The sequence below is a fragment of the Bos indicus x Bos taurus genome, chromosome 23 (genome assembly GCF_003369695.1).
Source record: "Bos indicus x Bos taurus breed Angus x Brahman F1 hybrid chromosome 23, Bos_hybrid_MaternalHap_v2.0, whole genome shotgun sequence".
Classification (NCBI taxonomy): Eukaryota; Metazoa; Chordata; class Mammalia; order Artiodactyla; family Bovidae; genus Bos; species Bos indicus x Bos taurus.
In genome coordinates this window covers 12,585,494-13,615,375 of record NC_040098.1, presented here as the reverse complement: position 1 = coordinate 13,615,375, position 1,029,882 = coordinate 12,585,494, and the positions used below count along the sequence as shown (strand labels likewise).

The 1,029,882-nt window shown below is 42.3% G+C and overlaps 4 protein-coding genes, 1 long non-coding RNA gene, 1 other non-coding gene and 1 pseudogene across 10 annotated transcripts; 6 read left to right on the top strand and 1 right to left on the bottom strand.

Moving 5' to 3' along the window:
* Positions 1 to 37,130: 37,130 nt before the first annotated feature.
* Positions 37,131 to 62,930, top strand: GLO1 (glyoxalase I). Its single transcript, XM_027524035.1, has 6 exons — positions 37,131 to 37,309; positions 53,579 to 53,661; positions 56,274 to 56,414; positions 57,241 to 57,308; positions 58,210 to 58,299; positions 61,473 to 62,930. The coding sequence occupies exons 1-6, from the start codon at positions 37,226 to 37,228 to the stop codon at positions 61,559 to 61,561; spliced, it is 555 nt and encodes a 184-aa protein (XP_027379836.1). The 5' UTR covers positions 37,131 to 37,225; the 3' UTR covers positions 61,562 to 62,930.
* A 21,202-nt stretch (positions 62,931 to 84,132) lies between these two features.
* On the top strand, positions 84,133 to 506,051 carry BTBD9 (BTB domain containing 9). 3 transcript variants are annotated; one of them, XM_027524030.1, is made up of 13 exons: positions 84,133 to 84,295; positions 120,745 to 120,956; positions 125,388 to 125,751; positions 127,675 to 127,939; positions 134,784 to 135,003; positions 140,821 to 140,940; positions 181,826 to 181,959; positions 186,137 to 186,239; positions 355,431 to 355,540; positions 401,056 to 401,245; positions 430,370 to 430,477; positions 483,601 to 483,679; positions 502,443 to 506,051. In XM_027524030.1, exons 2-13 carry the CDS (start codon positions 120,772 to 120,774, stop codon positions 502,635 to 502,637), a joined length of 2,073 nt encoding a protein of 690 aa, XP_027379831.1. In that variant the 5' UTR covers positions 84,133 to 84,295; positions 120,745 to 120,771; the 3' UTR covers positions 502,638 to 506,051. The 3 variants fall into 3 exon arrangements, with proteins under 3 accessions (XP_027379831.1, XP_027379833.1, XP_027379832.1); XM_027524031.1 differs by lacking the exon at positions 84,133 to 84,295 and adding an exon at positions 84,462 to 84,638; XM_027524032.1 differs by lacking the exons at positions 181,826 to 181,959; positions 186,137 to 186,239.
* On the top strand, positions 135,482 to 138,206 carry LOC113881195 (annotated as a pseudogene). Its single transcript, XR_003507966.1, has one exon. The product of XR_003507966.1 is annotated as an SIN3-HDAC complex-associated factor pseudogene (transcript).
* A 2,672-nt stretch (positions 506,052 to 508,723) lies between the features above and the next one.
* On the bottom strand, positions 508,724 to 837,194 carry ZFAND3 (zinc finger AN1-type containing 3). Its single transcript, XM_027524033.1, has 6 exons — positions 836,683 to 837,194; positions 729,715 to 729,755; positions 588,597 to 588,779; positions 561,895 to 561,960; positions 536,331 to 536,498; positions 508,724 to 510,906 (listed from the first exon to the last, which is right to left on the bottom strand). Exons 1-6 carry the CDS (start codon positions 836,751 to 836,753, stop codon positions 510,752 to 510,754), a joined length of 684 nt encoding a protein of 227 aa, XP_027379834.1. The 5' UTR covers positions 836,754 to 837,194; the 3' UTR covers positions 508,724 to 510,751.
* On the top strand, positions 805,122 to 805,203 carry TRNAL-CAA. The gene has a single exon. It is a non-coding gene; the product is annotated as a tRNA-Leu (tRNA).
* A 111-nt stretch (positions 837,195 to 837,305) lies between the features above and the next one.
* On the top strand, positions 837,306 to 840,973 carry LOC113881197. The gene is made up of 2 exons (XR_003507967.1): positions 837,306 to 840,064; positions 840,141 to 840,973. It is a non-coding gene; the product is annotated as an uncharacterized LOC113881197 (long non-coding RNA).
* A 113,911-nt stretch (positions 840,974 to 954,884) lies between these two features.
* On the top strand, positions 954,885 to 1,025,196 carry MDGA1 (MAM domain containing glycosylphosphatidylinositol anchor 1). Of its 2 annotated transcripts, XM_027524517.1 has the most exons (17): positions 954,886 to 955,925; positions 989,330 to 989,469; positions 994,355 to 994,529; positions 995,756 to 995,952; positions 996,705 to 996,837; positions 997,044 to 997,313; positions 999,295 to 999,624; positions 1,002,572 to 1,002,868; positions 1,003,899 to 1,004,183; positions 1,005,786 to 1,005,937; positions 1,006,957 to 1,007,134; positions 1,007,387 to 1,007,410; positions 1,008,411 to 1,008,563; positions 1,012,768 to 1,012,902; positions 1,018,851 to 1,018,981; positions 1,019,152 to 1,019,260; positions 1,020,133 to 1,025,196. In XM_027524517.1, the coding sequence occupies exons 1-17, from the start codon at positions 955,859 to 955,861 to the stop codon at positions 1,020,222 to 1,020,224; spliced, it is 2,868 nt and encodes a 955-aa protein (XP_027380318.1). In that variant the 5' UTR covers positions 954,886 to 955,858; the 3' UTR covers positions 1,020,225 to 1,025,196. The 2 variants fall into 2 exon arrangements, with proteins under 2 accessions (XP_027380319.1, XP_027380318.1); XM_027524518.1 differs by lacking the exon at positions 1,007,387 to 1,007,410 and having other exon boundaries at positions 954,885 to 955,925.
* The last annotated feature ends 4,686 nt before the right edge of the window (positions 1,025,197 to 1,029,882 follow it).

The window sequence follows — 1,029,882 nt, the reverse complement described above, 5'->3', positions numbered from 1 at the left end:
GTCCTTTATCGAGCCCATCTTTGCATGAAATATTCCCTTGGTGTCTCTAATTTTCTTGAAGAGATCTCTAGTCGTTCCCATTCTGTTGTTTTCCTCTATTTCTTTGCATTGATCGCTGAGGAAGGCTTTCTTATCTCTTCTTGCTATTCTTTGGAACTCTGCATTCAGATGCTTACATCTTTCCTTTTCTCCTTTGCTTTTCGCTACTCTTCTTTTCACAGCTATTTGCAGCCGTGAAGAGATACCCCACGCCCAAGGTAAGAGAAACCCAAGTAAGACAGTAGGTGTTGCAAGAGGGCATCAGAGGGCAGACACACTGAAAGCATACTCACAGAAAACTAGTCAATCTAATCACACTAGGACCACAGCCTTGTCTAACTCAATGAAACTAAGCCATGCCCATGGGGCAACCCAAGACGGGCGGGTCATGGTGGAGAGATCTGATAGAATGTGGTCCACTGGAGAAGGGAATGGCAAAGCACTTCAGTATTCTTGCCTTGAGAACCCCATGAACAGTATGAAAAGGCAAAATGATAGGATACTGAAAGAGGAACTCCCCAGATCAGTAGGTGCCCAATATGCTACTGGAGATCAGTGGAGAAATAACTCCAGAAAGAATGAAGGGATGGAGCCAAAGCAAAAACAATACCCAGCTGTGGATGTGACTGGTGATAGAAGCAAGGTCCGATGCTGTAAAGAGCAATATCGCATAGGAACCTGGAATGTCAGGTCCATGAATCAAGGCAAATTAGAAGTGGTCAAACAAGAGATGGCAAGAGTGAATGTCGACATTCTAGGAATCAGCGAACTCAAATGGACTGGAATGGGTGAATTTAACTCAGATGACCATTATATCTACTACTGCGGGCAGGAATCCCTCAGAAGAAATGGAGTAGCCATCATGGTCAACAAAAGAGTCTGAAATGCAGTACTTGGATGCAATCTCAAAAACGACAGAATGATCTCTGTTTGTTTCCAAGGCAAAGCATTCAATATCGCACTAATCCAAGTTTATGCCCCAACCAGTAATGCTGAAGAAGCTGAAGTTGAACGGTGCTATGAAGATCTACAAGACCTTTTAGAACTAACACCCAGAAAAGATGTCCTTTTCATTATAGGGGACTGGAATGCAAAAGTAGGAAGTCAAGAAACACCTGGAGTAACAGGCAAATTTGGCCTTGGAATACGGAATGAAGCAGGGCAAAGACTAATAGAGTTTTGCCGAGAAAATGCACTGGTCATAACAAACACCCTCTTCCAACAACACATGAGAAGACTCTACACATCGACATCACCAGATGGTCAACAACGAAATCAGATTGATTATATTCTTTGCAGCCAAAGATGGAGAAGCTCTATACAGTCAACAAAAACAAGACCAGGAGCTGACTGTGGCTCAGATCATGAATTCCTTATTACCAAATTCAGACTTAAATTGAAGAAAGTAGGGAAAACCACTAGACCATTAAGTTATGACCTAAATCAAATCTCTTATGACTATACAGTGGAAGTGAGAAATAGATTTAAGGGCCTAGATCTGATAGATATAGTGCCTGAAGAACTATGGAATGAGGTTCATGACATGGTACAGGAGACAGGGATCAAGACCATCCCCATGGAAAAGAAATAATAATCATAATCTAGACATAAAAAATGGAGTTGGGCTGACATTGAGGACCTGGTCTCAGACACATCCCCGAACCACTGAGAACTTGAATTTTCTCTGACTTGTATAAAAGTGAAGGACACCCCCAACCATCTTCAAAACAGCACCTGCTGGCAGCTGCAACCTTATAGTCTCAAGGTTTCCCCTTGTACTTAACTATGCAACCATTTCAGATCCCAACAAATCCTTACTTAACAAGCACCCTTACTTCTTGCCAGTTTCAACTATTATTCTTGATAAACCATTCATGTAATTTAACTGTAAACTTGTGATTTTTGCCTTTTTAAGCCTCCTTCATTTTGGAGTCCTGCATAACACAATTCAAGTGCTTTTTGAATCTGTGTCTCTCAGGCTGCAGTCCTAACAAACCCCAAATAAACAACTTTTAATTTCAATCAGGCCTCTGTTTCTCAAATTTTGGTTAACATAGCATGTCTGTGCGTGCGTGCGTATGTGTGTGTGTGTGTGTGTGTGTCTACATACACATATGTAGTTCTATACTATGCATGCATGCATGCTAAGCAGCTTCAGTCATGTCCGACTATTTGCGACCCTATAGACCATAGCCTGCCAGGCTCCTCTGTCCATGGGATTCTCTGGCAAGAATACTGGAGTGGGTTGCCAGTGGGTTGCCATGCACTCCTCCAGGGGATCTTCTTGACCTACAGTTCAAACCCAAGTCTCTTGCATCTCCTGCATTGGCAGGTGAGTTCTTTACCACTAGCACCACCGGGGAAGCCCAATACATAGCACATGCATACATATTTTGAACATTTTTTCTAACACTAGTAAACTCAATTTATTTCAGTCTTTCAACACTTATTTTCTGCTAAGATGATAGGTTTAACTTCTTTTAAAAAGAAAATGACCAGGGAGAACAAGATGGCAGAGGACTAGGTGGACACGGAGTACATCTCTCTCCTCGGATACATCAGGAATACACCTCAGACACAAAAGTGCATGCAGAACACCAGCTGAGAGCGGACAGGAGTACCTGACCAGCAGAAAAGAACATATAGACCCACGCAAAACTCGGTAAGACAGAGGAACTAGGGGGAAAGACAGGAGTGTTAGTAGGACTGGACCTGCCCACAAAGGGTGGAGGAACTGAATCAGGGGTTCCATCCCCACACTGGGACAATTGTCTGAGTCAGAGGAGAAACACTTAAGGCTGAGACTGCAACAGCTGCTCTGTGGCAGCCTAAATGCAATGAGAATCAGACAGTCCTTGCTGCAGCCACACGTACCCCAGACAGGGATGTAGATCCCCTGGAAAGTGCAGCAGCTGGGAGCTGGAGTTTAGGGATTGTGGAGCAATCCCAAGGTGAGGGCTGCCGTTGATGGCTGAGAGACAGATCGAGGGGATGTGAGGGAGGAGATTGTGGTGGGAAGTGCCTATGGAGGAAAGCCAGGCAGCCAAGGAAGCAAGGCGATACTGCTGAGTCACGTATAGCGGGTGAAGCCATCGCCATAGACTCTATCCCCCTACACGCCAGCATTGGCAGCTGAACAGTAGAGAGGCTGGCCCATCAAATGCCTGACACACTGAACTACAGACCCAGATCTCACCCAGGGTGCCCCTTTAAGTGCCTGATGGGCCAATCTACAGAGTAGGACCCCAGCCAGAAGGGCCCCTCAATGTGCCTGACATGTGGAACAACAGAGAAGGACCCCAGTCAAGGGAGCTTGCTAAGTGCCTGAAAGGGCAGAGCTACAAAGAAAGCTTGGCCAAAGAAGCCTTCTGATCACCAGCTACAAGAGGCTTGAAAAAAGACTCTGATAGGGCCGTAACTCCTGCAGCGGAGGCAGTCTGTGTCCCTGCACACTTGGCGCCGCCAGGGTCCCCGCAAGCCAAGCAGCTGCGCCACCTTCAGGCTCACCTCTCACTGGGGCAGAGCTGCCACAGGCAAAAATAGTCTTGTGTCTATGCTCGCAGGGTTGCTTTGGTAGTGTCCAACTCTTTGTGACCCTGTAGACTGTAGCCAGGCACGCTTCTCTGGCAGGGAGGAGGGTTCTCCAGGCAAGAACACTGGAGCATATTAGCCAATACTGGTTGCCACACCCTTCTAGAGCACTATATTTCCTGCTGCCCTAGCCACCAACTCCCCTGAGTACCCGGTGCTGCCAGAACCCCTGCGACCCAAGCAGCTGCACCACCTCCACACCTGGCCCTCACAGGGGCAAACCCAAGTCCTCCAGGGCAGCCTCAGAAGTAAACCCCAATGGACGACCCACACGCAGAGGTGGAAATAAAACCACAATTGAAACCCAGGGGCAGTGTGACTAAGGAAGAAGACCCAAAACCTTCCCATCAGCCATACAGGCTGCAGATTAAATCCACACGATCAACTAGGCAGACTCTGTGTCTATGGAATATATAAAAGGTCATTGAGAGCTCCCACAAAAGAAAATACACTAGTTCCGATAGCTGCGGACACTGGAGACAAGAACACTCAGGAGTAGAACCAGCTTAGAATCTGAGCTGCCCCCACAGCAGGTCCAGAGATCAGCACAGTGCTGGAGGGCATCCTAGGGAGGTAAGGTGAATTGTGACTACCAGCAAGGGAAAGGACTCTGACAGCAGTGACTCAAGAAAAACATTTATTATTCTTATGTTTTGACTTGTTCTGTATATTCTTTTGGATTTTTTTTTTAATTTCCCCCTCTGTTGTATTTGTCAGTTTTACTGGCTCTATGAAGTCTAATTAAACTTTTGAGCTTTATTTCCTTTTATTCTCAGTCACATTTTTTTATTGTTGTCATAAACCCCTGCCTCTATGTTGGGCTTTTGCAATTCTAGGGAATTTTCCTTTTTTTTTTTTTCTTTTTTTTTTTAAATTTTAATTTTTTAAACCTATTATTATTTTTTCTACATTTATTCCTTTGTTTGCTTTTCCTACTGTTCTTTTCCCCTTGCAGTTAATCTTTAATGTATATAAAACTGCATCTACCTCTGTTTAACTTTACATATCTATTCTTTCTTTCCTTTCCTCTCAGCATATTTGTTAGTTTTATTTTCATTGTTTTATTCTCTAGTTGGCACCTTACTTTAGTTTTGTTTTTCCAGTTTGTGCTATAGTTAGATTTGTTCTGATAGATATAATTTTTGGTTTCCTTTGTGTGCTGGATCAATCTATTGTACTTTATTTTTGTTGGACTGTTTGGATTTTGCTTATGGGTGTGTATGTATATGTGTATATTCAGTCACACTTTTTATTGTTGTTATAAACCTCTGCGTCTACGTTGGGCTTTTGCAGTTCTATGGAGTTTTTTGCCTTTTTTCTTTCTTCTTCTGCTTTTCTCTCTTCTCTTTTTATAATTTTAACTTTTAATTTTTTAAAACCTATTATATTTTTTCTACATTTATTCCTTTGTTTGCCTTTCCTACTGTTCTTTTCTCCTTGCAGTTAATATTCAATGTATATAAACCTTCTTCATCTACTTCTATTTAACTTTGCATATCTATTCTTTCTTTCTTTCCTTTCTTTATTTTCCTCTCAACATATTTGTTAGTTTTATTTTCAATGCTTTATTCCCCACTTGGCACCTTGCTTTAGTTATGTTTTCACTTTACGCTTTAGTTAGTTTTGTTCTTAACTGGTAAATATAATTTTTGATTTCCTTTGTTTGCTGGGTCAATCTATTGTACTTTACTTGTGTTGGACTGTTTTGACTTTGCTCATGGGTGTATATCTGTATATTCCATTATTTTAATTATTATCTGCTTGATTTTGTAACTGTCATTTGTCTGGGGTTCATCTTTGGTTTCTAGTTTTTGGATATTTGATTTAATCTCACTTAATGCCATAACAAACCACTTGTGAAGTCTTCATTCCTGACCAGAGATCAAGCCCTGAGCCTTTGGAGTGGGAGCATTGACTGCAAGACCCTAGACTACCAGAGAACTAACCCTAGGGAGTATCAAATAGTGAGAACTACACAAATGAAACCACTTGAATACAACACCAGGCATCACCCAACCAATAGTAGCACCCTGTGCAGGACGCCTCATCTAAACAAGAAACAAAACAAAAATACAAACCCAATCAGCAGCAGACAGGATTACCACCTCACTCAGCCTTGCCCATGAGAGGAGGAAAAACAAACAAACAAAATCTCAGCACAAATATCACTCTATAAGCTTACACAAACCACTGGACCAACCTTAGGAGGGCAGAAACCAAATGGAAGAAATAACTCAACCTTGAAGCCTGGGAAAAGGAGACCTCAAACACAATAAGTTAAAAAAAAAAATAATGAAAAGGAAGAGAAATACTACACAAAAGAAGGAACAAACTAGAAACAGAGAAGTCCAAATAAATGAAGTGAAAATAGGCAAACTACCTGAAAAAGAATTCAAAATTATCATAGTAAAGATGATCAAAAACCTTGAAAACAAAATAAAGAAAATGCAAGAATCAATTAACAAAGACCTAGAAGAATTAAAGAATAAACATACAGAGATAAACAGCACAATTACTGAAATTAAAAATACTCTAGAAGGAATCAATAGCAGAATGTCTGAAGCAGAAGAATGAATCAGTGAGCTGGAAGATAAAATGGTGGAAATAACTTCCAAAGAGCAGGATAAAGTAAAAAGAATGAAAAGAACTGAGGATAGTCTCAGAGACCTCTGGGACAATACCAAATGCACCAACATTTTAATTATAGGGCTCCCAGAAAAAGAAGAGAAAAAGAAAGGGTTTGAGAAAATTTTTGAAGAGATTATAGTTGAAAATTTCCTCAACATGGAAAAGGAAATAGTCTATCAAGTCCAAGAGGCACAAAGAGTCCTATACAGGATAAACCCAAGGAGAAACACGCCAAGACACATACTACTCAAACTAACAAAGACTAAACACAAAGAAAGAATATTAAAAGCAGCAAGGGAGAAGCAACAAGTAACATACAAGGGAAACCCCATATGCTTAAGAGCTGATCTTTCACCAGAAACTCTGCAAGCAGAAGGGAATGGCAGGGTATATTTAAAGTACTGAAAGGGAAAAATCTACAACCAAGATTACCTGACAAGGGTCTCATTCAAAATTGATGGAAAAATAAAAAGCTTTCCAGACAAGCAAAAGTTAAGAGAATTCAGAACCACCAAACCCGCTTTACAACAAATGTTAAAGGGATTTATATAGTCAAGAAATACAAGAGAAGAAAAAAAGATCCGAAAAATCAACCCCAAACAATTAAGATAATGGCAATAGGAACATATATATCAATAATTACTTTAAATGTAAATGGATGAAATGCTGCAACAAAAGACACAGGCTGGCTGAATGGATACAAAAACAAGACCCATATATATGCTGTCTGCAAGAAACCCACTTCAGACCTAAAGGCACATATAGACTGAAAGTGAGAAGATGGAAAATATATTCCATGCAAATAGGAAGCAAAAGAAAGCTGGAGTAGCAATCCTCATATCAGACAAAATAGACCATAAAAATAAAGATCACAAGAGATAAGGAAGGACACTACATAATGATCAAGGGATCAATCCAAGAGGAAGATGTAACAATTGTAAATATCTATGATCCCAACATAGGAGCACCTCAATACATAAGATAAACACTAACAGACATAAAAGGAGAAACTGACAGTAAGACAATAATAGTAGGAGACTTTCACACCCCACTCATACCAATGGACAGATCATCAAAACAGAAAATTAATTCGGAAACACAAGTTTTAAATGATACATTAGATGAGATGGATCTCATTGATATCTTCAGGGCATTCTATCCAAACACAGAAGAATACAACTTCTTCTCAAGTGCACACGGAACATTCTCCAGGATAGACCACATCCTGGGTCACAAATCAAACCTCAGTAAATTTAAGAAAACTGAAATCATATCAGCATCTTCTCTGACCACAATGCTATGAGAATAGATATCAATTACAAGAAAAAAACTGTAAGAAACACAAACACATGGAGATTAAACATGTTTCTAAATAACCAACAGGTTACTGAAGAAATCAAAAGGAAAATCAAAAAATTTCTAGAATCAAATGACAATGAAAACACGACAACTCAAAACCTATGGGATGTAGCAAAAGCAGTTCTAAGAGGGAAGCGTATAGCAATACTATCCCAACTCAAGAAACAAGAAAAACATCAAATAGACAATCTAACTGGAAAAAGAAGAACCAAAAAACCCCAAAATTAGTAGAAGGAAATAAATCATAAAGATCTGAGCAGAAATAAGTGAAAAAGAAATGAAAGAAACAATAGTAAAGATTAATAAAGCTAAAAGCTGGTTGTTTGAGAAGATAAAATTGATAAACCCGTTAGCCTGACTCATCAAGAACAAAAGAGAGAAGAATCAAATCAACAAAATTAGAAATGAAAAAGGAGAGGTTACAACAGACAATGCAGAAATACAAAGGATTATAAGAGACTATTATGAACAACCTAATGCAATAAAATGGATACCCTGGAAGAAACGGATAGATTCTTAAATAAGTTCAATCTTCCAAGACTGAACCAGGAAGAAATAGAAATTATGAACAACCCAATTACAAGCACTGAAATTGAAGCTATTATCAAAAATCTGCCAAAAAACAAAAGCCCAGGACCAGATGGCTTCACAGGAGAATTCTAACAAACATTTAGAGAAGAGCTAATGCCTATCCTTCTAAAACTCTTTCAAAAAATTGCAGAGGAAGGAATATTTCCAATCTTATTCTATGAGGCCACCATCACCAATACCAAAATCAGATAAAGACAACACAAAAAAGAAAACTACAGGCCAATATCACTGATGAACATAGATGAAAAAATTCTCAACAAAATTTTAGCAAACAGAATTCAGCAACACATCAAAAAGCTCATACACCATGATCAAGTTCAGTTTATTCCAGGGAGCAAGCATTCTTCAATATATGCAAATCAATCAACTGTGATACACCATATCAATAAAACCATATGATCACCTCAATAAATGCAGAAAAAGCCTTTGACAAAACTCAGCACCCATTTATGATTAAAACTCTTCTGTACACAGAAAATTACAAGACAATGATGAAAGCAATCAAAGATGACATAAACAGATGGAGAGATATTCCATGTTCCTGGGTAGGAAGAATCAATATTGTGAAAATGACTATACTACCAAATACAATCTACAGATTCAATGTCATCCCTATCAAATTACCAATGGCATTTTTCACAGAACTAGAACAAAAAATTTCACAATTCATATGGAAACACAAAAGACCTCAAATAGCCAAAGCAGTCTTGAGAAAGAAGAATAGAGCTGGAGGAATCAACCTTCCTGACTTCAGATTATACTACAAAGCTACAGTCATCAAGACAGTATGGTACTGGCACAAAAACAGAAATACAGACCAATGGAACAAGATAGAAAGCCCAGAAATAAACCCATGCACTTATAGGTACCTTATTTTTTACAAAGGAGGCAAGAATATACAATGGCACAAAGACAGCCTCTTCAATAAATGATGTTGGGAAAACTGGACAGTTACATGTAAAAGAATGAAATTAAAACACTTCCTGACACCATACACAAAGATAAACTCAAAATGGATTAAATACCTAAATGTAAGACCAGAAACTATAAAACTCTTAGAGGAAAACATAGGCAGAACACTTGATGACATAAATCAAAGCAAGATCCTCTATGGCGTACCTTCTGGAGTAACAGAAATAAGAAAAAGTAAACAAGTGGGACCTGATTAAACTTAAAAGCTTTTGCACCGCAAAGGAAACCATAAGTGAGGTGAAAAGACAACCCTCAGAATGAGAGAAAATACTAGCAAATGAAACAACTGACAAAGGATTAATTTCCAAAATATACAATCAGCTCATACAACTCAATGCCAGAAAAACAAACAACCCAATCAAAAAGTGGGGAAAAGACCTAAACAGACATTTATCTAAAGAAGACATACAGATGACTAACGAACACATGAAAAGATGTTCAACATCGTTCGTTATTAGAATGAATTTTTAGAGCAAATCAAAACTACAATGAGATATCATCTCACACAGATCAGAATGGCCCTCATCAGAAAGTTTACAAACAATAAATGCTGGAATGGGTGTGGAGAAAAGGGAAAACTCTTGCACTGTTGGTGGGAATGTAAATTGATACAGCCACTGTGGAAGACAGTATGGAGATTCCTTAAAAAAAACTAGGAATAAAACCACCATATGATCCAGCAATCCCACTCCTAGGCATATACCCTGAGGAAACTGAAATTGAAAAAGACACATGTATCCCATTGTTCATTGCAGCACTGTTTACAATAGCTAGAACATGGAAGCAACCTAGATGTCCATCGACAGATGAATGGATAAAGAAGTTGTGGTACATACACACAATGAAATATTACTCAGCCATAAAAAGGAATGCATTTGAGTCAGTTCTAATGAGGTGGATAAACCTAGAACCTATTATACAGAGTGAAATGAGTCAGAAAGAGATAAATATTGTATTCTAACACACATATACAGAATCTAGAAAATGGCACTGAAGAATTTATTTACAGGGCAGCAGTGGAGAAACAGACATAGATAATAGATTTATGGACATGGGGAGAGGGGAGGAGAGGGTGAGGTGTATGGAAAGAGTAACATGGAAACTTATATTACCATATGTAAAATGGATAGCCAACAGGAATTTGCTGTATGGCTCAGGAAACTCAAATAGGGGCTCTGTATCAACCTAGAGGAGTGGGATGGGGAAGGGGATGGGAGGGTGGTTCAAAAGGGAGGGGATTTTGTATACCTATGGCTGATTCATGTTGAGGTTTGATAGAAAACAACAATATTCTGTAAAACAATTATCCTTCAATAAAAAATAAATTAAAAAGGAAAAAATGAATTAAGACCTCATAATAGGAAAAGGTTAAAAATAAAAATAAATAAATGACAATTTCTGGTGGGAGTTTAAAACAGTACAACCGCCATGGAAAAAACAGTTTGGCAGTTCTTCAAAATCGAAATATAAAATTACCATATAACCGAGTAACTCCACTCCTCGGTGGAATTCTACTAGTAATTCTACCCAAGAGAATAACATATGTGCACACAAAAAACTGTACCCAAATGTTCACAGCAACATTATTCATAATAGCCAAAAAGTTAAAACAATCCAAATGTTTGATCAGATGATGAATGGATAAACAAAATGTGGTACAGTAACATACTAAAATATCATTCAGGAAAGAAAGAAAGGACTTTATATGCTGCAACGTAGATGAACCTTGAAAGCATCACACCAAGTGAAAGAAGCCAGGCCACATTTTGTTTGAGTCTATTTACATAAAATATAAGTAGAAAAGAATATCCAGAAAAGGCAAACCCATAGAGACTAAGTAGTTAAGCAGTTGCCAGGAGGTGAGGGAAAGAATTGAAACTAACTGCTAACAGGCTGAGATTTTTTTAATGGATGATAGAAATGTTCTGGAATTATATAGTGGCTATGGCAGCACAAATCAGTGAATATAATAGAAACTACTGAAGACTACATTTTAACCTAGTGAACTTTATCTTACATGAAGTATATCTCAATTTTAAAATGTTATTAATATTTTAAAAATAACACTAAACAGGATAAGCACTGCACTAAGAAAATGACCAATTTTTGTTGCCCGTTTATCAAGAGGTCTTAGTTTGTGAAAATCCTCCTCAAACCTACAAAGGGGGAAAAAAAGCATTTTGATACTAGATACTAGAGAAAGATAAAAATACTAGAGAAAGGTAGAAGAACCAGTATAGGTATTGAGGAACCACATCAACTGAAGGCACCAGCTTTGCCCCCTTGCTCACCTATTTGTAATCTTGCAATGAAAGGATATTAAACACTAAAAACACTTAAGTTAGTCCTGAACACACCACCAGTTAGGTTAAACAATATCTATAACTAAGGGTCAGGCTAAATCAATAGGCTTAGAGAAGGAAAACTGAAAGCAAATAAAAAGGAAAGAAAGCTGAGAGGAAGACAAATAGTGTGCAAAGAAAACAACAACAAAAAAAAAACACCCCAAATTTTCTCTCTCCTTTTCTGTGCCACAGCTACAGCTGCCATTCAAAGTGGTATGAGTAACTAAACCATGTCCAGGGCTATGATATTCACTCTGGGACAGAAAACAAGACAAGACCCTTGTCCTCCAAAATTCACAATCTTATTGGGGAGATAAAGTAGTCTTTGCAAATTAACCAACAGTGTAAATTTGTGACATTCTACCGGAAAAAGAAATTAGAAAAGGAAAAAAATTATGGTGGAAAAAATAGACAAAAACGATGTCATGCAGGATTTGGAGTAAGTTGGCCTTGAAGGAGAAGGATTCAGTTAGAAGCAAAAAGAAAAAAATCTAGAGAAAGAAGTAGAATGATAAAGACCTAGAGGGCTGGGACAGGGGGTCTGTGGGAAGGAGGCTCAAGAGAAAGGGGACATATGTCTACATATAGGTGATTCACTTTGTTGAACAGCAGAAACTAACACAACATTGTAAAGCAATTATACTTTAATAATAAAAAAATTTAAGTTTAAAAAGACATAAATTCATGTTGATGTATGGCAGAAAGCATCACAATATTGTAATTATCCTCCATTTAATAATAAAATTTTAATTTTTTTAAAAAAGAAACTACCAAAACAAAATAGAAGTAAAAAGGTAAAGCCATGAAAAAAGTATGAAGAGGGGGTGAATCTAGTTGGGAAAAAATGCTTAGAATAATGCCATATTGTATTTATTCTCCCAAAAGATCACAAATTGCGAGGACTCAGAATCAGTTACATAAATAATAAAATGCGGGTTTTATACAAGCACTGATTCCTAATGTCAACAGTTTACGCAACAGGCTCAGTTCTACTCAGAGCTTTTTTCCTAGCACTCCTAGGTCATACTTGAAAATCTCCTAACTAAGAATTCCCCCAGCTTATCATAAAATACACTGGAAGAAGTCACCATGAGTTACTCTGATCCTATGGTAATCTAATAAACAATAGTCTGTAGCCTCAATTCAGGTAAACATTTAAATATAACATTTCCACCTCTGTGTGTCTCCTTACCTCAGTTTCCTCGGGATTTATGTGAAGCTGTTTAGGGAAGGGAAAAAATAGCATTTAAATTCTGAAACTTATTAGAATACTCCTCTCAGAATACATGTTTTATGTAAAGAGTTCAATTTGTTCTCTATGAATTGAGTGCTGGCATATATATTTCAAGTTAAGGACAGGATAAACTCTTATTTTGTGAACATAAAGAGTGTTTATGGCCAGTAGTTTGTACACATTGACAATCAGGAAAGTGATAACCAGGAATTAATCACTACTATGACTGAGAAACAAGTAAATTCTAAATAATTTGTTATAGTTTACATTTTTAAAGAAAATCATACATCTGAGACACTCAAAATAAATAAATAAATTACCAGTGCCATTTTAGGGAGATTTTGCTTAGGGAAGCTGTAGAATTCTTGCTCTAATGAAATCATTTGAGTTGCTTTTTCTATGTGGTTTCCAAATGTCAAATCATATATGGTGTGTAATGAACTCTAAATAAAAAATATCAGCTTTACCATTTCCAAAGACTGCTGCAGTTATTTCATTGTAACTAAGAAAATGTACAACTGTTTTATATAGAAATTCCTAAAAACTGCAGCAAAAATTTTAATAGATTACACAGTTAAAATAGAAAAAAATTTTAGTAAATATGTTAGCTTACTATATATACACATTCATATCTTTGTATGTATACAACATGTTTGCAAAAGTAAAAAGAAGCAAAAAAACAAACACACTTCTTGGAAACAACCAAAATGTTCCTTAATAAAAGGACCCATTAATTGTACTGTAATACTCTATTCAATAAAGTTTTAATTTGACATTAGCAATAAAATAGAGGTAAAGCTATATATATTTAGAAACATTTCAAATTCATTACATGGAAAAAATAAATTTTTTGAAGTATATGTATGCATATGCATAATAGTTCATCTATTCTAAGATGCTCACTTTAAGAAAGTTTAATTGGCAACCTTTTTTCCTTTCCTCACATTTTTTTCCTTTATGTTTTTACATATAGTATGGAATTTCCATTTATGTAATTGCATAAAATTATAATCAGTAGTAGTTTAGATTTGATAAAAATACATTAAAACTTTCTGGGAAAGACACAATGAATTATGAACGATTACCTTGAGTGAGAAAGGCTGGATGAAAGAAGTAGAGGAAGAGCTGTGCTTTTCAATTTGAGAACTTAATGGTTTTTTTGAAAATTATAATCATGTGTATATTTTACTTGTGTTCTATGTGTCTGTATCATATACTATAACACAAATAATTTTTCTCCTATATATCTTAAGACTTAAAATTTGGAACCTAAATTTCCTTCTAAATTTTAGGATTTAGCGCGACTACTTCTGCAGTGGAAGGGCAGGTCTTTACTCCAAGTAAAGACGCTTTGCTGGCTGTAAGAGCGCAGAGGGAGTGCAGGATAAACACCTTTTCATCTTCTCCTGCTCGTCCTTCCTTGTCCTCCTCCCCAGACAACTTGATGCCACACGCAATCATTCGAAATTTCCACCACCCCTTCTCTTGAAGTTCAATCCTGGAGGTTCACTGAACCTCCACAAAGGCATCCCTGGTCATTTGCAGGAGCAAGTTGCCATTTCAACCACACCCCTTTCTCTTGTGCGCATCTCTGTAACCCTATCCCTTCCCCATTACCAAGGGTCTCTGCGTGCTTGGTCCCTATGGCTAAGTACACAACCGAGAGGCCCCTCCAAAGAAAAGTGCACAACGGAAGAGGTGTGGGGGAGATGACAGACTGCCAAAAACGCACAGGGTGGTCAGTACGTCAGGAAAAGGTGAATGAATAAGAGAACTGACACAGACTAGCAGGGAAAGAAACTTCTGGAAAAAAACCTGACAGAGATGACTTTGACTTGGGTCTCTAGAGCCGTCAGTAAAGGGTGGGAAAGAAAGTGAAAGGCTCTCAGTCGTGTCGGACTCTTTGTGACCCCATGGGCTGTAGCCCGCCAGGCTCCTCTGTCCATGGAATTCTCCATGCAAGAATACTGGAGTGGGTAGAAGTGTCAAATTTAGTGGTGAGATTTTCGTGGTGCAGAGGAGTGGGGAGGAGACGGGAGCAGAAGACAAGCCTGAAGGGATAGACATTTTGTTGGTCTTACTTTTGAATTCTTAAAAGCGGGAGTGTGCTGTGGAATCTCTCAGACGTCCAGCGGAAGATAACTGGGATCGGCCAGGGCATGGGGCTCAGCTGGGGGCTGTAGCGGGGTGGGAAACGGGGAGGCTGGGAGGTGGGCGCAGAGCGAGGCGAGTCGGCCGGGCCTCCGCCGGGCGGGGAACCGGGTCTCCACGCGTCCCTGAGGACGCCGCGCCGCTCAGCTCAGCTGCGCCAGGAGCTGCTCCAGCTCAGCCTCCGCGGCCACCGAGGCTCGGCCGTTGGGAGCCCGAGGCCTGCTCGCTCCCCGGCGCCCGCGCGCGGTTCTGCCGGCGTGGCTCCACGCGGGGCGCGGGGGGTCGTCCGGGCGGCGGGCGCAGGGAGAAGGGCTTCCCCACCCCACCCCCACGAGCTCACAGGCTGCGGGGGACACTCACCGCGCGAGCCCGGAACTTAAAACCTTGTTTAGGCGCTCTCCAGCCACGGAGAGCAGTTGCCTAGAGATGGAATGTTTGAAGGGTGTGGAATATTTGGGCGGATTCCAGGGGCTCTGAGGGGATTGACAGAAAGTTTTTCTGTGACATTTACGTTTTCTGAAGCTACTCCGTGTCTTACTGCTGCTGCTACTGCTAAGTCACTTCAGTCGTGTCCGACTCTGTGTGACCCCATAGACCCACCAGGCTTCCCCGTCCCTGGGATTCTCCAGGCAAGAACACTGGAGTGGGTTGCCATTTCCTTCTCCAATGCATGAAAGTGAAAAGTGAAAGTGAAGTCGCTCAGTCGTGTCCTACTCTGTGCGACCCCATGGACTGCCCCTACCAGGCTCCTCCGTCCATGGGATTTTCCAGGCAAGAGTACTGGAATGGGGTGCCATTGCCTTCTCCCCGTGTCTCACTGCTGCTGCTGCTGCTACTGCTGCTAAGTCGCTTCAGTCGTATCCAACTCTGTGCGACCCAATGGACGGCAGCCCACCAGGCTTCCCCGTCCCTGGGATTCTCCAGGCAAGAACACTGGAGTGGGTTGCCATTTTCTTCTCCAATGCACGAAAGTGAAGAGTGAAAGTGAAGTCGCTCAGTCGTGTCCGACCCTCAGCGACCCCATGGACTGCAGCCTTCCAGGCTCCTCCGTCCATGCGATTTTCCAGGCAAGAGTACTGGAGTGGGGTGCCATTGTCTGAGAGCATTAAATGTTTTCTTTTGAATTTGTTTGCTCAAACACCTATAACTGGTAATACAGAGAGTAGGAAGACAAGAAAACGGACTAGTTTTCAAAGTTTACCATACCCCTCCTACCCACCCCACCTCCCCGCCCCACCGCCTTTTCTGGTTCATTTCTGCTTTTCCAGGTGAAGTGGCATAATGGGTATCCATTTTAATTAGGTGTTCAAGTCAATCTTTGAATGTAGAGCAGATGGAACTAAAATGAGGACTGGAAGATCCGTTAAATGAAACAAGTAAAATTAAATAAGCCATGGTCTATGCAAATGAAGAAATACTGCAGGAGAAATATAAAAGAGTTATAAAAGTTACTAGAATTTTCATACCCAGAGAGTGTGAGTTTTAATAGACTGGCATATTTATTTCTAGTTTTATTTTCATCTACTTATGTGAAAATATTTTTGTGGGATCGTGTTCTCCATATAGTTTTGGGTCCTGCTTTTTATCTCTAAATTTTGACTTTCAAGGATTTTCATGTATTTTAACAGTCCTTTACCAGTCCTTAGGGCTTGCCTGGTAGCTCAGGTGGTAAAGAATCTGCCTGCAATTTTGGAGACCAGGGTTCGATCCCTGGGTTGGGAAGATTCCCTGGAGAAGAGAATGGCAACCCACTCCAGTATTCTTGCCTGGAGAATTCCATGGACAAAGGAGCCTGGCGGGCTACAGTCGGGGTTGCAGAGTCACTCAGACACAGCTGAGTGACTAACATACACCAGTCCTTAAGAATATAATTTTAATAGTCTGTCTAATATTTTATTGAATTGTTGCATCACAACTTTTTTCAATAAGTTCACTTACAATTAGCACACACAAAAAAAAAAAGAAAGGAAAGGAATACTTCAGTCATCATACAGTATGAGGCAGTCCACATGGCCCACAGGGTGCCTGCCCACCTCGCTGGGAGAGCTAAACTGCAAGACCTAACTGTCCTTTGACCCTGAGCTGTTTCTTTAGCTAGTGTGTAGGCAATTAAGCAACCCATGCAGCAACCACGGTATGAGTGAGGAGCAACTGCTTACTTCCCTGGGGAGGGGTACTAGCTTGTTTACTGCTTGCCACAGAAGATGCTAAGCGTTTAGTTCTGGAGTCTTAGCTGTCTCACAGTCCACTGCCTGTGATCTCAGAGAGAATGCAGTAAGCAATCCTGAAGAGAGATCTTAGTTCTCTGCCCAAGAAGAGGACCTGGGTAGCTGGGGTGAAAACCAGGAATCCTCGCCACTAGTCCACCAGGGCCTAGAGGCTAGAGACAAAGTACCCCTGGCTCTTACCTGCATTGAAAGCAAGAATGTTTTAAGGAGGTAAAATCTGTAAAAACAGGTAAAAAGTTTATTATTAACAGACACAGCATAACATTTGGGGGAGCACACAGAAAAACAGTTTGTTTATTTAAGACAGAAACAAGACAGAAATAAACACCTGGTGAGGAGTGTGGGCATCTTGATTGAGGAGTATAGAAGTCAGAAGTTAGGCATAAATATACACCCAGAAAGAAAGAGTATGGGTGTCCTCTCTAGTGAGGAGGAGCACAGTAAGGAGGTGATTTAAATCACTTATATAGGACAGTTCGTCCAGCTCTGTGTTTATCTTTGGCCAATTATCCTGTTTCTTTTTTTACACCTGATCTGTCCTGTAATCCTCCCCAAGATGCCTGCAGAACTTTTGTTAATATAAATTCTACTGCAGAGGCCTGTGGGTGCATGTCCACACATATTATGGAGTGGCATCTTCTCCCTTTTTGACTCCCAAGGAGTCTTTCTACACACATGAAAACTGGGAAGTTTTTCTTGACCTCAGGCATGGTTGTCTTCTCTCTTTATTCCAGCAGATTAAACTAACTTTGTCCTGGGAGTGTCTAGGTGAGAACAGAGCTTCAATTTTACTCCACTTGGCAAACACCAGCTGTCCAGCCCAGGGGCCCATCTATCTCCAACCTCACCTGCATCTGGGCTGATACTGTTACCCAGCACTGGCCTCCTGTGTGATGCTTCTATCATTTGTTGGGCCGTAATAAAGGGTCTCTCTCTGATCCATCCTCGCTTCATCATCTATTTTTGACACCTATGGAGTTATGGCAGATTTAATCCTTGCCATCTTCCCAGTCAGAGGTATAGCTATATTTGGATGTAGTCAGAAATAAGTTACAGAATACCATATTCTTTAAAGAACCTTAAATATATCTATCGGAGAAGGCAATGGCAACCCACTCCAGTACTCTTGCCTGGCAAATCCCATGGGCGGAGGAGCCTGGTAGGCTGCAGTCCATGGTGTCGCTAGGAGTCTGACACGACTGAGCAACTTCACTTTCACTTTTCACTTTCATGCATTGGAGAAGGAAATGGCAACCCACTCCAGTGTTCTTGCCTGGAGAATCCCAGGGACAGGGCAGCCTGGCGGGCTGCCGTCTATGGGGTCGCACAGAGTCGGACATGACTGAAGCGACTTAGCAGCAGCAGCAAATATATCTGTATGCCTTAAACTACAAATTCCTCTTTTGAAAATATATTCTAAAGAAATAAAACTAAACATGGACAGAGTTTTTGTTCCAAAGATGTAGACTGCAGCATTAGGTTTGTTAGTATTGCAGTCCGTGCAAAAGTTTCATTAACTCTGGCAGAAAACTAGGTTCACAGAAAACTACCAAATGATAACATTCCTGAGGATGCCTGAGATATGGGGAAAGTATAGTTTCCATAGTTTTCTTTAGACTTAATAGAAAGAAAACACCATGTAGTACATATTAAAACATTGAATGGTTAGACTGCCGAAGACCCTGAGAATTAAACGTCCCTGAAAATACAAGGAGGGAATGTATACAAAAACACTTAGCACAGTAGTACACAGTAATGGCTTCATCAGTGCCAGTTCTTAGTGTTAGGATATGTAGTAAAGAAAAAAAATTACTGAACTGGAAATTTGAGGACCTGAATTTTAGGCCTGGGACTGTGCTACCCAATTACTCAACTAATTACTTCTGAAAGTCGGATTGTGAAATTGCTATAGTCCTGAGTGTCCTCATTTATAAAATGAAATGTGGGAGATGAGATGATCTCTAAGTTCTCTTCCTGTTCCAAAAAATCCTAAGTCCATGATGTTTGCTTTCACGCCTCCTCCTCCTCCTCCAGGGGATGATACTATTGACAGAAAGAAAAACATCAAGACAACCAACTGGAAATATCTAGATGTTGCAAGGAGCATGCAATTAAAGTACACAGCTTATCAATATTTGTTGTTAATAATTGTCCTACCACAGCCACTTGTTCTTATTATCAAATAATAATTTAGATAGTCAGTCATTCAAGTAAAATATCTTGAATATATATATCTCAAGTAATTATCCACAGTTCATTTGTAGAGCATTTCTTCCAGGATTATTGGTTTATGGCTGAAACAGCACACCTATATTCTGTTTAGTTGTCCATTTTATTTAATAAAAAGACAAAAAAAAAGAATTACATTTGGAACTTAGGCAACAAGTAAAACAATGTTCATTAAGGACAATTAACTCTACCATAAAATTATTTTAAATATATACTCTGAGTAAATTTCCTAATCTTAATTTTACTAACAAAAACAACAAAAAAGTTATGTGTGCCTTGAAGTGGGTTGAATTATGTCCCCCTAAAGTATGTCCAGTAGTCATGTATGGATGTGAGAGTTTTTTCCAGTAGTCATATGTGGATATGAAAGTTGGACCATAAAGAAAGCTGAGCGCTGAAGAATTGATGCTTTTGAACTGTGGTGTTGGAGAAGACTCTTGAGAGTTCCTTGGACTGCAAGGAGATCCAACCAGTACATCCTATAGGAGATCAGTCCTTAATGTTCATTGGAAGGACTGATGCTGAAGTTGAAACTCTAATACTTTGGCCACCTCATGCAAAGAGCTGACTCATTGGAAAAGACCCTGATGGTGGGAAAGATTGAAGGCAGGAGGAGAAGGGGACATCAGAGGATGAGATGGTTGGATGGCATCACCGACTCAATGGACATAAGTTTGAGCAAGCTCCAGGAGATGGTGATGGACAAGGAAGCTTGGCATGCTACAGTCCATAGGGTCACAAAGGATCAGACACAACTGAGCGAGGAAGTGACTGAACTGAATACGTTATACCCTTGTGTGCATGCTCAGTCACTTCAGTCATGTCTGACTCTTTGTGAGCCTAGGCACTGTAACCTGTCAGGCTCCTCTGTCCATGGGGATTCTCCAGGAAGAATACTGGAGTGGGTTGCCATGCCCTCCTCCAGGGGATCTTTCTGACTCAGGGATCGAACCCAGGTCTCCTGCATTGCAGGCAGAATTTTTTATCATCCGGGCCACCAGGGAAGGCCCATTATATTCACACGGAGTTTAAAACTTGGCAAAAATTGTATTGGTCATGTGCATTCCTTTGCAACTTTTAATTATTTAATTTCTGTTTGTGAGATTTATCAGTGTTAGAATATGTTCCTCAGACATCTTCACTTATGTATATTATTCCATTGTATGAAAATAACACAATTTATTTTCTCACAGTTGGACATTTAGGTTTTATCAATCTTTTTTTCTATTCAAATCTTGTCCCTATACTTAGAGGGTAAGCACAATGATCTTCTGCATATATACTTAGTAGGACACACTGTCTTTACCTTCTTGTTTTTAGCCGCTAAGTCGTGTCTGATCCATTTGCGACCCCTTGAACTGTAGCCCACCAGGCTCCTCTGTCCATGGGATTTCCCAGATAAGAATTCTGGAGGGGGTTGCCATTTCCTTCTCCAGGGAATCTTCCTGATCCAGGAATAGAACCTGTGTCTCCTGCTTGGCAGATAGATTCTTTACTAATGAGCCACCAGGAAAGCCCCTAATCTTACATACCTCAGTGGAAATGCTACCTCTCAGGGAAAACTTCACTGATTCCTTCAAGAAGATCCTGTCCTCTACTAAATATACTCATTCATTTCAGTCACTCAATCGTGTCCAACTCTTTGTGACCCCACTGACTGCAGCATGCCAGGCTTCCCTATCCATCACCAACTCCTAGAGCTTGCTCAAACTCATGTCCACTGAGGCAGTGATGTCATCCAACCATCTCATCCTCTGTCATCCCCTTCCCCTCCTGCCTTCAATCTTTCCCACCATCAAGGTCTTTTCCAATGAGTCAGCTCTTTGCATCAGGCGGCCAAAGTATTGGAGTTTCAGCTTCAACATCAGTCCTTCCAATGAATGTTGAGGACTAATTTCCTTTAGGATGGACTGTTTGTATCATTTTTCAGGCCAAGGGACTCTCAAGAGTCTTATCCAACACTTCAGTTCAAAAGCATCAATTCTTTGGTGCTCAGCTTTCTTTATGGTTCAACTCTCACATCCATACATGACTACTGGAAAAACCATAGCTTTGACTAGACAGATCTTTGTTAGTAAAGTAATGTCTCTGCTCTATAATAGGCTGTCTAGTTTTGTAGCACCCAATTTATATTAAATCATTCCTTGATCTAATTTCAATGAAAATTTATCATTTAATTAGAAATCTATCTTCAGTGTTTAAAAACTGTTAATATGAGAATTCAATAAAACCAAAAATAAACAAATGGGACCCTAATTAAACTTAAAAGCCTTTGCACAACGAAGGAAACTATAAGCAAGGTGAAAAGACAGCCTTCAGGATAGGAGAAAATAATAGCAAATTAAGCAACTGACAAAGAACTAATCTCCAAAATATACAAGCAGCTCATACAGCTCAATACCAGAAACATAAACAAACCAATCAAAAAATGGGCCAAAAAACTAAACAGATATTTCTCCAAAGAAGACATGCTGCTAAGTTGCTTCAGTCATGTCCGACTCTGTGCGACCCCATAGACAGCAGCCCACCAGGCTCTGCCGTCCCTGGGATTCTCCAGGCAAGAACACTGGAGTGGGTTGCCATTTCCTTCTCCATTTCGTGAAAGTGAAAAATGAAAGTGAAGTCGCTCAGTCGCGACCGACTCATGGGGACCCCATGGACTGTAGCCCACCAGGCTCCTCCATCCATGGGATTTTCTAGGCAAGAGTACTGGAGTGGCTTGCCATTGCCTTCTCCAAAAGAAGACATACAGATGGCTAACAAACACTTGAAAAGATGCCCAACATCACTCATTATCAGAGAAACACAAAAAAAACCCACAGTGAGGTACCATCTAACACTGGTCAGAATGGCTGCTACAAAAAGTCTACAAATAGTAAATGCTGGAGTGGATATGGAGAAAAGGGAACCTTCTTACACCGTTAATGGGAATGCAAACTAGTACAGCCACTATGGAGAACAGTGTGGAGATTCCTTAAAAAACTGGAAATACAACTGCCATCAGTTCAGTTCAGTCACTCAGTCGTGTCCGACTCTTTGTGACCCCATGAATTGCAGCACGCCAGGCCTCCCTGTCCATCACCAACTCCCGGAATTCACTCAAACTCACGTCCATTGAGTCGGTGATGCCATCCAGCCATCTCATCCTCTGTCGTCCCCTTCTCCTCCTGCCCCCAATCCCTCCCAACATCAGAGTCTTTTCCAATGAGTCAACTTTTCCCATGAGGTGGCCAAAGTACTGGAGTTTCAGCTTTAGCATCATTCCTTCCAAAGAAAACCCAGGGCTGATCTCCTTCAGAATGGAGTGGTTGGATCTCCTTGCAGTTCAAGGGACTCTCAAGAGTCTTCTCCAACACCACAGTTCAAAAGCAGCAATTCTTCAGCACTCAGCCTTCTTCACAGTCCAACTCTCACATCCATACATGACCACAGGAAAAACCATAGCCTTGACTAGACGAACCTTTGTTGGCAAAGTAATGTCTCTGCTTTTGAATATGCTATCTAGGTTGCTCATAACTTTCCTTCCAAGGAGTAAGCATCTTTTAATTTCATGGCTGCAGTCACCATCTGCAGTGATTTTGGAGCCCAAAAAATAAAGTCTGACATTGTTTCCACTGTTTCCCCACCTATTTCCCATGAAGTGATGGGACCAGATGCCATGATCTTCATTTTCTGAATGTTGAGCTTTAAGCCAACTTTTTCACTCTCCTCTTTCACTTTCATCATGAGGCTTTTTAGTTCCTTTTCACTTTCTGCCATATGGGTGGTGTCATCTGCATATCTGAGGTTATTGATATTTCTCCCGGCAATCTTGATTCCAGCTTGTGTTTCTTCCAGTCCAGCGTTGCTCATGATGTACTCTGCATATAAGTTAAATAAGCAGGGTGACAATATACAGCCTTGATGTATTCCTTTTCCTATTTGGAACCAGTCTGTTGTTCCATGTCCAGTTCTAGCTATTGCTTCCTGACCTGCATATAGGTTTCTCAAGAGGCCATACAACACAGCAATCCCACTGCTGGGCTTAGGAAACCAGAATTGAAAGAGACACATGTACTCCAGTGTTCATTGCAACACTGTTTACAATAGCTAGGACATGGAAGCAACCTGGATATCCATCGGCAGATGAGTGGATAAGGAAGTTGTGGTATATATACACAATGTAATGTTATTCAGCTATTGAAAAGAACACATTTGAGTCAGTTCTAATGAGGTGGATGAAACTGGAGCCTATTATACAGCGTGAAGTCAGAAAGAAAACACCAATACAGTATATTAAAGATGGTATCAATGACCCTATATGCAAGATAGCAAAAGAGAACAGACTTTTGGACTCTGTGGGAAAAGGCAAGGGTGGGATGATTTGAGAGAACAGCACTGAAACATGTATATTACTCTACGTGAAATAGATGACCAGTCCAAGTTTGATGTATGAAACAGGGCACTCAAAGCTGATGCACTGGGACAACCCAGAAGGATGAGATGGGGAGGGAGGTGGGAGCGGGGTTCAGAAGGGGGGTTCGGGATGGAGGGACACATGTACACCCATGGCTGATTCTTGTCAGTGTATGGCAAAAGCCACCACAATATCGTAAAGTAATTAGCCTCCAATTAAAATAAATTAATCAATTTTTAAAAAAAGAATATGAGAATTCTGTTAGATGGCTGCTTGCAATATTACTATGCAAAAAATCATCAGTCTTCCTAGTCACAACCATAACCTATTTGAAATATGATAAAAGAATGTTTTACATTGCTATCACAAAACCGTAAACATCTTTTGTCTGCCCAGCCCTCCTTCCTTTGGGTTTGGGGAATTTCTCCTGTCCTGTGATTCTGGAGGACACTGGTCTCAGAGCCCTGCGGGGATATGCATGTGAAAACTAGATTAGCTAGACTCTCGGCAAGACTGTAAATCTTGAATGGAGACACACAAAGATAAAAGGGGATTTGAGCAAATCGGTCTACTGATGAATCCAGAGAAACTATCCTGAATCCATGGAAAGTCTTTATTGCTATTTCTCCCAAGACCTGATTGTTCAACTAGTTCTAAATTTTGTGAACTACCCAAATGTCTGAATGTTTTGTTCACTTTAGATACTGTCCAATTGTTTTCCAAATGTTTATAATAATTTTGGTTTCCACCAGCAAACATTGCTCCTCATTCACAACAACACTTGATACTGATAGACAACAAAATTCAAAATTTTTCTCAATCAGAAGAATATGAAAGAAACTTCATTTTTATATTTAATTGCATTTCCCTGTTTTCCAGCAAGTTAGAGCATTTTTTTATATGCTTATTAGCTATTTGTGTTTTGTCTTTTGTAAGGTGCTTATTTTTCTCTTTTGACAGTTTTTCTATTGAGTTACCTTTCTCTCATGATTTGTAAGGGTTTTTACATGTTATGGATACTGATCCTTTGTTGGCTATGTGTGTTTCCCCTACTTTCTCCCACTTTGTGGTTTGTCTTTTTCCTTTTTTAATGGTGTGCTTTAGTGAGAATATTTTTTCTTTTATATTTTGTGCTTTTACATCTCATTAAGAAATTCCTACCATGAATTTATAAAGCAGTTCTCTGATATCTTATTCTTTACATGTTTAAGTTTTGCCTTTTCACTTTTATATCTTTAATACAGTTGGACTTCTGTTTTTCTTTATGGTATGAAATGGAGAAAATTACTTTATTCATATGGATAAATGAGAGTGTTCCAGCACAGTTCATTGAAAAAGTCATCCTTTACCCACTGATCTGCAGTATTAGCTCTGATCTAAATCAAATTTTCATGTGCATGCATGTGTGTGTTAGCTGTGTATCACTGCATAACAAATTACTCCAAAACTTTAGCAGCTAATAAACAACAAAAATTTATTATCTCATAGTTTCTGTAGGTTAGGAATCTGGGAGTGGACTAACCAGGTAGTTCTGGCTCAAGATTTCTCACAAAATCAAAGTTAAGGAGTCACCTGGGGCAGCAGTCATCTCAAAGTTCCCTAGGAGAGAACTTCCAAGCTCACTTACATGGTTGTTGGCAAGTCTCAGGTCCTGACTGGCTATTCACGGGAACATCAATTCCTTGTTACCTGGGTCTCTCTATAATGCTGCTCGCAACGTGGCAGCTTAACTTACCCTCTTAGTAGAGATTGGAGAAAAAGAGAGAGAGAGATCCCAAGACAAGAATCACAGTCGTTACATAGTATAACTCGGAAGTTACAGCCCATCACTTCTGCCATATTCTCTTTCTTAGAAGTGAGTCACCAAACTTATATTCAAAGGGAGGGGCTAACTCAAGAACATAAATACCAGGAGTTGGGGATTACTGGAGTTGTTTTAGAGCTGCCTGCCAGAGTTTCCATTTATTGATCTATACCAGTGCCATCATCGTATTGTTTTCCTGTACATTTATTTATTTATTCATTTCCTTGGCTGCATCAGGTCTTGGTTGCAGCACTCAGAATCTTCACTGCGGCATGTGGGGTCTTCCGTTGCAGCTCCAGAGCTCCTCTAGCTGTGGTGTGCAAGCTCCAGGGCTCCTGGGCTCGGTAGTTGTGGCCTATGGGCTTAGTTGCCCCAATGCATGTGGGCTCTCAGTTCCTCGAACAGGGATCAAACCTGTGTCCCTGCGTTGGAAGGTGGATTCTTGACCACTGGACCACCAAGCAAGTCCCTTACTCTTGTTATCTAGATAGGTAGGTTTCCCTACTTTTTTTTTTTTTTTTCGCCTTGCCAAATGGCTTGGGAAATCTCAGTTCCTCGGCCCAGGCCACAGCAGTGAAAGCGCTGAATCGTAACCACTAGGCCACTAGGATACTCCCCTTATTTATTCTTCAAATGTGTCTTGTCTATTTGGGGTTCTAAAATTAGAATCTACAATTGGCTTATTCAATTCATTGAAAAACCTATCAGGATTTTAATTGGAATTGAATTACATTAATGTATTAATTTATAAAGGAAAAAGCATTTAATGATATTGGGTCTTCCTATCCATTTATATGGTTTATCTCTCATATATTCTGGGAAATTCACCAGAGGGGTTAGAGGAAAAACAGTTTGGAATGTCTTTTCAATAAAATATTTCAGACAAATTTATTTCATCTGGATTTCCTATGCAAAAATTCACTGGTAATACACAGTGTGTTGAAGGTCTTGCCTCAATCCCTGGGTTTAGCAGCTTTAAGGTCTAAGTACTCCATGTCTAAGTACTGTAATTCTAGTACAATGAGTTTTTACTCAATATTCCCCGGTAGGTTAGTACCAAGTGTGAAGGAAAGCTACACGGCTCAAAATAGCCTGGAGTTAAAACTCCCCTCCAGGTCCTCCCCACCATTCTATACAGAATAAAGAACTTTCTCTCCCAAAGAAAGGAATGAACATTAAGATTGATTATGTTCAGCTCCCAGCCAATCCCAGTCTCCAGCCAGTCTCAGGAATTCCTTGCCCCAGTTGTTGAAAGCTAACTAATCAAAATAATCTTGAGGAAAAACACACCCCCTCAAAACAATGTATCTCCGTATATATATGTTTTCTATATATACCTGCTCTTTTCTTGACCTAGCGCAGCAGTTCACAGTCTGACTGCTGCCCCTTCTCGCCTCATTAAAGGTGATCTGTTCCTGTAGAGTATCGGTCTCATCCTTTCTCCAAACCTCACCTTCTCCAGTTCCTTTACCTTACAATTTTGGTGGCAAAACCCAGGAGGTTGAGGTTCCTTCTCATTCTCCACGGCCAGCTCTTTGGAGGGTGGAAACCTGCCAAGCTCACTTTCCCGCCTGGGCTTTCAAGATCTCCTCTAGAGGATGCCCTGTGCCTTCGTGAGCCATACAAGCCCTGTGTAAGGGCTTTATTGGTTTTCCACATACCCCAAGGAATATTGGCCTCTCTCTCTCCCTCTTCCTCTTTTCTCTACACTCTCTTTTTTGAGAGACTGACCAACTCCAGGACAGAGGCCTTTTGCCATTCAACCTCCCTCCATCCACCACGAATTCACGCCTGACCCAGGAGCCCAGGTAAGCTCGGATGGTATTCTAGGGCGCCATAGACTATCCTCCTTTCTGAGTTCCCGGGGAATCCTCCAGCCAAAAGGCCCTCTGGAGAGGGACTTGGGGGATGCCCTTCCCTCCTTCAGAGTCTCTCTCTCTTCCTTTGCCCAGTCAAAGGATTAGGTGACGAACTTTTCTCTCGACCGGACAGTTGCTAGCCATTTGCTATGGGGTCAAGCCAATCTGTCCCGCGGGACTCTCCCTTGGCCTGCGTAAAATGAAACCTCAAACCTCTACTCTTGACTAATCTCAAGGGTCATAAACTCAAGTCACTTTGTACTCAAATTTGGCCTCAGTACAAATTGGATAACCAAAACCGCTGGCCTGAGTTTGGGATTTTCTATTTTAATATTTTATCAGATATTACTTCATCAAACAGAATGGCAAATGTTCAGAGGTCCCCTGTATTCAAGACTTCTGGAACCTTAGAAGCCGTCCTTCTCTCTGCAAGGACTGTTCTACCTATCAAACCTCCTGTTTTCTCTCCCCCTCCACTACAAAAGAATCCAAATCTAAAGACCTTAAAAGGCCCCCTAAACCCTCAGCTCCTGATTTCAACCCAGCAGTTGAGCCTCCTTCCTACCGCCCCGGAGATGAGGCTTCCAGAGACAAGACCTCACCCTCTAGCCCTTCTTCCTCCAAATTGGGAAGCAATGACCCCCCAAAACCCCAAAAGAGATTTCCACTCCCCCTCCATTGACCGGGTCCCGAAGCAAACACATGTTTCTACTCAGAGAAGAAGCAGGACCCAGAGGGCCTACACGGGTTCATGTGCCTTTCTCAATTTCCAATATGAGCCAAACTGAAGAAAAATTGGGATCTTTTTCAGAAAATCCTACTAGATATAGAAAGGAATTCTTCTGCCTTACACAAGCATATCATTTAATCTGGAATGATCTTTATTACATCCCAAATGCCACTTTAACCCCTGATGAAAAGGAACAGATATGGCAGGCAGCTGGAACTCATGCTGATCAGCTCCATAACCAAGATAGGACTAATCCAGTGGCTGATGATGAAGTTCCTTTAACTGAGCCACGGTGGACATATCAAGCTGGCAATGCCGGTGTCTGGTACCTACATCATATGATCACTTGTTTACTAAAAGGAATGCTAAAAACTCTCACATTCACGTGAACTACGATAAGATTAGAGAAGCTACTCAAGAAAAGGATGAAAACCCTGCCCTTTTTCTTTCACAGCTTACTGAAGCAGTCCAGAAATACACTAACCTGGATATTTTCACCCCCGCCGGACTCCTATACTTACACGTCCAGTTCATAAGTTAGTCAGCCCCTGATATTCACCAAAAACCCTGAACCCCCTCAGCAAGATCTCCTAGAAATAGCCTTTAAAGTTTTCAATAATAGAGAGGAAGAAGCGAAAAGGGAAAAAGAAAATGAAAGAAAGGCCAAATATGCTTTATTCGCTACAGCTATCCAAGAAAAAAATTCAATCCCTTTGGCCCATCAACCTTGGCCCACCTGTATGGGACCTAACCCTCCAGGCCCCTGCTTCAGATGCAACCAAATGGGACACTGGGCTAAGTCCTGCCCAAACCCCCAGCCACCCACCAAACCCTGCCCTACCCGCAAAGAATGGGGCCAGTGGAAAATGGATTGTCCTTGGGCACTACCTACCAAATCTCGGGGTCCACCTCAGGCCCAACAACAATGGGCCGGGAACCAGACTCTGGGGGGCCCTGACACCCCAGACCATGGTTCATCGGATGAGCTGAGAGACGATCCAATTGTGCCTAAATTATTCCAGTGACAGAGCCCAAGCTCCAGACCCCAAGTGTGCCCCATATGGACAGACTCGGAGCTTCAGGTAATTGGCATAGTGACCAGACACGAAGTCTCGTTCATAATAGACACTGCAAGTGAAAGTGAAGTCGCTCAGTCATGTCCAACTCTTTGCGACCCCGTGGACTATAACCTACCAGGCTCCTCTCTCCATGGTCTCCAGGCAAAAATACTGGAGTGGGTTGCCATTTCCTTCTCCAGGGGATCTTCCCAACCCAGGGATCGAACCCTGGTCTCCCACATTGCAGACAGACGCTTTAACCTCTGAGTCACCAGGGAAGACCTGTAATAGACACTGGAGCGGCCTTTTCACTTTTAACCTCCTCTCAGGGCCCTCTCCAACCTTCAGAAGTGGCCATCAAAGGGGTCTCATGAAAAGGTCCTTTTTCATCCCAAAATAACCCCTCCTCTCCTTTGTTCTTTTGGCAAAACAACATTAACACATTCTTTTATAATAGTTCCTCAATGCCTAATGGCATTAATGGGATGTGATCTTCTCGATAAGCTGCAAACTTCTTTAAATCTCCCATTCTTAGATCCCACATCAATTCTTTGCATCCAAATGGCACCCGAACCTTTGGCCAGCCCTCACTCCCAAAACCTGCTCCCTGATCTTCCCCCAATAGATCCTCAGGTTTGGGACACCGAAGCCCCATCAGTAGCTCAGCACCATTCCCTGTACAGGTTTTTCTTAAGAATCCCTCTCAGGTCACAACCCAAACTCAGTATACCCTGACTACAGAACCCCGACAAGGACTTAAACCAATAATCTCCCGACTGCCCAAAGCCGGCCTTTTGTGGCCTATCTCTTCACCTCATAATACCCCCATGCTGCTGCTGCTGCTAAGTAGCTTCAGTTGTGTCCAACTCTGTGCGGCCCCATAGACGGCAGCACACCAGGCTCCCCTGTCCCTGGGATTCTCCAGGCAAGAACACTGTAGTGGGTTGCCATTTCCTTCTCCAATGCGTGAAAGTGAAATCGCTCAGTCGTGTCCGACTCCTAGCGACCCCATGGACTGCAGCCTACCAGGCTCCTCTGTCCATAGGATTTTCCAGGCAAGAGTACTGGAGTGGGGTGCCATTGCCTTCTCCGATAATACTCCCATACTGGCAGTCAAAAAGGTACCCCACTCCTGGTGTCTAGTCCAAGATCTTCACAGGATCAATGAGGCCGTAATAGCCGTACACCCCGTGGTCACCAATCCCTACACCCTTCTCTCACATATTCCCCCGACACACTCTATTTCACAGTGTTAGACCTCAAAGGTGCTTTCTTTACTATACCTCTACACCTCTCCTCACAGCCCCTATCTGCCTTTACCTGGACGGATCCAACCACATATCAATCTCAACAATTAACTTGGACCGTTTTGCCACAAGGGTTTAGAGATAGCCCTCATTTTTTGGGTCAAGCCCTTCAAAGAGACCTACAAACTTTAGACCTAGGCTCTACTACCTTACTTCAATATGTAGACGATTTATTGTAATGTAGTTCCTCTCACCATAACTGCCTAGTCCACACTGCGATGGTATTAAATGCCCCAGCAACTGGGGCTACAGAGCCTGTCTCTCCAAGGCACAAATCGCTTCCACCACTGTCCTTTACATGGGATTGTGACATGGCCCTATCTCCTTTTATAATAATATAGCAGATCACGAAGCAAAGAGGCAGGCCGCCTCTGTTAGTCCTGTCTTTACTATAGCCCAAATTGACAAGCCTAACATCCGCACATTACTTTCATATTTACATTCCCTTTTCCACCCCTCTGCAAAAGTACTTAAGACTTTACTTTAGAACTTTATTGAGCTGACTAAAGATAATGTGGCTTATTTAAATAATCTCACCCAAACTTGTATCACTTGTCAGAGGACAAACCCTGATTCTAACATTCGCTCTCCCCCCTCCTTTCCCCACCCACCAAATTTGCGGGCATCTTCCTGCACAAGACTGGCAAGTAGATTTCACCTACATGCCACCCGCAAAAAGGATTAAATTCCTCCTAGTCTTTGTAGATACATTTTCTGGATAGATTGAAGCTTTCCCAGCTACTAACAAACAAGCCCCTACTGTGACTCACCTTATTCTTACTGAAATTCTCCCTAGGTTTGGAATGCCCTCCTCCCTCCTGTCTGACAACAGCCCGAGTTCACATCCCAAATCACCCAAAATATTGCACAAACCCTTCAAGTTCCTTAGAGGTTTCACATTCCTCATCATCCCCGGTCCTCAGGTAAGGTTGAGAGAGCCAATCAAATCTTAAAAGAAACTCTAACCAAATTAACAATTGAACTTCATCAAGATTGGACTAAACTCCTTCCTTTAGCCCTCTTAAAGGTCCGGGCCTTACCGAAAAAACCTCTAAATATCAGTCCATTCAAGGCCATGTATGGGAGGCTCATAGTACCTTTAGGATTCCCCTACTCCCATGACGGTCCCAAACTACCATCCCACCTTCCTTTTCCCTTACTTGCCCAGATACAAGATGCCCTTTGGCAACATATGGATAACCTACTCCCTTGACCACATCCCAATCTCCTGTACCCATCCCTCCAAATAGGAGAAAAGTCTATATGACAGTTCAGTTCCACTCAGATCTAACCCCAAAATGGCAAGGACCCTACAAGGTAATTCTGCTGACCCCTACTGCTGCAAAATTAAATGAAATCACCCTTTGGGTGCACATTACTTGACTAAAAAAGATTATGCAGCCCAATGATGAGAATGCTTATGACTAATACTAATACAAGTTCCTCACAGAGGCCCTACAGCTCTAAAGTTCTCCCAGCTTCCACTGGCCCCAACTGATGACGGATGAACCTATCGGTTTCACAGCTACAATTATTTCTGGAACACCTCCTGGCAGATATCTGGGTTGCGAGTCCTCAAGGATCCACGTTCAAACACGTTGAAGATTACATCTTCACCCTGTGGTTGCAGGAAACCTTTTATAACTTTTACCCTTTTGAAATCCAATTCTTCTCCACAGTAGTCTATCATATATTCACTTCCCCAAATGTTGCTTGACATCTTCTTTTTATCTTCTCTCTTTCCTCTGACCCAAGAACTCTTTCAAAATCCTCACCTCAACTATCTATTCCAGACCCTTAATTTAACCCATACTCTCCTCAATGCATCTAACCAACAATTGGCTAAAGACTGCTGGATATGTCTATCTATAACTCCTCTGGGAGATTCAGCCCTCTCCACATCCATCCTTGACTGGACCACTGATAACATATCCCTACACCATTCATACTGTGGAGAGCCTTTATATGTCTCAAATCTTAAATATCTTCACACTAATGATCAAATCTGAAATTCGGACAAACTTAGAATCTTTACTCACTGACCTTCCCTCCTACAATGGAAAACCTCCAATAGGAGGCCCTATCACCCAGAGAGTAACACTATTATGACCAGCTCCTTTTTGCATATCTAGAAATTCCAGAAATATCTCATATGACCAACCCGTGGGCATAATCCCTAAATCCATGTGTAATCATACCTCCACTTTACTCTTTGCCACTGGAAAAGCTATATATAATGTTTCTGGTCCTACAGGACACTCTTTAACCTTTACAGGACAGTTTCCCTCAGCATATTCCTCCACTTCTCCCATTGTTGGGGCCACCTTAGTGGGTTCCCTGACTGTTCTTGAACGAATGATCAAACCCCCACTACCTGACTCCTCTTCGCCATCAACTTCTGCTGTTGTATTGTCAAAGTCAAGTGAAGTTGCTCAGTCTGGTCCAACTCTTTGCGACCCCATGGACTTCAGCCTCCCAGGCTCCTCTGTCTATGGGATTTTTCCAGGCAAGAGTACTGGAGTGGGTTGCCGTTTCCTTCTTTGGGTTGTATTGTGACACCTGGCCGTTTTTCTTGTGTGGGGCGTCTGCATATCTCTGTTTACTACTAATTGGACTGGAACCTGCACCCTGGTATACTCCAGTCCAAACATTTTTATAGCCCCCAATGATCAATCCCTACCCATTCCTCTCATTCACAAACGAATGAAACGAACCATCATTTCATTCCTCTCTTAGTGGGACTAGGAATAGCAGCTAGAATTGGAACAAGAACTGCTGGCCTAACCACCTCCATCCAAAGCTACCATGCACTATCTAAAGACCTATCAGACAGCCTCCAGGAAATAGCCCAAGGTCTAATAACTATCCAGTTCAGTTCAGTTCAGTTCAGTTGCTCAGTCGTGTCTGACTCTTTGCGACCCCATGAATTGCAGCACGCCAGGCCTCCCTGTCCATCACCATCTCCCGGAGTTCACTCAGACTCACGTCCATCAAGTCAGTAATGCCATCCAGCCATCTCATCCTCTGTCTCCCCTTCTCCTCCTGCCCCCAATCCCCCCCAGCATCAGAGTCTTTTCCAATGAGTCAACTCTTCTCATGAGGTGGCCAAAGTACTGGAGTTTCAGCTTTAGCATCATTCCTTCCAAAGAACACCCAGAGCTGATCTCCTTCAGAATGGACTGGTTGGATCTCCTTGCAGTCCAAGGGACTCTCAAGAGTCTTCTCCAACACCACAGTTCAAAAGCAGCAATTCTTCCGTGCTCAGCTTTCTTCACAGTCCAACTCTCACATCCATACATGACCACAGGAAAAACCATAGCCTTGACTAGACGGACCTTTGTTGGCAAAGTAATGTCTCTGCTTTTGAATATGCTATCTAGGTTGCTCATAACTTTCCTTCCAAGGAGTAAGCATCTTTTAATTTCATGGCTGCAGTCACCATCTGCAGTGATTTTGGAGCCCAAAAAAATGAAGTCTGACACTGTTTCCACTGTTTCCCCATCTATTTCCCATGAAGTGATGGGACCAGATGCCATGATCTTCATTTTCTGAATGCTGAGCTTTAAGCCAACTTTTTCACTCTCCTCTTTCACCTTCATCAAGAGGGTTTTTAGTTCCTCTTCACTTTCTGCCATAAGGGTGGTGTCATCTGCATCTCTGAGGTTATTGATATTTCTCCTGGAAATCTTGATTCCAGCTTGTGCTTCTTCCAGCCCAGCATTTCTCATGATGTACTCTGCTGCTGCTAAGTTGCTTCAGTCGTGTCCGACTCTGTGCCACCCCAGAGACGGCAGCTCACCAGGCTCCCCCATCCCTGGGATTATCCAGGCAAGAACACTGGATTGGGTTGCCAGTGCCAGAAGGATTGGGTTCCTTCTCCAATGCATGAAAATGAAAAGTGAAAGTGAAGTCATTCAGTCATGTCTGACGCTTAACGACCCCATGGACTGAAGCCTACCAGGCTCCTCCATCCATGGGATTTTCCAGGCAAGAGTACTGGAGTAGGGTGCCATTGCCTTCTCCAGATGTACTCTGTATATAAGTTAAATAAGCTGGGTGACAATATACAGCCTTGACGTACTCCTTTTCCTATTTGGAACCAGTCTGTTGTTCCATGTCCAGTTCTAACTGTTGCTTCCTGACCTGCATACAAATTTCTCAAGAGGCAGGTCAGGTGGTCTGGTATTCCCATCTCTTTCAGGATTTTCCACAGTTTATTGTGATCCACACAGTCAAAGGCTTTGGTATAGTCAATAAAGCAGAAATAGATGTTTTTCTGGAACTCTCTTGCTTTTTCAATGATCCAGTGGATGTTGGCAATTTGATCTCTGGTTCCTCTGCCTTTTCTAAAACCATTCTGCCCCTTCTTGGACCATGCATATTCATTATGCTCCTATTCACATTTGGATCTTATTTGCTTAATCTTTTCAAGGGATTCCTCCAGGACCGAATCCGAGTCATTTCTCAAGATCAAGTCAAGACTGTTGCTTGACTGTCTGCTCGAGACCTTGGCAGCTAGAATAGAAAATCAACACTCAGGGCCTTAGACTTCCTTCCTCCCAGACCACAAACCCCCGACCCTTATTTACGAGCACGAAAAAGCCCTGAACATTAACAACATCCATCTCTCTTTCTCTTTTTATATATTCCTTAAGGGTCTGGAATGAAGGAAAGCTACATGGCTCAAAATAGCCTGGAGTTAAAACTCCCCTCCAGGTCCTCCCCACCATTCTATACAGAATAAAGAACTTTCTCCCCCGAAGAAAGAAATGAACATTAAGATTGATTACGTTCAGCTCCCAGTCAATCCCAGTCTCCAGCCAGTCTCAGGAATTCCTTGCCCCAGTTGTTGAAAGGTAACTAATCAAAATAATCTTGAGGAAAAACACACCCCCTCAAAAGAATGTATCTCTGCATATATATGTTTTCTATATATACCTGCTCTTTTCTTGACCTAGCGCAGCAGTTCACTGGTCTGACTGCTGCCCCTTCTCGCCTCATTAAAAGTGATCTGTTCTCATTAAAAGTGATTAAAAGACTTATAGAGTATCGGTCTCGTCCTTTCTCCAAACCTCGCCTTCTCTAATTCCTTTACCTTACGAGGTGTGCACAAAATTTATTTTGAAATTCTTATCCTGCCCGCCTTTTTGCAGTGGGCATCTATGCTTCAGTTTGCACAGGATGATAAAGAATCTGGCTGCAATGTGTGAGACCTGGGTTTAATCCCGGACTTGGGACAATCCTCTGGAGAAGGGAATGGCTACCCACTTCAGTATTCTTGCCTGGAGAATTCCATGGACAGAGGAGCCTGGTGGGCTACACTCTATGGGGCTGCAGAGAGTGGACATGACTGAGCAACTAACACTTTCACACTTTTCTTCCTATATGAGCAGCATCTCTTTCCTTTGGGAGAACTGCTTCACCCCCCAACTCCAACCTGTTGGTTCTAACCCAGGCTGTCAGTCACAGTGCCCTGACCATAGGAGTAAGTACAGGTCCTAATCTAGGCCAATCATAGGCTCCTCTCTGGATTTTATCAAAATCAGAATTCAGGGAAGAGGTTCCCTCTCTCTCTGGTGAGAGGCTGAGAGTTCCAGGTTTCTAGACTAGTGGAGCAGGTGTATGGAACAAAATGAAGCTGAGATGAGAAATGGAGACATCTTGGTGGTGGCCAGGTGCATGGTACTAGGTGCCTCCCTGCCCTGCTTGTTTGATTTGGTGTGTAAGTTAGTTTCTATTTTGCCCAACTCCCTGCAATCCAAATTCCTGACATCCATCTGTTATCTTTTTGCTAATTTAGAAAGACCCTGCTCTTCACTTAGAAACTCTTGTCAAATCTCATGCCTCATTCATTTATTAACATAAAGTCCTTTTCTAAATTATTTTTACACTGGTCATGATCATTTAGTCTTAACAACATGAAGTATTTATCAACAATCTATTATGTGCCAGTCACCAAAACACAGTGATGACTAAGTCGTCCAATGAACATAATTAAAATACATGCCTTAGCAAAATCAACATAAAAGACAATGAAAGTCATGGACATTTAGATAAGTAGTGAAACCGTAACTTAAATCGTATTTGATCCTCACCAAAATCCATCAAGGAAGCTCAGAGAAACGTCAGTAATTATTCCAGGCTCCTAGAACTAATAAATAGTGGAGCCAAAACTCGAAACCTAGGTTTTTCACTAAGTCAGAGTTGCTTTAATTATCCTCTGCTGGTTAAACTGAGAAAATCGTTTTGGGTCCTTATAATTTAAAAATTATAGCTCCCAATTCTCTTTTCATCAGATTCCTATCTCCTACCACGTGGCAGCCTTGAGGTATGGGTGATTATTAAACTTTAATAGTTAAATGGAAACAAAATTAGGTTATCAAGCGACATAGAGAAACCGCACTTTCTTCGGGCCGATTTGGGTTTGGTTTTTTTTTTTTTTTTTAAGACCACACGCAGGCCTCCACCATACGCAAAGCACCTTGGGAATTGTAGTCTTGGGCGTAGAGCGCTGTGGGCGGAGGAACTGGGACCCAATCAGCAGAAAGCCAACTTCCTTTCCAGCAAGCGAGTGGCTGGAAGTCAGCGGCGCCCGCCCCTGGGCGCAGTCGCGCCGGCGCTGGTGAAAAGCGCTTAGGAGCCGGCGGAGTGTGGGTACGTCTTGCATTCCCGGGGACAGTCGTCCGTGATACAGCAGTGCGGCCATGGCAGAACCACAGCCCGCGTCCGGCGGCCTCACCGACGAGGCTGCCCTCAGCTGTTGCTCCGACCCGGACCCCAGCACCAAGGTGGGCACAGAACCTAATTTTCCCGAGTCGGGGCCCCCTCTGCGTGGCGCGGCTGGGGCCCCCAGAGGGAGCAGTTCCCGGGCTCAACGAGGCCCGGCTTGGGCTGGATGATTCGAACTCTGGACTTGAACCTCATCCGGCCACCGCTGCCCTTCCGCCCGCCTTGGACGGATCGGAGTGGGCTGTCCCAACAGATCAGAGAAAGCATCCGTTTCTTTTAAGTTGTTTGAAAGACTGTGACCCTGCTTGCTCTACCTTGTTTGACTTGGGACAGTTACCTGAAACGTTGGCTCAGTCAGGATCAGAGTCCTTGTCTGTGGGTTGTGAGTGTTCCCCAGGTCAATAGCCCTGGCGGGTAAGAGCAGTTTCAGAACTCAAGTCTTGGTCGAAAGTTTCTACGTGCCGCCGGATCCTCCCAGCCTGGATGATTTTTCTTTATTTTTTCTTTTAAAAAAATTATTTATTTTTATCGATTTGCGGCGTGTCTTAGATGTGGCAGGCGAACTCCTAGTTGTGGCGTGTGGGATCTAGTTCTCTGACAAGGGATCCATTGGGAGCTTCTTATGTTGAGAGTGCAGAATCTTAGCCACTGGACCACCAGGGAAGACCCTGTCATTTTTCTGTAACTGCCCTGGCCCCGGGTTTAACTCCTCCAAACCAATCTGATGGCTCCTGACTTTAACCGCGCCCAGAATTTCGCTTTAGGTTGGCCTTTACAGTTGTTAACAGCTTTACTCCTCTGCTTGGGCTTAGTGCCCCATGGGAGGAATGTTAGAATCCTGGAGCTTAGGTCCAAAGAGAATCATGGAAATTCCTTCACTGATCCTCTTATTGCAGCTGAGACCCATTGAGAGGAATAACTGGTTGCATAGGAAGGCTTTTCAGCTTGCTTAACGTGTTTGTACTGAGAGTCAGTTGTAACTCACTCAGGTGTGGTGCCTACAGGCCTTATCAAGTTCAGACAGGGCACCCACTCCGGGGTTTGCTCCAGCATACTCAACACTGTCTGCAAATGCCTTTGTATGCATTCATTTGACTGGATAAGCTCTAATTTCTTGAAGATTGAGTGTGTGCTTTGTACAGACCTTTAAGACCAGTTGTTGACTTTATTCCCTGCTTGCTTTTTACATTCAGGGTGAAGAGTCAAACACTTCTAATTGCTAAAGCCTTTGACTACCACCTGATAATACTTAGCTTAGGAAAAATGTTAGTCACTGCACGACTAAGGGGGAAGAAATAAATATATACATTTCCTCTCACACTTATCTTATTTTTACACTCTTTAATGTTAAATACCTTGTTATTTCACATAATACCGATTGAGTTATTCAGTGTAAATTAATTTCCCAGATAATTGGACATTTTATATACTGGACTATTAAAAAAAAAAGATTCCAAAGAGAGCTTGATGAAATTGATTGAATACAATCCCTGTGATCTTAATTTATGCATTCTTAATTTAAGTAGATTTCTCTTGATTTGAAGGAATTATTTTTGGGAATTAGTCATTTTCGCTCTTGAGGTGCCATATGGGGGACATAAAATGGACTGTGTAATAGTACTAGTAGCTGGTATGTGTGGAGTTGTGCCAGACCCTGGTTTGTTAAGTGCGTGTGCTTAGTTGCTCAGTCCTGTCCAACTCTTTGAGACCCCATGGACTGTAGCCCACCAGACTCCTCTGTCCATGGGATTCTCAAGGCAAGAATACTGGAGTGGATTGCCATTCCTTCTCCATTGTTAAGTACATTACTTCATTTAATCCTCACAACTGTGCGAGGAAGCATACTCATTTCCATGTTACATATAAGTAGACAATGGCACAGTGGTGCTGAGTAATTTGCCTAGGGAGAGCCCACACTCTAGTCTCCACCCTGTTCTGCTTCTAGATACTGACTATAGTGTTTTGAAACTTGACTCAAAGAAGGCGTAAATTCAATGGTCATTGATCATCTGATATATGTAAAGAGCATGATAGGTACCTTGGGGGATATTGAGATAAACAAAAAAGTGAAGTTCCTTCCTGCATCAAACATACACCAACTATAACATAAGGTGGAACTGGGATTATATATATTGGAATTATAAAGCACTGTGGGAGCACAGAAGATGGAGATTTTAAAGGGTGGCATCTCTTGTTGTTCAGTCACCAAGTCGTGTCTGACTCTTTCTGACCCCATGGACTACTGCACACCAGGCTTCCTTATCCTCTGCTATCTCCCAGAGTTTGCCCAAATTCATGTCCATTAAGTTGTTGATGCTATCTAGTTATCTTATCCTCTGCCACACACTTCTCCTTTGCATTCAGTCTTTCCCAGCATCAAGGTCTTTTCCAGAGTCAGCTCCTCCCATCACGTGGCCAAAGTATTGGAGCATGAGCTTCAGCATTAATCCTTCCAATGAATATTCAGGATTGGTTTCCTTTAGCACTGACTGATTTGATCTCCTTGCTGTCCAAGGAACTCTCATGTCTTCTCCAGCACCACAGTTTGAAAACATCAATTCTTCAACACTCAGCCTTCTTTATAGTCCAACTCTCACAGCCTTATGTGACTACTATGGAAAAACCACAGCTTTGACTATACAGACCTTTGTTGGCAAAGTGATGTCTCTGCTATTTAATATGATATCTAGGTTTGTGGCACTAGTGGCAAAGAACCCACCTGCCAGTGCAGGAATCATAAAAAGACACAGGTTCATTCCCTGGGTCGGGAAGGTGCCCTGCAGAAGGGCATGGCATCCCACTCCAGTATTCTTGCCTGGAGAATCCCATGGACAGAGGAGCCTGGCGGGCTACTGTCCATAGGGTTGTAAAGAGTTGGACATGTTGAAGTGACTTAGCATGCATTAGGTTTGTCATAGCTTTCCTTCCAAGGAAATGTCTTAATTTCATGGCTGCAGTCACTGTCCAGAGTGATTTTGGAGCCCAAGAAAATAAAATCTGTCACTGCTTCCACTTTGTCACCTTCTATTTGCCGAGAAGTAAGAAAGCTGATTGCCGAAGATTTGATGCTTTTGAACTGTGGTATTGGACAAGACTCTTGAGAGTCCCTTGGACTGCAAGGAGATCCAACCAGTCCATTCTAAAGGAGATCAGCCCTGGGTGTTCTTTGGAAGGAATGATGCTAAAGCTGAAACTCCAGTACTTTGGCCACCTCATGCGAAGAGTTGACTCATTGGAAAAGACTCTGATGCTGGGAGGGATTGGGGGCAGGAGGAGAAGGGGACGACAGAGGATGAGATGGCTGGATGGCATCACCGACTCGATGGACGTGAGTCTGAGTGAACTCCGGGAGTTGGTGATGGACAGGGAGGTCTGGCGTGCTGTGATTCATGGGGTCACAAAGAGTCGGACATGACTGAGTGACTGAACTGAACTGAACTGATGGGACCAGATGCCATAATGTTAGTTTTTGAACGTTGAGTTTCAAGCCAGCTTTTTCACTCTCCTCTTTTTCATCCTCATCAAGAAGTTCTTTAGTTCTTTTTCACTTTCTGCCACTAGAATGGTATCATCTGCATATCTGAGTTTGTTAATATTTCTCCCAGCAATCTTGATTCCAACTTGGGATTCATCTATCCTGGCATTTGACATGATGTTCTGCATATAAGTTAACGAGGCAGAGTGACAACATACAGCCTTGTTGTACTCCTTTCCCAATTTGGAACCAGTCTGTTGTTCCATGTCCCATTCTAACTGTTGCTTCTTGACCCACACACGGGTTCCCCAGGAGTCAGGTAAGGTGGTCTGGTATTTCCATCTCTAAGAATTTTCCACAGATTTTTGTGATCCACATAGTGAAAGGCTTTAGTATAGTCAATGAAGCAGAAGTGGATGGATTTTTTTTTTGGAATTCTCTTGCTTTTTCCATGATCCAATGATTGTTGGCAATTTGATCTCTGGTTTCTCTGCCTTTTCTAAACCCAGCTGGTACATCTCAGAGTTCTTGGGGGTACTGCTTAATCCTATCTTGAAGGATTTTGAGCATAACTTTGCTAGCACGTGAAATGAGCGCAATTGTATGGTGGTTTGAACATTCTTTGGCATTGCCCTTCTTGGGGATTGGAATGAAAACTCACCTTTTCCAGTTCTGTGGCCACTGCTGAGTTTTCCAGATTTGCTGACATTTTGAGTGCATCATTTTAACAGCATCATCTTTTCGGATTTGTAATAGCTCAGCTAGAGTTCCACTGCTGCCACCTGCTTTGTTTGTTATATGCCTCCTAAGGCCCACTTGACTTCACACTCCGGGATGTCATGCTGCAGGTCAGTAGCGTCTATAGTATGATATGTAATCAGAGTATTTGGAGGCTGAAGACCTACGTTTGAATCCCTAATTCTATCATTGGCCATAATGATCTTAGCAGGACACTTGGGCCGAGTTTGTAAAAGCAGCTGCTATAAGGATAAAATGTATCTATGATCTCTAAACTATGAAAAGCAATACAATTCAAGGTTGTATTTTAACTGTGGATATCAGGGAGTGAGTCAAGAAGAAGGTGGGGGTGAGCCTAGACCTTGAAAGATAGATGGGATCCCAACATCACATAGGAGATGGTTGCATGGGAAGGCTTCTAGGTGGAGGAGACATCTGAGCAAAACTGTGGTGAGGTGGCAGAAAGATGCAGTGTGAAACGTGTTCTGGAGAAATGAGTTATGTGTTTTTGGTTCAAGTTATTTAAGCAGTGGTAGAGAAGACTGGAATGGTAGGTTGAAGCCAGATCTTGGAGAGAGCCTGGAGTGTCACTTCTAAGAAAATTGGATTTCATATAGTTAGTGGGGAACCACTGAGGGATTCAAATCATTTTATAGAATAGATTGGAGAGATCTAAGCCTAGAGATGATGAGGACACCTAAAAGGTGAGAAAAGTGATGAGGACCTGGTTTGGAAAGGAGAAAGTGGTAGAAGGTCAACTTGTTTGTTGATCATTTGCATCTTTGTCATAGAGGCAGATCAAAGAATATACAGCTACACCACATCCCGGGCAGACATACTAACTTGCTTCAAAAAGCCAATGCTGCTATCCCCAAATAGTGATCTCCTGACATTCTGTTTACTGTCTCTGTCAGTCCTCTTTGATACAGTTACTTGATGTCCCTTCCCATCTGAGTGGTAGATGAGGAGGTCAGGGAATACTTTTAGTGTTGGTGACTCTTCAGTTTAGTTCAGTCGCTCAGTCATTTCCGACTCTTTGCGACCCCATAGACTGCAGCATGCCAGGCCTCCCTGTCCATCACCAACTCCCGAAGTTTACTCAAACTCATGTCCATTGAGTCAGTGATGCCATCCAACCATCTCATCCTCTGTCATTCCCTTCTTTTCCCGCCTTCAATCTTACCCAGCATCAGGGTCTTTTCCAATGAATCAGTTATTTTTATCAGATGGCCAAAGTATTGGAGTTTCAGCTTCAACATCAGTCCTTCCAATGAATATTCAGGACTGATTTCCTTAGGATGGACTGGTTGGATCTCCTTACAGTCCAAGGGACTCTCAAGAGTATACTCCAGCACCACAGTTAGAAAGCATCAGTTCTTCGGTGCTCAGCTTTCTATATAGTCCAACTCTCAAATCCATACATGACTAATGGAAAAACCATAGCTTTGACTAGACAGACCTTTGTTGGCAAAGTAATGGCTCTGCTTTTTACTATGCTGTCTAGGTTGGTCATAGCTTTTTTTCCAAGGAGCAAGCGTCTTTTAATTTCATGGCTGCAGTCACCATCTGCAGTGATTTTGGAGCCCCCCAAAATAAAGTCTCTCATTGTTTCCATTGTTTCCCCATCTATTTGCCATAAAGTGGTGGGACCGGATGCCATGATCTTGGTTTCCTGAATGTTGAATTTTAAGCTAACTTTTTCACTCTCCTCTTTCACTTTCACCAAGAGGCTCTTTAGTTCTTCTTCACTTTCTGCCATAAGGGTGGTGTCATCCGTATACCTGAGGTTATTGATATTTCTCCTGGCAGTCTTGATTCCAGCTTGTGCTTTATCCAGCCCAGCATTTCTCATGATGTATTCTGCATATAAAGTTAAATAAGCAGGATGACAATATACAGCCTTGACGTACTCCTTTCCTGATTTGGAACCAGTCTGTTGTTCCATGTCCAGTTCTAACTGTTGCTTCCTGACCTGCATACAGATTTCTCAAGAGGCAGGTCAGGTGGTCTGGTATTCCTATCTCTTTAAGAGTTTTCCAGTTTGTTGTGATCCACACAGTCAAAGACTTTGGCATAGTCAATAAAGCAAAAGTAGATGTTTTTCTGGAACTCTTGTTGCTTTTTCGATGGTCCAACGGATGTTGGCAATTTGATCTCTGGTTCCTCTGCCTTTTCTAAATCCAACTTGAACATCAGGAAGTTCACGGTTCATGTAGTATTGAAGCCTGACTTGGAGAATTTTGAGCATTGCTTTACTAGCATGTGAGATGAGTGCAATTGTGCAGTAGTTTGAGCATTCTTTGGCATTGCCTTTCTTTTGGATTGGAATGAAAACTGACCTTTTCTAGTCCTGTGGCCACTGCTGAGTTTTCCAAATTTGCTGGCATATTGAGTGCAGCACTTTGACAGCATCATCTTTTAGGATTTGAAATAGCTCAAACGAAATTCCATCACCTCCACTAGCTTTGTTTGTAGTGATGCTTCCTAAGGCCCACTTGACTTTGCAATCCAGGATGTCTGGCTCTAGGTGAGTGATCATACCATCGTGATTATCTGAGTCATGAAGATCTTTTTTGCATAGTTTGTATTCTTGCCACCTCTTCTTAATATCTTCTGCTTCTGTTAGGTCCATACCATTTCTGTTCTTTATTGAGCCCATCTTTGCATGAAATGTGTCCTTTGTATCTCTAATTCTCTTGAAGAGATCTCTAGTCTTTCCCACTCTATTGTTTTCCTCTGTTTCTTTGCATTGATCACTGAGGAAGGCTTGCTTATGTCTCCTTGCTATTCTTTAGAACTCTGCACTCAAATGGGTATATCTTTCCTTTTCTCCTTTGCCTTTTGCTTCTCTTCTTTTCACAGCTATTTGTAACACACCCTCAGACAGCCACTTTGCCTTTTTTGCTTTTCTTTTTCTTGGGGATGGTCTTTATCCCTGTCTCCTGTACAATGTCATGAACCTCCGTCCATAGTTCTTCAGGCACTCTGCCTATCAGATCTAATCCCTTGAATCTATTTGTCACTTCCACTGTATAATCTTAAGGGCTTTGATTTAGGTCATACCTGAATGGTCTAGTGGTTTTGCCTACTTTCTTTAAGTCTGAATTTTGCAATAAGGAGTTCATGATCTGAGCCACAGTCAGCTCCTGGTCTTGTTTTTGCTGACTGTATAGAGCTTCTCCATCTTTGGCTGCAAAGAATTTAATCAATCTGATTTCGGTATTGACCGTCTGGGGATGTCCATGTGTAGAGTCTTCTCTTGTGTTGTTGGAAGAGCGTGTTTGCTATGACCAGTGCTTTCTCTTGGCAAAACTTTATTAGCCTTTGCCCTGCTTCATTCTGTACTCCAAGGCCAAATTTGCCTGTTACTCCAGGTAGCTCTTGACTTCCTACTTTTTCATTCTAGTCCCCTAGTCCCCTATAATGAAAAGGATACCTTTTTTGGGTGTTAGTTCTAGAAGGTCTTGTAGGTCTTCATAGAACTGTTCAACTTCAGCTTCTTCAGCATTACTGGTCGGGGCATAAACTTGGATTACTGTGATATTAAATGGTTTGCTTTGGAAACGAACAGAGATCATTCTGTCATTTTTGAGATTGCATTCAAGTACTGCATTTCAGACTGTTTGTTGACTGTGATGGCTACTCCATTTCTTCTAAGGGATTCTTGCCCACAGTAATCTCCTGTTTGACCACTTCCAATTTACCATGTTTCATGGACCTAAAATTCCAGGTTCCTATGCGATATTGTTCTTTACAGCATTGGACTTTACTTCCATCACCAGTCATATCCTCAACTGGGTGTTGTGTTTGCTTTGGTTCTGTCTCTTCATTCTTTCTGGAGTTATTTCTCCCTTGATCTCCAGTGGCATATTGGGCACCTGCCAACCTGGAGAGTTCATCTTTCAGTGTCCGAACTTTTTGCTTTTTCTTACTGTTCATGGGGTTCTTTAGACAAGCATACTGGTGACATTTATGTTGGGTTTTACCGAATACAAAGGAGGTAGCTAGGTAGAATTGGGTGCAGGGATTGAGGGAAGAAAAATGGAAAGGAAAGAATAAGGACAGTGGCTAGATGGATGAATGACTTTTCTCAGCAGAGAGAACTGTAGTTTATATAAAAGCACAGTGAAAATAGAGAACCGATGCAGGGACTTGCAAGTATACAATGAGACTGAAGTTATAAGGCAGTGGAGTTAATGGTGAGGTACACAAAGCAGTCACTGGGATTCTCAGAGAAAATATGAACATTCCCACTTGGTTCGTTTTTCTCATCCTGCGAAGATTTTTGTTTGGCAAATACATTTTTAATATATTTGGTTTTTTTAGTATATTTCTGTGTATAATTTTAAAAAGATATATATATATATATACACACACACACTTATGGTGGGTGCATGCTCTTTTTTTTTTTAAACTGCTAAGAGTATGAAATCAGAACCATTTAAGATGACCAGTTTAGTGGAGTAATGACAAAAGATGAAGTTAGAGAAGTATGCAACAACTGTATGCGCTTGCTTTGGGGATTTTCTTCTTAAAGCTGTAAGGCACCATTGAAATTCTGATCTTTAACCCAGAAATGACACAACTGGGTTTTTATTATAGAAAGCTCAGTCTGGTAGCGTTCTCAGAATTCTGGATTGCATCACTCTGGATTGCATTTGGGTTTGAACTGTGGTGTTGGAGAAGACTCTTGAGAGTCCCTTGGACTGCAAGGAGATCCCACCAGTCCATTCTGAAGGCGATCAACCCAGGGATTTCCTCGGAAGGACTGATGCTAAAGCTGAAACTCCAGTCCTTTGGCCACCTCATGCAAAGAGTTGACTCATTGGAAAAGACTCTGATGCTGGGGGGATTGGGGGCAGGAGGAGAAGGGGACGACAGAGGATGAGATGGCTGGATGGCATCACTGACTCGATGGACGTGAGTCTGAGTGAACTCCGGGAGTTGGTGATGGACAGGGAGGCCTGGCGTGCTGCGATTCATGGGGTCGCAAAGAGTCGGACACGACTGAGCGACTGAACTGAACTGAAGCTCACAAGAAGCAGACAGACCTGGGAGGCTTCTTTTTTTTTTTTTTTTTATGTGGATCACTTTCAAAGTCTATTGATTTTGTTACAATGTTGCTTCTGTGTTTATGTTTTGGTTCTTTTGGCGGCAAGGCTTGTGGGGTCCTAGCTTCCCACCCAGGAATCAAACCGCACCACCTGCACTGGAAAGCCAGCTCCTGACCAACGTGACCAGCAGGGAAGCCCTCCAGGGAGGTTTGGACACTCGCTCAGGCAGGAAGTAGTGAAGACATGAGCAAGGTAGTAGTGATCATTGGAGAGGCAAGGACAAAGATTCCAGAGGGACTTGAGCAGTCAGGTTGATCCAATCCAACGCTTGGATTGGGTTACAGAAGGAGTGGCAGAAAGAAACTAGGAACTAGGAAGATTTGTCCATGTGTCTGACTTGGGCTAACAAGGGATTCTAGAGACATTCCCTGAGGGGGATGTATTAATAGTAGGAGTGTTTATCTGGGCTGTGATTAATTTGATATTTGACTCAGGTGGAAATGAGTAGACAGATGGAGATGTAAATCCAGAGCTGAGGTTAGAGGTATGGGCTGGGGAATACAGACTTGGGAATCAAAAGCAATAGTTGGTAGTACAAATTCTGGGGTATATTTTATAATAATAACAACAAGAGCAATAGTAAGTAGAGTAACTTACTCTGAGACAGTACTCTGCTAAGCACTTACATGCATTTTCCCATTTATTTTCCAACTCAGCCCTAAGAGCTGAAAACCATTATTATTTCCATTCTAAACATGTGAAAACTGATGTTCAAGAAAAGTAATGATTTACTCAGGGTAACAGAGAGAGCCAGCATTTGAATCACATTGCCTCTGAAGAATTATTAATATTTCTTTCCTACTTGTGTATGTTTTTCTCCCTTTGCATGAGATTTGAAAGGCCTCATGATACTGAGGGCTTCCAGGATATTCCTGTTTCTTTTATTTGTTGTAAGAGTAGTCGGGTGCAGGTATGTTTACAAATACCATAGGTAATTTTTAAAATAAAACTAATTTCCTTTGTGTCTCCTACCTGTTTTTGTCTTCCTTATTTATAGGTCAAGTATACTTGCAGTATGTTGTTAGCTGTTGAGTGGGAAGAAGGAAAGAACCACATGAAATCAATTTAGATAGGACAATAAGTGTAGAGGAAGTGGCTGAATTATTTTCTGGAACAACTGTTATTCTCTGACATAGGTTGAATCAGAGAAGTAATAGTAGGAAAAAGATAGTAAAAAAAAAATGTATCATAGCATAGTATATCAACCATGTGCTCCAGCTGTCACATAGTAAATAGTCTTCCCCTCAAATACACTTCTTTTTCCAAAATGAACTTTCACAGAAGGCAATTGCAATTTTTTTTTTAAGTCAGGAAAAAGCAAAACTTTATCCATTTCTAATTCATAGGAGATGTGACACCTAGGGGTTAAAAAGTTAGGCTTTTTTTCCTTGATAAGAATCTGACCTTTGGTTATCTCTAGCTCTCTTTCCTCGGAGAAGGCAATGGCACCCCACTCCAGTACTCTTGCCTGGAAAATCATATGGACGGAGGAGCCTGGTAGGCTCCAGTCCATGGGGTTGCTAAGAGTCGGAAATGACTAAGCGACTTCACTTTGACTTTTCACTTTTATGCATTGGAGAAGGAAATGGCAACCCACTCCAGTGTTCTTGCCTGGAGAATCCCAGGGACGGGGGAGCCTGGTGGGCTGCCATCTATGGGGTCGCACAGAGTCGGACATGACTGAAGCGACTTAGCAGCAGCAGCAGCAGCTCTCTTTCCTACGAAAATGCTATTTGCTACTTGGCAATATTGCTTTCAGTAGAAATAACTTGACTGGAAGGTTGCATCTGCAAAGGGAGAATTATAAATATCTAATATAGCTTTGGGTATGCCTGAATTCAGTGACTCTTATCACTGTCCCATGTGAAAATTCTGAAAGCTGTGCCTGTGGAGTTGCTACTAGAGATAGTGGTACACAGGGCTTCGACACCAGGGTGATTCCCACTCCTGCCCTAACGTGGATCTTCTCCCTGCACCCGAGCTGTATAGATTCTTTTCCAAACTCTTGCTGAAGAGAGACACCTAACACCACTCTGTTGGTAAACTGTGTTTTCCTGACGGATAGCCTCCTAGCCTATAGTTGTCTTGTGACTCTGAATGCTTAGTTGAACCTGAAGAAGACCCTTTGCTGGGGGTAATGCATCACATTTGAAAATTCATTGGGAGAGAGAGTTGATAGGCTCCATGGAGAGTTGGCCTCACTGTTATTAAGACGAGAACACACAGTTCAGACAAGTATAAAAATTTCTGAAAGTTTAGCTAATGCAAGATTGAAACTTTTATCCTGAGGTTGCACCTATTCAGTCACATCTTCAGGATCCACTTCTAATTTTAGTTCTCTTGTTATTTCCACCACATCTGCAGTTATTTCCTCCACTGCAGAGAACTTCTCAAAGTCATCCGTGAGGGTTGCAATCAGCTTCTTCCAAACTCCTATTAATGTTGATACTGTGACCTCTTCCCATGAATCATGAATGTTCTAGATGGCATCTAGAATGGTGAAGCCTTTCCAGAAGTTTTTCAATTTACTTTGCCCAAATTCATTAGCGGAATCATCATCTATGACAGCTATAGCCTTACAAAATATATTTCTTAAAGAATAAATCTTGGGAATCAGAATTACTCCTTGATGTATGGACTGCAAGAATGGATATTGTGTTAGCAGGCATGGAAACAAAATTAATCTCATTGTTCACCTCCGTCAGAGCTCTTAGATGGCCAAGTGCATTTTGAATGAATGTATTAAAGGAATCTTATTTTTTTTCTGAGCAGTAAGTCTCAACTGTGGGCTTAAAATATTCAGTAAACGATGTTGTAAGCAGATACGCTATCATCCAGGCTTTATTGTTCATTTATAAAGACCACAGGCAGAGGAGATTCAGCATGATTCTTAAGAACCCTAGGATTTTCAGAATGGTAATGAGCATTGGCTTCAACTTAAAGTAACTAGCTGTTTTTGCTCCTACAAGAGAATGAGCCTATCCTTTGAAGCTTCGAAGGCACTGACTTTTCTCCAATTGTGAACGTCCTAGATGGCATCTTCTTCCAATAGAAAGCTGTTTCATCTACATTGAAAGTCTGTTTAGTGCAGCCACCTTCGTTCATTATCTTAGATCTTCTGGATAACTCACTGCAGCTTCTGCATCAGCACTTGCTACTTTACCTTGCACTTTTATGTTATGCAACTAGCTTCTTTACTTAAACTTCATGAACCAACCACTGATAGCTTCAGACTTTGCTTCTGTAGCTTCCTCACCTCTCTCTGCCCTCTAGAATGGGAGAGAGAGCCTTGCTCTGGATGAGGCTTTGGCTTGAAGGAATGTTGACTGGTTTGATCTTTTATCCAGATCTCTAAAACTTTCTCCATATCAGGAATAAGGCTGTTTTACTTTCTTATCATTTGTGTATTCACCGGAGTGCACTATTAACTTCGTTAAAGAGCTTTTTCTTTGTCTTCACAACTTGGCTAACTTGGTGCAGGAGGCCTAGCTTTCAGTCTGTCTTAGGTTTTGAAACACCTTCCTCGCTCAGCTTAATCATTTCTAGCTTTTGATTTAAAATACGAGACATGGAACTCTTCCTTTCATTTGAAGTCTTAGAGACCATTGCACAGTTATTAATTGATCTAATTTCAGTATCGTGTCTCAGGGAATAGGGAAGCCTGAGGATGGGGAGAGAGATGGGGCAGTGGGCTGTCAGTGGAGTAGTCAGAACACACACAATGTTTTTCAATTAAGTTTGTCATCTAATGTGGATGTGGTTCATGGCACCCCAAAACAATCACAGTAATAGTATCAAAGATCATTGATCACAGATCATCATAACAAATGTAATGAAAAGTTTGAAGTATTGTGAGAATTACCAAAATGTGGTCAGGGATACAAAGTGAGCAAATGCTGTTGGAAAAGTATCACTGATAGACTTGTTGGGCACAGGATTGTTGCAGACCTTCAATTTGGGGGGAAAAAACAACCAGTATCTGTGAACTATAACAAAGTGATGTGCAATGAAACAAGATATGCTTATATAAAACAAAAATAGGAAGACTCTGCAAAGCAGAGAGAAGAAGGCAGACTGGGTAGGGACTTTGAAACCCTAGGAACCTCATGGCAGTAAGTTTCCTGGGTTTTCTCTCTGCCTCATATAGCCCAGACTTAGAGCTAAAGGCTTAGTGATCTGGAAATGCCAATGGATGCACACACAAAAAAGCTGAATGAATGCCTACTTTCTCTACCCACAGGACCAGGAAATATACAGTATTTCCTGATAAGTCAGAAAACTTTTAGACAACAAGTGCTCTACTACAACCAAATCCCATAGAGAAAACAGTGGCCTCAGCCACACCTGTGCCAGCAGAGGCTGAGTGGGGAGTTTAGTCTTCCAGCCAACTGGCTATAATAAGGTGCTCAACCTCCCCGTGCTACGGTAGCATCAGAGAAGACTAGGGAGCGATGATTTCGTCTTGCCAGGCAGTAACAGTCTTTCCCCTCGTGCTGTTATCAGTGGAGAAACACGGAAAACCTAGAATTCTGCCCCGGCCCAGCAGTGGAAATATTTTAAGACAGTTATAAATCAGAGAGAGGAAAGGGATATAAGGAGAGATAAGGTTTCTACACTTCACTCAAACCATTTTATGATGATGCCAAATGCTGTGTAAGTTACAACTGATATAGATCAGTGGAAAAGAGTAGAACCCAGAAATAAACTCACTAATAAAAACCCAACAAATTTTTCACAGAGATGCAAAAGTAATTCAGTGGAGAAAGGATAGATTTTTTGAACAAATAGTGCTGGAGCCATTGGACATTCGTAAAAAGTGAAGCCCTACGTTCATGTCTTATACCAAAAAAAAAAAAATCTTATACCTTGATCCTTTGGTTCATTCCCGGCTCTGCTTTTTATAGTTTTGTCAGGATTATATTGTAGGCACATAGTACATGTACTAGAAACATCCCTGATTGGACCTTTAACGTTTTTGCACAGTAGTTTTAAATTAATTAAATTTGGAAATTGCCCTCTCCCACTCCTGCAAAAGACTGATTATTTCTATTATTCTTTCTTTTTGTAAGGCAGAGGAGCAAATCTTTGTTGCTTAGCAGTTAACCGAGAAAGCCTGAAACTTTTTGAGCATAAAAGACATCTTTTACTGTTCTGAATTTAGAGCATAATAAGGGAAAGACATCCTTGGGGGCTCAGTTGTAAAGAATCCACCTGCAATGCAGGCAATGAGGATTCCATCCCCAAGTTGGGAAGATCCCCTGGAGAAGGAGATGGCAACCCACTCCAGTATTCTTGCCTGGGAAATCCCAAAGACAGAGGAGCCTGTCAGGCTGTAGTCCATGAGGCTGCAAAGGTTGGACACGACTTAGCAACTGAACACCCAAAGGGAGAGACAAAGTTAAAAACTGTCCCATGAGATAAGACATCAACTTTTAGGCACAAGTCTTTCTTTAGACACAAGATATATTTATTTCAAACAATATTTTAGAACAATAGCAATAAACAGTGATTTTTAGTAACTTTTAAAGAAACTTTTTTCCAAAATCATTTGAGTGTTTATCAGAAGTAACAGAGTGGTTTAACATTCTGTTACAGAGAATTAACAGAATGTTTTGGTGATAAAAAGAAAACTGTTACCTGAGCATAGAATAACTAAATCATTTTATAAAAAGCAAACCCTGCTTGTTTTTTTAACTATCATCCAAATAATACTTTGGCAGCAAAGGATTTATATGCCTTTACTCTTATGAATAAATCCATTAACATTGAATGTATTTGTTAATCTTTTTGCCATATATAGACTTTTTTTTAAGGTTAAATGATTTTGGAATTTATATTACTCTGTGTTTTCTTAGAAATAATGTATTTATCTTATTAAGTCTTCTCAATCAGAAAAGTGGTGTATCTTTCCATTTTCTAAACTGTTTTTGCCATCTTTATTGAGATAAAATTGACATATAACATGTATGTCATAATATCGTATGTATGTCCACATACTTCTAAAACAGCATTTTAAATGTCTTCATATATTCTATTATGCCTGTGTTAAAGCAGGAGATGCAGGTTCAATCCCTGGGTCGGGAAGATCCCCTAGAGAAGGAAATGGCAACCCACTCCAATATTTTTGCCTGGGAAAACCCATGGACAGAGTAGCCTGGTGGGCTACAGTCCATGGGATTGCAGAGAGTCTAACACGACTTCACTACTAAGCAACAACAACTAGTTTATCTAACTATTTCTTCATTGTTAGAGGCAGTTTAGCAAGGTGGTTGAAAGCAAGGACTTTGGAACCAAACTGTTTGGACTGAGGTTTTTTTTTTCTCTGCCAGTTACTTTCTCAATAGTAAAATGGGGATGGTATAATATATACATTATATATATATATATAATATATATATCATAAGGAGGGTTGTTATGAAGATCATATAAGTTAATTTCTGTAAATCATTTAGAACAGTATTTGGCACACAGTTACTTTGTAAATGCGGTGATGAATGTCTTTATACATAAATCTTTGTCAAAGTTTCTAATTATTTCCTTAGATAGATTTTTAGAAGGGCAATATCTTGATCAATGAGTATGAACTCTTTAGGATTCTTGAGATCCAGATTGCTGCTTAAAAAGATTTTAGGATAGAATAGAAATAGGGATAGGATAAACAGGGTTGTTGAACTTGTTTTACAGAACTTGGCACGAAATCTATAGAAAAAAAAATTTTTTAAACCCAACTCTTTGACCGAGCTACACAAATTTCAGCATAGCTTTTATGGACTGAACAGAAGCAATAATAAAGCCATGATGGACTAAGGGATTGCCATAGTGGGCTGTTGGTATCTTGTTACAGAAAGCAAAGCTAATGTTGGTAACAAGTAGTAAAAATTAAAGGTGTTTAATACATGGACAGGGAGGCCTGGCGTGCTGCAATTCATGGGGTCACAAAGAGTCAGACACGACTGAGTGACTGAACTGAATTGAACTGAATACATACTGTTTCCCCTTAGGATTTTCTCTTGCAGCAGACCATGTTGCGAATTAAGGATCCTAAGAAGTCACTGGATTTTTATACGAGAATTCTTGGAATGACGTAAGTAAACTGTTGGTACCTGTGATGTTTAAATACATAGCTTTGCAAATATAGGCAATGTTTTCAGATCTGTTTTAAAAATAGATTAAAGTTTGCTTCAAAGGTCACAAAAGTGCTTTTGGCCAGGAGTCTGGGACTAGGCTCCCAGCCAGGTTCACTGGGCAGCAAGACACCAGTGCTTGCATTTTCTCTAACTCCCTTTTCACTGAGAGCTGCCAGTTAAATCCTTAACATGCCCAGACCATTTTGATGTTATGGCCACTCTTAGCCTCTTGTTTTCTTCAGAAAAGATATAGCTATAAAGACACATTATTTAGAAAATTTAGTGAGTTTACCTAAAGTTGACCATCTGTCCCATTTTATAGGATATGTTCTCTTTTTCCAAATAAGTAATATTCACTGATTTGATACCTTTAACATATTTGCTTTTCTTGATTTGTTTCCCTAAATAATATGAGGGTTTTTATTTATTTCTGGTAGTATAGAGAGTAAAATAATCTTTAATTTACTGCCTAGATAACCTTCATTGACATTAAGAGAAAACGTCAAGTAATACAGTATATGTCTATATTTAGAAAATCTGACTGCTTCCGAGAAATACAAAGTGAAAAATGACAGCCTCCCTCTCCTAGTTCTCTTCAAAGATAACGGCTGTTAACAGTTTCTTGTCATTCTTTCCAGAAAAAGTGGTTTTGCGCATAGCTCCGTCAGTAAAGATTCTGCCTGCAATGCAGGAGACCTGGGTTGGATTCCTGGGTTGGGAAGATCCCCTGGAGAAGGAAATGGCAACCCACTCCAGTGTACTTGCCTGGAGAATCCCATGGAAAGAGGAGCCTGGCAGTCTGCAGTTCATGGGGTCATAAGAGTCAGACACGACTTAGCTACTAATGCACCATGACATATTTAAAGGACGTAATGAAACAAATGTATTGAACGTCTGCTATTTGCCAGGCTCTTTATATGTTCTTTCATTCAGTCTTCACAAAAGGCTTATGAAATAGCTTATATTTCCATTTTACATGGAAAGGAAGAAACCAAAGCTTAAAGGCATTAACTTACGGCACCAGATCCCACAGTGGGAACATGGCAGAGCTGGAATTTGAATCCAGGTCCAAACAACTCCAGTGTTGACATTATTTTTAAAGAGCCCCAAATAGAGTACTCAGATGGTGAAGAATCTGCCTGCAATGCAGGAGACCTGGGTTCGATCCCTGGGTTGGGAAGATCCCCTGGAGAAGGAAATGGCAATCCATTCCAGTATTCTTTTTTTTTTTTTTTTTTAAACGTATATCTTCATTTTATTTGCCTGGAGAATTTCATGGACAGAGGAGGCTGGTGGCTACAGTCCATGGGGTTGCAAAGAGTCGGACATGCCTGAGCGACTAACACAAGAGTACAGATTGATGTTCTAGTGAAAGATAATGCTGTGCTGAGAAGAGCAGTGTAAAACACGTTTAAGTGCTCCATTCGACTGGTCTGTAAGAGCTTAGGCAGTCTGCTTTGGTAGGTGCAGAGATAGTTTTTTGTGATTGGAGTATTTGAATTGTATGACACTTCATCATAAACATGTTTGAGTAAGAGCTATTTGTGATGAGTCAGTGGGTAGATCTTAGTGGGCTAAGGCATATTACATAGCAGTAATAAGTAGAAGATTTGGAACAGAACTCTAGAAACTTATTATTTGCTATGCTTCAGTCATTCCCTCTTATTGGTGTTGAATGAAGTCATTTTTGAGCATTTAATCCTCCGTAATCTAAAGAAAACTATACTGTGTGTATCCTCATTTCACCCTACTCCTTGCGAAATAACGTCACACTCTAAGTTCATTTTAGAAGCCACAGCTTTGTTGAATCTTCTTCAGAACCTCAGGATGCGGAATTCATGCACTTCCTCTCACAGTCTCTCCTTTTCCACTGCTCTTTTCAACCTACAAAAGAAACTTAAGTCTTCTGTATTGTAGGATAATTGTCGCTCTCTGCTCTCTTGCGGTCCATCCCATCATTAGGACTGTCTGTACAGATAGATCCCACTTGCTCACCTCCCATTCTCCAGCCTCTGCTGTGCGTGCTGGTGAAACTGCCCTCACAGGACCTTTCTGTATCTACTCACTTCTCCTCAAACTTAATCCTGTCTGACCTTTCTGCAGTATTTGGTACTGTCAACCACTTTATTATGGACATTCATGTCTTCTGTGCTGTTAATCTGCCCTCTCTTAACACCTGTCCTCACCTTATCTTCCTAGGAGTTTTGGCACAGTAACTGAATGCCATATATCCTAAAGGTGTGAGACATTATATTTTCCACTGAAAAACAAAATTTTCTTTTGAAGATATCTTTTGACACTTATCCAGGTACCATAAATCCAGCTAATTTTCATTGTATTTGAAGAACTGATGAATTACAAGTTTACATTTAATTTTTTTAAATTTCACTGATATTTACAGATAAGTTTTTTAATTAGACTTTTTTATTGATTTTTCCTTGCTTTTTCTATTAAAACAGCCTCACTGTGTACTGTTCTTATTCTCAGTAGAACTCGAATATTGTCATGTTGATTTTAGTATTAATCGACTTTTCTTGTAAGTTGAGTCAGGCTTGTTATTTAATTTCAGACTACTCCAGAAACTTGATTTCCCCACTATGAAATTTTCACTCTATTTCTTGGCTTATGAGGATAAAAATGACATCCCAAAAGATAAAGATGAAAAAGTAGCGTGGGTATTCTCCAGAAAAGCTACACTTGAACTGACACAGTAAGTATGAGTCTTTATTTTGTTTATATATTCTACATTTTTTGGAAGCTTTTTTTTTTTTTTTTTTTAACTTTTCCCCCTTACTTACCAGCTTAATTCAAACTGGGTCTTATCTAACCACTTTCCATTTGTAACAATATCTTTGAGTATTTTTTCATGGATCTTTATATTGTTCTTATGGTGCAAGTAGGGCAAATGAGATCATTTGCAGAGAATGTAATAATGAAATGGCAAGATGTTTGTCAAAATGTAGCTAATGAATGTTTGGATACTACAGCTGAGATTGTCATAGGCATTCTCCTTTCTGTTTTATTCTGTATGCTGTTTTTGTGCAGTCTTTAAAAATTAACAAAACAGATTTGTTTCAGGGTGTGCTATTTCACGTGTCTCCTGAATCAGAACAGCTCTGGAGTCAGACAGACCTGGCCTGAGTCTTGCCTCTGATGACAGCTCTGTGATCAAGTTATACCACCTCCCTAAGTGGCAGTCTCATTTGTAAAATGGAGATGCTCAGATCTAACCCATGCAGCTGTTTTGAGGGCTTCATGAAATATAAAGTCCATAGCACAATGAATGGTAGTTGCTATTATTATCATTTTTATTCTTATCCAAATGCCTAGTTTTATTGTCTCCTTAGTCTAGTTCATCATTCTTTGCCTGTTTGCTCTTTCTGTTGTTGAAAACTTAACGTGTACAGTAGCAGAGATTAGACCAAGTGTATTAAGTAGCATATATACATGGAAAGATTTCAAAGATTGTTGCAGCTTTCCTTTCAGAATTTCTGTTCTCCAGGTCACTTAGAATTATGTTTTCTCTCCATCTGTAGCAATTGGGGCACGGAAGATGATGAGACCCAGAGTTACCACAGTGGCAATTCAGACCCTCGAGGATTTGGTATGTTTGCCTATTTGTGTGTAATACACTTTTATGGTTTTGTGATTTTGCATTGGGTACCTATTTATGATTGTAAGCAATCTAAAACATTAATTTTTAGATTTTTGTTAGTATGGCTATTTTTATTTCCACATGTAAGTTGTGTCCAACTCTTGGTGAACCTATATACCCTGTGGAATTAGACAGAGGACTAATTCCTCTGTCTGTGGAATTCTCCAGGCAAGAATACTGGAGTGGATAACCATTCCCTTCTCCAGGGCATCTTCCTAACCCAAGGATTGAACTTGTGTCTCCTGCATTACAGGTGGATTCTTTACCATCTGAGCCACCAGGGAAGCCTAATTTTATTTAGGAATATAATTTCATCATGTCAATCTAAACTTTACATTTATTCTCTCACCATGGTTTCATTTTTCAGTCTCAGTACTGTATTTCCAGTAGACTTTTAAATTAAAGAACAAAACCAAAAATGATGGTTAATAATAATCCTAATTTCTGCTAGTATACACTTCTGCCTTAATCTAAAATCTCTCAATCAAATGCCAGGATTATCAGTTTAAATGGACTGGTATATAGTCATTATCAACAATTAGCTTATTAAGCATGAATAAATGGATATCGTTTTTTTAAGTAGGTTATTAACAGATTGAACTCTTTATGAGCAAATATTGGGCTTATGTCAAATAATTTATAATTTAGAGCAACTAATTATTATACCCAGCCACTTAGATTCTTGTTCTTTAATATTTTATAGGTTTTGAACCAGCTTGATTCAGTCTGTTTACAGATGCCTTGTGTTTTGAAATTAACTAGTTTTGGAAGCCACTTGTGGCACATGGATACCCTGTTGTAATTTTTCCTTCTTTCTCTCTGCCTTGTTTTGGGGGCGGTTTTACCTAAGGTCACATTGGAATTGCTGTTCCTGATGTTCATGGTGCTTGTAAAAGATTTGAAGAACTGGGAGTCAAATTTGTGAAGAAACCTGATGATGGTGAGTCTGCTACTTGTTTTCTTCAGGCCTCTCTTTAGTTCTGTGACATTTACTAAGCACTCACAGAGGGTCCTGTTGTAGTTAAACCTTTTGGTTGCAAGTGACTTTGAATCCTACTCCAACCAGCTTAAGGAAAGAGAAATGATTGGAAGCACACTGAGTTACCTTAGGAAACCAAAAGGCAAACTCGAGGGTGGCTTCACATGGGACTAATTGCAGGATCTGGAGAGCCGCCAAAGACTGAGGCCGCCTCTCCACCCCTCAACCCTGCCCATTTCTCAGTGACCACCAGCTTTTACTATCTCAGGTCTATCTAGCCACCCAAAAACTAAGTTCCTTAAAGTCTGTTTCTTCTGCTCTTAATGTAACTACAGCAAGTCTGTTCAGTTCATAATTATTTGGTTTTTCTTTTTCATCCTTTTACAACTTTGGCATGTCCTTATGATTTAGGTATGTCTCTTGACAATAGTATGTATCTGGATTTTGTTGGATTTACATGTATTATAATTATTTTATTTAGATCTATTTTTGCCATCCCATTTTATTTTTAAAATTTTTAATTTGGAATATTTCACTGTTTCATTTCCATCTTTTTTTTTTTTTTTTTAATTCCAATTAGGAGATTTGATATCCAAAAATCATCCTCCCCAGTAAAACAAGAACTTGCTCCCTTCTACCTCCATTATCTTACTATACCCAGGCTGGGATAGTATTGATTTATTTTTCTTTTTTCTTTGGCTTGTTTTTTTAAGATAATAAATATGTAAAGGTATATATTTTTTTCTCCATATATCTCTTGCTGTAACATCTTTTGGATTTTTCTGTCCCTTTATTAAGTACCTCAACCAAAACTGCTTTCAAAGGGTTTGTGAGGCAGAACTCTTGAGGCATTCCATATACCCCAGAACCTCACCTTTATATATATATAAATGACAGTTTTGTTGTCTATAAACCTTAGGTTTATTTTCCTTCAGTCTTGAAAATACAACTCTGTTGTCTTATTTTTCCCATCCAGTGTTGCTGCTGAAAAATCTGCTGATTTGTGTTCCTTTGTTTATTTTCTTCTGTTTTGTCCTAGAAGCTTTTTATATTTGTTTTCTTTGTCCTTGACTTCCTTCTGGGGATTTCTTCAAACTGGCATACTAATTAGCTAATTTTTCCTCAGATGTATCTGTTCTTATATTCGTCTTTTGTATTCTCATCTATTGTATTATTTCACCTATTATAATTTTGATTTCTAATTTTTGCTGACTTCCTTTTATATTGCGCAGCTGGTAAAGAATCCATCTGCAGTGCAGGAGACCCCAGTTCAATTCCTGGGTCTGGAAGATCCCATGGAGAACAGATAGGCTACCCGCTCCAGTATCCTTGGGCTCCGTTGGTGGCTCAGACAGTAAAGAATATGCCTGCAGTGCAGGAGACCTGGGTTCATTTCCTGAGTTGGGAAGATCCCCTGGAAAAGGGAATGGCTACCCAGTCCAATATTCTTGCCTGGAGAATTCCATGGACAGAGGAGCCTGGAAGGCTACAGTCCATGGGGTCACAAAAAGTCGGACACGACTGAGCAACTTTCACTTCACTTCATTATAATTTTGATTTCTAATTTTTGCTGACTTTCTTTAATATTTTCTTATTCTTATTTCATATTGGTTATATTTAATATTCCTCATTGTTTTTACATATTTCAATAGTTCTTGGTCTATCAATCTCATATTTGTTCTTCAGTTAGAATTTATAATCCATTGTTTGTTTTATAGTTATATTCCTCAAATTCTTATTATTTTGGTCTCAGAGATTTGGGTGGGTTTGTTTTTATTTTTTTACTGAAACTATTAGCTATTCCAACCATCAGTTCAGTTCAGTCGCTCAGTTGTTTCTGACTCTTTGTGACCCCACGAACCGCAGCACGCCAGGCCTCCCTGTCCATTACCAACTCCAGGAGTCCACCCAAACCCATGTCCATTGAGTCGGTGATGCCATCCAACCATCTCATCCTCTGTCATCCCCTTCTCCTCCTGCCATCAGGCAATGTGAGTGGGGGAAGACCAGACCTTGGTTCTTAAAATTCCAAGTGATATCAGGGACATGTGCAGGGCAGAGAGAGAAAATAAGAGTTAAGACAAATACTTCACATTCTGTAGTCATATCCTTTGCCCCCTTTGTCCCTGATGTAGTATTTGTAGGAGACGCTCCTGGCATTGTTTTTCCCTAACTCTGGTTGTGTGGCACGTGTAACCTCTGGGAGATGAGTTGCTCCCCACCTGTTTTTCTGCCCTTACCTACCCCCGAGGACATCTGAACCAGTCGTTCGAACCTCCCGCACTGTGGGAGTAGGTGCTGAGGCCCAAGGCACTGGGAGAAGCAAGAGCCAAACTAGCAAAACTCCTTGTTTATTCTCCCACAGCCACGATGGCCTGCCTTGTGGTCTGGCCACAAGTACCCCTTCCACACAAAGTGGGTTAAAATAGTCACCACCTCACCCCTACCATTTCTGTCCCCAACTGTTACATCAGAGGCATCATACTTTTCTCCCCCCCATTTTTTATCTGTGTTCCTCTGAGGCTGATCTTGAGGAGAGGAGCCAGAGATAAAAGTCAAACTAATTCAGCATCTTGGTACCAAAATAAATTTCTGAGGTCACACTTTTTCCATTTAGGCAAACAACTCTACTCCTAGACCTGTTACCCTCTCAGTCCCAGTCATGAGGTCCTGGGAGAAAGAATCTGATTGGCACAGCTTGGGTTACACAGAATAGTGTATGACCAAGCATCTGGGTCCCTTGGCTGGCTAGATGCGCCATGCTACCGGCTCCCTTGAGCATCTGCTGTCTTTTTCCTCTTTAAAATAAGGCAGTTTCTGTGACTACTCAACTAGCTGCATGAAGTTACATTGTGCAGGTGCAGTAGTTACCTGATACCTACAAGATACAGCCAGTCCCACTGTTTATTTCAGGAGAGTTGGTTTACAGCTATGTGTAGAAGATAAAATGTGTCATTCTGAAACTCGTGCATCTGGGCCACACCAATAGATTTTTTGAAGTTAAAACTATAAATGAAATAATGTAATTAACTAAAATGTAAAATAAAATTTGAATTAATAAACATTATTTTAAATTTATATATATATATATTTTTTTAGGTCTCTCAAATAATGAAAATTATTTTGTTTTACAGGTAAAATGAAAGGCCTGGCATTTATTCAAGATCCTGATGGTTACTGGATTGAAATTTTGAATCCCAACACAATGATAACTATTATTTAGTTCTGTGAGAATGCTGATTTGAAATTTCAGTGGAGACATTGTAGAAGGTAAAACAGGAAATCATGTGATTCAAGATATTCAGATAACAGAAGCATCCAGGACTGATGGATCCTTGTCCCAACTCAGATTATTCTTAAATCTCTCTCCCTTTACTCTTTCAGCTGTTTCCCCCTAACTGTTGTTCAGTCATCCTAGTTTTAATGTAGTGCCTTGTCTTATGTCCTTGAATCTAGTTGTATAACTTTACTTTTTTAGGCAATAATTAGAACAGTTCCCTTCAGAGGCTGCATTTGCCTTCCATCTCCTGAAGAGATACAAGTCTACAAGTCTGCCTTTGAACCATCATTTAAAATATAAAAAAACACTGAACATGTTTTTGTTATGGTTACCTTCTGGGGTTTCAGTTCCTCAGAAGTAACTTTTCACAATGAGAAGTTAAAAACCCTGAACAAAAATGAAGCTCACGTATATTTCAAATAGTATAAAGTTTATTTTACAAAAGAGAAGTGACTCTCGGGAGAAATTTAGAATCATGCTGACACAGATGCAGATAGAAATACTAATTTCTTCTTTACAGAGTACTCTGAAAGTTCAAGGACTAGCCTCTTTGGGGATGGGGAGGAGGATGGGAATATTATATACTGGTTATGCAGACACAAACTAGACTGTCACATACTTTATCTCACTTAATCCTCCACAGTGTCCTGTGAGATAGAAAGCAGACTAACATGCAAAATCAGTGAATCCAAGGCAATATAAATAGGCTCAAGTACTCAAGATCTCATCATCGTCATCACTTTTAGTATTTAGCTGTACCTCACAACATCTCCTTCATTAGTCTTCTTTGTAAAAGCCTTCAGTGAGGTTGAGCATTGCCTTCTCGGCTTTGGAGGCTTGAGTACCATGGTGAGGAAGAAGCAGTGGAGGAAGTCAGGAGCACACAGCTGCTCTGGGAATGCCCGGCCATCCCTGTGCAAGTGGTGCTTGTGTTACTTATGAAAAGCCCCTACCCCAAGGTCTTCCACATGGCAGCGATCATGTAGGATACGTTACGTTCAGTGATAACACAACTTAGTTATCAGAAGTCAGCTCAGTGATCTTCCTTGCCATGACTGATATTTGATGGGTTTTTAAAACCAAACTGATGTTGAATATTTCTTACGGCACAGATAATAAGAACATCCAGTTTATGGCTTAACTCCATTTAGATTTTTTTTTTTTTGCATGCGGACACTATTGGAAGACCTTTGGATAGGTCTTATGCTGTTAGAAGCATTTTATATTTCCTTTTTGGATGGAATGGGTTTATGTGAGCTATTTGAACAAGTGGCAATACTCAGACTGAAATAAAATTTTAGATAAGACTATGCTTAATTTGTACACTTCTATTCTGTACATTCTTTCTTAAAAAAAAAGAAAAGAAAAGAAAAACTGCCCTTGAGGAGTACTGCAAGGATTTGAAGGGGCTTGCAGACTCATCGAGAACTGGGAATAGTTTGTAATTCTCTACATCCAGCAAAGCACACAGTTTCTATGAATAATGAAGAGTGAGGAAGATGAGAAGAGGAAAGGAGATAAGGATGAAGGATTTTGATAGAAAAAGTGCAGAGAAGAAAGCCGAAATGTCAAAAGTGAGTTGTGGTTAAGCAATGCTAGTACATTTTAGGTTAATGGGTTATTAGATTCATAAATAAGCCTCCCCTAGTGGGAGGGTTATTAGATTCATAAATTTAATCATTTAAACCGTATTCCCACAGAAAGAAGCCTTCTCTGCCTGCTAAGTAAAACTTGCCAAAAAGATAGCCCTTGCTTATTCTCGAAGTTCATCCTTAGATGTGTTGAAAAATATGTGTTGTATCACCAGGCTTTGCTAGGGATTAGGACAGCTCACTTCTAGATTAATTTACCTGAGCAGTGGTGACATGAAAGGATGAATTCAAGCACAAGAAATGTTGCTTTCCATGATTGGACAGCAAGACTGTATAGCTCACTGTCAATGTAAAATAAATCAGTCTCTCAGGAACCCTCCACACCTAAGCCTGGGACTCAGTTATAACTCAGATGGTCTGAACAGGAGCTGCTGGCTGAGAGAAAATCACTTAGAGCTTCCCCATGTAGCATTCTCACCAGGATTGGGTACTGTGTGTATAACTATTCCTCAGCAACACAACTGCTTGTGAAGAGGTCTGTATCAGTGGACGTGCATACTGCTGACGATAAGAAAAGACCCAACTCTGTTGGATGTAACACACACTTTAGAGGTTCTGCAATGGGTTGAGAGAGGGTTCAGAAATAACAAGTATCGTGGTTTTCTCCTATCTTTCCCAGCAATTTGGGGAGGGGAGAATAATACTTGGGATAAAAAAACCCCGACTATGATTCCAGGTGTCATTGTATAAACAATGTTCAGTGAAAGAAAATAACCTTTTCTTCTTGGAGTCTGTAACGAGTGTAAAACCTTTCTCAAAGCTCATCAACAGAATCCTCTTCATGTCTCAAAACTGGGATCAGGTCACTCGCCTGGCTCTGATGATCGGCAGAGGGAATGAGGCCATTCTGATTTGGACTGGTCATATTTATCTGAGTTACCTGCCTTAGGGTGGACACTGCATCAAAACTGGGACTTCCAGAATGCAGGAGCAAATGGGGGCTTCTGAAGAGGCAAACAGAAACTGCAATAGGGTGATATTAAATATTCAGAACTTGGTGCAAGGGTGCTCATAGAAATCATAAGGCATTTTCTGCCCTCGAAGAACTTGTTCTGAGATTACGGTTCTCAACTATATCAGACTTAGCAGATCCTCATTAAAATATGGGAACATTTATAACATCTATTACACCACTATCCTGAAACAAAATTCATATATAATGTAAACCTATATTCACAATTTCAGAAAGGATTAAGCCAATGCCTTTATTGTAATAAAAAATAAGTCAATTTGTGATAAAATGTGCATTTCAGTATGTAAATGCCCATATACTACCACACTAAGAAACAATGGAGTAGTCAAGTGCTTTCTCTTACGTATACAAGTGTGTGTGTGCTCAGTTGCTCAGTCATGTCCTCCTCTGCAGCCCCATGGACTATAGCCCACCAGCTCCTCTATCCATGAAATTTTCCAGGCGATAATACTGGAGTGGGTTACCATTTCCTACTCCAGGGGATCTTCCCAACCCAGGGATGGAACCCGTGTCTCTTGCATCTCCTGCATTGGCAGGTGGATTCTTTACCACTACTGTATAGAAGAAGTAAAATTGTTTAATAGGGCACTGGTAACTCTACTGGTACTTTAAAATAGAGGCTGAATTCATGACTCCTGTAGAGTTCTGTTACAACTTTTAAATGCATATTGATAACAGGTATGTTTTATTGGTCACTCAAATTGAGTGATGGTAACTGTTGGAAACATCATTTTCCAAAATGGTGATCAATTCTTGTGGAAGTTTTGAATAAAAGAATAATATTCCTTCTGTTTATGAGATAGTTTTGTCTCTAGTGAATATTAAGATTAGGTATACAAGTAAGTAGAAATTCTAGGCTCAGATGATAAAAGAAGGTGTTATAATTTTTTAGTTGACGTGTGTAAGTTTAAGGTGTGTAGTATGATTTGATATTTATGTTTGCAGTATTACCACCACAGGCTTAGCTGACACTTCTATTGTCACATAATTACCTCTTCTTTTTTGTGATGGGAATAATTAAGATCTAGCCTCTGCCTAAAAATAAACAAGGAAAAAAAAAAGCTGCAAGAAAACACAAACACTGAGGCTGAACAATATGCTACTCAATAACCAGTGAGTCACTAAAGAAATGAAAGAGGAAGACATTGGAGACAAGTGAAAATGGAAACAACGATCTAACAGCAAAAGCAGTTCTAAGAGGGAAGTTTATGGTGATACAAGCCAGCCCACCTCAGGAAACTAGAACTCTTGGTCTTAACCTTACACCTAGAAGAATTAGAAAAAAGAACAAGCAAAACCATCCTTGGCTAGCACTTCTGCTGGTATAGGTGGAAAACGGTGGAGTGACCCATACCGTCACCTCTGAGAGGTCTGGGCACCTGGACAACGTGTCCTTTTCAGACCAGCCAGGGTTGCTGCACTTGTCCATTTACCCTTAAACCTGGGCATGCGGATACCAACAGGCACCTAAGCGGGTCACAGGGATGCTAAGGAGCAGTACTCCGGCTGCTCCCATTGTGCAGCAGCAGCCCTACTTCGTAATGATAAGGGTCACTTTCTAACACCAGAATGCTGATGATGATTCTTGCCCAAAGTAACAGGGCATCAGCCACAACTTAAAATTAATGGGATTAATCCCAAAGCAATCTATAGATTCAATGAAAAACCTATCAAAATTTTAATGACTTTTTTTTTTTTTCAGAAATAGGAAAATTCAAACTAAAATTCACATGGAATCTCAAGGGAACCCAAATAACCAAAACAGTCTTGAAAAAGAAGATTAAAATTGGAGGACTCACACATTGTGATTTCAAAACTTACCACAAAGCTTCAGTAATCAAAACAGCATGGTACTGGCATGAAGACAGACATACAGACCAATGGGTTGTTCCTGGGCACTGAGCCTCACACATATGTTCAGATTTTTGATGAGGATACCAAGACCATTCAGTGGGGAAAGGAAAATGTTTTCAACAAATATGCTGGTAAAACTGAGTATCCACACAAAAGAGGGAAGTGTAGTGTAGGTGGATCTTTATCTCACACCGTCTATAAAAATTAACTCAAAATGAATCAAAGGTCTAAATGTAAAAGCTGGAAGTATAAAACTCATAGAAGAAAACATGAGAAAAGGCAGCATGACCTTGGATTTAGCAACAATGTCTTAGCTATGACACCAAGAAACACAGGCAACAAAAGGAAAAAAGTCAACAAATTGTACCTCACTAAAATTTAAAACATTTAAATTTAAATTTTAAAGGATGCTATCAACAGTGTAAAGGCAACCCACAGAATGGGAAAACATACTTGCAAATCATATGTCTGATATAATATTCAGAATATATAAAGAACTACATGCAACAATAACAAAAACAACCCAGTTTTTAAATGAGCAGAGAATTGCAAGTCAAAACGGCAGTGAGATACCATCCATACCCAGCCATACCATAAGATGGCTGTTGTTTACTGGCTAAGTTGTGTCTGACTCTTTCGATGCCATGGACTGTAGCCCGCCAGGCCCCTCTGTCCATGGAATGTCACAGGCAAGAATTCCTGAGTGAGTTGCCATTTCTTTCTCCAAGGGATCTTCCCAACCCAGGGATTGAACCTGAGTCTCCTGCATTGGCAGGTGAATTCTTTACCGCTGAGCCACCAGGGAAGTATGTAAAAACAAAAACAAAAAATAACAAATGTTTTAGGGAAAGCCTGAATATTTACATTTTGGATTAATACTTTTATTACAAGTAACTTCATTTGTACATGCAATTTATCCGAATAGGTCACTAGTTATCATATTTACATCCTATAAATGTTAACATTATGGATTAATATGAAGGTGAAAGTTGCTCAGTCATGTCCGATGCTTTGCAACCCCATGGACTAAACAATCCATGGAATTCTCCAGGCCAGGATACTGAGTGGGTGGCCTTTCCCTTCTTCAGTGGATCTTCCCAACCCAGGGATCAAACCCAGGTCTCCGGCATTGTAGGTGGATTCTTTACCAACAGAGCTATCAGGGAAGCCCCAATATAATATATCCTATAAGAATTTAGAAGCTTTTTTTCCCTACTAAATCAGAGTCAGGAATGAACACTGAGCTTTCAGGCTCTGCAGGTGATTTTTATGTGTCATTGAGTAAATAAAAATCAGTTTTAAAGATGTTTGGGAGTTCCCTGGTGGCCTTGTGGTTAGGATTCTGGCTTTCACGGCCACGGCCCAGGTATTGCTGGCGGGAATGTAAACCAGTGCAGCTGCTGTGGAAAACAGTAGGGCAGTTCTTCCAAAAATTAAACAACTACCATATGTTCAGCAATTCAACTTTTGGATATATACCCAAAAGATCTGAAAACAGAGACTCAAACTGATACTTGTACACCAAGGCTTGTTAGCAGCCTTATTCATGTAGCCAAAAAGTGGATGAGTTTGAGCAGACTCTAGGAGACAGTGAAGGACAGGGAAGCCTGGTATGCTTCAGTCCATGGGGTCGCAGAGTTGGACATGACTGAGCGATTGAACAACAAAAGGTAGAAACAACCCAAATGTCCACTGATGGATGAATAAGTAAAATGTGATATAGGCATACAATGGAATGTTATTCAGCCTTGAAAAGGAACGAAATTCTGAAACATGCTACAACATGGATGAACCTTGAAGACACTGGGCTGAGATAAGTCAGACAAAAAGATAAATACAGTATGATTCCACTTATATGAGATACCTGCTGCTGCTACTGCTGCTAAGTCGCTTCAGTCGTGTCCGACTCTGTGTGACCCCATAGACAGCAGCCCACGAGGCTCCGCTATCCCTGGGATTCTCCAGGCAAGAGCACTGGAGTGGGTTGCCATTTCCTTCTCCAGTGCATGAAGGAGAAAAATGAAAGTGAAGTCACTCAGTCATGTTCGACTCTAGGAACCCCATGGACTGCAGCCTACCAGGCTCCTCCGTCCATGGGATTTTCCAGGCAAGAGTACTGGAGTGGGGTGCCATTGCCTTCTCCATATGAGATACCTAGATATGAGATACCTAGAATAGTTAAATTCACAGAGACTGAAAGAATGGTGGTTTCCAAGGACTGGCGGGTAGAACAAATGGGGAGTGATTGTTTAATAGATGGAGAGTTTGGGAAGAAGGAAAAGTTTTGGAGATGGATGATGGTGATGGTTTTACAACAATGGAAATGCACGTAAAGCCATTGAAGTGTATACTTTAAAAATGGTTAAAAGGAAAGACTTTGTTTTCATATATTTTACCACAATAAAAGAAATTAATGTGTGCTCTGGTGAAAGTGTCTCACTTTTTAGAAGAATGACCTCTAGACAAGCAGAACCTGGAGTTATCCAAGTGAATAACTGGGAGCAATGATGGTAAGGGGCTGCTCATATTTCCCCCCTTGGTTCCTGAACCCATATGATACCTATTGGGAATAGAGCACTGGTAATGATATTGACAGGGTATATCATGTGTCCTGGCAGTTGGCATCTCATCATTACAGGGTATCATCTCCAAGCTGGTACCTCAGCTGCACCTTCAGAAGACCATTTCATCACTCTCAGAGCAGCATCTTCTGATGGTGCAGCAGGTGACAGGTCCAGTGGACCCATGGTCATGTGCCTGCTGCCGCACTTGCTGTGCTCTAAAACGGGCCCCTTGGGCTGCCATCACCAGGAGAAGGACATGCTGCAGAGAACCATTGACCTTCCAGCGGGGATCTTAGGATGGGACAGTTAGAGCAGAGAGAGTGTCATCCCAGGTGTTCCACAGCCTGAAGCAGAGTGATCTGCTTACGCAGCTGATCTCTGTAAGCTAGAAATAAATCCTGATTGTATGCGACTGAGACTTTCTGCATGTGTGTTACACAGAATTTTGTGGCAATAGCTGATTGACACACTTTTCTCTATCCTCCCTAAATTTCTTTATCTTTTTCTTTGTTCTAACTTCTTAACTGGAATGATTGGTTTGCTTATTGAAACTATTTTTAAAGCTCAAAGGTGCATTTTAAAATGTTATTTTTTCCCTCAGAATTGTTTTGGCAGCATGCCCCACAGTTTTTGCTATGTAGGCTCTCATTGTTATTACTTTGCTATCTTTTGATGTTGATTTTGTGTCCAGTGAATGTGAACTGTATTGTTCCTTTTTGAAATTTACTATAATTTGTGAAAAAGCATGTGCTTGATTTTGTGAATATTCCTTGGACAAGAACAGTATCTTCTGTTGTGGGATATTCAGTTCAGTTCAGTTCAGTCAGTCAGTCGTGTCCGACTCTGTGACCCCATGAACTGCAGCACGCCAGGCCTCCCTGTCCATCACCAACTCCCGAAGTCCACCCAAACCCATGTCCATTGAATCAGTGATGCCATCCAACCATCTTATCCTCCGTCGTCCCCTTCTCCTCCTGCCCTTAATCTTTCGCAGCATCAGGGTCTTTTCAAATGAGTCAGCTCTTCACATCAGGTGGCCGAAGTATTGGAGTTTCAGCTTCAACATCAGTCCTTCCAATGAACACCCAGGACTGATCTCCTTTAGGATGGACTGGTTGGATCTCCTTGCAGTCCAAGGGACTCTCAAGTCTTCTCCAACACCACAGTTCAAAAGCATCAATTCTTTGGCACTCAGCCTTCTTCACAGTCCAACTCTCACATCCATACATGACCACAGGAAAAACCATAGCCTTGACTAGATGGACTTTTGTTGACAAAGTAATGTCTCTGCTTTTGAATATGTTATCTAGGTTGGTCATAACTTTCCTTCCAAGGAGTAAGCATCTTTTAATTTCATGGCTGCAGTCACCATCTGCAGTGATTTTGGAGCCCAGAAAAATAAAGTCTGACACTGTTTCCACATCTATTTGCCATGAAGTGATGGGACCGGATGCCATGATCTTAGTTTTCTGAATGTTGAGCTTTAAGCCAACTTTAAAGTTCTGTTTAAAACTGTTGTGATCAAACTCAGTGAGTTTCAACTAAAAATCCTCCACAGCAGCTGTTGTCTGTTCCTCTTCTTCCCCTTCTTCTCCCTCTTCTCCCCACTCCTACTCCCCCTTTCTGAATTCCATTATAGGAAAATTAATATTGCTACCTCTCCTTTCTGTTTGCATTTACCTGAAATTTTTGCTCTTCTCTGTTTTTTCCCCAAATTTTTCAATTTTATTATTTTTAGCAAGTCAAACAAAGTATATACAAAAACATCTCTTTCCCCAGCCACATCCATTTGAAAGAAACTTGTGTTAAAAAGTTGGTGATATTTATCCTCCAACCTTAGTCTGAGTTCATAAATCTGTATAAATATGTTGTGGTAGGCCAAATAACGGCCCTCAACATGTCCAGATACTAATCTCTGGAGCCTGTGAATGTCACCTTATATGGGAAAAGGGTCACAGTACCGGTGATTCAGTCAGGAATCTTGAGATGAGGTTATCTTGGATTATCTGATGTGCCCTAAATGCAACCATATGTGTCCTAAGAAGGAGACTGATAGAGATTTAATACAAAAGCGAGAAAGGTCATGTGAAAATGACTGTGGGGATTGGTGTGATGTGACTGTAAGCCAAGGAATGCTGTCTGCCACCAGAAGTGGAAAATATAAGGAACATTTTCCTCTATTCAAGTGAGTGTGGCTCTACCCAGATGTTGATTTTAACTCAGCAACACTGATTTTGGACTTCTGGCCTCCAGAAGTCTAGAGAATAGAATAAACGTGTACTGTTTTAAGCCATCTTTCTGCTGCTGTAATTTTTACAGCAGCTGCTGCTAAGTCACTTCAGTCATGTCCGACTCTGTGGGACCCCATAGTCGGCAGCCCACCAGGCTCCCCTATCCCTGGGATTCTCCAGGAATAACACTGGAGTGGGTTTTTACAGTAGCAATAGAATGCTAATATGTAAGTTTAAAATTTCCCCCTTTTTAATATTTTTGATAAATATAACATCATACTCTTATGGTGCTCTAGAACTTTCTATCCCTCTTAATAATAAATCAATTATATAAAAATAATGTGTAATTATATCTTCAAAGGTCATTATCTATAGATGCCATTCTTTTTAATAACCAAGTAATAGTCCATAGTATGCTCAGTGGTAAAGAATCTGCCTGCCAATGCAGGAGACGTAGGTTCAATCCCTGGATTGGGGTGATCCCCTGGAAAAGGAAATACTAATCCTCTTCAGTATTTTTGCTTGGGAAATCCCATGGACAAAGGAGCCTGGTGGGCTACAGTCTGTGAGGTCACAAAGGGTTGCATACAACTTAGTGATCAAAAAACAACAACAGTCCATAGTATAGATGTTTTATAATTCATTTAAACATTCTAGACTTTCTAGTTTCCAGTTTCCCATTGTAAATAGTGCTGCTGAGGGGAGAGGACAGTAGACTCCTATGAGGATCTATAGATAAGTATTAAATTTTAATAGAAGTCAACAGTTTTACTTTCCAGGAAGGTTGTAACACTTCCCATCTGATTTGAATTTTCCTTTTTATAAGTGACGATGACTGTTTTTTTCATATTTTTTGGCAATTTGTATTTCCTATTTTATGCAATGCTTGTTTAGTTCCTTTGCTTCTGTTTCCTTTGGATTATTTTCCTTAACTCATGCGTCATGAGTTTTAGAAATATTTCTTGTCTTTTGACTGAACTGTGATTTTTACTCCCCTTTCATGATATTGGGAGAGAATTCTCCCCATTCTTGCCCACTCACATCTAAAGAAGCCTGAGAACCTAAAATACTCTCCTCTCTATGCCTTAATCAAGAAATCACCTGTAAGTTCCTCTGGCATTTTAGAACAAATATTTCTCCCTTATCTCTCATTCTAAATTTATCGTCTGCCTGATGGATCTCAACGGCTTCATCTGCATAGACACTGAAAGAATAAATATACTATCAATTAGTATGAATGAGGTTACACTGCAGAAACAAATGATCCCCCAAATCTCAGTGGCTTACAAGATTTATTTCTCCCTCACACTGCATATCCACCGATTCTCTCAGCCTCAGCTAATGATGCAGCTGCACAACAGGCAAGTCCTGGTGTCAGTGGAATAAATGCCTTCTCCAAGAGCTGCCTTTATTGAGAGATACACAAGGGGTCTTTCAGGCAACCACCAGACTGAACATTCTTCTCCCCGTATTCAGAAAGAGGCACGTTTCCTTCAAGGCCACTGTCTTCCTAGTCTTTCTCTGGCATAGTAACATCATACACAGATGTGTCTCTGTGTCTCTGTCATAATGCCCTACATCAGCCTCTAATGAAAGAATCTTAAGCCTCGGATAACATCTGTTTCAGGAAGAAGAGAAGGATGTTTAATCCTCTCTGCAGGATCAAACATCCAAGTAATTAAGGATGTTCGTCCAGAAAACACTAACTCAGCATTCTGTTCTTGGTCATTTTACCTTGGCTTCTTTCTCCAAACCAAGGAATTTTCCCCCAAAGTTCATCCTAGTCCTTTATGTCTTTGCCATTCACCACCCTGCTGTGTGTTTCTGGAGGTCTCACCTCGCTTGTAGTTTGATCACCGTGTTTCCTTTACCATCACGGGGTAATCATTAGTGCTGCTCACAAATGTCTGGTTCTCCTCTCCTCTGGTCACATAGTAGGATGCATGTCCAGACTTGCTTAAGGTTTGGTTCTGTGACTAATTCTGGCATGAATTGTCAGTAGAAGTGGTGACTGTCACTGTGAGGGTAAAGAATTTAATTGCTAGTGTAAGCCTTATGTTTCGGGGTTATTTTTTGCTGTTGTATAGGATAGCCTATCTTGACTGAAACTACCACATACCTTTTTAGGTATTTAAAATATACATGACAAATTAGAGGCATTTAAAATAATACAAGTCTTCAGATACATAATGGGTAGAAAATGCTCCGTAAGTCAAGGTACAAGTGTGGTCCCAACACTCTTGTCGCTCTAACTCAAATTTAAATTGTTTCAAGCGCCCAGATGCCAATTAGGTAGGAAGTTCAGAATCACTCTGTTGAGCTATTCCCACTTACCCAGGTTGGTTTTTCTCAATGTAGTTTATACACCCTCTGTATCAAATCACCTGGGTTGTTTGTTAAAAATAGACTCCCACATTACCCATCAAACCAGAATCTGGCAGGACTCAATGTGCCCCCAAGTCATTCTTTTTATTTATCGGTTGCACTGGGTCTTGGTTGCTGCCTGCAGGCTTTCTCTAGTTGCAGCAAGAGGGGGCCACACTCTGATTGCGGTGCATGGGCTTCCCATGGTGGTGGCTTCTCTTGTTGCCGAGCATAGGCTCACATGGGCTTCATCAGTTGTGGTGTGTGGGCTCAGTAGTTGGGGCGCATTGGGCTTAGTTGCCCTGTGGTATACAGGATGTTAGTTCCCGGACCAGGGATCAAGCCAGTGTTCCCTGCTTTGGCAGGCCGATTCTTACCCACTGGACTACCAGGGAAGTCCCTCCAAGTCATTCTTATGCATACTTCACACATGATCTTTCTTAGGCTGAAATCACCTTGCTCTACCTCATGGTTCCCACACCACTTCTAGAGCAGCATTATCCAATAGGACCTTCTTCATTGATAGAAATGTACTTTACACGTACTGTCCAATACAGTAACCACTAGCCTCACTCAGCTCCTCAGGTGTGACTAGTATGACTGAGGAACTGATTTTTTAATTCAACTTAAATAGCCACACATAGCTAGAAGCTACCATATTAGACAGCACAGTTCTGGACTGTTAGCCCTTGAGAGCAGGAACTGTATCTTCAGTCTCTGCATCTTCTTTGTTCATGACACAGAATAACCCAGTAAAGAAAAACTGAAATACGGCTACACTACTCCCATTTATTTTTTGAGGTTCCTGGTATATTAAGAAAAGAAATGCCAAAACAGGATTACAAAAGTGTTTTCTGGACATTCTAAGTCTTTACTTACAAAGCAGCTTTATTGTCCTTTCTCAAGATAAACACAGGATTAAAATATTAAATCATAGAAACATTGATGTCTGAGAACAATACCTAATAGTCATGGGGGTACTCAATTACCTTTCTACCTTTGATTTAGCAAATATAAAAGATGTATTAAGACAATGATGAATCTTGCTTAGGATCTTTCCATGTACCTTCAGTTGAAGTGTATATGTACAAATATGAACACCAGTGTATACAAACCAGATCACTAATACATTAGATAGAAAAGGGTTTAAAACAAAGAATATGCTTTAGATATAGGGCAGCTAGTTCTTTACCTCATGGCCTACTAGAACACCGTACTGAGAGAGGCTATGAGAAAAGTGTTTGGAGATTTTGGGACTTGAAGTATCTCATTTATGATTGTCAGTCATTAATCTATCTGTTAATACCTCCCTCAAAAGAACAAAAGCAGAGTTAAAAGTGACATTCTTTAGATTTACAATAATATTAAAACTTCTTTGAAAATAATTTATTGTTCTGGTTATTTAGTTAGTGTAAAACCCTGGACACGTTATAAATAAAATATTCTTATCGGCATGGAAGGGTTCATGGTTTTTATTTATTTTTTATTGGAGGATGATTGCTTTACAATGGTCTATTGGTTTCTGCTAGACAACAACATGAATCAGTCATAAGTATACATACATCCCTTCCCTCTACAGGAAAGCTAAGCTTCCCTCTAGATGGGGGCTCCCCACCACCCCCATCCCACCCCTCCAGGTTATCACAGAGACCAGGCTGAGCTCCCTTTGTTGTACAGCAGCTCCCCACTAGTTATCTGTTTTACACATGGTAGTACACATATGTCAATGCTCCTCTCTCAGTTAGTCCCACCCTCTCCCCCCCCTGCTGTGCCCACAAGTCCGTTCTCTATGTCTGCATCTCTATTCCTGCCCTGAAAACATGTTTATAAGCACCATTTTTCTAGATGCCATATATATGTGTTAATATATGATATTTGTTTTTCTATTTCTGACTTCCCTCTGTATAACAGGCTCTGAAAGTGAAAGTGAAGTCGCTCAGTTGTGTCCGACTCTTTGCAACCGGTGGACTGTAGCCTACCAGGCTCCTCTGTCTATGGGATTCTCCAGGCAAGAGTACTGGAGAGGGTTGCCATTTCCTTCTCCAGGGGATCTTCCCGACCCAGGGATTGAACCCTGGTTTCTCGCATTGCAGGCAGACGCTTTAACCTCTGAGCCACCAGAGAAGCCCCTAACAGGCTCTAGATTCTTCCTAATTCAAAAAGACACGTGTACCCCTGTGTTCACTGCAGCACCGTTTATAATAGCCAGGACATGGAAGCAACCTACATATCCATTGACAGATGAATGAATAAAGAAGATGTAGTGTATACATACAATGGAATATTACTCAGCATAAAAAGGAACAAATTTGGGTCCATAAGTTTTAATTCTTGCCTGAAGTAAGGATTCAGTTCAGTTCAGTCTCTCAGTCATGTCCGACTCTCGGCGACCCATGGACTGCAGTACGCCAGAGTTCCCTGTCCATCACCAACTCCCGGAGCTTACTCAAACTCATGTCCATTGAATCGGTGATGCCATCCAACCATCTAAAAGGTAGTCATTATTAAGCATAAGTATCACTCATTTCCCTAGCTTTTCCATGATCAACCTGAGTTGCCCAGTGCGATTATACACACAATCCAGAAAATTACAGATAAATCTGAGTAAGAGAAAACCCAAATTTAAATAGAAGATAAGGACCAGGGAATAAATTAGAACACAGATGCGTAGGCCACAGTTCCTATGCAAGCACTAAAGCTGAGCTAAGAATGGACTTGGAGCTTCATGACATCGAAAGTGAAGAGAAACGTTATCTAGTTACATTACCTGCTTGACTGTGAGGAAAACACATCACTTACTCAAGGGTAACCAGCATTTCCTGACACTTGGCTCTGAAAGAAAATTCTCCTGTGGGGTTTTCCGTAAGGAACTTAAATGACTGAGTGCACAATAGCTCTGCAGCAAATGCAACAGTGTGCTTTGTAGACCTGTTTCTTTCAGAATTCCTTAATGTGTGTAGAAGCCACAGTATTCAAAAGATAAGTCAGTAAAACACTCCTGGTAAGGGGGTGAGAAATATTTCTGTGTGTATGAGCTCAGGACAACATGGTCAGGGATGCAGTTTTCCGATGGACCAGCATTTGACTAAAAGCAAATACATATTGTTCAGTAATCTGATCAGCAGATGGTGGGTGGGTGACAGCCTTTTGTGAACAGTGAGTCATCCCCTTGAGATTCTCACCTAAATAGGAACATTCCTCTCTTCATGGGGGTGGACAGAGGGAGCACCTGAAAACAGTCTAGAATTTTCTTTAAAAAACACACAAAAAATACAAACCCAGTTCTTCAAAATAAGAAGAATGAAGTATTCAAGTTTGTGAAGTTCCATCTAACAGGGCAGAGGGTCTGCAAACTCACAGACAAGTCATTTGTTTTTTAACCCATGTTCACATTAGTTACCACTATTAAGAGATGAATAAATTAAAAACCTGGCAACCCAAGATGTTCACATACCACTCAGCAACAATCTGCTGGCTGGGGGTAGAGTGTTTGCCCACTCTTTAGGCATCTGAACTGTTGGAGGATGAAGATTTGGGTTGAAAAATTTTCAAAGAAGAAATTATCAGCTGCTCACTCTGGCTACAGAAAAATCTGAATAATACTCCCATGAACTGTATGGCTTTTAGCAAAGTATCAATAACTGGTCAGTAAATCTACCTGGAAGAATTCCTTGTAAAACACACCTTTAAGTAAAGAAATGAATCTGGAATTGAGTTACTGGATCTAAGTCAGTTCGTTTTAGAATAAGTGATCTTCATCCATTTCTGATAAATGCTAAACCACAAAATCAGCTGTACATTAAAGTTAATTATAATAAAATATCAGCATTAAGGAAGATGACTGACTTTCTTATCTCTAAAGCAAGGCAGAATATTTTCAAATAATCCAAAAGTGGTTTCAAGTTATTTAGATATGTTAAAAATAAGGAGGGTCACAACTTGCCTGTTTTATGCTACTTGAAATACTTTCTGATTTGTCTGAACACCAATTCTATTGATCTGGACTTTCGAGGTCACAGAAGTCCTGGTTTCATAGGGACTAGGATTCTACATGGAGAAGGTGATGGCACCCCACTCCAGTACTCTTGCCTGGAAAATCCCATGGACGGAGGAGCCTGGTGGGCTGCAGTCCATGGGATCGCTAAGAGTCGGACACGACTCAGCGACTTCACTTTCACTTTTCACTTTCATGCATTGGAGAAGGAAATGGCAACCCACTCCAGTGTTCTTGCCCGGAGAATCCCAGGGACGGGGGAGGCTGGTGGGCTGCCGTCTATGGGGTCGCACAGAGTCGGACACGACTAAAGCGACTTAGCAGCAGCAGCAGCAGCAGCAGCAGGATTCAACATTGAATTCATGGAAGTTAATCTGAAACTACTTCTTGTCCACAGATTCAAAGTCTGAGAAAGCATGCCAAGATGCAACCTTTCTTTTAAAAACAAGGTTTACTTTTTCTAATTATAAAACAAATGTATAATATCAATAATCTAGAAAATGCAGAAGAATTTAGATTTCCCCCAGCTTTTAATTTTGAAAAATTTCAAACCAACAGAATGTAGACATGCAAGCCAAGAGTCCTTCCAGTTACTAATGCTGAGCCACAAATTTCTCAGAGCTTCCTGGCAGTCAGAGTGAAATGAGGAAACAGCCAGTTATGTAACACACATCACCTATAATCAGAAAACATATCAGTTACTCAAGGGTAGTCAACTGTTTCATGGCATTTGGCTGAGAGTGAAAAATTCTCTTATGGTCTTTTAATGAGGGATACACAGCAATATCACACACAATAAGCCAATAATTACTGCACTAGAGAGTTCTTTAAAGTATGTCTAGAACCTCTCAATGTTAGCAGAGGATGCATGGTATGAAGGAAGGCAGCAATCTAGGGGTTAAGAGCATGGACTCTAGAACCCAACTATCTAGGTTTGCATCCATCTCCATCACCATTGTGTTACCTTAAGTAAATTACTTAATCTTTCTATGCCTTAGTGTCCTGAATTATAAAGCACTGTGATTAATAATATCACCTGCCTCAAAGGGTTATTATGAAGCTTAAGTGAATTAATGCCCAGAACTACCTAAAACTGTACCTGGTCCATAGGAAGCCAGGTCATCAGTATTACAGTAAATGCTAAAATAAAGGAGTGCATAGTATGTAATAGTGTGCTTCCCTGGTGGCTCAGTGGTGAAGAATCTGCCTGCCAATGCAGGAAATGTGGATTTGATCCCTGGGTCAGGAAGATCCCCTGGAATAGGAAATGGCAACGCACTCCAGTATTCTTGCCTGGGAAATCCTATGGACAGAGGAGCCTGGTGGGTTACAGTCCATGCGGTCACAAAGAGTCAGACACAATGCAGCAACCAAACAACATCACCATGACGTAACAGTACAGAGAAAGGACACTTAGACTAAATAATGGCTGGAGGGAAGGTTTCCTAAAGAGAGGGTGCCTGGTCTATTACATAACTGCTGTTAGCAAGACCTTGGCCCAGTTACTTAAACTTTGTATCCTTATCTGCTAAAACAGAGATATAATATCGGTTTTGATACAATAAGCTGAAGTTTGTGATATAAATGAGATAGTATAGAGGATTAGATGAGCAAATGGAACAGAGTGTGGCATGTATAATAGATAAATATTTTCACTTAAATCTGGTGGGAAAGTAAATAAATTACTCTTGCATTCAATTTTTACACATGTCCGTTTCTCCAATTAAATGGTATACTTAAGTTCAGAAGTAATTGTATATAAGTATTCATTCCAATCACAACAAAGCTGTCCAAAAGTAATGTTAAATGATAAGTGGTGGATTAGCACAATTCCTCTTTCTTTTTTTTAAAATCACCATGGAAATGCCTTATGGTTCTGGTTATGTCATTTCTGAGGCACACTGTCCACCTGAGAGTAGGTAAATGTAACACCTTGATTTCCATTTGGCAAAAATGATTGCTCCCTCATCTATATTACTTTATATATCCCTCATGTCACTTCATACAGAATTCTAATATAGTATGTAGTATACTGTATCATGACCCAGATAATCACGATGGTGTGATCACTCACCTAGAGCCAGACACCCTGGAATGTGAAGTCAAGGGGGCCTTAGAAAGCATCACTACGAACAAAGCTAGTGGAGGTGATGGAATTCCAGTTGAGCTATTTCAAATCCTGAAAGATGACGCTGTGAAAGTGCTGCACTCAATATGCCAGCAAATTTGGGAAACTCAGCAGTGGCCACAGGACTGGAAAAGGTCAGTTTTCATTCCAATCCCAAAGAAAGGCAATGTCAAAGAATGCTCGAACTACCGCACAATTGCACTCATCTCACACGCTAGTAAAGTAATGCTTAAAATTCTCCAAGCCAGGCTTCAGCAATATGTGAGTCATGAACTTCCTGATGTTCAAGCTGGTTTTAGAAAAGGTAGAGGAACAAGAGATCAAATTGCCAACATCCGCTGGATCATGGAAAAAGCAAGAGAGTTCCAGAAAAACATCTATGTCTGCTTTATTGACTATGTCAAAGCCTTTGACTGTGTGGATCATAATAAACTGTGGAAAATTCTGAAAGAGATAGGAATACCAGACCACTTGACCTGCCTCTTGAGAAACCTATATGCAGGTCAGGAAGCAACAGTTAGAACTGGACATGGAACAACAGACTGGTTCCAAACAGGAAAAGGAGTACGTCAAGGCTGTATATTGTCACCCTGCTTATTTAACTTATATGAAGAGTACATCACAAGAAATGCTGGGCTGGAGGAAGCACAAGCTGGAATCAAGATTGCCGGGAGAAATATCAATAACCTCAGATATGCCGATGACACCACCCTTATGGCAGAAAGTGAACAGGAACTAAAAAGCCTCTTGATGAAAGTGAAAGAGGAGAGTGAAAAAGTTGGCTTAAAGCTCAACATTCAGAAAACGAAGATCATGGCATCCGGTCCCATCACTTCATGGCAAATAGATGGGGAAACAGTGGAAACAGCGTCAGACTTTATTTTGGGAGCTTCAAAATCACTGCAGATGGTGACTGCAGCCATGAAATTAAAAGACGCTTGCTCCTTGGAAGGAAAGTTATGACCAACCTAGATAGCATATTGAAAAGCAGAGACATTACTTTGCCAACAAAGGTCCATCTAGTCAAGGCTATGGTTTTTCCTGTGGTCATGTATGGATGTGAGAGTTGGACTGTGAAGAAAGCTGAGAACTGCAAGAATTGATGCTTTTTAACTGTAGTGTTGGAGAAGACTCTTGACAGTCCCTTGGACTGCAAGATCATCCAACCAGTCCATTCTAAAGGAGATCAGCCCTGGGTGTTCTTTGGAAGGACTGATGCTAAAGCTAAAACTCCAATACTTTGGCCACCTCATGCAAAGAGTTGACTCATTGGAAAAGACCCTGATGCTGGGAGTGATTGGGGGCAGGAGAAGGGGATGACAAAGGATGAGATGGCTGGATGGCATCACCGACTCGATGCACCTGAGTTTGGGTGAACTCCGGGAGTTGGTGATGGACAGGGAGGGCTGGCATGCTGTGATTCATGGGGTCGCAAAGAGTCAGACACGACTGAGTGACTCAACTGAACTGAACTGACTGATACTGTGTTAGAGTCACAGTTCATTCAATTTATACCTTGATTTGTTTAAAAAAGAACTATGGCAATCAGTTACCTACTTTTATGTTTACCTTCCTTCCAAAACTGTGAGTTTCTTGAGTAACTGTATCATATCCATATCCATAGTTTCTGGCAATAAGCTGAAACATAACATACTGATTCTCACTGTGTGGTGAAATGAGGATTTGAAGTGTGCTGTTATAAGGAAATGAGTCTAATATAAAGTTAAGGGGACTGTGGGAATCTATATGAAGATCATAGACATCTCCTTTGGTAGATGGGAAACCAAAGTGTGGAAGAGTTAAGTGATTTGCCAAAGGTTACTTAGCTAGTTCGTGGCCAGAACCAAGATTGGAATCTCAAACTCCCATCAACTAGTCCAGATGGCAACCCACTCTACTGACCTGCCTTTCAGACCCCAACAATTTAGTACATATCTCTACTACCTCACTCAGCTGCAGTTGTTGCTCACCAATCACTCTTGTGTTGCTGATCCAGGCAGCGCTTTCCAGCCCTTCACATGTTTGCCCTATTTGTGGTCTCTGACTCTGCTGAGACCATCTTGCATCTCTCCCACCTGGGCTTCAGAGGCACTACTACACTCACCTAGTTCTTTTCTCTCTCTGGCCATTCTTCCTCAGACTTTGTGCGTTTCCGTTCATCTGCCACAGCCTTAGTGCTTCCCGGGGATCTGTCCTTGGTCCTCTTTATCGTTTCTTCTGTGTTTTGATTGATCTCATCCACACCCCGGACTTATATTACCAAATTATAAATTAATGTCCTCTAAATCTATTTTAACTCAACTTGTCTCCTCACTCACAAATCTGTGTAATTTGACTGTTGATTGGATGTTTATTTCCCTCTGGATGTGAAGGTTCCCTCCATTATGTCACAGTCACATTGCAGTCATCTCTGAAAGAACCTAATCAATTGCATTCTTTAAATGAAAGAGAATGTGGCAGGGGACCAGCTATCATCTTTATTATGGAATGTATTCATTTACTATTGCTGTTGTATCAAGTTACTACAGAGTTGGTGGCTTAAAACAACACAAATTTATTATCTTACAGTTCTGGATATCAGAAATCTAAAAATCAAGGCATTGGGAGGGCTCTGTTCTCTCTGAGGGCTCTGAGGAAGAATCTTTCCTGGCCTCTTCCAGCTTCCAGAGGTCGCCTGCATTCCTTGGCTCCATCTTAAAAGCCGGCAGTGCAGATTCTTATCATCCTTCTCTCTGACCTCTGCTTCCATCATCATCTCTCAATCTCTGACTCTGACCCTCCTGCCTCCAGTCCAGCCAGATAATCCAAGATGATCTCCCCATCACAAGATCCTTAATTTAACCCACCTGCAGGACTTCCCTGGGTGGTCCAGTGGTTAAGACTTCAAGCCCCCAGTGCAGGGGGAGCAGGTTTAATCCCTGGGAACTAAATCCTGTGCGATGTGTGGTGCAGCCAAAACAAACAAACAAACAAAAACCCAAACCAAAATAGCAAAACAAACAAAAACCAACTTAAAAAAAAAAAAACAAAGCAAACAAAACCCTTCAAAGTCTCTTTTGGCACGAAAGGTAACATTCACAGGTTCTGGAGATAAGGGCATGAAAATCTTTCAGGACCTGTAATTCTGTATACTACAACTGAAAAAACTGATATTGAATATTACCTGTGGACAGAGAGCTTCCTAATGCTAAACTCTCGAATTACATAGGCTTATTAACTCTGCAGCTCTGGACCAAGCACCCTCAACCCACCTCCAGGCTCTACTCCTGATGGATCAGAGTAGAACACAAAGATAGTTCCCTGATGGATGCTTTCCTTTAACAGGGGGGTGAAAAATGGATGGGCTACACATATTCAGTTTCTCCTTTTAAATTCACCAATCAGGAAGTCACTGCTCCAGCGAGGAGTGAGCTAAGGCAGGTGCAGTGACATCTGTTAATAAAATATGTAATATGTGTATGAGTGTAGAATGTTTCCCCAACAAACATGCTCATTTTTTAATACCATCATTGTGCGTGCGTGCATGCTAAGTCACTTCAGTCGTGTCGGACTCTTTGTGACCCTATACACCATAGCCTGCTAGGCTCCTGGAGAATCCCACAAAATACATCATCATATCCCACAAATCTGATCTTCCTACTGGCGGTGTCATCAGCATTATATGATTTCCTGGATTACAAACTGGTGGATGACCCAGACTCAGTTTTCTTCGCTTCCTGTTAAATGTTTCCACTACCTACCCCAGACATTCTAGAAACTTGGCCTAGTCATTTATCCCTCAGTCAGTGCTGTCAATGCTACCACCTTAACAGTGCTCACATCTGTCCCTTCCTTTACATTCCCTCTGCCAAAGCTTTGGTTAAGGCTCTGATCACTTCTTATCTGGGGTACAGCAATGGCCTCATAACTGATCTCCCTGCCTCAAGTCTACTTTCACTTCCATACCTTTACTCAGGAAGCTTCCTTTGGCTGGAATTATGTCCTTTCTAGTCACTCTCTCCAAAGCCCCACACCCCGGACCTCCAGTAAGCCCAAGGGTTAAGCAGAACTGACAGTCCAACATTCCTGATCAGACTTGACACTACGTTTCCCTGACTCCACAGTCTATGCTCTTAACTGCTCTTGCTTGACTGCCTTCCTTATAACAAAGATACTTTAAAGTCTAGTGACCTTTATACTTTAAAACGCACTTTTGCATACATTATTTTGTTTTAGCTGCACAATTCTACAACGTAGGTAAGACAGGTATTGTTATCCTCACTTATAAAACGAAGAAACAAGAGTCGGAGGAATTCAAGGCCGGGTCCATCGCACGTTGCTGTGGAGTTAACGAGTGTCACTAGGCATTCTTTCACATTAACCTGCACTCAGCCCCAAAGGTCCCGGTTCCTGGAAAAGCCTTCCTGCACTTCGCAGAAGGAGCCGATGGGATCCGCTCCAGACGGGACAGCAGTCTGGAGACCCTGCCGTCTCCCCTACAGGCGCCCGGGCGATCACGACTGGGACCTCCCCGTTTGTAGTGACGCGATCGGTGACGCCATACAGTGACGTAAAGTGACGTAACTCACCGGGAGCCAGGTGTCGGCAGGGCAGCCACACCCTGGAGCCCTTTGATCCGGAGGGCAGCGTGTCGGGCGGCTGCGGGAAAACCGCAAAAGCCGCGGGACGCGACCTTCCGGCCCTGAACCGGTGTAACCTGCCGGCCCGCCGCCGATCGGTTGCTACGTGACGCAAGCGCGCAGAGGCGCGTGCGCGGCCACGGCGGTGTGCGTGAAAGCGGACGCGCGCCGCGGTGGCGGCGGCGGCGAGGACGGCGGCGACGGCAGCGGCCGAGGGGGCGGTGGTTACGAGGAGGGTGCGGAGCGGGCGGAAGAGGCGCCCGTGCGGGCCGTGAGGTCGCAGAGGAGCATCGTGGGGGTGAGTAGCCGGGGCCTCGCGGGGGAGGTGGGGCCCGGCCGCACCTGCTGCGCGGGCCCGGGGCGCGGGGACGCGCGCCCCTCCGCGCTCCTCAGCCGCCTACTCCGGGGGGCGGGGAGGGAGCGCCGACGGGGGCTGACGAGGGTCAGTTCCTGGGCGCGGGCGCTCCGGAAACCGGCCGCCTGCGGCCGGCGGAGACTTCAGTTCTGGAAGCGTCTGGGGCGTCTGGAGTTCCTCAGGGCGGCCCTGCCAGGCTCCCGGGCCGAGGAATCTGAAGCCCGAGAAGTCCGGCTCCCTGAGCAGCCTCACATCCTGCCTGAGACGAGGCTGCGCGAAACCGAAGGCGAGGAGGAACGGGGAACGCAGTGGTTGGGGCTCGGATAAGTTGGGCCCTGCTGGGGCCCCTCAACGCCCCTGCCCTGGCCGGGCTCCGAGGAGGAGCCGGTTGTTATGGAGAGTGTTGTGTGAATCAGTGCCCGCGCGCCGCGTCAGACACACCCACGACCGGGGGCAGGAGATCTGTCACTGTGGAGAGGGGGCGGGCAACTTGTTGCCTGGTGTTTCCAACTTCAGGAGTTGTGTGCACGTGTTTGATGCACGCTGAAAGCCTTGTCGGCGCTTAGCATTTTATCACGCTGTTGCTACAGATTTTGAGGCCAAGGGGTGGATAGACATCCTTAGCTCTTCCTCCAAATACTCAAATCAGCTGTTTTATTTCCCTAACCCATGTTGTACTTCTGTCATTATTAGGGCCAAGTAACTGTGGAGGCGCTGCCTTTTATTTTCTTTAAAAGAAGTACAGGCTTGGTATTTACTAGGCAGAAAACACAGATTCTGTTCAGCGTGTGGGCTGGAAATGTTGATGGTCGGATAAGCCTGATAGGGTACAGCTTAACATCAGCCCAGTGCTTTCTTAGTGCCTTGGACTCTCTCGCCTAGTGACCATGCTCAGGAGAAAGTATTGGAGGTAGGAAGTCAGTCAGTCTTTTCTGATCGTTGATGAAGGCAGTGCCTAGAAACTGTGGAAAGGTAGGCTGTACTGAAATTTAATCATGATTTGTGCAAGAAAATTGACAATAACTTGTAACTTCTCATTCAGTTCGAAAAGTCTATGATCCAGTTTCACAACTGAGGATCTGTAATGTTTGTTACTTGAGGTTCTTGTATCTTGGAGCCAGGGATAGATAACCTTGCTCTGTAGCACTTCAAGTACTGAGACTTCAATATTTCTTGTGCTCTGGACAGTAATAGCTTTTAGGACAGAATCACATTTGTTTCCTTCAGGGCCGTGTCTCCAGCACCTGCAAAAGTGTTTGCCACAGAGTAGACACAGTAGATATTTATTATATGTGACACTGTGGATAAGTCGTTTATCAGTGCTTAGCAAGCGTTTAGCTCAGTCCTTCAAGTAGTTAATACATATGCTGCCTGTGCCCAGTATTATGCTATATGTGGGAGGAGGATTGTGGGATTAACAAATGACATTGAAAGACCTGGCTTTTTCCCCTTAAGAGTGAAAACAGTATTGCTGGGAAAATAAAGCACATAGAAAATAATTATGAAACTAGATGAGGCAGTCTGTAAACAGGTGCTCTGTGAGGTACTATACTTTAAGTACAGTACAAACTTAGAAAAGATTGATTTCATCTTTGGAAAAAGTGGAAACTTTCTTTTAGAGATAAGTCATATGTTTGAGAAAATAGTGTGAATTTGGTCACTGGGGGAATATATTGCAGCGACTTACATGTCCCTTGATAGGGGATAATTGGAGAGACAAGGTTTAGCAGGTTCAGGAGGGAAAGTGTTAAGACTCAGGCAGGCTTATCAGCATCCCACTGATAAACAGAGCCTGCTTCCTGGGAGGGATGGGAGTTGTGTTACTCAGAGTAGACTCTTAGACAAGAATAAGTGTTATCCTTATTTAAAATGCAAAGATATTATAGTTGAACCAAAAGCAGGTATACCTCTGATTTCAGTACTAATCTGAATAAATGCCTCACTACTGTGCGCTTATCTTATGTATTTAGTCAGCAGTGCATGCCCTCATTTCTAAAATCTGCCTGATGTGCTGGGGCCGTTGTATTGGAAATGTACTGAAATGATGTACCCAAAGCAATTATCCAGCTACTCTCCGTGATACAGTTTTCCTTGGGATTATCTCTTATAGCGGTCTGTGATGTTTGTAGTCCTGCTGATCCTGTAAAATATACAAATCATGTTAGCTGGGAAAGGAGTCTATTTGAAGGATACTCAAAAATATTGACAAAAAGATTTTGAGAAAATTGCAAATGCTGCTGCTAAATATTGAACCTTCACTCTTTATCTTTTGTTGTAATGTGAGCTTTCTTTTGAGTGTTGCATAAACCTGAACTTGAATTGCTAACCTGTGTAATGTTGCAACACCAAATGTTGCATTATTTAACAACTCAGCAAATATTTATTGGGTACTGGCTATGGCTGGGCACTGTGTTGGGTGCAGGGACAGTGAAGAAAGCACAGTATACCTGAGATATCAAGTGTTCATCAGAGGAGACAGACACTAACCATGACATGTTACGATAAGAGCTCACTATTTTTGGAATAAATAAAATGCTGAAGGAATAGATTACTTTGGCTGGGGAAATAAATCAATAGAGTCAGGGAAAACTTTAAAAATGATGGAACTTAGCCCCGAAGGTTAATTAGTATTTTGCCACACGGAAAAGGAAAAACAATCATTCCAGGCAGAGGGGAAAGTATAAGCAAAATTGCCAAAGATTAAAATTAAGTGGGAAAACTTTGAGTTCTTTTTTGTAGGCTTCTTGTATGGCAGAAGTGATGAGACAGGAAAGTTATGGTTGGAGCCAAATCATGAGGAAGTCTTTTATTCTAAAAAGCCTAGACCTGCCAGCACTACTCCTGTGTTGGCGATAAGAGAATGGTGGAAGGTAGAATAATCAGATCAGAAAGTTAAGTGGCAGTTCGTGTGCGGAGTTGCTTTAGAGTGGAGAGGCAGGGAAACCAATTAGGATGTAGGTGAGAGGTGCCCATATCTTGAAGAGGGACAGTGGGAATGGACAGCTTGTAAAGATATTTTAGATGTTAAAATCTCTGAATGTTATGGACAGCTAGAAGTGAGAGAGAGTGAGAAGTCAAAAGTGGCACTGATGATTATGAGGGCATTAGATTAGAAAACATAGGAGGAGGAACAGATTTACAATGGAGGGAAGAAATGATGGCATGTTAATTTTAAGGCCCCTGTGTGGAGTTTAGAGAGGTCCATTAGCTAACTGGAAGTTCTACTCCAGAGTTTATCAGACTTTAGAAGTAATTGTCATGTAACTGACGGACTCCAAGGCTACTATGTAGTAGCATTCTAGGACTTAATATAGTTAGTCTTTGGAGTTAGGAAAACCCAAAGTCAAATCTCTTATGCCTCTGTTGGTTAGATTGAGTAACCTTAGACAATTTATTTAGCATCTCTAAACCTATGGGGTTTTTTTTCCCCTGAAAAGTGGGGTTAATAATACTTAAAAGAATTGTTGTGGCAATTAAGATAATATGCACACAACAGGACAGTGCTTGGACGATAAATGCTTAATAAATGACAGCTGTTGCTGTTAGTTGTTGTAATAGTTACAGCTGCAGAGATAGTGGAAGAAGATAATCCTACCCAGAAAAGTTGAGAATGAGAACTGGAAAGAACATGGAGTGGAACTTCTGGATGGTTTCTCAAACTTGAGCATTCATCAGAAATACCTGGAGGCTTTGGTAAAATACAGATTTCTTAGTGTCCCACCTCCACAGTTTCTGATTCAGTAAGTCTGGCAGGGGCTCTTGAATTTGCATTTTGAATAAGTTCTCATGTGTTGCTAATGTTGTTATTCCCAGGACTGCACTTGGAGAACCACTGACTCAGAGGATTGGTGAAGGAAGAGAGGCCAGCTGAGAGGCTAACGAATAGATTGAGGTTGATGGAGAATTCAGAGAAAGTTTAGAGCAAAATAAGGAAGTAAGAGCCTGGAGAACCACCATTCTGCTTTCCAGTTCCATGAACTTCAACTCATTCTTATTTCTGTTTCATCCAGAATTTGGTATAATGCTTGGCACATAACATTGTTTGAACGAACCTTTGAAGCTTCTTAACAATGTCCTTATGGGTGATTGCAAGTACTAACGTTCCTTCATCCTCTTATATCTCTGCATGGTCACTGAGAAGATACTGTTTCTAATTTTATAGACACACATAAACACAATAACTGCAGAAAATTTCTTTCAGATAGCTGAGGCATAACTAGGTGCTTTTGACTCTGAATTAGATGCCCCCGCCCTCTTTTAAATGTCAGAGAGCCCAGTTAGCAAAATAATTGTCAATAACAAGTGCCAAGACTCTGCTCAATGTTACATGGCATCCTGGAGGGGAGGGGAGTTTGGGGGAGAATGGATACAAGATATGTAGGGCTGAGCTCCCATCGCTGTTCACCTGAAACTGTCACAACATTGTTAATCAGCTATACCCCAATACAAAATAAAAATTTTATTTTAAAAAGTCTGAACATTCTGTCTTAAAAAAATGCCAAGATTACAATCTGTATCTTTTATTAGGTACTTTGAAGGTTTATAGAGTAAGAAAATAATATACTTTGTGTACCTGGGATGTTTACAAGAGGATGGGAAAAATGGGCAAAACTCAAAGGAAAGAAACAGAATGAGATAAAATCACAGAAATGTGGATGGAGGGGAGCAGGAACATAAGGACTTCTTTCTTCTCTGCTGATGTACTTTGGGTCTTACATGTCTCATATACTCATATAGCACAAATGTTAGTGCTAATATCATAGATGTTAGTCCTACATCTATGATAGGAAGTTATAAGGGAGTTCGTCTGTATTTGTTGTTGTCGTTCAGTTGCTCACTTGTGTCCAATTCTTTGGGACCCCATGAGCTATACTGTGCCAGGCTTCCCTGTCCTCCATCTCCCGGAGTTTGCTCAAACTCATGTCCATTGAGTTGGTGATGGTGTCTAGCCATCTCATCCTCTGTTGTCCCCTTCTCCTTCTGCCTGCAGTCTTTTCCAGCATCATGGTCTTTTCTAGTGACTCGGCTCTTCGCATCAGGTGGCCAAAGTATTGGAGCTTTAGCAGCAGTACTTCCAGTATTCAGGGTAGATTTCCTTTGATTGACTGGTTTGATCTCCTCGCTGTCCAAGGGACTCTCAAGAGTCTCCTCCAACACCACAATTCGAAAGCATCAATTCTTCAGTGCTTAGCCTTCTTTATGGTCCAACTCTCACATCCATACATGACTACTGGAAAAAATATAGCTTTGGCTATATGGAACTTTGTTGGCAAAATGATGTCTCTGCTTTTGAATATGTTGTCTAGGTTTGTTACAGCTTTTCTTCCAGGGTACAAGTGTCTTTTAATTTCATGGCTGCAGTCACCATTCATAGTGATTTTGGAGCCCAAGAAAATAAAGTCTGTCACTGTTTCCACTGTTTCCCCATCTATTTGCCATGAAGTGATGGGACCGGATACCATGATCTTCATTTTTTTAATATTGAGTTCCAAGCCAGCTTTTTCACTCTCCTCTTTCACCTTCATCAAGAGGCTCTTTAGTTCCTCTTCACTTTCTGCCATTAGCATGGTGTCATCTGCATATCTGAGGTTATTGATATTTCTCCCAGCAATCTTGATTCCAGCTTGTGCTTCATCCAGCTTGGCATTTCGCATGATGTACTCTGCATATAAGTTAAATAAGCAGGGTGACAATATACAGCCTTGATGTACTCCTTTCCCAATTTTGAACCAGTTCATTGTCCCACGTCTGGTTCTAACTGTTGCTTGACCTGCATACGGGTTTCTCAGGAGGCAGGTAAGGTGGTCTGGTGTTCCCATCTGCATTCCAAGATATGCAGATGATACCACCCTAATGGCAGAAAGTGAAGAAGAACTAGAGCCTCTTGATGAGATGGTTGAATGGCATCACCGACTCAATGGAGATGAATTTGAGCAAACTCTGAGAGGTAGTGAAGGATAGGGAAGCCTGGCGTGCTGCAGTCCATGGGGTCACAAAGAGTCGGACATGACTGAGCGACTAAACAACAACAAATCTGCATGTCTGAAGTTGTTGATATTTCTCCTAACAATCTTGATTGCAACTTGTGATTCATCCAGCCCAGCATTTCGCCTGGTGTACTCTGCACAGAAGTTAAATATACAGGGTGACAGTATACAGCCTTGCTATACTACTTTCTTAATTTCAAACCAGTCAGTTGTTCCATGTGTGGTTCTAACTGTTGCTTCTTGATCTGCATACAGGTTTCTCAGGAAGCAGGTAAGGCGGTCTGGTATTTCCATCTCTTTAATAATTTTCTAAAGTTTACTGTGATCCACACAGTCAAAGGCTTTAACATAGTCAATGAAGCAGAAGTATATGTTTTTCTGGAATGCTCTTGATTCTTCTATGATCCAACAGATGTTGGCAATTTGATCTCTGGTTCCTCTATGTTTTCCAAATCTATCTATACATCTGGAAGTTCTCAGTTCACGTACTATTGAACTCTAGCTTGAAGGATTTTGAGCATTACCTTGCTAGCATGTGAAATGAGTGCAATTGTATGGTAGTTTGAACGTTCTTTGACATTGCCCTTCTTTGGGATTGGAATGAAAACTGCTATATAAGGAAATCAGACAATAGTTGTGCAAAGATATAAACACATTGAAAAGAGATTTCAGGAGTTAAATTGTAGCTAGACCTGTTAGCTACTCAGCATGCTTCATTTGGCTCTTGTTCACTCAGTTTATTCTTTCTACTAACATTTGTTCATTAAGTATATACTATGTGCCAGAAACTGTGCAGAGTGCTGCTACTGCTGCTGCTAAGTCGCTTCAGTCGTGTCCGACTCTGTGCGACCCCATAGACAACAGCCCACCAGGCTCCCCCGTCCCTGGGATTCTCCAGGCAAGAACACTGGAGTGGGTTGCCACCTCCCTCTCCAATGCATGAAAGTGAAAAGTGAAAGTGAACTCCCTCAGTCATGTCTGACTCTTAGCAACCCCATGGACTGCAGTCCACCAGGCTCCTCCATCCATGAGATTTTCCAGGCAAGAGTACTGGAGTGGGGTGCCATTGCCTTCTACACATAGAGAAATGCTCATTGCTCTGGTTATCCAACACTGGCTTTAGTTAGGGATCTGGTGGCTCAACGGTAAAGAATCTGCCTGCAATGTGGGAGACTTGGGTTTGATCCCTTAGTTGGGAAGAACCCCTGGAGGAGGAAATGGCAACCCACTCCAGTATTCTTGCCTGGAGAATCCCATGGACAGAGGAGCCTGGCAGGCTACAGTCCACAGAGTCACAAAAAGTCCGACATGACTGAAGTGACTTGTCAGGGCATGATATACACCTTGTGAGAGGAAGATCTGATGCCTGAATTTTACAATCTTAAGACTATATTGTTATGAGTAGACATCAAGAATATTCATTGGAAGGACTGATGCTGAAGCAGAAACTCCAATACTTTTGCTGCTGCTGCTGCTAAGTCGCTTCAGTCGTGTCTGACTCTGTGCGACCCCATAGATGGCAGCCCACCAGGCTCCCCCGTCCCTGGGATTCTCCAGGCAAGAACACTAAGATTGAGGGCAAGAGGAGAAGGGGCTGACAGAGGATGAGATGGTTGGATGGCATCACTGGGTCAATGGACATGAGTCTGAGCAAACTCCAGGAGATAGTGAAGGACAGGGAAGCCTGGCGAGCTGCAGTCCATGGGATTGCAAAGAGTTGGATGTGACTGAGTGACTGAACAACAGCAAATATTAATATGAGTAGACATTGAGGACTTGAAGATAAATTTTTTCAGCCCTATGTATGTATACTAGAGCCATGAGAGAGTATAGAGATATACAGAACATTTTTTAAAATTTGATTTATTTTTACTTTTGGCTGCACTGGGTTTCACTGCTTTGTGCGGGCTTTCTGTAGTTGCAGTGAATGGGGCTACTGCTGTAGTGCGCCGGCTTTTCTGCGGTGGCCTCTCCCGTTGTGGAGCATGGGCTCTGTGCACGGGCTTCAGTAGTTCCAGCACACGGGCTTAGTAGTTGCAGCGTGCAGGCTCTAGGGCATGCAGACGTCAGTGGTTTTGGCACAAGGTCTCATTAGTTGTGGCTCTTGGGCTCTTGAGTGCTGGCTCAGTAGTGTGGTGCTCGGGATTGGTTGCTCTGCGCCATGTGGAATTTTCCCAGAGCAGGGATTGAACGTGCGTTCCCTGCCTTGGCAGGCAGATTCTTATCCACTGTGCCACCCAGGAAGTCCAGAAATTTTTTTTAAGCAATCAAAGAATATATAATTTGGTAGAGGAGAAAAACATATTTCTCTCGGTTCATGAACTGAGAACTTCCAGATGTTCAAGCTAGATTTAGAAAAGGCAGAAGAACCAGAGATCAAATTGCTAACGTCTGTTGGATCATTGAAAATGCAAGAGAATACCAGAAAAACATCTGCTTCGTTGACTATGTTAAAGCCTTTGACTGTGTGGATTATAACAAACTGAAAAATTTTTAGAGATAGGACTACCAGACCACCTTACCTGCCTCCTGAGAAACCTGTATGCAGGTCAAGAAGGAACAGTTAGAACCAGACATGGAACAACAGACTGGTTCAAAATTGGGTAAGGAGTATGTCAAGGCTGTATATTGTCACCCTGCTTATTTAACTTATATGCAGAGTACATCATGCGAAATGCCAGGCTGGATGAAGCACAAGCTGGAATCAAGATTGCTGGGAGAAATATCAATAAGCTCAGATATGCAGATGACACCATGCTAATGGCAGAAAGTGAAGAGGAACTAAAGAGATTCTTAATGAAAGTGAAAGAGGAGAGTGAAAAAGCTGGCTTGAAACTCAACATTCAAAAAATGACTAGTGGCATTCGGTCCCATCAAGTGAGTGAAAGTTGCTCAGTCGTGTCTGACTCTTTGCGACCACATGGACTATACAATCCATACAATTCTCTAGGTCAGAAAACTGGAGTGGGTAGCCTTTCCTTTCTCCGGGGGATCTTCCCAACCCAGGGATCGAACTCAGGTCTCCCGCATTGCGAGCGGATTCTTTACCAGTTGAGCCACAAGGGAAGTTGTCGGTCCTATCACTTCATGGCAAATAGATGGGGAAACAGTGGAAACACTGACAGACTTTATTTTCTTGGACTCCAAAATCACTGTAGATGGTGACTGTGGCCATGAAATTAAAAGGCATTCATTGGAAGAAAAACAATGACAAACCTAGACAGCATATTCAAAAGCAGAGACATTACTTTGTCAACAAAGGTCTGTCTAGTTTTTTCAGTTTTTCCAGTAGTCATGTATGGATGTGAGAGTTGGACCATAAAGAAGGCTGAGTGCCAAAGAATTGATGCTTTTGAACTGTGGTGTTGGAGAAGACTCTTAAGAGTCCCTTAGACTGCAAGGAGATCCAACCAGTCCACCCTAAAGAAGATCAGTCCTGGGTGTTCATTGGTAGGACTGATGTTGAAGCTGAAACTCCAATACTTTGTCCACCTGATGGGAAGAACTGACTCATTGGAAAAGACCCTGATGTTGGGCAAGCTTGAAGACAGGAGGAGAAGGGGACGACAGAGCACGAGATGGTTGGATGGCATCACAGACTCAATAGACATGAGTTTAAGCAAGCTCCCTGTACCTCCCTGGTGGCTCAGATGGTAAAGTGTCTGCCCACGATGTGGGAGACCTGGGTTCAGTCCCTGGGTCGGGAAGATCTGGAGAAGGAAATGGTAATCCACTCCAGTATTCTTGCCTGGAAAATCCCATGGATGGAAGAGCCTGGTAGGCTACAGTCCATGGGGTTGCAAAGAGTCGGACACAACTAAGCGACTGAACAACAAAATAGAATATGATATGTTAAATAAATATTGGTCACAGTCTAGGTTCTCTAATATTTGAACACCTGAGTGTTCAGTTTCGATTTCAGCTTGTAAGCTTTTATAATATTCCAGAAATTATAGCGTGTCATAAATCCTCATTAATCTCCTGGGCTGCCTTTTGGGTCTTTATGTGATACAGGAAATATTCTGGCAGTCTGTGTCCTCGTTTTCTTGGTTTGGAAATATAGTTGCTGCTGCTGCTGTTGCTGCTGCTGCTAAGTCACTTCAGTTGTGTCCGACTCTGTGCGACCCCATAGACAGCAGCCCACCAGGCTCCCCCGTTCCTGGGGTTCTCCAGGCAAGAACACTGGAGTGGGTTGCCATTTCCTTCTCCAATGCATGAAAGTGAAAAGTGAAAGTGAAGTTGCTCAGTCGTGTCCGACTCTTAGTGACCCCATGGACTGCAGCCCACCAGGCTCCTCTGTCCATGGGATTTTCCAGGCAAGAGTACTGGAGTGGGGTGCCATTGCCTTCTCCGTTGGAAATATAACGCATATAAGCAAAAGCAGTTAGCCACTGTTTATCAAGTGGCTGTATTATGCTAGGCCTTTTCTACTCATAATAAAACCTTGTAAATTGGATATTATCCTCATTTTATTAATTAGGCAGCTGAGTTTCAGAATGGGGAGAACAGTTTGCCTGTGTTTGTGACCAGTGAGGTGCGACAAGTCTGCTGCCCCATGCTTGGTCTCCACAGCCGTGCTCTTCAGCACCATCAGCGTAGGGCCCTAGCATGGAAATATCTAGATGAAGAAATCCAATCTTGTGTCTGCTGATTTGGGAGAAGTTGTTTGAGAAGTAAGACTTTTAATAACTGCCTGAATGATTGAAGCAATTTGATAATATTGTTAAAAATGGAGAAGAAAAGGAGGTAGACAATTAAAGACCCCCATGCAGATTTTCCTGTGAAGACATGCTATATTTGACCCAAAAGTTTTTGGTTGACTGACAGGTTATTTTACATAAACATTCAGATTTCCCATTCTCTATGCATAGGTTCAGTCTTCTGGAGGAAGAGTTGTACTTTTCCAAGCTAATGACATTTAAAGTAAATTCAGAACTCCTTTTTTATCACTTAGTGAAAAATGTCTTGGTGCTTCACCCCAAATTGAAATTTCTCAGCTAATCCTCTTTCTTTCCACACCACTTATTCCTTTCACCCACTCAAGTGTTTGTTTTTTAAATCTATTTACAAGTTAGATACTTGTGTATATATTCTACTTCTGGTTTGATGTTCTTACTCTGATACCTTTTGAGTCCAATTTTATACATTCCTGGGAATCGTGACTATAATTATCTTTGTAAAGCATAGTTGATTTCCACTAATTTCATAATAAACTTTTAAATAAAATTAAACTTATAAAAATGGACAAATATTAAACCCTGTATTTGTTATCTATTGTTATGTGACAAATTGGGGCTTCCCTGGTGGCTAAGCTGTAAAGAATCTGCCTGCAGTACAGGAGATGCAGGTTTGATCCCTGGGTCTGGAAGGCCCCGAGGAGGAGGAAATGGCAACACACGCCAGTATTTGTGCCTGAAAAATCCCAAGTATTCATGCCTGAAAAATTCCACGGAGAGAGGAGCCTGGGGTTGCAGAGTTGGACAGGACTGAAGCGACTAAACGTGGCATGACCTGTAACAAATTACCTCTAAATTTAGCAGCTTAAAAGGACAAATATTTCTTATCTAACAGTACCTTTGGGTGAGAAATTTAGCTGGGTGGATTCTGACTCAATTGTAGACATTCTGTGACAGGTCATCTAAAGACCTGAATGGGGCTGGAGGATCTGCCTCCATGATGGCTGCAGCCTCAGGTCTTTGTAGGGCTGCTTGATTATCCTCACAGCATGTCAGCTGACTTTACCCAGAGCAAGATGATACAAGAGGAAAGACATGCCTTATATACCCTATCTTGACGACACACTGCCACAAAATTCTCTTGAAGTGGGTCACTGAGTCCAACCCACATTCAAAGAAAGCCTTTTAGGCTCCACTGTTTTGGGGAGGATGTCAAAAAGTTTGTAGACATGTTTTGAAACAACCATGAATCTGTCATATGAAGTCGTTTTCTCAGCTGAAATTGATTACCTTTGTTGAAGCACATGCTATAGTCTTTCTGACTTGTGTATTCACAGTATTTTCTGGAAGGATGCTTTGGAGAAAAGGTAGTAGTTTTTGAAATGTGAAGCAAGGTTTTATAAATTAAGTTTCGTTGGTGATTTTTCTTGTTTTTTTCCTCAATTTCTTTTTTTTTAAGTTAATTTATTTATTTGACTGTGCTGCATCTTAGTTGTGGGCATGTGGAATCTAATTCCCTGACCAGGGGTTGAACCCAGGCCCCCTGCATTGGGAGCGTGGAGCCTTAGCACTGGACCACCAAGGAAGTCCCTACAGTAGCCATTGACTTTCAGAAGCCCTTCCTGGCCTTTCAGCTTAGGAATTGCCCTACGTGAAGCTGGGGGCTGCTGCTTGGGTAGACCCAGGCCTCATGGGCATAAGGAGTAGGCAGCAAGGTGACCCATCTGTATCATCCAGAACTGAGCTGGCACCATTGTGCCCCAGACCAGGACACTGTCCCCTGCCCACTGTTGGATATTTTTAAAAATTTTGCATCTTATTAGCTTTATTTCTAACATAGCTGGAATCTCTTCCAATTAAGAGGTTATTAATGGCTTTGATAAGAATGGTTTCAGTGGAGCAGTGGGCTGCTAATGAGACTTCAGTGGATTCAGGAGTGAAATTCAGGTTAGGAAGAGGTGACCACGGGTAAAGATAATCTTAAGAAAAGTTTGAGTAAATACTGGAAAAGGAATTAGAAACTATGTGTAAAGTACTGTATTGAAAAACTGACGTAAGTCCCTGGTGGTGCCGCAGATGGGAATCCACCTGGCGGTGCAGTAGACGTGGGTTTGATCCCTGGTCTGGGGAGATTCCACATGCTGCGGGCAGCTAAAACCTGTGCACCACCACTACTGAAGCCCATACCCAGAGCCTGTGCTCCGCCCCAAGAGAGTGAGCAGTCTGTGCACCACGACTAGAGAGTAGCCTCTGCTCACGGCAACTAGAGAAAGCCCGTGTGCAGCAACAAAGACCCAGCGCAACCAAAAAAATAAACAGTTTTCAAAAAACTGGCCTATATGCTGTCCACCTTGGCTAAGCTGATACGGGCTCAGTCCAACAAGTTGAAAGTATTTTAAACCGTTGAGGGGTATAGGCTTAACACCTGAGGCTTGGAGTCAGCTGCTTCCTGTAGCCTCCTAGTGAGTACTTCTGTTCCTGAATGAAATAGTTTGCTCTAATTTGTATATCAATGCAGTATACCTGTCAGAAGATCATCACCAAATGTATATCATCCTAAATGATGTTATGGTTAAAAAAAATAAAAAATGTGATAGGGGAAATTGGTGGAGGAAACCCAGGGCAAGAAAATGATAGTTATGGTATCACGTGTCAAGCATATACTGTGTCCTTCATGTATTTTATTATTTCACTGCATTTTCGTAACCACCCTATCAGGGCTGTGGTTATCCCCATTTTCTGACTGAGGAGATTTAGAACCCATAGCCTTATCTCCCCTTACCTTATCCTAGTTTCTGCCACTGATTGCTGTAAGCTTGGACAGGTTTCTCCGTTTCCTCATTTGTAAAAAACCATGGTTATGATCCTTAAGTCCTTTCTAGCTCTAGGTTCCTGGGATTCTGTAAATAGTTACTAAATAGTGTTGCTATTGTGTATGAAAAAAGGCTATTCAGGGTATTTCCCCCCTCAGTGAATTAATAACTTAGTGGTAACACGGTCCGGTTGTCCAGACTAAATAATTTATTTTCCCATCACACAGTGTGTACCCATTATGTATGTGGCCTTAGAAGGCTACTGTAAAATAAATCAAGTAAATGGGCTCGGTGACAGGTTCTCCATCAGTTGTTACTAGCCCTGGGCACAGAGGCACAGAGCTACCTGCGAGACTGTGTGATGATTTTAAAGTGTGTTATAGGTTAAGTACTAAGTATTTTTATTAATTTAGAAAGTACTTTGGCATGTGGCCTTTAAAAATTACATTATTATGTTATCATAAATCTTGATTAAGGCAACAAAATGTATTTACTATGGCCAGCTTCACAGCTGGGGTGAAATATTTTATAGTGTGTATAATGAGCCTCTAGATGATGGTGATTATCTGTTCACATGTAAAAAACGAGAGTTGGGAAATTAATTAGAAGCTTTAAAAGTCTATTTAAGTGTGAAAATTAATTTCGAGTAACAGTATCACGTGCCCAGTGAGTACTAAATAATTGAGGAGGAGGAGGGATAAAAGGAAATTATGAGGCTTTCAAACCTTCTTAAGTTCATTTTGGGAAAAGGTTAGAACAACGATATTATGCTATTGTGATTTTCAAAGACATCCTTTACAACATGATGTGTAAAGAAACAAAATTAGCAAGCAATAAGCATTTTAAGATTAAATATTCTAATTTTGAATCAATGTGTTCTAGATACAGTGTCCTGGCAAGCAGAGGCTACGGTTATGGACTCTCTTCTCAGAAGGCATTATGAAAATTTATAGGGACAGTTTGGTTTTCTAATTTGGTTGAAATGCATATTATTTTATTATAAATTATTTAAAAATCTCTCCCTTATAGCTAATGTATTTTTTATAAGTAGTAGGTTCTCAGTCTATGAATTTTATTACAGAACAGTAAGCAATATAGCAAAATTTTTGTTATAAAAAGTGGGTGTGGAGTCTGATAGGGTTGATGGCCACTGCATTCGTTTTCTGTTGATGTGTCACACACTTACAGCTTGAAACTGCAGCCCCTCATGATAATTTCTGTAGGTCAGAAGTCCAGGCATGGGATAGCTATGTTCTCTGCTCTGGGTCTTACCAGGCTGAATTTGAGGGGACTGCAGGGGCTGTGGTCTCATCTGAGATTTGGGGTCCTCCACCAGGCTCTTTGGTTGTTAGCAGAATGACTGAGGTCCTCATTTTCTTACTGGGGGTCCCTCTCAGCTCCTAGAGGCCACTTTCAGGTCTAACTTCAGGGCCCTCTCACAACCTGACAACTTCTTCAAAGCCAGCAGGAGAACTCTCCAGTTGACTGAGTGTCTCATATAAGGTTGCCTGATTACAGGATTGGCTATAACTATGCCAAAGCCCTCTGGCCTGAGGGAGCTTATCATGTGCCAAGGAACATTAGGGAAATGACTGTGGAGTCAGAAGGGAGCCAGACTCCACAAGCCTCGAAGGCCTAGTTAAGTGTTTTTCCTTCTCTTATGTTAAGAGACTTGGGAAGCCACTGAAGGTATTTAAGTGGGGATGAGAGTCATGGAGGGGTTGAGGTAAAGAGTTCATAATCAGTTTTAGAATGTGACATTCAGTCTGGTTGCTGTATGGGGACAGTTTGGAGTAAAAACAGAGAGATGGGTTAGAAAGATAGTCTGAGTGAGAGACAGGGGTGGTGTGGACTAGAATGAAAGTTGCCAAGAAGTAAATGAGTTTGAGAGCTCATTTAGGAGGTAAAATTAAAAGGCTTGCTGATAAATTAGGTATGGGAGGTAAGGTTGAAGTAGATGTCATTCTGGTTTCCATAATTGGGTTCACAGAGCTGGGGAACATTGTAGGGCAGGTTTTTTAGTGGCAGAAAGATGTAGGGAGGACAAAGTGAATTTTGAAGTACTTTTGAGGTAACCAAGTAGAGAAACTAGGCAATGGGATGTTGAGATCTGGAATTCAGGGGAGAGAGCTGTTAATATCTATATGGCCTTTTTTGGTTAATTTTGAGGGCTTAAACATGCTAGAAACTGTATTAGCTACTGGGAATATAAAGAGGACTAAGACATTAATTCAGTATTTTTTGCATGAATTCACGTTATTACTCTCTGGAAGTTTGCTTACCAATAAGACAAATCACTAACGAGATCACTGGATGCTGTTGATGGGGCAGTGATGGAGGAAAACAAGCTGATTTCAAAGCACATAAAAGAGACACCTGACGAAGATGGGCAGTATCAGTGGAGGCTGTTGCTGAAGGGTGTGAGGTCTGTTTCTGAACCTCGAAAGAGCAGGCGAATTTAGCCAGATGAGGAGAATATAAGAATTTCCAGTAGTAAAAGCTTGGTTGTATGAGAGAAGACAATGAAATCTCAGGAGATCCCTGGTTTTCACTATAGGCTGGACAAGTGGTGGTAAGGCAGTGTCTGTGCTTAAGTTCTAAAGGAGATCAGCCCTGGGTGTTCTTTGGAAGGAATGATGCTAAAACTGAAACTCCAGTACTTTGGCCACCTCATGCAAAGAGTTGACTCATTGGAAAAGACTCTGATGCTGGGAGGGATTGGGGCAGGAGGAGAAGGGGACGACAGAGGATGAGATGGCTGGATGGCATCACTGACTCGATGGACGTGAGTCTCAGTGAACTCCGGGAGTTGGTGATGGACAGGGAGGCCTGGCGTGCTGCGATTCATGGGGTTACAAAGAGTCGGACACAACTGAGTGACTAAACTGGACTTCTGATGTAGCTGGTTTTGCTCTGCAACCATTTTGAAAAGAGAGAAGAGTGTTCAATAGTTGAAACAGACTTCAGAGAACTTTAATCCTTTCTTCTCATTTACGAGTGAGGTTACCAACTTTGCTGATACCAAACTGCTGCAGTAGTGGCCATGCCCTCTTAACTGTGTGTTTCCATGTCCTCTGACATATTCATGTGGAAGAAAGCGTACTGGAAATACTCAGATGCTGCCTCTGAGTAGTGTGGGTCTCCATGGGTGCTGTGTCTTTGGAAGAGAAACACGAAATTCTCTCTGGACTGTCTGTGTTTGTGCCCTCTTTCCATTTTTTTACCCACTTGTCTCTCCTTTTCCCCCTCATGTATTAGTGAATAATAATAATAGTATAGTGGAGTGATAATAGTGGTTAATACTGAACATTTATTATGTGTCAGGCACCATAGTAATTGTTTTACCTTACTTAATTCTACCAGCAGTCCTGTAAGATACAGTACTTTGGTACCACCACATTTTATAGAAGAAAACATGGAGGCTTAGAAAAACAAGGCTTAGAAACCCACTGTGTCAAGGGTTATACAGTAATAAGTGGTGGTGCCAAGATTTGAATTCAGGCAGTGTGACTCTGGTTAGTTTTTACTGCCTTTTCTAATACAATTTATAAGGAGTTCTGCCAGAAGAAACATGATGGGAGCTACAGATGCAAGCTATGTTTGTAATTGAAACTTTTTAGTAGCCATGATGAAGGAAAGAAAAACAGGTCAAATTAATTTAGAGATATTTTTATTAAGCCCAGTATATCTAAAATATTGTCATTTCAACATCTCAGTGTGAAAAAATAAGGAAGATGTTTTCATAAGTCTTTGAAATACAGTGTTTATTTTATAGCATGTCTCAACTTGGACTCCATGAATTCAAGGAAGGGTTCAGTGATTAGCTACCATTTTGGCCAGTGTAACTCCAAGGGGGCAGGAGAGTGCATGAAAATTCTGTCATGCTGAGTGGAGCCAGAGAGAGAGAGAGCCTGCTGAAAAATCTGCAGATGAAACCAGTGAAGAAGGCAGAGTGGTAATTCCTGGGTCTTATCCAGCAAGCAGGGGCGAGTGGAGAAGAATTTTCTCTCCTATCGCCCTGAAGCTAAATGAGGTATCTTTTTTTTCTTCCCACATTGAGACTCAGCATTTTTGTATAGTGTTATGGGTAGTTTCCATAGTGGTCTGATCCTTAAGCACTTTTGGGAATAAAGATGCATTTGTGACTGGCCACAAGATATTGGAATGTTGTTTCTATGGGAAAGGTTTAAGAATTCTAAAACTTTTACATTACTTGTTTTTGGAATGTCATCTTCTGTTAATTGTGAAAGGGGTAAGATTGGAGAACAAACTGTGGTGATCACTGCTGTGTGATCGCTTTAAGTTACAGGTGTTACAGCACAGGAGAAAAGTAATTAGCTCTTCAAGTTTGTATTTATGGGTAATGCTCATCACCTGTTATTTTCTCGCCCATAGCTAGGCTATGCCCAATTGCTTGTTGAGTTGAATATTAGCTGAGAAGCAAATATACCTGGAACTGAGTTGTGTGAATCATTTCCTTTGTGAACTTTTCATTCTTAAACACTTGCTTTCCCTCAGTCCTTCCCCTTAGATCTAAATCAACACAGGCTTATCCCAACAAACTAAATAATATTGGCATGTAGAAAGAACAGCCCTATCCTTCCTCTGGAGAAGGCAGTGGCAACCCACTCCAGTACTCTTGCCTGGAAAATCCCATGGGCGGAGGAGCCTGGTAGGCTGCAGTCCATGGGGTCGAGAAGAGTCGGACACGACTGAGTGACTTCACTTTCACTTTTCACTTTCGTGCATTGGAGAAGGAAATGGCAACCCACTCCAGTGTTCTTGCCTGGAGAATCCCAGGGATGGGGGAGCCTGGTGGGCTGCTGTCTACGGGATCGCACAGAGTCTGACACGACTGAAGCGACTTAGCAGCAGCAGCAGCATCCTTCCTCTGTTCTGAGAATGCAGACCTGTGCACTAAAAAGCACGTCAGCCAGTGTTTTATGTTTTTGTGGATGGAAAAATAAAATAGTGATATAGCAAAGATTTTTTACCAGAATGTTAACTCTCAAGACTATACTGTTTGTTAATGCTTGTTTACATTCTTGAAGTATCTATAGAGTTCACAACTGAAAAACCATAAATCACAAGACACTTAGGAAGAGAACACCAAAAAAGGTGCTGCATAATAATTGTTTTAAGTTTTAAAATACTTGAAAAATATGAGAAACATCATGCAAAGTGTGATACAGGAATATAGCCTTGATTAGCAAAGTGGAAATTTGTAAACCAAATACCTGCTAAATATTAGAGGGAGGCAGAACGTCTTAATGAAAAGATTTGGTTGTAAACTGTTGAGAGAGATTTTTAAGATGAGCACATGTATTTTTATAATCAGTTCCTGAGAGCGACATGGAGTCCCAAATCGGTGTCTCCAACCTGTGCTTGGATCATTTCATTCCAGTGTGATATTTGTTTGTTGAATACTGTCCTAGTCACTGCCCTCCAGGATTTCGTTTTGGCTTATTTTAGCTATTAAAAATCTCTTATTTACTAAAAATCTGTTCCATCAATGTTTGCTCTTTTCTTCTCAAATTACCTCTCAGAAAAGTACAGCAGGTCAGAGATAATCTATATCAGTGTTTTCATCCTTTTGTTTGGTGGTGGAGGGTGGGGGGGAGGCTTCCTTTAGATAAACAGATATTTCATCACTTTTTAAAGGTTCCACTTCTTAAAACTTTTTGAAATATTTAAATAAAAGATAAATCGATTCTTATTTTAAAAGAAGGAAATACCACAACAATGTAAAGCTGTTGTACTCCAATAATAAAAAAAAGGCTACTCTCCAGAAGTGCATTGAGTTTAAACATAAACCTTCCCATTTATTCCCTTCCATCCCCTAACTCCTACCCCCTCCTGCGAGGTTACTTACTGCTGTTAATAGTTGGTGTGTGGCCTTGCAGTTCTTTTTTCCATGTGTATTTAATTCATTCAGTAGATATTTCAGTGCCTTCTTAAATGTATACATACACTTACATATGTTTAGGTAGTTGAATCCTATTGAACTAAAGCCTGTCCTCTTTACTTACTGTGTTTTGGAGCTCTGGTCAGAGCTTTTGATCTCTTCCCTTCTTATTAATGGCTGTATTGTATGAATGCATTGCAATTTATCACCCTTCCCCTCACCTGTCTGCTATTGCAAGCAATGCTGAATTAAATATTCTAGAAGCACAGTTGCTGGATTATAGGAAATATATATTTAAAAATTTGACAGATTGTGCTAAGCTAACCTCTAAAAAGCTGAACCAGTTTATACTTCCAACAGTCACATGAGGTCACTGATCCTCCATATATGATTTAGTTATATAGAGATTTAGAACTTGAAGGGACAACAGAACGTGGCCTAACTCCAGCCACGCCTTTTCTAAGATAGAAGATGAATCTCAGAGACTTGAAATGATTTGCCCAGATCTTACCCCGCAGAACCGTGTCCCAGTCTCCGATCTGTGTTCCCCTGAAGGCCTCCTAGTTTAGATAGATTTCATAGTGCGAGATCTACCGTACTGTTTGTGTGTTTCTGTTTCTTTTCTGTTGGTACTCAAAGCACACTTCGTTTTCAGTGTCACATTTTCTGATAACACCCCGAGATTCTTGCCTTTGCCATCTTGTCTACATGGAACATCTTGTATTTAATATCCTTAAAAAGCTGCCTTCTTCCATTATTTAAATCCCTCCTTCTCCACAGGGTGTATGGGTTACTTTAGATTTACCCATAGGCATAGCACAGCACAGGAAGTATTTTACGAACGTTCCTTATCAGCAGCTGACGCCACCCTGTTAGCCAAGTAAAACATAAGCTTCTTTTATAAACTTGGAGGAGGAAATAGATTGCAGGCATTTGTGTACTGCAGGATTTCTGCTACATTTGATCATTTTATGTTTGTCAGATAATATGATGGCATTAAACTGAATGAACTGCATCTTAACATAAGTTTTATTAATTACTGTTTATTTTTTCTTTTAGAAATACCAATAAGAAAGTAGTCTATTTATATAAAGTATAACTGGCATCTCTTCCTCTTGTGTTAATATAGTTAGTTCTAATTACATTCCTAAACATGTCTGCATTGGAGGCTTGCTCTCTTGCAAAGGCATGGCCCTGGTAGCTTTTCTTGATGGGCTATGAAAATTTGTGTCAGTGACATCCCAAGTTGGTACTGTGGTTGAGCTGGTCACATACCAAGATTATGACTTTAGGTAAAGAATCAACTGATGGAATTCTAAGAAACAGAGAACAGCCTTGATGCATATTTTGATGACGATAAAAGAGGTAGAATTCAGTATTAAATGTGAATTAAATTTGGCCTGTGAATATTGTTCAGAACTGAGAATAGCAGTCTAATCATAAGCTCATCAATTATTCAGTAGCACCTTGGGGGTATTAGTGCACAGAATACAGAAGACCTATCCACTACCCTTTAGAGTTTTTGTTCTAAGACAGAAAGGGAGAAGCATGCGTTCTTTTTTAATGCACTTTATTCTTCCACAGTGCGGGTGAATTTTATATGTGCACATACAGGCAGGCCCCATGGTTGTATATTCACAGGGGTTTGTGGAAGATCTGGGGTGGGATTAAGTTTGGATCATGAAAAGATGACAGTTTTACAGGAAAAGTCCATTTTTTCTCTAATTGTAAGAGATGTGGATTTCTTGAACTCTTTGCCTAAAATTTTTGTTCCTAAAATGAGTCATTTTCTTGATACATGCTATTCATCCCCTTATTCTGTGTATACACTATAAATTTGGCTTTGGCTGTAGAAGGGCTTCTCTGGTGGCCCAGCTGGTAAAGAATCCGCCTGCAATGTGGGAGACCTGGGTTCAATCCCTGGGTTGGGAAGGTCTGCTGGAGAAGGGAATGGCTACCTACTCCAGTATTCTGGCCAGGAGAATTCCATGGACTGTATGGTCCATGGGGTCACAAAGAGTTGGACAGGACTGAGTGACTTTCACTTTCACTTGGCCTAAGCCATAGATTTTGGTCAGTGGGTCTTATTTTGGACAGTAACTACTAGACTACATGAGGATATTTGTCTCTGAGTTTTATTCTTTCTTTTCATTGCAGTAGAGAATGGTATGTTGGAGGAACAAAGACAATGCTCATAAAACCAAAGGGAAGGGATTATATGTAGTGGTGGGGGGGGGGCGGCAAAAGGAAGACTAGTATAATTTGTGAACATGTCCTTTAGATTATGTGCTAGAATGGCAACAAATAAATTTGTAAATCAAGATTTTTAGTGGACTAATTTCTCAGTTGATTTTTTTTTTATTTCAGTTTTCTCAGAAGATAGCCAAGATAGCAGGGTTTAACAAACTGCATCAAAGTATGCACAGAAGAACATTTTTATAACATCTACAAATGAAAAGCCAATTTCCTTTACCCAGACAATAATCCAAATGTTCACAGTAGCTTCACTACAAGGAAATTAAATTGTTGCAATTGATGATTCCACTGCTTTAATGGGAGTTCATGCTATAATAACCTTTATTAATTAGGAAAATATCATATAATTTAAATCTGGGCCAGAATATTACAGACCCATAAGATGCCACTGAAGAAATTAAAGAGAAATGGCTGTCCTATATTTTCAAATATTATTACAACTAATAACCTCTGTACTCATCATGACTTTTTCATTGTTTTTTTTGGGCTCTTGGTGCATATATTTTTCTGTTCCTAGTGTACAGTTCATATAATTTTCAATAGACTTGAGATCAGTAAGGCTGATAACCCCCAAAAGGATAATTATATAAACTCTGAGATCTATAAATGATAGCCAGTTGCAGTCTGTGACTTGTCATTTCCATCTTACAGAGGGTTGTCTTACAGGGTGTTACACAGTGGCACAGACAAGAGCTGAGAGACTGAGGGTTAGGTTGGTGACTGAATAATGTAGGTCTTTGGGTAGTAGGTTAATGAAATCTGGTGGTGAGTTTCTGTACCTTTAATCCCTTTCTGAAGCATAAACTCAAGAAGGTACTCCGTAGGGAAGAAAGAAGAAACAAGCTTCAATATTTGGGGAAATATAATAATATTAATAGAATGAAACTCACTTGGGTCACTTGTTATTTTGTTTTAGGATACCTGATATGAATGCTTTTGTTTGAAGGTATTTGGGAAAGATTGTTTTAATTAGAGACTGGATTTAGAGAACTGAAGTACTAAGTAGAAAATAAAAATAATACTGCAAATTACTGTGTATATTGGGCCATATTTGCTTTGGGAGTCTCAGATATTTTGTGATTGAATAAAAGAGTAGCTTCTCGCAGCCACCCCAGAATTAGATGTCATTGCCAAACTGAGCCAGGAGCATTGCCCAGTCAAGGAAAATGCTTCTTAAAATATGGCCCAAGGTTACTGGTAGGCCTTGATGAGAAAATACTGGCAAATGTCAGGAGATCTCATAGTCTTTCATGTATATATCCTTTGGCGCCTTGTTAGTGACCATACAAGGGAAGCATTAAGAATATGCACAATGTGGCATTCATAAATCCATGTTAGCATAATACAGGAGTTCATAAAAGATTCTGATTTGGTGTTCTACTAAGAAGTCTAACTTAAGCAGTCTGTAGCAGCATTATTCGGAGAAGGCAATGGCACCCCACTCCAGCACTCTTGCCTGGAAAATCCCATGGACAGAGGAGCCTGGTAGGCTGCAGTCCATGGGGTTGTGAAGAGTTGGACACGACTGAGCGACTTCCCTTTCACTTTTCACTTTCATGCATTGGAGAAGGAAATGGCAACCCACTCCAGTGTTCTTGCCTGGAGAATCCCAGGGGCGGCGGAGCCTGGTGGGCTGCCGTCTCTGGGGTCGCACAGAGTCGGACACGACTGAAGTGACTTAGCAGCAGCAGCAGCAGCATTATAGAACTCCTATTCCACATGTGAACATGCATAAGTTAGAATTATTTTATATTTTTGTAAACATACATATCACTGTTATGTTGAGTTGGTTGTGTTTTTCAAGTTGTTTCTATTCTTCCTTTATAAATTACTGTTTAATCTTGTCATTATCAGTTTAATTTGTTACAAGTTGTTTAGCTAGTTACCTACAGTGCATATTTGTGTTAATAATATTCTTGATCTGTAATTTTTCAGTAGAGTTTTAAAACATTGTAGGTAAAAAAGTTGGATTGAAAAATGACACTGCCTTTTTTTTTTTTTTTTAAACACCATGGCATATTTTACCTGGTCTGAATAGAGTGTATTTAAAAAAAAAAAATTGAGAACTGCTGGTCTGAGGAGCTAATTAGCAGGTCTAGTAGTCAGTAGTCTGATTTCTTCAGTATTACTACAGCATAGCTCTAATAAGTTCAGAACTTTGACAGACTTTGGTTTAAAAATGCGATTTATTGTCTGTGTCCTTGGACTTGTTGTCTAATCTTGTTTGTCCTTCAATTTTTCCTGTCTGTTAAATAAAAGAACAGTATGTGCTTAATCCAGTTGTTTGAATACTGGGTAGGATGGTGTGTGTAAAATGCTAAGGACTCTGCCTAGCTTATACATAAGTCCTCAATAATAGTAACCATTATTATTTGTTATTGTGCTTGTTGTTCAGTCCTGTCCTACTTTTTTGTGACCACATTGACTGTAACCAGCCAGGCTCCTCTGTCCTTGGGATTTCCCCAGCAAGAATACTGGAGAGGTTGCCATTTCCTTTTCTAAGGGATCTTCCCCACCCAGGGATGGAACCTATATCTCCTGCATTGCAGGTAGATGTTTTTCTTTTTAACCACTGAGCTACCTGGTATAGATAACCATTATTATTAGGTAAGAAGTACTTTCTGTGTCTCTTGGAAGAAAAGTTATGACCAACCTAGATAGCATATTGAAAAGCAGAGACATTAGTTTGCCAACAGAGGTCCGTCTAGTCAAGGCTGTGGTTTTTCTAGTGGTCATGTACTGATGTGAGAGTTGGACTATGAAGAAAGCTGAGCGCCGAAGAATTGATGCTTTTGAACTGTGGTATTGGAGAAGACTCTTGAGAGTTCCTTGGACTGCAGGGAGATCCAACCAGTCCATTTTAAAGGAGATCAGCCCTGGGTGTTCTTTGGAAGGAATGATGCTAAAGCTGAAACTCCAGTACTTTGGCCACCTCATGCGAAGAGTTGACTCATTGGAAAAGACTCTGATGCTGGGAGGGATTGGGGGCAGGAGGAAAAGGGGACGACAGAGGATGAGATGGCTGGATGGCATCACTGACTCCATGGATGTGAGTTTGAGTGAACTCCAGGAGATGGTGATGGACAGGGAGGCCTGGCGTGCTGAGGTTCATGGGGTCGCAAAGAGTCGGACATGGCTGAGCGACTGAACTGAGCTGAGTGACTGAACTGAACTGAACTGATCTTGCTGTGTCCCTACTGCAAAATTGTTAATTTGTTACTATTTAATAGATTGTTACTTTGTTTTAAGTTTCTGCCTTTATAATATATACATATATCAGAGTATACTTGATTTACTATATGTTGTGTTAGTTTCAGGTGTACGCAAAGTGATTTAGCTGTATATTTACATATATTTATTATTTTTCAGATTCTTTACCCTATAGGTTATTACAGAATATGGAGTAGGGTTCCCTGTGCTATGCAATAGGTCCTTGTCGGTTATCTATTTTATGTATAGTAGTGTGTATATGTTAATCTCAAGTTCCTAATTTATCTCTTCTCCCTCACATTTCTGCTTTGATAACCATAAGTTTGTTTTCAAAATCTGTGAGTCTTTTTGTAAATAGGTTCATTTGTATCATTTTTAAAAATTAAATTCCACATGAATGATATCAGATGATATTTGTCTTTCTCTGACTTACTTCACTTAGTATGATAATCTCTAGGTCCACCCATGTTGCTGCAAATGGCATTATTTTGTTCTTTTTTATGGCTGAATAATACTCCCTTGTATATATATGTACCACATCTTCTTTATACATTCGTCTGTCAGTGGACAAATGGTTGCTTCCAGGTCTTGAGTATTGAAAATAGTGCTTCAGTGAACTTTGGGATGCATGTATCTTTTTGAAGTATGGTTTTCTCCAGATATATGCCCAGTAGTGGGATTGCTGGATCATTTGGTAGTTCTGTTTTTAGTTTTTCCTTTATTTTTAAGGAACCTCTGTACTGTTCTCCCAGGTGGTTGTACCAATTTGCATTGCCACCAACAGTGTAGGAGGGTTCTCTTTTCTCTACCCACTCTCTAGCATTTATTGTTTGTAGACTTTTTGATGATGGTCATTCTGACTGATGTGAGGTTATGCCTCACTGTAGTTTTCATTTGCATTTCTCTAAAAATTAATGATGTTGAACATCTGTTCATATACTTGGGCCATCTGTATGTCTTTGGAGAAATGCCTATTTAGATCTTCTGTACTTTTTTTTAGATTGAGTTGTTTTTTGACAAAGAGCTGCATGAGCTGCTTATATAGTTTGGAGGTTAATCCCTTGTTGGTTGCTTCATTTACAGATATGTTCTCCTAGTCTGTTGGTTGTCTTTTTTTTGTTTATGATTTCCTTTGCTCTGCAAAAGCTATAAAGTTTAATTAGGTCCCATTTGTTTATTTCTGTTTTCACTTTCATTACTCTGAAAGGTAAATCAAAAAAGATATTGCTACCATTTATGTCAAAGAGTGTTCTGCCTGTGTTTTCCTCTAAGAGTTGTGTAGTGTCCAGCCTTAACATTTAGGTCTTTGATCAATTTTGAGTATATTTTTGTGTATGATGTTAGAGAATTTGCTAATTTCATTCTTTTATGTGTAACTGTCCAGTTTTTCAAGCACTGCTTATCTTATTGAAGAGACCACCTTTTCTCCATTGTATATTCTTGCCTCTTTTGTCATAAATTAATTGACCTTAGGTGCATGGGTTTATTTCTGGGCTTTCTATGCTGTTTCATTGATCTATATTTCTGTTTTTACTCCAGTACTGTACTGTTTTGGTTACTGTAGCTTTGTAGTATAGTCTGAAGTCATTTTAATGCCTTTATTATGAAAATTTGTTGTTAATAATAGAATATGTTGCAAATGATCTCACCAATTTCAAAATTGAGGGTTACTTTTATTGAAATATATTTGACATCTAACTGTAAATTCAAGATGTACATGTTGATTTGCTACATTTATTTATTATAATATGATTGCCATGATACAATAATCAGGACCTCTATCATGTTACGTAATTATTTCTTTTTAGTGGTTAGAATAATTAAGCTTTCGTTTCTTAGCAAGTTTGACTATAATACAACGTTGCTGTCTATGTTCACTATGCTGTGTATTAGCTCTCTGGGACTTACTGGGGGACGAGTCACCTTATAAAATCTGACTACTAGGAGTAGAGTTGTCCTAATGGCTGTTTTCTTGTTGTCTGCTTGTGTTGGCAATGTTATATTATCTTCAACCAGTGGTTTCCTTGTAGGAACCTTTTAAAATTCACTTGTCATTTTGTAAGCAATAACTTAAACTATATAATTTTTGGTAAATTCAAGTAGCAGGCCCAGGCAAACCTGATATTTCCCTTGAACAAAGGAGGACAATTCCTTTTAGCTCATTTTTCTAGGTTAAAAATATATATCGTTAAAAGTGTTAAGAGGGGCTTCCCAGGTACCTTAGTGGATAAAGAATCCATCTGTAATGCAGGAGATGCAGGCAGATGTGAGTTCAGTCCCTGGGTCAGGAAGATCCCCTAGAAGAGGGTATGACACCCACTCTAGTATTCCTCCCTGGAGAATCCCGTGGACAGAGGAGCCTGGTGGACTACAGTCCATAGGGTTGCAAAGAGTGGGACATGACTCAAGTGACTGAGCACTCATGCAAGTGTTAAGATTTTTTCCCCCAAATTTCTATGATTTGTATTCTACTCTCCTAGGATGTGAATACCCCATTTTGAAAACAATTAGCTAATTATTTGAATATTAACTCTTATTCTGATACAAGAGTATAACAATTTTTTGTATATGTTTTGGTACAGTATCTATGGAAGACAACTGTCTTTGACTTTCTACAAATTATAAACTCATGGCTAGTTCTAGTGTTGACTTGACTTCTCATCTAGTCCTACTTTCCTCAGTGGACAGTGAGTTCTTCAAAGGTGCAACTTTCTTTTATTAATCTTTGTGTTTGTATCACCTAGCACTTGTAGCGGAGAAGGCGATGGCACCCCACTCCAGTACTCTTGCCTGGAAAGTCCCATGGACGGAGGAGCCTGGTGGGCTGCAGTCCATGGGGTCGCTAGAGTCGGACACAACTGAGCAACTTCACTTTCACTTTTCACTTTCCTGCATTGGAGAAGGAAATGGCAACCCACTCCAGTGTTCTTGCCTGGAGAATCCCAGGGACGGGGGAGCCTGGTGGGCTGCCGTCTATGGGGTCACACAGAGTCGGACAAGACTGAAGTGACTTAGCAGCAGCAGCAGCACTTGTAGTGAGAGATCAATAAATCTCTTGTGGAATGAATTATATATAGCTCCGGAAACTAGTTTGTCCTTTGACAAACAAGTGGTAAATACATGTGGTAATTGGTAAATGGAATTACATACACTCTCCATAAAATGATCTCATCAAATATTTTATGATACAGTTCCTTAGTGTTCCAAGCTGAGAATATCTATAAATATTTATTTACACATATATAAAATCATAGAGTGACAAGAATTTGGAGCTGGACTGGATGTTAAAAATCATTTAATTTTTCCCAAAGAAAGACATTTCAGGAATCCCAAGACAAGAAAATGCCCATGAACTCCAGTCATATTTCTCACTGTAGCACTTTACTGCCTGATGCTGCTGCTCTTCTGCAAGGTTTTAAAATGGATCTGCAGAATATCAGAATCAAGGTTACACCTACCATATTGTCAGTCTACACCTGTTTATTCAAACTGTTGTATGACAAGGGTAGAGTATATATCAAAAGAAGTGGGGCATCCTTCCCATGAGAAAGTAGAATGTGATTTTTTGTGAGTGTTTTAAGATGCAGCAGGACATCATTTATCTCCCCAAGCGATATTAATTTAAAGTTTAAGGATTACTACTTCAAATTATACACCACATGGGTACTAAGTGCAGAAAGAAATTGCTAAACCATATGCTTGTAAATACCATCTCTTTCCTCAAGAGAAAAATCATTTATATTTTGCAATTAAAGAACAGGTCTCTTTTCTCATAAAGTTCTTTCAGTCAAGAAATACATGGGGCACAGAGGGCTTCCCAGGGGAGATTTATACAGCGGTTCAAGGACTCTGGTGTCTCCACCTGGAACTTTGGTCTTTGTCTATTTCCTGATTAGACTCTGGAGAGTAAACTTCAAGTTCAAAAATTATAGTAAACCCTTGTGAAAGAAAAGTTTGTAAACAGTTCTGTTGTAAGTGACTTTAAGTAAGAAGTTGATATTTAGGTCAGTTTGGTTTTTTCACAATTATAACATTACAGCATTGTGAACTACATATGGTGCTCTTGCCTTATTGATGGATGTTGTTTCCTGTTTCAGTGAGAACAAATGCATGTGGGTTTTTTATTGCATAATAAATAGTCAATAACCCTGAGAATTTTAATACTGCAGCTTTAGCAGTTTTTTAAAAAAAATTCTGATGTGTTTGAATCCAGGAAAGTTTAACCAACCACACACACAAAATTGGATAGTTTCTATACCACCACCCCTGGTAAATGAATTCATATGAAGTCTCAGAACTCTCAACTAGTAACTGATTATGATATCACGAATGGTACCATTTCCTCTCTTAGAGTAGGTCTCTGTTCCCCTTGCCTGCCTACTCGTCTCTTTCCTCTTACCTTGAAGGAACAGCTTGAATGAATAGATTACCCTTGCTCTATTCCTGTGAACGTCAGCAAGTTTAGACTCTGGGACTGTCAACTGGAGCAAATTTCAGACCACTTTGTTTACATCCAAGAAAATATGCTGTAAATTGAGAAAAGTCATACTGAAAATCTCTTAAGGTGAAGATGTTTATAGTAGGCTATGCTACCCAGGTATCTGATATTCATTACTTTTTGCCTGTCTTAGTGTAAATGAACTTTTTGTCCTTGACTTCAAATTGTTAATTATTTTTTACTTGTAGTGTAATATATAATCCCTCTGTTTACCATTCTGTCTTAATCACTAAGTCAGGTACTACTGGATGTGGCAAATTAAAGCACTTGCTGTCTTATACAAAAACCAGTTTAATTTGTGATTTTAGTGGCCAAAGTTATTGAAATATTTGTGTATAGTTTTATTACAATAGAACATGCTTGTTATAAAAATTTTAAACATTACAGAAATAGATATTATGCTGTGTAAATTTTTTCCCATAGCCCAGTGGTTAATCCATTGGGTTAACCCTTGTTAACAATTTGGTGTGTGCTTTTTATGTGTTTAACAAAATAAGGTTATATTATTGTTTTGCAGCTTGCTTTTTTGCATGTAAACATATATTTAAGATTTTTCAATGTCAATAAGGTATTTAACTTTATTTTTTAAAATCATTGTACAATATTCCATTGTATAGGCTTATCATTGTTTATCCAGTTCCCATTAAATGGGCATTTAAGGTTTTTTTTTACTGTTACAGAAAGTGCTGAAGTTAACATTCTTATGTAATTAGTTTTGTGCTGTTGTGTGAATATCCAGCTTATTTTTTCAAAATGGCTAGCCAACATTTTTTATTGAAAAAATTTATATTTTCTCCCACTGAATTGAGTTAGTTCATTTACACACACACACACACACGCACGCACGCACGCACGCACGCACACTATACTGTGTCTGTTGTTGTTACCGTTCACTTGCTAAGCGGTGTCTGACTCTGCAACCCCGCAGACTGTAGCGTGTCAGGCTCCTCTGTCTTTCTGCTGTCTCCCTGAGTTTGCTCAAAGTCATGGCCATTGAGTCGGTGATCCTGTCTTAACCATCTCATCCTCTGCTTCCCCCTTCTCCTTTTGCCTTCAGTCTTTCCCAGCATACGGAATACCTGTGTATATTTGGGTTTATTTCTGGACTAATGTTTTAATGTTTAATTTTATGTTTAAATTTAATGTTTAATGTTTTAATGACATTGCTTAATTGTTCTAATGAATGATTTGCTTTCTCATCCAGTACCCTGGCCTCCTTTCGTTGCTCTTTTTTAGAGTATATGTGAAATCACATATTTATTCTTTCAGATAAACTTCTTTACCCAAATTTACTTTAAAAACTTAGTTGTGGTTCTGATCATTATTACTTTTAATTCCTGTATTAATTAGAACATTCTCTCAGCTTTAAAAATCTCTTGATAAATATAAAATTCTCATTTTTCCTTCTCAGTTTACTAATACGTATGCCCATTTGTCAAATTATTTTTAACTGTATCCCTACCAAGAACATTTTGGTGAATTTTGTTTTCTGCTGCTAAAGCTTTGTTTTTGTTAACAATATGAGGGACAATAAAATATCAAATATTCTTTTCTATAGGGTGATTTAGAGATGATTGGTATCTTTACAACATCTCCAAACACTGTATGTCTTTTCACTTATTTTTCTTAAATCCCTCAGAAGAGTTTTATAACTTCTTTACATGTTCTATGAGTTTATTCCTAGATATTGCAGTTATAGATTGCAGAGCTTTCCCTTCATATTTTCTATCTGGTTGTTTTAGACATGAAAGGGTACTGTATATTTTCATATACAGTCAACTACTGAACAATACAATGGTTGGGGTGCCTACCCTCCACACAGTTGAAAATTCAAATGTAATTAGCCTTCCATGTGTGAGGTTCCTCTGTATCCTCTGCTTCTATCCATCTGAGGATCCACAGTTGTGGCTCATGTAGTACTGTGGCATTTGCTATTGAAAAAATCCAAGTATAGATGGACTCATGCAGTTTAAACCCATGTTTAGGGGTCAACTATAATAATTTATGTGATCACCTTAGTGAACCTTGCTTATTTTCTCATTTTTTTTCAGTTAATTCTCATGGATTTTTTTCATGTAGGCAATGAGATTATCAGCAAATAATGATTACTTTGCTTGTTTGTTTCCTAATTCATTTACCTTTAACTTTCTTAATTGCATTGTCTTTTGCCTCTGAAAAATGTTAATAATGGTGAATAGATATCCTTGTCTTATTTCCAAACTTTCTAGGGATGTTTTTAGTGTTTTTATTATTAATAGTTTCTTATATCTATTATCCCTGGAGAAGGCAATGGCTACCCACTCCAGTATTCTAACCTGGAGAGTCCCATGGACAGAGGAGCCTGGCGGGCTACAGTCCATGGGGTCACAAAGAGTCAGACATGACTGAATGACTAAACACACATATCTATTATAGTTAGGATGTGTGTGTATAAAGTTAAGAAAGTATTCATTTATCCCTATTCAATGAAAACTTTTAAAAATAAACTTCTTAATGATTGTTTAAAAAGGGATTTTAGCTTTTATTGAGCTAATACATGATTTTTTCCCCTTTAATCTTTTGATGACAGTTATTTTTGCTAATATTCATATCTTTCTTGGAATTGGCCAACTTTGTCCTGGCTCCTTTTGCTTAATTCTGTTTTCCAATATTATACATAGGAATTTTTCATTTTTACTAATTTCTGAGTGTGTGATGTGATCACGTCTTCATGTCAGGGTTAAATTGGCTTCATAAGAAGAAGTAGAAAACTCATGTGCACAGGAATAGTTTAAATAACACTGTAATCATCTGATCCTTAAAGTTTTGAAGAAACCTGTCCATGAAACGGTTTGGATCTAGCGTATGGAGGTCAGGGGTTAGGGATTCATTTAGGCAGATGGGGTAGGTTATTTACTTAGTATCCCTCTCTCCTATCCAAATCTAAGGTTAAATCAGTATATCAGATAGGTTTTTAGGCTCCTTATTTTCAGTGCTTATCTATATCAACATCTCTCATTTAGCGCCCTGAGTACTGAGTCTCTAGGAAGCTTCTCGGTGGGCAATGTGCTGTCACAACTTCCTGGGGGAATTTAGCACATTCAGTATAACTCCACTGGGAGAGGGGCCTTGAAAGTTTGCGTCTAGTTTCCCCCAGACTTTGCCATATGTACTTTTTCAAAACCTTTGCTGATTTTGCTTTTTTTTTTTTGCTGTAATAAATCACAATCATGAGTCCATCCATATGCTGAGTCATGAGAGTCATTTCATATGACAGGACAAAACAGTGGTATTAAAATGTGGTGGCAGAGTTCTAAAATACAACTTTAAAAAAATGTACTATAACTTTGTCTTTACAGGTATGGAAATAATCTCATAGAAGTTAGAACACTTGTCAAAGACCACATATGTTGTTAGTAGCAGAATAAGTATTAGCATTAAAGTATAAGAAATATTTCAGTAAATAGTTTTACTCCATGAGCTTTAATTTTTTTTCTTTATTTATCAAATTTAAATTGATGTTTTAAAAATGCTAACTTTATTGATATGTGGCTTTTAAAACATGTTTTTTTTTAATGGTAAGTGGGTGGCCCCAAGCTGTCACTTCATGGATAAGCTAGGGCATTGGGTGAAAATATTTTCTGCATACAAGCTATAGCACTGGTAACTGGGTTAGCATCATTTGCTTCTTTGCAGTAAGATTAAAAATGGGATCATTTCCTAAATAAATTTTCTTAGCAGAAAATTTGTTTGCAATTTATGTACCTGAGAAGGGATGTTAACCTAGAACAGTAGAGTCTAAACAAATGACTTTTCTAGGCTGAGCATTAGAATCACTTCAGAATAGTGGCCAACTGCATCAGAATTTCTAGTGGGTGGAGCCCAAGCATCTTTGTGTTTTAAGCTCCTCAGTGATTCCTGTTGTGGCAAGCTTCATTGAGAATCACTGGTCTAATTAAAATTATTTCTGTATGCCAATGAAAATTATTATTTTGTTAAAATTTCTTTACTAAGTCTGTTTCATATACACGACAATCTCTGCTTCATGCCTCCAGTTGGAAAAGCATAATTAGAATGTAAATTTAGTAAAAGGAAATTTTGCGTATTAAGTACAAATCTGGAGAACTTACTAAAATAGATATTTATATATGTAGTATTAAAGTTTATTATGTATCAGTTGAGGAATTATAAATTGACCTTTGAGCTAGTTAACCAAGAATCTATCATTGTCCATCAGGAGTCATTAGTTAATCATTTGAGTCTCACGGATAACCTAGATAAAATTTTAAGATAATATACCAGAGAACATATTCATTGGGTATGTACATGGCATCCTTTCTGGTAGAGAAAACATCTATTTTGTTTGGAGTCATGTTGACTATGCCAACATGTTGACTGTTGGATCACAATAAACTGTGGAAAATTCTGAAAGAGATGGGAATACCAGACCACCTGATCTGCCTCTTGAGAAATGTATATGCAGGTCAGGAAGCAACAGTTAGAACTGGACATGGAACAACAGACTGGTTCCAAATAGGAAAAAGAGTTCATCAAGGCTGTATATTGTCATCCAGTACTTTGGCCACCTGATGCGAAGAGTTGACTCATTGGAAAAGACTCATGCTGGGAGGGATTGGGGGCAGGAGGAGAAGGGGACGACAGAGGATGAGATGGCTGGATGGCATCACTGACTCGATGGACGTGAGTCTGAGTGAACTCCAGGAGTTGGTGATGGACAGGGAGGCCTGGTGTGCTGCGATTCATGGGGTCGCAAAGAGTCAGACACGACTGAGCAACTGATCTGATCTGATCATCATTGAACTATTGGATAGTGTTGTGACAGTTCTTGTTGAGGAGAATGGAATTTTGAAATCAGGTACCAGTGAGTTTTAGAATGTCATGACTGACATAGGAAATACTCGTGCTATTTATTTTGAACATTGCTTGGATAACCAAGCCAGAAATCAAAGCAAAGAACAAAAAGAATATGATCCTTTATGTAGAATATAGTCAGTCCTTGATCATTTCTTAGAGCAGGGATGGCAAACTATAATCTGAGGGTTAAATCCAGCCCTTCTCTGTAAATAATTTTATTGGAGCAAAGCCATGTTCATTCATTTACTTGCTGTCTATGGCTACTCATGATAGGGTTGAATGGTTGTGATAGAGGCTATATGGCGGGCAAAGCCTAAAGTACTCTCTGACCCTTTGCAAAAAGTTTGCCAACTTCTATGTTAGACTGTTGTATCACATATTAAGGGATTGAATTTCACATGTTCTGGGGACACTCCTAAATGGATCCTTTTAAGCCAAATTTGGTCCTAAAAACAGAGGTGACTGGAGATGATCCACTCTCTAAGGCTTTCAAATGCAGGTTGCGGTTGAGGGAGAGGGATTTGCCCTGAGAATGAGTATGCTGCTAGCCCTCTGATAGTCCTACCAGGGGCCAGGAGCTTCTTTTACTTCTCTGAAGGTGTTTCCTTGCCTAACTCAGCCTCCGTATTCCTCTACATCACATTCCTTGTTGCTGTCCCCTCGGTTGGGGGTGGGCATGGAGTAGCGGGTAACTGGGGAAACTGGACTGTGAGGGTATTCCACTACAGTCTCTGGAGATAAAGACAATTTTTTCACATAGCTTGTTTTATCTTTTAGTTTTAAAAATATTTTTATGTATTTTTGGCCGTGCTGGGTCTTCGATGCTGTGTGGGCTTTTTTCTAGCTGCAGTGAGTGGGGCTACTCTCCAGTTGTGCTCGGGCTTCTCATTGTGGTGGCTTCTCTTGGTGCAGGGCACAGGCTCTAGGGCACGTGTGCTTCAGGAGTTGTGGTGCTTGGGCTCTAGAGCACAGGCTCAGTAGTCGTGGGCACGGGCTCAAGTTGCCCTGTGGCAAGTGGGATCTTCCAGGACCAGGGATCGAATAAGCGTCTCCCACATTGGCAGGTGGATTCTTTACCTCTAAGCCACCAGGAAAGCATCACATACCGTGTTGACAATGAACCTCCATGTGGACGTGTGAAGGTTAGGAGTGGCTTAACCTTTAATCCTGGTGCAAGCAGAGAATTCAAGAAGGTGTGGAGAGGGTCTAGTGGAGACAGAATATCTGACTCAATTCTAGTTTCAGGTACAACACCTCTGAGCTGTCAACCACATCGTCACCTCAGACACCTGCACGCTAGTGAGGGCTTTCATCCACTTGCTGGGTTACTTACATCTGGGAAGTACTACCTGCAAGTACAGTAGATATTTAAGAATATAACCATTTTTAGCTTTCGAAGATAATTACTCCCCTTTCTAATATGTAAAGCTGTTAATCAAGTTTTAAGCTTTTGATTTTCAGTTGCATTTGTAGGAAAGAAAAGCAAGGAAGTGAGATTAAATGTAATGATGTTGTGATAAACACAGGCTACCTGCTTATCAGGGATAAAAGTTTGAACTGAAGTTACAGTCTTCAGAAAAGTACTGGAGTTTTTCTTTCTTAGAGGGAGATTAGGTGCTTACTACAAGCTTCCATTAATAAATGTCCATTTATTTTTGTGACTTCAGAAGATTACAATCTTTTAATAAAATACTTAAGATGGTTTCAGATCAAAACTTCTGTAATTAATTGAAATTGGATTTAGTTTATTCTTTTTGTGATTTAGGTCTAGATCTATGCCTGAATGAGTTTTCCACTGGGTCTAGCTAGTTATACCACCTTAGTAAATAAAGCTATGCTAAAAGAGGAACTCTTCTGGTTGTTGATTTTCTTTTTCCTGAGATACTGAGAAATAAGGGACCTAAACACAGTTTGAACACAGTTTTCTAGATTGTGATGGATCCAAGTGCTGTTAATGTTTGAAGATCCTGAGTTCTAGTGTGATAAGGTGGTGAGGATAGTGGAGTTAATGGAAATAGGCTGAACTACTTCCCAGAATAGATGGGTTAATAGAGATACCAATGATGATGATAAAATTGCTCTGTTTTGTGATTTTTTAGGAAATACATTTTTACCTGTCTGTGTTTATAGTATGTGGTTTTTGAAGTATACTCCCCGCCTCTCACTAACTCTCATCCCTTCTTTATATAATAGATCAACGACTATCACCTATTCTACAAGATGAGTAACAGCCACCCTCTTCGCCCCTTTACTGCAGTGGGGGAGATTGACCATGTGCACATTTTGTCTGAACATATTGGTGCCTTGTTGATTGGGGAAGAATATGGCGACGTCACATTCGTTGTGGAAAAGAAACGTTTTCCTGCCCACAGGGTAATTTTAGCAGCAAGGTGCCAATATTTTCGGTAAGTGTATATTACTTTTTGAAGATACAAGTCACTTGTAGAAAACACTGGTATTTTCCACTCTATGAAAAATATGTAACAAAACATAACAAATTCTAGCAGTCATTCAGTTGAACATCTATAAGCGTTTCATCTTTGTTGACTTTTTGTTATATTTTTGAAAATACCTTTTCCTTTCAGGAGTCATCATCATAGGGTTGAAAGGCTTCTCAGGCTGGACTGTACCCCATCAACCATTTTCCAGGTTCTCAACAATATTTCTCAGGCTGAGTCTTTTTTTCCCTTACCCTCTCCTCACAGTTTATGACTAATGGAACTTAAACTGATTTATTGGCCGACAGGCCTCTTGTTGTATAGGCAGAATGACCTTTGGACTTGCCAATGAACATGTATACCTCTTAGTTTAAGATGACTGAGGTCCAGGACCTGTATGTAACCAAACAGATCTATCTCTGAGACATGTAATTTGACAACCGCCAAGTAAAGGAAACTTAAATATTTACTCAGATCAAGTTTCATAGTTATATTAGCGCTAAAACTGAACAAAATGTTAATTTATGTAGAAAGCATACTTGTACTTATACGTAGCTATTGTATGTTACTTAGACCCCTAATTTCCAGGGTTATAAATATTAAACAGGTCTAATTACTCTCTGTGTTACCTACTGTTAGTTAATAGGGAATCATTACTGAATTATTGACTAATAATATATCCTTGAAAAAATCTGTAGAGTCCATATCCGTGAAATCATGGATTTGCCTGTGAAACTTGATATCTAAAAATTGAGATGTGGAAGGCATGAAGAAAATTTCACTTACCTTCTAGTGAAAACTACAGTCTGATATTATTATGATTATAATTAATTGAGAAGCAAAACCTACACCTGGAGTCACACACATTGTAGTAGACTATGTTTCTTGGGAATATTTACTATTTAGATAGAACTCTTACTATAGTGCTTTATAAACATGTTTAGAACATTCTATCTTGTACATATAAAATGCCAACATAGAGGCAGCCAGGAGCTTAGAGACAAGAGGAATTTGTTAAGAGTTCTACCTAACATCTCCTATTGAGGTGAGGCAGCTCGCCTTGGTCTGGTCATTATTTTTACCAGTCTGTCCTCTGTATACTTTTGTTTTCCCTTTTCTTTCTTCCATTTGTTACTGTTAAAGTGTCTTATGAGAGTCCAGTCTTTATTAAGTTAGAACTTTTCAGCCTTAGGTTTAGTATTTATTACTATTATATATCTTTCCTCTTTCAAAAGAATTTGAGACAACTGTATCTGGGTATCTTTTAGGTGATCAGTATATTCTTAAAAGAAATTCAAGTGTCCTTAGACATTTGAAGAGCATGTTGAATGAATGGAATATACTCCCCTCACTTACTGACCTTGTTCTTGCTGTCTCTTTGTGGGTATTGGACCTTTATAATATCTGGTGGCTCACTAGGCTAAACTCAGTCATTACCAATGCCAGTTTAGACTGATTCTCATTGCTGATACTGTTCTTGTGCAAAGGAAGGTTAACTGTTAGCCGTCTGGAGAGGCCTTATGAGTGTGGTCATCAGATCAGATCAGATCAGTCGCTCAGTCGTGTCTGACTCTGCGACCCCATGAATCGCAGCATGCCAGGCCTCCCTGTCCATCACCAGCTCCCGGAGTTCACTCAGACTCACGTCCATCGAGTCAGTGATGCCATCTAGCCATCTCATCCTCTGTCGTCCCCTTCTCCTCTTGCCCCCAGTCCCTCCCAGCATCAGAGTCTTTTCTAATGAGTCAACTCTTCGCATGAGGTGGCCAGAGTACTGGAGTTTCAGCTTCAGCATCATGCCTTCCAAAGAAATCCCAGGGCTGATCTCCTTCAGAATGGACTGGTTGGATCTCCTTGCAGTCCAAGGGACTCTCAAGAGTCTTCTCCAACACCACAGTTCAAAAGCATCAATTCTTCGGCGCTCAGCCTTCTTCACAGTCCAACTCTCACATCCATACATGACCACAGGAAAAACCATAGCCTTGACTAGCCGGACCTTTGTTGGCAAAGTAATGTCTCTGCTTTTGAATATGCTATCTAGGTTGGTCATAACTTTCCTTCCAAGGAGTAAGCATCTTTTAATTTCATGGCTGCAGTCACCATCTGCAGTGATTTTGGAGCCCAGAAAAATAAAGTCTGACATTGTTTCCACTGTTTCCCCATCTATTTCCCATGAAGTGATGGGACCGGATGCCATGATCTTAGTTTTCTGAATGTTGAGCTTTAAGCCAACTTTTTCACTCTCCACTTTCACTTTCATCAAGAGGCTTTTGAGTTCCTCTTCACTTTCTGCCATAAGGGTGGTGTCATCTGCATATCTGAGGTTATTGATATTTTTCCCGGCAATCTTGATTCCAGCTTGTGTTTCTTCCAGTCCAGCGTTTCTCATGATGGTACTCTGCATATAAGTTAAATAAACAGGGTGACAATATACAGCCTTGACGTACTCCTTTTCCTACTTGGAACCAGTCTGTTGTTCCATGTCCAGTTCTAACTGTTGCTTCCTGACCTGCATACAAATTTCTCAAGAGGCAGATCATAGAGCCTATCAATTTCCAGATAAGGACAAGCTAACTGTACCAGAGGGAACCTTCCACAATTTGGGGGTTCATATTTAAGACTTCCCAGGAGTCCTTGTCAAAACCACTTTTAAAGCATTGAGAATTCAAGTAAGTACCATGGATCACACTGGAGTGAGAATAGGTCTTGGCAAGATCTCCCCAGGAAGGTGTTCTTCATTCTGGTAATAGTAACTTTAAGGTCATTGATTGGATGTACTCTGGATTAATGGAAACCTTCACAAGTGTTTTTAGGCAGAGTATAACCCAGTGAAGAAGTATGCTCAAAATGTTCATGAATCTTTTGGTGGGTAGTTTCAGCTGTTTCTTTGAGGCAAACAAGAATGTCCTGTCCTGCTTGTCCGGGGGAGGGTGGGAGGAGTTCTAGGCAAGTGTGAGGGGACACTTTGAAATGCTAATCCTGCCCTGAGAATCACAGGAGTTGAGGGGGTCTCTCTTTGCTCCTTATTCTCTTGCTCTCTCTTTTTCACATTTTCTTTCTCACCCATTTCATTACTCTTCCTTTTCTGCACTCTTTCTTTGTTCTTTGCTGATGGACTGGAAGCTTTAATTGGTTCATATTATTTCCCCTAGAGTAATAGAGGTAGAAGTTCAAATTTATTACCTGACTGGATTGTCTGCTTTTTTATTATTTAGATGAACAGATAAACAATAATGTGGGGATTTTGTTTTAATCTGAAAAATACTGAAAGACAAAATAGAAAAGTCAGATCATCTGTAATCCCATCATGAATTTCATTTTTAATTTATAAACTGACAAATGAAGACCCTTTCCTCCCAGACATCTTTTTCCATTCCCTAGAGACAACCACTGTTAACAGTTTAATATGTATTTCTTCTCAATATAAATAGATGTATCTATATATACCTTTGTGCATACAAATCTAAGTATGTGGTATACACTTTTTTCCTATGCTACACATAAGGATTGCAACCTGACTTACCGACTATATCTTTCCAAGACAGTATATATTATTCTCCCTTGATCTTTCTAATGGCTGCATAGAATGTATATATCATAGTTTTTTCCAACCATGTTCCACTTAATGGACATTTAAGATTTTTTCCATTGTTTCAAGATATCTTGTTATACATTTATCTTTATCTTGCTGTGTTATTGAATCCTAAAAGTGAGATTACTCAGCTAAAGGGTATGCACATTTTAGATTTGAATAGATATTACTTAAATTCTTTTCCAAAAAGGGGTCTTCATTTATACTCTTAAAATAGTGCACGAGAAAACCTCTTTCCCCCCTAGAGTAATAAAGGTAGAAATTCAAATTTATTACCTGACTGGATTGTCTGGTTTTTTTTTTATTATTTAGATGAACAGATAAGCAATAATGTGGGGATTTTGTTTTAATCTTAAAAATACTGAAAGTATTAACAGGTTTCTAATTTCTGCCAGTCTGACGGGAAGAATAGCGCCTGATTATATTTAATTGTTTTCATCTGATTATATCTTTTCCTATGGAGCTTTACTTTTTTAAACTACCTTCTTGACCTTTAACAGGTTTATATTGATTTCACTGTTCCTCTCAAAAGAGCACTTTCATTTTTCTAATTAATAAATGTTTATTTTATTTCTTGAGCTCTTAAGATTATTCATTAGTTGTGTATAGAATTAATTCAAAATAGTTTTAAAATTATTTCTCTTGCTTTAGAGCTCTATTTTAAGTGATTACTATGTATTTCTTCACCTGAATGTTTGTCACTAAACACATTTATGTTTTTTTATTATGTTGATAACCTTTATTTCATAATTTTGTAGCAAATCCTACTTGAAGTTTTCCTTATGCGTTTCTCCTCTGATGTGCAGAGCATTACTGTATGGTGGAATGCGAGAATCTCAGCCTGAAGCCGAAATCCCTCTTGAAGACACCACTGCAGAAGCATTCACAATGCTGCTTAAATACATCTACACTGGGCGGGCGACGCTGACAGATGAGAAGGAGGAGGTGCTGCTGGACTTTTTGAGCCTGGCTCATAAATACGGATTTCCGGAGCTGGAGGATTCCACCTCTGAGTACCTCTGCACCATACTTAACATTCAGAACGTCTGTATGACTTTTGATGTTGCCAGTCTCTACTCACTTCCCAAGTTAACTTGCATGTGCTGCATGTTTATGGACAGAAATGCTCAGGAGGTACTCTCAAGCGAAGGCTTCCTCTCCCTTTCTAAGGTGTGTCATTGTCTCCAAGTAATTTACAGGCAATATGCATTGTTTTATTTATATCTATAGAGAAGAAATATAGCAGTGAACTAAGAATAAAAAGAAAAGCTATTAGTGTGGAAGAGGTGGTCTGTCTAGCCATCTGCTTCTGACTGCTGAGACTCTAGATCACATAAGAGGGAGGCAGATCGCTGCTGCTTTCTTTTAAGGTTCTTCTGGTAAGTTCTGTGTGCAAGAGACTGCCGCTGGGTGGTGGTTCTCAGTGTAATGATGTCAAATTGACTATCTTTTGGTGTTGCATACTGTTTTTTGGTTTTGTATCAGTATTTCTCTGACAGAGAGTGCAACTGATGATTCCTTATTTATGAGGGGGGAAGTTCATAAAGGAGATAATGATGTATTGTTGTTCAGTTGCTGAGTCATGTCTGACTCTTTGTGACCCCATGAACTGCAGCACGCCAGGCTTACCTGTCCTTCACTGTCTCCTGCAATTTGCACAGACTCATGTCCATTGGGAGAAGGCAATGGCACCCCATTCCAGTACTCTTGCCTGGAAAATCCCATGGACGGAGGAGCCTGGTAGGCTGCAGTCCATGGGATCGCTAAGAGTCGGACACGACTGAGTGACTTCCCTTTCACTTTTCACTTTCCTGCATTGGAGAAGGAAATGGCAACCCACTCCAGTGTTCTTGCCTGGAGAATCCCAGGGATGGGGGAGGCTGGTGGGCCGCCGTCTATGGGGTCGCACGCAACCCACTCCAGTATTCTTGCCTGGAGAATCCCAGGGATGGGGGAGGCTGGTGGGCTGCCGTCTATGGGGTCGCACAGAGTCGGACACGACTGAAGTGACGTAGCAGCATGTCCATTGACATGAGTGATGCCATCCAACCATGTTGTTTCCTTTTCCTCCTTCCCTTCATCTTTCTCAGTATCAGGGTCTTTTCTAATGAGTTGGCTCTTGGCATCACGTGGCCGAAGTATTGGAGGTTCAGCATCAGGCCTTCCAATGAATATTCAGGGTTGGTTTCCTTTAGGATTGACTGGTTTGATCTTGCAGTCCAAGGGACTCTCAAGAATCTTCTCTAGCACCACAGTTCAAAAGCATCAATTCTTTAGTGCTCAGCCTTCTTATGGTCTTTAAGTCACTGTTTTTTGTTTGTTTGTTTTCCTCTTTTGGCCCAGAATTCACTATTGTGCAATGTTTTATTTATTTATTTTTTAATTTTATTTTATTTTTAAACTTTACATAATTGTATTAGTTTTGCCAAATATCAAAATGAATCCGCCACAGGTATATATGTGCAATGTTTTATACCATATAATAGCTAGAGTAAAACTTTTTCCCCAGTCTTCCTTTGAACCCTGGTGGTTGTCTTTCCTTTCCCTTTCTGTGTCGCTCCTAGAACCTGAATATTTTGAATGGGAAAACCTATTTGGAAAGCTACGCGTCTTGTTCTGTGTGTAACTATGATTTTTACTTAGTTTTTAGAGGCAAGGATCATATAGAGTTACACCAGTGTTGCTGGAAGTCATTTTAGGAATATGAGAACCGAAAGTATGGTAGAGCAGTAATACTGTGGAACAAAAGATTTTGAATTTTAAATAGTTAGATGTATCTTACTGACTTAGAGAAGTAAATTCTGCTAAAGAATGTGTACAGAGCAACAGCTTCTCACATTGCCATTTTTCTTGTTATTTTATTAAAGATAGGTGCACATGTGTTGAGAAGACTAGGTACAAGATGCCTATAGCTGTTCACACAGCCATAATGGGCAAGAGTATATGGCACAAAGAATAAGGAAAGAAGATGGCCAAGAAGAGTTAATTGCTTAAATATAAGTGATACTTGCAGTTCAGTAAAGTTTTACTTATTGATCATACACATGGTTGAGCTCCATAATAACTGGAATTTTTCCTTTTTATCCTTTTCAGACAGCACTTTTAAACATCGTATTAAGAGATTCATTTGCAGCTCCTGAAAAAGATATTTTCCTAGCCTTGTTAAATTGGTGTAAGCATAATTCAAATGAGAATCATGCTGAAATCATGCAGGCTGTGCGTTTGCCTCTGATGAGCCTCACTGAACTTCTGAATGTCGTGAGGCCTTCGGGACTGTTGTCTCCTGATGCCATCCTGGATGCTATTAAAGTTCGATCAGAGAGCCGGGACATGGACCTCAATTATAGAGGCATGCTCAGTAAGTACCTGTTTATGCCAATCTCACCAAAAAGTTTTGTTTGTATCCTATGACAGTCTCAGCGACAAAACTCTAGCTACCAAATCGTAGTTCAGGTGTACATGTGTCAGTCTAAGAACATAGCGCTCTGCTTCCTGTGGATTGCCTTTCCTGTCCTTCTCCTGCTAACTCCTCCTAATATTGCTTAGCCTTTGTAGACCACAAAATATGTATTTCTTGCCATTTCTGGACAAACTTCTCTAGTGCTCCCTAGAATGTCAAAAATTTTATACTTTTTGTGAGAAGTTTCTTCTCATGTTAAGATCTTTCCTTCTTTCCTCCATCAAATCAGTACCGAATACATGCTATATACTTATTATTTCAGGTACCACAAACATGGAGATTCTAAATATTAATAACAGTAATAATGGCTAACATTTATATAGCATTTCCAATACTTACATGGTGTTTTTCTTAAAAATAATAGCAGTGAACACAACATTTAAAACAAACATTTCTCAACATTCAACACACTTGAGTAGTCTGTAGCAGATGCTTGATAAATTAATGCAAGAAGAACTAACTAGAAGCAGTGGAAACATATTACTGCTTTATGGAAGGCAGTCAAAGCTGGTGATAAAAGATTTGAAACTTGGGCTAGAGTATAGAGAAAGAAGTGAAAATCTAAAGTCTGAGACTTGGAGAAGACCTTTGGCCAGGGGTCCAAAGGTAGAGAAGGAAGAATTAAAGGTAGGAAGAAAACTGGGGTAGAGTTACAGAACAGAGAGCGTTTCTAGGGAGAAGGGTGGTCAGTGGTATCTGGTGGTGCTGGGAGGACAAGAAGAAGAAGAATTGAAAGAAAATTTTTGGATATCAATTGTGTGGATATAAATTGGTAGTAGTCTGGACAGAAGCTTAACTGTACAGAGAATTTACTATATTGAAAATATAGTAAATACCATGTATGACGGACCCGGTGTGTATGTTGGAGTAAAGGGAGTAGAGAAATAGTATGGTAGCTAGAGGGAACAGGCCAGGAAAGATCGCGTAAGAAATTAGAGGTGCTGGAAAATGGTACTGGTTAAGGGTCAGCCTTTGATAAAGGGTGGGAGGAGGGAGAGGGGAGAAGTAACAAGTGGAGTAATATAGTTTTAGCCTTTGTAAATCTTCGTTGTTGGATCCTTTCTTACATAAGCTCCTTTTTCCCCCTTCTTGTCCTAGTTTTGACTGAGGTGTTGATAGGACCCCAGGCCCAGTTTCATTATTGCCGCAGGTAGACTTGGGACATGGCTGCAGAAGTGAGGAGATGCTTTGGGCGTTTCATGTAGTTTCTGGAAGCCTGGAATTGACCAGCTGGTCAATATAGGTGTCAGACCTGGGTTACAACAGGCCCATGAAATTACCAAGAAAGGGGGTGATCAACCAGTTGAGGAGCGTTCAGTTTCAAAATGATATACTGCTTATAAATGTTAAATTCTTCATTTTGGAATAATTCAGTGGGAGCTCAAGGAGGAGATTATACAAAGGCTTAGGAATCTTCTAACTTATAAACTTGAAAAATGACTAAGTAGCAGACTTTTTTTCTGACTTTTTCATTATATGAATAGTAAAATTAATAATAGAAATACTGAGCATTTCACTTTCCTCTCAGACCCTAAAATATAGGATAGTTATTTTCTAAGTAAATGTTATTCAAACATTCATATTATTTTTTAAAAATCCAGTTTCTTCACTGTTTGGTGAAAAGAGGTCTAAAAATTCAGATTTGTTCCTGAGCTGATGGTCCAGAAAGACAGTTCTGCTTGTTTTGAAATCATTGTTGAGATTTGTTTGTTTCTTTGTTCTTCCCTGGGTATAGGTTTGGAGTCTTCGGGGACTTCCCATGAAACATTGAGAGGTTCTATCCTGGGACTAGGGAATTAGTATCTAGGGGCACAAATACTAACTCCTTTTTAGTTCATTAATATTGGTTACTGCATGGTTTAATGCTTACAGTTACATATCAAATTAAAGCAATTTCCACCCACCCCTTAAAAAAAAAGAGGATCCAAAGGATTTTTTTTTAACTTACCAGGGGTCTGTCTTTTTGAGAATGTGCTATAGATGTAGTTGTGTTCATATATAATGATGAGCATCAGTCTATATATCTGCAGAAAGGAAATTAACTTTCTAATTAATTTTTTTCCTTAGAATATTTAAACTACTTGTGCTCAGACCATTCCTTAAGTTTTGTCCTAGCTGTGGAACTGTTTCTTCCTCGAAAGTTAGTGCTTTTTCTCTTCCGACTGAGTTATACTTTGTGTATCTCAGGTTTTAGGCTTTGGGAAACAGAACAGTAATTTCTTGTTTCTTCATGCTTATAACACATAGCACATCACAACTTCTGTCCTTAAGATGTTTTTTATTGGCTAAAAGTCGATGTGCTTTCTTGGCCTGCTAATTTATAGTATAGGTTTATGTTTGGGTGTGTGTGTGTTTAAATCTGTGCTGTAGGTACGTGGTACCACACACCTATTCCCATAGTTTTGAATAACTAGACTGAGGGGGCTTGCTACTGTGAAACTAATTGCTGCTTTTCTTACCTACATTCTTACTCAGAGTGAGCTTCTTGAGGACTGTAATTATATTTTTCCTCCTGTCTTTTCCCAGCACCTAGCACAGTGTCTGAATCTAGACTTTTCCAAATTAATGAATGACTGAATCCATCAGTTGTTTCTAAACTAGAATTTAAAATTTGTCTCATCTATCACATAAAGACAGTAATAACAATGAAACGTTAATATTTTGAAAATTCTTTGACTCTGTTAGTATTGCCTTCCCAATTGTAGTTTTCAGTATCTTCGTCTGTAAACTAGGGGTTCACGAGTCATCTACTGAGGTTCCTCCACAGATGCATTTCATGTCTGATATGCAGTCTTGTCTCCAATAGATGGTGCGCTGCTGGAGGGCTGTGGGGCTGAGTCCAGCACAGTGAATAGCACACAGAAAGCAGCTTAGAAATTTATTTTTCCTTTAAATTAATTGGACTATGATTCCTTTCAGTTCTTGAGTGTTTTCATTCTGTGATCTTTGTAAGTAACTTGCCTAGAGTTAGAGGGAAATCATGCCTGAGCTAGAACCAAAGTGCTCATCTGACTCATGAGGCTAGTACTCGTTGACAGGCTCCTGCCTGGGTTATTTTCTGTTTCTGTTTTGTGGTGTGTTTGAATATAAGTACTGTTAGATGTGGAGACAGGCCTGCAGGAAGTGCAGATAATGAGGAAGGTTAAGGTAAGGAATGATCAGGAAAGTCATCTGTAATGCTTCGCTTGCTGGCAGGGAGGGTCCATACATTCTTCCAGGAAGTCAAGTTGGGGAGTAGAGTATGATTTAGGGGACAGAACTGGGTAAAGAGATTGCAGGGGGAAGAGAAGTAAATGTGGATCCAAATGATCCATCAAGGGTTAACAGCCATCTCAGCCTAGATGCAACAGAGAGTTCAATAAAGGATAGTTAAGAACATGAAGCAGTTAAAGAAAAACACACAAGATAATTAACCCAGCACCATTCAGATTTTGGCACTGTGTAGCTAGGGGCTGGTCCTGCTCCATTTCTTCTTAGTTTTTCTTTCTAATAATTGGCTTTTTTTCTGCCTAACTGTGGAACTTTAGAGTTTCATTTTCTTTCCTTAGTATTTGTAAAATGCATCAAAAATCAGAAATGTAAAGGTAACAATTATTGTTGTCTACTGTCTTATTTAATCTCTACCACCCTATTTTTTTGAGAGCTCTTTTATCTACTGATAGACAGATAATAGACAGTATTTGTGGCTTGAATTATTTTGTTATGACTTCAACTTTTTTTGGTGATCATTTTCCCTTTTAAATTCATCATTTAACCATGGATTCTGGGGAAAAAAATAATTGGAGTTGTATTTTTAATCCTGTGAGACACTTGGATTATAGTTACCATGAGAGAATTTCCATTTTTGTAAATGTTCCCAATTTTGAAGGGAAAGATACTCACAGGGAATCTATATCAAGAAAGTTAGATAAGTTCTCAAGTCCTCTTGAAATAAACTTCAAAAGAGAACTTAGAATTGTGGTCGAAATTTTATTTCCATTTTAGACATTCAGCTACGGTCACTCAAAACTCTTGTGCCTCATATGTTATTCTTTGCTTGATAAATTTTAGAAGTGAAAAAGCTTATGTTTAGAGAAAATCGAAGGATAGCAGCAGGCTCTACATCTGAAAGCTTGAGTGACCCTTCTTTGTCTTGGTCTTGACTAGTGGTGTCAGAGCTGGAGGATATGCTTCCAGTGGTCAGCCGCAGCAGACTTTGAACACCCACATTCTGTACCCAGCAGTAAGGGAACAAAAGTTTGTTTTTACCAAGTAATGACACATCACTGATAACCTGAAAATCACAAATTTGAAGCCTTTTTTTGCTTGCTTTATAAAATGCTTTATCTCAAGATTGGAGGCCTCAACTTCTCTCTGTTTGGTTCACTGAGGGACCCCCAGTGCCTCAATGGTACAGAATGGGTCCTTAGTAAATGTTTTTTGACTAATTAAATGCTTATATTTATGTAGTACCTTAGTATATATTTGCAGTATAATTTTTAGCTCTGTGGGTGGGTTGGGTAAAATTACTATTGGTTTTAGATGAGAAAACAGATTCAGAGAGACTAAGAGACCTCATCAAGGATAATAAGTGGTAGAGCCTGAGTCTCAAACTTAGATTTTCTCATTTTAAGTCCAACTTAAAAACAACAACAACAACAAAGTTTTATCAGACTGTTCTTTCTTTTGGGACTTAAGTAACCTTAGAAGGAGGAGCTAGTAAGGGGGGAAAATATGGTCTTCCCATGAGAAACCCTTTACGATGGTAGTAGCAGGGCAGGGGCCCTGGTAACAGACCACCTGTGTTCTAATAACACCTCTGCTCCTTGCTAACTGTATAGCCTTGGGCAACAAAGTCCACCTAACCCTTCTCTGTCTCCACTTCCCCATCTGCGAAATGAATGTAATAGGAGTCCTACACTCAAAGGATTACTATGAGAACTAGGTCAAAGGAATTGATAACATTTGTTAGATAACAAAAAATAAATGTGAACACTATGTGTGATTTCCATGAGCTAATAGAACGTTTTTGTTGTTCAGTCATTAAGTTGTGTCCAACTCTTTGTGACCCCATGGATTGCAGCATACCAGGCTCCTCTGTCCTCCACTAATAGAATTTAGTAAGTTATAAACTGAAACTGTCTCTTGGACAGGGAGATCAAACCAGTCAATACTAAGGGAGCTCAACCCTGAATATTCACTGGAAAGACTGATGCTGAAGCTCCAGTATTTTGGTCATCTGATGCAAACAGATGACTCCTTGGAACAGTCCCTGATGCTGGGAAAGATTGAGGACAGAAGGAGAAGAGGGCATTAGAGGATGAGATGGCTGGATGGCAGCACCGATGCAATGAACATGAACTTGGGCAAACTCATGGTGAGGGACAGGGAGGCCTGGCATGCTGCAGTCCATGGGGTCACAGAGAGTCAGACACGACTGGGCGACTGAACAACAACAAACTGAAACTGAGCACATAAGCCTCTGGTGGTAAGAAGTTGATCATGACTAGGTTTTATTTTCATTTGGTTTGGTTTCTGAGTTGCCTTAGTCTTTTGCAGGTTAACTAAATTTAACCCAAACCCTATTTTTCAGCTGCATTTTTTATCAGCTGGAGCCACTCTCTTGACCTGTCTTCATTTGAAAAAAAAAGTTTTTAAATCTGCATTTTCCTAGAAATCTGCAATGATAAATTGCTCCTTTTCCCTGAGAGCCTAATTATAGCTCATACTTTTACCTAGTCAGATATGTATATTCTGTGAGAATTCAGCATTTATTTATACCATCTGTAAACTTGGCCAGTGCTCTTATTGTGTGCTTTTTTACACATGTTTTGTAAAAATAATGGCAGTTTTGTAAAAATATTGGCAGATTTTTAAGTTTAGTCTGTGCTTTGCAAAGCTCTTTTCATTTAATTCTTAAACCAGAACACCTGTGGAATAGATGATGCCCTATTGAGAAACCGAAGTTCAGAGAATGTAACTTCCCCAAAGTGACACATGTGGTTAAAGGTGGCAGCATTATTTAAACCCTGACTTCAAAGCTCAAGATCTTAACATCTATTTTATGTTGCCTATTATGACTCCATGGAGAGAGTGTCAGTATTAGAATGTTAGTACCTGGAAGACAAGTTTCCAGATCTGTGAAGCAAAATTCGCATAGAGAACTTCAGAGTCTTAGGAACAATTGACTCTTAGTACATCTAGTGTTGGAGAGGGGAAGAGGAGGGTTAGTTATAATCATAATATTAATTTTGATGACAGACTGAATTTTTATTTTTACAAGTGTATCTTCTTTTAAACATATTCTTGTTTTTTAAATAATTGATTCAGCACGTCCTTGTATGACCAACAGCTCTGCTGTATTGGAAATTTTCTCTGTTTTGTCAGAAATTGGACCTATCTGCTTTTATATTTTGTGCTCAGCCCAGGTGGCAGGTATAGGTCATTTCACATGCTATTTTTGTCAAGTAGATATTAAAGCTTCTAATAGAATGAATTCAGAGCTGATTTGTTTGTCCTAGAACATAATTTTTCCTAGTATTTACCACTTTTTCTTAGTCATAACTAGTCCCAGGCACTTAGTGGCTACAGTGGTGTCATTAAATTTCAACTGTGATGGTATCTTACACCTCACAGACATTCCATATCTCCTCTCTCTCATTAAATGCATATACTCGAATCATCTAGAATTTTAATCTTTCCCCCCAAAAAAGGAAAATTTAATAAGTAACTGTTAACCTTGCTTTTTCTATTTTTCACTTAGTACCAGAAGAAAACATTGCAACTATGAAGTATGGAGCCCAGGTTGTGAAAGGGGAGCTGAAGTCTGCCTTATTAGATGGTGACACTCAGAATTATGATTTGGATCATGGATTTTCTAGGCACCCAATTGATGATGACTGTCGTTCTGGCATTGAGATTAAGCTAGGTCAGCCGTCCATTATCAATCATATACGGATCCTCCTGTGGGACCGAGATAGCCGGTAAGTCATTAGCATGACTTGGAGAGATACTGACATGTTTGACTGAGATGGCCTAATTTTGTGGTCATCAGCTTTGGTTTTACAAATTTGATGTTTTATATCCTTGTCATCATTTTACTGTTTCTCTTGAAGTTCAGTTTTAGGGAAAGAATTAAGTACATTTCTTTAAAACAACATTTTTTGTTTCTTTTCTGCATATGAAAGTAATGAACACGTGTTTATTGTGGAAAACATAGAAAATACAGAAAAGCACAAAGAAAATAAAAATTACTAGCAATCTCACTGCCTATTATTAATCTTTGTACTAGTCTAACTAGCATTTTTTTAATGCAGTGATATAAACACACATAAGCACAGACAAAACAGAAACCTGTAAAACCACACATAGTTTTATAAAATAAAGGTCAGATATACAAAAATTAACTTTGCTTTTTAATAAAAACATTGTGAATATTCTATGCTTTTAAAATGTTACTTAGATCCTTCTAGACAAGGCAGTTGAGGAGGAGGGAGCGATTGAAGGGAGGATTCACTTGGCGTGCACTGTGCCCCTCGGGAATGTTATTGCGCGTGGAACGGCTGCTTTTGGAAGGCTATTGCCCAGAAGAAAAGATGTTTGGTCTTCACAAGCCAAAGATGTACCGAAGTATAGAGGGCTGCTGTATTTGCAGAGCTAAATCCTCCAGTTCTCGATTCACTGACAGTAAACGCTATGAAAAGGATTTCCAGAGCTGTTTTGGGTTACATGAGACTCATTCAGGAGATATCTGTAATGCCTGTGTCCTGCTTGTGAAAAGATGGAAGAAATTGCCAGCAGGATCAAAAAAAAACTGGAATCATGTGGTAGATGCAAGGGCAGGACCCAGTCTAAAGACTACACTGAAACCAAAGAAAGTGAAAACTCTATCTGGAAACAGGATAAAAAGTAACCAGATCAGTAAACTGCAGAAGGAATTTAAGCGCCACAATTCTGATGCTCACAGTACAACCTCAAGTGCCTCTCCAGCTCAGTCTCCCTGTTACAGTAACCAGTCAGATGATGGCTCAGATACAGAGATGGCTTCTGGCTCCAACAGAACGCCAGTGTTTTCCTTTTTAGATCTCACATACTGGAAAAGACAGAAAATATGCTGTGGCATTATCTATAAAGGCCGCTTTGGGGAAGTCCTCATCGACACACATCTATTCAAGCCTTGCTGCAGCAATAAGAAAGCAGCTGCTGAGAAGCCGGAGGAGCAGGGGCCAGAGCCTCTGCCTATCTCCACTCAGGAGTGGTGACTAAGCTTTATGCAGAAGGGGAGCAAAAACGATTTAAATTTTGGAAAACAAAGCAACAAAATGACCCTCCTATTTTTAATTTGGATACCTGCTATTCTGCCAAAAGATGGATTTGTAGAATAGTTTCGAATGGGTTATTTTTCCTCCAGTTCCACAAACTCTGAAGCCAGTGAAGCTTACTACGAGATAAAAAAGAAGTGTACATAATATTTAAGATGCTGAGTATTTCATAGGAAAGCTGAATGCTGCTGTAAAGTGCTCTTTAAGTCTTTTTTAAAAATCCCCTTCTAATGAATGAAATTAGGGGAATTTTCAGGGGACAGAGATGGGATTTGTTGTATGATAAACGTATGTAGTTTTAGTCTTTCTATTTTGAGAAGCAGTGGTTGGGGCATTTTTTAAGATGGCTGGCTACACTTGTTTTCCTTCATTATAATAAATTTGTCATAACTCAGTAAACATGGACTTGCCCCTAGAGGTGGTGGTTAATAACTGAAATATTAAGGTCTTGCCAAGGTTCTGGTGATTCAAACCTGTACTACTGAATATTAAGCAGGACAGACAGCTCTCTGGTGTGAGTATCTTGAAGGAGTAATTTCTAATATGCAGAGGTAACTTGACTGTATTTGTTGCATCCTGTGTCACCTCCCTCCATATTGGTATTTGATACAGATTTTAATTTATATGAAACTTAAAAAGCAGAATCAAAACTTAAAGCAGAATCAAAGTTCCTCTTGGGGAAATGTCAAGTCTTTAGGATAAGCAATCCTACATGAATAGTACCAAAGCATTACCACTTGGTAGAGAACATTCTCTATTAAAAATGTTATATTATCTGAAAAATAACAATGTGCAAGTCTTTGGATGGCACATGAGAAAAACAAAGGTTAATGCTTCTTGGGGCACATTTCTTAGAGGGCTTGCAAGCGTGTAAATAATTTGTTTATGTTACGTGACTGGTGACTTCACTGAAAATCTGCACAATTCAGTTTTAGCTCTGGATTACTTCAGTTGACCTTTGTGAAGGTTTTATCTATGTAGAATGGTTGTTTGACTTGTTTTAACCTGTTAGGGTTTTGGGATTTTGGGTTTTTTTTTTTCATTCTATATTAAAGTAAAATTCTACTAAAAGAAAAGAGGTGTGTGTGAATGCTGAGTGGGTTGGTTTTGGTTTGGCTTCCTTTAGTCAGGCTTTCTGAACATTGAGGTATTAGATGATACATCCTAAATGTGGAGCTCTTCCATTCTGAAACCTTCATTAAAAGCCTTTTACTTGAACCCAAACCAAAGTACTATCTATTGCCTCTTTTCTAAAAGTACAGGAAAAATATATCACCTGTTTTCATAACGAGGAAGCATCGTTTGCCTCCCTGGTAAAACATGACTCAGTACTTATTTTTAAAACTGGATTTTAAAGATTGGATAGTATACATAACAAGAGAGTGAGCCACTTTTTATGGGCACCCTATAGTTTTATAGTTCTTAATCAAAACTTAAAGTTTTCTATTTCTTCCTTTGGGAAAAAACTACAAGCCACCATATGCACAGACTACACAGTGAGTTGGCTCAGTGCTCCCGCAGACTTTGAGGTGTATTACAAGAACCCCAGCCATTATCATCTTCCTCCTGAGTTATTTTGAAATTTTGTTTTGTACATTTTGGCTGCAGTATAGGTGGTAGAATATACTATAATATGGATCATCTCTACTTCTGTATTTATTTATTTATTACTAGACCTCAACCACAGTCTTCTTTCCCCCTTCCACCTCTCTTTGCCTGTAGGATGTACTGTATGTAGTCATGCACTTTGTATTAATATATTAGAAATCTACAAATCTGTTTTGTACTTTTTATACTGTTGGATACTTATAATCAAAACTTTTACTAGGGTATTGAATAAATTTAGTCTTATTAGAAAAAAAAAATGTTACTTAAAAAAAAATTTTTTTTAGGGACTTCCCTGGTTTTCCAGTGGCTAGGACTCTGAGCTCCCAATGCAGGGGACCTGGGTTCAATCTCTGGTCAGGGAACTAGATCCCACATGTTGCCACTATGAGTTGACATGTCACACTGAAGATCCTACATCCTGCAACAGAGATTGAAGACCCTGTTTGCTGCAGCTAAGATCCAGCGCAGCCAAAATAAATACAAAATTTTATTGAAGTATAGTTTATTTACAATATTGTTTTTAATTTCTGCTGTATAGCACAGTGATTCAGTTTTTTATATATATATACACACACACACACACACACACACACGTTTTTTTATATTCTTTTCCATTATGGTTTATCATAGGATATTGAATATAATTCCCTGTGCTATACAGTAGGTCCTTGTTTATCCATGTAAAATGTTACTTTTAATGATTGTTTGGTATTTTCTACCATTTGGGTTACCACTATTTATTTACTTGACTGATTACTTTTAGATATTATAAAAACTTTAAAAATCTATTTTATACTATGGATAAAAAAAAAATTGTCTTTTAGTGTGTATAAATATCATTATCAAAACAAAACTGTGAAAAAGATTTGGTGGGGTCCAGCCTAGAAACCCACCAGTTTCAAAAGTTGACCTTTCTTTCTAGCCACTCTGATTTTCACCCACTGTGGTGTCTGGGTTCAGCCATGATGGCAGAAATACCAGAGCAGTAGGGTGACTAAGAACTGAATGGTCTCCCTCATTACTGCTTACCTTTAACCTACACCCTACATACCTGGATACTGGTGTGCAGTCTCTGAGGCCCTGCTTGTGTTTTTTACGTCTAGGCAAGAAGGGCTTAATAGTAAGGATGATGAAACCCTGCAGATCTTGCTGGTTAATTCATTTTTCTTGTTAGCACCACTGACCACCACACTGGGCTTTCAGGCCATTTGAACCAAGTGTGAGGGAAGCTTTATGAAGGGAGAGCCAGCATTTCCCATGTGTGTGGATGTTGGAGGTTATCTCTTGGTTGTCTGTTCCCTTTATATTAAGAATATATTTCCTGATATGTATCTTATTGGATATAATATGTTTGTTTGGCAAAATGGAACACATTCATGTATTATTTCCATGAGTCTCTGATTAATAATAGTAGTAGGCAGTGTTCTAGAAGTTTTACATATATTCATTCATTTAACTAATGATGAAATTAGTATAAAAATAATAAAGAAAAGGTTAGCACATTTGAAAGTAGTTACCATCATTTCCAAGATGTTAAATATTTATAGGCGACTTTGTTTTACTATGTGCGTTACATTCACAGGGGACTTAACTTTACCATGTACCAGTTGTTATCTCACAGAAGTTGTTATCATTCTAAGCAAAGGTGAAAAATTCAGAATCTTAAGCCAAAAAGATTCTGACATGTGTTGTAAAATTATATCCTACATTGCTGATAACCCAGAGAGGTTCAATAAAAGGTTATAACCAGTTTGAGACTGAGCGATAAAATGAATGGGAGTGAGGGGACAGCAGAAAATGAGGGGATGACACAAAATAAGCTGACCTTTTCTGGTCACAACTGTTGGTTGCAGGCTGACATTTATGGTCACCTAAATCTTCTGAGATTGTTCCTGTTGATATTACAGTACAAGTAATAACTGCATCTCAAATTTAAATTTGGCTTATGACAGGGGAATATAGATTTGTTCAGGATGGGACCAGCATGTAATGGTCCAGGGTAGCTGACCAGGGGAGGATGATAGGCTGTTTTCATTACTGGCAGATTATTAGCTGCCAAATTTTAAGTTGTATGGAAAAGAAACACGTAATATCTCTTCACCCATGTCATTTATTGTTCTTCAGGCTGCGTTTGTGTGTGGGAGGGATCAGGAGATAAGCTGGCCTCCGTGAGGAAATATTCAGAGTTGCCTTTCCTCCTGAGAGAGTAGGGCTGAGCACCCAGGCCGATGAAGGCAGAAGGAGAAAACACCCTTCTCTATTTTCTGTCCTCTCTCTGTCATGGCTTTAATAATCTGCTAATATGGTGTGTGCAGGGCATCCTGGTCCTGTTATGTCTTCTATACCTGATAACATGCCAAGCTCCATGCTAGACCCTGAATATATGCAGATAAATATGGCATGGTACATGTTCTTAAGCAACTTGAGACTTTCCCTCGTGGCTCAGCGATAGAGAATCTCCCTGCGATGCAGGAGACTCAGGTTCAGTCCCTTTGTCAGGAAGATCCTCTGAAGAGGGAAATGGCAACCCACTCCAGTATTCTTGCCTGGGAAATCCTATGGACAGAGGAGCCTGGTGAGCTACAGTCCATGAGTCACAAAAGAGTTGGGCATGACTTAGTGACTAAGCAACATGTTCTTAAGCAGCTTGAGACCTAATAAGGCAGACAGACATGCAAAGAGATAACTTCAATACATATTGTAAATGCTGTATTAGGGGGATCTATACAAATTTCATCATCAGGATTTGGTCGTCGTTCAGAAAACCTAATTCATGAGTAGTGTATTTTTTGTACCTTTTAACATTTTATTAAAATACCACTTGTTATTTTAATATCCTTTTTTTTCTGCCTTTTTCCTTTTGATTCATAGGTCTTATTCATACTTCATTGAAGTGTCAATGGATGAACTTGACTGGATCAGAGTGATTGATCATTCGCAGTATTTGTGTCGTTCCTGGCAAAAGTTATATTTTCCAGCCCGTGTCTGCAGGTAGTTCTCATGGCTTATAAATGATATTGACGTTTGTCTAAAGAGATACGAATGTTGAGAAACAGATTTTGTTTTCTGTCTCACAGAAGAAAAGTTTTTCAGGGTATCAGCTACCAAATGCATTCCAACTAAAACACTTAGGGAAACTGGAAAATTAAACATCTTAATATTTATAGTGTACTGTGAAACTGTTTTGTACCATGTTTATGTAGTAGACCTGTAAATGGATAAGAAGGGACACTGAGATGTGGAAATGCTTTTTAAATTCCGTTCTATACCTTGAAAGCAGAGCTATTGTTAGTGGGTGCATTCTTTCCACAAAAGCCAGGAGAGATATTTTTGGAGGCTTCCCTGGCAGTCCTCAGGGCCAGGAGATTTTTGGACACCATTGAGTATGTTCTGAATATCTTTGTTCTTTTTCTAGGTCAGTGAATATCAGTGGGATTTGACAGAGCAGGTGTTTCTAAGTGGGGTTGTGTTTGGGGCAAAGGAAGCTGAGCTGGTGGGGCTCTAGACTCACACCCTTCCTTCAACCAGAGCACCTTAAGTATTATTGTTGTTACATATTTTAGCTCCATGTAAGTTTGTTTTTTAAAAAGTATTGATAAACTATTCTAATGTTTCATATTCTTACTTTAGGTATAAGCCATCTTTAAAGCTTTCTTTCTGAAATTCTGTAAAACCAGGATGAATGATGAATTGAGGAGTTGGGAAAAGCGGTTAAAGACCCCTGAAATTCTGTTGTTGTTTTTTTCTGTTGTGCTTTTCCCCTTGGAAATCGCCCTTCATATATCACCCTAACTCAAGAGATCAAAGGCAGAAAGTGATTGGTTTGTTTGGTTAGGTGTGACAAGAGAAGGGAAGGGATATGGTGGGTATAAGCCAGGGAGCATGTGGAGCACGCCTCCTTACCCCCAACCCTAACTCCCCTCCACACCCTTACTCATGTTCCTGACTGACATCCAGTGTGGCTGAGTTGGGGCAGATGGGGCTGGCCCCACAGCATTTACTGTCTTGGTCAGAAGATACCCTTATACTTATTTAACGCATGATCTAACAGTATCAGGCTGAATTCTTATTCCCACCACAGGAACACCACCTTTCAGCCTCTGTTACTGTAACAAATGTTGCCTACATTTTTTTTTGGGTATGACCAGACACATTATTGTTACCCAGGAATCCTCTTGTGTGGAAATGAAGAAAATCAATTTCATTTCCCCAAAGAGGAAGTAAAGTGTCTCAGGTCTGGCAGTTGCTCTTTTATCAGAGGGGTTTTGAATGTATTAAAATGAGAAGGACAAGAAATTGAGTGAAGATTCTGTGTCTCAGAACTGCCTAGGGATACTTTGAGAGTGACGGAGGTGCCCCGAAGTGGAGAACGGAATTGAGTCTGCATCAACTCACATTATTATGGTTGTATCAGGTTAAAAAATAAGCAGTGTAACAACCAGAATGTCTGATGTGGTCCAAAGACTGTGTTTGTATTTAATTTGAAACCCTAGAAACATGACTTCCAGGATGAATTGTTGTGCCTGTGATACCAGCTATGACAAAGGCCACGTGCTTTACTCACCTGAAAACTCCTGCCTTGTGGAGGGAGACATGTGCCCTCAGTCATGATCTGCGGCTTTTAGAGAATGTAATTCTCTTGTTCACTAGTGGACATTATTTATACTCCCTTTTCCTTATTTTGTCTCTTCTGTGTGGCCTTGCCTTTGTTGTTGGTTTTGTGTGCTGTAGAGCCTGGCCGTATTCGTGATGCTAATTTTTGTCCTGTTACAGCCAGCTCCCAATGCTGGTAGAGAAAACCTGAGCAAAGGTGGTGTTAGAGATAGTGATAACAAGAAAAGGAGGGAGTCCTGTATGCATTTTAGTGAGAAAAATATTTTAATATTTATAACCACTTTAACTTATCATATATTTTAAAATATTTATTTATTTATTCATTTGGCTGTGCCGAGTCTTGGTTGCGGCATGTGGGATCTTCAGTTGCAGCATGTGGGATCCAAGTCCCTGAGCAGGGATCAAACCTGGGCCCCCTGCATTGGGAATGCAGCGTCTTAGCCGGTGAGCTACCAGGGAAGTCCTCTTACTTATCATATTACTAGATTCCGTCATAAGCTCTGCCTTTTGTGATAGTTTGGAATTTTGGTAGTATTTTAAAATGAACTTAGTGAGCCCCTATTGATTATCCAAAGATGCCTTGTGCTTGGTGTTTCTTATCTTCACAATCATTTATTGACTACCTAAGCAATGTTCTAAATACACTTCTTGCAGAGACTTTACTGGGCACATATACATTCTTTATTTCTTTAGCAGGTAAGTGTTCAGTTTGCATTATGTTAGTTAATTTGCACATTTGTATGTCACCTTTGTTCTTCAGCGTCCTTTACATGTTTGTCTTATTTCTGATACCAAATTATAAGCTCTTGGGAGTAAGGAGTATGGATTCTAATCTTTTAGTATTCTTGTATGGTATTCAGGCTATGTAGATATGCAGTAGGTACTCTTGTATGCTGTAGGTACTCTGTAAATGCTAGCACGAGTTTAGGGTCAAGGCACTGACCAGGTAACGACAAGAGATTAATTCAGTATTAATATGTATATATTTTCATTGGTGTTTTTTACCCATGTCTTTGTTAAAGTGTATATCTGTGCTGGAAAACTATGGATTGATAAACGCTGTGACAGCAGTGTAAGAAAGTGGTCTGCTCTTTCTTTCTGGGCCCTTTTCAGGAATGCATGGTTGGGTTAAGTGGACTGCTCAATGTAGCCAAAAGCTTAGACTAAGCACAGCCCCCCTAGCCCCCAGCTGGAGATGAAGAAAAGTGACTTGTCAGTTCTCCTACAGTTTTCCATATAGTTCAGTTCAGTTCAGTCACTGAGTTGTGTCTGCCTCTTTGTGACCCCATGGACTGCAGCACTCCAGACCTCCCTGTCTGTCACCAACCCTCAGAGCTTGCTCAAACTCACGTCCATCGAGTCGGTGATGCCATCCAACCATCTCATCCTCTGTCATCCCCTTCTCCTTCTGCCTTTCAATCTTGCCCAGCATCAGGGTCTTTTCAAATGATTCAGGTCTTTGCATCAGGTGGCCAAAGTATTGGAATTTCAGCTTCAACATCAGTCCTTCCAATGAACACTCAGGACTGGTCTCCTTTAGGATGAACAGGTTGGATCTTCTTGCAGTCCAAGGGACTCTCAAAAAAAAACAAAAAAAACAAAAAAACAAAAAAACAAACAAACAAAAAAAGTCTTCTCCAACACCACAGTTCAAAAGCATTAATTCTTTGGCACTCAGCCTTCTTTATAGTCCAACTCTCACATCCATACATGACTACTGGAAAAACCATAGCCTTGACTAGACAGACCTTTGTTGGCAAAGTAATGTCTCTGGTTTTTAATATGCTGTCTAGGTTTGTCATAGCTTTTCTTCCTAGGAGCAAGTATATTTTAATTTCATGGCTGCAGTCACCATCTGCATTGATTTTGGAGCCCCAAAAAAGTCAGTCACTGTTTCCATTGTTTCCCCATCTATTTCCCATGAAGTGATGGGGCCAGATGCCATGATCTTAGTTTTCTGAATGTTGTATTTTAAGCCAACTTTTTCACTCTCCTCTTTCATTTTCATCAAGAGGCTCTTTAGTTCCTCTTCACTTTCTGCCATAAGGGTGGTGGTATCATCTGCCTGTCTGAGGTTATTGATAGTTTTCCCGGCAATCTTGATTCTATCTTGTGCTTCATCCAGCCCAGCATTTTGCATGATGTACTCTGCATATAAGTTAAAAAAGCAGGGTGACAATATACAGCCCTGACGTACTCCTTTACCGATTTGGAACCAGTCCATTGTTCCCTGTCCGGTTCTAACTGTTGCTTCTTCACCTGCATACAGATTTCTCAGGAGGCAGGTAAGGTGGTCTGGTATTCCCATCTCTTTAAGAATTTTCCACAGTTTGTTGTGATCCACACGGTCAAAAGCTTTGGCATAGTCAATAAAGCAGAAGTAGATGTTTTTCTGGAATTCTCTTGCTTTTTCTATGATCCAGCAGATGTTGCCAATTTGGTGTCTGGCTCCTCTGCCTTTTCTAAATCCAGCTTGAACATCTGGAAGTTCTCGGTTCACGTACTATCATTACTTTGCTAGCATGTGAGATGAGTGCAATTGTGCGGTAGTTTGAGCATTCTTTGGCTCTGCCGTTCTTTGGGATTGAAATGAAAACTGACCTTTTGCAGTCCTGTGGCCACTGCTGAGTTTTCCAAATATGCTGGCATATTGAGTGCAGCACTGTAACAGCATCATCTTTTAGGATTTGAACCAGCTCAGCTGGAATTCCATCACCTCCACTAGCTTTGTTCGCAGTGATGCTTCCTAAGGCCCACTTGACCGCTCACTCCAGGATGTCTGGTTCTAGGTGAGTGATCACACCATCGTGGTTATCTGGGTCAGGAAGGTCTTTTTTATACAGTTCTTCTGTGTACTTTTGCCACCTCTTCTTAATATTTTCTGCTTCTGTTAGGTCCATACCGTTTCTGTCTTTTATTGTGCCCACCTTTGCATGCAATTTTACCTGATATCTCTAATTTTCTTGAAGAGATCTCTAGTCTTTTCCATTCTATTGTTTTCCTCTGTTTCTTTGCACTGATTGCTGAGGAAGGCTTTCTTATCTCTCCTTGCTATTCACTGGAACTCTCCATTCAGATGGATATATCTTTCTTTTTCTCCTTTGCCTTTTGCTTCTCTTCTTTTCTCAGCTATTTGTAAGGCCTCCTCAGACAACCATTTTGCCTTTTTGCATTTTTTTTTTTCTTGGAGATGGTTATGATCACACCCTCCTGTACCATGTTATGAACCTCCGTCCATAGTTCTTCAGGCACTGTGTCTTATCTGTTTTATATGGTACTCAGAACCATCTTCTATCTTATCAGCTTTGTCTTTTTCAGGAAAAGACAATTTCTGCCATACCCATAAATTTCCCTGCCTTCACATTGTCTTCTTGGCTTTCTAGGAAACTCTTCAAGCCCTTGCTTAGAGTTTTTAAATGGTGGAGCCTGGAACTGAACAAAAAACACTAGTAAAAAGTGGAAATACTGAGTGCCCTGGAGATGCTTTAAAATTTTTTTTCTGGCTATTTCTCAACATGGTGCTAGTATGTTGGCAGCTGTGTAATGTTGCTGAAATATGAGAAGACTTGAAAACATGGATGTGAATGTGTGTAGCGGTAGCCTGCATATGGCTGGTAGCTAGAATTACTAGAGCCATCTTGGTGTAAAACCTGAGAGTTGAAGGAGAAGAATAGTTGGCTTGAAAGCCAAGTTCTTAACAATTTACCTGTTGAGAGAGGACAGGAAAGAATGGGTGGCAGATAGGTTTCCTGCTGGAGCTGATAAGAGAAGTGAGAGGAGAATGCAGAGGAGCCAGAAAGGGTATTGAACAGGGTGCAACCTGACAGTTCAGAACATGACACAGGAGGGTTGAACTCAGTTAACACTAAACTGGGCTTCTTTCTTCCTTTCCTTTTGTTTTTAATTATCAAAATGGAAATGTCATTTTATGACATTTTAATTATTAAATTGTAATATAGTGTTAGTTGCTCAGTTGTGTCTGATTCTTTGCAACCCCATTGACTGTAGCCCACTAGGCTCCTCGACCATGGAATTCTTCAGGCAAGAATACTGGAGTGGGTAGCCGTCCCCTTCTCTTTGACCTTCCCGACCCAGGGATCGAACCTGCATCTCTTGCAGGTGGATTCTTTACTGTCTGAGCCACTGGAGAAGCCCAAATTATAGTATAGTATACATTTCAAATACTGATAAAGCCTGCCCTCTGGTAAGGCTGTACTCAGTTTCTACCAATAGCACATAGAAATGCCCCTTCTCTGAACCCTCACCAATGCAGGCATTGTCAACATTTGCCAATGTGATTTAAGGTTTGTAAAAAAAATTGCCTTATTTTAATTTGGATTACCTTTCTCATCAGTAAAGTAGGATATCTTATAGTACTTGACATTGATTATTTCTCATTTATAAGAAGCCTGTTTTTGTCTTCTGTATATTTTTCTTCCAGTGTGATTATCTTTTTGTTTTTGGCTTGTGAGAACTTTATGTTGATATATGCATCTTGATATATATGTATAATATAATGTATATGTGTGGTATATATATTTATACTTATTTGTATATGTATGTTTTATATGATTATACTTTGGCTATCATGTATGGCACCCCACTCCAGTACTCTTGCCTGGAGAGTCCCATGGATGGAGGAGCCTGGTGGGCTGCAGTCCATGGGGTCGCTAGAGTCGAACACGACTGAGCGACCTCGCTTTCACTTTTCACTTTCATGCATTGAAGAAGGAAATGGCAACCCACTCCAGTGTTCTTGCCTGGAGAATCTCAGGGATGGGGGAGCCTGGTGGCTGCCGTCTGTGGGGTCACACAGAGTCGGACACGACTGAAGTGACTTAGCATAGCATCATGTATTGTATATTTTATTATTTTTTACTATTTTATTAGTACTTTTTATCACATGGAATTTTATGTTTAAAAAAAGTAATCAAATCTGTCCCATCTTTTTTATGGTTTCTGGTAATCTGATATTATGTTTAGAAGGGTGTTCCTCACTCCGGCATTAGAATGTTATATTTTTAGAAGTTTTTCTACTTGTTATTTTTATCCTTATATCTAAATATTTAGTCCAGCCAGAATATTTTTCATGTGTATTTTCAGATAGGGAAAGTCAGCTGACTAAGACCATTTATTCAATAATTGTTCTTACCTCACTGGTATGAACATCCATATTTGTCATGTGCTAAATTCTAACATATACTCTACTCTGTTCATTGATTTCTTTGACTGCTAATGAAAGTGTTTTAATCATTGTGGTTTTCCCTTCCTTCCTTTTTCTTCTTCTCTTAGAACTAGAGATAATAATGTGTCAAATGTGTCATGGAAAAAAGGGTGTCGCAGAGCATCTGCTGGCCTTGTCTCTTAGTCTCACTGGTCACAGTAGAGGTCACAAATGATGAAAAACATCTCACTAGAATGGTTCTGCTTTCACATACAAGAAGACATTTAGGTGTGTTTCACCAGCTAAAAAAATAGATTTTTCTTTATTTATTCTTCTGTATATTCAACCATTACTTACTCATTTCACAAATAACCTCCTACTTTGGGCTATGCATTGTATTAGGAACTGAGGCCATAACACTGAAGAAGACTGCCAAGGTTTCTACTCTCATACAATTTGGGAGGAACAGATATATACTGTAAGAAAACATCTGGTAATTTTAAGTGTTGTTAAAATGGTACTGTGATGGTGACCAGGGTCGAGGAAGTGAGTGGTTATTTAAAATAGGAGATCGTTGAAAGCCCGAGAGGGGAGCTGGGTGTTTCAAGCAGAGATTTAAGAGGATGATATTCTCTGGTCTTTGTTGTAGATATTTGGGCTTTCTTTGGTGTACACTGAATGTTATTCAGGAGTAACTGGTCTACTGTAGGAGGCCTCATTAGATGAATACTAAAACTGTGCTGCTTCTTGGTTTAGGGCACTTTAATCTCTTTTATTGCTACCATACATTCCGAGTCCCCTCTCATCCCTGCCATCATTAGATGCAGCGTAATTTTTTCTACCCATTTTCATTAGATTGTAGTACCTAACAGTGCTATAGATCTACAAGACATAAAACAAATTAGAAAATAAACATTGCTATTTATGGAAGCATCCTTTCCCTACCATACTAGCATTGTACAAAAGCATGTGCGTCTTCCATTTTTTCTCTCTTGTTCTCCCCCAACCTCATACCTGGCCACTGATGTATTTATTTACTTTTAAAGGCAGACACATTTACATTAATCAGTGGTTCTCATCAGGATGCTTTATAATCATACCTAGAATTATGCTGAGCCTTTATTTATATGATTCATGTCTTCAGAATTCAAGAAATGCCTTATCCAGATGTAAAGGAAGAAGGAACAGTTTTAGTTTTTACAAGTAATCATTTTAGTTCATACTTTAATAATACTTTAGTTTGAATTGTACCTCCACCTACAACTTTGATATCATAGTTGGACTAATACAGAGTGACCTGTAAGCAGAGGAATGTTCTAAGAGCGCAAAGCAGAATGTAGCCACATGGTGTCACTAAATCATAACAGTTTTACTTGGGGCTGAAGAGAGATTAAAATTGCTTTTTAAAAAAACCATATTTAAATATAAATTGTTCTGAAGTCTGTGATTTGTGAAATAACATGTGAAGCTATTTGTACTGTTTAAGTCTTTCTACTCATGTGGAGCATTAATTATGCCTGAAGTCCGCAGAGGTACGTTCAGGTGCTAGCCAGCCCTTGACTTGTCATCTGCCAAGTATAGCAGATATGTGGGCTTCTGTAGTACAGCTATTCAGTTTCATACAAATAAGTTCTTTTTTTATCTTCCTTTCAAATTTTGAAATAAATAGAAGAATAACTCAAAGGAAATAGATCCATTAAATATTTATAAGGAATCAGGGAGCACAAGAAAGGAGGAGTGAAGAAAAGAGAGAGAGGGTTACAAGACCTCAGAGGAGAGACAGGAGGAGAACAGTCTAACATTTATTGTGTGTCTGTTGTGGGCCAGACACATACTGCTCCTTTATATGATTCTCGTGATAGCTCGAGGAGAGGAACACCACTAACTACCTTAATTATACAAATGCGGAAACTGAGCCTCAAAAGAAGGTGCAGGCCTGTTGGATTACTGTTAGCATCACAGTCCAACATTACCTGTGGACTGAGGTGAAGAAGTGGCCCTGCTTAAGGGTAGGGGGAAACATGGAGCCCTGGACAAGCTCCTGCTGCCTCTTTGGCAGGAGCAGTGTCCGGGAGTGCTGGAATAGAGGGCCTGGGGTGGCCACACTCTGCTCATGCCGGCCATAGTCCCCGTCGTGACAAGGGTACTGAGGAGGAGGAGGAGGCAGAACAATTTCCTCTTTTAAAATGCCCCAAAGGGAGTGTGGCAATCCTTTATGTGTGTTTTGTCAGTTTTTCAATAGACCTTTGAATTTTCCTGCCCCTTAGTTCTCCATGAGATGATTTTAGGCTTTATTATTATGGAGTGCAGCTGACGTTCTTAACTCTTGATTTGTTTTGCTTCAGCTGTGTTTAGAAACAAGTTTTGTATATTACAGAATTTCTCTTCACAAGATCTTTTTACATCTTGAATTGCTTCTTTTTTAGTTGATGAATTTTATGTTATTTTCACTTAGGATCCTCTTATTAGGCCAAAAATATTTTCCACTGTGTTTTGTATTCAGTAAGACCTTTGAGACATGGCTATTTGTGCTTAAGTTTTTCAATTGAATCTAGGCTTTTTGTTTTTGTTTTATTTAGTTTAAAGGATAATAACATGTTGAGCTGCTTTTGTGTATAGTGGAGGAGTTGAAACATGAGAAAATAGAACAGGAAAATACAAAATTTTCCTTTGAATTTTATCTTATAATTTTAGAGTATATATTAGCATCTTTTGATAAGTGTGAGATGATGTTAATAACACCAATGACCTGTCATTACTGCCGCAAACAGCCATTGTCTGTTTTTTATTCTGGAAGGGCAAGAACTATATTTGGTAGTAGTACAGTTGCTTCCCAAGCAATTTCAGGATTAAGTTCAGATAGTACCTCCCTAGTTGATCATTAAACATCTTTTTTTCCCCTTGTTTTCCCTCTGCTTGTTGTACTGTGCTTAGTCGCTCAGTTGTGTCTGACTCTCTGCGACCCCATGGACTATAACAGCCCGCCAGGCTCCTCTGTCCATGGGGATTCTCCAGGCAAGAGTACTTGAGTGGGTTGCCATGCCCTCTTCCAGGGGATCATCCCAACCCAGGGATTGAACTCAGGTCTTCCACATTGCAGGTGGATTCTTTACCATGTGAGCCACCAGGGAAGTCATTCTCTTTCCTTAATTATACTCTGTTACTTATAGGACTTACTCATCAGACATTCATCCAAGGAACAGATATTTATTGAATGCCTGTTGTATTGCAGGCACTTAGTTTAGGTTCCAGCATAAAAGGATGAACAGGACACAGTTGCTGCTCTCACAAACTTCATGATATAATAAGAGTGACAACTTTCTAATGATGGATAAAGTAAAATGTCATTGGTACAATAATAGGTGTGTGTGTGTGTGTGTATATATATATATGTTATTCTAGAACATAGTCATGGGAGGTCCTACAGAAGAGAGAATATGGACAAAGGGATCAAGAGATTGAGCAGGAAAAAGTATGGGAGAAAGGATGCTCTTTGTTCTTTTGCCAAAGGCAGAGTCTGCAGTGGACTTGGTCAAATCTAAACTCTTCACCCATAGCTCTGCATCACAGGGCCCTTCTGCTTCTCTTGCTGCTTTTTGGTTCTTAGTATAAATTCCGATTTTGGTCTCACCAGTCAAAATCATCTATTTAATGGGAGTTCCTTGGCAGTCCAGTGGTTTGGACTCTGAACTTTCACTGTTGAGGGCCTGGGCTCAGTCCCTGGTTGGGGAACTAATATCCCACAAGTCATGCAGTAAGGCCAAAAAAAAAATTATGAATGTGCCATCTCCTTATGTGAATGTGCCATCTGCTTCTGCCTTCTACCTGTGTCCCTAAGCTCAGAGACTATACATGACTGACACTTCTCTTCTCATGTGACCCTGTATAACTGTTTCAGGTATCTGGGACTTTCATTTAGTTTTGTTTTGTTTTTAATTTCTTTCAACAATACTAGAAGATTCCCTATGAAGAACCATAAACTAGATTAATTTTCACAAAGAATATTCAGAGAATAGTAAAAATTCCCAAGAAGTAAAGGAAAAAGAATCCCTCTTTTGGAGCCAGGATTTGAGTCAGTGTGTCTTTTGCTTAGAAAAATAAGGCACTTTTGTAGGTACTTTGTGTTGGGTATATGCTGTCTATAAGGAAATTGACATGAGTATACCAGTTCTCCAATTCGAGATCTCCTTTTGGAATATACTGGGTTTGGCCAGAAAGTTCGTTTGTTTGTAAAAACCTGAACAAACCTTTTGGCCAGCCCAGTATTTTGGCACTGTACTTTCCCCGCACTTATTTATGGGACTTAGGAAATCCTGAATCAGGAACGCAGGTATTGAACTGTTGCACATGGGACTGGGGGTCTGTCAAGGAGAAAACAAGGAAGGAATAGAAGACAAAGTCATCTGGGACTTTAAGTCTCCTTTATATGAGCCAGGTGCCTCCTGCATAGGAAACAGAGGCAAAGGGGAGCTATAGAAATGAGAGCTGCTGCTGCTGCTAAGTCGCTTCAGTCGTGTCCGACTCTGTGCGATCCCAGAGACGGCAGCCCACCAGGCTCCCCCATCCCTGGGATTCTCCAGGCAAGAACACTGCAGTGGGTTGCCATTTCCTTCTCCAATGCATGAAAGTGAAAAGTCAAAGTGAAGTCGCTCAGTCGTGTCCGACTCTTAGCGACCCCATGGACTGCAGCCTACCAGGCTCCTCTGTCGGGATTTTCCAGGCAAGAGTACTGGAGTGGGGTGCCATTGCCTTCTCCGAGAAATGAGAGCAGAACCCCAGTAATTAATGGAAATGGTGGGGAAAGTGGTTCTAGGACCTCCATCCCAGTGTCTGGAGTGAATGAGGAAATAATGAACTTTCACTTACTTTTCTTTTTGAAGTTCAAGAAGAAGGAAGGACTGCTAGGCCTTAGAGGTTAAAAACAAACAAACATGGACATGAGCTTATTTGTGAATTACATAGTCATTTTCCAATCCTATTTACTTTGGAAATGGTAATCTAAAGAAGATACTGGTTAAGTAGTTAATAATTCTCTCAGTGGAGAATTAGCCCTATATATATTTAAATTTTACTCCACATTGCCTAGCATTGATTGCTCTGACCTTTCATAACATTTATAGCTTGAGTCACCCAATTTTGCCATTAATTACATAGTAGATCTTATATGCCCCTCTAATTTTTTTTTATGGTTCCTGGACCTCACTGTATATTCCTTTGGTAGTGTTTCCTTATCAGATATCTTGTTGAATCCCTTTAGCCCTCTAACATCCCTGAATTTAGGTGGGTGGAAAATAGTCCTTTTTTTTCTGGAGAAATCCTTTTAACATTTTTTCCCCAGTATTAGAAGGAGATACTAGGAAATGAAAATATTTTGTTCTTTTTGCAGAAAATATGCTTAAAGAGAACTGTATGTACATGTCCCATGGTTAATAAAATCATCAGAGCTTTTTCATTCGTCATCATAAATGGTACAGGTTCTCTGGATCAGGGTGCTTTCTGTGGATACAAGGTTAGCTCAAGGGACACTGGACCAGAAGTGAAACCAGATTGCTTGTCGGCTGCCAGAAATTCTGGGCAGAGTGCCAGACTTGGTTCACCTTTAAAAATTCATCTCCCAGTATGAAAATAGAGGGCTTGATCCCTGCAAGGAATAGTGGTAGCATGAATACTTGGACTTCCTTTGGCCCAAAGTACTTTCATTGATGCTAGGAAAGGTGGGGGGACTGATTGGTGTGGACCAGCAGCTTTGACCTCATTTAAGAGCTGCAATATTTTCTCTAGCAGCCTTACTTCATTATGTTTCAAATTATAATTTCATAAGTTAATAATTGTACTTCCAAATAATATGGGTCATATATACACATTGAATGTGTTCTGCCTGATAGGAAGCTGTAGGTTTAACTTCTAATAGTCATAGAAATTCTATGCACATTATGAAGCTATTAGGATGTAACAGCTGTTTTAGTTCATTTCACCCTGCAAAAGAAATGTGATGCAGGCTAAAATGATCAGTAATTATGTATTTTGAAAGCTAAACCTCCAGTTACAGAAAGAGCTAATTTACACATTAGATACTGATAAAACTACAGTAAGCTGTGAGTTTCAAAGTTAGTGTTATCTCCTGCCTAGGACTATGAAAGAGAATCTGTACCCAAAGACAGTTTTTTCCTCTTTGAAATGCTCTTTTACATTGCCTATTGTAATTTTGAAGTTGCAAATCAACTGTAATGAAGAACTGCTTGATATCTTTCTAAAGAAAAAAATTAGAGGAATGTTAGAGGGAGTAGGATTTAGAAGGATTTCATTTTATTTCTGTTGATCAGGGCCTACCATCTGCCTTCCATTTAATGTTGTAGAAGCATGCATGCGTTTCCCAGTTCTGAACAGATGATGTGCATGATTTGTTGAGATATATGTGTATTCTGGATGTGTGTGTGTATATATACCTACAGTGCTTAAAATCACACTTGAAGTGTAAAACAGATAATGAGTCTCCATTTTGGGCTAATTTGCATATTCATCTCTTATACACAAAACAAAAGTCTACAATGATACTGATTTTCTTTTCTACTTTAGAATCAGCACTAACCAGCTGTCAACAAATATTTTGATTGAACAGTCTTCTTTATTGGGGAATTTTGGGGCACGTTCTTTATATAAACACATTGTTTTCTTTGATATCAAGGGACTTATTTTCAGTATGATTCATAGATGCATCACACTGGTAAGCTGTCATGCACAAAAATATATTTTTCTCTGTAAACTTCCTTTTTACCATTGATTTCTCTAGGGCAAAAATATGGCTCAGAACAGAATATTCTACCTCAGGATATTTGCCTGTAATAAAGGTGGTAAATAAATGTATAGGCCTGCTTTAAGTAAACTGAAAAATTTAAAGTAAAAGCTTCACAAACTGGACTTTTCCAGGAGATTCCTAAAGATAACTTAATAGTTCCTGTTATACATCTAAGACGTGATTGGACTACAGAAATTTTGTTTGTATTTTGACATGTATTCTAGTCTTTCTTCTGTGTGTAACCATACATAAATGTTATTTATAAAAATGGTATCATGTAGCACATATTATTTTGAAACCTTGCACATATGTATATTCATTGTGGCTATTGTTCCATGTCCAGAGAAGGCAATGGCACCCACTGCAGTACTCTTGCCTGGAAAATCCCATGGACGGAGGAGCCTGGTAGGCTGCAGTCCATGGGGTCGCTAAGAGTCGGACACAACTGAGCGACTTCACTTTGACTTTTCACTTCCATGCATTGGAGAAGGAAATGGCAACCCACTCCAGTGTTCTTGCCTGGAGAATCCCAAGGACGGGGGAGCCTGGTGGGCTGCCGTCTCTGGAGTCGTACAGAGTCGGACACGACTGAAGTGACTTAGCATAGCATAGTATTGTTCCATGTCAGGACATAAATATCTGCTTTATTCTTTTTAACAATAGCACAGTATTCTAAAAATACTATTGTTTACCTAAGTAGTACACTATTGAGGGACTGTAAGAATTTTTTTGGTTTTACTATTATAGAATAATATAGTCTCTGCATGCATATTTGATTATGTCTTCACATAAGCAGAGTCAGAAGATATTACCATCTTAAAATATGACACATACTGTTAAATGCCATACAAAGCATTATACAAGTTTATTTTGACCAGTAGTTTGATAATACCTATTTCCCTACATCTTTGTCAATAACAAGTATTATTATTTTAAAGTTTTTTTTATCAAACTGACAAGTAAATGATAGTCTCACATTTATTTTAAACAACTGTGCATCTGTTTGACAAGTATACATATTTTCATAGAAAAGATGAGATTTGAGTTGATCTGAAAGTGAAGTCGCTCAGTCGTGTCTGACTCTTTGCGACTCCATGGACTGTCACCTACCAGGCTCCTCAGGCGACAGTCCCTGGAGTTTTTCAGGCATGAGTACTGGAATGGGTTGCCATTTTGTTCTCCAGGGGATCTTCCCGACCCAGGGATTGAACCTGGGTCTCCCGCATTGCAGGCAGATGCTTTACCATCTGAGCCACAGGGAAGCCTGAAAGGATGAGTTTTATTAATTTTTTTCCTCTGGCTGCAGTGAGCAGGGTCTACTGTTTTTTGTGATGCACGGGCTTCTCATTGTGGTGGCGTCTCTTGTTGCCGAGCACAGGCTCCAGGCATGCAGGCTCAGTAGTTGTGGAGCATGGGCTTACTTGCTCTGAGGCATGTGGAATCTTCCTGGACCAGGGATTGAGTCTATGTCCCTGCATTGGCAGGTGGATTCTTAAACACTCTGCCGCCAAGAAAGTCCCATGAGTTGAGTTTTGATTGGGTACTTTTAGAGGATTTTTCTCATGACATCATCTGGGAAAGTGATTCTCAGTCAGGGGTGATTTTTGTTCCTCAGAGGAACAAAAATTTGGTGATGTCTGGAGACATTTTTCTGGAATAAAAATGGAAATAGTGACAGAAACAGATCTTGGGCTCCACAATCACTGCAGATGGTGAGGACAGTCATGAAATTAAAAAGACACTTGCTCCTTGGAAGAAAAGCTATGACCAACCTAGACAGCATATTAAATAAAAAGCAGAGACATCACTTTGCCAACAAAGGTCTGTCTAGTCAAAGCTGTGGTTTTTCCAGTGGTCATGTATGGTTGTGAGAGTTGGACCGTAAAGAAAGCTGAGCACTGAAGAACTGATGCTTTTGAACTGTGGTGTTGCAGAAGACTCTTGAGAATCCCTTGGACTGCAAGGAGATCCATCCAGTCCATCTTAAAGAAAATCAGTCCTGAGTATTCATTGGTAGGACTGATGCTGAAGCTGAAGCTCCAATACTTTGGCCACCTGATGCAAAGAACTGACTCATTGGAAAAGACCCTGATGCTGGGCAAGATTGAAGGCAGGAGGAGAAGGGGACAACAGAGGATGAGATGGTTGGATGGCGTCACTGACTCAATGGACATGAGTTGGGGCAAGCTCTGAGGGTTCATGATGGACAGGGAAGCCTGGCGGGCTGCATGCAGTCCATGGGCTCACAAAGAGTTGGACACAACTGAGCGACTGAGCTGACTGACTGTCCAGTATTCTTGCCTGGAAAATCCTGTGGACAGAGGAACCTGGCGGACTCCAGTTCATAGGGTCTCAAAGAATTGGACGTTACTGAGCTGCTGCTGGCATTGATAGCCTGTCAGGGTCCTCTGTCCATGGTATTCTTCAGGCAAGAATACTGGAGTGTGTTGTCATTCCCCTCCCCAGGGGATCTTCCCAACCCAGGGATCAAACCTGGGTTTCCTGCATTGCAGGCAGATTCTTTACCATCTGAACCACCAGAGAAGCCCAGGATAAAGTCAAGGATGCTGCTAAACATCAGCCTCCTACAGCAAAGAGTTATCCAGCTGAAAATGTCAGTAGTGCCAAGGGTGAGAAACCCTGATTTAAGAGAAGGATGTAGTAATTTTATATGTGAAGAGGGCTTGAATTAGGTTGTTTTTGGTTAAAATGGAGAAAAAGAATCACTGTGAAAGACATTTAAAAGGAAAAACAGTCAAATTGATGCCTGATTGGATACAGAGAGGGAAAATAAGAAATTGAGTCACAAAGTTTAGAAGCTAGATGGCTGGGATGTGGGATGGCATTAGTGGAGAGAAGTTGTGAGAGAGCCAGTTTGAACTAGTTACAGAATTGTTACTTAAGAAGTAAATGGTGACACTCTGCTATTTCATCTATTTTGCTTTCATATAGTGAGATTTTTATTTTACACTTGGTGCCAGGATTGTTTTGGATTTTTGAATTAAAAAATCACTAACTAGTACCAAACATTTCGTTGCAAACAATTTCTTCTTTCTGGAATGTGCTTCTTTCATCTGTCCTACTATTTTGTCCTTTTCTAAAGTGCTATTTCCTCCAGGAAATCTTCTTTGATCTCTCCAAATGAAATAAAAATACTTTTTCTTTATTTATTCAAAAAATACTTACCAAGTGCCTGCTATGTGCTAGGTAGGCAATGTGCTAGGTATGGAACTGCAGTGGAAAGCTTTAAGCACATGTCCTCTTCCCTTATGGAGTTTAAAGCATAATAGGAGTGTCAGATATTAAAATAATTACAAGTAAAGGAAGAACCATAGGTTATAATATTAAAAAATGCAAAGAAGGAAAAATACAAGTGAGCATTAGTGCCAAAGCATAATAATACAGTTTCAACTGGATAGCCAGGGAAGATCTTTTAGGGAGGTGATGTTTAAGTAAAGATCGGAGCGATGACTAGGAATTAATCAGATAAAGGCTAGAGGGGGATGAGAGAAAAGTAATTGGAGCAGAGACAAATAGAAAACCATTGAGGAGAGAAATACCTTGGTCTGAATAAGGATATGAAAAGAAGTTCGTATGGCTGAAGAGCAGTGGTGAGATAGAGGGGAAGGTGGGTAATGACCAGATTGTTTAGGCCTGGAGGACCTTATTAAAGAGGTTGATCTCTGGGTTAAGGTGGATGGTACTAAAGGCAGGGAGATGAGTAGGAGGACTTTGTTATAGTTCAGGAGGTAAGGTGGTTACTTGTATAAGGATGGTGCCAGGAGAATTAGAGGAGTGGATGAATTTAAGATATGTTCTTCAGCTTGTGAGACTTCCAAGGAGTGATGTATAGATGCAGGCTTGGAACTAAAAAGGAGGTCTGGATTGGAAATAGAGACATGAGAGTTGTTTTAGAGGATGGTATTTGAAGTTGCGGGTGGAGTTGCTTACATTCAAATGAGATAGAATGTAGTTGTATGAAGAAGAAGAAAAGAGGACCTCGAACTGAGTTCAAGGTGCTCTTGAATTTGATCAAGTAGAAGTCAACAAAGTAAATGGGGAAGGAGCAGCCAGAAAGAGAAGGACAAGCAGGAAAGTGTGGTTTCAAGAAGGAGGGGACAGGTCAGTAATGCCAGATGTTGCTGCAAGACCAAGTGGATGAGGAATGGAAAGTATTGATTGGCCTTGGCAGCATGGAGTGCAGTGTTTACCTTAGAGATAGCAGTTTTACTGACATAGTATGATGCAGTAGGGGCAGAAACCAGATTAGTATTGTAATTTATAGTAAAATTGAAAATGCATATATGCGTTCTAGCAGCAATCATCTTTTTGGTAAAATTTATTCAGAGGAAGGGTGTACATAGGACACTTAGTGCAGAGTTGTCTGTAAATTTTAAAAGTTGTAAACTACTAAAATGTCCATCAAAAGGGGAGTTCAGTAAAATTAGAAATTAAAATCCTTCTATGAATTATCCTAGAAGGATTTCCATAAAAATTGTTAGATGAAAACGTGATTCAGATAATGCTTTTTTTTTTGTCAGTAAACTACTGTATATACATAGATATGTAAATATATAAATGTTTATATGAATTTGTATGAGTATAGAGAATGGTATGGAAGGATGCACATCAAACTTTAATATTGATTATTCAGGAAAATGAAGTTGGAGTAAGGAAAGTAGAAAGATACTGTTAAATTTTTATTTTTGTTATACTTGCTGTAACGCCATTTTTTTAAAATTAAAAAGAGGATTGAGGATTGAACTTTTTAAAGAAGAACTCCAGGACATGAGGAAATGGAGAAAGAATATTGAGTAACTTAAGAAACTTTGCTGGGAAGGTATATAAAGATACAGGATGGTGTGTTTAAGAATGAGAGGTGCTAAAGCTTGTTTAAATGTTGAGTAAAAGGATCCAGGAGAGAGAAATTGAAGAGGCAGAGAAGAAGATGGTCTGTGAAATGGGACACCTTAATTATGTGTGATGGGAGGAAAGAAAAAAGACTAATCTGGTTTCATACTGTGAGTGCTAGTGCGGTGGCTTCTGTTTTCTTTAGGATGAATGGAACAGAGTCTGAGAGTGAGAGGGAAGTTGAGAGTCTGAATAGAGTGGAGAAAAGTGGGAACTAGGTGTTTCAGCAGTGGTAGAGTAAGCTTTATAGGGAAATAGTGTGTCATGCGAGGTCTGCTTGACTGCTTGTTTGAGATTGGGCAGCATGATTCCATCTGCCTTGTTGTGTGGTTTTCTCTGGTCCAGTTCAGTTTCTTAGGTTCAGAGAAGTAAGTAGTCGAGGAGTAGGTGGGAGTTTGGCTAGTCCAGTGCATTGGAAGATGGGAGGGGCGGCAGGAAAGTGGAGAGGATTTGCAAAGACCTAAAAGAATAGTCTACAGGTAATTACCCCTGGGACACTAGTTATAATTGCCCACATCCAGGTACCGTTTTCTGTTTTTGTCTTATGTTGACTGCACTGCCTTGACCACCACTGCCTGGTGGGCTGTAGTTTGTAGGGTCGAAGAGAGCCAGATGTGACTGAACATGTGAGTGGGCACATACCCATGCATGTGCATGCGCGCGCGCACACACACTACCCCTCTTTTGCCGTGACGTTAACTATGAACAAGATGTAGCTATTTTCTAGTTTTCTTATGTCTCTTGAAAACAGATCCTGGGGCTTATCTTTAAATATAAAACTTATGTAAACCTGTGTGTGTGCCCAGAATCTGGAAAGAAAGCAAACTAAGAAAAAGCAGTAGGTTTAATTGAAGCTGAGAATGTGACCCAGATGGTTCCTGTTGCCAATGCCCACATCATACCTAGAAAGATGGTGTGTTTTTTTTGCAAACTTTTCTATAGATTGGTCAATTGAGAGATTATTTTGAACCTTGTCATTGGACAGTACTCTTTATTTGACTGTTATCTCATTGGTTTTTATCAGTTTGTTATTTATGTTGTCATTTTAGAGAAGACATGATCAATAGATGTGACATCTTAGGAACAGATCTCAGGAATGTGTTTTATGGCTATCATAACAAAAGAATCCCCTGCAGAATCTGAGTCTGAAGGACTCTGACTTACATATTGATCTTTGGAGGTTTGTAGTTTTTTTTTTCAAATACAAATTGTAGATGTCTTCTTTTTAAAATTACCTCAGAAGTGTTGGCGATCAGATGGCTGCCTTCTGAGTACTGAGTGCTTTTACATAAAATTTTTTATGTCCTTAAACAACTTAAAGAAAAAATTAAATTCTTAAAACATCTCTTGGAGATAGGTTTGATTATTCTCATTTTACAGAGCCTCAGAAAGGTTAAAACGTGCTTTTCCAAAGATCTCAAAACCAGAAAGGCCTAGAATTCTAGCTAGATATGTCTAGCTTTAAAAACAGTTATATCATATCATATAATGTCACTGAGAAAGAACTCATGCATGTATCTAAATAACGTCTTCCCTCTTACTTTGTAAGGCTTAGCAAATATGTGCTTGGGGCTGGGACCTCACTGTTTCTGAGAAGCCTTATTTATCATACTGCCTTTATCAAGTGTTTCTGACAAAGTCCACATGATGATACCCTAACCTTGTCTTTGTAGACAGCTAGAGCCTCGTCAGAGACTTTTTGGAGGCTATATACTGTCATGCTGTCAAATGCCTGGAAAAAGAAGGGAAGTTACTGTTTATTAGCTTAGATATGGTTTACAGCACAGATAATACCCACAGTTTTCCACACACTTTTAAATATTTCATTTGGTCTTATTTGGAAGCTAAGCATTTATTGCCCAGCTATTGTATTTCACAAATGAGGAAAGTGAGACTTGGATAGCGTAATGAACTTATAATTACACAACATCTGGGATTGAAGTCCAAGTCTGTTTGACTCTAAAGTTTTGTGCTTTTTTTAAAACACACAGTGCTCTATTTTCCATCTCTGCTTATCATCTTGTGGCATTATCTTTATTTTTTTGTGAGGTTTCAAAGATATTTAAAAATTGTTTTATTCTGGATTTCAGGATTCTGAAGTAATAGCTCTTACTGAAGGGTGATAAAAATACATACACATACACTTTATAGGATAAGGAAAATATTCATATGTTACATATTTTTTAATCTTATAAAAACACTTAGTACCCTCAGTACATCTAGATTCTGGCAGCTGCCAGATATACATTTGGATGCTTAAATTGATAAGTCAAGATTTTAATTTTGCTGCTATGGTTAGTGAATGGTGTCAGATTAAACATATTTCCAGAGAGTGAGATGCATCCTGGTATCATTTTATACAGTCTGTTTATGCTGTAAATACAGGGTATGCAGACAGGCAATATTAAAATGTTAGGATGTGCTTCTAGTCCCCTGAGAAACGTTTCTAGTTCCTAAAGACATTTCTGTGATGGCCGTGGCCCTTCATATATGGGATGCCCTTGTTATCTGAATATTTTTTATTTCATGCTGTGTAGTCACAAAGATTGCATAGGGAAACAGAAGTTACCATAATGTAAAAATATTTGCTGATTAATTGTCCACATGTAAATTTAGTTCCCACTCAAACACTCATCCTGGATAAATACTATCCCTTGCCCATCCTGTTAGTTATAATGTGTCACCGATTGTTGAAAAGATGTAAAATTATTGTATTCAACTGCAAAGTCAATGGCAGATTTTGCAAAAATTCTGGAGATAAAAATTTAATGAAACCAAGAAAAGTGATGTCAAAGAACTATTGCCAAACTTGCAGGCAGAGCTGGTGGCATTGCAGTTCTGACAGCATTAGCCAGTGAACAACTGAGGTAGAGAAAATCCACCAGAATAATGACTTGTTATTTCAAAAGAAGGATCTGATTATTAAAATTAGAGGAAATTTGATGATGTCCAGGTATTTTTGGAAGAATATCTCTCACTGTAATTGTGCTAGTGCTAATTAGATAAATAGTGTATCTGGTGTCAGATCAGTATTACTCATCTGCTACTGCTGCTGCTTTAGTATTACAATAGTTGCATTTATTATTCAAATATTATTAAATTGAAGATAAAATACACTAATATTTGATATTTCAATTTTTTACCTTAATGGAAACATTTTTCCCCCCACATTCACTATGAGACTTTGTTCCCTATTGTAAGTGAATAGATTAACAGTCCTTTTCAGATAATTGTTATCCTCACATAATGAGACCCTTCTGTGATGGTTATATACTTTATGTATTTGTATGTTGTTCCTTTTAGTTATGCTGTTAGTGAGCAGCAGTTACAAAAGCTGTTGTGGTGAGTTAGCTGTGGGATTGACTCATCCTGAGTAATATTGTCTTTTAACCAGTAATTCAAAGAAACAGAACTCAGGTGAGCAGTTGTCTCTTCTAGCAGAATGGCCAACAAGCAGGTTACATTTCTATCTTGGAGAAAGGATTTCAGGTCACTCATTGAATCGAAAAGCATTACATAAATAAAAACTTCCAGTTGGGAGTGGTTTAGGGGAATGCAGTAGTATTGTTTTTGAAGTCTTTTTTTTTTTTTCTGTTCAGTAACATTGCCCATAGCTTTAATGTTCCTCAGATTTGAAGATGAATACATTTTGCAGCTTCCTAATCCATTTGAAAAGGAAAATGTGCTTGTAATAACTTTACCAGCCTTAATTTGGCCCACTGGTAAACTTGGCAGGCTCAGCTGCAACAGCCAGAATGGAATCTAATGTCCTCTCTGGCTGCTTTCACCACAGCCAAGGTTCTAGATGCCCATTATTTCTGGAGATGATGTTCCTTTTAATCTTGGAGTCTGTGGAATACCCCAAGGTAGTGTCAGTGTCAGAGAATTAAGTATTTTCTGGGTTCTGAAACATGTAAACAACATGTATTAGTTTAAATTATAATGCATAGTTGGTTTTCTGGTAACCTCTAACAACATGCAGAATCAGGTTGGTTTTTTTTTTTTTTTTTTTGAGACCTATAAAGTAATGATACCTTACAGCCATTCTTCAAATAGAGCTCATTCATTATGACCCCCATTTACATTCCTGCTTCCCTTGAACTTAGGCCAGAATATTTATCTGTGCAATTTAAGTAGCAACATGTTAGTTAAGTGTTTGATTTAAAGTAGCTGGCATTTCAATTTATTTTTCCTTTATTGGGAAATTTCTTCCCTTTGAAGAGGGGTTGAATTAGTCTTTGTGTGGTTTAGATAAGTTACTTGATCTGGGGACAAAACGTTGCAGGATTTGTGGAGTTGTCTATGGTACCTGTGTGAGAGACACGTCATGAATCTCTTAATAGTTGTGAAATTGCTTTTCGTGAAATGTCTGACGTGTGACTGGCTCCTTCTCCTCCTTTTTATGGCAAATCATGTAGCTCATATATCATGCCACCCATAAATCTCAATTCATATTTGTCCAAGGATTTTACTCTGAGATTCACCTTCTTAGAGCTGAAAAGGTTCAATACCAAATGGTTTCTTTTTATTAGTATGATTAAGAATGTATTTTCATCAAACTATACCATCTGTTACAAAGAGAAAACAGGTAGATACATTGATATATTCTCCTCATTTTTTTTCTTCTTAACCTCCATCCAGTTAGCTTATAAGTATAAATCTCTTAGATCGAGTTATTTAGAAAATAAAAAAATTTATGTATTGAAAGGCTGGCTCCTTCAAAGCAGAATTTAGCCGCCTTTTCGTCCCACATATAGTTCGTATTCTATCACATATATAGTAATGTTTCAGAAAATGTGTTGAAGTTATCTGTAACTACAATGTTATATGTAATATAAAATTACAGAAATATATTATCTGGTTGAAATTACATTTAGCAGACTGAATAATTGATGGTTTCTCATTCCGGGTCCAGTGCCTGGCCCAGAGTTGGCATTCAGTGACTGTTTGTTGACTTAGCTCATTAATTAATTGATTGATTCTTGGGGTAATTTAGTCTGATGACTAAATGAGATTTATGAACAGTCATGTAACCTTTATTATGATAATGTATTTTAATAATCCTGCAAGAACAGAATTTGAAGCACGTTTCTTTTGTAGTAAGTTTACAGTATTTATAAGGGTATGAAATATTTTTAAACACAATTTTAAAAACTACTATTTGTTTATTCTTAAGTATTTATTTACTTATTTGGCTGCACTGGGTCTTAGTTGCAGCATGTGAACTTTTAGTTGTGGCATGTGGGAAGTATTCCCTGACCAGGGATCAAACCCAGGTGCTCTGCATTGGGAGCACAGAGTCTTAGCCACTGGACCATCAGGAAAGCCCCTAAAATTTGCTATTTAAACTTCTATTAGTTTTGCTTTTTTTTTTTTTTTTTCGTTCTTTCCAGTGAAGCTCATGGGTGATATTCTTCCTGCCTAGATCTCTTTGTTTTTAAGTGACCCTTCAAGTTTACGTATGTATAATCCAGGAGGTCTTTTGAAGTTCCTTCCGGTTCTTGCAGTTTAGGAAAGAGTGCTCAACCCGCACCACACCCCCACCCTCCCCGCCCCAGTTCTATGGTCTTGAAGAGTCCAAAACTTCTGTGCTATTTGGGAAATCTGAGTCCCAGGACTTAATTCTTTATAGCTCCTGTGCCTCTCATTTCTTTTCTTCTTATGTGCTAATTTTGTATTATATCATGGTGTTCCAGATATAAAACTCAAGACAGTTTCCAGTTCCTCCAGAAGAGTCCTTTCCAACAGGAGCTTTAGAGACTAATGTGGACTTCCAGGAGAGAGAACAAAGGGCTTAACATTATCCATCCCATTATCAATGCCTTAAAAAATCTGTATTGGACATTATTTTTCATTTATTCACTGACACATATGTAACAAGCCAGGCACTGGGTAGTCAGAGGTGAGTGAAAAATAGACAGGTTCTTGTTTTCATGGGCTGAAGATCCCCCAGAGAAGGAAGCGGCAACCCACTTGCCTGGAAAATTCCATGGACAGAGGAGCCTGGCAGGCTATAGTTCATGGGGTTGCAAAGAGTCGGACACAGCTGAGCAACAGAGTGCACGCATAGATCAGTAGGGGTGCCAGGTAATCACGCAGGCATACAAATTGATGTAGAATTCTAACTGTGATAAGTGCTATGTAAAAGAGGTACACAGTCCTGGAGAACATTTAATGGAGAGCTTTGACCTTTGGGGGGATGGGGGTGGGTGAAGATTAGAAGGAATCATGTGGCCAAGTAGGGTGTAGGAGTGAGGAGTGAGAGGCACAGGTGAGTTTCTAGAGTCTCTTCTCCACAGGGCTGCCATCTATATTTCCTTTTGGTCACTTCTGTCTCTAGGAGCCCAGTCTGGTTGGCTGTCTTCTCCTCCAGGATTTTCCCTTAGAACTTCCAAGTTCTTCTCCCTCTCTTAGGCAGAGAACTTCTGTTAATCTTCAGATCCTATTAAAAACTGGAATAATTTTTATACATTAACACTCCATGTTCCTGCCAAGATTTCACCTCTATCTAGATCAAGGGAACTATTCTTTTTTAAAAAATTTATTTTTTTTAATTGAAGGATAATTGCTTTACAGAATTTTGTTGGTTTCTGCTAACCATCAACATGAATCAACCAATCAACATATGCAACCAATACATACATACTGTCCCTCTTGAACCTCCCTCCCATCTCCCTCCTCATCCCACCACTCTAGGTTGTTATAGAGCCCCAGTTTGAGTTTAGATCGAGGGAACTGTTCTTAAACTATATGCTGGCAGCTTCATTATTCATTCATTTTTTCATTCATTCAGCAAATATTTACTGGACACCTGTCCTCTGAAAGCAAGAGAACTTTACCCCGCCTGACTGATGCTGGAGCATTGCCCTTCCCTTTGAAACTTTTCCAGACTAGTTTGAACAACCTGAGCATTGTAAGCATTGAGGATTCAGCAAAGTGCAGATTGCACAAAAATGTCTATCTTAATGGAGATAATGTTCTAATGGGGAGAGACAGACAATAAAATAAATAAAGCAGGGAGGAGGGACTAGGATATTTATGGGGTGGGATTTGCAAATTCAAACAGGCGAGGCCTCATTATACAGGTGACAGCTAAGTAATGACCTGAAGAAGATTAGGGAACGAACCAGTGTGGTTGGAGTGCTCATGGCTGAAGGAATGATAACTGACCCCGACATGGGGACATGCCTGGTGTGCTCCACAGATGGGAAAGAGGCCCCTCGAACTGTAGCAGAATGGAAAGTAGTCTGTGGATCTGATCCCACAGACTACTTGGAGTGAGCTTGGAGTGAGATGGGGGAGCCATTGGAGGGTGGTGAGCTGAGCAGTCCTGTGATCTGATTGATCTAACTGCTGGGTGGAGTGTAGGCTGAAGAGGCATGAGCATAGAAAACAGAATGGAGGCGAAAGGTGGTGGCAGTCTCTTGGGTGAGAGTGGAAGTGGTGAAGTGAGGGGAAATGCTGGAGGTTCTGATATATTTGAAGGGAGAGCTAATGGCATTGGCTGGAAGATATGCATGGGATAAGAAAGGAGTCACAGGTGGCACCAAGGTTTTTGGCCTGAAGAACTAAAAGGATGGAATTGCAGTGACTGAGATAGGAGGACTGTGCAAGATAGGTTTTAGAGTAGCTCTAAAACATTTTAGATATGAGATGCCTATTAGATGTCTTGAGTGGAAATGCTGAAGAGGCAGTTGAATATGTGTCTGAAGTCTAAGGTAGAAATCCTGGCCAGATATATAAAATTAGGAGTTACCAGCATGAGATGTGTCTCAAAGCTGTGAGACTGGATGAAAGCCCAGTGTTGAGGCTGAGGTTAGGAGAAGGGTCTGGTACCCCAGACCAAGGAGGAGCTGCCAGTGATGGGGGAGCAAAGTCAGGGGAAGGTGGTGACTCGGAAGCCAAGGAATAGAGTGACCCATTGTGTGGTGCTGCCAAGGGTTCATGTTTGATCAGGCCTGATAATTGACAGTTTAGCAACATGGAGATCGTGAATGCCCTTGTGGAGCAGTTTTAGATGAGTGGTGGGGTGGAAACCTGATTGGATTAGGTCAAGAGAGAAGGAAGAATTGGAAACAGGATATATCAACATTTTTGAGAAGCTTAGCTGTGAAAGAAAGAAGTAGGGCAGTGGTTGCCTACTTTCTGGAGGCTTCCCTACACAGTCACTTCTGGTATCTGTCTGGGGAAGTTACTTTTGCAGAAACCTACTTATTACCATTAAGGTTTTTTCCCTCCTGACAGCTGTCATTTTGAGTTGCTTTCCTTCTTTGCTCTGACAGTGCCTAAGTTAGGACGTACTAAAATCTTGCTTTCTTTCTGATCCTCAAATATGATGCAAAAATATTGAGCCAGCCTCTGTTTGAGAACACAGATACTGTCCTCCACAGCAGGTTAACAGGAGGGTGAGTTTGGAGACACAACATTTCCTAAGACTTGAGGCAGGCAATGCTGTGTGCACAAAGAAGGATAGCTCATATTTATTGAGTGCTTCCTCTGTGGCAGCACAGTCTGCGTGTTTTACATCATTATCCATTTAACTGTAATAGCTACTTGGGGTGATAGAGCTTCATAAAGAAAATCTTACAGGTAAATAACTGGGATTTGTGACAACCCTCTTAGTATTGTGTTTTATCTTACCACCTTTGATAGCTCATTGGAATATCCATGGATGTTTTATGAATGACTATGAAGTGCCAGGCACATTTATGGAACCAGGCATTAAAAGGAGTCACATTGTAGGTTGCTTTTAAAAAAATATTATGAACTTCCGGTTGAGAAGATAGCTTTTTTTTTTTTTTTCCTTAACTGAAAGGCTAGATTTTGGGAAAAACAGCCCAATCCAATGAAAATCCTCCAAAAGATCTTAATCCTTAGAATTTACACATCCCTTTCACACATGGGTTCTGTTGTCCTTTTCTGCAGTTATTGATTTTTCCTGGTGCCTTTTCTATAACGTCTGCCTGGCCATATCCATTCCTTATGGATTTATTGCTCATCTTTTTACCCTGCTCTCTTTAGAGGAATACTATGTCAAACTTTTATCCCTTCCATCAGATTACAACAATTTAAAGGTAGATTGTGCTCCTGGCCTAAACATGTTGACAATGACCCTTAACAATATTTGAATTATGGTTTGGTTTTCAGGTAAGCATTTTAGTTGACTGTTTTCCTTTTATGTGTGGACCTTGCTTCTTTTCTCATCTACATATCTCTAGGGAAAGATAAATGCCTGAATTGGGCAAAAAAGAAATTTTGCTTTGAAATTGCTCTTTTTTAAGATGTCATCTAGGAATGCACTATTTAAAAAATTTTGAACTTTATAGGCACATTTTCAAAGAAGAAGGAAAATACTTTAAAAAAATGTGTTGGCAAAACCTGAAAAGAAAGCTCTTAAAAAAGGACTCCAGCCTGACAAGAGGAAAGGAAGAAATGATTACTGATGATTTCAATTTCCAGTAAATTACAAAGCATACATAATAGGCTTCGAAGAGAGATGATTCCTGTGGCATACTTCATGATGCCTTTACAGATAAGTGTGTAAATGAAAGGGAAATTAATTGTTTCAGCCTGGCAAATCTATACCATTTTGGTGGAGTGAAAATGAATGAAATCACTTCTGTCACTCTTTACTAAAAATAACACATGTTTTGATGTGTTTCTAAAGCAGTGTACTTATAGATTTGCTACAAGGAAACTTAATACTGAATCAGAGGTAACTAAATAATTATCAGAAAGTAAGAGGGATAATAGTATTTCATATAATTTATACTACAAAATTTGGAAATTACCTGTGGCTAGGAATGATTTTTTAAACTCCTTAGAACTCCCCCCCCCATAATATTATTAATAAAACAAAAAGTCCTTGTCATTAGGAGCTTATATTCTGGAGAAGGAGATTGATAATAAACAGTTACATAGATAATTGTATCATTTAAGTTGTCACATGGTAAGGGCAGTGAAGGAAAAGATATCTTACCTGAGGAAATAATGTTTAATTTGACCCTTGAGGAATGACAGGGGGTCTTGCCTGGAAAATCACATGGATGGAAGAGCCTGGTGGGCTGCAGTCCATGGGGTCGCTAAGAGTCGGACACGACTGAGCGACTGCACTTTCACTCTTCACTTTCATGCACTGGAGAAGGAAATGGCAACCCACTCCAGTGTTCTTGCCTGGAGAATCCCAGGGACAGGAGAGCCTTGTGGGCTGCCGTCTATGGGGTCGCACAGAGTCAGACATGACTGAAGCGACTTAGCAGCAGCAGCAAGCCAAGTATAGGGGAAGGGAGAAGCTTTCACAGAACTGAGAGAAGCAGAGAGTTGGGTGGTGTGGATGGAGCAAGTGAACAGGAGGAGTATAGAAGACAAAGTGAGGCTGGGTAGTGAGCTGAGGACAGGTCTCACAGGGCCTTGTAGGTCATGTTGTGGATTTTGAACTTCATTTGGAGAACAGGGAGACACCATTAAAGAATTTTTAGCAGGTTTGCATTTTCAGATCATCACCCTGGACAAAGGACTCAAATAGACGTCTTTCCAGACGTTATGTACAAATGGTCAGTAAGAGATGCTCAGCATCATTAGTCATTAGGGGAATCTGAGTGAAAATCACAGTGAGTTAACACTTCACATCCAAAAGGATGGCTGTTATAAAAACAAATGAATGAAAAAGGAAAACAGCAATTCTTGACAAGAACATGGAGAGATTGGAACCCTTGTGCATTGCTGGTGGGAATGTAAAATGGTGCAACTGCCACAGAAAACAGTCTGGCTGTTCCTCAAAAAGTGAAACATACTTAAACATATAAAGCTTTTTATTTGAAAAATTTGGTTTAAAAATATATATAAAAGTTAAACATAAAACCCAAAAAGTTAAACCATATGATCCTGCAGTTCTGCTGGATCGGTTCATTTGCTGGTGGACAGATAAACAAACTATGGTCTGTACATACAGTGGACTACTATTAAGCCTTAAAAAGGGATAAAATTCTGATACATGTTACAACATGGATGAACTTTAAAAACAATATGTTAAGTGAAATAAGCCAGATACAACAGGAAAATGTTATATTATTTCACTTATATGAATACCTGGAATAGGCAAATTCTTAGACATAAAAGCAGCATAGAGGTTTGAAGGTCTCAGTTGGTGGAGTATGAGGAGTTATTGTTTAATGGTTCACTATGTTAAGAATGGGTTACTATTAGTTAAGAATGCGTTTTAGTGCAAATCATAGGAAACCCTGTGAACTACAGCTTAAATAATTGGGGTGCTTATTCTCCTTAAATAGTGAATCTTGAGGTTGCCAGTCCTGTGTACAGTTCAGTAATGTCTTCTGGAGCCAGGCTGTTTCTTCCTTTCCATTCTGATATCCTTAGAATGTTGGCATCATCTTCATGCTCATCTCTGCCGGACACCAAGGCCCTTGTCTATATTCTAGGCAGGAAGGAGGAGGAGGATGAGCAGGAAGGAGTAGCATCTACATTACCTGTATCAGGAAAGTGCACTGGCTAGAGCCTTTGTGTCACCCTGCACTTCTTTTTCTTATATGCCACATCTAATCCATCACCAAATCCTTTTGGTCCTACCCTTAAAATATATCCAGAATTGGAACCACTTTTTGCCATATCTGCTGCATGTACCATGATCCAGGCTATCACCAGCTCCTAGATTGTTATACTGGTCAAATACCTCATCTCCCTGCCTCTGCTCTTGTAGTTCTATAATCTGTTCTCAGTCCCTGGAATGCCTTTTTTTTTTAAATGCATAATTCACATACCCCTAAATTTACCCTTTTACAGTATACAATTCAGTGATTTTTTAGTCCACAGCATCATGTAAGCCCAAAGAAATATTTACTTTTGAAATATAAGTCAAAATCTTATCAAAACCTTCTAATAAATGATCATCTCGTTCAGGATAAAAGTCAAAAGTTCTTGAGCAGTCTACAAGGCCCTGCATGATCTGGGTCCCTGTGCTTATCAGATCTAATCCCCTACAGCTCACTCCCCTCGTCGTTCTGCCTCACCCACATGGGCCTTCTTGCTCTTCCACACCAGACAAGCTCCTGCTTTGAGATGTGTGCGCTTGCTGTTCTCTCTGCCTGGAATGCTTCCTTTCTCACCTCTTTCTGCTCTTTCCTCAAATGTTACCCTTTCAGCAGGCCCTTTCCTGACTATTTTGTTTAACATTGCAGCTCACCTCTCTGTACACACACAGACACACTCACATACTTATTGACACACGTTCACCACATTCCTTATGTCCCTTTCCCACTATTTTTCTTTAGTCTTCATCGCCTTCTAATATAATGTATAATTTACTGACATATTTGTTTATTTTCTGTCTTTCCCTACTTAATTATAAACTCCTTGAGGGCAGGATTTTTTCCACTGTTTGATCTCAGCACCTTGAATAATTATAGTATATGTTTGTTGAATGACTGAACCATGATATATGGCACCCCAAGCTACAAAAGAAGCTAGCCTTTAGATTAGTAGAGGGTTGGGGATGGGTGTTGACTGAGCCCATTTGAAGTTGCAAGAGCTGTTATAGTATTATTTATTTGACGTATATTTACTACTAATGCTAAGCAGTGTGGTTACAGTGGCAAATAAGACATTTGTGGTTCCTGTTGTGATGGCATTTACATTCTAGAAGGGTGATATATAAATATATATATAAGGTAAATGAACAAGATAATATTAGAAAAAGCAGTGGTTGCTGTGAAGGAAATAAGACTGCCTTATAGAAAATGAAGGTGTGTTATGGGGAGACACTGCTTTATATTCTGTCATCAGAGAAGACTTTTTTAGAAGGTGACATTGAGCTGAAACCTGAATGACAAGGAGGAAGCAGCCAGGTAGATATCTGTGAGAAGCCTCTTCCAAGCTTGGGAATAGGAAAAGTGAAAGAGTGTACTATTGTACAGATGAAACCTGGTAAGTGAGGGGAGTGGCAGGAGATGAAATTGGACAAGTTAGACCATACAGGGCCTTTTAGGTAATGGTAAGCTTTTAGGTTTTTAAGTCAGTTGGAAGTCATTAGAAAGTTTAACCAGGCAAGAGATATGATCTGATTCACATTTTGAAAGGAAACATACTGGAATGGGTTCACATACTCATTTGCCTTCAGTGGGGTGGTATAAAAGTATATAGCAGACCCATATAAGCAATAATATTAAAGCTATGTTGATAAATGTCAGTTTTCCTTTGGCCTCAGTGTTGGGAGACCGTGAAGAGGGGACCAGCAAATAAACCAGGAGGCAGAGTTGTTTCTTTCCTGAGCCCACCTAATATAGACCAAGTGGAATTACGTACCTACCCAGTGTTGTTGCCAGATTTTTTAGTTTTCCAAGAGAAGCTAGGAATCCAAATTGTTTTGTTAAATATTTAAATTTATAAATGTTAACAGCTGATCCAAATAGCTTATGAAAATACAGCAAGCCAAACAGAGCAGTCTTGCAGGTAGGGTAGGATTCTGTAGAGGACAGTTGGCAGTCTCTAGATTAGAATGATGACAGTGGAGATCCTGAAGAGCAGGAGAGATTGAGATGTTTCGAAGGTAGTATCATTAAACATTATGATAGAGTGGGTGTGGAAGATACAGGAAAGAGGGAGGCCTCGTGTTAGCACTGTATTTCTACATGAATAGCTGGGTGAGTGGTGGTCCATTTACCAAGGTAGGGAAATCTGAGGAAAGGCAGATTGTGCATGCAGTTAAGACCAAACATTCAGTATTGAGTCTTTTCAGGTTTGAGATGCCTGTGAGTCATGCAAATGGAGATTTCCAGAAAAAGCTGGATGCAGAGGACTGGCACATGGAACTCAGATTTGGATTGGAGATAAATTGGTAATTACTGACACACAGAAGCTATGGGAGCCAACGAGCTCTGCTAGGGTGAAGGACTGAGACAGCAGAGCAGAGGGCATGTGTCCAGCCTTAGAGCCATAACTATTCTCTTGTTAACCATCGCTGTGCTCCCTTTCTGTATACGCTATATATAAACTTATGGGTTAAACATGTAGTTAAATTTATATGTTTCCCACTTGAGAAAATAAATTCTGCTTTTATCTTTTTTAGTGACAGTGATCCTAGGAACCTCAGGAATTCTAATTTACAAGGAGGAATTACTCATATACAACTAGAAGAAATGTCTGGTTTTATATTAAACTTGCTAGAAACAGAAAGAAAGCAGAGCTTTGGCTAGTTTCAAGTAGAGGTTTCAGGGTTGGGGTCAATCCCAGATGAAAATTTTACAGTTGGCCTTTCTGTCTATGCTCCACTTACAAAATTCTCCTTCTTGAGTTCTTCTTTCCTGTTCTTCCTCCCATCTTCCTCAGATATTTGAGCACCTACTATATGCAAAGCATTGTACAAGCATAGGTAATATAATAGTAAAAGCAAACCAAAAAACTGTGAAACTATCTAATGTATGTTCAAGCATTCTATTATTCTGACATCCATTTTGTGACTTTTCCTGCTTTTTATATGGGAGGGGTAGTCTGGGAAGTCTGAAAATAAAAATCAGAATAAATATGAATAATTCACCACAGGCTACCAGAAACATTGTCATTAAGTTTCTCTTCACCATTTCACCTTTGCCCAACATTAAGACAGCTATTGTATCTTCGACTTGCCGTCCTTCCGATCCAGCGGTGAATGTACGTGAAAGAGAAGGGCCTGCTCAGTAAAGACCAGGTGAGGGCGATGCTGTGTGCAGAGTGTTGCCGCTCCAGCATTCAGCATCATCGATCACAGCAGGAGACACGTCACAGCTTTGCTTTGGAGTTAAATTCAGAGTAGTGAGTTTTATTTTTTAAAATTTGTGCTTTAATCCTTTAGGTATCTTAAAACTTGCTTCCAGTGAGGCACCACCAAAGATCTCTTGCTAGTTGGCCCAAGTCTTTGGTGTCCAGAGAGAGCAGTGTTTTCTTGAGATAGACTTTTTTATTTTATAAATCTTTATAAAGTTGGCCCTTTGGGTTGACCTTCAGGTATTAGACATATGGCTTTTGTTTAGTGCTTTAAAAAAGAACAAAAGCAAATCTGAACAGAGCCTGGCTTTTCTTCTTGTTAGAATTTTGTATCTGCTTTTATATCATATGAACGCCTGGAGGCATCTTAAGATGGACATGATTTTATAAATCTTAAATAAAAAATAAATGCTTTATAGGTTTGGGATTTGAAAGTGTGCAACACGCTGTAAGTCAGTGAATCTGTTGTAATACAATAAGGTTTATTGTAATACAAATCTATTTTTCAAAAATATGGCCCCTGGATTACTAGCATAATCCATAAAGTGGGCCCCACTGTGGAGCATTTCATGTTAATTTATTATGCCTCCACTGTGTGTCTTATTACTTAGCACTTATTAAATGCTAGAAATTTCTTAGGCATTGAACAAAATCAGAAGATGGAATTTGACCCAAGTCAAAAGGTTTCTAGACGCACAGGCCCAGGAGAGAAGCAGTGGAGGGAAAAGTCCTTCTTTTCCGTGCACCTCCTGTTTTGGTGCTGACGCCCCTGCTATACTAGTGACTTCTGAGGGATTTCAGATCCATTTTGAAATTTGGAGCATGTCTAGCAATGCACATGGTCCATGTGTCCTGGTCATTGTAGGTATTAATAACTTTTAAGAGTAAAGCACTTGTTGGCATGTCTCGTTGCTGGTGATGTTAATTTGATCTCTTGTATTGTACGCTGTCTGCCATGTTTCTTGCATTGTAAAGTTATTATTTTTCCTTACTAATTGATAAATATCGTGTACTGAAATACTTAAAAAAATAGAGCAAAGCACTAATAGTATTAACATCCCTGTCCTTCAGTGTGTGAGAAACCTTTAAGACTGGTAGTCCAACCACCAAGGGGTTTCTAGAAATATTTATTTCCCTGAGCTTGTGAACTCTAATATAGCACAGATTTTCTCTTTAGCTCTATCTCTATAAGTCTAATTCCATACAGAGCCTAATACAGAATCGTGTTTTAAAATATCTTATTTTTAATATCTGTAGTCAAGTCTCATTTATCTCTTATAATTGGTCTGCTTTCCATTTTATTTGTGGTGCGTTTTTATACCCACATTGAATTGGTCCAACCACCCGTTATGCTCCTGTCATTTGGCTCATACCCAGGGAATGTAAGTCATTTTTCGTATTATCCTGAGAAAAAGATAATCAAATAAATCTCTTAAAAAAAATTAATAGATATTTCAAAGCCAACTAGAAGTGATTTGCAGAATGTTTTTGATCATCTGTGCTTCTGCCTTCAGTTAACATAAATAATCAGAGTTGGCTGTGGCACAATATAATTTTTGAATGGAACAGTCATGTGGTTGTAAATTCTTTGAAGACCAGCCATCTGTCCTAAAGGAGTTTAGGCACCAGAGTCTCAGATTCTTTACTTAACTTCTACCCATCTTGGAAATTAGTGTTAACCCTGAGTTCATTTGGCTAGAGGAATAAATATATTTAAATAAGGATGATGTTGGTAATATTCAGTTAAGATATGAACAGTTAGAAGTACATTAGTTGTTGACATTAATAGTTGATATCTGTTAAATGTGATACAAGTGATTAGAGAGTTGGTAAACAAAAGGCCCTGAAGTTAGTAAATTTAGATTAAAAAGCGATGTAGCTAGTAATTATAGATATTAAAATTACTCCTGCTTATATATAAGAAATGTTAAAAAGAATGATGTAGATAATACTTGTCACTCCTAAAATGTACTTGGATTTCAGAGTTAAAATCAGAATGAATACTTTTATCATCTCTCCCACTCCTCCCACTCCCATTTGCTTTTTATATTAGCGTTGACAATACATGTGCTCCTCAGAAACCCCTTAATTTCCCCAAAGTATTTATAATTTTCTTGTCTTTTGAGTTTAATACTATGGACTCAATCATTGCTTTTTTTAATCTTAAGAAACCAATGAATTCCTCGGCATCAAATATGTAGGAATAGATACATACTGGGTGACATTCTCTGCTAAAGGTGTACCTAAGTGCTATGAATTTACATAGAGTGGTTATATAGTCTAATATGCAGTTCTGATGTTTAATTTTATCCATATCTCTATCAATAAGAATACAGATTAAGCTGTTTTGTCAGAGAGACCCAATGACTTTGATAAAATTTGTTTTGTCACTTAACAGTCCAGGCCTGATAGGCACTCTTCCTTATGACCTCGTGGGATGCAAGCTGGCAAAGTGGCTCTGCCAGCCTTTGCATGTGACTTCTGTGATTCCTCTGGTGAACTCCATGGTAGCAGAGGAGTGTACACCCAGTGCATAAAGACCAAAGCTTTGAAGTATAATTCATTGCTTTCATTCACATTCTGTTGGTGAGAACTTAGCTACTGATCATACCTACCAGCAATGGAAGCTGGAAAATGTAGTCTCAGTTAGGTTGCTGTGTATCAGCTAAAATTTGCTGAAGGATGAAGAACAAGTTTTGAAGGTCGACTGCTTTATTTTTTAAATTTATTTAAAAATTATATTTATTGACTGATTTCTGGCTGTTCTGGGTATTCATTGCTGCACAGGCTTTTCTCTAGTTGTAGTGAGTTGGGGCTATTCTCTAGTTGAGATGCACGGCTTCTCATTGTGGTAGCTTCTCATTGTGGAGCACAGGCTCTAGGTGCACCCAGGCTCAGTAGTTGGGGTACATGGGCTTAATTGCTCTGCAGCATCTGGGTTCTTTCCTGGCTAGGGATCAAACCCATGTCTCCTGAATTGGCAGGTGGATTCCTAACTACTGGGCCAACAGGAAAGTCCTGCCACTTCATTTTATATCTAATGTTTTCTTTGTTTATAACATAAAATTCAGTGTCAGTTCAAAGTGAAGCACTTTCCCCTGTCTCTCCCCAATTCCAACCTCTCAAAAAGAATAAAGAAAGAGATCTGCTTGCCCTTTTGTTGAAATGGAAGATTAACTTGATACATTAGATCTGCAAAATCAGAAGATATTGATAGAATCACTTTTTGCCTTGCAGAAGTCTTTGATAATATTTATATATTTTTAAAAATATGTCTATCAGAAGGCCTGTTGACCACTTGTGGAAGGATAATAAAAAGAAATTTACTGAGGTGAGCATATCTAAGCCCTTTTAGGTGAGTGGTTGTTTCTAGTGCCGGTAGTAAGACTGGTACAGTTTGATGCTATTGTTCATTTGAATCCTGCCTCTCTGTTTTGGAGCACAGACTCATTAAACACCTTTTTGATTTCCAGGCAGTTCTCCATACATAGAGAAAATGCACCAGTCATGCAGTCCGTAGATATTTCTGATTGCTATAAAAATGATTTCTCATGATTAAAAAAAGTAGTTGGAAATCATAGTGATATATTCCCTCCTTCTTTAGGAAATTAGTTTCTGATTATGATTTTGACTTATATTGAAGTGGCTTATCTACAGGGATGGGATGTGCTTATTGTGCCAGCATATGTTATTTCACCCGTGTGACAAAATACTTTTATTGTAAATGAGTAAATCATTCTGGGCTTCCCTGGTGGCTCAGGCAGCCTACAATGCAGGAGATCCAGGTTCAGTTCCTGGGTTGGGAAGGTCCCCTGGAGAAGGGAATAGCAAGCCACTCCAGGGTTCTGGCCTGGAGAATCCCATGGACAGAGCGACTCAGAAAGAGTCGCTCAGAAAGGACTGAGCGACTAACACACAAAAATCATTCTGGTGACTACTTCAGTCTTAATTTCACTAAGGATGAGTTGATTTCTAAGGACTTGATTTCCCGGACAGTGACAAGATGCCAGATTTAGCTGGCTTGCTCTTGTTTGATACCTACTGCCACTCCATATAGAGACAGAAAAGGAGGGATGAAGAAGAGAATTAATTGTTCTGATCTCTGTTGATTCATGTCTTATTATGAGTCTTGAAAATTTTAGCTAGAGGGCAGAAACTACCTCTTTGTGGTTTATTTTATCGTATATCAAGCAAAAGTGGCTTTAAGAAATAGCTGAAAAATTTGCCCAAATACTATCAAAATGAATATCAGCTTTGCCAAAACTAAAACTAGTTTCCAAATGGGTGGAACTTCTGAAAATGTGTACATTTTTCAGAAGACTCATGATGTTGGACTTACTGGAATGTAGCTCTGCATAAAAATTATGTTCTGTAGAAGACAACTTAGATAATTTTGTGATCAAGGTAGCTCATGCATTTATTAAATAAACATTGATTTAAGCATTGTTATGTGCTCACTATTCTAATAAGAATCCGTTTCTCTACTTTCAGGCAAGACTATATAATTTTTCCTAGGCATTTTTTATTCTTGGAAATCCTAAAGATGAGAAGTTCTTCATCCTGTCTTATAACATTTCATGATGTATAATCATTTAGAAGTTTTTTCCTGACATTCTATCTTTATGGTTTTGTTTTACCATAGGAAAATGAAAAAACCCCCAATAGCCAGTTTTAAAAAAAATAAACCTTCTATTCTTGGAAACAGTTTAAAGTTACTTCTCAGAATTTTAACATCTCGGCTAGATACTCTTATTTCTGTCCATTCTTGTATTTTTATTTAACAAATCTATAAGCTAATATTTATTGATAGTGATTAGTAACTGGAGAAACCTCGGTAGTGAAGGTTTACCTAAGTGATTAATCTAGCTGAAGGGAAAAGACTTAAATATGTCTTATCATTCTCCTCATAATTGAATAGATGTCTCAAAGTAGCTTATTAATAAATGAGCAGTACAGACAAAACTGCTAAAGAATTCCAGATAGGCAGCAGAACACAGACTTTGAAACCATGCAGCCTGGATGTAATTTGTGGGCCTGCCACTCACAAGCTGTAAGTCTAGACAATTGCCTAGTCTTCCTGTGCCCCGGTTTCCCCATATGTTAAATACAGATAATAATGGTATCCATCTTACAGCATTATTGTAAGATTTGGATTAATTAGTATATATAAAGTGTTTAGAACAGTGCCTGGTACATAGAAAGCATGATGTAATAATAATAGTGAAAAACACTGTATACCTAAATGCTGTTGGAAGATTGTGTGGTGGATTAAGCTAAGATTTGAGGCAGAGATGGAATTTGGATAATTTATAGGAGTGGAGGGGCTTGTGCAGGCAAGGTGGGAAAGTATGAGATGTGTAGCAGACACTGACCAGAATGGTTGTGAGCTCAGAGTCGTCTGAAACATAAGGATTTCAGTGCTGGGAAGAGAGGCAGTCTTAGGCCCGGCTCTCAGAGACTTTCAATGTTATTGTCAGGAATTTGGATTTAATCTTTGTAGGTGGTAGGTACATGAGTGGTAATAGGCATTTTTTAAATCTTTTTATGAAGTAGTTTGTTGGATTGGTGGAGGCAGATGGTGAGAGTGGTGGCAGGTGACACTGCAGCCAGTGCACAGGCCTGAAATGGGGTGGAAAAAGAAAAATGGTGAGAAAGAGATGTTTGTAAGAGACATCATTGTGGAAAATTGAAAGGTTTTGCCTGCCTTTATTTTTTGAGAAGTTTTCTCTTACCTAGGATGTATTCTCCCTTCATTTGTTATCTTTAACTACAGAGGGAAAATCAGATTAGGGAGTAGTCTATGGGTGAAATATCACATTTTTCGGGTGGCATGCTTAGATTGAAAGTCCAATTGGAAATGCATAACAGGCAGTTGGAAATGGACTGAAACTCAGGGGAGAAGTCAAAACTGGAGTTAGAAATACAACAGTCATCTCATTAGAGCTAGTGTTTGAGCAATGGGGAGAGTCAAGATCTTTGAGACAGAGAATAGGAAGAGCTGAATCTCCTGCTTGAGGAACATCTGCTTTAAGGGAACTTGATGGAACCGCCAAAGAACTGTGAGAAAACCACGATGGTGTTAACAACTTGCATTAAAGAAGAGAAGAGAGTTTGCAAGCTGACTGCATAGTCAGCAGTGTTAGAAGTAGCAGAACAAACAGAAGGAGGCCTAAAACAGTTATTGCATATGGCAGTAAGAAGGCCATTAGGAATCTTGGTAAGTAAAGTTTCAGTGGAGTTTAAGAAATCAGATTTTAGGACTTTTCTTTGAGAACTATGGATGTTAAAGGAAGAAGAAATATATGGTGACTCTACCCAGTGGCTCAGCTGGTAAAGAATAAAGAACCTGCCTGCCAGTCCAGGAGACACAAGAGACGGGAATTCAGTCCCCATGTTGGGAAGATCCCCTGGAGAAGGAAATGGCAACCCACTCCAATATTCTTGCCTGGAAAATTCCATGGACAGAATAGCCCATGGGGTTGCAAAGAGTCAGACCTGACTGAACGTGCACCACTACCACAAGTAGGTACTAATGAAGATTTTCAGGCAGAGCAAGAAACCAGTGGAGAGGTAAAGATTAAAGATTTGGGGGAAGAAGGTGGAGTGGACTGGTGGGGAGGTCGAATGAGCTGGCGAGGAGCTGGAGCCAGTGGGAGAGATCAGGTGGAGCCTGTGGCTTAACTTCAGAAAAGAGGAGGCCCACATTCTTGGGCAGTGGTATCTTGTGCCTGGGGCAGTGCTGGACACTTAGAAGGTATTTGGAAATATATATAAAGGTATGACTGAAAGGAAGAAGGCAGGCTAGGTATAAAAACACAGAGGCAGTGAAAACGGGTGAGTCTATAGTGCCTGATGAGTAAAATTCTGTTATTAAGGTAGGAAACAAGATCATCAGACAAGGTGTTGATGAGGATGATAACGATGGTTAACGTCTACCTGTGGTTCAAGCTCCATTTTAAGTGTTTTGCATGTGTTATCTCATTTATTTTCCAGATAAACCTGTATGTACTATTTCCCCACTTAGTAGATGGAGAAATTAAGACAAGAAAGATTAACTTGTCCAAAAACATACATTTTGTAAGGGCATTTGGGGATTAAACCAAGATCGCCTGACTTCATAGGTCATGATCTTAACTATTGGGCTCCTGCTTCCCAAGCCTTGAGGAATGAATAGAAGATTTCAGACATTCATGAGATTCAGAACATTTATGGTAGAAATGGTGCCTGGGAAGCAAGCCATAAGATATAGTTTAAAAAATCTTTTTTAATAGCAATGAATTTTTAAAAAATTACTTCTTTGTTGGTTGTTCTAAAAGTAACATATGCTAATTAAAACTTGGAAAATAAAGTATAATTTTGACATTAATAGTCCCAAACCCAGAGATAACCATTGTTGACGATTTTTAGTATTTTCTTGTAGCTTTTTTCTAAGATTATATTATGTATGTATGTATGTATTATATATGTATATTACTCTAACATATATATAATTTTGTGGGATTTTCATTTAAAATTTTTATTGAGTGTTATTTCATATTATCAAATATACCATAACTTTCACCATTTCTCTTTTGTTGATGATCAAGTCATTTCTGTATTTTGTTCTGGTTCTTCCTGCATGTTTGTTTTCTGAACAGTTTTCCTCCATGCCCTGGGAGATATGACCACAGATACCTCCTGAGGTATAGCTCACAGCATTGCCAGCACTGGGACTTTGGTTTTTCTCCCCCAGAAAAATTTTCAAAGTTTTTCAAACAAAAGGCTTTGCTATGTAAGTATGTTATTACATTTGCTTTATCACATATCTGTTTGTTTATCAATCCTGCTATGCAGCTTTTAAAAATCCATTTCAAAGTAAATTGCAGACATTAGTAGACTTCCCCCTAAATGCTTCAGCATGCTTATTATTAACTAAGAATTCACCATTTTAAAAAACATGTTTCCTTTTGATATAAAATCTACATTCAAAGAAATATACAAATCTTTAAGTTTACATTTGCTGACTTTTGATAAATCCATACACCTGGAATGCTCAACCTTTTATCACTTTTTATGATCTTAAGATTTAAAGAAATCCCAGGAAATTGCTCTGGCTAGCCCACCTTGGGTTTGACACTCTGACCTCACAAAATGAGGGGAGCAACATTTTGAACATATAAGAGAATGCTGGGCAGATAGAACTAAAGATACCTACTGGAGAGAGCTTCCTGAAAGTCGAATTACACTAATGGAATTTAGACAGCATGCCTTTATGCTGGGCAAAAAGCATGTAGGTTGGTTTTATTCCCTTTAGAATGTTGGCTCTAATGTCCCACAGTAATGATTTTTTGTTCTATGTACTTGTGCTTCATCATTTTTTTCTTTAATTGATGTATCACATGTTTTGCATGTCTTAAAAAAAACAGATCGTAAACTCTTGAGGGCAAAGACCACTTTTTTTTTTTCAAATCTCACTTCATTCCTTATATAGTGGCATTGATGGTAAATACTCAAATTCTCCAACCAGCTATGTCCTCTGTGCACCAGTGAAGGTGCTTTTAGCTGCAAGTAATAGTAACCTTCACTCAAAGAGGCTAAATAATCAGGAAGTATACTTTTGTATGTAAAACTAGGTCAGCTTCAGGGTTGGTTAATTTGTGGATTAATGACATTGTCAAGAACCTAGAATTTTTCTGTCTGGGCTCTGCATCATTTCTGTGTCAGTTTTGTCCTTAGACTATATTCTTTCACAATCCTAGGGTGACTGTTACATGTCCATGTCCAGGCATTAAATCTAAATGCAATAATAGTATTTCTTCCCTTCTGTCCCTCAAGAGTCAAGAAACCTTTCCCAAAAGCCCTCTAGTTGACCTCTGTATTTTACTGGCTAGAACTCATTGATGTTAACAAACTCAAATCAGTCACTTGTGAAGATAATGGAATCATGGTGACTTCTGATCAAAATTTACCCATTTATAGGTCATCTCTCCCCTTTCCACATGGGAGAGGAGTGGACACTGATGCAATCAGGACTCTTAGAAAGAAAGAAGGAAGGAAAAGAAAGAAGGTAGATTGATTGTGTAGGCAACAGGTAGCACCTATTACATAGCATTAATCAGTTCAGTTCAGTCGCTCAGTCGTGTCCGACTCTTTGTGACCCCATGAATCGCAGCACGCCAGGCCTCCCTGTCTGTCACCAACTCCCAGAGTTCACTCAGACTCACGTCCATTGAGTCAGTGATGCCATCCAGCCATCTCATCCTCTGTCGTCCCCTTCTCCTCCTGCCCCCAATCCCTCCCAGCATCAGAGTCTTTTCCAATGAGTCAACTCTTCGCATGAGGTGGCCAAAGTACTGGAGTTTCAGCTTTAGCATCATTCCCTCCAAAGAAATCTCAGAGCTGATCTCCTTCAGAATGGACTGGTTGGATCTCCTTGCAGTCCAAGGGACTCTCAAGAGTCTTCTCCAACACCACAGTTCAAAAGCAGCAATTCTTTGGCACTCAGCCTTCTTCACAGTCCAGCTGTCACATCCATACATGACCACAGGAAACACAGCATTATTACTTAATGAAAATGCCTGATCTTGTCCTCTGAAGTTGGTGGTCATTGGACACATTGAAAAAAATACCTGTATTTGATTCTCGTTGCTGTCTAAATGCTTTCTCTGTTGGTGACATTTTATACTATTTATTGACCCCAGTCTTTTACATTTTAGGCACTTGAATTTTTTTCCCACTTCTTCCTGGGATTTATCTGTCTTTGTCTCTTACTGTATTTTGAAAACGTGCGTTTTAACTGTTGCATCTTAATTTCATCTGACATTAGTTTCTGTAAGACTAATATCTAAGCCTGGGTTCTTTGACATACAGACCCTGAGACAAGGATTAAAGTGCAGATCAAATCTGAAAGCTGCAGGTCAGATCTTTTGCAGGGCAAAAGGAAAAGAAACAAGGAATGATGCAAAGAAATTGATTTGATACAGAACTATCTCTTGCTTCACAACAAGCTGTGAAAAGAAATAGCAGGTCTTTCAGCAGGTGTGTTCACTTGCCTACAGGATTTCTCTGAAAGGAAATGAAAATGGTTGCAGTGAGGAATTACATTTGAGTAGTCCTTGGCTTCCCTGGTGGCTCAGACAGTAAAGCGTCTGCCTGCAATGCAGGAGACCTGGGTTCGATTCCTGGGTCAGGAAGATCCTCTGGAGAAGGAAATGGTAATCCACTCCAGCACTCTTGCCTGGAAAATCGTGTGGACAGAGGAGCCTGATAGGCTACAGTCCATGGGGTTGCAGAGAGTCGGACACGACTGAGCGACTTCACTCACTCACTCACTCAGTCCTTGGAAAAGAGAAAGAAAAGGGTGGGGCAGGGGGGGGATTTATCTGCCTGGTTTCCTCCTGTCTCCTGTCCTAGCTGATCGAGATTTATCCCATGGGGAGCTAACTCCTCTGTACTCCCAAGCATCATCCAGACCCTTTGCAGCCACTCAGGATGCTAGATCCATGCCCTCAGTGTGTATTTCATCTAAGTCCAAAGTGACTTGGATGAGATACCAACAGAGAAAGAAAAAGACAGACACACATAGAGGTGGTTGCAGGTATCTGAGAAAGTATACAAGTTTGTGTCCCATTATACCTAAGACGGTTGAAATTTTTGTCATAACATTACTTTGGTATTTAGTTATTTGGAAACATTAGTTTCAGAAAATAAGCCAGAGACTGCTTTTACTATTCAAGGGGCTATAAAGCTTAAGATCATCACCTTATGAAATGTTTTACTTTTCTCTGGTCTTGGAATCTCTCATAGGAAGTGTTGGCAATGTTTCAAAGCCAACCATTTGGCTTCGAACACATGGTATTGGTTGTTGTGGATCTAGGTCAACATTGACTTCTCTGTAGTCATCTCAAAATATGATATGGCTGAGTGGAATGGCTCTGGGCACTCTTGGATTGTCCAGTCTTTCCAAGTTTATAGAGACTGATGGGTTCTTTGGATCTCCAGACACTTGGACATCCTCCGAGTATTGGCTTTGAGTTCTAGGTGTTCTTACCAGGCCAGCTTCTTTTCAAAGAGAGCAATTTTTGCTTTTTGTTCAGAGTGCAGAGAAAAAAAACCCTGTTGAATTGGTGGTGGAAGAGGCACAATCTGATGGGATGAAGGAAAGAGTATCTTTCCTGGGTTGCTTTGGTCTTTGCATTCTTCGTGTGTTTCTTTTGTTTTCTTGGGTTAAGATCTCTTTGCTTTTTCCCATTAATATGCTTTACTTAAATCACTATGATTGCTTAATAGAGTAATGGTAGCTGTTTTGGTGTGGGAGCTTACAGGATGAGTTTGTCAGAGATGAATGTTAATTGGATGCATCTAATAAGCCTGAGGATAGTTCTGCTTCTGTGTCGTCATAGGAACTGAGGCAAGCATTTGGCCATTCCCGCCATGTGAATGGCTCTGAGTGCTCTTGACCCATTCTGAATTGCCTAAAGTGAGTGGCACTGGCATGAAACTGTGGCACAGCAGAGCCCATTGAACTGCACTGAAAGCATGAGGATGTTTCACCAGTCTTTGGTTTGTGCTGAGGGCTTCCCAGGTGGCACTAGTGGTAAAGAGCCTGCCTGCCAATGCAGGAGATGTAGTAGATGTGGGTTCAGTCCCTGGGTTGGGAAGACACCCTGGAGGAGGGCATGGCAATCCACTCCCGTATTCTTGCCTGGAGAACCCCATGGACAGAGGAGCCTGGCAGGTTCCACAGGATTGAAAAGAGTTGGACACGACTGAGCAACTAACACTTTCATTCACCTTTTTTAAAGTGTTCTGAAAGGATCTGTGTTCTCTCATCAGACTTTAGTGTCTTGACTTAACCTAGGGACATAAGGTGACCTTAAAACACACAGCTCTACATATATCTAGTTAGTTGACCCTCTTCTTCCTGTTTTAAAAAATTAATGAAATGACTACCATGTGCTTTGTTTAAGATAACCTGAAAATAAAAGCTCCGCACCCCTGCTCACCACCATTTTCTAGTCCAGAGAAGATGATGGTCTCTCTTCCATTCACCTCGGATACTTCTTACTTGCTGTGAGTTGTGAGGCTACTTGTAAGGCTGATGTAAGGTGGGATATTTTCTCCTTTTTGATGCTCTGCTTATGAGCTAGAGTCATAAAAATTCAAGAATTGTGCCAAATGTTCTTTTGTTGATGACTGTGATTTAGTCTGTTATGTAACTGTAATGTATAATTTACACATCCTGAAGATCATCAGTCTCTGTGCAGAGCGACTATATTTAACCCTCACTTCTTTGGAAAAAGAGAACATTACCAATTATCTTTGAAACTATATTTGTGAGACAATGCACATTGATCCACCCTCTGTCTCCATTTTTAATTTTTGGTGTGTTAAGTAGTACTTTATGGTTTATTCTGTGCTTTAATGTATAAAGGCTCAGAGGAGAAAGAGAGAACTTAGTGCTAGTGACTGTATCTTGAGACTTCCATGGCTTCTATTGTCTAAGACAACAGACAATAATATCCCTGTCATCTCTATTAATATGCAGGTCCAGAAAGGACAAAAGGGTACATTTCTTTCCACTATTATCTCTTTGTTGTAGAAGGGGAGTGGAAAGAGAGTATTTTGAAATATTTAATGGTGAATAGTTCGTAGTAAGAAAAGAACACTTCCTTTTCCAATAATGTGGTGCTAGTGGTGCTTGTATCATTTGAAGAGTTTTTGAGGAAGAAAATGGTTAATTTTGGTTTTCTTTTATCTTAACCTTTGTAAGTTAAGTCCAGTTTTAAGCTCAAATCCCGTAACAGTGTCTTTTAAATAAATTCGCGTATTTACCACCGAACATTTTGCCTCATTGCCCTGCCTCAGGCTCTGTTTATATGAAGTTGTCGATGTGAAAGGAAATGTTGACTGTGTTCACACAGGACTGTGTTCCCTTAAGAAAGAAAGCCTTGAATGAGAAAATGATGTTCTCATTAAATCAGCTCTTTAAGAGTAGGTGGGAGGAATTGCTATCGATCTAATGGATTTAATAGTTCATATACAAAGTCTGTGGAATAGAAGTAATATTCTGCAGCTGAGTAACTGTAGATTAATCCATCTTTAGACAGAATTCTGGAAGCATCTGTAAAACTGGAAAATTACATTTCTCTTCCCTTTTTCAGGCACAACTGGACTAAATGTATTTCCCAAATACTTTAGAATCAAATTATATCCACATAAGTAGGTCTACAGAAAATTATATGAAAAATTGAAATAAAATCATAAGATATAAATGTTAGATTCTTCTTGGCTACATTTATTTTGGTGCCAGTTTGTTTGGAAGGGCTGCAGTGTTGAAGGGTAACCAGAGGTCACTTGTAGAAATTCTTTCTTCCTTGGGTGATTCTCTAATAACTGGTGGTGGTCTATTTTAGTTCAGTTGGATGAAGTAACCCTTTTAAGAGGGGTGGTGAAGTCAGACATTTAAGCTTCTCTTCCCGCTCTCCCTTTGACCCTTTTAAAACCCCTTTCTTTTATTCTACTCACTGAAACACATCACTGAGCCCTCCTCCTTTGTCAGAAAAGGCCAGTCCATCCTTTCCCCCTTCCTGCCCTAACCTTTAATGAGTAGTTTGTTCTGTGAAGATATGTGGGGTCCCAAGACATGTGAGAATTTTGATAGATATAAGTGACATTCTATGGATGGAAATGAGGAAGACTTTGTTCATGTTTCATTCTCATATGAACTACATATTCCTTTTATGTTTTACACCTACAAGATATTCAGTTTAGGTAGCATATACTGTTTGAAGGTTCTCGAGGAAATAAAAAGTAAATTAATAACAATAATCATAATAGTAACAACTACATCTCTGCTTATTAGCAGTGAAACAAATGCAGAAGGAATTGGAACTTTTAAGTACATTTACAAGTAAAAGAAGAAGAGACTCATTATTAAGCATAACAGTAGTACCATGTGTTTCCGTAGAACATTGCCATTTACTCTTGACCTGAGTTTAGTATGACCTTATATGATAGCAGAGGAGTGGATTGCTTGGACTGCCATTGTTTCTTTAGCTTTAAGATCTCTGGGTCTAAGTCTTCACACCAGCAATTTTAATTAGCATTGTTGCTGTGCTGTATTATCAAACTGCTTGAGTAGTCAGATAGTCTATTAGTGGCAGCTGTTCTTCATGTTTAATCTTTTCCCTCTTCTGCTTCTTTCATCACTGTCAACTTTCCAGCTTGCAGACTAGAGCATATGTAGCCATCTTTATTTACTTTTGTTCCGTGCTAGCATTTGCCTTCCACTAAATGAGGTTGTCCTTTATGAGACAGCTGGTAATTTATTTCTACAGTCAAGGCTCATATACTGCATTTCAGAACTTGGGATATGTTAGTAAGGCTTCAAAAATGAAAATATCATCTGAATGAACATTGTACTGATGGTGAGCTACAGACAACACTCCCCACCCCCGCTAAAAAAAAGCCAATATCTGAATGTCTAGTACTTGTGTTTGTCTGTCCCATTAATAGTAGACTGTGAGAATGGCTATAAATAGATATATATGTGTGTGTTTTCATATTAATCTCTTTCTCCAAAGCAGAATCATTCCTTAGGGTCATTTTTATGAGCAGTACTCCTAATTTGATTTTACATCAGTCCAAGGAGCATTTTTTCTCTTCCATTTACATCAGAGTTGTTGAAAGCATCATTGAACTTTTAAACCAAGTTAGGAGCACTGCTTAAAACATGCTTTTATTAAATCAACCTGATAAGAGAAATTCTATAAGCCAGACAAACTCTAAGGTTCCCAGGGCTCTAATGGGGTCCACAGTTAGCTACTAGGTTAAGGGTGGGGTAGTATGACTTCCTCAGAATTTATACTTGGACTGTACAATTCAACCTAGTCAGAAACCACTGCAGTCAATAATGTAGCTTTTTGACTGGCTCTTTGTTATATTTTTGTAATTTGGGGGTTTTAGACTATGCACACTTTAAAATCTTATCTTTATATGTATTATAATGCTAAACTTCAGCATTAGGGTACATGGAAATACTTAAAGTCTCAACCAAAAAATTCTATCAGTATAGTAGTTAATTAAATGTATTTGTATAAAGAATAGTTTACAATGTGGGTTCATTGTTAAAATCCACCCCTTCAGAATTAAAAATTTACTTCTTAAAGGTAATGAAGATGTTTCCTAACATTTATTGAATGGTTGATGATTGCCTCTAAAAGGGTTATGTTTGTTTCTGGCAAAGGGTCAGGTAACTCTCAACAGCACCTCTGATAGAGAATCTGGTGAAGATTTTGCAGAGCATATTACATGAAGCTGTTAAAGAAGGATTAATTTCAGTGTAGTAAGCAGACCTCCAGCTTTCGCTTTGCTCTGGAGGCAGTGGACAGGGAGCCTGCATCCCTCTTCTTCAACGGGCCACAGTGCTCTGGAAGAGTGAACTCCGTCTGCCCATCTCATTTGATGGCAGCTAACTGAGAGTCGCCATGTGGTGTTTGGTATGCACACATTCTGCAGACACTGCAATGAAAAGGGTGATGGGGTCCACATCATCCCTTGCCTTCTGTAAAACTTAGTGGTAGTTTTCCATTGCCCTGTGGATCAAGTGCCAAACGTCCACTCTGAGCTTTGAAAAGGACCTTAGACCATTTCCTTTACCTTTCCTCTTCATGCCCACGTTTAGGTTAATTTTTTTCCAGAATTGCACCTTATGCCCTTCCTGTTATCTATTCAGGTAAATCTTTACTCTTTACTCTTCCATGTGAAAATGTTCCAGATGTGAAAAGTGAATGGTTTCCCTTCATACTTTGAATTGTGCATAGTGAATATGTAATTAATCATCATCATTGAAATGGGATTCAAATACACTAAATGTATTTACAGAATAATATGGAAGAAGAACACAGGGAAGGAAATCCTTAATTCTGGGAAATTCACAGAATATTTTACAAAGAAGATAATGTGTATCTAGGTCTTCATGGATGAGTAGGAATTTTCCAGGTGTGTTTTGGACAGAGGGAGGAGAATACATGAAAAGTTATGACATCTTACATTTGCAGCAACATGGATGGACCCAGAGATGATCATACTAAGCAAAGTAAGAACGAAAAAGGTAACACCATATGGTACCACTTACATGTGACATCTAAAATACAACAGCAATGAACGTATTTATGAAACAGAAGCAGACTCACGGGCATGGAGAACAGCCTACGCTTGCCACAGGGTTGAGGAGGGAAGGATTGAGAGTTGGGGACTAGCCAACTGTCACACACATGGTGGATAAACAACAAGGTCCTAAGGTCCTACTCCATAGCAGAGGCAACCACATTCCATATCCTGTGATAAACCATAATGCAAAAGAATATGAAAAAGTCTATATGTATAACTGAGTCACTTTGCTGTACAGCAGAAATTAACATAACATTGTAAATCAACTACACTAAAATTTTAAAAAAAGAAAAAAAATTTATGGCCTTGTAAAGCAACATGGCATGTTTAGGACACATTGCTGGCCTCTACTGTATGCATGCTTGTTAGGTGCTGGTGCTGGGAGGCTGTATCTCTAATAGGATTTGTATGACAGGCTTTGAGCTGCAGAGGCCAAGCCCATATGGTTCTTTTAGAATGTGCTATACTAGCACATTACAAGCTGGTTTAGGCACTTGGTAAATATTTTTTCTAATGAAACATGAGGCTCAGAGTAGCTGGCTTTCTTTGATCAGGGGAAGAAGAAAATGTGAGTAATTCCTTTAAGGGCCATATTCATTCATCATTCATCAGGCATTCATTCAACAAATATATATTGAGGCTGCTCCACTCAGAGCAACAAGGGAGATATAAAGATGTTTCTACCCTGTTTGTGCAGTGCTTCTTCTCCAAATTCAGGATTTTATTAGATTTTTCTTTTGAGAAGTGTTAATTCTATGCCATTTTATTATGTTTTATGCATACTTGCTACTAAAGCACTGTGTAGTTATTGCTTTCTCTGGAAGGTTCAGCATTATTTTAACCTGCTCCACTGCTATATTTCAGGAGTTCTCACTCTGCATTTTGAGGAAAGTGCAGGTGCTCAAATGGCTGGCATTTGTCTACATTTTTGTGCCTTTCTAGCCAATATTTATAAGGTCAAGAAGGCAGATCATGTGGTGTTACAGATGTGAAAGCTGATTTGTACAGAACTTTTTAGGTCTAATGTATCTTAGCTGCCATTCTTTACAGTTGATGCAAAGACGACATAGTTTAACTGTAGCGAAGTAAAACAGAATAAACCTGAAAGCAGAGTAGGAGCTTTACTCTTTCTTTTTCTTGGGCTGTATGGTTTGTGGGATCAAAGTTCCCTGACCAGATGTTAAACCTGGCCTACGGCAGTAAAAAGCGCGGAGTCTTAACCACTAGACTGCAGGGAATTCCTGAGACTTTGTTTTTAAAGATTACACTCTTGCTTATGTCATGTTTACTAGTGTGGGGAAGGTTCTTGAGGATTATTTTAAATTCATTCAGTCCTTCTCTTCCTTCCACCCACTGCCCTGTTCCTTTCTCTGCTTCATCGCATATTTGAGTAATTTCTTTGTGTCAGCAGTGTGCCGGGAATTACACACTAGTTTACAGCAGTATCCTGGGTACTGGTTTACAACAGTACACATTGTGTTCTGTTTCCTCAAGGAGAGCTATTGACAGCAGTCCTTCTCAACGCTGGCTGTACTTTAGCCGTACACGGAAGCCTTGAAGTATAGGGTCCCCAGGCTGGGGTCCCTGCCCTGGAGATTCTGATTCAGTGGTTCTCAATGAGTAGGTAGGATTGCAGACAGGTTAATACATACATATACATGCACACATACATACATATATGTATAGCATGTGTGCTTAGTCGTGTCCGACTCTATGACCCTATGTTCTAGAGCCTGCCAGGCTCCTCTGTCCATAGGATTCTCCAGGCAAGAATACTGGAGTGGGTTGCCATTTCCTCATCCATGGGATCTTCCTGACCCAGGAATCAAACCCATGTCTCCCATGTCTCCTGCATTGGAAAGTGAATTCTTTACTACTGAGCCACCTGAGAAGCCCCAGACAGATCAATAGAAAATTTCAATTCTCTGAAGTGGGGCTGTAGGATAGTTAGTACTAGGGAGCATCACCTAGTCTAGTCTAAGAAGATGAGGGTTGGTGGAGGAGTGAGGAGGTTGTGGATGCAGAGTGGAAGGTGAAAGCCTGTCTTAGGGTTTGGGGAATAACATGTATGAACTGCTGGAAGAGAAAGCATGGGAAATTGGTAGTTTACTGTGGTCCGAGCATAGAAGAGGAGGCATAGAGTATCCAGAAATGAGACTAGAGAGGCAAGCAGGGTCCAGATCATTCAGGGCTTTGTCAGCCAGGTTAAGAAATTTGAATTTTATCCTCAAGACAGTTGAAGCCATTGATATATTTTAAATAGTGGGTATCATATTGAGTTTATTTTATACAGGCACTCCTGCTGCTCTCTGGAGAATGCCTTTGAGGGAGTTAAGAACAGAATTTGAAGACTTTTACAGCAGTCTGTGCAAGAAATGGCACGGCTTGAATCAAGGTTGTGGCAATGGAGATGCAGAGAAGTGGGCAATTTAAAGAAATGTTCAGTTGTTAGAATATTCTGACCTTAGTTTAAAGTAGATGTGTTGAGGGAGTGAGGTGAGAGACATCAATGTGTAAAGACTCTGTTCTTGGCTTAGAGTCGTGGATACCATTCACTAAGATGGGAATTCAGGAGAATGGGCAGATAGAGCAGGGAAAGATCATCAGTTTAGTTTAAATATACTGAGTTTGAGGTGCCAGTTGATATCTACTTGGGTATATCTAGGCATTTAGGCATAAATGGTCTGAAGCATGGGAGTAGGATCTGGGCTAAAGATACAGATTTGGAAGCCATTTACATTTGTAAGAAGGTAACTGAAATCATATGAGTGCATGAGATGATTCAGTGTTTGTAGAGAGGGTGGGGTGTCTGGGTTAGAACTCTTATGGACAGCAACATTTTAGGAAAGCGGGGGAAAGGGACGCCTTAGAAGGATATTGAAAACGCGTATATATGGTATCTAGAAAGACGGTAACGATAACCCTGTGTGCGAGACAGCAAAAAAGACACATGTATAGAACAGTCTTTTGGACTCTGTGGGAGAGGGCGAGGGTGGGATGACTGGGGAGAATGGCATTGAAACATGTATATTATCATATGTGAAACGAATTGCCAATCCAGGTTCGATGCATGATACGGGATGCTCAGGGCTAGTGCACTGGGACGACCCAGAGGGATGGGATGGGGAGGGAGGTGGGGGGGAGGGGTTAAGGATGGGGAACACATGTACACCCGTGGTGGATTCATGTCGATGCATGGCAAAACCAATACAATATTGTAAAGTAATTAGCCTCCAATTAAAATAAATAAATTTATATTTAAAAAGAAGAAGGATATTGAAAAGGAGTGGTAAAGGTAGAAGGAATAGCAAGAGGGTGAATTGTCATACAAGCCAAGAGAACTTTTTAAGAAGGAACGAGTGATCAACAAGGTTTAATGTCATAAGATCAATAAGAAATTTTTATTTGCTTTAACAGGATGTTCTGTCAGAAGGAAGAGCAGTCTCATGGCATGGAGAAAAGTGGGTTGAAGGGTGTGAGGTCAAAGAATCACGGGGAAAATAAAACCATGCTGCACACCTTAAACTAATACAGTGTTGTATGTCAGTTGTATCTCAATGAAACTAAAAAAAAAAAAACAAAAAAACATGAGTTGACAGTTGTTTTCAGAAGTTTGAGACAATAGAGATATGGTGGACTGGTGGTAACCAGGGGCACAGGGGTTGAAGGAGAATTGTTGAGACAGGAGAAATTTAATTATCCTGTTGATTCCCTCCTAGAGTGATCATTTATTAAAGACCCTCTGTGAGCCGAACTCTGCTCTATGCTGAGAATAGCTCTTAATTCTAGCGGAATAGCTACTTAATAATTGAATAACAAATAATAATGGGAAGCACTATGAAGGAAATAAGCAGGATAGTGTGGCTGAAAGTAACAGTGAGACCTATTTAAGATAGTGTGGTCAGGAAAGGCCTCTTTGAGGAGGTGTCATTTTAAATTTAAATCTTGGGCCTTAGAGACAAGATGATGGAGAAGGACTTGAGCTCACCCCCCCTCATGAAATCACACAACTAGAATCACACAACTAACTGCTAAACAGCCATGGACAAAAAATTGAGATCTGAAGAATGAGGAGACTAGGGGTAAAGAGCCTAGGAAACAGTCTTTCATTCAGAGAGAGCATTATGTGTGTAGGTCCTAAGGTAGAAGCACCTTGGTGTGCTCTAGAAACCATCAGGGACAGAAGACTTGTGGCCACAGTGAGGTGAGCTGCAACAGTAGCATGAGTGTGGCCATGTATACATGGTTCTAGTTTGTGTTTTATTCAAGAACAGCGGGTAGCCACTGGAAGATTTTAAGCAAAATAACACAATCTGATTTAAATTCTAAAAACTTCACAATGGTTGTTTTGTAGCTAATGGGTTACTAATGAGGGTGGGACAAGAACCGAAGCAGGGAAGTAACTTAGTGGCTACTTGGCTCAGGAGGGAGAGAGAACCCGGTAGCTAGTGAAATATAGTGTGAAGATAGAATCAACATGTTGTGGCTAATGATTGCTGAAAAGGTCGAGGGATGGTGAAGAGGGGCTACTTTGGTATCTGATTAATATCTGCATAAATGTAACACAGTTGACTCAGGTGGGAAAATGGAAAGGTCCCCAGATTTTCAGTGTGGGATGGAGCTGGGAGGACATGCAGAATCAACACCTCCTATTTTATACGTGCTTAAATTTGTTTGTTTGCATAAGAGATTTTAACTGAGCAACTGGATTAGATTATGTGGAGGTTAGAGGAGAGGTTTGGTCTAACATTTAAAATTATTTGGTGTATAGGTGTGTTTCAAGCCACGAGAGTGGACATATTCACCTGAGAGAGGATGTAGAGCCAAACTCTGAGCAATGACAGTATTTAGAAGTCAAAAAGAGGAAACAGAGCTTGCAAAGAGAATTGAGACAACAGCCAGTGAAGTAGGAACTTGGGAGAAGGTGGTATCATGGAGGCTAGGAAGGGTGTTTCAAGGAATGAAGGGAGTAAGCAACTCTGTTGAGTGGTTTGAATAAGGTCAGAAAAAGGGCTATGGCTTTGGCACCATCTAGATTAATGGTTATCACTGCAGGATCATGTTCAGTATTGTGGTAGGGTTAGAAGGTGAGTGAAAGCAAGTGAGGAAGTAGAACTATACTGATTGCACTGAATCTATTAGAATTTCTCTAATTCATTCTTTTAAGGGCTCTGTTATGGTCCATGGTATGTTCTATCATGATTTATTCAAGCTTTCACTATTGATGAGTATTTGCTTTGTTTTCTCTTTTGCCTTTGAAAATAGGCTATAATGAACATTCTATACTTCCCCAACCTACATGGTGTGTGTGTGTGTGTGTATCCATCTTTTGTTGTTTAGTAGCTAAGTTGTATCTGACTCTTTGCCAACTCCATAGATGGTAGCCTACTGCCAGGCTCCTCTGTCCATGAGATTTCCCAGGCAAGAATATTGGAGTGGGTTGTCATTTCCTTTTCCTGGGAATCTTCCCCACTCAGGGATAGAACTCATGTCTCCTACACTGGCAGGTGAATTCTTTACCACTGAGCCACCAGGGAAGCCGTATCCATCTTTATACGTTGGTATTTTATGTAATTTTTGCTGGTATTGCTAATTTCTCAAAAGACTGTAAAAATTCACATTTCACCTGTTCTTTCTGAGAGACTCATAATGCAGGGAAAGGGAAGATGCACAGTCCTTGACTAGGGAGGAGGTGGTGGGGTCTAAAGTACACGTAGAAGGACTGGGCTTTGATAAGGAAAGGAATACTGTTTCCACTGTAACAGGGAGGAAGGAGAAGATTACTTAGTTGTCCATAATTTTGTAGTTTTGGTGGTAATAACATGAGATATTCTATAGTCTCAGTGAAATAGGATATAAAATCATCAGTTGAAAGGAGGAACTTGGAAAGCTCAAAGTGTGAAATCAATCCTAGAAAGTCAAAAAGGGTGTAGGATTGCTGGGCCATGTTGAATTTAAAATACAGTCACAATGTGTGGTTTTTCTCTAGCTGTATACTGTGATGTTGGTTTGTACTCAGATAAAGTTGATACTTTGCATCACTAGGGCTAGAGTTTGCTAATAAGCAAGAGTGACTGGGCAGAGGGCAAAGGAAGTAAGAGAACTCTGCAAGGGAATGATTGTATTATACATAGACTGCAAATAAAGCTGAACAAAGAGGGACAGAAAGAGGCTATAGGATTGTGACAGAATCAGTAGGTTAGAAGGTTCAGTGAGGAGGAAGAATTTTAACAACAGAGATACTAAAACTAATGAACGGGAAGGATGGGGTGGGGTGTTGGAATGTGGGATGTGTGAATTTAGAATTTTGGCATGGGTAAGAGTTTCTGTTGACCAATTCAAGGAGCTGCCCATGGATTTGGATCACTGAGATACAGTGGAGAAGAGCTCATGAAAGAAGTTATCAAGGATCTGGGAGGCCAAGTTATGTTTGCATAGTGTACATTTTTGTTGACATATGATGACAGGAGTGGGAGTGGAAGGGAAGAGTCGGGAGTGCAGGTTTTCATTCGGGTGGAATGAGGGTGGAGACGATAGATGACGGTACAGCCAACAAGCAGGTGGGGCTTGAAAGCGGTCTGCAAGAACATGGAGATTTGGAGACGTGGGCAGAGTGCAAGAGGCCTGCTGGGAGGGTACTGGGGAGCAGACATAACTGCCTCCACTACTCCTGGCCTTGGAATTTGTGGGACAGGGGAATTGAGAGAAAAATAGTCACTTCTTGAGAGGGCTGCTGGGGAAGCATGTTTATATGCTGGTGTTAAGGGAGTGAGGGAGAGGTTGGGAAGGGAAAGACTGGCTAGCAGACCTTCCTGACAGGGGAGACTCGATCGGCTGTAGAGTCTTAGTGGAGGGTTACCCTTGGCTGCCTCGTAAAGGGAAGAAGGATGGCAGCCCAGCTAGAATTGGGTGGCCAGTCCTTCTCTCTCTCCTCTGCAGAAGGCAGCAAGAACAGCTGCTGAGGAGATGTAAGAGGAATGGAGAAGATTTCAAATAACAGCTGTGGAGAGAAGAAGTGACACGGAGAAGGGTCGTCAAGAGACGTTTGAGGGCTCAACTGGAGATGGAGATCGTTAGGCATAAACTTCTCCTTTCCTGCCTCTTCCATTGCGTATGCAATATCTATTTTCTTTTATTCCCACCAGCCTGAATTCATTACTTTGTCATCTATGTTTCAGTAGTATTAAACACCTACTTTGATATCTCTTAATCACAGTGTGTTACATTGCTTTACTTGTTTTACCTTTTAGAGCGTAAGTTCGTAGACTGTATCCTAGGTTAAGTCTCATTTATCTCCTCTTCATGTCACGTGGAGTAGTCACTGGAATATAATAGGTGCTCAGTTAATGTCGTTGAATTGAATCAAATTACATAAGTATGGTTATTTTATTTTCTAAAAGTTCTTTTTCATTGATATGACACTGAATATTCTAAACAACTGGCTGGTTTTTGTGGGTACAGTGTGCTCACTAAGGGTAAACCATCCTGTTTCCATTTCATGCAAGAGCAATACTTGTGCAGAAGATTATTGTATCCCACTCATCTCTACAGATTTGGCATGAACTTATTTGCCTTTGGAATTTCTGTCAGCAGAATCTTTGTTTGCCTCATTATTGACCTGACCACTTGGCTGGTAGGGTGTTCTTTGAGAATGTAGTGAATGGCCATATTCTTCTGAGTCAGTGGTGCTGTGCTAACATTCTTTCCCTTCAGAGTGAATGGTAATATGTTGTGTTACTTAAAAGCTGTGGCTTGATGTGGAGGAGAGAGCTTTTGTTATAAAAAGAACCCAATGAGCAAAATAAAAATGTCGCCTTACTTTCAAAATATTGGAAATACTGTACTGACATGAAGACTATACAACCATAGAAGTGAAGAAGTGAAGTCGCTCAGTTTTGTCTGACTCTTGGTGACCCCATGGACTGTAGCCTACAAAGCTCCTCTGTCCATGGAATTTTCCAGGTAAGAGTACTGGAGTGGGTTGCCATTTCCTTCTCCAGGGGATCTTCCCCACCCAGTGATCAAACCCGGGTCTCCTGCATTGCAGGCAGACCCTTTACTGTCTGAGCCACCAGGAAAAATATTAATTTGCCCATTAATGTGCTCATATTGTTTTGTGGGTAGGAAAATGAAGGTACATAAAGTATTATTCATATTCCATGTCAGTAGTCACATTTATGGAAGGAGGCTTCCTTAGGTTCCCTCTGAGATAGAATTATAGAATCTCATATTAGACAGTAACATGGAGAGCAGATGGTCCAGACACCCTGAACATTTGAATCCTCCTTCAATATCCTCAATGGTTAGATGTTGAGTGTCTGCTTGTATACCTGTAGGGATCAGCAGTTTTCCTGAGAGCAGAAACTAGGTTCTGCATTGACACCACAGCATTGCTATCTCTGTAACAGTAGTTCTCAAACTTTTCTTTCCAAGAGCCCTTTATACTCTTAAAAAGTATTAAGGATCTCAAAGAGCTTTTGCATGTGCATAGTATACATATCAGTGATTATTTACTATTTAAAAATTTAATATTGAATGCCTTACATGTCAATGTAAATGCCATTTTTATTGAAAAATAACTCTTTTCCAAAACAAAACAAATTTGATGAGGAAAGCGGCCTTGCAAATGTTCCTAATAGCTGCTACAGTAAATAAAAGACGGCTGGGGTTCTCATATATATCGTTCATTCAATCTGTTGTAATCTCACAGGTCATGTAGCCTCTGTACATACATGGGAGGCAAAAACTGCTTAGAATTAACAAGTTTTGACCTCACGGACCTCCTAAAAGGGCCTCAGGGACCACTACGAGTCTCCAGACCATACTTTGAGAACCAGTGCTGTCTTGTCCACCAAGAGATGGGACAGATCGAGGAACTAAACTGCTAGAGACTGGAATGAAAGAAAAAAATACATACAAATGGGGCTAAGAAAATACCATCAAATGTTGAGTGCCTACCATGTGCCTGATTGTAAAACACTGAAAACTCTAACACTTCGATCAGTTGTTCCCTGTCTTTTTCAATGTGAAGATACTCTTTGACTTCAAAAAATATTTCAGGATTGTAAATTAGCCATTTTACTTATAGAATCCATCCTTTGAGAAAATGACAAAAAGCTACTTTGAATTTAGTTACCGTTTGTAAGTAAGAAATTCCTGTTTTCATCATCATGCCAGTGTCTGGACATTTGAAAGCCAGTACTGTGTCTGTGTTCCTATACAGTTGATCCTCAGGTCCATGAGGATTTAAAAAGCCCTTGCAGGTAACTCTGTGCGTGGCCTATGTAGCTGCGCCCGCCACATATGATCCATGGGCTGGGAACCATGGTTCTGTGTGGTATTTTTCCCCCTGAGAAATCATTCATTAGTTCTTGTCACCAGTCTTAAAGACGTTGACTGATAGTTGTGTTGAAGCCACTAAGACTTGGTACTTCAGTTAAGATGACCGGGTGTCATTAAAAAAACAAAAACAAAAAGCCAAGAGAAACAGATGTGTGTGCTTCTGGGGCCTGCGGTTCTCTTCACCTGTACTTCTCTTGCCAAGAGCAATAGATGGGCAGTGGCAGTCTGAGTCCATCTCCCCTGCCCTGTAAGATGGTGCTGGGAGCTAGTGGAAGAGAATTGTGTTGAGAGAGTTAATACTGAGTTAGAGAGAAGTGGAAGAGTGGTAATGGTGCAATGGGAGGAGTGAGAAATTAAATGGTATCTTTTTAGAAGTCTGCCTTATTGCAGTCTGCATTGCTCCTTGGGGATTTTTCTACTGAGTACAAGAAAATCAGCAAGCACTTCCTGAAAAACCCAGATGAAATTACTGCCATAAATTTTTATTTTTTGTTCATGGCATAAAACCCTTAATTTAGATGGGGAGGGTTTATTGCCAGTGTTTTCTTGGCATGGCTAAGTTCAATTAATTTCAGATGACAAGCTTACCCCCGCCCTTTGCCTTTTTTCTGCATCCCGCCCCCCTTCATATGTGGAAAGTACAATTTGTTATTGGTTTGCCTTTGGCTCTGGAGACCTCATTAAGGGCCCGAGAAAGGGATTTTATCTCTCTCTCTTTGACACCTTTCTGTTTTCTGCAGGATTCAGACTATTTGCATTGTCACATGGAAAGTATGTATGGTGTATGTGTGAAGGGGAGGTTAGTGGATAAAACTGACAGTGTTTATACCTTTTAAATATTGCAAGTTACGAAATTTGTTACCACAGTGTTCAACTAAGATAGGGACCTCAGCCTTAGATGAGGTCTCTGAAAGGAATGTGGGCACATTTAGACAGGAAAACTTCCTTAGCTGTCCTGACAGTTCATATGTAACATACCTGGCTGTTTGAAAGCAGGAACAAGATGTCAACAGAATACTGTATTTACTCACACTGCCTGCTGCACCTTCTTGTTCCTATCAGAATACTGTGAGCATATCTTGCAAACAAGGGAAATAATCTATGGTGTTCTGTTTTGCTTTTCTCTGCATGGTAATACAGAATCTATTGTAGTGTGAATAAAAGGAGTCACAGGAGATTCATTACTGTTTGTGAAGTGTACTGTCTGTGTCTTTTGGTGTGTGATTCTTTATTTTACTTACAAAGCAGATATAAAAATTGAGGTGATAGAGAATATATCCTGCATAAATAATCAATTCAAACAAAAGTTTTACCATTATAACATAAATACCCTGCTTCAGAGGTTGGAGATTAGAATCCTGTTACATTAAATGCTCGACAATTAATTAGCTATTGTCTATAAAGTTCCCAGGATGACAAGTTACTTAAATACTATTATTAGGGAGTAGCTGGATTAGTAATAATAATGTTCAAGTGCCATTGGTAACAATGAGGAGAATTTAAAAATAAAGATAAATGCGTGTGATCATAGTCCAAGTGATCTGTGTGCTGAATGCAGAGCAGGCAGTCCCTGTGCGCAGTGTTTTCTGAGACTGCAGCGTGGAATGTGCAACACTTGGCACAGTGTTCTGAGGAGGGTGAGACAAAAGTGCTTAATTTGTTAATATTTTTTCTCTGCTTTTTGTGTATTGCTTAACCCCTTGTCAAAATAGTGTTCACTTAGGAAAATGAAAGAGAAGAAAGCTGACAGAAAAGAGGCTCGGCAGAAGGCCAAGTGTAAAAGATGAACCCCGAGTTGTTGCTGACAGGCATTGTTTAGATTCCAGATATGCTGGGTCATTCATTAGTGTGTGTGTGTGTGTGTGTTTCAAAATATGGTGTGTAATTGGTATGAGAAAAACGTGTGGGGACTTCACTTGCTTGTACAGGTTTTTGTTCTGTGGAGCTTATATCCTTAGGGTCCCATCTGTTTTGGATGTAATTTTGTGAGAAAATCAACATGGAACCAAGAACTGGCCCAAGCTAGTAATGGGAGAAAATTACCAAAGGTAGTAGCGATAGGCACGAATCCTTATTATGGAGAGTGAAGCTTACAAGAAGGAAAGGTGTGGGGCCTCTTGAATTTTGGAATCAAAGATTTAGAAAATCGGGTGGCGTGCAGGAGCAGTGGTGCTCGTCGGCTGTTTCCTGTGTCCCCTCCTGGTACTGGCCTCTGCTGCTGGCTCTGAGCAGAAGGGATGCGTGGCCCTTCCTGGCCAGTGCACTTGGTCCAACCTTTTGTGGGCTGCTTCCTTCTTGCTCTGTTGTTGTTTTTTGGTGCTTGGGGGGCAGGTGCTAGATAACAGAGCAAAATAGAAAGCATTTAAAAATATACGTGTACTTCTAAATAGTGACGAAATTCAGCTTATGTTCCACAGACCTGTTGAGCACGATCTGCTATTTAGAAGCATGTGTTGCATCCTCTTCTGCATGAATATGGAGTATGGATGACTGACTAGTTCTGGTGTTCTGACCAGTCCTTAATACCTCATATGAGTCCTGGGAAAACTTCACTGTGGGAGAAACTGGGATAGGTTGAATTTGGTTTTAGATATTATAGACAGGTGCCTTTGGCAGCCAGATTCATACAGATGACCAGATTTTGCTCTCTCATATTTAATACTTTGTTACTCCATTGTTGATCTTACTGAAGATTTTTATTAATTTGAAAGTAACTTTATAGTCGGTGTTTCTGTAAAGCCAACAAAATTTTGAGAAAAACAGTGTTAAGACTAAGGGACACCTCAGCCTTAAATCTGTTTGTTATCAGCATATCTGATGCGTGTTATCCTCGCTGGCTGCCTCTTCCTGTAAACCTGGCTGTTGCCACCTCGCTTGGTTGCTTACAGTTTGACTCTAGTCAAGCTTGTTTAATTAAGACTTGAAAAAACACCTCCTGTCCTGCTCAGACTTGGAAGAATAGCCAAGTCTGAAGCTTTTTCTTGCTGTCATGGTTGCTCAGCTAGTTGGTTGGAGCAACAAGGTTTGGAGATCCTCTAGTACATGATGATTTTCATTGTAATAGGTCTGATTGTAAGCAGTAGTCATAGTATTGACGATAGTTCTGTCCTACTGAATATCTCATTGTTTCCGCCCTCCCCTCCTCTCCCCATCCCTCTTTTTCTCTCCCTCCTCTTTTCTGAGAAACTTGAAGAAAGGAACCCCATGCTGTTGCCATGTGTGGCGTCCAGGAATCTGAATCATTTTGAAGAGCTAGCTAGTTCTAACACTATCCTTAGGAATTATCTTGCTGAATATAGCATCTTTTGTGATGGGTGAAATAATAAAAGAGGGAATGTAACTTGGGAAAAAAAAACATTTTGGGGGCCTCCATTAGAGAATATAAATCTCAAACCACTATAAAGTTCAGATAATATTTCATCCAGAAATTGTGACAGCAATGGAAGGTGGGAAAAGTTCCCTCCTTGTGTCCGTTTTGAGAAAAACAGTGTTTTTAATTTGGTACAGTTGCATATTCATTTCTAACAGACTGCATCTTAAAAGAATTGGACTTTTATAGATTCTATGAATATTCAGAGAGTCACCAAAACCAATTCTGTCCTTTACCTTCAGCATCCAGACCCATCTGTCATTTGCTTGTTAGAGAGTCCTAGCTCTGCATTGTGAGATTTCCCATTTGAGAAAAAGATATTTCCCACGTGAATGGGAAGAACACACTGGTACCTTTACTGCCGTGATTGAAAGTTTCCACCCACAGGGTAATTGTTGGAGTGTGTGTGTATCTGTATTGCCAGGCCCTGCCCACTCTGGGATCTGGCATCAACTCTCCTAAGCTTTTAGAAAGCATTGTTTAGGACATTGATGCGAAAGTGGAAGGCGTAATAGATGTTGCCACTAGTAAGTCATCAGGGTATTTGGCAAGCTGGCAAAAGCTAGAAGCCTTATCCATTTGCATTTTAATTGGCGTGACCAGTAGCCTAAAGCCTGAATTTAAAAAGTTGTCCCTTGGGCCCTTTCTCCCTTTCACCCTCTCATTTCCCTGAAGCTGATTTGCATCTTTAAAAAGAAAATCTCACCATTTAAAAACTCACGCCCTTTTTGATAAACTCAGAGCTCTTACACCTCTGTTACTGGTATTTTAAATATCCATTAAAAGGTAAGGATTTTAACAAAAGATCCGGGACAATGGCAGTCTTAGAAGGATGCCCCCCGCCTTTTTTTTTACTGCAGTCATGTGAGATCAGTGTGAAAGTGGGGTCTGCTTGCTTGCCACAAGCATTTTTCCTATTCTTGCTAGTGACAGAGCACAGCACAGATCACTTTCACATCAGGCTTGTTCAACTGCTTTGTTTTCATGATCACAAAGGGCAAGAGAGCCTTCTTTGCAAATATAGTCTATTTTATTATAATTCTTTTTTTAATTATTATAATTCTGAAAGTGCATGATCAGACTACACATAGGCCCATCTTCCCTGGAAAAGATTTAGAATCACTCTCATACCATCTCCCACCACCTTACTGCTTTAAGTACTTAACTCTGAAGAGAGAAACAGATGAAAGTAATTAAGATGGGATAAGTAAGATATTCTTATTCATGAGCACATCCCCATCTCTCAGCTACCAGCCCTGTGGGGGCTCTGTTATCGCTCCTCCTCTTTGCTGCCCTAACCACGCCCAGATCTGCCTGCATGGTCATCAGTGTGACTCCGCGTCTCCTAACCCTGGTTCTAGTCCTCCGGGACCTAAGGAAATGACCTAGGGAGAAAGGTCTTCCGTGTTCTTTCCGGGGTAGGAAGGGCATTCCTTGAGGATCTCTTAGAGTACTGGCACTGGGCTGACTATTCTACTTGCATCATGACACTGAATCCTCAGAAGGTCCCTGTGAGATGGAAACAATTATCCCCATTAGCAGATGAAGAAACTAAGGCACAGGGATGTTTGCCTGCACTGCTGCATGATGATGGAGTGAAAAATCCAGAACCCAAGGTCGGTTCTGTTTACATTGTACAGAGTTGCTTTCTTGGTTCCAATGAAATGAATGATCCTTTCAAAAAGATGTTCGAACTTTTCTGTTCTTTGGGTAGGCAGAAGAAGAAAAAAATTTAATTAGATAATCATTATCATTTTTTAAAATAACTGCCTTATTCCACCTAGTAACTATTAATATTTGCTATAGGATCTAAGGCAATGCTGTTGATAGAGGAGAAAACCAAGAAAATTATGATCATTTAACTCATATTTTCAGTTATTATAAATATAATTAACCCATTTCATATGAGAGATCAATGTTTTCAAGAATAGAAGTATTATAGATTGGCCTAAGGAAGCCTTTTTTGATAACCCTTAGGTTATCTTTCCCCACTTTTTCAGAATAGTATTTGGAGCCCTTAATTTTGGATTCTAATAGGAGTTGTAGTGATTTAAAAAAATTAGTTTATATATAGAGAATCTTTTATGCTGTTATTAAAAACAAAAGTGTTTACATGTAGAAAAAAAGAAATGTTAAAAGGCATTTCAAAATCGGCAAGTTCAAAGTTAAAATTTCCATATGTACTCATTGTATTGTGTAACAGGCAGAAAGAGAGTTCTATAATGTTTATAATGTCACTCCAGAGCTTAGATTGTAACATAAAAATTAATACTACTCTAGTGCTGACATTTCTGCCATTATTCTAGACTTACAGGAAACCATTTCGTTCATCACTGCAGCCATTTCTGTCACGTAAGGTTTTGCTTTGTTTTCCTTTATTTATTTATTTTTTAACTCTACAGAATGTTTCGTAGGAACAAATTAGATTAAAAAAACACTTTAAATTAGGTGAGGAGAATTGTCAATGGATAAATGGCTTGGTGTTGAAAATATGTTTAGATAAACAGTTGCGTTTAAAAGAAGAAGAAAGAACAAAGGTTATATTATCATTGTTCAAAATGAAAAGATTTGGTACTGAACTTTGGCCTTTGGAAATGGTATTTGAACCCTTGACCACTAGAGGGCGCTGTGCGACTGCAAACCACTTAATTTAAACCCAAAGTCATCAAATCTCTTCATTTGTTCCTCTCACTAAAAAGATAAAGGATTTATATTCTTGTAATGCCAAGTCAGTTCATACTTAACATTCAGCCTTTAGCTGTAGAAACTTGTTTGAATGACAGTAATGGCTTCATTTCAAGTTATTTAAATGTTTAATGCTGTGTAATTTACTCAAATGTGTATAATCCTTTATTTAACTAGATGAAAATAATATACTGTTAACATTGTTTTTAGCATTAATTAATGTGACTAATTGAAGTTAAAAACACTGAAACCGAGTTCCCTGTTTTGTTGCATGATCAGACTGTAGAGAGGCTTCCCTCTGGCCCAGGCTGATCTGGGTTCAGTGCTCTTCTCCCCTCAGCCCAACTCCTGGCCCCCCGCGTACTTCACCGTCTGCCTGCTGTTTCTGTAGTTCATCTGATGTTAGTATACTGACTGCTACAGTTGGTATAAAACTGATAGCAAAACTGATGAACTGTAGATTAGTTTCCCTCCAAAAACTTGTCATGCATTTTGATAGGAGCATTGTTTCCTTGTTCCAAAATGAATATAATAATGATTAAAATCACCAAATTTCTTAAAAGAAGGGGGAAAATGAAAGTACGTATTGTTGACATCACTAATCCTGGCATTAAGTGGGAAGTCATTTTTATCAGGAAATGGTGGAACCGCAGAATTCCTGCCTGAAGACCCCATCAGCATAGCTATTGTTGCCACTGACTCTCAGTAATAACAAAAAACAAAACCAAGAGCCCCTGCTGTTTTCAAAGCTTTAGTCTGGTCTCTGAAATCAGATGAGTATGAGTCAAAACCAGGTAACACCTTTCTGGCAGCTTGCTTCTACTGCTGTGATGTGTTATATTAAAGCAGCCCATTACAGCTCTCTGTTTGTAGGCATAAATAATTCTTTCTCGTTAAACATTGCTCCTCCAGGGTGCCTGAGAAAGGCACAATTTCATCCATTGTAATTGTTGATACATGTCCTTTATTCAAAGTAATTGTTAGGTCACAGAATGCTTTGTTGTTACTTCTATACTCTGAAAGTTTTGTCTATAACCTGGGCAGTTTTTTAGGGTTAAAAATGCAGAAGTATTTCATTCTTTTTAGATTAAATTTTAGATGAGAATTGTTGCCTTGGGGGGAAAAATGTCTTGGTTTTAAAAACACGTCTATAAAAGAATTGTCAGCTCCTTCTCATAGTATTTATATCATCATGTAATGCTTCATATGCAGTGGCACTATTTTATTTTCTATATAAAATCTTAAATTGAAAGCTTAAATTTAATTTCATGAACAAAATGCAGTCATATTTAATTTCATGAGCAAAGTGCACATTGGCTCTGGTTTATTTGTTTACTAACAATTTTTAAAAGAATTTATATGTTTCTGAGATACCATAATTTTCCTTATCATAATTACATGTATGTAAATATCAATATATGTCTATATGTGTTTTAAATATTGTGTGTGTATTTGTATACACATGCATGATAGTTATCTTAGTTGGGCTAAACAAAATAATTGAAACAAAAATTATTCTTAAATATATGTTATATAGCAATTTTAGGAGATAAGCTTATGAAATCAATGAATAACAGTAATGTAAGTTTTTGAATTATTATTTTATTTGCATCATTCTTTCCTTAAATCCATGAGTGACTAGAACGTTCGGTACCTTATAAAGAACTCTTTACTTGATCCTTACAAACATTGTATTAGGGAGTGGAGGTAAATATCAGCCCCACTTTACATTGAAGGAAGTGGAGCCATCGGAACATTAAAGTTCCTTTCCCAAGATCACTGCAGTGGCATGGCCTAAAGTTCGGGCCGAGCTCAGTTTCTTGCTCTTTCCCTCCTCTACCCTTCATCTGAAGGTCACTATGAACCCTGAACAGAGAGACCTGTGCAGGAAGGCTGGCCTTGTTTCCCTGAGTGTTCTAGACTGGCTTAAGGCTGTTTTTGTGTGTCTATTTTCTCATCTCCAAAATGGAATCTAATTAGTCTTTTTTCAGTCTTGTTCAAGACAGGTTAAAGACTAATGGAGTTTTAATTTACTGAGAATTTTGAACCTGGGGGTTAAATGCTATTTACAGTGTAGTTTTTACCTTTCTGTGTTTTTAGAAGGGCGAAATGGCCCTTTTCCTTTACGGGAAAGACAACAGACAAGCTTGAACAGCAAAAGGAAACAGATGGTGAGGCATCCCCCATCATTGAAACACAAGGAAGTATCTCTTAAATTATTCCTTTTTAATTTCTTATTTACCGCCAAAAGCATCTATCCTGAGTGTTAACTTTTTTTATTTTTGGAGGCCTTGTTTGTTTTAAAGTGGTTTTAAGGTTACAACAAAATTGACAAGGAGGTACAGAAATTCTCCTTCCCTCACATGCACAGCTCTTGTCAAGAGTGTGCACCTTTTTTTTTTTTTTTTTTAAACCAAGGATGAACTGCATGACATACCATAACCACCAAGGTCCCCGGTTCATCTTAGGGTTCACTTGAATGAAGTGAGTAGTGTTGCATGTTTGGTGGGTTTGGACAAAAGTATAATGACATGTATCTATAATTATAATGTCATTCAAAGTATCTTCACTGCTCATACAAACTTCTGTACTCTGTGTATTCATCTCCCCACAAACTCCTGGAAGTCGTTGATCTTTTTATTGTCTCCATAATTTTGCCTTTTCCAGAATGGTATATAGTTCGAATCTATTTTTCTTTTTTTTTTTTCTTTCTCCTTGAAAAGAGAGGTTCAAAGCCTTTATAATACCACTCATAGCCCACCCACCTATGGACCGGACAGGCTCTAGGTTGCACGCCCCACCCCACAAATAAATACTGTAGCTTTTCTTAATTATTCCTGATAAACCTTGTTGGGCTGGGTTCAGGACTTGGAATTTGTTTTTCTTCTTCACTGCCTCCTAGCTTTGCCATTTCTTCTCTTCCCACTTGAGGATGAGACTCTTCTTTTTTTTTTTTTTAATGTACTTATTGGTATATGATAATAGATAGGCTCATTTCTTTAAGAGATGCAGTGTTATCAGTGTTTGACTGCTAAGATTAAATTAAACCATAAATTAGGACATAGCATTTCCTAAAGACATTTTATGTTTTAATCAGTACTAAGATGAGAAAGATAAATAACTACCAAAGTAGCAATAAAGTAAAGAAGATGAACCAGTGTTATTACTTAATATTATGCAAGAAAAAAATAATTATCTGTTAGGTACATGTAAGTAAATACTAGTTACCAAAAGAAGGTAAGGACTTCATTGTGTCTTGTATGACGGACTCAGGACTTAGTTGGCGGCATCCACAATACTTCTCCTGTTATTTAACCAATCCTCTTCCTTTCCTGCCAGCATCACAACATTTCAGGGCATGTATTGTTTTTCACAGTATTGCATTTGCAGGAACTTCACAGAAACAGGAGACAATACGTTGATATCCACTATAGCCCTGCCCATGGGCTTCCCAGGTGGCTCAGTGGTAAAGAATCTGTCTGTAGTGCAAGAGATGCAGGTTCGATCCCTGGATCGGGAAGAACCCCTGAGGTAGGAAGTGGCAGCCCACTCCAGTACTCTTGCCTGGGAAATCCCATGGACGGAGCAGCCTTGTGGGCTACAGTCCATGGGGTCACCAAGAGTTGAAGATGACTTAGCAACTAAACAACAACAGCCCTGCTCTCATTGCTTGAGTTTCACACTCTTGTTCCTTCTCCTTTCTGTGATCCCATTCATGCCTGGCCTTGAAGAGCTCTCCCAGCATGACCTTTGTAACACCTTCTCCTTCACCTCGAAACTTTTGCCACCACTTTTTCTCATCCAAGTCCCTTTTAGGGTTTTGTCTTCTGGCTTTTCTGCTCACACCCAACATTTACAGTCCCCAGCTACCTCAGAGGAAGCGACAGTGAGGTCACTTGGTGCCTCCTCTGGGAAAGATCTGTGCACTAGTGGTCAGCCCTGAATTTTCAGCTTTGGTTCCCTCTACCTTTGACCCTGCAGATCATGCTGAATTCCTGAAAGAATTTCTGTAACTGACAGGACATGCCAACTATTAATATCTTTCACCTTTTCACTCTCCTCATGGACAGGTCTCTCTGGGCTGTGGCTCCTAACTAGCCCTCTGCACTAATGTATGTGTCAAATAAGCATGAACCTTAGAGCTGGTCTTCTGAAATTGTAGTGTCCTTTCATTTTGCGGGAGAGGTGCATGCTGCTCAGAGAGACTGTTTTGTCTAAGGACACAGCAGGTGTGGCGCAAACTCAGGCCTAGCATCCTGGCCTCCTGATTCTCAGTCCATCCTATAGTGTTTCCACTACATGTCCCTGCCTTTTGGCCGCCAAAAGGCAGAACCTCTGCTGGCTTACACTGGCTGCTTTTCAGAGACTAATTGATCACTAGCCAGCTCCAGGAGATCATCTCTTATATGACCCGGCTTTGGACTATCACTGATCTTTTACAAAATCACAAGAAAAGCGGGGGGGTTTATTAGATAGAAATGTTATATTTCTGAAATTAAAATGACAAAATTAAAAGGTAAATGGAAAAATTGAAAAAATACAAAATTTATATCAGGGAAAACGTTTAGAATCTTTGCTATTTGATTCTTAAAAGAATCAGATGAGCACCCCAGAAGAAAAGTGGGAATAGGATATATGACAGTGGGAATAGATGATTCACAAAAACTGGCAAAAAAAAAAAAAAAATCCTGGTGGAAAAAAGGTCAATCTCATTGTGAAGCAAAGAGAAACTACTTGTGCTTATCAAATGGGAAGGTATTTTGAATCATGCTCATGGTCATGTTGATGGAGGGTGAGGTTAAATATTCTCTCATACATGTTGGTTCTGAGAGGATTAATTAGTTACAGCAATACATACATACATATGTATAGTGGAATTGTACAATAATTAAAACCGTTTTAGGAGAATTTTATATGACACAAAAATGCTCACAAGTTGACTTGTAACAAGTTAAGTGGAAAAAAGGTACTCACTTCAGTTCAGTCGCTCAGTCGTGTCCGACTCTTTGCGACCCCATGAATCTCAACACACCAGGCCTCCCTGTCCATCGCCAACTCCCGGAGCTCACTCAGACTCACGTCCATCGAGTCAGTGATGCCATCCAGCCATCTCATCCTCTGTCGTCCCCTTCTCCTCCTGCCCCCAATCCCTCCCAGCATCAGAGTCCTTTCCAATGAGTCCACTCTTCGCATGAGGTGGTCAAAGTACTGGAGTTTCAGCTTTAGCATCATTCCTTCCAAAGAAATCCCAGGGCTGATCTCCTTCAGAATGGACTGGTTGGATCTCCTTGCAGTCCAAGGGACCCTCAAGAGTCTTCTCCAACACCACAGTTCAAAAGCATCAGTTCTTCGGCACTTAGCTTTCTTCACAGTCCAACTCTCACATCCATACATGACCACTGGAAAAACCATAGCCTTGACTAGATGGACCTTTGTTGGCAGAGTAATGTCTCTGCTTTTGAATATGCTATCTAGGTTGGTCATAACTTTTCTTCCAAGGAGTAAGCATCTTTTAATTTCATGGCTGTAGTCACCATCTGCAGTGATTTTGGAGCCCCCAAAAATACTACAATAAACTATATTCTAATTTTTAAGTGACATATATGTATATGCATTTTTTAAAAAGCTGTAAGAAAATACACCAAATGTTAAAAGTATTTATCATCAAATGGTTGGATTATGAATGATTATTCTTCAAGTTTTTTGCATGTTCTGTAATTAATGTGTACTATTTTTGAAATTAAAAAATTTTTTAATTAAAAAAGAAATTAAAAAAAATTTTTTAATTAAAAAAGAAATTTAAAAAAAGAAACATTTTTTGTAAGAGGAATGGGGACCTCACCTTCAGATCACACATTCTTTGCAGATCTCCTGGTTCTCATCTGACCTTTTAAAAAGCTGTCTCCAGCTCCTTGCGTTGCAAAGAATGTGTCTAGAGTGAAGTAAAGGCCACGTGGCATGGAAAGAATAGACCCAGCCTCGGAACCAGGACAAACCACTGTGTTGTGTATGCACCGCAGGGCCTGAGGAAGCCACTGCCCCATCTCTTCCCCTGGGGGCTTCTTCTTTTACAGGGTGAAGATATTGGCTCCTGGTATCTGTAAGACCCCATGCTGCTGTAAAATGGGATCATTCTTTAGCACTCTCCTTTCCTTCTTGTTATTGTTGTTTGGTCACTAAGTCATGTCCAACTCTTTGCGACCCCATGGACTGTAACCCGCCAGACTCTTCTGTCCATGGGATTTCCCAGGCAAGAATACTGGAATGGGTTGCTGTCTCCTTCTCCAGTGGATCTTCCTTCTTAGTCCTCTTATATCATTACATTGATCCTAGGCTGAGATGCCAGACCCACTTTATGATCTGACTCTGGGAAGTTTTATTATCTCTGGTAAAACAAACAAACAAGCAAACCCTCCAAAGATACTTTCTAAAACCTTTAGGTAGTTGGTTTTTCTTAGCAGATGTTTTATTGTCTGTTACAGCTATTTCACACTTGTGCATCCATTTTTAGGCTCTGGACCAGTGGTCAGCAAGCATTTTGCTAAACGACCAGAGTACGTATTTTAGGCTTTGTGGGCCACATAGTCTTTGTGACATGTTCTTCTTCTCCTTTTTTTTTTCTTTTAAACAACCTTTTAAAAGATGTAAAATTCATTCTTTGCTTGCAGGCCATAATCTGCTGACCTCTGTTCATAATTGTAGAGGAACAAAAAATTATTTTGTCATACTTTGTCATACAAACATACTTGTAAACTTATTTTTCTCTTTTGATATTTCTAAGACAGTTCTTCAGACTATAAATAAAGTAATCCTTCAGGATGACAAAAGTGAATTTATGTGATGGGTAACCAAAAGCACATTATTTTGTCTAGTTCATCAAATGTTGATGTAACCAAAAGCTCTAAGATGGAATCTGCATTATAGGGCTGTTTTAAATTGTTCTTTATATTATTCCTGAAAATATCTTCGCAATCCTCGATTTGGGTGAAGATTTTAAGAAAACCAATCCTCATGCTTTTAGCAGAGCTGCATCCAGTACTTTAAACTCTCCCTTCTGGTGGTCAGTAGCACAGATTTTATAATCAAACCTGTGTTTGTTTCCAAATTGGTCCTTTATCAACTCTGTGGCCTTTTCAAGTTAGTTAGCTGTGCTCAGTCTCAGTGTGCTAATGGCTAGGAGGGCCGTAGTAGCCTGTTCCTCCTCACGGGTCTGCTCCAGTGTCAAAGGAGAGCACACTTACAGCACAGTCTGCACACAGCTCTTGGCACACGGGAGATACTCAACCAATACAAGATGATTATTACCCCTTTTTGTTTTAAAAGAATATTCAGTGTTCTTTGGGGGAACTCATTATAATCTTACATAGTAGTCAGTGTCAGGAAGTGTTTCCATAACCCATGTCTCATCTACTCTAGAACAGAAACCCAGTCTATGAACCTAAAGTTCATTTCTTTTATTTAATCTTCATCCTTTGGGTCGCAAAGAGTCGGACATGACTGAGCGACTAACACACACACACAGGCATTGGGAAAAGAAAATTTTCATTCTCCCTGGAGGATGAAAATACAATGTTTCCTCATTAATTCTAGTTCTGTTAACCTTTTGCCATAAGTCTGATTTCCCTGTGCACTAGTAATTTTTATGTTTCAACTTTCCCCTTGCTGTGGTTTTCTGTAGTTGAAGAGCTGGACACCATATCCTAACCAAGGACTGCCTCATCGTTTCACTCCTTCATTCAATAAATGTTTACAGAGTACCTGTCATGTGCTAAACACTGTGCCTGGAGCTAGACATGCAGCTTGAGGAAGACCAGGTCCTTGTCCTTGTCAAGCATAAGTTCTAGCAGGAGAGGTAAATAAATGAGATGTAAAGAAATAAATATGACACTTGCTGGTAGTATTTGAAGAAATTGGTAAGGAGTGGTGAGCTAGCAGGTGACTGAGTTGGTGAAGGGACATTTGGGTAGGAGGATCAGGGAAGGTCTCTCTGAGAAAGTCAGTTGAGCTGAGACTTGACGTAACAGAAATTGACCATGTGGAGAGCTACGAGAAGAGTCCGCTAGGCTAATGAACAGCAATAGTAAATTCTATGAAGTGGGAGCTAGCTTGGCTGTTTGAGGAACAGAGGAAAAGGCAATATAAGTTTGAAATCTGGTGATGGGTAGTCTGAGAGTATTGGGAGAAGGTATGGCTATCCATGAGGGCAGAGAGGTAGATAGGAGCCAGAACCACAGACCCGGGTGATATAGAACTTATTCTAAGAATGATGGAAAGCCATTGAAGGGTTTAAGTCAGGGGGTGAAATAACCTGGATATATATATGTTCTGTGAGAATGGGCTATAGGGGGACAGGGATGAGGCAGGCAAGGAGAAGCAAACAAAGAAAACTGTGAAGGAGCTGCCAGTATAGCAGGAAGAAAACAAGGAGAGAGTTTCCATGGAAGCCTGAAGAAGACAGCCTCTCAGTACGGGCAGAGGGGAGATGAGATTGGGCAGTAGATGCTACGCAAGACAGATAAGAGCAGAAAAGTGACCAGTAGATCTGGCAAGATGGAGCTTACTGGTGACCTTACTGGGAGCCAGTTTGGTGGAGTAGTGGGAGGAGAGTATGGAGGGTGAGTTCATAGGGATGGCAGTAAACGTACAAGATGAGAAGTGTGTCACTGGGGAGGGAGGCAGAGAAATGGCAAAAAGGCTAGAGGGGACTCAAGGTCAAGGGAGGATGATATTAAGGTATGTTTGCATGCACATTGGAATGACTCCACAGGAAAGGAGGATTTGATAATGCAGGAGAGTGGATCGTTACAGGACTGTGTTCCTGATGTGAGAGAGGGCCTGGGCCCTGGGGCTCAAGTGGAAGGTTAGCTTTAAGTAGGAACGAGGTTACTTCTCTTCTTGCTGCAGAGTATGTAGACTGACTGAGACAAAATGGAAATATTACCTTCATGTTCACAGTCCTTGCATTTCATTTGATCTTTGTGGTATATTATGGCCCTCTAGTTCTTTTTGTGTTATTGTGCTGATTTATTTGTGCAATATATTTTTTCTCCCTCTCCGGGCCATGTTTCTCACATACAGATCTGTTTACATGTCTGTCTCTTCCACTAAACTGGCATCTCTTCAACGAGGGTGGTTATCTTTGTATCTCCAGACACAGCTCAGTGTTTGGCAAGAACTGAGTTGAAGGAATGACAGCTACATCAGTACAAAGGACTCGTGTAACAGCTACACAAACATGCAGTAGAAAGGAAGGTAATTTGAGAGCATGAATAAAATTAGATGTTTGCATTACTTAGAAGAATTAAGATGGGTTCTCTTATTTAAGTTGAATAGTTACTGATTACCAGAACTAAGGAGTAGCTAAGGGTAAAAAAAAAACCACCTCCCTACCACATGGAAGAAGGTAGGAATTTTAAAAAATTCTTTTTAGAATGTTTTTTAAAATTTTAAGTATAGTTGATTTACAATGTTGTGTTAATTTCTGCTGTACTGCAAAGTGAATCAGTTGTACATATGTATATGTATACACACACACACACACACACATTCTCTTTTGTATTTGTTTCCATTATGGTTTATTATGAGCTGTTGAGTTATAGTTCCCTGCGCTATAGTGTAGGACCTTGTTGTTTATCCGTCCTATATATAATTGTTTGCATCTGCTAACCCCAGACTCCCAGCCCCTCCTCCCTCTACCCTTCCTCCCCCTGGCGACCCATTCTCTATGTCTGTCCTTCTGCTTCATACGTAAGTTCATTTGTGTCATACTTTAGATTCTCTATATAAATGGTTTCATATGATATTTGTCTTTCTGACTTCACTTAGTATGATAGTCTCTGGGTCCATCCATGTTGCTGCAAATGGCATTATTTCATTCTTTTCTGTGGCTCAGTAGTGTTTCATTCCATTGTACTGCATCAGGAAGGTGGTGTTTTAACAGCCCCTTTGAGCAGGGATGATGTAGTATCTGGCATGCTGTGGTAGAAAGCACAGTTCTAGCTTCAAGAGAAAGCGATATTCAGTATCATTTATGTGAGAAAGGCAAATTCCAGAATGGTCAGTGTTCTTGTGGGATGCCAGTAGCAGGGGATGTTTTGTGTTTAGAACAAGAGTAAATGTGCAAGAGGTGTGACCTAAGCAGATTTATGCTCAAATGAGTGGGAACAACCTTACAGAAAATTTCAGTTTAGCATGTGTACCTCTTTCCCAAATGCTTTCTACTTGGATTGGGGAAAAAGACACAACAAAACAAAATAGTTAACTTTCCCCTTCAGCATTATACAGCACATCCTAAATGAAACATGACTTTCTGAGTTACAAGCTGCCCCTGGCAAAGAGGCTGGTTGTAAGAGCATAATCTCAATGTGTGCCCTGAAATTAATGTTGTGTGGGTGCTCCAGATTTGTGTGACGTACTGTAAGTTATATCCAACCCAACTGTTCTTCTCACTGCCTGCATTAAGTATTGGCCTGAAAGGAACCATCTGAATAAAGAAGCTTTTATGCCTTCGTAACTCCTTACTGCATGACTCCAGGTCCCCGCTGTTGGTATTAGGAGCTTTCTCTTCCACTTTTCACTCTCTTGTCTTTAATGGATGGACAGAATCCACATCAGGTGCTCTCGCTCACTCAGCTTCCAGGTGCTGCCATTTCCATTGTGCGGGGAGGAGGCAGGCACTGGCTTCTCCGTCATGTCTCTTCTCTTCCCAGGATGTCAACTGGAGAAAGGTCACAGTCAGAGCTGCCCACCTCACAGAGTTCATTTTCTCCAGATTCATTAAAATGCTGCCTTCATCTTTCACCTGGATTTTTACTTTTCAAAATGCTTTTTGTGGCGCAGCCTCATTTTATTTTATGTTGAGCTGACAACCTAACATCTCGACAAGTATCAGCTGGGAATACAGTTCTGCCCTCACTGTGCTGTGCCATCTTGCCAAGTTCTGTCTTTGTTACTCAGCTTTCATTCAGAAAGGAATTCATTTGAATGATACGACACTATAGTTGTCTCCTTAAAGAAAGCTAGATTCTTGCACACCTTGAAAAAGTATTTATCTGTGAATGGTGCCATTCCTATTCTGTCTTCTTTCCCTTTCACATGTCATCATGGGGTCATCTCATGTTAGAATTAAATCTTCCCAGTTTTGCCTCTCCCTACTCAATGGGATTTTACCCAAGGGGCCCTTGGCTTCTGTCTGTATTTCTTCTTACCTGAAAGAAGCTGATAGTTTTGAGTCTAAACATAAGGCTACTGATGTAAGAGAAGAGAATTTTTACACTGCAGAAGATGCTTAGATGCTTGTTTACTTCTCCAGCGGGATTTTGAACAAGCGTGGATTCGGAAATGAAAGTTCTTTTCTGGGCTGTGTTGATGGAGCAGTCATGGTGGCATCAGTGGCCCCACTACACCCATGTGGTTCAGAAAAGGTGTTTCCTTTTATAGCAGTGATTCAAGTCTCAACTTGATTTTTTAAATGGTGGAAAGCTGAAGAAATGGCATTTTTTTCTCTCAAAGATTTTAATAGCTTTGCCACTGGACTTTCAGCTTAATCATTGCCTCACATTTGTCACATAAACAATTTAAGTTTTTACAAATATGAAGGACAGTATTTGTTTTATGTTTTCTGCTTTCTGTCCTTTTGATTTTTTTCCCATTATGTTGTGAATTATCAGATAAGCTTAAATAGGAAAGTCAATGCTAGGCTAACCATAGTTTGAGTAACCCTGAGTGTGTGGCGGGCTGGGGGTGGGGTGAGGTAGGACTGAATGGGTTGTGTCTGAAATGTGATTTTGTTGATGTGTTGCACACTGGCCCCCTGTCAGCCTCTGCTTACTTTTCATTGCACATTTGGAAACTGTCTTATAGCCAGAACAAAGCCCAAGGAAATCTCCACTCCTACAGTTTTGGTCATGTTCTTGTAGTTTCCATCTGATAACATGGTTTAGAGAGAACTTTTTGAGCTTCTTGAGAACTCCTGAGACTCTTGTTTTGTCTTCGCCTGCAGCCAAGATACTTGAAGCATTGTCAGTCTATTTCAGGGGCACAACTTCAGGTGGAATGTGATACTATTTGGGATGTTCAGATAGACCAAAGGGAACACAACTTGTAACTCTTCTTGCAGTGATAATTCTAGTTCTGTGTATGATGAAAAAATGAAATGGAATTTCAGCCCACGAGACATATACCAAGGCAACTTAGTTGTCAACAGTAGCAGCATCTCATAATTTCCAAAGTTTTCTCTGGTTTTTAGTGTGTTGATTGTTCATTCCCTTCTTCAGGGAAATCAGAAAATCAGCCTTTCCCTGCAGTGGCTAAATAGATTCACACAGAGTTTGAAGGTGAATAAGGTAGATCTGAGCCCATCCAGAAGATAAGGACCCACATTTCTTCCCTCCTTTATTCTTCTGCTTTGTCTGCTTGTCCACATTTCTTCTCTGAAGAGACACCAGAGGTGGTCCTCTATGCAGAGTTTGGGAATAAACAGAGTCAGATTCAGTGATGCAGAAAGGGGAGAAAGTGGTTGTAAATCAAAGATGAGACTTGGCGCCATCCTCACTGCCAGCCATGTAATTTTCTTAAAAAAATGGGAGACAGGATAGAGAGCGTCAGATCATACTAATAGACTACTTATCAAGCATCCACATGCCCAGAGATGCCTAAAAGACCAGTAAATGGAGGTGTCAGATGATATATGTGGGTAAATTAATATGATATTCAAATCAATAAAGTAAACAGAAAATATTTTAGAGTGGTCAGCCTCACGAAAGCATAGCACTTACAGATACATAACCTTCCTCTGCACACAGCCCCTCTCTCACACATACACAGGCACAAGCAGAGGCTGGGTGTAAGTAAACTTTTTGAACTTCTGAGCTCTACTTAGCATTTGAGGGAACAGAGAGGAAACAGTGTATTGAACACGTGGTACTTCCTGTTAGGCACTTGCATGCGCTTCTCATTTAATCCTCTGTAGTGTTCCTGTGCAACAAGGGTATTCTCGTTTTTAAAGATGAAGAAACTGAAGCTCAGAAAGATCACACCATTAAAAAAAAAAAAAAAAGAAATTGTGGGACGAGGTTTCCAAACCAGGTCTGTGTGACTCCAAAGACCTTGAGTGAATGGATTCTCTTTCCGCTAAACCAGGCTGCCTCATTGGAAAATTACTGATGTCTTTACTCCATGCATTTATATCGTCTTTGCTGGGTTTGAGTCAGGTTAGTGATTCTGAAATGACTCTGGGATGAGGACCTCCTGTCGAGGCTTTACAAAAAACCAAATATCCCCAGTTAGTATTGCTTTCATCCTCACTTTCTTAACTATAATCAGCATTGATTCTTTCTTATTCCCTGATAATATTAAGTTATGATAACATTAAGGGGACAGAAAATAAAATCAGCAAATACAGATACTGCTTAGTAGATCAGTAAAATGTGACAGTTGGCAACAGTTAAAGAAGGTCTTATCTAAAAAGTATGGACATAAATACAAAGCACAAAGGATTAAAGGCATTTCAGATAAAGACAACTTTGTTTGCTAAACAAACTTTTTTAGGTGTAAGTGAAAATACAGTCTTGCTTCTGAGCATCTTATAAGCATGATTCTGCCCTTGGCATGACTATCCAATTTTATTTAGACCTTACATCTAGCACCTAGTTGGTACTAGGTAAAGGTTATGTTTTGGACTGAATGTTGTGTCTTCGTAAAATTCATATGTTGAAGCCATGCCCCCTAATGTGCTGGTATTTGGAAATGGGACCTTTGGAGGTGATTAGGTTTAGATGAGGTCCTGAGGGTGGAATCAGTGTCCTTAAAGAAAAAGAGAAGAGATCAGCACCCCCTGACTCCTTACCCTGCAACTTGAGGACACCGTGAGCCAGGAAGAGGGCTCCAGCCAGGAACCAAATTGACTAGCACCTTGATCTTTGACTTCCCAGCCTCCAGAACTGTGAGAAATAAATACTTGTTCAAGCCACCCAGTCTATAAATTGTTACGGCAGCTGAGCTAAGACAGGCTAGATGAAATGAGTCCATCTCTGTCTCTACTAAAGAGACCTTTTGACGACTTCATTTTGCTTCTGTTCCTTTTTACCTCTGATTTGCTGTACTCTCCTCTAGTTTTGACTGTCATCCCCAGTGATTAGAGGACAAAGGCACAGATTAAGATTTCTCTTTTTTTTCCTTCCTCCAACTTCTGCCTCAGTGGAATTCATGCCATTTCGGGAACTCTTCCATTTTAGGAAAGACATGTGTCTTTGTGTCTATCCCTGGTCCTCAGCCCTTACTACTCTTCTGAATCCCACCCGTCCCAGGGGTCCTCTCACCTAAGCCTGGAGGACGTTGGCAGCACCCTTCATAGTGCTATTCCTGCCCTTCCCTCCCTGGGCATATTTTAAAAACCAGTTAACAAAAGTTCCCACTTAAAAGCTCCAAGGGAAAATTAGGTAGAGTAATAACATTTTCATATGATTATTTGCCATATTGGCATTGAGGTAGAGAAATCTGTTAGAAAAACTGCTTGCTCTTTTCCCATGTGTCCATATTGAATAATATAGAGCTAGATATGCTCTCTCTATTCTGAAGCTGTCATGAGCTGTAATAACTGGTTTGACACTTATTATCTTTTTTAATGCAAAGAGGAAATTGTCAGAGTTTGCAACAGTAAAATAGATCCTTTGTTATTTGTATTATTTTCACTTGAAAGTATTTTTTACTCTGTCTTGATAAAACTGAAGTTTATGTGGTAAAAGACGCTGGTATGACATGAAACGCCAGAATTTGGACAGTATCAGAGCAGAGCAGGAGTCAAATGAATCACTAATTGGTATTTTTTAGAACCAGTGTTTATAAGCAAAGCTGTCAGCTTAAATCACAGCCTAACCTCATAGGATCTTAGTGCTTCATCAGAATAATTATTCATCAGTGCCTTTAATATTTCTTTCTGGAATGGTTAAAAGCATCCTCTCCATGCTGGTTCATGAGCACATATCACACAGCCTGGTTTCATTTAGGCCTGTGTTCATTCATTGTAGGAGGAAAGATGTACACTGAATTATGCTTTTAATTTTATATCCCTGGGAGGAATTAATGATCAGATTATTCTGGCCTTTGTGCTATGCTGCCTTGAAAACAATTCTGAAGTGCCTAATGGTTAAGCTTAAAAGCTACCTTCATTTCCTTTCAATGAACCTTTGATATTTAACAGTTATATTAAACAGAGTGAAAAACACAATGGCAGTCCCAAATTCATTTTCTCTAGCCAGTCAAATGAACATTCAGGAACTCAGATGGACATTTCCAAACTTGTTTGCCAGTTTACATTCTTTGAAGAGTTAAAGGGCTCTTGATGGTCACTGCCCTAGGATGGTCTGGGGAGATGGCCACTGAACGTGAGCCATTGTATTGCCAGGCCTGACTCTGCCACTGCCCCTGCCTCTCCCACAGACCTGCAGATAGTCTCTTGGTACTTTTAGAAGTCATTTTTATCTTTTATTAACTTTGGTGCTTGAGTTAGAGCTTACTGTAGGTCTCTTCTCTGCCCTAGACATCTGTGATTTACAGGAGAAAGTATGGTGGCAGCTTTTGGCCAAGAAGCAGCAGGGACTCAGGAGAACACGGCCATACTGGTCTTCTGAGAGCCAAGTAATGAGCCAAGTAATGTATAGAATAACTTCATTCTGAGCAATCAGCAAATATTAAATGCCTCTGTTGATGATGCTGCACTTGGTGCTGGGGGAAGGACAAGGAAATGAAATCATAGTCAATTTGACAGGTAAGTGAGAGCTAAAGGCACAGAAAATAAATTGATGAGTCAAGGCAGCATACGTCATGTCGGTTGAGTGCCTTGTGTGGTAAGTGTGGAGAGCAGGAGTGGAAGTAGTCAGGGAGGTGCTCACAGCCTCAGCTGCAGAGCATAAGTGTGCTGTGTGTAGACCGCACGTGAGGACTGGATGGCAGCAGGGAGCTAGGCTGAAGTGTCTTCCTTTAAGTGTAGCCATTACTAGGAGATTTTTCTGAGAATAAAAGTAGTATTATGGGCTGGTGCACTGGGACGACCCAGAGGGATGGTATGGGGAGGGAGGAGGGTTCAGGATGGGGAACACATGTATACCTGTGGCAGATTCATTTTGATATATGGCAAAACCAATACAATATTGTAAAGTTAAATAAAATAAAATTTTAAAAAATAAATTACAAAAGTTTGGTAATCTTAAAAAAAAAAGTATTATTATTGTAGAGAATTTGGAAACTAGAAAAACATATTAAGATTACCCATAACCTCCCAGTCCATAGATCACTACTTTGATCTTTGATCTATTTCTTTCCAGTCATGTGTGTTATTTCTTTTAAAAAATAAACTTCAGGTCATATTACACATGTTTTATATCCTGCTTTCTTTTTATGTTGTATTGCTTTCCCCCACATTATTAAGTATTCCTTGAAAACATTTTCTTTTTTTTTTTTTTTTTTTGGTTTTAATTTTATTTTATTTTTAAACTTTACATAATTGTATTAGTTTTGCCGAACATCAAAATGAATCCACCACAGGTATACATGTGTTCCCCATCCTGAACCCTCCTCCCTCCTCCCTCCCCATACCATCCCTCTGGGTCGTCCCAGTGCACCAGCCCCAAGCATCCAGTATCGTGCATCGAACCTGGACTGGCAACTCATTTCTTACATGATATTTTACATGTTACAATGTCATTCTCCCAAATCTTCCCACCCTCTCCCTCTCCCACAGAGTCCATAAGACTGTTCTATACATCAGTGTCTCTTTTGCTGTCTCATACACAGGGTTATTGTTACCATCTTTCTAAATTCCATATATATGCGTTAGTATACTGTATTTATGTTTTTCCTTCTGGCTTACTTCACTCTGTATAATAGGCTCCAGTTTCATCCACCTCATTAGAACTGATTCAAATGTATTCTTTTTAATGGCTGAGTAATACTCCATTGTGTATATGTACCACAGCTTTCTTATCCATTCATCTGCTGATGGACATCTAGGTTGCTTCCATGTCTTGGCTATTATAAACAGTGCTGCGATGAACATTGGGGTACACGTGTCTCTTTCCCTTCTGGTTTCCTCAGTGTGTATGCCCAGCAGTGGGATTGCTGGATCATAAGGCAGTTCTATTTCCAGTTTTTTAAGGAATCTCCACACTGTTCTCCATAGTGGCTGTACTAGTTTGCATTCCCACCAACAGTGTAAGAGGGTTCCCTTTTCTCCACACCCTCTCCAGCATTTATTATTTGTAGACTTTTGGATCGCAGCCATTCTGACTGGTGTGAAATGGTACCTCATAGTGGTTTTGATTGCATTTCTCTGATAATGAGTGATGTTGAGCATCTTTTCATGTGTTTGTTAGCCATCTGTATGTCTTTTTTGGAGAAATGTCTATTTAGTTCTTTGGCCCATTTTTTGATTGGGTCGTTTATTTTTCTGGAGTTGAGCTGTAGGAGTTGCTTGTATATTTTTGAGATTAGTTGTTTGTCGGTTGCTTCATTTGCTATTATTTTCTCCCATTCTGAAGGCTGTCTTTTCACCTTGCTAATAGTTTCCTTTGATGTGCAGAAGCTTTTAAGGTTAATTAGGTCCCATTTGTTTATTTTTGCTTTTATTTCCAATATTCTGGGAGGTGGGTCATAGAGGATCCTGCTGTGATGTATGTCGGAGAGTGTTTTGCCTATGTTCTCCTCTAGGAGTTTTATAGTTTCTGGTCTTACGTTTAGATCTTTAATCCATTTTGAGTTTATTTTTGTGTATGGTGTTAGAAAGTGGTCCAGTTTCATTCTTTTACAAGTGGTTGACCAGATTTCCCAGCACCACTTGTTAAAGAGATTGTCTTTAATCCATTGTATATTCTTGCCTCCTTTGTCGAAGATAAGGTGTCCATATGTGCGTGGATTTATCTCTGGGCTTTCTATTTTATTCCATTGATCAATATTTCTGTCTTTGTGCCAGTACCATACTGTCTTGATAACTGTGGCTTTGTAGTAGAGCCTGAAGTCAGGTAGGTTGATTCCTCCAGTTCCATTCTTCTTTCTCAAGATCGCTTTGGCTATTCGAGGTTTTTTGTATTTCCATACAAATTGTGAAATTATTTGTTCTAGCTCTGTGAAGAATACTGTTGGTAGCTTGATAGGGATTGCATTGAATCTATAAATTGCTTTGGGTAGTATACTCATTTTCACTATATTGATTCTTCCAATCCATGAACATGGTATATTTCTCCATCTATTAGTGTCCTCTTTGATTTCTTTCACCAGTGTTTTATAGTTTTCTATATATAGGTCTTTAGTTTCTTTAGGTAGATATATTCCTAAGTATTTTATTCTTTCTGTTGCAATGGTGAATGGAATTGTTTCCTTAATTTCTCTCTCTGTTTTCTCATTATTAGTGTATAGGAATGCAAGGGATTTCTGTGTGTTGATTTTATATCCTGCAACTTTACTGTAGTCATTGATTATTTCTAGTAATTTTCTGGTGGACTCTTTAGGGTTTTCTATGTAGAGGATCATGTCATCTGCAAATAGTGAGAGTTTTACTTCTTCTTTTCCAATTTGGATTCCTTTTATTTCTTTTTCTGCTCTGATTGCTGTGGCCAAAACTTCCAAAACTATGTTGAATAGTAATGGTGAAAGTGGGCACCCTTGTCTTGTTCCTGACTTTAGAGGAAATGCTTTCAATTTTTCACCATTGAGGATAATGTTTGCAGTGGGTTTGTCATATATAGCTTTTATTATGTTGAGGTATGTTCCTTCTATTCCTGCTTTCTGGAGAGTTTTTATCATAAATGGATGTTGAATTTTGTCAAAGGCTTTCTCTGCATCTATTGAGATAATCATATGGTTTTTATTTTTCAATTTGTTAATGTGGTGTATTACATTGATTGATTTGCGGATATTGAAGAATCCTTGCATCCCTGGGATAAAGCCCACTTGATCATGGTGTATGATCTTTTTAATGTGTTGTTGGATTCTGATTGCTAGAATTTTGTTAAGGATTTTTGCATCTATGTTCATCAGTGATATTGGCCTGTAGTTTTCTTTTTTTGTGGGATCTTTGTCAGGTTTTGGTATTAGGGTGATGGTGGCCTCATAGAATGAGTTTGGAAGTTTACCTTCCTCTGCAATCTTCTGGAAGAGTTTGAGCAGGAGAGGTGTTAGCTCTTCTCTAAATTTTTGGTAGAATTCAGCTGTGAAGCCGTCTGGACCGGGGCTTTTGTTTGCTGGAAGATTTTTGATTACAGTTTCAATTTCCGTGCTTGTGATGGGTCTGTTAAGATTTTCTATCTCTTCCTGGTCCAGTTTTGGAAAGTTGTACTTTTCTAAGAATTTGTCCATTTCTTCCACGTTGTCCATTTTATTGGCATATAATTGTTGATAGTAGTCTCTTATGATCCTTTGTATTTCTGTGTTGTCTGTTGTGATCTCTCCATTTTCGTTTCTAATTTTGTTGATTTGATTTTTCTCCCTTTGTTTCTTGATGAGTCTGGCTAATGGTTTGTCAATTTTATTTATCCTTTCAAAGAACCAGCTTTTGGTTTTGTTGATTTTTGCTATGGTCTCTTTTGTTTCTTTTGCATTTATTTCTGCTCTAATTTTTAAGATTTCTTTCCTTCTACTAACCCTGGGGTTCTTCATTTCTTCCTTTTCTAGTTGCTTTAGGTGTAGAGTTAGGTTATTTATTTGACTTTTTTCTTGTTTCTTGAGGTGTGCCTGTATTGCTATGAACTTTCCCCTTAGGACTGCTTTTACCGTGTCCCACAGGTTTTGGGTTGTTGTGTTTTCATTTTCATTCGTTTCTATGCAAATTTTGATTTCTTTTTTGATTTCTTCTGTGATTTGTTGGTTATTCAGCAGCGTGTTGTTCAGCCTCCATATGTTGGAATTTTTAATAGTTTTTCTCCTGTAATTGAGATCTAATCTTACTGCATTGTGGTCAGAAAAAATGCTTGGAATGATTTCTATCTTTTTGAATTTACCAAGGCTAGCTTTATGGCCCAGGATGTGATCTATCCTCGAGAAGGTTCCATGCGCGCTTGAGAAAAAGGTGAAATTCATTGTTTGGGGATGAAATGACCTATAGATATCAATTAGGTCTAACTGGTCTATTGTATCGTTTAAAGTTTGTGTTTCCTTGTTAATTTTCTGTTTAGTTGATCTATCCATAGGTGTAAGTGGGGTATTAAAGTCTCCCACTATTATTGTGTTATTGTTAATTTCTCCTTTCAAACTTGTTAGCATTTGTCTTACGTACTGTGGTGCTCCCGTGTTGGGTGCATATATATTTATAATTGTTATATCTTCTTCTTGGATTGATCCTTTGATCATTATGTAGTGACCTTCTTTGTCTCTTTTCACAGCCTTTGTTTTAAAGTCTATTTTATCTGATATGAGTATTGCTACTCCTGCTTTCTTTTGGTCCCTATTTGCATGGAAAATCTTTTTCCAGCCCTTCACTTTCAGTCTGTATGTGTCCCCTGTTTTGAGGTGGGTCTCTTGTAGACAACATATGTAGGGGTCTTGTTTTTGTATCCATTCAGCCAGTCTTTGTCTTTTGGTTGGGGCATTCAACCCATTTACGTTTAAGGTAATTACTGATAAGTATGTTCCCGTTGCCATGTACTTTATTGTTTTGGGTTCGAGTTTATACACCGTTTTTGTGTTTCCTGTCTAGAGAATATCCTTTAGTATTTGTTGGAGAGCTGGTTTGGTGGTGCAGAATTCTCTCAGCTTTTGCTTGTCTGAAAAGCTTTTGATTTCTCCTTCATACTTGAATGAGATCCTTGCTGGGTACAATAATCTGGGCTGTAGGTTATTTTCTTTCATCATTTTAAGTATGTCTTGCCATTCCCTCCTGGCTTGAAGAGTTTCTATTGAAAGATCAGCTGTTATCCTTATGGGAATTCCCTTGTGTGTTATTTGTTGTTTTTCCCTTGCTGCTTTTAATATTTGTTCTTTGTGTTTGATCTTTGTTAATTTGATTAATATGTGTCTTGGGGTGTTTCTCCTTGGGTTTATCCTGTTTGGTACTCTCTGGGTTTCTTGGACTTGGGTGATTATTTCCTTCCCCATTTTAGGGAAGTTTTCCACTATTATCTCCTCAAGTATTTTCTCATGGTCTTTCTTTTTGTCTTCTTCTTCTGGAACCCCTATGATTCGAATGTTGTAGCGTTTAATATTGTCCTGGAGGTCTCTGAGATTGTCCTCATTTCTTTTAATTCGTTTTTCTTTTATCCTCTCTGATTCATTTATTTCTACCATTCTATCTTCTAATTCACTAATCCTGTCTTCTACCTCTGTTATTCTACTATTTGTTGCCTCCAGAGTGTTTTTAATTTCACTTATTGCATTATTCATTATATATTGACTCTTTTTTATTTCTTCTAGGTCCTTGTTAAACCTTTCTTGCATCTTCTCAATCCTTGTCTCCAGGCTATTTATCTGTGATTCCATTTTAGTTTCAAGATTTTGGATCAATTTCACTATCATTATTTGGAATTCTTTATCAGGTAGATTCCCTATCTCTTCCTCTTTTGTTTGGTTTGGTGGACATTTATCCTGTTCCTTTATCTGCTGAGTATTCCTCTGTCTCTTCATCTTGTTTAAATTGCTGAGTTTGGGGTGTCCTTTCTGTATTCTGGCAGTTTGTGGAGTTCTCTTTATTGTGGTGTTTCCTCGCTGTGTGTGGGTTTGTACAGGTGGCTTGTCAAGGTTTCCTGGTTAGGGAAGCTTGTGTCGGTGTTCTGGTGGGTGGAGCTGTATTTCTTCTCTCTGGAGTGCAATGAAATGTCCAGTAATGAGTTATGAGATGTCTATAGTTTTGGGGTGACTTTGGGCAGCCTGTATCTTGAAGCTCAGGGCTGTGTTCCTTTGTTGCTGGAGAATTTGCTTGGTATGTCTTGCCCTGGAACTTATTGGGCCTTGTGTGGTGCTTGGTTTCAGTGTCGGTATGGAGGCATTTGATGAGCTCCTGTGAATGAATGTTCCTTGGAGTCAGGAGTTCCCTGGAGTCAGGGTTTGGACTTAAGTCTCCTGCTTCCGATTATCGGTCTTATTTTTTACAGTAGTTTCAACACTTCTCCTTCTATACAGCACCATTGATAAAACATCTACATTAAAGATGATAAGTTTCTCTACAGTGAGGGTCACTCAGAGAGGTTCACAGGGTTACATGGAGAAGAGAAGAGGGAGGAGGGAGTTAGAGGTGACCCAAATGAGATGAGGTGAATCAATAGTGGAGAGAGTGGGCTAGCCAGTAGTCACTTCCTTATGTGCACTCCACAACTGGACCACTCAGAGATGTTCACGGGGTTATACAGAGAAGAGAAGAAGGAGGAAGGTAACAGAGGTGGCCAGAAGGATAAAAGGGGGGAATGAAAAGGAGGGAGACAGATCCAGCCAGTAATCAGTTCCCTAAGTGTTCTCCACCGTCTGGAACACACAGAAATTCACAGAGTTGGGTAGAGTAGAGAGGGGTTAGGGAGGAGACACAGGCGACCTGGTGGAGAAAAAGGAGGGTCCAAAGGGAGAGAGAGTAGTCAAGCCAGTAATCTTACTCCCTAGTGAAAAATGGGTCCTGAAGATTGGGTCCTTAAAGGTACAAAATTGGTAACAAATACATAAAAGCAAAAATTAAAAATCTAGAGTAGATTTTGGAATTTCAAAAATACGATGTTAAAGAAAAGAAGAAGGAAAAGAAAGAGAGAAAGAACGAACAAACAAAAACAAAGAAGGTCGCGAAAATTATAAAGAAAGTACAGGTACAAAATTGATAACTAATACCAGAAAGCGAAAATTAAAAATCTAGAGTAGAGTTTGGAATTTCAAAAATACGATGTTAAAGAAAAGAAGAAGGAAAAGAAAGAGAGAAAAGACGAACAAACAAAAACAAAGAAGGTCGCGAAAATTATAAAGAAAGTACAGGTACAAAATTGATAACTAATACCAGAAAGCAAAAATTAAAAATCTAGAGTAGAGTTTGGAATTTCAAAAATACAATGTTTAAAAAAAAAAAAAAAAGAAGAAGAAAAATAAAGAGAGAAAACAAACAAACAAATACGAACAATGTCACAAAAATTATACAGAAAATACAGGTACAAAATTGATATCAAATACCAAAAAGCATAAATTAAAAATCTAGAGTACAGTTTGGAATTTCAGATATACAATGTTATATAAAGGAAGAAGAGAAAGAAACAGAGAAGAAGAAAAAAAAAAAAAAAGTCACAGAAATTATATAAAAAAAAACTATAGGTACAAAATTGATAACATATACCAAAAAGCGAAAATTAAAAATCTAGAGTAAAGTTTGGAATTTCAAAAATACAATGTTAAAGAAAAGAAGAAAAAAACAAAAACAAACAAACAAAAAAAACAAGGTCAAAAAATTATAAAATATATATATATGAAGTTTGCTGAAGAAGAAAAAAATAGGGTCTTTTTTTTTTTTTTTTTTTTTGCAAAGTAATAGGTTATAAAAGTGAAAATTAAAGGAACAATAGAGGACTTAAAATTTTTTTTTTTTTAATTAAAAAAAAAAAAGAAAGAATGATCGTAAAAATAATAAAAATATATCTAGGACTTTTTTTTTTTTTTTTTTGTGGGTGTTGTGGGTTCAGTTCATTTTTGGCTAGTTCCTTGGTCAGTTTTATATTTCTCAAGATCTATAGGCCCCTTCCTATGTAGTCCGTAGTAACCACAGGGTTTTGATCTATTGCCTGTAGCTTCCAAGGCGTTTCCCTCTGTTATATCTTCTTCTGTTTGCTAGTCTCTTCAGTATCTGGTTTCCGCCCTGACTCAAAGGGCACGGTGGCGGACACTTTTTTTTTTTTTTTTTTAGGCTTACTTGTTCAGTCGCGCTGTGGGGAGGGAGGGAGGGATGCTGCAAACAAATAACACTGGCGTGGGCTCGCAGTGCCTCAGCCACCCTGGGTCTGCCCCTGCTCACGGCGCGTGTAGCCTCCCTGTCCACACTGCTCGGACTCTAGGTTGTTCCGCCGGGAACAATCCGAGGCTGGCCCTGGGCTGCATGCACCTCCCAGGTCCAAGCCGCTCAGGTTCAGGCACTCAGGTAGTCCTCAGAGGCGCAGACTCAGTTGGGCCTGCGTTTTGTGCTCTTCCCAGGTCCGAGCGCCAATTTGCTCTTCCCAGGCGAGCGCCAATGCTGCGACTTATCGCCTCCCCGCCACTCGGTTATCTGGATGTAAAACCGGCGCACCTTCTCAGGCAGATGTTGACCGTCCAGACCCCCAAGAAGTTTTAGTTAGCAAAGAAGCCTGCTTACAGTTTTATAGATAATGTCTCTCTGGGGCTGCGATTGCCCCCTTCCGGCTCCGGCTGCCTGTCACCGGAGGGGGAAGGTCTGCAGCCGGCTATCTCTGTTCAGTCCTTTGTTCTGTGCGCAGGCCTGGCGGTCTTAGGTTAGGGCTGGCTTTTCGCGTGATAGGTATCCCACAGTCTGGTTTGCTAGCCCAAATTATTTCGCTCAGATAGCGCTCAGGGTATTCAGGCCAGATTCTTACTCTCAGCGATGCAGCCCACGCCGCGCCTCCCTGCCCAGCCCCGGTTTGCTAATGGCGGATGCAGGCGTCTGCGCTGCTTCTCTGCTGGGGGAGTTACCGTAGGGCTCGCAATCTGCGAGTTTTAAATTGTTTATTTATTTTTTCTCCCTGTTATGTTGCCCTCTGTGCTTCCAAAGCTCGGCACAGATTCGGCAGTGAGAAGGTTTCCTGATGTTTGGAAACTTCTCTCTTTTTAAGATTCCCTTCCCGGGACGGGACTCCGTCCCTCCCTCTTTTGTCTCTTTTTTTTGTTTTTAATATTTTTTCCTACCTCCTTTCGAAGAGTTGGGTTGCTTTTCTGGGTGCCTGATGTCCTCTGCCGGCATTCAGAAGTTGTTTTGTGGAATTTACTCGACGTTTAAATGCTCTTTTGATGAATTTGTGGGGGAGAAAGCGTTCTCCCCGTCCTACTCCTCCGCCATCTTGGCTCCTCCCCCCCTTGAAAACATTTTCAAGGCTGCATGTTATTTCATTACACAGATGTTCCATCATCTGAGGCACATGAGAATGTTTTGTTTTAATATTGTAAATAGTACTTTGATGAATACTTTTATATAAATTTTTGCTTGATCTTATGTATAAATTATCTGATTATTTGAGATTTCAAAAAGTTATATTTCAACTTTCATAGAATTTTCTGTGGCAGTTGAGGAGTTTGAACTTTAGATAGTATCCAATTTTTTTTTTTATCATGATGTTGACTGAAAAATCTGACTCTAGAAAAGAAATGTAATTATATCCTAGAAAAAGACTGGAGGATGCCTCTGTCCTGGGACAGGTAGAAATACCATACAAGAAGACTATAAGAACTGGTGCTTATATCTGTTGATTGATTGATTCATTCATGTATACGAACAAGGAGCTTTGCCAGACTCCGGGAATGCGGACGGCTTGGACTAGTTTGAGTCACTCTTGGCTCTCTCTGGAACCACTGGAACCACTCTCTGGAACCTAGGCAACTAGGTAGTTGCCTAACTAGTTTCCCCATTTACATTTTTGTTCCTCTTTATTTCCCCACCCAGAAGCTACAGGGTTCTTTGCAAGACCATAAATCAGGTTATGTACATAACCCTGTACAGCTCCGATTATACCCAAGATAAAGTCCGACATCTTAATATGGCAGTTGTACTGCCCATTTATTACCTCCAGCCTTACCGGCATTTTTTGCATTTTCTAAAATGTGCTGAGCGGTGTCCTGTCCGAGGGTTTGCCCCCGTTGTGCCTCTCTTCCCAGAGCGCTCTTACCCCGGTCTTCCCTTGCCTGCCTCAGACTTACACTTTAGTCTCACCTCAATTTTCACTGACTGAGACAGCCACTCACCCTTATCTTAACTAAGTCATCCACAGAACCCAGGTCTTTTTCTTTAAAGCACTTGTCACAATTTGTAATGAGACCTTTATTTGTGTATTTATTTCATGTATGACTTCACTGAACTGTAAGCTCCATAAGGGCAGGGAGCACAACTTTCTTGCTCACTTTTCCCCAGTACCTGTCACTGTCCTCGTCTTGTGGTAGAGGTGAAAGAATGAAAAGACAGACAGACATAGAGCTTATAATCTTTCTAAGCTTCTGTATTAGCTCTGTAGCTAAGAGAAGAGGAGGACGCAGAAGTGATGCACAAGGACTTTGAATGGTCGGTAGGATAAAGATGTGATTAACAGAAATGGCTAGGCTAAGTCAAATTAGGAGAGAAATGATGAAGCCAGCATTGCTGCTGCTGCTGCTAAGTCACTTCAGTCATGTCCGACTCTGTGCGACCCCATAGATGGCAGCCCACCCGGCTCCGCCATCCCTGGGATTCTCCAGGCAAGAACACTGGAGTGGGTTGCCATTTCCTTCTCCAATGCATGAAAGTAAAAAGTGAAAAGTGAAAGTGAAGTCGCTCGGTCGTGTCCGACTCTTCATGACCCCATGGACTGCAGCCTACCAGGCTCCTCCGTCAATGGTATTTTCCAGGCAAGAGTACTGGAGTGGGTGGCCATTGCTTTCTCCGAAGCCAGTGTTAGGGATGTGTAATTTAAGGATGAAAGTGGAATGTGTGAGGTAATCCACTGGAAAAATCCAGCAGGTCAGCACCAGTCTCGTGTCTTAATAAAGTAACGCCCTATTCCATACCCATTTTTTATTTTGAGATATTATTTGTGAATCAGCTAACTCTTTTCTTTTTATAATTTATGCCTTTAAAAAAAATTCTTCTAAATTGCAGAGGAAGAAATAGGTTAAAGCCATAATTTTGTCTTATTTGTGCCATCCCTGTTACTGAAGCCCTGACACTTCACCTGTTCTGTTTAGAGGAGAAAAAGAAGTTGGAACTTTACTCTTTGTTCCTTACACCAGCCATTACTATCAACTTCCACCTCAGTTATTTTGGAAAAAAGAAACCTAAATTACAAATTTGGGGAGCTTCAATATTGTTCACGTACTTACTGGGATCCAGCCATAGTATCAGGCTTGTAATGTTAGGTTTTGAATATAGTGTTTAAAGTCTTGGTATTTTGCAGAATTGCAAGATAAATTTAAGTTGGAAGCTGCTTTTTCTTAAGAAATAATAGACATATTCTTAGCCCTGTGAAATGTGAGTAATGCAAGAATGGGTTTGATTATGACTTGAGCAGGATTATAGATCTTGGAAAGCCAAACCTAGATGTAATCTCATTTGTTCACATTACAGATCTAGCATATTTTTAGAAAATAAAAACACAAACCAGACCCCATCTCGTATAGGTGCCTTTTGGTCTTGTGTCTATAGAGGTTGTAAAACTTGTTCTTGGGCTTGATGGTTATTTTTTGTTTTCAAGGTTGAAGCTACCCTTGAGATAATAGTCAGGTACAATCTTGAGGTCATACATAATTTTTTAAAAGTTGTTTAAAAGACCATGCACTGTCTTGCTGCTTGGGTGCCTCTCTATGACGGTGCCCAGCTCTCCTTTTCAGTAACCGACTCAGTCTGACACAATTGTACTGGCTGCTTAACGCTCTGTAAAATGTTATTTAAATATTTCTAACTTATTGTTTCATGCTGGGTTTTATGGAACATAAATTTCTATTTAGGCCACTAATTTACAGTAGAAGTTTGTTACTAATATCACTGCAGGCTCCATCCATCTAAAAATATTGCTCATAACCTACGCTAAAAATATGTTATATATTTGCACTGTATGTAAACAGTGTTGTGTTTTATTAGTGTGCAGAGCTTTGTCTGTGGAAATGTTGATATTGCAGCATATATTTAGAAGGGATAGGAACTCAAGTGCAGTAGAAAGAGTATAGAAAAGTGAAATCCCTGCAGGATGGGATTTATGGAATTTTCAGGGTGCTTTGCAGAATATCTGCATACACTACCTATGTTTTGTTTTGTTTTTTATAAGGCACCACCATCCTATATAATTGACTTTTTTATTAAGATTATAAATTTAAACAAGTAATCGGAATGGTTTTACCTGGTGATACACAGTTCAGTCTGTACAAAAATACAGGGAACTGAGGGAGAAGGGCCCAGAAAGGAAGGGTTGGCAACTTGTTTTGGAGTCTCAGTGGTGCTGAAGGCAGAGAACTAGAGGGGTTGCAGAAAAGTGCCACCTTTTTAAAGTAAAAGCCTTTAAATTAAACAAAATCTATTGAGCTAAATGCACAGGACGGGGTTCTCAGAGGCTCAAACAATGCTAGTTTCATGAAGAATAACCAAAGGCTGAACCAGGACAGTGCAACTTAGAAGCACACGCACAGACGCCACATCTGACCAGGAACTTCATGAAACATCTCCAGCCACGAGATCTACCTTTTCTACAAAGATAAAGTGAAATCTTGCAGAATGTTCTGGGAAGCTCTGTTTGTTTCATGTGTTCTCCATATTGCTAAGTGGTTTATAGAGGGTTGAAACTGCAAGTATATTCAGTTCCAGAGAGGCTTTAATGACCATGTTTTTACCTTCAAAAATATTTATTAAATGGATCAGAAATAATATAAGTTGGATCCTCTTTCTGGTAGTGGAGAAATGTAATTCCAAAGAATGACATTTTTGTTTTCTTAAGTGTCCTTGAGCTGGAGGAGATAATTTGGGGGATAAGAAGTTTAAGACTTCGGAAGAGTTCATTTGGATCATTTTGAGGAACCTTTAGTTCATACAAGTCCTGTAGAGTGGTTACCTGAAAGAATTCAGCCTGAGCTCTAATCCAGTTCTTCCCTAGAAATATTGAGGGAGAGAAGGTAGGTTCATTATGACTGAGTCCCAGTTAAACAAGTTAGTTTCGTTCCTGATATCCTGATGGGTCTGATTCTCCTGGTGAGACAGCCTGTGCGCTGTCTTCATTCATCTTCCTCCTTTTGATAGCAGCAGAGCAACTGGGCATCATCTGGGGAACCCAGAGTTGGCACGTGGTGTCCAGTTGAAAAGATGGTTGTGTCTCAAAACTAGACTGATGTAAGTGCCCACTAAGCCACTAGAGCTGAAGTTTTTTTTAATCATCTTTCAAGGGTATGTGAGATTTGATAACCAGGTTAATTATTGGGAAATATTACAACTTATTTAAAGTACATTTGCAGAAAACTAAGTCCATTGGTTTTGCCTCTAAAATAGTGTGGTGAGAAGTTTAGCATCGTGTACTTACATGGCTCCCCAGAGTGCCAAAAGCCATCATCTGTGATGGAGAATTTTTACAAACAACTCCCAAAGAGTTTTAATGTAGCAAATGAATCTTGGAAAACTGCTGTTTCTAATTTACTACCTTGTTCAGTGCATGTTAAAGAAGAAGCAGTGAATCATATAATTATATATGATTTTTAAGGCCTCTGAGGTGGCACTTACTAATTGATACTCACTGGCATTTTGCTTGGCCTGTTGGACTGAGGCAGGAGGTCTTCAAAAGCTCATCTCTTGTCTCTTATTAAGCAGAGGTGCTGTGTGAGCAGCTGGCTGCTCGCCATGCTTTCAGATGGCTCGGGTTGCCTTGCTGTCACCACTTGTCTCTACATGGACGCAGACTCCACCCATTCCCCTCCTGTTGATTGTGTTTTATTTAGAAACTTCAAAAATGTTCACATTAAAATGACAAAGCTTTTTTCAAAAGCTGACCACTAAGTTATTAAGAAAAAATGAGATAGAATCTGAGTAATAAAAGTTTTTCAGAAAGGACCCTTTTCCTGAGTTCACAATAAAATGAACACTCCCTAACCAACATTTATATCCATAGACAAGGCATTGCCTGCAACTCCCTGAGCTATAATCCACCCCATCTTCAACCTGTGCTTTCATTTTCAAGACCAAGACATCCTTGGGTACATGGATTCTGTGGCCAGGACCATGGCTGCCCTCCCATCTAAGCTTAGGCCTGCGCTCGGCAGGTTGATAAATGTGAAAATTGAACTGCATTTCATGGCCAGGTTCTTCACTTTGTCATTTTCTTTCCGCCCCTGGTTATTTCTTCTGTTCTTATAGAAAGGAAAGCAAAGCCCATTTAACAACTGTAAAGCACACAGTCCATAGAGACCTTAAAGATTACTGGCAACAAAACATATTTATGTCTTTAATAAGGAATTGAAATTTACCACTGACTAGATAAATTTTCCCTTTCTGTTCTTTCTCTCGAAATCATTGGTATTGGGTGAAACAGTTTGGTTTCAGGCTATTACATTAATGTTTTTTGATTTCTGAGGTAATACTGCAGTGTTTCCTGCCAATAATAAAATTTGAGGTAATTCTAAGTTCTGGTGTACATGGACAGTTTTGAGTTAAATATTAAATTATTTTGTATGATTTCCAAGTGTCTGAAGACTAAAAGACGATGACATATGTATTGAATGTAACTGGGTATGAGAGTTTATTGAAAGGGCAAAGATGTGGCTGTAGCGAACAGGTGATATAGTTGAAGGTAAAAACTGAGTGATTATTTGTCGATTCTAAATTAAAATCACTGATGAAATGATCATGTTGCCTGGGTGATGGTCTTCTGGCAAAGTCTTTCTTAAAAGATGAGGTAGTTGTGATGCCACAAATCAGACAGGATATTTAGAGTGGGCTTTGTGATACTTCCTGATCACCCTTTTCCATAATCCTCAGGATACATGGTCAAGCAGGTCTCAGACCCTTTATTTGGAGATGAGAGATCATGAAGCACTGTTGACAGTTAGTGGCGCATGATGAGCTGCGCCATCCACTCCTTTGCCTTATACTTCCTGGCTACTCATCAAGCATTTCTGAATAAGCTTTTTTTTTTTTTTAATGCAACTTTGGTTTTCTAAAAGTATACAAGCAAGAATAGTAGTAAAAAATGATACTTTATTTTATCAAAAAGAATGATATTTTATTTCCTTATTAAGGGATGGGTTTTTTGGTTTTGTTTTGTTTTTTTGCTTTGATAATCTTCTGAGTCTCAAAATCATCCTTGGGATTTCTCCTGCAGAGTAAGACATAGTTAAATCTTTTGGATGGTTATAAGCTAGGAGATGAAGAATCTGCCTGAAATGCAGGAGACCTGGGTTCAGTCCCTGGGTCAGGAAGATCCCCTGGACAAGGGAATGGCAACCCACTCCAATATTCTTGCCTGGAGAGTTCCATGGATAGAGGAACCTGGTGGAATATAGTCCATAGGGTCACAAAGCACTGGACACTTTCACTTACTTACTCAAAGCAAGGAGAAGTTTTGCTTCTGAGAGACAGTCAAATAATCTTGGAAGAAGAATATAGAAACTACCTATAAACTCTTCTTACAAATGCTCTTTTATTAAAATTTTACATACAAAGGTGCTACTCATTCATTGGTCATTCTCCAAATGTTTGAGTACTTCTCTGGGCGTACAGTGGTATACTGCCTGTGGTACAGTATTCAATCTCTTTAAGACAAATTTAAAATACTATCCTAGGAAAACTGAGTTACAGAGGAGAATGAAACATGATTCCTGCCTTTAAGGGGCTTACAATTTGATAGGTACAAAATAACTCTAATAAAGGTAGTATGTGTTAAGTGAGAAACAAATATAGAATACTGTAGGAACCCAGTATTTGTAGGGATAATCAGAGAAGGCTTCCTAAAATATATTTATACTAGGTCTCTCTGTCTGAAAAGTCCTGGGTATCTTTAAAGGCCTAATATAAATATTAGGAAGCCTTCCCTTATTATCCCTGCACTTGCCCTTTTCTACCCATGTGAAACTCTCTAAATGGAAGATCATGGAGAGTGGATATATAGGAGTCAAAAATGATCAAGTTAAGCTTGGGAAATTTAGGAAAATTGTGAAGCCACACCAGAGAAGTCAAGAGAAGAGAGAATAAGGCTTTTCTGATGAGTTGCTGAATCTCTTGGATGTGCTGACGCTGAAGTACAAGCTATCAAAGTGGCTTTGTCCAGCAGGCAAGTGAGAGTGTGGAGTAGAATTTCATAGGGTAGATTAGGTTTTCAGTTGACCCTGCACAAGCTGTGGATGTGGATGGAAAAGATTGCCTGTCAAATTCCTCTGACCTTACAGTGTGTAAGTTAAACTGTCCCAAACATTCTTGACTAATGTCTGAGTTGGTGTTATGGCCTGATATTCTGTTGATAGGGTGGAGGTAATTTCTGTGATTTCTACCTTGGGTTTATAACTGGGGAGTTTGTATACAGAGATGCTAATTGGAGCTACATAAATTCAGAAACAGATAAATAGTTTTATGTTTGTTCTTGTGAAAAAGACAGGCATTTTCTTCCCTAGGTCTAGGGGGAGAAACTTTGAGATGTAAGAAGGGCCTGATGGTTTCTGGAAACCAAAGCTAAAACAGACAAAAATAAAATGAGATCCTTGTTTTCTGTAGCTTTCTTTCTTTGTGTGGTTTTGGGAAACTGTCTTAATAACTTTTTCTGACTCTGTAATCTTTCTTTTTTTCTTAATTCAAGACCACAAATAGGAAAACTGTTATTTGCATTTTGATTTAATTAGCCCTCTCATCAGCACATTCTAATGTAAGTGTTCCCTGATTTATTGACTGAAATTTACTGGATTCTGTATGTATGTTTGATTATGCATAGATTTGTTGCTGTTCTTGAATTTTGGTGTTTTTATTTATCAATAATACAGCTCATCTAGGTATTACGAGTGTTACAGATTTCAAGGATATTTTCATTTCTTTAAAATATGATTGACAGGAATTTCTTCCTATCTCTGTTCATTCAGTGTGACCTTTCTTTTCGGTCTTAGTACTACCCTACCACACACCTTTGCCTTTGGCTTTTGGAGAGTGATTTTTGTGGTTTTAAAATACTAAGCCATTTATGAAGGAAGTATATACCCTCAATTAAAATACTTTATCCATTTTCATAATTGAATTATATCTATAGAAAAATATTTTGAAGTTATAATTCAGGATCATAAGCAACAAAAAGTAAAAAAATACTTAGCCTTATTCAAGAATGAAAAGCAAGTGTGGACTCAGAGTTTTAATCAACTTGAAAGAGGTTGACATTGCTATAGATTCCACAGATGTTAGAAGAATAAAAGCAGGGTATTATTTACAGTTTTGTGCTAAAAATTAGGCAATTTAGTTGAAATGGACAAATTTGTTGAAAGACAGAATCTACCTATATCTCTCAGGAAGAAATAAATAATCAGAATAGCCATTATCTATTAAAATTTACAGCTAAAAATCCTTCTCACAAAGAAATGCTAGGCCCAAATGGCTTTACTGGTGAATTCTACCACATTTTTTAAGGAAGAAATGATACAGATTCTACATAAACTTTTCTAAAAAAACTGGAACAAAAAGGAACATTTCCCAATTCATTCTGTGAGGCCCAGTACCAAAATGGATGAAGATACTGCATAAACATAAGAAGAAAACTACAAACCAATATCTAGTTTTCCCATATAGAACACAGATAAAAAGTTCTTAACATTTTAGCAAATTCAGTCCAGCAATCCATTAGAAGAATAATATAACATAATCAAGTAAGGAATGCAAGCCTAGTGTAATATTCAAAAATCAATTAAATATAATTCACCATATTAACAAACTAAAATTGAAAATCATCTGATTATTTCCATAGAGGCAGAAAAGATTTTGCAAAGTCTTAACATCCATTCCTAATACTACTGGGAATAGAAGAAAACTTTTTCAAACTTTTCAAACTGATAAAGGACTTCTATGGAAAGTCAAGAGCTAACATGATACTTAACGGTGAAAGATTGAATGCTTTCTCCTGACATCAGGAATAAGTCAGCGATATCCATTCTCATGATTCCCATTTAGCATTGTACTGGAAGTTCTACCTAGTACAATAAGGCAAAAAGAGAAACAAAAGGCATTCAGAATGGAAAGGAAGAAGTAAAACCATTTTTATTCTCAGACATCATCATCATCTATGTTGGCGTCATCTGGTACCACCAACTCAATGGACATGAGTTTGAGCAAACTCCAGGAGATAGTGAGGGACAAGGAAGCCTGACTTGCTGCATTCCATGGAGTTGCAAAGAGTCAGACAAGACTTAGCGACTGAACAACAACATGTGGGAAAATCCAATGAAATCTACAAAAGAAGTCACTAAAACTGATAAATGAGTTTAGCAAGGGTATAAGATACAATATCATTGTACAAAAGTCAACTGTATTTCTATATAATATCTACAAATAGAAAACTCTGTTTCTATATAATATCTATTTCTATAATTGGCAATGACAAATTTAAAACAATACCATTTACAGTAGCATCAAAAATTTCAAATACTTAGGGGGGAAATGACAAAAGATGTATAAGATACTGAAAACTACAAAATATTGCTGAGAGAAATTAAAGACCTAAATAAATGCAGAGATATACTGTGTTTACAGGTCAGAAGATTCAATATTGTTAGGATGTCAGTTTTCAAATTGATCAGTAGACTCAAACACAATCCCAGTTAAAACCCCAGCAGGACTTTTGAAGAAATTCTAAAATTCACATGGAAATGTGAAGCTATATTAATCAAAACAGCTTTGAAAAAGTGCAAAATTGGAGACCTAACACTACCTGATTTGAAGACTTACTGTAAATTGAGAGAGTGTGATATTGGTGTAAAAACTGACAGACTAAGTCTGTCAAAAGAGAAAGTCTGGAAGTAGACCCATGTAGTTATGGATAGCTTATTTTCAACAGAGCTGCAAAAGCAATTCAGTGGAGAAGGGAAGGTCCTTTCAACAAATGATGTTGAAACAAATGGATATCCATATGCAAAAAAAAAGCCCCAACACTTCATTTCATACCTTGTATAACAGATAAAAATTGACTCAAAGGATCATTGATCTAACTAGAAAACTTCTAGAAGAAATCATAACCATTGTGATCTTGGCTCAGGCAAAGGTTTTTATTAATGAATTAGACTTTATTAAATGTAAAAACTTTGGCTCCTCTAAAGACACTATTTAGGCAATGAAAAGATGAGCCATAAACTCAAAGTTGCAAATCATATATCTGATTTGCATTCAGAGTATATAAAAAATGCTTGTAACTCAATAACTGAGACAAACAAAAAACCTTAGAGGAAAAAGACAAAAGATTTCAATAGGTAGTTCACCAAGCAGGATTTGTGAATGGCAGATAAGCCCATGGAAAAAATGCTTACTATCATTAATCATTAGGAAAGTGCAAATTAAAACCAAAATGAGATTGAAAAGATTGATCATAACGAGTGCTGGTGAAAATGTGAAGGAACTGTAACTCTTACACTGTCCTACTCTGCTGGTAAGAGTATAAGTTGGTATAACTATAATGAAAAAGTTTGGCAATTCCTAAAGTGGCAGCTTTTAAAAGTGTTAACCATGCACCAACCATATGATTCAAACATTCCACAAATAGATATTTACCCAAGAAAAGTGAAAGCATATGTCCACACAAAGACTTACAAGTGAATTTTCATAGCGGCTTCATTTGTAATATCAAAGCCTGGAAACTACCCTAATGTTTATCAACAGATAAATGGAGAAATAAATTATAATGCATCTGTGCAGTGGGGTACTACTCAGTGATAAAAAAGAATGAACTGTTGTTACATGCAACAACATGGATGGACCTAAGAATAATTATGTTGCGTGTGTTAAAAGATAAACTGAGGTACATTAAAATTTGAAAAGTTATTTAAGCAAACATAGGGTGCAGTTGAGCAGTGTCAAACTGAAAGTGGTTAGGATTGCTCCACCAACAGGAGCTGGGCAAGGTTTTTCTAGAGGATTCATGGAAGCAAAGCAAGGAAGTGATTTGATTGGCTCTAGCTTAAGTGGCTACATTGGAGAAGGAAATGGCAACCCACTCCAGTGTTCTTACCTGGAGAATCCCAGGGATGGGGGAGCCTGGTGGGCTGCTGTCTATGGGGTCACACAGAGTTGGACACGACTGAAGCGACTTAGCAGCAGCAGCTCAAGTGTCTATATTTTCTGGGAAAGCCTAGTATGCTCTTTGTAATTGGTTGTTGTTCTTTGGGACATTAACAAGCAAAATAAGCCAAATAAAAGTACATATCGTATGATTCCACTTATATAAAATTTAGAAAATTCAAAATAATCGATGGTATCAAAAAGAAACATAGTTTGGGAACAGAACTATGAGGGGAGAAATGAACAGTAGGATTACAAAGGGGTCCAAGAAAACTTTGTGGGACAGTGTTCATTATCTTGATTATAGTGATGGTTTCATATGTCAAATTATCAATTTTACACTGCAGAAGTATGCAATTTGTTTCCATTAAACTTCAATCAAGCTGTTAAAAGTAAAACTATTTTCCTTTAAAAGGGGAATGGAATTATGAAGCTCAGAGTTTTTAACCAACCTGGAAGAGATTTTTAGGACTTGAGTGCGACTTCAGCTTGCCTGAGGTATTCCCAATGGAAACAATGAGATATGTGGCTATAAAACTTCCTGTGTTATTTCCTTCACTCCAGAAGGAGAACAGAGAGAGAGTGAAAGACCCAGTCAGGGTTAGGGAAGTGATTTATGAAAGCACCAGATTTAATTACTTTTATAGTTAGGTGACAGAAATGAAAGGTTTCATTCATTACTGATATCCAGCTTTAAAAAAAAAAAAAAGCCCCAACTATGAAATAATTAGTAACTAATTCCAAGGATTGGCTCAGTGTCTATATGAGGAAGCAGTTCTTCTTGTTTATTATAAATTCACTAGCTATTAGTTTAAAGTGCCCCATTGTTTTTATATTACACTAGTAAATTCTTTTTCTTTTCTCTTGGAAGGAGAAATAAATACGCAACTGCAGTGTGCATAATGATATTCAGACTAATGTTGTTACCAACCAAAAAACAAATAGCAATGTGTTGTCAGCTTCCAGGGCAGAAATGACATAAGGGGCAGACAGGTTTTATCATTTCTCAGATCCAACTGTTTGATGATTGCTGCGAGATTACTAAGTTGGAAAGGAAGAAAACACAAAACTTAAATATATGGGGTAATGCCTGTAGAAATAAGATCATTTTCATTTTCTTGCTGTATAAAATTTAGATGCAGACCCTTGGAAGTTGAGTGTTTTAATGAGAAGTCTCTTAACTATGTTTTAAAAATGTAAGCAAACAGATCATCTCTCTGAAGATTATCTCTCTGACTATCTCTCTGAATCACGTTAGCATTCACTGTATTAAATAGGCTGTTTCGGTAGTTAGGACTTTTAGCCGATACCTATTATCATAAGCTAGCTTGAAATGATCTCCTAAAGATGATGAAACAAATGAGACCATGCAAAGCTCTAACTCTGTCCATGGAGTGCTTCAAGCTGCAATATGCAAAGCAACTCAGGAGGAAACAATAGCAAATAAAGTGGCTCTTTTAAGTTCAAAGACAACATGTGAACCTCTACTTTTAAAGAATTCATCTTTGCAAGTAGCTATACTTTCAAATTAAATATACATCTGAACAATGTGAAATGGATTCTGTGACCAAAATTAGCCACTGAACTTACCTCCTCCAGATTGTCTATAATTTTAAATGTGATTTTCAACCATGAAGATATATTAATAAGGGTAGGCTAAGCTATGTGATAACAATAAAATCAGTCTCAGTAACAGTACATATGGGGAAGCCTGGCATGCTGCAGTCCAGACCTTTTTTCAGGTCACAAAGATTTGGACATGACTGAGGAACTGAACTGAACTGTGCATCACAAATATCTGGTTTTTGTTGATGTTACACATCCACCATAGGTCAGATATTCTGTCTCACATAGCGTCTCCCTTGGTGGCTCAGATGGTCAAGAACCTGCCCACAATGTGGGTGACGTGGGTTCAATCCCTGGATTGGGAAGATCCCCTGAAGAAGGGAACGGCTACCTGCTCCGGTATTCTGGCCTAAAAAATTCCATGGACAGAGGAGCCTGGCGGGCTACAGTCCATGGGGTCGCAAAGAGTCAGACATGACTGAGCGACTTTTCCCTTTCACTTTAGTGTCTCCAGTATTGAGACTGATGGAAGCCCCACTGTTGTAACTGTACCAGCTGGAACACGTGGCCTCCTTGGTCATTGCAGAGGGAAGGGAGAGCTGGAGAGCCACACACGCTGGCCTTTTTTCAGCATAAAAGTGACATGCTCTTTCACTCACAGTACATTGACCAGAGCAGGGGTATGGCTCCATTTAACTGCACAGTAGTTGGAGAATTGGTGGGGAGTCCATGGATATTCAGTCAAATGTCCTTGCCTCAGAAGGATGATCAAATTTTTACATAACATGAGTTCCACTTGGCCTGGCACCTTTGAAATAATACCCTAATAGAACATTTAATGTTAAATAATTAAAGTATCCAACTGATAAAGATGCTTATAAGAAGACTTTTTATGTCACATAAATTTTTAATAGATTCTCATTTGTTAATAAGGAAGGGGGAGAGAGAATCAATACATTCTTTCGTTTACCATTATTCATATAAATAGTAAATTGCCAGTTTCCACTTTCTGAATAATCAAAATGACCTTACTTCGGACCACAAAGTGAGATTGGGAATATATGGCTACAGTAAAAACTTGGAATGTATTTTGAAAACAGACGACAGAGGATGAGATGTGAGTCTGGGTGAACTCCAGGAGTTGGTGATGGACAGGGAGGCCTGGTGTGCTGCGATTCATGGGGTCGCAAAGAGTCAGACACGACTGAGTGACTGAAATGAACTGAACTGAACTGAGTGATTTCAGGTATCTTTAGTTAGGAGTTTCTCCTGCTAGGGATCTCTCAGTCCCAGTTTTTGCTGAGTTGTAATGTACCTTTGACTGTGTGGATCACAATAAACTGTGGAAAATTCTGAAAGAGATGGGAATACCAGACCACCTGACCTGCCTCTTGAGAAACCTGTATGCAGGTCAGGAAGCAACAGTTAGAACTGGACATGGAACAACAGACTGGTTCCAAATAGGAAAAGGAGTACGTCAAGGCTGTGTATTGTCACCCTGCTTATTTAACTTATATGGAGAGTACATCATGAGAAATGCTGGGCTGGAAGAAGCACAAGCTGGAATCAAGATTGCCAGGAGAAATATCAATAACCTCAGATACGCAGATGACACCACCCTTATGGCAGAAAGTGAAGAGGAACTAAAGAGCCTCTTGATGAAAGTGAAAGAGGAGAGTGAAAAAGTTGGCTTAAAGCTCAACATTCAGAAAATGAAGATCATGGCATCTGGTCCCATCACTTCATGGGAAATAGATGGAGAAACAGTGGAAACAGTGTCAGATTATTTTTCTGGGCTCCAAAATCACTGCAGATGGTGACTGCAGCCGTGAAATTAAAAGACGCTTACTCCTTGGAAGGAAAGTTATGACCAACCTAGACAGCATATTCAAAAGCAGAGACATTACTTTGTCAACAAAGGTCCATCTAGTCAAGGCTATGGTTTTTCCAGTGGTCATGTATGGATGCAAGAGTTGGACTGTGAAGAAAGCTGAGCACTGAAGAATTGATGCTTTTGAACTGTGGTATTGGAGAAGACTCTTGAGAGTCCCTTGGACTGCAAGGAGATCCAACCAGTCCATTCTGAAGGAGATCAGCCCTGGGATTTCTTTGGAAGGAATGATGCTAAAGCTGAAACTCCAGTACTTTGGCCACCTCATGCGAAGAGTTGACTCATTGGAAAAGACTCTGATACTGGGAGGGATTGGGGGCAGGAGGAGAAGGGGAGGACAGAGGATGAGATGGCTGGATGGCATCACTGACTCGATGGACGTGAGTCTGAGTGAACTCCGGGAGTTGGTGATGGACAGGGAGGCCTGGCGTGCTGCGATTCATGGGTGCTACGATTCATGCAAAGAGTCGGACACGACTGAGCAACTGAACTGAACTGAACTGAATGTGCCTTTTACCTCCAATAAAGTTAAACCATTGAGGAAGATAATCTTTATCTTGATTAGAATTATCTTGAGCTTTTATTTAGGCTGTTCCCTGAGTCTTTTAAGGGGACAAATCAAATATGGGAGGAATCTAGGGTAGCAGCAACAGGTACTATTAGAGTCTCTTTGCATTCTTAGGAATGCCAAGAAGATTATTTATATTCAGGCCATCAAATCCAAAGATACTTAGTATCAGCCCAGTCACCTGACCTATTAACTTGTTAACTCAGAGGGAAAGAGCTCATTATTATTTTGCAGATAGGAAACCAAAAAAACAGTAGAAAAGAGAATCCTCACAAAAACTCCTATTAAAAATCAATATCTTTTACTTGAAAACAAGTATTTTAATCTGGTGTTCTGAAGAGCCTCTTTTTGCTTGAGATGCTGGTTGTCCATCATGTACACTGCAAAACCTGGTACTGGCAGCTTCCACTCTGGGACCACAGTCTCCTTGCTGCTTAGCTTCTTCAGTCATGTCTTTCTCTGTGTGACCCTCAGGACTGCAGCCGGCCAGGCTCTTCTGTCCATGGGATTCTCTAGGTAAGAGTACTAGAGTGGGTTGCCATGCCCTCCTCCAGGAGATCTTCCCAACCCAGGGATTAAACCCTGGTCTCCCACATTTGCAGGAGCCACGGGGGAATCTTCCACAATCTCCTTAGAGTTGCTCCTCTTGCCTACCCCAGTATACCTTAGACATCCTGATGTCATCTTCCCTCATATATTATGAGTTTCACAAACACTTGGTAAGCACTTGGTAAGTTTCAGGCAGCAGGATTTATTAAATATAGTTTTGAAGAAGACATGGCCTATGTACTTGAGGAACTTACAGACCAGTTAGGGGAGAGAGACAGGTAAACTGATATTTCAGTATGATGTGGGAGTACTTAAGGGCTTTATTCCAAATGTCCCTCTTTACCTACACTTTCCTTTCTCATACAAGTACATGCTCCTAACAAATTTATCACTGTGGTCTCTTTATTGTGCACCAGCTATTGACTTGAAGTCTCTACATACATATCTTTTAGACATCTCAACTTGGTATGTCCCACATAGAACTTCTGATTTTCACTCCTGTAATCAGTGCATCTCTCCCAGTAAATGGCACTATTATCCATCTATCATCTTATCTTGGATCTTAAGCCTTGGAGTCCTCTTTGATTTGTCCCCTATTCTTATTCTTCATATCTCAGCCCATTGGAGAATCCTGTTGGTTTCAACTCTGAAATACATCTTGAATCTTATCTACTGTGGTCATTCTGCACTGCCACCACCCTAGTTGATGCCAACATCATTTCTTACCTGGACTGTAGTGACCTCTAACTGGTTTCCTCGTTATCCCTCCAATTAATTCTTCATGCAGTAGCCAGACAAATCTTAAAATGGAGGAAGATTGAATTACCTTCTTTGCTTAAAACCTTTCAGTGGTATCTCACCATAAAACTTGTCTGAGGCCTGTAAGACTTCATATGGTTTGGTCCCTGCCTCTGCTTCTTCATCTTCGTCTTATGCTCCATTCTGCCTCCCTCAATGGGTTTTTAGCCATGATGGTCTACCTTCTTTTCCTTGAACTTGCCAAGCTCTTTCTCACCAAAGGATGTTGGCCTTGGTTTTCTCTCTGCCTGTCTGTTCTTTGCTTTGGCTTCTTCTTTGGATCTCAGGTCAAATGTCACACATTCTCAGAAAGCCTTTCCTGATAACCCAGCTCTTTATCATATCACTTTATTTCCTTCAAAGTGATTATTATAATACCATGTCAGATAATTTAATGAAAGATTATGACAAACTGAATGAGGGGAATGATAAATTAAAAATCTGATATTGTTTTACACATCTGAGAAGATGTGTGAAAAAAAAACTGTACAGAGGGGAGAAAAAAATCTACAAGTCATGTATGTGGCACAGGACCTGTATCCAGAATATATAAAGAATTCTAAAAGCTCAACAATAAGAAAACAGACAACCCAATTAAAAAAAAAAAAACACTAAAATTTAAATAAGCACTTCATCAGAGAAAATATCCTGATGACAAGCACATGAAAAGATGCTCAGCATCATTAGTCATTAAGAAAATGCAATTTAACAAAAACCAAAATAAGACACCACTACACACCTATTAAAATGATTTTTTTTAAAGCAACAAATGAAAAAACTGGACACTAGGAAGCCCTGGAAAGGATGGGGAGCATCTGGAATTCTCATTCATTACTAGTTGGAAAGCAAAATGGCATGATCATTTTGGGAAAAGAGTTTGGCAGTTCCTTATAAAGTTAAATATACACTTACATATGACCCTGCCATTCCACACAAAAATCTGAATAAGAATTTTTATGCCAACTTTAATTTAATTTACAAAGCCTGTATATAACCCACATATCCCTTCAGTTGGTGAATGAATAGATAAATCAGGCTGCATCCGTGTTACGGTCTACTATTTGGCAGTGAAAAAGGAACAGGTTAAAATAGACACAGCAGCCTGGATAAATCTCAGATGCATTTTGCTAAGTGAAAGAAACAAGATTCAGAAGGCTCCTTACTGTGCGGTTGCATTCACATGTCATTCTATGGGCAGCAAAGCTAAACGGCATGGAAAACAGATCAGTGGTTGCCAGGGTCAGAGGTTGGGGAAGGGTTTCACTGCAGAGAGTCAGCACAAGGGCATGTGTTGGGGGTGAGAGAACTATTCTGTGATTGCTGTGGTGGCAGTTATTTTATTTTTATCTCAATTTTATTTACTTATTTTACTTTACAATATTGTATTGGTTTTGCCATACATTGACATGAATCTGCCATGGGTGTGCATGTGTTTCCCCATCCTGAACCCCCGTCCCACCTCCCTCCCCATCCCATCCCTCTGGGTCATCCCAGTGCACCAGCCCCAGCACCCTGTATCATGCATCGAACCTGGACTGGCGATTCATTTCACATATGATAATTTACATGTTTCAATGCCATTCTCCCATATCATCCCACTCTCGCCCTCTCCCACAGAGTCCAAAAGACTGTTCTATACATCTGTGTCTCTTTTGCTGTCTCGCATACAGGGTTATCGTTACCATCTTTCTAAATTCCATATATATGCGTTAGTATACTGTATTGGTGTTTTTCTTTCTGGCTTACTTCACTAAATTCATAGAACAGCACACCAAAACCACTGAATTTTATTGTCTGTGAACTTCAAAATAAACTTAGAAAAGATCATGGACTTTACTCTGTAAGTACCGGGTAAACCCTGATTTTGGTTTTTTGTTTCATCATGCTGGTTCTTGTACTACCAGACCAACAATATTCAGTTTTATCTTTTTTTCCAGAAAAGAGGTATCTGGTTCCAGGAAGTGTTGGTTTCCCTCAGGCAGCCTGTTTGACAGTGACATTCTTTGAGCTGGTGGTGCTGTATTGATTTTTCTCATTTTCAATTAGTTTTTGTTAAATGAATGCGGTTTTTATTTTCTTACCATGAATTTGCATTATTTCCAGGATTTAATTTTTAATTTTATAGAAATGATGCTTTTTAAAACTACTTGTGGAAAGATATTGTTTACACTTATATTTTTCTAAGAGTGGCATGGTTTTCAGTGCTTTATGATAAACCCAGCATTCTGCATGTGAACTGTAAACTCTTTAACCTCAAAAATAGATTAAGAAGGTACATAATATAGTGTTTTCCCCAATTTTTAACACTCTGTGCTCATCTCTAATAAAACAGCTGTGTCCACCAGAGTATAAGAGCATTGAGTTAACGTTTATCAGACCGTGTTTTGTACGCTAACTTCATTATATTTTGTCACAATCCATTGTGTAAATGTTAGGTTAATTACTTGAAACCCAGACCTACTTGCTTGAAGAATTTCCATTTTGAAGTACATTGGAGTCATTAGTCACTGCACCTTTTGATCTCCTTTGAAAACTTACCAGCATTTATTTTTCTATTATCTCCCTCAACAAAGGGAAACCACTTTTTGTCCTGCTGATGTGTGACGTAGTGTGTATAGCCCTGTTTCATGAGTCTGTAGAATACAGGGTTGAATTTGGAATGCATCCCCAACATTCCTGCACCATTTGAAACTTATTCCATTTTCTGATGTCTTCTCTTTTCCAAAAAGCAACTTGATTTATTTATGTAACAGTTACTGCAGTTGTAGCATTTTAATATCCTATCATCTTCTCTCTCCATTTGGGATGATATGCAATATGCAGGGGGACATTTGATGTTCCAGTGGATATCATAAAAGAATGTTGAAGAGCTAAGTAGTGAACATTCTTCATGTAGAACCTATTCATCTGACTGCCCTCAATCACAGGGTGGTACTGTAGCTACATCCTCATCTACATCATAGCATTTCTTTTAAAACTCGTCATTTAAAACCCATAAAACCAAATATTTAAAAGCACTCTGGATGTTTACTTTGCTGAGCCTTACTGTTGATTTTGTTGTTTTATGGAATGCTGTAGAGGAGTCCATTGTTAATCACGTCCTAACCCTATAAAATATGTAACAAGCTGCTGAACAGAATGATGACAGCAGACAGAGAAGAGAGTTTCATTTTAATTCATGCAAATGTAGAGGTTTCCCAGAAAGCCATTTTTAAAGTATGAGCCACATTTTTAAAATAAAACAAAGAATAACGCCTTGGAGTAGAAATCTGTAATGAAACCCATAATAGCTGAAAGGGTACAATAAATTCTGCAGGGAGAGCCTTCCATTTTCTGTTCCTTTTCAAATTCTAATACTAAACTCTATTAGCAGTCAGTATAAAATAATGAGACATGAAGCCCTGCTAGTGTAAAACTATTACTAATCTGTTACTTTGCATAAATTTTCCCTCAAATGATTGTCTGTGGTCGTCTTATGAAGGACCTGCTATAGGCTTTCCAGCTAAACAGATGAGACCTATTAACCATCTCCTTTGAATGAATGGTGTAGGAATTTGCAGGGATTGCACTTTTTACAAGTTGGGAAAAGAAAGGGATTACAAGCAAGGAACACAAGGGTATTTACTCCAATCAGAGATCAGTGTTCTTATGTGAATATGTTAATTGAAGTCCTTTTCATTAGTTTTAGTGCCACATTAAGGAAAAGCAGAAAGACCTTTTTACTCTTATTTTAAAGATCTGTATATTGTAAAGTGTTCACCTTCCTCTATCTCAGTCACATCATTGTTTACTTCTAATAATTACGAAAAGAAATTTATCATTTCCTCTCCCACAAACTCTGATCTTTCTCTGGTTTTTCCTGTTTCAGTTCATGTTGTTTCTTGGTCGGACAGACTTATAATTTAAATGAGCTTTGATTCTTTTTCTCTTACTTCACATGTTTAAACAGAGGCCAAGTTCTTTTGATTCATCTTTCATAATTTCTCTCATATCTGTCTCTCTTTCATTCCCACTGCTGGCATCCTAGTGCAGGCCATTATGGACTCATGACTAAATTATTACATCTTTAATTGGTTTCCCAACCTCTAGTTAATTCCCTTCCAATTCATCCTGCATGTTACCAGTAGATTTATCTTACTGGAATGTGGCTTTTCTTACTCTTATTAATTTGGAAGTTTAGAAGTGATTGTAAAAATAATTGAAATAATGTTATGAAGAGATGGCATAGTATAGGTATGTTGGCTTTGGAACCAAACAAACTTGGGTTGGAATCTCAAATTAATTCCTTAGCAGTGTATGACCTTAGAGATTTTTTTGGGTCTCAAGGTCTTCAACTAAAAATAGCGAAAATAGTATCATGGTTATTGATGTTATATGTGAAGTGCCTAGATTAGTGGGCTCACTTAGTGATAGTTATTCTTAGTAGTAGTAGTGTTGTTATCTTTAGGACAAAATGGAGAAAGGGAACAGGGTTTGTAAGATGTGATGCTCCCGATTAGAAGGCATAAAGGGACAAGAGCCCTTTTACATTGGCAGATGCTTCTGAAAGTAAGAAAAATTAAAAATCTTTTATTTCTTAAAATGTTTACATTCTTAGATGTATTTAGATCTCCACTCCTTAAATAGACTACAGAATGTAAATTTTCAGATACATGAACTAAGACTTTACAAACCCAAGGATTGAAGGCCGTTGGTTTTCATGATTAAAAGCTTAATGCTCTCTTTCCAGATGGCAGCTTCATAGAGAGCAATCAGTGCCAAATGGGAACAAAAAAGAGAGATAGATGTGAGGAAAATGATCAAAGATGAATCAAGAGAACTTTACAGCCAATGTCAGGAGTAAACTGTGACAGAAAAATGGAGACAGAGGGTAGTAGACCTTTTATCTAGTAAGTTTAGACTGAGAGGAAGGAATGAAATAGGACTCTGGCCGTAGTGTCCCTGGCAACAGGGATAAGGGACGGCTTTTCCACCACAAGCTGGTGACATGAAGTGTTAAGAAGATAGAAGGGTCAATCCCATTCTCCATTGCAACAAAAAGAATTAAATATCTAGGAATAAACTTACCTAAGGAGACAAAAGAACTGTACACAGAAAAGTATAAGACATTAATGAAAGAAATCAAAGATGACATAAACAGATGGAGAGATATTCCATGTTCCTGGGTAGGAAGAATTAGTGAAAATGACTATACTGCCAAACGCAGTCTACAGATTAAATGTGATCTCTATCAAATTACCAATGACATTTTTCACAGAATTAGAACAAAAAATTTCACAATTCATGTGGAAACACAAAAGACCCCAAATAGCACAAGCAGTCTTGAGAAAGAAGAATGGAGCTGGAGGAATCAAGCTTCCTGACTTCAGATTATACTACAAAGCTACAGTCATCAAGACAGTATGGTACTGGCACAAAAACAGAAATATAAACCAATGGAATGAACCAATAGACCCAGAAATAAACCCATGCACCTATGGGTACCTTACTTTTGACAGAGGAGAGAAGAGTGTACAGTGGGGCAAAGACAGCCTCTTCAGTAAACGGTGCTGGGAAAACTGGACAGCAACATGGAAAAGTATGCAATTAGAACACTTCCTAATACCATACACAAAGATAAACTCAAAATGGATTAAAGACCTAAATGTAAGACCAGAAACTATAAAACTCTTAGAGGAAAATATAGGCAATACACTCAGTGACATAAATCAAAGCAAGATCCTCTATGACCCACCTCCTAGAGTAACAGAAATAAAAACAAAAGTAAACAAGTGGGACCTGATTAAGCTTAAAAGCTTTTGAACAGCAAAGGAAACTATAACCAAGGTGAAAAGACAACCCTCAGAATGGGAGAAAATAATAGCAAATGAAAAAACTGACAAAGGATGAATTTTCAAAATATACAAGCAGCTCATACAACTCACTACTAGAAAAACAACCCAATCAAAAAGTGGAGAAAAGACCTGAACAGACAGTTCTTCAAAGACAACATACAGATGGCTAACAAACACATGAAAAGATGCTCAACATTGCTGATTATTAAAGAAATGCAGATCAAAACTACAATGAGATATCACCTCACACCAGTCAGAATGGCCATCATTAAAAAGTCTACAAACAGTAAATGCTGGAGAGGGTGTGGGGAAAAAGAACGCTCTTGCACTGTTGGTGGGAATGTAAATTGATACAGCCACTCTGGAAGATAGTAGGGACATTCCTTAAAAAACTAGGAATAAAACCACCATATGACCCAGCAATCCCACTCCTAGGCATATACCCTGAGGAAATCAACATTGGAAAAGACACATGTATCCCAGTGTTCATTGCAGCACTATTTACAAGAGCTACAATATGGAAGCAACCTAGATGTCCATCGACAGATGAATGGATAAAGAAGTTGTGGTACATATATACAATGGAATATCACTCAACCATAGAAAGGAATGCATTTGAGTCAGTTCTAATGAGGTGGATGAATCTAGAACCTATTATACAGAGTGAAGTAAGTCAGAAGAGAAAGATAAATATTGTGTCCTAAGGCGTGTATATGGAATCTAGAAAAATGGTACTGAAGAATTTATCTACAGGGCAGCAGTGGAGAAACAGACATGGAGAATAGACTTATGGACATAGGGAGAGGAGGGGAGGAGAGGAGAGGGTGAGATGTATCGAAGGAGTAACATGGAAACTTATATTACCATATGTAATGTATCAACCTAGAGGGATAGGATGGGGAGGGAGGTTCAGAAGGGACGGGATATATATATAGCTATGGCTGATTCATGTTGAGGTTTGATAGAAAACAACAAAATTCTGTAAAGCAATGATCCTTCAATAAAAAAAGTAAATAAAAATAATGTCTCTATATATTCACCAAAAAAAAAAGAAGGGAACCAGTGTGGAGGATAAGTGTGGAAATAAGGACCTTCATGAGTTGGAAAGATTAATGAATACGTTGTTTTCTTGCATGACACTTGTGCTGCGTGGGGGCACTTCATGTGTGGTCATCACCCTTGTATCATACAAATGGAGCTAGCTTCTTCCTTTGCCTCTCTTCTGCATCTCTTTATTGTTGTCATCTTTGAGGAATCTCACAGTGCTTGCCACTTTCAAACATTTGGGAAAACACATTTTAAGGCCAGTAGGAGTTAAAAGAAATGGTAGCAGTTGCTAAATGAGACAATTTTTTTGTAATAATCCCTTGTTACTTAAACAGAAAGAAAATGGCTGAGACTCATCAATTAGTTTACTTCAAGGTTTACCAGACCTTCTGGTCTGGTTAAGCACTGGGCTAGGAAGGACCATGATCTCCAGGAACGTGTGTCTGCCTTCACAGAACTTACACTTAAGTAAACACAATATACCCACAATACAAGACATTCTATCAGCAGATGTTTGTTAAATTTATGGTTATAACACTGTGTGCCAACTTCTGTGCTAGGTAATGAGGATAAAAGAGGGAATGAGACAGAGGCTGTGTTTATAGTGTTTCAGTTCAGTTCAGTCGCTCAGTCGTGTCCAGCTCTTTGCGACCCCATGAATTGCAGCATGCCAGGCCTCCCTGTCCATCACCAGCTCTTGGAGTTCACTGAGACTCACGTCCATCAAGTCAGTGATGCCATCCAGCCATCTCATCCTCTGTCGTCCCCTTCTCCTCCTGCCCTCAATCCCTCCCAGCATCAGAGTCTTTTCCAATGAGTTAACTCTTCGCATGAGGTGGCCGAAGTACTGGAGCTTCAGCTTTAGCATCATTCCTTCCAAAGAAATCCCAGGGCTGATCTATAGATCTATATTAACTCCAGTTTATAACAGGTTCCTTTGGTATAGTACAAAGCATCCATATAGTTTAGAGTTTTCAGGGATCACACATGTGGTTGGAAAATCAGAAAAGAAATAATTTATCATTTATTCAAGCTGGATCTTGAAAAGGTGGGTAGGCTTTTCAATAAAGTCAAAGAAGGAGTGAAACTTGAGTGAGATATTAACAAAAATAAATGATCAAAACAGGGAAACCATTTGCAGGCCCAAGTGTTATTAGAGAATAAGTGATGGATGAAGCTTCAGCAGTCACCTAGTTTAGTTCTCAGTCTTGAGTGCACCTCACAGTCATCTGGAGAACTTGGTAAAATGCAGATTCCCAGGCACTTTCCCCCTCTGAGTCATGAAACCAAAACAGTGGTCCTAGAGAATGCATTGTTTCCTGAAATCCTATTATTTTCTGGTTAATAATTATCTCAGGTGGTTCTAATTCTGTTTATACTTGAAATATACTCAGAGAAACACTGACTTGGTCCTGAACATTCAATCACTGCTTAAACTCCTCTCTAAGCATCTAAGTGTTATCTACTCTTTGCATGAATTGGGACTCTGTCTTCTCACACTGCCTGCTCTGTCTTTGAATAGCCCAGCTAAGAAAGCTCTTGCCTTTTTTTTTTTTTTTTAACCTTTTGATATCATTGAGCTGAAATTTCTTCATATGTTCTGTTGCTTTTAGCCCCTTCTGCATAAGGCCACAGAAAACAGTCATAGACATTTTCCTAAATGAGAGCCCTTCAACCATTGGAAGACTCTCTTCTGCAATCTGAACACATCCAGGTCCTCATTGGTTTGGTTTTGAGTACTTTCTCTGTCCTGGATGCTTGCCTCTGAATGCATTCCAATTTCTCTGTGACCTTTGTAAAGTGTTGCGCCCAGAACTAAACATTATTACTGCATGGTCTCTGAGTTGTGAGTGAATAGTACCCAAATGAGCCATGTGGTTTTATCAATTATTTCCTCATATGGTCCTCATAAATATTGTAATGGAAACATGGAGACAAAGGGTTGATTGGAATAACCTTTATGAAGAGCTTATGTACCGCTGAGAAAAGGAAGGGACTGGAACTGCTGTGTGCTTGGTAGTTGATAGCTTCTAAATTAGGGGGCATAATAGAGTGAGGGAGAATACTGTTCTTGACCCTTTTATACTCCCGTGCTTAGTTTTACCCTCCACCTTGGCTTATAAAAATATGCATCTCTTATCTTCTTCTCTCTTATGTTTTTCTCTCTCCCCTTCTCTTTCCTTTTTTTTTTTTTCCTTTCCTTTCCTTGTGTGTTAAAAATTTTGCATATGTCAGGTTAGAGAGTTTATCTGAGCATTTATTCCCTCCGGGTTTTTTTGGGTAGGGCAAATGCAATACAGTCCTGGAGAATCTGGGCAGCAGAGGAGGGACTTTGGCTAAGGGGCAGAGTAAAGTCAGCCGTTTCCACCCCTTGTCTTCCTCTTGTGGGGCCCTTGACACTCCTCTGGTTGCTACAGAACATTCTTAGGCTTGGGCTCTGGGGTTAAGTTAACCAGAGCTGAAGCTGAACAAGCTGAATTTAAATCGTAAATCACCTTTTAGAGGGTTGTGTAAATGTAGGTCTCTGGGTCTCTCCTAAAGCTATTCAACAGGACTGAAGAGTGTTCATGTATCTTCCTGTGGGTTTCATTCTCCAGTGACTGCAGTTTTAACTTGATTTTTTTGAAAATCCACCAACTTCTTTGAGTTTACCCCCAGAAAAACTTAACTGTAATTTTTTTCAAGATAAGGCGTATTCCTAATATGACAAAGTATATCATATAGCCTTCTAATAAGGGGCTGGTGGGTGGGGCAAAGGGGAGGCGGAGATAGTGTTTTTGTCTTTTTCTGTAGGAAGTCTTGTAATAATTTTTCTTGTTTTGTAATCTTACTTATTCAGAAAAGACGTCTAGTCATTAGTTCCTTTGGGTCAAAGTTCAGTGTGTGACTGGGCAAGATCCATACATTGATGTCCTTAAACTTTTCCACTTTCTTGCCGTTTAACAACATGTGGAATTGTTGATGACCATTAGAGCACTTGTTTCTTCTCCTGCTGGTATTTTTCTTCTAGAATAAGGATGCCAGTGGGCTTTACATGAACCCATCCCACTTTCCAAATACTACGAGCGTTTTAGTTTCTTTTTGACTTTGCTGAATAATTTGCAACATCTTTTGTTTGTTGCTTGTTATACCAGATGATTGAAAAGTCCCCTGAGTCTCCTGTTTTTCTGATCCCAAAATTGACAGCTGAATCGTGACAAATGGCTATGTACACTGACCCAAATTCCTTGTCTCTAACTGATGGGTCATATATACTTCCACTAACAAAGCAGCAGGCCTTTTCGGAGTCTTTACTGCAGCATTTCCTCTTAGTGCTAATCGACTTTTATAGAGCTTGATATATTTTCATTTACTTAAAAAAAAAAAAACCAAAAAACTGCAGTTCTCTTGGCAAAAATTCGAGCAATGACAGTTCTTTTAATGAGTTGTAAAATTGCCATTAATAAAGAAGAAAAATATGAATTACATGGGGAAGAGTTATTGTTTTCTTTTTTTAACAAGGATTTTTTTTTTAAGGATAATTCAGGCTTTCTAATTGGCCTGGTGCTCAGGAATTTTTGCCGTCCCTATTTTAATTTGCGTAGATCGGTATGCAGGATTTGATCTACGACTTGTCAGAATGTGTTGGGGAGATTGATTCTACCCTGCCTAGCTATTTAGTATAGTGAACGTTTGCTATGGCATCAAACAGATCTGGGTTCATATTCAGCTGTGTGACTTTGAGTACTACTCTGAGCCTCAGTTTCCTTGTCTAAAACAAAATGGCTAATACTAGGCCTGCCTCATAGAGTCCAGGATTAACTGAATTCATACATGGAAAGATGTGCTCTTTGCATGTATACAAGTGTACACTTGGCACTCAGTGAATGCAGGTGTCAGAGGTGAGCAAGAGTGGCCCATGAACAGAGTCCACTTCACCACTTGCTGAGAAGACAGCACATTCTTATAAGAAGCAGTCATGAACTGCTGATTCCCTAAGCAGTGTGGGTGAAAAGTGGGGTGCATTTTTGAGGAGGATGTGTTTCTGTGGTCAGTCTCTGGTACAAGTTCACTGTGACTGAGCATGTTGTGTCTTCTGCTGGACAGACGATGCCCAGGTGCCTGATTCATGTGGGTGAGGGCCTCACCATTCAGGTGGCTTGCTTTTGTTTTGCTCTAATGTTTTACCCTTGGCTTCAGTGAGAACTTTGCTGGGAGGACCACTAAGTCCTCTGTCAGGTGGGAGAGGAATTTTATTACTGACATTTAAATATACTTTTTCAACTACTACCTAGATGTGTGCTTCTAGAAAAGTTTTATAATTTTTTTTCCTCTTCAGCAATACACATATATAAATGTGTGTGTATGTGTATATATATACATATATATATGTATATATATACACATACATACTCAATAAATTTTATTAGCTGAAAGGCAGTGCATGGTCTTTTGTCCCTCCTGATATATCCATCTCACCAGATTATATAGTAACTATTTCAATACAAATGTCTTCTGGAATTATAAATTCCATGTGTTCATTTCAGGATCTGCTGATGATAGAATTTATTTCAATATGTAGTCATTCAGTGTGCTTTTTCTGTTCAAGTGTGTATATTTAAAGAAAAAAAAAAAAACATTGATGTGGATAACCCCAAAAGAAGATTTTTTTAAAATATCTATTTTAAGAAAGTTTTTTTAAATAGATAGACACATTCTCGCTCCTTCCACATAGATGCAAGACGAGCCTAGACTCAGCTAAAGTGTTTTATGTATTTGCTTTTCGGTTCATAGACGATATTTGTCTGTAATGTCAGGGTTTCAGTCTCTGTTGGTATTCCTCATGGAGACTTGAATCTATTTTTCTCTGATTAAGTCAGTATAGAAGTGTTGTCCAGTCTTGTTTGGGAAATTGTTTATGTCGCCCTCTGTGTCACAATGTCCTATCACCACAATCCATTTGCCTGCTAAGTAAATATTTGCTTGACACACAAAGCAGAAATCAAGATGATTCTGTCTGGCTTGAGCTCCTTACAATGTTTTTTTTTTTTTTTGAAAGCCTTGCTGCTTCTGTTTCCACATCTCAGGTGAGACTGTTCTGTTACTCACTCCACCTTTCCTTCCTCGTGGGAAAGGTGCGTCTGTTGCTGAGCAGAGCAGATAAGGTGAAAATTCTGACAGCATCATATTAGCATGGGTATCTTTTCTCTAGGAACTCAGTACTTTTGTTTTTCTTTTATACATACAGCAAGACTCTTACTGTATGAGTTCAGGTCTATTACAGACTAAATCCTGCCCCAACAGAAAAATAGAGTCTAACAAAAAAAGCCTGCTCTCCAACCGGCATTATCAAAGGGCCATGGTTTTGTAATAAGTATATCTGTACATTCTAATACAGAGAAGCCATTCTTTCTTGCCATGATTTCGCCTGGGCCCTTAAAATAGGAACTTTGGCCTTCTCTGAGGAATTTTGCAGATGAAGCTTCATGCTTAAGGGAGTGTCTGGTTTACCTCTTAGCTATAATTTTGGGCTGTGTGATTGTATGTCTTATTTTAGTTCATGCCATATGTAAAATTGGACTGTTGATAACATCTACTTCCTAGGTTGTTGTCAGGAATAACAAGACACTACATGGAAATCACTCTGAATAGTATCTGGCATATAGTAAAAACTCAGTAAATGTTACCTATTGTTTTCTTCCCTGTATCCCCGAGGATGGACATGATAGGTTTTCCTCTTTGTAACTCTGTATAACATCTAAGACAGGATTCTCTGTTCAGAAGCCTCTTGCAACCACCTTTTCCCCTAAAAAAAATTGTGAGAATTGGTAAAGAAATGGGGAGAAGCTAGATACATCCAAAGGAACCATTAGCATCCAAGAAAAATGGAAACCAACCTCTAACCTGACTCCTTTAGAGCTGTGGGCGGTGCCACAGCACTTTGGGCCTAGGGTTGGATCACCAAGAGTAATGCTCCCCAAGAGGTTTCTCTTTTACTGTAGTGTTAGTTCTAAGTTCTGTAGAATAGTGGTTTCTAAGCCTCAGGGTTATAATTGTCTTTATTGCCTTCATAGGCAGTCACTAAGCTTCTCCATTTCTCCACAGGGTGTTTCTGGGGATCATACGATAAAAAGGATTATAGTTTTCTATAGGAAAAATATACGTGTAAATTACTTTGCTAACTTAGACCAGCATCAAAAAAATTCTAGATTTGGTCAAAGTTATTGATAAATTAAAAAAGCAAAGCACATCAAATAAAACATTTTTAGGCTCTTGAAATTGCTTAAAGTCATGATTTTTAGGTTGTAGAAGGACTTATAAATGATCTAGTCTAACCCACTCATTTTATATTTAATAAAGAAGTCCAGAGATACTGATGGTTTTCAGAATTTATACAGCTAGTTAAGGGAAGAACCAGGAGTGAAACCCAGATCTCCTGGCTCCCTGATCAGTGTTCCGTTATATCACATTATCCTTTAAAAGTTTATAAAATATGCATAAATGTTTGATTAGTATGTGTGGTATGGAGACCCTGATGTACTATAAAGTAGACATTCTACACATTAAACGTGTGTCTACTATGCCATAAATTTGACATAACCTAACAGTGATATGTTAGCTATAATATTCAATAAACATATCATTAACACTAATGGTGCTTGTCTTTTTATAATTTAGAAGGGACTTGATGGGAGGAATTTAGATAGCTTGTTCAACAAAGTTTGTCACTTTACAGAAATATTAAGAAAGTTGTCCAGAAGTTTTCCTAGTCTCTTTTAAACTTCTTCCTCCTGTCATACTGCACCCCCAACCTGCCCTTGTCAAGATCACCGATTATGTCTACAATGCCGAGCCCAGCAGTCTGTTCTGAGTCCTTGTCCGTGTCACCAGTTCCTCCTGTCTCCTTGACCTCTAAAATTGAAGTGCCCTGGACTCTGTCCATGACCCTCTGTTCTTCTCTGTTTTTCATACTCACACTCATCCATGCTTCAGGGCTGTAAACCATTTCTAGGCTCCTAAATTTATATATTGAGCCCAGACTTCTCTGTTGAACTCCAGACTCATAAATTCAACTGCTCACCTGACACCTTTACTTGACTGTCTAATAGACATCTGAAATGTAACATAAACAAAGTCACACTCCTGGGCTGGCTGCTAGAATCCCCCTTCCGCAGTCTTTCATGTTTTAGTAGACAGCAAGTCCATCCTTTGGCTCAGGCCAAAAACCTTGACATCATCTAGTCCGTTAGTGAGTCCTGTTAGTTCTACATTCAGAGTAATTCCTGAACTGATCTTTGCTCACTATTTAAACAGCCCTCACTCTGTAAAGTAGCCTCCAAGGCCCCACAGATATGGTGCTCATTACCTCTTGGGCTTTGTTTTTGTTTTGTTTTTTTTTGGGGTGGGGTGCTTTGTTTTTTCCTACTCTTTTCCTTATTTTCTCTACTCCAGCCACACTGACCTCTCCTCTGTCCTTAAACACACAGGTGCTCTTTCCTCAGGACTTTTGAATTTGTTCTTCCCTCTGCTAGAAGCTTTTTCCTCCAGATATCTGCATGGCTCATTTCTTTACCTCAAGTCTTCACTCATATGCCATTTTTTCGGTTAGACCTTCTCTGACTACCCTATTTTGAAAATTGCCAAATGCCTGTGTACTTTACTGTTTTATTTTTTTCCATAGCGTTCATCCACATACTGTGTATATTTACTAGTTTATTTTGTCTTTTTCAAATTTGTTATGTTTCCCACTAAAATGAAGCTTCCCAAGATCTAAAACTATACATGACACAGAGTAGGTGCTCAGTAAACACATTTGGACTATTCCTTTGTAGGTTTCAGAGGAAAGAATCTGTTTATCTAATTGAGGCTTAAATGACCCAAAGGCTTATTTCCTAGTAGTATTTCTACTTGAAAATATTGTCTTATTGGTGGTTTGTGGGAGATGTTTTGAGTATTGCTTTTCACTTGCTCTGCTCTGAACTCGTGGTCTGTCATTCTCATAGCCCTGCTGAAGAATTGGAGTTATATACTTGCCCTCTTAGTTCTGAAAGGTTGTTAGCTGCCAGTGTGTACCTTACAGTGAGATGGTGGCCATCATCTCCCTACTTCAACCTTTTCTCTGTGAACACAGGTTTTATATGTACTAACTTGCTGTAGAGTGATGAGACAGTAGCACTCGTGTGTGTGTGGCCATGCTTGCAGAATCTTAGATCCCCCACCAGAGACTGAACCTAGGCCCTGGTAGTGAAAACACCGAGTCCTTACACCGGACCTCCAGGGAATTCCCAGTGGTAGCATTCTTCAAGTCATGTCTTTCTACAGTTTTAGAACGTCGGAATCAATGCTGTGGACCTAGGTGAAAATATCCTCCCTTCTCTGTCCCCAGAGACCACTGGGCGTTGGAGCTGGTGGGTTTTGTTTATACTAGAATTCCAGCTCTAGCACTCATCCAGCTGTGTGGCTTTGAAAAGATTTCTTAAAATCTGAGACTGGGTCTGACATATCACCCTTTAACATGGGTTGCTTCCCTTTGCCTTTTCTGCTTCCCTCTTTTCTTTGTATCCCTCTCCAGAGAAGAGACTTGATGGCTTGATTTTTCAAATCTTATATATAGAGATCTCTATTTGAAAACTGTCCCATGCTTTAAATTTGTATTCAGGGTTAATCTTGTACATTTCAGTATGATCTTTCTCCCTTAATTGTTATTAATGAAACCATCTTCTATATGTGAACTATGTACTGAACAAAAGCCTAGAATCTTCAGTTTACGAGCATTGCAAAGTAAGACAGATATGTCTTGGATATAAGATTAAAGATGACTGCATCAGAAAACATGTGGAAAGAGTAATACAGCTTTCATAGTCCTTCTCAAAATGTCTTTCTTTTTCAAAGAAATAACAGTAAACCCAGAAAAAGACAGATATTATTTTCACACTTCTTTTCAGTGACTAGTAGTAAAAATTAATAATAATGGGAAAAGAACATGAATCCAAATAAGATATTTGCATCTTTCTATATTTCTTCTTCCTCAAGCTGTTGGGAGCTGACAAATACTACAGTTGATTAACCTCAGAGTCTCGAAACCAGGGGCACGATAACTGATTAGAACCCCCTTCCCTCTTGTAAGGAGTGACCAGTTGCTGTCACCCTCCCATGGCTACTCTAGGGCAGTGGGGCACATCCAGGGCACCTTGTCGTTAATGTCCTTGTTCTCCCTTTATCTTTGTGTCACCATGACCTTTCAGTCTTAAAACATACACAGCTTGTCATTATAGACTCTGCATTTATATACTCCTACTCCTTAGACCTTGGATTTATTGTAATTTGTTTTAACTGATACATTACTGTGGTATACATTATCAGCTGTATGATGTACTATCGTTTTTTAACATTTTAATTTATTTTGGGCTGTGCTTTGTCTTCGTTGCTGCTTGTACTTTTCTCTGTGGCGAGCATGGCTTACTCTTTGTTGAAGTGTGTAGGCTTCTCATTGTGGTGGCTTCTCTCGTTGCAGAGCACGGGCTCCAGGACACGTGGGTTTCAGAAGCTGTGGCACGTGGGCTCAGTAGTTGCAACTCCCCGGCTCTAGGGCACAGGCTTGATAGTTGTGGCACATGGACTTAGTTGCTTCATGGCATGTGGGAGCAAATCACTGATTAGGGATCGAACCCATGTCTCCCACATCGGCAGGTGAACTGTTTACCACTGAGCCACTAGGGCAGCTCGCATCAGCTGCTTTTGATACCATGTTTGATTCTGCATCTTTAGGAGGATAGAAGAAACTGGCATGCTTTAGGTATCATAGGAAGTTAAGAGAAAAGCTGAATGCTTGAGGAGGGTGCCACATGTGTATTCCTATGACTGCAGCTATCGTTGTAGACGTGTAATTCATAGCACTTCCTGTTTACAGATACAGCAAGGGGTTCACTCTGTGACCTGAATAATGCCAACAGCTGACTCTGTCACAGAGTCACAGAGAGGTTCTAGTTCTTGCTGAGGGAAGAGTACAGGGCTAGGGAGCAAGGCATACTAAACTGTCTTGCTCGCTTTTCTTAAGTGAATACTCCATGAATGAAAATGTTGATGTTAAAATATACACAAATTAGAATTTGGATGGCTATTGCCTCATTAGTTTCATTTATAAGATTCTGTAGCCTTTCCTTGAAGTGTTGGACAGTAAAATATTAGGGGGGTGGGGGATGAGTGGGAGATTTGGATTTAAGGTGGAAAATTGGAGTTTGTCTTTTTGAATGTTCCTCACTCTGCTACTTCTGTTAGCTATAGCAGGAATCCTTAACTCTTAGCTTCATTTTTTTTAACCTTTTAATAAAATTGTGTCTCTTATTTATCTACTTTTTAATCTTATTTGTCAGTACTAGGGAGAGATTCTGTATAACTTTCAGGTTTAAGATATCTAAAAGATATATGGCATTAAATGATTTTGTTCCAAATTGTTAACTTTATAATTGGAATGTTAATATTGAAAGTTCTCTTAGATTTGTATTTTTAACAGAATACTCTTATGCCTCAATATATTATTAGAAAGATAGAGATCTCTGGGGTGCTTCTGTTCTAAAGGTCAGTTGTTTTTGTTTGTTAGAGTGTTCAAGATCTTTTTCTTTCTGTAAGATAAAATTTAGCAATCTTCTGTGTCTCATTCTTGTTAAAGGCTTAGAGGAAAACTGTGAACAACCTGAGTGTTTGTCTGGGCTCATAGGGAGCCAAAGGAACATATCTCTTGCATTGTGACAAAACAAGTCAGACCTGTATTAAGCATTATATGTATTCCTAGAACCTATGGGACACAGAATTAAAGCATATTTCCTATTCTCTGAGAGTTTTCTATGTAGATGTATAGATATTGTTTCTATGTGTTAGTCGCTCAGTCATGTCCAACTCGTATGACCCCATGGACTGTAGCCCACCAGGCTCCTCTGTCTATGGGATTCTCCAGACAAGAATACTGGAGTAGGTTGCCATTGCCTTCTCCAGAGGATCTTCTGACTCAATTATTGAACCCAGGTCTCCCACACTGCCTCTATATCCTTATCTTTTATCTATATATCTATCTGTATATACACACATATGCATATATACATCCATGAAACAACTGAAATGAAATTTGATGTGTAATCACACACTGACTCCATACAGACTATTACTAGAGAGAGTTCTTTGAATTTGGATGCACTCATTGAGCTTGAGTGCCAAGTACTCTCTATTCCAGTCACTGAGGATACACAGCAGTGAACCAACAGAGATGGTCCCCATTGTTGTGGAGCATATATTTTCTGGTGGAGGAAAGACAGACAATAGAAAAACAAGTAAATATGACAGTTTCATATATGAACACTGCAAAAAAATATTGGTAAAACATGGTAGAGAAGTGGGAAACTTTGAATTGGGTAGTCAGAGAAAATAAAATTTGAGCTGAGGCTTGAGTGACAGGAAGGAATCAATAAGTAAAAATCTCAGGGTGAGGCATTTCAGGCAGGAGTACCCTTGAAAAGTCACAGTGTTAGGATGAGCTTGGTGTGTTCAGAACCAGAAGGAAGGCCATGTGGCAAGAGGGAGGGTGGTAGTAGGTGAAGTTGGAGATATGGCAAGGTGCCCACCCGATCATGAGGGTCCCGAGTGAGATGGGTTGCTATTAGAATATTTTAAAGACCCCTCCCCACCAAAGTGTTTTCTTTTGTTGTAGTGGACATAGAGACAGACAGGAGTAGAAGCAGAGAGACCATGGCCTGGAGGAGAAGTGATGGCAGTAGGGCCATGGGTGCTAGTCATGGAAATAGAATGCTATGACTGTCTGGTTCAAGATATATTCAGAATCCGTTAATAGAGTAGATACAGAGTAGGGAGGAGAGAAGTTTTTGGTTTGAGCTTCTCTTTGGAGGAGAGAAGTTTGGTTTCATGTGGATGAATGATGGTGAGGAGGAGCAGGTTTGAAGAATGGAAATCAGGAGGTTTTGTTTTAGCCAAGTTAATTTTGAAATATGTGGTTCTGACACTTTCTAGTTGTGATGGCTATTGAACAAATGGTTTCAGTGTCCTCATCTGTAAAATGGTGATGGTAACCAAACCTATGCCATATGACTGATGTAAAATTTTAATTAATTAATATCCCTGAGGCACTTAAAATAGGATTCAGTTCAGTTCGGTCACTCAGTCGTGTCTGACTCTTTCTGACCCCATGAACCACAGCATGCCAGTCCTCCCTGTCCATCACCAACTCCCAGAGTCCACTCAAACCCATGTCCATTGTGTCAGTGATGCCACCCAACCATCTCATCCTCTATCGTCCCCTTCTCCTCCTGCCCTCAATCCCTCCCAGCATCAGGGTCTTTTCAAATGAGTCAGCTCTTCGCATCAGGTGGCCAAAGTATTGGAGCTTCAGCTTCAACATCAGTCCCTCCAATGAACACCCAGGACTGATCTCCTTTAGGATGGACTGGTTGGATCTCTTGCAGTCCAAGGGACTCTCAAGAGTCTTCTCCAACACCACAGTTAAAAAGCATCAATTCTTCAGCACTCAGCTTTCTTTATAGTCCAACTCTCAAATCCATACATGACCTCTGGAAAAATCTTAGCCTTGATTAGACGGATCTTTGTTAACAAAGTAATGTTTCTGCTTTTGAATATGCTGTCTAGGTTGGTCATAGCTTGCCTTCCAAGGAGTAAGCGTCTTTTAATTTCACGGCTGCAGTCACCATCTGCAGTGATTTTGGAGCCCAGAAAAATAAAGTCTGACACTGTTTCCCCATCTATTTGCCATGAAGTGATGGGACCGGATGCCATGATCTTCATTTTCTGAATGTTGAGCTTTAAGCCAACTTTTTCACTCTCCACTTTCACCTTCATCAAGAGGCTTTTGAGTTCCTCTTCACTTTCTGCCATAAGGGTGGTGTCATCTGCATATCTGAGGTTATTGATATTTCTCCCAGCAATCTTGATTCCAGCTAGTGTTTCCTCCAGCCCAGCGTTTCTCATGATGTACTCTGCATAGAAGTTAAATAAGCAGGGTGACAATATACAGCCTTGATGTACTCCTTTTCCTACTTGGAACCAGTCTGTTGTTCCATGTCCAGTTCTAACTGTTGCTTCCTGACCTGCATACAGGTTTCTCAAGAGGCAGGTCAGGTGGTCTGGTATTCCCATCACTTTCAGGATTGGATACACATCAATTTCTCAGTCAATGTTAGTTAGCTATTGCTACTGTTGCTGCTGCTGCTTAGTCACTTCAGCCATGTCCAACTCTATGTGACCCCATGGATTGTAGGCCGCCACGCTCCTCAGTCCATGGGATTCTCCAGCCAAGAATACTAGAATGGCCATTCCCTTCTCCAGGGATCTTCCCAACCGAGAAATCGAACCAGGGTCTTGCAGGCAGATTCTTTACCACTGAGCCATCAGGGAAGCTGCTATTAATATTATTATCAGTAATATTAGTAATAGTATCTATCCAAGTGAGATGTTGAATAGGCAATGGGATATATAAGTCTGCAGCTTAGGATAGAAGCAAGGATTAGATATTAACTTTGGTAGTTACCAGCATATTGGTGGATATTTAAAACCATTGGACTAGATGGGGCTACTGATGGAGAGAGGGGAAAAGAAGGGTAGGAACTGAGGAATGGGCCCTCTGGTATTTAGAGGTCAAGAAGAGGCTGAGTCTGCAGAGAACAAAGAAGGAGCTGTTGAGACTGGAGAGAAACCTGAAGAGTGTGGCATCTTGGAAGCAAAGTAGAGAAAACATTAAAAGAGAAACAGTTGACTATACCAAATGATGCTGAAAGTAAAATAGGAGTGAAAAGGAGGACAAACATGACCATTGGATTGGATAAAGGTAAATTGATGGTAACCTTGACAAGCCATTTCAGTGGAAAGGTGGGAATGAAGTCCCAGTTGGAGTGGTTAGAAAGAATGGGGAGGGAAGAAATGGGGCAGTAACCAGAGAGGGACAGGGGGTGGGGGATGTCTTGGGAAGGTTATTTTAATATGGGAGTATTAAGACACATTTGTATGCTAATTGGAATGATTCAGTAGAGAGGGAGAATTTTATGATATAAGAGAGAAGGGGAATAATTATAAGAACAAAGTCCTTGAATATTCAAAAAAGGGTATGATCCAACAGAGACACTGAAAGAGAGCAGAGATACTTCTTCCATTGTAAATGGACGCAAGTCAGAGTATGGACACAAAAGTCAGATGGCAGATTTGGGGATGGGGTGATGGTAATTTTTAATTTGCATACTTTGTAAAACAAAGAATAAGGTGAAGTCATTAGAGAATAAGATATGCAGGAGGACTTGATGCATTTATTCATAGTGAGTTGAAAAGTGAAAGTGAAAGTAGCTCAGTCTTTGCGACCCCATGAAATATACAGTTCATGGACTTCTCCAGGCCAGAATACTGGAGTGGGTAGCTGTTCCCTTCTCCAGGGGATCTTCCCAACCCAGGGATCAAACCTAGGTGAGAGGATCTAAACAAATGCTAAAGGCAACACAAATCGGTTTTAAAAAAATTCAGAACCACATTCTGAACCATAAGGAAGAGATAGTCAAAGAAGGTGTGACATAGCAAAGAAGGTATGACACTATTTGCTACTAGTGATAAAACAGAATTGTTAAACTTTTATCTTTAGTTTTATTTTAAACTCCTTCTTTGGTAAGGAGTTTGGCCTTTAAACAGGAAAGGGAAAAAAAAACAAACATTTTTGAGAAGAAATTGAAGCTCAGGGTGGGTAAGAGAGTCAAAGGAAAAGCAAGGATATAGCTACTGCTTTAAAATAGTTGTACAGTCAGGCTCTTGCTAAACTACATCCCTGGGAACTCGGAGGACTTTCAGATCTGATTTTGGAATTTTCACTCACCACGATTGCTAGCTTGATGCCTAATACTACAGGTGATTTTTCTTTTTCCTCCCAAAAGGAGCAACTATATACAAATGGCAACAGGCCTGATTTTTATCCCTGGCAAAACTCTAGAACTAGCAATTAACCTGATGGTTTATGAGCATTTAGGGAAAAATGCATAGTTCTAATAGCCAGTTTGAGTTGTCTAAAAATAAGTCATTACCAACTAAATGGATTTTCTTTTAGAGTTTTGTAAGAAAATCAGGGTAGGTTATAAAAAACAGTGTATATGGAGTTCGGCAAAATTTTGTGGTGTTTTTATGACATTTTTTAGATAAAACAAAGGATGAGCTAACATTTAAGACCGTATTTGTGCAAGGCACTTGATAAAAGGGTGCATTTACATTCAGAGTGCTGGCTTCTGAATCAGTGACCCCCCCCCCACTGGTTTCTGGTGACAGAAATACCACAGGATTCTGCTCTAAGCTCTATCCTTAATAAAGGTCTTCAGAATCCTAGATGGAAACACAGTGGACTTGTGGAGAGAACTCATGCAGTAGATGATAGAGTCAAAGGACTCTATCATCTATGACTAGATATGTTTAGTCACTAAGTCATGTCCAACTCTTTGTGTCCCCATGGACTATAGCCCACCAGGCTCCCCTGTCCATGGGGTTCTCCAGGCAAGAGTGCGTTGCCATTTCCTTCTCCAGGGGATCTTCCCAACCCAAGGGTCAAACCCAGATCTCCTGCATTGCAGGCAGGTTCTTTCCTGACTGAGCTACGAGGGATTTGTGTTATTTAAGTCATATAGTAAGCATTCGTAAATTCATTCATTTATTGGTAATTATTGAGATCTTTGTGTCAAATATTTCTCTTGGTGGTAGAAATACATAGGAAAGCAAAGAGAAATGAGTCATAGCTTTCAAAGAGCTTCAGTTCAGTTCAGTTGCTCAGTTCAGTGACTTGACTCTGCGACCCCATGGAATGTGCTTTAAATGTGTTAATAAAGCAGGTTTTAACACAGTGGAGCATACCGAGGTTTGGGGCCTAAGGGAGTGTCAATTCAACAAGGGGCTGTTCCAGGCTCTGTAGAAGAGCTGTCACTTCAAGTTCCTCCACCCCTTTTTAAAAGTCCTCTACAGAAGTACCTCTCGATAGTTAAATATCAGGAATATATCTCAGCAATTTTTGCAGCCCCATCTTTCCTTTTCTGCCCATCCTCACCCCCACTACCCTCAACAAAGCAACCCTTCCTAGAACCTCTAACCTTGAGAGTAACTGTGCTTTGTTCCTCATACCTTTGAAGGGACTTAGTTACCTCTTTTAATGTAAATATGGAAAAGTACCTTCACTTATGCAAATATTGAACATTAGCACTTCCTAGTGCCTAGAAGCAGCGTTCCCTCAAAGTTACATTCACTTTTCTGGAGTAACAAGCTATGAAGGTTAAGCGAACAGGAACAGTTTAATCTTGTAATAAAATAAAACTTACTCTAGTTAATGCAAAACACGCATTAGTCATAATAATAACATACCTTATCATTACTGTATTGCATTGTAATTAGTCAAATAGAGAGTGGTTGACCTAAGAGAATGCAATTAGCATTTCTTTTATACATAAAAGTAGATCTTTTTGGGGTTTCTTTTCTTTTTGTTAGTCTTCTATTACCTACAGTTATCTTTACTGTTGACAGTTTTTCTTGAGACCAATATAGTGTAACCTTTTGTACACTCATAAACACGCACACAAATACTTTGACACAGAGGTTAGAAAAACAAAGTTTTGGTGCTGCTAGCAGTCTAGAATTCCCTCTGCTCACTTCCAGAGAGTGTCCTTCTCTGCTTGGACAATCCGTGCATGTATGACTGTTCTTGCTTTCCTAATGTGCACTTTTCCCAACTCTGACTGTACACTGGAATAATTTAGGGAGCTTTTACAAAATTCTGATGTCTAGGTCTTACCGCCTCCCACCTCACTGAGAGTCTGACTAAATTGGCAGGGTTGGGGGGGCACCATCAGTATTTTTTTTCACAGTTCGTCAGGTAATTTTAATATGCAGCTTGAGCTGAGCATCAGCTGTGCATAATGGTACAGTGTTCCAGGAGCGTCACTGTGAACTTCATGGGGCTCCTGTAGAGAGGTCATGCTAGCCTGGAGGGTGTAGGAGGCAAAGAGGAGAGAGACTTCACCGGGCAATCTGAGGACACCAGGAACTGTGACATTAAGGGACTGCTGCCTCGTTCAGGCATTGTACCACATCTGACCTTTTTCATTATTTACTGCTACACCTGGGAATAGGCTTATAGCAGCTTCAGAAAACTCCTTCCAGAGGTCCATCCTGACCCTGCTTTTATAAAGGCACCATGAATAATAGTAGATACAGCTTCTGGTTTGGACTTGCCATTAAATACAATGTGATTGCAAGGAGCAGTCTGGAATTCCCTCTCCCATTCGCCAGCTTGGATATACCTTTCAAGTAGAATCTCAGAGCTTGTAAGAAGCTTGAAGGGATGATAAGTCATCCTCATTTTTAGATGAAAGAGTGAAACCTCTAGAAATTTAGTGTACTGCCTAGTGTCATACTAATGCTGCATTAGAATGAAAATGAAAACCCACTTCTCTTGGCTGCAAGTTCATTGCTTTTTCTATACATCATGCTGTCTTCTAGTATATTCCTTTGAATATTTCCAGTAGAAATATCTCTATATCTTAAAGATGGATTAACCTTTTGTAACTCATTCTGATTCAAGCCCAGTAGGATGGGAAACCTGTCTAATACTTGTGGTGCATAATTGACAGAAAATTTACAATAAGCTGGAACTTTGTCATTGAACCAATTGTTGGGCAATATTACATTTTTTTCCTGTATTGCAGAGAATTTCTCAACTGCTTCAGAGTTTCTTGCTTATAAACTGAACAGTATGACCTTGTGGGATAAATTTTGAATGGACTATGCCATCTGCTTGCTGATGCCTGAAGTTCCTTTAAAGGAGACAAAGATTTTCATTCCACAATTAGAAATAAAAGCCTTAAAATGCAAATGCCTTTGAGACATAATCCATTGAAATTCATTCACTCATTCACAAGTCAATCAGTGAGTATAAAAATAATACTAATGGCCCTCACTTATTTAGTTCCTCATAAGTGTCTAGCTCCTAGGTGCTTTGCATACTCATCGTCAGTAATTTATACAAAAAGTTGTGTCAGTATTCTTCTATAAGGAAACCAAGCTTCTGAAAGATCAAGTAACTTGTCCAAGGTCATGCAGCCAGTAAATGAAAGTGCTGAACATGGCATAGACTCTGTCATGAACAATTTAAAAATATAATCATTTACTCACCTTAGATGTATAAGCCAACAGGTCTGGATTAAATTTTTAAGATTCCAAAAACATTCTTTTAACCCCTTTATTATCAGATTTATTATTTCTTATTATATGATTAAATACAGAATCCAAATACTAATTTTTATCCTTTGATTTCATGTATTTCAAGTCTTGTTAACCAGGTTGGCTTTAATTGCCAAAATAAACATGGGGAGTTAGTGTATGATGACTTGTTTGGCATTAGTGTGTGTGTCCTTTGGTCGTCTTCTGATAATTGACAAAAGAAATTATGGATTTTGATAAAATTACTTAAACCCCTAAAGGATATCAAGACATATTTATGCCTAGAAAACCCTGTGTAAAATAATTAGGTGGGCAAGTCATGATGTCTTAGAAAGGTTTGCATATGAGTATGATCATCTTAAATGTATTTTTTTTTAACCGAAGCTCTAGTCCTAGAATATTGAATCCCTGTTCAACAAGGGAGAGTAGTGCCACATTCTTACTTCATATAGAACATTTGTTCTTAGCACTAAGAGGCACATTCACTTTTTGGAAGAAATATTTTGTAATGGCCCTTACCATCTTGAAATAAAATTTTTAGAAAACATAACCTACCCACATAAAAAAATTTTAACCCATTTTAATATAAACCCAACTGTTTTTTTAGTGGAACTTAATAGGTTGATTCTAAAGTTTATAAAGAAGTATGAAGGGTCAAAAATAAGCAAGTCACCTATGAAGGAGATCAGGGTGGAAAAACTTGCTTTACTAACAGTCATATCACGAAGGGGCATATGAGTGGTTTCTGGGATGCTGGATAGGGGTTGTTTTACAGCTGTCTTCTGGAAGATAAAAGTACTCCCGCCAATTTCTAGAATGCCCCCTAGAGTGGTACCAACCCCTGCTGAAAACCTCTGATTTAGAAAATTAACTTGATGGGAGGTTTTACAGCTGTATTTTATAGCACTGGTGTTTTCTTTAACCAATTGAGTTGTTTCTTAATTAGTTATCCTAAGTCCCTCAGACCGCATTCTGAGACCATTGCCGCCGATCCCTAATAGAAACTGAGAGCAACTGATCATTATTTTCAGAGGCAAACATGCATATTTTGGGCCAACCTTTTCTGTATCTTAATATTTGTACTTTATTTCTTCTGCTTTATGGACATAACGTGTACCTGCTATAATGAACTTAGTCATTTATTCCATTGGGAATTTAGCTTTAGTCAGACCTTCTAGCATCTAGCTAATGCCATACTGTTTGGCGTCATCTCTGAATTCAGTAGAGTCTACTTGTCATCTATTTACCCGGTCATGGGTGCACATGTTGAACATGTGAAGTTTTATAACTGACCATATTACTATGAACCACTTGAATCCTTTGCCTCCATCCTGAGGCCAACATACAGAAGCAGACATCTTTGAGATGGACTGTCCTATCTATAATGCTGCCTAGGTGATACATATATATATATATATATATATATGTCTGTCTGTGTGTGTGTGTGTGTATTGTTAAAGAGATAACAATAAAGTTTAAAAACAAGATATATGTTCAAAACTGAGTGAGTAAAATAATCTTGCAATCTAAATAATCCTGCCTTCTGAAACTGTAAATGTTTTGTAAGACATTATTATTAAATATACTTTATGACATAATAAAAGGAAATAAGAATCTTAAAACTTTCATTTGATCTTATCACTGCTTTACCATATTCAACAGTTATAAGATCTTTTTAAAATTCTGTGCTTTTCTTGTGTAACATTTCCTTAAACCTTTTCCTGTAGTGGTCGCTGGTACCAGTTCTAATGGTTGCATGATACTCCATCTTTTTGATAAAACCCTACTGTTGACCTCTTGGTAATTTTGGATTTAACAAGTCAGAAGCATTCACAAAGGTCTGTGATCCAGGAATCTTTCTGAGACTGAGTTTGGGTCACCACTAGTGTTGCTTCACAGGTGACCAGGGAGCTTCCTAGCTGGTGAGTGAGCAGAGTCCTCTGCCCAGCATTGCATTGGAGTGCCACCCATCGTTTTCTTCTGATTGTCTTGTGCAGGGTTGCTCTTATAAAGTGATTAAAGAAAAAAGCCCTCAGAGAGTCATATAAGTTTCTGGATATTGTCAGCGTAGTATTGGTGTGGAATCATGTTCATCTTAGTGGCAAAACTGGTTGTATTAGTCTTAAAATAGTTATCTTCTACTTATAGAATAATTAAAAACTTAGAAAGATTAAATGTTTTTCCACATTTTGCCGGGGAAATGAGATGTTGTCAGTGGTTTTTCAGAATGTGTAAACTTATGAATATCTTGGGATGAAGCAGTTTTTACTATTTTGGTTCTAGTGTGATTTATTTATATTCCCTTATTGTTGGGTATTTAGTTTGTAGAGAAGGAAAATTGCTTTGAGCATCTTGAAAAGTATTAAAATGTTTTATCTTAATATTTTTTAAGCCAGTTTTTTGGAGTCTTCCAAAATGAGCATTTTCTCTTCTTTGCTGGACTAGATCATTCTCTTTATTATTTTAATCACCATTAATTTGAAATTTCAGACCAAGTAAAAGGGACTAATCGGGGGAGGGGGGGCTCATAAATGTGAAGCATTTCCCAATTATAAGCACTTCCGTTTTTGGTAACAGTTTTATTGAGATGTAATTCACATACCATACAACTCACCCATTTAAAGTGTACAATTCATTGATTTAAATAAATTCACAGAGTTGTGCAACCATCACCACAGTTAATTTTAGAACATTTTCATTGTCCCCCAAAGAACCATATGCTCTTTAGCTGTCATCTTCCCCATTTCTGCATCCCTTCCGGCTTTAGGCACCACTAATTTTTCTGTCTCTAAAGCTTTGCCTATCCCGAATGTTGTATGTAAATGGAATCATAAAATACGTGGTATTTTGCGATTGACTTCTTTCACTTAGCATAACGTTTTCAAGGTTCATCCATATTGTACATGATACGTGTACGAATAGTACTTCATTCCTTTTTATGGTCAAAGAATATTCCATTATATAGTTAAATATATAGCCACATTTTGTCTACATATTCATCATTTGAAAGTGGAATTCTTCAAGAACTTGAAATCCCTAGAATTGACCAGTAATTACTTGGTAATAAGAATGGATATGGGAAGCTTTGTCCATAACAAGCCTCCAACAAGAGTAATCAATAAATGGAAAGGGTGTCCTGACCATTTTCTATAGCCCTTCTTGGAATAGAGATTGCAGGTAAAAATTAAATCTACTCAGAACCCCCACCAAACAGAATCCCTCTTGGTCCATCAGGATGGTGGGAGGGGGAGGAGAGAACATGGGGCTTTATCACGTTGGAACTCAACCAGGTATAATCTCAGTAGATCTTAAATAAAAGGCAGGGTCACCACCTAAAAATATTATGAAATACATATATTAAAAGGTAACAGTATTTTGTTGTTTAGTCACTATGTTGTGTCTGACTCTTTTGCAACCCTGTGGACTGTCTCGCCAGGCTCTTCTGTCCATGGGATTTTCCAGGCAAGAATACTGGAGTGGGTTGCCATTTCTTTCTCCAGGGGATCTTCCCGACCCGTGAATAGAACCCACGTGTCCTGCTTGGCAGGTGGATTCTTCTTTACCACTGAGCCACCAGGGAAGTCCTAACAGTGTTTTTAAATACATAAATGTCTATCTTCTTCCTCACTCCTTTCCCTACTCCTCTTTAGGGGTGGCAGTGGGAGGTGTTGGGAGTGATGGAGATGGAGAAAAGAAAAGGACCAAAATACACTTGGGAAGATAAGTCCAGACTGTCTGATTTATAAGTGGATAGTGTTATATACGATTAGGCCAATTTCTGCATCTGGGCCTTAACACATTTACATGGTAGTTGTGCAACCCTGAACATATTTCTCCTTATACTTAGAGTCAGAAAGAGTGATTTTGTGTAATTTATTTCCCTTGGAAGGCTCATCTCATACCAACACTTTTGTTTCATCAAGATCCTTTATATTTTTCCCTTAAATTTTCAGTGCAGTTAAATCTGACTCTTTATGGGCCATAAGCAAAGACATAAATGATAATAGAAAAAAACATCCTTCAATTATAGCAGGCAAGAGTTCTAGGGTACATTGTTTGGCTGCTTTCTCTTCCCATGGTAGAAAGCTGATAAATGACTTAAAAGGTTTTCCATTTTTTTCATCTTCCCCTGTGGGGGAAAACGTAAGCTGTGATGATCAGTTACCCAAAACAAATGTTACTCATATTGTGGGAAAAGGAAAAGTCAACTAAAACTAATATTTGCATACTTATTTATTCAACAAATGTTTGAATACCAGTTATTTGTCAATACCCTTCAGATGCTCAGGGACAAAGACAAAGTTTTACCCTCAAAGAGGTTCCATTCTCTGCAGAGGGTATAGATTAAAAGCCAGTCTTTACATTTCAATGAGATACATGCAACAAGAGTGTCCCCGGCAGTGTGAGAGACCAGAGGGGACGCCTGACTCAGGGCGGTGAGGCTGACCCAGACACTGCCTTCGAGGAGCTGCCCTTATGTAGAGATGGTGCTTGATCAAAGGGCAGAACCTAGGTGTTACAGAGTGACAGGGGGTGAGAGAACATAGCTTCTAAGTCTTGGGCAGACCAGTTATTTGATACCGTTTCTAGAAATAAATTGTTTAATGGTACTTTAGAGATGCTGAGGGGTATGGAGGAAAAGGGCTTAGCTCTCTAGTGACTAGGTCCCAGGTTGCAGAGCCCCCCTCTCCACCCTGCACTGCCCCCGCTGCCCAGCAGCGTACTAAGTCCTGTAGTTAAAGGCACAGACCTTTCTTAAATGGCAGTTCAACACCTACCCATGCCACTTGGGAATCTTGACTATTATTTCTCCCCAGTCTCCCCACATCCCAGGGTTTTCCTTCCAACCTCATGTATTACTTGGTACTTTGGAATTCTGTTCAGCGTAGTTTCCTCCATCTCTCTACATTCCTAACAATGTTTTGTTGTGGTTCAGTTGTAAGTCGTGCCTAACTCTTTGTGACCCCATGAACTCCAGCACACCACACTTTCCTGTCCTTCGCTATCTGCCGGAGTTTGCTCAAACTCTTGTCCATTGAGTCAATGATGCCATCCAACCATTTTATCCTCTGTCACCCCTTCACCTCTTGCCTTCCATCTTTGTAGCAATGTTTAGCTTTCAGCAATGTTTCATATAGTCAATCTTGGGGCTTCCCAGGTGGCACAGTGGTAAAAAATCCACCTGCCGATGCAGGAGATGCAAGAGATGTGGGTTTGATCCCTGGATTGGGAAGATCCCCTAGAGGAGGAAATGGCAACCCACTCCAGTATTCTTGCTTGGAAAATTCCATGGACAGAGGAGCCTTGGGGGCTACAGTCCATGGGGTCTCAAAGAGTTGGACACGTTTGAGCGATAGAACACAGCACACACACAGTCAATCTCTGTTCTGATAGTGTTTTAGAGGCTTTGCTAGGGGTGTTTGAACTTGTTCCTGAAGTCATCGAGGAGAAATTTGAAGAAATATGATCAGGAGAGGTATGCTTTTTTTATTTTTATTTTTTGAGAACTCCACTGGTAGATAGCAAGTATCAATGGATAGGTATGAAGTTGATGAAGGTACCAAACTAAAAGCAGAAAAACCAGTGGACACTGTGATCATAGTCTAGATGAAATGGGATGAGTTTGTGGTAATGGGGATGAAAAAGATGAACGGAAAGTTGTTTAGGTGATAAATGCAGTAATACTTAGAGAATGATGGACTAGAAGTGGAGTGTAATTCTCCACCTCCTGCCTTGGGTGCTGGATCAGTTTCCTGTTGCTGCTATAGCAAGTTATCACAAATTTAGTGGCTCAAAAGCAGCACAGATTTATTGTCTTACAGTTTCAGAAGTTGGAAATCTGAAGTGGGTCTCACTGAGCTAAGTCACCACTACTGCATTCCTTCCTGAAGGCTCTACGGGAGAAAACCTTTGGGTTTTTTTTTTTTTATCTTTTTCCAGATTCTAGACTGCCCACATTCCTTGACACATGGTCTCCTTCAAGTTCAATGCCAGCAATGGCTGGTGGATTCTTTCTTATATTATTAATCTATCCCTCTGACTCCAGATCTCTGCTTTCCTCTTCCACACTGTGATTACTCTTATATATAAAGTAGGTAATCCACAGACCTACTGTATAGAGCAAGGAACTCTATTAAATACTTTGTAATAACCTGTGTGGGAAAAGAATCCGAAAAAGAATAGATATATGTATAACTAAATCACTTTGCTCTACACCTGAAACTAACACATTGTAAATCAGTTATAACCCAATATAAAAAATGAAAAAAAAAAAAAAAAAGTCTTGTAATTACATTGGTCCCACCCAGATAATCCTGAGTCATCGCTTCACCTCAAGGTCAGTTTTTTTTAGCACCCTTAATTCCCCTTTGCCAGCGATGTTGTCTGTTTTCGGGTTCTGGGGATTAGGACAGGGACATCTTTGGGGCGGGGGGCTCTGCTCTCCTTACCATAGAGTCTATGAAGATAGTGGTGCCATTGCCATGTTGAAAAAAGGAAAAATTTGGAGTGGGAGCATTGAATTGATCATTTCTATCTTGGATGTTTGGATTTTAAAATACCTGTGGAACCTTCCAGGAGATATATCCGGTGGGCAGTTGGAAGTGTGGGTCTGAAACTTAGTAGTTACTTATTTCAATGTTGTTCATTTAAGGAAGCTAACTGAAGTAATGATTACAGATAAGATTGCCTGTGATAAGTACACAGAGTAAAAGCAAGAGAAGGCCAGGTGGGACTCTTGAGTAACACCTGTGTTTAAGGGACAAGATAAAGGAGAAGGATCATACAGAGAATGGAAAGGTACTTACAACAAAGTGGAGGAAGAAACAAGAAGAATAAAAGGAAAGCATGGTGTCACAGAAGAATGCACAGCAGTCAGCAGGACTAAAAAAAATATCTGAACAGATCTAATGGCGTGGTGAGGGCAGCAGGCCATGGCAGCACACTGAGGAATAAATGGGAAGACGGGAAGTGGAGATTGATGTGAAGGGAAGGAAAGAGAAAGGGCAGTAGCCAGACAGAGGTTATACGCTTGAGAAAAGGTTTTTTTTTTTTAAAATAATAATAATAAATGGTTGGGAGAAAATGATGAGTTCAGATCAGCAGGGCCCTGTGACTTGTATCCTTTGTTATTCAAAGAATTAGTAAAATATATTGATAGAGCAACTATTACTTACTATTTTTGAGATGCCATGAAGCACACAAAAGACAGCTGTAGGAAACTAGAGAATAGCTTCTGGATGACCCTGGTAATTACAGATGTCTTCCTATTCCAGATAGCAAGGAAGATATTACAACATATCATCAAACAATCCACTTAAAATGAGCACCTAGACAAACACTAGGCCCTGAATAGCAATGACTCTGTTTTTTGCAAATGGTAAATTTTGTCAGTTGTTAAGTCTCCTTTAGTGATAGACAGGCCATGAATAAAAAGAGGAGATAATAAATGTAACAGCTAAAGCTTGATGAAACTTTGGGGGTATTCTTAGCAGCTACATTGACAATATTAGTTTCTTTGTCTGGTAAGTTTGTCTATGAGACAGGCATTATGCAGAACACTACAGATATCAGATTGTTCAATCTTCACAACAGCCCCATCAAGTAAATACTGAAGCATTATTCCCATTTTATGAATGAGGAACTTTTAAAAGGTCACATAGTAAGTCAGTGGGACAGAAAGACTGAATCAGCCATCAAAGGAGCTGGCTTTTAATCTGAATTCTAATAAAAAATTCCAGTTCGAGAGCAAGTTCCAGAATAAGATGGTGTACTACTCTTTTTCTTTATTTTTTTAAAAAAAGAATGAGACTCCAGAATGCTTATACAGGAAAATGACATGTAAAACTAAGATATCACACTATGCACCAATCACCATCACATTCTCAGAAAATTATGTCCCTTTGGATTGCTGTATTTTGACAAATGATGATCTAGAGAAGAACAAACCAGGCCATTAGTTAGTTAAAAAAATAACCCCCACGGGGACTTCACTGGTGGTCCAGTGGTTCAAGGATCTGCCTTGTAGTGCTGGGGACACAGGGTTCGATCCCTGGTTGGGGAACAAAGTGCCGCAGAGCAACGAAGCTGTCACACTGTAACGAGAATCTGTGCAGTGCAATGAAAGATCCCTTACAATGCAGCAAAGATCCTGTGTGCTGCAACTAAGACCCAACGCAGCCAAGTAAATATTTTTTTTCTCTTTTAAAAAGCAACCCTCCTGAAAAATCCAGAATAGAGCTTACAAACTACAGGTCTAAACAGTGGAATTTTTGCTTGCCTGTACAGTAGAAAGAAATCTTAATTGGATTTCAGCTCTCAGAAATTGGAGAATTTCACATAAAAGTACAAATCATCAGCTACTCTTGAGAAACAGGAAGCCTTATTGACACCAGCTCCACATTTGCCCTTGGTTTAGTGGGTATAAGCGCACGGTCTCCAGTATGCCTTCGTCCTCCATGCATGCAACCCACGTGGAAATCTCAGTTTGCCATTCCTGCTTTAAGCCATGTGGCTGGAGAGGAGTCTATCTTTGAGGGGGAAAAAATGCTTTCTAAAAGAGGGATGATGATGTCCTCCTGGTGAGTTTAGTTAAGGAAAAAAAAAAGTAAGGGGAAGGTGAAGGGAAAGAGAGAGGATTGAGGAAGGAAGGAAGAAACTTAATTCAAATCAAAATAAGAGTTTGGAAGGAAGATATCATTTTGTTAGGGCTAGGATTAGCAGCAGGGCTATACATCAAACAGCTCTGATTTGTATAGCCCATGGGAAAGTTGCCGCTTGGGGTTGTACACACCCATCATATACAACTATATGCAGTGGGCTGGATTGGTGATTTCTAAGGCAACTCACAGAATTCCCAACTGAGAAATTTTTGATATAGCTGGTTTATATATATATGTATTTTTATATGACTCCTGAATCCATGATATACTGTCACATAGTAGGAAGTCCTCATGACTGCTGAATCCATGATATACTGTCACATAGTAGGAAGTCCTCATCCCCGCCATCAAATGACCCTTCAAATGCAATACTTAACTGCAACACATGAGAGCCTGTTTCCCCACAACTGTGCCAGTTGAGTATGTTTTTCAAACTTTTGGAAATTTAGCTGATGAGAGATCTTTATTTTTCTTATTGTGGTGGAGGGGAAATTGAACATATTTTTCATGTTCTGGGGAGGCTTGGCAATTGTTTTTTTTTTGCAGACTCTGCTTAATTCTGTCTCCCAGTTTTCTACATGAGTTTTAGTCTTTATTTTTAGAACTTCTTTGAATATTAGGAATATTAACATCTGTGTGTAATAGGAGCTGTAGATATTTTTTCTCAGTTTGTTATTTGAACTTTTGGTTTGCTTATGGAATTTTTTTATTATGTAGAATTTTGTTTGCTTTTTATATAGTCAAATTTGCCAGTATTTTTCCTTTATACTTCTGGATTGTAGTTATATTTCTTCTCACCCAAATGTAGAGGCATTTATCTGTTTTTTCCCCCTGGTTCTTCCTATCTTTTCATTTTTTTATATTTAAATCTGATTCATTAGGATTTGTACTTGCATATGTTGTGAAGAATGTTAACTCAATGCCACTTACTAAAAAGTGAGTCTTTTCCAACTCCTCTTCTGTTAACTATACTGTATAATATACATATACTTTCATATACAAAATTTATTTTACATTTTGGATTTTCTACTCTGTTCCATTGAGCTATTTATTCATGTGCCCATATCATATTATTTTAGAGAGGCTTTATAATACATTTGAATATCTGCTCTTCTACTTCAAGATTTTCCTGGCTGTATTTTCTTGATTACCCTTCTAAATTCACCTAATAATCAACTTGTCTAACTTGAGGGGTGGGAAGAAGGTGAGAAGGGTTGAGATGCTGTTAAGAATTAGGAGTTTGCTTAGTTGCTCGGTTGTGTCAGACTTTTTACTACCCTCTGGACAGTAGCCCACCAGGCTCCTCTGTCCATGGGATTTTTCAGGCAAGAATACCGAATGGGTTGCCATTTCCTTCTCCAGGGGATCTTCTCCACCCAGGGGTTAAACCAGCATCTCTCCTGTGTCCCCTGCATTGCAGGTGGATTCCTTACCTGCTGAGCCATCGGGGAAGCCCAAGAATTCGGAGTAGTGATATCCTATAATTTTGAGTCTTCATCTCCAAAAATATAGTATGTCTTAACATTTGTTCAGGGGTTCCCAAGTGGCGCTAGTGGTAAAGAACCTGCCTGCCATTGCAGGAGACAGGAGACGCTGGTTGAATCCCTGGGTGGGGAATATCCCCTGGAGAAGGAAATGGCAACCCATTCCAGTATTCTTGCCTGGAAAATTACATGGACAGAGGAGTATGGCAGGCTACAGTCCATAGGGTTGCAAAAGAGAGTCAGACACGACTAAAGCAACTTAGCACACGCACATTTGTCTACATTAAAGTCTACTTTAATTCCATGTTCTTTCTCACACATGTTGTTCCTCCATTTGGGCCAGGCTGAATTTGAAGAGCTTAGCTGGCCAACAGTTAGGATGTAGGCAGAGAGAGGTTAACTGAAGAGCTCTGCTGGGAACCATATTCATTAATCATATATGACTTCATGAAATGACCTTTTCATCATTGATTACTATTGGATCTTTAAGTTAGTCAATCAAAGACATTTTCTGAAGAACTTCCACTTTGCAAACATTTAATTCATAGTAGATATATGACCAGGTAACATTTTAATGTTTTCTTAGCAATGAAAAAATATTTTAGGACTATCTGTTTTTAAATCCTTTCTAGCACAACTTTTCATTTTCATGGAATACAGTGGTTCATTTTTGAGACTGTTTCACTGATTAAATTTTTATTTTTAATTCTAAGATAATATAGTTGCTTTGGACTTTATCAAGAATACAAAAATATTAAAATAAAACCATTGTTTTTTTTTAACTCATCAGTTTCATAGAGCAAAGAAAGTAACAGTGTTTGTTAATAAAAACTCACTAATGTGCTATAGCCCAGAAAATATAATAGTTTAGCCTAAGAACTTAATAATTATGAAACTGGACTCGCTATAAGGAGATAAATAGATGAATTAACATGTTATGTCTTGCTTTGAGTTTTATTCTCAGGAAATCATGCATACATGTAACCACCTGTAATGTCATGTATTCTAGATATAGACTTTTCATGACATTCTTAATCAAAAAAAGTAAGCAGGATTTATGAGCATCTTTTTCTAAATTTAAGGGATGTTTTTTATATATATTTTTAAAAAGCCTGCTGACTATACTGTCTTATGCATTGTCTTTTTTTCAAAATTAGTTAATTCATATAAAACCTTTATGGACAGTCTCAGGAAAGTGATGCCATAGTGTTCCACATTAAGCTTGCTTAAGGAATTAAGGTAATTCACTTTACACTATTTAGGCCACCAGCTCTTCTTCTATTGTATGGTTGTCTAGATATCTATTTTTCTTTAGTACCAGTACCTATAGTATTGAGAGTACCAGAAGGAATAGAATTTCATATCATTTTCCCTTTTTATACTGCTTTGGGCTCTGTGTGTGCTGAGAGTGAACTGCAGATAGTGGGTGGTGGTTCAGTGAGAGAGCGACAAAGACAAGTAATTTGGAAGTCCTATTGTCAGCAACACTTAGGAAATAAACCTGTTGCTTCGTTTCCACATATGTCTCTCTTTATGGATTCTACACAGAAGCTGTTTTCTTTGGAGTTTTTATAGCTTGTATGTTAAATGGTTTTTCAGAAATTTTTCTTGTTAACCCAATAGGAAGACATAATGGTCCTCCATGACTGTGTCTCTTAATACAGGGCAAAAATGTGAGTGCAGTTGTCTTAGAATTATTTCATCCAAGTGGAAGGAAAAAAAAAAAACTTTGGTGGGCTCATCTCCCTGTCTGTATTACAAAGCTTTGGATTCTTTAACCTTAAATGCATTGAACCTTTGAGCATTAGAATAAGTGGGCAAAAGTAATAAGAGGATGTTAGAACATTAAAAAAAAAAGTTTGAAAATGTATAGGATGTTGCATTGTCAATCAGATGACATCACTACCTTGACTAAACAGAATGCGTTAGAAGGAACAGCCTTCAGAGAGAGATGTTCCCTATTGGCAACAACATAGTTGACTCCTGTCTATGGGCTACCACAGGGAAGCACGTTCACTCACTATTGAGATGTCAGAATTTTAGATCATGGCCTTCAAGTGTGAATAAGTAAAAAAGGCTGACTTTTAGGTTATATATTAGCTTTTTTATTGGGACTCCTTTCCTGGGAGGGGAAAAATCTGTTGTCTCCAAAAAGAAAACAGAAAGCAGCTTTTCTTTGATTATGTATCTGAGTGAGCCCATTCAGGTGTTTGAATGCAAGGATTCTTGAATCAATACAGATGAATAGGTAAGTATCATGGAATTTGTTAGTCTTACAATTGAATCTAGTTTTGATAATTATTTGCATAGTTTTTTTTAATTTATTTTTTATTGAAAGATAATTGCTTTACAGAATTTTGTTGTTTTCTCTCAAACCTCAACATGAATCAGCCATCAGTTCAGTTCAGTTCAGTCACTCAGTCGTGTCCGACTCTTTGCGACCCCATGAATCGCAGCACACCAGGCCTCCCTGTCCATCACCAACTCCTGGAGTTCACTCAATCTAGTCGGTGATGCCAACCAGCCATCTCATCCTCTGTCCCCTTCTCCTCCTGCCCCGAATCCCTCCCAGCATCAGAGTCTTTTCCAGTGAGTCAACTCTTTGCATGAGATGGCCAAAGTACTGGAGTTTCAGCTTTAGCATCATTCCTTCCAAAGAACACCCAGAGCTGATCTCCTTTAGAATGGACTGGTTGGATCTCCTTGCAGTCCAAGGGACTCTCAAGAGTCTTCTCCAACACCACAGTTGAAAAGCATCAGTGCTTCGGCGATCAGCTTTCTTCACAGTCCAACTCTCACATCCATACATGAATCAGCCATAGGTATACATACATCCCCTCCCTTTTGAACCTCCCTCCCATCCCTCTCCCCATCCTACCCCTCTAGGTTGATACAGAGTACCTGTTTGAGTTTCCTGAGCCATAGATATGGCAAATTCTTATTGGCTATCTGTTTTACATACGGTAATGTAAGTTTCCATGTTACTCTTGCCATGCATCTCACCCTCTCCTCCCCTCCCCCCATGTCCGTAAGTCTATTTTCCATGTCTCTTTCTCCATTGCTGCCCTGTAAATAAATTCTTCAGTACCATTTTTCTAGATTCTGTATATATGCCTTAGAACACAATATTTATCTTTCTCTTCTGACTTACTTCACTCTGTATAATAGGTTCTAGGTTCATCCACCTCATCAGAACTGACTTAAATGCATTCCTTTTATGGCTGAATAATATTCCATTGTGTATATGTACCACAATTTCTTTATCCATTCATCTGTTGATGTACATCTAGGTTGCTTCCATATTCTAGCTCGTATAAATAATGCTGCAGTGAACATTGGGATACATATGTCTTTTTTAATGTTGGTGGGATTGCTGGGTCATATGGTGGTTTTATTCCTAGTTTTTTAGGGAATCTCCATACTATCTTCTATAGTGGCTGTATCAATTTACATTCCTATCAACAGCGCAAGAGCATTCCCTTTTCTCCACACTTTGTCCAGCATTTATTATTTGTAGACTTTTTGATGATGGCCATTCTGACTGGTGTGAAGTGATATCTCATTGCAGTTTTGATTTGCATTTCTCTAATACTGAACGATGTTGAACATTTTTCATGTGTTTGTTAGCCATTGGTATGTCTTCTTTGGAGAAATGTCTGTTTAGGTCTTTTCCCCATTTTTTGATTGGGTTGTTTGTTTTTCTGGCATTGAGTTGTATGAGCTGCTTCTATATTTTGGAAATTAATCCTTTGTCGATTGTTTCATTTGCTGTTATTTTCTCCCATTCTGAGGGTTGTCTTTTGACCTTGCTTATAGTTTCCTTTGCTGTACAAAAGCTTTTAAGCTTAATCAGGTCCCACTTGTTTACTTTTGTTTTTATTTCCATTACTCCAGGAGGTGGGTCATAGAGGATCTTGCTTTGATTTATGTCACTGAGTGTATTGCCTATATTTTCCTCTAAGAGTTTTATAGTTTCTGGTCTTACATTTAGGTCTTTAATCCATTTTGAGTTTATCTTTGTGTGTGGTGTTAGGAAGTGTTCTAATTTCATACTTTTTCATACTTTTACATTCTTTCTTCCTTTTGGTTTCTGCCCTCCTAATGTTGGTCCAATGGGTTGTGTAAGCTTCATATATGGTGAGATTTGTGCTGAGCTTTTGTTTGTTTGTTTGTTTTTCCTCTGATGAGCAAGGCTGAGTGAGGTGGTAATCCTGTCTGCTGATGATTGGGTTTGTAATTTTGGTTTGTTTGTTTGTTGTTTAGGCATCCTGTACAGGGTGCTCCTGGTGGTTGGTTGATGCTGGGTCTTGTATTCAAGTGGTTTCGTTTGTGTGAGTTCTCACTATTTGATACTCTCTAGCGTTAGTTCTCTGGTAGTCTAGGGTCTTGGAGTCAGTGCACCCACTCCAAGGCTCAGGGATTGATCTCTGGTCAGGAACAAAGGTTCCACAAGTGGTTTGTTGTGGCACTAAGTGAGATTAAAACAAATATCCAAAAAGGAGAAATCCAAAGATGAACTCCAGACAAATGGCAGTTACAAAATCAAGCAAAATAATAATTAAAATAATGGAATATACAGATATACATATACATCCATGAGCAAAGTCAAAACAGTGCATCAAAAGTAAAGTACAGTGGATTGACCCGATGAACAAAGGAAATGAAAAATTATCTTTACCAGTTAAGAACAAAACTAAAGCACAGGCTGGAAAACAGAACTAAAGCAAGGTGCCAACTGGGGACTAAAGCAATGAAAATAAAACTAACAAATATGTTGAGAGGAAATGAGAGAAAGAAAAGAAAGAAAGAATAGCTATGCAAAGTTAAATACAGGAAGATAAAGAAGATTATGCTAAAGATTAACTGCAAGGGGAAAAGAACAGTAGGAAAAGCAAACAAAAGAATAAATGTAGAAAAAGTAATAATAGATTTAAAAAATAAAATTTAAAAAGAGAAAGAAAAAAAAAAGGAAAACTCCACAGAACTGCAAAGGCCCAGCGCAGAGGCTGAGGTTTATAACAATAATAAAAAATGTGACTGAGGGGGAAAAAGAAAAGCTCAAAAGCTTAATTGGATTTCATAGTGCCAATAAAATCAACAATTACAACATAGGGGAAAAAAAGGAAAAAAAAATCCAGATGATTCTACAGAACAAATCAAAAAATAAGAATAATAAATGTTTTTCTTGAGTCATTGCTGTCAGAGTCCTTTCCCTTGATGGGAGTCACAGTCCACCTCACCTCCCTAGGATGCCCTTCAACACTGCTAATCTCTGGACCGGCTGTAGGGGCAGCTCAGATTCTAATCTGGTCCTACTCCTGTGTGTTCTTGCCTCCAGTGTCCACAGCTATCAAAACTGGTGCATTTTCTTTTGTGGGAACTCTCCATGACCTTTTATAAATTACATAGACAGAGTTCGTCTAGTTGATCGTGTGGATTTAATCTGCAGCTTGTACAGCTGGTGGGGGGTTTTGGGTCTTCTTCCTTAGCCACACTGCCCCTGGGTTTCAATTGTGGTTTTATTACCACCTCTGCGTGTGGGTCGTCCACTGGGGTTTACTCCTGAGGCTGCCCTGGAGGACTTGGGTTTGCCCCTGTGAGGGCCAGGTGTGGAGGTGGTACAGCTGCTTGGGTCACAGGGGTTCTGGCGGCACCAGGTACTCAGGGGAGTTGGCGGCTAGGGCAGCAGGAAATATAGTGCTCTAGAAGGGTGTGGCAACCAGCATTGGCCAGTACGCTCCAGTGTTCTTGCCTGGAGAACCCCGCTCCCTGCCAGAGAAGCCTGGCAGGCCACAGTCTACAGGGTAACAAAGAGTCAGACAGGACTGAAGGGACCCTGTGCGCATAGATGCAGGACTTGTTTTGCCTGTGGCAGTTCTGCCCCAGTGAGAGTCGAGTGTGAAGGTGGCACAGTTCCTTGGCTTATGGGGACCCTGGTGGTGCCAAGTATGTAGGGCCATGGACTGCCTCCGCCTCAGGAGTTATGGCCCTATCAGAGTCTTTTCGAGCCTCTCGTAGCTGGTGATCAGAAGGCCTCTTTGGCCAGTCTTTCTCCATAGCTCTGCCTGTTCAGGCGCTTAGAGGGGGTTCCCTTGCCTGGGGTCCTTCACTGTTCTATTTACATAGTTTTTTAAGGTTTCCTATTAATTATCTTTGTAACCATGAATATAGGAAAGCCTGTTTGTGCAGATATCCTGGGAAAATAAAACATTATTTTGCTTTTTGTTGAAAATACTCCTTTTACTGATTTCATCCTGCATATTTCCCCACATTTAGCCACCCAGCCAACCTCCCTATGTTTAAATTAGAACTGAAGTTGAGCACATTGAGAAAATGACTTTAAGTTCATGGCCAGAATTGTTCAAAACCTCCACCAGGTGACTCAAGGGACAGTGCAGATTGCACACAGAAAGAACTGAGGCTTGTCTGCTCCTTGTCCTGATTCATGCAGAGCCAGGCTGGTGCACTAGCATCAGAAAGGGTAAACATACCAGATAATTAATTGATCTTGAACACAAAATTTTGAAGAACTAGAATTCAGAATTGATCCCCCACCAAAAGGGCTTCTTCTCTTACTGCTCAGAAATTTTTTGGGCTCATTCTGAAAGCTGCCATTTGAATTGGACTGGGAACAAATGTGGAAATGTACTGAAAACAACTCATTGCCTAATCTCTAGCAATTTCATTTTATTATGTGATCAACAGATGTGTTGCAAGTTAGATTCAAAATGAAAATAAAAGTTTAAACAGTTAAAGTGTGGTCAGTAAATTATTTTCCAGACCTGTAGGAAAATAAAGTTAAAATCTGAGAAATATTCAGGTGCAACGTAAATTTTTTTCACTTTATTCCAATCAAATGGGTTTTATTTTTAAATTAATTTTTATTGGAGTATAGTTGCTTTACAATTTGTATTTTCTGCTGTATAGAAAAGTGGATCAGTGATATGTATATTTATATATATATGTATGTATATATATTTATCTCCTTTTTTAGTTTTTTTCCCATTTAGGTCACCACAGAGCACTGAGTAGAGTCCCTGTGCTATATAGTAGTTCTCATTATTAATAGTTATCTATTTTTTATACTAGTGTATATATGTCAATTCAAATATCTCAATTCATCCCAACCCTTTGTTCCCTCCTTGGTAACCATAAGTTTTTTCTCCACATCTGTTTCTCTGTTTCTGTTTTGCAAATAAGTTAATCTGTTTCATTTCTCTAAATTCCACATATAAGTGATATTATGCAATATTCGTTTTTCCTCTTTCTGGCTTACTTCATTCTGTATGACAGTCTCTAGGTCTATCCACATCTCTGCAAGTGACAGCATTTTGTTTCTTTTTATGGCCAAGTAATATTCCATTGTATGTATATGTGTGTGTATATATAGAGAGAGCACATCGTCTTTATCCCTTTCTCTGTTGATGGACATTTAGGTTGTTTCCATGTCCTGGCTATTGTCAGTAGTGCTGCAGGGAACGTTGGGGTGGATGTGTCTTTCTGAATTATGGTTTTATCTGGGCAATATAGGTTTTTATTCTGTTCCTTGTTCACTCTCATCTCTGTCCCCTCGGTTATCTTCTCATGGTTATTTACAAAAGTAGTCAGATAGCAGGAATAATACAGAGAATTTGGACTCTGAAGACTTTATTTCTGGATCTGGCTCTGCCATTTAACTAGTTGTGTGAATCTTTCTCAGATTGGTCCTTCAGCTTCCTTGGGCAAGGTGATAAAAGTACCTGTCCTGCCTCCCTGGCCAGGGCGATTATTATCTTCAGATGATACAATACATTTAGAAACTTTAACTTCCACCAGTGTCATTTCTTTTAATGAGATCACACATCCAGCATCAGCCCTTTAACCTTCTGACACTGTTTCTGAGGGTGAGTATATCAGAAAATTGTTTTCCCAGTCCTCTTTCTACCACTGAATTCTCTGGAATGGGTGTGCCAAGTCCTTACTGTAAGAAAACTTAATTCCCTGATCTAAGCAGCCTTTCCAAGTGCCAATTCTGACAAGAAATGGAATGGAATGGTAATGTATATATATATTCCTGTACAGTGTGATGTAGGACTTGGTTACACTTGTTCGTAGCCAGTAGAGGTTGGAGATTATTTTAAAAATCAATTCTCAGACTGCAGATCAAAATTACAACTTGGCAAAGAATTTGCCTTTAGGCTGTGCCGATGCTCTTTACAGTTACTCTTTTCTGGGGCTCTAAAATGGTAGAGCTGTGTTGAAGCCAGTGATTTGTAAGAGGGTGCTACATCCCTCACCCACAGAGCTGCAAAGAATTTCTTTCCCTATCTTCCCAGCCCTTAACCTAAGGACCTGTGAACACACCCAATGCATGTAATTTCAGATTCTGGGTTAAGAAGCCTAAAATTTGGCCCACTCGACAGGTAGTTTACTAGTATTTCTGTCTGCTGGGCCCATAACCCTGTGGCATTCTTGCCGCTATTATTGAACTATGAAACACCCACACTGCATCCCACTCCCCAAAACCTTTGCCAAGCTCTTAACTCCCCACAAGAGGCTTTAAAATTTTTTAATTTATAACTGTTGCACATATGTGGCATGTAAAATTAGTCTAAATGTTGAATTGCTTAGCAGGTTAAAAATCACTAAAATATTTATGATTAAAATGGAAACACAAGTAGGCTTTATGGCTACTTTTCCTGATATTGGCTTCTATTTATATGAAGATATTCAGCTTTTAGAAATTATAGACAAATCTTGATAAAATAATTGAAGTTGTCAAAACAATGTCTCATTCACACTGGAAATACAACCTATCTGTGTTTTCTTTCTTTTTTTAACAACAGAATCAGTAACATAATTGATGTGTTTTTATAGTTTACTTCTCATTATAGCTTCAATATTGGATCAGAGGTTAAGCTTCTGGATTTGAATCTGATTTTTCAGACTTCTGGCTTCTGGAAAGTTTTTATGTGCTGATGCAGGTTTGCTGTTTTTAGGTCATGGTGATTTGGCTTTTCTAGAAGCTATTCTTTTTCTAAGTGACTGACATGAATCATTACTCTCTATGGCAAGAAACCAGAAGTTGGCAGGAGCCCTACACCGACTGTCCAGTTGGATTTATTTTTTTAACTATTGTGCCAATTTCCAAATTATCTTCAGTTATAGGGCATCTGTTTTCTTAAAAAGGTTCAAAGTGGGTGATACACATCTAGTGACAGCCCTGCCCAGGTCAGTTGAGAGGGGCTAAGCCCTTCTTCTGACAAAGACCTTCTTCTCTTTAGCACTCTGGACAAAAGCCAGAGATCACAGTACATTCCTAGAACTGCACAAGCCAAAGCCTCAACTATCAGGCAGTTTTGTATTTGTTCCTGAAACTCTCACATTATGACTTTGATTCCTCTTGATTGTTTAGAGGTATGAATCTGACAAGGATCACTTGGTAACGATGGACAGTAAGCACTCAAAGCCTCAGTGGTTATAGCCATGTTTCCTGCCTGAGCTGCTTCCCAGTATGAATTTTAAAATACTGAAAAGAAAAGGGTCAGGGCTTTAATCTGAAGGGATTTCTGAATTTGCCTCTTTTCTGAGAGAATTGATTGAGGTAGAAAGTGTCTCAAGTGAGGGCCACTCTGAAGCTGAGCTCTACCTTTTCACCTCTGTGGGGGACTTTAAAACCATCCCCCATCTCTCCCCTGCTTTGCTGGCCAGGGCCAATTTGATAATAGCTAGCCCAGAATGAAACACATCTGTTTATTTTCCCATATTGGCTGGTAACAACCAGAAATGCTTTTGCTTGTTTGAGCTTTGCCCTCCCCAGAATCTTGGTATTTGTTTTGAATTTGATTTTTGGCAGAATGAGATCCCATGCATGCCAGGCAGGCTCAGGAATGTGTGTTTAGTAGTGTAGGATTTTTTTTTTTTTTTTTTGACTTGCTTTGGGCTAAAGCTTTCTGTTTTTAAATATCTGACTCTTCTTCCATTGTCCTAGCTGTGCTGTAAGTAATGAATGCATCCTCTGCTTTGGAACTCTGCCGGAGAAGATGCAAATATGTCTATCCCGTTTCTTTATCTAGTGAGTTTACCCAACTGGGCCTACTGCTGCTTTGAAATATTCAGTTCAGTTTAGTCACTCAGTCGTGTCCGACTCTTTGCGACCCCATGAATCGCAGCACGCCAGGCCTCCCTGTCCATCACCAGCTCCCAGAGTTCACCCAAACTCATGTGCTTCGAGTCGGTGATGCCATCCAGCCATCTCATCCCCTGTTGTCCCCCTTCTCCTCCTGCCCCCAATCCCTCCCAGCATCAAGGTCTTTTCCAATGGGTCAACTCTGCATGAGATGGCCAAAGTACTGGAGTTTCAACTTCAGCATCAGTCCTTCCAATGAACACCCAGGACTGGTCTCCTTTAGGATGGACTGTTTGGATCGTTTTTCAGGCCAAGGGACTCTCAAGAGTCTTCTCCAACACCACAGTTCAAAGGCATCAATTCTTCGGCTCTCAGCTTTCTTCACAGTCCAACTGTCACATCCATATATGACCACTGGAAAAACCATAGCCTTGACTAGATGGACCTTTGTTGGCAAAGTAATGTCTCTGCTTTTAAATATGCTATCTAGGTTGGTCATAACTTTCCTTCCAAGGAGTACGGAGAAGGCAATGGCACCCCACTCTAGTACTCTTGCCTGGAAAACCCCATGGATGAAGGACCCTGGTAGGCTGCAGTCCATGGGATCACTGAGGGTCGGACACAACTGAGCAACTTCACTTTCACTTTCATGCATTGGAGAAGGAAATGGCAACCCACTCCAGTGTTCTTGCCTGGAGAATCCCAGGGACGGGGGAGCCTAGTGGGCTGCCATCTATGGGGTCGCACAGAGTTGGACACGACTGAAGTGACTTAGTAGCCAAGGAGTAAGTGTCTTTTAATTTCATGGCTGCAGTCACCATCTGCAGCGATTTTGGTGCCCAAAATGGTCACAGAGTTAGCAAATATTAGAGCCAGGATTTACATCCAGGCAGCTTAGCCCTTAGAGTCTGTGCTTTGTAAGACTATGCTACTTCTCACAAGGTGTAATACAAGGTAGCTTATGGCAAGAACCTCATTGATGAAAAGACCATGTAATTGCCTAAAGGATCCATACTTGGCTACAAACAACCCTGTCTAGAATTGGTTTCCTGTTGGAAGGATTTGGCTTGCTTGATGTTAGGGGGAGTCCATATTTGATGTTTATCAATGAAATGAAAATAAATCTTGTTGATGTTCATTTGGGCTTTGGCAAACTAACTTATTATTTCATTTAAGTGGGGTTCACTTTAGAAAATAAGCTGAATTCATCCTAAAGTCTTTAAAAAATAAAACACTTTGACTATTTCTTTTCACTCTTTCATTTAGTTAATTTCAGACAGGAAGCAAAGGTTTCTCAAGAGGCAAGTCAGGTGGTCTGGTATTCCCATCTTTTTCAGAATTTTCCACAGTTTATTGTGATCCACACAGTCAAAGGCTTTGGCATAGTCAATAAAGCAGAAATAGATGTTTTTCTGGAACTCTCTTGCTTTTTTGATGATCCAGCGGATGTTGTCAATTTGATCTCTGGTTCCTCTGCCTTTTCTAAAACCAGCTTGAACATTAGCTACCTTTTAAAAAAATATTTTGTTGTTGAGATATGATTCACGTACCATAAAGCTCATCATTTTCATAAGGTTGTGCAACCTTTACTACTGTCTAATGTAATGTTTTCATCACTCCCAAGACAAACCTCCCACCCATAAGCAGTCACTCCCTTTTACCCCTCCACCCAATCCCTGGCAACAACTAGACCACTTTAAATCTCTATGTATTTGTTTTTTCTAGACATTTCATACAAATGCAGTCATGTAATATATGGCTTTTGTGTCTGATTTCTTTGATTTAACGTAATGTGTTTGGGGTTTATCTGTGTTATATTATGTTTCAGTACTTTGTTCTTTTTTACATCTGAATAATGTTCCAATGTATAGATATACAGTATTTTATTTGTCCATTCATCAATTTTTGGATATCTGGGTTCTTTTCATCATTTAACTATTATAAATAATGCTGCTATCAGTATTTATGTACAACTTTTTGTGTGGACATATGAATTGCACAGTCATATGCTGACTCTGTGTTTAACTTTTTCAGGACCTTCCAGACTATTTTTCACCGCTGTACCATTTTGCATTTCTACCTTTGGTGTGTATTGGTTCTGATTTCTCAGCATTCATGGTTTTAGAATTTTTGATTTTAGATATCCTTGTAGGTGTGAAGTGGTATATTGTAGTTTGATTTGCAGTTATGATGTTGAGCATCTTTTCATATGCTTCTTGGGTACTTGTATATCTTCTTTGGAGAAGTATGTTATTTAGATCCTTTGCCAATTTTTTAATTGAGTTATTTGTTGTTTATCTGTCCATTGTTTAATTGGGTTATTTGTCTTTTATTATTTAATAAATAATTAAATGAGAGCTGTTTACATATTCTAGATACTAGGCCCTAATCTGAGAGATGATGTAGAAATATTTTCTTCCATTCTGTAGGTTGTCCCTTTTTTGATAATCTCCTTTGAAATACTAAAGTATATTTTGCTAAAGTCCAAATTATCAATTTTTTTTTGGTTGCTTGTGCTTCAGATTTCATATATAAGAAACTATTGCCTAATTCAAGGCCACGAATATACATACCTTGGTTTTCTTCCAAGACTTTTATAGTTATAGCTCTTACGTTTAGGCTTTTGATCTACTTTGAGTTAATTTTTTTACGTGGTGTGAGGTAGGAATCTAAATTCATTTTCCTGCATGTGGATATTAGTTGTCCCAGCATCATTTGTTGAAAAGATTATTCTTTCCTCCACTGAATTGTCTTGGTGCCCATGTCAAAAATCAATTGACTGTAGATGTATGGGTTTATTTTTGGATTGCATTCTACTACATTGGTATATTTGTCTATCCTTATGCCATAACCACACTATCTTGAGTACTGTGGTTTTATAGTAAGTTTTAAAATCAGGAAGTTGGAGTCCTCTACTCCACCCACCCCCTAAGATTCTTTTGGCTTTTTTGGATCCTTTCCATATGAATTTTAGAATGAGATTGTTAGTTTCTACAAAGAAGCCAGCTAGGATTTTTTTTTTTTATTGTATTGGTTTTGCCATACAGCTAGGATTTTGAAAGTTTTGCACTGAATCTGTAAATCTCTTTAGAGAATATTGTCATCAAAACAATATCAAATCATCTATTTCATGAACACAGGATATTTTTCCATTTATTTAGATCATCTTTAATTTCTTTAGGTAATATCTTGTGGTTTTCAGTGTATAAATCTTAAGATCAGTTTCAGTGGAGCAAGGGAGGAAAAGGGTAGATTAGAGAAGCTAAGTCTGAAATGAAGTGGAAAGAGTGTGTATGAACTGTGAATTCAAGAAAAATAAGGAGAGAGGGGATGATTGCTTACAAAGTGAATAGGGTAACAAGAGATGTGTGGTTTCAGGATCTGATCTGAGAGGAAGTGGTTTGTGGAGAGAGAGCTGTTAAAGATTGCTGTTGTTGTTGTGCAGTCACTTGTGTCGGGCTCTTTGCAACCCCGTGGACTGCAGCACACGAGGCTTCTCTTTCCTTCACCATTTCCTGGAGCTTGCTCAAACTCACATCTGTTGAGTCAGTGATGCCATCTAACCATCTCATCCTCTATCTTCCCCTTCTTCTCCTGCCTTCAGTCTTTCCAGCATCAGGGTCTTTACCAGTGGGTTGGCACTTTGCATAAGGTGACCAACATATTGAAGCTTCAGCATCAGTCCTTTCAATGAATATTCAAGATTGATTTCCTTTAGGATTGACTGGTTTTATCTCCTTGCAATCCAAGGGACTCTCGAGAGTCTTCTCCAACACCACATTCAAAAGCATCAATTCTTTGACACACAGCATTCTTTATGGTCCAACTTTCACATCCATACATGACTACTGGAAAAGCCATAGCTTTGATTAGACGGACTTTTGTTGTCTAAGTACTGTCTTTGCTTTTTAATACGCTGTCTAGGTTTATCATAGCTTTTCTTGCAAAGGAGCAAGTGTCTTTTAATTTCACGGCTACAGTCACCATCTTCAGTGATTTTGGAGCCCAGGAAAATAAAGTCTGTCACTGTTTCCATTGTTTCCCCATCTATTTGCCATGAAGTGATGGGACCATATGCCATGATCTAAAGATTCTAGAGAGAAGTAGTATCTGATAGGGCAGATGGAGAAAAGAATTGGTGAAGGAAGCAGGACAGTGTGGGAACAGGAACAGAAGTGGAAAGGTAGTCATTGAAAAGGAAAAGTGACAGGAATGGGGAAATACAGTGCAAAGGAGGAGAATTAGAAGACACACTGTCTGATGGCCCCCATGTTCCTCATAAAGTAGGAGGTAGAGTCACGTCTGAGAGTGAATCAGGCAAGGGTTGGGTAGAGTGCTTTAGGAGAGGGTTAAAGGGTTAGAATGGTCCCTATAATGGAGAAAAACCTAGAGGGAAGAGGAACTGCTGAATAACTCTAATGGCCTCAGTATAACTAAGAGGTATGGTAATATATTTTTTCTCACTTATATGCAATTAATCCACATGTGATATACTTTATAATTTACAGTGCTTTTACATATGCTGATTTATTCTGTCTTCCAGTAACTCTGTGAAACAGACAGATGCCTTAATGCATTGATTATCACACCTTCCTTTGTCTTTTCTTCTTTCTCCTTTTTCTTGCAGAGAAAGTTGTCAATCATTGTATGGGTATTTATTATCCACCATATGCCAGGCACTGTGGATTCAACAGTAGATGACACAGATGCAATGCTGCCCTCACCAAAATTAACGTCTAGTTGGGGAAGCAGACAAGTAAAAAGCAATTACTGTACAAGTATGATAAGTATTAAAATGAGGGAAATGTAGGGTTTTATGAGATCGCATGGGAAGGGTACTGTATCAGCTAGAACTCAGTTGCATATAACAAAAAACCAAAAATGTTATGGGCTTAAGCACACCAGAGTCATGTCTGACTCTTTTGCGACCCCATGGACTGTAGCCCACCAGTCTTCTCTGTCCATGAGATCTTATAGGCACAAATGCTAGAATGGGTTACCATTTCCTTCTCCAGGGGATCTTCTCGATCCGGAGGATTGAACCTGTATCTCCTTTATTGGCACATGAATTTTTTACCACTGAGCCACCAGGGAAGCCCACACAAGAGTAATATCCTCATGTAAAAACAGGTTGAATATAGGACTGGGACTATATCATAGTCCCTGGGACTGCTATGGTAATTCCACGAAAATGTGAAAATTGGTTCCTTTTTTCTGTTCTGCCATCATTAATACTAGCTTCTGTTTTCAAGATTGCCTCCTTATCCAAGATGGCTGATGGGACTCCCAACTATCATGACAGAATTCCAGATAGCAGGAAGAAAGAAGGGAATGAGTGCAAAAGAGTGTATTTCTTAGCTGAGTCAGCAACTTTTAAGAAACCTTCTTGGGTGTCTTGCACAATCCTCCTTCCTTACGTCTCTTTGGTCAGAACATATTCAAATGGCTACTTCTTGCTACCTGCAAGAGAGTTTGGAAATTGTGTTTGTTTGTTTGTTTTTTTCCCAGGTAGGCAGCTATGTGCAAAGCTTAAAAAGTAAAATGAAGGTTATTTTACTAAGAAAAGAAAAATAGACTCTGGGGTGGGCAATTCAGTTTTTGCTGTAGGTAATCAAACCCATCCAGAGTGGTTGGTGAGCATATAATAGGGAATTAAAGTTATTTACTAGCTCACTAGTAACCTAACTTTACTAACAGGGGAACTGACACTCAGGAAGGTTAAGTATTAAGTTGGTGCAAAAGTAATTGCAGTTTCGGGTTTTGAATTTTAAAGCATTATAACTAGGCTCAAACGCATTTTTATCGATCAAAATAAGAACCATTACAATCAACACATTTTTGCCAACAAAAAATAAGTTTGTTTATTCCTGTAGCTTAAAAATCCATGCTTTGGGATTTGATGAACTCTTGGAAAGCATTTTCTGCATCGTGAGGGTTGTGGAGGTGTGTTCCTTGCAAATAGTTGTCGATGCTTGAAGAAGTGGTAGTCATTTGGCAAGAGGCCAGGTGAGCATGGCAGATGAGGCAAAACTTCGTAGCCAGACTCGTTTAACTTCTGAAACGTTGATTGTGCGACGTGTAGTCTGGCGTTGTCATGGAGAAGAATAGGGCCTTTCTGTTATCCAGTGCCAGCTGCAGGCATTGCAGTTCTTGGTACATCCCATCGATTTGTTGAGTATACCTCTCAGATTTAATGGTTTTGCCAAGATTCAGAAAGCTGTAGTGCATCAGATGGGCAACCATACCACCAAAAAGTGACCATGAGCTTTTTTTGGTGCAAATTAGGCTTTGGGAAGTGCTTTGGAGCTTCTTCTTGGTCCAGCCACTCAGCTGGTCATCACTTATTGTTGTATAAAATACACTTTTCTTTGCATATCACAGTCCAACTGAGAAATAGTTTCTTGTTGTTTCATAGAATAAGAGAAAACAAAATTTGAAAATGATGTCTGTTTTTTTTTTTTTGTTTTCGGTCAGCTCATGAGACACACACTTACCAAGCTTTTTCACCTTTCCAATTTGCTTCAAATGCTGAACAACTACAAAATGGTTAATGATGAGTTCTTGGGCAACTTCTTGTGTAGTTGTAAGATGATCAGCTTCTATGATTGTTCGCAGTTGGTTGTTGTCAACTTCTGATGGCCAGCCACTATTATGCTCTTCATCTTCAAGGCTCTCGTTTTCATTGCAAAACTTTTTGAACCACTGCTGCACTCTGTATTCATTAGCAGTTCCTGGGCCAAATGTGTTGTTGATGTTGTGAGTTGTCTCCATGTTTTAGGACCCATTTTGAACTCAAATAAGGAAATCACTTGAATTTGCTTTTTGTCTTACATCATTTCCACAGTCCAAAATACATATAAAATAAACAAGTAGTAAGTCATTAGCAAGAATACATAAAGCAAGAAATGTGCGTTAAAATGATGTATAACATGACCACATTTATTAAGAATGTATTCCAAAAAAAAAAAAAAAAAAAGAATGTATTCCAAAATCAAATGGCATATTTCAACAATACAAAAACTGCAATTACGTTTGCACCAACCTAATTGTACAGTCCACACAATGAGTTGGTAGCATAGCAAAACTTAAGTCTTCATAGTCTCATATCCAGCATTCTTTCTGTTGCACCACTGCTTTTCATTTTAATATATGCATATAGTATTTATAGTTCAACTAATAGGCGATTTTAAGATTTAGAGCTTTACTTCCAGATATTCTAAATATTCTGTATTTGGGTAGTATTACATTAAGTCCAGAAAGATTTAAGAAGTCAGTGGGATTTAGATATGGTCCATTGAAAAGTTTTTTATAATGGGTTTAATTTAGTTTTTATTCAGAAACTCATTTGGCTTTTGAAACATAGTCATTTCTCAGTGTTGCGCAAATGTTTACAAGTTTTTCCCACCTTAGGGCCTGCTATTGTATTATAAGGAACACTGGTGAAGGCTGTTGTTAGATACCGTTTATTTGAAAAGCAAACCTTTCCCTAGTGAAAACAAATGTTCTTCCATCTTAGCATTGTGAAATGTATTTCATCTTAGAAGATCTCAGTGGAATGAAAGTAATATGAGAACTAGGACTCTGAACTCAGAGGAGCAGGGAGTGTGTGACTCTGGGCAAGTCACTGTCCTAGCTGTAAAATAAAATACTTTTTAAAAAGTGGGTATGAGAATAAATTAGGAAAAAATAATAATTTCTTAGACTTGTATAGTTGAAATAAGCAGATTATTAAGCTGCCTTTCAACCATTAGATTGATTTTCTTCTCCTTCATTATCACAGCTAACTTGTTTTGTGGTTTCCTCCTTTTCCTGAATGTTTACCTATGAGGGAAGGATAGATGGGCAATGGAGTCATTAAGGGTTGAAGAGCAGTGCATGGAGGATGGTGAAAGGACCTGGAGGAGGCCTTTGCTGGATAATCAGCCTGTGACTTTCATTATCTCTTTTTAGTTTGAGTTGTTCAATGACAACAAGAGAGTATTCTTTTTCCTGGCATTTTGTCTGAATATGTGATATGCTGCTGCAAAATGAACAGTAATCGTTCCTTGGTATAGCCTCATATCCCTGGCATTCAGTCTTACCATGCTTATTATTTTCTGAGAGTGAGTGAATGAGAAAGGAGGATGGGGGAAGGAGAGGGAGGAGAAGACTTGTAAAACTGGCTCAACAACTTTAAACTTTTCTTACCTAATCTTTTACTATAGACTGTAGATCTTAAAGCCTAGAGAAGTCATCGAGTTCAGGGGTTTTCAGATTGTGCTCCATGGAACCCAGTGAAAATGTCAGGGCCAAGTGAATGAGGGCTCCTTTCAGTTAAGAGCATGTACCTTAAAGAATATTATAAAAATCAAATGTCACTCCCCTACCTAAAAATTTTCAGGACTCCTCTTTGCCCATGGAATAAAGTCCAAGGTCCTTAGCGTAAAACACAAAACTCTTCATGATCTGCCCACTCTATGCTCACGTGGTTGCTCCCATTCCGTTCCTCATCGTCTGTGTTCCAGGCTCCTGCTGTTTCCCTGAACTTGTCTGGCTGTTTCACAACTCGCTGCATTTGTACTTGGTATTTCTTCTCCACAGGATATACTTTCTCTGTCCTGCATTCTTCTTTGCTCCCATCTCAGTTACCCCCCAGGCTTGAATAGTCCCCCAACCCTATCCCATCACTCACTGTCCTTTGATCCTGCTTTGTTTTTGGTATAACACCAATCACAAGCTAGAACAATATTTTTAATGTATTTATTTGTGCTCTCTGTTTTTCTCACTCTGTGTACTCTCCCCTGGCAATCTCATGGGCTCAAGCGGCATCATTCGATAAAAGACTTCATCTCCTGCTTAGATCTTTCTCATGCACATCCCACAAGCACACTGGCCACTGCATAGCTTCCTCAGAGTAATATGTAGCAGCCCAGCTCACAACAAAATACGTAAAGCTGATTAACTTTACATTCCACCATGGCGGTCTTCCTGCATTCCCATCTTAGGAAAAGACTTATCAGTTGCCCTGTCCCAAAAGCTGGGCATCACCTTTCATTCCTCCCTCTTCCCCATCCAGCTGTTTCAATTATGGCAACTCTTCTTCATGAAATTCTTTTCTAAATCCATCCTCTTTTCTACATATCCATTGCAATAACTCACTGCTCTTTTCTTGACTAAATTATGTATTGTATTATTCTCGGTTCTCTAGAACAGTGCTATCCAATAGAAATATATTATTTTAAATTTTCTAGTAGCTACATTAAAAAAGGCAAAAAGAAACAAGTAAAATTAATTTTAGAAGTGTATTTTAGTTAAGCCATTATATTCAAAATATAATCAACTCAACATGTAATCAATATTTGAAACCATTTATTATATTTTAACACACATACAAAAACTCTACACATTTAATGTATACAACTTGATGAGTTTGGAAATAAATTTATATATGCCCATGAAGCCAAAAATCTATGCTATGAACCTATCCATCATTACAAAAGTTTTCTCCTGTACTCTTTATTTATTATTATTGTTGTTGTTTTTAACTGTTATGATGGTGATAATGATCAGAACACTTAACATAACTCTCTCTAGCAAATATTTATGTATAGCAATACAGTATTGTTAACTGTAGGCACCGTACTATGAGTAGATCTCTAGGTTTTATTTATCTTGTATAAACTTTGTACCCCTTGACTAATACTGCCTCATTTCCCTTCCCCTGGCAACTACTGTTTTACCCTCTCTGTCTTTGTGAGTTTGACTGTTTTAGATTCTTCATATAATTGATATGATGTAGTATTTGTCCCGGAGAAGGCAATGGCACCCCACTCCAGTACTCTTGCCTGGAAAATCCCATGGACGGAGGAGCCTGGTAGGCTGCAGTCCATGGGGTCACTAAGAGTCGGGCACGACTGAGCGACTTCACTTTCACTTTTCACTTTCATGCATTGGAGAAGGAAATGGCAACCCACTCCAGTGTTCTTGCCTGGAGAATCCCAGGGACAGAGGAGCCTAGTGGGCTGCCATCTATGGGGTCACACAGAGTCGGACACGACTGAAGCGACTCAGCAGCAGCAGCATTTGTCCTTCTTAGCATAGTGTCCTCTATGTTCATCTATGTTGTCACAAATAACAATATCAATTATTATCAAATAACAAGTTCAAAGATCAGTGTGAATTTTATACTTGCAGCATATCTCAATTTGGACTAGTCACATTTCTACCAGCTATGGCTACTGGCTACTATATTCAGCATCATAACTATAAAATACAGAATCTGAAGCAAGGATTAGAGTCCTGACATTGTCTTTGGTCGGTTCCAGCCCAGAATGGTGAGGGCAAAGGCCAGATAAGGGAAAATGATGATGTAGTGTATCATGCTGGCTGCTGTGTGCTGTGTGTGCTTAGTTGCTCAGTGGTGTCCGTCTTTTTGACTCCGTAGACTGTAGCCCACCAGATTTCTTTGTCCATGGGGATTCTCCAGGCAGGAATACTGGAGTGGGTTGTCATGCCCTCCTCCAGGGATCTTCCCTACCCAGGGATCGAACCCGAGGTTCCTGCATTGCAGGTGGATTCTTTACCATCAGAGCCACCAGAGAAGCCCAAGAATACTGGAGTGGGTAGCCTTATCTCTTCTTCAGGGGATCTTCCCAACCTAGGAATTGAACTGGGGTCTCCTTCATTGCAGGCAGATTCTTTACCAGCTGAGCTACCGGGGATGCCCACCATGCTGACTCCCTCACCATCACTGTAGAGACACACGGCAGACTGTCCAGCAAACAGTTTCCTTCCCTCTTCTGTTCCCCATTAATCTGAGTTCACCCCATGGGGAGCTAGTTTCTCTGTGCTTCCTGTACCCCCTTGACAACTGTTCAGAAAGCAGTATGATGTTTTATCCAAATCCCATGCGCAATGCAGCATGGGTTAATGAGAAAGTTGAAGGACGTTGAGAGAATCCTAGAATCAATTCAATAAAAAATAAATTAATTTGTAAAAACAGAATTGTAGTAAAACGATGACAAAAAATAAATAAATTTGCATCAACATATGACTGAGCATTTTGACTCTGGTTTTATCTTCTCTTCAGTCCATTTTCCATTCTATAGCCATGTGTTCTTGTGAAATGCAAACCTGTCATTTTCCTATTTCAAAACCTCCAGTGACTCCTCATTGTTTCCAAGAGAAAGTCCAACACCCATCTTGTTGAAAGTTTTCCTTGATCTGGCCCTGCCTACCTGTCTAGCTTCTGGTCTCAAGGTCCTCCCTCCTGTCTTAAATACTGTGTGTGTTACTTACCTGCTGGATAACAAATTACCCAAATGTTGTGACTTAACAATAAACATTTATCACCTTACAGTTTTAATGGGTTAGGAATTTGAGAGTAACTTAGCTGGATGATTCAAGCTTGAGTTCTGTTACAGGATTGTAGTCAAGATGTCAGCCATGGCTGTAGTCATCCAAAGGCTTAACTAGGCTTCAGTGATTCACTTTTAAAAGCAGCCATTTACATGGTCGGCATGTTGACATTGACTCTTAGAGGTCTGAGTTTCTCTCCGTATTGGCTTCTCTAGAGGACTGCTGCAGTGGCCTCGTAGCATGGTGGCCGTCTTCCCCCACAGAAAGTGATCCAAGAGGGAGCAAAGCAGAAGCCACCATGTTTTCTTTTTTTTAACCTAGTCTCAGAAATATATATCATTGTTTTCATGATTCCTTATTGAAATGGGAGGGATCTACACAAAAACATGAATAGCAGAAGACAGCCATCAGAGGCCATGCTGGAGGCTGGGTACACACATATGTAGCATTTCCCTAAGTCATTCTAGCGTGCCCTACTGCATCTGGGCATTCCTACGTATTATTCTGTATTACCCCAAAGAGTTCCCTCTTCTGTTTCTCTTTTCCTTGTTTGCCTTTATAACTCTGCTGTCACTTACTGTGAGAAGTCCTTTTTTTTTTAACCCATAATATTCCGACCCTACCTGCCACCCATGGCTCCCTGCTATCAGACCACCTTGTCCTCCCACGAGCTGCGCATTTTCATCATAGTTGCCTGTTTCCTGGCTTGTTTCCTGCATTAGACTCTGAGTTCATGAGGACAGAGACCATGTCTTTCTGGTCCACTGATGTCTCTCCAGTGCCCAGCACAAGGCTTGGCAACACACTGTAGGTTCTCAGTAAATAGTTGTTGGTTGGGAAGATAAAGGAAGGGATGGGCGGATGATGGATGGACGATACAACAGACATCTTGTCTCTTCTACTAGACTCTGAACTCTTGCAGAGGAGTGCCCTGGTCTTTTCTTTTCTGAATCCCCAGGGCATGACAGAGCGCCCAGCAGATAATAGGCCCCTAATAAATGTCCTTTTCTCCTTCCTTCCTTTTTTCTCCTATTCTTTTTGATGGAATAAAGATTTTGAGAGGTTCAGCATCTCTACAGGTCTATTATTAGTGATAAATCTGATTATTTACAAAAATTTACCTCTTGATTACTTTCTGTTTCAAATATTGCCAATATTCCTCTTTATGTCAACAATGCAGCAGCATTTCAGATAATTGATTTTTGTGTTTAGTAACTATAATAGTGTTTATTAAGGCTGAGTGGGTGCCTTGAACATGGAAGGTGTTTTGTAAATGTTAAATAAATTCAATATATTGATAAGTGCTTTTTTACTGAGTAACTACGGTAAAGCTTCAGATTATATGAAAAGTGAATAGTTTTACTTAGATCTTGATTCTGTTAACAAAAGGAATTACTAACATGTAAGTGCAAGTAATGTGAGAGTTGGACTGTGAAGAAAGCTGAGCGCCAAAGAATTGATGCTTTTGAACTGTGATGTTGGAGAAGACTCTTGAGAGTCCCTTGGACTGCAAGGAGATCCAACCAGTCCATCCTAAAGGAGATCAGCCCTGGGTGTTCTTTGGAAGGAATGATGCTAAAGCTGAAGCTCCAATACTTTGGCCACCTCATGCGAAGAGTTGACTCACTGGAAAAGGCTCTGATGCTGGGAGGGATTGAGGGCAGGAGGAGAAGGGGATGACAGAGGATGAGATGGCTGGATGGCATCACCGACTCGATGGACGTGAGTCTAAGTGAACTCCAGGAGTTGGTGATGGACAGGGAGGCCTGGTGTGCTGCGATTCATGGGGTCGCAAAGAGTCGGACACGACTGAGCAACTGAACTGAAGTGTAACTAAATTGATTCTGGGTTTGAAATTTAGGAGAAAATTGACCTTGATTGTGTTTAAGGCCTGTTCTCTTCAGCTACCCTGTTAGCTATATTGAAAGGCAGCAAATGAGAGGAAGCTTGCCAACAATGCTGACTCTGCTTCCTCCCCAAAGAATGTGAAGAACGGAGATTAGTTACCAAGAACCCACTGGGAGGAAGTACACAAACATGTGGTTACTTGTTCCTTTCACTCTTTTCATTTTCTTTAAAAAGTATCGTATGTTTTTCTTTATCTTTATAATTTATAAGTTAATTCTGTTTTATAATTTTTATTTATTTTGGCTGTGCTGGCTCTTTCTCGCTGTGTGGGCTTTTCCTCTAGTTGTGGCAGACAGGGGCTACTCTCTCGTTGTGGTGCGCAGGCTTGTTGCCGTTGCTTCTCTTGGAGCACAGGCTCTAGGATACGCAGATGTCGGTAGGTAAGCTCCCAGGCTCTGGAGCAGAGGCTCAGTAGCTGTGGTGCACGTGCTAGGTTGTTCTGTGGCTGTGGGATCTTCCTGGACCAGGGATCGAATCCACGTGTCCCACATTGACAGGTGGATTCTTTACCACTGAGCCAACAGGGAAGCCCCATAAGTTAATTCTGTATTTACTTCTTTCATTTTCAAATTCCTTACTGGAGGTTCATTAAAAGGGCATGTACTTTGTGATTGAACAGAACTACATTCAGATTCTGACTGCCACTTATTACTGGCTGTGTGTCGTTGGACAAGTTACTTTATATTTCTGATTTTTTCTTTTTATTAGTGTGTGAAATGAGGATAGAAATGACTTTTTATAAGATTAGCATCCGGTTCAGTAAGATATCTTATGTAAAGTGCCAAGTGTGGAATTTGGCCTTCATGCTCAAATTCAAGTAATACCTCCCTCCCCTAGGCTGTTTTTCATAGATTGAAGCAGTGCTTAGCAGTATGTTATGTAATCAGTCACATGACCCCAGAAATAAGAGACTCATTGATTCTGGCAGAAAAGTAGTTTCCTAGACCATCTGACAAAACTGCCTACTTTCTTCCTTAAGTTTGCTTCCCAACCAACTGAAGTGGTACAGTATTAATGTATTGTGCTTTTCCTGTGTATGTTTTTTCCTCTTGTTTTTTTCATTACCTTTCCCACCTTGTTTTCTTCTCCTTCCCTTTGGTGACAGTTGTTATTTTTAGATCCCTGCCTACTTCCACACTTACTGGTATCACTAAGACTAGTTCCTTCCTGTCTGCCTTTACCATGCTGTAGACTCTAGAGCCTCCCCCTGGGAGCCCTTTGCTCCTAAAACTCGTTGGTGGGATTAGTCACTCAAGGTTTTACTTGGTGCCCTGCCAGGTGGTGGGAGTTTGGATGATGTGCCCTTCTTTTTCTCCATGTGATCTCCAGAGAGGTCTGTATGGGGGGAGTGTGTCCACACAAACAAACAGTCTGGGGTGTCCAAATCTTGAGTTGAGTGGCCTGTTAAAACAGGTCTGTGTCAGGAGTGATAAATAGTTTTTGTGGATTTTGAGCAAGTTGCCGATCGATCAGCTACCGTTTAATGAGAGAGAGACACTGTAAGAGGAGCAGAAGCCCAGCTGCCTGTTCGAGAGCCACCTGCCTTTTCTCTTTACTTCATTTTCTTGCTAATGAAGGAACCAATTGGTTTAGTGCGATCAATGCTGACCTATTTGGATCAGACATTGTTTTGGCATTGCCAAGGCAATTAAATTCAGCAGGGTGAGGATTAGAGCGAGAAAGGCTATAAAAAAGAGAGAAACAAGAGACTTTTTATTCAGCAACAACCACTCTGGTGTTAGAGGTATAAAAAGGATTAGTTTAAAAAGAATTAATCATTAGAGCATTTTCTTTATTGGTAAAATAATCAGAAGGTTTGTTGACATTAGTTCTTAGATTTAGGAAGATAGGAAGCTCTGCTTTGCTGATCTCACTTAAGGTACAAACCTTTGTTATTGACCTCTTTCCTATTTAAAGCTGCGACTCATCCAGCAAGCCTTCTCTTAGAGACTGTCTACTGTAGTAGGTACTGTGACCTATATGTGGTAGATTTTCCAAAGCAGCTCTGATTTTAAATTGTCTGGCCCCTCACCATTCCATTTAGGTGATGTGATTCAGAAATTGTTCATTAGTCTGAACACTTGAAGACTTGATGGAGAGCATAGTATATAAAACCCTTGAGAGTAGGGTACATGAGCTAATCATCTTGGCACACACACCTCTCATTCTTTCAGCCAAGCATGGTGCCTTCCACTCAGATGCTCAATAAATATTTGAGTAAACTGACAGAGTGACTAACTCACTGCATAGGAAGTAGAGTCTTAAAAAATACATAGGATCTGAAAACTTGGTGTTCTAGGGTTAGGGACACAGTAGGAATAAGCATATAAATGCAGCAATGAATAGAGTGAGTTAGGGAGTGGAAGGCATAAACTAAAGTGAGAATTTCCAGACTTTGGGTTTCACCCAACTTGTGCAATTTCCAAAAGTAATTTTGCTAAGTAAAATGTCGACTGTCACCTTTGTCCCATAATACCAAAATATAGAGTGGATATACTTTTGGCCAAAAAAGGGCAATTCTTTAAATTACTTATTTTTGCTGTATTTTTAAAATTCTATGTCATTCTTTTTGTTCTGTACTAGGGAAAGCCGTTGATACAGACACAGGCCATGGCCTCTAATGCTAATGTGGTGCTCTCTCAGAGTTGTCACAAAGGTTGCCATTCATAGATAGCTGATGGTGTGCCAGGAAATGACTATAGCTTTGCTGCTACCACCTGTTCGTCAGGACATCAGCTTAAGCAGTGGCATCACTGGAGGTGATTCTCCATATGTTTCTCAGAGTTATATAACTACCTTGATTTGGATTGGTCCACATCTGGTTGGTCTTTGATTCCCCTACTGGTTTCTCATGCTTTTGGACTTGGTTTATATGTCATCCACAGGGAGCTAAATGTCTTGAATAAGAGCTCATGTTTTTACTTCAGAATGTGGTCTGGGGCTTTCATTAGATAACTGCCTCTGAAATTGCCAGGGGACTTTATACCCCTTGCCTTGCAACTTCTTGCTGATGGCACACCATTAGTTAAAAAACAAAAAAATTGCACATCAAAAAATGATCAATATCATTAGTCATCAAGGTAATGCTATTAATAAAACTACAGTGAGATACCACTTTATGCCCAATAGGATAGCTAGGATCAAAAAGTCTGATAACAACAAGTGTTGGCAAGGATTTAGAGAAATTAGAACCCTCATAAACTGATGGTGGCAGTGTAAAAATGGTACGGCCACTTTGGAAAAGAGTCTGACAGTTCCTCAAAAACTTAAATGTGGAGTTACGTTATACTCAGCAATTCCACTTTTAGGTGTGTACCCAAGAGGAATGAAAACATGTGCATGTGAAAAATTGAACATAAATATTCAGAGCATTATTCACAGTAGCCAAAAGGTGAAAAAAACCCAGATGTCCATCAGCTGATGAATGGCTAAACAAAATATGGTATAGCTATGCAATGGAATGTTATTCAGCCATTAAAAGGAAGCAAATGCTGATGCATGTTACAACATAGATGAACCTTGAAAACATTATGCTAAGTGAAAGAAGCTAGTCACAAAAGATCACACATTATATGATTCCATTTATATGAAATGTCCAGAATAGGCAAATCTGTAAAGACAGAAAATAGTGACTGCTTAGGACTGAAGAGATGGGGAAGTAGGGAGTTTGATAGCTAAAATATATAAGCCTGCTCTCTCAGGTGATGAAAATGTTCTTATACTTTTTGTGATGATGATTGTACACCTCTGTGAATATACTATAAACCGTGGAATTGTATACCTTAAATGGGCAAATCATATCTTGCTAAAAAAGTATTTTTAAGTGGGCACTCTTGATATATGTATTTATAAATTTTATACATGTACTCCTCTAGTATTCTGTACACTGTGTGTGTGCGTGCTCAGTCACGTCAGTTATGTCCAACTCTTTGCTGTGTTGTGGACTGCCACCCACCAGACTCCTCCTCCAGACAAGAATATTGGAGTGGATTGCCATGCCCTCCTTCAGGGGATCTTCCCAACCCAGAGACTGAACCTACATCTCTTACATCTCCTGTGTTGGTAGGTGGGTTCTTCACTACTTGCACCACCTGGACAATTCAAAGTGAAAGTGAAAGTCTCTCAGTCTTTACGACCCCATGGACTGTAGAGTCCTTGGAGTTCTCCAGGCCAGAATACTGGAGTGGGTAGCCTTTCTCTTCTCCAGGGGATCTTCCCAACCCAGGGATCGAAGCCAGGTCTCCTACATTGCAGGCGGATTTTTTACCAACTGAGCCACAGGGGAAGCCCAAATTGAGTATACAGTAAAGGTATTAGTAATTTAAGTTCTAGTTATTTTCTTTTCTAACTAGTGAATCACCATCTTACAAGCCCCTGGAATGAATGTAGCTCACTTTGAAAACCACTCTTTTTGACCACATAATAGAGATTAACATGCGTGAGGTAAGCCTGTGTAGGAAGGACGGATTTCTCAAATCCCAAGAGCCTGACACGATTGGACTGTGAAGGTATCTGGAGGTCTCTGCCTTTCAGGGAGAATGAAAGCCTTCTGTGTGCTTTTATCCCAGAATACTCAAATATGTGATGGCACCAGCAGAAAGGTATTTCTGATCAATTCACTGTCCCATCAGAAAGAACTTTGAGTGGCATGTGATGACAATCAGTAGTGGCCCTGTAACCTCATATTTTGTAATTACTCCTAAAATATATTCAATATGTATGTGGGACCCTACAGAGAGAGAAAGGAAAATATTATATTCCCAACTGAGTGACATAAAGCTGTATTTTTATTAAGAGCTTTGACTGACGTTATAAATCATAAATCACTAACGTGAAGGTTGAAGCACCAGAAGCCAGAGAGAAAATAGAACCTGTAAAATGTGCCATTCTGGTAGAGTTTAATATTCATAGTGGCAAGGGTTTTAAAGCTATCATATATACTAAATTAAGGCATCTAATTTTTTATTTCAGTTTTCTTTTTTCAGGTGAGCTAGTCTTGACCTTTTGTGCCATTTCTTTATATATTAGCTGATAACAATCAATTTGGGTGTTTCTGTATTTGAGTGATTGGTTCTTGGGAAAGGTGGTGAATAATTACTGCATATTTTCATAAATCTTTGTATACTGTAAAGCATAGGCTGTTGTGAATGAATGTGAACACCCAACAACATCCAACATGGGGCTGTAAGTTTAGTGCAGGTGTTTAATACTTGTTTATTGGTGGTGATATTGATGTTAGAGAGTTGAAAAAGAGTATTTTGAAATTTCCTAGCTCTGTTTGAAGTGTACAGAGAACATGGTATTGCATTTGCTTGTTTTTTGGCGCAGTAATGTATCATTAATAATTTATTGTGGTGTATCAAGCCATGGAACAGACCACGTCTTAAGCATATTTCTCTGGCAGGCAGAGGTGCAGATTTTATGTATTGAGCTAAAGGAAATGAAATTTTCTCAGCGAGGATAAGCAGAAAGAAATTTGGTTAGATATATGTCTTTAAATGTGGAGAAAATAAGTTTAAAAGATTATTAAACCCTCACCTCTATTAATTAATCTCTATACTATAAATTATCACAGATTTCCTGCCAGTTAAAGACAGTGAAAAGACCAAATGGAGAATTTGGTACATTACATACTCCTAAAAAATTATTATTACACTGTTGTCTTTTCCCCCTTTGTTTAAAAATCTTTTTAGCTAGTATACAAACCTGCGGTCTAACATAGCTCAGATTCCCTTTTTGAGAAATGATAAGACAATGCATCATAAAACACAATTTATGTAACCCTTTTAAAAATGTAGCTTTTATGATGACATTTTAATATTTTAGAAGTCATGAAAGTTTAACGTTAAGTTTCAGTTTAAATGATTCTCAGGTTTTAGATATTAGTATTTATTAGAAACAGAGTCATTTCAAGGGTAAAGATTAGAAACAGAATAAGTGTTTTCATACATATACAAAAAACTACTGGCCAAAGGATTGATGGGGACTGCTGTTTTCAACACACTTCATTTGAAAAGGACCGTATCCAATCTCTAAACACACTAAATTCTGTTAGTATGTTACTTTTCAGTCAGTGTGAACTCTAGTAGTACTGTGAAGAGACAGGAAAAAGCTAATATATCATGTGCAGAAAATACACAAAACTCACTATTCCAAAGCTCTTTGTTCTCTTTTCCTTGATGACAAACATAAAGCTGTAAAAGACATCATTAAAAAAGTATAAGTAGACTGCAGTCCTAACAGCTAATATAGGTACTAAGTTATGCCATCTTCCTTTTTTCTTTTCTTAAGATGCAAAACAAAACAACCCCTAATGTTGGAGAGGTGATACTGCTATTGTACAAGTTGAATAGAGGAGGGGCCCTAGTTACCAACAACATGATTGGGCTCCAGCCAATTAAGCTGTGAAACTCAAAGCTGTTCTCCTAAAGAAGACTTGTTGTCAGGGCATTTTTATTGGAAGCATTTTCTTGGCACAAAGTGCACATCTGAACATTTAAATCCAAATATGCTAACAGATGTCTCTTGAGCAAGAACATCATAAAACCAGATTTCACTTGAGTGAGGAAAATACTTTTTCCATCATTTCATGTTTTTCGCTTGGAGGTTGCATTTCGCTTAAGACGATGGCCCTGTGGACTCTGATTAGAAGGTAGAATTGGTACATCCTATCAGTGTGAGGTGAGCGCGTGCATTTCTAATCAAAGTGGTGCTACCTAGTTCTGAGAGCATAGAATACTAATGAAACGAACCACTATTTTTCTCTCTTGGTTTTCAGGCCTCTTTACCACAAATGTCTGACACTCTGTGAATTCACTCTCTCTTTTATGGTTCTGCATAAATGTATTTGGCATCTAGGCAAGTCCTTTTCCCAAGTATTTAGTGGAGTAGCTTATCTATTTGGATTTCTCTTCTGGGCACAGATAAAACAAAATGAATGATATATTTTTAGGAGTTTTCTCCCAAATCCATATGTTGTATCTTGTGGCCTTACATGTAATCAGTCACACTGACCAGATATCCACTACTGAATAATGTATGTTAGATATGTGATCCCATTATAAGCTTTTGTTTTATAATTCTAAGTTCAATAAAATCTCTCCCTACTACAAACAAATATGTAAAGATTTTCACCCCGAAACACTACAGTAGTTGAAAAAAAATGTGATTTGATTATTTAGTGTGAAGTTCCTAGTAAAGTGCATTCCAAGAGTAAATTCCTGAATGCCTCATTGTTCATTCCATTCTTTCTTATTACATGATATAGAATGTCACTTCAGAGGCACATCGGATACATAGTTTGACCAAATGGAAACTCAAGACCAAAATGATCAGCAACATAGAGTAGACTTTTAGCAAATGAGAATAACTCAGAAAATATATCCCAAATATATAATATTATACTTTTATTACATTTTAGTAGTCAGAATATTAAAATTTGACCTAATAATATCAGAACCAGAATTCTCAGCAATGTCCCCTGTGAACACTGTATCTATCACATGATATAGTGCATAGCAGCACAAAAATGCTACTAGGAACACTTTCAACTCCAGTCTGAGTTGCAACAGCTCATTTTTCTCTAATTCTATATTCTTCCTTCCTTTGATATTTATTCCATTTAAATGGAAGATAATTTATCACAGATGTCATCATATGTTATTTTGGAGTCTTTCCTCTTATGAAATTTTGAGGTGGCAAAGTTGACATCTACCTTAAATTTGTCCTTACATGACATGAAAATTTCTCAAATAGAATTGTTTCTTGAAACTCATATGTGGAACAGAACTAAAATAGATGGTTTTTGCTTAAGGTTATGAATGATAGCTTATCAAATAATATTATAAAGGTTAGAATTATGATATTATTTAATCTCTTAATAGTTGGCCTGCTATTTAAAAAAATTTTATGGGATATTTAGATTCAAAGCTTATAATGTTTTTCCTAAAGATATCTAGAAAATCTGTTCCTTTAAAATTTTTACACAATTTTTAAAGCTTAACTTCTATTTATAGTTATTACAAAATGTTGGTTATATTCCCAGTGTCTTACAATACCTGTTTAAGCCTGTGTCACACCCAGCAGTTTCTGCCTCCCACTCCCTATTCTGTAGCGCCTGTCTCCCGCTCCCATAGCCACTAGTCTGTTCTCTGTATCTGTGAGTCTGCAGCTTACGTGTTATTGTCACTAGTTTATTGTATTTGTTTGAATTCCACATGTAAGTCCTAGCATACAGAATTTCTCTTTCTCTTTCTGACTTATTTCACTTAGCATGATGCCCTTCAACTCCATCCATGTTGCTGTAAATAGCAAATTTTTGTTCTTTTCTTATGGCTGTTGTATTCTGTTGTGTGTGTATATATATACTGCAGTTTCTTCATCCGTCCATCTGTTGATGGACACTTAAGCTGTTTCCATGTCTTGGCAATTAATGCTGCTGTGAACATTGGGGTTGCATGAAAGTAAAGTTGCTCAGTCATGTCCAACTCTTTGCGACCCCATGGACTGTAGCCTGTCAGGCTCCTCCATCCATGGGATTTTCCAGGCAAGAGTGCTGGAGTGGATTGCCATTTCCTTCTCCAGGGGATCTTCCTGACCCAGGACTCGAACCCGGGTCTCCCACATTGCAGGCAGACGTTTTACTCTCTGAGCAACCAGGGAAGCATGTATCTTTTCAAATTATTGTTTTTGTTTTATCAGATGTATACCTAGGAGTAGAATTGCTGGGTCATATGATAGTTCTATTTTCAGGTTGTTGAGAAACTTCTATACTATTTCCCACAATAGCTGCACCAGTCTACATTCCCACCAAGAGTGTACGAGGGTTCCCTTTTCTCCATGTCCTCACCAGCATTTGTTATTTGTAAGACTTTTTGATGGCAGCCATTCTGACAGCTGTGTGGTGATCTCTCACTGTGGCTTTGGTTTGCCTTCCCTGATGTTAATGATGTTGAGCACATTTTCATGTGCTTGTTGGCCATCTGCATTTCCTCTTTGGAAAAATGTCTATTCAGGTCTTCTGCCTATTTTTTAATCAGGTTGCTTGTCTTTTTGATGTTGAGTTGAATGAGCTGTTTATGTATGTTAGATATTAATCCCTTTTTGGTAATGTAATTTGCAAATATTTTCTTCCATGAAAAGGTTGTCTTTTCATTTTGTTGATGGTTTCCTTTGCTGTACAAAAGCTTTTAAGTTTAATTAGGTCTCATTTATTTATATTTGCTTTTGTTTCCTTACTTTAGGAGAGGGATCCAAAAAACACCGTTTCTTAATATTTGCAGTATTAATCTACTTCCCATTTATTTGACCATTCTGGTTTTTAGTAATTCATTTTGTATATGAAATCAATAATAAAATAATCATTATTATTGTAGTTTTTTACTCTTAAGATTTCAATATCAAAACTATAGAAGGAACTTTTCAAACCAAATTATATCCATCCAGCATGCTTACCTCTATTTGAGAGCAAACAGTCAGATATGAGCTGTAAGTCCAAACGGCCTATCTTGTTCATATTTCTTTGGTTGTTAGATTTTATAGGAATCTACATGACGTGTGATACTGATTGTGAATACATTCAGATGCCAAAAATGACACTGAAGCAGACCTTAGGCTTTTAACACCCTTCAAGCCTAAGGTTGAAGCCAAATAGCAGATAACTGAAGCCCTGAAGCTTCTAGGTTTTATATGGAACAAGTATATTTTTGTCAGTGTGTTTCATATAAGACCAAATTCCCCATGAAGCCTGGAAGCCTTCCTAGGAAGCCCTGGGAAACATCCTAGCATTGTTTTTCTATTGAATTGGCCACCACATTCAAGCATTATCTTCCTGTGACATTTGAAATCATTCAGGAGCTATTAAATGTACACAGTCAAACTGTTTCCCTGTCTTCTGGGGCTTGAAAACACTGATTTTCCTTATCACTTTATGTGACTCTTAGGAAATACTGGTTGCGAAGACCTGCTAATATGTATCTTTTGGAGATGGTTATTCCAGTTTGTAAATGCTAACTGGTCTAACTTCTGTGTGAGCTAAGCAGGCCTTTGCTGGTGAGATGCTTTTTGCAAATCCAAAAGAATATTTGCCAAAGACCTAGGCTCAGAGGAAAGATAAAAAGGAATTTATATCTGACAGCAATCTTTGTGTCTTTTAATACCATTTTATTGAATTCTTCATAAGGTGAAAACTACTCAGTGAGCCTAAAGATATACAAATTAGACCTGGAAAATCAAGCACATTTGATGTTATAGCACAGAAGCAGTAAAACTTTATATAATGCAATGTGCTTTATTTTTATATCACCTAATTCACAGTATCACAAGACACTTTACAGAAAGAGTCAATTGCAAGCTTAGAAGAAAAAGGAAAATTTTAAGGTGAGATTTAAGGACAGAATATACTCTAATTTTGCAACTGAGTCAGAGTCACTGTGACTTTTGTGCTGCCATTAAAATTATACTTGAGGTTTTTCCAATGGGATATTGTATGACCAAGGAGGGTGCTGGTCCCTGTGCTGCTCACCAGTCGTCCAGTACAAAAACATCGACTCTGCTACAGCTTAATCATTTACTCAAATTCCACGCTCCTATTTATCCTCCCAGTTATCAAGCCAGGCCTTCCACCAGACACCTGTTTGTTTGTTTTTGCCTCTGTCTTCTGCTTTAGAGATTTTTATCATGTGATCTTCTAAGTAACCCTTGATTTTCTTCTTGCTATTAACAGTAAAAAACTAAAATCTGATTGAAGCTTTGAATATGTGTTTGAGTTTCACTGTAGGGCAGTGGTTCTTAACCATGGCTGAATGTAAGAATCTCCTAGGGAGCTTTTAAAAATCCCAGGGCACTCCTGGGTGCCCCTCCCTAAGGCGTTAAGTCAGACACTCTCAGTAGTGGAACACAGGCATCACTATTTTTTAAAGCTTCCAAGGTGATACCAATGAGCAGTCAATTTTGAGAACCATTGGTGAGTCATGTGTTATGGAATCCCAGATGCTAGTATTTTTAGGTGTTTTTCCTCCCCTTAGTCTAGTCAGATTCTTTGGAAAAGAAATACTTGCCTAGAGAATAAAGGTCTAGCTGCCATTGTTCTAGTTGATGAACAGCAAAAGAGGATTGGGTACCTCAGTATTCCTTAGTAAATATGGTCCATTAATCCCTTGATTTCAGTAATATACCTATGTATTCAACTGCCTATGTCAACTTCTAGTCCAAAGACTCTTTTGTCTTCTCTGAAAGGTAAACCAAGTTTTCTGTTGGGGTAGGAGATGGAATCCGGAGAAGGCAATGGCACCCCACTCCAGTACTCTTGCCTGGAAAATCCCATGGACAGAGGAGCCTGGTAGGCTGCAGTCCATGGGGTCACTAAGAGTCGGACATGACTGAGCGACTTAACTTTCACTTTTCACTTTCATGCATTTGAGGAGGAAATGGCAACCCACTCCAGTGTTTTTGCCTGGAGAATCCCAGGGACGGAGGAACCTAGTGGGCTGCCATCTATGGGGTCACACAGAGTCAGACACGACTGAAGCAACTTAGCAGCAGCAGCAGAAGCAGCAGGAGATGGGATCATCCATTGGATTGAGTGATAAGAAAGGAGTCTAGATACTTAACTGGTTAACATTATTAGCTTTCACCCCATCCACACCTATCTTTCAGTTCTAGTTACAGAGGCATCAAGTCTCAGAGGTTTCTGAGACTTTTCAGGACTCTACAGCCTAACAGATTTATTCTTATCCTCCCCACTGCTAATCAGGAATCAGCTGAGAACTGATCTGTTAAGACAGTTTCCAGCCTTCAAATTTTTATTTATCTTTTCTTCCTGTCCTTTGGCTTTGACTTTTTTTTTTTTTTAATCTTTTTATTGAGGTTTTAAGTGATTTTAGTGGGACTGAACTTTTGGTCAATTCTTATTTTCCACAAAGCTGTTATTCCACTATCTTCCATTGTTACTGTCTGAAGTCAGCTGTCAGTCTTGTGATCTAGCAAGCCTGTGCATGCAATATGTCTGTTTTTTCTCTGGCTACTTTCCAGATCTACGTTTTGATTTTGATGTTCTTCTGTTTCACTGCAATGTATTTAGGTATGGATTTCTCTTTGCCCTGTTTGGGAGTTCATTGGGATTTATCTGAAGATTAGTGTCTTTCAGTAGTTTGGAAAATGGTTATCTTATACCTAAGTGAATATTGCCCCTCTCTCTTTCTTTATATTTCTTCTTTCTAGAGTCTTGATTAGATGTGTTTGGCTTCTTCACTCTGATCTTCATATTTCCTGATCTTCATTTCTTTTTGTCTCTATACAACTTTCTGTGTAATTTCTTTAGCTCTATCTTCCTTTTTTAAAATTAATTTTCTCCAACTGTCTTTGATCTTCTGGTTAACTTAAATTCTTTGGATTTTTTTTTTTTACAGACTACATTTTTTAAAGTTTTTCTAAGAATTGTGAGTTTTCTTAAATATACTTTGTCAACTTTGATAGTCTTGTGTTTCCTTATCACACTTGCAGTCTCTTTATTTAAACGTATTAAGCATGTTCATTTATATTGTCCACAGTATTAGGTTAGTAACATCAGACTGTTGTTTCTGCTGACTCTGACTCACTGATGCTTTTTCCTCATGTATTTAGTGATTCTTTTTATTAAGAGCTTGTGTTCCTTGGAATTTTTTGTGGGAATTATTTCAGAACCGCATGTAAGTATGTTTCTCCATGGATGAGTTGGTTAGCTTTTCTCTGGTACTGAAGGACAGTCTACCAACCAAACATCATTTATTTATTTATTTTTATTTTTTTAATTTTATTTTATTTTTAAACTTTACAATGTTGTATTAGTTTTGCCAAATATTGAAATGAATCCACCACAGGTATACCTGTGTTCCCCATCCTGAACCCTCCTCCCTACTCCCTCCCCATACCCTCCCTCTGGGTCGTCCCAGTGCACCAGCCCCAAGCATCCAGTATCGTGCATCGAACCTGGACTGGCGACTTGTTTCATACATGATATTATACATGTTTCCATGCCATTCTCCCAAATCTCCCCACCCTCTCCCTCTCCCACAGAGTCCATAAGACTGATCTATACATCAGTGTCTCTTTTGCTGTCTCGTACACAGGGTTATTGTTACCATCTTTCTAAATTCCATATATATGCGTTAGTATACTGCATTGGTGTTTTTCTTTCTGGCTTACTTCACTCTGTATAATAGGTTTCAGTTTCATCCACCTCATTAGAACTGATTCAAATGTATTCTTTTTAATGGCTGAGTAATACTCCATTGTGTATATGTACCACAGCTTTCTTATCCATTCATCTGCTGATGGGCATCTAGGTTGCTTCCATGTCCTGGCTATTATAAACAGTGCTGCGATGAACATTGGGGTACACGTGTCTCTTTCCCTTCTGGTTTCCTCAGTGTGTATGCCCAGCAGTGGGATTGCTGGATCATAAGGCAGTTCTATTTCCAGTTTTTTAAGGAATCTCCACACTGTTCTCCATAGTGGCTGTACTAGCCAAATATCATTTAAAAGTTAACTTTTATTTTCAGATTTTTCAGATTACCTTGATGGTATGAATTCTGGCCTGAAACCTGGATGAGAGTATACTTGTGCTTATGAATTTTTAAAGGCATTTTTTTCCTTTTTTATTTTCTTTTAATATGTATGTAAAGAAAAAGAGGAAAGAATAGTTTTTCTGTTCTACTAAGAATCAAGTTCCAATCAAGTTCCAGGTAAAAAAGACTTTCTCCTGTTGCAAGACAGTTCTTACTTCCTTTTTTCATTCTTTCTCTCTGTTCTTTCTTTTTTTTTCCCTTTCCTCCCTTCCCTCCCTTTTCTTTTCTTTATTTTTTTAAGTTAACCACTGAAAGTGTCACCCTTTGTGAGCTTGGGCTTTTGTTCAGGAGTCCCTGACTCAACAGCTCACCCCATTCAGACCCTAGGCTTTGTCTTCTTTCCCCATGTACGTGTGTGGCCTGCTAAAATCCAAACTGCTCCCAGCGATCAGCAAGTAACCCCAGGGTAGGGTGATCATGTATCCAGGATACCTGGAAAAGTATGAGTTTGTTATAGCTTAATTATTTCTACTTGAAAAATGTCCTGGTTTGGGTAATAAATTATATGGTCACCATACCACAGGGCAAGTATCTGCACAACAACTTGTTCATCCCTGGAAAGGATTCTTTTTTAAAGATTCTTGCCTCCAGTTATTTTTTGTACTTTACTGCCAGCTTAACCATACTTCTGAAAGAATTAAAAATATGTTTTATTCATTATTTTAGATATTCATCATGAGGAGGGATTTCTCCACACATACAGTCAGCTGTGTTGCTGGAAAGAGAAGTCGTGCCTCTATCTTTTAAAAGATCTTCTCTAAGACAGAATCTGAAGATTTCTTTTTTAATAAGAACTTACTGCATACTTTCCTTTTATCACCCTATTGATTATATAACATTCATAGATTAGAAAATTAGTAATTTTCTGTTAAAATTAGTAATTCTGTTAAAATGAAAAATGTACTGTGTAGTAAATTAATGTTTTAGATAATATGATTATGAGGAAAGAGAGGAATATCTTAACAACCTTCTCAAATATTGTAACTAGAAATTCCCAGGAGGGTCTAGAATTATTAAAGGGAGTGAGAGATAGTTCTGGGTAAATCTAATGAAAGTGTGTATATATGTACATGCGCATGTTCTTAATTTGTATGAATCCAAAAATGAAATACAAAGTAAACTGAGAAACAAAAAACCAAAGTGGAGGTTAAATTTGTTCCTCATCTACAGATAATAGGTTGATTTGGCCTCATCTATAACAGTGGCATACTATCACTGGTTTCTGATATTCTGAAGAGGTGCCATAACAAATAATGTCTGTCCCTTCATCCCTAAATAGACAGGATATTTTCATTCTGTTACGAATAATTGTTTCCAATGGGAACACTAGTACTAACCCCAGAGTAGCTTCCTTGCTGTGTCTGGCATGGTTTCTTCTGAAAAGAATGTATTAGGCAGCAGTATATAGTTACATACTAAAATGGGTCTTCTATAAAGGAATAAGAAATTGTTATGTAAAGTGTTTACATTACATTTATTTACATCAAAACAGAGTTGCACACGTTCAACCAAAAATGTATATACTTTCTAAACAGAATAAGGTGGTTATAAAAAATATATATATTAGAGTCAATAACTGAACCTGATGAAATATTAGAGACCTCATACATCAACCCAAGAAATTGGTTTAGATAAACCTAACTTCCCTCAAGAAACGTATCCTCTGCCTTGGAGAGTGGCCTTTAGTAAGAGGCAGGGTTGGGGAGTGGGTGTCAATGAGCAGAATAATGCACTTAAAGAAAATTATGACACACAGTATATTCAGATGGCAGTCATTGTAATTCTAATTATCCAGTGCATTCAGGGTACTGGATAGCTTTTTATGATTATAACCATTCCAGGAAGGACAAATATAAGGTAATAAGCATATAGAGCTATCAAGTACCCAGAGTGCATAGTCTGGATAAAATGAATGGTATCAGAATACATCAGCTTGTCTCCAGTTTTCTTTGTACACAATTGCAGTAAAATTTGATTTGCATTGAAGGGTGTTAGGTTTCTTAGTGGTTAATGACTTACATAATGATTTTCTTTTTATCAGAGAGTTAACACAGTTCTTGTTTCTGGATTTACAATGATTTTGTTACAGCCTTCTTTTCATTTAACTTAAATGTCTATCTGCATATATCCCTTTATCATTTAGATGTGTACATTTAAAAAATTAACCTCTGAATATAGTAGTCGTATTATTTAAACTGTGGGAAGATTCTGGCATTGAGTATAAAATTTCCTCCTCTCAGTTTAATTCGTATTTCTCAATTTCTTGTTTCCTACCATACTAACAGATATTGCCAAAGAAAAAGATTCTTCATCCTAGGAATACCCTTTAATACTAATTTGTAGAGAACAGGTACCTATTTAGTCAGCCCCTGGCTAACTGCATGTGCTTAACTCTTGCAGTCTTTCTGCTTGAACTGTCCCTCTGAGCTTTTCTTCACATGCGTCATTGTTGTTTAGTTGCTCAGTCCTGTCTGACTCCTTTGTGACCCCATGGACTGTAGCTTGACAGGCTGCTCTGTCCCTGTGGTTTCCCAGGTAAAGAGTACTGGAGTGGGTTGCCATTTCCTTCTCCAGGGGATCTTTCCCACCCAGGGATCAAACCCACGTCTCCTGCATTGGCAGGTGAATTCTTGACCACTTAGCCATCAGTGTGTGTGCTCAGTCTTGTCCGACTCTTTTGCAACCCCACGGACTGTAGCCCACGAGGTTCCTCTGTCTATGGAATTTTCCAGGCAAGAATACTGCAGTGGGTTGCCACTTCCTTCTCCAGGGGATCTTCCCCACCCAGGGATTGAACCTGGGTCTCCAGTATTGCAGCAGATTCTTTACCACCTGAGTCACCAGGGACTCTACCTGCAGTGCAGGAGACTGCAGTTTGATCCCTGGGTTGGGGAGATCCCCTGGAGAAGGGAATGACTACCCACTCCAGTATTCTTGCCTGGAGATTCCATAGACAGAGAAGCCTGGAGGGCTGCAGTCCATGGGATCACAAGAGTTGGACATGACCGAGTGACTAACACTTCTTTACTTACTTCAGCCACCAGAGAAACCCATAAATTTTCTTCACTTTGCATAACATCTTACCTTTGTTTTTCAAAAAAAGGACTACTGCTTTGTGGATTCCCATGCTTGTTAAGCAGCAGAGGATAATTGGAGTTTGCCTTTTGCCCCCACATCCTGAGTCTGCTTTCTAGTTGTATTGAGCAAGACATATACGATTGCAGACTTGGTTTTAGTTTCCTTGCAGACTTTAGTTTTCTGTCATAGTTATTCCTACACAGTTTTTTGTTTGTTTGTTTGTTTTTTATTGGCTCAAGGTTAACTGTTTTGGGAAAGTAAGTCCACATTTACATTTTTAGTTGAGTAATAAACTGATGTTCAAAACAAAACTTACTACTTCTGTTTTAAAGGAACTGGAATTGCTCAGTGTGTGTGTGTGTGTGTCCATCCCTAGCAACTCAGGCATGCCTGAAATTTTCAGTTTGCCCTTTCCTACAGACCTTGTCTTCCTTGAAGAAGTCTGTTCGATAATTCAAATGGTTAAATTCCTCTGAGTAAGAAAAGGTCTGATATTGTGGCCAGAGTTCGATATCTGGTAACCCTTCATGTTATGGTTAGCAGTCTTAGACAACACTCTGGAAGACGTTGTTCTCAGCCTCAGCTCTCTGACTTAGGTGCTTGCCGACTTTCCATCCTCTGTTAACTTGATACAGTGATTAGCATGTGTTACTATTTGAGCTTGCCTAGAAGATTGTAAGCACTTTCAGGGCACACACTTTCTAACTTACACTGCTGCTGCTGCTGCTAAGTCGCTTCAGTCGTGTCTGACTCTGTGCGACCCCATAGACGGCAGTCCACCAGGCTTCCCCATCCCTGGGATTCTCCAGGCGAGAACACTGGAGTGGGTTGCCATTTCCTTCTCCAGTGCATGAAAGTGAAAAGTGAAAGTGAAGTCGCTCAGTCGTGTCCGACTCTAGTGACTCTATAGACTGCAGCCTACCAGGCTCCTCCGTCCATGGGATCCTCCAGGCAAAAGTACTGGAGTGAGGTGCCATTGCCCTAAGACTTCTTAATGCCAGTCCTAGCACGATAGCATGCATCTTTACGTTTGCTCAGTAAATACTTGATGCTAATAAAAAGCAGGCTACAAGCAATTTAGTTGTCCAGATAAGCCTTTTCACAGTTCTGTTGAACATGATTTTAACCAAATTTATGTTTCATTATTATATCATCAGTGCTTTGCATTCTGAGAAAGAGCTCATGTGGACAACTCAACAGCATTTCTTCCATTGACTCTCCTGCTACTTATCTAGTCCTGGCACATCTCACCTCCTGACTACTCCTACAGTCCTGCTTTTGCCAAGAGACTTAGAATCCCATAGATAGAAAGAATATTGAGATGTGATTCAGTCCATAGCCTTATCTTAAAGACAAGAACATATAAAAGACAACTGTAAGCCTCTTTTCCCCCCTCAAATCTCCAGAGTGATGACTATCACGTCTCAGCCACTCCTGGAGACGGCCTTGTGTTTTTTGCACATTGTGTTCCAAAGATCACTAAAATGTCACTGCTAACTCTGAATTCCTTTTCTTGTCACTATAGTCAGGGGAGAAAAGCCAATGACTCTTTTCTAAGACTCAGTAGGTATATCCATAGGTCTATCAGTGCTTTCAGGGCCACATAAAAGGTATTGATTTCATGCTGATTTCTGTGAAGGGTTCTTTTTGTAGGTTTGTGTGAATGTGCATGTGTGTGTGTGTGTGTGTGTGTGTGTGTGTATTGGTGGTATTTGTGTGCATGCATGTATAATTAAAAAGTAATTTGTTTAAAATTGAAACATTTCACTAATTACTTTATTCATTCTGGTGATTATACTAAAACGAGAAGCCTCAGTAAGACAGTTCTCTTAATAGGGTACAGTAAATTTAAATAATTTATTAGATTTTCAAATGCTATTTATAATATTCTATACGAGGCCTAGTGTGCTGCGATTCATGGGGTCGCAAAGAGTCGGACACGACTGAGCAACTGAACTGAACTGAATGCACTTCTGAATATCAATAAATCTAGCTCTGAAGTTTACAGAACTTAACTTTTCTGTGCTTTCTTCTCTTGTCCTTGTGTAGCTTGAATGTTGATAAAAAGCTTATTTTTCAGAAAGATGCTAAGCACTGAAGCATAGAAGACACAACTTCTACTTACTTTGATGTCTATATATTTCTTTTCTAGTTTTGATTTTTAATATCAACTTTTTGGCCTGATTGTTAAACCAGTATTTAAAAGTTTGCTTGTACTGCTCAACACTAAATATAGTAGAATTCTTTCCTGGAGTGCATATTTTATGGTCTCATTAAAACAGAAACAATCACAATAAGTTTCCTTCAGCACAAATTGTGTTTTTAAGTAATGTACTAATAATGTGGCAAACACAATGATGACTTAATCGTGATTGCTCTATTAGGTGAACTTAAAACCTATTAATGTCCAAAGTTTAATCACACATTTTACTCTTAATCCCTTGTGGCTATTTAGCTTCTTGAGAAGAGTAGCCAGCAAGGACCAAAGGACCATGGTCCTTGTCAAATGGTCTCCACACAGATAGCCAATGACCCTAAGGCTCCGAAGGCTTATTGAAGGACCTAATTCTACCCCTCCCCAAAGATAAAGAAATGCACACACATACACATGCATTGCAAACCGTACAGAGAAACTAGAGGAGGTGGTGGAGAAACAAGGAACACAGGTAGAGAAGGAAGCCCAGCTTAGGGTTTTCATAGAATCTGACAGACCTTTGCTGTTGTTGTTTTATGATAGAGTAAGATGCTTTTGACTAGAGAACAAGGTGTTTGGATGTATCACAGATAGAAAGTGGTAGAAACCATGATAGGGTTGGGAAGATTATGGGAAGGAAGACTGGAAAGAGGCTCCTGTGGTCTGAGTGGAGGGTATGGAGAGAAAACCTGGGGTGGGGGGAGGGGAGTCTAAACAGCCCTTCTAGGACTTTCTGGCACCAGATGGTTATCCGTGGTCTCAACTCTGAGAGTGCCAAGAATGTATTCTCTTAAAAAAAAGGAAATAAACACAGAAAATGATAAATTTGTTTTTCTTGATAAAAAGGGGTTTTATCCTGTTCTGCTTCATACTTTAAAGTGTTTTTTCTTTCCTTGAAGGATCTGTAGATTGGTGGTGCGGGCTTTTCATCTAGTTGGTGTTGCCTATTTTGATTTGCAGAAAACGGGTTATGTCAGTCCACACCAGTCCACTAAAACCCCAGCTCTCCACTGCAGAAATAGCCTGAGGAAGTGACACATTACTGTACCTCATCATACAGTGATTAGGCTTAGTGTCTTTTAATAATGAGTGTGACTCCACGTGGGAAGAGAATAGACTGGCAGTTTATACAAAGATAAAATTTCCTAGGGATTTAGGTGATATTTAAATTTTAATCACTTTAGATTTTGGGCTGTGAGTGAGCTGAAGATATATGGCTAAAGATTCTGTCACTCAAGGCTCAGAGATGCTTGTCTCTTTGTTGACACAAGTGACTGGATGGCCCAGGAGATGCTGAATTGTGTACATTGCATTTTCCTGTGGGATTCTCAGGGGAGAACATCTAATTGAACTTATTTCTTCCACACTGAGGTGTCGTGATTTGTTGTTGTTGTTGTTAAGTCTGTGGATAAAACTGTCTTCTGTTTTTTTCAGGTCGTCCAAAACAATATACAAATCTCCCCTTCAGTTTCATAAAAATTAAAAATAGACATTGAAGCCATCGAAGGCACAAGGATTTTTAAATTTTATTAATTTTCCTGATTGTAATCACAGGTTAGACACTGATAATGACAGTTTGGAGACATGAAAGAAGATAAGCCCACATCGTGTTTATTGGAGTCACTGTGGGTGCATGCCTTATTTTGTGAGCTAACCTCGTTTACATTACTTTCAATGTGCTGGCGTGTAGATTACAGAAAGATTGGGAAGCCGAGAGATTTATTATTTACAGAAGGTGGACAGTAGAGTCTATTGCTTTAGGAAAACACACAGCTCAGAGCAGCAGCCGGTCTGACATTAATGAATCATGGCAATGGCAGTGACCTTGAGAAGTCATCCATCTCATTCACCCTGTGTTTTTGCACAGGTCTGCATCTCTCAAACATCCCTGGGCAGAACTAACGTCTGCCACATGTTGGTCGAGATCCCTGGAAGGAGGGTCTTCTCTGGTCCTTCTGGCCAGTGAAGATCTGGTGATCCTGCATGGTCTCAGCATCCCTCACAATCACACTGGGCTGGTTTTATTCATTGCTGACTGATGGAACACCCTTCAGAGCTTAAATTTTTCTGTCTTTTGGAGCGTAAGCCAAAGTTAAACTTTAGAAAATAAAAGATCTCATCTGTGCACAGTACACAAAATGGTAAATTGTCCCAGGCGGACTGGATCGCCTTTCAGTAAACTAATACTGCTGAGATCCATTAAAGCAGTAGGGGGCTGCCAAGTACTCACATCCTAGACTCATCAACTTGTTTTTCTGCTGACCAGTCAGTCAGTCAGCAAGAGCAATGTGATAAGTCCTAGATGATAAACATGGTTCTTTTTCAGAGACAGAATGGATCACAGCAGAGAAGAAAAAATGTTTCAGATGAAAAAAATAAATGCCAGAAGCAAGGTCCTTTTAGATGAGAGCAGGTCCTTTCAGATCCACGAGAGTCTCATATTCCATGTAGAAATTTGGGTGTGAGGGGATTTAAAAAACGCCCCACACCAGGCCCTTAGTCTCAGACACCTGCATGTCTTCAGAACATCTCAGGAAAAACCCTTAACTCTGTGGCATGTTAAGGGCAAATTTCAGTACTTGTTTAATAGAGACATTTGTTGCAATGAAATGTAGATCTGCTGTTAGTATGAATTTATTGTGCTGCTCTAGCATCTTTATTATTTCCTATAAAATACAATCTGATTTAAAAATAACTGGTCCTGTGACACTTACAAGGTTGAATCTGATGGAATGTCCATTGCAGATGAATAGCCCTGTAAATAATTTATGTCTTTTGTCTCTTATATGTGGATTCTCTTAGACCTACAGTAATTAGCAATAAGTTCTGGAGTAAACTAGTGAGTGAAAGTATCAGAAAGTCATGTAGGTTAGTGAGTTCTATTGATTCTTTAAAATAATTTTATAGTAATGACTATGGGAAAGAAGCCAGTGTTTTTCCAAGTCTGATTAATAGCTGATTTAATTCACAAGACTTAAAGCCCAAAGCAAAGATTCGTTTGTTTTCAATTCTGTTTTATGTTTTTTGGAGCATTGAAGCTTGCATAGTTTATTTAAATGAGGTATATTTATGATTTTTAATATGAGTGTCCTCCCATTTACACAGAAAGCAGTATATTATATTCAAAAAGGCAGGATGAGTGAGTAGTCCTGGCTTTGAAACAAACAAAGGCAGCCTGGATTCCATACTGGATGTCAGTTCTCTCCTAACACTGACATAATCAAGTCCCTTAGATTGCAAATAATAGAAATCTACTCAGACTGGCTAAAACAGACTGGGAATTTGCAATCAGGATACAGGGGTAGCTGATGGAACGAAGGAAAGAAATGTGGTCAGGCCTCACTAGAGACCAAAACAGGGACTCGAAAGCGGTTGTGAGCTGGTGTTATTTTTGTTGTCCTTCCAGGGATGTACAGTCCCCTGTCTCCCCACTACTTCTGTCTAGAGACTTTCTCTTCTTCCATGACAATATACCACCAATCATGGTTGCCTTCATTTCAGATTTATATTATTTCTGATTTCAAGAAATACCAACCACCTAGCTGGAGCAGTAATTCCTAATTCCAAATTCCCAGAAACAGACTCAGTTTAGCTCACCTTCTCAGGTGGCCAAAGAGCTGTGGCCAAGGGGACAAGGTAGTTCAGCACTGAAAGGGCACTAGGGAGAAAGTTCCAATTTTGCCTAAGATATTTCTTGTCATCCCTCTTCCCTTACCTGTCTCTCTACTTCTGTGAGTATTACAATACTCACATTTTTTAGAGCAGTTACTTCCAGAGTTGCAGAAGAGAAGATACTAAAGATGTTTCAGGCAGAGGAAGCTGCGGGAAGGAGAAGCTGCACAGTGAGTTGAGGGAAATGCATCCAGTCGATCCTCATCGAGTATCAAGGAAATGGCACAGAGGAAACTTGAGGAGCCAGTGATTTGGAGACTCTGCTGGGACTCTAGGACTTTATCTTGATGGCCATCTGTGTGTTTTGTTTGTCTTTTATCCTTCCAGAGAGTTAGTTGGTCATCAAAAAGTTTAATCAGAAACTGACAGATTTTGTATTTTCATAAGCTTACTTGGGCTGAAGTTTGAAGAATGGATTGGATAGGGAAGGGCAAGAATAGAGTCAGAGACATCATTTGAGTGTCTCAGGTGAGAGATGAGAGTCTGAACTCGGGCAGAGTGGTGAAAGGGAAGGGGACATATTTGAGAAATCTTGAGGAGGTACAGTGGGCAAGACATGTTGTTGAATGGCTGTGAAGGGAGAAGAAAGGAATCAAAAATAGTGAATCTAGAAGCAGGCTTGAGTAGAAGATAGTGAATTCAGAATTGGACAATTGAGTGTGAAGTGTCTGTGGGACATCTAAATAGATATTTCTAGCATCTGAGTCTGAAGTTTAATCAGGGCTCAAGGGATTAATTGGGATTCACAAATACTCAGATGTAGTTAGGAGGATGAGAATATATACAGTCACCCCAAGAGAGCATGCAGAGAAGGGGTGTTTAGGCAAGGACCCATTAACAGGCTGCAAAGGTTCTAATGAATGCTCTGATTGTGTATAAACTTTTATACAAATGTATTGGGAATGAGGATGAGGAAAGGGTCCACAGCTTTCGTCAGATTCTCGAAGAGGTCCATGAGTCATAAAGTGGTTAAGGAGCTTAACATGCATTCTGGAAGGGAGCAATACTTTCTCCCAAGGGAGTGAAAGCTGGTTTTTAGGGGCCAAAAAATCTTACTCTCTTTATGTATAAAATGTAGATATACATACACAACACAAGCATACACAGTATGCCTAGGTTATTAAAAATCATAGGGGCAATAAGAAAGAAAATGTCTTAAAAGACTCCTTAGGGAGGTGATAAAAAGGTGGGGATGAAAGGATGCAGAACAGTGGTGTGGCCTGAGAGGAGCAGTGGGTGTGGCCTGAGAGGAGCAGTGGGTGTGGCCTGAGGGGAGCAGTGGGTGTGGCCTGAGAGGAGCAGTGGGTGTGGCCTGAGAGGAGCTGTAGGTTTAAAGCCGAAGACAAAAAGAATCTATAGTTTTTATTGCTGTACCACCTCTTCCTCCTTTCTAGTATCACATCACCATGACCACGCATATACCCAGTACATACTTTATGAAAAATTATATTACACTGAGCTACGTTTACTCGGAGAAGGAAACAGCAACCCACTCCAGTACTCTTGCTTGGAAAATCCCATGGACGGAGGAGCCTGGTAGGCTGCAGTCCACGAGGTTGCAAAGAGTTGCAAAGAGTCAGACACTGAGCGACTTCACTTTCACTTTCATGTTTACTAAGTGTACAGGGAATAAAGAGAAAACATGACATTTTTCAGAAAGAGGTCTTTTTTTTTTGCCATATCTGCTGCAACATTTCTTCAAGACAATGTACATAATAACTGTTATGAATATCTAGAATTAAAGGCACATTTTAAAAACCAGTCTTTTACATTAATAGATGTACCTACTTACTCTGTTGGCTGACTGAGAAAGAAAGTACCATCTGTGGTCTGAGGCTGCTAGAAGCTTCCAAGAATTATTCTCCCTTGGGCCTTTTCTCCACCTCTTCTATAGCGGATAACTTCCTCCCCTGAAGGTATCTGTTGAGCCCTCACTGTGTATATGACACCAGATCTAAGTGTTGAGTAGCTTTGCAGAATTCAAAGAGTATCCAGTACCCTCTTTGAGTAGCTTGTCTCCCTCCCCCCTCCCCCCACGAAGGAAAAGCAGCAGTTCCTTTCAGAGGCAAGCCACTGCTGCAGTATAATGCCAGGAATCACTTTCTAAGTTCCTTTTCAAGGAAAGCTAGGTCGCTATAAAGTATCAAGAGACTGCCACTTTACTATGTAATGTATTATGTACATTTCTAGTCTTAATTCTTTTATGAATTGCTTATAAAAAAAGATGGTCAAATTAACCAGTTTTCACTAATCTTCCCATTCTTTTAATGTAAATTATTGGCCACCCTTGGGGCCAGAGCTGAGAGCAGCAACTTTTGGAAGGGGAAAGCAAGATCAGCAGGTTTCTGGCCACTGTGGTTCAAGTCAGAAATCGTTTATCTGCATTAACTCTTGTTCTAAAGTGTTCACATTTTAAAACACCTGTGGGTGAAGGTATTCATAGAGTAAATGTCTGCTTTGTACACCTCAAGAAAAACAACTTGACCCTGTGAACCTGTGTTCATCTGGAAGCCCTATTGCTGAAAATGGAGCTGTCATCAGGCCTCTACACTCAGGACATTGCAAGCATGCCACGTGTGCTTACCTAACCAAGGACCAAATGCAGCCAAGTTGCAATAGCAACAGCACAGGAATACTAGAAGAAACAGCATATATCACTGCAGGGAAAGATCATCCTTCTTTCCATTCCTGGTGAATGGTTTTAAAGCTGAAAGTCTGTTTTTTTTCCTTCTATTCTTTCAAAAAGGCCCATAAAATAGATCACCATTACATTTATCATCCTTTTCTACTTTTTAAAATTTTTTTTCATAAAATCAATCACAGATGTGTGCTTAAACTATTTAGGAACATTTTGATGTTTCAGATCAGATCAAATCAGATCAGTCGCTCAATTGTGTCTGACTCTTTGCGACCCCATGAATCACAGCACACCAGGCCTCCCTGTCCATCACAAACTCCCAGAGTTCACTCAGACTAACGTCCATCGAGTCAGTGATGCCATCCAGCCATCTCATCCTCTGTCGTCCCCTTCTCCTCTTGCCCCCAATCCCTCCCAGCATCAGAGACTTTTCCAATGAGTCAACTCTTCGCATGAGGTAGCCAAAGTACTGGAGTTTCAGCATTAGCATCATTCCTTCCAAAGAAATCCCAGGGCTGATCTCCTTCAGAATGGACTGGTTTTATCTCCTTGCAGTCCAAGGGACTCTCAAGAGTCTTCTCCAACACCACAGTTCAAAAGCATCAATTCTTTGGCGCTCAACCTTCTTCACAGTCCAACTCTTACATCCATACATGACCACTGGAAAAACCATAGCCTTGACTAGACGAACCTTTGTTGGCAAAGTAATGTCTCTGCTTTTGAATATGCTATCTAGGTTGGTCATAACTTTCCTTCCAAGGAGTAAGCGTCTTTTAATTTCATGGCTGTAGTCACCATCTGCAGTGATTTTGGAACCCAGAAAAATAAAGTCTGACACTGTTTCCACTGTTTCCCCATCTATTTCCCATGAAGTGATGGGACCGGATGCCATGATCTTCGTTTTCTGAATGTTGAGCTTTAAGCCAACTTTTTCACTCTCCTCTTTCACTTTCATCAAGAGGCTTCTTAGTTCCTCTTCACTTTCTGCCATAAGGGTGGTGTCATCTGCCTATCTGAGGTTATTGATATTTCTCCCGGCAATCTTGATTCCAGCTTGTGCTTCTTCCAGTCCAGCGTTTCTCATGATGTACTCTGCATATAAGTTAAATAAACAGGGTGACAATATACAGCCTTGACGAACTCCTTTTCCTATTTGGAACCAGTCTGTTGTTCCATGTCCAGTTCTAACTGTTGCTTCCTGACCTGCATACAGATTTCTCAAGAGGCAGGTCAGGTGGTCTGGTATTCCCATCTCTTTCAGAATTTTCCACAGTTTATTGTGATCCACACAGTCAAAGGCTTTGGCATAGTCAATAAAGCAGAAATAGATGTTTTTCTGGAACTCTCTTGCTTTTTCCATGATCCAGCGGATGTTGGCAATTTGACCTCTGGTTCCTCTGCCTTTTCTAAAACCAGTTTGAACATCAGGAAGTTCATGGTTCACATATTGCTGAAGCTTGGCTTGGAGAATTTTGAGCATTACTTTACTAGCGTGTGAGATGAGTGCAATTGTGCGGTAGTTTGAGCATTCTTTGGCATTGCCTTTGGGATTGGAATGAAAACGGACCTTTTCCAGTCCTGTGGCCACTGCTGAGTTTTCCAAATTTGCTGGCATATTGAGTGCAGCACCTTCACAGCATCATCTTTCAGGATTTAGAATAGCTCAACTGGAATTCCATCACCTCCACTAGCTTTGTCCGTAGTGATGCTTTCTAAGGCCCACTTGACTTCACATTCCAGGATGTCTGGCTCTAGGTCCGTGATCACACCATCGTGATTATCTGGGTCGTGAAGATCTTTTTTGTACGGTTCTTCTGTGTATTCTTGCCATCTCTTCTTAACATCTTCTGCTTCTGTTAGGTCCATACCATTTCTGTCCTTTATCGAGCCCATCTTTGCATGAAATGTTCCTTTGGTATCTCTTGATTTTCTTGAAGAGATCCCTAGTCTTTCCCATTCTGTTGTTTTCCTCTATTTCTTTGCATTGATTGCTGAAGAAGGCTTTCTTATCTCTTCTTGCTATTCTTTGGAACTCTAATACTCGATTTTAAATACGTATTTTGTTCTCAGTTCATAAACCAATAATTCAGAGGCCAGGCCTCTGCTCTACATATACTCTTCAGTTCTGCCATGTAATGAAGTGTACAGTATATACATGCTTTGTGTGATATGCTTCGGGGACAGCTTTTCTATTCAGACCTTGCTTTTTGTGTCAGCTGACTGGCACCCGCAGTGCTAGGGAAATGAAGTGGTTCCTTGGTGACTCCCAATAACTGTCAAAATTAATCTGTAGACAGGAAAACATTTTCCTTGAAAATAAGCTGGAGGAAACTGCCAAGCAATGGCTGCACATCATTCTAAGGAGACACTTATTGCCATGATGGAGGCAAGGAATGGGGACACTTATTTTGCAAATTTAAATTGTAAGCCTCTTCTCAACAAGTGAAAAATCAAATTGAGTGGGTTTTTAAAAAATATTTCACTTGCAGATTTTTTTACATTTTGGTAAGTCAAGTCTATCCACTTATGAAGCAGGTCCTACTCTTTCAGTTCTGAAGAACTGAAGCTGGCATTTTTCTCAACCTTAGCCACTAGAGACCCAGATGCCTTACAGCAGCAAAGATGAGACCCAGGGTTCCCCCTAACCGCTTTCTTTTGAGTGAGAGATATCCAGTTGACATTGAGATGAAAATCTCTCTTTCCTGTTGTTTCTTCTGAACCTTGTTTCTGGAAACTAGCAGTTTTCTAATTTATAAGCAGTCTTTTCTTCCATTTTTTTAAAGCAGAAAATTAAAAAAATACTCTATCTACAAATCGTTCATTAAGGAGCATTCAAAAATTTTACATATGGGTTGAATTGGCCTTCAGGGATTGGTTCTTCAGTTGTGTGTATGTGCACTCAATCATGTCCGACTCTTTGTATCCCTGTGGACTGTAGCCCACTAGGCTCCTGTGTCTACAGAAGTTTCCAAACAAGAATACTGGAGTGAGTTGCCATTTCCCACTCCAGAAGAGCTTCCTTCCCCAGGCATTGAACCCATGTCTCTTGCGTCTTTTGCACTGGCAGGCAGATTCTTTACCACTGGTACCACCTGGGGAGCCCTGTAATAGTAGCATGAATGCCATGATTATAAATGAGTCAGATATTTGCTACTTGTTTTCCTTCAGTTCTCATAGCTATGCAGATTAGCCCCCAGGTCTATGGCCTGACTTATGGACAAATGCAAGTTTAAGTTAAAAAAAAAAAAAGGAGGTGAGGGTAACCTGTGGTTCAACAAGCCATCCCTGTCCCAGGTTGGGCAAGCCAGTTATATGATATACTGAAACATAGCCTTCGTGACATACCTCTTTATTTCCCAGTTTGTGAGCTTGAGCAAGTTAGTTAAACACTATGAGTGTTCCTCAGTTTACTCATCTCTAACATGGGGATAGTGGTAGTGCTTTACTTTATAAGTCATGAGGATTTGGTGAGTTAAAATGGGTTAAATGCTTAATACAGCGCCTGGCATATACTCAGTGTTCAATAAATGTTAACTACTTCCTTTTTTTCCTTGCTGTAATTATTATGTTAGTATCATTCAACATTAGCCTTGATGTTGTAAGTGTTAGACACAGTCCTGAAAACACCTTTGGAGTCTGGAAACTGCTCAGTCTTTCAATTTCTATCGTCAGAAGATTTCATTTTCTTAGGTCTTGATTCATTTACACCAAGCTGGTACCTTACTGAATGATTTTGAGGAATCTCTGGGAGAAGTCATAGAGCAGAGAGAATTCATCACCTCTCAAGATTCCCAGGGCCTTATCTTATTCATTAACCTATTTGGCTTACTTTTTCTCCAGTCTGTGGTACATCAGTATTTTCATTTTATCCTGTTAGGAGAACCGGGAAAAAAAATAAGGTTAAAGGATTTGGTCTAGGTTACCTGGGTTTGGTAACAGAACTAGTCACAAAAACCATTCTGACTGTTCTTCATGGATGTGGTTTATTACATAAAGTCCTTCCACAGCTAAGGTACCATATGTGCCATATCACATTAGCTACCAAGGTCAGCCAAGGAATATTGCAGTGTTTTTTTTTTTAATCTCATGAGTTGAATTCCTTAAATGTTAAATCTAAGTATTTTATCATAAATATTTAAAGCAAATAACCAATTTCCACTTAATCATAAAGCACAACTCTTGTTAGTCTGAAAGCATTTGCATGGAAAATTACACATCACGTTAATGTATTTTCTGTCTGCTTTTGTGTCCATATAAAAATAACAAGCCACAGATGCACAATGACATCATCATCACTGAACCAAAGAAGGAAGAAAAGGAAGTTACTTTGTGAGCTGCAGATGTAAACTGTTCCCTGTCAGGCTGTCAGTGCTTTGCTTAGTGTTTTTAGGAGGGAGTCCCTGTGTAGAGTCAGCCGCAAGATCAGGGACAGTTGACACTCACTCCTCCCGCAAAGTGAGTCCAGAATTTAAACACAGTGTCCTCCAAACGTCCCTTGGCATGAATGAATGTGATTTTTTTCCTTAATGCTACATTAAGTTCTCTAGTTCGTCCCACTCAGCTCCACTGCTTCTTCTCTAATGTTGTGTCCAATTTTAAATGATTTGAATGATGGGCCTTCCATCTTTTACCTGGCCAGTGTAACCCCAGAGTGCCTAAGATTCACATGGCCTTGTTACTCCCTGCAACAGTCATGATGCAGCAGACCTGAGAAAGAAGTGGCAGAGCTCACATGATTTTAATTGCTGCCTAATAGGCTATAGCAACCTGAGCATTTTATTAAGAGGGCATTTAAAATTAGCATTATTATTCTAGAAGATGCTTTCACACTGCAGTAAAAATCATGCTGAGAGAATGTCTGATGTGCAACCCAATTTTGCCATTTTCTTAATTTCTTCCCATTACTCCTAGTAATGTACCTCTCGAGCCATTTTATCCTCTTTGTACTTCTCTGATTACATAAATAATTTTATCTTCTCCCTTTCTGTTTTTCCCGGAGTATTCAGGATAAGCGTAATCATAATAATAGAATTGGGGATTATTACATGTAGACTTTTCAGAGTTAGAGTAACTTTTAAAAAAATAGATGTTGATGAATCCCATAGAAGTAAGCAATAGGCACCTTCTCATAGCAATAAACAGGAGAGTTGTGTGTGTGTGTGTGTGTGTATGTGTGTTTTTTAACCTTTATCTTCTCTTAAATCATTGAGTTCTGTCATTTCCGGGCCACTCTCTCCTGTTACTGACACTCCCATGAGTGAAAGCCAGATTTCAATATCATCATCTTTCTAGAGAGGAATTTTTATCTCTCCTCTGTGATGATATTTGAGCAACTCTGCCGTCATACCATGGTTATTTAATTCTATTGTATTTATAAGCAATTCTCCAACCTGCTGACAGTTGTCACTTAGAAACCTTACTAGTGTTTTTCCTTTCTTCTCTATACTCATCAAATCCTGCCACTGGACACTGTCTGTGCACTGTCCCACCAGCATTTGGCTACCTTATAAACAGAAGTTAGAAAATAATATGCACTGTTTAATTGAGGTTTTTATATACCAAGACATAAGCATCTAGTTTCATACTCTGTAAAACACCCATGAAATATTCTTAGTCCTTTGCTATTTGGGAGTAACTTATACTCCTCTAAGAAGTAATTGCACATAAATATTATTTGCTTTGATGAACTTTAATAGTTTTTAAATTCTTGTATTCTTAAGTACAGTTCTTACAATGATTACCATTTGTTTATCCACGTTGATTCATTCATTTAGCTAACATTTGAGGACACTGTTGCATTCTACTGGGCACTATGCTGGGTGGTTTGAAAAAGAAAATAAGCAAGAAAAGGTCTCTGTTTTCAGGAATATCAGAGTTCAATAGGGGAAGCCAAAAAGCAAACACTTAACTAGTGTTTACTTAAACAAACACTTAATGTGTGTGTGTGTGCTCATCTGTGTCTGACATTTTGTGAACCTCATGGACTGTAGCCTGCCAGGCAAGAATACTGAAGTGGGTTGCCATTTCCTACTTCCAACCAGGGATCAAACCTGCATCTTTTGCATCTTCTGCATTGGCAGGCAAATTCTTTACCAGTGCACCCCCTGGGAATCATACAATGTGAGACATGCTCTAATAGAAGTTAGGTGAACAATGGTGAGGGAGGAATTACTGCTTCTTAAGATAAGTCAGTACTAATGGGAGACTACATGAAGCATGTGCCCTCTGAGTTGGGCTTTCCAGGAGAAGTTAAGAGAATAAGGGGAGAAAGGTATGCCCAGGAGCAGAATCCACACTAGCAGGGCATAGAGACCTGATGTACATTGAGAAATAAACCATGAGTCCAACATAGGGCATCTGGTTGAAGTAGCTAGTGATGGAACCAGAAAAATGAGTGGCAGTACACTGAAGTGGAATGCAGTAATCTGCAGCAGTGTTAACCCCAAGGTAATTAACCCTTGCTCTTGAAACATGTGTTTTTATTTATGTATGACTATAGGTGTTTGTTATGATTTAGACTAATGGTTCCCACCCTTAGGTGTGTGTTAAAATCTCTGCCTCTTTCTGATTAGACTCTTTAAGGGTGGCATCCATATATTTTTAAGTTCCCTGGGTGATTCTGATGGGCAGCCAGGGTTGAGAACCATCAATTCAAACCCCCTCAGTGTTTAAACAGGTACCAAGAAGACCTTGTCTTACTGAAACTGGTAAGTGATACCCTTAAGTCAGAAACCATTCAACCCGTAGGTTGGTAGGAAGAGCAGCGTTTACCCCTCTCCACAGAGTTCTTTCCCCTGCTGCTGCTACTGCTGCTAAGTCGCTTCAGTCGTGTCCGACTCTATGCGACCCCATAGATGGCAGCCCACCAGGCTCCCCCGTCCCTGGGATTCTCCCATAGACAGCAGCCCACCAGGCTCCCCCGTCCCTGGGATTCTCCAGGCAAAAACACTGGAGTGGGTTGCCATTTCCTTCTCCAGTGCATGAAAGTGAAAGTGAAGTCGCTCAGTCGTGTCCGACCCTCAGCGACCCCCCGGACTGCAGCCTACCAGGCTCCTCCGTCTATGGGATTTTCCAGGCAAGAGTACCGGAGTGGGGTGCCACCCTACAACTTGTCTTTAAACATGTTCAGATAACTTCCACCTACTAATGGGTAAAACAGATCCTTGTAGCATCATCTTGTTTACTCTTCATAGCTAAGTCCCGTGCTTCCATTTTTAATTTCTGTTCTAGCCAAGTGCAGTCTAGACTCAGTTCTACTGCTTAGCCCACAGTCCTCCCAGACTTCCTGGGTGTTGCATTCCTGCATTTGCGCATGCTACTCTTCTCCCTGGATTTTTCTTCCATGCACATTTTTTCCTTGACATCCCCCACTCATATTTCAGCACTGAGCATCACATCTGAGGTCTCCTGCATGATAGGTGATTCTTTACTGACTGAGCCACCAGGGAAGCCCTCATGCCCAAGAAGCCTTCTCTGATCTTCCCAGTCTGGATTAGGTGGCCTTCCTTTGTGCTATTATGCTATTTTGTGTAGTACTTGTAAAATAGCATTTATTAATATATATTGTAATAACTTATCTGCATTAAAACAGTGGGCCTTTTAGGAATTGATTTATTCATATTTATTTCCATATCTAGTGGTTCACAGTATTCAGCATATAATAGTTCCTCAGTTTAAAACATTGCTAAATTAGTGATGTCAGATATAGTCATAAAAGCGAGTAACTGCTATTCGCTAGCTTTTATGCCAATTACTGAGCACTTAGTATGTGCCTTGTCACGTACTGACCAAGCGCTTAATACATGTATCATTTAACTCCCCAAAGTTAGGTCATGTTACTTTGCCTTTTATGGATGAGGAAACTGAGGCTTTGAGAAGTTAACTTTGAAAACTGAATTGCTCTTTTTGGTGTCTTTCTCAAATTGGAATTTCACGTTTAACCTGAACTGAAGGACTTCTTTAATGTAGCCTGTAAAGTTTCTAAAATGTAATACATAATCATCCAATTATATTCATTTTGTAAATTGGCAGTATTACCAGTTGTCTCTGGTGTTTATCAAAGGACTTTTTTTTAAAGATGGGATCCTAAGTGGCTTAACTAGTATTTTTTTTTTCTTTTTGTCTAACGTTTATACTTTTGCTAGCTTTTTCAGTGAAAATAGAGGAGCAACCATTTGTTCTGTTTGGAAATTAAGAGAGACCAAATGATTAAAATCAATAGACTGTGCCATAGCCTCCAATTCCCCATCCTCTCTTCCTACCAAAGAATCTCTGGAGCCAATAGTTTGAACACCCTCCCTCAGAAACCTGCTCATAAATAGAAAAATCAGCTAGTTTGACTTTCCCCCTCTGCTCCTTTCTCCTCCTCCCTGCTAATGAGCAGTGAAATGGCCTAATGACTGGGACCAGAGGGAGGGGAGGGCAGAGAAGAAAGCCTGAGTAATCTGCACACTGAATTATCAGTCTCTGTGTAATTGAGTTTTCTTTGGCTTCCTTCATTTTGGAGTTTAGCATTTTAAAGACACTGAGGGATGCACTGTTTCTCCAGGCACTGAGATGAGCCATGTTTTCAGTTTCTGCCATGATCATTTTGATCTACCTCTGTGGCTAGAAGACTTGTGCTTCTGATGGAGACTCCAGAAAGGAGGACTCTGAATGAATGACAGGGTTCTCTTTTCCACTGAGAGTCAAACACACAATGGCCTTTTCATGTCCTTGTCTGTTTGACTGTGTGTGATAGAGGCTGGAGAACATGTATGTGGCAGAAGCGGCCCTGGAAGATAAGGAGAATGCTGAGCAGAAAATGAATGCAGCCCAGGTTCACACAAGTCCTGGAAGGGGAAATAGCTGTTGGTGGTGGAGGGTGAACATCGTCCTGGTTTGCCTGAGACTGAGCTGCTTCTTGGACTGTGAGACTTTCAGTAGTAAATCCAGCACAGTCCTGGGCAAACAGGGATGGTTGGGCATCCTGTGTGCTTAACTTTCCTTATCTTCACAAAAGGTTCACAGTCAGTTGGAAATTATTTCCTATTACCTTTAAATCCTAACTCACTGAATGAAAACAAACCAAACCTTGAGAATTTTCTTGAACTCCCTGGAATAAGCAGTAAATTGAATGGCGCCTTGTTGAAAGCTCTCCGCCTGTCACACCTGCGTCTTGTGCTCCAGTTGTCTGGTTTAGAACTCTTGGCTGCCCCACTCCCCACTCCTGTGAGGCATTGCTTTGTTCTTCCGCCCCTTCTTCTTTTGCTTCTGCTGCAGTAACTGCAAGGATTAAAGAGGATATACAGTATGTACTTTCTCTTACTTTGGCACTTGCGTCCCACAGCTCTGCTTCGATTCAGCTGGCTGGGCTGGGACTTTAGGGAGCCTCCCGGCGACCCACAGCTGAATCTATCAGGTCCCCTGCAGCAGCTGTTATCTGAACCAACTGGATCCTGTGACAGCAGCAGAGGAAGGGTGCAGCACGAATGTGCAGGAAGAGCACCAGACAAGCCTGTCTCTGCTCCAGAGAGTCTTAATCACCCCATCTGCATGTGGAGCATGGTGATTGTTCTGGAGAGAGTGGGAAGGGAGGAGATGGTGTTTTTCCACAGTTATTAAGATAAACAGAGCAGCCAATACTGTCTGTGCAGCTGTTTCAGCGTGAGGATGAACGGAATTATTTTATTTTTACTCAGTGGGAATTAACACCCCCCTCTTTTTGAGAGAGGGAGACTATGGCTAACACAATAACTCACTGATTTGAATCTTTCTGCAGAATGGTGATAATTTATGTGACTGTCTGGACATATCCCTGTTTGGACATTTAATTAGTGAAAAACCAGTTCAGAAGATAAAATAGCTAAATAATCTGAGGCAACCATTTGAAGATGTGGTAGAAGGAATAGGACAAGGAAGGGGAGGGGATGGAGGAGCAGCTACAAGGTGACAATGTTATTTCAAGACAAGAAAGAATAAGAATAAAGAGTTGTAGCCCTCAGGCTGAAGACAGGGAAGGAGATGAGGAAGAATGATTATTATCTCTTGTGTTATTGTCCTAAGTACCAGACCTATTTAAAGGTTTACCCTTGTGGCCATAGCAGGTTGGAAGACCCAAGGTCTCAGACTCAGTGAGTAAGTCCAGCAAAGATCCGTGATTGAAACCTCTATCCTTATAGGAATAATTACAGGCATGGACACACTTTGGTGAAAAATATTATACTTAAGCTTTCAGATAATGATGGCAGAATGAACACACATTGATTCTCACATCCTTCAGAACAAGATTCTACTAGAATGAGAGTAAAGAAAATTTTTAAAGTATTAATCTACAAGGATAAAAAAAATGGGACGAGGAGATTAAAAACATGGAAGAAGCTGTAAAGCAGATAAATGATTGGTTAATGATTTAACAGGCTCAAGAAAACTGAGTCCAGGGCTTCCCTGGTGGCTCAGTAAAGAGTCTGCCTACCGGTGTAGGAGTCAGGGATTTTGATCTCCAGACTGGGAAGAGTCCATGTGCCGTGGAGCAGCTAAGCCTATGAGCCACAGCTATTGAGCCTGTGCTCTGGAGCCAAGGAGCCACAACTGCTGAAGCCTCAGCATCCGGAGCCCATGGTCTGCAACAAGAGAAGCCACTGAAACGAGAAGCCCGTGCACCGCAACTGGCGAGTAGCCCCCACTCACCACAACTGGAGAAAACCCCGCACAGCCATAAATAAATAATGTAAATTAAAAAAGAAAACTGAATCCTAAACTACTAAAGCCTCAGAGGCTTAGAAATTAGGGGCACCAGGCACCTTTGAAGCTATGATGAAGGAGGTAGGTAGGAAGGGGCTAAAATGTGGAGAATTCGTTAACTGTGTGCTTATGGGACAATTAAGAGCTCTGGCTTCTCTTCCCCATTTCATTCAACTTTGACTGCTTCTCTCCCACTCTGATAGAAAACTGGAAGATTTATTTCTTCTCTTTTTTCCAATTCTGTTAAGATAAAACTGACATATAACATTGTGTAGGCTAAACGTGATGATACATAACATGCTGATTTAAAAAAAACGTTTTATTTTACATTGTAGTATAGGGCTACATTAGGGCTTCCCTGGTGATTTAGTGGTAAAGAATCCGCCTGCCAAACAAGAGACGCAGGTTCAATCCCTGGGTTGGAAAGATCCCCTTGAGAAGGAAATGGGCCACCCACTCCAGTATTCTTGCCCGGGGAATCCCATGGACGGGGGAGCCTGATGGGGCTACAGTCCATGGGGTTGCAAAGAGTTGGACATGACTTAGCGGCTAAACAACAACAACATAGTTGGCTAACAATGTTGTGTTTGTTTCAGGTACACAGCAAAGTGATTCAGTTATACACATACATGGAATCTATTCTTCTTCAAGTTCTTTTCCCATTTAGGTCATAACATGGTGATTTGACATAGATATGTTGTGAAAGGATTACCATATGTTTATTTAACATTTCCATCACCTCAGAGAAGTATCTTTTTTTTTTTTTTAATGGTGAGAACACTTAAGATCTAGTCTATTAGCAACTTTCAAGTATATAATACAGTTGTTAGCTGTAGTCTCCATGCTGTATATTAGATCCCCAGAACTTATAACTGGAAATTTGTACCAGTTGACCAACATCTCCCCTTTTCTCTCATTTCCCACCCCCTGGCAACTATCATTCTAATCTATTTTTAAATAAGTTGAGATCATGTAGTATTGTCTTTCTCTTTCTGACTTTGGACATTTTTTCTTTGATGAAGATAAACAGAAGGTCTCTAAACTGGGAAACCGTACACAAGTGAGAAGGATCATACTGTCGGAGGCTGAGGTGCTCTGAGGCTTAGACTCCACCTCTCAGTGATACCTCCCCCGCCACACACACAGACAAGTATGTTTTCCTTTTTCATCACTCTGAAACTCTGGTAGTCAAGCCCATATCTTCCATGCATATGATTAGAAACATCTTTCTAGAATAACGATCAGTCCAAGAGAGAAGAACTAAAGAATCTGAAAGTGAAAGTGAGGTTTTACTGACTGTTGACCCATTCAGGCAACTAACTGTATCTTCAGAATTTCCTTTTATATGTCTGGGTTCCTTTCTGACAACCTCCTTGACAACCAGACATTCGAGGAAACTAATAAGAAACATGAAGACTAAAACAAATAGGAAAAGCACTATACAGGGAGATGAAAACGTTTAAAAAATTATTGCTATCTTCAGAGAGATTAGAGTAAATCTATCAATCTTAGACCAAGAAGAAGCCATAAAAAAGGAGCATTTGAAAAATATGAAATACATTTGGAAATTTAAAATATTAAAGCAGAAATGGAAAGCTTGGTAGAGTGCACAAATGATAAAGCTGAGGAACTCTCCCATAAAGTAGAACAAAATTACAAAAAAAAAAAAATGATAAAGACAGCCACCGTGTCCTGCTCACCTTCTGCTGCACACAGCGGGGTGTTGCTCCAGGACCTTGCTTCAGACACCTCCTGCCCTACTTTAAATGATTTAAAACCCTCCTGTGGTCACCTCCTCATGCTTCACAGAGAGCAGAGCTAGTGCACATGGTCAGTTCTAAGAAAGGCTGCATTCAACAAGAGTACCAAGGGAACCAGTTCTTAGTGACTCCACGTCTACTAAACTCAATGACTGCAGAACTCAAACTGTATAGAGAGCACCTGGGATACTGCTTGGGCTCCGATCCACCTGGAGACAATGACAATACAAATGACTCTAGGAGGATTTTTCAGAAAGGATGGGCGAAGAAGCCTCTTTGGGCAGGAAGATCTTTGGTTCCCCACCCATCATAGCACATTGATAACTGCTGACCCCATCACTACCAGTGTTAACTGTGCCTGTTCTGAAATATTGACTGACTTCTTGATACAACCTGATTCTTACTATGTGAATTGGTATTCCTTTAATTTGACCTGGGGTGGCTCAGATGGTAAAGTGTCTGCCTGCAATATGGGAGACCTGGGTTCAATCCCTGGGTCAGGAAGATCCCCTGGAGAAGGAAATGGGAACCCACTCCAGTACTCTTGCCTGGAAAATTCCATGGACGGAGGAGCCTGGTAGGCTACAGTCATAGGGTCTCAAAGAATTGGACACGACTGAGCAATTTCCCTTTCACGTTTTACTAATTTGACCTGAATGTTTTTCAGACCAGTAAAAGCACCCTTTTTCAATACATTGCACTCCTTCCCCTGATTCCTGGGTTTTGGCACCAATAAGAAACCATAAACTAATAAGTTACTTGGTGGGATAAGCAACTCAGTTGATTAATGCACTAAAGTCCTCTAAATTTCAGTTTTAACCATAAAATGGAGGTATTAATTCCTGCCCTCCAAGTTAGGAATTTATATATAGTTTGTGTATGAAGGGGAGTTATTGATATAGAATATAAGTTTTGAGTGTCCAAAAATTGATTCAAATTTTTAAAAGTTATATTCCAACTATAGTTATTATAAAACACTGGCTATATTCCCTGTGTTGTACAATATATCCTTGTAGCTTATTTATTTTATACATAGTTTGTACCACTTAATTCCCTACCTCTATCTTGCCCCTCACTCCCTCTCTCTTCCCGCTGGTAACTACTAGTTTGTTCTTGATACTGTGAGTCTCTTTCTGTTTCTTTAGATTGACTAGTTTATTGTTGCTTTTTAGATTCTACATGTAAGTGATATCATATAGTATTTGTCTTCCTCTGACTTCACTCAGCATAGTACCCTCCAACTCCATCCATGTTGTCACAAATAGGAAATTTACATTCTTTTTTGTGACTAAGTAGTATTCCATTTTATGATGTGTCTGTATATGTATCATGTTTTCGTTATTCACTCATCTGTTGATGGACACTTAGGTTGCTTCTGTGTCTTGGCAATTGTAAGTGATGGTTCTGTGAACATTGGGGTGCATGTATCTTTTCAAATTAGTGTTTTCACTTTTTTCAAATATATACCCAGGAATGAAATGTTTACATTAGAACAAAAGGTAGACTTATATGGAGATTAAAAAATAATAAAAAAAAAGATAAACAGAGGAAGTATAAAAGTACAGGTAAAGATAAGGAGGTCCAATATTCAAAACTAGGAGTTTCATAAAGAGAGATTTTAAAAAATTCAGGGGAAAAAGTCAATAATTTAAGAATATTTACCAAAACTGAAGTACATGGATTTCCAGATTGTGAAGGCCTTCTGAGTACCCGACCCAGTTGAAGATGATAGACCCATACTAAGGCATCATGAAATTTCATCATGTTAGGGAAGCAGAGAATATCTACAATTTTTTTATTTTGGCTGAGCTATTTCAATCCTAAAAGATGATGCTGTGAAAGTGCTGCACTCAGTATGCCAGCAAATTTGGAAGACTCAGCAGTGGCTACAGGACTGGAAAAGGTCAGTTTTCATTCCAATCCCAAAGAAAGGCAATGCCAAAGAATGTTCAAACTACTGCACAATTGCACTCATCTCACATGCTAGCAAAGTAATGCTCAAAATTCTCCCAGCCAGGCTTCAACAGTGTGTGAACTGTGAACTTCCAGATGTACAAGCTGGATTTAGAAAAGGCAGAGGAACCAGAGATCAACTTGGCAACATCCTCTGGATCTTTGAAAAAGCACGAGAGTTCCAGAAAAACATCTACTTCTGCTTTATTGGACTACACCAAAGCCTTTGACTGTGTGGATCACAACTAACTATGGAAAATTCTTAAAGGGATGGGAATACCAGGCCACCTGACCTGCCTCCTGATAAATCTGTATGCAGGTCAAAAAACAACAGAACTGAACATGGAACAACAGACTGGTTCCAAATTGGGAAAGGAGTATGTCAAGGCTGTATATTGTTACCCTGCTTATTGAGCTTATATGCAGAATACATCATGAGAAACACTGGGCTGGAAGAAGCACAAGCTGGAATCAAGATTGCCAGGAGAAATATCAATAACCTCAGATATGCAGATGACACCATCCTTATGGCAGAAAGCAAAGAAGAACTAAAGAGCCTCTTGATGAAAGTGAAAGAGGAGAGTGAAAAAGTTGGCTTGAAGCTCAACATTCAGAAAACTAAGATCATGGCATCTGGTCCCATCACTTCATGCTTTATTCTTGGGGGGCTCCAAAATCACTGCAGATGGTGACTGCAGCCATGAAATTAAAAGACATTTGCTCTTTGGAAGAAAAGCTCTGACCAACCTAGACAGCATATTAAAAAGCAGAGACATTACTCTGCCAACAAAGGTCTGTCTAGTCAAAGCTATGGTTTTTCCAGTAGTCATGTATGGATGTGAGAGTTGGACTATAAAGAAAGCTGAGCGCAGAATTGATCCTTTTGAACTGTGGTGTTGGAGAAGACTCTTGGTGTTGGAGAAGTCCCTTGGACTGTAAGGAGATCCAACCCGTCCATCCTAAAGGAAATCAGTCCTGAATATTCATTGGAAGGACTGAAGCTGAAACTGCAATACTTTGGCCACCTGATGCGAAGAACTGAATCATTTGAAAAGACCCTGATGCTGGGAACGGTTGAAGGCAGGAGAAGAAGGAAACGACAGAGGATGAGATGGTTGGATGACATCACCAACTCAATGGACATGAGTTTGAGTAAGCTCTGGGAGTTGGTGATTGACAGGGAAGCTGGGCATGCTGTAGTCCATGGGATCGCAGAGTTGGACACAACTGAGTGACTGAACTGAACTGATGGGTAAAAATTTCTTTTAAAAATTGAAAAGAAACAGTTAAGCCAGTTTTGTTTTATTTTAATGAGAATTCCAAACACCACAGCAGTAGCAGTGACTTTAGTCATATAATAGAATCCTCTTGTCTGTTAAAAAATAAATCCTTTCTTACAAAGTGCACTTTTACCTTACGTGCATTTCACTCGTAAGTTTTTCTTTCCTTGAACTTCTGAGCCAAGTGTAAAGATTGACATTTTCTTTCTGATCATGGACTTAACACTAATGCTGTACCAGTAAATTCTAGGTCATGAATGGTTGAACTCTTAAGAAGCTTTGGGGAGGGAGAAAAAAAAATCCTTGCCAAACTACTCCGCTTCCCAACCTGCTTGCTAACCCAGTAGAAGTATGGTTTGGGACAGGCTTCAAAACTTCATCAGTGGATAGGACTCCTAACACAAAAGGCATGATGAGTACAGGAAAATGTCTTTTAAAATGACTGGGCAGATCATTAGCTTTGAAGGTGTCCCATGTCTGCCAGCCCCTATGACAAGCGGCAGGCTCTGCAGTTCACCAGTAGCACCACTTGGAGCATCTTGCTCTTTTGTTTTCTGTTCTGCTTGTGTTAAAGTTCTAACATGTTGCAGATTTTAACAACAAAAATCTCTTAGTGCTGCCATTAGTATTCTTTCATGCTATTTGGAAGCTGGAGTGTACAGGCTTCTACAGTGTAATCAACCATACACTTCTGGCTTTAACAAACCCTGAGACAACATACCACACCAGTTTTGGTGCCCAGGACAAGGGTGCTTCTCTGTCTCCTATTATTCGCTTTTCCTGTGCTGTTGGTGTGAGTGGTCTTTTCAAGTTTTCTGTCATATTATTTTTGTTTACTTTGACTGCTCTGCTTCTGATTGTTAGCTTTGTATGTAGTTGTACTGATACCTGGATTATGTAAATCTGTGGATCTTTTTTTTTTTTCCTTTCCCTGATTGATTCTCTAGGTAAAGGTCCAGAATTTCCCAAAGGGCAAAGGAGGGTCCCTGAAATTTTCTGTGAGCATCGAAGCAGTGTGGGAATAGTAGGTGGCAAGTGTGTGGCTTTTCTGGGTTGAGCTTGTTTTCTCCAAATACATTTCAGTTAGTTCTCTGTTAATACCTGTTATTGCCTGGAACACAGGTTTCTTTGCATAGCTCATAAAGAATACAGAGGCTTTGATGCATGTGTGTTCTGTTGAGCTTTGAAACCTCCAGCCTGACTGTGTAAGTGTGTAGGGTATGAGTTTTCCGTGAATGGAAATAATGCATGCAAGGCCTAGCATATGGGATGAGTTCTGAAGCTGGCAACTTTTGCTCTAATTCCAGTGCTGGTTTCTCAGGGGTCTGGAGTGAAGATCTGTGCCTTCCTTACTCCCTGTGCTCTCTTTAATTATTCTCTTGACCTGGGGCTCAGTTTTTACTTCCATCATTCTGACTGTCTTAGGCAATTCCTGTCTTATTTCTTAGTATGTCAGATGTTTACATTCTTAGAAGGATTCTTAGATTTTTCCTCTGGGAAAAGTAAATTCTTTCTCTTTCTGTTTGCCTCTCGTCCTTCTGTATTTAATCTTCTACTCTAAAAGGAAAAAAAGAACAGGCTCCTCCAGCCCTTCAAATTATAAGTTACAGTAAGTGGCATATCCCCACCGTAGTCTTAGGTTTAAAAAAGAGAAACTTCCCTTACCCATCATGATCCTAAAGCAGGCTTGCTACAGGTCATAGCCACCAAATGAGTTCTTGCACATTCATAGGGAAACTAACAAATTTAATTTTCTTCTACTTTTTCTCTAGTGCACAATTCCATTAGACTCATTTGTCTACATTCATGGCAATGCACAGCCTACTGGATAAACTGAAAAAGATAATGCAGCCATTTTAAAGATAAAACTGGTGAAATTCTCTCTCCTGCTCCCAGCATCTTGGTCTAAGGGAAAAGTTAATGAAAAAATGCAAATATTGAACTTTTGGTAATTCGGTTCTATTTCTTAAAATATGCTTTGTATTGGTTTCAGATGTTTCATTGAGTAGTAAAATTGGTTAGCAGTATTCCCATATGAGAATTTGTTCACAGTGGCACATAGCAGAGACAGAGAAGGGGTTGGTTTATGCATATTCACGATCTTTCTCTCCCCTTGCCCTCCCTCCACTTGCTCCTCCCTTCACCCTTCTTTTCTCTTTCTCCCTTCTTCTTCCCTTCATACCTCTCTCTCTCATCCACTTTTTGTTTTATATCTTTCACTTGCCATCTTGTCTTTCTGTAATCCCTTGAAAATTTGCAGATCTAATTCTCTGGGGGGAAAAAAAGCAATAAAAAGAAAACTAAGCCATGAAATAAGTAAGGCATTTCTTCCCATGGAATTCAAATCAGTTCCTCTTTCTAGTTCCTAAGAAATCTACTTAATTGGATGTTTGCCTATATCCTGCTAAATATGTACAATACACTCATTTACAGTATATCCATGTTCTCAGGCAGAGCTAGTCACACCTTCCCTTTTGACTCTTCTTTTATTCCTGGAGGGAAAGGTTTTTGTTAATATAACTGTTTATCCTTCCAGTTTAGCAAGTTTGTCTATGAAGTTGTATGCTCAATATCAATAGATCACTTACCAACCAGTGGCTAATTATTTGATTTTTTAAATTTGTTGTCTGTCTCCTGACCTGAAATGTAAATTCCATGGGGAATAGATTTTACCTGTAGTATCCAATCCCATATCCCAGCACCCAGCAGGAGTAGCTGACGCATGCTCGGTTAATATTGATATTTGTTGGCTAAGACAGTGGTTGTGTGTGTGGGTTGCGGGGAAGGGATTATTTCTCTTTTAGCTATGTTTGTTTTGTTTGCAGGGAGGACTTTTAGAGTTCATGCTGCTAAATTAGCTATTTTAAGATTAGGCTACCATGTGTGAATAGGTCAGCAGCTCTTATGTCTTTCTACTTACCATTGCTACCAATATGGAGCCTGAGACTGGGAGAAATTAAGGAACTTGCCTCCGATTTTCTTTCTAATGCATTGTGAAGCTAGTGACCTACTAGCAAGTAGGTCATTCTTTCGGCTTAATCCTGTCAAAAATCATACAGTTTGATGGGTCTTAGTCTTACCTTCTAAACTGCACTATGAACTTCTCCTGATGAAGGTTTATGTCCTGTCTTTCTGGTCCATTTCAAACAGTGTTTAGCAGAATTTCTTGTATCTAGTAAGTGTTTGTTAAATCTTGATCAATAGCAGATTTACCCAGTATACCTACAGGGGCTATTAACTGGTAAATGTGCAAGTAGAAACGAATTAAGCAAATTTACATATTATATCATTTTCATATGATTTATGTAAATAAATATTATAGTTCTTTTGTGATATTAATTTCAAGTATGTTTTCATAGATTGAAGGCATTATGGCAGGTTTTAGGTTCTACATATGCAGAGATGGGGAAAAAGCCTACTGTTCAAAGTGCACATTTCCCCCAAATGAAAAACAACGCTTAAATATTTATCTCTGATGTTGAAATGACTTTCTGTTTTGGGTTACACTGGGTTATGATGTGTTAGTAGTTATTTACCAGTCTTATCCGCTCTGCATGCTAGATTCTATAAAGCATCAATTTTCTCTGGAAACAAAATGACTTCTTGTTTTGTTTGCCCTTCAGGTTGAGTAGTGGAGTTGCTAGAACATAACTGCTCCCTCTGCAGGGCTAATGGTCAGACAGTTTCAGGGCTGTTCTCCAAGACAGTAGCCTCTGCTTAGGCTAACTCTGCAGAGTGCTTAACCTTTCAATAAGTCTTCCTCTCTCATATAAGCAAATGCTGCTGGGACCCTTTGCTGAAGTCAGTGGAGGAGAATCTATAGCTCCACAGATCAGCCAGAGGGCAGGTTTTCTAACAGTAGCAAATCTGTTCTGTTGCAACATGCTTTTCCTAGAAGCTTTTTGTCATTCTGGCAGTAAACTGTTTTCCACTTGCTGCCTTAGCAACAAGACCTGAAGTCACTTTCCCCTCCAATCTGGGTTTGATTAGAAGAGCGTTAACACTGTACCTAGAACTAGAAGAAAATATCATCCTGGGGAAACCCACAGATGTTACCAGCTTCTTGGGCTGGAGAATTATTTATATACATTCTTCATATTTCCTTGCAAGGAAAGGTCAAATGGGAAATTGTGGAAATGGTGAATTCCAAACCCACATGGTCCTGAGTCCCTAGAAAATGCTGTAGTTAAAGTTCCTGTCGTCTTTCTGGCCACAGCAAAGGACAGTCTTCTGCAGAATTCTCCATGGGCACCTCAGAGGAAGAGCCAAAATGTTAGGGGTTCCTTCTTGTGTTGTTAGGGATCCCAGCCTTAGGCTACCTCTAGTTTTCTCCAGAGTCTTTGTTTAACCCAAGAATATAAAGTTCAATTTGAGAAGAAAGTTTTGTTTACAAGAGAATAAAATTCTGATGGATTTTGGCTTTAGTTTATCCCTTGAGAGCTCATTTAAATATTTTTTGCTGAATTCAATCTTATCTTGTAGTAGAATCTGCTCAGTTCAGAAGTTAGGTGATCATGTAACTAGAGGCAAAGGTTAAGGATAAACTGTAACCACAAGTAGGCTAAAGACTAAAGAAACAAAGACTCGAGGATTCCAATGGGTTTAAAGTGAGGGGTGCAAGTTGCTGCTTTGTGTATTCAGTTTGTTAAAGATGTGTTGTTTGTGGCTTAGAAATGAAATATTGTAGCATCCTGACAAGAAATGATGGAAAGAAGATTAAGAATAGGAGTTTGTAGTACCTCCCCAAAACAGGCAGGGAATACAATGAAATCTCCAAGGGAAAAATTTTCTAGGTCACAGTATTATGGTGTCTCTTTGTAAGAAGTGCTATTTTTCTTGGTAAATTAAAACCCCAAACTTCCAGAGTTTGCACAAAAAAAGAAACTCTTCTGTAGGCACAGGTAGCTGGACCAAATATGGGCAAAAGATTCTTCCCTTGTTTCTTTATGCAGAGCTTACTTAGGTCAAGAACGTTTAAAAGAGACTTTTCTAAAGACTAGGGGCTTAAAGCAGGAAGTGACATAGAGGCAGGTAATCTGCATTTGGAATGCAGATTCTCGCCATGGACCATAACACCTATACTGTGGGGCCCTAAAGGGACGACTAGTCCTGGCCTGTGCTCTTGAGGTCCATCTTTGGGCCTGGATGCACCACTTTAACACCTGTAGTTAGGAATGCACTCCCAGACACCCAACAGTCTCTAAGTCCAAAAGAAATTCTGCTTCCAAGGATCTACTCTTTGCATTTCTGTTTAATGATACTGTACTCTGCCACACCCTGCACTAGATACTTTAACTACTTATCTCATTTAAATATCATATAAGATTTGTTTATTGATCCATTTTATAGAGAAGGAAACTGTGATTCAAAAGGTTTAAAGCTTTTTTTCCCATAGCGACACAGCTAATTAAGTGATGGAGCTGGGCGACAAACCTGGTTCTGTTAGACACTAAAGCTAGTACTTTAAAACTCTAGTGCTTCTCAGTTTTAGAGTGCTATCCATGGGGGGTTTAGGTTTAATTTTATCAAAGAAGAATCTCTTTCCACCCACAATATTATAGCTCCTAGAAACTTCTGCACTGAAACATCCTGTTTGGAACTGTTGAGGCCCCAGGCGTTGTGAGCAGGACTATAAGACAGCTAACAGAGGGAAGAGAGGAGACCGTTGGAAACAGACTGTTGCACCAGAGCTCGTGTGGACGGCATTCATCTCCATCAGAAAGGGCCAATCTGTTGCATATCTGCCTTCCTCGTCCCTGTTTAAGTTTTAATTATCTTCCAACTGTCTGAGCTGCTGTTGAGGACCTCAGAGAGAACAAAGGATAGCTGTCATATTTTTCAGCAGCTCTCCTTTCTGCACACTGATGAAGTCACTAGCTGCCACTGCCCTTATCATCAGGTTAGATCAGAGTCTGAGTATGCATTGGAGAGATGATGTTGAAAGAAGAAAATTAAGCTTAAGTTTTACCTTTTACTCAAAATCTTTTGTGACAAAGAAAATGTAGGATCTACTTCTTCTTGTTAGGTGTCATGACCCAGAAGCAAGTTTTGTTTTTCAAAAAAAAAAAAAGGTAGAGAGGACTCTCTCTCTCCCATCCCCAGCCCTTGGGTTTTCAATAGCTTGGATAGTGGTTACTGCTGCCTGCAGGATGTTCCATTGTGAGCCTCACTAAGAAAATCTGCTTGTGATCGAGGATGGTACCTTGATGGTGCTTCCTCCTTCTCCCTCTGGACATTGCTCCTGGATCAGGGCACGCTTTCCCCTGAGCTGGACAGGGCCCCTGAGTTCTTAATGGAGAGCTCCAGGATGCCCTACCAGTCACTGAAGTTGGGGGATTAGTTAAGCCTGTTTTCTATTTCTAGTCGAGATCTTCAGTGAAGGACAGAGTCCTTGGCTAAACGATTCTTTGCTGGAGAAAAGGAGCATGGCTTCTTTGCTGTGACTTTGTTACCATTTTTTAATGTGTATTTGAGTAAGGACTTTATGCCACTTTTGTAAATTAGGCTATAATTTTATGGAGACTTAGTATTGTAGAACTAGAATAATTAAACTTGTTAGGAGCATTACATATAACAGGCTAATCAAGAAGTGTGATGTACAGTGGTGAATTGCTAATTTGACCTCAGGATTATGCAGCAGAGATAACATTATCTTCATTTATACCGAACTTTTTTTATCTGGAGGCATCTCTCAATGCTTTTGCAATCATATATATTATCTTATTAGTTATCACAAACACTATCATTAAGGCTGTAAAATATATTCCAGTACAGTTTTTTATTTTCAGTTTCCTATAATCAGGGGATGAGAGAGGGGAAAGTTCTTTAATTTCTCCCATTCCTGATATTTACACCAGGGTAAAATTTGGGAAATGACTGTTACCTAAACTTGGAGGCTGATTCCATATACTGTTTTAAAAAGAAAGAGAGGGAGGGAACATTAGTGCATCCCCTTAGGTCAGCCTGAACTGTTAACCTTAAGAACTGCCACTGGGGGAAGGCCCTATTAGTCCCTCCCTTGCTCCTCTATCTCCTCAGTATTTGGAAAGCTATCTCTCCTTTGAAAGATTTGACCTAGAGAACAGGAAAATGATCTGATCAAATTCCACCAAACCACATTCCCTCCAAGGTTGCAAATAGCAGCACTCACTGTCACGACCATGTGCGGTTGAAAATGCTATGCTTGTTGAGTTCCTGTGGGTTTAAGGAAATGGATAAAATTAGATTCAGGCCAAGGTGCCAGGCTTAACACACCCCTTCCATTCCAGAAAGCCCAGAGAGATTGTTACTGCCAGCAGTAAAGAACAACACAATCTGTTCTACTCAGACCATTTAGGACTTATTTTAAGTGAACCCCATCCACCTACCCAAACCCAGTAAAGTCAACACCTTCTGTCTGCCCTGAAGGCTGGAGAGAACAGATCATAGCCAACCTCCTGCTTACCCAGAGGGTGATGGTGAGCACAGCAGTTGCCCTGACTCTCCACACAGGAAGAATGGTGTCTCCCTGCAGCGGGGATGGGAACACAGAGCAGCCAGTCCAGGAGAGGGCATTACTATTGGTTATGAAGATGAGCGATCAGCTCATGTCAAGGAGCAGATGGCTAAATGAGGTGCACAGGGATTGCGGTGAGATTCAGGCTTGAAGAAACAGGAGAGAAAATAGCTCATGATACAGAACCCCCAAATATAGCCTCTATAATGTGAATTTTTTTAAAATTGCCATTTACATTATACAGTTAACTTGGAGGGATGAGAAATGTAAGGAAATTACCAAATTAGTGAACAGCGATTAACTCAGAAGTAAAATTACATCATCTAAATGGAAGGTTGTTTTACACAGCGGAGGGAAGATATTACTAAAACCTTGCCCAGTCTGTCATCTGCTAATTGAAATCTGTTCGTTTAATACGCTTAATACGCTGCATCCTTCAGAGCACATAGTTCATAATTTGGGAGAGCGTTATCAGTTCATCTGTTATTTTTTGCCTTGCTCTTCTTTAGAATTCCAGGATGTGTGTAGCACAATACGTTCCCCGTGGAATTGAGTGACACTCAGAAGAGTCCGTTTGTCTGTTCGTTAACCTGTGAACTGTCAGGTCCCTTTGGAGAATGAAAGGGGCAAGTTGCTCCAATATTAATGCTTGTTTGTCAAAGGTGAAGCCCCCAGGGAGATCCAGAGGGTGAATAGGCTGAGATGCTCGAGACCTGCCCCATGAAACTCTGCACTGTGTGCAGATGCCAGCTCCCTGCGGCCAGGAGGGAGGCTGCAGAGCAGGCTGGCTCACCTCCGCACATCACTTCCTCTGGCCAGGAGACGGCATCCTAGCAGTCAAGTTGGGGACTGGCGTAAAAATATAGGGTTCACATCCTAATGAGAATTTAGGAGCAACATTAAAATACAAGAAACTGTGAGTGGTTTTCAGTAGTGTCTATGGATTTTTTTTTTTTTTACTCTAAATGAGAAAGCAGTATTGATTTCATGCATTTCATCCAATGGGTGAAACCTTTCATTGAGTTGGAAAGTATTTGATTTTGTGTGTGTTTGTGCACCTGTGCACAGGCACGTTCCTAACCACGAGGTAAGGATAGAAGCTGTTATTCTCCAGTGTCAGTGTCTCATGGATGTATAATTGTGCTGACATTTGGGAGTTGAGCTGAACAGCCCCTGGTTTGATTTTCTAGGTAAACCATGTCTAAGTTCTACTTCATTCTCTGGAAAGTGGTACCTCCCTAATTCTGCTGTAATTTTTCTAGACTCAGTTGGAGCTAACCCCAAGGAGCAGGTACAGGGTCTGAAGCCTGTTCAGAGTCTCTCTCAGTCCGTGCTCTGGTAGACTGTATGTTTACGTAGTATATCTTTTTCTCTTATCCTTGGATTTGTTATGATGGAAGCTCATTTTCTTCAACAGATTTTCTCCTCTTTTTACCCCCAGGTATATTCGAATAGTTGGGACTCACAACACAGTGAATAAGATTTTTCACATTGTGGCTTTTGAATGTATGTTTACAAACAAAACCTTCACTCTGGAGAAGGGGCTGATAGGTAAGTGTTACAATTACATTTTTATGTATCACATAGCTATGTTATCTTCAAATATTTTGTTATTCCATTAACTCATCTTAATTCACCTGTTAATCAGCTTTGACTAAGAGCTCTGGTTAACTTAAATGCCTTCTGGCTGAGTGACATAGAAAGGGCTTATATTTTTAGAAGTAGTCAAAATAATAATTCTAGTAAACTTAAAAGAGTGTAAATATTATACTAGTAGTTCAGAATTGGAAATGTTCTAGTGATTCATTCAGATTTGCTCCGTGGGGAATAGTTGTGATAGTCGGGCACAGCCTCCTGTACCAAGAGGCTTTTCTATATTTAATGGTGGGTAAGATCAGGGAGGAAGTCAGTATAATATTGATCCAGTGCTCCTACTTTCCAAGGCTGTGCAGGTATTTTGGCCTTTGATTTGATATGAACAGTGTGCTCAGCTATGAGAATATCTCCTTTTCATAGACACAGCAGTCCCTATTTGCCCTTCTTTGTCAAGTTCACCTCAAGAAAATGACTGCATGTAATTAAAATAAGACCAAAGTAACTAAAGTACCGTAATGAAGATTATCTTGTGACCAGTTCAGCCTGGCTAATCTTTGGAAAGGACATTTTAAATTTCATTTAGTTGTTTGGTTGTTTTCTGTTGTGCTTTGTTTTTGCTTTTGTTTTAGGTCATGTTTAGTCTGGCTGTCTCAGCCCTTAACATTATGATACCGTGAGTGGCTTTTTCTGTGTAGGCTGATTATTCTTCTTTAATCCATGCCTACAGGTTTTTGCTCATTTCCTACCAAGATCATGTTTTGTAACTAACTAGATCCTTGAATCTGCACCTTTACTGCAGCTTTCTTGGAAAAGGAGCTCTCTTATGTTCAAGTGAAGGGATAAGATACCCATGCCTTGGTATACCTAAAGTAGTTCTTGACCTTTACAAAGGGACTCATTTCTCATCTCCTACCCAAGTCCTGTTCATGCTGGGACACAGAACATATTGACAATGTCCTAAAAACATGGTGAAAACTAGAATGAGAAAGATGAGGGTAGCTTAGAAATGTTTACTAATTCTATGAATGGTCAAAAGTCTAAATTTTCATAACACTTTTTGTTTACTAAACATAATCCTTTAGGGAAATTTGAGACAGTAATACTAATAAAGTAGCAAGAGTAGAAATTATTCCAGTGTATAGAAAAGTTTTAGAGCTCAACTAAAACAGTTTGGTTTTGACTTTGCAATGGGTGTAGTTTTTAGTATTAAATATAAATGTTGATAAGCCTTGTGACTTTTTTTTTGGAATTTTTAAAAATTTTAATTGGAGGCTAATTACTTTACAATATTGTGGTTTTTGCCATACATTCACATGAATCAGCCATGGGTATACATGTGTTCCCCATCCTGCCTCTTTGTGACTTTGAAACCATTTGAAAGTTAACAGTGGGCATTACCTGATATTATCAAGGCTTTTAATTCTGTGAGGGGGCATAGAATTGTGATGATGGAGTGTTTTGGAAAGGCTATTCCTTTTTACTTGCTGCCCATGTTGTTTTCTAGACCAGACCTGACTGTGCATGTGATTGTATAGTTAAGAGCATCCTTACTGAGAAGGATCTTATTAGGAACCAAACCACCTTTGCAACCATAGGAGGTGTAGAGCATCTGGCTACTCACTTCAGCCTGGTAGACTGCATTTTGAGCATGTTGTATATAAGGCCCCTTTCCCTTCTTAGTGGATGAAGGACAGGTTTGTAGGCACTGTAATTATCGAAGAAACAAATCTATCTGGCATGAAAGGCCACTGCAGGAATGAAACTCAGAATCATTTGTAGTGAGGGATGCTGCTGTTGGTCTCTCTGTTTTGTCCAAACTGAGTTAGTCAACATTATCAGAAGCCATAATAGTCTCAGACATGTCAAGGGATAAAAGAAGACTGTAGAGAGGCTACAAGTATTTCTGGTGTCTGGTCAGACACTTTTTTCAAGCCCTCTTCTAAGATGCTCACATTGACTGCCAAGAGCACTGCAGTCACTTGCCTGTCGTCCCTCCTCCAAATAGGAGCAGCGGTGCAGGCCGGCAGGTTGGTGTGTGTGCTTGTCGGCAGATGGCCTGCAGTGGGGTCCCCGCTGGCTCTGCTTTTACTGTCTTCATGGCTCTAAGTTGCCCCCGTGCTGGGCAGACAGGGAGCTGGTTTAAGTCATGAGAGCATGTAGGGTGATTTCATTATCCTTTTTCTGGCATGGCAGCTGTGCCAAATTTACAGGGCCATTTGAAACAGCAATGGCCAGCTTTCCATGTTGGTGATCAGGTGCGTTTTAGCTGCACACAGGTCTCAGCCACAGCCATTCTACAGGGACCTCCAAGAAAGAAGTGGTCCTTTAGTGAGGCCACAGTGTATGTAAGAATCACCTGGAATTATTTTTAAATTGTAGTTGCCTACTGCTCCTTCTATCCTATGAGATATGCTGTTCTCCCTTGAGAACCACTGATCCAATGCCAGGTTTTCATAGGGGAAAATATAAAACTACAATAATGTCATCATGAATAACTAGTGGTATCTAGGAGAAGGCAATGGCACCCCACTCTGGTACTCTTACCTGGAAAATCCCATGGACAAAGGTTGCTAAGAGTGGGACACGACTGAGCGACTTCACTTTACTTTTCACTTTCATGCATTGGAGAAGGAAATGGCAACCCACTTCAGTGTTCTTGCCTGGAGAATCCCAGGGACAGGGGAGCCTGGTGGGCTGTCATCTATGGGGTCGCACAGAGTCAGACATGACTGAAGTGACTTAGCAGTAGCAGCTGTACCCTTACATTTTGAGATTCAGAATTTCTATCATATTTCCTGGCCTTTGTTTCATAGCTCAGGCTACTCTCATTAGAGTGGTATTCTCCTGCTGCTGAGTGTGCTCAGTCATGTCTGACTGTTTGTGACACCATGGACTGTAGCCCACCAGGCTCCTCTGTCCATGGACTTTTCCAGTAAAGAATACTGGAGTGGGTTGCCACTTCCTTCTCAAGGGGATTTTCCTGACCCAGGGATAGAACCCATGTCTCTTGTGTCTCCTGCACTGGCAGTCAGATTTCTTTACCAACTAGCACTACATAGGAAGTCCAATATTCTCCTAAATTACTTTAAAAAATACTTGTGTCAGAGACATTGCTTTGTCAACAAAGGTCCGTCTAGTCCAGGCTATAGTTTTTCCAGTAGTCATGTATGGATGTGAGAGTTGGACCATAACAAAAGCTGAGTGCAGAAGAATTGATGCTTTTGAACTGTGGTGTTGGAGAAGACTCTTGAGAGTCCCTTGGACTGCAAGGAGATCCAACCAGTCCATTTAGGAGATCAGTCCTGGGCGTTCATTGGAAGGACTGATGTTGAAGCTGAAACTCCAACACTTTGGCCACCTTATGCAAAGAGCTGACTCATTTGAAAAGACCCTGATGCTGGGAAAGATTGAGGGCAGGAGGAGAAGGGGACGACAGAGGATGAGATGTTTGGATGGCATCACTGACTCAATGGACATGGGTTTAGGTGGACTCCAGGAGTTGGTGATGGACAGGGAGGCCTAGTATATTGCGGTTCATGGGGTCGCAAAGAGTCGGATATGACTAAGCGACTGAACTGAACTGTGTCTTTTAAAATTAGATTTAATGTTATTATTTAAAATGTATAATGATGTTAGGAGAAACATGAATAAAAATAACCATACCAGCTTTGTAAGATTTTAGTCTTCCTTTTCCACCAAAGGGTTTTTTTCACATTTTTGTTGATAGCATGTCACTCTTCATACTGCTTCATTTGCACAGACTCTTGGGGAGGCTTTGGAACCCTGTGGGTTCATGCATCCATGGGAATGGGCCCACCTTAAGTGTACCGACCAGACCTGGGCATCAGACTCACAGCTCTTCTCCCACCTTATCTGCTGCTGCCACCACAGCCCTTTCTTATTTGGTGGCTGCTTCTGGGTAGTGCTGGGATGTATTCTTGCCTGGGAGAGTCTTGCCTCTTTGTTAGGAGGCATTTGTAGGAAACTTAACCTCTTACTGCTGGTGCATAGAGGAAAGTTAGAATAGATATGACTGCTATAAATAGATATGAGTGCTATTTAAACATTAAACCTCCCAAAGAATGTATTTGCTTGCCTTGGCACTCCACTTTGTGATATGTCTGTGGCATATGCCAAATCCCTCTAGTTTTTCATAATACTTGCCAAAACTTCCTTTTCATTTAATCTTGTATTTAAATTCACTTCTTTGAATACCGTCTTAGTTGTTCAAGTAGAGGGAATGATACACACCACTAAGGTTAAAGAATTACTGACGCATAGACAACCTGGTCTTATCTGTATGCTGCCTACTTCCTCCCCAGAAGATTATTTTGAAGCCAATTCCAGACACTCTATCATCTTATCCATAAATACTTCAGTATACATCTCTAAAAGTAAAGCCTTCCTTTTTGTGGCCATAATCACAATATCATTATAACACCCCGAAATTGAATCATTATTACTTCTGAGTATTAAATACCCAGTCAGTGTTCAGATGATCATAATTGAATCAAAGTCTGGAGTGAGATTATGTGTTTTTATAGGTTGTTTAAATCAGAATTCAATTAAGGTCCATACTGTCAACAGGTAGCTCTTTTGACTCATAAATCTCTTAAAATCTGTAGCTTTCCTTACACATGTCTATCCCTGTCTTTTTCTTTTAGTTTTCCTCTCTAATTATAATGTGTTTGTTGAAGAAACTAACTTTTTGTCCTGCAGAGTTTTAAACAGCCTGGATTTTGATGATTAGATCCCCATAGTAATAGATCCTCTGTTGTATTTCTTGTGTTTAATAGTTTGATAGAGGCTAAATCTGATTCAGGATTTTTTTTGTTTTGTTTTCTGTTTGTTTGTTTATAAAATGCTCTATAGATGGTGGTATATGTCTATCAAGAAGCAGAGAGAAATCTTTGGTTGCCTCTCTCTCTTGGATAGTCACATCCACTCATGGTTATTAATATTTCCTAGATTCATTCTTTCATAATTTGGATGTATAAAATGATTCTATTCTAATCCTATCATTCCTCCTCTAGAAAAACTTTCCTGAACACTCATTTGATAATCCTAAAATGCAGTTTGCCCAGGAAAAGTAGGATAAATGTCATATTCTTTCTTCTTTTTTACCACTTTTCAAATTAAAAAGGTAGTTACCTAGCATCCTCCAAAGGTAACCAGTAAGATTTGTTTCTGGGGGTTTTGAGGGGGAGGAGGGAGGAAGGAGAATATCATTTTGAATTTATGAGATTAAACAAATTGGACATCTTTTAATCCCTTGGGTTATTTTTTATTGATATTCAGATTGTCCGTATCTTTAACTTCCTCATATTGGCTGTTGAGTCTTTCTAACATGATCTCAGTAGTCCGCAGTAGTTCCTTGATTTCTGTCATGACACAATGTACCAGCTTCATCTTGTACATTTATTGTCTCTGATCTGGAATCAGCCATTTCTGCAGGAAGCCCTGGTTCTGTGAAATGGGAAATGACATTTGGAAACCTCAGCCTAATCAATTCCTATTGGCTTGGTCACTATTCCTAGGCTTTCTCAGTAAACAGAAGTAGGAGATGAATACACATATGTTTATTTATTTATCATATATTCAACAGGTAAATAGTATCAAGAGTGCATGCTGATATTTCTAATTAAAATTCTATACACAAAGCAAGCTCTGGGAGTTGGTGATAAGCAGGGAAGCCTGGCATGCTGCAGTCCATGGGTCACAAAGAGTCAGACACAACTGAGCAACTGAACTGAACTTAACTGACACAAAGTTTTGTTTAACCTTTTGATCTTTCATCTCCTTTTTTCCATACTGAAAATCTTGGCCACTAGTATAAAGCACAATATAATTTATTTGCTTTGTCTTCAGTACATACAAAATAATTGCAGAATTACATTATAATACTACCTTAAACCACATGATTTCTGAAAATAGTTCAAGATTTTTGCAGTAACCTTTTGGGCCCTTAAGGTATATCCCATGAGAGATGTACAGTAAAATTATTGTGTTTTAAAGACACTTAGGATAATTCGTTGGATGGTCATATAGCTATTTCAGTGTACATATAGATTCATTTGTTCCGTTTTGCTTTCAGTATTCAGTGATTGCCTTGAAATTTTTTTGTTTTATAATTGTGTGAAATACATACATAGTTCTAAAATCAAATATACAAAGCTGTTGTGTGTATTTAGAGAAATTCAGTTTCTATTTCTGTCCCCTCTACTCCTGTAGGTAATCTCCTTTTCCCCTTTTTCTGGGGTTATCCTTTTTGGGGAAAAAAAAGGAAAATAAGTAAATATATATGTAACTTGTATTTTGTATCCTCCCCCGCATTCTTAAATAATTGATAGCATACTATATTCTATATATACTTTATTTTTTTACCTTGCCTTTTTTGTACTTAATGCTTTTCTAGAGCTAGCTGTATAGAAAGATACTATTTATTTCTTTTTAATAGCAGCATGGTCAAAGGGTAAATGCATGTATTTCTTTGTTAGATATTGCCAAATTCACCTCCATAGGGTGTATAACATTTTAAAATTCTCATTGGCGATATATGATAATGTCTTTCCCTCACAGCCTGCCAGTGGAGCATATTGTCAGACTTCTGGACTTTTGCCAGTTCGATAGGTGAGAAATGGTATCCCAGTACAGTTTTAACTACATTTCTCTTGCAAGAGAAATTGAGCATCTTTTTATATTTTTAGGGCCATTTGCGTATTTTTCTTTTTAAATAGCTCTTCTCTTCTTATAAGTCTTACAGATGAATGGAGAATATGCTTTTTAGTAAAACTTGAGAGAATAGTAAGTACTTAACACTGATACTAGAGTGTGGTGTTTAGCAGTGCATGAGTCTGGTTTCCCTTCTTAAGGTCTCCTGGTTCTCCTGGAAAGCATAAGCTCTCTAAGTCCCTTTCCTTCGCGCTACCTGTGCTTAAGAGATGGCAATCAGAACATAGAGCTGTAGGCTCAAAATTCAAGTCTTTTTTTTTTTTTTTTTAACCCTTTCAGGGAGTAAGAAAAAGCTTCCGTTACCAACTTTAGGCCATTAAGTGGTATCTTTGTGTCTACCAGCATGGGTTCAAAAGACTGGTGGCTTTTTTATTCTACTTCTTGTTAGTAATTGAGGTGGGGCAACCAAACCAGGCAGCACAAGCGCAGAGTGTCTGTGTTGCTGGAGCTCTGGGAACGCTCACCGCTGCTGCCACCAGGAACTGTGCGGTCTGAACAGGAGCGCTGGAGCCCGTGTCCATCAGCCTCTGTGCTACCTACAGTACTACCAGGAGCATCCTCCCATCTTCCATTCTCACCAGCTTCTTCTACTGGTAGAGCTTCAGCAGAAACAAAGCTACAGGGAGAAACCCACACCAGGCTGGCAAGTTTGGGGAATGTAGTTTATGGAACTTCAGCCTCTGAGATACAGTGTAAAGCAAGGGAGTGAATGGAGCTGAAAGCAGATAGAGATATGATGAGTGCAAAGGCAGAAAGTGTGAAAGGGGCTTCAGTCATCAGGAAACTTCCCATCTGACTCACAGTAGCTGGATAAGCCCACTGGCAGGGCATAGAGACGTGGAGCGGAGAATGCCAGACAAAGACACAAGCAGAGTGTGGAGAAAGGTTCAAGGTTTAGGAGGCGTGTGAAGGAACCCAACGTATTTTCTTGCCTAGTAAGATAAGGTTTTATGAAGAATAGTATTTTGAGCTGGGCCTGGAGGAATTTAGTAAATAAAGCAGAGCAATACATATGTGCTGATTTACACAGCAACAAAATGGCTGCTGCTTGTTCCCAGCTGGAGGCAGAAAATAGAAAGTAGGTGGTCTGTACTTGCTACTGTCATCTCAAAATACTCTGAAGCAGTGTGTTTAGAATTCTCTGAGGTCCTGGGAAAGTAAACAATTGGAAGTCTGCTGTAACTGGCTTTTGCATCCACTGAACTGGGGATCTGACTTCCGCCCTTAAAATGTGTCCTCTGGAGCAGAAACAGAGATTTGGGAGTGAGGGAGTTCACCAGGGGGTGGAGGTGTTAGAATGTGGCAAAGAAGCAAACTTGTTGGAATAGCAGAGGGGTCCTTAATTCAGAGAGTTTTCTAAAAATGGCGCTATATAGCGTCTGGATTAGTCTACACCAAGAGGCTTTGCTTTTCCCAGCCTGTTTCTCTAATCAGATACTAAGGCTGGTTCTAATTGTCAGTGAAGCTTAACTTCTTTATCTACTGTAAATTACTTGGCATTAAGCAGACATTTATTAAGAGGCTGCCAAGTGTATCTGAGGCACTGGGGAGGGAAAGATGTGCAGGTGCAGTTTCTGCCTTGGAGGAGCGTTTGAGCTAATGAAGGAGAAAGACACTTAGACGGTGACCACACAGTAAAATAAGTCATCTCTGGGAAGGATTCAGCAGATGCTATAGGAACACTGGAACAGGAGTACCTAACCTGAGTTTGGAGATGGTATCAAGACCTACCTATAGAGGTGATGAAGCTCCTTAAATCTTCTTAAGGAAGAAGACAGAGTCGGGGGAGAGTCACATAAAATGACCCCTGTGTACAAAGGCCTATTTATGTCTGACCCACTTCAAAGCCAGTGCCCTTTCCAGTGGACCACTGTGCATCTGGTAGTGGAATAAGAAGTAAGAGTTATTTGTAGTCTCTCACCCTTTCTGTGGAGAAGATAAGCATTATTTTCTCACAAAGTCTTAGAGTTTTAGAAGAATTCGAATAAAATAAACACCCCACAATAATGCATGAAGAATGTAATACAGTTTGTTTGCCTCCCACCCAGAGAGCCCGGGTTCTCAAACAAGAATGGGCTACCATTTTTTATCTGGGGGAAAGAGTCAGGGACGATTAGAAAATGACCCTCTCACAGTCACTTAGGATTCTCAATTTGGTATGTGGTCCTTCGTGTACAATTAAGTTTCATTGTCTTTTAATACCTGTTGTTTTGTTGGTTTTTTGTTTGTTTGAGAATAAAGATTGCCTGAAAAAGTCTTTATTGCTCTTACTTTATAGAATTTACATGTACCTTTTATAGGATTAAATTTTTGGGGTCCTACTTGTTATAGAAGGAATATAGTAGTGTGTGTGTGCGCGCAGGGAAATGTAAATATGCACAACTTGTGTTTAAATGGGACATCATGGAGCTTGTATCCAATATTATGCAGCAGTATCACTTTCTCACAAACCACAGTTCTGCCTCACTGGCATTTTGAATAGCCAGGTTGTAAATAGGCAGATCATTCTCTGTTACTGACTGTGAAAGCTGTTCAAGCAGCTAAGGGGATGTAAAATCTAATTTTGTTGGTCTAGTTGCTTCCCTGGTAGCTCAGATGGTAAAGCGTCTGCCTACAATGCTGGAGACCTGGGTTCAGATCCCCTGGAGAAGGAAATGGCAACCCACTCCAGTATTCATGACTGGAAAATCCCATGGACCAAGGAGCCTGGTGGGCAACAGTCCATGGGGTCGCAAAGAGTCGGACACGACTGAGCGACTTCACTACAGTTGCTACCTTAGTACCCTAGTCCTCCACCCCAGAACCAGCTAGGTAATTTTTTAACTTAACATTTTAAGTAGGTAATACAAATATGTATTCTTATTTCCCAGTTTTGTTAAAAACATAGCACATATTCATATATGTATTTTTTAAATTAGCAATGTTTTTGGAGATCTTTCCTTACCAATACAAAAAAACTTTCTCATGCTTTATATTTTTTACATTTGTGCAGCATTGGCTAGAGGTGCTATAATTTAATTTATTTAACCTGTCCCCTTTGATAGATATGTAGGTGTTTCCAGTCTTTTATTATCAAAAACAATTCTGTAATGACCCATTTTATAAATAGTGAGGTTTAATCAGAGATGGTTCCAATAAAGCCTAAAACAGACCAAAAAAATCCATCATTACTCCCAGGGCCAGCTATTTAATCTGCAGGGCACTATGCAGAATGAAAATATGGAGCCCGTTGCTCCAAGTGCAGGAAACAAGTGCATTTAAAAGTATTTTAACAAAAAAAAAATACTTTCCCTTTCTTTTGCAATCTTCTGACCTGGCATATTGTTTTTATTTGCTGATTAATGTTCTAAGAAAAATAACTTTTAAATTGTCAGGATGAATTTTATCTTTCATCTTTATATTGTGTAATGGTGGTTTTAAATGCAAATCTAAGGGCATTATCTGCTATGCCAAATGACCAAAGTTACACAATTCATGTTTGATAGCTCATACATGTGTATGTATTACTTCTTACCCAGTACAATGGAAATTCTGCATAAAACTATATTGTTTTTGTTTCACTTCTTAATTCACACACATTTTACCAAAACTTTCTATCTTTCACTTACTCAGTAAGCTTCCTTAATAAGGAAGAATGGAAACTAATACAATATTGTAAATCAACTATACTTCAATTAAAAAATAAAAGAAGAAAGTACTAAAGGGCGAAGAATATACGAGTTGCCCTATTTTTCAGCATGTCATAATCTTTAACATAAGCATCTGGCTAGTATAGGGAAATAACAAGAGTGAAAAAAGGATATGATAGAGTTCTTTGGTTGGTAGTGCTTATTAAAAAGTTGACTTTTTTCCTGCATTGAGGCAAGTTCTGATTGGAAGAGAAAGTGGCCTCTCTGGACCACTTTACTCAGGCACAGTAAATTTACTCAGGCCCAGATTACTCAGGCACAGTCATGGCACCTTGACCTTGGCTTTGCTTTGAGTCTCGCTCAACCTCCACATGTTGTGAGTCCACTGGAATTCCGTACTTCTGGGGCTTGATAAACCTATTCACAAATTGGGCAGTGGCAAACTGTGGACACATGTATGTTGCGTATCTCCTCTGTTCACGGGCTTGCTCCATTGTCCCCTTAGACTTTATTTTAAAAGTTCAAAGATAAGATTATGAGGGGGCCATGGAACATTAAACTAAATTTAGGTCCCTTCTGAGTGCAGGGCCTGTCTGAAAGAAAACGTTGCATGCCCATGAAGCTGCCCCTCATTACTATTTCTATTTAACATTGCTCTGTACTTTTGGGGGTGGGGAGAGGGGATAGAGGAGTAGGAGAAGAACAAGAAATATGTATGATAGACATTGGAGGAAAGGGACCAAATATCATTATTTATGATGTGATGTGATAACATACCCAAGGGAATGAACTGAAAAATTACTAAAACATAACAACTCTAAGGAATGTAGTCAGATATAATAGTATATACAAAAATCAAGTTTTCTCAAATATCCACAGTAACCAATTAGTTTAATGGAAAATTTTTACTCATGATAGCCATAAAAACAATAAACACAGTAACAATTCAGGAGCCGTACTTTTCCTTTATACCTAGTCCATCCTTAGCCATGTTAACAGGGATCGTCTGTCCCTGAACCACCTGATGCCATTAGAGATGGGGTAAGGGTCAAGAACAAAGATGAGAGGCAGAAGATGATGTGAGCTCGGAAATGGGATGGGTGTGAGCTGAGCACGTTGGGGAAATCTGCTGGAAGTTGTTAACTTTTTTTCCCACAAACAATATATACCTACCTAGGAATAAGTTCTCATGTAAAGAAACTATAAATCTTTAAGAAACACTGAATAATGGAAAGCTATATTCCAGGATGGGAAACTTTAATATAGTGAACACATTGGTTCTTCCCATCTTAATCTACTAATTTAAGGCAAGATTATTTAGAATCTGTTAGGCTTTAAAAAAAAAAAACAACTTTGATTATGCTCTTTAAAATTTTCCCAAGAGAATAAATAAATGGAATTCCCTTTCCCCCCCCAAAATGAAGGGATAAAGATGAAATGAGAAGCCTACTACCACTAGATATTAAAATTTGTACTGTGTACTGAGGTAGTATGGTGTTAATGCAAGAATAAACTGGTAGATTAAGCAATCATCCAAACTCTGGATTTGATCTGCGTATACATATGAATGTAGTGCAAGATTAAAGGTGACATTTCACATCCATGGAGAATGGAAAGGTAATGTGCAGATGGTGCTGAGACAGTTGACAATTGAAAACACATGAGATTTTCTTCATACTGTATACGAAACTAGTTTCCTGTTAAGATTCAGATTTTACATTACTCCAAGAGAACTGTTGAGAACTAATAATAAGTATTTATCTGGTCTCAAGGTAAAGAACTACTTCTTCAGCATAAAAGCAAAGGCAGAAACTGTAAACAGAATTCAAAGGCGTTTGACAAACTAGAAAAAATAATTGCAACTTATATGACAATGAGTAATTGTCTTTAGTATATATGAAGAACTTCCCAACTAAGTAAGAAAAAATGTGAATCCCCAATAGGAAATGTGTAACAAACAGTAATTTATTTGGATTCATTTTGATATTTGTCAAAACTAATACAATTATGTAAAGTTTAAAAATAAAATAAAATTTAAAAAAAAAATAATAAAAAAAATAAAAGAAAGAAAAACCTAATAGTCAATAAACCGGAGAAAGTTTGGCGTCATAATAATCAAGGAAATGGCAAACTGAATTATGATACCATTTTTGGATTTTTATTGGCAAATATTTCTAATTAAAATTTTTTTATTTACATGAATAGTACAACTAAAATAAAATATTTCTATGTTTTAACTTGCATTAAAGTTTTTACTAAATGGGTATCTTTATGTTTCTTGGCTATTTGGTGTTTTTTTTTTTAATTAATTAACGTCTTCATACTCTTTGTCACCATTTTTGTTGCTTTGTTGCTTATTATTAATTTGCAGATTATGTATATTCATGTTTGTCTTTTATATATATTTTGAAAATATCTTCTCCCAGACTGTTAGTTACTTTTAAACTTGTTTATGGTGTCTGTGTTGTACAAAAGCTTTTTAATTTTGATTTGGCCTTATCTGTCAGTCATTTCTTATCTATCATCTGGATTTTGTGACTTGCTTAGAATCTTCGTCCTCAGTCCAAATTATAAAAATATGCTCCCCTGTAGCTGTGGTTGGTCATCATTTTCTTATATTGTTGTATGTGGGTTTTTAGCATTTAGCTCTTTAATTAATGTAAATTTTTATTCTGTGTATGGTCTGAGGTAGGAGTTTACCTGTAACAATATGTAAACAGTTGTTTTGAATTGAAATCCTTTATTGATTATTTCATTCTTTTCATCATTGTTTAATTTATGTATTTTAATTGGAGGATAATTACTTCACAGTCTTGTGATGGTTTTTGCCATACGTCAACATGAATTTGCCACAGGTATACATGTGTCCCCCCATGCTGAACCCCCCTCTCACCTCCCTCCTCACCCTGTCCCTCTGGGTTGTCCCAGGGCACCTACTTCGGGTATCCTGCTTCATGCATTGAACTTGCACTGGTCATCTATTTGATATATGGTGGTGGGTGCTTAGTCACTCTGTGTCCAACTCTTTTGACCCCATGGACTGTAGCCCACCAGGGTCCTCTGTCCAGGGAGATTCTCCAGGCTAGAATACTGGAGTGGGTTGCCATGCCCTTCTCCAGGGGATCTTCCCAACCCAGGGATTGAACTCAGATCTCCTGCATTGCAGATGGATTCTTTACCCTCTGAGCCACCAGGGAAGCCCTTACATATGGTATTGTACATGTTTCTATGCTATTTTCTCAAATCACCCCACCCTTGCCTTCTCCCACTGAGTTCAAAAGTCTGTTCTTTACATCTGTTTCTCCTTTGCTACCCTGCATATAGGGTTGTTGTTACCGTCTTTTTAAATTACACGTATATGTGTTAATATACAGTATTTGTCTTTCTCTTTCTGAGTTACTTCACTCTGTATAATAGGCTCCAGGTTCATCCACCTCATTAGAACTGATTCAGATGCGTTCCTGTTTATAGCTGAGTAATATTTCATTTCATGTATGTACCACAACTTCCTTATCCATTCATCTGCTGGTGGACAACTAGGTTGCTTCCATGTCCTAGCTATTGTAAATAGTGCTTCAGTGAACATTGGGGTACATGTGTCTCTTTCAATTCTGGTTTCCTCAGGGTGTATGGCCAGCAGTGGGATTGCTAGGTCGTATGGCAGTTCTGTTCCCAGTTTTTTAAGAAATCTCCACACTCTTCTCCACAGTGACTATACCAGTTTGCATTCCCACCAACCGTATAAGAGGGTTTCCTTGTCTCGACACCCTCTCCAATGTTTATTGTTTGTAGACTTTTTGATGATGGTCATTCTGACCAGTGTGAGATGATACCTCCTTGTGGTTTTGATTTACTTTTCTCTAAGAATGAATGATGTTGAGCATCTTTTCATGTGTTTGTTAGTCATCTGTATGTCTTTGGAGAAATGTCTGTTTAGGTCTTCTGCACACTTTGGGAAAAATAGCATGTAGCATGGATCTGTAAATCTCTTCTAGATTGTGTGTCACATCATTTAAAATACTACTGTAAATTCACATTCATAGCTATTCTTTTTCTCAATTTTCTGGGCTATTTTTTCAAATTTTCTTTTCCAGTGAACTTGAAAATCAGCTTGTCAAGTTTCATTTTAAAATCCTGTTGGCAAGGATGTTTTAAAAGAGAATACTTAGTATGAGTGAGGTTATCACAAAATGGACAGTGTCATATACTGCTGAGATTTGTTGTATAAGTTTTCTAGAAGGCAATTTGATGATATGTATTAAGTGTCTTCGGAGAAGGCAATGGCACCCCACTCCAGTACTCTTGCCTGGAGATCCCATGGACGGAGGAGCCTGGTAGGCTGCAGTCCATGAGGTCACTAAGAGTCGGACACGACTGAGCGACTTCACTTTCACTTTTCACTTTCATGCATTGGAGAAGGAAATGGCAACCCACTCCAGTATTCTTGCCTGGAGAATCCCAGGGACAGAGGAGCCTGGTAGGAGGCCGTCTCGGGTCGCACAGAGTCGGACACGACTGAAGCGACTTAGCAGCAGTAGCAGCAGCATTAAGTGTCTTAAAAATATCCCTTGATCTACTACTTCCACCTTTAGTTTATCATAAGAAAAGCTTCAGGAAGAGCATTTTTTTTTTTACATTAATGTTCAGCATGGTGTTACTTATGATAAGCAAAAAATGGGAAAGACTACAAATGTCCAACAATAGGAGCATGATTAAATAAATTCTAGCACATTAACATATCAAAATTCCTGTATAAGCATTCATAAAAAAGGAAATAGCCATAATATAAGGTAAAATAGAAATAGGATACCATGTTTATGGCCAGATAGATGCTAGTATTTTAAAATTAAAGATAATATCTGTATTTTTATATGTGCATATATTAATTTGCTAGGGCTGCCTTTAAAAAAAATGCTGTATACTGCGTCACTTAAACAACAGAAATTTATTTTGTCACAGTTCTACAACTTGGAAGTCTGAGATCAAAGTGTCAGCAAGTTTGGTTTCTCCTCAGACCTCTCTCCTCAGCTTGCAGATGGCCGTCTTCTCACTGAGCCCCACAGGGCTTTTTCTCCATGCACTCTCGTCCCTGATGTCTCTTCGTTTTGTAGTGACACCTGTCTTATTGGATCAGAGCCCCATCCTTATGACTTCCTTTAATTTTAATTACCTCTTTAAAGGCCCTGCCTCCAAATACAGTCGAATTCTAAGGTACTGGGGGTTAACATTTCAAAATATGAATTTTGGAGGGATATACTTCAGTCTATAACAATGCATTAAAAAAAGAACATAAGGAAGACTATCAAAATGTTAATAGAGGTTTTCTGGATGGTGGGATTCCAGGTAATTTTCATGTTTTTAATAATATTTTTCTGTATTTACATGTTTTCATCAGTGAATGTGTGTTACTTTTGTAGTCAGAAGAAAATGTTTCTATTTCAAAGGAGACTATTTCCACACTGCATATGAAGAGACAAGGCGGAGTGGGTGGAGCCAGTACCTAAGCCTTCCACGCACCCCAGGACTCACTTGCTCCCACGTGTAGCCACTAACTTCAGCAAAGTCCTGTTCCTGGGGTAGGTAGGGAGTGTAGTGATTCACCTGATGCTTCTATTGAGTAAACCAACAGTCCTGGAGAATCTAGAGAAAAGATGCCAAACCAAAAAGTATATGTATATATATTATATAGTCCCACTTATAAACAATTCTACATCTCAAAAACTTGTGTATAATGACAGGAAGCAGATCCACAGTTCTCTGGGGCTGGGGAGGAATTACAGAGTGGCATGAGGAGACTTCTGGGATTGAGGGAAAGGTTTGTTCTCTTGACTGTGTTAACAGTTTCATGAGTGTGTACAGACGTCTAACACATATTGTATATCTCAAATATTGCAGTTTATTGTGTGTCAATTATATCCCAAGAAAGATGTTTAAAAATGGAAAGAAAGATTTCAGTAGCCTTTTGGACATTACTTATTGGATGTATTGGACAATACATTTGGTATTACTTATTTGTTAAACTAGTGATCTGAAGGCTGTGGTTTTGTGAATCAAATGAAATCTTTGATGTTTGGAGGCTGTTGAAGCAAACTACTGTATAAAATGTTTTGAGAGGGGGCCTCTAAATCCAATGGCCTATTCCTGCCCCATAATTCAGTGTAACAGGGTATGGATGTGTCACTAATTTGAGTAAAATTAAGAGATTGTATGATGTCAGGTGCCTGGTAGGTGAACCAGTCTGGTGCACAGTGATCTTTTTGAATTTATTGGTTCATTAATATTGTGAAGATATGGATATGTTTCTTTTATAGCTGCATTCGATACTTATCTTTTTAAGGACAGGAATCGGTTCAGTGCTACAAGAGAGAAATGTGCTTAAAAATCACAACATTACCTGTGGTAAAATTATCATAAAAACTCCCTGGTACTCCAGCAGGGGATTGCTTCAATTCTGCCCTCATAATGACAGGAAATGGTTGTGGGTAAAGTTGTTTTCCATGAAGCTGTGATGAAATCAACTAAAATGGTAATAAAGTGGAGTGTAAAAGTGAGGGTCTCAAGTGAGATGTAAAAGTGCAGAAGGTGTTAGAATGTTCAAATTAGGATCTTCAGGAAATGATTCTGTGAAATATTAAATATGAATTGATTGAGTTCTCAGCTCTGAACTGTCAGCAGTCAGGCAGCTGGCTATGGGAGTGGCTATGGGAGTGGACTTGCCTGCGTACCGCACCCCACCCGCATCCTGGCTGGGTGGCTTCCATTTCACTAACGACCAGAGAAGCCGGATAACAGAGAAACGGTCTTTGGTGGTGAATAGTAATTTAACAAAGGGTTTGGAGCCCCATTTTCCTTCCTTCTTGCTCAAAACCAAGGAACTTGTCACCCCAGGAGCATTATCGTATTTTTTCCAATGATCCTTTGATGAATTAATGTTCAGTAGGTGCCTGTTACAGACAATTGGAAGCACACTTCCGTAAAACCTCAGCGAGCTGTGGAAGCTCACTAAAATGTATATCATCAGAGATATTTTTTATATTATAGACATAACTTTATACTGAGACTATATTCCAAATGTCCCATCTGTTCCCTTCTTGCCACCACTGCTGCCACCACTCTCATGCACACCACCCCCTCTCCTGCACTGCTGTCTGTCGCGCCTGCCTGCTTTGCAGCGTCCCTGCGTCTTCTCTAGTCCTTTCCGTTGCTCTCCACACGCCTCTCGGAACACTCCTTTGCTCACAGTCACTCACGGCCTCTCCGTTGCTCTTAGGATCTCCACCACGGCCCTCAAGGCCCTGTATAATCCGGTGCCTGTGTGTGCCTGTCATCTATGCCAGTCCCCCCTAGCCTTTTGTATTCACCATTCTCTCTGGAATGTCTCTTACCTTGTCCTCATTCTTACTCCCATCACACCCCACCCGCTTTGTCTCCTTAACCTCCTATTGATCCTTTAAATTTGTTTAAATGTCAGTTCTTAAGAAAAGTTTTGCCTGACCCTATACCCCAGTTTGGGTTAAAGTTCTTTGTATAATGCTAATAAATCAGGGTTTTTTTCTTCAGAGTTCTTAGCTTCATTTGTAATTCTTCACTTGTTCACATGGTTCCATAATAGAAGGGTCTGTTTTGTTCGCTGCTATATTCCCAGCATGTGAGATCTCGATATTCAATAAATATTTACTGAATAGATAGATAGACAGTCCGATGGAAGGAAGAAATGATGTGTTGCCTTCTGAAGACCAAACCAATGCAGATTCTGGTTCTCACTCTGCTGCTGATTCACTGTGCAATAAAGAAGTCACAGTCTCTCTGAACTTCCAATTTCTCACCTATAAAATGAAAAACTAACCTAATGATACGTTCTTTTGTTTTTAAAAAGGTATCCTTTTTGTGTAGATAACCGTGTTATTATATAATTTAGGTCATAATACATCATCCTTAGTGATCCAAGCAAGGCCTTCTCTTTTATTTATGTTTCCTCACCTTTGTTGAATCCCACTCCTGCTCCCCTCTCCTTATGACCATGTCTAATATGTTTCATTATGTCCTTAATGTGTATGTATATTTGGAAAAATCTGTAATGTTGGGGGAGGGAGGAGTATATATGTGTTTTAATCATCAATAATGTTTCATGCCATAAGTCTTATTCTTTTTCATACTTTTCTCACCTAGTATTGTGAGTACTATGTATCCTATAGTATACTATAGTATTATGAGTACTATGTGTAAGTACTATGTATCACCTAGTATTATGAGTACTATGAGCTGTACATCATTGTTTCTTAATGTTACTTAGTATTTCATCATAATAACTATATATATTATTAGTGAATTTATAAAGTTCTTACTGTTTGCCAGACACTGTTCTAAGCTCTTTACATATCATCGTCTAGCCTTCATGGCAGTCTTGTAAAGTAGGTGCTGTTACTATCTCACCCGTTCCATTCATTGCCCTGGTGGTGGTGACCTAGGTCACCTTCAGCTTCTTGCTCTGAAAAACAGTGCTGCAGGGAGTTCCCTTGTGTCTGTCTCCTTTGAACCTTTTTTCTGAGGCCTGTATTCTGTGTATGATCCCTGAGTACTCAAGCACGCACATCTTCAGCTTTGATCCATCCTGCCATGCTGCCTTCCTGCAAGGCAGATGCCAGTTTACACTCCCACCACCAGGAGTGCACGTCACAGAGCCTTTTCCTCCCCAAGTCCACACCCACACTTAATACATGTGTTCTACTCTTTGCCTTTATGATGGCCACAAAGTAGTATCTTGCTGTTATTTTAATTTGCATTTCTGTAATTCCTAGTGATTTGGGGGGCCATTGCTGCTGCTACCACCCTGGTGCAAGGCACCACCCCCCTCCTCACCACTGTGCTAGTCTTTCTACTCATGGGTCTCCCCACATCCTCTCTTGTCTTCTATGCTCCAGCCAGAGTAATATTTTTAGAAATAATTTTATTTATTTATTTATGGCTGTTCTGGGTCTTCACTCCTGCAAGGGCTTCTCTCTCGCCAGTAGTGAACGGGGGCTCCTCTTCATTAAGCACACGGTCTTCTCTTATTTTGGAGCTCGGGGTCGAGGGCACGCAGCTTTCAGCAGTTTCAGTCCCCAGGTTCTAGGGCACAGGCTCAGTAGTTGCAGTCCCCAGGCTTAGCTACTCGGCAGCATGTGGGATCTTCCCAGACTAGGGATTGAATTTGTGTCTCCTGCATAGGCAGGCAGATTCTTTACCACTGAGCCACCAGGGAAGCCTCAGCCAGAGCTATTTACTGGACCACTCCTTTGCTCACAATCTCTCTTTAACCCACTGAAATGACAGATGTTCTGATGATGACCCATACTTGTATTTCTAGGATAATTGCTTCTTAGACATGATGTATTTTCTAAATAATTATTGGATTTGTTGGCTAATATTTATTTTAGGGGTTTTACACCTATTTTCGTAGATAAAATGAGCCTATAAATTTCTTATCTTGTCTCTCAGTCATTTTATAACCAAAGTTATATTAAAATGACTTGAGAAGCTTTCTCTCTTTTTCTGTTTTCTGGGTCAATATGTAATAAGATATAAATTACCTATGCTTTGAACTAAGTGGTCCTCAAGGTTCTTTGCTAACTATAAATTCGATGACTTGATGAGCTGTTGTAGCTGTGAGTTTTTACCAGTGCTTCACTGGTTGTATGGATTAGTCAAGTCAATTCATGCCTATTCAAGACCTCAGTGATGTCAGAAGGGCTTAACCTACTATGGGCACAGAATGGTATGTTTTCCATCATGTGCCCACGGAAATGAGCTGAAACAGGAGTTCCATAGTCAGCCTGTATCTATTTTTATTCATTTGTTTTATGAAACTTTAGCCCTAAGTATTTGGGTGTATAAATTCTATCATGGATTTCAAGGAACTCTCCTGGCCTCCCTCCCACCCCAGCTGATTTTCTAGCCTTTCCTTTCCTTCCTCATAGAAACATCCTGCTTTATTCCACTTCTCCTTTCTTTCCAGCTGTACTCTTCTCCTTCCTGTCTGATTTTTATGACTCTAGAGGAGAATTGGATTCTTTGAGCCTAAAGACCAAGAGATTGCCAGAAAGGTTGGTTTTGGTAAGATGGGAATACTGGGTTGCAGAGAGAAAGGGGATTTGATCTCTGCAAATTCGGCCGGTGATGGAAAAGAAACTCCCATGCTAGTGTGTAGTTTCATGGCGGAGAGGTTCTGGGTAGACACAGGCTCCAGGTGTCAGCACCCAGCGGCTTCAGAGAGCTTGGATGATGCGGCTTCGTCAGTTTAAACTGCTTTGATAAGCTTTACGTCATGATTCTCTGAATCTTGTTCTCAGAGTTAGGATGAAATCAGAATACGTGACATGGCTGTGCAGACGTCTCCCATTCTTCTTAGTACATATTACTTGAAACTATAATAGTAATTGTCATATCATTTTATTTTTCTTTCTCATTTGGCTGAGGATGCAGCGCATGCAGAGACTGTCAGACAGCGACTACCTGGCATCCACAGTCTATATAATGGCAGTTAAGCTGAGACCCCGAGACTGACAAACAAGCTATTAAATCTAAAAGGCAGGGTTTCTTATGGTAGATCAGTTACAATAATTTTATATCTCAGTATTTTACATATGTGACATTTTGTATAGTAAACAATTAATTGCCTGCTTTTAACATTTGAAAGTTAATGTGAAGGGAGTTATAGAACAGACACTGTGAACATCACCTCCCAAAGTGAAGTGGTAAATGGCTATCGGCCTCTGGGAGGATACAACCTAATTATTCCTCACAGTGCACTCTGTACCTTTTTACCACCAGTTTGGGTTTCATTGTCTTTGATAAACAAGATAATTGATATAAATGAATGTGATCCTGTAAAATTGTTCCCCAATTGCAGGTTTTCATGCCGGAGGTATAATTTTCCTTATGGCACATTACTGTTAATCTTTAAATGGGTAGGTTGGTAATCTACCTTTCAGAAGCAGACATTAGATGAGTCTTTCCTTAACAGAGCTGATAAAAACATTGGGTGTATCAGGTCACAGGGAAAAATGACTAATGGTCACATTAATGAGCAAGGGCACATGGAATTTTGAGCGGGAGGTTTAGAGTTGGGAAAGTAAGGGAACTATCTTGGAGGTAAAAGGAGATGCGGTCCTCCTCAGGAAGAGGACAGAGGCAGTGAAACATGCGCTGGAAAGGAAGGTCTGAAAAGGAAGGTCCACGCTCGGTGTTCCTCTTCTTCCCCAGCCCCGGCTCTGATCATGTCAAATGCTGACTTGGCCACCCTGGCTGACCTACAGGCTGAAGATCTCAAAGAAGCCCCAATGTGCTTTTCCCTCTTACTTAGAGGAAAAGCACTGGGGCTTTGCTAAACCGCCATTTTGTTCCTTAAATGAATACTCTGCCTTCTCAATTCTCTGTTGGAAGTCTGTCTGTAGGAAATGTCAAGGGCCGATCAGGCAACAGAAGCATGCATGTATGCACTCAGCAGGGAAGTCTGGGGCAAGCTCATTGGCAGTCTGCTTTGAGGAACCCATTTCTCTTTCTGTATAAAGTACAGCAAGGAAGAGTGAATGAAGAAAGTTAGCAGACGCATAGGAGAGAGTATAAAACGGCATGGCCATAACTAATTTTGGGGGAATGTACAACTTAGCACACAGAGTCTTGGTGGTTTAAAAAAAGTTATAATTAATAATTATTGATTTGTCTAGGGCACCGAATATTTAGTTTTAAAAATGAATTTAAACTCACAGCAAGGGAAACCATGGTGAAATGAGATTTCTCCCCAGATAGTTCTCTTTGGCAGTATTATCACAGCTTTTCAAACATCCAGGCTTGCTAAGGGTAGCTTGCTGTCTAGTTCAATGTCGTCTTTTCTCTGAACTGGTGCACTGCCTCCCTCCCCCTCTCTCACTCTTGAAAGGTTAGCCTTTCTTCAGAATACTACAGGTTTTTCCAGCAACATCTGTCAACTTGGCAACGAGCACACCCTAAGGAAATTTTGGACATTTGAAGACCATCTAAATACTGTAGGGAACCTCTCTCTCCTCTCCCCCCGCTCCCCTCCTGCTTTCACCCAAGAAGAGGAGGGCACTCACAAGGCTTTTATCACTGTCCATATCACTGATAAACTATACACCTATTTGTGTCTGTCATTTTTTTTAATGCACTTTGATTTGTTCACTCAATTGTGATAACTCATCAAACCTCAAATTAGTGACTATCCTAGAAGGCAGGTTGTGGGCAGACCCTTTTGTTTAATGGAAAGAGACACCTAACCACTGTACTGTTAGCGCAAAGATCCTTCTTTGCTCTAATAGCTCCCATGATCTTGATCTGATTCAGGAGGTCAGAAATTGCTGTCCCCAGCAAATATCGACCAGAAGGAACTGCTTTCTTGGTTATTCTGAAACTGCCAGCTGCATATTACACTAGCAGGTGCTAATAGGTTTTTACTGGTCAGTAGAATTGTTACTGGTTCTCCCCTCCCCTGCCTCCTTTCCTTTTATGATTACAAGGTAGCTCATGAGAATGAAAGTCTCCCTTCTATGAAATACCCAGATTTCTGAAATGCTTGTCCCACCTACCTGTACCATTTTGGGAAGAGCCTGACTCTTCATGACTAGTGAAGTACCAAGCCTGGATATTGTGATTCTTTGAAAATCTTGAGATGCTTTTATGAATATGATCTAATATATTTTTTCACTATTCATAAGAAGGCAGAGAGAAGATAGGATTCTTTTCTCTATGGGTAAAGAAATCAAATTACAGGGTGGTTAAACAGCCTCCTTGAGATTGCCTGGGAGACGGTTTACAGAACTGAGGTGAGCACTTCAGGTACCTGCTTTCCACTGGAGGTTCAAGCTGAAGGCAGGCAGGGTAGCACACATTTGCCCTCTCAGAATTAAAGTATGTAGGCATGATGCAAAGAGAGCTAGAATTCAGAAACAAGATACTTCCTAACTACCAGGTCCCAGAATATTCATAATAAAATTCCATTTAAAAATGCTCATACCCATTTTTCATTTTTGAAGCACCAAGTGTAAACCATTAAAAGAATAATTAATTGAGAGTAATAGCAGGAGGTGCTTTTTAAGCTTTCTTTTAGTGTATTTTCCCTTTTAATGTTATCTTCCCTGGTGGCTCAGACGGTAAAAGCATCTGCCTACAATGCAAGAGACTTGGATTCAATCCCTGGGTTGGGAAGATCCCCTGGAGAAGGAAATGGCAACCCACTCCAGTGTCCTTGTCTGGAAAATCCCATGGACAGAGAAGCCTGGTAGGCTACAGTCCATGGGGTCGCAAAGAGTCGGACATGACTGAGCAACTTCACTTTCTTTCTTTCTTTCTTAGTGTATTTTCATCAGACACTGTGGGCTTCCTGGAAAACACCGCATGATTCTTCAATCTAGATTAACTTTGGTCTCCTGAGGTAGTATAAATTGTCCTTTTTCCTGAGGTTTTTTTTTTTTTCTTCCTCATAACTGCTTTATTTAGGAGTATGGGTAAAGTCATTCCAGGTCACTGGCAAGACTTTGATTGTCAGTCTTTGAAGCAAGGTAGACAGATTTCCCCAGGGACCCCCAGTTCACCTGTTGGGAAGCACAGCCTCAGTCTGACCCAGGGGATTGCTCAGCCCTGTGCTGGCCCCTCAGGCTAAGAGTAGGGGAGCCCAGGGAGCAAGTCTCCCTCAGGCATCCTGTAGGGTTTGATTACAGTCTCAGTTCTGAAAGCTCAGTATTCACAAGTTAAGATTCACCTTTACCCATATGTGTCTTCTAAATTCCAGTCTCGCTCCCTTGAGATTCTCAGAGATTCTTTCTTCTCACACAGCTCAATTCAGAATGGTTTATGGGAACTAAAACATGAGAATTTGGTATGGTCTCCCACATTTTTCTCTCTGCCTTCAAAATCTGTGGCGGGAAGTTTCTGCCAATGTGGAATTGTACTTGCCAGAGATCTGATTGGGACATTTTCTGTAAAATGTACAGAGTTCCCCATAATGTTTAAATGCCTCACCGCTGATAACTATTGTTAGTAAAAATGCAAATTTTAATAGTTATTGATACATTTTAAAAGACCATCATTCAAGATGTTAAGACTAGTTACCCATTATTTTAGAATCATTCTGACTTAAAGTTTGAACCAGATACATCCTCCAGCTTAGAATAGAAAGACGTTAACTACTACTTTGTTAAAATGATAGTTGAAAAAAACAAACATTTTCTTGCAAATCACAACTTCTTTTGAGGACCTTAAAAAAAAAAAAGATTTGCACATCCTATTTTCTGTGCTTAACATGAATGAGAAATATTCCTCCCAAACTGTGGTGACATCTCTGATCTTGAGTCACAAAACTGTTGTGGCATGATAAAACCTCAGCCAGTAGTGTGGAACAAAAATAACTGTTAATTTCAACATCTTTCAGGACATAAGAAAAAATAAATCCATGTAAAACTCTTATGATACTAGTCATAGAAAAAGATGCCCTTCACATTATAACTTTTAAATTGTTTTGAGAAAGAGTTTCCAAAACTTGCAAGACCAATTCCAATGACTCTTTGCATGTTAGGTATTTTTCCCCATGTCAGCATGAATAACTTGTCCTGATGTAGGGGACAGATGTAGAATCTTATTTCTCTGACAGATTATTTCCAGAGAAAAGGAAAAAATCACCCCATTGAGATATTGCCTATTAGTTCAAACACAGAGTTTGATGTTTGAAATCTATTTTTTCTGGCATCTGGAAATTCCTTTGTCCTAAATTTAAAGGCGTTGCCTACAGAATGAATCCCTCTCTGATATACTGCAGTGGTTACCTCTATTAAACATCCAATGCTTGATTCTTTTTTTTTAATTAAATAATTTATTTTAATTGGAGGATAATTACTTTACGATATTGTGGTGGCTTTTGCCATGCATCAACATGAATCAGCCACGGGTACACATGTGTTCCCCCATCCTGAACCCCTCCTCCTACTTCCCTCCCCACCCTATCGCTCTGAGTTGTCCCAGAGCACCAGCTTTGAGTGCCCTGCTTCATGCGATGCTTGATCCTTTAAGGTCTTTTTGAATTGAAGATTTTCACAGCTAAAACCTCCAGCACGAATGCTGGAGTTTGAAAACTACACATAAGAGGGTAAACCTCTTAAGCAGTTAGATCCGGAACATGCTTTCCCTCAAAGGCTTCAGTGTAAGAAGTCACTGGTCCTGGTGAGCCTGCACACTTGGGAACCACTAGCCCACTGCATCTCACCTTTGCCCCTGGGAACAGCCACCTCTGATTTCTCACCTCCGTTTTCTGGAAAACTGCCATGTTCTCAGAAATGTTCAGAGCTATAGCTTTCTAAAGTTAGAAAATTTGCATATTTTGGGAGGAAGGAGAGCCTTAAAGTTTGGAAGAGTGTTAACCTTTTCCTATCACTGGCTAAATAGGACCCAGCATGATTGTCAGAGTCTTTATAATCTCAAGATACGGTGTTATTTGGGCAACTTTTGGTGATGTCACAATTGGAACTGTAACAGGAATGATGAGAACACTGAGATTATACTAACTGAAACAGACAAAAATGAACAAAGAAAAAAAGAAAAGAGGTTGTGAGTAATGGGGTCTCCAGCATTCAAAAGGCATGGTCTGTTTTCTTCCCATGCTCTCCCCCTGTAGACGTGACTGAATCCTTTGGAACTGTGTTAGGAAGCAACCTTCCCACAGAGCTGGGAACGTGGAGATAATTTGGGAAAAGAAAAGTTTAAAGGCTTTTCTTCAGCAATGTGATACAATATACTATGTGATTGAAAAATGATTTTTTGATTAAAATATAATTGATTTACTTCAAGCTGGTTTTAGAAAAGGCAGAGGAACCAGAGATCAAATTGCCAACATCTACTGGATCATTGAAAAAGCAAGAGAGTTCTAGGAAAACATCTATTTCTGCTTTATTAACTATGTCAAAGCCTTTGACTATGTGGATCACAATAAACTGGAAAATTATGAAAGAAACGGTAATACCAGACCACCTGACCTGCCTCTTGAGAAATCTGTATGCAGGTCAGGAAGCAACAGTTAGAACTGGGCATGAAACAACAGACAGGTTCCAAATAGGAAAAGGAGTACGTCACAGCTGTATATTGTCACCCTGCTTATTTAACTTATATGCTGAGTACATCATGAGAAACGCTGGGCTGGAAGAAGCATAAGCTGGAATCAAGATTGCTGGGAGAAATATCAATAACTTCAGATATGCAGATAACACCACTCTTATGGCAGAAAATGAAGAGGAACTAAAAAGCCTCTTGATGAAAGTGAAAGAGGAGAGTGCAAAAGTTGGCTTAAAGCTCAACATTCAGAAAACGAAGATCATGGCATCCAGTCCCATCACTTCATGGCAAATAGTCAGGGAAACAGTGGAAACAGTGTCAGACTTTATTTTTGGGGGCTCCAAAATCACTGCAGATGGTGATTGCAGCCATGAAATTAAAAGACGCTTACTCCTTGGAAGGCAAGCTATGACCAACCTAGATAGCATATTAAAAAGCAGAGACATTACTTTGCCAACAAAGATCCGTCTAGTTGAGGCTATGATTTTTCCAGTAGTCGTGTATGGATGTGAGAGTTGGACTATAAAGAAAGTTGAGTGCCGAAGAATTGATGCTTTTGAACTGTAGTATTGGAGAAGACTCTTGAGAGTCCCTTGGACTGCAAGGAGATCCAACCAGTCCATCCTAAAGGAGATCAGTCCTGGGTGTTCATTGGAAGGACTGATGTTGAAGCTGAAACTGCAGTATTTTGGCCACCTATGCAAAGAGCTGACTCATTTGAAAAGACCGTGATGCTGGGAAAGATTGAGGGCAGGAGGAGAAGGGTACAACAGAGGATAAGATGGTTGGATGGCATCACTGACTCACTGGACATGGGTTTGGGTAGACTCCAGGAGTTAGTGATAGACAGGGAGGCCTGGCATGCTGCAGTTCATGGGGTTGCAAAGAGTCAGACACAACTGAGCGACTGAACTGAATTTCTGCTGTATAGCAAAATGATTTAGTTATACATACATACATACATACACACACACACACACACACACACACACACTTTTAAAATATTCTTTTCCATTATGGTTATCACAAGATACTGAATATATTTCCCTGTGCTGTATATTCAGTAGGACCTTGTTGTTTATCCATCTATATATAATAGCATACATATGCTAATGCAAACGCCTACTCCCTCCATCTCCCACCCTCCCGCCCACCTGGCAGCCACAAGTCTATTCTCTGTGTCTATGACTCTGTTTCTGTTTTATAAAAGTTCATGTGTCATATTTTGGATTCTACGTATAAGTGATATCATATGGTATTTGTCTTTCTCGTTCTGACTTACTTTACTTAGTATGATAATCTCTCGTTCCATCCGTGTTGCTGCATATATGGCATTATTTCCTTTCTTTTTATAGCGAAGTAGTATTCCATTGTGTGTATGGTGCCACATCTTTATCTGTTCATCTGTTGGTGGATGTTTAGGTTGTTTCCATTCTTGGCTGTTGTGAATGGTGCTGCTGTGAACATAGGGTGCATGTATCTTTTTAAATTATATTTTTGTCCAGATATATGCCCAGGAATGGGACTGCTGGATCATATGACAGCTTTGTTTTTAGTTTTTTGAGAAACCTCCATACTGTTTTCCATAGTCAACTGCACTAAGAAAAGTGATTTTTTTTTCACCTTGATAGATAAAACCAGGAATGAATGTAACTTAGTACCAGTGGTGAATACATTTTGGTAGCTTTTTGATAGTTTCTAAGAAAGATGGGCTTGTGCTCTAATTAGCTATTGTTCTTTTACAGCTGTTCAGACATAACAGCTGTGAATATTTTTTCCTTTAAAGTAAGTTGACAGAAGGTTGGGGAAAAAAAAAAAAAGAAGGTTGGATTGCAGTTTGCTTGAAAGCTTGCTTGGTCAGCAACAGTTTCTATGTAGGCTTGGAGATAGGCCCCCTGTTGGGGGAGTCCCTGTAAAAAAATAAAACTGTACATCTGTAGTGGGGACTCTCTAGATGTGACCTTAAGTTGATAGTCCTAGTTGTTTTTTGAAGGAAATACTTTGTATCTCTGAAAGTCTTAGCAGCAGAGAAGAACCTAGCCTAAGACCATTAAGCCCTTGATGGCTGCATGAACCGCTGTGCTGTTAGAAAACAGTTTATAATGAAAATAGCCAGGGAAACATTGAATGAAGCTCAACACAAGCACTATTTTTGAAGCTGACAATCCTCTGTAAGTGCCATTTCACTTTAAAAATCTGCTTCAAGTGGGTTTTTTTTCCCCCTATCTCTCAAAGGTGATCCCTGGAGATGGTTAAATAACATGTCAGTCTTATCTTTAAATATTGCTGGTACAGGTGGCCCTCAGGTCATGTCCTAGTGAAGTAATACTGCCTTTTAAAAAATTTATTACTCCTGAATTAAATTTACAGGCCGGCGGTTGGCCACCCCTGGTGCTGCGTAACAACAGAGAACAGTAAAATTGTTTTCAGATCAGTTTTTCCCCAAGCCTGAGTCATCCCAATATTCAGACACTTGCAGGATGTATACACTTTGTTAACATGCAATTTTTGCATTCAGAAGCAGCAAATTAAATTTGTCTGAACAGAATTGCTGTGTGCACAGAGGGGGAAAAGTAATTTCTGCCTAGGCACTTCCCTTTTGCCTTTGCTCCTAGCACAGGCTACTGTAAGAGGTACACAGCTGAAGGATAGCAAAGGAAAACCGGCAAGAGACAGGCGAGACACTGGATTTTGGCAGTATGGTTTTGTAAACAAAGTGACACAAATTGGGGCAGAAATTCCAGTGGGACAAGGGAGGAAACTGGAAGACTGGAAATACAGCACAAAGCTGAATCCCATCCAGATGGTGTTTTTAATAAATTTATCAGACGCATGTGAAAGATGGTAATGAACACTCAGATGGGGAGTGGCCTGGCCCCTATGGGAGGGAAAACAGTATGGCACCTTCTGTGTGTTGCAGTCAGTTAGAATCACTCTCTAATTTTTCCCAGGAAAATAGATCATGGACCTTATTCAGATCATTGAGTGATTATTAGGCAGTCCAACTAGGCAGGCTGAGGTTTGTGTTTCTGGGAAGAAGAATAAATAACCAAATTATTTCCTGCTGAAATGAAAGAAGTGGCCCATATTAGTAAACCCAGCAGTGACATTTAGGATATCTCTTCTGTAGGAACTCCTGTAGTGTGACTAGAGCAGACAGCAGTACCATCAGGCATAGAAGAGCTTCTGTAATCTTTAAAAATCATGTTATTATATACATTTTTCCTCTTCCCCCTGTTTTCCCCCAAACCGTTTCCTATCAGAAAATAATTTAGTCTACCATGAGTGACCAAACTTTCTATATGTGGGTTATACTTTCAGGGGAAGAGAAGTTGAAAGAGCTGGGGTATATATAGTGCTAATAAAGCAGCTCCTCTGCAGTGGGCATATTTGTTTTCTTTTTAATGTTAGGTCAAGACCCAGAGATTGATCATACTTTACTTTTCTAAGAAAACTTTCCCTGAGAAAGCATTTTTTCTGCTTTATTCAGGAACTTTTAGATTTTCTAGCTTTTGGTAAGGAGCTATGTTAAGCAAGGTTAAGTGCCATAACCTACATAGGCATCCTTTTCCAGCTCTGATTCACTCATTCAGCAGATATTTATTTAATACCTCCTATATGCTAGGCCCTCTTTTTTGTCAGTTGGGAATACAGAAGTGAAAAGAAAGAAAAGTTACTGCCCTTGTTAGACTCAGATGCTGAATCTGTTAGATCAGATTGAAGTACTGATTTGGATATTAAGAATGGACATAGCACTGAAACTGTGGTCTCATCCTGGTTATTTACAGAAAGTCGTTATCCATGGGCTTTGTGCCCAAGTCCCTACTCTCTCTTCTTTCCACCTGTTGGCATCATTTTGTCGTTATATTGTTAATTTGACTGATTATTTAAAAAATAGGAATAAGAATTAAGAAAAGTGGTGATCTTCAGATTTTCTACCTTGTGAAGTAAATATAGTTGCTCATCAAGTTGCTAGTAGAGTTCTTGCAAAAGCACTTTCTTGAAAGTAAATATGGGAGTTGGGATAGATTTCATAATACAGTTCATCTCAATGTATTATATGTTACATACTCTGTGTTGGGCACCCTTTGTAGACTCAGACTTTGACTGGAAGTATTAATGAATAATTATGTCAAGATCAAAGTAGAGGGACATCCCTGGTGGTCCAGTAGTTAAGACTCTGAGCTTCCAGTGCAAGGGGTGCAGATTTAATTCTTTCTTGGTCAGGGGACCAAAATCCCACATGTACTGCTGTGGTCAAAAATAAGTAAACTGAGTTTAACATTTAAAAAATATATATATCAAAGTGGAAACCATAGAATACTCTTCTCCAGCACACAGATGTAAGATATTTTGTTAAGAAGGCAAAGTTCTTTAATGTAGCATATATTAGACAACCTTAAGATTCCAGAGGGTCAAAGGGGGTGGTATTACTAGGGCAGTTTTGTTTAGAGAAATATTGAAGACTGAAATAATCTTCTTTAGTAAATATTTATAAATATGTCTTTAGAAAAGGAGTTCTGAGTGCTTTTCCCAGCTTTGTTTCCCAAAGAGCTAGAACCATGTCATTAATGATTTTATGATTATCTCTGATGCTGCTGTACTAATTGACTACTGGTTAAAATCAGATCATCTAGGGATAAAACTGTGAAGCAGTAAGATAGCTTAGGAGGAAATTGACAGACTTGGGGAGAATCAACAAGGACAGCTATTAAGACCTAGTAGATACTATAGAGCACATCAGTATTCTAAAGCATTCTGAAAGGTTTACCCTTTCAAGCCCCCTGAATTGCTTTCCATTTTTCTGGTTTTCATAAAAAGTGTTAAAATATATGAAATTAAAGAAAAACGCCAGTATTTCATGTTTGTGAAAGAACATAAAGAATATATCTGTATAGTTTGGAGAGCAAGAACACTTGCATGCTCACCAGCTTGAGAAATAGAACATTACCAAATCTTTTTTTTTTTTTAATGTGGACCATTTTTAAAGTCAGTATTGAATTCATTATAATACTGCTGTGTTTTATATTTTGGTTTTTTGGCCGATAGGCTTATGGGATCTTAGCTCCCCAAGCAGGAGTCGAACCCATGCTTACTGGGCCACAAGGGAAGTCCCAGCAGTGGCAAACTTTCAAAGTCCTTTGTGTGTTCCTCCCCACTTGCATCCCTGCTGTCTTCCTATCCAGAGGTCACCATCCATCTGAATTTGTGTTTACTACTCTCTAGCTCTCCTTTCTAATCTTACCACATAGGTGAGATTCACTAGATATCTATCACTAAACAACAGAAGTAGAATAAATACCCTTTGTGTTTTTCTGACTTGCTTTTCTTAACCAACTTTCTTTGTAAGATTGACCCTTTCTGATATGTAGGGCTACAGTTCACTTATTTTCAATACTGGGTAGTTTTTGTTTGATAGTAAAATTTTACCTGTCAGTGCACAGGTTGAATAGTAGATGGAACATACCTGGAGAAATGTAGTGAACACAAATAGTAATTTTAATAAATTTCCCAGAATGCTTCAAAAACAAGAGGGAGAAAATGAAAGGAAGGTTAAGAAACAGAATAGAATGGGAAGTCCCAACAGAGGTCTAATGGGAATTCTAGAAAAGGGAAAAATGGAAAATGAAGGAGAATCCGTACTCACAGAAACAATGGTTAAAAATGTTCCAGACTTGATAAAGTCATAAATGCTTATATTCAGTCCTGAGCAGGATAAATTTAGTCTACATATAGGTACAATGTGGGGCTTCCCAGGTGACTGAGAGGTAAAGAATCCTGCAGGAACCTCAGGAGACATGGGTTCAATCCCTGGATTGGGACTACCCCCTGGAGGAGGAAATGGCAACCCACTCTAGTATTCTTGCTAGGATAATCCCATGGACAGAGGAGTCTGGCAGGATACAATCCATGGGGTCGCAAAGAGTCAGATACAACTGAAGCGACAGAGCATGTATGCATGCATAACATAAATTGCAAAACACCAAGATCAAAAAGAAAACCTTAAAATTAACTGTAGAGAAAAAAATCACAGCTGTTAGAGGGATAGCAGACTGTAACAGACATAACAGTAGAAGCGGAAGACTGTGCAAAAGTATCTTCAAAGTACTGAGGAAAAACAACTTTTCACTTAGAGTTCTATATCCAACTAAACTATTTCTCAAGAGTGGTGGCAAAATATACTTTCAAACAAAGACTTTGCTGTTGGATGTGTCTTAGAAGGAACTTGAGCCAGGAAGAAAGGAGGGTTAGGATTGAATAAATTGATGAATGTGAATAAGTAAGTTTTGACTATATAAGATCATAATGACTGATTTTGAGAGTATAAAACAAGGTAGAAGTGAAATGTTAGGTAAGAATAACAAGCTAAGAGGCAGATGATTTGTATGAAAATGTGTTAATATCTTTTATATTGTTCAGGAGAAGGGAACATGTGATTTTTAGTTTTCGTCATTTTTAAGTCTGGCATGCATATCTAAAATTTAGTAAAAGAACAGAGACAGAATGCAGCACTTGAACAGCACCATCTTTTAGGATTTTTAAGTAGCTCAGCTGGAATTGCATCCCTTCCACTAGCTTTGTTTGTAGTAATGCTTTCTGAGACCCACTTGACTTCACACTCCAGGGTGTCTGGCTCTATGTGAGTGACAGCACCATTGTGGTTACCTGGGTCATTAAGATCTTTTGTGTATAGTTGTTCTGTGTATTTTTGCCACGTCTTCTTAATCTTTTCTGCTTCTGTTAGGTCCTTACCGTTTCTTTCCTTTATCGTGCCCATCCTTGTATGAAATGTTCCCTTGATATTTCCAGTTTTCTTGAAGAGATCTCTTCTCTTTCCCATTCTCTTGTTTTCCTCTACTTATTTGCATTGTTTATTGAAGAAGGCCTTATCTCTCCTTGTTGTTCTCTGGAATTCCACATTTAGTTGGATATATCTTCCCCTTTTCATCCCTTGCTTTTCGCTTCTCTTCTTTTCTCAGCTGTTTGTAAAGCCTCTTCAGACAACCACTTTGCCTTCTCCCATTTCGTTTTCTTGGGGATGGTTTTGGTCACTGCCTCCTGTACAGTGTTAGGAAGCTCTGTCCATAGTTCTTCAGGCAATGTGTCTACCAGGTCTAAGCCCTTGAATATATATGTCACTTAGTGTCTTTAAAAAACCACATAGAAATAGAATAAAGGAACTTCAATCCATTAGAAAATAGGAACAGAGTGGACAGAGAGGTTGGGGAAGCAGCAAAGGAAAAGTCTTGTTAAGTAGAAGTAAAAGTGAATTAGTATACACCTTGGTAATAGCAATTAATATAAGTCGTATAAATCTGCCAGTTAAAAGACAAAGGACACTGAATTTTTCAAAAATCTAATTATATGTTATTCAAAAGAGATCAGAAAGAGAGAATAGTGATGCTAAGGATATAGTAGCCAAAATGAAGGTGCTATATTTATTTGACATCAGACAATGTGGATTTTAGGGCAGAGGCATTACTCGAAATAAAGATGACAGTGCACCATGATGAAAGGTTCAGTCTACCAACTGGATATAATTCTAAAATGATATATGTGAAGTGACGTGGCCTCAAAATATAGAAAGCAAAGATGGACAGAATTTCAAGGAGAAATTGACAGATCGATAGTCATAGTGGAAAATTTAAATAAACTTCTCCCATTAATTAGTAAGCATATAAGTGATGTGAACAGCACAATAAGTTTGATATAGTAGATCTATATAGAACCATACATCTCCCAAATTAGAGAATGCACATTCTCTTCAGGCACATGTAAAATATTAATAAGAATCGTGTACTGGACCACAAAAAAGCACATCTCATCAAATTCTCCAATGACTCTGTATCATACAGAATATACTTTTTTTTATCCATATTGCAATGTAATTAATTTGAAAAGTTAAAAAAAACCTTCTTATGAATAATTTATAAATCAAAACTCCTAATGGAAATTAGAAAATACATAGATGCAATCAGCTTTTAAAACACTTTGTATCAGAAAACACCCAAATGGAGGGACATTCTACACCATACCTGACTAATACTGTTCAAAACACTATATCAAAATTTAAAGATAAAGCAGGATTTAGAGGTAAAATATTAGCTTTAAATGCATTCATCAGAAAAAAAGAAAAAAATTAATTAGTTAAACATTTGCTTCAAATATTTGGAAAAAATAGAATAAATCCAAAGGAACTGAAGGAGGAAATAATAAAAAGAACTGATTTAGTGAAGTATGAAATAGTCAACAAAATAAAAAACTGATTTCTTGAAAACGCTAATAACATGTATAGAACTGATCAAATAAGAAAGAAAAGGAACAAATAAAATACTTGGACATACTGTGAAAAGTTTTATGCTGCTATGTTTGAAAACTTAAACAAAGTGAAAAATTTTCCTGAAGGAACCAAGACTAACTGAGGTTAATTTTGAAGGAAATAAGAAGGGGAATAAGAAGTATTCATTTTGTCAGATTTTATGATACTGTAAAATTTTAGTCATTAAAACAGCATGGTAAAGGCACAAGGCTAGGCAAATTAAGGAAACAGAGTACAGACCTTAAGAAGAGATTCGGATATTATGAAAACCTTATATATGACTAAAGTAACATAAATTAGTGGGGGAAAGGACGAACTGTTCATTAAATGGTGCTGGGGAAATCGGCTAACCTTATGAATAAAAGATGAAAGTAGATACGTATTTCATAGCATACCAAAAATAAATCCTAAATAGATTAAAGAACCAACATGAAAAACAAAATTTGAAAACTTTTAGGAGAAAATATAGGAAGATATCTTTATAAATTTGGGGTAGGAAAGAATTTATAAACATGAAAGGGAAAGCGCAAATCACGTAGAGGAAAAGATTAAATATTTCAACTCAATACATTAACCAAGAAAGGACTGACATCCTGCCAGTGAAGTGACTCAGAGCCACAAGCACAATTCTATTTGTGTGTGTGTGTAAATATATACATGTGTATGTCTTATGTATTCCTTGAAGAAACTCTTACCTATGTATACAAGAAGACACCTTTGTTTGTAATCACAAAGAAAACAATGGTAACAGTCTAAATGTTCCTTTGGTATATTTATACATTGAAATATTTTATATACTTTATACCGGTGAACTGGATTTATGTCTCTATTGAATGTTCCTGCATCCTGGTTTACTGTTTATGGTAGATGTCAATATTGTTGACCACACATTCCCTTTCTTCTCCTGCGCACATAGCAAGTTAGTTCTCTCCCACCTGCTCTGAAGTTAGGTAAGGCTCAGTGACTTGTCTTAGTCAACAAAATGATGTGTATTGCTTTGGGGGAGGAGTTTTAAGAACCACTGCCCAGTTCACTCTCTTCTCACTGCTGCTGTGATTGAAGAAGCACACACAAAAAAAATCAGTGCAAAGCTTCTGTCACTAGGTTCCCTGTGTAATGCAATGCTGAGGGCCACCTTGCTGATCATCACTGAATGCATATTGTGGGTGAAAAGAAAATGTATGCTGTTTAAGCAACTGGGAGAATGGAGGCTGTCTTGTTACTGCAGCCTGAGCTACCCACAGTGTGATTTTATGTCTCAGCTCAGTTTACTATGCATCTTGTGGCACTTCTTTAGTTCTCTCTTCCAAACCACAGAATACTTCTCTTTCTCTGTGAGGTGGAGGTATCCTTACTAAGTCTCTAAATATAGTCCTTTATTTCTTCTCCTTTCAAAGTCAGATGGGGGCTTTTCTCTAAGCCCCTCTCTGCTAGGAAGCCATCCTCACAGATTATTTCACCAGTGTTTTTGCTTGTTGCTTTAGAGTTAAGCTTCATACTCAAGGGATTCATGGCCAGAAAACCCATCCTCTCTCACTCCCTTCTTCCCTTTCTCTCTTCCTTATCTGTGGATGGCTGTCCCTCTCTCACTCCCTTCTTCCCTTTCTCTCTTCCTTATCTGTGGATGGCTGTCCTCATCTGTAGAGAGTACAGCAAGCAGTGAAGGTGTATGAGATGAGGGCTTGAGAACAGGCGTGCCCAACTTTGGAAAGTGTATGCATTGCTTAGAAGGGACATGGAAGATGATTTACTCCCCATCATTATGCAGTTAGAAATGTTTTGGCATGATAGTACTACTGTTTACCCTGTCTCTTTGCATAGAGTATAATATACTAAAAAGTACAGTGTATATCTAATAAGCAATTCTCTTGTTTTTCAATCTACTTTAAAATGACATAAAGTAAGCTACATAGCTTGAATGCAAGTAGCTAAGGTTAATTGTAGATTTTGGTTAAATACATTAAATATATGAATAAAATTCCAGCACTAATAAATGCACAAAAAAGGTTCCAGTGGACTTAAAAGATCCTTCATCTTTCACCGTTCTCTTCCCAATGTTTATAGAATCTACATCATTTTTGAACAGCTATCATTTAGTGGAAACCCTAGACTTTTATAAATGAACAGGTTGATGTAGACCTGAAGCATATATAGAGACATGAAATCAAAACAGAACTGATGTTTCAAAATGCAGCAGTTCTTGAACAAAGAGATGAGCATATGTGTTGAAATGCTCAGGATAGTAAACAAACAAGGGAAACACATCATGGCTGAAGACAACTGTGTATTCTGAAAAGGAATTGGTTCCACGTTCTGGATTGTTTTCCTACTTTATGAATTCTAAAATACTGAAAGAAAAAAATATATATATAATGCTTCTTTAAACAAATGTGCTACGTTTAAGTGAAATAAACATATACAGGTTCTAGGCCCCACTTCAGACTTCCCAACCTGGGGATCCGGCAAAGGGACTGGGAATCCCCAGGGAATCTGATGTTGAAGATTCCAATGGGATTTGATTACAGGACTTTTACAGAACTGGGGGAAACAGAGACTCTTGGAGGGCACAGAGAAAACCTTGTGTGAACCAGGGCCCAGGGAAAGGAGCAGTGACCCCACAGGAGACGGAGCCACACCTGCCTGTGAATGTTTGAAAGTCTCCTATGGAGGTGTGGGTCGACAGTGGCCTGCTGTGGAGACAGGGCACTGGCAACACAGTCCTGGGAGGTGCGTGCTGGCCTAAGTCCCCTTGGGGGCCACCATTAGCCCTGCCTCAGTGCCAGGACTGGGTTGTCTCAGGCCAAACAACTAACAAGGAGGGAGCACAGCCCCACCCATCAGCAGACAGTTGGATTAAAGGTTTACTGAGCATGGCTGAATGTGGTCCACTGGAGAAGGGAATGGCAAACCACTTCAGTGTTCTTGCCTTGAGAACCCCATGAACAGTATGAAAAGGCAAAATGATAGGATTCTGAAAGAGGAACTCCCCAGGTCAGTAGGTGCCCAATATGCTACTGGAGATCAGTGGAGAAATAACTCCGGAAAGAATGAAGGGATGGAGCCAAAGCAAAAACAATACCCAGTTGTGGATGTGACTGGTAATAGAAGCAAGGTCCGATGCTGTAAAGAGTAATATTGCATAGGAACCTGGAACGACAGGTCCATGAATCAAGGCAAATTGGAAGTGGTCAAACAGGAGATGGCAAGAGTGAACATCGACATTCTAGGAATCCGCGAACTAAAATGGACTAGAATGGATGAATTTAACTCAGATGACCTTATATCTACTACTGTGGGCGGGAATCCCTCAGAAGAAATAGAGTAGCCATCATGGTCAACAAGAGTCTGAAATGCAGTACTTGGATGCAGTCTCAAAAACGACAGAATGATCTCTGTTTGTTTCCAAGGCAAAGCATTCAATATCGCACTAATCCAAGTCTATGCCCCAACCAGTAACGTTGAAGAAGCTGAAGTTGAATGGTTCTATGAAGACCTACAAGACCTTTTAGAACTAACACCCAAAAAAGATGTCCTTTTCATTATAGGGGACTGGAATGCAAAAGCAGGAAGTCAACAAACACCTGGAGTAACAGGCAAATTTGGCCTTGGAATATGGAATGAAGCAGGGCAAAGACTAATAGAGTTTTGCCAAGAAAATGCACTGGTCATAGCAAACACCCTCTTCCAACAACACAAGAGAAGACTCTACACATGGACATCACCAGATGGTCAACACTGAAATCAGATTGATTATATTCTTTGCAGCCAAAGATGGAGAAGCTCTATACAGTCAGCAAAAACAAGACCGGGAGCTGACTGTAGCTCAGATCATGAACTCCTTATTACCAAATTCAGACTTAAATTGAAGAAAGTAGGGAAAACCACTAGACCATTCAGGTATGACCTAAATCAAATCCCTTATGATTATACAGTGGAAGTGAGAAATAGATTTAAGGGCCTAGATCTGATAGATAGAATGCCTGATGAACTATGCACTGAGGTTCGTGACATTGTACAGGAGACAGGTATCAAGACCATCCCCATGGAAAAAAATGCAAAAAAGCAAAATGGCTGTCTGGGGAGGCCTTACAAATAGCTGTGAAAAGAAGAGAAGAGAAAAGCAAAGGAGAAAAGGAAAGATATAAGCATCTGAATGCAGAGTTCCAAAGAATAGCAAGAAGAGATAAGAAAGCCTTCTTCAGCAATCAATGCAAAGAAATAGAGGAAAACAACAGAATGGGAAAGACTAGGGATCTCTTCAAGAAAATCAGAGATACCAAGGGAACATTTCATGCAAAGATGGGCTCGATAAAGGACAGAAATGGTATGGACCTAACAGAAGCAGAAGATATTAAGAAGAGATGGCAAGAATACACAGAAGAACTGTACAAAAAAGATCTTCACAACCCAGATAATCATGATGGTGTGATCACTGACCTAGAGCCAGCCATCCTGGAATGTGAAGTCAAGTGGGCCTTAGAAAGCATCACTATGAACAAAGCTAGTGGAGGTGATGGAATTCCAGTTGAGCTCTTTCAAATCCTAAAAGATGATACTGTGAAAGTGCTGCACTCAATATGCCAGCAAATTTGGAAAACTCAGCAGTGGCCACAGGACTGGAAAAGGTCAGTTTTCATTCCAATCCCAAAGAAAGGCAGTGCCAAAGAATGCTCAAACTACCACACAATTGCACTCATCTCACATGCTAGTAAAATAATGCTCAAAATTCTCCCAGCCAGGCTTCAGCAATATGTGAACTGTGAACTTCCTGATGTTCAAGCTGGTTTTAGAAAAGGCAGAGGAACCAGAGATCAAATTGCCAATATCTGCTGGATCATGGAAAAAGCAAGAGAGTTCCAGAAAAACATCTATTTCTGCTTTATTGACTATGCCAAGGCCTTTGACTGTGTGGATCACAATAAACTGTGGAAAAATTCTGAAAGAGATGGGAATACCAGACCACCTGACCTGCCTCTTGAGAAATCTGTATGCAGGTCAGGAAGCAACAGTTAGAACTGGACATGGAACAACAGACTGGTTCCAAATATACGTCAAGGCTGTATATTGTCACCCTGTTTATTTAACCTATATGCAGAGTACATCATGAGAAACTTTGGACTAGAAGAAACACAAGCTGGAATCAAGATTGCCGGGAGAAATATCAATAACCTCAGATATGCAGATGACACCACCCTTATGGCAGAAATTGAAGAGGAACTAAGAAGCCTCTTGATGAAAGTGAAAGAGGAGAGTGAAAAAGCTGGCTTAAAGCTCAACATTCAGAAAACGAAGATCATGGCATCCGGTCCCATCACTTCATGGGAAATAGATGGGGAAACAGTGGAAACAGTGTCAGACTTTATTTTTCTGGGCTCCAAAATCACTGCAGATGGTGACTACAGCCATGAAATTAAAAGACGCTTACTCCTTGGAAGGAAAGTTATGACCAACCTAGATAGCATATTCAAAAGCAGAGACATTACTTTGCCAACAAAGGTCTGTCTAGTCAAGGCTATGGTTTTTCCTGTGGTCATGTATGGATGTGAGAGTTGGACTGTGAAGAAAGCTGAGCGCCGAAGAATTGATGCTTTTGAACTGTGGTGTTAGAGAAGACTCCTGAGAGTCCCTTGGACTGCAAGGAGATCCAACCAGTCCATTCTGAAGGAGATCAGCCCTGGATGTTCTTTGGAAGGAATGATGCTAAAGCTGAAACTCCAGTACTTGGGCCACCTCATGCGAAGAGTTGACTCATTGGAAAAGTCTCTGATGCTGGGAGGGATTGGGGGCAGGAGGAGAAGGGGACGACAGAGGATGAGATGGCTGGATGGCATCACTGACTCGATGGACGTGAGTCTGAGTGAACTCCAGGAGTTGGTGATGGACAGGGAGGCCTGGCGTGCTGCGATTCATGGGGTCGCAAAGAGTCGGACATGACTGAGTGACTGAACTGAACTGAACTGAGCATGTCTCTGCCAGCCAGAGTCAGACCCAGTATTCCCCACAGCCAGCCCCTCCCATCAGGAAGCTTGCATTAGCCTTTTATCCTCATCCATCAGAGGGCATATAGACAAAGTAAGAACTACAGTCCCACAACCTCCAGAACAAAAACCACAATCACAGAAAGCTAACCAAAATGATCACATGGATCATAGCCTTGTCGTAGTGAAGGGGCTTGTGTAACTCAATGAAGCTGTAAGCCATGCTGTGCAGGGCCACCCAACACGGATGGGTCATGGTGGAGAGTTGTAACAAAAATGTGGTCCATTGGAGAAGGGAATGGCAAACCACTTCAGTATTCTTGCCTCAAGAATCCCATAAAGAGTATGAAAAAACAAAAAGATACGACACTGGTAGATGAACCCCCTAAGTCGGAATGTGTCCAATATGCTACTGGGCAAAAGCAGAGAAATAGCTCTAGGAAGAGGGCTGGCCAAAACAGAAATGATGCCCAGTTGTGGATGTGTCTGGTGGTGAAAGTCTGGTGCTGTAAACAACAATATTGCACAGAAACCTGGAATGTTAGATCCATGAATCAAATTAGATGTAGTCATGCAGGAGATGGCAAGATTGAATGTAGATTCTTGCTGCTGCTGCTGCTAAGTTGCTTCAGTCGTGTCCGACTCTGTGCAACCCCATAGACGGCAGCCCACCAGGCTCCCCCATCCCTGGGATTCTCCAGGCAAGAACACTGGAGTGGGTTGCCATTGCCTTCTCCAAGACATCTTAGGAATCGGTGAATTAAAATGGATGAGAATGGGTGAATTTAATTCAGATGATCTACTGTGGGCAAGAATCCCTTAGAAGAAATGGAGTAGCTCTCATAGTCAGCAAAGGAGTCCAAAGTACTTGGGTGCAACCTCAAAAACAGCAGAATGATCTTGGTTCATTTCCAAGGTAAGCCATTCAACATCAGAGTAATCCAAGACTGTGTCCCAATCACTGATGCTGAAGAAGCTGAAGTTGACTGGGTCTATGAAGCCCTAAAAGACTTTTCTAGAACTAACACCAAAAAACAGATGTTGTTTTTATCATAGGGGAATGGAATGCAAAAGTAAGAAGTCAAGACATACCTGGCATGTAACAGGCAAGTTTGGCCTTAGAGTACAAAATGAAGCAGGGCAAAGACTAACAGAGTTTTGTCAAGACAACACACTGGTCATAGCAAATACCCTTTTTCAATAACACAAGAGACCGCTCTACACAAGGACATCACCAAATGTTCAATACCAAAATCAGATTGATTATAATCTTTGCTGCTGAAGATGGAGAAGCTCTATACAGTCAGCAAAAACAAGACCTGGAGCTGACTGTGGCTCAGACCAGGAGCTCCTTATTGCAAAATTCAGGCTTAAATTGAAGAAAGTAGGGAAAACCACTAGGCCATTCAGCTATGACCTAAATCAAATCCCTGCTGATTATACAGTGGAGGTGAGGAATAGATTCAAGGGATTACATCTGGTAGATAGGGTGCCTAAAGAACTATGGACAGAGGTTCCTAACAGGAGGCAGTGACCAAAACCATCCCCAAGTAAAAGAAATATGAGAAGGCCAAAGTGGTTGTCTGAGGAGGCTTTACAAAATAGCTGAGGAAAGAAGAGAAGTGAAAGGCAAAGGAGAAAGGGAAAGATGTACCTGACTGAATGCAGAGTGCCAGAGAACAAGAAGAGATAAGAAGTCCTTCTTCAGTGAACAGTGCAAAGAAATAAAAGAAAATAATGGGAATGGCAAAGGCTAGACATCTCTTCAAGAAAACTGGAGGTTATCAAGGGAACATTTCATGCAAGGATGGGCAAGATAAAGAACAGAAATGGTAAGGACCTGACAAAAGCAGAAAAGATTAAGAAGAGATGGCAAGAATACACAGAAGAGTTGTGCAAAAAATCCAGATAACCACAATGTTGTGGTCACTTACCTAGAGCCAGACATACTGGAGCGTAAAGTCAAGTGGACCTTAGAAAGCATTATTGTGAACAAAGCTAGTGGAAGTGATGGAATTCCAGCTGAGCTATTTAAAATCCTGAAAGATGGTGTTGTTAAAGTGCTGCATTCAACGTGTCGGCAAATTTTTTAAAAACTCAGCAGTGGTCACAGGACTGGAAAAGGTCGGTTTTCGTTCCAGTCCCTAAGAAAGGCAATGACAAACAATGTTCAAACTACTGTACAACTGTGCTCATTTCACATCCTAGCAAGGTAATGCTAGGCTAAAAATCCTTCATGCTAGGCTTCAGGATTACTTGAATCAAGAACTTCCAGATGTACAAGCTGGGTTCAGAAAAGGCAGAGGAACCAGAGATCACAACATCTGTTGGATCATAGAGAAAGCAAGGGAATTCCAGAGAAACATCTACTTCTGCTTCATTGATTACGCTACAGCCTTTGACTGGGTAGATCACAATAAACTGTGGAAAATTCTTTAAAAAATGGGAATACCAAACCACCTCACCTGTCTCCTGAGAAACCTGTATGCAGGTCAAGAAGCAACAGTTAGAACTGAACATGGAACAACAAACTGGTTGGGAAAATTGGAAACAAAGTACATCAAGGCTGTATACTGTCATTCTGCTAATTTAACTAATATGCAGAGTACATCATGCAAAATGCCAGGCTGAATGAATCACAAATGAGAGTCAAGATTGCCAGGAGAAATATCAACAACGTCAGATATGCAGATGATACCACTCTAATAGCAGAAAGTGAAGAGGAACTAAAGAGCCTCTTGATAAGGGTGAAAGAGGAGAGTGAAGAAGCTGGCTTAAAATTCAGCATTCAAAAAACTAAGGTCATGGCATCCAGTCCCAACACTTCATGGAAAATAGATGGGGGGAAAATGGAAACATTGACAGACTATTTTCTTGGGCTCCAGAATCACTGTAGACGGTGATTGCAGTCATGTAAGTAAAAGATGCTTCTCCCTTGAAAGAAAAGCTATGACAAACCTAGACAGCATATTAAAAAGCAGAGACATCACTTTGCCACAGAGGTCCATATCAGTTCAGTTCAGTTCAGTCGCTCAGTTGTGTCTAACTCTTTGCAACCCTGTGGACTGCAACACGCCAGGCCTCCCTGTCCATCACCAACTCCTGGAGTTTACTCAAACTCATGTCCATTGAGTCGGTGATGCCATCCAACCACCTCATCCTCTGTCATCCCCTTCTTTTCCTGCCCTCAATCTTTTGCAGCATCAGGGTCTTTTCAAATGAGTCAGCTCTTCCCATAGGTGGCCAAAGTATTAGAGCTTCAGCTTCAACATCAGTCCTTCCAATGAACACCCAGGACTGATCGCCTTTAGGATGGACTGGTTGGATCTCCTTGCAGTCCAAGGGACCCTCAAGAGTCTTCTCCAACACCGCAGTTCAAAAGCATCAATTCTTCAGCACTCAGCTTTCTTTATAGTCCAACTCTCACATCCATACATGACCACAGGAAAAACCATAGCCTTGACTAGACAGACCTTTGTCAGCAAAGTAATGTCTCTGCTTTTCAATATGCTATCTAGGTTGGCCATAACTTTCCTTCCAAGGAGTAAGAGTCTTTTAATTTCCTGCCTGTAGTCACCATTTGGTCCGTATAGTCAAAGCTATGTTTTTTCCAGTAGTTATATATGGATGTGAGAACTGGACCAAGCTGAGCAACACAAAATTGATGCTTTCAAATTGTGATGCAAGGAGGTCATACCAGTCAATCCTAAAGGAAATCAACCCTGAATATTCATTGGAAGGACTGATGCTGAAGCTGAAGCTCCAATATTTTGGCCTCCTAATGCGAATAGCCAGCTCACTGGAAAAGACCCTGATTTGGGGAAAGACTGAAGGCAGAAGGAGAAGGGGATGACAGAGGATGCGATGGTTGGATGGCATCACCAATTCAATGGGCATGAGTTTGAGCAAACTCTGGGATATACTGAAGGACAGGGAAGCCTGGCGTGCTGCAGTCCATAGCGTCGCAAAGAGTTGGACATGACTTAGCGACTGAACAACAACAACAATAAATACGAGTAGTTTAGAGAATATTAATAAAACAAGTGCCCATGTACCTATTGCCTCACTTGAGAATAGAATAAGACCAAAAGTTGAAGCCCTTCCAGGATTTCATTTTGGAAATGAAATCAATTAATGTTTAGACACATTGGTAGGGGTCCCTCAAAGATTTCATATTCCTCTTTCACATACAAGTGAGCATAAATTTTGTGTAATAATTCCCTGGATTTCCTTTTTATCTTACATTTGTATATGTACCCCTAAACAAGTTGTATTTTTAGTTTTGCCATTTTAAAAAACTTTGTGTAAATGAAATCCTACACTGTGTTTTTCTGTGCCTTGCTTTTTTTCACTCAGCATTGCTTTTTGATTCATCCATTTGGATATGGCTGTGGTTTATTAATCTCAATCACTGTGTGGTTTCCCATTGTACTAATATTTTGTAGTGTTTGTATCCATTCTGTATTTTATAGGGTATCATGTTTCTTTATAATAAAATTCTTTAGTGTTAATTGTCGCATATGATTTGGTTTGTTTCAGCCTTAGGTTCAACTTTTTAAGAAACTGTTTGGTATGTGTTTTAAATGTGTTCATATCTTGAGGTAGTCAATATGCTGTAATTTTTGTTTTATCATTGATAGTAATTAATTAATTTTGTTTGTAGCAAACTACTGGGATATATTTGGCTTCTTGATGCTGAATCTTGTTTTGGATTCACAGTTCCCATGGAGAACGTTGCAACAATCGCCGATTGTGCCAGTGTGATTGAAGGAGTCAGTCGGAGCCGAAATGCCTTGCTGAATGGGGACACTAAGAACTATGACTGGGATTCTGGTTATACGTGTCATCAGCTAGGAAGTGGTGCGATTGTGGTTCAGCTGGCACAGCCCTACATGATCGGGTCAATACGGTAAGAAGATTCCCTGTCATTTATTACTTTTAAAATGGAAGATACATGTGCAAATTGTGTTTTGGTACATTGGAGATCCCAGTAACTTCAGTGAAGATCCTCCTCTGTTCTTGCCTCTAAATGTTGAGAGGAGGGGGTGGAAAGAAAGGGAGGGACAAAGTTATACAAGGTGTTTGTTTGGATTTTCTGATGATGAGATGCACCAAAATGACTAGATGCAATTTGTGGAGGGAAAGGACCAGGTCTCTCCCTGGATATGGCTTAACCTTCGACTCATGTCTCAGTTTGTTCTGGTTAGGGACTTACAGGATAATGTCCAAAGAGGCTATATGGAATCAAAACTCATTTTCAACTCTAGTAGATGACTTTATATATGAACCAAACATATCTGAGTATGAAACCTGGTACTAAAAGACCTTATTAATAGTCTTCATGTCTGGACTTTTGGTTGTTGTTTTAATTTTGTTTTGGTTTGCCTTAAGAAGGGAACTTGAATCCAGTATTGCTTGATTTGTAGGATCATGTGATTTTAAAATGTAAGACTGGTGACATCCCCCAGAGGATATACTTTAGTTCAAGAGCCATCTGGATCTTGAATAGGCTTCCCGTTTTTTTTTTTTTTTTTAAGTTCTAATAGGTCTCTGAAAGATTAATGTGTGTGTGTATGTATATGCACACACACAATATTAATATGCATATTAATATATATATAAAACATAAGAATATTTTACACTGTGTCTTAACCTTCCACAGGTGGAGGTGTTGGTGAGCCGTGACTGCCTCCCCCACATTGTTCTCCACCACAGTTGCCTTATGGTTTACTGTTCTCATTTTATTTTAAAGTTAAAATTTGTAATGAAAGAAATAGCACAAAAAATAAGGTATTGTTGTTGTTCAGTCGCCCAGTCGTATCTGACTCTTTGTGACCCCATGGACTGCAGCACGCCAAGGCTCCCTATCCCTCACATCTCTCAAAGTTTGCCCAAGCTCGTGTTCATTGCATCAGTGTTGCCATCCAGCCATCTCACCCTCTGACTCCCTCTTCTCCTTCTGTCCTCAATCTTTCCCAGCATCAGGGATTTTTCCAATGATTCAGCCATTCACATCAGATGACCTAAATACTAGAGCTTCAGCTTTACCATCAGTCCTTCCAGTGAGTATTCAGGGTTGATTTCCCTTAAGATTGACTGGTTTGATCTCCTTGCTGTCCAGGAGACTTTCAGGAGTCTTGTCCAACACCACAGTTCGAAGGGATTAATTCTTTGGCACTCTGCCTTCTTGACTGTCCAGTTCACACAACTGTACGTGGCCATTGGGAAGACCATAGCCTTGACTATACAGATTTTGTCATCAGAGTAATGTCTCTGCTTTTCAACACACTGTCTAGGTTTGTCATAGCTTTCTTGCCATGAAGCAGTTGCCTTCTGATTTCGTGGCTGCAGTCACCATCCGCAGTGATTTCAGAGTCCAAGAAGAGGAAATCTGTCACTACTTCCACCTTTTCCCCTTCTATTTAGCATGAAGTAATGGGGCCAAATGCCCCCCCCCTTTAATATTTAGTTTTAAGCCAGCTCTTTCACTCTCTACCTTTACCTTCATCAAGAGGCTCTTTAGTTCCTCTTTGCTTCCTGCCATTAGAGTTGTATCTGCATATCTGAGGTGTTTGATATTTCTCCTGCCCATCTTGATTCCAGCTTGTAACTCATCCAAGCCTGGCAGCAGACACCCCTGTTGTATTCCTTTTTCAACCTTGAACCAATCAGTTGTTCCATACAGGGTTCCGACTGTTGCTTCTTGACCCACATACAGGTTTCTCAGGAGACAGGTAAGATGTTCTGGTATTCCCATCTCTTTAAGAGCATTCCACAGTTTCTTATGTTCCACACGGTCAGAGGCTTTAGCCTAGTTAGTGAAACAGAGGAAGATGTTTTCCTGGAATTCCCTTGCTTTCTCTATGATCCAGCAAATGTTGGCAATTTGATCTCTGGTTCTTCTTCCTTTTCTAAACCCAGCTTGGACATCTGGAAGTTCTTGATTTGCATAATACTGAAGCCAGGCATGCAAGATTTTAAGCATGACCTTACTAGCATGGGAAATGAGTGCAATTGTCCAATGGTTAGCACATTCTGTAGTACTACCCTTCTTGGGAATTGGGATGAGGATTGACCTTTCTCAGTCCTGTGTCCACTGCTGGGTCTTGCAGATTTGCTGACATAGTGAATGCAGCACGTTGATGGCATCATCCTTTAGGGTTTTGAATAGTTCTACTGGAATTCCATCATATCCACTAGCTTTATTAACAGCAGTGCTTCCTCAGGCCCACTTGACTTCACACTCCAGAATGTCTGACCACAGCATCACAGTAATCTGTTTCATTAATATCCTTTTCATACAGTTCTTCCATGTATTCTTTCCGTCTCTCCTTGACCTCTTCGGTGTCTGCTAGGTCTCTACTGTTTCTGCCCCTTATTGTGCCCATCTTTGGGGGAAACGTTCCCAGGTGCCTTACTGTTTCCTGTTCTCATTTTAAAATTAGTATTTGTAAAGAAAGAAATAGCACAAAAAATAAGGTAGTAGGATTCTAATAGGCAAAGGTTTTGTGATGTTCAGGCTAATAGTACAGAAGTTAAGTCTGCTTATCAATTCCTGAGGTACACTGACAGTTGATGCTGAATTTCTTGGAGAATTCATTCTGTTAATTTCTTCATTTAAATTGTCAACCTCTTTACATAAAGGGTCACGTACAGGCTGAGTACTCTGGGCAACAAATCACAGATAGAGAAGCTGTGAATTTGTCCTGCAGGCCCGAGAGCTCACATTGTGCTTCAGAAGGGGAAGGAGACAAGCCACATTCAGTCTGGACAAAATAGAAGTACAAATAAACTTCTTTCGGCAAACAACACCCCCTCCTTCCTTTTTCTTAGCTGCATGCATTAACTAATCATGAGCCACCTATTTAATAAGTCATTCTAGAATCCTTGTCATAAACGGTGTGAAACTTATCCGCATATTTCCCATTACAATCTTTTACTCTGTACTTTAAAAATCTGGAAAACAGTTGTCCTTCTCTTATTTTATAGTCTCCACAATTTCTTGAAGATTACCAATCGTGTCTCTGAGATTACAGCTGCAATTTCTTTCAGCAGGGTTGTTGCGTAACTCATCTGAGCAGGAGACTTGAAATCATTTAAATTGACTGGATACTCTCTTTCTTTCATTTCACTGTTTGGAGCTTCAATTTTCTCTTTATTATGTTTGTTCTGCCATTTCTAATTTGAAGACCCGTCTTCTTGCCAACGAAGATAGAAGCAAACTGGCTGCTTAGCAGCTCTGCCCATTCTCTTTTAACGTTTCCTGTATTCTGTCTGCTTACCTGGTACCACACATCTCCCTGCCACCTAACACTGGTCCATGTGCATCTGAAAACAAATGTCAGAAATGGAGTCCCACCCTTCTCCTCTTTCCCTGTTCAGGTTGCCTCATACTGTGATTTTCTCATCTCATTTGGTATACCCCACCCAACCATCCATCCACTGAGTCAAAAACATCTTCCTGGATTCCTTCCTTTTCCTCACCTCCCCCACAGAACCAATCAGCTGTCAGTACCAGCTCCTATATATCTCACAGATCCTCCTGTCTTCCCCACGTCCACTGCCATCACTGTAGCTGCACCTTTGTAAGTTCTCTTCTCTGTCTAGCTCTCCTTTCCCTACCTGCAGCCACCTCCCACACCGTTAACACAAGTCTGATGTGGTCCTGCCCCTTCCTCAGAGGATTCATGGCTATTATTTGCCTTCAGGAGAAAGTTCAGACAAAGGCATTAAGAACTTGTGGCTCCCTTCTGTCTGTGCACCCTGTCTCCTGCCCCTCCTCCCACCCCCACACGTACTATCTCAGCCTATCCAGCTACTTGCAGTTCTGCACGTCACCCTCTCTTTCCCTTCAGTTCTTTGAACATGCTGTTCTCACTGCATGTGTATCTCACTGTCTTCTCATCAGTTCTTCTGACCTGGCTCTATGACCCCTTTAAGACTTCACTCCTTTGGGAATGCTTCCCTAACCTTCTGTCATCTCCTGGGCTGATTCAGACATCCCTAGTCAGTGTATTGTGTGTAATTCCTCCCAGGGCATTTGTCATGTTTGTATTATAATTGTTTACTTACTGCCTCCTCCCAGTCTCATCTGATATATAAAGCCTGTGGCAACTCAGAATAAGCGTTCCTTGACAAATTGAATGTGCAGATGAGGTAGTCTATCAATAAAAAAAGGGGGAATATAACAGAGATATAGTGGGAGATCTAGAATTTTAGATCCAGCAGGGACTTCATGAGGTTGTTGCCAAGGTGACGACTCAGAGAGAGACAAACAGGCTTTTTGTGTGGCAAGGCTACCTTGGCTTCTAGCTCTACTCAAAGAATCACAGATGTTGAATCTAACTCCAGAAAAAGGTGTCACTGGAACTTAAGAGAGACATGAGAGAACAGTCCCATTTGGTTTTCTTTAAAAGTGAAATGAAAATGGTTCTCCCAAACAATTTTTCTTTTCCTGACTCAGAGAGGGTTGGTGAATGTGAGTACAACCGAAGGCAGAATTGTGTATCTCAGCACTGTGTGAAACCTCCATCATCCGTAAGCCCGGCTATTGCTTTTGCAGTGAGAAAATCCATGCAATTGAAGCCCCAAGTAACTGGCTGAACACTCAAAGAGACACGTCTCTAGCAAACTAACATTATGTTGTGAGGAACTGCATTTGCCTCTTCTGTGACATGCTCAAGAAGAGGAAAGGGCGAAGGATTTCTCCACTGCCAATGCCTGTGGGCAACGGTGGATATCGTGGCAGGCCATGGTTAGCAGCAGCTGATGTGTCCAGATAGCTGCTTATTGACAAATAACAGGTTGATCAGTCAGTGACCTTTAACCCCCAGCTTCTGCTGTTGGTGATGACTCAGTTGCTCTCCTAGTCACTGTGTCCACAGAAGCCCAGTGATTCTGAATCAGCACCTAAAGGGAGAGCATTCCAGAGCTGGGTGACCAGCATTTTCTCCAGCCAAGAGGGAGGAGTCTGGCAGTCCTGGAACCTCTTCCTCTGGAGGTCCAATCACATGGTACGCTAACTGTAAAATTTCAGGTTTCTTTGTCGATGGTGAACACGGAGGCAAAGGTCTCAAACATGGATTATCTTGATCATTGCATTCTTTATTCCTAAGAAAGGACAGAGTTACTGCGTGAGTAAGATTTCTCTTGCTCGTGTGTTTTCACCCATGCCGTTTCTTTCTTTCCTGAGAGTTTCCCCTGTAGCTGGGTAGACAAGCAGAGCTTCTTGGCAGACAATGACCAAGGCTAACAACCATCTGTGAGACCCTAATCCTGCTAGTGCGTCTGCTACAATAAGTACCCTTGTGGGTCCTGAAAAGGCAGACCTGGAAACATGATCTCTGATCATCTCCTCCTGCCTCCATTTTCTTTCATTCACTCAACAAACATTTATTGAGCCTTGTACTAAGTGCCAGGCACTGTTTAAGCCCTGGGGATTCAGCACTGAGTACAGAAAACAAACATCAGTGCTCTCGCAGAACTGACAGTCTTATTGGGAGGAGGCAGGCAGTGGTGGATATCCAGTAAACAGCACTATTTGTAACGTGTCAGATATTTCAGAGATGGAACCATCAGGAGGGAGGACTTGGATGCGGAGATACTGCAGTTTTAGATTGGGTGGTCGGGGAGGCCTCACCTTGCAGAACCAGAAGGCTGGAAAGGGCAAGCCGCTTGGGGACCTGGGGGATGAGCCTCACAGGCAAAATGCCAGGGCCCTGCAACAAGCATGTGAGCGCAGAATAGGCGAGGCAAGTTCAGGAGCGGCAGAGAGGCCAGGGTGACTGGAGCACAGTGACGGAGGGAGAGCGACAGGCGAGAGGCGGAAGGGGGTGTTCAGGGCGACAGCCCTGAGATGTCTTGTTACTGTTTCTGTTAATGTGTTCAGTCACCAGCTCCCAGAACCATTCCACCCACCGCCGTATACCCATCGCGGTGTTTTGTTAGCACTGTTAGAGGAGAGGCTTCTTTACTGAGGAGGGGAGGGCGGAGCTGGGGAGCCCGCATGCCTTTGGAAGCTACCTTCTTTGTTCCTGACCGCCTTTGTCCAACCAGCTCCCGGGAAAGAAGCAGGAGGCTAGGACGCCTTGAGTTTATATGAAACTTTCTCCCCATCCTTGGCATTTATTTCTCATCCCCAGGAGCCAGAGCAGGCAGTTTAACTTGGAAATAAAGGCGTTTGTCTTTGTTGTTGCTAGGTTTACAGGCACAATGGAAGTTATTCATTTTGAGAGGAAATGAGAGAAATTGCCTGGAATGTGCCTTAAAAGTGGGTAACTGAGTAGTAATTATATCATTTTCATGCCATTTTAAAAACATTAAGATTTAAATAACAGGAAATCTTCAGAGGCCTGACCGCATAAAAAAAACTAAGGTAGAGTCATAGTAACTAACCTAATCTACCTGATGTCTTATAGTCCCTCTGTTGCCTAAGGTTAAAACTTACTATCTTTCTGCTTGCTAATCATGATGTCCTTTTAAGTGTTTTGAGGTTAGTATGAGAAATCACATATGCTGCACATTAAGCATGCCTATCGCCCAATCTTTTTCAGCTAATAAATGACAGCACTTTGTTTGAAACCCTAATTATAAGATAGTCAATTAAATTAACAATTCTTACATTAGCTTGAAAATGATGGTTTTGTAATTGATATGAGCAATACTGTAAGTAAAATACCCATAATGCTTTAACTAACCTAATTGTGAGTAAGTAGGCTGTTGAAAGATTGAAACAGCACAGATAGATGAAGCTAAATAAACCCACAGCCTTCCTGGGTGTTATGAGGATTAAGGAATTAATGACACAAAAATATTTTGAGTTCCTCAAATAACATTTCCTCAGTTGGAAAATATTATATGCATATAGTATGTTAGAACAAAATGAATCTATCCCAAAGTATGTTCTTGGTGGATATTCATAGTCTCCACCAAGTTTGTGGGGGTGACTTAGTTTGTGGGGATGACTTTGCAATAGGGGAAAAAAAAAACACAATTCTGCCAATGAAAAAGTTAATCTGCCACAGAACTTCTGAACCACAAATTAGTTTATGCCTTGCAGTTATTAAGCATGGATAAAACAAAACAATAGCAAGTTGATCCTTGAAAAAAACACCTAGATATGCCACTGTGGTCCTTATTCATCCCAACATATTTTTCCTTCCTTTTGAGCTTTTAAGTCCGTGCTCAGTTCAGCTGGCCTTTCACTGTTGTGTGACTGCAGTCGTTCCGGGTTATCTATTCAGGCTATAAATTAGAAATCCAATTTTTTACTGCAGTTTTTTCCTTCTTACCTCTGCTGACCACCCCACCAAACTATTGCTCATCCACTTCCCTCCCACAGGACAGGCACAGAAAAAAAGAAGAACCACAAACCATACCATTTTTGCCCCATTCAGTAGCTCCAAATGAACGCCTAGTCCAATAAGGATGGGGAGAGAAATTGAGCCAATGACTCAAGTGATGCTTTATAGTTATATGAGTATTTGCTACATGTGTGCTGTCCTCAAGTTCTCATAGTCCCACAGATAATCTCAAGTTGAAGATAGTGATTGTAGTATTGAGATGAACTTGGGTCTTCGCAGCAATTTCCAAGTGCCTGGTACAGTTCTCCATGCTGTGAGTACTCAATAAACACTCATTGACTGAGCTGACAACATAGTATGTTAGTGCCACAAAAGGGAGTCCTATCTATCAACTAAATTGGACATCATATTTGCTCAGTGTGTCTGTTCTAAGCATATGTGAGGAAACTGCTAAAGATCTGGCATCTCCCACAAATGACTAAGATGAAGCTCTGGTGTTAGACACTGACATGAGCACAGGTAAGGACGGCTGCCTTGCGTTTCACGCTGCTTCCATTTCGTTCTGTCTGAGTGCTACGCAGGCAAGCATACTTTTATTTACATTAGGAAAACCTTCTTTGTGACCTAGAGAGCTAAAAATTTCCTTTTTGTAGTCTAAAGAATACAACAAATATCTAAAAATATGACTCTTCTGGCTTGGATTAAGATTGCCTATAATTCTAGTCAAAATTGGAAAGATATTTTACACAATTTGCTCCATATCAGTCATGCTGAATGTCATCTGTCACAGCCTTGAACCAGAGAATTCTTCCTTGTCTTGCTGATCCATGATTTATTTACCAAGCGTAGTTTCTCTCACAGCCTATCTGCATTGCACTAAAGTCTTCTCTTATCACCCTCAGACCTCAGAACTCTGGTTCCCAGAACAATTGTTGAATAAAAAATTTTATCTGTGGTTCCCAGTAGATGCTAGAGTCTGAACCGTGTGAACACTAAGGGGACCAGAAATCCTGGAGCCTAGAAACGATAGCAGAGTTTGGGGGAACAGTAAATATGTCTCAGCTAGATTCATCCTAGAGGTATTTCAAGACCAGAAAATATTACTATGGCAACTCAGTTGCTTGTTAAAAATACAGGAAGGGGACTAGAATTCAGATATTCTTTGGAAAAACAGGAAAGGTTAAATCCTCCCCCAAAAAAGTGTGTGTATGTGTGTGTGTTTGTTTATGTTTGATTTATCTCACATGTCAACCATTTATCTCCCTTGAGCGATTAGAGAACTTGACAACTAGTCATCATAAAATATAGCTGAATACATGAAAAGAAAAGTCCTTTCAGTTTTCAAAGATTAACCCATCAAGAAGACGTTTTTACAGAGGATATCAACCCCATTGGACCCAGTATTTTATGTGCAAATATATGTTTAGTAATTATTCAGAATTGTTATTTGAGACCCCTCTAAAACAAATACTTTACCAGTAGTGTTTTAAACAATCATTTTAATAAACTGGAACCATTCACCTTGGAAGATCAAAGGAAGGGAAAGCATCAACCTACTCCTGTGGTTTGAGTCTGGTGATGTTTTAAAGGCTGCTTCCTACAGGATTGGCCATGCTGTGTCACAGAAATGTGGCTGTTCTCATGAAGGCTAGCAGAAGTACAGGGCTTTCAGCAAACTGACCAAAGTTTCTACAAATTTAATACATCAAACTGCTCAAATCTATCTTTTGAGTATTAAGGAAATGAAGTTGTTTTGAAATCTGATGAAGGATCACCTTCATTTAAGAAATTACTCCTTGAATTAATACAACACAGTAATCTATCTTTTAAAACCTTCAGTCCTCAGGTACTCTCAAATCAGATTTCCCAGCCACCACCAGGAGCACACATTTGTCACCTTGTGAAGATGCTTTGGGTGATCTCGGTAGCACCTGGTGTCTGTCTGTCTCTACGCCTCTCTCTCTCTCGACTTTACGCTTGGTAACCTGGTAACCACAGAGGCACTGGACCATAACATCCTTGCATCTCTGGTGAAGGACAAGCAGAAGCGCAGAGATCAAGAACAACTGTTCCACCTCCCCTTCTTCTCCATCCATCCACCTCCATCGTGCATCCTTCTCTTAGAAAGAGTGATTATGATGACAGGCTGGTTGGTGCCCTTACAGGACTACTTTGAGCAACTTGCCTGGACACTCAGGGCCTTAGGTGGGGCTAAGAAATCTTTTTTTTTTTTTTTCCTGTTGTGTTAAGGATTCATGGGGTGGCAGAGAGTCAGACAGGACTGAGACTGAACTGAACTGAACCACCTCTTTCAACAATGTATCAGATTCAGTATAAGGGCTATTGGTTACATAGATAAATGCAGAGTGTGCTTTTCCTTCTGCCTGGATTTTCTTTCCTGTGCCCTTAAGAGCAAGTGGTAAGGTTCCTTTTTCTTCCTTTTACCTTATGATGTCTGAAACTATGTCCCTCAATGATTATGACATTACCAGCCTTGCTGCATTATCCTTTTACTGTAACCAAATACCAGTCAAGACTGTTTCGATTTTCCATACAATTTAATGGTCCTTTTAGTTGTTGTGTCTTTCAGTAGCTCTGGAGGTTTAGCTGCTTCAGTGTCTCCATTTAAAATGTGGAGAGACTGCAGTATAACTTGAGATCCTTTTCTTTTCTCCACCGTGAACATGGCAATTCCAATTTTTTTTCACAATCCTACAGAGCCTCTTATGGCCTTAAAAAGAAGGTGAGAGAAGGCATTGTATCTTCTGGTTCAACCCACCCTCATTTCCTGAGGTAAATTATAGAAATTTTTTCATTAAATGTTGTGGCTCAGACTTGACAACATTTATTTTTATTCCTAGCCCTCATGTGCTCCAAAGAAGCTTGCATTTGGCTTCAAATAACAAAGAAACTGATTAAGAAAGACTATTTATTTATTTATGGCTGCACCATGCTGCTTGTGGGATCTTAGTTGTTCCCCGACCACAGATTGAACCTGGGCCCTTAGCAGTGGAAGTGTGGAGTACTAACCACTGGACCACCAGCGAATTCCCAAGAAAGACTTTTTAAAAATGTTTGCTTTTTAAAAATTATTTGGTTTTGTTTTGCTTTTGTTTATCTGTTTGGTTCTCACATAAAAAGTATATGGGTGGGTGGCTGCTAAGTATTGGTTCTGCAGTTCAGTGAGCTTTTTGATTATCTTGGTCTTTTCCCCTTGTATTTTTGCCTCAGAGAAACAAGACAGCTGCTACAGCTTTAACTACCACGTCTGCATTTAGGCAGGAAGGAAAAGAACAAAGGGAAACACAAACTTTTAAGTGTGGAGAACCCTGACAGTCACGTCTGTCTCTTTTTATTAGGAAAATCCAAAGCTTTATTTGAAGCCCTACCTAGCCAACTTCCACTTAGTTACTAGGTAGAACTGTCATGCCATCAGCCCTAGCACGGCTGGCAAAGAAGTTGAGGGTCATAGCAAGGAGTTGGCTCATCCAGTCAACAACTCTGCTGCAGACCCTACCTCCTGCTTGACTTTTCACATCTGCTTTGGGATTTTTATAAATCTCCATATTTCATATGCTCGGTTTATTTTTAAAAAACAGCTTTATTGAGATATTCATATAATGTATAATTTGCCCTTTTAAAGTATATAATTCGGTATTTTTTTTTCCTATTTACTTTTTAAAATGCCCACAGCTTCTGGATGTATCTAAAATAGTAAATATGATCATTTTACTTTATATTATTCTCAGTTTCAGAAATGTCCTGTAAATAAAAAGCGTATATCTGCTTACTGGGTAATTCTTACCCGAAATGAGAAGCATTACTGCTTATCTATATTTGATTTCTTATTCATGAAATTTACCTCTTGGAAAAAACTAAGTTTCTGTTACAAACTATTACCAGCATTTAATTTACTGCAATTGGTCTTCATGTTTTACCAGCACAGTGAAAGTGGATGTACCTAATAAAATTTGGGAAGCAGGCAAGATCCTAAGTGCCCTCAAAAGGAAAATACATTTTATTTGGTGTGGTTTTATTCTAGCTAAGTGTATTTTAAACATTCCTGAATTTTTTTTCAAGTTGGCAGTCCATATGGAATCTGTTAACCAGACATATTTGATTAACCAAAATACCTGTTTACCTATAACTCAGGTTAGAGAGACTTGACTTTTTTTCTGTACATATAAAATTCTAATACCAGAACTTGACTGCATATCCATGTTATTTTGTAATGGTAGGTTAATTATGTCAAAAGTCCAGCTAGAGATAACATTTTCAGTTTTTAACATCTGGAGTTTAAACAGTCATGCCCATCAGCTCTAGGGTGAAAAGATACATTAAAAGACCTCTGACTTTCCAAGGGAATATTGGACAATAACTATCTTATCACATCCAGTCTTCTCCTAAGTTCTTAGAATGTGCTGTTTGTAAGATTACAGTGAATATTTCTGGTTTTTGGAACTTTTGAAATGAGAAGTACAGTAAGTAGAGAGTGGTTGTAGCAATACTACAATTCTGTCTTGGGAGAAAAAATTAAAATACCCTCTTCTTTCCCTACCATGGTTTCTTGTGCCTTCCCCATCCCCGTTTTACTTCTCCCCCAAATGGGGGTCTTGGTCAGAGCCTTCAGTCCTTTTCCAGGGGAGATACTGATCGGATGTGTGAGTCTGCAGGAGTGAGAGGGGCCACAGTTCAGTAAGCACTGCTTGTGTCTCTTGTCTTCCACTGGGTCCTAAGTGGCATGGCCGGGACTACTTCTGCTAATTCTTCTCTCCTCTCTGTTCCTACCTCTTCCCCATCTCTCTCTCCTCTCCTCTATCTTCACAACAAGCAGACACAGTCTTTCTTCTCCTTGGACTTTCTTATTTCCTTTTTTATCTTTTAGGGTGGACAGGGTAAGGTTACTACCTCAGCCCAGGGTAGTTCAGGGCTAGGTAGGGGGGACCATGATCTGTGCTGTACCCACTCTGCCTCGGTGGTACTAGAAGGTGTATTAAGTTGATCCTTCCTCCATTTGGGAGTGGTAAGAAGCAAGTTTTGTGAGTGGAAGAAGGGACAGAACAGACCTCCTATCTTGCTTTGGGTGAAGCTATTTAAGCATAACCAACTTGAGTATGCCGTGCCGTGTCTTACGTCTCTTGCATTAGAGTTTGGGGACAAAATTCTACTAGCAATAAAGTGTCCCTTTGCTTCCCACTTTCTGAGACTTTCCTTGGTGGGTGCTTACCTCAAGAACCTTGTGGGAAGGGGTAGCTGTGGTCTAAGATAATAGATTTTGTTCCTAAGTCCCTTAGGCATATATCATTTAATTGTCCCCTGATGTCTAATGCAAGCCCTTGTCAACTTTTTTCTCAATATCTAACTTTCTGTAATCACTTCATCTGTGAGGATTAAAGTTGTGTTCCAGCTCTGACTATAGCCCGCCAGGCTCTTCTGTTCATGGAATTCTCCCAAGCCAGAATATTGGAGTGGGTAGCCATTCCTTTCTCCAGGGGATCTTCCTGACCCAAGGATCGAACTCAGGTTTGATCTGCATTTCAGGAAGCTTCTTTACCATCTGAACCACCAGGGAAGCTGAATAATAAAGCATCTATAACCAAATAGTATACTTATTATGAAGTTCATAATAGTCCTGTTAGAAATAGATAAAGCATTATCTATAAAGAATTGTTTGAGAATTAGCAGTAACCCAGTGAATAATATCTTGTTGATAATAGCATTCTTGGTAGAAGGGTAAATTGCTTTGTCATGATTGTGTTTGCTGTAGTGGGATTTTAGCTGTGTATTTTAGTCTCAGAGAAAAAGGAAAGAATTTATGGATATTATTTGGAACTTTTGGGGAAGAACATTGAAATGGAGCCCATCCGTTTAAAATTAGAGAGTCCCTTGGACTATAAGGAGATCCAACCAGTCCATCCTAAAGGAAATCAGTCCTGAATATTCATTGGAAGAACTGATGCTGAAGCTGAAACTCCAGTACTTTGGCCACCTGATGGGAAGAACTGACTCATTGGAAAAGACCCTGATGCTGGGAAAGATTGAAGGCAGGAGGAGAAGGGGATGACAGTGGATGAGATGGTTGGATGGCATCACCGATTCAATGGCATGTCTGAGTAAGCTCCGGGAGTTTGTGGTGAACAGGGAAGCCTGGTGTGCTGCAGTCCATGGAGTCGCAAACAGTCGGACACGACTGAGTGACTGAAGTGAACTGATTTAAAATTATTTTCATTAAAGATTCCAAATGAGTAGCTGTGTTAAAACACTAAGCACTATAAGGTTTTTATTGTTCTGTGATCATACTGCCCTGGTCAGGTATCTTGTAAGATGCTTTTTATAACCCCAGTAGACAGCACTGGAGAGAGAGCAAGGGGATAGAACCTTACAGATTCATTGTCTCCTGGTGACTGATAAACAACCCTGTCTGTCTAATTGGTGTGGTTTAGTCTGTGGTGTCATCTTCCTGAGATAATAGTGTTTTACTGCTGTCATACTAACTGCCTTATCGTTGACCATATAACTTTTGTGTGTTACCTATTGACTTTAATGCTCAAAATCCTCCAAGCCAGCCTTCAACAGTACATGAACCATGAACTTCCAGATGTTCAAGCTAGATTTAGAAAAGGCAGAGGAACCAGAGATCAAATTGTCAATATCTGTTGGATCATCAAGAAAGTATGAGAGTTCCAAAAAAACATCTACATCTGCTTTATTGACTACGCCAAAGCCTTTGACTGTGTGGATCACAACAAACTATGGAAAATTCTTCAAGAGATGGGAATACCAGACCACCTGACCTGCCTCCTGAGAAATGTGTATGCAGGTCAAGAAGCAACAGTTAGAACAGGACATAGAACAACAAACTGGTTCCACATAAGGAAAGGAGTACGTCAAGGCTGTATATTGTCACCCTGCTTATTTAACTTATATGCAGAGTACATCATGTGAAATGCAGGGCTGGATGAAGCACAAACTGGAATCAAGATTGCCTGGAGAAATATCAATAACCTCATATATGCAGATTGACACCACCCTTATGGCAGAAAGTGAAGAAGAACTAAAGAGCCTCTTGATGAAAGTGAAGAGTAAAAGAGTTGGCTTAAAACTCAACATTCAGAAAACTAAGATCATGGCATCCAGTCCCATCACTTCATGGCAAATAGATGGGGAAACAATGGAAACAGTGAGAGGCTTTATTTTGGGGGGCTCCAAAATCACTGCAGATAGTGACTGCATCCATGAAATTAAAAGACACTTGCTCCTTGGAAGAAAAGCTCTGGCCAACCTAGACAGCATATTAAAAAGCAAAGACATTACTTTGCCAACAAAGTCTGTCTAGTCAAAGCTATGGTTTTTCCAGTAGTTGTGTATGGATGTTGAGAGTTGGGCTATAAAGAAAGCTGAGCGCCAAATAATTGATGCTTTTGAACTGTGGTGTTGGAGAAGACTCTTGAGAGTCCCTTGGACTGCGAGGAGATCCAACCAGTCCATCCTAAAGGAGATCAGTCCTGGGTGTTCTTTGGAAGGACTGATGCTGAAGCTGAAACTCCCAATACTTTGGCCACCTGATGTGAAGAACTGACTTCTTGGAAAAGACCCTGATGCTGGGAAAGATTGAAGGCGGACGGAGAAGGGGACGACAGAAGATGAGATGGTTGGATGGCATCACCGACTCAGTGGACATGAGTTTGAGTAAGCTCCAGGAGTTGGTGATGGACAGGGAGGCCTGTTGTGCTGCATGCAGTCCATGGGTTGCAAAGAGTCGGACACGACTAAGCGACTGAACTGAACTGAACTATTGACTTTAAATGTCTCTATAACTTCTTCACCCTACTCTGCTGCCTCCGTGCTCTTGCATAGAGATCTGGAGGGTCTTGGTCAAGTGTCTGTTGTGCTTGCATGTATCTTCAGTTTGAGAATGTAGCGCCTAGGCCCTTCATCAGTTCAGGGAACAGATTTGGGAATGGTTTTCAGGTTTTCATTTTTAATTAGAATCTCCCTCCTTCCCTCCCTCTCTCCCTCTATTCCTTCTTTTCCTTCTTTCCTTCCTTTACTCTTAGCAGAAATACCAGAAATTTGGGGTGAAAAACAAGCCAACAATTGTCTGTACAGTTGTCACAGAAATAGTGGTGGGATTAGGACTAAGCAGAATCTAACAGCCCTATGTAGAATTTGCTACATGAAAATCTACTGAAAACTTTCAACAGAAGAAAGGGATTTTAGATGTTTCTGGACTAAACTCAGCCTTAAGCTATACCTTTATTTCTTGCTTTGGTGCCATAGCTCTTTATTGCTCCATATGAAGAGCTTTAGTTTTCTATTCCTGGCACTAGCAAACTTTTTTTCATAAAGCACCAGATAGTAATTTTAGACTTTGTATACTATAGTCTCTGTCACAGCTGCTCCACTCTGGTGAGAGGGCACACTGTGTTCCAATAAAACTTTATTTACAAAAAGAGGCAGCCGCAGGCCATAGTTTACCAGTGCTCTTATCTATTCAACTCCATTTCTCACTAACAGCTCTAGTCCATACAGGTAAAAGTGAAGAATTAGGGAAGCCATTTGCCCTTCATGGTTTCAAAAAGTGTGAATAATAAGTTATTAATATAAGGCTGTTATTTAAAGATATGAGCATTAATATCAGCATTTAGTTTGGGGTCACAGTATACACCATGACCCAGTGATTTTTCCTACTGTGTTTTACGGGGGCTGAGCCTTGGCGACCGCAGGAGGAAGTCTGGCAGATGAGGCCCCACCGCGGACCTTGGTAGAGTGGTTCTGCTTTTACCTGTTATGAATATTGAGGTTCTTCTTCAGTTCAGTTCAGTTCAGTCACTCAGTCGTGTCCGACTCTTTGTGACCCCATGAATCGCAGCACGCCAGGCCTCCCTGTCCATCACCAAATCCCGGAGTTCACTCAGACTCACGTCCATCGAGTCAGTGATGCCATCCAGCCATCTCATCCTCTGTCGTCCCCTTCTCCTCCTACTCCCAGCATCAGAGTCTTTTCCAATGAGTCAACTCTTCGCATGAGGTGGCCAAAGTACTGGAGTTTCAGCTTTAGCATCATTCCTTCCAAAGAAATCCCAGAACTGATCTCCTTCAGAATGGACTGGTTGGATCTCCTTGCAGTCCAAGGGACTCTCAAGAGTCTTCTCCAACACCACAGTTCAAAAGCATCAATTGTTCAGTGCTCAGCCTTCTTCACAGTCCAACTCTCACATCCATACATGACCACTGGAAAAACCATAGGTTCTTAGATGTTTGTAAAAGGGGTTCTGCTACTATAGCATATTTTAAAAAATATTGGTTTACATTTTATATACACCTTTTTGTTATGGATACTTTATAAGAAGTACCGAAGGATTTATCATTGTGTTACTTTAGGAACCACAGATCATCCAAATTAGACTCTGTCTCCCTCTCTTCCCCTACCCTACACCTCGTTTAACAGATTATAAATCTGAGAAGATAAGGTTTCAAGATAGCTGCAGAGTTTGGCCTCTGGGCCCGTCTGCTGTGCCACTGCTACATTTTGCCTCGGATCATCCTTGTGTCCATCAGAGGCTGCAGGAGAGCTGGTGGAGCCCTTTGTGGTCCAAATAGGCTGAGGGACAACTTGATCCAGAGTGTCGCAGAAGCTACCATTTCCTTCCTCCTTACTCATATTCCTTCTCTCTTTGACCTGATAGGATCACCCAACCTCCTGGATGCCCTAAACTATTAGAGTTTGAACTGTGCTTACAGCTAGAACAGTTCCAGTGCTAGCTCCTTCGAAATTACCCCCAGGAATGTCTCCCAGCCCCCGACACGTAAACATTGTCAGAAGAGCATTAGTTGTAACAGTTTCCTGTGTGACTTGGACAGGCTGCCTCACCAGGTCCCCTCTGCCCTCAGCATGAACCGCAGTGTTGAGTCCTGGGGATTCAGTCCCAGAGTCCTGAGGAGGGTCCTGAGAAGCCTGGGATCTCATCACCGTGACAGTTCCTTCCTTCCCTGGTTTGTGAGGTTCTTAATCTTTTCTGCCTCTATCTTTCTGAATGTGTCAGGGCAGTGAGGCAGAGTGGGGTGTTGTGTGTGTGCGCAGGGGTGTATACACATGCCCGTATGGCTGCATTGGTGCCTGCGTGGTACCGTACCTGTGTTCTCAGGGTGCCTGGTACAGAAAGAAAGGAACAAGGGGTCCAATAGATAGGGCTTTGGGGCACAGGGGAGGTACATGTTTGTTTTTCTTAATGAGGAAAGATAAGCCAGATGAACAAAAGAAACAGTTTAATTCACATAGTATTCTAATGAAGCCTCATGCTGTGCTTGAGTCCAAGTGACAAGTCTAGCTGCCGAGGGCCTTAGACAGATGTGAGTGATTTATTCATCTCTGCCTCCTTCACTCAGATTTTCTCCTTTCAGCCATCCAATATCCATCACCGATTTCTGTACAGGAGTTTTACCCTGGTAGCTTGCCTGGAATACGTTTTGAAGGATTAGCGTACATGGCGTGGAGGCTGGCCCCTGTACCCAGCATACTCTGGTGAATATTCATGTCAGCACCTGGGAGGGTTATTTCTAAAAAGGCAGCTCGTGCAGAATACATTCCAAAGAGGGAGTGTTTTTCTCTTGTCTGACGATCCTTCAACCAAATAAACATGGGAGGGAGGGGGAAGCCACACTGCAGTTCCAGTGAGTGTTTATGAGACAGAAGCTGCACCCTCACATCCCTCCCCATTGGAGCCTTCACCCGGGGCCCCCCACTCTGGGGAAACAGCAGAGGTGATTCCAGAAAAGAAAATGACAACTGCCCATTTAGCCTTTTGTCCCGACACCCACACTAGTTTAATATAATTATGGCTGTTTAGCAGTTAGAAAAGTTAGAGTTATTAACGTTCAGTTGAAAGCATTTGAATCAAAACTTAAGATCTCAGCTTTGAAGACCTGGATCAAGAAAACTGTACTGAGTGGCCAGTGATCAAAAGAATTCCATTGAAAAACATAATTATCCATTTTTTCCCTCTAGCCGTTATGAAAGATTACATAAAATCTCACCTTTCTTCTTGCCTTTCGCCATTCTTCAAAAGATTTCTCACACAGTTACTTATTAAACTAATTGATTATCTTTTGTTTGTAAGTACTTATCATTGTTAGGATTCTCACTCTTACATATTTGTGAAGAAGATGTCATTATTCTCATTAATGTCTTTATTTTAATGATATGTCATGTACCCCAAAGAGGATTATGATTTGTGAGATACCTCAAACTTCAAATAGAATAATCTGCTTACTCTAAGTGTTTAAATTTTATAGTAGTTGTAACTTATTATAGTTTTATTTTTTTGTTTTAGAAGGTCTTTTTCATGTGAAAGCCTTTGCAGAGGAATTTTGTGATGGAAGTTCATTAGAGATGAGACCTAAATGAAGGAAATTTAGATAGAGTAAATATGAGGGAGAGCACAGGCAAGCACTTCATTGTGTAGGTGTAAATATGACAATAAATAGGAAATTTGGGGACACGACAGAAGGAAAGCAGCCACTTAGCAGAGAGAGGATGTGAAGGTGGAGTGACCTATGCAGGTGCTTCTGCAGAAGGATTGGACACACAGTGTTTTAAAATCATTTTCAGCAAGAGCTCAGGACTTTGTAGATTGTGCCCTGTGGGAAAGAGAAGAGGACTCAAAGCTGGGGCAAAGATTGAAACCCAGATCTGATTTGGGTGAAAGGTCAGGCTGATAAGAAAGAGAGACAGCGTGGGAAGACAGTGCTGGCAGTGTTCAGAGTGCCCAGAGAAGAGATTGGGGGAGAACAAATGTAGAGATTACACGACTGGATGGGAAGAGTTCTGCCTTGTAATTCACCCCTGCTGGAATACTCTCTTGCCTGTAATATTCAGAGTTGAGCCTTCCCACCTTGTTTTGCCCTTCCATTCTCTCCCTTTATCACCAGGTTGAGAGAATACAAAGATCTGCCTGTAGCTAAACTGTGAGTTCGCCACAGACAGGAATTCCTATGAACACCTGACCCAAGGGACTGAAAAGGAGCTATGGAGCTTATTATTTCTCTTTGGCTCTGCTTCTTGGGGCTTCATAGGCTGTGCGCATGTGGGCACATATTAACATGTGGTCAGAGGAGGGGCAGAAGAGAGAGCTCAAAAGATGAAATCATAGTCAGAGTTGATACATTTCATAAATGACCTCTCAACCGAGACTCTCCGAAATGGTGTGGGGGTGGAGGACTGGCTGGCATATGTGCAGATTGAAATGTAACTCAGGCTACAGATCCCTGAAAGATGTTGTGCTGGTAACTCATCCTGTGAGAAAAGAGGTTTATCTGTAGTTCCATCTCCTTTCCATCATCCTGTCCTGTCCCCGTGTCCTCCTTCAGTTTAACTCAGTGGAGCTGACGATGTGTAAGGCACTGTGCTGGGAACCATGCACCATGCGTGGTCCTGGCTCTAGAAGCACAGTCAGGGCAGTTCCTGCTGACTGGACTTGGTCCTGAAAGCCAAAGGGAGTGTGGGATGGGGATTGGGTGGTGGTACGTGGGGCACCTGGAACTCAGTGACTTTGCTTTCCCGCCATACTGGGGCCACTTGATTACACTGGAGTCAGAAGTGTAAAGATCCAAGAAGGAAAATCCCCTACAACTCAACTGGTAGATTAGTGAGCTTGGAGCTCTAATTTAAGATACCCTTCTCTTCTCACCCTCCTAGTAATTTCACAGAAGTGCGAGTAGGGAAAGAAAAGCTCACACAAGTGCATACTGCCTTCAGCTGTTAAGGGAAGAAACTGATTCTTCTCTTTTGAAATCCCAACAGCCCCTCATGGCAAATGGAGCTGGGCTCGATCCCTAGGGAGCTAAGCCTGTGGTCAGGACAGGACCTCTCCATTTCTGCCTCTCCCACGTCCTTTTTGGATCCTGCTGGTGAACCAGATTGGGCCAATCTCACTGACTGTGTCTACACGTCATGATGAGGATGCTGCTGAGATCAAGGCAGCTGGCCTTGCTGCAGAGAGGGGAAATGATGATGCCAAATTTAAACATAGGGAAAGATCTGTAAAGGCCGCTTATCTGCTTAGCATGTCACTGCTTGAAAAGGTCTGCAACATAATGAGACTTCACCTTTTAAAATATAACAAAACCATTTGAAATGGTTCCCAGTATTTTTGATGCCAGCATCTTGCTTAAGAAGGGGGGCTATATTGAATAGAGTCACCTTGGAAAATAGAAGAAAACAGCTTTTCTTCTCTAGGGCTGTTTGGCCTGGAAAAATTTTTCTCATATATCCACATTGAAAGCATACAATGAAAGAATTTTCATCAAATTGGACTGTGTAGGATGAAATCTAAGCCTTGGCTAAAACTTACTTATTAATAAAGGGTTTGCCAAGTGATTGAATAATCTGTAAAAGATTGCTTGGGCAGTATTTAGCCCATGTTAAAAAAAATTAACCAAGTAAGTTAGAAAAATAGATTTGCATTGAAAGCAGGAAGTGTGCTGATTATAAATTGTTTTTTTTCCCAAAATGTGATAATATATGCAAAAACATTTTGAAGCCGTTGAGATCTGTGTGAATGTGAGGTGAGATTATGATTAGCTGTTCCCCATTCGTTCCACACTCAGTATTTATTAAACGTTGCAGCTGCAGCCATACTGTTTGGTAGTTTGCTGTTATCTTTTATGTCATCACCTAAAACTTGAAATTAAAAACTTAATCCCTCCAAGGAGTGAAATGATGGTCTAAATTAGCTGTTAACAGTTGGTAGTTTTGCATTGTGTCAAAGTTGTGTCCCATCCAGCTTTCTGTCTAGCTGTATCCTGCAGGTGTATTCTGCATTTCAGATCACTTCCCTGGATTATACTGAAGAGGATATAGCGTTTATCCGCTTTTATTTCCCGCTTTCTCAGTGAACTAACTTACATGGTGGAGCCCGAGTATATATGTGTCTCCTCACCTTTCCTCACCCCAGAGCTTCAGTGACTAAACACAGAAGCTGCCATGCCAGACAGCCAAGGGCTTATGCTTACCTTTTCCCACACCAACTGTGAGATAAGATTATGAGCCAGTGTCATTATTTCTTCCTCTCTTAGAGAAGTCACCCTCTTAAGACGTATGAGAGATTAAACAATGTCAGAAGGTACGTGCACGCTCTGATGTCCTCTGACTAGGGTATTTCCCAAGTTCCCCTTCCATCTGGCAAGCAGTCTGCATTTTCTTCTTTTCATGCCCCCTTGGCCCTGCGAGGTTGTGGCCCACGTAGAGGCGGGGACCCATGGTGGTTCCTCCCTGGGAGTTTCCGTGACTGGATCTGCAGGACAGCTACCTGGTCTGCTCCACGTGCTCTGGTAGGGTGCTGGCTCTTGGCTCCAGGCTCCCGCTGGGAATCTCATCTTGGCCGGCAGCTCTTCTCAGCTTGACCTCGCTCCTCACCTGAGGAAGAAGCTGCACAATTGAACTTTCTGACAGCTGGCAATAGGAGCCCTCTCATCTTGGGGAAAAATCCATTTCCCACCAGTAAAGTTGTTCCTCTGAAGCTGTACTCACTCCTTCTGGCAGCTGTGACAGGCCCTCTCCTGCCTCTCAGTAGCAGAGCTTAGAACAGAGCCTCTAACATGATGTTTATCTTTCTGCTCCTCATTCAGAAGAGTGACAGAAAGCACTGAATGAAATTGCCTCTTGTGACCAGAACTCCACCACACCTCTCTCCTTCACCCTTGTGTCCGTCACAAATTCTCTTCTGCCTCATGATCGAACCCGGGTCTCCTGCATTGCAGACGATTCTTTACTGTCTGAGCTACCAGGGAAGCCTGTCATGAGCTCCCATCCCCCTCCCTCTATTCTGGCAGGTGGTCAGCCCCCTCTGACTCCAGGTAACTCCTCAGCAGCCTCAAGTGGCAAACACTCGTACTGCACTTCACTGCCCTCATCCTGCACTGTCTCTGCCTTGTCACTGACACCCCTGCTTTCTCCCCTCCACCCTCTCAGTGCCACTGCTGGAGAGAGTTATAAACCACGCTGACTGTTCTGTCTTTGCAAGGCCACTCCCTGCAGCGCGGCAGGCCTCATGGAAACTATTCTGAAGCCCGTTCTGCTTTTTCACCCACACTGCAGTCCTCCCCCTCTTGGCTTCAACAGAGGCTCTGCTTTCATGTTTCAGTGAAAAGGTTGCTGTCCAGAGTGAGCCTCCTCACCATCCTGGTTCTTCACCTTGTCATCTCTCTGGTCCCATAGCCATCACGTTGTCATTGTCATCCTCATCATCAGAACGTCTGTTCGTTTCTGCCTCGTGCACTCCGCTAGGAGCTTATCTTAGGCCCTTTTGTTTCCAAGCTACAGAAACCAGATGAAGATGGCTTAAGCCTTAAATGGTGAGTTTATTAAAGTGGTTGGGAAATTTCTCATGGAACACCAAGGCAGGAACTCCAGTGGCCCCCACTAGGGCACTGGGGACTAAAATCAGATGTTGGTCATCCTGCAAGGAGGCCAGACAACCCTTCCTGGGCCATACCACCTGTCTTGTTTACTTCTCACTGCAGATGACTTTCTTTACTACTTTGAGCTTCTGATGAAAGAGGGTCCCTCCAGAATGTCTGCATTTTTATCATCATTTTAAATGAATAGCACCAATTATGGTAAAATCTTACATAATTGTAAATTTTTTGTATGAAATCTGATCGGCTCAGCAAGGGTCATATGCCTTCCTGCAACACAGCTGTGTCTACAGAACTCAGGAACCCACTACATATACCTTAAGGTTGGGCCAGAATCCATACTCAAAGAGGGGAGTTACTGGGACTTCCCTGGCTGTCCATTGTTTAAGACTCCGCACTTCCATTACAAGGGGGACAGGTTCAGTCCTTGGTCAGGGAACTATGATCCTGCATCCCACAGGGCATGGCCAATAAATAAATACAATTTTTTAAAAAAGGAAGAGTTACTATGTAATGGATAGGTATGCCAAAAAAAAACAACCCAAAAACCAAAAACCCAAACCCTGTTCTGCATAGACTGACGCAAAAAATTACAAAATGTTAGAACTGGAAGAGCCCTTAGAAACCATCAGATGTAGACCTTTCATTTTACAAGGGATGAAACTGAAACACAAGTTAAGTGACTTGCCTAGTGTCACTTAGTCAATAGTCAGCAAATATTTGTTGAATTGTTAATGGAAGACAGTTATTTCTGAGGAACTTTATTTCTGAAGATTTTAACAAAGAATAGTCTGTACACATTTTTGAGGTCAGAAGTACCTTTCATTTTGTCTGAGAGATTGGAAATGGATCTGATGATAAATTATTGTTATATGGCTAATACCATGGCAGTTGATCTTTGCTTAGTTGTCTGTTTTCGTCCAAATGGGAAAACTCGGCAAGAACAACTGTCTTGACCCCTGGCCTTCCAGTGGAGTCTCCCACAAATGATGGACAGTTAGAAGGAGGCAAAACAGATTCTTGCTGCTGATCCAAAAGACCAGTTCAGTGGAGAAGCTGTTGATCTCCACCGTTAAACCTCAGCCATTGTTCACAATCTGGCACAGAATTAATCCCTTAAGAAAGGGATGAAAAAAGTGCCGCTCAGCACAACATAGTTTGTCATCGCATGCATAATGCAGACTTTCCAATTAGAATGCTATAATTTGGAAACTTTCTTCACAGACTGATGAGAGAGCAATTATTTTAAAGAAGGGAAAATTCAGTCCACTGGGTTTGCCTCAAGTCACTTCTGACTCAAGCCGCAAAGACAAGAGTTTTGAAAACATATTTGCTATTGAATTTCGTATCAAAACACTAGCAAGGAGAGCAATTAGTTGCTGTAAACTGACCCCCAGTAATCAATGGTATGCAGCCAGCCAGAGCGTTTATGGAAGATGTAAGCGAAATCACACCTGCTAATCAATTTTTTAAAAAAGCCTAGCACTTCACTGCTTTTCAGGGAAATTCCACAATAAGAATAAGGAAGATGGAGGAGACAACATTTAATATCACCAGGCATTTCATGCTGTGCTCATTAGGTAGAGGGGTTTGTGGCCACAGCTTAAACACAAACTTGATCTGCAGCGATAGATCTTGGCCAGCAGCTGCCTTTATGCAGCTCCTTTTGAGAACAGCTTCTGATGTGTGGGCGGGGGCGTGCAGATGTCAGGGGTATGTTTAAGGAGCTGCTCTCAATTAGAGTCAGAGGGAGTGTGTCTGTCCTGGGCCAGCTCACCTGGCAGACCTTTTCTGGCAGATTACAAGTCGGGAATACTGCTGTGTTGTTGCAGGTGCCGAGATACAGGAACAGACTTTGCTGGCAGGGAAAGAAGTGAAGGGAGTTGGTGGGGTTTACCGTTGTGCCTTATTAGAACTAAAATTTCTCTCCATGGGAAAAAAAAAAGAGATGGAGCCAATTTCTCATTTAGAGTCTTTAAGCTGTGCTTGCTTTTTTTTTTTTTTTTCCCTCCCTTAGTTGAATCAACAGAGGGGTTTTCGTTCCTGGCTAAGCCTACCTTCTAAGCAAATATGCATCTGGGCACATAAAATAAATACCTCTTATATAGAGAACAAACTGGTGGCTGCCAGTGGGAGAATGGGGAGAGGGAGGGACAATACAGGGGGAGAGGATTTTTAAAAGGGTTATTTTGGGATTATATGAAATTGTGTGTGTGAACTTTTTGAAAATTGTAGAGCACTATAGAATTCAAGGGGCTTTCCAGGTAGCTCAGTGGTAAAGAATCTGCCTGCCAATTCAGGAGACACGGATTTGATCCCTGGATTAGGAAATGGCAACCCACTCCAGTATTCTTGCCTGGAAAATTCCATGGACAGAGGCGCCTGGTGGGCTATACAGTCCATGGGTCACAAAGAGTTGGAGGCGACTTAGCAGATAGACCCATAGAATTTAAAGAATCTTTTCATTCAGTTAAAAAAAGAAGAATCTCTCTTTAAAACTCCTAAGTGTAGGTGAAGACAACCTGAGATCCATCACTGTTCCTTTTCCATTCAGGAGTCACCCTGACCCCACATTTTTAGCCTCCAGGGACTCTTAATAGAGGACTAGTGAGGAGATGTCTCAACCAGTATGTGCACTTGGCTGCTGTTCAGAAAAAAGAATTTAGGCCAGGAGAAATTATTGAGGTAAAGATCGATAGAGTGGGCTAATAAAAATTAATATCATCAGCATGCAAACTGTGATAGGCACTGGATTAATATCCTTTAAATATAAAGGGCATCTTGTAAGTCATTAACAAACGAATAAATATAAGTAGAAAATGGGTAAAAATGTTCAAGTTCAATGGTAAGTAAAAAGCTGCAAATTAAAGTAATGAAATATATTTCATCTATCAAATTGGCAGTATTTTAAAAGATAATATACAATACTGGTGATGATGTACAGAAGCAAAGCATTTTTATACACTGCTGGTAGCATGAGTATAAATTGGTACAGCCTGTCATTGGGGGCGAGAGGACAGGTATCCAGCTATTTTATAATACATGTCAAGGTGTAATAAACCCTGTTGCAGGAGTTTTACTTATAGCAACTTTCAAAGACAATAATCATAGATCTAGTTTAAGAATGTTCATCACAGAGGTTTCATAACAGTACAATATTGTCAACTACCTAAATGTCCAACAATAAGAGGACTATTTAGATAAATTCTGGGGCATCCATACAGTAAAATTCTATGAAATCAGTACAAAAGATGAGGGAAAATATTTGATGATGCCAAAAAAAAGTTAGTAAAAAAAATATTCATAATAGATCATTAAGCAAAGAAGCAATTTTTACCATGAGTGTGTTTACAAAATTACTGGAATTATGGGTGATCTTCATGTTACCTTGAGAGAAATTAGAAGACTTCCCTAGTGGCTCAGCTGGTAAAGGATCCGCCTGCAATGCAGGAGACCTGGGTTCGATCCCTGGGTTAGGAAGGTCCCCTGGAGAAGGGAAAGGTTACCCACTCCAGTATTCTTTGGCTTTCCCTGTGGCTCAGCTCGTAAAGAATCTGCCTGCAATGTGGGAAACCTGGGTTCAATCCCTGGGTTGGGAAGATCCCCTGGAGAAGGGAAAGGCTACCCACTCCAGTATTCTGCCCTGGAGAATTCCATAGACTGTATCGTCCATGGGTCCACAAAGAGTCGGACATGAGTGAACAACTTTCACTTTCATAGAATAAGTTACTGTAAGACACGATATGCACAACTTTAAAATTCTTTTAATCTGCTGTTACTTTAAGAATCTCTACTACAGCATTTATGAAACTTACTCATAATTGGTTTTCCCTTTATCTTCTCTGTATCCTATATCCTTGGGTCAATCTTTTTCTGTGAAATATTTCAAGATCTGGTTAGAGTCTAACCCAAAAGGGACTGATTATTTTCATTTGGATATACTGGTAGAAACACTAACTCACGATTATCCAGAAGGATATGGATTATGTTAAGCCTAGCTCTCCATAAATAACCAAAATTCCATTGGGAAAACAGCCTCAACAGCATCTCTCAAAAAGCTTGTGACCAGGGCTGTTAAATAAAGCAAATGTTAATTATTTTGAAGGTTTTTTTCCCCCCTGGTTTAATCTGCTCTGGCAGAGTTATGAATGATTTCAGCCCAGAACATATATGGAACATATGCTATATAAACAGATCCCACGTTTGGAGTAAAAATTTTTTTAAAGAGAGAGATCAACCATCTTTCTAATAGGCTCATATTCATCTTGAGAGCAGACAAACATAGAAGCAAAAAGTACATTTTTAAAAGTTACTCTATATAAATTATAATAACACAGACTAACTGCATGAAAGTACTGAGACACTAGAGTAATATTTGAGGAAATGACTAATGAGAGAAATGATTCACTTTCTTATCAAGCATGCTGGTTTAATCTACAAGTAGAATTATTGGACCCTAAAAACAATAGGGTAGATTCCAGTCTGATTGATTCAGAGTATTTTGAGAGATTAAATAACTCAGATGAGTTCAAGAGAATCGGTAGTATTTACAGTATTACACATCTGTTTATGCTTTCCAAAATCTTTTAACAGTTTTCTCTACTTAAAAGATGGATTCTATCATGTTAAATAATATGGATTTCATCATTGATAGCAAACAAAATCACAACTGAAAGCAAGGAACAAAGGGTAAGAGGAAAGGGGAACACAGTGGCATTTCTGATCTGCAGTAACAGCTTTATAGGTGACACTACAGGTGACGCTGAACTTGTGCAGAGGGTTTTCATTGATGGTAATTGCGGGATTAAGAGGAAGCAATACAAACTGCTTTTGTAGAGCGATAGGTTATAAGTTGTCAATTATGCCCCCCACACACAAACTGGGAGTAAAGAAAACATTTGACAGATTACAGAAGAGGGCTTTCATCCTGACACCAGGTTGGAACCATCACTGAGTTTAGACAAATTCCCGATCAGCTTTAAGCCTCACTTTCACCATATATCATTTGATGAGAACAATAATGCTTGCTAAGAGGATTTTTGCAAGGATGTAATGTTATGTAAAACATTTAATATAGGGCCTGGTACACAGTAAGCATTAAAGAAATGATAATGATCATTGTTGTAGTTGTTGCAAATAATGTATTTGCCTAGCAGATATTCATGGAGTGCAGGCACTGTGTGAGACGCTATGCCAGGTCCTGAGTGTGGAAAACTAGTAAGACATAGACGCTGTGTTTAGGGAGCTCACTCTGTTCTACCTAGTGGAGGAGACAAGTGTGCATACCCAGCTGTAAAACAGTAAGATAGGTATCTTGTATGGGAAGGACTTCTGAGGCTGAAATGATAGAAAACAGTGATCTCTCACCGTAGCAGCACTGTCGGAAGCAAAGTGTTGGACTGTACTCTAATGCCATATTATAATATTTAGATTCTTTTTTATTCTGTTGTTTTAAACTGAGGAATAACACACATATATTACACAAAACTTTTATAAATAGCTTGATGAATATGAATATTTGCATGTGTATATACCCATGTAGCTATCACTAGATCAAAATTATCCCATTTTCAGTATCCTAGAAGGCTCCTTCACCCTTTCACAGTCATTCCTTCCCCAAGAGGGAGCTACCATTCTGACTCTTGTCATTGCAGATATATCTTGTTTCTTTTGAGTTTCTGGTAAATGGAATCACATAGTCAATGCTTTTGGTTCTTATCTGAGCCAAGAAGGGGTATAGGAACAGGACCAACATAATCTTTAAGAAACAAAGATTTCCTGATGAACGTATGTTTGCCTGTATCTCCCAATCAGGTAATCTTACCAAAGCTATGCAGGAAGTCTGGAATGTGAAGGAATCTGAAACATAATTAAGGTCATTGGGACATGCTAGTAAGTACTGCTTAGAATACCCATTAGAAAGCACAGGTTTCCCCATAAACAGTGATTTCAAGAATGTTACCTTTGTTCAGCCAAGACAGCTAGAGGTGAGGGCTGAAAGAAGCACGAAGGAGGATTTGGGGACGTCTCCCTGATCAGCTCATGTGAAGATCTTTGCCTAATGGGGGACAGAGGCTGCCTGGTTGGGTGCCTTGTGAAATAAATCCCTAAAGAAACAAGCCTCTCCCTACAGACTGACTCTGCCTTTCATCATACTTTTGTTGGGGATTCACTTTCTTTCCTTGGTCCTGAAAGTGTGTGGGCAGAAGAGACCAATTAGAAGGACAGAGAAGACATGAATCCCCTCACGCCTCCAGCCTAAGGAAAGAGCCAGGCAGAGTGCTGACCACCTTCTGTGTCTTCCCTCTGCTCAGGTTATTGCTGTGGGACTGTGACGACCGGAGCTACAGCTACTATGTTGAGGTTTCCACCAACCAGCAGCAGTGGACCATGGTGGCCGACAGAACCAAAGTCTCCTGCAAGTAAGTGCCGCTCTTTCAGGAATATATGCTAATTTAAAAGACAGTCTTTCCACTAGACTCAGAAGTTCCAATGAAAAGTCAGATCTGGAATCATCAAATTATATTCTTGCTTGGAGGTGAAAGCATTCTAAATATCCTTTACTTCAGTTTTGACTATTAAATACTTGTATGAAAATTTATACGACCAAAGAAGTGGTCCTTATTTTGTGGTTTGAACTTGAATTTTTTAAATGGCACGTATCTAAGCAGGGACGAGAAAGATACTTTCCGCATGCAATTCTCTCTCAGTTCCTCCCCCCACATCCCACACTAGCCCTTTGGGACTTTTTTCTTCCTTAGAGATTTTTGCTGATGCTGTATACAATTAAGTAGGATTCTGGGACTCTCACCTCTTCCCCACCCTCATGTCTTTCTCAGGGTTACCTTTAAATATTTATCTCATCTCCATGTTAGTTACACTGTTACCTTAGGTCTCCGTGGGAAACAGACATTCATGCGTATGGCATCTGGGCTCTGTCTGACCTTACCTGGTTGCGGGGGATGCCAGGCAGAAGGGTTCTGAGCTCTGACCAGCCTAGAACCATGTAAATGTAACTACTACTCAGGTTGAGATTAGCATATTTGCAGCATCCTAGAAGGTTCCCTCATACCTTTTCCCAGTCATTACCTGAAAAGAACGCAGTGCCTTTTTGTGTGGAGACCAGTGCTCTTGGAGGCAAGATAAAGCCAGCAGCTGGTATTTTTTCTTTTTTATTTTAATTGCGATATGATTCACAGACCATAGACTTCACCCTTTAAAATTGTGCAATTCAGTGGTTTTCCGAGTGTTCAGGGTTGTGCCATCATCACTATGACTATCTTATGTTCCAAAACACTTTCATCACCCCAAAAAAGAAACCTCCTACCCACTAGCAGTCACCCCATTTCCCTCCACCTCCCACAGCCCCAGTACTTTTCTGTCACTATGGATCTGTATATTCTGGACATTTCATATAAATGGAGTCATATAGTGTGTTACCTTTTGTTCCAGGCTTCTCTCACTTAGTATAATGTTTTCAGGTTTCACTCATGTTATAGTATGTGTCAGTACTTCATTCCTTTTTATGACTGAATAGTATTCCATAACATGGGAATATATAAATAACACATTTTGTTTATCCATTTATCAATTGGTGAACATTTGAATTGTTTCTATTTTTTGGCTATTATGAATATTGCTGTTATGAACATTCCTGTACAAGTTTTTGTGTGGACATGTGTTTTCAGCTGTCTTATGAATATACCTACAAGTAGAATTGTTGGATCTTACACTCCAGTACTCTTGCCTGGAAAATCCCATGGGCGGAGGAGCCTGGTGGGCTGCAGTCCATGGGGTCGCAAAGAGTCGGACACGACTGAGCGACTTCACTTTCACTTTTCACTTTCATGCTTTGGAGAAGGAAATGGCAACGCACTCCAGTGTTCTTGCCTGGAGAATCCCAGGGACAGGGGAGCCTGGTGGGCTGCCGTCTTCTTGGGTCACACAGAGTCACAGGACACGACTAAAGTGACTTAACAGTAACAGTAACATAGTAATTCTATGTTTAAGATTTTGAGGAACTGCTAAACTTTTCCACAACAGCTGCACCATTTTGCATTCCTACCAGCAGCGTATCAAGGTTTCAGTTTTTCCACAATCTTGCCAGTGCTTGATATTGTCTATTTTTTGTTCATAGCCATTCTGGGGTGGTATCTCCTTGAGGTTTTGATTTGCATTTTCCTAATGGCTGATGATGTTGAACATCTTTTCAAGATTTTATAATAGCATTAATGATGGCTTGTTTGCTGCAATGTCTGAGATCCTCACCATTATTGTATATTAATTATATAGAACACGTGTGCTGGTTAGAGTAACACTTGCTACTGTGACAAACAGTGTTTCAGTATGTCAGCAGCTTAACACAGTAGTGTACTTCTCAGTCAGGAGTGTTCCTGGCTGTCAAGTGACTCTTCACAGATGACTGAGGGACCCAGGTATCTTCCTTCTTGTGGTTCTGCCATCACCGAAGGCCTCATCGGCATCATCTGCTTCTGGCTGGCATGGGGAAAGAGCAGAGAGAAGGTAACCCTGGCTCTGAAAGCCTTGGCCTGGGTATGGTCCATTTCATCGGGGAGAGCTAGTCAGTTGCCACACTAGATGCTAGTGGGACTGGGGAAAGTAGTCAGCCCCTGGCTGAGCAGCCGCTTCTCAGGGGAGCACACATCTTGTGGCCATCTCTATGGTAGCATAAGAAAACTCACAGTTATTTAGCAACTAATATTTCTTCACTGCATGGATTTCACCTTATTTTGTCCTGAATATAAATCACCTTGTGTGGGATATTGTCCTGATTTTATAAAAGAGAAAAGGAAGATCTCTTTCACCTGGATCATGTTGCCTCCTTGAACCCAAAGCATTGCTAAACCAAGCTAGATGATGAAAACTGGTAACTGAAGTGATTCATTTATTTCCAAGCTCCAAGAACCCTTTTTGTACACCAGGAAGGCCTTCAAGGCCCATGAACCACCACCAATATATCTTTCCAGAGTCATTGCTGTTGGGTATACAGCTCACAGGCCAGGCCCTCTGCTTCCGCATCTTTTACACATCTTCCTGGTTACAGTCACCCATCTCTTCAGTCATTTTATGTGTTACAAATTGGATTCCTCATCTCTTTTATGTCCCCCTTTTGAAGATGTTATACAGTTGGGTTTTCAACAAGAACTGGTTGACTAACTACTGACAAGGTACATATCATAATGATTTTGTATTTATTTAAATGGGTTTTCCTTGACTCACTCATTCGATTCTCTCCCAGTAGTCTTGCATTAATTAAGTCATGAGCATCTATTTTTCCTCCTTTTAATTTTTTGTTTCCATTAGTTGGTGGAGTTCAATAATTTTAATGTTTTTTCCCTTGTATTTTAGCACTTAGATGCTATAGCAGTAAGTGTTTTAAAGACTAATAAATAAATAATATATTAGAAGAACAAGAGTAATAGCAGGAAGGTGCGTGCCTGTTAACCCTCTAGGAATCAGTGGAGCCAAAGGCTATGATTTCATGTTTAGAGACATAACCTGAGCCTGTTGTGCCTTCCATTTTTGAGTAAGGTCCTAAGAGATATAGTAGAAGATATGCAGATGATAAAAGAAGAAACCCTTTCCTTTTGAACTAATGTACTCTAGAGCAGTCCTCAAGAGAGGATCCTATTAGCTTCAAAAATTATAGCCTGGGTTGTTTTTCTTTTTCTTTTTTTTTTAGTGAAATAAAGTATGTGAGTAACATAAATGAAATTCTGTAGGACCTTTAGATATCATAGCCCTGCCTCTTGATAGCATTCTGCCTAGTCAGGGAATCAGGGGACAGATTTTTGCTGTCCTCTGAAAAAGACTAGGGAATGAGATTCTCTGATGTCTCCTTGTAAGTTCCTGCTCCTGGGGCAGGATAGTTTCTTTCTTTCTTTCTTTCTTTCTTTTTTTTTTTTTTGGTGTCCTTTCTGCTACAGTTGGAACTTTCACTATAAAGGCTTATTTTCTATCATAGATAGTCCTGGTGGGTTTTTTTGTTTTGTTTTTGTTTTGGCTGTTCCACATCTTTGTTGAGGCCTGTGGGATCTTTAGTTGTGGCATGCGGAATCTAGTTCCCTGACCAAGGATCGAAACCGGCCTCCCTGCACTGAGAGTGTGGAGTCTTAACTACTGGACCAGCAGGGAAATCCCAGTAATTCTGTTTTCATATTGACTGCTGTGGAGTTTTTCCCAGCTTTTTGAGATGTAATTGGTATATAACACTGTATAAGGTTAGGGTGTACAACACAATGATTTGGTATATGTATATGTTGTGAAACGGTTACCGCAATAAGATTACCATCCATCACCTCACCTAGTTACAATTTCATTTCTTATGGTGAGAACTGTTAAGATCTCTCATAGTGACTTTGAAATATACAATGCAGCAGTGTTCACTATAGTCATCATGCTGTACGTTACACCCCCAGAATTTATCGTATAACTGGACATTTGTACTGTTCAACTTATCTTCAGCCATTTCCCTCAGCACCCAGACACTGGCAACCATCAATCTGTTCTGTTTCTATGAATTTGTTTTTTTAGATTTCACATGTAAGTGAGGTCATAAAATATTTGTCTGTCCCTGTCTAAATTATTTCACTTAGCATAATACCCTCAAGGTTTATCCATGTTTTCACAAATGTATTGGCTGATTTTATAAAATTACTTTTTATTCTTTTTTCATATAACCTAATCCTGTACCTTTTAACCTTACTCCACTTTTTAATCATTGATTCCTTTTCTCTTTTGGCTTCTAAATTGCTGAACCCTAAATTTATGTCAGCATATTAAAAAGCAAATTAAAAAGCAGAGACATAACTTTGCCAAAAAAGGTTGGTCTAGTCAAGGCTATGGTTTTTCCAGTGGTCGTGTATGGATGTGAGAGTTGGACTATAAAGAAAGCTGAGCGCAGAAGAATCAATGCTTTTGAACTGTGGTGTTGGAGAAGACTCTTGAGAGTCCCTTGGACTGCAAGGGGATCCAACCAGTCTATCCTAAAGGAGATCAGTCCTGGGTGTTCACTGGAAGGACTGATGTTGAAGCTGAAACTCTGATACTTTGGCCACCTCATGCGAAGAGCTGACTCATTTGAAAAGACCCTGATGCTGGGAAAGATTGAGGGCAGGAGGAGAAGGGGACGATAGAGGATGAGAAGGTTGGATGGCATCACTGACTCAATGGACATGGGTTTGGGTGGACTCCAGCAGTTGGTGATGGACAGGGAGGCCTGGCGTGCTGTGGCTCATGGAGTCGCAAAGAGTCGAACATGACTGAGCGACTGAACTGAACTGAACTGAAATTTGTGTCAGTACAGTAAAATACTAACATCAGGTTTTATTTTTCTATTATAAGTGTAAAACCTGCCCATGGAAAGTTACTTTCAACTATACGAAAAGATATAAGTGAAGAATAAATATTTACTCTCCCATCTTGTTTCATTTCTTAGGAGTAGCTACTTTTGACTATTATTTTTAGTCTTTATAACTTCTGAATTATAAGTAATACTTTTATATCTCTGCTTATTAGTTTAGCTACTTCACTGACTCCTTGGTATAAAAAAATGAATTTAGCTTACTTACCCACGCCTCATTTTTTGTTAGTTACGTTTTTCTTTTTTGTTCTCTTGTTGTTGTTCAGTCGCTAAGTCATGCCTGACTCTTTGAGACCCCATGGACTGCAGCACACCAGGCTTCCCTGTCCTTCGCTATCTCCCTGAGTTTGCTCAAACTCATGTCCATTGAGTCAGTGATGCCATCCAACCATCTGATCTCTGTCATCCCCTTGTCCTCTTGACCTCAATCTTTCCCGGCATTAGGATCTTTTCCAATGAGTCGGCTCTTTGCATCAGGTGGCCAAAGTATTGGAGCTTCAGCTTCAGTGTCAGTCCTTCGGATGAATATTGGAAGTGAGAACCCCACTACTGTTACTTCTTTTAAAATTAGACAAAATGGTTAAACCTCTATTTTTGACCCATCCATTGTAGATAGTATTTCTTGACTCCCTACTATTTAGTGAAGAAATTACCATGACTATGTTTCCCTCTGTCTCTCCCCATCAATTAACTGTCCTAGCTCATTGAAACTGTGAGATTTATGGTATGATTTTCTGGTTTTTGACTTGTTTAAATCTTCCATGTGTTGGCTATAAACTGATTCTGAAAAGGGAAAACCACTCAGAACTCACTGTAACATTATGATTATATAAACATTGTTCACTATAGACCTAGTAATTCATTGGCTCTGTAGTAAAAGAAATGCTGTTCCGTGTCACTAAACTTGTGTCGCTCTTGGAAGAGTTATACTATGTTCAAATCACAGATTCAGCTTTACTACAAGTGCCCAGAATTATTCCATAAATGATAAATAAGTAGCTTTATGATAGCCTGCTTTTTGTTTTCCTAGAGTTCCTAATTGCTTCTTTTACCTGTTACTGAAGCTTCTGAAGCATATTTTCTTCATTATTTCATTATTTTCCTGTTTTTAAATTGAAATATAGTTGATGCACAATATTACATAAGTTACAGGTGTATAGTATAGTGATTGCCAGTTTTTAAAGGTTATACTCCATTTGCAATTATAAAATATTGGCTGTACTCCGAGCATTGTACAGTATATCCTTGTAGCTTATCTTGTACGGGATGGTTTGTACCTCTTAGTACCCTCCTCACACACTTGTCATGACTAGTTCTCTGTATCTGTGAATCTGGTTTTTTCCCTTTTATTAGTTTGTTGTATTTTTTAGATTCCACATGTAAGTGACACCATACAGTATTTGTCTTTCCCTGTCTGACTTATTTCATTTAGCATAATATCCTCAAGACTATCTGTGTTGTTGCAAATGGCAATATTTCTTTCTTTTATGACCCAGTATATTGTATGTGTATACACACACACACACACACACACACACACTACAGCTTCTTTATCTATTCGTCTGTTGGTGGACACTTAGGCTGCTTCCGTATCTTCACAATAGTAAATAACGCTGCTATGAACATTGGGGTGCGTGTGTCTTTTCACATTAGTGGTTTTGTTTTTTTATATATATACTCCCAGGAATGAAATTGCTGGGTCGCGTGGTAGTTCTGTTTTTAGGTTTTTGAGACACTGCTGTAATGTTTCCAACAGTGGCCACACCTATTTACATTCCCATCATTGGTTAATTTTTGAACAGACTGCTTCTGAGGCCTACTCTACAACTGTGATAATATGTTTTTCTTTTTGTAGAATTTAGGTAAAGGAGTAATAAGACCCTTTATCCTTTGTAGGAGATACTGTCCTTTGGCCCAGTTACCTTTCTAGATCCTCTTCCCCTGAAAACCTGAGAGGAGTGGAATGTTGGCTGTGTTATCAGGCAGCATTGCTTATGAATAAAATCACCATTGATTGGTAAATTGCCTCTAGCCTGGGAGAACTCCCAGCTATGGTTTTTCCAATAGTCATATATGGATGTGAGAGTTGGACTATTAAGAAAGCTGAGTGCCGAAGAATTGATGCTTTTGAACTGTAGTGTTGAAGACTCTTGAGTGTCCCTTGGACTGCAAAGAGATCCAACCAGTCCATCCTAAAGGAAATCAGTCCTGAATATTCATTGAAAGGACTGATGTTGAAGCTGAAACGCCAATACTTTGGCCACCTGATGCAAAGAACTGACTCATTGGAAAAGACCCTGATTCTGGGAAAGCTTGAAAGCGGGAGGAGAAGGAGACAACAGAGGATGAGATGGTTGGATGGCATCACTGACTCAATGAACATGAGTTTGAGCAAGCTCCGGGAGTTGTTGACAGACAGGGAGGCCTGGCGTGCTGCGATTCATGGGGTCAAAAAGAGTCGGACACGACTGAGCGACTGAACTAAACTGGGAGAACTTTAAAATATCTGATTGGAAGTCATAGCTTTGTGTTACCTGACTGTGATGAGTTGTGATTAGACGTGTCCCTTGTGAAAGTTCTGGGATCTGTGTTTATGGAGCTATTTCAAGAGAGATTCATTTCATTTTGAAATATGAGGCTTCTAGACCAGAGTGGCTTCACTCTCGCTCAATATAAGTTTTCTGTGCTCATCTGAGCTGTCACCTGCGTGCCAGCAGGAACGGCTCTTGTACAGTTATGTGGCCTGCTGCAAAGACCCCCTGAGGAGAAATGCCTGCTGCTACCCTGAGTAGGAAACTCCTGTTCTTACTCCTAGGTGAATTTGAAGCCAAATATGAATTGATTGGGTCTTATTTAAGAAGATCCCTCATGAGCATTACACAGAGTAAATCTATAGGTACTTTTTTCAGAAACGATATGTGGAAAGCAAATTTTCAGAATGCTTGCATGCCTGAATCATAGTTTGACTGGGTGTAGAGTTCAATTCCTTCAGAATTTTGAAAGCTTGGATTTATTGCCATCTAGCATCTAATGTTACTGAAGAGAAAAATCTGATATAATCATATTCTTATTCTTTGTAGTAATTTGTTTTTCCCCATAGATACCTTTAGGATCTTCTCTTTATCTTTGAAGGTCTTAAATTCCACAATGGTATGTATGGCCCAGTGTGAATCATTTTTCTTCCATCCTGCTCAGTTGGCTGCTCTATGGAAGTCTGCCTAATTCCCCTCAGATTTACGAATAATATTTCATCCACCTACCATTTTCTAGAGATTCAACAAAATCTTGATTTGCTAATAGCCTTTCTTTCAGTTTGCAATACTATTATGAATGTATTCCCTTTGTATTTCTTTGATGTCCCCTCATTGGTTTCCAGGAAGGAAGCAAGGTAAATGTGCCTATAATGTCAGCTGTATTGAACTTGAATTCCCAAAAGCTCTACCACATGGGCTGCTGATATTCCCCAGAGACCTCTTTCCTTTCCTTTCCTTGCTTGTGCTTGGCTGCAGTTCTCTCATCTAATGCAGCTGTCTTGCTTCCTGCAAAGCTTGAGCTCCTTTCATATTGACCTCATTTGTGTTCATTTTTTAACCATTTCTTCACTTTGTCATAGCCCCATTGACTAATAATTGTGTCTGCCAAAATATTAGTGATCTCTGCCATCATCTAAGACTATGCCTTTGGCAAACATTTTGGCAAATATAAAATATTAGATATAAAAAATTGAGTATTACTGAAAATTTTCCTTTTCTGCTTGAGAATTCTGTCATCCTAATCTGAAACTACCTAGCATCTCTAGAGTTTAGCCTCATTTTCTCATAAACTGTCTATGTGCCTGCCAGATATACTACCCATATTTCCTTTTGAATAAGTTTTCTTCCTCAGCTTAAGTGTTCATTAAAAATAATGTTGTGAAGAGTTTTTAGGGAATTCTCTGGTGGTCCAGTGGTTAGGACTCTGCACTCTCACTGTTGAGGGCCTGGGTTCGATCTCTAGTCAGGGAACCAAGATCCTGCATGGTGCAACCGAAAAGAAAAAAAAAAAAAAAAAAGAGTTTTTAATAACTTAAGAAACTACTCAGTCAAGATTTTTAAAACAGGACTGAAAATTATAGAAATATTATCACAAGTAGGAAAAAAACTATGAACTAAGAAGAAAACCACAAGGAGACATGCTAAAACATTAATAAGGTTGACTTGGTATATTAGGCTTAGAGAAATTATTTCTGGTTCCCTACGTTTTTGATCAATTTACATGTACATCTCTTAAAATAAAAAAGAAAACTTTATTTTACAAGTATTTTTTCTAGCTACAGCCATTAATGTTTTTAGAGATGTATCCTTGCCGTTATTTGAGTAGCATATGCTGGCAGAGTAGCGTGATTTATTCACTGTCGACAGTAAATTAAAGAAACTAAACGAGCGCTGCACATAGCAATACCCTACTGGCCTTTCAGAACCTTGAAGCCACTTACGCCAGCACAAGTGTTTCCCTGAAAATGGCCCCTGAGCCCCCTTTGCCTTATGCTTCTCCCCTTGGTCCTCTCAGAGCCCCGCTCTCCAAGAGTACTTCTTCCTTTTGTCTTTCCTCGGTACTTTAGAAGTCCATGTCCACTTGAGTCTCCCCACTCAGGGGGGCCGGGCCTGCTTGGAGCACCGCCTGGGATCAGGCAATTTCTGTAGCATCCTAACTTTGAAGCAGTTCCTTCCCTGGGCCTTCCCTGAGGAGCACTGTGACTGTGCCACCTGCCGAGGCCTCTGTGGGGACAGCTGCTCTGCCCCCTGCATTTCAGCCTGACCGCATTCGTGTCTGACAAGCAGCCTGTCCCCATGCTGAATGTACTGTCATTTAGTGCTGGGGAGGGCCGACATTCTGTTCTGGGGTCTGTTCCTGTAACTGATGCTATTTGTTCACTAGGAATCTCAGGACCAAGAGTCATGTTTCTTCCTCTAAGTGCTGCAGTGGTTGAAGACAACGGGATAAATTAAAGGTGGAGAGTTACAGCCTCAGTAAACTCTGCCAAAGTGTAGCAAGATTGAAACACGGGACATTTAAACCTAGACTCTTTATTTATCTTGCCTGCATCTTCTTTGCCATTGTTAGTGATAAAGCTGAAAAAGCTTCCTTGCCGCCAGCTTTGTTTCTTAGGCTGACACTTCACAAAACGAAAATCTCAGGTTGATTCCAGGAGGGCACTGCTAACCATGTGACCTGGGGGCTGAGTGTCAAGGGCTTGGAGTCACTAATGTGATGCAATAGAAAGAAAGTAGGTTTTAACAGAGGAAATAACTTCACCATTGAGACTGCTGATGAGAAGTTCCTGGTTAGTGTCAAGTTTTAGTTTCCAGGATGGGATTGCAGCTCTTGGCTGTCCCGTAGATCCTGTGTTGAAATGTTACCATTTCTCGGGAGTCTGCTGGGGTAATGGGCCTACTGCCCTCCTCAGAGCCCCTCCCTGCGAGCTTGGAGGGCTGTGCTTGCTGCTCCTTCTTGAAGTGTGAGCCAATTAATGGGCTCTGGTTGTGTAATTGTCACTTCTAAATGTTCGACGGAGATTTTATTTTTCTCTTTTTGTACTTAATTCCATTTTTCTACACAGCATTTGACAGCAATGAGAAAAGCTAGTCATGTTCTTTCCTGTGTTTTTTTTTAAAAGGGCAAACATTGCTGTTACTTTTGTCAAGAGTTTTAGAACTTGAATGATAGAGAAACATGTACCTGTAAAAGGAATGGCAAAAAAATGAGAAAACAATGGAATTCAGGTAAAACACAGAGGACAAGTCTGGTTCGAGGCAGACCCCCGTGTCACGATAAGATATCAGAGCCTACCCCTAGAAGGCATCTACCTGTCACACCAGACTTGGAGACACTTGTTCATCAACCTTTCATTTGTGGGTTTATGAGTAGCAGGATTCGAAGAGTATTTTGGAATGAAGAACATCAAAAGGGAGTCAGGCACTCCTCCCTGCACACCCAGAGAAGGGATTTACCTCTGTGTATTGCAGAAAGTTTTTAAGGAAAAACTTATTCCTTTGTTGGAAGCCATATGGAAAGTAGATTTCAATGCTCAGTGTGTGAACTGAGTTATAAGTTTAGAGCTGTCTGCAGCTTCTGTGGACTGCTAGTGGAGAGGCTCCATCCCACCCAGACCATCTGACAGGTGATGGCTCTGGAAAGAAATGCAGTCTCCTCAGATAACCAGTAATCAGCCGGGAGAAACTGAGAGCTCTCTTCCCTCTCCCTTGCTTACCCAGAAGCCATGTTATTCTGTGAGGATAATAATTTTTCCATGCCTTTTATAAAAAAAAAAAAAAAAAGTCAGTAAAACTTTATCAGTGAGCTGTGTGGACACACTTAAAATGCACATAATCAGAAAGATTTTTTGTTTTTTGGAAATTGCTTTCATATTAATATTAAATTTCTAATGACAAAGATCAGTCAAGACCACCTAGGCTAAGTAGCATCCTCTCTCTCCTCTGTACTTTGCTCTGTTAACTGACCCACCCACCCCCGCCGACAGTCTCTCTGTACCCTTTCTTAAGTTGACCTCACTCACTGTAACCACAGTGGCATTTTCCAAGCACAACTCTTGTCCTATATCTGCTTAGAACCCTTCATTGGCTTCCCATTGCTCTCTGGACGGAGTCCATAGTTCTTCACGTGACCTTGAGGCCTTCACACCCTGGCCCCCTCCTGCCTCTCCAGACTTAGTCTTCATTCCCCTCCTTGTGTTCCCTCTGTTTACATCATCCTCACTTCCTCTCATATTCCAGCTCGAGTCATGCTCTGTCCTCCCACAGGGCATTTGCAGGTGCCATGGCTTCTCTCTGGAACCCACTCCCCTGCTCTTTATCTGGTTAACCCTTATTATCCTTTTGTTCTCAGTTCAAGTCTGCTTTCTCAGAAACTGCCCTGACCACCTGTCACGACCATTGCTTTGCTCTTCCCTCTCATAGAACCCAGCTTTTTTCCTTCACAAGTGATAACTACAGTTTACACTGAAACTCTACTTAGCAAGCTTATTAAATTACTGTTGTTCTTTCCCCACTAGAGTGTAAGCTCCAGCAGAGCGGGGATTTGGTCAGTTTTACTTGCTCTAGCCATGGTCTCTTAACAAGGACCTAGCACTCGGACTGTAAACAGATGAATGGATGAGGGCCACCGCTCTGTCTCCAGTCATGCATACACGTTGGTTTCTTTTGCTCTGCTTCTGTCCAGAGCTCTTGTCATCATAGGGCTCAGTCAGGACCTGTGTCCATCCCAGCTCAAATGCTGTCACATAGAACTAGGAGGAGTTTGTGGGAAAGAATAGAAGTTGCTTGTTGCCCTGGTACTATAATCCTTGTGGACTAGAAATGTGTCTTCCCAGCTTCCCTTTATTAACCCATTATTGATCTATCATCCTTGATTCATTTATAGTCTTATTCCAGAGATTCAGCCATTGCCAGAGGTTTAGTTTTCTCTGGTCTCCACCATCTATCCTTGCCCCTCAAGTTAGTCACTATATCCCCCAGTAACAGTTTATCACTTTAGATTGGTTACTGGCTGGATGTTTATTTTTAAATACTCTTAGAGTAAAGTTTTTCTTTATGGAGGGGTTGAGTGCTTTAAAAACCGTTTGCCAGCTGTGCCCCTTTCACTTTGGAAATTGATTTGATTTAAAATCCCAAGTTTGTCAGGTTAATATGTTTCGGTTGTTTCTCTGGACTTTCAGAATAAAGGGTTAAAAAAGAAGGAAAAAAAAAAAAACTGGCATTGTCTCTGGGGAGGAACTCGAAACCACTTGCCAGACCTTGTTTCTCCCAGCAGGGTAGAGTCTTCTACAGAACAGGTCTCACTCTGGAATCCTGGTACTCTGGATCCCTCCCAGAGTTTTAGGATGGCTTGCAGAGGGTCCAGAGAGGTGCTTGGGATACACCCCTTACCATGAGCAACCCTAGATTATTAACCCCTTCTCTCAGGTGCTGCTGCTGCTGCTAAGTCGCTCACATCGTGTCCGACTCTGTGCGACCCCATAGACAGCAGCCCACCAGGCTCCCCCGTCCCTGGGATTCTCCAGGCAAGAACACTGGAGCGGGTTGCCATTTCCTTCTCCATTCTCTCAGATAGGCGTTGCCAATAAAGCAGTGCAGTCTGCCCTCCTACCCTGGGCCTCTAGTCAGAGTCACATAACCCTGAGTAGGCAAGCAAACTCTGTACCCAGAGACACCAGAATAACGGTTGCTGCAGAAATCCATTCGTTAAAATGAATGGTCAGCATGTGATCTGCTAAAAAGGAAAGCCGAGCCTGTTTGTTGGTCAGTGAACAAAGGCAGCAGGAAGGAAAGTCAGTGTTGTTTTGACTATATCTTCTTAGAGTGACCTGCCTCAGTTTGTCCTGGGTCAGAATAAGAAGTGCTGTCATGATAATCATGCCCTGATTAACACTAACTCAGCTTAGTCCCAGGGTGCTAAGAGGCTGATGTTTTCTTCCTCGGTTAAAGAAAGAAAAGAGAGAGAAAGTATTCCTGTTAATTCAGGGGTCCAGCATGCACATAGAATTAATTTATAGAACTAAAAGGGCACTCTTCCTTGACTATCTGATTTATTCTCTTGCCTCAGGGGTCTTTTCCATTCATATTTTCTATTAAATGTTGGCCCTTTCTAGAATGGCTTCTCTAACTCAGTTTGTCGAAAACTAGGTTCATCTTCATCTTCCCCATAAAGCAGCTCCTCTCTTGCTGTCCCTGCTCGAATTGGTGGTGATACAACTTCTCCTGGGCACCTCTTACCCCTCTGACTCTTTTCCTCTCCTTTGCCTTCCACAGCCAGTCAGGCACCATGTCTTTTGTTTTATATAATTTCTTCTTTTATTTCTATTCCCTGTGTTCCCTCCATCTTAATTCAGACTCTCATACCTCTCTCCCAGAATATTATATTGGCCTCCAGTGGCGTTCCCTCAGTCTATACTCTGTTTGCATCTGTTGCTGTTCTGGTGTCTGGAATACTGTTGCTGGGTTATCCTGGCTGTGGTGTCTTATTTCCTCGTACAGGGACCTCCAGTGGTCAACTGAGAAACCCTCAGGTCCTTGCTTGGGTCATCGTCTATCTCCACATGACCAGCTCTCCCCAAACTGCTTGTTTTCAACTATCTGTCCTACTTTTAGACCTCACATCCAGATTTCAAGTATATAAATACTACATCTCTCTGACTCTCACCAAACTTTCTAATCTTTATCACTTTAATTCTCTCCTTACAGGTATCCTACTTTACTTTCAGTCTGGCCCAATTACTGTTGCCAAATGAGTCCATGTTTTAGATCAGCTAATTATCTGTATTTCTTCTGGCTAATCTTCAAGTCTCTGCCCGTCCTCTGTTCCCCTTAAGACCCAGCCAGAAATGCTGAGTTCTTCCTTGATCTTTCTCCTCCCAAATACAAGTAATTTGCTCTATTAACTGAATATTCACTGTAATCTGTTTACATCTAAGTTAATAACATTCACTTTTTCTTGGATCCATTTCAGAGAAGGAAGGAAATAAGGGGCTAGGCTGGGAGGAAGTTTGCTTTCTACCAATCCAGTCATTTTTCAAGGTGGTATGCTCCCCCACTCCCATGCTGCCTTGGAAGGACAAGCCAGATTTTTTTCAGAGTAGCCTCTGCTTAATAGATCTACAATCAAATACATAGCCCAACTGACTTTGATTGAGTCATACTTATTGAGTGACCCTAGTAGATAGAGGCAACATTGTGAAGGAAAATGCTGAGGAACCAGGAAGATGTTTCTCCTCTGAAGGAACTTACAGACTCTAAACAACTTCCAAACATTTAGGAACCATCATAACACACACACACACACACACACACACACACACACACACACACACAGTGTAAAATACAAAACAGGATCCTGGAGTTCTAAAATATTGTGACTCAGAGTACCTTGGAATTCATAGTCCAGACCTCTCAGTTTATTTATGCGGATCTGAGACAGAAGGCACAAGTACATTTCCAAGTCCTCATCTAATGAGAGAGTCCAGATTAGAACCTGGATCTTCTGATTCTGAATCCCCTTTTCCCTGGAATTTTGCATGGCCTATAAGACCACAGTAAAAAAAAAAAAAACAGAGAAGGGCTGTAAGCATATAGACATGATCAGAATGTGGCGTAGGATTAGGTAATTTTTCTGGAAAAAAGCATTTGAGCCTGGCCACCTACTATTGGCTGCATTGTAGCTGGGAAAACTGGTTATTTCCCAACCAAAGGGACCTGTGAGCTTCAGATTTTAAAATCAGACATACAGGTCAGAAATAGACTCTTTAAGAAGGTAGGATGAAGACTATAGATTACAAAGAAGTCCACTTATATTTCCACATAATTTCCTACCTTACTGTCACTATGACTTCCTCCACACAGTATTAATTTGACCAGCCTATTAGCTGTATCATAATTCATACTTTAAAACTTGGTTTTAAAATTACAGTCTCTAAACCAGATTACCTAGGGCTTCATTATCCAGGTTTAGAGTTATTAGCCTCTGTTTTTCTTCCCTTTCCTTCCTATTGCCTACTTAAAAAAATCATTACATTGTTCATTAGGCCATTTATTAGATTATTTCCTTCTACCAAAAGAGACTTGTATTTGTGTTTTTCCTCTGTTTTAAGCCAAGATCCATAAAGCATATTTTCCCCTCAGTTGACATTTTCTTTTCATGATCCCTTGAAATGGAATGTAAGTGAATTTCACCATGGTGGTTGTAAATTACATACTGAGTATCAGTAATAAACATTTCTTACAAAGTTTAAAGTGTAGTTTCAGAGTGGTGATCATCTGGAATTGCACACATTTACCAGATGTTTTGGAGGGAGTTAGTGAGTGCTTTTTGCTCATACACTTTTCACCTCTTGATCCAAATTTATGCAGTGGTTCACAGTCCACATTAAAACAAAAACCTAAAGTGAGCAAAAGAATGTTTGTGTTCTTGGTGATGTGGCTGCAGTTTTGAAGGGAAGGTGTGGTGAGTAGTCATCTTGTTCATCCTTCTACCTCCAGGCAGGGTTGCACAGTAAACGTGTCCCAGAATCCTGGTGATTTTCCTCTCTTGAAAAACACTGGATAACAGCCCTTGCTTCCTCGCCTCTGGCTCTCAAAGCCTTCAGTGTACATTTCATGCGTGGGGGATGCTCAGGCAAAGGAGGGCAGCGCATGTCGGTGCCGCCACTGTCAGATGAAAGTAACTTGTTTATATTGTTCCTGTTTCCTTCCTGGTTCTCTAGGGAGTTCCCAATTCTCTGTAGGATTTGGCAGTGGATATATAGGCTTAAAAGAAACTCAGACTGCTGGAGCTTTGAAATGTACGGTCTTTCCTCTAGGGTGTGCTGGGGAAGGGGAAGGAGGGGCTTGTGGAAACTTGGTTATTTGTTTCACATTTCTGAATCTTTTCATTTTTCCTAAATTAAAATAAAAATCCAAACCTATACTAATCTAATGTTAAAACCCCAAGTTTAAACTCCCAAGAGGGTATGACCCCAAAGTTCATGTTCTCATGTTCTCAGAGCACCAGTGGGCCCCTGTGCCATAGCCTCTGCCTGTTCGTAGGGGCTTCTGAAGACCTCAGGTGCACAGCCACGTGGCTGGATTGCCCTGAGGGGACAGAGGGCCACAGTAAGAGTTAGGGACCAAGTTTTCAGTGAGGCGTGGCGTGTGCTGTGGTCCACAGCTGCTGCTGCCGCCGCCAAGTCGCTTCAGTCGTGTCCGACTCTGTGACCCCATAGACGGCAGCCCACCAGGCTCCCCCGTCCCTGGGACTGTCCAGGCAAGAACACTGGAGTGGGCTGCCATTTCCTTCTCCACTGCATGAAAGTGAAAAGTGAAAGGGAAGTCGCTCAGTCGTGTCCTCCACAATTGCAAATGCCTTCAATTTGGGATCTCTAGTCTGGCTTTGAAATGTATACCTTCACATTGCATTAATATCATTGTCATACATTAATATTAATTAACTTTATAAATTTCTGAGGAGATGAGAAGGGAGGCCAGGGCACAGTCTCCTAAGTCATTCCTATTTGTGGATGGAACAACTGATAGTCTCAGGCACTATTTCCTTAAGTCACTTCCTTATCCAAAGTTATCCTTCAACTCGTATTGAATCATTGCCCTGCTAAACCATGCCCCCCAATTCATGGGGCATACGTCCGTGTTAACTCAAAAACATGGATTGATCCATCCATCACTTAGGAGACATATTTTTGCCACCGCTCTAGGTCAGGCGCTGTGCTGGGCGCTTCCCTTCCCTCATGGGCTTGTTAGCTCAGCTTTCCCAGTCGGCTCAGAACCAGTAGTAACTGAGGGGCCTGATCCAAATGTAAATAGAGGCATTTGTGGATTCTGATATACTTAGCTAGACCAACTCTTCTCTGAGTGAGTCAGTGGGGATGACATTTATGGGAGCAAGCAGTATGCTAAATCTGGAAACACGTACTACGTAGACGGGAGTGAGCTCGGCCTTGGTGGATAAGTAAAGATCACTCCTTCTGCCTTCAGCATGCCAGAGGGAACTTCGAGTTGCCCTTGAGCAGAGCAGGTCTTCCTGGGGCTGGCACGATCGCAGCCTGCGCACTCAGCCCGTCCACTCCTTTGTTACCTTTGTGCTGGGACAGCAGCCTCAGCCACAGGGAGCCTGACGCGTGGAGCGTGTGTTGCTGCAGGCTGTGCCAGGGCTCCGGCTGCCCTCTCTGATGGGAAGTGTGATGTTCAGTTTGTAATGAGCACTTGCAGCTTCTGTAAACTGTGTAATACCATATAATAAGCAGTAATTTTCCACTTATCCTTAATAACAGGAGTTTTCTGCTTGGCTTTTAGTGATAGCCAAAATGTGGGTGGTTTTTTTCCCCCTTCACCAGTATGATGAATTTCCAGGGTCATCTTTTTTTTTCACAAGATAGATTGACAAGTTGTTTTCCAAGTGTGTCCAAAATGTGTAATAGCTAATCTTGCCTTTAAAAAAGTCAAAGTCAAATAAAATGGTGCTGAAGTAGCCATTTATAATAAAATGGCTATATACATTCCTAAGCTCGTTTTAGCTGTCTTCTGGCTGTGCTCTTCCTCAGGGGATTAGTAGCTTGAAGCTTAGCCCAATAGCTTGGATGATAAAACTGCCAAGTCTCAAGTTATTGTTTTAAATTTCCTGTAAGAGATTGTATCTTAAGTATAAAGTGAACTTGCCCTAGATAACTTTGGTGTCCTTCCTGGAGAGAGGGGGATGGCTATTATGCTGTGTACTCTTCTTCCCCGAGTCACACACTCAAGACTGGTGGGAGTTCTTGCTTTGTTGTTGTTTTTTTTTTTTTTTTTTTAATCATTGGGAAATAATTCCAGAAAAGAAACAGACACAGCTTTACATTGTAAGCCTTCTTACCTCCATTTAAAATCATCCTTTGACTTTCCCTTGATGCTCGGAATGCCGTAAAATTCAGTGGGCTTTTTTTTTTTTTTTTTTTGTAATATATTAAGGTTGCTTTTTCATCAGACTGCCTTCTCCCTTTCTGAGATATAGCTGGCATTATCTATTCCTTCATTTATTTCTGTAGGCCTCTTGGTAACTGCTTACCCCTATCAGATGGCTTGAGCAAGACCAGCAGCTGTTGATTTTGTGATATCAGGGAAGTGTTATGAATCATGTTGATGGGAACCTTGATACTTCCATGATCACTGGGCACTGCCATTTATCTGTCACAGAGCTGGCCTTCCCGCAGATTTCTTACCTGAGACTTTGGTGTGTCTGACTGGCTAAAACTAAGATGTCAGTGAATGGTGGCAAGTAAGATGCAGAAGTTGCTTGAGCTGACCTCACCTTTAAAGGATGATTGTGCCTTTTTGGCACAAAAGGTTGAATTTGTTCATCAGAATGATAGATTGATCCTCTGTGTGCAGAACTCTGTGTGGAGTTATAAAGAAAAGAGAAGATGGACCACTTGCCTGAAGTCTAGTTCAGAAACAACATACATATCAAAAGACTCTCTTGTCAGCTGACTCCTACCAAGTGTTACCTAAAAAGCAAACTGAGGTTGAGTAACTGTTTGCTTCCCCATGTCTGCGTAAAACTTCATTTAAATCACAGAAGTAGTGTGCAATTTATGAAGAAAGTTTATTAGAACTTTCAGCAAGCAAGTCACACTTGTGCAAAGTTAGAATGAAGATCAGCGGGATTTTGGGTGATGTGTGCTCAGGCAGAGACCAGGCTTTCTGCAGATGCCAGCAAGTCCAGTGCTGCTCAGAAAAGTTGCTTCTCGCCCACTTGACACATCTGTACTCACAGCTCTTTGTTTCTCAGATGTGGGTCCAGATACGCCACCACTGTTTCAGTGACTCTGGGGAACTATTGTTTTGCCTTCTTCCTCCCTCAGGGCCTTCCACTGAAAGGCTGTCCTGCAGGTAGAACTGAATTGACTCTGCACAAGAAGTGCCCTGACTCAGGTGGAAGCAGACTTTTAATCAAACACCAATAGAACAAACCATTTTCTAGTGAAATCTCTGGAGCCGTGGTATCACTGGTGCCCACATTCTCTAGTTGTTTACTGAGATTTGATATCTACCCCAGCAGGTTGTCTTTGGGGTTTACTTAAATCAGTGTAATTAAATTAGAATTTGTAGTCTTATGATACTTCTACTTAGGAATTTTACTTGGAGACCTGTCACTGCAGATCGAACATTGTGGGCTGGCAATCAGTCATGATCAGAATGAGGGTCTTGTCTTCAAATCAAAAGTGGTTTGCCCTACATTTGACTTGAATGTTATTGTTTAGCTTCTGTTAGGATGTTGAGTCTTTGGCTTTCAGGTTTGGGCATAGCTTCTCAAATTGTATGAAATGATGTCACAGACCAGTGTTCTCCTTTAGAAATGTGTACATCACATGATTTATGAATTTTAGTGCAATGAAAAGTAAAGTAATGGGGAAAAGCTATGGATTGAATTTTCAAGGAGGGAACCCAGCAATTGTACCAGTGTTGCCAATTCCTCATTTCTATGCTGTTTGGGCAGAGAAGGCAATGGCCTGGAGAATCCCAGGGGCAGGGGAGCCTGGTGGGCTGCCGTCTATGGGGTCGCACAGAGTCGGACACGACTGAAGCGACTTAACAGCAGCAGCAGCATGCTCTTTGGGAAGGGCACTGAGGGGGAAAAGCACATGACAGAGAGAGAATGGGGAAGAGGGTGTAGGGAAGGAATATAAAAGCTATCATCATAGTTATTACTTCTTAAATGAGGCGTTCCTTTCCTCTAAGAATATCTAACTTAAGTTCTTCTTGAGAGATGAGGAATCTGGCTACAGGAGTCCGGAATCTGAGGTTCCAGGCTCTGAAGTCTTATCCTGTGCAGTACCATTATGCCAAGTGCCCAGGCGATTGCCCCTTCCCCCTCTAGCCAGGGGTTTTTCAGTGTCATTTTGCTTGAGGGTTCTGTGGGCAGCACTGTGTATCAGTATCATTGGTTTCCTTGTGTAGTTTATTTTAGCATTTGAAAATATTCTAAGGATTCGTAGTTCACCAGACTGCCAGAGAGATCCATGGTGCAAAAAGGAAAGGTCTAAGTGTGAAATGAATACTTACATATTCACAACCTTCAGATGATGTGGAATTTCAAAAAACAGGAAGCATCTTTGTTACCGCATTTTTCTCTTACCTGATTTCTACTTGATCTCCTGTGACCTTGTCCATCTGGGGCACACTATTGGTCTGGGGCCATTTGCTGCCAAGATGAGTGCTCATCTTTTGTCACTGACCTTCTCATCTTATACCTTGAAGTGTGGTGACCTCAGTTGTTACGCTTCAGCCAGGGGTGCTGGGAGCCAAAGAAGCTCTCTGCAGTGGAACCCTAGCCCTCCTCCCCTGGCTCAGATTTCAGCAGCACTTCTCTCTCTGAAGTAGCATTTACACAGAAATCCTGAAGGTTTGTTCTAGGATATCAAGGCTGGGGAAAGGTTGCAGCCCCAGGCTTCCCTTCAGCCCTTGCTCTGACCCTCCAGGCCCACCTGCCTTCTTTCAGGACTCATAGGCTATCTACCTGCTGGAAGCCTGTGCAGACCTTTATGTTTCTGAAGTGCAGCTCACTTTATGAAGTGCAGTTGGCCCTCAAACAGCATGGAGGTTGTAACTTATGGTCAGCCTTCTGTACCCACAGTTCCTACACATCCATGGATTCAACCCACTCCAGACCTTGTAGCACAGTGATTTTACTATGGAAAATGTCCACATATAGGTGGACTCTTGTAGTTTAAACCCCACATTGTTCAAAGGTCAGTTGTATCTACTATGAGGTTGGTGCTGTGCTAGACAAAAATCTACCAGACCACAAAGTTCAGGAGCCTGTGGGCATGGACTGATGTTTGCAGTGTGGCTGCCCTTGGTGACTGCCCCACCCCAAGGAGAGTTGACCCTGATGGAGGGCAAAACACAGCCATGGATGTGAAAGTCTGTTTTGGAATTGTTTGTTTTAAATGTAAAATGGTTTCAGGCTCAGCCTTTATCTTAGTGATTATGTTCTTAAACTATTATCAGTATCTTGCCAGAAAGAACAGTGTGCAGTATGGCAACATTAACTGTACATGAATGAAGTAAAACAAGCAAAATAAAAACCCCTGGACTAGAAACCAGGAGACCTGGCTCTCAGCCTTGGTTCTGTCACCGAGGGCAGAGTGTCCTTCAGCAGGTCCTTCAGTTTCCCTGTATCGCTGCCTCCACAGCCGGGGAACACCATCCCTCAAACAGGGCTCAGTGCTGGATTCCCAGGGTGGCTTTTAATAAAATAGTACAGGTTATTGCTTTATTACCAGTAAAAGTGTGAAAGTTATGGAAAACATAAAATCTACCCTACTTTTCTAAAGCTCCTTCTGATATTTATGTTTGTGGTTCTAAAGTTCTCCTAGACATGGCTACTGGTTGGACAGGTATAGCGATACTGACATGCACGTGTGCTGTGCACACAAAACATGTGTGTGAGCTTCTGAGTCTTACTTATGAGGTAGAATCAACCCTGTAACTGCTTCTCTGCATTTCATTAGGCCTAGACTCTGGATTTATCACATATACCTGGGCCCAGGCAGACGTAAGGACCCCCATCTCTAGAGAAAACCTTGCAACCTCATATAGTCTTATGGGGAAGTGGAAAAATAATATTAACAAGTTGAAATGTATTAAATACTTTTGAGCTTCCTGGAGATGGAGACTGTAATGTGTATAATTAAATTATATTTGAACTGTGGTCATGTGGAACAACAAACCGAGGTGCTGAAACCCAGGTCAGATGAGTTGGTGTTGAAAGAAGGGTCACCTTGTAGTCCTAAAATCACTGAGAACATATCTGCCTGGAAACCTTTTCCTAGAGAACTGTTAACATCCATTAAATGTTAGGTGTGCATTAAAAATGTCTTAATATTTGTATTTTTAGCATGGATACAGTGGTATCAGTTAAAATAATCAGCCCTTGCCGGTAATCTAAAAGTCTTATCTCTTTACTCTTACGTTTTTAGAAGGCAGATGTTTTAAAACTGATTTGAAAATCAAATTTGCCCTTCAGTGATTTCATTTGGAAGAAACATAGAAGTAAACATTATAAAGAAGGCTTTTCAGTACATTATGCATGCAAATGTGGCAGCCAAATTCAGGTTCACAAGTGAAGGTGGATGACTGTTCTGGTTGAGAAAGGTTGAGTTGTTTAAAAGAATACAAAGGTCATCGACCCTCAGATTGTGCTTTTTTGTCATTTAGTAGAAAGGCTATTGCCTCATGTTTAACTCCACCTGCCAAAAAGTAAGACTTGAAAGGCTGGGGCTGGCAGAGTGAGGCCCCATTGATTGTGCACTGGCTGCTGAACCACTCATGGTGTGCCTGCTCTCTGCCTAGTGCTGTGCTGGATGCGACAGAATGGGGTTTAGGTGGGGTTGGGGTCTTCCCAGAATATACCTCATGACTGGTGTGGGAAATCTGGAGGCTGCAGTCATAGAAGTTAAATATATGCTGCAAGGACAATCTCTGATGTATTTATAGGTTTGTCTGAAACCCCTCAAGAGTCAGGGACTCTGTCTTTGAATCACCAAAACAGGGGAGAGCCTGATATGGAGCAGGAGCTTAGAAATGATCCATATATAAATGAATGAATGAGTTTACGAATGAATGAGTAGTTAAACTTTGGGAGTTATATTATTGCTTAATGGAATTGTAACAGATTGTTAAGACTTATAGTGAATTAAATAAAGGTTATCATCGTGGTAGAGCAGAAAAAAGAGATTTGGAATAATCCAAACCAAATTCTTGCTGTCTGTCCTGAAGATCAAAAACTTGAACAGGCAGCATGGAGGTCTGCAGATCTGGAGAGAACAGGTCTCCCAGCTGTGGAAGTGTGACCACCCTGCTAAAAAATCTGCATTAAACCCCAGTTGGCCCAGCTCCGCAGTGGGCAGATTAAGGGAGAGGTTGGTTTCCCCACTGAGCAGAGCATCCCCTGGGAAGGGCTTGCTGGAGTGGGCAGGACTCAACCTGAGCTTTAGGAGGAAGCCATACCTTTTTATGGAATTCTAATCCAGGTTCCTGCAGAGAGACTTATTTTAAAAGGCCTCATTAAAGGAACCGCAGCCAGGAGAGTCCAGTGGCAGCCAGGACCCTTCTAGGAAGAGTTTTGTGCTGCACTACATCGGAGAAGGCAATGGCACCCTACTCCGGTGTTCTTGCCTGGAGAATCCCAGGGATGGTGGAGCCTGGCGGGCTGCCATCTATGGGGTCGCACAGGGTCGGACACAACTGAAGCGGCTTAGCAACAGCAGCAGCACATCTTTATTGTATCTTTTATCTCAGTTCTATTGAAGAATCTTTATTTATCTCGGGTTTCCTGGGGAATGGGCTGAAAACTTTGGGGGCTGTTGTCTAGTTTCTCACCTCCTTCCCCGCTGGAAGCGTTCAGATTGGCAAGAGGCCGTGCTCTTCGTGGCCCCTTGCTGCTTGTCCCTTTAGCACTCTCCTCAGCCCGAGCAGGCAAGACTGTGGTTGCCTCTTGTTTTGAACTGCTCATGGCTCTCAGAATTTTTTCTAGGTGTATTCTGAATACATCTAGCTGAAGTTATTTATGTATCTATCTCTAATCATTAGAAAGTGTAAAAGGGCCTTCTTCCAACGAATACTTTGAATACCCACTGCAAGTGAGGCACAGAGTCGTTGTTACATTGCTACTCATCGTCCTGTTTCCAGGCTCAGGTTGAGAGCTCACTGAACTCTTTCCTGCATCCTGTAAAGTGGATTTCCTAGGTCATCGGCCTCCCTAGGAAGCCCGTGGGAGGCAAGACTCTCCACAGCCTCAACAGGCAAATGAGAAGATCAGCTTTCACAAAAACAGTAAGAGAGGTTCTCTGGCTTAAGCACTTTGTCATTGGGTGGATTTAAAGAAGGGTGTACATATACATAAAGGAATATTATTCAGCCATAAGAAAGGTTATTCTGTCAGTGGATAGATGTTGAGCACGTTATGCTGTGAGATAAATTAGACAGAAAGACAAGCTCTGTGTGGTCCACCCAGATACGGAATCGAAAAAAGACAAACCTGTAAAACAGAGAGACAAAAAACCAGATAGTAAAATGGTGGTTACCAGGGGATTGAGGGTGGAGGAGAAGATAAATGGTGCTTAAGGGTATAAACTTTTAATGAACAGTAAATAAGCCATAGAGATCCAGTGTGCAGTATAATGAATATAAACAATAATATTGTACTTAATTATGTAATGTGATAAGTATTGCCATAAAGGCAGTCATATTACAATAAATAAATGCATCAAAGTAACATACTTTAAACTTACACAATGTTACGTGTCACATTTATTCAATTAAAAATATATTGTTAAAAGAAGAACTTTGACTCAGGAGGAAAAGGGAACGGGGTGGGAGATGTAGGGTATGGAAGGCTAATACAGGAAGGACTGCGCCAGCCCCTCTGCTGTGCCTTTGTCTCTCACTGTTGCGGGCTACGGCTTCTTCTCTGAACACGGTCTGTGCTTTCTCATCTTTGTGACGTTTCCATATGGTGGGGCTGCTCCCTGGAATGCTAGTCTTTATTGTCCCTCCCCAACCCCTGCCCCTTCTCTGACTGGAGAAGAGTTCTAGGTCATTCTTTATGTCCAGCTCACTGTCATCTCTGAATGTTATCCTGAGCTCCTCAGACTAAACTCGGAACATGTAGAACTCAGGCTAAATGTGAGAAAGCCCCTCTGCCCTTCCTCAATCAGTGCTGAAACTGGACTCAACAGACGTGGCAAGGGAGGGGAGGATTCAGGCCTGGTGAGATGACAGAACCACTTAAGGGGATTTGAGAGAGACCATTTTAATTGCACACCTCTTCTTAGGGATGAGGGAGAAACTGAATCTCGTCTGTTCACTACTACATTCCTGCCACCTGGTTGAAGCTCAGTACATGGTAATGTGTTAACATGCATCTGGAAGGTCATCTGTTTCCTAATCTAGAACTTAAAAATCACGGTATTCAAGGGACTCATGGATAGCACAATCATAAGAAATTATAGGACCCAGAAACGCCACTCGCAGATATATCTACCCAAGAGAAATGAAAACATACGTCCACCTTGAAAACCTGTAAATGAGTGTTCACCTCTTTCTTATTCCTCAAGGCTCTCTCCTCACAGATCTGTGGCTGGACCAGGGTTTACTGCTTTAACACATTGTTAATTTACAAACAAATCCAGAGAGTTCGTTGTGGAGTTTTGAGGTGTGAGAAGAGCAAAGCCCAGACCAGAGGGCACTGCTATCAGACTGAAAGCACCGATCCCACCTTCCGCACGTGTAACTGGCCCATAGCAGCACCGGGGACATGGTGGGGAGCGGGGTAGGGTGGGAGGGGGAGCCAGTGCAGCTTCAGTGGCCCTTGATGGGCCTTCAGCCCCTTTTAGAGTTGGCTATATGTTTTGGCCACTAGGTCAACAGTAGAAGTCCCTACTGTAAATCAAATCTTACACCAGCATTGTAATAGGATTCTCAGTCAGTAAAATTCAGATATTGAAGTCAGAATGATCCTTGTCCCTAATGTTATACTGGAAAATATCTAATTATATATAAATGCAGGAGTTAGAGACATTTACATGAACTTGACCTGACTGAGCCACAACCCTGATGAATGGCTCTTTTGATAATGAAAGCAATCTAATCCTGTAACCACAAAGCTGCATATGAGATGTTGATTCTGTACCAACATCCAGAAGTCTCTCATAGTACATGGTTTTTGAATAGCATGTCTCTGTTATCCTACTTAATGCATTTTTACTACCAATTATTGTCTGACTTGACTCAGTGCTAGTAATTCAATTTGATTATTTGATGACATCATTAATATTAATTACAAAGTTGATTATAGTAATGGTGAAAGAATGGAACAAAGGACCATTTTTATTATGGCAAGTGAAGTCATAGCAAATATATTTGGCCTCTCCTGATTCTATAACTCATACCATTTTTCATTCATCCAAAAAATAAATTGAGTACCTACTAAGTGTTAGGCACTGAACAAGGCAGACAAGATCTCTAGTTTCGTCAAGTTTACGCTCTAGTTGGGGGAAACCAGCAGTAACAAGTAAGTTCTCCCTACTGATAAGTGCTGTGAAGAAAATGACACAAGGTAGGAGCTGGATAGCGATAAGTCTGTGATCTGCAAGAAGCAGCTACTTGAGCTCAGAACCGCCACTCTAAAAAAGTGACATCTGAGCTTAGTGATATAGAAGCCAGCTTTACAAAAGCTGGGGGGAAGAGAATTTAAGGTAGAGGTAAGGCTATAAGAATGGAATGGGCTTGGTGTGTGTACAGAACAGAAAGATGGCTGTGCTGCTGAAGCTTGGAGGAGGAATTAGAGATGGAGAGACTCGTGAATCTCAGATTGTATATGATCTTTAGGTTTTGTTAAGGAGGCTGAATTTGATTCATTATGCATTAAGAGTAATGGGGAGTTGTTAGAGGGTTTTAAACAAGGGAATGATGTGAACTGATTTCTGCTTTTTCAAGATCACTCTGGTTGCTGTATGGAGAATGACTTGGAGGGAGGTAAATAACGGAGCGGGAAGACCAGTAAGGAGGCTGGTGCTATAACCCTGCTAAGAGAACACAGGGTCTTGGACTGGGATGGTGATGCTGGAGATGGTAAAAGTGGCTGGCTTTGGAAAACATACTGCTGATGGACTGGACTGGAGACCAGGGTGGGGATGGGGGAGGGGAGAGAAAGAGGCCTTGATGCAGAACTTCTGGCTCTGTCCTTGGTCCTGGACATTTTAGCACTTTACTTTTCCTATCAGTGCCCTGAAAGAAGACAGAAGGCCTTCTTCCTGGGTTTCTAAAGCTAGGAGGGATGACAACTGTGATAGATGACAAACGTGAGATTCAAAATGATCTCTCTAGCCTCTAATGTGGGACCAAACCAAGAGGATGGGACTTAATGGGGATAAATGTGATGTCCTCCACTTAGGCTCAGAAAATCAATTGTGTAAGTACAGTATGGGGGCAGTCAAGCTTGAGAGAAGTTCATGTGAAAAAGTGCTGTGGTTTTAATTGGCCACAAACTCAGTATGAGGTAATGATTAGGATGAGGCTGCTGCAGACCTTAGGCAGTCTTAATGTACCCTAACTGCATAGCGTCCACATGCCCACACACCTTCCTATCATGTCCCATGCTGGTCGGGGTGTGTTAATGCTTAAAGGAGTACACTGAAGGGGGACCAGGTGATAAGAGTTCAGGAAGCTGTTTCATGGGGGGAATCAACTGAAGGAACAAGGGGTAAAGTAAGACCAGGTAAGACAAGACTGAGGGAGTTGTGAGGTCATGATAAGTGTCTTGAAATATGTGCAGAGCTTTTTTGTGGGAAAGAAACCCTGATTCTATTAACCCCTGGAGGTGGGCACTTAACTATTTTATTCTTACAACAGTAAGTAGAGTGGTTTGGTAGTAAGAGAGACTAAAGACAGGAAAGCCCGGGAGCAGTGGTGAGAGATGAGAGAGGCCATGGGCGTCTGAGCAGAGCCATTGCAGTGGGGACGTGAAGTCTTGCGGCTGAGAACCTGAAGTGGGGTGGCCCCCTTGAGGGAAGACAGAAAAAACCCTGTAGCTCTGTGCCATGGTGCCTGGGCAGCCAGTCAGCAGGGTGGACAGCCGACGGCCAGAGGGTGAGGCAGAGGGACTTCTTCTAGGAGAAGTCCCACACATCATTCCTGAAGCACCGGTGGCAAAAGAACTCGCTCTTCTCAAGTCTGTCCGCCCATCAGACTCAAGGTGCCTGGGTTCTCAGCATGGGGAGACTGCCAGCTCCAGGCCACCTGCCCCCTTACACTGTCACCCCCAGCTCCGTCAGCAGGAGGAACTGCAAGCATGAAGGAATCACGCCCTCGTTTTTCATGGACACGGAGCTGTGAGCGTCTGCAGACATGTCTGTGGCCTCTTCTGAAGCTCTCCTACCGCCTCCTCAACCAGTAACTCAGCCGCCCCTGGGGCCCGCCAGCCCCGCTGCCCTGGCTGCCTTGTGCCTTGGATCGCTGTCCTTCACTCCTGCCCATCAGAGCAGAGGGAACAAGGACAGTGACTGGTGGGGAGCCGGGTGTCTGAGTGTTCGACCAGGCTTCATTGTGTGGCTCTCTATTCTTCATGTTTTTGAAAGGCTCATTGTTTAGGCCTCCAGGATCTTTGGATTCGACATCTGAAGGATATAAATGTGAACCACATAATAAATATGTGCTCTTGAAACAACATTAAGTGGCAGCACTAATGACTTCAGCCAGGACTTCAAAGCACAAGCCCCAGAAGTGGCTTCCTTTGGAGAGCAATCAGAATCCCAGAACTCTGGAAACTTGGAGAGAGGAGGCATCTGACCACCTCTCTAGACGCTGCTCTGCATCTCCTTGCACACAGCATTTGGTCTCCTTGGGAAGCGAGCCTGGGGCACCCCGCAGATGAGAAGGCCACTCTAGGACACCCTTGTTAAGTGGTGACACTCATACTGTCCGACCTCTGCTTGTTTCAGCCGTAAAATCCTGTGTCAGATTGTGGTTAGAGAGTCGATTGCTTGCAAAGCAACCCTGCCGTCTCTTGGTCTTTGTTTTATTCGGGGCTGCTCTGTCAGCTGTGGGCTCGCCTTTGATGGGGCACAGCGGTGTTTTTCATGTCTAACTAGTGTTTTAATGTTTGTGAGAGACTGTGGTTAATTGGATCCCCATGGTACCACAAATGGCTTTAGAAGCCTCTTGTGTCTGGGGGGCTAATTCTGGGACTGTGTGTGCATGCGTGCATACCCATGTGCCCTCACACCTGAGCAGGCACCATGAGAGTTTTAAGTGTTCCTTGACCCACATCTCAGGTTTGAGAATTTTTAATACTTGTTTTTTCCAAATTCAAAAATCATGGCATCTCCCCTAGATTTGTAACCTTTCTCCTCTCACCCTTGTTTATTGCGTGTGTTGTTCTGGGGCCAGTTGAAGCAGCCCAGCCAGACTCATCTTGAGCATGTCTGATCCCCACGCGTGGGGATGTTACACATGTCCACTGTCTTGCGGGCCACTGTGTTCCTCCAGCCCCCGCTTGCTGACTTTCCTTTTGCAGGGTTGCAGCAGCAACAAGGTCCCCATGTGCTCCTTTCTGGTTTTCTGCTCAGTGGCTGTGAAAGCATCCAGGGGCCTGCCTGCTGCTCATCCAGAGAAGGGCAGCCACAGGCAGTTCCTTATGCACAGGCTGCCATTCTTTGGATCCTGCAGTCTGATCACCGAGGTGGGGATCAGCATCTTATCAGTTCTCCACAAGAGACAGGGTCTTGCACTCTCATGCCCTCTCCGACACCTGAGGTAAACCTCTTTCTCATAACCTGAACAAGCCTAACATTTATTTGCACAGAGCAGTGAGGGCACATTAAAGCAGATGCTTTTATAAAGGGAGCAGCGGGTACAGAGATAGTTCAGTATACCTCGGGGCAAGACAGTTCAGCTCAGTCACTCAGTCATGTCCGACCCTTTGCAACCCCATGGATTGCAGCACGCCAGGCTTCTCTGTCCTTCACCAGTTCCCAAAGCTTGCTCACACTCATGTCCATCAAGTCGGTGACGCCATCCAACCATCTCATCCTCTGTCGGGCAAGACAGGCTGTTAGGATCTGGGATGCCTAGGAAGTGGAGAAGTTAATCCATGTCTGACCTCTAGGCTCCTGCTCCTTCATTGCCAATGGACTGTGCTCACTGATCGCAGGTGCATGTATCTTGTTAGTCTTCTCTTGTTATCTGTGTGTCCTATCTGCCTCAGGTGGATTGGTGTCCTGGGAGGTGGTAAAACTCTAAACAAAGATAAGATATCATTAGGAACTTCCCTGGTGGTCCAGTGGTTAAGATTCTGTGCTTCCACTACAGGGGGTGCAGGTTGGCCCTCTGGTCAGGAAACTAAGATCATGCACCTTAGATCTCTTCAACTAGAGCATAAACTTCTTGAAGCCAAGGTTGCATTCTCATAGAGTCCCTAACCTCTCTGCTCTTTGCCTGGCTGGTTAAATGACCATTTCCAGCCAAGCTCAAGTTGTTCTCTGCTATTCTCTCATAGCACTGTGTTCCATTTCTTCCTAACAAGCTGTCACAGCATATAATTCTATGTTATTTGTAATTAACTTTTTTATGTATCTTTTCCAGTAGACTTTAAGTTCTGTAACTGTAGGGGACCATGTCTGCTTTGTTCATATGTACATTTAGAGGTGGACACGACTGAGAGACTTCACTTTCACTTTTCACTTTCATGCATTGGAGGAGGAAATGGCAACCCACTCCAGTGTTCTTGCCTGGAGAATCCCGGGGACAGGGGAGCCTGGTGGGCTGCCATCTATGGGGTCGCACGGAGTCGGACACAACTGAAGCGACTTAGCAGCAGCAGCATCCATATGATGCCTGGTACATATTAATATTTTTTGAGTAACTAAAGGAATGGTTCCCCAAGAGGACATCAAGTTAAGGGCCAGAGAATGTCTCTGTTTTCGTAGATCTTACCAGCTGGGGCCGTCCTTGGCCTTCACCTTCATGTTCTGCTGGGCTAGCTTCCTAATGTACCCTGAGCATTCGGCCTCTCCCCATTACCTCTGAATGTGACTGCTAGTGACTTGACTCAGATGACTCGCAGAGACACTGGGGCCCAGCACTGGGCAAGAGATGGAAGCTACCTGAGCTATTTGTTCCTGTCCCATTTGTCTGTGGAAGGAGGGATGGATGACTTTAGGGCTCCAGATGCAGAGAAGAAGGTAAGTGGACTTCTGACCAAGTGTGTAAGGACAAATGCAGAGGCCCCCCGGGGGCACGCAGAGGAAGCACCTGCTTTCATATCTTCTGTCCCTGGTGGTGATGTGCCTGTCTCTTAGGAGAGCCCATTAAGACAGTCACCATGAACAGTGGAAATTCCATCAGAAGTTAGTTACCTTAAACTAAATGTGACTTTCCGACCCACATTTATGGATTTACACTAATTAGATTGTGGGATTGCAGCATCACATTTCATTATTACCTTGAAATTACAATTTCATTCTAAATGAACAAGCCTTGTAAGCAGTGTAAGCACCACCTGACACTTATTCTGAAACAAGCCCCGTGTTAAGCTGCAAGTGTTTAGTGGGCAATATTTGAAGAACTCTGATTGAATATATAAATCATGAAAATCAGAAATGGAAAAAACAATGTTAGTTTTTCTTTGAACCATCTACACACTGGTCTCTGGCTCAGTGGCGACCATTCTCTCTCCTGCACATCTTCGTCTTACACAAGCTCTTTCTGTTACGTTCCTGGCATCCCCTTACCCCTGTTCACATCTTCTGGTGCAGAGTTTCTCCATTGCTACTGTTTACATATCATGTGTACTTTGGCTGGTAGTCTCTAAAAACCTTTGTGTTTCATCCAACATTGATTTCGCCCCAAAGCTCCTCTTTCCCCAGGCAGTGGTGCTGGTTTTGACAGTCCTTTTTTCCCTCGTCTTTATGAGATGGCCCGCATCCAGAAGTGTGCTCATGGTCCTGTCCAAGATTAGGAATCCTTGGCCAGGGGCCTGCCAGCTGAGCCAGGCAGACAGATAAATTCCAGAAGAGGAATGACAACATAGAAAAGGAGGCTGTACAGCCATGAGACTCAAATAAATCTTATTACTGAATTATCCATACCTCAGAATTGCTAAGAAGTCTCATTGGAAGAAGTAAGACCAAGACAGGGATTTCCAGAGTAAGAAGAGAAATTGGGAAAATTTGGGGAAGATGTTGAAGCTGAGTGTAACACATTTTTTAAAAAAGGAAAAGAAGAAAGAAGAAAAACAAAGGGAATAAAGCGAATGTTTGGCTGAAATGGGTAAAAACGAGCTGGAGGGGTGTGACAAGGTGAGGGCGGACCTGTGGTTGGTGAGGAATTGGGTAGGAAGAAAGAGGACTGAGCATCTAAATTCATCTAATTCCCGTGTAGGCATATCTCCCCCTGCTTAGAAGAATGATGGCTTGGCGCTGTAGTGTGGTGGGGAAATTGTCATGACAATCTACAAATCATCCTCCAAACTCAGGGTTAGAACCTCATTTCTTTTGGCTTGCCCACATGAGATCTATTTAAAAAAAATAAAAAATAGAGAATATGTAAATAAAGCAGTGGGAGAAAAACTAGAATGGGAAGCGAGAAAGAACACCTGTGGCCACATGACCTGCTCGTGATATGTGTATGTGTAACACGTCTAGCTCTAATGTCTGTTCACATTTGCTGGGTGGGCTTTTCCTGTGAGAGACAGAGATTCTTCAACCAGAGCCTTTTCAGCTCATGGTACCCCTACAGGATTACATACTTGATCTCATTCTGTCCACAATTAAAATTAGAGTTCTTTTTCTTTTGTTAAATAAATAAACTGAATGAATTGTCCGTGCTAATTTAGCCTTTTCTCCCTTCATCAGTGTGATATTTACTTTTATTAATACTAATAAGTGTTGTATTTGAGTGGCTACCAGCCCCGTTTTTCAGACAAATCTTACAGTTCAGTGTCAAATGTATCTGATTCATGGTAAGTGCTTAGGCCTTCTCAGGGCTTCATTTCTTCGGAACAATGAGTAATTATTCCAGCTCCTCCCTGCCCTGTGGGGATATTTGGACAGTAAATGAGATCACGTCTCTGACAGCTGCCTACTCTTAGAGGAGATCTGCACTGTTGTTGTTAGGTGAACGCTGTTCTTTCCCAGAGTGCACCCCACCTAATACCTGCGGCGCCACCGTCTCTTGGGGCTTCCACCGGCGGGAAGATTGCAGTGGTGCTGCGCTCAGGTTCCTGTGGCATTCTGAGGGCAGGACTCTCTGGTGCTCCTGGCCTGTACGTCTGTGCACTGAGCTCCTGGGTGTCTGAGACTGAAGGGGAGAAGACGCCAGTGGCCTTCTGGGGGGAGGCTCTGGACTGGGGGCGGCTGGGTGATTACAGGAAGGCAGGTGCTGATTTACCTGTTTGCCAGTTTATTTTCTTTGGGGAGGCAGCGTTTCAATTTACTGCATTCCTTGGAGGTTTGACATATCAATTAGATGTTATCGACAGTAATAGAGGGGCAGTTGCTGTAAATGTGAAGTTTTTACTGGTAGGCCATGAAATGACACCCCAAGGGACTGTAACAGAGGGCGTGATAAATATCGTGTTACCTGCACACGGGCAGAGGGACTGATTAACAGGGGAGGGTGATTCTATCTCCTGCACTAAAATGTTATTTATTCATTTGCTGTCAATCAAACCTTCTGTTCTAATTGGCTGAAAGGTTAAATCATCAAGATCTGCTCATAAACCAAGTTAAGGTAGGAAGAAAAGCGGTGTTAAATCATAATCAGTAGCTTGTTTATTTACTGCATTATCACATCTGCGTGACCTTGCAGAGCCTTTCTCTCCCCTCTGGTTACAGTAGCAACCCTGAGCTGGGACTTGCGCCTGGGCGGAGGTTGCAGGGAAGGGGGAGATGGCTGCTATGCCCAGTGGTATGCCTGGGATCTGAAGAAGGCCGCAGTGCTCCATGCAACACAGCTTGGGCGTAATTAGACCATGGCTGTTCTTCCCACTGCACCCTAATGTATGGCTCTCGTATTGCACGACACTTGTAAAAGGAAGAATTATTTGTCGAAAAGACAAATATATTTCCACACGAACAGTTTTATAAAGATGTCAGTGAATAAGTATAGGCATCATTAAATCACATTTTAAAGGCAGGTTTCTCGTTGTGATAAATCTACATTATCAAGTCTCATTTCTGAAATGAATAATACATTGTAAAACTTTATGAGAGTTGAGTAAAGGATCCCTTGTTGGCCAGTTCAAGTGTATATTGTCAAACCGTGCAGAAGGATAGCTTCAGACCCCAGTGAGAACGCTGATGGGGTTCCACCCCTTTCTTAGAAGCAGTATTTGAAGTGCAAGCTACTTTGGGCTGGTAAGGAGCTTTTCTCACTGCCAAAGCAGCTTAAGCAAAGAAAGCCAAGAGTATACTCCCTTTCAGAGGATCTTTCTCCTCAGCTTGGCGCTCAACACAGCTCGCTCTTCAGCAGGGCTGAAAAGCCCAGTCTCCCAGAACCACAGGGCCAAGCAAGGTGGGTGCCGCCCACCCCTGGGTACTACACCCAGCAGCACATGTGGGCGTCCCACCTCCTCCACCTGCCCAGAGCCAGACACTGCGGCCTTCAACGCAGACTGCTTTTCCTTCATCTAGATGTTTAATAAATTCACAATCGTGGTTGTCAATTTCAGTATTTCCAGCACAAAGAGCCATGCTAACTTGTGAATCTGACATACCATATTACCGTATTAAATACCATTGACATGCCATATTAAAAATAAATTAGCCAAAGAGGGTCTAATTGTCTACTCTTTGGAGAGCATCTCTGAGATGACAGGGATAGCAGAATGCCTTCCTCAGTTTGGGTATTATTTGTATTTATGAATGTATTTTAGGTTATCATGTTTGTGGAAAATATAACAAGTGTATAACAGTAGCTCTTATGGCAGAAACAGCCAACATTATCTGCTTTCTCATCTTGTGTGACTGCTGAGTTAATTTTCCCCTTAGTAACACTCGCCCATCTCAGAACCACCTGGTCTTACTTATTCTCAGTGAATAACACGACTTTGTGGCTATGTTGTTCTGCAGTCAGTTGCATGTGAGATGCATGACAGACTCCTAGATGGTCTGACAAAACTGAAACAGTTTCAAGGCAGAGAATTAATCAGAAAGACAGATGTTGAGAAGCTGGTCTTGGGTGGCTGATTTAGTAAGGAGGAAACATTTAGTCTAAGGAAGAGAAAGTAGTAAAAGAATGGCCTCCTTTTCCTTCTGAAGGAATAGACTCACCAGCACTTGGATGCGTGTTGCTTTTTACTAGACCTACACAAACAGCTGGTTAGTCATCAGTAACTGTTGGTATTGCCAGACCTGGTCACAGTCTAGATGGGCACTCACAAACAAACAAACAAATAAAAACCGTGACAGAGAGGTTCTGTCTAGAAAGCCAGACCCAACAAGGGGACGGTTTTTCCCCAATCAGACAAAATGCCATAGAGAACTATAAGAGAAATTACATTTTGTATACATACAATGCATATGCATTGTGATTTGAGAATAAAAAATCAGGATGGTGTGAAGATGACAGCAAGGATTTCCTTTGTAAAGTTGCTTAGTCGTAGCTAAGACAGGTGGCTGTCTTTTCTGTGAGCTTCTGTCCATACTCACCCTCAGTCTCAGGCTAGAGCCCAGGCAATTGCTGGCAGACATTCCAAACCAGGAGTTTTAGGACCTGAACATGGGCCCAGCCTACTTTGATGGAACAGACTATTTGGGAAGGTCTCTGTAACAGGACTGGGTGGAAATCGGCAGGTCCAGGGGCTTGTTCTAGACCAAAGGCAATCAGTACAGCTTAGGGAGTGTCCCAGGCAGGTGACAACAGGGACCCAGCCTTGGAAACTGGGATTCAGAAACAGACTGTGGCCCTAGGAGGGCTGGAAAGGTTATGGCGGGACCTTAGGGCTTTAGGGAGAGAAAGTTGTTGGGTATTAATAGGATAGGGGTTGGGGCCATATTCAGCACATAGCCTGTTTTTATATGGCCACTAAGCTAAGAATAGTTTTTACATTTTAAAAGGATTGTAAGAAATAAAGCCTATGTGACAAGGAGCTGTGTGGTCTAAAATATTGATATTTACTGTCTGACCTTTTACAGTAAAAGTTTGCTGACCCTGGAGGAGTTAGGCATAGACCAGAATGTAGAATAATTTCTGGAACCAGAGGTATGACATGCTTTTTGAATTACCAGGAATAAAGTTGAGGGCCAGATTCTAGTGCCCAGATACACAAGAGCAGGATCCAGAGCATGGCTTACCTAGCAGTTGAGTGATTTCCCGTGTTCCCCCTCACTGGGGTAAGATTGGGCTGGGGCCCAGGTAGAATCCACAGGTGAGAGAGGGTTGGGGGGCTGCTGCAGGAAATCGGTCATGGGCACAGCTGGTGGCAGCGGAGGGTACCTGACATTTCTAGTGATAGTTTACCAAGTGCTCTGTCAGCCTTTGCCTCGTTTAACTTTCCTGACTACCTGCAGGTTAGGTGTTCTCCAGGTGGGACAGCAAGGACTTCAGAGAGCAGGTGACTTGCCCAAGGCAGAACCCGAACCCAGACCCAAATACTGTGGCTCCTATATGGTGGGGTTCCTGCCTCACCCCAGCTCCTCTCCCTCGGTAACCCTTGGCCAGCAGACCCCTCCACCCAGCCAGGGTATCTGTGGAGCACTTTTGAAAGCTGTGTTTGGAACCTCCCTCTCACAATATCCCTGCCATTTCAACCCCCCATCCTCACTGACACTAAAATTACCTCCCAAGTCTTCCTGATTCCCTTATTCTAAAACCTTCCTAGATTTTTCCAGCTTGTGCTTCCTACCTAGTAGAACATAAGCTCATCCTCCTTGTTATAGAGCAGAATGGTGGGTCTCGAAGTGTGGTACCCAGGCGGTAAGCATCACCTGGGAACATGTTAGAAATACAAATTCTCAGGTCTCACCCCAGACCTCCTGAATCAGAAACTTGGGGAATCGGTGCTGGCTGGCTGTGCCAGCGTTCCCTCCAGGCGATGCTGGGGAGCTCAAGTTGGAGACCCAGGGAGAGTACATCACAACACACGGAAGAATCACCCTGGACACACAACTCTATGGACTGGAACATCGCCTCTGTTCTCTCCAGAAGGTAGTTGCTCTGTTTTTCACTGTGACGGTGCTAGAGACAGCGACAACACAGGTCATTGTGTTCTGGTTCTGTTACGCGGCCCAGAGAGAATTTCACTGCTGAGCACTCCCATACTGGGGGAAAATCATAAGAGTTTTGGAACATGTCACATAAACCTAATACTACCAGACTTGTGGGGGTCCCAACATCCAGGTTTTCAGAGGGAACCTGCATTTCCCAAATTCTGCATTTCTGTAGAATGCACACTAGTGTATCTAACCAGACTTATAATTTGCTATGAAAAGGGGTGCCAGCCAGGGGTTCTCAGAAACACTCTGCAGAGCCTGTACCAGTCTTCTGCGTCCCAGATCCACTGGCTAATGGCACATGATTCAAAACTGGGAGTCATGATCTTCCCAACAAACATTGTGAAACTGACAAGAAAATCATAAAAGCTAAGATGTATCTCCCAAAGGTACAGCCAGCACTCATCACGAGCACTGAGTCCACAGGTGGTACAGTGTCAGGTTCATGGTTAATTTAGTACAGGTCCCTCCCGTGATGTTTTGTCACATCCAGAAGAAATGGTTCCAAAAGGACATTTGTCATCTTCAGTTATAGATGAGTAACAGTCCTTCACGAGGAGCAAAGGGTGAAAATAAAGATACCCTGCCCAGAGCTTTAAAATCAATGCCCCTCAAGGGGTCTTCTTCCTGGAGCCGTCTCTAGGCAAGGGCTGGGATTGTTATTAGTGGTGGTGATACTGGAGTGGGGCGGGGGCGGGAGTGGTGGTGGTTGTGGTTCATCTCTAGTTTAAAGGCTTCTTGATACAGAGTTTCGGATCTAGAGTTCTGCTGACTTGATGGGGAGAAAAAAAAAACCAGCTGAATGACAGAACAGCTGAAATTTCATCCATTTCTGCATCTCACACACCACAGCCCTTCAGGACTGCCCAGCAGGACACCAGTGTGATCCTGATGGAGGCTGAGCCACAGCAAAGCGGGGAGATGAGTAAAAATCATCTAGCAACTTTAGGAAGATCTACTTTGGGCTTTCACACACTTGGTTGAACTTTTCAAAAATATTGAATAAACCACTTGCCAGCTGTGATTACCAACAGCTCTATTCGACAGTCCTTGACATAAAGCCAATGGGCATGTGCAACGTCATCAAGCTCTAACAGGGCCGTGGTTAGCAGCTGCTGGGGGCTGCGGGCGCTCCTGGGCCTGGCCCATGTTCCTGTCCCCGGGTGCTGTGCACTCGAGCGTTGCTAAACTGTTTGCCTAGCGAGCCCAGGGGCGGACATGAAGCCTGCCTGTACATCTCCATCACTCAGAGCGCTCTTTATGTTCCGATCTCCAGGAACACAAATAATATTCTTTCTAAGCCGCTCCAAAATACAAGTGATAGAAAATATCATGGAAAAGGTGAACTGCCAGACAGTAAGCCCTCATGACCAAGAGCTTATTCATAAAATGATGACAAATTTATTACATACACTCACGGCCGGCTTTCTGAGATTAATAGCTGATCTATCTGATTTTAAAGCCTGACAGTGGAATCAGAAAGAGTTACTGGTTAGTTTTCTCACCCATCTCCTTCACCCAGCAGCCTTCTTCCCCAAGAAATAATACAGAAAAATAAGCTGATTTAGCTTCAGCAACAGTTCTACAGTATTTTATGGCAGGAGATTTCCATGTGCCAAGGATAACTTTTAACCTTGTTGGATGCATTTTGACTTCTTGGCATCTGCCTTCAACTCTGCAAAACCCTTAGGGCAGGGGACTAGCATGGTGGATAACTAGGGGTAGATTGAAACACAACCTGAAAGGAAGCCATATTTTTGTGTGTCTCACGGCTGCCTGTTTAGTATGAAGTTGTAAAGAAGTCATTGTTTGATGTCTTAGCCTTGGGGGCATGAACGGAATTCAAAGCAGGTGTGAAGAAATACACTGCATCGAATCTTAGGCATGCAAACACACACACACACAGCCTAGGTTCAGAAAACAGGCGGAAATCTCTGAGGTTGCTGGTTGAAGGGGAGTCAGGATTTGCCACAAACAGCAAGGTACCTTCCATGCAGTTTCTTTCTCCCTGAGCCTAATTGAAAGGATCTAACTATAACCCCTGGCCTGCTGTACAGCTAGCCTCTCTCCTTGCCGAGCTGAATCCTCCTACCTGGCTTCGCATCTGATTGTTGTGTCAGAAATTTTCTAAATTATTCAGTGTATGCACTTATCACATGCCCTGCTTGTCTCCTGTCCTGTCTCCATGTCTACCACACTGAATTTCCTGGAGCTCGCAGCTGCCTCTTCCTATGGCACCAGCATAATGATGCCCAGTGGCCTGGCTGAAGGTGCTGAGATGGGTGGAGCAAGGTCACGGGAAAGTTCATTCTTGCCTGGGTCTAGGCCACTGTACAATAGGAATTTGGGAAGGGGTCAGAGACCCCTTTCAGATCAGATCAGATCAGTTGCTCAGTCGTGTCCGACTCTTTGCGACTCCATGAATCGCAACACGCCAGGCCTCCCTGTCTATCACCAACTCCCAGAGTTCACTGAGACTCACGTCCATCAAGTCAGTGATGCCATCCAGCCACCTCATCCTCTGTCATCCCCTTCTCCTCCTGCCCCCAATCCCTCCCAGCATCAGAGACTTTTCCAGTGAGTCAACTCTTTGCATGAGGTGGGCAAAGTACTGGAGTTTCAGCTTTAGCATCATTCCTTCCAAAGAAATCCCAGGGCTGATCTCCTTCAGAATGGACTGGTTGGATCTCCTTGCAGTCCCCTTTGGGAAGGACTCAAAACCAGCCCTGGAGAGCAGGGTGCCTGCAAGGGAACACTCGCCTCTTCTAAGTCTTAAGAGAGGTCTAGGCCAGCAAAGGCTGGGCCTGAAAAGTTACTAACACCAAGTTGAAGGTGGCAGTGATTTTTTATTTTTTAATCAAGAAAGTGTTGGAAAAGAGGAAGAGATGATTTTTTTTTTTTAACTCAACTTTTTTACCCTCAGAAAATGTCCCTGAAGGAAGATTGTTATATGCACAAACTGCCTTACATTCATTCTGGTCATTCCCTGTCTTGCTTTAATTGTGTGGAATGTGGCAGCTTATGCAAGTTCCAGAAGAGACCTTTATGGGGCCAATCACGAATACTTGTCACCTTTTCATTATAGAACTCACATTCAGAGATTCCCAGTGATAAATGACTCTAGGCTAATCTTGGGCAGCTCCATGCTAGGAGCTATAGTTTTCATCAAAAAGAAACTTTATATATAATACTCTGGAGATTTTTTAAGCTCCCTTCCAGTGCTCCCAATTTCTTATCTGTTCAGTTACAAATATCAAGCCCTTAATGGCTGGAGAGGGAGAGTCTATTTTTAAGTTTTTACTGAATAATCTCCCCTCACTCCCTCCCAGTGTGAGGTGCTGCACGAATTTGGCATGTCATAAGATCTGGAAGCCCTAAGGGGCTTAGTGTAATTTTTATGTATGAAATTGGTCAGGTTTGATTCAGAGACTGTCTGGCGGTCCTTCTGGTGGGCTGCTGGCTTTCTTTGCTCTGTGTACTGTTGCGGGTTTTTGAGGTCAGGGCCAGGTTTCGTTCTGCACACACAGGCTTTTGGCATGAATTTCCATAAAAGCAGACTTTTTATTAAACCTAAAACTCAGGGGGCATTTAGCCCTCGTTGTATTCTAAATCCCTTTGGTATTTAAAACACTAGGAAATGAAATTGCCAAATTCTTAACATTTGAAAATCGGCTCCTGCCCACGCCTGGTCCTCACGTTTCCAGCGCACACCTAGGGGCGGGTGCTGTGGTGGGACACGTGGAGGTGGCTGTGGTCAACCAGAGCCTGGAGGAGGCAGCACTGTCCTTGGAAGCAACAGGCCTCTTCAGAGTGATTCCAAGCTCCTTAGAGGCTGGAAGGAGCCACTGGCGTCATTAAATCAATACTTGTGCTGAGCATCGTGCTTGCCCGGGACAGGGAATCCTCTGGGGAACAGCGAGCTGGATCTGCCCTTCCCTCCAGCCCTCAGGGCTGCCTGCTGGCAGAAAGTGTGGTCAAGCCGCCAGCTCCTCCATCCTTTCAGGGGAGACCCAGACCCAGGTGGTGATTGTATTCCAGGCAAATTTCAGCAAAATTTCCAAACACCTGAGATGGGTACTGAGAGATCAAAAGTAGGAACATCCCTAATGAACAGCATGGAGCAAATCAAGGTACTGGAGCCAGTGCAGGGCCCCAAGGGAGGAGAGGCAAGTCCTCCCCACCCTACCACAGGCCCGGCCTAGCTTGGTCCAGTCCGTTCTGGAAAGGAGCAGCACAGCGTGTGGAACCCCTTGCTCCTCTGCTCTCCTCACCTCCAGGGCAGGGCCACACAGGTGTGTCTCTTTACCCCACCAAGGACAGGACCCCGCAGCCTCTCACCACGCCAACTGGCTTCTCATTTGCCTGTGGGCAGCTTGCTGACTTCCCTTCTGCCCATCAGCCACTCACAGTGGGCCTCAGCACCCCAGAGGTGCGTTGGTGGACTCTGCCCAGGGACGGCAAAACCTTGGTCTCAACACTGCCTGGCTTCTGGAGTCTGCTCAAGTGTTTATTTCCAGGGATATCAGGGACACGTGGCCTCCCACTGTGGCAGCCAGAGTCCCCTTGTTAACTCAGAAACACAGCCCCATTCAGCCACCTCCTGCCAGTGCCCCCAGTGTAGGGACAATTTGCTGGCATTTATTCATCAGAGGGGGAAGAAAAAGATGTTTGTTTGTAATGTGGAATAATGAATTTTGTCTGAAGAAGATGAATAAGTGATCTTCAGTTAATGGCTAATTCTTCAATATCAGACAAACCTGAGCCACAGTGAATTTTTAATACAAAATTCTTATTACTGGAGCCTTCTAGAACTCCAGAGAAATGAATGGAACCTGGAGAATGTGTGGATGAGGACCTCCCAGTCTCCACACCGTGTCTTATGAATCGGTTTGTTGAACTTATTTCAGGCTCTAGATCTCTACATTCTGAGCAAGGTGATCTTGGGTAGTAAGCTATTTCTGAACCAATTTCTTATTCCCTTATTTGTTCATAAATCTCCTTAGAGATGTGAACCTTGCAGCATAAAATCTTTGGACCTAAAAAGCTCAGCTCTATTGGTCAGCTTCCTCAGAAAAACTCATGAACTAAGGCTGCTGAGGAACACCTTTCGCCCTGAGAAGGGGGAGGGGAGGGGCGATTAGACCTGGACCCCGATGGCAGGTGACTCAGGCGTTCGGGAGGGTCGGTAGGGACTCCTGACTGTGCAGCCGTCAGCTGAAGTTACACTCTCCCTTGGAGAAGCCCAGCTGGCTCGCTCTTCTCCTGACGGTCTCCTAGAGGAGGCAGACAACAGGCAGGGGTAAAGGTCTTTAATTATATGATCCAAGTGTGACAGAAACCCTATTAGAAAGAACACATCTCTTCTAAAGACTTCCCAGACATTTAGAAATTTCAACAGAGTTTAAATTTGCAAGGGAAAGCATTAAACCTTGTAAGAAGGAAATGCCAGACCAAGAGGGTGCTTTGTAGACAGTAATTTGATTGACGAGGCCTCCCCTGTTTCTACACCACACAAAAGCTCTTGCCCAGATGCAGATGTATGTGTGCGCACACGCATAGAAACAGACAGCAACTCCCACCACCAGTTGTGTACAAACATGGATAAAGAGGCAGGAAGAAACATGCATTTTCTTTTTTTCTGCATGAGACTCAAAACCACCGCGTCTCTGGCACAGCTGCTTTGCAAGAGAGAGAGAAAAGCACTTGGCCCCAGAGTCTGTTTATATGTTTGAGCCGAGGAAGCGATTTTTGTTGCGAGGAGCTCTAAGTGAGACAGACAGAGTCAGAGAATAAGAGAGAGAGATAATTATCTAAATTATGTTCGTGCTATTATCGAAGACGAATATAGTTAAAATGTAATTAAATATGACGGGCTAGCAGGATGTAAGGCAAGCTTTGGAATGCTAATCATCAATTACTGCGTCCCCTTAGGGGAATCAAGGAGAGCTGCATAGCAGAGAGAGGGAGCGGGGAGCTTGGGGATGGGGGCTGAGCGAGATGTGCATGGAAACAGCCCCCCTCGTCTGTCTCCCCCACACTCTGGTTCAGACACTCCTCAGAGGTCCCAGGACACACACCTTTCTGTAGCTGCCACAGGGCTAGAAGCATTCCGCTCAACTCTTAGGAGGAGCTGACAGGAAGATCTCGACCTTCTCTTTGAGAGGAAACTTCTCTTAAAGGGAAAATTAGGCTCTGAGCAGGGATAGTGAAGCCAAGACCTGCTCAGGTTAAAGCATTAAATGCGAGTGCATTCACCAGAGAGACCTAAGACCTACCTTGGCCAGGAAGTGTAAAATGCCCACCTACCCACCCTCCACCCTGCCACCACCCCCCGCACCACTGCCCCCACCCCCCCCCCCGCCCACCCACCCCCGCCCACCCCCGCCCACCCCCCCCCCCACCCGCCCCTGCAGCGTACTCCTGGTCCAGAAGTCCCTGGGGCGGGAGGAAGCTAGGGGAAGGCTGCTCTGGACTGTAACTGGGACAGGTGACAGCCATCGTCCCAGCAAACTGCTCCCCACCAGACACCCCAGCCCGCGGAGGGGCTCCACCTCAGTTGAACACAGGCTCATGCAAGGCCCATCCCCGGAGAGTTTTAACTGGTCTCCGAAGCCCCATGGGTTACCCCAACATGTAGCCAGGATTGAGAACCCATTGGTCTCGCTGGAACCTGACTTCTGTTAATCTGGCCACAGAGGGCAGGCATCCAGCACTGGAGACCGTGTCAGCTGCAGGGTCTCTCCACGAACGCCACTCATACTGTGTTGAGGCCAAGAAGAGAACAGTGTAAGACAATAAATAGATTTTTTTTTTTAACAGAAACATAATTTGTGTATCACTTCGTTAGATTCCCCAAGAATTTTGAGGTTTCTAGGATTCCTGTATAAGAGTTCGAAATTGAGTTCCCTCTATTTAACACTCCCTGAGCTGTATATAAGGCTGGGGTAGAATGCTGGCGACCCCCTGGGCCGGGGGCAGGGTTGGGAGTGAGCGAGGTGGACCTGGCCAGGGCAGAGCCCCCAGGCATGAGGGTGACACCCCAGGGGAGCAGCCGAGGCCATCACGTCCACCTCGGCGCCAGCCAGTGTTGTCTCCACACAACCCCAGGACGCCAGTTCATCTGGTTTTCAAGAGGAACCAGAAGTTTTATTTTTTAAAAGTATCTATTTATCTGACTGCCCACAGGGTCTTAGTTGAGGCATGTGGGATCTAGATCCCTGACCAGAGATTGAACCTGGTACCCCCTGCATTGGGAGTGTGGAGTCCCAGCCACTGGGCCACTAGGGAAGTCTCCAGGAATTTGTATTTTTGTGTGACATCTTTTAATTTTTAAACGGCAACTAAAGTTTTAAAAACTACTCTGTAAACCAGCAAAGTGTGTCTGTGAGCCTCCCCTCTGTGACCTGACCAGCCTATGACCAAAGGGTCACAGGTCCCCAGGGGCTCCTGACAGGCTGTGTCCCTGCCCCCTCAGGGCTTTGGTTGGTTAGACAGCCTTGGCGCCGTTCTTCCTAAGCCTGGCACATAGAGGGCTGTGGATAAATAGGTGCTAAATGGAGGGACAGACAGAGTGAATGGCACAAGCCCAGAATCCCCTCTAGGTCGGGGCAGCAAGTCGGCCATAAAATCCAGTTAAACGTCCTGCTAGACAAAAGCATGTACTCTCAGGTGCCAGATGGGTCACTGAGGCCTGCACCGTGGAGGGCTTCAGTGTGGCCTGGCGCCGGAGATCTGGGCAAGAGGGGGGCGGCAGGCCGTGCCAGGCCGGGAGCCAGGGGGAATGCTCCAGGGCCCAGTCTCAAAGCGGTGACGATGCCAGGGTTCCCACCTCACCACGTCGTGGAAGACGCGCCCACCCTCACGTGCCCAGTCCATCTCCCTCACGGCGCGTGTTTAGATGTGGCTAAAGAAATGAGCATGGTCCTTGGCTCATGGCAGCCGGGCGGCAGACTAAGAACAGCACGCTCGGGGGGAAGAGGGTCGGCAGGTCAGCTCGAGAGGCGCACCCCACCCGGCAGAGGTCTTCAGGCCCCGTCCAGCACCCGGAGGCTCACCCACACCTTCAGCACCGCCCGGCCCTGTGCCCGCGGCTTGCGGGGGGTGTGCCACTGTGTATGCTCAGTTGACAGGGGGCAACTTCAGTATTTCCTTCCTTTTCGAGAATCTTTTCTGAAGGTTTACCTTTGCCTTCCAGCCCTGCTCGCGCAGGTTATAAATAAAATGCTCCCCACATACCCTTCCCACTCCTCACCACCACAGCCTTCTCTCCTGTTCTTGGCTTTGCTCTTTTTTTTTTTCACTTTTGAACCTTTACATTTTTTATCAAAGATATACATGTTCAGTTTTCAAAGTCAAGTAGGCGCACAAGGCTTATAACAAAAGAGCAATAATCCCCTGCTTCACTCTTTTCCAGCCCAGACCCTGTTCATTTTGAAAAAACAATACGTTCAAAGAAAGTATATTTAATATGGTTTAAAAATATAAAACTATAAACAGTGAAATGTCTCGTTCCCACCCACCTCTTTGTCCAGAGGTGACAGTTTATGTGTAAACATATAAAAATGTGTGTTTTTCCCATTTTTTTAAATACAGTTTTTCTGCACCTTGGAGATCGCTTGAATTTCTCGCTTCCCGTCTCTCCTGCTGCGCGGTCTCTGGTGGTAAGGGCAGAGACGCACCACAGTCTACCTAACCAGGCCTGAGTGATGCGCGTTTAAGCTGGTTCTGTTCTCCTGTGGGGCTAACAGTACTGCAGCGCCGGCTCTACGCCTGCCACACTCCTGTGCTGGGAGCACCCCTGAGTTAAAGCTTTTGAAAAATCTCATGTGGTTCTGGTTCCCACACCTTCCTCCCCTCCAGAAGCATTTAGATCTTCTGTTTCTCAGCAAGATGCTTTGCTTTCTCCTTCATTGTAGCGGCCACTCAGTGGCCTCTAACTTAGAAACATATGTCCTTCATATCTGGGAAAATTTCTTGTGCTATTCTTACATTTTATAACTTGTGTCTTTTCTGCTCTTTTTTTCTGAAACATTTGCTAATTGGATAGTGAACCTCTTGGTTTAATCATCTCATTCTCTTATCCTTTTTCTTCCATTTTCTCTTTGTCATTTTGATTGGTATTCTAGGAAATTTCCTCGACTTGAGTTTCTATTTTGTTGAATTACTTCTTTCAATTCATAATTTTAATTTGCAAGATCATTTTCTTATTTTCCAGGTATTTCTTTTTCACACTATTTTATTCTTATTTCAAGGGTGTGATAATGTTTTCTTTTCGCTTTCTAGGGGTAATATAAGTTTTTTTTCTGAAGTTTTACTCTGCTTTCTAAACTTTATCTATATCCTCTGAGTTATCTTTCTTTTCCATTTGTGTTTGGTCTCTTATCGTTCATGTCAGAGTCTTTGGTGATCTTCGGTTGTTTGCAGTGAAGCGTTAGGCACTGAGAAAGCTGTCAAAAAGCTTTTTCTGTGCGGGGGTTTGCGGACTTGATTCAGGGTTATCAGACCTGGCTCAGGCGTTTCACTGAGAGACCCCTGTCCGCTCATTCTGATCTAGCCTTCTGGGCACCGCCTGTTCCTTCTCACAGAAATGCTCTTCAGGTCCATTGTGTGGGTCTCAACCCACTTGTGACTTCACCAGAGAACTTCTTTAAAGATATTATCTAAAGCCATGTGCTCCTCTCCGTTTACTTACACTGCTTTTTTTTTCCATAGCCCTTCTTTAAACTCTTCTATTTCTTTATTTATTTTATTTGTCTCTCTCTCCCCCACTAGAAGCTAAGCTTCTTGAGGGCAGAGTTGAAAATAGGGCCTTTCTCATTAAGCTCTCAAGAAGTATTAACGGAAGCAAGCATAGAGGGACAGAGGGGAGCAAGGTAGGTGAGTATCTCTAGCTCTTTCCTCTTGGGCTGGTCAGAGTCTCAGAGGGGTCCTCCAGTCCCCTGCCTGTGGTTAAGCCTGAGTCACGGTGGCCTGAGAGCCACGAGGGGGGAGGGGGAGGGGGCTGGAAGTCGTGCCGTCTAAGGTGTTCACTCATGTGTATTCCTTGTGCTCAGTCCCTGAAGGGCCCACCCTCTGCTGTGCCTGGTGTCCCAGAATCTAGACCCGCTCTGTTAAAGGACTCTAGAGTGAAATCGCTATCTCCTGCTGAGGTGGAAAAGGGCTCATCTCCGCTGTGCAGGAAGAAGAAAAGGGGGGCTGGGGAGCCCACCTGCTCCTTTTACCTGTTTTCAGCCAGCCTCCTGCCTGCCCCCACCTTCAGCAGTGGCTGGTGACTCAGGACATGAGCCGTTCCGGGGCCTGCAGTGTGAATCCACTTGTTTCCTGGGTGTTTCTCTCTGAGGTGTTGGCAAAGAAAGATGGTGACGTCTTTCGTGCTTTCTTTGTGCTTGTTTTATGCTCGTGTGTGTATGTGTGTGTGTATTAGAACACATATATGCGATATGAAACATACATGGAATTTCCTAACTGCCCTTTGAGTGGAGGGAGCAAAGGTTAACCCACTTATTCAGTTTGCTGTGTTGAACTGCCATTCTGGCCCTGGCCAAACACTCCTGGCCCTCTCCCCGGTGTCCACCAGTTCTGCTATAGAAAAATTCTGACATTCTCTTTCTCCTTAGAGCACAAGTGGCAAAATCACGTAATTTTTCAGAGCTGAAAAGACCAGGCACCCTTGGCATAGAATCTGCAGGATCCCCAGAGAAGACAGGACAAGGCTGAGGATGCAAAGGCGGTCTCGGCCAAGCCCTTTGGGCCTGTGTGGTACCACCCCGCTCTCACCACTGACAACCACACCCTCCTCTCCCACCTGCCAGCTGCCTGTCCTCTGCTTGCTTTGGATAAAGACACAGCTATCCAGAGACCTGGCACACCCCCCGGAGGGACTGACTCCACTTTCCCCCTAATTTTTATATTTCCAGTTTAGTTAATTTCACCTCTGGCTAATTCTTTCTCTCATTAAACACAGACACCATTTTAATCCCTTCTTTCCTTCCTTCCTTGCTTTCTTTTCATTTCAAGAACTATTTAAAATGCAGAAAAGAATAAAAACTATTATAACATTCATTCACATACTCACCCCTGGAATTGACTGTAGTTAATGTTTTTCACATACACTTTGTCTTTTTATTTTCATCAAAGAAATGGAACATTGCAGTTGGTGTTGAAGTGTCCTTTGTTCCCCATCAGCAGAGCCCACTCCTCACCCTCTCCTGAGAGACAGCCGCTCTCATGAATTCAGCGTATCTCCTTCCCCAGAATAATCAGAGCACACTTTACAAGCATGTACGGTTTTTGTGAGTAACATGTGCACAGCGATCGTGAAGCCCCCTGTGGACCACACCGTGGTCTGCAGTCAGAAGAGCCTTTCAGGATGAGAGCTCTTGACCCGCTTTTTCACTCTCCTTGTTAACAGACCACCTACCATATTTCAGTGACAGCCCCAGGATTTCATATGTGTTGTAGTATTTAATCCTCATTCCTCAAGCAGCAGCTTTAAAGAGACTGTTTTAAATCACTTGTTTTTCTGGCTTGTTTAATTACTACTATGGCAACAACAACATTTTTTTCCTTCCTTTTTTAAACTTCATATACATAATATTTCAGCCTCATTATGGGTTAAAGTAAGTTTTATGGGTGGGTCTTGGAACTCAATCAAAATGTATGGCTTTATTTCTCTGAAAAAACTGCTTCCAAACTTTAAACAGCCAATTACCAGGGAGGTTTTGGAACACCACCAGGTTATGAGTTGGGACCATAGTACAGTTTGCATTGTCCTCTGATTATGGAAAGACCGCTGATCTCCCCAGAGAGATCGTAAACTTCATCAGGGCAGTGCTCCATCTTGCATGTTTCCCATAACACCTAGCAGGCACCAACCCCAAGAGTGCTTTCGCCAAATACTTGCTTAATTCCTTCAAAGCCCAGCTACCTTGTCTGCCTCCAAGTAATGGGTATAATGGGTGCTGATGGAGTGTGGTGGGAATCTCTGCAGTAGTCACTAAATCAACACCAGCAAACTCGGTGACTCACAGTGGGGTCCCTAGGAAACGGTGTGTCTTGTCCAGGTTTGTGTGGCTGGCAGGTGATTACAGTAGTAATAACAGTATCAGCTCTTTCTCTTAGAACCTAGCGTATGCCAGTGCTGTTCTAGGTGTTTTACATTTGTTAATGTATTTAATCTTTATGCACACAAAAAGTTAGATAGTTATGTCTGTTATCCTCATTTTACAGAGAGGAGACTGAAGCCCAGAAGGGTTAAGTAGCTGGTCTGAGGTCACAGAGCTGGCTAAAAGTTCAAACCCAGGAGCCTGGCTCCACAGCCCACGCTGTCAGCCACTTTGCCATCCTCCCTGTGGGTCACGAAAGGCCACGATTAAAACCTGCTGTCTTGACTGTCACCCAGCGAGTCTCTCAGCTGGAAATATTTTACATAATAATCCAGTACTGGCGTTTTCTCTTGCTTCACATCACATGATCTGTGTTAAAGGCTTGGATAGCAGGCAAGCTAGAAACTTTTTTCTAATACACATTCTACCAAACTAAATAGTACAAAGAGTGCAGAAGTTTACAGCTAATGTCTCTTGAAGTTCTTCCACCCAAACAATATTTTGGCAAACATGCTTGTAGACCTCTCTCTTAGAATACATATGTGTATAGATATTTACAATTTAACATAATCGAGACCTCATTCTAGATGCATTTTTGTGATGGAGGGTGTGGTATTATTCCCATCAGCATTGGACAAATGAGGAAATTGCAGCTCAGCGAGGGCTTGTGATTTGTCTGCTGCAGAGCTGGCCAGTGCCGGGGTTGGGACGTCACTCCTGTGTGGGTTTCTCTGTTTGGGGTAAGTGCTCAGAGCAAAGGCTGTGCATATTTTTTGACACTGGTAGTTCCTGTTCAGACACGTCCTCCCAGCACCCCGCCTTGGCTCTGAACTGAGTGATGATGTTGCTCTGTTGTCTTCCTGGGAGTGTCACCTACTACAAAGGAGATGCAGAGTCGTGGACAAGTAGGGGTCTTCATACAGCTCTCTAGCTCAGTAAAAAAGGCACTGAGCTTCTGCATAGACCAAGCGGCGGTGGCGGCACCTGGCTCTGTGATGTGTGAGCCTCCTCGGGGTGGCGCCGTGACTATGCATGTGGCTCCGACACAACCATGACTGTCCCCCTGCCGCCTCGTCATTCCTTGCTGGGCATGCGGAGAGCCGTTTCGAAGACATTCGGGGGAAATGGAAGCCGGTACTTGGGAGGAAGAGATGCTCCTTACCTCATCTTGACTGGCTTCCCTTCCTGTTCGTGCTTTGGTCTTAGGGCTGTCATCCAGTTTGCTGAAGATGAAATCATCTGTTCACCTCTTGGGCTGTGTTAGTGAAAATGAACTCTAATATGATTAGATATTAATGCAGTGCAATGGAGGATTGGTATTAAATTGAGGCCTTCTGATCTTGTTACTCCAGCAGTGCTCCCTCCTGCTCAGACTGTCGCCCTGCAGCTCCCCCCGCAGAGGGTGGGGGGCCAGGGCCTGAGCCCCCAGGAGGCGGGACAGGAGATGGAGCCAAGGGGGCGACAGCGGGACAATGAGTGGGGTTCAGGCCCAGCTCCCCCCAGGATGCCCCACAGTGAGCCCTCACTCCCTTCAGGGCCTCAGCCTCCACCCCACACGTAGGGCAGGGTGGGGGTGGGGTCGTCCAGGGGGCAGGAGCGCAATGCCAGGCCTGTCTGTGCTCTCAGAGCCCTGAGCATGTTGTTGAGGGTTGTGAGCTCACGAGAGTCAGGTCTTACCTGCCTGTCCAGAAGCACTGGACAATTTTTTTGGATAAGCACAGGACTTAAAAGCTAAGAAGAGTCTTCTCTGTCTCCTCCACTCCCAGCTCCCTCTCCATCCAAATCCCTTTTGTGAAACTGGCTGAACCTAATATCAGAGCTATGGTTTTCCCAGTGGTCATGTATGGATGTGAGAGTTGGACCATAACGAAAGCTGAGCACCGAAGAATTGATGCTTTTCAACTGTGGTGTTGGAGAAGACTCTTGAGAGTCCCTTGGACTGCAAGGCGATCAAACCAGTCCATCCTAAAGGGAATCAGTCCTGAATATTCATTGGAAGGACTGATGCTGAAGCTCCAATACTTTGGCCACCTGATACGAAGAACTGACTCATTGGAAAAGACCATGATGCTGGGAAAGATTGAAGGCAGGAGGAGAAGGGAATGACAGAGGATGAGACAGTTGAATGGCATCACCGACTCCATGGACATGAGTTTGAGCAAGCTCCGGGAGTCAGTGATGGACAGGGAGGCCTGGCGTGCTACAGTCCGTGGGGTCGCAAAGAGTTGGACTCGCCTGGGCGACTGAAGTGAATGGTTGTCACTGGCTGAGTCACTTGCCCTAGCTCTGTTGCCCTGGCCTGGAGTAGGGGTCTGAGAAGTGCAGTGGAACAGCTCTGGTGTGTGCTGTCACTGCCGCTGGCAGTGAGATGGGGTTCTGATGCCTGTGCTTTGTGAACCCCTAGCTTCCCCTACCTGCTGGAGAAAGAACGCAAGTCTGTGCTCAGCCCCCGTGCTTAGTGCAGAAATGACCCCCAGGCCTGTCGGAGCCCAGGTCCAGTGTTGAAGCCCCACGGGGCCTTCCTCACAGGCCCACCCTGGGCTTGGGCTTTCCAAGGGAGCTGTGTGGGTCTGCGAACAAAACACTGAGAAACTGGGCCAGGAATGCAGACCCTGGGGATGGTCAGGTGGCATCACCTTCATGTATGAATAGCCTTTCTACAGACAGTGATTTTTCTTATGCTGTTTCCAGAAAACTGCTTCCAGAGGCACAGACTTTGCACATAGGATGGTAATGACTTTTTAATGACCTCAAGGGGCCTGGTGTCCAGGCAGCAGTGAATCAGTCTCCGTGGGCGGCTCATGGTGAAAGGGAAGATGGAACACCTGAAAGCAGAGGGGGAGCAATAAGCCACAAATACGTGTATTTTCTTTGGTAGCATTACTCGGTAATTAGACAATTACAGGAAACAGCGTCCCAGCAGCTGGCGGCTCCGCCATGTGTGCGGAGGAGGGCTGCGGCAGCCGCGAGCGCCTCGCGCTGCTTCTGAAAGCATGAGCCGAGTTTGCAGCCGCGGGTGCCGAGCGCCTTGTGCCTTCCGACGAGCCGGGAGCGGTAAATCGGGAGCAGACCACTTCCTCTCGGGAGAGACTGGGGGCCTGCTCCACTGGCCCAGCCCCTGCCGATCCATGAGGAGGGGCGTTTAAAATCCTGGGGCTGCTTTTGAGCCCACCCATCCAAAGACTAAACTGTTTGGGGGATGCGTTGGGAACCAGAAAAAGAGGGCTGAAGGGAGGCCAGTGGAGAAACTTGCCTTTTCTTCCCCAGGGGCCTCCACCACTTGCATGAGGGGGGTCAGACATGGGAGCCCAGGGCTCTCACGGCAGTGAATGCCCCCCTCCCAACCTGCAGTGCTGGGCCCAGCCGCCCTGCCCTTGGCCTGCCTGCCTGCTTCAGCTCCTCCTCCAGGACCCTCCCAGGAAGTCACTGTGCCCACCTGGGTGCAGCCATTAGGCCCACAGCCCTCTGAGGGCAGCACCATTGTGACCCTGTTACTTCATGAGCCCCGCCCGCCTTGATCCCTCCCCCGTGTGGCCACACTCGTCTCTACGTGCACGGGTCTGCATCTCATGCTTGCCTGTGTCGAGCCTTCACAGAAGGGCAGCACCTCCTTTGCTGAGATTGTGGGGCACCATGTACTCCTGTCCCCACTCCACGCAGTGGGTGGAGACCCCCGCCCCCTCCACATCCTGGGCTCCGCTGGGCCGAGCCATCAAAGGATCACAGGACGGTGTAACCAAGCAGTGCTTATGCTTCTCCTCACAGGTCCTGGCAGTCGGTAACTTTTGAAAGACGCCCAGCATCCTTCATCCGAATCGTTGGAACACACAACACAGCAAACGAGGTAAGGGCCCCCTTTGGTGAAAGACACAGCGGCACTTCCTGCTCTCTGGGCAATGCCTCGGCCCAAGTGAACTGCAGCTGTTGGTTCCGCCCATCAGTGGCCTGTTGTTCAGACAGCTTGCTTGGTACAGGAAGGAGGAGCCCTGCTCGCTCACAGGGGAACTGTTGTTACCGTTTCTGGGTGTCTGTTCACCACGAGCAGCAGGCAGGCCCTGCAGCTTCACTTCGTCCCCTGTGCAGAGACCTGGAGAGTCCTCTCCCCTCCCAGACGCCAGCCCTCTCAGTGTCCCTGGGCCCCTAAGTGTGGTGTGTGAGGAACCCCAGCTCCACGGGGCGGCCGGGACGCACAGTTGCAGGTTTTCTCTGTCTGTCTACCCAGTCCTATGCCGGCCTGCACATAGTGTTCGTGGGCGAGCCTCTTCCTCCCTGGCCTGTTCCTCTCCTGGGCCTGGGCCTTGTTTCTGGGCAGCAGCTGTGATTTGGGGCCATACTGTCTGGGTGTCCCTCCACCTGTGGAATTCATGAGGGAAGAGTGGGTGAGTTATTCTCTCAAGTTTGGGCTCCTGAGGCCAGGATGGCCGGCAGGTGAGGTTCCTGGGCCTCAAACGTGCTGTCTTCTCTGGCTGGAAATGGCTCTGGAGGACACAGTGGGTTCCTTCAGATGAGAGAGGGGTGGGCAGTGCCTGCAATGCCTTGAGGGCCCGAGGGAGGGCGCTGTGAGCGACAGCACAGGACCCGAGTGCAAACCAGGACCATGCCAGACCCCTGGGACTGCCTCCCCCAACAGCCTGCATCCCTCTGGGCTCCAAGAGCCACCCGGGGCCCACTCATACCACTTAAAGTGAGAAGAACGTCTGTTTCCATTTTGAGTGCAAAATAATCCATCTGTAAGTTAATTGCTTAGCCTCTGTTCCTCAGGTGGGCATAGAGTAAGCGCTGGCGGTGAGGGGTTGGAGTTGGCAGGTGGCCATGCCACAGGTCCATCTGCTCATCACGCTCTTGCTTTTACACAGTCAGATGTGCTTAGCACACACCCTGAAGGCCTGACCACTGGTTAAAGACCACAGTCGTAAGAAACAGTAAGGTTGAAGCTCAAGAGGTAAATGAAAGGCATAAAAATAGTAACCATCCTGCAGTTTCACCCCTGCGTAAACTTCTCAGGTCTGTACAGGACCAGTGTGCTGGGCGTGTGGCCAGGGCTGCTGCGTGGGGCTCCATACCCGGAAGGGGCTCTGTGCTTGGGGTTTAATGCTCTCCAGCATCCTCTTCAAATTCTTGGAAATCTTACCTTTGGATTTTCTTTTTAAGGGAAGAGCATCCACCAGGGGCTCCCTGCAGGCCAGCCTTCACCCCTTCTCCTTCCCTAGGACAGGTTCTCAGCCACCCACCCTGACCCCTGGTGCCTGGACCCACGCAGCCTCCTCAGCCTGCCCTGTGCCCACTGCCACTCCCAGTGGGACCCCCACACATTTGTGAGGAGAGCCAGGATCTGGTGTGGGTCCCCTGTGCTAATCACAGGTTGGGGCCCTGGGTGCCCTGAGGGTCTGCCCTGACCTGACGCTGTCCCCCGAGCTGGAGCTAGCATAGCATCAAAGAGCAAATGAAAACCCTGGGGCACATCAGGAGAGACCCTGGGAGAAAAGGAAAAGCTTTCTCTCTGCCTTTTGAAGGAGAGACACTACATTTCCATTTTTCACTGAGCCCCACACGTTACACAGTGGGCCCTGGATCGCGCATTATTTGTCAGCTGAGAGTTCTCCAGGGCACATCAAGGTGCTTCTGGTTCTTTGAAAAGCATTTTAAGCAGTGAAAATATTGTGATAACGTATATTCATTTTGCCTTTGTATTTATTTAGAATAAAAATGATACACACCCACAATATATTTCTTGCAGAGAAGAGCTTAGAAACAGAAGCCTGAAACTTTTGCTTACCTTTTTATTTCAAAACAAACCTGAAAATTATAAAATAAGCCATTGATAGTTTTTAAAACACAAAATTAAAGAATTCTAAACATCAGGTCATAAAAACACTTTTTTATTCTTTGAAGATGTAACAGAAGTATAAATTTGAATCTGTATTTTAATAGATATTTGAGCCCCAAACAAAACATCATAGTTTTAAAATTTTACCAATAAGTCTCAATTTTTTTAACCACTTAAATTACATGTATATTACTAAATTAGAAAACAGTTCGAACGTATCTTTACTTAACAGTATATGAAGCTAAAATTAAATATTTTTATTTGCAATCCCTTGTTTCTTATGTAATGCATTTTTTTTTAAAGCCGTTTTATTTTCTTTAGTTCCTGAATGGGACTTTGTAATTGTCATTTAACAGTAGAAGGAATTCTTAAGTCAGAGAAGGCTGAGAAGCACTGGAGCAAGTCAGGTCAGGGTCGTCTTCCAGGTCTTGACCCCTAGGCCCTCACTTCAGTGACCAGAGGAATAATTTCCCCTTACAGAACTCAAAAGCTGGCATGCCAGATCTCTCCCCGATTAGTTTACAAAAATATCTGCAAGGAGCCCCAGCCACTTGGGACCTGCCAGTTTGGAGACTGGAGTCCCCAGTTTGAATGGGTTGACTTAGGTCACTAATTAACTGGTGACCCCGTCATATCTAGCTGATGAGCAACTTGCTCAGCTGCTTTATCGAGTGAGTTATTGATCAGGAAGAAAAACCTCAGTGTGGTGTTGCCAACCTGGGAACATCTCAAATCATAAAATAAACAATGACCGGGATCACAAGGCAAGATCCATAAGCTGTGTCATTCTCAGAGCAAACAAGAAGGCACAAGAGTTGATTTCATGGAGTATCGGGGATGTAGCACAGCCTCAAAGAGAACGTTCTTTATTGCACCATACCAGTTCTGGGCGTCATATCCCCCTTCTTGGAGATGGGCAGGAATGTGTGCAGAGTCAGAGGAGTGAGGGAAGGAGGGTGCCTGGGGTGGGTCAGTCAGGACTCCTGGGGGGACTGTGATGGCACAGCCAGCAAGGAAAGCAGGCAGGGGTCCAGGACAAGCCTGGTCCCGAGTCCCATGTAGCCAGAACCACGCCATGAGAAGATGGGTCAGGACGCCTCTTCCTTACAGTGGAGGACGGGGTGGAAGGCAGGCCAGGATTCTTCAGTCTGTCCTGGCTTATCTGCCAAGGGGCATCAGTACCCTGCATTGACTCAGAGCCAGGACCTGTTTCCCTTTAGATAGTGAATGTTACCAGCCCACAGACTGTGCTAATTTCAAGAAGTGTAGATGGAGTTGGTTTCTGTCATGAGAGGTAAGATGGTGTGTGCAGATAGGGAAAGAAGCGTGCCAGTTCTCCCAGGTAAGACTGTTTGCTGCAGGCGCTGCCCCATGCGGAGAGGATGTCAGAGCAGAGCCAGGTGGGGAAGTGCAGCTTGGCACCCCTGTGAGTTGAAGAGCATTCAGCAGGAGGGCAGGCTGTCCGGGCAGAAGGTGGGAAGGTGGCGCGTGTACGTGGCTGTAACTGCTGGCAACTCTGGGGATGTGGCAACAGGAAGTGTCCAGAGCTAAAGTCCTTGGGGATTTCTTGCCCAATGTGGTCACGTGTCTGTGTTGCTCTAGTCAACATCTGGCCTCAGGCTAATCCCCGCCCCCCTCCCCCTCCCCCAACCCCTCCACCAGGGCCAGCTCTTGGGTGATGACCACCAGGCAGGCTGCGGGCATTCAGATTTCTTGGTCACCTGTCCGGGCACGCTTCTGATTTCCTCGGCATTTCATGCCTCTCCTTTGGGAAGCGCGTGTCTGCTGTTGGCATCTGTCTCTCATCTTCCTCTGTGAGCACCAGGCAATGAATTCATTTAATTTTTTAGCTACATTTACGACTTCTATCAATAAATTCCCTTAATGTTTACCTGTCGAAGACAGCGCCACTTGGCTCCAGTGACCTCCTGCTCCTTGTCTGCTCAGCATTTCCTTGTCGTCTATCTCAACTTCTCAGAACGTTTTTTCCTTTCATTGCCCACCAGGGAGCCTGTCATCCTGCCCCTCCTCCTTGGCTCTGCCCCTGGACGCGCCCCTCCCTCTGCCACTCGGAGGGGAGGCGGCTTTCCCATCCTCCTCTCTTGCTCAGCACTAGAGGGCAGGCACATGTCGGTTTGTCTGTCAGCGAGTCCCTCCCCCCAACCTGCTCTCCTTCAGTTATTTTCATTCATCTGATTTTCCCTGATGCCTAGAGCCGAAAAGGTCTCTCTGGCTTTTTCCTCCATCACTTTCTACTGGTCTAGTCGCCAGTGCAGCCGTGAGGTCCTTCCAGCCCACCTGCCTTGACTGCTGCCTGACTCTGAGCTACTTGGGAGGCAGACGTGGCTCTCCTGCCTGCAGGAGGTTAGAAACGGCCTTGTGGACAGGACCACAAACATCCTGGCGGATCTGAAGTTTCCACTCATACTCACGCAGCAGCTGTGCTGGTTCTGATGCGGTGTCTCTCACAAACCTTTCATTCGCGTTCAGCTAGTCACGGCAAAAGAGCAGCAAAGGCACGCTGCTTCGTCCTTAAGGAGGTGTCAGTCTGTCAGCCTGTTTCTTAAGCCTGTTTCGCTTATGCCCGTTTCTTATTTTGGCTTTGATGAAGCCTGGTTGGAGAGCAGGTTGTGGAGTGATTTTTCAGGAGGTAGAGACCTCAGGGACACAAGCAGTCCCACGGGCTAGAAAGGACTTACAGGAAAAGCTTCCTTTCCGCAATATGGAACGACCAAGTTCCTGCTCACAAGAACCCACAGGAAAGAAAGCCTTTGCCGAGTCAGTAACAGAGAGTGAGGATGGGGTGGACAGTCTGTAGGCAGCTCTCAGGGCTCCAGTTACGTGTTGAACTTATGTAGCTGAGGAAAGAGGCAGTGTGGTAATTTTTTGTCTTATGTCCTGGCCCTAACTTGGGCCCGGCACGTGTGCGCACAGAGTACCTGCTTCCTGAGTGAGCGGATGAATGATTCCGTCTGTCCGTCCATCGCTCCCTCTCCCCATCAGGTAGCCAAATAAAGGAAAAGGTTCAGTCAAACAACTTCTCATCCGCGCGGTCCTTGGGGATGAACATCACAGCGTGTCCAAAGATAGAAGCCAGCACAGAAGAATCCATGTAGTGGGGTTACATTCATACAAATGTCAGAAACTAAGCTATGACATCTAAGGATGTGCACACAGAAAAGAAGTGATTATCATTAAAGGCAGGCTGTGCTTTTAATAGTAGGGCGGGGGCTCAGATCAGGAAGGGACCATATGGTGCCGGCAGTGTTTCTGGTTCTTGACCTGCATGCGGTGTACGTAGCTGGAGTTCACTATATAGTTATTCAACAAGTTGTACATTTGTATTTTATGCACCTTTTAGTGCATAGTTTTCACAATAAAAAAATGTTCTGTTTTAAGCAAAAGGGATAAACTGATGAGGAAACCAAAGCTGAGCAATGTTAAGTGATTTGTAAGAGTTTCAATTCAGGCAGTTTGGCTCTTAACATCCAGGGTGCTCTATCTCCCAAAAAGGCATAATGTTGGGTTGGCCAAAAAAGTTCATTCAGCTTCCCCATGACTCTAGTAGTGCCTATTTGTCTTTAACTTCATTCGAAACAGTTTGGTTAGATATTATTGTGACAGCTGTCATATCACTGTGCATTTTAAAAAGTTTATCAAAATTGTGTAACCATTTTTGTGTAAGCATTTTATTTTATTTATTTTTTAATTTTATTTTATTTTTAAACTTTACAATATTGTATTAGTTTTCCCAAATATCGAAATGAATCCGCCACAGGTATACATGTGTTCCCCATCATGAACCCTCCTCCCTCCTCCCTCCCCATACCATCCCTCTGGGTCGTCCCAGTGCACTTTTTGTGTAAGCATTTTAATATTGAAGATGGAAGTAAAAAGCAACATTTTTGGCATGTTATGCTCTATTATTTCAAGAAAGGTAAAAAGACAACTGAGACACGAGAAAAGATTTGTGCAGAGTGTGGAGAAGGTGCTGTGACTGATCGAATGTGTCAGACGTGGTTTGTGAAGTTTCATGCTGGAGATTTCTTGCTGGATGGTGCTCCCTGGTCAAGTAGACCAGTTGAAGTTGATAGCAACTGAGACATTAACGGAGAACAATCAATGTTTTACCTCGAGAGATAGCTGGCATACTCAAAATATCCAAGTCAAGCGTTTAAAATCATCTGCACCAGTTTGGTTCCGTTCCTCGCTTTGATGTTTGGGTGCCACGCAAGTTAAGTGAAAAAACTGTCTTGACCTTATTTCCGCATGTGATTCTCTACTTTAATGTAATGAAAACATTTCGTTTTTAAAACAAATTGTGACAGGCAATGAAAAATGGATACTGTACAATAATGTGGAACAGAAGAGCTTGTGGGGCAAATGAAATGAACCACCACCAGCCAAAGGCCGGTCTTCATCCAAAGGTGGAGTTACGTATATGTTGGGATTGGAAGGGAGTCCTCTGTTATGAGCCCCTTCCGGAAAAGGAGCTCATAATTAAACAATTAATTCCAACAAATACTGCCCCAGTTAGACTAACTGAAACCAGCACTCGATGAAAGGCGTCCAGAATTAGTCAATAGGAAACACATTATCTTCCATCGGGACAATACAAACCACAAGTTTCTTTAATGAACAGGCAAAAACTCACCATTGACTGGGGCGTCCTTGGCTGGGACATCCACTGTACATACCAGATTTCTATTTATTTTGGCCTTTATAAAATTCTCTCAATGGAAAAAGTTTCAGTTCCCTAGAAGACTGTAAAAGATACCTGGAACAGTTCTTTGCTCAAAAAGATTAAATGTTTTGGGAAGGTGGAATTATGAAGTTGCCTGAAAAATGGCATAAGGCTGTGGAACAAAACAGTGAACATGTTGTTCACTAAAGTTCTTGGTGAAAATGCAAAATGTCTTTTTTTTTTTTTTTTTAACATAAAAACCTGAAGGAACTTTCTGGCCAACCCAATAAATAGTAAAGCCACAGAAAAGAGCCCAGCTCTGCCCTGGCTGGGTCATCAGATCAGATGTTGGTGAGCAGGTGGTTCCTGAGGGCAGGCTTTGTGCACCAGCCTGGGCTCAAACCAGGAGAGAAACCCAGGCAAGGGCCCTTCCCGAGAAGGGCTGTAGCTTCAGCGCCTGACAGAAGTCAACCCACAGGAAGAGCACCTGAGCCTGGCTGGGGACGGGGGTGACGTGAAGCGCAGGAGCCCGAGCGAGGTTGCAGTGAGCGGAGGCAGTGGCGGCAGGTGGGCACGGCCCTGGATGGGCAGACAGCGCCCAGGCTGTGCAGTGGAGGCTTTGGGAGGGTGGAGGGTGCAAATTCCTCCCGGCTCCCGGGAACCGGCTGCAGGAGGGTCCGCACTGACGACACCAGCAGGGTGGAGAGTCTGTAAGTGGCTGCTTGAGCTGCCCTCCAGGACCAGTCAGCGCCGAGCCTGGAGTGAGGCAGAATTTATTTACAGGCTCTGTCGGGCCCGTGAGTGGCTATGGGCTCCCAGTGCCATCCTCGTTCCCATAGCAACATGTGGCTCTAGTGAAGAAAAAAACAAAAAGAAGGAAACAGATTCTGGGTTTTTTTTTGTTTTTTTTTGTTTTTTAAAAAAAAGGTTCCCTCCTGGCCTGGTGACAATTCAGTTCAGTGGCTCAGTCGTGTCCAACTCTTTGTGACCCCATGGACTGCAGCATGCCAGGCTTCCCTGTCCATCATGAACTCCCGGAGCCTACTCAAACTCAAGTCCATCGAGTCAGTGGTGCCGGTGACAGTGGTGACAGTTATTTCCCAGGGCCTGCCCCCTGGTTCTGGTCACTCCCTCGAGGATTCCCTCCCAGGCAGCATCCACCAAAGGATATCGTCTGAGAAACAGCCTCAACGCACAGGGCAGAGAGGGGGGATGAGCCCAGGAGGAGAGAGAAATAGGAAGGAAGGAACGGGGGGCCTTGTCCAGTGTGAACTAGGAGATCTCGGCCTTGGTGCCAGCCTTGCCCTCAACCAGCTTTATCCTCCCTGGCTCTCAGGACACCTCCCTGGCTCTCAGGACACTTGTCTTTAAAATAGGGAGAGTGGACTAGATTTTAAAGCTTCCTTCCCAGTGAGACAGAAAAAAAAAATCAGAAAAATATTTAATTTATAGTACAATTAATACAAGACCTTTTATAGACGTCTTTATATTTAAATGATTTTAGGAAAGATTTTATTGGGAAAACAAAGGGAAAGTGACACAACAGTGAGCACGTCACTGTTCCAGACGTTCCACGAGCCTTATGACTGTTGCAGTGGAGCAGTTCAGCTCCAAACGCCCAGCCTGGGAAGGTGCCCACAGCTTCTGAGCAGGTGGGGCCTGGGGGCCACTGGGCGGCGAGATGGACGAAGACCCCAGCTCGTGAGCGTGACGTCCAGCTGTGTCTTGCTGCGGAGCCAGTGGTGAGGAGTCAGGCCGAGATCTCCATGGAGCCGGTGCTCTTCAAGACCAAGCAGACACATCTGGATGAAGGGAACAGCTGCCTTGGGCGGTGGGGCCACTAGAGCAGCCTCTAGGGGAGAGTAGAGGGCGCCAGTAAGGCCGTGTCTACCAGTTCCCCCTGGGAACCAGAACATTTCTCCTTTTTTGCCTTAGTTTTCCAGATTAATTAAGAGAAAGAATCTCTCTTCTGGGAGCTCTGGAGTATGCACACAGGAAAACCGAGGTCAGGGATTCCAGGGCTGCCAGAGGTGACATGTTTTGGAAAGGCTTTTCTCCAGAACCTTCCAGGCAGTAGAGTTTCAGATACTTGTGAGTGCCCAGGCTTATGGGAAGATGGCAAAGTGACATTAGAAAGTTTAAAAAAAGCCATTGCCATATAGAGACATTGCCATTGCAGTGTCATCAAGAAGCTTACTCTCATGCCTAGTAGGAATAAATACTTGTGCAAAACTACTGGGGTATCCTATCACCCCAAAGCAATGCTAAAAAGTTGTTGCTCACAACCTGGAAATATCTTGCTATGAAATGGGAGAAATATAGCAAGAAATATCTTGCTGCTGCTGCTAAGTCGCTTCAGTCGTGTCCGACTCTATGTGACCCCACAGATGGCAGCCCACTAGGCTCCTCTGTCCCTGGGATTCTCCAGGCAAGAATACTAGAGTGGGTTGCCATTTCCTTCTCCAATGCATGAAAGTGAAAGTGAAGTTGCTCAGTCATGCCGGACTCTTAGCGACCCCATGGACTGCAGGCTACCAGGCTCCTCCATCCATGGGATTTTCCAGGCAAGAGTTATCTTGCTATAACTGGCCTAACTGAAAACCATGTTTTGGGCTGTTCAGATGTACATACATGATACTCTGATTTTAAAGTGCCATGTTTTATTGGAAATACTTGGTCTTCATTTTTAAGGGAACAAAGATAAAACATCTCTATACAGTCTAGACAGACTTGGAACTTCTGTTCCTGAGACAAGTGTAAGAAGACGTAATTGTCAGCATCACCAAGCTCAGTAGGGTTTGCTGAGCACTGAGTGTGTGCCATGCTGCCATACACACGTTGCGAAAGGAGAGAAGAAGTCTTCAGGGTGTGTAATTCAGAAGCCAAATCTCTGTGTCTGACTTACGGGCAGATATCATTGAGAGGTAGGTATCTATTTATAAAGATATGTCACCTCGTAAATGTAAGCTGAAAGCTTGGCTCAGAAATCCTATTTGTATTGGTTGGTATGAAAGAAATCTGTGAAAATTACTCACGAGAAGCCTGAAAAGCAAGGTAGAGTAATTGATCAACATTTATTAAATTTTCCTGATTTCTGCTACAGTTCACAGTGGGTTCTGCTACAGTTCACAAGTGGACTCATAGGCCAACTTGGGAAAATTAACAGAGGCCTCTCTCTCTGCTTTTAAAAACCTTGGGGACCTCTCCAGGGGAACAGTGGATAAGAATCCACCTGCCAGTTTAGGGGACAGAGGTTCAATCCCTGGTCCAGGAAGATTCCACCTGCTGCAGAGCATCTAAGCACGTGTGCCACAGCCACGAGCCCGCTCCCCACAGAAGAGAAGCCGCCAACTGCAGCCAGGAGCCCTGCTCGCCACAACTACACAAAGTCTGTGCACAGCTCCAAAGACTCAGCACAGCCAAATAAATAATAAAATTTTTTAAAATGTCAGGGGAAATGGCATTAAAATGTCTCAAAAAAAAAAAAACCACCTTGAAGACATGTTGAACAAAGAGTGCTTGGGGAATCACTCTAATGAAAGCCGCAAAGAGTGGCCAACAAAGGAATTCCTTGGTTCACCAAGGAGGGGCCGCACATACGTGTGCAGCCTCTCCAGGGCTCCCAGAGAAAAGAGGACCCCAGACTGTCTCCAGCAAGTCGAGCATTACAGCTCCCAGAGAGGAAAGGAAAGGGATAATAAACAGCAGCCACAAAAAAGGACACGCAGATGGTGACTCGGGCTGTGTCAGCCTCATACACACGACTACATTCCAGATTAACCAGCTTCTCCCGGGGGACGGATCCTCGAAGCTGGTTTAGCAAAGGTGCCCCTTCATGAGCAGCGGCCATCAAACTGCTAATGGGAGGCCTGACTGCTGAAGAGGGGAGGGAGGGTGACTCGGCGACGGGGGTAATGGTTCTGCATAAATCCGAGCACAGCTCTGCGCCTCATTCACTTTGTCACAACCTTTCCAAGGGCGGGGGTCGCAGTCTTGGGAAGATTTGGAGGAAAGAAATGGAATCACACAAGCTTCTGAGTGAAAAGAAACTCAGGACCTGGCTGTTCCTCCGAGAGGGAAGCCCCAGGTATGGCGGGACAGGCCCCTCGAGGCACTGACGACTCCTCCGGGCAACAGTGACCCTGCAGTGTCTGCATGAGGAGAGCACGGCGTCCCCACGTCCCCACCAGCACACCTCTGCTGCTGGTGCCCGGCGGCCTGGGGTCCTGACAGAAGAGCCCCAGCCTTGAGCCAGACGGTGGCGGTGTCCAGGCCTGGCCTGGGTGTCGGCTTCCCACTGTTGCTGTGCGGGCTCAAGGCTGGTGGGTTGAATTATTGACTGAGACCGCTGAGCTGGCACATTGTACAGAGGGGGGCGGCGAGGCCCAGGCCTTCATCTGGACGTCCTCCCTGTGCCTTCTGCCCGGAGGCCACTCCCGCCCCGGCCATGAGGCTGGATTTCGAATACCTTCCTCCTGACCTTCAGGCAGGATCACACTCACAGGCTGTCTTCCTGCTCACTCGCTGTCCCTTCGTCTGAGTGAGGAGCTGTCCTGGCACCCAGAGGGCACAGGAGCGGGAGCGGCCCCACCCCGAGGTGCACCCCCTCCCGCTCCTGGGCTGTGTCCCTCTGCGTGGGGTCCTGACAGCGGGGCCTGCGTGGCCTGGCGCCTGGCCAGCGTTCATGCTCAGTGAGGTTGCTGAGGTTTGAAAAACAAGCCATGGAAGGAGGATCAGAGGCCGAGTCCAGGTCCAGTGCTCAGGAGCCTGGGGGCACCATGGTCCCCCAGCCTCTGTCCTCCTGGGGGTACCCCAGCCTCTGTCCTTCCAGGGGGGGATCCCAGCCTCTGTCCTCCCAGCAGGGACCCCAGCCTCTGTCCTCCCAGGGGACCCCAGCCTCTGTCCTCCTGGGGGGACCCTAGCCTGTGTCCTCCCAGGGGTCCCCAGCTCTGTCTTCTCAAGGGGATTCTCTGTCAGTCTTAGCAAGCCTGTTATCAGGTGGTGTAGTTTATCCTTTTAAAATGCTTCTTTGCTGCTTGTCCCACATTGCTGTGTTCTACCTCAGAGGATTTCAAGCTTAAGGGTTTGCTGTCATCTGCTTGCTTTCTTCAGACCCTTGTATTACTTGTCACCACAAACATATTCCTTTTGTGATATTTTTAATTGAAGCAACACTTGTGTTTAAGCGTCTCCTCTGTCCAGAGGCCCTGGCTGCCCGCCCGGGCCCAGGCCAGGCCCCAACCAAGCCCTCTGAGGCACAGCCTCTTGCTCCACGGTCCCTGCAGCTCCCTTCCTGTGCCATCACATGGGGCTGGGGTGCCCACAGAGGACCCCTCTGACCAGACCTGCCTCATCCTTCCAGGCCCAGCTCTGGAGGCGTGCCCCGCCCCACACCCTCCAGGCTCCCTGCATGGTCAGAGCCTGTCCTCACTCAGCGTGTGGTGCACCCTCCCAGGGGCCAGGACTCACTGGAGGGGTACAGGAAGTGCCTCATGTTTTGGGTGACCGCGTGCGTGCACTCGGACCTCCTGAGCCCCGTGGATCCCTCTCCTGTTCGGGTCCCAACCACCCCCAGTGTCCAGCACCCCCCTGCCCCCTAGCCTGACACCTGGGGATGCCGATCCTGCCCTACTCGCCGCCCTGAGCACGCTCGCTCCGTCCCCGCTGCACCCTCTATCTCTGCACCCTTCTTTCTGTTTGTAAAACATCCTCTGCACTTGGACTCTTCCCCATGCAGCTTGTGACTGGATAGCTGTTTCTTGTGTGTTGCCTATGAGTCGGCAGAGCCCGCTGGGTGATGGAGATGCTCAGGAACCCACATCAGAGTTAGTCGGTCCCTTGGTGACACCCTTGGGACTCCAGGGTCACAGCCTGAAGCGCAGCTTTGACCGGTTCCTCACCGTCACTGTGGAGGCTCCGCCGGCAGGCTTCAGGGGCTCCCAGTTCCCCCACTTGGGGCAGAGCCTACGCTGAGCTCCGCAGGGTCAGGGAGACGAGTGGGCCTGATTCCCGGGGATCCGCCACCCGACGCTGAAACGGCCCCAATGGGTGTCTTGGGAATAACAACCATTTGCATTGCTCCCTCAAAACAGGTAGGTGGGTGGGCTAGAGCCAGTCGCGCAGTTATGGTTTAGTCTCGCAGGTAGAGAGAGGCTCTAGACAGTCCTCCAGGCTTCTCGCGCCCAGCGCGGGCAGAAACCCCCGCCCCCGGCCAGCGCCGCCAACGGGCCCCTTCCTCTGGTGACGGCTAGTCAGTCAGCGGCCCCTGCGCTGCCGTCTTCTTTACTTTTCACTTCAGAGTTTTTACTGATTTGTTTATTCCTGTGTGAGGCCCTGAGCGGGAGAAAGGAGAGCCACACCTGAGTCCTTGAGTCGGAGGGGAACTGACAGCTCAGGGCGCGGGCGGGAGGAGGCGGCCCAGGAGCCGAGAGACGGAGGGGAGGCCGCGAGGGCCGCGGAGCGGCGGCGACGGCGGGCAGCCTCGGGGTGCGTGAGGCAGACACAGCCGGCGGGGGAGCGGGCTGGGGCACGCGGGGCTCGCGTCAGAGCGGGGAAGGCTTCTAAAGCTGGTTCACTGATGGGGCGAGGGTGTTATGGAAGCAGAGGTGTGTTCTCGGGGGTCATCTCCATGGCTCCATCATGTCCTTGCTCATAAAGCAAGAGACTGTCAGTTACCCACCAGGAGATGGTTCTATCACTTCAGAAGCTTGAAGAATGTGGAGCTGATGGAGAGTAGATTAATAGTTGCTACTTAGAAGAGGATTTTCAGATTGACCCCAGGTAGCTCAGGTGAGAGCCAGTGGTCCTGTAGACAATTTTCAAATCCCCAGAAAAGGCCCTCCTATCAGGCTGCTGACAAGTAAGCACCTGCCAATGGGCCCAAGTGGGGAGATTTGCTCGGGAAAAAAAAGGGGGGAGAAAGAAAAAGAAAGGAAGGAGAGACCTGGGCGCTGATCCCGGGCAGCTAAGGCCATGGGGGTTCACAAGAGGCAGCGCCAGCCTGAGCTTTAGAGGGCGGAGGGGGGGGCTCACGGAGAGAAGCAGCAGGCTCTGCCGCACAGAGGGCCAGGCTCAGTCAGTCCCACGTTAGTCTGAAAGGCAGGATTTAAAACAGTGGTAGACAAGTGAAGTGGGGATATGGGAAATAGTGATGCAGGGAGGTAAGCACGGAGTTTATATTTTAAGTATGATTTCCCGGTTGATTTTACACTTGTCTTCTCCTCTGTGAACCTGATTCTGCAGAAGGAGGGTGCGTGTGCATGCGTGCATAGTGGATTATGCCCGTGTGTGTGGTGTGGGTGTGCGGGGTGCGAGTGTGCACAGTGCGTGTGCTTGAGCTGTGAGGTCATAGAGCTCCCAGGAGGAAGGGGCAGCCCCACCCCCAGCTCTCTGCACCCCTGAGCCCCCTGCAGTCTCCTCCGCCTGGTCCTTCCTCGGGGAGGGCGGCCCATGGCCAGCCTGGCCTGCTTCCCGCCCACTCCCAGAACTCCAGTGCCTTCTCCTCCACAGTCCAGCCTTTATCCAGGACTCAGGAAACGGGCAGATCCAAGTTCAGTGGCTCCTCTCTAGCCAGTAGGCCCCTCAGAAGGAAAGGGTGCGCCCGACCCAAGCAGAGTGAGGCTTGAGCTCTCCTGGGAGCACGGGGTGGCCAGGGCTGGGAGGCTGTACTATCTCTCACAGCTGTCCACACAGGCCCAGGCACGCGGCAGTCCTTTCCAAGCAATCCCTGCAGGCTGGTTACATGCTTCTATAAATCAGTGACAGCTTTACTATGACTCACATCGTCTTATATCTAGGACCCTGGGCTGCTGTAGGAGAAGTCTGGAGACCCGAGGGAGGAAACCCGTGGGGTGCAGTAGCGTGGTGTGAGAACCAGGCCCTGCCAGGCGTTTGTCCAGGACGCTGTGGTTCTAGCAGCAGGTCTTCTGTCTCCTGATTCCCCAGCCATGGTGACCTCTGGCTCCCTCAGCCTCAGCTCCTGTCCTGTTATTGGCCCAGCGCACTGGTGTCTCCAAGGCTGTCTGGTGCCGTGAGGCCCCTCCGTAACTGGCACTCACCCCTAAATCCCACTCCATCTTTCTGCTCCAGAGCCTCACCCACCACCACTGACACCTCTCCTCACAGTTGGCCGCTTGGAACTTGTCAGACATCACTTGGCTGGCTGTCTCCTCCCCAGCGCCTTACCCATGTTATTCCCCTTGCCCAGAACACGTCGAACCCTGTGATGTTCTTGCCTTCCCTCCAAGTCTGTTAACTTTATTTTGTTTTAATTTTATTGAGGTACAATTGATTTACAATGTTAATTTCTTATAAACAGCAGGATGACTCCAGTTATGTGTGTGTGTGTGTGTGTGTGTATATATTCATTTTCTCATATCCTTTTCCACTGTGGTTTGTCAGATGTTGAACACAGCTCTGCGCTGTAGAGTAGCACCTTGCTGTGTGACCGCTCTGTAGTTTGTACCTGCTCACCCAGAACTCTCAGCCTTTCCCACCCCTGCCTCTCCTCTCCTCCCTAGGCAGCCACAGTCTGTTCTCTCTGAGTCTGGTTTTGTTTCATAGATATGTTGGTTTGTATATTTTGGATTCCACATATAAGGGATACCACATGGTATCTCTCTCTTCCTGGCTTACTTGTCTTAGGATGTTAATCTCTAGATCCATGTTGCTGCAGATCTGCCTATAGATTGTGGTGGGGTGGGAGGGGGCAGCCACATGGCTTGCAGGATCTTAGTTCCTTGACCAGGGATCAAACTTGCACCCTCAGCAGTGAAAGTGTAGAGTCCTAACCACTGGACTGCCAGGGAATTCCTGCTTGTTAACTTTTAAAAGGACTCTCTTGAGGGCTTAGGCTCCTAAGTTCTATGAGCAGTGACCTTCAAACAAGTTGTTTTTATTGTTGTTGCTCCGTTGTGTCCACTCTTTGCAACCCCATGGGCTGCAGCATGTCAGGCTTCCCCATCCTTCACTATCTCCCAGAGTTTGCTCAAACTCTTGTCCATTGAGTGATGATGCCATCCAACCATCTCATCCTTTGTTGCCCTCTTCTCCTCCTGCCCTCAGTCTTTCCCAGCATCATGGTCTTTTCCAGTGAGTCAGCTCTTCGTATCAAGTGGCCAAAGTGTTGGAGCATCAGCATCAGTCCTTCCAGTGAATGTTCAGGACTGATTTCCTTTTCAGTTGACTGGTTTGATCTCCTTGCTGTCCAAGGGACCCTCAAGAGTCTTCTCCAGCACCACAGTTTGAACGCATTAATTCTTTGGTGCGCAGCCTTCTTTATGGCCCAACTCTCACATCCATCCATACATGACTACTGGAGAAACCATAATTTTGACTATATGGACCTTTATTGGCAAAGTGATATCTCTGCTTTTTAATACACTAAGTTTGTTATAGCTTTTCTCACAAGGAGCAAGCATCTTTTAATTCCACAGTGGCAATCACTGTCCACAGTGATTTTGGAGTCCAAGAAAATAAAGTCTCTCATTGTTTCCATTTTTTCCCCTTCTGTTTGCCATGAAGTGATGGGACCAGATGCCATGATCTTAGTTTTTAATGTTGAGTTTTAAGCCAGCTTTTTCACTTTCCTCTTTCACCTTCCATCAAGAAGCTCTTTAGTTCTTCACTTTCTGCCCTAAGGGTGGTGTCGTTTGCATGTCTGAGGTTATTGATATTTCTCCCAGCAACCTGGATTCCAGCTTGTGATTCATCCAGCCCGGCATTTTGTAGGATGTATTCTGCATATAAGTTAAATAAGCAGGGTGACAATATACAGCCTTGATGTACTCCTTTCCCAATTTGGAATCAGTTCATTGTTCCACATCCAGTTCTGACTGTTGCTTCTTGATCGGCACACAGATTTCTCAGGAGGCAGGTAAGGTGGTCTGGTATTCCCATCTCTTGAAGAATTTCCCAGTTTATTGTGATCCACACAGTCAAAGGCTTTAGCATAGTCAGTAAAGCAGATGGTTTTCTGGAATTCCCTTGCTTTTTCCATGATCCAGCAGATGTTGGCAATTTGATCTCTGGCTCCTCTGCCTTTTCTCAGTCCAGCTTGTACATCTGGATGTTCTTGGTTCACGTATTGCTGAAGCCTGGCTTGAAGGATTTTGAGCATTACCTTGCTAGCTTGTGAAATGAGTGCAATTGTGCAGTACTTTGAACATTCTTTGGCATTGCCCTTCTTTCGGATTGGAATGAAAACTGACCTTTTCCAGTCGTGTGGCCACTGCTGAGTTTTCTGAATTTGCTGGCATATTGAGTGCAGGACTTTAACAGCATCATCTCTTTAAAATTTGAAATAGCTCAGCTGGAATTCCATCACCTCCACTAGCTTTGTTCCTAGTGATGCTTCCTAAGCCCTGCTTGACTTCACACTCCAGGATGTCTGGCCCTAGGTGAGTGACCACACCATCGTGGTTATTCCAGTCATTAAGACTTTCTTTGTACAGTTCTTCTGTCTGCATATCCCCTAAAAGGGCTTTGGGCAAAAAAGTATAATTTTTCGAACATTTTAAGTAAAACATTTGTTCGTAAGTTTAAATATAATTATTTGTGTTAATATGATACAGGAAAAAATAAACATTTTAAAAGATGGAAGCTGAGGACTAATTATTATGAATACATAATTGATGACATGATTTACTAAGATAGATTTTAACCAACTCGTTGAACTAAGGGACACCAAATCTGAAAATAATTGTGGAATCATTCATGGGTTTTAGCCAGTGTATTTTGAGAATGTCTTCATAATTCTGGAAAAATTCCAGTTACGTTTAGAAGAATTACGTGAGTCACATATACAGTTCAGTTCTGAATTCAGAACATCTCCCCCAGGCCACGCTTCCCCCACTTGGGGACCAGGAGCCGCCAGGGCCCTCACTCATGGGAGGGCGCATGCTCACCCTGGGCTTGGCGTGCCCCAGTGGCACCCAGCAGGGCAGCTCAGGGCTGTGCTTTCCTCTCGGGATGTGGGCGAGGGTGTCAGGATTCAGTCACTTCGCAGGCAGTTTTGGAAAATACAGAATTTGAGGATTTGGAAACTGATTCCCTGAAGACTGCCAGCGTGCTTCTTGGAAAGAAGATGTGTGTTCCTCAGACTGCAGACCCCACTGTAGAGGGTGTGACTCTGCTCTGTGGAGAGCTCAGGACAGGGAGCAGGGACCCCAGGAGGATATGTCGTTACACACTGGAACAAGGACTTCCCGTGTGGGCCAGGGAGGGCTCCTCTGCAGACCCTGCTCTGACTGGGGCTGCCCCTACTGCCCCGGCTCACGCCCAGACGTCCCTCCTGCACTGGGCGTGAGGCTCCCGCCACCCCAGTCATGCTGCATTTGCTCAAGGTCGGGGCCAAGGCTCAGGCTTGCTCGCCGAGCTCTGTGCGGTACCCACCTGTCTGCTCAGTGGTGCTTCCTGAGTGAGTCACACGGGAGTCACCCAGCACCTCCTGGGGACTGTGGGAGGCCCGCTCCTCCACATGAGGGTGTCTGCTGCCGGTTGGCCCAAGTCCCGTCAGGTTGAAGTTCCCTCCCCAGAACTGCTGCCCAGAGGATGAATTCATACCAAGAACGTGTTTCTTCCTGAGGCCACGGCATGAGGTCAGCCGGCTCCTTGGTCCCTTGGAGATCCCCTGGGGTAGTGCCCTGCTGGCTTTTCTTTTTTTTAGAAAAGGACTTTATGGCAGTACAATTCCCATGCCATACAACTCACCTATTTAAAGCATACAATTCATTGGCTTCTAGTATTTTCAGAGTCTTGCAGCCATCGCCACCACCATCAACCCCACTAGCTTCTAACCCAACTGCCAGATGTAAGAATTAGTTAATTTAAAGAGAAAGAAAAGCTCGTGAGACCAAAGTAACCCAAATCAGAGAAGTTCGGTGGGAATGTTTTATAGGAATCCACACCACGCTGCCTGTAACTCTTAGACCATCAGCCCGCTTACTTTTACCCTGAAACATACCCAGCCTTCTAGTTGCTCCTGTCTGCGCCCGCAGCAGGGGGCAGAGGACTCTGACTCCCCTGGGGACCGTGACCCAACTCGTCACAGCCCGGGTTGGACGCCGGCCCGCACTCACCGCCTCTCCTCTCTCACAGGTGTTCCACTGCGTCCACTTTGAGTGTCCCGAGCAGCAGAGTGCCCAGAAGGACAGCAGCGACGAGCCTGGGACAGGGGGCGCCAGCGCGGCCGGGCAGCAGCTCGACCCCCACGCCCTGCAGGCCCCCAGCGGCAGCTCCCTGCCCTCCAGCCCTGGCTCCAACTCACGCTCACCCAACCGGCAGCACCAATAAAGGAGGCGCACGTGTGGAGTGACTCGGGTGGCCAGGTGGCGCGGGAGCCGTGTCCCCCGCCCGAGCAGGGATCCCTGTGGACTCCCCCCACACCCTCCCCCTGGAGGAGCAGGCCTGGCTGCAGAAAGGGACACAGAACGGGTTTCCTCCCAAGGACACAAAGGGGCTGCTCTATTCTCCTCAATTTGTTCAAATCAGGCTGGTCTCCAGAGGGAGAGAGTGGGTCTTCAATCTTCATCAAGTCCTCCATTAACACCCTACCTCTCTAACCTGCAAGGGGCACAGAAGGAAGTAGTAGGCAGGCCCGGGTCCGCATACAGAAACGGCACGCAGACACGGGCCTGACGCGGGCGTGTCGGGCCTTCCCCCAGAGGCGCCCTGAGAAAGGAGACTTCAGTGTGTTTACTTTTATGGACATTGCCCTGGCAACTAAATGGTTTTTTATTTCTTTTAGTTACTCTCCATTTGCTGAATCATAGGTATTCCAGATCTTTTTGAAAGGCTCAAACCACAAATCACTTGTTTCAATCCCTTTTGATGCTGTAATTTTCCTTCTTTAGTTTTGAACGGTGGAGTGTGGGGTAGAGCGGAAAAATAGCGTGCACGTCTCCCTAGGGAGGGATGGAGGCAGGGCTTCGTGGTCTGACAAGGAAAATCCTTTGAGGAAGTTCAACAAAATACACAATGAACAAATCAATCTGCGGACACTGGAGTTAATAATCACTCAAAGTGCCAGGTTATTAACCTGTCATTCCTGAAATGTATCCCACCTTTAAGCTTGGGAGGCTGACAAGGAAACAGTGACTATGCCACCAGCTAATTGAACGCTCAGAAGTGTGCACAGATAAACCCGCCCCAGCTAATGTAAGGCTCACAAGTGTGCACAGATAAGCCTGCCCCAGCTTCTGGCTAGGCTGGGCCCGCCCTGTTTGCCACAGGTTAGTGGAGGTGTGTGGAGACGGCCATCCTGCTGGTCAGGGTCTGGAATACAAGAGGGGCCTCTCCCGCCCGCTGGTGATCAGTGGTTGCTGCTTTTCCCCCAGACCATAATACTCAGCTAGGGATTGGGGGGATGGGGGGGGACAGTTCTAAGCAGCTTTCCTCTTAATCCTCACCGAGACCATCTAATCTGACAGTTGTCACTTGATCTGGCCTGCGTGTCTGAGTGATGTCCGCCCAGCGCTAACCGCCCTCTGAGAACCCCTCCCCAGCTTCTCCCGGTGGCTGGCTGCGGCCATCAGGCCCTCCGCGCACCCTGTGGGCACTTTCTTTCTGTCTTAAGCACACATTGGTCATAGGTGTGCAAAGAGCCAGTGGGTCAGCTCTTTCCTCCCAGTATTACATAGATGTGAGTGGCTTATCGGTCCCGGGGTAGTGTCGCTTCAAGCTGCATGAATAAACCAGATGGTTGTCTTTCTGCGGGTCCCCCTCAGTGCCCTTCACTCTGATCTCTGTCTGTATCCCCCCGTGTGGGGTGAGTGGAACCCCTGGGTTGAGGGGCAGCTTTTCACCGTAGGAGGAGGGCTCTGGTAACAAATGGAGCCTCTTGCTTGCTCACCGTGGGTGGGTGACCACCTCCCTCAGCGTCCAGCCCCCGGTTGCCAATTAGAGCCTGGCATTCTTGTCCACTCAGCACCTCCTCAGGCGGCGCATTCACTGCTGACAGGGAAACAGGAGGAGCAGGGGACTCGGACTCGGGCAAGGTTCAAATCCTTTGCAGGTAGCACCGGTTCACGGGCTTAATCACGGAGTCACCTGTCCAGAGAGGCGTCCCAGCCTGGAGGCCGGCACTGCTGACCTGGGGAAGGTCCAGAGCCTTCCAAGCCGTGGCCCTGCAGCATCCCTCTGCGTCCAAGCACTGGGGACGAATGCCACCTGGCTACTCAGCTGCCAACAAGGAGGCACGAACCGTGCCTGGCTGGCCAGCGGCTCAGCCCTTCTCTCGTCCCCGGTGAATTCTCTCCACCCTGAAGTCTGTCTGGAGAACAGAACTGTCTCCCTGCTTCTGCAGCACTTCACTCGCCCTTGTTATCACGTAAAGGGAAGGAAGGGACGGTGATGCCACCCCTCCCCGGCAGCTGCCTCCCGGGCCCGATGGTCTGGAATCCTGTTCTGAATGCTGACGAAGCCCAGCAGGGCCACTCCGGTCTGTCTCCTGCTACGAGGCAGGGGCTCCGCCTTCCCTGATGAGCCTTCTGGTTTGGGGAATGGGGGGCAGTCAACAAGTCCGTAGGGGACTGATATCTCCAGAGCCCTGGCCAGTCCTACAGAGGAGTCCCCCCACCCCCGACCCCGCCGGGAACCACATGGACCAAAATGGCCCCCAAACTCCGAGAAACCAAAGGAGCCGAGAGGGAGTGCAGGGGCTGAGACCCGGCTCCAGGAACCCCACCAGACCCCTCCGCCCAGCAGCGGGTAGAGGCCGAGTCCCTGGGGAGCTGTGGGCACCAGGCTGCGGGTCTGGCCAGGCTGGGAGGGGGGCAGCGGCAGAGGAGGGCCGGTGGCTCCCCACACCCCGTGAGGAGGCAGCTGCATGGAGGGGGGTTGAGGAGGTTGGGGCAGAGGGACAGAGGGGTGCTTACACCACCTTTGTAACCAGGTCACGAGATAGAACAAGCGGAGCCTTTTGCCCTTCACTTTAGATAAAGCTCTGTGCAGAGTAAGAGGCAGACTCCTTTGGGGGAAAGCGTTCAGTCACCTCCTGGAGCTCCTTGGAGGGCTGGCTCTGAGCACGGTGGGCGGGGCACGTGCCACATGAGCCCCATTCAAGGCCAGCTCAGGTAAGGCCGGGTGCCAGGCACTCAGAACTTGAAACACACACACTTGTCTTCCCGTATTCTGTTTTTTTCCGATGCTCTTCTGATTTTAGTTAGAGCCATGAGCCCGTGATGGATATGGGACTCTTCTCAATTGCTCTTTAAATTATCACTTTTTAAATCTTAGTAAATAAAGTGTGTTTATTCCTGACAAATACATTAAAAGTGTTTTATCCCTAGAAGAGTTAGGAAAAAGAGAATTATTTTCAGCGAGAGTGGGATGTGTTTGTTAGACGGCGTCCTTGGCCAAGAAGAAAGAGCTTCTGAATTGTGCAAAAACTGCTCAGGAGTTACGCTGTCACCCCAACTGTCAAACCACTGTGCAGACACTGCCGGCCCAGCCAGCTTCACTTATTTTTTTTAATTTAGAAGATAACAAAATTGTAATCACTTATCCTTTTAGAGCCACAGGGAAAGGAAGGTCTTATCTGTGATAAAAAGCAGAGCATCCTGTGTGCGGAGGCCAGCTGGTAATAAAGAAAGGGAGCATTCCCATTCCCCAGTGCAGCTTCAATTAAGAACCTCCCTTCGGACAGAGAAGAAAAGGTGTCAAAGGAGGGAAACAAAATTAAATGTGTCTCCTAGGAGTTTTTCCTCATTAGTGGTTTGCTTTTTGTGTTTTTTCCTGGTGCGATTTCACGCCCATTTTCCACGTGGGTGGCCAGCTCCTCTGGGTGCGGCGGCCGGGCAGGTGGCCGTGGGCAGCAGTACAGGCCACGATCCGTTTATTTCTGTGGCTGCAGCCATGGATTCTACGTTGTCTGTCCTCACAGTGGCTCCAGCAGGAGTCCAGTGCTCATTAGCAGCCTGAGGGATGTAAAATGCAGTCCGTGGTTTTTATTGTAGCAGAAGTTGTCCTGGGCCTGGTGTCCACTCGGGAGTCACTGGAGGAGCTGGGGAAGGATGGACAGGGCAGCCGGGACTCACCTGTTTCTCCCCCTGGAAGCTGACCTGGTCACACCTGGGTGACTGGGCAGGATCCTGAGGCCCTGGCGTTTTGCAGAAAATGAATGAATGGTGAGGGGGACTTGCTGGAGGGTAAGCCAGCTTCTGGTACACCCCAGCCCTGCCCTGCATAGGGGTGAAGAGAGAGGAGAGGACGTGCTGATCCTGCTCGTGTCTGTGAGACAGGCCATACCTCAGAAGAGCCGAGGGCCTGCGCGCCCACCACATAGCCCGGGGCCCTGCTGTCAGGATCTGTTGAACGGGACGAACCGTACAGGTGCTGGGAGCTGCCCCCACTGCAGAGGTGAGCACAGGTGTGCACTGCTGAAAATCACTCTTTTTAAAGTACTTTTTATTTAAAAAAAAATACTAAAGAATGCTCATGGAATAACCTAGCGGAGGGGTGGGGTGCCCTCCCTTTGGTCTGGCTCTGAGCTGGGCTGGTCACTCATGTCCTCTGCGACCAAACTATCCAGACAGGCCCAGCCTTGTGTCCCTGCCCTCTGCCAGCTGGAAGGCAGACTCTGGAAGGGGCTCCCTGACCCCAGGTGACTTTCTGCATTTTTTAATTTAAAAAAAAAAAAAAAAAAAACTCACCCCCCAGAGGGCTCATGGCCTGAGGACTCCCTTCACCCCCCTCATCGAGACTGGGGCCTCGAGCGCTTACCATTTGCATCCTGCGTCTTTACAGTCCTGAGCCCAGGGGAGAGGATGAGGCTGCCGCCACCTGCCCCCACTACCGTCTCCCCTTGGCCTCCCTGCAGCTGGGACAGCTGAAGCTGCTGCCTGAGAGCCAGCTCCAGGAGGAGCCAAGGCCCATCAGGTGGGAGCGGAACCCTGGGGCTTGGGTTCCCATGGACGCCCAGGAACACTGCTGACACGCTTACAGCCTGTCACCAGGTGAGCCTCCTCCTTGAGCAGCAATGGGGTGGACAGGACAGTTTCGGCCAGCCGGAGGTGGCCATGCTGCTCGTGGCAGGAGGTGGCCTCTGCTTTCTACCCCGTGTTCAGGTGGCAGGCTGTTCTTCCCGATGGCCGCTTCTAGCCCTGGCTACCTGGTTTACCCCCAGCAGCTACTGGAGTTTCCCAAGACCTGCCTGGGCCCTGACAGTAAAGAGGAGACGGTGTGGGCAGGGACCGCAGGGAGCTCTGAGCGCTGACCAGCTCGGGCCTCGGGCAGCTGCTCCCCAGGGCTCAGCGCCTGGCTTTCCCAGCTGCCTTCTGCGAAGGGCAGCGCCAGCTCCCAGAGGGACCTGGGAGGAAGCGCCAGGAATATGCCTTTGGCCTCTCCCATCTCTGAGGTCTTGAGCCTACACCCCCAACCCCCGCAGAGAAGCCGGTGGAGGGAGAGGTGAGGCACAGACTTGGCCTCTGGGCTGGGGTGTGGGCAGGGGGTTCAGCAGAGAACTCAGCCCTCCTTTGTCTTGGGTTTCTGGGTCTGTGAAGGTTGCTGAGGGCTTCTGGGGCCTCTGGGTGGGGAACTGCTTTTCTGAGTCATCTGTAAAGGAGGACTTGGTCCAGAAGCCCAGACGGTTCATTTGTGGGCAGAATGCAAGCTTCATTTTGCACAACAGCCTAGGTGAGCAAATATACAAGTGTGCATTCACAAGTCCTCATTTCACAGCTGTGAGACGTGACGTGGGCTCTCTTCAGAAACAATGCAGATTCCTGTGGGTTGTGGGCCCTCCCCCAGGGCTCCGTGCTGTCTTCGCCTCTGGGCAGACAGCATCTGGGCACGCCTGTCCCCTGTGAGCCAAGCAAGCCCACTGTGAGACTTCCCCAAGGACTGTGAGGAGGGGTGCAGGCCCCACCGCAGCTCTGAAGCGCCTTCCCACAACACCTCCAGGCTCCTGGGTGCTGCAGACATGGGTCACAGCCTCCACCCTGAGCCAGCCTAGTCCTGCTTAAGGCCTGTGAGGTGATCATCGATCCAGCACTTACAGATGATCAGATGCTGGTTGTCTCCAGGGCTGTCCCTACGGGAGGTTTGGGTCTCAGATGTGCCAGGACCCAGGCACACCCACCCCTACACCCCTGGGGGCCCTCGGGGCTGGCGCTCACTTCCTCCTGTCTCCCCCCAGGTATGTGCCCTTGGTGCCAGCAAAGGCCAGCTCAGCAGATGCACCTCCACCCCAGGGTCACCTGAGGCAGAGCCACCCGAGAGAACCCGGCGCAGCAGCTGCGGAGCCTGGACTCTGAGGGACGAGTGAGCACCCCACAGAGCCTCCACCTCGTTCACCCTCTGGCCCGGGGGGACCTTTTACTATTTTCCTGGTCATCCAGGTGGCACTTAGGAAAACCGGCGAAACAGAGAAATCCAGACTGTCATACGATTGGTTTAATTTTTTTTTCAGCAGGAGAAAAAAGAATAAAGTTACAAGATTCTTTTAATATTTTCACAATGTTAAAACTAAAACTGGGCTCTAGGCTATGTGTGTAAGTAAATCTAGAACACAAAAGGGTTAAATAAGATTTTTCTCTTTTAAAGATACAAGAATTTAAGCTTTCCTTACATTTAACAAACTTCACAGAACAGATACTGCAGGGGAACAAGCCCTCCCCACCCCCCAGCTCTGCCATCAGGAAACGACCAGGGGCTGCGAGCCCTGTGCGCGGCCGGCTCTCCAGGGCCCGCGTCCCGGGGCCGCCAGCGGCGGCAGCAGCAGCGGGGCCGGGAGGGCGCCTGGTGGCCGTTTCGAGATCGGAGCTGGGCGGGGCGCCGAGGCGGGCCACATCACTGAGGACGGCCAGGTACTGGCCAGAGGGCCGTGGCTTGACAACAGTGGTAAACGTGGGCAGGCCTGGCCTCTCAGGCCTGGGCTGCCCAAGAGCAAGACCCTGGTCTCGGTCCTGAAGCAAGAATTAAGGCTGGAGATTTTGCAGCGGATTCCACTCTGGTTGGGAGGGGTGCCTTGGGGGCGGGGCGTTGGGGGGAAGAGCATGATTCCTTATTTCAGTTTTTGGACCAAAACATCTGTAGTTGCAGGTATTTACTGTTAGTTTGTGGACAGAGCTGAGTGACCATTTGTTGTGGTAAGAAAGGGTTAAGTTGCTGGGTTCAACTCTCCCAGAAGCCTGTGCATGGGCAGCTCCAAACGGCCTGGGTCCGAAGGGGCTCTGGGCGTCCAGGCCCCTGCTCAGGCTCTCAAGCGCCCCTCTTCCCTCCTACCCCCCCACCCACCTGACTGGTGAGCACTTGCTAACGAGCCAAACAGGCCCGTCCCCGCCTGGCCTCTACTCCACCCCTCTGCCCTCTGGAGAGGCGCAGGCTGAGCCACACGCCCTCCCTGCCCACCCACGAACCATGCTCTAGACAGACCCACCTCTGTCCCGGCGGCGGGCGCTGCCCCCTCAAACAAGCCTCTGTGTGGCAGAGCAGGCTGGCGGCCCGTGGACCGCGGGGCCGCACGGACCTGAGGGGCGAGGCCGCTCCTGCTGCACAGGACGGAGCTGTGGGCAGCGTCCAGCACGGCCGTCGATTCCTGGTGGCTATGAAACATCTTTAAAAGAACCTAGCAGTAGAGGCCAGTCTGTCGGCCACAGCTGCTGTGCTGCAATTAGCCGTATTTGATCAGTGCCGGATCCCTGCACTCGGCGGATGGCAGGCCAGAGCTGTGGGGTCAGGGCGCCCAGTCGCTTCTTGTGACCGGGGAGGGGCCTGTGTAGAAAAGGTGGTTCTTGTTCGTGGGCTAGTCTTGAGTGGAACTAATTTTCAAAGTGAGGTTATTGTTTCTCGTCCCGTGTGATGAGTTTTTTCATATTAATTCAGGTAAAAAAATTTAAGAACCTGCCCCCACCCCCATTTCCTGCTCAGTGGGAGAGTGAGGCCACCCCCAGCCCAGCCACGGGCTGATCTCAGCAGCTGCCTGCGGCCCAGGCACGTCTGGCCGTCAGGGGTCCTGGCTACCGGGACTAAGGACAGTGGAGAGGTGAAGGCCGGACGCTAACCAGAGCTTCCGGCAAAGCCACGTGCGTCGTGGGGACTTGAACACCAGCTTCTCCTCTAGTGACTCAGAGTCTCCGTCTGGAACGCTTTCCACTTAAGGCCTTTTTAAGTTTGACTCCAGCAGTGACAGGTATGTGTGGTTTTAAATCCACTAGCCATGCTCAAAAAAATATTCTTCATGTTTTAATTTTATACAATGGCTAGCAGGCACCTTAGAAACCAGCCAGAAATCAATTTCAACCACCATCAACCCCTAAACTACAGTACCAGGATGGCTGGCTAAGGAAAGGAAACAGACTGGCTGTAGTCTGACGCGTGCCCAGTACAAGGTGTCTGGCTGACTTTGTCCTAAATAAGGCTAACATTAGTGAACTAAGAACAGCGTCACGTGGCGGCCAAGCCGGCCTTCAGGAGCACCCCTCCCCGATGCGCTGGCAGGAGCGCCCCACTTTCCGGTCCAGTTTCACCATTTTCATGATGGCTTCCTCTCGGCCACGGCCCATGTGGTCAAACGTACAGTCATGCTGCTCAGGGAGGCGATGCAACATACAGAACACGTAACCTGCAGCAGTGGGAGAAGCAGAGAAGACAGGGTTAGGGTGGCCCGTGGGCCCAGCTCCCGCTCACGTCTGGAGAGTGGACAGTGGTCACAGCGCGGGTTCCTGCTGTTATGACCCCCCAACAAGCGTGGCAGCACGTGCACGGGAGTCCAGGGGCTCCTGCTGCACTGAGGGTGGAACCCAAGGCGCCCGCGCAGTGCCTCCCTCGGACACGCGTGGCCGGCAGCCCCACGCGGGTGTCAGCGAGCACAGAGCTCGCTCCCAGCCGGAGCCAGCCTCAGTACCCAGCTCAGGACACCCACTGCTTCTAAAAGGTTGAGGGAAACCACACACACACACGAGTGGGGCTCTCCAGGAAAAACGGGTCATTTCAAGGGCTGGAGAAGGTACCGTATTTAAAGGTAAAGAACAGAAATGTTGAGTCCAGTTGGTGTCTCAGTGGAGCCGGATACTTTCAACCCCACCTGGGGGGCAGGAGGTGAGGCCCCCCCCCCCGCCACTGCCCCGGGCCTGCCTCCTCCTGGGAGTGGGCAGGCCGCGGGCCAGGCTCTCTGCAACCGAGATGCTGCAGAAGGAAGAGCTGAGGAGAGGGCACAGGGGCATGGGCTGCGTCGGGCGGTGGACAGTCATCTGAGTTTCCTGGGTCTGTCTGGCCCTTTCTTTCAGGGAAGGTGCAGGAGATCTGGGCTGGCTCCCCCATCACCTCATCCCATCAGCTCTTAACTGGTCACACCTCCAGGTCCCAGAGGCCTGAGCTGCAGAGAATCGGAATCCTTTCCTGAACCTCCTCCTGGGGCCTGTACACCAGTGTGCGCCATACTGTTCCCCAGGCAAACAGCATCTCATCTCAGATCTCTCTCAAGCCCAGGCCCCCGCAGGCAGAACGAAGGGCAGCGCCCCGGGGTCCACTGCCCTCCCCATCCTCCATTCCCTTCAGAGAAAACAGGGCCGAGGCAGTGATCTCAGGACAGTGGGAACTGAAGCAAAGACTGGCTACGAAGGACAACAGCTGCTTTACCCAGAGACGATGCCTCAGGACACTCACAGTCCTGCTCTGATGTCCTGATCACACCCAGTGCAGACACATGCCCACGGCCTGAGCAAACAGGCCGAGCCCGAACAATCCATTGTATGAAAAAACACTATTAACTGCTTCCCAGGGAGAGCAGGGCAGTGTGTTTGAGTCTAAATCAGGACGAGGTTTGAGGGAAGGAACAGATGAAACTGCATCTCCCGAGAAGCTGAGCTCCCACTTGGCCCAAAAGCAAAGTGAAGATTAATGAGCCCGTGTGTTATATTTACTGATAAGTTCATTACTTGAAGATATTGGATACCAGTTGTCTTTCTCCTAAAGGATTTCGCAGCAGAAGCGTGGATGGCCTCAATATGCATCCTTCGTCTGACGAGCACAATCATCTTTTTGGAGCAAAGCCCACCCGGGCAGGGAGAAGCGACTGCCAGGTTGAGGCGGGGGTGGGGGCACTGGCCAGCCGCACAGCAGCCAGAAGTGAGTGGAGACATTTCTGTCGCCAAGGCTTAACGTGTTTCTACACCTTCAGCATCTCTAATAAGGGCGGGAGGCCCCCTGCTGCCCTTCCCTGCCTTCAAGATATTGGGGTGATGCAGAAGAGGGTCCCCAGGGCTCTCCTCTCCTCCTGATGGATGGTGCTGGCTGAATAAAAGTAGCAGGAAATGGATTAGCCCTGAAATTAACTCAGCCCTGGCTCAGTCTAACACCTCATTAGTCAAAGGCAGACTGGGAAGGAGGGGAGAAGCTCAGGTCTCACCACACCCCCTCACAGCTCCGCCGCAGCCCGCCTTCTGCCGACTCCAGGCGACCACCAACTCGATGGGTGGACCGGAGGGCCTGCGTTCTGTCTGGAAAAGGAAGCCGGGTACCATGACCACAATAACCCTGGATATTCTCCCCCCACCTGGGGATTCTCCTCAGCCAGGAACACCTTATTTCTCTGTGCAGGTTCTGTGTACCTCTCAGGCACACCTTGACACTTGGCTTTGATTTTTGAAATGTGGAAACTACTGAACAGGTAATTGTGGGAGTAGAGCTGGTTAAAAAAGAAAAAAAAATTAGATGGCATTCACTGGGGAGAAGTCTGGGGGCAATATTGGAAGGCTCACTTCCCAAGGTTATGCACTGAGGTTAGTAGATGATATAAATTAAGCCCAATTCCCTCTCCTGTCAGGATCGCCCACCAAGTGGAAGATACATGCTAGAACTTCTCCCAAATGCTGAGTAGGTTATCATCTACCAACAACAGCCAACGGGCTCGGAAGTGTCAGTGCGTGGGGTGGACTGCTGGATACAGGAAAGGGGGCAGGGGACTGGTGGGTGGGTTGAATCTTTATCCTCTTTTCTCGGTACCCACAGACCTGTTTCCACTCAAGTGTCATGAATGTTCAATTACTCTCTGATGGAATTCCAGAGACCAAGCTGGGCACATGGAAAGATGCAAAATCAGGCTACTGGGGAACAAGATTATTCTTACTTCAGTGAGGAGCAGTTTCATAGCACAGGGTGTTTACAGCCTCTGTCTTGGGTTGGTCAGACTCAAGCTTCCTCACTCCATTCATCAAAAACCAAGTGGGGCCTTTGCAGAGAGGGTCGGCCAGGGGGAGAGAAAGCAGAAAGGACACAGCTGATCAGCTGCGAAAGGGGCTTTGATACTACCTATCATTATCACTCTCACTCACATACATATATATTTTCATCTATAGGCTCCTTATGGCCCCACAGTTCAGCGTCAAGTAGTTTTAAAAACAACTTCAATACTCTACTCTTTTGCTTGTGATAGCTCTATATACAGTCCTTGGGAGGCATAAGCAGTAAAGAATATGATGATAAGAATGCCAACCCTCCAAAAGAGAGGAAAACAGCCAAGGTAGAAGTTTTTGAAAAACAAATGGTTCATAATGCTAAACATAGTTTAACCTCAACCGCTCCCCCCGACGTATCATACACACAAGCTGCCTGGCTCCTGGGAGCCCTGATCACTGCTTCCCACGAAATACTGGCCTAGGAGGAGGCCAAAGAGCTCTGTTAGGGCTCTGTTGGCTCCTCTGTTACCGGAGCTGTTCTTAGTAAATCTGCACAAAACACTCAAGAACATGGGTTAGCGTTTGTTTGCCAGCATTGAAGAGCACTCGGGACGAGCCCTTGATGAAAAGGGGAGGGTGCAGAAGCAGCTAAGCCCCGTGTCCCATGGCCCCCACTCCAGGCCCCTCTCTCGATGCTGCCTGGCTCAGGCAGGCCATCCTGGGTGAGGGGGGAGGCCAGACCCGCACAGGTGGGGTCAGTCAGCCCAGCCCCCACCTCCCACCCCACCCCAAGCTGCCCTGCAAGGGGTCCAGCAGCTACACCCTCAGGGCTTGACAAAGAAAAGGCCTGCCCAGGTCACCACGGCGGCTGACGGGCATGGGCTCCTCATAAGGGACTGTGGCTGTGCACAGCAAGAGACAGGGCAGAGCAGAAAGTACAACCCACGCCCCAGCCAGACACCATCCTGGGTGAAGGACACATGGAGAGGCAGCTCGCGGGTGGAAATGGGTGCCGCATAAATGTGAAGGTGCCTCCAGCTGCAGAAAGTGGACCTGAGGTGCATTCTTCCAGGACTCACACAGGTCTGACATGCAGGTTTCTAAAAGCGCTCATCTGGTGGGAACCAAACTTCAGCTTTTAAAGCCAACATCCGAAAGTCATCCATTCCACTCAGACCCCTTCATCCACAGCTAAACCTCACCTCTGCTCCCAGAGAGACGGGTGTGGGTGTTGTGAGACCACCCACCAGGACTGAAACAGTTTTGACAGATGCCACCATTAAGCAAAGATGATACAAAACCAAAACCTGACTGACTAGAAGTGCTATGAAAGTTGTAACAGTATTTCCTGTTTCACTCACTTGTTTACAAAAATCAGTGACAATAACTGCCCAAGAGAACACCCAAGGCAGAGGAGACAGGTCTCTCCCTCTGAGCACTGCTGGCAGCAGGGTGAGGGCCTGAGCCAGATTGCAGACCTGTCGGCCAGTCCTCCCCGCCCCTCCTCCCTGCCCGTCGGCCGGCCCTCCCCTCCTCCCCGCACCCCGCCCCGTTCCTGCTGTTGGGGGGACGGTGGGTGGAGGAGCTGGAGGACCAAGGGCCGAGCCAGCCTCCCACCTGCAGGCAGCACAGCCCCCACCCTTGACTGAGGCCGGGACCCCCAGCCTCTCTTCCCTCTGAACCTCAGGAACTGAGCGGGGGGTTGGAACTGTCTTTTTCTTCCATGGGATTTCCTAAAGCAGATAAAGCGATGCCAAAATTCACAAAGTCTGAGCTCCTGACATTTTTATTCAAACCCTGCCAGATAGAAATGTGGCTTATTGGCTTTATCTTGGAGTAAAAACCCCCACTTAGAGCTGGAGTCGGACTTCCCCGCGGTCCAGGGGTTAAGCCTCTGTGCGCCCAGCGCAGGCAGCGCAGGTTCGATCCCCGGTCGGGGAACCAGACGCCACACGCACAGCTAAGGCTGCAGTCCAACGCAGGCAGCGCAGGTTCGATCCCCGGTCAGGGAACCAGACGCCACACGCACAGCTAAGGCTGCGGCCCAGCGCAGGCAGCGCAGGTTCGATCCCCGGTCGGGGAACCAGACGCCACACGCACAGCTAAGGCTGCGTGCCCCGTGACGATCAAAGATCCCGCGCGCCACAATGGGAGGCCCGGCGCAGCCAAGTAAATGCTAAAAAAGACAATAAAGCTGGCGAAACTGCGCAGGTCTGGATACTTACGGACTTTAATTAAACATCTGTTTTCTGACAAACTTCCCCACTTGGGGGCTCTCCCAAGACGGCCATGTTAGGGAGGCCTCAGACCAGGGTGGGCCTCGGCTCCAGTGCTTCCGTGTTTTCACCCCACTCACAAGAAATGTTGCACACTTTCTTGCTCATTTGGATTTCAGATGTCAGAGGTTCCAGCAGACCCTAGAAACACTGGCATGCCTGGGGGAGCGCGGCGCTGCGAGGGCGTCTCGGGCGCGGCCCTGGGTGGTGCTGCGTGAGCGTGCTGCACTGACACGCCCGTCCCTGCACGCTTCCCACCAGTGACGAGCCCCAGGCAGCTGTGTCCCGGCAGGAGGACAATCAGACACCTGTTATTCAGACAGCAAACACGACCCGCCCCAGACCTCCCAGAGCTCTCCGAGACACCTTGGTAACGGGCCCTCCAAATCTCAGCTCATCCGTAAGGACCATTTGCTCTCTGAATTGTCCATTTCAATGTAAACAACAATTATGCCTGACTCACATCTGAAATGACTGGGCAAGCTCGTTATAAAGAATCACACTTTTCCAACAACACAGAAGTTTCTTAAAATGCAGGACGGCTAACTGACCTCAGAGCTCGTATAAAAGCGCGCGCTGGGAACAGCAGGTAGCTATAGGAACGCTTGTTGGAAAACATTAGCCACTTACACTCTCACCAGCAGTGATCCCTGGATTACACCGCCTCCACTGACCCAGTGCCCAAGGCAGAATTTGTAGCACAAAAATGCATTACAGGAGTTTAATGCATTTTATCAGGCATGGTACAGGCAAAGCAGATGCAGGTGTTTCGGGAACGGAATGCACCTGTTTCACACTCTCCTCCATCACCGGTTTCACACAGTGGAGGGAAGAGCAATCACACTCCAAGAAACAGAGCTGGACCCCTGCTCCCTGAGTGGCTGACACAGAGCTCGGCGGGGCTGGGGAGAGAACGGGTGGATGCAGTCAGCCACCCAGGGGGCTGGAACCAAAGCCCCTGTAAATCACCAAGTGGGCATCAGTCCGTCTGTTTTCCAAGGGCAAGGAGAACCTGCAGTTCACAAGAGCCCAACGTACTCACCAGGCTTCCCGGGTGGCACTGCCAGTAAAGAACCTTCAGTTCACACGAGCCCAATGTACTCACCAGGCTTCCCGGGTGGCGCTGCCAGTAAAGAACCTGCCTGCCAATGCAGGAGACGTAAGAAATGTGGGTTCGACCCCTGGGTCGGGAAGATCCCCTGGAGGGCATGGCAACCCACTCCAGTACTCCTGCCTGGGGAATCCCATGGACAGAGGAGCCTGGCAGGCTACAAGTCTGCAGGGTCACAAAGAGTCGGACACGACTGAAGCGACTTGGCACACAAGCAGTGCACTCACCCGTTTAATGAAAACCAGTGACCACCACCAAGGCAGCGCTAAAACAGACACAAGTGTTTGTTTTCCTCCAAATCAATTAAAATATCAAGTTAAACACAAGCTAAATGCTACAACACAAAGCACTGTGACAGAAGGCCGAGGCACACGAGCCCGCGCAGAGCCGGGGCGCGGGCCCCGAGAGGCGCGTGCATCACAGCCCAGCGTGATGGAGCTCCCGGCACGGTGTGCACAGCTACAGACAACCCACCACCCTGGTCTCCTTTATCGTCGTCTCTTCAAACCTTCAAGCCTCATTCCTGCAAAAGCTCTGACCTCTTTCCTCCATGGGGAATGCCCGTCTACTTCTAGGAACATCTTCCATCACCCGACACCCAGGGAACAGGTCTTCCACCTCTCATTTCTGCCTGTTTTTCAACGGTGTGTGTGTGGGAGAGAAAGTGGGCCAGACCTGCGGCTGGGCACCTGCCCCAGGAAGGAACCCTTGCCTTCAGCTTGGACCTGTGAGAGCCACCTCCCCCCACCCCGATTTCCCTCTGTGAGCTCTTTAACCCCCCGGAGCAGGAGGAGAAGGGGGCTGGCTGCAGGCTCACATCACAACCAGGCTGTGTTATCTAGAGAGGAGCATGTATTTAAAAACTAAGAAAATGGCTCAAGGCAGTTTATGCCACAGGAATAATGACTTGCTCTTTCAAATATCATTTTATTTCAGTAGCTGAAAACACGTAGCATTACCCTCTTAGAACCCAGAGCAGTTTTCAAAATCCAAAAACCCTAGAAGATGCCAGCACTCCTGGCCAGCTCCCCCGCCCCCCTCCAGCCCCCACCCTGGGGGGCCTCGGGGGAGTCGTGAGGAACTGCTTTCCAGAGGAGACCTCATCCTTCTCTCCCAGGCTCCTGACTGGTTGGCCTTCTCCTTCAACAGTCTCCTGTCTGTGGAGTTGACCTTCTCAAACAGAGGGCTCCTAGAAAAGCAACTCCAAACCTGCAGCAGAGACAACAGAAGGGTTGAGCCTGTCCTACCCAAGAGTGGCCGAGGGCAAAGTGGGCAATCCAGCTGCCAGGCCTCCCTGAAGGCTACGCTGGCAAGAGCCAGTCCATCAAGTCACAGGGCATCTGAGTGGCAGGGCCGTCGGGACATGAGACTGCAGATGCTGCGTGCCTCTCCAGAACAGCGCTGGAGCGAGAGAGGAACGCCCGCCCCTTTTTCTCTGCCAGCCTTCCAGTCCACAGGCTGGGGTCAAGGGGGAGGACAAACACGACAGACCCTCCGGTTAGTGCCCCCTTGCTACGGCAGGTCCCTTATGGGGAAACTCAAGTTCTCTTTCTGAAGAATCCAGTAAGGAGCCCAAATGCTGGATTCCGTTCCAGCTGCACGGCCCCGACAGCCATGTGGCTGCTGCTGAGCCATCTAGCCTTTCAGACCGCAGGCGTGGCTCCGATAAATGGGGTTGTTACAGCCATTAAGGGCCAGAGCAGCTGAAGCCTGACTCGAGGAAGACCCGCTCACCCGTCGGGCTTCAAGGCTGGGCCCCCCGCTCTGCCCCCACCTGCAAGGCTTGCTCATCCTGTCACCTCCTCTGCCGCTCAGTCTACACTCTGCTCCTGTCTCCTATGACAAAGGAGAGACAACAAGGAAATCTTCCTGTGAGTGTGCGATGCACACGTCTCCTCTGTCCCTCTGCACAAACCCCTCTGCATACTATAAATGCGCTGCCATAAGCTGACACGCTCAATAAAGATTTTTGTTGAAGATATGCAAATTTTAGAAAAACCTGATTAAATATATGACGACTACACAGGGCAGCCTGGAAAGTAGTCAGTGGTTAGGGACCCCATGAAAGGGATGCGGAAACTCTCCGAGGACAGCAGGGAACAACTTCTTTGCTCCTGTGAAGGCTTCTCCCAGGAATGGCTGACAAGTCTGCAAGCCTCTCTCCGAAGCAGAGGCAGACCATGTGTGTTTCCAAGTTTGGTCATGTACTGACTGCGTGCAGAAAAGCCCATGTCTACTTCCCGAGACTGCCAGGCTGGGAGCTGGTGAGAAAGGATGAGTGAGAAAGGAACGGGCTGGAGACGCTGCAGACACGACGCTTCACCTCTGCTGTGCCAGCGCCGCCGCACCCGTCCTGTGTGCTTCTCGAAGGGAGTCCCGTGCTTGTTGTCGCCACACAACTCAAAAAGGTCATTCTGAGGGCCTCAAGGGTACAAGCATGCTTTTCTCTATTTTCACAAATTTGGGCTTTAAGGTCACAGGCCCCACAACATCTGCTGTGCGCATGTGTGTGGCAGGAGGGCGGGGTGGAGAGAAGAAGGCCAGAGAAGCGAGCTAAAGTTGGTTAAACACACCTCTCCTGGAGGGAAAGAGGCTTACTCTGCGGCAGAGAAATGTTTTAGCTGAAGAGATGAGCTCAAATTTGAAGTCCAACTATAAACTATATACACTTAGAAACTCCCACCGAATGGACAGCCCACTCCAGGATTTGGGAGACTTCCTGTCTAGATGTGAGGGAGGAGCTGACCTCATACCCAGCTCCTTCACCGAATAGTTCCAGTCTGGGTATTAAAGAACCCCATGAACAGAACCTGAACATTTCTCAATCCCAAGGGCCCTAGTTGGTTCTGACAGATCTGAACAGCCGACTCCCCATGGGCTCTGTGGTGCCCAGTTTTCCGTGTTGCCCTTCTCCTTCTCTGGTAGCACCTCATCTTCTGTCCTTTAAATATTAGAAGTATTCAGTGCTGGATCCCTTGTTCTCTCCCAAGGTTTAAATTCTAACTGCACATGCTGCCCCCTCTGAACTGTCTCTCTGCCCAGACCACTCTTCGGAGCTCCATGCCGCTGTATCCAATTAACTCCTTGCTATCTTGGCTACCTCAATTGTAAGATGTCCAAAATGGAACACACACCTCCTCCTTCAGTGTCCCCCAACCTAGGAGAACAGGGCCACCACGCAGACAATGGCTGTGACGTGACCCTGGAGCCATCACGGCATCCTCCCCAACGTTCACATTCAGTTAGCAAGCGCTGTGGATCCTGCTTCTAAAAACCAAATCCACTCTCTTCTTCCCATCCACACAGCAGCCACCTGGTCAGAACCACCAGTACCTCACGCCCAGGCCGCTGCCCAGCCTCCTCCAGCAGGCAGAGTGAGCCCACACACCCCAACCTGTGCAGCACACTCTCATTTAGCCTTGGTCATTAGCCGCCTCAGCACTTCTGCTCCTGGCAGCCTCCCGCTCTTCGCACCACCCACCCCTGTACTCCATGTTCAAGACAAAGGGACCTCACTGCGTTCTTGATTCTGAAGGTTTTGGCTTCAACGGCTCTTCCTCAGGAAGATCTTCCTGGAGCCTCAGATTAGGCTAGGGACCTATTATATGCTTTCATCTCCTGGACTTTTCCTTCAATCACTAGTCACAGTTATAATTTTCGGGTCATTTGTGTAGGTTTTTTTTTTTTTCCATTTAACTTGTTTTCCTGACGAGATTTCATGAAAGCAAAAAGGCTGCCTCTATAACTGACCACATGACATGCCTCCAATGGCTACAATGGTGTGCGGCTCACTCAAAGGTTAGATACAAACCATGGTTTCCACTGCTTTCAAAAGATTCATGCACCCCAATGGTCACAGCAGTACTATTTATAATAACCAAGACACTGAAACAACCTCCTGTGGCAGGAGTGAGCGCAGCACGCAGACGGAACAGCAAGGAGGCCCAGGCCCGGGGCGCGGGGAGCCAGGCCTCCGCCTCCGGCCACGGGGCCGCCGAGCCGCCCACGGCGCGGCCCGCCACCTGTCTCCACGCCCTCCAAGCCTTCTCCCTCACTCTCAGACAGATTTCTTTTTTTTTTTTAAGGCTAATTGAATTGACATGTACTTTTTTCACACTAGTTAATTAATTCCTCTTCTAATAGGTCATATGTGAATATAACAGAAATTCAGTTTGTATAAAATGATATTCAGCAAACAGTCAGTCTCCCATCCCATTCTCTCAGTTACCAACCCAGAGGCAAAGCAACCACCAGCTCTGACACACCTTTGAGAGTCTGAGCATACACGTATGTTTGTGTTCAGGTCCCAGAGGGCTGTTTTAAACTCATAAATCCCATCATGAAATTCACTGCGTAAACCCCTCAGTGCCTGCCCACTACTTTTAGAATAAAATTCTGACACCTGCGAAGGCCTCCCGGCCCATCCGGCCCCCAACCCCTTCACACGTGCGCTCGGATTCTCAGATTCGGACGCCAAGCAGCTCCAGCCTCCAGGGCGGTTGGCTGCTCTTCCCCAGTGCTCTGGACGGCCGGCTCTCCCAGCTTCTGTGTCTCAGCCCCGCAGGCTCCACATCTGGTCCGTCTCGGCACGCACTCCTCTCAGAAGCTTCTCGTTCACCTGCTCCCTCACAGACTGCATCTTTCCTCCAGAGAAGAAAGCACCACGAGGGCAGGGCCAGTGACAGTTCTGTTCTCTGTTCCTCCGGAGCTCAATAAAGATTCGCAGAATGAATAAATAATCCGAGTCAACATTTTACACAAAGAAAAGGACTTTCAGCAGTAAAAAGAACATTTAACCCTGGTGCCTGTGCCCCTCGGCCCCTCTCCCGGAGAAGGACCCTGAGCGCCGCGCGGCCTACCCCCGGCCCCTGGGGACCAGGAGGAGGCCCACGGAAGCCACGCGGCCGGCCCTTGGTCCCCTGGGGACCAGCTGGAGCAGGCACACTCTCAAGACGATCACTGCCTGGTCTCAGCTTCCGATGGATTCCTTGTTTTTCCCTCCAGTACCAAGTTTGCTTTCCTAATTATGCTTCTCTGTTGCCATTATTAATATGAGCCTATATTCACTGAGCTCACTCTGAGAGGCAACCCAGAAACGTCCAAGATGGCATTAGATGCTCTCCTGGAACTAACTCATGATCACAAACGAGCTGAGCACAGACAACGGAGAACCGGATATAACCATGTAGATTTCCCCTGACATTTCTCATTTTACCCTAGTATTTTGGCCAATTACTCCAGATTCTGAGGAAAATTAATCCTGGGGTAGCATCCAGTTCAAGGGAAGAGCAATGTAATTGATGCAGGAAAATTAACACAAAGCTGGGCCTTATCTGTACGTCTGGAACTTTCCCTCTCTGAACCTGTAACACTGTAGTGCATGGCTCTAGAGAACACAAGTCATCAAACGTACTAATCACAAGAATGCACAAACTCCATCGTGTGCTGACTCGCATTCCCATCTTCCACTGCAGAGCAGAGGCTGGCTGCTGCAGGGTGGGGGTCCTCACGGGCCAGGGAGGAAGAGCCCCGCTCCCCTCCTTGAGGGACAAGCGGGCCGCCACTGGACAAAGCCTCCCAGACCCATAGGACAGCAGCCGCAGCCTCTGCCCACCACCTCCCGCCCTTTGGCCTAACAACCCATTTCCGGCATCACAAGGAGCATCTTCACGGATACTTCGCAGAAACTCTGGCCAGAAAAGAGCATGTGACACATGCACGAAAACGCCCCGCCCGCCCCCCCGCAGCCCCAGAGAACTTGCTGGAATAAGGGGAGCGGGCCTGGCCATCTGCAATGGGAGGCAGCCCCAGGGGGAGGTGCCCACAGGCCAGGCACCCGTGCCCAGGCGTGCAGCAGGCACTGCACGCACGCGTTACCTGCACAGCAGTGGATGAGGCACCCAAAGCAAAGAGGGGCGTTTCTTGTCATCCAGCCAGGTCCCAGGCACTGTTCTGGGGCAGAGAGTACACTGAACGGTTGGAGTAGCCCTAGCACAACTCCACAGGCGACAAGAGAGGAAGACCGCAGCCTCCAAGCCCCTGGAGGGAAGCGGAGGGCCTCCCCAGTGCACACCACCCCGGGAGCCCGTGCCGGGGCCCCCGCCCCTTCCAGGCTGCTCTCTCCCCGCTTCTTTGTGCCTCGGTAACCACGGTTGCCTTAACTCCGGACCCACAGCACAGGGTGTTCTCTGGATGGCAGCTCGAGGGCAGGTCAAGTCTGGAGGACTGAGCCTCCACACCAGGAGGGCTCTGCATTGCTGCCCCCGTCCCTCTCAGAGCACAGAAGAGGCCTTCATTCCCTACGGGGTTCCGCCTCGCTCCCAGCAGGGATGGGAATGACGTCTGGCCAACAAGGAGACACGGAGAGGTGGGAACTTCTAGAGAAGCCAGCTGATGCAGCTACTTAGGGCACTTCGATAATTTACAGGACAGACTCCTCTCCCCTTTCAGTCTGGGGCCTCTGAACTCTGCTCCCGGATCTCACGGTCAGTCCTGACCACCCACATGTGCAGTGTGACAGCGTGTCTCCCGCCAGCTCCCAGCACTTCCTCCTCGCCTCACCGGCACTTGAGTCTCTGGGTCTCAGGCCCTTCGTGGCTCTGTCCCCAGGACCCAGCTCCCTGGTGGCGTGACTTGGAGTCTCAAAGGCGGAAGCGTTTGGGTGACACCAGGCAATGAATGAGAGCCAGCGACCCACCATCACAGCACCTGGGGCTCCGGTTAGGGCAGCCTTCTCACATCAGTCTTCCAAAAACGCCTCACTCCCCGAATGCAAGTTCTCGTTCAGTGACGCTGCAGAGCCCGTGTTGCTGTCTGGTCACGGTCTTATCGGGCTCACTGCCGGCAACAGGCAGCCAAACTTGAAGCAAGCGGCAAGGCTCTGCCTGGAGCCTGCCTCTCCAGGGCCCGAGAGTCAAGGTGTAAGGACTCTCACGTGATCATATCAGAACCTTGGTCTGCTTAGGTAAAAGCACTTTCCAGAAGCAGAAACCAACTTCATTGATATTGATCTCTTCAGAGGAAAGGTGCTATAGAAATCTCATCTAATAAATAAAGGATTCAAACTCCAGTGTTGGGCTGTCAGTCCAGGAAGGGAAAGGAGCTATCAGGCTCAAGGAGTCAAGAGTATTTATTGGTCATCTGTGCACTGTTTACAGAGCTCTATTCTAGGGGCTGGGTGGAAGAGAAGAAGGAAAAAAAAGTCACTAGTTCCTGCCTTTAAAGACAGCTAAAGATGCACAGAGAGGAAAATGCTGAAGGACACAAGAAGCAGAGCAAGAAATCAACTGCAAATAAAATCAATATGCTCCAGCTCCGTGTAATAAATCGGGGGCACTGAGGAGAGGTCACTGGCTAAGGTGTCCTGGAGGAGGTATTTTCAAGGAAAACAAGGACATGAATTAGCACTCAGGAGAAAATGGAATGAACACGTCAGTAAGAATTAAGTGCCGCTGTGTCTCACATTACCCAGGCACAGCGGGGGACACAGAGGTGGCAACGCCATGGCCTGTCCTCCAGAAGCGTCATATCCCAGTGAGTGACAAGGGGCACATGGGACAAGGGAACCCATTCAGAAGGCGACATAAACTGTCAGCGGTCACTGGACTGCATCACTGAGGTGGGGAAGAGCTCAAGGAGCAGCCAAGACCCACACGGCTGGAAAGAGGGACAAGGCACCCTGCAGTCACACACTCGCTGTCTAGGGCACCCATGGCCCAGGGTGGGAACACGAGAAAGTGGTGGGAGCTCAACAGACCTGGGTTCTGTGCCAGCTGCTTCCTTAATATTTCTGAGTTGCTTGACTTCAAAGCTTGAGTTTTCCACCTCTGTAAAATGGACCATCTGTCCACCCATGCTAAGGGTCACACAATATAACATGGTTTCAGGCATCTAGTGCAAAGTAGGTGCTCAATAAAGCTGCTCTTCCTGCACCCAGAGGGTCACAGCTGCAGTGGTACAGGGCTCACCCATCCGCTCACCGAGGCAGCACCACACACCAGGTGCTATGGCAGGGCCAAGAGCGGCCGAAGAACACAGCATCAGCCTGTCCTCCAGGGCTCACGGTGTGGAGAAGGGCAGACAGACAGCCCGAGTGTGCTCTGAGAACTCCAGCAACGGGGCTAACCGGGGGCCCCACAGATGACTTCTGAGCGGCCCCACAAGGAGATCAGCAGGGGAAAGGTTTCGTCACAGAGACACCCAGATTTTGTGAGGGCCCCTGATGGAGCAAACTGTGGAGACGAGCCCTGAGCCCAGCCTGGCCGTCCTGCCCCGCCTCGCCTCTGCACCCCCACACTGTTCTCCAGGCCCCATACATGGACTTGGGCCTGGAGGACCGGGGGTGCTGGGAAGCCAAAGCTACCGTGAGGAGATGGCTTGCAGGAGAGGAAGGTGATTTGTGACAGGTCTGTCCAGAGGGCAGAGAGCCGAGAAAGAAGGGCATGTTATACAGAGAGGGCAGTGTTTGTTAGTGCAGTGGAGGAAGCACCTAGTCAGTCTAAGCTGCCTGGCAATAAGACAGGCCTCACCCCTCCAGGCTGGACCTACACAGGGGCTGGACTACCGGCCAGGGCCCTGCTGATGCCGTTTCTGCAGTGTTGGGTCAGGAAGCTGGACAGGCACCAGATGAGTAACTTCTAGGTCATTTCAGTGCTTGGACTCTGAGTAAAGAGAGTGATGGGGTTGATAGGCAGCAATGGGAGACTGGTGTGGTTACACACAGTAGGTCTGTGACCTGCCAGTCTCTGTGACCTCCAAAGAGCCCATCTTGTCCATTTGGAAATGAATCACAGGTTTTACTTAGGCAAATACACCCATCTGCAAAGTAGAGTATTTAACTAAGCCAAAAGCGTATCACATAATTTTAATTAGACCAAGCAAGCAATGCTCCTCTGACAGCATGTATGTCTTGACTGATTCTCCCCCTCTACCAATAAAAATTCAAGGCAGATAAAGGTATGTAAAAATAAATAATGCTACGGTTTTCTATCTAAACCTTATTCTTTAAGCTAGTTATTCCCTTGGGGAAAGCTCAGGTTTTACATGTACGCTGGCATCAAGAGTCTCCATGGAGACCAGCCCCGACGTTCTCCTATGCACCTGCTCAGGCCTGCCTTCACACACAACCACAAAAGGACTTTTCCCCTAAAGAGAGCCCGGAGGTTTGCCAGAGCGCCACGCTTCTCTGACTTCTGACTTGTTCTTGCATGTTATCAGCCAATACTGGTGGGGTGCCCACCCAGGCCACATTAGCCAGGGCTGTGAGAGCCAGAGCAGCACGTGGCGCTGGCCTCTGGGGAGCTTAGGGTCTACAGGAGAGTGGAGAGCAGCGGAGGAGGGCGTGTGGCACACACGAAGACGACGCAAACCTCCAAGTGCGAGAGAAGGGAGTTGCCTAGATCTGATTTAAAACCTCTGATGTGGATGACCTCACTGGAAATTTCTAGTAACTCTCTTTTGTCTTAAATTATCTTTGCATTCCTATAAAAACGAGCTATGAAGCATGTAGGTAGTGTGTGAAACCCTGGGGTCTGTTAGAACTGCCTGGGCAGCTGCACTTGTGCTTTCTGAAGAAGTGCCCTCAGCTACTCAGGCACTCCGCAGTGCTGGTCTCAGGCCCGCGCTTCTTAGGAAGTTCTACTCCGGAGGGAATCAGAGAGATGAGGAGGAAGACGGAGGGTGTTTAGTAGCAGCAGCAGATTATCTACGTGCAATGTACCGAACACAATCTGTTATAACTACACACATAAAAGACATTAAAGAGGACATTTCTTCACCAATATTTTGTGAGCAATTTGTTATTATTTTAAAAGAAATAGTATTTCAATCCTATTATTTTGACTAAATACTATTTTTTACCACAACTACTCTAATTTGGTGACATTTTGCTGCAAATGATCCATATAAGAGTCCCAAGTCCTGAACCAGGTTCTGGAGTCTGAACTAAGAAGTTAAGAGAATAATGTGTATTAATTTGGGGGAAAGAAAGGCCAAGAAATCTTCTGGGTACTTCAGAGGAGATAAGAACAGAAGTCCAGCGGGGGACAGGCAAGGATACGAAATGAGAAGCTGCACTCAGTGGGGGCTGAAAGCCGTGCTGGGGGCAGGGAGTGGTGAGCAGTCTTTCGGTCAGAAACTCCTCAGCACTCCTTGAGTCTCAGATTAAAGCCCGCGTAAGCACACAGGTGTGATATGAGGCTGTGGCCATCTCTCTGGCCTTAGTTTCCTCCTTTACCCAAGGGCGGGGAGGTTGGACTGATGAATGATTGCTAAGGCCCCCTCTAATCCTGGTGCTATGTGATCCTATTACCTATTACCCACAATCTGTGTGTGTGATTTTGTATTGTGGTAAAAGCATTTAATTCAAACAAAGCATTTCAAAGCACTGCTCAGTGTGCCTTGCTTTCATTACCTCAAGTGAGAATAACCCAGAACAGTATCTTGGGTGTCTGCTATGATTTTGGCCTTCAGAAAAGAGGACTGACCTCAGGTCACAGGTTTCCCCACTACAGCTAGACAGACACGTTATGACCATGAACAAAGAGCATGTGTTTCAACCGTTAAGCACAGGACAGAAAAACTCTTTAAAACACACCTTTGTTAGGCCACATGGTAGCTCACCAGGACTAGAGCAACCATCTGGGGAAAATGTATTTGAACATTTCCTGTGGTTTCCTAAAACGTATTCCACAGGTAACAACTTAAACTCTGTCAGGCCACCTATGAAAAATCTACAGCCGAATCACACATGAACGGTAAAAACAAAACAAAACTGAATGTTTTCTACATGAGATCAAAGAAATGGCAAGGAGGTTCATTCTAGCCAGTATAGTAACACAAGAAAAGAAGTTACAGGCATACAGATTGGAAAGGGCTTGCTTCCCTGGTGGCTCAGATGGTAAAGAATCTGCCTCTTATACAGGAGACCCAGATTCAATCCCTGGGTTGGGGAAGATCCCCTGGAGGAAAAAATGGCAACCCACTCCAATATTCTTGCCTGGAGAATTCCATGGACAGAGAAGCCTGGCGGGCTACAGTTCATGGGGTCACAAAGAACTGGAAACGACTGAGGGACTAACACTTCACTCTGGGTTTCCTGGTAGATCAGATGGTACAGAATCCGCCTGCAACTCAGGAGACCCTGGTTCGATTCCTGGGTTGGGAAGATCTGCTGGAGAAGGGGTAGGCTATCCACTACAGTATTCTTGGGCTTCCCTAGTGGCCTCAGCTGGTAAAGAATCCACCTGCAATGTGGGAGACCTGGGTTCGATCCCTGGACTGGGAAGATCCCCTGAAGAGGGGAACAGCTACCCACTCCAGTTTCTGGCCTGGTGAATTCTATGGACTGTATATAGTCCATGGGGTCGCTAAGAGTTGGACACAACTGAGCCACTTTCACTTTTAGAACTAATAAGTGAACTCAGTAAGGCTGCAAGATAAAAGATGATATACACAAACTGGTTGCATTTCTGAGTGGCAGCAAAGAACAATCTAAAAATAAAAATATCTATTTATAACAGCATCAACAAACTAAAATACTTCATGGGTTAGACCACTGTTAAAATGGTAATTCTGTAAACCTTTCCAAATGGGCAAGATATCTGAAGTATAAACAGACTCTTCAGAAAACAAGATATATGAGTAGCCAAAAGGCATCTGAAAAGGATGCTTAACATCATGTCACTAGAGAAATGAAAATTAACATACAAGAGAGGGATGGTACCACACAACCATTAGAGTAGCTAAAGTTAAAAAGAATGACAAGATTAAATGCTGGCAAATTATGGAGAACTGGAACCTTAATACACTGTTGATGGGATTTTCTTTTAAAATGTTAATGACCTTTCAACCTGGCAATTCCACCTTCACCTATTTGCCCAAGAAACTAAAACCTATGCCCACACAAAGCCTTCTGAGTGAATACTGACAGCAGCTCTAATAATATCCCCAAACTGGCAACAACCCAAATGTATGTCAAATGGCAAATGGATAAACAAATACGGTACTACTGATACAATGAAATAATACTCAGCATCAAAGAGGAATGACCTACTGATGTGTGACAACACGGATGAATCTCAGGAATAGCACACTACGTGGACACACAAGACTGCACATACGCAGCAAGAATCCACAGATGCTGAAATTCCAAAAAGGCAAAATTATACCAACAGAGGCAGATCAGTGGTTAACGCAACTGGGGTGGTGTAGGGGCTGACTGAAAATGGGGCACATGGGAACTCCGGAGGGTAACAGAAGTATTCTAAATTCTGAACTTGGTGAGGGCTGTACAACTTAGTTACTAAAACTCACTGAACTTTAAAACAGGTGAATGTTATGATTTATAAATTATATGTCAAAAAATCTATAAAACACACACACCTTACTAACTGGCAAAGAACTAACTGAAATGATTTACTCGTAGAATTTTAAAAATTTACTTTAGTTTTGCAATAAAGCCATTTTTCCCTCTCCATAAAGAAATATTATCAACAGGGTAATTTTATCAAATAGTTTTATAAAATTATTATTGTGTTGCTATTGCTACGACTGAACTATAGAGATAGTTGCAAATTTGCTAACCAGATGGAAAATATTCACTTCAGGGGACAACGGTCCGCTGGTACACCTGTCAGTAAGGCACGAGTGGGGAACCGACACAGGCTTCAGTAAATGTGAGCTGCGCATTCTGCATTTTAGAACCTGGTCTCTGATGCCCCTTTGTTGGGGAGGGGCTCTTCGTGTCTCCACTCTCTCTCGTCCTGTTAAAGGGCATGTGGTGCGCTGGGTCTCTGGGACGCAGCAAACTAACGGGCTAAATACATGGAGCTGGTGTTCAGTCAAGGTTTGATTTGTTTTGCTCTAACACCTCAACTTGCAATTTACAAGAGCAGCAGAGGGACTAATCTGTTTGGTTTTAGACCAGAACTCTTACACATTAAAGATTAAACGGGGAATATGGACAAGCACACTCCTGCTTAAGTAAAAGGACAGTGAGAGTAAAAGGAAGAGAGTAGCAAAGGGAGAGACTTTTATTAGAATCTGCCTCAAAGCGTCAGCTCCTTTTTGCTCTCGTGCCTACCGCAGGCTGCATCAACAGTTTTCTATCGTCATTACCGCTGCTTCTGCTTTGGGGAGGGTGGGCAGCACCTCCTTCCCTTGAACCATAAGGTAAACACACACCCAGCTGCTGCCCCAGAACCGCTGGGACAACTTCAGCCTTTCACCGCCAGACTGGGGATAAAAAACAGGAGCCCCTACAGGGCTGGGATCTTGGTCACCGCACTCTCTACGTGCCACACAGAGTGTGTACTCGACACTGGACGGCAGTAACAAAAACACCTAACCAGCCAAACCAACACCTATCCAGTTTCCCCGGATAGGCTTTCTGACAGACCCCATCTAGAACTCTGTCCGTAGAATAAGGCCTTTTATAAGAACACACTGCCTTAGATTCTTTTGAGACACAGGACAGGATGCCAAATGTCCTGACAATTTTAAACCACACTTCAAAGAGAGTTAAAATAAAGGCCCAAGTGTGGGCTTATTTGTGGTGGTTTGTGATGCTGGTGACACAGGTCACCTACAGGCTCCATAATCAATCACTGCAGCTTCTCGCCCCAGCCCAGACCCGAGGATGCCACCATCTGTTCAGCGTGCAGGCGTCCCCGCCAGGATGGGGACGGCTGTGCTGCGAGCACATTCCTTTCCACTGTGTGCACCAGTTCACATCTTCCCTACATCAGTCCTCTAAAAGAACTCAATAGCCCCCTGGGCTTTTCTGTGTGCTTAACTGAAAAAAAAAAAAAATTAGATAGTATTGCCCACATTCAAAACCACTGATTTTCACTGCAAACCGATGTCCACACTCTCCAGACTGGAATCTGGAATCTCTTCCCTCTCTTTTGAGCAGTTTCTCCTCACTCAACCCCAAAGCTCCAGCAGGCCGCACAGAGGTCACCTGCAGACCACCGCCCAGCTTGGCCCACGCAGTCCCTCCTTCTGCGCTTCTGAGTCCCACCCTTCCTCTTATGCCCCGACTGTGGAATCCTGTCCAGAGTCTGCCAGTTGGAATTAACCTCTCCCTCCCCAGATCCCTGTAACATATGGCGTGCACCATGATTAAAGCTCATGGCAGGCTGGCCTGGATGCCGGTTACTTCGTGCATGTGACTGCCTTCCACTTGGGACCAGCAAATTTCCTACTTTGAGTGTGTATTTAAATCACCTTGAGGATCCTTGGAAAACTAGCTGATGCCGGGACGAGGCAAAGGTTAAGTACAAGGTCACCCAGAACACACCAAGTTGTGCCAGCGAGCAGGAAACACTTTTCAAAGAAATGGAGGCGTGTCACAAAACATGGAATTCAGCTCAAAGGAATTTCACTGGCCAAACCTGAGACAATTTGAACAACAAAATAATTAAGTACAGCAGTGAATTATAAACCACTGAAAAAATATAAAACCCCATGAATTCATATCAACAAGAGATAAGTACGGGAGAAGGATGCAAATGCTGAATGCAGAGGACTGGAGTCAGAAGAGCATCCTTGCACAACCATCACAGTAGAGATGGGTTCAGGCAAGAAGCATCAGTGATGCTAAATCTAGGAGACAGTTTTGAGGAGGATTAGGACATTTATATAGTCAAAGGATTTCCCACAGATGCTTAACTAGTTAGAATGGCAAAAACACACTATTTTTAGAGACATCAGACAACACCCAGACAAGGTGAATGAATCAACATTAATGTATCAATAATGAGAGGCAGATAAATGTCCGTGCCTCCCAATGTAGGGGCTTTGCTGGTGTCTCAGGTGGTAAAGAATCTGCCTGCAATGCAGGAGACCCAGGTTCAGTCCCTGGGCCAGGATGATCCCCTGGAGGAGGACATAGCTACCCACTCCAGTATTCCTGCCTGGAGAATTCCATGGACAGAGGAGCCTGGCAGGCTACAGTCCATGGGTTGCAAAGAGTCAGACACGACTGAGTGACTATTACATCTCTCAGTGTAGAACCCTGAGGGGAATATATCATCGTCCACATAGTATTCTGGCTAGCAATATGTAATCTGAATCTAATCATGAAGAAACATCAGATGAACCCCAAATGAGGAGTGCTCTATTTAAAAAAAAAAAAAAAAAGAGGGGGTGGGAAGGGTAAGGAGAAGGGGGTAGAGAAATGTACTCTTTAAAAATGCCAGTGATCACTAAAAACAAAGAAAGGCAATGAAAACAACTTAAGAGTCTTCAAGAGACGTGACAACTAAATGCAATACTTGACCATGGACTGGATTCCATACCAGAGGGCGGAAAATGCTGTTACAAAGTACATTACAGGATCAGCTAGCAAAGCTAGAATATGGACAATAGGTCTGACAGAAGCATCAGTGTCAGTTTGCTAAAGCTGGTAACCGTGCTACAGTTATATAGAATAATTATCCTGAGGAAACACTCACTGGAGTTTACAGGGATAAAGGGCTACAGTGTTTTCAACTCGCTCTCAAAGAGTCTAGGAAAGAGCTTTCAACTTTCGAAAAGTTAAAAAGCAATACCCGGTTACTCTTTCTGATTCGATGTTCAGTGTGAGGCCCAGCCAGTCTACATTTTAGAGGCTTCCCAGAGTGAGAAGTGCCCAGAGCAGGGACCCTCAGAGCAGCTGCACCAGCGTGACCGGGGGCCTGTCAGACGGGCACAGGCCCGCCAAGGCAGGAGCGCTGGCCCAGTGGGCTGTGCGACTCTGATGCCCACTCTGAAATCACTGGCCTAAGCTATGAGCTCCTACACTCTGTGTTCTGGCTTCTACAGCCATCACAAACCTAGGAAATGCTTGATACAAAATCATACCTCAATAAATACTTGCTGAATTTACCTGACAGTGAAAAGGCAGAAATGACCACTGAGGCACTTGAAGTCGATAAACTAAAGGTCCCAGCTAAAGCATCACTCTTTGAGTTTCTAAAGTGAAAATAAAATTTATTTTGAAAGCAGTAAAGGAAGTCAAGATTACTCAAGAGGTTAGTAAAAGCACTGCTGTCCCAAAAGGGGGGCTATCAGCTCACAGTTAAAGTCACTGTCAGTTGAAAATAAGCAACAACGTCCGCAAGCTCTTAGACTGGTATTTAAAAATGAATTCTGCGGCTTTGGGAGGCAATGCACAGCGATGTAAGCAGCATGCGGTGCGCGTCATGCAAGATCTGCTTAGAACACACAGCAGTCACGTGGCTGTGATGCAGCCCAGGTTTGAAGAGGATGGCCAGGTTTCAGAAGAACCCTCTCTAGGTGGCAATGGGAGAGACAAGGCCCCTGTAACAACAACGGGCTGATCAATCTGCCTACTGAGCTGAAAATGAAACAAATAAATCCATGTTTATGCAGTTGTTCTCCATCTTGAGAAGTTAAGGCGCTGAAGATACACTGGGATGCAGGGTATCGTTCCAGCCACACCACATGCCTTTTCTAATTGGCACCCAGAAAGATTTCACAGGAAGAGGGTGTTACTTTGGTATTGTTGACTTAAAGGTTATCTCGTCACAGCAAGGCAGAGGAGAATTCATCTTCAAAATTCACCTCTTCGTTGAAAGACCATGGAGTGTCTTGGCAATTAACAATTCCTATCACCTCTAGCTGTTCCCTATGTAAGAAGGCTCAGAACTCGCCTTACAAATTGCTCTTTTGAAGATCAAAGGGGAGCTGAATGTGTCTGTGTGCTCTCGATGAGACTGTGATTTAATGGAATTTTTAGAGGAGGCTTGCTGGCAGTGTTTGGATGACAGCCCCAGGCGGAGGATTCTGGGGAGCTCGGCCACTCTTCCCTTCGGAGTGTCCTCCCTGTCTTTAATTGGCACCTCATTAGAAATTAATGAAAATGACATCCTCTGTTCTTCCTGCTCTAGGCACCGAATGCTACAAAAAGGCCCATCACAATTCATAACACATTCAATTTATATAGCAATGGCTCTTAAGCATTATTTATGAGATGTGAATTTCTTGTCAGCAGTTAATAACCTGTACAGAGTGGAAGGGGAATGGAAAAAAAGATTGTGAATATATATATATATATATATAAAGGCTTTCTGCAGTGGAGAGGTGTTCTGTTTGAGTTTAAACTGCCTTCCCGAGTCTTCACTTTCAGGAGTAAATTACTGTTTCCCCTCCTCTAAAACCTTCCTGGGCAGTTCAATGTCTCTCCAGCACTCTGTGCAGCCTCAAGGAAGTAACTACACAACTCACCTTTCCCTGAGAGATCCAAGCAGACAGGAGGAGGAACACAAGCTACTCATCGGGGACAGTCCTAGAGGTGTGTGTTCCCATCGCTGTCCTTTGTCTTTTCAAGTGTGGCAGTTGACTCAGTCATCTCTCCGGGCACGTAAGTGTGATGCTCTCTGTGGGTCCAACTGAATGCTCAGCTCTCTCTAGGAAGGCTACATCTGGAGAGACTGCAGAAAGCTCAGGGCTTTGTCTCCAGCAGAAAAATCGAATCTCTATAAGCAGACCCTCAAAACGGGGCGCAAGCCAAGGGACACGTGTTACATCACCTGAAAAGAACGCACGTCTGTGGCAAACGGATCGGCACTTACTTAGAAGCCAGCCTCCTGCTGAGAGGTGGAGAGTGCGGCAGGGGAATCTGCGCTTACCAGACCGGCCAGCTGGCTTCACTCCAGGGACACATGAAGCCATCCAACATGCACTTCTAGATCCTTTCAGCTGGGTGCTTACGGCCTTGGGAAATGGGCAGTTTGCATCAAAGCTCAAGTACAAAGTGGGAGACTCGGCAACAACACCTCTGGGTCTCTCAGCGCTAATCTGTGAATTCTAACTGCTTACCTGAGGCGGAGAGGAGATATCAGCCACTGCCAGAGGCGAGGCGGTTCACGGGATGGACCGATTGCTTGACCCACTAGGGCAAATCCCGTGTAATACCCAGGATTCAGTTACTTTCAAGAAGGAAAGAAGAATGAAGGTACAGGAAAATTCCATGATTCTAATTTAGGAATCCCCAAAGGCCTGTGTTACAAAAGCAACAGGCAAACGGACAGGGGAGCCTTACAACACTGGTAACAGACTGAACTGCTGAAGCCCGCGAAGGGCCACGTAAGACCAGAGCAAGAATGTGCAGACAACAAAAGGTCAGACAGACCACTGTGGGCAAAGCTGGTTAGCCAGCAGATCCCAGAGTTTCCTCAGCTAACCACAGCATTCCTTCAGCACCTCGTCAAGAATTTTACGTTACGGCATGGCTGATCAAGATACAACCTAAGAGTAAGGTTCTGGGCTCACCTGCGCCACATTGAGGGAAAACAGGCGAGGCCTGAAAATTCTGCCCATGGCCTCCACCGACGTCTCATCCTGCCTCTCTCCCCACACTCTCACACAAACGCTGTATAGGACAAATCAATGTCAGGCCAAAGGGCCGCACCTCTCTGGTGACGCCCAGACTCCACATGCCAGTCCCCGTTCTACAGCTGAGCACGTTTCTGATATTGCCGAGTACCACACACCACAGTATGCAACAGATTTCTAGTCATGACAGGAAAGGAGTTCCTACTTTGTCTCCATGAGATGTTGGAACGCCCTCCTGTCCTCCTCAATTCCAACAGGGCAGGTAATTGAGGGACAAGGAGCAGCCAAGACCATCTCTTTGCAAGATGAAGGGCTTTGAGTGACTGACTGCCGGGAGAGCCACCTAGTCCTGAGTACCGGCAGCAGTGCTTACAGGAGATCTACAGCCACCCAGGCACAAGCTCACTCCTGAGCTTTGGAAAGGATACAGGGTTCTTAGAGGCCAGAGCCAGCGTGCCTGATGAGAACTCTGTCCCAAACCATACTTTCACAATACAGAAACACTGCAGTCAGCCTAAACACAGCTACACAATTCGTGATGCATGTGGTCAGAGGGAGAAGAAACGTTCTAAGTTTTGCTCCACTGTGGGCAGGCATGAAGTTTTTAACAAGGACACCCCTTTGCAGCAACTCTAAGAGTTGGTATTACACTGAATAACACCAAAGGAAAGGTTACTTTAATGCTATCTCAAGAGGTTAAATGACAATGAATTATGGTTCAAGGAAAATAATTTTCTAGTCAAACTTTAATTTAAAAGGGATATGGGGGAGAAATCGTCCATTTATTATACATAGCAAGAAGCTCATTCAAAATTAATGTATGAATTTTATGGTACATATCCCAGAGTTTCACTGGGTTTGGTTAACTTCCAAATAAGTCATCAATGAGAAGGAACCACGGGAATATGCAGTGGGGAGGAGCCGAGGGCAGTGACAGCGCAACGCTAATGAGCTATGTGTAAGAGTGGCCGCAGAGGCTTTAGCCTGTTTTGTTATGTCTGAAGGAAACGCGGGGTGTTTAGAAATAATACTCCTCTACTCCCGATTTCCTGAGCTCCAAACCTACAGCCTGCAGGGAGGTACTCAGGGGGAGAAGCCAGGAGCTCAGCCTCTCAGAAGCTAACACCCCCCGCTGGACGCTTACCGCAGCGGCACGATCCCAGTTCCTGCTGCACCAGCTCCAGCTTGGTTTGGCACTGGAAGCACCGACGTCGACTTTTCTGTTTGGACCGGCTGGCCTCCTCGGATCGTTCAGTGTTCTCCAGTAGTCGTGGCCGTTTCACTGGTGAAGCCTCATTCTCAGACTGTGAATCTGCACAAAACAACATATTTGGGCGTCAGGGTTAGTGCCTGGCCTGGCGAGCCAGAGCGGACTAATCTCCTGCCAGGCACGCTGCAGACCAGGCTACTGCCCTTATCCAAGCGCCGGACCTGTGTGAGCCAGAGCCAGTTCTGACTGTCACAAGCGTGCACCTTCAAAGCTGACCTCTCATGAGCCAGGCCTGAGCGAGGAGGGTGGGGTGGCTCAGCAAACATCAGTTCTATGTCATTTTTTATAACAGCCATGCTGACGAGGAGACCGTTCAAGCTGGAAACAGGACCCCTCTCTCTGTACCCCTCCTTTGGGTCCTCACTGTTCACTGCTTGTACTGGTTATCTCTTCTGGGATCTTTGTCCTCAAGTAAACTACAATTCACCAGAGAAGGGACTATGTCTACTATTTCTTTATATCACCATACTTAGCACAATTCTGTACCTAAAATCAGTCTTTCATGGCAGATCCATAATCTTTTCCAGTAAAAATACATTTCTATTCCTATGCACAACTAAATGCACAAGAAATCAGGCTCTAATATTGAAGACTATTCCAGTTTACTGAGAGGGAAGAAGTGTCCTTGCCTGTTCTCAAGCAAGCTGTTCCATGGCCTCCTTCATGGGGTGGGCAGAGACAGCGCCTGGTACTACAACCCCAGGGCTGGAGTCAAATTAGTGGGTGGGAGATGGCAGAGGTGGTGGGGGCTGGTGGTGTAGGGTGCAACAACTGTTTTGTATAACTTTAAAAAGTAAAATGAAATGAAGTTTGAAGTTATGTCACAGGCAGGCTGTAAATACCTTGCCTTCAAAACAAAAAAAGAGCCAGCTCTTGTGGGGCTCTACGCTCCTGGAATTACTGTCATGGCATACTGACAGTGCACCTCTCGCCAAGGCTCCATAGTGACCTGTGCTGAATCGCCTCTGAAAGAGTCTCCTAAATGATCTCCTTCAAAACAAACCCAGATCCCACACGTTCTCACCCCACCACGACCACCACATTGCTCCAGGCCATCGCCATCTCTGCCAGCCTAGCGGAGTAGCTTCTTAACCCGTCTCCCTGCCCTCCCCTTGTCCCTATAGTCTATTCTCCATCAGGCAGCCAAGCAACCCTGCTAAAAATCTAGTTAGAATCACTTCACTCTCCTGATCAAAATCCTAACAGCTCCCTTTCTTGGAGGAGTTCTGACACTTCCTTCAGCACTCAGAAGGCCCGGCACGGCGGGCCCTCCTCTGGCCCTGTCCCCTGCTGCTCCTGCCCTCTGCTGCATCCACGCTGGCCTGCCGACTGTCTCCTACCCCAGAGCCTTTGCACCTTCTGTTCCCTTTGACTGGAATACTCTTTGCCCAGATCCACAGGGGATCTCACCCCTTAAGTCTTTTAAGCAATATTTTCAATGAGGTCTTCTTCCCTGAAAACCTTATGCAGACCACTCCTGCCCGCTCTTCCTGCCTTTTGTTCCTCCACAGCACTATCTTTTCACTTTATCCTCCAGGAGAACATAAGCTCCTGGAGGGCAGCAAGTTTCACCTGCTTTATTCACTAATGCGCCCTCTTTGCCTAAACTCATTATTTCTTTCATGAATGAATCTTCTCCTTAGGCAGTCCTGATTTTCTATATACTGTGGCTCCAGTGAGAACCAGAAGGCTGTCAGCTGCACTTCTTTTTTCTTTTGGCCGCACCATGAAGCATGCAGGATCTTAGCTCCCCAACCAGGGACTGAATCCGTGGCCCCTGCAGCGGAAGCACACTCAGTCTTACCCACCGGATCTGCAGGGAATTCTGGCGGTGTTTCAGTGAAGGCCACCTGGACCCCTCTCCCAGCCCTGCTCTGTGTGGAGTGGAGGGTGCATGTCGCCCTAGCACTTACTGGCCCCGATGGGGACAACTGTAATGGTTCCTCACGGCCGCCATCCCGCCGCACCGCACACTGACTTTCAGAAGGCACGCACCATTCGCAGCAATTGTAAACTTCATTTCTCATTTCATTTAGTTCTTGCAGTCCTACATGACATTTTCCCCCAATACAAACCAACTAAACAAGGCCTTTGATGAAAACAATTGAAAGCCAAGTTCAGCCTATTTCCCAGCTCTGCTGAGCAAAGCTGTCCAAACCCAGCCGGTGTGAGCACTGAGGCAGCCAGACATACCAGACCCCTCCTCTTCCCCTACAAAAGCAACAAGCAACAATCTAAATGTAAATCATTACAAAGCAGCCTGCCAAAAGAAATATACCAGGCAGGGGCCACACTGCTCTCCAGGGGTCCTTTTTAAAAACAAACCAACCAACCAACCAAGGCATTATTTGTATTAATAACCCTATTTAGACTTTTTTCCATTGGGTGACAAAAACAGAAAATTCTAGAGTAAAAATCGAAACAGAAAAATGGAGTTTTTTCTGAGAGAAGGTCCTACATTTGGAGCATCTATGTAAGAAATTATCCCCCAATTCTGGGCGAGGGCGGGTGGTGAGGAGAGAGATTAGGGTCCACACAAGAAGGGGAAGTGGCTGCAGCCTTTGCATTATTAAGCTGCTAAAATCCAGAGGGCCATGACATGATGCCAGCACATCTTTAAGAAGGAAGGGACACTCGGATCTTCTTTCACTTGCACTGCGATCTGATACAACTGAGCTTGTGTCTGGAAATGCAATGTTCACATTCAAAGCTGTCTCCAAAGTGAGTCTGTTCCAAACTGTCAAATGTGATGTCTACCTACATAGCACCCATTTCCATTTCTAAAGCAAGCCTCTGCTACAAGAAAACAATTTACTTTCAATATGTCAATATGATCAATGGCTAACAATTTGCAAATAAGAGAGTAATCTGTGAAGATAGTATTTTTTAATATATGATTTCTAAGATTGAGAAACAGAATTCATATTTATATAATCATAATCATCATTGATCATCACCAAACAACCCAGTCGATGAAACCCCCAAATTAGGATACGCCTGTCCAAGCCTGATTTCTTTTTTTCTGATTCCCCATCTTGTCTGACCAGTGAACATTTAATAAAAAAAAAAAACAACTGAGGAGTAAGTCTGCATGGCCCCGTCCTGAACTTCTCCTTTACCTGCTCCACTTTACACATGAGGGCCACACTGCTATTTGCTCTGGAAGGCAGGGTGCAGGGGATGTTCCTGAAACAACAGGTAGGCAGGCAGGTCTTAAATGCTGCCAACAGCCTCTGGCGGCACTGCACTGGCCCTCCTAAGGGAACAGCACTCAGCGCTAGTCAGTCCTCTGAGAGGCAACGCTTGCATCGGTGCAAGCCTGAGTCACAACAAGCGGTCCTCAGCGAGTCTAAACTAAGATGAAAGGTTCACCGGAATGTGTCATTTTTCAGAACCAAGGAATCACTCCTAGACATTAAAAGAGTCACAACCTCAGCGTTCTGTAATATACCAACGTACCCTGCACTCAGTCAGTGGTCTATTAAGTGGAGTGGAATCCTTGTGCCCTCTGATGCCCCCTACCACAAGGGACTGTTCACCACCCTCCACAAGCTGCCATCCAGGAAGGTGACTGTGTTATATGTAACTTCCTGGAGAAGCAAACCATTCCTTGGCATTTCCTCACAAGTCAACTTAGTGTTTTAATTAGAAGCTGATGAAATAAATAGCGGTCTACAGGATCATCATCATGTCTGCATAAGAAATTTACATCTCCTCTGCTAATTACTTAATGAAACCTGTGCCATGGGGGGAGATGCCCAAATAAGAGAAACAGATGTCCAGGACAGGAATTCTAATTACATAATAATGAACTAAATAATTCAACTACTCAATTATACATTTCATGACAATTTAAAAAGGACCATCAGAAAGAAAAGATCCAATTATGGTCAACACTAAAGGAACCCTCATCTACTGTCTGTATCTGAATAAATTAAACTTTGATTATTTACTTCTTGCTCAGAAACATCACTCTTGTTACCCTGAAGCATTTTCAACTCCTCAACTATGATGGAAAACACCTACCAGTCCATTTGCATAATCTGAACATGGGCAGTAAGGGTTAAATGCAGAGAGAAAGGCGAACAGAAATAACTCTCATACGCAGCTCTAACTGTCAGAAGAAACTCGTCCTTGCAAGGAGCATGCTCATTAGCAGCAGGAGGAGTGTGGCGGCAGGCTAGAAACTGTTCCCGCCCCAGGAGTTAGGAGTGACTTCTAATTAAGGGCCTTCATAAAGGGCCAACAAAGCACATTTTCCCCAGTACGCTTTTCCTCGAGAACGTAATCTAGTCTGTGTGTACCCACACGAGAGCTGCCCACACGCCCACGCCAGGCTCACAGTTCTTGACATTCAGCAGACCCCCTCTTCTGCTGTCTACATTTATCGCCTGAGGAAGAAACCACATCAGATCTTCTAGTCAAAGCAAAGTTCGATCAAGAATCACGGTGTGATGAAATTAGAAAGGAAAATCTTAAAGTATTTTACTTTCCTAAAGGTAATCGTTGCTTTGTGACAGAGAAACAAGTACCATGATTTTTAAAACATACAATCCTCTGAAGAGAAGAAGTCTTCTAATTGTACTTTCCCAGCCAATAGAAAATAGCGGAGGAAAGACTTTCAATTCAGGAACACAGTTTAACTGGAAAACTTGACTGGAAACAACAAACAGACCTCCTCTTTTAAAATTCTGTTTCGTCTCTGACAGAAATTCACATTTGTTCCTTACTGTCACTGTTCTTGTCTTTATTACTCATGTTCTCTCCTGAAGATTTCCAAATAAATTGTGTCAGGCCTGTCAAGAGTTGAATCCCAGTCTCTCTGAATCTCCCGTCGCTGTGCAGCTGGCAGCCCGCACACACCGACAGAGCTAACCTTGACCACGTCCCTCTGACACCTCAGGGCAGGGCCGGGCGGGCGGGGGATCCTGACCAGACGTCTGCACTGAGAGTTGAGGAGAGGAGAGTGGGTGCAGCGAAGTGGCCACAGAGAAAAGGAAGCGCCTTCTATTCGCTTCACCCACACCTTCCCTTACTTCTAAGAAAGAGAGATGAATCTGTTTAATCTCAGGCTCTGTGACAGCTTTTGAGGTGCTCAATCAGTTTTTTTAGAACCTATCACAGTCTCTTGACAGACTGACATTTATGATCCCAACAGCCTGTGCAAACATCGGTAAGAGCAATAATTAATGAACCCTCACACATCACTGCCATCTCTCCTTCGACCATTTAAAAGAAGGCTTAAGCTGCTAAAACCTCTGTCCATGAAAAACACCACATTCTCACTGGAAAAATGGATAAAAGACACTTCATCAAAATCTGTCTGAAAAGCACTTTCTCTGTTTCTTCTCATGCTGGCTTTCAGTGTGTGCAGGGATTAGCTTCCTCCTCTCCCAGCTTCTTAACTCTGTGTGTCATGAAAGACTTCAGGAGAGAATACTCCCTCATTACCCATTAAAATTCTGTTTCCATTTTATCCGACTGGAATTGCCCCCTCCTTTCTTATCTTCCTCATGGTCCTAGAACTATTTCGGAATATCACATGTGTTAAAAAGCTGTTACACAGACAAAGAAGTTCGACTCTTTGGAAGAGGTCATTATAATTTTGTGGAGAATGCCTCCATTTTCATTTGAAATACAATACAAAGGTGAATTTAGCTTGATATACTCCTACGATGCCATGTCTTACACCACAAGCATTTTAAAAGTGTTCTCAAACTGCCAGACAGTGCTACTGGGAACCATGAATCCCTCTCCTTCCGTCACCAGCCCCCTTCCTCCAGGTTATTCCCTCAAGATAACACTTGCTCCGTGTCGTGAGGGTGGTGGTCTCCTCCATCAGAGCCTCAAGACTGAAAGCAGACCTCCAACTCAACCCCAAGAAGCATGTACTTTCACCTTTTTATTTTGAACATTTTCAAAAATATAGAAAAATTCAAAGAATAGTACAATAAACACCTGTATACACTCCATTCAGATTCAACAAATAATCTGTCACACTGCTTTCTCTCTCTCCTCCATATGCTCACACAATACCCAACTATCTGAAAATAACCTGCAAACATCAAAATACCTCACATATACACATTTACTAATAAGGGCATTTCCTTACATGACCAAAATATCATAGCTAAGAAAATTAAGCATAATGCCCCCGTGTCCCCTAATATTTGGTCCATATCTGAATTGCCTCCACTGTTTTCAATGTTTATCTTCATTGTTTCAAAGGCACGTCCAATCAAGTTGCAGGCGTTACATTTGGATCTAGGTCTCTTTTAGTCTAGAACAGAATGCCCCTCAAACTGGTCGCCTGTTCATTTATTCAAATGACCTGGACTTCTGGACAGTCCTGGTTGGTCTTCCCGTGGAACATACCGTCATCCTGGATTGACTGACTGTTTCTCCATTTCATCTATCTCCCTATTTTAATGGCGTCATTTACTGGTAAGGAAGGAGATTTTTTTTTTTTTAACTGAACACTTCCTCTGTTTCATATTTGAGACCAGAAATTAAAACTTCTGACAAGTCCCTGCCAAACCCACATGGCTGGAGGGCTGGCACAAGTCAGGGCAGGTGAGGAAGGGCAGGCACTGGGTTGTCAGCCCAGTTCCCACTGCACCTTGGCTGTCGGAGGAGGGGGTGTTCTTCCTTGAACTTGCCCCACTGCACACCTGCCATATAGGACATCAGGCTAGAGTTCACCTGTGCCTTACCAAGGAATGGTGTACTTAGGTGAGTGCTGGGAGATGAGTTAGCTGTCGGTGTCTTAGCCCGTGATTTCTTAAAGTCTGATGGCACTGCCTATGACTAAAGTTGGTCCCAGAAGGCCACAAGTCGCCTCTCCCATTATCTCCTTTCCGATAGCTTCCTGATGGTTTTTGATTGCCCCGCCCCTCCTGATGAACTCCACACTGTTGCTAGCTGTTCCTAAGACATCTCTTCATTGCTGATCATTCAACTCTCTAAACTGAAGGAAAACTTTCACCAGAATAAAAAACAAAGCAAAAGCCCAGGAAGGTTCACTTGTAATAATAATCATAATCTCATTAAGTAAAATAACATTCTCCATTTATCTGATCTAACTTATGTGGTCTTCCAAAAGCCCAGACAATAGTACTTTATTAATTATTTATCACATGCCTAGCACTGGGGCAATGATCTCTCCCTTCAAGGAAGCCACATTCCAGAAAAGACACAAGTAAACTTACAGTACATTAATGTAAAAACAGACTACGGACATAAAATGTGGACATGATAAATTCTGTTGAGGGGGGTGATTAAGAAGCAGAAGAGGGAAAGGTCAAGAAGGTACCTCTTGAACCTACGAACTGTATTATATATATGTAGAAGGACGATCTGCAGCTCTCATTTATCACTCTCACATTTTCTGTTAGCCCTGCTTTTCAAAATACCATTTGTACAAAACCTGTTGCTCATCTAACTACTACCTCTTCTCTTTACCAAAAACCCTCTCAATCAGTAGACCCTTTCACAGTTTGAGGAGCAAAAGTACATGGAGAACACCTGATTGATATGTTTTCAGGGAGATAAAGCTGTTGTATCAGTATAGCTCCCCCTCTCTCTGACTCCAGCTGGTTTCATGGGGGGAGGGGGGTGGGGCTCGTGAACATCTCAGTAGCAATAGTCACCCTCTGCAGCTGTTACTGGCCTGGTAACAACGTTCCTTGTTTTAGTTTCTCCATCAGCAAGACCTGTCCGGCCTGCTCAACTAAACCATATTACTTTTCCCCATAGATTTTTCAGTTACTCATTGTAACTGACAAATTACCCTCAATAGATAATCTTTCCTTTTTATAACCTGCTTGGGTATTTTAGAGTTCAACAACATTACAATGCATTGATTTTTTAAAATATTACATTTATAGCATCAGCAGAGTACAGGATTCAGTTCAGTTCAGTTGCGTCCGACTCTTTGCGACCCCATGAATTGCAGCACCCCAGGCCTCCCTGTTCATCACCAACTTCCGGAGTTTACTCAAACTCATGTCCATCGAGTCGGTGATGCCATCCAGCCATCTCATCCTCTGCGGTCCCCTTCTCCTCCTGCCCCCAATCCCTCCCAGCATCAGGGTCTTTTCCAATGAGTCAACTCTTCACATGAGGTGGCCAAAGTACTGGAGGTTCAGCTTCAGCTATTTCAGCTTTATTAAGGTAAGACAGAGAGAGAAAGCAAGAATTAAGAAACCCAAGAGAAATATGTACTTCTCATAGGCCTCACGCCTTCCTGTTCTGTGACCACAAGGTTTCTAAGACTTTTTCAGGGCTCAGACTAAGTCCTGAACTTCTGTTCTACTATCTTTTCCAATACTTCCAGAAAACTAAGATCAGCCACTGTTTATTTTCATTTATCCAAGGAAAAGGAAATTTGAGAGAATCCATAAAGTATCTACATACCCAGGTTTTTATTTTCATATGTCTGGGTCTAAGGCAGGTAATATTATTTTCATTTCGTTTCTTAGAATATTCATTCTTCAAATATAAGTCACCAGTAGGGAGAAGTGACTATAGTCACACATACTGCCCAGCTGCTCAAAACAGTTGTGTAATTTTATAAGGCATAATATGAAAAATTTGTTTCATGTAACTACAGAATAAGTAGATTTATTCCCTGTTCTTTAGTGTCCCTATTGATGCCTTATATTTGAAGAAGCCACGTGGGAAGGGACAGGCTAGACATCTTCAAATAATGTTGCACCCTCATATCTTGGTCTCCAAAGCTGATGACTTGCCTGAGGGTTAATGTGACTTGACCCCAGGTCTTCTGCCAGGAACACTGAAAAATAGATGTTCTTTACAGAAAAACACTTCAGGGTAGGGTAAGGACATGGGTAAAGAAGAATGAGGTATTAATTCAATTTTTCCAGCTTTTTGTTAAAAACATACAGACAAAAAGTCAAATATTCCCATGCAAATCATCCGTACCCTCTAACGCTTACAACTGTTTTCCCTGCCCTGACTTATAATGCAAGCCACTAGGGGCAGACGTAGAATTGGCTGAATTTAGTACTCCACTGGTACTAACAAAACAATAATTAATAGTGGGGAAAAAAATCTATTAACAGAGGTCAAATTCCTAACGACAGTAACCTCGGCACTGAGAGGCTGTCACCCTGTGGGCTCGCTGCTCCAGGTTCAATGTGCAGGGAAAATGTTTGAGCGCTTATATTTTGCTATTTAAAAAAAAAAAACAGCTTGAATGCATAACTAAGTAGATGCTAAAATTAAATAGCTGATTTGTTTTTAAACTATTTTTGTTTCTAATTTAGCATCAACTTAATTCAGTTCCTCTCTCTACCTATCACTTAGTTTCTTCCACCCAAGATTTAGTCTTTTGACTCATTACTCCCGGGGTAAATCCTTAAACTTATAAATAAACACATCTGTGCCTCATTTTAACTCTTTCCAACGTGAGGCTAAATGAACCTAAAGTTAGAACCTGACATGATGATAAAGCGTGCCCAGAGAAAGCCATGCCCCGGCCACTCCCACCGCCGACTGAGCAAACTCGGCATTCATCACTCAGGGTTGTATCAGGCTGATATAGGTACTACCAACACTGCAGGAGGCTGGAGAAAGCTGCCTGAAGAGAATGGCTTATGAAGCAAAGAGAACCCCCACTTGTAAAACGAGCTGCTGGAAAATCAGAGACAAGAAACTCTACATGGAATTTTTATGAAGATTATCTTTAGTTCATATTTGAAATACGAGAGGAACAAGTATCTAGCATTTTAACCCCCTCCCCTTCAACCAACTTTGCTCAATACTTCTCATTTTTAAAGAATTATTACTTATCAAGAAGATGTTCACACTATGAACAATCATACTAAAAAAATTATATATTTTATCAATGTTAACTTTCCAATTTTGAAAGTTGTACTGTGGCTATATAAGACAGTATCTTGATTTTAAGAATTACGCACTGAAGTTTTAGTACAACAAAGGTAACTACCGAAATGGTTATGGATGTAGATGTAACACACACACACACAGGAACAGTAGAGAAGAGAACAGAGAACAAAGCCACTGAGGTAAAATGTTAATATTTGGGTCATCTGAGGCAGGGAGGTTCCTGAGAACTGTCTTCTTATAAATTTTCTGTAAGTCTGAATCTATGTTTATAAAAAACAAAAGCAATGACAACTATATCCCAGAGTAGCCATACCTGGAGATGACTGGCTGGAGTGTCTACTGAATCCCTCTCAGAAATGCTGATACTGCTCAGGACTGATGGAAAGCGCACGACCAAACAGTGGTAGCAGGTGATCAACAGTAAGGTCAAAGCTCGCCCTTCTCCAGGCTTGTACTTACTTATTTCTAAGTACACTCTAACGATTAGTCACAGACTAGTACATGTCATTCTTTTAGTCTATAGTTCCTCCAACCCCAATAAGGACCCAATTTTAATTGCCATCAATTACTGCAGTGGCTGTTCCAGGAAGGATGATGACCCAAGACCTTAAGATGTGATTTTAATCCTTTAGAAATGGATTTACCAACAGGATGTCAAAGAAAAAAAGTAAATCTGAACCCTGGTGTTACAGGAACTATCAGTTAATGCCAAGCTGGAAAAGAGGTTCTGCTGCAGCTAACACCTCCCGTTCAGATTAGTACTACACAAACCCCCTCCCCCAGCCCAATTTTCTTTTAAAAGTCACCCTCCATATTTGAGCACATAATTCAAGCTATGACATAATATCATCTTTGGAGAAGAGTTGTTCAACTTTCTCTAGAAACAAAGAAACAATGCCCAACATATTCCCCACCCCCCACCCCCAGGTAAATTTTGGCCTTTTTTCAAGATAAAAATCTTAAAGATTGTCTCATGTATTCTTCCTTTATCCCTTGCTGAAGTAACAGAAAAATCAACAATGTGAGTAAAGGACCCTGTTTCCTTGCTTATATATGTATACATTTTTTATAAGTTTTGAAAGGGTAGTTAGATGTGGGAAATGCATAGCTTGTAACTAATTCCCCTGTCCACTGAGCTAATAGAGATGTGGTTTATTTAAAATTCTGAGTTGTGGTTCTGCTATCTGGGAATGGCTTTCTGAAACTCTGTGGGTGGATGCTGGTAATGAAACAGAGAATTCAGAACGGCGGGGAGCATAAGGCCAAACAAGCTTTTATAGCAGAGTGTGTGTATGCACTAAAAATAATTATACACATGTAGTGGGAGGCTGGTTAACTGAGCCCACAGAGGCACTTGGCTAGTCAGATAACTAATCACAATATGAAGTCCCCCATGACAAGAATGCTTCCAAGGTTAAACTGTCTGATTTTTAATCATAAAGAAGTAAATTTATTGGCTCAAGTTCTCTCATGTTGGTTGGGATGCAACAGCTAGTCTTTTTATCAAGATTTTATAACCATGAGAAAAGTATCAACCCTCTGTGGCTCCTAAATGGTGATTTGCCTCAGAAAGAAGTTCTCAATTCTAAAAGTTCAGAAAAGAGCTCAGAAAATAAGAGTATTTATTGTTTCTTGTGGAAAGCAAACTTGTCAAATTTCTGTAGCAATTACTTTACACTAATACATATAGTAAAATTTTACTTTTAAAACAAAGCCTAGAAACAAAACAGAACAAAAAGTCGGATTTCCCCATTCTGATACCCAATTTTCTTAAGAAAGGGTTTTCTCGGCGCCCTGTCATTCACAGCCCCCAACCTATTGAAACAAGGCCGCTAACTGCCCCTGACTCCGCTGACCTGCACTTGTCCCTTTCCAGGTCTTCACTCTCCAGTCTGACTTGGCCTCGGATTGTCACTTCCAGTTTCTGAGTCCACCTCTTTGCCCAACAGATGCTGTGAGTTATGTGAGTTCTTTCTCACTTTCCTCTGCACTGCCTCAACTCCTCTTTACTCTGTCATCTGGCCATCAGGTCCCTCTGTCCACATCTCTCTTACCTATCGAGCATTTACCAGGCACTGCATACTTCAGATTATTTCATTTCCCTCATAACAACTCCACAGCTGGGTCTGTTATTTTACAGGAAAGAAAATCAGGGCTCACAGAGAGGCCCAGTCATTCTTCCAGTTCTATGGTTGGTGAAGGGGGGCACTGGAATGTGAACCCAGGAAGCCTGCCTACTTTATCAACCTCCAACACCTGTACCTCCCTTCTTTTCAGGATTAGGGGCTTTACCTTGGGTACAATCCTATCCCCTTGATTTCCAAAGAACCACAATGTTCTACTGAGACTACCCTTTGCTTCCGTTCTTCCACCAGTAGTTAAATCAGAAAGCATAATCCTTAGCTTGTCCCAGGTAATTTTAGTTTAAGAGGATTAAACACATTTTCCTCTGATCCCTCCCCCCAGATCCAACTGAAATAAAAACACAAAGATAACAAGAATGAACCCACTGTCATAAATAGAACTCTGTGTGTTTTAACATAATCAGCAAGAGATTTTAAACAGACTTCTAGACATCTATGGGGTGGGAGTAGTTTAAGGCTGAAACCTCGTCACTGCAGAGGTGGTAGCCACTGCGTGCAAAGGAAGTCTTAAGAGAAGCAAAATGAGAAGTAGGGTGGAAAGCAGGGGATGCACTGAAAGTGTACTTGTAACACAACTGTACTGACTCTGGGAGCAGGCCAGATCACCTGGCAACAATCCGGACAGCTCTAATCTAGAGAACTGAACAGCCTGTACAGACAAACCTGTTTTCCATGGTTCCTCACAATCCAGTCCTCCTCCTCTATGAGTCTCTCAGTTTCCTCACAACAAATCCTGCCTATTAACACCTCATCCCCACTCCATTCCACAGAGCCCCAGTAAAAATGCCCATTCAAGAAACAGGCATGGTAGAAACCCTTCCCACTCATCTAGGCCTTGTATCTTAAAAGCTGACAAAAAAATAGGCTTCGTCAGGCAAATGAGGAGAACCTGAAGCATGAAGTAAACGACTAAGACAGACAGGAAAACTGCTATCAAGGTGAATATCAGACAGCTCCAGGAAGGACAACGTCAGTCTTTAGATCTTAGGGCCTAGCAGGTATCCAGCATCTTCAACGGGGGAAGGAAAAGGATGACCACTAGGTACTTACTATAAATTCTAGAACACCAAGGATGAAAAGATGATCCTAAAGAGTTCCAGAGGTGGAAAAATCCTACATATACTACTTAGTATCAGTGTCATCTGACTTCTCAGCAGTAACATGAAATGTTAGAAGTCAAGGGAGCAATAATTCTCATCCAAGAATTCTACACCTAGTCAAACTTCCCATCAAGATGGAAGCAAAAAGAGACCTTTTGAGATATGCAAGAATTTCAACACTCTCTTAGGAACTTACTTGGGGGGCTGTATTCCAAATTAAAGGGAAGAAAAGAGAGAAGAGTAAAGGGAAACCGAGGCTTAAAGAACAGCTAGTCTAGTTGAGGTAGAAAGATAGTGGACTCCAGGAGGGAGGTCTCGGGTGAAAGGTGTAAATACAGGTTGGAAAAAGAGAAAGGAAAGTATAAGCACCAAGAAGAACAACCATATCTAAAAAATTACAATCCAAATATAAAGCAAACTAAAATGTAGCATGACTTTTGAGCAACTGAGGGAACACAACCACCACCAGCACCGCCTGGTTTGGCTCTGATGTAAGATCAGTCTCCTTAAAGGTCCAGGCACTGTGACACTAGACTCACAGAAAACACAAATCTATTCCTAGCACATAACTTGGCCTCCTGGCAGGGAACAGCATTTGCAGAGCCGTAGTAATGGAAATGTCGCTTACTGGCTTTCAATTTTTAGGAACACGCCGTGGACATAACATGAAGACCTGCTGTGGTTACAGGCTGAAAGTAAACAGTTAAAGCTGTGACAATATAAGAGTCCATGTGTAGCTGACAGGAGGCATGATAAGGAAGTACCTCTAGTCAGAGGTACTAATCTCCTCATTAAGAGATGACGCTAAAAACTAATGGATCAAGAAAGAAAAGGATGAAAACAAGTAATACAAACCCCAAATGCTGGGAGGAAGAATCGTTGAGCTAAATCTTTGTGTTTCATACTACCTGACACCTCAGAAAGTAGGGATATAAACATTTTTTTCTTTCTTCTACAGTTAATAAAAAAAAAAAAGACTGAAAGCACTAAAATAGAAACTGTCGAGAGAGAGATGCTGCTCTGTCCCTAGATTATCTTTCTCTTATAAATTATTCTGGGTTATGATGTGCTACCATGTGTTACTTTCGTAAAAATGAAAACATAATTAAAAAAAAAAAAAAAAGAAATGAGAACCACTTAGGCTCTCTTTGCTCTTTTCTTCTGGGTTAATTATAACAGCCAGAGACAGTCTCATTTTGGTGGTGGTGGTACTGTAGTCACTAAATCATGTCCGTCTCTTTGTGACCCCATGGACTGTAGCCTGCCAGGCTCCTCTGTCCAAGAGATTTCCCAGGCAAGAATACTAGAGTGAGTTGCCATTTCCTCCTCCAGAGGATCTTCCCGAACCAGGTATTGAACCCTTGTCTCTGATGTCTCCTGCACTGGCATGTGGATTCTTTATTGCTGAGCCACCAGGAAAGCCCACTATAAATTTAAACTATTTAAGGACAGTTTGGATTAGCTACTACTTGGAAATATTATTCTCCCCCTCAGTCCACAGTTCTTTGCTGCTCCTGATAGCTGTATTATTTATTCAGAAAATGATGACCTTCAAGGATGAACTCCCTAGTTCATTTTGTCTCAGCTGTCTATATATTAAAAGAGAAAACTTATTTATCTAGATCTCTTTTCTTATCTCTAGGAGGGAACTAATGCTTCTGGGTTTCTGCCTCTAAAGAACCCCGCTTGTGTTTCTTTTCTTGAAAGTGAAAGTCCTCAGTCATGTCCGACTCTTTGCGACCCCATGAACTGCAGCCCACCAGGCTCCTCTGTCCATGGGATTCTCCAGGCAAATATACTGGCTGCTGCTGCTAAGTCGCTTCAGTCGTGTCTGACTCTGTGCAACCCCAGAGACGGCAGCCCACCAGGCTCCCCCATCCCTGGGATTCTCCAAGCAAGAACACTGGAGTGGGTTGCCATTTCCTTCTCCAATGCATGAAAGTGAAAAGTGAAAGTGAAGTCCCTCGGTCGTGTCCTACTCTTAGCGACCACACGGACTGCAGCCTACCAGGCTCCTCTGTCCCTGGGATTTTCCAGGCAAGAGTACCAGAGTGGAGTGCCATTACCTTCCCAACCCAGGGATCAAACCTGGGTCTCACACATCGCGGGCAGGTTCTTTACTGTCTGAGCTACCCCTCCTCTAATATTTTCCATTTCTTTCTCTTCCTCATATACTTTTCTTTTGTATCTTAACAAGAGCAAACTGTTTCCCTATCTTAACCGCCTCTGCACCAAGAAATGCTCAATCCCATGTCTCCCACCAACCACCATTATTTTATTGGTTCAACTATTTATTTTAATGGCTCAACTAACTCCTTAACTGAATGACTTGTCTGCTGCTTTTATTTCCGTGTTATCAAAAGTCTCTTTAATGACCTCCCCACCAGGCTCTGGTTTCCTACCATAAGACACTAACTTCTTTCAGGTTTTCCAGTGATCTGCTAGGCACAGGCAACAGCTTTTCTTGGTCCTCATACACCCTGGCCCCTCTTCTTGGGCATCTTTCATGATGCTGCATCAAGTTTTCTCCCTTCTTTAGCTTTCCTAACTGCCTGGCTCCTCTTCTCTTTCCCAGCTCCCTAAGTACAACCCTCGGCCCCTCCCTGTTCTTCTGGACACCTTGCCTCACCCACTTGCACACCTTTCATCACTGCCTCAAGATCGATGAGTTCCACACTAGGTCTATATTTAATAACTTCCTACAAGGACTATCTACAATAACCTATATTTTAACTTATCAAGAACTGAAAATAGTTACAACCAGTTTTTCTCTCCCTACCATCGGTGACATTGTTCTTTCTTCAGTTCCCTGAGTATATAACTTTGCATGCTTTCTTCAGCCAACTCTAATCAACCACTGCATCCTGTTTTTGTTATTTTAAAACATTTTTCTCAGCGTTATCTTTATTCCTCCATTCTGCTGGCCACTACCCATACACACAGCACTCTGAATGAATGGTTCTTTGGTTAAGTCAAATATTAATTTGCAAAAGAAAAAAAAAAAACTTATCCACACAACTCAGACATTTTGCATACTGAAGGAGACTCTGTAACACTGAGATGATCACATATCAGGCTTCTTTAAAATAACTTAAGGCATCAGAGAACTCCATAGAAAAACCACAATTTCTCTAACCGCAGGAAGCCTCCTGATAGGTCAGTTCTGAAGGTGCTGCATAAAGAGGCGTATCCACTTAGAGGCACAAGTGACAAGCACCTGAGCTCCAGATGCTCATAAGTCTTGGCGCAAACGGGCACAGCCTTCTCAGAGCGTTCCTCTGTGCTCCGCGAAGATTTTTTCTATCTCAAAGGTCTAATCCCTGTGGTCGAGTGAAGTTGAGTGATCCAAGTTGAACAGAGTTGTATCTCAATTATCCCAAGTATTAAGTGCTTATCCGCTACTCAAAAGCATTGCCAGGTCGTATTTGCAGTTTTCTGTTCACCAGAAAACACAGTTCCCATTGCTAGACTTTCTCTCCACATTCCAGTAGCCCTTTAATCACTCGTGTTGACTCTAAGGCACTAAATTCTAAGTATAAAAAAACACATTTGTATTATATTTGTTCTTAATGATTAGCATAATTTATCCTCCCTGTCCTCACTTTTAAAAATAAACATTACATTTCTTGCTCTCTAAAGCTGGAATAAGTTCTATTTATGTTTCTGTACTTATTCTGTCTCTTTATGGTATAAGCTCCCAGGGGCAAGATGAATGCTTATCACTTCTTTTGCATGTTTCTACAGCATCTACTACAGGACTGTCACAGCAGTCCTTTAATAAAGTATTAGACTGGCTGGCTGACTACAGGGTCTCTGCTTGTCCTATATCCCATGTAAGCAACCACTTCGGAAGGTGTGATCTATAACCACGACAGCAGGCAATACAATAAGATCACGGCTTTAATCGGCCATGATTATGAAATATTTCTGAAACTCCTCGCGATGGGGGTGTCTCAGAAGCAGACACAGGTATGAGGAATAAGTGCCAGCCCACCTGCTGGCAGCAGAGGCAATGGGACTGCCTCTTCAGATAGATGAGCAAGCAGGTAAACGGATAACACAACTTGTCTGGGAAGCAAGCAGCACGATGAGGCAGTAAAAACCCATCAGCATACATCATCCTATCAGGGCCTGGTGTCATTCTCAGCCTCTATTAGCCCTCGCTGCATCAGCGCAAGTCCCAGACACTTTCTCCTGTTTATAATTGCTGATGAGCAGTAATAAGGGCTCCATGCCTCAGCTCTGTCCGTTCCACTTCGGCACCCACCTATTAGGTAATAACTTTTATTTACAGCCTTGCTTGATGCGCTGTTCTATTAGCACAGGCAGGAACTGAGGAGGGCAAAAAAAAAAAAAAAAAAGTCTCCTTAATGGGCAGCATCAGTGCGAGGCTCAGATGATTTATAGTGCAGCTTTGCGGTGGTTCTTGCCCGCTCCTGGGAAGATGCTTCAGGAAAGCTGCGTTCCCAACACACTGTCCTCTAGCAGGCACACACGTGCTATGGAGCAGAATCTACTCGGCTGAAAGTCCAGTTTCAGAGGAGGAGAGGGGTGTTAAATTTAAATTCCCTTGGTATCCTTTATAAATAGTGTTGGCTCAGGCATTTTGCCCCAGTGGAGCAATAGAACAGCTAATTAATGGAAGTTTAGGGCTTTTCTCCTTGGTAAGAGTGCAAGCTGTGATAAAATAAATGACCATAATGGCAAAAAAAAAAAAACAAAAACAAAAAACAGCTGTAACTGCATTCATGGATCCAAGCAACCTGAATTCACACAAAGCATGTGGACCACAAGCAGCTCACACCAAAGCCTAGGACAGACACACACACACACAAAATAGCAATAAACCTCATCACATTTCCTTTTTCTCTTTATACTGGAGTGCATTTTTATCCTTCAAGTGCAAAAATTCCTCTTGACAAGATTGGCACCCTGGCTTGATATTCACTTAAATCAGCCTTTTCTCAGAGGGGGAGCCAGTGCTTCTTGCAAGTAAAACCTAAACAAGGCCTCTGAAACAAGCCTCTGATTTCAAGTTCAGCAAACTTAAACACACTTGTCCAGCTGGTCTGTAACACAAACACAGCAACTGGCAGCAATGGAGCCTAACTCTCATTCAGGGTACAAGTGAAAACCAGTAAGCTTCCCTTAAACTTTTCTGAACTCTATACATTGTGTGAGGTGCTTTTAAACTCACCTGAGTTTATTTACATACTGAGTATCCAATCATCTCATTATAATGAGCCTTGCTACCTGAATTCTGTTCTTTAATATGTGCAACAAATCAAGCGAAATTTTACCCCCAACTCCCCCAAAAAATCCCCAGAAGAAAAAGCACTGAGCAGACATTTCCCTTTCCAGTTATCCACTCAATGGCCAAAACCACTGTCAGTAAACAGTCACGTGGATGCCATAATAACCTGTGGCTTTTTTCCTATGATAAAACATAGCAAGATGGTACCTTTCAGATTACAGAAATTTTTGCAATCTTGCCAAATATTTGGTATTCGTTTTGTCCCCCACCCCAGGAGTCAAATGAATTCCTTCAGGACTCGAGATGATGCATGCACAAGGTAAAACATTTTTTTATACTTTTTCCCTTGCCATGACAGATTTACTGTTTTGATCTTTCTTCAATGGTTACATTAAATGCTAATAAAAAATGAAAGGTTTATATCTTCCCTAATATTCTCCTGATGGGAACTTGCATATTACATAAGTAGGTCAAATTTCTAATTTTCCATCTCAAATGCTGATACTGCAGACCGGAGGGGAAAAGCTATACCTGAAGGACCAAAAAAAGAAAGAAAGAATGCAAAAAGAACTGAACTACACAGTTGAACTCACACTCAAAAGCTACCTTCCCTCCTTTAAAGCTTCGAGAAGACCTTCCAAGAAGAGTTACCTACAGTGTGTGACATTGACCAATACAGTTTGTAGTCACTGGCTCAGCTCTCTGGGATTAAATGCGCAGGCTGAACTGTTCCCATGAATACTGACTCTACTAGGAGATAAAGTGCACAACCATAGGTATTTCTAAGATTTATAGGGCTGCCTCTGATTTAACACTACGACCCTTTAGCTTCTGGACCAATCTGAAAGATCTCACATAAACCTCTTGGTAATGTAAGGACAATCAAACATTTCCCTTTAACTGGCATCTGAACACTGAAGTGGAAAGTGCTGAGCACATCAATCTTAACACCCAGGTGAAAAGGAGTTTCTACTCTTGTCTTTGTAAGAACAAAAAATAATATCACGAGCAGCATGCCTGAGAGAAGTGAGTCAGAAAAGGTTTTTGTGGAAAAAAGGAAACAATGAACAATACTATGCTATCTAGTTCACATCACTGTTCATCACACCGAAGAAGATGACCCAAAAGCATAAACATCCTTGAAAAGAAAGGAGAAGAAGAGAGAAGAGAAGAGATGAGATCAGGCGAGGGACAGACCATTAAGATGAATTAGCATGCCTCTTAACAGAGTGGAAAGATGATACTTTCTGGAAACACTTCCCTTGATGTTTAACAGGACAGTTTCTAGTTCCATCTGCTTTCATCTCAGGCAATAATACAGCTCCCTTATGGTCCCACAAATGGTTATTTTACTTGCTATTCTACTAATTATAATCACATTTTTAATATACACACAGCATTTTAAAATTAAACCATCATTTTTTAAGTCTATCAGAAAGAATATTATTTACTCAGCATACTTGCTGGAAGAAGAGAAAAATGAATATAGATATAGTGGAGCAAAAGTCTGTTAACAGTACCACCTAGTCTGTAAACTTGTCTTTTAACTTTTTTCTAATTTTAACCTCAGACATAAAAAGAAATGAAATGAAAATGAAAAAAGTCACATAAGAGTGGTAAACTAGGGAAGGAGCCATTTCCCCTTTCTTATGTGCTACAAAGTCAACCTTGACAAACTCAATCGAGAGCCTAGAGGTAGAGCTGGTTAATGCCACACCTGGAAGGAGCAGAAGTTCTTGGGTGGGTCACAGGTATGGATCCTGCTGAGGAGAGACAAAATTCTCTCAGGTAATTTAAGACAAGGCATGGTTCCAGCTGCCTATTACAGCTTACACTTTAAGGTTAATCAACAGTGAGCACCGACAAATAAAATATAAAATAACATTTCTTTTGCTATAACTCTGCAAATTAAGTCTTAGTTAAAAAAAAAAAGTTACACGTCTTTAAACAAGAGATCGTAAGAAAAGGCAACAAACCTCCCTCCTTCCCCACATGTATGCATGCTCAGTGGCTCAGCTGTGTCTGACTCTCTGTGACTGCATGGACTGTAGCCTGCCAGGCTCCTCTGTCCATGGAATTTTCCCAGCAAGAATACTGGAGTGGGTCGCCATTTCCTCTTCCAGAGGATCTTCCCAACCCAGGGATAAAACCCATGTCTCCTGCGCTGGCAGTTGGATTCTTTACTACTGAGCCACCTGGGAAGCCCTCCTTCCGCACAAGACACTTTAAACATAAAAATATGACCTCATGAAGATACTCACCTAAATATCCAAATACAGTCCCCAAAAAGTTGACTCAAGGAGATGACTATAGCTCAGATCACAAGTTTTGGTTTAAGGTATAACTTGAGAGAAAAGATGAGGACAAAGGGACTCTTCAGGTTGTGTGTTGCTAAGAAAAGCACACTCTCCTTCACAATATACTTGTTCTTGGCAGGAATGGTGTGAGAATTAACAAGGGAACATGTGCAAAACATTCTGAGCTCTTAAAAGCAATGTTAGCTCTCTCTAGGAATCTGAAGGTGTGATCTACTTTAACTCTCACATTCTAACCAAAAGCAACCTGGACTTGGCAGCACTTTTCAACTTTGCTGACTGCAGACATCCCAGAGTGCTTACAAAGTCGCACACACCTTCATTAATTTTTCTCTCTTAAATACCAAAACCATCATAGTGCCACTATTCTTTTCCACTTAAAGATTACTGAGTTGAACTGTCACTCGCGGTATGTGACTAAAAGCCAACATCTAAAGAAAACCCCTTCCCATCAAGTTCACAAACACGAACTGAACTTTCACTTGCTACAACTGCTGCCTTTTGCAATCTGCTTCTCAGGCTCACAGTTACCAGAGAACAATTTCTTCAAGGGTCCCCTAACCTCTCTCACTTGATGGCTATAAACCCACCACTCTGCACTGCCATCCACCCCTCTAAGTTGCAACACCCTCTGATCAAACAGTAGTCACCTGAGATACACTTATCAACCACTCACACTACATTCGGGCCTTGACTTATTAATGAGTGTAATGCTAATCTTTAGACTTAATTTTTGAAGTACGAAAAAGAAAATGATCTGTGTACTGAAGAAGTCACAAACCTTTTTAAAGTGCACATTACCATCTAAGATAGGGGTTTCCCCAGTGACTCAGTGGTAAAGAATCCTCCTGCAATGCAGGAGACACAAAACATGCGGGTTTGATCCCTGGGTTGGGAAGATCCCCTGGAGAAGGCAATGGCAACCCACTCCAGTGGGTTCTTGCCTGGAGAATCCCATGTTCAGAGGAGCCTAGTGGGCTGGTGGGCTACAGTCCATAAGGTTGCAGAGAGTCAGACACGACTGAAGTGACTGAGCACGCATGCACACCATCTAAGATACTTGGCCATGTATCTCTAATATATTTGTATGTGGGCTTCACAGGTGGGACTAGTGGTAAAGAACCCCTCTGCCAACACAGGAGACATAAGAAACGTGGGTTCGATCCCTGTGTCGGGAAGATCCCCTGGAGGAGGGCATGGCAACCCACTCCAGCATTCAGAGCCTGGAGCATCCCATGGACAGAGGAGCCTGATGGGCTACAGTCCATGGGGTCACCAAGAGTCAGACACGACTGAAGCAACTTAGCACACACACTTGTATGCATATCTGTTGGTTTTAAACTGTATATATGGGCTAACATATAATTATGAAACTAATCTGCAAAACAGAAATTTTAAAAGGCTGAGATAAAGAGATTTTATGATTTTCTACCCACACCCCACATACTGTACCTTATTTGCCCTTCTTCAGAGACCACTGACTTAAAGAGCTTTATTCTAGGGGACTTCTCCAGTAATCCAGTAGTTAAGAATCCATGAATCCACCATGCAATGCAGGAGATGCAGGTTCCATCCCTGGTTGGGGAACTAAAATCCCAAATGCCACAGGGCAACTGAGCCTGCACACCTCAAAGAACTTACATATATAAGTTTTGTGTATATATATATATATATACACACACACATACACACACACACATATATACACATATATATTCAATATATATTCTACATATATATATTCTATATATTCAATATATACATATATTTTATATATATATATATATATATATATTCAAAAAGAACTTCATAGCCAAGGATCCTTTTTCTAGCATACATCATTATTAAGGAGGCTGCTTTAGGGCAAACTTATATGGATAGCCTGGCTAGGAGGGGATCCGTAACATCTAATTCAGAGGGTTTACTCTATGGCTCCTAAGAAATGACACCACAATAATTATTTACTATCATCTGTGCCTGAAGCCCTGTGCTCTGGGAGCTGCAGTCACTTGTGCTGGAAGCACCAGAGCAAGTGTTAGAGGCATGGGTCCTATTCTTGAAGAATCCAGCCATTAAGAATACAAGAACATTCCAGCAATGTAACAGTAACAAGTATTGTATTTATAAGAAAATGCTCAGAATCCCCACTATGGTCAACCCGCTGATTCCAGGATAGACAAAAAGATGGAAACAAAGACAATTGGCCTGTGGTTCTCAAAGCAAATCATTTAATTTACTTCTGAAAATCAGAAAGCCCTGTCCTCTAGAGTCAGAGCCATTATTTCAGGCTGAGACAGCAGGCCAGCTTGAGGAGCCTGAGGGGGGCACAGACCAGCTACTTGAGAAGAACTACAGCAAGATGAACTTGATGACCGTTAATGTCTTCAGTCAGAAATCTCAACTTTCCTTCCGGCTTTTTAGGAGATGACCTGCACATTGCATTAATTTTCTTCCAAGCCAGAAATTCTCCATCTTTTTCTAGTTAACAGGGATGTGTTTACCTAAAGGAAGACTTTGGAAATGTGCGATTGAGGGCTCAGTGTCTCACTCTCCATTTCATGTAAGGAGATCTAAAAACATTACCTTCAGTTCCTACTGCAATACTGACAGGCAATAAGGAATTGATCAGTGTAAAATCAATTAATGATACTAGGTATGGCAATGCATTCTGGTATTGATACTTCTAACTCCTTTCTGCCTAAAACACCTATTGATTGCTATCAACACTATACACATAATCTTTAATGGTTAAGACTAAAATACAAGAGCAGCCACCATTACTGAAGATCTACTATGCGAGCTTTATGTGTATCATTTCTTTTCTTTCTTCAACTTACGAGACTTATCACCTCATTTTACAAATGATAAACAAATTTTGAGAGGTTACTGAAAATCGCATTTTGAGAGAGCCAGGCCAGGATTTGCAACAAGATCTGCTCTAGAATTCTGTTTTAAAAACTATGTCACTACATGTTATAAGTTCCAAATCTATGTTTCTCTTTCTCCATATCATTCAATGATATGTTCTATACTGTCTAGTTAAGAGCATAATTACAATAAAATATGATAAGCAATAATATTTTTGTATTGAAAAGCAGGCTTCAGGATCTAAAGGATGTAGTCAAGTCCTAACTCTATTACTTACCAGCAATATTACCCCAGGAAATATATTTAAATTTCTGAGTGCCTGTCTTTGTTAACTGTAAAAGAGGAATAACTATCATGTAGAATTGTTATGAAGATTAAATATGCATGCATGTAAAGAATATTGAACGGTGCCTGGTAATGCATGCACTTAATGGTATTATTTTTAGATACACAAAATAGTACGACAACAGAAAGGATGAAACACATCTGCCAAGAAGATGAAGGACACGAGTCCATGACCTTCAGGAAGGGCTCCTAGTAGTTTGAATTTCTACGCTGAGCGTGCAGTCCCTTTCCTAAACCCTCAGGAAGACCCAACAGGCTCAAGACTCATTCCTGGATGTGACCTGAACACCTTGGTAGTGTGAACAGTAAGCCCTGGCCTGAGGACAAGACTGGAAGGAAAAAACAAGACCAGAGTAACTGTGTGAAACATTGGATCTGAAATCAAAGGGCTCTGTGTGTTTTTCAGGTTTCTGGCTGGGGTCAAGATGGTGCTCAACTGCCCACTGGCCAAAGCAGGACAGTTGCTCTCACCCCAGGGCAGTTCTATTCTGTCTCAATCAGGAACTACCCAGCGGAGCTTGGGGACTGGACACAGGAGGGATGGAGCAGGTCAGGACTATCTCACACAGCCCTGCTGCAAACTGGTCATTGGGAACAAGAGAATAAAATTAAGTTCTTCAGCATGCAATGCCTAGGCTGAACGCCTCTGAAACCAAGCACGGACAGGCCTGCCTGAGGTTTTAACATCAAAACCATGAGCATTTAAAGGGGCTGGGGTTTCAGGGTAAGTCTGTACACAGAGATGGTTTGTGCTATTTCCACCAGGGAGTTAAAAGGATTTTTAAAGTTATGAAAAATACTCTGACTTCGACCTTTAGAAAAACATGATTATTTTGACTCTTTCAAATATAATCCTTAAGATACTTTAAATAGCAAGCAGCATTACTTAAAAAGGCAAATACTGTTGAAAATAAATTAAGCTACAGGGTAAGGGAGCAACAGGCCTTTTGAGCCCTCTTTAGAGAGCTACAAGATTCATGACTTCATGCTTAATAAAAATGTCACAGATGCACAAAGATCTCTGGGATATTCCATGTATCTGAAAAGAATGATTTCAGTACACACCGTGGCTTTAACATGAATGAAAGGAAATAATTTTCTAAAACTAGTAGGATATTATACTAGTCAGTTAAGCTGATTACCTGTACTTCATTTACCCTTCAGTCACATTATTTAAGTAGTGTTTTTTTAGTGGGCCCACGACTTACACGAATTAGCCACAAGCTATATTAGGCATTGATTTGCATTTTCTGCATGCTTTAGACCTTAATAACATCCTTCAGACGTTAGGAAGTAGGTACATTTTGATGTCCACCTTCTTGGTTCTAGCTGCCAGCATTAACTCAGCCAATTTGACCTCCAAGAGCACTACTCTGACCTCGGCTCACACTCCATTCCCAAATCTAAGCACATAATACATCACTTCACAAATGATGGAAGAAATCAGACAGCACCCTGGCAAGGACACCACATTAAAACCAGCAGCTAATGCCTGTGAATAATTCCAGTAAGAATGAATCCAGGTAAGAATGATGTACGTACCTGTACCACAGGATCTTTTGGTTGGTGTGATTAACGAGACATGAGCTGTATCTGTGCATGGCCCACCTAGAAACAGAAAGGCAGGCACAAGAGTCAGTTCATATCCTCTGCATATCCAGAGGGGCTGTCCTGGATAAAGAGAAACCTAAAATGGAAGGGATCAGCCTGTAAGCATGCATAAAGAGGAGCAGTAGGAAAAGATGAAGATGGTGATGGTGGTGGTGGGTTAATTTTTAGTTCAGCAATTCAGTCTAACGGCCCATATTCTTTCTATATTGTAACATCATTTTCATTAAAAAAAAAAAAAACTGAATCTCACATAACATTAAGATATTAAAGAACAAAATTTTAACTAGAATTTTCATCTGGGTAAGAGTAAATTACCCATAAGTTTGGGGAGATGAATTTTCCACACAGCAATAAGCAGGAATTTCCTTCTTAGGTTTATCTCAGTGGTCACCCCACCTTTGAATTTACTGCAAAACTGGCCTTATTTAAAGTAGGCGGGGAACCTCCCTAAAGAACAAACTACTTATCAGAAAAAATAAGGATCATTTTAATATTTAAAGACAGCACTGCTAACCAAGAAAGAATATCTAGTTTCATTATAAAAATATGACACAAAGAGGGCCTTCATGGAATTTTCGTGGCCCAGGGAGCTGATGGATAGGTATAATTCAAGAGTATGAGAGACACAGTCAGTCAGTGGGTGAAGACTTGAAACGCAGTCATTTCATTCTACAGAATCAGGACCACAAACAAATTCTTAAGCTGATATTGATATATACTCCAACACCCTACCTTCTGAAACAGGAAGTTACCTTATAAACTTGAAGACCAGAAGTTTTTGACATGCACTGGGTGGGCCAATAGTGATGATCATTAAGGAATGGGACACACAAGCAAATGTTACATAGATATTTTGAAAAGTCTCTCCAGGTGACTAGAATGAAGAAAACATGATTATTTAGCATAACTGTTTATCACTACGGGGCTTCCCTGCTGGCACAGTGGTAACGAATCCAACTGCCAATGCAGGAGATGTGGGTTCAATCCCTGGGTCAGGAAGATCTCCTGGAGAAGGAAATGGCAACCCATTGCAGTATTCTTGCCTGGAAAATTCCATGGACAGAGGAGCCTGGCAGGCTACAGTTCTTGGGGTTGCAAAGAATCGGACATGACTTAGCGACTAAACAACAACAATATGTCATCTATGACCAGACTTCCTATCACTGAAGTTACTCATCAAAATAGGAGGAAATGAAAGAGCTCAGAGTTTGTGCCACCAAGATCCATGGATTTAGGACCCTAGATATCCCACCAAAGAAGTTCATCATTGCTCTACTCTTTCCTATACCAAGGCCCAAAACAGCAGCAAACTGTAGTGGGTGTAAGGAGACACAGAGAGAAAACAGTAAAAGGTGGGGAAATCAAGTAAGCATGTTGTTAAGGTCAAAGAGCACCTAGCGAGTATCTTGATGTGTCACCACAGGTGAGTCTCACGCTCGAGGGCTTATAATCTTATTAGAAAGACAAAATTTGTGCACTTATACAAAGAATAATACATGACAGCAATAAAGAGCTAGATGCAAAATGATCAAGTGCCAAAGAATATGGAACAAGTAATAAATGCTAAATGTAATCAGGAAGAAGGATTATTCATCATTGGCCAGCATTACCTGGAAATACTTCTCAAGGATTTGAAAATGAGGCAAGAATAAATTAAAAGTTACAAAGACCAAAAGAAGAGGGCAAGAAAAACTTACAAGTTTTCTACAAATGTCACATTCAGCAGAGAAAGCTTAACATACTAAAATCCCAGAGGTCCAAATGAGCACTGCTGCTGCTAAGTCACTTCAGTCGTGTCCAACTCTGTGCGACCCCACAGACGGCAGCCCACTAGGCTCCACCATCCCTGGGATTCTCCAGGCAAGAACACTGGAGTGGGTTGCCATTTCCTTCTCCAATGCATGAAAGTGAAAAGTGAAAGTGAAGTCGCTCAGTTGTCTCAGACTCTTGGCGACCGACCCCATGGACTACAGCCTACCAGGCTCCTCCATCCATCGGATTTTCCAGGCAAAAGTACTGGAGTGGGGTGCCACTAGTGATACGAAAATAAGCAACGTGGAGAGACACTGATTGCAAGGAAAACTAACACAGACCCCATATCCTCAAAACCCATCGGGCACTAGCTCTGTAGCTCCATAAAATGTTATAGCTTCTGTTCCCTTGTGTGATTTTTTCCGCTTTTGCTTTTGTTCTTTTGTTAAATGAATAATTCTTATTTCAGGGGAAAAAAGCAGTTAAGTCCTACAACTACTCTTTTTTTTTTGGTCAGCTGTTTATTTTTTAAAATAAATTTATTTTAATTGGAGGCTAATTACTTTACAATATTGTAGTGGTTTTGTCATACACTGACATGAATCCGCCACAGGTGTACACGTGTTCCCCATCCTGAAGCCCCCCCCCACCTCCCTCCCCATCCCAACCTCTGGGTCATCCCAGTGCACCAGCCCCGAGCACCCTGTCTCATGCATCGAACCTGGACTGGCAGTCCGTTTCACATATGATATTATACATGTTTCAACGCCATTCTCCCAAATCATCCCACCCTCGCCCTCTCCCACAGAGTCCAAAAAACTGTTCTATACATCTGTGTCTCTTTTGCTATCTCGCATATAGGATTATCATTACCATCTTTCTAAATTCCATATATATGTGTTAGTATACTGCATTGGTATTTTCCTTTCTGGCTTACTTCACTCTGTATAATAGGCTCCAGTTTCACCCACCTCATTAGAACTGATTCAAATGTATTCTTTTTAATGGCTGAGTAATATTCCATTGTGTATGTGTACCACAGCTTTCTTATCCACTCGTCTGCTGATGGACACCTAGGTTGCTTCCACGTCCTGGCTATTATAAACAGTGCTGTGATGAACATTGGGGTACACGTGTATCTTTCAATTCTGGTTTCCTCAGTGTGTATTCCCAGCAATGGCAGTTCTATTTCCAGTTTTTCAAGGAATCTCCACACTGTTCTCCACAGTGGCTGTACTAGTTTGCATTCGCACCAAGAGTATAAGAGGGTTAGATTTTCTCCACACCCTCTCAAGCATTTATTGTTTGTGGACTTTTGGATAGCAGCCATTCTGACCGGCGTGAAGTGGTACCTCATTGTGGTTTTGATGTGCATTTCTCTGATAATGAGTGATGTTGAGCATCTTTTCATGTGTTTGTTAGCTATCTTTATGTCTTCTTTGGAGAAATGTCTGTTTAGCTCTTTAGCCCATTTTTTGATTGGGTCATTTATTTTTCTGGAATTGAATAGATTAAATGTCAGTTGCTTCGTTTGCCGTTATTTTCTCCCATTCTGAAGGCTGTCTTTTCACCTTGCTTATAGTTTCCTTCGTTGTGCAAAAGCTTTAAAGTTTAATTAGGTCCTATTTATTTTTGCTTTTATTTCCATTACTTTGGGAGGTGGGTCATAGAGGATCCTGCTGTGATTTATGTCAGATTTATTTATGTTTTGCCTATGTTTTCCTCTAGGAGTTTTATAGTTTCTGGTCTTACATTTAGATCTTTAATCCATTTTGAGCTTATTTTTGTGTATGGTGTTAGAAAGTGTTCTAGTTTCATTCTTTTACAAGTGGTTGACCAGTTTTTCCAGCACCGCTTGTTAATGAGATTGTCTTTTCTCCATTGTATACTCTTGCCTCCTTTGTCAAAGATAAGGTGTCCATAGGTACGTGGATTTATCTCTGGGCTTTCTATTTTGTTCCATTGATCTATATTTGTCTTTGTGCCAGTACCATACTGTCTTGATGACTGTAGCTTTGTAGTGTAGCCTGAAGTCAGACAGGTTGATTCCTCCAGTTCCATTCTTCTTTCTCAAGATTGCTTTGGCTATTTGAGGGTTTTTGTATTTCCATACAAATTGTGTAATTATTTGTTCTAGTTCTGTGAAAAATACCATTGGTAGTTTGATAGGGATTGCACTGAATCTATAGATTGCTTTGGGTAGTATACTCATTTTCACTATATTGATTCTTCCAGTCCATGAACATAGTATATTTCTCCATCTATTTGTGTCCTCTTTGATTTATCAGTGTTTTATAGTTTTCTATATATAGGTCTTTTGTTTCTTTAGGTAGATATATTCCTAAGTATTTTATTCTTTTTGTTGCAATGGTGAATGGAATTGTTTCCTTAATTTCTCTGTTTTCTCATTGTTAGTGTATAGGAATGAAAGGGATTTCTGTGTGTTGATTTTATATCCTGCAACTTTACTGTATTCATTGATTAGCTCTAGTAATTTTCTGGTGCAGTCTTTAGGGTTTTCTATGTAGAGGATAATGTCATCTGCAAACAGTGAGTGTTTTACTTCTTCTTTTCCAATCTGGATTCCTTTTATTTCTTTTTCTGCTCTGATTGCTGTGGCCAAAACTTCCAAAACTATGTTGAGTAACAGTGGTGAGAGTGGGCACTCTTGTCTTCTTCCTGACTTTAGGGGAAATGCTTTCAATTTTTCACCATTGAGGATAATGTTTGCTGTGGGTTTGTCATATATAGCTTTTATTATATTGAGGTATGTTCCTTCTATTCCTGCTTTCTGGAGGGGTGTTTTTTTTTTTTTTTTTTTGAGGTTTTTTATAAATGGATTTTGAATTCTGTCAAAGGCTTTCTCTGTATCTACTGAGATAATCATATGGTTTTATCTTTCAGTCTGTTAATGTGGTGTATTACATTGATTGATTTGCAGGTACTGAAGAATCCTTGCATCTCTGGGATAAAGCCTACTTGGTCATGATGTATGATCTTTTTAATATGTTGTTGGATTCTGTTTGCTAGAAGTTTGTTAAGGATTTTTGCATCTATGTTCATCAGTGATGTTGGCCTGTAGTTTTCTTTTTTTGTGGCATCTTTGTCTGGTTTTGGTATTAGGGTGATGGTGGCCTCACAGAATGAATTTGGAAGTTTACCTTCCTCTGTAGTTTTCTGGAAGAGTTTGAGTAGGATATGTGTTAACTCTTCTCTAAATTTTTGGTAGAATTCAGCTGTGAAGCCGTCTGGTCCTGGGCTTTTGTTTGCTGGAAGATTTGATTACAGTTTCAATTTCCGTGCTTGTGATGAGTCTGTTAAGATTTTCTATTTCTTCCTGGTTCAGTTTTGGAAAGTTGTACTTTTCTAAGAATTTGTCCATTTTGTCCAAGTTGTCCATTTTATTGGCATATAGTTGCTGATAGTAGTCTCTTATGATCCTTTGTATTTCTGTGTTGTCTGTTGTGATTTCTCCATTTTCATTTCTAATTTTGTTGATTTGATTCTTCTCCCTTTGTGTCTTGATGAGTCTGGCTTATAGTTTGTCAATTTTATTTATCTTCTCAAAGAACTAGCTTTTAGTTTTGTTGATTTTTGCTATGGTCTCTTTTGTTTCTTTTGCACTTATTTCTGCCCTAATTTTTAAGATTTCTTTCTTTCTACTAACCCTGGGGTTCTTCATTTCCTCCTTTTCTAGTTGCTTTAGGTATAGAGTTAGGTTATTTATTTGACTTTTTTCTTGTTTCTTGAGCAAAGCCTATATTGCTATGAACCGTCCCCTTAGCACTGCTTTTATAGTGTCCCATAGGTTTTGGGCTGTCTACAACTAATCTTTACTTAGTAACCCCACATAAGTGATCCTTAGGGGTTTTTTTGACAAAAACATGGGGATAATAAAATTGCCTATAAACCACGAAGTCAATGAGATCATCTATATAAAAAAAGACTTCACAAACTATAAAGCTTTATGTTATATATCTTCACTGTCTCTGCCATGAGGTTTTATGAACCCAAGGGTCAAAACTCACTTTGTCATTTATTCTTGGGTCATGACTATATGGGAGAAGGCAATGGCACCCCACTCCAGTACTGTTGCCCAGAAAATCCCATGGATGGAGGAGGCTGGTAGGCTGCAGTCCATGGGGTCACTAAGAGTCAGACACGACTGAGTGACTTCACTTTCACTTTCCACTTACATGCACTGGAGAAGGAAATGGCAACCTGCTCCAGTGTTCTTGCCTGGAGATCCCATGGACAGAGAAGCCTGGTAGGCTGCAGTCCATGGGGTCGCACAGAGTTGGACATGACTGAAGCAACTTAGCAGCAGCAGCATGACTATATCAGAGAAGGAAATAGTAACCCACTCCAGTATTCTTGCCTGGAGAATCCCATGGACAAAGGAGCCTGGTGGGCTACCATCCATGGGGCCGCAAAGAGTCGGACACAACTGAAGTGACTTAGCAGCATGACTGTATGGACAAAGGGCACTTAATAGTGTTCAGTAAGTGACCACTGCAAGCGACTTGATCAAATCAGGAGAGAAATATACATTTTTTAAAAACTTTTTTTAATTCAGGTTTAACATAAAGAGAATGAAATACTAGAATGAAGTGTACAAATCTTAAGTATATACCTTAAAGGGTTTTAAACATATATACTTGTGTAACAACCACCAAATAAAAATACAGAAACATTTCTGGAATCCAGAAAGTTCAAGGGCAAATTTTAAAAATACAGATTCCCAGATCTTGATTCTGGAAATTTCGATGCTCGATGTATGGCCAAGATCATTGAGTTCATACAATACTGTGAGCCATACAAAACACAAAGGTCAATAACAGCTTAACTAGCAAAATATTTGTTTAAAAGGACATAAAATAATTCATTTACTAAAACTGTTAAGAACAGAGAGAAATTAGTTTAATCAAATACCCTGAATAAATTTGGCTGGGACTCATGAATTAACTCTCCCATGTTTACAAATGCAATCTTTACCTCATCTGAAGGTTGAAGGTTTATCGTTTTGAAAATTCCTAGTGAATGAATTTCTGTAGGTTTTGGCAAATCCGCAAATAACTTTAAGGCTACCTAGCATATCTCAACATGTATCATCATGAAAGTGTTCTCTAGAGAGCTTGTTAAACTAACAACCCAATCCAATGTATTCACTACATTACAGTAAAGCACAAACAGAACCATAGTTGAGTCAAAACAAATTGACAGCAAAAGTAACCGGCAGTGATAATATATCCCAGCTTTGATAATTGGACAATATTATAAACACAGAGCTTGGAATTAAGTTTGGTCTGGCAGACTATAACCTATGAAAGTCTTTAAAATCCAGAACAGATGCATATGAGCAATGCACATATATTCTACACTAATTGTGCTGTCATATAAAATTCCTATACTTTCAAATAAAAGGAGTAACCACAGGAGGTTACGATATCCACTCTTACACAATTAACTGCAAGTCAGTTGTGTTACACTGAATTCAGGAAATTAAGGGACACTCAAAGGGACCTTTTCCAGGTTTTGGTTCACAACAATAAAAATACAGCATTAGTCTCGTGTGGGTACGGCAAACCAAGTAATTTTGAGAGTTGATGGTAAGGGTCAAATTCAGGGCATCTGTTCCATAAGGGAGTGGAGCTGGCTAATATCTGTGAGGGGGGCTGGCATATGGTCTCATAAATCACTTATAAATTCTGCTCCTATTTTTGGCCTCTTCCTTCCAAGCAGCAGGATGGGCAGAGCTAATACTTGAAGAGCAAAATGAAGAAACCTTTTCAGGCCTGGGTTCTACAGGTAAATGTAGAGATGCTGTGTGTGTTGGGATCAAGAGTGGAAAGTTGGGAAAATTAATGCATTTCTAAGCACAGGACAATTCACACCATTACCCTCTATCCTATATTAATAGCAAGTGAGTTTGGAACAATGAGTTTGGGGTTGTTAAATATTAAAAATAAAATCACAGTTAAGGTTCCTTGCTTAATATGACACTCACTGGGAATTCTGAACCAGACAATATCAAGATTAACTCAGTTGAACTTTTTAGCCAATCACCATGAGTGTTTTCTGCTTTCTTTTGCTAAAGCAAAATTAAATATGTGAACTTTTTCAAGTTTCTTCGTCATCTGAAGATACTTAATACTATCATTTTTCACTTGACATTATATTCAGAACTTTTTCCTAAGTTTCCACAATTCAGAGTCTGGAATTTGCATGTAAATAATGTCTGGTAGCTTGTGGCTTGTGACTTAAGTCTGAATACTCTATCTTGTCTTCTAGGGATGCTTCTATTCTTGTATCAAAGGTGTCATACATAATGCAGCACCATGGATCACATTTGCAATTCCACATGAGAGCTATGAAATGAAATTCTTCAACTGTATTCCCAACAAGCAGAAATCTTTATAGCCTATGCAATAGGGCAGTGGATTTTCTTCAGGAGACTGTACTGATTTCAACGGTGTAAAGTAAAAGATGGGTCAAATCTGCATATTAACTTCATTTGTAACCTGCAAAACCAGAAGGACTGCATAAAGGTATCCTGTCAACTATCAACTTTCACATTTCAAGTGGAAGTGGCAGGAATCTTAAATTTTCTTTTTCAGCCTCCTGTAAAGTTACTTAGCATGTCAAAATACACTGAGCTTCCGATGTAGCAGTCAATCCAACTGACTGAATGGAGACTATGACTCAGGAAAAAGCCCAGAACACAAGCTGCTTTTATGCTGGCCCATCATCTTAGGCACTCAAAAATCTAAGGCTGAGTAAATACAGAAAAACAGTACTCTCCTTAACCTTGAATAGAGATCAACAATTTTCAAGAAAGGTCTTATTAAAACAGCTGTGATGAGTGGTTATTTTTGGCTCCTGATTCCACTAGTCCTCACTGGCTGCAGTTATACCCCAGCTAAACCACATCAATTAGGAAAAATGGTCTGTCAAGGAGTCAGTCAGCTAAAAATTGCCAGAAGCTCGATAATCAAATATTCTACTATCAGCTCTTTCATGGTAACTGCAAAACATTAAAACACAAAAATAGCCATTCTTTTTGTAGATTTATAACACTTCAATATTCCTGCTTAATTAACATGACATTTACATAACAGTATCTAATTAATTTCTAACTAAAGGCACTGTGAGCTAATTAGAAATGCATCATCCTTTTTTAACCAGCTTGTCAATTCCACTCTGTCATAATCTGGACATTGTTTACCTTTGCAACATCTCACTTTCCCAGGCTTGCTGTTCAAAAGGTGATTTCGGACAACAGATTTCAAGAGCTATAATTCTCTCCTCACTCTAGAGAGTCATATCTTATGGAGTGTTTTTTTGATGAGCCACTTAAAAAAAAAAAATCTATGCAATGGAGATAGTGAAATAAACTCAACACTGTCTTCTGATGTGGCCATATTAAGAATGCAGAATTCTTTTAAAAAATGTACAAAGAATGTATATTCCTTCAGCAATAAAACATTTCTTCTATAAAAGCCTTCAAAATACACTTAAAAGAGTAAATGGTAAAGCATGAATATTAGGGATAGATAAAGATGCACAAGAAAATAAACCATCTCTTCAGAAAAGAAGACTCTATCCCACTTTGGTCAACAAAAGAGTCCGAAATGCAGTACTTGGATGCAATCTCAAAAATGACAGAATGATCTCTGTTCGTTTCCAAGGCAAACCATTCAATATCACACTAATCCAAGTCTATGCCCCAACCAGTACTGCTGAAGAAGCTGAAGTTGAACGGTTCTATGAAGACCTACAAGACCTTTTAGAACTAACATCCAAAAAAGATGTCCTTTTCATTATGGAGGACCGGAATGCAAAAGTAGGAAGTCAAGAAACACCTGGAGTAACAGGCAAATTTGGCCTTGGAATACGGAATGAAGCAGGGCAAAGACTAAGAGAGTTTTGCCAAGAAAATGCACTGGTCATAGCAAACACCCTCTTCCAACAACACAAGAGAAGACTCTACACATGGACATCACCAGATGGTGAACACTGAAATCAGACTGATTATATTCTTTGCAGCCAAAGATGGAGAAGCTCTATACAGTCAGCAAAAACAAGACCAGGAGCTGACTGTGGCTCAGATCATGAACTCCTTATTGACAAATTCAGACTTAAATTGAAGAAAGTAGGGAAAACCACTAGACCATTCAGGTATGACCTAAATCAAATCCCTTATGATTATACAGTGGAAGTGAGAAATAGATTTAAGGGCCTAGATCTGATAGACAGAGTGCCTGATGAAATATGGACTGAGGTTTGTGACATTGTACAGGAGACAGGGATCAAGACCATTCCCATAGAAAAGAAATGCAAAAAAGCAAAATGGCTGTCTGGGGAGGCCTTACAAATAGCTGTGAAAAGAAGAGAAACGAAAAGCAAAGGAGAAAAGGAAAGATATAAACATCTGAATGCAGAGTTCCAAAGAATAGCATGAAGAGATAAGAAAGCCTTCTTCAGCGATCAATGCAAAGAAATAGAGGAAAACAACAGAATGGGAAAGACTAGGTCTCTCGTCAAGAAAATCAGAGATACCAAAGGAACATTTCATGCAAAGACGAGCTCAATAAAGGACAGAAATGGTATGGACCTAACAGAAGCAGAAGATATTAGGAAGAGATGGCAAGAATACACAAAACTGTACAAAAAAGATCTTCACGACCCAGATAATCACGACGGTGTGATCACTGACATAGAGCCAGACATCCTGGAATGTGAAGTCAAGTGGGCCTTAGAAAGCATCACTATGAACAAATCTAGTGGAGGTGATAGAATTCCAGCTGAGCTATTCCAAATCCTGAAAGATGATGCTGTGCAAGTGCTGCACTCAATATGCCAGCAAATTTGGAAAACTCAGCAGTGGCCACAGGACTGGAAAAGGTCCGTTTTCATTCCAATCCCAAAGAAAGGGAATGCTCAAACTACCGCACAATTGCACTCATCTCACACGCTAGTAAAGTAATGCTCAAAATTCTCCAAGCCAGGCTTCAGCAATATGTGAACCGTGAACTTCCTGATGTTCAAGCTGGTTTTAGAAAAGGAAGAGGAACCAGAGATCAAATTGCCAACATCCGCTGGATCATCGAAAAAGCAAGAGAGTTCCAGAAAAACATCTATTTCTGCTTTATTGACTATGCCAAAGCCTTTGACTGTGTGGATCACAATAAACTGTGGAAAATTCTGAAAGAAATGGGAATACCAGACCACCTGATCTGCCTCTTGAGAAACCTACATGCAGGTCAGGAAGCAACAGTTAGAACTGGACATGGAACAACAGACTGGTTCCAAATAGGAAAAGGAGTTCATCAAGGCTGTATATTGTCACCCTGTTTATTTAACTTATATGCAGAGTACATCATGAGAAACGCTGGACTGGAAGAAACACAAGCTGGAATCAAGATTGCCGGGAGAAATATCAATAACCTCAGATATGCAGATGACACCACCCTTATGGCAGAAAGTGAAGAGGAACTCAAAAGCCTCTTGATGAAAGTGAAAGAGGAGAGTGAAAAAGTTGGCTTAAAGCTCAACATTCAGAAAACGAATATCATGGCATCTGGTCCCATCACTTCATGGGAAGTAGATAGGGAAACAGTGGAAACAGTGTCAAATTTTATTTTTCTGGGCTCCAAAATCACTACAGATGGTGACTGCAGCCATGAAATTAAAAGACGCTTACTCCTTGGAAGGAAGGTTATGACCAACCTAGATAGCATATTCAAAAGCAGAGACATTACTTTGCCAACAAAGGTCCATCTAGTCAAGGCTATGGTTTTTCCTTTGGTCATGTATGGATGTGAGAGTTGGACTGTGAAGAAGGCTGAACACCGAAAAATTGATGCTTTTGAGCTGTGGTGTTGGAGAAGACTCTTGAGAGTTCCTTGGACTGCAAGGAGATCCAACCAGTCCATTCTGAAGGAGATCAGCCCTGGGATTTCTTTGGGAGGACTGATGCTAAAGCTGAAACTCCAGTACTTTGGCCACCTCATGCAAAGAGTTGACTCATTGGAAAAGACACTGATGCTGGGAGGGATTGGGGGCAGGAGGAGAAGGGGACGACAGAGGATGAGATGGCTGGATGGCATCACTGACTCGATGGACGTGAGTCTAAGTGAAGTCCGGGAGTTGGTGATGGACAGGGAGGCCTGGCATGCTGCGATTCATGGGGTCGCAAAGAGTCGGACACGACTGAGCGACTGATCTGATCTGATCTGATCTGATCCCACTTTACTCTAAACCAGCAATTCTCGAACTGTTTTAATCAGAAAGGACACACCTAATCTGTCCACATAATTGAGTTTGAAAAGCACCATCGATTACAAACAAGGATACATAAAGATATAACAAGTGGGAATCTAAGTTTACAGAAAATTCTCAAGCCAGATAATAGCCCTCCCACTTCTCCAGATGAAATTTCCAAATTAAAACATTTACAAAACTTGTTATTCTAAGTGTTAATCTCTCAAAAGTTCTAACCCTAACTCACTGCATGATCTCTCATACCATTTGGATCTGAATTAGACATTCATGAGCACGGATTTCCAAAGTGGGTACAGAAGCTGCTATTGGTAGCTCCCTGTTCTGTTCATAAAAGGCCTCTCAACAAAATTTCATTATCATTCCACCCCCCCCCCCTCCTGAATAATTGTTGCTGGGCTGCTCTGCAAATATTGTGTGTATATGTGTGTGTGTAAGTGTGCTTGTTAGCCTATTTGCACAATAGAAATAAAATTTAAAATTCTCCCACATCACCTTCCCCAGGGAACACCACGACAAGCAAAATGAAATCAGGAATACTTTGCATTTGCACAGCATTCAAAAACACTCGTACAGGAGCATGCATGGACATCCCTACGGGGTCAGTGGGATATGTTCTGGAAGAATGCTCTCTTGACCCCAGCAATGACCTTAATGGCATGAGCTTTTTTTTAGTGGCAAAGTTTTATGCATCTTGATACTCTAGCATATTAGCTGTTCAATATGTCTTTTACTACTGAATGCAAATGATTCAGGCCAAAATCAATTATCACACATACATAGCTATTCAGAAGGGAAATTGAACCACTAATAAACAGTTGACTTTCACCATATTTACATGCTTTAATCTAACATGTTAGTTCTCAAACATTTGCGTCTTAGGATCTTTTTACACTTAAAACATGAAAGACCTTTTGTTTATGTATGAGGTGATGAAGTGAAGTCACTCAGTCGTGTCCGACTCTTTGCGACCCCATGGACTGTAACCTTCCAGGCTCCTCAGTACATGGGATTTTCCAGGCAAGAGTATTGGAGTGGGTTGCCATTTTCTTCTCCAGGGGATCTTCCCGACCCAGGGGTCGAACCTGGGCCTCTCGCATTGTAGGCAGACGCTTTACCGTCTGAGCTACCAAGGAAGCCCTTTGTTTATGTAGGTTATAGCTATTGATGCTTACCTTATTTGAAATTAAAACTGAAAAAAAATTGTAAGTTTTCATTTAAAATTCACAAAATAATTACATGTCAACATAAAACATGTTTTTTATGAAAAATAACTACACATTTTTTAAAAAATGAAAGCAGCCTTGCTTAAAGGAAGAAACCTAGGTTTTCACATTTGCATTCAATCTGTTACAATGCATCACTCATCTGAAACATATGAAGAAACACCGCACTCACACAGATATATACTTGGAAAGGGGAGGGCCTGGTGGACCTCATTAATGGGTCCTGGGTACCTCTACAGGTCTTTGGACCACACTTTGAGAACCACTGGTATAGAATAAAACCGGTTAATATAATTTCCAAGTTCTCCACACTTTGTTCACATGCCAACTGACTTACTCTAGTCTTGCAAAGACCAATCAGTGCACTAGTACAAATAACAGTCAAAGGTTTGCCTATTCTCAACAAAGCATTAATATTTAAATAACATTAAATACTTTGGTGCTATATTGTCGAGTTATAAAACCACCAGCCCTGGAGGCTACTCTAGGTCCTTTGCAGTTCTACAAAAATTTTAGCATCAGTTTGTCAATTTACCTACACACACACACAGAGAGAGGAAGTAGACTGCTGGGTTTATACTGAATCTTTATTTTGAAACAACATCTTAACAATACTGAGTCTCCTGACCCATGAATCCATGAAGGCAAGGAATAGTGGAATAAACTCTACAATTATAACTTCAACCCAGAACATTCTATTTCTGCTACTTATGTAAGAAGAGTAAAACCATGTTTCATGTAACTCAAAGGATTCTGAGCAGTTAAATCTGTTTGATTTCAGTTTTCAAATGTGATCTCTTACCTAGAGCCCTTATAACCAAGGAAGAGCATCCCATGTACTCACACACACTGACCACCAATACTCCAAACTGTGATAATGTCCAACAGAAATGAACACTGAAATTCTTAAGACACCACCATCTCGAGGTTCAAAACTATAAAGAATCCTTTTTTGAGAGGTCAAAATATCACCTGGTGAATGAAGTCAGTTCTATTTTTAGACACTTTTGTTTCTGTCTGTGACAAAGCATACTTAATATGGATATGAAATCAGGAGCTGTCACTTCTCCAATTTAGACTTCAGTTCTGACTATTTACAGGCTTAAGTAAGGCCCAACTCAGATTTCTACATTTGCATTATACCATCAACATGAGCATGAATCTCATAACAACATTAATGAAGAAACCACTCAGCATTACAAGAGCTTTTATTTTTTTGACATAATTTAGCTACCAAGAGTGTTTTCATCAATCCTGTCCTGTGTCTACAAATCAAAGAATGCACTGCCATCCTCAGAAAAGTGACTTGTGCATGTTCTCCATAAGAGCGTCAGAAAAAATAGAAAAATACGTCTGTTTAAGCCACAGGTATCGTCCCATGGGCATGTAAAAAGAATCTTGAACATAGGTACCCCTCTTCCCTGACTCGTGCTGAGTCTCTCCTATAAGTAGCTGTACCACAGCTGGCAAATGTGACAATGATCAAAGTGACAATGATCAAAAGGAACTGTAGTCAAACCTCTTTGTTTTGTAGAAATAAACACTAGCAGGGCCTACTAACAGGACCTTTCTTTGCAAACAATAGTTGAAAATGTCATAATTTGAATTATGTAAAGAAGTGTTTATACTGGTATTCTGGAATTTTAAAAATTCCTTACCAACATGGCATCCTATTGTTTATTAAATCTAAAGAATTACCCTTTTGACAGATCAAAAAGTGAAATGTTTTATGAAGTAACATATGAACACAAAATGTAAAGTTATATGTAGCCTTTTTTTGGCATGGGCAACTCTGAATTTTCAGAGAGTTCACAAACACCACCAAAATACATTCACTTAAGTTTAAAATAACACACAGATAGATGCCCCTATAATAATACGGTATTTTTCCCTAGCCAAACATGCCTGTCATAATAAAACTTAGATTTAATTTAAAATCAGCACAGTGTCACGTATTACCAGTATCTACACAAAATAAAAACAGTATGACAGCTGCAAAGGGCTAAAGTTATGTGAAGTGTGGTTGTTCACGGTGACCTTTACTTTCACAGCCAAGTATAGAGCATTTCATTTAATAAGAACATTAAAAAATCTGCATTTGCAAAGAGGGGGCAGAGATGATGCTACTTCAAAACCTAGTATGAATATCAATAACTGTATAATCTCATTAAGTGCCTGAGGAAACCTTTATGGGAAACTAACCTTTCAGATTTGTGGGCTTCTTAAGGAATCCTTGAAAAACGGGTGCTTAAAGTATGCCAGTCTCTCTCACAAAGGGGAAGTTTGAAGGGGGAAATTCAGGTGATAAAAGAAATACCTATCGGCAAAACTTGCTGTTTCACAACAAGCAGGTGGCTATTTGCACAGTTAAAATAACAAAAAAGACAAGTCTTGTTATTCTAAAAGCTCTGTTAAAAGAGATGACCTGTCACCACAACAAGACAACCAAATTTCAAAATTAGGGAGGAAAACTGCCTTTCTGAGTTAACTTCATCTTGAGGTTACTGAATGGCACAGAAAATAATAAAGAGTATTACACAGCTGCTCAAAATCCAGTTCAGGCAATGTGAAGCCCTTCTTCAGTGTATCAAAACACATGAGCACATGAATGTTCTCAAAAGTATAAAAAACTAATGAACTTTTCTCAATATCTAAATCATTTACTGAATATTGCCTAGCTGGCTACTATGGGGAAGAGCAAAGCAGAATAAAATCAAGTCTCTGCTAATTTTGAGTTTAGCCTCTAAACTGGTACAGAGATGACTTCTCATGTCAATGAGGGACCAACACAACGCATCTTTAACATGTTCCGGGAAGAAGTCAGGACTCCCGGGGGGAGGCACGTGTGGACGAAAGGGTTCTGAGGGAGGCCTCCACAAGGACGGATAAAAACGGCAATATGTGCTGCCACGGTGTCTTTGGGGGACAACAAGAATCTGGTTTCAGTTCAGAGCTAAGTATCAGCGCTGGGAAAGGCAGGGAGGTCAAATACAATGAGGTTCCAGATTACATGGGGGAAGGATTTCTGATAAAAGATTAAGAATCTGGATGATCAAATTTAGGCAGTGATGAGTCAGTGAAATAATGCCCTTTTTTATTTAACACAGTATCAATGGGAGATTCATCTGACAAGTTTATGGACTAGGACAAGATTAGAAGCAAGAACAGTCTAAAGATTATGGCTAGGATTTCCCTGGTGGCCCATGGTTAAGACTCTGTGCTCCCAAAGCAGGGGCCCTGTGTTCAATCCCTGGTCAGAAAACTAGATCCCACACGGCTGCAATTAAGACCTGGTGCAACCAAAGAAAAAAATAAATATTTAAAAAAATAAAGACTCTGGCTGTAATCCTATGAAAACACAATGGTGGAAATGACAATTTCCAAGATCTTTAATATTTCTCTACTGAGCTAACACTAAAGGATCACAAAGACACATTAGGAAATATAAACAGCATGAGTGCAATTACGAAAAAGATTTAAACTGTGAATACCTAAAGTTAAGAGCACCTTTAATAGAAGAAATTTTAAAAATAAAAACAATGTATATAACTTCCTTCCAATAAATTTTAAAATGTAAAGGAAATAGGTATTTTTATAATAATACTACCAAAACTGACTTTTAAATGAGGTCGGAAATATAAATAGTCCAATATCACATATCAAGCCAATCAGTTTTATGAATAAGTTCTTTAAGTTTTCAAAGAATAGACACATAATGCCAGAACATAAGACAAAAAGCTTGTGTTAGGGCACAGGAAAAGATGAAAAACTTTCTGTGAGATTAATGTAACTAATACCTAGACAAGAATAGCATGCCCACCATATATAAGCACACGCATACACAAAATTAACTCACTTGTTAAAAAGGTACAAAATCTAAAATAAAATTAGCATTTTGAATTCATCAGTACTGAAAGATCTGAGAGAGCTTATCCAAGGAATGCAAAGGTGGTTTAACACTGGAAGTTTATTAATTTGAGGGATTACATATTAAAGGAGAAATCTATATGATCATCTTAATAGATTTGGAAAAAGCATTTTATAAAATTCAATATTTCTGAGTTAAAAAACTTAGCACACTACAAATAAGTTTCTTAACCTGATAAATAATATCTACAAGAAACCTTGCACCACCTGGTTTATAAGAGTAAAATATCAGAAACAGTCTTAAAAAAAAGAGGAAATAATAATAATAATAGAGAATACTACATAGCAGTTTGAAAAGAATTGGGCTGACCTGGAAAGATTTCTTATTATATTGTTAAGTAAGAAAGCAAGTTACAGAACAGTATGTATAGTATGTTCTCATTTGTATAAAGAAAACCTTGTATTTATGTACACATGTGTACAACTGCATATAAAAATAATATATAATCCAAAATAAATACACAGTGTAAATAAATATACTCTTCAAAGAGTGGGAATTTGAGGCGGGGAGAAGGGGTGAAGGTATTAAATGAGTATTTTTACCTTCTATTCTACATAAACCTGTCTTTGCTTTACTTGTATATTAAAAAAATGAAATTAAAACTTAAGAAGACAACAAAGTGGCCAGCAAATAAGCAATTTAAAAGTCCTGGTTTTGCTTTAATTCTGACTCTATTTTTAGACTACAAAAACAGCCAGATGACACTAAAGTGCCTGAACAAGTTCTGATCCAGTTAACATTGTGGGATAGAAATAATTTCCATTAAGAAAACACTGCTAAACTGCTCAAGCCTTTCTGCATTTTGACCAGGATTCACTTAATGACCCCATACATTGATTCCTAGTGAATTACAACCATTCAATTCAATACAGCATATAACTGTACATTATCAGACTGTACTGCAAAGTATCAATCTTTTTAGAACACAGCCCTAATAAAAACAGCATGTTTTATAGAATCAGCTTTAAGATAAATAAATGCACTGGAAAAAAATACCTTTAAATTAAAATCAAAAGAGACATTTAAATTTTCGGCATTCTTCATTATGGGAAAGAATTTCCCACTTTGAGACTATTATATATCAGAAAAGCTCCATCTGTTGTATAATTATCTCTGATAAATGGCCTGATGCTCCAAGCTTCATTAGAGAAAAGGGAAGGGAAAGACACATACAGAGAGAACTGTAAATAAATCTCCTCACCATATTTCACTTAAAACCAGCCCAGCAGGAAGTCATAAAATATTTTTTAATAGGTAATATTTTCTAAATGTTCTACTAGAATAAGTCAGCTGGTTTTGCACACTATCCGGTCTTCAAGTAGGCATAGTCTGAAAAGAGAAAACTAGCTTTACTTAGCAATAATTAGAAATTTAATTGGTAAAAACAGACAAAAAGTTCAGCCACTCAGTGGCAGTGATATTAATTTTCCAAGGGACTGCTTTGTCAGACAGGAATCAAGACTAGCAGCCAATGAAGCCCTATGCACGTTCAAAGACCCAAAGGCAGTTTAGCAAGGAAATCTGTTAAAACGCACCACCATTTTATTTTTTAAATGCCTGGGGAAGCTAGGCTATGACCAGGAACCAGTTTCCAAGGAAACAACAGAACTCTCTTTGTTTAACAAAATTAATTTAACCACAGATAAAGAATGCTCTCAAATTTCTATTTTGGGAATCACTGTTACATTCAAGGAAAATCTAGCCAGCACTCGGAAATGAGGCTTTATTCATTAGAAGTCTTCACTAACATTCCGGTTAGTACAGTTCTCACTTTTTCTGTATACTTTCTTTTGGTTACAACAAAATCATCTCTTGTGTTTATTAATATGTAGTAGAGAAAAACAGGGAAAAAATATTTCAGCACTATGGATAATTTAAAAAGGCCCAGCGCTGACTTCAGCCCTGTCATGTGACTCAAGGCAGGTCACCATTCAAACCTTTTCCTCGTCTGGAGAATAAGGAAGAGACGATGTGCCCTGCCTATGTTGCACTGTCAGGACAGTCCCAGAAAAATGTGTGTCAAAGGGCTCTGTAAAACAGGGGTTGACGGACTTTCTCTGCAAGGGACCACTGGGTCTCTGTAGTAACTACCCAATTCTGCTGTTAAAACGCAGAAGCAGCAACAGGCAATACATAAATGAATGAGCGTGGCTGTGTTCCATTAAAAATGTATTTAAGAACATCAGAATTTGAATTTCATATAATTTTCACACGTTGTAAAATTACTGTTCTCTTGATCTTTTTCATTTAAAATCACTCGTAGCTCATGGAACATACAAAAACAGGGGATGGGCCAATTTGGCCTGTGGGTTATAGTTTGCCAACTTCTCTTATAAACTATCACTTTTTGCATGTATGGGTTGCTGTTTATCTCTTAGTATGAGCCTCTACAGAGTTCAGAAAGTGTTCTGTATGAGGAGGGCCCTCTCTGTTAGATTAGAACGTCAGAATATTTAAGAACAAGTCCATTTCTTGCCATTGCCCTTCCCTAGTAGCAGAGGTCAGTTCCCCTCCTCTCCTGCCTAGAAAGAAACAGACAAGCCAGCTCTCTACCAACACCTGAACTTCCATCCACTATGCAGTGGACTGGCCAACCTCCCCTTCCCCCAAACAAAAACCCCGACAAACCCTAGCTAAATAGGTATGTACATCGTAAGGCCCCCCAACAGGTCACGAGTAGGGATGTCCAGGCCATTTAAGAGCATAACAACAGAAAACCTAATTTATAGGAGAAATAGAGAAAAATGTCTTCTAAAAAATCTTTTAAGTCCAATCTGTGAGACTCTCACTTGAGGTGACCAGTCAGCTGCCCATCTTGTTAAGGCTGTCAGGGCAGATGCATTGCAACTCAAGATAAGATAGTGAAAGTGATTGTCAAGTACAGTGAAGACCCAGGTGAGAGTAGACAGCCTGATCCATTAACACCTTCAACTGTGACCCACCTAGGAGAAGAACAGTGGAGGAAAAGGCAGCAGGGGCTTGCAGACATTAACAGAGAGCAGAACTCCCTACCATGCAACCACCCTGATGGCTTTAACAACTAGCTCCAATGTTCAACCCCACAACCTGACATTATCTTCTCTTTCTTCAAAAGTTGGCTCAAGAAACAAAGTACAAACCACAATTCAGCACCTCAATGGAAAACCTGGAAATTGGCAGAAAAATACTTAGGTAGTAGCAAAAGCATTAAGAAATATATGTGATTTTATTCAAGTGTGCAACACTGTCCTCTGCAGTCCTTTCTACTACAAATCATCACACAGACAGGCAGCTACTCGGTGGCAGCTGGCAAGCCAGGCTGCTCTGGGATCTTGGGCGAGAGATACAGAATCATCCAGGGCCTCCATTTCCACATTTGCAAAATAGGTACGGTCACAGTACCCATCTTACAGGGTATTATGATCAGGAGGCAGGTTAATACAAACAAGTATCTGGAACAGTGCCTAATACTTGTAAGTGCTCTGGTGATTCCTATTACCATTTTTATAGCGTTTAAATATTATGACAAGTCCTTTTGGTCACTGTTAGCATTTTGTTTACACTGTGTTTTGAAAATGTTCCTAGTGCCTAAAGGTCCGTGGAATCTTCTGCAGACACCATAAGATGGGAGAGGAAGAGATGCGTGTGCTCAGACAAAAATATCACTTGGAGGTTTTGGACACCTGTTTTGTTTGACCTTCAGTCAAGGAGTTTTAACAAATTCTTTTAACAAATTCAAAAATCTGCCCTGTTCTCTGCTTTATACACTCTTAACCAAGAGTTCTTATCTTATCTGCAGTCTTTTTAAAACCGTATTAACGCACCCAGACTCTTGCCACGTGTTATGTTCATTTAACAGTGAGAAGCAGAAAGTAGATGTAAGCAATACTCATGCTCTTGATTATCAGGAAAGAAGACACGGCACTTCTGGTCCTACACAGTAACAACAGATCCATAACTACTGTACAGCTTACAAATTAGGCTGTACTTGGATTTGGAATTCCAAACCCATTTTCCAACAACTCCCACACCTTACTTCTCCATAACTCTGTGGGGAAGCTAAGGGTCAACAGATAGAATTCTGATCTCTTAAGAATACTTAAAGATTAATATACGTAATCCCCTGATGCCTCTTCTTCCACCTAGGTACATCACAGTTGAAGAACTATGCAAAATGTCAATGGATCAGGCTATCTCCTCTCACCTGAGTCCTCACTGTACTTGACAGTCATTTTAATTATCTCCTGTTGACTTAAAATGCATCTGCCCTGAGAGCTTTCTTTTCTTATCCCCATAACCCCCATCCACAAACCAGGAACACATCTCCTCACTCTAGCATAGTTTTCAACCTAGGTGAGATGGCAAGACCCACGTGTGAAAGCTTTTGCAAATGACATGCTTCTTAACCACTATTTCTGCTACTGCCTCCCTTTTACTCTAAAATTCTTATGCACCTGTCTAGGAGAACAAGTCAGAATCTCAAGAAGAGGCGTACATATTTGAAACAGTGACCTCCTGGTGGACAGAGACGTTAATCTTACTCATTTCAGTACCCAGCACTTAACCAAGTGTCATTTAGCAAAGACTGTTAAATGAAACCACTGAAATAGTTTATTAAAGAGTTTATTAGATAACCAATCATACCATCACCAAACTGAGTATTTCTTGTCAATTTACAGCTTCCTGCAGCATTTTCGGGAGAAGGCAATGGCACCCCACTCCAGTACTGTTGCCCGGAGAGTCCCATGGATGGAGGAGCCTGGTAGGCTGCAGTCCATGGGGTCGCTAAGACTGGGACATGACTGAGTGACTTCACTTTCACTTTCCACTTTCATGCATTGGAGAGGGAAAGGGCAACCCACTCCAGTGTTCTTGCCTGGAGAATCCCATGGACAGAGAAGCCTGGTGGGCTGTAGTCCATGGGGTCGCACAGAGTCAGACACGACTGAAGCAACTTAGCAGCAGCAGCATTTTCACAATGTTGAGGCAATATGCTATGATTGTTGAAAGTGAGAGGGACAGAATAGGATAGTTACACAGGTAGCTGTAGGGGTCCCAGTAGGGGACTACAGCTAGAGAGGGAAACCTAGGGAGACCACTGTGAGTTAATGATCACTCAAGAAAGTTACCAGAAAGAACGTCATGGAACAAAGCAGGCTTGCTTAACTATAACGCTAAACATAAAAGCACGAGATATGCACCAGGTCACGAGGTAGAAGAAAAATGTTACAACTCCTATTGATCTGAGTAAGCATCATGATAATCCTAGTTTGACCTCACAGGGTCAGACATTCTCCTGCCCAATATGATGGAGGGGCAAGCGATATAAGACTGACTCTACTCAAAGAAGGCAGTCTTTTCCCCCTCCCTCACTTTCCCTTGACTATATTACTGTAGCCCACTTAACCTTCGAGGCAGAGCTCCCTCACCTGTCTGCCTGCATCTCTCTCACAAGCATCCTATATTAATAAATCTACTTCTTACGTATCACTTTGCCTCTTGCTGAATTCCTTCTGCACTGAGACACAAAGAACCTGAGCCTCAGTGAAGTCCAGACGCCAAGTGAGTGATTCTAATTAAAAGACCATGGGTTCAAATCCCAATCAGGGTTTTGGCTGGGTTCAAGTCCCAGCACATGTGTTCAAGTCCCAGTCTGAGGTGCACGGTTTCAAAGGCAGAGGCCTTGAAAGTTTCACAGGCTCTGGAGCCAAATCAGTGGGTTGGAGCATGAGCTACACCAGGAAGCAAGAGCTCTAAACTTCAGATAGAAGTTACTGAACCATTCTATGCAACTGCCTCATCTTTAAAAACAGGATTAATTAATAAAAGCACCTACCTTATAGGGTATTGTGAGAATTGTATGTAAAGAGCTCAGAAGATAGTCAAACACTTCATAAATACGAGTGAACATTTTCATTATTATTAACAAAGCCCATACCATACAATGAAATTTGTTCCTTGGCTTTTGTGACCTTGAAAGTGAAAGTTAGTCGTGTCCGACTCTTTGCGACCCCATGAACTATACAGTCCATGGAATTCTCTAGGACAGAATACTGGAGTTGGTAACTTGCCCACTATTATTCACCCCCTCTCTGACTTCTTCAGTTGCTTACTCTGTTCTGGTTTCTGTCAAAGTTCTAGCATCACTGCTTTTCTTTCTTCTCACTCTCGGCTATCTCACTGAACTCCTAAGGCTTCACCTATCATCTGCGTGGGGATGAAGCCAACCTTGATTTCTCTCTCCTGAGCTCTAATTCAGACTGCCTAGTTGAACACTTAAGTCATCACTGTATCTCAGATTAGCAAATCTCCTTTCTCTAGGTCTTTGAAAGGCCAAGATTTATAATAATAAGCCCAACAAGAACTGGGAAATGAGATTAGCTTCTGAGAGTTTCACTTAAACAGTTAAAGCAGTGATGTCTCCAGAAAGAGAATGGATCTGAAACTCGTTTTGGGTTGGCCAAAAGGTTCATTCATGTTTTTCCATAATATCTGACAAAAAAAACTAAACGAACTTTTTGGCCAACCTGACAGAGCCACACATCCTTAATCAGACTTAAAGTATTTATGTATATCAAAAGAAAAAAACATGGCAGTCTACAGAAACCTAGAATGGCAAGTTATAGAAACACAGCAGGTGCTATGTCCCAGGGGCTCACAAGCTCAGGGCAGGTCCAAGCCCAGGGACAGGAGGGGGAAAAGGGTATGAAGATGGAATCTTGTGCTGAACACAAGACCTTCCCTGTATGTCCTTAGAGTCCCCTGACAATTAGGCTCACTCAATTAAAATTTCACTTCATTTAACCCCACTTGCTCTGAGTCCATACTTTGCTATTTGTTATGTAAATCCTTTTTATGGATCTGCTTCCCAAACAGATCTGACTCCAGAGAAAATGTTTTAGTCATATGGATATAGTATTTTTATTTCCAATCCCTGTTACAAGGATTTTTCATGGTGAATTAATCAAGTAACTTTTGGTTACCCCATTAAGTTTCCACATAACCTTAATTACAGAGAAAAGAGCTGATCTTACCAACATGATGTTGTTTGATCACTAAGTCATGTCTGACTCTTTGCGACTTCATGAACTGCAGCACGCCAGGCTTGCCAACATGAATATTTCTATTCTCTATGGCAGTTACATTTCATATTATGAATAAACTGATTAAAAGCATGAGTTCTGAAGACAAATGCCTAACTTTGGATCCTGTTCTGGTTTCTACTAGTTTGTTTTGTGTGTGTGCTTAGTCACTCAATCATGCCCGACTCTTTGGGACCCTCTGGACTGTCGCCCTTCAGGCTCCTCCGTCCATAGAACTTTTCAGACAAGAGTACTGGAGTGGGTCGCCATTTCCTCCTCCAGAGGTCTTCCCAACTCAAGGATCAAACCCGTGTCTCCTGTGTCTCCTGCACTCCAGGCAGATTCTTTACCTGCTGAGACACTGGGACCCATGAGCAAATTACTTGATAATTTTGTGCTTGTTTCCTTATCTATAGAATGGGGATAATGAGTATTCACACCTCAACGAGCTGTCATGAGGAATAAAAGAGAAAATACACGAAACATATAGAACAAAGTCTTGCACATAAAAAGTGCTCAATTAAAAAAAGCTGTTGTTATCTCAGAGCACTCGGGCTGCTCAAGTTGTTTTGATCCTGGCCTGATCCTGATGTGTGGATCCAATCAAATGCTGTTCCATAAAATGAGATCCTGATCAGCTCCAACCTTGCCTTAGACAAGGAGTCCTTAACCTAAAGGTCAGAGTGAGCTTTAGAAAAAGTTTTATTCAAAATTGAGTATAAATGGATGGTGTGTATTTTTCTGAGACAAGGGGTCACAGCTTCTCAATAACCCCAAACAGATTTTTAAATATAAAACAAAGCCTACTGTCTTAATATCATCACTACCACTTTCATCTATTCTTCTCTTCTTATGTAATTTCTACACCTTCTCCTAGGCCTCTTTCAACAGTTTACAACAATTTAAAAATTCTCTCTATGCAATATTATCTAGTATAATCCTTCCCTTTTCCAATACTGCCAGGTTACTTCTCAGAATAACTATGGCAATATTCCTTCCTTTGCTCAAAAACATGACTACTGTCTCAACACCCAAGCATCTTCACTGAGCACTCAAGCCGCTACGGCACGGCTATACTCTGTCCAGCCTTGTCCTCCATAAATGGCCCTAAAGGAGTGAGCCACTTGACACTGCACACTCCATGCAACTTTCCTCCGTGTGTCTGTCTTCAAACAAGTAAACCAGTAAATCAACACCCTCCTTCAACAGTCCATGTCTTTAACACATGGAAAAGGACCATTAAAATGGGTGCACACAACTGTGTACCGGGGTTTCTCAACTTTGGCATTACTAACATGTCAGGTTGGATAATTCCTTGCTGTGGAGGGCACAGTGTCAGAGGTTTACAGCACTGGGGGGAGGGGGAGGAGCAAAATCACTCCTAGCTGAGAACTGCTAATTTATTATAAGAAATATATTTAATTTCCTCTGATAAACAATAAGTTCTTTGAGGACAGGGACTATGGCCTTTTTAACTTTTATATTCTCAATTTTACCTAGTATGACAGTTTATGATAGGTTTAGATAAATGTTTGTTCTCTGCTGAAGTTAGAAGACAGAATATTCTAACCTACCATATTCCAAGGATTTCTAGATATTCTGAAAATTTGAAACACCAAATTTCAACCTGTTATTTAAAGCTTTTAAAAGGTAAAAATGGCTGTCATCAACATCACTATAATTTTCAACAAACTCTGTCAATTACAGTTGTGCTCTAAAGGAAATGGCTATAGCACTATAAAGCTTAAGTGGACAATGGACTTCCACATCATATATGTGATAATAGTATTCTATCACTAAGGACTTATAGAAGAGTAACGGAAATTACTTCCTCCTCCCTTCAAATATCCTATGTATACAGGATATAGTGTTATCTCAGTTAACTGCCTAGAAACATTCAAAGCCTATTTAGTGAGAAAGGCAAGGCTTCAATGGAAGGTTGCTAAATCAGGGTAGTTCCCTAGACCAGTGGTTCCTCAATTCTTGCTGCATATTAAGAAGTCTCTGAAGAATTAAAAAGAACATATCACTGAGCCTCCCTCAAGACCAATTAAATTAGATTCAGGGAATGGTACTGAAGATTAAAATTGTTCTAAAAATCCCCAGTGCATTCTAATTTACAACCAAGGCTGAGAACTGCCCTAGACTGGTTCAAAATCTCATGTACCCTGACAGTTAACATAAAAGGCACTCTTTTTAGAAAAGTTTAAGCTCAATGGAAGGCTGAAACTTATTCTCTACCTTGCTGACTTGGGCCTGTACGTTAACACTTAATCTTGAATTAAAAGAGCTGCTAGTCTTTTCCTGGGAGAGGCATTACAAAGAAACTCATGATCTGATTCTTAGGCGGCCTTCTCTACCACTTCACAGGATCTGGGCACTTACACTCCTCTTTACTTGGTGCAGTTACATTCAGCTCTGTCGGAAGCGGCTGCTGGCTAGGACTAAGAGTTGGCGTGGTTAGCGAGGTATTCTTGTTGTCACTGGTGGTCTCTTCGGAAAACAGATCTGATTGGCTGTTACTTGTACTTGGAGTGGAATCATCGTCTGGTTGTTTCTTTTGAAAATCTGAAGAGAAAGAGTGAAAAGAACAAGTTTAAATAAGAAGTTCACAATTACCCTGGATATTAGAAAATAATGAAAGTGTAAAAATTAAAACTAATTTGAGTGATTAAAAAATGTAACTAACATACTGGTCAAAACCTTAGAAAATTGGTGGAGAGTCAATGAGTTAAAGATTCCCATGGTCCTTGTATTATTCAGGTAAGTGGTGGACATACTGATTTTAATGTAAGACTCAGAAAAGCCAAATGCATGTTAAAATTTTAGGGGTAAACAAGGATAAAAGGAATAAACAAAAACTGTTCAAACCAATACTGGACAGATTAGAAGGTGAAAAACAGCCGAGGAAAAAAGCAGGGTAAACAAAAAACAAATAATAACGTGGTAGGAGTAAGTTCAGATATACCACTAGTGGTAATAAATGTAAACAGGCTAAACTTAGTAGTTAAAATACAAAAAATTAAAACTAAATAAACAAAATCCTGTTTGGAAAATTATGGTGTTTCCAAGAGACATACTGAAAATATTAACAAGAGAGAAAAATTTTAAAGTATAGAAACAAAACACCAGTAAATACAACTGATTAAAAAGCTAATCATAGCTATAAGCACTGTATGGAAATGTAAACTTTGAAGCAAAAGCGTTATGAGAGGTAAAGAAGATCATTATGCAACAGCAAAAAACAAAATTACCAGAAATATAAAACAACTCTTATTTAATCTATATGCACCTAAAAACAAGGCCTCAAAATACGTAAAGCAAAAATAATTGGAAATCATTGGAATCTATGGGATTTGATGATTAGAATTTATGGGAAACCAACAATTAGATGATGAATTATTTTCAAACACATGTGGAATATTTATAAAAACTGCCTAAAACCTGGATAAATTCTGACCACACATTATGTTATAAAGCAAATGTCTCAAGAGATAACAAAGAATTAGTAAGAAATAAGCATTATTAATTGACCAGAGAGCAATTAAGTTAAAAACTGGTAATAAAAATCTTATATATCTGCAAGTTTTTAAAATGCATTTTAAACTCAAGGGTCAAATGAGAAATTAGAAAATATGTATAATTAAATGATAATATAATTACTCCTTAGCAATATCCAGTGAAGACAAAGATGCACATACATTATCTATACCCTGTCATTCTATTAGTAGGTATATACCTCAGAGAAAATCAGCACAGAAGTACAAGGATGCTGATTATATACTGTTTGTAATACTAACAAGTCAGAAGCAACCTAAATGTCCATAAATCGTAATATATTTAAATAGTGGAATAATGTACACAGTGAAAATCAATGACTATTGCCACAACACATTAACATAAATAAACCTCAAAATTATGTTGAACAAAAGAAAGTCACTAAAATAATACAGTAAGATTGTACCACATAAACATTAAAAACATGCAAAACAAATCATATATTCTTTCAGAATATGTATCTCTAAGTCACTAAAAAATTAACACAGTTCAGGACAGCGGTTACCTCTGAGATTGGCAGTGAGCAGTGGGATGTGAAGTGAGAGCTATGCAGAAATATTCAAAATTATAGGTAATGTCCACTGGCAGAGAATAGATTAAAATGGTATATTCATTCATTTGATGAAATAATGTATGGTAGTTAAAATATTTATAAATGAACAGAGCTGTAAGTACAACAGAAAATCTCAAAACAATGTTGAGAGAGAAAAGCAAGCTACAGAAAGATATATATGTCTAACGTGCTATGTGTGTTTTGCTTAGTCATTTACTCCGTGGAAGGAAACTTATGACCAACCTAGACAGCACATTAAAAAGTACAGACATTACTTTGCCAACAAAGGTCCATCTCGTCAAGGCTATGGTTTTTCCAGTACTCATGTATGGATGTGAGAGTTGAACTATAAGGAAAGCTGAGTGCCGAAGAATTGATGCTTTTGAACTGTGATGTTGGAGAGACTCTTGAGAGTCCCTTGGACTGTAGGGAGATCCAGCAGTCCATTCTAAAGGAGATCAGCCCTGGGTGTTCTTTGGAAGGGCTGATGCTAAAGCTGAAACTCTAATACTTTGGCCACCTAATGTGAAGAACTGACTCATTGGAAAAGACCTTGATGCTGGGAAAGACTGAGGGCAGGAGGAGAAGGGGATGGACAACAGAGGATGAAATGGTTGGATGGCGTCACCGACTCAATGCACATGAATTCCAATAAACTCCAGGAGTGGTGATGAACAGGGAGACCTGGCATGCTGCAGTCCATGCAGTCGCAAAGAGTTGGACACAGCTAAGCGACTGAACTGAATGCTCAGTTGAGTCCAACCCTGTGGCTCCACAGACTGCAACCTACCAGGCTGCTCTGTCTATGGAAGTCTCCAGACAGGAATACTGGAGTGGGTTGCCATTTCCACCTCCAGGGGATCCTCCCAACTCAGGGACTGAAACTTGCACTGTGTTTTCCCAAAGCTTTTCTAATTTTCTGTTGTCACTGAAGTCTTTACAGGGCATCTGAAAGCTTAGATCTGAACTGAACAAGGGTCTTCAATTCTATCTGTAATTTTTTTTATATCTTAAAGCCAGTGGTATGTATGTGACTGCTTAAAGTATTATGTTTAGTCTCTGTATGCTTCCTTATTAAAAAATCTTATGCTGGACTATGAAGCGGGCTTCCCTGGTGGCTCAGACGGTCTACAGATAATACTTTTCTGTATCAATTCAGAGAAGGAACACAAGACCCTGTACACTCCACATCACCTTATCTTTTGAACCAAAGAAGCTGTTGTTACGCTCAATAATCTCATCAGAGTCACTATCCGGACATATTCTGAGCATAAGAACTGCTAGCATTTATGTTGCGTTTACCATGTACCAGGCACTGAACTAAATGTTTTATCTATTTAACTCATTTACTTTAATCCTCCAAACAACCCTACCAAGGGAGGTATACATTACCACCACTTCGTTGATGAACAAACTGAGGTTTGGAAATTTTAGGTTAATTTGTTGCAATAGCTAGTAAGCAGTAGAATCAGGATTTAAACATAGGTTTATCTGACATGAAAATTCATGGTCTTCAGTCTTAACCACAGGATGAAAAGACCTCCATGTCAAACCCCCACCCATTTATAGGACCAAAGGTGAATGCTATGGATTTAGCCAAAGAATCACTAATCTGCTGTGCCCATCAGTGATTTAAAGCCTCTACTATTTCTGTGTATTTATTTCTCCTAGCCACTTTCTTACTTTTCAGTGTTTTGACATTTTAAAATGGCTTACTATCCCAATGTTAGTTGTACAGCACTTTTAGAGAAAAGGGTACTACATAAGTGGAATAAAAATATTGCAGATAATGCTTTTTTTATATCATGTCATCTCATTAGCTCTATGTCAATAATCACTGTGTCCCTCCTATAGCCACTTCTTTAGCACTTAATTGGAAATAAGACCCTAGAAGAACTGAAATTGAGTCATCATTGTACCTTTTAACAGAATCCCCAACGCCTCAAGACAGACACACATAGAATCACTCACTGAGGCACGATAACTCTTTGAGGTTAAATCACATTGGTGTCCGAAGACAATTACCAGGTCCCACCTACACAATCTCCAGCCCGTGTTTACCGTTTCTTGATGTCGAGGTGCTCCTCTTTAAATAAGTTTTCTTTTGTGAATCTGCAGCTGACAGATTCTGACAGAATCTGCAGCTGTACCTTCTTTTACCCCATCTTCTCACTGATGTCTTTTATGTACCACCACAGGACGATGGTGTGAAAAAAATCACAGGGCTAACAGTATTCTTCACAAACCAAATTGGCTGCAAACAAGAGGACTAGTAGAAGCTTTATACACTCTCCATTTCAATTCAATAAAGAAATCAGAAATAACAGAATTTTACAATCAGAATTAACTTTAAAGATCCAGCCCGATCCTCTAACTTTACAGATAAAGAAAGTAAGAGCCAAGAAAGTTAATGCAACTCACCAGATGAAATTCAGTTAATTATAAGAGTTTTCTAACTCCCAGGCAAAAGTTAGCAGCCTATATGATACAAAAGCATTAAAGTCAGATCTGGAATCAAATTCGGACTTTGCATATGACTAAAAGCAAACTGTTTATTCTTTGGGGGTCTTGTCTGTAAAACGAAGGGAATGAGTTATTTCTACCTCTCAGGATAGTGTGGATTAAACAAGATAATGTACATAAGCTATCCGCACATGTTCAGTTCAGTTCAGTGGCTCAGTCGTGTCCGACTCTTTGCAACCCCATGGACTGCAGCATGCCAGGCCTCCGTGTCCATCACCAACTCCTGGAGTTTACCCAAACTAATGTCTATCGAGTCAGTGATGCCAGCCAACCATCTCATCCTCTGTTGTCCCCTTCTCCTCCTGCCTTCAATCTTTCCCAGCATCATGATCTTTTCAAATGAGTCAGCTCTGTGCATCAGAGGGCCAAAGTATTGGAGTTTCAGCTTTAGCATCAGTCCTTCCAATGAATATTCAGGAATGATCTCCTTTAGGATGGACTGGTTGGATATCCTTGCAGTCCAAGGGACTCTCAAGAGTCTTCTCAACAGCACAGTTCAAAAGCACAAATTCTTTGGTGCTCAGCTTTCTTCATAGTCCAACTCTCACATCCATACATGACCACTGGAAAAACCATAGCTTGACAAAATGGACCTTTGTCAGCAAAGTACTGTCTCTGCTTTTGAATATGCTATCTAGGTTGGTCATAACTTTCCTTTCAAGGAGTAAGTGTTTTTTAATTCCATGGCTGCAGTCACCATCTGCAGTGATTTTGGAGCCCAAAAAAATAAAGTTTGCCACTATTTCCACTGTATCCCCATATATGTGCCATGAAGTGATGGGACAAGATGCCATGATCTTAGTTTCCTGAATGTTGAGCTTTAAGCCAACTTTTTCACTCTCTTCTTTCACTTTCATCAAGAGGCTCTTTAGTTCTTCACTGTCTGCCATAAGGGCAGTGTCATCTGCATATATGAGGTTATTGATATTTCTCCCAGCAATGTTGATTCCAGCTTCTGCTTCTTCCAGCCCAGAGTTTCTCATGATGTACTCTGCATATAAGTTAAATAAGCAGGGTGACAATATACAGCCTTGACGTACTCCTTTTCCTATTTGGAACCAGTCTGTTGTTCCATGTCCAGTTCTAACTGCTGCTTCCTGACCTGCATACAGATTTCTCAAGAGGTAGGTCAGGTGGTCTGGTATTTCCATCTCTTTCAGAATTTTCCACAGTTTATTAAGACCCACACAGTCAAAGGCTTTGGCATAGTCAATAAAGCAGAAACAGATGTTCTTCTGGAACTCTCTTGCTTTTTTGATGATCCAGCGGATGTTGGCAATTTAATCCCTGGTTCCTCTGCCTTTTCTAAAGCCAGCTTAAACATCTGGAAGTTCACGGTTCACGTATTACTGAAGCCTGGCTTGGAGAATTTTGAGCATTACTTTGCTAGCGTGTAAGATGAGTGCAATTGTGAGGTAGTTTGAGCATTCTTTGGCAATGTCTTTCTTTGGGATTGGAATGAAAACTGACCTTTTCCAGTCCTGTGGCCACTGCAGAGTTTTCCCAATTTGCTGACGTATTGAGTGCAGCACTTTCACAGCATCATCTTTGAGGATCTGAAATAGCGCAACTGGAATCCCATCACCTCTGCTAGCTTTGTCCATAGTGATGCTTCCTATGGTTCACTTGACTTCACATTCCAGTATGTCTGGCTCTAGGTGAGTGATCTGCACATGGGCACTCAACAAATGATAGTCATTAAAAAGAAAAAAGTCTAAAAAGAAAAGAAAATGATAGTCTTTAAATAAAGAACTATATCTTCCTTTTAGCCCTGATGTTTGCATTATAGTTCTTAACCTCTTGTTCCTTTCTTTCTGTATCATTCAGCATCCAATTTATGACTAGAAACAGAAGTAAAAAAAAAAAAAAAAAAACCTCCAGAAGTCTATTCCAAGGACAGAGGGAGCAGATATATATCCCATGTAAAAAGTAAACAACAAAATAGGCAGACACTGCCTCCTGTTACTCTACTCCGGAAAGCAGTGCAAGAGAGGTCAGAAATAGTCACTCCATTTGATCCAGAAACAGAAAAGACTTGTTACTTGTTGGCTTACAGTTCTCATATAAATGGGAAAACTAGAGCTCTCCAAGCTTATCCATCTTTTTGAGGGGGGGGAAAAAAAAAGGAATAATTATCTATTTTTGTAAATTGGTAGAGTTTATCCTATATACAAATGTATAAATTTGGCCTTGAATAAAGTTTCTCCAAAATAAACTGTTTGGAAAACCTAAGTTAAAACTTTTGAACTTTAAAGGGATTGCTGCTGAAAAGGGAACAGAAGCCAAGATCTTGGTAGCTTATCTTATTATCAACTAAGGGGAAAAATAATTTCTCAACAAACGTACTCTTAGAACCTGAGGTATCCAGAAATGGGATGGTTCCACAAGCTAAAAAAACTGACCTAATGCTACCAGCTGAACCAAAATGACCAGTGAAGAAGTCCCTGGGGCTGGTTACAAACATACTCACTAGACGTATTTTTTTCCATGATTTTCCTCACAGGTCAATCTTCTTACTGCAAAGTGCACCTCAAAAGACTGGGAGCACCAAGAAAGCACATTGTCCTTCCTGCTGACAAGCTCATTCACCTGGGCCGTCTCACTGGGACTATACCTTATCTAGTCATTACTCAAAACCTATATATATATATATATATATATGTATATATGTGTGTGTGTGTGTGTATATATAATTTATCTCTTAGATGAAACTACACAGATTTGGCAAGATGATTAGCTCACTTAAACTCCCACCCTGCTTCCAGATTATGATCATACCTATGTCTTTTTGAATGATTTGCCATTCTCTTCTCCAGAGGACCTCCGTGACTCAGGGATTGTACCCAGGCCTCCTGCATTGCAAGCAGATTCTTTACCATCTGAGCTACCAGGGAGGCCCTTTTTCAAGGCAGAGAATACATACAAGTGATTTGGAAAGGATTTTGCCAAACTTTTTCTTTAAAAATTAATTATTTTTTAAAAAACATTCCTTGGTAACCTACTTTTTCCTCTTCATAATATACCCTGATTAGTTTTCCTTTGTCACTTATAGATCTCTGTGATCACTGATAGGCACAAGGAATGCCCATTTATCATATAGAAACCAAGCCAATTCATTTTTGTTCAGTTCAGTTACTCAGTCGTGTCCTACTCTTTGCGACCCCATGGACTGCAGCACACAAGGCCTTCCTGTCCATCACCAACTCCCAGCGTTTACTCAAACTCATGACCATCAAGTCAGTGATGCCATCCAACCACCTCATCCTCTGTCGTCCCCTTCTCCTCCCAGCATCAATCTTTCCCAGCATCAATCTTTCCCAGCATCAGGGTCTTTTCAAATGAGCCAGTTCTTCGCATCAGGTGGCCAAGGTATTGGAGTTTCAGCTTCAGCATCAGTCCTTCTAATGAATATTCAGGACTGATTCCCTTTAGGACAGACTGGTTGGACCTCCTTGAAGTCCAAGGGACTCTCAAGAGTCTTCTCCAACACCACAGTTCAAAAGCATCAATTCTTTGGCACTCAGCTTTCTTTATAGTCCAACTCTCACATCCATACACGACTACTGGAAAAAGCTATGACTACCATAGCTTTGACGAGACGGACCTTCTTCGACAAAGTAATGTCATTTTAGTGTTATACATTTGCAATCACCAATTTTTCACATTATAAGCAAGATTTCATCAAACTTCCTCAGGTTATATTGCTAGAAACACATCAACGAGGTAAAAGAGGATGCATATTTTTAAAGCATTTGGCACACGCTGTCAGATTTTCTTGGCACGATTCCCTGTGATTCCCCATAGCACAAGACTTACTATGGTGTGTAAGAATCATCTGTTCACTTTTCAGTCTCCCACATTACACAGGCCCAGGACAAAAACAGTGCTTCATAAATGTTAACTGGATGAGTAAGTGGCCAAATGTTTTTCAGCAGAAAGCCTATCACTGAATTACATTTCAAATTATTTTATCAATTGTTATTTTAAACCCTTCAAAAACTATTGTGTGTGCCTCTAAGGGCAGTCCTAAGCATCATCTGGTTTAGCAATTCTAAAAGATGAAGTGCTATGAATTTCTATTTTCATAATCAATAAGGAGAGGTGAGAAATTCAACTGCATTTGTTCTAACTCATTCATTAAATCTATCTGGCCACTAATACTGCTTCTATAGGATTGTTAGAGACCACTAAATCTGGATATGGCTTAAACTGGAGGTGAAAGAGGAACTAAGAATTAAGTGCCTACTGTGACTAAGACACTCCGCCAGAGATCTTACATTCATTTTCTCATTTAATTCTCAAAATAAACTGGGTGGCAGATGTCATCTCCACATTTCAGCAGAGGATGAGGAGCATGGCAAGTCTAGGCAAACTTCTCCCTCCTAAATATGCTGGAGCTAGGGTGTGAGACCCAATTTCGGGTAACTCTGGCATGGAAATTGCCACTACAGAATGCATCATCAAAGCAACCTTGGCCCAGCCTGTAGGGTGACTTTTCCAGTCTCCACTTTCCATTCCCAGGCTCCAACCCCCCATATGACTCTATATCACAGATGACAACTCCATGTTGCCACTGGGAGCTTTAATTTGGTATTTCACACCATAAAATGCTTCATGTTTCAAGTACCCAATTAAAGCAAAATTGAAATGTTGAAAATAAAAATTCAGTTCTGATATTTCCAAAGTCTGATTCATGCAAGGCATTGTATAATATAAAAAGCCTCCTCTAATGAAACAGGGTCCTTTCTCCTCTTTTCTTCATCCCTTCTCCTAGTTTATCTCCACAACAGGCTACAGCTTCCTCACATAAACACATCTCTAGGTTTTTTAAAGCTTCACATTCCCACCCCAACCACAAACCTTAGATATCAAATTTTAAAAAGCTACAAAGCCATTAGCAATAGCCAACCAATTCACAAGTCTGCATTCCATTCCAGCCTTCTAATTAAAATATTAAACTCTAAAATATTAAATTTAAATGTTAATCTGGGTTAATAGCCTCAGCAAAAAACAAACCGGTTTAATCAAGAATGACCAAGAAGCAAAGGACAAACTAACTCCCATTAAAATCTTAAAATGCAGTCACCTTCAGTTCAGTTCAGTTCAGTCACTCAGTCGTGTCCGACTCTTTGCGACCCCATGAATCGCAGCACGCCAGGCCTCCCTGTCCATCACCAACTCCCGGAGTTCACTCCGACTCACGTCCATCGACTCCGTGATCCCATCCAGCCATCTCATCCTCTGTCGTCCCCTTCTCCTCCTGCCCCCAATCCCTCCCAGCATCAGAGTCTTTTCCAATGAGTCAACTCTTTGCATGAGGTGGCCAAAGTACTGGAGTTTCAGCTTTAGCATCATTCCTTCCAAAGAACACCCAGGACTGATCTCCTTTAGAATGGACTGGTTGGATCTCCTTGCAGTCCAAGGGGCTCTCAAGAGTCTTCTCCAACACCAGTTCAAAAGCATCGATTCTTCGGCGCTCAGCTTTCTTCACAGTCCAACTCTCACATCTGTACATGACCACTGGAAAAACCATAGCCTTGACTAGACAGACCTTTGTTAGCAAAGTAATGTCTCTGCTTTTGAATATGCTATCTAGGTTGGTCATAACTTTCCTTTTGATCCTAGCTTCTAGGGAAAACTGTAATCGGCTCAATGTGGATGGCAACCCACTCCAGTATTCTTGCCTGGAGAATCCCAGGGATGGTGGAGCCTGGTGGGCTGCCATATGTGGGGTCGTACAGAGTCGGACACGACTGATGCGACTTAGCAGCAACATGGCTTGGTTCATTGTAACTTTCTTTCATGAACCCTCTCCTAGCTTCTTTCTTTCAAAACCAAACCAAAACCTGTAGCCTACCAGATTCTCTCTCACGATGATTCCTTCTCTTTAAAATCTGTACGTCTTCATTGACTGATACTGTTTTGATACTGCCTGATACTTTCAGTCAAGTTTTGAAAACATACATAATTATTTATATAGATGTATATATGTACACACCGTATACTCTCTTGTTGAAGATAAATGACTATTGTCCTGTGTTCCCTATTTATGTCCACAAATCTGTCCACTTTGAGGTATTACCTCAGAAATTAAAGTGGACCTTGTCTTCTGTCCTTTTTCCCTTCTCAGGGGGATGTGACCAACATTCTCCTAGAGGCTGAAGTCAGAAGCCTGGGAATTATCTCAGACTCCATGTGCTCCCTCTCTTAATTCTACATCTCAAAAATCACCACATCTACTCTTTACTACTCCTAAGATTTCTAGAATCCACCCACTTCTCCATTACCACTCTAGCCTGAGTCGTCATCATCTGTCAGATTCCTTCACTAGCGTCTTGCTTTCTTTACATCCTATCCTCTCTTGTCCCACACTCTAATCCATTCTATACAAAGCAATCAGAGTGATATTTTAAAAAGTCATTTTCCTCCCTAAACCCTTGACTGACCTTCCACTGCCTTAATAATCAGCTCCACATTCCTAAGCTTGCCTTCCAAGTTAGACATCTCTCCATGAACTGGCTTCTGGCTATCTCTTCAGTCCCATCTTAAGCCACTGCTCCTCTCTCCCCTCCCCTGGCTTCAGCCATTCTGGACAGCTTGGGCTCTTTTAACTTTTCATTTTCTCAACCTGGAGTCTTTTGATCAAGGCATGTGAGAGACTCTTTTTCTTTATCTTGCTATTCACACCTTGGTATCTCCTACTCATTTTGAACCTTAACATAAGCACTCTTTCCTCAGGGAAGCCCTTAAGATTACCCATAGAAGACACTGAATAAATACTTTTTGGACGAATGAATGAATGTCTTATTCACTGTGTATGCCAGTTCCTAGCAAAATGCTCACCACATAATATAGATTTGTTGAATTTAACTTATTTAGTACTGGTGATAACAAACTAAGTTTAAAAACATTTGTTCTCTTCGACATTAACAGACTTCAAATTGCTATAAAATTTATTTCTAGGAAACAACAATGTGTCTACAAACAGCAGAAATATTAAGCATCCCTGTCAATAAGCAGATGTGTGTATTTTACAAACTATCCCTGCACATATAAAATATTTCCTCCTTACTACTCACTACAGGTAACTGGTTCTGACAGAATTCAAAAAGGTCTGCTTACCAAAAAGCTGCAAGCTTTTATTTCAAAATACTAGAAACAGCACTTGACTCGCTCCCAAAAGTATGTCTTCCAATGCTTCTTGCAAAAGTAGCCAATAGATACTACTCGACGGCATCAAACTTATGAGCAAAACTCTTGTCAGTAATTAAGCTTATTTTATAATCTGGTTTATCACTCAAATTATACAGTCTCTAGATTCTTCACACCTATAGCGCCTACTGCTCAAGTGTGAACTAGCAAAAAAAAAAAAAAAAAGTTATTTAGAAGAACGCTTGTTTCTTATACAGCACTTATTCTGCAGACTATACAGTTTTCCCAGCAATAGTGTCTCATATTCATTTACAGGGCATAAATTAACATGTTAACACTACGGCAGATATCTAACAATCCATTAGTACTACATAACACAGTGCACAAGAGACACATTTACCTCATTTTGGTCTATCAAAGTGTCAATTTTTTTAAAAAAGCATAAGAAGTTTTCTGAATATTGTGACATTAATCTGGTTTCAACAAAATGAACATTTGATGATGTGTGTGCTTATATATAACATCCTATACAGCTCAACCATCAAAATAAACAACACAGTAGGCACAGTGTGTAAATATTAGGCAAAGCTGACAAAATAAAACATGCAAATTAGAACCAAAACAATGAAACAAAAAACCCTGACCTGTTTACAAGTGATCCTTCGTACCATCTAAGGACCTCCCCTCAATCAGTAGTCCTTCCTGTCATTCACGAATCACTCTGATGGCACAGGTGTGACATGAACATTGCTAGAGAGGCTGGAGCCTGGAAGATTCCCACCCCCCCAGTTCAGATCCAAGGTTTCAAATGCCCCAGAAAGACTTTAATGACAACAGAACAGAAAATTAGAAAAGCTTTGGGAATACACAAGCAAAAGAAAACCCTCCTTTTTTAGATCCTTGATTGTTTTTACAATTATATTCATAGTTTTCATGCTACCAGCCCTTCATTTTACCATGTAGAAGTGATAGGAGAAAAAGACAAAGTCCCCCTGCTGGGCACCCCCTTTTGGGAAAGCGGAAGGAGAGCAGTGTTTGTGCTCCTACCCACTGTTCCCCTCTCAACTGTCTCTGCTCCCCTCCAGGTGTGACGGCAGCTCGTACCGTTAATCATATTTTTCATTCAGTTCTCAGTCTTCCCATCTCACAACAGGGTCACATACTACCAAGCTTCAGTCCTATCACCAAGCTGAATACTTCAAAGTTTCAGGAAATTCAACTCAGGGTGGTAGCGTTAACTCTTGAGACACACTCTCCCTCAAGATAAAACTTGTAAATGTTCAGCACAAATTATTATTTTTCAAACAATGTAAAATGGTGTATTTTGAGAATGGCAGTCTTTCTCAAAAAGTTACAGACCACACGTTGGTTCAAAGTGCTAAGAGAAATTTTTTTAAAGGATGAAGTGATAGGTTTGCTAACATTTTCTTATTACACCTATTAAAGCATACTAGGGGATTCTCAGTGAAGACTATGATTTTCACTAGATCCAAAGACCAGAGGGCCGATTAATGTTTATCCAATGAACTCAAGGTAGCAAAAGAATATAATGTCTGTATGATTCATAATCCCCAAAAGGCATCTGTCTAATCGTAGAAAGAGTATGAGTTCATAACTATGGATAGTTATGAAAAAGTTGCAGCATGAAAGAAGGCAAACTAGTTCTTCACATAAGGGTATCAAGTAATGACCTAAGAGATTTTTTTCACTCATGAGAAGAGCTGGTGCAGATACCTACAGACCTCCATCACAGTGTGAGGGCAAGCTATTCAATGTCTCCTGCTTCAGTTTTCCCCTTCTCTAAAATGGGAATAATCCTCATTATCTACTTCATAAGGTTATTAGGTGGATTATGTTAGATAATTAAACGTTAAAAGTTTTAGAACAATGCCCAGCTAGTAAATCTCAAATTAACTATGGACTTTTTATTACCTTCTGCCTTCTTGCACACAATTTAAAAATTTGCTAGTCTGAGACTGAAAAATAATTTATCTGGAGTCAAGGAATGACTAGAAGGGAATTATTCACCTACTTTGTCTTCATAACAATGTACATGAGATAAGTCAATCTGGGGTTATAAACTCAAGTTTACGGAGGCCAGGCAGATAAGTGTACAAAGTCAGCTGGCTAAAAATAGTAGCAAGTGATGGCTATTATTGCTAACTGGCAACTGTAAGCCTCACCTAAAGGTACCTGATTCCAAACTTAAAAACAAAAACCTCTGAAAACAACAAATCTGTGACCTGAAAGCCTGTAGTTTATAAGACTCTTTGCTGCTACTGCTGCTAAGTTGCTTCAGTCGTGTCCGACTCTGTGCGACCCCACAGACGGAGGCCCACTAGGCTCCCCCGTCCCTGGGATTCTCCAGGCAAGAACACTGGAGTGGGTTGCCATTTCCTTCTCCAATGCATGAAAGCGAAAAGTGAAAGTGAAGTCGCTCAGTCGTGTCCAACTCTTGGCAACCCCATGGACTGCAGCCTACCAGGCTCCTCTGTCCATGGGATTTTCCAGTCAAGAGTACTGGAGTGGGGTGCCATTGCCTTCTGTGATAAGACTCTTTATTTAAATAGAAACAGAGTATTTATGACATAGAAGGTTTGTACATTGCATTATTAATTCCACATATTGGTAAAGAAAGGATTCATCAGATATACATGGTTAGATATACAGAGCAAACAGGAAAATACAGAGATAAAATATATACAGAGAGAATCAGATCTGTGTTTAAATCCTGGCTAAGCTAGTCAGAAGCTGTATCACCTCAACAAAGTTATTGACCCTATTCATGATTGTTCTCATCTGCAAAAACATCTATCCAAAAAGATCTATCCTCTAAGACTGTTGTGAGAATGGGAGATAATGTGCGTGTCCCTCATGAAACAGAGGCACTGAATAAATTTCTGAAGGAGTAACAAATGAGTGTCATGTGGTCTGGAATAGATTCTTACCCTACGGTTCCTTGTATCAGTTTGGCCTAATGCAGCATGCATTAGATGTCTTAATGTGCATCAGACATGTTAAAAGATGTCTCATGGTCAAGTGTGATGATTTGGACAGGGAAATATAATCCTCTTACCAGAAGGGCCAGGAAATACCTGGGAACAGTAATACAACCTAGGGTTCATAACATAGGTGCACAGAAAATTTTGCATATAACTGTAGGTTAACCTTGCAAAATTATATGGGCCTGTGTATACACAGAGGCCTGTTTTTCTCTTCAGAAAATGGAACATAAATACTATAATTCTGAAAGATATTACAGATGGAAAGGGTCTAAAAGAAGTCAGATTGAGTTCGAAAGAAGACCTGTCTCAAATATATGGCCATTACTAGTGATTTTATAACACTAGATCAATACAATAGATCAATACAATAGACCTAATTCCGACTTTCCAAGTTGCTGATTACTGGACAGTGTGGGCTGAAGAAACGGTCTTAAGTTTCTACCAGGCTCTATTAAATTATATTATTGCCTTATGAAAAATCTGAATATTGCAGTAAACCTATATATGATGATACCAGTTTATTGAAAATAAAGCCTTACTTGAGAAAACTGTTTTTTCCAGACAACTGAAAACCCTGTTCTTTATAAAATACAAGATTGTTGTTGTTTAGTGGCTAAGCTGTGTCTGACTCTTTTGCAGCCCCATGGACTGTAGTCCACCGGGCTCCTCTGCCCATGGGATTTGGGGCAATACTGGAGTGGGTTGTCATTTCCTTCTCCAGGGGATCTGCCTGATCCAGAGATCAAACTTGCAGTTTCTGCATTGGCAGGCAGATTCTTTACCACTGAGCCACCAGGGAAGCCCAAAATGCAAGATGCTCTGACACCAATTCAAAATTTGATTTGTTTTAAATTAATGAGGCCATGCTATGTTTACTTTATTTTGTTTCTCTTTTAATGACTGCAACTCAGGTTTGCTCCTGAGTCTCAGATGGATGGAGGCTACTAAGTTAATGTACTGAAATATTTATAGGTCCTTATCTAATGGGAAAAATAAGTTATTACAAAATTCTTAAGAACCAACTGCCTTATACTAACCAAATAATCCAATATGATTTTGTCTAAATTTCATTTAAGACAGGTGAAATTTGATATAACTCATCTTAAAATACTTTTTCCATTTGGGAATATGCTTTTATTTCACTTGCAAGTATGGGTAAATGCATTTTGAATGGGATGAGGAAGAGGAAGTTACTAATATCCACTTTAAAATTATCTTTGAAATACTTAATGATGTGATATAGGCAAATTCTTCAAGTTGTAAGGTCATATTAATACTGAACAAATTAAGTGACAATGTTATGTGTAGACACAGCTCTGAGTGCCCCTACTTTTATTCTAGGTAGCCCAGTAAGTGGTTATGTAATTCAAATCCTTTATAACTTCTAATTTAGGTTAATTAAATTTGGGCTTAGATCTTACATTAAAGAGAATTTTCTTACTGTTAATTCTGATCAGTAAGAAAAGAACATGAGATACATTTCAACTGTCACCACTAGGACTCAGCCTTCATAGATACTGTCCTTGGCTTCTAACAGGAATGCTGTAAGAAAGAACCATGTAAAACATACTTTTTAAAAACAAATTGAAGTATAGTTGATTTACAATATTGTGTTAGTTTCAGGTATACAGCCAAGTGATTCAGTATTTTTGAAGATAATATTCCATTATAGGTTATTACAAGAACATGGGTATAACTCCCTATACTACACAGTATACTCGTATTGCTTATCTATTCCATAATAGTAGTTTGTTAATCCTATATCCCTGATTTGTTCCTCCCCGCTTCCCTCTTCCCTTTGGTAACCACAAGTTTGTTTTTTGTATCTGTGAGTCTGAAACACACTACTCTTTGAAGGGCTGTAACTGAGACCATGGTTCACTACTCTTCTCACTATCCACTTCAGAGTTCACAGGATGCTGACCTGTATGCATTTCTGTTTTTTCTCTGACTCCTAGGAAGCTCAGATCTCAATCTGCACTCTGTCTTGAATGTATATACAAGATTTATGGCATGAATTTCTGTGTTCAAATTCATGTTACTAATAAATCTGAATTTTCCCTTTATCTTGTTTTCTTCTTTTAAAAAGAGTATATTGTACTCTGTATGTTATTTTTTAACTAAACTACCATTTGTTTAGAAAACAGTGACAAATAAAAATAAATACCATAATCTCATTTTACATGGGGATTTCATAAAGATAAATACTTGTAAATACTAAATATTTAAGCCTGTATCTATGCTGAAATGCAGGCTACTAATAAAACCAAAAGGTACAAAATTATAGTAAGTCCCCTATGTACAAACCTTCAAGTTACAAAATTAAGATGTGAATGTGCATCTGGTTCCAGCAAGGAACCAGAACCTGTGCCATCAGCGTCAGGCATGACTGACATTGCAGCTTGCCCTCCGTCTCCCATGGCTGACAATCCTTCAGCTCTACCATCTCCCACCACCTCTCCTTCCTTCAGTCAGTAACTCTTCTTGCCTGTTCACTCGACACCAGTCCCTGGAAGCCAGCTGTTGTACTGTACTACTGTACTTTTCAAGGTACTGTACTGTGAAACTAAAAATGTTTCCTTTATTTTCTGTGTTTATTTCTTATGTATTATTTGTGTGAAAAAGTATTATAAACCTATTACAGTATGGTACTATATAGCTGATTTTGTTAGTTGAGTACCTAGGCTAACTATGTTGGACTTACAAACAAATTGGACTAACTCACTCTTGGAACTGAACTTGTTTGTATGTAGGGGACTTACTTTACTAGAAAATGTATGAATATGTCAAATTAGGAATAAAATTATACATTAACTGCATTAGAACTTCTGTATGAGGCTGCTGTTGCTGCTGCTAAGTCGTGTCAGTCGTGGACTCTGTGCGACCCCGTGGACTGCAGCCTACCAGGCTCCTCCGTCCACAGGATTTTCCAGGCAAGAGTACTGGAGTGGGTCACCAGTGCCTTCTCCTTGTATGAGGAGACCTTTTCAAACTGTTCATGGGGTTCTCAAGGCAAGAATACTGAAGTGGTTTGCCATTCCCTTCTCCAGTTTTGTCAGACCACGTTTTGTCAGAGCTCTGCATCATGACCCGTCCATCTTCGTTGGCCCTACACGGCATGGTTCATGGTTTCACTGAGTTAGACAAGGCTGTGATCCACGTGATCAGTCTGGTTAGTTTTCTGTGATTGTGATTTTCACTCTGTCTGCCCTCTGATGGATAAGGATAAGAGGCTTGTGGGAGCTCCCTGGTGGAAGGGACCGGGTGTGGGGAATTTGGGTCTTGCTCTGATATGCAGGGCCATGCTCAGTAAATCTTTAATCCAATTTTCTGTTGGTGGGCAGGGCTGTGTTCCCCGCCTTTGGTCTGGCCTAAGGACAAACTATGGTAGGGGTAATGGTGATTAATAGCAAACTCCTTCAAAACAGTGTTGTATTCAGTGCCCCTTACTCCACAGCAACTGACGAAGGTCCGTCTAGTCAAAGCTATGGTTTTTCCAGTAGTCATGTATGGATGTGAGACCTGGACCATAAAGAAAGCTGTTCAGTTCAGTTGCTCAGTCGTGAGGCCGTCCATCACAAAGAAAGCTGAGCGCTGAAGAATTGTTATGTTTTTGAACTGTAGTGTTTGAGAAGACTCTTGAGAGTCCCTTGGACTGCAAAGAAATCAAAGCAGTCAATCCTAAAGAAAATCAGTCCTGACTATTCACTGGAAGGACTGAAGCTGAAACTCCAATACTTTGGCCACCTGATGTGAAGAACTGACTCAACTAGAAAAGACCCTGATGCTGGGAAAGATTGAAGGCGGGAGAAGAGGACGACAAAGAGGAAGAGATGGTTGGATGGCATCACCGACTTGATGGTCATGAGTTTAAGCAAGCTCTGGGTGGTGGTGATGGACAGGGAGGCCTGGCGTGCTGCAGTCCACGGGGTCGCAAAGAGTCAGACATGACTGAGGGACTGAACTGATGAGACCACAGTTATGGCTGTTGGGTTTTGGTTTTGTTTTTTTTCGTTTTACCTTTCAGGGCCAAGAACACATGCAGAAAAAATATCAACTAAATATAACTGAACAAATTTTAAGGTAAGACATGCCAAGTCTAAGTGATAGATTTAAAAATGTGAGGAGCTGAAAAGTAATGGACAAACAGAAATGAACAGAGGATGCTTAGGAGGCTAGGTATAACTTTGCCAAAGCAGTACAATTTTCCCTTGCAACTCATACTTCAACTCTCTCAGCACTACTCATGCAAACCTAAAAGGGATCTGCTCCATCACTTTTGCATCTTCACCCGTACTTTTTCAACAGCAAAAACATCTCACCAATACAACCAACCCCAAAGCTCCCATTTCATGAAAGTGATGTACCATTCCACTAGACTCTCTGTGTGAGTAACACTGTAGTGCAAACTCAAGGGAAAAGGCCAGCATGTCAAGAAAGGCTACACCACGTTCTGAGTTCCTCTTTTAATTTTGTGTTTATCAACCTGATTGATGTTAAGTTCCATTCATCTTTTTTTCTAAAAACTAAAACTGAGAATGACAAGGAAAATTACATTCTTTCCAGCCACGTTCTTGCTGAGATATTAGAGATGCTGGCATGCCCAGTCAGGAATGAATAGTGGCTCTAGAAAGATAGCTAAAGGATGAGCTTTTGTTTCAGTTTTATTCATTTCAGATAGGAAAACATTACATTACAACCTTACTTGCACAGATAACAATGCTTCCCCAGAAATCATTTAAAAAGGGCACTGACGAGCCTGTCAACCAAGTTAAAATCCAGCAATACTTTTTTTAAAAAAATCAATCGTTTCCATTAACCATTTCATCATAGCCAGTAATAAATAACCCATAAGTAATATTTAATGTACTGCTATGGATAGATGGAAGGGAAGGAAGAAGGAAAGGGATGCAGGTTTAAAAGAAGAAAATTAGCAAAACTGACTTATACTAGGAGTAACTATAATTGTAGGGACATATTAAACACTATGGACTAGATTTTTATCGGACTGGTTTTTGCTGAATTGCTACAAGTATCTATATAAGAGAAGTGATTCTTTGTGACTACTCTAGTGACAGACCTTGTCACAAAAATCTATATTATTTACCTTGTCATTTTAAAGTAATTTCAAAGAATATACTCACGTAATTTTGGAAACGAAAAGCTTTTAGAAATAATCTAGTACAAGGTTTTTGATCTAAAAACATCTTCAAAGGCATCACTAGCATTTTAAAGAAAGAGAATAGAAAAGGAAATATGAGAATGCACAGCAGATAGTAAGGTTACATTTTATTTTATAAAACTTGTGAGTTTGTCAGACATATGTATTAATCACATACCTATGTGTATACTGATTCACAATGCAAAATGTATTTACCATAGGACATAGTAAAAAGTTGTAATACCAATGATCAAATACACCTTCATTCCACAAATGAGGAAACTAAGACACAGGGAAGGAAAGAAGTAGACTCGTTCTGGTCATCTTAAATCACGGAACCAAGAGCTCAAATCAGAAATACAAAAACGCCTGATTCTCCAAGTACCCTACTACAAACCCTAATCCATAACCTTCCCAAGATTTTTATACAGTACTGTTAACTGCTGATTCTTTAAAAAAAAGTCTGGTACAGCATTCAGACAGTTGTGAACTATCAGTCCTGAACAACTCCAAAAGAAAGATAAACCCTTCCTGATCTACTTTTCTTAAAGACGTTTCTTTGTAGCTGAAGGGATTCCTTGGTAGCTTAGTTGGTAAAGAATCCGCCTGCAATGCAGGTGACCCCAGTTCAATTCCTGGGTCGGGAAGATCCGCAGGAAAGGGGATGATAGGCTACCCACTCCAGTATTCTTGAGCTTCCCTTGTGGCTTGGCTGGTAAAGAATTCGTCTGCAGTGCAGGAGACCTGGGTTCAATCCCTGGGTTGGGAAGATTCCCTGGAGAAGAGAAAGGCTACCCACCCTGGTATTCTGGCCTGGAGAATTCCATGGACTATACAGTCCATGGAGTTGCAAACAGTTGGACACGACTGTTTACAAGTGACTTTCACTTTTCACTTTCTTTGTAGCTGAAAGCCAGGAATGACAAAAATGTTCTAATGCTTCTTAAAAAGCAACACAAGAAATACATATCAAAAGTTTAAATGAGCATACTTTTCCCTCCCCTCAAACCAACCACAAGGGTGAAATGTGCATGTTTTATAATCCAACATTTTCACTTTAAGAAAATTGTTTTAAGGACAACAAAGTAAGTACAAAAAGATGTGTGCACGCTCGCGTGCATGCGTTTTAATGGTGACATAGGAAAAGGACATAAAAATCGGCTTGAAAGAATCCACAGTGGCCAAAGCTAAACATTTTGAGCATTAAAAATGAAAAGGACAGTAATGGATTATAATGTACTGAACAAAACAGGAACTCATGAGTTCACACCGATATAATTTAAAAATCAGAAGAGAAAGCTCTTTGTTACAGTAGAAAGCAAACTAGTAATTACAAAAGAAATATGGTTAATAAAAACCATCAACGGATGCTAAAACCAGTGGGTAAAATTTTGCTGAGGAACAGGGTATTTCTATAGTCTCAAAGCATCTCCTCACAAACTCCTTAATAATTAGAAAGGAAAGAGCAATTTTATAGTGGAGAAACCTGGGGATTTCACCTTAATCACATGTCTTCTGATACAACACAATGAGGATACAACATCAGTGTTGTAATATTCCCCCCAAAATGCGTAACTTGCATCTAATCATAAAGAAATTTCAGACAAACTCAACACTCTACAAAATAATTGACCCAAATTCCTCACTGATGTCAAGGTCAAGAAAAACAAACAAAAACAGGCCGAGGGACAATTTCAGACGAGATATGTCAATTTAATGTGATGGATTAAACTCTGATCCCAGGGGGTGAGAGAGACTAGTATAAAGGGGGTATTACGAGACAAATGATGGAATGTGAATACAGTCTGTGTACGCATGTAAGAGATTCGATAACCAAATGGTATCAGCATAGATTCCTTGACTTTGATCATTTTATTGTGGTGATTATGTAAAAGAATATCTTTGTTCTAAAGGAACTACACAGTGAAATACTAAGATTAAAAAGACACTGTGTCTCCAATTTATGCTCAAGTGGTTAAGGCGATGATGTGCACGTGCACGTGTGTGTGTGTATCCACACGTACATATACAAAGAATGATAAAACAAATGGGGTAAAAAACTGCTGAACCTGCATAAAGGATATATGCAAGTTTCTTGTATTCTTTTTTGCAGCTTTTCAAGCTGAAATTGTATCACATTTTTTAAGTTTTTAAAAGGTGTGTACATGGAAGCAACCCAAGTATCTCTTGGTGGATGAATTAATAAAACACCGTATGTGCATGAAATGGAATATTATTCAGCCTTAAAGAACGCAATTTTGTCACAAGCAAAACATGGATGAACTCTGAAGACACTGTGTTAAATGAAATAAGCCAGTCACCAAAAGACAAGCAGCATATGGTTCCACTTACATGAGGTATCTAGAGTAGTTAAATTCACAGAGACCAAAAAGAATGGTGGTCACCAGAGGCTGGGGAAGAAGGGAGAGCTGCCGTTACACGGGTATGGAGTTTCAGTTTTACACGATGAAGAGAGTTCTTTCTGGAGGTTGTTTGCATAGGATGTGAATGTGCTTAACACTACCGAAATGTACACTTAAAAATGGTCAAAACGGTAAACGCTATGGTATGTGGATTTTATCACAATTTAGAAATATAAAAAATATGTAATAATTCTATAAAGAGATACATACAAAAATAGTCATCACAACCTTTTCTGTAACAGTGTTAACAACCAAAATGTCCTTTAAGAGGAGATGAGGCAGGACTCTATGTATAGACACAGTGGAAAGTGGTGGAAAATGGAGGCTTAAAAATACTGCATTATATATACACTATTTGTGCATAAAAATTAAATTGGGGTTTTTTTGGTTCTTTTCTCCCCCAAAAGTCTTAACAGTGATATACCGTAAGTTTAGGAATAGTAATATCCAGGTGGTAAAATTACGAAGGAAAATATTTTCTACACTTATGTCATAAGTGGCTGTTTCAAACAGTCAGTATATGTGGGAGACCCGGGTTCAAGCCCTGGGTCAGGATGATCCCCTGGAGAAAGAAATGGCACCCCACTCCAGTACGTTTGCCTGGGAAATGCCATGGACAGAGGAACCTGGAGGGCTACAGTCCATGGGGTTGCAAGAGTTGGACATGACTCAGTGACTAAACCACCACCATGTATTTTTAAATACTGAAAACATAAAGAACATGACAGGTACCTGCATTCTCACCACCGAGGTTTAAGTACTTTTAATCTCTGAGTATGCACTACGTCTGTGTGTCACCAACATGTAAGAGGGCGGCACGGCTTTCTAACAGAGCTACATCTACCCTCAGCTTCCTCAATGGAGCAACGGCAGAGGAAAAGACAGGATAAGATGCATCAAGACCAGAGCACTCAGGCCAGCTGAGGGATCCCTGAAGCTCTGCTCGGATGGGCTGCAGAACAGCCCTGGAACCCCCGGCTCTGTATGTGGGTGCCCCTGAAGGAGCGAAGAAGGTCCCCCTTACTCTGTTCTTACTCTGCTCCCTGTGTCTTCTCTGGCACTTAGCATTAATTGGCATGTATCCTTCCAAACAACCCCCTCAGGGATTATGCACATTAAGACCATGTGAAGGAGAAGTTAGCCCCTACAAGATCAAAGACGTGTAGTTTGGGTAATTAATCTTTGATTCACCCGATTTTGCGGTGAACATTTAGTAATATGCTGGGTTTACCATCAGTCACTTACATTTGGTGAACAGGCAGTCACTTGGCTACTGTCCAGAAGAGCTGGGAGAGGACATGAGAGCACAACCTATACATCCCTCAAGAGAATGGCAAAGTTGAGTTTTTAAAGGGCCCAAAAAAGAGCCCACATCCTAATTAGGGAGTCTTGGCAGTGATTGGGTACCTTTGTGTGGATCCTCCCCAATGGGAGGTGCCACCACAGCCCCTGCTCTGGGCAGAGATAAGCTGTTTCCTTTATCTACATTAAAACACATACACCTTTCACCTAGCAGCTAATGCCTTTCAATTAATTGTATTATCAACATCAACTAATGCATGGGCAGCCTGGATTGCGGGAAAATTTTTATCAAGACGTGGTTATCTAAGCACTTACCTCTAAAATGGTGATAGGTTGGTGGTTATAACGCTTGTTAAATAAGCACCATCACACTTTGAGAAACAAAAGTCTGAACTGTGACATAGTCTAAATTCTTCCTGGAGACGAGTGAATACTGGGTCAACTTAAAGGAAAATGTAAGATGTTATACTGACTTAAGGATGAAAACTGTTGTTGTTGTTTAGTTGCTAAATCATGTCCGACTCTTTTGCAACTCCATAAACTACAGCCGCCAGGCTCCTCTGCCTATGGGATTTCCTAAACAAGAATATTGGAGTCGGTTGCCAATTCCTTCTCCAGGGGATCTTCCTGACCCAGGGATCCAACCTGCGTCTCCTGCATTGGCAGACTAATTCTTCACCACTGAGCCACTAAGAAAGCCCCTAATGATGAAAATGTCTGACACAATGTATGCATGAAAGCAAAACTCAGAGGGAGAAAGATTTTCAAGTCTTCTTTATAATGTATTCCTGCACTATGAACGTGCCTATCTTATTTAATTAATTAGCTGGAGTACCCCACCATGCTTATCCTGATCAGAATGTTACACTTTATGAATTGAAAAATCTTAGATGAAGTATATGGCAAAAAAACAGGGTTTACTGTTATCCCAGAAGGTGAACTGCACTCAACTGCCCTGGGCTTGAACTCCAGCTTGTATCAAACATCAGAAGACCACAACAGGAGGGCTACCCCAAGGGTTGGCTATCACTCAGATAATACTAAAAATATCCTCTACTCATTTCCTGATATTTTATGTTGTGTGTGCCTACCTACAACACTTAACAACTCTGTAAGAGGTTCTAAACTAGAAACGGTCATGGGGTTCCTATTCTCTGTTCCCTAAGTGACTCAGGACCTCAGAGAGGGAAAAAACAAAAACAAAAAACAGATTAGCAGACTAAGGTTGAGATTCTGCTCCTAAGGCAAAAACTACATTATGTTTTACATAAGCTCTGAAGCAACAAGCAGAATTAAATAGACAAGTGTTGTCTGTTCAAGTAAGAAAAGTATGTATTATATAGAAACTGCATTGTGATTTTATAAGTTTTTAGATACATCATTACATAGCTTAACTTTTAAAATATTGGGTTGGCCAAAATGTTCCTTTGGGATTTCCGGGACATCTTATGGAAAAACTCGAATATAAGGTTTTTTAGCCAACACTGGGCTTTTTTAACCAACTCACTATACTCAGATATTTAATATTATATGTTAAAATTTGCTTACAAAGCTCCTAAGTTTATATCTATTGGTCCACTGTTATAATTTGTTACCCTCTATTTGATGAATCATTGAAATCATACCTTCCTTGAAACATATTTATAATTACATAATTTTTAAATATTGGGTTGGCCAAAGATGTTATAAAAAAACTTAAATGAACTTTTTGGCCAACTCAATACATTAGAATTTGAAATCTGTGCCTAAAGTCCAACATCTGGGCCCACTGAAAGCCGGTCCCTATTGCCTGCTTCCCACCCTCCCCGCCATGTATGGTCATACTTACCATTTTCTTTGCATGTCACTTTTTTTGTTGTTGACAATTGGACATTTTAGATAATATATTATACCAACTCTGTTCACTTACTCTTCCCCCGTTTGGTTAGTTAGTTGGTTATTTGTTTAGGGACTTGACTGTACTAATTCTGTGAAGTCTTTTTGACCCTGCAATGCGCAGCTCAGACTTTCCAAAGTCCCTCTTCAGAATTCTGCTTTGTTTTTATCTTTTAGCCAAGATTCCCATGGGTCACTGCTGGGTCCATATAAAGCACACGCTGATCAGAGGTTGTGCTTAAGTCTCCTTAGTCAGTTAGGTTTTCAACCTCTGAATGCATATGTGGCTTGGAGATTGCTTTCACTTTTCAAGGAATTTATGATTCTGTCCTGCATTAAGCCAGGGCTCTTTCTGGTCACTACTGAGCAGTACATCCTTGGGCATGCACACAGTCTTCCACTTGACTGGGGATCAATGTGTGGCATTCTGGGAATTCCCCTGGGGTCAGAAAAACTTACTGTTTAGTCAATACTTGTTCTTAGGTTGTGCTTAAGCATTTTGAACCGGTAAGATTTCCGCATTTTGCTCCTAGATCTGTGTTTGGCTTGAGGAATACTTGCGGGCCCACCCCACATCCAACTCAAATTGCTTCTGAGTGCCTACAGTCTAATGCACGCTCACAGCCTTCCACATCCCCCCAAATTAACGTGATCCCAGGAGGGTTTTAGTGTGAGTGGGTTTTTTTTCTTTTTTGTCTGTCATTTCCCTTGGTTCTCTTAAATTTCTGGCTGGTTTACCTTTTTGCTTATTGCTACCAACATCACAGAGCATAGTCCCTCTCTTTCTTGCACCACTGTTTTCAACAACGACCTTAGGTGTGACTTCTTGTCAAGGCTTTGTTCCAAATAAAGTCAGTGTCTGCATATCCCCCATTCCCAACAATGCAGAAGCCTTACCAATACACAGACGCTGAGGGTGAGGACAGCAGTTCCCTTCTCACAGTGACACCCTAGCTCTTCCTGGCCTGCTCCTCCCTCTAAAGAATCCTTTGAGCAAGCTGAGGAAGGGCAATGAGGGGTTCGTGTCAGGGGTTAATGTTAGGGGTCAGGTACATCTGGGGCAGAGTCCTTGCCCACGGAGAAGAGAAGCTGGGTCAGGGAGGGCACCTGCAGCCTGTCGGTCATGTCTGTCCAGAACATCTTTCTGCAGTATAATACTGGAGGCAGATGAGGTGCTGGCTGCCTGCCTCTTCCAGGGTGAAACCATATCCCTGGACTTGGAGTGGGGAGGGAGAAACAGCTCGGTATTCTTGGCCACATCTTCTTGGAGCAGACCTTCTGTGACAGGGAGCAGGGAGAAGTAGTGGATGGGAGTAGGTTTTGACTCAAATGCCAAATGTTCTTGCCATTCCTACCAAGATTAGGTTTTTGTTGAATAAGTGTTTCTCTACCTGCTGTGTGCCACTGAGACAATTCCCAGAATTTTTAAAATTTCTTTAGAAATAATTTTCATTAAATGGTTGTTTCACTGAGGGGAGGGGGTCCATCAACCTTCTTACACAGCCATTGTAGAAATTTCCACTTGAAACTACTTCTAGAAAATTAAAACATGCATATGAGATAATAGAATCTGCACCTTTCCTAGATTACTGATACATGCTTGCTCTGTTATTGAATGACTCAACACTGCTTATACAATAGTGTATATTTTAGAAAAAGAAAATGCAAAAATTTTTAAGCATTACATTAATGAGAAATTCCCAAGTACTGATTAAGCAATGTAAGTTTACTGTTTGGTGACTAAATATAAATACTAATGAAAACTCAGAATGTGAGTACATTAGAAAATGTACCACTTTCTTCCTTTGCAAGGATTATTTTTAAGGGTTCCACAGGTAAAATACACCATTACTTAAATGCTGGACATAGATGCCCAGCCATGTATCATCTTGGTTGCTTAGAAACCATGAGGCATGGCCTGAATAAGCAAAATTAAAGCAGCAGAAGGAAGGAAACCTTTTGTTAAAAAGAGGTTCAGAGGAAAATGTCTTGGCTGTAATTATGTATTTTGAAAACGAAACTGCAAAGTAAACAAACATAATGGAAGGTTTAGGATGTCACATATAAAGATGTCTTCTTAAGCAAAAAAGCACTTTAATTCTTACTGCTCTTGAGTTACATACTTCAACTCAGTTGCAGTACAGTAAGAGAAAAGAACAATTTTAATACATGCACGAAATTTCCATAACCCCATGCATCAAAGTGTCAAAAATCCACCAAGAAAGAAAAGCTGACCTATATTTATGAACCCCAAAGGTCAGTGTGAAATCAACTATACACTAGGCTCAGGAGGTGTAAAAATGTAATTTCCACTCAATTCTGACCATTAATAGAATGAATCAGATGTAAGGCAACCAGCAACAACTTTGCACATTTAACAAGAAATGTTGAACCTGACTTTATTAAAAACAATAAAAGAAGATCTGTAAAGAATGCAATGCCTCTAATCACACAGAGGAAATGTTTACATAGCTTGATCCCAGTTTATATTCTCTAGGAAATAACCAGCACAATTTATAGTTGGTTATATCTAAGCAGAAAGTGATCAGAATAATTAAATGAACTTAAATTCTAATTGTTGGTACTCGTTCTGGATCATTATCCTCTCAGAAGATGTATGTGTCTGTAAGTTACATACTCAACTTCTTTTGAAATAAAGCAAAATTTTAAAAATAATAAACTGCAAGAGCAAGTGGCTAAAGCAAGAATATCTCAAGCAAGAATAAGATGTTCTGCTTTTTTCCTTTTTAGAAAGAGAAGAGTGGGATGATTTCTAAAGCTGACAATAGTTATAGTTCCTGTAGCAGACAGGAACATTACCTTAGCAACCAATAAGAAATAGCATATAAAATTCAAAAATCCTTGGGCACAGTCTCTCTCACAGGCTTTTATGGTTCATTTGTTTGTGGGCTACAAATCTTAGGAGACTTACACAATTTGCAAATGGTGTCCATCTTCCTGGCTGTACAGAGATCAAATAAAAGGAAAGTACTCAGCACACACAAAGGGCCGTGGGCCCCTGTATGTTCCAAAGGTCAGCAGGGGACCCATATGCTTCTTCATATTTCCTAACAGTATCGTCATCACACAACCTGATTTCCACTTAACATTTCTTGATCATTTCTTCAAACATGATGAACAATGTGAAACTCCTGAGAAAATGGACTATTTCCTATCCTCTTATATTCAACCTAATTCCAGGGCTAGAGAAGTTTTATTTAGTATCCAAACTGGCTTTCTGTTCAGTTAACACACACAAGGCACACAGGAAAGTACCTAGCATATAGAAAACCCAGTAAAGGGGAATTGCATCCTCAACCTCATCCTGCAGACAACCTCTCCAGCACAGAACTCACTGAGGGCTTTTACCTCATATCTAATGGCATTTATTTCCATTCTGCTTCAGCTAACCATTCTCAGACCTTTAGGACAATAACCTGACCCGTATTTTAAATTCCCTATCACATACTCTGACCGCAATTCTACTGTACCTCCAGGGTCTGCACTCCTCTCCTTTATTCCTACTTTTCCTGCTTTTCTTTCCCAGTTCCTCTTAAGTGATCAGCGTCTTGTCACTCTTTCATTCTTATCTTGTTGTTCAGTCGCTCAGTCATGTCTGACTCTTTGCAGCCCCATGGACTGCAGCACGCCAGGCTTCCCTGTCCTTCACCATCTCCCAGAGTTTGCTCAAACTTATATCCATTGAGTTGGTGATGCCATCCAACCATCTCATCCTCTGTTGTCCCCTTCTCCTCCTGCCTTCAATCTTTCCCAGCATCAGGGTCTTTTTCAATGAGTCCTTATCTAGTCCAGTCCAATTCCTATGGTCCATTATTTGGCCTATTGTGACCAATGCCTAACTCCCTTGCAACCTTTGTCTTCTGTTCCATAGGCTCTAAAAGCAAACCTGCAAATCTGAATCAGTCCACCAGACCCACAGTTGTCTTCTAATCTAGACTACTGAACTCTGCTAGAAAGTTATGCAATGGGGCAGACTTAGGGCCACTTCAAAACAAATAGGCCATTCCAGCTCTCCCTATGGGCTAGTTCCTTACCATCAGCATATAAACTAGTCATTATATGGTCCTATGGGACATGCAAGGCTCTCTTTTGATCCTTGACCCCATAGCTAACCACTGTCTCTAATCTGTATCTTATTTAAGATCCTCAAGATAGAAAATCTAATGATTTTAGGTTTAATGGGGACCATAACACCAAAAGAACAACTCATAAAGAAAAGACTGATAAACTGGATTTCATTAAAATTAATCTCTGCTCTGCTAAAGACACTGTCAAAAAGATGAGAAGATAAGCCAAGGACCAGAAGAAAATATTCCCAAAAGACATAAAGGATTGTTAGCCAAAACAGACAAAGAACTCTTAAAATTCAAGAATACCAACACAATACAACTATAAAACAAGCCAAGACTTTGACAGATGCCTCACCAAAGATGAACAGATAAGCACGTGAGCATATGAAAAGATGTTCCACATCACATGTCATCAGAGAAATGCAAATTAAAACAAGATACTATCACACACTGATTAGAATGGCCAAAATCCAAAACGCTGACAATACTAAATGCTGGTGAGGATGTGTAGCAACAGGAACTCTTATCCATTGCTAGTGGGGATGCAAAATGGTGCAGCCACTGTGGAAAACAGTTTGGTGGTTTCTTACAAAATTAAACATATTCTCACCGTATGACCCAGCAATCAAGCTCACTGGTATTACCCAAAGGAACTGAAAACCTATGCCCACACAAAACCTTACAAACGTGTTTACAGAAGCTCTATCCGTAACTGCTAAAACATGAAAGCAACCAACATGTCCTTCAATAAGTGAATGTATGAATAAACTGTTGTACCTCCAGACAACGGATTATTATTCATGGCTAAAGAGAAATGAACAAAGAAACCATGAAAAGACATGGAGGAAACTGAAATGCATATTACTAAGTTAAAGATGCCAATTTGAAAAGGATAAATAATGTATGACTCCAACTATACAACATACTGGAAAAGGCAAAACTATGTAGACAGCAAAAAAGATCAGCGGTTGCCAAGGGTTACAAGGAGGGAAGGAAGAAATGGTAGAGCATAGAGGATTTCTACAGCAGAAAAACTACTCTGCATGATACTAAAACAGTGAGTATATATCATCATACATTTGTCTAAACCCATAGACTATACAATATCCTATGGACTTGGGGTGATAATGATGTATCAGCGTAGGTTTATCAATCGTAACAAACATACCACTCTGGTGGGGGATGTTGATATTGGGGGAGGCTGTGCATGGGGAAGAGGGGAGGGAATATATGGGAAATCTCTATACCGTCCACTCAATTTTGCTGTGGACTTAAAACTACCCTAAAAAATAATAATAAAGTCTATATATATATATATATATTTTTTTTTTTTTAAGATTTTCAAAACATATATTCTGGCTTGCTTTAGCCTTAAGAAGTGGGATGCACAGTCATAATACTGGGAGACGATACTGCCTACATAATAAGGATTAATAACTCAAATCAATGACTAACACTTGTTCACTGAGTAACTGATTACTGAGGGTCAAATACTGTAGCTAGTGACCTTACCCTACTTTAAGGAAATAGGGGCTTACAGAGATGAGGAAACTGAGGATCCAGAGAATAAATAATTTGTCTTACGTCACAGAGCTAGGCAAAAAAAAACAGAACACACCCCCAGAAAGCAAATATGCATTGAAAAAGTTAATATTAGGAAGTGGTTTCCTTAAAGCATTCATATGGTCCCAGGGGGATGAAGTTCCTCAATGTGAGGAATTGATTTGGTAATGCTGGTGAAAAGAGGTAAACCTTATATCAATCATGCTTGATTTTCTCTGGGTCTCAGCCTGTTTCTGGTGTTTCATTATGTCTGGTCATGGAAAACAGGGCGGCAAAGCACACGCTAAGGCGAAGACTCGTTCCTCGCGAGCAAAAAAAAAAAAAAAAAAAATATCATGCTTAAACTCTGAAATTTGATTTTAAATCAACCCAGAAAAAAAATATGAAACACTACTACTGCAGTTATTTTCTTTGAAGAAATCAGATTCGAAATTGTAATCTGCCTTGTTAATTTAATCTTTACACTATGATATAATTCCAAGATTAAATCTACATGTTGAATACAATTCATTATTGCCTAATTCTTTTTAAAAACTCTTTAGTGAGTAGAATTAAAATAATTGTATTTATCAAATTAAATGCTTGAATTGCAAAATACCATTCAATAAATAAAATCTTACTTCTCACTGGTTATTCAATTTAACTCTTTAAAAAATGTCTAGGTCAACATTTTAAATGTCTGCTGAAGTCACTCTATTTTGAGAATCATTCTTTAAAACTAATGGTCTCAGTTTTAGACAGGCATACCTTGGAGATATTTGGTGTTTGGTTCCAGATCAACACAATAAAGCAAATCTGGTCGGAGCTGAGTGACTCATATGGATTTTCTGGTTTCCCACTGCATGTAAAAGTTACCTTCACATTATCCTGTAGTCTAGTAAGTGTGCAATAGCATTAAAGTCTAAAAAACATACATACCTTAATTTAAAAATACTTTTTTGCTTTAAAAAACGCTAACCATCATCTGACAACACAAGATTGTCACAAACCTTCAATATGTTAAAAAAAAAAAAAAAACCATACAGTATCCAGAAAGCACAGTAAGCAAAAAACAATAAAAAGAACTACCTAAAGTCTCTATTTGGGTAGAAGACCCATCATCAGCTATCAATGACAATCTTTTTTATTTTTTTCTACTGATTTTACTTAACCTCAGTTTTGTAAATGACACTGGAAATTGTATTTATTTTTATTTACTTTGGTCAAGAATCTTTAAAAAGATGCTGCATATTTTTCAAGACAACTCAGCAAATAAAAGATGTGCTCCCTCTGCTGGCTTTGCAGTAGTTCTTTACAGATGCTCCCTTACCACTTGTCTAGCCCCTTGAAGTTAGACAGCGTCACTGACTCAATGGACATGAATCTGAGCAAACTCTGGGAGACAGTGGTGGACAGAGGAGCCTGACATGCTAGTCCATGAGGTCGTGAAGAGTCAGATATGACTTGGTGACTGAACACCACCACCAACCCCTGGAAGTGGAAATACAAACTTTTTTTTCCCCCTAATTAAGTAACTTGAGAAGGCTGGTGCATCCCATTATAATGTACTGGGTGGCTTTTGGGCAAAGAAGATTGATCAAGGGTCTGTTTACAAATAGCTAAGGAAAGAAGAGAAGTGTAAGAAAGGGTGAAACAGGAAGATATACCCAACTGAATGCAGCGTTTCAGAAAATAACAAGGAGGGATAAGGATGCCTTCTTCAATGAACAATGCAAAGAAGTAGAGGAAAACAACAGAATGGGAAAGACTAGAGAACTGGAGATATATCAAGGTAGTATTTCATGCAATGATGGGCATGATAAAGGACAGAAACAGTAAGGACCTAACAGAAGCAGAAGAGATTAAGAAGAGGTGGAAAGAATACAGAGAAGACCTATATGAAAAAGGTCTTAATGACCCAGATAACCATGATGGTATGGTCACTCACCCAGAGCCAGATGTCCTAAAGTGTGAAGTTAAGTGGGCCTTACGGTGCATTACTGCAAACAAAGCTAGTGGAGGTGATGGAATTCCAGCTGAGCTATTCAAAATCCTAAAAGATGAGGCTGTTAAAGTGTTGCGCTCAATATGTCAGCAAATTTGGAAAACTCAGCAGTGGTCACAGGACTGGAAAAGGTCAGTTTTCATTCCAATCCCAAAGAAGGGCAATGCCAAAGAATGTTGCAACTACTGGACAACTGCACTCATTTCACTTGCTAGCAAGGTAAGCTCAGAATCCTTCAAGCTAGGCTTCAGCAGTATGTGAACCAAGAACATCCAGATGAACAAGGTGGATTTAGAAAAGACACAGGAATCAGAAATCAAATTGCCAACATTCACTGGATCACACAGAAAGGGAATTACAGAAAAACACCTACTTCTGCCTCACTGACTACACAAAAGCTTTTGACTACATGGATCACAAAAGACTGTGGAAAATTTCTTAAAGAGATGAGAATACCAGACCACACTTTACCTGTCTCTTGAAAAACCTGTATGCAGGTCAAGAAGCAACAATGAGACCCTCACATGGAACAACTGACTGGTTCAAAATTCGGAAAGGCGTTAAGACATGGCTGTATGCTGTTATCCTGCTTATTTAACTTTTATGCAGAATGCATGATGCAAGATGCTAGGCTGGTTGAATCTGCAGCTGGAATCAAGACAGAAGAAATATCAACAACCTCAGATACGCAGATGATACCACCTTAACGGCACACAGGGACAAGGAATTAGAGAGACTCCTGATGAAGGTGAAATGGGAGAATGAAAAAGCTGGTTTAAAACTCAACATTCAAAAAACCACAATGGTGGCATCCAGTCCCATCACTTCATGCCAAAGAAATGGGGGAATAAATGGAAACGGTTGACGATTTTATTCAGCTCCAAATCACTGCAGACAGTGACTGTAGCCACAAAATTGAAAGACACTTGCTCCCTGGAAGAAAAGCTATGACAAACCTAGACAGTGTATTAAAAAGCAGAGATGTCACTTTGGCAGATGAAGGTCTGTATAGTCAAAGCTATGGTTTTTCCAGTAGTCATGTATGGACGTGAGAGTTGAACCATAAAGAAGGCTGAACAGTAAACAATTAATGCATTTGAATCGTGGTGCTGGAGAAGACTCCTGGGAGTCTGCAAGGAGATCAAACCAGTCAATCCTAAAGGAAATCAACCCTGAATATTCACTGAAAGGACTGATGCTGAAACTTGAATATTCTGGCCACCTGATGTGAAGAGCTGACTCACTGGAAAAGACCTTGATGCTGGGAAAGACTGAAGGCAAAAGGAGAAGAAGGCAAAAGAAGATGAAATGGTTAGACAGTATCACCAACTCAATGGACATGAATTTGAGCAAACTCTGGGAGACAGTGAAGGACAGGGAAGCCTGGTGTGCTGCAGTCCACGGGGTCGTAAAGAGTTGGACACGACTGAGCAACTGAACAACAGACTAGTATCAATGGACTTTCCCCTTTCTTCTGGATTATTGTGCTTTAAAATCTCCACTTTTCATATGGGCTGGAGTGGAGAGAGAAAAGGAAAAAGTCTTACACAGAAAGAAAGGGGAGGTACTGGTATCTTTCACTAAATAAAAACATTCAAGCATGTCATCTGGCACATCTGAATTCACGTGAAGGCTGAAACTGAACATAAAATATAACTGGTAAATTCTAATTTGTTTTCAAAAGCTGAGGACGCATCAGCTTCAGTAAAAAGACCAATTTTGGATTAACACCTTTTCAGATCCAGAGAGGATGGAGGGGGATGGAAAATCAATGTAAATGCTAGAAAATATTCTTTCATTAGAAGTTAATTAATTTACAGAATTTTAATTGTTTGCAAAATAAAATTTATTTTGAAATAGTATATATCTAGAAGTATTTAAACAAAAGTTTTAATTTCACTTCCTTACACACTTAAAGCTATTAATTTTAATTGTTTTGCCAAGTACCATTAAATGAACATCATGAGAACTGTGAGATATCCTGTGAATGACTGACTGAACTATCCCTAAAAGGCTTCTTCTATGGAAAATGTGAAAATATGCCTTCTTCTAGACTATCAGTAAAAAGATGAAAGGACTTGTGATCAAGGCACAGTTGTTAATTGTGTATGGTACATTACCACAGAAAACTAAGACATGGATTGGCATGTAAAATTTGGCACAAATAGAGAAATGTGAATAAATGGAAGGGTAAATAATCCTTCCAGACAGAGCTGAATTACTACTTTAAACTACTGACTGTCACACACATGCTGTTCTAATTACGTAGTTAAAGCAGACTGCACACCATTCCTGCGAGCCTCCTGTAATCAACAAGCTTGGTCTCACACTTAGGTAAGGAAGGGAACATTGCAATAAATACAAGTTCTATTAATTTAGATCAAACAAGCAGCTGGCTCAATGACATCAACTCTAGCTAGAAAAACATTTCAATTTGATTTACACTCAGAAAGGCAAATGTTCCACCTTAAAAAAAAAAAGATGACGACTAGCAAAGATATTTCAAACTAAGATCGCAGGAACCTATCTCTTGGATAGGGATTTACTTGCAGCCATCTTGGCTAAAGTGTTTAAATTTTTCAGCTAGCAGGTCCCTATAATGTCTTTTCAGTAGGCTTCTAATTGAAAAGTCAAGTGTTAAGTCTCTCATTTGTGTCTGACTCTTTGCGACCCCAAAGACTGTAGCCCACCAGGCTCCTTTCTGTCTATGGAATTCTCCAGGCAAGATACTGGAGTGGGTAGCTATTTCTTTCTCCAGGGGATCTTCTCCACCCAGGGATCGAACCTAGGTCTCTTGCATTGCAGGTAGATCTGAGCCACCAAGGAAGCCCAAGCTTCTCGTTAGCTTTATACAAAAAGGATATATATTTTTTTTGCTAAGTTATTATAACTTAGCAATCTTTGTATTAGCATTCTGGGCAGACAACCAAGGCTTAGGACTTAAACAGAGTAGCAACATGAGCTCTGTATAGTAAATTCACAGTTACAAAATCAGGTCTGATTGTTACTTTCTATTTCCTAGATTTGAATAGATGATAATAAATGAATTTAGAACAAACCTTTCAAGTAAACAAAAGCTGATCATAAACAAAAGAATCTGCACAACTCTAACTCACCCTTGAACAACACTAGAGGTTTGGAGTGCTAAGGTTTTCCTCTATACAGTGGAAAATCCATATATAACTTTACAGTTGGCTGTCAGTAACCTCAGTATCCAAGGTTTGTGCAGTACCATAGTATTTACTATTTTAAAAAAACTCGTGTTTACTTACAAAACAGAAAAAGACTTAGAGAAAGAACTTATGGTTACAGGGGGCGGGGGGGGGGGAATGAGGGGAAAGGACAGTTAGGGAGTTTGGCATGGACATGTACACACTGCTATACTTAAAATGGATAACCAATAAGGTCCTAGTGTACAGCACAGGGAGCTCTGCTCAGTGTTGTGTGCAGCCTGGATGGGAGGGGAGAATGGATGTATGTATACATGTGTGGCCGAGTCCCTTCGCTGTTCACCTGAAGCTAGCACAACATTGCTGACTGTACCCCAATACAAAATAAAAAGTTTTTTAAAAATAAAAGCTTCATGTAACATTTTCCCAGTTTTTAAAGCAGACAGTAAAGAATCTGTCCACAATATGAGAGACCCAAGTTGATCCTTGGGTTAAGATCCCTTGGAGAAGGAAATGGCAACCCACTCCTGTAGTCTTGTCTGGAGAATCCTGTGGACAGAGGCGCCCAACGGGCTACAGTCCATGGGGTTGCAAAGAGTCAGACGGTTTTTGTTTTTTTTTTAAAAAAAAAAAACAACAACAACAAAAACCCCATGTTTAAGTGGACCCACAAAGGTCAAATCCAAGTTGCTGGAGGTTTAGCTGTAAGATAAGACATGGGCCAACGATGCAGGTCCACTTGAGCTGAACGAAGTTCAAGGGCCCCTTTGGGCTCTCCTGAGTACCAGCCTCTTGCAGGGATAAGCAACTTATCTCAGTTGCCCTTAATTACACCTTCTGAAAACAATCCAGACTTTCACCTTCTCCAGCAATTCTTCAGTACATTTTATAGAAAGTGGGTGCTTACAGTTTTGTTCTCTTTTGAACAATGAGGTCCACGTCTCCCTGTAACCTGCTCTCTCACTTCTGGCCCTTCCTGCCATACTTCCATGAGCACTGCACAGAGCTCCAGTGACACTCCTAATACAGTAACATAACTGTCTCAAAGACGTGACAAAGATATTCTGCACAGGGCTATTTTTCTACTGGTGAAACTTTCACACAGAAGACATGCTCAATGAAAAAACTGAATAAAGTATAGCATGTCCATACAGCTTGGATTATTATACCACCATTAAGAACACTGCCAAAGATTATCATCTTTGCTACATGATGGAACAGTTATTATCTTTATATTGATTATACTGCAATATGTAACAGAATTATTAGCAGTATCATTAACATGGATAAGTGTTCAAAATACAGCAAAAAATGGAAGATGCAAAACTAAGCAGGCTTCCAATTATGCAAAATATATATCTTCAAGATATATATTTAATACACATTAAAATATATTAAAATGTCTAGGCAGGAACCTTACTGGGCAGTTAAGCATTAGCTCCATTAACTAATAAGCTTTTGAGGTAGTTATAATTATCTTCACTTACAGCTGGAGAAACTGAGGCTCAGAGAGACTAGTAAATTTATTCAGAGACACAGAATTAGACAGTGGCAGAGTCAGGATACAAGGATTCAAGTTTATTGGACTCTGAAGTCTGAGCACCTTCCTCTATGCACCAAGGAAGGCCTTTAGAACTATGACAGGTTTGTATCTAGACCTTGAACTGAGGTCAGGACTGAGCAAGCAAGGGGTAGTCTTCTGTTTCCAGAGGGCAAGACAAGAAAAGGCAAGGTTCAGCACAGTGGGATAATTAGAGATAAATTCTTCTGAAGAGCAATAGTTAAATCGAAGATGAACCTGACACTGTGTTAAGTACTGAGGCAGATAGTCAGGAGGTGAAAGAAAGTTGTAGGAAAAAACCACCATAGGATTACAAGATACTATGTATGATTTTAAGTAAAAAAAACAAGGCACAAACATGAAGCAAATGCCTGACATAGTACCCAGAGTGGAAAAGAAACAAAAAACATGAGGCAGTGCAGATTGCAGCAACTTGCATATAGAAAGTCCTGAGTTCTTTCATGGCGACATGACCTTGAGCAAGACAGCTTTGTCCTTCAGTGGTATGCTTAATCTATCACATTCTTATTCAAATTATTGTTTTTAACCTTATTCCAGATACTAAGAACGTCAGTAGATTTTTACTCCATTTATTGCCCTTCTTCCTTTTAGTTACTGTTGTCCATTTTGGTTCTACATCTATTTTAAACTGCACAAGAACTGGATTTATTAGTTTTCACAGCCAATGTTCACTTAAATGACAAATTTATTTTATCCCCTGTTGTTCGTTTCTTCTAGCAGATTTTTCATCTGCCATCACACCCTCCCCTCCCTAAAGGTTTCCTTCCTTCTTTCCTTCTTTTTCTCTGTTTTTTATATACGTCTTAGAAAGCAGATCTGTGATTAACAGACCCCCTTGGTTTTTGTTTTCATGAAAGTGCCTTCTCATCTTTATTTTTGAAGGGTATTTTCACTGTGCTTAAATCATAATTTGAAATTTTTTTCTTTCTGATTTTTTAAAGATGCCATCCTACTGACTTCCGGATTTCATTGTTTCTGTTGAACAGTCAGCTGATGGACTTAGTATTGCTTCTTTTAATGAAATGTGTCTTTTTCTCCAAATGCTTTTTACTTTAGTATCTTTACTACGACAGTTACTCAATTCTCTGTGCTGCCTGTCAGTTTTACTATGATAAGCACTGCTGTGGATTTCTCTGTATGCAGTGTTTTGATGAGCTCAACAGAAATTAACCAAACTGGATCACAAGGGAAAAAATAGCATGAAAAATAAAGAACAGAGTGTCAAGGGCAGTCAAACAAAATCTTACACATGTGTAACTGTGATACTAGAAGAATGAGAGAAAACAGGGCAAATATAATGTTGAAGAAATCACACCTGAAATTTTACAAAATTAATGACACCAAATCCCAGGGATTTCAAGACACTCAGAAACCAGGGATCAATATAAACACCATGCACACATGCACGTGTGCACACATCTGCACACACACACAAACTGCATCTTCCATTCAAAGTGTTAAAAAACTAGGATAAAAATCAAATCTTAAAGATAACTGAAGGAAAGGAAGATATGCTTAACAGCAAGATAAGAATTACAGCAGATCTTATACTCCAACAATGAAAGCCAGAAGAAAATGGAACAACACGTTCAAAACTGCTGAAAAGAGTCAACCCATAATTTTATACCCAGGGGAAATATATTTAGAAAAAATAATCATGAATAAAGACCTTCATCCCTGCACATACACAAAGGTGAAAGAATGTATTGCCAGCAGACCTGTCTAACAGGAAATGTTCAGTAAGTTCCTCGGGAAGAAGGAATCTGACATCAGACAGAAATCTGTATCTTCACAAAGAAATGAAGAACACTAAAAATAGAATAATTTAAGGTAAACATAAACAGTGCTTTCCTTAACTGGATTTGCTCCAGGAGATAGGTGACTGCTTAAAGCAAAAACAACAGTAATGCAATAAGTGTTTATATATAGCATATATAAAAGTAAACTATGACGAGGAACAAGACGGCAGAGGAGTAGGTGGACGTGGAGTACATCTTTCTCCATGGATACATCAGGAAGTGCATGCAGAACACCAGCTGAGAACGGACAGGAGGACCTGACCAGCGGAAAAGAACACATAGAACCACATGAAACTTGGTAAGACGAAGGAACTAGGGGGAAACAGGAGTGCTTGTAGGACTGGACCTGCCCTCGGCGGGTAGGGGAACTGATCCCCACAGCAGGGCAATCATCTGAGGCAGAGGAGAAACACTTAAGGCTGAGACTGCAACAGCTGAACTGTGGCAGCCTAAATGGAATGAGAATCAGACAGTCCTTGCTGCAGCCACACGTACCCCAGACAGGGATGTAGACCCCTGGAAGGTGCAGCAGCTGGGAGCTGGAGTTTAGGGATTGTGGAGCAATCCCAGGGCGAGGGCTGCTGTTGACTGCAAAGAGACAGATCAAGGGGGTGTGAGGGAGGAGATTGTGGTGGGAAATGCCTGTGGAGGAAAGCCAGGCAGCCATGGAAGCAAGATGATACTGCTGAGTCACGTGTGGGGGATGAAGCCATCACCATAGCCTCCTGTCCCCTACACACCAGCACTGGCAGCTGAACAATAGAGAGGCTGGCCCATCAAATGCCTGACGCACTGAACTACAGAGTAGGACCTCACCCAGGGTGCCCCTTTAAGTGCCTGATGGGCCGATCTACAGAATAGGACCCTAGCCAGGGGGGCCCCTCTATGTGCCTGACACATGGAACAACAGAGAAGGACCCCAGGCAAGGGACCTTGCTAAGTGCCTGAAAGGGCAGAGCTACAGAGAAAGACTGGCCAAAGAGGCCTTCTGATCACCAGCTACGAGAGGCTCGAAAAAAGACTCTGATAGGCCCATAACTCCTGCAGCAGAGGCAGTCCATGTCCCTGCACACTTGGTGCTGCCAGGGTCCCCTCAAGCCAAGCAGCTGCGCCACCTTCACGCTCAACTCTCACTGGGGCAGAGCTGCCACAGGCAAAAAAAGTCTTGCATCTATGCACGCAGGGTTGCTTTGGTAGTGTCCAACTCTTTGTGACCCTGTAGACTGTAGCCTGGCAGGCTTCTCTGGCAGGGAGGGGGGTTCTCCAGGCAAGAACACTGGAGCATATTGGCCAATGGCTGGTTGCCACACCCTTCTATAGCACTATATTTCCTGCAGCCCTAGCCACCAACTCCCCTGAGTACCCGGAGCTGCCAGAACCCCTGCGACCCAAGCAGCTGCACCACCTCCACACCTGGCCCTCACAGGGACAAACCCAAGTCCTCCAGGGCAGCCTCAGGAGCAAACCCCAGTGGACAACCCACATGCAGAAGTGCAAAAAAAACCATAATTGAAACCCAGGGGCAGTATGGCTAAGGAAGAAGACCCAAAACCTCCCACCAGCTGTACAAGCTGCAGATTAAATCCACACAATCAAAGAGGCAGACTCTGTGTCTATGGAACATATAAAAGGACATTGAGAGCTCCTGCAAAAGAAAATGCACTGGTTCTGATAGCTGTGGACACTGGAGGCAAGAACACACAGGAGGACCAGATTGGAATCAAGAGCTGCCCCCACAACAGGTCCACAGATCAGCACAGTGTTGGAGGGCATCCTACGGAGGTAAGGTGAATTCTGACTACCAGCAAGGGAAAGGACTCTGACAGCAATGACTCAAGAAAAACATTTATTATTATGCTTTCAATTGTTCTGTAGATTCTTTTTGATTTTTTCTTTTTTTCCTTCTTTCCCTCCTCTGTTGTAGTGGTCGATTTTATTGGCACTATGAAATCTAATTAAGCTTTTGAGCTTTTTAATTTTTTTCTCAGTCACATTTTTTATTGTTGTTATAAACCTCTGCCTCTACGCTGGGCTTTTACAGTTCTCTAGAGTTTTCTTTTTTCTCTCTCTTTTTTAATTTTAATTTTTAAAATCTATTATTTTTTCTACATTTATTCCTTTGTTTGCTTTTCCTACTGTTCTTTTCCCCTTGCAGTTAATCTTTAATGTATATAAATCTTCTTTATCTGCCTCTATTTAACTTTGCATATCTCTTCTTTCTTTTCTTTCTTTCTTTCCTTTCATCTCAACATATTTGTTAGATTTATTTGCATTGCTTTATCCCCCAACTGGCACCTTGCTTTAGTTTTCCAGTTTGTGCTTTAGTTAGTTTTGTTCTGATAATAATTTTTGGTTTCCTTTGTTTGCTGAGTCAATGTATTGTACTCTATTTTTCTTGGACTGTTTTGATCTTACTTATAGGTGTATGAGTATATGTGTATATGCAGTCACACTTTTTATTATTGTTCTAAACCTCTGCCTCTACATTGGGCTTTTGCAGTTCTGTCGAGTTTTCTTTTTTTCCTTTTTGCTTTCTTCTTCAGTTTTTATTTTCTCTTTTTTATAATTTTAATTAATTTTTTTAAACCTATTGGAATTCACCTGCAATGCAGGAGGCCTGGGTTTGGAAAGATCCCCTGGAGAAGGGAAAAGCTACCCACTCCAGTATTCTGGCTTGGAGAATCCCATGGGCTGTATAGTCAGTCCATGGAGTCACAAAGAGTCAAACACGACTGAATGACTTTCACTTCAAACCTATTATATTTTTTATACACTTATTCTTTTGTTTGCTTCTCTTACTGTTCTTTCCCCCTTACAATTAATCTTTAATGTATATAAATCTTCTTCACCTACCTCTATTTAACTCTGCATATCTATTCTTTCTTTCTTTCCTTTCCTCTCAACATATTTGTTAGTTTTATTCTCATCGCTTTATTCCCCACTTGGCACCTTGCTTTAGTTTTGTTTTCCACTTTGTGCTTTAGTTAGTAACTGGTAAATATAATTTTTGATTTCCTTTGTTCACCAGGTCAATCTACTTTACTATACTTTTGTTGGACTGTTCTGACTTTGCTCATAGGTGTATATGTATATCTGTATATTCCATTATTTTAATTATTATTTTCTTGATTTTGTAACTGCCATTTGTCTGGGGTTCATCTTGGGTTTCTCGTTTTTGTTTTAATCTCACTTAATGCCATAACAAACCACTTGTGGAGACCAGAGATCAAACCCTGAGCCTTTGGAGTGGGAGTGCTGACTCCAAGACCCTAGACTACCAGAGAACTAACCCCAGGGAGTATCAAATAGTGCACACAAAGGAAACCACTTGAATACATTGGCATAACCCAACCACCAGTAGCACCCTGTGCAGGACACCTCATCTAAACAGCAAACAAAACAAAAATACAAACCCAAACATCAGCAGACAGAATTACCACCTCACTCAGCCTTGCCCATCAGAAGGAGAAAGACAAACAGAAACTCACCCAATACAAACCTTACACAGACCACTGGACCAACCTTAGGAGGAGGGCAGAAACCAAAAGGAAGAAAGTATTCAACCTTGACATCTGGGAAAACAAGACCTCAAACACAGTAAGTTAAAAATAATAATAATGAAAAAGCAGAGAAATACTACACAAATGAAGGAACAAACTAGAAACACAGAAGTCCAAATAAATGAACAGAAAATAGACAAACTACCTGAAAAAGAATTCAGTAATGATAGTAAAGATGACCAAAAACCTTGAAAACAAAATGGAGAAAATGCAAGAATCAATTAACAAAGACCTAGAAGAATTAAAGGATAAATATACACAAACAACACAAATACTGAAATTAAAAATAACTCCAGAAGGAATCAATAGCAGAATATCTGAAGCAGAAGAACGAATCAGTAAGCTGAAAGATAGAATGGTGGAAATAACTTCTGAAGAGCAGAATAAAGTAAAAAGAATGAAAAGAATTGAGGATAGTCTCAGAGACCTCTGGGACAATACCGAACACACCAACATTTGAATTATAGGGGTCCCAGAAGAGGAAGAGTAAAAGAAAGGGTATGAGAAATTTTTTGAAGAGATTACAGTTGAAAATTTCCTCAACATGGAAAAGGAAATAGTCAATCAAGTTCAAGAGGCACAGGATAAACCCAAGGAGAAACATGCTAAGACATATACTAATCAAACTAACAAAGACTAAACACAAAGAAAGAATATTAAAAGCAGCAAGGGAGAAGCAACAAGTAACATACAAAGGAAACCCCATATGTTTAACAGCTGATCTTTCAGCAGAAACTGCAGGCCAGAAGGGAATGGCAGGATATATTTAAAGTACTAAAAGGGAAAACTCTACAATCAAGAGTATTGTACAACCAAGAGTACTGTATTTGGCAAAGATACTCGTTCAGAATTGATAGAGAAATAAAAAGCATTTCAGACAAGCAAAAGTTAAGACAATTGATTACCACCAAACCAGCTTTACAACAAATATTAAAGGGACTTATATAGTCGAGAAATACAAGAAAAGAAAAAAGATCTACAAAATCCACCCCAATTAAGAAAATGGCAATAGGAAGATATATATCAATAATTACTTGAAATGTAAATGGATTAAATGCCCCAACCAAAAGACACAGATTGGCCGAACGGATACAAAAACAAGACCCATATATACGCTGTCTAAAAGAAACCCACTTCATACCTAAAGACACATATAGACTGAAAGTGAGAGGATGGAAAAATATATGCCATGCAAATGGGAAGCAAAAGAAAACTGGAGTAGCAATCCTCATATCAGACAAAACAGACCTTAAAGAATATTACAAGAGATAAGGAAGGACACTGCTGCTGCTGCTGCTAAGTCGCTTCAGTCGTGTCTGACTCTGTGCGACCCCATAGACGTCTGGCAGCCCACCAGGCTCCCCCGTCCCTGGGATTCTCCAGGCAAGAACACTGGAGTGGGTTGCCATTTCCTTCTCCAATGCATGAAAGTGAAAAGTGAAAGTGAAGTCGCTCAGTCCTGTCCGACTCTCAGCGACCCCATGGACTGCAGCCTACCAGGTTCCTCCATCCATGGGATTTTCCAGGCAAGAGTACTGGAGTGGGATGCCATTGCCTTCTCTCAAGGAAGGACACTACATAATGATTAAGGGCTCATTCCAAGCGGAAGACATAACAATTGTAAATATTCACGCACCCAATATAGGAGCACCTCAATACATAAGACAAACACTAAGAGACCTAAAAGGAGAAATTGACAGTAATACAATAATAACAGGAGACTTTAACACCCCACTCACACCAGTGGACACATCAACAGAACAGAAAGTTAATAAGGAAACACAAGTCTTAATACATTAGATGAGATGGATCTCCTTGATATCTTCAGGACATTCCATCCAAATGCAGAAGAATATACCGCCTTCTCAAGTGCACATGGAACATTTCCCAGGATAGACCACATCTTGGGTCATAAATCAAGCCTCAGTAAATTTAAGAAAATTGAAATCATATCAAGCATGTTCTCCAACCACAACGCTATGAGACTAGATATCAATTACAAGAAAATAACTGTAAGAAACACAAACTCATGGAGATTAAACAACATGTTTCTAAATAACCAACAGGTTACTGAAGAAAGCAAAAGGGAAAGCAAAAAATTTCTAGAAACAAATGACAATGAAAACACGACAACTCAAAACCTATGGCATGCAGCAAAAACCGTCTAAAGAGGGAAGTTTACAGCTATACAATCCTACTTCAAGAAACAAGAAAAACAATGAATAGACAACCTAACTTTACACCTAAACAACTGGAAAGAAAAGAACAAAAAAAACCAGAATTAGTAGAAGGAAAGAAATCATAAGATCTGAGCAGAAATAAATGAACAAGAAATGAAAGAAACAATAATATAGGTTAATGAAACTAAAAGCTGGTTCTTTAAGAAGATAAACAAAATTGACAAACCTTTAGCCAGACTCATCAAGAAAAAAAGAGAAAGAATCAAACCAACAAAATTAGAAATGAAAAAGGAGAGGTTACAACAGACAATGCAGAAATACAAAAGATTATGAGAAACTATTATGAACAACTATATGGCAATAAAATGGATAACCTGGAAGTAAAGGACAGATTCGTAGAAAAGTACAATATTCCAAGACTGAACCAGGAAGAAATAGAAATTATGAACAACCCAATTACAAGCACTGAAATTGAGGCTGTGATCAAAAATCTCCCCAAAAAACAAAGCCCAGGACCAGAAGGCCTCACAGGAGAATTCTATCAAACATTTAGAGTATAGCTAATGTCTATCCTTCTCAAACGGTTTCAAAAAATTTTCAGAGGAATTTTTTTCATGTTGTTTCTTCCAAACTCATTCTACAAAGCCATCACCCTGATCCCAAAACCAGACAAAGACAACACAAAAAAAGAAAACTACAGGATAACATCACTGATGAACACAGATGCAAAAATTCTCAACAAAATTTTAGCAAACAGAATTCAGCAACATATCAAAAAGCTCATACACCATGATCAAGTTGGGTTTATTCCAGGAATGCAAGGAGTCTTCAATGTACACAAATCAATCAATGTAATACACCATTTTAACAAACCGAAAGATATAAACTATGTAAGAATCTCAATAGATGCAGAAAAAGCCTTTGACAAAATTCAGAACCCATTTATGATTAAAACTCTTCAAAAAATGGGGCACAGAAGGAATCTACCTCAACATAGTAAAGGCCATATATGGTAAGCCTACAGCCAACATTATTCTCAATGGTCAAAAACTCAAAGCATCCCCCTAAGTTCAGGAACAAGACAAGGGTGTCCACTTGCACCACTATTATTCAACATAGTTCTGGAAGTCCTAGCTACAGCAATCAGAGAAGAAAAAGAAATAAAAGGAATCCAGACTGGACAAGAAGTAAAGCTCTCACAGTCTGCAGATGACATGATAATGTACATAGAAAACCCTGAAGATAGTATCAGAAAATTACTAGAGCTAATCAGTGAATTTAGCAAAGTTGCAGGATACAAAATCAAAACACAGAAATCATACTTGCATTTCTATATACTAACAATTAAAAATCAGAAAGAGAAATTAAGGAATCAATCCCATTCACCACTGCAACAAAAAGAAATATCTAGGAATAAACCTAAGGAGACAAAAGAACTGTACACAGAAAATTATAAAACACTGATGAAAGAAATCAAAGATGACATAAATGGAGAGACAGTCCATGTTCCTGGGTAGGAAGAATCAGTATTGTGAAAATGACTGTACTACCAAAAGCAATCTACAGATTCAATGCGATACCTATCAAATTACCAGACATTTTTCACAGAACTAGAACAAAAAATTTCACAATTCATACAGAAACACAAAAGACCCCAAACAGCCACAGCTGTCTTGAGAAAGAAGAATGGAGCTTGAGGAATCAACCTTCCTGACTTCAGATTATACTATGAAGCTAGTTAATACGACAGTGTGGTACTGGCACAAAAAAAAGAAACAGAGACCAATGGAACAAGATAGAAAGCCCAGAAATAAACCCATGCACCTACGGGCACCTTATTTTTGACAAAGGAGGCAAGAATACATAATGGGGCCAAAACAGTCTCTTCAAATAAATGGTGCTGGGAAAACTGGACAGCTACATGTAAAAGAATGAAATTACAACACTTCCTAACACCATACACAAAGATAAACTCAAAGTGGATTACAGACCTAAATTTAAGACCAGAAACTATAAAACTCTTAGAGGAAAACACAGGCAGAACACTCGATGACATAAATCAAAGCAAGATCCTCTATGACCCACCTCCTAGAGTGACGGAAATAAAAACAAAAGTAAACAAGTGGGACCTGATTACACTTAACAAAGGAAACTATAAGCAAGGTAAAAAGACAACCCTCAGAATGGGAGAAAATAATAGCAAATGAAACAACCGACAAAGGATTAATTTCCAAAATATACAAGCAGCTCATACAACTCAATGCCAGAAAAACAAACAACCCAATCAAAAAGTGGGGAAAAGACCTAAACAGACATTTCTCCAAAGAAGACATACTGATGGCTAACAAACACATGAAAAGATGCTCAACATTGCTCTTTATTAGAGAAATACAAATCAAAACTACAATGAGATATCACCTCACACGGATCAGAATGGCCCTCATCAGAAAGTCTACAAATAATAAATGCTGGATTGGGTGTGGAGAAAAGGGAACACTCTTCCACTGTTGGTGGGAATGTAAATTGATACAGCCACTATGGAAGACAGTATGGAGATTCCTTTAAAAACTAGGAATAAAACCACCATAGGACCCGGAAATCCCACTCTGAGGCATATACCCTGAGGAAACCAACATTGAAAAAGCCATATGTATCCCATTGTTCACTGCAGCACTATTTACAATAGCTAGAATATGGAAGAAACCTAGATGTCCATCAACAGATGAGTAAATAAAGAAGTTGTGGTACATATACACAATGGAATATTACTCAGCCATAAAAAGGAATGCATTTGAGTCAGTTTTGATGAGGTGGATGAACCTAGAACCTATTATACAAAGTGAAGTGAGTCAGAAAAAGATAAATATCATATTCTAACTCATATATACGGAATCTAGAAGAATGGTACTGAAGAATTTATTTACAAGGCAACAATGGAGAAAGAGACATAGAGAATAGGCTTACAGACATGGGGAGAAGGGAGGAGAGGGTGAGATGTATGGAAAGAGTAACATGGAAACTTACATTATCATATGTAAAATAGATAGCCAATGGGAATTCACTGTATGGCTCAGGAAACTCAAACTCTGTATCAACCTAGAGGGGTGGGATGGGAAGGGAGATTGGAGGGAGGTTCAAAAGGGAGGGGATATATGTATACCTATTCATGTTGAGGTTTGACAGAAAACAACAAAATTCTGTAAAGCAATTATCCTTCAATAAAAAGTAAAAAGAAGAAAAGGTAAAATGTATGACAATTTACCCTCCTACTGGAAATCCAAGAAAATTCCTATTCTTTACATCCTCACCAATACATCGTACTTTCTCTGTACTTCCCTAATGATTAAAAGTTCGAAGAATTCTTTTCATGTTTATTGCCTGTTGGAGATCCCCTTTTGTAAAGGGCCCGTTTTTTCTGCCTATTTACCTATAGAGTTTTTTTAAAGGGGGGTGGTCTTCTTTTTTAATTAATATATAGGTATTCCTTATGTATTCTGGATATGAGTTTTCACTTAAGTCACTGCCTGAGATATGACAACCATTATAACCACAAGTACTGTGTTGTTTCCATATTATAGAGATCTGAATGAGAAAGGTAAAAAAGACTTAATTACACTCCTATGTAAAGTGTTTTGCTTGTTGATATTCAGTAACAGCAACAACAAAAACCCCAAATAGAGGTAAAGGCAAATGGTAAAATCAGAACTGCTACCCTTCCTGAGATCAGGAGATTGAAAATTTGTACAGTTTATAGGATGACTGCTAGCCAGGGAAACCTTATATCAGCTATCAGAAAGAAGGCTATCCACCTGCAATAATTTGCCAGCGAGGGAAACCTTATATCAGCTATCAGAAAGAAGGCTATCCACCCGCAATAATTTGTAGATACATATTTCAAGAACTAGTTTTTATAACTATATTGATTAAGATGATTAAAGACGCCTGATAGAACATTAATGGCTTCTTCTATAAATCTTAATTTTTCAAGGTAAGAGTTCAGATAGAACTGAACTAGCTAGCAGGTCCAAGACTAAAGATTTGGGCCCTTACTAACTTGCCAGTCCTGCTGCTCTATCTATTAAGTAAGGCTCAAATGAAGATGGTCAAGAGAAACAGCTATGTCCATGTTGAGCGTCAAGGTCAACCTCACTGAAAACACATCTAATCAAGGGTGATTAAAACAATTCCTTACAAGCAAACAACAGAGCTTCATTTAGAGTAGGCTGTTGTGCCTCATGCTTTCTTCCTAAAGACAGGCAAGTCATCTAGTTACACTCTACCATGGAATTGTAAATGGAATGTGTGAAATCTATCCATGATAAACAAGAAGCTAGGCCAAGATCTCACAGCCTCACATCGAGGCAATATGAAAGGCTGCAATTTGGAACTTACTCACTAGCACATTAACTTCTACCTTATTTTGCTGTCATACAGGACAGGTCAGTAAGTGACTTCCTTACTACCAAAGCACTTTAGGTCAGACAAGCTTTAGCTGCAATGGGACATCACCTTCTGAACTTAATCAAGCGGATCTGCAGTTTTCTGAGGAAACTAATGGGGGAAAAAAGACATCTTTACCAGACAATAAATACAAGTATAGAATATCAACAATTGTACATTCAGACTGCAGTTTGTGAAGGCTAACCAGAGATGAGTTTTCTTTAAAAAAAGAAAAATAAATAAGATAAAAAGACAGGAATATCTTTTCAAAAACTGTAACATAATATAGAAAATCTGGTGTAACATTTACCTAAAACTCTCTTAATTTACCACACAGACATTTAGGTCCTACAAACCCCACCCAAAATTTATAATGGAGGCTAGAGTCCTATGTTTTCTAATTTAACATTGTTACCTTGTTTTGAAAAAAAGAAGTATGCCATCTAACTGTGCGCTCTTAACTCTAGATTTTAGTTGGAGGTACAAGCTACAGAACAAAAGGAAAGGAAGAAACTTAGCCTGCTCCTGGGCGTGGTGGTATTTCTGGAATACTGGCTTAAGTGAGGCTTACAAGACTCTACATAACAAGGACTGAAGACATTTCTCAAACATTTTGTTAGCAAATGTGCTCTCCTAAACAGAATGACAACTTGGGGAGAACAACTCCTTGGGGAATGCTAGTTAACCGGTTAAACCTTGGTAAAAGCAACGTCTTCCTGGTTCCTACAAGAAGTCTGCATGAATTAGAGAGAAAACAAAAGCCAGACTCCATAGCAGAGGTGGCTCAGAGGAGATGGCTGTGTGCCTACCTGAGACTGTGGCTGAGGGCTCTGTTCTGCTGAGTCAGTGTCTTCCACTCACCTCACCCACCTCCCACCCTTCTAAGATATCCAGATTGGTTTCAAAGCCTCTGCCGAGAGCATCAGCCTTTTGTACAAATATTAATATTTTATGCCTACCAAGGCAGCCAGCCGTGAAGAACAGTTTTTCTTCAAAATTTCGCTTTGATTCCTTGCTACTCTCTCAGAGCTACTGAAAGCCAGATAAGTTACACACACACTGCTGGGTTTTTCAAGCCTTAGTATATTCATTAATATTTTATAGATTTAATTCCAAGGCAGCTAAACAATATATTCTATTAAAAACGCTCTATTAAAAGAAGAGGTTCCTTTAGAAGGGCAGGTTGCGGCCTAAAATATACTCCCAAAAGGAAAAGTTAACCTTAAGAAGAAAGGTATCTCCACGTGCTACTCAAGGTTCCTCTGTTCTTTGAGAAGGACCTTAAAGAGTCCATGGGGTTTCTGATAAGGACTGAATGAGAATGGACTACTTGTAAACAATGGAGCATTTTTAAAGCTTGCTGAATTTACAGTTAAGAAGTAATATTTAAAAAAAAGAGGCAGAGGAACATGAAAGAAAATTACTCTGATCTACACTAAATATCCTTTATCTTAAGGGACTGACAGATGTTAATATCCAGGAACACGGTTTTGCTGCTGCTCATTATTCATTTTTCATCACTAGTGTCCTGTCCTTACAGCCCCATAGGTTCCTGAAAGTCTCTCTTCCTGGACTGGAGATTTGAGGAAATATTTATGAAATGGGGCAGTAGTCCAATTCGTTCCAAAAGAAAAACGCCAGTAAATCCATTCCTTATATTATAAACACTAATCAATTTAAAAACTGAGATCTGGAATTTCAGAAAGAAAACAAGCCATTGTGCAGGCAGGAACTAAAACTAAATTTGCTGCCCAAAGAGAAGACCCACACTTTGAGAGTGATGTCTAAGCTTTATACTGTCCACATAAACAGAATATAAAAAGATATGATACCTTTCACACATGTAGATGGGAGATATCCATCTTGGGTGCTGCATGCTAAGTCGCTTAGTCATGTTCGAATCTGTGCAACCCTATGGACTGCAGCCTGCCAGGGTACTCTGGATTTCCCAGGCAAGAATACTGGAGTGGGTTGCTGTGCCCTCCTCAGCGCATCTTCCCAACCCAGGGATTGAACCCATGTCTCTTATGTCTCCTGCACTCGCAAGCAGGTTCTGTACCACCAGCACCACCTGGGAAGCCCCAAAGTTCATCTAAAGAGAGATCCTGAAATAATACAGAAACTACATGCTTGCATAACGTGATGCAGAACTTCAAAGCTGAGTAAGTGTACTTATATTGCTATAAGCATTCCTAATGTTATCTGTGGGTAAACAAAGGCCCTGATCACAGTGCTGAAACACAGTGCAAGAGAAGTTGTTCAAGGACCTGAGACTGGAGAAATAGGATTCATAAAGAAAAACTGTAACAATGAGTCAAGTATAAAATGATCCAGTACAAGCTGAACAGACTGAGCGTTTATAGCACAGAGAGATTGGGGGCGGGGCGGGGGTCCTTTAAGAACTGGATTTTGACGTCAAGCTGGAAAAGGATGTCAATTTATACTTTAAATTTTTCAATAGCTTTACAAAGATGTAATTCACATACTACAATTGTATGTAATTCAACAGTTCGAAGTACATTCCCAGAGTTGTGCAACCATCACCACAACCAATTTCAGAAATTTTCATCATCCCCCAAAAGAAACCCTTGCCCATTAGCAGTGACCTTCCCACCCCACACCACCCTCACCAGTTCTCTCCAAGCTCCCCTCCCAGGCCTAGGCAACCACCGATCTACTTTCTGTTCCTATAATTTGCCTATTCTGAACATTTCATATAAACAAAATCATACAATATATGGTCTATTATGACTGACTGCTTTCAGATTGCATTATTTTTTCAAAGTTTATCCCTTTTACAGTATGTATCAGTACCTTCCTTTCTATGGCTGAACAGCATTCCCTGTATGGCTGTGACTGGCTAAAAGATGAGCAAACAAGTTCTTTGTTGGATTCATCTTCTCTTTAAAGGCTTATGTTTTTATAGTCGTAAATACCACTAATTCGGCAGTACTAAATATTTCACATGGATTAAACAGACAAAAAAGAATGATGAGTTCAAAAGAATTATGCAAGATTTTCATGTGTACTTTTTAAAATAATCTGACTGCAATATTAATTCCATTTCAAAAAACAAAAGGATTCAGAGAAATTTTCTTTCTCATTTGATATGCATAACATGCCACTTTTCTTCCTTGACTTGGATACTTTATCCACTTAAGGGGAAAAAAATAAATCAGCACGTCTAGTTAAGAAGTGAAAGCATTGTTAAGTGATCATGAAAAACATATTGATGCAACCAAAGCAAGACCTTCACCTTTCTTAAGTGATACCCATTCCTAGAAGTATGCGGCTTGTGAATTCTTAAAGAGGGGAAACAAATGCTTTTAAATGCTGCCATGCTTACAGCAATTTAATTAACACCCTTAAGTTAGAAAATAAAACATTTCTAAAGTAAAAGAAATAAACGGGCCCAATATTAAAATGTACTGACCTCAACACTGAAATCTGGAAAGAACATCTCTCAGATGAGTATGTGACATATGAACATCACCAGATACACGAGAGAGTCAAACCAAAGGAGAAATAGTGAATAATATATGTGTACTTTTTATTGAGGTAAAATTCACATAACATAGAATTAACCATTTTAAAATGAACACTTCAATGCGGCACATTTATAATGCTGTGTGACTACCTCCTCTATTCAGGTCCAAGCCATTCTCACCAGCCCATAAGGAAACTGTCATGTTAAGTGGCTGCTCCCCATTTCCCCCTCCCTGTTGCCCCTTAACCACCGATCTGAGTTCTGGATCTATAGATCTACCTAGACTGTGCAATTCATATAAATAGAATGATACAATATGTGACCTTTCATGTCTGGTTTCTTTCTGTTGTTCAGTCACTAAGCTGTGTCTGATTCTTTGTGACAACATGAACTGCTGTCATGAAGCACGTCAGGCTTCCCTGTCCTGCACTATCTCCTAGAATTTGCTCAAACCATCTCATTCTCTGTTGCCCCCTTCTCCTCCTGCCCTCAATCTTTCCCAGCATCAGGGGCTTTTCCAATGAGTTGCTCTTCACGTGGCTAAAGTACTGGAGCTTCAGCATCAGTTGTTCCAGTGAATATTCAGGGTTGATTTCCTTTAGGGTTGACTGGTTTGATCTCCTCGCAGTCGAAGGGACTCTCAAGCTACTTTCTCAAGAGCATTCTCGAGCACCACAGTTTGAAAGCATCAATCCTTCAGCGCTCAGCCTTATTAATGGCCCAACTCTCACATCTCTTTACTTACAATAAATGTTTTTAAAGTTAACCCATGTTTCCACATGGATCTGTACTTCCTTCCTTTCTATGGCTGGATAATATTCCTCTGTACAGATGTACCACAATTTGTTTATCTATTAATCCAATGATAAGACATATGGGCAGTTTCTACATAGTGCTGCTGTAAATATGAATCTACGTGTACTTGTTTCAACACCTGTTTCAATTCTTTGGGCTATACATATCTAGTAAGAGAGTTGCTGGGTTGAGTAACAAATACATCCTTGAAGAAAGGAATATTGAATACAATTAGTGATTTCTACAACTGGCCTTTATACTAGCCTGATTTTCTTCCTAATAATGGAGAACTTTAAACACCAATATAAAGTATTTAAGACCAAACTGAGTAAGTAAATAGAAATACCAATTAAATTACCTGAAATCGTTTCAAAAGCTGTTTTTTAAACCTTTTATTTTGTATTGGAGTACAGCCAATTCACAACGTGGTGATAGTTGCAGGTGGACAGCAAAGGGGTTCAGACACATATATACATGTACCCATTCTCCCCCAAACTACAAAAGCTATTCCTGATTCATTCTCTCATTTTCCAAAAAGTAATGACATTCTTCTTGTGGGTGTATAAAACTGCTCTTACATTTGGATTTCTCTCTCTCTTGCCAAAATGAAATATTTCCTCCTTGCCTGTGCCAAAAAGATTATAGGCAGTTTAGAGGCCGTGCATTACGGATTTTTCTTTAGAAGAATTAGTTTTCTTTTAAAATACAAAAACTTCCATGTTGTGATTAAAACATCTAATTGTTAGCAATTATACCTCAATCAGACCAACTAACATTCAATGAAAAGGTGAGAACATTTACACACACACACACACACACACACACACACACACACACACACAACCAGCTCCTTGCCAGAAAGATTTATCAAGTAAATCAGAAAGACTAAACCTTCCTCAATTCAGAGTGTTTGGCTAGCTTAACCTAGGAAAGCCTCTTCTACCACTATAGACTTGTTGAAAGGTAATTAACCACTTTTTCACCTAGTAAATTAGATGCTGAAAAATTTAAAAAAGGATGTAGATCTCAGTTGCAAATTTGATTTTACTTATTTGCAAAGAATATACAGATTCTTTAAACCACCACTACCCCCACACATATTCGTGGCTTCCAAGTTTATAAGGGAAAACAAAAGCAAAAAAACTTGATGTTAGCAGAACTGTACTAGAATCTTGATCTCTTGAATTCCAGTCTAAGGCTATTTGTACCAGGCTGTATTGTGCGCTATAAAAATCAAAAGAATGGTAATCCTCAAGTCAAATATTCTGAATTAGTAAAAATTATTCAACTGCCTGCTCTAAGGTAAAATTTGACCAAATGGCAGAGGAAAACCACACTGGGAAAGGGCCACAAAAATTTAGTTCTGGACCTCTTAATACTTAGGTGATTTGTGACCTAACCAAGTCACATTAGAATTCTCTGGGCCTATTTCTTGAGTGGGCAGGGAGGTTATAAGGATTAAATCAGAGAACTCTGTAAACTTAGTATAGTGCCTGAAACATAGCAAACTCTTAATAAGTGGTAGCTGCTGTTATTAAAAGAGATGAAAAAAAAAAAAAAAAGAACTGATCTGCTCCTGTTGCAGAGATTAGGTAGAAATAACCGCATGTATAAATAGCATCTCCAGGAAGATACAGAAACAGTACGAAATAGCATGGCATTGTAATGACACTAAAATCATGATCAGGCTTCCTGTTGGTGAAATAAAGGCATTTTCTTCCTAAAAACCTTTCTGACTACTTTGAACAAAAGGAAAAACATAAGCTGATGCTGAGTCTGGAAAAGCAGGCTAACTTTAATGGGCATTTTCTCAAACTTTAATGGGCATTCAAATGACTTGGAGATCTTGTTAAAATGCAGATTTGGATTTGGTAGATTTGGGGTAGGGTCTAAGATTTTACTTTTGTAACAAGCTCTGAAGTGGTGAGGATGCTGTTGGTCTGAAGATCACACTGTGAACAGTACAGGTTCACAGGATACCATATTCAAACAACCATAAAAGCCTAACCGTGGTCTGAACACCATATACTGGATTTCCAAATCACAGGATCAGAATGGTGCTAATACCATCCCAAATCCACAAAGATCTATGTTTAAGTGCTGATGGTTTCTTAAATATTCACCTAAGCCAGTTTTTCTCTTCCAGAGCACACACTGCCTCAAAATGATGCTGATGTCATTCTCTCTGCCTCACAAAACAGAAGCACCTGTGGCTGAACAGGGAAGCAGGGGCTGCCCTAGGCAGCCTTTCTGAGTCAGGGATTCCAAGGTTTTAACAGCAGCCCAACTCAATTTTATCTTTAATGACTCATGCAATGGGTAAAGAGAAGAGGTATTATTTCTACCACCACTAATTTTTCACCCTTCACCTTTAGACATCCTCCCCAAGAGAAGAGATATGGTACCACAACTTATCCAGGAAAACGAGAAGAAGAAAACTACACCTATACCAATAGGAAGAAAGAAGTGAGAACTTTTACTGTTATTTAAAGAACCCGGTTTTTTCCTAACCCCTCCTCCTTCTAGGTTCCACCCTACTTTTCCAGTCAATGCAAAGTTCTAGTCCTTGGGGGTAAAACCGAAATTTAAAACTTCCTTGGTATAATCAATGGAGAGTTAGGGAATCACTAATGTATATCAAGAAGATAAGCATTTAGCTATGAAAAGTATGGTTCACCCTTCTACCCTGCCACTGCTCTCACCTCCACCTTTTAAAAAAGGGCACAGTAGCAGACATAATGCTCACTGGCTTTCAAAGAAAAATCATTAATCTTCTCCACATTACTTATCACTGCAGCTAGGATAATGTTTGCTCTAATCTAACAGATTTTCATTTCAAAACCAATTGTAAAGCTCAGCAGGGTGCTATATACAACTTTAATGAGAGCTTCTTACCCAAGACTCCTCCAATATATGCTTGTTCAAAATTGTTGAATTTTTACTGGTGGGGGTTGTTGAATGAAGCAATGGCAAGGTTAACCAAGATACAGAGTTTAAAAAATGAAACTCACTTCCTTCTGTACCTTCTCTATGCATGTAAGTATAAACATCAGTAAACTGGACCCAGCTGATGACAAGGTTTATGTTTACCTACAGAAGCCAGCATTTATGTTTACCTTGAAGCCAGCTTTATCTGACTCCTTTATGGACCCTTTGCATTGCCTCCTGTGGCTGCCTACAATTAATGCAGACAAGGGAGCAGCCCTGTAAACCTGCTGACAGCTGTTTAATGGGAGAGGTGGAAAGTAGTGGACGTACCCTGGCAGTGCGCTTAATGGACACACAAACACCACAGTCATCAGCCTGAAGTGATTCTGGCAGAAAATTAACTCGGAGATACAAAACTCATTTGGTGAGAAGACCCACAGCAATCTGGACAACATCGGACTGTATAATGGAGAAAGGGGCAAAACAAGAAGATGTGTTTTCTAAACTCCTCTTTCTGGAAGAAGCATTAAAATTTTTTCTTTTTCACACACCACTGTGTAGCTTTCTCATTTTAACACACACACTTGCAACTGCCTTCTCTGTGGACATCAAATACTAGTATTTAACTGCTATTTAATCAAATAGTACTATTAAATAGCATTTCACTACTATTTAATTATGCAATGGACAGAGTATGTCAGAGATTTGTTACCACCAAAGTGTTGCTAAAGCACAGTATTTTATCAGATAACCCAGAAGATGTTTTTACATCATCTGAATCCTATCTTTTCAATCCCCTCCCCCCACTACCAACCCCTTCACTGTAACACTGGGGTCAGAAGAAGGAAGAAAACTAGTATGTACTGAATCATAAATTGTGACGCCCTCCCGTAAGAATGTAACTAACATATATTATCTTCCACTTTTCATAACTATTCTGCCGGTAGATATAAGCATCCTTAATTTACATATGAGACAACAGAGACTTAAGACTCATTTACCTGCCCAGTTCACAAAGCAGTAAAGTAATGGAGCTATGATTTGACTATTAATCCGCCTGAATATACACTCTATGCTATACAGGCCATCCTACAACTAAATAACAAAGGCTATTATTATAATAAAACCAAAATTGCTATTTTGATATTTATGTCTGATATGTCTTCTGTTGACAAAAATATTCAAGCATAAAAAGCAAAACCAAAAAAGTAGTAAAATAAAACAGGGATCTTTCGTTTTAATTTCAGGGAAGGGACAGCCTTTCAATCTGACATAAAACTCAGAAGTCACAAAAGTAAAACCTGATAACTTTATATAAAAATAAAAGCTTTCTGGACTTCCCTGGTGGTTCAGTAGTTAAGACATGGCACTTTCACTGCAGGGGGTGCAGGTCAGATCCCTGGTCAGGGAACTAAGATCCCACATGCTTCATGGCCAAAAAAACTAAAAATAAAAACTTTCTGCCTTTCAACACATACCATAAATGGTTAAAATGGCAAATAACCGGGGGAAGTAACCAGCACACAGTACAGAAAAAGGCCTCATGTCCTTGATAAGGTTTCTCACAAATACAAAGGAGGAGGACAGAAAACCTAATAAAAAATGGACAAAGGACATAAACACAAATGCACAGAAATCTAAATCACTTTATATGCATGTGGAGAAATTTTCTACCTCAGGATATATGAATTGAAACAAAACTAAAATATTTTAAAATCTATCAGATTGGCCATGATCAAAAAGTGTGTCCTCTCCTGCCAAAAGAGGGGACTGAATGTACTCTCAAACACTGCTAATGCGAGTATGTCCTGCAACCTCTCTGGGGAGCAATTTGGCAATATCGATATTAAAAGTGCACATACCCTTTGACCTATTCTATTTCTTGTAGTTCACCTGAGAAATATAATAACTTATGCAAAGTGTCCAATGCACACAGGTAATAATGCGACATTGTTTTAGTAAAAAACAGGGGTATCTAAATATCCAGCAACAGAGAACTGGTTAAATTTATAGTATAACTATATGGCCATTTTAAAATAAGAAGAAGAATCGACTTTAACACTATTTCTACTGATAGGAAATGACCTCCGGAATATAACTAATGGAAACAACAACATACAATTGATGAGAAAACCAAAATGAGTACACATACAGATAGGCAGACTGGGTGGATACGGGACAGCAAGAGATTTACTTTTTGTGATGGACTCTCTTGTACCTTAAAAATTTTTTGCAGAATTTGTGTATATTTTCTGTGCAAAAGTAAATTGGCACTTATATTTTTTTAATTTAAACTATATTTTAAAAGATAGTGAAAAAAAGAAAAACATTATGAGATAAATTGTAACCATTTATGATGTGCTACAACATATCACTTCCAGTTTTATGCAGATAGAATTGATACACAACACTGTAAGTTCAAGCTGTACATCGTGTTGGCTTGGTACATTTATAAACTGCAAAATGAATACCCCCACAGCATTAGCTAACACCTCCCTCTTTGTCATATAATTACCACTGCTTTTGTGCATATTTGATGAGATTTTTTAAGATCTTCTCTCTTGGCAACATTCAAGTATGTAACACAGTATTATTAGCTATAATCATCACAGTGTCCAGCAGGTCTCCAGAACTTACTAATCTTCTACCTGGAAGTCTGTACCCTTTGACCATATCTTCTCATTTTTCTCACTCCACAGCCCCTGGTAAGCACCACTCTAACTCTCTGTCTCTCTTGGGTTTGGTATTTTTAGATTACACAGAGGTGATATCATACATTACTTGTCTTTCTCCATCTGACTCATTTCACTCAGCAAAATATAGTATTTTAATGTGCTTTGTATTTTATTTCAAAGTGCAAACAACTAAAATATTTTCTTCAGTTATATGAGAAGATATTAAAAAAATATGTAATGTCAATAGATCCCTTTTATAACAAAGATTAGAGATGACAAGGCTAAAACCACGTTATAGACTGTTACACTGTGTTTTAATTATTTAGGAGACAAGTTAAAAGTGACATTATCTAACCCACCTTATTTTGAAAGCCACATAAAAACATACTAAATTCATAGTCTACTCGGATAACTGGCTCTCCAGCTGTGATAAATCCACCAAGGACTGTAAAAGAGAGCTGACCCTAAAAAGCCTGTGAAAGCTGGGGAAGTAAGAGAGGGGAAAAATAATTGTAATTATTTTTCAGGAAAACTAGGAATAGCACAGTTTTGAGAATAAAGGGAGACATGGGAGAACAGGCCAAAACCCAAACTCCAAGATCAAGAATGCAGACATGAATATTATTTTCTGTTGTTTAAGAAAATACTCAGTTAACACCTATTTCCGTAAAAGAAACAGCACAGATTTAGGGGGGAGTCGGGGGGGGGGGGGGGGTGGTGCCCCGCAGGCAGGGAGTGAAACTGGAAAAAAAAAAAATCAACCAAAGAAACTACTTAGAAGACAGAATGTACATCTAGAAATGTTTGGTTCTTTTTCTATAAAAGAGGGGGCATCCATGTGTGTGTGTGTGTGTGTGTGTGTGTGTTAGTCGCTCAGTCATGTCCAACTCCTTGCAACTCCACAGACGGGGTGTGTGTGTGTGTGTGTTAGTTGCTCAGTCATGTCCAACTCCTTGCAATACGGGGGGGGGGGGGGGGGTGTGTGTGTGTGTGTGTGTGTGTGTGTGTGTGTGTGTGTGTGTGTGTGTGTGTGTGTGTTAGTCGCTCAGTCATGTCCGACTCCTTGGAACTCCACAGATGGGGCATCCATGTGTGCGTGTGTGCATGTGTGTGTTCGTCGCTCAGTCATGTCCAACTCTTTGCAACTCCATAGAGGGGGCATCCGTGTCTGTGTGTGTGTGTGTGTGTGTGTGTGTGTGTGTGTGTGTGTGTTAGTCGCTCAGTCATGTCCAACTCTTTGCAACTCCATAGAGGGGGCATCCGTGTGTGTGTGTGTGTGTTAGTCACTCAGTCATGTCCAACTCTTTGCAACTCCACAGACTGTAGCATGCCAGGCTTCTCTGTCATGGAATTCTCCAGGCAGGAATACCAGAGTGGACTGCCATTCCCTTCTCCAGAGGAGTTTCCCAACCCAGGGATGAAACCCTGGTCTCCTGCATCGCAGGCAGATTCTTTACCGTTTGAGCTACAGGGAAGTGTATTCATTTATCTGGCTGCATCAGGACTTAGTCGTGTCATGTGGGCTCTCCAGCTGTGGCATGTGGGCTCAGTAGCCCAGAGACATGTGATCTGAGTTCCCCCACCAGGGATTGAACCTGTGCTCCCTACACTTCAAGGTGGATTCTTAAACACTGGGACCACCAGGGAAGTCCCCTATACCTCTCTGATAAGACACAAACACCATATCTTTGCCCCACCCCAACACCAGCTTTTCAAGTATCAAACACAGAAATTCTAAAATGCGTATTTACCATGACAGTATCGTGTACTTTGCAGTTTAGTATTCACAAAATGAAAAGACAGGCTCTGCTAAAGTGACTTCAGAAAAAAAATATGAACAGTGGTTGAGTGGAACTAAGCCGATCAGGCTTTCAGACTTTATTTTAAAAACACTGAGCTACCTCAGGAATGCATGGCTCACTGGGCACACTAATAACTAGCTTCCAATACCAGTTGAAGTCATTGTGGAATGCAAAGGCGGTCCTTCTAACTGAATGCCAAACAGTCCCTGCCCAGATATCCCACAGTGTCTCCTCCTCCTGTGCTATATCCCAAACCTTCCTGCCTCTCTGTGAATTGAGAGCTACCCTTGGGGTTGGTGTTTCTACAAGTGATCAATCATTGGGAAGAAGCTGGATGAGGAAGTTGATCCATTTTCCCAACATGGCTGGACTCATAAAACCATTCCCTCACTCCCCTTGGCTTTGGGCACCTGCCACACACTCTCAACTCTAAAATTTCTTATTATGCCTATAATCCTTTCACTAGGGGGTCATTTAAGACGATATCCTCTCAGATATGACAACACTCCCAACTACCTCTCAATTTGATGAGTTTGACAGGAAGGCAAGCAACCAGGCTAGGAAAATTCAAGACATTTTTTTAAAAAAGGATACTGTCACTTCTACACTGATCCTCTACCTAGGTTACAATGAGTCTGGTTTACAAGGTTAATAATGTAGAATAAAACGTTTCTAGAAGTCTCTAAAGTTAATTCTCAAAAGACAGATAAAACCATATATTAACACTCAGTTCAGTCACTCAGTCGCGTCCAACTCTTTGCGACGCCATGGACTGCAGCATACCACGCCTCCCTGTCCATCACCAATTCCCAGAGTTTACTCAAACTCATGTCCATTGAGTCGGTGATGTCATCCAAACATCTCATCCTCTGTCGTCCCCTTCTCCTCCCATCTTCAATCTTTCCCAGCATCAGGGTCTTTTCCAGTTGAGTCAGTTCTTCCCATCAGGTGGCTGAAGTACTGGAGTTTCAGCTTCAGCACCAGTCCTTCCAATGAATGTTCAGGACTGATCTCCTTTAGGACGGACTGGTTGGATCTCCTTGCTGTCCAAGGGACTCTCAAGAGTCTTCTCCAACACCACAGTTCAAAAGCTTCAATTCTTCAACACTCAGCCTTCTATATGGTCCAACTCTCACATCCATACATGATTACTGGAAAAACCAGTTTTGACTAGACAGACCTTTGTTGGCAAAATATATTAACATTAATCCTATACTAAAAAAAAAATCACCAAAAATATCATCTTCACACAAATTTTTTTCAGCCCATGAAACACCATTTCATCTGCTGTGCTTTTTAAATGCAGCCATATGTGTTTTTATTCATAACTCTCATTAGAGAAATCCATTAAGAATAGAGATTTCAGTTGCTGAAAAATTACAAGTAATTGACCTATTTTTAAGGGTTTTTCTTTTAAAAAGCAAGGCTACACAAGAGGAAAGCACAATAACAAAGTTAACCTCAATGATCGTTACAACTAAGTTTGTAGGCAGAACTCAGTGTAGAAATAAAACTTTAACATGGTCTCTAGGTTTGGGCATGGATTTTGTATTTTAGAAACTCTTAATTACACCTACCATACAGAAAACAAGCAATACTGTGTATGTAACACTTTGTCTCTACATCACTGTTAATCTCTACTAAAGAAGTGCTCCTTGAAATCAGAATGATTTAATCTAGGGGGTTAAAGACAAAGTGCAGCAGTCATACATTGCGTGCTTACTATCTGTCACAAATCTTTTATTCTTTTTCAAATCTCACAACCTACCCCTTAGAAGGTAAGTTTGACCGCTACTTCTCATACGAGCATACTGAAGCCCAAAGTCAAGACTGCTGAGTGCATAAAATGGGATTCTGATCCAGATATATTTGACTCCAAAACCTAAATTCTGAACCACTGCCTTCAAGTCTCGGGGTTATATGCAAAAAGGGGTCTGCCGTTCTATATCACTACTGATTACTGAATTTGTGGCACCTTATAAACACACTAATCTGAATGTAACTGATTATGCTTTACAAGTATGCAGAAAGTTATAGAGAATAACATGAACTGTTTTCTAGCTTTGCCCAATTTAACATTTCACTGTATTTGCTTCAGAGACTTTAACAAGAAAGAAAACATTGTAGGTTGAAGGTGCAGGTCTGATGTTGCTCCTTCTCCACTTTCATTCCCTTCTTTCTTTCCCAGAAGTAACCACTCTCCGAAATTTGGTTCAGAGCTTGCTTTTCTAAGGCATGTTTTTATACTATTTCTACAAACAAATATACATTAAAATGCATGATTTTTGCATGTTTTTAAACTTTGTGTAATGGTGACATATATATGTATGTATGTATGTATGTATCACTCAGAAATTTCCTTTTCTACTCAGCTATGTTTTTGAGACCTATTTGACTGACAGCTGCATAGTGTTCCACAATGTGAACAAACCACAATTAGTGTATTCATCTGATGCTGGACAGTTAGCTTGTACCTAATCTTTCTGCTAATACAAACACTTGTTGTACCGTCTCCTTTGTACAAGCATTACAGTGTATCCCGGGTTATAGACATAGAAGTAGAACTGCCAGTCCAAAGAATATGTTGCCTTTACCAAATATTGTCAGACTGCTCATGAAAGGGATATAACCTCACATCCTTGCCAACACTTTATGTTGCTAGACTTTTAAATTTCTGCCAATAAGAAAGGTATGAAATTATCTCATTACCATTTTAATCTGACTAGTAATGAGATTGAGCATGTTTGCATAATTACTAGCCACAATTTTTTCTAAAAAAGAAACAGCAGCACAGTTAATTAAGCAGCAAGGGCAAAGATGCGATGTAAAGGGGGATATATCATAAAAGTAGATATTCAATATTGAATTCTAGATAACAAAGAGAAACAGTTTTACAAACACACACACAAAATGCAAACATACACACACACACACACACACACTCTCCCCTTTCCCTGAGGCTTTAAAAAATGTTTTCATCTGTCCATCTTGTACTTATAAAAAGCAGAAGGCTAAATTAAATGGTCAAAGGTATTTTCCAATTAAAAATGTAATCCAAAATACAGTCAAAGCCTTTTACAGGAAAATCATATACCTCCATGTGTGAATGAATGAATGAATCAACAACACAGTAACTAGCAAATTGGTTTGTGTTTAGAAAACCTAAATAATTATTTTCTGAATTTGAAGAACTGTACCTGTATCACCTTTAGGCACCCTTACAAGAAACAGTATTTTGTGCCAAAAGAGACAAAAAGAAGTGGGTTGATGCTTAACTAAATACCACCTTCTGCGGGGCACAGAGGTCTCCCTTTAGAAAAAGGGCTTCGGGAGGAAGAGAATTTCAGATAAATGACAATGTGAGTGAAGACATGACTGAAGCTAAGATGCATTCTACCATCTGTGCTTTTTAAATTAAAAACAAAAATCTCTCAATATTTTACCAATTAGAGATCAAAATTAACAGACTTTTTTTAACCAAATTTTTAAACAAAACTTTTAAATAGTTTTATAAACTTTTACAGAAAACATGTAAGACTAATACAAAAGCTCCTATACACCCTTTACAAGACTCAACAGTGGTTTACATTTTGCCCAATTTGCCTTATCATTCATTTTCCTCTGAATATTTTTGGAACAATATGAGAGTAAATTGAAAAAATACACAAAATACAAAAAGAAAACAAAATCCTCTTTTAGCAGTAAATATCTGGATATTAAGACCTATAAACACTTAAGCAGCCAAAACACCTTACACCTGACTCGGGAAAAGATTTTCCTGTAAGAAGCAATGGTTTAAATGGCATGAGTTTAACTTCACCTACCCATTATAGGTTAAAAAGGGCAGTGTTTCATAAATCCTGCTTAGTGGAGATCTTTACAAAATACTGATGCCTGCTCCCATCCCAAACACTTTTACTTATTAATTGGTATGGGGGAGTGACTTAGGCACTGGGATTGTTAAAACTCCCTTGAGATTTTAAATGTGCAACAAAGTTCTGAAATCAGTTTTACAGATTGGGCATCTACACACTATTTGAAATACTGGTTCCAGGAAAATACAGTACAGTTCCAAGAAACTGGTGAAATAAACAAGGAAAATATAATCAAATTTCAAAGGGAGGCAGGCAGATGGTTTTAGGCAAACACTTCTAATTGTGTGCTTTGTATGTGCTGTTCGGAGCTGCAGGATGCAAAAAGGCACGGCAAAGGAAACAGGCAACACACACGACAAAGACAGCAGAAGGCGGCAAGCACCACACTAACCGCACCTTAAGACTAACAGGAACACAGACCACATTTACTTCAAAAGTGCACAGGCCTGGTGACTGGTCCAGAAAGAAAGTGATGTCTGAGATGGTCATTAAAGGATGGAGAGGAGTTTACTGAGAAGACTGAAGTAGAAGTGGAATAACATTTTGGGAAACAGAATCAGCAAGAACTCTGTGCCACAGAAATGTTAGCAAATGATCAATGTTCCATTAAAACCCCAAAGGAGGTTGAGAATCCTGTACCTAGGAATCAAGGCATCTCAAATCTGTATTTTAAGGGTTAGGGATGATGTATTTAACAGTGCCTGGCACAAAGAAGTGATCGGTAAGGAGTTTTCTTGTCCCTGCACCTCCCTTTTTAGTTCTCTGGTTTGAAACACAAAAAGTTAACTGAATAAAATTCAGAATATACAGAAAGTGTAATTATGAAAATAAAGCCATCCATAATCATACTACCCAGATCACCAATGTCATTTCAAGTAACTCCTTACTAAACTTGTTCATCGACCCAGATATTTTACTCTTCAATACAGAAAAGAATTCTACAAAAAACAGCGAGCCCCTCAGCCATCATCCTTTCTGGTGAACACTGAAAGAGGATCAGTTAAATTGCAGTATGGCCACAGCAGCCACTAGAGGGTGGCCAAGGCTGATGTATCTCACCCTCCCCTACTTTCTCAAAGGCCTTTAGTTGACATTCAGGTTAAGATTTCTGGACCCTATCGCCTCATTACATAAAGATTAAAAAGTCATTTCAAACAGAAAGAAGAGACTCCCTCAGGGCAATCAACAGTTCGGATATCAAATTTGGCTGCTCAGATATTTGACCAAATGCCTCCCCAACTTCGAACAAGATACAGTTTCTCCAGCAGGGATGAGAGTGCTGGCATCACCCAGCATGCAGCAGCGTTCCACCACTGCTTCTCCCAGCCCCACCCCGACTTAAAATGCATTATCAGGCTGAAAACCTTAATTCTGAACACTTTACAGAATTTCCCTCAAAGTCAAAACTCAGATGTCAAAACTGGGTATACCCATCTCTTTTTAAATTCTTGTATTACTGTTTTACCAAGAAAAAAAAAATAGTATTTATGAAATACAGCTATGTATCCTTTAGTTACCTGAGCAAATGGCTAAAATCATTTTGAAGATTTACATACTGTTTTATTTCTCCAGAATCCTAATTGATAAGGTACACTCACAAGGAATTACAGTATTAGATCATATTTTAAAAATAACAGATTTCCAGACAACCAGAAAATTAATTAATATAAAATAACTGTGCTGCTGATTGTGAAGAATTAATTTATATTCTGTGAACATAAAGATTACAAAGTAAAATGGTAAGAGAATCGGGACAAAATAAAAACACACAAAACGCCTTTCTGTTTGGTGCTTTAAACACAAGCACCACAAGGCACATATCTACCTCCTTTAAAAACAAACCTTGGGGAAATGCAAATTAAAACCAGACTGAGATATTACCACATACTCACTGGAATGGCTAAAATTTGAAATGATTGACAATACCAAGTGTTGACATGGATGTGGAGAAACTGGAACAGTCATACATTTTACTAATGGGAATATAAAGTGGTACAGCCACTTTGGAAGACAATTTACCACTTTCTTACACAGTTACCATACGCTTGCTGTACTTCATCATACATACAGAATAAAAAAGCAGAGACATCATTTTGCCAACAAAGGTCTGTCTAGTCAAAGCTATGGTTTTTCCAGTAGTCATGTATGGATGTGAGAGTTGAACCATAAGGAAAGCTGAGGGCCAAAGAACTGATGCTTTTGAACTGTGGTGTTGGAGAAGACTCTTGAGAGTCCCTTGGACTGCAAGGAGATCCAACCAGTCCATCCTAAAGGAAATCAGTCCTGAATATTCATTGGAAGGACTGATGCTGAAGCTGAAACTCCAGTACTTTGGCCACCTGAAGTGAAGAGCTGACTCATTGGAAAAGACCCTGATGCTGGCAAAGATAGAGGGCAGGAGGAGAAGGGGATGGCAGAGGGTGAGATGGTTGGATGGCATCACCAATTCGATAGACTTGAGTTTGAGCAGGCTCCGGGAGATGATGAAGGACAGGAAAGCCTGGCATGCTGCAGTCCATAGGGTTGCAAAGAGTCGGAGATGACTAAGCGACTGAACATACAAACAATCCACTCATTCCATCTCTTGGGCCTGCCCAGCAGCACAGCATGAGAAACACCAAAATGACCTGGCTCCTACATCCTTACCATGGTGCCTAAAACCTCCACTACTAGACTCACACTTTTTTTGAGTTACTAAAAGGTGTTCAAGAAGTCTGCAACCATTGTACAAAATATGCAGTTAAGGATCCATATTAAGTACGATCAAATCAATATAGATTATGGGTACTGAATTTCTTTTGAGGGAGATGAAAATATCCTAAAATTAGATTGTGGTGATGGCTGCACAACTCTCATGAATATACTAAACATGACTGAACTGTAAACTCTAAATGGGTGAATTTTATGGCATGTGAATTATATCTCAATAGTTATTTTTTTTTAATCAACATAGTTTATCATGTTAGTTTAGAAATCCAACACTGGAAACAGAAAATTCTTAATGCAGCATGAAGGTATGGGTTGATGATGGGAAACAGACAGGTGTCAGAGGGGGAGCCTCAGCATCCCCTGGGAGAGGAACATGGATGGGCAGAGAGGAAAGCGCATGCAGCCACTTGGCGAGGGGACAGTGAGCCTCAGGAAGGAAAGCGCAAAGACGCCTAAAGGCACTCAGGGCTGGCCCTGAACATCTGTCGCCCTTAATAGAAACTTGTTGTTTTTCTACAAACTTAACAATAATGTTGGGTTTCTTGTGGGTTTTTTTTTTCCTCCTCTCCTTTCCAAATTCATGATTATCAAGCTTTTTTAAATCATCTACTGAAGTATTTTACCTAATTTACTTCTTCACCTTTACAACCACCCTAAAAAATTAGATGGATAATCACAGAATATTGAGACCTTTTAAGTTAAATAACACATTGCCTATTTTCCTATTTCTACATTAAGAGGAAATTTATGCACAGAAAAAGTGACTTACCCAAGGTTACCAAGCTAAAACTTAGAAAAAACAGACTTCTAATCCAATGCTGATTTTATATACCAGCATGCCTCACCTAGGTTAGAAGTGCACAAAGAGTCAGGACTTCCCGAGTGGTCCAGTGGCTAAGACTCCCTGTTCTCAGTGCAAGAGGCCAAGGTTTGTTCCCTGGTCAGGGAACTAGATCCTACATGCTGCAACAAAGAGCCTGTGTGCCACAACTAAGACCCTGAGCAGCCAAATAAATAAACAAGCATTTTTTTAAAAAAAGAAGTTCACAAAGGGTATAACTGTTTCTTAAAAATCAAATAATCATGTTCCTATGTACAAAATTCCTTATGCATATGAAAAATGGTTTTCTAATTACCCCAGTAAAAGTCACTCAGTCATGTCTGACTCTTTGCAACCCATGGACTATACAGTCCATGGAATTCTCCAGGCCAGAATACTGAAGTAGGTAGCCTTTCCCTTCTCCAGGGGATCTTCCCAATCCAGGGATCAAACCCAGGTCTCCCACATTGCAGGCAGATTCTTTACCAGCTGAGCTACACAGGAAGCCCAAGAATACTGGAGTGGGTAGCCTATCCCTTCTCCAGAGGATCTTCCCGACCCAGGAATTGAACCGGGGTTTCCTGCATTGCTGGAGAAGGCAATGGCACCCCACTCTAGTACTCTTGCCTGGAAAATCCCATGAATGGAGGAGCCTGGTGGGTTGCAATCCATGGGGTCGCTAAGAGTCAGACACGACTGAGCGACTTCACTTTGACTTTTCACTTTCATGCACTGGAAAAGGAAATGGCAACCCACTCCAGTGTTCTTGCCTGGAGAATCCCAGGGATGGGGGAGCCTGGTGGACTGCCATCTATGGGGTTGCAGAGTTGGACACGACTGAAGTGAATTAGCAGCAGCAGCAGCTCCTGCATTGCAGGTGGATTCTTTACCAACTGAGCTATCAAAGAACTATAAAAGAGCCAAGTACAATCATGTGGTGGTGGTTTAATTGCTAAGTCATGTCCAACTCTTGCGACCCCCATGAACTGTAGCCCACCAGGCTACTCTGTCCATGGGATTTTCCAGGCAAGAATATTAGAGTAGGTTGCCATTTCCTTCTCCAGAGTATCTTTCCAACCCAGGGACTGAACCTGAGTCTCCTGCAGGCAGATTCTTTACCAACTGAGCCACCAGGGAGGCCCTAAATATAATCAGAAGTACACCCAATACCGTGTCACACATACTCAATTCAACTGGTAAAGAAAGGCTCCGCTATCAAGTTGCAGATTTTAGCAGAATGCAGCAATGGAGTTGTTCATGTTCTTTTCAGGGTCCTGAGACAATCACAAACTATTAGATATGTAAAGCATAGCCCTATGGGAGTATCTATCTTCAAATGTGACCTTGCAATTAAGCATTTACCAGTATCTTTCATACTCCGCATACAAAGTATTTAAAAGAAAAGTTCAGCTAAATTAACAAACTAAAACAGAAAAGTTAGAGCTCTTGACAATCTGTCATTACTACATTCCCACTGAAGCTCTAACAAAGGCTTGAAAAGACTAACAGCTGTAGATGAAAGTCAAAGGCATACCACTGAACCTGAATTAATCTAATCAAATGATGCTATCATATATGAACTTTAAAATCCTATACTGAGGCTTCAGGCTCCAAGGCAGCCTGGATCTCTCTGATGAGTTATCTGACAGAAATTAAACAGAGTAAACATTTTTTCTCCACACATTCTTCTCAATATTCTCATTTCATCAGGCAGATAAAAATAAATGAGAAGATATAAACTTTCAATTTTAAAGAAGGTAATATTAACTGTAACCTATCGTTATTCTGGTGACTAATATCCGTTCCCAACTTAAAAGTCAGTGCTAACTACCAGTTGTAACATCTGCTCCCTTAAAATGTGTCCAGATCAAAGCAAAGAGAGGTCTCTAATAGGGATGTGAATACAGTTGGAAAGAGAAGACCTAGTCTGGCCCAGAAATTTCTTGGGGAATCCTCTCCAAAAGTAGCTAAACCAAATCTACTTCCAAAACAAAATCTGGATGGTGGCTACACATTATTGGTTATGGCAGGGTGTCATAAAGAGTTCAGAATACAGCCTTGGCAGGCTCCTGCAAACTCACGGATGTATGAGAGCAAACGAATGGCAGGCTCTTCCACTAACATGTGGAGATGCTTTTATCTCTTCTGATATAACCATTTTCTGATATTTACCATTTTCTGAAGATTGAAGGATGGGAGATAAACACTGACTTTTACAACCTGACTTTCAGCAGTGTTCTGGAAGTTACTTGCTGCTGAGGGAGAAAAACAAGAAACCCATCTCCAAATGTGTAGGGTATGAGTGGAAAGTGAGGCCAAAAGCATTTTATCCTTTGTCAAAACGCCACCTAAACCTCATACTTTCTCCCTTTCCACACAATATCGTCTGGCATCAGAATCATATACACAAGAATTTTTTATCTAAAATTTTACTTTTTTATTTGATTAGTAATATATATGTATATGTTATTCTACTACGACTTCCCTGGTGGCTCAGATGATAAAACGTCTGCCTACAATGCAGGAGACCCAGGTTCAATCCCTGGGTTGGGAAGATCTCCCAGAGAAGGAAATGGCAACCACTCCATTATTCTTGCCTAGAAAATCCCATGGATGGAGGAACCTGATAGGCTATAGTCTATGGGGTCGCAAAGAGTCGGACATGACTGAGCGACTTCACTTTCACTTTTTTTCATAGGGTTCAATATTCAAAAGACACAAAGAGGTTTAATGACCCCTTTCTGCCCAGATATTTCAGTAATTCAGCTCCTCCAGAGAAGGCAATTCAGGTACTTACTATTTACTAATAAGAGATATAAGTGAACCAATTCTAGTAAAGAAATAAGGGAACCAACCTTGGAACAACACTGCAGGGAGGATCCTAAAGGGAATTCTTAATTACAGGGACCTCTGAGCCTTGTACACAGCATTAAAAAAAAAAAAAATGATTATGGATTTAAATAGCTATTACTAGAAATTCCATTTTGATTCTCACAGATCATATCACACTCAACACTAAGCCTATGCCCTTCAGAAGAACAACTGAATTTATTTTTTTATTTATTATGTAAATACTAGACAAACTCCTCAAGAAGTTTAAGTACTGTCCTCAAGAATATTAAATTTAAGGTTAACAGTGAAATTATCTGTGGAATAGATAGGGAGAAAGAAAACAAAAGAAAGGGAGATGGAAAAACAAGGAGGTAGGCAGGATCTCCTGGTGGCTGGCTACACATGTCCACACAGAGTGGAATCCTCATATTCAAAATATTTACTATAAACAGAGCCGTGAAACTGGCTGGGCTAGAGGGGCACAAGGTGAAGTAGATGACTTCTAATCCTAGCTCTGGAACACTTGTTAATGAGATGAGGCAAAGGCTATGTGAAAACGACCTAATTTAAAAACTCTAGCTTGTAGAAAGATCCCCTAAATGAGTATCTAACCCTGCTATGCATGTGAATCATCTGCGGATATTATCAGAATGCAGATTCTGATTCAGCAGGTCTGGGGGGTAGGGGCTGAGAATTTGCATTTCCAGCACCTCTCCAGTGATGCTAACATAGATTGTCCCTGGATTATACTTGGAGTATCAAGTTCCTGAATCATTCCTTCAAGAATTCAAGGTATCTATTCCACAATCTTATGAGAATTTTATTTGTGAATAATTCAGTATGGCAATGTATACCACCCACCTCTGTGAGTACCTACTAAAATTGATTTGGGTTGCTTTCTCAGTTGTGTTCAAATTTTCTATAAGTCTCTCTAGTTCTTAAACGTAAAATTAATTAAAAATACTATTCTGTAGCAGTGCTTACCATTTGGCAAGAACTTAGAGCTGTTACAGGATAACATCATAATTTCAAATTTTAAACTGTTACACTATTGTTCAAGTTAATTATGACCACTTGATTAGTAGTAATTCCTAAATCCTGGGCCACAGACCTGGTGATGAAATTTTTCACAGCTGAATAAGTGTAAGGACACAGTTTTTCAAAAGCTGCATCATTACCTATTATGTTTGTTATACTTTATGCCAACTCTATGTTGGTGATTTCTTTTTAAATGTACAACTAAATAAAATAAAAGTTGGCAATCCTATGTTGGTCGCTTCAGGTTGTGACTTTATTTACTAATGGAACGGTGCTGGCTCTCGCAGCTGAGTCTAAATTTGGGGTGGAGGTGTGGACAGTGGGTTAAGATATTATGCACACTAGGTGGGGCAATTCCTAAGGCCCTTGGAAGTTTGACAGCCTAAGATTTCATGGAATCTATACCTTTTGTTCCTCTCTCCTCTGTACAACCCAGAGCTGACAAAACTATCAGTTTAAAAAAAAAAAAAAACAGCTCACCCTGTGCTCTGAAGGCTGAGCTTATGTCCGTGTCAGGCAGAAGTTTGTTTTCTCCTGAGGAGAAACATGTGGATGAATCTGGTACCCTGAGCTATTTGTAAAGAAGCTATGTTTTAGCTGGGTGCAAGGTTATTTTGCATTAAAATACATTGCAGACTTCCTGAAGAAAGCCAAATTTATATTTAATTTGGAAAAGACAGCCTCTTAACTAGGCAAATTTCACAAGTTCTGTATAAAAAAGAAACAATTAGAATTATTTAGTGTGAAATAAAAATTAGTGTGAAATTTCTCACCATCCCACATTCTATTACATTAAACGCAGAGACAGCTGGTCAATTTAACTTACATCTTCTGTTATTAAATATCACCTCAGGACCATTAAACTCACTCTCTCCCCAAGTCCTTCCCATACAAAAGGTTACATATAATTATATACTGTGTGTCAAACTGGGAAGACGACCACGACCTTCTCTGAGGTATGATGAAAGCTGAACTGTCATCACAGGAAACTGATGCAAAAGTAACCTGTATTATGTATCTTCAATATGAGCCTCAGAACTATACTGTGCAGGGGGGAAGTGCTGAAGGAGCTGGCTCTAACTTCCAACTGTTCACTCAACACACCACGAGAAGACTATTCCGGGTCAATGATTTGATTACCTAATTAATAACTTTTTAAAGGGATTTCAAAGAACCAGAATTATAGGCTTAATAAATCCACCAAACCTCCATATATGTGCCCATGTCCCCTGAATTGTACATTCAGTTTAGTAGTATAGACTGATAACACCCAAGTAGTCCACCTCATACATAACAAAGAACTATAAACCTACAGTAATATTCTGAATCCCATCCTGCTCTAGGAACCTGATCAAATTTAAGACTTTTCAGCTATAATATTCTCTTGGCAAGTTGCACATTATTAACTATGCAGAATGTAATAACTGTATAGTAATTAAAAAGATTTTCTAAAAATCCATCATAGTAGAAAAATGATTATTTGATTTAATGTGTTCAGATTCTTGTGTAACACTGTATAAATGGAAAGCTATTTGTCATAACTAGCACAGGAAGCAAAATTACTGATTGTGATGGTGTTTTGAGAAAGTTTCTGTCAACACTATTTTCTACTTCTTACAATAAATAATTCTACTACATAAGCTGAAAATATACATGATCATGACTTACTAAGAATCAAGTTTAAAAACTCACAGTTCTTATTCCATTCTTTACATAACCGTTAAATGGTCCCAGCCTTAACAAACCTCCCTCATCAGAGGGAGGATCAGATTTAATCAAACTGGTGCTTGCCTGTTACAACCTAGAATCAGCAGTACCACCTTGTCCAGAGCTCCACTTTCCACAGTTCCAGTTACCTGTGGTCAACCCCAGTCTGCATAAACACTATATGCAAAATCCCAGAAATAAACAATTTCTAAGTTTTAAGCTACACACCATTCCAAGTAGCGTGATGAAATCTTATGCTGCCCAGCATACCCCTACTTGGGTTGTTCTGTCCATAAAGAATCCATCTGCAATGCAGGAGGCCTGGGTCCCATCTCTGGGTCAGGAGGATTCCCTGGAGAAAGAAATGGCAACCCACTCCAGTATTCCTGCCTGGGAAATCCCATGGACAGAGCCTGGCAGACTAGAGTCCATGGGGTCACAAAGAGTCGGACATGACTGAGTGACTAAATCACCAACCAACCACCAGTCCCTTAGTTTAGGAGAAAACATAGCATATGTATGGTTCAGTACTATCTGCAGTTTGAGGTATCTGCTGCGGATCTTGGAATATATTCCCTGCAGATAAGGGGAGACTACTGTATACTCTGACTTCAGTTCAGTCGCTCAGTCATGTCCGACTCTTTGCGACCCCATGAATTGCAGCACGCCAGGCCTCCCTGTCCATCACCAACACCTGGAGTTCACCCAGACTCACGTCCAGTCAGTGATGCCATCCAGCCATCTCATCCTCTGGCGTCCCCTTCTCCTGCCCCCAATCCCTCCCAGCATCAGAGTCTTTTCCAATGAGTCAACCCTTTGCATGAGGTAGCCAAAGTACTGGAGTTTCAGCTTCAGCATCATTCCTTCCAAAGAAATCCCAGGGCTAATCTCCTTCAGAATGGACTGGTTGGATCTCCTTGACTTCAGTTACTTAGTTATAATTATCCTTCCAGAAATCCATCTTAAATATTTTGATCTAAAAAGGAAATAAAGGTACAAAACCAGTTTTTAACCCTTCTTTCCTCCTTTTTCTCCTCCTTTCTATATATCTCCTGCCCTTCCTCCTTCCCTCCCTCCCTCCCTCTCTCCTCCTCTCTTTTAAAAGAAACACCATGAGAAGTATGTAACTAAATTTGAGTCTAAGGAGAAAAAACATAGTCACTAGGGTATGCAGTCCTGAATCTGCAACTTACTAGTTATGTGAGACAGTATATGAAAACTAGTTCCATAAATAATTTTTAATTATTGAAAAATGTCCCTGTTCAATCAGAAAATTCACTTGTGACAGTACTGTGGTCATGAATTCTTTAAATATCATTTTCAAAATGCTAATATATATCATCATTTTTTTCTCACAAGAATTCTATGATAAAGATGGAATAAGTAAGTAACATTATCATTGCAAAAAGTAAGTAAGCTGTCTCTGAGAGTGGTTAAATGATTTGCCCAAGAGCCCAAAACTGAAGGACAGAGACTTGTCAATCTTGTTTAAGAACGTCTTCTACTACACTGCATGATTCTGATCTAGAAAAGCTAGATGCTATTAAAAGTTTATTTTTGGCAATGAACATTAGTTCTTATCAGCAATGCAACAATACATACATACCTATACTCATTTTATATATTGGCACTAAAAAGAAATTAAGGTTTGATTGCAAGGAATTATCCTTAGAAACCATCTATCAATGTCTGTATCTTCCGGTAAAGATATTAAATCCTATCTTTGATACTTCAGTGCTCTTTTACAAAAAATGTGTAGACAGATCTGTCCAGTGAGAGTAGATATATGGAATATGTCCATAACAGAGCTCAAAATAAAACTATCCTACATGGAGTTGCAGGGAGTTGAAACGGCACTAAAGAAATTTATCAGATTTTCTGCAAATGTGCTGAGCAGGCTCTCATTTTCAATCTCGCTCATAAAAAAACTTCAAAGCACTGCTCTTTCAGAAGCTGATTATCTCCTTGAAGGTTGTCCATCTCTTCTTGTTACAGGTTGAGCATTTCACTACCCACATATACTTTCACCAATTTTGTGATGCCAAGAAAATCGCCCACTTTCAGTTAAAAGGGATCATAATGATTTTCCAGTTCAAGCCCTGCTGATTACTGAACGAACCCCCAAAGAACTGTCACTCCGTTTTTCACTTTGGTATTCCTTCACCACATGCTGTTGATCTCTATACATCTAGACATTTAATGAAAGGGATGAAAAATTTAAATGGCTAAAGTTTGCAAGTATCTCTGGGTCTCAGTTTTCCACACCATTCGTACTCTACAATAACATGTGTTGGGCTAAAAAATCAAGTTTGAAGGTTATACATTTATATGTTACACACTCAATTATCAAAAATTCAGAAGTTACAGAATCAAAGGCACAAAAGAAAAATTTGTTGCATTTAGTATTGGCCACTTTCAACTTAAAGAACAGATTTTGTTTCTGTCTTTACAAGAGTACACTCACTGCCTTTTTCAGGACACTGTTCCAAAGTGGAAGGAAAGAAGGACCGACGGGAGGAGGAATGGAGAGGGGGAGGGAAGGAAACCCCACAGAAAAAGAACACTCGTCACATCTTCAAGGTGGACAGTACTGTAATGCTGAGAGCTGATGTCTTGAAAAGGATTCTTCCTTTGTCAAAATTCTACTAAATATGTACTATCAGAAATCAACTTCATAACAAAAGTTTTCTATAACCACAAGATTCCAAACTGAATATATCCAAGTTCTAGAACATTAATTTGAAGCCCCTACCATAGTCTCTCATCTTCTACACCCAACTCCATGCTAACAAAGTTTTAAAAATACAGTACTCAAAATTTCCTCCAAGGACCCACACTGTTCAACTAGAAAGCTGGCCCCAGGAAGCTGAATGACAAGCTTTGATCATCCTTCAGTCTGATATGAAATACAACAAAATTAAATAGGAAAGCTGACAGGAAGAAAGAGTGAGTTGACACTCAGTATTAGAGCCCTAAAGAAAAATAAATTATAGAGTTCTTTTCATTCAGAACACAGAAGATGATAGAGAACCACAGAATAAACAGTGACTGAGGGGTATCCAAAGGCAGAAGGTTTTTTAACATTACAAGTTCATTCACTTATATTTCATTAATTTCCATTTATAAGCAAATACTGTGTAATTTTTAATAATTATAAATTAAGTTGAAATACAGCAATCTAATTCAGAACTATACTCTAGGCTTCCTGTGGGTATCATCTTTGTACTCATAATGTCTTCAGAGAGATTGTCAACTGTTTATTATTGAACCATACCTAATTTATGAATACAAAGGCTTTTATAACAGAGAGACAAGGTACTATATTTTGTTATTTTTTAAATCACATGTCCAAAAATTTTTTTCTAAATAAGAAAAATCACATCTTCTCCGAGTACCCTATAATTCAGATTCTATTATGATCAAAGATTTTGGACACAAAAGAGGAAAAGGGTAAATTTTACTGAACAACCACTATTTATCACCTGCTAGGCATTGGGTCAGCTATTCCAGCATCTCACCTTCAAGATTATAAATATCTAGTTAATCATAAAAATATAACTATCTCCTTTTGATCACTGAGCAATTTGATCTTGGAATTAGTCTTGTTTGCAGTTTAATATGACAATGATTTCAATAGATAAAGAGAAATAACAAAAGTTTAGTAGAATTTTAGCCACCTGAAACCAAATCTAAACCAGAGTCAAAACTGACAGATCTTGAGCCCTAAAATTTCAGTGACTGAGAGCTATTCCTGTCTCTATTTCAAATAATGGGAAAACTAAAGCATAAATCAAGCATAAAGGTATCACATGACTATTAACACTGCATTCACTTAATAGAGCAATATTTAGACTTAAAAAAAAGGAGATGAAAAGAACTCAAGCCAACACAACTCACTTTTTTTATGCAGAACTCATTTTTATCCCCAGCGACAAAGAAGTTATCTTTAGTTCTGCGTCCCTGAAATTCTCTACAGGCCATGCTGCGAGCTGAGAATGTACAAATACATGTTCTGAAAATGGTTTTCCAAAACTGGATACATTAGACATCTCAGTATACCAATTACATCACACAAATTTAATATATTTATCTGTGATCACAGGCCAAATTAACAGTTTTTAAAAAGAACAAATGCTAACATCAAGCTTGCAATTTTGTGGCATAAAAAGTAATGCTACATTCTCTAAAATCTGGAGCTCTGGACATCTGGCCAAAAGCCAATGAAAAGATTAGATTCTAATACAGTTTGTGCTGCTCTGTGGAAAGATCCCAGGAACACAAAATAAACTGAGCAGAGAGAGCAGCAGGATGGAGATCATTTATAACAGAACGCAGACTATCCCACAAGATACATCTGCATCAGGCTTTTAGTTCTCTGCAGTTTCAGGGGCACTCTGTACCCTCCAAAAAATCGAACACTAGTAGAAATGGATTTGTGAAAGAGGGGAACTGTGAACCAGTTTAAGAAATATCTTAATAAACACTGTTTCTAGGGAATTAAGGTTATTATACAACTTGGAAGTTGGTACCATCCACTACGGGTCAAGTCTGCTGCTGCTGCTAAGTCGCTTCAGTCATGTCCAACTTTGTGCGACCCCACAGACGGCAGCCCACCAGGCTCCCCCGTCCCTGGGATTCTCCAGGCAAGAACACTGGAGTGGGTTGTCATTTTCTTCTCCAACAGGTCAAGTTTAAGCACAATGAATAAAGATGAATCCAAGTGCTTTCCACAGGAGGGCTCAGAATTTACTTTGGGATTTAAAAATTCTCCTTTGCAGAAGGATACACAGCATTCTTGCATTTCTAAATTACCCTACATTCTTCAACATGGTCTCCTTCGTGTGTAATTAGAGCAAACCCTGAGCTTTATCAGTGCACCAGAGAGTCAGTATCTATACTTTTTTCATTTATGGAAACACTTCCACTGACATATAAAGATAAGAGAATTAGTAAGCAAAGTAGAAGGTAAGCACAAAACCAATAATCAGGATCTATGGGCTTTTCACTATTTCAAAATTTTGTTTGGAGGGATGGGAAAGCCAGTTTCTAGAGTTTATAATTAATTAATAGACACTGGGTCTTTGCAAGTGATAAACATGAGAATCAAGATAGTTCTCATGTTGGATCCTCTAGGTTTATCACAGGAAACCTTTTGGTTTGTTTATCTGAATTTGCTTTCATATTTTAAAAAATCTTAAACTCCATCAGAGGATAATTATTAGCAATTCTGTGTGCCACTCAGAAGCGTTTTCTTAATAGTAAGTTTTATTTTTAGGACAGTTTTAGATTTACAGAAAAGTTGCTAAGGTGGTATAAAGAGTTCCTATATACTTGGAACCCAATTTCCCCTAACATTAACAATCATATTGTATGTTTACAATGTTAATTGTATGTTTGTTACAATTAATGAAACAATATTGACACATTACTGTTTCTACTTTGTTATATTCATTGTAATTTTTAGGTTCCACATATAAGTAGTAACATACAGTATTTGACTCTATCTGACTTATTTCACTAAGCATAATACCCTGCAGATTCATGTATGCTGTTGCAAAGGGCAAATTTTCATTCTTTGTTATGGCTGAGTGGTATTAAGCAACCGAACAGACAGACAGTAATCCATATATGTATCTTCTTTATCCATTTGTCCGTTGATGGACACTTATGCTGCTTCCCTATTTTGGCTATTATAAATAATGTTGCTATGGACCCTGGGGTACAGGTATCTTTTCAAATTAATGTTTTCATTTTCTTCAGATATATACCCAGGAGTGGAATTACTGGATCATATGGTAATTCTATTTTTAGTTTTTTATTGAGGACCCTCCAAACTGTTTTCCACAGTGGCTGCACCAATGTACATTCCCACCAACCGTATTTGAGGGTTCCCTTTATTCTACATCCTTGCCAACATCTGTTATTTCTGGTCTTTTTACTGAGAGACATTCTGCCAGGTGTGAGGCAACATCTCACTGCAGTTCTGATTTGTATTTTTCTGATGACTAGCAATGCTGAGCACCTTTTCATGTGCCTGTTAGCCATCCTTACATCTTCTTTGGAAAAATGTCCATGCCAGTTTTCTGCCCATTTTTCAATCAAGTTGTTAGATTTTTGATATTGAGTTGTATGAGCTATTTATACATGTTGAATCTCAACCCCTTAACAGTTGTGATATTTTCTCCCATTTAGTAGGCTGTCTTATTTTGTTGATGGTTTCCTTGCTGTGCAAATGTTTTTAACTTAAATCATGTCCCATTTTTTATTTTTGCTTTGGTTTCCTTTGTCTTTGAGATCAAAAAAAAAAAATACTGCTACAATTCATGTCAAAGTTCTGCCTATGCTTTCTTCTAGGAGTTTCATGGTTTCCAGACTTACAGTTAGGTGTTTGATCCATTTTTTCCTTTATTTTTGTATATGATGTGAGAAAACGCTTGTTTCTTTTTATTTTTACATGTAGTTGTCCAGTTTTCCCATCACCACTTACTGAAGAAACTGCTGCTTCTCCACTGCACATTCTTGCCTCCGCTGGCATAGATTAACTGACCACAAGTGCATGGGTTTATTTCTGGGCTCTCTATTCTATTCTCTCTGCTGATCTGTGTGTCTGCTTTTTGTTCAAGTTCCATGTTGTTCTAATTACTGTGGCTGTGCAGTAAAGCCTGAAGTAAGGAAGCACAATATCTCCCATACTATCCTTCTTTCTCAAGATTATGCTGGCTATTTAAGGACTTTTGTGTTTCCATAAAATTTTTTAAATATTATTCTAGTTCTGTGAAAAATGTCATTGGCATTTTGATTGGGACTGTGTTGAACTTGTAGATTACCACGGAGACCATGGTCATTTTAACAATATTAACCCTTCCAATCCATGAACACAGTGTATTGTTCCATCTGTTTATATCATTTCTCTAATTTCTTCCATCAGTGCCTTATGGTCCTTCAAGTACAGGTCTTTTACACTTCCTTAGTATTTTATCCTTTTTGATAAGACAATAAATCAAACTGTTTTCTTAATTCCTCTTGCTGATAGTTTGTTGTTAGTATATAGAGATGGAACAGACTCCTGTATGTTAATTTTGTCTCCTGTAAGTTTATCAGATTCACTGATGAGCTCTAATAACTTTTTAGATGGCATCTTCAGCATTTTCTATATACAGTACAATAATGATACATTAACTTTATTAAATTAAATGTGAAGTGTAAAACTCATTTATATTTCCTTTCAGTTCAGTAGCTCAGTCGTGTCCGACTCTGCAACCCCATGAATTGCAGCACGCCAAGCCTCCCTGTCCACCACCAACTACTGGAGTTCACTCAAACTCATGTCCATCGAATTGGTGATGCCATCTAGCCATCTCATCCTCTGTCGTCCCCTTTTCCTCCTGCCCCCAATCCCTCCCAGCATCAGAATCTTTTCCAATGAGTCAACTCTTAGCATGAGGTGGCCAAAGTACTGGAGTTTCAGCTTTAGCATCATTCCTTCCAAAGAACACCCAGGACTGATCTTCTTTAGGATGGACTGGTTGGATCTCCTTGCAGTCCAAGGGACTCTCAAGAGTCTTCTCCAACACCACAGTTCAAAAGCATCAATTCTTCAGCACTCAGCTTTCTTCACAGTCCAACTCTCACATCCATACATGACCACAGGAAAAACCATAGCCTTGACTAGACGGACCTTTGTTGGCAAAGTAATGTCTCTGCTTTTGAATATGCTATCTAGGTTGGTCATAACTTTCCTTCCAAGGAGTAAGTGTCTTTTAATTTCATGGCTGCAATCACCATCTGCAGTGATTTTGGAGCACAAAAAAATAAAGTCTGACACTGTTTCCACTGTTTCCCCATCTATTTCCCATGAAGTGATGGGACCGGATGCCATGATCTTCGTTTTCTGAATGTTGAGCTTTAAGCCAACTTTTTCACTCTCCACTTTCACTTTCATCAAGAGGCTTTTGTGTTCTTCTTCACTTCCTGCCATAAGGGTGGTGTCATCTGCATATCTGAGGTTATTGATATTTCTCCCGGCAATCTTGATTCCAGCTTGTGCTTCTTCCAGTCCAGTGTTTCTCATGATGTACTCTGCATAGAAGTTAAATAAGCACAGTGACAATATACAGTCTTGACGTACTCCTTTTCCTGTTTGGAACCAGTCTGTTGTTCCATGTCCAGTTCTAACTGTTGCTTCCTGACCTGCATATAGGTTTCTCAAGAGGCTGGTCAGGTGGTCTGGTATTCCCATCTCTTTCAGAATTTTCCACAGTTTACTGTGATCCACACAGTCAAAGGCTTTGGCATAGTCAATAAAGCAGAAATAGATGTTTTTCTGGAACTCTTTTGCTTTTTCGAAGATCCAGCAGATGTGGGCAATTTGATCTCTGGTTCCTCTGCCTTTTCTAAAACCAGCTTAAACATCTGGAAGTTCACGGTTCATGTATTCCATTTTCTATTCCAGGATCCTATCCAGGACATCACACTACATTTAGTCATCATGTCACTTTAAGCTGCCTCTTAACTCTGACAGCTTCTCAGACTTTCCTTGTTTTTGATAACCTTAATAGTTATGAAGAGTACTCACCAGGTATTTTGTAGAACATCCATTGATATGGGTTTGCCTGATGTTTTTCTCACAGCTAAGACCAGGTTTTAAGAGCCTGGAGGATGAAGACTGTAGGGGTGAGTACCCTTCTCATCGCATCATACCAAGGGTATAATGCTATCAACATGGATTATCACTGTTGACGTTAATTTTGATCACCTGGCTGAGGTGGTGTTTGTCCGGTAAAGTTACTCTTCTCCCCCTTTCTATACTGCATTCTTTGGGGAAAAGTGACTGCTACAGCCCACATTTAAGGGGTGGAGACTTGGGCTCCCCCTTCTTGTGGGAGACAATCTGGAACTCTTTTTGCAGAGATTTTTGCACATTCCAAACAATCTGGAATTCTTTTTGGACAGCAAGTGGGTCTCACACTTTTATTTATTTAATCAACCACTAATTGTATCAGTATGGACTCATGAACATTTATCATATATGGTATAATCCACTTCTTTATTTATCTTATTGCTCCAACTGTTTCAATTCTGACTACTGGGAGCTGACAATGAAAACATTGGTTCCAACATTCCTTTGGCATGCTCCCATCATTGTGGGGTTTTTTAAACACTTCCTTTACTTTCTGACGTTACAATATGATCCATGCTCATCTTGTACATTTTTGGCCCCAGTCTTAGAACTGGCTGTTTCTCCAAGAACTTGTTTCTGTTTGAAGAATGATATTAAAAACCAATATTTGGGTGCTAGGTATGCTCATTCCTAATGGGATGTCATTGCTTTTAAGTCCTGTTAGCTGACAGAGCAAGGAAATACATATATGTAAACTAACCAGTGTGTACACATATTTATAAATATTTCTGTAGGCAATCCATTTATATCTATAATAAGCTAAACATAAATTCTTGCTGATGTTCCCAACTCTAGTCTATTACCATACAGACCACTTCTTTCTATTACTGAATAATATTCCATTGAATGGATGTACCTCAGTTTGTTTATTCATTCATCTATTGAAGGACATCCTGGTTAATCCCAGGTTTTAAAGGTCATTATGAAGCTACTAAAAATACTCATTTTTGCAGGCTTTTGTGTGGTTTTAAGTTTTCTAAGGGGGCTTCCGTACAGAAGTTAACATCATCTCTTCTTCCCAATCTCCCAATTCTGTTAACCATCCACTGAAGTCATCAAAATCTCTTCCCACCAACGCTGTGCATCTGCCCAAGCACCCTCAAGTTATCTAGTACAATTTTCACCACATGTCTGCTAACCACTCTTTTCAAAACTCACTCATGAATTTAATTCAACTGAATGGCCTATTATGTACCAGACACTGTACTGTACTAGGATTCAAAAGATGAATGAAACGGTAATGTTGGCCCTCAATAAATAAAGCACGCCACTTGACATGAAAAGCAGAGTGCTTCGCAGCACATGCAAGCTAGCCCCAACAGCTACTTCTCCCTACACAGGCTGTCTTCACCCAAAATAGGACCCAGCCTGGGGCTCCCCAAAGATATGACCCAGCTGTGCATTTTTATGTGAGTCTCTCTACTTCTGCCACTATGCATCTAAGCTGGCTAAATTCCTAGCTGTCTGGTACATGGGACGTAAAACTATTGTCATCACAGACAAATAGGTGTTCCTGAGCCTTACTCTCACCAAGGCAACGCAACGCCTTTCTTCCCTTTATCCCTATCTCCTTTACAGGGCTTGGAATCACATACCAGTTACACTCCTGAAAATATAAAAACTAAAAGACCACACCAGAGAATACTAAAGCTGAAATGCTACAAGCTCTTCTAACTTAAAATTGCCTACATCTCTATAATACTTACTTTTCCCAATGGAAATAAGAAAATGGTATAAATAACTCAATTTCTATTTTTTATATGAAAAATGACTGGATAACGCAAAATAACTTTATAAGGAAAATAACACATTTTATTCTGCAAATTTACTTCTCCCTACCTAATTAACATAATAAAGACAGTGCTAGGCAAAAACTAACATATGAGCTTCAAGAGTATTATTTTGACCCACTTTTGGGAATTTATCCTATAAAAATAATTCAATAGAACAGTACTATTCCATGTAGGAAAGTGTTCATTATTTCATTATATATAATGATGAAAAACTGAAAACAACAAGAATAGTCCCTAAGTAGAGAAACAGACAGCAAATGTGGATAAATTAAGTCAATGGCATAATACACAACAATTCAAAATGTTTTTATAACAGAAATAAATATCTGATATAATGACAAAGAAATAGTAGAATAAAAATGAGAAATACATTTACACATCGCAAAAATATGTGTATTTATGTAGAAATTGACTTAGAAAATAAAATTAATGTTTTTTTCTTAAAATTTTCTACAATAGACGTTTGAAGAAAAAAAGTTACCTTTACTTTAGATTGAATTTTGCAAGTTCTTCCAAATCATATTGAAAAATCAGGTGGGGGGGGGGCGGTGGGCGGGGTATAGAACCTAGCTAGGAGGTGCAGGGGATGACAAGCCCAAGAAATAAAAGGAGTTAAAACATCGGACTTGCCTGATTTGAATCTAGGTCTGCCAGCTAAACTCTGTAACCGTGGGACAGTTACTAATCTCCAAGACTCCTCCATAAAATTTGCTCTTAAAGTCTTATAAATAAAAAACAATTCGTGTATAACATGTATATGATAAATGTAAGCAGTTATTACTCCATTGATAGACATGCTGATCAGATTACAGTGCTGAACAGAAATACTATGAAGACTGTCAATACAATCTTAAAGCAGCACGTATTTTGTGTTGACTATTTGGTGTTGGCAAGACTGCAGCTTTTGAAAATCTGCCTTAAAACTTTTTTTCTATAAAATAAGAGCCCACAAGTTTAAAATACTTTTAATTAGAATTATTTATTTGATAGTATCCTGTAAAAACTTACCTACTGACTTTTTAATATTTCAAACACATTTGTTTTGTTAGTTTTGTTTTACTTTTTGTACTCATTAAAAGGCTTTTTTAAAAATAAAATCTCTTTTTTATTAAGAAAAATGAGCTCTGCTTCACTCATCTTACAATTTCTCCCAGCACAGTACCCAACATATATTGTCAACTTTCAATAAATATTTATAAACTGAATTCTTTAAACATTTTTATTCCCACTGAAAAATTAAATTATGCAACATTCGGCTAAGGAATAGCCATATCACTGTGCATTCCTAATGCAATTTCCAAAAGGGAATTCCTTTCTTATTAACAGAAACCCAGGAACAATGTGCACAAGAAACAGGGTAGAGTCATTTTGAATTCAGCTGCATTCATACGTTCTTTGGGTTGCTAAAGGTAACTAAGGTTGAGAATTTAGTGCTTGCAGTAAGTTCTCCTAAAACCCTTGTCCTTACAACTGTGGATGAGACTGACACCCAAGACAGAAATTTCCCTCACCTTAAGAAAGGTGAAGGAAATAAATTTCACCTAGGTAAATCACATAAAAAGGAGAGGAAAAAACTGGTTAAAAGGATCTGCTGCTACTGCTAAGTCACTTCAGTCGTGTCCGACTCTGTGTGACCCCATAGACGGCAACCCACCAGGCTCCCCCATCCCTGGGATTCTCCAGGCAAGAACACTGGAGTGGGTTGCCATTTCCTTCTCCAATGCATGAAAGTGAAAAGTGAAAGTGAAGTCGCTCAGTCGTGTCTGACCCTCAGCGACCCCATGCACTGCAGCCTACCAGGCTCCTCCAGCCATGGGATCTTCCAGGCAAGAGTACTGGAGTGGGATGCCATTGCCTTCTCTAAAAGGATCTGCCAGGAGTCAAAAGCTGCCTTTCTGTCCTTGACACAGCATACAGCATCAATAGAGCCAACATCCTCACACAGGTGCCTCCAGCATTATGTCACTTTTCCACTTCTACCCCTGTCTTTTACTCTCATTTATTCAAAGGAACTGTTCAACTGCCACCCCACTGCCAGCAACAAAGGCTGAATCAGCTAGAGACAACATTCTGGAATACTATCATTAGGATCACCCCTCCTCTCTGAGATAGGAAATTTTAGAGCTGACTGCTATTTATTGTACACCAGTCAGCCTGCACAATCTGCCTGAAGCGTAGCCACTAAAGGTGAACGCTAACCAAGCATTCAGAAGAGCACCAGCAAAAATCTGGCCCTACAGCTTGGTAAATCTTCATTGTTTCAAATTACCCTAGTGAGCCACAAGATGTAACAAACTGCTTAATCCAGCCTGATTTGTAACTAAGCAGCTGTGTTTTATTGATGGAAATTGGAACGTAAAAGTCACAAATCATATATTTAATATTACAAGGACAACTACACTGTATTTGATAAATACAGACACCCTGAAGAAGTAAAGAAGTACCCTACACCCTGCCAAGCACACAATGTCAAAACAGTGAGAAATGCTAAGACTCCAGCTCATAATTAGTCATTCCACTGCTAGGGAGGTGATGGCAGGCAATTTCTGTGGGAAAAGTAATGTCTGAGCTTGGAATAAGCAGTCTTTCTCTACCGAAGAAGTGGACACTTAAGAACTGCTTCAGCCTGCTCATAAATATTCCTGTTCACTCAGAGCCAGACACCAGGTGGTCTACCTAATCTAACTGATTCCTAGTAGAAGAAAATGCAAGAAAAAATCAAAGAAAGAATAAGTGTCTTCTCATTCCCCTGGTCCACCATGGGAAGTAAGCCACCTATCCTCTAAGACACTTTTAGGATTTTTTCTTCCAGGGACTTTAACCTCTTTGCTCCGTCTTTGGAATCATAACACCATATTCATTACATAACTATCATTTTTTCTAACAGAAGCCAACATACATACCATCAACTTGTTCTTTGAAACATAAACACACAGTTCTAGTAAGTAAATGTAAAATGCCAAAAGTTAGAAATCAAATTCTCTCACTGATTTCTATGGCATATCCTGTTTAAGTGGTAGTTCAATAATGACTTGTCTTTACTGGTGACATTCATTCTTTAAAGGAGGATTTCCAAAGCTTTACCCCCCTAAAAAAATAAAGAAAATATCACAAGCAGCCCCAAAAGAGTTCAGAATTACATGCTAGAGAGAAAGAAAGAAGAAAAGAGACAAAGCAGGGAGGAAGAGCGGAAAGAAAACGTCACTATATTGTGGTCTACAATGTATGTATTGCTATTTTTAAACCAATCATCACTATGGGACAATCTGGATTTGGTTAGGCTGAGTTCAGAAAACATCTTTAAAAAAAAACTTTAGGGTTGATTCTTGTGCTTTTAAAGAAAATGGATAATCTGTACCAGTACTTTATTGTTACTAATAATAGTAAACAGCCCATGTTGCCAATAATTTGAATAAAATAAGTCTCTTTAAAAATAAAATGATTTCTTAAAGATTAACAAAAACGAGCAATGGCTGTATTTTTAGCTCTGTGGTTTCATTGTAAGGCTGAGGATGTTATAACAAAGACAAAAAGTGTGTCTTGGGATAATAAATACCCAGATTCTTTTTCCAGATTGATAAAACACTTCCTGAGCACATTAAATGTAATCCAAAAGTAAGCTTAGACCCCAGAGATTGTCATTACAGATGAAAAAATATATGTGTATCATGAAGCAACCTAGCGGTCACCAACTTAAACAAGTGATCCAACTGGGCTACTAAGTACCAGAAGCAACACAACCTGACTTTGTAGAACACCTAAAGACCTTTATATGTCAACTATAAAGCAATTCTTGCAGAACAATATTTAAGCTGAATTTAATCATGAGGGAAGAACCAGTAAGAGAAATCTGGAATGCTGAACAATGTATAAAATTTACAATCTGATCAAGACTTAGAATCTTAAAAAAAGCTTTTTTCAAGTCAGTCACTTTTTTTTTTTTTAAGGAAAAACAAAGAAATAAACCAAAAAATGGCAGAGAAACCACTGTGAATTAAAATAAAATTGAGACATAATCAAATGCTTGAACCTTGACTGGATACTAGATTGAAAACAAAAATTTTTTTTTAAAGCTGAAAAAAAAAAAACAGGGGGACAATTAGAGAAATCTGAATAGAGACTCTTTTTTAAAATGTTATGAAATTGTGGATTTTTTTCTTAGGTAAGAAGTGGAAGTGCATGCTAAAGAATTCAGGGGTAAAGTGTCAGGATATCTACAAGCAGCAAGGTAGCAAACAAACCCAGGGGGAGAGAGGAAAAGCAAATATCATAAAATACTAATAACTGGTTGATCTAAATGAAGAATATACAAACACATAAATATTCATTGTTCTAGTCTTTTAACTATCCCATAGATTTGAATATTTTGGGGAAAAAGGAAGAACGGAAGCAGGGGGTTTTATCCAGGTGCTTTGCTTATATCCCCAAAGAACACCCAAATCATCATTTCTTTTCTCTCAGTAGCAAAAGATGATAAATTAAATGCTGATGTGTGATAAGCAGTACAGATATAAAATTCTTTCTTTTTCCAAGTACAGGAAATACTGCCTTAAAAAAAAATTCAGAAGAGACCTTCAAGGGTGAGTGAATTTTAAAAAGCCTAGTCAAAGGAACAACACAGTTCCCAAACCTTATTACATAAGTTAAAAGAAAAGCCCCAATCAATTTAAAGAAAGCCAGTCAGCAAGAGTAGTAAAATATTGTCAAAAAATGTAAATCATATTGCCCATTTATAAACTTAAAAAGCTTTATCAAACATGATTTATCACCATGGACAAGAAAATCTTAACATTTCATTTGTTTATCTTCAAATGAGTTAAGTGTGAAAAGAACGCTGAATATAAGAAGTTTAATAACCAGACATCTTTTTTCTAGTAGGATTTCATTATGTTGCTTTTAATATGTAAAAGCTAGATTAAGAACGATCTATGAAAAATATGAAATTCCAAAAGAGCGACTGTAAAGAATAAAAAAACTGAGCTGCACACAGTGGGAACTCAAATATTTGCTAAATACAGAAGACAAAAGTACAATCTATGCATTTAAAATGCACTACTGTGCCAACAATATAGAGGCATGTGAAAAAAAAAATCCTTAATTAAGATTGCAACATTGTAATTATCAGACATATATAGCATAGCCCAGCAAAATCCTAGCAAGAAAACTGGCACAGTGACTGTTTGAAGTAGTATATTTACTCTATCAAAAACTAATCACAATTCCTGAGGGGATTCTCCTTCACAAGAAAACCCTCCACAGACACACAGAAGGAAAACGCCTCTCCCATGAGCCAAGAGAAACCAATGATGAGAGATGCTTTAAGAATCGAGGCTATTCCTTATATCTCTGGAGGCTTCCAGAACCACTCTTCCAGTGAGAAATACTCAAGCCTGCAGAACTTACAGAGACCGTTCAGATGACACTGGGTTCTAATGCAGACAGACAGCCTTGGTGGAAACTGACTCCCAGGAATACACACTCTTGTCCCTGGTTCATCTCTTTAGAGACTAAAAAGTCTATACCCAGCTTAAGGACACTTCCCACGCCCAGAGTCATTCTTTCCACATCAACTGAAACAGTAAGCTTCACTTCCAAGTCTGTAACTAATTTAGACTAAGAATCAGTACTTGAAGGAAGACTAAATATAATGGAAGAGGCCAGGAAGACAGAGTGAAGAGTTATACTGGCACTGTCTAAAACAGTTGTTCCCTGTCACGTGTCACTGGGTACTTGGAATTTGTTCAGTCTCAACTGAGATGTGCTTTAAGTATAAAATACACACCAAATTTCAAATTATGAAGAAATAAATGTACAATAAATACCTTATTGATAATTTCATGATGATATTTTGAAATATTTCATATACACTGGATTAAAATAATAGAAGTTAATTTCACTTTATTTTATTTATGTTTTACATATGACTACTAGAAATGTTTACATTACATGCTGCTCATATCATATTCTTATTGGACAGCACTGACACTATAACCAAAAAGAGAGCTCGATGAAAGCAGGAGCAACTTTATTAGGGGGCAGCTGTGCTGTGCTAACTGACTTGAGTTATGTCCAACTGTCACCCTGTTTATTTAACTTCTACGCAGAGTACATCATGAGAAACGCTGGACTGGAAGAAACACAAGCTGGAATCAAGATTGCTGGGAGAAATATAACAATAACCTCAGATATGCAGATGACACCACCCTTATGGCAGAAAGTGAAGAGGAACTCAAAAGCCTCTTGATGAAAGTGAAAGTGGAGAGTGAAAAAGTTGGCTTAAAGCTCAACATTCAGAAAACAAAGATCATGGCATCCGGTCCCATCACTTCATGGGAAATAGATGGGGAAACAGTGGAAACAGTGTCAGACTTTATTTTTCTGGGCTCCAAAATCACTACAGATGGTGACTGCAGCCATGAAATTAAAAGACGCTTACTCCTTGGAAGGAAAATTATGACCAACCTAGATAGCATATTCAAAAGCAGAGACATTACTTTGCCAACAAAGGTTCGTCTAGTCAAGGCTATGGTTTTTCTTTTTTTTTTTTCCTTTTTTTTTTTAATTTTTTTTTATTTTTAAACTTTACATAATTGTATTGGTTTTGCCAAATGGTTTTTCCTGTGGTCATGTATGGATGTGAGAGTTGGACTGTGAAGAAGGCTGAGCGCTGAAGAATTGATGCTTTTGAACTGTGGTGTTGGAGAAGACTCTTGAGAGTCCCTTGGACTGCAAGGAGATCCAACCAGTCCATTCTGAAGGAGACCAGCCCTGGATTTCTTTGGAAGGACTGATGCTAAAGCTGAAACTCCAGTGCTTTGGCCACCTCATGCGAAGAGTTGACTCATTGGAAAAGACTCTGATGCTGGGAGGGAGTGGGGGCAGGAGGAGAAGGGGACGACAGAGGATGAGATGGCTGGATGGCATCACTGACTCGATGGACGTGAGTCTGAGTGAACTCCGGGAGTTGGTGATGGACAGGGAGGCCTGGCGTGCTGCGATTCACGGGGTCGCAAAGAGTCGGACACGACTGAGCGACTGATCTGATCTGATCTTGTGACCCTATGAACTGTAGCAGCCAGGCTCCTCTGTCCATAGGACTCTCCAGACAAGAATACTGAAGTGGGTGGCCATGCCCGCCTCCAGGGGATCTTCCCAAGCCAGGGATCGAACTCAGATCTCTTACATCTCCTGCATTAGCAGGCAGGTTCTTTACCACTAACACCACCTGGGAAGCAGTTACCATGTTTCAAGTGGGTACTAACTACTTCAAATACGGTATCTTTTTTTAGCTCCCACAGCTTTAAGAAATACATACCCTGGTACAAGGAAATAAAAATCTGGCTTGAGGGGGAGGGAGAGGTTAGACAAGAAACAAACAAAACCCTACTCCATCTTTCACAGAGCTAGTAAATACCACAAGAGGGATTTGAACTCAAACCTTCTGGTTCCAGACCATAAGTCTACAACCCCTATGTCAAAATTTTGTCCTGGGACAAGAAGTATCACCTGAGAACTTGTTAGAAATGAAAATTCTCAGGCCACACACCAAACCTAGAGAATCAAACTCTGGAGGTGTCGCTCAGTAGTCTGTATTTTAACAAGCCCTCCAGATGATGCAGATTCAGTCCAAAAGCCTGAGAACTACTTCCCTGAGCAGGTAATAGCCAATCAAATCCTCCCAAAGGCTGCTAACTGTGAGAATTATGAGAAAAGGCTAGTCTCTGTCATTGTGTCCTGTGCTGAAGCTCTTCTAGAGACTTGCTCTGTCTGGTAAGCACTGAGGCTCTGCACAGACATCCTGACTTCCCAGAGCATCCCTTGAACAAGCCCATCGTCCAGGACAGCATTTCACTGAACATCCAGATGGATTAGAGATTTAAATGCAAACAGAACAGCAGAAATACTACAAATATATATACATATATTTATAGTTGTTAATGTCATTAGACATATATATATATATATATATACACGTTTCTAGTGACATTAGGGTGAAAGCCTAAGTATGACCCAAACTCTGACACTATAAAAGACTGATTAACTGAATGATATCCCCCTCCCCCTCAAAAAAGACGCTGAACACCATGAGCAAGGTTTAAAAACAAAAACAACTGGGGCAGGGTGATTTCTGCAACAACTATCACAAAGAGCTAATTTCTTATTTATAAAAAGAATCCTAACAAATCAAGAGAAAAAGAACAACCCAAGAGACAATGCCTCTCCAAATTAGCTAATTAAAATAGATGAGTCACAATAAAATGCAAGTGCTCAGTTTCACTCAAAGTAAGAGAAATGAAAATTAAAATGGGAGTGACCGCCACTTTTCAGATTGGCAACAATCAAAAGGTTTGAAGTCATGTCTAAAGGTAAGCTTCGAATACTCTTGCCTCACCCCCATGCCTTCAGTTATTCAGTTTGTGATCATTTCATTCAGGAATTACTTAGGCCAAAAGCTTAATATCATACTTGATTTGATCTCTGGTCTCTCTCTCTTTCCCTTTCTCTCCTCACCCACATCTGATCGGCCAGCAATCCTGCCAACTCCACCTTGAAAATAAGATTCCAAATTCAACTACCTTTCATCATCCTTACTGTCATCACTCTGATCCAAGCCACAGTGAACTCTCCCCTGGATTACTGCAGCGACCTCCTCACTGCTCGTGTTCCTGTCCCCCAGTCACGTCAAAACACAAAAGAATCACTCTAGCTGCTAAAATGCAGAGCAGATTACATTACCACTGTGCTCAAAACCCTTCAATGGGTTTTCATCTCATTCCTTTAAAGTTAGTCTTCGTCATGATACACAAGCCCCTACATGACCTGAGCCCCTCACCCTTGACTTCATCTCCTACCACTCACCGTCTGCTCCCTCTGCTGCAGTCACACTGGCTCCCCACTGTTCTTAAACATCAAGAACACTGCTGCCTCTGGATCTCTGCACCTGTGTTCCCTCTGCCTAGGGTGCCCATCTCCTAGACAGCTACACGGCTACCTACCTCACATCCTTCAGATTTTTACTTAAATGGCATTCTCTGGTCACCCCATCTAAAACTTCACTCTTCACATACTCATACTTCATATATTGCTTTGAAGGTATCCTCTCACTGATTCATAAGCATCCAAAGATGCTAAGAAAGTCTGGCTATCTCATTCTTCTTAAGTAGGGAACCTGGTGTGAAATGTCTTTTGGCTGCATTTTTTTTTAATATGCTGAGTTAACAAAAGTTTATCTTGTATCAGGACTTAATTCATTTATCTTACTATCTGGTGTACTTATCTGGTTTGAAAACCTCAATCTTTAACACTGGAAATTTTCTTTTATTATTACTTTGACCCTCCTCCCATTTTTCTCTGCTTTCTCATTTTGGAACTATTAGACAAAGTTTCTGAGGGAAAATAATTTTGAATTTAGACTCTTATACTCAGTCAAATGGCATTCATACCAAGAGCAAAACACTAACATGGCTCTCAAATTTACCACATGGATATTTCTGATAACAAAACCATAGCATACTCTTCAACAACAATAAAAAAAGTTTTCTCATCAGCAGGAAGACAGAGTTGCAAGCAAAAGGAAAAAAAAAAGTTAAACTTAAGGTTATATATATGGAGATCACTATTTTTGTTGTTTTTAACCAAGCAAACAGCTAATTCCAAAGAAACATGATTATCAAAAAACTTTTGGTGCCCTTATGCAATATAATAGTACCTTAAACTTAATCTGTCCAAAACTCAACTCATTTTCCCATCAAAAGTTCTTCTCTGGCAGTCTTCTTCATTTCAGTAAAAGGCATTTTTCCAGTTGCTTAAGCCAAATATCCTTGAGTCATCTTTAACTCTACCAAAAAAACCCTCTCAGATCTATCTTCAAAGTGTATCCAAAGCTACTAACAATTCCTTCCAACTCCACAGCCCTGGTCCACACTATCATTATCTCAAAGCTGAATTACTGCAATAATCTCCTCAATAGTCTTTTTGCCTCCCCCTTTGCCCGTATAGCAGCCCAAGTAATCCTTTAAAAACTAAGTCTGATCACATCACTGCTCTGATATGACCAAACAAACCCTACTCTACACTGACCTTCATCTCATCAAGAGTAACAACCCTATTTCCGGCTCCAGCTTTTACTGGTCGCTTGCTCTTCACCAGCCAACAGTGGCGTCTCTGCTGGCCCTGGAACACATCTTGACCACCTTCCCTCCAGCCTCAGGGCCTTTGCACTTGCTGTCACCTTTGCCTGGATAACCATGCCCTATGTAACAGCATGACTAGGTCTCTACCTAATGACTTCCCCTACATAAAACAGGAAACCTACATATTCACACACCCTTTTCCCTAGCACCCCCTGTTTAGCAGTCCCTGTTCCTCTTCCTCTTTTCTTCCATAGCACTCATCACCATCTGACGTACTACATATTCATACATTGATCTCTCCTCCCATAAGAATATAAGGTCCCTGAAGGGCAGACACTTCACCAGCTTCATTTTCTGCTGTATTTCCAGTGCCGGGGTAGTGCCTAGTATACATTAGGTGTTCAGAGTCCCTGACATAGAGTATGAGTACTCAGTAAATGTTGGAGAAAGGATGAGAAGGGAAGAGCTAACAACCTACATTCAGGCCACGCCTTTAAATGAGCAAGAAGAACAAGAAGAGTTGTTACAAGAAATACGAAAACAAGTCAGTGTCAAATATTTATCTCAGAATAAGGGCTGGCTTCAAAGGAGACATGGAGCTAATAAGAAAAGCATTTAGCAAGCAGTTATTTTAATTTTGCAAAACAAAAATAAAGAAATCCAGTAAGCTTATAGTTAGAAACTAAATTGAGGGAACCTGAACAGTTTGAATTACATGGGGAGAAAATAATGCAAAATATGTCAGGAATGGAGAGACAAAAATGACAAAATAAATTTCAGAGCAGTGACATTTCTGGCAGGGGGTGGGGGGGACAGGAAAGAGTTTGCAACAGATGTAGCAAGATACCACAGCAAGGACAAATTTTGGCAGGAATAGAAAGTATAAAGGTCAAACTGGAGATACATATTGAGACCACATATTTACACAGCTTACTGGGAAAGCAGCACTAAAGTTCATACCCAGTGATACAGAAAGAATCCCATGTGCTTCTACAGTTATCAGGAAAAAGCATTAAACCACACCGTCCACTAGGGTAACAATACAGCTGTGTGAAGGCAAAGATAACGTTACTATGGGAATTTGGCTTCATCTTGCCACCTTTTTTTGCAAATTTGGTATTTTACTCCATATGTAGCATTTACAACTTTTACCAAAAAATCTAACTCACACAGTATTTCCTCTCAGCTCCAATAACCTTAACAGTTTTCAAAATATGTGCTATAAGAGCAAAGATATGCAAATAATTAGAACACTTTTAGATCTGCCTGAAAAACTCAGAATTTCTTCCAAGAAAATACTAACTCTTTGTGACCCCATGGACTATAGCTGGCCAGGCTCCATCTATAGAATTCTCCAGGCAAGAATACTGGAGTTGGTTGCCATTTCCTCCTCCAACAAAGCTATTAGAAACCAATATTTTAAAGAGGATGTTTCATTTTGAAGGTATAGCCAACATTAATAATACTCCCTTTTAAAGGAAGTACATTTGAAATCAAGCAAATCATGACCTAGGGTCATTAGATCCATGCCATTTAGAAGAGTCCCAGGGTCACCTAACCTATCTGGCTCTTACTGTTCTCCTCTCCTCTTAATCCTGATCCAACACATGTATGCAAATGGTCCTCAAAAGCTCTGCTCACCAGGACAGTGGTATCTACACAGGGAATAAGATTTAGATTCACCAAGTCTGAGGCAGGGCCAAAGTATTTAGAGCTTGCAAAAATCCTGCCGGTAACTCTGAACTACTGTTTAACAACAGACAATTACTGCATTGAGAACACTTGGGATGTTTTTAGGTTTTATAGGTTTAGATTTACAATCCCAGTGCCACATACTAGTACAGGTATCTTTCTTTTTCTCAGAAGAACGCACTCCAGGATCATATTTTAAACCTTTATAATGTGAATTCTGTTTTTCCTACTGACTTCCCATTTGAGCATTAACCTTTTGCCAATAAAGTTACCAATTAGAGGAATGCTAGATATTGTTACCGGGAAGACTTCGACAGCACATTCTCTGAATGACTGTTTCAAAACCTAGAAACTCCTCTGAACATCACCCCTGCAACCTCAGACTCCTCCTATATCACAGCACTGCATTCTTCTCATGCTCAGAGATCTTCTGGCTACTCACCTGAGTCCCCTCCTTTGTTCTGAGAGTTTACAGTATCTTCTAGATGGGAGTTAAATTTCAAACTTCGCCAGTAACTGCCATAATCCGATTCAAAGTAAAACTCTACTCCAATCTAAATACTTTTCATTTTTTCCAAGGCTATGAAGTCTCTGAGATTAATCATTGACTTACACTCAGAAGTAAGTTTTAAAACTGATAAATCATAGGCTATCTGAATGTTAATCATTTTTGTATTCCCCACAACTGGAACATTTAATAAGCTTTCTGAAATTTTTTTCACTGTTTGACTTAGGCTTCCTATAACATGCTGTGTATGAAACAAAGTTCCCTTTTAAACATATGATAAAGGAATAAATAACCAAAAAAAAAATCCTCATTTCTGGTTACCTAAGAATGCTTAAATAGAACATTCCTTCTTTCTTCAGAGATTCATGTCTTGCTGTAATGATTAAACTTTCCTGGATAGAAAGATAAAAGTAAATGATTTGCCAAAATGCTTTTTTGCTTTTTTTTTTTTTTTTTAAACTAGGCAAAAGTAAATCTGGACAGAGGATTCAGGGGGTTTCACTAATTAAATCACTTATTATTATCCACTAAACTAAGGATAAAAACCTAGAACTGGGGGCTGGCCACTGTATGTCATTTAAGGAAATTGGTTATTTCTAACTTCCCTTCATGGATCACAGCCTTATGGTGGCGAACAGGCTCATGTACCTCAATGAGGCTATGAGCCATACCGTGCAGAGCCACCCTAGACGGACAGGTCATAGTGAAGAGTTCTGACAAAACATGGTCTACTGGAAGAGGAAATGACAACCCACTCCAGTATTCTTGCCATGGACAGTATAAAAAGGCAAAAAGATATGACACCAGAAGATGAGCTCCCCAAGTTGAAAGGTGTCCAATATGCTACTGGGGAAGTGGAAGTGAAAGTTGCTCAGTTGTGTCCAATCCTTTGCAACCCCATGGAAAGAGCGGAGGGCAATCACTAATAGCTCCAGAAAGAATGAAGCGGCTGGGCCAAAGCAGAAATGATGGTCAGTTGTGGATGTGTCTGGTGGTGAAAGTAAAATCCAATGCTGTAAAGAACAATATCTCATATGAACCTGGAATGTTAGGTCCATGAATCAAGGTAAACTGGACATGGCCAAGCAGGAGATGGCGAGATTGAACACTGACATCATAGGAATCAGTGAACTAAAATGGACAGGAATGGGAGAATTTAATTCAGATGACCATTATATCTACTACTGTGGGAAAAAATCCCTTAGAAGAAATGGAGTAGCCCTCACAGTCAACAAAAGAATCCGAAATGCAATACTTGGGTACAACCTCAGAAATGATAGAATGACCTCGGTTCATTTCCAAGGCTAACCATTCAACATCACAGTAATCCAAGTCTATGCCCTAACCACTGATGCCAAAGCAGCTGAAGTTGACTGGTTCCATGAAGATATAAAACATCTTCTAGAACCAACATGGCCCACACCCCCCCCCCCCTGCAAAAAAAAAGATGTCCTTTTCATCAAAGAGGACTGGAGTACAAAATGAAGCAGGGAAAAGGCTAACAGTTCTGTCAAGAGAACGTTCTGGTCATAGCAAACACCCTTTTCCAAGAGACAACTATACACATGGACATGACCACATAGTCAATACTGATATCAGATTCATTATATTCTTTGCAGTTGAAAATGGAACAGCTCTATACAGTCAGCAAAAACAAGACCGGGAGCTGACTGTGGCTCAGGTCACAAGCTCCTTATTGCAACATTCAGGTTTAAATTGAAGGAAGCAGGGAAAACCACTAGGTCATTTAGGTATGACCTAAATCAAATCCTTTATGATTATACAGTGGAGGTGACAAATAGATTCAAGGGATTAGATCTGACAGACAGAATACCTGAAGAACCACAGAGAGAAGTTCATAACATTGTACGGGACAGTGATCAAAACCATACCAAAGAAAAAGAAATGCAAGACAGCAAAGTGGTTGTCTGAGGAGGCTTTACAAATATCTGAGGAAAGAAGAGAAGTGAAAGGCAAGGGAGAAAGGGAAAGATATACCTAACTGAATGCAGAGTTCCAGAGAACAGCAAGGGGCGATAAGAAGGCCTTCTTAAATGAACAATGCAAAGAAATAGAGGAAATCAACTCTGAATATTCACTGGAAGGACTAATGCCGGAGCTCCAATACTCTGGCCACTTGATGCGGAGCTGACTCACTGGGAAAGACCCTGATGCTGGGAAAAACTGAAGGCAAAAGGAGAAGGTGGCAGCTGAGGATCAGATGGTTAGATAGCAACACCAACTAATGGACATGAATGTGAGCAAACTCCAGCAGAGAGTGGGGGAGAGAAGAGCCTGGAGTGCTGCAGTCCGTGGGGTCACAGAGAGTCAGACACGACGTAGCAACTGAAGAACAACTTCTTCACTTCCCAAAGGAAATATTTATGTGCAGGTGGTACTGGTAGTAGCTTACAAAGCATAATTTTTGGTGCTTACTATGACATTCAACCACTGTCACCACCACTAAGTCTGCTTAAATCCTCTCTTAAGTAGTAGCTGATAAATGCCACCAGAGCTCAGTCACTTAAGGTCACATGTTAGAAACTCAAATATTTTACCTGAAGTAACGCAAGTGAGTAAAGTAAGCTGAATTCTAAACTACAGGCAGTGCCAGTCTGTGGCAAACTCAAGAAGGCCTGCCAGTCTGAAAGGGCGACATCTAATCAACTCCAAGAAACTGGAGCTACACGGGAATTAAAAGACCAAAGAAAAATACTACATTTTGTATAGAGAATCCAAACATTCAAAACTTTGTGAAATCACCCCTAGTTTAAAACACCGCAGGCCAAATCAAACACATGTGCAGACAATCTTGACTTTCCACTTCCTGTTAAAATATTAATACAAACGAAGAACTGGTTATCAATTTCAGTCTAAGGATATCTGCACAATGCCAAGCACAGTGGAGACTTGTCAGAAGACTAACAAGTCTTAGAGACTTTTTAGAAGGGCGGCTAGATCTAAGATTAAAAGGTAACTTAGCTGTTAAAACAAACCAGAAGAATAAAAGGCAAATTTCACACTGATTCATGGTTTCACAGAGATGTGCCTCTCCTGTTTGCCTCCCCTCCTAAATACTCTTTTACCTGTTCCCCTTTTTCCTTCCACAACTGCTATACTTTGCTCTGCTGGTTTTGTACTAACAGCTTAATGGTAACATCAATCTCAACTTTAGTGAATTTTTTACTTTGAAAGTTAAAATGTTAGAAATTAGGTGTTTATAAAAAGGTATTAAATTCTAAGATCTTCTTTGAGCCAAAATTATTATAGTCATGCATCTTCCAACTACCACTTTCCTATTCCTTGCCCCACCTAAGATCTTAATATTTAACTATTTGTTGAACTGAAAGTCATCTTCCCTCAAAGCTCAGTTGGTAAAGAATCCACCTGCGATGCAGGAAACCCTGGTTCAGTTCCTGGATCAGGAAGATCCACTGGAGAAGGGCTAGGCTACCTACTCCAGTATTCTTGGGCTTTCCCTCATGGCTCAATTGGTAAAAAATCTGCCTGCAATGTGGGAGACCTGGGTTCGATCCCTGGGATAGGAAGATCCCCTGGAGAAGAGAAAGGCTACCCACTCCAGTATTTCAGTCTGGAGAATTCCATGGACTATAAAGTAAATCCATGGGGTCACAAAGAGTCGGACACGACTGAGTGACCTTCACTAAACAGAATGTACTTAAAAGGAAATTTTTAAATCTTTATTTTACAAAAGGACTCCCTTAAATATTCCACTCCTCCAGTGCCTCACAAATGCCTGGTGCTCAGTAAATACTCGTTATGGATCTTTATTTACCAAGCTAGGAGAAGCTGAGGGAACCGAAATACTTGAAGTCTTATACAATTGAACAATTACAAATGAAATATTCCTTTTAAATTTTTCCAGACAATTTCCACATTCAACTTGAGACTGTATTAAAAAGAAAAATACAACTGCTGCATCAGCCGCATGAATATATAACACATACAGCAATGTCCTCTCTGAAAATTAACAGACCAAGTCCTAGGCATTTCACATTCTCAAAAGGAAGATATGCTGACAGCATCTGTAACCGGCTCACTGTCTTGCACAGCTTAGCTGGACCTTGCCCTGACATCTGGAAGAGCAACTCACTCTCACAGTCATAGACTGGAGTGTGTAACACTGGATTCTGGGATGTGGAAGTCCATCCTGCTTCCAAAGAAGCTTTGAACAAATCATCCTTCCTTGAAGCCAAAGTTTATGCCAACTCACCATTAGCAGTGCTATCAGGAGTAACACTGCTTTGTTCATATTAGGTAGTCAAATACAATTTAAAAGTTGCCAGAAAGTTAAATGTCTACACTCTACCATCAATTAAAGAGGAGCCTATAAGAAGTGACTGGTATTCAAATTTTTAGTTTGCTTTCTGACACCAACTGGGGGTACACAGCAGCTAAGATTACATATATCTGATCCACCATTCCAATCCATGGTTCTGCTACTTATAACCCACTTCCACCTCTCAAATGTACAATGGGGAGGCCCAGACAGCTTTACCTTAATAACCCTTAGTTCATCATACTCAACTGTAGTTTTCAGTTTCCTTTTCAGTAGTTCTAATTGTAAGGATTGGTATTTATTGACCTTTAATGTCACTGAAAGAAATCCTACACACTATCTTGTAATTACCATATCAGTCCAGGAGATCCATTTTATAATTACATTATAGGAGCTTAGAGATCTTACTTCTCCTATATATTGAAACATTCTGCCATTTCATCATCCTGGAAAACTATGTTACTACTACTCGTCATTATTTATCAATTATATCAAACTATGCTTTAAAAGTGGAGAAAGCAATGGTAGCCCACTCCAGTATTCTTGCCTAGAAAATCCTGTGGACAGAGGAGCCTGGTGGGCTGCTGTCCATGTGGTCGCACAGAGTCAGATACGACTGAAGCGACCTAGCATGCATGCATGCATGCTTTAAAAGACTGTAATAATAAGAAAAAAGAAAAATGATGGAATTGTCTACACTGAAGGATGATGAGACAGAGAAGGAAATCGTATCCTCAGTTTCTCACCACATTGTGCAAGATACTCGTATCATCTTTCAAGAAGAAATAAAAGAAGACTAGAGACACCATCTTTATAAACTGAATGCAGTTGAGAATTCAGAACTTCTCATTTTCTGCCCATGATAGCAAAGACAAGACAATTAACAGACGATGGTTAAACAATTATTAAACAAATTAGATGAACAAAAAGAAACAGAAAGCAACACTCTTGACTCTAAGAATACATTTATAGAGATAAAAAGAAAATGACAGTCATCTATCACAAAGGACACTGGTCACACAGTATTTTGCAAAAAACAGACAGACTCCTATTCTGTTAAAAGTAAACGTGACAGCATTTTCACCTTTTATGAGGCCTGCATGCCAAAACTTATTTGATACAAAGAAGTTTACTACGTTTAAATTCTAACTAAAATTCCTAAGAGTTTTTCATCATCCCTTTATTCTTACTTCTGTATTCATAAAAATGACTTAAAATATAAAAATTATGAATACCCACCATACCTAGGTGGTAAATGGTTACAACCTACCAGAGATTCAGCATCAATTTTCCTCATTCCGTCATCTATATTCACTCTCTTGAACGTTGCTACACAGCTTACATCATTTATAAATACAAATATATATATATAATTGGTTCAATTTTTACTATACAATTCATGTTGACTTTCTACAAAGAAAAAATTTTAATTATCTTTGTATATGTTTATACTGAGTAAACATGGTTTACAATAGTGAAATACTATAACTATTCCTCAGCTTCTTTCAGTAAAAAAAAAAAATATTTTAAACTAAACTGAAATTTACCTTTTGGTTTAAATAATAATCCTACACTAACAACTGGCATTCCAGATTATCTACCTACCCATGCCCAAAATCCCCTGATATCTTATCTGCTCCCATATGGGTAAATGTTACCTTTAAAAAAATTCACAGAAAAGCATCATTCAGTCTTATTTTTGAAATAATGGTAACAGCTTATGTTTATTCCTGAGTCCTGACTATGGCCCTATCCTGATTTATAAGTATCAACCTCAACGTGATTTTTTAAACTGCCCCTAAATTCTTGGAATAGAAGAAATATGTTATTCCTATGAACATAAGATAACAGGATTTAGTCAATCCAAATTCTTCTATCTATACATCTACATCACCAGCATTTCTATCAGCCTTTAGGCTGGAAGCATTCGCTGCGTGTGGCTCCCCCAGGCTCAGGACTCTGATTTTTTTAATTCTCTCTTTGGAAAGCCTCATGCAGTTTACATTTACCCACTTCCTTCACCATGTTATCCTTAGAAATATATTCCAATTGTACTTTTTGTGCACATGAACAAGTAGTAAGCACAGAAATAAATTCCTGGTATAATTTTTCCAGGAGAATTATACTTTACCAAGCAAAGTACTGCTTATCCTACAATTAATTTTAATATTGTAACATGGAAGGTTTTTTTCCTTTATGTTTTAATCTAGGGACAAGAACAAATCCAGTAATAGAACGTCAACATTAATTTGAGGGGAGATGAAAAATGACTTAATAACACTGCAGCAGGATTAATATTGTACGATAGATCATGGAACCATAAAACTCTTGACAAATTCATTTTTGTATCACTGTATATTCTTGCTAATAGGGCAGGGCATATCTGAAAGGCTGTTAATACCTTACTGCACAAATGCCCATCAAACTGCACTGCAAGGGGATGTGTTTTGCAGCAGACGGGAGAAAACAGAACTGTCCTCTGCCGCCTGCGTTTAAATGCAACATGGAGAAGAATAAAGGCAGAATGATTTCAAGCAGGAAGCTAATGCTTGCCTGAAAGCAAGTGGTACAATTCAGAATATGAGTTGATGGTTGCCAGGAAATTGGCTTCCACTTCAAGATCCTCTAGCCAAGGAATTAAGAGTAGAAAACAGACAAAATGACAAAAGAGAGATTTTACCCCCAACAGTTATCAAAATCAAGTGCCAAGCCAACAGGCCAGACAGAATACTCGTTTGACACAAAAGAAGTCAGCAGGTCCTCAAAGAAAACACAAACAGAAAGAAGCTGCCACATCTTTACACTAAAAATAACTTCTGCTTTCAGTCAAGATGGACATAATAACTTGAGAGAATAGTTTTCAAAGACTCTGGACAAGTGGTAAAAAAGGACAGTGGTTCCCGAGATACAGGAAACAAAGGAGGCAAGCCCTAAGGCCGTCTAGCTTACCTCCTTGAAGAGAGTTTCCAGGCCACAGACGGGGAGTGAGGTGAAGCCCAGTGGCGGCACTGGCTTCAGGGGCCTGCACCTTGTGCGGCCGCAGCTCACAAGGAGCCTGTGTTTGCCTTAATGCCCTACTGGTGCCATCTTGAAATCCTAAATACTGTTGGGCAAAGGCCCACTGTTCATTTTACAGTAGGACCTGCAAATTGTATATCAGTTTCTGCCCAGCAGATGCCCTGAGCTGAAGAAATGAGATGAATCTGGTAAGTCTGATGCAGCTAGAGTTCACAGGACAGAATAATACAGATCATCACATGCTTACTTTAAAAAAAACAAACAAACTAAAGGCTGAGGAAATAATCATCCGAAGGATTAGGTGGTACCTGTCTTACACACTAGGTTGGGAACATTGCCTATTTCGAAAGGTCAGATGGAGAAAACTCATAATCCAGGGACAATGAGTAAAAGCAAATGAGGATTTGGCCTCAGAAGTGAAGAATTAGCCCCAGGCAGAGCACCCACTCAGGATTCACCTTAAAAAAAAAATCATAAAAGCACAACTTCGAAAGACCAAATTGCTTCCAAGTAGGTAAAGCTCACATATGTGGCTTCTAAACAGAAATTATCAGGTACACAAGTTAGGAAAACACAACCCATATTAAGAAGAATAATCAACCATTCCCAATCACTAAAGTCTGAATGTGTGTATTCCCCTCAAATTCGTATATTGAAATCCTAACCCCAAAGGTGACAATATTAGTAGGAAGAGCCTTTGGGAGGTGATTAGGTCACGTGTGTAGAGCCCTCATGAATGGTATTAGTGTCCTTGTGAAAGAGATCCCACAGAGCTACACAGGCGCTTCCACCATCTGAGGATACAGTGAGAAGGCTGTGATACGGCAGAGTCCTCACTCAACCTCACCTGCACCCTCATCTTAGACTTCCAACCTTCGGAACAATGAAAAACAAATTCCTCTTGTTGATAATCTACCCAGTATTCTGTTACAGCAGTCTGAAGGAACTAAGGCAGCAACCCACCCAGAACTAACAAAGATGTACAAATCACCATATAAGGACACTAAACAACATTACCAGCAGAATCTGCAGGCTGCTACTAAAGCAGTACTTAGGTGGAATGGTATAGCATTATCCATCTTTTATTAGAAAAGAAGATCTTAAAGCAATAAACTCAGCTTCCACATTAAGAAATTGGAAGCTGAAGAACAAATTAAATGTAAACAGAAGAAAGAAAATCTAAAAGATCAGAGTGAAAAAAAAAATTTTTTTAATAGAAAAACAAGAGAGAAAAGAAATGAAACCAAAAGCTAGTTCTCTGATACAACCAAAAAACTGATAAACTTCCAGACAGACTGAACAGGAGGGAGGGAAGATAGATACAATTACCAATATCAGAAATGAGAGGGGTCATCCCTACAGTTTTACAGATATTAAAAACACAATGGAGTACTATGAACAAGTATGTCACAAATATGACAAGTCGCATGAAACAGACAAAATCACTGAAACACAAGCCACTAAGACTCACTCAAAAAGAAACAGATAACCCGAATAGCCTGTATCTTTAAAAGTAATTGTGTTTTTTTAAAAAAAAGGCTTCCCCAGTGATCCAATGGCTAAGACTCCAGCTCCCAGTATAGGGGGCCCGGATTTGATCCCTGGTCAGGGAAGTGACGCCCACATGCCATGGCTAAAATCCAGCACAGCCAAATATGTAAGAATTTTTTTTTTAAGTAATCATGTTTACAGTTAAAACCCTCCCACAAAGAAAACTCCATGCACAGATAGCTTCATTGGTGAATTATACCAAACATTAAAGGAAGAAATAATGAAAATGCAAACCAAACTCTTATAGACTCCTGAAGTGGAGGGGATACTTACCAACTCATTCTGTGAGGTCAGAACTTACTCTGGTAACAAAATCAAATAAGGACATTACAAGAAAACTATAAACTAAATGATGAATACAGACACAAAGATGCTAAATAAAATTTTATCAAATTGAATCCATATTAACCATTAAAAGGATAATGCATCACAAAAGAAAGAAAGAAAGTGAACTCGCTCAGTCGTGTCCGACTCTGTGACCCCGTGGACTGTAGCCCGCCAGGCTCCTCTGTCCTTGGGATTCTCTAGGCAAGAATACTGGAGGGGGCTGCCATGCCCTTCTCCAAGGGATCTTCCCAACCCAGGGATCAAACCCAGGTCTCCTACATTGCAGGCAGACACTTTATCCTCTGAGCCACCAGGGAAGCCCCCAATGCATCATAAAGTGGGGCTTATTTCAAAACTGAAGGACTAGTTTAACATTTGAAAACTTATTGGTATCTCAATTTACTAGATTCACAAACTAAGAGAGAAAAGTTATATAATCATCTCAACTGACACAGAAAAAGCATTTTACAAAACCCAACATTCATTCTTGACAAAAACTCTGAGCAAATTAGGAATAAAAGAGAACTTCCTCATCCTATTCAAGAACATTTATTTTAAAACCCACAGCTAACCTCATAATGATGAAAGATGGAACACTTGTCCTCTTAGATAAGATGTCTGCTTTCACCACTTCTATTCAACATTGTACTTCAGGATCTGGCCAGTACACTCAGGCAAGAAAAAAGAAATGAAAGGCATCCAAACTTGAGAGAAAGAAGTAAATTCCCCTTATTCACAGAAAATATGATTGTAGAAAACCAAATGAAATCAACAATAAAGCTACTAGAACTAATATGTTAAGTCGTTTACCAAAGAGGATACAAAGTCAATACACAAATGACCAGAAATAGAAAATCTTTTAAATAATATTTATAATAAGAACAAAAATATTAAATGCTTAAGGATAAATCTGAAAAAGATGTGAAAGACCCATACAATAAAAACTATAACATACTGCCAAGAGAAATTAAAGACCTAAGCAAATGGAGAGAAAGATTCTGGATCATGGATCAAAGGACTTAAGATTGTTAAAACCTCAGTTCTCCCTGAGTTGATCTATATATTCACAGCAATCCCAATCACAAACTGATACCTTCTTCATAGAAATTGACAAACTAATTCTAAAACTCCTACTGCAACAAAAAAGAACCTCCAACAGCCAACACAACTCTTGAAAAAAAGGCTGAAGGGTTAACACCATCTGATCTAAAAAGTTATTATAAAGTTTCAGTAATCAGAAGTGTGGTACTGACATAAAGATAGACAAATAAATCAGTGCAAGTCCAGAAAAAAAAGAAAATCCACATGTAAACAGACAACTGATTTATGATAAAGGTCCAAAGGAAACACAGTGGTGAAAAACAGTAGCTTTTCCAACTACTGGTGTGGAAAAATAAATAATTAACATGGATCCCTGCCTCAGACTTCATATAAAAATTAACATAAATCACAGATCTAAATATAAAGCCTAAAATAATAAAACTCCTTGAGAAAATGGGAACACCTTCAAAAGCACAATTTTTTACTTGGAAAAAAAAAAAAGAAAGAAAAAAAGTCTTCAAAAGCGTACCTATAGGAGAACAAATAAATGAACTGAACTTCATCAAAACTAAAACTTCTGCTCTTCAAAACTCACTGTTAAGGAGATGAAAGGCAAGGCACAGAGGAGGAAAAACAGTTACAAAGCATTATCTGAAAAAGACTTGTATCCACACTTAACAAAGAATTCTCAAAACTCAGTAATAATAAAATGAACAATCCAAACCGAACAAAAAATTGACAGTTCATGGAAGAAGATATAAGAACAATAAATAAGCCTACTGAGTACTGAGGAGATGCTCAATGTCATTAGAGACATACAAATGACAACCACAACAAGGTATCAGTACACATCTATCAGAAAATTAAGACTGATCGGACCAGTTGTTGGGGAAGCTATGGAGGGACCAGAATGCCCATACACAGCTGGTGGGAGTGTTAAACGGTGTGAGGTTGGTAATTTCTAAACAGTTAAACATACAACCTATCGTGATTTAGCTATTCCATTCCTAGAAATTTTCCCAAAAGAAAAGGAATATATGTCCATATAAAAGACTTGTACTTGTACTTGAATATTTCCTGCAGCCTTATTTGTCACTGCCAATACCTGGAAGCAACTGATACGTCCATCAACATATAAAGGGACAAACAGCTTGTAATGTATCTACACAATAGAATGTACGTGTGCTCAGTCGCTAAGTCATGTCCAACTCTGTGACCCCATGGACTATAGCCCACCAGGCTCCTCTGTCCATGGGACTTCCCAGGAAAGAATGCTAGTCTGGGTTGCCATCACTTTCTCCAGGGGATCTTCCGACCCAGGGATCGAATCCACGTCTCCGGCGTGGCAAATTACCACTGAACCACGTGGGAAGCCTTCAACGCAATAGAATACTACTTAACTATTGAAAGGAATGAATTACTGATACAGCCAACAGTATGGATGAATCTCAAAATAACCAGGTTGAAAGAAGGCAGACACCTCTCCCTCAGAGTATATATACCATGTGATTCTATTTATATAAAATCTACAAGTGCTAACTAATCTAAACTGACAGGAAACAGATCAGAGGGAACAGTAGGGAGAGATGTCTAAAGGAGCAAGAGAAAACTTTTGTGGATGACAAGTATGTTTACTACCTCAACGGTGGTGATGGTTTCACAGGCATAATACATATGCCAAATATATCTCAATAAATTTATCAAAACTAAAAATGTAAATGTTCAATAAAAATATTTCAAATACAAACCACATAAACTAATTCAGACCACTATCTTGCCTCCACTAATAATACTTTCTCCTTTCTTTTCTTCAGCATTTACAACACAACCAGTAAAAAGCACGTCTCAAACTGGAATACTGTCCTGCAAATTTTCCCTCAGATATTCTGCATTACAACTAAGGAATGCTTTTATACTTAATGAAATGTTTAAGTTCCTCCACCAAACTGATCTTCCTACAGCCTGTTTATCTCAACAGTGGATTATTCTGAATTATACATAAAGTATGATGTGAAGAGCTGACTCACTGGAAAAGACTCTGATCCTGAGAAAGATTGAGGGGAGGAGGAGACGGTGGCGACAGAGGATGAGATGGTTGGATGGCATCACCGACTCAATGGACATGAGTTTAAGGAAACTTGGGGAGATAGTGAAGGACAGGGAAACATGGCATGTTGCAGTTCATGGGGTCGCAAAGAGTCAGACACGACTGTGTGACTGAACAACAACATACACAGAGTTAGACTGCTCTGGGTGAGACCCTACTCGTAAAAAGGTCAAATCAGCCTTCACAGTGCCTCCTATGAATCATTATTTTTCATTCAGAAAATGAACTTGAGTGAAACAGCTATTTCTCATTATTTATATTAACTTCACAGAAATGGACTTCTTTCTGCTACAGTACAAGGAAGGAAACTGAGGCAGCTTAGAATGAAACTTGTAAATGGAAATGCAAGGAGACAGCTCACCAGTTCATGGCTAACTGACCAGTGATACTAGGGCAGTGATGCATCACTTCATCCAGTATGTGATCAAAATTACTTTTTTGTACACTGAATTCTACTTTCCCATTGGTTAACATAATTTCACTTCCAACTGACTTTCAACTGATGAACTGAATAACTTAAGGCTAACGACAACCTTAAAGGAGCTAGTTAGAGAAAACTGTAAAGACTACTGTGAAGAGCAAGAATACCTTTGTGATATGAAAAATTACTCCCAAATGTACCTGTATATGAAATCTTGAAAGCAAAAAATACTTTAAGGAGGAAATTTTTTCAAAGAAAGTAAGTCATGATGATAAGAGTGACAGGAATGAGAGGTACCCAAAAGAATTATCTGCTGTCAAAAGGCAAAAAGCTGCCGTTTACATTTTTAAGCCCAACAGTTTTGACTAAAGCAACAATTATCTTCCTACAGAGAGTACTCAAAATCTCAGGTTACTAAAACCATCTCTCTGACATAGAGAATTAATCTAGCCTATAACACAATATACTAGCTACTCTATTGCTCACTTAAGATGATAGTAAATGTTTTACTAAGCAGATGAGAAAGAACATTTCAGAAGTTCCCCCAATGTAAAAATAGGGAATAGTAGAAAATAGTTCTTAATTTATTCTATGGAGAAGTCAGAAATAACAACTCCAGGCAGTATTCAGGTTCTCCTTTTCAAAAAAAACCCCAGTGGAATCACTTTCTTTCAGAACATCCAACTCAGACATTCTCAATATAGTGCTCCAGAACTGCGCTAATACAAAGTACATCAAAACAGAGCTGTGCTGTCGCATGTGGCTATTTAAGTTAAATAATGTGGAAAAGTCAGTTCCTCAGTCATGCTCGGCACATTTCAAGTCACATTTCAAGTCACAGCACATGTGACTAGTGGCTACTATACTGGACAGCACAGATGTAGACCAATCCCACCAGCATAGAAACCTGCATTGAAGAGCACGCGTCCCCAGTGATCAAACTTACAGTAAGATGGTGGCTCTCTTTCACAAATCCTTAGTCCTTTAGATAAATGAGATTTCATTTTAATGAAAATTACATTTGCATTAAAAGACAGTTTTGACCCAACCAAAAATGGGCATAAGATCTAAATAGATAGTTCTCCAAAAAAAACATACAGATAGCCAATAGGCACATCAACACTGCTAATTATTAGAGAAATGAAAATCAAAACTATAATGAGGTACCAACTTATACTGATTAAAATGGCTATCATTAAGTTCACAAATAACAAATGCTGGAGAGGGTGTGGAGAAAAAGGAACCTTCCTACACCGTTGGTGGGAGTGTAAACTGGTACAGTCACTATAGAAAACAGTTTGGAGGTTCCTTAAAAAAACTAAAAATAGGGTTGCCATATGATCCAGCAATCCCACTTCCGGCATATACCTGGAGAAAACTATTTCAAAAAGATACATGTTCAAAGCAGCAATACTTACAAGAGCCAAGACTGGAAGCAACCTAAATGTCCATCAAGAGATGGATGGATGAAGATGTGGTATAAATACACAAATGGAATGCTGCTCAGCCATAAAAAAGAATGGAATAATGCCATTTGCAGCAACACGGACTGACCAGAGATTATCATACTAAAGTGAACTCAGAGAAAGACAATTACTACATGATATCACTTATAATGTGGAATCTAAAATATGAAATCATTTATGAAACAGAAACAGACTCAGAGATGTAGAAAACAAACTTATGGTACCAAAGGGGGAAAGAGAGTGGGGAGGCATAAACTAGGACTTGGGATCAGCCGACACGAATTACTACATATAAAACAGATAAACAATAAGGTCCTTTTGTACAACATAGGGAACTATATACAATATTCTGAATAAACCATAATGGAAAAAAAAAACACAGTCCTATGAATCGATGCTTTTTAAAGTCCAAGTACTGAGGCCACTCACGGAATGAAATTCAAGCTTTAGACACCATCAACACAGAATGCAGTACAGATTTTTTTTTTAATCCTATAATGTTCCCTTTACCTTGAGTGTATTTAACTACTTTCCAAAGAGCCATCAATAATCTCTTGCACTAAGGCTGTTCTACCCATTTGGAACATTTGAAAGCTGACAGAGAAGACAATCATGACAGCTTTACCGAATCAGCAACTCAGGAATTGAGACAAAGCAGTATAAAATTAAATTAAAAAAAAAAAAGCCATGGATACAGTTACAGAAGATCTAATTAATGGCTTTGACAAATGAACTCAAGGGAGTGAAGTGCCAACAAAGCTCACCAAGTGCAAAGGTTGTTCAAAATAAACTATCACCTTATTAATGGATATAAATACTGCTAAACTGCATGAATTCAGGTTCATTTTCATTTAGGTGGAATCTTCATTGAAACCATACATTACTGACTTCACAGCACCTGTCTTTCAGTTGACTGCCAAGAAAACCACTAAAATCCCAGTTTGCACCCAACAGTGTGCTGCTGCTGCTGCTGTTGCTAAGTCACTTCAGTCGTGTCCAACTCTGTGCGACCCCATAGACGACAGCCCACCAGGCTCCCCCATCCCTGGGATTCTCCAGGCAAGAACACTGGAGTGGGTTGCCATTTCCTTCTCCAATGCATGAAAGTGAAAAGTGAAAGTGAAGTCGCTCGGTCGTGTCAATTCTTAGCGACCCCATGGACTGCAGCCTTCCCGGCTCCTCCGCCCATGGGATTTTCCAGGCAAGAGCACTGGAGTGGGTGCCACTGCCTTCTCCAAGCCAACAGTGTATGTGAGTGTTACCTATCACTCACCTAACTCTTTCCCTTAAATCTCTTCAGTCAAAATAAAACATTTTCACAATGTCATATATAATTTAATAAGGCCAAAAACCTCATGAAGGAAAAGGAAGAACATAAAGTATAGCACCTTGTCCCAACTATCAATCCACTAAGAGCATAATCCCACTCAAATAAAATAACAGCTACCGTGAAACTAAGAGCTATCCTTCGATGATTTCAAAAATCATACTTTGGTTAAATCCTAACTCTTCACAGATTTCAAAATGAGCACGTTCACAATACCATTTACCTGCAAAGGCCCCAAAAAGGCTAGGCAGCTACATCTGTTATTCGAACAACATATTTGATGCGCATCAGACATCTAGGGATGTATTTTCATCAACAGAAGAAACATCAATTATTTCTGAAGTCTTACAGAGGCAAGTATAGACTTTGAATGGCTGACAAAATGAAAAGACTTGTTTGATGAACTGATGCTACATGCTGAAACCAGTTTTATGTGACTCTTCTATGTGTAGCTCTAAGAGGTGCTGGTGCCTAAGTCAAACTTTAAAAAAAAAGAGCGGGGGGGTGCAGGTACTGCAATGAGTGAGATGTAACAGCTGGGTCCTTCCAAGCCTGATAAATTGCAAACAGGTTAAAAACCAGGAGACACGTTGTTTAACTTCAAGGAAGGAAGCAGGAGAAAAACTCAATACACACAACTAATTTTCATTTTTTTCTTCATTCCTATGTACCCAAAAAACAATCTGGGGAAACCACTATTTAGTAAGGACAAGAAATATCAAGTATAGGAATTCGATACAAACGCAATATGAAACCTTCGTTTCCGTTATTAAGCCAGAGGGGAAATAATGCAAATATGAAAAGCAAATGTTGTTGATGCTTAAGCAAACCTCAGAAATAAGTGTGAGACTGTGGACTAGAATGAATCAAGAATAGACTCAGTCATTTTAGAACTTAGCAACATGAAGAAGGGTGCCCCCAAAGTTTCTCCAGCAATCAGTAACAAATTTAGAATGTGTTCATCCTGTTAGACAAAACGTAGTCAAATGAACAAGTATCAAAAGCAAAAATTTAATCTCAATTAGTGAGACAGTTGGCCAATCCAAAACCATTTCCTTCGCACAAAGAATAGCATCTCTTTCATTTACAAAACACACTTTAATGTACACAAGCACACAGCTGTGACTTTATTACAATTAAGCACCAGGAAACTAGATAGCTTAGAAAAAAGTCAACGTAACCTAAGGCCTAGACTATGAAATTCAACAATAACAAGAATTCCAAAAGTACTTTGCTCTGCGTCAAGAATTTGATAGTGAGAGGAGCTAAAAAGTATAGTCAAATGAAAGATAAGATATATTCCTGAGGCAGGCTGGATGACATCATTTAGATCTCTTAGGGAAAAAAAAAAAAAAAAACACACCTTTATCAAAACCACAAGCCACGTCACTGAATTTTTTTTTCAGATTGATAAAATAGGAAATTACTTTTAATTTTCTCTTTTCCTAATTCACTGTATCCATATTGCTCACTTAGCACACAGTATTTTATAATTAAAAATAAATTAACTATTTAATCATTACCATGACTTTAAAGACACAGTATTGATTTAGACATATTCTGTGACACAGTGCTTAGCTACTATATGCATGATAAACCTACTGCATTAATGAATAATTTCATGAATACTTGTGGATCATTACAGACTGAGGAAGAATGAATTAAGAGTCCTAGATAAAGGCATATTTAGGTTTTGTGTTTTGTTTTTTTTTTTAATGACTAGGAGAGCTTCTATTCCACCTAGTCTGCCTGCTATTTGAGTCAAGACCCTTAAACCTACTGGATCCTGGTCCTCAATGATAGGGTACTACGGTAATTCTTGCTAAATAACCAAATTCTGTCAATATTCAGTTACTGGAATGGGCTCTTCTGGCCTCTGAGTACACCAGAAAAAAACTGGCTGGAACCTTAGTATGTACAAATTTTTGTGACTTAATTTTTACAAAATTCCAAACTTTCAAAAACTGCAAGAACAGTACAAAGAACTCTCATTTACCTTTTAGCCAGGTCCATCAAGTTTTCACACTTCTTGGCATGAAAAATCTGGTAGGTTTTGTTGTTTTTTTTTTTAATCTATTATCTATTTTTTTCCCCTTCTGGAAATGACTTTACATTATGACAAACCCTCTAATTTTTCTCACTTTAGTGATATTAAATCAAATAGGTAACCACAAGAGAACCTGACTGTTTCCTAGAGATAAACACGCAACAAGAATTTAGTAAGCAGGGTTCATTCTCATCAGAGAAATAGTTTCCCTAAGATATTCTAGAAGTAGGTAATTCCTAATTACTGAATTCAGGTAGGAGATGGACAGAAAAAGATTATGAATTGACTGCAACAAATTTCAGTAACTACTAAACCAATTTTCTCCAATATCTTAAGTTTTTCTGAGTAACTCATTACTCTGACCACTACTGGAACTTAATTCACCAATATACATTTCTCTTATTAAGAAAAAAAACAAACCTCCAAATAGTCTAGAGTTTTTTTGTTTTGTTGTTGTTTAGTTGCTAAGTCGTGTCTGACTCTTTGTGACCCTATGGACTGTAGCCCGCCAGGCTCCTTTGTCCATGGGATTTTTCCAGGCAAAGATACTGGAGTGCGTTACATTTCCTTAACTGTCCTGAATTACATCCTTAAGAACTTTGGGAGAGAATTTCATGATATCCCCAAATTACTGAATACATTCTGGGGTGTTTGAAAAACATAATAAATTTTCTTATCAGTTTGTTCTGATGAGCAAAGACAGAAAAGCAAGCATGCAGTCCTGGAAATAAGTACGCTCTAGGGCAGAGTGCCATCTTGCTCATTCACTGTCCCAGTTCTCACTGTTAAGAGATTGAAAACCTCCCTGTAACTGCCAGCCATCCTTCCTGCTTATTTTCCCTGCAGAATAGCACAGACCAAATGTCACCCTCCCCCTCCCCCTCCCCCACTATATGAGCACTTAGCCTCTCGCCTCCTACTGGTCCTCTGTCAGATGTCTGCTCCTGCACCCTTCCAAAGAGGAGCCTCTGCATCTAGTTTGCCCCAACCTAAGTCTCCATCCTGTTTGGCCTTTTGAATGCATAATATCCTGCCAATAGTTAGACTTACCCCAATTAGTAGCTACAGAGAAGATCCTTTCTTTCCATCCATTCTAAGCCTTCTTGCCCACCCAGGATCTACGGCATTCTACATCCTCTGCACAACAGTAAAACTTGTTTTTCTTTTTAATCTCTAATGAGACTTCTAGAGACAGTCCATTAAGCCCCCATTTTTTGTCAAAGAAACAATTCTAGTTCTGTGATAATTTGCAGAATACAAATTAGTGACCCAGGCTGATCCTTGGAAGTTTTATTTTTCAGCTCTTTTTTCCCCAGCTTAAACATTTTAGTTGGTGCTCTCCTACCAACATGACAATTGTTTCTGAGAACTCTTAACATTGTAGTTTATATACAGCAGCAAAAACACCAGAATAAGAGGATTGAGATAACATATTACAGTCACTATGAAAATTCACATGAAAACCCAAGTTAGGAAAATGTGGCAATGTCTGGAATGGGGAGTCAGACACCAAGAAAGAAAAACAGAGCCTCCATGCAGGGGAGAAGTAGTGACAAGATAGAGACTGGTAACATGCAGGGAGACTGTAACTGTATTAATAGACTAAAGGACACTTAATAAGTATATTAAAGACGGTGGAAGCCAAGTTCCTCACTATGAAAGAATGGCATTACAAAAACAAGAAAGAAATTCTTGAAAGAAAACTAAAATGAATTCTGTGGTGTCAGATTGCAATTGGAGTTAATATGAATTCGTGATTTTCAATATACTTAGATAAAGTTAAGTGAAGTCACTCAGTCATGTCTGACTTTTTGCGACCCCATGGACTGTAGCCTGCCAGGCTCCTCCATCTGTGGGATTTTCCAGGCAAGAATACTGGAGTAGGTTGCCATTTTCTTCTCTAATAATTGAATAAAGATATAGATAAATATAGAGGTTAAATATATATGTATCCACTGAGGGCCTGAAAGCAATACCACACCAATAGCAATAAGCACACTAATTACCCAGATCCTTGCTTCTGAACACTCTTTTCCTCTAAAAGGAACCAAAGTTCCTTGGAGAAATGAGTGCCTCCAGGACTGGGGCAGGGAAAGTACGAGGTGAGCCTAGAACATCATCTTGTGCTGAAAAACAAGAAAATGTTCAAGTATACTTTATCAATGGACATGTCAAAAAGACAGATATCAGCCTGAAAAGGGCTCTCACTGGGACAATCTGAACATCAAAATATATAATGGTATTAACAGATTATAAGTCACTGAATAAACAAGGAAATCATGAGTCCATACAGACACAAATAAATGGTGTCATGGAGGTGGAACTCTCTACTTACAAGGATTTTTCCACATAACACTTACTACTTAATAATAGCAAAAAGAGTAGCATCACCTAATGAAGCCTATCAGACAATACCTCAACAAAGCAGTCAAAGCAGTCCTCATTAGCAAGGGGTCAAACTGAAACTTGACCCTTGTGTGATATTCCAATAGTACGTAACTTGAATCATGAAGAAATAACAGATAAAAATCAAGAGACAGTCTACAAAATAACTGTCTTGTAATCTTCAAAAGTGCCAAAGTCACAAAGTCAAGAAAAGACTGAGGAACTATTCCAGAGGGAAACAAACACATCACGGGGACATATGATATAAAAGGCATCATTGGGATGGCTAGCAAATGGGAATGCGGGACGGCTGGATGGCACCACCGACCCGCACATGAATGTGAAGTGAACTCCGGGAGTTGGTGATGGACAGGGGGAGGCCTGGCGTGCTGCAATTCATGGGGTCGCAAAGAGTCGGACACGATTGAGTGACTGAACTGAACTGAACTGAATAGCAATGTGCGTGCTAAGTTACTTCCATCATGTCCGACTATCTTCAACCCCATGAACTGTAGTCCGCCAGGCTCTTTGGGGATATCATATATCCCCATAATACAATTTCCTGATCTTAATCATTATACTTGTTACATAAGAAAATGTTTTTTGTTTATTTTAGAAAATACTAAAATATTTGGAAGTGATGGACCATCAGATCAGCAACTTACTCTCAAATCGTTCTAGAAGTTATGTGTGATTTGTTTCTTAAGGTGAAAAAAGAAAGAAAACCCATTTAGGAATGTGGCAAATCTAGTTTCAAAACCAGATTCAGGCACTTACAAAGTACAAGGCCTTAGAGAAGCTGCTTAATCTCTCTAAACCTTTTCTGCTCATTTAATAATGGGGATCAGTCTCATGATCCGGGGTGAGAATTAAGTGAGATGTGTTTATAAAACACCTTAGCACAATTCCTGGCACTTAGTTATGCTGGCAGTTATACCATCTTCTGAAGATAAAATTTGATAACACTTGGTTTCCCCTAAAATACTTGTAAGGGAGTACCCAATCCTGGCTGCATCTACCATCTTGCAGACTTCTGGTTGTCAACCACAGCTGCAATTTGCAATCCTATAACACAGATGCATGATCTGTCACTGCCTTTGTACAGAAGGAAAACATGAAATGAAACTGTCTATGGTTCTCCATTTGTCCACAGCCTGCAGTCTGGTTTGAGGTCATGCATTAAGAAATCTTTAAGTTAATTTTCTGGGCCACGCTGCCAGTGATGGCTTCACCTCAGCCCACAAGGCAGCATTACTCAGTATCCTACTCTCACTCAGCAGAACTAATTTGTCCAAGACAATGCATGCTTGTTGTGATTTCAGCAAGGAGGGTTTTCTCAACTGAAGAGCAACTAGGGAAGAACTGCATAGCTCAAAGGGGATAAAAAAAAAAAAAAACAACTCCATTATCTGAAATGTGGAATAACAATCTTATAAACACATTAGGTCTCTGTTGCCAGCATGCACTCACATAATCCCCATCATGCTCTGTCCAGAGTGTGCAAGGTGTACACGGATATGTGCTGCCAACAAAGACCTGAAACATTTGTCACACTCAACATTTGGCTTTCAAGGATTTAACACTTGAGGTTTTCAAGGCTCACTATATGTAATCATTTTGCTAGGTATGAATTTAAATTCTGTTGCAGGACAGCTGTGCAGGCATGAGTTAGTGAACTGATGTGTAAGCCTAAGCAGACCAGGTCATTGTGGTTCTACAGTTTTTGTTTCACACAGGATCTTAAGTAATTTTCAGAACAATTATGGGAGGTATGGCATTTTCACCCACGTTTATACCTAAGAAAACTAAGAAAATGATATGCTTCACTGGTATCTTGAAGGTTTCAGAACATATCTCCCACAAATTTCAAGGGCATACTATACTGCTACTTCAGTTGTCATCCCTAAACTACCCAATTCAACATCTCTGAGAGTAGGTTCTATATATACATTTGTCCCTACAGTGTTCAATGTAAGCAATAAACATAGCAGATATTCAAGAAAATTATCTTCTGAACAAATACAATTTCTTTCCACATAGTACTTCTTTTTCAAGTTTCAGCAGTCCAGGTTACAAGTGTTTTCAGAAAGAAAGAAACAGTTTAAGTTTAAATCGGAAGCCTGAAGAACTTGCCTCCATTTGGTCTCAACTTAATTTTGGATCTGAAAGATAAAAGTTAACAAGAATAAGGTCTTCTAGTGAGGTCCTATTGAGTTCACATGAGATTCTCATATATTCAGTTATTTATATATTTGATGATTTACATGACATCATTACCACTTCTATCTACAATGTGCATCCATATTATTCAAACTGACATACTTTGAGTGGTGAAACGACACAGATAAAACACCACCACAGTCAACAGAAAATACATGGTTAACTGCTTAAAACTGTAATCATTTAAGTAAAAAGAAAAATCTGTTTTTAACACTGTACATGATGTTAACAACAGTAGGCCAGATTTCAGATTTGAAGCCATTTTTATGAGTCCAATGCTAACATTTCTATCTTGATGAAGTCAGGCTAAAGGCATTTGCAGGAAACCATCACTACTGTGGAGAAACTACACTGGTAACACTGAAACAGCATTTGCTGCCGCTGCACATTACTGTCACAGAGCTAGACCGAAGCTTGATTTATCCATCTTATAACTGAAAATTGTGCCCTTTGACCAATATCTCCCATTTCACCAATTCCTTAGCCCCTGGCAACCACCCTTCCACTCTCCGCCTGAGAGTCAGACTTTCAGATTCCAGGTATAACTGAGATGACACAGAGTTTGTTTCTTTGCTGGCTTATTTCACTTAGTATAATGTCCTCTAGGTTCATCCAGTTTGTTGCAAAAGGCAAATTTCCTTGTTTTTCATGGCTGAGTAACATTTCAGAGTGAGAGTGAGAGAGAGAGTGTGTGTGTGTGTGTGTGTGTCACAGTGAGTAACATTTCAGTGGGGGTGTGGGGTGTGTGACATTTTATCTGTTCACACACTGACGACACTATAGTGTGAGTAATGCTACAACAATGAAAATGGGAATGCAGGTATCTCTGAGATACTGATTTATTTCCTTTGGATATATACCCAGTAGCAGGACTGCTGGATCATATGGTAATTCTATCTTAATTTTTTGAGGAAGCTTACTATATTTTCCATAATGACTGTATGAATTTACATTTCCATCAACAGTATACAAAGGGTCTCTTTTCTCCATGCAGCTCACCAACACTTGTCATCTTTTGTCTTTTTGATAATAGACTTCCTCGTGTGAGGTAATACCTCACTGTGATTTTGATTTGTACTGACCTGTACTTTTTTTAGATTCCAGGTATAACTGAGATGACAATGTTTGTGTCTCTGCCTGGCTCATTTCAGCTCTTTTTACTGTTCAGTCATGTGTATGCTTCTTTGGGGGAAAAAAGTCTACTCAGGTCCTTCACCCAGTTTTTAATCAGGTTACTTGGGAGGGGTTTGCTACTAAGTTGTATGAATTCCTTATATATTTTAGATATCAGACCCTCATCAAATACATGCCTTGCAAGTATTTTCTCCCCTTCCATATACTGCCTTTTCATTTTGTTGATGATTTCCTTTGCTGTGTGGAACTTTTTATTTAATGCAGTCATATTTATGCCAAGGTCAATAGCAAAGAGCTTTTTCTTTCCCTATGCTTTCTTCCAGAAGTTTTACAGTTTCAGGTCTTACAGTTAAGTGTTTCATCTGTTTTGAGTTCATTTTCATGAACATGACAGAAGGTGGCTGTCCAGTATTCTCAACACCATTTAATAAAAAGACTACTCAGCAGCCTAGTCAAAGATTCAAAGTGAAAGTGAAAGTGAAGTCACTCAGTTGTGTCCAACTCTTTGCGACCCCGTGGACTGGAGCCTACCAGGCTTCTCCGTCCATGGGATTCTCCAGGAAGAATATTGGAGTGGGTTACCATTTCCTTCTCCAGGGGATCTTCCCAACCCAGGGATCAAACCCAGGTCTCCTGCATTGGAGGTAGACGCTTTAACCTCTGAGCCACCAGGGAAGCCCCAAGACCAGCTGACTGTATAAGCAGATATGCTTATATGTGGGCACTCGATGTCTCTCCAGGGGCCTGTGTCTCCTTTATGCCACTACCACAGTGTTTTGATTACTATGCCTTTGTAAACAGTTTGAAAGCAGTAACAACCAGCTTTAATTAACCAAGATCAACTTGGTTTTATTTGGAGTCTTTTGTGCTTCCATACAAAACTGAAGAAAATGTGAAAAATGCCATTAAGAATTTTATGCACTGAATCAATATGGAAATTGCTTTAAGTAGTTGAATATTTTAACAATACTCTTCAAACTAATCAAAACAAGACACTTCTCCATTTATTTGTGTCTTTAATTTCTTTCATCGGTGTCTTTCGAGTTTTCAGTTTATTTTAAATCTATGCACAATTATTCCACACCAGCATCTAGATACAAGAGCCAAATTTTCTCCTTGAATAAAAACAAATCTAGATATTATAACTGCTCATCAGTAAGGTTTTATTACACTGCTTCTAAAGAGAAAACACTTACCTGCATGTATTAATAATTATAAACATAAACAGGTTAAAAGTAAAGAAGGGGAAAAGATATACCATGCTAACATTAATCCAAAGAAAGCTTGAGTAGCTAAATTAATCCCCAAGTAAACTTTAAAACAAATATTACCTAGAATAAAAGTAAGTTATTTCATAATAATGGATCAATTCCTAAAGATATATGAAAATGCTAAACATTTTTGAACCTAATAATAGAGTTTCAAAATACATGAAGCAAAATTTGACAGAACTGTAACGGGAAAAAATAGAAAAATACACATTTATAATCAGATATTTCAACACCTCTTTCCCAATAACTGATAAATACAAGGAGGCAAAAACAAAAAAACATATACACTTGAACAAACATTATCAACCAACCGGACCTAGTTGGCATTTACAGAACACACCACTCAACGACAGCAGACCGTACCTTCTTCTCAAGCACACATGAAACATTTACCAAGACATGACATACTGGGCTATAAAGTAAGTCGCAATAAAGTATTAAAAGAACTGAATTCACACAAAATATATTTTCTGAATACAAGAGAATTAAAATAAAAATAATATTAAAATATCTGGGAAATAAATTCCCAGGAAAGGAAAACATAAAGGAAATATTATAGTATACTGAAATGCCCCATAGCTCATAATACTTATATACCCTTAATAATGTAAATACAGAAGAATTATTTAACTAAAAGTTGCACTGTAAACATATCTGGAGGGGAAGGGGATAGGGGAGCATGGTGTGAAAAAGCAAACATTTTATACATTGTAACAAAAAGCTTAAAATGCCTAAAAGTGATCAATCAAAATGTAGCAATATATGTACACTAATCATAAATACACGGAGTATAAATTTAGAAGAAAAAGAAGAACTCAAAGTAGCTGCATCTGGAAAAGCTGGAGAGAGTAGGGCAGGGTGGGGCATTTTGCCACATGTAATATTTTGGCTATTTCAACTATGTGCATGTAGTACTTTGACAAAATACATACTTTCTAAAGAGATTTCATCTACCTCATGTCATTTGATTCCTAGTGAGGGAGGTATAATGACCTCCATATTCCAAATAGTCTGCCCAAAATCAAAGCCACTACACTTTCTTGATAAATTATATTTACACAATACTTAAACACAGACAATTAAAGGAGGGTAAAAAATAGTTTTCTGTTCTCATTTTCATTTCTGTAAATACTTTGTTTCCACTCTCACTACTGAAGATTACTAGTTTATTGGTTGCATAGAATAAAAAGGAATATTGACAATTAATTTCCTATTGATAATGGATTTTTAAAAGAAACTGGAACAAAGATTGATTCTTGGCAAATGTGGAGAGCAAAATTATACTTAAAATCCAAGACTAAACAGCTTCTTTAATTATTATTTTTAATTGTGGTAAAATATACATAACATCAAATTTACCATCTCAACCATTTTAAGCGACAGTTTAGTGGCATTCTGTACAATCGCCTCTAGAATCACCCTTCCCTCCCTCTGCACTGACAGCCACCATTCTACTTCCTGTCCTGTCAATCTGACCACTCCAGCTAGGTGCCTCCTGTAAGCGGAATCGGTTATGTCCTGTTCTGACTGGCTTATCTCACTCGGCACTGTGTCCTCAAGTTTCACCCACGCAAAACTTTTAAAAACTAGTTTCCAAAGCAGTAAAAAAAAAATCAATTTCTTTGATAATGCTGTGAGAAATTAAATCACCAATGAATTGAAGAGATACTAGTTAACAAAAAGTAATGTTCCCTCTCCCTCAACCATGATTCTTTAGTGGGCACTAAAGAATAAGAAGAGTAAACCACCAAGAAAAGGTTTGTCGGTACTTTATAATGTGCATGAAGGAAGGGAAAATCCAGTTCTGCTTTTGAAAACTCAGGACAATTACTTTCCCTCTAAGGCTGTGCACCTGTGCGTTGTGCAGCAAAGGTCTGTAAGAAAGGGCTTCTGTAAACTCAGACTGAGTCTTTGTTTTCTCTCTTAAGGGTGAGGCCACACAAAGACAAGAGTGCTGACAATGTTAGGTGTTCACAAAATACCGGGTCACGGTACACATAAACCAGTAGCGAAACAGCCTCCATTCAGTCATACAGAGCACAAGTAGAAAATGCATGAAATCTGACCTTTACAACATACTTTGAAAAGGTTCCCTTGGCTGCAGTGTTTTTTAAAAAAAAACAGGCTTGTTGTGTGCCTTTCCATTCCCTTCCATTCTCTTATTCAGAATCTCTACCCTGAATACCCTGCATTTATTTCCATCTAAAACCCACACAGAGGTCCCAGACAGCCTTTCAATGCAGCCGCTAAACAGACAAAGGACGCCAGCCCTTTGAGATATCAAAAACACTACTCTGATATTGGGGTGCGCCGGTTCTCTGAATTCTGATTTATGCTGGAACTAGAGTCACCCACAGAATTTTAACAAGGACTGATAACCAGCAGTGCCTCAAGTGTCCAGGGGTCTGACAAGCATTTAAGCAAGAGCTATGCTTTTCACAGGTTCAAAATATTAATATCAAAAAAGTAAAACATCCGCTTAAAACAAAGTCAGATATTTTATATGATAACCATACATTTTTTAAAAGTGTTTTTAGGCAAGACATTCATTTTTGTCTTATAAAGATTATACCATCTGGCATATACAAAAATAAATGAATACCACTGCGAAGATTATGTCAATGATATATACAAAAATAAGTGATTACCACTGCTAACTAATCTAAGACTATGTCGATGATGTTCCAACACAAAATTCCCACTGTCCAAAATCACCTGCTTCATTGTTATTCACTAAGCAGTTGGCCACAACCCCTCAAAAGACAAAGTGTTACATATACAACAGCGTCATTACCTAAGTTCTTAAATGCTACAAAAGCTGTGAGTGACACCAGCTCCATGTGACACCCACCGTATGTCAAAAACAACACACCTCACTCATCCCAAAAGAAAACTGCATTTATTGCTTTTGACTTTCCTTTCAATGAAGACAAATTTTGGCCAGTAGGAAGCATACAAGGTTTTTTTCTCTTTTCTTTTTTAGGCTGCTTCTCCAGCAGTACTTTGAGAGTAGAATTTTGTCTGCTTTGTGATATCTCATAAAACCAGACCACCTGATAGAAGGACATCATAAAAAGGTCTATTCCCAGAGAGCACATATATCTTAGGACATGAAACACTTTATCTTAAGTTGGGGGCCAGGGGGAGGTGATGGGGTAGGGGTATGTGTGTGTGTGTGTGTATTTATATATATATATGTGTGTGTGTGTATATATATACATAAAGACTTGTGAAGTTTAGGGGCTTAAAGCACTAATGATACAAAAAACATTTTTAGGACATCTTAGTAATTCTTTAATTGCTATATGAGATAAATTTCATTTATAACACAAGTATGTTTAAGGAAAATTTTAAGATTAAAATAATTGTAATAAATATGTCTTAAAAGATATAATGTGCATGTAAAAACAAAGTTGTCAACTGTACCTACTGTACTGAACAAGAATAAACTTAAGTAACAAACATCAGCAAATGAATTAACAAATGGTAGAATAACACATATAATCCCTTATAAATATTCACAAATAAAAATGTTGTTGCCACTTTGTTACAGATTTCTTTCTGGTTCCATCTTCAAGATTACTAACACAGCACAGTCACAATGAAAGGAGAAAAGAAACTGAAGTTGGAAGATACATAAAAGATGAAAAACAAGCCAGTTTTTATCCCCATTACTTCAGTCTATTTTGAAACTCATTAATTTAATAGACATTAGGAATAAACCAGTGTTTTAGGTAGGAAAGACTGTAAGATTTCTTGCAATCAAATATTCCATGATCACCACTTCTTAATAACTCTTGATTAATGGAGGTTTAACATTTCTAGACTTCCTAAAAACAATGTTATAAAACACTTATGACATATACTGAGTAACCGAATGGGCACAGAAGAAATGAACAATCTAGGTTTCTGTTGCCATTAGAAGTATAGAATCTGTGTTAAAAGTATTTTAAGAGAAATTTCTTCTCACACTAATCTGTGCTTCAAGCATGGGAATAAATTTAACAGCGACTGGATCTTAAACCATATTAGCCAAAGAAAACACCATTGTCATCTTATGCAAAGCTAGCAAATTCAGTGATTTCTGAAGACACTGATAATATTTTTAAGTCATCTGTCTTGGCCTGTTAGTTCAGTCAACAGAACTATGTTAAGAAGGCAGGTAATTCTCTTTATTCAGAAAACTGTTCTACCTCTCAGACGGTAAAGCGTCTGTCTACGACGCGGGAGACCCGGGTTAGAGCCCTGGGCTGGGAAGATCCCCTGGAGGAGGAAATGGCAATCCACTCCAGTACTATTGCCTGGAAAATCCCACGGACAGAGGAGCCTGGTAGACTACAGTCTATGGAGTCGCAAAGAGTCAGACACCACTGAGCGACTTCACTTTCACTTTTTACTTTCACTATCATTCTGAGTGTTAGTCTTCAAAAACTGAGTACAGTGCCTTTAATAATATTGTTATAATGACTTTCTTTTAAAACCATCAATAGGGCTTTCAAGACATTATGACTGTTAGAAAGGTGTAGTTTAGTCTAGCTCAGTCCTATTAAACTAGCTTCTTCCAGTTCAGAGCTCACTTTTCCAGAAACATTTTCCTCCCAACAGGGTATACCTATATATTTTTTAATTATTTCATAGAAATGCATTCCTCTTGTTCTCTCTTGCGTGTATAGGTTAATAAACGTTAAAATCTTGTGTAAGCCCATTACCAGTCTTTATATGTGTAACTTTCCCCTTGGTATCTATATTTCAAAGCTTTTGATAAAGTTCTGTTTTTTCCTTCAAAACAAGTCCAATGGAAAATATTAAAAAAAAAACAAAAAGCAACTTCATTGCTTTCCTTATGCCAAGGTTAGATTCGAGAGCTTATCTGGTATATCAGCCAAAAACAGAACTCTATTATTTTTAAGTATAAATACAAATACAATATTTGAATCAACTTATGAGAGGTCTCCCTATGGAGCGAGTTAGTAAACTGTCAGCCTATAAAGACCTATTCAAAGACATCTGTGTTTTAAATATTTGATGAAAGTGTTGCTAAAATTCCAAATAGTCTTAAGTCACTGATAGCTCAAAATTCTATTTATCATGTAAAAATAAAGTAACATGCTCACAACTAAGAAAAAATCTTACATTTTCCTCATAATTTTCAAGTATCTTTGGGGGGGGGGGGACTCTATTGCATTAAAAACTTGGTTTGATATATCAGAAAAATAAAGAGGCTAACACAGTTATGTTTTATAGACCTTCACCTTCCTAAACATGAATAATGCAAAATTCAGAAACTGCAGCAGAATTAAAGTCTGCAGAAATTTTTAAAATGTTGCTATCATGTCTTGATCATGGGAAAAAACAAGCGGATTTGAAATGACAAACTTTAAAAGTTACTAAGTCCATAAGGAAACTTACAAAACTATATTTTATGGAGGTAGTAACTATTTACCTTTCTTTCCCCCCTTTAAAAGTGCTGATCTTTAGTAATGGCTCTTCTTTGTGAGCCAAAGAGTTAAAACCATCTCTTTTACTCCCAAATGAGCATCAGTCCCACTCAAGAGGTGCCATGTTTTATTTAAAACATACTCTTTCTCAGTAACCACTTTGTTCTAATTGGCAAGGCAAAGCCATGTCCCTGAAGCACACAGCTCATTACATTCAGTTTGGATTACAAAAACACACAATGAAACAAACTGCATCGAAATGTACAAATTAACAGTGCAGGAGTATGGGACAGAGAGGTGGAACTAGACTGTAATATGGAACAAAATCCACAGGGAGGCTGGGGAACAAATCACTAGTGTCTCAATAAACCATACAAGGTTTCCAAATGAGCAAATACATAAGGCTGAGGACAGGTTCTTCCATAATTCAACCAAATTGCTTAAATATGGATACGGCAAAACCAGACTTTTTCCCAATACTATTATGCATACATGTGTATGAGGGAATAGGAATACCAACAAGAAGGTTTAACAAGTGAAACCTGCAGGTTGCACTGTCTAAATATGAAACTCATCTTTGCCTTCACACTGACAATGTGCAAAACAGCCCTGCAATTAAATCACACCTCATAATATTTTTGAAAAAAATCTTCTGAGAAGCAAAACACAGGAGACTAAATTAAAAATAGTGCATCACTATGCAGTACAGAGGGCAGGGTTAATGAGCTAAAAGTTATATGAACAAGAAGAAAGACATTAAGAAATGAAGATCTCACCACCAAAATAGAAAAAGGATTAGACGTAACACTCCCCCCACCACACATGCACATCTTTCCCCAAATCAGCTACTCTGTGAAGCTTCCAGCACTGTTTCTCCAGTTTTCCCTTGAGATCGAAAGACAAAATGCAACTGAACTAAAGGAAAAGAGAACAGGAAAAGTGTCTAACCTTAATCTAAAATGCAAAACAATCCGACAGCTACATTCTTGCAGAGTGTTCACAGTACAACCCTGTCTACACCAGCTGCCTTCACTGCTGACAACTCAAATAGTGGTGCAAGACAGGGACTGGTGTGTAAACACCTAAAATCAAATTTCAGTTCTCTGCTTTAAGATTTGTTTAATTTTTGGAACATTATTTAATCCATCAGAGCTGCCGTGTCTTTATCTGTAATATGGAGATACAAAATCGCCAAGGCTGTGAAGTTCAAATGGGATAATACTGTACAAGACGGCTTTGTAATATAAAAGGGCTGCAAAAATGTTAGCTATTACTACTGCAATTACTTCTTTTCGGGATTCTGCTGCCTTATTAAAAACAGACAAAGTTGTCCATGCACTGCCTCCATCTTATTTTACAAACAGTAATTCTTATTTCATTGCTATTTTAAGTATCCTTTTCTGGCATTCTCTTAAGATTATGTACCCTTGTTGGTTTTCTCCAAACCAGAAGTCTTAGCTGAATGTATTTTTTTTTCTCCTCTATAGCCAATATTTAGTTTAACAGTAAATTAAGAAATTTAAAACTTTGGTAATAGTTAAGACTGCTTCCCAGGTGGCTCAGTGGTAAAGAATCCACCTGCAATGCAAGAGACACAGGTTCAATCCCTGAGTCAAGAAGATGCCCTGGAAAAAGAAATGGCAACCCACTCTAGTATTCTTGCCTGGAAAATCCCATGGACAGAGGAGCCTGGAGGGCTACAGTCCACTGGGTTGCAAGAGAGTCACACATGACTTGGCGACTAATATTTCAGACTATTAACATATAGTCAGTTCTACTTGATACACTAAGAACCAGTTTGAGCAGTTGGGGTATTTTTAATGCTATAAAATTTTGTATCGTTAAAGATCATATTTTAGTTATACATTAATGGTCTGAAACTAATGCTCTATCTTGTTTCCCACCATGCCTTCTACGGACTAAGAATTAAGTATAACCAAGAAAAGATCAAAAAGCAACCTTATGATTACCCTCTAATTCAAGCACAAAGGAAACAACCAGACTCAGAACTACTCCAAGTGCCTGCAGCACATGGGGTTAAGACGAGCGAAGCACAGAAGTGTCACGGTGCTTTCTGAGTCTACCTGAGAGTTACCCATGTGCCCACCAAATCTAAAAGAAGCCCATAAAACTGAGTGATCATTTTTATTTAGTCTGCATTTGTCTGAAACCATGAAGCATTAGCACTGAATTCATCACTTTTCATGTCATAGAGGGCCGACTTTATTATATGAAAAGGAGTCAACCAGATCTAAGCAAAGCAGATCTCAGAACTGGGGGGTCTCCAAGCCTCTTTCACAAAGGTGCCCATCAGTACAGAATTTAAGTATACACCTCTTATAGGTCTTTTTGTTTTAAAAAGTTATATACTCCTACAGTGGATTAAATGGTATGTGTACTCAGTTGGCTCAATCATGTCCAACTCTTTGCAACTCCATGGATTGTAGCCTACCAGGCTCCTCTGTCCATGGAATTCCCCAGGCAAGAATACTAGAGCAGGTTGCCATTTCCTACTCCAGGGGATCTTCTTGACCCAGGGATCGAACCCACACCTCTGGCATCTCCTGCACTGCAGGCAGATTCTTTACCACTGAGCCACATGGGAAGCCCCAGTTAAATGGTGTGCCCCCTTCACAATCCCCCTCCCCCTCCCAAAAAAAAAAGGTCCACCTGGAACCAGTGAATGTAATCTTATTTGGAAATAGGATCTTTGCAAACATAATTAAGGATTTTTTATATAAGATCATCCCAAGTAAGGGTGGGGCCCTAAATCCAATGACACTCATCCTCAGACAAGACAGACACACACTGGTGAGAAAGCCATCTGTAAATAAAGGCAGACTGGAGTAAGGCATCTAACAAGCCAAGGAGGGTTGGCAGCAACCGGAAGCTAGAAGAGGCAAGAAAGAGGTTCTCTCTCAGAGGCTCCAGCCCTGTGGCTGACATCTTGATTTCAGACTTCTGGCCTCCAAAACTCTGAGAGAACAAACTTCTGTTGTTTTAAGCCACCAAATGTGTAGTAATTATAGCAACTTTAGGAAACTGATACCAGTAAGAGTGTATACATTATAAAAACCAGCAATTTTTAAAGAACGATAAAAACAAATCTTAGTAGAAATTCCAACTACCTTGTGCAATATCACCATTAGAAACCACAGCTTTAGACTGATAACGTGGGCAGAACCAAGTTCAAGAAACGGAGCCAAACTATCTCAAAACACTCGGTGACTATTAAATTTCTTCCTCTTTATCTAAAACAATGACACACGCTCACAATTTTTCTACATAGGCCTAAAATAAGTTGTCTTTCTGCTACTTAAAGCACTGAGCATTTTGTTTCCCATTAGAAATGCAACAACTATTTTTGACATAATTTCCATAACAAGATCATCTTCAATTTATCTTGACTAGGTTAATAATTACCCCACTCCAGTACTCTTGCCTGGAAAATCCCATGGACGGAGGAGCCTGGTAGGCTGCAGTCCATGGGGTCGCTAAGAGTCGGACATGACTGAGCAACCTGACTTTCACTTTTCACTTTCCTGCATTGGAGAAGGAAATGGCAACCCCCTCCAGTGTTCTTGCCTGAAGAATCCCAGGGACGGGGGAGCCTGGTTGGCTGCTGTCTATGGGGTCGCACAGAGTCGGACACAACTGAAGCGACTTAGCAGCAGCAGCAGCAGCGTAATAATTAACCACACAATTTTAAAATGCTTATTAGTAAGACAGCAAACTGCTGTAGACTAAGAGGTGAGAAAAGGCTGCCAGGGTTTGGCCTTGCTAATCAGTTAAGGATCTGCTGCCTCTGCCTTGCTTTCAATTGAGAGCAAGGAAGCCACATCACAAAGATAGGGTTTCTAATACAGATACAGTGTTACATAGTCAAGCAAGTGTTAAAACAGAGAGAAAGGGAGAACATGAGGTCATGACAACCGTGGTATAAAAACAGTAGTTGAAAATCAACTTACATGTCTGTCCATCGGCAGAGGACTAGATAAACTGCAGCAGAGTTCAATGAAGGTGACCAATGATTTATCAACCAAACTGGGGCACGGTGAAGTACAAAGGGATAATACTAATTTCACTGATTAAAAAAATCATAAACTAAGACTGTTCCAGGAAATTAAGAAACAAAAATCATAAACTAAGACTGTTCCTGGAAACTAAGACTTTCATGATAATAGATTGTAACAGTTAACATGAACCAGAGCAACATGTGTCAAAATGATTACTTTGGAAAAGCGTTTTGAAAAATACAGGAACTTCCCTGGTGGTCCAGTAGTTAAGACACCATGCTTCCAAAGCCGGGAGTGAAGGTTCAATCCCTGGTCAGGGAACTAAGACCCCACATTCCACATGGCCAAGGATAATAATAAATGCAAGTTGCGGGGTAAGTAGTGTAACAAACCACTTTTACATATCAAAAACAGAATCACACATTGTTTATATAAATACCTATTCATAGTAAAAAGTATAAAGAATAACTATGGTAAAAGAAAACTGTAAGATTTTAGTTCCCTTGTGAGATATGTTATAAAGCAAAAAAAAAAAACCTACAAAATGTTTACTAATTCTAGGTTAGCTTGTGGACGTTTATTACTACTTTACAATATTCTGAATTTCAGACATCCATACCAGACAGATACACACCAATGGACAGAAAATGATTCAGAGAATCTGATGAGCTAAACTGTCTCTCTCTAACAAATACAAAATGAAGCAGGCTAACAGACTTTTGCCAGGAGAATGCACTGGTCATAGCAAACACCCTCTTCCAACAACACAAGAGAAGACTCTACACATGGACATAACCAGATGGTCAACACTGAAATCAGACTGATTATATTCTTTGCAGCCAAAGATGGAGAAGTTCTATACAGTCAGCAAGAACAAGACCAGGAGCTGACTGTGGCTCAGATCATGAACCCTTCATTGCCAAATTCAGGCTTAAATCGAAGAAAGTAGGGAAAACCACTAGACCATTCAGGCATGACCTAAATCAAATCCCTTATGATTATACAGTGGAAGTGACAAATACATTCAAGGGATTAGATCTGACAGAGTGCCTGAAGAACGACGGACGGAGGTTCATGATATTGTACAGGAGGCAGTGATCAAGACCATCCTCAAAAAGAAATGCAAAAAGGCAAAATGGTTATCTGAGGAGGCCGTACAAACAGCTATGAAGAGAAGAGAAGCAAAAGGCGAAGGAGAAAAGGAAAGATAAACCCACTTGAATGCAGAGTTCCAAAGAACAGCAAGGAGAGGTAAAGCCTTCCTCAGCGATCAATACAAAGAAATAAGAGGAAAACAATAGAATGGGCAAGACTAGAGATCTCTTCAAGATTAATCAGAGATATCACGGGAACTTTTCATGCAAAGATGGGCTCAATAAAGGACAGAAATGGTATGGACCTAACAGAAGCAGAAGATGTTATAACAAGAGGTGGCAAGAATACAAAGAAGAACTATACAAAAAGATCTTCATGACCCAGATATCCATGATGGTGTGATCACCCTCCTAGAGCCAGACATCCTGGAATGTGAAGTCAAGTGGGCCTTGGAAGCATCACTACAAACAAAGCTAGTGGAGGTGATGGAATTCCAGTTGAGCTATTTCAAATCCTGAAAGATGATGCTGTGAAAGTGCTGCACTCAATATGGCAGCAAATTGGGAAAGCTCGCAGTGGTCATAGGACTGGAAAAGGTCAGTTTTCATTCCAATCCCAAAGAAAGGCAATGCCACAGAATGCCCAAACTACCACACAATTGCACTCATCTCACAGACTAGCAAAGTAATGCTCAAAATTCTTCAAGCCAGGCTTTAACAGTACATGAACCGTGAACTTCCAGATGTTCAAGCTGGATTTAGAAAAGGCAGAGGAACCAGAGATCAAACTGCCAACATCCCCTGGATCACTGAAAAAGCAAGAGAGTTCCAGAAAAACATCTACTTATGCTTTATTGACTACGCCAAAGCCTTTAACTATGTGGATCACCACAAACTGTGGAAAATTCTTCAAGAGATGAGAATACCAGACCACTTGACCTGCCTCCTGAGAAATCTGTATGCAGGTCAAGAAGCAACAGTTAGAACTGGACATGGAACAACACACTGGTTCCAAACAGGAAAAGGAGTACGTCAAGGCTGTATACTGGCACCCTGCTTATTTAACTTACATGCAGAGTTAATCATCAGAAAAGCTGGACTAGATGAAGCATAAGCTGGAATCAGGTTTGCCAGGAGAAATATCAATAACCTCAGATATGCAGATGACACTACCCTTACAGCAGAAAGCAAAGAAGAACTAAAGAGCTTCTTGATGAAAGAGAAAGAGGAGAGTGAAAAAGTTGGCTTAAAGCTCAACATTTAGAAAACTAAGATCATGGTATCTGGTCCCATCACTTCATGGCAAATAGATGGGGAAACAGTGACAGACTTTATTTTGGGAGGCTCTAAAATTGTTGCTGTGAAGAAAGCTGAGTGCCAAAGAATTGATGCTTTTGAACTGTGGTGTTGGAGAAGACTCTTGAGAGTCCCTTGGACTGCAAGGAGATCCATCCAGTCCATTCTGAAGGAGATCAGCCCTGGGATTTCTTTGGAAGGAATGATGCTAAAGCTGAAACTCCAGTACCTTGGCCACCTCATGCGAAGAGTTGACTCATTGGAAAAGACACTGATGCTGGGAGGGATTGGGGGCAGGAGGAGAAGGGGACGACAGAGGATGAGATGGCTGGATGGCATCACTGACTTGATGGACATGAGTTTGAGTAAACTCTGGGAGCTGGTGATAGACAGGGAGGCCTGGAGTGCTGCAGTCCATGGGGTCAAATAGAGTCAGACACGACTGAGCAACTGAACTGAACTAACAAATACATGACAATGTGTGTGTTATACTTGAGTAATCTTTCTTGGATTTTTGGCTTTAAAGAAATCAAAGAATAACCAAGTTAACAGTAACCAAGTTAACAGAATTACAAAAACATAAATACCCTATTCAAATGCTTCATTTTAAGAGCAGCAGTTGCCTCTCTTCTGGGAAAAGGTGATTTGAAAAATCGACCTATGACAAGCATACAGATTCTACTATCCTCCTCAAATTCCACCATCCTATAAAATACTCAGAGTGGGTGTTTTCTTTATTCTATTTTACTGATGGATACAGGGTTCCCACAATTTCTAAAAGGGAACATGCATTACAAGAAGTGCTTAAAATGTTCAGATTCACTAAGTTCCTCTTACTATACATCCTCAAAACTCAGCTGTAACCTACTGATACCATTCTTCCTTTCAAAAGTGACTAGAATCAGGCCACTTCTACTCTACACTTCTAACAGGAAATGGAAGCAGAAAAGAATTTAGAGTGTAACTCCAAAGCAGTAAGAGTCCCAGATTCATGAGGAAACTGTTTGCTTATTATTGCCCTGTTCTGAAAAGTTTCTTGAAATTCAAGTCACCTCAAGGAAAACTGCTTGCATTTGGCTTAACTACCACTCCCCATCTCATGCCCACCACTGCTGGATCATTTACCCTGGATGTCAACACTGAGATTCTCTCTGCTGCTGCTGCTGCTGCTGCTAAGTTGCTTCAGTCATGTCCAACTCTGTGCGACCCCATAGACCGAAGCCCACCAGGCTTCCCTGTCCCTGGGATTCTCCAGGCAAGAATACTGGAGTAGGTTGCCATTTCCTTCTCCAATGCATGAAAGTAGAAAGTGAAAGTGAAGTCACTCAGTCGTGTCCAACTCTTAGCCACCCCATGGACTGCAGCCAACCAGGCTCCTCCATCCGTGGATTCTCCAGGCAAGAGTACTGGAGTGGGGTGCCATTGCCTTCTCCGCCCTCTGCTGCTAGCTACAGCCAACTTTATTTTGCTCATTCCAGAAAGAAACTAACCACTTCTGGAGTCTGTCGGACATAAGGAGAATGCACTTAACTTTTAAAAATTTCTAATTTTTGCAATTACTTAATAATAAAAGTCTCAACAAAGTCGAAATTAATTAAAACTCCCGCAAATACTTACTTTGAGACTACCAAAATTAAATTTTTCACATAACCTCCACTCAGCTTTATCCCATGCAACTAAATACATATATTTTAAAACAGTATACAACACATACTTCAATCAGCATTTAAATAATGTCCCTATGTTATTTTTAAAAGGGAAAAAAAAAAACCACAAGCTAATGGCATGGTAAATTATGAAACTCTAATCACTTTGGATTTATACAGAAGATTAGACAGCAATGAACAAGCTTGGTAATTTTCAGACTGGATACAACTTATGCAGCAGTGAGGAAAAAGGAACCTTACTTTAATACTAGCTATTTCAATCCCTTAAAGCCTCTTTCCAAAGTCCACTTTAAATTTAAAACAATAAGTAAAACAATATCAAGAAATAAAGTGAATAGGATATTACGATGCTAAGTTAATAATTTTCTCCCAGCTGACAAAGACTACTAACAAATATATTCATTGATAATCACATTTTTCTCCAATGTTAAATACCATAACGCAACATCTATGCTTATTCATGTGAATAGGGACCTGAAAACAGATTCCTTTGAAATCAAGTACAGTTATCTCTAGAGTCATAGTAGAACATGCTTCCTACATGACATGTATCATTTTCTTTCTTTATCACAATGTTCTTCACCACTAACAAGGCACAGACACAACTAATTACGAAGCAAAAGTATGCTTAACTATCTTTCCACTAAGAAATATATATCTGAAAATTACACTGAAACTAATTTTCAGAAAATTAAATTAACCATTACAAGTTGAGATGATTTATCTCCTTTAATCTTCAACTGACAAGACACGTGGAAACTGACGTAGTAATGCACTAAAAGTATTACTTTTTAAAGGAAATATTCTATAAAATGGGCTTCCCTAATGGCTCAGCAGTAAAGAATCTGCCTGTGATGCAGGAACAGGAGATATGATCACTGGGTCAAGAAGATCCCCTGGAGGAGGGCATGGCAACCCAAGCAAGTATTCTTGCCTGGAGAATGCCACGGACAGAGGAGACTGGCCAGATACAGTCCATGCAGTTGCAAAGAGTCGGATACAACTGAAGCAACTTAGCATATACACTCACAATTCTTAAAGGGTTAGAAAACAACTTCCCACACTGTGATTAATCATCCCTCCCTTATTTTTCCAATTTTATGTGAATCACGGAATAGCAAGTTTCTTAAAAGTTAGGCTTAAATGGAACAATATGTTCAAAATCATGTCTGCAGTTTAGAAGAACCCGCTTACTTTGATTTTGCAATGAAGTACTTTTGTCAGTCAATAAATAGACATATTAGGGTCCTTTTTCTTTTTTAAGAAATTGCTAAAAATTATTAAAAACCACATATATGCAATCTAAAGGTCTTTAAGAATAAACTGGTTCTTTTTACACTCAGCACTTGTTAAGTTTGTCTTCTGATAAGCATCTGTCATCAAAGAATCTACTGAAACAATTTCCCACCCCTTGGAAACTATCTTCAGGCTCACTTCCTTGTAACGTATAACGGTCCATGGATCACAGCTACTCTCTGGTTACCAGACTCCTCCGTCCCCCACAGCAAGCATTTCCGAGGATGGTAGAGATGAGTTACTTCAGTCAGGTCATTAAAATCTCTGCCTCCCCCACTTGTGATCATCCTGTTTGATATTTCTGACATACATATTTTTTTCAGCAAACTCATTATGTGAAAAGCATTGCTTTAATGATAGCTGAGCTTCAATACAGTAGTACGGGAGGTCATTGTGAATTTGATACTAAATGTCCCTAAAAGTCTAGATCAGTTGGTATCTAAAACTCAAAAATTCATAAAATGAGTTTGCACTCAAACAGAAGTAACACCCCAGGCATTTCTATAGTTTTAAGAGGCAAGACCACCTTCTGTATACCCTAACACAGCTCAAGGAAATTGGGATCAGTTCATGCTTCCACATAGAAAATTACATAGTCCAAGTTAGTCAAGAGCTCAGAGCAAACCAAGATCATAAGAAATCAGCTGGTTAACACCTTGTCTAAAGATAGAAGGGAAATATGCCCTATTTTCCAAAGAGAATGAGATCTCCAGTAACTCAATGACTTTCCAATGAATTTCTGCAATTCAGTGGCTTTAAACTTTTTAAACCATACTCCATTGTAACATATATTTATATCACAACCCACTGCACATTATTTTCATTTATGTATGTATCTCAGAAATTTCACAAATAATATCTTACCCTTGATATCTGTGATGCACCCAGACTGTTTTCCATTGTACTCAAATTTTAAATGCTAAATTGATTTCTATACCCACTAATGATCCACAATACAGTTTGAAAAACTGCATTAAAAAGTAGTGTTTCAACCAATAAAATGTTTATATCATCCTAATATAACTATCAGTAGCATGTCAAGAAATTTTTTGCTTTCTATTATAAATATTTACTGATTTGTTAAGTAAAGCCATACAAAAAGCCAATATGAAATGTTTAATGAAAAACAAGAGTATGGCAGGTAACATAAAGGGGGTAGAAAAAGTTAAAACTAGACAAGACTTTAAACATGTTTTTACTCATTTTATTCCATTTAATGCAAATATGTTGTAACAAACTCACTTTCCCACCATAGCTTTGAAAATGAATTTTGAAAAATCTCTTTAACTAACCTAATGGTACACAACAGCTATGTTTAAAGCAACTTTTCCACCTTTTAAAGTATATATACACTTTAAGATACACTTTATTTTTTTTTTAATTTACCAGAATACATTTATTCATAAAATAACATTTGTATGGCTTATGAAATTCATCTTATGAAATTCTTTGATATCATTTCACGTATTTCAACAAACTGAGGAGAAAGTTTTTTTTTTTTTTTTTTTTCATGTTTCAATGCCATTCTCCCAAATCTTCCCACCCTCTCCCTCTCCCACAGAGTCCATAAGACTGTTCTATACATCAGTGTCTCTTTTGCTGTCTCGTATACAGGGTTATCGTTACCATCTTTCTAAATTCCATATATATGCGTTAGTATACTGTATTGGTGTTTTTCCTTCTGGCTTACTTCACTCTGTATAATAGGCTCCAGTAAGATACACTTTAAAAGACTACTTAAAATCACAGAGGCTTTTGGACAAAGTAATCTTCATGCTGTCTTGCACATTTCATGCCTTTGCTGCAATAATGCATTTCTATACTTTATCTTCATACACCAACAAAATCCACCACTTTATCTTTAAAGTTCAATGATCTTTTTTCTTCTGAATTTCAAAAAGAACACCAAATGCTGCTTCAGCAAGCAAGATGTTGTTTATGAGTCATTCCTTTCAAATGAGGTTGGGGAAATCAGGAGCAGAGGGGTAGAGATAAAGAAGAAAAGAGAGAATATTTTCATTACACACTTGAAAATATTCTCAATATTTTTAAAAGCAAAAATAACAAAGCTGTACAAAGTGTAAATGGACACAGACCACCAGAGATTCAAAAAATAATGACAACCATAGAAAATAAAACTGTAACAAATCCAAAGAAACATGGCTGAACTATTTTCACTGATAATCTTTAAATTTTATATTTATTTAGGGGCATGAGACAGTTCTTTGAGTACTGGACGTGAACCACCTGACTCAAGGTACCTGACTTTCCCCCCAGCTACACTTCACTGAATCACATGGGGGAACTAGTTTTACATGGAGAAAGACACACAACATACATGTTCTCTCACTGCTACTCTATCTTTACTACAAATGAAAACATGGAAGTGTTAGGTCTCTCAGTCATATCTCACTCTGTAACCCCATGGACTGCAGCTGGTCAGGCTCCTGTCCATGGAATTCCCCAGGCAAGAAGACTGGAGTGGGTAGCCATTCCCTTCTGAAGGGGATCTTCCCAACCCAAGGACTGAACCTGGGTCTCCTGCATTGCACGCCGATTATTTACCATCTGAGCCATAAACTCTCACCAGTGAGAAAGCATTTCTTCATATCTGTTATTGCAGATAAGCAGAGCAAGAAAAGCAGAACACATTCACTTACCATGGCAGAGATTCCGTTAAAAGTTGAATAAAAGGTACCTTACCAGTACCTTTTCCTTTTAAAAACCTAAAGAATTTGACAAGTTCCAGACTTTTAACAGAAACAAACTGCCAACTTTCCCAACCTTCCCAACTCCATCCAACCTATCCCCTAGTTTAGGCATAATGGTCTAAAGATCACACTATGATTATTTCTTTGTCCAACAGCACAGTGAATAGAAGATGAATACTGACAAAGATTCTCTCCTCAACCAAATTCCAGCCAGGGTCTGTCCTCTCCTCAACCATGCTTCAACCTTGGCCCATAAAAACTAGAGTATCAACACAAATGATTTCATATACTCATATCCCCCTATGCTAATAGATGTAAATAACCACTAATACAGTTTTTAACAGCTCAAGGACCCATCCCGAGGATGGTCCTAGTCCCTCTTATTAAAGTGCCTCTCTGCGAAAGCTCAAAGCTGCCAAAACAATTTAAGATCTGTTCTAGCCAAAAGCTAACCATAGGCCCCTGACTACCCTATCCTACAGCATTTACTTAAAATGGCTTAAAATGTGAATGCTTCCTTCATCCCCCTTTGAGATGTATGTGCATCTACTAAAACTCAATCACTCAGTAGTGTCCTTCTCAAGGACACGAAAGCCATTTCTCTAACTGTACTCACTGGGAAGAATAGGGCTTCAATCTCTCACTTCCTCTCCGTAGGAGGATACAATCCTCACTTCAATAACTGTCAACTAACACACACAGCCAGGCTAATCATCATTTATACTAACCAGCCCTTTGTGATTTTTCTACTCCCCTGATCATCCTGAGACAAGCTAGCAATCCCTCCCCTACTCCCTCATTCTCCCTTTAAAATGCCCAGTTCCCTCTAGACAAGTCCCCTCTTCCCTACTACAGCAGTGTGTTACTGATTAAAATCTGTCCTTAACCTAACTTGTGTGCTGGTTTGTCTTTGACAAAATAATAAAAGTAATTAAAAAGGTAATAATGAAAGGTAAACATATCCCAATTAATAAAGACTTACATAAGATCATTAGATGTGGAGTTCTTAAAAAACAAACAAACAATCTTAAAGTTTTAACTTCGTGAAAGTGAAAGTCACTCAGTCGTGTCCGATTCTGTGTGACCCTAAGGACTGACTAGTCCATGGAATTCTCTAGGCCAGAATACTGAAGCGGGTAGCTATTCCCTTCTCCAGGGGACCTTCCCAACCCAGGGATCAAACCCAGGTCTCCCGCACTGCAGGTGGATTCTTTATCAGTTGAGTCACCAGTGAAGCCCAAGAACAGTGGAGTGGGTAGCCTATCCCTTCTCCAACGGATCTTCCCAAACCAGGGTCTCCTACATTGCAGACAGATTCTTTACCAACTGTGCTAAGAGGGAAGCCCACTAACTTCATGAAGGAGTCATAAATCAAGGAGTCAATCAATCAGCATTTAGGGGGTGGAAACGGCCCTTGGCAAACATCAAGCCTAAGCCCTTCATGTTACAAATGATTAATCTAATGCCCAAAGAGGTTAAGTGACTTACCCAAGGTGATTTCGATGAGGGTCTGAATTTGAAAAGCCAATTCAGCATTATTCTCTTTCTGACTCCAACATGAAAATATTCTTTCTCTTGTATTCTCATTGGTAAAAGCAACCTTCACCATTAGTCATTCAAGTCAACATCAAAGATGAATATATACATATATATATATATATATATGTATATATAAAACCCCTCTATAACATGAGTGTTTACAATCCCACTATAGCCCAACAACCGTAAACTGAGGAAAGTTTGTTTGAGACAAGTACACATAAGATTCCATTTCACTCAGGGAAGACTTTTTCAACAGTTCTAAACAAATATATAAAGCAACTTGGTGAAGAGAAACTACTTTCACACACAAGCAAAGAAAATAAAAACCCACGCATAAACCCAAAAGATAGACAGCCTTAAAATAATTTAGACCGTCTTGAAAACCGAAAGAAGAAAAATAAAAATAAATTGAAAACCCTTTTTCTGCACTTACCAGCAAAGCATTTGGAACAGAGGTTCATAGTCTTGCTGGACCTGGGGCAAAAAAAAAGAAAGAAAAGAAAGAAGAGCTAAAACTTCAGTTATCACTCTAATCAAAACATAAAGATGTTTGAAACCTAAGCCAAGATCTTCCTGGCCAAGGAACTAAACTAATAAACTAATGAGAAATCCCTAGCCAGCCAGCCACCCCTACCCCACAACAAAACAAAAACAAGACAAAAATAAAATAACAATATAAAGCACACCTTTGTAATCTATGAGTTAGCCAATATGTTATTTTTTGTGACTAGCAGCTTATATGGTGGCAAGTTCAGGAATACTGTAAAAGGCCCATAACATAATAAAAGAATGAATTTATCCCACAATTGCCACATTCCCTGTGTTTATAATGGAACACGTATCACAAACTCATCAAAAAAGGGAAAATTTTATCTGTAAAGAGGTAAAACTTGCTCCTGATGTACACACTTGATTACCTCTATAATATTACTTTTGTCTTCTTTCCCCTCATTCTAGTCCAATTTCAGATCCTGGTCACATTATGACCTTGTCATTTAAAATTCTTTTTACAGATGTTCCCAATCAAATTATTTTTCATGTCCTTTCATCTGTTAATAATAACTACACTTCACTGAATACTAAATTGGGATGGGCACTTAACATACACGATCTTATTAATCCTCCCAGCATCCCAAGACTGAGTATTACCACACTGCTTTGTTTCTAAAATGCACTTTTTTAAAAAGTCCCATTAACATTTCTACAACCAGGAAACATCACAGAACTGGCTACAAGTGATAAATAATTTAAAGAGGAAATGTTTCCACCATGTCCTCCAAGGAGTTATTAAACTGAATGGTCTTAGAAATCAAAGCCATACAGTCTCATCCCCATTTAAGAGGGGAGTAGCTTGCCCACGGTCACATCGCTGGGGAAATGACTGCAGAGGAAGCTTCTGACCTAGGGTCTGAGCTAACTCCAAAGGCCATACGAACTACAAAAACCTTCTAGAATACTCTTGGTTGAGTAAACTGACCTTCTACAGCCTCATTCCTCAGCAATTCCCCTTCCAATATCTGAGCCTTTATCCAGAGCCACTCATACACATGGAATATGGCAACCATCTTTTGCCCTCCTCAGTAAACTTTACAATTAATGAAAGCCTCCCTCAGGAAGTATTCCCTGATGATCATGACTGTCTTCTAATATACTGAGACCCAAGATCTGTCAGTAATTGTCACAGAGTGATAAAATGAGGAGACGGGGCGTGAAAGGAGGCAGGAAGAGGTCACTAGAGTTCTCTATCCCAGAAGAGATGCTATGTAGACAGCGGTTAGGCACTCAGGTGTGTCCGACTCTCTGCAACCCCATGGAATAATATGAAGACATCAAAGGTGGTAAGAAAGTTTTCAGTATTGATAAAATGAATAAAAATTTTTTAAAAATGGACAAAGAGATTTGTTAACAGTGACATCTAACATTTATTACATGTCTACCACATGGTTAAGCATAACACCAAATTCCTTTAACCTTATTTTTATCAAAGAGCAAACTGAAGTGCCAAGAGGGTATATAACTTTCCTAGGTTTACAGCACTCTTAAGTAGATGAACCTGATCTAATTCCAAAGCCTGTGTTCTTTTCATCATGCTGAACTAGGGCCCCTGCCTCAGTACAGAAGCTAAGAGGAACATACTCTAGACATTGGGGAGAATGGTCCTACACCTGAAGATATAATCTATGGTAATCAAGGCAGCACACGGAAAAAGTAAAGCCCTTAACCTGGAGGAAGCACAACTTCTGCCCTCCTCTCCAAATACACATAAAATACACAGGAAAGTAACCCAAGGCTGCCAGTCATTTCTGTTCCAACCCAAGGAAGAACTGAGGATGAAGGAATTTCTTTGTTGACAGAACGATCCCCAGGAGGAAGGTCTCCTCCTGATGTGATCACTGTCTCTTGCCCCTCCGGTGCCACAGAGAGACAGAGGTAACTGTTCATCCTCTGCTGCTCCCCAGGATCCAGCAGGAAGCACGGAGAGCCTGAGAGAAGAAGTGAGGGCACCAGGAATCAAGGGTGCCAGTTTTCACGTCTGTGTTTCACCAGCTGGTAAGAAAAAATGGCAATGCAGCATTTTTTCCCTCTTGCCCTTATCTCTCTTCAGATACTTGATGCATTATATCCACTTCAGATGGCCGATGCATATATACCCACTATAGCCATATATTATATCCATTCTACTTTCTAAGTAGGAACTTTTCAGCAACACAGTTATCAATCAGGCTATGAAAGAAATAACACAGATACTGATATTATTAATCAAAACAGAGATGTCTAAAATCTGAAAAAAACCCAGATTTTGGCCACAGAATTAATACCTACTGGTAATGCCAACTTGGATCCCATATGTCAGCAACAGTGAACTTGAAAAAACTGGCAGAGGCTTCTGAGACTCTTGCTCCTTTTTCATGGTTGACACATCAAACTTGAAGCAAATCACACATATACAACTACCAAAAAACATAGTGTGATCATCCTGCACAGTCTTGGACAGACTACTACAAGTACTCTATGTGGCAGCAAGTATGAAAGAGAGATACTGGGCGGTGCAAGGGTAACTGCAGTTTTTGCATTGTTGAAATTTGCCATTTGATATTGGAGTACATTCTTAAACAAGTGTGGTTATGTCATAAACCATTTTAATGCACATTTCTCACTTGATTTTTTCTTTGCTAATAACAACAACACAAGAGAAGACTCTACACATGGACATCACCAGATGGTCAACACCGAAATCAGATTGATTATATTCTTTGCAGGCAAAGATGGAGAAGCTCTATACAGTCAGCAAAAACAGGACCGGGAGCTGACTGTGGCTCAGATCATGAACTCCTTATGGCCAAATTCAGACTCAAATTGAAGAAAGTAGGGAAAACCACTAGACCATTCAGGTATGACCTAAATCAAATCCCTTATGATTATACAGTGGAAGTGAGAAATACATTTAAGGGCCTAGATCTGATAGACAGAGTGCCTGATGAACTATGGACTGAGGTTCATGACATTGTACAGGAGACAGGGATCAAGACCATTCCCATGGAAAAGAAATGCAAAAAAGCAAAATGGCTGTCTGGGGAGGCCTTACAAATAGCTGTGAAAAGAAGAGAAGCGAAAAGCAAAGGGGGAAAGGAAAGATATAAGCATCTGAATGCAGAGTTCCAAAGAATAGCAAGGAGAGATAAGAAAGCTTTCCTCAGCAATCAATGCAAAGAAATAGAGGAAAACATCAGAATGGGAAAGACTAGGGATCTCTTCAAGAAAATCAGAGATACCAAAGGAACATTTCATGCAAAGATGGGCTCGAAAAAGGACAGAAATGGTATGGACCTAACAGAAGCAGAAGATATTAAGAAGACGTAGCAAGAATACACAGAAGAACTATACAAAATAGATCTTTACAACCCAGATAATCATGATGGTGTGATCACTCACCTAGAGCCAGACATCCTGGAATGTTAAGTCAAGTGGACCTTAGAAAGCATCACTACGATCAAAGCTAGTGGAGGTGATGGAATTCCAGTTGAGCTATTCCAAATCCTGAAACATGATGCTGTGAAAGTGCTGCACTCAATATGGCAGCAAATTTGGAAAACTCAGCAGTGGCCACACGACTGGAAAAGGTCAGTTTTCATTCCAATCCCAAAGAAAGGCAATGCCAAAGAATGCTCAAACTACCACACAATTGCACTCATCTCACACGCTAGTAAAATAATGCTCAAAATTCTCCAAGCCAGGCTTCAGCAGTACATGAACCGTGAACTTCCTGATGTTCAAGCTGGTTTTAGAAACGGCAGAGGAATCAGAGATCAAATTGCCAACATCTGCTGGATCATCGAAAAAGCAAGAGAGTTCCAGAAAAACATCTACTTCCGCTTTATTGACTATGCCAAAGCCTTTGACTGTGTGGATCACAATAAACTGTGGAAAATTCTGAAAGAGATGGGAATACCAGACCATCTGACCTGCCTCTTGAGAAACCTATATGCAGGTCAGGAAGCAACAGTTAGAACTGGACATGGAACAGACAGGTTCCAAGTAGGAAAAGGAGTACGTCAAGGCTGCATATTGTCACCCTGCTTATTCAACTTATATGCAGAGTACATCATGAGAAATGCTGGGCTGGAAGAAGCTCAAGCTGGAATCAAGATTGCTGGGAGAAATATCAATAACCTCAGACATGCAGATGACACCACCCTTAAGGCAGAAAGTGAAGAGGAACTAAAAAGCCTCTTGATGAAAGTGAAAGAAGAGAGTGAAAAAGTTGGCTTACAGCTCAACGTTCAGAAAACTAAGATCATGGCATCTGGTCCCGTCACTTCATGGGAAATAGATGTGGAAACAGTGTCAGACTTTATTTTGGGGAGCTCCAAAATCACTGCAGATGGTGACTGCAGCCATGAAATTAAAAGACACTTACTCCTTGGAAGGAAAGTTATGACCAACCTAGATAGCATATTCAAAAGCAGAGACATTACTTTGCCAACAAAAGTCCACCTAGTCAAGGCTATGGTTTTTCCAGTGGTCATGTATGGATGTGAGAGTTGGACTGTGAAGAAAGCTGAGCGCCGAAGATGCTTTTGAACTGTGGTGTTAGAAAAGACTCTTTAGAGTCCCTTGGACTGCAAGGAGATCCAACCAGTCCGTTCTAAAAGAGATCAGCCCTGGGATTTCTTTGGAAGGAATGATGCTGAAGCTGAAACTCCAGTACTTTGGCCACCTCATGCGAAGAGTTGACTCATTGGAAAAGACTCTGATGCTGGGAGGGATTGGGGGCAGGAGGAGAAGGGGACGACAGAGGATGAGATGGCTGGATGGCATCACTGACTCGATGGACGTGAGTCTGAGTGATCTCCGGGAGTTGGTGATGGACAGGGAGGCCTGGCGTGCTGCGATTCATGGGGTCGCAAAGAGTCAGACATGACTGAGCGACTGAACTGAACTGAATGACATTAGTTGTTTATATTTAGAGTTTAGAAATGATGTTAGACAAAAAGCAAATTCAAGCTATTTTCCTGAGTTCAAAATGGGTTGTAAAGCAGTGGATACAACCCGTAACATCAACAGCATATCTGGCCCAGGAACTGCTAATGAACGTACAGTGCAGTGGTGGTTCAAGAAGTTTTGCAAAGGAGATGAGAATCTTGAAGACGAAGAGTGTAGTGGCAGCCATCATAAGTTGACAAAGACCAACTGAGAGCCATCATCAAAGCTGATCCTCTTACAACTACATGAGAAGTTGTCAAGGAACTCAATGTTGACCATTCTATGGTCATTCAGCATTTGAAGCAAACTGGAAAGATGAAAAAGCTCAATAAGTGGGTGCCTCTTGAGCTGAACAAAAATTAAAAACATCATCGTTTTGAAGTGACCTCTTCTCTTTTTTATGCAACAATAACAAACCATTTCTTGGTTGGATTGTCATATGCAACAAAAAGTGGATTCTATATGACAACCAGCAATAACCTACTCAGTGGCTGAACCAAGAAGCTTCAAAGCACTTCCCAAAGCCAAACTTGCACCCCAAAAAAGGTCATGGTCATTGTTTGATGGTCTGCTGCCCATCTGATCCACTACAGCTTTCTGAATCTTGGTGAAACCATTACATCTGAGAAGTATGCTCAGCAAATTGATGAGACGCACCAAAAACTGCAACATCTGCAGCTGGCATTGATCAACAAAAAGGGCCCAGTTATGTTTGTACCAATCTGATTCTTAAGTCTCCACTGCTCCAAAGAAACTGCTCTTACTGAGATATCCAATGGCTACCATGTTTCTAAAACCAAATTTGAAGATGTCAAATCTTAATCCCTGAAATTTACAATCCATGGAATTCATTTTATTGGGGAAAGGTCTTTGCACAAAAATTAAGCTAAAGATTTTGAGTTTACTCTGTATTATCGCAGTGGGCCCTGAATGAATGGATTAGAAATGCTTTTGTGACAGGCAAGAAAGTTTGGAAAAACACAGTGAGGAGAAGGCAAAGTGAAGATGGAGGCAGAGCCTGGAGGAATGTGGTCACAAAGCTAGGGATGCTGGAGCAGCCACTGGAAGTAGAAAGAGACAAGGAATGGGTTTTTCCCTAAAGCCGCCCAGAAGGCAGGCAGTTCTGCCAGATTTGGGGCTTACTAGGCTTCAGAAACTTAGGAGAACATATTTCTATTGTTTCAAGCCATCAGATTTGTGGTTAATTTGTTAGAGCAGCCCCAGAAAACTGATACACAGGGTTATGACCCTGACATCATCTTACTCCCTTCTCTCTCAGCATCATTAACCAAATCCATCCTTCTCGAAACTCTACTTTTGTCTTCTTGTCACTCAGGTCCCAGATCTAATCTACCCACTACCCGCCACCCCATTTCCCTCCCACATAACAGCTACCTCTCAGCCACCTTCACTGGCTCCTCCACTGTCAAGGCCTTTGTGTGGAGGTCCCAGGACTCAGTCCTACTTCCAACTTAGTGATCTCACATAGTCCCATGGCTTTAAATGTTATACACTGAAGACTCACAAATGTATACATTTGTCCCAAACCTCTTCACCTTCTTCCAAAGTCATACATCCAATTGCTTATGTGACATCTTTACATGTAGCTCAGACACAACATTTCAAACTAGAACATTCAACGTTCCCCCTAAATTTGCCTGTCCCTTTTTGTCCACCTTTATAAATGGCAACATCTTCTACCCAGTTGCTCAAGTCAAAAATCTAAACATCAACTTTGATTTCCCTCTTTTCTGCAGTCTCTCATACACAATACTGAGCAAGATCCACCAGCTCTATTTCCAAACAGACTTAAATTTGTCAACTTCTCTCCTTCACCAGTGCTTCCACCGTGACCACCACGCTCTCACCTAGCCACAGTAAATGACTTTCCAGTGGTCTCCCCAGGCCCATGCGTCACCCTTGACGATGATTTTCTACACAGCAGCCAAAGCAATCTTTTATTTAAAAGCTAAGTTGTGCTATTTTCTTTCTTAATTCCATCCAATAATTTCCTATTGCATTTAGTGTAAAATTCAAACTTCTTACGAAAGCCTTAGCCCCTCACGACCTGTCTCCGCCCACCTCTCCTCTTCCTTCCTTACATTTCGCTCGTCTCACCTACCACACTTCAGTTACACTCGCCTTTTTATCTGTTCCTAGAAATCAATGTAGAGCTCCTGCCCACGCTGTCCCCTCTACCCTTAATCACTGTAAGATTGCGTCTTTCTTCTTCACTCGGGTCCTAGTTCGAACCTCCTCAGTAGGTTTCAACTGACCACCCAATTTACATTAGGCAGCTTCTTGTTTTCTTCACAACACACCCTTCTTTGATACCTCATCACCGGTCTGTTGTGCACTGACTCTCCTTCAACACCAGAATGTAAGTGTCGTAAGAGCAAAGACCCTCTTGGGCACTCTTGTTTGGTACTTAACAGGCATCCAATAAATACTTGGTAAGTGGGGAAAAAATGAATCCTCTCTTGAAGGTATGAACCATAAAAAAATCTAAGAAAAATTTTAAATATATTTTGTAAAAGTCATAGAAGACCTTCCTAGAAGGTCTGTAAAACCTCCTAGAAGACAGGGCATCCACAATTCCTACAGCTGTCAGCCTGTGGTCTCTCAGGAGTTGTCACACTGTAATGCCTATAAATGGTAGCTAATGCCACACTGTGTACCTGGCATGATCTGTCACTCATGAGGTTAACAGGTGGCAGACACTTTCAGAAGTTTTCTTCCCATGAGATAAAGTTGCAAAGAATCCAGCTTAAACTGTTTTCTTCTTTCAATAAATACTGTTTAGTGATATTTCTGGTTTTGAAAATACATATCTCTTGTACAAAATTTAGAAAGAGAACAGAAGCATTTAAGCAAAATGCCAAAGATCACTGATAATCCTTCCCCCAAACATAAGAGTAACATTCTGAAATCATTCCTTCTTATCTTTATGGATAGATATATGTAATAAGAACTTATATTTAACAGTATTGGTAAAGTTGTGTGGTATGCTCATATATGTTTTTATAACATATACACACTGCATATTTTATCTTGCATACATCAAATAATTCACAAAAAATATATAATAAAATAAGCAAATTTCATTTTTTATTTCCATTCTTCAAAAACATTCTTGCTGCTCTGTAACAGTTCATTATATACTAATAGTATAATTTAGTCACTTTCTTACTGTTGAATATTTAATCTTTTTTCTAGATTTCTATTATAAATGTTGCTATAATGAGCATTTTTAGACATAAATCTTCCATCACAAGTCTTTGACTGAATAACTTTCTTAAAACTGACTCTGAGAAGGACATTACTGAGATGAAAAAGTATGATTTGGTAAATACTGCCAAATTACTTCCCAGATAAGTTCTACCAATTTATACTTTCATCAAAAGCATCTGAAAGTACATTTTTTCCCATGTACTCTTACCAACATTAAGTAATTAATTTCAAATCTTTGTTTGATGGGAGAAATGGTTATCTTGCTTTAATCATGTGTTTTCTTTTGAAATAAAAAAACCTAAATTTGAAAGATAGTAATTTTTTTTAATGAAAAATAAATGAACCTTCTAGCTAATTTGTCTCAAGGAATTAGAAGAACATTCCTAATAACTGAGAATTCTAAAAACATTTTATTTACAATACTGTTTTCTTGACATTCATACAACACCCTCTCTCACCAAGCAGGAACACACACACACCAGGCCCCCCTGAAATACTGCAACACAAATGTGGAAATAAAAGCAACCCTGACGCTGTGTCAGTGAGGAAGAAACTGAGGCACAATAAAAACAGAGACAAGTCAAAAGGAAACACAAAAGTATCAGCACGTAAATATGCCAAGCTGTTCCAGCCTAACATATCTGTATTTCTCTAGGTTAGACATGGATCATAACATTTGTAAAAACTCTAGACGACAAAGGGATTTCTTTCTTAATGAAGAAAACCAATCTGCAAAAACCAACTAGTCACATTTCCTAATTCAATCTCCTTTAATAATCCAAAGGAAGGAGGAGAAGACAGGGAAAGGAGGAGAGTTGGGCAAGGATGTGTGTATACATGCAAAGACGGAAAAAACAAACCACAATGCCTTCTCCACTCTAAACATCATTCCAGTCGCCTCAGAAGTAAGATTAGATGATTGAAGACTAGTAACAATCTGCATGCCACCTCATACACTTACAGCCAGAAAAGTCGTAATTTCCTACAACAGCTAGAAAGCAGCGAACAGCTCTACTAAAGCTATACTCTTTGCTCACCCCAGGCAAACAAGAAAAAGGCCAGTTCAATCAGATGACATCCTAGCAGAATGACAAACCAGGCTTTCAACAGTGCATCCAGCCTGTCTGAATTGTTATACATCACTCTAAATATCATTCAGACAATGCATGCAAAGTTTTCAAGGGGGTATTACAAAGGAAAAAATTTAGTTGTTACTACGTGGGATTCGTTCATAGAATGTAGCAATATCAGTCATGCTACCTGGAGAAGGAAATGGCAACCCACACTCCAGTATTCTTTCCTGGGAAATCCCATGGACAGAGGAGCCTGGTTACAGTCCATGGGGTCACAAACAGTTGGACTGAACCGAGCAACTAAACAACAACAACTTTAAAAGCTAATTTCAATCTAATAATTTAGATTCCAGGTAGTATTGTAACGAACCGTGTCTTAATATTTTATACCCAGATTCAAGGACAAGAAGGACATATAGCATAGGTCTCTGTTTTCTGTGTTTGAACCCCTACACTAAAAAGATATACAGATGTAAAATAAGTAACATTATCATCTGTAACCCTGTACACATTACTAAAAGGTAAAACAAGATGAGGCATGCTTATCAATAAACTAGTAAGAAGAAGAATAAATATTAAAACATGTAAATAAACCCCTTGTGACTGCAGTCACAAAATTAAAAGCTGCTTACTCCTTGAAAGGAAGGCCATGACAAAGTTAGACGGCGTATTTGAAAGCAGATACATCACCTTGCTGACAAAGGTCCATATAGTCAACGTTATGGTTTTTCCAGTAGTCATGTATGAATGTAAGAGCTGGACATAAGCTGAGTGCTGAAGAATTGATGGTTTTGAATTGTGGTTCTTGAGAAGACTCTGGAGAGTCCCTTAGACAGCAAGGAGATCAAACAAGTCAATTCTAAATGAAATCAACTCTAACTATTCATTGGAAGGACTGATGCTGAAGCTGAAGCTCCAATACTTTGGCCACCTGATGTGAAGAGTGGACTCACTGGAAAAGACCCTGATGCTGGGAAGATTGAGGGCAGGACGAGAAGAGGGCAACAGAGGATGAGACGGTTGGATGGCATCATCGACTCAACGAGTTTAAGCAAACTGCAGAACATGATGAAAGACAGGGAAGCCTAGAGTGCTGTAGTCCATGGGGTCAGAGAGTCAGACATGACTTAGCAACTGAACAACAACAAACCCATGTACACGAGCAGGAGGAAAACGATACAATGAACTGAATACAAATGCCAAATAATTTTTCCACACAAGACACTATCAATTCTAACACTCACTGTATACAGTGGCTATAGCTGTCTTACCATATATGCCCATACAAACAGAAAGGTTTTCATTCCTAAAATTATCTTTCAAGAAACAGGAATTGCTTCAAAATTAAATCCTTACGTTTGAGGTTAGCACAAATAATTTTAAATTAAATACAAACAGGGTAGAAAGGGAAAAAAAGAAAAAGCTTCCCCAAAACCTGGAAGTGAAAACTCTAGGCATGCTAGTCATGCCCAGAGGAACGGCATTTGGGATTTCAAAACAGGAAGACCCTGCCAATGGAACCAAACTCCCAGCAATATCCATCCAGTCAGAGTCTATGAAAAGGGCAAGTCAGTGAAGTTCTCATCTCTGAGTATAAACACTGAAGTCTGGAAAAATGTCACACAACACTATGCTGGATGCTTTGTCAAAGTTACTGCACCAAATAAGTTTCCAAAGGAAGTAAAACATAGTTTTAAACACAGAGTAAATACTTATTTCTGGATTGTGAGGTCATGATTACAAGAGGTAATCATTCAGCTATCACTGAAAAAGGCCTCTGAAAATCATTTAGAAAGTAATGCAATAAAAAAACTTTGGAAAGTTAGGAAGATCACAAATAACACCAAAATGATGGCAATTCTCCTAATGTTATATGGATGAATTCTTGTGGCTTCAGATACAACTTCCAGAGAGCAACATTTACAGTTTTTTTAATGCTCAACCTCAAACAACTTGTAAGGAAGTAAATAAGTGGGAAACTGTGGCCAATTAACCTTAAATATGTTTTTAGTGAATAAATATTAAAGACATTCATAGCTGTGAAGATGTGGAGCATTCATGTTTCATGAGCGTGGGAAAGTAGTATTTTAAATGTGTATTAGGAATATATTCAAATACCTATAATTTGTTAGTATAGCCTATTCTTAAATATGCATGTACAGTTACTACTGGTATAAACTGAGAGAAGAATATATGAGATCGTTATTTTATTTTTTACAACTACATGTAAATCTAAATTTTCTGAAAATGAAAAAGTTTTTAAATTATATATGTGAAATTAATTTTAATATTAATTATTTAATATTTTAATTATTTTATCTATGCTCCTAAAAATGCCAGTATTTATGGTGATCAAAGCTCCTATTGTTCTTATTAAGAAGATGGAGGAATGTCTTATATCTGGATCTCTTCATATGCAAATATATGTACTATTTTAGGAAATTCAAACTCTGTATTAGAATAAAACTAATGCTGTGCATCGGAGAAGGCAATGGCACCCCACTCCAGTACTCTTGCCTGGAAAACCCCATGGACGGAGGAGCCTGGTGGGCTGCAGTCCATGGGATCGAGAAGAGTTGGACATGACTGAGCAACTTCACTTTCACTCTTCACTTTCCTGCATTGGAGAAGGAAATGGCAGCCCACTCCAGTGTTCTTGCCTGGAGAATCCCAGGGACGGGGGAGCCTGGTGGGCTGCCATCCATGGGGTCACACAGAGTCGGACACGACTGAAGTGACTTAGCAGCAGCAGCAGCAGCAATGCCGTGCATAATTCACTTTTGCAGTAAAGAAAATAGTGGGGGGGTGGGAAACTAAGTTCACTGTTATCCACTTACCTAAAGAAATTGCATACGAGTTGATTATTAAACATTTCTCTTAAGTAATTCACACCCATTTAAGTTTTTTACAATTGTACATCAATGGAGCATACTTTCTGGAGTGATGCAAATGTTCTGTATCTTGATCTAGGTGGTGACTATGTAAGTGTATACACTGGTCGAAATCCATTAGATTATACACATAAGACTGAGTTTTACTACAAATAAATTATAGTTCAATAAAGTATTACTGGTTAAAAGACGATTTTTTAATTCTACACTACATTATTACTACTGCTGGTTTATTGGGGCTTTCAAGGTGGCTCAGTGGTATAGAATCTGCCTGCCAATGCAGGAGACACAGGTTCAATCCCCTGGGTCAAGAAGATCTCCTGGAGAAGGAAATGGCAACCCACTCCCGTATTCTTGCCTGGGAAATCCCATGGACAGAGGAGCCTGGCGGACTACAGTCCATGGGGTTGCAAAGAGTCGGATACAATTTAGCAATGAAACAACAACTGGTTCATTACATAAGGAATTTCTTTGTGTTGCTTGGAAAACAATACAGGGATTTCCCAACCATTTGCTATAGAAAACAATACCTGAGAATTACTGAAAACAGACAACTTAAGAGAGAGAACAATGAGGTATCCCTTGCCCTTACCTTTTCTCCTGGCTAGCCATGCTGCCGCTGCAAATAGTTGAGGATTATGAGACACTACACTTAGAGAAGTCAGTGTCTTCACCTGAACAGTGATTAAAACAATTAACTGGCTATCAAACTTCTGTAATGGGTTAGAAATTTACTAAAGAACTACTTCCTCTAGAAAAAAAAAAAAAAAAACTGACCCTTGCATTTTCTCTCATCTTTGCAATCACCATTATATAAAAACTATTAAAGAATTATTACCCAAGTAACAAACACTTCTGTTTCATCCTGGCTAAGTGTGCACTTATCTGCTCTTATTATTAAGATAATTTAGGCTTTTAACCAGAATATTCACTTATCCGTATTTATGGAAAATCAGATCAAACGTAGGGTAATTTTACTAAAAGATGGAAAGTAAACCTAACACGTCATTATTAGATCTTTCTTTGTCAGAAAATGAGTCATAAACGTGGGAGATGACAGCTACCAGCCAAGCCTCAAGGTGAAACAAGCTGGCACCAGCAGCTCTATGGTTAAGAAACAAAAACCTAAGGTGCTTCTAACCCTGGAAAACATCCAGGTGAAATGACGTCTACAAGATGAAACATTGTGGTTCATGTCATTCCTTTAAAACTCATGTTTAAAACTATTAAATATGGAGGAAGGGAAAGTAATATCCAGCAAAACACAAACACAAAAAATTAATATCCAGTTAATGTCACTGACATTAAAAAATAAATGTCATTTGTACTTGATTTGTTCAAATTCTAAACATCTCATATATTACATCAGTCTGCCAAGATATTTTCGGGGTGGGGTGGGGAAGCGGGGTAGATGAAAAGGTTGGGATCCCACCAACCACGAATGTAGGTGAGAAATGGATGAAAGGTGACAGCAAGAGAGAAACAGCTCTCGTGCTGAGCCCACTGCTCATGGAAAAGGAATAAATTTCAAAGTTTAAATTTCCATTCTTGGCGATTTTAGTCATTCACTGCAAAGACTGCCTAAATCCTGCAAAAGAAAATTCTCCATTTAATCACCCTGAGCAGTCATAATCTCCAGCAGAAAAAGAGAAAGAGCTAGAAGGAAACTCAAGAGTGTATCTTTTCTGCCTTGGCTTTAGTAAGACTTAAAGTATCCCTGTTCTATGACCACAAGAGATTTCATTTCTACTTTTTGTGTCATATTTCACTGCGGTCCAAACCTCAAAATCATTAATATCTAATGCCTTACTTCATAACTTTCCCACCATTGTAAATGCCTTAATAATCTTGTCATCAGGGTGAAAACACAGGCTGCCAAAGAGCTAAGTGCTAAGCGCAGTGACTGAGCGGAAAGGGCCTGTCTTGAATGTACGACCTCAGCTTTCTGTTTTCTCGTCCATTAAAACAAAACAGGCGTACTTTCCTGGTGGTCCAGTGGTTAAGAACCCAGCTTGCAATGCAAGGGACATGAGTTCCATCCCTGCTTTAGGGAACTAAGATACCCCATGACTCGGAGCATGTGGAGCACGCCACAACTAGAAAGTCCCCGTGCCACACAGAAAGATCTGTATAAGGGAACAGACATTCCCTGTGCTCCAACTAAGACCCGACACAGCCAAAAAAAAAAAGTGAAACTGGTTTCTGCCATTTTATGAATCTATGATCACACAATAATACAACCATATATAATCTAGTGGAGGTTCATTGGTAAAGATTCCGCCTGCAATGCAGGGGACTAGAATTTAACCCCTGGGTTGGGAAAATCCCCAGAGGAGAAAATGGCAAACCACTCCAGTGTTCTTGCCTGGAGAATCCCATGGACACGGGCCTGACAGGCTACAGTCCACGGAGTCAAAAAGAGTCAGACACGACTTAGCAACTAAACAACAGCAACAACAATATAATTTCATAAGAGAATTACTAAACTCTCCACTATTTCTAAGCTAAATACCTACTAAAACCTTCTGACAGGGACTATTTCCTAATTTTTCAGTTTTCTCACTCTGAAATATCTTCCCTAAGATCTTTCTTTAATGCACCATGACAGTCAAAGTGAAGAGGAACTAAAAAGCCTCTTGATGCAAGTGAAAGTGGAGAGTGAAAAAGTTGGCTTATCCCACTGCTGGGCATACACACTGAGGAAACCAGAAGGGAAAGAGACACGTGTACCCCAATGTTCATCGCAGCACTGTTTATACTAGCCAAGACATGGAAGCAACCTAGATGTCCATCAGCAGATGAATGGATAAGAAAGCTGTGGTACATATACACAATGGAGTATTACTCAACCATTAAAAAGAATACATTTGAATCAGTTCTAATGAGGTGGATGAAACTGGAGCCTATTATACAGAGTGAAGTAAGCCAGAAGGAAAAACATAAATACAGTATACTAACGCATATATATGGAATTTAGAAAGATGGTAACAATAACCCGGTGTACGAGACAGCAAAAGAGACACTGATGTATAGAACAGTCTTATGGACTCTGTGGGAGAGGGAGAGGGTGGGAAGATTTGGGAGAATGGCATTGAAACATGTAAAATATCATGTAGGAAACGAGTTGCCAGTCCAGGTTCGATGCACGATGCTGGATGCTTGGGGCTGGTGCACTGGGACGGCCCAGAGGGATGGTATGGGGAGGGAGGAGGGAGGAGGGAGGAGGGTTCGGGATGGGGAACACATGTATACCTGTGATGGATTCATTTTGATATTTGGCAAAACTAATACAATTATGTAAAGTTTAAAAATAAAATTAGAAAAAAAAGAAAAGAAAACAAAGATCATGGCATCCGGTCCCATCACTTCATGGGAAATAGATGGGGAAACAGTGGAAACAGTGTCAGACTTTATTTTTCTGGGCTCCAAAATCACAGCAGATGGTGACTGCAGCCATGAAATTAAAAGACGTGTACCCCTTGGAAGGAAAGTTATGACCAACCTAGACAGCATATTCAAAAGCAGAGGCATTACTTTGCCAACAAAGGTCCGTCTAGTCAAGGCTATGGTTTTTCCTGTGGTCATGTATGGATGTGAGAGTTGGACTGTGAAGAAGGCTGAGCGCCGAAGAATTGATGCTTTTGAACTGCGGTGTTGGAGAAGACTCTTGAGAGTCCCTTGGACTGCAAGGAGATCCAACCAGCCCATTCTGAAGGAGATCAGCCCTGGGATTTCTTTGGAAGGACTGATGCTAAAGCTGAAACTCCAGTACTTTGGCCACCTCATGCGAAGAGTTGACTCATTGGAAAAGACTCTGATGCTGGGAGGGATTGGGGGCAGGAGGAGAAGGGGACGACAGAGGATGAGATGGCTGGATGGCATCACTGACTCGATGGACATGAGTCTGAGTGAACTCCGGGAGTTGGTGTTGGACAGGGAGGCCTGGCGTGCTGCGATTCATGGGGTCGCAAAGAGTCGGACACGACTGAGCGACTGATCTGATCTGATCTAATCTGACAGTCAAATACTAAATATGGTGAAGGAAAGAACCTGTGATTTCTTTAAGCGCCATTCCAATTACATGACTTGTCATCAATGGTTTTAAATGCAAAGGTATCATTGACTCATATTTATTAACTGGTTTTCTTATCACCTTGGGACTGTTTTGTGCTACCACTGGTATAAACCCAATCCTACTTCCATACTGTATTTCCATAGCTGTTTACTTTCCTTAAGAAAATTATCTTGCCTTAATCCTCTTAAATGCCATATTATGCATATTCATCAACTTTTCAAAAATACCAGATATTCTGAATTTTAATCCAGTTGTCTACTGAATGACCTATCCCACCCAACTTGATGCCATTCACAAATTTAATGAGCATATTGTGCACCTCCACCTAAGACTCTGCTGGAAACATATGGAGCTCAAGATCCATCTGACAGAATTCAACTTAAGAGTACACAGCTTCCCTCCCAGGGCTGAGAACCTGTGCTGAGGCAGGGCTAAACTGTTCAAGAAGAACTTTGTAATCATGAGTCAGTCTATCTGCCTGGCCAGACAACTCTGCCACTTCTCACAAACAAAACGCTACCTAAACCACCACAAGAAAACCAAGATGAAAGGCTGTAACCTGGCAGAAAACAGGTAACAGAGGGCCTATAGTGGGTGCCCTACAACGGTGAGTCTGCAGCAGCACCATCTGCACTCAGTTGCGTGAAAGTCGCTCAGTCGTGTCCAACTCTTTGCGACCCCATGAACTGTAGTCTATGGAATTCTCCAGGCCAGAATACTGGAGTAGGTAGCCTTTCCCTTCTCCAGGGGATCTTCCCAACCCAGGGATTGAACCCAGGTCTCCCACACTGCAGGCAAATTCTTTACCAGCTGAGCCACTAGGGAAGCCCAAGAACACTGGTGGGTAGCCTATCCCTTCTCCAGTGGGTCTTCCCGACCCAGGAATCAAACCAGGATCTCCTGTATTGCAGGTGGATTCTTTACCAACTGAGCTATCAGGGAAGCCAAGACCATCCATAAGACAAACAAATATGCCCAATGTCAGTTGCCAAATGCTCTCTCAGCCAGTGGAGTTATTTTCCAATATAGAGGCTTATTTCCACTCCTATCATTTGAGCTGAATGTTAATGAAGAACCAGTTATTATTTCCCCAAATCTGTTTATGTCTTATGATTGATTACACCTTTTTGACCTGTTGCTGTGACCACATTATTTAGTTACTACCTAAATGAGTAAGTGCAACAAGAAACCATTATTTCTATAAATCTATGTTGAATACTTTAAATTGATTAAAAGACAGGTTGCTATTTTAAAAAGAAAGAAAGAAGGATGCTGCCAGATTAGGCATTAGCAAGACAACTCAAAGACTAAGGAACAAATCATACAAATCTAAAAGGTACTTTTAAATTGCTTCACAAATGTCTTTAGATTCTCACCCCATTAATAACATTAAGACTGGATGTTAATTAACTAGCAAACATTTATTTAGGCATTCATGTGCCAGTCACCCGCAAGATTAAATGACTTAACCATTTTATGCTAGCATATACTTTACAATTATTAACACATTGCTTTTATCGTTGGCATTTTTCACATGAGAAAACTGAGGCGCAGAGAAGTTGAGCAACCTGCTTAAGTGCACATGCTATAAAGACGCAGAGTGAGTGTTTCAGCCCAGGAGGCCAGTTCCAGAAGCAATAAGCCAAGCTATCGCAGACAGCACATTTATTATTTGTGTGGCAGACACAAGAAAACATGTATGGCTCTCAAATTAGTTGACTGATATGCAAAGAAAGTATCTTAAGCCTACCACCCAAACACACACATACACACATTTTAAATTGAACACATCTAAGCTTTTTTTCCAGAATTCTGTGCTTTAAAACATCTCCACTTACTCATCAATTTTATTAAAATAAGGGATTTCTGGTATACATTTTCCATGTTGTGGAGCCAGTCACAAAACGCAATGACAGAGTAAATGGCTTCATATTAACTACTGATATTATCAACATATCACATTTTCTTTTCCCAGGAAAAGAAAAATATTCACAGGATTATATGTAACGTTCTGAGATCTTACCCATGATTAATCAGTGCCATAACACAAGGAGTTTCAGGAATACAAAAGACAGAACTACAAAAATCTTAAAAAGAGAGAGAGAAGAGAAAGACATGAACTATAAATGAAATCTGAACATTCATAAATATTTAGATCTGTTTTCTGGATTTCATTAATTTCTCTACTATACTACTGAGTATTAAACTGCAATAAAATATCAAAAACAAAATTTTATGTTTATAAAATTCACCTCCATACCTTAGATACTAACACAGAAAATTGTTCTTTGAAACTGTAAGTATAAACAATATCACACGTCAAGCAGACATCTGGAATATGTTTATCCAAGCACAGAAATCTAAGGAAGGCAAAGCAAAATATTTTTCCATGATACAGCTAATGAAGGTATTTTTTTAAAGCATTCTATGCAATAGCCACCCCCCTCATCAATGTAATAACTACTTCAAGCAATGGGTGCTGAAGCCACTAGGTAAAAGGTTATTAAAAAACAAGTTGAACATTGTCTTGAAAGTTGAAGGACTCTGAACATGGTCTCAAAGTTTCATCCTACCAGTAACTCACTAAATGTAAAAAGTCATGCCTTTAGAATCTCAACCGTCAATACCTTAACCAAGTGACCAAATTTAGCTACACAAATAAGGAGATAGCCTGACATTGTTTTTCTTGATGCAATGTACACTTTCATTTTAGATTATATTAGGTGTTTTTATGATTCTCTACTTCAACTCACTTTATTTAATCACTGGTATATAAAAAAGTACACAACCTCACCTATTAGGAATCCTTGCCAAAAATGTTTAACTTAAATCATGAAAAAGCAATGAGAGAAAGTTAAAAGGTGGGATAACTGGTCTATATTCTTCTAAATCTCACTGACATGAAAAGCAAAGAGAGAAAGAGGAACTATTCTAGACTAAGAGACTAAAAAAAAAGAGAGAGAAACAACTATCAAAACATCTAGAAAATCATTTTTGGATCCTAGATTAGGGGGAAAAAGAAAAAAGGAGGGGTTACATACGCTCTAAAGGGCATTTCTGGAACAACTGGGAAAACTTTAACATGTATATAAAATAGCTGATATTACAAAATTCTTACTAATTTTTTTCAGTCTAAAAATGACACTGCGGTTAGAATGTGTGCCCTCATCCCATAAGATCCATGTTGAAATATTTAAGAGGCGAACTGTCACAACATCTGCAAATGGTTTGAAAAGGTATATTTATAGAAAGAGGTAAAGATGATAGCGAATATTAAAAATTACTGAATCTAGGCAAAGAGTATATAGACATTCAGTATACCACTTATTTCAGCCTTTCTGTGGGGTTGGAATTTTTCAAAATAAAAAGTTGAAGAAGGATGTCTACACAAAGCCTTGTACATGAATCTTTGCTATCCGTGACAGCCAGAAACTAAACCAAGCCAAATCCCCAGCAATGAATGAACGGATGAACAAATGTGGTATTAACCACAGAACGGGCTACTATTCTACAAGAAGGAGGAACACACTATGGATACATGCTACAGCATGGATGAACCTTGAAAACAGTCATCTCAGTGGAAAAAAAGCTAGTGTTCTATATATTATGATGCCATTTATGTGAAATATAAGAAAAGTTACATCTACAGAAACACAAAACCAATCAGCTGCCTGGAAGCTGGCAAAGAAATTTACCACCAATAATCCTAAGGAAACTTTTCAGGGTGATGGAAATGTTCTAAAATTGTACTGTGGTAATAATGGTGGTAGAACTCTGTAAATTTACTAAAAATCATCAAACTGTACAATGGGTGAATTTCATGGTAGGTAAATTATACCTGATTTTTATTATTTTATTACTATATTAACAAAAAAGTTGAGAAAGAAACAATCTATAATCAAAAAAAAAAAAACAAGGTAAAACAATTAACAATGTGGAGATGAATAAATCCAGTTATCTGCTAGTGTAGACCGGAGGCAGGGAGCAAAACATCAAGCTAAGCTATATAATAAAACTAGTTACATTTCTATTAAAAATAAAACATTCAATAAAACGTTTAAAAGAACTCCAACCACTTACTGTTCCATTTCCAAATAAGGTCCCCAACCAAATGACAGTGTATAAATCAATTTTATAATCAAAAGACTCTGGCTTCAACAACAAAAAGACAAATAAACCAATTACAATACAGGCAAAGGAGGGAATTTCCTGGTGGTCCAGTGGTTGGGAGCCTGTACTTTCACTGCCGAAGGCCCAGGCTCAAACCCTGGTCAGGCAACTAGAATCCTACAATGCAGAGCACGGCCAAAAACAGAGGGGAGAGGAATAAAAAAAAGAGACATTTCTCCACAGAAGATAAAACAAATAACCAATAATCACACCGAAAAGATGCTTAATTTCACTTACTTGTTAGCAAAATGCAAACCAAAACCATGATACCAACAAATTTGACAACCTAAACAAATGCATAAATTCCAAGAAACACACAACCTATCAAGACTAAATCATGAGAAACAGAAGACATGAATACATTAATTACTAGGAATGAAGTTGACTCAGTCATCAAAACCCTCCCAACAAACAAAAGTACAGGACTAAACAGCTTCACTAGTGAGTTCTACCAAATACCAATCCTCCTCAGACCCTTAACAAAAAAATATTAAGAAAAGGGAATGCTTCCAAACTCATTTTAGAAGGCCAGCATTACTCTACTACCAAAGCAAACAAGGACACACCACAATAAAACAGAACTACAGGCCAGCTTCCCTTATGAACACAGATGCAAAAAGGCTCAACAAAATACTAGCAAACCAAATTCAACAATACATTAAAAGGATCATACACCATGACCAATTGGGATTTAGTCTATAATGCAAGGATGGTTTAAGATCTGCAACTCAACATGATACACAGTTTTAACAACACGAACTACAAACATCATATGATCATTTCAGCAGAGGCAGAAAAAGCACTTAACAAAATTCAGCAGCCACCAATGATAAAAATTCTCAACCAAGTGGGCAAAGTGGATATATTAGAAAAGACTTGCATGTAAGTACTGAAACCTTAAAATTCCTAGAACAAAACATAGGTAGGAATATAGATCTTGGCAATGATTTTCTGCAATCTGACACCAAACGCAACAAAGGAAGAATAAACAAGTGGGTTATATAAACAGCTCATTCATATAACTCATTATTTTATTAAAAATCTGATTTTAAAACAGGCAAAAGATCTGAATAGACATTTATCCAAGGAACACATACAGATGGAAATGGGTACATGGAAAAAATACTCCACATCACTAAACATCAAGGAAATGCAAATTAAACCACAATGAGTCACTATTTTATACTTGCTAGAATGGCTATTATCACAGAGACAACAAATAAGTATTTGTGAGGATGTGGAGAAACAGGAACTTTGTACAGTGTGGGCAGAAATATAAATTGGTTGCAACCACTACAGGTAACAGTGTGGAGTTTCCTCATAAAATTAAAAAACTGACCTACCATAGGACCCAGCAATTTCATTTCTGAAGTATTTATCTGAAGAAAACAGAAAGGCTAATTCAAAAAGATAAATGCATTCCCATGTTCACTGCAGCTATTTACAGAAGTCAACAACCTAAGCTTCCATCAATGGATGAATGAATAAAAAACGATGTCACACACACACACACACACACACACACACACACACAAAATGGAATATATTACTCAGCCATAAAAAAGAATGAAACCATGCCATTTGCAACAATATGGATGGAAGGAACTTCGGGGTATGCTAAGTGAAATAAGTCAGAAAAAAAAAAAAAAGATAAATACCATATGATCTCACTTACACGTAGAATTTTTAAAAACCAAAAACTTGGGCTCATAGACACAGAGAACAGAATGGTGGTTGCCAGAGGTGAGGGACAAATAAGTGAAAGGGGCCCAAGGTAAAAACTTCCATTTAAGTCATGAGGATGTAATGAATCGCATGCCAACTATAGTTAACAATAATACATCACATATTTCAAAGTTGCCAACTGAGTAGATCTTAAAAGTTCTCACCACAAGAAAAAAAAATTTTTTTTTTTGCCAACTGTGTAAAGTGACAGATGTTAACTAGACTTGTGATGATCATTTTGCAATGTATACAAATCAAGTCATTGTTGTGCACCTAAAATTAATTTTTTTAAAAGTCTAACAACAACAACAAAATCATAATGGGACACACTTAATATCTATTAGGATGGTCATAATTTCTAAAAAGTTTTGACCAGGGTGTGGAAAAACTGAAAGCCTCATCCTCAAGCACTGCTAGTAAGATGTAAGCTGGTACAGCCACTGTGGAAAACAGGCTGGTGGTTCCTTAATTAAGACACGGAATTACCATATGAACCAGGAATTCTATTCATTAGCAAGTACCAAAAAGAACTGTGAAAAAGTGTTCAAACAAAACCTTGCACATGTATGTCTGTCTCAGCAGTAGTCACAACCACTAGAAGGTTCAGAACACAAATGTCCATCGGTTGATGAATGGATACACAAATGATGGTATATAACCACACAATAGACTATTATTCAGCTATAAAAAGAAATGAAGATGCATGCTGGAAGACAGATTACAAAGTGACTGTGGTGGATTCATGTTGATGTATGGCAAAACCAATACAATATTGTAAAGTAATTAGCTTCCAATTAAAATAAATAAATTTAAATTTAAAAAATAATAAAAATAAAAACATACAAAGTGAAAGAAGTAGAGACAAAGTGCCACAAATTGTATGATTCCAAATTCATATGAAGTTATATAAAATAGGCAAATCCACAGAGGCAGAAAGCATATTAATGATGGCCAGTGGCTGGGAAGAGGGGGAAATAGAGAGTGACCCCTTAATGGGAGCAGGTTTCCTTTTGGGATGATGATGAAAATGTTCTAGAAATAAAAAGTAACGATGACTGTACAACACTGTGAATGTACTAAATGCCACTAAATTATACACTTTTAAATGGTTAAAAAGATGAAGTTTGTGTTATATATATTTTACAATTATTTTACATTTTTTAATAACTGTGCTTATGGGTATACAGCATATTTTTGAATTTAGACTATCATAATTTTTCTACTTCTTTTGGCCTTTCTGTATACCACAGATCCCATACGGCTTCCCTGGTATCTCAGACAGTACAGAATCTGCCTCCAATGCAGGAGACACAGGTTCAATCTTTGGGTCAGGAAGATTCCCTGGAGAAGGAAATGGCAACCCACTTGTTATCTTGTCTGGGAAATCCCATGGACAGAGGAGCCTGGCGGGCTACAGTCCACGGGGTTGCAAAGAGTTGGACATGACTGAGCGAGTTACACAGATAGGTCATACAACAGGTATGCCATAAAATCTAACATTTGTTGATCGCTTACTAAAGGCAAGACACATGCTAGTAGGTATTTTTTATATATTTTAATCCTAAAAAACCTATAAAGTAGGTAAATATTATTACCCCCATTTTATATATAAGAAATGAAGGCTCAGAGAATGAGATAACAATGAATAACAGACAAAACTGGAATTCAAACTTTAACATTTATAAGGTTAACTCAAAGATAAAGGAAGGGAATAAAATGATCTCTAAAGCACAGAAGTAAGGTATTTCTGGTAATACATCTCTATGAATAATGCCACAGGAAAAAAAGAAAATCACATCCTTCCCCAAACTGTCCTGATGGTAGCTTTCTGGAAAAATATACAGACAGAAAGTCAACACTAATCCTAAACGATCTTCAATATGACATACGCTAGCATCTTTCCACCAGAATAGAACCAAGACTTTAATTACTGTGCTGGTTATTGTTTCCAGAGAACTCAAATGGTCCAAGAATTGTCACCACTCATTTTGAAGTTCACCATGAAGTGTTGTGGGAGGTCAGCTATATATAAGCATACAAGGAAAGGAAATTTCTTTATAATATATATTCCCAGTCTCTACCCAGACCCAGTGGATCAAAAATCTTTGAGCTAATACCTTAACATCCTTATGTTTTTGTAAAAGCCTACCCCAGCAGAAAGCCAAATTTCAGAACTGCCACAAACAAATGGGGAAAAAAAATATTTTTAGTCAAACAGAACAAAGCAAACAGGCATGGTCCAATCAGCACTGACTTTAGAGCACAGGAGCACCTGACATTTGTAATCTAGCTATGATATCAGATCTCTTTACTGTACACTTACATGTCAGGCAACATAATTCTGTCCAAATACACTTGAATCTTTGCATTAATTCATGGTACTGAACATATCAAAGTGTACCCAGAAATGCCTTTAAGAAATCTTTTATGGATTAATTCTAGCTGCACATATATGTATATGCATTATGTCTATTATGTATTTATATGTATACAAATGTACACATACATATATCATTAACCTTTATACCATTTAGCAAGGTGCCTGACGATCTAGCCTCAAGTAGCTTTCAAATAAACAAATACAAATAAATCTAATAAATATTTACTGACACCCACATTATAGGCCAAGTACTGTGCTTAGGTGCTTACAAATCTAGCCAAGAACAAGACAAATTCTTGTAACACTTATTATTAGCAGGGATATCAGTCATTAAGCAGGCTGCTATGGAAGTATCCATCCCTTTTCATCATTTTCCTTATTTTACTTTTAGATGTGAATATTCTGCTTCATCTTTCCCTGGGGCATTATAGGATTCTCACTTTGTCTTATCAATCCCTTTAAATTCCCATTTTCATTCTACATGGGGAAAATGTACATCCAAGCAGCCTCCGATATTATTTCAAAGCAATTGGAAAAATTCCAGAATCCACATTTCCATTGGGCTGAGACTTTCCAATATGCCAAATAATGATACTTTATGACCTAGAAGTTCCAATGAATTGGTAGTAAGAAAACATTGATCTGCTTCAGTGGCACTGTAATTGGAATGGTGATTAAATGCATCATGTTAAATTTACCCTGGGCCTTTTCCAGTGTGGCAAATATAAAATGAGCTATCAGCATGAGCAGAGCCTAAACCACTTTCTTTCTAAAATGGTACTTCTCCTGCATGTCAAAGGTGATATGTTTGAGCTTCTCCATTAATAATTAGACAGCATAAACGTAACAAACCACATACACCCACATACAGGTGTCCACAGGATGCACACTGCTCAGCATGGTTTACTGTACTGAGCACCTTGGGACAACCTTATGTATGTCAGAGCAGTGCATGCGCACCACTATAGTTAATGGTCTGTCAGCATTTCCATTATAAAGCAATTTTCAAAGGTTTATTGCTCTGCTGAAGAATTTGCTCTGAGCTGAAATTTGGCATTCCAGAAAAGCAAAAACCATAGCCCATAGTTGTTTATTCCCTTCCAAGTAGGCCAAGAGTTTGTTTTTGGTTTGTTTGGGCAGGGGGGGGTTGGGTTTTTTTTTTTTTTTCCTAGTTAACTTGCCCTTTATTTCAGAATTTTCTCATAAAGCCCTCTGGGACTATCCACAGAACAAAAACCACATACCTCACAAAGGGATTACTGTTTGGTAATAGCAGCTAGAAGGTAAAGAGCACAAATTCCAACTTATATGGAAAACTATTTCTAAAAAGCAAGCATATTTCTGATGAACAAATTGTAAGTTTTAAAACTTTATCAGTTCTACCTAGTTATACTATTCATGCTACCAGAGTATGCTGCCATTTATATTAAAATCAATGGATAGTTTTTAAATCCTCATCAATTGTTAAACTGTCTTTTATCTTTCCCACTCAAGAACCATAGCTACTACTGACCTAACGTGATTTTACCTACTCTCAACTCCCTCTGACCCTGCAAATTAAAGGGGAAAATTCTTTAAGTAAGAGGTAGGCATCAATACCAAGAAATGTTACACTGTATAGTAGATAGAAGTCTGAAGGCAATTTAATTCACAAGATGATCAGTCCCTGAATCAGAGAGTTCGCAGAAAACAATTTTGGTAATCGAGAAGATTGGTACATTAGTGAGAAACTAACAATTTCATCCAATCTCTGGAAACTGTTTTATTAGTCTGAAAGCCTGCCAGAATACTTCATGCTTCAAACAAGGAAAAAGACTGTTTTAGTATTTCAGTTGGTTTCTTGTTACTGAATCTAACTTGAAAGCTTAAATATTTACACTTTAAATTACAAGGTTTTTCAACTATATAGCTAATTATATTTCTGATACAACTCTATTCAATAAATATCAGACTTTTAAGAATGGTTTTCTAAAAAGTTCTCATTATGTACAAATAAAGACCCTCTAAAACTGGAGATCAGTGATCAAACCAACTTTTAAAAATGAACACTTTTTAGAGAAGCACTCATTCCAAATTACTACTGATACTGGTTAATATATTTTGCCAATTTTCCAACTTTACATTACTCTGAAGACAACTAGCTGTAATTAAAACCATCTATGATGAACAAATTGTAAGTTCATACTGTAACAACATGTTTAGTAAATGGGATCCAATTAATGATTATAGCTACCGGAAATACAAACACAAATGCATCAGACAAGGACATTAGAAGGGTCCAACAAATATTAAAAAACAAAATTTTGCTTTAGAATTTTTACTGATGTTGTTAAATTCTTTTAATAACATACCTCACATTAAGATTCCAAACTGATTCTACTTTTACCTTCAGCAGGGATTAACCTTACCTGCCAAATTTAGAAGTATAAATGCTAAAGTCAAAAAGTCAGATTTACCAAGGACAAAAAAACAAACTAATCAAGACAAACCTTCAACAGCATCAGTGTTACAAGTTAATTGGTTTGATGTATAGCATCACAGATTAAAGTCACTTTAATCTTCTGCAATTTTGTTAAAGGCCCTAGCTAGTAGGTCTGTCCAGTAACCAACCCAAGGACCTGTGAGTGCTTCAGATTTTTGTAAAAGAAACCCAAGACAGCCCTGCAGACCTTCTCTGAGGCACATCCTATTTTACAATATAACCCATGTGCCCCAAACCTCAGGAGTCTCTAGTCTGCCTACATGTTTTATTCTTCTCTCTAGTACTAATCACAATGGGTTTATCAGTATATACTCATTATTTACTACTGTACGTTTAATTACTTTATTCTTCTCTCACCACCACTTGCAACAAAAATAAAAGTTCTATGTAGAATTGTGTTTACCGCTGTATTTCCAAAGCATGGAATACTGCACGGAATAAGTCTGCTCAATGAGTTAATAATCCTATTATCACAGACACTACTAACAAACAGATTATCCAGTCCCTACAAAACACAAATGGAAAAAAAAAAAAGCACAGGAATAGTATATATACTCTTCTTAGGGAGTTAAATCAATTTAAGAGTAAAACTGCAAACATTCAATACTGCCTATTATTTGAGATTATAAATTTTACATTGACTTTCTAGATAAAAGGATTTTACGTAAACTCTACTTGGAAGATTACTTTCCCCTGAGATTTTCCTGAAAACAGGTATCTTCTAAAAGCCTATCTAAGTGAGTAAAATTTTTAAATGGCAATTTGCATCTCAGAAGCACCAAAAAGGCAGTCAGCTATGCAATTTATTCAGAACAAAGTATAAATACATTTTAAGTATCAAGGATAAGCATGGGAAGAAATCTTCACACATTTTCAGTAAGAAATGAATTACAAGGTTTTCTGCAGCATTGTTTCAAGTAAATAAATGACTAAATAAATAGTTAAAATAAGACTGGAGGGGCCTTGTTCACCGAAACTTGGTCTCCCCATGTTGTTCTTGCTCTCACCTTCTGGCTGAATTTCCATCTGGAGTGTGGAGGCTCGTCAAGCCTACTAATTATGTCTGGGCTTCTAAGATCTGACCAGGGAGGCCTTAGTGTCTCCTCTCCTTCGGGAGAACGGGAGGACGCCTGCGGCCTATGTAGGTGACGCAAATTCCTTATTTTGGAATTTTATTAGCTTTCCACGTAAACCAAGTTATTCAGCCTCTTTTCTTCACTGAATTTCCTCACTGAGCTATCCTTATTTGATCACTCTTTATATCTTTAATTAACATTTAAATAAGCTATTGTTTCCTGATCCCGCTTTGAATTCCCTGGATCCACCGGGGCTGGACCCTGGCAAGTGGCACCCGGAACAGGCTAATTCGAAGGATTCTTCGGCAGAACATTCAGAAGCTCGCGACTGAGCTGCATCTGGCTGTTTTAAGAAATAAAAAAGGGGGAGATGCCGGGAGCCAGCATGAAGAACTCCGCCCATGGCAAAAGTCATGAGGAAGGAGGCTCGGCATACGCAGAGGCAGGATCGAGCCTCAGGAGTCCCCCTGGAAATTCTCGAGCATCTACCCTCAAAACCAGAGTCTGCCTACTTTACTGCTTTGTGCTCTCACCTATACCTCTGACTTTACGGGGGGTTGTCCCCCACCACCTCTCTCTGAAAAAGAGTTAACTTACAGCTCCAGTTAATAAAGTTCCTGGGCGTGCCAAGGGTGTTTCAACCTACAAACTCCTTTGGAAGTCCTCTAGCCTGCCTGAATAGGTTCTTCTGGCCACATGTGATTGTTCAGAGCCTCCCAACTGTGAGAGGCATGAGATGTTCTAAACTGTCTAAATACAGATCCCTTTGAGCAGTTAAAAGATTGATTAGAAATTGTATTGGTGAAGGGTTTTTCACTTGTTGGGCCATGTTTGCTGCTAAGTTTCCATATCCCTTACCTACTGTGTCCCTGAGAGTGTATTGATTAATATAATTGGTGTATAGGAAATAAATAGTAGCTTTAATGTTTGTAACCTTGGACCCTTGAGTTAATTCTTTTCTTGTTACAGCCCACCACACCTTTGCCCTATAGGAATGCAACTTTATCTAATGCTTTCGGAGGGTGGCGCCTGACTTTAGAACAATCATCTTTAGAGAAAAATAAGTTTTCTGAAAAAGGGATCTTAAAATGTTGACAGGCCTCTGGGCCAGAAGATGATGTAAATCACCTAAACTTTTGCATATGATAAGTTTGCAGGAAGAAAGCCTGGCTTACTGCTGACTCTACCCCTTCCCCCATTATCCTCTATGCATAATTTAAGGTATAAAAACTACTTTGGAAAATAAAGTGCGGGCCTTGTTCACCGAAAAAATAGTAATAATAATAAAAATAAGACTGGAAAAAAACCTGAATATCTATGAAGAAACTAAAGTGTACTGTATTTCTTGAGACTAATGTGGAACTATCCAAAAGAATGACATAATTCTATCCAGTGACATGGAACAACCTATAAGATGCACCACAGGAAGCAGCACACACCCAAACACGTACTGTGTAAATGTGCCACTGTCAGGCTCTACACAATACAGAAGGATGCCCACCCACCATCCAAAAAGGCTGATAAGAAGCTGCCATAGGATAAAGGAACTGAACAAGGGTAAAATGATTTACTTCTCACCGTAAATCATTTGAAACTGTCTGAATTTTTATGACGTGAATATTAGTTTTCTTTTTTTCAAACGGAGGGGGAAACCGCAGAATAAAATTAGAAAGAAACTTTATTCAAAATATGCAAAGATAATAGGCATTTCTATGTCCATCAGGCATAATGGTTAAGATTAGATCAATCTCATTTGACTCGCTTATTTCAAGTATTAATTTACATACTTTAAATTATGTAAACCCAGATACAGAGTCCACCTGCAATGTGGGAGACACAGCTTCAATCCCTGGGTCAGGAAGATCCCCTGGAGAAGGGAATGGCAAATCATTTCAGTATGCTTGCCTTGAGAACCCCATGAACAGTATGAAAAGGCAAAAGATATGACACTGAAAGATGAACTCCACAGGTCAGTAGGTCCCCAATATGCTACTGGAGAAGAGTGGAGACAAAACTCCAGAAAGAATGAAGAGGCTCAGCCAAAGTGAAAACACTACCCAGCTGTGGATGTGACTGGTGACGGAAGTAAAGTCCGATGCTGTAAACAGCAATATTGCTTAGGAACCTGGAATAGAACAGTCCACGAATCAAGGTAAATTGGAAGTGGTCAAACAGGAGATGGCAAAAGTGAACACTGACATTTTAGGAATCAGTAAACTAAAATGGACTGCAATAGGCGAATTTAATTCAGATGACCACTACATTTCTACTATGGGCAAAAATAAATTAGGAGAAATGCAGTAGCCCTCACAATCAACAGAAGAGTCCAAAATGCAGTGCTTGGGTGGAATCTCAGAAACGACATGATGATCTCTGTTTCCAAGGCAAACCATTCAGTATCACAGTAACCCAAGTCTATGCCCCAACCATTAATGCCGAAGAAGCTGAAGTTGAATGGTTCTATGAAGACCTACAAGACCTTCTAGAACTAAGACCCCAAAAATGTCTTTCATCATAGGGGACTGGAATGTGAAGTAGGAAGTCAAGAGTTAACTGTAGTAACAGGCAAGTTTGGCCTTGGAGTACAAAATGAAACAGGGCAAAGACTAACAGAGTTTTGCCAAGAGAATACCCTGGTCACAGCAAAAATCCTCTTCCAACAACACAAGAGACGACTCTACACATGGACATCACCAGATGTTCGATAACAAAATCAGACTGATTATATTCTTACCAGAAGCTCTATACAGTCAGCAAGAACAAGACCAGGAGCTGACTGTGGCTCAGATCATGAACTCCTTATTGCCAAATTCAGGCTTAAATTGAAGAAAGTGGAAAAGTCCTACTGGTCTAGTGGAAAACCACCAGACCATTCAGGGATGACCTAAATCAAATCCCTTACAACTATACAGTGGAAGTGACAAATAGATTCAAGGGATTAGATCTGATACAGTGCCTGAAGAACTGTGGATGGAGGTTCATGACATTGTACAGGAGGCAGTGTTCAAGACCATCCCCAAGAAACAGAAAGGCAAAAAGGTTGTCTGAGGAGGTCTAAAAATAGCTGAGAAAAGAAGACAAGCGAAAGGCAAAGGAGAATTCCAACAAGTAACAAGATAGCCTTCCTAAGTGATCAATGCAAAGAAATAGAGGAAAACAACAGAATGGGAAAGACTAGAAATCTCTTCAAGAAAATTAGAGATGCCAAGGGAACATTTCATGCAAAGATGGGCACAATAAAGGACAAAAATGGTATGGACCCAAGAGAAGCAGAAGATATTAAGAGGTGGCAAGAATACACAGAACTATACAAAAAAAGACCTTCATGACCCAGATAACCATGATGGTGTGATCACTCACCTAGAGCCAGATGTCCTGGAGTGTGAAATCAAGTGGGCCTTAGGAAGCATCACTACGAACAAAGCTAGTGGAGGTGATGGAATTCCAGTTGAGCTATTCCAAATCCTAAAAGATGATGCTGTTAAAATGCTGCACTCAATATGCCAATAAATTTGGAAAACGCAGCAGTGGCCACAGGACTGGAAAAGGTCAGTTTTCATTCCAATCCCAAAGAAAGGCAGTGCCAAAGAATGCACAAACTACCACACAATTGCACTCATCTCACACGCTAAAAGTAATGCTTAAAATTCTCCAACCCAGGCTTCAACAATACGTGAACTTCCAGATGTTCAAGCTGGATTTAGAAAAGGCAGAGGAACCATAGATCAAATTGCCAACACCCACTGGATCATCGAAAAAGCAAGAGAATTCCAGAAAAATGTCTACTTCTCTTTACTGACTACGCTAAAGCCTTTCACTGTATGGATCACAACAAACTGTGGAAAATTCTTCAAGAGATGGGAATACCAGACCACCTGACCTGCCTCCTAAGAAATCTGTATGCAGGTCAGGAAGCAACAGTTAGAACCAGACACAGAACAACAGACTGGTTCCAAATTGGAAAAGGAGTACATCAAAGCTGTATATGTCACAGCTTATTTAACTTATACACAGAGAACATAATGCAAAATGCCGGGTTGGACAAAGCACAAGCTGGAATCAAGATTGCCGGGAGAAATATCAATAACCTCAGATAAGCAGATGACACCACCCTTATGGCAGAAAGTGAAGAGGAACTAAACAGCCTCTTCATGAAAGTGAAAGAGGAGAGTGAAAAAGCTGGCTTAAAACTCAACATTCAAAAAAATAAGATCATGGCATCCAGTCCCATCACTCATGGCAAATAGATGAGGAAACAATAGAAACAGTGACAGACTTTATTTTCTTAGGCTCCAAAATCACTGCAGATGGTGACTGCAGCCATGAAATTAAAAGACACTTGCTCCTTGGAAGAAAAGCTATGACCAACCTAGACAGCATATTGAAAAGCAAAGACATTACTTTGCCAGCAAAGGTCCATCTAGTTAAAGCTATGGTTTTTCCAGTCGTCATGTATGGATATGAGAGTTAGACCATAAAGAAAGCTGGGTGCCAAAGAATTGAAGCTTTTGAACTGTGGTGTTGGAGAAGACTCTTGAGAGTCCCTTGGACTGCAAGGAGATCCAACCAGTCCTCCTAAAGGAAACAGTTCTGAATATTCATTGGAAGGACTGATGCTGAAGCTGAAACTCCAATCCTTTGGCCACCTGATGCGAAGAATGGACTCACTGGAAAAGACTGCTGGGAAAGACTGAAGACAGGAGGAGAAAGGGATGACAGAGGATGAGATCGTTGGATGGCATCACCAACTCAATGAACACTGAGTTTGAGCGAGCTCTGGGAGTTGGTGATGGACCAGGAAGCCTGGCGTGTTGCAGTCCATGGGGTCGCAAAAAGTCGGACTCAACTGAGTGACTGAACTGAAGAGATACACGTTAAATAAAATTGAATGCAAGTTGGTAACTGCTGGAGCTACATCATGGGTGTGTGCGTGTGCTGTCATGTCTGACTCTTTGCAACCCCACAGACTGTAGCCCACCAGGCTCCTCTGTCCATGGGATCCTCCAGGCAAGACTAATAGAGCAGGTTGCTATTTTCCTACTCCAGGAGATCTTCCTGATCCAAGGATCAAACCCACATCTCTCTCATCTCCTCTCTTGGTAGGCGGATTCTTAAACACTGTGCCACCTGGGAAACCCTACATCACAATTACAAAGGTGATTTATAATTCTATTCTTATTTTTTGCATTCTCCCATATTAAAATGCAAAAATATCAAAAAAAAAAATGAGATGAGCCATAGGTTGAAAGAAAATGTTTGCAAAAGACATATTAATAAACCTGATATTTAAGATATGTATTTCTATATCTGATAAAGAACTATTATTCAAAATACACAAAGAACATTATATGTAATTAGGGAAATGCAATTACAGTGACAGTAAGACCCCATTACCATATCCACTACAACGGCTAAAATCCAAAACACTGACACCACCAAATGCTGGCAAGCTGTGGAGCATCAGGGCTGGTGAGAATGTAACAAGGCACAGTCACTTTAGAAGACAGTGCGGCAGATTCTTGAAACACCTACCTCACTTCATACATAGAAATTAAATTCAGGTGGACTACAACTCAACTATAAAAGGCAAAACAGCATGGCTCCTAAATGGTTAGTCTAAGAAAAGTGTTTTCATGTGCTCTGAAGATTTCTCAGAATGCCCAAAGCACTAACCATACAGAATTACTCCACTGGTATACATCCAAGTTAAGAATATCTCATCACTGAAAGACCCAACCAAATAAAAAATTAAACTACAAATTAAGAAAACCTATCTGTAGCACACATAACTTAGTGCTAATATGCATAATGTATAAGAACTCCAACAAATCAATGAGCAAAAGACAAACCAAAAAAAAAGGGACAAGGGCCAAGAAAATATTTTTAAAATATGACAATGCAGTAATCAAGGAATTTTAAGTTAAAACTACAATAACATGAGAATATCAAGAGCATGGATAATTATTAAAAAGAACCACAATACGAAGTATTGGCAAGAATGTGAAACAATCAGAAACTCATCTGTACACTTCTGAAAAAGTCATCTATTAAAATAGACAAGTATAGAAATCTATGTCTTAAACACTCCAAGTTATATACCCAGGAGAAACACATGCTCAGGTACACTGTAGGATATGTACACAAATGTTCACAGTGAACAACCCAAAGGTCTATCAACAGCAGAATGGATGAATATATTGGCACACTCCTAGAATGGAATAAAATATAGTAATGAAAATGGATGAATTAAAACTACACCCAGCAATGTGCATACATCTGCCAATACTGACCGAAAGAAGTCAGACTTGAGGTACAAAGTGCCTCTAGGATGCAGAGGGATCCTATTTTGTGTTCTGGCCAGCGGGTACACAGGAATTCACTATGTGACAGTTCACTGAGATGTACCCGTCAGCGGTGTAAAATTTTACACATGTATGCTATGTACATTTAATTTCACACACAAAAAAATGAAAGCTGAAGATAAACAAAACACAGTATATCCATAAAATGGAATAGCTGGCCACAAAAATGCATGTCATTATACGGACAGACTCTGTGAACAGTGTATTAAGTGAAAGAAGCCAGTCACAAAAGCCCCTGCTTCATCTTATTTCATTTCTATGAACTATCCAGAAGAGGAAAATCTATAGAGGCAGAAAGCAGATTAGTGGTTGCTGAGGGCTGGGAGGGAAGGGGGAAGGCTGGGTTGCTAGGGAGGTGATAGCTAACACACACGCAGTCTGCTTTGCGGAGATGAAAATGTCTGCTTGGTTACTGTACCCTCTCTGGCTGCTCTCCAGATGCTGACAAAGGAAGCTCTGACAAGTTTCTGCTTGCTTTTCAGTGCTTCTGCAGAGGGACAAGCACTCAAAGCTGCCTGCTCTGCCATTTGACTAAAGTCACTCCTAGGTTTACATTTAAGGTATTACGGTGGTTACTTTTAAGGTTCTATGGTGGGAGGAACTATCAAAATAGTTTAAACTGTTTCAAAGAAAAAACTGAATTTAGAATAACTTCTGCTATTCTATATGGTGATGCTTATATTCTCGGATTATCAAGAACTCAAGAATACCATGACTATGCATATCTTAAACTGGTAAATGATACTGCTTTGCAAATTATCAAAAATTAATCTGATAGTGTTCCTTCGGCCATACTTCTGGTACTCTGGGTACCTTTTAACTATCTGATTACTCCATGAAATTCACTATTAATGATAATAATACATGTCAACTACATTTATGAAATCTTTTATTAGAGTATTCATAATCTAATCCATTCCACACAACAGGCCAATGAGAGAATGTAACAGAATAGATGTTACAGAAAAGGCAACCATCTCTCAAATAGGGAAATGCCTTCTTCACATCATGTAAGTGGGCTTCCCCGGTGGCTCAGTGGTAAAGAATCCACCTGTACTGCAGGAGACCAGGAGACACGTGTTCAATCCCTGAGTCGGAAAAATCCCCTCAAGGAGGGCATGGCAATCCACTCCAGTATTCGTGCCTGCAGGATCACATGGACAGACGAGCCTGGCAGGTTACAGTCCACAGGATCAAAAAGTCGGACACAAATGAAGCGACAGAGGATGCACATCATGTAAGTAGTCAACAACAGAGTCAGAAGGAGAACCAAGAGTTCCTGGCTCTTAGACTCACGGTCTTCAAAGGCAGAACATATTCATTAAACAGCTGTTAACTGGGAACATATGCATAACTCATATGCATAAATTTCTCACTCAAAATTATTAATTATTATGACTCTAGAAAAGCAAAGCTTGTATGTGTTTAGCTGGGATAGAATACAGAAGGAACTAAAGCGATTCTTGCTATTATGAGCAGCTACAGCTAGCAGGTACATGTTATTTTTTTAAATTCCTGTTTCTGTCTTATCTAAAAATAAGAATGAGTGCTAAATGCAAGCAGTAACATAACAAATTACAAAGCCTGGTTGTTCACATGAAGTATCATGAGAGGTATCCTAAAGATGATGAATGGAACATGTATTAACATGCCAAATCTTTTCACTTTTCTAACACAACTCCATAAGTAATCAGAAAAAAAAAATCATCAAAATAAATCACTGTTTAAAATATATACTGTGAAGCTTCTAAAAATGAAATATATACTTGAAAACAATAAAAATAATTATACAATAAAGGTTAGATCAACAAACAAAAATACATTTTCTATTATTTCAAGTCTTGTTGGTTACTGAATCATGCTCAAATCAAACACACTCTAGGCAGTAGGTAAGTATTTTACAGCAGCAATGCCCATAGCAAATTCCAGACTCACCAAGAGGGCCCCATAACCCAGTATCAAGGACACTGGGTCTCAGGGGCATTTATTACTTTCCTCTCACCTTCCTATGCCTTTGTTAACTATAACACAACAAGTAAGCTATTAAATTCAATGCCTGACTCTCAGGCTGACCTCTCTCTCCTCAGAATGGCAGATACTACTAGTAGCATACCCAATCATACCTCCTTCCTCCTAACTCACAAAATCTGCTTTTTTTTCCCTGTGGCCCCAGCCATAGCACCAGGGGAGAAATCAAGACTGGTTCAGGACTGTATGGCATCCATTGCTCCTCTCTGCCAACAAATGGTGTAGATGTGGCCATGTAACTCAGTTCTGGCAAATGAGACATAAAGGAAAGTTTCTGGAGGTGGGAGGTGGCAGAGAAGTTAACTTGGCAAAGCTTTATTCTCTAATTATATAAAAGACAGAGAAGAAGGAGAAATTCCTTCTCTTCCTCCTCCATTGCTTCTTCAAATGTCTCCATGTGAATGGGGATCCTTGCGGCTACAGTAGGCATTTTATAACCATAGTGGTTAGGACAAGCACACTGCAGAGCTGCTGACTCTACCCTGGAACCACTGACTCCAGACCGCTTAAGTGAAATAACAAATGTCTGTGCGTTTAAGCCCACTACTCAAAGGATGGTCCACAGATTACCATCAGACTACAAAGTGTGTGTTACTAGCCCACAATGAGAAAAGTACAGAAGTTGAGAGCAAGCTTTCAGAAACTTTTTAGCAATTTTAATTCTCCCAATTTTATGAAATATAGCTCTGCAATAAATTGAAATTTTGAAGAAAAAAAAAAAAACTGGCCCATCACATAGTAGAAAAACATTTAAGTCATTTCTTTGGGGTATTTAAGTCACTAGGGGCCAAAAACATTGGGGGACTTAGCATTATCCAAGAGAAAGTAGTCTAGACAAGTCCTCTTATATTCTCACACATTTTAAAAGCAGTTCAGTTCAGTTCCTCAGTTGTGTCCAACTCTTTGCGACCCATGGACTGCAGCACAGCAGGGTTCCCTGTCCATCACCAACTCCCAGAGTTTACTCAAACTCATCTCCATTGAGTCGGTGATGCCATCCAACTATCTTCATCCTCTATCATCCCCTTCTTCTCCCGCCTTCAATTTTTCTCAGCATCAGGGTCTTTTCAAGTGAGTCAGTTCTTGCCATCAGGTGGCCAAAGTACTGGAGTTTCAACTTCAACATCAGTCCTTCCAATGAATATTCAGGACTGATCTCCTTTAGGATGGACTGGTTGGATCTCCTTGCAGTCCAAGGGACTCTCAAGAATCTTCTCCAGCACCACAGTTCAAAAGCATCAACTCTTCGGTGCTCAGCTTTCTTTATAGTCCAAATTTCACATCCATACATGACTACTTGAAAAAAACTTTGCTTTGACTAGATGGACCTTTGCTGGCAAAGTAATGTCTCTGCTTTTCAATATGCTGTCTAGGTTGGTCATAACTTTTCTTTCAAGGAGCAAGCATCTTTTAATTTCATGCCTGAAGTCACCATCTGCTGTGATTTTGGAGCCCAAAAAAATAAAGTCTGTCACTGTTTCCACTGTTTCGCCATCTATTTGCCATGAAGTGATGGGATGTGAAGTGATGCCATGAAGGAGTACGTCAAGGCTGTATATTATCACCCTGCTTATTTAACTTACATGCAGAGTACATCATGAGAAATGCTGGACTGGATGAAGCACAAGCTGGAATCAAGATCGCTGGGAGAAATCTCAATAACCTCAGATATGCAGATGACACCACACTCATGGCAGAAAGTAAAGAACTAAAGAGCCTCTTGATAAAAGTGAAAGAGGAGAGTGAAAAAGTTGGCTTAAAACTCAACATTCAGAAAACTAAGATCATGGCATCTGGTCCCATCATTTCATTTTAAAAGCAACCTTTCTGCAAATAAAACTTACCAAGTGAAATTAAACAAAAATAGAAATGAACATGATCTGGAGAATAGCACTTTGGTCTCTCATCTAATCATCATTTCTAAGAATCCTAGAGCACTGTGCAAAAGGGAAGTCATGTAAGAAAATTCAATGCACATACAATCCAAATGACATGAAAAAACTAATCTCTAAAAGAATAAAGCATAAATGATTGAATCATTATGCATTCCTGATGCCATAATTATGCAGCTACATTTCAGATGTTAATTCTCTTTAGAATATAATATTATCTGACTTCATTAAACTAGTCCAGAGCTCAGCTGAGCTGATCAATTACAGGTTCACAGACTGAGCTATGTGACATTCAAACTTGCCAGTCAGTCTTGTTTTAAAAAAAAGTTAATGCACAATGGAAAACTTTTTTTTACTCACCTATTACAACTTTTCCAAATCACAATCTACAAAAATTTTTAATCATACTCTGAGATAAAAAAGCTGCACATATGAAAAATTTATAGCTGGAGACTTAGGAAACTACTTATACCAGGAAGATGTAACACCATTAATAAAAAAAACTTATGGTTCCACCCTACAGTCTTTTTCCATTAAACAAACCAGGAAAACGGGTTTCCCAGGTGGCACTAGTGATAAAGAATCCACCTGCCAATGCAGGAGACACAAGAGATAGTTTGATCGCTGGTTCTGGAAGATCCCCTGGAGGAGGAAATGGCACCCGACTCCAGTATTCTTGCCTGGAAAATTCCGTGGACAGAGAAGCCTGGTGAGCTACATACAGTCCATGGGATTGCAAAAGAGCTGGACGTGACTGGGTGAATGAGCACACAATGCACACATTAGAAAACACACAGGAAGAAGAGTCTGTGAATGCCTCTTAGGAAAGTCAAAAATGATAAGAGAACATAAAAGTAGAAATCTAAGCCCAAAGAAAAGCCCAACTGTACATGAGATGGTATGACATTACGATGCTTTGTCAAGGCCATTTGTTTTTCAAAAGGCTATATGTTAATTTCTCAAAAAATATGCCAGATTCTGTAATCAATAGCTAATAGAGCTTGTCCTGAAATTATGTGTACATTAACAAACATCTTAACAGCCTTAGATTAACTCAATGATTAAATGCTTAATACTAAACAAGGCAACCATATTTTTGGCAAAAATCATGGAATCTGCACCCAGTACCAAACAGATAGCAATCTACACAGAAACAAAACTAAATAACAACTGTACATTCAAACTGCCTTGGACTTGAACTATCAACAAGATACTCTTTCCCACTCCAAGGGTGGGGGTGTAATCCACATCAGATCAGATCAGATCAGATCAGAAGCTCAGTCGTGTCCGACTCTTTGCGACCCCATGAATCGCAGCACACCAGGCCTCTGTCCATCACCAACTCCCAGAGTTCACCCAGACTCACGTCCATCAAGTCAGTGATGCCATCCAGCCATCTCATCCTCTGTCGTCCCCTTCTCCTCCTGCCCCCAATCCCTCCCAGCATCAGAGTCTTTTCCAATGAGTCAACTCTTCGCATGAGTTGGCCAAAGTACTGGAGTTTTAGCTTCAGCATCATTCCTTCCAAAGAAATCCCAGGGCTGATCTCCTTCAGAATGGACTGGTTGGATCTCCTTGCAGTCCAAGGGACTCTCAAGAGTCTTCTCCAACACCACAGTTCAAAAGCATCAATTCTTCGGCGCTCAGCTTTCTTCACAGTCCAACTCTCACATCCATACATGATCACAGGAAAAACCATAGCCTTGACTAGACGGACCTTTGTTGGCAAAGTAATGTCTCTGCTTTTGAATATGCTATCTAGGTTGGTCATAACTTTCCTTCCAAGGAGTAAGCATCTTTTAATTTCATGGCTGCAGTCACCATCTGTAGTGATTTTGGAGCCCAGAAAAATAAAGTCTGACACTGTTTACACTGTTTCCCCATCTATTTCCCATGAAGTGGTGGGACCGGATGCCATGATCTTCATTTTCTGAATGTTGAGCTTTAAGCCAACTTTTTCACTCTCCACTTTCACTTTCATCAAGAAGCTTTGAGTTCCTCTTCACTTTCTGCCATAAGGGTGGTGTCATCTGCATATGTGAGGTTATTCATATTTCTCCCGGCAATCTTCATTCTAGCTTGTGTTTCTTCCAGTCCAGCGTTTCTCATGATGTACTCTGCATATAAGTTAAATAAACAGGGTGACAATATACAACCTTGACGAACTCCTTTTCCTATTTGGAACCAGTCTGTTGTTCCATGTCTGGTTCTAACTGTTGCTTCCTGACCTGCATACACATTTCTCAAGAGGCAGATCAGGTGGTCTGGTATTCCCATCTCTTTCAGAATTTTCCACAGTTTATTGTGATCCACACAGTCAAAGGCTTTGGCATAGTCAATAAAGCAGAAATAGATGTTTTTCTGGAGCTCTCTTGCTTTTTCCACGATCCAGCGTATGTTGGCAATTTGATCTCTGCTTCCTCTGCCTTTTCTAAAACCAGCCTGAACATCAGGAAGTTCACAGTTCACATATTGCTGAAGCCTGGCTTGGAGAATTTTGAGCATTATTTTACTAGCATGTGAGATGAGTGCAATTGTGTGGTAGTTTGAGCATTCTTTGGCATAGCCTTTCTTTGGGATTGGAATGAAAACTGACCTTTTCCAGTCCTGTGGCCACTGCTGAGTTTTCCAAATTTGCTGGCATATTGAGTGCAGCACTTTCACAGCATCATCTTTTAGGATTTGGAATAGCTCAACTGGAATTCCATCACCTCCACTAGCTTTGTTCATAGTGATGCTTTCTAAGGCCCACTTGACTTCACATTCCAGGATGTCTGTCACATTCGAGGAGGTCAGTGATCATACCATCGTGATTATCTGGGTCGTAAAGATCTTTTTTGTACAGTTCTTCTGTGTATTCTTGCCATCTCTTCTTAATATCTTCTGCTTCTGTTAGGTCCATACCATTTCTGTCCTTTGTCGAGCTCATCTTTGCATGAAATATTCCTTTGGTATCTCTGATTTTCTTGAAGAGATCCCTAGTCTTTCCCATTCTGTTGTTTTCCTCTATTTCTTTGCACTGATCGCTGAAGAAGGCTTTCTTATCTCTTCATGCTATTCTTTGGAATGCACATAGAAGTGAATATTTATCTTGTAGAAAAAGGTTAGAATAAAGATCTCACACTCATCAGGCACATATGAAGCATATTACAGCAATGGCAGGAGCAGTGGGAAGATAAACACACACAGCTAGGAGCAACATATGAAGACTTTATAAAAGCAGAAACTGCAAAAATACTGTCAAAAGTCAGCTTTATACATGTTGTAATTGTGCATAAAACTGGCAAATCTAAGTTATTTACTAATATTTCAAAACACATAGAATAGCATGCACAGTTTTATTTAAGGCTTTTAATGTTATTAAATTGAGAGGGAGTCTAAACCACAGACAAGATTCTTTCATCAGAGAGTACAATTTAAGGGTTTTTTTTGTTTTTTTTTTTTACCACAAGTTCATTCCCAACACCATACATTCCAATTTGGTTATGACTTTCTCATAATATACACTGAGGTTAACTTGTTTAAAAGATAGATTATTTCTTTTAATAATCCTGATATTCAGCAAATGCTTTAGTTGGTACAAAGTACTAATGATTTTTATTTTAAAGAAGAAAGTCATGATGATTACATATTTAATACAGATTAACACATGACAATAACAATAAATGCTTTTCTTTTAAACTATGAAGTAGCTCTGATGTACATTTTTTTCAAAAGAATTACTCCCATTACTCTGCAGTTTCACTGCTTTCAAATCCAAGAACAAAATCTATACTAAGAATGAAGCCTAAAAGAAAAATAAAAGGGGTTCATTTCACCAAATCACCACACTTTCTACTTCATTAAAACTTTCTTTATGCTTTATAATTTTCAATGTTAGAATAAATTACCAGATAAAAGAATAGAAGCATAATCTAAGGCCAATAGCTTCTTGATTATAACTGCTATAACAAGGAATTACTTGCAGCACATACGTGGATATTCATACAAACAAATACCAAGCCAAGGTAAACTCTTTAACTGAGCAAACGTTTGCTGAAGAGATCAGTGTGGAATGGTGGGTCCTTTCCATGCTATGAGTTCCTGGTGGCTCAGACAGTAAAGAATCCACCTGCAATGCCGAGACAAGGTTCAACCCCTAAGTCGGGACGATCCCCTGGAGAAGGGAATGGCAATCCACTCCAGTATTCCTGCCTAGAAAGTTCCACAGACAGAGAACCCTGGCGGGCTACAGTCCACGGGGTCACAAGGACTCGGACACGACTGGGCGACTGACACTTTCACTTTCATTCCATGCTATGATAATGAAAAGTTTCCTCCAATTTCAGCAATCACTAGTCCTGCCCAATATGAATTGTTTCAGGATTCAGCCTATCAAAGCAACTAGGCTTGTACTTAAACAGGTCAAGTCTAAATCTGACCTTAGACTTCCTTGTGGAAGGAAGGAAGAGAGGCCCAGAAATGCTTAAGGGACCTGTCTAATATCATATTACTCCTCAATTAAAACCCAGCATCAGTTTGTTGTCTAGTTTGGTTGTGGTACTCAAGGTTGAATTTCAGCATATTCTTTAGACTTGTAAGACATTTTTTCAACATCTCAAACAATCCAATTTTGTTCAGAAATAAAAAGAAATGAGTTATCATACCATGAAAAGACAGGGAGAAACCTTAAAGGAGTACTATGAAGTGAAAGGGGCTTCCCTGGTGGCTCAATCCAACCTGAAAAGACTCTAATTTGTATGATTCCAACTATATGACATTCTAGAAAACTCAAAACTATGGGACAGCAAAAGGATGGGGAGTTCCCAGGGGCTGAGGTAGAGAATGGGATAAAAAGGCAGAGCACATACAATTTTAGGGCAATGAAAATACTCTGTAAATTATAGTGATGAACAGATGTTGTTACATTTGTCCAAACCCACAGGAAGTACCACACCAAGAGTGAACGCTAACATAAACTATGGGTTTGGGGTATGTATGAGGTGTCAGCATAGGTTCATCAGCTGCAACAAACAGATTCAGTTGGGTGACGCTGAATCACCCATTATTTTTTGGGGCTCCAAAATCACTGCAGATGGTGACTGCAGCCATGAAGTTAAAAGACGCTTACTCCTTGGAAGGAAAGTTATGACCAACCTAGATAGCATATTCAAAAGCAGAGATATTACTTTGCCAACAAAGATCCGTCTAGTCAAGGCTATGGTTTTCCAGTGGTCATGTATGGATGTGAGAGTTGGAATGTGAAGAAACCTGAGTGCCGAAGAATTGATGCTTTTGAACTGTGGTGTTGGAGAAGACTCTTGAGAGTCCCTTGGACTGCAAGGAGATCCAACCTGTCCATCTTAAAGGAGACCAGTCGTGGGTGTTCACTGGAAGGACTGATGCTGAGGCTGAAACTCCAATACTTTGGCCACCTCATGCGAAGAGTTGACTCACTGGAAAAGACTCTGACACTGGGAGGGATTGGGGGCAGGAGGAGAAGGGGACAACAGAGGATGAGATGGGTGGATGGCATCACCAACTCGATGCACATGAGTTTGGGTGAACTCCGGGAATTGGTGATGGACAGGGAGGCCTGGCGTGCTGCAATTCATGGGGTCGCAAAGAGTCAGACACGACTGAGTGACTGAACTGAACTGAACCTTAACAAGTATTCCCTCCTTGGGCAAAGGGACAGGAATAGATTAAGAGGGCTGTATCAAGTATCTGATTTGATCACTGTCTCTCAGTGAACAGAATCTGAATAATCTATGGTTAAATGCTTAATCTGGCCATCCCATAACAACAGGAAACAAGAAACCACTGCCAGTACAAACAGCTTTTAACATTTTTAACTAATTCAGTGTTATTAACCTAAGTTCATGGTTGTTCCTTTCTATTGCAGAGGAAACACAAGGAGGAACACTTTTGTTAACACTGGCCCTACATCAAAATACCCACCTCCCAGCCCCATGTTCAGTGACCTAAACACACAACTGACTTACCGTTGAAAAGGACACTATCTTTGCACTAGCCATGCTTTAGAGAAGCTGGAAAATTAACACTGGGCACATTACTCCATCACCAGTGAAATTAAATTGGCTATTAGGAAGCAAAAAGAACAAAACTGTACTGACATACACCACTTGTACCCCAATGACCTGAAATGTTAATGTAATTTATCCAGGGACATTTTTTGAACTTATGTAACCATATACCAGCATCCAGAGGAATAATTTTTTTAAACTACATCTGTTGAAATTCTAAATACAGTCTTCAACCCCACTCCTGTCTTAACCCCCAGCCCTAAAGTCCTTGCTCTCTCAACACAGAATCTCTTCTTTCAAACCCCAAGAAACTAGGAACAAAATCTCAATGAAAATTCAAAAGACTTAAAATTCTTGTTTTTACCCCTTAGGGGTCATTGCTATGTTCAAAACCCTATATCGTGGGTACCTTTTGGCTAAGGAGACTGGACAACAGCAAAACCCCAGCAGCCCAGCTGTTTTCCTTTCATATTAGTGAACGGGGGAACCTGTGGAGGAGGAAAAGATCTAGCCTGCCCCAGAGCTAACAGCCTCCCTCCCGGTACCTGTTGCTGGCCTAAGCAGAAAGATACAACAAGCAACCAAATCTAGGTCTCTGGCATCACTTTACAGGACATTAATAATGACTCTGACAGTCTGGCCAGCCACCACCCAGCTCTGTAATAATTTAGCCCTCATAATCCCAGCCCACCCCTGCAGGCTACCTCTTATGACACACTAGCGCACAAAAGTAGGGGATCTAACAAGGAACTTTTAAAAGCATTTAAGATGAAACAGCAATTTATGATCTAAAACTATATACCTTTTTAAAAACACTTTCCATTAATGAATATATCTTTTATGACAGATGTTTGCAGAGCTTAAAACGTATCTGAAAAACTAAACTCTGAACAAATTATTTTCAGCAATTTTTTCTCAAAACTTTTAATACAGACGTTTTTAATTCCTTTAAAAATTTTAGTTCAGAGGAGTTATCTCATCCTGGAGGATTTTTCCAGCTTGATCTTCAGTTCCAAGTGGCTCATTCTAGCCAACTCTGGAACATCTCCAGTGAAAGATCCTCTCTGAACTCCCTCAGCAAGTTAGTCCATTGTCTGACTGACCTCTCTGTCAGGTAAAATTTTAGCAGCAGATTAGGACATTTTTCTTTTTCAGTTCCAGAACAAAGTTGTTTTCAGATCAAAAAGAACTGCTGCAGCATCCCTGCTGACACAATAGGATAAAGCAAAGAAGAAAAGCACTGGTTAATACCACTCAGCTACTGGGAAGTTTATATCCAAAGCTTGAATATAGTTTTGAAATACGAAGCTTAAAGTAACATGGACAGCCAGAGTGTGTGGTTTTGCTGCTACATTTTTTTAAATTAAATCCTTTAATAGCTATGTTGTCCATTCACCTTTCTGTTAATACCAAGAAAGGGGAGGAAAAAAACATTTCATGTTGGTAAATGCTTTATTGACCTAACTCTTACCCAATAAAAACGACCCATATCTCACAACCTCTAAAAGCTTCTGGGTTTTTTTTTAAGCCAAATATATAAAACATCACATGCAAAGGTTTGCTTTTAATCCTTATAATACAGTCAGGAGCTAGCACTAATGGTCTGTACCCATGCATGGCCGGTTATACAACACCCTCAAAAAATTCCAAATCAACATCTTTGAGGTATAGTTTAAAATTAGTTCAAAGAATTAAATCAAATATATCCGGTAACAAGTGTCATTTAGTTTTTCATACCCAAACTCAGATTCAAAAGGATCTATTATATACACAATATCGTCTACCAATAATGAATTTAGTACTATCCGCATTTAGACAAAAAGCATGTTTATTCATCCACTTCATTCAGTCAGCTAAATGCTGTTAAAATACTTGCTAAATACAGGCAAAACAAAGTTCCAGACCCACATATTTAACTACCTTTGATTATGCAGTTAATCCATTTAGTTGAGTGTTCTGATACAGGGAGATACGTACATATTTGCTAATTACAGACAGAAAAAGCTGTCCTGAATATCTACAAGAAATAATTAACTCTAGTATGCAAATCCATGAGGGTATCAAATAAAGATGGTTCCATTCAATCCTCCCCACTTTCTAAATTTCCATCTCCCATACAACCCCTAAAAAAATCACTTTTGCATCCGGAAATGAAAATTAAGAGGTAGAGCAGAAACGTGTTCTTGCTGGACCAAAGATCTGTGAAGCATCCTACCTCAAATAAAGATAATCTGAGCAAGATGGTCCCAACCCATTCTCTCTGTCATTCTATCCAATCCCCGCTCCAAGGCGCAGTTTGCTAGGAATATAAGGCCAGCAATTACACACATCATGAGGTTGAATGACGAACAGCATGTTTACTTAGGCTGATAGTCAACCACAAAAGGGTTGGATGTGAGGGGTTTCCCTTCCAAGTTCCTGACCCCAATTGTGACCAGCAAGGATGTCTGCTCCACTCACAATGTTAAATCAATACAATCAAACCTTGTTTGTAGGATTACTTCAATGGACTGAGAAACGGTTATTTGGAGCAGCTAGCTGTCCTGAAGCAAAAAGGAAACAGTACCCTAGCTGTTTAAGAACCTTATCAGGAACAATGGGGACTAAGTACTACTTATGCAGTGAATGAAGAAAATTCCTCTTTTTACTTCTCATTCCACCTCTGATTATCAAGTCTCTCTCCCTTGCCACTCCAAGAAATCTGACTAATCAGATCAGTACAAACACTTGTGAGAAACTCAACTAATTCTCCCAAACGTAACAGCTTGAAGTTGCTTCCTTTACTTCTCTCAGCTTCAAAAAAATATCTACACAACTAGAAACAAAGGAAATAATCAATTCCCGTGGCAATCTGGGACTCGTATTAAATATTAAATAAGAACATTACACTAAAGAATTTTTACCTCCACAAGCATGGGAAAAGCATCAATGAAGCAATGCTTCCAAATGAGAAGTGATATGATTTGTCCATGCTCAGGGTAAACAATAAAAATCATCACTGTATTTATTCCCATTGGAGAAAGGATGACATATTGTCAAGAATGTCATTAAAATATATATACCATTGAATACCTATACAAAACTCTCTACCTTCCTTCCACATGCATGAAGTGCTTGTATAAATATACAACATTAAAACCCAAGATCCATGTGTCACTCAAGGATATGATTGCTGCAGGCACAGAATTAATTAGTACATTTTGAGAGTTCCCACAATGAAGCAGGAATTTCTTCAAAGAAAAGGAATTTAATAAATATGCATAAATAACTAAATATCCACAGTAACCTACTTCAATAAGCCAATTTATATGTGTGTGCATTTTAATCTCAGAAACAAGTTCAAAAGATCATGCAACAACCATTCCAGGCCAAAGGAGATGGCACTCTACCACAATAATATTTTTGCATGAATTTGTGCATAAGAGGCTCATTTCTCTTTCTACTACACTCCAAAATGCCCTTTGCCTCTATCTTAAACAGGCACACATCAGGCACACATTGTAACTAACCACTGTTTTTTACAGACCTTTAGAGGTTAATATGGGAGAAGGAAATGGCACCCTACTCCAGTACTCTTGCCTAGAAAATCCCATGGATGGAGGAGCCTGGTAGGCTGCAGTCCATGGGGTCGCTAAGGGTCAGACACGACTGAGCGACTTCACTTTCCTGCATTGGAGAAGGAAATGGCAACCCACTCCAGTGTTCTTGCCTGGAGAATCCCAGGGACGGGGGAGCCTGGTGGGCTGACATCTGTGGGGTCACACAGAGTTGGACACGACTGAAGCGACTTAGCAGCAGCAGCAAAGGTTAATATGAGAGACTGACCAAAGATAAAATTAACTATCTACTTACCACCTCAAAAGAACCACACTGTTTTAATGTGCATTAAACAAATATAAGAACTGTTACAATAAGAACATATTCTAAAAATACAGTCTTTGACATACAACAGGGATAACACCCTTCCTTTTCTGTATTTTCTTCCATAGCTTATCATAACAGAGAAGTGTCTATTTTAAAACCTTTCCAGGTAACAACCTAGAGGGGTGGGAAGTGGTGGGAGGTGGGAGGGAGGTTCAAGAGGAAGGGGACATATGTTTACCTATGACTGATTCATGTTGATGTATAGCAGAAACCAAAGCAATATTGGAAAGCAATTATCCTTCAATTAAACATAAACTTTAAAAAATAAATAAAACCTTTCTAGGGCTTCCCTGGTGGTCCAGTGGTTAAGAATCCTCCTGCCAATGCAGGAAACATGGGTTCCATCCCCAGTCTGGGAAGATCCCACATGCCTCAAGGCAACTACGCGTCCAGAGCTCATGTTCCACCACCACGAGAAGCCCGCACACCCCAACGAAGAGTGGCCCCTGCTCGCTGCCACTGGAGAAGCCCGCATGCAGCAACAGAGACCCAGAGCAGCCAAACAAATAAATCTTTTAAAAAATAAAAATAATTTAAAAAACCTTTCTAGAGCTACCTGTTCTGCCGTAATACTGACAGAGATGCCTTCTCATACCACTAAGACATAGACAAGAAGTCCTTCACCTACTCGGGAGTTACTAGCAACTCTACTTAATAGCTTATACCAAGAAATAATAAAGAATGGTATTCTACTAAAGTTAAAGGAAGAAACAAATCAGCACCCAGAGGATTCTAAAAGCTGTCAGGGAAATGAAAACAAAATCTGGATAACTGATAACCTGAACTGATTTCGTTTCTGCTGTGCCTTCCCCATCTTTGTATTAACCCAATTTAAAATAATCAATTTCCTTTATCTTCCATCTCACCTTTTCCCATTAGGTTACACATGCTAAGCCGGCAAATTTCCAAATATTCAAGAAATAAAAAACTTCTTCAAATGACATTTTACAAAGAACATGAATATAAAACTGAAAAAAAAAGTCTTCTATAAAGGTAAAAATATTTTCTAAATTCAAATGTAAAGCCTTCATATACTATAAAGTTAACTACTGTAAAAAAAAAAAAAAACCCACAAACAATGAACATACACTGAAATCAAGGATTATAAGGATCATATACTGATATTAAAATACTATACAAACAAGACTATATAGACAGCAATCAAGAAAATACTGACCCAAACACTTAAATTGCTAATGATAACAGATCAGTTTTTATTTTAAACAGGTCACCTCAGAGCCCTGAAAGTGAAAGTCGCACAGTCATGTCCGACTCTTTGCGACCCCGTGGACTATACAGTCCATGGAATTCTCCAGGCCAGAATACTGGAGTGGGGAGCCTTTCCTTTCTCCAGGGGATCTTCCCAACCCAAGGATCGAACCCAGGTCTCCTACACTGCAGGCGGATTCTCTACCAGCTGAGCCATAAGGGATGTGCTTTAAACACAGATGACAAGATCCACTCAAAAATGACAACGTAAGTGCAACAATTAATGCATTCGTGGTAACTGACATATTAAAACTGAGTTTATGTTTAAAATAAAATTCTTACCAAATGTTTACAAAAGCCATTAAAAAGTACCTCCACAGAACACTAAGCAACTATTTCAAATGCTCTAAGCCACAGTCTACTACATAATAGCTCTGAACCACCTCACAGGAGCATCTCCAAAGGAGAAGCAGGGGACAGGGGCAGGGATGGGGGCAGGGACAGGATTTATTCCTTCTAAAATTAAAAATACTAAAATGATTATTTGACCCTGAACTCTAAATATGTGTAAGAAGATATAATCCCATACTCCAGTATATCCCTATAAACTGCTGTCCTTCATAGTCAAAGATGAAACTGATGACTGCTCCTCTAGTAGCCTGAGTTCACTAGATTAGCCATCTCACCCAAAGACGGGCTGGAAAATCCCACAGGTAAAACTCTGCCCCAAGCAGATAAGCCAAGGACCAACAGGGCAGCCAGTTGGCCAAGTTCAGCCCACCATTTATCTTTTGATGACCCACAACTAAGAATGATGTCATAAACTGAATTGTATCACCCCCCGCCTCAAGAAAAGACACACTGAAATCTTAACCTCCAATATCTCAGAATGTGATCTTATTTGGGTATAGGGCCTTCACAGAGGCAATGGAGTTAAAATGAGGTCATAAAGGTAGGCCCTAACACAGTGGACCTGGGAGGATGTGAAGTGGCACAGGGAGAGATAACCATCTACAAGCCAAGGAGACAGGCCAGAACAGATCCTCTCCTCCCTGAGACACCCAAGTTCTGTTGTCTAAGCCATCCAGTTTCTGGTGATTTGTTACAGCAGCCCTAGCAGACCAGTACAAATGGTTTGGTGTTTTTTTTTGTTTGTTTGTTTTTTTCATTTCAAGCATTTGGGGAGGGAGGGAAATCTAAGAATGTTATTCTGCAACATATGAAAATTATACAATGTCACATTTCAGTGTTTCACTGGAACACAGTCACACTTCTTCACTTAAACACTGCCTACAACTGCTTTTGCACTGCAATGGCAGAGCTGAGTATCTGCAACAGAGAGTATATAGACTAAAATACTCTCCAGCCCTTTCTAGGAAGTTTCCCAATCTGAGATAACTTTTGTGGCACAAAGCATCACATCGTACAGTGTAGATGCACCCAGGAAGATCAAGATGTTATCATTTTCCATCTTTCTCTCAGCTGCCCTTCACTTTCCTGTTTTTCCAAAAACTAGTTACATCACACCCACTTTTCAAGGCTACTATGCATAGATTAAGTGATGGATAAGTGTATGTACTTCTTTAAGCTGTAAAATAAACATATAAAGGTTATAAAATTTTACCACACACAAGTTGTAACAAACAATTTTAAGGGCAATAACTTACATATTCCTGTACCATGAACCTGAGAAATCCATCAATGTTAGCAGATTTATGTAACTAATAAGATTAGATAAATATGACTAAATAAAATAACCTCAATATGACTGTTAATAACAGACCCAAGAAGCATAACTACATAAATGATCCCACTAAAACTCAGTTAAGATTGAGCAAGCAAACAAGTGTTTTATATTAATTAAGGCTGTATCTGTCTTTTATTATCAAGCTACCAATTTATCGTTCAAATACTAGGGGGGCTAGCACATGGAAAGAATGATAAATTGTGTCTGCAGTTTAGTTTCAATTTCATAAAAGCTAAAACTCCCTAATATTAATTCATTCAAAAAAAATTAATTATGTACTACTGCTATAATCAACCAGAGAAGGCAATGGCACCCCACTCCAGTACTCTTGCCTGGAAAATCCCATGGACGGAGGAGCCTGGTGGGCTGCAGTCCATGGGGTCGCTAGGAGTCGGACACGACTGAGTGACTTCACTTTCACTTTTCACTTTCATGCATTGGAGAAGGAAATGGCAACCCACTCCACTGTTCTTGCCTGGAGAATCCCAGGGACGGGGGAGCCTGGTGGGCTGCCGTCTATGGGGTCGCACAGAGTCGGACACGACTGAATCGACTTAGCAGCAGCAGCTATAATCAACTGTTTGGCAGCATAGGATGAGATGATTAGATAGCATCAATGACTCAGTGGACATGAAGCTGAGCAAATTCCGGGAGACAGTGAAGGACAGGGGGAGCCTGGGGTGCTGCAGTCCATGGGGTCACAGAGTCAGACAGAACTTAAGCAACTGAACAACAACCTACCATAGTTGAACAAAAAGGTCACATACCCTATGATCCGATAATTCAATTACTTGCTACCATCTGTATACACATGTATACCAAAAGACATGTAAAAGAATCTTCAAGCATCACTTTTTTGAAATAGACCCAAAATGGAAATAATACAAATGCCCTTTTTTTTTTTATTTTAATTGGAGGCTAATTACTTTACAGTATTGTAGTGGTTTTTGCCATACATTGACATGAATCAGCCATGGGTGTACATGTGTTCCCCATCCTGAACTCCCCTCCCCCAAATGCCCATTAATAGTTGAAGGGATAAATGAATTATCATATTCACATACTGAAATACTTTGCAGCAGTGAGAATGAATTTACTCCTACACACAATATGGAATAAAATAACAAACATTATGACAAAAAGCAAGATATACAAATAACGACATTTTTTGCCTGTGCCATATAGCTTGCAAAATCTTAACTTCCCCAACAAGGGATCGAACCCAGGTTCCAGCAGTGAAAGTGCCAGTTCTAACTACTGAACAACCCAGGAATTCCCAGGAGTGGCTACTTAGGAGAGGCAGGTGGGAATGGTTGGGAAGAAAGGCATGAAAGGGACTTCAAAGGTGATGGGAATGCTCTATTTCGCTCCATTAAGTCATGTCCGATTTGTAAAGGCATACTGGGCTATAGAGTTATGACTGGTACACTGTGTTGTATGATATATCATACCTCAAGAAAATGGTTAACCAAAAACTTAGGTTCCAATTGAGAAGCTGCTTCCTAAGATTGCTGGAAGTAAACATGCTCCCACTGGACTAACTCTCCCAAAGACAACTATAAACTCTGGACAAAACATAAAAAGTGCTTCCAGTGCCTTCACTGGAATGAAGAACCAGAGGACAGAGCTCAGAGTGACCCCACCAGGTAGAAACTGAGGGTGAAATCAAGGAAAGGAGAAAAGCCACATAGGGAGAGGTCTGGAGTCTACATATAAACCTGGTTATATATGTTTATTATATAAACACATAATCTCTGACTGAACCCTGAAATATGTATGTATGGAACAGACTACAAACATCCCAGATAAGACTAGAAACTGGTGGGCTGCAGTCCATGGGGTCGCTAGGAGTCGGACACGACTGAGCAGTCAACCACAAGTGTGGATAATTTGTAGTTCAATGCCATTCTATTAAAGCAGAAGCAATATTCTTTGGAGGTACAAAAAGGATTCAGAATTTCTACAATGAATTGGTAATGTCCAGGATGCAATTCCAAATTACTACAATTCAAAGAGGGAAACACGCTCCACAGAAGACAACCAATGGAGACCAACATCAACATAACATGGATACTATAATTAGTAAAGAAGAATTGTTTAAACTACCTTTACCAACGTTTATAGTGTTAACATCTTACATAACTGTTATACAGTTATGTGCTGTGCTGTGCTGAGTCGCTCAGTCACGTCCAACTCTTCATGATCCCATGGACTGTAGCCCGCCAGGCTCCTCTGACAATGGGGATTCTCCAGGCAAGAACACTGGGATGAGTTGCCATGCCCTCCTCCAGGGGATCTTCCCCACCCAGGGACCAAACGCAGGTCTCCCACACTGCAGGAGGATTCTTTACCATCTGAGCCATCAGGGAAGCCCTTATCCAACTATAGCAAGCAGTAAATTAATGTGTGTGAGTTGATTAGTCCTGTCCAACTCTCTGCAACCTTGTGGACTATAGCTCATCAGGCTCCTCTGTCCATGGAATTCTCCAAGAAAGAATACTGGAGTGGATTGCCATTTCTTTCTCCAGGGGATCTGCCCGACCCAGGGATCAAACCCGGCCCTCCTGCATTGCAGGCATATTCTTAACCATCTGAGCTGCCACAAAACTATTCATTTACAAACCTATGTGCATTCTGTCAATCAATCCACTAATGTTCTTTTTTGGACCTAGCATCTAACCCAAGAACCCACAGGGCCTTTAATTGTCATGCACCGTTGGTCTACTCCAATCTGAGGTCATTTCCTTTATAGACAAGAATTTATTTTAATTAATTTATTTAATTGGAGGACAATTTCTCTACAATATTATGGTAGTTCTGCCATACACTGACATGAATCAGTCACAGGTGCACCTGTGTTCCCCAACCCATAGTCCAAAGGTCTGTTCTTTACATCTGTGTCTCTTTTGCTGTCTTGCATATAGGATTGTCATTACCATTCTTTTAAATTCCATATATACACATTAATATGCTGTACTGGTGTTTCTCTTTCTGACTTACTTCACTCTGTATAATAGGCTCCAGTTTCATCCACCTCATTAAAACTGACTCAAGTAAGTTCTTCTTTATAGCTGAGTAATATTCCATTGTATATATGTACCACAACCTCCTTATCCATGCATCTGCTGATGGAAATCTAGGCTGCTTCCATGCCATAGCTATTGTAAACAGTGCTGTGATAAACACTGGGGTAATGGCAACCCACTCCAGTATTCCTGCCTGGAGAATCCCATGGACAGAGGAGCCTGGCGGGCTTCGGTCTATGGGATTGCAGAGTTGGATAAGACTGAGCGACTAACATAACACTACACATTAGACAAGAATTTTAAAAGCAGCTACTGTGACCATAAATAAGAATTAAAGAGGAAGATATGCTCACAACAAATAGGAAACCTAAGTAGAGGTAGAAACTATTTCAAAAAATGTAAATTTTAAAATGAAAAATAAAATATCTGAAACAAAAATATTCATTGGATACAGACTAAAGACAGAATAGTCAGCACACTTCAGAATCAATAGCAATTACCCAATCTGAATAGAGAGGAAAAATCAAAAAAGAAAAGTGAACAGTTATCTATGCCACAGGTATAACTAGACTTCTGTAATCAGAAGAGAGAAAGAATGGACCAAAAAAAGTATCTGAAAACATAATGGCTGAAAATTTCCCAAATGGAGTATAAGATGGAAATCTATAGATTCTGGGAGTTCAATGAACCACATGCAGAGAGAATACAAAGAAAATATGTAAATATATCTGTCAGTAAGCAAAAATAAAACATTAAAATAGCCAAAGAAAAATGATAAATCACAAAAATATGAATTACTGCTGACAAAAAAAAAAAAAGTGGAGGCCAAAAGACAGTGGAAGGATCTTTTAAATGCTAAAAGGATAAAATATCTGACAACCCAGAATTCTATATTCAGCAGAAATATCCTTCAGAATGAAGACAAAATAAAAATATTAGGGAAAAACAAAGAGAATGCATCACCAGCATACCAAGAACAAATGCTAAAGGAAGTTAGTTCACTTAGCAGAAGGCAAATGATACAAGACAGAATCTCTAATCTTCAAAAAGAAATGAAAAACACAGGAAATGGTAACTCTGTGGGTAAATGTAAGATTATTTTCTCTTAATGTCCTTAATCATATGTGACTTTTTAAAATATTAAGTAGCATACAGCTAATAACTAATGGGTCAAAGAATTAATGAAGGAAATTTAGAATATTTTTGAGAACAATGAAAATGAAAACCTAACATATTAAAGCTTCTGGGATACAGCTAGAGCAAATCCATAAGGAAACTGGTATCTGTAACTAACTACAACTTTTTTTTAAAATGTCAATTCTATAATCTAATTTTCATCTTAAACTCTAGAAAAAGAAACAAAATGAGGCCCAAAGCAAGTGAAAGGGAAAAAAAGTTAAGATCAGAGCAAAAACCAATGAAGAAGAAAAACAGCAGGAGGAAAAAAAAATGAAATAAAGGTGATACCTTGAAAATATTTTTTAATGTCTTTTCCTAAACTGACCAAGAAGAGAGAAAAATCAAATACTAAAATCAGGAATCAAAGGGAGACATCACTGCCCATCTTTCAGAAATAAAACCAATCATAAAGGAATAGTAACTTAGAAAAAACTATGCCAACAAGGTAGGTAATTTAGGTAAAATGAACAAATTCCTAGAAAGAAAGAAACTACCAAAACCATCTCAAGAAAAAACAGAAAATCTGAACAGATCTACAGGGAAAAGATTCAATTCTTTCCCAAAAAGAAAAGCCAGGTCCTGACTGCCTCACTGGTGAATTCTACAAAACATTTAAAGGAAAATTAAGACCAATTCTTCACAGACTTTTCTCCCAAAATGGAAGAGGGAACACAGTACAACTTACACTGAGGCAGCACTACCCTGAGACAAAATCAGATAAAGACATCACATACACACACACAAAAAAAACTACAGCCCAGTATTCCTATGACTACAAACATTGAAATCTTCAACAAAATGCAAACCAAATACACAAAAAAAGCATTCACACTCGGACAAACTGAGATTTATCCAAGGACAGCAAGTTTTAACACTTAAAATCAATGAATGTAATATACCATGTTAATACAATAAAAGACAAAAACCCATATGATCATCTCAATGAACAAAAAAAACACCACACACAAAACCCCCAAAAATTAATCACAGACCTAAATATGAATTAAAAATTTAATAATACTCTCAGAAGAAAACTTAGGTACAAATCCTATGACCATTGATTAAGCAATGGTTTCTTAAATATGACACCAAAAAGCACAAGCAAAAGATAAATTAGGTCCATCAAAACTTAAGACTTTTATGTTGCATACAATCAATATAGTGAAAAGACAACTCACATGATTAAAAAAAAACTTTTGGAAATCATATATCTGCAAAGGTACTTTTATCCAGAACATACAAGAAAGTCTTACAACTCAATAAGACAAATAATCCAATTTTAAAATGTGTAAAGAACAGACATTCCTCCAAAAAGATATACAAATGGCCAATAAACAAGTGAAAAGATGTTCAACATCATTAGCTATTAGAAAACAAAACACAATGAGATAGCTGCTATGATGGTTATAATCATCAAGGCAAATAATACCAAATGCTGATAACGATGCAGAAAAACTGGAACCATCACACACTGCTGCCTGAAATGAACAATGATATGGCCAGTTTAGAAAGGAATTTGGCAATTCCTCAAGAAGCCACACACATCCACACAAAACTTCTATTCAAACGTTCACAGAAGCATTACTTACTAACTGCCAAAAAAATAAACTGATCTATGATAAATAAAAAGTAGCATAAACCACATAATGGACAAAATTCTTCAACAAAAAGGAATGAGTACTAGTACACAGCATGGCTGAACCTTGCAAACATTCTGTTAAGGGAAAGCAGCCAGATGTAAAAGACCATATACTTTATAATTCCATTTATATGAAAAGGTAGGAATGGCAAAATCTACAGACAGAATTAAGATTAGCAGTTGCTTAGAGTGAGGGCAAGGGGTGGGTGGAAATAGGGAGCGACTGTTAACAAGTATATCATTTCTCCCAGGGGTAGCAAAACTGTCTTAGAATTAAATTGTGGTAACAGCTGTACAAACCTGTGAATATACTAAAAAAACAGTGCACTAAATACTTGAAATTGGTGATGTGTATTGTATTGCTATGTGAATTATACCTCCAGAAAATAAAGACATAGCAAACATGCCAATAAACTAAAATTCTAAAAATGTTCAAGAAACAGGGAAAAATAAAGAAAGGAACAAAAGAGTTGGAAGGAACAAAAGAGTTGGAACAAACAAATATTAAAACAGTAGACCTAAATCCAATCATATCAGCAATTACATTAAATGTTAATGGAATAAGCACTCTAGTTAAAAGGCAGATATTGAACAAATGCATTTTTAAAAACAAGAACTAAATGCATGCTGTCTACAAGAGACATACTTTAAATACTAAGGATCAAAAAAGTTGAAAGTAAAAGGACGCTAAAGAATAAGCCAAGTAAGTAAAACAACATAAGGCTCAAGTGGCTACATTCCTTTCAGAGGAAAGTGAACTTTATTACCAGAGAAAAGAGGGACATTTCATAAAGATAAAAAGGTCAATTCATCAGGGAAAAAGTGACAAGAATAAACAAATATGGGCCTAATACTAAGATTTCAAAATATATAAAGTAAAAACCTGCAGAATTTTAATAATAGAAAGACAAATCCACATAGTTGGAGATTTTAATACTCCTCTCAGCAACTGATAAACAAAACCAATAATACAAAAGGTCCAAAAACACTACCAATACCCTTGAACTGACTGACATTTACAGAATACTATACTCAACAACTACAAAATATATATTCACCCATCCCAACACACTTCTGAATAATCTATGGATTTAAAAAAAAACACACAAATGAAATTAGAAAATACTCTGACCCAACTCAAAATAAAAATACAATATACCAAAATTTGTGGCATTTTGCTAAAGCAGTACTGTGAGAAAAAGTTATACTTTTAAACGCCCAAATTTAAGAAACACTCCTAAGAAAGTAAAAAACAGCAAAGAAAACCTAAAGAAATAAAGGAAGGAGCAAAAACCAGCATAGCTGAAAAACAAAGAAAACAAAAGAAGATTAGATTTTTTTCAAAAAGATTAGCAAAACTGATAAACACCTATTTACCAATATCAGAAATGAAAGAGGCAATATCACTGTAGACTTTATATATATTAACTGAATAATAAGTACAATGAACAACTTTATACCAATAAATCAACTAAGATGAAAAGCACAAGTTCCGTGAGAAATACAACTTTTAAAAATGGACATAATGTAGACTAAAATATTCTAAAGCCCTCATTCTATCAAAGAAACTGAATTCCTTATCAAATGAATTCTCCAAAAGAAACCACAGGCCCAGATGGTTTTACTGGCTAATTCTCTAATACTGAAGGAGTAAGGCCAATGAACACAAACTCTTCTCAGAAAACAGAAGTAACATTTACCAACTCATTTTAAGGTCAACAAAACCAGATAAAGAAAACTATGGATAAATACTCTTCACGAGCATATTTGCAAAAATTATTACCAATATACTAACAGAATTCATCAATATATTAAAAATATGACACATTACCAAATGAGGTTTATCCCAGAAATGTTTTTTTTTTTTTAACATTAAACAAATAACTCATCATCATCCACAGTACTCAATGCAGAAGAGATCTCTTTATCACAAAAACCTAACAATGCCCCTCTAATTTTCTCAAAACTGTTTGGTGACTCCCCACACGCACATACAATACAGAAACTGTGACAGAATGGAAGCTTCGTAACACTGCCTCTGCACAGGAGCCTCATCTCCGGCTACCAACCTGAATAGGGATCTCACACTCCAGCTGCACTGGCCGCACCCTCTGCGAGGATGTGGCACTCCCCTCTCCTTCCTTTCCCTCTCAAATGCCAAACCTCCGCCCTTAGCGGAGTTCCTCTGAAAGCCTTCCTGACTTCATCAGGTTGCTTTCATTACTTCCCTCTCTACAATCCCACTGCATCCTTTGCAGTCCTCAATTGTCATAGATATTACCATTATTTCTTTGTCTGTCTCTCTATCCAACTATCACCTACAGTTAAGTCGCTTCAGTTGTGTCTTGACTCTTTGCAACCCCATGGACTATAGCTCACTAGGCTCCTCTGTCCACGGGATTCTCCAGACTAGAATACTGGAGTAGGTTGCCATGCCCTCCTCCAGCGGACCTTCCCGACCCCGAGACTGAACCCATCTCTCTTAAGTCTCCTGCATTTAGTAGACAGGATCTTACCACCAGCGCCACCTGGGAAAACCTCAGTCATCACAGCAGAAGCCAAATCTTTACACCACACTAACAGAATAAAGGAAAATCATATGATCATTTCAACAGATACAGAAAAATCATTTGACAAAAGTCAATACGCATGTGTGCAGAAAAAACTCACAGAAAATCAATAATTAAAGAAAATGGCAATAAAGGCATCCAAGACAAACTCACATACTTAACTTCCAAGAAGTGCTAACCTCAGTAGCAATATTCAACATTTATATATGCTTATTTATCTTCAATGGTCCTCCAAAAACCCTACTTTAAAAAAAAAAAAAATTCTTTTTTAAGTAGGGAGCTATTATCCTCCCAACTGGTATTAATAGCAACTCTGGATCCGAAAAGTTAAATCATATACCCAAGTAAGAAAGCCAGTACTAGAATCCAGTCTTTGACTAAAAGTACTTTTCAACTATAGTATGCCATCTTGTCTAGGTGATTACAGCAAAGAGTAACCTATTCAAACAGCCATTATAGTTCATTAGTTGATAAAACAGGGTAAGTAACACTAACATGGAACGAAAAAATGTTAAGCTCACAATAAAAAGAACCTAAAATTCCCTTTTCTCAAATGGCTGTGCCACAAAAAGAAAAGTACCCAATGAACTGTCTCTAGTATTTTTCTTTAAAAGGTCTAAAATGCAACAGATAAACTGGTTAATTCAAAGCCTTATCTGAATTTATATTTTTAATCCGCTACTTGTCCATGCCTTAACAGCTGTCAGCTGGAAGCTGAGGCCCACAGTTCCATAACAAAGAATCCAAAGTGACATGGCTACTTCTGAGTTTCTGTTTCAAATGAATTTTTCATGCAGGAAAATATGAATGCTGTCTTAACATCTTTCCATCTGTGAAACACCCACAGCCAGCAAGTTCCACAGTGAGGTTGGATTTGCTTCTTTACTGCACAACATGCACTTCACTTCAAAGTACACAGGGAAACTCAAGTGTCTTCAAATAACCTGTCCACAAAACTACCAAAGCAAAGACAGAACTACCACCCAGCTGCCTACAGACCAGTCATTGCTATGTATCTTCTTGTATTCCCTAAAGGTGAACATCTGACTTCAAGTCATCTGTCTAGGAAAAACATTAAACAATTAAGATAAAATAAGCCTTCTCCACAAATTAGCCTTCTCCTTCTCCACAGGAGTCCTCTTCTGTGTGAACACCCCAGGGCCTTATAAAAGAGCCCAAGTGTTTCATGGTAACACAGTGCCCTTTATACACAAGTTCCTAAAAGGTGCAGGTGAATTTCTTATCTGATCTTACTACTGTTGACAGTCAGTGACCATGAGGTATCTCTCACTGAGTTTATTGTGACTGAAATAAAAATAAAGACCCCTCTTCTCCAAGTAACAGAAAATTCAAAGGTCACCAGAAATGCACTACGAAGTGGACTACACCAGCATCTCAGACACGCCTGTACTCAAAATGTCTCCTTTAACAATCTTTGGGAGTGTCCTATAAAAACCAGTGGGTGACCTAAATTTTTAATCAAGAAATCAACAAAACAGCTTTGTCATGATTACTTTATGGATAAGCCAATAACTTCACACTTTAATTTCAACAAGAATTCAGAAATGTTCAAATACTGTCTTTAAAAATAAAAAGCTCTTTTAAAATATAATTTTTTCTTATTAATTATCTAAGAAAAAAGAAAGCAGAAGTTATCAAATTAATTTCAAACTCCCTCAAGTACCACTTGAATACTCATCGGAAGGATTGATGTTGAAGCTGAAGTTCCAATACTTTGGCCACGTGATGCAAAGTGCCGACTAACTAATTGATAAAAGACCTTAAATACTGGAAAAGATTGAGAGCAGGAGGAGAAAGGGGCGAAAGAGGATTAATAGTTGGATGGCATCACCAACTCAACAGACATGAGTGTAAGCAAACTCTGGGAGACACTAAAGGACAGGGAAGCCAGACCTGCCACAGTTCACAGGGCTGCAGAGGTGGACACAACTTAGCAACTGAACAACAAGTACAACATCATGTAACACCACTGAGCAAACTACAGGCTAATATTCCTATCTTCACAATATCACCCCCAAGTCTAATTTCAAGAAGAAATTTCAAATGTTCAAAGAATGATAACCCCAACCAATCACCTTCTAACAAACATTTTTTGTAAAGTTCACCTCTAGCTGAGTAATTCCAATCAACTGTCCCACTATCAGCATGGGGTTAGCAGAGCTGCTGCTGTCTCAAGGTGAAAGTTAAGAGCAGGTAGGAGCAGCCACTAGAGATTTTTGGCACTAAGGCACAGACCAGAAATTGAGTAAAGCAGTCAAAGATTCAGGAAGACTTAAGGATGAAAACCCAACTCCCAGTTTCATAGTCTGCACAGAGAAGACATTTTTGCACCCATTAAGTGAAGTCACTCGGTCGTGTCTGACTCTTTGCGACCCCATGGACTGTAGCCCACCAGGCTCCTCCATCCATGGAATTTTCCAGGCAAAAATACTGGAGTGGGTTGCCATTTCCTTCTCCAGGGAATCTTCCGGACCTAGGGATCAAACCTGGGTCTCCCGCATTGCAGGCAGATGCTTTACCATCTGAGCCACCCTCAAACACGATAAACCACATTATCTGTGAGCCATTCCTATTCAATCTTGCTTTCCATTCCCAATGTCAACTCCTGTCTCCTCAGAACCTTTAAATTCTGAACTGAATTATGAGGCCAATTTACTTTCTTCACTCAAACTGTTCAAACCACATCCCCAAGACATAAAGTTCCATTTCACTTAAAATCTGTAAAGATAAACCACTACAGGTATTTTAAAATTCATGTCAAACACCTAAGTTTCTAAATTTTCATCAAAAAGGGAAATTCTTCAGTTAAAAAAAAAACCCTAAGACAATCCTTATTTGCAATTACAGATATAGTTTTATTACCTGGATTTAAAAAACATAATTTCAACAGAGAAAAAAATTATATATATATATGAAAATGCTGAGAAGTCTTATTGTACATATGTGTGTTTTTAATTTTCTTGAATTGGTCTTCACACCAAAAAGGCTGTTCCACCAGTGTGCATCGTTGGTGCTAATGTGAACTGGTGCAGCCACTGTGCAAACAGTATGGAGGTGACTCAAAAAATCAAAAATTGAACTACCATGTGAAATGGCAATTCCACTTCTGGGTATCCATCTGAAGGAAATAAAATAACTATCTTACAAAGGTATCTGCACCCCCACATTCACTGCAGCATTATTAATAATTACCAGGACATGGAAACAACCTAAATCTGTATAAATGGATGAACAGATATAGGAAGGGTTTTATAAATACAATGGAATATTATTCAACCATGAGAAAGAAGGCACATCTGTTATTTGACACACCACGTATTGGCCTTAAGGGCATTATGCTAAGTGAAATACGTCAGAGAGAGAAAGATAAATACTTTATGACATCACTTATATGTGGAAACTTAAAAAAAAAAAAAAAAACTCAGATAGGAAGAAGAGACTAGTGGTTGCCAGAGGAGGGGGTGGGCAGCAGATGAAATAGGTGGTGAAGGTGGTTAAAAGGTATAAACTTCCAGTTTAAGATAAGTCCTGGGGATGTAATGTACAGCATGCAGACTACAGATAACTATACTGTACTGTATACTTCAAAAGCTGCTAAGAGAATAGATCTTGAAGATCTCATCACAAGGGGAAAAAAATTATTGTAACTATGTTTGCTAATGGATGGGGAGTTTACTGCAGTGATCATTTCACAACATAAACACATATTAAATCATTATATCAATTATATCTCAGGTTTTTTTTTTAAAGGCTGTTCCACACAGATATAATACCCTTGACAATATGCTATATCCCTTCTCCTAACCATTCTTCATCACATCCCACAGGGAATAAGAATCCTGAAGGAAAATCTATAAACCTTCCCATGTAGAATCATGGTAACTATTTAACAGTTCTCATGTTTAATTAAGAAACTATCATATTGCTTCTCTTAGATCCCCAGATAAGTGTGCAATTATGGAGAAAGTTATCTGGTAAGAACATAGAGAAATTGCCTACATAAGTGAACGCAACCATTTGTATTCACTTTAGCAGCAGCAGCAGCATACAGGCAATTTCCCTTTATGTAGATAGAGTCAGGCCTCAAAGCAAAAGTCCCATTTAATTTTTTATTTAAATTCAAAAACAGCTTTAAAGTTGTCACTAATCTTAATTAATCATGGTATGCTTCATCAGCCATATAAACTTGATAAAACCTTTACCCTTAAATGACCTCTTGGGAAAGAATAAATGTCTCTAAGTCCTCAATGATACGAGAATGCCCCACACTCAAGCAGCTTAGTGTATGCTATCAACCCAATCCATCCACCCATTTTGGACAAAAACGATTTGACCTGATGGACGTCAACAAATGGTCCAAAGGCCACTTGTATGGAACTGTCTGGCTTGTCTTGCAAAATAGGTGGATGTCTAGCCTTAGAGTTAGGCAGTTTTTATAATCAAAGCCATGAGTAACCATTTGAAAATATGTTTGACAAATCAATTTGGTTAAACCAGATGGAAAAGCTGTGAAAACTAAAGCTTTTCAACAATAACACCAAACAGATCACTGTTAAAAAGACAAAGTATAACTTAAAGAATAAAATTTAACTCACAAAATTTTATGTCATTCCCTTCTTGAGTGCATTTTTAAAAAACAATACTGAGACCAGATCCAGACTAAACAGGAAGCAGTGCCATGTTTCAATTTTCCCATTTCTACCAACCCCCTGGCGGGGAAAGACCATGTGTGCAGAGCAGAACACACGGAACATATTTTCTGTCCCTACTACCAACAGGTCAAAATTTTAGCAAGCACTAAAAACAGTGAAATTTTAAAATAAAGCTCGTTACCCATACTTAATGCCTACTAAGAAGTATTTGTAAGTAAATTCTGGAATGTGAAAATCACACATAATACCTAGGCTCCATGACCCTTTTCCAGCTCTCTCTTTAGTTATAGCCAGAGGAGCACAGGTTTTTATCTGCACCCAGACATATGCAGAATAAAAACCTAGCACTTTCATGACTTGTAAATGGAGATGTTAACAATAGTTTTAACCCCTGTAAGTCTTTCTTACTTCTTTCTGTGAAATACAGAATCATACTACATCAGAGGATTAACCTAAGGATTAAATCAACTGAAAGTGTAAAGATGCTGGGGTGGTGCCTTCCACTGTACCCCAAATAAATCACGCTAACATCCTACTCAAGCCTCTTGTCATGGAAGGTCTGTCCTTCACATCCCCGCTTCTGCTATCTGAACTATATCCATTCTTCAGAATCTTTTAAGTCATTCTGATGCCTGCCTTATCTTTAACACAACAACAGCCTTCCTAATCTTTAATATTCAAATGTATTTAATACCTAGTAGCATTCATCATTCTATTTAATGAGACACTGCTCCAGATTTTAATATTTCAAAAGCATACAGTATAGATCTCAAGCAGAGAAAAAGCTCCAAGCTTTCATGGAGTATCATCTCATCTTATGTTCACCTCAACGCCTACTGGGGCTTTAACAGATACTAAGCAATATTCAGTAAATAAATGCCATATAAATAAACAACCAATTAAAGGCACATAAACCACAAGTCGTTCTGGTCAGAAAAGGTAGCTGAGTTGGCTTTTGAGAACACAAAAAAGAAAATTTACGACACATGCTATAACTAACATCTAGTCTACCTTTTTAGAAGAAATGCTAAATGAGTATCCCCCTGAGCATTAACACTAGAACAAGTTACAAACAAGGAAAGACATAATACAATCAATTCCTTACCCAAATGATACCTCTAACATTAGCCACTTCTACAAAGAGTATAAAATTTAACAGATATTCTCAGCTCAGAATTAGCATTCTGTTTTCCCCTAATTCATTGTATTTCTAAAGAGTCAGCCAGCAGGGGAAGAGGAAGCTCATTAACTAGTCAAATAATAAGGCTAACAAATTTTTAAACTGTGGAAAATCTAATTAAACTTCTGAATATTAATCACAAGAGTCACCAGTGCCCATGTATTTATAATATTTTATAATATTATTTTCACATCATATAAATGGAAATACTCCATCAAACTGTCACTACTCACCTCAACTTCTTTTGGGATATAGAGGTACATTCCAAACAAATAAAATGTAAACACACATCTTTTTGAAGCCAGAAAAATCAGTATTAATCAAAAGTCAAATGACAGTGGAGAAAAGTTGCTACTTTCTGAAACATGACCCAAACTGACTGAAGTACAAGGCCAGCCTCATAATCCCAGCAGTGAAAGTCGCTCAGTCGTGTCTGACTCTTTGCGACCCCGTGGACTGTACATAATCTCAGTGACCATTTATCAATTTAGTCTTCATCTGCTGTTCATCCCAAAGCTTCATCTTTTGGGACCCTCCCCAAAAGCAAACCTCATCTTTAGTCTGTGACCATAAAATTCATCAGAAAATAGCTAGGGCCCTAGATTATATATTTCTGAGATGCAGTTTAAGGAGCATCACAGTATCTGTTGACAATTAGACAAGCACAGTTACAAACGATATGGAGAAGAACTTACAACAAGAGGAAACACTGAAAGTTAAGTTCAAATTGCCAAACACAGACTACTCAGATAAAACCTGCTCTAGGCAAAAGTGAGTCATGATTGTCTTTATTAAAAAGGGCTGAGACAGGGCTTCCCTGGTGGCTCAGTGGTAAAGAATCCGTCTGCCAATGCAGGAGACATCCCTGATCGGGGAGGATCCCTCATGCCCCAGCGCAACTAAGCCCATGCACAACTACTGAGCCTGTGTTCAAGAGCCCAGGAGCTGAAACAACAGAGCCCACGCGCTCGAGGGTGCATGCTACACGACAAGAGAGCCCACCACAGTGAGAAGACCACACGCCGCAATGAGAGGAGTCTGTACAGCAACAAAGACCCCACACAGCCAAAAAAATTAACATAGAATATTTTTTTAATTTTTAAAAAAGGACTGAGACAGACAAAATGTAATACTGTAATGTAATACAATATTGTATTACAATACAATAATGTATACAAAATGTAATACCTAAATTTTCTTTGTCCTACTTAAAAAGTACTTCCATATATGTTATCATATTTGATCCCTAACACAACCTTTCTGAAATGCAGGAAACATGCTTACTTTACAATGAAAAAAATTAAGATGTAGAGAGAGTCTGTCTTACAAAGCTAACAAGTGGTGGGGAAAAGATGTAAACTTAGGACTTTCTCGTTCCAAAGGCGTAACTCTTTGCATCACAAAATGATGTCTTTCTAAAGCAAGGGCTAGAACATGGTATTGGAAATGTGATTAACCTGCTTCCATAGACACAAAAATATTTTTTAGTAATAGATACATGAACAATTATATGCCAACACACTGGGCAACTAGAAAAAATAAATTCTTAGACACACACAACCTAACAAAATGAGTCATGAAGACAGAAAAGGCTGAACAAACCAATTACTGGTAAAAAAAAAAAAAAACTATTCAGTTGCTCAGTTGCATCCAACTCTTTGCAACCCCATGGACTGCAGCATCAGTAATCAAAATCTTTCCAACAAACAAAAGTCCAGGCACAGATGGCTTCACTTGTGAATTCTACCAAACATTTTCAAAAGAATTAATACCAATCCTTCTCAAACCCTTCCAAAAAAAAAAGAAGTGGAGCGAATACTTATAAATTCTTTTTATAAAGCCAGCATCACCTGATAACAAAACCAGGCAAGAAGAGTACAAGAGAACTATAAACCAGTATCCCTAATGACATAGATGCAAAAATTCTTTAAAAAAAAAAATTAGCAAATCAAATTCAACACTATTATTAAAAGGATCATACACCACAATTAAGTGGGATTTAGTCCAAGGATGCAAGGATGTTTCAATATCCACTCATCAATCAGTGCGACACAAACAACAAAATGAAAGATTAAAAACCGTATGATCATATCAACAGGTGCAGAAAACCAACTCAAGATGGATTAACAACTCCCAACACAGAACTTGAAACCATATAACTCCAAGAAGAAAACAGTAGATAAGCTCCACGACATGAGCTTTGACAATGATGTGTTGGATCTGACACCAAAAGCAAAACATTAAACAAGTAGAAAGTAAATTAAAAAACATCTGCACAGCCAAAGAAATCAATAGACTGAAAAGGCAACCTACAAATGGGAGAAAACGTTTACAAATCATGTATCTAATAAGGGTTAATATCTAAAACATATAAAGAACTCATAACAGCAAAAAAGCAAACAATCCAACTAAAAAATGAGTAGAGGAACTGAGTACATTTTTCCAAACAAGACATATAGACAACAGGTATAAGAAAAAGTTGATATCAGAGAGGATCACCAAAAACTTGGAAGAAAGAATAAGCATTCACATCACAATCAAGATCCTAAATGCCTCACCAAAGAACTACTGTATCTCTCTTGTGAACCTCAAACTTCTAACCGCTTGCCTTCTCAACTGCTCTTATTCCTAAATGTATTGGTTTACCTTTTTTGGACCAAAACATATAGAACTGCAGAAGCTTCAGACCAGCACAAACCACCATAATTAATACAATTTTAAGCCAGCCCATTCTTCACAAGTGAAAAGGAGAAATAAGAAATAAAATTTTTTGCAATTTAATCTTAATCTATGAAGTCTCATTATTAATATTAGCAATACCTGTATTTTATACATGAGAACACAGACATTGCCCAAGATCAGTCAGGATTGTAATAGAAAAGTTGATTCCAGAATCCTCTATTAACTACTATATTAGGTTGGTACAAAAGTAACTGAGGTTTTGAATTGTTGAACTTTGCTGTTTGATACTGGAATACATTCTTAAATATGGTTATGTTATACATCATTTTAATGAGCATTTCTTGTTTTATTTTTTGTTACTGACTTATTACTTGCTGTTTATATTTATTTTAGTCTATGGAAATGATGTTAGACAAAAATCAAATTCCAGCAGTTTTTTTTAAATTCAAGTTCAAAATGGGTCATAAAGCAGCAGAGACAACTCGCTACAAAGACATGTTTGGCCCAGAAACTGCTAACGAAGGTACAGTACAGTGGTGGTTCAAGAAGTTCTGCCAAGGAGATGAGAGCCTTGAAGATGAGGAGTGTAGCGGCCGGCCATTAGAAGCTTGCAATGACTGATTGAGAGCAACTGTCAAAGCTGACCCTCTTAAAACTACACGAGAAGCTGCTGAAGAACTCAACGTAGACTATTCTACAGTCATTCGGCATTTGAAGCAAATTGGAAAGATGAAAAAGCTCAATACATGGATGCCTCATGCTACTGCTGCTGCTAAGTCACTTCAGTCGTGTCCGACTCTGTGTGACCCCACAGACAGAAGCCCACCAGGCTCCCCCGTCCCTGGGATTCTCCAGGCAAGAACACTGGAGTGGGTTGCCATTTCCTTCTCCAATGCAGGAAAGTGAAAAGTGAAAGTGAAGTCGCTCAGTTGTGCCCGACTCTTCGAGACTCCATGGACTGCAGCCCACCAGGCTCCTCCGCCCATGGGATTTTCCAGGCAAGAGTAATGGAGTGGGGTGCCATCACCTTCTCTGGGGTGCCTCATGAGCTGACCAAAAAATCAAAAAAATCATCATTCTTAAGTGTCATCTTCTCTAATTCTACACAACAATAATGAACCACTTCTTGATAGGATTGTGATGTATGATAAAAAGTTGACTTTATACAACTGGCAAAAACCAGCTCAGTGGTTGGACTGAGAAGCAGCTCCAAAGCACTTCCCAAAGCCAAACTTCCGCCAAAAAAAGGTCATGGTCACTGTTTAGTGGTCTGCTGCCTGTCTGATACACTACAGCTTTCTGAATCCTGACGCCACCATTACATCTGAGAAGTAGGCTCAGCAAATTGATGAGATGCACCAAAAACTGCAACACCTGCAGTCAGCAGTGGTCAACAGAACGGGCCCAAGTCTCCATGACAATGCTCGACTACACATCATACAACCAACACTGCCAAAGCTGAAAGGACGGGGCTACCAAGTTTTGCCTCATCCACCATATTCACCTGACCAACAGACTACCACTTCTTTAAGCATTTCAACAACTTTTGTAGGTAAAACGCTTCCACAACCAGCAGGAGGCAGAAAATGCTTTCCAAGAGTTCGGTGAATCTCAAAGCATGGATTTTTAGGCTACAGAATAAACAAACATTTCTCATTGGCAAAAAATGTGTTGATTGCAATGATTCCTATTTTGATGAATAAAGGTGTGTTTGAGCCTAGTCATAATGATTTAAAATTCACAGTCCAAAACCACAATTATGTTTGCACCAATCTAATATAATCATGCCCTAATATGTCCCTCCATTATATTTTTAAATTAAATCAATATATGCACTGTTTACCTGAACTTATGTCTCCCCTAAAGATGGCACATTCAGAAAAATATTTTGCATGTTGATTTCTCCCTGTCTGGTGGACTTATAGTGGGGTTAGGCCACCATAAATGGCAAAGCAAGATAAAAGCCTTATTTTTGTGTGCTTGAATTTTCTATCCTGAACATATATTACTTTTGTAATCAAAAATACAATAGGCGTTATAATATTTGTTTTTCCCCTCAATAATTTATTTTGGCAGGAATTTTTACGCAATCTACTTACTTATCCAAGTTTCTAACAGTACAGTTTAGAGTCTTAGAGGTTTTAGTATTTTCTTCCTACTTCTTGTATATATGACACTGCTCACAAGCAAAAACTTGGAAACAGAACAGACTTATAAAATGTACTGTTTAAGCAAATTTTATATACCATAAGTTCCCTTCCGGAGTACAAAACTAATGTTTGGAACTCAGAACTCCTCACTTTCCCTTAAAAGCAAAGTTGTAAGTATGGTTAAAGCTCCTAGATTATCCCAGAAAGATTATTTAACCATATTATTACTGAATTCTAGTAACAGATTGGAGAAGGCAATGGCACCCCACTCCAGTACTCTTGCCTAGAAAATCTCATGGGCGGAGGAGCCTGGTAGGCTGCAGTCCATGGGGTCACTAAGAGTCAGACATGACTGAGCAACTTCACTTTCACGCATTGGAGAAGGAAATGGCAACCCACTCCAGTGTTCTTGCCTGGAGAATCCCAGGGACGGGGGAGCCTGGTGGGCTTCCCTCTATGGGGTCGCACAGAGTCGGACACGACTGAAGCGACTTAGCAGCAGCAGCAGAAGCAGCAGTGATAGGATTACTGACCTAGGTATCAAAATCCAGGGTCAAGCTATACAATAGCAAGAAACAGAAGTTTTAAAAAATCCAGCTTCTTTTTGAAGCTCAGGAACACTCCTCGGCACATTTTTTAAACAGGCAGTTTGCCTTGTCATCTTCAGATGGCCCTTTAGTGTGTGCCCCCTCCCCATCCCTGCTCTCATGTGACCCCTGTGCCCACCTGTTATGGAACTCCACCTCAAGCCTGGTCTCCCATGATGCAACCTTACCCAGTGCCCTCTTCACACCGATCTTACCAATGTAAGCCTCACTTTCAGGTGTTAAATTTAGAGTGATATGAATGAACCAACTCACACTAAATCCCTTAATTCTAAGCTGGAGCATTTCTGATCACATAAAATGAAGTGAAATATTCAGACCACACCAAAACAGACATTATGACCTAGAAGTGCACCAATCACAATCAACTTCTCACAACTCTTCTACGCTTTTTTTTTCTAAGCCCACCAAGGTTTGAAAAGAACCAAATCATCAAAGATATCTACAGTGGAGAAAAGATTAAAAGCAGAGAGAGGACACCCTCTGAGAAACTTAAAAGTTTAGAAATACAGTACACAAAGAACATGTGAAATTAAAGAACTATGACTTAGTTTAAATTAACACCAAATGTTAAGGGAATACAAAAATTATATCTTTAGAGACGGTATACCTGCAGCTGACCCTGGAACAATATGGGGTCAGGGGCACTAACTCTTCATGCCATCAAAAATCTATATATAACTTATAGTCAGTCATCTGCATCTGCAGATTCAATCAACCAGAGTTTATATAATACTGTAGTATTTACTACTGAAAAAAAAATCCACATATAAACAGATCTGAGCAATTCAAACCCATGTTATTCATGGATCAACCTTATATGACAAGTAGGAGGCAGTAAGACATTCCAGGAAGAGAGAAAATGAGAAGGCAAGGAGTTTGGAAAGCAAGATAGGTCCGTGAGGTAATAAAGATACCACACTGGGTTAAAAAAGGAAAGGAGCGTGGTTTTGATCTGGAGGTATATGGGACCAATTTGAAAAGAAGATCTCAAGCAAACAGTACAGTACAGAACTGAACAGACTAAAACGGGACCACTTCCAGGCAATCCTTTGCTTTGCAGAGTGTCCTATATACTGTAGGATGTTTAGCAGTATTCTTGGCTTCTACCCACTTGATGTCATTAGCACCTCTTCTCCACTAAGTGATAACAACTAAAAATATCTCCAGACACTGTCACATGTCCTCCAGGGGACAAATTCAACCTCCCCACCACCCGTGAAGAACCACTTACCTAGTCTAAGCCCTTTTATGAGATAAGGAAACTGAGTCTCAGGGAAGTCACATAACTTGCTAAGATCACATAGCCTGATTCTGGTTTTGTCAAGAGCTAGAAGATAAGTCATGGAGAAGGCAATGGCATCCCACTCCAGCACTCTTGCCTGGAAAATCCCATGGACGGAGGAGCCTGGTGGGCCACAGTCCATGGGGTCGCTAAGAGTCAGACAAGACTCAGCGACTTCACTTTTCTTTTCACTTTCATACATTGGAGGAGGACATGGCAACCCACTCCAGTGTTCTTGCCTGGAGAATCCCAGGGAAGGGGGAGCCTGGTGGGCTGCCATCTATGGGGTCACACAGAGTCAGACACGACTGAAGCGACTTAGCAGCAGCAGAAGATAAGTTTAAGAAGCATGTTAAATTGGGCTTGCAATCTTCTTAAGGAATGCTTAGAAATATTTCTAATGATTCTTTAGAAATTATCACAAAATTATTTTTGATGCCTAAACTGGACATTTTAGATGTAACACATACTATATATGCTATAATCTTTTCTCTTGTTTCTGTACTGCTTTAAAGAATTCATGTTTAACCAACAAGTCCCAAACAAATCAAAAAATATATTAAGCTACAAAAGGAACCAAAGCAGGAACCGGGCAACTACGGTAAAACATTAACTGGTCAGATCCCTGAGTACCTGAGGAGTCTAAGAAGCCAATTTTTCCTAACAGCTGAAAACCTATCCTAAGTACCAAGTTGTGGTTCCCCATGCCCCCAGTTTTAACTGTCTTAGGCAGTTATCTTTATTTTATATACTGCCCTGCCCTCTTAAGCAAAAATATAAAAATACCACAAAATTTTAACTCTATTTTAAGATTCAGGGTTATTATAAAATCCATTTGTAATTATACTACAACGCTTTGAGATCAGAGATTATTATAAGGAAGGAACAATTAGTTTTATGTGGCTTATATAAAGTATGCTGCTGCTAAGTCGCTTCAGTCATGTCCGACTCTGTGTGACCCCATAGACAGCAGCCCACCAGGCTCCCCTGTCCCTGGGATTCTCCAAGCAAGTACACTGGAGTGGGTTGCCATTTCCTTCTCCAAAGCATGAAAGTGAAAAGTGAAAGTGAAGTCGCTCAGTCGTGTCTGACTCTTGGTGACCCCATGGACTGCAGCCTACCAGGCTCCTCTGTCCATGGGATTTTCCAGGCAAGAGTACTGGAGTGGGTGCCATTGCCTTCTCCTATGCAAAGTATATGTGGATAACATTAGGTGGTTAGGTAAAACAGTATAGTCTGAAGTCAGACTACAGAGTTTCTGAATTTCATTTCAAAGAGTAAGCATTCATCCTGTTCTTTTGGTGCGTAAATGACATTAACAGGTCTATTTTCCAAAGATCATAAATTAATGAAATGACAGAAAGCCCAGATCCCAGTAAGAAGTTCCATTTAAACACAACAGGCCAAACAGGAGGCAGAGGCTGCCTGACCTACTGTGGCAGTGATGGTAAAGAGGGAGAGAAAAATATAAGATATAGGCAGAAGATCAGTTTGGTGAATAATGGAGGAGGTATAAAGGTCAAAGATGACTCTGGCTTCTGGCTACATAGGTATAACTAAGACTGGGAAAACAGTAAAAGAACCTCATTTCCAAGGAAAAAGATAACAAGTAAGATTTGGTTTTTAAAGTCTAAACTCATTGAACTCAGTAACCTAGGTTTTATTTAAGCAAGTTAAATCTCTACTAAATTTCACCCTCAGTGAAAAGGGGAGAAATAAGACACATCCAATTTATTTGTGAAGACTGAATAACACGGTAATAGCACTTTGGAAAGAACCAGTCTAAGAAATGACTTTTTCTCTTTTTTTTTAATTCCTGGCAAAACTACCCCTAAGTACAATCTTCACTGGGTACCTTTATTTCCCTATCTAAAACCTTTCCAATCACCCTAAAATAATTCACATTCAGGCCACAAATGGCTTCTTCCTGGACGTTCTGGTCCATCGTGCTGGCTGTTTTATTTCAGCACTGTGTTTCACCTCTGCCGTGACAGTCTTTATAGCATGTGTTTTTTCAGGAAAATTACAAGGACATTAATTCTTAAAGTTTCTTTTCCATTAACACATTTTTCATCTCTTTGTGTTTCTTCTACTCTATCTTATCTACTTCCTACTACCCCAATCCTACTTCAGATCTGTACTACATACTTCAATAGCTTGAAAGTCTCCAACTTTTTCCAAAAAGTTTAAAAAAAATTCACCCCACTACCACCATTACCCACCCCCCAAAATCCTCCTGGCTGTGAAGTTCTGACTCTTCTGGACAAAAAGGGAGAAGTTAACATGTGTTTCTCTTTGTGTTAAACCTCAAGAGAGAAAAGGGTAAAAGCTGGAACATCACACACTCTCCCTTTCAAAAGAACTTCCAAAACTGACTCAGACTCTGTAAAGAAAACCACAAGTTTAACAAAGACTAAGAACGGACAGGTAGGAAAAAGGAGAAGAACAGATGACTGTAACACACAACCTGCCAGTTGGTCCTGTATTTCACTGGACACGGTTCACAGCCTGTATCTGCCATCGTGTCCTTCAAGAGTAACTGCCCTCCAGAAAAATTCCTGTTTAGGTGAAGGATGGATATCAGACACGGAATTAGACAACATTCATATGTTGTCAGAGGTGAATCAATTAGATAATCCCTCTAAGAACTTATTAAAGTTATCAAAGTGTGGTCCCCAGAGGAACATCAGCATGCACGTCACCAGGGAACTTGTCAGAAATGCAAATTCTTCGTCTGCATTTCAACAAGTCTTTCATGTGACTGATACAACCTACCATTAAGATCCTCAGCACCTCCTTGAATCTAGGTTTATTAGGTACACAATGGTGCTTGCTCTCTGATTAATGTTGAGATTTCCCTGTATTCTTGAATATCTAGAACAGTGCCTGACACAGACTATCTGACTCAATAAATGTTTACTGAATGAACTGAGTGAATGGCCTTAAAATAAACTTCCCCCTTACTAAAATCATGTTAATGGTTTAGTATTAACCAGTTATACAACCAACTCATATATATATAAGAACCAAAGTTCTTATAACCAAAGTAATCTTAATTAAGCAACGTGCACAGAGAGCTGTGATGGTCAAGTGGTTAAGGCCTTGGACTCAAGATCCCACGGGGTCTCCCCAAGCAGGTTCAAACCCTGTTCACAGCACTTCTCAGCGCTTTCCTGTTCAAGTCACAGAATGACTGGGCTCCCCTGGTAGCTCAGACGGCCAAGAATCTGCCTACAATGCAGGAAACCAGGGTCAGGAAGGGTCTGAGACACCCAAGGGTCTCCCTTGGGTCAGGAAGATCCCCTGGAGGAGGCCATGGCAACATCCTCCAGTATTCTTGCCTGGACAATCCCCACGGACAGAGAAGCCTGGAAGGCTACAGTCCATGAGGCTGCAAAGAGTCAGGCACGACTGAGCATCGAAGCGCAGCATAGCACCTGAATAATAAAACAGTATTCACTGATATGTTTTAAGATTTCTGTCAAACTTTGGAGTTGATTTTTTATTTAAAGATCTACTTCTACAGGAAAACATGACGTTGAAGAACCTCACTTGTCAAAATCAGATGTAAGTTAACGAAAGTTCCATACAAAATAGAAGTTTAAAGGAAGAATTCGATAGCTTTCTCCTCAATAGTCCTTATTAGCCCCGTCTATAACTGTCTTCAGCTTCATATAATTCAAAACCAATAATATTAATTTAAGCAGGAAACATATCCCTCCCCTATTTTTTCAAATAAGTCTTCATTGGCACCCTCTCCAGTTTAAAAGTTCCACAGCAAGTTCAAGTTATGACAACTCAAGCAGTTCTATTTCTGCATTTCCTAATTAAAAACTTACCAGAAAAATGATTTCTAACCAAAGCCAGAAAGAAGTTAGCAGAGAGTAGTTCATGATTAGGCTACAGAAACAAAGGGAACTCCACAGAGGCAAACTACCCGGTTTCCCCATTCAGTGCTGCAACTTCAGAAATCTAACAATCCTTCATTTACTCAAAAAATGAAAATGATAGGAAAATTCCCTAGTGTTGACAGCAGGTGATTTTTAACTTCACTGCTGCCTGACAGGCACCTACAGGCTTTACCTGGCCTCAATCTGTCCAGTTTGGAACTGCCAATTAGTAGCTTCTCAAAAGCAAATCTCAATGAAAGCCATTAAAAAAAGTGCTTTTCAAAGTGTCAAATACAATGGATAAGTCAAACTCAGCACGTTAGAACAAAATAAAACCTGGGTGCCCAATCCAGGCTGTAATTGTCAGAGCCAAGGGACAAAGGATATCACTCCAGTGCAAAAAAAGGATCAAATTCTCAAAACAGCTGTGATACACATACTCCTCCTCTTAAATACAAATACTCTTAAATACTGCAGCAGTCGAACAGGTGTCTTCATTCCTAAGCTCACCCTTTCTCAACTGAGGTTCCGCAAGACAGAATTAAGCACTAATGCCCTAAGGCACAGGCTGGCAAACCTTTTCTGTAAATATTTTAGGTCTGTCAGACCACATGGTCTCTGTCACAACTACCCAATTCTGCCAGTGGAGCTTGAAAACAGCTGTCAACAGTTAAGTAAATGAACGAGGGTGACTGTTCCAATGAAACTATTTATGGACACTGAAATTTGAATTTCATATAATATTCACAGAAATACTATTCTCTTTGCAATAAGCATAAAACATAAAATGATTCTTATAAAAGATTTTAGTTCTTTGGCTAGATGTAGCTGAGCAGCAGTTTGTCAACCTATTCCCTAAACCATCCTTTGTATATAAAAGATTAACATCTCTCTTATGCATGCAGAATGGTACTAATTACACACCATACTACAGAGAATTGAAAAAATGCCACTCAAATCATTTTTCATATGTCTACAGTGCTCTATGTAGTACAATAATACCCTGTCTAGTATGAAACTAACTGGTGAGATTTTGTTAGCAGTTGTTAACTTGGACAAATAACTTTAAGAAAAGTAACTTTTAAATTGTGCAAAGTCTCAAAATACAAGAAATATAAACAGCAACTTTCATATCCAGTATATGAAGTCACTCAGTCCTGTCCGACTCTTTACAACCACGCTCCTCCGTCCGTAGGATTCTCCAGGCCAAGAATACTGGAGTAGGTTGCCATTTCCTTCTCCAGGGGATCTTCCCGACCCAGGGACTGAAGCCGGGTCTATCTGCATTGCAGGCAGACGTTTTACCGTCTGAGCCACCAGGGAAGATCCATATTGCACTGGATAATATAAATCAAACTACTACAAATTAAATCTCTGGTTAATAGGGACTTCCTTGGAGGTCCAGTGGTTAAGACTCCACGCTTCCACTGCAGGGGTCACAGGGTCAATCCCTAGTCAGGGGACTAAGATTCCACATTCTGCACAGCATAGCCAGAAAGAAAAAAAAAGAAATCGCTGGTTAATATATTGCCAGAAATAGGAAAGCCCGGAATTCAATGATCTTTCAATATATTTTGTATCTTCAGATACTGTTTCTTCGGAAAGCAGAACCTACCTGATTTAAAATCACAAGCAAAAATTACAGGATTGCCTCAGACACTTACATAACGAGACTTGAGTTCTAGCTCCACCTCTTTCTAGAGGAGTGAGCCTGAGCAAGTTCCAGACTCCCTTTACTCATCTGTTAAGGAGAGGAAATATTTGCAACCCTCCTAGAGTCAAAAGTACATAACCACACTTAAGCGAAGAGTCTTGTGTACTACACAGTGCTACAGAAATACCAGTTGCCATTATTAGGTGCTCAATGGCTTTCTTCATATTCTCTCTTTCCACTTTTTTTTAAAACCACCCTCCAGTGCTAGTTTCTGCCAAGCCGCAGGTTTAGAGGAATACTGTGCATCTAGTTGTACTTCATTCAACACATTAAATTTAAGCAAGAGAGGCTCTGTGAGGGCAATAAAGATGACTGAGATGGTCTCGGCACTCAGTTTAGAATAAACTCAAACACGAAGACATGGTCAGTTAGTGCTCTAAGAGGAACAAATAAACCAACATGAATACTGTAAGATAAGAAAAAGTTTCACGGGTATATAATAAGGCCCCAGGTAGGTGATGGGAGAGAGACTGTACAGAGGGAACTGCAAAAGCACACGCAGAGGTAAGAGAACACTCCACACACTCAAGAAGGCAGGACAGTTCAAGTTCTAAAATTCCAAAAGGACAGTTTCATTTTTAAAATCTAATCGGAAGACAAAAATCCTCCCATTAAATCTCTGAAAAGCAAGTATCTTGAAGGATAAGCAAAGGGCTCATTTTAAGCTAAAGGGTTGGGAAAATTATAAACCATGCTAGCTAGCTTCAACCCACTTAATCACTTCCCAAAGCACTTTACAAACATGATCTAAGAGGATATGTGTATGGGGCACCAAGTTACAGGGAAGGGATGTCTCGTCTAGCAAATCTCTGAGGAGGTGGAGACTGGCATACCTGGCTCTCTTGATGACATGTGCATATTTGTGTTAAGTCACTTCAGTCGTGTCCAACTCTGCAACCCCATGGACTGTAGCCTGCCAGTCTCCTCCGTCCATCGGATTCTCCAGGCGCAAATACTGAAGTGGGCTGCCATTTCCTTCTCCAGGGGATCTTCCCAACCCAGGGATCAAACCTACATCGCTTACGTCTCCTGTATTCACAGGCAGGTTCTTTACTACTAGCACCACCTGGGAAGCCCCCTTGATGACACATTCAATGTCTTGATGACACATTCAATGTATCAATCTGCTTCAAAGACCATCTCCTTAAATTCTGCAAGCTACCAGAGTTCTCAGTAAGAAAAAGCAGTAAGGCAAGTTAACTCTTAAGAGTTTTGTGTGCTTCCTTGAGAGCAGGGGGGAGTGGGAAACCTTGCCTGCTCCCTCTGGAGTTCATCTTCTTTCTTACATCATTAAAAACCTTGCCTATAAACTAATTTCATTGATGTTTTCTTCTCCTTTACCAAGAACAATAAAATAAATTTACCTTGAAGCTATGCCTGAGCATGGCAAATTTTAACCCAGAAGGCTAGTGAGTGATGAAAACAATATTCTCTCATTGTCACCTCTCCCTCTCAAGACTGCCACTGCGTCAGTCACACCACTAGTGGAAGATTAAAGACTGCCCAACTTTCTGCTAGGCCTCTGACGGAGAAGGCCATTCCCCACCCCACTCCCTTGAACCTGGGCAGGCTCTGTAAAACTGCTTTGACCATTACAGAGGTAACAGAAGTGATGCTATGCCCCTTTCCAAGCTGAGCCTGTCAACTCCTAGAAATAATCATAAATTGTTTTTTAAGGCCCTAAGTTTTAGAGTAATTTGCTAAGATAACTGGGGCTTTCACCACACTGCAACCAAAATACTGCTTCACTTATAAAAGGAAATAAAGGAGTTACAACTTATCGGACAGGTTTCTAAAAGAATATCCTGTCAACTCTCAGAGCATAAAAAAGACAACCGAAGTGCCCTAATTCCTCCTAAGAAACCAGAATGACCTAGTGTCAGTCAAGTTACTTGAAAAGGTTATAAAAATCAAACTCCATGAGTATACCCAAGTGATGCATTGACTCTTTACACCAAAAAGAACCCTCTGGTCTGGAAGGTTGAGATACCAAGAAGAAGTCATCTCCCGAAAGTAGGATTTAGAAAGGAGGTCTGGAAGGTTGAGATACCAAGAAGAAGTCATCTCCCGAAAGTAGGATTTAGAAAGGAGGTGGGTAAGAGACCATTTTCACTTTATGCTATATACAATTCTGAATTGCTTCAAATAAGCAGATAATACTTTTAAATATTTAAAAAGATATTTCCTTTGAAGAAACGAAACCACTGTAGCCCTAACAACTTTTAAATGCCTTTTTGTTGCACTAAGATGATGGCAAATACCATTCTTAGCTAGGCTTTCACAGAATGAAAGATTGTGGCAGCCCCCAAATGGAAACCTATGCTTTCTCTGTGTCTCTCTCTCATCCCACCAGCCACATGTCTCTGAACAGCGTGGCACTACCATTTAGCACGGGCTTCCCAGGTGGCGCAGTGGTAAAGAATCTGCCTGCCAATGCAGGAGACACAAGACACAAGGGTTCAATCCCTGGATCTGGAAGATCCCCTGGAGAAGTAATCGGCATCCCACTCCGGTATTCTCGCCTTGAAAATCCCATGAACAGAGGAACCTGGCAGGCCACAGTACACGCAGGTGCATCGCTGGACACAAGTGAAGACTGCACACACGCACCAGCCAACACAGCGCTCAGCCAAGGGAGGGCTCAAGACTGGAGGCTGTTTTGACTTCCTTCTTTCAAGCTTTGAAGGGTACTAGGTAAAAAGACAACTGTTTCAGAACCTCCTCCCATGCCTCCAGCAACTGTGCTAGGCTTCCTTGCAAACCATTTTCCATAGTGTTCTCTTCCTGAGGCCTCTGCCACACTCCTCACCTGAAGAAAATTACCAAGATGGCTAAACACATGTGAAAAAGACTGGCAAAAAGTCAAATCAGAGAGATGAGGGGCTAACAAAAAAGGAAAATAATTCCTCCCTTGAATATCTAAGTTTTCATAAACTGTCCAGATCTCTAACCTATTCTCTTTAGACCAATTCCTTGCTTCTAAGAAACTCCATCAGGAAGCATATATAAGAAAGATGAAATTCAGAACATTTTGTTCTACTTCCAATTATTAATGTCATGTAAACAACCAAAGTGGGAAGGAAATCAACACAAGAAAAGCTACAAGCTTTCTAAATTATCACAGGGTTTTGCTAGGTTCTTCTCTGATGTATCATTAAGTGTTTAAGACTCACTGTTGTCTAGAAGACTTTCCAAGGGCCTGTCCCAACCCTCAGTTTATGGCAGATTCCCTTAAAGAACAGAACCAAAGGTTTAGCAAGTTCCAGCTACCAACTTTTTCTTCCAAAACATTATTTATTAGAGTCCTATGATCTCAGATTCAAGTTATTCCACTTACTAAACCCTAATACTACAAGTCAGTTTCCATCCCTCAGAGGAAATCACAGAATACATAAATCAAGATATAACATGAACTGATAAATAAGAGTTCTATAAAAACTTGATTAACAAAGAAAAATGTAAGTACAAGTTTGGCAAATTTAGATATTAAAAAAAGCTTAGTAAAAATGACCAAGGATCACCCATACTAAATACATTAATAATACAGAGCAAGTGGAAGAGCAAGAGATGGAGAAGAATCATGGAGCACTATTTTTCAAGTAGTATAATATATGCAAAGTTAAGAAATGATCTTCTATACCCAGCATTACTCATACATCTATTGACTTCTGAGATATGTTCCAATCCCTTTTTTTTTCCCCCTAAAAACTACAAGGTTCCACATAGATGGTAGAAAAATTATTAGAGTTCTGAAAATGTTAAAGAACCATGAGATGTCTGATTCAGAAAAGAAAAGGAAAAGGGGTCTCATTTACCAAAGATTGTTGGATATAGTAAAGGTTTTTTAATGAGGGAAATGTCAAGTAACTGAAAAAACAGGCTCAAATGTCAAGTCATTAGGCAAACATGGTCTCTGAACAGAAATACAGTGGGCCACAAAATTCCCAAAACAAAACTCTCATATTAGCTCTCAGTGTTGCCTTTGGCTTCGGGGAGACAGGCAAGATTTTACAAAACTGGACCATAAATGAAAACAGGCACACTTTTGTTTAAAAAGTAAATCACCTTAATAGTCAGTACACAGTGGGCTAAAGGCATTAAGATTTAAAAAATCATCCCCAAGTAGAAATCAATACATAACACATGAGATGGTTTGCAACTGGGGTGCTCAAAGGGCTAAGGTATCTCACGTACCATATCTAAAATCAAATCAAAGAAACTAGAAAACAAGGCTGAAATATAAAGCTATCTAAGAAAATCACAATCAATTGTTGTCCATTACCTGATGTTAGGTAAGAAGGCATGCTGATAAGCGACTTTTGTGTTATTGTTGTTAAAATTTAAAAAGCAAATTAGGGTATCTATAAACAGGAGAACAGAGGAACAAAACAGTGGTATACTCACACAATAGAAAATATTAAAAAGCACACAATAATAAAAGGAACAGACTACTGATGAATATCAAAACCACTATACTGAGTCAGGGAAGCCTTACAAAAAGAATACATATCACCCAAATCCGTTTATATGATCTCCAAATCAGGCAAAACTGATCTACAGTAGGAAAAAAATTTTCCCAGGGACAGAAGAGGGGGAGGAGAATGACTATAAATTCAAGTACCTTGAATTCACAAAAGTAATGCTCTGAACTGAGGCAAACTTATAAAAGCATTATAGTCACAGATGTAGTATAACCTCAAAAGATTGTAGTCAACTGGTTCTGTTTTATTAATGTAATTAATCTTCCTCTTATCTCTGATTTTTCTAATCAACTGGCTTCATGAGTTTGGTTAGCATAATTATGGCCCCCAAAGTCTTAGGAAACCTTCAATATAAGAGTTTCGTCCTTTGGAAGCAAAGGACCAGGCCACAGTTAGCAATATCTCAAAATTTTAACACCAGTCCTGTGAAGATAATCATGCCTGAAGCAGCCATCTGGTTTCTCAGCTGTAAAATTCAGGTTATTGTCCTGCCCACAACAGGCTTGTGAGGATAAATGAGGTAACATACATTAAAGTATTTTAAAAAGTTATTATGATTTCACAATGTCACTTACTGTTGGACAAATAAGGAAAGATTACTTCAACAGGAATAGGGTCACTTAAGAGAACTTTCCAGCACAAACACGTGACCCCCAGTAATTAGTGCTGACTCACAGATATCTGTATGAGTCAAGAACTACGAACTACTACCCCCGTACGACAGGTCCTTTTGTATCACCCACGTTCAAGTACACAAAGTAACAGGGGAGACACACTGTCATAAAATGGCTCAGTGGCACTCTCTCAGTCAGCGCTACCTCTGGCAAACCCAAGGTTCACAACACTACTAAGCAATTTAAAAGCCCTAATTCAAGCAGTTATCACCAAATAAATTATCTTGACCATTGCAGACAGATTCCCCATGAAGACCAGCAGCAGCACCTAAGGATTTAATCAAGACCTCACTGTGATTTTGAAAATTTCTCCTCAATCCCTACAGTTACTCAACAGATTCAGCAAAACTTTAAGATTATTCATTTCAGGCTATCATCAAAAAGTCTACAAATAATAAATGCTGGAGAGGATGTGGAGAAAAGGGAACTCTCATACACTGCTGGTGGGAATGTAGATCGGTGCAGTCATGGTGGAAAACAGTTCAGAGGTGCCTTAAAAACTACAAAGCACAGCTACCACATGATCCAGCAATCTCACTCCCAGGTATATTTTGGGGGGAAAAGAAAAGTTTAATTTTAGAAGACACATGCACCCCAATGTTCACAGCAGTACCATCTACAGTTGCCAAGACATGGATGCACCCCAAGTGCCCATCAATAGAAGACTAGTTTAAGAAGATACAACATAGGGGCCTCTCTGGTGGCACAGTGGGTAAGAACTCATCTGCCAAAGCAGGGGACATGGGTTCAATCCCCGCTCTGGGAGGACTCCAGGCTGCACAGCAACAAAGCCTGTGCGCCATCACTCCTGAGCTGATGCGCTAGCGCCCATGGGCCGCTAGGCCCACATGCTTATACTAAGTCCACCAAGCCCACATGCCGCAACTACTGAAGCCCACGTGCCCGGACTGTGCTCTATCTACATCGAGAGGAACCACCACAACGAGGAGCCCCAGGTCACCACAACTAGAGAAAGCCCACGTGCACCAGCGAAGACCCAGTGCAACCAAAAACAAATACATAAATATATATATATATGCAGATGTGTGGTGGAATCGTACTTGGCCATAAAAAAAAACCTGACATTTGCAGCAACATGGATGAACCTAGAGAATATAATGCTCAGTGAAATAAGTCAAATAAGTCAGACAGAAAAAGACAAATAAACGCTGTATATCACTTACATGTGGAATCTAAAAAAATAATACAAATGAATCAATATACAAAAGAGGTTCACAAGACACAGAAAACAACAAACAGGGAGAGGGACGGGGAGAAGAACAAATTAGGGATATGGGACTAACAAGTATTTTATACTTGAAATAGATAAGCATTAAGGATTTACTGGACAGTACAGGGAATTATAACAATATCTTATACTGGGTTGGCCAAAAAGTTTGTTTGGGTTTGTTTTTCCATAACATCTTACAGAAAAACCCAAATGAACTTTTTAGCCAACCCAATAATAAACCATAATGAATGTAATCTGCAAAAAAACAAACAAAAAAGATTACTCATTCTAATGAGAAACAGTACCATACTTGAAGACAGGGTCATCTGCAGAAAACTGAGATATACTTAAAAGTATAATTTCTCTCTTTTTTTAAAATAGTGATTGAAGGGAAAAAACTAAGTTTCATTTAAAAGTAGTTTAAGCCTAAAATTCTAGGCTCAAAGTTTATAATCACCACATGCCCTGTAGACAAAAGAAACAAAAAGAAAAAGGGGCTGATTACAGTTTATCCCAAGGCCTTCATCATTCGTTATTTACTGATTAGTTATAATGTGCTCAGCACCATTATAAATTACAAAAGATACAAAAATGTATCCTTTATACAACCATGTAATAACGGAAATCTGGGAAGAAGTACGAAATGCATACTAAATCCTTGAGCCAACTTTTCAAAGGGTCAACAAAGGCTCTTCTTTGTCCCAGAAGCAATTCAACTGTACAGAAAAAAAAAAGATGAAAATATTTAAACATTTGCTCTCCAGCACAGCAATGGCCCACCTAAAAGAAGACTTAAAACTGTGGACACAAGTTATCTTTCATACCAGAAGCAGCAGATAAATAGTTTTAAAATATCATTTAAAGCTACTTTTTTGATTCAGCAGAGCTACCACAAAACAAATATTTAAAAGCCAAGTCCAGCCAAAGTCCTTGCAACATGTGGGAGGGGAAGTCTGAATTTCAAATGTTTAAATGAAAGAAAGGGTGAGAACTCCTGTGTGAATAGAAGATGAGAAGTACTAAATACAGTCCAGCTACTTGCTACTGCCTATATATTATGAAAATATATCTAACCTTCTTTTTACAGGAATCATCACTATTTCCAAGCAGTTTAGAGTAGAAGTGTAGCATAATGAGAATACAAGCTCTGAAGAGAGTCAAGCCTCTGATTTGGTATGCAAAATCTTGGAAAACTAACCCAGCAATCCCACTACTGGGCATATACCCTAATAAAACCATAATTTCAAAATGACATGTACCACAGTGTTCACTGTAGTACTATTTACAATAGCCAGGACATGAAAGCAACCTAGAAAGCAACCTAGATGTCCATCGACAGATGAATACATTAAGAACTTGTGGTACATATACACAATAAAATATTACTCAGCCATAAAAAGGAACGAAATCTGAGTCAGTTCCAATGAGGTGGATGAACCTAGAGCTTGTGATATAGAATTAAATAAGTCAGGAAGAGAAAAAAAAAATATTGTATATTAACACATATATATGGAATCTAGAAAAATGGTACTGACAAACCGATCTGTAAGGCAGGAATAGAGAACAGACTTGGGAAGGAGAGGGTGGGGCACACTCAGAGAGAGCATAAAACATGCATGTCACCATACAGCTAGTGGGAGGCTGCTGTGTCACACAGGGGGCTCAGCATGGTGCTCTGGGACAGCCTGAGGGGTGGGGGGCGGGGGAGGCTCAAGAGGGAGCCGACGTAGGTACACTTTTGGCAGATTCATGCTGCTGAACAGCAGAAACCAACACAACATTGTAAAGCAATTATCCTCCAATTAAAAATAAATTTAAAAACAGGAAAAAAAAAAAAAAAACCCTCGGTTAACTGACTAAACTTCAGTTTCCTTGTCTATAAAACAAGAAACCACCAGTATTTCACCAACGACACAATTCCTATGAGGATTAGGGAAATAATACATATAGAGTGACAGTTATCCTGTAAATGGCAGCAATTCTTAACTGCTTCCAGTATTAATGCATATTTGAGCTAATACCTAAAACAAAAAAAACTGAAATAAAAAGAAATTAGAAAATACTGAGATGAAAACAATATACAAAATTTATAGAATGCAGTTATGACAGTGCTAAGAGGGAAATTTATACCTGTCCATATCTGTATTAAAAAAGATCTCAAATCAAACTAACATTCCACTTTAAAACATGAGAAAAAGAGCAAACTAAATCTAAAGAAAGCAGAAAGTGAAAGTCACATCCGACTCTTTGCAACCCCATGGACTACAAAGTCCATGAAATTCTCCAGGCCAGAATACTGAAATGGGTACCTTTTCCCTTCTCCAGGGGATCATCCCAACCCAGGAATCGAACCCAGGTCTCCCACATTGCAGGCAGATTCTTTACCAGATAAGCCACAAGGGAAGCCCAAAGAAAGCAGAAGAAAATAATAAAGATAACCAGAAAATAATGCCATTTAAAAAAGAGAAAACAATAGAGAAAATAAATGAAATCAAAAGTTGGTTCTTTGAAAAGATCAACAAAACTGACAAACTTTTAGCTGGACTGACCAAAAAAAAACAGAGAAAAACCAAATTATTGGGCTTCCTGAGGGGCTCAATGGTAAAGAATTCACCTGCCAATGCAGGAGACATGGATTCGATCCCTGGGCCAGGAAGATCCCCTGGAAAAGGAAATGGCAACCCACTCCAGTATTCTTGCCTGGGAAATCCCATGGACAGAGGAGCCTGGCAGGCTACAGTCCACCAGGCCACAAAGAGTTACGCATGACTCAAGGACTAAAACAACACCAACGACAAATTTTAAAACTTTCCACAAAGAAAAGCCCAAGCACAAACACATTCACTGATGAATTTACCAAATATTTAAAGAATGAACACAAATTCTTCACTCTTCCCAGAAAAATGGAAGAGGAGGGACCACATCCCAACTCTATCTATGAGCCCAGTATTATCCTGATACCAGAACCAAAGATATCACAGCAAAAGAAAACTAGAGACCAAAAACTCATATAGTCACAAAAACCTTCAATAAAATTCTAGCAAACCAAATCCAGCAACAAATAAAAAGGATTATACACTAAGACCAAGTAGGATGAATTTTACAGTATGTGAATTACCTCAATATAAAAAAATTAAGCAAAAAAAAAATGATAAAGCAATTGAAACTTACTTTCTACATTTAATAATGTAATATTAAGGCCATATTCAAAAATTTTCAATCTCTTTCATAACCAGAAAATGCTAATCTCGAGGTTTTAGCTGAAACAAATAGCAGCAGCAGCACTTCATACATGCATCAAATTCTAAGCCAAGAGATCAAGCACCACCTTTCTAATCTTTCTGGGTTAAAACAGTGCGCAAGCCCACCTTGTCTGCAGATCCAGGCAATGACTGGACCTCCCTGTCAGTCTCCACGATGTAAAGCAGCAGGAAGTCAAAAGGGCTTCAGCCTGGTAATTCTAAAATGCAGCAACAAGTTGCCAATATACTTATGAGATTACTACACTATATCCACATAATTTTAAGGGCTTCCCTGGTAGCTCAGCTGGTTAAGAATCTGACTGCAATGCAGAAGACCCCGGTTCGATTCCTGGGTTGGGAAGATCTCCTGAAGAAGGGAAAGGCTTCACACTCCAGTATTCTGGCCTGGAGAATTGCATGGACTATATAGTCCATGGGGTCACAAAGAGTCAGACATGACCGAGCAACTTTCACTCACTCACATAATTTTAAATAAATTTAAAGTGTATCTTTGTGTATTTACCATTGACACATATTTAACATCAACATATTTACTTTTAATTCTCTTCCAGTAAATAATTAACAGGGCAGTATGCAATTTTATAAGAGCTCACCTAAAAATTCAATGACCCAACTGTCCTTGATCACAGAATTCAAGTGCTGAAATGCTTATAATTCCTCAAAATCATAATACAGCAGTCTTATAGCTAAATAAACAGAAGCCTTAATACCAAATAACATGCAGCAAAATCAGATTTTCATAATACCTGAAAAATGCAACTCAACCTTAATTCTAAATCACACTATGTATGGACTAATTCGTACTCTCTTCTGGGTCATACCAACCCATACAACCGTAACCATGAATAAAAGAGTATAAATCAGTATAAACCAAGAAGTACACCCCACACATTACTTCATATCTCACCTAATTTTTCCTAAATATATATACTGAACTTTATTTTTAAGAAACAAATTTTATCACCTCCCACACAGTTTCTTTCTACACCATCCCCACATATGGGATCCAGTGTCTTCAACAACACAGATGTACTTCAAAAATACAACATATAATTGGAACAACTTCAGAAAACATATCTGAGTATTTAAAGGGATGAAAGTGAAGACTAAATAGACCTTCTAGAAAAACCAAAGTTGAGTAAGGAGGATTAAAATCTATAAAATTAAGTAAAATATCAAGACAGATGAAATGAGTGCCATCTTGTCCACCAGAACCTAGAGACTACAAGGACAAATCAAAGTACCTCTTAAAGTCTAAGACGTTAGAAGTTCAAGCTTTGTTTTTTTTAAATATAACCTAAAAACAAATTATTACTGGAAGAGAATTAAAAGAAACCAAAATTATAAACAGATGCAAGAAAAGTTTCTTAATTCAGGATTACAGGCTTCTTGGATCATTAACAGAAGCTGTTAATTTTGGGTACACGTGGAACGTAATTACAGCAATTTTCCACAAAAAGTACCTTAGTACCACGCTGGGCAAGAATACTGCTGAGATGAACGATGTGACTAAAAAGGCATTACTTAAATTCTTCTAGCACTCTTAAGCAGCAGAGAAGTCCCAATCATCCTCTTACTGGACACTCTCTGCAGCATGACTCTCCTGCCACTTCCTCATTGCACCATCCCGTCTCTTGGTTTCAGAGAACCTATACTGACCTGACTTCTCTGTCCATCCATCCCCCTTCCCAAGCTCCACCTATTCTACTTGTGTATCTCAGGGTTCCATCCTCAGCTGTCGTCTCATTCTATACAATTGGATCTCAAAAGGAAAATGATACACAGGGTAACAATTCAGTTGCTCAGTCGTGTCTGACTCTTTGCGACCCCATGTCTGCTAAACCCCAGGCCTCCCTGTCCATCACCATCTCCCAGAGTTTACATTGAGTCGGTGATGTCATCCAACCGTCTCATCCTCTGTCGTCCCCTTCTCCATCTGCCTTCAATCTTTCCCAGCATCAGGGTCTTTTCAAATGAGTCAGTTCTTTGCATCAGGTGACCAAAGTATTGGGAGTTTCAGCTTCAGCATCAGTCCTTCCAATGAATATTCAGGACTGATTTCCTTTAGGATGGGGTAACAGTCAAGGGATAAGAAAAAAAGGCAAGAATGAATTGCACAAATCCCACCTTAGATCCACTAAACTGGAGCTGGGAGAAGCAGCAGTGATGTGATTTTTAGAAAAGACTCCCAGAACAATTCTGACAACCCCATTTGTACTTGAAGAACCACTGGTCTAACAGCACTTCCTGTGTGATCCTAATTGCTCTACCGGCTTTAGCTATGATCTATGCACTCATGTCACCCTAAATGGCGCAGCCCTAAATTTTGAACACCTAAGGCATTTCCACATTGGGATGGTCCATAAGTCCTAAAATTCAATATACCTGATACCATTTTTGTAGAGTGGCAGTAGGAGTAGTGGGAGAAGGCAATGGCACCCCACTCCAGTACTCTCGCCTGGAGAATCCCATGGACGGAGGAGCCTGGTGGGCTGACATCTATGGGGTCGCACAGAGTCAGACATGATTGAAGTGACTTAGTAGCAGCAGCAGTAGGAGTAGTAGTAACAGAAATAATAATAATACAAACCAAGAAGTGATTAGATAGCCTGGCTAAAAACAGACTCTATCCATCTACTGGAATACTCTGTTGCCATTTAAAGAAGCAATTTGAAATGCATATGCTGTTTTGGGGAGAACGCTAAGATATATTAAGTAAAAAAGGCAAGGTAAAGAATAGCATGCACTTCACTACTCTTATTAGTGGTAGGGGGAAAAAAGGGGGTAAATGTAGTGTATGCACAGGAAACTTCTGGAAGGATACTCAAGAAACTTAACCATGATTCTTGCCAGAAAGTGGGACTAAGAATATGGTGTAGGAAGGAGACAGCCCTTTCACTGCATATTCATCTCTGTTGTTCAAATTTTTTACTGTATGTACACATTCTTTTTCAAATTAAAAAAAAAAGCAATTAAAAGATACTATAAAACTATAGATATCTTTACATGCTATCTGAAAAAGGGCTTGTATCCAGAATACATAAAGAACCTCTATAAATGAAGAAGAAAAATTAGACAACACAATAAAAAAAAAAAAAAAAAAACGAACAAAAGGTCTGAATGGACACTTCATAACAAGTTTTAGCCAAATGGCCAACAAAGAAAGATACTCAATTTCATCAGTCATGAGGAAAATGCAAGTTAAAATCACATTGCTGCAACCCTACACAACTAAGTAGAAAGAGACAGTATTGATGTCTCTTTACAATATCAAGTATTGATGAAGACTGTATCAAAACAAAGTATTGATGAAGATGTGAAATAACCAAAATTCTCATCAGGTGACAGTAGTGTAAACTGACACAATCACTTCAGAAAACTGGCAGTACCTACTAATTTAAACAAACATCTTGTAACCCAACAACTCTACTTCTGGGTGAAAAAGCCAAAGAAACGCGTGCCTATATCCACCAAAAGATATGTGCAAGAATGTTCACAGCAGCATTATCCAGAGTACCCTACACCCACCAAAAAACTCTAAAAAGTACAACAGGTAAGTTACGTGAGCATACAATCGAGCACCACAAAGCAGTGAAAAATCACTGCCTCTCTTACACAAATGTAGATGAATTTCAGAGTTACAATGCTGAGGGAAAGAAGCCAAACACAAAAAAGTAAATTCCATATGATTCCACTTACATAACATTCAAACACAGACAAAACTAATCAAAGTTGGAGTTATCAACTAGGGTAGGACACAAGGAGACTCCTGCTGGGGTGCCAGCATGTGAGCCTATGTCAGTCTGGGCAGGCAGCGGTTATACAAAACCCAGGCATGAGACCCACACAGACACCTCACCAAAGAAGATTACAGATGAAAAGTAAGCATCTGAAAAGACGCTCAACATCATTTGTCACAAGGGAACTGCAAATTAGAACAAGATACCAAAATACACCTCTTAGAATGGCCAAAATCCAAAACAATGACATCAAATGCCAGGAAGGATATGTAGCAACAGAACCTCCTATTCACCCCTGATGGGAAAGCAAAATGGTACAACCACTTTGGAAAAACAGTTGGGCAGTTCCTTCCAAACTAAACATTCAAACTAAACATATTCTTATCAAACATTCCAGCAATCACACTCCTTGGCATTCACCAATTAGAAAACGTATGTCTACATAAAACCTTGCACACAAATGTTGATTAGCAGCTTTATTTATAAATGCCAAGACTTGGAAGCAATCAAGATGTCCTTCAGTGGATAAATGGATAAGTGGATAAAACTCATACATCAAACAATGGAATATCATTTTGCTAAAGAGAAATGAGCTTTCAAGCATATTCTTAAGTGAAAGAAGTCAATCTAAAAAGACTATTAACTGCATGATTCCAACTAGTACATGACATTTTGGAAAAAGTCAAACTATGGAGACAATAAAAAGACTAACAATTGCTAGAGGATAGAGAAATGAACAGGCATAACACGGAGGATTTTCTGGACAGTGAAACCGTCCTATACGCTACTATAAAGATGCATACATATCATCATACACCTGCCAAAACCCACAGAATGTAAAACCACCAGGAGAGAACCCTAACAGCAGCTGTGGACTTTGACAATGATTGTGTCAACGTACCTTCACTGACAGTGACCAGAAGACCACTAACGGGGATGCTGACAGTGAGAGAGGCCAAGCATGTGTGGGGACAAAGGAAATAGAGGAGCTCTCTGTATCTCCTGCTCAACTTTGCTTTGAATCTAAGCTGCTCTAAAAAATAACTTTTTTAATTCATCAAAGTGTACACTTAAAATGTGTGCCATAAACAAAGTTCGGCCTCAGTAAAAAGAAAAAAAAAAGTAGAAAAAGATTTAAGAATAAAAAAATTAATCTATAGCTTTAGAAGTCAGGATAGTGATTATCCCTGAGGAGGGGCAGTGACTGGAAGGGCAGAAGAAAGGCTTCTTAGGGGCAGGAATGCTATTTCTTGATACAAGCCCTGGTTACATTCACTTTGTGAATATCTGTGAATATTCACTTTGTGAAAATTCATTTCACTAGACACTTAAGACTTATGCATTTTTCACTATGAATGTTATACTTCAATAAAATATTTACACTTTAAAAAGGTATAAAAAAAGGAAAACATAAATAAGTGGGACTATCAAACTAAAAAGCCTCTTCTACATAGCAAAGGAAATCAGTAACAAAATGAAAAGGCACTTTACAAATGGGAGAAAATATTTGTAAATCATATATCTGATAAGAAGTTAACACCCAAAATATATAAAGGACTCATGACTCAATACCAAAAACACAATCCAATTAAAAAGATGTGAACATTTTTCCAAAGACGACATACAGATAGCCAACAGGAACATGAAAAGACGCTCTACATCACTAATCATCAGGGAAAAGCAAATCAAAACCACAGTGTGGTAGCGCGTCACACCACTCAGAACCGCTACTGTCACCAAGACAAGAACTATCAAATGCTGGCAAGGACACGGAGGAAAGGGAACCCTTGTACACTGTTGGTGAGAATGTAAATTGGTGTAACTGTTACGGAAAACAGTACAGGGCTTCCTCAAGAAATTAAAAAATTGATCTACCATATGATCTAGCATTCCCACTTCTAGGTATTTATCTAAAGAGAATGAAAACAGTAATTCAAAAAGATATGCACTCCATGTTCACTGCAGTATTACTTACAATAGCCAAGCCACAGAAACAACCTAAGTTGTCATACACACACACACATTTTCTTTGTTCACTCATCCACTGACGAATAAATACATGCACACGCATACAAAGAATGAAATCTTGCCACTTACAACAACATGGATGGACCCTGAGGGCATCATACTAAATGAAAATAAGTCAGATAGAAAAATACAAATAAATACTGTATGCTCTTACTTATATGTGGAATCTTTAGGGGTAAAAAAGGTAACATGTACAGAACAGATTGGCAGTTGGTGGTAGCAGGAGGTGAGAGGTGGCGAAATGAGCGAGGGGGTCAAAAGGTACAAACTTCCAGTTATAAAATGAATGTCATGGGTGACTACAGTTAGTAATATTGTATTATGTATTTATTTGAAATTTGTGTATTTATTTGCCAAAAGGTAGAGCTTAAAAGTTCTCATCACAAGAAAAATAATTTTGTAACTATGTATGGTGATGGGTATTAACTAGAGCTACTGTGGGATCATTCTGCAGTATCTACAAAGAGCAAATATAATGTTGTACACCTGAAACTAATGTGATATATCAACTATACCTCAATTTTTAAAATGTGATAAAAATATACTGACATGCTAATTCATCAAAACGCATACTCAACATTTCTAAAGTTAATCATGCCTTTCCCACAACCTGTTCATCATCTTTCAGATGGAATCACTTCAACTTAAGAAATTCCAAAGTATAAACTTTCTTCTACCAAACCAGACTTCACACACAACTGAGAGCTACCTTAGAGGCTGCTTCTACCATTTCACACTGGACTTACAAACAAATGGACTCACAAACGACCTTTCAAAAGCTAACGAGTGTGCAGGCAGAACTTCTATACCCACTGTATGTGACTGACCATCTTTTACCCAACTGCCCATGTCAGAAGTCTTGCTGCCTCTCTTTTCCTTTCCATGCCCCCCAACCAATCTGCCTCTGCTCTTACACTCAAGCCCTGCTCTTCAGTCCTCACTGCCCCAGTGCTATGGAGTGAAATGTTTGTGCCTCCCTAGCATTCACATGTTGAATCCTAATGTCCAGTGTGATGGTGTCTGGAGGTGAGGCCTTTGGGAAGCAACTGGATCATGAGGGCTCTGCTTAGATCATGGATCAATACCCTTTTAAAAGCAGCTGGAGAGAAGTCCCTCATCCCTTCCACCATGGAAGGTTATAATGAGAAGACAGCAATAATGAGGAAGCTGGCTCTCATCAGACACCAAATCCACCCATGCTGTGGTCTTGAACTCCCAGCTTCCAGGACTGCAAGAAATAAACTGTTGTTTACAAGCCACCCAGTCTATGGCATTTTGTTATCACAGCCCAAACACCCCGTTTTTGGCCCACATTCATTTGCAGCTCCGCTACTAGAGCATCCACTCCGAGTTACTTTATCTAGGGTTCACAGACTCTCTAGTCCACAGGTAGAAGTGCATTTAGATCTAACTGGTTTCCTTTGTGATCATCATGTTTTACTTTATGCTTTATCCCAAAAAGGGGTCTGCAGGCTCCACCAGATTGCCAAAGAGATCCACAGCCCAAAAAGGTTTAAGTGTTCTAACTAGATTCTGCTTCAATGCTTATACCCTCCAATTCTCCTCCACACTGTGGTCAGGGTAAATTTTTTGAAACATAAATATCATCTGCCATCCATACTTAAAATCCTTAAACATGGTACCAATGGCTTTCAGGATAGAATCTAAATCGAACAGCCCAACAATCAAGTAAGTTCCCGCGTGGCCCCTGCTCATCCCCTCAGCTTCATCTTGCCTTCCTCCATAGATGCAGCTAACATCCTGAACTGACTCAGCAATGCTCTGAGTTCAGTATGCTTTCTCACTCCTCCCTGTCTTTGCCTAAGCTGCTCCCCCTGCCTGGACAGCCCTTCCTCCCCTCTCCCTGTGGTTAACCCCTGCTCATCCTCCGCTGCCAGCTGAAGCACCACCTCCTCAGGGAAGCCCTCCTGGCCATGCCGCTCCCAGGCCTGGAAAGATGCCGTCAGTGTTCTCACGGCTCTGTGACCATCTCCACAGCACCTTCTGCAGGGTGTTTTGCTCATTTACCGTCTGCCACCCCTTCCACACTGTGAGCTTTCTTAGAGCGGAAGCCAGAACAGGGTATAACATGCCTAGCAGAGCTCAAGACACACAATAGAGTACTTAACAATGCTTGCTGAACAAGGCTCTGGAAAACGGCCAAACCAGCTTAAGCCCAGTCAGAAACCTCATCAACTAACGATGTGGAACTGGTCTGGAGATTACCATAAATGCAAACTGCCAGCTGAAGCAAGACAGTTCTGCATCTATTAATCTGCCACCAATGCTCCTTCATTCAAGGCTGAGAAGTTAGCCCTTAATAAATGTAACTACCCTGGTCGGGCACTGTGCCAAAGGGCTTGACAGGCATTAGTTCACTAAACATCAAAGCAACTCTGGGATATTCTTTTTTAAACAAAAAGAGGCAAAGAGGTAAACCACCCAAAATCAAGCAGAAAGTTATAAACTCAAATTTTCAAACCAGGTCTTTGATTTCAAAGCCATACCCAGCCACTGACCTCAGATGTTTTCTGAAGATAAGAGATCAGCATGCCCTTCATCTTTGGAGGCATTTTGGAAGGGCCTAGGTTGGATGAAGGCTTCCCCAGTGGCTAAGTGGTAAAACATCGCCTGCCAATGCAGGAGACACTGGTTTGACCCCTGGCACAGGAACATCCCCTGGAGAAGGAAATGGCAATGCACTCCAGTACTCTTGCCTAGGAAATTCCATGGACTGAGGAGCCTGGCGGGCTACAGTCCATGGGATAGCAAAAGTCAGACACGACTTAGTGACAAAACAACAAACAGGCTGGATGAGAGAGGAGCCCTTCCTTGGCCTCTTAGCAAATAAAAAATGTGTTATCCCCCAACCAACACTACAATTCTTTAAAATTTAATGTAATTTCCCCCATGTATATTCTTGAAAAATCTTTTCAAATAGAAGGGCTGTGATTTTCTTCCCCCAAGAACAGCAAATAAAGCAGGAGATGAGCAAAACATCGAACTCTCCTCATCAGGCTTGAGGTTGAAAAGGAAAAAGAAAAATACCTCCAAGGCATGAACTTGGTTGTGGCAACACCAATAATAAGAGAAAGCAGACTCTCGAAGGCCTGAGGCAGAGACACCACGAAGTACTCGCCTTTGAGAAGGTACTGTGAGGCTTCGCAGAAGATAGAGTTCTAACAGATGGAACACCAATCCTGCTGAAAGCGGCTGCCACTTCCACTAACTTTAGTTTGGAATTTGCACTACAGCTCTCATCCTATGATCTTTAGCACTTTCCTGTAAGACCCCTAGGGACTCACACCCTACACTTGAAGAAAAAACAGAATGTTTTCTTTAATCTCACCCACACCACCTGTTCACATTAGTTTCTCAACACCTTACAAATGTGGTCACCTCATATTTTGACTAGAAGTCGGTGACCACAAAGCATCTTCACTCCTGATTAACATATTCCCCATCCTCATCCCCTTGCAAGCCAGTCCCCCCGACCACTCTGTGTGTCCTTACTCTTCCAACCCACCTCCAAATCAGTGTCTGATACAGATCTGTCCAGTGAGTTTTCTGCATCCCAAAGTTAAACACAAAACCAGAACAATCCATTCTTCCTGTCCCTAACTCCAACCAAATACACATACAATATAAGTAATTTATCCACAATGAAAACTATTCGGGGAAACCTGGGGACCATTCAACTATGGAATCCTAAATATCTAGTCACCAGACAGTTTAAAACCAAAGAGGAAAAAAAATACAGCCTTTAAGGACACACTTCCACAGAAAAAATTTTCTGTGGCTATCATTTTCTAAATTAATACATACTGATATTATTCAGATTGCAAACCCCCAAAGAGACTCTTAGAGTACACCATGTAACACTCCACACTTTTATAAGACTGTATCTTTATCACTTTAAGTTACAGCAACTGTTCCATTAGATCCTGTCCCACATTTGGCAAAAACAAAGATTAGCTTTACAAATAAAATGCACAGTTTAAACACATCTTGAAAGTGCTACAGTACTGCGGGGTGGGAGAAGGAGCGACACGGACAACAGGTAAAGCTAATTAACAGTGATCTATACAGATCCAGGGAATATAGGCCTCAGAGAGTACATGACTATGTCCCCCCAATCAACAAAGGAATAAACCAAAAGGTCCTCTAAGCAAGGATCTGTGTGGATCAACATGCAAAAAAACACCTTTATTTTTAGAGGTGAGTAGCAGTTTTGTGTTATACTAAAAGGGAAAGGCAAAATAGATAAAAATGTATAACATGCAAAGTTTTATATGCAAACATAATGACTTGAAAAACCTGGTTTTCTGGATTTCAATGACATCTGAAGAAAAGGAATACAGTCCATCCATTGCTAGGACAGACACCAAAAAAATCTTAAATCTAAAAACATACACTGAAATACACCACACTTTTTCCCACCTCCAGTTTATTATTTCTTGCAGGTTAATACACACCTGCACAGTTAAGAATGATTATATTATTCCATCTATTTTGCCTCATTCATTATGCTGAAAAAAATTCAGGAGAACTTTGCCAGCACATCTATCTATATAAGATATTCCAAAAAGGGTTGAAATTGAAAAACAATGACCTGAAATAGGCAGAGACTGTCAAAGTATGGAAAGTGAAAGTGAAGTCGCTCAGTCTTGTCTGACTCTTTGCAACCCTATGGACTGTAGCCTACCAGGCTCCTCTGTCCATGGGATTTTCCAGGCGAGAGTACTGGAGTGGGGTGCCATTTAACTGATATGCAAAGCCCCCACCCAATTCATAGTCTCCAAAGTCCTGCCCCATTCTTCCCGTTAGGTATCCATTAATCTAGAGGAACCTTCCCACACTGTGTTCAGGAATGTTACCAGCACAAACATGTAAGAAAACCACGTCTGGCCCAAGAACTTGACTGCAGGAAGAGTATATGCGATACTTTTGAATGGTTAAAATACTTCTTCCAAAAGTGTGGCTAAAAGAGTGTGATTATTTATATAAATGCACTTCAACTTACCGGTGTGTGTGAGTCCAGGAGACAGATAAGACATGAATAACTGTTACTTCACATCACTCCACTTAAGCAGCAAGAAATTAGAACAGGTATTCCCCAAAAAGTCCCAAGTACACCACCACCAACCTCACTCTTTACCAGGACTTCAATGAGGCAGCAGTGAGGCTACACAGAGCCTGTCCACTGCCGAGGTTCTGCGGCGTGGTCTGCTCCTGCTTCCCTTCTCCCCACACCGGACTGGTCACAGTTGCGGTCCATGATCTTTCCCAGAACATTCTTCTGCCCTAGTAAAAAAACTGCACCTGTCTTCTGATACAGGACACTTGGTACAGTAGAATGAACAGATGCAGTTAGCTAGTACTACATCTTCTTCCTACTGCATTCTCCCTTCCTCTGGTGAACAGCTGCAGCCATAATTTCAGATGTCCAGCTCTGCCCCGGGCCTCAAGGGATGACATGACATTTTCATTCATCTTGTGCCATTTCCTCAGTCCACTGCGTGGGTTTGCCCAATGCTGCTGGATAATCCAATACACATTCCACCTTCCTCTGAATATAGAGACTTGAATTTATCAGAAAATCGAATGCATTTATCTCTGATCACATATCAAAAGCTATCATATGAGATTCACACTTGTGAATCTACAAAAGTCACAGTCCAAAGTGCATACCTTCAAAAATTCTCATTAAAGAGAAAAAAAAAAGATTCTCTATTAGTCCAACATCTCCCTGCATAGGCCTCTGAGGTTGCCAGTTTAATAAAGGTAAGAAAGGGGCAAAGATGACTGACCCAAAAGCTAACATGAAAAAAAAGTTCAAATTATAGACTAACTTATACTGAAATTTTAATTCCCAAAAATGATCAAAGGAGCACTTCCTTTGTTAATCTGAATTAACAATAGCAGTGCTTCTCCCTTTAGAAATAAAATATGTTAGAGCTGGAAAAAGAAAAAGAGCTAAATTAAACAAGCCTCACATTCTTAGAATATGAGAGAAAACACGGATCTAAAGAACTCACAAGTAAATACACTTGAAAGTCAAGTTTATCTTAATAAAGTTCTAGTTTTATCTTAATAAAACTAGAACAAAAGACAACAGGCTTGAAAATCCTGGCTGCCTCTCACGCCAACATTCTAGAAGAACATTATCCAACAGAACTTTTCAGGAGGATAAAGTGTTCCGTATTTGTGTTCCCCAATGGGGTAACCACCAGTTATTGAAAAATATTACTTAAAATACAGCTAGTATAACTGAAAATTGAATTTTTATTTAATTTTAATTAGTATGAATTTTAATAGCTATATGTAGCTAGTGGCTACCATCCTGGACACACAATTCTAAAATACAGTCTTAGATTCTGATTATTAAAAACTTCAAATGAAGCTCTTTAACTTCCCTTCTGCATTAAACACACAGAAAATTTCTTCCTTATTATCTCATTCAACAACATAATTTTGTTACCTAGGGACCCAGCCCAAAGCAGGATCAGCCTGTTTATCAAACCCCCTAGCAGAACAGAATGATATCAGTCATCCACCCAGGTGGAATGAAGGCTTTCTTTTGCAAACCACTCTGGCACAATGTCCCACAACAAGGCTGAATCTGAACAATTTAAGTGTCTCATTAAAATTATATTAATAAAAGTTTTGAGTTGTGACTGGCCAACTTCCTACATGTGGGTTTGTTTAGATACTGAACTTAACCTTTTTTCAAAAAGAAAAAGAATGTTTAACTTCAATCTTGATCATTAATTATTGTGGTAGCTCAAAACTTTGCATCAGTTTGCACAGACACAACCTCCTCATGACCTAATAAATTCAAATAATATTAGCTCTCACCCTCTTCATACTCTGCCCTCCATAAATATTTAATACACAGGGTTTTTTTTTTTTTAAAGAACTCTATATATTCAAAGAATTCTTAGCCCTCTGATTTTTCTAGTTTCTGGTTAATTTATGAAAGCTAATGTTAACTTTAATACCCAATTAAGGACTATGAAAGAGATTTTTAGTCAAAACTTTTCACCAGACAAAAAATTGGGTCTGCCTTTTTTTTTGGGGGGGGGGGGGGGAACGGGCGAAGTGAGAGTAGTGAATGGGGAGGAGAAAAGGATTATACCAAAAAAAGCATTATGTCCTATATTGTTAACTGGATCTAACTCTAAAAAGCCATTGACTCAAAACAATGTAAACAAAGACCATGGTTTCATTAAAAAAAAAAAAAAAAATTATCTCCCTGTGATCCATCTATCACATCAAAGGGCAAATTTTGTATTTTCTGGATACCTTAAATGTATTCAGGAAAATGGGGCAAACAGATAGATAAACATACTGACAGTAAACGGGCTTCCGAAGTGGTGCAGTGGTAAAGAATTTGCTTGCCAATGTTGGAAACGCAAGAGACAAAGGTTCAATCCCTGGGTTGGGAAGATCTCCTAGAGGAGAAAATGGCAACCTACTCCAGTATTCAGGATTATTCAGGAAAATCCTATGAAGAGAGCCGCCTGGTGGACCACAGTCCACAGCATCACAAACAGTCAGACATAAATGAGCACATGTGAGCGCGCACACACACACACGATACTTCATTTAAATCATTTTCCATCTTCAGATGCACACAAAATTCAAAAGATGCAGAGTAAAACTGCGTGACTCCCTGACATTTACCCAAAGGAGCTGAAAACTGATGTCCACAAAAACCTGCACGCGGATACTGATAGCAGCTATATCTGTAATTGTCAACACTTAAAAGTAACCAAGATGTCCTTCAGTAGGTGAATGGATAAACTGATACCTCCAGACAATCGAACCTTTTAAGTGCTGTAAAAAAAAAAAAAAGAGCTATCAAGCCACAAAAAGACATGAAGAACCTAAATACATATTTTAAGTGAAAGAAACCAACCTGAGAAGGCTACCTACTGCATGATTCCAACTATATGACATCTATAAAAGGCAAAACTACAGAGAAAGTAAAAAGATGAGTGGTTGACAGGGGATGGCAGGAGGGAGCAATGAACAGGTAGAGCACAGAGGATCCTTACAGTAGTGAAAACTACTCTATACACTATAATAGACACATGTCACTATACAGTCATCCAAACCCATAAACCGTACACCACCAAGAGTGAACTGTAGCATATACCATGGACTTTGGTGACAAAGACTTGTCGAAGTAGATTCATCACTGTTATAAGCACACCACTGTGGTGGAGACGCTGATAACAAGGGAGGCTGTGCATGGATGGAGCAAGGGGTATATGGGAAATCTCTGTACCTTACTCTCAGTTTTGCTCTGAACCTAGAACTGCTCTATAAACATAAAATCTTGTTTTAAGAAGTCTGTTGTTGTTTCTTAGTCGCTAAGTCATGTCTAACTCTTTTGTAATCCCATGGACCATAGCCCACCAGGTCTATGAGACTTCCCAGGCAAGAATACTGGAGTGGGTTGCCATTTCCTTCTCGAGGGGATCTTCCCGACCCACGGATCCAACCTGCATCTCCTGCAATGGCAGGCAGCTTCTCTACCACTGAGCCACCAGAGAAGCCCTAAAAAAATTTAAAATAAATAAAACTGCACAAATGAGCTGCTTTGTGTTTAAGAGAATGTTTAAAGAGGGGTTTTCTAATCAAATGGATAATTAGTGACATCACTGGAATGAACATTCTACTGATTAACTACTGAATCATGCTGTGTTCACATGGAATTTAAAAGCCCAGGTTAAGCTGGGTGAAGCGTGGCAACATGTTCCAAGTGGAAGACAAACTGAAAAATCAAAAATGAATGTGAGCGAGAGGGCCACACACTGCCAGGAGCAAGCATACTTGGCAGATAACTCACAGAGTGACAGAAGCAGAGTTCTATACCAACTCCCAAAGCCTGGTCTCAGAGACCATAAAAGAAATAATAAAAATAAGTAACCTCTGTTTAATCTAACTAGTCAGTGTCTTGGCTGAATCAACTTTCTACTAGTAACCAATTCAGCAACAGAATTTATTTTTTAAGATTACTCTTGATCTCTGCTCTAACCCCATCTTTATTTAAAATTCATCATTATTTAGCAGATTTAGTTGGTAAGTAAAATGCCTCTCAACAGAATAGATCACAAACATGAAACGCTAATAAAATCTATTTCCCTAAAGAAAATGTACCCATGTAATTTATGACATGATTCATTAGAAAATAAATCATGAATGTCTTTTTATCAAAACAATGAGACTCTTACCAAATAAATCCCGTATCTAAAACACTCCATTATTCCCTAAATATCTGACTGATCATTTATATCTACCATACTTTAAATTTCCTTACAAAAAAAAAAAACCATACTTCTCAAAGCTGCCATTAAATAACACTGTGATTCAGACTGTCTCCAATTGTAAAGGCAGAATATCAATAGTTTTAATTAGATATTTATACTTAATAAGTAGAATTAGGGGAAAAAAGTCCACCTTTCCCCATCCTAATTAATTATCCTTTCTATTAACCTATAATACACTCAGTATCTTCTTTTCTTCCTTTTTTTTTTATATAATATTCTAGGTCTACTCTTTGAACAACTTTTGAAAATATTTGTGAAGACTCTATATCCCTCAGTACACTGTTTCAACAAATACCACTTATATCTATATAATTTAAAAGTGCTTTTACATATATCTGTATTTCAACTGAAGAAAATGCACCAATTGACTATTTCATTTCAGATTTGACAATCATAAACTAGCCTGATTTCTGCATGATTACTGAATGCCTAAAATAAGCCAAGAAAATGCTCATGCTTGTATTTCACTAAAAATTTTCAGGGAAAAAATTGTTTATGGTCATTAACTCTGAAAACATTTATGAGCTACACAAACATCTTCCAAATTTTATAAAGAGGTAAACCTTCAACAGTTTGCAAGGTAGCAAAGCTTCCCACCAGTCTCTCTGTAACACAGTAACTTAATTACCTCCACACAATTTCACAATACAAAACTAGAAACAGAATGTGTTCCAAGCACTAACATATTTGCACTGCTGCTCCTCCTGGCATTCTCCTTCCTAACTGCATTACCACAAGACCCACCTGAAAGCTCTATTTCAACCAACCCCACCTGACTGGTGTCCTGAGTGGATAATGCTGGGCAGCAAATCCTACACCCTAAGTCACTGGAGAGAAGAGCAGTCCTAAAGGAACTGCCTTAGTCAGTTAATGCCAGAACATTCTGCTAAGAGGCTCCTCTGCAAAGGGCTGGGTGTGGGCCCTGGCTAGCTGACTTTATAGACCTGTGGCTTCCAAAGAGTGCAATGCTGACTAAAGTTTTTACAACACCCTCACCTTCATGTTCATGAAGGGAAAAGCCAAGAGGCCTCCTCAGTGGCGTGTCTCCACTCTCCCTGGCTCACAGACACACCTTCTCCCCAGTCTTCTGTACCTCTGGACTTGGCAACACGCCACAAACACACAGACACCGCATTCTCTCTCTCACACACACAATCATACCCACATACCCAGGCAACTCTCAAGATCATCCAATCATCTTTCACATTAAAGAAGTCACCTCACAACCCACTCAAAGTTCTTCGACAGCTCCCCAGTGCACTCAGGACAAAAATCCAAAGTCTAAAGCATCACCTATGGAGCCCTGTGTCACTAACTGCTCTCATCACTTCAGCCACGTTTCCGGCTGACCTGTCTTCACAATCTACCAATCCTCTACAATGAACTTTCAGCTCCTCAAATTTGTAGTGCCCTAACATTCAGTCCTTCACCCATGCTATCCCCTCTACCTAAAAGAAATCACTCTTCTATTTCCATTCTCTCTTAATCTTCCTACAGGTCTAGGCTGGGCAACACCCTCCAGGCTAGCTTCCTCTATCTCTTCTTCAACTGTAGTAGGTGCCCCTTCCAATACACCCTCAGTTCAGTTGCTCAGTCTTGTCTGACTCTGCAACCCCATGGACTGTAGCACGCCAGGCTTCCCTGTCCATCACCAACTCCCGAAGCTTGCTTAAACTCATGTCCATTGAGTCGGTGATGCCATCCAACCATCTCATCCTCTGTAGTCCCCTTCCCCTCCTGCCTTCAATCTTTCCCAGCATCAGGGTCTTTTCCAATGTGTCTAATGCACCCTACACCAAGCCGAATACACTCACTGTAACTAGTGTTTCACTATTCTATGCCCCTTGCTCCCAGAGAACAGTGCCAGTGCTCCTCTTGTCTATTGTACCAGAGCCGCTCAAATATTTGCTAAATACATTCTAAGTTTACTTAATGAATGTAACTTAATATGAATGCAGCCCATAAATAAGGGAAACATGTCCCAAGTCAGTCATGATATAATGGAATCTAGGCAGCAATTTCCTTATACTTTCGTATAAAGTGCAAACTACAAATGCGTTTAGGAAAGGTTAAAACATTATACATTAAAAAGAACACCTTTCATCATAAATATATTAGTTTTTTTCCAACTCCTGTTAGTTCTTCCTTGGTGGTTCAGTAATAAAGAATCCATCTGCAAAGCAGGAAACTAGGGTTTGATTCCTGGGTCAGGAAGATCCCCTGGAAAAGGAAACAGCAACCCACTCCAGCATTCTTGCCTGGGAAATCCCATGGACAGAGGAGCCTGGCAGGCTACATACAGTCCATGGGGTTGCAAAAAAGTTGGACACAACTTAGTGACTTAACAACAAATAACAAATTCCTATTAGGCAAACTGTAGTTCATAAAAAGTATCATAATGAAAGTACCAAAAAAGCAGCTCTGGTTGCTTCTCGGACAAGTCTGGTATGAGTGTAACTAACTATTCCTCTCTACCACCAAACTCGCCTTGCATTACTCAGAACCTTGCTCAGTTTCTAAGTCCTGACATAGATCTTTTATTAAGGGTTCCACTTATAATAATGGTCCCAAGGACATAAACGTGTTGCCAGGAAATAGACCTGATACATCCTGGGCATTAGCTGCCACTGGCAGCTACTTTCTTTGAGCCACATGTCTTCTTATGAGTTACAATCTGAGGCTTGTGACACCAGATTTTTCCAGGGCAGCAGACTGATGTCATAAACGTGATGGTACTAAGCACTCTAAAGAGCTCACCAGCTCCACCCTGAAATCCCTGAATGCAAAAGGAAGCTTCCCATCTGTAAATAAAGCCTCAGTTTCCCCAGCTATATATAGAGAATGCTTCCCACTTAGGTTTTTGTGGGAATTAGACAGCCTATGAAAGTACTTAGCAGACAACACCATTATTATTTTCAAGTCAAAAAGACGGGGAGACTACAAAACCTAAGATATTTTCACATCTTCAGAACTTTTGGTAATACCATAACTTATTTTTCGCTAATATCCTTTCAGCAGGAAATTTCTGTGAAACAAAAGGCAGAAAGATGAGGAAATGAGAATCGATTTTTTTTTTTTTTGGTCATAACCTTTGATTACAAACTCCACAGTAATCTACATTAAGATCCACTTTCTAATTTATCTCTGCACTCCCAAAAATCATAGCCTTAATTTCTACTTCAATCATCCCTAGGATCTGAAAGACAGTAAAGATATATCTTCAATACATCTTTCCAAAATGCTCTCACAAGAAATAATCATTTCCTTACTGCCTCTACGCACCTTCGAATATACTGAATCTTTGGAAAATAAAAAAGCTAAATCACAAAAGTTGGCTTTCAAGGTCTCCAGTTTCTTTCCAATAGACCTAGAGTCATGAGTTATAATGGAAGCACCTGTCGGGTAAAACGGGTGGCAATCCTTAAAACTCCAAGTGTAACAAGAACTTAAACTGTAATTACAGGTGGTAAAGTTGACTTCCCACCTCATACATTTTCACTCTAACACAGGATGGCCAAATAATAATATAAGCTGGCCAAGGTGAACATTTCTATCATTAAAAAAAGAAATGGAAGAGAATTTGAGCCAATTAAGCATACAGGCTCTCACGTTCCTAAGTCAAGCTGACTTGAGGTTTGTTGTTTTTTGTTTTTTGTTTTTGACAAGGAAATCTTACAGATCTTCTGAAACGTGTTTTGAATGAAGGTGAGAGACCTCAAGAGTCTTGTAACTTTACCCAAGCCTGGGTTCTGGGCTCAACTTTTTAAAATGGGTGACGTGTGAACAGCTTCCTAAAAGCAAATGGGACTAGGATATAATTTAGGAAGTGATGATGCAAGTCTCTGGGGGACAGGGAGGAGGGGAGGTGAAAAAGTCAGAGGAAATACCCTCCCGGTTCCTGGGGGCACCAACTCAAGACCAAGGAGGGAAGGAAGGACCGGCCTCCAAAAGCCGAGGAAAGGGGGCACCCCCAGCTCCAGCCGAAGGTGCCAATGCCGCCCCCTCACCCTTCCCGCGGCCCTGCCCCCCTCACCCGTGGCCCGGGAGGCCCCTTTCGGCCCGAGCCTCCAGCAGGCGAGTCCCCGAGGGTGGCAGCGCACCCCAGGCAGGGCCTTCTCGGCCCACCGCACCCCCCAGCTCTCCCGAACCTGGAGCCCCTCCCTGCAGGCCCGGCCTGGGCCCAGCCCGAGGGTTCCGGCCTCCCCGGGCCCCGAGGCCTGCCCTGGCAGCTCCGGCGCCCGCGCCCCGGCCCCCGCCCCCACCCGGCAGGGCACTCACCCCCAGAAGCCGCAGGGACAGCGAGGCGGCAGACTGGGCGCTTTGCTGCGCTCGCTCCCAGCGTCTCCCATGGTGCTCGGCGGCGGCGGCGGCGGCGGCGGCGGAGCTCGGCGGCGGCAGCGGTGGCAGCGGCTGGGCCTGGGCCCCGCTCGAAGGAGGCGGCGGCGGCGGCGTCGGGGGGCTCAGGGCGGGGGGAGGGGAAGGGAGCGGGCGGGCGCGAGTCCGGGGCTCCGAGCCGGGATTCCAGGCCGGTCAGCTGGAGGCGGGCCGCACCACTCGGCCTGCGGAGACAGGGGGTGGGGGTGGGGGGAGGCCGGGGAGGAGGCGCGGAGAGTAAGAGGGAGGGGAGCTGAGGAGGTGGGGCGTGCGGGTGAACCGAGGACCGCGGGGCGGGGAGGAGGGAAGACCCGGCGCCCTCGGCAGTTCCCACCGCCGCTCCCAGCCACAGCGATGTCCCGTGCGGCGGCGCTGGGAAGGACCTCAGGCCCCCCCCGCCGGCTCCGGCGTAGCAGCGGCCGCTGTGAAAGCCGCGGCCCCGCTCGCTCCGTAACACCCTCCCCTCCCCCGGAGGCTGCGCTGACCGGACAATGGCCGCTCCGCCCCCTCCCCGCCTTGAGCACCCCTCCCGAGGAGTCACACAATGGTCTCGCCCGGGGGGGTGAGGGGAGCCGCCGCCGGAGCCCGGCAGCTGATCAGCTGGGCGCCGGGCGTGCCACTTTGTTCAGCTCCTCAAAGGAAGAGGACGGGGCCGTGGGCAGAGCCGAGACCGCGGGGCTGTCACTCGACGACAGGCCTCGGTGGCTTTCGTATCTTTCGGGACTTTTAAGGTCTGAGGGAAACTTAACCTTCCCCCGCCCCGTGAAGAAGGGGAAAGCACGCTGCTGAGTACTCTGGGGCACGTTGCCTCCCGCGAAACGGGAGTGGTACGCCCCAAGCGAGGAGGGGGGAGGAGCAGACTAGTTGTTTAAGGGTAAGTTGGGCCGGTCCCGGAGCGGCGGCCGAGCATCGCGCATGCGCCCGGAGACCCCGTAAGCCGGACCGGGGAGGGGCTCGGAGGAGCGTTTCCAAACCCGGAAGTGGGGCTCGGTCTTCTTGGGGCCGTCGGGGTCTTCAGCTAGCCGAGAGGTGCATGGACCCTGCTCTCCTGCCCCTGGGAGATGTCGGGGGGCATTTCTCAGTGAACTGCTAACCCCTGAAAAAATCTCTCTTCCTAGATCTCCTACACCCAAGCTCACTCTTCCTGTTCCACCTGGAGAACTGGTCTCCCTTTGGCAGCGGTAAACTTTTGGGAATGTCCCTCCTCTCCTCCGCACCAGCAATGGAGAGGGAGCAAGAGGGTAGTGTCTGGGTCAGATTCCGTGCTCTTCTATGCCTATCGGTGTCCCCAGCCTTAGAGACACGAGTTCACTCCCTTTGCCGAAGCGAGGACAGCGTCTGTTCTTACTGGAGTGGACATTTTGGTTTTCGGAGGGGAACTATGGCCAAATCAGTGATGGAAATTTGGGAAGTGACCACAAAGTTTGAGCCACTAAAAAAACGAGTCCTTTAGCGCTCATTGTCTCTTAATCCTGAACCCATTCTAAGTTTCAGCCAGTCGTGAGCAGAAGGTAATTATTGATGACTAATTTCAACAAGGAGCAAATTTCCACCAGATCTGGAGAAATGACCCAAAGCTGAGGCCCTTATGGGCGAACTTCTCAGTCCCTGGGAGGCTTCCTGTCTTTTTTTTTTTTTTTCCCCTTGTTTTCTTTTCTCACAGTTCAGCATGTTCACAGGCGGACTTGAAGACCATTCACAGGGGCCTTGAACCCCTTTTCCTGGCACAGAGAGGAGGAGGGCTTGCCAGTTAACAACCACAAACCCTATTGTAAACAGACGTTGCTTGCTGTCCCCTCCTGCCCCTCACCAATTAAAGTTTTCTAAATAGTCACAATTATTTTAAGTTCAGTGCTGCTGCTGCTAAGTCGCTTCAGTCGTGTCTGACTCTGTGCGACCCCATAGACGGCAGCCCACCAGGCTCCCCTGTCCCTGGGATTCTCCAGGCAAGAACTGGAGTGGGTTGCCATTTCCTTCTCCAGTGCATGAAAGGAAGTTGCTCAGTCGTGTCCGACAGCACTGAGCTCCCTCGCTCACAGCACTGGTATGAAATGCCCGTTTTGTTTGTGCATGCTCTGTGGACTTATTAAGGTTCTTGTTGCGTCTTCTGACTTCTAATAATCTGGGAGAGACATCAGTGAGCGGGCCTGAAGAGAGATCTTAGGGGCCCACCTACCTCCTATCTCGTAAATAGCAAGGATCCCACTTGGTTTAGCATTCCTCCTAAACAGGCTCTTACTGATAAAAACAGTTATTGCAAAAATCAAACCACTTAAAGCCAAAGTACTCCCCAAATGAAATGGTGATTTATTTTGCTTAATATTTAGTTTCGACTTTGTGGATTTTCACAAGACTTCAATAAATATTTCTGTCAAAAGCCTATAGAGTGGATGAAGTCATTTGGCACATCTAGCTATCAGTGAGCTTGTGTTTCCTTAAATCTTCACTTAAACTGACATAAAATTGCCACATTCATGAAAGATTTACAGCCTTTGAGTTTAACAAACTGAGATTAAGTGGGACTCTTGCTGTTAGCATCTTGACAACTTTCTATTGTATGTGGGGGAAAAAAAACCTAAAAGCAAAAGGAAATTTTTATGTAAAACATGATTGTCATCTTACAAACTGCTTGTCTACCTGTATGTTTGCCAGTTATTCAATTTAACAAGCATTTATTAAGTACCCAGTATGTACCAGGCATTTCCTAAGGCTCTGTCCCTCCTACTCCCCTCTGCCCCTTCCTCTGTTACCCAGCACACTTCTATTGCCCCTTCATTTATTTATTACCTCTATGTCTCCCGTACTCTGATCAGGCAGAATTGGTCCCTCCTTCTTCTGCGCAGATAGTCCCCATTATAGGCCTAGGAAATTTATATGTCTGTGTGTTCTCACAAAACCTAGCTCCAAAAGGACTAGCTCTTAGAAATTGCTGTTAATGTACCGACAACCAAGTGGGGTATTACCTAGATTAATTTTATTACCAAATACTGTTGTTTTATTTCTATATATACCTTTCTGTTAGTGCATGTTCTGTAGACTTGTGGGCTCCACCAGTCTCGGTGGGACTGCAGCAAACTCAATCAGTGTTTGTTGAATGAAAGAGCTAATCTGATAAAAGTCACTCTTAGTCAAGGCTCTTTTGTCTGCCAGTACAGAAACCTACTGAAACTTCTTTGTGAAAGAAAAAAAAATTAAGGAAATAATCTTACAGAACCCAAAGGCACAGAGAGCAACAAGATCTCACGAAGGACTGGAACAATGATTTAACTTACCAGCATGAAGCCCAGTAGGTATTCCTTCATTATCTCTTTTTCTCCCTGGTCAAATGTTGTTCTCTCTACAGAGCTGCTGCTTCTTTGCAGACTTGCCTTCACTGCTTCTCTGGGAACATAGTAGAACGTGGCTGTCCACGTTTACATATCCTCGCTTCCAGAACATGGCTGTCCAAGCTTACGTATCGTCATTTCAAGAACTAACAGAGATTGGGACTTCCCCGGTGGTCCAGAGGCTAAGACTCTGTGTTCCGAATTCAGGGTCCCTGGGTTCGATCCCTAGGTCAGGAAACGAGATCCTGCATGCTGCAACTAAATAATCCGTATGCCTCAAAGATCACAGATCCTAAGTGCTGCAACTAAGACCCAATGCAGCCAAATATTTTTTAAAAAAGAAATTGGAAATAGCCAAGAATTTAGAACTTGCAGAGATTAATTAGTATCTATAAACCTCATTTCCCAGGAGAAAGAACTTTATTGATCTAAATCATGACAGATTGTCTATTCCTCGTACAGTCTCCTTTAGCCAGTGGAGCGTAATGTAGTCAGGGCTCTTTACTTTGTAATGCAAACATGGCTGCTAGAGGCCCACCCTTGTAGCCTACAGTTCTCAAAGAAGATCAGTGATATTCTTGGCAAAGATTCCAAAAGGTGTCTACCACAGACCAAAACAGGAATAAATGGGCAGCCTGAAATTGAAAAGCGTATAGAACAATGGACAAGTTCAAGAATTTTCCAACAAAGGAACTGCTATTTAAACTATTTCAGGCCTAAATTTAAATGGCACTCCCTCAAATAAGCCTTCACTAATACCCTGCACCAATTAAAATTATGTTACTCCATTTTTATCTTCTGTGGCACTCTCTTCCTTTGCAGCACTGTTCACAGTTTATAATTAAATATTTATTTGTCTCCTCTCCAAAGATCATGTCTGTTTACTGCTATATACATAATGCCCTGGGCATATTTGGTTGGCATTCAATAAATATTTGTTGAATGAATACAAAAGCACAATAATTTGTTCTATCAATGTGAGACTCATATATGAATTGGCATCCTAATCAGGCTATCCTGGGGAAACGTCTCCATCACCACTCAAATCACCTGAAGGCACTGAAGCTCACAGTGAACTTTTTTGTTACACAGCAGTTGTAAGAAATAAGACCCAGTGTTCATCTGCTTCCTCCTATTATCTTCCTGCTGCTGCTAAGTTGCTTCAGTCGTGTCCAACTCTGTGCGACCCCATAGATGGCAGCCCACCAGGCTCCCCCGTCCCTGGGATTCTCCAGGCAAGAACACTGGAGTGGGTTGCCATTTCCTTCTCCAATGCATGAAAGTGAAAAGTGAAAGGGAAGTCGCTCAGTCGTGTCCGACTCTTCGCAACCCCATGGACTGCAGCCCACCGGGCTCCTCCGTCCATAGGATTTTCCAGGCAAGAGTACTGGAGTGGGTTGCCATTGCCTTCTCTGTATTATCTTCCTAGCTGGCTGCTAACTCTTCATTTTTAGTTCCCAAAGTTTCTTTGTGAAGAACCCTTGAACCATTTCCTATAAAGTGCCCACTCAATTGGCCGAAAGCTCAGAGAAAACCTAAAAGTTCAGGACATCATCAAATTAGGGGACCAAAGTGTGGGGGGTAATTGGCAGAAGTGCTTTCGTCATAACTGTCTTGACTATTTTCTACTGTAGATTACATTCCAAATGAACCTATAGTGTGACTCTTTGGAGTAGTTTGCAATCACCATTGGCCCAAAAGGAGCCATCTACATGGCCCACAGGGTTTAGGAAAGGATAATATTAATGCTTCAGCTGCTCCTGAAGTACCAACCGAGGTTGTATATGAAAGATGTGATTCAAGGGCAGAGGCTCAGAAGGGCTTGTTGTTCAGTCACTAAGTCACATCCAGCTCTTTTTGACCCCGTGGACGGCAGCATACCATGCTTCCCTGTTCTTCAATATCAGAGGAGCTGCTTTCTTGGTAACACTGAGTCCAAAGACCTTGGCCCTGAAAGTCACAACCTAAAAGGAGGCACAAGTAGAGACCTGAGACAAAACAGATGGTCCTCCAACTCTGATTCTAATCATTACCCCATGACTCTTAACTCCCTTTCATCATTATCATTCATTCTTATTAGTGCTGATGTTCAATCCAAATTCTAGCCTCAGTCTTTATCCTCATCCTAATATTATCTGTAAAATTTAATCCTAGATTGTAAACCTAATCTCAACCCTAATACTCAGAGCTTAACAAGGCTCCTTGCCTTCCCACTGTCTTATTTTCCCTCGCTCTTCTGCTTGTATCCCTTGGCCCTGACCCACTCCAAGAAACAGAGAACTCTTTAATATCCTGAGCCACTGGGGAGATTGGGAACCAGTTTCATTAATCCTAAAAAAAGATCCTTGGGCTTTCAGGAAAGAGAAAGTGGATGAGTCTCTCACCTGCACAGGACACAGAAATCCTCCACAGTCACAACATGGCCTGTTGCCCAATTCAGGAGCTGCTTGGCCTCTGAAAGCCCGGGGGGGGGGGGGGGGGGGGGGGGCGGCGGCGGGGAGGACGCAATCCAAGTATAGACTCAGGAGCCTGTGGTACAGCTGGCCAAGAGCAGGAGATCTGACACCTTTCTGCAAAATGATCAGGTTAGATTAGAAGGGGGGATGGCAAACCATGTTCTCAGAGCAAGAATTCTGGTTTCTGCTCTCCTGCCTCACTTGAGTTTGGTTTTCCAAAGGGAAAAAAAAAAAAAACTTTTTCTTTTTTTTTTTTTTTTTAAGTTGCTAAGCCAGCCCCTCCCTGAGCTTCCTTCTGGCCCTCAAGTTTTCTGATGTGCAGTTGATTCTTTCAGTCACTTACGGTCCAGTTGGCATGGATAAACTCTCAGAGCCAAGGGAAAAGAAGAGCAACCAAGCATACCGTCTCCAGCTCTTCTCAGGAAACTAAAAATAAATAAAATGAAGAGTGTGATGGGGAGGAGAGGGGAGGAATGGAGAAAATGCTGCCATTTCACGTCCTCTGTTCTCTTGCTCATGAAGCAATTGCTGATTTCCCTGCTGCTCACACCCGTCTTGGTGTGAAATTTGATTTTTACTGACTTTGAAATTTCAAGAATGGGAATATTGTTTTTCCCAGAAATACTTGACCTTTGTGGAGAAAAAAAATTCAAATGATGAAAAAGTAAAAGTTCTTCCTAATACCACCCGCCTCCTCAGAGATATGCTTTGTTAACAGTTTGGTATATAGCTCTCCAGGCTTTTCATTTATATGTGAGTATATAAATGGGGTCATTCAACACATAGCATATTCTAGCTGATTATTTTTAACTTAGAAATATGTCTTGAACGTCTTCTATAATCTACGCATATAGCTTTGCAGTCTTGTCTTATAGCTAAATGTATTAGGGTTCTCCAGAGATATATGTGATATATATATATGTATATACATGTACATACATATATGAGTGTGTGCTCACTCAGTCGTGTCCGACTCTGCGGCCCCACGAAGTGTGTAGCCTGCTGGGGTCCTCTGTCCATGGAATTTTCCAGTCAAGAATACTGGAGCAGGTTGTCATTTCTACTCCGAGGGATCTTCCTGACCCACCTTCTATCTACTAATGGTTAATATAATATGAAATCATATATAAAAATATATATGATAGCCATATACGTGAGATTTTATTTATTATATCTATGAAGTATAATCATATATATTGTTATTTATTCATTTATTTATATTTACCATGTATGTAAAAAGAGATTTGTTATAAGGCGTTGGCTCATGCAATTACAGAGGCTGAGAAATCCCAGGATCTGTAGTCAAAAGACCTGAGAACCTGGAGAGCCAATCGCTTAAGTTCCAGTCTGAACCTGAAGACAGAAAACTCATGTCTCAGTTCAGAGACCATCAGGCAGAGAGTAAATTCCCTCTTGCTCAAATTTTGATCTATTCAGGCCTTTAACAGGTTGGATGAAGCCTCCCACATTGGGGAGGGCAATCTGCCTTACTCACTCTACTGATTCAAATGTTAATCTCATCCAGAAACATCCTCACAGACACACCCAGAATGTTTAACCAGATATCTGAGCAGTCCATGGCCAGGTCAGGTTGACACATAAAATTAAACATCACACTAAAATGACAGGCTCCAAAATCAAGTTGACTAAGTTGGAATCAGCCTCCTACCAACTATAAGATGAGCCTCTAAGGGAATTCCTTAGCCTGTCTGTGCCTCAGTTTCCTCATTTATTACTGGAGAGCTTTTCACATGCCTAATTTCTCTTTGATGGCCCTACTTTTCCTGATCCCAGGCCTTTTAAGAGATGCACACACAAACTAGGCTTTGTTAGGAAGCCCTAACCTCTGGCCATAGAAATTCAGATTAGCTCATGGAGAACCAGGGCCATCCCTGGCCTGACTTGCAGTCTTTGCCTTCTGATAGAAAGTGTCCTTGGGCCCATGTAAGCCCAGAGCTTGATAGGGACCCTCCGCTTGGAACCAGGCCACCAAAAACCAAGACAAACAAAAAAAAATATCTTGAAAGACAGCTAGGTCCAGCTTTCTACTTTTATAAAAAATTTTACAAGGAATCTTCCCCTATAATCCTATTAATGTCTTGGATAAATTTTTTAGAAAAAGAATTGCAATACTGTTTAACATTTGTTTGTTTTCAGTAGCTAGGTCGTGTCTGACTCTTTGCAAAGCCATGGACTGTAGCCCTCCAGGCTCCTCTGTCCATGGGATTTCCCAGGCAAGGACACTGGAGTGGGTTGCCATTTTCTTCTCCAGGGGATCTTCCTAGACCAGGGATCAAACCCATGGCCCCTGCATTGATAAGCAGATTCTTTACCACTGAGCCATCAGGGAAGACCAATTTCCCTCCAGAAAGGCTGAACCAATTTATATTCCCTCCAACAGTGAGTAAGAAGACAGATTTCCCAGCACCTCAGTAGCACTGGGATATCATTACTCTTTCTAATCATTGCCAAGGTCAAAGGTAAAAAATGAAAACCCAATGGATGTTTTAATTTGCACTTTTGGGTTATTAATGAGGACCAGATTTTTTTAATATCATATTTTTATATATGATATAAAAATAGTTGAATTTGAATCTGGATTTATTTTCGTGTGCATCATGTATTTATAGCCTTGGTCAATTTTTCTACAAGGATTTTTTTTCTTATTTAAAACATTTATGTTGGGACTCCCCTAGTGGATAAGAATCTGCCTGCCACTGCAGGAGATACAAGCTCTATCTCTGGTCAGGGAAGATCCCACATGCCATGGAGCAACTTAGTCCATGTGCCATAAATACTGAGCCAGTCCTCTAGGGCCCGTGAGCCACAACTACTTTGCCCCCACATTCTAGATAGAGTCCATGCTCCGCCACAAGAGAAGCCACTGCAAAAGAGTAGCCCCCACTCACTGCAACTAGAAAAAAGTCAGAGCAAAGCAACAAAGACCCACTGCATCCAAACACAAATTTTTTTAAAAAGACATTACTGTTGATATTGAGAATATTAACCTTTTATCATATGTACGACAAATTATTTCACTGCTATTTATTTCTTAACTGTATCTAGACTTTTGATTTTCAGGAGTCTAAAATTCAGAGGAACTCTGCAAATGAACTTTGGCTAATGTTTGAATTGCCAACACACAGACACTTCTTTCTTAAGGCCTCTAGTTTATAGGTTAAAAAGAAAAGGAATGAAAGGGAAAAATACAGGAAATTGGAGGAGATGGGGGCAAGCACTGAGGGAAACCCCATCCCCCCAGGCCCCCAAATCTAGCTCATCTCAGGCAGGCTCAGCTCTGCCTCCTTGGGTCAGCCTAGCTCCTTAGCGCTCAGGTGCCAGTCCTGAGCTCCCTGAGGTGACTCACCCAGGATCTGCCTCAGCCTTTCTGATTTCCTGTCTAGAGGTGGAAAAACAGCCAGAAGTAGTGGCAGCATAATTCTGTCAGTCCCTGGAGATTGGCCTGAAGTTCCCCATCAAGTCCCTCGCTCAAGTTCGCAGACAGTATCTAGGAGAGACGACCAATACATGCAACCAGGCTGGGCTCCACGACCCAGTGGGAAGAACCAAAGGTCTTTGAGGAAGGTGGAGTGGTTAGGGAAAAGGCTTAGAATTCATTGTTAGGTTGAAATTAGGGAGAAAGCCAGCATTGGAAGGACTAGGCTGGGGAGTCAGGAGAAGGAATTTAGAATAATACCAAGCAGAACTGGTGGCTTAGGTAAATGGTTATGATTGGGGAAGAGGCTTAGATGTTCAGGATGGGGTTGAAAGGCAAAGGTTGGTGTCTTAGACTGGATTCCTTTCCCCCTACAAAAGCTGGCCCTGAAACAAGGATTGGGAGATACAGAGAATACTAATAGGGGTGGTGAAGTGGCCAATAAAGGGTGTGTCATCAAGCAGCTATCACTGGGAGTGGCTAGAGTTCTCCCAGTGACTAGTGACTAGTCCTGCAAAAACTTGATAAAATCACACCTTGGTGGTATCCTATCACACCTTAATGGTATCCCATCACACCTTAATTGTATCCCATCATACCTTAATGGTATCCCATCTGAGGGAGGGGAAGCTGAGTATTTACATATAGCACTTCAGTCAGCCTTGTGCTGGCAGAGCACAAGAAACAGCTTTCAGAGAAAGCCTTCAGGCAAAGAGGTGCAGAGACTGGCCTGGCCTGCAGTAATGGGATCATTCTGAAATGGTCTGTCCCGAGGGATATAGATGGGACACCTGCAGTGTCTGCCATAGCTGGAACAGTGTGCGTGCGTGTGTGTGTGTGTGTGTGTGTGTGTAGTTGTGGGGGGGGGGGTTGATATTTGGTAAAATTATCCAGGGGTTTCTTCCTAAGGTTATGATTAATCCAGTAAAGCTAGTTACCTTCTGATTAGGAGTTAGGGAGCAGAGATAAGGTTACAATAGGATTAGAGAATTAGGGTTTGTTAAGGGCACTCAGAGGCTACTCATCACATCCATCCAAAGTTACCCAGCTAGCAGGTGATGAGCTGGAGCAGGATTGTGGCCTGGTCTGTGTTACTCCAAAGCCCATTAAGAGGACAGAGTGCAGGCCGGCCTAGGGAAGGGGGGAGGTGCCCGCTGGACCCATGCTGCCCGGGCTTCTCCCCTGCAGCCAGGGAACGGGGCGAGGAGGAGGCTGTGCAGCTGCCATCTGTTCTCTTGGCTCCACTGCCTGGCAACTGCCCACCCATGTCTGCTCCCTGCTCTGGAGGAGGACCATTCCTCCACAGCCCATCAGGCAGGATGAGGAACGGTGGCCCAGCCAAGGCCACACCGCATGATGGATTCAATGATTATGACTTTCTGATGTGGGGGCTGTTCAGTGGTGCAGCAGACCCAGTCCCATCTGCTGTATCTTTCTTTAGAGAGCTGCTGGAAAGAAAAATCTGCATACTGCTCATGCTAGAATATGAGCGGGAGTGTGTTGTGTATATACACAGGCACAGGTGTGCACACAGGTGTGAACTTGGGTGTGTAGGGTGTGCATGTGCGCATGTGCACCCAGGTGTGGAGTTCAAAACCATCGCTGTTCTATTTCCTTCTCAGAGTTCATTTAGCAAATAAGTCATTGGTGAATAATAATGTGATCCTTTTTTTGGATAATTTCCACCTACAAGTAACTCTGGAAGGTGCTTTATGTACCTTGGTTATTGTGGTAAATATAAACCTTACAGCTACCATGCAAGAGAAATTTTATTTTCTTCATCCTGCAGATGAGGAGACTGAAGTATTGGGGGCTAAATTAGCTATCCAAAGACTTAATTTTTAAGTGGTAGAGTAAAGATCTGAGGGCTTCCCTCATAGCTCAGTTGGTAAAGAATCCACCTGCAATGCAGGAGACCCCAGTTCAATTCCTGGTCGGGAAGATGCAAGAGATAGGCTACCCACTCCAGTATTATTGGGCTTCCCTTGTGGCTCAGCTGGTAAAGAATCCACCTGCAATGTGGAAGACCTGGGTTCGATCTCTGGGTTGGGAAGACCCCCTGGAGAAGGAAAAGGCCACCCACTCCAGTATTCTGACCTAGAGGATTCATGGACTATATAGTCCATGGGGGTCGCAAAGAGTAGGACAGGACTGAGCGACTTTCACTTTCAGGACTCGAGACCGTGACTCTGATTCCACAGTGCATGATAACTAATTTCCATCTCCTCCCAGATCTTCTCAGAATGAGAGTGAACAAATTACTGCTACACATGACAACAGGAACCATTCATATTAAATTAATGTTGAGCAAAAGGAGTCAGACGTAAAATACTTGATTCCAAAATGCATAATTCCATTAATGTAAAGCTCAAAATCAGACATAACTAATCTATGCTGTACAGGGTTAGGAGAATGGTTACCCTTGCAGAGGGCAGGTGATTATTGGAAGAAGGCACTAAAGGGACTTCTAGGGGCTAGGAATAGGTAATATAGCATATCTTGACTTGGGTATTGGTTACAAGGATGCATTCGGTTTGTTCAGATTCGTTAATTACATATGTATGATTTATGTACTTTTCTGTGTGAATGTTTCACCTAAAAAAGAGCCCAAAATGAAAAAAAATATTTCCAGGGGTTTTGAGAGATTCAGAGAAAGAAAGCACCCCAAAACCTGCCTTTGTGATGGGGGCCTTAGGAAGCCCCTAGGCTATGGAATGGGAAGGAGGGTTAAGGTTAGTGGACTCCAAGCTGAGTGCTCCAGGGGGCTGGCAAAAAGGCATGATAAGGATCTAGGAAAATTAATGATAGTTCTGAGTATATAGACCAGGACACAACAGAAACTTTCAAAGGTGGTTGTTATGTAGTGGCCAAGAGAAGATTGTGGCCTTTTGACTGTGGCTCAACAGACCTAGGTGGATGTCCTGGCTCTATCCTCTACTGCCCAGTGAACTAGATAGAGCTGTTCATCCTCTGGGAGTTGGTTACCTCCCCTGCTCAATGGGTCACTGAGACCACAACCTGCTATGAGTATTAAATGATGCGATATAGTTAAAACACTGTCACGGAGCATGGTTCCTGGCAGGCATTCCGCAAAGGTGTGTTTCGAAGGTGGAGGAAAAGATGCTCTGGCATCTGAGAGCTCCCTTAAATATCAGGAGGTCTGGAAGGTGGAAGATGCCTCACATTCACTCTGGGTATCTGAAGCCAGAACAGAGTAATGGATCATCCATGAGTTAGGACCTGGTCTGTGATGGGAGGGAAGAAGTCAGATCTCAGCCGTGGCAGCTAGCACAAACTGATCCACTCGGCAGCGAAAGTCCTGCTGCAGAGATTCCAGGAAAGAGAGCCAGGAAAAGGATCCTGGCTTAGGGCAGCAGGGAGAGGTTTCTAGATTGGGAGCCTAGCCAGAGAGGAAGTTTGGGGGAGAACTATCTGATATAATGGAGGCTTATGAAACTGTGTGCTATAAGCTCTTCCTCTAGGAAAGTGTTTGGAGTCTACCCCTCAAATTTTTTCCACAATATACAGAGATTGGTAAAATGTGTCCTAAAAACTGGTGAAAGAGGACTTCCCTGGTAGTGCAGTGGCTACGATTCCGCATTCCCAGTGCGGGGGGTCCGGGCTCAGTCCTTGGTCAGGGGACTAGATCCCACATTCTGAGACCCACTGCCACCAAATAAACGAAACAATAAGCTGATGAAGGAACCAAGTTTAGCCACACTGAGACAGCAGGAACCCTCTGAAAACACAGCTGACAGATGAGGTATCTAAGGAAGAACTTTCTGACTCACCCCCTAACTCAACCGCCAGCTACCCCAAAAGGCTTCCTGCCTGGTGCCCCACTTAGAAATCTGCACTTTCTCTTTCATACTCCTGAGGCATACTCCACACACTGCCTATGGGCCTATGGGCCATGCTACCTGGAGAAGGGAAACAGGCTTGTGTTATTTTTCTGCTTATAACGTAAAACCCAAATAATAGTCTTAGACATGACAGCAATTTATTTCACCTTCATTTAAGAGAAGTCCAGAAAAACTTGTGCTTTAAAAAGTACCATCAGTGACTTCCCTGGCAGTCCAATAGTTGAGGCTTCGCCTTCCAATGCAGTGGGTGTGGGTTAGACCTCCGGTCAGGGAGCTAAGATTCCACATGCCTTGTGGCCAAAAACCAAAACATAAAACAGAAGCAATACTGTTCACAATTTCAATAAAGACTTTTTAAATGGTCCATATCAAAAAACCCTTTAAAAAAATAGATACCATCAGAAACATGAAAAGACAAGCCATTGACTGGGAGAAAATATTTGCAAATCATATATTTAATAAAGAGCTGGAATCTAGAATATATAAAGAATACTTGAAACTCAATAATAAAAAGACAAACAATCCAATTTAAAAATGGACAAAGGATTTGAACAGACATTTCACCAGCGGAGATATACATCTTAGTCATTCAGTTCAGTTCAGTCGCTCAGTTGTGTCCAACTGTTTGTGACCCCATGAATCGCAGCACGCCAGGCCTCTCTGTCCATCACCAACTCCCGGAGTTCACTCAGACTCACATCCATAGAGTCAGTGATGCCATCCAGCCATTTCATCCTCTGTCGTCCCCTTCTCCTCCTGCCCCCAATCCCTCCCAACATCAGAGTCTTTTCCAATGAGTCAACTCTTCGCATGAGATGGCCAAAGTACTGGAGTTTCAGCTTTAGCATCATTCCTTCCAAAGAAATCCCAGGGCTGATCTCCTTCAGAATGGACTTGTTGGATATGGGGTAGCTGCCCGCACTAAATGCGCCGGTCGCAGCCACCCACACTGAATCTCTTAGTCATTAGAAAAATGCAAATCTAAAAAAGACTGGATATGTGTTTATGTATAACTGATTCACTTTGCTGTATAGCAGAAGCTAACACAACATTGTAACTCAACTATAGTGCAATAAAAAAATTCAAAAATTAAATAAGATGCAAAAATATATTGTACAGCACAAGGAATATAGCCAATATTTTATAATAATAATTTAGAAAAACACAATGACATACCACTCACAACCACTAGTATGCCTATAAGCAAAAAGCCAGACATTAACAGGTCCTGGAGCATATGCAGGAAAACTGGGACTCTCATAAATTGCGGAAAGGAAGGTAGAAAGGCTCAGCCACTTTGGAAAAGAGTTTGGCAGTTTCTTAATAGGCTAAACATTTGTTTACTATACAACGCAGCAATTCTACTCCTAGAATCTACCCACCAAGAAAATAAAAATATATGTCTGCACAGACTTGTAGAAAAATATTCAAATAGCCAAACAGTAGCCAAAAAGTGGAAATAACCCAAATATTCATTAATTGGTTAATGATATATCTCTCTATTAGAATATGATTCAGCAGCAAAAGGAAAAAAGCACTGATACCTCCTACAATGTGAGTGAATGTCCAAAACATTACGGTCAGGGAAAAATGCAGAAGTCTACATATTCATGATTCCATTAATATGAAATGCCCAGAAAAGGCAAATCCATAGAGGAAGAAAGTAGATTTGTGGTTGCCAGAGACTGGGTAGGAATGAAAGCCAATGGGCAGAAAGGCTGTATTGAGGATTGCACAACTCTGTAACTTGTTAGTCTGGTGGTCCTCTAGTGTTTGTTCATTTTTATTGAGGTGTAATGTACATATGAAAAAGTACACAAACCCTAAATGACCAGTTTGATTGACATCCCCTCACACACATGTATACCCTGGCATAACCACCATCCAGATCAAGTGAACATCTCCGGTACCCCAGAAGGCCCATCCTAGCCAGTCCCCCACAAAACCTAACACCACCACTAACAAAACCCCCTAACCGCCATTCTGACTTGTCACCGTAGAGGAGTGTTGCCTGTTCCTAGAAAAATACCACCTAGAGTGCACACTCCGTGGGTGTCACCCTCCATTTCTACTCTCATGTGGCCCTTAATGTTGACCCTGGGCTCCTCGGCCACTATCTTCTTATTGCAACACTCTGCTCCACACTGGACACCACCCGTCTTGTCTTTCTTCATCCCCTCGAAGTGCCACTAACACATCATGATGATGTTGATTTTTACTGAAGATTTGGAGTCAATTGGGAGAACTATAACACAGGATAGAAAACAACCTGAAGTTCCCTGGTAGGTGTCACGAGCCCTAGAAGTGCACTGGCCACCCTCTGTCATTGGGTGGGTTCTCCCAGGTCTCTTCATCATGTGATTGTCTGTCCCCTGCCCCATGTTGTTATGCAAAACAGTTTCCGTTAGCCTACAGGCCAGGCCGAGCACCCAGTCTTTCCTGCCAAAATCACCTATGGAGACTCATCAAAGTGTTTTCCTGAATGAAAGAACCTCCTATTCAGGAAGTAGAAGAGACTGTATCGGCTTTCTCTTAAATAGCGCTTTGGTTTTTCCTGCTTTAGTCTCATTTTAAAGATGAAGAAATTGAGACCCGCAGAGGATAAATAACTTGCCCTGATCAAAAAGCTCTTAATGGAAATAAAACTGGAAATTGAGCCCTGACTCCAACGTCCACAAGGTGACTTGTTCATCTCTGATCCCTAGAATTTAGCCAAGTGTCAGAGATCAATTAACGCTTGCTGTAGTTGAACTGAATTAAAGGATGGATTTGCGGGAGGAATGTACCCTAGGCCTTCGTAGGAGAGCTGGAGAGGAGAAAGGGCAAACTGTTTAAGGAGTTGGCTGAAGGCAGAAAAGGGGGAGGGGACAGGGTCCTCTGGCTTCCAGGGAGGGAGCTGCCCCCTCGCTGCTTGCTCCCATCTCCTGCCCAGCCTTCCAGGGGGGCCGTGCTCTGGGCAGAACCCGCTGCCATCATTCATCAAGGTCTGGCAGCCTGAGGAAGCTCAGGGCTTATCCTGTAGGACACTTTCAATCAACTTCAGTTCAGTATTCAGAGTCTAAATGACTCTGAAATGTAAATAAAATTAAATTAATGCTACTGTATTTGTCTCTGGTTAGGGTTGTAATGGGCTCCAGTAATGCCGCCCCTGAGATCAGCCGTGGGGAGAGAAGCCCAGACAACAGCAGTGCGACCAGCTTTGTGTCCCCCTTACCCAAGTCCCCCCTACATCCTCCCTGTTCTGGAAGGCCCCTCATCACCCTCTCTAACTTTTGGATCTTTGGAATAGAGTGGAATGGCTTTTTCTTTGCCCATCAAGCTAAGAGCCACAAATGGCCTCCTCACCAGGACTTGATCCCCGGGTCTACTCACCCCTCCACAGCCTGGGCCCTGTTGCTCTAGACTGGGGTTTCTTAACCTCAGCACTGTTGACATTCTAAGACCGATCATTCATTTGTGGGGGTTTGTCCTGTGTCTACCCACCAGATGCCAGCAGCTGCCACTCTCCCAGCTGTGATAATCAAAAATGTCTCAAGGAGGGGAGTGGGGGGACTAAAGGAAGGGGGAAGTGTGAGGGAGAGGGGCTACACAATTCTGTGATGTCGGGACTTCCCTGGTGGTCCAGTGGCTAAGACCCTCTAGCTCCCGAATTCGGGGACCTGGATTGGATCCCTGGTCAGGGAACTAGATCCCACTAAGAGTTCGAATGCTGCTATTAAAGATCCCAAGTGCTGCAAATAATAAGCCTAATAAGCAAAAAGAGCTTCATGACCCAGATAATCATGATGGTGTGATCACTCACCTAGAGCCAGACATCCTGGAATGTAAAGTCAAGTGGGCCTTAGGAAGCATCACTATGAACAAAGCTAGTGGAGGTGATGGAATTCCAGTTGAGCTATTTCAAATCCTGAAAGATGATGCTGTGAAACCGTTGAACTCAATATGCCAGCAAATTTGGAAAACTCAGCAGTGGCCACAGGACTGGAAAAGGTCAGTTTTCATTCCAATCCCAAAGAAAGGCAATGCCCAAGAATGCTCAAACTACTACACAATTGCACTCATCTCACACGCTGGAGAAGGAAATGGCAACCCACTCCAGTATTCTTGCCTGGAGAATCCCATGGACGGAGGAGCTTGGTGGGCTACAGTCCGTGAGTCACAAAGAGTTGGACACGACTGAGCAACTTCACTTTCACACGCTAGTAAAGTAATACTCAAAATGCTCCAAGCCAGACTTCAGCAATACGTGAACTTCCAGATGTTCAAGCTGGTTTTAGAAAAGGAAGAGGAACCAGAGATCAAATTGCCAACCGCTGGATCATCGAAAAAGCAAGAGAGTCCCAGAAGAACATCTATTTCTGCTTTATTGACTATACCAAAGCCTTTGACTGTGTGGATCACAATAAACCTCAGAAAATTCTTCAAGAGATGGGAATACCAGACCACCTGATCTGCCTCTTGAGAAACCTATATGCAGGTCAGGAAGCAACAGTTAGAACTGGACATGGAACAACAGACTGCTTCCAAATAGGAAAAGGAGTACGTCAAGGCTGTATATTGTCACCCTGTTTATTTAACTTCTATGCAGAGTATATCATGAGAAACGCTGGGCTGGAAGAAGCACAAGCTGGAATCAAGATTGCTGGGAGAAATATCAATAACCTCAGATATGCAGATGATACCACCCTTATGGCAGAAAGTGAAGAGGAACTAAAAACCCTCTTGATGAAGGTGAAAGAGGAGAGTGAAAAAGTTGGCTTAAAGCTTAACATTCAGAAAACGAAGATCATGACATCTGGTCCCATCACTTTATGGGAAATGGATGTGGAAACAGTGTCAGACTTTATTTTTTGGGGGCTCCAAAATCACTGCAGATGGTGACTGCAGCCATGAAATTAAAAGACGCTTACTCCTTGGAAGGAAAGTTATGACCAACCTAGACAGCATATTAAAAAGCAGAGACATTACTTTGCCAACAAAGGTCCGTCTAGTCAAGGCTATGGTTTTTTCCTGTGGTCATGTATGGATGTGAGAGTTGGACTGTGAAGAAAGCTGAGTGCTGAAGAATTGATGCTTTTGAACTGTGGTGTTAGAGAAGACTCTTGAGAGTCCCTTGGACTGCAAGGAGATCCAACCAGTCTATCCTAAAGGAGATCAGTCCTGGGTGTTTTTTGGAAGGACTGATGCTAAAGCTGAAACTCCAGTACTTTGGCCACCTCATGCGAAGAGTTGACTCATTGGAAAAGACCCTGATGCTGGGAGGGATTGGGGGCAGGAGGAGAAGGGGACGACAGAGGATGAGACGGCTGGATGGCATCACCGACTCTATGGACATGAGTCTGAGTGAACTCCGGGAGTTGGTGATGGACAGGGAGGCCTGGCGTGCTGCGATTCACGGGGTCTCAAAGAGTCGGACACGACTGAGCAACTGAACTGAACTGAACTGAACTGAATAAGCAAAGAAATAAATAAAGTCATTTGTTCCTAAAAAAAAAAAAAAGTCCTATGGAGTCTTTTCAGTCTCCACCGAGTTGATCTATCCTGCTTCCCCATTCAGTTTCTTAAAGCGTATTAACATTGTACTGGAAGTGGTAAATGACCTTCCAACCTTTGGACTAAACACCAGGAACCCTGACCTCGTCCATCCAGAAGCCTCTCTCCACGGCCTCACACTCCAGTCCCCAGTTTACCCAGCCCAGCCTCAAGGACTACCCACCAAGAAACCAACAAAGGGGTTTTCCTTGAGTACCAATTTCTCTCCAAAATTTCTCCATTGGTGGAGATGCCCCAAGTGAAGGACTTCTCAATAAATTTGGGATATCCCATGAAGGAAGCAATTTCTTACTGACAGGATTCCCAAACTCATAGAAACTCATAGAAATAAAGAACAAAATGTGGTTGCTAGAGGCTGGGGAGTGGGAGAAATGGGGAAATATTTATCAAAGGATATAAACTTCTACCTATAAAATGAACAAATTCTGGGAATCTAATGTGAAACATAGTGACAATAATTAATAATACTGTATTATATACTTGAAATTTGGTAAAAGAGTAGAACTTAAATTTTATCACCGTGAAAAATTCTCATTATTGAGGGGATAGAGGTGTTAACTAACACTATTGTGGAAACTTCCCTGGCGGCTCAGACAGGAAAGAATCTGCCTGCAATGCAGGGATCAGGTTCGATCCCTGGATCAGGAAGATCCCCTGGAGAAGGAAATGGAAACCCACTCCAGCATTCTTGCCTGGAGAATCCCATAGACAGAGGAGCCTGGTGGGCTACATAGTCCACGGAGTCACAAAGAGTCGGACCCGACTGAGTGACTAACACTTTCACTTTTCATTGTGGAAATCATTTCCCAATATTTTTACATTTCAAATCATCACATTGTACACTTTAAACTTGTATAGGTTATATGTCAATAATAGCACAATAAAGCTGGTAAAATGTGGGTGGGGGGGAGGATATTGTACTTTATACCCCAATAACCTAAAAAAAAAAACCAAAACAGAAAAAAGTAGGCCCCCAACACTTTTTAAAGACTGGACTGTTAGAATTCTTCAATTTCTTCCTAGTACTTAACTGCCCATGGGGTAAGGGGCCCAGGAGGGGGCAATTTGGGGGCTGGTGGAAAGCTCTCCCACCCCCACCAACACCCCCTCCCCCACACCCCCAAGTCATGCCATGCTCCGTGGGAGCTGGGAAGGGAGAGGAGCTTTAACCTCCAGGGTTCAGAAGTCCTAATAGCAAAGGCAATGGCAGTGAACATGCCTGGGGTGGGGAGCGGGCGGTTGGGGAGGAGGGACAAGTCCCGTCTACTCTGGTCCTGCCACCTCACTTAGCCAGCTGTGGGAAAACAATCTGGGATTTTTAACTCTATTTATAGATCTCTTAAAGCTTTCATGCGGTCCTAAAGAAGTCCTCCCAGAGCATTCCAGCTTACACAGAGGAAATCAAAGAAAATGAATTAGAATCACAGGACAAATCCTGAGCCCATAAGTCTGGAAGCCTGGAAGACTCCCCACTTCCTACTGTAGTTATTACCACAAAAAGAATTAAAATCCCATCCCCTACCCTTGGATTTCATCAAAATCTGATTTCTGCATACGTGTTTGCTACATTTCTACTTTGTGCCACAGTCTGTTCCTGTCAGAATTTCCAATCTTTGACAGTCAGTAAAAGGCACAGTTCAAAAGTACATTCCTTATCTGGAAGATGGCCACCAGCCAGCTTCATGTCTGTAGGATGTTTATTTCACCCATGGCTGCTGGACCCACTAATTTACCAAGGCCTGGGGATCTGGACCTGGTTGCATGTGTGCCAAGTCTTTGGGCTGATTTGAAGTTTTTCTCTAATTTGACCATGGTGTGTGTGTGTGTGTGTGTGTGTGTGTGTGTGTGTGTGTGTGTACGTGCACACTAAGTCACTTCCGTCGGGTCCAACTCTTTGTGACTCCGTGGACTGTAGCCCACCAGGCTCCTCTGTCCATGGGATTCTCCAGGCAAAAATACTAGAGTGGGTTGCCATGCCCTCCTCCAGGGGATCTTCCCAACCCAGGGATCGAACTCGAGTCTCTTACATCTCCTGCATTGGGAGGCGGGTTCTTTACCACTAGCACCACCTGGGAAGCCCTTGACTATTCTAGGAGACCCCAATGCAGATGATAAAAAAAATGCACTGACAAGACAGAAGGGTGAGCAACCCACACACCTTCACATCGGTCCATCAGCACAGCAGTGACTTCCAAGTACGGCCTCGGCTCTTCCAGGCGTATAGAAGAGCTATTTCGGTCACCCCGTCATTGATAGACACACACGCCCGGCCCTCCAGAAGACGGATGGAAAGGAGTGGGTCTAAAGTGCAGTGGGAAGCAATGAAGCCGCCCGCCCTCAGTGACTCCTCCAGCTCCCCCGTGGAATCTCTCTCTGTATCAGACTCAGGACTCCTCCAGCCTCTGCCTGCCTGCTCCCTCCTGCTGCAGCCCTGCTGGGCTGTCCCCACCTCCCAGCTCTCACCCTGAGAAGGCCTGGACCTGGAACTTGACGGACCCTGTGTCTCCCTGCCACAGTCAGGAAGACATCCAGAAACAGAGCTGGACTGTAAGGAATCCAGATCCAGATGGTTTTCCAGAACTTTCCTGGAGAGCTGAGGGTAAATCCACATCTCTTTCACACCAAAGCCCATTCAGGGCCAACAGGGTGAAGGAAGATCCCCTCGGCCCACCTGGACCCTGCCCTCCTACCCTGACCCTTCCAGCCCCAGGCATCTCTGTGCTTCCGGCAGGGTGAGGCATCAGCACGTTATCGATGGCGCAGAGCTTGGTCACAGCGCCTGTTTCCCTTTTAGTTTTTGATGGATGATGAATGATTGGAGCAGGAAGAGTGTGTACGAACGAAACAGATGAGGGGAGGGCCGGCACACAGACACAGAAAGAAGCCAGGAACAGGAGGAAGAGGGAGAGGCCCAGACAGCAATCGTTGACTGAGGAAGGACAGAAAGAGATGAGTTGGGAGAGGGGGAGAGTCAAATGGGGCTCTAACAGAGACCAGAGCTGATCGGAGGAGCCAGAGGAGTTGAATATATTACCCACATGGATCTCAGTTTCCTCATCTGTAAAATGACAATAGCAGCTTACTTGATAGTGTTATGGGGCGGATCAAATGCATCAATATACCTACATGCTCAGAACAGAGTCTGGATGTTTCACTGAATATAAACAGGAGCTCTCTTACTTTCATCATCATCATTATCATCATCATCACGTCTAGTTTCCAGCCTTGGAGTGCAGGACATGTGGAGAGAAAGATAAGCCTCCTTTGTCTCCACCTCCCCATCTTTCTCATAGCCCACGTTCTTCTCGCCAAGCCCACCCTCTGCCAACACTTCTCAGCACCACTCTCCATCTCTGGGGACACTTTTCCTCCAAAAACTCCCAAAGTTCTCTCTCTTCTGCACTTCCTTGCTACACTGGACAAGTAGTTCTGTTTATTTGAACTATGTATGTTTTAAAAATGGACACATTGGTTGTATGCGGTAGGAGATAAGGCTGAACAGATGGTTTGGATTCAGTGCTTTGAATGCTAGTGTTTGGGTGTTGTTCTGCAATAAATGGAGAGCTGTGGATGATGTTAGAGCAAGAGAGTGTGGTCCAGTCTAAGCATCCATAGGGCTGGCTTTTAAGGACTGTTCGGTATAGGGTGGTGTTTTACGCTCTTCTCAGTCACTTATGTGTTTGTGAGAATGAGTTGCAAATGCTTTCACGGGAAGAGTTCTGATAGCAGAGAGAAGAGAAAGCACGAAGGTTTGGGAAAATTTGGCCTGGGGACACTTGGCCCCAGTATAAGGGGGATATAGACCACAAGCAGCCAGAGTGAGGCATTTTATTCCAGGCACTTTGTGGGATGGGAGCCAAATAGAGAATGGTACACACCTAAGTGGTGCCGTGTGTGCACACACATGTGGGGAAGGGGCTCAAACACACACTTTGTGACACACAGTAGAATCTTCTGTGTTATAGGGATGAGAAGGTACACCACCATGATTACAAAAGCATAATCTGACACCATACTGCCAGGATGCAAATCCTTGCTTATAAATGTGCGGGCTTAAAAAAAGCTCTCTGCACCTCAGTGTCCTCATCTGTATAATGGGTGTGATGCTATATTTAAAATGGATTACCAACAAGACCTTCTGTATAGTACAGGGAACTCTGCTCAATGTTATGTGGCAGCCTGGATGGGAGGGGAGTTTTGGGGAGAATGGATACATGTATGTGTATGGCTGAGTCCATTTGCTATCCACCTGGAACAACCACAACATTGTTAATCAGCTATACTCCAATATAAAATAAAAAGTCTTTAAAAAATGGGCATGATGATAGCACCTACTGTTTTGAAGAATAAATGAATTAATATACTTTAAATGCTTAGAATAGCACCCAGCAACAGAATAAGTCTTCAGTATATCCTGGTTCCTATCCTTATCATTATTATTCTACTATTAGCAGCATTACTATGCCACAGAGTATCATTATACCATTATTATTTGTTGTAAGACATTGAATTGAGAATGAGGACGCCTTGAGCTCATCTTGGTCTCTGAGATTCCTCCTTCTCATCTCAACCACTCCTGTGGGGCTGTCCCCTCCTCCCTCTTGTCACAGGCAAGGTCTCCAGGGGCCAAGTTAGTTGACTATGGCCCTGTCCACTGACCCTTCAGATTGGATCAGGGATGGTAGCTGCCCTGAGCTCTGACAATCAGAGGCTCTGTCTGGGCATTTGAAATGAAGAAAAGGAGAGCTCTAGGGAGCCTGAGTCAGAACCAACTTGAGGCTGGTGCTGTAATCTAAGCTCCTTTGGGGCAGAGACCTCATTACGCTGGGGCCCAACTGTGATGGTAACAGTGGCTTCCACAAGATACGCCTCTGTCTCTATAATAATAAATCCCACCTTCCTTCCTTAAAGTAGTTTCTGTTGCTTATAACTAGAGTGCTAACACACACAGTCTCCTATACACGTATAATCTTATTTTGCGTGTGTGTGTGTTTACAGATATCCTCCCACTCCAACATACACACACTTCCAGTTTCAGTCTCCTGTCATTAATCAAGGTCATGCAGGTACTCGAGCCCCTGGGGCCAAAAGATAGACGCTTACAGCAGTCAAGGCCTTCCTCTCTTGCAGCTGCTTCCTCCCACTCAGGCTCCAGTCCTAATGACTTCCCGAAGTTCCATAAATATGACTCATGCAGCCACGCCTCCACGTTTGTGCACACTTGGCATCCTCTCCCAGAAGACCTTCCTTTGGGCTGATGACTCCTCCAGTTTTGAGGTTCAGCTCTAGGATCACCTCCTCCAGAAAGCCTCCCCCACCGGCCCCACCCCTTCTCCGTCTGCTCTCCTCCTCCATCCAATGCTTCTCCTCTGCACCTCGGTGACAATCCTACCAGCTGAGCACAGGCCACACTGTCTGTTAATCCATCTGACTTCTCATGACCTGGGAGTCCCCTGAGGGGACTGCAGCTTTCATTTCTGAATCTCCAGTGTCCAGAGCAGTGTCGGATACACAGGGGATGCTCAGACTGTACTGAGTAAGTACAGACATCGGAGTGGAGGGTGTGGAAGGACGTTTTAGTGTATTTTTACTATTATACTATGTATCCTACATATGCTATTTATACTGTATGTTTTATTAAATTAGTATTTCTATGCTATACTAGGCTCTTTTTCTGTATTACCCTCCTTGATCTTCCTCAGAGTAATCTTCAAGGTAGAAACTGTTATCTTCATTTACAGCTCAGGAAACTGAAACTTAGCAGGTATGTTAGTTAGGACTAGGTTACGTAACAAAGACCCCAAGAGAGAAGCTTTTTTTCCAGCTTATATGAAAGTCCATAAGTGAGCTGTCCAGGCTGGAATGGCAGCTCTTCTGCACACAGTCCTCAGGGTTTGCTTCTCCACCACTCCTAGTGTGGCCCTTGTTATCAGGGTACAAAATGGTGGCTAGAGCTCCAGCCATCACTTCTTTGTTCCAGCTAGAAGATGGACGAGGGAGAATGAAGAAGAGGGCAAACAAAGTTTGACTTTAAAGAAGGTTCCTCAAAGCTGTCACATGACACTTTTGTTTATTTCTCATTGGCCATAACTTAGTCATATGGTCACCTACGTGCATACAAAAAAGGCTGGGAAGTGTCATCTGGATGGCCATGTGCTGAACTAACAGTTGGAAGTTCTAGAGACGTCCCTGGTGGTCCAGTGGCTAAGACTCTGCATTCCCAATGCAGGGGGCCTGAGTTCAATCCCTGGTCAGGAAACTAGATCCCACATGCAGCAACTAAGAGTTTGCATGCCTCAACTAAAAAAAGATCCTGCGTGCCTGCCAAAACTAAGACCCAACCCTGTGCAGTCAAATAAATAAATATTTCAAAATAAAAAAATAAAAGCTGGAGATTTTGTGATTATGAATGAAGAGAGGTAACACCAGCAGTTTTGCAACACAAAGGTTAAGCAATCTACCCAGTGTCACACAGTGGAGAAGTTTCCAGGGCTGAAACTCAAGTCCATTTCTGTGAAACACCAGATGCAGGATTCCTTTTCGTGAACTGTGCTGCTTCTTACAATCAGAAGGACAGGGCAAGGTGTTCACCAAACTTTAAGGAGGGAGTAGAGCATGTGCCCGGAGAAATATCAATAACCTCAGATATGCAGATGACACCACCCTTATGGCAGAAAGTGAAGAGGAACTAAAAGCCTCTTGATGAAGGTGAAAGTGGAGAGTGAAAAAGTTGGCTTAAAACTCAACATTCAGAAAATGAAGATCATGATATCTGGTCCCATCACTTCATGGGAAATAGATGGGGAAACAATGGAAACAGTGACAGACTTTATTTTGGGGGGCTCCAAAATCACTGCAGATGGTGACTGCAGCCATGAAATTAGAAGATGCTTACTCCTTGGAAGAAAAGTTATGACCAACCTAGATAGCATATTCAAAAGCAGAGACATTACTTTGCCAACAAAGATCCGTCTAGTCAAGGCTATGGTTTTTCCAGTGGTCATGTATGGATGTGAGAGTTGGACTGTGAAGAAAGCTGAGCGCCGAAGAATTGATGCTTTTGAACTGTGGTGTTGGAGAAGACTCTTGAGAGCCCCTTGGACTGCAAGGAGATCCAACCAGTCCATTCTGAAGGAGATCAGCCCTGGGATTTCTTTGGAAGGAATGATGCTAAAGCTGAAACTCCAGTACTTTGGCCACCTCATGCAAAGAATTGACTCATTGAAAAAGACTCTGATGCTGGGAGGGATTGGGGGCAGGAGGAGAAGGGGACGACAGAGGATGAGATGGCTGGATGGCATCACTGACTCGATGGACGTGAGTCTGGGTGAACTCCGGGAGTTGGTGATGGACAGGGAGGCCTGGCGTGCTGCAATTCATGGGGTCGCAAAGAGTCAGACACGAATGAGCGACTGAACTGAACTGAACTGAGAGCATGTAAGGGATCAGAGATAAGGAGAATTCTGAGGTCAAGGTTAAAACAATATGTGCATTAAAATAAATTTCTGAGTCAGCCCCACAGGGACTTTCACAGGAGGGGCTTGCAAATATCAACAACAGTAGAGGCCGGAGCATCCTCTCAGATGCTCCTCTGGGCTGAGGCTCCCAGAAGGACTGGGGTCACTTCCTGAAGGGGCAGAGTTTGCAGCTCAAGCCCAGACAGGACCCCAGGGAGGATCTAGTAGGGGGCCGGTTTTCCTACTGACAGTCTGCAGCTTTCCAGGTGGAGAGAGATTACTAACCTCTAATAGGAAATTGCTGGATTTTGTTCCTGGAATGAAGCCTCAATCACTTCACAAGTAGAGGGTTTAGTCTTAAAGCTGTTTTGGATGAGACACGGTTCTGTTCTCCCAGGCAGACCCTCCAGGGAAGGTGAGGCACTCAGGAGCCAGTGGGGATGAGAAGGAGGGGTGAGCGAAGATGCGGCCTCTGTCAGTGGAGGCGAAGTTCTTCCCTTCCTGAAGCCGGCTGCCACTTCACGGGGAGGATGGGAGGAGGATGGGAACCTGCTGGACAGCGCTGAACGGTGTTGAAGTTGGGTTCTGGCATGCTCGCATTCTCTTTCAAGCTCTCCAAACACACTCTCCCTTCAAAAACATATACAGTGCTCTTTGCAGCTACTTGACTTTGAGCAAGTCACTTTACATTGCTGAGCCTCAGTATCCCCATCTAGGTAATGGGAACAAAATACTATTTTGCAATCAGAATAGAGGTTACCCGTAGGGATTATTGACGGATGGGATGGAGGAGGCTTCTGGGGCACTGCGAATGCCTGGATCTAGGTCTGGCTGACGGTTCCACAGGTGTACATACAGCTAAAGATTTGTTGAGCTGTATGTGCAGTTAAGGTGAGGGTGCTTTACTGCAGGTTAAGTTACCGCTTTTACAAAAGTAAAGCATCAGAGAAGACACCCCTCGTTCTCAAGTCCAGCGTGAAGGGCGGTTATGAGGATTCACAGAGAGGCTGAAAGCAAAGCATTTCACACAGTCTGCCTGGCACTGTGTGTTCTCTTATTCCCAATTTGCACCCCTGATGGATTTGTAAGACATAATCTCAAGGAAAGCAGTTCCTCTAAGTCTTTCTGGGGAACAAAGCTAGGAGTGTGATTAACTACATCAATCAGCTGGGAAAACTTCCCTGACTTATCAAACTTGAGGCATAAACACAAAGGACAAATGAGACAATCCAGGTTTCAGGCGAGAGGTCCCACCACGCCCGTTTTGGAGTTTGCTCAGGCACAGAGGGAGAAAGGGGCTTGCCCACGATGGCCAGCCTGCAGGAGGCCCAGGGAGGTCCCGCACCCAGCCCCCACCCAGACTCCCACTCCAGTGCTCTTCCCGGCCCAGGAATGGCCCAGATGGTCTGAACGCCAGGGACTGGCTCTCCCTCGCCCCCCTGTGGCCAGCCTGGGAACACTCGCGTTGCTAGGCTGCCAGCCCCGGCCGTGCACAGATGGACGAGGTGGCAGCTGCCCCTCCTCTCTGAAACCCTCGGACCTCATGACAAGTCAGCCACGAGTCATCCCAAAGGATAAATGAGTGGGAGAAGCAGCCCCACCTCCTTGAGGTGGAAGCAGGAATCCCAGTACAGCTTCCCTGCCTTGCTGCACATGCTTTGCAAAACTGGCTTGCCTGGCCCCTGCCTTTACAGGGTTGGGGTGGGGTGGCACAGAATGGCTGTGTTATCTCCCAGGGGCCTTGGCTGACCCCTTGACCAGCCAGCCAGCTCCGTGCGGAGCCCCCATATCTAACGTGGCCCCTGAGAGTCCCATTCATTGCCTATGTGGTTTGCCTACTGTTCTTAAGCACCTGCTCTCAGTGTCTCTTTCTCTACCTTCCCTTCTACCTGCTCCCTGACACATAGTCTCTAACCCAACCTCATTCAGCCAAAAATCCTTCCTGGCTGAGGTGAGAGCTCGCCAGGGACACCTGTCCACCCTGCAGACCACCCAGCCACTTTCTCCATCCCAATAAATCCCAGTGGGTCGCCCCTCCAAAAAAAGGCTTCAAAGCAATTTGGGTGTGGATGACTGGGTTTATTTGTTCCCTCCTCCACTCCGTCATCCAGTAGGCATTCATTGAGTGCTCACTGTATGCGGGGTATTATGCCGGATACGGAGAATGCGGAGATGCAAATGATGAGAATGCGGAGATGCAAATGATGGTCACAGTTCCTAATTTGGCACTCAAAAAATATTCCTTTTTACTCTTTCCCCTTCCCGTTAATAACTTTGGTTTTGATTTTTTTTTCCTGTTTATTAGCTGTGTGACCTTGAGAAGAAAATAAACAATAAAAAAAATCATTATTATAGATGCCAAGTACTGTGTTAGGTGATTTACATCTGTTATTTAATTCTCCTGACAGCCCCATTCCCACCTTCCCCAAGCCAGGTGAGGAAATGAAGGCTCAGAGAACTTAAAATTCACTAAAACCAAACAGCTGGCAGAGCCACAGTTTGAACCCAAGTTGCTCAACTTCTCCAAACCTCTGGTTCCTCATCTGTGATGCGGTATATGTATCATAAAGTCCATGCTCAACACAGTCAGGCATGTTTTAGAACCTGTTCTGTTTTTTCCTGCTTCGAGGTTCTGGGTACAGACCTTGGCCAGGGCCTCATCTAGTGGCATAAAGACCCAAGGCTGTAGTTAAAGGTTTCTGAGGTCTGTCCAGGGGGTCCTGAGGCTGCCTCTTCTCCTACTGACTCGTCCACTCTGCAGAGTTTGCAGCAATCTCATCCCAGCATGGCACAGCTCAGTGGGAGGAAGCGGAAAGTGTTATATTGTTGTTTATTTTAAAAGTCAAGTGTGTGTCTGAAAATAATGTTAATGGATTCATCAGAAGATGGTTCTGAGTAACTTCATTCATAATAGCCAACAACTGGAAACAACACAAATACCAACCAACAAGAACTTAAGTAAATAGTGATTGTATATGTGTATATATATACATTATATGTATTTACACACAATATATAGAATAATGCTGCTAATAGTATACAGTGAAACTACTCAATAATGAGAAAAAATTGCTATAACCACATGCAACACCATGCAGGAAGCTCACAGATATAATGCGGAGTGAAGGAAGCCAGGCACCAGTGGGAATTTGCTGTATGATGCAGGGAGCTCAAACTGGTGTCTGTGACAACTGGTCTGAATGATGGGATAGGGTGGGAGGCAGGTTCAAGAGGGAAGGGACATATGTATACCTATGGTTGATTCACGTTGATGTATGGCTGCTGCTGCTGCTGCTAAGTCGCTTCAGTCGTATCCGACTCTGTACAGCCCCATAGACGGCGGCCCACCAGGCTCCCCTGTCCCTGGGATTCTCCAGGCAAGAACACTGGAGTGGATTGCCATTTCCTTCTCCAATGCATGAAAGTGAAAAGTGAAAGTGAAGTCACTCAGTCGTGTCCGACTCTTAGCGACCCCATGGACTGTAGCCCACCAGGCTCCTCCATCCATGGGATTTTCCAGGCAAGAGTACTGGAGTGGGGTGCCGTTGCCTTCTCCGTGATGTATGGCAGAAACCAACAAAATATTGTAAAGCAGTTATCCTCCTGGTGGCTTCCCTGGTGGCTCAGTCAGTAAAGACTCCACCTGGAATGCAAGAGACCCAGGTTCAATCCCTCGGTCAGGAAGATCTCCTGGAAAAGGAAGTGGCAACCCACTCCAGTATTTTTGCCTGGGAAATCCCACGAAGAGAGGAGCTTGGCGGGCTATAGTCCATGGAAGCACAAAAAGTCAGACATGACTTAGCAACTAAACCACCAATTATCCTCAAATTAAAAATAGATAAATATAAAAAAAGAAAGAAAGTGAAAGTCACTCAGTCGTGTCCAACTCTTTGTGACCCCATGGACTCTACAGTCCATGGAATTCTCCAGGCCAGAATACTGGAGTGGGAAGCCTTTCCCTTCTCCAGGGGATCTTCCCAACCCAGGGATCAAACCCAGGTCACCCACATTGCAGGCAGATTCTTTACCAGCTGAGCCACAAGGGAAGCCAATAAAAAAGGAAGCCAGGCACCAAAAACATCTCATGCTGTATGATTCTATTAATATGAAGTGTGAGAAGGGGCAGGATTAATTTAAGCCAGTAGAAACTGTAATAATGACCCCCCCTTACAGGGGTGTTGGATGGGGAGAGGTCTGCACCTTCTGAGGTGCTGGGAATTAGACATGTTCTGCATCTTGATGGAGATGGTGGTTATATGAGTAAGTTATGACCAACCCAGACAGCATATTCAAAAGCAGAGACATTACTTTGCCAACAAAGTCTAGTCAAGGCTATGGTTTTTCCAGTGGTCATGTATGGATGTGAGAGTTGGACTGTGAAGAAAGCTGAGCGCCGAAGAATTGATGCTTTTGAACTGTGGTGTTGGAGAAGACTCTTGAGAGTCCCTTGGACTGCAAGGAGATCCAACCAGTCCATTCTGAAGGAGATCAGCCCTGGGTGTTCTTTGGAAGGAATGATGCTGAAGCTGAAACTCCTATACTTTGGCCACCTCATGCAAAGAGTTGATTCATTGGAAAAGACTCTGATGCTGGGAGGGATTGGGGGCAGGAGGAGAAGGGGACGACAGAGGATGAGATGGCTGGATGGCATCACTGACTCGATGCACGTGAGTTTGAGTGAACTCCGGGAGTTGGTGATAGACAGGGAGGCCTGGTGTGCTGCAATTCATGGGGTCGCAAAGAGTCAGACACGACTGAGCAACTGAACTGAACTGAACGTGCTAAGTTGCTTCAATCGTGTCCAACTCTTTGCGACCCTATGGACTGTAGCCCAGCAGACTCCTCTGTCCGTGGGATTCTCTAGGCAAGAATACTGAAGTGGGTTGCCATGCCCTCCTCCAGGGGTTCTTCCCGACCCAGGGATCGAACCCACGTCTTTTATGTCTCCTGCATTGGCAGGCGAGTTCTTTACTGCTAGAGCCATCTGGGAAGCGCTACAAGAGTATATCCATATGTAAAAATTAATTGAACTGTACACTTAAGGTTCATGCACTTTATACATATTAGAACTCAAATAATGTCAGGACTTCCCTGGCGGTCCAGTGGTTAAGACTCTGTGCTTCCAATGCAGGGGGAGCAGGTTGGATCCCTGGTCGGAGAACTAAGATCCCACATGCCACACAGTACAGCCAAAGAAAAAACAAAACCCAAACCACTTAGTTCACAGAAAATAATAACGTATCCCAGGGGGATACCCATACCCTGCCACTTCTCCAGATTCCCAAATGGATACATGAACACTTTGCCTAAGGGAGGGGCAGGAGTCTGGGCAGGTGAGGAGTTCTCTCAAGCGAGGAGACAGATGGGCACCCACTGTTCTCAGATGCCTGCCCATTGTTCTAGCAGCCTTTCCTTAATTGTCCCCTAAATCAACTTGAGGAGGTCTTGCCCTTGGTTTGTGGGGTTGCTCCCTGGGGTTCTCTCCTGACCCAATAAGCAAATTAAAGGAACAGTGCCGATAACCTGTAAATCCCGGTAAAGACCTGCTTCTTAGGTAGAGACAGTGTCCTAAGCCCTTGCAGATACTTTACCTCATTCAAACCTCTGGAGTTTACTGGATTTTACTGCTGAGAAGTGGAGCCTGAGAACTGAGGGCCTTGTTGCGGTTGAGTCTCCTGGTGAGTTAGTAGCGGGGAGCTGGGTGGGAGCCCCGTCTCTTCTCTCCTCACCGAGGGCTCCCTTTGGTTGGAGAAGGATGGGGAGTTGGGATGGGATCCCTGATCCTGGGGAGGGGGCGGTCTTTCGGAGAGAGGGCGGGGCTTGGTGAGAAAGCACAGGTCAGCCTGAGACCAGCCAATAGGAAGATGTGTGGAGACTGGGCTGGTTATGGGCGCGTCTGGGGTGCTTTGAAAGCTCAGTCTTGGGACTTCCCTGCTGATCCAGTGGCTAAGACTTCACTCTCCCAATGCAGGAGGCCTGGGTTCGACCCTTGGTGAGGGAACTAGATCCCACAGCTGAAAACGAAGATCCCCCACATTGCAACAAAGCTCAAAGATCCCATGTGCCACAATTAAGACCCGGTGCAGCCAAATAAATAAATACATTAGAAGGAAAAAAAAGTTCAGACTTTCCCTCCACCCGCACCCCCACCCCAGGGGAGAAGAGAGCTGAAGCCTCCCTGCTTTTCTGTGCTTTTCTTTTCCTCCTGCTCTCCTGCTGGGCCTCTCCTACCCTGGCTGGTGCCAAACCCTTTCAGGACAGTTCAGGGTGTGGCTTTTGCTTTAAGAGGATTTCCCGTGATGGAGGCTAAGGCCAGAGAAATGGGATGTGAAGCAGCTCTAGGCAGAGAGGAGGGGAGGGAGAGGGGCAGACTGCTCTCACCCTGATGCAGAACCATCCAGAATCAAGCCTGTTGATCCTAGTTCAAGGGAAAATACACCTGACTGGGAAAAAGATGAGTAGACACAAAGCCTGCCCTCCAGCCAGCCCCGAGGACTAAGGATGAGAGAACTAGCTCAGCCCTTTCCTTCTGGGAAGTTCTCTCTGCTGTCTAACTCTCATCCCTCCTGTTAGAGTTCTTCCTGGCCCATTCTTTCTTCCATCTTCAGTGGAAATGCAGAGGCCAAAGAAGGTGAGTAGAGCAGGGAGGCAAAGAGACGCTCACTCCAGGCCTTACCTCCTTGCCCTTCCCTCGAGCTCCTGGGCTCCTAAGAAATCTCTCCCAGACCCTCCTCATTCAGGGAAGACCCACCTGCTGGCCCTCTGCACCTTCCTTTCTGGATCCTTCTTTGGGTCTGGGGTGGTACCTGGCACAACCTGGGCACCCCCAGGGCACAACCAGGGAACAACTCAGGAAGAGTGGGTGGCAGCGGCAAGCTGCTCCAACCAACACATGCATCCCACGCCCCAGGGCTTCTGGGACACCTATTTAAATACCTAATACTTCTTAGTTTTAATTATGATTTTTTTTGTTTTTTACTGAATAGGTCCCAAATCCAAAAGCCGAGAACTCTGCACTTCTCTCCCCAGCCCCCATGTTCTTCTCAGGCGCAACCAACTTTGTCAGTTTCTTTGAGTTTCCTTCTGAAAATATTATGTACAGACCCATAAATACATGCATATTCTGTGTTCCTGTTTTATAGAAATACAGTGTTCAGCATTTCACAGGGGATCTTAGAGGTGATTCTATATGAGCACGTATCAAGCTTTCCTCACTTTTATACAGCTGCACTGCATTCCCGTGTATGGATGATACCATATATACAAAGCACCTGGTAAGTGCCAGGAACTGCATTAGGTAGTGGGGTTATAGAAACCCCCAAAAGTGCCTGCCCTCATGGGGTTTACAGTCAGGGGGAGACAAAGATAAGAACCTTTTCTGTGTATTTAATAATGGGAGAAATATGTTTTAAAATAGAAAGGCAAACAATTATTAGGAAAGGCTTAAGTGACATCTTATGACAGAGCAGGCATTAACCAGATGGGCATATGGGGAGGGGGATTTTAAGGGGAGGGAACATGTACAAGGAGTGGACACAAGACATACTGGGCACTTACTGATTCAGTACAGCGTGGTGGGGGGCGGGGGGTGCGGCGGGGATGGGGAAGGAGGCTGGAGAGGTCAGATGGGCCCCAGCGGGCTTGCCTTGTCAGCCACAGAGCAAGGCAGGGCTCCAGGCTTGTTCGGTTCAGTGGGGAACACGGAAGGGATTCAAGCGTGACTGACATGATCGGGCTGGTGTTTTGGAAAGATCCCGGTGGCTGCTGTGTGGAGGAAGATGGATGGGAGGAGAGACCACCCGAGCAGCAGGGACCCTGGCTGGGCACTCCATCCACCAGCCTGGAGGCCTCAACACCTCTCTGGCTCAGCAGGGTCATCACAGCCTTTTCTGGACACATTTCCTCTCCTCCCAAATGTAGGAGGGGGCACAGCAGTGGATTAAAAGAGCCTCCAGCTCTTGCCATGACTTCAGCCTCTTGCTGAGCAAACTGACTTCTGAGTTCCCCCCTAACTCCGCCCCGCTCCCTCTCTCCTCCCAGCATCTCTTCCTACCTGGATGCTTTAATGCAGACTGTGTGCTCTCTCTGCTACCAGACTCTGCTGGCCCTCACCGCTTTTCAAGTATGTCTGCTCAGCACCTGGAATCACTCAATTAGCTCCTTTTCAAGCGGGTGAAGGTGGTCAACAGTACGGTGATGATGTAACTAGACGTGTGGTGGAGAGCACTTTGCAGCACATACAGGTGTTGATTATAATGCTGTACACCTGAAACTTACGTAATTAAAAGAAAAAGAGCTCCTTTTCTACTTCCCTCCTCTAAACTTGCAGGAGGGTTCCCATTCTCCAGGGAACTGTCACTCTCTCCTGGCTGAGTTTTCAACCATTTCTTGGGTTCCCACTTCTGTTTGGGTTTCCCTGGCTCCCCAACTGATGTCTCAGCCAAAGGATGCCCAACTTGGTTACCTCCCCACTAGACAGGAATGGGTGCCGCTCCCATTAGGCCAGAATTGGGTTTCCGAGTCTGGGGGTGCTCCCTTCCTCTCCCCTCTAGTCCCCCCAGCCTCGGTTGAATCCAGTTGCCCCTTTCTCAGGAAGCCCCTGCAAAAACCTCCCATCCCAAACTCCCTCCTCTCTCTCCTTCCGTCCACTTGTGCTCTTCTCCACTTTGCTTTTATGACCTGGAAGACCGACCTCCAGATCTGTATCTTTTGGTCTGTTTGGCTCTCTGGCTTCTCGTTGAGCTTGGTTGATGGGAGGCACTAGTGATCGATCTGAGAGCAGCAGGAGAGAAAGGCCAGGGTATTTAGCACCTCTCTCTCCCTGCTGGGTTGCAGTTTGGGCCGGCTGTACTTCCCCACCAAGGCCATGGATTGCAGCACCTGCTGGGTGGGCTGCCAGCTCCAACAGCTACAGCCCCCTCCCTCTTCCCCTTCAAGCCTGGGATAGTAACCAGCCCGGTTGCTTCCTCACCTCTTATTAGTTTACCTTAAAGCTGCCCATACCTCTGTAAATAGTCCATTTATGTGCCTTGGAAGCCCGCCTTCCCGCCAGTACTGCTGGATGCATACCTTCCCTCCCCCACCCCATCACTATCCCTCCACCCTCCTGCAGGGGTCTTCCATGTTGGACAAGTTGCTTAAGCTCTCAGTAGTTTTCAGGTGGGTAAGTGGAATGACTGTCAGACTTCATTCCGAGGGCGGTTGTAAGGATTCAGTGGGAATTCCCGAGTCCTGGGTCTAGCACAGAGCCAGGGTCGGTAAGTGTTTCGTGCTTTTCCCTTCAGAAAGTGGCTTGCTTTCCAGATCCGCCTTCAGCTGACCTGGGAAGGTAAGAGCATCTCCTGGTTGGGGGCGGGTGCGGGGGTGCTGTGCATTGAAGAGAGGGGGTAGTTAGGGGCTGGAGGGAGTGCTCCTGATGAAAAATCCTGTCCCCAAACCATATGCGTGACGGTTCTGCTAGAGAGTGCTGCTCAGGGCTTCATTTGCCTTTTAAATAGAGAGTGGGATGGGCCTGGGGGTTGGGGGAGTGGGTGGGCGGTCTGCTTGTTACCGGAGGACCAGACGAGGCCGCTCCCCTCCCCAGGCCCACGCCGCCCGCCATTAGCGCAGCCCGGCCGGGCGCTACTCTCACTCCATTAACCTTCAGGAATAAAAAGAACGATTTCTTAAGTCAAGAATAATTAATTCAACCAGCTTTCCTCCTCAGCTTGCTGCTGCGCCGGCTGGACCGCTCGTGCGCTGGCTGACAAATTAATATCTATTATTTATATTGGGCTGGAGAGGAGCCACATGCCTAGGGACTAGGGGGCGGAAGCAGGGGGGCGCTGGGACGAGAGGTGGGAGGTAGAGAGACAGGGAAGTGGGGAGACAGCTCAGGGCCGGGGGCCGAGGAGGGGTAGGAAATGCAGAAACAGAAGAAAAGACAGCGGCTGGACGGAAAGCAGCAGAGGCGGCTGAAGGAGCTGAGGGAAGGCGGGCTGGGTGGGCTGCAGTCCGGGCCCCGGGGGCGGGGCCCTGGCTCGGCTCCCTGCACCTGCGGGGGTAGCCGGAGTCTGCCTGTCTAGGAATCTGCCAGCCAGCCGGCCTCCCGGCCCCATCTAGGACATGCACTGGCATATCACCCAGCACTCAGGGCGAAAGCTCTTTGAAGATGGGTCTTGAGACCCATCAGAATGCACAGAAACGTCTCCTCTCTCCCAGGCTCCTGCCAGCCCCAGGCCTGCTCCCTGGGTGGCTCAGAAGGTCTCCCTGAACTTCCTCTGCTGAGAGTCAGAACCACAGGAGGCTTGGAGGAAATGTGCCCTTCCCCACCTTCCCCTTTCTCCTTCCTGCCGTTTCCCCTCACTTTCTTCTCTTCCTACTTCTCATTCCCTCTTCCTCTCCCAGATGGAGTTGCGGGAGAGGGGCGGGCACTGGTCAGGCACCTTCCTCAGGGCGGGGGTCCTGGGGTGGGGGGGAACATAGGATGAAGGCACTCCTCCGTCTATGCAAAGACTCAGGACTTCTTCCACATCCCACTCCCTGCAGGATGCAAAGCCAGAATTTACTTGGTTACTCCATTCTTGACCTGGCATCTTTTTAAATGTGTCTCAGTGGTAAAGAATCCAGTTGCTGATGCAGGAGACTCAGGAGCTGTGGGTTGGGAAGACCCCCCTGGAGGAGGAAATGGCAGCCCACTCCTGTATTCTTGCCTGGAAAATTCCATGGACAGAGGAGCCTGGCCGGGTACAGTCCATGGGTTCTCAGAGTTGGACGTGACTGAGTAGGCGTACACATTACACGTTGAATTATCTACTTATTTATCCATTTTCTTCCTTGTTCAAATGGAGGACAATTTCAAGGATGCAGCTCGATGAGTTTTTATATAGGCACACACATCCCCTTATAACCACCAATCACGTGGATCAATCATTGTGGAGTGAAGGGGCTTCTGGGGTGCTGGAAAGATCGGAAACATTTCCAGCACCCCAGAAGCCCCTTCACTCCACAATCCCACTTCTGCTCTCTACCACTTTGAAGTAACTATTATTGTGACCTCTGTCACCACAGATTAGTTTTGCTTGTTAGTGAAGTTTATGTAAACAGAATGACCCGGTAGATACCCTTTTGTATCTGGCTTCTTTTGCTCCACATTACCTCCATGAGGTTCGTCATCTTTGTAGTAGTAGCTCATTATTTTTCGTTGGTGTGGAGCACTCCACTGTATGAATATATACCACAGTTCTCTCAACTGTTCCCTCTTGATGGATACCTGGATTGCTTTCAATTTGGGGCTATAAAAAATAAAACATTCTTGTATCTGTTGTGCTCTGCAGATTGAGAGCAGTGTAACCTTAGGCAATTGTGATGCTGTGATTTGTAAGAAATATGTATATTTTTTGCCTACAGTTCCTGGCTCACAGGTCTCAAAACCCTTGGAATTTCCTGAATGATGCGAGGCGTAAGAACATCTTTTGTTTTAGTATTTGCTCTTGTCCTCAGTTCCTTAAATCACTGCAGAGCCATTAAGGTGAAATGGGTGTCTTATTCATAACAAGCCCCTTTTCACCACACCTGTTGTTGCTGTTCAGTCACTAAGTCATGTCCAACTCTTTGTGTCCACATGAACTGCAGCATGCCAGGCTTCCCTGTCCTGCATTATCTCCCAGAGTTTGCTCAAACTCAAGTCGACTGAGTTGGTGATGTCATCCAACCATCTCATCCTCTGTTGCCCGCTTCTCCTCCCTCCTTCAATCTTTCTCAGCATCAGGGTCTTTTCCAGTGAGTTAGCTCTTCGAATCAGGTGGCCAAAGTATTGGAGCTTCAGTATCAGTCCTTCCAATGAGTATTCAGGGTTGATCAAGGTGAAATAGGTGCGTTATTCATAACAAGCCCTTTCCCACCACACCTGAATTTATGTTAATTCAGTGACTTTGGAAAGCCCCTGAGCACAGGGCTGGTTGCCAGAGGCGCCAACCGCATGAATCAAGTGTTGGAACTCTGCAGAATGGGGAGGGGCTGGAAGTTGAGTCAATGGCCAGTTATTTAGTCAATCATGCCTTGATAATGAATCCTCCATAAAACCCCCAGAATAATGGGGTTCAGAGAACTTCCAGGTTGGGAAACAGAAAGCTTCTTGGTGCCATTGCACTGGGCCCCGAACTCCATTAGGACATGAGTTCTTTGGTTCCGGACCTCACCCTGTGTATCACTTCATCTGGCTGTTGGCTTGTATCCTTTAATATCCTCTGTAATAAGCCAGTAGTCTAGTGGATAAACGGGTTTCCTGAGTCCTGTGAGCTGCTAGAGCAGACTTGTCAGACCTCCAATCTGTGGCCTGTTGGTCATAAGCACAGTTAACAACCGGGGTTGGTGACTGGCATCTGAAGCTGGGGGCAGCTTTGTGGGACTGAGCCCTTAGCCCCCGGGATCTGATGCTGTTTCTCAGTAGGTGGTGTCAGAACTGAGTTGGATTGTAGGACGCCGGCTGGTGTCACAGAGAGCTACCTAGTGGGACGTGGGATACCCCCTCTGCCCACCACTCTACCCACATATTGGAATTGAGGGTGCTGAATCTTTGAGCAAGTTACCTGACTTCTCTTAGCCCCAATTTCCTCATCTCTAAAATGAGAAGGAGGAAGGATTTTAACAATCCTATTAGAGATCATGAAGATTAAACAATATATGCAGAGTGTCCAATGCAGTGCCTGGCACACAGTAGGTGCTTAATAAATGCCATTTCCCCTATCTTGTAATCTGTTGGGATCTGGGAAGGGAGATTGCAGTGTATACTTCCCAGCCTGGGATCCTGAGGTCAGAAAGCTATCTCCATAGCAACCAGCATTACAGCAAATAATGACAACACCAATGACTATTTGCTGAGCACTCGTACAGCTGATGGTGTGCTGTCAGGACTTTTGCTGTCATTTCTACCATTATCTCTGGCTGCTCTGTGAGACCTAGTTCTCTGTGGCCTCTCAGTCTTCTCAAAGCACCAGGAATGATTCCCATTTTACAGACGGGGAAACTGAGTCTCAGAATAATTGAAAAGACTTGCTCCAAATCACTCATCCATCTGACCTGAGAGTAAAGACACGTCTCTTTCACTTTCTGTGCCTCTCGAAACTGGCAGAGGGTCTGGCTCAGGATGGGTGCTCCTGTTTGTGGAATAGACTGAGAAGGAAATCCCTCCTGTGCCCAACCCTTCCTCCCGGGCAGTCATTCTCTGGGGAATCATGACTGCCTCTCTGTGCATATGGTTCCTCCCCTAGAGAGAAACTTCTTGTGCCTTACACCACTATGCAATAGGACTTCGCCGGTGGTCCAGTGGTTAAAGAATCCACCTTGCAATGCAGGGGATGCGGGTTGGATAGCCTGTTTTGAAAGTGAACTGGGTCACCTCATTTACTCTTGCCCTGCATATGGAAGAACTCAGTGTTTGGGCTAAGAGACTCCCTGGGATCGTCACATTTGGCCTCTAGCCCAGGGATCGGTCCTAAGGAGGTCAATGATCTGCCTGCTCTCCAAAGCCCTTAGAGAACGGGCTGCCTTTCCTGATGATGGGGGAGGAAGCAGAGGAGAGAGACCCAAGGCTGGGGACACAGTGCTGGGAGGCTGGACGCCTGCCTCCAGCCGGTCCTGCCCCATGGCCTGTCTGGCCTTGGGCAAGCCTCATTTCCTCTCTGGACCTTGCTTACCTAGTCTAGGACAGGTCAGGATGAATGCAAATCTTTCTCAGCTGCAATGCGTTTTCTGGAAGAGAGGGAGGGGCAGTGTCACTGGATTTCAGAGAATTCGATGAGTGGGGGGCGGGGGTGGGGTAGTGGATGCTTCCGCAGTCCACTCAGGGCCTTGGGCCTTAGAGGTTCCATGGAGCTTTCTTCCCCTCCTGCAGCTAATCGGAGGAGGGGCTGCTAATTGCAGGGTGGAGGGCCGCTAATGAGCCCGCTAAGGACCTCGGAGGCGGCTCTGATGGTGCTAAAGGGCTTCCCTGAGTTTCCTTAAAAGCCCTGGTGGCAGTGAGGCCTCCATTAGCAAGAGGATTAATCACCAGGCAGGTCTCGGCCACCCCCTTCCAAGGTGCCCCCAGCTGCTCCCAGCCACCCCTGCGGTGCCCTGGGGCCTTAGAGATGCCCCCGCTCATGGCCTGTGCTAGCTGATCTCCGACAAGAGAGCAGGGCTGGGAGCCGGGAGTCTGAGGGGCTGGGCTTGGGGAACACGGGGGACACAGGGATGAGGGGAATGGAGACCCGAGAAACAGGGCCAGGGGCCTCTGGGAGCGATTGCAGGTTATGACAGACCCCTGGAGAATGCAAATGATATGCAAAATATGCAAACGATTAGTGATTAGTCGTGGGTCAACAGCTTGGCTCGTTTGAGGAAGAAGTTGACAACTCTCTGCTCTGAGCCTCTGATTGGGCCCAGGGGAGGGTCAGGCAGAGTGGCCTTGGTGGGCCTACCAGACCAGGACCTCTGACGCCTCAGTTCGCCAGCCCTCCTGGGCACGCTCCTGTGCCACCCCCTGGGGCAGGGAGGGGTTCATGCTGCCAGAGGCTCAGAAATCCCTGTTCACCCCGCAGACTGTCTACTCTCTCAGAGTCCAGGGCATCCCTTGCCATTCGCTTTCCAGGCCTGTGAGATGTGTGACGTGTGAACATCTCTTCTCCCCTGCCCCTCTGAGTTCGCACTGCCCTTTCCCCTGCAGCCTCTGAGTCTCTGTCTGCCCCCTCTCTGTGCCAGGTCCCTGGAGAGCTCCACCTCCTGCTTTCCTGGCCCACCTGTTACTTATTCCCAGTGACCGTCCCTCTGTGCTCTTGAAGGACAATCTGCTATGATGCCCTTGTGCCTCAATCACTTAATTTGTCCCTGGTTCTCATTTGATGGGTTCAGAGGGCCCAGCCAGTCCTGGGGTGGGGGTGGAGGTGGGGTGGAGGGAGGACCTGCTCCATCATCTCAGCTCATCAAAAAGAAAAAACAAACCCCGCAGTTGCCAGTCAGGCCATCCTTGAGAGCCACCCAGGGGAACCCCGAGAGGGCGCCCTGTCCGCCCCCTGCTCCCCTGTGCTGGCCAGCCTGAGCAGGGAGCTCCACCTCTGGGTCTTTCTTTGGGAAAGTGAGAGGCCCTGAATCCAGTGGGGAGAGAGGCCAGGGGTATAGAGGGGGGGCAACCAGCCCGACCTTCACCCCAGGGGTGGGGGCTACAGGGGCCTGAGATCAGTGACACTCGACCCCATAGTCTGACCCTTTTCAGTAGGTAGCAAGCAGGGACCAGGCAGTTCTGAGCAGAGGGCAGGAGGGGCTGGACCAACCCCCCCTGCCATCCCCACGGGGGTCTACCCCCATCCCCTGACATCCCCACGGGGCATCTCCCCCTCAACCTCCGCTGGCTCCTATGCCAGCTGCATTGAGTGCTGACTCCAGGAGGAGAGCTGGGGTTCACATCATCCTACATGGTAACATTAGGGGAAGGACACTGACTGAAACCGCCCATCCTGGCCAGGAACCATAGTAACCATTTGCGTGATGTATTTTATGACAGAAGGTCCTGGTAAGGAACACGGAACTAATAAGCCACCATCAACCAGAAGAGTTTGGGAAAGGTCAAAAGGAGATGACACATGTCCTTCCGCCACCCGGAATCCTTTTTGCTGGCATCTGTCCTGGCTGAGCAATGTGTGTGCCACCAGGAAGGACCCTGAGTCTTAATGATGGGCTAGAGACAACCTGCAAACTAATCCTATCCCCATGAAACCCAAGACTGCAAGCCATGTGGCAGAGCAGTTCTCCTGGGTTCTCTTACCCTCCTGCTCTCCGCCCAGGAGCCCTCCCCAGTAAAGTCTCTTGCTTTGTCAGCATGTGTCTCCTCGGACAACTCATTTCTGGGTGTTAGACAAGAGCCCACTCTTGGGCCCTGGAAGGGGTTCCCGCATCCTGTAACAGTAACACCTGGAGCCAGATGTGTTGCTGTTGGGGGTGACAGTGATGGCATCTGTCCCTCATCTGGCCCAGGGACCCCTTCTCGTTCCCCGCTTCCTCCATCACTCTCCCTTCCTTTCCCGGAAGAGAGCTCAGGGAGGTGATGAGGGGGGACCTGGGAGATCTGGGGTCTGAGCCACGTTGGCAGCTAGGACTCCCTGCATGGAGCTCCCTCACCTGCTAAATGGGGATTGTCTGGCCTGCCTCCTGGGGTTGTGGTGAGAACCAGAAGAGAATGTTGAAGGGCTCTGGGGACTTGAAAAATCTATGCAAGGGTAAGGTCTCCAGTGCACAGTCTCCCATGAGGACTGCTCTGCAGGCTCACGTAGTTGTAGAAGTTAGTGTGTGCTTGTTAAACCTGCCCTTTGCCTTCTGCACCCTGGACTCCCAATTCTGAGAACTCTCTTACACACACGTGCCTCCACTGTTGGCCACTCCCCTCTCCGCCCCCATCTTTGGGACAAAGACCCCCTTTCCTCAGTCTTTTTCTCTCTTCCCAACCCATCCTTCTCCAGAAGTGTCCTCTGTGACATTGTTAGGAGGCTGAGAATCAGACCCCCACCTCCCAAGGGCCTCTCCAGACGTGAGCAGCATCAGCTTTCTAGCGTCCCCACTCCCGCAGTGACATAGACACCGCTGGCCGCCCCTGACCTTGAGGTGGCACCAAGATCCTCTTTCAGCTCTCCTGTCTGCTCCCCCCGCCATCAACCCCCTCCCCCCCAGCCTCAATCCTCCCTGCCTGCTGGCGGGCTGGAAGGCTATCTCGGCAGCCCCGAGCGGGGGATCAGGTGTGTGGTGGTTAGGGCCCACCTCCTCCCTGGGGCCCAGGAGGAATCAAAGGACTTCTCTTTCCTTCTTCGACTCAGCAACCTGAGCCCCCATCTCTTAAAACTGGAGCTGAGAAATGCATCGCTGGGAAAGGACTTGCAGAACTTGGCTGGATTCTGGGCCACCCGAGGCCCAGGTTGCTTGGCTGGGCTGGGCCTGAGGCTGGGAGGGGTGGGCAAGAAGGAAAAAAGAGTGTTGGATTAGGTTGCCTACCTCAGCTCAGGCATAAAATTTAAGGAGCACCCCCAAATATTTTCACGCAATATATGAAAAAATCAGAATTAATGCAAAACAAAACATCATCGTGCTATGCAGAAGAACGTGCCCCACACTGCCCTCCCCTCCATGCCCCCACAGAGGTCTGTGTGCTAATTTTCAGAATCTGTAAATATGTCAAGTTATATGGCAAAGGGAAATTACATGGTTGCAAATAGAATTGTTAATCCGCTGACCTCAAGATAGGGAGAGTATCCTGCATTGTCCAGGTGGGACCGATGTAGTTACACGAGTCCTTAAAAGTGGAAAAGAGGCAGAAGAGCCAGAATCAGGGAAAGAAACGTAGTGACAGATGCAGGGTCAGACTGATGTGACATGATGTACTGTGATGTACTGAGATGTGATGAGGATTCTGCTGGCTTTGAAGACAGAATGGGGCTATGAGCCATGGAGTGCAGGCAGCCTCTAACACCTGGAAAAGGCAAGAAAACAGATCCTCCCCTGGAGCCTCCAGAAAAGAATGAAGTCTTGCTGACACCTTGGTGTTAGCTCAGTGAGGCTACTGTCAGACTCCGTCCTACAGAAATATAAAATAATAAATTTGCTGTTTTAAGCCACTAAGTTTTGTGGCATTCTGATACAGCAGCAATAGGCAGTCTATCAGGCTCCTCCACCCATGGGATTTTCCAGGCAAGAGTACTGGAGTGGGATGCCATTGCCTTCTCCGAGGAAACTAATACCATCAGCCAAATATCAATGTTTTAAGTAAAAGCAGGATCAGGAGACTCAAGGCTCCTGTTAGGGAATATAAAGATATATATATATATATATATATATATGTTGAAATCTTGCATGTCTAAAAAATGTCTTTATTCTACCCTCTCGTTGGTTGATAGTTTTGCTGGGCATGCAATTCTTTATAGAAAACCATGTCCCTCAGAATTTAGAATGCATCAATTCATTGTCTTCCAGCTTCTACTGGTAGGGTTGAAAATCTGAGTCCATCCTGATTCCTTTTTCTTTGCAAGTGACCTATTTTTTCTCTCTGGAAGCTCTTAGGATTTCTTTTTTAAGCACTAATGTTTTGACATTTCACAATGGGGTGTTTTTTTAGGGGTTTTTCTGGTCATTGCTCTGGATGATTTCAAGCATGTATTTTAGTTCTAAGAAAATTTCTTGCATTATATCTTGGTTTCTTTTCCCCACTCCATACATTGTTTTTCTTTTTCCAATACTCCTAAAAGTCATACATTGGATCTTCTAAGCTGATTGATGAATTTTCTTAAATTTTCTCTCCCATTTTCTCATTCTTTCTCTTTTTCTCTACTTTGTAGGAGATTTCCACAACTTCATTTAAAATTTTTATATTAAATTTAAGCAGTTATTCTTTAAAATTATTTTTTAATTTTTAAGACCACTTGTTTTCTGAATGATTCTTTTTATAGCATTTTATTTTTATTTCATGGATACAACATACTCTTATCTCTCTGCAATTGTTTTTATATATTTTTTAATTAAGTTTTCATCTGTTTCCTGGTTTCTGTTTCCTCAGATTTCTATTTCTCTGCTTTTCTGTTTGGTCTCTATCTTTTGGGTTAGAGACTTTTTGTACACATGTGCTGATCCCTGTGGTCTGTTCATATTTAATAGTGGGTTACTAGGAAATCATTTCGGAGAAGGCGATGGCACCCCACTCCAGTACTCTTGCCTAGAAAATCCCATGGACAGAGGAGCCTGGTAGGCTGCAGTCCATGGGGTCGCGAAGAGTCAGACACGACTGAGCGACTTCACTTTCACTTTTCACTTTCATGCATTGGAGAAGGAAATGGCAACCCACTCCAGTGTTCTTGCCTGGAGAATCCCAGGGACAGGGGAGCCTGGTGGGCTGCCATCTATGGGGTCGCACAGAGTCGGACACGACTGAAGCGACGCAGCAGCAGCAGCAGGAAATCATTTGACAGGTCCATGGGAAAGCTATCAACTACTGGGCCTCCTGGAAGGGTGATCAGGTGGGGACCCAGCTGCTTCATAGATAGAAGCCCAGTGTCAGTATATTCTCTTGAGCTGGTGAATTTCTCTAGAAAAGATTTCCAATCTTCCCTCTGGAGGGAAGGATCCTGAGACCTGAATAGGGGAGCAAGAGTCCCCTTGTTCAGAATATAGACTTTCATTTATCATCTTTTCCAGCAAAATACCTGTAGTGAGTTATTTGATGGCTCCCCCAAAAGACGCCCGTGTTATAATTCCTGGAAACAGTTAATGTGAATATGTTTGGAAAGAAGGACTTCAGAGATGTAAGTAAGTTAAGAATCTTCAAATAAGGTCATCCTGGACTATTAAGGTGGGCTCTAAACCCACTGACAAGAGTCGTATAAGTGACATACAAAGGAGACACACCCAGAAGCCCTTGTGAAGATGGAAGAGATTGGACTGATGCAGCCACAAGCCAAGGAACACCTGGAGCCTCTAGAAGCTCAAAGAGGCAAGAAGGATTCTCCCCTAGAGCTTTGGGAGGGAACACAGTCCTGCTAACATCTTGATTTCATACTTATGGCCTACAGAGCCATGAGAGAATAAATTTCTATTGTTTGAAGACACCAAGTACTGTTTCTATTGTTTCTGGGAATTCATTATGGCAGCCCTAGGAAACTTACCCAGCACCTTACTTCCAGCTGGCCTGTTATCCCCAAAACCAGAGGCCTTGTCTTTCAACCTTTCCTGGGAATATGCTGCCAGTCTTCTGCTGGGGTGGAATCAGTATTAACTAAGGTCTGAGAGGAGACTTGAAGATCTAATTGCTCCTACTAGAGACTTTTCAAACTACTCTTCCAGTTTTCAGCCTCACTCCTTACCCCTACCTTCAGTGGTATTTGGCATCTTTAATGCTCAAACCTTGCTTAGGTTCTGTGGTGTGAATCATCTAGTTTCTTTTTTTTTAATTGGGGTATAGTTGCTTTGAGGGGCTTCCCAGGTGGCTCAGTGGTAAATTATCTGCCTGCCAATGCAGGAGATGTGGGTTCAATCCCTGGGTTGGGAAGATCCCCTAGAGAAGGAAATGGCAACCCACTGCAGTATTCTTGCCTGGGAAATCCCATGGACAGAGGAGCCTGGCGGGCTACAGTCCATGGGGTCCCAAAGAGCTGGACACGACTGAGCAACTACACAACAACAGAGTGGCTTTACATTGTTGTGTGAGTTTCTGTTGTACAACAAAGTGAATCAGTTATATGTATACATATATGCCTTCCCTCTGGGACCTCTCTCCCCCCATCCCACCCATTAGGTCACCACTGAGAGACCAAACTGAGCTCCCTGTGCTATACAACAAGTTTCTGCTAATTATCTATTTTACAACTCAATCAAAAAATGGGCAGAAGATCTAGATGGACATTTCTCCAAAGAAGACACACAGATGGCTAACCAGTCTCACTCACTTTCTTGCAACCAGTGAAGTTGCTCAGTCGTGTCCAACTCTTTGGGATCCCATGGACTGTAGCCTACCAGGCTCCTCCATCCATGGAATTTTCCAGGCAAGAGTACTAGAGTGGGTTGCCATTTCCTTCTCCAGGGGATCTTCCTGACCCAGGTCTCCCGCATTGCAGCCAGACACTTTACTGTCTGACCTACCAGGGAAGCCCCAAAACAGACAAGTGAAAGTCTCTCAGTTGTGTCCAACTCTTAGAGAGCCCATGGACTATATAGTACAGCACCTTATCGTTCCTCGCCCCTCCCCGTGAAAGTCGCTCAGTCATGTCCGACTCTTTGCAACCTCATGGACTATACAGTCCATGGAACTTTCCAGGACAGAATACTGGAGTGGGGAGCCTTCCCCTTCTCCAGGGGATCTTCCCAACTCAGGGATCAAACCCAGTTCTCCCACATTGCAGGCAGATTCTTTACCTGCTGAGCCACAAGGGAAGCCCAAGAATACTTGAATGGGTAGCCTATCCCTTTGCCAGTGGATCTTCCCGACCCAGGAATTGAACCAGGGTCTCCTGCATTGCAGGCAGATTCTTTACCAACTGAGCTATGAGGGAAGCCTTCACAGATGGCTAAGAGGCACATAAAAAGATGCTTAACATCACTAATTATTAGAGAAACGCAGATCAAAACTACAATAAGGTATCTCCTCTCACTGGTCATAAAGGCCATCATAAAAAAAGTCTACAAACAATAAAATTTGGAAAGGGTGTGGAGAAAAGGCAACCTTTTTGCACTGTGGGTGGGAATCTAAATTGATATAGTCACTATGGAGAACAATATGGAGGTTCCTTAAAAAACTAAAAATAGAACTACCATATGACCCAGCAATCCCACTACTGGGCATATACCTTGAGAATCATCTAGCTTCTTGTTGGCATGCTGCTGCTGCTAAGTCGCTTCAGTCGTGTCCGACTCTGTGCAACCCCATAGACAGCAGCCCACCAGGCTCTGCCGTCCATGGGATTCCCCAGGCAAGAGTACTGGAGTGGGCTGCAATTTCCTTCTCCAATGCATGAAAGTGAAAGTGAAAGTGAAGTTGCTCAGTCGTGTCCGACCCTTCGAGACCCACGGAGTGCAGCCCACCAGGCTCCTCCATCCATGGGATTCTCCAGGTAAGAGTACTGGAGTGGGGTGCCACCCCTTCCAATCTAGGGGCTTAAAATGCTGCTTTTACAGTAAAAGTCCATTACCACCCGTCTACCAGGCTTCCAACTTCCAAAATTTTAATGACATCTCTCATCTGCTATCAGTTCTTCTTCCTCCTTTTTCTTTGTATGGGTTTTGGCTTTAAAAATATCTTTAACTGTCATTTGGTGGTGTTTTAGGAAGAAACAGAGAAAAATGTGTTCCTTCAAGTACTTTGTTTAATCTAAAGGTTTATATAATTAACACGATCAGAAGATTCATATTCTTTAATTATTTTAGAGTTTGATTGCTATATGGAAATTCATGCACTCCAGTTTGCCACAGACCTCACCTCTCCCTGCAGTGCTACACTTAGTTTGATTGGTACGTTTATATTTCCCATCTGGCTTCTTCCTGTAGGCATTTACATCTGTTATCACTGATTTAGGTAACCTCCAGAGAGATCAGAACTCCAGAGGACCATGGTGAAGGGGGTGGTATTTGATGAGACAATCTCTGCTTAAGTTTCTCCATTTGAAAAATCACTTAAAATCTCTACTTAAAAAACAGGACAGAGGGACTTCCCTGGTGGTCCAATGGTTAAGAATCTGCCTTCTAGTGTAGGGGACACAGGTTTGATCCCTAGTCTGGGAATTAAGACCCCACATGCCTTGGAGTAACTGAGCCTGCCCTCTGCAACTAGAGTCCGTACACCACAAGGAAAGATCCCGCATAACACAACAAAAATCCTGCGTGCTGCAACTAACACAGTCAAAAAAAAAAAAAAAACTGGACAGAAAAAGTAGAAAAAAATCAGTTGGAAAATTGCAGCAGGAGGGACTTCCCTGATAGTCCAGTGATTAAGACCTGGAGCTTCCCACTGCAGGGGGCACAGGTCCAATCCCGGGGCAGGGAACTAAGATCCCATATGCTGCCTGGTGTGGCCAAAAAAATTTGAGGCAAGAGAGGAAGGACTTAAGGCTGGCTCACCTTGGTTTGGTTGAATTTCTGAATCCTTGGTTGAATAATCCACTGACTCCTGCCTGGTGTTTATCCCTCTGCTTCAGTTTTTCAATTTGGCTAATAACCACATTCATCTGTGCCCAGTGGAATGAAGTTGGCATGGTGAGATAAGACATAAAAAAACCTCAACAGCCAGAAAAAAAGAATGAAATTCTACCATTTGCAGCAACATGGATAGACCTAGAGAATATTATCCTCAGTGAAATAAGTCAGAGAAAGACAAATGCTGTAAGATATCACTTGTGGAATCTAAAAAATAATACAAACGAATGTATATGAAAAACAGAAGCAGAGTCACAGATCTGGAAAACAAACTAGTGGTTACCCAAGGGGAAAAAGAAGGGGGAGCAGCAAATTAGGGGTAAAGGATTAAGAAATACAAGCCACTATGTATAAAATGGATAAGCAACAAGAATGTATTGCATAGCACAGGGAATCACAGCAATTATCTTGCAATAACTTTTAATAGAGTGTAATCTGTAAAAATACAGAATCGCTATGCTGTGCACCTGAAACTAATATAACATTGTAAATCAACCATACTTCAATTTAAAAACAAAGACAAAAAAACCTCAACAGAAGGAAAGCTGGGAGCTTTGCTATTTTCTTTTTATCTGCAGCTTTACAAGTTATCTTGATCAATATTGAATTGTATTGCACAGATACATCTGTTCCTCCTCATTGGAACTAACTGCCTGGACCCTACTGGCCTAGAACACTGTATTGAAAAGAGAAATCTTGATACTAAGAGCCAAAGGCCTAGGGGTCCTTGGCAGTCCATTGTTTAAGAATCCGAACTTCCAATGCTAGGAGTAGGGGCGGGTTTGATCCCTGTTAAGAGAACTAAGACCCCACACGCCATGTGGCCACAAAATAAATACATAAATACAGTTTAAAAAGATTGGTGTTTCCCAGCTGGAAGACGTGAATACCGCACTCTGGGTTCCTTAGCAATTCCCATACCCCTCTGCCTCCAGTAATGGAGGGTATAGGGATCTTTCAGCTACAGGAGAGACAGAAAAGCTTTAGGAAGGAGTCTGAGAGGAGCTAGAGATGCAAAAGTGGTAGAGGCCAGGGTCTTCACTGATGACTGGGGGGCTGAAGGAGATGCTGAGCAGGTGCTGTGTGGAGACGGGTAGGAAAAGGAGAGAGGAAGGTGGAACTGATTACCATCCTCCAGTGAGAGCCACTGAGCATTGGTGAATATCAACCTCTCCTCCTTCTCCTCCTCCCTCGAGCCCCAGGGGCTCCAGCCAGATCTTCATACAGCCCAGAGTTCTGTTCAGTGGAGGTCGTTGGTTGCACTGAGTGTAATGTGTGCATCCTGCATGCTCTGTGCTCCCAGGAGACGGACCCAGGGAAAGCGTGTCCAGTATTTCCCACCATAACTGTGCTCTCCAGATCAACCAGGAGCAGCCACCTCCTCACTACCCAGCAGAGCTGGTGTGCCCTGGTTCTGGTCCAGGCAAGGGGAACTGGAAAGCAAAATCTAGACAACCCCAGACCCCTCCAGCTCATCCTTTTCTTCCCCCTGCCCTGCCCTGCCCTCTGCCATCCCCTAGGAAGCAGCAGACACAATCAGCAACTTTTTTTCTTTTTTTTTTTTTAAATAAAAAGGCACTTTAGGGCTTTTATGGAGGAGGCTGAGGGCCATTAAGATACAAATTAAATCTTTGTGGGAATGGCCAGGAAGCAGATTCCCTGTGTGAGGACGGCCCCTCACTGGTCCAGCCTCCCTCAGCCCCAGGCTTCCACCTGGCCTTGGGCCCCATCTCCCTCCCTCCCACAGGCAGGATTCAAGTGCATTTTAGCAGTGGAAGGAAAATTAATCTGTCTTGGTGTTAAGTAGGTTACAGGGCAGGGCTGGAATGGGGTTGAGGGAGAGAGAAAGAAGCGGGCGGGGGAGGAGTGACGGGAGGGGGAGTGGAAGGGGAAGGGGACCCTGCCCGCCAGACTCTGCCTGTTCTATTTAACCCTCTCACCACGCGGAGGAGGGAACTGCTACTGCCACCCCCCGTTTTACAGATGGGGAAAACTGAGGTTCCTGAGAAGTAATATGCCCAAGGTCAGGCTGCTAGTGTCAGCTGGGATTTGACTCTCCTTCTAGAAGGTTGGAGAGAAGGAGAGAGAGGTGCACATGCAGTGTACCCTGCCCTCCATCCCTTCCATCCGGCCCCCCAAAGCATTTAATCCAGGAGCCAGGAACTCCTCCAGCTGCACTTTCCTGCGACCGGTCATTCTTGAGGGTCCCGCAGAGGGTTGTGATTTATTTGGGCCAGGGCACCAGAGCATGTAAATCATCCCATGTACGGGTGTGTGTGTGTGTGTGTGCTTTGGAGGGGTGTGGCCAGGGAGGGCCCATTAGAGCCAGTCTACCCAGTTAACTGTTGGGAGCCACGCAAGGCGTTTGTTAGTTTGGATTTGGACCGAGGGGCAGAGGCGGGGACAGAAGACGTCTTGGGCCACGCATGCCCCACCCGGGGGGAGTTGGGAACCTGGTGGGGAGACGGTGGGGGAGGGGCTGCCCTCGCGGCGCCGGGCGCCACGTGCCTCCAGACGCTGGTGCTGGGGGGCTGACCTGTCACTCATTCACTCACTCGGCAAATGTTTATTCCGCACCCGCCGCGCCGCTGGTGGGGGGCTAAGTGCTTCCGTTAGAGAGCAATAAGAATGAGAATAATGCGTATTTCATCTTCCTAAGAAGCACACTTTCCTCGCAGTTCTAACGTTTCTGAGACCAGGTTGCGTCTTACAAGCAGTGAAAGCTACAGTTATAGTCAGCAGTGTTTTAGTTTTCTCAGCAGTACATAAAGTCATGGTGTATTCAAACCATGGCAGCTCAGATTTGATGAGACTGGGTGACAGTCATGCTTGTACCTCCTCCCTGCCAGCCGCTCTTCTGACCCCTTTACACGTATTAACAGGTTAGTGCTTCCCAACCACCCTGAAGTAGGAATTATTTCTGTTGCCATTTTAGAGATAAGAAAACCGAAGCACAGGGAGGTGAATTTTCATCTCCACCCCCACCCCGTGGGCGGCCTTGTAAAGTCCAAGGCCAGGCTTGTAAGCACAGCAGAGCTGTGTGCAGGGTTAACAAAGGGACCTCAGAGCCCTCCCTGGAAACCTCCCACCCAGAGTGGGTGGGAGCCCTCCCCTCTCAGGGCCCCCAAACCTGCTCCCCTGTGTGTGGGGTACAGTGATCAACCACCGAAGCAGCTGCCATTCCTAACAACCCAACAGCTATGGGCTCAGTCCAGGCCTCTGGGTAAGTCTGGATAGAATGGCCATAGGAGGTGAGGGGCTAAGGGGGGCAGTGGGAAGCCACGGAGAAACTCAGAGCTGGAGGTACAGCACCTTATTCCTTGCCCCTCCCCGTGAAAGTCGTTCAGTCATGTACGACTCTTTGCAACCTCATGGACTATACAGTCCATGTAATTTTCCAGGCTAGAATACTGGAGTGGGGAGCCTTTCCCTTCTCCAAGGGATCTTCCCAACCCAGGGATCGAACCTAGGTCTCCCACATTGCAGGCGGATTCTTTACCAGCTGAGCCACAAGGGAAGCCCAAGAATACTGGAGTGGGTAACCTATCCCTTCTCTATCCCTTCTCCCTGGGATCTTCCAGACCCAGGAATCAAACCGGGGTCTCCTGCATTGCAGGCAGATTCTTTACCAACTGAGCTATCAGGGAAGCCCCTCTCTGGAGTAGACATGGGCATGTCCTAGGATTTGCTTCTCTCTTTTTCCTGGTCTGTCTCAGGCTGGGACAGCACCTGCTGATGGGGAAGATTTAGAGTAAGAGGGAAGAAAGGGAGAGAATTTACTAGAAATCTGCCCCCTCCCCTTATCATCCACACTCCAAAGCAGGCCAAAAGCCACATTAGGAGACAGAGGGCCTGGGGTGCCACCCGCCCCCATCAAACCTGTGTCTCTCTAGGCCTCAGTTTCTCTAACTGGACAATGGGATTAATTCTCCTCAAGAGATCCTCCAGCGGTGGTGGTGCTAATAAATGCTGATCCCCGGGCTTTAACAAAGGCCGCTGTGTCCTCTCACTCCAGAGTATGCACCTGCACCCCAGTTCAGGCCTGTCCCTTCCCCAGCCTGCCCCTGCCAACTGGTGGAAATGAAGACCTCACCTGCCAGGAGGAGCCAGGAGGGGTGCTTGGAGCCCTGCCAGCAGCTCCGAGCTGGCGGCTGGCTGTGTTCTCTTCCCGGGGCTGGCAGTAATTAATCAATCAACCCATCCAGAGGCCCAAGGCTGCCCTTGGCAGCATCTCCCGGACACAACACGGTGAATGGAGACAGCAGCAACTCCAGCCTCGGCCACGTGGACCTGGTGTCCGGGTCTGAGAGGGGCCTAGAAGAAGCAGGGGGTCATCTTCTCCAGCCCGATGCGCCTCATACTTGTTCACTCATTCAACAAACGTTATTAAGCGCCTGCTATGTGTCTTGGGTCAGACAGACTCTCTGAAAGCAGAGCCTGAGACAGGGATTCAGAGACATATGGTTCTTTTGAGGGTGCTTGTCAGGAACCCTGTGTAGAGGAGGGAGCCGTCAGTCTGCTCGAGCTGCTATAACAGTAAGACAGGGTGGCTTAAAAACAAGGCATTTATCTCTCATGCTTGTGCAAGCTGGGAATCCAAGATCAAAGTGCCAAGCGCCTCAGTTTTTTTGTTTGTTTTTGATGTGAACCACTTTAAAAGACTTTATGGAGTTTGTTACAACATTGGTTTTATGTTTCGGTTTTTTGCCCCCAAGGCATGTGGGATCTTAGCTCCCAGACCAGGGATCAAACCCTTGCCCCCTGCATTGGAAGGTGAAGGGTTAGCCACTGGACTGCCAGGAAGTCCCTCGATTCAGTTTTGGTGAGGGCCATCCTCTTGGCTTGCAGACATCTGCCTTCTCACTGCGTGCTCTCACAGCCTTTCCTTGGTACATGCTCATGGAGACAGAGAAGGATTTCTTATAAGGGCATCAACCCCATTATGAGGGTCCCACTTTCATGACCTAATCTATACCTAATTACCTCCCAAAGGCCCACCTTCAAATACTCTCACACTGGGGATTGGGTCTTCAACATATGAGTTTGAAGGGGGGACACAGCTCTTCGGTCTGTAACAGGATTTAAAGACATGGTCTCAGCTTACGTCTCACCTTGGTCTGATCGGCAGGGAGCTCTGGAGTATAAATGGCACCGCAGAGTTACCTCTGGCTTTGAGAGGAGGGCCAGCCCTTTTCAGCCCCTTCTCAGACAGTCATTGGCGGTTAGCCACGGAGCTGGGTAACCTCCAGGACAAGGTGTTTCCTATCAGCCTAGGATGAGCCTCCAGTGAAGGGACAGCTGAGACGCATTAGCCGCCAAAGTTGATAGTAGCTGAAGGATGGTGCACCTGCCCGGGTGCAGCAGGTTCTACTACACCAGAGGGGCTCGACGTGTGGTCTCTGGACCAGCCGGCGTCTCAGCATCATCTGGGAAATAAAACTTGTCAAGTCTGGTTCCAAGACCCCAAAATAGAAACTCTGGGGATGGGGCCCAGTAAGCTGTGTTGTCAACAGCCCTCCTGACGATCCTGATGCCTACTTACTTTGGAGAACACTTAACTGAGGATATACAAAGAGCAATACAGTCACCATCTCAGTGTCGAGAGACTTAGAGTCCAATGTGTCCAGACCGGCAGGCTGCACACGGGTCTGCTTGTGGGTTTGTGCCCCCAGATCTGTGCCTGAGAGCTCAGCTCATTTGACTAGAATTTCCTGACAGTGGTGACACTTGCCACCAACTCCTCACAGACCTCTGTAGCCTAGGACCTCCTCCCCTCATTCCATCTCTTCTCTCATCCCCCACAGCAGCACCACTATAAGGGGAGGGCATCCATGTTCAACCAACACATACTGAGTCTCTTCTGGGCTCTCTCTCATAAGCTATTTTATTTGATCCCTCCCTACAGCATCCTGTGTTGTAGGTATTAGCATCTCTGTTTTATAGCTGAGGAAACTGTGGCTCAGAATAACTTGCCTTAAAGTGATACCGTTAATAAGGGGATGAGAACTTGCCCTTTCAATTCCAAGCTCAGTGTGTATTCTTCTATAAACAATTTTGGCAGAAGTCAGAAGAGCGGTTGCCTTGGGGTGGGGTTAGATATTAGATGGGATGCACAGGGGCCTTCTGTGTTACTGGAAAGGCCGTATTTTTCATTTGGGCGGTGGTGATACCCACATGTGTCTAAGATAAAAGTCACTGACCTTTATACTTGAGATTTATGCATTTTGTTGGATGTAAATTATACTTCATTTTAAAAAATACAAAAGTAAAAGTCCTGAACAGTCACAAAAAGATAAATATTATATGATTTCACTTATATGAGGTCAACGCTATATATTGTTGCCCTACTTATTTAACGTATATGCAGAGTACATCATGTGAAATGCCAGGCTGGATGAAGCACAAGCTGGAGTCAAGATTGCTGGGAGAAATATCAATATCCTCAGAATGCAGATGACACCGCCCTTATGGCAGAAAGCAAAGAGGAACTAAAGAGCCTCTTGATGAAGGTAAAAGAAGAGAGTGAAAAAGCTGACTTAAAATTCATTAAAAAAGCATTCATAAAACTAAGATCATGGCATCCGGTCCCATCACTTCATGACAAATAGACAGGGAAACAATGGAAACAGTGACAGACTTTATTTTCTTGGGCTCCAAAATCACTGCAGATGGTGACTGCAGCCATGAAATTAAAAGATGCTTGCTCCTTGGAAGAAAAGCTATGACAAACCTAGACAGCATATTAAAAAGCAGAGACATTACTTTGCTGACAAAGGTCTGTATAGTCAAAACTATGGGTTTTCCAGTGGTCATGTATGGATGTAAGTTGGACTACAAAGAAGGCTGACTGCCAAAGAATTCATGGTACTTTTGAACTGTGGTGTTGCAGAAGACTCTTGAAAGTCCCTTGGATGGCAAGGATATCCAACCAGTCAATCCTAAAGGAGATCAGTCCTGAGTATTCATTGGAAGGACTGATGCTGAAGCTGAAGCTCCAATACTTTGGCTACCTGATGTGAAGAGTCGACTCATTGGAAAAGACCCTGATGCTGGAAAAGATTGAAGATAGGAGGAGAAGGGGGCAACAGAAGATGAGATGGTTGGATGGCATCACTGAGTCAATGGACATGAGTTTGAATGAACTGTGGGAGATAGCGGAGGACAGGGAAGCCTGGCGTGCTGCAGTCCATGGGGTCATAAAGAGTTGGACACGGCTGCGCGACTGAGCAACAAGAAGACTAATTTAACTCATAGCAATGGAAAATAGGATGGTGGGTGCCAGGTGTTGAGGGGAGGGGACAGGAAAGATGTTGACGAATGGAGAAAAGAGTTTCAGTTTGGAAAGATGAAGAAATTCTGGAGATCAGTTGTACAATAACGTGAATATAGTTAACACTACTGAACTGTACACTTAAAAGTAGCTCAGATGGTAGGTTTTATATTATGTGTATTTTATCACCATTTCAAAAATATTAAAAATAAAGCTCTCAAAATTTGAGATGCTCTATGGGGTCAAGAGCCACTTGAGAATTAATGACGGGCCTTGAATAGTACCGGCCAGGGACTGGCCTCCAGAATAAATTGGCTCATACTTGGGAGTCTGGAAGTCAGAGAGGGCAAGACTTCCCATCTGATTCCTGAACTCCCTCCCACAGCGTCCCTGTAGATGGTTTCCAGCCTGTGCTTAAACAGCTTCTAGGCACAGGGTGTTGGTTCCACCTACACTTAAGACAAAAGTCATGCAAGCTAATGCTGGGTACAGAGAAGATGCAGACACAGAGAAGAATGTCTCTCCTCTTTTTGGAGCTCCGTTACAAAGTCTGTACATACATGTATGAAGCCTGCCCTCTGCCCTGTGGTCCCTGTTTGAGGTCCTAGGGCCAGGGAAGTGACTGTCAGCTTCAAAGGACCGCCCTGCAGGGTTTTGTTTTGGTTCGTTTTTTGGCTCCATATCTTTCTCACTTGATTTCTTCTCCACTCTCCTAATACTTCCAGGGCCAGACATCCAGGACACACTCAGATGGACCCGGCCCCTTTGTTGTTGCCAAACGAGTCAACACAGTGGGTGGCAGGACTATTCATCCTTGCCCCAGAACAGCTACCAGTAAAGCAACTCACATGGGAGTGACTGTGAATCAAAGAACTTGTACACTAAGCCCGATCACAGTGGGTGCCTCACTTAGCTTCCGTGGCGCTGGGTCTCACAAATGCCCACAGTACCAGTCAACACAAGGGATACTGTGATAAAGAGTGAAGTCTTAGAGGGAAGAGACAAGGCTCCTAACTGATGGGAGCTAAAATCTCTATGTTTGCAAATTTTACAAAGCCATGCGACCATGTGAACGCTTGCGAACTCCCCTTGGAGGATCTTGGAAGGGCCTGTTTTTAATTTTATTTATTTACTTTTGGCTGTGCTGGGTCTTTACTGCTGTGTGCAGGCTTTCTTTAGCTGCAGTGAGTGAGGGCTACTCTCTAGCTGAGATGTGCAGGCTCCTCATTGCAGTCGTTTCTCTTGAAAAGACTCAGGCGCTTGAGGTTCAGGAGTTGTGGCTCACTGGCTTAGTTGCCCCACCACATGTGGGACCTTCCCGGACCAGGGATTGAACCTGTGTCCCCTGCATTGGCAGGCAAATTCTTAACCACTGGACCACCAGGGGAAGTCCTGAAAGGGCTTAAGTGAAGGGCCCTGAAGCAGAAACTAAATCAGCTCCATTGAGAATTCACCTGTGAGCTGTGAGTCCCTAGGGGGCTGGGCATCCCTGTAGGGGTTTGAGGACCCTGACCATCCTCACTCCTGACCCCCATTGTTGCACCCCCAGATTTCTCTCTTGCGAGTTCAGCATGGCCAGTGCTCTCTATGGTTCCTCACAGAAAGGTCTCTGGTTTCTGTCTGACCTGGTAGCAGTTTGCCCACATTAATTTAAAAGGATCGAGAACTGAGTGGCATACTGTTCATTCCCTCCGGTGGCCTGGGGGGCAGCGTGTCACAACCAGGCGCCACCCCAGCCTTCATTCAAGGATTCATTTGGTGGCTCTTTTCTGAGCACTTTGAACCAGGCCCCAGGGTAGGCCTGGGGATCTGGAGAGAAAGCAGGAGGGTCCCTGCCCTCGGGGAGTCCAACCCTTCCACTTACAGAGCTGCGGCTGTAAAGTTACGACTCCCACCCCACCCTGTACCCATGAAGTTAGCTTTTGGTCCCCATAGCAGGAGGGCCTACCCACAGATGCTTGACTCATTCTATCTTATTATGTCTCCTCCACTCGGCCATGCTGCCAAAATCATTTTGGATCTTGCTTCTGTTGTGCCCCCGTCTCCCTCCCGGCTCCGTGTCATCTGTGACTGTGATAAGCCTGCCTGTTATGTCTTCATCGCAGTCCCTGATAAAAGTGCTGGGCCGCCGAGGACAAGGACAGAGCCTGGAGGCACTAGAAGTTTCCCTCCAGGTGGACACAGATTCCTTAATTAGCATCCTTTGGGGACAGCGGTTCAATCCACCCAACGACATGGTCACCCAGCCGTGTGTGTCCATCTTGTTCACAAGGACATCACAAGATGCCTTGTCACGCGCCTCAGCGACGTCCAGACACACCACGGCTGACACAGTTTCCTTTCTGTCAGGCTGCCAACCTTGTCGAGAAAAGAAGAGTGGAACTGTTCTCCAGTCACTGTTGCCACACTTAAAAAAAAAACTTTTTCCTGAAGCGTGTATTCAGAAAAGACCGCCAATCATAAGCGTACAGTTTGACACGTTTTCACAAGGGGCACGTGATGTCATCAGCACCCAGATGAAGGAATGGGAGGATGCCAGAGGCCTGAAGCCCCCGGCCCCTGTTTCTGTTTCTAGTTACTTCCCCCTAGGCGACCCCTTCCGGTATTCCTGGGCCTCCCTGGTGACTCAGCTAGTAAAGAATCCCCCTGCAATGAGGGAGACCTGGGTTCGATCCCTGAGTTGGGAAGATACCCTGGAGAAGGGAACAGCTACCCACTCCAGTATTCTGGCCTGGAGAATTCCATGGACAGAGGAGCCTGGCAGGCTGCAGTCCATAGCATTGCAAAGAGTCAAACACGCCTGAGCGACTTTCATTTTTCCCCCCTACTAAGAGTAATTATCTTGTGACTTCTAACACCATGGATTAGCTTCTCCCATTTTTGAACTTCATATTAGTGGAATCATATAAGATCTTTTCATCTGTACCTGGTTTCCTTTGCTCAACATTATCTGTGAGATTCTTCATATTATTCCTTTTTTTTTTTTTTTTTGGCCACCCCTGCCTCACAGCTTGTGGGATCTTAGTTCCCGGACCAGAGATCAAACTGGGGCCTCCAGCAGTGGGAGTGCAGGGTCCTAACCACTGGACCACCAGGGAATTTCCTGTATTAATTTTGTGGATGCTTAACAAAGGTCCGTCTAGTCAAGGCTATGGTTTTTCCAGTGGTCATGTATGGATGTGAGAGTTGGACTGTGAAGAAAGCTGAGTGCCAAAGAATTGATGCTTTTGAACTGTGGTGTTGGAGAAGACTCTTGAGAGTCCCTTGGACTGCAAGGAGATCCAACCAGTCCATTCTGAAGGAGATCAGTCCTAGTTGTTCTTTGGAAGGACTGATGCTGAAGCTGAAACTCCAATACTTTGGCCACCTCATGTGAAGAGTTGACTCATTGGAAAAGACTGATGCTGGGAGGGATTGGGGGCAGGAGGAGAAGGGGACGACAGAGGATGAGATGGCTGGATGGCATCACTGACTCGATGAACATGAGTTTGAGTGAACTCCGGGAGCTGGTGATGGACAGGGAGGCCTGGCGTGCTGTGATTCATGGGGTCGCAAAGAATCGGACACGACTGAGTGACTGAACTAAACTGAACTGAACACTCCATTATACGAACATAGCACTGTTGATTTATCCATCCTACTGTTGATGATCAGAGTTGCCTCTAGTGGAGGCTATTGTGAGTAGCACTGCCACGGACACTCCACTGTTTAAAATTTGGTGCACATAAGTACTCATATTTTAATCTACCCCAAGGGGTGCAACCTCTGAGTCATGATGTATGCATTTTGTAGATTTTGCCAAATAGTTTAGGAAAGTAGTTGTACCACTAGAAATACACATGACTGAGGGACTAGAAATGGATGAACCTCCTCACCAACATTTGATATTGTCAGTCTTTTAAATTTTATCCCTTCCCTGGGGATGAAGCGCTATCTCACTGAATTTGCATTTCCCTGATGACTAATGGTGTGGAGCACCTTTTCATGGGCTTATTGGCCACTTGGATGGCTTCTTGTGAAGTGCCTGTCTAAATCTTTTTTTTTTTTCTGTTTAAATCTTTTCCTCATTTTTCTATTGGATTGTCCACCTTTTTCTTATTGATCTTCTGTAGTTTCTTTTTTGTATTCTAGATGTGCACTGACTCTGCTCTTAACTTCAGCCAATTATTTTTGCAAATGAGTGCATTTGATCCCAAGGGGGAAGGAGTGTCTCTTTAATGGGAAGCCACATCACAGAGGGGCTGGTGAGTCCACTTGTCATGTTCGTAATCAGGTTCCCTGTTGCTCTAGAAAAGTGGTCCAAGTGTCTGGGACCACCTGTTGAAGGAAACAGGGCAAAAGAGGGCAGGCCCAGTAGCCTGAGTAGGGGACTGTGAGTTTCCTTGTCAGAAATCCTGAACCTGGGCACTGGCCTTACCACTTCTGAACGTGTGATGTTGGAGAAGTCACTAAGCCTTCCTAAGCATTTATTCCCTTCTCAAGGAAATAAAGATAATAATACCCATTTCACAGGGTTTCCTGAGGTTAAATAAGAAAACAGTTTATTGAATATAATATTCTATGCAAATGTTGTTTATGTCTTAGAGCTGAGAGGACCTCATGAATCTGGCTTAATAAAATAGCTGCCCAATAAATATGCATTACTGGGTGCCTGATGTATACAAGGTAGGCAGTCTAGCAGTGAAGAGGCTCTGATGTCAGATTACCTAGTTCACAAACCAGTCCCACCACTACTAGCAGTATGTCATTAGGCAAGTTGATTAGCACCTCTGTGGTTCAGTTTCCTTATCTGTAAATGGGGATGTGTGTGTGTGCTTAGTCATGCCCAACTCTTCACAACTCCATGGACTGTAGCCTGCCAGGCTCCTCTGTCCATGGAATTTTCCAGGTAAGAATACCAGAGTGGGTTGCCATTTCCTCCTCCAGGAGTTAATAGGGATAGGATAGTACTAACCACACAGCATCCATACATGAATTAAATTAGATCATTTATATAAACACCTATACCACGCTCATAGAAAGCACATAAATGTTGACATGACATTTGTAATCAGGACCTTACCTATGTCCTCTCACATTTTCATCCAATGAAGCAAAGTGTGTATTATCATTTCTATGTTATAGATGAGAAGAGGGTAAATGAAATGCCAAAGTCACTTGACTGGTAAGTACTTGAGGTGGGATTTGAACTCAGGACTCTGTGGATATGTCACAGCCCAGTGCATCTAACTGGGCTGCCCTCCAGCTCATATTTGTCTACCCTATTTTCAGGGACATCAGGAAAGCCTTGTCAAATGCTTCCCTGGATTTTTCACAGTGGGGTAGGGGATAAGAGAAGCCTGAGCCCCTGGATGCCCCAAGAGGGTCTTGGGTGTGCTCAGACTGGTATGCTGAGAAGAGCTGAGAATGTGAAATTGGTGAGTCCAGGAGCCGAGCTGCAGAGCCACAGGAGACAGGATCACTGCATGGGGGCTCTCCCAAGTCCCAGCCCAGGCAACCTGGGATGGCCCCGGAGCTTTCTGTAATAAGCCTGCCACATGGCTGGACAGAGACTGATGACTTCTGGTGGCTGGGCGGCTTCCTCCGGCTTGTCCTCTCTGCTTATTTATCACATTTGTCCCTCTGGAGAGGCAGGGCCATTGCTTACACTGTCCAGAACAGGGAATGCAATAAAACTAGTTCTACAGGAGGCCCTGAGCTTGTCCCCTTCATGGAGAGCAGAGGGGCACTCTAGGATGAGGTGGGGGTGGGGCAAGGCACCTGCACCAATGCCAGCCTGAACCCATTTTCCAGGAGAGCTCCATCTCCAGCATCATGGCCAGGACCGCAGTGTGGAACATCACTTCCCCTGCCACAGCTAAGGTGGCTCTAATAGCATCTCTAACAGCATCCCAACACCTACTCCCACCACCTCAGGCACTGCCACCACCAGTAAAACTAACACTGTTGCTGGTGACATCACTGTCGGGCAGAGGCAGCCAGCATCCCTACCACCATCACCATCACCACCATCACCATCATCATCACTATCACCACCATCATCACCATCATGACCATCATCACCACCATCACCATCACTACCATCACCACCACCACCATCACCACCATCACCACCATCACCATCATCACCACCATCACCACCATCACCATCACCATCACCATCACCACCATCACCACCATCATCACCATCATCACCATCACCACCATCACCACCATCACCACCACCATCACCATCACCATCACCACCATCACCACCACCATCACCATCACCATCATCACCACCATCACCATCACCACCACCATCACCATCACCACCATCACCATCACCACCACCATCACCATCATCACCACCATCACCATCACCACCACCATCACCATCACCACCACCACCACCACCGTCACCATCACCACCACCACCACCACCACCACCACCACCACCACCATCACCACCACCACCACCATCACCATCACCATCACCACCATCATCACCACCATCACCATCACCACCATCACACCATCACCACCATCACCACCATCACTACCGCCACCATCACCACCATCACCGTCACCACCGTCACCGTCATCACCAGCACCACCATCACCATCACCACCATCACCACCGTCACCGTCACCACCGTCACCATCACCACCATCACCACCACCACCATCACCATCATCACCACCATCACCACCACCACCATCACCATCACCACTGCCATCACCATCACCACCATCACCATCACCACCACCACCATCACCACCATCACTATCACCATTACCACCATCAACATCACCACCATCATCACCAACAGGAAGGTAATAACCAGCTTGGCTTCACTACCTGCTTCAACTTGGCTCTAAAAACAAGGTTGTTAGAAATTTCTTAGCTCTTTCTATTTCCACTTTTGACTTCTGCCCCCTCTGGGACCTCCCTGGCTCCTAGAAGTCATGTCCTTCTTGTGTGGCTTCTCTGGTTCTATGGTCACAGTGTAGATGTGAGGGGAACTTGTCTCTAGACAGACCTGAACTCATCTGTGGCACATGACCAAATGAGAGGTATAGAGTCAGCCACTTGCTTCCCTGTTCCTCAGTAGCCTTGTTTGTATAGAGAGGAAAGTAAAATTCACCTTACTAGGTTATTGTAGGGCTAACAGTGAAATGTCTGGCACATATTAAATGCTCAATGGAGCTTCCTATGTGGTTCAGTGGTAAAGAATCCGCCTGTAAATGCAGGAGATGCAGAAGACGCAGGTTCGATCCCTGGGTCAGAAAGATCCCCTGGAGGAAGAAATGGCAACCCACTCCAGTATTCTTGCCTGAAAAAAAAAACCCCATGGACAGAGGAGCCTGGTGGGCTGCAGTCCATGAGGTTGCAAAGAGTTGGACATGACTGAGAGACTAAGCATGCATGCACAGTTGTTCAATATGTGACCTGTAAAATGATAATCACAGTTACATTATTCCTGGGACCTCGTGGTGGCCCAGTGGCTAAGACTCCACGCTCCCAATGCAGGGTTCCCGGGTTAGGGAACTAGATCCCGCATGCCACAACTAAGACTTCGGATGCTGCAACTGAGGATTCTGATCAACTGAAGATCCCAAATGCTGCAACTAGGACCCAGTGTAGCCAGATAAATGAAAAGAAATATTTTTTAAAAATCACATTATTCCTGGGTGAAACTGCTCTCCTAGATATCAAATTCCTAAAATGACAGCCTCTGTGCATCTTCCCAGAGAATCTCTCGCACCTCCCCTTCCTGGTCAACAGGCCCAGGACAGTGGCTTCTCTCTCCATCTCTCTCCTGACCCAGATTCGATGAAAACCCAAGTGTCTCACTGAGCGGAGATGGCAGTCACATCTCCAGGTCTCATCGCCCTATTAGGACAACATCAGTGTAAACATTAGTTATTCACAAACCCAATTACATTTTGATTGCTCTGACCTGAGTGAGATTGGGGTTACTCTCAATCCACATTTGTCTTTAGGCACAAGCTTCCTAAGGTGTGGGGAGAAGAAAACAGCCTCCTTCCTCCTCTATGGTACCCAAGCAAGAATCTTCTCCCGGGTTCCCAAATTTCTTCTTCTTCCTTTGCTCCAGAAGGCAACCGTACCTGGGCGCTCCACCCAGGAATGGGAAGCAGAAGTCCTGGGCTAGGGACAAAGCGAAGCCCAAACACCTTTGAAATTTCAGTTTGAGTAAAAGGAGCAGCTCCCCAGGGAAGGGGGTTGAAGAAGACAGGAGAGAAGCTGTCTGGATTTGGGGTGGGAGTGGCAAGCTGACCTCCCAACACCTGGGGCACATGTGCTCACATTCTAGACGGTCATGTTCCTCTTTGAGTCTTGGATCTTCCCTCCCAAACCTGCTTCTCCTGATGTCTTCCCATCTCAGTAAATCCTTCCACTTGCTCAGGCCAAAAACCTTGGAATGGTCCACACTTCCATTCTTCCAGCATCCAGTCCATCAGCAAACCCTGTTGGCTGTACTTTAACATCTACATCTAGACTGTGGCTGTTTCTCACCACTCCCACTGCTCCCATCCTGCTCTAAGCCACCATGGCCTCTTGCCTTAATATCATTATTATGGGCTGTTGACCATTACAGCCCCCTGAGTGGTCGGTCTCGCATTCCATTATGGTCTATTCTCAGGACAGCCACTAGAGTGACCCTTTGAAACCATCTGTCCGATCAAGTCACTTCACAGCTCTGAATGCTGGAAAGGCCCCTGTTTTGCTCAGAGTAAAAGCTGAAGTCCTTAAAATGTTGACCAAACTGTAGCTGACCTGGACCCCTGCCTCCCCTCTGACTTGTCTCTACGGCTCTCCCCCTTGCTCACTCTGCCCCAGCCACGGAGATGCCAAGCACAGTCCTGTCTCCGGCTGTTGCACTTGCTGTTCTTGTGCCTGGAAAAGTCTCCTCCCAGATATCCACATGGCGTGTTCCCTCGTCTCCTTCAGACCTCTGCTCAAATGTCACTTTGTCACTGAAACCACCTTTGTCCATCAGGTCCCAGAAGAAAACAGATGGCACACGCAAATTCAGATCTTTTAAGGAGAGTTTACAAAGAGGTGGGCAGGGTGTTCAGAAACCATGAAGGATAGTGCAGGATCCCTAGGCTCTTAACAGTGAGGGGCTGTGACATCCCGAGGACAGACAACAGGTGGTGAGGTCTTGTTGGTGGGAGGCAGCTGTTACATTGATAAATTCTAGGATGCAAAAAGGATTGAGTGGAAAGGCAACCTGCTAGGGGCTGAGATCCTTGGTGGAGGGATGAAGCCAGCCTGGGTACTCTCCCCTTCCCTCTTATCTGTGGGGCTCCCCATCAGCCAGACTTAACAGAAGCTAGAGAGCAGGGGGTCCAGGGGATGCAGAACCCAGTGGAGAAGTGTGGTGACCGAGTCTGGAGAGGCAAAGGGAAGGTGATCAGGTCATCACTCATGACTACACTATCTAAATATCACTTCCAGGGACTTCCTGGATGGTCCAGTGGCTAAGACTCCATGCTCCCAATACAGGGAGCCCGGGTTCCACCCCTGGTCAGGGAACTAGATCCCACATGGCGCAGCTAAGAGCTCGCATGGCAAAATGAAGAACGGAGATACTGTGCACTGCAAGTGGACCTGGTACAGCCAAACAGAATTTTAAAAGTATAAATACATATAGGCTTCCCCTGTGGTTCAGATGGTAAAGAATCTGCCGGCAATGCAGGAGACCTGGGTTCAATCCCTGGGTTGGGAGAAGGAAATGGCCACCCACTACAGTACTCTTGCCTGGACAATCCCATGGACAGAGGAGGCTGGTGGGCTACAGTCCATGGGGTCTCAAAGAGTTGGACACGACTTAGTGACTAATACTTTCATATATGATAAATATCCCTCCCAGCACTCCATACCTTGCCCCTGCTTATTTTTCTATATGCCATTTGTCACCTTCTAAAATACAGATTGTAAGCTCCATGAGGACAGGAATTTTGTCTGTTTTTTGTCCCCTGATGCAATCCTGCCATGTCATAAATGCTCAATGAATATGTAATGAACTGTGGTGCTGGAGAAGACTCTTGAGAGTCCCTTGCATTACAAGGAGATCCAACCAGTCAATCCTAAAGGAGATCAGTCCTGAATATTCATTGCAAGGACTGATGCTGAAGTTGAAGCTCCAATACATTGGCCACCTGATGTGAAGAACCGACTAATTGAAAAAGACCCTGATGCTGTGAAAGATTGAAGGCGGGAGGAGAAGGGGACGACAGAGGATGAGATGGTTGGATGGCATCACTGACTCAATGGATGAGTTTGAGCAAGCTCCGGGAGTTGGTGATGGACAGGGAGGCCTGGAGTGCTGCAGTCCATGGGGAAGCAAAGAGTCGGACATGACTGAGCGACTGAACTGAACTGAAATATGTAATGAAGGAGCAAATGGAAGATTAAAAGAGGGAAGCAGGGTGGGAAGGGCCAGGTCAGATCTAATGGGGCCTGAGCTCCCTAGATCTCACCCTGGGAATTGCCATCCGTAATGGAGAAAGAATGCATTCGTTGTTCGAGTAATTGGTAGTAACTGATGGTAATTTCGAGTAATTAAACACTAATTAATTCAATGAGTCAGTAATGTATTTATTTATGGTATCTGTGTTTGTTCCCTTATAAATATTGGTATTACTTTTGTCAGGCAATTAAAATTCTTTGAGGAAGTCACTGGGGTCCTCGGAGGTTACAGAAGGAGTGTGGGCCCCAAGCTGGGCAAAGGCTGAAGTTGGAGTGCATGGGTGTAGCAGTGGCTGGAGCAGGCATTGTGAGATGAGGGCTTCCCTGGATGTTTGGCTGATGTTGGTTTGGGGTTGGGAATTAAGAAACTCACTCACAAAACCCTTTCTGACTTTCTTACTTCCTCTTTCACGCTCCTCTCCCCCACATAACTATTCTTTCTAGACTGGGATATATGAGGTCCCGGCGGGGGGTGGTCACTACATATAGGAGGTTTTCCCCTCCCCTGATTTCTTTGCTAAGAGAACAGTAGTGTCCTGAGCTCCTGGACTTTGACCTGAGCCCTGATCTCCTAGGCATGAGCATAGCTAATTCTGGGCTGGATAGAAGGTGGAGGAGAGGAAAGGGGGACACCCCAGCCTATAGACCCTGAAGGACCCAGAGCAGGACCTGAAGGGCTGAGAGGAGTTGTATGGGGTGGAGAATGCAGAGTCCGAGGCCCTGGGAGTGAGGAGGGCGGATGTCTCAGTGACTGTGGGTCAGGCAGGTGCAGTCCTGGTCTCATGGCTGGACTTGCATGGAGGGACAGAGTGATGACCCCCAGAGAGGACACCTTTCTAGACTCCCAATCCGCTACCCCCAACACCCTCAATCGAGGGGTCTCAAGCCTTTCCTCCCCTACCATGCTTTGATTTTTAGATCCTCCATGGCCAACTGGCAAATTAAAGTTATTGTAAGTTAGGGGAAAAAAGTACCAAATGGACACAGAGAAAGCAGAGAAAAAAGTCAGTTCAGGGCTGGGTGTCTCAGAGGTCATAGTATGTAAGAGATCTCTCTCTTCATGAGCCTCCATAATGCCTGTCCCTTTCCCTGTGCTTCAAAGTGGCAGCAGGCCCTGGTGTCAGATGACACTTCTTTGACCTGTGATGTGTTGGGCAAGTTACTTAACATTGGTGAACCACAGTTTCCTCATCTGTGAAACAGGGATATTAACAGTACTTATCTTGTATGTGTTAATCTCTGTCATGTCCAACTCTTTCAGACTCCATGGACTATATATAGCCCACCAGGCTCCTCTGTCCATGGAATTCTCCAGGCAAGAATACTGGAGTGGGTTGCCATGCCCTCCTCCAGGGGATCTTTCCAACCCAGGGATCCAACCCAGGTCTCTTGCAATGTAGGCAGACTCTTTTCCATCTGAGCCACCAGGGAAGCCCAACTATCTCAGAGTTGTTATAATGTTTAAATGCACTTAGGTACATAAAGCCCATAGCCCGTGCACCCTGGCAGGCAGGAAGTGCTTCTTCTGCCTGAGTTATTACAATAACTAACGCAGGTGACCAGTCACCTGTGACTTAGTTTCTGCATTCCAATTTGGCCTCATCCCTAATCACAAAGAATCTCAGATCCCCTGTGGTTCTGACCAGCCCGAGGAATTCTCCCTCCAAGTCTCAAATGAAAGAGCGCTGTCCTTCTAGATCTACATCATCTTTGTTTAGTTCAGTTCAGTTCAGTTCAGTCGCTCAGTTGTGTCTGACTCTTTGCAACCCATGGACTGAAGCATGCCAGGCTTCCCTGTCCATCACCGACTCCAGAAGCTGGCTCAAACTCATGTCCATTGAGTTGGTGATGCCATCCAACCATCTCATCCTCTATTGTCCCCTTCTCCTCCCGCCTTCAATCTTTCCCAGCTTCAGAGTCTTTTCCAATGAGTCGGTTCTTCACATCAGGTGGCCAAAGTATTGGAGCTTCAACTTCAGCATCAGTCCTTCCAATGAATACTCAGGACTGATTTGCTTTAGGAGAGACTAGTTGGATCTCCTTGAAGTCCAAGGGACCCTCAAGAGCCTTCTCCGACACCACAGTTCAAAAGTATCAGTTCTTTGGTGCTCAGCTGAACATCATCTTCGTAGCAGCCCCCAACATCAGTCAAGGGGGACTTCCCTGGCGGTCCAGTGGTTAAGACTCAGTGCTTCCACAGCAGGGGGCACAGTTTCAATCCTTGGTTTGGGAACTAAGATCCCCCATATCACAACTTAAAAGATTCCACATGCTTCAACTAAGACCTGGCACAGCCAAATAAATAAATACATTTTCTTATAAAAAAGAATTGTCTTTGCTCTGCTTCGGCATCTCCCCTGCAGCCCGGCTCTGTAGTGGCCCCAGCAGCTGAGTGACCTCCAGCTTCAGGTTCCTCTCTGTCTGTAATTCACCACCACTGCAGTCTGCCTTTGTCTCCCTATCTCTGTCTCTGTTTCTGTCCTGCTGTCTCTGACCCCGTCCCTGTCTCTCATTTCTCCTCCTCCCTCCTCCTTTGTTCTCTATTTGTCTCCCTTAATTAGCCATATTTTGGAACCGAAGTGTTTTCATTATGTATTATTTATCGAATGGCCGAACATTTCCTGTTCTTAATTTAAAAGGCAGATCGATAAAATGCTTTATGTTCCTTGCTTAAAACAAAACAGAGCTAAGTTAAGTTGTTCTTGGTTCACGTGGCTCTTTCTTGCTTCTTTTTTCATTGGAAGGGAAAGTTCTTTATCCTCATTTGCTTAATTGACAAGAACACTTAATTCACTCACTACCTCATTCATTCAATTAATTATTCAGAAAACAGCTATTGAGTCCCACTTGTGTACCAGTTGTGAGTCTCAGGGAACACAAAGATAATACAAAGCAGTGTTCCTGTCCTCAAGAGGTTCCTATCTATCTGGAGAAACTTATCTGGGCGCTGATATATGGCAGAAAATGTTAGAGGTACTGTGTCAGTGGCTGAAAGTGTGGGATGAGGCCCAGGGAGGGAATGGGAAAGGCTTCCTGGGTGGAGAGCAAGTTGGGCTGAGAATCCAAGGATAAGTAGATATCTTGATATGAGCTTGCCCAGAAGCAGACCCTAAGGCAAGGAAAAGAGTATGCATGCACGCTTGCATGCTAAGTCGCTTCAGTCATGTCTGACTCTGGGTGACCCTATGGACAGCAGCCCACCAGGCTCCTCTGTCCACAGGATTCTCTAGGCAAGAACACTGGAGTGGGTTGCTATTAGGAAAGGCGTGAAAGGAGTTAATTTGGAAGGATCCCAGGGTGCACTGGGCTTCCCTGGTGGCTCAGTGGTAAAGAATCTGCCTGCCAATTCAGGAGCCACAAGTTTGATCCCCAGTCCAGGAAGATCCTCTGGAGAAGGAAATGGAAACCCACTCTGGTATTCTTGCCTAGAGAATTCCACGGACAAAGGAGCCTAGCGGACTACAGTCCACAGGTTGCAAAGAGTTGGACATGACTTAGTGACTAAACAATAATAACCAGATACACTAGTATGGGAGTGGGGAAGAGCGACCTGGAAGGAAGAGTCAATATAGGGGATATCAATGAGCAAGTTTTCGCTGTGGGCAACTGGGCTCAATTCCCATCAGCCATTGGTGAGAGCCACCCTGAGAGGCATTAATTCCTCAGCACTTCTGGCCTCCTGCCCAGTTGGCAAAGTGGACTCTGGTGACCAGAGACAGCCTTCAAGTGAAAAAAAAAAAAATGCAGGTTCTAGGGACTTCCCTGGTGGTCCCATGGCTAAGACTGCAGAGGGCCGGGGTTCAATCCCTGGTCTGGGAACCAGATCCTACAGGCCGCACTGAAAGATTTGTCATGCTACAAGGAAGATCAAAGATCCCAAGTGCTGTAATTAAGACCCAGCATAGCAAAAAAAAAAGAATGCAGGTTTTGGCCATTGGTAGTCAAGTTGTTATGCACTGAAGTGGTGAGGTGCTGTGGGGCCTGACATCATCTGCTACAGTAGGCATTGAGGGAGGGGAGAAGGGCAAGTCAGACAGCTGGAAATACGACCAGTGGCAAAGGGTGGGGGTGACCCCAGGAGCCCACATACAGTTTGGGATGGTTTCAAGATTCAAGTTGAGGAAGCCCGGCTTTGCATCCCCTGGGCCTCAGCTACAAAAAGGGGATGGAAATCCCTTCCCTACCCATCTGAGGCGATTTGCACAGAACACCCTCCCCCAACTTGGACCCTGTGGAGCAGAGCTCAGTTCAGCCCTTCCCCTGAATTTCCCCACCATGCCTCCTGCCAGCCTCCAAGGCCCTGGATATGCAAAGCTCTTTATGATGCCCTGTCGATATCTGTATTGGTGGAAGAGCGTGGCTGGGGACGGATGGAGCCAGGGGTCCTATCCATCAGTCACTTGGCTGCAATCTCTAAAGAGATTTTAATTGTGAGTTCAGATTTACGCCGGTCATCAGTAGCGCCCGCCCGCCTCTTTAACTGGCTGAGAGCAGGGCCTGGAGGCCTGCTGGGGTTTGCCAAGCGGACGTCTTGCAGCAATGCTGAGGAAATATTTGCTGCAATGAAACAATGAGCCTGGTAGAAAGCAATCGTCCTAAATCGTGTCCTGACAGCCCACCAGAGCTCTTCCCCGGGGGGAAAGTTAGGGGGCTCCCCTCTATTAAATGCGCAAGTTTCTTTCGAGAGCTGCACCCCTGCTACCTGTCTAGGGAACAAAGATGATGGCCTCAAACCTGAACTGGAGGGAAAATGAGGCTGGGAGCACCACCCTCTCTCTTCTGGGCCATATGGAAGAGAAGACAGTGCAAGAATAAGGTGGTGGCTGTGAAGGTGGCAGGGGGCAGGGAGCCCTGAGTTAGGAAGACGTGTACCAGGCCCACCCTGAACAAAGTGTACAGTAAATTTTAGCCCCATTTTCAGCTGAAGACCCATGCAGAGGCTAAGGGAAGTGGGAGGGTAGCCCAAGATCACTCAGCAAGTTATCTTTTTTTAATTAATTAATTAGGCTGCCCAGGGTCTTAGTTGTGGTGTGTGGTATCTAGTTCCCTACGTTGGGACCATGGAGTCTTAGCCACTGGACCACCAGGGGAGTCCCCCACACAGCAAGTTATGATGGAAGGGGCTGGAAACCTTGGGCTTTGGTATACTGGCTTTCTGCATAAGGTTTTATCTTTGGACTCCTCAGTATCCCTTCCTGAACTCCCTTTCCTGTATCTCAAGCCTTCTTCATTCCCTCTTTAGGGGACCATGGCCCCTTCACTTTCAGAATTTTCTCTGGGGAAATGACCTTGTTTCCAAGGGCTGGCACTTCTGAGTGAGTTTAAATGGTTTCCTCTCTGAGGTTCCTCTCTACCTATGGTGTAAAACTACTTATATCCTGATGAAAGGAGAACCTCGGGGAGAGGAGGAGGGGGTAAGGGGGGAGGAAAAGAAGAGATCCTTCCTACATTGGGAAGCCACCCAGTTAAGGCCTCTCATTCTGCCTTCAAGGCTCAGCACTCAGGAGCAGGTCTGGCCTCAGTTAGTTCAGTTCAGTCAGTTCAGTCGCTCAGTCGTGTTCAACTCTTTGCAGCTCCATGGACTGCAACACGCCAGGCCTCCCTGTCCATCACCAACTCCTGGAGTTTATCTGGGAGTTTACCCAAACTCATGTCCATCAAGTCGGTGATGCCATCCAGCCATCTCATCCTCTGTCGTCCCCTTCTCCTCCTGCCCCCAATCCCTCCCAGCATCAGAGTCTTTTCCAATGAGTCAACTCTTCGTATGAGGTGGTCAAAGTATTGGAGTTTCAGCTTCAGCATCAGTCCTTCCAATGAACACCCAGGACTGGTCTCCTTTAGGATGGACTGGTTGGATTTCCTTGCAGTCCAAGGCACTCTCAAGAGTCTTCTCCAACACCACAGTTCAAAAGCATCAATTCTTCGGTGCTCAGCTTTCTTCACAGTCCAACTCTCACATCCATACATGACCACTGGAAAAACCATAGCCTTGACTAGATGGACCTTTGTTGGCAAAGTAATGTCTCTGCTTTTCAATATGCTATCTAGGTTGGTCATAACTTTCCTTCCAAGGAGTATCTTTTAACTTCATGGCTGCAATCACCATCTGCAGTGATTTTGCAGCCCCCAAAATAAAGTCTGACACTGTTTCCACTGTTTCCCCATCTATTTCCCATGAAGTGATGGGACCAGATGCCATGATCTTAGTTTTCTGAATGTTGAGCTTTAAGCCAACTTTTTCACTCAACACTTTCACTTTCATCAAGAGGCTTTTTAGTTCCTCTTCACTTCCTGCCATAAGGGTGGTGTCATCTGCATATCTGAGGTTATTGATATTTCTCCCGGCAATCTTGATTCCAGCTTGTGCTTCTTCCAGCCTAGCGTTCCTCATGATGTACTCTGCATATAAGTTAAATAAGCAGGGTGACAATATGCAGCCTTGATGTACTCCTTTTCTTATTTAGAACCACTCTGTTGTTCCATGTCCAGTTCTAACTCTTGCTTCCTGACCTGCATATAGGTTTCTCAAAAGGCAGGTCAGGTGGTCTGGTATTCCCATCTCTTTTAGAATTTTCCACAGTTTATTGTGATCCACACAGTCAAAGGCTTTGGCATAGTCAATAAAGCAGAAATAGATATTTTTCTGGAACTCTCTTGCTTTTTCGATGATCCAGCGGATGTTGGCAATTTGATCTCTGGTTCCTCTGCCTTTTCTAAAACCAGCTTGAACATCAGGAAGTTCACAGTTCACGTATTGCTGAAGTCTGGCTTGGAGTCTTTTGAGCATTATTTTACTAACGTGTGAGGTGAGTGCAATTGTGCGGTAGTTTGAGCATTCTTTGGCATTGCCTTTCTTTGGGATTGGAATGAAAACTGACCTTTTCCAGTCCTGTGGCCACTGCTAAATTTTCCAAGTTTGCTGGCATATTGAGTGCAACATTTTCACAGCATCATCTTTCAGGATTTGAAATAGCTCAATTGGAATTCCATCACCTCCACTAGCTTTGTTCATAGTGATGCGTCCCACTTGACTTCACATTCCAGGATGTCTGGCTCTAGGCGAATGATCACACCATTGTGATTATCTGGGTCATGAAGATCTTTTTTGTACAGTTCTGTGTATTCTTGCCACCTCTTCTTAATATCTTCTGCTTCTGTTAGGTCCATGCCATGTCTGTCCTTTATTGAGCCCATCTTTGCATGAAATGTTCCCTTGGTATCTCTAATTTTCTTGAAGAGATGTCTGCTGCTGCTGTTGCTAAGTCGCCTCAGTTGTGTCTGACTCTGTGCAACCGCATAGATGACAGCCCACCAGGCTCCCCTGTCCCTGGGATTCTCCAGGCAAGAATACTGCAGTGGGTTGCCATTTTCTTCTTCAATGCAGGAAAGTGAAAAGTGAAAATGAAGTCGCTCAGTCGTGTCCCACTCTTAGCAACCCCATGGACTGTAGCCCACCAGGCTCCTCCATCCATGGGATTTTCCAGGCAAGAGTACTGGAGTGGGGTGCCATGGCCTTCTCCGGAAGAGATATCTAGTCTTTCCCATTCTGTTGTTTTCCTCTATTTCCTTGCATTGATCCTGAGGAAGACTTTCTTATCTCTCCTTGCTATTCCTTGGAACTCTGCATTCAGATACTTATATCTTTCCTTTTCTCCTTTGCTTTTCACTTCTCTTCTTTTCACACCTATTTGTAAGGCCTCCTCAGACAGCCATTTTGCTTTTTTGCATTTCTTTTCCATGGGGATGGCCTTGATCCCTGTCTCCTGTACAATGTCACAAACCTCTGTCCATAGTTCATCAGGCACTTTGTCTATCAGATCTAGTCCCTTAAATCTATTTCTCACTTCCACTGTATAATCATAAGGGATTTGATTTAGGTCATACCTGAATGGTCTAGTGGTTTTCCCTACTTTCTTCAATTTAAGTCTGAATTTGGCAATAAGGAGTTCATGATCTGAGCCATAGTCAGCTCCTGGTCTTGTTTTTGCTGACTGTATAGAGCTTCTCCATCTTTGGCTCAGTACACTTCCTCATTGGCTCAAGCCTATTTTTTAAATTTTTGAAGAATTTATCCAACAGAAACAAAACAAAATTGTAGCCCACAAGAATTTTATTCTTGATATCTACTGTGACATTGCTGATGATAGCAAAAACAAACAAACAAACAGGAACGCTGAATGTCTATTAATAGGAGAATCATTGGATACATTATGGTCCAGTTTTGGAATATCACACAACTGACAACTGTTAAGAAGGAGGTTGACCTAATTGTTGACTTAGAAAGTTGCACATGAGGGACTTCCCTGGTGTTCCAGAGGTTAAGAATCTGCCTTGCAATACAGGGGATGCAAGTTTGGTCCCTGGTTGGGGAACCAAGATCCTACATGCCAAGGAGTGACTAAGCCTGAGTGCCACAACTAGAGGGCCCATGTGCCACAGCTACTGAAGCCTGAACACTCTGGAGCTGTGTGTGCCGCAACGGCTAAGCCTAGGAACCACAGCTACAGAGTGTGTGTGCAGCAAGGAAAGATCCTCACAACTCAGTGACGATCTCCTGTGCTGAAACTAAGGCCCGATGCAGCCAAATGCAAAAATCAAAAAATAAGTTTTTTAAGTTGCTCAAGAGAAAATCAAGTTGCAGAGTGATATGTGCACTTGGGTACCATTTAAAAAAAATCTTTGTATGTTTATATTTTGGGGGGAGAAAAGGAAAAGCACATTGAGGGGTCAGACTAAGATTAGCTTCAATGACGTGTGACAGAAAAAGAGACCACAAATCAACAGTGTGTTAAACAGGATAGCTTCCTTCTGTCTCACTTAAAGCCCGGAGGCAAGTGGTTCAGGGCTTGTGTGGTGGTTCTACTCCATGAGGTCATCTAGGTTCCTTCTATCCACCATGATTAGTGTCCATTCCCGAGGTTACCTCATGTCCCAAGATGGCTGCTTTAGCTTCAACCATTATTTCAACGTCCTAACCGACAGGAAGGAGGAAGGCATCCAGAGTAGCATGCCCTCTTCCCTTAAAAGGTCATTTCCTCAAAGTCTCATTTAAATTTTGGTTACACCCCAGTTGCCAGAGTCTAGTTCCATAGCCACGCCTAGCTGCAAGGGGGGCTGGGAAATGTATTTTCTTCCCAGGTAGCCATGTGTCAGAAGACAATGGCACCCCACTCCAGTACTCTTGCCTGGAAAACCCCATGGACGGAGGAGCCTGGTAGGCTGCAGTCCATGGGGTAGCTGAGGGTCAGACATGACTGAGTGACTTCACTTTCACTTTCATGCATTGGAAGAAGGAAATGGCAACCCACTCCAGTGTTCTTGTCAGGAGAATCCCAGGGATGGGGGAGCCTTTGTGGGCTGCCGTCTATGGGGTCGCACAGAGTTGGACACGACTGATTCGACTTAGCAGGAGCAGCAGCAGCCATGTGTCCAGCTAGAAGTCTCTTAGGAAGAAGAGTATAGGTATGGGGACAACTAATTGACTCAGACGAGGGGAAGGAGACAAACTTTAAATTGATTACTTTAGAAAGGGAGTTTGGGAAGAGACATAGGCAGTAGTCAAATATTAATTTTTTACATCCTATGCTTACTACTTTATCTGTTTGAATTATTTTAAAATGAGTTAGGGAATTTCCTGGCAGTCCAGTGGTTAGGATGCCATACTTCCGCTGCAGGGGGTGTGAGTTCAATCTCTGGTCAGGAAATTAGATTGCACAAGCCACGAACTAAGATCCTGCAAGCCATTAAGTACAGACATACACAAAAAAAGTGACTTTGCTACTTTTGTAATAAAAAATCCCAATAACATATTTCTTAAAAACCTCTCTGATGGCTCTTGTAATTCTAGCATAAACTCTAAATCTTTTAGCATGGCATTCAGAGCCCTCTCACATCGCCTGGGCCACACTTAGCAGATTCCTTTCTCCTCCCTGCATGTTGCAACAGCCACACGGAATGTCCACTGCTCCCAAGCACTCCCCACATCTGTGACTTTGTGCATTCTGGTTCCTCTTCCTAAATGCCCTTCCTGCTCCTCGTTTCATCTCTACAGCTGCTACTCAAAAGTCATTTCCTAGAAACCTTCCCTCCTTGCCCTGGGTGGTCACCCCTCTCCCTGCGCCCTTGCTGCCTCCAGGCCTCTTTTACAGCAGGTGCTGTGCCTCTGGTGGTTTATCTCATCTGTATTCACTTTTCCCTTTAGACCAGGAGCTCCTCAGGGGCAGGACTGTCTCTCATTGGTTCGTGCCCTCCAGCACTCATGCTAACACCTGTTACATGGTAGGTACGTACATAGTAGGAATGTGCCAGATGCTCTCTATGAGCATTGTCTTATTTAATTCACATCAGCCTATCAACAGCCTCAGATATGCAAATGATACCACTCTAATGGCAGAAAGCGAAGAGGAACTAAAGAGTCTCTTGATGAGGGTGAAGGAGGAGAGTGAAAAAGCTGGCTTAAAACTCAACATTCAAAAAACTAAAATCATGACATCCAGTTCCCATTATGATGAATAGATGGGGGAAAAGTGAAAACAGTGACAGATCTTATTTTCCTGGGCTCCAAAATCACTACGGATGGTGACTGCAGCCACAAAATTGGAAGACGCTTGCTTCTTAGAAGAAAAGCTATGACAAACCTAGACAGCATATTAAAAAGCGGAGATATCACTTTGCTGACAAAGGTCTGTATAGTCAAAGCTATGGTTTTTCCAGCAGTCATGTATGGATGTGAGAACTGAACCATAAAGAAGGCTGAGCAATGAAGAATTGACGCTTTCAAACTGTGGTGTTGGAGAAGATTCTTGAGAGTCCCTTGGACAGCAAGGAGATCAAACCAGTCAATGCTAAAGGAAATCAATACTGCATATTCACTGGAAAGGCTGATGCTGAAGCTGAAGTTTCAATACTCTGGCCAACTGATGGAAAGAGCTGACTCATTGGAAAAGATCTTGATGCTGGGAAAGAATGAAAGCAGGAGGAGAAGAGGACGACAGAGGATGAGATGGTTGGATGGCATCACTGACTCAATGGACATGAGTTTGAGCAAACTCTGAGAGATAGTGGAGGACAGGGAAGCCTGGCATGCTGCAGTCCGTGGGGTCACAAAGAGTCAGATACAACTCAGTGACTGAACAACCCTGTCAGGTCAGTACCATCATTCCCCATTTTACAGGAGTGGGTGGAATGCTGTGTAGTGGTCATAGACCAGGAGCCTGCCTGGATGCAGGTAATAACACTGAAGCAAATTTCTTTTTTTCTTTTAAGAATGTATCTATTTGACTGTGCTGGGTCTCAGTTGCAGCACATGAGATTTTTGATCTTTGTTTCAGCACACAGGATCTTTAGTTGCAGCATGTGGGATCTAGTTCCCTGACCAGGGATTGAACCTGGGATCTCTGCCTTAGGAGTGCCATGTCTAAACCACTGAACCACCAGGAAACTCCTGCAAATTTCTCTCTAAAGCCTCAGTTCCACATTTGTAAATTGGAGTTCATGAAACCACTGAACCACCAGGAAACTCCCACAAGTTTCTCTCTAAAGCCTCAGTTCCACATTTGTAAATTGGAGTTCATGATACCTGGTGGCACTCAACAAATGGTGGTGATTATTGGCTGTCAGATGTCTGAGGCCACACTCTTTCCCTCCTCCCCTCTTCCTCTCTTTAGCCCTCCTCTAGTCGGGAGGAGTCATGCTGCTAACATCCTTTGCCCAGCCCTGCGACCAGGTCCAGGTCAGGTCAGGTCAGCCCCAGCCTAATCTCCCACAGCCCCGATGTGGAAGCTGGAGGAACAGGGGAGAAGGAGGAGGACAGAAGTGTGGTGTCCTTCGAGCGGTCTCAGCCTCCTCCGGCTCTTCTCAGAGCACAGCTCTCTGGGCAGAGCATCTTTGCTGCTGCCTTTGGTTCTCTTCCACCTCCGGGACCTTGAGTCACCCTCCTGGGGATGGGATGAGGCACAGGGGCACCTGCAGTTCTCCCGACCCTGAAGAAAACAGATATCCAAGACTCTTACCCTATGACCCCCAGTGCCAGCCAATGCCCACCTTGGCAGCTAACCCCTACAGCCTCTGACCTGGCTGCCCTCACCCCCATCCTTGGGCACCCATTCCCTGCTCTGCCACCCCAGGAAGAGAAATCACCTGAACTCCAGGGAAGGACTTCCATGGCTGCTCAGATGGTAAAGTGTCTGCCTACAATACAGGAGACCTGGGTTTGATCCCTGGGTTGGGAAGATCCTCTGGAGAAGGAAATGGCAACCCATTCCAGTATTGTTGCCTGGAAAATCCCATGGACGGAGGAGACTGGTAGGCTACAATCCATGGGGTTGCAAAGAGTTGGACATGACTGAGCGACTTCACTTTCACTTTCACTTTCTAGGGAAGGGACACACAGAGGCTTCCCATTGGTTGTTGTTCAGTTGCCAAGTCGTGTCTGACTCTTTGCAACCCCTTGGACTGCAGCACGCCAGGCCTCCCTGTCCCTCACCATCTCCTGGAGTTTGCCCAAGTTCATGTCCATTGAATCAGTGATGCCATCCAATCATCTCATCCTCTGTCACTTCCCATGCAGAGGAACAAGGTTCTAGTCTACTCCTGGGAACCCTGGGAATCCAGCCTGTAGATGACCCTAACTGAGCTTCACACACACACACACACACACACACACACACATTTCAGCAGTGATGTCCCTGGGGACCCTACAGCTCCTCCACAGTGTCCCGTGATCAGAGGGCATCAAGCCTCTCACCCCCTCCCCGTAACTAGAAGCCTTGAGGAGAAAATGTCTGCCCCTCCTTGTCCTCTGGCTTCTGCTGTGTCTAGAATCAGCGTCTCATTCAGTGAGACCTTCTGGACTGAGTCAGGTGGCAGTTGGCAATCTGTTGAACCAGGCCCCAACTTTGGTCACCCCCCACGCCCACACCCACACCCTAAACCTGAGCGGAAGTGTTTGGGAGGCAGGAGGTCAGGGAGTGAGCGAAAGGGACTCTGGAAGGATTCTCCATGCATCTCCTCAGGTGCCTAGTGGGCTCTGAGGCTGAGTCCTGGGAGGGCAGGAGGGGGGTCCTTCTCCTCTCAGGGTTTTGGGAGGGGAGTCACTGGGCAGTGACCCTTTACCGGGCTGACCAGGACACTTCAGGGTTCTGTGTTCCAAAGCTCTTGCTGCCATGCGTCACCCCGCCCCCTTTTTTTTTTTTTTTTTTGCTGCTCATTTCCCTGCTTCTGAGACTGCCTATTTTTTTTCTTTTTGGCCACACTGGGAGTCTTGTGGGATCTTAGTTCCCCGACCAGGAATTGAACCTGTGGCCCTTGCAGTGGAAGCACAAAGTCCTAACCAATGGACCTGCAGAGAAGTCTCCCTGAGACTGTGTGTTGGGGCCAGCTCCTGACTGTACTCTAGTCTCCTCCCTCAGACGGGCGGGGTGAGGTAGGTATAGAAACCTCAGCCTCTTTTACCAGAAAGGGGCCTCCTGAAGGCCAGAAGTGCATCCTCCAGCAGATGCGGAACTGGCAAAAGCTGGGAGAGGACCCGCCTCCTGCCACACGGGGGAGGGGGGCTGGGGGAGGTTGAACCCCAGCCTCAGGGGCGCTCAGCTGGGGAGGGGTGGCTGGCCAGAGGAGGCCGGCGGATCCCAGTGTCTCTGCCCTCTGCCCCCCTCCCCAAACTGCCTCCTTCACCTTTCCCAGGCTGTGTTTACCTTGGCCTCCTCCTCTGCCCTGTTCTCCCAGCCGATCTGATTGCTGTAATTAGTTAATCAGTAACTGGCATAATTTCCCCCTGATTAATGCAGGAATAATCACCCACCAGGGCTGCCAGCAATTTGCTTATCAGAGTCACTTTGAAACAGCTTTGAAAATGAACGATTGGCACCTTCCTTGGGGTTAAAATTAGAGCCAGAGGAGGCAGCCCTCAGCCTTGGGCGTCTGGGATGTTGGGAGGGGCCAGCAGGGGAGCTCCCACCCCGCTCCCTGTGTCCGGGCCTCCGACCGCCTGTAGAGCAGACTTGGGGTCCCCCAGGTCTCCTGGCCTCCCCCGACCCTGAGCAGTCACGGCTGCTTCTCAGGCTCAGGATGGCATTGGGCTCCGCCGCCCCCCAGGCGGCCCGCGGCCTCCGGAGCCGGCTGTGGGTTCCCACGGCGTCTGGCTCCACAAATGTTTGCTGAATGGATGAAGGAGAGATGCGGTTCCTGTCTCCTATGTACCGGCTACTCGGGGCTCCCGGGGACACCCGGAGACAGGGCACACGTACTCACGTCATTTACAGCCAGGCGGTCGTTTCAAGGGCGACGGCAGTGCTGAGGAACTCTCTGGGATGGAGCTCGTGTGTGGAAGCCAGGACTGGAATCCTGTCCAGAAGTGGGAGGCTGTGGATCAGGGCGGCAGGAGGGGCCTGCTCTAGGTAATAGTAATAATAGTAGCAATAGCAAACCATAGCCAGCCTGCCCTTTTCTAGAGCACAGGAATTGTACTAGGCTCTTTACATCCATTATCTCACTTAATCCTATGGGATAATAACAAACACTTAACACCTTTAATAAACATGCACTACGTGCCCTTTCTGCTTCTTTATAATTTTACTTTTAATTACGGCAATTTCCAAACAAACATAAAGAGGAGTTGCAATAATAAACTTTTCTGTACACAGTATCCAGGTTCTACAACTTACTGTTTTTCTAAATTCGCTCTATCTATTCTACCCTCCCTTCTTGTACTTGTCTGAGGATCTTAGAAGCAATCCCAGACGTTGTATCATTTCACCTGCAAAATGAGATGCAGATTGTAAGAGAATAATCCTCACAGGGTTGTTGAAGGATTTAAGGACATCATGGTCTTAGGACACATATCACTCTAGAGATATTGGTAATTATTATTACAGAAGTGGGAGATTTATTATTACAAATCTTGTCTAAATCTGCAGGGTCTAGAGGAGAAACAAAAGGCAGAGCTAGGGGTGTGAGAGCCTTCGGGTGCTGAGAAGGGGTCTCTCAGACAGGTTTTGGGGGTGTGGGGCAGGGGAGGCTGGAGTGATTGTTAATAACATTTCCCATGAGGGACTTTCCTGGCGGTCCACGCTCCCAATGCATAGGACCCAGGTTCCATCCTTGGTCAGGGAACTTGGTCTCACATGCCACAACTAAAGATCCCACATGCTGCATGTAAGACCAGGCACAGCCAAACAAATAAATTTAATTAATTAATATTAAAAACATTTCCCGTGAGTGTGAGTCCCCTATGGAGCTGTGACTGGGGACTGAGATCGTGAGGGATGCTGTGGCCTTATAGCTGAGCCAAGGTCCCTGCATGTTCCACTTGGCTCATCCGGTACACACTTCTCTCTCCAGCTCTCCTTTAGTGGCTGAAAGAGCTGAGGGAAAGAGGCAGGCAGGTAACCAGAGGCTCTGGAGGACCGGCTCTAACTGTCTCAGAGGTAAGCATCGTAGCATCCGGTCAGGGGAACTCCAAGGGGTCCCTTGAGGACCTCTGTGTGCTGGGGCTGTGGATGCTCTGTTTTGGATTTGCTCCCAGGTACACCACTGGGTAATGGGAAAGAGGTGGTGGACACCGCTGCCCCTGGCCACTAGGAGCCTGCAGGCTGGCTGGAGCACAGCGAGTTAAGCCATGATCTCTAACAAGACACACACTGCCACATGGTGGGGCATGATAGTCCAAATCGGTTCCCAGGCCTGGCCTCCTGGGGCCCTGACCCCGAGCACGGGGATGTCCCTGTGTGCACGCACTGGACTCACACTCCTGGCACGTAAACGCCCTGTCCCGCACACACACTGTCAAGGCACACCTGTCCCAGAAGCTTTTGTCAGTATGAGAAATAACATGTTCATTTAGAACAGTTCTCTACCAAATTGGTGAGACTGTATGATAAGTTGCATTAGGAAAACAATTTAAACTCCACAAAAGAATTCAAAAACGGGTTTTCTTTTTAAAGAACCAAGCTGTTTTCCATGCTAGGGTGGCTGACTTCAGCCAGTCTGCAGAGAGTGCAGGAAATAAGCTTGATGGATTACACATGGCAGGGGGTGTTTGTATTTCTCAAGGTGAGACTGCTCCCCTCCCCTTCCTCCCATTCCACAATGTCACCGTGGGTAGGTCCCACTTTCTGCCATCAGGGCTTCCTACTCCCTTTGTACAACATTGATGCTTGGTGTCCATCTATTTCCTTCTTTGAACTCTCTCTCCATTTTGCTGACACTGAACTCATTCATTTCTCCTCCTACTTCTTAGGCGGCTACTCCTTCTCCTCCACTCATCCTCCCTCTGTCTTCCCCTTAAGCACAAGCTGCTGCTCTGAGATGTCATCGCCAGTGGAGATCGCTTCTGGCACCACAATCCCCGGATCCTGCTCTGATCTCGTCAATCCTCTTGTCTTCGACTCTTTTATTGCCACCAACCAGACTCCCCAGTATATCCCTACCCCTCGTCCTGATATTTCTCCAAGGACGCCTGGCCGGCAGTTCCTCTTGTGTCCTGGACACTTCCACTAGATGCTCATTCTGGAACCTCAAATTCAATTTGTCTGTATCAATTTGTCAGAATCTTCGTCTGCAAATTAATTTATCCTTTGCAAATCTCAAACCTTCAACCGGCACTACAGCCCTTTTCAGTCCCTTTATCCAGAAACTTGGGAGCCACACCCAGACCATAACCATGTGGATCCAGGGGGTTCCACCCTGAATATCTCTTCCTTTTACCTTCTCCTCATCATCCCCACTGACCGCTCCTTGGGCTGAGCCTCCTCCCTCTCACAAGGGTCTCTTATCTTGCTCTATCTCCCACCCACCCTCCAAACCCTAACACAAGGGTCTCTTACCTTGCTCTATCTCCCACCCACCCTCCAAACCCTAACCAGAGTATAAAGATGGCTCAGGAAGGCATACGTGAGCTCTCCATGGTTGTTCCCAACCAACTTCTTCCCCTTCAACTCCCTGTGCTCACACTTCCCTTCCCTGAATGTTTCGTGTAAACATCACCCTGGGTGTGACAGCTTTCTCAGAAGATACCAGGCACTCGCATACATTTGTCCCTCACCCAGTAAGGCCCTTCCCTGCCCATTTCCGATTTTTACTAATTCTATTCCTATTCACTTTTCTTGTAGGATCTTAATTCCGTTCCTAGGGATTGAACCTATGTCCTTAGCAGTGAAAGCATTGAGTCCTAATCACTGGACCACCAGGGAATTCCCCTTACTTTATTGGTCAACATTGGGCTTAGCTTCAAATTACAGGTGTGTGTTCAGTCACTCCTGAAGTAATAATAGACTTAAACAAGATAGGTGTTATTTCTCTTTCCTGCAGAAGTTCAGGTGGAGCTCTGCTCCATAAAGTTCTCAGGGACCCCGACTCATTCCAGTTTTCTGATTTGTCAGAATCTTTGTCTGCAAGTTAGATTTTTGCTGTTTAGTTGCTCAGTCATGCCCAACTCTTTGCGATCCCATGGACTGCAGCACGCCAGGATTTCCTGTCCTCCACTATCTCCCAGAGTTTGCTCAAACTCATGTCCATTGAGTCGATGAAGCCACTTAACCATCTCATCCTCTGTCATCCCCTTCTCCTCCTGCCCTCAATCTTTCCCAGCATCAGGATCTTTTCCAATGAGTCGGTACTTCACATCAGGCGGCCAAAGTATTGGAGCTTCAACCACAGCATCAGTCCTTCCAATGAGTATTCAGGCTTTATTTCCTTTAGGATTTACTGGTTTGATCTCCTTGCTGTCCAGGGGACTCTCAAGAGTCTTCTCCAACACCACAGTTTGAAAGCATCAGTCCTTCGGCACTCAGACTTCTTTATGGTTGAACTCTTGCATCTGAACATGACTACTGGAAAAACCACAGCTTTGACTATATGAATCAGCAAAGGGATGTCTCTGCTTTATAATGCACTGTCAAGGTTTGTCATAGCCTTTCTTCCAAAGAACAAGCATCTTTTAATTTCATGGCGGCAATCAGCATATGCCATGATATTGGAGCCCAGGAAAATCTGAAGATCCTAAACCTTCAACCTGCACCACAGCTCCTTCAATCACTTTATCCAGAAACTTGGGAGCCACTGCCAACCCAAGACTGTAATCCCCATCCTCATGATCTAAGATGACAGCTAGAGCTCCAGCCATCACCTCTGTGTTCTAGGCAGCAAAGAGAGCAAAAGATATGTGTGACTGCTTCTAAGGAAGGCTTCTAGAGTGCATCTCCACTCATCTCCCATTGGCCAGCTGCAAGGGAGGATAGGAAATTTAGTCTTTATTTTGAATCATGTGCCTGGCTAAAAATCTAGTCTCGAAGAAAAAGAGAGGATATTGGAGAATAGCTAGAAGTCTCTGATGCCATCAGACAGAGGCCCATTTAAATGCCTCTCCCTTTAAGTGCCCTCTCAGAGCCCCAGATGGAATTAACCACTTTTTCCCTGGGCCCCTGACTATAGTACTTACCAGAAATTCCCTCTGCCATCTCTTAGTTAGTTCTGGAGTTATCTTCCCTCCCAGACTGTGAGCCCCTGGGGGCAGGGGCAGAGTGTTCTACATCCTTGAGCCTCCTTATGGCCAGTTTCAAGTAGGACAGAGAAGGTGCTTGGTGAGTATGTTTCAACCAAATTAAGCCCTTGAGCATCTCGGGTTCTTTCTCCCTGGGGACTCAGGCCTTTGGCGGTGCCTAGTCACTGTTGGGATCGCTGTCTACAGCTGGTGCACTTGCGGAACTACCTTGTGGCTGTGATGGGTTTGAAGGAAAGTTATGACCAACCTAGATAGCATATTCAAAAGCAGAGACATTACTTTGCCAACAAAGGTTCATCTAGTCAAGGCTATGGTTTTTCCTGTGGTCATGTATGGTCATGTATGGATGTGAGAGTTGGACTGTGAAGAAGGCTGAGCACCGAAGAATTGATGCTTTTGAACTGTGGTGTTGGAGAAGACTCTTGAGAGTCCCTTGGACTGCAAGGAGATCCAACCAGTCCATTCTGAAGGAGAGCAGCCCTGGGATTTCTTTGGAAGGAATGATGCTAAAGCTGAAACTCCAATACTTTGGCCACCTCATGCAAAGAGTTGACTCATTGGAAAAGACTCTGATGCTGGGAGGGACTGGGGGCAAGAGGAGAAGGGGACGACAGAGGATGAGATGGCTGGATGGAATTACTGACTCGATGGACGTGAGTCTGAGTGAACTCCGGGAGTTGGTGACGGACAGGGAGGCCTGGAGTGCTGCGATTCATGGGGTTGCAAAGAGTCGGACATGACTGAGCGACTGATCTGATCTGATCCGATCTGAACAGGGTTTTATTGAGGCCTATATATCCATATAGAGGTCTATATACCATTATTGAGGTATATATTCCATAAGTGCCCTAATCTTAAGTCTCAGTCAATAATTTCGAGTCTTGATGTATCACCACTCAGAGCAAGAGAGAGAATGTTAGTACATCTCCCTTTACCTCCTGTAAAGGGACCTTGGCTTATCCTGTAGTGTGGATATCCTTATCCTCTAATAATAGAGTTTCCCAAACTTTCTTTTATTAAAATTTATTCATTTTTTAATTGAAGGATAATTGCTTTACAGAATTGTGTTGGTTTCTGTCAAATATTGACATGAATCCCAAACTTTCTTGACTCATGGTATCCTTAAGGTCTTAATTTTTTTTCACAATTCCCCTAAATGAAAAGAAATGTTAACAGTTCCATTTATTAAGCAGTTATATCCAAACAACTTAATAAGCATCCATGTCCTAACAACTTAGCAGCTGTTAGAAGAAATAACACACATCCATTAGAAAAAAGAAAGATTTCACTTTACTCTTAACCACAATTTCTTACTTGTGGGATGTGTATACCTGTTGGGCACCACACAGCCTCCCAAACCTTGACATCAGATTGGACAACACCAGCCTCTTCCTCGGTTCCTGTTCCACACTGATTTTCACATGGAGGAAAACCTAGCTTCACAAAGATATGACATTGTAAAAAGAATTGCAGCACAATCTAGTGTTTAGTTGAATGAGAACTATTCAAACTAGTCGCTTGTATGTTACACAATAGATGTTGTGTTTTCTTTGAAATTTTTAAATATCCCACAGTGCTTCTGTGAATTCACTGAGGTATCCCAGGGCACCTTAACTCACAGTTTAGGAACCATGAGCCTGATACAGGGAAGGGACTCAACAAATAGTCATTAACTGAGTAACTGGCTGCTTGGGTGAATGAATGAACCGTGACGGGATGGGAAGTCCAGGAAGACCCCAGGGAGCTCTGAATGGAAAGGCCCCTTTCTTCTCCCCCAGGTCAGTGGCTCCAGAAGGCTATCAGAGTCCAAACAGGAAAGCAGAAGCCACTTTCAAACAGTAGGAACTCAATACAGGGGATTGGTTTTACAAGTGGAGCAAGAATAGAGAAGCTGAGCAAAAGATGGTGAGGTGACTCAGAGGTTAGTGAGAGCAAGATCTGCTATTATCCCTGGTTTGTAAAGATGACGGGAGGAAGTTATTCTCAGGCTTCAGGGGAAACACAGTTGCCCTGTTGAGCAGGACTTGCTGCCTGGAAAGAGATGTGAAAGCTGCTAAAGATGTCAACAGAGGCACAGAGAGAAGGGGCAAAAATTCCCTGGCGTTTCCCTTCTTCTTGCCTTCCAATCTCTCACCAATGCTTTCTGTAAGTCCCAAAGAGCAGGAAACTGGTTGGCCTAGAGCCTGATAAATATAGCCTGCAGGGTCAGTCCCTGCTATAGAAAAGAGTTGGGGGAAGGATGGGTTGAAAAACAGACCCAGGATATGCTCAAGACAGGTCAAAAGAATTGCTTACCTATGAAACAGAGACTGGGCTGGGAGGAGCGTCACTTCACCCAGGCCCTTACCCTGACTTGGGAACAAGCCAGAATGTCTAGGACTGGGCAAGTGGACATCCTGTGTTCCCCCAGACACTGGGGAGACTCTTCCTTATCAAACTGGAACTGAGACCAAGCCCATAGAGCTTTGGAGACAGACTGACAGCGATTTCCATCAGATCACTCAACCATTCTGAATTCTGGTCTCCTCACTGTAAAACAAGGGCTTGGGCAAGATGATCTATTGTTTTCCTCCTATTGTCAGCATCTTTCAATGAATGAGTAAGCTGGACTTTGAAGGGGGAAGATGTCCCAAAGGGCAGCCTGAAGATGGAGGAGTGGGTGGGCAAGAAGGTGGAGACAGATTCTATCCATTTATCAAGTAAAGCAGGGGCTGGAGACAGGTCACCAGCAGATTGCCTGCATCTGAACCTACTGGCAGGATCTGGGGAGTTGTCTTCTCCCTGGAGGCACTGCCCAGGCCCAGGAGTTTTCTTCAGAGGGAGAAGAGACTCAGAACAGTCTACACCTTGGCCTCACCTCTTAAAGGGTGGAGAGAGCTTGGCATCTGGGAGAAGGGATCATCTAACTCTGGAGGCATCTGCAGTGATCCCGGGGAGGGAAACAGAGTTTGCGAGAAAGATTTAAGGGAACCTGAAAAGCTGGAAAAGGGATGGGGAGGAGAGAACTGGACCCGAAGTTGTCAAATGGCTCATAGACCTGGAGAAGTTCAGAATTAGAATATACTTGACATATTATCTACTGCAGTCCTGTCACTTTACCAGTGAGGAAACTGAGGCCTGGAGAGAGAAAGTCATTTGCCCAAGACCTCCTCATGTGTTCCAGCCAGTCTTCCAAATCTCAGCCTGGTTCTTTTCTGAGCTACAGCCTTGTCACCAAGAACAAAACCGACTGGATCTGCGTCCCATTACCTAAGGGCTCTGCTCTGGGCTCTCTGTTGCTCCAGAAAGTGAACTGAGTGGTGAGTCTTTATTAAAACATGAGTCTAATATGTGGCCCTACTAGAATATCAGTACCCAAAGACAGAGATGTTATCTGCTTTGTTTCCCACTGCGTCCCCAGCACTTAGAACAGTGTCTGACAGTGAACACGTTTACACAATAGATGACTAATAAGAACCTACTGTCTAGCGCAGGGGACTCTACTCAACACTTAGTAATGGCCTATATGGGAAAAGGATCTAAAAGAGTGGATATATATACACATATATGTGATTCACTTTGTTAATCTTGAAACTAACACAATATTGTAAATCAACTACACTCCGAGAAAATTTTTAAAAAGAACAGTGTCTGGCATGTTATAGGAACTATTTTAACAATCCCACTCTGAAATTACAGTCTATTGGGGATGATATTCTAGGTACAAAGAGCCCCAAATGGTGGACTTTTCAGGCTTTGGTTGGGGGAGCTATATGAGATTTTTTTTCCCCCTGAATACCTGCCCCATTGGCCCCTGGGGAGACAGTTTTATCTTTCTGCAGTCCCCTCGCCCTCAATATTCCCATCTTAGGATTTCTCCCGTTGGATCTGCTCTATCACAGAGTCTCTCCCGTCTCTTTCACTTCCTTCTTCAAAACCTCTTGTGGAACTTCATGCAGGTTAGGAGGACAGCACATAAGACCCTCCCTCCCTCTTGGCCCCAGCCTGGAAGACGTCAGTTCCAAGCTCCAAGCCCACATTCTCAAACTCTCACTAGGCCTCTCCTCCTGGATGGTTGTTGTAGGTGGAATTGTGTTTCCTAAAAAGATATACTGGGGATACCCATGAATGTGATCTTATTCAGAAATAAGGTCTCTGCAGATGTGATCAATGCTAGTCCCTAAATCCAATAACTGGTATCCTTATAGAGGGAAATTTGGATGCAGACACAGAGAGAACACCATATGGGGAACCAGTAGCTATGCCTGGCCACCTGCTTTGATGGCCGATGAGTCCACATTTGTAGGGGCAAAGGATGCTGAGAATTTCCCATAAGGCATCTGGGAGCCAACTGGGATTGGTCTGTAGTCTTTCCAAAGGAATGGACCAGCAGATGCCCAGAGACTGATGGCAGATGAAATGGCAGCTGGAGAGTGCCACATGCACATCAGGGAACAATGACAGGTGAGAAAGCCCAGCAGTGAGCTAGCAGGGGGGTGTCTTTAAAGAACCTATGAAGGTCCCCTTGTGAGGAGGAGGCAGCTGAGCCCTAGGAGACCTCCACTAGAGTATAAGACAGTACCAGGCAAGTAACACTTTTCCTGCTCCCCTCATCCCCAGACTTTGGCGGGGCAGAGTGGCCTGGTGATTGGGGGAAGGAAGTGGGGCTCTCATGGGGAGAGACTAGAAGCAAGTGAAACACGTCCATCCCTTCTCACAGCAGGGGGCTGGCCACCTTGGGTGGGTGCCTAGGAAGAGCCTTCCAGTTTGTATGAATGTGCCTCTCTGGAAAGATGTAAACTGGACTTTAAAAAGACTTTATCATGGAAAAATTTAAACGCATCCTCAAGTGGAGAAAATTCTCTAATGGACTCCTATGGTCCATTGCTCAGCTTCAGCTGTTCTCAGCACATGGCCAGTTTTGTTTCATCTGCACTCCCGCCCCCTTTTTCCCCCTTAATGGACTGGACGTTTTAATTACCAAATGAGACACTTTTTGTTTCATAAGCAAAATGAGAACTTTTCACTGCCTAAGAGTTGTTTCTGCAAGGAGATCAAACGGGTCAATCCACAGGAAATCAGTCCTGAATATTCATTGGAAGGATTGAGGCTGAAGCTGAAGCTCCAATACTTTGGCCACCTGATGCAAAGAACTGACTTATTGGAAAAGACCCTGATGCTGGGAAAGATTGAAGGCAGGAAGAGAAGGGAATGACAGAGGATGAGATGGTTGGATGGTATCAACGACTCGATGGACATGAGTTTGAGCAAGCTCCGGGAGATGGTGATGGACAGGGAAGCCTGGCGTGCTGCAGTTCATGGGGTTACAAAGAGTTGGACATGACTGAGCGATTGAAATGAACTGAAGAATTGTTTTGGTACTGTTTAGGCTTGTGATTCAGAGAAGGCAATGGCAACCCACTCCAGTACTCTTGCCTGGGAAATCTCATGGACGGAGGAGCCTGGTAGTCTGCAGTCCATGGGTCGAGAAGAGTCGGACATGACTGATGAGATTTAGCAGTAGCAGCAGCAGGCTTGTAATTGACATCTCCCCTGTCTGTGCTGTAATTATTGCAAGGTCATGATCCCTGTCCTTCTGACCTCATGTAAGATGCTGAACCATGGAGGACTTCTGGGAATGATCACTGGGTGGATGGGAGATGGTGATGATGGCAATGAGGATGAGCAGGATCGGAAAGTAAGTGGATGGTAGGACTTCCCTGGTGGTCCATGGCCAAGACTCCGAGCTCCCAACGCAGGGGACCTGGGTTCCATCCCTGGTCAGGGAACTAGATTCTACATGCCCCAACTAAAAGATTCCACACGTTGCAACTAAAAGAACATGAGTGCTGCAACTAAGACCCAGTACAGCCAAGTAAATAAAATAAATATTAAAGAAAAAAAAGAAAGTAGATGGCATGCATGTGGTTGCAGTATGGGTGACATGCAATTGGCATGTGGTGGCATGTGGTGGTATGTGGGTGGAATGTGTGACGTGTGTTAGGGTGTGGTTGGCCTGTGCGTGGTACCTAGGTGGGAAATTGGGTGATGTGTGGTTGGCACATAGCCGGGGAGTGAGGTGTGTTTGCTGGTTCACTCTAGGCTCAGAGCGTGTAATGATTTATCTGATTCGCCCTCCCTTGTGCCTCCCCTCCTGGCGGCTGACTGCATCTCATACATACCAAGGTTCTTATCACATCAAGAATTCATAATCATCCCAAAATATTCAATGGGGATATGAAATATTTACACACAAGGCGCCAGACGATGAAATGAATTGAACCCATCCCCAGACCCCAGCAGAAACCTGTCTCCTGCAGGGACAGCAAAGGGGCTGAGAAGTGGGGGTGTCTCCATGGGTCCCATCCCGCCTTCCAGAGCTCTGGGGTCCCCAGGGCACATACTATGAGTCCTTGTTTGATGGGGGAGGAGCAGATCTCCAGACTCTTCCTTGCTGTCTGTTTAGGCACCCCTCCCCGACTCTCCCTAGGAAGGTAAGGGCCTTGTCCTATATTCTAGAAGCCCAAATCTTGAAAATGGAAACAATCACAGAATTCACTCATTCGTCTCTCCACCAGATGCAGCAGGAAACCTTACTTATCTGTTTGCTTAACTCCACCAACAGGGAGCTCATTACCCTTATTTAATAACGTGTGGTTAGAAAGCTCTTGTATTGAAACGCCTGCCAGTTCCACTCACCAGCTCTCTTCAGCCTAATGACCCTTCAGCTCCCTCTGAAGGTCACCTCATTCATCCCCTTGCAGTCTGGATCCTCAGTGTCTTGAGGCCCCCAGCCCTGCCAGCCACCCGGGGATACCCTGGAGCACAGATGGGCTCCTGAGCAGCCATAATGGCCTTGTCTGTTTAATTAGCATGCGATTAGCCTAATGCATATTTTAACATCACATCAGAACTGCTCATCAATCACCAGCATCTGGGGACAGACAGACAGTCAACCTGCAGAGCCAGGAGGAAGAAGGTCTTCTCAGTGAATTTTCAGGGACACAGCACCCCCAGAGGGTTACAGGGCAGCCTGGAGGGCTGTGTCATGTTAAAAGGCTCAAAGTCCTTCTCTCCAGCTTCCAGGGCAGGAAGATGATGCCCAGGCCTCAGTTTCCCCAGTTGCAGCTCTACCCCGACCTGGGCCAGCAGAATCGACTATGGCTTCCTGCTCATAATGTTGAGTCCTCAAGGACACTGTCTCCCCCATCAGGCTGGAAATCCTCTGAGGATGAGAATCCTTTCTTCTCTCTTCTTGCCTGTCTTCTCACTCCATCTGGAATTCCCAGACAAGAACTAGGATCTGGAACAGAAAGAGCCCAGGACTGGGACTCACTGAACGCACGTGTTGTGTTGCCCAAGTCGTGTCTTCTGTCACCATCTGTCTTCTGGCAGAGTCTGTTTTCATCCTGGTGGAGACGAGAGAACAGAGGCTTGCAAAGCAGATCAGTGTCACCTTTCAGCTCTGCCAGAGGCTAGCTGGGTGACCTCAGGAAAATGTCTTAAGCTCTCTGAGCCTCCGTTTCCTCAAATGCAAATGAACTGTAATAATACCTACCTTATGGTGTTGGTGGGAGAATTAAAAGAGTAAAAACAGAGCCGGCTAACACACAATGCCTTCTTCCCTCCACCCTCCCTCTGTCCCTCTTCTCTTCCATCTCAGACTGAATTCACAGCTCCCTCTGTGGACTGATAACTTTGCCAGTGGCGGGGTGATACAGCAGATCCCTGGGGGACAAAAGAAGCTTTAATGTCAGTGCTGGGTGGAGCCCTGAGTGTGGAGAGCTGCAGTTTGTGCTGAGCGGAGTGTAGCCCTGGGTCTATGAGGCAGGGCATTCCTGATTGACACATCTTCCATGAGGATAAACCAGAATGTGTCACTGTTACTGTCAGACCCTGAGCAGCAGAACACGGAGGAGCCTAAATATTTCATGGTCAAATTCATCAATAATGGAGACAGAGACTAAATTACATAACTGTCACCTTTCTGTTAAATAATATTTTCTGCGGGGGCCTGGGCGGGGCAGTGGAGGCCTTTATTACAAGTCATGAATGATTTAGGCCAGGAAATAAAAGGGATCAGGAAGAGAGGAAGGGAGAGGGATTTTCTAGGATCACCCAACTCACCATCAGGGATGGCTGGAGGGAATTGAAAAGCGTGAGGGTTTTGGGGGAGAGGGTGCTGGATGTACCTATGGGAAGGCTTTGCGGGCTGAGGCATGACTTTCACAGCAGGACAGGGTGATTAGCATGCTAACCTCAGCCTCACTGTCAAATTGTTCCTCTTATATGGAGAAGGACAGACAGAAGCTCAGACAGCAGGAAATCAGAAATTTGGAGCTATGTGTCCCCATCAAATAGAGAGGTACCCAGCGTGCAGGAGCTTGTCTCTCCCATCAGACCAAGGGCTTCCTGAGCGCAGCAACTGTGTCTCCCCATGAAACTGGGGGCTCCCAAGGCCAGGGCCTATGCCTTCCTCATCAGAGAAGTCCCCAGGGCAAGCACACTCCCTGTGCAACGGTCAGCGCTGTGCGGCTCAAACAGGCCCCCCGATGGCATGAGCGTGATGCAACGTCTGCCCTGATGTCAGAGCAGCAGTTCCTGGGGGGGCGGGACAGGCCTCGGTGCCCCCTAATCGGAGTGGGTCCCTGTAGGCAGGAACTATGTCTCTTCCATCAGCCTGGAGTCTTCCTGAGGTCTTGGCCTCTACCTTTTCCAGTGGACTTGGGAGCCCCTGAGGACGGAGGCTGTGTCTCTCCTCTCAGACTGGATGCTTCCTGAGGGGGGCGCCTGACTCCTTTTCCCACACCTTTCTTTGCTCGGTGGAGGAGGGAAGGGCTGAGTCCCAGCCGCCTTGGGGTGTCCTGGGGCCTCAGTAGCAGCAGGAGGGCCCTCCCCTCCCGGGGAGGGAGCCCCAGTGGGCATGTGTGCAAACTCACCCTGCACCGTCAGCCCCGCTGTGGGAAGGGCGAGGGCTGGGAGCGTGGTGCCGGCTAAGTGTATAATTACACACTACTTGGGGTAATTTTCCTCTTCCTCAAGAAGCGCACGTTGGCCCTGATTTTCCTATCTGCAGATTGTAAGCTCGTAATTAGCAGCAAATTACCCACACAAGTGACAAATTTTTGTGCTTTCAAGTAAACAGACAAAATACCCACGGTTCATAAATTGCCTCTCGGTGCAACAGGCACCTGGCTCCCGGGATGCCCAGCCTGCCCACACGTGGTGGGGAAAGGGGGCCAAGAGCGGCACGGGGCGGGGGCTGCAGTCACGGGATTCAGGATGGACTGGCTCGCCTTCAGAGTCAATCCCCCCCCCTCTCCCCGGCTGGCCCCACCAGGTCGGAATCCTTGGTCTGGGTCAGGTTTTCGATGCCTGACACAGACGTGGACCACTAGGGTGGCGTTACTGGACAAGAATTAGGTCCTCAACCCTCATCTGTCACCCAGGTGCTCATTATAACCAGTCTCGTGTCTTTTCTCAGCCAGTATCCCCTCTTTGGGTACCACACGCCAGCAGGGTGCCACTTCTTACTTGCCTTTTTTCATTTTTCGGTTGCACCCTGTAGCATGTGGAATTCTTGTTCACCGATCAGGGATTGAACCTGTGTCCCCTGGATTGGAAGCACGGAGTCCTAACCATTGGACCGCCAAAGAAGTCCCTCTTACTTATTTGCCTTTAAACAGGAGTTCTTAACCTTTTCTGGGCCATGGATCCTTAGGAGACAGGGCATTTAGGAGGTACTTAAGGTTGAATGAGGTCTGGGACTTCCCTGGTGGTCCAGTGGCTAAGACTCTGAGCTCCCAAAACAGGAGAGCCTGGGTTTGATCCCTGGTCAGGGAACTAGATCCCACTATGCCTCAACTAAATATCCTGCATGGAAACAGCTAAAAGATCCCACATGCTGCAATTAAGACCCAGTCAAATAAATAAACAGATACATTTTTTTAAAGATTACATGAGGTCATAAGGGTGGGGCCCTAATCTGATAGAACTGGTGTCCTAATAAGCAGGGGAAGAGACACCAGGTCTCTCTCTCTCTCTTTTTCCCTCTTTCCTCAAGTGCACAGAGGGAAGGCCGTGGGAGTCTACACTGTGAAGGCTGCTGTCTGCAAGCCAGGAAGAGAGGCCTCCTAACCAGAAACCAGCCCAGCTGATACCTTGATCCTAAACTTCAGCCTCCAGAATTGTGAGAAAATAAATTTTGGTGTTTTAACCACCCGGACTATGGAATTCTCCTAGGCAACCTGAGCAGATTAACACACCAGGCAGGTAACCCTCTGGGCCAATTTCCTCCTAGGTAAAATGGGGGTAACCATGGAGCCTCCCACATGGGATCAGGTATGAAATTCTTATCAGTGTCCCTTGCACATTGTAAGTGCTGGATGCCTGTGCTATAATATTTTAGGATTTCAGTGAATTACTCTCTTTGCCCTTCCTCTTCATGTTCATTCATGTCCTTTCCCATCACGTTTCCAGATTTGATGAATGCTCATTTAATAAGATTTGATTTCCTGTGCTCGCCAGTATTTTTTTTTTTTTTAATTTGGCTGTGCCAGGTCTTAGCTGAAGCACACAAGATCTTCATTGTGGCATTCGGGATTTAGTTCCCTGACCAGGGATCAAACCTGGGCCCTCAGTAGTGAGAATGTGGAGTCTTAACCACTGGACCACCAGGGAAGTCTCTCCCAATACTCTTGAACTCCACACTGCCAACCCCAAACCGCAATGCCTCTGCTGCTGCTGCTGCTAAGTCACTTCAGTCGTGTCCAACTCTGTGCAACCCCATAGACGGCAGCCTACTAGGCTTCCCCCGTCCCTGGGATTCTCCAGGCAAGAACACTGGAGTGGGTTGCCATTTCCTTCTCTAATGCATGAAAGTGAAAAGTGAAAGTGAAGTCGCTCAGTCGTGTCCGACTCTAGCGACCCCATGGACTGCAGCCTACCAGGCTCCTCCGTTCACGGGATTTTCCAGGCAAAAGTACTGCAATGCCTCTACCCTCCTGCAAAGGAGATGCCTCACTGTGGAGGCAAATAGGATCTGAAGTTACATACTCATATCACCCTCTCTGATCTCAGGGTCTTCACCTTTGAAGTGGGGTTAATAACACTTACCTCATCAAATTGAAAAAAGGTAATATGTGTAAGATGCTTGGCCCGAGCGTCTGTTACCCGTGGCCACAAGATAACAATAGCTGTCATCAGTATTATTGTCCCTTGTTATCTGTTACTGTGGTGGCTCCCAATGAAACACTCCTCCAGGAATCATGGCCTGTGTAGTCCCCTCCCACATTTGATTCTGGGCTGGCCAGATATGTGCTTTAATCAATAGAATACAGTAGAACTGATTTGGGTCAATTCCGGGCCTAAACCTTAAGAAGGCCTGATGGTCCTGATGTGCTGAAGCTGGCTCGTACCTGCTTGCAAGGGCTTATTGTTAAATTTTCAGGAATTTATGAACTGATTGACATCAAGTTGGTAGCCTGAAATTAATCTTGATGAAAATATTTGCCCTATAGAAATTGGCAAATCCTATATACAAATTAGGGGCCTTTCTTCTTTTCTTCTTTCCCCTCCCCTTCCTCCCTCCTTCCGCCTCCCCCTTCCCTCCCTCTCTCCATCCTTCTTGCCCCCTCCCCCCAACTTACTTGTCTCCTTTTTCTTTTTCCTCCTGCAGGGCCAGTTGCCAGCACCCAACTACTTGACGGCTTCCACTTTTGAACTTTCGTGAACCTAAACCACCACATACGAAGTTCAGCCAGTATATAAAGAATCCACCTGCAATGCAGGAGACACAGGAGATGCAGGTTCAATCTCTGGGTTGGGAAGATCCCCTGGAGGATGAAATGGCAACCCACTCCAGTATTCTTGCCTGAAAAATCCCTTGGACAGAGGAGCCTGGTGGGCTACAGTCCATAAGGGTCAAAAAGTGTCAAGCTCTGCTGAGTGACTAAGCATGCACACCTTTGAGGAAAGACTGTCCCTTGGAAAAGTCCCACAGGGAGAGAGAGCCCCTGGGATTACATTGAGAAAAACCAAGGAACTCAGATAAATGACCTGGTAGAGCTACTTCAAGCACCCCGCAGCCTTCTGAGCCCTGCTTGACCCGTGAGTGAAGAGGCCATGGACAGTCCAGCCCCAGGAGACACCATCACATGGGTCGGAGATGAGCTGTCCTGATGTAACCTGTCTGAATTCCTGACCCACAGAGCTGTGAACATTTGAAAGATGCGCTGTGTTAAACCATTAAATCTCAGGACTTCAGGATGCATCAATAGATAGAAGCGCTGTCCACCCTGAGGCAAAGGGCCAGACACTCTCATCGCTGTGTGCCTTTCATCCCCTTCTGCATTTCCTGGATCCCAGGAAGCTCAAAGGAGAGGTGCCCAGCTTGCCACACCGAATAGGGGAAGCCCTACTGGCCCCTGAAGCACCCTGATCTTCAAGGGATCCTAGGGGGTCATCCTGACTCACACCCCTCCCCCACCCCATATAAAGAGATGTCGGGGGAGGGACTCTGCTGGGCTTCTGATGTGGAGCTGAAATAGGAATGGGGCCCTCCCCTCCCCTGTTGACATTTAAAAAGGACAAAATCAGGAGGAAGGTAAATGTTACTTTTCTCTTCTCCTGGGGACCAGAGAAGAGACAGGCTGACCCAGGGTTCGCATCGTTTCAAGCTTAGTGAGGGCGCTGGAGTGCTGGGTGTGAGGTCACTGCAGGCTGAGGGGGTGGTCACTGCTGGTGGACTTGACATCCTGCCCTGGAGGTTACTCGGGACTGGTGTGGGGTTAAACTGCCCTCTCAGTCTTGCTCCAGAACCCCTGCGGCTGGGTAAATCCAGTGATCCCATCCAGGGGAGAGTCCACGGGTCTGCAGTATCCCCAAATTCCTGACAGCTACTAATTTGGTGGATTTGGAATTGGAATCCTGAGAATCCTTGGAAATTCCTGAAATCATGCTGTATTTTCTACTTCCTATAATACTATATTTGTGTGTTTTTTAAAAGTGAATGACCATAAATAATAAATGATGAATCATTTTTCTGTAATGGGGTTGTGTTAAAAGTTTCAGAGGTCTTTTATTAAAAACAGAAAAACAAAAAACAACGCTGGACTTCCCTGGTGCTCCAGTGGTTAAGACTCTACACTCCCCATACAGAGTGAAGTAAGTCAGGCAGAGAAGGAGAAATATCGTATGGTCCCTTATGTGTGGAGGCTAAAAAGAAATGACACAGGTGAACTCACAAAACAGAAAGAGACTCACAGACTTAGAAAGCGAAGTTATGGTTGCCAGAGGAAAGGGATAGTTAGGGAGTTTGGGATGGGATGTACACACTGCTATACTTAAAATGGATAACCAGCAAGGACCACTGGAACTCTGTTCCATGTTATGTGAGGGAATCTAGGGGAGGATGGATACATGTATATGTACAGTTGAGTCCCCTGCTGTTCACCCGAAACTACCGCAACATTGTTAATCGGCTATATCCCAACACAAAATTAAAAGTAAAAAACAAAAGACTCCACACTCCCACTGCAGGGGGCTCAGGTTTGATCCCTGGTCCCGGAAGACCCTGCATGCCATGTGGCACAGCCAAAAACATAAAATAAACACGTGGTTCACTGTTACTGTAACACTGTTACTGCACACCTTGTTTTATTGTGCTTTGCTTGGTTGGTTTGTCCTGTTCACAAATACTGATTTTTTTTTTTTACAAATTGAAGGAAGATCTGTGGCAAGCTTGTGTCGAGCAAGCCTATCAGTGATATTTTTACAACAGCATTTGTTCACTGCCTTTCTCTGTCACATTTTGGCAATTCTTGCAGTATTTCAAGCTTTTTCATCATTATTATACTTGTTATGGGGATCTGTGATCAGTGATCTTTTGATGATACTACTATGAATTGATGAAGCCTCAGAAGATGTTGGCATTTTTTAGCAATAAAGTATTTTAACTTAAGGTATATACATTGTTTTTAGACATTTAATATTTATTGCACATTTAATAGACTATGGCACAGTAAGAACATTACTTTCATATGCATTGGGGAATGCATATGCAAAAATAATTTGTGACTTGCTTTATTGCAATATTTGCTTAATTGTGGTGATTTGGAACCTGTAATACCTGTAATATCTCCAAGGTATTCCCATACTCTGAAACAACATATTTTGACAAGACTATGTATTTCAATAACATGTAAATTTGCTGCCTCCTAATGTAGATATTTGAAAGAGAAAATATTAACATAAAGGAGCATTAACACAAAATTAATGTCTAAAGTCATTAAAAATGGAAAGATACAGGTATTTAATATTTTAAAAATTTTATTCTTAAAATTTTTTAGGGACTTCCCTGGCAGTCCAGGGGTTGAAACTTCACCCTCCAATGCAGGGGGTGCGGGTTGGATCCCTGGTGGGGGAGCTAAGATCCCACATGCGTTGTGGCCAAAAAACCTAAACATAAAACAGAAACAATACTGTAACAAATTTAATACTCTTTACAAATGAATAAATAAAAATAAAAAAATTTAAACCCACAAGGCACCACTTGACCTGATCTTCATTTTGTAACAAAAATTCCAGACACAGGAAAAATAGAAACTCTTGTGCTGACATTGTTGGAATTGTCAAGCAAATGTCCAAAATTGCCTTCAATTTGATGGTTAGGACTCACATTGCTTCATCTAAGCTCATTTTTTGTTTAACAACAAAAATGCTTTGTCTGCTTTCCCTGATTTTCTTTTTGCCGGCAAAATTGATATTGCCTTTGCTCATACAGATTTTAGATCAGCTTCTGATTTGGGGTCTGGGAATTCTGCAACATTCTTATTTTCTTCTCTTTGCATTTCTCCCACAGCGAATATTCAAGCACTGGAAAATGTCAGTGATCGTGACTGGGTAGTACTTGAAGAATGTAACATTCAGATGCCAGCAAAGTTAACAGGACAACACATACCAAATTGCCAATTTAAGGGCTTATTTTGCTTCCAAAGCTTATTTCTTGGAATATCACTCAGAGGCTTTGTATAAGATATACTATACATATAAACTTATTAATATTTATTTTATCTGTAAGAATGACTCACCATTGGCAGCAGACAGGGCTCCCAACATACACTGACATAATAGCCACAGCTACAAGCAAGACTGACAGTTTAGACAGTAAAATTCCTACCTATGAGCTCTTGACCCAGTTCCCAGAGACACTGACCTTAACCTTCAACACCATGTATCAGGGTTTTCAGCTTTTGCTTTCAACTTGACATCTTCAGCTGATCCCTTCAAAGCAGTCACATCTCTATGTTGATTATGAAGCTTTAACTCTCACAACAGAATTACAATACTTTCTCCCATTTTTCAGTTTTCTTGACTGACTTTTCTTGAGACTTGGAATTTGAGAAAGAGAATTTCTAGAAATCCAGTGAAGACACTTGCACTGTAACACTAGGTCTACAGCATGGCTTGAGGGACATGGACTTTACCCAAGAAGCATGAACTCTTGACATGCCTGCCTTTGGATGGGATTTTGTTGCCCAAAAGTTCATTAAAAACAGAGCTGGACTCTCAGTAAAAAAAAACTCCCCACCTCGCTGGCTCCCCTGCTGAACTGGGGCTCCCCAGTTCTCTGTCTCCCCTGCTGAACTGGGGCAAGTTCCTCATGTCTCCAGACTTCACTGCTTCATTTATTTATTTTGGCTGTTCTGGGTCTTCATTGCTTTGCCCCGGCTTTCTCTAGATATAACGAGTGGGGACTGCTCTTCTTACGGGGCCGGGCTTCTCACTGCCGTGGCTTCTCTCGTTGTGGAGCACGGCCTCTAGAATGTGCAGGCTTCAGTAGTTGTGGCTCTGGGGCCCAAGAGTGCGTGAGCTGTGTAGTTGTGGGCACAGGCTTAGCTGACCCGTGGCATGTGGAATCTTCTCAGACCAGGGATCCAACCCATGTCCCCTGCATGGACAGGTGGATTCCTATCCACTGGACCATGAGAGAAGTCCCAGACTTCGCTACTTTAGAAGCAATAGGAGTATTTCTAGCAGGCGACAAAATGGTTTCATTGAACTGGAAGGTATGTTTTTCATCAGGCCCTTTTGGTTTCTCATGCTAAAAGGGGGATTATAGTGTTGACTGAGGTGCTTGACCTTAATAACCACTGGGGAAAAATGGGCAAGGAGGTATATGGGGTATCTCCTGGTAATTCTGGGTCAAGTCGTTAAAGTTAATGGAAGACCACAGTGACCCCAAACAGGCAACACCATCAAGAGCTCAGCCTTCTTCAGATGAAAAATTAAGACTGTTCCACTACATAAATGACCCTGACCAACTGAGGTGTTTGTGAAGGGCAAAAGGGACATGGGATGAAGTGGTAAATACCAACTATGGTCGTGTGATTAGATGCAGAAACAAGAACTATAGTTTTACCCATATTGCACCTCTTTGTGATGAATATATCGATTTATTTTAATAAAATTTCTTTTTTTAACTCCCATCCCCATTCCCTATTATATGTACATAGGGATTTTTTGATAGTTATACCTGCAATTTGTTCAATGGGTTATAGAATATCAACATGGGATAATGATGGAATTTGAAAGAGAATGGACATCCCAGATAGCCAGATATAATTACTGATATGAATTTGGACTGAACCCTGTTGGATAAAAGGGTAAGTTTTCATTAGTGAGGAATAATGATACTGTTATCTAGAAGCAGGTTTTGGTGGTAGTCCTGGTCGTGGATGAGTTTAAGAAAGGAAGAAGAGTATATGTTGACCTCATGCAGCCAAGAGGTGGATTGTTGTAGATATTTGTTATTCTTCTGAGCTGCCTTTAAACTTTCTTTCTTTATTTGGGACTTCATATCTTATATGTCTGCCTTCTTCTTAGCTCATTTTCCCAGGATGCCTTGCATCCTGTATAGAGAATAGTTAACCATTTATTGAGAACTTGGGTTGTACCAGACCCTGTGCTAAACACTTTTCCTTCTATATTTCAGTTCCCACAACTACTTTACATGGTGGGTTAACTTCATATTGGAGCCAAGAAAGCTGAGAGTCAGAGAAGTTAAGTAACTTGTCCAAATCACACAGCTAATAAATGGTGGAGCTGAAATTAATCAGTAAGTGGTGAGTCTGGGGCCATCTGACCACAGGGATAATGCTAATTTTAACCATCTGCTCAAGGTGATATTTGTTTGTTGAACACACATATATAGTCATTATAATTTCAAGTATTAAAGGTATTACTTGAGGAGCATGAAGGAGAACTTAGTGGAGATCCAGGAAGACTACAGGGAAGAGATGTTGCCTGAGTCACTGGGATGTGGGGAACTCGTTAGACAAAGGAGGATGGGCAGGACACTCCAGACTGTGGTAACTGCAGGTGCAAAGGGCCAGAGGAATGAACTGGCATGAGCGGACGGGCCATGCTGCAGTATGTGGGGGAGCAGAGGGCGGGAAGTCAGACCCTGGTCCCTCAGAGAGCTGTGAGCTAAGCTCAAGGAGTCTGCACTCGATCCTGGGGTCTGTGGTGAGTCACAGAGGGATTTTAAGTGGATTTGCAATTCGAAAATCTCCGGCAGAGCAGGATGATGGTTTGCATGGTGCGTAGGCTGGAAGCAGGGAAGCCTTTGGCATAATCCAGGTGAGAAGCGAGCTGGCTCAAACTGCAGAAACAGTGGTGATGGTGATGGGAGGAGGAAGTGGATGCAGGGGATGGATAGAGAGATGTGGAGGAGGCAGAAGTTGCAGGACTTGAATGTGGATTTAAAGAGGGAAGGAGGCGAGAGGGTTTGGTCCCAGGGGTCTGTCTGGGTGATGTGGAAATGGAGAGCCATTGGCTGAAAGAAGAAATGCAGGAGGAAGAATGAGGTTGTCAGAGTTAAGCAGAGAGGTGGGCAGTCTCAGGGAGCCCGAGGCTGAAGATGCAGCTAATAACAGCTAACGATTACTAATCGCATGTAGCACACTGGGCCCGGGGCTAACAGCCAACGCCACAGGGGCATTCGGAGATTACGTGAGTTAACACATGGAAGAGGTTCAGAACAGTGCCTCTTGCAAAGTAAGCGTTCTGGAAGAAACTGCTATTATTATTACTATTACCAGCCTTGTTTTACAGACAGGGGGGTTGGGACTTAAAGTGGGTAAGGACAACCTTGCTTGTCCAAGGCCCACAGGCAAGAAGCTGCAGTCTGACTCCAGGGCAGTGCCCCTGACGTCATATCACCCTGTCTGTTGAGGAGGGGCATAGATGAAGTCCCACAGCGGTCACACAAACTCGATAAAGACGGAGCGGGGTCGGGGGGGCAAGAGCCCAGGGAGCACTGACAAACCTGTCCCAAAGTTCCCTTGCCAATTGCGTCCTCTGGGGGCCCCTCTGGTGCCCATGCTTTAATGCTCAGACTGCTCACCCTGGGAATGTTTTTCAACAATGCATTCCCAACACATCCCTGCGTCTTACCCAAGAATCTCTGCCTCAGTGATTGTAGAGGAGTCAAGGGTCCTGGGCCGACCTTGAGAGGACCTAGAGCTCACTGTGAATCCCTTCAGCACAGGAACGATGCCGAGGGCCCTCCACTGAAAGATGTGGGTAAATGTGGAACCTCCTCAAGGACTGTGGTGAAAGATGAGATAAGGGAGTTCATGTGCTCCAGGAAGTTTAGTTATTATTATTATTGACCATTGTTATTGTTATTGGTGCTCATTTTCTAAAATAATCGTATTTATTTGTTTTTGGTCATGCTGGGTCTTCATGCTGTGAGGGCTTTTCTCTATTGTGGCAGATGGGGACAACTCTCTAGTTGCCGCGCACAGGCTTCTCACTGGTGGCTTCTCTCGTTGTGGAGCACGGGCTCTAGGCACGTGGGCTCAGTGGCTGTGGCTCCCGGGCTCTAGAGCACAGGCTCAATAGTTGTGGCACATGGGCCTAGATGCTCCTCAGCATGTGGGATCTTCCCTGATCAGGGATTGAACCTGTGTCTCCTGCACTGGCAGGCAGATTCTTTACCACTAAACCATGAGGGAAGCCCCTGGTACTCATTTTTCAGTCTCCATGGGTTAGCACAGCGTCTAGGACTCAGCGAGCGCCTGTGGAATGAACGCCTGAATCAGAACACCTCAGGTCTCTTTCTACCTTCTCTTTGATAAATCACTTGGAGCCTCAGTTTCCTCACCTGCAGACTGGAGACACTCATCCCCACCTCCCAGGGTTCCCGCGATGAAATGAGAGAACATGAATCTGTGTTTTGAGGACTGTGGAGTGTTCTACAAACGCAGTGCACAGTCAAGCTCTGCTTCCCCTCCCAGAACGCAGTTGGCAGCAGACCAGGGACGATGAGCGGGAGGCTGCCTCGGACTGGTGGGAAGTTCAGTTCCTTGTCAGACAAGTGGGGCGAGGTCAGCAGGGTGGTCAGGAATTTGTGGGCCAGGTGTGGGCCGCCAACGGCTCTCTGGGTCCAGGGGGCATTGTTAAGGTTAATGGACTGGAGCCTCCTCCATGCCTGTCTAATGGTTTGGCATCAACAAAGGAAGCATACACAGCACACAGTATATTCAGTGTCCTGAATGTATACTTACTTCTGCACGTATGTGTGTGTACATAGCTGGGGGAGGCTCAGCTATCTCCCAGAGTAAGGAGGTGGCAAATGTCAAATCTTTGAGAAGCTTCCTCTTACGCACAATGCAGAGAGCTGGAGTACTGGGGACACTTGGCTTTGTTTGTGTATCCAGGCTGATGTCTATAAGCCAACCTTGTGCACGTGTGTCTGTCTGACGGGGCCAGTGGTAAAAGTGAGGCCAACCAAGGGGTTATAGACCACAGCGAACACAGGTGGTAACGTGGCGGTGGTGTTGAGGGTGGGCTGGTGGGGCCTCCTGGCTGCCGCTTCCACACACTGTACACATTTTTTCCTGTAGATCAGACCCTTCCTTAAGAAGGAATGGAGGGGGTAGGAGGAGGGGTGTCTTCATCCCTCAGTACCCAGTGTTCAACCAGCAGCCTCTCCCTGACAATTCAGTGCTTGCAATATCAATTTTCCCTTCCGGAAAGCAGTTCACTTTTGCTATGTGATTGGGAAGGTAATAGGTGGGAGCAACTCCCTGCCATGGCATTTTTATTTAAGTGGAGTGAACACATTCTGCCTGGCCCTTCCTCTGAACCTGTGCTCAGACTGCTCCCACCGTTCTGAACACCTTCATTCGAGCTGACATCTCACCTATCCCCAAAAGCTCAGCTCAAAGGCACCTTCTTTATTATACCTTCTTACCTCTCCTCTCGTGTGATAGAAATTAATTCTCTGTTCTAGGTACTCCGGGTTGCAAAAACTACCAGGTAGGCATCCGGTATGGCTCCGAGGCCAACAAATCTAAGGGGGCGTGTTACACTGGACGTTGGGTCAATGTCCTTCCCAGGTTTAGGCTGTACGGTCTTGGGGTTCAGCTCTGTGTGGCCCAAGATACTGAGGCCTGCTGCAGTGGTGGGTTAGTAAATGTTTAACAACCAGCTCTCTAGGAGAAAGACCCTGACTTGTACTACACGCCAATTTTTGTGATATAAATACTCCCACCGTGTCTGACAAAGCTATAGCAATGACACTAGGGAAGGAGCAGTTGAGAAGAGATGTGTACACTCAGCTGCGAGCTCGTGTGAGCTGGTTCCAGGACATGATTGCTGATTCATGACTATGCTCCAGAGATGTTGACATCAGCTAGTGTCTGGCACATAGTAGGCCCTTGGTGCATGTTTGAAAGAATGAATGAATCGATGAATACATAAATAAATAAATGGATGAAGAGTTGGATGAGTGGGTGGATGGGAATCAAGTTGCTCGGGCAGCAGTGATTCACAGTGGCTTTGGCAGGGGGAGGTGAGAAGAGAGAAGAGGTTGTTCTGTGCTGGGCAGGGCTGCTGGTGTCCAGCACCAGGCAAATCCAAAGTACCCCAGTTCCCCATCTGAAGGGACCTCCTGCCTTCCCCCTGCCCCGCCAGGCCTCCCCCAGTGCTGAAGCAGCTTTGCTTTCTCTCATAAATAACCCATAATGCCGTTGAACATGGTTTTCTTGTTGGGGCTTTTGTTTCTTCAGTCATGACAAAAGCCGCACTAATGAGTTATTGGAAAAACCAAGCCCTGCCAGAGAGGCTGGGTGAGCACAGAGGGGGAGGTGCGGATCTGGCCAGCCCAGGAGGCCGAGCAATTCCCTGAAGAGAGCTTGCCAGCTCCTGAGAGGGGCCTTAAAAAGTCCTGATGGTTCATCTGTGTCCAGGGCTTTACACAGACCAACCACCTCAACCACAAGGAATCCTCCTCTGTGAGCCACTGGGCAGGTGTCATTAACATCCCCATGCTCCCAGCTGTTTCCACCGAAGGGCTTTGGTACCCACTGTTCCCTCTGCCTGGAACACCCTTGCAGCCGGATATCCCCACTCTGTTCACTCAGGTCCTTGATCTGAACGTTACCTCCACAGAGGGGCCATCCCTGACTACCCTGTCCAAAGAGACACCTCTCCTTGTTCTCCATCCCCTTGTCCCACTTGAATTTTGTTTTGCTAGCATCAATCATAATCTGATGTCTCGGACTGGATGGCAGAATGCAGATCCCAAGATAAGGATCTGAGGGCAAGTAGTATTCAATGACTCCAGGAAACACCCATGGGAGGATGGGGAAGTGACACAGGGGAGGGAAGACAGCCAATAAAAGCTGCAGTAATTATTAGCTGTGGGGACCTGTGCCCCAACCCCGACGGGGAACTCTGGGAGCCAATGCAGGACACACACCTTGGAGACATTCTGCCCGAAAGGGGGAGGGAGTCGCAGTGTTTATGCAACAGCCCGGTGAGTCGCTGGCGTAGGGCTGCTCCCACGGAGCTGAGAGTTTCTGGCTCTTCTGGCTGCTGTGGAGGCAGGCACAAAGGCCTTGGGCAAAGGCAATCAGAAGTCAGCCTGAGGGCAGTGAAGTTAGCACAGTAGGATATGGGCTGAGCACCCACAGGCTCTTCTAGACTTGATATGACATAACACTGTTATGTTGTCTTCCCAGCTAAACGAAAGGGAGGGACTTTGTTATGTTCACAGGTACAACCTCTGTGCCTGGAACACTGTCTGGTAATCATGACAAAGTTGTCGAATAAATGGATGCCCATTTTACTGATAAAGATGATGAGGCTCAGAGGCATGAAGGACTGTGCCCACACTGGACCTGTCCACAACAGGAAGTATTTACTGAGCACCCACTTTGGGTCTAGCACTTTAAGTCTCTCTGACTCCAGTTTCTGGGCTTCCCCCTAGTCATGTCCTCTCCCAGCCTGGGTCCCAGTGAGGGGGAGGTGTGACTTCCTGGACTCCATTTCACATCCCTGGCACATGAATGCTCCTCTATTCTCAGTCTGACCTGGTGACCTGGCAGGGACAGGTCAGCCAGGATCTACACTGAAATGTTATTTTGTTTTCCCATTTCGCTTGGAATAATGGCTGACAATTCCACCTCCTTCATCCCAAGAAAGGAACCAAGGTCAGAGACTGAGTCCAGGCTTTCTTGCCTCAAGGAGCTTTGGGTTTTGTTATCAATGCAGCAGGGCCACTCCCACCCAGTTAGGGTAGGAGGTGGAAGTCTCTTGAGGGGGAGCGAAGAGAGTGGACTAGATAAGGGATGAGGAAAAAGTGAGTGACCAGGAGGGAGAAGGGCCTCTCCAGCCCAGGAAGGAACAAAAATCTGGGGACTTTTGTTTGGGGCCTTGTGTCCCTCTGGCCTGCAGTGCCAGATGGGGATATTTGTGCAGGCTGGATGATAAGTGTGGAGGCCCTGAGGGTCTCCAGGGTCCTCTGTGGTCACTTAGAGGGCTGCTGTGGAGACCTCTCAGAGCACGTCTAGGGCAGCTGGCTGACTGAGGCCTGGCCTAGGGTTCAGGAGCCAAGGCAACAAGAGTCAATTACCATGGCAACCACAAGGCCTGAGGCCTCTTCCCTGGGTCCCGGATTCTTCTATGACCTTGGAGACTCCCCTCAAACATAACTAAAGCAGATTTTTCAACACTCTGGCAATTGGAGGCTTGGGAGCTGAATTTATTTGACTTGAAAAAATAAAACGATATGACATTTATTGCGTGTGGATGTTGCTGAGTAAATTCAAAGCCACTCCAGTGCAGAGGGACCTGTGGGCCTGTGGATGAAGGCGACTGAGCTGAGAGGCACACCACCAGCCTCCCGTCTGCTAGTGGATCTGGCCAGGCAAAGCCAACCCTTGGTCAGGCCTCCTGACTGCTTGGAGGGCACTGGAGACCATGGGGGAAACACTGGAGGAACTTAATTTTTTAAAAAGTATATGAAAATCACATTTGCTTATTTCTGATTATAAAAATAAACATACTGCTTGCAGAGATACAGGGATAATAGAAGCATACAAAGACAGAAATAAAAATCACTCATAATCCCATCACCTACAATAATCATTAAAATGAACTATCTGTTCTTCTCATCTTCAGTCTGTATAACAGCTTTTACATAATTGAGACCATATTAATGTTATTTATATAATTTATACTCTATCTATAGAATATAGATAGGTGGCAAAGGTCCCTGAGCTCTGAATGGAAAACAAATGAGAAACACAAACACACACTCACATGTCAACCTGCACAGACAGTGCAAAGTAGAGCAGGGGGCAGAATGCTGAAAAGTAATAAGTCCCCAGTCTGCTACTAAACAGCACCATGACCCTGAAGAAGCCACCTTACCCTCTCGTGCCTCAGTTTCTTAATCTGTAAAATGGGGTTGATGAAACCTCATTTAACTACCTCCCAGTATTTTGGAGAGCATCATATGTGAAAGTCCTCCATCTACTGTAGTGGTGTCATTAGGCCATGATAAAAGAACCAGGAGCTCTAGCTTTCGGCATTACATTTTCTGTGTGACTTTGAATCAATTCCTTCGTTTCTCTGGTTCTTAGTTGCCTACTTAGTTAAATGAAGGACTGGACTAGGATTCCTAAAAATAAAACTAATAATTTTTAGAATGCTCACCATGTGTCAGGCACAGTATGGAGCACTTCATATGCATTTTCTCATTTAATCCCCCTAATTTAGCAGTCCTATGAACTTGGCACTATTCTTATCACCATTTTTTGGACACAGAGAGGTTAAGCAACTTCCTCACATTTACTCAGACAGTAAGCAGTAGATATGGGGTGAAATTGGACTCCTGAGCATTGCTGTCAACAAAACTCCTACCACGATAGAAGAGTTCTATATCTGCATTGGGCAGAAGGGTAGCCACTGGCTCTGTGTGACTGTTGAGCACTTGAAACTTGGCTAGTGTGACTGAGAAACTGAATCTGAAATTTGACTTTATTTAAACTCAAATACTAGTATACATTGGCTATGTATTTGGCCAGCATAGCTCTATTATGTCAGCTTTTGGTCCCTCTTCTCTGTAAGAGCGGAGAAGGCAGTGGCACCCAACTCCAGTACTCTTGCCTGGAAAATTCCACTGACGGAGGAGCCTGGTAGGCTGCAGTCCATGGAGTCGCTAAGAGTCGGACACGACTGAGCGACTTCACTTTCACTTTTCACTTTCATGCATTGGAGAAGGAAATGGCAACCCACTCCAGTGTTCTTGCCTGGAGAATCCCAGGGACGGGGGAGCCTGGTGGGCTGCCATCTATGGGGTCGCACAGAGTCAGACACACGGCTGAAGCGACTTAGCAGCAATTTAGCAGCTCTGTAAGAGGGAGCGTCAAGTAGTGGAGAAGAGTATAGACTCTACAGTCTGTGGATCAAATTCTCTGATTGGAAAACCAGCTTTGCCACTTTTTAGCTGTGTGACCTTGGGGGAATGACTGAACCTCTCTGTTCCTCAAATCCCCCTAAAACCGGGCGGATGTGAGGGCAAATGGCATTTAGGCTGAGCATTTCATGGCTATGCTACTGTCTACATACTCCTTCAGAGAAGTCCTGGGTTAAAGGATGAACAGTGTGAGGTGGGGCTAGATTGACTTCAAAGGGCTGAGTGGGAGGGCCCCTTGGGGTCTTCTTTCCACGCTCGCTCAGGGGTCAGATGTGTCTCCTGAAGTCCCCCGGGACGGTGGGCGTGGGGGTTCTCCGAGGAGATCCAGAGTTAATCAAAGAGGCAGCGAGTCCCCAGGGCTTGTCGTGTATTTGGAACAAGGGGCATGTGGGACCAGTCCTGGGACTCCTCCCATCCCCTAGCGCATCGGAGTGGTGGGGGGCGGGGGGTGGTGGCTAAGCCTGGCGTGCTGGGGGTCAGAGGGGCTGCGGGCTGGGGTGGGATGGGAAGAGAAGGACGGGGAGCGGGGGACGGGGGGATGAAGTACAGAGTAGATGACATCAGCTTGTCCTGGGGTCGGGTCAGAGCAGATGGAGCTGCAAAGGGGCCACTACGTAGCACGCTGGGGGCGGGGGGCGGGGGTGGGCGCCGTTCCTGCCGTATTCTATGTGAATGGCGCCCCCTGGAGTTTATGCCACACAGCGGTCCTGTCTGTGTGGGTGCCTGCAATTGTTCCAGTCCAGATTTCCTGCTCCCCTCGCCCCCATCTCCCCCACCACTTTGCAGGGCTCAAAAAGAGGTGATGGTTAAAGGAGAAAGAATTTTGCTGGAGAACTTAAACTGCAAGGGACCTGGGAGAATCACGGGTCCAGTCCCCAGGCCCAGCCTTGGCCCCCTCTCCTCCCATAAGTTCCCTTCACCCCTCTCCTCCCTTTCCTCCTTTCCCCTCACATCCCAGCCTGTCTTTTCAAGCTTGAGAACATTTGATCCTGCTTCCGAGAAAGAGCTGTGCTGGAGAAGGTGAGAAAGAACCAGCTCAGTGAAATTTGACACGCCTTGCACTGGCGCCCTGGGGACAAAGGACGGAGAGCCACCCCCAGCCTGGCAGACCTCCCCACCCCCCTTTCAGGAAACTCACCTGACCCACACCTCCTCCCCTAGAGGGCATCCCGGAGTGAGGCAGCAGTGGAGGGTCACAGCACTTGTGTGCACAGTGATTTTCCCAGAATGCCCTGTCCCTCACTTGCCTACTTCCCTTCCCCAAGAATTCGCTTCCCCTCAGCCTCTCCATAACTCAAACATTTCTTCTTATATATTTGCTGTTTGTCTGGATCATTTGGGTCTCCCTTATCCTGGAGATTCAGGGCTTGTCCAGGGCTTACTTTTGTTCTGGGCAGTCAGGGTAACCAGAACTAGTTCATTGTGTTTATCTGGTTTTGGCTGCACTGAGCCTTCGTTGCTGTGTGTGGGCTTTTCTCTAGTTGCGGCGACCAGTGGCTACTCTCCAGTTGCGGTGCATGGACTTATTGTGGCTTCTCTTGTTGCGGAGCACAGGCTCTAGAGTGCGCCGGCTTCACACTGTGAAGCAGTAACTGGCATGCAGACTTAGTTGCCCCGCGGCATGTGGAATCTTCCAGGACCAGGAATCGAACCCATGTCCCCTGCATTGGCAAGTGGATTCTTAACCACTGGACCACCGGGGAAGTCCTCAGTTCATTTTAATGAGCAGACGAATGGCTGCCATCTGCTCAGTCCTGCACTGGGTGCTGTGAGTGATTCACACAGTATCAGGATACCCCATCCTGCCCTGGAGCTCACAGCACATGTGCCATTCTAAGCCTGGGGTGGGGGGTGACATCCATGAGACCGGAGTGCCAGATGGGGCCTTCCAGGGAGGAGCTGGTCTCCAGGTCCTCTGCAGCTGCCTGAGCCAGGTGTGTCTCCCTAGAGAGGCCACCGGAGTCAGGTGGGGATGGGACCTGGTCCCCAGAGAGACTGGGTTTTCCTTCCAGGGGGCATTGACTTGTGCATGCCAGCTTCACAGTTTCATCTTCAAACATGCCTGGTTCCCAGGAGCCCAGAGAGACATTTCTGTTGGGAGAAACACCCAAATAAAGCACCAAGCTGCTTCCTTTGCTCTGGGTTTAAACTCGGAAAGCTGCAGGCAACCAGGCTTAGACGCGTGTAACAATCTTGCAGTAGAGCCAGGAAGTCAGAGTAACCACGCCCAAGCTGTCCTTGTTCCCCATCCCATTCACACTTACCCTGTGTGGGTTCTTTATTGTGGTCAACAGTTATCTGTTGCTGTTTCTATGTCCTGGCTTCTTTTTTATACCAGAATCTATGAACCTGTAGCAGCAGTCTCCGCACTGCCTGTGAGGGGCCTGAGGGCAGGGCTGTGTCTCCCCTCAGACTGGGGATCCCTGAGTCAGGGCTGGGTCTCCCCTCAGATGGGGCTCTCTGAGGCAGGGCTGTGTCTCCCCTCACACTGGGGCTCCCTGAGGGTCTTTTCTTGTTGGACATCTCCACCAGGATGCTCAGTATGATGTAGGCACAATGCCTGACTTAATAAATATTTATTGAATTAATGAATATTCAAGAGAACCTGGCTTTTCCACCCCATTCACCTGCTTCCCAGACCCAGCAGCCAGCTGGGGAAGCAGAGCTGGGTAAATCAGTGCTCCTTACACCTCCTCAGAGTGGGAAGACCATGTGTTTTCAAACCAAATTACTTTTGATCCACTGAACTGTCAGCTCAAAAAAGTTAAACAAAAATGTCCCCTGTTCTAACGTTAGTGTGGACATAAGGAGCTTGGGACGACCCAGGTGACCCTCACTTGGGAAATGGTAGCATCCAGGTCTCAGACACAGCTCACAAGGCTCTAGAGTCAGGGCACATCAGCTCATCATGGAAATGAGAGAGGGATCATCTCACAGCGGGGCAGGGTGCAGTCATGACACAGTGGCCAGAAAGAAGGGAAGAGACTCCTGTCTCTTTTGCACCTCCCCACCCTGTCATTCTAGGACTGGTATTTTAGTAACACACTGTTAAGCCAGTCAGTAAATGGCTCTTTGCCTCAGTTTTCACATCTGTAAAATGGAGGGGGCCACAAGTCGTAACTCACCTCACATTTAAAGGACCAAGAAGGAGAGTGGATGTAGAATTTCTTGGACAATTAAAATATGAGGGCACCCTTATTAAAATAAGTAATTTACAAGAGAATCTGAATAAATTAGCCTTTCAAAAGTGATCACGGTTCCTAGTCTCACAGTCTAGCCTCATCAATTTTCATTGACCGGTTCATATGATAAGCACTTATTGAGCACCCAACCCACTCTAATATTCTTGCCTGGAGAATCCCATGGACGGAGGAGCTTGGTGGGCTACAGTCCACGGGTCGCAAAGAGTTGGACACGACTGAGCGATTTCACTTCACTTTCACTTTAAGTGCCAGGCACAGTGCCAGGTGCTAGGGATGCTGTGGAACCCTCCCCACTTCAATCAATTCCTCACACAGAGCCAGAACAAGCCTGATACACTACAGTCAAATCCTGCCCCTCCTTTGTTAATAACCCTGCCATAGCTCCCATCTTGCTCAGACTAAAATCCAACATCCCGCAATGAATGCAAAACTAGAATGATCTGTCCCCTTAAACCTCTCTGATCTCGCTCCTGCTACTCTCCCTTCACATACTCAGCTCCAACCAAATCCTCCCTGTCACCACACGGCCTTTGCACGTCTTCCCCCACCCCTCCCTGCAATGCCCTTCTGTCAGACACTGGCACGGCTTGATCCCTCTCCCCTTTAAGGTCTTCAGATGTCCGTGGGGTCTTCTGCGGACACTCTCGCTAACATTTCAGCTCTCACATTTCCTACTCCTCTTCCTAGCTTTAGTATCTCCCTTACTATCTAAATACTATCGGGACTTTTCTGGCAGTCCAGTGGTTAAGACTTTGCCTTCCATTGGTGTGTGGGCTTGATCGCTGGTTGCGGAGAAAGCAAAACATAAAACAGAAGCAATGCTGTAACAAATTCAATGAAGACTTAAAAAATGGCCCACATCAAAAAAATCTTTAAAAATTAGAATAAATACTATTGACAGACTATATCATCTGTCTCTTCACCAGAATGTTACTTCCAGGAGAGCAGGGGTTCTTGCCTGTTTTGTTCACGTTGAATCTGTAGTGCCTGCCACATAGCAAAAACCATTAAATATATCTTACATGAATGAACATGTGAACAGTGGACAGGGTCCCTGCTCTGAATCCTGCACTCCAAGAGCAGAGAGCCTGCTGGGGGTCTGGGGGAGGGGAGTAGAGGGGTCTACAGGACCTGGTGGGTGACCAAAGTCTCTATGGTCCCTCCTTTCCAAGGATGTCATTGCAGGATTGCAATAGTACTAGTCTCGAGCAGCACGATTTATAACAGGAGTTAACTGCTTACTAATTAGCAGCTGGAACCATTAATTGGCTATTTGTTAGAGCGGGAATTAATAAACTGGTCTTTCAGCAGGGTCATAACTCTCCTCATTCCTCGCCCCTCCCAGCCAGCCCTCTCCTACCTGACCAGAAAGTGGCTTGCCCCTAAGATTGAATCAATACCTCCCATTGCATGATTTTCCAAGACGGTTTCCCTTGCAAGGTGATGACGCTCTCTCCCTGCAAAGACTCTTGCGCTGTCTCTCCTGCTTTTTTCTTCCAGGCTCTGACTTGCTAGAAGCCAATGATCGAATGATCGAGAGGCAGGGGGAGATGGGGGAACTTTCTAGTAACGCACTCTCACAACAAAAGCCCCAAGTTGCGCTGCTTGACAGAGGTCTGGGGCTCCTGGTTGTCCAGCCTCTCACGCACGCCCTCAGTCAGCAGCTACTTAGTCTTCCAGGAGCCTATAGGCTGGGCTTTCTCTAGGGCAAAATGATGGAGTTTTTCTTAGAATGTCATGAGTGGAACCCAAGGGCTGGCAGTGGGTGTTGACCACCAGGCCTCCAGGTGGCTTCAGTCTCAACTCGTGCCCAGTGGCCTCCTTCACTGTTGCCTCGAGTCCAGTGGTCTAGCTTTCATGCCCCACCCCCAAGCGCCCGATCTGGGGCGCAGAAGGATTGTTCTCTATTCCAGAAGAGAATAGGAACACTTCTTGTGAAAATATTTACTAAATACCTAGGAAAGAGCAAGCCTGTAGAGTCCACTTCAGCCACTTAGCAGGTGCGTGAATCACTAGATCTCTCTGTGCCATTCTACGAGAATAACAGTCCTGTCTCACGTAGTTGTTGTGAGGATTAAACAGTTAATGCACATGAAGGGCTTAGAACGGTGCTTGGCATGTGGTGTCAGCCATTACTATTATTACTCGTTTCTCTCAACCACTCTGTGAAATGTGGATCCTACTCACTTTTCAGCTGGGGAAACTAAGGCCCAGAGAGGTTAGGACTGGAGCTCAGGACCCATGGCTCCCAAGCCAACTGTTCCTTTCCTTCTCCTATTTGCTTCTCATTGTCAGGCCCAGGACTTTGTCAGAGGCAGCAAAGACAGGCACACCTAGGGGAGGAGATGACTGAATTTATAGGCACAGACAAGCAGGCTGTCAAGGTATTTACACTGCACACAATTAGCTGCCGAGTATTCACAATGGATTAGCTACAGCAAATGTTCAATCCCAGCCGCGGTAGATTTTGGTCCTCTACTCTCCCCTCCTTTTTGTCCCTCCCCCGTCATGAGTCTTCTCTCTCCTCCAGGCCAGGGTAGGTGTTCAGAGACAGTAAACTCAAGAGATGGTTAGCTGAGTCAGTGGGGTTCCTTGTCCACCAATAATGCATCCCAAAGCCAAAAAGGAGCAATTAACTGCTATTTGGGGTTGGCTAACTGAAAAATAGTAAGGCAGTTTACCATGACATGGACAAGTGCCCATCCAATTTAAAATAGGCAAAGCCAAGGAGGGCAGGAATCACTGTGATCACTCATTGAGAGCTTCCTGGAGGAGATGACGATTTTCAAATAATGGGAAGAGGATGATAATAAAAGAAGGTACTTATCATCGCACCCTCAGTTGGTACCACTTCCTTTCAGACTTCGTGGGGAAGGTGGGTGGCAAGATACAGAACCTGATAACTCTGTATGTCTGTGGGGGCAGAAAATGGATTTTTCTCTTTGGTTGGGGATAGAGGGGAATAGAAAAGATGGCGGCATTGAGGGTATCCTAGGTCGGTGGTCTGTGGTCTATGATGGGAATCATTCACTGGTTCATTTAACAGATCTTCAGCTGGCATCTGCTGGGTGCCCAGCACTAAGTGGGTCTGGCTTCCCTTATTCAGCCATAGACCCACAGGAAAGCAAGGAGAGGAAAATAAGGAGAGGCCAAAGGAGGCTCAGTCAAGTGGAGGTGGGCTGCAGAATAAGATTCTTCCCATGAAAGATTATGAAAAAGAATATATGTGTAACTGAACCAGTTTGCTGTCCAGTAGAAATTAACACAACACTGTAAATCAACTGTATTTCAATAAAATAGCGGGTGGAGGGGCGGATTCTTCCGGTGGTCTCAGACTTCCTGAGATGGACAGAAGGAAACGCGGAGGTGGGCACAGCCGCCCCTCCCTTCCTAGGCTGCCTGGAATTTCCCCAGAGGCCTGAGTCCTGCCGTCACACCCCTGAAGTCAGGGGCAGGTACTCCAGTGAGAGGCAGGAGAGGAGAGACCCAGCAGGAAATGGGTCTGGGAAAGAGGGTGACTTATCCTTTAATTATTTAAAAAAAATTTTTTTTAATTTACATGCTGAAAAATTAAGTCTTGTATATGTTCTTTCAGTTTTGACAAATGCGTCGAGTCATGGACCCCCATCACAGCCAAGATGTTAAACAGGTCCGGGGAGTCGGGGAAGAGAAAGGTTTGTAATCTCACCTCTTGCTAGTTGCGGTTTTCTGCGCTCCCACGGGTTGCCCTAACACAACCCTTGCGCACACGCCGAGATAAATAACGGCGACAGGTGGAGCAGGTGAGATTAGCCAGACCCGGGGAGGGGAAAGCGATCGGAGTGCGGGGGAGGCCGCCCGCTTCGCTTGCTCGCCCTTGCCTCTCCCTGCCCGCGTTTGGGAGGCGCGCTCTACCCACCCCTGCTCCCGGAGGGCGGGTTTGAGGTAGTGGAGTTCGGGAGTGCGGGGACCACGTAGCCGGAGCCGGCCCCTGGCTAGGCTGCCAGAAGAGAGGGCGCGCCTGGGGCGCTTGGGGGCGCCTGAGGTCCTGAGCGGAGGCAGGACGGGGAGAAGGACGAGCTGCGGAGAACGGGGGTAGCCTGGGGGAATTTCAGCTGCGGGGTCCTGCGGACAGACCTGTTGGCAACCTGTGGGCCGCGCGCGGCGAGGGCTGGAGCTCTGATCGCGCCCTGTTCGCCCCGGGGCTCAGCCAGCGGCTGCCGCGGCGGCCCCCGCGCCGGACGCGGGGAGAGGCAGCGGCTGCCTGGAAAGGGGCGGGGCTCGGCCGGGGGCGGAGGGACTCCAGGGCCACGCAGACAGCCCTGCAGACCCACACAGCGGGCGACCGGCTCGCGCGCCTGCAGGACCCTGAGAGCCGCGGGCGCCCTGGTTCTTCCCCTTCGATCCCCCGCTTCGGTCCCGCCCCCCAAAAGTGCAAAACATTTTACAAAGTGTGCAGTGCCCCGCGGGCTAGGTTGGAGTCCCCGGGGCGAACGGCCGTGCTTGTCCAGCGAGAGGACTGGGATCCGTGCACCCGGCTCGGTCTGGGTGTGCGAGAGCTGGCGGAGAGCGAGTGCAAGCGCGCTGCAGAGCCCGCGCCGAAACCCACGTCCCTTCGCCACTGTCCTCGGGATAGATGGATCCATTTCTGCTTTCTGACATTTTCCTGCTGGGGGGATGGGGGGGCGGAGAGAGGGAGAGAAGGGGGGAAGGGCAGAAAGGGGTGGGGGGAGAGAGAGGGAGAGAGGCAGAAAGGCAGTCCGCTTCCCCCAGCCTTGTTTTGTTTTCTCTAATTGGTCCTGGGGGAGGCGAGGAAATTGGACAGAGGCTGGGCCCGGCTAGCTGGGCTGCCTTTAATTGGCTCCTTTTTTTAACTGGAGGGGAATCAAACAGGAGAGCGAGCGACAAAGGGTGGGAGAGCGAGAGACCGAACGAGGAGCCGCGAGGAGGAGGGAGGAGGGGAGGGGGAGGAAGGAGGAGGTGGGGGCAGACCGGGGGAGGCGGGGGGTGGGGGGGGAGCGCGGAATGAAAAGCTCGGGGTGTGGGGGGAAGCAGTACAGCGAAGCCCAAGTTGCCGAGCTAGCCGAGAGCTCCCACGGCCCGGAGCCCCGCGGCCGCCGCGCCCGGGAGCCCGGCCCGGCCCGGCCCCGCCTGCTTTGGGCCCCCGCCGGCAGAGGCCGCCGGGCGGGGGCGGGGACGACCAACTTGGGGCGCGGCGCAGCCCCGCTCTCCCTAGAGCTCCGAGCCCGGGAGCGCCACCGCCGCGACCAGACGGCGGGAGCGGAGCGCGGCGAGCGGAGGCGGCGAGCGGCTCCAGCGCCGCAGCCCCGGCCTCGGCGAGAGCGCGAATATTTTTCAAACGACTCAAACTTTCCTTCTTTCCCCGCGTTCTGGGGCCTCTCTTGGATGGAATTGTTCTCTTCATTCCCGCGGGGCGCTGGGGCACGATTCCTCCCCGGGGTTCCTCCGCGGCTCGGCTAACTTCGCGGACCCGGGGACCCGTGGCTCTCGCCCCTCGGCTGAGCCCAGCCCGCGCGCTTCTCCCCGGCTCTGGAGGCCCAGAGTCCGGGCTTTTCGCCTCCGAGAGGACGCCTAGCCCGGCCCCCTTGGATCGGGCCATTGAGCCGCCAGCACCGGCCGCAGAACTGGAGATAGCGGATTAACCCGAGCCGAGCCCCGGCCTCCCCGCCCCCGCTCCACGGAGGGGCGTCCCCTGGGCGGGGAAACGACAAGTTTGTCAGTCGTCGGTGGCCTGTTGGATCCAAGCGCCTCCGCCTCCGCGGAGGGGTCCCTGGAACCCAGAACCCCGAGAGGACAGCCCTGGGGACCCGGAGAGGCTCGGCGGCCGGGCTCCTTGGGCCGGGGCGCTGGCTGCTGCGCCGGGCGCGCCGAGGCACCCGGGGCCAGGCCAGCGCCCCCTGCGTCCCCACGCGGGCAGCGGCCCCGCCGGAGGAGAAACCCGGATCGCTGCCGCCGCCGCCGCCGCCTCCTCAGTCTCCTGGTCTCCGCCGCCGCCCCCTCCGTCGCCTCTCGGGGAAGGGGAAGACGCAAGGGGCACCGAGGGGCCCCGGCGGATGCACCCCCCACTGCCTCTCGGGCTGCGCCGCCTCGCGGGGATGAAGCACGGGCCGTGAAGATGGAGGTGACCTGCCTTCTACTTCTGGCGCTGATCCCCTTCCACTGCCGGGGACAAGGAGTCTACGGTAAGAGCCCGCGTCCGGCTGAAAGCCGGTTCAGCCCCGCGCGGAAACTTTGCAAGAGGCGCAAAGTGCGCGCTGCGCGGGTTTGGTGGGTACCCCGGCTCGGACTCTGGAGTGGATGCCCGGGTCCCCGCCCTTTTCCAGAGCGCGAGGAAATCGAGCTAGCTGCTTCAGCTCACGGAAGCAGGTCGTAGGGTCTGGCGTTAAGCCGGGGATGCCAGGGGGAGGTAGTATCCACTTTTCCAAACCCTGCCTGGGGCGGGAATGAATCGGAAGCCTTAAGAGCATCCAGTTGGCCTCGGAGACCCTGACAGACCGCACACTGGGGACTGAGAAAGCGACTTGCACCGAAATCTTGTCCCACCCTAACTCGGCCTCTGGAGTGGAAGCCAAGCGCTGCACGATCTGGAGTTGCGCGCGGCTTGCGGGCGAGCCTGGTTGCCAGCTCCGCGGCCCGGCGGCGGGCTCGCCTTCCCAGCTCTCTCGCTGGGCTTCGCTTCTTGACAGCCCAAGCGGATGCAGGCATCCCCTAGATCCGGCTCCCAAGATGCCAAGATCCCTTCTCGGACCTCTTCTGAGCCGGTTAGTTCTTCCCGTCCCCGGTTCTCAGCTACAAAACCCCAGCTCCACCTTCCTTTTCCCTGCGCGCACACAGACATTCAGCCACGGTCCCCGGGAAAGCAAACACTGCACGCGCCCGTCAGGTGACGTGTCCAAACTCTGCCTCCTGCCCACGCAGCTTTGCTCCCGCGTCCGCACGCCCGGCTCTCAGGCGCCAAGGGAACTCTGGTTACCCGCTTCTCCCTTCTCTCTCATGGGTTTTCCGGGGGAAAGATCCTGCGAGCCGGCATCATCCATTCAGTGTCCCAAGGGCTCATCCCTCTCAGGAACCCTCCGTCTGAGTTCTAACAGCCGGTAATGCCTTGACCCGCAGCACAAAAAGTCTTTGGGGCCCGGTGGCCTTACCGTGCCTTCTCCTGACTGCAGGGTGGTCTGTGTGGGTCAGTTTTTTAATGCGGTGTAGCTGGGGTGGGGATGATTCTCTTTCTTTAGGGTGGATCAGGAGAGGGTTTGAGCTGTTCTGGGGAGGGGGTGGTAGCTGAGGTATTGTCCCCTCAGTTGCTATCCTCAAGTGCAGATGCTAAATGGCTCTTTCTCGGGATGCCTGGCAAGAGGGAGGGGTATCCTGGGGGGGTGGGGCGGGTATCTGTGAGGTGACATCTTCCTGGCCCTACACAGCTAGCTAGCTTGGGTTTAATTCCCCAGGGAGGCTGGCTCAGGCATCTGGCCAAACTCTGCTTCTTAATTAGTTTGTGTGTTTCTTACTGCCTGGCCCTTTACATAGGCCAGAAAGGGAAAGAAGAGAGAAGAATGCAGCAGGGACTGAGAAAGGCTGGGCTGTGGAGAGGAGGCCACTGAGCGGGTTCCAGAGGCCTCGGCCTCCCCGGGGCAGGGGAAGATATCCGGGTGTACTGAGCGGGTCCTGTTTCTTTTTTTCTCCTCGAGATTTCCCTACAGCTTCACTGCCTCCTTAAGAGGTGACCTCAGGAGGCACCAGCCAAGGCCTCTGCCTTCTCACCACGCCCAGGGGCTCTGGAGAGTGATGGGGAGCCCTCCGCCTCTGCTGCTGGTCTCTGCGCTGCTCTTCCCTCTCCGTGCCCTTGGGCAGATCTGGCAGGCTCATCTCCTGGCCGTCCATCTCCTCCATCCCCTCTAGCTTCTTCACCCTTCTCCAGGGCTGCATGAGACCCATCTTGAAGAGGCTCTCGTGAGCCTAGCCTGGAAACCCCAGCCATGAGGGCAAGGGGTGGGGCAGTGGTCTCTGTGGACCCTCACTCATAGGACTCTGGGGCCAGGATTTAGCCATTGCCTTATAAGTCCCCCTTTCACTGTATTTTCTCCACTCCCTCGTGTGCCTGGGTTCTAGCTGCTCTCAGAGCAAATCAAGGTGGGCTTGGTGCACTGGGGCAAACCTGGAGCTCTTGGGTGACATTCTTTCCACTTGCCCTTTGAAAGTTTACCTCCAAGGAAGTCTGGAGCCTCTGGGGAATTGCAGGGTGGAAAGCCTTAATCGGGGTGGATGGAGAGAATGGAAGATCTAGTGTGAGGAGAAGGATGGCAAGAGGCTACGATGCTGGAAATTTGGCCAGCTCTAGCAGAAGGGACAACTACTCTATCACTGGGTCTGGGTTAAGAAACAGTATGGAGAGCTAGTTCTTCTGCGCCCCGCCCCCCACTCCAAAGCAGGTGAGAAAAGAGTAAGAGTGTGGGGGTGAGAGATGGTCACTCATGCCCATCCATCACTGTATGTAGGCACCCAGCATTGTGCCTGGCACGGGCAAATATTTGTTGTGTGAATGAAGGGCCATTGTTGGGAGGAAGTTGAGGAAATGCTTCTTGAAATTCTTTCTCCCCTAGAAGTCTGTCCAGGATGGTTTTTAGCAGGGTAGTGGGGGCTCTTTGAGAGTCTCTGCTTAGGGTGAGTCATGGAGTCCTAGGCTGGCAGCCAGAGGGCACCTTAGCTGCCATGGCAGTGAGCGGGGAGGCAGAAGCTTTTACTCAAGGCACAAAAGATAAAAGTGTGCCTGGACAAGGGAGTCCCTGCATCTTCACAGCCTGTGTGGCTAAGGGAGTGGCAGATTAACATGGAAGCTGAACTGAGAAGAGGGAGGAAGAACAGGACATGGAAGGTAAAGCCATCAGGATCTTGCCTGGGCTGTGGCTCTCTGCTGAGGCTGGTAGGAAGAAGGTGCCTGGAGCTCTATGCCCAGCTTCCCTCAGAGTGTCCACTTGTTGGCTCTGAGGTCCACTGTCCACAATAGGGTTGGGGAGGTGCTCTCAGTCTGGTCAGGTGGCTTTGCTCTTGGGAGCACAGATGCTACGGCAGCTGAGTACTGGAGCAGATGGTGCATTTGGAGCTGGTCTCCTCTTCCCTCCCGCCTCCCAATCTCCTGGGCCAGTTTGTTGTGCTCCGGGGTGTATCTTGTAATCTGCTTTCTGGCATGCTAGGGGGAGGTGGGCTGGCCACAGAGACCTCGTTCTGGGGCAAAGACAGTAGCCAGGTGATGGGGGAGAAGTGTCCTGTGTGTGGTTAGCATCAGAGAACACCCTCTCATCCACTCTGGCTTCCTCTCTTCCTCCCATAGCTGCTGGACTTCTAGCCAGCAGCAGGTCAGTGGGACTCCTCTCCCTTTCAAAAACACAACAAACCCCTGGATTATTTAATATGCAGGAGTGGGAATTGACATTATCCTTAAGACAGGTTGTTTGCAACTTACTGGTGGAAGTCAAAATATTTCACTAAAGGTGTCATCAGAAACTACTATCCTATGCTAATTTTTGTGGGAACATGAAGACAGATGTTGAATAATTTGACAAGAGCAACATAGCTTACAGAATTATCACCAAGTCAGGTTTTTCCCCTCCTCTGAGGGGTGTGGAAAGGGAATTTGAGGAGGTGTGTCTCCCAGTGCCATCTTCTGGGTGTTGATCTGGGTGTGGGCACCCGTGGGAGTTTTCACTGACATTTCTACCCCATGCCTTGAAACTGCCTGCCCGCTGGCGAAGGAAGTCATAGCATATGAAAACTCTGGCCTCCCAGGGCAAGCGGAAGGCTTGGGGTTTTCTAAGTATCCTTGAGAAGGTCCCTGCCTCTTGTCCCTTCTTCCTTCTCAATTGTGGAAACTACATGAGGGAGAAAGAGGACCTTGTGTTCACAAATCCAGGCTGTTTTGTTTGCTTCGTCAGCATTATCTGCACCCCCACCTCCCACCCTCCAAGTTTAAGTTGGCCCCTCAACTAGTCTGAGGGCTCCTAGGCCTCATTTCAGGCAGGAGAGTCCCCCCTTCAGGTCAAGATCCACACGACGTCCCACCCTATGCTGCAGGCTGCAAATCTGTGCTTCCTGCCTGGAAGGGGGCTCTGGGAAATGGGGGTGGTTAGAGAGGAGGAGTTTGTTTATTAGCTGGGAAAGCACCTCTTCGAGGGGCTGGCTGCGGACATGCTGAGGGCCTCCTTGTAATTGGCCAGACCTGACTGTGAGCTGCTGGGGCCAGGGTGGCAAAGCCTCATTTAGAGCCTGGTATTAGCTCTGCTTTGCTGAAACATGGAGGGACGGGGCGGGGGGCTCCACAGGGAGAATGGAGGGAGCTAATCACAGCCGCCAAGGCCGGCAAATGAATGATGCAGGAAATCAATACCGGGGGCGGGAGTGGAAATCCGGGCAGTGGTAGCAGCCACTGCTTCTCCCCAGCTGCCCAGGAGGCACGGGCAGGACTGGGAGGAGTGAGACAGCCAGGAGTGTGAGGCCCTCCTCTCCCCCATATCCTCCCCGACCCTGCTCCCTTCCATCTTCCTCTCCCCTACTCTTACCTGTTATCTCCTGGTGGCTGGGTTCACGGAGGTTGGGCCAGGAATGCCCCATCAGGCAAAAACATGGAAACTGGGAGATGGGACCTTGGGTCTCTCATTCCTGGATGAGCCCTCCCCGACTCTGGCCTGCCTCTGGACTCTGGGGCCTGACAAGGGCCCAGGGGCCCCGGGACCCTGCCCTGTGCCACTGGCACTGCCGCTTCAGATGTGGCCAGCAGGGGGAGGGCTTGGCCATCACATTGCTTCTTGCCTTTCCTGGGCTCCCTTGGCCTCAAGCCTCCCAGTAGGATGAGAGTTATTCTAATTACTTAGCCTCTGGCCCATGGGGGCTCCGTAGGGCCTTCTGAAGCTCCAGACTGCCCCCGCTAGCTCCGGTGTTCCCACCCTAGCATCCAGGGCATTTGCCTTTGGTCAGAGCCACACTTCCGACACCCTGGGTTGGAGGAGAGCTTCCTGGTGGGGCTTGGCTGGGTTGGTTCCTGACCCTTGGGGCTGTGTGCAGAGCAGGGGCTTATGCTGTGGCAGAACTGCCTCTTTGAGAACCTGAGTATGGCCCCTCTTCTGCATCTTCCTCCCCACAGTCAGAAGAGCCTGCTGGGCACTGGTACTGGGTGTTAAAGGGCCCCTGTTACATTTAGATGCTGATACGGAAGGCAAGAGCAATGCCTAACTCAAAGGAGTGAACCTTTTTTTCTTAATGCAATCTCCCTTTCCCCATGCCTATGAGTAACACGTGTTTTCTGCAAAAACAATCAGAGAAAACATAAAAGTATAAGGAAGAAAGTAAAACTCACTTGACATCTTGCACTGCATTCGATGATGATTCTTTCGGGCATCTTCTTGTGCAAAGAGGACTGCACTTTTTTTCCATTTAGCCTCATCAAGTCTTCGTCGTGGCACGTGGGATCTTCTGTTGTGGTGCGTGTGCTCAGTAGTTGCAGCGTTTGAGCTTAGTTGCTTCACGGCATGTGGGATCTTAGTTTCCTGGACAGGGATGGAACCTGTGTCCCCTGCATTGCAAGGCAGATTCTTAACCACTAGACTACCAGGGAAGTCCTAGGAATGAATATTTTTGGGAGAATTGTTGGTTATAACAACAACATCTTATAGGTGTGTAAGTGCCACGTGCATTAACAAGCATTTTCACACCTCTGCCTGCTTTGGTTCCATAACATTCTGAGAGGTCAGAACAGTGGGTCCTATGGTCCCCATTTAGTAGATGAGGGAACCAAGGTTGTAGGAATGTAAGGATTTGCTCAAGGTCATACAGCTGGTAGGAAGTGGCTTGGAGACTCAATCCCAGTGGGCCTTCTGATTTGGAAGTAGGAAAACATGGTGTCCATCTCCTGTGTGCTCAGTCGCTCAGTCGTGTCCAACTCTTTGTGACCCTGTGGACTGTAGCCTGCCAGGGTTCTCTGTCCATGGGGTTTCCGAGTAAGAACACTGGAGTGGGTTGCCATGCCCTCCTCCAGGGGATCTTCCCCACCCAGGGATCGAACCTGCATCTCTATCTCTCTCTCATCCATCAGCAGGTGGATTCTTAACCACTAGTGCCACCTGGAATGCCCGGTGTGCCTCTCACTATCCATTAAATTACTGAGTACCTCCCTGATTAAGGCCCTGTTCTGAGCATCGATAGGGCTACTGAGATAAATAAGATGCAGGCTCTGCCCTCAAAGAGAAGGAGAGATGAATCACATACAAGATGGTGGTTCCTGGAAGATCTTGATAAATGCCATGTGGCAAGGGCAGATAAAGGGCTGTGGGAATTCCAAGGGAGAGGAAATTACTTCCAAAGCGTTTTAGAGGAGGGGGCATTTGAGCTGGCTTTGACAAATAGAAGTAAGGAGCCAGAAGGGCATCCCAGGTGGACGGCTTATTATGGCAGAGGCAAGGAGGATGTGTATGTGTTGGGGGCGGAGGGGAGTAGTGAGTCATTCATTTGGGCTGGAACATAAGTTGAAAGGGAGTCAGGGCAGTGAGAGTTGAAGCAGTAAAGGAAAAGTAATAAAAATTGCTAACATTAACTTCCCAGGATGAGATCAGGAATATGTATTGTCTGCTTTAATCCTTATTACAATCCCTTAAGAGAGAGTAATTCATCAGCCCATTTTATCAAAGAGTAAACTGAGGGATCAGAAGGGTGGGTTTACTTGTCCAAGTGTCAGAGCTGGGCTTGAACCCAGATTTGCTGATTATAAGACCTGTGCCTAGAGGCAGTAGGCTGGACTCTTGGGTTTGGGAGATAGTATTGGGAGGGTCTTGAGCAGGTGAATGGGGTAATATGACCAGGGAGCTCATATTAGGCTGGGTAGCCCTGCAGCTGTGTGTTTTGAGGAGGCTAAGCTTAAGAGGAGGAAGACTGGTCAGGAGATCTGGCAGTTGTCTGGCGAGGTTGTAATGAGAGCTTGATCCAGGGTTGGGACTGTGAGAATGGACAGGAAGGAGTCAGTATAAGAACTGCTGCCAGTTGACACACATTTGAGTTTGGCTCTTTGTGGAGCACCTGTGAATTTGGTGAAAGAAACACGCTCTTGTTGTCCTAGAGTTGAAGTTCAAGTTGAAGGGAGACAGGCAGTAAAGAAGTCAGTGAATAAGTATATAATGCATTCTCTGGTGATGAATTCTACACAAAAGGGCAAAGCAGCCAAGTTCAAGTTCATATACATTAATTAGGAGTAGGGGTGCTCCCGGAGTGGGTCTCCCCTCCCTGAGCAGAGACCTGAAAATGCCCGAAGGAGGAAGTCCCACAGACATCTGTAGGAAGTGTGATCCAGGCAGGAGAATAGCCAGTGCAAAGGCCCTGGGGTAGAAACATGCCTGGACTGTTTAGTGACAATGGGGAGTCCAGTGTGGCTGCAGTGGAGTGAGCCATGGGGAGTAGGAGGTGGGATTAGAGAGTTAATGGGGCCAGACTGTTTGCAGCCATGCAGGCTATAGAAGGTCTTTGGGTTTTATTCTGAGAGAAGTGGGAGCCCTGGGAGGATTTTGAACAGAGGAGGGACATGAATTGACACCTTTTTAATAGAATCTCTCTGGCCACCATGTAGAGACTAGACTGTAGGGGGTTGGGGATGGGGGTGGGGGATGGATCCGGTAGAGACTGTTACAAAAGGCGAGAAGTGAGACTGCCCATCACTAGGTCCTGACAGTGTTTCAGAGCTCGGACAAGGGATAGGAGCTGTTTGGAGTTGGGAAGCTTGGTACACAATGGCAATGAGATAGAACAAAGACCACAGGAAGTCAGACAGGTTTGGCGCAGTGGAGTAAAGTAGTTCAACAACGGGACTTCTGGTAAGGAATCCGGGTTTGAACCAGCTGCGGGAGCCTGAGAAATTACATCTGCTTTCAAAGCTGTGGCTTTACGGCTTGTCAGATGGGTTTGTGATAAGCATGTGATGAGCCATACCTGGGAAGCCCCAACTGTGCTGGGCACTTAGCAAATCCTCTGTGAATAGTTTCTTTTTTTTTTTTTTTTTAAGTCTTCATTGAATTTGTTACAATATTGCTTCTGTTTTATGTTTTGGTGTTTTGGCCCCGAGGCATGTGGGATCTTAGCTTCCTTACCAGGGATGGAACCCGTACCCCCTGCACTGGAAGGTGGTCTTAACCACTGGATTTCCAGGGACGTCCCCTCAGGGAACAGCTTTATTTGAATGACGGTGTTGGTACAGTTTTGAACTTCATGCGATTCTGGCACTGGGATGTCTGGGAGAGATGTTGATGGAGCAGGTGGACGTGGGTGGGGGGTGCTCGCTCAGGAGGGAGACATCTGTTCTGAGAGATGGACTCGCATATCTGGATTTATGTCCACACAACAATGTGGGCTGAGACCACGAGGTGGGAGGAAATTGCCAAGGAAGCGTCCAGCAGAAACTAACATAACACTGTAAAGCAACTACACTCCAGTAAACATTTTCTAAAAAATGGCCAACGAAGACAGGATAGACTGAGAGAGGAGACTGGGCTAAGACCAGTGCCCTGGAGGGCCGGGGAGGAGAAGGTGGAGACAGACCAGGTGGCCCCAGGGAGGTAGGAGGAGACTCGAGAGAGGACGGGAATCAGAAAGCCAGGGAAGGGATGGAGTCCAGGGGAGAAAGGGCCATTTGAGATGGGAGAGGAGCTGGAGTAAGGGCCATCTGGGGACTGGGAGGTTGGTGGGGAGGCGGCTGAAGCATAGAGTTGGGTGTTCGAGGGCCAGTGGGAGCCCCCCAGGGATTTCTGATTCGGTGGGTCCGAGGCTGAGCAGAGATAATGCATTTCCAACAAACTCCTGGGGAATGCCGGTGCAGCTGGCTCACGGGTTGCTGTTTGAGCAGCACGAGTAGGCAGGAGAGAGGAGTGGACTCAGGTGGGACGACTTGGGTCGGCAGGTCAGGGGGCAGCTCACTGAGGGCCCCTGACCCAGGCGTCTTGCCTTTCTGAGCTCAGCTTCCTTATCTGGAAGGCTGGTTCAGGCACACCCACCTCTTGGGATTGCAGAGGAGCCGAGAGGGATAGCACTTTGTAAACTCCGAGGCGCACTATGAGGACTCTGTTTCACGAGAGCAGAGGGCTGGTGGGCAGATGGTAGGGAGCCCCGGGTGTGGGCGGCGTATGGAAGCAGGAGGTGCAGGCCACAGGCCAGGGAGGGCTGGAACCCCAGTTTCCCTCACCAGGCTGGGCCTTCTGCCCATGAGAAGCTGGAGCTGCAGTGGAAGGGGGAGGTGACCTCTGTGGGGGAAAGGGTGACATGTGTGGTCCTGGAGTTGCTGCTGGGCTGGCCTCGGAGATTCCACCCCAGGCTCTTCTTGGTCCCTTTCCAGTCCCAGACACTCAGACGAGATTGACTTTGATAATCTGGAGGGTTGGAAGCTGTGCAGAGAAGTGGTTCTCAGCCCGGGCAGCCTGTCAGAACCACCTGGAGAGCTTTTTCAACAACAGATGCCTGGCTCCGCCCCCAGACCTGAATCAGAAACTCCGCAGGTGGCATCAAGGCAGCTGTGGTCGGAAGAGCCCTCCAGTTGATTCCTGGGCACAGCTGGTGTGGACAGCGCATCTGAATGCGTCAGGCCCAAGCAGATGCCTTCTCCCTTGAGTTTTCTGAGGGCATCTCTGCGTTTTCCAGGTCACCGTCCAAGCTTTGTTTCTACCATGATCATCTGGACACTCAGGTCTTAAAAAAAAAAAAAAAAAAAACCTCACTATTTTTTAAATGATGAACCACGGGACTTTCTAGTTTTGTGGTTCTAACTGGAGCATCCAGGTCAGGAGCCTAGGAGACTGGACTCTCTTGCCCTTCTCTGACCAGGGATTTTCCAGTCTCAAACCTAGAGAGACCCTAAGAAACTGCTCCAGGAATGTCATTTTCAGTGATTTTCAATAGGCAAATTATGTTACCTTTTGGAAATGTGGCCTTTTTGTTCATTGTCTTCTCATTTTAGAGAAAATGAAAATTTCAGAGCTGGACCACATTGCAGCAGTGCAATGTAAAGCAAGCGGATATTGAATGAGTATCTGCTGAGTATCTGGAGGGGCGGTCAGCGCTGTGGCTGCAGGAGTGAAGGACACCTGCCCTCAGGAGCTCACAGTGTAGCAGGAGAATGGAGTCTTTCCCAGCGTCCTCACCTTACAGTTGGAAAAGCTGAGGCTTAGCTCAAGGGACTTGCCCAAGGCCCAGCAGTTAGCAGGTAGTGGAGTCAGGATTTGAACTCAAGGCTGCCCAATGCCAAGTCTCATGCTTGCCTGAGTGTGACCTTCCTGAGGGCAAGAACTGACCATTGTTTTGTTCCCCAGATTGTACTGTGGGTGATGGGGTGCTGATGAGGACCCTCTGTCCTATTGTTGTTGTTGTTGAGTCACTCATTTGTGTCTGACTCTTTGCAGCCCCGTGGACTGCAGCATACCAGCTCCCAGAGCTTGCTCAAACTCATGTCCATTGAGTCGGTGATGCCATCCAGCCATTTCATCCTCTGTCATCTCCGTCTCCTCCTGCCCTCAATCTTTCCCAGCATCAGGGTCTTTTCCAATGAGTCAGCTCTTCTCATTCAGTGGCCAAAGTATTGGAGCTTCAGTTTCAGCAGCAGTCTTTCCAATGAATATTCAGGATTGATTTCTTTTAGGATTGACTAGTTTGATCTTCTTGCAGTCCAAGGGACTCTCAAGAGTCTTCTCTTGTCCTATACCAGTTAGGAATCACATTCTAAAGACTTCCCTGGCGGTCCAGTGGTTAAGACTCTGCCTTCCAGTACAGGAGGAGCGGGTTTGATACCTGGTTGGAGAACTAAGATCCCACATGCTGTGCTGTGAGGCCAAAAAAAAAAAAAGGAGTCACATTTTGTTGCCAGAACCAAAGAACTGACTACAGAGTCTCAAACAAATTAAAGCAACTTTCTTAAGTCTAGAAGTAGGCTATGCACGGCTGTACTGGTGGCTCCTTGCTCACTAGAGATCCAGGTCCCTTTCATCCTGCTCTTCTGATCTCCTTACAGTGGTGCTTCTCAAACCTCCTGCATATTAGAATTACCTGGAAATGTTAAAAAAAAAAAAAAAAGCGTTTAGGTCATATATCAAATAAATCAGAATGTCTGGGAGTGAGAACCAGGGATCAGCATTTAAAAAAAAATCCCCAGGTGATTCTGATGTGCAGCAAAGTTCGGGAACCCTTGCCTTAGAGCACTTTGCCTCAAAGTCACCAAAGGGCTGCTAGGGCTCAGCCGTCATGACACATTCCAGACAGGAAGAAGGAAGGAACACTTACAAGGGCGAGTCATTTACCCAGTCAGAAAAGTTGAGTCAGCTTTTCCAGGAGCCCCCTCCCAATGATGTCTGCTTACATCTTACTGGCCCTTCTAGGGGGAGGGAGGCTGAGAAATACAGCCTTTTAGATGGATTCTCACCTAAGAGAATGTCAGGGTTTATTTAGATAGAAGGGGAGAATGAAAGCTGGGTACGTAATGAGCAGTCTTTACCACAAATCCCCACCTCGGGATCAGCTGGTGTTTCTTGAAATGAGCAGATTTAGATGGATGTGAACATCTGTTCCTCTCCCCACCTCCCTGGACCCTGCCAGCCTAGTTCAGGTGGGTGGGCGGGTGGGGGGCTCTTGCTGCTCTGAGGATGCCCAAAAGGAACCTTAGAGAAGATGAAGCCAGGGCAAGGAGGAGGCTTGCTAGCGCCCCCCACCCGACATTCCTATGAGGCCCAGCCGCCCATCCGCTAGTGCTCATCTCCTCCTCCTCACCCCAACGCACTGTTCATTTATCCTTCTGTGAGGGTGTTCATTTCCCCTGGTTGGTACCTCTCTCCTCTAGCAGGTGGGTCCTCTCAGTCCCAGCTGCAGGAGAGCTCTGTGGACCCTTCTTATTCAAGGGGGCAAGAAACGGAGGGACTCTTCTAGAAGCTATGATCTACCTCATCTTTCTGCCTCTCAGTAGGCCCCACACCCACCTGAGCTAGGGCCACCCCACCACTGTTTGCTCAATGCCTGGTCCTTTGTAGGAAAGTTCTTCTGATTGTCTAACCTTATTTCAACTTGCTGTAGTATAACATCCTATCAGAAAGTTTCAGGTGACTTCCTTTGGTGGTCCAGTCCCTTGGGATTCCATGCTTCTAAGGCAGGGGGCCTGGTTTCGATCCCTGGTTAGAGAAGTAGATCCCACATGCTGCAATTAAAGATCTAGCACAGTCAAATAAATAAATATGAAAGATTCAGGAGCTGAGGTCTTTGAACTGAACTTGAATATCTCCTTGGCTCTGAGACTTTCCCTCTGTAATTCTTAAGAAACTCTAAATGAAGGTACTTCTCCCACCTCTGAGAGGGACATCGGGAGGGTAGAGGTGAGGAGGGAGTTCAATTCTGGTGGCTTCCTCTACCTGGGTTTGGCTCTGGTGTTCCAGTAAAATGCGGGGAGCCCTTGATCCCCTGGAGAAGAGAATGGCAACCCACTCCAGTATTCTGGCCTGGAGAATTCCACGGACTGTATAGCCCATGGGGCCGCAAAGAGTTGGACACGACTGAGTGACTTTCACTTGGGGAGGCCAGTTTATCTCCAGCAAAAGACAGAAGCCATGGGGAACACATGTATACCTGTGGTGGATTCATTTTGATATTTGGCAAAACTAATACAATTATGTAAAGTTTAAAAATAAAATAAAATTAATTAAAAAAATTAAAAAAAAAAAAAAGAAGGCAAGCTGAAGGTCTTTGCTGTTGCAAGACCTGGCTTTACTTGCCTTCCTGGAATAAGGGCACACAGTAGACACAGAGAAGGCCAGGAGATGGAGCTTGAGGGTGTGGCAAGAGCTCAGCTGCCAGCTAGTGGTCTTAAGTGACCCAGAGGCACTGGAATGTCAAAGATTCAGTGCAGGAAGAGACTGAGACCAGAGGAGGTGAGGTCAAGGTCACACAGCAACTAGGTGCCAAGACTGAAGGTAAAAGTCATGTCCAGGGACTTTCCAGCTGGGTCTTTCTTATTCTCTATTATTCTGTAGGCTCAGGAAAAGCCAGGACATGACTGCATGGCATTTATAAGCCCAGTTCATACCCACATCACTAATAAAGCTCCCCTCATCCCTGTAAACTACATGTCTTATTCCTGGGCCTCACTGCCTTGGGACTATAGGATCTGGGGCTCGCTCTGAGTCCAGGCCTCCTGTTTGGATGTTAGAGTCCTTTAATGAGGTGTCAGGGAGGCCCTAGGAGGCCCCACTCCTTGTGGGTGGAGGAGGCAGTCATCTTGGTAGATGAGCTGGAGGTTGCTACCAATCTCCACCAGGCCCCACATCTCTGTCACATGGCCTAAGTTCTATCTTAAAGTCATTATTCATGTTAGCTGATGGAAACACACTCACTGTTTCCAGAAGGTTGCCCTGAGAGTGCCAAGCATCTTTCAAGCCTTTTTCCAGTGATCCAGGTTGGTTGATCACATGAGTTAAATCTTGAAGCCTTGGGATTCAGGAAAGGAGGTTTCCAAGGAAGAGACAGGTGAGGTAAGGGAGCGTGGTAGGGTATTTGGTGTGTGTTCGTGTGTGTGTGTCTTAAGCAACATGAGAGCCTTAGGTACAGCCATGTGAGAGGTTTAATAGTGGACACCATGATGGTCATAATTGGTTTGGACTCATAGTCTTAGCTTCAGTTCCCCAGAAGCGATCCTGAGACAAGGAGCCAAGTGCGGGTGGTTTATTTGGAAGATGAGCCCAGGAATCTCTGATAGAGGAATGGGGATGAGAGACAGGGACATAAAGCAACCAATGGAAGGTGCGTTGTCAAGCCAGTCACCACCGTGTCCCTTTGGGGCCCTCTGGGACACTGTGTAAAACACACTTAAGAGTCATCCCACCATGGGGATGTGGGAGCTGGGGCCTGAACACACTAATTTCCATCTGTCGTTGGGAGGGCTGCCCCAGGGGGTGTTAATTTCCTGGTACTCGGCCCACTGCGCATGCACACGCTGGCAGTGTGAGCTCTGAAGCTCACACTGAGAGGAGCAGGTGCTGGCTGTCGTGCGCTGCAATGGTCAGGGGAGGGAATACGGGAGAAGAGGGGATATGGGTGACAGAGGACAAGATGCTTGGATGGCATCACCGACTCAATGGACGTGAGTTTGAGCAAACTCTGGGAGATGGTGAAGGACAGGGAAGCCTGGTGTGCTGCAGTGCATGGGGTAGCAAAGTGTCAGACACAACTGAGAGACTGGACAACAACAGTTGGCAGGGGGCACCTACAGCCTATACTGCCTCCTGGCTGAGCCATCAGTCTTGCTTTTTCAGATCCAGCCTGCTTTGCTGAACTCTTTGTTCTTAGAACTTGTCTTCTGTATGAATCATGTCCAAATGCAGTCTGAAAACACTCTCCTGTGGCCATGAGCTCCGTGAGCTGCTCATTTGCTTTCTAGGATCCTGGGAACAGAACCTCTAGCACGTCGATTTCCCCAAGACCTTCCTGATAGAATCCAGACTCTCCCTAAAGGATTGAGGGGACCTTATAGCGGGGGAGGGCAGGGTGGAGGGTCACTGGGCAGCAACTCAAGAGTCTTATAGGGCCTTTGGGCATGCTACCAGAGGCATGACCATTAGCTTCCCATCTGCTGAATTCAAGACTAAGAAAGAGATAGGAATGATCTCTGAGACTAGAAGACTGCCTCTTTTTTCTGCAGGCAGGATTCAGTGTGGGTAAGAAGGCTGATTGCATTCTGCCTACTCCCCTCTCCAGGCATCACACCTCGTCCTGTGGGCCAGGCTCACCTGCTTCCCTGGATGTCCTGGGGCCTGTGGAGCAGGATCAGAACAACACCTTTGTCCTGTTGTGAATTTCCCTCTGTCTTTCACTGCCAGTGGGGACCTGCGATTAACTAATTAATTAATCAGATGTTTACTGAGCACCTCCTGTGTGCCAGACACTGTTCTAGGTGCTAAGCACACAACACAAAGAGATGATCTAGAATCACAGCCCTGTAGAATCAGAGCCAGGAGGAAACTTAGAACATATGTCATCGTTTGTCAGGAAAGAAACCTGAGGCTGAGAGAGGGCAAGAGAAGTTCTCAAATCACACAGCAAACAGGCAGCCCAGCTTGAGAAATCGTGGAAAGTCAGAGGTAATGAATGTAGAGATCACCTAGCTGAACTGGTCAGCTTTTAGAGACTGAAACCAGTGGTCAGAGGTGAAAGGTCACTCCAAGTTCTCCCTGCCAGTGAATGCAGCCTTTTCTCCCACTTCTATCTCCCAAGTCAGGTTTGGGCTCTAGGTTACTGAGAGGAGTATGTATGTGTGTATCATAGCTTCACATGCCAAGGGCAGCAGGCAGGAGACACAAGAGACTTTCCCCAGATCAAGCCTCCCCACCTCCTTCTGGGGCATTCAGAGGCTGAAGCCAGTCCTCCCCTCCGCCCCTGCCTTTCCCCAGCTTCCTGTATAGCCGTGGCCCCTGGAGTTGCCCACTGGCACAGTGGCCTTGGGCGGTGCTGGGAGAGCTCAGCACTGAGGGAAGCTCTAAAGTGCCGGAAGCACCGACACCCTGTCTGGCTCATTGCCTCCCTCATTTTCTCGGGAGCTGAGAGTAGGGGCTGTGGGGCTGTCCAGGCGAGGGTGGGCTGCACCCCCTAGTCTCTTTCCGCTCATTCATTGGAGCTGGGACCAGTGAAGGCAGTGGCTCCTTTGGGCTCCCCTTGCAGAATTGTAGAGCCAGGCTGAGGGGTGAGAGGAGTGATTGATGGAGAGCTGTGGTTGCTGGTAGGGATCAGTGTGTGTGTGTGTGTCTGTCTGTCTGTCCGTCTGTGTATGGAAAACCATTGGCAGGAGGTAAACTGCTCTCACTGGAAACTTCAACAGGAGCTGGAATGCACTCCCCAAGTCCTCTCACCCCTGGGCATGTACACTTCATCAGTGTTTTTCATGCATATATAAATATACGTGGACATGCATGTGCTGAAGGTGTGCGTTTGTGTGGCGATACACACAAGAACATGGGTTTATGTGCAGGGAGTCCTGTATGTATGTGTGTGGAGGGCACTGCAGACCTCTTTGGGGGATTCTCTGGATCCGCCTTTATCCCACTGTCCCCCCAGCAGCCCCTTGACTTGTCCCCCTCGTCCTTGCCTTGACTCCTAGAGCCGTCAGCCCAGCACTCTGTCTGGCCTGCGTTATAACTGCCTGCCATCCCTTCTTAGGAGGCCTGGAGTGGGGGCAGGGACAGGCCGAGGCTGGCCCGAAGCTCCTGGCTAATTTTCCCGGCCTCCATCGATCCAGCAGCTTCTCCTGAGTCTATTAGCAGTCGGCGAGTGAAAATATCCCCCATCGCAAGCCCTGACCTGAGACAGGGAGGAATCCATAGCAATTTGTTCAAACAGAGGGAAGCATTTCCCTCTGATTTGTATTTCAATTTATTCCAAGCAGGAGGGGCGTCATGGTGGGGGCGGGGCAAGCCTTGGCATGGTGGCCAGAGTTGGGCCCCTGGGCCATCCCCCTTGGCATCCCTGTGGCAGCTGGGGTGGCAGCTGGTACTCCCCATGGTGCCAGGAGGTGGGGGCTGCAGAGGGGAGGGTGGGGCCCAGCAAGGGGGACGGGAAGAGAGACCCGCCAGCCTTCCCAGCAGGCCCTGCTCGGCTGGAGAGCTCAGTTGTGGATTCGATTTTCACAAAATACAAAGCCGCCAGCTTGGAGCCTCTCTCCCAGGCACTGGGGCCTGTGCCAGGCGTGCGCTCACCCGCTGTGCCTGTGCCAGGGTGGGGGCTGGGCTGGGCGCATGGACCCAGTGGCCCCAGCTGGGTTGAATGGTGGAGGGTGGGGTGGGGTGGGGACTCTTATTCTCCTAAAGCCCTCCCCAGCCATCCTCCTAGGAACAGAACTGCTCAGGCTCAGAAGGGAGCTGGCACCTTGGAGAGTTCCCTGGCAGGGCGGAGAGCCCCTCACTGTGGGAGCCCTGAGCAGTGTTCACGTTTCATTCCTGGACTGAGTAGACTGGAGCTCACTGGTCTACTTCCCAACCTAGGAAGTCTCTTTTGAGCACCTGTGATAACAATAGCTCTGGCTGACATTTATTAAGTACCAACTACTTGCTGGGCACTGGCAAGCACCCAGTTTTTGCAGGGTCCCAGCTTCCTCCTGCCCCTCATTCTCCTCAATCTTGCAGACTCTTCTGCCGCCTCCCTCACCCATCCCTGCTCAGCGTTTTCAGTTTCTCCTGGGAACGATGTCTCCTTTCCTCCTGAGGGTGGCCCTAATGACTGAGGGCCTCAGGACTGATGTCTCTGCAGCGCTCCCCCCCACTGCCCCCGCCCAGCTTTTCCATGGGACTCCACAAACAGGCTAGCTTTCTTTCTTCTGGATCACTTTCTTTCACTGCACCTTGCCTTCTCATCCCCACCAGGGTCCAGGCCTCTGCAGAGGTGGCTCCATGGCAACCAGAGAGGAGGATTCTGGGAAGGGTCAGCCAAGTGGTCCTGCAGTTCCCCGCCTCCCCCGCAACCCCTACCCTCCACTGTCTCTTTCCCTCATTCCTCAGTGCCCCAGGGAGGAGAGTAAGTGGAGAAGTTCTTCACACCGAGGTGTCAGTGACTCGCTGCTCTGAGGTCAGCTGTCGCACATGACTCGCCAGGCTTCCTGACACCACCAAGGTCTAATTTCAGAAGCATGCAACTAAATATATCAAAGTCGATGAGTAATCATCTCGCTCGCTCAGGTAGGAGTGTAGGGACGCAGTGTGGCATGAAGGCTTATAGCAGAGGGTTCTGCAGTAGAACTGGGTTCAAGTCCAGCCTCAACCACTCACAGGCTGTGTGGTCTTGGGCACAGCAGTTATACACAGCACCTCAGTTTCCCCCATGCACAAGCCAATGAGGATGATAGCATGCACCTCAGGGGGCTGCGGTGAAGAGGAAATGGGGAAAGGTGTGGAAAGCCACTCTGAGCCCAGTGCCTGGGCTGTTCAGAGGAGGCCCTGCAAAGTGAGTGACTGCAGCGTCCCAGCCTGCTCAGGCCTGCTTGGTGAGTCACGGATCTGCCACCAGGGAGGGGACACGTGCGGTTCTACATACAGGCACGTGACACAGCACTGAGGGAAAGAGGGAGCGAGACCCTGGCCCTGGAGAAAGAGTGGCAGGATTCCAGCCCTCCTCCCATCTCCCTCTCGGGGATGTTGACCAGCAAGGATGTTCTCTCTGAGCTACTCTGTGCCTTGGGAGACAGCTGTGTTTTGTACCTTTACCGCCACCCACATGGCTGCCCATTCCAGACCTTGCTTTCCTCCTAAAAGGCAGCTTCCCCCTCCCCCTGTCCTTAGCCCCTGCTGCTGCTGCTGCTAAGTCGCTTCAGTTGTGTCCAACTCTGTGCAACCCCATAGACGGCAGCCCACCAGGCTCCACCGTCCCTGGGATCCTCCAGGCAAGAACACTGGAGTGGGTTGCCATTGCCTTCTCCAATGCATGAAAGTGAAAAGTGAAAGTGAAATCACTCAGTTGTGTCCGACTCTTTGCGACCCCATGGACTGCAACCTACCAGGCTCCTCCATCCATGGGATTTTCCAGGCAAGAGTACTGGAGTGGGTTGCCATTGCCTTCTCCGGTCCTTAGCCCCTAGGAGCCTCCTAATGGCAATGACTTTTCTGTTCCTGGCTGTGATTGAACTTTAGGCCAATTGGCCTCCCCCATCCACAGGTCCTTCACTTTCCCCCCACAACCAACTGGGTTTCAAGTCATTTACAAGTTGTTCAGAGGCTCAGCATTATAATCAGATCCTACGGTGCATGCCACTTATGTGGTTTCTAAAATTTTAGCCAAAAAAGGAGAGAAATCCTTCCGTGATGAAAGAAAAAAAAAAGTCAGAATACTTAAGCATGGTGGGGGGGGAGGTATTATATTTCTTGATTTATAAATATACCTGATGTAAAGAAAATATGTTCCCAAACTTTATGCTTCTGGAATTGACTCCTGAAAAAAAAAAAACAAGATTATTCATCCCATTGTTAAAGCAGGAATTTAACCTGCTTTCCCTCCCAGGGGTGTTGTCCTTTGAAAGGGACATAAGAGAATGAACAGTGACTAATCTGCCAGTGTTGACGGGTCATATGAAGAACCCACAAAGCAGGGAAGGGGACCGAAAGTGATGGCAGTGGGGGCAGGAATACTGTCTTAAAAAGGGTGGTCAGGGTAGACCTCACTCATAAAAGAGCTGAAGGAAGTGATGGGGTAGCTCTGGAAATCTAGGGAAGAGCAGTCCAGTAACAGCTGCAAGTGCAAAGGTCCTGAGGCACAAGTGGGCTTGGTCTGCTTGAAGAACAGCAAAGAGCAGTGTGACTGCAGTAGTGGGGAGTAAGATACAGGGGTGGGTGGGAGCAGACGTGGGGCATAGCAGGCTACTGAAAATGCTGTGGCTTTGACCTGAAGTGGAGTCCTGGTCGGGTTTGAGCAGAGGAGAGATGGGATCAGACTTAGTATAAAGAGATCTCTCTGGCTGCTTGTGGAGAACAGATGTACCAGGCAAGGAAGGAAGCAGAGTCAACCTCTCTGTTATAAAAATCCAGGCAGGGGATGGTGGTGGTGGCTCAGTCCAGGTTGGTATTTCAGGGGTTGGGTTCAGGATCAGTTCTGAAGACTGAGCTGGTGGCTTGGACGCAGGGTGTGGGAGGAGAGAAGTCAGGGATGACTCCCAGGTTTCTTCCTTTTTTTAAACTTTATTTATTTATTTTTTTAAATTTACCTATTTGGCTGTGCTGGGTCTTATTTGCAGCAGGCAGGACCTTCAGTCTTCACTGTGGCATGTGGGATCTTTAGTTGTGGCATGTGGGATCTAGCTCCTGACCAGGGATCAAACTGGGGCCCCTCCACTGGGAGCATAGAGTCTTGCCACTGGACCACCACGGTAGCCCTGAGTCTCAGGTTTCTGGCTGATGGTGTGTTTTCAACATGGGGGTGAGGATTGGCTCCCAGGCCTTGGGGTTGCTGAGGGGCACTAAGTGCTGTCCCCTGATGTCATCGGATGTGGAGAGAGGCATAAAGTTGATCAGGCCCTTGCATCTCTGCTCCGTGGTTTTTAAGCCTTTAGAGCTAATCCTCCTCCCTCCTCCTGAGCTGGGGTGAAGATCAAGCCCAGAGGAACTTTGCAAGGGCTGCATGAAGAGGTTTCAAGCTGTCAGGTTGTGACACCCATAATTTCACCCCAAAGCCGGGTAGGATGATGCCCAGGAACCCACAGTGGCCTGGGGTGGGTGGGTGGGGCTCAGAGTGCTACCCCCAGCAGAGTGGAGATGGTAAGCTGTCCAGAAACGCTGTCTTTCCCTCCCCTGCCCTCCTGTCCTGGGGTCTAACACCCCACCTGCTCTCGAGCTGCAAGATTGATTTTGTGTTCAGAGTTGTTACTGTTATTATTATCCACTTAAACAACTTCATAGGAAAAGAAAAGGAATCCAATGACTATCAAACATGAGCCATTCATTCTAAATTCCCTGCCCATTCCTGTCAATATATTTTTACATAGCAGTAAACAGCGGTCCACTCTGCACTCTTGGACGACTTTATCTCCTGCACACGTCTCCTGGTATTGACTGAGCCCTCAGACCTGTCAGCTTAATGGCCACAGGGCACCCCCTGCATCGATGTGCTGGAGTTTGGTCACTGTTTCTCCAGTGCTGGGCGTTTGGGCAGATGCCAATTTCTTCTTCTTCTAAAGAGCTCTGCCGTGAATATCCTTATGTGAATTACTTTTTCCTTTTAAATTATTTCCTTGGGGCCTATTCCCCAAAGTGAGATTGTCTAATAGGTCATAAGATAGGAACAGTTTTATGATTCTCCTTTTGCACTGCCAGGATGTGTTACAAAAAGTTTGAGCCGGGCTTGTGCAGAGGCCAGCCATAGTGGATTTTATTATTATAATTTATTTTCACTGGTGTCATAGGTGCCTTATGGCCTGCTTCTTTGGGCCTTTTCAACACCTAATAATAATAAGACCTGATCTGCACAGAACTTTACAGTTTACCTGGCACTTTCTGATATGTCATCTCACTTTATAAGACGCGATGCATCTAATATCATTGGCTTCTGTTTTCTATGGTGAATTGGGGGGTTTAGTCACGCCAAGTGCTGGAGTGGAGCTTCCAGCCTGTTCTTGCAGGTTGTTTGGAAAGAACTTGTTTCCACTCGCCACCATCCCGTCCTTTCTGAGCTTCCAGGGCCTCAGATGCCAACTTCAGCCCCCGTCCACTGCCTCAAGCCCCCTTGTCTCCCTCGGCTCCCACAGCCAGGCCTGTGTCAGGCTGCAGGCCATGCCCTGTGCTTCAGACTTGGGTCTCAGCTCGCGGGGTGGGAGGAAGCCACTGGGCTTTTTGGGTCAGAGGGGGCTTTGGGGGTTCTTTGCTTTAGCAGAGCTGCCGCTCCCTCCATACCCTGACCCAGGGGCGGCCCAGGCTCTGCGTTCTGGTTTGGGAGCCTGGACCTGGCAGTGCGTCTCTGGTCCCACCCAGGATGTGCTGGTCCAGAATGTGTCCCTAGTACTGGTCACAGGTATGCTGGAGCCCTGGTGACTGAGCCTCAGGCTCCAATGAACAGGGTCACTCAGGGGCCTGTCAGGCTCCACGACTGAAGCTGCAGCTCTCAGACTAGGGGGACCTTCTGATGGTGGACACACTCAGAGGTATGAGTTTGGTTTTATTCTGCTCCCTTCTCACTGTACATCTAGAGCATGTGCTGGCAACATGTGCTGTGCTTGGTGGATTCCATTCTTATTGTATTTAATACTTCTAATAGGGAGGATTCTTATGCCCATTTTACAGGCAGGAAGCTGGGGCTGGAGACTACAGAGTTAAATGATTTGCCCCAGGTCACACAGCAATTATTGCAACAGCCTGAAGGAGAACCCCTATGTCTACGCCAGCCCTGCCTCTCCCATGGAATCAGTTCAAGAGCTTTGTTTTGTCAGGTGGGAATGTGGTCATATCCAGAATTTGGCCCAGTGCCAGGACCCAAGGCCAAGTGAACTGCAGTGATGGGGTCTCCAGGACTGCAAACCTTGGTGGTGTTGAATAGTGAGACCCCGGAAGAAACACCATGTCCACTGGTCCCATGTCCCTAGGCTAGTCAAGCTCAGGTCCTGAGGCCTGAAACCATCCTCTACCCTGTTGGGTGGTAGCCTCTCTTTCTCGCCATCCTCCTGGGGAGAGCCTTCCTCCCAGTGATCACCTCTTTCAGTCCACGTTTTTAAAATATAATTTTATTCATTTTTGGCTGCACTTGATCTTCGTTGCTTTGCATGGGTCTTCTCTAGGTGCGACGACCGTGGGCTGCTCTTGGTTGTGGTACGTGGGCTTCTCATTCATTGACTCCTCTTGTTGTGAAGCACAGGCTCTAGGCACACAGGCTCAGTAGCTGTGGTGTGCAGGCTTAGTTTCTCCTGGGCACGTAGAATCTTCCCAGACCAGGGATCGAACCCGTGTCCTCTGCAATGGCAGGCGGATTCTTATCCCCTGCACCACCAGGGAAGTCCTCAGTCCACATTGATATTCTGGTCTGTCAGGATTATGGCTCTTGGCATCCCCCCACTCTTCATTCAGTTTTACATTTTCCTCTTGCAGGCCCTTGGAACAGGGTCCCAGGCCCTATGATCAAATGGAAAGGGAACTGAAATTTATTGAGCAGTTACTAGATACCGGTGGTTATGCTCTGTATCCACATTGTCTTGTTTAATCCTCACAACCTAGAAGTTACTTCTGCCAGAGCTGAGATATAGTGTTATCCCCATATTTCAGATGAAGGGACTGAGGCTTCGAGAAGTTAAATAACTTGCCCAAGGCTGTGGGCAGCCCCTCAGACTTGCACTTACAGCCTTGGCTCAAGCAACGCCTGACTTGTAGTGTGGGCCTTTCTGCCCTCTATTCCCCGAGTGTCCTGCCTACACTGGGTAGAATTGCCCTGTGTGCTGTGCCGTGTTCACTCTCTTCAGTCGTGTCCAGCTCTGTGCGACCCCATGGACTATAGCCTGCCAGGCTCTTCTGTCCATGGGACTTCCCAGGCAACAATACTGGAGTGTGTTGCCATGCCCTCCTCCAGGGGATCTTCCTGATCCAGGGATCGAACCTACATCTCTTACATCTCCTGCATTGGCAGGCGGGTTCTTTACACCTGGGAAGCCCAGAACTGCCCTAGGGCACCTTGTTGTTGAGAATTGATCTCCCTGCCCACAGAGAGAACGTCTTTTTATAGTTCCCCCAGGGGATCTCAGAGCCCTCACTTAGAGGGCTTTCCCAGTGGCCTGTCCTGACATCCAGAGTTCATTAGTTTTGTGCAGACTAGACTTCCATTGATACTCGGTGAAGACTCTGAGCAGAGCCCGACACTCTCAAAACCTGTGTGCCTTCTGATGGAGCCAGGATGTAGGTGCAGTGGTGCCAGACCTTCCAAGGGATGGGGGTGTGGCTGGACTGCCCACCACTTTCAGCAGAGGAGTGTTGTCAGGAGTGCCAGGCTCTGCCAGAAGCAGCAAGCTCTGCAGACAGCATCAGGTCTTGAAAATAGATCCAGGCCTTATGCATCATAGCGGACTCTGCAAGCCATACCAGGCCCTGCCTCTGACTGTGAGAGCAGCGCTTGTCTTCACACTCCGTCGTAGTGATAGGCTGGCAGCCTGTGCCCTGATCTTTCAGCTGTGGCTGCCTTTCTTCACTCAGTGATGGTGCTCTTGGACCCGGAGGTCAGAGATACATACAGTCGGGTTGGGGAGGGATTTTTGTAGCCAAAGGGGAGGTCGGCTGAATGTGGATTTGGTTTTGATAAGCAAAAAAGCCCAGTTGCTGAGAGCAGACTTTAATAGTCTGTAGCAAGCGGGGGGCAGAGGTTCTTTGGGGAGGGGGCCGTGCCTGATTGGCTCTACATCCCAGAGCTGAGGGCAGGACAGTAGGTGCTCAGGAAATGTTACAGAAGGGATCCAGGAATCAGTGCAGATGAACAGGTGATGTGTGTGTGTTTGAAGGGTTGGGAGGCCAGGGAGCAAGAAGGAAGATGGAGAGGAAAGCATCCTGGACTGATGTCTAATGCCCTGGGGGAGTGACCAGCAGTGGATAGGGCCGGGGAGATGATGCTTCCCTTCAAGATGACAGGCACTGAGGTGAGGCCAGAGGAGATGGTACTGCTTCAAACTGGTTTTCCCAGCATGGAATTGGAGCCTCCCCTAGACCCCAGCACTCCTGAGAAACCAGCTGGCCTGGCCCCAGGCCTGTGGCCCAGAGGCCAGGCTTTGGCCAGCTCTGCATACAGGTCTGTGCAGAGGGCAGGGTGAACCCTCAGTGTGGAGTGCACAGAAAGGTTAATTTCCCTGAGAGGTCCTTGTTCGATGGCCCGTGGTCCATGGGAGAGGTGCGTGGCATCACGTAGCATCACAAGGCCCAGGCGGAGCCAGCCAAGCGCCTACCCTGAGAGTCTCATTTCAGACCCCGGCCACCATTCTCTGAGCAGCTAATTAAAAGGGAAAAGCCTGTTAATATTTCAGCACTGTTAACTCTACTAAATTATTAAGTGTCCATTTGCATTATGTACAAAAAGGGATCGATAAACATGTGGGTACCAGGAGCTGGGAGGATGAAGGAGGAAGAGTTTCTAAGGATGCGCCCTGGGACAAGCCCACCCAGTGACATGGAGACTCTGTCCTCAGCTCTGTGTCAGGCACTTGGAAACTGGAGATGTGGAGGGCTTAGCACAAATGTCAGAGAGTCTGATGGACTCCAAACCAGCAGGGTGCCCTTGGGCAAGTTACTTACCCTTGCTAAGGCTCAGCTTCCTCATCTGATTAATGGGAACAATAATAGGCTTGTTATGAGCAGTAAACAATTAGATATAAAACACTCAGTACAGTGCTGGCCCAGAGTAACTTATTATGTGTATGTTATGATGTTATTGTTATTTGATGGTGATGGGGGGACACCTGAGACATAGCCCCAGCCCACAGCAGTCCTTCCCTCCATGCTTCCTGTCTGCCTCTCAGCAGGCCTTTATCGCAGCTCTTCTTGACTGTCCACTTCCCCAGTTCAGGATTTGGGTGTTGGAGCTCTCGCCAGCACCCAGCTCAGCACCTCACACTTATGAGGGTTTGTTGAATGACGATCTGATAGAAGGCAGGACCAGAGCACAGATTCTGTTTCCATATCGCCTGGCCTGGAACACTCGGTGCTGCATCTGAGAGGTGGTTAGGGTGGTGGTACTTGCCCTGCCAGCCAGTAACTGGGGCGGATGGAACCAGCTTCAGGTGGGGAAGTCTGTGGCTCCCACTTCTTTTCTCTCCTTGTCCTCCCCTCACTGTGCTCTGTTTGGAAGTTTCCTTCAGCCTGCAGACACACTCTCCATGAAAATCAGGAGTAGGGAATAGGACACCAGCTCCCACTCGGTCATGATTAACCTTTTAAAATTTAGGATGGGTAAGTTCATTTGTATGGTGTGTGTGTGTGTGTGTGTGTGTGTATATATATATATATATTTAGATTCCACATATAAGGGATGTCATATGATATTTTTCCTTCTCTGAGTTACTCCACTCAGTAGAAAATGAACTTCTGGTTGCTGGGGGAAAAGGGATAGTTAGGGACTTTGGGAAGATCATGTACACACTGCTATATTTAAAATGGGTAAATATTTTTTATTTACACAGAGACCTATTGTATAGCACATGGAACTCTGCTCAACGTTATGTGCTAGCCTGGATGGGAGAGGGGTTTGGGGGAGAATGGATACATGTGTACGTATGGCTGAGTCCCTTCACTGTTCACCTGAAACTGTTAACACAGCACTGTTAATCGGCTGTGCTGCTGCTGCTGCTGCTGCTAAGTCGCTTCAGTCGTGTCCGACTCTGTGCGACCCCATGGACTGCAGCCCACCAGGCTCCCCCGTCCCTGGGATTCTCCAGGCAAGAACACTGGAGTGGGTTGCCATTTCCTTCTACAATGCATGAAAGTGAAAAGTGAAAGTGAAGTCACTCAGTCGTGTCCAACTCTTCACGACCCCATGGACTGCAGCCCACCAGGCTCCTCCATCCATGGGATTTTCCAGGCAAGAGTACTGGAGTGGGTTGCCAGTGCCTTCTCCAGTTAATCGGCTATACCCCAATACAAAATAAACAGTTTAAAGTTTGGGAAGAATAAATAAATAAAACTTAGGATGGCGAGGAAAGCTGAAGGAAAGCGATGGATGGGGCTTTTAATCAAGGGGTTTCATTCCCACTGCTGTCTGTCAGCCTTGTTTAGCCCCCCATCCTGCTGTTGACTCCTCCTGCACTTGGCCAGCATCTGCCCACCTCCCCCCCACCCCTGACCCCCTTGGCTAACATCCAGGGAGAAAATTCTCCCATGGGGGATGGGGATCTTTGATGAAATTCCCCTTCCAGGTTGCAGTGAGAATTCTCTTCAGGAGCCCAGGGGGCAAGTTGGAATTTGCCGTGAAATGAGTCCTTGAGAATTGGTGGCTTCCTCGCTGGGCCTCCTGGTGCTGTCAGTCCCTACCGCACCTGTGACTTGGGGTGATGCTTTTGGAGGAAGGAAGGAGTGAGCTGAAAGCACCTGCCAGGGACTTGCCATTTCTGCTCAGCGGTCTTCCTTACCCCATGGCCCCATTGGTGACAGCCCTCATGCTACTTGGCTCTTCTCAGCCAAGGGCCTGGGGAGGGGCATGTTCCTTGACTCCGTAGCCATTATACTCTGTGAAGAAAGGGCTTTATGTTCAAATGGAAAGCACTGGAATAAACCAAGTTATGTGGATGTGTTTGCATGTGTGCCTGTGTGCTCAGTCGCTTCAGTTGGGTCTGATTTGGCAACCCTGTGGACTGTAGCCTGCCAGCCTCCTCTGTCCATGGGATTCTCCAGGCAAGAATACTGGAATGGGTTGTTATGCCCTCCTCCGGGGGATCTTCCAGACCCAGGAATCGAACCCGCATCTCCTGCAGCCCCTGCGTTGCAGGCAGGTTCTTTATACCACTCAGCCACTGTGTTTACTGCAGGCCTTTTCAGAGCCTTTAAGAGTATGTGCTCTTTTGTGCTGCGACTCAGAGGGAGAGAGAAGGTACAGCATCCTTATCTGGCGATGGGCTCTGTGAGCCTCCTGTGGCACCCAGGTTGGGAGACAAGGTATTTCTTTTCCTGGGGGGATTTGCTGATAAAACTTAGAAGAGTGAAATATTGTAGCAAAAGTCTCCTAGACCAAAAGCAGGGAAATGGTTCCAAAATCCTGTCCTAGTTTCTATCTACCAAAGTGGCCTCAGAGAGAAAACAAATCCAGCAGTACCTCTGAAATTCCCAGGGAGTTTGTTACAAATATGGACTCTGAAGAGTCAGGCTGATGGTTCTGCACAGGGCCTGGGAATCTGCATTGCAAAGGGCTCCCCACCAGTCCCCCACAGGGTGATACAAGGGGGGAGCAGGGGAGTCCATGGAGGGCAGCAAACTGAGTTCCAGGCTAGCAGACAGAAAGCCTGAGTCCGAGCCCCCGCTCTGCTAGTGCCTGTGTCCATGAGTGGGAAGAGGGCTCCCTTCTCCAGGCCTCAGTCTCCTTCTCTACCAAAGGAGGCTAAATAGGACTTTAGAAATAATGCCCTTTCTGGCTCTTAGAAATAAGGCCAGGAGCCTGCAAATATACAATGGACCCCAGGAATGTATCAGGCCTCACCATCTGTGGTAGATAAGACAACGTCCTTTCACGCAAAGCCCTTGCAGGCCCTGGGGAGATGGCGTTTTGCGAGGAGTGCAGATCACATACAGAATAATAGCACTGGCTGGCATGCTTGGGGGCTTCTGTGAACCAAACAGTTTTAAACACTTCACCTACATTTACTTCCTTATTCCTTTCCACAACAACCCCATTTTACAAATGAGAAAAACTAAGGCTTGGATAACTTGCTGAAAGTCTTTCTGAAAGTTGAGTGTATAAAAGGGCTCCATTCCTCCCCTCTGGTTTTCTGACCTCTCTAAAGTCCTTCACAGCCCTCAACATGAATTTGGAACAAATTTGTGAGACATCCCTAATGGTTTAGTGTCTGCTTCGAGTCCCTCCACTCCTGGGATGTAGCGTGGGCCACAGAAGGTGGTCTCCTGTCCCCATCTCTTGGTCATGTTTAATCATCTCAAGACCTGTCACTTCTTGACAGAACATATACTGTTTGGGATTTCCCTGGTGGTCCAGTGGCTAAGGCTGTGCACTCCCAGTGCAGGGGCCCCAGGTTTGATCCCTGGTCAGGGAACTAGAAGTCACATGCCACTACCAAGAGTCCACATGCTCCAACTAAAGATCCCGGATGCCACAGCGAGGATGGAAGATCCTGAGTGCTGCAACTAAGACCAGTTGCACTAAAAAAAAAAAAGAAACACATACTGTTTGGTCAGGTATTTTACATACATTGTATTTAAGTCTCACACCAGCCCTGGGAGAAGGCATTATTGTTCCCATCTCTTGCTCCTGAGACTGAGGCTCAGAGAGGTGAAGTAACTTGCCCGGTGTCACCCAGCTAGAGGGTAGCAGAGCCAGAAATGAGCCCCAGATTGTCTGCTCTTTCCATGTCTCTCCAGCAGACCCCTCCTCCGCCCAGTTTCTCTTGTCACGACCCCCCCACCCCGCCCCCCGCTTCAGGGTCATCCTAGCAATAACCACACTCTGAAACCATCCTGTTCATTTCTGTTTCCTTCTTTGCCGTCCGTCTCCCCAAGAGTGCTCTTTCAGAGCTGGTCCTTGTTTGCTTTTCATGACAGTCTCTTGAGCACCCAGCGCAGCGGCTGGCTGGAAGCATTTGTCGTTCGATAGACTGAATGAAGGGATTATGTCACAGTGCCTCTTGACTCAGGCCCTGGCCTGGTTGCCTTTGGAATGAGAAGATGCTGTTTGCTGGCAGTGCCTTCTGGGGGTGTGTGGAGTGAGAGGCTGAGACTCAGTGGGACACAACCCCTTTTGGGGGGGATTATAACTTGGTGGGATCTCTGTTGGTTTAGGGTCAGAAACATAGTTCTAGCCATCCTGGGGGTAAGAGGAGTTGGGGAGGCTGACTCACGTTAATGAAACAGTGGGGGTGATGGGCAAATTGGAATGCCTAGGCCAAGGGGGCCTATGTGTGTGTGCATGTGCTAAGTCGCTTCAGCCGTGTCCTGTGCTTTGTGACCCCATAGACTACAGCCTGCCAGGTTCCTCTGCCCATGGGGTTCTCCAGGCAAGAATACTGGAGTGGGTTGTCATTTCCTCCTCCAGGGGATCTTCCTGACCCAGGGATGGAACCCGTGTCTCTGATGTCTCCTGCATTGGCATTTGGTTCTTTACCACTAGCGCCACCTGGGAAGCCCAAGGGTCCTGGGTGCCTTGCAACTAGCCAACACTTGCTCCAGAAGGAACATCTACACTGGGAAGAAGTCGGTCATGGGAAGCGGCTCATCAAGAAGGGCTTAGAATAAAGGGAGAGGGTGATTGAGGAAGCTGGATAACCTCAGTGGACAATGTCATCAAAGGGAGGTGGGTGGATGCTCTGTCTTTATCTAATAAAAGTGATACAGTAAAATCTTAAGCAAATACCTTGGTGCCTTTTTACATGTGCATCCACCCTTATAATAGCCACTCAGATTAGGACTATGGATATTTCCGTCTCATTCAATGGGATCCCATCTCCTCCCCAGAAGCTTCTCTTGTAACTTCTTAGTAAATAATCCCTCACCTCCACCCAAGGGCAACCATGGTTTAGACCTCTGTTACTCTAAGATTGTTTTTTTTTAGTTCTGAATTTCAAATAGATGAAACCATACACTGTTTCCTCTTTTATGTCCGAGTTCTTTTCACTCAAATTGTGCTGTGAGATTCAACAGCATTGTTGTGTCTACCCATAATTCTTTTTTCACTTCTGTGTAATATTCCATTGTATGAATATGTGAGAATTAATTTACCCTTGTTACTCTTGATGGACATGGGGGTTGTTTCTTGTTTTTAGTTGTAATAAATAAAGCTGTTGTGAATATTCTTGGACCTATTTTTTGGTTGTCATAGGCACTAATTTCTATTGGGTACATACCCAGAAATGGGATTCCTGTGTCATGGGGTATATACTTGTTTAACCTGAGTTTTGTTTGTTCAGTTGCTCTGTTGTATCTGACTCATTGCAACACCATGAATGGCAGCACACCGGGCTTCCCTGTCCTTCACTATCTCCCAAAGCTGGCTCAGACTCATGTCACTGAGTTGGTGATGCCATCCAACCATCTCATCCTCCGTCACCCCCTTCTCCTCTCACCCTCAGTCTTTCCCAGCATGAGGGTCTTTTCCAATGAGTTGGCTCTTTGTATCAGGTGGCCAAAGTATTGGAGCTTCAGCTTCTGCAGCAGTCTTTAGCCTGTGTAGGTGCTGCCAAAATCTCTTCCAAAGAGGTTCTACCATTTGAGAGTTGGATAGTCTTAGTGGTTAATGTCATTAAAGGAAGTTGGGTAATCTTAATGATGTCATCATCCATGATGCCAACTTATAGCGCCATGGCCAATGAGGAAGCAAACCTGTCAGGTAGTCAGAAGCCTTGTGTCTGCGGGTCAGGCCCCATCTTTCCCAGCTTGTGCTGTCCAGGCCCTGAGAAAGTTCAGCTCTCTAACTCACTTTCAGAATTCCTTATCAGTCACCAAAGCATCTGTCATTACAACACTGCCTGGCTATGGGCAAGCCACGTTGTCCAAGATTACAGCTTATCTTCCACTGGAGCCTGTTAAATTGATGTCTTCCTTGTTGAGAGGCACCCCAAGCCGCTTGCAGACATTCAGGCAGCCTCTGGTCTTACCAGCAACTGGCACACACATCATACATTGGTGGGTTGTTTCCTGATGAGATTTCCTGAGATGGCTATCTCTTCTGATGCATTTCCATTTCAGGGGGTGACAGTTTCAGACTTGTTCCCCAGATTCCAGGGGGCACCTTACATGGGGACTACGTGCTATTGATAAAATTCATAGAAAGTGTGAATTGAAAAAAGATGTCAGAAGTTATCTAGTACACGCACCTCCTACAGGTGGGGAAACTGAGGTCCCTGAGGTCTGACTTGCCCCAGGTCACACAGCCTAGGTTCATTGCTCCGGGGCAGCCAGACTGGACACTCAGACCCTGGGTTGGTGGCAGCTGCCACCGTTTGCAGAACCTGCTGCTATTTGCAGAGACTCTCGTGGTTAAACCCAACCTACATCACTCCCAGTGGTTGCACCCCTCCCCTGCCCCCGCCCTCTGCTAGCTACTTGACCTGTGGCCAGGCTGCCTCTGTGGACCTATCTCTGTCATTAGTTCATGACTGTCCTGTCACTGTTGGTTGGAGAGACTCTGTTAATTAAGGTACTACTTGTGACAACAGTAAAAACACATCAGAGTTCTACTAAGCACTTCTCATTTATCCTGTGTTATCATCACTCCTGAGGGCTTCCCAGGTGAAGCTGGTGGTAAAGAACCCACCTGCCAGTGCAGGAGATGTAAGAGATGTGGGTTTGATCCCTGGGTCAGGAAGACCCCCTGGAGGAGGGCATGGAAACCCGCTCCAGTATTCTTGCTTGGAGAATTCCATGGGCAGAAGAGCCTGGCTGCAGTCCACAGGGTCGCAAAGAGTCGGACACGACTGAGGCAACTTAGCATGCACGTATCATCATTTCCACCCTTGTGAGTTGTCAGGGTTGGTAGCATTCTCTCATCTTAGAGATGAGAGAATGAAGGTCCAGAGGTCACTAGTGTTTTTCCCTGGATAATATGGAATATTAGACTGCCCTGTCAACCTGCAGGAAGTCCCCCTATTCCTTGAGGACTGGTTCAAAAGCTACCTCTTCCACAGTTTTCTGTGATTCTTCCTCCAGCAGTGATATCTTTCTCCCCTGACCTCCTAGGGATTTCTTTACCTCTTTTACAATGCTTAGCACCTTCACCGTGGAATATTCCTATACATTCATTCATTCAGTGTTCACTGAGTACCTGCTGTATTCAAGGCTGGGGATACCAATGTAAGCTCATGGTGGGGCAGGCAGAAAGATGAGAATCCTGAGTTTGATAGTCACACAGATTGATGCTTTGTTGCTGTGCTGGAAAAGTGATGGATGCAGAAGCGGGGAGGATGTAGGTCAATCATGGAATGCTTGCTGGAGGACGTTACACATTGTATGAACAGGTTTTATCTCCCTGCGCCTCTCTGGGGCAAGGGCTCAAGTTTTCACCCTATTGTGTTCCTCGAACCCTGGATTAGCTCTCCTACCTCCACCTCGTCCACCCTCGTCTGTGAGCAGACATGTTTGAACTTGAGGTCTTGCCCTCTTTCCCAGAGCCCAAGTACTGGTGGGCTGGGGGCTGGTTTGCTTTCAGGACAGTGGGGTTGAGACACCAAAGGAGGGCTGTGAACTTCTCCGGCCCCATCATTTTCCCTTTGGTCCCCCAACCATATTCTAGCTTTGGTCCCCCAGCCCGGGCCAGCCCCCAGCCCCCAGGCATGGTGAGAGGGTCAGAGGACATGTAGTCTTAGGAGAACTTCCAGGTCCCCCAGTGAAGACTTCTATCCCTTGGAGAGGGGGCTGGCATAGGTTCCGCGAGCAATGAGGGAACGATAACAGGCCTTGGGTGAGGGGAGTGATGTGCAGTCTGTGGGGCTGGGGGATATCTTGGTCAGGTTCACTAAAACCTGACCTGAGCCTGGAGTGGTTGGTGGGAGTGAGTTCAGGCAAGTGATTTTCTGAGAAAGTGCTCCCAGGACAAATTGAAAGAGAACGAGAGAAACAGCTGGGTGACAATGAGGTTTTGTTGACTTAGTCTCAGCCAGTCCCCAGGGGTGGGGGCAGAAGGGCTCTGGAGCATGAACAGAACCATAGTCACCCCACTTGAGGCAACACAGCTGGGCCTTTGCATCATGTCCATCAGGTCACTGGTGTGTATGTGTGTGTGTGGGGGGGGGTGTTGGGCAAGGGGTGACCTCCTAGGCATGTTTGGTCCAGGCAGTGCTCACTGTCTGAAGGCAATTCCTTGGGGCAGGTGAGCTCTGCGTGCCTCGCAGCGGACACCAAAGCTGGGAATGGAGGCACCTGCCAGATGTGGAGAGCAGCCTCCACAACTGGGGTCTAAGACATGATGCTCATTGAGTGATAACCAATTTGCACAGATTACCAAGCCTCCTCACAATCCTTGGCTCGTTGAAAAGCACCTCTCTCTCTCTTTTTTTAAATATTGTAATTTATTTGTTGACTGCGCCGGGTCTTAGTTGCAGCACACGGGATCTTCCATCTTTGTTGCAGCACGTGGACTCTTAGCTGCGGCATGGGGGATCAGTTTCCTGACCAGGGATCAAACCCCAGTCCCCTGCATTGGGATCATAGAATCTTAGCCACTGGACCACCAGGGAAGCCCCAAAGAGCACAGATCTCTTGCAAGAGCAGTGGGATGGGGAGGAATTGCCCCTTTCCTGAGTCCTTGACCCTTCTGGTTCTGGCCTAGGGGCCCCAGGAGGAGCTCAACGGGATGAGGCCTCTGAGGGATATGGTGGGGAGTTCTGGGTGACACACTCAGGAGGGAGCCTTAGACCTCCTCTGGCCTCCGAGTCTCCTACCTAAACCTCCCCATCTCCCACCAGCTCCAGCCCAGGCTCAGATCATGCATGCGGGCCAGGCGTGTGTGGTGAAAGAGGACAACATCAGCGAGCGCGTCTACACCATCCGGGAGGGGGACACCCTCGTGCTGCAGTGCCTCATCACTGGGCATCCTCGGCCCCAGGTAAGCCCCCGCCCTGGCTTGTGGGTGTCCCCCTGCCCTCGCCTCCTCACTCCCCACCCAACTCCAGAATAAGAAGAGACAGTGGGACCTGAGATTGGAGGCAGATGGTAGCAGGTCAGCAGAAGACAGGAGCCTGGGGTTGGGGAAATGGCTGGAAAATAGACTCTGTGGGGAAGGGCTAGACCGTGGGCTTACTCACCTGGAAACACTGACAACTGAATGTCAGCTGTTCCATCCCACTCCATTCCCTGTACCTGCTGAGCGAATGCTCCCGCAGATAAACCTTCAGCCACTGTGTGAAGTCAGACTGTGTGCCAAGCCCTGTGCTAGGTACTTTCTCCAGTGTTTCCTCCTTGAAACCTCACAGCCAGGCTGTGAGGAAGGCATTAGGGCCTCCATTTTAAAATAAGGAAATCAAGGATCAGAGAGGTTGGGTAAACTCCCAAGGTCACCCAGCACTTGTGAGGGCGGAAGCAGAATTTGAACCCAGAACCAGTGTTCTCTATGGCTTAGCACTCTTTCTCTTTCAATTGAGGGACCCAGGAGTTACCAACAACATATAACACAACTGCAAGCAAACAACAACAACAAGCAAACAAAAAACACATAATACAACCACTACTTCAGGAGGTTTCCAGTATGCAAACCCCACAGAAGATGGGTATCTGGAAAAGCCAGGTGTGAATTTTGTCCCAGACCCACTGTATGCTTCAGGCAGGAAGTGTTGGCTGGTTATCACTGAAAGCTGACAGGAAGAGGTAGGAGGATGGGCTGAAGGGACGGTGGAATTTGCTAGTGAGCTGCTGTGACCTTTAAAAGCAGCAGAAAAGGTTTTGGTTGGCTCCTAGGAAGCACAGTGATTGCAAAGTTCTTTTTTGCGGGGGGGGGGGGGCGGGGGACGGATAATATTGGGAACAGGGACAGCTTTAGTAGGTTTGACCTTAAGACAATCAGATGGACAAGAAATCCCCAAAGGTTTTAGTCTGAAACTATCATCATTGCTTGCTTCTTCTTAAGGATTTGTTTGGAAGTGAAAGCAATGCTGCCAGTCTTCAGGATGCTGCTCGTCTAAGTGTGACTTTAGGGGTGGTCCTCTCTAAAGCCTAACCCTAAGAGAGAGAAGGCAATGGCACCCTACTCCAGTTACTCTTGCCTGGAAAATCCCATGGACGGAGGAGCCTGGTAGGCTGCGGTCCATGGGGTCACTAAGAGTCAGGCACAACTGAGCGACTTCACTTTCACTTTTCACTTTCATGCATTGGAGAAGGAAATGGCAACCCACTCCAGTGCTCTTGCCTGGAGGATCCCAGGGACGGGGGAGCCTGGTGGGCTGCTGTCTATGGGGTCGCACAGAGTCAGACATGACTGAAGCGACTTAGCAGCAGCAGCAGCAAGCTCTCCCTAAGGCTGCACTGACCACCTGTGGGTATCCCCCTTGTGCATCGCATGTAAGAGTCATTCGTGGGTGTGACTGTGCGTCCATGCACCCATTTTCTATTCCTGTTTATAGTTTCATTGTTCTTCCTGCTACCTAGGTTCAATCCCTTGGGCTCATATTTGACTCAGCCCCATATCAGTCTCCACCTGCAGCCAGGCTCTGAGGCCTATCTTTTTATGTCTCTTGAGTGGATCTCCTTCTATTCCTCATTACCCCTTGAGGTCAGACCTTCTGTGCTGTCCCTTGGACTATGGCGGTAGACTGACTGGCCTCCCATCCCCTCCCCCAACCCATTCTTGCACCCTGTTCCCAGAGTCACCACCCTCAGACCTGTTACCTCACATCACTCCCTTGCCCACATGGATCCACATTACCTACCAGACCCAGTTCAGGCTCCTGAGGTTGGAATGGAAGACCTCCCACAGTCCAGCCCCCACCTACCTGTCCTGTCTGATCTCCCACCGCCATCCTCCTCACACCCTGTCTTCGGTGAACCTGTCCAGAAATACCCTGTTCATTCTTGCTGTAGCCACTGCTCACCTTCTCTCTCTCTTTTTTTGAGTACCCCATGTGGCATGTGGGATCTGAGTTCCCTGACCAGAGATGCAACCTGTGCCCCTGTACTGGAAGCATGGAGTCTTAACCACTAGGCTGCCAGGGAAGCCCCTAGCTGCTGCTCTTTACCTCTTCTGAAATGCCTTCCAGTGCCTTTTTTGCTCATTTCCTTGCAATAAATATTGAGCACCTGTTATGTGCCAGGAGAAGGCAATGGCAACCCACTCCAGTACTCTTGCTTGGAAAATCCCATGGGCGGAGGAGCCTGGTAGGCTGCAGTCCATGAGGTCGCTAAGAGTCAGACATGACTAAGCAACTTCACTTTCACTTTTCACTTTCATGCTTTGGAGAAGGAAATGGTAACCCACTCCAGCATTCTTGCCTGGAGAATCCCAGGGACAGGGGAGCCTGGTGGGCTGCCATCTATGGGGTCGCACAGAGTTGGACACAATTGAAGTGACTTAGCAGCAGCAGCAGCAGCTATGTGCCGAGTACTATGATGGGTCCTGAGGATACAGCTGCAGTTCCCATTGCCATGGAGCATCCACAGTCTCAGGGTGGAGCAAGTACCATCTCATGACCTGCTTTGTGGTCACATGGGGGAATGAGTGCTCCTGGAATTCTCTACTGCCAACTAACAGCAAGAGAGAGGGAATGTCTATGGCCAAAAGGAAGAAGAACTCTACAGCAATGGCAGTGAGCAAAAGCTGAAGAACCTGGTCCTTGGAGGGACATACTCACTTCAGAGACAGTAGTATTAATACACACATGGGTAGTATGAGCTGAGGCCACAGGCTCATCTATAACTAGAGCTGGAGCTGGACCCTCTACCTAAAACTGGAAGCTTAATACGAGTGATACCACCTATGAATGGGGACCAGATCTCTGCCCCACAGCCCAGAGTCACAGCAGGGAGCAGACTTTTGCTTCAGGGTGTGGGTGCAAACAGAGTCATCTTTGAGGGAATAACCCTAATCCAGTCTGTATCTTGCACTATCCAAGTGGTAAGGTAATCTTAAGCTGAGAAACATATAAAAAATGGTTTGAACCTGTAAATCCATGTATCTTGGGTGTAGGCAGCCATATAGTTACACCCCAGACAGGCATGTCAGGGCCCAAGTGGGACTTTTGAAGTAATTCCTCCTGAATACAATCCCATGGGGTGAAATTTTAAAACATCTTAAAATGCAGTGCTGGGAGAGCCAGTCCATAGACCCCAAATAATTGAACAACTCACATCTGAGAAAACAGAGATCATAGAGCAGTCTGGAGGGAATCCTTAAAATAAATATGTTTAAAATGTTTAAAGAGATAATGGAAGGAATAGAATCCACAAGACAGGAGATTATAAACTGGTCAGTTAAGGATATGGAAAAAAGCGAACAGAAATCCTAGAAGTAAAAAATGATACAGTCTTTAGAAAAATTTGACCTCAAAGCCATAGAAGTAGCTAAAGAAGAAACTGGTGAATTGGACAATAGATCCAAATCAGCTACAGTGCAGTCTGGAGAAGACAGGGATGCCAAGTGTAAAAAGGAAGTTGGGAGAATGAGAAGCTATAACATAAATCAAGGCATTCTAGAAGAACTAGATAAAACTTAGAGGCAGCAATCTTTAAAGAGATAAAGGCTGAGAATTTTGTAGAACTGAAGAATGCTATAAATTCTTTGATGGATAAACCAGGCCCTAAGCAGTTTGTAAACAAACCCCATCTAGGTAAATCATGGTAAAACTGCAAAATGTCAAGTACAAAAAGAAAAAAATCTTTTTCATGGTCTTGTTCTTTCTCCAAAACACCCTCTGATCAACGTCTGAATGGCCTGAAGCTGCTGTTCAGTTCAGTCGCTCAGTCGTGTCCGACTCTTTGCGACCCCATGAATCTCAGCACGCCAGGCCTCCCTGTCCATCACCAACTCCCAGAGTTCACTCAAACTCACGTCCATCGAGTCAGTAATGCCATCCAGCCATCTCATCCTCTGTCGTCCCCTTCTCCTCCTGCCCCCAATTCCTCCCAGCATCAGAGTCTTTTCCAATGAGTCAACTCTTCGCGTGAGGTGGCCAAAGTACTGGAGTTTCAGCTTCAGCATCATTCCTTCCAAAGAACACCCAGGGCTGATCTCCTTTAGAATGGACTGGTTAGATCTCCTTGCAGTCCAAGGGACTCTCAAGAGTCTTCTCCAACACCACAGTTCAAAAGCATCAATTCTTCAGCGCTCAGAAGCTGCTGTAGTCTTCCCCAAGTTTTATAACCCCTGGGTCTATCAGGGTAGAGTAAGGGTGGTGAGATGAGAGTATCAGAGACACACCATCACCCCTGCCAAATTCTGTTGGTCACATGGACCATTCCTGGTACAAAATGGGAGAGAACTACAGAAAGGTGTGACTATCAGGAGGTGGAGACCACTGGGGGCCATCCAAGGTAGAGGCTGGCTACCACATAGACCTCTTTCATACATGAGAAGTCTGAAACTAGGAGATGAGTAAACTACGCATGCCACTAAGCTAAAAAAATGGGATAACAAAAATTTAATCAAAGTCTTACTCTTCCGGGCACTAACTATATACTCGTTTAGTTTTCCCAATAAGCCCAGGAAAGGAGTAATATTTCCATTTTAGAGATGCAGAAAGGAAGGCAGGAGAGGTTGGGTAACTTGCCCACAAATCGATTCTCTTAACAATTGCACATTCTAACTTTATAAAAACCTCCTCCATCTGCTCCTAGATTGCCCAGGCTCTTCACTGAGAGGTCCTACCTCCAGTGTGCATTTCTTCGAGGCTGTTTGGGTTAGCTTCCCAGGCCTGTGTATAGCCTGCATACACTTGTGGAAAAGTATGGGAGTGGGCGGGGAGCCCCCGCGCCGGGTCCGATTGTGTCCTGCCTGGCTGGCCCAGGTGCGTTGGACTAAGACAGCTGGGAGCGCTTCGGACAAGTTCCAGGAGACGTCAGTGTTCAATGAGACGCTTCGCATCGAGCGCATTGCGCGCACGCAGGGTGGCCGCTACTACTGCAAGGCTGAGAACGGCGTGGGCGTACCAGCCATCAAGTCCATCCGGGTGGACGTGCAGTGTGAGTCGGGTCCCCTCTCAGCCAGGGGCCTGCTCCTGGGGGCTCAGGCTGGGAAGAAGGAGTGGGGGGGAGGGTGGAGACGTGGCACCTCCATGGAAAACAATGGTCGAGACTCTCTGCCGGGTTAGAGAAGGGCATTTTTGATGTTCTTTCGATTTGCACTACCCTGACCCATTCCCAGAGAAGGTAATGGCATCCCACTCCAGTACTCTTGCCTGGAGAATCCCATGGACAGAGGAGCCTGGTGGGCTGCAGTCCATGGGGTCGCTAAGAGTTGGACACGACTGAAGTGACTTAGCAGCAGCAGCAGCAGCAGACCCATTCCCATCATAATCAAATATGAACCTTAGAGCATCCCTGTAAAGTGGTCAGGGAGGCCAGGACAGGTTGGATTATACCCATTCCACAGATGAAGAAACTGAGACCAAAGGCTTGTGACTTGCTCACTGCCTAGGTCTCTTGACTATGGCCCAGTGCCCTTCCCACCACACCTCATATCTCTGCTTTTGTCCCAGGGCAGCTCTAAAACTTCCCTAACCCAACATTTGCAGGACCAGGCACCCCTCAGTCCTCGCTGCTGGCTGAATGAGAAGCCTCCAATCCCTGCCTGCCCTCCATGGATTCCCTTTGACCCCAGGAGGCTATCTGCCTGCTTACCACCCACCTCTGTGCCCATTCAGGCTGACCTAGGTACCCAGAAGCTGTGGGGCCAGGCCCAACGATCTATCTGCCACCATCTTAGTACCTACAATCAACCTGCCTATTAAATACACCCCCTGCCCCCCAGATGGGACCTGATAGAGTGGTGAGCAATGAAACCCCAGGCCCTCTCTTTTATCCCCCATCAGCCACCCAGGAGTCTGCCAAGCCTTGGGGCCAAGGGTCATTTCTCAAGTTTTTGCAGCGGGAAGGAGCTGGCAGGCATGGCCTGATTTCCAGTCTCAGCTTATTCCTCTATCCCGTGATAGGAGGTGAAGACAGCCCCCCTGCCCCCACCGCCCCCCAGTGCAGGTCCCTGGGGAGGGATAGCTGAGACACCCACAAGTTCAGTCCCCTGTCTCTGACAGGTTGGTCAAACTTGCAGGGCTGGCAGAGCATGTAGTTCTCTGGAAGCATCCCATGAGGGTGGCTTAACTTTCCCTGAGGGCTGCCAGGGGCTCAAGGCAACCCGCCCCCCAACCTAGGGGTCATGCAGCTCTGACTCCACCGGGACTGTGCCCTTGCAGACCTGGATGAGCCCGTGCTGACGGTGCACCAGACAGTGAGCGATGTCAGAGGCAACTTCTACCAGGAGAAGACGGTGTTCCTGCGCTGTACGGTCAACTCCAACCCACCTGCCCGCTTCATCTGGAAGCGGGGCTCCGACACCCTGTCTCACAGCCAGGACAATGGGGTTGACATCTATGAGCCCCTCTACACCCAGGTCAGAATGGGCGGCAGCTGGCTTGCTCTCCTCATGGCTTACCCCACACTCTTCCTTCTATACCTCCCAAAGGAGAGGTGCAGGGGGGCTGAGGCCTCACCACCTGGAGTTCCAGGGACTGCCCTGACTCCAACAATTTTCTTCTGACATTAGAAGCAAGCATTCTGATTGGGCTTCAGACAGCCTGGGGTAGACAGAACCAAGACAGAAAGGTCAGGGAGCCGTGATGACAGGAGAGCCCTTTAAGAACATCGCCAATTAGGAAAGCATCCCTGGGGGGCAGACAAGTCATCCCCACCTGTCGCTGGCTGGCAGGGTCTTGGGAACCCATGGCAGGCACAGGAGGGGTTGGGATAAAGATGACTCACTCCCCAAGGGTCTCCTGCCATCCCAGGAGATGGTGATGAAGCCATCCTTCAGGGGAGAGCTTTCAGAGGCAGCTTTCCTAGCTGTCAAGACTCCACATGTGGCCATGGCCTGCAGGGCCAGCCCTGTATTTGTATGGATTGTGAGACAGAGTGGGATTCCCGCCTTACCCTTCCATTTCCTCAAATGGGGAAACCGAGGCTGGGTCCTGGCCATTGTGTACCAGGACACCCTTGGACCCATGCAAGGCCAGGGTATGGGGAGTGTGGCATCCACTCCAGGCTCAGTCGTGAATAGGAATTTGCTTTAGCCTCTGGTGCTTGGTGAGTGTGTGTGAGAGCCCTGGAGACCCAAGCAGGCCCCTCACCCTAGTGGTCGCTGCCCAGGGGGAGACCAAGGTCCTGAAGCTGAAGAACCTACGGCCCCAGGACTATGCCAGCTACAGCTGCCAGGTATCTGTACGCAACGTGTGCGGCATCCCGGACAAGGCTGTCAGCTTCCAGCTCACCAACACCACGGGTACAGACCCCTCCCTGCCCCGCCCCTTGCCCGCCTGTGCTGTGTCCTCAGCCAGGACTCCAGGCACTTGACCACGAGTCTGTGCCCTCTCCCTCCTGCCTGCTTCCTCCTCCCCCCACCCCCCCAAGAGGCCTTCTCTCCTTGCCTCTGCTCCCCCACGTCTAGCTCTGCCTCAGTCCCCTGAGACCCCATTCTTGTCCTCCCAGCACCACCAGCCCTGAAGCTGTCTGTGAACGAAACTCTGGTGGTGAACCCTGGGGAGAATGTGACGGTACAGTGTCTGCTGACTGGTGGTGATCCCCTCCCCCAACTGCAGTGGTCCCATGGGCCAGGCCCGCTGCCCCTGGGTGCCCTGGCCCAGGGTGGCACCCTCAGCATCCCTTCAGTGCAGGCCCGAGACTCTGGCTACTACAACTGCACAGCTACCAACAATGTGGGCAACCCTGCCAAGAAGACTGTCAACCTCCTGGTGCGATGTACGTGGCTTTGGGGGTGGGGGGGCATGGGGGAGGGAACTTGGGAAGCAGACAGGGTTCCTGTTGCTCAGGAACTGGAAGGGGAAAGGGGCCTGTCTTCTTTTCCTTGGTAGGAGGGAGAGGCTGAGGAAGAAGGTTCCAGGCACTTTAGTTTCCCTGTAATTCAGGTGTCTGCCAGCAGATGGCAGGACTAAAATTTGTATAAAGTTTTTTTTTTTTTTAACTTTTTATTGGGGTATAGCCAATTAACAATATGATATATAGAGTTTTATTTACAGCTTACAGTCTACATTTTCAAATATAACCTCAGCAAGCCAAGATGTGGGAAGGGCTGCTGTTGATCACTTTGAATTTTTTTAGATTGGGAAACTGAGGTTGCCTAAGGCTAAATTTGGACATTCTAGTCTCAGAAATTTCCTGACTTCCTGCCTGTACAACTGTTTCTACAAGATTAATAGAATCAAAGTGAAAATAAAACACATTTTCACATGCTTCCTATGTAAATCTTTATTAGCAAAGCATTTCAGTAAGTATGAAGATGATTACTAAATGTAAAAATGATTAAAACTTGGAGCACAATCTAAAGAAGTACAGATACTTTCCTAACTAGATTTCAGCCTCAGTAATGATCATTAGCTGCTTGATAAGATCTTGATTTTACTGCTTTTCTTATAAGGAGAAACCTTTAAATTCTTCTGCTTGTACAGCTTTAGGTTACTGGTTTTAAATTTATTTTTAAAGTTTTTTTTTTTTTAAAGATCCAGGCTTGTTTCCAGCTTTTTAGCATTTGAAAGTAAAATACAGCTTTTGTCAAATTCAATTGAGAATCTTCTGATGAAATGAACACTCTTCTTTGTTCATCTCTCACTGACCAGTCTCTCCCTGATTCTCCTCACAAAAAAGAAGCTGGCACTCTATGACTTTTTACTTAATTCTGATTAAGTAGTGAGAAAGATAATAGTCAAACTGTGGTTATATAATGACTACTTTTCCCTTTGATGGTACTTCTCTCATCAGAAGATTGTTTTTCTCCACCTGATTCCATTTGACCTTTAAAATTAACCTGGCTTGATAAGATTGCGATTTACATCAAATACTTGTGGTCACCTCTTGGGGTGACATACAGCCTGTTTCACTCAGCCCAGTCCTGATTTATGGCTGTTATAGAGTCCTTGTCAATGAGCACCTAATATTAAGCATTCTGTCTCTTGGCATACATAAAACAATATTCAGATTTCTAAAAGAGGCCACACCATTTTCTTTCTAAACTCTGTATTTTTATGTAATTGCAATAAGATGATTGTATTAGTCTTTTTTTTTTTTAATGACACAAACTGTTGCAAAGAACTAAACAGCATAAAAGGGCAAGTTAGAAGTCTCCCCTCAGTCCCCTTCAGTCCCATTCTCTACATATAACCAGTAGTATATTCTAGTGCTTCCTTCCAAAATTTGAATTTTGTATATTCCAGGTTTAAAACAACAATAAATATAAAGCAGCATAGTAGCTAACAACATAGGCTCTGAGTGTGAATTCAGAGCACACTGAAGTGTGTGTAAATAAATTGGCTATTTACTTCTTTGAGCAAGTGGATTAAACTGTCTGAGCCTCAGTTCTCTCCTTTGTAAAGCAGGGACAATAAAATGCCTCCCTCACAGACTGTGGGGTGGGCTAAATGAAGAAACACATTTTAGGTGTTTAGAACAGGGTCTCTCATAGTGTATGGTCAACTGTAGCTGTATTGATTACTAAAACTGACTTTTCTACAGCCAGCTTTTTTTGAACTTTTGGAAACACATCTGAGCAAGCAGAACAATTTCCAAGCAGAAAATGTGATGGTTTCTCCTGGGAATGGGGTTGTAGACCCCGACCTCCAGGAAGGCCAGCTGGAGGCGAGGAGCCACATCTGGATGGCGGTGGTGAGACAGGGAACCCTGGCTTTGGGCCAGCCCCAGCCACCCTTTCCTCTCCTTCCACCCATAGCCATGAAGAATGCCACATTCCAGATCACCCCAGATGTGATCAAAGAGAGCGAGAACATACAGCTGGGCCAGGATCTGAAGCTGTCATGCCACGTGGACGCAGTGCCCCAGGAGAAGGTGACCTACCAGTGGTTCAAGAATGGCAAGCCAGCACGCATGTCCAAGAGGCTGCTGGTGACTCGCAATGACCCCGAGTTGCCTGCCGTCACCAGTAGCCTAGAGCTCATTGACCTGCACTTCAGTGACTACGGCACCTACCTGTGCGTGGCTTCCTTCCCGGGGGCACCTGTGCCCGACCTGAGTGTCGAGGTCAACATCTCCTCTGAGACAGGTGGGCAGCTGGAGGTGGGGCAACAGGGAGGATGGGAAGGGGCTGGAGAGCCCCACAGAGGGGAGGGGGCAGCAGCTTGAGAAAAGGAGGCTGCAGTGAGGAGGACACCATTTGTTCATGCTGCATGCATTTATTAAACATGCATTATATGCCAGGCACTGTGCTAGGCACTGCAGTAAAGTGGTAGGCAAAACAGGTTCTGCCCTCATTGGACTTACTAGCAAATGTGTTTCAGATCATCCCACAAATAAAGATATCACTGCAAACTGTGATGCATAAGAGTCAGGAAAGAGTTTCCTAAGATAGCTTTGATCTAGATCTGAGGGAGGGGCAGGATTTTAGTAGGCACAAGAGAGCAAGAGGGTGGAAGAAAAAGGCAGGCCAAGGAATCAGCATGTGCAAAGACACTGAGGCAGGAAAGTCCATGAACCATTTGGAGCCCTGAAAGAAGGAGAGTGTGGCTGGGAGAATGGAGTCAGATGAGAGTGGAGAGGTTGGCAGGGGCCAGATTTTGCAGAGAATTTGGGTCTTTATACCAATAATAAAAAAAATAATAATGAAATAATAGCCAACATTTAGTGAGTGTTCACTGTATGTTCTGATGATTTTGTATTTATCTCATTCACGTTCAAGATTTACTATGTGGGGTAGATGGTTCATCTTCAGGTTTTAGAGATGAAGAAACTTAGGCTCAGAGAGTTTAACACATCAACTGGAGGAGTGTTGGTGGTGGAGCTGGGATTCAAACCCAGGCAGCCTGACTTCAGATCTTGCTCTCAGCCACCCCTGAAAGGTTTACACTTGGAAAAAGAGTTTGGAGGGACTGACTCTGGACAAAGTCTCTGGAATCTCATCTCCAGCCCCCACTACCTTGCATTGAGTTGCTGGCTGACTTTGGCTAAACCTCTTTGACTCTCTGGGCCTCAGTCTCTCCTCTATGAGACACTGGACCAGATGGCCTTGGAGGCCCTTCCCATCCTGATACTTGAACAGGGAGGAGCCAGAGGCTGGAGGCGTCAGGAAAGGCTTCCAGAAGGAGACAGACCTGAGCTGGGCTTAGGGAGTGAACTAGGCTCCACGGATTCCACAAATCCATTTCTTAAATCCTGAGCCATGTCCTGGGTGAGGAGCTGGGGAACCGAGCCATGAACCACAGCCTCATTCTCAGAGCTCACTGCCTAGCCAGAGAGATAGACCTGTTGTGGAGGGGTCAGGCAAGGTGCAGGAAAAGGAAGAACAAACCTTAGAGAAGACTCAGGAGCTAAACGTGGGGTCTGCATTGCATCCTGGGGACATGAGATGAGGACCAGGCTGCCTGGGGTCGTCAGGGGAGACAACTTCTTAGAGGAGCCAAGTTCCATGTGAGCATTTGCTAGGTGTAGGCAACAAGCCCAGGAGAGGAGGGACAGGGAGCCCCCAAGGTATAGGAGACTTGCTGTATCCAGGAAGTATGTTCCTTACAAGTGGATCCCACAGCTGGGACTCAGGATGGGAAAGGGAAGATGAAGCTGAGGGTTGACAGAGGTAAGGGCCTTGTTTCAGAGCCAAGGGGTTTGAGTTTTAACCTGAGGGCAGTATGGCCTCAAAAAGGGGGGACAGCCCTTTAGCTTGTGGGACATAACAGGGTTGAGAGCTGGGATGTTTTAGAAACAGGGAAATCAATGAGGGTACAGGGCCATTTCCTTCGTTTGGCTATAAGCTTGATGCCTAGGGCATGGAAGCTTTTAAAGAACGTATGGAAATGGAGTAGAATTGGAAAAATAAATTAATTGGCTCCAAAATGCAAAAAGAAAACTACAGAATTAAAGTCAATAGATGTATAAATGCTTACAGAGCATAAATTATGCCAACTAGATAACTGGACCTCAACTTGCCTTGTAGAGTTATTTACAATTTATATTTAATGAAGACATTTTAACTTTTTTGATGTGATATGAGATGGGACCCATGGAAGTCTTTTTTTTTTAAATTGGAGTATAATTGCTTTACAATGTTGTGTTAGTTTCTCCTGCACAGCAAAGTGAATACACAGTATATACACAGCTATATGTATACAAATATCCTCTCTCGGGAAGTCTTTAAAGACTCTTCATTTGGGCAACGTGTTGAGTTGGATTAGGTTTGGCTGTGAATGACAGAAAAAGCCTAAATAATAGTGGCTTTAAATGAGCTATATATGTATTTCTTCTTCTTCTTGTAAAAGTGAGCAGTCCAGGCTGGAATAGTAGTTCTGCTCCATCAAGTCCTCAGAGCCCCAGGCTCCATCTCATCTTGCTATTCTGTTCTCCTTAGCATGTGCCACTTTGTCCACAATGGCAGTGCCAGCTGCAGCCATTAGTCTGCATTCCAGCCTGCAGGAAGGAGGAAGAGAGGCACAGCCTCTCCTCACCACCTTGGCCAGAATTTAGTCACATGACCACAGCCAGCCATATGGCAGGCTGGGAAGTAGTCTTCATTCCGGCTGTGTGTCCTGCAAAAGCCCAGATAGTCTATCACTTTGGAAGGAAGGGTGAGGATGCTAGGGGACCGACTACGAATCTGTGATAACACTCCAGAAAGAGAAGATGGAAGCTTTCACTAGAGCAGGGCGGATGGGCTGGAGAGGGGATTAAGGGAGAAGCTATTCAGCAGAACTATTTAAAAAGTGGAACCCCTCCACCCCCCAAATAAATGAATAAAAAATGGAATCCCCCAAACTTAGTAATGTTGGGGTTAGGGGATAAAAGGAATCGGCCTGGACGACTTCAGTACTCTTTCTAGGTTGGGAGACCTTGAGAGGTAGAGGCCCAGGAAGTGGAGAGGGTTTGGGGGAGGGGAGTTCTACTTTGGAGAAACTGCAGGATCTGTGGGAGCTCTGGGATGGGAAAGGGAGGTTCGAACGTGGCGGGAGGGAAGGGGGTGGGGTCGGGGGAAGCTCTAACCTGGCTATCTCTCCCCTGCTCCGCAGTGCCGCCCACCATCAGCGTGCCCAAGGGCAGGGCCGTGGTGACTGTGCGCGAGGGCTCGCCAGCTGAGCTGCAGTGCGAAGTGCGGGGCAAGCCTCGGCCGCCTGTGCTGTGGTCCCGCGTGGACAAGGAGGCCGCGTTGCTGCCATCGGGGCTGCCCCTGGAGGAAACCCCAGACGGGAAGCTGCGGCTGGAGCGCGTGAGCCGCGACATGAGTGGGACCTACCGCTGCCAGACCGCTCGCTATAATGGCTTCAACGTGCGCCAGCGCGAGGCCCAGGTGCAGCTGAACGTCCAGTGTGAGTCCCACCGCCCCACCCAGACTACCGCCGAGCTGTCCCTCCCGGTCTCCTTCACCCCTTCACCCCCACCCTCCATGTCCGACCAAACCCCTCCACTTACTGCTGGTACCCCAACCCCTCCTTGACTCCCGCGCTGTAGGACATGGAGGCCCATGACCCTTGCGGCACTTGTACCCCATCTTCATTCCCGGGGACACAGTGAGCAAAGAACTGATTTTGACAAGTGGAAATGAGAGTTTGAAGGAAGAAGGACCTTCAAGGGAACACACTGACTCAGTGTGATGATGAGTTAACCTGTGCTGTGTGCTTAGTCGCTCAGTCGTGTCCGACTCTTTGCGACCCCATGGACTGTAGCCCGCCAGGCTCCTCTGTCCATAGGGATTCTCCAAGAAGGAATACTGGAGTGGGTTGCCACACCCTCCTCCAGGGGATCTTCCCAACCCAGGGATAGAACCCAGGTCTCCTGTATTGAAGGCGGATTCTTATTCTCCGAGCCACCAGGGAAGCCCGAGAGTTAACCTGCCATGTGTCAAGCACTGTTCTGAGTATCTTAATGCACTAACTCATCTAGTCTTTCACAGCTCTGTGTATAGATTCTATTATTCACCCATTTTTACAAATAGGGAAACTGGGTCACACAGACATTAAGAAACTTTTCTAAGATCTCACAGCTATTTAGAGGCAGAGCTGGGCTTTGAACCTAAGCCATCTTGCTCCGGGGATCATGCTCTAAACCCTGACGTTGTGTTGCTTTTCATCACACGGGGTGAGGGGACCCTTTGAGGCACGAATAGAGGCCCCGTCTGGGAAGCTCGGCTGGAAGTTAAGGCGGGGAGGAGAAGGCATCTGCAGGTCGGGAGGTGTGGCTGTTGAGTACGCCGTGTGTGTCTGCCCTGAGACCCTTCCAGGCTGGGGGGGTTGGGGAGGCGCGCGGGCGTAGGGGTGAATGCGTCGCCTCCCCGTGGGGCAGCTCTTCAGATCCTACCCGGTGGGGAGAGGCCCCGCTGACCGCCGCCCCCGCCCCCAGTCCCGCCGGAGGTGGAGCCCGGCTCCCAGGACGTGCGCCAGGCGCTGGGCCGGCCGGTGCTCCTGCGCTGCTCGCTGCTTCGAGGCAGCCCCCAGCGCATCGCCTCGGCTGTGTGGCGCTTCAAGGGGCAGCTGCTGCCTCCGCCGCCCGCCGTCCCCGTCGCCGCCGAAGCCCCCGACCACTCCGAGCTACGCCTCGACGCCGTCACCCGCGAGAGCAGTGGCAGCTACGAGTGCAGCGTCTCCAACGATGTGGGCTCGGCCGCCTGCCTCTTCCAGGTCTCGGGTGAGCGTCCCAGCAGCCCCGCCCACCCGGGCCCAGACCCCGCCCACTCGGGCCCAGACCCCGCCCACTTCCATCCCCGCCCACTCCCGGCCTGGAGCTCCGCCCCTTCCGCTCACGTGCACCCAGTGTGTGCACCGGGTTTAGGCCCCCTGCCTTGTCAGGGCCCGGCCATGCCAGGTGTAGCAGGCCTCTTGGATCTAACCGGGACCTCTTCTCGCAGCCCTCCCCACTCCGCACGTCCACTCTAGCCTTCCCGTTTCAAGGCCCATTCAGACCTGGCCTCTGACAGCCCCACTCCTGTTAAAGCCTTCACCAGGCCTAGGCTTTGAGCCTCCAGAGCCCTTGGGTACTAGCCCTTGCCGGTTCTCACCACGCTCACGCCCAGCCTGTATGAGGCATAGGCTTCGCCCCTTCCAGCTCTCTGCTTACACTTGTTCGGGTAGTAGGCAGTGCGATCTTTCCAGCTGGGTCATCAATTAGGTTTAGACTCACCCGCTCAAGCCCTGGGTACTGCCCCATCTCAGCCATCACTCTTCAAGCCCCTCTTCCTTTGTCCTTGGCCCCCGAAGCTGCATATAGGGAATCTGTTCCTGACTGCAGGCCTGGTGTGAGGGGCCTGAGCCGTAGCCTGGGGGGATGGGAGAAGACGCCCCCACTCGACAGCTTCTCTGGAACATGGAGGGTGGCGCTAGGCCAGCCAGCACACAGTTCCTGTACTGTCACTCTAGAGGTTCCGGCCTCTTGGCGCCCAAAAATCCCTTTCAGTCCCATGTCTTCAAGTCATTCGAGAAGGCACTTTGAGGCTGCAGCTGGGCAGAAAGGGCTGGAGGTCATGGTGAGAGCAGAGGGTAAAGGAAAGGAGCTGATGGGATTGCCGAATCACCCCATCTCCACCTCCTATGGGGAAAGCCAGCTCCCTGTCAGAAGTAGCGCCCCGAAGAGAGCCCAGATGTTCCTGTCCCCCATTTTACAGCACCCTGGCTCTCCCCACAGCCCCTGACTGGCCTGGTATCCCTTTAGCTCTTTTCTGGATCTCCTCACCCAACAGTGGGGGCTAGGACCACAGGTCACTGGCCACCTCCCCAGTCCTTCCCCACCCCACCCAGCCCTGCCAGCCAGAGGCCCCTGTGACATTTCCCACCTCCCCCCCTCTCTCCTGTTCTCCCACACTTTCCTTGTCTCCCCACCTCTTGGTCTCTATCTCTCTTCCCTTCCTTCTGCCTCAAAATCCTTGACCTTTCTTGGTGTCTTCTCCCCACTGCTCTTCCCCTGTGTCTTCTCTAACATCTCTTCTCTGTGTCTCTCCATATTTCTCTTTTCTGGCCTTTCCTTGGTCTTTCCACTCCATCCTCACCAACGCCACCTCTTGGATTCCCAATCTCCCTTTCCTCCTCCTTCCACCTTCCCTCCCACCCCATTCTCCCCAATCTCCTCTTCTCCCACCGCCTCCTCTCCTCACAATATTCCTTGTTTTTGTCTCCCTCCATCCTGCTCTCTGTTCTGCCCATCCTCTTCTGTCTCCCTCTCCTATACCTCCTCTCTCTGTGTCTCTCCCCACCACCCACCCTTCATGGCCCCGTGCCCCACTCCCCACCCTCTCAGCCAAAGCCTACAGCCCGGAGTTTTACTTCGACACCCCCAACCCCACCCGCAGCCACAAGCTGTCCAAGAACTACTCCTACGTGCTGCAGTGGACCCAGAGGGAGCCTGACGCTGTTGACCCCGTGCTCAACTACAGACTCAGTGTCCGCCAGGTGGGCCGAGGGGGACAGGGGCCCAGGTGCAGGCTGGCCCTGGGAGTGCTTGTCAAGCCAGGGGAAGGGGTTGAAGACACATTGACCCTCTTATAGAAGGCTCTTCTGAGCCAGAGCCACAGTATTCTGGACACAGCAGCAGGAGCTGGGAGGCTCTAGGGACTTATCCCCGCTGAACCAGTGCTCTGTGCATGGCCCTGGGAATTAGGCAGGAGTCTGCTGGGTTCATGTGGGGGAAGGGAGCAGAGCCATTTCTGCTCACAAAACACAGAGTCTCCTCTTACATCAGAAGCTTAAAGCAGGAGCTTAAGTCTCACCCACAGGATGTCTAGGATGCAGGGCCAGAGCCACCCTGCTGGTCTCGTGTCCAGTCTCGTTCCATGCGGTTCCACCCAGCTAAGGGGTAGTTGGGTGGAGGGTAAGAGTGTGACCCCGGGGCAGACTGCCTAAGCTAAACATCAGTTCTGTATTAATTTGGGCAGGCTACATCTGTTTGGCCTCAGTTTCTTCATTTGTAAAATGGGGGTAGCTATAATATTCCACCTGATAGGGCGGTTATCTTGAGGATTAAACAAGTTAATAATCACATCGCATTTGGAGCAGTGCCTAGCATACATTAATTGTTCAATACTTGTTCATGTGTGTGTGCTCAGTCGTGTCTGACTCTTGCGACCCCATGTACTGTAGCCCACCAGGCTCCTCTGTCCATGGGATTCTCCAGGCAAGAATACTAGAGTGGGTTGCCATTTCTTCCTCCCAACCCAGGGATTGAATATCTCTTATATCTCATGCACTGGCAGGTGAATTCTTTACCATTGCCCCAAGACAGCCTGGGAGGAGGGGCATGGAAGGGGTGACTGCTCTGTCTTACAGATGAGGAAACTGAGGGCCCGGCTTCCTAGTTAGATCTTTGCTCTTTCTGCTCCTCAATGCTGCCCCCACAGTCACACCAGGGTCTGGGCAGGTGCTCAGGTGGAGGGCACGGCCTGTTGGGCATCTGGGACTCCCTGTATCTACAGTTGAATCAGCACAACGCCCTGGTGAAGGCCATCCCGGTGCGGCGTGTGGAGAAGGGGCAGCTGCTGGAGTACATCCTGACCGACCTCCGAGTGCCCCACAGCTACGAGGTCCGCCTCACGCCCTACACCACTTTTGGGGCTGGAGATATGGCCTCCCGCATCATCCACTACACGGAGCGTAGGTGGTGGTGGCAGCGGTGGTGGTGGGATAGGTGGGCCCATCTCATGCTCAGGGGACCCCTCATATTTCCCGCATGGTTCCTGAGCTTGGGGTTCCCCAATCTCCAGTGTCCTACTCTGTTACTGCAGGCCAGGTGCCTCTGGCCCCCAGTCCTGCTCTGGGGACCCTGTTTCCTGGTCCTAAGCCCAGGCACCCTCTACACAGCCCCACACCTTGGTTCTGACTTGATTTTCCTGCTTGCTTTCTCAGCCATCAGCTCTCCAAATTTGTCAGGTGAGATACCCCTGCCTACTTCTCCTTACCTTTAGGGTCACAAAGCTTCCCCTGGAAGGGGGGAAGGGACCCCCAAGAGATACCCAGAGAGAAAATAGCGTGGAGGCCCGCCATTGGCAGGAGAAGCAGGAGGGAGCAGGGCTGGGCTTGGAGATATTTGCATCTGGGATTTATTTTGGGGCTTAAAGGCTTGAAGGGAGGGTGGAGTCAAGAGGACATCTCTAAGTCAGGGTCTTTTGTCCTCACTTAGCACCATTCACTGTCCCCAGAAGAAAAATGGAAAGATCAGGTTAATCCACCTTCTCTGTTCCCTGGGGCAGGGGTCCTTAATCTGCGATCCCTGGACTGACTGCCCCCCAAATGATCAGGGTGGGCCCATGAAACTGCAACCTGGAAGGGCCTACAAGTACTTCTTTATTTTCCCTAACTTCTTTCAGAAATTTAACATCCCCTTCAATGATGCATGTAGGAATATGGTGTAATCATTACCTGATTGACTTTGTCACCAGTGGAAATCCAGTGTTTTTACATCGCCTAAAAGTTGTTACAGCTATCTGTAAACATCATTTCCGTTCATTAGTATTTCAAAACTACAGTACTTAGACTTAACACTAGATCTTGTGATTTAGTTAGATAATAGAGAAGCCCACTTATTATTATATCATGCATTTGTTTTTTGATGACCGTATTTCAGCATAATATGATTTCCTTTGTAACCCTATGCTTTTCATTTTATGCACCTAAATAATCTGCAATGGGGTCCTTAACTTCATTAGACATCAGAAGGGTTTGTGGCACCAAAAAGGTTAAGAAGTCCTGTTCCGGGAACAGATGTGTCAGGGGCCCTGTTGCCTGGTTTCTGGAGCCTTGGGATCCTGGGCCCACTACTTGGATGTTTGGGAACTGCCTAGGGGTTACCAGGAAGTTAAATCTGGATGAGGGCACCTGAGCAGGCTGACCTTCTTTGTCTTACTCCCTCCCCACCCTGCCCTGACTGCAGACAACACCTGCCACTTTGAAGATGAGAAGATCTGTGGCTACACCCAGGACCTGACAGACAATTTTGACTGGACCCGGCAGAATGCTCTGACCCAGAACCCCAAGCGCTCCCCCAACACTGGTCCCCCCACTGACATAAGTGGTACTCCTGAGGGTGAGGAGATGGCCTGCTGCTCCGAATGGAGGGATGCTTCAGGGAGGGGTCTAGCGCCGGGGAGCCCCAGTCTGAGGGGAGACACAGCCCTGCCTCAGGGAGCGCCAGTCTGAGGGGAGACACAGCCCTGCCTCAGGGAGCCCCAGTATGAGGGGAGCACAGCCCTGCATCAGGGAGCGCCAGTCTGAGGGGAGACACAGCCCTGCCTCAGGGAGCCCCAGTCTGAGGGGAGATATAGCCCTGCCTCAGGGAGTGCCAGTCTTAGGGGAGACACAGCCCCTACTCAGGGAGCCCCAGTCTTAGGGGAGACACAGCCCTGCCTCCGGGAGCGCCAGTCTGAGGGGAGACTTAGCCCTGCCTCAGGGAGCCCCAGTCTGAGGGGAGACACAGACCTGCCTCAGGGAGCACCAGTCTGAGGGGAGGCACAGCCCTGCCTCAGGGAGCCCCAGTCTGAGGGGAGACTCAGCCCTGCCTCAGGGAGCACCAGCCTTAGGGGAGACGCAGCCCTGACTCAGGGAGCGCCACTCTGAGGGGAGATGCAGCCGCTACGCAGGGAGCCCCAATCTAAGGGGAGACACAGACCTGCCTCAGGGAGCGCCAGTCTGAGGGGAGATGCAGCCGCTATGCAGGGAGCCCCAATCTGAGGGGAGACACAGACCTGCCTCAGGGAGCGCCAGTCTGAGGGGAGACGCAGCCCTGCCTCAGGGAGCCCCACTCTGAGGGGAGGCACAGCCCCTCCTCAGGGAGCCCCAGTCTGAGGGGAGACGCAGCCCTGCCACAGGGAGCGCCAGTCTGAGGGGAGACACAGCCCTGGCCTATGGAGCAGCAGTCTGAGGGGAGACACAGCCCATACTCAAGGAGCTCCAGTCTGAGGGGAGAAACAGCCTTGCCTCAGGGAGCGCCAGTCTGAGAGGAGACACAGCCCTGCCTCAGGGAGCCCCAGTCTGAGGGGAGACACAGCCCTGACTCAGGGAGCCCCAGTCTGAGGGAGACACAGCCCTGGCCTATGGAGCAGCAGTCTGAGGGGAGACACAGCCCCTCCTCAGGGAGCCCCAGTCTGAGGGGAGACACAGCCCTGCCTCAGGGAGCGCCAGTCTGAGAGGAGACACAGCCCTGCCTCAGGGAGCCCCAGTCTGAGGGGAGAAACAGCCCTGCCTCAGGGAGCCCCAGTCTGAGAGGAGACACAGCCCTGCCTCAGGGAGCCCCAGTCTGAGGGGAGAAACAGCCCTGACTCAGGGAGCCCCAGTCTGAGGGAGACACAGCCCTGGCCTACGGAGCAGCAGTCTGAGGGGAGACACAGCCCATACTCAAGGAGCTCCAGTCTGAGGGGAGACACAGCCTTGCCTCAGGGAGCGCCAGTCTGAGGGGGGAGACAGCCCCTCCTCAGGGAGCCCCAGTCTGACGGAGACACAGCCCTGGCCTACGGAGCAGCAGTCTGAGGGGAGACACAGCCCATACTCAAGGAGCTCCAGTCCGAGGGGAGACACAGCCTTGCCTCAGGGAGCCCCAGTCTGAGGGGAGACACAGCCCCTCCTCAGGGAGCCCCAGTCTGAGGGGAGACGCAGCCCTGCCACAGGGAGCGCCAGTCTGAGGGGAAACACAGCCCTGCCTCAGGGAGCCCCAGTCTGAGGGGAGACACAGCCCTGGCCTACGGAGCAGCAGTCTGAGGGGAGACACAGCCCATACTCAAGGAGCTCCAGTCTGAGGGGAGACACAGCCTTGCCTCAGGGAGCGCCAGTCTGAGAGGAGACACAGCCCTGCCTCAGGGAGCCCCAGTCTGAGGGAGACACAGCCCTGGCCTACGGAGCAGCAGTCTGAGGGGAGACACAGCCCATACTCAAGGAGCTCCAGTCTGAGGGGAGACACAGCCTTGCCTCAGGGAGCCCCAGTCTGAGGGGAGACACAGCCCCTCCTCAGGGAGCCCCAGTCTGAGGGGAGACGCAGCCCTGCCACAGGGAGCGCCAGTCTGAGGGGAAACACAGCCCTGCCTCAGGGAGCCCCAGTCTGAGGGGAGACACAGCCCTGGCCTACGGAGCAGCAGTCTGAGGGGAGACACAGCCCATACTCAAGGAGCTCCAGTCTGAGGGGAGACACAGCCTTGCCTCAGGGAGCGCCAGTCTGAGAGGAGACACAGCCCTGCCTCAGGGAGCCCCAGTCTGAGGGGAGACACAGCCCTGACTCAGGGAGCCCCAGTCTGAGGGAGACACAGCCCTGGCCTATGGAGCAGCAGTCTGAGGGGAGACACAGCCCATACTCAAGGAGCTCCAGTCTGAGGGGAGACACAGTCCTGCCTCAGGGAGCGCCAGTCTGAGGGGAGACACAGCCCTGCCTCAGGGAGCCCCAGTCTGAGGGGAGACACAGCCCTGGCCTACGGAGCAGCAGTCTGAGGGGAGACACAGCCCATACTCAAGGAGCTCCAGTCTGAGGGGAGACACAGTCCTGCCTCAGGGAGCGCCAGTCTGAGGGGAGACACAGCCTTGCCTCAGGGAGCTCCAGTCTGAGGGGAGACACAGCCCCTCCTCAGGGAGCGCCAGTTTGAGGAGAGACGCAGCCGCTACTCAGGGAGCCCCATTCTTAGGGGAGACAGAGCCCCTCCTCAGGAAGCCCCAGTCTGAGGGGAGACGCAGCCCTGCCTCAGGGAGCACCAGTCTTAGGGGAGATGCAGCCCCGCCTCAGGGAGCCCCACTCTGAGGGAAGACATAGCCCCTCCTCATGGAGCCCCAGTCTGAGGGGAGATGCAGCCCTGCCACAGGGAGCGCCAGTCTGAGGGGAGACTCAGCCCTGCCTCAGGGAGCCCCAGTCTGAGGGGAGACAGCCCTGCCTCAGGGAGCGCCAGTCTTAGGGGAGACACAGCCCCTACTCAGGGAGCCCCAGTCTTAGGGGAGACACAGCCCTGCCTCGGGGAGACACAGACCTGCCTCAGGGAGCCCCAGTCTGAGGGGAGACACAGACCTGCCTCAGGGAGCACCAGTCTGAGGGGAGACACAGCCCTGCCTCAGGGAGCACCAGTCTTAGGGGAGACGCAGCCCTGACTCAGGGAGCGCCACTCTGAGGGGAGACGCAGCCCTGCCTCAAGGAGCCCCAATCTGAGGGGAGGAGACACAGCCCCTCCTCAGGGAGCCCCAGTCTGAGGGGAGACTTAGTCCTGCCTCAGGGAGCCCCAATCTGAGGGGAGACACAGACCTGCCTCAGGGAGCGCCAGTCTTAGGAGAGACAGAGCCCTGCCTCAGGGAGACCCACTCTGAGGGGAGACACAGTCCCTCCTCAGGGAGCCCCACTCTGAGGGGAGACGCAGCCCTGCCACAGGGAGTGCCAGTCTGAGGGGAGACACAGCCCTGCCTCAGGGAGTGCCAATCTGAGGGGAGACACAGCCCTGGCCTACGGAGCAGCAGTCTGTGGGGAGGCACAACCCATACTCAAGGAGCTCCAGTCTGAGGGGAGACACAGCCTTGCCTCAGGGAGTGCCAGTCTGAGGGGATACGCAGCCCTGCCTCAGGGAGCCCCAGTCTGAGGGGAGACACAGCCCTGCCTCAGGGAGCCCCACTCTGAGGGGAGACACAGCCCTGCCTCAGGGAGCACCAGTGGAGGGGAGACACAGCCTTACCTCTGAGAGCCCCACTCTGAGGGGAGACACAGCCTTGCCCTCAGGGAACCCCAGGCTGAGGGGAGACACAGGCCCGCCTCAGGGAGCGCCAGTCTGAGGGGAGACACAGCCCTGCCCTCAGGGAGCCCCAGTCTGAGGGGACACACAACCCTGCCTCTGGGAGCCCCAGTCTGAGGGGAGACACAGCCCTGCCTCAGGGAGCGCCAGTCTGAGGGGAGACACAGCCCTGCCCTCAGGGAGCCCCAGTCTGAGGGGACACACAACCCTGCCTCTGGGAGCCCCAGTCTGAGGGGAGAGACAGCCCTGCCTCAGGGAGCGCCAGTCTGAGGGGACACACAGCCCTGCCCTCAGGGAGCCCCAGTCTGAGGGGAGACACGCTCCTAACCTACTAGACTGGGAAGAAGAGAAGCAGCCAGAAAGCTAAGAACTCACAAGTCCTGGCCCAGACTCCTGTGCTGTGCTGAGGCAGGGAGGACAGATTGGGGTGGTGTGAGGCACCTGGGATTCAGATAGGTGATAGAAGGGCAGAAAGGAGTCAGGTGGAAAGGGGACTGGGAAGGCTGAGGAGGAGAGTGTTGGTACATCTCCCCTTCTCTGAAGGCTACTACATGTTCATTGAGACGTCAAGGCCCCGGGAGCTGGGGGACCGTGCGAGGTTGGTGAGTCCCCTGTACAACGCCAGCGCCAAGTTCTACTGTGTCTCCTTCTTCTATCACATGTATGGAAAGCACATCGGTGAGTTGAAGGACCAGGGAACCTGCCCGAGTGAGTGCTGCTGCTGGGAGGGGGCAGGGGTCCACCGGAAGCTGGGGACTGGTCTGCCTAAGGCCTGGGCTTCCCAACTCGGCCAGATCACAGGGAGTGTGATTGTAGAGAGTGTGAGCAGAATCTGGGCAAGAGGAAGGTCCAGAGAACCAGCTTGTCTGAGATAATCAAGATAAGACTTGAGATAATCAAGTCTTCCTGAGTCTGCAGAGAAAATGGCTTCAGCAGGATGAGGTGGAAGTCTTAGAGGGGATGGAGAAGTCAGCTAAGAGGCTGCATATATTGAGTGCCTGCCAGGTGACTTTCTGGATGCTCTGCATCTGTGGTCTCATTAACACTCACAGCCACTGAGTGAGTGAGGTATTACCATATAAACCAGAGAGGTTAAGCATATGCCCAAGATCACACAGCAGCCCAGTTCTGCTGACTCTCCCAAGCCCTAAACACAGGGTTGGAAGGGAGCTGATTTGTGAGCAGTGAGGGGAAGTCCTACTTCCTATGCACAACCGTGAACCCAAGAAGTGTGCCCTTCGGGAAGAGACGGCTCTGGTAGGAGCGTCACATTAGTCAGTGAACTTGTCCGTTCAACCGTCACCTCCAGGCGTCCTGCTCTGTGCCTGGCTTCGGGTACTTCAGAGAACAGGATGGACAGGTTCCTCATCCTCTTGGCACCTCCAGTCAAGTGGGAGAGACAGACATGAAATAACTCGTTGCGCCAGGTAGAATTTAGCGACCACTGTGATGTGTGTCTGCAACAGCAGGACGGGGGTCGATGCAGCTGATAACAGGGAGACTTGACTGACTCTAGGGACCTGATTATGGAAGACTGCTGAGGAAGTGACAATTTTAATTTTCTTTGTTTACATATTTACGGGAAAGGTAATGTCTTTTGCACAAGTCAAAAGGTACATAATGAGAGCCCCCTTCCCATCCCAGTCCTCCTGCCACCTAGAGTGCCTCTTCAGAGGCAATCAAGGTACTAGATTTGAGAGGGGGCGGCACACTTCCAGAAATGCTTTATGTGTATAGAAGCCAGTACACATGTATCCTTTTTCCCCACATTTTATATACTGCGTTCTGTGCCTCTTGACAATCATGCCCTAAGAGGTCACAGAAATCTTCACTGTTCTTCTTGGCTTCACAGCAGGGGAAGTGACTTTAACCAAGTGTAGACCTAAAGGCTCATTGTGAAGTGTCCACAGCTGAAGCAATGGGTCAGGCTAAACTGATGAACCAGAATAAGGGGGATGGGACCTTCTGCAGCCGCTAGAGCCCTCCAGGCTCTCTGCACAAGCCAGTTCATTCGTGACTGAGTCTGGACTTTGTGAGAAGCTTCCTGTGAGATAGGTGGGGGTGGGGATGAGCGGGACCACATTGCCCACCTAGAGTAACCAGTTCAAACCAATCCTGGTTTGCCCCAGCCTTTCCTACCTTTAGCACTAGAAGTCCCACATCCCAGGCAAACCAGGACAGGTGGTCATTTTGTCCTCAGCTCAGGAGGAGCACGGGGAACCCAGCTGGCAAGAAGAGCATGTTGGATACAGGAAGGCCCTGGGAGATTAAGCTTTAAGAGCTGGGGTGCCTGGGAGCAGAGAAAGCCCTGAGGGAGCTGTCTGTGTTCCAGAGCTTGCTAGGTGTCCCCCAGTAGGTGGGACAAACACCAATCATTGAAAACTCCTGGGAGGCAGACCTGAATTCCACCTGAGGAAGATGCTATAAGCACCAGATCTGCCCAGCAAAGGAGTCCGCTATTCTGTCCCTGGGTAGGAGGAGCGTCTAGCAGGGGTGCTGTGGAGGGGACCCCTGTGCCAGGTTATGTTATTCCCCCGCTCAGCCCTCTTCCCTCACTGTCTTCTCCAGGCCTCCCACACCTGGTCCGCCTCTGCCTGCTTCTCTGATCTCATTTTCTGCTGCTCTCCCGTGACTCCACTCAGCTCAAGCACACTGATCTCCTTGCTTTTCTTTTATATTTGAGGCAGGTTCCTTCGTGCCTTAGAGGCCTTTACTTGTGATGTTTTCCCTGACCTGAAATGTTCTTCCCCCATCATTCAGGTCTGCTTGGAGAGGTCCCTGACAGCCCCACGTAAAACACTTTTCCATCCCTTTCCTGTATTATATTCTTTATTGTGGTTTCCACCCAACGAGCATAAGCTCCAGGAAGCAGGGTTCTTTGTCTTATTCATGGATGTGTCCCTGGTGTCCAGAACAGAGCCTGCTCAATTAGGTGAATGAGTGAATGAAAGGGAGGTAGTGGAGCCTGGATTTGATGACCCCTGAGGTAACTTCTAACTCTGAGATGCTATGAAAGTCCCTTTTCAGTCCTGATGACAGTCATAGAAAGTTCTTCATTGAGCATTCAAATACTGAGAGCAGGTAGCAGTTTGATGGGAGCTTTCCCTGTGGAATCAAATGAGAGAAGATGAGAATCCCAGTAACTACCACTCCACAGAGTGGGGAGTGCTCTGGGCAAGGGGAGCTACAGTTTAAGGCCTCAGAATTCACAAGTAGCACAGAGGGCTCCCACCTCCAACCTGGGAAGAATTCCTGGAAGAGGTGGTGTTTCAGAAAGACCTTGAAGCACAAAAAGGATTTGGTCAGGGGAACATAGTAGGGGAGGGCATCTCAAGCAGTGGGAACAGACCCTGGCAAAACCCAGGGTCTGCAAAGCTGGACTATGTCCAGGCTGCAGACTGTAGCTCAGTTCAGCTCCGGAGGTGACAAAGAAGAACATAGTGAGCAGGCGCCCTTAGGGCTCTGGCTGAGCCTGTGAAAGGCTGTCAGGAAGAGGGGAGATCTTGGAGCTGGTGGAATGACCAGGGAAGGGGGCAGAACTTCAGTTTTGGTTTGAGCAGTGAAAAGGTGGGGTTCTCCCATTTGAGTCCTTGGAACAGGGTGGTGAAAGAGGAAGGAAAAGTTTGAAGATTGAGGCTAGACCCTGGGGATTCGGGGATTGGGATAGGAGAAAAATCTCCAAGAAGGGGGAAGAGAGGGAGTTCCCCTTGGGGGCTGGTGAGAAACCCAAAAGGCACTGGGGCTTGGGCCCTGCCTATGCCAGTGTGGCTCCTCCCAGCCCTCTGGGTGCTGGCTGCAGCCCTCTGAGGGCCCCGTCTGCTGGCAAGGGTCCCCACAGGCCTGGGATCTTTGGGGTGTTCCTCCCCCAGGCCCAGGCCTGCTGCTGGGGTGGGGTGGGCATTTCCTGCTGTCCTGGTCCCTCTTTTCCCCACCCCTCCCACCCCACCTGGCAGCTCCAGGCACCAGCTGTCCCCAGACCTTGTGTCTCGCTGACTCTCCTTGGTCCAAGCCAACTCCTTTGCTCTCAGGCAGGTAACATTTGGTGGCCCTCCCCCACCGGGGGTCTGTCTATCTGGTGTCACAGATGGTGTGGCATTGTCTGTGGTCAGTGCCATGGAAATGCCAGGCACCAGGTGCCACCTAAGATTGATTCCCCTTCCCTCCGAGCCAGGTCTTCATGTCACAGGGGGCTCGAGATAGGCTGGCAGCACCAGTGAAGGGGCACCCCCTTGTCTGGGTGCTCCTTGCCAAGGCTGGATCCACTCTTCCTTTTTCCAGTGCCTGTTAGCACCTCCACAATTCCAGGCCCCTGGGTCTGTGGGCAGAGGGGCTTAGCACCCCCTAGGTTAATACCTTCAAAATTTCACATTTTACCACAGCTATGTAGCACATACACTAATACTTTTCTTTAAGTCACCTCCTTTTTTCTTAGCTTTGTCCTAAGCATCAATATTAGAGAAGTTGTGGATTTGAAGCGCTCACTTTATTCACCTCTTAAAACATAAGTATTACATTTTTATTGAGGTATAATTGACATTATATTAGTTCCAGATGTACAACATTATGATTTGACATTTGTGTATATTGCAAAATAATTGCTACAATAAGTCTAGTTAATATCCATCACCAGAATATTTTTTCCTTACGATGAGAACTTTTAAGATCTACTCTCTTGGCAACTTTCAAATATGCAATACAGTATTAGTAACTGTAGTCACCATTACATTACATCCCCAGGACTTATTTTATAATTGGAAGTTCAACCCTTTTTAGTTTCTTCACCCATTTCACCCACCCGCCACCCTTCAAGTGTTAAATTTTTAAACTTGGTTCCTGTACCATCAGGGGATTCACTGGTGGTGCTAGTGGTAAAGAACCCACCTGCCAATCCAGGAGACATAAGAGACGTGGGTTCGATTGCTGTGTTGGGAAGATCCTCTGGAGAAGGTAATGGCAACCCATTCCAGTATTCTTGCCTGGAGAATCCCCACAGACAGAGGAGCCTGGCGGGCTACAGTCCATGGGGTTGCAGAGAGTCAGACATGACTGAAGCAACTCAGATCAGATCAGATCAGATCAGTCGCTCAGTCGTGTCCGACTCTTTGCGACCCTATGAATCGCAGCACACCAGGCCTCCCTATCCATCACCAACTCCCGGAGTTCACTCAGACTCATATCCATCGAGTCAGTGATGCCATCCAGCCATCTCATCCTCTGTCATCCCCTTCTCCTCCTGCCCCCAATCCCTCCCAGCATCAGAGTCTTTTCCAATGAGTCAACTCTTTGCATGAGGTGGCCAAAGTACTGGAGTTTCAGCTTTAGCATCATTCCTTCCAAAGAACACCCAGGGCTGATCTCCTTCAGAATGGACTGGTTGGATCTCCTTACAGTTCAAGGGACTCTCAAGAGTCTTCTCCAACACCACAGTTCAAAGCATCAATTCTTCGGTGCTCAGCCTTCTTCACAGTCCAACTCTCACATCCATACATGACCACAGGAAAAACCATAGCCTTGACTAGATGAGCCTTTGTTGGCAAAGTAATGTCTCTGCTTTTGAATATGCTATCTAGGTTGGTCATAACTTTCCTTCCAAGGAGTAAGCGTCCTTTAATTTCATGGCTGCAGTCACCATCTGTAGTGATTTTGGAGCCCAGAAAAATAAAGTCTGACACTGTTTCCACTGTTTCCCCATCTATTTCCCATGAAGTGGTGGGACCGGATGCCATAATCTTCGTTTTCTGAATGTTGAGCTTTAAGCCAACTTTTTCACTCTCCACTTTCACTTTCATCAAGAGGCTTTTGAGTTCCTCTTCACTTCTGCCATAAGGGTGGTGTCATCTGCATATCTGAGGTTATTGATATTTCTCCCGGCAATCTTGATTCCAGCTTGTGTTTCTTCCAGTCCAGCGTTTCTCATGATGTACTCTGCATAGAAGTTAAATAAACAGGGTGACAATATACAGCCTTGACGAACTCCTTTTCCTATTTGGAACCAGTCTGTTGTTCCATGTCCAGTTCTAACTGTTGCTTCCTGACCTGCATACAGATTTCTCAAGAGGCAGGTCAGGTGGTCTGGTATTCCCATCTCTTTCAGAATTTTCCCCAGTTCTCAGCATAGCATAATGACTGGTATCTACCATTATATGGACAGAGGAGTCCTTGGGGTTGCAAAGAATCAGACACAACTGAAGCAACTTAGCACACACTTACCTCCAGAAATCAATGCAGTAGCATCATATACCACCAAGTGTGTGCACTGTGTGCTTTGGGAATCTTGCTTTGTGTTCAGACTTGGGCCCCAGTGTCCTAGGACAACTCTCCTGCCTAGAGGAGGAAGGGTGTGTGTGGGTGTGTTCCAGGGTCGGGGGGAATTACTGATTAGGAAGTAAGGGAAGTCATGAGAGAAACTTTGCCAATTGTCTTGATGAACGGAAGCCGTGCCGCTGTCCTCTCTCTCTCCCACGCTGAGGTCCCCTCTGGGATGACAGGATGCTCACAGTCTGCAGTGGGGAGAAGGTCCCGTCCAGTGGGGGCAGTGCTGCAGGCCCTGGTAGGGAGTCGAGGGTGGTGAATGGGGAAAGCAGAGAGTGGCCACTCACTGCCACCTCTCCTCATGCCCGACACAGGCTCCCTCAACCTCCTGGTGCGGTCCCGGAGCAAAGGGGCCCTGGACACGCATGCTTGGTCCCTCAGCGGCAATAAGGGCAACGTGTGGCAGCAGGCTCATGTGCCCATCAACCCGAGCGGGCCCTTCCAGGTGAGTCACCCGGGCCTGCCTCTGCTTACAGCTCTCCCGGCCTGGGGCAGGCTCCCGGGAGCTGAGGAGGGAAGCATGCAGGGATGGGGGGACCTTCCTGGGAGACAGAGGGTAAAGGCTGGGAGCAGAACCTCCCTCACCACGCTCCCTGCTCTCTGATCCCACTCCAGATTATTTTTGAGGGTGTCCGAGGCTCAGGCTACCTGGGGGATATCGCCATAGATGACGTCACCCTGAAGAAGGGGGAGTGTCCCAGGAAGCAGATGGATCCCAATAAAGGTGCAGGGCAGAAAGTGGGTGGGGGGGCGCCTTTGTCAGGGGAGGTGTTGTTGGTGCCTGAATTGGGGTTCCAAGTGGCGGGGTGATGGGGTGCATGTGTTGGTAGCTGTGGAAACAGGTACTGGTGTGTTTGGTACCCACCTCGGGCCCCACCCTGGTTCAGGCTGTGGGCTGCGTGGACAGTGAGACGACCAGACCCTCCTGTGAACTAAGCTTACGGTAGCAGCATCTGTGTCTGGGAACGTCTCTCTGTATGTATATGTGTGTGTCCAAGTGTGAACCTGTACCCCTTCCCACACTGGGGCCCAAGTGTTTGCAATAATATCAGTTCGAGGTTACCAAGAAATTACTACATTCCAGGCGAGGTGCAGATACCTGTATATGTATGGTCTCATTCATTCCTCACCACAGTCCTCTGGAGTGGCTCTTCCACTCATTTTATTTTTATTTTATTTTTACTTTATTTATTTTTGTCATTCCCCATTTTCTTTTCTGTTTTTGGCCACACCACAAGGCATGTAGGATCCGTAGTTTCCCAACCAGGGATTGAACCCCTGCCTCCTGCGGTGGAAGCGTGGAGTCTGATCTGCTGGGTGACCGGGAAAGTTCCCTGTTAGACTCATTTTATAGATGAGGAAGCTGAGGTCCCTGAGGTCGAATGAATTGCTCTGTGTCTTCCTTAGTGAGCCGCAGGCCAGGATTTGGACCCAGCAGGCAGAGTTAACCCCACCTCACATCTTGCAAGTGTGTCTATGTGTACAGAGCGGGGCAGAGGAACGACCCTCGCATGGCTTGCCTGCCCGCCTGCTCCTCCCTGGCCCTGCCGAGCTGACCAGAGCCCCGGCCTGTGTCCCTTCTCTCTCCCATCACAGTGGTGGTGATGCCGGGCAGTGGAGCCCCCCGCCAGCCCCTCCCACAGCTCTGGGGGCCTGTGGCCACCTTCCTCTTGGCGTTGCAGAGATGATGAGAGCTGCGTGGCCCGCCCCCACCCCGCCCCCCCGGCACACCAAAGTGTCCGCATCGTACCAAAGACTGACCCCACGCCAGCCGGGGTGCCCAGGGGCAGGGCCGCCTGCCCAGGAGGGGGCCGGCGTCGGCCGTGAGGAGGAGCAGAGAACAAGGACAAAGGCCCAACACTGAGGCCCCGGAGACGGTTGTTCGACACACGCACACACCCACACTCACACACACAGAGATATATTAAAGCACAAGTTTCTATCCAACCTGCCAGCACCTTCTTTACTGCAGAGACAGGGGACTCGCCTGAATGACGCCCACCCCCCAGGGACCTCAGCGCCACGTGGTCCTTGTCGGGGCTGCAGCCGCGGCGTGTTTCTGCCCTTCCCCTGGCCCCGACTCCAGGCTCAGCTCAGCCCAGTGGCTTCCCCAGCAGGAGCCAGAAGGGGAGTGGGCATAGGAGCTCTGACCTGGGCGGGACTCTGGGACTCCCTGGGATGGAAGAGGCCAGGGTCGGAGGGGCCCTGAGGAACTCTGTGAGCTGTGTGGACGACACGAAAGATGAGGCACTAGCTGCATGGAACCCTGTTCCCAGAGTGAAGGCCAGACGCTGGAGAGCCCAGGTCACCCCCAGCGCCTGGCCCATTCACTCCTGGGCTGTCATATCCACGCCCTCCCCCACCACCACCACTGTGCCCCCTTTGAAAGGAGCCAGTGCAGGGTCTTGGGCCTGGGCAGTCTGAGGACTGACCCCTCCCCACCTTCCCCTCCCACTGCACCCCCACCCCACAAGCAACTGGCTTCCTGAGAGCACAGCCCCCACCCTGGTCATGGGCCTAACCTCAGCCTCCCCCCGCCAGCCCCCACTGCATCCCCAGGAGCCAGGGGAGGGGTGGTGGCCAAGCCATTTTCTGGGCTGAGGTTTGACTTTGAGAGGAGCAGGGAAGTCCCGCCTTTATGATTTCATGCCTGCATGTCGGGCGCTGATTTAGAGGTAGAGTGAATCTTCTCTGTTTCTTATATCCCTGCTGTGAACGGGTGCTCTGGGCGGGGTGTGTGGGGGGCTTCCCTGTCCTCCTCCACCGCAAAGCAGGGTCTGGCTGTCTCTTCCTTCTCTACCCAGGGTCAGTGAAGGAGCAGGGTTTGTCGATGGCCTGAGGGGACAGTTGCTGGTCACCATATTCCCTGGGAGTTGAGGCTTATGCCCCCAAACTGAAAAGAGGCTCCATGCCCTTGCTTGAGTTGGGGGGCTGAAATGGGCATGAGGGGACCTAGACCTCCCCCTCACCGTCACCCCTGAGCCCCCCTCCCAGCTGTCCATGGGACAGAAGAGGCCCAGCCCTTTTCAGGGTGGACTGTTACGCATGTGTGCGTGTGGCCGTGTGTGTGCGTGTGTGTGCACATGTGAGCAACGTGTGGACCCATCTGTTGTCTGTGTATCACTGTGGTGGGTACATCTCTGGCAGGAGTGTGTGCAAATATACATCTGTGTGTGCAGTTATCTGTATGTGAGGCTGGGTCTCACCCCACTCCGTGAGTGCCTCCGGATGTCAGCACGTCCGTCATTATGAAGGAATGTTTCTGGAGCGTTGGCCAAGTATGCCACTTTAGCCCTATTGTGTAGTCTCGAGAGCCCTGCCGCCACCTGAAGTTCTACCTTTTATCCCCGACGGGAGACAAAACTTACAGATGACCCTGTGGAAATGAAGGCCACTTTGGTGGAGGAATCACGGGGCTCCTCCTGGAGCATTTGGTGGGAACAGCTGCAGATGAGAGGCAGCACTGCAATGCCAGGAGGCAGGCAGGAAACCAAAGCAAACGTGCCCATCTCTTCTCTGCCAGGCCTGAGTTATCATCATCACCAACAGCGGGTGGGTGGCCAGGCCAGGGCTGGAGTGGGGCCTCCTGATACCCGACCAGCAGGGCTGCCTTCCCCGCCCCACCAAGGCCTGTCCTAGATGAGTGTCTCCAGGTTTCCAGAGCATGCTTCCATCGCGTCTCTGGGTGTTGTTTAATGATCCCATCTGTGCAGGGTCTGCTGCCCCAACTAGACTGTGAGCTCCTCCTCTGAGCCTTCCAGCCCTCCCCCGACCCATCCCCACCTCATACCCAGCACAGGTAGGCCTGTTACAGAAATCTCTCAGATTTGCCCAGTGGAATGGATTATAGAAATCGGTGGTTCCCGGCCTGGCTGCAGAATAGAGTCATCAGAGGGTCTTTTAGGAATCGCCAATGCTCAGGGCCCCCTCCAGAGTGCCAGTTTAATTGGACTGGAGTGCAGCCCGGCATCAGGAATGTTTAAAAGCTCCTCAGGAGAACCCGAGAGTGGGGACCACTGACCTATCCCCTGCCAGCTGCCTCCTCCGTGCCCTGGTGAGGTGGGTGCTGAACATTCAGAGCACTTGCTCCTTGGGGTTCCGTGGCGCCCCGTGTCTGCTGCCCTTGGATGACCTTTGAATACATCTGTCCCCGGCTCTGATTGCTCCGTGATGGGGAGCTGGTCCCCCTCCCTCACCTCCACATCTGTAGAGCTGAATACAGAAAAGGGACTTGGTGTATGTCAGCTGAGCTGAACCTCCCACTCATGGCCCCTGAGTTCAGGTCTGTTTGGAGAGAGGGAACATCTGGGTCACACGGACAGAGAGTGCAGCGGGGGTAGAAATGGGGAACCGCCAGAGGGAGGTCGGGGTGGACCATGGGAACCCTAACTGGAGGGTGGCTTGACCTGGGCTCACAGAGCACCCGAGGGGGCCGCTGAGGTCCTTGGTCCTCACCTGTCTGCGTGTCCCAGCAGATCTGTAGGGGATGTGGGTGTTAATGTGTGCTGATGTGAGCAGTGTGTGATGTGTGCACCTAGGGATGTGGTAGCCTCTGTGCGTGTGCGTGTGTGTGTGTGTGCGTGTGTGTGTGTGCGTGTGTGTGCATGCGTGTGTGCGTGTGTGTGTGTGCATGTGTATGAAGGGTCTGCAAGGAATAAGTATCAGCACGTGTCCCCGTGGAACTTGTGAGTCAGCACCTCTGTGCCAGCATCACCTGTGTCGTGTGTCTTTGTGTGCCAGTGAGTGTCAGCATCCGTGTGTTGGTAAGTGGCCCACGAGGACCCCCAGCCTGGGGGAGACCAGACTGGCTGGATCCAGTGCATCTCCCCAGTGGCAGTCTCGCCCTCTGGGTCAGGGTGGCTGAGGCATTTTGTGGCCTTAAAATGGGGGGTCCAGGATCTGTCCTCAGGGTGTTGGGGTCCTTCACCCCTAGCCCCTCCAGGTTGGTGTCTGGGGGATAGAGGGACTCCTGGGGCCAGGTGCGGTCTGGGTGGGAGAGAGGGAGTCTCAGCTTGGCTGGCCTGCCCTTGGGACCACAGACGGCCTCCCAGGGCGTGGAGCTAAGCCTGCTGACCAAGCCCTGTCCTGCTGGGACACGACATCCGCCTCTGCTCTCTCTGGGACGCCTGACTCCTCTTTCTCATTCACTTTCCCCTCTGTGCTCAGTGACAGCCCCAGGCTCAGGCCATCAGTGCTGGGAAGGGCCTCAGGGGCCCAAACTCCTCACGGGACAAATGACAGTGAAGCCCAGGGCAGGTGGGGAGGACTTGGCCCAGCTCACATAGCCAGCTGAGGTGGAGCCAGCCTTAGAAGCCAGGCACCGCAGCCCTGGGGCTGTCACACCTGTGGCCGCTGCCCTGCCAGGCAGCCAGGAGGAACTTGGTCAGACAGCCCTGTCTCTGGGTGCTGCTGCAGATGTTACAGCTGTTACTGGGCCCTGCACTGGGAAAAGGACTGCCTCCCTGCCCTAATTCTGGCCTCACATCCCAGGCCACAGCCTCTCCTGCCCCAGGTCAGGCCTGGCTGCCACACAGAGGCTGCCACCACCCCTGCCCACACTGGCTATAGCTGCTGCCTGCCCCCCATCCCCCCCGGCCCCGCCCAGGCTCCCACATAAAGGGGCTCTGTCTCCCTTCTCTGTCCTCACGTGAACCTGGGCTGGGAATGAAGGTCCGTGTGCCCTGGTGTCCTCGTCCTGTTGACGTTCCCCCTAAGGATCGGGGAAGCCTGGGGGAGAAAGGATAATCCTTGTGTTTTCTTCTCTGGACAGCTCAAGGGGGAGAGGGGGTACTTCCAGGGTCTGTCTTCAGGAATGGGATGGCCGAGTCTGCCCTGGAGAGTCACCACTTGAGTTTCTGGGCTCAGGGAAGCCCGCCTCAATTCCAAAGGCAGGCTCGTACCCCTCTCTGTTGTCTCAGTGCTGCTGTGTACCCCTACGAGAGGATGTATGTGTGTGTGAGAGAGAGAGGGGATGTAAGAGTGTATGTGTGAGGGTGTGTGTTGGGGCAGAAGGATCCCACTTTTCCTGGGGATCCCTTGACCCTTAGAGCTGGAAGGGACCTTAGGAGCCACTTAATCCAGTGCCCCCACTGAACAGGTGAGAAAGCTGAGGTCCAGAAAGATGGCCCTTGCCCCCCACCACCCCCTCTCCTCCTGTTTCCTGCCTTCATTTCCAAGGGGCCCCCCTGGGAATGCTGTGCCTCCTGGCACGCCCCCTACCCCCAGCCACCCACGTAATCATCATCTCAGTCCAACTCTGCTGGCCCGTCTGCCCTGGTGGCCTCTGAGCACCCTTCCTGCCCCAGGGCAGGCAGCTCACCAAGGCCTTTATCCCCAACCCAAGAGAAAGCCCAGGAGAAGGAGGGGACTGCCCCAGCCCTGAGGCCTCAAGGACTCAGGAGAAAGCCAGCCCCTCCGTGCCCAGGCCCACCCCCACCACCACGGTAAAAGCACAACTGGAGACCCTCATTCACGGGTGGAATGGAGCGGGGTTGTTTCAGTCACACGACCCCGTCCTCACCCCTTTGCCTTGCTCTCTGTCTCCACCCCAGCCTCTGCCCCCATTTTGTTCCCTGTTCACCCCATGCCCCAGCCCACCCCAAATGTAACCTCTAGTTGCGGACGCGGTTGTTTCAATCAATAAAGCTGCAGTGTTCTAGCCTCTGGGGTCAGGCTGTGTGTGTTTGGCGGCAGGTGAGCCAGGCCTGGAGCAGGTGTGGGTGGGAGGCCAGGGATCCTGCTTAGGCCCCTTCTTCCCTTTAGCACCTGATTTCATGGATCCTGCTCTGTGGTCTGGACAGTGGGGGCCTGCTCCTTGGTCTCTAGTTAACCAGTTAACTTGGGTGCCCTTGTTTATTAATTCCTTCCACAAATGCTAGGCAAATGCTACCTTTATGGGAGCTCCTGTTTAGTGGGGGAGATGGACAATAAGCTCATTAAATACACTGGAAAATGTATCCTTATGAACACAATTAGTGCTGTGACGGGGAACTGGTGTTGTGAAAAAAAGGTAAGAGGCGGGTGTTATTTGGGTTAGAGCTTCAGAGAAGACTCCTCTGGAGAAGAGACACTTAGAAGACACCTAAAGAAGGATAGGAGTTTGCATCTGGGGACAGAGGGGGAATCTTCCAAGCAGGAAACAGAATATGCACAGACCAGGAGGGGTGAGAAAACTTAGAAGACTCAGAACTTGCCTGGTGGTCCAGGGTTGGGAGTCCTCCTGCCAGTTCAGGGGACACAGATTTGAACCCTGGTCTGGAAACTAAGATCCCACATGCTGCAGGGCAACTAAGCCTGCGAGCCACAATTACTGGAGCCTGTGTGCTCTGTAACAAGAGAAGACACCACAGTGAGAAGCCCGAGCATCGCGAGGAAGAGTGGCCTCCGCTCGCTGCAACCAGAGAAAGCCTGCGCTCAGCAACAGCAGTCCATGGGGTCGCTAGGAGTCGGACACGACAGACGACTTCACTTTCACTTTTCACTTTCATGTATTGGAGAAGGAAATGGCAACCCACTCCAGTATTCTTGCCTGGAGAATCCCAGGGACGGGGGAGCCTGGTGGGCAGCCGTCTATGGGGTCACACAGAGTTGGACATGACTGAAGCAACTTAGCAGCAGCAGCAGCAACAAAGACCCAGGACAGCCAAAAAAAAAAACCCCAAAATTTAGAAGGGTCAAGGAAAGGGAAAGAAGCCAAAGAAAGAGAAATAAAGTTGCCACACTACCTGTACCAACGCTGCCCTTTCCCTGCCTGGCACTCCTCCCCCACCCCCAATCTCTGTGTTCCTGTCCTGCCCCAACGCCCCACTCTGCACTCTATCTGGGACTGCCTCCCTTATTCACCTCCAGTTAACTGCCTCGTCCCTCAAATAATTTTGTGCCAACCTTTCCTTTTTTTTCAGGCCTCCCTTGTGGCTCAGCTGGTAAAAAAATCCGCCTGCAATGTGGGAGACCTGGGTCCGATTCCTGTGTTGGGAAGATCCCCTGGAGAAGGGAAAGGCTACCCACTCCAGTATTCTGGCCTGGAGAATTCCAAGGATGGTATAGTACATAGGGTTGCAGAGAGTCGGACCTGACCGAGCGACTTTCACTTCACTTCCTTTTTTCCAGACCTCTCAGAATCCTAAAAATCCTATGCTTTCCTTGAGAGAAACAGGCTTGCCAAGATCACGGGGGCAGGTAGGGACAAGGAGAATTCACTTCTGAGAAGGTTTGTGAAGTGACCCCAAATCAAGGGCACATGTGTCATGAGATGACATACTAGGAAATAAAGCAAATGACAGGAAGAGAGGTGATCATGCTACTCAGTAGTAACAGGCAGACAGAGCAGAGAGATTCATTTCCATGTTTCAGATGGGGAAACTGAGGCTCAGAAAAGTGACAAGATGGTGGGCTCCATGCCCCAGCCTTATCAGCTCACACCTGGGATTTCTCTCCAGCTCACACCTGGGATTTCTCTTCCAGAGCTTGGAGGCTAGCACTGCTTGGGGTTGGCTCATTGGGTGCAAAGAAGAGAGACTTGCTGAAGCCCAATCACATTCAGGAGCGTTACTGTGAGGCTCTGTGTAGCCGAGAGGACAGACACACTCAGAAAGCTGAACACAAGAGCTGTTAGTGGGGTGGATTTCTTCAACCAGATGGGTATTCTGGATTCATGGTAGTTTTGGGAAATTATATACTCCTCACCTGGCACGGTAAGTGAAATTGAAAGCGACATTGTTAGACACTCAGTGTGCCTGACCCTTTGTGACCCCATGGACTATAGCCTACCAGACTCCTCTGCCATGAGATCCTCCAGGTAAGAATACTGGAGTGGATCGCCATTCCCTTCTCTAGGGGATCTTCCCAACCCAGGGATCAAACCTGGGTCTCCTGCATTGCAGGCAGATTCTTTACCATCAGAGCCACCAGGGAATGGCTGCAAATCCTTTGTTACCCTACCCACTGGGAAGGGGACCCCAGCTCCCTTCCCCTCAAATCTGGGTTGGCCTTAGTGACTTGCGTCGCCTGTAGAATGTGCCACCCTGAGTTGAAGATGCCTTGCAGCATCAGCTCAGGCCTCCTGGAATGTTCTCTCTGGGAGCCCTGGACTGCCTTGTAGGACACCCAACTCCCCCGAGACTGACACCCCAGAGGGACTGAGTGAGGGGCACCAGTCGACCATCTCAGACCAGTCGAGGCATCCAGCCATCTCCTGCAAAGCACTCGACATGAGAGTGAAGTTGCCTCAGACCCTCCAGACCAGCCCATCCACGAACTGAATACTTCTGTCGATGCCACAGGGAACAGAAGAATGTGGCCCAGCCCCAGCTTGCCCAAGTTCCTGACCCACGGAGTCATGGGGTAGAATAAAATAAAATAAATGTTGTTTTAAAACTCTGAGGTTAGGGGTGGTTTGTTAGAACAGAAATCGAAAACCACCCTGGCATGACTCTGCCACTTCCCAGCATCTGCATCTTTTTACCCACATGCCTCTGTCCTGACTTACAGTGTCGACTCCTTCATGACTACCGCTTTGCAGGTATCGCAACCTCTCCAGCTCTAAGTCTTCTTCACCACCTTCCAGGGACAGCTCCCAGCCTTCATGGACTCAGCTTCTCTACAGAAAGAGCCCACTGGACTGGCTCCTTATTTTGTGCCCATTTGTACTCATCTCACTGGACAACCTGCTAATTGGTTGCCCTTGGGTGAAGTGCACCCCTGATCTAATCAGCTGGATTAGAGGAAGGGGCCATGAATATTAAAAAACGTGGCCGCTTGGGGGCTGTGGTGGACCCACTTCAGAGGGCAGGGAGCTGGCAGGCACCATGAGCATACTTTCATGGTTCTTCCCTCTTTCACTTCTCCTCTAAGGACAGCCTGTTCCCAGAGGCACACTTATGAAGCAAGAACACAGTTATGAAGCATGTGCAGCATGAAGTTGATCCCATCCAAGTGCAGATCTCGATGCTAATTATACAAGCCGGTCAGGTAACTGAGATAACAACAGATAACCCGGGAACAGAGTCTTATGTTACGCACTTCCAGTGACTCAGATATTTATCTTCTTACGTGTTTATTTATTTGGCTGCACCCACCAGGTCTTAGCTGCAGCATGAGGGATCTTAGTTTCCCAACCAGGGATCAAACCCGGACCCCCTGCATGGAAGCAAAAGTCACTGGACCACCAGGGAAGTCCCTCAGATGTTTTCATTTTCCTGTTTACAGATGAGAAAACTGAGGCTCATAAAGGTGCTGTGGTTACCCAAACTCATATAGTTACAAAGGGGAAGAACCTGGAGAAGAATCTAGACTTTTTACTTGGGTGCCAATGGCAACCCACTCCAGTACTCTTGCCTGGAAAATCCCATGGACGGAGGAGCCTGGTGGGCTGCAGTCCATGGGGTCGCTAAGAGTCAGGCACAACTGAGCGACTTCACTTTCACTTTTCACTTTCATGCATTGGAGAAGGAAATGGCAACCCACTCCAGTGTTCTTGCCTGGAGAATCCCAGGGATGGGGGAGCCTGGTGGGCTGCCGTCTATGGGGTCGCTCAGAGTCGGACACGACTGAAGTGACTTAGCAGCAGCAGTGTTTGTTCATGTCAGCCAGATCCTCTCCTTCTCTTCCTCCCCTTTGGGATCACTCTGCTTTCTCTCAGCTCATCCCCAGGAGCTGGGAGAAGCATGGCCCTTTTCCTGTGTGGCCCTCCACTTCAGATGGAAATTGTCCCTGGGCCTGATTTTCTATTTCTAGCTGCCTGACCTTTTGCATATGTCCTTTGTGGAAAGCTACTATAACACCTTTTTAGAAAGAGGTTGTGTATAAATAAGTCCAAGAAAAAAGTCGAAACCCTTCTCCTTGAATTCACCGCAACCCATGCCTCCAGACTGCTTCTTGAACTGCCTGCTCCCAAATCCATCTTCCCTGAGTACATAGCCCCATCAGACCCAGAAGGGGTCCCTGCTCTGAGCTCAGTTTGGCAGGACCCTCCTCCCCCAGTGAAAAATCCTACAACTGGATCCATTACCCTGTCTCTCTAGTATTTTTGGTCTTTAAAAATTTTTTTTTTGCTTTTGGCTACTCTGTATGGCATATGGGATGCTAGTTCCCCAACCAGGGATGGAACCCACTCTTCCTGCACTGGAAGTGTGGAGTCTCGAACAATGGACTGCCAGGGAAGTCCTTCTTTAAACATGTTTTGAGTTTCCCATTTCTCTCAGGCCTCATGAGGCCCAAGTTCAGCCGAATGGATTCAGCACTTTGCAGAGCCCTGTTCTGTCTACACATGCTGTGCTAAGTAGAGACCCACTCCCAGCAACTGCCCCCACCCAGGACACCCACCAATTCACTCTCAACTTTGAGACG

What these genes read in the sequence shown, in the direction of transcription:
- GLO1 (XM_027524035.1), top strand. Translation starts at nt 37,226, where the DNA reads ATGGCAGAACCACAGCCCGCGTCCGGCGGCCTCACCGACGAGGCTGCC. An exon ending in GCTACACTTGAACTGACACA is followed by an intron (nt 56,415 to 57,240) that starts GTAAGTATGAGT and finishes CTCCATCTGTAG; the next exon opens with CAATTGGGGCACGGAAGATG. An exon ending in TTCAGACCCTCGAGGATTTG is followed by an intron (nt 57,309 to 58,209) that starts GTATGTTTGCCT and finishes GTTTTACCTAAG; the next exon opens with GTCACATTGGAATTGCTGTT.
- BTBD9 (XM_027524030.1), top strand. Translation starts at nt 120,772, where the DNA reads ATGAGTAACAGCCACCCTCTTCGCCCCTTTACTGCAGTGGGGGAGATT. An exon ending in CAATTATAGAGGCATGCTCA is followed by an intron (nt 127,940 to 134,783) that starts GTAAGTACCTGT and finishes TTTTTCACTTAG; the next exon opens with TACCAGAAGAAAACATTGCA. An exon ending in TCGGATACTTCTTACTTGCT is followed by an intron (nt 186,240 to 355,430) that starts GTGAGTTGTGAG and finishes TTTTACCCCCAG; the next exon opens with GTATATTCGAATAGTTGGGA.
- ZFAND3 (XM_027524033.1), bottom strand. Translation starts at nt 836,753, where the DNA reads ATGGGAGACGCTGGGAGCGAGCGCAGCAAAGCGCCCAGTCTGCCGCCT. An exon ending in TGTCCCTGCGGCTTCTGGGG is followed by an intron (nt 729,756 to 836,682) that starts GTGAGTGCCCTG and finishes TTTTTGCCCCAG; the next exon opens with GTCCAGCAAGACTATGAACC. An exon ending in CAAAAGATCCTGTGGTACAG is followed by an intron (nt 536,499 to 561,894) that starts GTACGTACATCA and finishes TGTTTTGTGCAG; the next exon opens with ATTCACAGTCTGAGAATGAG.
- MDGA1 (XM_027524517.1), top strand. Translation starts at nt 955,859, where the DNA reads ATGGAGGTGACCTGCCTTCTACTTCTGGCGCTGATCCCCTTCCACTGC. An exon ending in CATAAGTGGTACTCCTGAGG is followed by an intron (nt 1,008,564 to 1,012,767) that starts GTGAGGAGATGG and finishes CCTTCTCTGAAG; the next exon opens with GCTACTACATGTTCATTGAG. An exon ending in CATGTATGGAAAGCACATCG is followed by an intron (nt 1,012,903 to 1,018,850) that starts GTGAGTTGAAGG and finishes TGCCCGACACAG; the next exon opens with GCTCCCTCAACCTCCTGGTG.